At 47.9% G+C, this 1,153,433-nt stretch overlaps 1 protein-coding gene across 3 annotated transcripts; it reads right to left on the reverse strand.

Annotated features, from left to right (window-relative positions):
• Positions 1-68,826: 68,826 nt before the first annotated feature.
• MPHOSPH8 (M-phase phosphoprotein 8) lies at positions 68,827-689,169 on the reverse strand. Of its 3 annotated transcripts, XM_069639103.1 has the most exons (14): positions 688,748-689,169; positions 635,023-635,178; positions 632,042-632,890; positions 579,873-579,972; positions 525,957-526,190; positions 518,922-519,047; positions 518,753-518,841; positions 475,640-475,780; positions 423,378-423,464; positions 323,527-323,681; positions 246,324-246,478; positions 205,587-205,714; positions 125,897-125,980; positions 68,827-69,822 (listed from the first exon to the last, which is right to left on the reverse strand). In XM_069639103.1, exons 1-14 carry the CDS (start codon positions 689,000-689,002, stop codon positions 69,781-69,783), a joined length of 2,601 nt encoding a protein of 866 aa, XP_069495204.1. In that variant the 5' UTR covers positions 689,003-689,169; the 3' UTR covers positions 68,827-69,780. The 3 variants fall into 3 exon arrangements, with proteins under 3 accessions (XP_069495204.1, XP_069495206.1, XP_069495205.1); XM_069639105.1 differs by lacking the exon at positions 423,378-423,464; XM_069639104.1 differs by lacking the exon at positions 68,827-69,822 and having other exon boundaries at positions 125,888-125,980.
• Between the last annotated feature and the right edge of the window lie 464,264 nt (positions 689,170-1,153,433).

The following is a 1,153,433-nucleotide window of genomic DNA, read 5'->3' on the forward strand; positions in this document are numbered from 1 at the left end:
GCTGTTGCAAATGCAGGTATAAAGTAGAGAAGACGGCAGGAATCCTGAGCTCGATCGTAAAAAAGCCTCCCAGGCTTACCTTCGTTTTGGGTACAGTGAAGTGACCTGGCAGTCTCCCGATGGCTGGGGGAGAGGCACAAAGCCACCAGCAGCGTGCTGGTTTGTCAGAACGTTTTTAAATGGTGTAAGCAATAGTAAAGTTGGCATAGGCAGGGTCTAATTTGCCCAGATGGACTTTAGCTGCCACAATCAAGAGCTCTGTCTTTTTACAGTTAAGGGCGAGTGCGTTGTCTGCCATCCAGACCTGGATGGCTGTATAGATGGTATTTATGGCAGCCGAGTCCTGCTCATACTTCCAATAAAGCTGGAAGATGACTTGGGTGTTGTTAGGCAGAAACCTGTGCAGTTCCCTTGGGGACCACTGCAAAAGGCTTAGGACTACAGGTGTTGGCAGTAAACCAAATTGGTAGCAGTCTGTACCACCCAGATGTACCTCTCAGGAAGAGTTAGACAGTATGTAGAGTGCAAAAATACAGTAGCACAAGCAAACACTGACCAGAGCTTTGGTATCAAACTATATAATTATTTATTTAAAGACACACTTTTAAAAATACTTCAGCACTATTATTGTAAGCAAGTTCAAAACACAGTCACTATTAATATATATACATCCCTTATTCCTTATTAGACAAGTCTTAGTTAACACCAATTATTTTCAGACAGAGGTGAGCGCTTAACTAAAGATGGCACTCTAATAAGTTATCAAAAAAGGGAGGGAAAAGGCAGAAATTAGAAAAGCAGACAACACTAATACTTTAGAAGCACCCAGCAAGGCAGGAAAGTCAGTCTACTTGTGAGCAAAACGTTCAGAGGCCAGGCTCCCTCGTAGAGAGAGTAGAACACCAATGCGATCACACAGTTTAAGAGGCTTGAAAAGTCTTGCAGAGAGTTCAGAAAGGAATTAGTTCAGCTCAGAAAAGTTCAGTTAGCCAGCCTAGGGCCAGCCGAAGTGGTAAATTGAGGATTTAAGAGACACCCCACACAGACAGTTGCGAGGGAGGCCAGGCGGACACAGTACCTTCGAAGTGGGGAGGATCCTCCAGCGGGGGCAGTTGTTCCTGGAAGTGGGTGCAAGTTGCGGCATCTTCCAGAGGAAGAGAAGATCTCGACGTGGAGGAAAGCTGAAGGTCGTTGCACTGCCAGGGAAGAAAGCAGCCGCGGAGTTCTCCGGTTAAAAGGTACTACCCTTTTATTCGCGGTAGTGGTAAAACATGGTACCCCGGTTGCCGGGGTGCTTGGCACAGGCAAGGCGGCCACGAGATGATCCGAGAAGGGGAAAAGGCGGGCAAACTGGTTATCCCCACCAGTCAAAGGAAGAAGACTCTTCGGGATGAAGATCTCCTCTCGTTGGAAGAAGTGGTGAGGCGGTTCACCAGGGCTCCACTGGTGGTGTCGTCGTTGCAGGTCGGCTCAGCTTCTCCCTCTTTGGATTCTTTGGTCCTGTGGCGACTTCTGAAGTTCCAGTCCCCAAAGCCCTGCTTTTATGCAGAAAACCCCCATTCATCAGTCCTAACTGTCACTCAAACACACAAGAGTGCAACTTGAGTTGCCGAGGCAACTCAGTCCAGGGTGCCTAAACACCCCCTCCCACACATCCTGTAGACCCAGACAGAGTGGCACCACTTTTGGAGGCTTCTGTGGAGAAGCCTGCCAAAAAGTGGAACAAAGGGCTCGACTTGGGTTGGAGTTACAGAGGCGAACACAAATGCCATTTTAAAACCGAGTTCCGGCAAAAAAAACAACCGGGCAATAAATATTAAATAAATAACCCGGCGGCTGCTTTAACATTGCACCAAAAAGTGGTGCGTTTAAAATGAATGGGAAAATCCCATAGGAAATATTCCGATGGAATATTTCGCGTGGTAACCATTGCCACCAGCCAGAAACTCGACGAGGGGGGACTGCACAGTGCCCCCTCGAAAAGCAGACCCAGGGGCAATCTAATTACTAGTCTTAAATTGGGAACAGAACCAGTACAAACCATCATATTGTGGAAGTACTGGTAGGGGTAAAGTCGATGGTGGCTTTACATGCCCTGGGAGACAGTAGTCAGTCCCAGGGTATGGAGTCTGTTTGGGGGTCACTATGACACCTCTGTGTTACTGCACTGAGGGTGCTGTGTAACACACTTACCAAAAAGCACATGAAACCCTATGGAATAAAAGACTCTATAGCCCATAAAACACATTACAAAGTCAAAGGATATCTCAAATCATGTCTAAGAGTGGGAGAAAAAGAGTCTCACTCTTAGCAGGAGGAAAAAATAAATCCCAAAAATCCATCAAAGCTGCTGGGGGACTCGCTAGGTTTGGGAAATTAGCCTTAACAGAAAATTCTCCCTAACAGGTGTCATCGGCATAGTTTGTATACCGGACCCCCAATACATCCAGCTTGTCAAGGAGTGGTCGAATGTAGATGTTGAACAAAGTCAGAGCAGGCATGAGCCCTGTGGGACACCATATGTTTGGAAAATGGGGTTGGAACTTACCTCACCAACAGACACTCGGACAGTGGGAGGACCAAGGAATGAGGTGAGCCACTGGGAGGCAAGATTGGAACAATGGGCAACCTCCCCCAAGCGTGTCAACAAAAGTGGTCCACCAAATTGAAGGCCGCAGAGAGGTCCAGAAGCATCAGCAGGGCAGGATGACCATTATCCACCATGACAGCCAAGGTGGACTTAAGGTCCAGCATGATGCAGAGGAATGGGGTCTGAGGGAGCTGCAGATTTTTGACCTGCAATGGCCTTACTGACAACATCTGTAGTGAAAACAGGAAAAGATGACCACTCCTGGCGTGACTCATCATTGGTAGGGGTGGGGGCTGGGCACAAAGGAATGGCTGAGCTAATATTGGAGCGGGTGGTCTCAATCTTGGTGACAAAGTGAAGCGAGATGGATTCACACAATTCTGGGGTAGGTATTACCGATGATGTATGCTCAGATGCGGATGACTGTGATCTAAAGAAAAAAGCTCCTTCGATTTATTGGGGACCAGATCATTTTTTTGGATGAAAAACCGCTGTTTGGCTTCTTTAATTAAGGTGTGATAGACTAGCGCAGTGTCTATTGGCTAGTCTCTCAATGGGCCCATAGGAGTGGCGCCACCCGTGTTCAGGCTGACGCGACGGTGGGTGGTACGAAGTTCAGGCAAAAACCAGGGTTCTGATGGCAGATTGCGTTGAGTAGTCTGCTTGGCAGGGGCTACCAGGTCAGCTGCTGTCTCAAAAGATTTAATTAGGAACTCCAGATCAACTTGAGGAGCATGAGCACAATGAGTGTCTTTGGCTATCAGAAAGTCAAGGTCAGCCTGGTGCCAGTTCCGGCGCAAGAATTTAGGGCAGCAGGGACTGGGATGTGGACATGGAAGACTTCTTAGTGTCCTTAACACTCAATCATCTGACCAAAGAGCAGGCTTGACAAAGATCAAGAGGTTAGGGATCTTTGTGACTAAACCCACGCATATTATAGGTAACACGCTTGACCTTGTGCTCACCAATCAGCCAAAAGCCAACATCTGCAAAGCTTTTAAAAAAAAAAATAGACTAGAGGCGGTAACTACATTTAATATTAACCCCAAGAATGATCGAAATGAAATTCTCTCATTTGGCGTGTTGTTTGGAGTAACTTTCCTGTGCTACAGGTGCTGAGTCTGTCTACCTGCTCCATTACCTGCTTCCTCACCTGTTTTCCTACAAAACCACCACTAGGACGCAGAGCTTCCGCTAAGTGTTGGCTGAGTGTTAGCGGAGGGGGCTGAGTCATGGAATTGCCCCCCCCTTGCCAGCGCGAACCCTGCCCGTAGAACTTGCAGCTGCACGAAAACAACTTCAGCAGGATGTGAAGAGAGCCCACGCCCATCCAAGCGTGGCCCTGTGTGCATCGAGCCGAGAAAAAAACTCCAGCGAAAATGACGCTGGCCTCAAGACACGGGTTTGCGTAGAGGGCACCATGGGCGTAGCAACTGCCCAAATCCATTGACATGAGGACATTCAAGGTGAGCCCCTTTTTGCATCCCAAGTGATCTTTGACTCTCCCCTGTCCCGCCCCCCGTGGCTTACCTTGCTTCGTTACCGGTGGTGGTGATCCGCCACGTACATGCATTGCAGATGAGCTAGCGTACGTGCAGGAAGCCTGCGGGACGCCACCCGAGACAGTGTGCGCGGAGGAAAGGGGCGGGTCGTGCAGGGGGGGGGGCTGCTTGTGCTGACATCGGGGCCAACCCGCCTGAGTCCGAACGAAGCGGAATGCCTCCGAATCCTTTGATGGCGCAAGTCCCCTCCACCCACAGAGATACTCACTTACAAAAACAAAACATTGACTTACAATTTGCACTGCAAGAAAGACAACTGCTGACAAAACCTCGGACAGAGGAATCACCTGCATACATGGATGCCCTGGGTTTCTTCTTTGACCCTCTAAGCTGAGAGGCCCCGTTGTTTCCCCCATTAAATTGTGCTACCAAACACAAGACCAGTGCAGTCCTTTCAGGTGCACAAAAAGAACATCAATATGTGCATGAAAAGGAAAAAATGACTACAAATCAGCTAAAAGACCCCAAAAAATGTTCACAAACAGAAAAGTCAGCACAAGAAACTGATAATGTGCTAAAAAAAAAAATCATCTCACCAAAACATTAAAAAAAACATCAATCCCCTCTAAAGGGAAACCACAAACCACCGAATTACGCCGGCCCTTACAACTAGCCAAAAAATGCAAAATGGGCTAAGCCAAAACCCGGACAAAAATCACCCTCTGGCTGAAAAGGGCATCTAATTGATTTTAGCTCAAAGGAGCAACCATCAATAAATAAGGAACTTGTCAATATACCACAAAAAGTAGTCACACTGGTTTAAGCTGACTCGCATACATGGAGAGAAGAAGTAATTTGTTGTCCATTACAAGTATCGGGCGAAACTAACTTGTCCAAAACGACCTAAAAGCAGTAGTCTTGGGAGACCCAGACTCCCCGGTCCCCCTGAGAAATAGCGTGCACAGAGTCCAAAAAAGTTCAAACAACAAGACCACTGGTTGCCCACAGGATGTTGAAGAAGATGGAAGGCTTGTTTTGAGCGTATACAATTCTTCTTTGTCCAAACCTGCTGAACAAGAAAGCCTAACTTCTCTGCCTATAAACCAGCCTGAAACATCCACTCCTTATGGCCGCAGAGAAAAACGACCAATTGTTGAAGTGGAAGTAAACCAATCCATTACCCAAATGGCTCCACAAAAAAAAGCAAAAACAGGCACAACCAATTTTGCACCAAACGACACTTCAGCACAAACTGAAGAAAGCCCCTCGGTGCATACAAAGCAAACTCAACCTACAATTAAGCCAGTGATTCAAAATCACATTGAAATAAGTGAAATTGACACTACCATTTCATCATTTTACAGTGAAGACTCGGAAGAAACGGATCCTACCACAAAACGGACCAAAGAGAATCACAAAGTTAAACGTCAATTCAAAACCACTAAAGCATCAGAGAAACACAAAAGTCATCTGCAAGAAACGACAAAAGACAACATTCAAGCATGGGCAGACCAATGCACCAAGTTACAAATGGCGGTTGGTTCAATGATGACAATAACTGTCTCCTTTCCTCAAATTGTACCAAGGCTTGCATGAGAACTACATGGATCAGACCACCTTAATAGCACTCATGCAATCAAAACTAATATACATAGTCGTACCTCAAAGCCACTAAAGAGAGAAGAGCCAGAGAAAAGGAGTCAGAAAATGTCATTTTTAAAACTCTGTCCTCCCGCGCGTCCTCCATTAGTTCAATCAATGTCATTTTTAAAACTCTGATTGAACTAATGGAAGACGCGCGTGAGGACAAGAGATCCTTTCTAACTGGCTTCAGAGACATAGTCAAGCTATTAACACCAGAGCGAAATGAAGACATGTCGAGACCAAATGAAAGGACGAAAACAAGAAGCGACATCTTACTTCTAGCAAGTCCCTCACATCTGCGAGGCTCAAATATGTACACAATCAATTCAGCAAACATAAAAACTGTGCCACTTGTGAACTGCACGGTCCAAGATCCGACCAATATGAATCAAACACCCCTTCGATCGCAGCTGACAAACGATAAAGCCAATACACAATTGAATCCAGCGAAAAAAGGCACAACCTCAGATGTCTGGCCCATGCGTCAGCGGGGGTGAAGCCATAGGAACAAGTAAAACAGCTAAAGATGTTTTTGCAGTATTTGAATCAATAAAAGCATCTGGTGAAGAAAAAGGAAAGGCCCTTGGAGCCAGAAAAGAAAACAGACCCACAACCAAAAAAAAACAAAGAACCTACCCAATGTAAAATTGTCTTGCAACAGTAGAGCTAGGAACTTCATCAGAAACATAAACTGATGAAAGAACCAGCTCATGAAGTCGAACTAACTCAGAACAAAGACACTGTACAACAGAGGACAAAGAATTACATGGAAAAATATCCAGTCAAATGTGATGGAGACGAAAAGTACAGCGGAAAGAGAGCAAGATGCTCTATTGGACCTCTCAATCTATGAGGAAGAGAGCATCACATAGTTAGAGAGTGGTAACGAATTGGAGGAAACCCAAAGCATGAGCGATGACGGAAACGAACCGAAGACGCCTCTGGGACACTTACCATGATTCCTACTTTCCAGCAAGGTTAACATTTTTTGTATAAGCGCTTTACAAATAACCACTAAATAAATTAAATCTGTTTCAAGGAGCCACAAGACAAAAAGGTGCGTTCGAGGGGTGGGGGGGGACGACGGCAGGGAAGAACACCAATATTGGTCCTACTAGGCCTTGTGTCATTCGGATAATGCAAGAGCAGTAACAAGAAGTGAGGGGGGGTGTGTAGGTCGGTGCAGAAGGGGGAAATGCTAGGGTTGGAGTGAGGTGCAGGGCAAAAGGAGGTATCCAAGTTCAGGGGAAGAAGAGGATCAATGGGGCTAGGCAAGTGCCAAGGTAGCAGAGAGTGAGGACCACATGCAAAGCACGAGGAGGGGGCTGGACCAGGTTAGTAGGGATGCACACCATGCCAGGCTTGTCAGGGGAAAAGGGGTCCGGAAGGGCTAGTGCATGCTTTTGTGGGGTAGCAGGAAGACAGGGTGATGGGGTATACTAGGCGAGTAGGGCCTGATGCCCTGTGGAGCTCAGAAAGGACCAGGTAGCCAGTCGAATCAGCAGAGGGAGGCACTAGCAGGGGGCACGGGGGGGGAAAGAAGAAGAGAAATGTTTGGTCTAGAGAATCTTCCGGAACTTAAGGAGATCAGGCAGCAGCCTGAGAGGGGCAGGGAGGCCATTACAGAGAGATGCTCCTGCCGAGAAAAGCGATCTACCCCACACACCGCTTGGAATAGCGTCTGATCTGCAGAGAATTATTAGTATAATTGTTCTTTTATAGCACGCTTAATACCAATGAGTGGTTTCTAAGCACAGGATCGGGATACAAACCTGTGTTGTGCTGCATTGTCTTGCATCCAAGACAAACGGGTTGCCAATGAGCCATCCTTCCTCCCCTTGCAGCTCCGAAGGTCTCCAAGAGGGAGGTATTTAGGTAAAGAGTTGGATGTAGTAGGGCTCCTGCCCTCAGAAAGCCTTGTGAATGATGCAGAGGGTCTTGAACTTGATCCTCGCAGCCACCGCGAGAAAGTGGAGATCTATTTGGGCTTGGGAGATGGTGTTCCTGGGCTTGAGGACACGGATACGTTTTGCTGTCCGATTGTAGATAATTTGAAGACGGCAAAAGGAGTATTACGGCAGAGGCTGTTGCAGTAGTCCAACCTGGAGAGGACCAGAGCTCTGGAGCCATTGAGTTTCTCTGTCTGCTGCTCCAATTTTCTTCTAAGATTCTTCAACTATTGTGAGATCATTACAAACAGTGCTCGAAAAAAGGATTGGATAAACAGGAATTACAAGCAATGTCTGGGTATGCAGCAGTAACCGGTCACCAGGAGCTACTACTAGGGAACAAGGAGCTAGTTTATAACATTACATTAGTTGGCCTGGGGAGCCAAAAGTAGCTCCTGGTAACTGGTGGTTTTAAGCTCACCAGTCTCTTCTACAATTGAGTCACATACTTGAAAGAATCAGACTGACATTTATTGTTTTAATATAAATACATTATATTGATGGTAATGAATATAAAAATCAAAGAAAAATAGAAATCTTAAGGCCAACCTAGTGACATTACTTCAAACAGTAATTCTTAAAAAAACGAATTATTTAACAATTACATTTCAAGTGACATACTATTGCATTTATTTTACAATGAAAACAATTTCCAAAAACTAACAAAGCCAGTTGCAAGCTATTGCACAAACATTGTGAAGAGAGCCACACATTATTTGAATCTTGACGTCAACCTTTCAACAAATTCAAGTTTGGGAGGGCAAACCACTTTTGCATTGTTCCGTAGCATACATTGGGCCCTGGAAACAAAATCTGCATCAACTCCATGCGTTTGCATGGCAAGCACATTTAAGATCAGATCTTTCACAAAGTCAAAATACATCTGCGGGAAGATTGGCTTTGCCATCCACAGTTTGCTTCTTTTGATAATCTCCTTGTAACAAGGCATCCTGAAAATTCCTGCAGTTTTTGGTTGTTCCCTTCCAACGTTCTTGCTGTGTGCAAGTACAGCCAGTCTTGTTCTGGCCTCCATACCATCTATGCCAAAATGCAAGCTTTTAGGCCTGTACTTTAGGCACATATTATGGAAGACCTGGAAATCTCCAGTGTGGCCAATCGTTCAGAAGTATAGTGGTTTGCGATTCCATGGTGGTGCATAAGTCCTCAACACTAGGAAGAGTGAAGTCCACCTCACAAGCACAATCGTCAATCAGTAGCGAAGATGCATCATTTATTTCTGTGTTTGATTTTTCTGATTTGTCGATATGTATTGGAGAAACAGGGAACATTGTCTGTTTCTTAGATTTTTAGAGAGGGTGGATTGTGCAAGTGGTTCTGCAAGTAATTCTGAAGCAACTTCTGTGTTGTCTGTTTCTTCTGGGTGACAACGTGTGCTGTAACAATGATTCAGGGTTACTTTCCATGGGTCACTGCTGACACTCAATTCAAATTCCAGCCACTGGACATCGGCATCACGACACTGAAGCTTGTCAGGACCATGCTGAGCCTCAAAATGTAGCTGCTGCCAAGTGACTAATGATGTCGCTTGGCAAACCTTTGTTTGTGCGGTTGTCTGTCTTCATGCGCCCCTTCATCCTAGGCCTCTACTCGAAGACAAAATAAAATGCTTCATTTATAGCACACATACAGAATATATAAATTACATGAACCAGTAATATCAATGAAATAACTGATTTTAAAAAAATACCTCTGTAATGGTCCCTTGTTTTCTGTATTTTCCTTAAAACAGTCAAATTGGATTTGCCAACCACCAGACCAAGCTGAAAAACAGAATTTTTAAATTGTATAAACCTTAAAATGTTCTCTTCCACTTAAAGAACCATATTTACATATGTAATGTTTTAATGGTTTCCATAGTGACATTTTGGTATATATTACTTCACAGCTAAAATGGATAACTGATATATTACAATATCTCACGTATACCTCTCGTCCATTTGTCTCTTCAATTTTGACCGCTTCAGTAGTACATTCCTAGTAAATAACAAATTCAAAGAATATTAAATTGAACAATTTAACGTTAAAATCTTTAAATCTCACAAAGTACATCTTGAGAAAGTTGATTTAATGATTGTCGACCTAGCAATATCGGTTAAACTATGTAAAAAGATACGGTTAATGGCCGGATTAAGATTTTTAAATTAGTATTGACATAAAGTCGAACACTGTGTACATTTAACATTTAAAAAAGACATATTTGAAAACCGTACCCGATAACCAGAGTTGCAGGGAGTTGGTGTAGATGTTTCAGGGAGTTGGTGCGAGATCAACCTGCAAAACATATTGATTAAATTGTGGTCCCTTTAATGCGTTGTAATGTTGTTTTGTTTCACCGATTACATTTTTCGCTAAGCAGCTAAAGTTAATTAACGTAGGCCCTTTGACTATGTCACTGAATATGAATGGTGTATGTTTTTGTTAAAGTACACTCTTCTAAAGGTTTACTTTCATTGTTGCATGTGTTTCTGCGATAACTACATCAAGGTTGTTGATCTAATGCTTTGCAATTTGCTGACAGTATTGCAAATGATGAAATGGTCCACCCACATGAGATACAGCCGCCCAAGGCCAGGGATTTCACCCCGGCTATCCTGGCGCTCTCTGGATGGCCTGTGTTACAGCTTCTTCCTCCAGTAAAGGGCAGGGACACTGCCGGGGCTCCCTGGAACTGCTGGTGTGCTTGGGGACAGTACACCCACATGTGCGACGGATGCTCAAGGCCAGGGACATCACCTCCAACCATCCTGCAGTTCTGGCTGGGCTGCATTACAGCCTTTCCCTCCGGGGAGGCATTGGCACACTGCTGGGGGTCCCTAGTGGTGAAAAGCTGTAACACAGGCTAGCCAGAGCTCCAGGATGGTTGGGGGGGAGTCTCCCATGTGGGTTGACCATCCCCAATCCCTGGCAGGATGCCCATCCTTTCCTAGATGGAGAAGCCGTAGCGCAGGCCAGCCAGAGCTCCAGGATGGTCGGGGGGTAATATCCCTGGCCTTGAGCGGCTGTATCACATGTGGGTAGATCATCCGCGAGTGTAGCGGCAGTCCCAGGGAGCCCTAGCAGGGTCCCCATCCCTTCACAGAGGGAAATTCTGTAACGCAACCCAGCCAGAGCTCCAGGATGGTCGGGGGTGGTGTCCCTGACCTTGGGAGGCTGTCTCCCATGTGGGTTGAACGTCACCAAGCCCACCAGAGGTTCCAGGGAGGCCCAGCAAGGTCCCCGTCCTTTCCCGGAGTGGGAAGCTGTAACGCAGGCCAGCCAGTGCTCCAGAATGATCGGGTGTGATATCCCTGGTCTTCTAAGTGGGTCGAACGTCCCCAAGCCCAGCCTGAAGCTCTGGCTGGGCTGTTACAGCTTTTCCCTCCGGGGAAGGATGGGGACCCTGCCGAGGCTCCTTGGGACTGCTGCTGCACTTGGGGATGGTCGATCCACATGGGAGACATCCGCTCCCAGGGAAAAAGCAATGTTCTGCTGACATGCAGGGCAATTTGTGGCCTGACCCTGCAATTGTGTCCCAGCCCAATGAAATACCTCCCCAAAACACAGCAGGAATCCTAACCGTATCTTGAGTGACACCTTCTCTTTACAGGAGGAAAGGTGGTTTGCAGGACAGTGCCTGTAGCTCACAAACACATCTGGCAGATGTGATTGCCACCAAAAAAAAGCTGTTTTTAGCATGAGCAACTTCATCAAGCAGGAGCTCGAATAGAGCCGCCATCCAAAATGTGAGAACCAGGTTAAGGTCCCAGTCAGGAAATACAAAACGAGTAAGTGGCAACCTATTAATAAGGCGCTTCAGGAATTGGCCCACAATCAGGATCGTAAATAAAGACCCTTGATCCAGAGACCTCTTAAAAACAAAGCCGTCAAGTAACCTTTGACTGTTGCAACTTGAAGGCCTGTGAAGGCCAGTGATAAAAGGAACTCTATCACTGAAGTGGTGGGGCAAGAGATAGGATCCATCTTGCATTCTATTCAACCTTGCCTCACATTTTCTCCATCTGCATCCGTGCAGAGATCTTGTAGATGGTTTGCATGCAGCCAGTAACACCTTAAGCACACCCTTCTGAGAGGGCCCAGTCATATCTCATCCTCTCAAGAGCCACGCATGTAGGTTGAGGGACTCTGCCTTGATGGTTGGACGGTTGGACGCTCCACCTGAATCCAAACTGATTGGAGCTCCTAGTTGACCAGCTGCGCACACAAGTACCATGTCCTCCTCTCACAATCTGGGGCGATTAAGATCATGGTTGCTTGAAACCTTCCGAGAACCCACAGGATGACGATAATCAGAGGGAAGGGATCGTGGAAGTCAAGATCCGACTCAACTAGGAATGCATCCCCCAGTGTGCCCTTCACTGGGAATTATTGAGAAAAACTGTCTGGATCCGTTTGCCATCTGCTCATATTTGAAGTGCAATGTCTGGGTACCCCCAATGAGCCACGATCGAGAACTTTCTGGCATACTTCTCACTTGTGTGAGACTGTGCTCTGCCTGCTCAGAGCATTCGCCAGCCCATTCTATGCTCCCGGCAGATGGACCAACAAAACAGATCTGGTTCTCCAGCAACTAGAACCATAGCTGCATCGCCTCCCTGCAAAGTGGCAGAGACTGCACACCTCCCAGTTTGTTCAGGTAGTGCATGGCCACCGTATTGTCTGACATGACCAGGACGTGCTTCCATTTGAGAAAGGGCGCAAAGAACAACAGGGCTAGCCTGATCAGCCAAAACTACAGCGTGTTGATATGCCACCAGCTCTCCATTGAAGACCAAAGGCCGCTCAACTGCAGATCGCAGAAGTGAGTGTCCCCAACCCTAAAGAGACGCATACACAACAACCTGGGCTTGGGGCCACTGAGGCCAGAAGGGTTCCCCCCACCGTTGTGTTGTCTCTGCTGGACCACCAAGTTAGATCGGCCAGCAGCCTCAACCCCCCCTGAGAATGTACCTCATTTATTTTTACATTTTTATTGGCATTTGTATATATACAGTTAATTTTAAAACATGCATTTCAATAACCAACAACAAACAACCGTTAACAACTTCTACATGTTTTAGGCGACGTTTGTGGCCATGGATGGGGCTGGGAGCATCATGTCAGGGGTTTAGCCGGTCACTCCTCATGTCTCCGGCTGGACAGTGTCATTTTGGTGCCTGGAGGTGATTAGGTTAGGCCCACCATGGGCAACCTTTGGTTTGCTGGTGCGCTCATGGTGGTTTGTCGTCATACGGGTGGAACATGTCCCAGAGCAGGGCTTTCCATGCTGCACATTTATCAGTACCATCAGGGTCCGATCTGTTCGCTCCCTCCACCCACACCTTGGTCTCTGCTTCTGCCCAATGTTCGAACTCTGCGCCATTTTACATATTGTGGCCCCGCAGCCGTTTTCCAGGACATGGCGATGGTTCTCTTGGCTGATATGCATGCCAGGTCCATGAACCTGATTACATGTTTGTGCTTGCGGATTCTAGGGTAGGCACCTAGCAAGCACTCTTTCAGTGACCACTCTTACCGTTTTACTCCAGCCTCCCTGCAGGCTCCCTCTATGCGCGCCCAGAAATTTTGCACCCGCACACACCCCCAGAACATGTGTAGAAGATCAGCCCTCTCGCCTTTGCTCCAAGGGCACTGTGAACTTGCTTCTTTGTTGAACGTTGCTATTCTGTGTGCCGTCATGTACATGCGGTACAGCACGTTCAATTGTATTAGTTTGAAGCGCCGGTTCCTTGATACAGCCTTAGGGAAGCGCAGTGTTCTTTCCCACTCTTTCTCTGTTATGTTCACACCTAGGTCTTTCTCCCATTGTTCTTTCAGTATTGTGCTCTTGGGGTTAGGTATATCTATCAGCATGCTATAGAGCCGAAAGGTTTGTCTCCAGCCGTCATTTAAGTTGTACATCAGAGTTAGTGTCATAATGCCTAGCCCCGGGGACCCAGACCAAGTCCAGCAACCCTGGAAGCAGGCATTAAGTTATTCTAAGCAAGCCCATCAACCCCTGCTAGGGGCTATTTGGGTGCAGTCCTGGCGCCTATGGCGCCAGGCTCATATGGAGAGTCAGTCCTGGCGCCACCGGCGGCGCCAGGCTCATAGATTAAAACTTAGCTGATGCAGACCATGCTGCAAACTCACCTGATGCAGACCATGCTGCAAACTCACCTGATGCAGACCATGCTGCAAGAGCTCCCAGGCTTGGAAGGGTCTACTTTACCTAGGGACTATTTTTTACTCCGTTGGGGCTGGGGAGGAATACTTACCTGGGACTACTTTGGAGGCTATTTAAACCACGCCCAAAGAGCAGCACACACTTCGCGTTATTCTGCATCCAGCAGCGTAACGCTCACCGTGCCTGCAAGTCTGCATCCAGTCTTCTGCCACACCCGCCTCGAGTCTGGAGCTCCTAGAAAAAGGGAGAAAGAAGGAGAAAAGGTTAGAACAAGAGCAATACCTTTGATCCTTACCTGAATTCCCGATCCATCGCGCCTTCGAGCTGGAAGAAAGAAGTTATTTCATGCGCCTCGCCTGCTGCAGCGCTGCGCCAAACTCAGCGGCCTTCGCAGCATCTTCACATTCCACCGCATCCTTCGGCATGTTTCCGCCGCACCCCGGCACCTAAGGGGAAGACAAGAACAGCAAGGTGAGCCAAGGGAATACACAGAGGCAATATTAGTTACCCCCCATAGACTTACCTGATTTTACCACCGGGGGTACTATTCTTCTTCATGGGTTGGCGCAGCTGCCACTGCATCCTCACCGAACCCCGGCCCCTAAGGGGAAAACAAAAGGACAGCAAGGTGAAACAAAGGGACAAACAAGGGGAAACCTCCTCACCACAATAGACTTACCTGATTTTACCGCCGGAGGCATTATTTCCCAAGACTTCATACTTTCTCTCAGCGCCTGAATAAGGGAGAAAGCAACAGGTTACATATTGACATTATTTTATCGAACTGTGTTGGATAATAAAAATCCTTACCTGAATATTACTGGTTGCCACGAGGAACTCTTCGCTAGGGTCAAGCTGCAACCTGCAAGGAATCGGACAAGAGTGAAAGTTCTGGAACTCACCAATTCCTTCGAGCCAGTGAAGTAACTGGTTATCTACGCGCCCCTGCGCTCAATGCAGGATGGAGAGCTCATCTTTCCAAACCATCAGGTGAGACTATAAGAGGGGACATCAAAGGTGGTCAGTGGGGAGAACAGCGGGAAGGGGGGGGTTAACGCTCAACTCCACGGGTGGTTAATTCCCTTTCTCCATTTCCAAGCAAACAAAGCTAGGTGGGCCAGTCCAGTCCGTCATCTCGGCACTATGCGTCACATTGGTGGAGACCGCAGCTGTCCAGTTCAGCTAGACGCCCCTGTGGGAGCCAGGTGAGTGTAACAGTCAGCAGTGGGCTCGTCTGTGGTTACTCTGGCCAGCCCTCCCATTTTTCTTTGGCCTTTGCCCGGATTCTGTGGTACCAGAGAAATTGATCGCTCGGCAGCTCCTCTATTTCCTGCATTGAGTCAAATTCCCTGAAGACCCCTTCTTCATATACATCCCCCCATGAGTAAACTCCTTTCCCTTCCCATTTTCTTGCTACTGTGATGTTCGTGCTGTCTCTGCATATGTCTGGAGCTATTGGTACCTCGGGTGAGTAGGGGTTTGTTATCTGCAGTATGGTTTGCACTCTCCTCCATACCTTCCTTCCCAGTGTTACTATCAGTGGGGTGTGCTCCGGGTCCCCCTGGGTTACCCATAGTATTTCTTTTAGTTTGATAAGGGCCATCAGTAGCTGCAGCAGGTGGGTTTCTGAGGTGGCTTCGTCCGCCAGCCACTTCATTGTATGGCTGAGCTGGGGTGCCAGGTAGTACCTCTCTAGCTTTGGCAATTTCACTCCGCCCTTGTCATAGGGTAAGTATAAAAGATTGCCAGTGGAAGTTTGTGCCGGTTGGCACCCCATAAGAACTCTCGGAGCAACACCTCCAAGGAACGGAAAAAGGACGCCCCCACATATTAGTACACATTTTTGAAGTACAAGAACCTCAGGAGAATGATCATTTTGGTGATGGCTACCCTGCCTAACAGTGACAGTGGCAGCTTCGACCAGAACTTCATGGACCTCTTCAATCCCTGCACCACCTTTGCCCTGTTATGCTCATGCATTTGTTCCGGTGTATGTCTAATACTCACTCCCAGGTATTTAAACGAGTCAACCTCCCATTTAAGCCCCACCATTGGTAGTTCATCGACGTCCTTCCCCCCTCAGACCTGCTAGCGGGAATATGCAGGATTTGGTCTTACTAAAGTGGATCCCGGATACTTTAGCGTAGTTATCAAGTATGTCCATGATTACTGGTACATTCAGGTGCAGATCTCTCACATACATCAGTACGTTGTCTGCGTAGAGTGACAGTAGGTGTCCTGTTCCCCCAACCCAGATGCCCGCATCGAGGTATTGTTTCGTAAAATATATTGCTATGGGTTCAGGGCTGTTAGGCAGAATCCTGTGCAATGCCCTTAGGGACCACTACACACAATTAAGATTACAGGTGGCAATACAAGTTTTACCTTTGGTACAAAAGAGTGGTAGCAGTGGCGGAGCAGCCAGGCTTATCTCAAGAGTATATGAGCAGTAGCAGAGATTACACAAAGGGACCACAATTACTGTGACTCAAGCAAACAGATTCAAGGTAAGTACATTTATTTTGAAACCATTCATTATTAACACAACAGTTCTATTAAACTCAAATAAAAACCACACGTTAAACATTTGTACAGTAAGTCTCAAGGTAAGTACCCTGTGTTTGAATGAACTGGTGTTAGGCACAAAACATGTTACCGCGAATATGATTGCGATCACTTTTTGACAGTTCGGTCTACTAAATAAATGTGTATCCGTGACATGAAATGTTACTGGGGCAAAAAAACACTTAGCACCTGAGATACCCAGAGGGAGTTGGAGGCAAAAATCATAGGCAATATTTTGGTTAGACAGGCAGAATCAAGAAACACTCTGACTTTTGAACTCCTGTCTCTAAGGGCTGGAGCCAGGGATGAAAGACACTGGGGCCTGTTGCCGAAGATCACACAGTCAGACAGTTCACGATTCCGAAAGCACTTCGATATTGTCAATGTTTTCGATATTGTCAAAAGTTATAAGAAGGAGGGAAGACAAGGGCAAGCCTTGGAAATGATGAAAAGGGATTCACCCAGTTTCCTCAAGTAGAACACAGTACCTTGTTCCAATGGTGCAGCTGGTGCCTTGGCAGTTTGAAGGGAAGATAGCTCAGGACTGCAGCAGGGCTTCACCGAGATGGGGTAGTTGCAGCAGCCGTCGTTCTTTCCGCTTCTCTTCGGTTCCTTGTAGTTCCAGTGGCGAATCTCTGACTTCTAGCACAAGAGACCTGCCTTTTATGCGAAAAACCCCCATTCACGCAGCCTGGCTGTCATGATTGGCCAGGGTAGTTGTCCGGGCTGGACAACCCCCCTGCTGGGTGATTGACAAAGTGCGACTTGGGTTTCTTAGGATACCCTGTGCAGGAGGTGACTACACCCCTCCCTCACATTCAGCCCACCCAGGCGCCTTGAGGAGGGCTTCTGAGCAGAAGCCCGCCAAAAGACAGTGAACAAAGAAGGCAAACCTAGTTTGCCGCGCAAAGTAAGACACAAGAAGGACTTTAACAAAAAGAAATGGTGAATAAACCCAACCGGAGCCAAAAGAAAGACGATTTGGTCAAGCAGGTTAATGTTCGAGGCTAATATAATAGCCAAGAACAGTACCATGTTTATGTAATTTAATCGCAGTAGAAAAGTTAGGGTAGATACCACTGCCACCAGCCAAGTCTAAATGTTAAAAGAGCGAAACAATGCTGTAGGAGGTACAGATAAAAAGGGATACGAATTAACCCTTGCCAGTACTCCATGGAAGATGGGGTGTACTGGATCTGTGGTAGATTTGACTAAGTAAAGTTAATGGTAACTTTACCCTTTTCTGGAGGATGGTAGTCACCTCAGAAATGGAGTCGAGGGAAGTCTCGAAGACAACCCTGTGCCACGGCACTGAAGGTGCTGTGTGACACACAAAAAGAAGAGGGCTACTGAAGTGGTGTGCTTCAGAGTCCATAATCACAAAAACAGGTCGAAACACATAGCAAAACACAGGTGAGAGTGGGGGAAAAGCTCTCTCTCTTACCAAGTGGAAAAAAAATAAACTCCAGAAGTCCAGCAAAGCTGCTGGGGGACTCACTAGGTGAGGTAAATTAGCCATAGATGAGAATTCTCCATAACAAAGGTCCAGCACATAAAGCATTGGGGACAATGGGCATCCTTGTCTCGTCCCTCTCTTGATATCCCAGATCGCTGAGACTAGTCTCCCTGTTTTGACCCTGGCCTTTGGGTTTGTTTACAGTATTTGTACCCAACGGACGAACCCCTCCCCAGATCCGAATTCCCTCAGCGTTGCAACCAGCCATTCCCAGTATATTGAGTCAAACGCCTTTGTGGCGTCTAGGGAGAAGATGGCGTACTGTTCCTGGGATGTTGCTGTTTGCTCAAGAATATGTTGTAGCCTGCGCAAGTTTAATGCAGTGCTGTGACCCGGTATGAAGCCGTTTTGGTCACTGTGTATTAGATTCCCCATTATCCTGTTCAGGCGCTTGGCCAGTATGGTGGTTAGGATCTTAATGTCATAGTTCAGCATCGCTAGTGGACGGTACGAGTCACATTCATCCATTGATTTCCCTGGTTTGGGTATTGGTATGACTAGGGTTTCTCTCATTGATTCCGGTAGTTCCCCTTTAGTGTGTGCCTCCCTGAAGACCTCGAGCAACATCGGTGTCAGGGTGGTTTTGTATGTTTTATAGAATTCTGGTGGGGGGAGTCCATCGCTTCCCCACGTTTTACTAGAGGCAAGCGATCGTATTGCTTCTGTGATGTCTTCCCCTTCTTGGCCTCTAATGATTCCTGTTGTGATGGGTCAATCTTGGGGAGGCCTATTTCTTCCAATGTGTTTAGTATATCAGTTTGTGGCACCGGATGATCGTGACCGTAGAGGTGGGAGTAGAAATCTCGGAAGGTATTGTTGATTTCTTGTTCTGTTTTGTGTGTTGTATCTGTTGCGTCTTTAATCTCCGTGTTTTGGGGTCATGGGTGCCTTCTCTTGCATAACACCACCAGCAGTCTACCTGGCTTGTCTCCCTCGGCATGTGCCTCTGCAGTTTTCACTGAGTAATCGAACTTGGAGAGCCTCCCCCATGCTTCCTGGCAGTTTCCGCACAGCTCTGCTAGTTCCGCCTCCTCCATTGTTGTCCCGTTTGTGATAGACTCTTTGTTTTATCTTTTCCTCCAGTTCAGCTCTCAGTGCTCTCTTTATGCCCCCGGCCCCCACAATGGCCTCGCCTCTCACCACTACTTTCATTGCCTCCCAGACTGTGCCCCAACTTTCGACGCTGACTAAGTTTGTTTCCACGTATTCCTCTATTTTGTCTCGCAGCTCTTCCGTGAAGGCCGGGTCTGTTAGGGCGTCCGGTGCCATGCGCCACAGCGGTATGGGCGGTCTGGGCCCCCGCGTTTTCCAGCTCATCATTAGCAGTGAGTGGTCTGATATTGACCTGCTTAAGTATTGTGCTGATTCTATTTGTGTTTGGTGGCCCTTGTCCACAAATAGATAGTCGATTCTTGTGTGTAGGGAGTGTGGGGATGAGTCGATTCTTGTGTGTAGGGAGTGTGGGGATGAGTAATAAGAGTAGCCTTTGTCCGTGGGATGTAGCTCCCTCCACACGTCTACTAGGTCCAGGGGTTCTACGAGCAGGTTTAGCGCCCCTTTTGCTGCGTCATTTCTGATTGGGAGCTGGACAGACAGCAGTCTCTAACACAGTTAAGGTCCCCTCCCCATATGAAAAAGCTTCATCGGCATTGGGCTAGTTTGGCCCCCAGTGTGTCTGGGTATTTCGGGATCCCGTGGTTGGGGAAGTATGAGTTTATTATGCAGACCTCTACCAGTTCAATGCATCCTTTTAGAATTAGGCACCAGCCCTCGGGGTCCGCCTCCCAGCTCAGCAGTTTGAATGGAGTTGCCGGGCTTATCCAGATAAGCACCGCCCTAGCATATTTTGAGTAGGGGGGCCCCATAGCATTGCCCGTCCCAGTGTTCCGCTACAGTTGCCATGGACTCCTTAGTCAGGTGGGTTTCTTGCAGCATCGCAATAGCCACATACAGCGAGTGCAAAGTCCTCTCAGCCGGCGAGGGGAAGAAAATAGGCAACAGCAAGGGCTCGTTGAGATGGAAGTCCGGCGGCACCTTGGGCATGAAGGAGGGGTGCGTCCTCAGCACTACCCTTGTCTCGTGCAATGTCAGGTATGGAGATTTACAGGAGAGGGCTTGGATCTCTCACTCGTCGTGCGGAGGTGATGGCCACAAAAAACGCTGTCTTCCATGATAGGAACTTCAACGGTGCCGAATGCAGAGGCTCGAATGGCGGGCCCATGAGCCTAGTCAGCACCACGTTGAGTTCCCACGCCGGGGCCGGAGCCTTCACTGGCGGAAACAAGTGGAACAGTCCTTTCATGAACTCCTTCACCAGATGGTGAGACCACAGCGATGACTGCCCCGGAGTTCTGGTGTAGCGGGAGATAGCCGCCAGATGGATCTTGATGGTGGCATGTGCCAGCCCCGCATTTGCCAGCGGCAGCACTTGAGGAGCCGTAATCCGTAGAAGGTTGATCTTCTGTGCACGGCACCAGACAGAGAACCTCTTCCATTTATGTCCATAGCACTTAAGAGTCGAGGACGCCCTGGCCTTTGCAAGGACCTCCTTGCAGTCCGCCGGGATATCGTAGCCTCCGAATTCTAGTGCTGCAGGAGCCAGGCCTGCAGGTTCAGCGATCCTGGGTCGTGATGTAGGATGGCGCTTCCCTGGCGAGAAGATCTGTGTCCGTCGGCAGTTTGACTGGGGGAGTGGGGCGCTGACAAGTCCGGAAACCCTATCTGCCTCGGCCAAGCCTGTGCACAAGGATCATCCTGCACCAGGACCATCTGAGTTGACTGATGAGTCGCAGAAGCAACGGTGGGAACGCATACAGGAACAGGCTGTCCCAGGGGAAGGAAAATGCATCGCCCATGCTCCCCGGCTGGGGAAACCTGCTGGCGAACCTCCGGCACTTGGTATTTGTCGCCGTCGCGAAGAGAACGATCTGAGGATTGCCCCATCGTCGGAATAGTAATCCACTTGATCCTGCCGGAGTTCCCGCTCGTGGTACGAGCGCAGCTCCCTGCTGAGTGAGTCAGCAACAGTGTTCTTTACTCCTGTCAGGTGGAAGGGTACCAGGGACATCCCATGGGCCACGGCCCAGTGCCACAGATCCTGCGCTTCCTTGGATAGGGCTGGGGATCTGGTGCACCCTTGCTTCCGGATGTAGAACATCGTGGTGGTGTTGTCGGTGAAGACCCTCACCACCTTGCCCTTGAGGAACAGGAGGAACGACCGGAGGGCCCAGAACACAGACGTTGATGTGTAGTGACCTCTCTTCTGGGAGCCAAAGGCCTCTTGCGTGGAGATCTCCGGTGTGCACTCCCCATCCTTCCAGGGAGACGTCCGTCGTCACTGTTTCCCTATGTGTCAGGGTGTGGAAGTCCATAACCGCCGCTAGATGCGTGCGGTTGCCCCACCACCGGATCGCTTGGCGGAATGTCTCGTTGAGGGAGATCTTGTCTTCGAAACGGCCCGCTGCTTGCATCCAACGGGCATCGAGGAACTCCTGCATTGGTCACATCCGCAATCTGCATATGCACACGAGGTAGATGGACAATGACATCATGCCGAGTAGGGACTTGATGGACCCCACCCTGGCCATGTCCATGGTCAACAGCCGTTCTAGTTCTAGTAGATTCAGTCTGATCCTTAGGAGCGCATTTCGGGCCCCCCTGCTGGGACATTTTTGCAGATATTTCATTGGTTCGTTGAGTTTGTTGAACAGTGGAGGGAGGTGAAAAAGGAGTTTGTTTTTGGATGCTGCTTCTTGAGTTTGGATCCAGTCTAGATGTTTCAGTTTCTGGTAGACTCTTGTGGGGTTTGTGGTGAGGTTGAGCTCCGAACACTCCACCGATTCAAGCTGGGCCCTATTGGACTCTCTCCAGGCTGTCAACATCTTCACCTTGCCAGAGTGGACTTCTTTGTTGAGGAGGCTGTAAATATGGTCGCTGTCATCCATTATGCATTTCCTGTAAAGCCTGAGGGCATTGATGTTTACCGTTGCCTTTAATGACAGAAGACTCAGCTCACGACGAATTGCAACAATAGATGTGTATTTAGGAAGGCCAAGGACCAACTTCCAAAACAGGCTTTCTAGGTTCTGCCAGGTTTTTGCTCGAATCGATGGCATGGCTTCCGCCCCATAGGTGATGGACGGCACAACTTTTTTTTTGTAAAATTCAAGCACTGCAATACAGGAGAATTTTCCAAATTTAGTGTCAATAGCTTTTCCTTGTGCGGCCAGCTTCTTAGTTTTTTGTAGGGCGGCCTGCATGGAAATCTCAAGTTTCGAGCTGTCAATCGAGACACCCAGATATTTATATTCGGTGACCCTCTCAATCTCATTTTCCTCAAGGCGCCATGTGAATTTGTCGTTGGTTTTTTTGTGCCTGGCAGCCATTATCAAGATTTTAGTTTTTTCTTTGTTTATTCTTAGGTTGTTTTCCTTCATGTAGGTGAGGAGATTTGAAAGCTGCCTTTGGAGCCCAATCTGTGTCTGATCCAGTAGAATTAGATTGTGGGCGTACAAAAGATGACTTACTTTGACATCTGCGACTTGTGGTGGGAAGGTGCGGGCCAGGACTTCTGATGCCTCAAGGTCGCCGATGTACGCCAAGAACAGCGCTGGGGCCATGGGGCAGCCTTGTTTTACGCCCCATTCTGTCGCAATTTCCCCTGACAGGTTCCCCCTTTGAGACAATCGGATCCTGAAGGTAGTGTTCGAATGTAAGGCTTTAATGGGCTGTAGGATCTCCTGAGGACAGTTCCACGCTTCTTGTTTTTGCCATTGTCGATTCCGATCCACTAGATCGAAAGCCTGGGAGAGGTCGATGAAAGCAACAAAAATTCGAGATTTTCCTTCCCAGACCTTACTTTTTAGGGTGCTGATGGGCACTGCGGCAAAAAATTCTAACCATCTTCTTTTTAAAGCCAGTTTGGAATTTATCGTTGCACGGGGCCAACTCTGCCCAGGCTTGGAATCTTTTCAGGAGCTGGCTCCCATACACTTTACCAATACAATCCAAGAGTGCAATGGGGCGATCATTTTTTGGATCTGTGATGTCGCCTTTCTTGTAAATCGGGACAATGATGGATTTGGTCCACGAAGGCGGCAGGGATTTCTGCGCCGCACATTTTGCAAAAGTCTCTGCGATCATCGCTGCCCATTCTACTGGATTTGCTTTCAAGTCTATGTTGGAGATGCCGTCGGGCCTGCTGCTCTCGAGATCTTCAATTTTTTTATGAGCGCTCCGATTTCAGCTTGATCGTTCAAATTTAGCCAGTCCGAGACCGGCTGATTATTGCCCGATGGGGCATCTGTGGCAGGGACGCTTGTTTCCAGGGCTTGAAAGACTGTGGAAAAGTGGGCGATCCATTTTTGCTCGGCTATGGCATTGATGGTTGAATTGTTTGGTGAAAGAGACAATGATTTTAGCAATAACCAAAAGTCTTTTGCTTTGTTTCCGCAAATGGCCTTTAGCATGCGTTCCGCATCCTGCTGGTAGAGTTGATGGCGGTGTTTTTTGACCCAATTTTTGTAGGTTACTATTGCCAGCCTTAGTTGGTCTTCATTTTGAGTGTCTTGGTTGCGTGAACGAGGAAGGCCGCTGTTTGGATTTTGCCCTGTGTTGTACCAGTAGAGGGACGTAGTCCAAGATTTCTTTTTTCTCTGTGCTCCCCTCAAGAACATATTTGGCACGCAAGGAAGTAACTGCTTGCGCTGTCAAGTTCAGTCTGTTTCCCCTGTGATTTGATTCTACTGCCTGAGTGTACGGCGTAGGCTGTGTAAAATGGTTGACCAAAGACATAGTCAGCTGGTTATGGTCACTGGCTGTTGTTTTGCGTACTTCAAATGAGTTCACCTTTCCCAAGTGTTGTCTTGAAATATAAATGTGGTCAATAGTGGCATTGAGGGTGCCTTGTTCCCAGGTTGGTATACGATGGATGTTTGGGAATACATCGTTCAAGTTTTCCAGGTTTCTTGAGGACATTAAGGCCGACCAGAGGTGCCCTCTTTTCCCCGCTGGCGTCGAGGTTGAATGTTTGTTCGACTTCGCGGGGCCCTCACAGCATTTGATGTTTAGGTCCCTGCAGATTATGATAGCGGGGCCCTGGTACGTTGCTTGAATTTCATCCACCAGGTTTTCCGTCATCTTTATGTAGGACTGAGGGTTTATGGCTGCAGGGTTCCAGTATGTGTTGACAATCGCTATTTGCGAAGGACTGGAGTTGATGTTGTCCACCCAATCAAATACGAGTGCCAGGATCAAAAGGTTTGTTAGAACTGTGGCCTTGTGTTTTAGGCCTATTCCTTGCTGGTATGCCGTAAGAAGACCCGAGGTCGGGCGACCCAAAAGCCCTTTGTTGGCTGGGGCCAGGATGATGTCATACCCGTCCATGGCAGGTGTTTGTACCAACCACATCTCTTGTAGACAGATAATGTCAAAAGATGCTAAGTTCGCATCACTCGTCGTTGTGAGGTGTAGGTGGCCACGGGTATTCCATGAACAGATATGGAGAGGAGTGAGATGTCCTGTTGACCGTTGAACGTTCCAAGAGCCCTTCCAGCCGACACGCGGATTGCTATTTGTTCGATTGGGATAGCACCTTCGGAAGCCAAGCCCACAACCCCGGTAGTTTGTCTCTTGGATTAGAATTTGAGGCTGCAGCTTGTTTGAGACTCTCGGACTTGTCCTGTTTCTCTGTGGTGAATGCTGTGTCATATCCCCTTTAGGCGATTTGGGCTTGCTCCTAGGAGATCTTATTTTTTGGCAATCAAAGGTTTTGGTCAGCTTGAGTGGTGCTGGTTTGTCTCGGGGGGAAGACAGGGGAGGTCCTTGATTCCTTGGGTTCGAGTTAGACCTCAGCCGTCCGTGTCCCAAGCTTCTTTTGCTTTCTTGTCCCTTCTTGTTTCCGTTGGTTTTCTCCCGACAGGCCGAGTTTTTCTCGAGATGGCCCGGGCCCCTTGGATATACAGTTGATCTTTGAGTGTTGATAATGTATCCAAGAGCGACCAGGTCCTCTTTCGCTAGCCCTATTTCCTTTTTCACACAGTGTAAATATTCACTTTAGCTCTGTCGTGCGCATGGTAGGGATCCACTATCTTTAGGTCTGAGGATTTTATTTCACAGAGACTTGGGATCAGGCTGCATAGTGTGAGTATCCCTCTTCTGTTCAGTATGATGTCGTCCTCATTGTCTTTGTGTTGTTCCAACTTAATTGGAGACTCACTCAGAGGTTTGGTTACCTTACGATAGGACTCCGTCCTTGAAGAATAGTGGATCGACGTGCGCGCTCCCCTTTGATCTTTTAGTGTGGGTACTGAGGGGTGATGCCCTCCCTTCTTTATGGAGCGTTCCGACTGCGGCCCCCCAGAAGCATGGTGGCCCGATTTGGCGCTGGAGGCCGGTTTGTTTCGGCCCGACAAATCGCTAGATCTGGAGCGAGCAAACGATACCACTCTGGAGCCTTGAAGTCTATGGGGCGGGCGTGTACTCCGACGAAAAAGATTATTCCTGCGCTCCTCCAAGGTGGTGAATGGTTTATAGTGATAATACCGAATAAAAAAATCTCGAAACCAAAAATATCGAAAACAAAAGGCCGAAAAAAAAAATATCCAATTGTTTTTTATGACGTTTTTTTTCTCGAAATGGGGGGGTTCCCCCCAACCCCCCTTTTTGTCTATTTTTTTTTTATTTTAACCCTTTTTTTTTTACTTACCTGACCCCAAAAACACATAAATAAATAAATAATTCGATATTTTTGTTTTTCGAGATTTTGTATTCGAGATATTTGCAGTTCGAGATTTTATTTTCGGTATTTTGACCGACCACCGCCCCCGATATGGCTGGGTGGGGTGGCTCCTGCGGGGATGTCCCCCCCCTTAACCGGCAATGCGGACTGAGAATCATCAAGGTGTTGAGATTTCCATCAGATCTTTTTCCGCCAGGAAGTCTTCTGTGGAACGTGGCGAGGAAACATTTCCTTTTTGCTTTCCTGTTGGTGACGCCACCATTTGTCTAGGATTTCCTGCTTTCGTCGATCTTTTATCAACACAAAAAACCTGTTACTTTACTGGAATGGTTTTTTGATTTGAAGGTTTTCCTTCCTGGTCCGCTTTTTCTGGTCTTACTGTTGAAAAAAGAGGATAGGTACCTTCCTCTACCCTCACAGGTGGTATTCGAGGCTGATCGGCTTGTCGGGATTCATCCGTTATAACAATGACCTCCTTGTTGGGCAAAAACCGAGGAGTAGAACCCACCTGCTGGTGGGGGGCTGTGCTGGGAGGTAAGAGTCACAGTTGTGATGGCACGTTTATTGTCCCCACTGTAGACTTGTTTGGGCCTGATGTAAAGCAGGGAGCGGCATTTGTATGCCCGCAGTCCATGTTCAGCATGAGGGCTTTTAGTTGGCCATCTAGCGCAGTAATGTAGCCTTCCAGGAAAGTCAATTTGGTCAGCATGGAGGCTTGGATTGAGGTGTGATCCTTTAAGTTTTCGTTAATGCCTTCATACAGATTAGTGAAAGGGTTTAGGGCGATTGTGACTGCTGACATTGTATATAGGAGGTCCCTTTTGTTTTGTCATGAGGAGTCCAATGGAGAGCCCGGTAACTGGGGGCGCTGTTTGGAAGCCGGTGTAGAAGCGAGACTTTCATTTAGGAGACGTCTCACTACAGGCGTAGGGGGTGGATCTACAGGACCACCGCTGATCCGGTCCGGGGGGCATAATTTGAGGAGATGGACAGGTGGCACCCCTTCTTGCCTTGGGCAGGCCAACTGGCCATTGATAGACACTTGGCGTTGTACTTGACTTTGAATGTCTGGTGATTGCTCCGTTTGGCCACCGGCCCCGCTTTGAGCTTGAGGCGCCGTGCATTCAGTTATCTGCGCCCGGCCGTTGCTGGAGGGGCCAGGTCGTCCAAGATTTTCGGCATGTTTGAAGTTGGTGGCCCTTTCTTGTTTGTCCGCAGACTTGACAGTTTTGCGGTTGCAGGGATTCCCAAAGAAGCCGCCTTTCCCAAGACAGGAGACTCTATAGAAGGGGTTGAGAGTTCTAGGCCCTTTTCTGAGGTGGATACTGAGACTAGTCGAGGGCGAAAGACGGGGGGGGCTTCTGGCTCTGGAGGAGGCGCCCGTGAGGGCATGCTCGAGGGCGGAGTGCCATTTTCCTGGTCTTGTAATTGACGTCGTACCACGTGAACCGTGTCAATTTTCCTTTGTTTATCTGGAGGTTGGCAGATTTTAATCGCTTCCAGAATTTCTTCGTCGGTGAGCTCCTTTTTCCTGGATTCAGGATCTGGGGCAAAAGCATGAAAGAAGTCTGTTACAAGGCTTGCCACTGAGGGTTTTATTGATTCCGGGTTCCAAGGTTTCTTTGCTGTTTGACTGCATGTTTTGTTTTTTGCCACTTGGAGATTCATGGACAGTTTTTTGGTTTTTCTTTTTTGAGGCTCTTTTCTGATGCGAAGTCTAGATTTCCTTCCAGTTGGTGACCCCTCCTCCTTCCTAGCGCGTTTTTTGATATTTTGCACTCCCACTTCGGGTGCTGATGATGGATTGAGGTGTTCTGGGATGTTCGTGGGTGGGACCATCACGTCGATCTCTGGGACCCCACTCTCCACCCGGGGCCAGGGGGGAATACAGTCTTGACTTGGAGGAATTATTGCGGGTGGGTTAAGGTGAACTTGGGCCTTGATTTGCCTTCTATGTTTATTGCTAGGAGAGATTTGCTTTTCGACTGCTCCGTTTATTTTTGTTGTATCCTTCTCCCTCCTTGCGAGTCCTTGATCCAGGCACTCCTGGGGGTTTGCAGCCGGTGCAGCCTCCGTGTAAGGGGGCGTGTCTAAACTCGCTGCTTGAGTTTCCACACATGTTGGGGCCGTCACCGGAGGCGGGCGAGCAGGTCTTGGCTCCTCCCCCTGAATGACCAGTGGCTGTTTCACATTGTTCGCCGCCATTACCGCGGCTGCCTCCACCGAGTTCAGAAGGCTCCTGCCGGGCTCCTTTCCCAGAGTAGGGTGCCGCTGCTGGAGCTCCTGCCGCATGTTTGCAGGCGGCCCCCCCCCCCGCTCACGAGACGCGGTCCTCCCTCCGGAGGCCACCGGGTCCCAGAGCTGTTGAGGGGGAGTCTGCGATTGTAGCGACGCCGGCGGGCGCACTGGATGTTCCGTCGTTTGTGTCCTCGACACAGAGACAGGTATGTCCAATGAAGCTCCCTCCATTTCTGTCGATATTTGTTGCCTTAGGCTATTTTCCTTTTTGGCGCCTTCCTCAGTGGGTTGATCAGGTATATCCGCCCGCCTAAAGCGGGAGTGGCAAGTTGGTAAAGATGGCAGTTTATTTTGGTTATGAGGCTGTATTGAACCTGACGGGGGCTGACTTAGCACACTGCGGTTTGAGTTGGTTTTTGAGACATTTCGTGGGAACGCACTTCCAAGCAGACGACCCTCCTCCGTTTCCCTGGAGTCATGCTCAAGGACCTGGTTTTGCACAGAGTCCGGCGTCTGCGCCATTGCAGCCATGCACAGACTGCCAAAGACTGCACACTCGCAGCCACACTCCGCTGCAGTATATTTTGAGAAAAAAGATTAAAGCTAACAATGAGAAAAAACAAAAGCTCAGAGAGGTATATTTTGAGAAAAAACAAAGCTAACAATGAGAAAAAACGAAAGCTCAGAGAGCTTGAGGATTCCCTCTAGTCTGCTAGACTGCGGTGAAAAATCTGAAGATGGCAGCCTGGGGCAGAGCTTAAACCCTGCCACCTCAATGGTTAGGGCCATAAAGGACCAAAGTGAGGTGGAGGGACTACACAAAAGAATGGCCCATAGACCATAATGGGCAAACTACATTCATTTTCTATGGAAATAATGTGTATACATTACATTTTTAAACTAAATAATTATTTAAATCACAGAGGATTCCTGGTCTGACAACAGGGAATATTTAAGCATTTGAATTTATGAAAGATCCAATGCTGGAGGAACAATGTTATTTCACTCCTGTCTCCATTCAGGCAGGTGGGGTGTACCCACAACAGCTGGCCCTAGGAAGGCTCAGACGAGTCTAGCAGGGGCATCCCCAGTTCCATATATGTTCCTTCTACTCAACATTGTTTGGGGAAAAGGGAGGGCAGCCAGAGCCACTCAAGTCAGCATGTAGCTGCCACCAGCCGATATCCTGCTCTGTGGGCAACACACATGGGCCCAAGAACACATACTAAAGGGGGTACAAGGGTGTAAACCCCTAGCCCAGGGTGCCTTAAGGTTAGCAAAGGGGTCTTTGTCCATCAAGAACAAAAATGAAGAGCTGCACTGCCATGGGTACTAACCGGACTCTAGTGCATGCAAAAATTAGCATAGAAAACAGTCTAAGGAAGTAGTGGGACAAGGAGGCCCTGTCCCAGGCATTTCCAGCATCACAGAGCACAACCTTGAATGGGCTAGTGGTGAGGCTGTTGCAGTCTCAAATCCAGCTGAGGGTCTCTGAAGTATTGTACATTGGGTTTTATAGATTTATCTTGTGCATTCAGCGTGTTGGACCGGACCATACTTTGGACAAAGCTGCACAAGTGGGGTATCCCAGGTGGATTATTCCAGTTGTTGATATTACTTCACTAAAAAACTAGTGTACAAATTAGATTATATAATTTAGGGAATCTAATACCCCTAGCAGAAACTAATGTGGGCTTAAAGGAGGTGTGTACTGGTGTCATGCCTTTTTAATTTGTATTTGTCCGACTGCATGGATAAAATGAGAGAAGTTCTTAGCTTCGGCCCAAAAATCAGCAAATTAAGAATTCCATCGGTTTTTGTCAACAACAGTATTATATTGGTTAGAACTCCAATTGGGCTACAAAGATCCCTATTGAAGCTCAGTACCTACCTTTTGGAAAATAAATTAGGATCAAATGCAGATAAATCGGCTATTGTATCTTCGATTGATGTAAGAAAATAACCAAAATGTTCATGGCATATTGATTGCATGAAGATTGACGTTATGAATATTGTGCAATACTTGGCTTCGTATTGCATGACAAACCAAGTGGGGGCACAGCAGCTTTATGTCTGAAAGCCAAATTAGCACATCCGTCGGCACAATCAAGGAAAATCGTTTCAAATATTGCTGGCTTATGATGATCCCGATTTAACTTTTTAATGTTGCCAAGGTGATTCCATTTCTGCTTTATTGTGTTTAATTTCAGGTAATTTACTGTGTTCAGGTCAATAAATAAGAGGGTATGTTTTTGGACGAGACTATTGGACCTTCCTGTATCTCTACCATTTGTGATGCTATGTCATGAGCTTCTCATTACTTCTTGGAAGACATGTTGATATAGCCAAACTTATGATATACTATAAACGGTTAGTTCCACCCACTAATTGCTTGTTCAGGGAGCTTAATGAGGTGTTGACTTCTAATTCTGATCAAACATTGTGTAAGTTTGCACAAGATTGTGAGGACATTATGGCTAATTCAGGTATGGACAAGAACAGTCTAATTTCTAACCCCGTCGAGGCCTATATAAAAGTGAAAATAATAGCAATCTTCGGTAAAAGAAAAAACCAGTTTCACTGTAAAATTGTATTTCTCCTCTAAACCAATCACTGTCCTCTGGGTCATACTGGCCCCATCCAATGACAGTCCTCTCCCTAAGCTTCACCCCTTGTGGTCATCTTCAGATTTGGTAAGCACGTAAAGTGGCAGTATGAACTAAGAAAAGTCACAGAGGGGAAGGAGGGAGGGTTTGTATGTGAATCCATGCCAGAGCCATGCAGGAGAACAATAGTTACAGGTAAGTAACTTAAACCTTCTCCAGCATGGGGTCTGGCATGGATTCACAGGCTCATCATTAACAATTACACAGCAGTACAGATACACAACCATGGGAGGTAGCAAGGCTCAGAAGAAGCAATAACACACTCACCCTGGAACAGACTCATCTCAGTACAGATACACAACCATGGGAGGTAGCAAGGCTCAGAAGAAGCAGTAACACACTCACCCTCTGGAACAGACTCACCTCAAAGAGGTTGCTTAACACCACTTGGCTGACCCAGGACTCCCTGGAATCCCTGTCGACATAGTAGAACCTTGTGAAGGTGTGCATGGACCCACACTTAGCAGCCCTGCAAATGTCGAGCAGGGGCACACCAGAGAGAAACAAAGTCGTTAATGCGATGGCTCTGGTTGAATGGGCTCTCGGTCTGCCTGCCAGCCAGTCAATGACAGTGCATGATGCAGCTGGAGAGCCTCCTGGAAATGGAAGCCTTCAATACGGCTTTCCCGTGATTTACAGGTCCAAAGCTGATGAACAACTGAGAAGTCTTATGAAAATTCTTCGTGCGTGCCACATAGATGTTCAAGGCACAAGCAACGTCCAGCAAATGCAAGGCCCTCTCTGCTGGCGACGACGGATTCGGGAAGAAGACAGGTAACACCAAAGGTGTGATGAGGTGGAATTCTGACTGTACCTTAAGGTTGGGTGTGTACACAGTACCACCCTTGAAGCGTGGAAAGACAAGTAAGGCTGCTTGCAAGACAGGGCCTGGACCTGCCCGAGGTGATAGCCACGAGGAAGACTGTGTTCCACGAGACAAACTTGAGCGGAATTTAAAGCATAGGCTCAAAAGGAGCTCCCATGAACTTAGTCAGTACTACATTGAGTTCCCAAGCCAGGGCAGGAGCCTTCAACAGCGGAAAAGTCCTGAAGATCCCTTTGAGGAACTCCTCGACGAGTCTGTGAGACCACAGCAAAGGTCTACCCGGAGACCTGGTGTACTGGGATATGGTGGTAAAATGCACCTTGATTGAGGCGTGAGAAAATCCTACCTTGGCTAAGGAAAGCAAGTATGGTAGAAGTTGCAGGGCTGTGACATGCAGAGGGGTAATCTTCTGAGCCGGGCACCACAGGGAGAAGCGCTTATTTATGGCTGTAGCACTTCAACTTTGACAAGGCTCTGGGCTTGGCCGGGATGTCCTTACATTCCACAGGCAAAGCATAACCTCCAAAGTCTAGGGCTGCAGGAGCCATGCCCTCAGTTTCAGCGACTCCGGCTTGGGGTGCAGAATCGCCCCTCCTTATCTGGTGAGAAGGTCTGGGAACAGTGGCAGCCTGATGATGGGGCCACTGACAGACACAGCAGGTCCGGGTACCAGATCTGTCGCTGCCACGCAGGGTGACGACTAGAATGATCCTGCACTTGTGCTGTCCTAGTGTGCTGACCACACATAGCAGGAGCAGAAATGGAGGAAAAGCATAAAGGAACCGTCCCTCCCATGGGAATGAGAATGCGTCCCCCAAGCTTCTTGGCTGAGGGAACGTACTGGGGAACTTTTGGCACTGGCATTCGCCGCCGTCACGGTGAGATCGATCTGTGATTGGCCCCATTTGTCAAACAGAAGGTCCACCTGGTACTGGCGAAGTTCCCACTTGTGGCAAGAATGCAGCTCCTTGCTGAGCGAGTCTGCAATCGTGTTCTTGATGACCGCCAGGTGAAAAAGGTACGAGGAACATGTCCCAACAACTGGCTCAGCTCTGCAGATCATGGGTCACCATGGAGTGTGCCAGCAAGCGGATCCCCCCCCCTTGCTTCCAGATTTAGAACATGGTGGTGGTGTTGTCTGAAGATCCTCAATACCTTGGTCTTCAACGATGGCAGGAAAAGCTTCTGGGCCCAGAATAAGGCCTGAAGTTCCCAGACGATGTGAAGGCCCATTTCTTCCGGTTGCAGAGGCCTCTGGCGTCCAACTGTCCGGTGTGGGCTCCCCAGCCTTCTAGAGAGGCATCCATGGTGACTGTCGCTTGGTAAGGCGGAACTTGAAACGGAGTTCCCTGGATGAGACGCGGCTGTATACCCCACCACTTTATCATGCAACGGAACTCCTCATTAAGGGAGATCTTATCTGCAAAGTCCATGTTGCTTGCATTCACCTCGCATCCAGGAACTCCTGGAGCGGTCTCATGTGAAGTCTGCAGAGGCGGACGAGGCTGATGCAGGAGGACATCATGCCCAGCAGCAACTTGATGGCCTGCAACGTTGCCACCTGCGCCGCTAACCCTTCTTTCTGAGTTTCCGCAGGTACTAACTGAAACAGTGCAGAGGCCCTGGACATCATGGAATGAAAGGATCCAACTTTGTCCAGCATGGAGACCCTATGGGGCTCATCCGTGTGTGGCATTTCCCTGTCAACTGGGACAAAGTCGACATTCTCGTCTGTGCCTGTAGGTGTAGTAGCAGTGTCCGTGCATGTGTCTGTGTGCAGAGCCGGGGCTCTGGAGGAGTCAGGTTGCGACGTGGTGGTGGAGGGGTCGGATGATGTTGAGGACCAGCACCTCCTTTAGACTTGCTCTTCCGATGAGGAGGGCTCAACCTCAGAGGTTCCTGAGGATCCTGTGGTGGCGCAGGACACAATGCAGGGGGTATCCTCTGCGAACAGTGTATGTAGAGTCATTAGACTATCCAGTGACACGTCGCTCGGTTGAGGGGGGGGGGGGGGGAAAGGAGCCAGGTGTAGGGTCTCAACTGACGCGCCTTCTTTTGCGCGCAGGCGATGCAGGCTTTCTACCCTCAGAATCTCCTACTTCGTGGTCTGTATAGTAGTCAGGCAAATCATTGTTGCTGTTGTTGGAACTTGAATAAATCTGCTCTGGTTTTCCCTGGGCAGCATGTGGGCACACATCCCGTGGATTGAGTGAGTTTTTCTCTCTTTCTTGGCTTCTGGGTCAATGTGGTCACAGGGTCTTTCCCCTACCCCAAGGAGCCTGCCGCCTTAGTCGCTGCCTCTGCACCTGTCTCCCACCCCTGGGGTAAGGACACCCGTGGGGTGGCCATAGTAGGCACCACATTCACAGACTCGCTCTCCTTTCGATATGGTAGACGTCACCGCCTTCTTCGACGATGCACTCGTCTAGTCCCTCTTCTACAGGGCCGTCATTGAATCAGTTGACTTGGAAGGCTGAGAGGTCTTAGTTTTCACGTGTCCTCCCGGACTTCTCCCTCGTCAGTTTGTCCACTGATAAATGAAGTTTGGATGGGGTGAGGGACTTTCTCTTAGAAGAGGCCCCTTTTGTCGGCAGGCTCACTGTGGAGACTGATGGGGTTGCCGATCGCGCTCTGTCCAACTTGGGACCCGCATTAGCGGCGAACCCAGCGGAACGAGCGTTTCAGAGCTTGTTCTTCTCTTGGAACGCCGCAAACAGGGCATCCTCAAAGGATCTCAACTTCCTCCCGGAGGGAGTAAGCTCCTCGGACCAGCCAGCCCTGGGTGAGGCATGACCCTGTCCGGAGGCAGAGTCAGGCGCCTTGCTCAATTTGAGCCATGCTGCCAGCCTACTGTAGCAGTCCTTCTTGGTTTTCTTTGAGAAACCACGGCCTACCTGGCATCACTCATCATGGTCTGGATGCAAGCAGTAAAAGCATTTCTGATGTCGATCTTCTACGAATACGTTACTTAATCCACACACGCAGAGTTTGAAGAGGCACCTGCCTGCCTTCTTCTCCTCGGACATGGTTGGAGAGGCGTTAGGTACACCCAATGTTGGGCCTTCTCGAAGCTTCGATGGACCATCTGACGGTGGATGAAGACCTTTGCTGGCAGTGGATCCCCACTGTCGGTGGCTGTCCTTCAGTCGAAAAAATTATAATCGAATATCAGTCAAAATAATTCAATTTTCTATGGAAATTTTTGAAATTGCACAAGAATAGCTCAGAGAGCAACGTGAGGACTCTCAACACTGAAGCGTGCATTAAAAATCTGAACAGGGCCACCAGGGGGTGGAGCTTAGGGCGAAGACTGTCATTGGATGGGGCAGTATGACCCAGAGGACAGTGATTGGTTTAGAGGAGAAAAACAGTGTTAAATTAATTTTTTTTTTTTTTACCAAGGATTCCCAGCCTGACAACAGGGAATACTCATGAGCATGTGAATCCATGGCAGACCCCATGCTGGAGAATCTTAATAACGATACACTTAGTTTTAAGAGAAAATATTGATACTAATTTTAAGAGATAGTAGTAAGGGAAACTGTGGTAGAAATGTATACGGTATGTACAGTAACATATTACATTTTCGTTATTTTCCAATGTATGCAAGGCGCTGGTTTAAGAGAATGATTAAGTACTGTAGGTTTTGTATTTTGTGATGTATCTTGGAAGTAATCGTGTCATTTAGATGAAATTTCTCTTTTATAATTTTTTAATGATACCAAATGTGTAAAAGTTTCAATACACTATATGAAACTCCCCCAACCCCAAGTTTTAAGTTATTACCAAACTGGCAAAAAATGTTTATGAACGATATGGGACACTGGGCATTATTTATTACCAAGCACAATATTAGCGGTTACGAAATGCAATTCTTGAATTCCTGCTCTAAATGTATTTTGTTAACATGACTATGAGGACCCTTTTCATTTACAGTACCTGTGGCAAGACTGCTTAATTAAAACATATATTCACAGAAGAAAACTTTTGTCAAGGGACGCTATGGTTACAAGTAAAACTGAAAACCCCCAGAAATTTGCCAGTTATGGTAAGCTAAGCAACCATAACTCACACCACACCCCGTGCACTGCTAAGACTAACACCCGGGACATCAACATCAAAGATGATATCACAAATGTCATTGATGACATCACATATCTAGGCCACTTGTTTTTGTTGGACAGTCAGAATATGAAAATTCAAAAGGTGCTATATATCTAGATGTTAACCTTGTCATATGTTCTAAAGGTACTTTCCTTAGGGTTTGGTCTCAGCTCATGGTGCACATACATGGGTGTAGGGAAAGATTTTGTAGAATCCAACTGGGGTGGGACTTTGACTGATCCGCTTGGTATTAGAGACCCAACTTTTAACATAGGCCTGTACTACATAAGTCGGTAGAGTTGCTGAGCAGCCAGGCTCATCTTAGAAGGGGTACTGTGAGCTGTAGAGCAGAACAATGAAATTGATAGAGACAAGTAAACACTACACACTTTGAAAGCCATTTTAAAATCATTTATTCATATACACAAAGCAAATGAATCATACTATGTTATGAAGCAACAAATGGTAACCTCAAGCAGAATTTCAGAATCTATGTATTCAAGTGATGCAGGTAAATACAAATTTTTTTGTACTAAAACATTTCCAGCAAACAGAGTGACATCAGTTAAGGTCAGTAGTAGCACTTATGGTTTTACCATACAATACTGAGTTTGGAGGGAAAAAGTGTTAGTTCAATTGAACACTGTAGCACTGCAACAATAGTCTTTTATCCCAGCAATAGTAGTGCAAAACAATTAAAACCTGTGCACTCCCCAAGCTAGGAAGCACCAGATTTGGCTAAAGGTGATTAAACCCAAAGCCCCACAGTCCCGTCGAATTGAAGCAGATGTTCCAGCTGGCTTCCTTCTTGATGCAACAATGCAGACCTTTGTTCCTGGACCTTGGTCATGGTGACGAAAGGAAGGACGTCGCAGGCCTTCTGCGGCAGCACTCTCGAAAGGGACTCTGCAGCAATGGATTTCACTCGTTTCAGCGGCTCTTCATGGTTTTGGTGCCTTTTTTCCTCAGATCCAAGAGAAACTAATAGCTCTGGTTGGAGTTTCCTTGGTCCCTCGGTCCTGGACTCTGGACGAAGAAGTCCTGCTTCTGAAGGTGCCTTAAGATGCCCAAAAAGTTTTGGCCAGATTAGTTCTCAGGAAGACGTTGCACTGGTCGGTGGTCCAGGTACCCCGGGTATTGGGAAATTGCAGCTCAGGAAAGTCACAGAGACTCAGTGGTTGCCCCAGGCCAAAGCAGGCCTTGAGGCGAGTTGGTCCCACCAGTTTAATGGAGGAAATCGTCCTTGGCGGAGCTTGACTGTCGATAGGAAAACTGGGACAGCACAGCTGCAAGGCTTCACCTGTGCTTTCGCGGTCCTGGAAGGTTGTGCTGGCGTCACTCTGCATCTTCTTCGGATTTGATGTTCCAGTTAGTGACTGCCTGTAGTTCCAAAAAAAAATCAAAACCCCATTCATTCACAGCACTAAAGTGTCAATCACACAGGGGGTTGGGGGGTGGGGGGGATTGTCCTCTAAGACAGCTATCCACCTAGTTGGAATTGGTGTCGGCCAGGCATGCCTACAAACAAAAGACAGTTAAGTTTCGTTCACGCCCTCACTTCCTGCCTACCCAGATACACTGGAGCCTGGGCGGGCTTCAGGACCGAAGCCCGCAAAAGGCAAAACACGCACAATGGTCTTAAACCTCATCTAAACAGAGTAAAAGCCCAGAAGGAACAAAAACTAGAAATGGCGAAAAAAGAAAACAAGGGTCATCTTGGTAAAATGGTCGGCCATTGTTGCTGTACTGCAGCTGAGAAATCAGCCTGCAGAAACATGGCACAAAGGGAAGTAAAAAGAAACCACTAACACCAGCCATTCAAGTTAGTTAGTGTAACAAAAAGTTACATGAGAAGGAGTTATTACTATGTAACCTCCCCAGCACTCCACATAAGGTGGTCTGTGCTGGACCCACAAAGGAAAAAAGGTAAGACAAAAGTTGTCCTACTTTTCTGGGGAACTGTTGTTCACACAAGAAAATGTATTTAAACATTTAGGAGGATTCCAGGGGACTCCTCAATGGCACTGCACAAAGGGTGCTGTGTGTCACTATATAAAAAGCAGATGCCTATAGAGTTTACCAGACTCCATTAAAACATGAGGAACACAAAATCTTTGTCAGAGGGGAAAAGGCATGAGTGACTGACAAAAGGTGGTTAAAAATCAAAAAGTGGAAACCACCAAGGCGCACAGACCATATGGCCGCCTGAGCATACGTCTTCCCTGAAGCCCACGCGGGAATGGTGGCGCATTTCAGCGAACTCAGCCCGTTTTGAAAAGTAAGCAGACAGGTGAAAAGTGGAAGCTGCTGGCACCTGCCATTCTCCCGCTCCACATCAATCAACTCGGGCACTCGGATAATTTATCACCCCAGATGTAAGGGCCCACCTTAACTGTTTCTGCAATTGCGGTGCTCTTGCCTTCCATAACAAGCTGCAGAAACGGCAAACTCTGAATAGTGCATGGGTGTGCGTGCTGCAGTACAATCGTGGTAGTGCAACCCACCATCACCGCAGGCACCCGGATCTGGGGACCCAAGTGAAGCGCCGGCTCAAGCATGAAGTTGAAAAAACCACCCACAATCACCACTGGTTGCCATAAGGTGTATATGCCTGGAGAGCTGGACCCTGCAACTGCACATAAGTTACAGATGTTTCGTCGCATGTCCAAACATGGCGACTCAACCTCCAACAGATCGGCCAATCATACCGGGAGCAGATCATGATGCTTCCACAAAAGTAGATGTCCGTCTACTCCTGGATGAAATCAGGTCGTTGAAGAGCAGCATGGCAACCACAGTGAATGCCTTGCAAGGCAGAGTCAACAAAATCAAGGACACGGTAGAGGCTCTGGAAAACTACCAACTGTCGACCGACCAGGTGGAAATGAAAATGGAAGGTCGCTTCCAGGACCTGGAGCAAAGAAATGTAGATCTGGCAGCCAAGGTTGATGACCTTGAGAACTGGGACAGGAGATCCAACATACATATACATACATATACAAGGCCTCAAGGAGACGCCAAACGAAACCCCATTGAGCCTGGAAAGGCAAGTGAAAGTCTTAGTCAATTCTCTCTTCACCTTCCCCCTAACGCAACACCTGGCGTTTGAAAGAGTGCATTGGGCAGGAGGCCCCCACAAATAGACCGAGATAGGTCCTAGCAAAATGCCATAATTACAGGCACAAGGTCGAAATTGTGCAGCGGGCAAGAGAGCAGGATAACATCCACTTTGAGGGCATGCGTGTTGGAATCTTCCAAGACCTGTCTCTCACCAAAACGAGAGATTGTCACCTGCCAACTACATGGCTTCGTGAACAGAATATCCGCTATAGGTGGGGCTTCCCCTTTGCACTTTGCTTTGAACACGGCAATGAGGAATATAGGGTGGTCTCTGTGGAAGAAGCAAACAGTGCGCTACAAGGTCTAAAAGAGGGAGCAGGTGGAGTCGAGATGGAAGAACTCCCGTCATCCTCTGAACCATCCAGGAAACCAATGGGCCGCTGGCCCTGGAGGGGACATGGTAAGGGCACCAAGAAATTCAAAAGATTCAACACCCCATGACTTGTTGGGGGCGAATAACTGGACATGAATAGACAATCCAACTACCGAAGGATGCTGTGGGGTGCGCCTTGGCACGGAAATGAGAATTTTCTGACAAGACTGGTGCACCGGCCGTGGATAGAGGATGAAGGCCTGTCTTTTCTCTCTTCTTTTTTCTCTGGGCTGAGTGTTTAAGTGTTGGTTGCAGAATGAAAGCGCGGACTAAAAGCAAGCATGTATTTATTTATAGCACACATAACCCAAAGGTATCTAAGCACTAGTTTCATTGTGGAAGGGTAGGTTATTTATGACGCTCTTTTTTTTCTCCAACCGCATGTCTGGGATCCGAACCTGTGTTTGCTCAGCATGGTCTTGCTTCCAAGACCCGTGCGTTGCCACAGAGCGCACCTGGGCCAAGGTCATCTGGGCACATTTCTTGAGGTTATACAGGTTACTGATAACAAAAGCAATGCATGGTAGAATATGTATAGTACATGACAGAGTACCATGAGGCATACAGTGCAGCTCAATCGCTAGTTAAGAGGTAACATAGAAAACAATGCAAAACATTGCAGATAATTATGCAGAATATTCACAGGATTTACACAAGAATAAAAAAAATGTTATAGTTAACAAAGTTGTGGGTTTCGGGGAGTCCCGCTAAGTTTGGCCCCATGTTTTTTTCTAGGGCATCTCCAGTTATAAGTGGTATCACACGACCACAGCATTGAGAGAGCAGCCATTGAACTAATGGGTTGGTCAGACCACGCACGATATGTGCACCATAAACTTTGATTTAGACGACAGATACAGTGACAGACAAAAGATGGATCTGTAACACTTTTTAAAGATCAGGTCTTTAGGAAATCACTATGCCGAAATTAGGGATTTTTTTTAGCAAAAAGACAGAGGCGATATCTCACGACCCACAGTATGGGACGCAGCAAAAGCAACGATAAGGGGGCTTCTGATCGTGCAGGGGACATTTATGAAGAGAACTAGACTGCTGCGGGAGACATTCCTGCAGAGTGAAATAAGCAAATAGGCGCTCCTGTCAGGCGGGGCGGGGAATGCAATAAAAACACTGGCAGAAATAAAGGGGCTTAAACAAGAGTTTAAAGAATTGTGGAGTGGGAAAGCACAGACACACCTTTGGTATGTCTGTTAGGGAGAATTCTCAGAAATGGCTGATTCCCTTACCTAAAGAGTCCCCCAGCAGCTTTGCTGGATTTCTAGGATTTATTTTCTTCACCTGGTAAGAGTGTGAGCCTTTTTTTTACCACTCTTACGTGTGTTTTGCTATGTTTTTCTACTTTCTGTCTCATCTTGGGCACTGGAGCCTCACCTACTCCATGTGCACCACTTTTTGTGTGCGTTACACAGCACCTTCAGTGCAGTGACACAGGGTTGTCTTTGAGACTTCCCCTGACTCAATTTTTCTGGGGCTTACTACTGTCGCCCAGAATCAGGTAAAGTTGCCATGAACTTTATATAGTCACTTTAAACAACAGACCCAGTACACCGCATCTTCCATGGAGCATTGGAAAGGGTTATCTCCTATCCCTTTTTGTCTGTGCGTCTTGGAGCCTCGACTTGCTTCCTTAACATTAAGACTTGGCTGGTGGCAGTGGCATCTACCCTAACTTTCCTACTGCGATTATATTATATAAACGTGGTATAATTCCAGGCTATTATATTAGCTTTGAACATAAACCTGCTTGATCAAATACATTTTATTTTGGTTCTGGCTGGGTTTATTCGCCATTTCTTTTTGTGAAAGTCTTTCTCGTGTTTCTCTCTGCATGCCAAACCAGGGATGACTCCTTTGTTCGCTGTCTTTCGCAGGCTTCTGCACAGAAGCCCTCCTTAAGGCACCTGATAGTCTAGGGGGGCAGGATGTGAGGGAGGGAATCTTCGGACTCCTTCCATGAGTTCCCTTGGTAGCCTAAGTCGCACTCTTGTCTGATTGGCTAAGGGGATTGGCCTTGCCAGGCCAGCCACCCTGCTGTGTGATTGACAGCCAGGCTGTATGAATGGGGGAAAACTGCATAAAAAGCAGGTCTCTGGGACTGGAAAGGCAGAGTTGCCACTGGAATGAAAGAACCAACAAGGAACTGGAAGAGGACCCCTACTACGACTGAACCGCCCAGTGAAGCCCTGCTGCAGGTCTGAATCTTCAAATCCGACGACAGAGAAGATCCTCCAGGAAACTTCTTCCCTTGAGCTGGTGGGACCAACCAGTTTGCCCAAACTACAAGCCAGGACCCCTCCTCTTGTTGAATTTGCTGTACAGAGCTACAGTGGGCTGGATAGCCAGGCAGGTCGGACCCTGCTTGGGTATCAAGGAGCACACCTTTTATTCGGCGCTACTGCTGGTTTCTTCCCTGGGTAGTGCAGGACCCTCCAGTCTTCCTACTTCTGACCAGTCCGACAGTCGCTTCAGGAACCGTGAGCCTGCAGGAACTACCAGGAACGTCTGCCTCAGCTACAGCCCCCTCTCCGTTTTAAGGTACTGTGCAAATCCGGTTATGCGTTTCGCTCAGCCGCGGTTAAAGTGTTTGAAATCTTTCTCCAATCCGAGGGCTTGTCCTTCTCTTCGAACTAACTTTTCTACCAACCAACCTCATCCGGAATCTGTGCCACGAACCTTACCGCGAACTACCCTGAACAGTGTGATCTTGAGCAAAAGACTTTTGACCCATTCACTTTGGCCTTAAGCCTTTTCTAGCTGATCCGCTCACTGTAGTCTCTCTTGTTCAATTGCCCTGAGTACTTACCTGTTGGTGTTGCCTAATTTCTAATAACTTTGTCTTTCTCTCCCTTTTAAATTGCTGGAGTGCCATTTTGCTCCCACTTCATTTTGTGAGCTTAACTTGTCTGAAATTTAAGGGAAGTGGTGTGGTGTATTTATGATTGTGATTTTTTTTTTTATTTATTTGAACTTTACTCAGTAACAACTAAGTTTTGTCAAAGACCTTCCCTATCTACAGAAGCTGTTCAGAAAGGGACGTTCGAACGCCTCCTCTACTTTCTGGCCAGAACTTCTAGCTCGCTGGGGGGCTAGTTCCTTGAAGGATCACAGTGTGATTTTTATTTAAGCTGCTTCTTGATCTAGTACAGATCGACCATCGGGCCGTAGCTGGTTGATCTGGTCAAACGCTAGTTCTATCAGTTTGGCCAAGGCTCGAGTCCATCTGATGTTCTCACCAGGAATTAATCTATTCCATAACTCATCTGTTTGGAATATCCACAGGTTTTCGGCCAGCGAAGGGAGGTATGTGTTTCTGTTTTCATTCGTGTTCGGACATTCTATCACAAGGTGCTTCAAAGTCTCCATGGATAATTCCTTTTTAAATAATCAACATCGCTTCTCGGCACTAGCTCCTCCGATTGTTATGATTTCTCTGGTTGGCAACAGGTTTAACCTTGCTCTCATGATCGAATTTCTCAGCTTATCTGGAAACTTGGCACAGTATTTCAGTGGTTTTTTTCACCTTATTGAATGTTGGAGGTAGGTGTTTAAGAAGTTTGTTCCCTACTGCTTTCTCTATTGTCAGAATCCAGTCTAGGTCTTCAGTTTTTCTTTGAATTCGATCAGGATTTTCTTTCAGGTCTTTTTCGCTGCATTCGATTTTTGCCAGGTCATCCTTTCTGGCTTTGACCCAGTTTTTAAGGGCCTCGCATTTGCTTGTTTCAGTTTCCTCACGTATGATGTTGAAGATGAGGAGGTGTCTGACATGATAATTCTTCTGTACAGGCGCATGGCACTTTGATCTACCATTGACGCTAAGGGCACCAACCCCAACTCTCTCCTGATGGCCGGCATGGCAGTAGATTTCGGTAGGCCTAGTACCGTTTTCCAAACGTGGCCTTCAAGTTTGGTCCAGATGTTACGCGGGAAGTATAAAGAGGCCTCCACGCCATAGGTCAATGCCGGGACAACTTGGCTTTATAGAATGTTATTGCCGGTACCAGAGAGAATTTTTTTCCGAACTTCCGATCGACTGCTCTTATTTGGGCAGTAAGGTGTTTCGCTTTATCCCATAGTTGATTTTGGAGACTCTTTTCTGATCTGGAGCTATCCATTTGCAGTATTTGAAGCTGTTAACTATTTCAATTTTGGTGTTTTCGAGGAACAGTTCTATTTTGTTCGTTGTTTTACTGGGGACTTTTTCAAAGATCATGATTTTTGTCTTCGAATTATTCAGTTCGAGATGGTTTTCAACAATATAGAACTCCAGATTGTGTAGTTTTCTTTGAAGGCCCACTTTCGTTTGGTCGATCAAGATGACATCGTCTGCAAACAGTAGGCGTGGAACCTCCATTTTCCCTATTTTTGGCGGAAAAGAGCGATTTTTGGATTCTGAGAGTTGGTAGTTACCAAGAAATGTTGTAAACGGAGCCGGCGCTAGGGGGCAGACCTGCTTAACTCCTCGGTTCACACTTATCTCCTCTGACAAGGCACCCTGATAATTAAGCTTGACTCTGATTTTTCTATGCGTGTGGAGAGCTATTATGGGGTCCAGTATTTCCGATGGACACTTCCACCCTTGTAGCTTTGACCATAGACTGGGTCGGTCTATCTTATCAAACGCCTTTGAGAGGTCCACAAAGGCCAAATACACCTTTGGCGCGCCCTCTTTGACTTTTGCTTTCAAGATGTTTAATACCATTAGATTGATGGAGGTGGATACGTTTTTTTAAAAGCCCGTTTGGAGATGGTCTTTGGACTGACTGTCTTTTGCCCATACACGAAAATGCTCCAGCAGGCGAGTTGCGTATAATTTGCCCAATATGTCTAACAGAGCAATCGGTCTGTAGCTCGCTGGTTCGTGTCTCGGGCCCTTTTTATAAATAGGGACTATCACCGCTTGCAGCCAGGTTTCAGGCACCATATTCGTTCTGCCGCATTGGGAGAATATCTTACTGCTCAATTCCGCCCATTTACCTGGGCACATTTTTAAGTCCACGTTTGTTAGTCTGTCAGGACCAGGGACTCTAGATGTTTTCAATTTCCATATGGATGCTTCGATGTCTTCAGCATTAGAGAGATCAACCCATGGTGTGACCAACATCTGCTTTGTCCATTGGGTGTCCATAGTAGTACCCTCAAATTCTGTGGTGAAGTATTGAATCCACCATTCTTCGGCCACTGCATTAGACAACGGACCGGTCTGAGTGGAGTTGGACTTATCAAGTTCCAGAATTCACTCGATTTTTTAGTTTGTAATTTCTGCATCATGACTACAGCGTCATTTTGATATTGTATGGCTCTGTGCTGTTTACGCCAGTTTTTGTAGCTTTTTAATTCTAGGTGCCAGTTTGTCCAGTCCTCTACGGCGTTAGATTTCTTTGCTATTCTGAGCAGTCTGCGGCCCACTTTTCTTTTTACCACCAAATCCTTGTCATAAGTATGGTTCGTGTAGACAGGTTTCCTCGGTTTCTTTGAGCCCTTTACGTGGAAGGATAATAATAAGGGCAGGTAGTTTGGTCTTTCTTTCATGTCCTTCCGGGCATGCTCGGTGGCTCTCTTTTCCCAGGTTCATTAGATTTTCACAATGTCTTGTTCGGTTAGCCGTAGACGAGTCTGTGGAGCATTTGTCTCGATCGCCCAATCATACGTTCTTAATTTCAGGCTTGTGGTATGCCACGTACAGTGGAGTAGGTTGTGGTCCCTGTGAATGGTTTTTTGGACCTTGAAACCCGTCAAACCTTTAGTGAGACCATTTGAAACAAAGATGTAGTCCAGCGTGGCTTTAGACCCGTTGCGTTCCCACGTTGGAATATTCGTTTGATTGGGGAACAAAGAGGCCACATTCTGGATGCTTCTTGAGCTGATTGTTACGTTCCAGGCCTTTCCTCACTATGGTGGAGTCAACACTTCCCTGTTGAGCGCTGGAGCATTGGTGTGCTGCATGGGCCTCTGTACACTTTGCATTCAAGTTGCCACATATGATGAGCTCAATATCGTCGAATTCCGCATATAGCTGGTCAATTGTTTGACATGTTGTCGTAAAACATGTTTATTGACATTCGCTGAGGATTCCAGTAGCAATACAGAATGGCCACCTGCCTCTGCCAGCCGTTTTCCATCTTTGCCTTGCCCTGGATTTGCGAGTTCAGCATGACCAGCATTTCATATGACTGTTTCCACCTTCGTGGTTCGCTCAGACCCGTTCCTGTTTTTATGGCAGTCAACAGACCCGATGACGGTCTCCCAAGCAAGCCTTTGACTGCCGGAGAGTTCACCATTGAGAAAACGTCCAGTGATGGTTGGTTGACAAGCCAGGTTTCTTGTAGGCATAAGATGTCGTATAGACCAAGATCGACATCTCCCGTTATCGTCGGGTGCGAATGGCCTCTTGTGTTCCATGAGCCCAGAATGCACGTTTCCTTTATGGGTCGGTCGCTACTTTTTTCGCAGGTGTTGTCGTCGCAGCAATCCGACCCTGGTCGCTGCTATTTACCATTATTTTGATTCCAGCTCGACATTAGCCACTTCCATGGCCCTTTAGGTTGTCTTTCATCTTCCATTTTTGCCTGATGGGTTGCATGGTTCTTTTTCCTGTCATCAGGCTGTTTTCGCTCTGGATTGCTGCAAGCGACGGCTTGAATCTGTTCTTCTCGGTTTCTCGTTTGGTTCCGAGCCCAGACCCCCCTGCTCCTTTGCGCCTCGCTGTGGCATTGAGATTGAGTCACCTCTCTCCATCATTTCAGTCGTCCCTTTGCCGCCCCTACGTTGATATTGTGCTCTTCTATACGTTTCATGCCCCTCCCGGGGCTTGTACCCTCGGCCTTGGCGGTATAGGTCCTCTGTTTCGGATATGTAGTGATAATGGGTTTTTGGGTTATCCAGCTTTTCTTCACCCAGCTCTTGCCAGCTCATCTTCCTTTTTTGCTCCGTCAAACGAAAGCCCATTTGGTCAGATTCTTCATAGGCTGACAAATCCATATGTCGGATGGTGACTGATTTTAAATGGAGAAATGCTTTCGCCTTCTTTTCCCTATGATAGGGTTCCACCAGCACCAGGTCATCCGTTCTGATCTTTTTCAAAGATTTCATTCTATTCGTTATTTGGAGTATTGTCGGTCGGTTTAAAATTAGGACATTTTTGTCTACTTCCCTTTGTTCAAGCTTGAATACTCTTATCTCTTCATTTGTTTTTTTTTTTGTTTTCCAATTTACTTTTTCCTGCCCAATACTTTCGCGGACTTCTTCGGTTGGTGTCTTTTTGTTGAGCGTCTCGGAGTTTGGATGGGCTTCTTCTTTGTCTGGGTGCGTGGCTGTAGATCTTCTCATTATCCTCAGTCGCATGAACCGAAACTCTCTGTACGGCCCTCAGATTAGTTTCGTTACTAGCCATCTGGATTGGACCCTCCTTGTCCATCTTGGCCTTTGCTGTTTGATTCACAACCTGTTCAGGACCGCGCTTTTTTGCCTCACCTTCTTATACCAGGGAGGCTTGACTCCTTCGAGCCCTTTTCCGAGTATGTAGAGATGTCCATTAGGTCTGTACATCCTAAGAATTCATCTACTGTTCTCAGCGATCTCTGGGTGGCAGTTTCCTCTGATCGGGAGTTTGGCTTTTGTCGATTATTATTGGCTTGTGGTTCGCCCAGGCCGAGACCCCTCACGTTAGATTTAGCCGGTACTGAGGTAACCTTCATGAGGTTGGACTTCCTTTCCGTCAGGTCAATTGTGGGTGGCTGCGCCTTTTGTCCTCTAGACGATTTCAGCTCTTCCGTTTTTTCTTCTGGCAATAACAACAGGGTTTTCTTTTTTCCATTTGTCCGTTCTCATCCCTTGGTTCTTCGCAGACTGATATCTTTGTAAGAGCCTTTCTGTTCAGAGTTTCCAAGGTTTCAATCTTTTTTTCCAACGCTTCTATTTTTCTTTCCCAGTCGGTTTTCTGAATAGCATTGGTCTGGGGTCCTTCCAGCTCAATTGATCTTACTAGTAGGGTCCTGGTCATGGTTTCCATATTCGTGATCTTTTTCTCTACAGCTTCGATTTTCTTTTCCCACTGTGTTTTCCGTACAGGCGCGTTTTCAGTATTTGCTGGTGAGAGGCTCTCCATCTGGGCCAATTTCTCCATCATATTTGATAGAATTGAGTTACCTTGTACGTTTTGATTGATTCGTACAGTTTACAGAATGGTGCTAACACAATGGTCATCTTTGGTTTTTCGGTATTCTTATGTGGATCATTTATAAGTATTGCAGCTTTTTCCTCTGGTGAGACGTCGCACAGTCCCTTTTTCTCATTAACTGATGACGGTGGGTCAGTTCTCCTTTGTTTTTGAGCGGGCTGTGTTTCAATTGCTATTTCTAGCATCTCAGCATCTGAAATTTCAGTCTCGATGCTCTGTTTTCTTTTATGTTGCTGCGTGAAGGACGCCTTTAGTGAGCATGATAGCAAGGGGTTGGGCAGCCCTTTAGCCATTTGGCCGCCTCTTTTGATGCCTTTTCGTGCTTTTTGTTCCCCCAGTATGGGATTCTTTAGCGATCTCATATTCGCCGTCTTTTTTAAACCTTGGCTCCTTGCTTTTGCCGGGGTATTGGTTTTGTTTCTCTTTTTCCTTTTGGCCCCAGCTCCAGTTTTCAATTCCTCACCGTCCGTTTCCTTGTTCGAGTCCTCGAGCTCTTCTTCCGTTTGATTGTCACTCTCTAGCCCCTCTTCGTCTTATTCAGCGTCTTCATCGGGGTCGGTTACTATCACTCTTTCATTGGGAACTTTCAAAGACTTAAGGTCCCTAGCCGAAGATTTTCTCATATCTTGCGTGGGTTTCCTGCTATCGCGATCTGACTCATGGAACATAGCTTGAATGCGGATCACCTTCAGGAACCATCGCCCTTTTCTATCAGGAGTCGCGGGTTTGTCGGCACCTCTTTCTGCGCCAGTGGTTTTCTTCTCCCCCTCAGTTGGTATTTGGTGAGGGGATATTTCGATTGTTTCGGCAGGTTCCCTTGAAATAACTCCCTCTTCAATCACCTGTACCCCCCGTACATCCCTGTTGGTATGCGTGGGGTTTCTGGAGCCGCTCTGCCCAACTTCAGTATCTGTTTCTGGTTTATGCGGGGAGAGACGTTCAGGTCGGTCCGTTTTTCGTGCCGGGTCCGGGTTTTCATCGTTCCCTCTGGCCAACTGCCGGTCAGAACCAGGTGGACTCTGCTCGTCAGCCGCACCCAGCCGCGTTCCGAATTGAGGTCCCGGACTTGTTCGGAGCCCCTCGGTCCTCTGCGGGGGCGTGCTCGGCTCTACCAGCCCTCGGTCTTTCCGAACCGTCAACTGCCGCTGCTCATCTGATCGGTCCTCTCTCAAAGACCCGCTTCTAAGGATTGGCTGGAACGGCGTCAGCGGGCGGAAAACTTTCTCTCGTGGTTCAGGTAAGTCAATACTGCCTGCTCCGTTCTTACTCGAAGGTCCGTGTGCTTGGACTTGTACATGTGTTGGCTCTGAGGTTTTGGGGGTTGATGATAACAGTTCAAGGATAGAGGGGGTCGCAATCGGCCTTTGTGCCGAGTCAGACTTACTCCTCCCCCTTTGACCCGGGCTCATTTACCCCCCCCCCCGACTTTAGTGTTTTGGTTGACTGTAAATCCTTCGGGAGGGTTTTTACACTTTTCTGGGTTTTCGGAGGACGTACCTCAGGCTCCATTCTGCTACGGCTTCGCGTCTGCAGCGGACTGCTGCAGACTGGCTCATACCACAGGCTTGCAGCTCCGCTCACCGCTCTGCGGTGTCGCAGGGTAGAAATAGGTACTTCCTGCACCTTCCACACAACGATGTGGACTGCTGCAGACTGGCTCGTACCTCAGGCTCGCAGCTCCGCTTGCGATTTTGAACTTGCTTAGAATAGTGAAATGTTATACAACTGTTGAGTAAATAAATATATATTCTTTTACTTAGAAACCTTGAGTCAGTGTTTGCCTGAATCATAGTAATTGCTGTCCTTTGTGTAACTATTTGTACTGCTCATTTAATCTTGAGATAAGTCTGGCTGCTCCGCTACTGCTACCACTATAACTGTGTAGTACAGGCTTGTACCAAAGGTGAAATTGTACTGTCACTTGTAGTCTTAATTGTGTGTAGTATTCCCAAAGGGTACTGCATATAATTCTGCCTAACAATGTCAAACAAATGTTTTATGAAAAAGGGGATAAAGCTCACACACTATTGGCAGCCAGCCTAATAGTGCTGAGAGATGAAAGAGCGGTATGGAAAAAGTTACTTACCTGCAACTGTTCTCCAGCAAGGGTCTGTCATGGATTGACATGCTCATGAATATTCCCTGTCAGGCTGGGAATCCTCGGTAAAGAAAAAATCAGTTTCAGTTTTGTTTCTGAACTGTCTTTCTCCTAGTAATCAATCACTGTTCTCTGGGTCATACTGCCCCCAGCCAATGACTGCCCTCTACCTCAGCCCCTCCTCAGGCAGCCATCTTCAGATTTGGTAGCACCTAAAGGGGCAGTATGACCAAGAGAAGAGCCTCAGAGGGGTAGGCGGGAGGGTTCGCATGTGAATCCATGCCAGATAACAGTTACAGGTAAGCAACTTGTTCCTTCTCCAGCATGGGGTCTGGCATGGATCCAGATGCTCATGAATAAAAGAATACATAGCAGTATACACATGCACAACCACGGGAGGTTGCAAGGCTCAACATGAAGCATTTCAACAACTCAACATTAAGTATCTCTTACTTCCCCACCACGCTCACCTTCAGGTGAACAGGTTGCACAGCACTGCTTGGCCGACTCTGGACTCCTCCCTGGAATCCCGGTCGACGTAGTAGAATTTTGTGAAGGTGTGCGTCGACCTCCACGTAGGAACCCTGCAGATGTCCAGCAGGGGCACACCAGACAGGAACGCCGTAGTTGCAGCGATCCCACTGGTCGAATGGGCTCTTGGACAGCCAGGCAACGGTCGGTTTGCCAACCAATGACAGTGTGTGATGCAGCCAGAGAGCCACCTGGAGACGGAAGCCTTAGAGAGGGCCTTGCCTTGGTTCACAGGTCCAAAATTCACAAACAGCTGTGATGTCTTCCAAAAAATCTTTGTGCGGTCCACTTAGAACTTCAGCACTCAAGCTACATCCAGCAAGTGCAAAGTCCTCTCAGCCAGCGACACAGGCGTCTGGAAGAAAACAGGTAACACCAAGGGCTCATTGAGATGGAAGTCCGACGGCACCTTGGGCATGAAGGAGGGATGCGTCCTCAGCACGACCCTCGTTGCGTGGAATGTCAAGTACGGGGGCTTACAGGAGAGTGCCTGGATCTCTCCCACTCTTCGTGCAGAGGTGATGGCCACCAGAAACGCTGTCTTCCACGATAGGAATTTCAGGGGTGCTGAATGCAGAGGCTCGAACGGAGGACCCATGAGCCTAGTCAGCACCACATTGAGCTTGCATGCCAGGGCGGGAGCCTTCACTGGCAGGAACAAGCGGTAAAGTCCTTTCATGAACGCCTTCAACAGGTGATGAAACCACAGCAACGATCGCCCCAGAGTTCTGGTGTAGGGGGCGATAGCCACCAAGTGGATCTTGATAGAAGCGTGTGCCAGCCCCACTTTGGCCAGCAGCAGCACTTGAGGGGCTGTAATCCGTAGAGGGTTTATCTTCTGTGCATGGCACCAGACGGTGAACCTCTTCCATTTATGTCCATAGCACTTCAGAGTCGAAGAAGCCCTGGCCTTGGCAAGTACCTCCTTGCAGTCCGCCGGGATCTCGAATCCTCCAAACTCTAGCGCTGCGAGATCCAGGCCTGCAGGTTCAGCGACTTCGGGTTGTGGTGCAGAATCGCGCCTCCTTCCCTGGTGAGAAGCTCTGCGTCCGCCGGAAGCTTGACTGGAGGGGACGCTGACATGTCCAGAAGGTCCGGGTACCATATCTGCCTCGGCCATGCCAGTGAGACGAGGTTCATCCTGCACCGGGACCGTCTGAGTTGACTGATGAGTCGCAGGAGCAACGGTAAACGGTGGTAACGCATAGAGAAACAGGTTGTCCCAGGGGAATGATAACGCATCCCCCATGCTCCCCAGCTAGGGAATCCTGCTGGCGAACCTCCGGCACTTGGTGTTTGTTGCCATCACAAACAGATCGATCTGGGGGTTGCCCCCATCGTCACAACAGCAGATGCACCTGAAGAAGTTCCCACTCGTGGCAAGAGCGCATCTCCTTGCTGAGCAAGTCGGCAATGGTGTTCTTCACTCCTGCCAGATGGAAGGGTACCAGAAACATCCTCGGGGCGACGGCCCAGTGCCACAGATTCTGCGCTTCCTTGAAGAGAACTAGGGATCTGGTGCCCCCTGCTTCCGAATATAGAACATTGTGGTGGTGTGGTCAGTGAAGACCCGCACCACCTTGCCCTTGAGAGACGGGAGGAATGACTTGAGGGCCCAAAACACGGCTTGGAGCTCCAGGACGTTGATGTGCAACGACTTCTCCTCTGGGAGCCACAGGCCTCTTGTGTGGGAATTTCCTGTATGTGCGCCCCATCCCTCCAGGGAGGCGTAGGTCACTGTCTCCTGATGCGCAGGGGTTTGGAAGTCTGGGCCCGTTGCAAGATACGCACGGACACCCCACCACCGGATCCCTCAATGGAATGTCTCATTGAGGGTGATCTTGTCCTCGAAGCTTCCCGCCACTTGCATCCAACAGGCGTCGAGGAACTCCTGCAGCGGCCGCATCCGTAGCCTGCACAGCTAAACAAGGTAGATGCATGATGACATCATGCTGAGCAGGGACTTGATGGACCTCACCCTGGTGACTTCCATGGTGAACAGCCGTTGTACCTTGCCATGGATGGCTTTTATCCTTTCCTCCAACGCTGAAGCTAGGCAGGCCACTGTGTTGAGGCTGGGTCCTAGGAACGGAGCGTCCTGCGATGGCTCCAAGCAGGACTTTGCATAGTTTATCGAGAACCCCAGTTCTGTGAGCAGGCGGACGGTCCTTGCTGTGTGCTCAACGGCGAGTTCCCTTGACTTTGCTCGGATGAGCCAATCGTCCAGTTAGGGGTAGACGTGGATCCCCTGCAGGCGCAGCCGCACCGCCACCGGTGCCAGGCATTTGCTGAAGACCTGTGGGGCCGACTTCAGCCCGAAGGGGGGGCCTTGAATTGGTAGTGCCGCCCTTGGACCACGAAGCGCAGGAACATCCGATGCACCTTGTGTATGGGGATGTGGAAGTAGGCATCCTCCAAGTCCAATGACGACAGGACGTCTCCCTCCTCCAGCTGTCCCAGTACGTGCTGAAGGGTGACCATCCGGAACTTCTGGGATTTTATGTATTTGTTGAGGCAGCGGCAATCTAAAATGGGCCGCCAACCGCCAGTCTTCTTTCGGACGAGGAAATACCACGAGTATACTCCGGAGCCCAAGAGCCTCTTGGGGACGAGCTCTATCATGCCCTTTCTCAGCATTGCTCGTACCTCTAGAAGTAGTTGTGGAATGGGATTTTCTTTCCTGGCCACAGCTGGAAAACAGGGACACTTCCTTTGGAACTCCAGGATGTGTCCGTGGGCCAGGGCATCCACCACCCAACGGTCGGTGGAGATGGACTTCCACACGCTAAGTTCGCCAGCGGGTCTCCCACTGGGCTGCTCGGGTGGGGGCCCGACATCATGGCCGGTTCAGTCCTGCTTTGTTGAGGCCTTACCACATTGGGCCCATTGGCGGCAACGATGACCTCCGGCCTTGCTGCAGACTCTGTAGGTCTCCTGGGACGAAGAACGGGCGGCTTGGCAGTAGGAAGAGGAGCTGCCACCGAATCCTTTGGAGGCACCCTGGGACTTGCCTTCGGAGGACCGAAAGGACGGCCGTCATTGTTGCAGAGTGCATAAGGCAAGGGCCGTCTCGGTGTCTGCCTTGATGGCCTGCAGTGACTCGTCCACTGCCTTGCCGAACAAGTTGTCCCCGTCGAAGGGCATGTCCAGTACCCCCACCTGTACGTCCTGATGGAAGTCGGTGGCCTTGAACCAACCACGCTGGCAAAGGCAAACGCTGTTGCCCATCTGATGGAAGCCGTTGTCGGCGATGTCCGTGGCCACCGTGACGGCATGGTCCGACGCCACATCACCTTCTTGCAAGATTTCAAGGGCTTCCGCCCCCTTGTTTGAGAGGAAGCCCAGGAGGGGGGCGATTTTAAAACACAGCTTTCTATCGTAGCGGTCCACGATAGCGAGATCGTTGGCCGCCTGAATGGTAGTCGCTGCTGACGAGATGACCCGACGTCCCATGACGTCTAGCTACTTCCCCTCGCCATCCGGTGGGGAACTAGAAGTCGATGCCGTCAAACCTGCTGATTTCTTCCTGGCCGCCGCGGAGACCACCGAGTCCGGGGACGGCTGTGCTCTGAGGCACATCAGTGCAGAGTTTGGAACCGGGTACTTCTTCTCGTACCAGTCTCTCATCGCCGGGGATGGGGGTTGGTACTTCAGAAGGCACAGTCCTTCGTCCCAGATGTTGTCCAACAGCGGGACCAAGAGCATGTTCTTCCTCTTGGCCTCTCGTCGCTGATAAAGGAATCCCTACTTCTGCTCCGCGGGGCGCCGCTGAAAAAGCTCTGAGGCCCTAGCGATCATAGCTTGAAAAGAGCCAATTTCGTCGGGTGGGGAAGCCCGGGTGGGGGCGACGGGAGATCCGTTCCGTCGTCGTCGCTGCCCATCCCCGCCGTCTCGTCCCTCGGCGGCGGTGAAGGATGGCAGGGTGGGGACGGATGGACTCGCCTCCGCTTGTGTGGAGGGCTGCCTGACGGTCCAGGCGCCACTGGATCGTCCGCCGGCGGTAGGGGCATCCTGGTCCTTATTTCTGAGCACAGGGTGTGCAGGGCTAGTAAGATGTCCTCTGACCTGTCTGTCAGTGGTGGCAACGGTTGCGAAGGGAGCGTCGGCAGCAGAATGGTGTCCTCCGGATCCTCGCTGTCCTGCAGCTCCTCGTTGGTTCCCTCATCGCTTTCCAAGTCAGCGTCATCAGGGTCCTTCCCGTAGGACCTGACTTCGACGAACTTCTTCTCAAGAACTGCCCTAAGGCCCGACAGCTCGTCCTCGGAGGAGATCTAAGTCCGGTATGACTACCGTGTCTCCCCCCCCCTTCTTCTCAGCCAGGAGCTTCACAGGGGTCTTTTCGATGGGCAGGAAAGACGATTCCCTCCAGGCGGGCAGGGAAACTCTTGGCTTGGAGGTCATGTCCACTGGGGCCGCATCCGCGGTCTTTGCCAGGGATGCTGCCAATCCCTCAATCGAAGCCTTAGCCTGGTGAGTTGGGCCTTCATGACCTTAGGCGCGTCTGAGGCCTTCACCGTGGGGGCAGGGTCAACACCTCGCTCCCCCTTGGCTTTCTCCGTTGGATTCGACTGGGCCTTCTCCCAAAGCTTATCCAGGTTGTCCGATTTCCTTTTCGTCAATCCAGAGCGTTGGCTTGTGGTTCATGGCGTTGGCGATGCTGCGCCTGGCCTTGCAGCGTGGAGCCCGTCCCAGCGGCGCTCCCGGTGCCCATGGACTCGCGGTGCTTTGCCTTTTGTTGGGCCCCCTTAGCCATAACGCCCTCAAAGGTCTTAGAAGACCGCTCAGGTTTTCTCTTGGGAGAAGTAAGTTGCCCGGGCTCACCTGCCGCCGTGCTCCTTGTTTGCAGCCAGTTAGCGAGCCGCTGGTGATGGTCCTTCGTGGTGCGGGATGACATGTCCTTGCAGAATGCACAGGCCTCCTCCACGTGCGATTTGTCGGAGTGTAGGCAGTAAAGGCACCAGGAGTGCCCATCCTCCTTGAAAATGTTCTGTAGTCCGCATCCTGGGCAGACCCTGAACAGAGGCATCGAGTCTCCTTTGTCTTCGGCTTTGTCCACACGGGGTAGGCCTCAAAGATCTCCCGGAATGCTCCAAGAAGTGAAATTCGATGAAAAATCACCCCTGAGGGGTGCAGAAGTTTCCAAAAACGGGTCCCTGTTAATTGGAAGATGAATCGGTGGAGCTTGAGGCTCAATTGACCGAAAAAAATAAGAGTAAACTCTTTGAAAAGGGGGGGCGTGGCTTGATGGCCGCGTAGTAGGGCGGGCTCAGGAGGAGCTCCCATGATCCTACATCGATCCGTGAAGAAAAAGGAGGTTAGCAGTAACACTAGCCTGGAAGCAGCACACCCACAGGCTGCTGAATAGACGGAGCGCATTTTGGGCTGGAAGAAAACATAAAAAGTGGCGAGTCCAGCGAGATTCGGCATTTCGTGAAAGGCCCGGGGTCTGCGCTGCGGATGCGGACAAAATGGCCGACAATGAACAAAGGGTAATGGACTGACCAGAGTGCAGTGAGCAGGGAGCTATGGCAGCGGCCAGCCCAAGTGTACAGCGGCGTCGCATTGCAACGAAGCACACAGAAAGAGGACAGGATGAGGCTGACTGGAGAGGTGCCCAGGAGCATGAACGGTGGCCTCGGGCGCGGGCACTGGGGTGCTGAAGAGCGCCGGGGTAGCGGAAAGGCTGGGAGGACCAGCTGACTGCGCCGGGGCCAGGGGGGGCCTCGAAGAGACGGCGGCTCCGCACCACGAGAGCCCAGGAGCGGGCGTGACACTGCACGCCGACCCCTGCAGTGGCCTGAAACACCAGCAGTGTACGGCCGGCCTCAGCAGCATATGCGCGGTCCGAGAGGCGGGGAGGCAAAGTAGGTGCAGGAGGTCCGAGGTAACAGTGGGGACACGAACGGAGGCATCTTACTGAAGTAGCTGAAGAGGACGTTCAGAACACTGCATCTAGCGTGAGGGAGGAGATACAGTACCAAGTACTGGAAACAAAGAACAGGCCTTTCGATACTGTGAAACTGACATATGTCAGAAGGGGTTCGCATATACAACTGACACTGGAAAAAGGCACAACACAGGCAGGATTGACATGCAAATGAAACACTACACCTGTGAGTACACTGAACGCTTGCTTTGGGGCACAGTCACTGGAGTGCCACTAACAGTGTGGGGGAGCGGAAGACGAGAGCTGAACTTGGGTGTGTGGCAGATTAAGTAATATGGAGGCTCGGCCCATGGACAGGAAGGGCCGTTTAGACAATTAAAGACCTGGAGTGCAGAATAAGGTTGCTGTGTATGGCTTGAAATAGACAATAAAAAGTGAGCGAAAAGCCAGGTCCGTGAAGAGTGGGAAGAGTGGGTAGGATACCAGAGTCTAAGACATTCAAGAGACTGCAGCTGGTCGCGGTAGAACCACAACTGCCACAAGACAGGCGCGGAGGGCCTCGGTCTGTAAGTATGAGGTAGTACCGACCATATCAATACCCATAAGGCCCCCAGCGGCTTCAGAGACTTGCAGCAGCCAGCCACATCAGCAAGTAAACGGAAGTACTGAAGGCTGACAACTTGTCGGGGTGCTGGAGGATATTGAGGCTCCAGGGATGCGGAGCAGGCCTACGAAGCAGGACGGGTGAACCCGTGGCTGATGGCTAACCACTGTCTCACGCCAGAGCAGTCCAGAAGTGCACTATGGGCAGGGCCAATCATTAGGTACAGTCTGAATGCAGAAGAGGAGTACCTGACTGGGAAAGGTGGCACGCACAGAAGTTGCAGGGCAGACTGGAGAAGCGCGAGTGCGCCGGGAAGGTGGTTGTGCGGGCTATTGCCCACTGGAAGTAACACAGCAGGGGCCGGGAGAGCGATACTGTGAGAGCACAAATACGTGGGAGGACACGGCCCACTCCAGGTGTCGGGAGAGCACTAAGGACACACCTAAACGCCGCCGGTGAAACGGCCCCTGATACACAGAGTGGCCTGGCAACGTGCAGATCTTCGCACAAGGGGAGGTGCCGCTCGCACACACCCAGATTGCACATCAGGATGTCTAACAGAATTGTCAGACCCAAGAACAAACAGCCCACGTTGGAGGCCTATGCCAAATCGCCCCAGAGTGCAGAAGGGGGCAAGAGCAAAGACACTACCGCTGCAGCAGTGGATACACCGGGCACGATCCAGGAGGTGCTGGCAGCGATTGCAGACTTGAAAGTCGCGTGGGAGACTAAACTGGGCTTGGCAATGGATGAACTGAAAGTGGGTCTGACCCCAAGATTGGGGCGGTCCAGGAGGAGGTCAATTTGCTGAGACAAGATGTGCAGTCGCTGGCGGAGCGCACTGGAAACCTGGAAAAGGAGACGGCCCCGAATACAGCGGCATGTGCCGCCCATGAATCGGAGCTCCATGCCCTCGTGCAGCGTGTGGGTAATCTGGAGAACAGGGCAGAGGAGGAGGAAGGATGCGCTAGGTGCAATAACATTCGCATTGTTGGACTGCCAGAAGGAATGGAAGGGCCTAATCCAACAGAATACGTGGAATCCATGCTCTTGCAAGAAATAACTGGCGGAGCTCTGACCCAGGGGTTTGCGGTTGAGAGGGCACATAGGGCCTTGACAAGAAGGCCTCCGCCTGGTGCCCCCCCGCGGCCGATGATCGCAAAGATCCTGAATTATCGGGACCGGGAGAAGATACTCGAATTCTTCCAGAAGGGTGGAACGATAGAAAGGGGGCCGGCGAAAATCACGGCGTACCCGGACTATACTTTGCACGTGCAGCGCAGCAGGATGAACTTCGGGGCGGTGAAAAGGAGGTTGAGAGAAGCCAGCCACCGATACATGTTGCTTTACCCGGCCAAACTGAAAGTGTTCTATAAGAATAAAACTCTGTTCTTCGAGATGCCGGGGGACGCCATGGACTGGCTGGACATGCAGGGTCGCCCTCAGGAGCCGGATATCCAGTCGGAAGCAGCAGAAGATAGGTAGCATGTAGCTAGGACACCCCTGGCGACATAACATAAGACAATGGGACTAGAATTCGGCATTATATAATATTTATGGGGAATGTGTTGCAGCAACATAAGCTGGCAAGATCCGTTATAAATTACGATCCTAAATCGGATGAAGACATTGGGACTTGAATATAGTGTTAAAGTGCATTGGGAATGGGTTGCAGCAAACTATGTGCTTGCAAGATTCGTAGGATGCAACCATCCTTTCAATTGCATGGGAGCTCCGGGAGACATTCCTTAAACCCCTTAGTAGTATATTTAGTTAGGTCACTGTTAGATCGGTGATGCCCCGCGGGGTCCTAGTCGTAGGTTGCAAGACAGGATCGGACGCGGGTGGGCCTGAGATCCAGGGATGGAGCTGGGCACTTGTTGGGGTTGGGTAGGGTGGGGGGAGGGAATGGGTTGTTTGTGGTGGGGAGGAGTTTGGGAAAGGGTAGAGAGGGAGGTTTTGGGTAAGGGGAAAAGGGGGGGGACTGTTGAGGGAGGGAGGGCCATGAGTCGGACAACGGGGCATCAAGGAAGATGCTGGAGTGTAGGGGAGGATGGAAGGGGAGTATGCCGAGCAGATGGCGTCGGGTAATCTCAGAGTGGTGACCTGGAATGTGCGGGGCCTCAATAACTATCTGAAACGTAACAAAGTGATGATGTATTTAAGGAGGATGTGCATTGACATAGCCATGCTGCAGGAGACCCACCTCACCAAGGAGAAGCTGGAGGTGGTTAGGAGGAAATGGAAAGGGAATGTCATATGCGCCACATATTCGACATTTGCGAGGGGGGGGTGATCACCTGTGTGGCACCGCATGTGCCGTTTCGGTTGCTCAGCTCGAAAATAGATCCAGAAGGTAGGATGGTGGTGGTGACAGGGATTCTGGAAAATAGGGAGGTGAACATTGTAAATTTGTATGCCCCTAACCACGATACTGCTGCATATTTTAGGTCCCTATATAGGGAAATTAGCCCCCTGGTGGGTGGTGCGATGATCTGGGGAGGGGATTTCAATTGCACTCTGAATCCCAGGATTGATAGGTCAGATGACAAATCAGGGAAGCCAGCGGCTAAAGCACTGAGGACCTTATTGATAGACCTGGGTCTGGAGGACGTGTGGAGAAGGTTACATCCGATGGATAGACAATATTCACACTACGCAGCGCCGCACGGCCTGCACACAAGGTTGGATTATGTGTTTGCCGCAGCGGAGATAGTAGGAGAAATGGTGGGGGCCGAATACAAGGCCAGGGTACTATCCGACCACTCGCCTTTAGTTGTAGAGTGGCAGCATCAACCCCCCCCCAGAGCACGTATCCCAACATGGAGGCTCAGAACTGAGGCTCTACAGGATGCAGAATTTCGAGAGGACCTGAGGGAGGCTGTAGAGGAATACTTTGAAATTAATATGGGCAGTGTAAGTTCTGTGGGTACAGTGTGAGAGGCATTTAAGGTGGTGGTGCGTGGGGTAGCCATATCAAAATCTAAAGGGCTCCAAGGGGGTATTGAGCGGGAATTGCTGGAAACGGAAAGAGAGCTGGAGGGCCTTACTCGCAGTATGCGGACCACCCGTGAGGACAGCGCTAAGATAAAAGACTTGCAATTAGCGTGTATGGAACTCTGGGATAGATTATGTAAGTTAAATTATAGGAAATATACAGAGAGATTACATGCTGGGGGGATAAGCCGGGTAGATTGCTGGCCTGGCTATACAAAAATGAGACCCCCCGTTCGGTGATTAGAGACGCGGAAGGTCGAATTTATAACACCCAAGAAGGGGTTAATGGGGAGTTCCTCAAGTACTACAGACGTTTATATGAGGACACGGGAGAGGACATGAGCCAGGAAATACTGGAAACAATAGAGGAGGTGGGGTTACCCACCTTGGATGACCTAAACGCGCAGATCTGGACGCACCCATTACTGCGGACGAGCTAGAGGCGGTGATCCAACATACAAGCAGGAGCTACTCCGGCCGCTGCTGGCTATGTTTAACGAAGCCTATGAGCGGGGCGAATTGCCGGCGTCCCTCCGCGAGGCGGTGATCATCCCGCTCCTGAAACCAGGTAAGCCGGACACGGAATGTGGGTCATATAGGCCCTTGTCCATGCTTAATCAGGATAGCAAAATACTCACGGCAGTGCCAGCTAACAGACTAAAGAGGGTTATCGGCAAGCTGATACTCAGACCAAACGGGTTATATCCCAGGTAGAAATATCACAGATAACCACAGGAGGCTGCACCACATTATTGACCAAACTAGGGAAGACTCGGGAGAGATGGCCATCGTGTCGCTGGACGCGGTGAAAGCCTTTGATTCAGTGAGGTGGCCGTGGTTAAAGGCGATCCTGAAAGGATACGGAATGGGACCTGTATATACTAGATGGGTCCAGCTGCTATACAGCTCCCCGATGGCGAGAGTCAAAACTGGTCCCACAATTTCGGACAAATGGCAACTCAGCAGGGGGACCAGACAGGGTTGCCTCTGGTCACCTATGTTATACATTTTGGCATTAGAACCGCTAGCAATATGCCTGCGGCAACAATACGGGGAGATTGGGATTCGTACGATGGGGGGCACACACCTGATATCATTGTATGCAGACGATATGCTTCTCTACCTGCGCTACCCGGAGGAAAACTTACAATATGTGCTGGAGGTGATGGACCGCTATGCCACCCTCTCGGGCATATCAGTGAACCCTGGGAAGTCCAGGATGTTCCCCTTGGGAAGGTACAGGGGCACCCCATCGGCGGAGCTGCCTATCCTACGGATACCCTGGCAGACCATGACATTCAAGTATCTGGGTGTGAATATTTACCATGAGATAGAGATGGCACACAGACATAACACAGTGAAAGCGATTGAGGGGATTAAGAATAGCATGGTGTTCTGGTGTAGGTTGCCCCTGGCCATGATGGGGAGGGCAGCCCTGCTCAAAATGGTTGTTTTGCCCAGACTCTTGCATTTTTTTTGTGAATGTCCCATATCTGATCCCCAGATGCTTCTTTGTGATACTCCATGGCATGTGCAGTAGCTTCATATGGGGCAGCTCCAGGAATAGGGTGGCCATGTGGAAGCTGCAGACCACTTGCGATAAGGGGGGCATAAACCTCCCAAACTTTGAACTGTATTATCTGGCGGGACAGTTGATGTATGTGGCTAGGTGGCTGTCCGCGGAGGACTCGGCGGAAGCTAGGCTTTTGCGGGGCGATTCAGTCCCATATTTCCTGAGAGAAACAGTGTGGATGCATAAAACTAAGATGGTGAAGAGGGGGAGACTATTGGAGTTGGGCTGGGAAGTTTGGCGTAGAGCATGGAAAACGGTGGGCAACCGGGACCCTCTCTCTTTGCAGGTCCCGTTGGTGGCTCTATGTGGGGATGATCCCCAATTGTTCGAAGTAGTCCGCAGATACTGGGAACCGGTGGGTCTAGCCACCCTAGGAGACATATTGCAGGGGGGGTGGGAGGTATTGGAATTTCAGAGGTTGCATGAGGAGACAGGGGTGCACAGCGGCCAATATATTACATACATCAGGCTCTTGAAACGGGTAAGGGGGAGGTGGTCTGAGATGGCGCTGGCGGAAGAACCTGATGCCACTCTGGAAATGATGTATGATGTCTCCGAGGGAGGACATGAAATATCTATGGTATATGAGCTCCTAAGGGCAAAGGTAGAGAAGGAGCTATTCCGGCTGAGGCAGGATTGGGAGGAGGATATTGGAGAACCCATGACCGATGGACAATGGGATAGAGTGCAGAGGTACCATAAAAAGGTGTCTCGGAACGCAAGACTCCAGCAGATCCAGCTGTACGTCACCCATAGGGCCTGTCTGACCCCTGGAAGAATAGCCAGGTTTGGAGGATCAACTACACAGAAATGCCCCAGGTGTGGAGAGGTGGAAGCAGGGTTGCTGCACATGTTCTGGGCCTGCTCTGAGGTGCATAGATTCTGGGAAGAAATAAAGACGAAAATGGCCAGTGGGGGTGTGGGGCTGGACGTGGGTTTTGCTGGGGCATGCATGCTTGGGAATTTCCCCAGGCCACGTAACTCGAAGCATATTAATAAAATGAAGGACCTAGCATATGTCTTGGCCAAGCGCAGGATTGCGATGAGTTGGAAGGCAGCCCATAGGTCTAGAGTGGAGATATGGTGGGGGACCTTTTGAGATGGGCAGAAGCTGAAACTGTGGTTTGGTTTGAAGCTGTCACCAGAGGGAGAGAAGAGGAAGTGGGCCCCCTGATGGCCTGGAGGCAATTGGTGACCTCGTTGGCTACACCACACCAGGTCAGTCACGAAACTGAAGACTCGATTGAGTCAATAAGCGTTGAGATTCCCGAAAATGCTCATGAAGATGACTCTGATGTTACGGCTCTAGTTTGGGGGGAGGACGGGAAATGTATAATGTGTTGGTTTGTTATTGATCACGAGCGTCCTCAAAGTTGTAATGTTTGATATGTTATTATAAATAAGAAAAACAAATTTAAAAAAAAAAAAAAAAAAAAAAAAACGCAATACGCACTAAAAACTAGAGAGCTAAACACGAGGATTCCCAACACTTGAACGTGCAGTAAAAATCTGCAGATGGCTGCAAGAGGAGGGGCTTAGGTAGAGGGCAGTTATTGGCTGGGGGCAGTATGATCCAGAGGCCAGTGATTGGTTACTAGGAGAAAGACAGTTCAGAAACGAAACTGAAACTGATTTCTTTACAAAGGATTCCCAGCCTGACGACAGGGGAATATTCATGAGCATGTGAATCCATGCCAGAACCCATGCTGGAGAAACAAAATTAAGGATCTGGAGGGGCCAACACTGAATAAACCCACTGGAATCATAGCTCGATTCACCCAGTTCTATGAACAATTGTAAACCTCTGATAGCGCATCCACCCAAGAAAACAGAGAAATTCTTCGATAAATGTACATTCGAATCACTGCAAAGCCCCGATAAAGACTAATTGAGCACCCTAATAAAAGAAGAGGAAGTAAGTGCCACTATCTCAAAACTAAAAGGCAGGATTGGCGCCAGGGCAAGACGGCTTCACGCAAGCATTTTATAAGAGCTTTCGCTGGGCTATGGCTCCCTTCTTGACCGGTCTATTCAATAAATCATGGACACAGGCCAGGCCCCAGTATCCTTCATGGAGGCCTGCATCATTGTTCGCCTCAAAGAAGGGAGAAACAAGCTCGAGTGTGGTTGCTACAGGCCAATCGCCCTGTTAAACATTGATGCCAAAATCTATGCCAGCATCCTCGCAAACAGGGGTTCTGCCGAGGCTTATACACAATGACCAGGTCGGCTACGTGAAAGGGCGACATGGTTCAGACAACATCCGCAAAACACTGGACCTAATGGCGTCAATTGACCTTCAAGACTCAGACCCCACCCAAGTCTCAGTGGATGCTGAAAAAGCATTGGACATGGTATAGAGACAGTTATGTTAAAAGTCCTGCGAAAAGCTAACCTGGGGGTACACTGGATTATGGGGGCACAAGCTCTATACTGCAACACGCAAGCAAAGGTGGTGGTCAATTGTGTGGCATCCCCCTTTTTGCCTTGAGTCGGGGGACCAGGCAAGGCCGTCCCTTATCGCCTTTGATTTTTGCATTGGTGATGGAACCTCTGGCCCAAAACATCTGGGAAAATGCCACAATCCTTGGGATTATTAAATGTGTCAAAAAAAGGTAGCAGGCGCTCCTCTCCAGAAAGAACATGGCATGATATCCTGTTCTGAGATGAGAGTTTGCAGCACAAGGTTTTTGCTCACTGTACCTTTCACAGATGGTAAATATCCATTTGCATATCAGCCTTTGTCCTGCCCACATGGGCAGTCCAGCACCGAAATGTGGTAAGGAATACAAATTGGGGCCCGTTATCTGACAATGTCTTCGTATATCCGACGCACCCATCCCAGTCCATACCAGCATTTTTAGCCACAATGGAGGAATATGGGACCCACGCGGGTTTTCATGTCAATCTAAGCAAAACAGTTATCTTACCGCTGAAGAACGTCGGATTCCTCTCAGATAATCTATTGAAAGCTGGGGCCTGAAGCAGAATCATGATTGCATCCGATACTTAGGGGTAACCATCAAGAAACAGGAGACCTGTACCAGGCCAATTTCGCCCCACTCTGGACGGTGATTAAAACGGACATCCACAAATGGTCAAAACTAAAACTCTCCTGGAAGGTAGGTTCAAAACAATTAAAATGAACGTGCCGCCGCGACTTCTCTTCCTTTTCCAGTCTCTCCAGGTGGTGCTCCCAGATTCCTTCCATGCAGATGTCAAGCACTCTCCATTGACCTTTCTGTTGAAAGGGAAGAGGCTTTGCATTGCTTACAAAACAATGACAAAAAACAAGGGGGATAAGGGGGGCATGGCGTACCCAGATAGTTTTGAGTACTATGGAGCAGCACAATTCCGTGTTACTAGACCATCTGAGCGAATCAGTGGACAAGCAATGGGTACACCTAGAGAATGGATATTTTGCACCAGTCCCGCTGGGATGATGGCTATGGGTCCCCCAGAAATCACTGCTGAGAAGAGTGTGCAAACACCCGATCCTGGTAGTGTCATGGGCCCTTTGGAAAAATAAACCAGACATGAGCAGCGTCTCCATATGGCCCTCTCCCATAAGCTGCATCTGGGCACCTCCAGTTGGAGATCTTATAACAGACCCAATTCGCTTTCAACCGCAACACAAGCAGGGTTTGGTCAGGATGGGGGAACTGTGGAAGGAAGGGACCTTTCTGAACAAGGAAGAGCTAGAGAGCGCTCAACAAGGCCAACAGATCCAACCATTGTTATACCTGCAACTAAAGAGTGCATTTACAGACGCACGGTGGAACAAACATCCCCAGAGACAACGTATTCCATTTGAGAGTGTGCTTAACATGGGCTCCTAGGGGTTGATTGCAAAACTTAACAGTGCCTTGCTGGAAAGGGGGCATCTACCAACAACACACATACACGCTCGGTGGGAGAGAGACCTGCGATGGGACGGTAACCTAGAGGGATGGGCTGCAGTCTACAGAGCTGTCTGGAACTCCACCATTTCGGTCCAATACAAAATGCACAACAGCAGGCTGCACACGCAATGGCACTTCAACCCCCAGAGACTGGCAAAAATGTATCCGGGGATAAGCCCATAGTATTGGCGGGGCTGCCCACTAGTTAGCAACTATTGGCACCAATGGTGGTATTGTCCTAAAGTTCAAACCTATTGGAAGGAAATCCTGGGCTGGATTCATGACAGAGGGCTGCCACCCCAATCCTGGTTTTGTTTGGTGTTGAGCTCAGAGAAGACCAATATTTAGTGTTGCCACATATGCCCAGGAAGTTACTTCTAGCAGCTCGGGTGTGTTTAACATTACGGTGGAAGAGTAGCATTCTTCTGACAAAAAAGGAATGGCTGTGCAAAGAAAAGCAGATATACGACATGGAAAGCCTTACAGCAACACTAATGGAATCGCACACGCACAATGTGGCTCCCATAGAGTATTGGCAACAGAAAAAACTAGCGCCCTAAATCCCAGACTTTGGAGGTTTTCTCTCCCACAAAAGATTCTCAAGCAGCAGCTCATGTCGCTACAATCCCGAACAAAGCTGTAAGCCAATTGCCAACGTGTATTTACTAAGTGCTGAATACTTGCTGTTCTCACGAAGCTTGTTATGTGTCGGGGAGGGAAGATGTGGGAGGCAGAGGGGGGGGCGAGAAAACGAGATGGATCCACTTGCACTGATTGGCAACTACGATGCAATGTATTTGTTGATCTTCAATGAAATTCTATTTTCAACAAAAAAGAAAAAGTTCCCAGATTCCAGCAAAGGGCTGGGGGGTCTCTAAGGCTAAAGGGAATTAGCACAGAAACTGAACTTTTTCCATCACATGGGGCAATAAGCAGGCCTCAAACACAATTTATTTGTATACATGAAGATGAACTTTAATGTTATTGACATTTTCTGGTGAGGTTTCTTTCTTCCTTACTTTAGTTTCCCTCTATGTGCATCTGATTTGTATGCATTGTGGGTCTTCTTGTGTATTGTTTGTACTAACACTACAATGTAGTAAGTCTTGAATAGTTAGCCGTTTATTGCATGTTTAACATTACTCAAAACTCTGAGAAGGTAGCATTAATTATTTTACTATCCGAAATTACCAGGTTAAAAATATTGTACTTCTATGGAGCATGCTGCAGCCATTGCCCATTTGTATGTATGATAAGGTTCCTGTATTAATAGTAACACACCAATATAAAGCTTGGTTTAGAGGAGTGCATTCTTTAATACATTAAGTAGTTCATGATAGGTCTCCTGATCACCCGACATCTTGTTACCAAGATTATAAAAACAATCCCATGTAGGAACTTTTAATAAAAATTAAGTTAATATGCAATATCATCAATGACATTTGTGATGTCATCTTGGATGTCCTAGGTGTTAGTCTTAGCAGTGCACGGTGGTGGCGCGAGTTATGGTTGCTTAGCTTACAATAACTGGCACATTTCTGGGGGCTTTGGTTTTACTTGTAAACATAACATCCCTTAAGCACATTTTTTCACTGAATTTCATAGGTTATTAGTGCAACTTAACCATAACGTCCTTTAAGAATTTTTCTGTGAATTTCATTGGTTTTTATGAGTGAAAATGTTTCGATGTTACATTACTGTATACAAGTTATTAATAATTCCTCTTAACATATCAAAGAACTATAAACCTCCTTTAACAAACATTTTTTGCAACACATACTGATGTGTGTCGTTATCAGCAGTGCATGCAAGTCATGGTTGTATTGCCTCGGGCACGAGGCTCGACCATGACCCCAGCCCCACCAAACCACCGCCATTATCCACTGCACCTACCCTGCATCCTAGTTCAGTGTCCACTATATCCTCAATGTGACCAATGGCCAGTGCTCATGGCTTGCAGCCATGGCCAGTCTCCACAATACATGGGGCATGGGCTTCAGCCATGTCACATTCCACAATAGGCAAATCAGAGTAGACTGCCCAGGCAGCAAAGTCATGTCATTATTTTTTGTACTTACTTTTTGACAATTTATAAAAAATTAAACACAGGACAGATTTGCAAAAGCATGCTTTCAGGTCCTTGCTGATGCTCCTCGCGCAAGTTTGCTGCAGTCCCATACAGCACTTCGGGCTGCAAGCAGAATTTTTTTTCTCCCATTTAAACCTAGGGCTTCGGCCATGCCGCATGCCCCAATAAGTAAATCAAAGTAGGCATTCGTCCTTGCCGAGGGCCAGGCCCACTGTCCATGCACCAAAGTTGTATTACAATTTTTTGTACTTACATTTTGACACTTTAGAAAAAATTAAACAGGACAAATTTGGAAAACCATGCTTTGAGATCCTTGCTGATGCTCCTCGCAAATGTTTGCTGCAATCCTGTCCAGCACTTTGGGCTGTAGCCACGAGCAGATTTTTTTTCCCCCCATTCAAACCTATCCCGATTTCAAAAACATTTACTACATAGCCGGTCACTGGTGGCCCTGCCCACTTTAACCCCATTGCCGGTCTCATGGTCATGGCCAGTAGCCAGATTGTCCCATGGCCACAGGCTATGCCTCAGCCACCAAAGGTATATAACAAATTGTTTTACCAACATTTTGACACTTTTCAAAAATAAAACTGACTCATTTGCAAAACCATGCTTTCGGGTCTTTGCCAATGCTCCTTGCACGCGTTTGCTGCAAATCCGTCCATGTTTGTTTGAAATGTGTCAAAATCCATTCAGACTTTGCACAAACATTCAAGGTTGGGTCTATAATCTTTCTGAAAACATTTGTGCAGATTCATCAAACAGCAACAAAGTTATAGGCCATCTAAAATTGTCGCGACCCCCTTCAAATTTTGCTCCCTCTTCACAAAATCCCACCAAACTTAGCAGAAAAAGTTAAAATCTGGGTCTAAAATCTTTTTGAAATCATTTGTGCAGATTCGTCAAATGGCACCAAATTTATAAGCCTTTCAAATATTTTGGGACAGCCGCTCTAACTTTGCCCCCTCTTGGCGAAACAGCACCAAACATGGCAGATTCATTCAGGGTCAGGCCTGAAATGATATTGCAGCATTTCATGCAATATATAAGCCATCCACAAACTGCTTTTCATTGACCCTGTAATGCAGAAATAGGCATGGATGCCCCTGAACATCTGAGAAGTTTGCAGACTTCGGAGATGAAAAACACACAATTCGTTTTACTTTTAATGGTCATATCCCATCCCGTCCCAGCCCATCCTCATCACCCCCTCACCTCCCCATGGATTGTTTCATTAGTTTGACAAGTACAGTGTTGTGTTTTTTAAATATGTTTTTACTAATATGTGCTCAACCTATGGACGCAGTTCGCAAATCCAACGTTGTGTCCATTTCAAAAGTGCTGACGTACCTTATGTTTTTAATGGACCCATCAGTGGGGGTGTAGGACGTCTGCGAATGTCCCGCTGCTGTCCGATTGGTCCAGAGGCGTCCACGGACTCAGAATCAGGAAATGAGTCTGCGGACCAGACCCAGATATCACTTTTTTGTATCTACTCTTTGGCCATTAAAAAGAAGAAAACAAAAACCTACTGGACGGATTTACACCAAATTTACAAAAGCACGCTTTTGAGACCAAGCCACCGCTCCTTGCTCAAGTCTGGTGCAAATCCGTCCAGCAGTTTGGGCTGAAGGTGCAAGCAAATTTTTTGTTCAATTGCATCCATCTGTGAGGATTCCAAAAATGTTGGGACCCCCAACTCCTCCCCACCACCAGCCCGGGACGAAACAGAAAACAAACTTCGCAAAAATCATTGCGAGGTGGCCATATACTTCCTTTGCAAAGTTTGGTGATAAGTCGTCGAAAGTTTATAAGCCGCCAAAAAGTGCTCTTTCTAGGAGCATGAGCGACTTAACCATAACTACAGGGCGGCTACCACAGGCCCTGTAATTTCACTTGCGCTTGCTTGGGAATAAAATACAGTAAACAGTAACACTGTCTAAAAACTTGATTTTTCAATGTTTTTCCTTACACAGGTTGTATAAAGGTCATACTTTGAAAGTACTATTTTAACAGCAGACATTCTATACAAAATTCACCAAGTTTTAAAGTATAGGCACATATGGCATTTACATTAATAACCAGCACAGTGAAGTGCATTGTAGATTTGTTTAAGTCTCACATATCATGGTCTCATACATAAGGAAAACATTTATGATCCATGCATCAATTTACAATAGCATGTTGGTGTAGCACATAACCACAGTCAACTGATATATACAACGTCTGACGAAATTCAAGAGAGGAATCTCAGGATTTGAAACCTCATACACTTCGGATTTCACTCTAATGCTAGCACGCTACACTATAGTTTTTTAATTTCAACTTGTCGAGCCAAAGTTAAAGCGTAACCATTAAGAGCTTGGATTTTAAAAGCATTTAAGATACAAAGTATTTCAATATTGAAAATCCTAAAGTGGAATCTATTCTGTCAAAATCGTTTTAGTTGTGTCCATTCAATTAGCGACTATTGTAAGCCAAGTACGGTCGGTATAAGCAAAATGTATTAGGAGTAGTAAGTTATAAAGCAGCAACTAAGAAAGAATGTCCCAAGGCTTGTACAAATGGCATTTGTGTATTATACCATCCATGTGCCAGAAAGTATTTGAGGTCTGTGCATAGGTTTACAGAAATTCATCAAGCGCTAGAGAGAAAGTTACTTAATAAACTGTACAGCTTAGCAATTCATTCTCCTTTTTTCTGTTAATTTCCAAATTAATTTAGTATTCCACATTTTACTTGGCATATAAAAGAGCACACAAAGATAATCTCAAAAATGAAATCAAAGGCAAAATGTGCTACACTGCTCTACTAGAAATAAAATGAATGCATATTATGGCCATCCTTGGTGTCCGGTGTTAGCCAATCGCAATTGTCTGTAGGGTGATCACTGCAACTGGACTCTGTATGCACAAATTAACAGCTTCACCTATTTAATAAAAGAAAATGAAGTTTTGTTAAAAAAAATATATATATTAGTTCTTCACCTTCTTGTTCTTAATGAAGCAGTTTACTTTAACATCTAATATGAAAAACATTGTTGCACTTTTGATTATGTAATACTCTGATCCACAATAAACATATTAGCAGAAAGTTACTTAAGATTTTTAAGTGTTTTTATTGGCATTTACAGCCATGCATTTATCCAGTATCGTGGATCAAGTAAGGACCTGTATACTTACAGCGGCATATTGATAACAAAAACAACTTCTTCACACGTCGGCCCTTATAACATTTCAAGTTTCTCAATGTGCATGTATCGTGATCAGGGACCAATCGTGTGCTTACACTTTTACAATCCAGTAGCGGCAGCGGCTTGGCCAGACTGATCTTCAACTCAGGGTCAATTATTACACAGAAGAGTTACCAGCCCTTACGGGGGTTTGTCGTCTGATGGTTGGAACATGTCTCATGTCCTATGTGAAGGGCTAACGAAGAAAAGGGCAATTCCTGGCCACAAGGACCCAGGGCTCGACCCCCTGCTCAGACAGCAGGTAAGCATGCACCAACATGTGTTACTCCCTCTGTCGCCACAGGCCATCCCCACCTCCTCTGGCCCCCCCTGTTATGTTCCCTTGTGCCCCCTCCCTTCTCACACACAGGTGTTGCCCGTTTTGCTTGATTCTTCTACACTGCTCCACCTCCCTCATCCCCCGCCCTCCAGCCTACTTCTGCAGGAGTCTGTCCTGATACATTCTGGTTTCACCATCATCGTCTTGTGGCCAATGCTGGATTTGACTTTTATGGACTTCATTCATTCACGATGCGTCACCCTTTGTCAACTCTCATGCTGGACTTCCTTTGCATCTTGTACTCACTAGTGACCCTGAATCCTGCTGTTCCCATCTTCACCTTGTATCCTGGCTTCCAACATTTTGTGTTACTACTGACTTCTGCAATTGTATTCACTCTCCCCTCTTGCTTCCCCACTCTTTTGACTGGTTGTTCTCTATTCTTTTCCCTTTTCCTATCTCCCCCACCCCCTTACTTTCTTCTATGCACTTACTCTATCAGAATGTTCTCTGGACCTAGTTTGATAGCAACCTCATCTGTCTCCTCCCCCCTCCCCTTACTGTTTTTACTCTCCACTCCCCCTCCAGCACTAACTGAAATGTCGTCAGGCCGAGTACGATAGTTAATTTCACATCCTTACTTTTCAGGGCCTGTAAGAATGTAATTGTATTTTCCCTTGTTCCCTCCTTGCTTTGAAGTTCTTTGAAACACAATGTGTATAGGCGTTATATAAATAAACTATCATATCAGACCAGTGCCTTCCAGGCCACACATTTATCACTCCCATCAGACCCCGATCTGCATACCCCGTCCGTCCACACATTACTTTCTGCTTCTGCCCAGCGCTCAAATTCCATGGGCCATCTTGTGTACTGTGGGCCCCCAGCAGATTCCCAGGCCATAGCCATAGCAATAGCCCTTTTGGCCAGTATGCAGGCCATGTTCATAAACCTGGTCACATGTTTGTATTTACTGATTCTGGGGAATGCCCCTAGCAAGCATTCTTTCAGCGACCACTCATATCTCACTATCCCAGCCTCCTACAGGCCTGTTCAATTTGTACCCAAAACCGTTTCACACAATCACATGTCCAAAACATGTGTATTAGGTCCGCAACCCCCATCCCACACCAGGGGTATAGTGGCTGTACATTTTTATTAAACAAGGCTATCATGTGTGGTGTCATGTATGTGCGGTGCAGTACTTTTAGTTGCATCAGTCTAAAAGTATAGTTTCTCAATAATGCTTTGCGGTTCGCCAGTATCCGTTCCCATTCTTTTTCGGTTATATCTGTGCCCAAGTCTTTTTCCCATAGTTCTTTCAGTGCTGCACCTTTGGGGTTGGGTTTGTCTATCAACAGCCTATATAATCTGGACACCGGCCTCCAGCCATAGCTCAGGTTGTACGTTAGGGTCAGCAGGGGGTTAGACAGCGGCTCCTCATCCTTCCCATTTGTCTTAAGCCACCTTTCAAACCCTTTAATACCAGAGGAACTGTCTTCCAGGCACCGCTTACTTCTGTTGTAGCGATACAAATTCCCTAAAGACTCGCTCTTCGTACAGGTCACCCCAAGTGTATATGCCCCATCTTTCCCACCATCTCACTGTTACCAGATCTACGGTGGCACTGCAGATGTCGGCCACAATCGGCACCTCAGGTGAGTAGGGGTGTCCAAGTTTCAGTAGGGCTGATGCTCTTCCCCATACCTTCCTCCCCAGCGTTACCACCACGGGGGTGTTACCCCTGCAACCACAGTGGAACCCATAGTATTTCTAGAGTTTGGCCGGGGCCACCAGCCGTTGTATTTGACTATATGGCTAAGTTGGGCTGTCAGATAATGCTTTTCTAGGTTTGTTAGTTGCATCCCTCCCTCACTATAGGGCAAAAAAATGTGGCGAGTGATATTCTGTGGCGGGCCACCCCCCACAGGAAGTCGCGTAGCAGCACCTCCAGGAAGCGGAAAAAGGATGCTTTAACGTAGCAATGTATGTTGTTGAAGTGATACAGAAACCTTGGTAGGATGATCATTTTGGCGATGGCCACCCTACCCATTAGGGACAGCAGCAGCCTCAACCAGAACCTCATGGATTTCCTCAAGCCCTTCACCACTGCAACTGTGTTATTCTCATGCATCTGTTCCGGTGTGTGCCTCAAGTTTACCCCAAGTACTTGAATGGTTCCAACTCCCACCGCAGTCCGAGTGCTGGCAGTGCCTCCACACTCTTCCCCCTCAACTCTGCTATCGGAATATATAGGATTTTGTTTTACTGAAGCTGATCCCCGGACACCCTAGCGTAGTTGTCCAGAATGTCAAGGATCACTGGGACGTTTAGATGTGGGTCTCTAAGATGCAGTAACACATAGTTGGCGTAGAGCGAGATCACGTGCCCCATTCTCCCCACCCAGATCCCTGCGTCCAGACACCGTTTTCGAAGACAGATTGCCATCGGTTCCAGTCCCAGCACATACAACATCGGAGACAGTGGGCAGCCCTGTCTGGTACCCCTCTGTATGTCCCAGACTGGAGAGGCCAGTCGGCCAGTTTTAACTCTTGCTACAGGGGTCGTGTACAGTATCTGCACCCATTTAATGAATTGTTCCCCAAACCCAAATTCATTCCCTCAATGTTGCCACTAGCCATTGCCAATATATTGAGTCAAACGCTTTTATGGCGTCTAGGGAGAGTATGGCATATTGTGCCTGGGAGTCAGCCGTCTGTGCTAAAACATGCTGCAATCTGCGTAAGTTTAATGTGGTGCTGCGTCCTGGGATGAAGCCGTTCTGGTCACTGTGGACCAAGCCCCCTATGATCCTGTTCAGGCGCTTGGCTAGTATCCTGGTCAGAATCTTGACATCACAGTTTAACATGGCCAGTGGGTGGTACAAGTCGCACTATGCCTCCCTGAACACTTCGAGCAACATCAGGGACAGGTCAGATTCATATGTTTTATAAAACTCTGTGGGGGTGGGGATGTTGGGGGTGGCGCGAGTCCATCGCTCCCAGGTCTTTTGCTCGGGGTAAATGATTTTATTGCTTCAGTTATGTCTTCTAGCGTTATTTCAAGCTCTAGCGCTTCCCTTTGCGCTGACCCCAGCTTGGACAGACCAATTTCTTCCAGCGTGCCCAGTATGTCTTCCTGGGGTACCTGATGCTTGTGGCTGTACAGGCGGGAATAAAAACCCCCAAAAAGGTGTAATTAATCCCTAGTTGCAATTTGTGTACGGTGCCCGTCTCATCTTTGAGTTTGGTGGTCAGATGTTTTGGGTGTTCCCTCCTGCACAGCCACGCCAACAGCCTTCCCGGCCTAACCCCTTCCGTGTGCGCCCTGGTGGTTTTAATCGAATAGTCGAATTTTGACAGCCTCCTCCATGCCTCCTGGCAGTAACCTCTCACTTTGGCTAACTGGACCTCTTCCTCACGGGTCCCCTTTAAGCCTGACTCCTTCCGTTTAATTTCCACCTCCATCCGTTCCAGCTCTATTCTCAGAGTTTTCCGGATGTCTCCCACGCTAGCTATAACCTCCCCCCGCACCACGACCTTCATTGCTTCCCAGACCGTGCCCCACTGCTCCACGCTGCCCACGATCCTGTCGATGTATTCCTTTAGCCGGCTCCGTAGTTCTTCTTTAAAGGCCTGATCCGTTAACGCATCTATGGGCATGTGCCATAGTGGTATAGGGGGCAGAGGGCCCCGAATCCTCCATGTCATTATTAGTGGGGAGTGGTCCGAGATCGACCTACCTAGATATTGTGCCGATTCCATCTGCGTCAGGTGGGCTCTGGCAACAAACAGCTAGTCAATTCTGGTGTGCAGATGGTGTGGCGAAGAGAAGAGTAACCCCTATCCGTCGGGTGCAGTTCCCTCCACACGTCTACCAAGTCCAGGGCCCCAAGCAATGTGTTCAGTGCCCCTGTGGCTCCCTCGGCCCCCACGTTCCGGGTTGCCGGAGAGCTGGATCTATCCAACTCCCAGCCCGCACACAATTAAAATCACTGCCCCAGATAAAGAGACTTTCCCTATATGGGGCTATCTTAGCACACAGTGTATTGAGGTGTGTGGGGATACCGTAGTTGGGGAAAGTAAGAGTTAACTATACATATTTCAACTTGTTCTATGCATCCCTTTAATATCAGATACCGTCCCTCCGGGTCAGTTTCCTTCCCGAGCAGCTTGAAGGGGACCACTCAGCTAATCCAGGCGAGAACCCTGCGGCATATTTGGAGAAGGGAGCTCTGTGGCACTGTCCCCCCCCAGTGTTCCTCAAACATGGACATAGTGTTATGCGTCAGGTGGGTCTCTTGCAATAAGGCGATAGACACTCATTTCCTGCTGAGGAAGGACTTCACTCGGTTCCTGCGCTGATACGTGCCCAATCCCCGAACAACCCACGTCAGCACCTTAATGTCAGCAGCCATGGCCATGCTGTCCCTCCCCTCCCCCCCCCCATAGTGCCACCCAGCCCCCATGGCCCCTGCTTCTCAGCACACACTCCCAGCTTTTCATTTCCTCGGCCTGTCCCTACCGCCACCTGTCTCCCCAACATCCCACATGCACGTCCCATGTTCCATGCCCAGCACTGTGAAGAATTCAAAACGTTAAAAACAACAAGCCATGCATAAACTAAATAACTGCGCTCAGCAGCCGCATACAAACTGCAGCGCTCGAGCGCCCCCACAATTTGACCCACCCGGGCCGTCATGCGCAAGCTGTGTGGTGTCAGCAAATGGCCGACACCAAACGATTCATGGGGAGGGTCCTTAGACCTGGGACGGGGGACCCGGTCTTGCTCCCGCAAATCATGGAAAAACATGGTTGCGGTAACAGTGAATATAGATTGTTCAGTCGCAGAGCCCCTGCTGGCCCCTCAGTCGCCTTGCTTACCCCTCTCCCTCCCAAGGCCAGGCGAGACTCAGGTGACCGACTCTTCGCCCCGGTCTAGGTTGTTGTGCTCCAACCACATCATGGCCGCCGCAGGCGTTTCATTGAAAGACAGGACGGCCCTTGTAGATCACTTTGAGCCTGGATGGGTACATCAACATATATTTAAGGATTAATTGTCTGAGCCTTGCCTTGACCGGCATGAAGGAGTTTCTTAATCTTTGCACTGCCAGTGTGTAGTCTGGGTATATAGCAATGTTGGAGTTATCGCATCAAATCTCCCCACCCTCTCTCGAGTATTTCAGGATGGTCTCCCTGTCACAGAAGTTCAGAATCTTTGCTATCATGGGGTTGGGGTGAGAGCCTGGTGGCAGTCTTTTTTCCAAGGACCTGTGGGCCCTTTCTACCACAAAGCCCTGTGAGAGGTTGCCCGCCCCAACTTCCTGCAGTATTAGGTTATCCACGAAGTCTGTGGGGTTCAAGCCTTCCATCCCCTCCGGGAATGCTAGGAGGCACACGTTATTTCATCGGGCCCGCCCCTCAGCGTCCTCTGCCTGGGCCTCTAGTGCTGCATTTTTCCTCTCCAGTTCCGACAACCTCTTCTCAAGGTCCTGGTGGTGACCATCATTTCCATCAGCTCAGTTTCCGTGGTCGTGACCCTTTCCATGAGGTTGCGAAAGTCTTGGCGCATCAATTGCATTTCAGTTTTAACCTCCTCAATTTTAGTGTCTATAAATGATTTCAGGGCTGCGATCGCATCTAGGACCTCGTTCTCGTTCATCCCAGCCTTGGAGGGAGATTGACCCTTTTGTGGCTCTATGTCACTCTGTGGCTGCCCCTTCGGTTTGGCCGCGTTGAAGGATTCCATAATGGTGGGGTCCTTTTAGCCTTTAGTTGAGGGCATTGCTGCGTTATTGGCACTGGGGCGGTTCAGTGGTTGTCGACAGCTTGGCCGCCGTTCCGCAGCGCTGGTGGTCGTTGACCTGTGTGTATACCAGGTGCCGCAAAAGAGATCAGTGGCCGACCAGCAATGTTCTCAGGCTATGCGCTCGTGGATCACGCCGCTCTGTAGGGCCCAGAGGGGTCCCCGAATGTGGGTTGATTGCTGCACACTGTAGCAGTGATGGGGCTGTGCAGTGGATGCCTTATTATGTAGCACGTAAGTACTTGTAGCACAGGACCATGACGCAATGTTGTGTGTCCTGGTGCAGCTAGACTCCTTCCTGTGCGTGTCCCAGTTTGCCGCTTGATCAATCAGTTCACTCAGGACAGTGGGCACAATGCAGTCCTCATTTTGGTTTGATGTTTGGTGTTCCTTTCCACTACTTGACCATGGAAACCTCACCAGCCAATTCACTCCAGTGCATGAGTCCCAGCTGTCCCCATATGGGCCTCAGAGTTGTCAACCTGCTTTGCTTCCGGTCGCTTTCACTGCGGCCGGCTAGCTTGCAGCATTTGCTTGTTCCACGCTCACCGGGTTTGTTTGGGGTGCAATTCCATGGGCGTTGCTGGTTTGTGGGGTCCACTGTGCAGTTGCCAGGCGGTCCGTGGGTAGGGTGCTTATCGCGTGTTGCTCCTTCACAGTTTCCACATCCCGCTAAACAATGGCCAGCGCTGCTCAAAAGAGAAGGTCCTGCAGGGTGATCAGGGTTCTCGGGAAGTCTGGCAGCGTTGGTAGTTGCAGGTTGCCGCAGTTCATATAGCGGGATGTAGCGGGTATTTCCGCCTGCAGCTCCAGTGCCCGCACGGGTCGGTTACGGAATCAGTAAGGCATTTGGGTCCCCCTCGGTTCCGGGACTTTTGGGGTTTCACATAAGCCTATAGCAGAACCCCCGATTGTGGCCAGTAGTACATGTGCCCAACCCCCCAGCAAGTGCTCGACCCTCTTGCTCCCGCGGTGACTCACCTGAATAGACCTCAGACTGTGACAGCCCCTGCAGCCCATCCGGTGTCCACTCCATCGGTTGGGGCCTGTGTTAGCGCCCCGGTCAGGGCCCAAGCGTTCCTCTCAGGGCGCTGGGGTGGCACCACTGCAATCGGCCGCTCCAATCATTTATTTATTTATTTATTCACATTTGTATAGTGCACTAGCAGCCCATGGACATCGAGGCGCTGTTACAAGTAAGTGTTGGATTCTTAATTCAGCAGATATGCATGAGACCAGAGGTCTTATGGATACACAATTACAGGCATAGTTGCAGGTGAGGCATGATATTCGTAATACAGTAACAGAATGCAGTCAGGTACATTTCATACAAAGAGCTTGGTTTTAACAGCTTTGCGGAAGGCTTGGTGGGATTCAATCATTCTGATGTGAGGTGGCAGTGCGTTCCAGTGGGTGGCGGCCCGAGTGGGGAAGCTGGCACCACCGGCGCGCACCTTGCGTTATTTGGGCGTGACAATCGTGTTGGAATAGCACATTCTTAATGGTCTGGTGGCAGAGTGCTTGGTGATTCTTTGGGTCAAGTAGGGTGGAGCAAGTTCATGGAGGCATTTGTGGGTGAGGGCGAGTGTTTTAAAAACAATCCTCTCTTTCACCGGAAGCCAGTGTGCCTGTCTTCTGACTTCGGAGATGTGGTCTTTTCTCGCAGTGCCGCCCTAAGTGCATTATTTTGAACTCGCTGAAGTTTGGCCAGGTTCTTATTGGAGGTCCCAGCGAGTAGTGCATTACAGTAGTCCAGCCTAGATCCAATTATTGCCCTAGCAATGGTGAGGCAATTCTGGCGTGACAGGAACGGTCTGGCCGCGTTGAGGACTTTCGAGTAATAGGTTGAGGAGGAGTCAATGGCATTGACCTGTCTATCCATTGACAGGTCGGAGTCTAGGTAGACTCCGAGTGTCTTCACGTGATTGGAGACCTTGATGGGAATGTTGTCAATTGTGAAGGAAGTGTACTGTTCACCAAGGTTCCCCAGCGTGGAGGGTGCTCCTATGAGGAGGAGTTTGGTTTTTTCACTATTGAGGCATAGCCAGTTATCTGGCATCCATGATTGGATAGTGGAGTAGATGGTGGTAAGAGTTTTAGTATCCGCAAGGTAATCGCCTGTGAGTGGGATGAGGACCTGGGTGTCATCCGCATAGTTTGTATACGAGATGCCCAGCGAGTCAAGGATGCTGAACAGTGGCCTCGTGAAGAGGTTGTAAAGCGTGGGCGCGATACATGAGCCCTGAGGAACACCGCAGGTGATGTGGCTAGGGGTGGCACAGGCTGAGTCAGAGAAGACTTTCATGGCCCTTTCTTGGAGGAAGGAGGTAATCCATTCGCAAGCTTTGGGGGAAAAGCTAGCTTGGGTAGCTAGATGGTGGCACAAGGTGTTGTGGTCCACCAGGTCAAAGGCGGCGGATAGATCAAGGAGCAGAAGTAGAGCAGGTTTCCCTGCGTCTCTTAGATCGTCCATTTGGTTCTTTAGGTCCAGGAGAGCAGTTTCGGTACCGTGTCGTGGGCGGAAGCCAGATTGCCGCAGGCCGAGGAGACGGTTTTCTTCAAGGAACTTTTGGACTTGCAGGTAAGCTGCTTTGTCCAGAATTTTCAGCAGGAACGGTACAGTGGTGATAGGTCGATAGTTCCCCGGGCTCGTTGGGTCCAGCGAGGGTTTTTTTTGAGGAGTGGGCGTACCCAGGCCTCCTTAAGACCAGTTGGAACATGGCCAGACCGGAAGGATGAATTAATGAATGCTGTGAGGAATGGAGCTAGGATCTGTGCTGAGTCTTTAATGAGACTAGCTGGACAGGCATCTCCCTTACAGTTGGACGGTTTGATGGACTTGAGCAGGGCGATGACCTCGTGCTCAGTAATATCTTTGAAGTCAAAAGATGGGGAAGGATTAGTGATGGGGGGGTATGGTGGGTTGACTATGCAGGTTAGCTATGAGGCGGGAAAGGGCTTTTTGGTGGCCATGGATTTTAGTTTGTAGAGTGTTAAGCTTGTCTAGCATTGCGGATTGAATGCTATTGCACCAGTTGTCATCTTTGATGAGAGCGGGAGGAGGAGAGGATGGTTTTTCCAGTTCCCTGAATATGGTGAAGATTTCCTTTGACCCCGATTTGGCGTCATAGATCCTCGCGTTGAAGGAGGCAGCTTTAGCTAGGGTGATGTTGGTTTTGTAGGATTTAGAGATGGCTTTGAACGCATTTTTTGGTGGTTTCTGATGGGTTAGCTTTCCAGGTGGAGAGGGCAGTCCTCTTCTGCGCACGTTGTACAAGGAGTTCTTTGGAGAACCATGAATTAGCGTGTATGGTTTTCTTGGCTTTTTTGAGGGACAGTGGCGCAACGGCGTCAACTGCTTGGGTGATGACTTCTTTGAATGTGTTGGCTAGGGTTTCTGGGTTGTTGGAGAATGGGGCCTGTAAGGCCGGGTTGCGGAGGTAGGGTGCTAAATTCTCGACTGTGAGCTGGCGGGAGCTCCTGGCGAGAGTAGCAGGGCAAGGGGCGGGAGGCGAGTTGGTCTCTTTTTTGGTGCGAAGGTTGAATTGGATGTAATGGTGGTCAGACCATGGGATGGGCGTGTTTTCCGTGACAAGTAGTGAGCAGCTATGTTGACTGATCCAGTCGAGGGAGCGCCCTTTGATGTGGGTGGAGTCAGAGGTAGATTGCGCAAAGCCCAAGGTGGATAGGGCGTCCTTGAGGGTTTTGGCATGGGGGTCCTTAGGGTCATTGAGCCCCAGGTTGAGGTCGCCCAAGAGTATGACTTGGGAGGTCTTTTTGATGTTGTTGGACAGTGCGAAAATGAGGGTGTCATGGAAGTCAGTGCAAGGACCCGGAGGTCTGTAGACAATGTGCACAGTTATGGTGCAGTTAGGAGAAACATTAATTTTGAGTGGGAGGTAGTCACTATTGTGGTCGAGTTGCCCTGCTACTTCCCTAATAGCAAAGGTTTCCCTGGCGATGAGGGCCACGCCACCACCTGAGAGGTGCGGTCCTTCCTGAATATGGAGTACCCAGACGGAATAGCCAGAGATAGTGCCGGGCCTGAACTTTCATTAAGCCAGGTTTCTGTAAGGAATAGGAGGTCAAGATTGTCCTTGATGATCAGGTCGTTGATGTCGAGGGAGTGGGCAGGTACGGAGCGAGCGTTGAGCAGGGCGCAACTAAGGGTGTGGACCATTGGAGATTTGATGGAAGTGGGTGGTCTGGGGGGGGTAGTGTGTGGGTCAGGGTTAGGGGGTAGTATGTTTTTGGACTTGGTCGTGGTGTCAACACTAGGCAAAACAGGCAATGCAGCAACAACATTGGGCATAAGGGCAGCAGTATCGACAGTGTCAACAATATCAGCATTAGGCATGGGGGCATCACTCGGCATAACAGGCGGTGCATAATCCACATGAGGTATAAGTGCAGCAAAGACAGTAGTAGCAACAATGGGCTTGTAAGCATCACTTGGCCTGGGCGAGGATGGTAGTTCCGCGACAGTGTTAGTAATAGGCATTTTGATTTGGGCGTCTGATGAGTTTGGGTGGAGATGAGGTGCAACGGCTTCAGTGTACAATGGTGCCATGGCGCAGGCAGGCCTGTGGGGCACAAGAGTGTCATCCGGGTAAGTCGGGATGGAATTGTGCCTGCGTGACGGCGGCATACATCTGAGACCTACCTTTAGGTTACGGTGTAGTATATTCGGGGTGTAGGTGATAGCGGGGCGGGTGCACGACCGGAGTCGTGCGTTCAAGAAGCTGCATGGCACTGTGCGCAAAGTAGTAGGGAGGGCCTTCCCCCCTGATGGGTGGGACATGCAGATATTAAGGTAAGTGGCCTTAACTTGAGTAGGACAGCATAGTTGCGCCTTGCGCGCCGTCGAGCAGCGGAGAGCTGCAGAGAGCGCCGTTGGCCTTGCCCTCTGGCCTTCGCCTCGATACGGCTTCGCCTGCCGGTCTGCCTCCTCTCCCTTTAAAGCGGGAGAGGAGAGGCTGGCAGGCTGAACAGCTGATTCAGATTCAGCTGGAATTCGGCGGCGCTGTGAGTGGGCGGGGCGCTGCTCCTTCGGTGTGCAGCTGAGTGCGGGCATTGGGGCCGCGTGTGCCTTAATGGCGGCAGCAGGGGGGGGGGCGAGCTCCCAGGTGGACAAGTGGGGACTGTGGGATCCTGAAGTTGGCTCTCGCAGCGGAGCTGCAGAGAGCGCCGTTGGCCTTGTCCTCTGGCCTTCGCCTCGATGCGGCTTCATGGGCCATGGGCCAGGGAACGCTCAGGGCCCTGTTTGTGAGACTCCTGGTTTCGTGCAGTGTGACCCTCAGCTGGACCTCCAATCCCCGGGCACGCTGCACGCTGCACCGTTGGCAGGCCCCTCTGCTCCGCAGGTCTGTGTTGTCCCGTTTTCTTCCCGGATCCGCAGTGAGTAGATAGTGTCTTTGGTGAGACGGTGCGGCGCACGCCAATGCCTGGGGGCAGCCCCGCAAGAAACTCTGCTTGTTCTTCTCGACTCGCACTGCGGGTCCTGTCAGGGCAGAACTGCGTCTTTCCACTTCAGTTGGACCAGCTACGAACAGTACGCTGCTGCTCCTCCACTTCATGGTGCGATTAATCAAGCACCCGCCATCTTGCCCCCCCAGGGGGGCGCCTTCTTCGATCTCGTTTGTGGGTTGTAAAACTCTGATTTTTGCCGGATTTGCGCTGTGAGGCAGGAGAATCTGTTCTTGTAGCCAGCAGTGTTTCAAGTATAGCACAGTCACTGCAACAATTAGTTATAGGATCAAGAAGAGGATCTCGACAGCAGCTCTCACCAGAGACTTCCTCTCTCCATGGGCTCAAGCCACGCCCCCGCAGAAAGTTACTTAAACACATTACAAGTCAGAGGCAATGTGGGCAGCAGGTGAGAATGCTTGCACATCAAGAGGAACAACTATATGTTCCATCCTCTATAGGGACTTCGTCAGGTTGTTTACATAAACTAGACCAAGAAAAGGCACTTCTAGATGCACCAGCCATTCAACCGTTTTGCTAAGTTCCGGGTAGCTTAAGGGGGACAGAAGGCATTTCATATAGCACCTTTTCTGCTTATTTTGTGAACAAACATCATTCTCAAATGATACATTGAAATGGGAAGTCAATAACAAATATCCCAAAACAAGTATAAAAACCAGGGACAAATACAAAATATGAAAAAAATAAAAAAGTAATTGATTGCAATTCTAAAAAACAAAAATATGAAGTAATGATCATGTTGGTTAAATTACATCCTATTATTAGTGTTTGCCAAGGTGATGGTTGGAGATAAAAATACTACATAAAGTTTTTATCATCAATTGGCCTAAAAACAACAACAGCAGAATAAAGAAACTGAGGGAGGAGGTACATAAAATTTGCATATAGAAACATCCTCATGTAATTTCAATTTTTAAATATTGAATGTCAGCTTCTGTTGAGTTATCTTAAATAATTGCCAATGTAAATTGAGATTAATAAGCTACAGTGACTTTGAAATATTCAATAACAATGTCCCTAAGAGTGACGGATCAATCGCTTGGGAGTGTACGTCCAGCTACCCTTACACTGATGCCAATGGACCACAATCATCAGGATTCAACATACATGATCCATTACTCACCGTAATCTTATTTCTGATGCTTGTATCTGCTTAGATTCACATGCTATGCACAGGCATCTAGTGGTAGCCGCGGTGTACGAAACTCAAAAAGGGACGTCGACAGGGCGTGCCAATAATACTATCCCTAGTGTGAAGCCCACTGTACCAATCGGTCCTTCACGCGTTTAGGTCCCTCAGATTGTTTTGTTTGTGACATGAGGTAGCATGACATGTAGCGCAAGTACAGATGTAATAAAGCAGATAAAACCCGAAAACATCTATGCACCTTCTACTCCACAGGGGAGGAAGGGTTTGGCGCATGCCAATCTAAGCAAATACAAGCATCAGAAATACAATTATGGTGAGTAATGTATTCCTTCAGCCAAGAGTCTCTAAGAAGGTATTATTTAGACCACAAGCGTTAGGGGGGCTGGGGGTCTGAGAACTGTGAAGATATTTAGAGGCTGCACAGATAGCACCCATGCTACAATGGCCACTTAGGGAAGGCCAAACCCGATGGGCAATCCTCGAGAGTGCAGCTACTAAGACTAAGAGGCAAAGGGGGTACATTGCTGGAATCAACCAAAGCCACCCTATGGTATTGGGATAAAGCGTTAAGGGGTAGGGGAATAAAGGTGGGGTAGGACCGCTGGCTCCAGTTGCCCATAATCCGGACTTCACCCCCGGGATGAAGGTCGACTTCTGGGCACACTGGGGGCGATGGGGGGGTGGGGTTAGGGGGTCATGGGGGAACAAACCCTGCTACTGAGGGACCTATACGCAGAGGGGGTACCCTTCACATTTGAAGACTGAAAGGCTAAGTTTGATATACCAGAGGGAGAACGGTTCCATTATATCCAACTCATCAATGGATCTCCAATTCGAGGGTCCAGGAAGGAGCAGCTCAGGACCCGGTAGGACTGGGGCCAACGATACAAGCAGGTCAGCCTGAGAAAGGGGCGTCAATACTGTACCGGCTGATGGGGGCGGTGTACCCAGAAGAAACTCTTATGTACATGCAGAAATGGGAGGCAGATGTGGGGAGACCAATCTCGGGAGAGACCTGGGGTCGTATATGGCACAGAGCCACTAAAAGCTCCAAATGTACCTCAATCAAAGAGGCGGCATACAAACTGTTTACGGTGGTACATGACACCATCACGTATGCACTCCATTAATCCAGGGTATCCCAGTACTTGCTGGAGGGAATGTGGGCAACCTACGTACCTGATTGACATGTGGTGGTCCTGCCCGGTGGCAGAGACCTACTGGAAAGAGATTCTGAGACATGTCAAGGAAATAACGTGGGTGCAATTGCCTCACGACCCAGTGGTGGTGTTATTGGGGGAAGTAGTTGAAGGGTGTTATGCGAACTCTGGGGCCAGAGCTAACCTTATCACCCACATGCTGAGTGTGGCTAGAATCACCTTGGCGCAAGCATGGAAGAATAAACAAGGGCCGGTAGTAGCCATGTGGTGGGTGAGACTATGGGGTGTGATGGCCATGGAAAAAGTAATGGCAATAGCTCATGGCTCCTACTCGAAATATCTGAACACTTGGATGCCGTTGCACGAGTTCACAGACGATAGAGGAGAGATGTATTTTAAACCTAAACTGCTTCGCAAGGTGTCCGTCATTTAACAGTCAACATGAACCTTGAGCGGGGGGGAAAAAAAAAAAAAAAAAAAAAAAGGAGACCTGACCCATGGAACATTCAAGAAAGCCCGAACAGATGTAGTACTCCACCAAATTAAGTTGGGAGGGTTTGTTAGGAGGGAGGTTCTAACAGTCAAAACTCATGAGCAAATGGACTCTGGGAAAAAGGGGAAGACATGGGCTATGCTACTGTTTGCTATTCTTTATTGTATGCATGTCTATGATTATGCCCTTGAAAACCAAATAAAGGTGGTAAAAAAAAGAAAAATTGCCTTTTTCCTCGCAGCTGACGATCTACTCCCATCAATTGCCTTCAAGTATGTGTCAAATTCGGCTTTCCACATCCTCCATGGCATGGGAGGGTGACCAGGATTGGAACAAGTTACTTACCTGTAACTGTTGTTCTCCAGCATGGGTCTGGCATGGATTCACATGCTCATGAATATTCCCCGTCGTCAGGCTGGGAATCCTCAGTAAAGAAAAATCAGTATCAGTTTCATTTCTGATCTGTCTTTCGTAGTAGTAACCAATCACTGATCTCTGCGTCATACTGGCCACAGCCAATGACTGCCCTCTACCTAAGCCACGCCTCTGGCAGCCATCTTCAGATTTGGTAGCACGTGAAGTGGCAGTATGACCAAGTGAAGAGCCGCAGAGGGGTAGGCGGGAGGGTTCGCATGTGAATCCATGCCAGACCCATGCTGGAGAACAACAGTTACAGGTAAGTAACTTGTTCCTTCTCCAGCATGGGGTCTGGCATGGATTCACATGCTCATGAATATAAGAATAAATAGCAGTACACACATGCACAACCACGGGGGGGGTGGCAAAAGGCTCAACATTAAGCAATACAAAAAAACTCAACATTAAGCATCTCTTACTTCCTCACCAGGCTCACCTTAAGCGAACAGGTTGCGGAGCACTGCTTGGCCGACCCTGGACTCCTCCCTGGAATCCCGATCGACGCAGTAGAATCTCGTGAAGGTGTGCGTCGACCTCCACGTAGCAGCCCTGCAGATGTCCAGCAGGGGCACACCAGATAAGAACGCCCTAGTAGCAGCGATCGCTCTGGTCGAATGGGCTCGCGGATGGCCTGGCAGCGGTCAATTAGCCAACCGGTGGCAGTGCATGATGCAGACGGAGAGCCATCTGGAAATAGAAGACTTCGAGAGAGCCTTCCCTTGATTCACAGGTCCAAATTTCACGAATAGCTGTGATGTCCTCCGAAAACTATTTGTGCGGTCCACGTAGAACTTCAGCGCTCTAGCCACATCCAGCGAGTGCAAAGTCCTCTCGGCCGGCGACGAAGGAGACGGGAAGAAAACAGGTAACACCAGGGGCTCGTTAAGATGGAAGTCCGACGGCACCTTGGGCATAAAGGAGGGGTGCGTCTTAAGCACCACCCTCGAGGCATGGAAAGTCAAGTACGGTGCTTTGCAGGATAGGGCCTGGATCTCTCCCACTCGTCGTGCGGAGGTAATGGCCACCAGGAATGCAGTCTTCCACCACAAACTTAATCGGTGCAGAGTGCATTGGCTCGAATGGGGGCCCCATGAGCCTGGTCAGCACCACGTTAAGTTCCCACGCCGGGGCCAGGGCCTTCACCGGCGGGAACGACCGGAACAGTCCTTTCATAAACTCTTTTCAGTCGATGGGACCACAGGGACGTCCGTCCTGTGGTTCTGGTATATCTGGAGATCGCCGCCAGATGAATCCTAATGGAGGCATGGGCTAGCCCAGCCTTTACCAGCGATAGCAGGTACGGCAGTACTTGAGGGGCCATAATCCGTAGGGGGTTGATCTTCTGTGCTCGGCACCAGATAGAGAACCTCTTCCACTTATGACCGTAGCATTTGAGAGTCGAGGACGCCCTGGCCTTTGCAAGAACCTCTCTGCAATCGGCCGCTATATCGTAGCCTCCAAACTCTAGCGCTGCAGGAGCCAAGCCTGCAGGTTCAGCGACGCCGGGTCGTGGTGGAAGATGGTGCCTCCTTCTCTGGAGAGAAGGTCCGCGTCCGCCGACAGCTTGATGGGAGGGGACGTTGACAAGTCCAGAAGGTCCGGGAACGAGATCTGCCTCGGCCACGCTGGTGCGACGCGGATCATCCTGCACCGGGACCTCTTGAGCTGGTTGAGGAGTCGAAGCAGCAACAGCAACGGAGGGAACGCATACAGGTATAGGCCGTCCCAGGGGAACGAGAACACATCGCCCATGCTTCTCGGCTGGGGAAACCTGCTGGCGAACCTCTTGCACTTCGAGTTCGTCGCTGTTGCGAACAGGTCGATTTGGGGTTTGCCCCATCGTCGGAAGAGTTGATCCACCTGATCCTGGCGCAGTTCCCACTCGTGACACGCGCGCAGCTCCCTGCTGAGCGAGTCGGCGATGGTGTTTCTTTCTCCTGCCAAGTGGAAGGGAACCAGGAACATCCCCTGGGCGACCGCCTAGTGCCACAGATCCTGTGCCTCATTGGATAGGGCTGGGGATCTGGTGCCTCCCTGCTTCTGTATGTAAGACATTGTCGTGGTGTTGTCCGTGAAGATCCGCACCACCTTGCCCTCGTGCAACGGGAGGAACGATTTGAGAGCCCAGAACACAGCTCGGAGTTCCAGGACGTTGATGTGCAGGAGCCTCTCCTCCGGGAGCCAGAGGCCTCTTGCGTGGAGATCTCCGGTGTGGGCGCCCCAACCTTCCAGGGAGGCGTCCGTCGTCACTGTCTCCTTGTACGCCGGCATCTGAAAGTTCTTGCCCGCCGTGAGGTGCGCTCGAACGCCCCACCACTGAATCGCCCGCCGGAACACCTCGTTGAGGGGGACCCTGTGTTCGAAGGGGCCCGTCGCCTGCATCCAACGGGCATCGAGAAATTCTTGAAGAGGGCACATCCGTAGTCTGCAGAGGCGCACCAGGTAGATGCAAGAGGACATCATCCCCAGGAGGGACTGGATTGACCTCACCCTGGCCACGTCCGTGGCTAGCAGGTGCTGCACCTTGCCTAGAATGGTCTTCATCCGTTCTTCCGACGGTGCCGCCAGGCGCCTCACTGTATCAAGCTTCGCTCCCAGAAACAGGGCCACCTGCGACGGCACCAGGTGGGACTTTGGGTAATTTATGGCGAATCCCAGGTCTGTGAGTAGCTGGACGGTCCTCGCAGTGTGTTCGACGGCGAGTTCCCTCGTCCTTGAGCGGATGAGCCAGTCGTCCAGGTAGGGGTAGACGTGAATCCCCTGCAGGCGCAGCCGCGCCGCCACAGGTGCTAGGCACTTGAGACCCTGGGGGCCGACTTCAATCCGAACGGCAGTGCTCTGAATTGGTAGTGGCGTCCCTGGACGACAAACCTGAGGAACTTTCGGTGACTTTTGAGGATGGGAACGTGGAAGTATGCCTCCTCCAGGTCCAACGACGATAGAAAGTCGCCTTCCTCCAGCTGTCCCAGTACGTGCTGGAGGGTGACCATCCTGAACTTTTGTGACCTGATGTATTTGTTCAAATGACGAAGGACCAGGATGGGGCGCCAGCCGCCCGTCTTCTTCCTGACGAGGAAGTACCTTGAGTACACCCCAGAGCCCCGGAGCCTCTTCGGGACAAGCTCGATGGCGCCTTTCCTGAGCATCGGCCGTACTTTCAACAGCAGTTGCGGGACATGACTTTCCTTCCTGGCCACAGGTGGAACGTGAGGGCAGTTATTCAGGAATTCGATAGAGTGTCCTCTTGCCAGGGTATCCAGCACCCAATGGTCGGTGGAGATGGACTTCCAATGCCGACAAACTTCGTCAGCCGGCCTCCCACCGGGGTGCTTCGGTGGGGGCCAGAGACCACGGCCGGTTCAGTCCTGCTTGGAGGTGGTGGCCTTGCCGCCCTGGCCACCTTGCCGACGGCAGCGAGGCGCTCCCTGCTTGCTGCAACCCCTGTGGGCCTCCTGAGACGAGGAGCGTGCCGCCTGGCGGTAGGACGATGAGCCACCGCTGGATCCCTTGGTGGCACCCCGTCTGCCTCCAGAGCTCCGAAAGGGCCGTCGTTGCTGAAGGGCTCCTAGGGCGCGGGCCGTCTCCGTCTTTATGGCTTGGAGGGATTTGTCCACCGCCTTCCTGAACAAGTTGCTGCCGTCGAACGGCATGTCCAACACCCTGGTCTGGACTTCCTGATGGAAGTCGGTCGCCCGGAGCCAACCCCGTCGTCGTAGGCAAACACTGTTGCCCAGCTGGTGGAACCCGGTATCGGCAATATCGGTTGCCACCGTTATGGCGTGGTCCGACGCCACCTCGCCTTCTTGAAGTATTCCCAGGGCCTCGGACCTCTTGTCGTCCGGTAGGAAGTCCAATATGGGGGCCAGCTTAAACCAGAGCTCCCCGTCGTAACGGGCCACGATCGCCAGGGCGTTGGCCGCTTTGATCGTCGTCGCCGCCGACGAAATGACTCGCCGCCCCATGGCGTCCAACTACTTTCCCCTCGCCGTCCGGCGGGGAATTCGACGTCGAGGCTCCTGACCCCGCCGCTTTCCTCTTTGCCGCCGCCGAGACGGCCGAGTCTGGTGTTGGCTGGGCCCTGAGGCACAGGGGAGCGGTTTCGGGTACTTCTTCTCGTACCGGTCCCGTTTGGCTGGTGCAGTGGAGGGGTTCTTGAGAACCGACAGGCCCTCCTCCCAGATGTCATCGATTAGAGGCACCGCAATGACAGTCTTCCTCTTGGCCTCCCGGCGCTGATAGAGGAAACCTTCCTTTTTCTGCCCCTCCGGGCAGAGCAGGAACAATTCGGACGCCCTGGCGATCATGGCGTGGAATGAGCCAATCTCGTCGGGCCGCGAGGCCCGTGCGACGGGACCCGTTCCGTCGTCGTCGCCCTCAGAACCCATCGTCGAGCCCATCGCACCGTAATCTCCCAACTCGTGGGAGGATGAGGAGGGAACTGTAGGCCTTACGGGGGCGAGTGGAGGAGAGGGTTGGGTCCTCTGTCGTTTGTTCTGAGGACTTCCCGACGGGCCAGCTTGCGGGTCCTCCAGCCTGGGCCGTGGTAATCTCGTCCTTATCTTAGAGCATAAGGACTGGATCGCAGACAAAATGGTCGCCGAGCTATCCTGAGGCCTAGGTTCCGGCTGCGCCGGAAGGGAAGGCTGCTCTTCCTCGCCATCGTCGTCTTCCTCGGTTATCTCCCGAGGATCTTCCTTACGGGATCGAACCTTCTGGAATTGGACTTCGAGATTCCTCACGGCCTCGGTCAGTTCCTCCTCCGAGGCTGACTCCGAGCTCGAGGTGGCTACCGTACCCCCTCGCTTCTTCCATCATGGTGGCCATGACGATGGGCTGAAAAGAGGATTCCCTCCTTGGCGGCAGGGAAACTCTAGTCCCGGAGGCAGTCTCCGCTGGCGGGGTCTCTGCCGGCTTGGCCAGAGTCACCCCGATCGCCTCGATAGCGGCCTTTGCCTGCTGGGTAGGGGCCTTCACCACCTTAGGTGTGTCCCGGGCCTTCTCCTTAGGGGGAGGGGCGACGCCTCGCTCCCCCTCTTCCGAGATCGGACGGGGCTTCTCCCGAAGCTTACCCGGGGTCTCGGACTTCCTCTTCCCCGAACCGGAGCGCTGGCTCGTGGTTGACGGTGCCGGGGAAGGCGCGCCCTGCCTGGCGACCAAAAAGCCCGACCTTTCGGCGCTCCCGGAGCCAGCGGACTCGCAGCGCTTGGCCTGGTGTTGGGCCCCCGTCGCCGGGGCGCCCGCACAGGACTTAGAAGCCCACTCGGACCCTTTCTTCTTCTCATCCGTTGAGCCCTTCTCCAACCAGCTGGCTCCGCTCCGACAAGTTCTTGCAGAACTGGCAGTCCTTCTCTACATGAGTCTTGTCCCCATGAAGACAGTAGAGGCATCGCGAATGTTCGTCTTCCTTAAACGCATTCTGCAGCCCGCATCCAGGGCAGCTGCGAAACAGCTTGGGTCCGGGTGACAAACTCGCGTCCTGGGCCATCTCGAAGTAGGTCGCAAATCTTCTGGAATCCTCCAAGAAGTTGATTTGACGAAATCTTCACCCTTGAGGGGTGTAAGAAAATCCCGTAACGGGTAGCCGTTAAGGGGAGTAGAAACGGTGGAGCTTGAGGCTCGATTAACCGAAAAAATTTGAAAATTCACCTGAAAAAGCGCAAAAACGCAGTAAAAGCTCGAGAGCTAAGCACGAGGACTCCCAACACTTGAACGTGCGGTAAAAATCTGAAGATGGCTGCCAGAGGCGGGGCTTAGGGAGAGGGCAGTCATTGGCTGTGGTCAGTATGACGCAGAGCTCATCGATTGGTTACTACTACGAAAGACAGATCAGAAACAAAACTGATACTGATTTTTCTTTACCGAGGATTCCCAGCCTGACGACGGGGAATATTCATGAGCATGTGAATCCATGCCAAACCCCATGCTGGAGAACTGCATGAACTTAAGTGGCGGGTCATTGTGCTGCATTTGATCTTTTTATGTGCCAGGATGATTTCCTTTTTCTTTTGTTTAACTTCAACTAGAATGTGTGAATTCCTGAGAACATGTGGACTATTTCCATGTATTTTCTTGAACTCCGACTGGCATTTACTGGTACCCTTCTTTTGACTGTAATTAAGTATCAATCCCTCTTCGGACAGGCTTTAAGATTCCTTTTAATGCACTTTATTCAGAGAATCGTGTTTAGTTGCTTCCCCTCTTTTATTGTCCACCGCTAACAACAAACAGATCGGAAGAGTTCCTGTTGTGCGCAGCGTTGCCTGGTTACAGCAGGATGTGCAGAGGACATTTATTTATTAGCATTTGTAGAGCGTGCAGCAGCCCTTGGGCATCATGGCACTTGTTACAGAGGTGAAAACATGCTGGTTACAAGATACAAGACAGTGTATTTATAGTTTAACAGATTGTAAGTGAAAGACAGGACTTGGTTACATGTTCCTTGTGCGATTCACAGCGTGATCAAACATGGCTTAGTTACAGTGCAGGACGTAGAAGGGAAATGATGTGAAGGCTAATTGAACAGGGTGGTTTTAAGTGTTCTTCCGGAAGGCAGAGAGAGGGTTCAGCTCTGAGGGTATTGGGTAGTGCATTCGATAGTTTGGGGGCAATGTGTGAGAAGCTAATGCCTCCCGCTTTCATTCTTTTGATGGGCGGGACGCAGAGTTGATTAGCGTGGTGACTTCTTTTTGGGCACGTGGCAAAGTCTCTTGTAATGGTGTCTGCCAGGTAAGATGGAGCAGAGAGATTAATGCATTTGTGCGTCAGGGTGAGTATTAAAGTTGATCCTGTCTTTGACAGGGAGCCAGTGGGCTGCGCGTCTAGCCTGGGTGATGTGGTCCCTTTTAGGGATGCGGAGGGCGGCTTGGAGTGTGTTATTTTGTACTGTTTGTAGAGTTTGAGATTTGAGGTGCCTGCAAGGAGGGCGTTGCAATAGTCTAGTTTCGCTCCTATTGTGGCTCGGGCTATGGAAAGGCAGTTTTGAGTGGTAACGGCTTGATGGCATTTAGTCGTTTGGTGGCATGGGCGGATGCTGATGCAATGGTGTTGACCTGTCTGGTCATTGACAGTGTCGAGTCAAAGTAGACTCCTAAAGTTTTAACAGTGTTGGAGACAGGTATGATTGAGTGGTCAATGGTGACATTTTCACATTTTGGGTCCACTTTGGGTAAAATTTCCCTGGGGCATAGGAGGATGATCTTGGTTTTATCCCCATTTAAACAGAGTCCATTGGTTGCCATCCATGTTTGAATGCTAGTGTAAATTTGAAGGAGGGCTGTAGCATCCTGATCGTAGGAGCCAGTGAGGGGAAGAAGTACTTGCGTGTCGTCGGCATAGTTCGTATAGGATATGCCGGGCGAATCAAGTTTGTCTAAGAGAGGTTTCGTGAAGAGATTGTAGAGAATAGGTGCGGTGCATGAGCGCTGTGGCAATCCGCAAAGGATGATGGTGGGGGTGGGGGATGCATTTGCCTGATCAGGGTACACTTTCATGGCTCTGCCTTCTAGAAATGAGGTTATCCAAGATGTGGCTGTATTAGAGAATTGGACTGTGTTAGAGCGATGGGAGGTCAGGACGTTATGGTCAACCAGATTAAACGCAGCAGAGATCTAGGAGTAACAGCAATGCAGGTTTGCCTTTGTCCATTATTTTGGTGATTTGGTTTTTCAAATCCAGAAGGGCAGTTTCCGTGCTGTGGCCTTTGCGGAAGCCCGATTGTCTTTTGCGTAATATAGTGTTGGTTTCAAGGAAATGTTGGATTTGGGAATGGGTGGCTTTATACAGGATTTTAAGGAGGCAGGGAACTGCGGAGTAGTTGTTAGGGCAGGTGGGGGTCTAATGAAGGCCTCTTTAGGAGGGGGCGAATCCAAGCCTCTTTTAGGCTTTGTGGGACTGTGCCTGTGGAGAAGGAAGCATTGATGAATGCTGTGATGGTAGGAGTCAGTGTGTCATAGCATTGCTTGATAATGGCTGTAGGGCAGATGTCTCCTTTGCAGGTGGAGGGTTTGATATGGAGGAGCAGGTCTGCTACTTCTGCATCTGTGACTTTTTTAAATGAGAAGAGAGGGGTGTTAGGGTGAGAGGTGGAGGGTGCAGCGGATGGTGAATTGTCTTGCTTGGGTAGAGCTTTGTGCTGTGACAGAATCTTTTCTTGGAGTAGATTGATTTTGTTCAGGAGAGCTGACAATGTTAGAACACCAGGCCTCATCTTTGACAATTTCATCAGGGTTGGAGGGACAAGAGATGAGATCTTTAAAGATTGTGAACATTTCTTTGGATTTAGAGCTGGCTGAGGTGATTCTGTGGTTAAGGGATTCAGACTTGGATGTGAATATAGCTTTCTTGTAGGTCACAGCAATGTTTTTGAATTCATTTAGAGTGGTGGGGTTGGGTGATTGCCATTTAGCTAAGGCTAGACGTTTGTTGGCACGTACAGTAGATCGATAATCCGTGTACCACGGGTTAGTATGTATAGATTTCTTTTCCTTTTGTTCTCGAGAGGCGCTATGGACTCAATGGCTTTGGTAAGGATGTTCGAATAGATGTTTGTGAGAATGTCAGGGTTGTTGGTAAACAGGGGGTTTAAGTTCTGGGATGTCTAGAAGAGGGAGGAGGTTGGCTTTGGTAAGTTTTTTAGAGCTTCTGACTTTGGCTGCAGGGGCATAAGAGAGCACTTTGGTGGGAGGCCTGGACGGAATAGTGAATTGAATGCAATGGTAATCTGTCCAAGGGTGTGGTGCTATGTTGGTGATAGTGGACGAGCAATTGTGGTCTGCGATCCAGTCAATGGTGCGGCCTTTGGAGCGAGTTGGTTCCAGGATTTTATGGGAGAATCCTAGATCAGAGAGCTCATTGGCGAATGCCGAGGAAGCTTTGCCTTTTGGGTCAAGTAGGCCTTAGTTGAGGTCTGAGTAGGATGGTTCTAGTGGTATTTTTTAGGTTGTTTCCTAAAATGTGGAGAAATTGTTTTTGGTAGTCTGGGGCAGTGCCAGGTGGTCTGTATGTGATCACAATATTTATGGTGTAGGAGGGAGATGGTGTTAGCTTGGCGGTGAGGAGGTCAGCGTTGTTATCCCACGGTTGGTTGCAGAGTCTGATGGTAAGTGTCTCTTTGGAGATAAGTGCCACACCTCCACCTTTAGATGTCTTGCGATCTTGTTTTAGGATTCTGTAACCTAAGGGGAGGGCAAGTGAAATGGCTGGGCCTGAAGGCTTCATGGAGCCATGTTTCTGTGATTGCTAGTATGTCAAGGCCGTGGGGAGTGATGAGGTTGTTGATCTCAAGAGCGCTGGCAGGGAGCAAGCGAGCGTTGATGAGGGCGCATTTGATGATTTTATTGGTAGGAGTCATTTTATGGGTACAAGGTGGAGGTGGGTTAGTGGTAGGGTATGTGAGATGAGCTGAGGTGAATCTCAGAGGGTGGTGGGGTGTCTTTGGTGCTAGGGGAAATGAGTGGGAGCGGTGGTGCCTGATCATCATGGGTGCGGGAGCTAAGGCGAAGGTTCCGAAGGTGTGTGGTGATGGGAGTGCATGGGTGTGGATTGGGTTTCGTGCGGGACCTGAGCCTGATGCATCTAGAATGTAGCACGGTTTGAGCTTCTAGTTTGGTCCTGTGAAGGCATGGTGTGATGATTGTGGAGGTGGATGAGGAAGTTATGTGCAGTTGTGGTGAAGAGTGTGTGTCTAAGAGTGGGAGCATGGTGGCGAAGAGCCAGTAGGCGAGTAGAGTGAGAGATATGGTCAGTGTGGGTAGTTGAGACGTGAGTGAGCAGAGAGCGAGTTGGCGTGATTGTGGGTGGGCTGGTCTGTGGGTGGTGAGGAGATATATTTGAGCAGATGACTGTTCGGTAGTCTATGCAGGAGTTAGGCAGGTCTGTTACGGCACCTGGGGCAGATAGTGCATACAATACAAGAGCTATGCAACAGAATAACTATGCATCAAAAATAGGCAGATTTGACATACCACTATGGGCAAATAAAGCAAGGGCTACACAGGGCTAAGCACAGAGCTATGCAACAGAGTAACAATCCGCCAAATTAGGCAGATTCGACCAGGCACCTAGTGCAGATGGCGAATGGCGAATAATCACGGTAACAGAGATCAGAGAGATTAGTGATCAGGTCTGGCAACAGCCACGGGGTGAGTCAAAGGCGAAATAAATCGTGTGGATGGCGAATATTGTGTCCGTGTTCAATGTTTAGGGAGGCAGAAATGCTTAGACTCAGCAATAGCGGGTTAGAGTGGGGAGAGGGTGGGTATCTCGTCGATGGGGTTAGAGCAGTAGTGATGGAGCACAGTGCACGATGCGTAGTTGCTCTTCTCCAATGTGCCTACAAGCCGTACCATATGTAGAGTAGATTGATGCCGTCATGTATGGGACACCGATAATCTGTCACTTAAATACCAATATTGAGGTAGTCAGGCAGCAAGGCCAGCAGCAAATAAAGAACATACCAAAAAAATACATGGTCTGAATTGCAGGGCTCACATGGAGCTTAACATCTTCACCAGGGCAGGCGTAGCCAAGGGCTGGTTAACTCGTCGACAATTATTATACCGAGGTTACAGTATAGATTAGAATCATGATCACCACAACATGTACGTTTTGAAGTATTTATTAATTATACTGCAAACAGCCACCACCTTCCTCCTTCAACCAGCTCTCCTGTCCCATCTACAAAAGATTCCACATATAAAATGATGCAGTACTGAAGTACTAAATTCTGAATTCCAGTACTAGTATCCAAAACAACACTTTAATTCTCTGCCACCCGAGAGCGGGAGGAAGAGACTGGACACCTGGGAAAGGTGGTGTTTGCCTAGGGCAATCTTGCGCTCTGAGCTGTGAAATGCCACCTGCACCCCAGCAAAGTTCTTTTTCGGTCTTTGGTCCACAGTGCCCAACCCGGCAGAGTACACCCCTGAAGGGGATATGAGAGAAGGGTTTCTGGTAATGGTACAGGATGGTATGGAGACTTCCCAGCAGGCTGTTGGACGCTCCATAGCCATGAGTACATTATTTGCAATGTCACTCATGGATGAGGTAATCCTGCTTTGCGCAGGATGAAAGAATCTGTTTGGGTCCAAAGCAGACACCGCCTTGACGGTTCCAATCCTCCAAGGTGACGGCAAAGTCTTTGGGATCGGCATTACATCAACTCTGCGCCATTCGCAAGGGGCTGGGGCTTTTGCCCCTCTACCTCCTACCCCCCCCCCATGGAAGAAACCAGGCAGCCCTTGGGAGACTGCAGGGCAGATTCTTTCCAAGAGGAAGAGGCAGAGCAGCAGTGGCAACTGTCCCCCAAGGCTCGGAGGGTGGAAATCTTCTTAGTCTCCCTGTGGGAGGGAGAATTTCTGAGCAATTCCCTGTTCTGAATGGAGTGGTCTTGCACCATGTCCGATACTTGGTCCTTACAGGTTGTTCAAGCAGCATTACGCTCTTTTCATTCAGTGTCCTCCAGACCATTGTCCTCACATCACCACCTAGCCTCCAGGCCACTACCTATTAGTTTAGTTTAGTTTATTTATTTGTACCGCGCACCGAACCCTGGGGTAGCTGGGCGCCGGAGACTTAGAAACAGTTACAGCATGGCAAAAATATACAATACAGACTGTGATAAAACAACAACGGTGTAGCAGACCGGGTTACAGGTGGTCAACAGAGGCATGCAGAGAGGAAGTGCATTAAGCAGCGTTTTTGTTGGAAAGCCATGTTTTTGTTTTGGCTCTAAAAGTCCAAAATGAGGGTTCTGCTCTAAGGTATGGTGGCATAGCGTTCCATAGTTTGGCAGCTAGGACCGGGAAGCTGGCGCCACCTGCTTTTTTTAGGGAGAATTTGGATAACGGAAAGGCAATGTGCGTATGGTGTTCTAGTTGGTCCATCAGCTTCTCTCAAAGAATAGTGGAAGTAAAAATATTCTCTGGTCCCAAAGACTTAGGTTTGCGTCCAGTTCTGGATCGGGGGTTTCTGAACTTGTACATGTGGAAGGACACATTCAAGACAGTAACTCTAGCCTAGATCCTCCAGGCCCATGATCTGCAGAACGGGTTGGTGCCACTGGAACTTCAAGATGCCTTCTTCCATGTGGCCATTCATGCGAAGCACAGGAAGAATCTGGAGGTTTGCTGTGGGCCATCATCACTACCAGTTCAGAGTTCTGCCACTCTGTTGTCTTCGCCAGCCAGGGTTTTCACAAAGCTGCTGGCAGTAGTAGCAGCTAGCCTCAAGAAGGGGTTATTCATTTCTTTCTCTATCTGGACTGGTTCGTCTGAACTCACTCAGGAGAGCAGACGTTGGAACAACTGTTTAACATGGGCAGCCTGTTGCACAGCTTGGGCTTTTCCCTGAATTTCAAAAAGTCCCATGTTTTGCCATCTCCATCCCTCAGATTCATCAAGGTACTTGCCTGGGAAGGGAATTCCTACAAGAACTGAGTAGCAAATATCTCTAAAATGGTCCATGTCCTCCAATCACAGGATCAAGTTCTTGCCTCAGCCCTTTTGCCCTTGCTGAGCATCACTGCTTTCTGCATTCTGGTGGTTACAGAAGCCCGGCTGCTCATGCCGTCACTTCAGTGGCTCCTCTGTTGCCAGTGGTCTCAATTTCAGGGTTGCATGTTAGATCCCCTAAAAGGGTATCAAGCCAAGCTGCTCAAGACTTTATGTGGTGGTCCCTGAGAGACAACCTACTGAAAGGTGCCGTTTCTTCAACCCTGGTTTGCAAGTGATGCTGGTCACTGATGCATCCCTGACCAGCTGGGGCGCTCACCTGTCAGATCTGGAGGCAAGCAGAGTGTGGTCCCTCTCAGAGTCTCGGGAGCACACCCACTTGATGGAGCTGAGGGCTGTCAGGCCAGCCGTGGTTGCCTTCCTCCCTTATGATGGGAACGACTGTACCGATTCTAATGGAATCTATGCACTACCTCAACAAGCAAGATGATGTGGGGGTCTTTCCCGCTTTGCAGAGAAGCAATTAAACTCTAGCTCTGGGTTCTTGAGAACAGCATTTCTTTGAGGGTCTCATCTTGCAGGAAGTTAGAATATCACAGCTGATGCCTTGAGCAGACAGATTTCCCCCTCCCACGAGTGGGATCTCCATCAGGAAATTCTAGAGGAAGTTTTCTGCCACTGGAGAACTCAAGGGATCTCTTCGCTTCCAATGTTCTCTGGGGAATTTACTCGACCGTAACCTCTGGAAGACGCACTGACGTGTGGCGTGGACATTCAACCTCCTTGATGAGTTCCTGCAGATCCTGGTCATTCCGCTAGTTCTCAGGAGGCCACTTGGATTCGGTATGCTGTAGAATGGACCCAGGAGAATGTGGCACCTGGCGTTGCTCAACATGTCCATCTGCCCTCCATGGTGTCTCACGCAGGGAGTGCATCTCCTTTCCCATTCGGAGGGGCGGGTCCTCCATCCGAACCTCCGCAGCCTGAATCTTCATTTGTGGCTAATGTGAAGCTGAGATATAAGAATAATGATTTGTCAGACAACCGCTTGGATGTACTACAGCTCAGCGACCCTCAACAAGGTCCATTTATACCTACAGATGGCATCTATTTTAAGCTTGGTGCTGGGAGAGTTATATGGACACTTTAGCCTTTCCTTTATCCCCAGTTTGATTTTTTGCTGTCTTTGGCGCAGTCTGGCCTGTAGAACAGCACTGTAATGGGGTACCTCACAGCTATTTTGGTTTTTAAAAAGGTCCCCCTCTTAAAAACCCAGCCCAGAACAGCACTTGTTCTTCACAATCCCCAGAGTTTTGCAGTTCTTGCAGGGTTAATGGAATCTGTTTCCTCCACACCAGTTTGTGGTTCTGGCATGGGATTTGAATTTGGTTTTGACAGTCCTTATGGGAGCTCAGTTTGTGCCCCTCAATGATTGTTCTATTTGGTTGCTCACCCTTAAGGTGATTTGCCTGGAAGCCATCAATTGCGCTAGATGGTGAGCTCTGTAAGGAAGGCAAGGTATCAAAGCAAGACAAACAAGTGATCACAGTTCAAAGGTGTTTATTAAACTGTAAAATTGGGTGAGAAACACTGAATCTATATCTAAGATGGGAGCAAGCTATGACCATCAAATAATAATAATACAGTTTTAGTGGAGTCTTGTCAAATAAAAAAGGGCCTATACTAAAAAACCTATTGCCAGTCCCTACATCTGAATACAAAATAGTGTGGCATAACGTTCACAAAGAAAGAAGTGTTCTCAAAGGGGTAAGTCCAGATGTTATAGCCAGGGTCTCCCTTCCCCCACGTTTGAAGCACAGGACAAGGCGGGACTCTCGAGCACAGCACACTTCTGGAGCTTCTGCGGCCCGAGTTTACAGTTCCATTTTCCTCCTATCGGGGACTTCTGTGTCCAAGTCTCTTTATGCAAAGTCTCTTGCTTCAGAGGGCCTGTTGCATCACAAACAAAAGTTCCTTCTATTTATTTTCACGTTGGGCGATTACTCTTCAGAGGATCCCTCCTCAGCCGGGCTCCGATCCCTTTCACAATGTTAGCCTCCCTCAATCGGGCTCAGACCAACAACTCACTGTGGACATCCCTCAACCAGGTCCACGTTTGTCACCACAATGCAGTTCTTAGTTTTTCAATTCATCATTGTGTTGCAATCTTCAGGAATCTCAATGCCTTTTTAAACAATTCACCGGGTTACTGGTGTCCTCTTTCCTTAGGCCCCCCTCGTCCAGGCTCAGCCCTTCATCCGCTTTCCAAAACACTTGTCACTTTACACAAAGACTTCCAAAGGGCGAGCAAGTCTTTCTGGGTCACTCTGTTTCTATAGTAACTGTAGGTTTCACTTTATCATAATCTATGCGGAGCTCCCCTCAGTAACATTTCACTTCACAATGTGTCAAAGATCTTCGACTGTACAAGGGGTTTTGGCTTGACCCTTGTATGACCACTTTGACATTTCACACCAGCCTCCATAGGGCCTCTTGGTTCTTATAGTTCTCCCAATTCACCATATTCTCCTTGTTCAGGACCGGGCTTTGAATGAGCGCCCACATGACGCTGGACCACTAACGTTGATACCTTGTTAGTTCACAAAAGACCTTTGTCTATAATCTTTTCTTTACGCAAAATGTTGCCACTGCTACCTTGAGTTTTAAAACAGTCAGGTTCCCTATCTGTTTCTTCCGACTCACTGGCTGTGCTAAACTCGTTGGCTTTTCTTCCACTGGAGTCAAGGACGGTAACAGCAGCAAGCTCTCTTCCCCGCCCTGGCTATCAGTGCGGGAGGGCCTAGTGTACCCATGGCCATAGGGCATGGGGAGTCAGGGGGGACAAATCCCTCCCCACGCACAATTTTAAGCGGGAGGGGGTATAATGGCATTTATCCCCCCCAGAATTGTGACGTCTGCAGCAGTCATGTCAGCGTGCAAAAGTACAAGCTAACTTCTGCAGACTGTCTACAGCAGACTAAAAGTACTTCTGCTCGCTCATGCGTTCCCTGTGCCTGCGCATTTGGAACATACCCAGGCCGGGGAAAAAACCGCCCCTGCGCAGTGCACTGCTGCGCAGCCTCAGCCTTAATTCTTCCAGAATGAAGGAGAAGCCAGGCAGCGACGCGTGCTCGTGCTGAGTGACTGACAGCGTTTGATTATCGAGGGAGAGAGACAGAGTGAGACTCCGACTCGACCTCAGCTAACGTACCCAAGGTAAGTGAAGTGTCATGTGTGTGAATGTCTGTCGGGCCAGTCGTTTCCTATTCTAACCTTCCTGTTTGAGAAGGAGATACGGGGGTCAGGGGGACACTGACAGTCTAGAGACAGTATTTGAGGATGTGGTCCCTGGAGCACGTGAACATCTGTTGCATGTGTTTACAAAATTCAACTACATGTCAGATGTAATATGAAACTTGCTTTCTTTGCTGCACAAGTCAAGGAAACAATTATTTGTTTGCATAAGAAGCTTTGTTTGAATGATGATGGTTGGTGCTGTGAATTAGGGAGGGGCTTTGCTGCGTACCATGGAAATGTGTAGTGCACTACTTGCAATTACGGACATACTGGGCACAGGAAAGATGAGCCTGTTTCTATGACGGCATTGCCTGCAAACGTTGGGCACAGCCAGCATGAAAATATGTTGCAGTGGCTAACGTGCAAGTTGAAGGACTAATGTGCTTTTTCACGGAAGAAAAAATGGCAAGATGGCATACACAAGGCCATGGGCGTAGGAAATGGAGGAATATGGGGGACAAATCCCCCCCACCCCCAAAAAGGGCAACGTTAAGTAAAATCAGGGCTGGGCTGTATGTGCTGCCTGGCTTGCACATTTGAGGGATGATGCACACATGTCTAAAGTGGCATCTATGATCAACACAAGGGGGTGTACAAAGGGGTAGGGAGGGTGCACACATGGTGTGTGTGGTCCTGGTTTTGTTTATGGTGGGGAATGATGCACACAATGTGAGCAGCAGGGTGGCATGGGTGGTGCCCATAAGGCATTTTCATAGCTAGAGAGGTAGGTCTGCGGCATAATGTTTGTATAGAATGGTAGGTAAGGTGCAAGTACAGTGTGGCAGGTGTTGTATATATTTGGTGTCTGCATAAATGTAGGTATGTGGCTGGTATGATAGCTTAGAGGGTTGCGCACTCGCTGCTGAAATCTGTGTGGGATCTTTAGGTCGCAGGCTGGAATCCCTGCAAGGCCAACTCAGTCTGTCATCCTTCCAAGATGGATCAATGAGTACCAACTTCGGTTAGGTGATACTTATTGCATGTAAATGATCTATTTGCAGCACTTTGGCAAAGGCGCTACGTAAATAAAAAAATATTTTTGTATTGTGAGCCGAGTAGGGATGGGGCATGTGATTTTTGCATTGTGGTAGGTATGATGCACACATGGCAAGTGTACAAATATCAATATGGTGCAACTTGTGTGCGCAGAGTGGTAGTTATTAGGCACATATGGTATACACAAAGGGATAGACATGGTTCACACTTTGTAGAGCAGCTGATGTGCTGCACAGAATGTGTGCAGAGAGCTGAGTGTATTGCATGCACGCTGCTTGCAGAGCAGTTGGTGTGCTGCCCACATAGCGTATGTACACACTGGTGGGTGTGGTATACACTAAATGTGGGTAATCATAGCCATGGTGCACATGATGATTGTTCAGAGAGCTCCATGTAACAATCACATAGGATCGGGCAGAGGTGAGCACTGTTCGCTATAAGGAGTAGGAATCGTGCACAAGGTGTTTGTAGAGCAGTAGGTATGATGCATGGATGGTTTGTGCTGTGAAATAGATATGTGCACCCGATGTAGATAGCGCAGATGATACAGCGTGTCTAGAACTGTAGTTGTGGTGCATGAAGGGGGGGTGTAAATCAGTTGATATGTTGTACCAGTGTGTGTAGAGCGATAAGCTTTATGAACATGTGTGTGAAAAGCAGGTGGTATGGTGCACACATTGTATTTCGGAAAAAAGACGCACGCACAATGGTTGTGTAGCGCCCACATGATGTGTGTACATAGTAATAATGAACAAGTGACAGAACTAAGTACCAGTGAATTGGGCAACAGTAGCGCCTTTTTTTGTAGATCTACGAAAGCTTCGGCACTCAGCTGGCCTTGCCTTATGTTGGTTTGCATATGGGTTGATTTGCGTCAGTAGCAAAGTCCCCAAGGTGTCCCCTGTGCCCCCCCAGATTTCATGTGTCTCCTACGCCCCTGAGTGTACCGTTGACATATGTCACACCAATCACCAGCTGCAATTCCCGGTATTACTGTTCCTTTATCGAAGGCTTTGCAGGTCTGGGTTGAAAATGGCAAGGGTAATTCCCTCCTCGTCATCCTTTCGGTTTCCACTGCCTTTCTACTCCATTTGAACTGCTGTCCCGGAATCGCTGCTTCCTCGTGCGTTCGGACTTGCTCAAAAGTGTGCTCTCGTGTTCCACCTTTTATCCCTGTGAGGAAAGGGCCGTCCGGTGTGCATAGTTATCAGCAATTGCCCAACTCTGCCTGACCCTTGTATTGGGACATGTCAGGTAAACTTCTCTGGTGTTCGTCTGTGGTGTTTCGCGGTGTGAAAAAATGTTCGTGTATGAAGGGGGGAGGAGAGTTTTTAAATATCCAATGGTGTAGGATGGGGAAAAAGGGGTCATAAGGAAGGTGGTACCGCCTCTCACTCGTCAGCGTTCCATTCCACGAAGACCTCCCCCCCCACCCCCCCCCTCAACCAGGCTATCCTCCCACATTGGCCCACCCGCACCCCCACCAGGAACTGGATCCAATAGCGATGGCCATGTCATGGCCATCTGGATGACAGATCCCCAGGGACTAGTAAGTGAGACACCTTCAGGTTTCTCACAGCTCCAGGTGTTTTCTGTTAAACCTCCCCAATTGTTTTTTCCAAAAGAGGTGACGCTGAGTGATGCCATCCTTTCTTCTGATAGTAGACTAGGATTTCAATCTCTCAAACGATTGATCTTGTTTGTTTATATAGCACTCCAAACCAGGGGGTATCTAGGCACGTTGCAAGATACATAAAGGTACTTTTTACATTACACTGTTGCTTACAAGAGTCCGCAAGTTATACAGTTGCATAATGAATTAACATAGTTATAAGACAACATCTACATAATATTTACATGGCTTTTTACATCTTACTGTGTTTTTTCCTCCACCCACGCCTTCCAAAGCAGAGGAACGGTTCCATCAGCTGGTCCAGGTGCAGGCACTCCACTACTACGTCAAGAACGCAGGACATCAGATAAAATGGCCAGCTTTTTGTTGGTTATGCTGGTGCATGTACTGGTTGAGCTGTAACTAAATAGACCCAGTCAAGGTGGATCATTCCCTACATCTCAAAATGCTATGGTAAGGATGTGCATAAGGGTCACAGACCTAATTTTACCAGAGGGATGGTTACCACCTCTGCCCTGCAGAGGAGAATCCCTGTTCTTGACATCTGCTAGGCAGCAACGTGGGCTTCTCTGCACAAGTTTGCTAAGCATTATTGCTTGGATTCCATTTCAGGACGCAACGTCCGTTCCAGCAGTATGGTCCTCCAGAGTTTTCTGGTCTATGTGGTGTTCTTGCCTTCCTCCCTCAGTGAGATCCATGTACTGCTATGGGAGTCTATCATGGATGAGGAATCCATGGGAAGAACACATCCATTAGAACAACACATTGCCTCCGAGTAATGTTCTTTCGGATGTATGTTCCCTCTCATGGATTCCTCATCGTCCTCCCTACCTGCCCCACTTTGAAAAAGGGTGGGAGTGAGGTCCTCATGACGGTGGGGGGGGGGGTGTAAAGGCATCTGGCGGAGCCACACTGTGCCCCCCTGGTAGTGCAAACGTTTCAGAAGATTAGCTGTGGTGCGGATGAATAGCAGATTAAGAATTTGTAGGAGGAACATACCTCCGAAAGAACATTACAGAGAGGCAAGTCATTTGTTCTGTTCTGATTCGGGAGGTAGTTAATCTCCACAATGTTCATACATCCATCCGGGTCTAAGCCATTGGTGGGAAGGTGTTGGGAGGCCTCCAGATTTATGGTAAACAGGGAAGGCAATGAGAGGCGAGACAAAAATCAAGGTAAGGTGGCTGAGCAGTCAAAGTTAGAAGAGAAGATCGAGATCAGGGGGGCTAAAGTGGCCAAGTAGACATTGAAGAGCCAGGGTGAGAGGATAGAGCCCTGGGGAACACCACATGTGGAGAGAGGAGGTGGAGAGAAAAGGCCCAAGTTGGACCTGGGAGGGTCTGTCCAGAAGGAAGGCGGCCAACCACTCCAGGGCATGATCCGTGATGCCCATGTTCCCACAGAGTTCATTGATCAGGATGACGTGATTGACCATGTCAAAAGCAGAGGAAAGGTCGAGGATGAGGACTGAAGGAAGGCTGGAGTCAAAGATTAGAGGGCAGATCATCACGGGTGTTCAGAAGGGCAGTTTCCGTGTGTCTGGCTGCTTTGTAGCCAGACTGATGGTCATGGAGACAACCAACAGATTCAGTTTGGAGAGTATGCTGAGAGATGGCCAACTTTCGAGGAGTTTGCGAGGGAAAGGAGTGATAGAGATCAGGTGATAGTTCGCCTGAAAGGTAGGATCAGCAGAAAGCTTTTTAACGAGGCAGCACACAACATAGTGCTTGGGGAGAGAGGGGAAAGGTCAGATGGTGAAAGAGTGGTTGCAGAAATCGGCCAAGGCTGGAGCAAGGGTGTCAATGTGGTCCTTGATGGTTCTGGAGGAGCAGGGGAGCACATATCATATATATCGGACTGGTCTAGAAACTTATCCAGGTGTTGTTGGAGAGAAAGGAGACAAAGAGGAGAAAGGAAGAAGAGAGGGAGAGGCAGCCAGAGGGGGGGTCACGGGCAGTAGAGGAAGAGGAAAGCAAGTACAGGAAGTCCTGAGTTTTTGTGATTAGGTCGGAGGCCAGAGCCATACAGAGGGCCTAAGAGGGAACAGGAGACTTGGAGAATGAAGGATTGGCCAGCTCCTTGCAGATTTTAAAGAATTGTGGGCGTGTTGTTAGAGGCTGCAGGGACGCTGGCTTGGGTATGGACTCTTCCTGGACAGGACAGAGTCTGTATTGCTTTGGAGCAGGGTGCAGGACAGTTTGTCAGAGGAGGCACCCGAAGCCCTCCACTTCCTCTCAGCCACCCGCATTTGCGTTTTAGGGTGGCAAGGTCGGAGTCAAACCAAGAGTTGCACTTGGAGGTAGGATTCAGACGGATTCTCACGACAGGGGCAAGGGTGTCCAGATGTTGGAGAACAATGCAGGTTAGAGAGGGTTCTGTCCGAGTGCGAGTCACCCTGCAGGGGTAGGAGGAGTAGAGGCAAAGGCATCCACTGACACATGCTTCATGGGCCGAATGACCAAGAAAGTAGGTCACAGTGCTGTGGTTGGCTCTGCCTGAGGGATAGAGAGTTTCAGGCAAGAGGAAAGCAGAAAGTGGTCAGTCCAAGAGAGAGGAGTGGTGAGAGGGTTAGAGAGGGAGATGTCTGAGGTGTGTCCGGCAGAGTGCTGGACCAGAGGGTAGAATGGAGAGGGGGAGAGAGGGAGAGCCCAGAGGAGGTATTAGAAGCATCTAGGTGGATGCAGAGGTCTCCAAGGAGGAGACGTTTAGAGGCAAGGAGAGAGGAGGAGAGGTCAGCCCACTCAGACGAAGAGGACAACTTGGTCAGGTGGCCTGCAGATGGCGGCCACAGTCAGAGAGGTCAGGAGAGAAGAAGCCTGCAGATCAGGTATTCAAACGTGGAGTAGGCCTGCGTAGGAATGACAGAGGCCAGGACCCATTCCGGAAAGATCAGGGCTACTCCACACCTCCGGGTCGGTCAATTCTAGGCTCAGAGGTTCTTGTAGCCATCAGGGAGGAGAGCGTCAAAACTCTTGGGAGCTGGCCCTTGAACCATGTTTCAGTAAGAGCGAGAACATCCAGGTCAAGCTCTCCCAGGAGGTGGCAGATGTTAGGAGTGTTTGACAGCAGAGTGAGGGCTGAAAGTAGTGACGTGGAGTAGGTTGCCACATTTGAAAGACTTCCGGGGTGGGGTACAGGCTCGAGGTACACCCAGCGGAAGTGGTAGAGGTGCCCGAGAGTGGGTAGATGTGGTAGCAGGAGGTGGCATAGTAGCCAAAGAGGAGGCGGAGAAGGAGGTGGCAGAGGAGCCAGAGGTGCTTATAGGAATAGCGGGAGAAGGAAGGAAGTTCATAAGACGCCTATCAAAAAGGAGGAGGTTGGGCTCTGGACCAGGATGGTGCCATTCAGATAGACATTAATCTTGGAGGAATGGAAGGAAGCCAAGAGTGCCACCATTAATAGGAGAGGAAGAGATAGGAGAGCTGAGACCATATGAGGGGTCCATAGGTCTGGAGACGGAACGTTAAAGAGGATGTCCGTTAGGGTCGGTCTGGAGGAAGCGCTGATGTAGGTATCCGCGATAGGGAGTCCAGGTTTGGAGATCAGGATATCCCTCTTGAACTTTTTCCTACTAGACTTGGTGAGAGGGATAGGATAGGAGATAGAGTACCAGTTAGAGAAGAAGGAAGCGAGAGGGCACCAAAGAGGGTGCAAGGAAGCAAGAAGGTAGAGTGACGGAGGAGAGAAACACAGCCTAGAGCCGATCACTGCAGGGAGGGTTTGCACACAGAAGGCAACAAGCAGCCAACCACAGGGGAACGCAGGAGCAGTATGGATGGAAGAGAGGGTGGTGGGGGAGAGGGAGAGCGCACTATAAAAACACCCAGATTCAACTGTCTTAAGAGAGGGAAAAAAAGGCCTAGATTTTAGGCAGCAGCAATGCAAAATGCGACTTTCATAGGGAGATCTGAGGGATGGCTAAACAGTACAATAACTGGGCCTTTCCACCTTGATTAGCTTATTTTTTTGCCGCCCAAAGCCCCATTGCTAGCCCTCTCCCAAACCCGCACCCACTTCCTGTTTTCCGCCCCCCCCGCCTGCCCTCCGTCCCCGATAGGCATTTGTGCACCACGAGGGTGAGCCAATCGGCCCGCATAACGTTCCGCTTGCTTACTAAATCCAAGCAGAGCAGGTGAGTGCCTACATTGAAAGAACCATCCTGGGCCGTTTCTCCTTGAATTTGCTTATTTTTTGCCACCCAAAGCCATGCTGCAAGCCCTCTCCTCAAACCGCTCCCACTTCCTGGCTCCTTGCCTGCCCTCCGTCCCCGACTGGCTCACTCTTGTGGTGCACAAAGGCCTATCAGCCCGCACAACGTCCCGCTTGCTTACTAAATCCAAGCAGAGCAGGTGAGTGCCTACATTGAAAGAACCCTCCTGGGCCTTTCCTCGTCGAATTTGCTTATTTTTTGATGTCAAAAGCCCCATTGCGAGCCCTCTTCCCAACCCGCTCCCACTTCCTGCCTCCCTGCTCATCCTCCGTCCCCCGATTGGCTCACCCTTGTGGACATAACTGACCCTCCCAGGGCAGCCCCCTGCCCATGCAGCCTCTGTGGCTAAGGGCCCCAAGGCAAATGGTGGCTCCTCCATTGGCGGCTCCAGAAAGTGTCAGCAAGGGAAGCCAGTGAAGCCAGTGGCCAGCCGACACCAATTAATAAAGTGTGGCATGGGTGGGGAGTACAGAATTGCTACTCCAGAAAGCCCGGAGAGAGCATTAGCCATTGCTCATGCATATAGGTCATTAGGGTCGTTGTAACCCAAGTTGAAATCCCCTAACATTAAAATTTGCGAAGTAAGTTTAGTGTTGGTAGATAGTATAGTTGTGATGTCTTCCTCAAAAGCACTGATGGGCCCGGGGGGTCTATAAATTGTATGAACACAGAGTGCTAGTATTGGATGTGGTTAATAGCTCGCACGACTTCACTGAAGGGAGTACTCTAAACCCCAAACTTGGCCTCGCAATGATGGTGATGCCCCCTCCTCTGGAAGTTTCTCCATCCGCTCTTACTATTGTGCAGTTGTTGGGTATGGCCAGTAACAGAAGGTCCTGCCGCATCGTGAAGCCACACCTCAGTAATTACTAGGAAGTCTATTTCACCAATAATGATTATGTCGGCTAGGTCTGTAGCATGTCCTACCATAGATCTGACATTTATTAAGGCTCCTTCTGTATGGGTGTTGGTGATATTGGGAGGGTTGGGTCCACCCGTTCTTAGGTTTCCACTAGTTTTATTGGTAGATTTAGTGTTGGCCTTTCGGTTATTGGGAACCTTATCTGCAGGTTTGGTTTGTGGAGAACAGTAACTAGCGAGTCTAGCCTGTTATTTCTAGGAGGCTGGGGTAATGAAACCTGTTGATCCAATTGGTGTGAGGGAATCTGTGTTAAGGTGCTTGGTACCTAGATTAACTTCTGGTAGGAAGTTGGTAGGTCTGATCGTTTTGTAAAGTAAACTAAACTTAAGGGATGGCAAGAATTTTGGAGGTTTGATACATAGTGGTAGAGGGGGAGTAGACCGTTGTAGACTTGGTCTCTGAGCCAAAAGGTACTGTTCTGACTTGGGGTACTTACCTCAGTGTCTGTAGCTTGCTTTTCTCAGTTGAGACTTGCAGTACTTGCTTTGTTAGAGTTGATTTCAGCTCGAACCTTCACAAGTGTAACAGTTTGCGACCCTACAGTGATTTTTCTTCAACAAACTCTCTAACTTTGTGCAAGACCTTTACCATCTAAGAAGTGCCTAGCTCCATAGACTTTGCTCCAATTGACTTGGCATCCTGGCTCCCTGCAGACTATTTTGTTCCATTTGACTTTGGAACTTACTGTCCCTCATAGGTGTCACATTGGTTTTAAACTAATATTGCTGGGTAAGTTTTTTATCTAGACTTCACTGGAAGATGTAAAGTGCTCACGTGCTCAGAGAACCTGTTTAACCTTTTTCCTTCCCTTAACCTTTCCTTTCTGCCAACCTCAGAATCTACATGTGTACTAGTGATATAAAAATGCAATTAATCTCCTAGTTAGTGAAGTCACCTCAGTGTGTAGGAAGTGTGCAAAATACTTTTTAGAGATGCTTCTACTAGCTTTGTGTTGATTCCGGAAAAGTATTTTAAAGTGTGTTTGATTGCTACATATATTGCCCTTTTTAAAGAATGCTTATAAAAAACGATTGTTAAATAAAAAATTATTTATAACAAAAACCTTGAGTATAAGTGTTACTTGGCTACTTGCATTTGTGGATTTCATCGCTACACCCCACATTTACCCCTCTTGAGATAAGCCTGGCTGCTCAGTCACACTACCAACTTGTATAATACAGGCCTATACCAAAAGGTGGGTTACCCAACACCAAGAGGACACAGGTTGTGCAGTCTCGCCCAGGGTTACTACATCAATTCTTGCCTAACAGCCATTTTTTAACACTCCCTGTGAACATAAAAGATGGCACGCACAGGCACACTCTGATCGAGGCTGGAAGCAAGAAGGAACAGCTCTTTTCGAGGCTGATGCAAACCTGGCTATAGAAGTTGGAAGGCCAAGGGGCTGATCGGCTGCTGCGGAGAAAGCGGGTCAGGCGAGAATTCCATCCTTTCGGGAAGCTGTAAGCGTTCCACAGCCGAAAATGAGTTAGCGGAGAAGAGAAACCTTCAAAGAGCTTCCAGGCAGCCTGCTACCTTCCCGGGTGAGTGATGGAGTTAGGGAGGAGCAGAGGAGATGTTGGTAACGGCCTTGACTTTTACAGTAAAAGCATTGAAGACAGAAGCCTAATTGACACAACCAGTGAGTTATCAAAAGGCAAACAAAAGCCTGGTTTGAGTTAAGAGCAAAAGAGGCATGTAACAAGTTGATGGTTGCGCGTATGCCGATAAAATGCGTAATGAAGAGAACAATGATTGAATGCTGAGAAAAAATATACAAAGTAACAGAGTGGCCCTGCAAAGCAGAATCGCACATTCGAAAGTCTCTGAAATGTTCTGAGTAATGGAAACCAAGGGAAGAAAGTAACCACGATCCCGAAGGAGAAGTGATTGAGTGAAAAGCAATATATATGAACTTTCAATATCGCCAAGAGGGCAAAAGTAAAACTACAAGTAACAAGGAGTATTGGTGTTGTGAAGATTGTTGATTTTCAAATTGTTTAAAAGGAGGTTGAAGTGTAAAATCCTTGCAGTTTTGAAAGAGTATAAGAAAAAGACAGGCTCAAACCCGGCGGAGGGAAGCCTGCACTGAACTATGATGAAGTGAAGAGTTGAACGTGAAAGAGAAAGACAGGCCCGAGCCCCGCATAGGGAAGCCTGTGATGAAAGTGGCAAAGTGAAAGCCAAGAGAAGAACTATGTTTGTGGTAAGATGGAGGACGCCTAAATAATTGGACTGTTAAAAGCTTGAAGGCCAAGCCTGAACTGTTGAATTGTACCAGCAAGCCAGTGTGCAAGACGGATAGAACTGTGCCATCCACATATACCTTTTTAAGAAACTCTCGAGACCCTGTGCTTCTGAACGTGGGGAAGGGAGTTGTTACCCAAGCCATTCTGACATTTCTTTTGAGACACTATTTTTTTCCTTTTTGTATTCCATTTACACATTTGTTATTTGAGAAGGAGGGCAAGGTTAGATTTACTTAGTATAGGCCTTTATGTTGACTAGACTGACTTGGACTTGTTTGTGGTTTTATATTATGGTCGAGATTACTCCCATTGTAGAGTTAGGGCCAGTTAGGAATTTCACAAATCCCAGAAAACTGCAAAATAAAGGTTTTTGAAACTTGCATCTATTGTGTCTGCGTCTACTGTTGATACCATGTCTTCCTCACAATGTCCACCAATAACATGTTATGAATAGCCTGCCTGAGTGTTTCAGACCTAGCAGCAACTGACCCCCGAGCCAGCCCAGACCTATCTAACCCACCATCAAGTACTACATTAAAATTCTATGTCAAGACCAGAGGCTCAAATTCTGCTTCTATTTCTTTAATTTAACATTATCAGAAGCCCAGCAGCAAGATTTTAGCATGACAAAAGTTCACAGATAACACCAAACTTGCATAGGTGCTGAAATCCTAGAGAAGAAATGTCCAAAATAGTCCAGAGTAGGTTGGAGCTGCTAAGAAAAACTCAATTTCCCAGAGGTCCTTGAAACAATGAACTATGGCCACCCGACATGTGACCTATAACCAGCCAATCCAGCATACACCTGGCCCCTCAAATAATTGCAGCTCTTCCTCCACTTCCACTTTCGACGCTGCAAACTCAGAATAAATCGGTAGCCCATGCTGTGAAAACCACTTGCTAGCTTTCGCCACTGCGGCAAACTCTTGCTCACTTCAAGTGGGCTAATCCGACTTTCCTGCCGGAAAAGAAACGCATGGGTCACCGAGTGAGAAAACTACCGTTGTATTAGAGCTGAGGAAGGGGAAAAAAATTCATACAAGAGTGAAACAGCAATTTTAATGCTTTACAGAGAAACACATTAAGCAATAACAGGCTAAATACCCATATGCCCTCCCGCCAATGCAACAGGTATCCAACTGAATTGTTAGCAAGGGTGGGATAATGCCCGCCTCCGTGTCTTTAATAAAATCAAGACTTTAAGTTTATTCTGGAAAATCTTCATTCTATATCAAGACCGGATGCTCGCATTATGCTGGTTTAAAGCTTACTTACCACTACGGTTGCTGGTTGCTCTCGAGTGACATTTAGTCCTTCTGGACATGTGAACGACCACTCTATCTGAGGGAAAAACATCCTGCCTGCTAAATCCAAGGCTCTGATGTCAGAGACTCTCCTGCAAGACACTAGGCACAGCAGAGTGGTGAGCTTGCCGTAGAGAGCTGTGTGGGATAATTCCTTGTTGGGCAGCCAGGAGAGGAAAAGGTTGAGAACGCCATTCACGTCCCAGAGCATGTTGTAACAGGCCAGCGGTGGCTGAAACTGGATGAAGCCCTCTTACCAAGCACCAGCGCACCCATGCATCGCAAGGGTTTGCGTATCTCTTGGATGTTGCGGGAGCCCAGCTCTCAATGAGGTTGACAGCCTTGCATGAAATACAAGGCTCGCCATCTCGCCCTGAAGTCCTCCATGCTGCTAGGGTCACGGTCCCGCATAGGAGGAGGGGATGCTGTTTCCCGCTCTGACCCGATAGCAGATCCCGAGGTTGGGGTAGTAAGATTGGAAAATGCGAAGAAAGTTCCAGAAGTAATGGGAGGTTTAAACTGGGGCTATGAGGACTGGCTCTGCCTGCTCCTAACGGGCCTTCACAAGGGTCCTCTATGGCGAAGGGGGGGGGGGGAAGCGTAAGTGATCCCTTCGTTCCACTTCTCGAGGAAGGTGTGCGCAGCAGATGCTGCTGGGTCTGGTCTCCAGCTGAAGAACATTGGCATTGAGGCAAGAGGCGAAGAGGTCCTTGGATATAGTCCCCATATTCGCTGTATGCAAAGGAAACCTGTCTGCAGAGTTTCCAGTCGCTGTTATCTGACAGTGGCGGGAATGTCAATCCGCCACTAACTGCAAAGGAAACCGCAAGGAGCTACAGGCAGTTGATATGCATCTCCAGTTCCTGTGCAGCTTGCGTCCGATTCTATAACTAGGTCGGGTGCTGATCCGAAGATCATCCTGCCGTTCCAGGCTTCCATGTGTCGGCCACCAGTGCAGTTCTGTTCTTGCCTTAGGTGACGGGGCTAGACGCTGCAAGTAAGAAAGACTGTCAAGTCAAGATGTCCTGAATTGAAGAAGACAACAGGCCGATCACTTTGCCAATTCCCTTAAAGCGATAGTTTCCTTCTGTAGAAGCCTGTGTATTTTGCGGCGAGTAGTGTGCACTTTGGAGGACGGGAGTCCGAGCTGGCGGTCATGGGTGCCCACTACAAAGCCCAAGAAATTTATTTAGTCGCCTTGAGGTGGACTAGGTCCGATTTCTCAGTTGATGAGAAATCCTAGGCCGTGAAACAGAGCTATGCCTACCTGGGTCTGCTCTCTTGCTAGGGCTTCGCTCTGGGACATGATGATAATGTCGTCCAGGTATATGATGAGCCTTATGCCTTTCTCCCTGAGGTAGGCGATCACCGGTCGCATGAGCTTGGTGAAGACCCAGGGTGCCGATTAGAGCCCGAAGGGCAGGCTCGTGCTGTCCCAGTCCTGACCCTTTCAGGCAAACAAAGTATTTCACGTGTTGGTTACAAATTGGCACTGCTAGATGGGTGCCCTTTAGGTCTAAGCAGACCAGCCAGTTGGCGGGCCTGAGGATGTCCCAGAGCATGTGAATTCCCTCGATCTTGAAGTGATGGTAGAGAACAAAGTCGTTTAGGGCTCGGAGATTAATTACAGGGCAGACATTCTCTTTATTGCGTGTGAGGAAAATGGGGCTGAAGAATCCGCCTTGGTCTCTACATGGGCGGATTGCGCCCTTGCTCTGCAGGCTGGGCACTTCGTCGTCTAGCGCTGCGCTGTCCACCCTCGACATTGCTATAGGAATGGGGCGGCAATGATTGGACCGGTTGGGAGAAGTAGATGTGGAAACTCTTTGCAGTGTCCCTGACCCAGGCATCTGCTGATGAGTCCCATGCTTGCGTGAATCGCACTATCCTATAAACACATGCGGTGCTGGAGCCACACAGCTGAGACCCACCACTATTTGGCTCTGCTGGCTGTCCCGCTCCTCTCCTCCAGCCACAGCCTCTTCCTCTGGAGGGGAAGAAGGTATCCGAACTGTTTTACCAGTAGGAATGGTGCTCTCATGTTGATGGGACCGTGTGTCCAAGGAATAACGGCCGGAGGAGTGGCCCCTGCCTCATCAGGCCCGAGAAAAAATCTTTGTCGAGAAAACCCTCTTTATTGAGGCTTGTGCCTTGTCTAGAGCAGTGAATGTTCCCACAAATGTAGCCATTTCCTTGACTAAAGGGTCGCCAAATCGGAATCCCTGAGCAGTAGCACCCGATTTGGTAGTGGCAAGCTCCCCCAGCTTAGGGTCTATTTTCAGGAGTATGCCCTTTCTACACTCTTCTGAGGTGGCACAGTTCGCATTTCCAAGAAGGCCAAGGGTTTGTTGGGTCCAGCCTGACAGGGTGACTGGGTTAATAGCCTTTACCGTGTCCAAGGCTTCTTCAGATAGGTCCAGAATTTTGGCAAGCTGACCTGTATTATTTAAGACCATGTCCAGGTAGGACTTCCAGGCTCTATCGATACGTTTTTTAGGGCCCTTGGCGTTCTTTCCCAAGAAGTTAATCATTTTGGCATCAAGCTCTGGGGTGAATGCTACCTTTCTCTGAATGTCTGGGCGGGGGCATTCTGCCCTTAGTTTAGCTCAGACTTCTTTATCTAAACGCAGCCTGTCTTTGATGTAGTCTGTCGCCCTGGATGCCGGAGCCCAGTCCGAGGATCTGCTGTGAACCAAGTCCTCTGGGACAAACCTATGTTCTGAAGCGGACTGCTCTTTCGTTAGCTGCTTGAGAATGGAGCCTGCCACATTCCCAGATGTGCTGGGCCGCTTCCTATCCCCATGGACATCTTCATCCTCAGTTGTCTGAGGGGTATAGTCTTCATCCGTGCCCTGTTGATAGTCCTGCGGGCTTGAGGATCCATCACCGGTTTTGTCTTCCTCTGGGTCAGAGGGACTTAAGGCCGGAAGGGGTCTCCTTCCTTTTGAGAAGGGCTTTCTTAAGCCTTGAGAAGGCAGCAGAAATGGCTCCTGTGGCAGGCCCTGCTAGGCTCAAGAGGGGAGGGAGGCGGTTACAGCGGGGAGGGGATCAGAGAGGCATGCGTCCTCTTTCGAGCTGGTGTACTTCACCGTGTCAGAGCGCTCTTCCTCTTCTGAGCGGCCTCCTTAGAATTGCCAGGGGACACCATGTCATTGAGGCATAGTTGTATTGGGACAAGCATGTTCCCTACAGCTCCTTTGATGGTGTCCAGGGAGGATAGCTCAGTGGCAACGTGCTCGCCTTGGAAACAAGACGACACGAAGCAACACAGGCTCGATTCTTGGGTCCGTGCTTAGAAACCTCTGGGTATTAAGTGTGTTATAAATACGCAACTAAGACATATTCCTGTAACAGCGCCTCGTTGTCCCCGGGCTGTGTGAGCGCTTTAAAAATTCAAATAGATAAATGGTGGTCTCAACTGATGACTCTAGGACTCATTTAAAACTGTCCGCCAGGGCCAACTCCTGCTCTGGGCAGTCCACTTCGCCCTCCGGCCATTCCTGTTCAGCCTGAGGGGTGTACTTCTCTGCCATAGTATATCGTTCATGGTTTCAAGGACCTCTGGGAAATTGGGTTTTTCTTAGCAGCGCTAACCTACTTTTGACTATTTTGGAAATATTTTCCTTGAGGATTTCAGCAAATATGCAAGTTTTATCTGTGAACGTTTGTCTTTCTAAAATCTTGCTGCTGAGCTTCTGACGTTACTGTTACATTAAAGAAAGAATCATAATGCTCGCTTCTGTATCTTTAATAGAATCAAGACTTTTCTAAAGGTTATTCTGGGAAATCTTCAGTACCACCCATAATAAGCTCCCCTACCTGGAATTGAGCCATGTGTGGGAGCAAAAACGCATCTTGCGACTGAGTAGCACCATAAACTGAAAAGAAAGTAAGGTCCCCAATCCCGATATGTAAACCCGAATATCGCCCCTGCAGAGCTCCAAGTGACCTCACCACTGTGAAATTCAAAGCATGAGGGAACAGAATGGCAACACCTGCTCGATTAGTCGGAGATGATGCAAAATATTGGCAAGGGAACCATTTAGAGCAAAGCCGAGCCCAATACGCCTTTCATAAATGCGTCTCTTCTGACAGGATGACATCGGCTTTCAGTCCCACCAGTTTGGCTAAAACGCTCTCTTTCTGGGGGACTTGAGCCCAGGCACATTTAGTGAGATCACTTTAAGGTCCCCCATATATCAGGTAATCCTGCAGTGCATTAGTCCTAAATGCATCCCAAACAAATCCCAGAACAAGAGCCAACCCACTCCATCAGTCACCGCAGCGAAAGAAGACCAACCTGATCAAAAATAGGCACAAAATCAAGTTGGGTCTTCCGAGCCTCTCCTTTCTCGTCTATCCATAGAGAGCCTCCTGCGGTCTCTTAGTCTACGCTTTCTGAACCATTGCTTGAATCACTCAGCACGAGGGATAGTGTGATCAGTATCTTCTGGGAGTTGCAGTTTTGTCTGGGGGATCTTTAATGTCTCCACCGCTGCAGCCAGTGAAGTAAATTTGTGCTGGATTCCCTCAAAATTAAACAAAATACAGAAAGGGTACCCCCATCTGTATTGAATGCCCTTCTGTCAGTGCCTCTGGGTTATTCCCTGTGCCAGATCCTGAAATATTTGCAGTTCAACTCCTCTTTTTTTTTTTAAAAAACTTTATTTGTGAGATTTTCTAATTACAGGTGTGCCATTCAGCCGCATCTACATAACATCAAGTCAAGGTGGGAAAGGGATTAAGTCAGCTGAAGAGGGGGTGGGGAGAGGAGGAAGAAAGAACATAAAGGAACTCAACATTACCCCTAAACAGGTTCGACCACAATTCCCCTCCCCCCACCCCATTGTCCACATCTCCAGGCCTCAAAATGTTCCTTGTTCGATGTCGAATGGCACAGAGTACCGAAAAAAGTGCATAGTGGCTCTATTCCCGCCCCAGTAGCCCGCACCGGGTTTAGGTTTCTTCCGGGTCAGACGGGACTGTACAGTTCAGCAGATATGTGATGTAAGGCCCCCAGATGTCAGGAGGGCGCGTGTGTAGCGGGAGGGTTCTGATGAAGTCACTCTCTATGTCTTGACAGAACGTTACGTCCCTTTTCCACTCTTCGAACCTGGGTAGGGGCCCCCTGCTCCAGGCCATGGCGACTCGCCTCCGGCCAGTGTCAACAGGAGAGCTGCCAACTTGCGTGACGCCGTTTGCAAGTATTTGGTGAGGCCGAGCAGAGGTGCTAATGGTTGCGGGGCTATCTGTACGCCAATTATGTCAGCAATCATTTGTAACGTCGGAACCCAGAAGCGCCGAACACCCGGGCAATCCCAGGCTAGGTGAAAGAAATCGGCTCGTCTTGCTGAACAGCGTTCGCACTGAGCTGGGGCCTCCGGGTGATGTCGGTTCTTTTTAACAGGGGTGTAATATGTTTGGTGGACAAAGTTAAAATGTTTGAAGCGTGTGTTCACTGCGACCTTCTGAGTCTGACGCAGTATGTATGCCCAGTCCTCATCGCTTATCGATTCCTGGAGGGCGGATTCCCATTTTTGTCTTGTTTTAACGTTGGGTGACAAGGTGTCCACTACTAGGGATTTATATAGCAGTGAGATCAACTTCCCCTCTCCCTCCGCCCGAATAGTGTTATGTAACAGATCCCATGTGGGTGGTTGCTGGGGGAACGAGGGAAACAATTTTTGTAGTGTGTGGCGTAATCTAAAATATATGAAGGTGTCTAGTGAAGTATTGCCCCTTCTATCTTTGGCCATTTGTGGGGTAAGAAAGGTACCGTCTGGAAAAATATCGCCAAAGGAGTGGACGTTGATTTTGTCGGCCCACGTTAAAAATTCTTTTTCATTCGTGAGTGGGATGCCCGGGATGAACCTGACTGGCAGCAGGGGAGAATATCTAATACTCACACCGTACCTGGCGGCCATCTTTTTCCAAATCGTGTATGTTGCCAGGACCGTGTTCAATGTGTTATACGGGACCGGGATTTGGCTAATCACTACGGCGCTGAGCAGGTCAGGTGACGCCAGTGCGCGTTCCACCTGTACGTGTGGACGGATGAAGTGGGTCATATACCAATAGCTCAGAAAGTGTGCCTGTGCCGCCCAGTAGTACTTTTCAATGTCCGGGAGCGCTAGGCCGCCCTGCGACGTTGGTAGTACCAGGGTATTGTACGCTACTCGTGCGGGTTTCCCTGCCCATAGAAGGTCTAGCACCGTGGATTTCACTTTCACTAGCAAGGATTTGGGGAGCAGCAATGGGATATTCGCGAACAGATATAATAGCTTGGGCAGGATAACCATTTTAGTTAACGAGACCCTGCCCCAGAGCGTCAACGGCAGAGTCTTCCACCTCTGTACCCTGTCCTGGACGGAGCCGAGCGTGGATAAGTAGTTATCTTTGTAAATCTCGTGGTGATTTCGCGACATGTATATACCCAAGTAGCGTACCCCCCTATTTTCCCATTTGAAGCCATAGTCAATGAATTCCACTGTGTTGGGGGTCAGCGGGAGTATCACTGACTTGGAGTGGTTAATTTTCAGCCCGGATATATGTCCAAATCGTATGACTTCCCTCATTATCGGATTCAAGTTCTCCCTGGGGTCCCTAATGAATAATGCAACGTCGTCGGCGTAAAGGGAGACGATTAGTTTATGGGGGCCCAGTTTAAGGCCTCTATGTATTTGGAATTCCCGCAGTCTCGATGCCAGGGGTTCCATAATTAGTGCGAAAATCAAGGCGGAGAGTGGACAACCCTGTCTCGTACCATGCTCCAGCGTTAGGCTGGGGGACCTAGAGTTACCCATCATGACATATGACCGGGGGTCGTTGTACAGTAGGGATACCAGCCTGATGAAAAACTTGCCGAAGCCCATCTGTCTCAGTGTCGCTAGCATATATGGCCATTCCACCGAGTCAAACGCTTTCTCGGCGTCCAAGAATACTGCTATCGCCTGCTGGGTCGGATCTAAGGCCTCAATGACACCGAACAGGCGTCTGATTCCGTATGTGGTGCTGCGGCCCGGGAAGAATCCGGCCTGGTCTCCTAATACTAGGGCTGGCATGAGGGGTAGGAGTCTAGAGGCTAATATTTTTGCAAGGATCTTATTGTCGAGATTAATTAGTGAAATTGGCCTGTATGATGCACACTCATCGATTGGTTTGCCGTTTTTATGTAGCACTATTATGTTAGCCTCGCGGAGTGTGGGGGGGAGGTAGCCTCTCTCGATCGATTCCTCATAAACACTTAACAGAATGGGGGCGAGGGTGACTGCATGTGCCTTGTAAAACTCCCCCGTAAGACCGTCGGGACCTGGTGCTTTAGAATTCGGGAGAGATTTTATCGCCTCTACAATTTCCTCTGCGGTTATCGGGGCATTCAAAGGTTCCCGCAGGGCTGGGTCCACCCAGTACAGTTCAGTATCGTCCAGGTACTCCTGCGTGGAGAAGGGGTCTGATCCGCCCCTGGAACTGTACAGATCTTGATAAAAGTCACGGAAAGTCGTGGCGATGTCCTTTTCAGAGTAAACCCTCTGACCGTGTGTGTTTTTGATGCATTCTACACGGGTTGGGATTCTGTCTATCGATGAGAGGCGAGCAAGCAGTGCTCCCGGTTTCTGGCCCTCTCCGTATTGTCGGGTTTGGTGTTTGCGACTCAGGAATTTCAGTTCTCTTTCGGCTGTCTCTCTGAATTTTTGAAGTTCCTTCTTCAGCTCCGCTTGAACCCGGGGGTTCTGAATAGGGTTGGCACTGAGTTCCAGCTCCTTGAGTCGACGCTCACTGTCCGACAGCTCTCTACGGATCGACTTCAGCAAACCGTTCTCTTTGGCGAGACAGATTCCTCGTACAAAGCATTTCGGCGTCTCCCAGAAGGTGCCGGCCGAGTTCACTGTGCCCTGGTTTATCTCTATAAACGGCGCAATTTCTTGTCTGAGTTCTTCCGCAAAAATAGTGTCGGACAACGACCCAGGCTTGAACCTCCAGTGTAGGCCCGGGACTGTTGCCCCTGTAAACGAGACATCCAGTGTTACCATCGAGTGATCCGAGTATGTACGCGGCCAGATTTGGCTCGTTCCCCACGAAAATGGGCAGTGAGAGGACGCCATGATGTAATCAATTCGGGAGCTGGTGTTATGAACTGATGAGTGGAATGTGTAGTCTCTTGCATCTTGATTATGGAGTCGCCATGTGTCGATCAAGCCAAATGATCGGCATATCTCGCGGACTTGGGCGCTTGCCTTGGACGGGTTTCTGGTTGTGTTATGGTTTTTGTCCAGCGCTGGGTCCATAGGTGTGTTGAGATCCGCCCCCCAGATGATGGTTTCAGCGTTAATCTTCCCAAGTTGGGACATCACCCAGTTGAAGTTGTCGTGGCTGTCCGTATTTGGGCCGTATGAATTTACCAGCACAATTTCTCTCCCGGCAACTATTCCCCTTACTAACAGGGCTCTACCCTCGGAATCTTTCTGGGTCTCAATGAAACTGAAGTTTGATCTCTATCAATTAAGATGGCGACCCCTCTAGCAAAGGACGAATACGATGAGAAGTATCTATGGCAGCCCCAGGCTCTGGCCCATTGAGATTCTGCTGCGGGTAGGAGATGTGTTTCCTGGAGCATAACGATATTGACGTTATGTCTGCGTGAATATTGGAAGATTCTTCTGTTCTTCGCCGGTTGGTTGCCACCTCGTATGTTCCAGGTGGCTATTCTAAGCATTGGTGTTGTCATCTGGGGGGCCAGGCAAGTTTTTTTCTCGATGGGATGTGGCGGTGCGGCGGGCGGCAAGGGCCACTGGAGCTGGACAGGAGTTCGAGATTCCGGCCCTCGGGGCCATGCTTCGCTGGCGATGTGAGGTTAGAGCGGGGCGAGCAGGGTGCTCGCGTCGAACCAAAGATCCTCCCTTGCATGGGCAACCCCCAACTGGCCCACATAGTTCCCTCCCTTGAAAACTTAACTGTAAACATTGCTGTGCTAGGGGCGTTAGTAGCCCTCCAAGAAGATGCCGGGCTTCCTTTGGCGACATGAGATCGTTCCCGCGGTCACCATCTTGCCCGGAGGGTGAGACACGTTGGTTCCGGCCTCCCTTGTTCGAGGTGTTTTATGGCGGGAGGTTACGTCTCGCACGGTCCTCGCGTCTGGGCCTCGGGTTGTTTCCGCTGGGTCTGCATCCGGCCCGGTCGAGAAAGTCACTGGCCTCCTCTGGGGAATTAAAGAATTGTGTTTTCCCGGCGTGCTGAATGCGAAGTTTCGCTGGGTATAGCATGGAGTATACAATTCGATTGTCCTGCAGGTGGCGCTTGACAGACGTATAGGATCTTCTCTGTAGCTGTACTGCTTGGGAAAAGTCGGGGAAGAATTGGATCAGGTCTCCGTCATACTGTAGTTCCCCCCCTTAGTTCTGGCTGCATGTAGTATCGCATTGCGATCCTTATAATTTAGCAGTCTGGCAATTATTGGTCTTGGGTGTGCGCCCGGTATTGGTCTAGCATTCGGGATTCTGTGTGCTCTTTCTACAATGAACAGCTGGGACAGTGACTCTTTGCCCACGAGCGTGACGCACATTTGTTCCACAAAGTCTTCCATTTTGCCCGGGAGTTGTCGTTCTCTCACTCCTATAATTCTGATGTTATTTCTACGAGAACGACCCTCCAAGTCTTCGTTTTTGGCGATCACGGTCTTCATCTGTGTTTCAAGTAGTGAGACTTGGGAGGTCAATGCCGCCGACCCATCGTCCAGGTCGGACACCCGCTGCTCTACACTGTCGAGCCTGTCCGCATGTTTGTCGAGTCTGTGTTGTAACTGGTCCACTTTGGTCGACAAGGTGTCTAGCTTGCACCCCAGGCTGTTGATACCTGCCTTCAGATCCATCAGGATCTCTCTGATGTCCTGATGAGGTGTCTGTACCTCCGGTAATGCTGCCTCTCGTACAGGGGATTCGGGTCCGCTGCTGGTCGTGGGTCTATGCTGCGATTTAGGTTCGAAGTGCAGCTTCTTTTGGGTTTTGTCCATTTTCCCCATGATGGCTTGTGTGGATGTTTGTGATGGGCGTTTTGCTCGGGTAGGGCAAGGATGGGCGCCTCGGGGTCAAGGAGACTGAACGCCGCCGGGTGGATGGAGTGTGGCCGTAGACTCAGAGGATTTGGAACTGGCAATCGTGAGGAAAGCTGTGTCCGCGATCAGGTCTCCCTTCTTCGCTTCCGCCGTTCCAGTGGGCCGCGTCCCCGGGATCGGCCGCCCGAGCGCTGTGGCTGCCGGTTTCTTGAGCTGATGGTAGTTGGAGATCTGCGAGGCAGAGGGTTCGTACCCACGTCGCGGTGTCTCGGCTTCTGGGTCGTGCTCGGGAGGGGGCTCAATCGGGGGCGGGGGAGGTGGTGCCGCTCTGTCTTGCAGCCCAGCAGTTCCGTGCGCTCCTACCTGGGCCCGTGCGGGCTGTCGGCGTTGCCGGCCCTCTCGTCGTAGGACTTCCACCGGGCCGCTGCGGGGACGGAGACCGCTCGGTCTCTATGGCGCCGTCTCGCCTACGTCTACCCGCGTTGTTGAGCGGCTCAGTGTTCGCTCCTGTCGAACGTCGCCTCGTTGCGCAGCGCGGGCGCCTGCTGGTAGGCCTCAGGCTCAAAGAGGCGCAGCCGGTGATCAGGTTGCTTGCCAGACGAGAGTTAGTTCAAAATAATCTGCGGGGTTTTGCCAATGCACCCAGCGGCAAACTGGACTGGTTCGGTAATCGCGGGAGCAGCGATGGAACAGGATTCATTAGAGCCCTACGGAGCTCTCTTAGGAAGCGGCCATCTTGGATGGCTCTCTAGCGCCCTCTTTTGCAGTTCAACTCCTCTGAATGTAATGTGCTGAGCTCTGGCTTTTTTGAAAAATGAGCTTCTTGGCGCAAAAAAAAATGAATGAGAAGACATCCGGGGGGAGATTCCGGCGCTGCTGGAAGTTCAAGTAAACTGTGTGTGCAATCCTATATCAGGTTAACTTGTTGTTCTCCCAGGATCTGGCAAAAACGGTCTTTCACATACGACTCGAGATCTCGGTCCAGGATTTCCTGTGGGACTGCCCTCATGCAGAAATTATTCCTTAGGGAGCGATTCTCTGAGTCCTCCAGCCGTCACTGCTCTGTGCCTTTCAAGCACACCAAGCTGCTGTTCTGGCTGGTCCTAGGAATTAGCCTGATCACAGAATGCAGTCTCATAATCATTCAGGCGATGCTCTGCAGGCAGGACATTATGGGACAGCTCCTGGAATTAACCTTTGAAAGCTGTGCAATGTTGCCCTTGGTAACTGGCTGAAAATCAAGGTCCAACTCAGAAGGTGGTGCCATACTTCCCCGCTCCAGATGTGGCTGGTCTGGTTGACTGCAGTAAGTCCTTAATCGAGGCGGTCGATTTTTCTTTGGATTTGTTGGACTTGATTTTCAGATGGGTGCTGGAAGCAACCACTCCTGCTTCAAGAAGAGCCACTCAGTCCACCCAGGGTATAAGCAAAAAGCTGATGAAAGGAAGGCATTAGGGTAATTATCAACTGGGGAGGGCTCCGTACTCTGCAATCAAAAGTTAAATGCAGCCATAGAAGCACCGAAAAAAACAATCGTTAGAGTACAATTATGCACTTGTATCCAGTAGGAATAAGGGGGGGCTGGATCCAGCCCAAAGCACAGTTAGTCTCGGAGCTGAGGCAGGTGACACTGCATCCAGCAGCAGGATATAAATTAAAAAGCTGGAAAGTGGCAATTGCAAGGGTGCATCCTCTCAGGCAAATTGCAGGGGACCTGCTGACAGGAATCACACACCGATTATAACAAGTTCTGTTGCAGCTGCCAGCAAGGAAACAATACTAAGCGCAGTTACCGGGCAGGCAAAGGCTCACTGCTCCGCAAACCTCAGCAAGTCCTAGGCGGATGGTGGGGGGTGAGAGGGGGTGCTGGAGGTCTATCGCGGGCTGCGCTACACCACCAGGAGCGCAAGGAGAGGTCCTCCGCCCGTTACAACGGAAGCCCACCACACTACGACTCCCCAACCCACCTGATACGACCGCAGCATCTGCCGCCGTCTCAGCAATGGGGCCGCCTTGCCTGCACCCCACCCGATTAGCGGGTAAGGGCCAGCCAAGCCCGGCGACTCCTGTCTCACAGCTCAGCTCCTCCTCCACTACCAGTGCGAGTTGCCCAGGGCCACTGCACTACTTTCCTGCAGTTAGCGGGACAGAGCCATCTTTCCCGGAGCCGATGCGCTCAAACAAGGAACCCCAACAACTGCAGTCTCTTGCGCTCTGGCACTGCCGAAATCATACCACGCCTGCACAAGGGTCCAACAACATGGGACCTGTTAGTTTTAGGGGGCAGATTAATGTTGGGACATCATGAAGCTGCTCATGCCACAACAAGGCTCAGCAGTGCACAGGGTCTAGGACTCCATCAGGCACCCGCCAGGCCATGCCCTGCGGTTGTAGAACTTTTAAACTATCAACACCACAATCCCATTGAAACCGACCTACAGAGACTTCAGTCCGCTGAGAAACATTGTGGCTCCTGTGACTTTTGGGCACAAGGCCTCATTCATCCTTAGGGTTTGTACTTCTTTAAGTTAAGTTATTGTCTTCTTATCTGGTTCCATCATTTAGTGCATATAAAATACTTACATGCTTTTGCAAACTACTTGATGTATATTTCAACCAATTGTGACTATATATTTGTATCTGAGTGTTGTGCAATAAAACTGCATGTTAGATTCAGTTTCCAGTGTGTTGAGAAGGCCTATAATAACTATTTTTGTACATGACTGTCTAAATTTAATTACTGTGTGCTGTACTGTATAAACCCCTTGAGGGCGCCTGAACCCACTCACACTCTCCTGCGAATAAGCCTGGACTTCTCTCCACAGTACCTGAATTGGGTTTTGGCAAACCTCTCAGAGCAACCCCTTCACCCGAACTAGGGTGGCCTCCTAAAATCTGTCCATCAGACCACATTCTAGAAATCCATCGTAACACTAGTTCCTATGGATTTGTCCTTGGCAAGCTGTGAGCGGAGACTCAACACCCAGCCTATTGCACCCGAGCAGCTCCAACTAGGACTAATGAACGAGTAGTGTGAACATGCCTTTTCTGCTCATCTTTACTTTTAAGAGAATGCTTTCATGTACAAATTGCCCATAATATAATTATGTGCGTCAGTGTAAGAAAAAATAAATGTGTGGCACAAAATACATCACTTGAACTCGAACCTTCATAAGATGTGTTACATTGAAAATGTGCGGACAGCAATCTGAATTAGGCGAAGCTCTAGATTTATGGGAAGGTGAGCACATGCAAAGACATTTCCTGTTTTCACTGAATCCCAAAAAAGGAAACGCACCTATTCCACACCTTGGAAAGAGACGAGCTAGCAGGTTTAACTGTTTTTGTAGTATATTGCTCCAAAAGGTGCACTTCTTCCTGGGATGCCTGCAAACAGCATAGGTAGGTAGCCTATCTCAGTTTCACACAAATTTCTGCAATGTGGTTGCCAATAATGAATGAGGTAACCATTCTGAGCAAAAACGGTATACACGCATTTTGCTGACCTATTTTTGGTCGTGGTACTTTTCATCGCTGGATTTTACATCGCCAGAAATCCCATTTTTTTTATTTTGGGGGGTGTTTTATTGGGGCATTATTATAATAGTAAGGGAGGGGGTTCTTGGGGGTGGAACTCCCCCCCCCCCCCCCATTATTAAAAAAAAAAAAAAAAAAAAGGGGTTTTGGAGATGTAAAATCCAGCGATGAAAAGTACCACAACCAAAAATAGGTCGGCGAAATCACGTAGAACCGCGAAAACCACCTTCTTGCACGAGAAGGCAAGATGAAGGGGTAGATAAACATTTTAAACATTAAATATAAACTGTAGAAAATGAAATCAACTTTCCTTATAAACATGTATTCATCTCACCTTGGCAGTTGGAGAGTCAATTAATCGGATGAAAAGTTTATTCATGCCGCTTACAGGATTAAAGGAATAAATAAAGTGGCTATCCTGAAAGACAAAAGTTGATGTTTAACTTCACTAAACTAACATTTCTAACGTTAAAACTTAGCTGGCATGGAGTAGTACAACTGTTCAAATGCAGCGCAGTGACTTACAATGTATTTCAATGGTGGCAGAAAGAGTCCCTTCATTGTATTTAGCTTTTACTATATTCACTTGCAAGACAAAATAAAATCAAGCCTTCTGTGATATAACCATGTTCAGCACCGTTGCCCCTCCAAAGCCTCCTTTCATTTTTTGATAATGTAATGTTATTAACAAAACATGGTAATTAATTGGCATCCATCGCAGTATAACTGGATACAAAGCAAATCCGTAATTAACCACCTCCAAAAAATTATTCTCATTCCCCCAACCCCATCCTGTACCCCTTTCCTACCTTGATACTGATCCCAAAACATCTGGCACAGGTAACTTCACATCCTTCAGCCATCACCCTCACCCAGCTGCACTCTTTCTGGGTGCCAAGGATCTCCATTAATGCAATCCATTTCCCCCATATGTTCCTTTTTTTTGCCCCCCCCCCTACTCTTGTATACCCGGTTTTCCAAGCCCATACATCTACAAATCTATACATCCATTCTTCCCAAATATACATACAGTGAGGGAATGTCACCACCCAAACAACCGTGCTTGATTTGATAATGACTTTCTGCGCCATGAGGGACGAGTCAACCCATACACAAAACACGCACACCAAGGGGTCCAATTCTAGTTTATCATGTACTATGGTATTCAAAACTTCCAGCACTCCCTCCCAGTAGGCATGTAGTCTGGGGAAAGACCAGACCATGTGATAATGCGTCCCCACCTTGGTCTTGCACTTACGTAAGCGTCATTCTTCCCATTCTATAAAGTACCTGTGGGGTGTAGTACACCCTGGGAAATCTCATGTATTGAACTGCCCCAAGTCTCAAGTCATTGGTTATCTTGTTTGCTGACCCCACCTCCCCCCCAGTCTATGTTGTCCAAAGGGCCTAGACCCCTCTCCCACCTTTCACTTAGTTTAAGCAGTGGTTTTGTTGTGGCACTGGCTAGCCATTTATAGGATCATTTGCGGTTTGTCTTGGCAATGGAGATTCTTGGGGACGATCGGTGCTTCCCTCAAACATCGTTTTGTTCACCCCAAAGGTGTTTATAAGGTCCTAAAAAGGCATCTCTACCACTATCTGTACTCTTTTCCATCCAACCCGGGCGCCCCTGGACCATTTTGAGTTTAGGGGCTCAACCTTTTACTCCATAGGGGTTGATCTATTGCCACCCTCTTGCTATCTTATGTCCATCAGGGTATACATGAAATCCAGTAACAACCACCCACCATGTACGCAGGAATTCGTTCAGAGACATCTTTCTATACAGGATCCCATCTTCCATTTCTTGAGACTAATAGCTGGATCACCGTCCGCTAAAAAGAACTAGTTGTTAGCTGCCACCAGCTGGCTGGCACAGAAATATTTCCACAAATTTAGGAGGTTCAATCCTCCTTCCCAGATGGAGCTCAGTGTTTCAAGGCTATTCCTAGGTGTAGCGTAGCCCCAGAGCATTCTTCTCAGCCCTCTGTCTGGTGCAAACCAACTAGGATTCCATAAGGTGTGGGCAGTGTGACACTTAGAAATTTAGGAAACGCCATCATTTTAAAAAGCACACCTTTGCCTAATAGCGATAGCAGGAGGTCAGTCCATCTTTTGACATCCCTGAAAAAAACAGAAACTGCAGGGTCACAGTTCAAAACGTTATTTTTATTTTTTGCTTGACCTGGTGATCATAATACCCAGTTACTTAAAAAGCTCCCTTGTGAGTTCTAGCCATCACCATGGCTCCTGTCTTTCCTGTCCCCCACCACCCCTCCCCCCCCCCCCCCCCCCGAGAGCTCAAAACGGATCTACCCCGACTGACTTTTAAGCCGCTATAAGCACTAAACTTGTGGCATAATTCTCCATCCCTCAATGTCTCCAGATTGGTCATGGGGGAGAGTATGTGCTAACAGGGAAATCATATCCAAGTGGCCACCTGGCCATTCATGGAATCTGAATAAGCTATCGCTTCTCTGTCAATGGCTCATTCAGAAGTGTAAATAAAAATGGGGATAGGGGGCATCCCAGCCTTGTTCCCGCTGCAGCAAAAAAGGATTTGAAAGACACCTGCTCACCTTTAATCACCCTGTTGGAGACTGAGCAGCTTCACCCATCTGATGAGACAAGGCCAAAACCCAGCCTAGCGGGAACTGCCAATAGGTATCTCCAGTCAATTGAGTCAAAGGCTTTCTAGGAGTCTAGTGATAGAATTGCATGGTTTTGACAGGGCAACCATTCCACTGAGGTAACCACACCAAAATGCTGATGCAGATTCAGAAGAGGCGACCTTCCTGGCATAAAACAATTTTTATCCCGATGGATCAAGTGGGGTAGTGGGAGAGAGGGACTGTAAATAACCTGCTGGCCAAGGTCTTCGACAAAAATGTTATGCGCGTCCACTGGCTGATCTCATCTCCAAGTTTGGGGTACACATTTATACCTATGCAGACACAACTGGTGTTTCGCCTCGATTCACCTTCAACTGAACCTTCCAGTAAGCTGAGAGGTTGCTTGTCGGCTATAGGAAACTGGATGGCATCCAAATGGTTGAAGCTTAATGTAGAACAAATCGAAGTCCTTGTGTTTGCTCCCCAGACAGCTAAATCCAGTCAGAGGTTGTTGTCCAACTCGCTGGGCCCTTGCCACCACCCCACCTAGCACCTCTGAAAAAACTCTTGGTGTCAAGCTCCTTTCGACAGGCTCCCGTGAAGCCCAGATATCGCCAATCTAACTCTTGGTTGATAGAACTTAAGGTGCTGCAAGAGATCCTTCAATGTTTTGATTATGAGCTCTGTGAGCAGAACGCAAGCACATCCAGAGGGGTGTGGCTTACGTTCTTTGCTGCTTCCCAGCTCACGCTCACTCCGTTTGCAAAGTAGTGAGGAGCATAGTGCAGGAACGTGCACAGCAGTGTGCAGCAATCAGCCTCCAGTTAGCAGTAAGCAGTTAGTCTGTGAGCCTGGAACAGGCACCTGGAGAGGACAGAACACAGTAGCATGCAAGGTAACACTCACTTATGGCTCTCCTGATCGCTTTCTTAGGGCGCTCCCGACAGCTCTGCTCACGTCACTGGGTGTTCTGCTTGGCCTGTGCAACTCTGCAAAACCTAGTGAGTGAGGCTGTAAGGGGGAAGCAGGAGTGTAGGGCGGGAGTGGTAGGTTAGCTGTGTGGGGAGTGCTCAGTCAGCGGGAAAGGTGGCGAGGGCAATCAGCACCCCACAGGATACTGCTGGTATTAGTATAAATCAGAAGCACAGCTGCTAGTACAGTCGCACTACAGTCCTGTGCAAGTTCAGCGGCAGCTCGGAGAGAAGCTTTGGGGGTATTTTATTTTTATATTAATTGTGGTGAAATCTATGAGCTGAGCTGGTGAGCAGTGTGCAGCATAAAGAGCAAAGATCCAGCAAAGTGAAAAACCTCCCTAGATGTAGGTAAGCGTCGTCAGTGGTGTTGGTGGAGGACTCTACTTGAAGCAGTATGCATTTACTTGTTAAAATGCCAGAAGATTGCTGGAGAATCGATACTGGAGTGCTTACTGTGAAAATTACCTCTGCACCTTTAAGGCAGGCTCCGTCCGGCACCTAGCTGCATCACCTGTTGCAGTACAAAGGTGTCGCCACAGCTCGCGAAATGGTGGCAAGTGGCAAGCCAGGAGCAGCAAGTAGCAAGGTGCATCAACTGATGAGCCGAGTCAGTGAGTGTTCGGACTGATTTTATATAATCTGGCCTGGTGGACTGATGTATAGAAGGCCAACAACTCTGGTGAGCTGCAGCCAAACCAGTTCAGGCAGCAGTGACAGGTGGTCTGGGCTAAGTTCTTCAGAGGTGGTGAGCTTGTAAAGCGTCCACAGAGAGTTCACACAATCATAGATAACACTTAGACAGGATGTATAAAAATACAATCATCATTTATTGGCCAAACACACTATATACAACAGTAGCAACATAGATTACATTTAAACATTCACTTATCAGAGGGCATAATATACATCACAAACTCCTGCAAAGGAAAGGTAAGATTATTTTATGCACTTTAGGTCCACAGAGAATGATCCCCAACTAACAAAAGTCCAGCACCAAGTTGTCTGGGGCCTTTTGCCCAATAGTTCAGGTAAAGTTCCACAGATTCTGTAAGGCCGGAAAAAATGCAGGTAGGGTCTCTGGGTTCCAGTGAAGGTTTCCAGTTGTCAGAACAAGTTAAACTAGCTAATAGAAGTAGCCCCAACTTTCATAAGTCTTGCGCAAGCAAGCAATGGCAGAGACAATATTGTTAGAAGGTTATTGGAAGCCCATAGACTTGGGAGTTTACCCCTGTAACTTACCCCATTACTCTGATTGTTCCCAAGACTTGGCAGGTCGTTAGCTAGCTTTTCCCGCCGTCAGCCGCAGTCCTCGATTCGCAGGGGTTGTGGGTTGTAGCTGATCTCCGGTTGGTGTCTTTCGCTGGTGCAAGGACTCTTGAATTAAAAATGCAGCAAAACTCGATGCAGGACCCCTCTCAGGACTGAACTCTTGACTGGTACGCGATTTCGGACGTTGGTCAGCGGTGCATAGCGACGCAAAGAGACTCAACTGCCGCAGTCAGAATTTCCCTATCTCGGGTTTCCTTGATGCTAGGACGCAGACATTTCGCAGAGGTGAGTATTGTAGGCCAGCTGAGGATCCCCAAAGTTCCAGGTCAAAACTCAGAACAGTGACGTTGGCAGCACGGTAGCCCAAACTCAGAGCTGGTCAGCAACAAGACTGTCCCCCAGGGCACTCCTTAAGGCTCTACTTTGCAAGGTCCCGAGCAGATGTCAGGAATCTATGTTCCCTCCACTCCCAGGGTTGCAGCTCCTTCGCAGGACTGCTAAAGATCTTCAGCAAGACAGGGCTCCTCCAGGACAGCAGCAGAAGTTGGTAGCCATGCCTCCTTGCGACAGGTCTCACAGCTGGATAGAGGTCTTGGCTCCTTCAGGTTTCTCTGGGATCTTTGAAGGATCTTCTGCTTTCCCGGGCACTAGAAGGATTTTCCTGGCTTCACAGGCCTGGAAGACGGCTAAAGAACAAGATGGCCAAAGCACAAGTGAAAAATCATGTGGCAGGTTCATGTTTGGACACTAGCCACAGTTAGTAGCCAAATGCAAGCTAAAAAGTCAGTGCTGCCACCAGCTTATCCTTTTAGCACACCTAGAGTAACTAGAAGTCCTCCAAGTGTTAGTAACCAAAAGTAGTAACACGACTAAGGGAAACAATGTCTCCCAGTACTTACAGCCTGATGGACATGTCAGTTTCCCCAAAACATATGAGCAAAAGCCAGTGTAGTGAAGTTTAAGGCTTCACTGCAAAAAGAGCAGGTCAGTATCAAAAATAAAAGCCAAAGGTTTGGGGGGTCACATAAAGATGGGAGAAAAGATGCAGTAAAGAGAAATCATTCCTAACAGCAAGTAACTGAATAGTCCTCTTTGCTCCCTCATTGTTTTTGCTCCTTTTTGACTTTGTCTGGTACCCCTCATGCGCTTGAGGAGCGATTACCAGGGAAGCTGATTGAAGGTGGGGACATGGATATACATTCATCCAAAACCACAGTTAATGCAGGAAGAAATGACAAAGCCCCCGTTTCGGGAATTACTAGAAATGAAAACCTGAATTGTACCAACGTCGCTCAGGGTATGCATACAAGTCACTTGCCCACTTTAAATGAACCGCATGGTAATGACCGCAAGTACCGTGGAAAATATTGTGGCAAAAACCTCAGGCACAGGCAAGGGAAAAAAGGTGCATTGTTTCACCATGTTCAACAACAAGGTCTTTGAGAGAGGGTGGATTGAGAGTATCGGGATGAACTGGCTAATTAAGCTGCATTGGCCCCACAAACACCAGTACAGTGATTGCATCCTCTGCATGCTAAAATAACAGAAGTTTTATTAGCAGGTGTACACAGTGCGTTATGTGGTTCTTTGGTGAGCTCAAGCACGCCCTGTTGCACTAAAGGTTTTTTTTTCCAGGCTGTTAATGGATGAGGCTATTGCCAGGCCCGGGTGCGGGGTTGAACGTGGGACCGTGCCTGCATCGAGTTGGAGGGCCTGATTGAGGGAGCAGAAAGCTAGTTCATTGGCATTAGGACATTAGAATGACATAATTCATTCAACACTGCACAACTATCATGCCCCGACGACGACCCCAGTGGGTTGAAACACGTGTTGGCAGTTGATATCTGAAATCTACCTTTGTATCCCAAACTGTTGTGAAATGCCTTGGTTTGTGAAAGCAACTGGTATTTGTAATCTACTCATGTATCACCAACTGTCATGAAACGCTACTGTCTTTGGTAACCCCATAGTTTTGCAAGGCCCAAAATCTTCAAGTCTTTCGTTTTGAAATACAAGCTGCTATGTTAAGTCTCCTTTAAAATATAAGCTGCTATGTTAAGTTTCCTTTGATATCGAAGTTTGCGAAGACAACAATCACACTATATTGTCTTGTTTCTGTACTCTATTATTTTTGATTTTCTTTTAACATTAAACCGAGCCGCCAGGCATTACCTATACTCATGCAAAAATTGTTCTTACTTATAAATGGATAGTGAGCGCAGCATGTGAGGAAAAACTGTGTTTTACTTTTCACAAGGTGCCAGTGAGAAGCCACCCGACCCCTCGCCACTGCAGCACACCTTTACTCACTAAAAGTATATCATAATACACCTTTAGTGTGTTTGCACACGTCCAAATATAGGTTCTCTCACACACCCATTTCAGTCCCTTGCAAAAGACCTCGCATTTTATGCAAGTCTCTCCCATTCATTTGCAGCCTAGCTGTCACTCACACAGCAGGGTGGGCTGTCCTCAAAGGACAGCCAGCCGGCCAATCACCTTTGGGTGCATTCCTGTAACCAAGGAGACTAAGCACAGGGAGTTTCAGGAACCTCCCTCGCTTCCTGCCCTGCCAAACACGCTGGAGCCCAAGGTGGGCTTCACCAGTGAATCCCGCCAAAGTCAAAATGAACAAAGGGACCAAACCTGGTGGTTTGGCACGCAGAGTAAATCTCAAGAAGCACCTTTACAACAAGAAATGGTGAAAAAAGTAGACCAGGCCATTTTGACAAAATTGGCACCCATGGGCGCTTTACTGCAGCTACAATTGCAGCCCACTGTAAAAACACACAATGGTAGGAAAAAGTAAACCACTGCCAGCAGCCATTAATTGTAGAAAGGGCAACAAAAATGTTACATGAGAAACTAGACAAAGGGGATACTAAGAAATCTCTCCAGCACTATGTAAGATGGTGTGTGCTGGGTCTACAGAGTTACAAAAAGGTAAGTAAAGTCAATTTCACTTTATTGCTCATGTAAACAGTTTAACCAAAAGAAGGTTTTTAAACCTTTGGGAAATGTTGTGTGTCACAATGTAAAAAGATGATGCCTATGGAGTTTGTCAGACTCCAAAACTAAAGGAAACAATGTTCAAATTAAAGAAAGATACATGAGAGTGGGCAAAAGGTCTCACTCTCCCCAGGATAAAAATGTAAAGTCCTAAATTCCAGCAAAAGAGCTGGGGGTCTCTAAGGTAGAAGGGAATTAGCACATTTCTTTTTCATAACATTTTATTAGGATGTACAAATCAGCAAGACATCTACAGCATTTTGTTCAATAATCGCAATATTCAGAAGAACAAGTTACTTTCTTACCTGGTAACGTTCTTTCGATGGGATGGTCCGACGACGTATTCCATACCTATGACAGGTAATGTCCACAGCTATGCTGCTTCGGAAAATCTTTGGCGTCTGCGTCCTGCGTCGATGACATCGATGCGCCGTCCCCGAGGACCTCCTCCGATGTCACCCGATGTGATAAGTAGGACGCACGACGCCCATAGCCTCAGTTATAGTTTTTTCCCAGAACGTGTGCCACCAGTCAGACATACAAGGCCTTGCGGAACGCAAGCTGCAATCGCAAAATAAATTCTGCAGCGGGGAAGGCAGGGAGGGAGCGATATGGAATACGTCGTCAGACCATCCCATCGAAAGAACGTTACCAGGTAAGAAAGTAACTTGTTCTTCGAGGGGATTGGGTCCTCCGATGTATTCCACATCTATGGCAAACTCCCAAAGCAGTACAAGCAAGGAGGTGGGAAAGAATTTAGAATACAAATTTAGCATGCCCAATCAAATTGCGGAATAGAGAACTGCTTTGCCAAAGGCCAGATCTTGCCCTCTGATGGAATCGAGGGAGTAGTGACGTACAAAAGTATGTACTGAAGCCCAGGGGGCTGCATCACAGATGTGACGAATAGAAACTCCCCTCTGCAGGGCAGTAGACGCAGCCACTCCTCTGGTAGAATGGGCCCGCAAGCCAGCCGCAGGGTCCTTACCCGCCAAGCGGCAACACCCGGAGATAGCTAAATAATCCAACGAGACAGTCTGTTTCGTCACAGCTTATCCTAAACGCTTCCCAGCGTAACCAATGAAAAGTTGATCGTCCACTCTGCCCGGGACATGCGCGAAATATGAAAGCTCAACGCTCTCCGAGGATTAAGCCTATGGAGCCTCTCCTCTTCCTTACCAGGATGTGGAGGAGGATAGAACGCCGGAAGAACAACCTTCTGGCTCAAATGAAAATTCGAAACCACCTTCGGAAGAAAAGGAGGACGAACTCTAAGGACAACCTTGTCCTTGTGAAACACAGTGAAGAGTGGCTTAACTGAAAGTGCCTGTAACTCACTCACTCTGCGAGCGGAAGTAACCGCAACCAAAAACAGTTTTCGGAGTCAACAGCCTCAAAGGGCAAGAATGTAAAGACTCAAACGGAGCACCCATAAGAAACTTAAGAACAAGGTTCAAATCCCAACCTGGCACCAAAAAAGGTGACGGAGGGAACACATTAGTGAGCCCTTTCAAAAACTGTGAAATTAAAGGAATCTTAAAATAGGAACACTCTTCAGACGAGCACTTAAATATGGACAGCGCCACCAGGTAACCTTTAATGGTCCCCACTTGCAAGCCCCTGTGGGCCAAAGAAAGCAAAAAAGACAAAACCATAGGAATGTCGCATTCAAAAGGATCCACATTCTGAACTCTGCACCAGTCGCAGAACTTTCTCCAACGGCAACGGTACAGAGACTTAGTTGCCGGCCACCTGGCCGAGAGCAACACCTCCATCATGTCTTCAGGGAGGTCCCAATCCTTATACCTCAACCTTTCAGAAGTCAAGCGTGAAGATTGAGGGATCTGACCTCTGGATGGAGAACCTGACCCCCCCCCCTCCCGTGAGAGCAGATCGTCTCGGTAGGGAAGACGACGTGGAGGGCAGATGGACAAGTCTAGAAGGTCCGGGTACCACGTCCTCCGGGCCCACGCCGGACCAATCAGGATCATCCGGGAACTGAACCTCCGTAACCTCCGCAACACTTGCGGGATGACGGGGACTGGAGGAAACGCGTACAGCAGTGGGAATGACCACTCCACCACGAACGCGTCTCCTAAGGCTCCTTTTGGAGGAAATTCCTGCGAGCAAAACCTTTCGCACTTCTGGTTGACACTGGAGGCGAAGAGATCCACTTGAGGGGTCCCCCAAAGGGCGAAGCTCTCCAGGAGAATCTCCTGAGCCAGCTCCCACTCGTGAGAGATAGTGCTCTGCCTGCTCAGAGCGTCCGCCGTCTCGTTGTCGTCTACGGCCAGATGAACTGCCGAGATCGAAACTTCCTGCTGGATGGCCCAGAACTCGAGCTGCATCGCCTCCCTGCACAGCGGAAGTGACCCTGCCCCCCCCCTTTTGTTGAGGTAGTGCATGGCCACTGTGTTGTCCGTCACAATCAGGATACTCTTCCCGCGCACAGTCGGCAGAAAAGCCTTCAGGGCTAGCCTGACGGCCCTCAGCTCCAACAGATTGATATGGAGTCTGGACTCCGACGGAGACCAACGACCGCTGACTATCAACTCCTTGGCATGAGCTCCCCATCCCTTGAGGGATGCGTCCGTCACGATTGTCACCTCCGGCCAGGGCAGCCAAAATGGGGCACCCTTCATCAGATTGCCCTCGACGGCCCACCACAGAAGGACCCGGGCTACCGAGGGAGGCACCTGAACAGGGTCCGACAGCCTGCCAGAGGACTGAGACCACTGGAGCTTGAGTGTCCACTGCAAATATCTCATCCGCAGACGAGCCTCTGGCACCAGAAGAATGCAGGATGCCATGAGGCCGAGCAGTCTCAAGAACTCGGACGCTGGGGGAGTCTGGGCAAACTGAAACTTGTGCACCATCTGCTGAATGTGAAGAGCCCTCACCTGAGGAAGAAAACACTGCCCCAGGGACGTGTCGAGCACTGCTCCGATGTACTGGAGCCGCAGCGTTGGTGTCAAATGGGACTTCTTTAAATTGAGGGAGAAGCCCAGCCTGTGAAGGGAGTGGCAGGTGACGGACAGATGATCCAGGACTTGCTCGGGAGAGCTCCCCCTGATCAACCAATCGTCCAGGTAGGGGTAGACGCAAATCCCCCCTTTCCTGAGATGTGCTGCCACCACCACCATGAGCTTGGTGAAAACCCTTGGGCGGAAGTCAATCCGACCCGAAACTGAAAGTGCGAGTCGCCAACCGCGAACCTCAGGTACTTCTTGTGCTTGGGATGGATCGGTACATGGAAGTAAGCATCCTTGAGGTAGAGAGACACCAGCCAGTCCTGAAGTTGAAGGCCCTGGAGGACTTGAGAAAGAGTCACCATCTTGAACTTGTCCTTCCTGAGGAGTTTGTTCAACCGTCCAAGTCCATGATGGGTCTCAATCCCCCGTCTTTCTTCGAAATCAAAAAATAAGGGGAATACCATCCCTTGTTCCTCTCCGCTACAGGCACCAGTTCTATGGCGCCTTTCTCCAGCAGGGCTTGAATTTCCTGCGCAAGGAGCGGATCCGGACTCTTCAAAGAGAGGTTCCCTGGTGGATTGTCGTGAGGCCTCTGCCGAAAAGGAAGACAGTAGCCGTGGGTTATGATCTCCAGAACCCACACATCCGAAGTAATGGCTTGCCACTCTACAAGATGCTGCGCCAGCCTGCCCCCAACCGGCAAACCATGGGACCTGGCCTCATGACCGAGTGGTAGCGGCTGCGGCGTTGCCTGAGGGCAAAGAGGAAACTGCCTGAGCTGCCTTGACTCCTCGAGTACCTTTGTTTCCACCTCTGGCACTCTTACAATGGCCTCTTTGACTGCTAGCGCCTCTCGCTTTACTGAAGGACGAGTAATAGCGAAAAGAACCTCCCCTCCATTGCTGTCCCCTAGGACGAAAAGGCAGAGGTTGGCGAACTGCAGCGCCCAACGATTTCCCTGCAGCTTTGGAGGTCTGCAACCTCTCAAGGCTCTCGTCAGCCTTGCTGCCAAAAAGGTGTTCACCGTCAAAGGGCATGTTGAGGAGCAGGGACTGCACATCAGGAGTGAACCCAGACTTCCTCAACCACACAAACCTGCGCATTACGGTGCTTGCCGCCATGGACCGGCTGACACAATCCGCCAAGTCCAAACCCGACTGAACGGCCTCACACATGGCATCCTTGCCATCCTGAACCATGGCAAGGAAACCATCCCGTTCGTCCCCTTCGGGACTATGATCAGCCGCTAATGCAACACAGTTCCACAGAGTGTGTGTGAAACGAGACAAGGCACATATGGAGTTGGCCGCCTGAAGCCCCATACCCCCAGAAGAAAACACTTTCTTCGCCCAGTCGTCAAAACGTTTGTCGTCCCTATCCGGAGGGATGGTAGGATACGACGCCTGCTTTGCCGGGCCGTAGCAGCCTGCACCACCAAACTCTCTGGGGTGGGATGCCTAAACAAGTAGCAGGGGTCGCTACTGGATGGACGGTATTTTCACGACAAAGACTTGCTCATTGTCGGGAGACTCTCTGGAGCAGTCCAAGCTGCCGCCACCTTTCTCTGCAAAGCCATATGAAAAGGCAAAACCGGGTCAGTGGGTGGACCGAGATCAAGGATGTCAGTGAGATCATCCTGAACGAACTCCCCTGGGGGAGCTGACCAACCCAAGTACTCGGTAACCGAGACATAAGGCGCCGATATGACGAATCGGCATGAGTGCCAGGCTCCGGCCGACAAAACTCCACCTCCGGAGAGGAGTCCAGTCCACTGGCATCATGCAGTGACTGCCTCAGGTCATCAAACTGACTATGGCCCGAGATAAGGTCATCTGGAACCATAACCGGAACCAGGCCGCCATCAGAGCCTTCATCACCCTCTGAAATGTACTCCAGGCGGGGAGAGGAAGACCTCTGCGGACCAAAACAGTGCCGGACCTTAGCCATAGCCTTTTTAGGGGCAAACCATGTGCCACGGGGCCCCTCCGACACCATTGCCTCGAAAGGCGTCGAGGGCGCCAAGCGAGTCGGCGTCGACAGAAAAGGAGTTGACGTCCAGTGAATCGGCGTTGACGTCGGCTGCAACGCCTCCAGCATCTGCAGCGTCGACACAGTCCTCGAAGCCGGAGCTCCGAGCATGTCTCTCGACAACCTGGGTGCCGATGGCATCGACAACCCCCTCGAAGACGGAACCTCGAGAGAAATCGTCGACGACCTCGGCGCCACAGGCGTCAACGTCTCCTTCGAAGACGGCACAGGATCACGCAGTCTCGAGCTCGTCGAGGACCGGGACCTGGAACGGGCATGGCGAGAACGGCTACCCTTGTCCGAGCAGGACCTCTCCCGCGAGCCGTGCTGACCACCCGAGCCCGAAGGCGTACGGGCAGTGTCTCGACCGGTGCCGACCGACCCCACTTGGAGGCATAGACGGACCGGTGCCCTGCGATTCCAGAATCGCTAGCATCTGCTTCCCGAAGGAAGCCCATTCCTCCGGTGTCGCTTGCATGGAGGGATAAGCGACCTGCCGACAGGCGGAGTCCTCGGAAGAGGACAGGAAAGGCGACCTATGCCGGCGCTTCCTGGAATGCCTAGAAGAGGCAGAGGAGTGGCGAGACGGACTCCTGGAAAGAGACCCACCGGACTTCCGACGACGACGAGGAGAGTCACCCCTCGAGTCATCAGTTGAAAACCCTGCAGACCTCGACTTTCAGGGCTTAGACACCCGACCTACCGACAGTTTCTTCTTGCGGTCCCGCAAGGCCTTCGCAGTGAGCGACTGGCAGTCGACACAGTCGTCCATATCGTGGGCCTCCCCGAGGCACCAGAGGCAGGTGTCGTGCAAGTCCGTAACCGACATCTTGGACCCACAGTCCCCGCAGTTCTTGAAGCCCGGACGCGGGGTCGTAGATGAGAAAGACATTGCACCAACCGAACACGTTCAACGAACCGAGAAAGAAAACGGCAACTCCAACGAGTCGCGGCGTACCGAGATTCACGAAGCGAACACGTTCGCGGAAAAAACAGAACTGAGGCTATGGGCGTCGTGCGTCCTACTTATCACATCGGGTGACGGCCGTCGGAGGAGGTCCTCGGGGACGGCGCATCGATGTAGGAGCCAAAGATTTTCCGAAGCAGCACAACTGTGGACATTACCTGTCATAGATATGGAATACGTCGGAGGACCCAATCGCCTCGAAATACAAGTTCATAGGGAGGATTAGAAACTAGTTGGTGATGAGCAGAGCTCTAATGTCCGATATTTTATTTGAGCTTAGTGGAGTTGTCAGCAGTTATAGGCAGGGTGACTGTGATTGAAGATTATGGGTTGGTCAGTAGAGGGGGCTGCTTTGTAGCCATCTGGTGAGTGGTGGCTTTCTGGACAAGGCCGGGAATCTCGTTGCATAGTCCATGAAAGGATCCCAGATGTTCATGGTTTTGGTGAGTGAATTGTTTCGGATCGCGGTCACCCTTTCTGCTACTGCAATGTCCCAACATTTGGACCACCATAATGCTATGGAGGGTCCTTCCTCAAGTTTCCACAGCCGGGGCATGGCAATTTTCGCTGCAAGGAGTAAGTGCGTACACAAATGAGGTATGTGACCTGAAATTGGTAATGCCCCGCCCCCTGTTTCCCCTAGGAGAACGATCCCTGGATCCCAAGGAATAGTGAGTCCAGTAATGTCCTTGATGTGTTTAATCACCTCCCTCCAGTATGCCTCCGCCTTTGGGCAGGTCCATGCCATGTGAAATAATGAACCGGGGGTGGCGCAGCCCCGCCAGTAGTGGTCAGAGAGATTTGGGTTAGCTCTGTTGATTTGGACCAGGGTCACATAATATCTATAGCAAAATGTATAGCCACCCTCCCTGTTAGTAATGCATTGTGAGCTCTTATGCAGCCTGGCCCAGATTTTTGGCCATTCCTCAACCTCCATTTCCTGTCCCAGGTCCCTCTCCCACTCGATCATGTAGCTTTCTTTTTTCGTGGGGTCAACCCTGTCCAGGAGACGGTACAGTGTAGAGATTGTGCTTCTTTTTGTAGGGGTTGTAAGGGTGCTCTCTAGAGCGCTCGCTCTCTTGCGCACTTCTCGCGAACCGCCCTGTGATATAACCAGTATCTTATTTGGGTATAATGAAATCTTCCTCTCTCCTCCACCCCAAATTTCTCTTTGCATCTTTCAAATGAGATGGGCAAGCCCTCCTCCAGAAAGTCACCCGTTTTAAGCAGTCCGCCCTCCCTCCAAGATTGAAAACTATTGGGGCTACAACCTGGCGAAAACTCTGTTTCAGATGGGGGATAGAGGGCCCATAGTGCCCCTACTGCCCCATTTCCGAGCCGCTGCTTTCCAACATCGGCTGTTGTGATTGTAGCAGCCAGGGGGCCCGAGTTAGCTTGCCCTTTCCTTTCTGGCAGGTGCTGCGGGGGGAGTCCACGGGGCTGCCCGGGCACCAGGTCTCTATCGGTTTCCATTTCGGGGCATCCTCCTCTTGCATCCATGAATAAGGCATGTGATAGCTGAGCTGCTAGAGTGTATCTGGCTATATCTGGGACCCCCAGCCACCTGGGTTTTTGTCCCGCATCATTATTCGTTTACTAATGTGTGGCTTTTTCCCTCCCCAGACAAATCCCTGCAGTTTCTTTTGCATGTCCACAAGTACCGGGCCCGGAATGCGGGTCGGTATTGCTGTGCAGGAGTATAGCCACCTGGGGATAATATTAATTTTTATGGCCGCAATTCGGCCGAACCAGGAAATTAGGTCATTCTTAAGATTTGTAATAAGTTGCAGAACATTTGCAGCGTATAGCTGGGCCGGGTCCTTAGTAATTCTCACCCCTAGATAATCTATCGCATCTCTTGCCCACGGAATAGGCATTAACGGGCGAAGGGCTGCTCTTTCCAATTTAGGGACGTTGATCCTGATAATGCTCCAAATTCGTCAATTTCTTTCCATAGGGAATCGAGGGATGCTGCCAAGCTCGATGCTGTTATTAAAACATCATCCGCATATAGTGCAATTTTATATTCCCGGCCCCCTATTTGGACCCCCCTCATCCTGGGATTCTGCCTAATCTTGGCGGCAAAGGGCTCCATAAATAGAGCAAAAATCAGTGGGGATAGTGGGCACCTGTGTCTGGTGCCTCTTGATATCTGTATTGTTTCGGATCTCCTGCTGTTAACCTGTAATTGTGTTGAGGGAATTCGGTAATTGGCCATGACCCATTTGGTAAAGTTTTGGCCGAATCCGAAATGTTCCAGGGTCACTCGCATGTACCCCCAATCCATGTCAAATGCTTTGTGAGCATCTAATGATATCACTGCCATTCCGTCCCCAGACCTGTGGGCATGTTCAATAATGTCTATTGTTCTTCAAATATTGTCGCGAGTCCCTCTCCCAGGTATAAATCCTGTCTGATCACTGTCAATTAGACCCGGCAGACCCGTACCCAACCTGCCCGCCAGCACTTTAGCAAAAATCTTACAGTCATTGTTCATAAGCGTGATCGGGCGCTAAGTGGCAGCTAGATCGGGAGCCTTCCCAGGTTTGTGCAACAGGACTGTTAATGACTTCGCCATAGATCTGGAGACGGAGCCAGATGTTCGGAAAGAGTTGAATAGTTCCACCAGCTGAGGGAGCAAGAGCCTAGAGTACTTATTGTAAAAGGATGCAGATAAGCCATCGGGTCCGGGAGCCGTGGGTTTCAATGATTTGATGGCATTGATTATTTCCTCTGCCGAAATAGGCACCTCGAGGTGCTCCAGCTGATTCGCGTTCTGCTTGGGTATTGACTGTAAATACTTTGGTAAGTTATCTAGCACTGTCGGTGACCCTCATGATTTCTGAGTGATATCTTGATAACTCTGCGATTTTATCCGCATCAGTGTAGAGGGTTTTGCCGTCCGTTCCAGTTATTGTGAGGATGTTGTTTCTGCTTCAAGTCTTTTTCAATTTTTGCACTAGTACTCTATTCGCTTTGTTCCCCTTCATGTAATAAAACGGTTTTGTGAAGGCTAAGGATTTAGCAGTGCGGTCGGCGCAGTGCATTTCTAAGGCTGTTTTGGCCTTTCTTAGCCCTCTCTCAGCCTTTCTGGAGTATCGTCTTTTCAGGTCAGTCTCCAGGTGGTTCACCCTCTCCTCCAGTCAGGCTGCGGCTATGTTAGAGACCCTTCTTCGTTCGGCTCCTGCACTGATTAAAGAGCCTCTGACAACTGCCTTCATTGCGTCCCAGATGATGTTGATGGGAGAGGTCTCTGTGGTGTTTTCTCTGAAGTAGTTGACTATTGTGTTCTCCATTTCCATCTTGATGCATTCATCCAGTAGCAAAGCATCATTCAGTTTCCAGTGTCTTTGTCCTGGGAGCTTTTGCCCCGATATAGCTAGTTTCGCTGACACTGGGGCGTGATCCGAGATCATACAGGTGTGTATTGCCGTTGCTTCCAAACATGGGTAAATGACTCCCGAGATCAGAATGAGGTTGATTCTCGAGAAGCCTTTATGCACCTGGGGATAGTCTTTTGAGGTCCCGTTAAAGAGCCTCCAGGCATCCACTGTTTCCGTTTCCCTTAACAGCTTGGCTAGTGAGTGCTTGTGCATAGTCAGATTTGGTGGGAAGGGTCTTGTCCATCTGGGGATTTGGCATTGAGTTAAAGTCCCCGTCCATGATTAGATGCCCTTCTTGGAATGCTAAAATTGTTGGGATTAGATTTGTGAGGAAGTTAGCTTGAGCAGAGTTGGGACCATAAATTGACGCTATGGTGATCGGGAGCTCCTCAAACATCCCCTTGAGTAGGAGGAATTGCCCATTTGGATCTCTTTTTATAGTGATTTTTGTTAGGGGGATCCTGTCGCTTAAGAGTATTGCCACTCCCCTTTTCTTCTGGCCCGAGGTGGCAAAGTATGCCTTTTGGTACCTGTTAAATCTTACTCTGTGTTCGTCTTCCTGTAGTAAATGAGTTTCTTGAAGCAACACAATGTCCCCCGCTAATTGTCCCAGCCTGTGTTCTAAAGAATTAGCACATTTCTAAGAATTCTCCCTAACAAGCCCCAACAAGGCTGAAACACGTGAATGGGGTTGCGGTTGGTACTCTTGTTCAAAGGAGGTTTGCCTGGCATTTCGGTGCTGGACTGCCCTTGTGGGCGGGACAAATGGATATTCCTCCTTTGAGAATCTGCATCCATCTCTTAACTCGCTTTACTTTTCACAAAGTGGGGAAAAAACCACAGAACAGGTTTATCATGCCATGTTCTTTCTAGAGAGGGGCACCAGCTACCTTTTTTGTAGAACATTAGTTTGGAGATGAAAACCCACACCTTGCAATTAAGCGACCCAAAAGTAAATTTGGAATTGGTTCAATGATTAGTTAACAGAGGGCCCAGTGGAAAAGGAACTCCTGCAAGTAGTCACCAATTGAGGATCTGCTGGAGCCGGGAGGTCCCCAATCTGTCGTTGTTGTGAATGACTCCAACAAGACCTCTGGGAAAAAGAGTATAAAAAAGGTGGAAAAGAATTGTGCGCGAGAACGTTTTTGAGTAACCTACATTTAACTGAGAAGGGCAAAGCGACATAAAAAGGCAAATGTATGAAGGATTCAATGCCTAATGCCATGATGGCGAAGGAAACCACATAACCAAACATTTGACATTGCCATAAAGCCGGGAGAGGTTGCTTTGGGGGAGGACTTTGCGCTGGATCGTGCAAAGAATTTTCCAATTTTTAAAGCATGCAAGTACCCTAAGAAACATCCTCGCCTGAGAAATGCATCTCCAGTTACGACCTCAGCGGTAGACAACCAACAGGAACTTAATGTCACAATTTCTGAGCTAAACAAAACTATGGATAGTTCGGAGTTGGAATTCATTGTTGTTGAGAGGGACGGTCACAAATGTGAGGCTGTTAGGGAGCATTCTCATTTCTATGCCAATTCCCTTCAACCTTAGAGACCCCCCCCCCATCTCTTAAGATGGACTTTTTTCTCACTCTCTCATGTGTTTTGATCTGATTTTGATTATGCGTTTCCTTTGTTTTTGGAGTCTGACAAACTCCATAGGAATCTACTTTTTGTATGGTGACACAGCACCTACAGTGCAGTGTCACAGAGAAGTCCTTTAGATTTCTCATAAGGTTTAAATAACTTCTTGTGTGAACTACTGTTTCCAAGGATAGTAAAGTGAAATTGACTTCTCTTTGTAGGTCCAGCACACACCATATTATGTGAAGTGCTGGGGGGTTACTGAGTAGCCCCTTTTCCTACTTACTCGTTTAACATTTTTTATCTTACCCTCATGACTTTAAATGGCTCGTGGCAGTGGTTTAATTTTCCTAACATTGTGCTTTTCTACCGCAGGCTCAATCCTCAGCTGCAGTATAGCACCCATGGCTGAACATTGTCAAAAGGGCCCTGGTCATCTTTTTTCGCCATTTTCTGTTTGTGAGGCGTTTCTTGGGTTTTACTCTGTGCGCCAAACCAGGTTTGAGCCCTATACTGAAACCTGCCTCTGGCTCCAGTGTGTCTGGAAGGGCAGGAAGTGAGGGAGGTTCCTGAAACCCCCATCCTGTGTCTTTAGGAATGCCTGAATGCACCCAGTCCTGATTGGCTGGCTGTCCTTTCAGGAAAGCCATCCTGCTGTTTGGGTGACAGCTAGGCTGTGCATGAATGGGAGAAGCCAGCTTAAAAGGCAAGGCTTCTTTGACTGAAGACAAACGACCACTGGGAAGAACAAATCGACGATGAAACCGTGAACGAAGCTTGCTGCATCCTCCTGGACCGCTGAACTGCCCGGTAAAGCCCTGCTGCTGTGCTGAAACTCCCTTTTCTGATTGACAAGAGAAGCTCCAGAAGGGACTTCTCCCCTTGGGTTAGTGGAACCAACTAACCCAGAGACCAACTCTGCTGGATCACCTTGCCCAACTGGCTGTACTTCTTTGCTGCTGCAGGAGCCGGATGCCAGGGGCCGAGAAATCCATAGTCGAGTGCAACGTCTGTGATCCGGCAAGAAGCTCCAGGAGTCTCCCCAGCACCCTCTAGAAGCAAGACGACCAGGGCTCGAGTCCCCTCAGCAGAGTGCAGGACTGAAGGAGTGAAGGAAGCCCAACCGGTATCCAAGATCCGCGGTGGTGCATTTACAGAGCGCTGAAACTGCAAAATGCTGCTGATCCGAAAAGAGCCTGTAGCTGCTGCTGACCATCGAATTCCTGCCGCAGGAGTCCCCAGACGTCCACCATCTTGACCCCACGACTGAGGCCCACGAACCCAGGATCTGCATTGCTGCAACCAGACAGTAGCCAGCTGGACCACTCTTCTAACCAAAGGTACTGTTCTGAATTGGGATAATTACCTCAGTGTCTGTAGCTTGCCCTTCTCAGTTGAGACTTGCAGTAGCTGCTTTTCTAGAGTTGATATCAGCTCTAACTTTCACAAGTGTAACAGCTTGTGACCCTACAGTGATTTTTCGTCAAAAATTCTAGCTTTGTGCAAGATCTTTGCTATCTAAGAAGTGCCTCAGCTCCATAGACTTTGCTCCAATTCACTTTGGCTGGCCTGGCTCCCTGCAGACTCTTATTCCATTTGATTTTGATTCTTACGGTCCCTCATAGGTGATGCATTAGTTTTAAACATATTGCTAGGAAATGTTTTTATCTAGACTTCATTGGAAGATTTAAAGTGCTCACATGCTCCGAGAACCGTTTTATAACCTTTTTCCTTCCTTTAACCTTTCCTTTCTGCCAACCTCAGAATCTACAAAGTGTACTAGTGATATATAAAGGCCATTACTATCCTAGTTAGTGAAGTCACCTGAGGGTGTAGAAATGTGTATGAAGCATCTCCAACGAGTATCTACTAGCTTTGTGTTGATTCTGAACAAAGATTTTGAAGTGTATTTGATTGCTACATATATTACCCTTTTGAGAGAAGGAACAAGTTACTTACCTGTAACTGTTGTTCTCCAGCATGGGTCTGGCATGGATTCACATGCTCATGAATATTCCCCGTCGTCAGGCTGGGAATCCTCGGTAAAGAAAAAACCAGTATCAGTTTCGTTTCTGATCGGTCTTTCGTAGTAATAACCAATCACTGGTCTCTGCGTCATACTGACCACAGCCAATGACTGCCCTCTACCTAAGCACCGCCTCTGGCAGCCATCTTCAGATTTGGAAGCACGTGAAGTGGCAGTATGACCAAGTGAAGAGCCGCAGAGGGGTAGGCGGGAGGGTTCGCATGTGAATCCATGCCATACCCATGCTGGAGAACAACAGTTACAGGTAAGTAACTTGTTCCTTCTCCAGCATGGGGTCTGGCATGGATTCACATGCTCATGAATAAAGAATACATAGCAGTACACACATGCACAACCACGGGAGGTGGCAAAGGCTCAACATTAAGCATCACATCAACTCAACATTAAGCATCTTACCTCCTCACCAGGCTCACCTCAGGCGAACAGGTTGCGCAGCACTGCTTGGCCGACCCTGGACTCCTCCCTGGAATCCCGGTCGACGCAGTAGAATTTCGTGAAGGTGTGCGTCGACCTCCACGTAGCAGCCCTGCATATGTCCAGCAGGGGCACACCAGATAGGAACGCCGTGGTAGCTGCGATCGCTCTGGTGGAATGGGCTCTCGGACGGCCAGGCAGCGGTCGGTTTGCCAACCGGTGACAGCACATGATACAGCCGGAGAGCCATCTGGAGATGGAAGCCTTCGAGAGAGCCTTCCCCTGATTGACAGGTCCAAAGTTCACAAAGAGTTGTGACGTCTTCCGAAAACCCTTTGTGCGGTCCACGTAGAACTTCAGCGCTCTAGCTACATCCAGCGAGTGCAAAGTCCTCTCAGCCGGCGACGAAGGCGACGGGAAGAACACAGGTAACACCAAGGGTTCGTTGAGATGGAAGTCCGACGGTACCTTGGGCATGAAGGAGGGGTGCGTCCTGAGCACTACCCTCGTGTCGTGGAAAGTCAAGTACGGGGCCTTGCAGGAAAGGGCCTGGATCTCTCCCACTCGTCGTGCGGAGGTGATGGCCACAAGAAAAGCTGTTTTCCACGATAGAAACTTCAACGGGGCCGAGTGCAGAGGCTCGAACGGAGGTCCCATGAGCTTGGTCAGCACCACGTTGAGCTCCCACGCCGGGGCCGGAGCCTTCACCGGCGGGAACGATCTGAACAGTCCCTTCATGAACTCTTTCACCAGACGATGAGACCACAAGGACGTCCGCCCCGTGGTTCTGGTGTATCGGGAGATCGCAGCAAGATGAATCTTGATGGACGCGTGTGCCAGACCAGCTTTGGCCAGCGTCAGCAGGTACGGCAGTACTTGGGGAGCCGTAATCCGTAGAGGGTTAATCTTCTGTGCGCGGCACCAGACAGAGAACCTCTTCCATTTGTGTCCGTAGCATTTAAGAGTCGAGGACGCCCTGGCCTTTGCAAGAACCTCTCTGCAATCGGCCGGTATGTCGTATCCTCCAAACTCTAGCGCTGCAGGAGCCAGGCCTGCAAGTTCAGCGACTTCGGGTCGTGGTGGAGGATGGCGCCTCCTTCCCTGGAGAGTAGATCCGCGTCCGCCGGCAGCTTGATCGGCGGGGACGCTGACAAGTCCAGCAAGTCCGGGAACCATATCTGCCTCGGCCACGCAGGTGCGACGAGGATCATCCTGCACCGTGACCTCTTGAGCTGGTTGATGAGCCGGATTAGCAGAGGCAAAGGAGGGAACGCGTAGAGGAACAGGCCCTCCCAGGGGAACGAGAAAGCATCGCCCATGCTCCTCGTCTGGGGAAACCTGCTGGCGAACCTCCGGCACTTGGTGTTCGTCGCCGTCGCGAACAGGTCGATCTGGGGTGTGCCCCACCGTCGGAAGAGGCGATCCACCAGATCCTGCCGTAGTTCCCACTCGTGGCACGAGCGCAGCTCCCTGCTGAGTGAGTCGGCGATGGTGTTTTTTATCCCTGCCAGATGAAACGGCACCAGAAAAATCCCTTGGGCGACGGCCCAATGCCACAGGTCCTGCGCCTCCTTGGACAGCGCTGGGGACCTGGTTCCGCCCTGTTTCCTGATGTAAAACATGGTGGTGGTGTTGTCGGTGAAGATCCTCACCACCTTGCCCTTGAGGGACGGAAGGAAGGACCTGAGGGCCCAAAACACTGCACGGAGCTCCAGGACGTTGATATGCAGGGACTTCTCCGTCGGGAGCCAGAGTCCCCTTGCGTGCAGATTTTCGGTGTGCGCTCCCCACCCTTCCAGGGAGGCATCCGTGGTCACAGTCTCCTGGTGGGCTGGGGCCTGGAAGTCCATGCCCGCCGTCAGATGCGCGCGGGTGCCCCACCACCGTATCGCTCGTCGGAAGCTCTCGTCGAGCTTGATCCTTTCCTCGAAGCTGCCCGTCGTCTGGATCCAGCGCGCATCCAGGAATTCTTGCAACGGGCGCATCCGGAGCCTGCACATGGGAATGAGGTAGGTGCAGGAAGACATCATCCCGAGGAGGGACTTGATGGACCTCACTTTGGCCGCGTCGGCCACCAACATCCGTTGCACCTTGCCCAAGATGGTCCTGGTCCTCTCCTCCGACGGGGAGGCCAGAAGGGACACTGTCGAGCCTCGCTCCCAGAAACAGTGCGACTTGCGCGGGCACCAGGTGGGATTTGGCGTAGTTCACGGAGAATCCCAGGTCCGTGAGGAGTTGGACGGTCCTTGCCGTGTGGACCACGGCGAGCTCCCTCGTCTTGGCGCGGATGAGCCAGTCGTCCAGGTAGGGGTAGACGTGAATCCCCTCGCGGCGCAGCTGCGCCGCCACCGGTGCGAGGCACTTGGTGAATACCCTGGGTGCCGACCGTAGTCCGAAGGGAAGGGCTTTGAACTGGTAATGACGCCCTTGGACCACGAACCTGAGGAATTTCCGGTGCCCCTTTAGGATGGGAATGTGGAAGTAGGCATCCTCCAAATCCAACGACGATAGGAAGTCTCCTTCCTCCAGCTGACCCAGGACGTGCTGGAGGGTGACCATCCGGAACCTCTGCACCTTGATGAACTTGTTCAGATGTCGCAGGTCTAGGATGGGGCGCCATCCTCCCTTCTTCTTCTTCACGAGGAAGTATATCGAGTAGACTCCGGAGCCCCGAAGCCTCTTTGGGACGAGTTCGATGGCGCCCTTCCTGAGCATCGCCTTTACCTCCAGGAGAAGTTGAGGGGCGTGAAGTTCTTTCCTGGCCACGGGGGGGACGCGCGGGCACCTTCTTTGAAACTCGAGCGCGTGGCCCCGGGCCAGGGCGTCCAGCACCCAACGGTCGGTGGAGATGGACTCCCACACGCTGACGAAGCCCGCCAGCCGGCCTCCCACCGGGGTGCTTCGGTGGGGGCCCGACCCCACGGCCGGTTCAATCCTGCTTGGACGCGGCCTTGCCGCCTTGACCTCCTTGGCAACGACGGCGGGGTCCGCTAGACTTGCCTCGTCCTCTGTAGGCCTCTTGCGACGACGAGCGGGCCGCTTGACGGTAGGAAGCGAAACCGCCGCCGGAACCTTTGGAGGCGCCCTTGCCTCCGCTGCTCCGAAAGGGCGTCCGTCGTTGCTGCAGAACTCCAAGGGCCCGGGCCGTCTCAGTATCCGCCTCGATGGCCTGAAGGGAATCGTCCACTGTCTTCCCAAACAGATTGTTCCCGTCGAAGGGCATGTCCAGGACTCTGGTCTGGACGTCCTGCCGGAAGTCCGTAGCTTTGAGCCATCCACGACGTCAAAGGCAAACGCCGTTGCCCAGCTGGCGGAACCCAGTGTCGGCGATGTCCGTCGCCACGGTGATGGCGTGGTCCGAGGCCACCTCACCTTCCTGCAGGATCTCCAGGGCCTCTGCCCTCTTGTCGTCCAGCAGAAAATCCAGCAGGGGAGCTATCTTGTACCAGAGCTCCCTGTCGTAGCGAGCCACGATAGCCAAGGCGTTGGCCGCTTTAATCGTCGTCGCTGCCGACGAGATGACTCTACGTCCCATAGCATCCAATTTCCTTCCCTCGCCGTCCGGCGGGGAAGTCGATGTGGAGGCCGCACCCCCCCCGCTTTCTTCCTGGCTGCCGCGGAGACGACGGAATCCGGGGTAGGCTGCGCCCGGAGGCACAGGGGGGCCGTGTCCGGGACCCGGTACTTTTTCTCGTACCGGTCTCTTCTAGCTGGCGTCGTGGAAGGGTTCTTGAGGAGGGAAAGGCCCTCATCCCAAATGTCGTCCAACAGAGGCACTGCGAGGACCGTCTTCCTCTTGGCCTCGCGCCGCTGATAAAGGAAGCCTTCCTTTTTCTTCTCCTCAGGGCAGAGTTGGAAAAGCTCGGAAGCCCTGGAGATCATGGAGTGGAAAGATCCGATCTCGTCGGGCGGAGAAGCCCTGGCGGGAGGCGACGACGGAAAATCCTCGTCGTATGCCTCGTCGTCCGTACCCGTCGCTGCCGTGTCAGTCCCCGTATCATCCCCTCGGGTGGACGGGGAGGAGGGCTGGACGGGGCGCGACGGTTGAAAAGGAGGTGGTGGATGGATCCTTCTTTTCTTGGTAGGGGGAACACCAGAAGGTCCCGGTTCTGGATCCCCCGACGGGAGAGGTTCCTCCGTCGGTAACGGTAGCCTCGTCCTTATCTCGGAGCATAAGGACTGTATGGCCAACAAAATGGCCGCCGAGTTGTCTTGCGGCGCTGGCAGAGGGGAATCCGACGGGCGAGCAGGGGCCCCGTCGGTATCCTCGACGATGTCGTCGTCGTCACCTGCGTCGGGGTCCATTCCGACGGGCTGGCCTTCTTCCACGCCTAGGCCGTGGCTTAAGACCTCGATCAGCTCCTCTTCTGAGGTTGAGGCCGAATCTACGACGACGCCCTGCCCCCCCTTCTTCCCCACGGAGGGTTTCACGGGGGTCCTATCGATGGGCACAAAAGAAGACTCCCTCCGAGGAGGCAGGGAGATTCTGGGCCCCGAGGTCGCCACCACTGGTGCAGCCTCCACAGGCTGAGCCAGGGCCGCCGCGACCGTTTCGATAGAGGGCTTGGTCGGATGGATCAAGGCCTTCACCACCTTAGGTGCGCTCACCGCCTTATCCTTGAGGGAGGGGGCACTGCCACGCTCCTCCTCTGCCTTAGAGCTCGACCGGGGCCTCTCCAGGAGCTTCGCCGGGTGCTCGGCCTTCCTCTTACCCGACCCAGAGCGTTGGCTCGTGGTTGATGGTGCCGGGGAGGGTGCGCCCTGCCTGGCGCCCGTAGAGCCCGACCGTTCGGCGCTCCCGGTGCCAGCGGACTCGCGGTGCTTAGCCTTATGTTGGGCCCCCGTCGCCGGGGCGCCCTCAAAGGTCTTAGAAGACCGCTCGGATTTCTTCTTCTTCTCGCCAGACGGGCTCTTACCCTCCAGCCAGTTGGCGAGACGTTGATGGCGGTCCTTCATGGTCCGTTCCGACATGTTGCCGCAAAACGCACAGTCCTTCTCCACGTGCGTCTTGTCCTCATGAAGGCAGTAAAGGCAGAAAGAGTGTTCGTCCTCCTTAAAGACGTTCTGCAGCTGGCATCCAGGGCAGACCCTGAACAGCTTTCCGGGCGTCGAGCTTCCCTTCTCCTGGGCCATCTCCGAGACCGGGCCTGAGAAGCTTCTGGAGTCCTCCGAAGTGTAGCTCGACGAAATCTTCACCCTTGAGGGGCACAGACGAATCCGACACGGGTCCCCGTTGATCGGATGTAGGATCGGTGGAGCTTGAGGCTCTTTTGACCTAAAGAATCGAAGTTTTTTGTGAAAAAGCGCGAAAAATAGCACTAACGCTCGAGAGCAATAGCACGAGGATCCCAACACATGAACGTGCGGTAAAAATCTGAAGATGGCTGCCAGAGGCGGTGCTTAGGTAGAGGGCAGTCATTGGCTGTGGTCAGTATGACGCAGAGACCAGTGATTGGTTATTACTACGAAAGACAGATCAGAAACGAAACTGATACTGGTTTTTTCTTTACGGAGGATTCCCAGCCTGACGACGGGGAATATTCATGAGCATGTGAATCCATGCCAGACCCCATGCTGGAGAATGCTCATTTAAAAATGACCGTTAATTATTGTAACTAAAAATCTTGAGTGCAATTGTCACTTGGCTACTTGTATTAGTGGATTTCATTGCTACAGCTCACATGTACCCCTCTTGAGATACATCTAGCTGCTCAGTCACACTACCAACTTGTGTAGTACAGATGGGTTACCTAATACCAAGAGGACAAGGGTTGTGTAGTCTCCCCCAGGGTTACTACAGTCTCCCCCAGGGTTACTACAGTCTCCCCCAGGGTTACGACAAATTCTTGCATAACAGCGGCCACAGGTGGAAGAGTCCACTGTGGCTGACATAAGGGTCACAAATTTGAGACAGCAGGTGGAACAGTCCACTGTGGTTAATAAAGTTGCCCTAACAGGTTCAAAGGTTGTTGTAGTGGGAAGGTCCTTACGAACATCAAGCACAGGGCTTTTACCATGTAAGCCCTTGAACAAGGGCTTGTTCCGGGGCCTTAGATGTTACGGTCCACATTCAAGATCTGGAAGAGATAGGCCAGTGAGGTTAGCGGGTGGAGAAAAGTGCTCTCCCACTAATTTAAAGTTGACCAACATAGAAAAGGGTACTTCCCAAGGGGTATGAAAAATGGCCATAATGGGGAAAAGCCACAAATAACTGTGCAAGACAAGTCATTGCCAAAAAGTAACTCAATGCATAAACACAAGGAAATTCCAATAAGATCCCAGGCATCAGTAACAGGGGGAAAAGAAGTAAAGAGTACTAAAAAAAACAAACAAATTTAAACAAATTTGAACAAATACGATGGTTGCAAGACTGGTGGGAATGTGGATAAGGGTCTGAGTAAACCCGAATTATTGATGCAAATTAGCAAAAATGGTAGTCCTGAATCTCGAGGTGTACATTTTGAATATGATTCGTTTACTGCAACTGAAAATGGTGGTGGTATTCCGGTACAAGCCATGGTATGGCTAGTAGGGTTGTGAAAAGTGGGATGGAGTGTGAAGAGGAGAGGACGTTGAATGGTAAGACCCAGGTTGAGGAATAGTTGTCAAGTGCGACTGAAGACAGTGCGTTTGCTCTTTCTACTAGATTCTTTTTAGAAAGGTTGTAAATTAGCAACTTTAATCTAGAGTTAAATTGTTCAAAAATAATTAAACCGTTGCATGAAGTTTCCCAGCTTAGACTTTTGGATACAGGGAATATATAGAGAGCATTTCCCAGTGAAGAATTGTACAGATCTGGTACAGCTGGACTTTAAGACGCAACTGTTTGCGCAAATGATACTTAATGAGATTGACTCAATTAGAGTCATGGGTTACGATATCAGGTGTGAGGAAAGTGAAAAACCGCAGCCATTGAGTAAAGAGAAGCATTCTTGTAATCGTCCATTCAATTTGGGAACTCGTCAGGTTTGTTTTTATTATTTGTAAAGCGCGCCTAACCCGTGGGTAGCAGGGCGCAAAGCACCAAGAGGAGTGTACAACAAATATCAGAGCACGCAGTAAATGAATCCAACTAGGTTACAGTGTTGGAAGAATCAAACATTTGGACCAATACATCAAGTATACATTATGGGTGAATATACATAATTTACAAGTTGTAGATATATCTAGGCATAGAGGTGAGGGGATATACAATTTATACACAATTTACAGTAGGCGCAGCAGTGGAAGAGATTAGATGTCATAGCATTAGATGTCATGCTCCTTGATCCAGCGGATGGTATTCGATCTGAATTGTGGGTAGGGAAGGTCTTCCCTAAGAGATGGTGGTAAGGAATTCCAAAATTGTGCTGCTTTGACAGGAAAGCTCTTCCCTCCAGACATAGTACGTTTGAATCTTGGGACAAGGAGGAGGTTTGAGTGGGCCTTTCTAGAGGGACGGCAGGAAGTCGGTTTGGTGAGTCTCATTATCAAATATTGAGGGGCCGCTTGGTGTAGGCATTTATGGGTCAGAGAGACCGATTTAAGGAAAATGTTATCTTTTGTAGAAAGCCAACTGTGCAATCTTCTAGTCTCCGAGATATGCGCTTACCTCGGGAGGCTTAGGGCTGCTCTTAAGGCATTGTTTGTAGGGTTTGAATTTTATTTGTAATGTATTTGTTGCTGCCTATGTAGAGTGTGTTGCAATAATCCAACTTAGATAAAATCAATGCTCTGGCTAGAGTGATGCAGTTTGGTGAGAGGAACGGTTTGGATACCCTAATAAGTTTACATGTATAAGATGTAGTGGAAGCCATGGCATTGACTTTTTTTTTTTTAAGGCGAGCGTCGAGTCTAAATAGAATCCTAAGGTTTTAACCTCCTTAGCTACGGTGATATTATTGTCAATGACAAAAGGAGGAGTAGTTTTGGCCTAATTTATTGAGGTTGGGTGCGGTGCCTAGGATGAGGAGTTCAGTCTTATCATTCAGGTATAGACCATAAGAGGCCATCCAAGCCTGGATGATGAGGTACACTCGATTTACAAAGGCCAAATCCTTGTCATAATCCCCCGTCAGCGGGATGAGGATCTGGGTATCATCAGCGTAGTTCGTGTAGGTGATACCCAGGCCATCTAGATCATTGAAAAGGGGCTTTGTAAAAATGTTGTACAGGGTGGGGGAGACGCAAGAACCCTGTGGCACACCACAGGTAATGGGCATAGGGTCAGCGGCCGCTGAAGGGGAGAAAACTCACATAGTGCGGTTGTTGAGGAAGGACTGGATCCATCCAGTTGCCTCCTGGGAGAAATGAGCTGCCGACTAAGTGTGTGCAGAGGATCTCGTGGTTGACCAGATCAAATGCAGTTTAGAGATCGAGAAGTAACAGAAGTGCGGTCTTGCCCTCATCTCAGCTCAGCTCATCTATCTGTGCCTTAAGATCGATAAGCGCAGTCTCTGTCCCGTGATGCAGTCTAAAGCCTGACTGTCGGGTTCCTAGGAGGTGGTTGAGTTCGAGGTATTGTTGAATTTGTTGGTATGCTATTTTATCAAGGATTTTGAGGAGAAACGGCACTGTAGTGATGGGACGGTAGTTGGTAGGGATGGCAGGATCTAGATTTGGTTTTTTAAGGAGTGGGAGGACCCAGGATCGTTTCAGATTGTTAGGTATGCTACCGGCTGTAAAGGATGCATTTATTAGTTTAGTAATAAATGGTGACAGTTCTCGAGCTGCATCTTTTTATCAGTTGTGCAGGGCATAGGTCCCCATGGCAGTTCGTAGGTTTAAGTGCAAGAATAACTTTTTCAACCTCTTTGGTAGACTTTGCTGAAGTTGAAGAGGGGGGAGGGCACAGGAGGCGACGTCCGGGTGGGATGAGGTAGGGTAGAACTGGTGTTACTCAATTTGGAGATGGAGAGACGGGAATCTTTTTTGTTACTGAAGAACATTTTGAATATCTGTACACCAGTTTTTGTCCTTGATGCACGAGTCAGGTAGCTGGACGGGAGTTTCTATTTCTTTCAAAATTGAGAAGAGCTCTTTAGTATTAGATTTCACTTGAGCGATTCTAAGTTGTAAGAAGTTTGTTTTGCAAGGATGATTTCTTTTTTGTACTGGGAAGCTAAGTTACTTAGGTGTATCTTATTAATTTCAGAAGGATCTGATCTCCAGATTTTTCCATAGCGTCGTTTCTCCTGTCTGATAGCCTTAAGGTGAGGAGAGAACCAATTGTTCACATGTTGGCGAGGTTTGCTCTTTCTCACTTTGAGAGGTGCTATGGCATCAAGGGAAGATAGCATTACTTTATTGTACAGATCTACCATGGTTGAGGGATCTGTATGGTCGGGAATAGCGTTAAGAGTAGGTAGGATCAGAGGAATAAGGTTTTCAGGAGTGATGTTTCTCTTATTTCTAGTTGGGACAGCTGGAGCTATGCTGTTAGATTGTAGCGGTGGTGTGGGCTCTAGTGAGAATGTGAACAAGTGATGATCAGACCACAGCTGTGGAATTATAGATGAGACTAAGTGGGCAGTTATGCACAGCTAGCCAGTCCAAAGTTCTACCTTTGGTATGGGTAGGAGCTGGGATTTTCTGAGTGAAACCTAGTTCCTCTAGGGTGTCGATTATAGTAGCATTAGTGTCTAACGGGTCGCTAAGACCAAGGTTAAAATCTCCTAATATAATGCTTTGGGAGGAGTTCTTGAGATTATGCGATATAGTATTTGTTAGGTCATCTTCAAAGGATCCTAGTGGACAAGGAGGTCTGTATATTAGGTGAATGGATACAGTCTGCGTATTAGATAGAATTAACTTAGCCGTTAGGGATTCACAAGAACATATGTTGTGTGGTGGTGAGAGATTCAAGGATAGGTTGGTTTTAGCTATGATAGCAAGGCCACCACCTCGAGAGGTGGTACGGTCGAGTCTTAGGAGGGTGTAGTCGTCTGGCACGGCTAGCATAATTGCTGCTGGGTGGAGCCAAGATTCGGTAACAGTTAAGAAGTCTAAGTTTTCATTGTGTAGTATGTCACAATGAGCTACCATAGAGCGTGCATTTATAAGAGCAGCTCTCATCCCAGACTGAACTGGTTTGTGTTTTAGGTTTGCATTTTGGGAGAAGGATAGGTTCTCGGAAGAGTCTGCTGTTAAGTTGGAGGGTGCCGGTGATGGCTTGAATTACGCAGGCTGCGAGTGGCATTACTGTGCGCTAGTTTGGTTGGAGGGTCATAGAGCCTAGGTAGTCTAGCACGTAATTTAAGGTTCCTCTGTGAAACAGTGCAGGGTATGGTAATCATGGCAACTTGTTTGAGGGCATTCTGCGCTGGCGCGGGTAGGGCTCGATTAAGGGACATGGTGTGGTCATGTAGGCTAGTAATGTATAGGAGAGTTCTTAGGACAGTGTAAAGCATTGGGAAATACATTGTATGTAATCAGGTGATCAAAATTACCTCTCAGTCATCCAATAAGAGTGAGATGAGGGTGGAACCTCAACATTTGGATTTCGGTAATATGAAAAGTGACAAGCAAGACTGGTGCTGGGTGAAATTGGGACGGGGCTTTAGTGGAAAGAAGAGAGCCAGGATTATTAAACTGGAACTCTCGCAGGTTTAAACCGCTTCCTGGGAATGAGAAAAGGAAAAAGAATCTTTGAAAATTATAGTATTCTTCTCCAGGAAGTCTGGTTATGTGCGCCCTCGATAGCGGATGGGTTCACCGTCTTTCAAGAATTAACTAGAAAGTTCATTCTTCCCCTCTGGGGGTCTGATTATCTTGATCCAGAATTCTATGTTGTTGGACTCAGGAGGTAATTTCGGATGATGTCTACGGGCTATTCAACATCAAAGTATGCTTAAAGGCATGGTCTAGTATTGTCCCTACGGGTCGGCCATGTTTTTTTAGGCCTAAGTGGCTCGATTTTAGAAAACTTTCCTATGGACCTTACCCGAGTTTTTGTCCATTAAACGCACGCGAAAACAGGCACCAGGGAGCTGCCATTTTGTGATAATCCTATCACTTGCCGCATCGCCCTGGCTGACCTGCTTCTGCGGCACTAAATCAAATCCCCCGCCCCCGAGTCTGACATCAGCAGACTCGTACTGCCCATTTCCCAACGCCAAAGCACGCCTCGTGTCAACAATCGCTGCGCCTCAGCTAATGACGTGTCGCCATGGAAATGGCAGGACGCCTCTTTCCTCAATAAGTGTAAACAGACCGTTTCCCAACACACAGCAGCAGATTTTCGATTCCATTCCTCTCTGTGTTACTTTCAGTATTCTGTGACTCGTTTCTGTGCTCTGGTCAGCTACCTTCGCCGCTTGTAGCCCGTGTGAACACCTGTACCATCTCTGTAAATTATTTTACTTTGTTTACCACACAATGGCTACAATAATGCCCTACATGTACGAGCCCGAATATACCGAGGAGGAACTACTGGAAACGGAAGCACACGAAAACGATGGGGATTCGGATGGCAGTTGGGAGGACGATTCAACAGATGAAGAGCCTGGGCCTAGTCGCATCGACGGCGTCTCCACCTGGTGCACATGCACTCGGTGCAAGCTAATTCCAACCGAGGACGAGAACTGCTGCTGCCGAGAAAACTCTGGATGCCCGGCCTACATTTCGGAAGGCGAGCCACGACCGCAATGCATCACCGAGTTGCCAGACTTCAGGGCAGCCTGCCTCACACGGGCCGTGTTGAGAATGATGGTGCTTATGCACGAACTTCACGCAACTGTTCGTCCTCGTAATCCAAGTAACGAGCAAGTATACTCTGCTTGTCATGCCACTCCCATTTCATGTTCTTATACCAAAATTATATATTCATATCATAGTAACGCATGAAAGTTGTTCATTAGTGTGCATTGTCTAGATAGCATTTGTCCGTGCAGAATGCCATTAGTTACAAGAATTGTCATTGACAACAAACGTTTAATAAACTTATCTTGGTCTTTTAAAAACAGTTTGTTTCATTCCTTTTCACAGGTGGTACAGGCTGGTGGCCTATCGTTCCTTTACATGGTGGCTCCACGGGAGGCTTGGATACCGCGTTCGAAGAGCGATACCCGCCTGTGCCGTTCGTGCTATAAGAGAAACGTTCCCGAGTGACAGCGGTCAGTACAGGGGATTTTCTCTCGCTGTGCTGCAACCTGACCTGTATAATCTTTAAAGTCTTGTATTTTTGTGTCATGAAAATAAGATCCAAAATAAAACACCACATACATTTTAACAACGGTTGTTTCGATTTTTTAAATGAATCAAGTGTGTCTCCATTCAAGGATGGACGTCAGACATCTGTGCTCCGAATGGGTGAAGGTCTGGTCGCTGTGAAGCAGGGTGGTCACTATCTATCTAAGCTAACATAACATATTCTCGATAATGCATGCACTAAATAACACTTGTTCAAAGTCTGTTAGTAGGTTATGTCTCTATAAAAGTCACACATATCTATACTAACAATTACCATTGGATTATACAGGCCTTAGGTTAAGGGTCTTGACCACTATAATACACCGGTTGAAGTGTGGGTCTGTGCTCACAAGAATCTCCGGTATGTGGCATTTGTTATTGATAAGCAACGATATACTATCAAAGGCAGTTCGCACCGTGGATGAGCGCTGGCATGTGGGGTTGTCTGGGGCGCGAACCGCCAAGGTGCCAAACTACATGTACACTTCAAAAGGTATCCCACGCCAAGGGGCCATCGGTCAGATGGCCTCCTCAGACCCCGTGTCTCCAGCCAGGCCTCCCCTTCAAGCAGGCCGCCCCCCTAGTACCACGACATACATACGTCATTCATTCACAAACACATCCCTGTTTCTAATACTTTATAAACCACTTGATATGTCTCATGAGAACATCTTTGTGCTTTGCAAGTCAACTCCTGAACGTGCTACCTGGCAACCACTGAGATCTATGCTAATCTGCTCGTCGTGCTATCCGTGAACTTCTGAGACCGCTTAGAGCAAACCCATCAGTGTGCTACCTGTGGCCACCCACCTATTCTCCTGCAACATACTGCTCTGCTTGCTGAATCCAACTGTTTGTTGGTCAAGGTAAGGCCATGTATCCTAGTTATTTCGCAGATTTTTAAATTTCTATCTATTTGCGAGTAGAGTACACAATAGTGCTATGTTCATTGGTCTCATTGCTATTGACTTGAGTTTCCATTGTTATGCTATCAATAGATCCATTTATTTTCATCTGTGTCTATTGTCATCGAATTGCATACTTCGGGGGTCCAGTCTATAATGTAAGCATGTTTCCTTCTCGTGCAAGACAGAACATCCAAGGGACGAGTCACATGTTCAGATTTTAGTAACATCATTTATACATTTCTGCAACTTATGCAAATACTAAGCCGCACATAATGAACTGGTATAGTTCCTGCGACCAAAACAAACCTTGCATTGATCAATGTATGATTCATTTACTTTTGTATCAAATCTTTATTCTTGAAGATTGTATAATAATGTCGATATTTACTTTTCAGATTTATCAACAATGCCTGCCTGTTCGATTAGCGGTTGCCCTTCGAAGACCCATGCGAAATCTGAAGGCACTACAATGCATGTATTCCCGAAAACTGTTGATCCAATAAGAGAATGGGTCAGACATTGCAGATATCCACTGGATGAGCTGGAAAGTAGAGTCCAACAATTCTTAGAGGACAAGAGGGGTGATCGATTCCACATTTGCAGCCGGCACTTTTCCTTGGACATGTACACAACATCTTGGGTAACAAAGAAGAATAAACGGCGAACGACACGGAAATTGCTCGAAAACGCTATTCCCACTCCATTCGTCCACATTCCGCCACCGATGAGTCAAGTGTCTGGATTTAGCTTTAGGCCTTGCGGTAGTGTGTAGGTGCCGAATGGATTAATTGATATTGTAGGTGTTCTATCCCTTGTAATAATTTCGATATTGATATGAGTGTATAGCTTTTTGAAGAATGACATTTATCAATATATTCTTTTTCGATTTCATAACCCACAAACGAAATGTATATATATGGGAACAGGGAACTGTGCTGTATTGAGCATTTTTCAAGTATTCTGTTGCCTTACATGGCTATTTTTAATATTGGCATTTCATTATCAATCATTAATTTACCTTTACAACTTCTTGACTATCCCTTGAATCTGAAGCAAGAACATTCTACATCCTTGACGTGGTCGCAGTTATCAACCACTTCTAGCGCGTGTCAGGTAATCTTACTAGGCTAATCCGCTACAGACTTGTTTTATGCATGTCAAGTAATAGTTTTATTCCATCGTGTAATTATTTTACCGAATGTTTGGTTAGTGCTTTCCAATTGCTATACACCTTAGTTATCGTCCACTGGTGTTTGTTTTCAGTTATAATTAGTGTTATCCATACTAATGCAAGTACTGTCTTTCAGGGAGATGCTGAAGCGTCCGCCACATCTACAGCATTTCTAGATGTTCTTCACCAGCAGGAGGTATAGATACTGACAGCTCCATTGAGCGTCATCATCAGAGCTGGAATTCTTGTCGATTGATTGTTCTACACAATGTTTCATTCGTGGTTAGCCGTTGATATGTACCTGTGCTGTCGACCCCAGGTGTGTGTTATGTTTTCACTATTGTAATCCTCACTAATGCAAGTACTATGTTTCAGGCAGTTGCAGCGTCAACCCCTGCACTTGATGCGGAGCCTGACATTCAAGTAATTCCAGGGGAAGTGGAAGCGGGACCATGCGTATACGAATCGGCGCAACAGTTTTCGGAAGTGCGCACTACATTTGCAACATCCATAGATATTCTTCAGCAGCACGAGGTATGGATACTGACAGCTCCATCATGCGTGATCATATAACATGATTCCATTTGCTATACTTTCTTCCCTATTAACGCAAGTGCTGTGTTTCAGGGAGACGACGGAGCTTCTACTACAATCACAACATCTCACTTAGATGATGCAGATGTAAATAAATCGGAGAAATAAGTCGATGAAATGTGATCATATTTAGATTTTCCTTGATTCTTTTAGACAATGCATCATTTGTGGTTATCTCTTTATATGTACCTCTGCGTTCGACCCCAAGTGTGTGTTAGGTTTCCAATATTGAAAACCATACTAATGCAAGTACTGTGTTTCAGGGAGATGCGGATGCCTCCTCTCCAATACAACCATTCATGGCAGTCCATGCAGAGCCAGAGGTATGGATACTGACAGTTCCATCGAAATAGATCATCACAGGTCGAATACTTGTCGTTTGATTGTGGCACACAATGTTTAAATCATGTTTGGCTATTGAGATGTACCTGTGTGTTCGTCCTCACGTGTGATTTATGCTAACAATATTTTGATACATAGTAATGAAAGTACTATGTTTCAGGGAGACGATGGAGCCTCATTCCGTGCTGTCTATGCGGATACAGAAAATATAGTCGTTGCAACGCAAGAGGAAGGGAGGACATGCGGAAACGAATCGGAGCTACAGCGTGCAGATGTTGAAGTTTGAGTCAAAAAAGTTGCAAAGAAAAAAAAAACAAAAAAGGTTAGTTACAAACAGCTCATAACTTTAAAAAAATGTTTGTGCTGGGGACTATTTTATGTTTTTTTCCAGTCAATTGGACTACACTTTATCTTGTGTTTAAACTGAACATCCCTTTTCCAATCTCTCCTCTAGTTACCCGTGGGTGTCAGAACTATACATACACAGACAGTGAAGCGAATGAGAGATGTTGCTTGCCAGACCATGTACACTATGGAGGAACTATTAATTGAGGCGAGGCGTGTTCAGGCTCGAGATGCTCATGTCCAATGGCCAGAACATGAATTAACTGTGTTTGGAGAATACAGCAAAGTTGCATTGGACCATTGCTACAGTGCGACCGCACCACCACAAGAAGATATTGAATGTATTGAAGATAGTTCTGAAGTAGTTGCAGATCAATTCACACAATCTACACCCGCCAAAAAATTGCCACCCAAAAACTTGTCGACATTGTTGTGTTCGCCCATCAATGTTGAAGTAACAGATGTCGAAATGACAGAATGAACCGCCGCAGCATCCATAGACGCATCAGAACTTGATATCAGCGATATTACTTTCCAATGTGTTTAAATCTCCGCAACGTAACAGGCCGAAACAACGTTGACGCAGGATGACAGCCTAATGAAAGAGAGCAAATACATTGTATTCGACAGTTGTTTGATGGATATTATAATGGATATATACATATCCATTATACATAATGGATATATATAATGTGAGTAAATCTTTAGACTTTTTATACAGGAATGAAGAATTAATGAATGGATGCATGAATAAATGAAGAGCTAGGAAAAACAAGGAAAACGTGTTCGTAGTGGGCACATGGGCATGCAGGTCCACAGGTCTCACTGATCTCGGTCCTTGGCCCAGCCACTTTTCCCTGCACTGCCTACCTGCACTACGGGACTGTCTCTGTATCCTTCAGCCCCTTCTCCCGGCATTTACCTTGCACTTGCCACCAGCTGGCCCTATTATTTATCTTGTATTCTACTAACCATGTACAGCACTTTTACCCCCCTCTCCCCTTCCCCTTGCGCAATCTGAAAGACACCTGGCCTAGTAGGATCATTGTCTGTCTGCCCTTGTTCCCCTCCCTGCCTCGTCGCGCCTTGAAACACTTGTGTATAGGCGCGTTACAAATGCCACATCATATCATTCCACACGCATGTAGACAAACTGTCTTTTCTCATTGTGTGTTGGCCTCGATTTATTTCGTTACTTTTTGCATTGATTTTAGAGCCGAACATACTCCATTGAACTACCCTTGCAAGCAAATAGTTTCTGATCGGCTGTAATAAATAAAATAATTTTTTTGTTTTCATAACAGGAATTTGATCCCGTTCTGCTACTGTCATCGGTTTGAGACACCTGCAGCTTCGTGTGAACTGGAGCACACTGACAATTTTATGGGACGATCACCAAGGGCCCACATACCTTTACGCTGTACTAGTGGCTAGAAGCAACATATCAACCTTTACGATGGACTAGTGCCTAGTTGATGGAACAGCCTTGCGGTTCACCGTGCTGCCAAAGTGCTTCTTTTACCGAAAACCAACATCCTGTGTACCATAAAGGAACAGCGCGTGACTCAATATGAACTTTTACAGATAAAAGAAAATAAATGGCTTTCGGAGTTCATATGGCAATTGCTGAATATTCTCTAAACATTTCATGTCAAATAAATGTACTTTACCAAATGTACCGTGTTTGTTTGATTTTAAATTAGTGTTTCATATTCCGAATTGTGGCGCGCTGTGTTGTGAGATGGTCTGTTGGTTTCCGGGTTCTGTGTGGAGTCGCGTAGAAGACGACTGGGCGCGTTTGCCTACGCAGCACAGAAACGTCACGGAGAGAGGCGGGGAAAATGAATGTTTTGATAATGTCAGGCTCAGGGGCGGGGGATTTGATTTAGTGCCGCAGAAGCAGGTAAGCCAGGGCGATGCGGCAAGTGATAGAATTATCACAAAATGGCAGCTCCCTGGTGCCTGTTTTCGCGTGCGTTTAATGGACGAAAACTCGGGTAAGGTCCATAGGAAAGTTTTCTAAAATCGAGCCACTTAGGCTTAAAAAAACATGGCCGACCATAGGGACAATAACATTTTTTACTAGACCATGCCTTTAAGGGTGTTTTGGTTCAAAAGCCAATTCTGGTGAGAAATACCTATAACCCCCCCATGTAGATCTGAACTTCATGAACTACTGATGGGATTGAGTGATGCATGCAATACTTTCATGTGCGATGAAAACGGGGTTCACATTTTAGTGCAAGGAGATCTGAATGCTGATTGTGTTCAGAGTGAAAGAAGGGTAAGAAAACAGGACAAGGTAGTAACAGGGGGGAGCATGTGGCGAGGGATGGTAAATTGGAGAGATTTCTTCTTGAATTGGGATTTAAGGGTTGTAAATGGGGCCATAAAAGGGATGTTCCCCCTAGGGATAACTGGAAATCTGAGGAGAAATCAGCATTACTTGATTATGTTGCAGTGCCCCCAACCGTGTTTGATGTGTGCATGGATTTCAGGGTGAAAGTGATTTGAGCGACCACTCATCTGTCAATCTAACCAAGCCCCGTGGACAAGAAACTTGAGGGTGACTCAGGCTGGAAATAGGCTCTCACGATATATAGATAATGCAGCTAGATATGACAAATCTTTGGTGAAGTTTGTACGAGGGTTATCACTAGGGGAGACATTTTCCATTATTAACCCCGCCTTTGTTTCAAGCCTTCCTGGATAGGTTTAATAAGAAGACTTCTGGTACTAGTAAGGGCAATTGTCAGTTAAAGCACCCCTTTGATGTGGTGGTACAAAATAAGAGAATATTAAGGGGAGAGAATGGGGTACTGGGGAAATTGGGAATGGTTGATGAGTTATATCTTTGTGAAAAGAAGTACCTAAAACAAAAAATCAAGAATTGGCCCAAAGGTTATACATTTGAACAGAAGTGTGAAGAGGGGGAAAGGAAGTCGTAAATCCTTACTAGGAAAGATACAAGGAATTTCAGGGTTCCGAATGATAATGGAGGACTATCAAAGTTACCAACAGAGTAACCCCATCTCGGAGGGTGACTGGGTAAAACACGGTGTATATCGGAAAGAGAGATTGCCTTTACCATGAAGTGTGATAATGTGATTTGTCAAGATCTGTGAAAGATGGAGCGTCTGATTAAAAGATCTATGAATTCAAGAGCAGCAGGTCCAAATAGCCTCTCTAATGTGGTCATGAAAGAATTCCGAATTGTGGTCCCCGTCTCATGGAAAAATTCAGTTCTTGTGCCAATCTACAAGAAAAAGCATAGGGCAAAACCAAGGAATTATCGCCCCATCTCCCTTCTGGATTGTGACAGCAAGATTTTCATAGGGCTGATTATCCGGGACCTTACGGATTGGGCAGTAAAAGCTGGTCGTATTCAGAAATAACCTATTTTCAGAATGGATTGGGAGCCAATTTGAACAGTCTGGTTGTGCATTGGCTCAGCAAGGAGGCGTTGAGGCTGGGTAATTTGCCACATTACCTGGCAACAATATACTACAGTCAAGCTCTCGACTGCGTTAACTGCAATTTGCTGTGGAGCCCGTTGAAAGAATGGGGAATACCATACACGCCATTAGTACTCTTAGTTGAGTTACATAAAAAGACCACTCTGCAGGTGAGGGTTGACGTGAGGGGGTCCCTGACTGAGTGCATCCCAGCTATGAGGGGACTGCCCAAGAAGTGTTTTACTACCGCGTTTGTTTAATCTCCATCTATCCAACCTGGGTGAATTTCTAGGGAAGATATCATTTGCTTCTCTGAGACAGTCAACGATAATTATTCTTAACCTATGCAGATGACACAATCCTATTAGATAGAACTCTGGTCGGTTTGCAGGGACAAGTGAATGCAATCAGGGAGTATTCTGCTATGTAAGAGCGAAGCATTCATGTGAAAAAAAAACGATCATAAGGTTCGCAAGTAAGATAAGATCGAAAATGATAGAGGGCGCTAGAGGGCAAACCAAAATGGCGGCTCCTCCGTGAGCTCCAGCAGGGCTCCCGATTAATCCTGAAATTAAACAGCCTCCCGGTGTGAACTACTCCCACATGCAGTGGGAATAAAGTGCCCAGTGTATCCTCGCGTCGGATGAACCAGCAGCTGAACCATGAGGCACAATTTTTTGGCCAAATCAACCACAGTGGCTCCCGACTAGCGCGTGGCCTGGCTGCCAGGGCAGCCCACCGCCACCACGGCCAACGGCAAGCTCACGGCAGAAAACGACAGGGAAAACACGGCCCAAGACCCCGACTAGGTTGCGGGGACCACATCCTGCAAGCGACAACCTGGCAGCTCCGGCTGCAAGCTCAGTGGCCAGACAGGGCTGGCCACCAGCAGACGATGGTGCTGCACACGTGGCCGTGCAACAACCTGCCCAGACTCCCGGCTGAAGGCGAGCCCCCGCCCATGCGGCGCTCGCCTCATCCCAGAGCTCCGAGGGACTTCAGCGAGCCGGGCTCCACCAGTCCCCAAAAGAGCGCCAAGCATTGCCAGGGGGGCACCGGACAGGAACGCGGAGCTGGCCTGCCCGGCTCTGCAGCCTTGCGCACCAAGAAGCCACCAGCAGGCAACGAGTGAGTGGCTCACGAATGGGCCCCGACACGATCTATTAAGGCACGCCGCCAGAGTCAGGCCCCCACAATGCTGCAGACAACTGCTCCAGCGCACCAAGAGGTCCCTGAGGACTGGGCCCCATCAAGTGCTACCTGCCTTGGATACTGGGGTGCTGCAAGGGCGTCAAGGCCCGGATTCTGGATCGGCAGCACGAGAGTGCACCCTGACAAGAACACCAAGCCGAAATGGGGCATCCGGATCGCTGATACGGACAAATCACCTACACTAACAGGTGAGCAAACTGACAGCTCCCGGCCTCCCCCCCACCCACAGGAGGCGCGGTGAGATGGCCCCACCACAGGTGTGAATCGCCCATGCCCCAACACTGAAGCCAGGATTCCGCAACCGCTTCTTATCCAAGACACCTCCCCCAGTGTCCACGCCACACGGATCATCAGTCATCATGCTGGTCAACCAGTGCACGGACGAGAGGCAGGCCTGCACCCAGAATCCCACATTTTTGCTTAATCGAATAATTATTGAGAGCGGACTCACACCTGCCTACCACAGCTAGAGAGTAACGGATCCAAATCCCCATGAGCCTGGGCACTCATCATGGCCCGCACCCTGTCAGGCACTGATCACCCAGCAAAGACTAACTCCCCCAATCCTCATCAGAACCTGAGTCGTCTGCGGCCCCAAGACACCTGGCCCTGCCCGAGCTCCGTACTAGAACAGTGAGCTCACGTCACCCACTGAGCCTGGGGTGGAGCACCCAAGGAGTGCTTGCGCTCCCACTGCGCTCCTCAGTCAGGCCACATCGCCCAGCCACTGATCACCCAGCAAAGACTAACTCCCCCAATCCTCATCAGAGCCTGAGGAGTCTGCGGCCCCCAAGACAAGACGCCTGGCCCCGCCTGTTAGGGAGAATTCTCATTTATGGCTAATTTCCCTTACCTAGTGAGTCCCTCAGCAGCTTTGCTGGATTTCTGGGGATTATTTATTCCACCTGGTAAGAGTGTGTACCTTTTTCCCACTCTTAACTGTGTTTTGCCATGTGTATTTCTACTGTTTGTGTGATCTTGGGCTCTGGAGCCACACCACTCCCTGAGCCCAACTTTTTGTTTGTGTTACACAGCACTTCAGTGCAGTGATACAGGGTTGTCTCTAAGACTTCCCACAGAGAACAGAGTGTTACAGAAGGGGCTTAAGTTTGTACCAACTTATGGAACCAGTTTATTCAACACCAAGATTGAACTACATAAGCTCACACGCAAACTCAAATTGAAGGTATTTTTTGCAGAAATGGAAAATGAACAGCAATCTGACCGAGACACACCACATTAAGTGGAATTTAGACCTAAAAGTACTTTTGTAGCTCCTATCACAGTTCCTGCAGTTGACATTTTTGAAAAATTGGTTCTTGCAGATCTGAAAAAAATAAATTTTGGTACACCCCAATATAAGAATCTAAGTAGAGGTGAAATGGCCATCATCAAAGGCTTGTACATGGATGAAAAAAATCACTATCAGGCCGGCTGATAAAGGAGGGGCGTTAGTCATTCAAAACACAGTTGACTATAAAAGAGAATGTTTACGCCAATTAAGTGATCACAACGCCTATGCTAAAATAGATCATGATCCGGCAAACAAAATTAAAATGGACCTCGAAGCAATGCTCACAAGAGCGGAAGAGTTGGGCATGATTACGCACAAAACCAAACAATTCCTGCAGAATTCAAGACCTAAAACCCCACATTTCTACTCACTTCCTAAGATACATAGAAATCTTAACAACCCGCCCGGAAGACCAATTGTCGCAGCAACAGGAGGGATTTTACAACCTTTGGGAACTTACATCGATTACTTCCTGCAACCAATTATACAAAAAACCTCCACATATGTCAAAGACAGTAATCATTTTTTGAACATTTTGGAACAGATTCACCTGGAAGAACAAGATATTTTGTTCACCATTGACGTGAACAGCCTTTACACGAGCATACCCCACGATTTAGGACAGGCAGCAGTGGAATAGCTTTTGCTAAAGGAGGATAACATAGGAGCTCACAAAGAATTCATTTTGACATTACTGACCTTTATTTCCATGAATTCTTACTTCACTTATGAGAAAGAATACGATCTACAGACCTCAGGAACGGCCATGGGAGCCACAATGGCACCAGCGTATGCCAACGCATTCATGCACCAATTTGAAACCGAACACATTTTGGACATACGCAAATGGAATGATCAACTAAAAGTGTGGGTGAGGTACATTCAACTACAGATCACAACTTTGCTGTACACTAAACCCACTGATAGGAACAACTTGCTACATCACATGAGCTTTCATCCCCAGAACACGTTACGGAACTTACCCTATGGGCAGATGCTACAGCTGAAAAGGATCATCCAGAAGAACTTCACCAAGAATTACAAAAATTAGAAAATAAGTTATCCAGTCGAGGATACCATCAAGTGGAGTTGGATGAAGCCTCCTCTAAAGTGGCAGCCAGAACCAGAGCTAGTACATTGGAAGAGAAACCCAACAATAGTATATGTCTAAATTTTCGACTCAGAGTGCACGTATAAAGAAATGCATCACTAAAAACTGGGCAATACTTACCAGCGATGAACGCACAAAGTATTTATTCCAAACCAAACCAGTACTTGCATATCAACGCTCAAACAATTTACGAGATGTACTGGTCAACACAAGAAAAAACAAACAGAAAAAACAAGGTACCTACCCATGTCTGAACTGCAATAATTGCAACAGTATTATTAAAGGGAACAAAGTATCACCTCTCACACAGGACAAAAAATCCCTCAGAGATTTTGGGACATGTGACTCTGAGAACTGCATATACTGTATATGTTGTCTGTGTGGACTATGTTACGTGGGAGAAACAGGACGGAAGCTTAAAACTAGGATGAGTGCACACAAGTCATGCATATGTAACAAAAATCCAAATTCAGCTGTGGCAAGACACTTCAATCAAAAACAGCATACAGCAGCTCAGTTGAGGTTCCAAGTATTAGAAGTCCTAAGTAACCAACAACCAGGTATAGATCCACGAAAGAGACGCCAACAAAGAGGCGTACTGGATAGATCGGCTGGACAGCTTATCACCCAGGGAATGAACAAAGTTCGATTTAAACTGTTTTCTATGAACTATTTCCTATGAGTTGGTCGTTTTGAACTGTTTTCTATGTACTGTTTTCTATGAGGTTATTGGTTCGATATAAAAATCAGAGCACAAGAGACTTACCTAACCTGACAAGCGCATGCTGCGCATTATAACTGTGTTGAAAATATATCCCATGGACGGAATTCCATTTTTGATCATTATAACCAACATTCTTCTTATTCCAACCTCACATTGTTTATGCATGTTTAGCCACATAACAATGCTATGCTAAGTGTTTACATAACCAAGTTATTGTTGTAAAGCATTTTTCTTTACTTTAGATGTTTTCTGTTTTTAATTTTTAAATTGTTTATTGTCAAGGTGATATCCCCGTTTTATTTTATTTTAATTTATTTTATTTTATTTGTGGTTTTATTTGTGGTTACATTTTCGGGTAAGGCCGTTACTTGAACTATACAAGGTAAGATAAGGGTATTATTAGAGTATGAATCATACATGTTTGCCTTTCATTTAGTCTATGTTATGTCATACAAAGCTACATGAGTTTGCGAGCAATCAGCCTCGATCTATATGTTCACATTTCAAATCAGCCCCAAGCAAGATGGCGGCATACACATGGACAAGCCACCATCTTGTAGGAGGCATTGCCGTGGTAACTGCAGCCTCACTCTGATCAGAACCGATAGTTTACTTAGCAAAGCGGTCTGACACAGAATCGTGACTCAGCGAGACACGTATCCTTTGCTGAAACATTCCACACATGGTAGGGGTTTGATGACAGATTATCGTGCAGACAGTCTCATAGATGTTAAGTGTACGGCGGTAAAGCGGGCTAGCCGCACATTGAAAGACAAACTTAAGTTTGAACACGCCAGCCATTTACTGGCTAAGGTCAGCCATTTTTTACATTGACACAACAGCATTCTGCGTGCATGTTTAACGTGGTCACCGTGGGATAAAGCACAGGGTTTGAGCGAGTTATTAGCAATTGATTTGTAAACTCACACCCTACCCGCTCGATTGGAATACTATTAACATCAGGCACCACAGCAATGATATCACTGGCCAGTATGACTGCATACACATAAGGTGCAGTAAAACATTAACAGAACAGGAAGCTGGGTACAGAGAAAGTATATTAATAAGAGGCTGAAAAATGTGATGTTAAATTGTAATATTGTTATCTATTAACTTGTTGACTCTTTTCCTTTTATTATTTTTTGTCGTGTTTATGTTTCTGTGTATGTGGGACCCTGTTGATTTTCCATTTTATGTGATGTAATATGGTAAGATTTTTTGGTTTTTGCTTTTGATTATGCTGTCTTTTACATAACTGTTTTAATTGTTACCGATATCTAATGTTTGGCCACAATTTGTTTGATTAGATAGGCCCCGATGAAGGACTGTTGCGTCCGAAATGCATTGGCCATTTTGGGTTATGTTGCCCATCAATTACTTTAAATAAACCACCAAGTTCAAAGAATTAATGAGTCGTTAATGTGAACCAACAAAATATTAAACTTTTTTTGAAATCCAATTGGGATCTAAGGGTGTGCGGCCCACACCGCAGGTAAGTTAGCCTAGGTCTTCCTTCACATAGTTCGCTCGTATCGTGCTGACGCATGGTAGCATGATTTAGTGGGCTGCACCCCAAAATACAGCAGTATTCACATAACTGTGCTTAAAACAAGCAGAAACAAAGCGGTGCCCGCTCCAGTTCCTTGTGTCTCTCTTCTTGTCTCTAAGACTTCCCACTGACTCAATTTTTTTGGGGCCGACTACCATTCCCCAGAAACAGGTAAAGTTGCCATTTACCTTATGTAGTGATTTAAAACTGCAGACCCAATACACCCCAGCTTACATGGAGTATTGGAAAGGGTTAATTCCTACTCCTTTTTGTCTGCGTCTCTTGGAGCTTTGTTTCGCTCCCTTAACACCAAGACTTGGCTGGCGGCAGTGGTACCTACCCTATCTTTTCTACCGCGATTATAGTATATAAACGTGGTACTGTTTTAGGCTATTGTATTAGCCTCCAAATTAAACCCGCTTGACCAAATACTTTTTATTTTGGCTCCGGTCGGGTTTTTATCACCATTTCTTTTTGTTAAAGTCCTTCTTGTGTTTTACTTTTCGCACCAAACCAGGTTTGCCTTTTTTGTTCGCCAACCTTTAGCGGGTTTCTGTCCAGAAGCCCTACTTTGGCGTCTGGGTGTCTAGGTGGGCTGAATGTGAGGGAGGGGTTTAGTAACCCCCTGCACAGGGTCTCCTTGGAGACCCAAGTCACACTTTGTGTCGATTGGCTGAGGGAGTTGTCCGGGCCGGCCCTGCCGAGTGATTGACAGCCAGGCTGTGTGAATGGGGGATTTTGTCATAAAAGGCAGGACTCTTGGGCTGGAAGTCGGAGTCGCCACTGGAACTGCAAGAACCAAAAGAGAAGCAGAGAAGACGGCTGCTGCAACTGAGTCCTGGTGAAGCCCTGCTGCAGTCCTGAGCTATCTACCCTTCAACGACAGAAGATCCAGTCCGGAGTCTTCTTCCCTTGAGCCTGGTGAGATCAACCAGCTCACCTTCCACAGTCAGAGGATCCTCTTCTTCGTCGAAATCGCTGCACACAGCTGTAGTGGTCTAGATAGCCAGATGGTTTAAAAATAAATGTACTTATACTTTTTAACCAGAAATCTTGAGCCAGTGTTTGCTTGAGTCACAGTAATTGTAGTCCTTTGTGTAATCTCTACTACTGCTCATTTGCTCTTGAGATAAGTCCGGCTGCTCAGCCATTGCTACCACTTTTTCTGTGTAGTACGGGCTTGTACCAAAGGTGAAATTGTACTACCACTTGTAGTCCTTAATTGTGTGTAGTGGTCCCTAAGGGCACTGCACAGGATTCTGCCCAACACCGCCCGAGCTCCGTACTAGAACAGTGAGCTCACGTCACCCACTGAGCCTGGGTGTAGCACCCAAGAAGCGCTCGCAGTCCCCCGAGGATCCCCCCCTGCGCTCTTCAGTCAGGTCAGATCGCCCAGCACTCAGAAGGTGTAGACATTGAAGTTCAACCCGCAGCTTTAACCCAGGATTCCTGCAGTCAAATATCTGCCCACAACGGATGACTCCACAAGATACGCAACTGTCCGTGACACTACCTGTTAAACCCAGAACATCGGAGAAGCTACATCGTAGAACCTACTCCAAGCTACCAAAGTGGCAACCCGCAAAGTTAGCCTTCAACGGACGTAAGCTTTAGAGGCAATATAGCGCTCACATAAACCTAGCTTAACCTACCTACAACTAATAAGATTGGACAGCCAAACTTATCACGGGCAAATGGACGTCTCTGGCTGACCGGGAACATTACCCAACATCATAAACTCAATGGATATACACCAAATCGCTGAGATCCCCACTCTACCAGCCCACAAATCCTAATTACTGATGGCTAAGTCATAACTGCGCCTCTCCCCAACCCTAAAACGCTAGCTCAGTGCTGGCAAAGAAATCATAATAAAGAAGACATATCCAAAATACCAACTGACAACAGACCCCACCGCAAATACGCCGCTCAGGCCGGCCCAACGACAGCCATTTTCCTGGTCTGGATCTGCAAAGCCACTCTCACCCTCTCTAACCTCACCCAACCACATTCCTGGCTCACGCACAGATAACACAGAAGGGGTAAAACTGATAAATCCCAAAGGAAATTGAATTTCGAACCTGGCGCGGTGAGTAAAATCCCTAAGCCAAGTGACCAAGCAGAGTCCCCGACAGCGGAAATGGAACACAATGACGAACCATCCCAAACGGTAGATATACGGGAGATCTTGCTCGAACTGAAGGCCAGAATAATGCAACTTGGACAGCAAGATCGATGCTTTATCATCAAAGGTGGACCTGCTGCAACACCACCTCGACAAACATGGAGACAGGCTGGCCACCGTGGAACAGAGGGTCTCCGACCTAGACGACAACTCAGTGTCAACGCTAGAAAACCAAATGAAGGCCGTCACTGCGAAAAACGAAGATCTCGAAGGTCACTCACGCCGCAACATCATCAGGCTGGTCGGGGTGAGGGAGGCGCAGATCAAGGGGAAAATGGAAGAATTAGTTGAGAAAGTATGCAAGGACCTCTTCGGAAACCCTGCTTTATCACAGCTGTTCGTGGTTGAAAGAGCCCAAAGAGTACCATCCAGCCGGTGCATCCCAGGAGCTACCCCACGCCAGATCATCGCCCGACTCCTTAACTTTAAAGATCAGGACACAATCTTGCAGCTGGCTAGTGAAAAAGGGGAACTCCAATTTGACGGTGACAATATCCAACTTTAACCCACCTTCTCCCCAGAAGTCCAAGCCTTACGGAGATCCTTCTTGGGAGTTAAATGCCGTCTGCTAGATAACCAAATGTCATACTCTATGTTATTCCCAGCAAAAATGCGGATCCAGCACGACGGGAAAACCCAATTTTTTAATTCACCAGAAGAGGCAAACTCCTTGTTATGCAGAAACCTGTGCAGTTCCCTTAGAGACCACTGCAAAATATTTAGGACTACAGGTGGTTGGCAGTAAACCCAATTGGTAGCAGTCTGCACCACCCAGATTTACCTGGTAGCTGTGGCTGAGCAGTCAGACTTCTGTCAAAATGAGTTTGGCAGTATAAAGAGTATACACAATAGGTACAGAGCTACAGTAGCACAAGCAAACACTGACCAGAGCTTTGGTGTAAAAGTATATAATTATTTAAAGACACACTTGTAAATTACACTAGCACACAAAGAGGTAAGTAAATTCAACACACAGTTACTATTATACACAACCCTAATTACTTATTAGACAAGTCTTAGTGAGAAACAACACTTATTTTAAGACAGGTGAGCGCTTAACATAAGATGGCACTCTAATAGGTTATTTAAAAAGGGAGTGAAAAAGGCAGAGTTATGAAAGCACACAAATCTCAATACTTTTCAAAGAACCACAGTGAGGCAGGTTAGGCAAAGTCTACTGGAGAGCAAGGAAGTTCAAATGCCAGGCCCACTCTTAGAGAGAGCAAGCAAAATGTGTCCAGGACCACACAGTGGGGTTATGCCCAAAGAGTCTTTGTAGATAGTTCACAAAAGATTGAGATCAAGTCAGGAAAAGTTAGTTAACAGGCCCCAGGCTAACCCAGGTTACAAAGTCGAGGATTTACTGTCACCCGGAACGATCTGTCGCAAGGGAAGCCAGACGGGACACAGTACCTGAAAATGGGAAGAACGCTCCAGCAGGGGCAGTTGTTCCTGGTAGCCGGTGCAAGTCGGTGTTTCGTCCAGAGGAAGAGGAGGTCTCGACGTGGAGGAAAGCTGAAGGTCGTTGCACTGCCAGGGAAGAAACCAGCTGCGGAGTTTCCCGGTTACAAGGTACCACCCTTTTCTTCGCGGTAGTGGTATTCCGGTTGCTGGGGTGCTTGGCACGGGCAAGGCGGCCACAAGATGGTCCAGTAAGGCGAAAAGACAGGCAAACTGGTTATCCCCACCAGTCAAAGGAAGAAGACTCTCCAGGCTGGAGATCTCCTCTGTCGTCGCGAAAAGTGGTGAGACGGTTCAGCAGGGCTCCACCGGTGGTGTCGTCGTTGCAGGTCGGCTTCTCCCTCCTCGGATTCTTTAGGTCCTTTGGCGACTTCTGAAGTTCCAGTCCCCAAAGCCCTGCTTTTATGCAGAAAACCACCATTCATTCAGCCTAGCTGTCACTCAAACATGCTAAGTGGTGAGCCGGGCGGCTCACCACTTGGGCCAATCACACAAGAGTGCGACTTGAGTTGCCGAGGCAACTCAGTCCAGGGTGCCTAAACGCCCCTCCCACACATCCTGTAGACCCAGAGTGGCACCACTTTTGGAGGCTTCTGTGGAGAAGCCCGCCAAAAAGTGGAACAAAGGGCTCAACTTGGGTTGGAGTCACAGAAGCAGACACAAACGCCATTTTGGAACGAAGTTTCGGCAAAAAATACCAACCAGTGAATTTATATCAATTTAATAAACCGGCGGTATGTTCGAGGCTATATTAAAAAGTGGTAGCCTCGAACCATGGGAAAATCCCATAGGAATATATTTGCGGTCGAATACAAAAAGTATCCACTGCCACCAGCCAAAACTCGGTCGGGGGGACTGGACAGTGCCCCCTCGAACAACAGACCGCGGGGCAATCGAATTGCCCCGACCAGTACGTCCACAATATGATGGTTTGTACGGGTTCTGTTCACAATTTAAGACTAGTAAAGCCAATGGTGACTTTACATGCCCTGGGAGACAGTAGTCAGTCCCAGGGTATGGAGTCTATGTTTGGGGGTTGCTACGACACCCCTGGGTTACAGCACGGAGGGTGCTGTGTAACCCACATACCAAAAACACATGAAGCCCTATGGGGTAAAGGACCCCATAGCCCATAAAACACATACAAAGTCAAAGGAACACCTCAAATCATGTCTAAGAGTGGGAGGAAAAAAAAGAGTCCCACTCTTAGCAGGAGAAAAAATAAACCCCAAAAATCCAGCAAAGCTGCCGGGGGACTCACTAGGTTTGGGAAATTAGCCTTTACAGAGAATTCTCCCTAACACTCCTTTCTAAACGGGATCGGCTGCAGACCCCTCAAAAATAATCCAAGACCACCAAGAAGAGATCGTGCCAGAAGAAACCCGCCATATCAGAACATGCACACCCACCACGAACCTCATGCAGTTAATATTTCACACCAGAACTTTACAACACTGAATATGACGGGAGCTACTGTCCTTGGGTGGCACTAGCGCCCCAAGCGCAGCACCATTCATTACATTGTTTAAAGGGGAGGGAACGATTTCGGGCAAGTTGGGGTTTGCCCGTGTAAGGGAGGGAAGAGGTTTACTGTTTAGGAAATGCACCGGTTGTAAATCCGCCATCCGACTCCGCAATCACCCAGCAATTTCAACTCGCAGCCGCCTAGCTATCCGTTATTAGCCTGCAGACAACAGAGTGATCTAACAACACCGGCCACAATCGCTGAAAATGCTGAACAAAGCCGACAGATAATCACTGAACGACATTTTCAAACTAGCTACCTGGAATATCAGGGGAGGCAACCAGCGCACTTAAACTTGGAAAATGTCCCAACATCTCCAGAGGCACAAGATCGACATAGCCCTAATCCAGGAGACACATCCTCCCCAGCTCTGAAAACTTTTGGGCCGGAGACTGGGGCGGTCAGATATTTCTCCTCATATGCCAGTGGGATGGCCATCCTGATAGACAAGAGGACAAAGTTCAGACTGATATCGACCGAGAGACACAGAAGGCAGAGCACTCCTGGTACAAGGGATCCTAGAAGCGAATGGAATTATCCTTGGAAACTCCTATGGTCCGAACACTGATGGAGAAAATTTCGACTGGGTGATGACTCACCTGGAGACTGCGGGATCAGCCACGATCATCTGGGGGGAGAGGTGGGGTAGGGAGACCTAAATACACTGCTTGATCCCCAAAAGGACAAATCCCACGCCCCAACGGCTCTTCCCACCAAAGAGTCTCTCCAGATCCTCGAAATTTGCAATGCCTATAACCTCAAACATTTGGAGGCACAGCCACTGGGCTCCCGGGAGTATTGGGAGTCCTGGGGGTATTCCTTCCATTCTTGGGTCCACAACACGAGTTTGCGCCTTGATTACCTGCTAGTATCCTCCCAAAGCCATCTACAGTTGGGTCACAGCCAAATCCTGCCAAGGACTCTTTCTAACCACTCCACAGTCACTCTCGAATGCACCACTCTGAACAATAAGGGCAGGCCACATTGGAGACTCAAAGCTGGATACCTACAAGATCAAGTCTTCGCAGACGAACGTCAAGCTGAGATCACCTCCTTTCTTGAACTAAACCAGGGCTCGGTCTCGTCGGCTGGAACCCTTTGAGAGACACTGAAATGCTACGTTAGGGGAGTGTGTAGCAAAAGAAAATGGCATATTGAAACTAATCACGAAAGAGCCAGCGGCCAGCGAGACCTGCCAGAAAGAACTTGAGCACGAGTGTAGTATATTGGACAACCATCATTACATCACAGCCCTCAAAGAAGAGCTCAATAAATTCAGGTCCACGCCCGAAAGAGAAATAAAATTCCTAACCCGTGACTACAAAGTTAGTCAATATGGCGAAGGTCAGAGACCTGGAGCCCTCCTCGCGCAACTAATAGCGGCAGAGAAGAAATCAACCCTAGTGGAAAGGATCAGAGACCAGCGAGGCACCCGGGTACACACTGAAGAAATCGCTGAAGCCATTCGCACATTCTATCAAGAGCTCTATAGCACCAAATACACCGCCGACCCAGCGGCCCTGCCCCAATATCTCGACAACATTAAGCTATACTGGGTGAATGACGAGCTGAGACAACCGCTGAACAATCCCATCACCCTGGAGGAAATCCTTCAAACAATTAAAGAGCTTCCTAACACAAAAGCCCCAGGCCCCGACGGCCTGATAGGCGAATTCTACAAAACATTTGCCCATCTGCTGGCCCGCTCCCGCTACAGGTCTATGAGGAAGCGCTGGAAACTGGCATGCTGCCATCAAGCCTTCGCGCAGCAAATGTAATCCTTCTACACAAACCGGGTAAACCCTCGGAAGATTGTGCCTCATACAGACCAATCTCACTAATAAACCTTGACAACAAGATGCTGGCAAATGTTCTCACTTCAAGACTACTCCCCCTGATGCCCGGACTGGTGCTTGCCGACCAGGCTGGTTTCGTAGCCAGCCGCAATACAACATTCGGCAAAAGGCAGATGTTTGGAGTTATGGAGGCACTCAATCCTGCACACCGAGCTGCGGCAGTCCTACCCGACTCCAAAAAGGCCTTCGACTCCATCAAATGGCCCTTTCTCTTTGCCGTCCTGAGACGCATGGGCCTAGGTAATCACTTTCTCAAATTGATCGCCCTCCTATACAACCATCCCCTATCCAACATCACGTTGGGGAAAACCAAGTCGTCAGATATAGAGCTTCAGGGACCAGACAAGGATGCCCTCTGTCAGCCATGCTGTTTGCACTAGTAATGGAACCCCTAGCCTCTGGCCTGTGATCTCACCATTTTGACAGAGGCCTCTCTTGGACCCCACCAACTGATAATCTCATTGTATGCAGATGACGTCGCCCTCTTCATCCACAACCCAATGGAGAATCTGAACCCAATTATGCGAGAGGTGACCAAATTTGGCAACTTCTCAGGCTTGAAAATCAACCACTCGAAATCTGTCATATTTCCCCTGACCGCAAACACAAAGCAATTAATCTACGACTACGGGCTCAACTGGCAACTCTCAAAGGTCAAATATCCTGCTGTCTAGAGCCCACCAAGACATCTTGCAGGACAATTACGAAAAAGCGGTAGTGATGCTACAGGGAAAGGTAAATAGATGGAAATTCCTCCCGCTCACACTTTGGGGACGAGTCTCCCTGGTCAAAATGGTAATCCTGCCAAAATTCCTTTATTTTTTCTCAAACATCCCTCTGCTGTTAACACAACAGTTCCTCCACTGCATCCGGAGCCTGATACTCGACGTGCTGGGGGCCCGTAAGGTAGCGAGAGTGGCATACTCCATGCTTGATCAACCAGTGGCGAATAGTGGCCTTGCACTCACGGACCTGGAACGCTACTATTGGGCCGCACAAGCCAAATTCCTTGGCCACTGGTATTCTACACAGTTTATCATGCCCCACATTCAAATTGAGCGAGCACTCACAACTCCATACCTGCTTAGAGCAACCATCCTAGGCCAGCTACAAGTACCCCACACAACACTAAACATAGTTCTCTCCACGTATGCCATCTGCAAGAAAATTGCACAAAAAAGTGACGTTCAGACTAGATTCTCCCATCTACTCCCAGCAAAGTTCATACCTGGCATTCCCCTAACCACTGAAAAAGTGTATCTACAATGGCCAGACAAGTTACAAATTAAATCACTAAGTGACCTCTTAATGAAAACACATTTGTAACACCACAGCAAGCCCAAGACAAGGGAAGCATCACCGCCCTCGACACGTACATCTACTTTCGGCTTCGCCATGCACTTAAAGCTAGCCTCGTCACATTCCCGCAACAACCACCTATACGGCAAATTCTCCACGGCGTGATACAATCACAAGGCGAAGGCAGACTGGTTTCCGCGATCTACACGTCACTCCTGACGGACATGGTACCCTTACCCACGACCCCCAGGAAGAGATAGGAGAAAGCCTTGAAGATCACGATATTGGACGAGGACTGGTCTTATATTCTGCAACAAACCCAGAAAGTATCACTTAACACACGTTATAAGCAAATACACTTCAACTACCTACACCAGGTATAATCACACACACCGGCAAAACTCCACTCACAACGCCCGTCTATCTCAGCAGCATGTGACCGTTGCAGCGTCCCAGATGCAGATTTCATTCACTTGGCCTGGGCATGGCCACACATTTCTCAATTCTGGAGCCTAGTACTCGAAAAAACATTGGCAATTATCGGAGTGCCATTGGAACCTAGCCCCACACTGACACTCCTAGGCTTAACCAGATACTTACCGCCCTCTGGACATAAACTAGCAGGTCTGCTGATGGTCTTGGCACGAAGAAGGCTTGCAATCACATGGGGACGCGGGCCCCCTCCCACTGTGCAAAGATGGCTCAACGATGCGATGCGACTGTCAAGACGTGGAAACAGACTTCATAAAAACCCTGCATCTCCATGCCCGACCCCCAGACATCTGGAGTCCCTACATCTCGTATCTAATTTCCACTGCGAACACAGATAAAACCTTTTGTTTAAAATGTCCCTTGGGCTTACACTGGATAGGTTAACGTTTGGTTAGGTACTAGAGGGCACCGCGTGGCTCCAGGCCAACTTCAACACTGTCCTGGCACCATCAATGCCGGGAAGGCACATCCTTGGTAAAGGAACAGATGTACAAGCATGTGACATTAGTTCCACCCAATTTACTCCAGCAAGATACTAAAAACTGTACAATTGTCATGTTAGAAGCAGTGTGTTTGGTGGGGAGGGGGCGGCCCATGAGGACACTGTGGGAGGAATACCAGATCCATCAGAAAGACGATTACCGAAGTTAAGAACCCGATACCTTTGTCAGATTCTTCATCTTTGTCAAGACTCTCACAGCAGTAAAGATATGGCTGGAGGGAAGGAAGTGACAATTAGAACCTACACCTGGGGATTATGTACAACAGAGTGCCAAAAGTGGACATCCTCTTCTGCTAAAGAATCGAGGCAGCAATTATTGATGAAAATATACCAGGAGGCTAAAATTGCCACCCGACAGATGTCTTACAAGGGAACCCCTCTTGCAGTGCTGAGGTCACTTGCTTCAAGAGTTCAGAGTGCAAGTTCCAGAATATAATGTACTCAATGAACCTTACTTTCTCAAGGTGAATGAGGGTGTTCCGTTTATTAAGGGATCTGAGAGAAATCCAGCAATATTTTCTTTTAGTATTCATTTGCCACCATGTTTTAACCAATGGGACGCCAACATTCCAACATAAGGCTCTCCTTTAACCGCTTATTTTATTGATCTATTATGTGTTTTTCCTCAATGTTCCAACTTGCAAAATGCCAAATTATTAATGCTCTCTAAGCCAGCATTTCTATTGCCACTTTCTCAGTGTGTTCTTCAACTGGGGTCGGTCGCTGTCCATTACGTTGCGTTCTCGTAAGTCTCCCCTCAAGCAGAGGGGGAGACCAAGTCTGCACATTGGGAATCAGAATCCAGAATCATACCCAGCAGCTGCAATCTCTTGTATTTCATGCTCTGTCTGGTAGATGTTCTCATCCCGTCTCCGTGCTAGGGAGGTTGTCCTCTCTCCTTGGATTCTTTAGTCCTATAGCTCATGACGCTTGACCACCTTTTCCTTGCTTTACTCCAACAATTTCCATCATTACCGGCAAAGACGGGAATAGTTCCTTACCTGTAACTCCATTTCTCCAGCATTGGTATCTTTCATGGATTCACATGCTTAGAATATTCCCCGTCGTCAGGCTGGGAATCCCCGGTACATTATATAGACCCTTTCCCGTAGGAAAACTTTTGACGCTTATGCGTCCTATCCACCTCGTTTTGTATCATGCGTGCCCGCGCCGTCAGGACGCCATGATATAAATACAGCACCCGCCCCTGCGCTCCCTCAGATTTCGGCCCCCAAAGTAGTGGGGGAACCAGTTTGCATGCCCAGGGGAGGCAGGCGGGCGCATGTGAATCCATGAAAGATACCAATGCTGGAGAAATGGAGTTCCAGGTAAGAAACTATTCCCTTCTCCAGCATTGGATCTTTCATGGATTCACATGCTTAGAATAGATTACATAGCAGTACCATCCCGAAAAGAGGAGGCGTGCATGCAAACTCACATACTTTCCTCACAATGCCCGTTCCCTATGGTCGTGTACCCATCAGCAATTGTTAACATAGAAAACGAACAATATTCAATCATAATTGCAACAAGATCTAACCCCTCAACCGGGGCTTACCTTATTGGAATAGGTGTCGAAGCACCACCTGTCCCATCCGAGTATCTTCGGCATGTTGTTGTGACAGGCAGTATTGGCGGGTAAAAGTGTGTGTAGCCGCCCAGGTAGCCGCCATGCAGATGTCCCCCAGAGGGACTCCAGACCACAGCGCCGTCGACGATGCCGCCGCTCTAGTTGAATGAGCTCTTGGGCGTCGCAGAAGAGGCTTCCCAGCCTTGGAATGGCAGTACGAAATGGTAGACGATACCCATCTTGACAGTCCTTGCTTTGAAATGGCTTTGCCTTTAGCACCCAAACCATAGGCCACGAACAATTGCCTCGTTTTCCTGAAAGGTTGCGTGCGATGAAGATAAAACTTGAGAGCCCTTTTCACGTCTAATGTGTGTAACGTGCGCTCCGCTCCCGAGCATGGCTCTGGAAAAAACGTAGGTAAGACAATAGAGGAATGTTTATGGAACACTGAAGGAGCTTTCGGTATGAACTGTGGGTTAGTGGCAAGGACCACCTTGTTCTTAAAAAATCTTAAGTATGGTGGGTCTACCATTAGAGCTTGGATTTCCGAAATACGTCGGGCTGAAGTGATGGCCACCAGGAAGGCCAATTTCCACGACAAAAACTTTAGAGACGATGATGACATTGGTTCAAAAGGAGGTTTCATAAGAGACGCTAACACCAGATTGAGGCTCCACACCGGAGGAAATCTCTTCTCGGGAGGGAAACTCCTAAACAAACCTTTAAGTGCTTAATCAGGCGGTCGCTGAATAATGGTGCGGAATGTCATTGACGTGTAAACCTGGAGATGGCGGCCAGGTGTACTTTTATCGACGACACTGATAAGCCCTTTTGAGCTAAGAACAGCAAGTATGGAAGGAGCTGTTCCGGCGTAATCGACTGCGGAACCAAACCTGGTTGATCCACACACCACTGACAGAAACTCCTCCATTTGTACGAGTATGAAGTGTTTGTGGAAGGTGCTCTTGCCGCTTGCAGAATACGACACTCCTCCGGAATCGTAAGCTGACCAAATTCGGCGAAGTCAGGAGCCAGGCCGTCAACTTGAGGCTGTCCGGGTCGTGATGCCAAACGATACCCTCCTGTCGCGACATAAGGTTGGGGATCTTCCTGAACCTCATTGGCTCCGCCGCTGCTATGTGCAGCAGGTCTGAAAACCACACCTGTCTAGCCCAATACGGGGCCACCAGAATCACCCGACATGGGTACTTGAGGATCCATTGCAACGTCCTCCGGATAAGAGGAAATGGAGGGAATGCGTACAGGAATTTGTTCGTCCATGGGAAGGAGAACGCATCCCCCAGTGAGCCCTGCTGAGGCCATCTGCTTGCATACTGCGGGCATTTCCTGTTGTCCTTCGTCGCGAACAGATCGATGGAAGGATGTCCCCACTTCTTGAATACGTGTTGTAGTTGCTGGTCGTTCAGCACCCATTCGTGAACTTCGTTCATTTCCCTGCTGAGGGCATCGGCCTCCACATTTCTCACACCTGGCAGGTGGAACGCCAAGATTATCATGTTGTGTTGCAGGGCCCAATGACAGATTTTCTGTGACTCCATCGACAGGGACCTGGAACGTGTTCCTCCTTGTTTCCTTAGGTAAAACATTGTAGTCGTGTTGTCCGTCATGACACGCACCACAGAGTCTCTCAATTGAGGAAGAAAAGATTTTAGAGCCCACCGCGCTGCTCTCAGTTCTAGCAGGTTGATATGCAGGGAGGACTCTTGTAACAACCACCGGCCTTGTACCTGTAGCGTATCCAGATGAGCTCCCCATCCGCTCAGCGATGCATCCGTCACCACCGTCTTCTGGAACTCCGGTTCCACCAGAGGCATTCCTTTCGTTAGATGAGTAGAAACTCTCCACCAACAGAGTGCTTGTACCAGTTGTTCGTCGATGACCAGTCTGTCGGACCAGCGACCTTGGCTCTGCGCCCAACGGTCCGCTAGAAATTCCTGGCAAGGCCTCATAAACGGACGGCAGTTGTTTATCAACGGAATGCAGGATGACATGGTCCCTAGCAGGGACATGTATTTGCGCACCGACACCCTGGTACCGCATCTCCATTCCGACGCCTTGCTTTGTAGCTTCTGTATTCTTTCGCTGGATGGTCTTACAAGGCTTGTGTGCGTATGAAATTCCGCTCCTAGAAAGACCAAGGTCCTCGAAGGCTCTACGGAGGACTTGCTGAAGTTTATCGCGAAGCCCAGTTCCTGTAAGAGGGACATCATGGCCCCCAGACTGTTTCGTGTTTGTTCCATGGACGAACCTCTGACCAGCCAGTCGTCTAGATAGGGATAGACATGGTGACCGTCCTTCCTTAAATGGGCCGCTATAGGGGCCAAACACTTGGTGAACGTCCTGGGGGAGGACTTGAGACCGAACGGGAGGACCTTGAACTGAAAATGCTTTCGCCCGACGACGAACCTTAAATATCTCCTGTGTCGTGGACGTATTGGGTTATGAAAATATGCGTCTTAAAGGTCTAGCGACGACAGATAATCCATGGGTTGCACTGACCTGATAACCTCCTGGAGCGTTAGCATTTTGAATTTTGAGCTCTTTAGCCATTTGTGGAGTACCCTCAGGTCGAGAATGGGCCTCCATTTTCCATTTGGCTTCTTGACAATGAAGAACCGGGAATAAACCCCTTGTCCTTCCTGTGCCACAGGAACCCGTTCTACCGCTCCTTTTTGCAGCATAAGCGCCACCTCTTGTCTTAGAACTCGAAGGTGGGGCTGGGCCGAAAACACTGGCGGAAGACTTGGAGGCTTGTTTTTGAATTGCAGCGCATGACCCATGCGAATCGTGTCCAGAACCCATCGATCTGTGGTGATGCATTTCCATTGGTCGATATGATGAGACTCGACCCCCCCAGAACGTTCCGAAGGCCGTCATTGGTTGCTGGTTTGCTTGTCCTTCGTCGACGAGGGACCCGAGCCGCGTCGTCTGGAGGCTTGATAATCTCTGCCTCTACGTGCCGACTGGGATGCACGTCTGTAACCTTGTGAGGAGTATCAGGGCCTGTTAAATCCACAGTCCCTAGAGGCTCCAAAGCGGGAGTTTCCGGAAGCACCCCTGAAGGGGCGAAAAGAGCGAAAACTTCTACCTGTCTGGAGGGCGCCGAGAGACCTAGCAGTATCCGTGTCTTCTTTCATCCCCTTCAAGGCTTCATCTACCTTGTCTCCAAACAGATGTTCTCCTTCACATGGCATGTCTAGGACTTTGTATTGGACTTCAGGTCTGAAAGTAGTACATTTGAGCCACGCTTGTCGACGTAGTACTACGCCATGATTGATTTGTTTGAAACCAGACTCTGCTAGGTCCACCGCAATATTAATTGCGTGGTTCGAGACCTCCTCACCATCTCGTACTAGCAACATGGCTGCTTTTCGATGTTCTTCCGGCAGATGTTCTAGGATAGGGGCTAGTTTATGCCACATCTCCCTATCGTATCGTGATACAATCGCCAAGGAGTTAGCTGCTCTTACCGTCGTGGCGCCGATTGAGAGCACCTTTTTTCCAAAGGCGTCCTGCCTCCTGGCCTCGCTTTCTGGTGGGGTTGAACATTTTTGCTGTACTCTGGCCTTCCTAGCCGCTGCCGCCGATAGCACAGAGTCTGACAGAGGCTGTGATGTTAGACATTTTGGAGTGGACTCCGGAGCTTTAAACTTTCTCAATACGCCCCTTAATAGCCGGTTCCGAGAACGGATGACGCATCGTCTTGAGGCCTTCTTGCCACACATGGTCCAGGATTGGGATGGCAAATACCGATTTCCTCCTTTGACCCATGTGATCAAAAAGAAAACAGTCTTTCTTTTGCTCCTCAGGAATTAAGCCGAACTCGGAACACGCTTTTCCCATCATTGCATGGAAGGCTCCCACATCATCCGGAGGAGATGGTTGTGCCTGGCTCCTCGTAGACTCTACCTCTACATCCGAATTCCATGTTGGGTCTCTCGACGGTGACAGGGAAATGTCCGACCCTGAGTCACCTCGTATAGAAGCGGACTCCGATAGCTCACCCTCCTCCTGCGCTCGAGGACGATCCTTCACCACCTGGGAGGCCGACGGGCTTTTGGTCGTCGAGCGAGCTGCTTGAGCTTGTTCGTCGACGGAAGGTGCAGAAAATAGCAACGATGAAGTGCCAGGCTGAGGGATCTGCGTATCCAGACGCTGTAGGAGCTTCTGAAGTGTATTAAGCACATCCAAAGACAAAACCGTCTGGGGGGTCAGCAATGTCGAGGATAGAGGGACCACACCCCCACTCGCACTCGTCGTCGACGTATTGGAAGGCCGTAAGCCCAAGTCCGACGGCTGCCTAACCATGCCACATTCTCCTTCCACCGACGACACCGACAAGGCCGTGTCTGGCTGCAGTAGGACCTCAGGGGGGACCGGGTCACAAACCTCTGGCTGCCAGGCCATAGATTGAGTCACCGTCGACGAAGGAATCCCCACCGCTGCTGCCTGAATAGTAATAGGCATCGTCAGCGACACCGGGGTCGACGAGCAAGTAGCCGGCACCGAGCCTTTAGACTTCGTAGCTGATTTCGTTGCCGACTTCCCTGCTGAAGAGTCTCGACTCACGGAAGACCTAGGACGGTCCCCTGAGGAGGATTTTGATGCCGCTTGCCTCTCCGTCTTAGAGGATGAGGAGGAGGAGGAGGAGGACTTTTTGTGTGATGAGGAAGACCCAGCATGCTTCCCCGTATGCTTGTCCGCAGGGCGTTTTTCGACAGGCCGCACCTTCTTCGAGGGAGGTTCAGACTTGCTCCTGGAGGCCGTGGAGCCAACTTCTGATGCTGGATAGGCACCCGCTCCGTCGTTAAGCCAGTCGACCAACCTTCTTTTCCGGTCTTTAAGGGTTTTTTGGGAGAAACCCTGGCATATCTCGCATGTATCCGCCGTGTGGTGCGGGTGGAGACAGTAGATACAATCCATGTGGGCATCACCTTCATAGACTTTTTTGAGTCCACATGTCGGACAAGGGCGAAATAAAGCTTTTCCGGACATATTTTTTCCAGAATGTAACGTCGCCGAAGCGAAAATACAACCTAATTTCGACTAGCAGTAACCACGAGGATCCCACTACTTTGAAAGACGGTTGAAATCTGAGGGAGCGCGGGGGCGGGTCCTGTATTTATATCATGGCGTCCTGACGGCGCGGGCACGCATGATACAAAACGAGGTGGATAGGACGCATAAGCGTCGAAAAAGTTTTTCTACGGAAAAGGGTCTATATAATGTACCGGGGATTCCCAGCCTGACGACGGGGAATATTCTAAGCATGTGAATCCATGAAAGATCCAATGCTGGAGAAACTTTAGTTCCAGGAGATTCTTCTTCTGGTGCACTGGGCTGTGTCATTTAACGGCAGACAAAGACTCCCGATTTGGCATTTGGACACACCTTATTGATGGTACTTCATTACACAGCTGAATGCCCAGTCTGAATTCTTTGGTTCTTAAAATGGTTGGCCCCAAAAATTATTGGCCAAAAAGATGGGCAATAATAAAAAAAAAAAATATACTGGCACTTTTTTTTTTTAAGACCCTATGTAAAATTTTGAGCAATTGAAGCTCAAAATTTACAAAAGCAAGCACATGAGGGCATCCATTTTGTGAAATGGATGCCCGCCTGTGCTCGCTTTTGCGGCACTAATGAAGAAAAAGCCAGCCAGCTGTAGTAAACAAAAGCTACCACTGGGTGGCTTTTCCTTCATTGGTGCCGGGACTCGCACTGCAGCTGCATCTCGGTAAGTGCTATTTTTTAAATTAAAAAAAAGCACTAGCTGCGTTTTTTTTCCTATGTTTTCCGGGCTGGAGGAGCCCGGAAAACTTAGAAATAAAACTGCAGCTTTAAAAACGTATTTATGTTTGCGGTAGCTTTTGAAGCTACCGCAAACATAAATACAACGTGATTGTGTTTGAAAACGCTGCAGTTTTTCTTTCCAAGTTTCTCAGGCTCCTCTGAGCCGGAGGAGCCTGAGAAACTTAGAAAGAAAAACAGCACCGGAGACCCAAAGTGAAAGCCAAGGCAGGCAGATACGCAACGCGGTCGTGTTTCCATGCCGGAGTGTTTCTGCTTACAGCAGCTTTCCCATTTGGGGATCTCGGGCTCCACGTGGGAAAGCAGCTGCAGGCAGAAACAACGCGGTTGTGTTTCGAAAACGCTGCAGTTTTTCTTTATAAGTTTCTGAGGCTCCTCCGGCTCGGAGGAGCCTCAGAAACTTAGAAAGAAAAACCAATGAAGGAAAAGCCATCCAGTGGTAGCTTTTGTTTACTACAGCTGGCTGGCTTTTCCTTCATTAGTGCCGCAATCGCGAGCACAGGCGGGCATCCATTTCACAAAATGGATGCCCCTGTGTGCTTGCTTTTGTAAATCTTGAGCTTCAATTGCTCAAAATTTTACATGGGGACTTAAAAAAGTGCCAGTATTATTTTTTTATTATTGCCCATCCTTTTGGCCAATAACAATCTTTGGTCGAACCATTCCTTTAAAACAAAACCAAGCTCTTGTATAGTCCATTCTTTGATGGATTCCTCTGCTGTAGACGGATTAACATAAGCAAAGAAACTGATAAGCCAATTATCTGCGTTCAGTGAAAATCACAGACCCCGCCATAAACAAAAGCTCTGCATGTCAAACTTTCTCCTTAAAAACTAGATGAGGAGAAAGAATGCACCCCCCCCCCACCTGAGGTGAGCCGCTACTACTGCCAACAGTAATTAAAACTCAGGGTGTCAAAGAAAGACTGAGCTGCAGGACTCGGAACTGGTAGGGATGTTGGCCCAAAACGAATCTCAGATGCCTCCTGTATTTGAGATGAATGGGCAGGTGGAGGTAGGCATCCTTAAGGTGAAGTGAAACCAACCAATCCTGCAGATTGAGGGTGTGGGGCCTCTGAGATAATAATAATAATAATTTAGCATTTATATAGCGCTACGAACCCTCAGGTATCTGAGCGCTGCTTATTATTACCCACGGTGTGTGGTGCTCATTTATCGACCTCGGAAGGATGAAAGGCTGAGTTTGGCCCCGCCGGGATTCGAACCTGCGTTAGCAGACTCTGCACCGATGTCAAAGCGAGCGCTCTACTCGCTGTGCCACTTGACCGGCTTGAGAGCTAGCATCTTAAATTTGTTCAGAGGACGCTGAATAAAAGGTAAGCAGTAACCCTGCTGACTGACCTGTAGGACCCAAGCATCATACATGGTGCGAGACCATTCTGTGCCAAACAAGGAGATTCTCCCTCCCACAAGGGGCTTATGGTAGAATTCCTCACAGAAGTTGTGCACCCATGGTGGCTGAGGGGACAGTGACCGCTGCTGCTCCACCTATAAGGGCATCTCTGCTTTGTCCTCTTAGGAAGGGTCCATCCTGCAGTCTCCCAGGGGCACTGTGGCTTCTTCCACAGGTGGTATAGGAGGTGGAGGGTTACTGTACCGCCAACCCAAAGACTGGGCTGTTAGGAGGATTGAAACCATTGCAGGATGTTGTCAGTCGTGGCCCCAAACATGTTCTGCCCATCAAAGGGCATATCTAGTAGCTTTGACTGTACATCCAGGGTTTATGCAGATGTCCTCATCCATGAGTAACATCACAACACTGCACTTGTGGCCATGGAGCGTCTGACACAGCCAGCTGTGTGGAGACCGGACTGCAGGATTTGGTGGGCAGCCTCCCTGCCACCCTGTACCATTGACCGAAGTCCTACTCATATATCGGCCGCAACGGCGGACCAAAGGCCAAAATCACTTTCAGGGAGCATTCGCAGCTTGGAGAGCAAGGCTGTCCAAGGTGAACACCTTCTTTCCCCAGGCTTCAAGTATCCTACTCTCTCGGTCAGGTGGGAGAGAAGGAAGGTTGCTGGTCTGGAAACAATGGTCACAGAAGGCATGGGTGGACAAAAAGGCTGAATCAGATGGAGCAGGACAATATTTTCTTGACAGGTCTGTCGACAGCAGGAGTAGAGGTTTGCCTTTTCAATACTGAACACAAGAGCCTCTACAGATTCACTGTAATTACTGTGATTAATAAACCCTTCCAAGCCCTGTGTGTTTCACTATGCCTCAGCAAAACCAGGCATGATTCTGAATTGACAAGCCCAGTCAAACCAACTCTAAAAAAAAAATCAACCATGAACTTTACTTTTACTTACACGGGAAACGCGTTCATTTTCTTTGCAAAAGTATCCAAAACTCAGCTGTTCAGATAGAGACTCTGTGCTGCAGACCAACTCCAGCATGCAAGAGAATAACTATAGCTGCAAGACAGTGTGTGAATCTGCTGGAGATGAAAAGTTGAATTTAAGAAGGAAAGGCCAGCTGCACCACGTGTAAGAAAAACCGGCTTTTGCAAATTAAAGAAAAACAAATGCCTGTGTGTTGCAACAGTACACTGGTGAATGAAAGCCTGCCAGTCTTTAGCAATATTAAGGGGTTTGTTGCTGGTGAGACTATATAACGTGGGTTATTTTATGCAACCGGCTTGCTTTAATTCTGGATTTAAGATCAGAAATTAAAGATTAAAACTATGGTAGCTGGAGCTGCAAGTTGATAAACATGTTTTCTGCTTGGATGGGTGGCACCAAAAGGAGGGCTCTCTCTCAGCAGATACTAACAGCCCCCTGATAATTACGGGGTTGAACAGACTTTCGTCTCTGCTGGGACCCGGACAATGAAGCTCCCAGGGAAGGAAGTCTGAGGTGTGAAGGGGCAATACAAACTTCAATTAAACTGAGAAACCCCCACCATGTTCTAAATGAAATGACAGTTGGCAGCAGTGAAGGACAGAAAAAAAATTGACCCAGGAACAAAGACTGCCATTTGGTCCCAAAGACTATTTCAAGAATAAACTTTAAAGACTTCTATCTTTGCAGCAAGTCTTTGAAAAATGGTAAAAATGTCACAGTTTAAAAGTGATTTGTTGTGCTTTCTTTAGAGACATGGTAGAACTCACTGACGCATTGGGGACAGAAAGGGCAAAGTATTGAGGATACATCGAAAAGTATCAATGTTGCAAAAATAACATTTTGTACATACATCCCATGAGATAATTCGCATCTGTGTATAAATTTATGGAATTTTAGGACAAATCTTTCAGGTTTAAAATTACCAAAATGTCTCAGAAGGGCGAAACAAGGTCCCACAGACTTGAGGACTGGACTGATATGTGCTGCACATATGTAACCTGTTTGTATAATTTGGCAAGAGATTGCAAGGGCAAAATGTATGTTTTTGGCAAAATCAGATTTTCAGTAAAGTAAATGCAGGAGTTTTTGGACATTCTAAAACTCACCTCATAAATCTGACTTAATTCCCTTAGAAATCCAACCAGTTGAGCAAGGTGGACAATAGCACCCCTGCCTAATCCAAGTAGTGTAGGGTCGTGCTTAGTTAACCCTGCCCAGCCTATACTTTGATGATGTCATTATGCACTATAAATAAGGGTCCCTGACAAGACTTTACACACTTCCTGATTTACTGCACTGCGTTCTTGTACCCGTCATCTTCCAGATCCAGACCCCAACAACAAGGCCAAGCATTGCTGATCCTACTCCAGGGCCCACTGCAAAACCCAGGCAGTGCTGATCCCATTCCCAGCAAGGCCTCCAATATAAAAAACCCCACTAAATTTCCCATTAACAAGGGGAAACCGGTGGTACCTTTGGCATCCTGATCCAGCCTGGCTTGCTGCTACTAACTGCAGGCTGCTGCCATCCTATCATCCTGAGGACCTATGGTATCCAGTGACCAGAATTGCCAGTCCAGAAGTGCTACCCGGTAACCAGAACTACCCAGCTGTCTGCCAGGCGCCCTGCCGTGTAGTGACCAGAACCGTTGACTATCCAAAATCCAAAAACAAAAAAATTGACTGAGTATCAATTGCCAACCCACCTAAACCCATAGCCTATCTGGTCTTTGTCCTCATCCCACTCTCTAAGTCACCCTATCCTTATCCTAATACCTTGTTCAAAGTGTCACAATAATTCTTGCAACCCTGCCCATGATTTCTAGTGCTAGGGCAATCTCTAATAATTTTGTCTTGTGAAATCCTAAACTACTAATCCTATTTCGAGTGATCGGACTGGTTCCGCTAGGGCGGGCACTGGGGCGAGAGGGTTGAACTCGCGAATCAACCCTAGAGCTTACTGTGTCCCTCCTTGGTGGTCTAGCCTGAATACTCTAGTGTAGAGTAAAACTATTCTTCTCAACATGATTTCCTTTCCTTATTCGCGCCTTCATTTACTTAAAGTGCACCTTCTTAGATCTTGCATAACTTATTCAATTTACCAGCTAGAGACTTACTTTCACTTCCATAGTGTACCTGTGATCCATAGCTATCCCCAACCAAATAAACGCATTGGGATTTACAATATTTCACCAGTTTTTCAAAGAAACCATTTTAGTAAATTTACACGGAAAACAGAAATATTTGCAACGTTTCCAATGTGTCATTTGGATTGTAAACTGTTTTAAATCTTCCATTCATTTTTCAAACTGTATGCTCTCACCAATTCATTGCTTGCGATTGTTAGTACCTTTACATTGTTGCTTTAGTGAAGAATTTGTTTCACGGTTTTTGCACACATTCCTTATTTTATCCACCCATTTCCGAGTGTCCTTTTTAACATTTCAAGGGTTTCAAATCCGTTTTTCACCCTTATTTGGGGAGGGAAGGTCGGATTTGCTGTTTTCAGCTCCTTATTCCTGATCACCTGCTGCTTCCTTATATCCATTCAGAATTGATTTGTGGGTCGGAGGAACTTTGCAGGGGGAAATCCTAACTTGGGTGCTATCGGTCATAAATCAAAAGTGCTCCTATCCTGTTGTGCGGTGTATGTACTCCACTAAAGTCAAACCCAATTCATTGCTCACATTCTAATTTGTAACCATCACTCCATTGGTGATTGCTGCCATATAGTAAAAAGTGTGTGAATTCTTTTGAATTTTAATGAATAAATAAATATTGCATTTGATCAACCAGCCTGGTTCATGGTCCATTGTGACCCGGGGTATTTGAAAAGGGGGTGTAATGAGTGGTGTATCATCCCAAAATTGAATCCACATAAATAAGGAGGAAAGCACCTCAGTTAGGCGCTACATACTAGGCCGAGACCATGGTGTGCGCGTCGCCTGATTGAAATCCTTAACAAGCAGCCGCCACCCTTTTCTGTAAGGTAAGATGAAAAGGTAACACCGGGTCAGAGGACGGACCTTAATCTAAAATGTCTGAGATCATCCTGCACAAAATCTTCAGGAGGGCTGGACCAGCCAAGATACGAGACCCTAGCCATGAGCCTCCTGTAGGACGACTCAGCATGTGCCCCAGGCTCAGGCCTGCCAAATTCCACTTCCGGAGAAGTGTCCAGGCCACTAGCGTCATGAAGAGTTTGTCTCAACTCTTCCAGTTGGCTATCCCCTGAAAAGACAGGAGCTCCATCAGGCTCAACAGGGTCAAGATCAGAATCTGACCCCTCCTCCTCAGATGTCATCCAGAGGAAGGAAAAAGTCCTGTCTCGGAAAAGCCGAGGGTCTGGAGTCCATAACAGGCCGCACCAACTTGGAAGAAGGCTTCCTAGGAGGATCCTTAGCAGTAGGGATTTCCAACGGTACATTTCGGGCAAAAAGCCTCAAAGTCGCCGCTGTGGGCGGATACGAAGGCAAAGCTTTGACGCCGGTATCCAACAGCCACGGCGCTGATGGAGTCGACGCCAACCATGAGCCCTTAGCAGGTTTCTGTGGTCTCGCCGGGGACGAGGACCGAGACATGGAAGCAAGTCTCTTGCGACCATCCAGAGCCTTGTCCGGACGGGACCGCAAAGGTTCCCGATGATGATCGCGCCGAGGACCCAAGCCCAAAGGCGTGCGAGCCACGGATCGAGACCGTTCCTTGCCGACTTCGTCAGAAGGCGTGGACAGAACTGTGCACTGCAATTGGAAAATCGCCAACATCTGCTCCCAAAAAGCAGCCCATTCCTCCGGGGTCGAGGACTTAGTCGGGCAAGCCACTTTGCTTGCAGCGGCATCTTCAAAGGAGGACGGGGAAGGCGACCGGTGACGGCGCTTCCTAGAAAGCGGGGACGAGGAGGACGAATGGCGGGAACCACTTCTTCCAACGCGGAGAGACACCCCTCGAATCGGCGGTGGATATACCCTTGGACTTGGATTTACTTTTAGATTTACTTGGTTTGGTACTCCTACCTACCTGAAGCTTTCGCTCCCGCAAGGCCTTAGCAGTCAGCGACTGGCATTTAGAACAGTCGGTGTCATGACTTTCGCATAAGCACCACAAACAAATGCGATGCGGGTCGGTGATCGACATTTTAGACTTGCAGTCCCAGCATGTCTTGAAGCCAGACCGCAGAGTCGGAGGGGTCGAAGAGGAAGACATTCTCCACGAAGAATACACAAGGCGCGCCGAGTTATCAAAGCAAACACGTTTGCAGAAAGAACAGAACTGAGGTTACGGGCACCATGCATCCTATTTATAACATCCAGTGATGTCGCCCTCGACGGAGGCCTTCCAGGGAAATCGACCCAACGCCATTGACGCAGGACGCCCTCTGCCGAAAAAGTTTCTGAAGTGCACAGCTGTGGACATTACATGTCAAAGATGTGGAATACGTTGGAGGACACAATCCAGTCGAAGTGGAAGATTCCATTCCACCACAAATACATCCCCTGGTGCTCCGCTCAGGGGGTAAATTCCCCAAAGCAGAACATCTCACACTTCCTATTGTAACTGGATGTGAACAGATCCAATTAAAGCTCCCAGAGGATGAATATCTCCAAAAAACATCCCAGCACCACTCCCACTTGTGGGAGGCCAAGATATGCCTACTCAGGGCATCTACTGTCGTGTTATCTGTCCCAGCTAGGTAGACTGCCAACAAGGAGATCCTGTTCTGTAGCGCACAGAACCAGAGATGCATTGCCTCCCTGCACATGGAGGGTGAAACCACTCCTCTTTTGAGAAAGTGCATGGCAATCATGTTGTCAGTAATGATCGGGACAGTCTTCCCCGTATCGAAGGCAAAAATACCATCAGCACCAGTCTGATGGCCCACGGCTCCAACAGAACAGGTGTATGAGTTGCGTCTCTGCCAGAGACAACCCGCTCAATACCCACTCATTCAGGTGCGAGCCCCAGCCCTTCAAGGAGGCATCCGTGTAAAGACTGCCAGGGGTTGTCTGTGATAGTACACACTATATGATTGGGTACAGAGGTACAGAGGCACCCTAGCCAAGGCTCTCTAATGATAACAATGGATGAGCAACCAGGCTGACACTCAAGGGAGGTAATGCAGACTGGTTTTTGGGTACAGTGAATCCCCAATCCCCCACAAAGGATTGTCTACCCACTATGTTACATGCTAACAAAGTTTTTATTAAGGGATAAAAGTTAAGTGGATATATACAAACAAAGACGACTCACTTGGTACTACGAAATTTTACTCGCATATATACAGTACCATGTGGTACTACAATTATTCTTAGTTCAGCAATAATGCACAACTGGTAACAGTTATTAAAAACCATTAAAATTACTAAACGCTGTTTAACCCCACATATATAAATGTAGAAATGCAGGTAATACTTTAAAACACTGGCAGAATACTTTTCAGAGTAAAAAGGCCAGCCTGTGTGGAGATAACCCCCACCCACCCCCCCCCTCACCCAGGCACCAGTAAGAAAAGGTAAGTTATACTTTGCATTTGTGTAAATGCCCAGTCCTTAAGTGTTCATTAACAGTCTGTTTTTGTTTCTACATATCCCACCACCCCCAAAGTACCTGGGAAACAACTGGAGAGCCGGGTCCAAGATTAGTCTAGGGCCCTTGAATGGACCCTAGGGGAGCAATCCCCTCTTCCTCGTCACAGTACTGTGGGTGCCTTGGAAAGCAAAGTGGTGGAGTTTCTCAGCTTTACTCGACGATGGACCTCATCTGGAAGAAGTAACTGGGTTGTGGCTGTCGAGCAGGAGAGCAGTGTCGGAAAGGCAGCAGCGGAGGTCTGTCATGGTGGTCTACTTGGTCTGGTTGCTACACCAGCTGTCCTACAAAGAAGCTGAAACTGGCTGTGGACATCGACAAGACTTGGGCGAGGAGGATGAGTCCTTTGGTTTTTGTCTATGACCTTAGGTGGTGATGGGTGCAGTGAACAGGAGTAGGCGTCAGGTTTTGGTAATTCGCAGGTTGGCCACCCTTCGGTTCTTCAGTGCTGTAGCTGCAGCACAGACGACCGGATGGCTTCTGGCGACTAGGACTCGAGCCCTGGACTTCTCTGCAAGCCACCACCAAGTTTGGACCATCTGGACTCGTTCTTCAGTTCCGAATGGCGGGAGACCCACTGCCGGGCACTTCTCTGCAGGCATCAACACGACTTCCTCAGACAGATGTGGCAGCAGTGCCATTGTCGGTTGAAACTTGGCAAGCTCTGGGTGTCGAGTGGCACTATGCCAGGGTAACCCCTCTTCTGGGTGATACACAGCAGTCAGGCTTTCTGCTGGTTAGTGACAGCCCCCCCGACACAGGACGATGCTGGTGGACTTCTTGGGCACAAGATGTCCGGTCACTTCTTCTGGACCCACCAAGATACCTGTGCAAAACAGCAGGCACGTGGGACTGGTTTCCACACTTCGGGTGAAGAACAGTAGTTGCATGATGTCCCCTCGCAGCTACGGGAAGAGGTTGCCTGTCCAGGCCCTCTCTTAATCAGTCCTTGAATCAGCATAGGAGCCTTTGGATGTCTTTAAGATTTGCACCCACAGACTTACTCCTCCAGCTGGATTCAGGATACAGGATACAGGCTACAGGCTTCTGACTTCTGGTTTTGACTTGCAGCTTCCGACAGAGATAAGTGAGGGGTCTTATGTTGCATACAAATCCCCCTATTCACTTAGGCTGAGATAGACACTAGGGTATTCATCATCCAACCAGGCTCACAGGCATTCAGGTAATTCATCCAAACCTAGACACTTCATTTACTCCGGTTTTCCGACAGGGCAGGCTCAGGCAGACCACAGGCATTGTGTCACACAACCAAAACTAGACACCCACAACACAGAATGTGAACTGACTCTTCTCTATTCATTCAGGTGCCACCCGTAGGGTGTAGCCAAAACAAGCAGTCCCTGGGAAGGCTCCTACTAGTGTAGTAGGACTATTAGAGCCAAATATGGTCCTTCCCCCTGATTGAATGTTGGGCGGAAGGGGGAAAGAGCGCCAGCGTTTCTCAGGGCTTTGAGAAACGAGAGGGAAAGGCAGAAAGCCATGTGGCTTACAGTGGACATCTTGCCTTTGTTCAGGAATACATTGAATCCTATAGCAGGGCCTGGGTATCCAAAAATGGAGTAGCCCCAGGGCCACTGCAACACATAGGTGTCCAAAAAATCACTAGGGGGCACCCTTATCCATTGGCGTCATGGAGGTATCCCCATGTGTCTTGCTCACCAATAATAGAAATGAAGAGCTGCACTGCCAGAGGTCCAGTCTGGACTCTTGTGACAGAAACATGCAGAAAAACACATTCAGGGAAGGAGTGGGACAGGGATGAGGAGGGCCTGTTCCTCCCAATGCATTTCCAGCATCACAGTCTGTAACCACAGTCACCCCTGGCCACAGTTGCCAAAATGGTTCTCCTGCAATACAGTTTTCTCTGTGGGCCCACAACAGGATGTCCTGTGCAACACCGTTCCCGACATTAAGTTGGCCTGTCATGCTGCCTGAGAACTGACCACAGATCTGAGGGCCCACTGAAGTGTCCTCATTCCAAGTCAGGCCTCTGGCACCAGATATATACACAGGATGCCATGAGACCCAGCAAACGTAGGAAGTCCAGGGCCCGCAATATGGGGCCTTCTGGAATTTCATGTCCATCTGGTGAATGTGCAAAGCCCTGATCCCGAGAGAAACCTTGGGAGGGCCAGGTAAGGGGAGACACAAATCCCCCTCTACTTATACTGGGTGACCCCATCACCAGCAACTTGGTGAAGATCTGAGCGGAGGCGAGCCCGAAAGGGCTGGACCTAAAACATAGTGGGACCTCCCAATCATAAACCTCTGATACTCTGCAATTGGGAAGTATAGGCACATAGAAATAATCCTGCTGGAGGTCGAATGACAGGTCATGGAGATACAGGTGCCAGGAGGATTTGCGGGTGTTAATATCTTGAATTTGACCTTCATGAGGAGCTTGATCAAGGGCCTCAGATCCAAGATGGGACGCAGTCCCCCAACCTTTTCCGGTACCAGGAAGAAAAGGGAATACTATACCAAAATCCTATCCACTTGAAGCACCATTTCTATGGCACCTTACTTGAGCATGGAAACAATCGCCTGCTGGTGTAGCGGAATTGGAATCTGAAAAGGGGTGTGGAGGTGTGTGTGTGTGAAGAAATGGGAGGCAGTACCTTGGGTCACGCTAGGCATCAGAAGTAATGCCCCACCATTCTTTGGAATATTGGTCCAAACTCCCTCTACTGGAAGAGATTGGGAGAATCGGTCAAAGTGGTTTTGGTGGCGTTGTAGATCCCGATGGAACAGTGGCTGGTTGATAGGATTTTCCACCTCTTCCTCTGGTTGGCCTGGCAGACATTTTCTGCCCCTTCCGATGAGGAGTTTGAGCTTGTTCTCTGAGTAAACGAGCTGAGGTAGCAATAGGGCTTGACTCTCCACGCCCTGCATCGTGGATTACGTTGGCTGTTAGTGCACTGCTGCCTTGAAATTTTCAAGGTTATGGTCCACCTTTGGACGAAAAGATGCATTCCAACAAGGGTATGTCAAGTAATCCTGCATGGACAGCTGGTGCCATACAAGGCTTTAACCACGAAAATCTTTGTTGTATCGAATTCGTGCCCATGGCTCTACCCAATAGTCTGCGGTCTAGAACCTTGATAGCAGTGCCTGGCACACTGCCTCTTTTCCATCTGACACAAGCTCTTTAAAATCATCTAATGTCCCCCTCAGGAATAGGATCTACTGCCCAAAAGGTGCAAGTATATTTGGCACAGGAGACATTTATAGCCTTTAAGGCCATACTTCCCAAGGCGAAAATCTTTTTAAGAGAGCAATTTATCTTTTGTCATCCCAGTCTGGGGAAAAAGAGGAGTAGCACTTGTTACTGCACCCGAAGAAGCAGCCTGCATGCCTCACAAAGACAGGGGTGCTTTGATAAAACGTCAGTAAGAAAATATAAATCTCGCTCCACAGATCCTAAGTCTTAAGGTACTAATGGTGCTAAGTAGGGTTTCTTCCAATGCTCTAAAAGTGGATCCCTATGGGCTGCATGAAATGGAAGGACTGGACCCTTTAGATAGGGCCCTTGCACAGGCTGTCCGTAAAATTATATTAAGAAACACATTTCACTGGAGGACATCCCCGTAAGACCTCCGATGGCCTAGCCATGACTTTTCCATAAGAAACATTTTGGCATGCATAAGGGTCTGGTTGAGCGAATTCAACCTCCTAGGAGATTTCAAGTCCACTGGGGTCTTTAGGTCAGAGTCAAGCTCTGCCATCCATGTTTCCGCCAAGATACATTTCTCAGTAGTGCTTGAGGTGCTAAACAGTTTGAAACAAAGTATATTTTGCCTCAGTTCTAAAACAAAATGTTTGGAAATGACAGAATGAAATAAGATCTTCGACTGGGGCATATTGCGACGGCTAGGTCGGCAGGACTCTCGAAGAGGGCGCTGCCATGACATGGCGCGGTGCCCAAGGAGTTGCAGTGATCGGTGATGTTAATGCTGCTAGAAAAATCTTTAAGGTCAACTTTGGATGAGTGTGTTTGTGGGAGTCCCTGAAGTCTTTATCAGGCCTCCATATTTCTTTTTAAGATCCAAAGTGGCCGCTTTCTCAAACACTATAATTTTCATACTGAATTCTTCAAGTTCTTCTGACGAGTAAGATTTTGATGGGAAACGTACTAGTCTGTCAGGCGAAGAGTCAGTACAGATCGAGTGCCTATGTCTTCTCTTTCTTTTTCAAAGAAGACAAAGACGCTGTTCTGTACTCCCGACCGACCTACGTTCAATCTTATTTAAAACACAACACAAGGATGCATGTAAATTTGACCCTGTTAGTACGACAGTCCATGCCTGGTCTATGATCTGCAGAAGGTTGCGAATAGAGACACCCTATGATTCAGACACTCCTTTGTGGAATTTTCCCGGTATTTTGCCATCATTGGACAGACATGCAGAGGATGTGGTATCAATAGGGAAATAAAAATGCGGGATATGTTTCCTAATGGGAAATTTGTCACTCAGGAAGATTTTATAGCTACTGTGGGAGGAGGGCAGCTCAAAATGCTCCAATACCACTGCATGAAGATGGCATTAAGAGCGAAATGGCCTCTGTTCCCAGATGAACCAACATCACATGAATGCCTCTGATCCCTGTCCTCACAGACTGGAGCAAGTGTTTCTAAATTATACGCTTTAATACAAAAACATACACCTTCACTTAACACGGTTTCTCCTGGGAGGCAGACATGGGGGCTACAATCGAAGATGAGAAATGGTTGAAATATTGTGCATTGTCCAAGTCAGTATCAATTAACGCTGTACTTTGCTTAATATAGTTCAAAGTATTGAATAAACTACATTATACGCCGGCCAAAAAGACAATTTAATGTGACCTGTGCAGTGGCCAAAAAATGTATACTTCAGAATTGGAAAGTCCACATGCGCCTCGCATTGACCACTTTCTTAAAGAACTTGCCTGTGTGAACGAGTGTGAGGAACAATATGTATTGACATTACCTAGAACCAGTCGACCAAAAGACATTTGGACTCTGTTCAGAATATACCCCTGTGAAATGATCTCAAATGAGGAAGGCTCTCCACGGCCCTAATTATTATTTTGAATTTGTAAAGTGCATGGTATGCTGCGTTAGGCAAGTACTCATTTTTGTTTTATAGGTTTGTTTTCATCGTGCTGCTGCAGTGTCGTGACCTACAATCAATAAATAAAGTTAAAAAAAAAGAAGAAGACAAAGAAGAATGGTGGGATTCGCTTTGTGAATGTGACCTCTTCTGGTGTTTTTTTTTAGCCCTTTTCTTGGGTCTCTCCAGGGACTTGCCAGTCACCTTGGAGATCCTACCTTGGGTTAATTTTCATTTCGACAGGGTAGTGGTGGGCAATTTGGACGTTGAATGCTCAAAAGCAAGGTCTTATAATCTCCCTTTTGACGGCTTTGGAGTTGTTTTGACACGAGCCACAGTCGGCTATTTGGTGTGCGGTACTGACACCAAAGGCATATCCTCCGAGTATCCGTCAGCAACATCTTAGCGTGACAATTCACATCTTTCAAAACCAGACAGTTTTGGGGTCAAGATTCAAGACAAAGTCTAGGTTTAAAAAGCATGTCAAAAATAAATTCTAAGGTGCGATGTGAATGTTGCGAAAAGTGTGCTCAGAATGCGGAAAAAAAAGAACCAAGGTCATGGGTTCAGTGTAAGCTATTTATGCCAAAGTAACGTCCCACCTCGAGGGTGAACCGTACATGCCAATGCTGCACAGCACCCCCTGCTGTCAAAATAGTTGCAGAGATCTGAAGGACAACCTATCAATGCTATTAAAGCTATTTATTGGTCCGATAACTTGCACAGGTCTATTAGAATGCTAAAGATGTACTTTTGTTTAAAAAAATGTTTTTTGTTTTGAGGAGATCAAAAAGAAATTCTAATTTTATAAGAAATTCTAAAGTGCTACCAACACCACAAGTCCAATCAATCCTTGTAGAAACACTGGTCCCCACCATACCCACCACTGTATTCAGATCTTCGGCCAATGCCTAGCAATTCACGCTGAGAACCCCTTAGCTCAAGAACACCAGTTCCCGTACCTTCCACCACCCGCCCTATTCTAGGGATCACCAGGCTAATGAGATTATCTGCACACACCTACCTGCATCACCCCCGCCAGCTTGCAAAGGGTGGGTTAACCCCTCTCCTACCCACCCACACACCACCCAGCCCAAGGAGCAGATCTATGCTGCTCCCACACCACAGCACGACCAAGACCCCATTCAACTGAAGGCACAGCCCCTCCGCAGCTCCCACACCACCACCTATCCAGATCTCATAAGGCCCCACCCCAGAACCCAACACCAACCTCAAAGGCGCCCTATTAAATGTGCGATCTCTAGGAGTGCATGCTATTGAAATACATGACCTACTCCTAGACCGACATCTAGACTTCCTAGTAGTCAGAGAAACTTGGTTACATCAAGCTTGTGGCCCCCCCCTACTGGCTCTGGAGAGCCATCCCGACTGTCATCCGTAGGGCTGACCGCCTAGATACTACAGAAGGAGAAGTAGCTATTGTTGCAAAAATATCAATGCAGTTCAGATCCTGCACAATAGCCGGTTACAAACTTCTCTTACTCAAACTTACCACCGACCCCGAAACTACCTTCAACTTCCTTATTTTCAGAGCACCGAATAACACCAACCACCACGAATCAGACATTCTCTTACTCATCAACCCCCTCCTTAAACCCAATACCAAATGTATTATCCTAGGTGACATCAACCTTGGTTTCAATGACCCTCTGGACCATAAAGCCACTGCCTTCCACACGGCCCTACAAAAAATGCAGTTTACACAAATTGTTAATACCCCTATCCATTCTAAAGGCAGAATCTTGGACTGGATCATAACATTAAACATTAATCTATCAATAGAATGCATCTCCGAAATGACATGGGCAGATCACTACTCGATTTGCTTCAACATATTGACACCGAATATTTAGGGTGCACCCCATCCCTCACCCAGCCCCATTATGGTGAGAAACACCCACAAACTTACAGTAGAAAATCTTTTCCGTGTTTTGTCCAATGCACGAGAGACGTACAATATCAAACATCAACCCAGATAGCATCTCCCTGATCTACCATACCTGTATGAAATCCCCCATTGATGAAGTAGCCTCACACAAATCTAAAATCCTGTGCAGCACCAAACAAAGTAATTTTTGGTTCAATGAAGAGCTCATTGTCCTTAGACGAAATAAAAGCCTTAGAACATCTATCTAAAAAGAACCTGACCGCAGATTCCATTAATGATCTCCAGCCGGCAAATAGAAACTGTAAATCAGCAGTTAAAACCCACAAAGCAAATTCCTTGAACATACACATAAACAATGCTGCTTCTAACAGTTAAGAGTTATTTACTATTCTAAGAGAGCTGGAAGCACCCATCCCCTCCTACACCCCATTAACTCTAGCAAAGCCTGGTGCACCACCATCCAGAATGCACTAAACGCCAAAATCGGCACATTACAAGAGAAAATACTAGCAAAAAGAAAACTAGTGGCCAGTAAAAGCATGCATTCCCTCGCTACCATCGCCGGTAAGGACACAACAGCCACCAACTTTACCACCGTCTCCCAAGACCAGGTCCCGAACACCATTTCCAAGCTGAGACCCTCCAACTGCAAAGGAGACAGCTTCACTGCTCGCCTAGTCAAACTCTGTGCCCCCCACTCTAGCCCCATCATTACCAAATTCATAAATGCATCCTTCACTTCCAACTCGGTCCCCGCCATTATCAAAGAAGCCTGGGTTACTCCACTCCTGAAAAAACCATCTCTGGACCCCACTATACCCACTAAAATTCAATTAGACCATCTAGATCAGGCACTAGCACACACCCCTTCATCCCCACATTCAAGAAATCAATGGCGGAGAGGGGGGTAAAAGGGGAAGCTTCCCCATAGCGACTCTGAAAATCTGGAACTCCCTCCCCTGAACATCAGAAATGAGCTCTCCCACCCCTGCGTCAAGAGGCTGATCAAAACGTGGCTATTCCACAAATTCTAACCAGTAGGATCGCATTTAGAAATGCCTAGGCCGGTACTGTAACCATTATCTCTCCTGAACTATGTTGATTGTATGATAACAAATGCTGTAACCAAACTGTATTTAACCTCCTCTGTAACCAGATAAGTATGCCTATGTAACCAATGCTGTGATACCTCCGGGTTTGGGTGTGTAACATAGGCTATAAATAAAATCTTAAACACTCCGTGTCTGGCAATATTAGGTTTTTCATAGAAATTGTGGTTTGCACAAGCACCAACATTTGGTTCCTACCAATGAAATATGGCAAAATCACTTTAATGTGCACTTTTCTTTTGAGGATTCATCAACCACATGGCCATAAGGAACAAAAACAAAGTACATCTTCTCTAATTTTGCTCGCTGGCTGCATATTTTCTGAACACATTTTATTTGTATTTAATTTTTATTTGTTAAAGGTGAAAGTTTGACTCAATTTTTCAGCTGGGTTTTCAAATTCTGAGTTTGAATCAGAGGCAGGCTAACGGGTCAGTTTGTAGACTTCTTGGTATAGATGCTTTGTGGACGTTTGAGCCAGTGTGTAGGCATTGCCCTGAAAAGGGCATTGCACATAGACGTAAGTAAACTTACTGTTGTGTTAAACAATATGGATTTTCAGGTATTGGCCATAGGTGTATTTGTTGGTTAGTGTGTACTCTGCCTTTAGGTGAGCGGCATCTGAATGTAAAACTGACAAACACTTATTGCTTTTCCTCTACTTTAGAATGGGTGGCTGTAGTTAAAATTGGGAAGAGCGGGGAGGCAGGCCATCCGTACACCAAGTAGGTCCTGCCTTACTCTCCTAGCTCCTCCCTTTATTTCAGATCCATTTCTTGCTGTCCAGTGTGCTCCTGATCTATTCTGGACCCCTTCCCAAGTCCATCTTTGCTCCCCACTCCAGAACCTTTCCTTGCTACACATCCAAACCCTTTTCCCAGCTGTGTCCTTTCACTCTTCTCAATCGTCTCTCATCGAGGATTTGGGAGGTGCACCTCTTCCTCAGATCTCCATGACTCGGTGGCCTGTCACTCAGATCTGTAAGTTTTTGATCCCTCTTTTATTTTCCTTTAACACCTAATAATTATCATTTTCAAATGAACAAAGATGGAGAAACTAGATGAATACATAAAATAAGAAAATTACCAAAAAGACAGGAAGCTGGAACTTATCATTTAAAACGACAGCTTGCACACTGCAGGGTCCACAGAGTCGCGCAACTACATCTTTGCCAAAAAAGTTTGCATGAAATACAAACAGAAGAATTCCAGATCCTGTAATAAAACAATTTGAAACATCACTAAAAATATTTCAGGAACCAAAGAACTTAATAGATGGCTGCAAATTGAACATTTTGGCTACATTCAGCATACGTCTGAAGCTGTAACAAATTAGATTAAACGTTTATTACATGCAACTTCATTTTCGCAGTATACGTTGATAGTAATTTGAAAAATCAAATCAAGAAAATGTTCTTACCTGTAACAGTTCTGCGGTGGATAGTGAGAAAAGGAAGAGCAACCTTGCATTTGTAATCAAGACTAGGAGCATGACAAAAATAATGCTGCACTTCAGAGCAAAGATGGCACTTTGGTTCAGGGTATGAAAATTATTATTTGTTTTATTGAATTTGTTTCACTTTTCTTCCCCCAATGTGTATAAACAAAAAGGTCCAAAATCAGAACAAACGCATGCCCAATATTACATTACAAAACACTTTCCTCCCCCCCACTACCCTAGATGCAGATAAACTCAATAATTATACTTATTACTATGAGCTGTTATTAGACCACTACCATAATTCCCTAATACGAAGAACGTGTAACTTAACACACTGAGCATATTATAGCATCCACTTCTAAACACAAGGGAGGGGATTGTTCGACCCCTCCCGCACGTTTCCCATCATCACTCCCCACTTCAATCCCCAGGAACTGACCGAGTCTCGTTGGTATGCAAAAATGGTGGACCATTCCTCCCTCAATGCGGACTTCTTGCCATGCAATTGTGATGTAACGATCTCCACTAAATATATATCTCTTTAGCTTTCAAAACCCCTTCCCTTTCCGGGGGGAGGTACTCTCTCTCCCAACATATTACCAGACATGCCCGTGCCGCCAGCAACATACAATGAGCCATAGGCGGCAATGTCCTCCAACCCTCCTCAAACTCTTCTAAAGCAAAAAGGACCATCACAAGGATCAATACTTCTATGTCTTCCGACCCTCTCGATTCACCCCAGTACTTCAGTCCAATACACCTTTGCCCTTTCAAAGGCCACCACATGTGCCAGTATGTTACATGCTCCGCACATCCTTGCCAGCAATTTGGACTCACAGAGGGAAACCTCTTGGACAGCCAAACCAGATAATACCGTCATCTATGCAATAATTTCACCCCATGCTGCTTATACTGACAGGAGATTGATGTTTTATAGACCCTTCTACACATCATTCCCATAGTGGATTGTCTACTTCCCTTCCCAGGTCTTTTACCCATTTGGCTCTTAGGCTGTCAATCTCATGCCCCCTGGCCTCAACCATCCCTGCATTAAGTCTTGCTATTAGTCCCTTCGATCCCATCTGTGTGTCGAGTGTTTTCTCCGTCGACGTAGGCTCTCTAAATCTCCAGTTTCCATTTTTCTGCAGTCACCACACTCTAACTGCAAATAGGAAATCCCGTACAACCTCGCAATATGCAGTGCAGTGGTCTAGTTCCTGGATGGTTATGAACCTCCCCTCTGTTAGGGAGATTTATCAGTTTTATGCTTAATCCGCTCTTCTAGTGAGACCCCCCAGCACTTTCAGCAGAACAAGAAACAAGTCCAGCAGAATGTCGGAACCACCCTCTGTCCCCCCATTCATTATTTCTTGCTCTGATAGTGGGACCCATAATCTTTGCGTTTTACTTTATTTTATGGAGTCCTGCTTTCCTCCATTCCTTTTTAGAGTCATCTGTGTTTCACTTTTTCAGCACACATCTGGCATTTAGGCAGACTGTTAGCCATATTTGGGCTTTTCTCTGACTGGCCACGTGCCCCACCTGCCAGGTATCCCAAATCTAGATCGAGGTGTTACCGTTTTCACTGTTGTGTTCTTAATTCACCCAGTTGCCAGGTATCCCAAATCTAGGCGTTACTGCTGTGTCCTCAATCTGGGTCTTTGTTCCACTGGCCCATATTTGAAAATGCATTTTCCCCCCTAGCCAGGAATCGCAAATCTGGGTGCTTTGCATTTGCTGAGGTGTTTGAAATGTAAGTGCTCCCCCCCCCTCTATCCAGGAATCTAGACATCCTCCACTCCATCCAGCACTGTGTTCCCAGCTCTGGGTGCTCCACTGCGCCTCTGCGGGATCCCACATGAGCCTCTCTCCAGCATTACAGCTGTGCCCCGAGTGGAACACCTGTGGGACTAAGTCTCTGCATAGTAAGCGACTGCAACCTTAAGTGCTCCATCACCCTCACAATACTAAGAATGTAAGGGTTGCTAGGGATAGCTAGGAGGAATGAGAAAGTCCACACAGTAAGACACCCCCTACCCCCTCAACATTGCCCCCACCTCCACAACCATAGCCTGCTAAAAACCACACAGAAGCTGAAGGACAACTACAACCCAACAAAACTCGGGGAAACTGCTGCGGATGGGCAAGAGTCCCTGCAACCCAAACACAACAACTCAAACTCATTAAACTAGAAGATTTCAAAGGACCACAATATGCCACGTCACAGAACGGGACGATGCAAGAGACAACTAGGAGAAAGAATATATCAAATAGCACCACGCCAACAGACACAGTAATGGAACACAAGCATGACAGAAAATCGGACAAACTGTAAAAGAAGGCAAACATCTTTATACCCAACACCATACCTCGCGACGGATCACTCAACAGAACAATTTACGACCACCAATAATAAACTATCAAAAGAAAATCTGAGCATACAAAAAGGAAACTCAAAGCCAAAAAGAAATACTATGACAAAAGAATCACAAAAGCCACCAACACCCAAAAAGAACTATTCCACATCGTAAATGATATGACAAATCCACCTGGATATAACACTGGTACCTTCACAAAAAACTATGCAATGATCTCTCAGACCACTTTAAAAATAAAATCACTGGCATACATCAGATCATACAAAGCAGACCGATCAATGAGACCATGCCCCACCTACCATAGAACCACAGAACACCAAAAATCAGGGAGAGAAATTCCTCAAGCTGGTGAAACAAAGCAACAAGGCAGGCTCCCCAATGGACCCGCGCCCACCAGACAACTATAAATCAATCCTTTACACAGGGCACACCATTCGAATGCCACAGAAACCTCTTGAACCAATTGCTCTCAATGGGGAAGAGTGCCACAGGCTTTCAAATCTGTGTACATCAAACCACTCAAGGATAAAACGGGCGATGTGGAAGACCTCTCTAACTACAGACCGATTAAAACATTCCCTATCCGGCAACAATACTAGAGACCTATGCCTAAGAACAAACAATGGAACACACAGAAAACCACCAACTATTGGAACAGGCACAAGTCAGGTTCAGACCCATGAGAGTGACAGAGACAGCACTTCTCTGTATCTGGGATGACCTAAAGACCAACACAGATTCCAACACAAACTTGGCACTGATACTACTCTACCTCTCTGCAGCGACATGGCGCTGCTCTGAATTAAGTCTTTCCCATCTGAAAGAACGATATGGATAAAACCATTCAAATCTGCGCCACGGGACACCACGTGTGGGAGTACCACAAGGATCCTCCCTATCCCCATTCTTTAGCATTTACATTACCCCAACTAATCAACCTCATTAAAAGACACGGCTTCACCTGCTACAACTATGCAGATGACACTCAAATCCTCTACAAGATCAAAGATGTACAAGATAGACTATCTCAAAGAACTCTACGAATGGATGAACACAAACAGCCCCTCAGTCAACCCACGCAAGAAAGAAATCATGGTCTCATGCAAAAACAAAGGAACCAACCAGTACATCCCAAGGCCCACAGAACTAGGAACGGCGCCCACACCACCCACAATTGTCCATTCGGATTCTCAGGTTTTTGACAATGAGCTAACCCTTGAACTACAAGTAAATGCGATATTCAAAAATTGCTACTTCCACCTGCACACAACCAAAAAGATGCTACCATTCCTCTCCTTCACGCACAAAAACACTGGCCATCATCTCCCTCATCATGTCCAGGATAGACTACGCCAGCAGCCGATACCTCAGAATGGTCGATCATCTACTGAAGAAACTGCAATGTACAGAGAATGCAGCGGCCATACTTCTCCTCAAACTCTCACGAAGGGACCACATCACTCCTGCGCTAAAGATGCTACATTGGCTGCCAGTCAATAAAACAAATTAAGTTTTAATTACTGGAGTAGATCTGACTGGCAGCGCGCTTCACGTTCTAATTTATAATCCGTCTTGCTGCACATCCAGAACGCTGAGGGTCTACTCCCCACCCCAACGATAAGCATTGAGAGTGAGATGGTGGGTCTGGATTGTTGCGCTAGCCTGAGTAATCGTCAGATAAGTGAACATAGGTGATTTAGAGGATTATAGAAATGTAATAATTATTTGTTGTCAATTGGTCTCGACAGTCAAACATTACAATATTTCAGCCAACATGTGTTTCGACAAAATGTCTTTGTCAAGGCTGATTAGGCATGGAGCATATATACACTTACATTGTATTCACATGGGTAACAAAGAAACACAAACATTCAATAAATACCAATTTCGGGGTTTGGGGACGGCGGGGACAGAGATGGGGCCTTTTTGGTTGATTCTTCCTCCACATCCTTGAAATATACACCCAGCACATTCTATGACCCCTTTCGGCACTAGACCATAATAAATATTGTAAAGTACTGAAATGTACATGTCTTGCATGAAGCATGTCTATAGTTGTAAGGCAACTGACCATGTAATTGCGTTCTACTCCCCTACTCCTCTTTAAGTTGGACTACTGTAACAGCATCTTTCTAAATCTACCTGCCTCTACTCTCCGACCTCTGCAAGTTATCCAGAACAGTACTGCGAGACTTGTCCTTGGCCTCAAGCCCTGGGATCGTATCTCTCCAGCTCCAAAATATCTCCAGTGGCTCCCAGTGGCTGCAAGGATTACATTCAAAACCCTCTACATTGTCCACAAGGCTTTCTGGGGCCTGGGTCCAAAATACCTTCAGCTATCCCTCCGCAAATACCTCCCCTCTCGAGCTCTTCGCTCCTCTACCTCCAACTCCCTCCGGGTCAATCGTTTTTCAAAGAAACGAGCTGGGGGTAGATCTCTATCTTCGGCGGGGGCCTCCCTCTGGAACAGCCTCCTTGCCACTCTAAAACTTGAGGAGAACCATCTCTGGTTCCAGAAGCACCTCAAGACCTTCCTCTTGGCTTCTGCCTTCGCTCCCCCTCTCCCCTGCTGACCTGCTCTCTTGGCACTGTGCACCTGGCCACCCTCTGTCCCCTGGGCCCAGGTACCTGCTCACCCTGCCACCCTCCTGGCGCCCCCTTGCGCTGGGGACTGTATCTGTACCCATACAGCCCCACCACCATGTTCTCCTTTTCTTTTTCTGCACTTATCAGACTTACTCAGTCTGCTGCCTTAAACACAGCACTTGCCTGGCTGCACTACCATTGTTTATTGCCTCCATTTTCTTTTTATTTTATATTATTTATCTGCTCTCCTCTGCTCTGCTCTGCACTTTCCACTCTCCCCCTTCCATTCACTTTTCCCTTTCCCATGCACTTGCGCGTTCTCAATGTCACTGGGCCTAGTAAGATCGTTTTTGTTGTTCTCCCATGCCTAGTCACGCTCTGAAACACCCGTGTACGAGCGTGATACAAATAAAATGTATCATATGTCCATTTGTCGCCATCTCTGTCCCCGCCCTCCGCAAACACCGAAATTACGTCGTCCGGGAGGTCCCAGTCCTTGTATCTCAACCTTTCAGAAACCATGCGCGATGGATGGAGAACCTGACCATCCTCTTGAAAGAAGATCCTCTCTTTAGGGTAGACGTATCAGAGGACAGATGGACATGTCGAGAAGGTCCGGGTACCACAAACTCCCGGCCCAATCCGGAGCCACCATGATCATGCGAGTCCCGAACAGTCTTAACCTCCTGAGAACTTGCGGAATGAGGGGGACTGGAGGAAACGCATACAGTAGCAGAAAATCCCAATCCACCACAAACGGGTCTCCTAGAGCTCCTCTCAGAGAAAATTCCCTTGAGCAGTACTGTTCGCACTTCCGGTTGGCACCAGTCGCGAACAGATCCACCTGCGGGATTCCCCAAAGGGCGAAGACCTCTTGAAGGGCTTCCTGAGCGATTTCCTACTCATGGGAGACTGCGCTGTGCCTGCTCACAGCGTCCACTGCCGTGTTCGCCTCAGGCCAGAGGAACCGCCACTAGGGAGATTTCTTCTTGAATTGCCCAGAACCAGAGCTGCATTGCCTCCCTGCACAGTAGCAGTGACCCTACACCACCTCTCTTGTTGAGGTAATGCATGGCCACCGTGTTGTCCGTCATTATCAGGACATTCTTCCCTGTACAGATGGCAGGAAAGCCTTCAGTGCTAGCCTGATTGCTCTCAGCTCCAAAAGATTGATGTGTAGTTTGGACTCCGATGGAGACCAACAACCGCTGATGGTCATATCGTTGGCATGAGCACCCCACCCTGTGAGGGAAGCATCCGTCAATATGGACACCTTCGGCCATGGTTGCCAAAAAGGTTCTCCCTTCATTAGGTTTTCCTTGCAGGCCCACCAGAGAAGATCCTGTGACACCCCGACAGGAACCTGACGGTGATCCGATATCCTGCCTGAGAATTGGGACCATTGAGTCCCGAGTGCCTATTGAAGGGACGTCATTCTCAGACGGGCCACTGGCACCAGAAAAATGCAGGATGCCATGAGGCCGAGCAACCTCAAGAATTCGAAGGCAGGAAGACTCTGGGCAGTCTGAAATTTGGTTACCATCTGGAAAATGTTTTAAGCCCTCACCTTGGGTGGCGAGCACTTCCCCAAGGACGTGTCCAAGACAGCCCTGATGCACTGGAGCTGTTGGGAAGGTGTCATAGGACTTCTTGAAATTGAGTAAGAAGCCCAGTCTGAAGGGAGCGACAGTTAACGTTGAGATGATGTAAGGCTTGTTCGGGAGAACGTGCCCTGATCAGCCAATCGTCCAGGTAGGGGTAGACTGGAATCCCCCCCTCTCCTGAGACGTACTGCCACTACCACCACCAGTTTGGTGAAGACCCTCGGGGCAGAGGTCACCCCGAATGGCAGGACTCAAAACTGATAGTGCGAGCCATCAACGGCTAACCTCAGGTATTTTCTGTGCTTGAGATGGATCGGCACATAAAAATAAGCATCCTGAAGGCCCAATGACACCAACCAATCCTGAAGTTGGAGGGCCTGAAGGATCGCAGAAAGAGTAACCATCTGGAATGTGTCCTTCCTGAGGAACTTGTTCAAGCATCTCAAGTCCAAGATGGGTCTCAGTCCCCCGTCCTTCTTGGGAATAAAAAAAATAAGGGGAGTGCCAGCCCTTGTTACTCTCCGCTACAGGCACTTATTCTATAGCGCCTTTCTCTAGCAGGGTTAATATCTCCTGCACAAGGAGCGGATCTGGATCCCTCAGAGTGTACTCCCTCCGTCGTGAGGCCTCCGTAGAAAAACAAGGCAGTACCCGTGGGCTATTGTTTCCAGAGCCTAAGCATCCGAAGTAATTGCTCGACATTCTTCTAATTCTTCTAAGTGCTGAAACAGCTTGCCCCTCCCCCCCCCAAACCTGGTGAGCTGTGACTGAAGGACTCAGAGCGGTTTTGAAGCAGCAGTAGCAGAGCCTGATGGCAAAGAGGATGCTGCTCGAGCAGCTTTGGCACCCCTACCTTGTCCACCACAAGGAAACTTACGTTAGCCTCTTTCCTCTCGCCCTTCCAAATGAGTAGTAGCGAAAAGATCTACCCCTCCATTGATGTCCGCTAAGACGAAAAGGCTGAGGCTTCCGGACAGCAGCACCCAAAGACTTGGCGGCTGCCTTAGAGGTCTGCAGCTTCTCAAGGCCCTTGTCAGCCTTGCTGCCAAAAAGGTGAGACCCCGTCAAATGGCATGTTCATAAGCCTAGTCTGCACATATGGTGCAAAACCAGACTTCCGTAACCGCACAAATCGGTGCTCGTAGCCATGGACCTGGTGACACTGTCTGCAACGTCCAACCCGGAGTGAAGGGATTCACACATGGCTTCCTTGCCTTTCTTACCCCTTTTGGAATACGCTCTGCCGCCATAGATGTGCAATCCCACACAGTGTACGAGAATCTTGCCAAGGTACAAGAGGAGTTAGCCAAGGCACAAGAGGAGTTAGCAGCTTTAACACCATACTTCCAGCTGAAAATACCTTGCGTGACCCATTCATCCACGCGCTTGTCATCCCAATCTGGAGGGATGGTAAGGTACGCAGCCTGCTTCGAGGTAGCCGTGGCTGCCTGGCCCACCAGACTCAGGAGTGGGGTGAGATGACAGGCGTGGTCGCTAGTGGAGGGGCGGTATTTTCTTGTCAGAGACTTGTTCACCGCTGGATTAGTCTCTGGGGGTTCCCAATTCTTTGCCACCCTGTTCTGCAGAGCCACATAAAATGGCAATATGGGGTCTGTAGGAGGACCCTGATCCAAAATGTCAATAAGATCATCCTGATCATAGTGTGTAGTAGGCCTGACCAGCCCAAATACTCCACAGCTCTTAACATAAGGCATCAGTAAGATGAGTCGGCATGCTCACCAGGGTCTGGTCTGCCGAACTCCAGCTCAGGAGAAGTGTGAATACCACTTGGCATTATGCAAGGTATCGCAAATATCCTGTATCCTACTCTCCTCCGAGATGAGGCATTCTGGCACATTAGGGGTCCCAAACTGGAGACCAAAAGAAGCCTCACCGTCAAAATGTTCCTCCTCCTCAAAAATGGAGGCGAGGGTCTTAAAAAAGTTTCTCTTTGGCATTGAGGGTCTGATCTGGATGGAGGACCCGACAGGCACTATCGACTGGCAGGGCGCAGACGGCTTTCGATGGCATAAAGGGTTTGGACGGTTTCGATGGAGACGAAGACCATGACCTTGCTTCACGTCTCGAGCGATCCTTAGCAACCTTGTCAGAACAATGCCTCGAAGGTTCCCGATGAGGATTGTGCGGTTTACCCGGGCTCGAGGGTGCATGAATATTCGTGCAAGACTGTTCCCAGCCGGCTTCAACAAAAGGCACGGACGGGGCACTGCCCTGCTTTTCAAAAATTCTATGCATTTCCACGCAGAAAGCTTCCCACTCAGCAGGCGACAAATGTTTGGATGGGCAACTCATCCTCTAGGGGGAGCCACCTGAGGACAACAAGGAAGGCAAACAGTGGTGCCTTCTCCTCGAGTGCCTTGACGAGGACGAGTGGCGCGAACCACTCCTGGAGCTTGAAAGCTTCGCCTTCTTCCTCTGAAGAGAATCACCTCTCGACTCATTGGTCGAAGGTCCAGCAGGGGCTTATGGGGCTCGGACACCTTGCTTACCTTGATGTTCCGCTTCCGTTCCCGGAAGGCCTTTCCAGTCATCGACTGGCACTTGGAGCACGTATCCGTGTCATGGCCCCCACCGAGGCACGATAGGCAGACACGATGCGGATCAGTGATGGACATCTTGTATGCGCAGTCCCAGCATTTCTTGAACCCAGACCGAGGGGTTGGAGTGAAGACGAAGACAAATCGAAAAAACTTCAAAGCAAATAATAGACAGTACAATGCGCGCCGAGTTTCACGAAGCAAACACGTTAGCGGAAAAAAACGGAACTGAGTCAACGGGCGCTGTGCGTGCTACTTATAACATCCAATGACGTCACCCTCGACGGAGGCCTTCGAGGGACATTGACCCGACTCCAACTACGCAGGGCGACCTATGCCGAAAAATTTCCAAACCATCTGAGCTGTGGACACTGCATATCAAAGATTAGGAATACGTTAGAGGACAATCTGTTCAAGGATAGAGGGATACTTTTTATCCTTCTTAGCTTTTCCTTTTGAGAGATCCGCACACACCACCCAATGTGAAGTGCGGAGGGGTCACCTTGCACACCCTTTCTCTCAGTTCCTGTAACATTATCTGCTACAGTAACAACCCTGTAGCTATGGGTAGTGGCAGTGGACCTGTTCTACCGCCTTGTGCTATTTTTGCCCACAGGCTGTATTCACAGCAGAGGCTATGCACAGAAGGGTCATCTTTGTTCCAACCTGGTGTCTTTCTTTTTAGCTCCTTTCTTTTTTCGCCATTTCTTGTGTGGTTGTTCTTTCTTAGTCGTTCTGAGTTTTTTCTTTGGCGGGAACCCTTTCTGTAGCCCAGTGAGGCACCAGTGTGTCTGAAGATAGGAAGCAAGGGAGAATCCCGAAACTGCACTATTTATTCAAATGTATTTATACATATAGGCTTTATATAAAAACAATTACATCACATTATTATCAATAAACTTAAAAATTAGCACAAATACGTCAACTAGACATCCATTAAAGTTTCGATCTACACTGGACACAATCATTCAGTTAATGCTTTTAGAATCTTCATAATTTCTACATAGGATTTCATCATGTGATATATTAGGTTATTAATGTTACCTTCCATCACATTAGATCACAGTGTTATCTGAAACTTTACTATATTAGAATATGCCCTCATAGTACGTCTTCTTAGAGTTGTGGGACACAGGATATGCACAGATGATTTCATTGTATTCGCCACATAAGCGACAATTCCGGTCACTGCCTGGTATACGCATTTGTGCTCCCACTATTTCCAGGACTTCTGAGCGGTTAAACTTGCATAGCAAATAATTGTGTATGCTATCATTGTTAATGTAAGCATCAATTTAATTGCACCTAGTGATGAGATTTAACCAATATTCTATAAAAGTAACGCTATCCTTTCTTCTGGTGTGCCTAAAAGGAACCAGTACCCACTGGGTGGCTGGCCGTCCTGACTGGACAGCCACCCGCCCCCTTTCTTTAAACTGCAGGGAGAGTTTGCAGAGGACGAGTGTGAAATCCTGATAAATGGTGAGGTGCCTGAGGCAGAAGGCAAGTCGACCACTGGAACAGAAGATCCGAAGAGGACGACCAGAGACTCCTGCAGCCCCTTCCAATAACTGAAGAGACCAGTTATATCCTGACCCTGTTTTTAAATTGACAGAAGAGATCCGAAGAGGACGACTACTTCACTTTGGCTGGTGAGACCAACTAGCCAATAGACTATATGCAAAACGAATCATCCCCCGAAGTGCTGTGACCTTCCTGGGCTGAAAACCATCCATACCAGGGGACCTCCAACCCAATTGCAGTGCATCGTCTTCACTTGAATGAATTGTCCCAGAACTTTAGTGAGCTCCAGTTGGACCTCCAGATACAAGAGGCTCCCTCCTCAGAGTGCAAGATCGAAGAATCGAGGTGAATTGCCTGGGTGGTAAACATTCATCCTTGGAGCTTGTAAAAAGGCACCAAAACTGCAGACCAATGTGGGAGAACAAAGAATTCCTTGCTGAGAGTCCTTTCTCAGGACTGCTGCTGCGACTTCCCTTCCAGGGTCCTGCCCATCCTTTTGTCATCACTACCAAGGAACATGAGACCAGGTCCACCACTGTTGAACCGTGAATTAATCCAGCTGCATCATCTTCATCACTTCTCAGGTATTGTGGGACTCTGGGTAGTACTTGCCTCTAGTCATTTTGCCGCTCATGTATTACTGGAGTGCTAATTCCAGTGTTTGGATGTTCACCCATACCGTTCGGTCAGTCCTAATGCTTGTGCGCCTATAGGGAACCCTTTCAAAGTTCCCCAATAACTTTTTGGCCAACAAAAGCATTCTTCTGACTTTGAAACTTTATCTCGTCTGCTGCTGTGTCTTAACTGTATACCATCCAAACTGACTTTGAACACAACTAGTCAGGCATGGACTGCTCAAAGCCTTGTAGCCCTTGTAAAGTATTATACGCCGCTGAAAGTATTGAACTGCTGTTGCTGGTGCTGAATAACCCTTTTTATTCTTACAACAGAAATCTGAGTGACTATAAGTTACTCACCTTAGTGACTAACGTACTCTTAGTCCACAGTCCCCTTTCCTCCATAATGCGTCCTAGGGATGGGAGACAATCTTTTTCACCAGAAAAAACCTTCTTGCCTTTAAATTTAGATGTGCGCACGGCCCTGGGAGCATGCTCCCCTGACCCTGCCCACCGGCGCCACTCCTCAGTCCCCCATTGAGGCGTCGACAATATTACAATTGCCTAAGTGACTGACACCAGTTTTATTGGGGAGGCAGTGGGGGCGAGGCTGGACGTATGGAGGAAAGGGGACTATGGACTTAGTCACTACGGTGAGTAACTTGCAATTACTCTTACGTCCCATCCCCTTGCCTCCATACTGCATGGGCAATTACAACTGAATGTAGCCCCAGGATGGACCGGTGACCCTCCTTAAGAAAACCAGTCCCTTAACACTGCCTGCCTGAATGCGGTGTCTGACCTGGAGTCAGCTTCCCAACAGTAGTGCCTGGCAAAAACTAAGGGAGTGGCACAAGTGGCCACCCTGCTGATGACCTTCCACGGTACGCGTCTCTGGAAAGCGACCACTATGGCCATGGCTCAACTGTGTGGGCATTCATGCTTGTCGGAAGCAGTTTGTGTTGCCCCTCCTAAGCCTCCTTAATGGGGGCCACCATACACCTTGCTATGGAAGCCTTGGGAGCCTGACATTCTGGCCTTGCCCTGGTGATGGTGATAGAGCCTCAGACTTGAGGAAGGTCTTACTCCTGTCCAGATAGGACTTTGGTGCCTCTGAGCATGGTCCCTAGGGTCTGCGAAGAAAGTAGGGAGTACTATCTCCTCATTTAGATGGAACGCCAAGACTACCTCAGGTAAATACGCGGGATGTGTTCTGAGGACCACCCTGTCCCTGTGAAAGGTATTGTATGGCTAGGATGCCACCAGAGCTTGGATTTTGCTGAGACAGCGTGCAGACGTAAGACCCACCCAGAGGGCTATCTTAATGGTTACTCACCTGATGTCCGCAGACGCCAATGTCCCAAAGGGTTTTATGCGCCAAGGCGCCCAACACTATGTTGAGTTCCCACACCAGGTGTGGCTGCTTGATGGGCCGGTACAGCCTGGTGAGGCCTGTCAAATGTCTCAACTACCGGGTTGACGGATGAGAAAAAACGTCCTCGAGTTCCGGTAAGCTCCAATGACCCCCAGATCAGTGCGGCATGTGTCTATTTGCAGCCCAGTGTGTGAGGAGCACCTCGAAGGATAGCCCATCGTCCAATGTCCATGTCAGAGGATCGACCTCCTTAGACTCAGCCAGGTGGCAGAACCAAGTACCCTTGCTTTTGTACTGGCTCCTGGTAGCACCACTCCTAGCCTCCTGAATGATGTCAAGGATAGCCTGCGGGAGGCGCCGATGCTTCAATGTGACCTGTTCAGGAACCATGCTGCGAGGGCTAGCTTTTGTGGGATCATCTTAGGATGACCCCACCTGTCGAAGATGCCCTGAAGGACCTGGTGGCCCAACTGCCATTTGTAGTTGTCTGCGCCCAACCTGCTGAGCCTGTCCTCCTCCAGGTTGGAGCCCCCCCGGGAGGTGAACTGCTGCCAAGTGCTTGTTGGCATTTTTACCAGTGGCCACTGCACCAATGTTGACTGCTAGAGTGCAGAGGGAGGAGACTGGTGCCACCATGCCTGTTGATGTAATACATGCTGGTGGAGCTGTCAGTTTGAATGAGGATCGACTTGCCCCCGACCACTGAGGGCGAGCCAAATGGCCATCAACTCCAGTTGATGTGGGGCACCTTCCCATCCTGCTAGGGATGAGTCTGTGGTGCTGGTGACCTGGCGAAAGGGCCTGCCTATCTGTAAGTTGTTGTCCGTGCTCCACCAGACTAGATGCAGGGGAATGCTGACCAGTTCTGCCTGGGAACCCCTCCCCTAACTCCAGGAGGCTGTGCAGTATAACTGCAATTTAGGCGTCGGTACCACCATGCCAAGGTCACTATCTGCTGAGAAAATGCCCCATGGGCCTTTGATGGCTGTGATTTTGTCCTCTGAGGGGAACATTTTCTCAGAGCTCGTATCCCAGATGAGGCCAAGGAACATTAGAGTCTGCCTGGGGTCCAGCTGTGACTTCTTGAGATTGATGGGGTTAGGCAGAATCATGTGCAGTGCCCTTAGGGACCACTACACACAATTAAGACTACAGGTGGCAATACAAGTTTTACCTTTGGTACAAGCCTGTACTACTATGTCAGAGTGGTAGCAGTGGCGGAGTAGCCAGGCTTATCTCAAGAGTATATGAGCAGTAGCAGAGATTACAGAAAGGGACCACAATTACTGTGACTCAAGCAAACACGGGCTCAAGGTTTCAGGTAGAAAAATATAAGTACGTTTATTTTTAAACCATTCGTTATAAACACAACACTTCTATGAAACTTAAACACAAACCACACGTCAAATATACTACAACTAACCAATTCACTTTGTACAGTACGTTTCAAGGTAAGTACCCTGTGTTTGAATGAACCGGTGTTATGAAAAAAACAAGTTACCGTGAATACGATTGCGATCACGTTTTGACAGTTCGGTCTACTAAATAAACGCGTATCCGTGACATTAAATGCTACCGGGGCAAAAACACACTTAGCACCTGAGATACCCAGAGGGAGTTGGAGGCAAAAATCACAGGCAATATTTTGGTTAGGCAGACAGAATCGAGAAACACTCGGAAACAGGAGTTCAAAAGTCAAAGGGCTTGAGCCAGGGTCAAGCGACACCGGGGGCCTGTTGCAGAAGATCACACATTGAACGTAGCCAAGAGTACTTCGATATTGTCAATGTTCGGAAGCAAAAGTTATAAGAAGGAGGGAAGACAAGGGCAAGCCTTGGAAATGAAGAAAAGGGTTTCACTCAGTTTCCTCAAGCAGAAAACAGTACCTTATTCCAATGGTGCAGCTGGTGCCCTGGCAGTTGTTCCTGTTGGTTTCCCGCAGACCCACGATTCCTGGAGCTTCGTTGTGAAGGATGACGTCTGAAGGGGGTCTGCACCACACAGGGTTGAAGCCGGCAGCAGCGACAAAGAATAAAAGGTGCGCTCCTTAAAAACAAGAGAGGCTCTTCAAATGGCTATCTGGACCACTACAGCTGTGTGCAGCAATTTAGACCAAGGAAGAGGATCCTCTGGCTGTGGAAGATGAGCAGGTTATCCCCACCAGGCTCAAGGGAAGAAGACTACGGACTGGATCTCCTCTTAGTCGTAGGAGGGTAAATAGCACAGGACTGCAGCAGGGCTTCACCGGGACGGGATAGTTGCAGCAGCCGTCGTTCTCCCCGCTTCTCTTCGGTTCCTTGTAGTTCCAGTGGCGACTGACTTCTAGCCCAAGAGACCTGCCTTTTATGCGCAAAACCCCCATTCACACAGCCTGGCTGTCAATCACCCAGCAGGGGGATTGTCCAGCCCAGACAACCACCTCAGCCAATCATGGCAAAGTGCGACTTGGGTTTCCTAGGATACCCTGTGCAGGGGGTGACTACACTCCTCCCTCACATTCAGCCCATCTAGACACCCAGGCGCCTGGTGGAGGGTTTCTGAGCAGAAGCCCGCCAAAAGACGGTGAACAAAGAAGGCGAACCTAGTTTGCCGCGCAAAGTAAAACACAAGAAGGACTTTAACAAAAAGAAATGGCAAATAAACCCAACTGGAGCTAAAAGAAAGATGATTTGGTCCAGCAGGTTTATGTTCGAGGCGAATAGAATAGCCAAGAACAATACCACATTTATCTAATATAATCGCGGTAGGAAAGTTAGGGTAGATACCACTTCCACCAGCCAAGTCTAAATGTTAAATGAGCGAAACAATGCTCTAGGAGGTACAGATAAAAAGGGATCTTCAGAGTCCACAATCATAAAAACAGAGAAATACACATGGCAAAACACAGGTAAGAGTGGGGGAAAAGCTCACACTCTTACCAAGTGGAAAAAAAATAAACTCCAGAAGTCCAGCAAAGCTGCTCGGGGACTCACTAGGTGAGGGAAATTAGCCATAAATGAGAATTCTCCGTAACAGATGGAAAATCCCAACTTGTGTAGTGGAAGCATAAGGGCGGAGGCAGTGTGGAGGACTGCCTCCGGAGACCTTGCCCTGACGAGCCAGTCTAGGTATGGAGAGGTGTGGAGACCCTGGGCCCAAAGTAGGGCTTCCACACGTTCATCCGTCCTTTACAGACCCTGGGGGCCAAATTGAGGCCAAAGGGTAGAAACTTGCATTGGAAATGGAAGCTCAGGATCCTGACCTTACGAAAGGACCGCTGGGGCTGCAGATCGGTAAGTCAAGGTAAGCATCCTTCGGATCCAGGGAGCACATCAGTCTGCTGTGCACCATTTCGCTGCAATACGTACTGGGGTAACCATTGTATGGCGCAGACCAGACCCTGCTGGGAGGCTGGGACTTCTTCCACTGCCTGCCTCTCTACATGCAAGAAAATTTACGCCCACAGAGTGACTGTCCCAATCTGTGGGAGTTGAGGAGAGAGGCGAAGGAGGGATCGGTAGGCGGTAGCCAGAGGACACAGCGCAGAGGATCCAAGGGTCTGCGAACATCGTGCACCAGCATGGGCGATCATCTGGCTATAGGCCTATAGGGTGGCCTTAGTGAGGACGGATAAGGATTCAGCAGTCTGGGGACTGTTCCTCCTCATCAAGTTCCTAATCCGTAGTGGAATGAAACAGGTCGCCCCCCTTCCCCCAAAGGGAAGGTCCAGTAAGCATTCCTGGACATCCGGGTTAAATTTTGTCACCCATAGCCAGGCAGTGCTTCTCCTGCCCATAGCAGTGCAAATGGAAGCGCCTGAGGCGTCGATGTGCGCCACGGTGGACTCCATTAGGCCCTGCGCAACTATTTTTGGCCTCCGCCAGCCCTACTCTTAATCGTGCCTGCCACTGCACCGGAAGTGGCAGAGGAGTGGGGCTGTGAGTGCCAACAGCAAGAGGGGGTCCCCTCCATCTGCCTAAACCTGGCCTTGAGGGGCCTGTTGGCAGGCTGTGCCAAACAGGGTTTAAGCTGTGACGTGCTGACCTGAACCGGCTGCTGAGAAGGAGGCTGTGGGGCTGCCAAGACCGTTGGAGGCATGGGAGCCGGTGTTTTGGGTACCAGCATGGGCAGTTGGGGCTGCACAGGAGTCAGAGGCGCAGGAACTAAGGGCAGAGTGGCCGTGGGTGCTAGCGACAGAACCAGAGGGATTATGTCCCTGATCACCTCCTTGAGGATGATGCCCATCTGCAGAGACCTCATGAGGGTCATGGCTTTTCAAGAACAACCCCCCTTCACAGGCCTGTGGAGTCCTTGGAGGCGCGGGCATGGGTGCAGTCATGAGTGCTGCGGCCTGAACCCACTCTGCCTTACTGTCTGCGGGGTGTATCTGCCCGGTGACGATGAAGGGTATGCCGTGGGCCACGTACTTAGGGGAAAAGGTTTCCAGGTGGGACTGGTCTTCACTACCTGTTCCGTAAAGGGAGATGTTGGACAAGCCACCATTTTATCTGGCCCGGCAGCCATTTTGTCGGGCTGCATGCCGCATGCCTGTGTTGTGCTCGCTGCGTTGGGCCCAGCCTCTTCCAAGACTCCTGGCAGTGGAGGTTGAGGCCTACTCTGCACCTCAGGACGGGGCCTGGTAGGCGGATTGCCCTCACCGATGTCGCCAGTAGTGCTGCGTACAGGCACCCCCTCAGACATCTGTCTGGTACTAGGACATAACCCTGGTAAAAAAAAAACCTTGCGGCCATTCCGCTCAGTCACCGGTAGGATCTCGCGGCAGGTAGCTGTAGTAGCAACCACAATGCCTGCACTGGTACAAGATCTAGGAAGGTCCTTCCTGTGCTTGTGCCTCCTGGACAGAGAAAACTTTGCGGGGTGTGTGGTGCGTACAGGCTCCCCCCTCGGACCTCTGTCCGTTACTAGGACGTAGACCCGGTAATTGAACCTTGCGGATCCTCCGCGCAGTACCCGTAGGAGCTCCCGACCCCTCGGGCCTGATGGCTGGTAGCTGTAGCAGCCTCAGTACCTGCCCTGGTACCAGGACCTGAAAGGTCCCTCCCACTCGTACGCTTCCTGGGGAAGGAGTCGCTTTTGCAGGGTACTTGGTGCGTACAGGTGCCCCCTCGGACATCTGTTCGGTACTAGGGCGTAGCCCCTCAGGCTTAGACCTGGTAATAAAACCTTACGGCCCCTCAGTGCAGTCTCGGGTAGGATCTAGTGACCCCTTTGCCCGGCGGGTGGTAGCTGTAGTAGCCTTGGTACCTGCACTAGTACAAGAACCTGAAAGGTCCTTCCCGCTCTAGGTGCGGATGAAAACAGTGCCCCTACCTTGGGCCTGGACTTGTCCTGACAAATTCCTTTGAGTCCTCTGGAGGCAAACTTCCGAAGAGCTCCCTCCACTGGGCTAACATTGCGGTACTGTACTCCTAGCCGTGGGTGGGGCCAAAGCAGCGGAGGCACAGAGCGTGGGGGTCAGACGTAGGGGGGAGCCCTTCGCAGGCTGAGCACCCGCTGGAGCCCGCGGACATCGACCTGTGCTGGGGCGGAGCGTGGTGCCAGAAGTCAGAGGTATCCGATTAAAGACAAAAAGAAAACACTTCTCCGTGGAAGAGCGCATGGAATTACAAGGCCGGAGTCTGTTCCAGTCGATGCGGAAAAGAAAACTGAGGAGTGGCGCCGGTGGCCAGAGTCAGGGGAGCGCATGCTCCCAGGGCCGCGTCCCTGTGTGCCTCTAAATTTAAAGGGGGTTTGATGGATTGGTTCACATGGAAGAAATTAAGGCGCAAAACGTGGATGCGTGGCAGCACCACTTTGTCCTTCTGAATGGTGATGAATGGGTCTTGAACTGAGAGGGCCTGCAGTTCACTAACTCTCCTAATAGAGGTAATAGACACCAGAAAAGCAGTCCTATAGGTGAGAGCCTTAAGAATAGCTTGTGCATTGGCTCAAAAGGACAGTCCATAAGTTTAGTAAGGACGACATTCAAGTCCCATCCGGGAGTTGGATTAAAGATAGGAAGGTGAAGTCTTTCTACCCCCTTGCATGAAAGCCTTAATTACAGGGACGTTCCACCAGGAAACCTTGCTTTGAGATGTGGTGTAGGCAGAAAGGGCAGCCAGGTGGGCCTTTAGAGAATTAAAAACTAGTCCTGAGTCTAAGAGGTGAGTTAGATAAAGGTCTGTGTGTGGGTGACCAGTTAATTGGGTTGATGTTATGAGTGCTGCACCAAATGACAAAGCGTTTCCATTTACTGGAATAACAGTGCCTGGTATTTGGTTTCCGTGCCTCCTTAAAAATGTCCATAAACCTTTGAGGGCGCTGAATTCTAGGACCTCAGGAGCCATGCTGCTAAGTTGAGCTTTTGAAGGCATTGGTGCAGTGTGTTCTCCGGTCTTGGGACATGCATATTGAATGGGTAAGGCAGCTTCACCGGAGGATAATGAGATGCGAGAACCACAGCGGACTTGCCCATATTGGTGCCAACAGGATTAGTGCAACTTATTCCTGGTGCATCTTGTGAACTATACTGTTGAGAGGAACTGGGGGAAAGTGTAGGGAAATTTCCCTGATCATATTATCCAGAGACCGTTCCCCCTTGGACTGGCAGGCATTTTGCGTTCTCCAATGTTGCAAAAAGGTTGATATCTGAATGTCCCCATTCTGCAAAGACATTGGGTAAATGCGTTTGTGCAAGTGCCACTCGTGTTCTATGGGTAGCTGCACGCCTCTGCGGAGCACGTCCGTCAGAAGATTGTGTTCACCTGGAGCAAGTTGTGACAGGAGAAAAATTGTGTTTGAGTGCCCATTTCCAAATGCTGTTTCACAGTTTGGAAAGCCCTGGAGAGTGTGTGCCCCCATTTGTTCACATGGCTGTGGTGCTGTCTGCAAGGACCAGAATGGTCTTCCCTTGAAGTTGTACCTGAGAAGCTTTCATGGCCTTGAATACAGCAAGTAGCTCCAACAGGTTGATATGTTTGCTACTGATTGTGACCACACAGTAAGCTCTGTCTGGTGTAGAAGGTGTGCTCCCCATCCCAAAACACTGTGGATATTCATTATTTAACAGAATAATTATTTTACAATGAATGTGTGACCTTTTGGTCCCTAGACAGAAGGACACTGTTTCCTTGTGTGGGGTGCCAGTCCCTAGGTGGAGAGTGGTGGAGCACCTATCTAATAGAGAAAGGAGGAGAGAGGCTATCCCTAGGTCTACAATGTTTAATCACTTATGTTTCTTAAATAAAAAGCAGAACGGTATCTTACTATAGTAATGTCAACATTTCAAGGAGGAACTGTTTCAAAAAAGGTACCGAAGTCCTATATTGCTTTATTGACCTTCCAGGAAGTGTGGCAACAGTATATTGTAGATCCAGTACTGGGTGTGGGGAGGCCCCAAACTATCTAAAATCTAATGGTGAAAAATATAAAAACTAGGTCTGTTAGGATTGCTAGAGATACCACTACGGGATGGGAAGGAGTAGGAGTAGGAAAAAACGAAGGTCAATTTCCTTTTTCCTATTTGTATATAAGGGGCCCAACGTGCTTCTTATTCCAAAGAGTTATTCTAGCTTAGCTTGTAAGTACTCATCATCTTCCAGGTATTTTGGAGAATTAAGTTATTAAACTGGCGGCGGAGAATAGCTGTTCTCCATTGCAGTAATATCAGTTGTATCACGTAGCCCTTATTGCTTCAGGGGTATCGTCCCATCCAGTTGGTCGACAGGTTTCAATGATGTTCCATAGTGCGTCATCTTCGTCAGGACCAGTACTTTACTTCGTCTGAATGGATCGTCTGCAACGAGTGCAGAATCTGGAGTGCACAGCGGGAAGGCAAGGAGGGCGCGAACCCCACCAATTTTAGAGAGAATATTCTGTTATAGGAAATCGGCTCAGGCACTCTCGCCCAGGGTTTCACCGTGGAAAGGGCACATAGGCCCCTGATGAGGAAACTACCACCAGGAGCCCTGCCATGGCCCATCATATCCCGAATTCTAAACTACAAAGATAGAGACAGCATCCTAGAACAATTCTGTAAAGACGACACACTACAGCGTGCCTCTGCCATTATTACTGCATACCTGGACTACACCCTGCAGGTGCAAAAACAGAGGATGCATTTTACATCGGTGAAGAGACCGATGCGGGAGGAGAGCGTCAAATACATGCTTCTGTACCCGGCATGGCCAAAAGTGATAAACGGAGGAAGGACCATCTTCTTTGATACTCTGGATGAAGCCCACAAATGGACATGCAAAATATGCCAATGGCAGGGGTGAGCAAATGGCAGACAAAGGAGACACACGCTGGAAACCCATGAAGAATCATCAAGGATGATGCTGAACTTAGACCGTCTATGGTCGGAAGCAACTTTTTTCTTTTAATCTCAGGCACTAATCATTTTGTGAATAGCAGGAGCTGGCACACTGCAGGGAAGTGTTCTTTACCGACGATTGGATTTGTTTATGGACACTAGCGGTTAAGTATCTTTCTGCTGCACCCCAACACCAGTAAAAACTGCTTGGGGGAGGGTGAGAAGCAATGATGCCAGAGCACAAGGTATTGAGCTGGTCAATTGTTGGGAGAGGGGAGGGTCGGGAGTTGGGGTTTAGCCTATGGTTCCACACACAAAATGTATATTACGTAGAACAGACTACCAAAACATGCAGGAACAATTGTTTATGATGGGGGAACTTAGAATTGCCACATGGAATGTTAGAGGGCTGAAGAGTTACATTAAAGGAAATAGGATAATGACTTATCTGCGGCACCAGAAGATCGACATAGCACTCCTTCAGGAGACGCACCTCACAAAGGAAAAACTAACAGTACCGGCTCGGAAATGGGGTGGCATGACAGTGGGCGCATCATACTCTTCATACGCATCGGGGTCCTAATATGGGTAGCTGCTGTTGTGCCATTCAAAGTCCTTAAGATCTTTAAAGACTATGGGGGAAGGATGATCATAGAACAGAGACTACTCTGCATTATCAATACCTACGCACCAAATCATGACACCGCAGCCTAGTTCCGTTTACTGTATCTGCATATAAAGATGGCACATTAGTTGGGAGCTGGGGGGTGGATTTTAATTGCCCGTTGAATCCGGCATCAGAAAGATCAGACGTCAAGTCGATGAATCCGGGTCCTGCAGCCAAAGCCTTCAGCACACTGCTGCAGGCATTTGAGTGGTCAGATGTATGGAGGGGTCTGTATACGCAAGCTCTGGGTTATTCCCATTACACGGCGCACAATGATTTATACTCTAGACTATGCCTTTAATGGAGACGGGACGCTAAGCAAATTCAAAATGGCTAAGTATAAAGCACGGGTGCCATCAGATCATGCTCCCTTGGTGGTGACGTGGCAGAACTACCCCCTAGAGCAAATATCCCGACCTGGAAGCTTAGGAGCGAATCCCTAAAAGATCCAATGTTCCGGGAACACATGAGAGAGGGGTTGAAGGATTACTTCAAAAACACGAAGCGTGGAATCGGCTGGCACGTTATGGGAAGCCTTTAAAGTTGTGATCAGGGGGACAATAGCCAAAGCAAGCCAGTATAGAAAGGGATTTACTTAAGGCAGAACTCAAATTAGCCAGCATGGACCAAGAAAGCGACATGCTTAAGGACAGGGCCCAATAAGTCACTTGTCTACAAAAGGAATGTTTAGAACACTGGGATACATTGGGTAATCTGAGCTACAAGAAATGCGTAGAAAGGCAACACGCCGAAGGGGATAAGCCGGGACGCCTGCAGGCATGGCTGTACATAAGTGTGGTTAAAAGTGATATGGTACGAGAGATTGCAGGCGGAAACTGGGAGATAATTAGGACACAAGCCGGTATAAAAAAGCGCTTCCAAGAGTATCACATGGAGCTATATGCAGAGACAAAAGACACGCAGTTGGCAGATATAGAAGAAGCCCTAGCGCAAATTGAGCTTCACAAGCTGGATGCAGAAGCCGCAAGTAAGCTGGAGGCCCCCATAACCATAGAGGAGCTCGAGGTTACCATTAGAGGGTTACCGACTGGTAAGTCCCTGGGGGCTGATGGGTTACCTAGTGAATTTTATAATGAGTTCATGGCAGAGGTGCTCCCCCGCTGCTAGAGATTCTAAATGAGGCACTGAAGACAGGTATGCTACCCAAGTCATTACGCAAGTCCATTATTTACCGCTATTGAAGCCAAACAAGCCATAGACTGACTGGGGATTGTACAGACCCCTGTCACTACTTAATCAAGATGGCAAAATATGGACAGTGGTGCTAGCAAATAGGCTCAAGTCAACAATATCCAAGCTTATACACAGATCAATCGGAGTACGTCCCGGACCAAAATATCACATGCAACTTAAGGAGACTACACCATACCATTGATCAAACCACCCAAAATAGTTAGCACCTGTATGCTGTGGCCTCGCTGGACGTGGTCAAAGCATTTGATTCGGCAAGATGGCCGTGGCTTCTGGCAGTCATGAGAAGCTTTGGTATGGGGCTCACATACATAAAGTGGGTATAGCTACTATACAGCAGCCTGATGGCAAGGGTCAAGACAGGCAGGGTTGCCCATGGTCCCCAATGTTATTTATATTGGCAGTGGAGCCATTAGCGGTATATCCTAGGCAGGAATACCACGAGGCTGGCATAATGGTGCAGGGTGTGAATACGTTTATTTCCTTATATGCCAACAACATTCTATTTTATTTAGAGCACTCAGAAACCAACCAACAATATATCCTAGACGTGCTTGATCTGTATGCAGATTTTTCGGGCATTACGATTAATGCACAGAAATCGTGCGTGTTCCCCCTGGTGGGGTACACAGGGAAAGACCCAGACACATTGCCAGTGCTACCTATCAAGTGGGAGGCGCAGGTCTTTAGGTACCTGGGTGTGGACACCCACCATGACCCCAAGATAGAACATTCACAGAACACTGAAAGCGGTGGATAAAATAGAGAAGTCTATGACTTTCTGGACTAGATTGCCGCTATCTGGGATGGGGAGGACAGCGTTGTTGAAAATGGAGGTTCTTCCGAGGCTTGTACACTACTTTACTAATGTTCCATAAAACATACCCAAACGTTTTCTCAAAAGTCTCGACACGATAGGCCGCAGCTTCCTATGACACAATAAAAGATCCCGGATGGCACTGGCGAAATTACAAAGGCCATACGATCAAGGAGGTATAAAAGTGGCCCACTTTGGGGCATACTTTGTGGCATGCCAGCTGCAGTTTGTTACAAGTTGGCTGTCTAACGAGCAGACCCAGGACACTCTAACATTACAATCAGTACGTACCCAGTTCTACTTGATGGAGGAGATATGGAGGGATATCTCACAGGTCCTGAAACCCCAGTTGCTGTGAAGGCTGGGTAGGACGACGTGGCAAAGGGCTTGCCGCTTCCTGGAGATGCAATAGCCTTATTCCCCCCCCCCCCAGATACCATTGGTAACATTAAAAGATGGACGATAAGCAATTTAGACTAAACATCAGGAAGTATTGGGAGCCTATGGGGGTAACAACAGTGAGAAACGTACTGAAGGAAGGTAGGCTGATGGATTTTGACGTACTCGCAGTATAACCGGATATACACAGGGGACACAATGGGGGTCGTCTATGTGACTAAAAGTCACAGGAGCAGAGAGAAGGGGCTACACTAGGTATCCCCTTGGCACAAGGAGTGTGCCAATCGCTCAGAATACAAAGTTTTGAGAGATACAAAGTTATCCTTAAGAACTGTAACTCTAGTATAACGAAAGAATCTCAAAGGAGAACCCAAAGTGTTCCCAGCAATACAGCCCATAGGGAGCGGTGTGCTCAAATAGTAAAATACAGATTCCGTAAAAGAGATATGGAGGCAAGTAGACTGTGGGCTGTTGAGAAAACCACTAGATCGTTCCACTGACCGCTTCCATGACACCACTGGCTCGAGATCCACTCCTGCAGAGGATGCATGCGCAGACGGCATGTGGAACCAGAAAGACACAGGATGCCATCATCCCAAACAGCCGCATGGCTTTCCGTATGGTTATGACTGGCTACATACTAAGGGATCTGAAACATGTTTTGAACCTTCTCGTTGGAGGGGGAAGACAAGCCAGTCTTCTGTCCAAATTAGGGCCCCAGAAATTGTTGGATTTGGCTGGGGACAAGACTTGACTTTTTATCGTTGACTGAGAACCTCCAGGCTGAAAAAAAAACAGTCTATAGTCTTTTGGGTTTTCTCCAGACACGCCTGGTGCGAGTCTCCATTTATGAGCAGAAGAAGCAACAGAAAGTTTGTCCTCCATCCAGCCCAACTTCTGCCCCTGTATTAGAGCTGCATTCCCGGCAGCTAAGCCCTCTTGGGCTCTGAAAAATCGCTGGCCACTTCCCCCCCCACATTTTAATGAAACAAATCTGCATTTTTCTGCAATTTTGACGCTGTGCATGCGACACGCATTGAAATTGAGCGAGATTTGACAATTTTAAAAGTCAAATCGTTTCTTTCTTTGTTGCATCTATGCGGTTTGGATGGCAAGAATCCATCGCTTCTGTGTTGGACCCAGATGTTGGTGGGCACTAAGATGGTCGCCCCTGTGTATGGCAGTGGAGCCATCCTTTGTGTAAAGCCTGGTCCCCTCCAATTGGCTGCCTCCATTCTATTTTACCCTATCAGGGGAGGCGGGAGCCAGTACCACACCAAAGGCCCGGTCTGTGTCCGTCTGGGCTTGCCTTGCCCCCCACTTTTACAGACAAACAATGTGCCATGCTGCTTGGCACTTCAAACACTCCCCCTTGCACTATGGCCTGCTTCCTTCTGCTATAATGTGAGTGCTGCCGATTGCTCCGTTTGCCTGCCTTATCTATTCTGGACTCTGTACCTGTGCCACTACTGACTTTCTCATTGATCTATCTCAGTTGGCACTTCTCACCACTGGACTTCATGGTCAAAAGTTTATGGATGGTCTTCGCATCCTTTGCTCTCACATCCTTTTTCCATCCACTCTGTACTGCAAGTGCTGAAATACCTGTGTCTTAAAATAATCGCACCTAGCTGTGCTCACATACTGCATTGCTTTGTCACTTGCTTCAAAATCGAATTTAGGTGTGCTCACATCCTGCATTGCTTTGGGACTGTTACTCTTAACATCCACTTGGCTGCCTGTGAGTTAAGGTCAGAACTGTGCACTGCAGAAGCCCCCTTCTGCTCCATCTCTCTGCCTCTTGCATCTTTCCTCTTGCTCGGAGATGGCACTCTCCATCTCTCCAATCTACTCCAACTGCTACACCATCACCTATCCACCCTCTCTAACAAAATCTGGACGGAAAAACCATTAAAAAAAATCCTTGCTGCAAAGCCTGGCCTCCCAATTACAGACACCGGTCAGTGCATACTACAGCGAAATCTTCACCGACATCCTTTTCTCCATCCCATCTCCAGACCTATGGACTTCTCATCTCTACTCTCCCCTTAATGGCGGCACCAAGTGTGAAGTCCTCTTGGCGGGCATCTTCTCATCTCTCTGCTGCATTAATGTCTACTTCACGGGCACCATCCTGGTTAAAGGCCCTCAGGCCAACCTTCTTTTTGAATGGATCCTGCCGTCTCTAAACAACTTCCTGCCTGCCTACCTTCCTTTCTTCCTTCCTTCCTTCTCCTGCCTCTCCCCCTACTCCGCCACCTATGACTGAAGTACCACGCCCCTGTACTCCACCTCAAAAAACTTTCAAAGGTAGCGATTGTCTCCACCTGGCGACCCTCAACGCATGCTCAGCCAACAAACACTGCTGACATCTGCCTTCTTCTCGAAGACACTGACCTTGACATACTCGCTCTCACTGAGACTTGGTTCAATGCCAGCTCAGTTACTTCCTTTGACTCTTTCACTCGACGGCTTTAAGATCACCTCCAAGACTCGACCTCACCGGCTGGCGTTGGGGTTCCCTTCTGTGGATTCCTTCTTCCATCCTACCCACTCGGCTCGATTTGGTTATCTTTCCCTCTTCCACCCTGACCATTGCTACCATTTATGGGCCTCCAGGCGCTTCCTCGCTGAGTGGGACGATTTCTATTCCTCCTCTCAACCACTTCCAAATCATCTACAAAATCAAAGATACCCAAGCCAATAATTCAAACTTAACCGACTGTCTAAAAGAAGTCTTGAACTGGATGAATGCCAACAACCTGAAAATCAACCCAGGAAAAACAGAAATCATGATCGTATCCAAAAACCAAGAGAAGGAAACCGCCATACCGTGGCTAACAGAAATGGGAACCGCACCATCACCATCTAAGGTAGTAAAAAATCTGGGCGTCCTGACGGACAACACCCTAACCTTAGAACCACAAATAAATGCAACAGTCAAGAAAAGTTTCTTCCTCCTCCACAAAGCAAGAAGAATTCTACCTTTCCTCTCCTTCACGCACAAAACACTCCCTATCGTCACCCTCATCATGTCAAGCATCGACTATGCAAACAGCCTCTACCTCGGAATACCAGAATACCTCCTGAAGAAACTACAACAGATCCAAAATACAGCAGCCAGACTACGCCTCAAACTATACAGAAGAGACCACATCACCCATGCCCCAAAAACACTACAATGGCTCCCGTAAAACACTGCATCACCTTCAAAACAATGTGCATAACGCACGGGGCAATCTGTGGACAAGGAGCAGAATTCCTACTAAAGAAAATAAGCCAACGGGACCCCTCAGGTCAAGTAACGAAATCCACCTGGAACTAAAACCATACATTAAGAAAAAACTGGGAGGCACCGCCTTCTACCACTTAACCGCAAAAACCTGGAACAGCATCCCAAAAGAAATAAGAAACACCGAAGATCACCTAAAATTCAGAAAATAACTAAAAACCTGGCTCTTCACCACCACCGACTCAAACTGAAAATCCAAACGGAAAGGAAAAAGAATCGACTAAACCGGAAAGGAGACTGACAAGCTCCCAGAACCGACTGAGAAGCACCCACAGCACCTGGATGGGTGACCGTCGAGCAGAGTGGAACACAGGCGATACCCAAGGAGGCTGAGTAAACAATCCCAGCCAATCCCATCCAACATCCTCACCCGCCCCTTAGCTGCTACTAGGTACCACCTTGTTGTGGAATTGTCGAGATACTTCCAATCACCACACTGAGTTGTGGACACTGGTAGGTGCACTGGCCATGTAGGTGGGGGGGGGGGGACATGTGGGGTTGTTAGGGACCCAACCAGAGGCACAGGGTGCCTTGCACCCCCATCTGGAGAGATTACGCAAGCCCAAAACGTCAATTCAGGATAGAGATGCCAACTAACCAATTCCAGTAACAATTTCCTCCTCGGCTTACACCTCTCAAACTCCAAACCAAACAACTGCAAATCTACAGCACAACAAACCGCACAAACGTCACTACACCGCTACAACAAAACACAGACTGGCACAACAGTACACAACGACTATCGGCTGCAAACACCCCAGGCCCAGCCAACTGACCCACCGGGCTGAGGCTGCCAACAGCACATCACTGCACTCTTGCATTTATCCAACCAACTCCCACTAACTTACCCTCCCTCTTTCAGAGCCACCAGAGTGCCAGGGACCACTCCGGTGGTGATAGTGCGCGGTACACATGTCCTTTAACATTAACATAACATGATAGGTGACTAGGATCCAATTAGACTCCCTGTGCACAGCTTCAACCCTCTTCATAGACCTCTGTACCACTCTAGCCCTCTCCATTCTTCCTTCAGGTCCAACCCACTCTGCAGGACACATGCTGGACACCATCATCCACTCGGACCACCCTCTCTCATCTCCTCTGGTAACCCATCTCTCTTGGTCACACTACTCTGCTCTCCTCCCACCTGGGTTTCTATGGCCTTGTGACAACTCTTGCAAATTACCTGCCAACCTCGCTCACAAACATCGTCCAATGAAACGAGTGTCAGCTGCTGCCTTCATTTCCACCTTCATTCCCCCCTTGCCCATCCAACTCAGACTCCACCTCTGCTCTCAGCAACCTCCATCTTTCCATTACCAACAGCCTTGACTTCCTTGCCCCAGTCACGAGGATCCACATGAAACTTGCCTCCAAGCGTAACACCTGGTATGACTCTGAACTTGCAGACCTGAAACTTAAGTGCAGGGCTGCAGAACGGAAGTGGAAAACCTCTGGTTCGCCACAAACTGGCCTGTTGCCTGCTCCAAAGGAATTACAGACTCTATCCGTGCCAAGAAAAGGGCCCACATTCAGGCACTAGTATCAGGTGTATCCAACAACATGGCATCTCCATCACCATCACCATTTTCCTGGGGAAACTGCTTGAGAAGTTGCCCCTGCCCCAACTTAACTTTCACACTGAACTTGTTGACAGACTCCATGACCATCAATATGGATTCTGAGCATCCAGAGGCACAGAAACCGCTCTTCTGAACACCCGTGAAGCACTGCTTGCGTCCCTTGATTCCAATTTCCCTGCGGTCCTCATCCTCCTTGATCTCTCTTCTGCATTTGACACAGTGAACCACTCCATCCTCATAAAAAGGATCCCTGACACCCTTGGCATCACGGAGCGGGCACTAGACTGGCTGACCTCCTTCCTAACTGACCGCTCTTCTAAAGTCGTACTGAGCACCTTGTCCTCCCCTACTTCCATTTCCACCTTTGGCATCCCCAAGGGCGCCATTCTTTTGTCTTGGCTCTTTAACTACCTTACTCGGCTAGAATGCCTCATTTCCTCCTTCTCCGCCAACTTCCAGTGCTATGCCGACGACACACAACTCTTCAAACTTACTGCAGATGTCCTTGCACCCTCCATCATCCCGACTGCCTCTCAGCCATCCAGGAATGGTGTACTTCTAATGATCGCTGCCTCAATGCCAGCCAAACAGATCCTTCCTATTGGAACCCCGCCACCCAACTTCTTCCCTTCACTCTGGCCTTCATCTGTGGGCTCTCCCCCTCAGAAGCCAGAAACCCTGGAGTCATCTTCGACTCCTCTCTCCTTCCTCCCTCATACTCAGGGCATTGCCAAGAAGTCCCACTTTCAGCTTTTCCTTCTGAAAGGAATTCTACCTTTCTTCACCTTCCCCCAGAGACTCAAAGTTACCCGGGCTCAGGTTCTCTCTAGGCTTGACTATTGCAATAGCCTTCTCCTTATTCTACCTTCGTCCACTCTGCAACCCCTCCAGCTAATCCAGAATAGAGCACTTATCCTTGGCCTCAAGCCCAGGGACCACATCTCTCATGCCCTACAAAGTCTTCACTGTCTCCCGGTCGCAGCACAGATTAAATTCAAATCCCTCTGCATCATCCACAAGGCTGTCTGGGGCCAGGGACTACTATCTGCAACTCTTTCCGACTAGATATTCCCCCTCTAGATACCTGCGTACCTCTGGCACCAACTCCTTGTGTGTAAAGTGGTTTGCTAAGCAGAGGGCAGGTGGTTGATCGCTTTCCTCTGCAGGCTCCCTCCTTTGGAACAGCCTCCTCCTCTCTCCTCAGCAGGACCTCCTTAAGTTCCAGAAAAGCCTCAAGACATTCATCTTTACCTCTTCCTTCCCTTTCTCCCGTTAATCGCACAGTAGCTGGATTGGTGTGCAGGGCCCTTGTGCATCCCCGGGGCCCTGACCTCCAACATCTTATCCCAGTTGATGTCGATCCTCTGCACTTGCCTCGGCTCACCCTCCACCACTGGAGGTTGTACTTAACATTCTTCATAGCACTTCACCTGCTGCTCTCCATGAGCACCACAGCACCTATCCCATTCCCTCTCCCCTCTTCACTTGCGCGTTCCAAACACTCAGAAGGCATAGTAGGTTAGTATTCCACTCCCCATTGTCTCTTATATTGTTGTATATAATTATTTAACTTTGTTGTAATTACATTGTCCATCATCCCCTGTCCGCTCCCTGTGGGCGCTTTGAAACAGTATTTGGTTCCCGTATAAGCGCTTAACAAGTGACCAATAAGCAAATCAATAAAATGAGCCAGTCGTCGAGATAAGGGTACACCTGAATGGACTGTCTGCGCAGGCGAGCTGCCGCCACTATCAGTACCTTGGTAAACACTCTTGGGGCTGAGGCAATGCCGAAGGGTAATACCTTGATAGGGCGTGTCCCATCTTGAACCGTAGGTACTTTCTGTGCACTGGTAACATTGAAATATGAAAGTATGCATCTTTCATATGGCCATGTAATACCCTTGCTTTAGCCAGGGATTACCTCCTGCAGTGTCAGCAACCTGAGGCTTGACATACTTGTTCGCAGGTCTAATACAGTGTACATGGTTACATCCTTTTTGGGTACAAGGAAGTATATTGAATAAATACCATCGATTACCAGAAGATCTGGAACAAGCTCAATTACTTCCTTTTGCAGCAGGGTCTGTACTTCTTCCAGGAGAATGTGAAGATTTTTTGTAGTTGGTCTTCTGCTCTTTGGCAGATGGTATCAGGGTGGATGAAGAAATTTGATACAATAGCGTCCGCTCACAGTCTTGAGCATCCACTGGTCTGAGGGTATGCCCTCCCATTCCAGGGTGAAGCATGTTAATTGTCTTACTGGGGAAGCATGGAAGGGGACTCCGAATCAACCAGTCATTTGCTGGCAGGAGAGCCGCTGGCTACTGCATTTCTTGCCCTACATTTGCCACGCCAAAATCCCCTTTGAGGAGGGGTCTGAAAGGTGCCGGATGTTCCCTGGCCGGAATACCAGGAAGACCCGGAATTCTTAAGCCATGCAAGTGCAACAGCTGGTATGATTCCGACTTAGCCTTAATGAAACAAAAGTGCAGAGCTGGTGAAAGGAAGTGGCAGACTGAGCACATCCACGGACAAACTGGCCTGTCACCTTCTCCAAAGGCAATACTGTTTACCCATCCGCTCCAAGCAGAGGGCACCCATCCAAGCCTGCATCTCTGGAGCCACCAACACGGCTGAATGTTTTAAAATCTGTAAGGAACTTGCCAATCCAACTGCAGTCTCCACCTCCCCTCTTCCATCCCAGGGCCTCTGTACTTCACTGGCCTCCCATTTCACAACTAAACCACAGGACATGTCCTCACTCTCCTCTACCACCTCCCAGGCCTCCCTTGCCACCCCACCCCTCAATCCCCCACACTCTCCTCTTTGCCCATAGCAACGGATGAGGCCTCCAAGGTTGTCTGCTTTACGAAAGTCTCCTCCAAACAGAAGCTTCCCCTGCTCCTCTAGAGCCATCAAGGACAGCATCTCCTCTCTCGCTCCTACCTTAGCTTATTTTCTGTAACCACTCCTTTGCCACTGGCTCCTTTCCTCTACCCCCTCAAGCACTCCCTTGTGCACCCTCTACTAAAAAAGCTGCCCGCTGACTCTTCTTGCCTGGCTAACTATCGTCCTAGCACCACTATCCCCTTCCTGGGCAAACTCTTGGAGAAGTTGGTCATCCCCCAACTGATCCACCACACTGAACTTGTTGGTTGTCTCCACAACCACCAGTCCGGCTTCAGAGCATCCAGAGGCACGGAAACTGCCCCCCCCACTCTCGGGCCGCCCTCCTCGAGTTCTCTCCCCTCTCCATCTCGTGAGGCCGAAAACCTTGGAATCATCTTCGACTCCTCACTCTCCTAGTCCCTCCCACATCATGGACCTTGCCAAGAAGGCCCACTTTCAGCACCACCTCCTTGGGGGCATTCTCCCCCTTCCTCGCCTTCCCCCAGAAAGTCAATGGGCCTCATTACGGGTCAGGTGGTAACTGTGCCGGTGATAATGTCAGATTGCCGCCAGACCTGTAACTATTTTCTGGCGCAAGTTATTTATGAAGATCCTACTAGAGGAGGTACAGAGGTAGGAAAAAGAAAAAAAAATCCTCTCAAAATACTAAACAGGCTTCCGAAGTGGACACTCAACAGCAGTAAATGGCCTAACATTAAATATCCTAAGCGAAAAAACATTAGTCAAAGGAGAATAACAGCTATATGGAGCCTGGGTAGATTTCTCGAAGGCATTTGACCATGTCAATAGAACACGCCTATGGATTAAACTGAAGAAATGGAGTATCCCGGAAGGACTTCTATCTAGGCTGGCAGAACTGCACAAGGATACGACTATCAGAGTGCAGCTAGATGATGGACACCTGTCAGACTCAAAGGTTGAGAGAGGAGTATGTCAGGGTTGTTTGGGAGCCCCTTATTTTTTTAACTTCTATTTGGCTGACATGGGAGAGGAACTGGAATCATCAGCACTTGCCAGTCCCATAATTAATGGATGTAAGATTCACTGGCTTGCATACGCCGATGACGTGGTTCTTCTAGATAAAACTCTGATTGGGCTGCAACGACTTCTAGACAGACTGGATGTTTATGCAAAACAAAATGACCCAACTATAAACCCAAAGAAATCAAGGATTTTAGCCTTCAAACATCCCCTTAAGAAAATAAACTACCTAGATTGTCCCCCGAGCTTCCAGAGTATCCCAAGAGTAGGGGATCTAATCTACTTGGCTTAGAAGGTCTACGCAGCTCCAACACAGGGTAAGGTAGAACTGGATGTGCAATTGAAAATCGCCCATCTTGTTCCCCAGATGAAAAAGATTATTAAAATTCTGCAAATTTTCAGTCATGCCACTAGTCAAATTCTACATGGCCAAAGTGGTTCCAGTGATATTGTATGGGCTGGAAAACAAAAACATGTCTCTGGAATACAGACTGGCAAAGACTAGAAGGGCTGGTCTGGAAGAGAGTATTATGCCTACCATCTAGCCTCTCAATGTCTGCCCTTAGATTCAAACTGGGCTTATGGTCACTTAAAGTGCAAGCTGAATGGAAATTTATCTCCTTTTCAGACTTATAATCACAACCCAGAAGGATACCCTGTTTTTCGATCTTAAAGCCCATTTGGAAGCAAAAAAAATCTAAAATACTCTCAAATCTGGAAGAAAGATCTATGGAAAATCTGCAAAAAGCAGGTACCAATCTAGAGACACTCATATCCAACCCTGTAAAAGCAAAAAAACATCTGGAAGAAACAGACTGGATAAAGAATTGATAAGATGCGATCTCAGATCCCAGAAAACTGCTTCCTAAAAACAGAAAAAACGGAATCCTGGCTCAATACCTTCTGAAATTTCCAGACTGGAGGATCAGAATGAACTTCCTCAGAATAAGGCTAAATACAGCTTATGCAGGAGAGATTCTTTCAGTCAGAGGAAAAGGAGAAGAGGCAACTGCCTTGTGTGACATCTGTAAAACACCTAATCAGTCGCTGAAACATCTGTTGATGGTATGTGAGGGGACATGGCCGGTGAGACTCGTATTTTTCTCAAGATTTGGAGTCGGCGGGGAGTCCTATATCCTGGACATGTTCTGGGACAGACTAATTTCTGGTCACTCGAGATCCCCCAACAATAGCAGTGGTGAAAGTGACATTGTGATGACCAAGAAGGCGCTTAATGATCGTTTAAGAAAATCAGCACGTTAAGACAAACTATGAACAGTCGAATAGTAGTCAGAGGGACTATTATATTGTATTGGTTTTGTTAATAGATCTCATAATCTTGCTCCTTTTTAGAAAATTATTTTAAGTGTTTTTTGTACAAAACATAAGCCATAAAGTGCTTATTATTTTATTTAGGTTCCTAGTCATAGCACTGGAGAGCTTTGCCTGGTGAAGAGAGAAGGAAGTTAGGAAGTCGAAATAGTTAATTTTCATTTTTCTTCTTCTCTTTTAAAGTTTTAGTATTCGATGGCAAACTGTAATGGAAGTTTTTTTTTTGTAAAAGGTTCTTAGTAACCAAATACATAAATAAATAAATAAAGTAAGTAAGTAAGTAAGTAAGTAAGTAAGTAAGTAAGTAAGTAAGTACTGGCGCCTGACTTGCCGGTAACTCCGGGGGATTCCAACCCCGGTGGCTGGGAAGTCCGGCACCGGTAAAATGTTGTTTCCCATAGAGTCCAACAGGACTATGGGAGCGGGGATGATTGAAGCACTGACGCTGTTAATAACTGCCGGTGCTTCCGTGAAACTCTGCAGCCAGGTGCCCTGCCGCCCGGCAAGTCAGATCTGCTGGGCGGGAGGGCACCCAACCGGTAGACTTGTACTTTGCCAGTCTGGAAACAACAGTGCCGGTAAACTTACTGGCACTGTTTCTGGACAGGCAAGGTTATAATGAGGTCCAAGGTCTCTAGAGCTCTGGTCCTCTCCAGGCTGGACTACTGTAACAGCCTCTTCCTCCTCAATCTGCCTCTTTCCTCCCTTGGCCCATTCAACTAATTCAGGATAGGACTGCAATACTTATCCTTGGCCTCAAGCCCAGGGACCATTTCGCTCCAACTCTAAAATCTCTCCACTGGCTCCCGGTGGCTGCAAGGATCAAATTCAAGACCCTCTGCATCATCCACAGGGCTTTCAGGCACCCCGCTCCAACTCTCTCTTTAAATACCTCCCTGCTAGTCCTCTAGCTCCAACTCTGTTGATCAGACGTTTCTCCAAGCAGACAGTGTGGGCTACATCTCTCTTCGGCAGGTGCCTCCCTCTGGAATAGCCTCCCTGACGCTCTCAGACCTGAGCCGACCTCCTTACATTCTGGAACTTCTCAAGACCCTGCTTTTCTCTACCTCTTTCCCTCTCTCCCTCCCTGTCCATTTCCACCTCTGCGACTGGTGGCCTGGTTCCCTATGAGTCTTACGGGTTAACAGGCCCTTCCAGGTCCCCTTCCCCGACTAGCATACCACCCAAGTTTGGTCCTTCCACTTAGTCAGTGGTGCCCCCGGCACCGCTTTGCACTTATCCCCCAGTCGCCCCTCCACCCCCCCCCAGGCTACCCCTCAACACTTGCCTAGCCCCTGGGTCCCCCTACTCCCCCTCTGCATTCTATGCAGCTACAACCCACCCCCTCGTTTTTGCACTTCTCGTTACTGCACTTGCACAATCTGAATATCACAAGGCCTCGTAGGACAGTTACGGTTTACGTCGCCTGCTTCCTTTTTTTTGCATTGTGGTGCCTGGAAACACCATTTGCTGTATATGCACTATGTAAACCTTCAATAAATAAAATACATAAAATAAATGCATGGCATTTAAAGAGTGCCTTCAGCCAACACCAAGTCAAGCGTGCTCTTCAATATATTTTGTGTAACTTGAAGTCGCTCGTGCTCCACTGCAAGTAGTTGTGACCTTATAGAGAAGCCTTGTGAAGGGAACGAACGAGAGACACTTGCACTCCTTTTATAAGAGGCTTGCTGAGGTGAAGCTTTGAAGATTACGAGCAGATAGCCCTACGGGATATAGTTTTGAAATAACGAGGAAGTCGCTTTGGTTTTTTCCAATTGGTGGCAGACCGTGGCAAGTCAGCGACATGTGGTCGTGCAGTACAAGTGTTTGAAGGAGGTCACTAAGAAAACAAAGTGAAGAACTTGTACATAATATCCAAGCACATTTATAAATCTAAATTTGGGAGCGCAAGGGTGCCCATGGTATGCAACAAATTTCAAACATGACTATGTGAGATAGAAACAGTGTCCTGAAGACAGAATCTATGAAGAAACACAAAGAAAATTAATTTGATTGTTTTCTTTTGAAGAAAGTATAGATTCTAGAAACACATGTGTAGTGCTGGCACATTTTGTTTTTCCCAAAGAAGAGGAGAACTTTGTAATAAGAACGCACAACTAAGGTGTGTCCACATATTATGCCCCATTGTAGAAACTTTATGGGTGTTTAGATGCATACTCAATGAAATAGTGAAAAAGATGCATTTTTCTGTGTGAACCATTAGCGTGTTTTTCTTTTTTTATATGTACTATGTGAGCTGTATATCTTTTTATGACTGTGATAGACATTAAAATGTGTTATTTTTTGAAAGGCCTTGTGTGTCTACTTACATATTGAATGGGTAGCATGCATGTGTAGTGGGCAGATGCTATAGACAAACTCATTGTCTGAAAGGGAGCAAGCAGTTTTTCGTGGGATTGTGTTTGTTGTGTCAGAGTTTAGTCCTCACCCACATGGCCCCTAAAAAGAGGACCACATAGCTCGGTTTAAGCTAATCTTATAGGCTCGGGTACATTCTGCAGACTCTTTTGCACCAGTCCCCATTGGACATCGCTAAAGCTAGCAAGGAGACTGATATGGTTAGCAATGCGGGTGCTGTAGGCAGCAGAAGTGATGCTTTTACCCAGGGTGTAAAGTTTCTTGCAGTCTTTATATGGGGGCAATTTGGACAAAGACGGGGGAACCCTTGCACGTTTTCTAGTGATGGTAACAACTAGCGAATCCGGGACGGAATGTCCCTCGATATAGAGTGGATCAGAAGGTGTGGGGCGATACATCTGCTCCACCTGTGGATTCATGGCCCGAGTAAGGGAGGGTATAAGCAAGGACGCAGCAATGCGCTTTATAATAGCATTACGAAGCAGTATAGCTTGGCTGACAGGAACCTTTTCCTTAAGGATATCCTCAACAAAGTCCGAATCAGGCACCACCTCCTGGGTGACAATCTTAAAATGGTCTGCTGCTTTCCTAAGGCAAGTGTTAAACAGCAACCGATCATTTAAATTAAATATGACCAATTAGATATGATCAGGCTCAGCTTTGTGAGCAGGAGTAGGGGGCCAATTTCCCTGGTCATCTGCAGGAATCCAAGCAGCTGTGTTGTGAGAAACTGGGTCTTGGCAGCCATCACCCTGATCTGGGACGTAGTAGACGTCATCTTCCTAATCCTACTGATCATCGTGGAAAATGTTTCCATAAGGATCAGGTAATCTTTGCCTGGGAGTAGAGCGCGCTTCAGGAGAGTGAATGCTAGAAGACTGACAGTCTAGGGCCTTCATCAAGGCAACAAGATTTCTTAAGGACATCATCAAGCTCATCTGAAAAGTCAATAAATTCAGACACTTTATTCATAGTGTTCAAATCTTTATCTAATCCAGGGAGAGGATGAGGAAGCTTCTGCAAAAGGGAAAGCGGAGTCAGAAGGAGCAAGGTCTGCAGGCTGTTGAAGAGCCTGGGACAATGGAGAAGAGGCCTAGGAATACCCTGAAGGCAAACCAGGGACTTTTTGGGGCCCAGAACCATGAGGGGGACTTTAGAATGCTTTCCCCAGAGTCTGAGGTGAGGTTTCACACATCGGAAACATGCGTCGAGATTTTAGGGCCAGAACCCAAAGAAACAAACGTCTTGGTACTATGTGCCGGCGGTGGGGTAGGCACAGTGGGCCCTGAACCCTCAGGTTCAGTAGGCCCGACAAAACATGACAGGCCTACGAGTGCCAAAGGCTTTTTCGATGAATCTGAAGGAGGCAAAGGGGTTGTGTGCTTGGCCTTTGAAAGAATGTGTTCCCTTGTCGCCAGGGTGTGATTTCCCTATTGTACTGCCAACGGCACGCTTAGCGGGGCATGTGACGGGCACGTGGGAGTAGGCCGACTCCAAAAGAACGTCTTCGACTCCCAAAACTGAGCCGTAGCCGCTTGAGAAATCCTCGCCTGAGGTGCCGGCAGGAGAGGGACACTCAGCCTACATAGCGTAGGCCGCCTACCGCTTCGTGCTCCTTTCTAGGAGTGTTTCATGCTTAGAGTTTACAGGCTTTGCAGCGCTGCTAGTCGTCACGAGGTGGACAACCGTTACACTCTCTGTGAATGTCCTTCCACGGAAATCTCCTGTTATATGAAGGCCAAAATGTAAAAGCCAGACAAGAAAAGCAAGAGGAGGGAAAGAAAAGAAAAGGCATTCTCCTAAGAGAAGTGTTTAGGGAACACTGGTACCCACTATCCCTACTTTAAAGCTGAGACCTGAAGGACAAGGCTGACAACAGCTGTCGAGTCGTTGGAGGCAGCCAATGCTTACAAAACAGTCGCCAGAGGATCGAACAGTAGAAGTAAACAGTTGATGTATGTGTCAAAGACGCATGAACAAAAATAATTCTCTTAACACAAGCTCCACATAAAGCAACTGACCAGAAAGAGTCTAGCTGGACCTCGACGCGTGAAGGATCTTTGGTACAAATACACGTCACGTTAGGGATAGTGTTGCAGTCACACCCTTGTCAACATTAGGGATGTAACAGTATTACGGTATACCGTTAAAGATACCGTGAACCACTTAATTGAATAATAACCGTCACATTGTTTATACCAGTATACCGTTCATACCGTTAAGTGTGCTTTTCAATCTAGTTTGGAAAGCCTGCAGTAAGCAAGTGCTGCACAGTCTTGGTCTTGCACTGTTGGATGTGCCGTCTGCCAAGTAGTTTCAGTTTGAGCAGTTTTTAATGCCATTCCATAAACCACACGTGCCTGACACAAAATCAATATGTTAGCAATAGGAAGAATAAATACAGTACCAAGAAGGAAAAGGGTTTACTTTTTTTTTTAAAGTGCTCGCACAGCCTGCGGGCATCAAGGCAGTGTTAAAGAAATTGTTTATTTAGTTGTGTAATTTGCGTAATTATAACACGCTTAAACACCCAGAGGTTTCTAAGCGCTGACCCAGGGAAATCGAACCTGTGTTGCTTCGTGTCGTCTTGCTTCCAAGGCACGCACGTTGCCGCTGAGCTATCCTCCCGGGACTTTGGGTTGGCGCTTTGGGGTTTATATATTTATAATGGATAATGTTTTCTAAACATATGACGATGGAGGATGTCCCTGGTTCCATCATTGAATTTACATATAATAAGTCACACTGCGAAATGTACTCATCTTTGTGGGTATTCCCTGCTGCCATACCAAAGGGTAACATGTCTGTGATTACTGAACACCTTTTGGCCCGGAAGTAAACTAAAGGCTGAGAGAGAGAGAGAGACAGAGAAAGCGAGAGAAAGCGAGAAAGAGAGAGAAAGAACAAACATATACTACCATCAAACTCCATTGATCTGTGGCATGTAGGTTATCAAGATGGCAACATGTTCATCTTCACCAGTAGCCAGTGGGTGAGCTAAAAGCCTTAATAACCACTTAAGAAAAGCTATTCAGTTTGCTTTGCCTGTTGCAGCAGGGCTGCCCCCCCCTCCTCCACTCCACACGTGTGTTTGGTGGAAGCAAGGGGTGGCATTTCAGTGGAAAGTATGTTGAAAAGCCCAATTCTGGCCCTTGGTGCCTGGTTTTGTTTGTGTTGATAAATCTGACAATTTATGACTTTTTAGAAAATTTGTTAAAATTAGTTAACTCCACCTACTATACCGTGATAACCATGATATACCGTCATTTGGCAAGAAGGTTATTGTACCGTCAAAAAACTAATACCGTGACACCCCTATTCAACATCCCTTTTCGATCTTCAAAAAAAAGATGCAATACTCCGCAATTACCACTAGATGTGGGACTATATGCACAGCATGCGATTCCAAGCAGATACACAAGAATCAGCAATGTATTTTATTTGACCAAACTCTAGGCTTGTGCTTACGTGTAAACATTCTCTGCACGTTTTAAGGCCTTGCCCTAGGAATTCATAGGAAACAATGTATGATGCTATTAAATTTGCTTCATTCAGTACACCTCAATCTGTGGCTGCTATCAGAGACATTATCGCCGGGCGATTTCAGGTGGCAATCTTCTTGCAAATGACAAGAACTAAGCCCCAATAACCACACTCCGGCCCATCGCCACATCTTAGGCAGGCACCTGCCATTTTTGTTAAACCACTTGATGTCCCCAGGGTCAGATTATGGTCTTTGCTGCAGCATAAATGCAATCACTTTCTTCATTAATATAATTATTAATTATCTTTAAAAAAAATAGGTCAGCATAAAAGCCATTGAACATTTTACAGATAATTTAGGAAATGTCCATGTGCAAATAAATCTTACCTTCAGGTATCACATGTGGTGGCCTGTAATTGAAATCCAGAGCAAAATCGGGCCCCTCACAAAGCCTATAACATGATATTGGAAAAACAGTGTCAAGAAGTACAAGACGTGATTCAAAGTAGTCTCTGATGGTATCTTCTGCCACTCTGGAAACGCTAAAAGAAATGGAAGTATAGTTTTACCTAAATGTCTTTTTACAAAAATGTGAATATATAGAAAGACGCTGGAGATGAGTATAGATCTAAAGTAACGAGTCTCCAGATGTGCACATTGCTGCCAAATATGGTTTAAGATCAGAACTTGCATCTTGGTTTTAATTAAATATGGCCAATGGCATGAAATTAGTATGCTGCAACAATAAAACTTCTCTTAACTACACATTCCACTGCTTGGAGCCCATAAGGGGTTTTAGTGTTAGCTATATGAGGAAAACGTTACTTACCTTTAACGTTATTTTTGCAGCTTTGATCTTTTTTTAGAGAGTCACATGCTTTGCACGATCCACCATCTGTTGATAGTGAAGAACTGCACTTTGTTTACAGAGCTTTTTATTATGTTAAAGGCATTTATATAGCGCACCGTCACCAACGGAGTTGGTCTCCAGGCGCTCAGGCGGTTCTGTAAACAAAAAGGTGGTGGGTTAGTGGGTGAAGAGTACATAGGAAATTGAGCGGAGGTGTACTGTTGGCAGCTTCAGTTCGGTTTTCACCGCGCGCTGAGCTTGGGTGTGCATATAGGATCGAAGCGGGTCCTCGTGTACTGTTGATATGTGTTGGTTGTTCGTTGTTGTAGTATGGTGAAGTCTGTGCGGTTTGCTGTGAGAGAGGCGGTTGGGTGGGCTTGTGCGAATTAAGTATGCAGAAATTTGAGGTATTGGTTAGTGGGTTGTATGTCTCAATCCCTGTAGTTTAGTTTATGTATCAGGTTGTCATACTGGGTCGGTATATTCTTCTCTTGGCTTACTGATTGTCTATTTCCTGTGGTGATAGTGTGGCTGGTTCCAGCATATTGAGTTGGCCAAGTACCCCAGATTTGGTGAGCATTATCCTGTAGTTTGATAGTGGTGTTCCATTATCCTTAACCAGCTCCTTGCTATCCATTTGCTGTTGGTGGTCCATTGGGTGGTATAATCTACTCTTCCCTTTCGTGACCGTCTAGTTTCAGGGCCTGGGGTCGAGGCTGGCCTCCATCCAAGTTTGACTTTAGTACACCCGACGGGAGAGCATAATCCCTGCTTAGGTGGGGTTACATTATCATTCCCGCTCCTTCCTATCTATTACTGTCGGTGGTCCATTGCTGCCTGTGCCTTCGAGGATGCCAGGTGACACTGCTGGGTCATACCTTGCTCTCCCTTCCGATTGATCTGGGGTGTTCCTTGGTATGATTGATGTGGTTTGTTACCTTATTATGGGTGGAAAGGAACCATTCAGTGACAGGATCCAGGTTGGCCTTGCATGTACTACCCCCAACACTCCAGTTAAGCAACACCATCCTTAGGTGTTTCATCACCTTTATATTAATAAAACCTATACGAGAAGAAACCTGAAAAATTACTTTTATGGTGGTTCAGGTTCTCCCGGTCCTTGCATCCTTTCTTCACTAGTTGGGAGAACATGCATTCACAGACGGGCCATTAACAGCGGACCCAAAAATGTAAAATGAAATACTGCCTCCACTTTTAGCTTTTGATAGACGGCAATGAGTGTGTGTCAATACAAATCTCAGCCCTGCTCCTCTAAGTGTGCATCACACATGCCCACATTTTCCCGAAATCTGAAGTTGGAATGGGAGAAAACTGTTGATTGTTGCATGCACAGTACATGATCTTTGGGCTTGGCACTTCGTGGCTGAAAGATGAATCCTTTCTAAAAGATGCATCCAAGGCATAAAGCTTAATGGTGTAGCCAGGTTGCAGCCCTGCAGACTTCCGAAACTGGGACATGCTTACAAAGGAATAAGTTAATTACCTGTAACTACTATTCTTCAGCATTGTTACCTTGCGGTTTGAATATTTCCAGTCTGCTGGGAATCCTCAGTAATAAAGAAGTTTACATTTACAGTTTTTAGAAATGCAGCCACTTTAGTGCTCTATTTGAGTAATTTTGGGTTATATTGCCCCACAGCCAAATGACAGGTCTCCCTTAGCTCCGACCTCGGAGGGCATCTTCAAATGCTCACAAGCGCACGGGATCATGGCAATATGAGCCAAGAGTAGCCATAAGCATGTTCATCTATGAAAGGAACCAATGCTGGAGAACTGGGTGTGAAGAATCGAAAGAAATCATCCCTTCTCCCCAAGCGGGACCACATTTGGAGAGACTCCCCCCACCCCGCCCACCCCCCACTTGGGGGATAATGGACTAAGTCTACCTGTAACGAGAGATGGGAGAGACGGAACGAGTTACTTACCTGTAACTGTTTCTCCTGCATGGGTCTGGCGTGGATTCACATGCTCATGAATATTCCCCGTCGTCAGGCTGGGAATCCTCGGTAAAGAAAATAAATCAGTATCAGTTTTGTTTCTGATCCGTCTTTCCTAGTAGTAACCAATCACTGGTCTCTGGGTCATACTGCCCCCAGCCAATGACTTCCCTCTCCCTAAGCCCCGCCCCAGGCAGCCTTGCTCAGATTTGGTAGCACGTAAAGTGGCAGTATGACCAAGTGAAGAGCCGCAGAGGGGAAGGAGGGAGGCTTCGCATGTGAATCCATGCCAGACCCATGCTGGAGAAGAACAAGTTACTTACCAACTGTAACATTCTTTCGACTGGATGTTCCTCCCACATATTCCTCATCTTATGATAACTCGTCGTCCCAGCTTTGCTGTTGAGAAAAAAAATAATAATTCTCTCGGCAGAGGGCGCTGTGCTCAAGGTCGTGGCGTCGATTGTCCCTCGACGGACTCCATACTCTGTCGACGTCACTGATGGTATAAATAGCTTGAGCCGCGCCCGTTGCTTCAGTTCTGTTTTTTCGATGAAACATATGAGGACCACCCAGGCGTGCCCCATGACAGATACATTCTTCGTGAGAGGAAAGTGTAAGAAAACGTAAACTGTACTGTGGGGTAGGATGGGAGGGTCGATGAATACGTGGGAGGAACATCCAGTCGAAAGAACGTTACAGTTGGTAAGTAACTTGTTCTTCGAATGGATTGTGTCCTCCCACGTATTCCTCATCTTATGATAGACTCCCATAGCAGTGGCAATTTTGGAGGCGGGAGTACTAGTTTCAGTTTTCGTGGACAGAATGCAGAACTGCCTTCGCAAATAATCCCTCATTGGAGGAGGCAGTATCCAAGCAGTAATGCTTGACAAAAGTATGCATTGTTTTCCAAGTTGCAGCTGCACAAATATCTGCTGCCAGGACTCCCCTCTTTAGAGCCGCAGAAGTAGCCACTCAGCTTGTAAAATGGGCACGAAGCCCATCTGGTGGGTCTTTTCCCGCTAATCTGTAGCATTCATGGCTAAGATGATCCAGCGGGATATGGTTTGTTTTGTTACAGATAAGTCTAGTTTATAACCAGTATAACCCACGAATAGTTGGTCATCTTGTCTCAATTTAGACATCTTTGAGATGTAAAAACTAAGAGCCCTCTTGGGATCTAGTCTGTGCAGTCTCTCCTCTTCCTTGCCCAAATGAGGAGGATAAAAAGTTGGTAGTACTATTTTTGTGACAAATGGAAGTCTGAAACTACCTTTGGTAAGAATGAAGGTTTAACTTTGAGGACTAACTTATCCTTATAAAAAAATAGTATATAGTGATTTGCATGAGAGAGCCTGAAGTTCACTAACCCTGCAGGCTGATGATAGGGCCACAAGGAGGACAGTTTTTAGTGTTAAAAGCCTCAATGGACATGAGTGCAGAGGCTTAAAAGGTATGCAAGTCAAGAATTTTAATACTAAAATTAAGTCCCAAGTTGGGACATGAAAAGGTATTGGAGGGTATACGTTAGTAAGTCCTTTTAAGAATTGAATTAGTGGTATTTTGAAATATGAAAACCCTTCCGAGGTACGCTTGAAAATGGACAGCGCAGTAAGGTATCCTTTGATTGTTCCTATCTGGAGCCCCAGATCGGCTAGATGTAATAGTAAAGAGAGCACTACTGGAGTGCCACATTGAAAAGGGTCCACTTCCTTATCTTTGCACCAGTTACTAAACCTGTTCCAGCGGCATCGACAAAGATTTTGTTGCTGGCCTTCTGGCCGAAAGCAACATTTCCATTAGGTCATCCGGAAGATCCCAATCCTTGTATCCCAACCTCTCAGAAACCATGCGTGAAGGTGGAGTGTCTTGACCTCTGGATGGAGAACCCGACCTTCCTCTTGCGAGAGAACATCCTCTTTGCGGAAGACGTATTGGGGGGCAGATAGACATGTCTAGAAGGTCCGGGTACCACATTCTCCTGGCCCAACCCGGGGCAATTAGGATCATGGTTTTCCTGAACTTTCTCAACCTCCTGGTTACTTGAGGAATCACAGGGACTGGGGGAAACGCGTACAGCAGTGGAAACTTCCACTCCACTACGAATGCGTCTCCCAGAGCTCCTCTTTGAGGAAATTCCCTTGAGCAGTACTGATCGCACTTCCGGTTGATCGCGGTGGCGAACAGATCCACTTGAGGGGTTCCCCAAAGGGCGAAGATCTCCAGAAGGACTTCCTGAGCCAGCTCCCACTCGTGAGAGACTGCTCTGCCTGCTCAGAGCGTCTGCTGCCGTGTTCTTCTCTCCGGCTAGGTGAATTACCGAAAGAGATTCCTTCTCGTATTGCCCAGAACCATAGCTGCATCGCCTCTCTGCACAGTGGTAGTGACCCTACTCCGCCTCTCTTGTTGAGGTAGTACATGGCCACCGTGTTGTCCGTCATTATCAGGACATTATTTACCTGTACAAAGGGCAGAAAGGCCTTCAGCGCTAGTCTGATTGCCCTCAACTCCAAAAGGTTGATGTGTAGTTTGGACTCTGATGGAGACCAACGACCGCTGATAGTCAGATCTTTGGTGTGTGCTCCCCACCCTGTGTGTGAGGCATCCGTCACTACTGTTATCTCCGGCCATGGTTGCTAAAAAGACTCTCCCTTGAGAATAATGTTGTTGCAAGCCCACCATAGAAGATCCTGAGCAACTGCACTCAGGACTTGCAGAAGATCTGACATATTCCCTGAGAACTGGGACCACTGAGTTCTGAGCGCCCATTGAAGGGATCTCATTCTCAACGTAGCCTCTGGTACTAGGAAAATGCAGGATGCCATGAGGCCGAGCAACCTGAGAAAATCGAAGGCCGGTAGACGTTGGGCATTCTGGAATTTTGTTACCAACTACTGGATGTGGAGAGCTCTCACTTCGGGAGGCGAGGCTTTTCCCGAGGAAGTGTCCAAGACTGCTCCGATAATCTGGAGCTTCTGGGATGGTATCATGTGGGACTTCTTGAAATTGAGGGAGAAGCCCAATTTGTGGAGGAAATGGCAGGTGATCGAAAGATGTTCCTGAGCTTGTTCTGGAGAACTTGCTCTGATCAACCAGTCGTCCAGGTAGGGATATTTGTGAATACCTCCTCTCCTGAGACTCGCTGCCACAACCGCCAACAGTTTGGTGAAAACCCCCGGGGCAGAGGTCAACCCGAATGGCAGAACTCGAAACTGATAATGTGAATTGCCAATCCCGAACCTCAGGTACTTTCTGTCCTTTGGATGGATTGGTACATGAAAGTAAGCATCCTGAAGGTCCAATGATCCCAACCAATCTTGGAGTTGGAGAGCCTGAAGGATCTGAGAAAGTCACCATCTTGAACTTGTCCTTCCTGAGGAACTTGTTCAAGTTTCTCAAGCCAAGATGGGTCTCAGTCCTCCGTCCTTTTTTGGAATGAGAAAATATGGGGAGTAGCAACCCCTGTTCCTCTCCGTTACCAGTTCTATGGCACCTTTCTCTAGCAGGGTTAAAATTTCCTGCAACAAGAGCGGATCTGGAATTTTGACGGAGTTGGCTCCTGGTGGATGATTGAGGCCTTTTTAGAAAGGGGAGACAGTAACCTTGGGCTACTGTTTCCAGTGCCCAAGCATCTGATGTAATGCCCCGCCATTCTTTCAGATGCTGAGAGATCCTGCCTCCCACTGGTGTTTTGTGCAACAAGGTCTCAGAGGGATTTGGAGGCGGCTGCAGGAGTGGCTGAGGGTACAGATGCCGCTCAAGGGGCTGATTTTGCACCTCTTCCTCGTGCTCCACGAGGGAAGTTTCTTTTGCGTCTTTGAGAAGCCCATCCTCTTACTCTACCAAAAGAGGAGTAGTATCGAAAAGAACGACCCCTCCAGGAAGATGAGCCGGAATAGGGTTTTAGAGGCTGACACAGAGGCGCTAAGCGATTTAGCTGCCGCTTTCGAGGTCTGAAGTTTTTCTAGGCTTTATCAGCCTTGCTGCCAAACAGCCTCGAGCCATCAAAGGTCATGTTAATGAGTCTGGCTTGCACATCTGGTGCAAACCCCGACTTCAACCATGCAAATCTGCGTAGCACAACGCTTGCAGCCATGGATCTGTTGATACTATCAGCAGTATCCAGTCTAGACTGGAGACATTCCCCCATTGCCTCCTTCCAGTCTTGGACTATATTCAACAAGCCTTCCCTTTCCTCGACTTCCGGAATATGATCAGCCGCCGCCGAAATACAGTCACACAGGGTATGGGTAAACCTGGCCAGGGTACAGATGACATTTGTCGATTTAAGGGCCATACTGCCTGACGTGAAAACTTTACGTGCCCATGCGTCAACTTTTTTATCCTCTCTATCTGGAGGAATAGTGGGATATGCAGTTTGTTTTGATGTAGATGCTGCCTGAATGACTAGACTTTCTGGAGTCTGATGCTTATTTAAGTATTCAGGATCCGTTCCAGCTGGTCTATATTTCTTTGGAAATGTGCTACCTGCAGCAGCAATACTCTCTGGTTTATCCCAGTTTTTCTCCACCGTCCTTTGAAGGGCCCTGTGAAAGGGGAGAACTGGATCTTTTTGAGGCCCTCTGACAATTATATCCGTCATGGCATCCTGTTGAAAAACGGGTGAAGTGTTACCCCAACCCATATATTCTATTACTCTGGTCATAAGAACCCTGTACCCAGCATCTGCATGCTCTGCAGGATCAGGTCTGGATAACTAATTCTGGGGAGGTGTCAATTCCACTGGCAGAATGTAGAGTATCACTCAGGTCTCTTATTCTAGATTCCTGTCAATAAGTTCCTCAGGAACTTGCTTTGTGCCATAAGAAACTCCAAAATGAGTAACTTAGTCTTCTTCTAAGCCAGATTCCTCATAAAGTGAGGACATGGACTTAAAAAATTCTGACCTGGGCAAAGGAGTGAATCTCCTTTCTTCTTCTACCATACGCGTTGAAGGGATTGATAAATCCTTCGAAGTTGTCAAAGGAGTTTGATGACTTCGAAGATGACTTCGACATGGGCGTCGAGGATGTTTTTGGTTTTGGTGCCGAAATGGTTGACGCTGCCTGCGTCAATGAAGTCGAAGCCTTCAACGACTTATGTTTTTTGTATTGCACCGGAGAAGTGCTCGACTCTCGAAGAGTCTTCGACGGCTTGGTGTCGACTCGAATTTTTTTAGTCTCCTCGACACTACTGGTCTTTACCATGGTAGTCTTGGACTTCCCTTTGTCGTCCAATGGAGCGACCTTAGGGTATGGCTTTTTCGAGGTCCTTTCGAGGGGGTCGGGACCGCGTTCTCGAAAACCTCCATCTTTTTACGGAATTCTTCCCATTTACTGGGAGAATCCGATTTTGTTGGACATCGAATTTCTTTGGTCGACTCTGAAGAAGATGAGGGAGATCTATGTCTCCTCCTCATTTTTTTAGAGGATGACGAAGAGCGTCTCAATCCACTCTAAGATCGAGATCTCTTGGAATGCCTATGGCGATCAGATTTCTTCGAATCAGCCGCTTTATGTTTTTTAGATGTAGCCTTCTTAGAGGCTTCCCTCCCCACCGACAGTTTACCTCTCCCCTCACAAAGAGCTTTCTCAGTCATGGATTGGCAGGAACCGCAGTCGTCGGTTCGGTGACTGGAACCGAGACACCAGAGACAAACCCGGTGGGGATCCGTGATCGACATTTTTGATTCACACTCTACACACTTCTTGAACCCAGTCTTGGATGTTGAAGGAGTTGAAGATGATGACATTCTTCACAGAAAATCTGAAGCGCGCCGTTCGAAAGAGAAGCGATCGGAAAATCGGAACTGAAGCAACGGGCGCTGCCCGAGTTATTTATACCCTCGGTGACGTCGACAGAGTACGGAGTCCGTCGAGGGACAATAGACGCCACAACCTCGAGCACAGCGCCTTCTGCCGAGAGAAAATAATTTTTTTTCCCCCCCCGAAACAGCGAAGCTGGGACAACGAGTTATCATAAGATGAGGAATACGTGGGAGGACACAATCCATTCGAACAACAGTTACAGGTAATGGATTCACATGCTCATGAATATAAAACTACATAGCAGTACACACATGCACAACCACGGGGAGGTGGCAAGGCTCAACATTAAGCATTACATAAAACTCAACATTAAGCATCTCTTACCTCCTCACCAGGCTCATCTTAAGCGAACAGGTTGCGCAGCACTGCCTGGCCGACTCTGGACTCCTCCCTGGAATCCCAGTCAACGCAGTAAAATCTCGTGAAGGTGTGCGTCGACCTCCACGTAGCAGCCCTGCAGATGTCCAGCAGGGGCACACCAGACAAGAACGCTGTGGTAGCAGCGATCGCTCTGGCCGAATGGGCTCTCGGACGGCCGGGCAACAGTCAGTTTGCCAACCGATGACAGTGCATGATGCAGCCGGAGAGCCATCTGGAAACGGAAGCCTTCGAGAGAGCCTTCCCTTGGTTCACAGGTCCAAAGTTCACAAACAGCTGTGATGTCTTCCAAAAACTCTTCGTTCGGTCCACGTAGAACTTCAGCGCTCTAGTTACATGCAGCGAGTGCAAAGTCTTCTCGGCCTCGACGAAGGCGACGGGGAAAAAGACTGCCAACACCAAGGGCTCGTTGAGATGGAAGTCCGACGGCACCTTGGGCATGAAGGAGGGGTGTGTCCTCAGCACCACCCTCGTCTCGTGGAAAGTCAAGTATGGAGGCTTGCAGGAAAGGGCCTGAATCTCTCCCACGCGTCGTGCAGAGGTGATGGCCACATTGTACGCTGTCTTCCATGACAGGAACTTCAACGGAGCCGAATGCAAGGGCTCGAATGGCAGCCCCATGAGCCTGGTCAGCACCACGTTGAGCTCCCACGCCAGGGCTGGAACCTTCACCGGCGGGAACGATCGAAACAGTCCTTTCATAAACTACTTCACCAGGCGATGACACCACAGGGATGACCGTCCTGCAGTTCTGGTGTATCGGGAAATCGCTGCCAGATGTATCTTGATGGAAGCATGAGCTAGTCCAGGTTTGGCCAGCGACAGCAAGTACGGTAGCACTTGAGGGGCAGTAATCCGTAAAGGGTTAATCTTCTATGCACGGCACCCGACAGAACCTCTTCCACTTGTGTCCGTAGCACTTGAGAGTTGAGGACGCCCTGGCCTTTGCAAGAACCTATGCATTCGGCCGGGATATGGTACCCTCCAAACTCCTTCTCTGGAGAGAAGATCTGCGTCCGTCGACAGTTTGACTGGTGGGGACGCTGACAAGTCCAGAAGGTCGGGGAACCAGATCTGTCTCGGCCACCTCGGTGCGACGAGGATCATCCTGCACCGGGACCACTTGAGTTGATTGGTGAGCCTGAGCAGCAATGGCGGGAACGCATACAGGAACAGGCCGTACCAGGGGAACGAGAAAGCATCGCCCATGCTCCTCGGCTGGGGGAGCCTGCTGGCGAACCCATGGCACTTGGAGTTCGTCGCCGAACATGTCGATTTGGGGTTTACCCCATCGCCGGAAGAGTTGATCCACTTGATCCTGGCGTAGTTTCCACTCGTGGCACGAGCACAGCTCCCTGCTGAGTGAGCTGGCGATGGTGTTTTTTTATCCCTGCTAGATGAAGGCACCAGAAACATCCCCTAGGCAACGGCCCAGTGCCACAGATCTTGGGCTTTCTTGAACAGGGCTGGGGATCTGGTTCCTCCCTGTTTCTGGATGTAGAACATTGTGGTGGTGTTGTCGGTGAAGATCCTCACCACCTTGCCCTTGAGGGACGGGAGGAATGACTTGAGGGCCCAGAACATCGCTCGGAGCTCCAGTATGTTGATATGGAGCGGCCTCTCCTCCGGGAGCAACAGGCCTCTCGCGTGAAGAACTCTGGTGTGCGCTCCCCACCCCTCCAGGGAGGCATCCGTTGTCACCGTCGCCTGGTATGCTGCGGTCTGAAAGTCTGTGCCCGCCGTGAGATGCGCGCGGGTGCCCCACCATCGGATTGCCTGGCGGAATACTTTGTTGAGCGGGATCTTGTCCTCGAAGCTGCCCGTCGCTTGCATCCAATGGGCGCTGAGGAACTCCTGCAGAGGGTGCATCCGAAGCATGCACAGGCGCACCAGATAGATGCAAGAGGACATCATCCCGAGCAGGGACTTGATGGACCTCACTCTGGCTACGTCCGTGGCCAGCAGACGCTGTACCTTGCCCAGGATGGCCTGCGTTCTTTCCTCCGACGGCAAGGCCAACCGCGCCACTGTATCGACCTTGGCTCCCAGAAACACCGTGACCTGCGACGGAACCAGGTGGGATTTGGGGAAGTTGATGGAGAATCCCAGGTCCGTGAGCAGCTGGACGGTCTTCGTTGTGTGTTCGACGGCGAGTTCCCTTGTCCCTGCTCGGATGAGCCAGTCGTCCAGGTAGGGGTAGACGTGGATCCCCTGCAGGCGCAGCCGCGCCGCTACTGGTGCTAGGCACTTGGTGAACACCCTGGGCGCAGACTTCAATCCAAACGGGAGGGCCTTGAACTGGTAGTGCCGTCCCTGGACTACGAACCTGAGAAACTTTCGGTGACCTTTTAGGATGGGGATGAAAGAGTATGCATCCTCCAAATCCAACGACGATAGGAAGTCGCATTCGTCCAACTGGCCCAGCACGTGCAAGAGAGTGACCATCCGGAACTTCTGTGCTTTGATGCATTTGTTTAGCCGACACAGGTCCAGGATGGGAAGCCAACCTCCTGTCTTCTTCCTGACGAGGCAGTATCTTGAGCATACTCCGGAGCCCCGGAGCCTCTTTGGGACGAGCTCGATGGCTTCTTCCTTGAGCATTGGCCTCACCTCTGACAGCAGTTGAGGGACGTGGTTTTCCTTCCTGGCCACTGGAGGAATTCGGGGGCACTTTAGGAATTCCAGAGTGTGCCCGTGGGCTAGGGCATCCAGCACCCAATGGTCGGTGGAGATGGACTCCCACACGCTGACGAACTTCGCCAGCCGGCCTCCCACTGGAGTGCTTCGGTGGGGGCCCGACGCAACGCCCGGTTCAGTCTTGTTTGGAAGCAGCCTTGCCTCCTTGGACTCCCTGGCGACGACGGCGAGATCCACCTGACTTGCCTCGTCCCCTGTAGGATTCTTGCGACGAGGAACGGGCCACTTGACGGTAGGTCGAGGAGCCGCCGCCGAATCCTTTGGAGGCACCTTGCTTGCCTCCAGATTCCGAAAGGGTGGCCGCTGTTTCTGCAGAACTTCCAAGGCCAGAGCCGTCCCCGTGTCGGTCTTGATGGCCTGCAGTGGCTCATCCACTGTCTTTCCAAACCGATTGTTCCCGTCGAAGGGCATGCACAAAACCTTGGCTTGCACGTCCTGGAGGAAATCTGTTGCCTTGAGCCACCCCCGCCGAAGGCAAACGCCGTTGCCCAACTGGCGGAAACCGGTGTCGGCAATGTCCGTGGCCACAGTTATGGCATGGTCCGACGCCACCTCACCCTCCTGTAGGATCGCCAGGGCCTCTGCCCTCTTGTCGTCCGGGAGGAAGTCCACAGGGGGGCGATCTTGTACCACAATTCCCTGTTGTAGCGTGCTACAATCGCTAAGGCATTGGCCACCTTAATCGTCGCCGCCGTCGAGATGACTCGTCCCATGGCGTCCAGCTTCTTTCCCTCGCCGTACGGTGGGGAAGTTGAAGATGAAGCCGATGGGGCCCCCCCGCTTTCTTCTTGGCCGCTGCAGAGAAGACCGAATCCGGGGGTCGGCTGTGCCCTAAGGCACAACGGGCGGCGTCAGGGACCCGGTACATCTTCTCGTACCGGTCCCTCTTGGCAGGTGTAGTGGACGGATTCTTGAGGAGGGCAAGTCCCTCGTCCCAGATGTCATCCAGCAACGGCAACGCAAGGACCGTCTTCCTCTTGGCCTTGCGCCGTTGGTAGAGGAAGCCTTCCTTCTCTTCGGGGCAGAGCTGAAAAAGCTCAGGTGCCCTGGCAATCATGGGGTGGAAGGCCAATCTCGTCAGGTGGGGACGCCTGAGGGAATCGGAAGGTCAGTCCCTGTCGTCACCGCCATCGTTGTCGTCGTCATCCGTCCCCGTCATGGCCGTGTCTGTTCCCCGATCCCGAGGGACGACACGGGAAGGCGACAAAGGCTGAGAAGGCTGTGAGGGCTGAAGGGGCACTGGATGAATCCTCTTCCTCTTGTTTGGAGGGCTTCTCGACGGACCCGTTGGGGGTAGGGGCAGTCTCGTCCTTATCTCTGTGCATAAGGCTTGGATTGCTGTCAAAATGGCCGCTGAGTTGTCCTGCGGCTCGGGCTGCGACGGGCATGACAGGCACGACGGTTGCTCCTCAACCACGGGAACCTCATCGTCGTTGCCACCCTTGCTCTTGTCGTCCCCTCGTCTGGATCCCTGGCTGGCAGCCGTGGAGCCCGACCGTTCGGTGCTACCGGTGCCCGCGGACATGCAGTGCTTTGCCTTCTGTTGGGACCCAGTCGCTGGGGCGCCCTCAAAGGACTTGGAAGACCGCTGGGACTACTACTACTTCTCACCTGCTGGGCTCTTGCCTTCCAGCCAGTTGGAGAGACGGGTCCGACGATCCCTCATAGTCCGATCCGACATGTTCATGCAAAACGCACAGTCCTTCACGTGCGTTTTTGTCCTCGTGGAGGCAGTAAAGGCATTTCAAATGCTCGTCCTCGAACACATTTTGTAGGTTGCATCCCGGGCAGATCTTGAACAGTTTGCCGGGAGTCGAGCTTCCCTTCTCCCGGGCCATGGTCTTCTCATACGTGAGGTAGGCCTCAAACTTCTGGAATCTTCCAAGAAGAGTAACTCGACGAAAACTTCACCCTTGAGGTGCGTAGATCAATCCGAAATGGGTCCCCGCTGATCGGAAGTAGAAACGGTGGAGCTTGAGGCTCGATTAAACCGAAAAATGAGAAATCTCTTTGAAAAAGCGCAAAATGCAGTAAAAGCTCAAGAGCTATAGCACGAGGGCTCCCAAAACTTGAACGTGTGGTAAAAATCTGAGGATGGCTGCTGGGGGCGGGACTTAGGGAGAGGGCAGTCATTGGCTGGGGGCAGTATGACCCAGAGACCAGTGATTGGTTACTACTAAGGAAGACAGATCAGAAACAAAACTGATACTGATTTTTTCTTTACCAAGGCTTCCCAGCCTGTCGGGGAATATTCATGAGCATGTGAATCCATGCCAAACCCCATGCTGGAGAAGAGGATATACATCCTAGTAGCGGCGTGACCATGACTGGTGGGCAGCGTGCCCGTCTAACGGCGCTGAAAGCCATAAGGCTGACAATTCAGCAAACAAGTAGCTTGCCCGCGATGATAAAGGGACGCTGCGCGAGAGCGGACCGATAGTGGCGACCCAGTCAAAGCGAACAGACAGCAGTAGAACGAACAAGAAGAACCCGAGCGAGTGCAGGACCTGGATAAATTCCCCTGTAAGACCAGAGATAACAGAACAGGAGGCCACCAGGGAATCGTTATTCAACAGGAGAGACTCGTCCCCTTAAAATGTGTTAGGAAGTTTTACTAAAGTTAACCTGTGGTAAGACTATAGAAGACCCAATATAGGAGTACAGGGCTCCAATTAAGTTTGGCATGAACTACTGTTAGGACAGTTTTTCTGAAGTCCAACTAAGGGCTTAGTAAAACCATTCAACTGAGACTGTACAAGACTCCAATCTTAGTATAAGGCTTTACCAGCTGAGTATATGGTAGCGTAGACAGAGCCGTCAGGGTTATTTTAGAAGTGGAAGAGGGCTGTAGAATCAGTACAAAGAAATGGTAGCACACGTATGGTCCAAAGAAACGCTGAAACACTACGTATTGTAAAAATGAAGGATTTATTTCAACACAAGTAGACCAAGGTAAATAAGTACCATCACAGATCATGTAAACACACTATAAAAAAACAACACTGCTTTGGAAAAGCAATGCTTGTCACAGACTTTCTTCCTTCTCGATCCTCAACTCTTCTGGGGACTTCTATGGTTCGAAATGGAGTCATTGTGGAACCGCGCTCGACGAGACGATGCACCGCAGCAGTTCCAGGAAATTTAGGTTTTGCAGGCCTGCAAGGTTGTAGCACTTGGTGAGATTGCTCAAACTATAGCTGGTCTCCAGACTGGTTAGGCCCACCAGTCGTAGGGAAGAAGTCGTCCTATCTGGATCTTCCCCGTCACACATTCTTCGAATGGATCTTCCAGCGGTTGACTGGCTTCAGCATCAAAACCCTCGCCTTTTATGCAGGAATCCAGCCAATCAGCATGCATGCAACCTTCAAAATTCTGGATGGGCTTCCCAATAGGAGTCCGTCGAAGACAAAGGAGTGAACAGGAATTTTCCCCGCACCCGGGTTAGCAGAGGAAGGCTCAAGAAAGAGAAACACATCGTGAGTTGTCGAAAAAAGAAGACCTGCATCATTTTAGGTCAATTTATTCTAAACTCCTACCCAAACTTCATAAAAACCATATCTGAGGCAGTACATAAGCTCCACACTTAGTATAAGGCTATACCACCTGAGAAGGCTCATCCTAAGAGGGAGAGAGGGATGTTGCTTGTTACAAAGTAATTGTAGCATACATATGGTCCAAAGAAACACTGAAACTTTATGTACTGTAAAAATAAAGGGTTTATTTAAATAAATACAAATAGTCCCAGATACATCTTGGGAGAATAAGTATTATAACATATCACATTATCACAATTGTAAAAACCAACTGCATATTTATGACATACCACCCAAAGTATAACCCTATTGAGAATACATTCAATAATCCAGGTGAGTCAAACCCACAAAACATTCACAATTGCAGTCAGCCATTCTTGAGGAGTAAAATCTGGTTGGATCTACTTTCAGAATACCATCAGTAATTCATGTGTAGTAGATCCTGTCAGTCATGCAATGACACCAGCTAAAGAAATCACTTAATAAGCCAACCCAGTTACACTTGTAACAGATATTACTTTGTAGAACAAAGTTCAAGGCAGGGCTAGTAATGTAACTAATATGGAGGGCCTAGATAAGTATGAACACTCAACCTTTCTGGAATACACTAAGCAATCCAGGGAAAGCAAAACCCAGCATACAAGAGTTTAAGGGAGACCATCATTGGGCCTCCTTACCTTGGTTAAAAATAGTGTAGGATACAAAGTTGTCTCGACCTGGAACCCAAATTCCTTTATTTAAAGAACCGTACTAAATAAAAACTGACCTGGATCTAGAATCACAGGGGATTTGAATTCTTAATTTATACTGGAAGCCAGAGTCAATAGAATCCAGCCTCTTCATAGATTCAGTCACAGATATACTTGATTATCACACCAGAAAACTGACTTCTCCATTAATAATCATTTGTGGCGACTTAAATATCTCATGCCTGGATGAATGGGGTAAAACTATTACAGACTTCGAAGCCACCTTAATAACTCCCAATCAAGAGCGGCTAGCTGGGTGACCGGCCAAAACAGGTGGAGCCTCAATGTTGGTACGGACTCATCAGGTGTGAGGTATTCGATATTGTATTTGGCTCCCACCTTCGCCACCCAATTACTTTTGGCTGGCATCCTTGGACCTTTCCACATCTGGGCAAAGCAGCATCTGGCTGCCACCAACATTACCCTTATGTGCCCATCCTCACCCTCGTCTGCCTCCACAGTTACCCCAAAGAGAAGCTGCCACAGGGAAAGTTCCCTATTGATCCCATCTATCCCTTTAATCCAGGACAGTAATTCCCCCTCCAGTATGTTTGCACCCTTCCACAGCCCCACCACATGACGATAGTCCCCTTTGGTCCCCCCCACATATCCAACTGCATTGGGGTATCCCCTACACATCTTTGCTAGCACAGCCAGCTGGAAGAGCCACCTGTGTAGGACCTTTATGCCCTTGTTGCTATACTGCGAGGACGCTGTCAACTTTGCTACTTTTCTGCACAACAGTGTCCATAGAGCGTTGTCCATTTCCCTCCCTAAGTCGCGTCCCCATCTTTTTCTGGCCGGGAGCGGGTCCCAGCGTTCCGCTAGCAGTATCCCTTTATATAACCAGGCTAGTTAACATGGTTATAACCGGAAGTGGGACTGCACACAGATTCTTTGAAAGTTGTTTTTTTTGCTTCTCTTGTCTGGACTCAGCCCCCACCCCCCCACCTCCAAGCCCGTGCTCACTCACGTACTTACTTCCATGTGTACGCGCACCCGGAAGTGGCCTGCAAGTGGGCTGTTTGGCTGTGGGAGACTGCTCGGACTGGGTTCCTGAACCCTTTGACCTGCTTGCTTGTGTGCCGATCAATGTGGGACTGCACACAGATTCTTTGAAGTGAGTAGGCAAGAGGAAGCCTTGTGTTCCTCTCGCTGCGTAACACGCAGCCACTCTAGTAACTTTTAGTAGTACCCAGCCTCTGTGCTGGAACCTGGAATTTGTATTTAGACCCATTTCTGGGACTTGTGGGGGTTTCTGGTGTGTCTCCTGAACAAGGGCCATTATTCAATTACCTCATTTCGGTTCCTTTGCAGAGTTGTCCCTGGTCTGCTTCTCTCGCCTGGACTCCACCATCCCAGCCCCGTGCTCACGCTCACGTACTTACTTCAACGTAAACGCGCACCCCTGGAAGTGGCCCGCAAGTGGGCGGTTTGGCTGTTCGAGTGGCAGAGAGGTATAGTGTTTATATTGTCCTGTGTGCTTGTATTTGGTTACTCCGGACAGGTATTTGAGAACTAGTGGTGGCGGAGCATCAACCCCAATGGAATAGAGTTTAAGGAGTGTTAACTGATATTTTGCATAGGCATGTGAATGCCTATACAGGAGGATCTATCTGCAGCAGTACAGATCTATGCAGTCCATGCTTGTGTTTTCTTTCTGCTGTGCGAAAGCTTGTGTATGTTCTGAAGCATCCTAGATATACTTATAAGAGGACAGTACCACTAAATAGAAGGGAGACAATGTCTGGGGTTCATGCATATGATAGCATCCTACCCACCCCTTTGGTCTTCACTCCAGTGAAGGGCACTATGAAAATGGCTCTGGAAATGCCTCTACCTCCTTCACCACTAAGGGAAACTGATTTAGGAGTGCTTCAAATGAATGTGGGTGACAGATCCATCCTCCTGATCGAATCTGGTCAGAATAAGGAGGATGAGATAAATAACGAAAGTTCAATAGAGCCCCTAAAATTAACTGTGGAAGATGCCTCTCTACTTTTGATTGATTCAGGTGTAGGGTACAGGGGTGTAAATAATAAATCACCTATTGATAATTCACTACTTGCTCTATCCCAATACCCACTGAATCAGGAGGCGGAGTGGGAAGTTATGCCTGCGCAAAAAGAAAAAAGACCTGAGGGGGGGGTAACTGGGAGGAGAGGAATGAAGGGCGGTATAACGCGCAAATCTTAGAAGAATTACAACTTCACACTACGCTAATTGGCAGTCTAATTAAGGCTGTAGAAATGAATAAATGCTGCCATAAAATGCCAGAGGATAAAGGGGTGGTCAATCAAGGGACAAATACTGTTCCACTACAGGAAATTCGGGAAGCCTGGCCTCATGGGGAAAGATTTAAGGTCTGTACCACACGAGCAAACGGTAAGGGCTGCTTGTGCAGCCGAAGTGGCGATCGTGGGAAGTGCCGCTGAAGCAAAATTGATACATGCCTCTTCACCAAAAAAATCAGGAGGGTTCGCTGAAAAGAACAAACAATACAACTAAGCGAAAGCCGGGGAAAGGCCAGAACAGAGCGCCAAAAGAAAATTGGCGAAATATGATCAGAGAAGAGATAAATGATACGGCAAACAATCTGGATGCGTCAGGGAGGGAGGTACTGTGGCGACTGGTACACTTAACGAAATTATGAAGGAAACAAAAAGGAAAAATCAAACTCAAGTAGATCTACCCAACATGAGCAATGGTCAACCAAATGATAACAGGAGTAGGACCAATATCCTGAATTTCTTTCCCCAAAAAAAAAATTGCTAAGGGAATAGGAGAAAGAGACGGAACCATTGCCACTATTGACCCCATTAGCTCCCACTCAGAACCTAGTGAATCTGCTGAATTTAGACACATTGGTAAACATGTAGTTGAACGAGGGAGCATGAAAGAGGGGACACTAATAAATCTAGATATACCAATGTTTAAATCAGCAGCTGACTCCAGACTACAGGAAGTTGTTGCCCCTATCCTATTCTAAGATATTTGGAGCCAAATCTAGTTTCCAATCCAATAGCCCAGGAAAAGGGAAACATATTGTAGAACATCCTGAGATGCGGCGGGAGGGTCCTAGACCTGAGGTATGTAGAAATGCAATGGAGATGAAAGCTAATCGACAGTCCGATTCAAGGATGGAGATCTATCTGCGAATGAAAGAATGGTATGGAGAGTGATGAAACAAATGATTGAAGGGGGGATGAAGTTAACAATACAAACAAGGGAGTGGGCTCTGATGTTGAGGGAGTGCAATCGCTGAATGGACTACACAGAAAGTGATTAAGTTAATGATGGTGGAGCAGCCGAAGGCATCCACAATAAATGAGACTCTGGAGCAAGCTCCCAACATAGAAGTGGCGGAAACATATGTTGAGAGGAGGGATGGAAAGATTGAGACAGGAAGATCAGTAGCAGAAAGTGGAGGGCGTAATGAATCTGTACCCCAGTATGCAAATAAAGAATTCAATGCAAATCCTCAGGCATGTGATGAAATGCAACTGAGGCAGCCCCCCTTTCCGGAACTTCCAAGCATCTTAATGTTCTATTTGTTTCCCCAGAGTGGGCCTGTCTCGTTGAATAGAAGGCGAATTCTGGCACTATTCAATGAGACATCAAGTCTCAGCCTCATCTCTTCTGGGGATATTAAACTTATTGACTATGTTCACCCAGAAAGGTATGACTAGGTTCGAATTGTCTTCCACTGAAGAGGAATCTACGAAGCAGTATTACAGGAGGCAGAAACATTTTATAGGTATGGCTATGAAATCTGCAGTTATAGCAGAGGGCTGCTAAATGGTAATGAAGGCTCTGACATACCAACGCTAAAGACTACGGGTGTGGAACAACCGGTTAGTTTAAATATTGTGGCAAAGAACTGTATTGACGAGGGTTCAAAGGATCCTAGTTTGAGGTGGTTAGCACTAACCCTGCGTGACTTCATCATGCAGCTACAGGGTTTAAAAACAAATATTTAATCACTTAGATACCCTTACCCTATTGTCTTGGAACACGAGGGGTAATTGGTTTTTAAAAAACTCTCCAGAAATCGGTCACCTGTTATCGAATTGTACTTTTTTCTGTTTCCAGGAGACCTGGTTCACAACTTATTTGTTAGATGGTTTTGTAGTGTATTCAGAATTAGCCACACAAGGAAAAATGGGTATGCCCTCTGGGGGTCTGATCACTGCTATACATGTGGATTGGAGCCCTATGATTATGAAAATCTTTTGCTTACCAAAATGGTGCTTATCTGTACTATATAGACTATCGAATTGTGTTGGCCCCAGCCATTTTTTGATCGTTAACATCTATTGGAATGTAAAAAATAACATAATGGAGTCTTTAGAATCACTTTGGGCAATTATGGAAGAAGCTTCTGTACTCCATCCAGATGTGATAATGGTTGTGGGTGACTTAAATGTTGAAATTCCACCAGATAACGGGGGGAAACGCACCCTCGGAACAGAATATTGCTCTATAAGAGGCGGCGAAATTAACAAGACTGCTCAGGGTCAACTATGGTGCAATTTCTTTGAAGAATGGGGATTAATTAATACAGCAGAGTTACTGGGTAATTTGGCAGATATAGCCACATGGTTCAATGGTAAATATTCTACTAAAATTGATTACATCTCTCAACTCCATTATATGCTTTGGCAAGCTCACAGAGTATGAAGAAAACTGCCTGTAGTGATCACAAGATACTGGAGGTACAGTTTGAGGGGATGGAGGGTGATGCGAAATACGGCGCATGTAAAAATAGATACTTTGTCAATGCATCAGGGAACCGCATAAGCTGGCATAATGACAATGTGGCTAGAATTAATACAATGTGTCAAACAGATTTTGATAATACGAGCCTTGGGAAAAAAGTAATGCTGTACACGGTTGACACCTTTGATCATTATGTGTTATCAACCATTAATAAGACAGTCCCTGTATCTAGTGCTAACCAAAGGAAGATAAAGCACCTGCACACTTTTGATATGGAAGTCAGAACCGTAAAAATTAACTGATTTAGGGAGCTGAGACATCTACGCAAACGAGATCTCTCCCCGACTGAGAAGGAGGTCCAGAAGAAAAAAATAAAAAATAAATGGAACATTAAGGCCCATAGAGCAAATTTATATCAGGTGGACGGGGAAGCTATGTTGGCTGCATTAAGGGATTCCTGTACTAGATCCTTTTGGGATCTAATTAGCAATCGAAATGTACAACAGGCTCAAATACAAACCTGCGCTATATCTGAACGGCAGTGGATGGGACATTTTGATACGGTTTATGCCCATTCAAAGCTAAAAAACATCTTTTGACGAATTTAGTAATTCAACATGCATGGGATTTGAAATATTGACAAAGGATTTTAAATTGTTAATATGCAAGGCATCGTCTTCTAGGGCGGCTGGGCCCATTGGTTTAACAAACATTTTCAAAAGGTAATGTAAATGTTTGGGCAAAACTCTTATTCATGCTCTTTTCAGACATAGTTAAGGTGCGAGAAATACCGAATACATGGAGCATAGCTTACATAGTGTCAGTATATAAAAAAGGTGATAGACTGTGCCCTGCAAATTATAGACCAATTGCACTCTTGGATGCAGACTCTAAAATCTTTTCAGGTCTGGTACTGAAACACATCCAAGAGTGGGCAGTGGTAAATAAGATCCTATCACAGTTCCAGTTTGGCTTTCGTAAAAATGTTGGTACTTTTGCAGGGGGCGGGGGGGTTCTTAATGAATATCTTGCAATGGAAAGCATGGAAACAGTGGAGTCCACCAATCTATGTAGGACCTATAGATTTGACTATGGCTTTTGATATGGTGGAGAGGAGTATCCTTTGGGGGAAGCTATGTCGAATGGGCCTGCCATCTTCCCTACTCTCAATGTTGTACCATCTGCATGAAAGCTCTAAATTACAGGTGCGCCTAAGTAACCTGGGAACATTGTCGGAGGTAATAAATGCTACCAACGGCCTGCGACAGGGCTGCGTTTTCGCTCTGACAATATTCAATCTATATGTATCGGACGCAGGGGCTGTGCTAGAGACAGCTGCCTTTGTACCACCGACAATTGAGGGAGTAAAGTTATCTTGGACTGCTTATGCAGATGACTATGTTATTTGACCACACGCCATTAGGATTGCAACGTTTACTAACAGCATTTAGAAATTACACATTGGCAAACTTGCTTATGATCAATGCAAAAAAAACGTATTCTACGGCTGCAATGCAGCGCCACTAGGGGAAACCCAGTATGATTTCTGAATCAGGAGTGCGAGATCTCACCTGCGTTATCTGGGATATGCAATCTTTGGAAATAAAAGGAAAATGAAATACAGGTTATTTTTGGATGGAAAGGTAAATTCTCAAATAATCCATCTAAAAAAAAAAATGCATGTTAAATATTGGAAATTCTCATTTGTGCTGACTCTGCGATACTATAAGTGCAAACTGATTCCACAACTGTGTTATGGCCTTGAACTCTTTCCAAGATGGGCCATTGAGGAACTAGACAAATACGAGGCAAGGATACCAAGATCTGGGTTTAGACATCTACTCAAGTGCGTTCCACTAGACGCACTGCGATAGGAGTTGGGTCTGTGTTCCATCAGAAGCATTGTTATGTGGCGCAGAGTGTGCTTATTTAGAAAACTGATCGTTAGTTCCAAATATACCATATACGATCTGCTAGGGAATGGGATACGAAATGGTACATATGTCTCTGTATTCCTAAAGCAGCTAGCAATGGAGTCTTTAGCGTACTTAGCTACCTATGGGCAACATGTGAGATGCTTATATTTAACCCAAATAAGGCAAAAAAATACTCTGAGTTATTTGATTGGAATACTACCTGTGCAAGTGTTATCAAAACCAAACTGTATAAACACCTGGTATCTGGATACAAAAGAGTGGGTATCATGGAGGCATATTTAATTACATTTCCAGACAGAAGATGGCATAACTACTTCATGCGTTTCAAATGCAATGTGTTGCTGACTAGGGAAATTATAGATTCACAAGCGAGAGGGGACAAAGTTCCATCATTGTGCCGGTTTTGTGGTACATTTGGGTTAACAGAGACACTGCTGCATCTATTGATTTATTGTAATCTATTGAGAAATTAACGTATAAACCACTTTCTGAAATTTGTAAACCGTGATAATGTGGATTTTGAAAGGTTATGGCTTGAAATGCTGTATGGGGAAGATACTTCACTGCAGCTTGCTGTAGTTAGATTTCTAAGAAATATCTGCCAGTTAATACCATCCACCCAATTGAGCAAATGCAATGAATCATAGATGTACTCCAGTGAATGTTTGTGCTTGGTTCGACATAATGTTTGTTTTATTATTTATAATACGCAACATACCCTCGGGTAACAGGGCGCAAAAGTTACAGGTATATGCGAAAGCTTAGTTACAACAGAATAAGTATTTACATGCAGGAAGTGCATACAAATTTACATATAGGAACTAAATACAGAATATATACAGACAGGACCTAATTGCAGGTGATTGGTGAATAGGCAGGGTTTGGTTGATGCATGCAACATGCTTACAAGGGAAGTAAGATCAGGTATATGTGATAGTAAGGTGAAATGAGCAGATAAGCGGCAAGGTGCCGGGTAGTAGTGGCTTCAGGCAGTGGGTCCTGTCTAATTACTGTGTTGCTGACCAATCGCTTTCAGCCACAGGATGAAATTGGTCCTGAAATTTTGGTAGGGTAGGTCAGATCTCAGTGTCGGTGGCAAGGAGTTCCACAGTTTAGCTGCCTTCACCGGGAAGCTATTGCCACCGATTGTAGAGCGGCTAAACTTGGGAATGGAGAGGCAATCTTTATAGGCCGTTCTAGAGGGTCTAGCAGAGATCTGTCTGTGGAATCTCTCGACCAGGTAGGCAGGTGCAGCGTTATTGAGGGATTTGTGGGTCAGCAACAGTTTTGAGGAGGATTTTATCATTGGTTGGAAGCCAGTTGTTCTGTCGGCTAATCTCGGAGATGTGGTCTCTTCTGGACATGCCCAATGCCGCTCTAAGCGCATTATTTTGCAGAGTTTGGATTTTTTTAGTAATGGCTTTAGTTGACCCCAGATGAAGCGCATTGCAATAATCCAGGCGAGACAGGATAAGGGCTCTGGCTAAGGTGATACGTGTGTCAGAGAGGAAAGGCTTTGCTGTACGGATAAGTTTACACGTGTAGGTTGTGGAGGATGCCAACAAGTTAACTTGTTTGGCAAATGTGAGGTTTGAATCGAGATAGAAGCCTAGAGTTTTTACCTCATGTCCAACTCTGATAGTATTGATAATGATGCAGGTCCACCATATGCATTTCTTAGGTTTCTTAGGCTGAAATTTGTAAACGGTAATAATGTGGATCTTGAAAGGTTATGGCTTGAAATGTTGTAGGGGAAGATAGTTCGCTGCAGCTTGCTGTAGTTAAATTTATAAGAAATATCTGCCAGTTAATACCGTTCACCTAATTGAGCAAATGCAAGGAATTATAGATGCACTCTAGTGAATGTTTGTGCTTGGTTTGATATAACGATTCAGGTGGTTTTGGTCATAAGGAGACCATGTGAATCAATAATAAGTGGAGAAACAAAGTTTTAGTATGGATATTGAATGTATCTGTATATCAATTTCTAGAAACATTCGATCCAATTTATAATTTTTTTACTTTGTATTAACTGTTATTTATATTGTTTTTAGTATACTATGATGAATTCTTTCCTCTTTATATAGAGTTGTTTTCTTTTGTGTATAACCTCGGTAAAGAAAAAAAAACAGTTTCAGTTTCTGAACTGTCTTTCTCCTAACAACCAATCACTGAGCTCTGGGTCATACTGCCCCCAGCCAATGACTGCCCTCTACCTAAGCCCCTCCTCTGGCAGCCATCTTCAGATTTGGTAGCACGTAAAGTTGCATTAGGACCAAAAGAAGAGCCGCAGAGGTGCAGGCGGGAGGGTTCGCTTATGAATTCATGCCAGACCCATGCTGGAGGACAAAGTTACAGGTAAGTAACTTGTTCCTTCTCCAGCATGGGGTCTGGCATGAATTCACATGCTCATGAATGAACAATACATAGTACATAATACAATACCAACATCGGTAATCTAAACAAGCTTCAAATAACCCAAAAAAATGCTATTAAAGCTGCACTCAACATCCCTAGAAACCAACATATTTCTGACACCAGACGCACCATACGTTGGCTTTCAGTTTCACAACGTAGATCTCTGAAAACACTTGCCATCACCCACAAATGCCTATCCCACCAAGCACCCAATTACCTGGCCAATAGATTCTCCCTCATCAATTGCAACAGACCCCGGAGGAATGCTCAGACCAACTACCTCTCCATACCTCGCTTTAACCTCCAGAGATCTGGCGGGACTGGCTTCCCAGTTATGGCATCCAAATTATGGAACTCGCTACCTAACTCGTTAAGAGCTGAATCCTACTTCCAAAGATTCAAAAACTTGGCTAGAAGCTGGCTTTCTCCAAGAGGTGCCCCTGTCCTCGCATCGTCAACCTCTGTCCTTGTAATAGCTGTCTATTCCACTATTTGTAAATAAGTATGCTATCATTGCGTACCCGCTCTGATGTATATTTCTGCAACTGGTAATGTATATTTTGTAAGTAATGTATAATGTTTATCACTAACTATTGTAATGCTCTGCGCGATTTTCATCATCATGTAACTAAGTTATGCCCTCAGGCCTGGTTGCGCTTTATAAATAAAATGAATACAAAAATACAAAATACAAATAGCAGTACATACATGCAAAACCACGGGAGGTGGCAAGGCTCAACATAAGCATCTGTTACATCCTCACCAGGCTCACCTTCAAGCAAACAGATTGCGCAACACTGCATGGCCGACTCTGGACTCCTCCCTGGAATCCCTGTCGACGCAGTAGAATCTCACGAAGGTGTGTGTGTCGACCGCCACGTAGCAGCCCTGCAGATGTCCAGCAGGAGCACACCAGACAGGAACGCCGTAGTTGCAGCGATCGCTCTGACCAATGGGCTCTCGGACGGCCAGGCAACGGTCGGTTTGCCAACCGGTGACAATGGGTGATGCAGCCAAAGAGCCACCTGGAAATGGAAGCCTTGGAGAGGGCCTTCCCATGGTTCACAGGGCCAAAGTTCGCAAAATGTTGCAATGTCTTCCGGAAACTCTTTGTGCGGGCCACGTAGAAATCAAGCGCTCTAGCTACATCCAGCGAGTGCAAAGTCCTCTCAGCTGGCGACGAAAAATACAGGCAACACCAAGGGCTCGTTTAGATGAAAGTCCGACGGCACGTTGGGCATGAAGGAGGGGTGCGTCCGCAGCACCACCCTTGAGTCGTGAAAAGTCAAATAGGGTGGCTTACTGGACAGGGCCTGAATCTCACCACTTGTGCAGAGGTGATGGCTACGTGGAACACGGTCTTCCACAGCAAGAACTTCAGTGGAACTGTCTGCATAGGTTCGAATGGAGGCCCCATGAGCCTAGTCAGTACCATATGGAGTTCCCACGCTGGGGCTGGAGCCTTCACCAGCGGGAACAAACAGAACTGTCCCTTGAAAGCCACACAGTTTATAATGTATTTTGTGGTATAAAACAAAAAAAAATCCATTAGGTGCCAAGTCGAAAGCACAGGGGCTATCACCAAAGCATCATGATGTCTTTTTCCCACTATACACCAGAATTCTGCGAGTGTAAAAGCATTTTTCATGCAGATTATGCCCATAACATGTGCAGGCTGGTGCACCAATTTATGCCAGTATTCCTACATAATAAACTCATTGCTTTGCCCATAAAAGAAAAAGCCATGCCACAGTAAGAACCAAGAACTTAACGTCCATGCAAATGCCATCCCCATATAAGAGCAATCACCATGTTGGCTTTGCCCTTAAATCCAGTAGAAAATGGCATTAGACATTAAGAAAACATGTCCTTGCTGGCTTTACAGGTGCCCTCCCCAATGTAAAATTACTCATGTTGATTTTGCCCTTTAATTACAGTAAAATTAAAGCCATGCCAAAAAACATCCTTGCTGGCGTTAGGAAAGATGTTCTTTTGCAACATTGTCTCCATAGAACCCAGTTCTTGTGGAACCCCATTCTTTTTGCTCTGTTATCCTGTCATGACTTTTCTGAAGGTTAGTAGAGCATTCAAGCTTCACTTCGATTGCCCTTTGCACATTGTTATGGGAAACTGATAAATCCTTCAGGCTATCAGTACTGGGAAACTATGTTTGGTATGGTATTGTTTATTTGTAAAGTGCCTATGCACAAAGCAGGTGTTTCAAAGCGCTCAAGGAGGGAGGGAACAAGGGGAGAAAAAAACAGTAATTCAGAGCCATTGAATTTCTCAACGATGCAAGTCTGCACGGGCAGAGTGGGTGCATGGAACAAGTGCATATAATATAATGAATGGTGTAGATAACAGCAAATAGGTTGGACAACGATTCTGCAGTTTTTCCAAGTGCATTGAGGCGCCACCATGCAAGGAGGGGGACAAGGGAAAAACAGATAGACAATCTTCAAGGATTGGTGCATTCAGATTCTGCAAGTGCGCAGACAGGTGCAGGGGGAGGGACAAGTGCAGGGGGTGGGATTGGGGATGCGACCAAGTGGCCTAGTCAGTCAGAAGCTGGGTTAAGTGGTGAGAGATGCCACTCTTATGGGTTGTTCACCAAGTGCAGTAACGATGAGGCAAGTGCAAGGCCCAGAGGCAAGTGCGAGTGGACTGGCGAGGGTGCCAGGGACATGCAAGACTGAGGTACACCAGGCGGCCAGTAGGCAGGCTATGTGGAAAAGGAGAGCGAGTGGGATAGAGCGGGGAGAAAGGTTAGCGGGATATAGGGAGAGAGAAGTAAGAGGAGAAGAAAAATGTCTTGAGGAGTTTCTGGAACTTAGGAGATCAGGTTCAAGACGGAGTGCGGCAGGGAGGCTATTCCAGAGGGAGGTCCCAGCAGGGGATAAAGATTTCCCTCCAAATATCTGCTTGGAAAACTGGCTCACTCACAGAAGGTTGGAGGTAGATGAGCAGAGGGCTCGGGAGGGACAGTATTTAGGCAGGCAACGTTGCAGATAGGTAGGTCCTAGGCCCCAGAAAGCCTTCAGCCACGGGGAGCCAGAGGAGGGTTTCAGCACCAGAGAAATGTAGTCCCTTGGCTTGAGGTCAAGGATAAGTCTTGCGGTTCTGTTCTGGATGAGTTGCAGAGGCATGGAGATTGAGAAAGAGGCTGTTGCAGTCGTCCAGCCTTGAGAGAACCAGGGCTCTGAAGACGGGGAGCTGCTGGGGGGAGGTGGGAAAAGGAAGAGTACCTCTGAGGAGGTGTAGCTGGTAGTTGGACTTTTTAGAGATGTCTGAGTGGAGAAGGAGAGAGTGGAGTCAAAGATGACCGCAAGGTCTTTTGCCTCACAGGTGGGTGCGGGAACAAGGCCAAAGGAGGCTGGCCAGAGTGACAGCAGGATCATGAGTCCCAATGCAAACGATCTCAGTCTTACGGGCGTTGAGGCAGAGGTCATTTGCAGCACACCATGACTGAATTGTGGACAGACACTCAGATATGAGCCAGGTAGAGGAGGTGGCTGTGGATAGCCTGCAGGAGAGTTGCGGGTCATCCGCATAACACTGGAAGTTAGAGATAAAGTGGCAATCGCACATGCAAGGGCAGCCATGTAGACATTGAAGAACCAGGGGGGTAAGTTAGAACCCTGGGGAACGCCACAGATTGAAAGAGTGATAGTAGAGAGAAAGGACCCAAGTTCCACCTAGAATGGGCGGTTGGAAAGGAAGGAGGTTAACCACGCCAGAGCCTGACCTGTGATTCCCAGGGTGTCATGCAGACATGTGATCAGGATGTTGTGGTTAAGGCAGAGGAGAAGACAAGAACAAGTTACTTACCAACTGGGAACGTTCTTTCGACTGGATGTTCCTCCAACGCATTCCACATCTTTGACATGTAATGTCCACAGCTGTGCACTTCGGAAACTTTTTCGGCAGAGGGCGTCCTGTGTCGATGGCGTTGGGTCCATGTCCCTCGAGGGCCTCCGTCGAGAACAACGTCACAGGATGTTATAAATAGGAAGCATGGCGCCTGTAGCCTCAGTTTAAGTTTTTTCCCTCAGAACGTGTGACACCATTCAGATGCCTGCTGGACTGCATTTAGCCTTGCGGAAACGGAAGCTGCAATCGAATAGGAAATTCTCCTGAGGGGCAGGTTGGGGGGGCGATGTGGAATGCGTTGGAGGAACATCCAGTCAAAAGAATGTTACCAGTTGGTAAGTAACTTGTTCTTCGAATGGATTGTGTCCTCCAACGCATTCCACATCTTTGACAGACTCCCAAAGCAGTACCAGTAAATGGAGGAGGGAAAAGAATTTAGAATACCCAATTAGATTGCGGAAAAAAGAACCGCCTTCCGAAAGGCCCTATCCTGATCATGGATTGTATCCAGGGAAGAATAATGTTTTACAAATGTATGGATTGAAGCCCAAGTAGCTGCATCACAAATATTCCTAATAGGAACACCCCGCTGGAGGGCGGTGTAAGTAGCCAGGGCCATAGTGGAATGAGCGCTCAACCCTACAGGAGGGTCTTTACACACCAACCGGTAACACTCTGTAATGGTAAGTATAATCCACCTGGACAAGGACTGTTTGGTAACATCCTGGCCCAATCGGTGTCCAGCATATCCTACAAAGAGTTGATCGTCCACTCTGACCCTGGACATCCTGGAAATGTAAAAGCTAAGAGCTCTCCTAGGATTTAACAAATGGAGACGCTCCTCTTCCTTAACAGGATGAGGAGGAGGGTAGAAGGATGGAAGAACCACTTTTTGACTCAAATGATATTCAGAGACTACCTTAGGTAGAAAAGAAGGACGTACTTGCAGTACAACCCTGTCCTTGTGAAACACAGTAAAGGGTGGCTTAGCTGAAAGTGCCTGCAATTCACTCACTCTGCGAGCGGAGGTAACCGCAGCCAAGAACACAGTCTTGAAGGACAGTAATCTCAAAGGACAAGAGTGCCAAGGTTCAAACAGAGCACTCATGAGAAATCTCAAAACCAAATTCCAATCCCAAACCGGCACCTGGAAAGGAGACGGCGGGCATACATTAGTCAGTCCTTTAAGAAACTGAGAAATCAAAGGAATCTTAAAGTAAGAAGTTTCTACAGACGAGCGCTTAAAGATAGACAGCACCGCCAGGTAACCTTTAATGGTACCCACTTGAAGGCCCCTGTGGGCCAAAGAAAGCAACAAAGACAAAACCATAGAAATGGAGCACTGAAAAGGATCAACATTGGGATCCCTGCACCAGTCGCAGAACTTATGCCAACGATACAGGTATTTTGTTGCAGGCCGCCTGGCCGAAAGCAACACCTCCATCATGTCATCTGGGAGGTCCCAAAAGGGCGAATATTTCCTAAAGGACTTCCTGAGCCAACTCCCACTCGTGAGAGACTGCTCTGCCTGCTCATAGCATCCGTCGCTGCAGTTTTTCATCGCCGGTCAGATGTACTGCCGAGATCGAAATTTCCTGCTGGATGGCCCAGAACCAGAGCTGCATTGCCTCTCTGCATAACGGGAATGACCCTGCACCCCTGCCCTGCACCTTTTCTTGTTGAGGTAATGCATGGCTACTGTGTTGTCCGTCCTGACCAAGACACTCTTCCCCCGTACCGAGGGCAGGAAAGCCTTCAGTGCCAGCCTGATGGCTCGCAGCTCTAACTGATTGATGTGGAGTCTGGACTCCGACGGAGACCAACGACCGCTGGCGGTCAAGTTGTTGGCATGAGCGCCCCATCCTGTGAGGGAAGCGTCCGTCACTACAGTCACCTCCGGACACGGTTGCCAAAACAGCTCCCTCTTCATCAAGTTCCCTTCGTTCACCAACCACAGAAGGTCCTGGGAGACAGAGCGTGGGATCTGAACAGGGTCCCTCATCCTGCCGGAGAACTGACCACTGCATCTTGAGGACCCATTGCAGGGATCTCATCCACAGCCTGGCCTCTGGCACCAGAAGAATGCAGGAAGCCATGAGGCCGAGCAACCTTAAAAACTCGAAAGCCGGGAGACTCTGGGCATGTTGAAACTTGTCCACCATCTGCACAATGCGATGAGCCCTTACCTTGGGAGGCGAACACTTCCCCAAGGACGTGTCCAACACAGCCCCGATTTACTGGAGCTGTTGGGAAGGTGTCAGGTGCGACTTCTTGAAATTGCAGGGAGAAGCCCAGCCTGTGGAGGGGCGGCGGCAGGTGAGACCGAGATGATCCAAAGCTAGCTCAGGAGAGCACGCCCGGATCAGCCAGTCTTCCAGGTAGGGGTAGATGTGAACCCCCCCCCCTCTTGCCCGAGGTACGCTGCCACCACCACCATGAGCTTGGTGGAGACCCTTGGGGCGGAGGTCAATCCGAACAGCAGGACCCGAAACTGGAAGTGCGAGTCGCCAGCCACAAACCTCAGGTACTTTCGGTGCGTGGGATGAATTGGCACATGAAAGTAAGCATCCTTGAGGTACAGAGACACCAACCAATCCTGAAGTTGAAGGACCTGGAGTACTTGAGAAAGAGTGATCATCTTGAACTTGTCCTTCCTGAGAAGTTTGTTCAACCAACGCAAGTCCATGATGGGTCTCAATCCCCAGTCTTTCTTTGGGATAAAAAATAAGGGTAATACCAACCCTTGTTCCTCTCTGCTACAGGCAACAGTTCTATGGCACCTTTCCCCAGCAGGGAAAAGATTTCCTGCGCAAGGAGCGGATCCGGACTCTTCAAAGTGTGTTTCCTCAGTGGATTCGTGAGGCGCTGAAGGAAGGGAAGGCAGTAGCCGTGGGCTATGGTATATAGAACCCACGCATCTGAAGTAATGCCCGCCATTCTTCATGATGCTGAGACAGTCTGCCCCCAACCGGCGCATGGGAAATCGCCTCACAATTGGATGCGGCTGCGGCAGTGCCTGAAGGCAAAGAGGCAGCTGCCTGAGCGGCTTTGGCACCACGATTTCCCCGACCACCACGGGTACTTTTTTTCATTGGCCCCTTTGACTGACAGCCACTCTCGTTCTACCAAAGGAGTAGAAGAAACGAAAAGAACCTCCCCTCCACTGCTCTCCCCTAGGACGAAAAGGCAGAGGTTGACGCACCGCAGTTCTTAAACTTTGCCACAGCGTTTGAGGTCAGCAACCTCTCAAGGCTCTCCTCAGCCTTGCTGCCAAATAAATGTGCGCCATCAAGGGCATGTTCAGAAGACGGGCTTGCACATCCGGAGCAAACCCAGACTCCCAACCATGCAAATCTGCGTATAACAGGGCTTGCAGCCATGGACCGGCTCACACCGTCAGCCGTATTCAAACCCGACTGAAGGGCCTCACACATGGCATCCTTGCCATCCTTCATGATAGCAGGGAAACCATCCCTTTCTTCCCCCTCTGGGTAGACGCTCAGCCGCAAAAGCAACACAAGACCACAGAGTGTGTGTGTGAAAACCTGGCAAAGGCAGAGGTGGAGTTGGCCAATTTCAAGGCCATGCTCCCAGCAGAAAACACCTTCTGTGCCCAACCATCAAAGCGCTTGTCGTCCCTATCCGGAGGGATGGTAGGGTACGCCGCCTGCCTTCGAAGTGGCCGTAGCCGTCTGAAGCACCAAACTTTCAGGAGTGGGGTGAGTAGACAAATAGCTGGGGTCGCTAACGGAAGGGTGGTATTTCTTAGTAAGATTTTTATTCACCGCCGGAAGAGATTCCGGGGACTGCCAAGCAGCTGCCATCATTTTCTGCAAGGTAGAATGAAATGGCAAAAGGGTCAGAGGACGGACCTTGATCCAAGTTGTCCTTCGGATCATCTTGCACAAAGTCTTCTGGAGGACTAGACCAGCCCAGATATTGTGAGACACGTGCCACGAGTCCCCTATGAGAAGACACTGCATGAGCCCCAGGCTCAGGTCTACCAAAATCCACTTCCGGGGAAGTGTCCAGTCCACTTGCATCATGGAGGGTCCGTCTCAACTCCTCCAACTGACTGTCCCCAGCAAACATCAGAGCATCACCCAGGTCACCAGGTTCCTCAACCTCAGACCTTTCTTCCTCTTCAAAAATATCATCCAGAGGGGGTTGAAACCCGGCTTCGAAGTAGCCTTTCTAGGAGGATCCACAATGTCTGGGTACTCCATCGGCAAATACCGAGAAAAAATTCCGGAAGGCGCCGATAGCGCAAAGGCTGCGACGTCGAGAGCGTCGACAACCTAGACGTCAAGATCGCCGAAGGTTTCGCTGTCGACATCAACACAGGTGCCGACGGCAAGGCGTCGATGTCCGAATCAGACGGAGCGCCGAACAAGTCAACGCCGGCCCCTAGCCCTCAATAGGTTGCTGCGATCTCGCTGGGGATGAGGACCGAGACCTAGAGACACGTCTCTTGCGACCTTTCGAAACCTCGTCTGTACGGGACCTCGACGGCTCCCGATGAGTGTTGCGTCGTGAACCCGAGCCCAAAGGCGCACAAGCCACAGACCGAGACCAATCCAGGTTGGCTTTGTTGAAAAATTGCCCTCATAGTTGTCTTGAACGCAGCCCATTTCTCCCTAGTTGAGGACTTCGTAGGGCCCGTAACCTTCCTCAAGACACCATCCTCCGAAAAGGACGGGAAGGCGACGGCACTTCTGCGAGTACCGGGACGAAGAAGACGAGTGGCGGATTCCTTCCGACGTGGAGAGTCGCCCTCAAGTCATTGGTAGAAAACCTCTTGGACTTGGAAGTCCGGGACTTAACAGGCTTCGAGCCCCTACCCACCTGTAGCTTCCCCTTCGGCTCGCGCAAGGCCTTTGCAGTCAGCGACTGGCACTTCGAGCAGTCGTCGGTGTCATGCGACTCTGAGGCACCACAAACAAATGCGGTGGGGGTCGGTGAGTGACATATTGGACTTGCAGTCCCGGCAGGTCTTGAAACCAGACCGCGCAGTCGGAGGGGTCGAAGAGAAAGACATCTTCAAAGAAGAAAACACAAGGCGCGCCGAGACTCACGAAGTTAACACGTTCGCAGAAAAAATGGAACCGAGGCTACGGGCGCCGAGCGTCCTATTTAGAACATCCTGTGACATTGTCCTCGACAGAGGCCCTCGAGCGACATGGATCCGACGCCATCGACACAGGACGTCCTCTGCAGAAAGATTCCATAGTACACAGCTGTGAACATTACATGTTAAATATGTGGAATGCGTTAGGGGGCGTGGCTAAATAGCCATGGAATAGGACGTGTCTCCTTGCGCTGCTCCTGCCGATCCGACAATGATTCTTGAAACTTTGCTTCAAATTAACCCATGTGTTTCAGAAATGAAGGATTGAGCAACGGAACTAACGCAATGCAATAACCTTTACAGGCCAGTGCATTAAGACCGGCATCCAGGAGAAAACAGAAAGTAAAGCGGCCTGCCGCGTGGAAACATCGTCGCCAAGATGGCGGACAACGAAAGGATTGAGCCCGCAGCTTCGGAGGAGACCGAGGGAAGCTGAGCTGCAGGGCAGAGCAAGAGCAGTGAGCCGCTGCAGAATGTGCAAAGCTTTGCCTTTGCAGCTTGCTCCTGCTGCTTCCTTATGGCAACAATGTGGCTGCGCTCCGGAGCCTGAGCGTGTGAGCTGATTGGCATAGAGGCAACAGTTGCCATGTCACGAAGACGGGCAGCTGGTGCCTATGCGGCTCCCTGCCGCTCGCGAAGGATACTGCGACCGACACAGACTGCATGTGGCAGCAAGGTCTGTGTGTGAAATCCTAGCCGCGACCGGCTTATGGATAATTGCAGTGGAGCCCTCGCTGACTACAGAACGTAGTTAAAGATAGTGATGCACCCGTGAGCGTAAAGCGAATAGGTGCTGGAAGTGAGCTGGGCACAAACAAAGGATGGTGGTGAACCGCATGGGATAAATAATAAACATCATGGATGTGTAGTGAAGCACAAAACTCTGACTTATATGCATCCCTATTGCAATGGTAGTTGGGAGCTGTGTCCCTATGGACAGTTGTGACACTTTAGAACCTGGAGGGTGCCGGAAGCCGCTATTCGTTGTGAGGGGGCCTAGGAACCATATCACCACAGTGGGCAGTGAGAGCACCCAGAACTTGCACGAGGAGACTGGTAGTGCACCCAAGCACTGCCAGGTAAAATGGATATTCGTGTGCACTGCTATTTCGTTAGCAAGAGCAGCCCATGTGCTGGCTCCTCCTGGACATTGGCCGGATGCTGTGATAGTTATGAGACAGGTGGCAGGTATTGAAGCGCACAGGTAGCATTGGACATATTTACTGGTAGCGCAGGAGGAGCACCCAGCGACCTAAGGAAATATGCAAAAGGAGGGCCGGCTACAGCAGCAGAGAAGATACGTGGGAGGACACAGCCCACTCTAGGTTGGGAGACGTAGCCAAGCCTGTATGACACAGGAAGGACCACAGCGGAAATAAGCAGTGGCGTGAAGAGCACAAGGAACCCAAGAGATGGGTGGTCATGCTGGTAGTAGAAAGTCTCCAGGAAGCAGTAAGATCATTGGAAACGTGGGAGGACACAACCCACTCTAAGACACAACTTAACAAACACAAACTTAAACAGGGGCTCCTCAAGGACAACTGCCCTGGGCCTGGAGTGACACACTGGTGTTACATCACGACAGATAAGCAGGATTGATACGCCGTAGACCAAGTAACCTCAGACACATAACAGATTGCAAGATGGCGGCGCGAGGAACAGTGAGCAAGAGCAAAAACAATCCACAATGGAAGCATTTGCCAAGACGCAGCAGTCTCCTGCGGCGACAACGCACAGTGGCGCGACAGCACCTGCGGAGAGCACCTTAGCTGCTGAAAAGCACCAGATACTAGCAGCTATAACAGAGCTGAGAGACTCGTGGGGGATAGTGATGGCGGACACTGGCAGAGAGAACGAGTAGCCTGGAGAGTGCGGTGAAAACCAACACAGACACTAGCACCAGCAATACAAAGGAGGTTCACATACTGAAGCAACAGGTGGCTAACCTGGAGAACCGTGCGGAGGAAGCTGAAGGGAGGGCAAGAAGGAACAATATCCGCGTGGTCGGACTACCAGAGGGGGAGGAAGGCCAAGACCCTACAGACTATGTGGAGAACTTTTTCTGCAAGAAATTGGGGCCGACAAACTCTTGCAAGGATTCATGGTGGAGCGAGCACATAGAGCCCTCATGAGGAAACCGAAGCCTGGGGCCCCACCTCGTGCGATAATTGCAAAGAGACTGAACTATAAAGATCACAAGAAGATTTTGGAGTTCTTTCGTAAAGGGGGAACAATCGAAAGGGCCTCGAACACCATCACAGCATATCCTGACTACACAATGTTGGTCCAGAGGCAACAGTACAGCTATGTGGCAATCAAGAGGAGGTTACGCATGGCTGGAATCAAATGCATGCTCCTGTACCCCGCAAAACTGAAAGTGTTTGTTGCACAAAAGCAGAATGTTCTTTTTTGACACCCCAGAGGAAGCAGCTGCATGGCTGGTTCTACAGGATTGCATGGAACGAGACGCGGAGAAGGCCCAGGAGGAGCACGATAAGTGATTGGGATATTATATGCATATTGAAATGACGCAGAGCGGGTACCCCAGTAGAGACTATGATAGTAATAAGATAAAGGGGTGCGAACGAGTAATGCTGACATTTGGCAGGGATATCTGTGACTTTGTTGAACTTAAAGGACTGGAATATAGAAGATTGAGTGCATAAGTAAATTGAGTAGCAATGTGTGGTTGAATTAAAGCGAACAGGAGTGGCAGGACGAAGGCACCCTACCCCCAGAGGAGGAGTAGTAGTCGTCGTAGGATAGCTATTAGGGCGACCTCACCCTGCTCAGCTGCGAGTACAGGCTATTGCCAGAAAGAGCTAGATGCTGGGGTGCCTGAGATCCAGGGATGGAGATGGGCAACAGTTGGGGTCGGGGTGATGTTGGGGATGGGAAGATGGGAAGGGAGGTGGGGAGTTTGGTGTGTTTTTGGTTAAGGGGAGTTTAAACTGGGGAGCCTATATAGAATGAGATGGAACTTAGATTTGGACTGCATCAGTGGGGGGCGGAGAGGAACTCCAATAGGCCATGGGGGACCTTAAAATAATTACCTGGAATGTTAGGGGGCTCAATAGTTATTTAAAGAGGAACAAAGTAATGCTGTACCATGCGTAGGCAAAAGATAGACATTGCACTGCTGCAGGAGACTCGCCTGACACGGGAGATGATGGATATGATTGCTAAAAAATGGAAGGGTTGTGGTGGGCTCATCATATTCTGCTTACACTAGGGGAGTGCTCATCTGGGTGGTGCCGCATGTGCCACTTCTGCGGCTGCAGGAGATAGCTGAGGCGGATGGTTATACTGAGGGGATTGGTGGAAAATAGGGAGATAAGCATTGTAAAGACGTACGCCCCGAACCAGAACACAGCGGCGTACATCAGAACATTGTGTACTAATCTTAGCATGTGTATGGGGAGCGTGGTGATTTGGGGAGGGGACTTTAACTGTATTTGTATTTACATTTTTAGAGTGTTCACACAGCCCACAGGCATCGAGGCGCTGTTACAGGAATTGTTTGTTTTGTATTTTGGTAATTTTTTTTTCTCTTAGTTGCGTATTAATAATGCGCTTAAACACCCAGAGGTTTCTAAGCGCGGACCCGGGGATCGAACCTGTGTTGCTTCGTGTCATCTTGTTTCCAAGGCGCGCACGTTGCCGCTGAGCTAGCCTCCTGTGTACTTAACCCAAGGGTTGATAGATCGGATGGGAAGATGGATAGACCCGCCCCAGCTGCTAAAAAGCGCTGCAGACTTTGCTGGGTGATTTTGGTTTAGAAGATGCATGGAGGATGAGACACCCCCAGGAAAGCCAATATTCACATTATTCTGCCCCGCAGCAGTTACACACAAGGCTGGACTATGGCTTTACTACACCTGAGGTAATAACAGAGATTACACAAAGAGTATAAAGCAAGGGTCCTTTCGGACCACTCGCCACTGATCCTCGGATGGCAATACTGAGCCCCGAGAGCAATGATTCCGACATGGCGCCTACGAGCAGAGGCACTGAGACCCCTTTTTTAGGGAAGATATGAGGGAGGAGATTATAAACTATTTTGAGACGAATACTGGTAGTGTGGACTCGGCAGGAACACTGTGGGAAGCCTTTAAGGTGGTGATGAGGGGTAGCCATTGCAAAATCCAAGGGTCTGCAAGGTGGGATTCTGGCTGACCTACGGGAGACGGAAGAGAAACTAGAAAAGGCATTGAGAGGTGGAAGTGGCACTAAAGGAGGAAATGGAATTGATACTCGGGCTGCAACAGAAATGTGCGGAGTACTGGGATAGATTGTGTAACCTCAACTATAAAAAATATGCAGAGAGACAGCATGCGGGAGGAGATAAACCAGGAAGGCTCTTGGTGTGGCTATATAAGAGCGAAACCCCTAGATCCACGATTAGAACAATAACGAGGGAAGATGGCAGTGTAGTGGACACTCAAGAGGGAGTCAGTTCGCAAACTATTATAGGTTATTATATGGAGACGATGGTAAGAGTAGTCGCGCGGCGATAATTGAAACATTGGAGGATATAGGATTGCCAAAGATAAATGCGGAGGAGAGAGAGGAGCTAGATGCACCGATTACCTTGGAGGAGCTAGGGGAGGTGGTGAGACTGCCCACTAGTAAGACCCCTGCGGCGAATGGATTCCCAAGAGAATTTTATAAAGTATATAAAGAAGAGGTGCTTCCCCCTCTGTTAGAAATGCTAAATGAAGCGTTTGAGCTGGGAAGTTTGCCAGAGTCACTTAGAGAAGCGATTAGAATACCGCTTCCCAAACCTAACAAGCCTGGGAATAGCTGCGGCTCCTATAGACCCTTGTCGATGTTGAATCAAGACAGCAAGATACTGACGGCTGTTTTGGCAAACAGACTGAAGAGGGTTATTAGTAAACTAATACACCCCGATCAGACGGGTTATGTCCCAAACAGGAATATATCTAACAATCATAGACGACTCCAATGAGTTATTGAGTTTGGGAACGAAAAAAAAGGTGAAATGGCAATTGTGTCCTTGGACGCAATAAAGGCCTTTGATTCGGTGAAGTGGACATGGTTGCTGGTGGCCCTGGAGTGCGATGGGTTGGGGCCTGGATATATACGGTGGGTGAAAATACTATATAGTGAACCGCTGGCTAGAGTCAAAACAGGACCAGTGATATCAGAAAGATGGCAGCTTTGCAGGGGTACCAGACAAGGATGTCTGTGGTCTCCATTGCTCTATATATTGGCCCTGGAACCCCTAGCAATATACCGGAGACAACAATATGATATTATAGACATTGAGGTGAGAGGGGAACGACATCTGATCTCCCTATCCGCAGATGATATGCTTCTGTACTTGCGGCACCCGGAAGAAAATCGAAAATATATTTTAGAAGTGATGGAGATATATGTGGGGTTTTACAAAGGTAGCGGGCGCCCCTCTCTCGCAAGCACAGACATGATAACCTGTTCAGTGGTTATTAACCACTTGAGAGTTCGCAGCCACTGCTTTTACTCACTGTGCCTTTCACAGATGGGTAATATCCATTTGCATATCAGTCTTTGTCCTGCCCAGGGGCAGTCCAGCACCGAAATACAATGGCAATTCCAATCTGAACGAGAGTACCACCAGCAACCCCATACACGCGTTTCACCCTTGTTGGGGATCATCAGTGAGGTGAAGCTGATGCCTCTCTAAGCACAGTGAGAGGGAGACCACGTCTGGTTGCCCCCAGAGACCTAGGGTTACCAATCCCAGGTTCCTTAAAAAATAGTTTTACAAAGGTAGCGGGCGCCCCTCTCTCGCAAGAACAGACATGATAACCTGTTCAGTGGTTATTAACCACTTGAGAGTTCGCAGCCACTGCTTTTACTCACTGTGCCTTTCACAGATGGGTAATATCCATTTGCATATCAGTCTTTGTCCTGCCCAGGGGCAGCCAGCACCGAAATCCCCAACAAGGGTGAAACATGTGTATGTGGTTGCTGGTGGTACTCTCGTTCAGATTGGAATTGCCATTGTATTTCGGTGCTGGACTGCCCCTGGGCAGGACAAAGACTGATATGCAAATGGATATTTCCCATCTGTGAAAGGCACAGTGAGTAAAAGCAGTGGCTGTGAACTCTCAAGTGGTTAATAACCACTGAACAGGTTATCATGTCTGTTCTTGCGAGAGAGGGGCGCCCGCTACCTTTGTAAAACTATATATGTGGGGTTGTCTGGTATAGCGGTGAACCCTCAGAAGTCCAGCATGTTCCCATTGGGTGGATACAAAGGGATTCTATTGGAGCAGTTACCGGTGTTACAGATACCATGGGCGTTTAGTACATTTCGGTATTTAGGGATAGATATATACCATACAGTGGAAGAGGAGCATAGGCGCAACACAGAGGTGGCCATTACAAAAATTGAAAACAGCATGCGATTCTGGGTGAAGTTGCCCTTAGCAATGATGGGACGTGGGGCAATGCTGAAGATGGTGGTCCTACCTAGGCTCCTGCATTACATGCCATACCTAATAATGGAGGACGGTTGTGGGAACGGGTTGAGGGGTACCATAAGAAGGTATCGAGAAATGCGAGATTAAAACAGATACAACTGTATATTACGCATAGGGCATATGACACCCCAGAGGATATCGAGGTTTGAAAATGCAGGACGGCAAGCATGCCCTAAATGTGATGGAGAAAGCAGGTATGGTGCATATGTTTTGGTCATGCCCGTCATTGAACGCTTCTGGAGCGAAGTGGCGCAGAAACTAGCAGAGAAGGGGGTCAAGATTGTAGTGGATACAGTGTGGGCCTGTTTGTTGGGGGGGGTTCCCCAAGATCGCAGAAACTGAAGCATGTGAATAAACTGGAGGTATCTGGCATATGTGCTTGCAAAGAGAAGAATTGCTATGGGTTGGAAGACATGCCACAGACCACGATTGGAGGTGTGCTGGAAAGATTTGCAGAAATGGGCGGATGCAGAAACCACGGTATGGCAAGAGGCGAGAAGCGCCGGGGGGGGGGGGGGGGGGTGGGGGGGGTGTTTGGGATTGGCAGAGACCCTGATGGCCTGGAAATCATTGATAGCGTAGTTGTTTGGGTCCATACGAGACCCAGCAGAACCCATGGAAGGGGAGACCCTACCACAAGATGCAGGAATGGGATGTGAAAAGTAATAGGCTCAGAATGGGGGGTGGGATAGGGGAAACAGTGTTTAGAAGTAAGTAATGCACAATGGAGCTGTTGATGTATGCACTGCCTGTTTGGTTTTTATTGGTGGTTTGAAATTAATAAAATTGTTTTAAAAAAAAAAAAAGATGTGGAATGTGTTGGAGGACAAAATCCATTTGAAGAATGAGGACAGAGAGAGAGGGTTAGTGTCGAGATTTGAGAGCAGGTCTTCATGGGTGTTCAGAAGAGCAGTTTCCGTGCCTCTGGATGCTCTAAAGCCAGACTGGTGGTCGTGGAAGCAACCAGCAGTTTCCATGAGGAGGATGAGCTGAGAGCTAGCCAGCTTCTCCAGGGGTTTGCCCAGGAAAGGATAGGCCAGTAGTTTGCTGGAACAGAGGTTTCGGCAGAGGGTTTAAGTAGAGGGTGTACAAGGGAGTGCTTAAGAGAAGTTAGGAAAACTCCAGTGGCAAAAGAGAGATTGCAGAGATCAGCCAAGGCTGGAGTGAGAGTCAATGTTGTCCTTAATGGTTTTGGAGGGGCGGAGGACCACCTGTTTGGATGAAGCCTTCATAGACCGGACTTGTCTGGCAACCTCATCAGGTGTGACAGGAGTGAGACAGGAGTGAGAAGAGAGGAGGCGTGGTGGAGGGGCTATGGGAGGCTCCAGAGGTGTTCGTGAATGAGGTGGTGTGGAGGAGAGAGAGGAAAGGATGTCTTGGGTTTTTGGAGTAAAGTGTGCAGCCAGGACCGAGCAAAGGTCCTGGGTGGGTGTGACAGAAGAGGAGGCTACTGCAGGATTGGCCAGTTCCTTACAGACTTTGAAAAGTTTGGCCATGTTTGATGCCACAGAGATGCAGGCTTGAACAAAGACTCTTTTCTGGGTGTGGATGCAGAGTCGATATTGCCTTTGAAGAAGGCGGCAAGCCAGGTTGTCAGAGGGTCCGCCCAACAAATTCCATTTCCGCTCAGCTGCCCTACACTTGCGTTTAAGGGCAGCCAGATCAGAGTCGTACCAAGAGTTGCACTTTTTGAAAGGCTTCAGTCATGACAGGGGCAAGAGTATCAAGGGTGTTAGAGAGAGATTGAAGTTAGCGAGGGCTCTGTCAGGGCGGGAGTCAGCTGCAGGAGTAGAAGGCAGAGAGTAGGTGGAGGGAAAGGCAGCCGCAGTCACTCTTTTCATTGGTCTGGTGACAGAGTCCGAGTGGCTGCGCCGGGTGTACCGATGCGAGAGGAGCGCTTCAAGTGTGATGAGAGAAGAGAGGGGTCTGTCCAAGAGAGAGGTAGTGAGCAGGATAGAGAGGGATGTCGGTAGAGATGAAAGCATCCAAAGTGTGGCCTGCTGAGTGCGTGGAGCAAGAGGGTGCGATGGAGAGGGAGAGAGAATCGCATAGGTTGCGGAAGGGTCCCGAGGAGTCAGGAGAGTCCAGATGGATGTTGAGATCACCTAGCAGGAGTTGAGAGGAAGAAAGTAGGGAGGAGGCCAGGTCAGCCCATTCCGATAGGAAGAGGGTGGACTGTCCTGGTGGCCGATAGGTGGCCATAAGGAGAGAAGATTTAAGAGTGAGAAAGCCTGCAGATCAGGCACTCTGAGGAATAGACCAGAGTAGGGATGATGGACACAGGTATCCATTCTGGGAAGATCAGGGCCACTACCCCTTCTGTCCCCTTGGGCCTGAGCACAGAGAGGATCTTGTATCCTTCAGGGAGGAGTGTGTCAAAGCACGCAACAGAGCTGTCCTTGAACCATGCCTCTGTGATGGCAAGCACATCCAGATCCATAAATTCAAGGAGGTTGCAGATGTCAGACGAGTGTTTGACAGCAAAGCGAGAGTTAAGCATTGCAATATGGAGCAGCTTGCCATCTTTGAAGGTCTTCTGCGGGTGGTGGCAGGGAACGACGGTCCCCCACCCACCCCCACTCTCCCCAGGATGGCAGAAGAACCAGAGGGATAGTGGAGTGTGGCGGAGGAGCCAAGGCCGACAAGTGAGCCTGGACAGTGAGGAAAGGTGAGGGAGACTGTGCAGAGGAGGAGGAAGACACAGCAAGCAAGGGAGTCTGTGCGGAGGAGGAGGAAGACCCAGTAGGCAAGGGATCCTGTGATGAGGAGGAAGGCCCAGTAGGCAAGGGAGCCTGTCCAGGGGGAGAGGTAAGGTTTGAGAGGCGAGGTAGGAGCCTGTCAAAGAGGAGAAGGTTGGGGTGAGGACCCTCAACCATGATGGTTCCATTCAGATAGACATTAATGAGGACCCTTGAAATGGCGAAGAGGTAAAGGAGGACCTCCCAGCGAGTGCCACCTTTAATGGGAGAAAAGGCGATAGAGAGAAAGGCAACCATGTGGAGAGTCCACAAGTCCGGTGAGGGAACGACAAAGAGGATGTCTATAAGAGTCTCTCTGCCGGAAGCCGTGACATAGGTGACTGCAATAAGAAGGCCTGCGTTGGAGCCCAGTATATCATTTTTTTGTACATGTTTATTTTAAACCTGATGCAAAAGCAAAACAGTAAAAGCATATATAAGACACAGAATGATCTTACAGTCCCATCCAGCATAATTAAGTGGGCGCAGGCCGAGCCCTCAAAACGCAATCTATCCCCTGACATCCACCCCCACCCCCGCCATCCACCCCTTGGCTCCCATTCGAGTTCTCTCCAGGCCCAGTTGGGCGGGTTAGTCTGCTATTAGCGCTGTGTTTGCTCCTAGGGCCTGTTGCACCGACCAGGGCTTATGGGTCACTGCCGGGAAGTCCCGATCATAGTCTAGAAGTGGGGCCCAAATGTACACAAAGTGGTGTAGGAAGCCTGCTTTGGCCGCCATGACTTTCTCGGCGGCCAGAATATCTGAGTTTGATCCACCAAAGGGTTAATGATGGGCCCTCTGACGTCTTCCAAGTGCGCGCAATTGTGATTTTCCCGGCTAGTAACAGCTGCGTGAGTAGATTAGCTGTTTTCCCTGATCTTGGGTAGGCCCCCGATGTTGGGGCCCCAAGCAGAATAGTCTCTGGGACCCTCAGGAGCACCACGTGGGTAATGGCCTCGATAACAGATGCATTGGGTCCAGAAGGATTGCACGGTAGGGCATGACCACCACATATGAAAGTATGAGCCTCGCTGGCCACAATTACGCCAACACTGGGGTTCCAGGGCTCGATTAAAGCGATGGAGGCGGGCAGGAGGGTAGTACCATCGCAGAAGCAGTTTGTGAGCACATTCCCGATTAGTGAAAAGGAGGAGGACCGATTCTTAGACCATATGTCCACCCCCTCTTTGTCCTCCATGGGGTGACCCAGATCTACCTCCCATTGTGCCATATAGGGGGCTCTTGTGGTAAGTTTATCCTCCTGCAACAGGGTGTAGAGTGTGGAGATTTTCCCCCGCTGCGGCAGGTCCAGTAGGGTGAGTTCAAGAGGGGCAGAGGCCCATGTGGCTGCCTGTCGAGTCTGGGAATAGGAGCACCAGTGTCGGAGCTGCACGTAGGAAAACTTGTCTGTCTCAGACAATTGAAAGGCCGCTTTACATGGTTCAAAGGTACGAGGCTGGCCATCCTCGAACAGCCGTCTCAGGGATTCCAGCCCCCCAATAGTCCAATTTTTGAAGTTTAATGAATTTTGAAGCACTTATAAACACAATGAACCAAATTGTATCCTGGTGCAGATGGAACAAAACAATAGAGCACAGAAGGCCAGGAGGACCAACTGGGTAAAACAATACCATACAGACAAAAAGTAATCCAAAAATTGCAAGTTTATTTAAAGAGATACGTTTTGAGACCTGCTCCGAAAGTCATCAAGGAGTTAGCTTGTCTCAGATAAAATGGGAGACTATTCCACAATCTGGGTCCAGTCACTGAAAAAACACCGATCTCCTCTAGACCTGTACTTCATCCTAGGAATTACAAGGAGGAATTGGTCCTCCGACCTAAAAGTACGAGTGGGTTGGTAGTTTGGTCAAGTTTAGTGGGCGAAAGCCCAGAGAAAAGGCTGGGTTGTGAATGATTGGAGAGGAGGGACTCAAGCCGCAGGGAATTCCTTTGTATTTTAGCACCCAATCCCATGTTTTAAGCATGTGTTTAGTGGAAGATAGAATCCCACCCCCTGGTCCACCGCAGAAGAGGCAGGATATGTGGAAAGAATCGAAGGGGGAGTGTGAGGCAGGACTGCTCCAATTCTACCCATCTTGGACGTCCAGAGATTATAGCCCACACCCGAACATGTGACAGTTGTGCCGCACTTGGTATTTGCATAGGTCGGGAACCCCCAAGCCTCCCAGTCTAGAGTTGCCAGTCATGGACTTCTGAGATATCCTTGCTTTCCTGCCCTTCCAAATGAAGGCAAGCATTTTCCTCTGCATACGCAGGAGAGGGGGTAATGGGATCGAAGTGGGTTAGGGAGGAGCAGGCATACAGAAACCGTGGAGGAGGTTCATCTTGCAGGCGGTGATCCACCCAATAAGGGAGATCTCCTGTGATGTCCAGCGTGCCAGATTGTCTCCAATTCCTTAAAAAGCAGGGGAAAATTTGATAGATACAGGTCTCTGGGCCGGGATGGGATTTGGACCGCGAGGTAGGGAATACATTTCTCACTCTATTGTACCGGGCGTAAAGGTTCTAGGGTCACTTGCTGCCCTGGGTCCAGGCCCATCCCCAAAGCCACTGATTTCCCAAAGTTAACATCAAAGCCCACCACCCTCCCTAATTAGGGAGGGTCAAATGTGTGTTAGAGAGCAGCACGTCGTCCGCATAAAGGGAAATCTTGTGCTGGGAGGCGCACACGGGAAGGCCCCTGATGCTTGGATCCATCCGAACCCTCTGAGCCAGGGGCTCCATCACCAGAGCAAAGAGAAGGGGTACAGGGGGCATGCCTGCCTGGTTCCACAAGTTAAGGAAATTGGATCCTATAAGTTTTGGTTGACCCGGTGGAGGGTTTTAGGGGACTGGTAATTTGCTAGGACCAGTTTGTGAAAACCTGGGCCAAAGCGGAAGGCCTCCAAGAAGGACCAGTCTACCTTAGCAAAAGCTTTAGTAGCATCCAAGGCCAGCAATGCCAATTTATGAGTCTTGGGAGGCTATATCTACGAGATCTAGAGCCCTCTGGATATTGACCCAAGTAGACCTATGCGTTATGAAGCCTGTTTGATATGGATCTATTAAGTTGGGCAAGACGCTCGCCAGGATTTTCGAATAAATGTTCGCATCAATGTTCAATAGAAAAATGGGCCTATATGAGTTTTCTTTAGGGTCTTTACCGGGTTTTAGCAAGAGCACAGTTATGGATTCTTGCATAGTTGGGGTGATGGATCCCGAGACTCCAAATGAATTAAAGAGGGCTGTTAGCATGGCCACCAGTTGGGGGCTGAAAACTGTATAAAATGTTGTGGTGAAACCATCTGGGCCTGGTGCTCTCGGTTTCAGGGACCTCATGGCTGCCTCCACCCCCCCTCACCTGTGATCAGAGCGTCCAGTTCCTCCCTGTCTGACTCTTCGAGGTGCGGGAGGGCGGCTCCTGCAGATGTCGCTGTTCTGCTGTGTCCCGGGGCGTAGCCAACATAGTGTCCAAGAGATGGGTCGCTGCTATTCGTTGCTTGACTTGATCCGCGTATTGGGTCTTGCCCTGCGGGTCACGGAGGCACACGATCGTGGCTGTTCTCCACCAGGAGTTTGTTCACTTTATTGTTCCTGGCAGACTAACCTTGCTTAGATTTAGCCTGTAAATGTGCTGTCTCCTCAGCATGATTCTCTAGCTTCCTCCTGCCCAGTTGCAGGGCGCGTTGGGTTTTCGGGGACCAGCCCTTTTGTTTGTGGCGTGCTCCTTTCTCAAGCGTTCTGTCTGTTTACGTTTATGGAACGCCACCCCGTGTGCAATTAGTTCTCCCCACACCAACGCTTTCATGGCATCCCATGTATTAGCCGGGGAAGTATCTTTGGTTGGATTTTCCCGGAAGATGTTTTTGATCACCGAAGCTATGGAGTCTCTCAGCGGTATGTCGCTCAAGACAGGGTCGCATAGGTTCCAACTGCGTCATGGAGGCGGTTCAGGATCGTGACCTCAGAGGGTCAACGTGATCGGGGCATGGTCAGAAAGCACCCTTGTTCCTAGGCTCACTTTGTCGATGAAGGCAAGGATTTGAGGGGAGGTTAATAGAAGAACAATGCGGGAGAAAGTTCGATGTGCGTGCGTGGTTTGCCCGGTGAAGCCCTGCTGCTGCTCTGATTGACTAGAGAAGCCCTGCAAGGACGACTTCTCCCCTTGAGTTGGTGGGACCAATCAAATCCAAAGTAAGCCACCTGGACATCCTCTCAAAGCTGGTTGAATTTCCACAGCCGTTGCTGCTGGAAACCGTAGAGCCAGGGAGAGGAACACCAGTTTGGGTGCGTTGCTTTTAAGTTGGCCAAGAGCTCCAAGAAGATCCTCCGGACTCCCAAGAAGCAGGACTGACGAGCCCGAGCCACAACAGTGCGCTGGACCCCAGATACAAGGAAAGCCCATCTCGACAGCCAAGAGTCTGCAGTAGTGCTATTTGCCGAGGCGCGAGGAGCTGAAACTCGCAAAGTGCCACTGAATAGAAGTTGGTTGTTTGCTGTCGCTGACCGTCCCGTTGCAGTGCAGGAGTCCTGAAGACATCCTCCCTCTTGTCCCCACGACAGAGGCCCAGGAACACAGAATTTGCAGTGCTGCACAGGAACAAAAGACAGCTGTAACCGTTCTTCTAACCAAAGGTACTGTAAAGTCTAAGAGAATTTACCTCTTGTTGCGTAACCTCACTTGTCCTCATTGGAGACTGTCTTGGTTGCTTCTCTAGAGTTGCTAACAGCTTCTTTATTAATCAGCTTGAGGCCCTACTTTGATTTCTTCTTTTCTGCAAAGACTTCTAAAACATTGTGCAAGACATTTACCTAACTGCAAGAATTGCTTCAGCTCACCTTTACTTTTGTCCAATTGACTTTGAACTGGCCTGGCTCCCTGAATAACTCTTCTTACCTCGGACTCTGTTTAGCCCTCCTTCCAGTAAGGGGTTAACTTACTTTGCATTGGGGGTTACCAAAAGTACTTACCGGCTTCAGAATATTTGCGAGATCTCTTTGTTTTATTGTAATAATCTTTTTCTTTGACATAAGTATTGCCCTAAATGCAAAAGTCATTAATGTCCACAGTGTCCAAGCTATTGAAGTCACCAGAGGGTGTAGGAAGAATCTGTGTGCCATCCCAAATGGGCATTTGCTGATTTAGGGAAACTCGGTGTGCATTTTGGAGTGTATTTGTGTGTTACTATTATATTGCCCCTTCTGAAGAAGGCTTACTCAAACTGACTGTTAAACTAATAATTGTTTAATCAAGAAATCAAGAAATCTTGTGTGTAAGAGTTTATTTGAATACCTGTCACTGTGAATCTCTGTGTAACTCCCCTACAGCTCACATTGACCTCTCTTGAGATAAGCCTGGCTTCTCAACACACTACCAATCTGTGCAGTACAGACTTATACCAACGGTTGGTTTCCAATTGCCAGGAGGTCCGGGTTGTTGTGGTGAACCAAAGGGTACTGCATACAATCTTTCCTAATAGCATTTCGGGATCGAAATGAAGATGCTCGTGAGAAGAAACACTGAAGAAAATGCAAAGTCATTTTACAACTGTACAGATGCTGTAATGCAAGTAAACGAAGTAATCCTGAGGCTGGCTACGCAGTCAATAGATTGCGGCGATGCGGCAATTATATACATAGGAATGTATAGAATCTGCATGTTCCACAATGCACTTTAACAAACTTAAACCCTGTAAATGGACAGGGCTTGAGTGTGGCGCAGTTGGAAAATAACTGATGGCGAATGAGAATTCAAGAAAGGCTGGCTGGCTGGCCCAGCACCAAGAGTCAGGGCCACTGTGAGCCTGGTTGGCTGTCAAGAAGTGATATGAACATGAGAAAGAAACAAACTTCTTTTTGAGGTCAAATGGAAAAACACTGGAGGTGCCAAGAGTTCATCATTTAATAGTATTGTATACAATGAAAAGCTTGAAAACGTGGTCTCCAATCACATGGCCAGATAGACAGACTGTGTCGAGCTACACCGAAACAAGATAAGACCATGCCACACTCCCTTTAATTCTCAGGCACAGTGAGCCTCTACAAGGCCAAGTTAAAAGCCTAAATGAATGGCAGACCGCAGGAGTGATGATAGATTTTTGGCTGGGTGGGGAGGCATGATCAGGCCAACCCTCCTAGCACCTGGGTAACCAGCTTGCGTGCTGCTAGCAAGTGTAATACTCCATCAGGGTACAAGCGTGCCAACCAATTATAGAGGGCCACGTATCATACAGCCCTATAGTTTGTGTAACCAATAAAGTGGCTAGTATTAGTATGACACGGATGACGACTTGCACCTAGGATGGGCTTAGTTGTCCACCTGATCTTAGAGACCCAATCACAACTCCTGCCAGTATGAACGTATACCTAGATGTTCCCTGTAAGCCCATCACATCTCCAGTAGGTTTTCTTAGTTTGCCAAGTAGTAGGACGTCAATGACACAATTTTGCTATACATGTGTGTTTTTTCATGCAACTGTTAAAGGAGCCCGGAGCCCTCCCTGGACTTGGCTCCTGTGAATCAGCTCTCTCCCCCAGCCACTGCGTTACCGAGGACCCAGGATACGGGTTCTGCTCCTGACGGACGATGAGACAGTGAAAATGGCATGGTGACGTCGGGATTTCCCTCAACACTTTTGTGCCAAATGTTTGTGAGCAATAGTTTGCCAATGCAGGCTCACCTGTTTTGATTGAAAGATGAGCTCTCCGTCCTGCTTTCTTCCAGCACGGGCGCTGTAAATGGACCTAGTTGCGTCACTGGTCCTTGGCGTGAAGGTCCACACCGGCTGCGACCATTCCGTCTTGAAGATAAGTTTTGTAACTATGATTATTGTTCTATTGATTGTGTAAATCTTCCTCCATGATTATTGTCCGTAACCCTATATTGTCCTTTCTCTCTCCCTTAGGTATGAAGATGACCCAGGAACGTGTGATGACAAAGTCTACTACGGAGGAGCTACCAGAGGTAAGTGAACTCTACCTGAAGCTTGCTGCTTAGAGTATGAAAGTCAATGCAAGTGCTAACTTTGTGTTCCCTTTCCCTTTGCAGATGCAGCCGATTGGTGCTTGATGGGCGGTTTCCCAGCTACAGGCGGCCAGAGATGAAGATCCTCGAGGATGGTGCGTCGGAATAAGATTGTGTTGATGGAAGTTCGGGACTGGTAAGGATGCCAGGCGGCACCCGCGAGGGGCTGCAGATCTAGGTAAGATATGCACGTGGCTGCAGAAGGGGAAGTGATAGCAGTGCTTCCAGCGATGGTGTGGCTGACTCAGGTAAGATGCGCTCGTAGCTGCAGAAGTGAAGCAATGGTGTGACTGACCTCAAGTTAAGATGCTGGAGGGTTCCGGAGGCTGAGGATACACATGCTCAAACAGGTAAGGTCTACTGAACGGCGGTAAGCGTTAAGCTGCTCTAGCAGACAAACGTGAAGCCCAGCATGCGGGTGGGGCCGGCTTATACAGCCTGGCCCCAGCCACTCCTTTAGGCCCCACCCTGAGGCCCCACCTTGCCACTCCTGCCTTCTGCACATGCCTTACATGTATTGCTAGGGACCCGCCCTGCCCAGATGCACGTGCCTTCAACAGTCTGCGTGCAAAGCACACTTTATAATGAGCTTGGTGCTAAAGGCGCCAAGACTGGGTCCATTGGGATCCCTGCAGTATGTGAAGTGACTGGCCAATGACCAGTGGCCATGACGGTAACACGCTGAGAGAGATAGAGCGAATGTCCGTTGAAACGTCCCGTTTTAGATAATTGAGAATATAACAGTACTAAGTTTTGTCAACTTGCTGGGGTGGGTGGGGGGCTATGGCTATAGACCATGTAAGGAGGACGTGTTCGTCAGGAGCTCCTGAAGATCCGCGCATTGAACTGACACATACAGCTGACTGGAACGTTACAAAGTAACTGGAAGCGGCGTGTAGCAGGGGGAAGATACTGTGCAGTGCTATATCCAACAAAAGTGTCCCGGGGCGACCAATCTCTGTGCGAGAGCCTAAGGACAGCTGGAGCCACAGATCAAAATGGCAACCGTAGCTATGAGGGCAGAGCTACATTGAAAGGACAAACTGTGTGCCCGTGTAAGGGAGTAATCACTGCCAAGTGTGTGGCAGATAGTGACATCCGGCACTGGAAGACCATTTATAACGGAATAGAGGCTGGGGAGCAGAGGACAGATTAGCCTGCAAATTGCCAGAAACTGGGTCGGCTTGCACGAACAAAGGCACGCCTGGTGGCCTTGGCTGTAGCGGAGGACCGCTAGGCTCATTGCGCAACACCTCTAGGGGACATAGATCCCGGTCCACGGCAAGCAGGAGCACAGACCTGTAGGGACTAAGCACCGACAGGAGATAGACGGTCCAGAGCAACAGCAGCGGAGTTAAGGACAGTTGGTGCGGCGACAAAACGTGTCCGGTGCTAGCGGTAAGGAGCTGAGGGGGCTCGGTAAGAAACATCACTAAATATAACAGTGCCCCCCGCCCCTCTGATCGCAGTGGCCCGCTGAGCGACTGTGAAGACCATTGCACATGGAGCGCCAGGGTGCCCGCAAAGGAGACACCAGCGCGGGCTGGGCTGTGGGTAAGAGGGTGCAGGCTGAGCCTGCAAACTGCAGTAAGGAGCCGAAGGGGGGGGGGGGGGGGAGAAGGGGAATCCCAAAAGACTGAAATCACCCAGTGTATAGTAGCAGGCCCCCGCTCATAGCATCCTGCCGGAAGGTCACGGTAGTCATCGGACTACGAGGAGCCACAGTGCTCATAATTACAGCCACTCCCCCAGAATGGGAGCAAGGTGGCTAGAGCTCACCCGCCCCCATGTGATGACACCAGATTAACAGCCACCAGACCACCATAGCCAATAGGAGTGCAAACTGGGACACACTGCAGCAGCACGCCAGCAACATCCAGGTGCCCCCTGTGCTGGGAGACCCACCCTCGGGCACTGGGGTGGCCTGCCCAGGCAATAGATGAAGAGACCGCCGACAGGCAGAGAACATCACCGGTGATGCTTGAACTGTAGGGTGCAGGCCCTGGAGAGGAGGCATTCATTGGGAGACGCACGTGCCCTGCAGACACTCTGGGAGACCAAAAGGTGACGGTTACTGGCAAAAGAACACGCCCAATTGAACCCCAGCAACTAGGAAATAGCGGCGAAGAGAGGCATCGGGCTATTGGCCCCAGGCAGTCAAAGCAGCCTGAGGAAGCGTACCCACTCGCTCAATAAGAAGAATCACACTCTGGAATATTTGCATAAATAACATACAAATTGTGGCCCTGCTGGAGGGAATTGAAGTAGTGGATCCCACCAATTATGTGGAGAATCTACTGATTCAGGAAGTTTGAGCACAGGGCCTTACACAAGGGTTTACTATTTACAGAGCTCATCAATCCCTGGTCAGGCGGCCCCTGCCTGGGGCTTCGCCCAGACCAGCGATAGCAAAAGGTGTTAAATTATAAAGACTGGGGAAAAAATCCTGGCCTTTTCCAGAGCAGGAGGAATGATTCAAAGAGACTCAGTGAAGATCGCCATTTATACGGATTACACCTTTGAAGTACAAAAGAGGCAGGCACAATACATCGCGACAAAGGCTAGATTAAAGAAAGCAGGATTGAAGTACATGCTGATATACCCGGCAGAACTGAAAGTGGATTATAATAACAAAACCCTCTTCTTCGAGACGGCAGCGGAGGCCCAAGAATGGATGGACACTGCACAGATATTGGACTCAGAGGAGCAGAGCTAGAAGGCCTGAGTAACCACGAGACCCCCGCTGAGTCTACTACAAAACACTTGATGCTGGGACAAGGGTATTGCGGGGCAGAATCATGCTAGCGCTGCTTATAGTGAAAGGCTGTATTAATAACAGTGGCTGCAGGATCCGGAAAGGAATACAGGAGCTATACAGGGAGGACACGATTCCTAGTAGTGGGGCGCTGTCGGGGCATACTACCCCCTGGAAAATAGTTTCAGGCACTATATTTAGCCCGCCCGTAGGGCACTAGGAGACTAGTCAAGGGACAGGGTCAAATGGAGCGGAAACGGGGAAGTCCTAGTAGGGGTTGCTGTTAGGGAGAATTCTCTTATAAGGCTTATTTCCCAAACTTGGGGTTTGTTTTTTTTCCTGCTAAGAGTGAGACTCTTTTCCGCCCACTCTTAGGCATGATTTGAGGTATGTCTTTGACTCTTTGAGTGCGCTTATGGGCTATGGGGTCTTTTACTCCATAGGGTATCTATTTTTTATGTGTTACAAAGCACCCGCAGTGCAGTAACACAGGGGCGTCATAGTGACCCCCAAGCAGACTCCATACCCTGGCACTGACTACTGTCTCCCAGGGCATGTAAAGTCACCATTGACTTTACTAGTCCAAAATTGTGAACAGAACCAGTACAAACCATCATAGTGTGGAAGTACTGGAAGGGGAGTAATTCGATTGACCCATGGTCTGTTTTCAAGGGGGCACTGTCCAGTCCCCCCTTGTCGAGTTTCTGGCTGGTGGCAGTGGTTACCACGCAAAATATTCCACCAGAATATTTCCTATGAGATTTTCCCCATTGATTTTAAACGCACCACTTTTTGGTGCAATGGTAAAGATACCGCTGGTTTATTTATTTAATATTAAATCCACGGTTGGGTCTTTTTGCCAGAACTCTTTTCTGAAATGGCGTTCGTGTCAGTCTCTGTAACTCTAACCAAGGTCAGGCCCTTTGTTCCACTATTTTGGCGGGCTTCTCCACAGAAGCCCTCCAAATGGTGCCACTCTGGGTTCCACAGGATGTGTGGGGAGAGGGGAATTGGCCCCCTGGACTGCGTTGCCTTAGCAACCCAAGTCACTCTATTCGGATTGGCCCAGTGGTGAGCCGCCCGGCTCACCACTAAGCATGTTTGAGTGACAGCTAGGCTGTTGAATAGGGGTTTTTCTGCATAAAAGCAGGGCTTTTGGGACTGGAGCTTCAGAAGATGCCACAGGACCCAGGAATCCGAAGAGGGAAGAAGCTGAGCCATCTGCAACGACGACACTACCGGTGGAGCCCTGCTGCAACGAACTCACCACTTTCCCAACGACAAGAGAAGATCTTCTGCTGGACGAGTCTTCTTCCTTTGAGCTGGTGGGATTAACCAGTTCACCCCTTTCGCCTTCCAAAGAAGTCTCTTGGTCGAATCGCCAGTGCCAAGCTCCCCGGCAGCCGGATAGCCAAGCTTCACCACTTTGACCGCGAATAACAGGAAAGCACCTTTCACCCGACTAACTCCGCAGCTGGTTTCATCCCTGTGCAGTGCACCCACTCCAAGTTTCCTCCTCAGCGAGATCCTCTCTTCCCCTGGTCGAAACAATGAACTGCAACCACTGCCAGGAATCACTGCCACCGCTGGAGCTTCCTCTCTTTAAGGTACTGTGTTCTGCCTGGCCTCCCTTTCGACGGATTGCTAAAGGTGACCCTTAAATCCTTGGCTTTCCAACTGGGTTGGCCCCAGACCTAACTTTACTTCTTGAATCACCCCAACCTCTTTCTGCAAAGACTTTTAGTGCATTTTAAACTGTGTGATCTTGGGCACATTTCGCTTTGCTCCATTTAAAGTGGGCCTGGCCTATGAACTTTGGCTCTACAGTGTATACTGCCTTTATTCCCTTGCATTGAACTTCTGAAAGTGTTGGGACCCGTTTTATTTCTATGCTCTGCCTTTTTCTCTCCCTTCAACTTAACTATTGTAGTGCCATCTAGGATACGCGCTCACATCAGTTTTAAAACTGACTTGTCTAATAGTTATCAAGGGAGGTGTGTATACTTTACCTGACTCTTTTTTAACTTGCTTTTTAATTATATACTTTTGATACAAAGCTTTGGTCAGTGTTTGTTTGCTCTACTGTGTTTTTAGCCCTATTGCGTATACTCTATATACTGCCCTACTCTTCTTGAGAGAGGTCTGACTGCTCAGCCACAGCTACCAGGTAAATCTGGGTGGTGCAGGCTGCTACCAATTGGGTTTACTGCTTACTCCTGTAGTCCTAATCTTTTTGCAGTGTTCCCTAAGGCAACTGCACAGGATTCTGCCTAACAGTTGCCCTGCTGTACAAGTTATGTGAGTGGTTGGTTTGCAGTTGGGGACGGAAAAGGGATGTGGGTTTATTGGCGACAGATGGGGGAGTGAGCTATGATATACCCTGGAATACGTTAGATGCAGCGTCGTACGGGGACAATGCCAGTTTTGCTGCCCACATGATACATTGGGGTTTCAGGTGCGATGGCGGGTACGGTTAAGATTATAACATGGAATGTCAGGGGGCTAAACAGTTATGTTACACACTGCAGGATAAGCTTGTATATTAAAAAGGAATAAAGTGGGAATAGCCCTACTGCAAGAAACCCACTTGGACGCACAAAAACAACAGAACCTGGCAAAAGCATGGGGAGGGATACTTATAGGCTCCACTTACTCCACCTATGCTAGAAGAGTTCTAATTTCAATAAGTCTGACTATCCCCTTTAGAGTCCTAACAACTAAAACTGATGAGGGTAGGATGGTGCTGATACACGGTATGCTAGAACATCACAAGGTTTGCATAGTAAATACTTATGTGCCAAATCATGATGCCACAATATTTTTCCGATCACTGTACACTAGATTGAGCCCTTATAGAGTTGGCCCAATGCTGTGGGGGGAAGGGGATTTCAACTGCACTATTGACCCCACCAAGGACCGGTCGGATGACAAACACAAAAGGCTGTCCCCACCTGCCAAGGATTTCTCCTCATTGGTGCAGCACTTCCAGCTAAAAGATTTGTGGAGGGAGCAACACGCAGATAGCAGGGAATATTCTTATTACTCAGCCCCGCACACAGTTCACACTAGAATGGACTATGTTTGTGGGGTTGGAGCATGAGTCGATGTTTTCAGACGTGTCATACTTACCAAGGGTCCTGTCCGACCAGGCCCCACTCATTGTTAACTGGGCGGTGTCCGCCATCAGACCGCCCATACCCACACGGAGACTGAGAAGCGAGGCGCTACTAGACTTAGCATTTCACAAACAAATAATGAAAGGTACATTGGGTTTTATTGAGACCAATGAGGGGAGTGTGAAGAAAACTGGCACAGTGTGGGAGGCGTACAAAGTATTCATTCCGGCGGAAATGGTGGCGGCTTCGGGAGGGGCCCAGAAGTCTATTGTGAACACCCTTAAAGGCATAGAGGAGGAACTGCGTGTCCTGGAAACGGAAGCAGAGACTGACCCGGAACACTTAGAGATCGAACTAAGACAGGCATGTTTAGTACAGTGTGATAGGCTGGGGAAGCTCAACTATGCATGGGACTTAAAGAGGAGCCATGCACAAGGGGATAACCCCGGTAGGGTGCTTGCATGGCTGTATAAACGGGAAGTTCCCAGGACCCGCATATGTTCTATCCTCGCTGAGGACCACCCTGTGGTAAATACGCAAGTGGGCATAAATGCAGTCTGCTCCAGAGCCTATAAAAAACTCTGCACTGACTTCTTGTTAGTGGAAGAAAGTGATAGAGGATGTTCTAGATACGATAAAACTACCCAGACTAGAAGCACAACTGTTGGAACTACTTGAGGGGGCAGTGACCCCAGAAGAGGTCCTGGCTACCATCAGAACACTCCCTTCCAGGAAGGCCTGTGGTCCGATGGGTTGACAGGGGCGTTTTTATAAAACATGAGGATGCACTGGTGCCACTCCTTGCAAAGGTGTTTAACGCGGCTTATGAAGATGGGATACTCGCGGACACTATGAGGGAGATCGTGATAATCCCACTCTTGAAACCAGATACAGATGCCACGGACTGTGGATCATATAGACCACTGTCCATGCTAAATCAAGACAGTAAAAACATCACAGGGTTATTGGCGAACAGACTTAGGAGGGTGATCCCCTAGTTGATACATCAGGATCAGAGGGGATATGTGCTGGGTAGAAACAGCACTGAAAACCTGCGTAGATTGCACCAGGTTATCCACAGCACCAGGGAAGAAGAAGCTCAATGCACGGTGGCGTTGTTAGTCGCCACCAAGGCTTTGACTCTGTACATTGGAACTGGCTGTATGCCACCATGGAAAGGATGGGGATTGGACCAGCCTACATGAGGTGGGTTAAATTGATATATACCGCTCCAGTGGCTAGGGTCCGAAGTGGGGAAATGTACTCAGACAAGTGGTAGCTATACAGGTGGGAAAGGCAGGGTTGTCCCCCGTCTCCAATGCTGTAAATCATCGCTGCTGAACCACTGGCCGCTTACTTGAGACAGGAATATGGGGACTTGGGCATTGAAATAGCAGAGTGCCACACATTGTGTCGATGTATGCAGACGATATGCTGTTATTTCGGAAGGAGCCAGAGACAATCCTGCCATATTTGCTGGAGGTACTTGACGGGTTTAGTGTGTACAGAGGGATCCAAATCAACAAAAGCAAGTCAAGCCTCTTCCCTTTGGCAGCGACGGCGTATTCATTGTGACACCAAGACAGAACATGCACTAAACAGTGCAAGGAAGAGAGGGGTTGGAACAGTAGATGGATTTTTGGGGAAAGCGGTCGTCGTCTGGTAGCACTACCTAGGCTTTTGCATAGCTTCAGCAACGTCCCGTACAATATCCAGAGGCATTCCTTTCGAGAACTCAAACTGCAGGCAGTTCGTGTGGCAGGGAGGGTGACAGGTTTGGGCAGGATGTGCTACAGAGGCCCTATGAAAACAGGGGATTGAAAATACCGAACTTTGAATTGTATTTCCTGGCATGCCAATTGCGGCATGTAGTACAATGGATGGAGGATGAGATCACGACAGAAACACTCCTTCAGCCGGCTGTCAAACATATGTACCTCTGAGATCTGCTCTTGTTTCCTGGTAAGGAAATTAAGGATCACCCATATTTGGTGAGGTTGGGGGTTCACATCTGGAAGGGGACTTGTAGGATCATAGGATTGGAGGACCCGGTTTCTCCACAGATCCCCATTGCGGCTACTATGGTGGGCAAAAGGTGGGGCAGCACGATGGTGAGGAACCAAGTGGGGTGGCCACACTGGGGGACCTATGGAGTGAAAAAGGATCACTGACGTTTGCTGAACTACAGGAGGTTTCTGGGATACCCGTGGGGCAATTTCTACTGCATTGGGCGGTGTTGGGAGCGATTACGAAGATGGGGCCTGTGTCACTGGTGAGGAAATGAGGTGTGAAGATGTAGAGAATCTACATAGCGTCACGGAAGGCAGACATGAAATCTCCATAATTTACAAAGTATTAATTGGAAACACCTTGAGGGATGAGCTAAAATGCAGGGCAAGGTGGGAGGCTGAGCTGGGTAAGGTGTTTGAAGATAAAGAATGGAGGGGCCATATATCCATCACAAGAAGGTAATCAGGAATGCACGATTACAATTGATAAAATTTTATGTCACCAACAGAGCATACCTTAGACCACAGGTAATTTCTGAATTCGAAAGGTGCAAGCATACAAGAATGCCCCAAATGTAGGGAAGCGTGGGCTGGGATAACTAGCATGTTTTGGGGATGCCGAGTCATACAGGGGTTCTGGGAGCAGCTAGCCCGCAATGCCACCCTGGGCAGAGTGAATTTGGAAGTGTAAACACTGGATGCATGCATACTAAGCAAGTATAAGAGGAGTTCGAAAAACAAACCACTAAATAAACTCAAAGATCTAATGTATATACTGGCTAAGCAATGAATAGCCATGAAGTGGAAAGATACTAAGGAACCGAGTGTTATCAGATGGTGGGAGGATGTGACGAAATGGGTGGCAGCTGAAACGGGAGTGTGGGAAAATGCTGGACGTACACAAAAATTGGACATGAGCACAAACATTCAGCAGTGGATAGCCCTGACCATGTCATTGTTGCGCCCGGAAACGGAGAATGCAACCACATAAGCGGGCAAGAGATGCTGTTAGATGTTGGTACAATAGACAGTACAATATAGGATGAGTATACCGGGTATAGGGGTAGTTGGGAAATTGGGGGTTGGGAGGGAGAGTTTAAATGCAAATGTTAAATTGATGTATGTGTGACATTGATGTGTTGTGTTGGTTACGAAAAACAATCTTTTTTTTTTTTTTTAAAAGGTTTTGCCAACTTCCCGAGTCGGTTTGATTGATATTGGAGTAGGTTCTGCATCCCCAACCATCTCCAGATATTGCTACCTCGTCTTAAAGGAGCCTAGGTCTTAGGGTTTCAGCGGGCTTCAGGGCTCAGGCCCGCCAAAGGAAAGACAAACAAAGAGCTCAAATCTGCTGACGCACAGAGTAAAACCCAAGAAAGACCTCACAAACAGAAAATTGCGGAAAAATAAGACGGGGGCCATTTTGACTAACTGGTCACCCATGGGTGCTGTACTGCAGCTGAGGGTTCAGCATGCGGTAGAAAAGCACACAATGGTAGGCAAAAATAAACCACTGCCACCAGCCATTTAAAGTAGTGAGGGTAAGAAAAGTTTTACACGAGAATGTAGGAAAATGGGCTATTAAGTAACCCCCCCAGCACTCCACATAAGATGGGGGTGTGCTGGACCTACAAAGAGAAAATTTAAGTAAAGCCAATTTCACTTTACTATTCTTGGGAACTTTAGGTCACCCAAGAAAAGGTATTTAAACCTTATGAGCAATCCAAAGGATTTCACAGTGACACTGCACTGAAGAAGCTGTTTGTCACCATACAAAAAGTAGATGCCTATGGAGTTTGTCAGACTCCAAAAACAGTTGAGACAAAATCCAAGGTCAAAACACGGGTGAAAAAAAGTCTCTCCAGGGACTCCAGTCCAGGGTTAAAATTGAAAAAATACTGAAGTCCAACAAAAGAGCTGGGGGTCTCTAAGGTTGAAGGGAATAAGCACAGAAATGACATTTCTCCCCAACAGCCTCGGCAAGATAATGCACTACAATTGGGTTGGAGGTCTCCTGGTATTCACAGTTTGCAGCTCTGGAATGTCATAGCACCTCGGGAGATGGCTCTGATTGTAGTTCGTCTCATAAATGCCATATCCTAGCATATCAGCCCTAATACACCTGTACACAAGTGTCTCTAGGCGTGACAAGACAAGGAGGGGGAAACAGAGGTAGGACAAAACCACAATCTTATTAGGCCTTGTGCCAATCAGACCGTGGAAGGGGAGAAGTGCCAAGGGAGTGGGGGTGGAATGGAGCAGTGCAGATAACCCAAAAGGTGCAGTGTAAGGAACTCATGGTGACAACAGTAAAGAGACAAGCCATCACACACAGTTCAAGGGTGTTTATTAAACTGCAATGGTAGGTTGGAAAAACACCCAATCTAAACCTAAATCTAAGATGTGAGCAAGCTTCAACCATCAAATAATAAGGCAGTCCTAGTGGTTTTGCGTCCAATAAAAGGGCCTATACTAAGAAAAACCTATTGCCAATCTTTACGCTAAATACAAAAAGTAGTATGGGATAATGTTCTCAAGAAAGAAGGAAGCGTTTACAAATAATACGTCGGGATGCAGTACTTGAGGTCTCCTTTGCCCACGTTTTCAGCATGGGACAAGGTGCGACTGGAGCACAGCACATGCTCGAGCCTTCCCAGCACAAGCTAACGGTTCTGCTTTCAGCAATCAGGGCCTTCAGTGGCTAGGTCTATTTTCTACCAAAAAGTCTCTGGCCTCCGTAGACCGGATGTATCAAAATAACAGACAGTTTCTTTTTCACATATACCTTGGGTTATGCCTTTTCCACCCCTGGGTCGCCCTCTTCGGGGCTCGGACCCTTCTCAGTTGTTAGCCGCCCTCTGCCGGGTTCATTATGGCTTTCAACACCACTTACTTGTGGTTCTCCATGAACCTTAATGTCTCTTTAAACGGTTTACTGGGAACATCCCTCAGCCGGGTTTTCACTCTTGTCACACTATTTCGGGACTTTAGACTTTGCCCCTTTTATCAGCATCCCTCTTTCGGGTTCACTCTTGCCAATCTTGTCAATCGTGCCAATCGTGCCTTTCTCATTCCATTTTTACAGTACATGATTCACTTCCCTTAACTTCACAATCATCTGTCGGTCAACGACTTTCGACTGTAAAGAGGATTTTACAAGACCACTTTGACCCCCTTCTCACCTTTCACGAGGCCTTCTGATTATCGCAGTTTCAACAATCGGGTAATCGTCCAGACTTTACCGAATGAGCACCCACGTGGTGCCGGACTACTCTGTTGCTGGTTTTACCCCCCCCTTCTCTCATCAATAGTTCTTTTAAGTTTTCACAGTTCAATTAGCCGTTTGCTACTTTTCGTTCAACACAGTTCAGTTTCTTATCAACTCTCCCCTCAACTCACCGGCTGTGATGAACCGCTTGGCTTTCTCTCTCTTTGGAGAGAAGGTTGGTACCACATAGACATGTGTCTCTCCCTGGCTTGGTTATCAGCGGAGGAGGGTCTCGAGTACCGTTGACATCTGCGGCAACACACGCTGGCTATTGTTCACGGTTTTACGATTCCTTCTGCAGAGGTTTCACTGGCCTTTGTCAAAAGCGACAAGGACGCTTCCCTCCTTGTCACCATGTCGGTATGCACAGTCTCTCTCCTCCTTTTATACTGCCGTGCTGAATAAACTTCCTGAATGTGCATTCTGCCTTGCTCATAATGTGCTGTCGTTCTCCACCTTTTATCCCTGTGGGGAAAGGGCCCTCAGGTGTGTGCGGTTCTGGTCAATTAACGGACTTTGCCTGACCCTGGTGTTGGGACATTTCAGGTAAATGGCTCAGGTTTTAGTCCGTTATCCTTTGCAATATGCGAAAGTGTTCGCATTGGAAAAGGGGGGGTGGGGTGGGTTAAGTGCTTGTGTATCTTACGGGCAAGGTTGGGGAAAAGTTGTCATAGGATGGGGGGACACCACGTCTCACCCGTCTGTGTCCCACCTCCAGGAACTGTATCCAATAGCGATGGCAGTGTCCTGGCCACCTGGATGACAGACCCCCGGGCACTAGACAAGGAGACACCTTCAGTGCAGAGAGAAGGGACTGTAGATTTACAGATACAGACCACAAGTGCTGGGGGAGCCAAGAGGCAGTGCAAGGTGCAACTGGACATGGGCCAAACTTCAAGCGTGGCCAGGTGTGAAGCAGATGGGTCATCAGCAGGGGAGAGGAAGAGAGAAAGCGGAAGTGAAGAGGAAGGTCTTGAGTTGATTCCCAGAACCGGAGGTGGTTCTGCTCAAGTTTGAGAGAGGCAGGGAGACTGTTCTAGAGAGATGCTCCAGTCGAAGAAAGCTCTGCCCCAAACTCTCTGCTTGGAAAAGCGACTGATCCTGAGAGTTGGAGGTGGATGAGCGGACAGCTCGAGAAGGGAGATTTTTAGGAAAGAGTTGGAGGTAGTGCAGTCCCAGGCCCCAGAAAGCCTTGCAGACAATGCAGAGGATCTTGAACTTCATCCTTGACGCCACTGGGAGCCAATGAAGAGATTTCAGGTCAGGGATGAGCGATGATCCCTGGGCTTGAGGCCAAGGACAAGTCTTGCAGTCCTGTTCTGGATAAGTTGTAGAGAACGGAGTAGAGCCAGGCGGATTTAGAAAGCGGTTGTTGCAGTAGTCCAGCCTATAGATGACCAGAGCTCTGGAGACAGTGAGCTTCTGGGGCGGGAAGTGAGGAAAGGAAAAATACCTCTGAGGGTGTGCACCCGATAGTTTGACTTCTTAGAGACGTCAGAGATATCAGGAGAGAAGGAGAGGGTGGAGACGAACGAGGAAAGGAGGGAGCTGGTGTTCCGATGAAGAGGCTCTCCGTCTTACTGCAATTAAGGCAGAGATCATTGGCAGCACACAACTCCTGAATTGCGGATAGGCAATATGGAATGAGAGAAGGAGTAGAGGCGGCCGATGGGAGCCTGAAAAAGAGCTGGGTGCCATCCGCATAACACTGAAAGTTGGAACAGAGATGCGGTTGGCAAGAGGTTCCATGTATTGGTTGAACAGCCAGGTAGAAAGGTTAGACCCTTGGGGAACACAGGCTTTCCCTTTGGCTGGTTGGTCACACCAGCCAAAGGGAAGGAGTTGTCCTCTTCAAATTCCAGTCGCATATATAAACATGGTCAGGACAACAGGGGCCGCTTCATGGTGTTGCAAAGGGTCGCCAGGCATCTCGGTTCATCATCTTTTTCGGTTACTTCAGTTTCCAGTGGTCGACTTGTCTTTCACCTCAGGAACCTCACCTTTTAATCCGTTTCAGGACACAATCTTCTGCAATCTCTCTCAGCAGTTTACAGAAAGGGGCGGGCTGGTTCAACTCAGGCAGAGAGCAGGGGAGTGATAAACTCCACTTCCTGCCTGCCCAGATACACACTAGAACCTAGGCGAGGACACCAAAGGGTTTCCACCAAAAGCAAAACCCACACAGACGTCCCCCTCCCAGAATGGTAGAAGAAGGGCTAACAACCCTATTGTGCACAACCGTGACTGTGAATACAGTCTGCGGTAAAGAAAATAGCACAACAGTTGGTAGAGCACATCCAGTTGGTAGAGCCATAACTAGAAGGTAGTCAATGTGACCAAAAAAAAAAAAAAAGTCACATGTGCAGAGAGGGGGATACTAGAAATGCCCTTGGCACTCCAGATAAGGTGGTGTGTGCCAATCTCTCAGAATATAAAGTTTTAGGAGAGATACAAAGTATTACTCTATCCTTAATAACAGTAGAAATTAAAGATAAAGAAAGAATCCCAAAGGAGAATCCAAAGGGTTCCCAGCAACACTGCCCAGAAGGAGCTGGTTAAGGCTCAAGTAAAATCAGATGCCTTAAAAGAGATATGGAGGAAAGTAGACTTCATGGTAAAGGTAAAACACAGAACAGAGTTCCAAAAGACAGAGCACATAAGAATGTACGAGTGAGTAGAAAGTCTACTCATTCAGGATTAAAAGAAAAAGGTCCAGAAGTCCAGCAAAAAGGGCTTGGGGTCTCAGTAAGAGAGGGGATGAAGCATAGAAATGATACATCTCCCCGACAGGCAGACCACTTCAGGATACTTGCCGGGGTCGAAGGAGTGTTTCAACAGGAGTCAAAGTCAGGCGGCAACAGGCGATCTTCTATGGACAAAAAAAGGAGCAGGCCCAGCACTGCTAACTTTGATGCATAAAGGTTGGAAATGCAGGAGAAGGTCTTCTTACACAAGTTGAAGATCCTCAAAGTTCCAAACAAGGATGTGGAACAGCGATGGCTGGAGTGAGGTAGCTCAGGATGGAGTTGGTCAGTCCTACGGCTGGTCCAGGGACACTTCCGAAGGCACAGATCCCGAGGTATCAAGACTAGTTGTTGCCACTGATCCAGGTCCGGGGGGGGGGGGTTAAAGCAATAACTAGGGTGTCCTTGACATGACAGAGGTTCAGGGCTTCACCAGGACAGTACTGAAGTAGATGCTTGTCAGCTTCAAAGGTTGTCCCTGGGTCCTCAGTGGGTCACAGCTCTTCATAGAGGTCTTAGCTCCAACAATCAATCACCTGTCGAATAGCTGCAGGAGCCCTCCTTTTATGCAAAACTTGGGCTGAAGCATGTTAAAGCCCACCAATGGTAAGTACTTGCAACACTCAACATCTGGCCTGCAACAAACATTCAGGCACCATGGATTGGGACTAGATACTCTCAGCCCCCTCTCCTCTTGCCAGACACAGCCCCTTAGCATGCAAAATACAAAGCTTTTGCTGGGAAAGGGCATTTCATAGAAGGCATTTCCAGACCTGACAAGGCAGGAAGGCAGCTAAAGAACAAGTGAGAAACCTTGTGGTACAGCCATTTTAGGGTGCTAGCCACTTTTAGTAGCCATGTGTGGTAATGACAACTGTTCACGAGTAAAATGTTCAAAGAAGGGTACAAATATCACTGCTTAAAAGTATGAGTCTGGTGCGTCAACACCGAATCTGGAGACACTTGTGTAGTCAAAACTACTGCATGAGTAATGTCACTAGGTACATTGTAAACAAAAATGACAACCAATGATCTATTTGTTGCATCCTTTAATGGAGCTCTTCTTTAAATCTTCATGTCGTAGGAGAGGGAACTGCTGCGAAAGCATTTCAGACTCAGTCCATCAGGGCCAAATCTACAAGAATCCATATTGTATATGTCATTAATTTCATTTCAAGTACGCACTGAAAATGACAGTTTTATAACTTTATAAAATCAGCCTACCTTCCATTTCTCCATGACTAGGAAGGGAACAAAGCAATCTGTTGATGTACAAGCGTCAAAGGTAAAACAGCCTTGTGCACACTATTCACCCCATATTATCAGAAAAGCCATTTTATTCAAATTGTTTATATGTGTCGAGTACTGCACACTGTTTGTACCTGAACTCCAATGGGATTTCTCCCTCTTAAATAAAACACTCTTCCACAATGACCCTTGGAATAATTAAGGGGATTTCTTTTTTAAATTGAACAAATTGGACACTTGTGCAACCATTACATACAAAAGTGCACCTACCTGATACCGTGTGGTGTCAGACATTGTGTATCCAGGGCAACTTGGCTAGGAGCTTTCTTCTAAAGATATGTGACCACATAAGTGACCGTTGTACAAAATAAAAATGTTTGCTTTCTTTTAAAGTTACATGTCGTCACATACGACCCTTGGAGTCAATTTAGACAGATAAAGAAGATTAACCTATTTTGCCATCGGAACATTTATCTTCAGTCACGTCAATATTATCTCTGTACATTTGTCTGCTCATTACTGATCTGGCAAACCAATGCAACTTCATATCTACTGCTAAATAAAGGATACGGAACATTGCCAAAATGGCATCCAGGGCATGCAGCATGACATACTAGCAGTCACTTCACAGATAATATCGTGCTTTGCTCTAAGGCATTTCCCTTTTTTATTGAAATCTGAAAATCAAGTAGCATTTTAGAAAAGTAACTATAGCAATACCAGGATGGTAATAGAGTTGTTGCAGACTCCTGGAAATTGAGAACCAAATGGTGCGTTATCAAAATGAATTGTTAGGTCTACTTGCGAACATGTAGGTAAAATATAATTGATTCATATTGTGCTAGGTACAGAAATCACGCTTAAATTAAGATGCATTAGTTCAGCTCGTGTTTTATATGAATATGACATGTCACCTTTACCTGCCGTTGCACATGTTCATTGGTATTATACGTAATGCATTTCATAGTTATATTCTGTATAAAGAACAGTGAGGGAAATAGGATGTCATTGTGATGCCTGAAATGTGTGCAAAACTGAAAAACTAAACTGTGCGTTAAATTCATATACTCATCTGTATGTTAGAAAAACTAACATTCCTACCCACTTTGAGACACACAGAGGAGAGCGTTAATTTGTAATAACGACATCTGTATGTTCAAGTAATCAGCACCTGCAAACTTAACCTATGTCCTGTTCACATGTAACTATATAAAAACTGAATGTGGTCGTTGAGAATATCCATGTATGAAAATGACTGTTCCTCTCCGAGAGGGAAAAACACCGAGGTGTGTGTCATCTAGCCTTCACCTGTGGTATGCTTGTTACTTGATCAAATGCATGACGGTATGATGCAAACATGCCCATATTTTCAGAAATAGTATCTGTATATGTGTACGTATTAAATATGCTAAATGTGTTCTTGGTGCTTAAATCCAAATTAAGTAGGCCACTTTTAAAATTGCTTTTCAAAAACACATGGGGGAAGCTTGTTCTCGATTTCAACAAGTTGACATGTATATATGCCAGCGTTGATGTACATTGAGGAAATACCTAGCAAGAAACCATCCACTCAGCACATGTTGTCTTTGTGCAGCATCAATTATATTATTTGACTAATATGCAGGAACACTTTCCTTTCACTCTGAGAAACAAAATATTATAAGCCAGTGTTTTCTCTCAATCTTACATATGTGGATGCAGCCATTTCTACAAATTTATTTATATAAATTCCTGTACATCCTGGCTCTTGTCTGGCAATAATAACGTGTTATTGAGGTTATTCGTTGTAAGAGCATACTCTTAAATACACTTTTCCAGAAACTGGTAAATATTCAAAGCCTTGGATTTAGTGAACTTCCTGTTGAATTATTTTTAATTCTTTACAGCCTCCTGCAATTAGCAACATCAGCAAATTATTTGATACATGTGAGAAACATTTGCTTTACACACAGAATTGTGGTAAATAAAGCAAATGCGTTATTAACATGCACACTCTTAAAACTACAAGTGTGATAACAGAAACATCGACAGTTTACGACTACCATTAAAATATTGTTCTCATAGACTAATACTGAACAATAATTACAAGACATCATTGATATTGTATATACTTGTACCACTGTTTACAAATAGTCGTATCCCTTGGTTAGTTTGCTTCCTAATTGGTCTAGAGAGAAATGCCCACAATTGGTGGTTATGCTACATATAAGGAATTGTTAACGAATCCCAATTCTGAATGTTGTAGATACCTGTACACAAACACGTGTTTCACAATAACAAATTATTGATATTGCATGTACTTGTGCCAAAGTTTACAAATAGTCATATCCCTTGGTAAGCTAGCTTCCTAATGTATATGTAGAGGAATGCCCGCCATAGTTGGTTATGCTACATACAAGGAATTATTACCAAATCCCAATTCTGAATGCTATAGACAGACTTGTGTTTTGCCTAAAGTTCAATTCAAGTCAATCATAGAAAGCGCACCTCATTTAAACCACATGGAATGACAGTATCCAGCCTGTCAATCCATTAGGTTTCTCTTTGCTCCAGGTTTTTATTTATGCTCATCGTCAAATCTTTGTCATTTACTACTTCCAGAATCTGAAACCTTATTTGTGCAACGGATGTCTATGCTGTGTGAAATGTCAGGCAACTGACTAGTTTTGATTTTATAGGCAAATGTTCAATTTGTGTTCCTTCCACCTTATGCATGCCTTCCGATATGTTTGGCCTGTGTATAGGAGACCACAGGGGCACTTAATGGAATATACAATTTTTTTGTAATTGCATGTGGCAATGTGTTTTAATTGAATTCTTTTGCCAGTTCTGGGGTGCATGATACATTCTCCTTTAATTATGTTATTACAGCTGTTGCATCCCAAGCATGGAAATGTCCCTTTCTGTTTTGGTTGAGGTCTGCATTGTGTTGGTGGTTTAGTTCTTACAAGGAGGTTTTTTAAATTACTACTCCTTTCGTGAGCAAACATATTTTTCTCTCTGAACAATTATGGCAACCTTGAATCGCATTTGAGTATTGCCCAATGTTACATAACCACCTTTTTGATGCAGTGCGATTGTTGGTCTTTATCAAGAAGTAAAGTACACAGAGTACTGTCCCTATCTTTGAGTGCTCTTCAGCTCCAATAAAGAGGCCGGTCTCAAGTTCTACATTGATTCTAGCTTTTCTCAGTTCTTCATGGTAGCCACGTTTGTGGAAGTTCATAATATGGTGGAGTTCTTCCCTACACTTTGTCATTGTTATGATCCTCTTGACTCTTCTGAGCTGACTGAAAGATAATCCGCATAAAGTGGACCGCGGGTGAAAGCTCATCCTATGCAGCAAAGTGTTGCGATCCGTTGGTTTACGATAGTGTAGTGGAAAGACCCCAGTGCTAGTGGCGATACCTGTACATCTAGAAAGAGTAAACCTGGGTTGCCAATCTTGTGGGTGAACAAGAATTCTATTACCAATCATGTTAAGATATTGAAGAAAGTTGAGATTCTCCATACTTTCTTTCCTTATCAGGAAAGTGTCTATAGCTACCCAAGAACTTTATATAGTTATGACAAATCGGATGTTATGTGGCATGGTGATATTCAAATTTGCTCATGAGCATGTTTGCATGTGTGTGTGCGCCATTGTAGCAAACATGGCAACACCACTAATTTGCAAGAAGAAATCTGGTTTGTGTCTAAAGTACGAGTTGTGCGATATGAAATCAAGTAAACCCATAATTCCTTTGACTCACCTGCCCCGCCCTCTCAATAGAATCCACTCAACCGCAGTTGGTCCCAAATCGTGCGGGATCGACACAGAGACATTTGACATCTATTGTTACAAATATTGTTACAAGACTGTCATCTACATCTATGAACAACCCATTCAGGATATTAAGAAAGTGTGTTGTATCCTTGATAAGCGTGTCCTACTTGTGAATCAACGGCTGCAAAATAGTGTCTTTGCATGTGCGCAAGAGCTGCAGGATGCCACTAGTAGCCAAAACCATGGAACTGCCTGGCAGCTTGTCAAGTCTTATGCACGTTCGGTAAAGTAAAAATGAGGTACCTTTGGGTGTGTGAAATAGTTTTTTTCATTTATCCAATCAAAACTCAGATTGATTAAGGAGTACTTTAAGATTCTCCATTATAGCAGAGTTGAGGGATCTGGGTCGAGAGTAGCATATGTGTTATAGTCATTGTTAGGCAAGAATTGATGTAGTTACCATGTGGGAGATTAAACAACCCTTGTCCTCTTGGTATTCGGGAACCCACCTATTGGTATAGGTCTGTACTACACAAGTTGTTAGTGTGACTGAGCAAACAGACTTGGGTAAATGTGAGCTGTTGCAATGAAATCCACCAATACAAATATCCAAATAACACTTAAATAATTATTTTAACTAAAAATCTTGCATGTAACGGTTATTTTTAAATAACCAGTCTTTAAAAAGGGCAATGTGCAACAATAAAAATACACTTCAACATCCTTTCTCCAGAATCAACCCAAAGCAAGTAGATACTCTCTAGAGATGCTTCATACACACTTCCTACACCCTGAGGTGACTTCACTAACTAGGACAGTGATGGCATTTATATATCACTTGTACACGTTCTGAGGTTGGCGGAAAGTTAGAGGAAAGAAAAAGGTTAAACAGGTTCTCAGAGCATGTGAGCACTTTATATCTTCCAATGAAGTTTAGAGACAAACCTTCCCCAGCAATATTAGTGTAAAACCAATGCATCACCTATGAAGGACAGTAACAATCAAGGTCAATGGAATAGAAGAGTGTGCAGGGAGCCAGGACAGCCAAAGTGATTTGGAGAAAAGTCTATGGAGCCGAGGCAATCCTTAGATAACAAAAAGTCTTGCACAAAGTTAAAGAGTATGTTAAAGAAAAATCACTGTAGGGTCATAAGGTGTTATACTTGTTAAAGTTAGAGCTGAGATCAACTCTAGAAAACGTAGCTACTGCAGGTCTTAACTGAGAAGAGCAAGCTACAGACAATGAGGTAAGTACCCCAAAGTCAGAACAGTACCTTTGGTTACAAGAGGGTCCAGCTGGCTTCTGTCTGGTTGCAGCGATGCAAATCCTCTGTTCCTGGGCCTCAGTCACGGGGACAAGAGGGAGGATGTCTCGGGGCTCCATGTGGCAGAAATTTGATGGTCGTCGGCAACTACAGGCTCTTTTCGGACCAGTGACACTTCGTGGTTCAGCGCTTAGTAAATAGCACCACCGCAGATCTTGGACACTGGTTGGGCTTCCTTCACTCCTCAAATCCAGCACTCTGGTGAGGTGACTCGAGCTTGGGTCGTCCTGCTCCGTGAGGGTCCACAGGAGACTCCTGGAGCTCTTGGCCGGCTTTCAGACGTTGCACTCTACTACAGATTGCTCAACCTCTGGCATTTGGTTCCTGCAGCAGCAAAGAAGTACAGCCAGTCGGGGAAGGTCTTCCAGCAAAGTTCATCTCGGGGTTAGTTGGTCCTACCAACCCAAGGGAAGAGGTTGTCTTTCCGGAGCAATGAGAAAAAGGAGTTTCAGCACAGCAGCAGGGCTTCACCGGGCAATTCAACAGTCCAGGAGGATGCAGAAGGCTTCGCTCACAGTTTCTTTGTTGGGATGTCCTTCCAAGTGGTGGACTGTCTTCAGTCCAACAAGCCTCACCTTTTAAGGAGGTTTCTCCCATTCATGCACATGCTAGCTGCCACTCGGAGCAGGGTGGCTGGCCTGCAAGGACAGCCAGCCAGACAATAAAGACTGGGTGTCTTCAGGTTACCATGGAGACAAAGGACAAGGGAGTTTCGGGCACCTGCCGCACTTCCTGCCCTTGCATACACACAAAAGCCTCAAACCTGGTTTGGTGCCAAGAGTAAAACCCAAGAAAGACCACAAACAGAAAATGGCGAAAAAAGAAGACCGGGGCCATTTTGACAAATTGGTCAACCAGGGGTGCTATACTACAGCTGAGGATTCAACCTGTGGTAGAAAAGCACAATGGTAGAAAAATTAAACCACTGTCACCAGCAATTTAAAGTAGTGAGGGTAACATAAAAAATGTTACACGAGTAAGTAGGAAAAGGGGCTACTAAGTAACCCCCCCAACCCCCAGCACTTCACATAAGATGGGGTGTGCTGGATCGACAAAGAGAAAATGTAAGTAAAGTCAATTTCACTTTACTATTCTTGGGAACTGCAGTTCACCCAAGAAAAAGGTATTTTAACCTTATGAGAAATCTAAAGGATTTCTCTCCAACGCTGCACTGAAGGTGCTGTGCGTCACCACACAAAAAGTAGATGCCTATGGAGTTTGTCAGACTCCAAAAACCAAGGAAATAATCCAAATCGGGTAAAAACACGAGAGGGTAGAAAAAAAAAAGGACTTGCTCACTCCAGGGTTAAAATTAAAAAGTCCTAAAGTCCAGCAAAAGAGATGGGGGTCTCGAATGTTGAAGGGAATTAGCACAGAAATGAGAATTCTCCCCTAAGAGTCATTTAACCGGTTTCTGCGCTCTTGCTCGTACTCATCTGTGTCTAAAATGACTAGGGCACCTCCCTTGTCTTCTGGACGTATGGTTATAGAATCATCTTCATATCATTTTGAATTCCTTTACTGAGGTTCCCAAATTTCTGTGTTTTTAGATCTCTCAAGATCGCTTCATGGTATACATCTATTGTACCGGGTGGAAATCTGAGGCATGAAATCACTCTTGGTGTCTCAGCTCACGGCGATCAATTTCGTTGATGTCCTGGGGTTTTGGGGGGTGGTGGAGAAGATCGTGCACGCGCATCAAGATCTGAAAAAAATGCCTTTAGTTTGAGTATGAACCGAAATACCTCCACTTTCATGTCAAACAAATTAGAGCTATATGAAGGGACAACATTGAGTCCGTTTTACAATATGGAATTTTCTCCCTCACTGAGAATTCTTCTTGACAAATTGAGAACTAGGTTTCCTTTATAGGCATCTCTGTTGTGGTCGGGTTTGTCTTCCTCTTCCTCTTCCTCTCCTGGTTGTTTGTCTCATGTCCAGACCTAAAAAAGTGGTACTTCTTGATGGCGCAGTTAAGTTCCTATCTTCGGATGTACTTGCTGTGTTCATCTCTTGTGCCCTTACTTCCTCACTATGATTGTGTTGTGTACCAAGGATGCTGGAAATTTAACGTATGGAGGTTTCAGAATCAAGCTGGATGGCTGGAAGGAAATAATCTTATTGTATGTATCCTTCTGTTTATAGCGAGTCATCCAAGTGTACACCTAGTCGTTATGGTAGTCCTACGTGTCTAGTTTACATTTTCTGATTTGGTTATGTTTTAACTTTGATCTGTAACTATCTATTTTGGTGGTAATGTAATTTAATAGAAGTGTAGGGTGTAGTGGGAAACTTGGTATGCACTGAATATGATAATATTTGGCAAGGGTCGCTGCGCGTGGCTTTCTGTTCTTTCATCTAATCAAATACTCAAGTTGCTTGATCTGTCCAGAAGGATCTATACTTGCATTGCTAGGTCCTAAGTCTTTTTAATGAGGCTGAATATGGCTTCTGCCTCCTGCGTTGATATCGCCATATGACAATTGTGTGCCTCCACCATCTAGTGAGTGTTAAAGAAACCAATCAAAACTGAGGAAGGGGGTGGGCACCACCCGTTTCAATATCGGTTACGTCTATGAATCAAATTTTTGGCGTCCTCGGTCACTGCTGCCACCAGCTTGTCTTAGGCACATTGTAAGAGTAACCAAAACATTATAAGAGATAAAAAAGAAAAAAGTATTGAGAAACCTGAAGGTACTCAAATCTACCCCAAGGATCTTCTGTTCAGGTGGCCAGGGAAGAGCCATCAATTTTGGATCCAGACCCTGTGGGTGTGAGTGAGGATCACCTGAGTGGAGGGTCCTTGGGGATTGGAGAGAGGGTACCCAAAGTACCCTCCCCTCCCTTAGCCTTCATGGGCTATTGCCAATCTTATCCCATCCTCCCCTATAGTTTTCCCTTAAGCACTGAGAACAGGCGGCAACTAGGAGTAGTGGGCATTTCCTATTATAAACACCACTCTGGTACTGGGACGAAGAGTGGTCTGGAGCAGGGCCGGCCTTTGGGGTCCCAGCGCCCTGGGCGAATTGGCGCCCCCCCTTCCCCTGCGCGCCCCTGGTCAAAAGGGGGCGGGGACAGGGACATGCCACTTTAACATTGCTCCGGCGAGGAGGTAATTATTTGAATAGGGCGCATCAGCACCCTGTTAGATGAGCTCTGCTGCTGCAGGCTCATTTGATAATGAGGCGCCTGACACACCTTCTGACACTATGCGAGCTCGGGGGAGCCCTTGAAGGACTGCCCCGAGCTGGCGTGGTGGAGGGACTAATGGCGCATTTTTTTGTTGAAGGTGCCGCGGCGGAGGGGCGCATTTGGTGACAATGGGGTGCTGAGCAGCCGATTGTCATTGAATACACCCGCCTGCCACACCTTCTCCCTCTACGCCAGCTCGGGGGAGCCCTTAAAGACTTCCCCGAGCTGGCGTGGCAGGGGCTAATGGCGCCCTGGGGGGCGTGGCGCCTCGGGCGGTCGCCCTGCCCCCCCCCCCCCCCCCAAGGCCGGGCCTGGTCTGGAGGCATGTAGCAATGAAGATCAGGCATGTCACACTTCTAGGTATAAGCAGGGTCAGGCAATTGAGTATTCCTTGTTTCACCTGCAGCCTGTTGGTGGTAGAGGAGAGTATAAAGGTCCAGATGCACGTGAGAGGTGCATCAGAAGGAAAAAAGGAGAGGAAATGCCATGCTGAGGAGCAAAAAGTTGAGATGCCAACGAAGATCCAGAGAGTCTTGCCGAGGTGACTGCAGACTGGGCACCTTTGTGAGGGAAGGCGTACAGCAGGCGCTTCCAGGAAGCAGAGGCGGAGCCATGCACGAAGGTCGGCGTGTGCAGGTCTCCACTAATCAAAGAAGATTGACCGGGCGAAGACAGTCCTTGTTGGTGCTGCAGAAAAGGTGACAAAACTGCACACTGACCAAATAAGCTGAAGAAATCCATACCAAAGGTCTCCTCTCGAGACTGCTGCCGAGAAATCCCATTCAGAGTCCCTCCTTTCGTCACCAGACCAAGGAATTCAGAGACCAGGTCAGGCGCTGCTGCACATAGGAGAATCCAGACAAATATTTCTTCTAACCTAAGGTAATGTGTCCCGTATGTCCACTCTTACCTCTGACCGTAGCCGTCGGCTTGTGAGTCCTTTGACAGGGTCTCCATGGTTGTGTTAACTCTTCTAGCATCTTGTCTGTAAGTATCCACAGGAACTTTGCTGTTCTGCTGCTTTGTAAGACTTTCAGCCCTCGCCAAACTTACAAATAGTTAGCGATCAGACTTTAAAAGATTTAGTTTGCTAAGAAAACTCCTTTAGAACCTCAAGCTCTGCTACTGTATGACTAACCAACGATTTTCCTTCCTAGAAGACTATCTTGTGGTTTTCCTAACTAAATACAATTACTGTATATCTTGGTCTGTGCGCGAGTGTGTGGTCGTATGGATAATACGGTAGAACTGTCAGTGTCAAACTAACAATTGTGCCACAAGCAACTACCAACTAAGCAGTAGCCTTTAAAAAGGATTTATAAATATTCATGTGCGTGTTGGTTAAGTGATAAAAGTATTTTAAGACATTCCTTGTTTAAAAATATAAAAACAAATATTTAATATATCTTTATTGGTGAGAGTTTCTTTGGACTATTGTACTAACTGGGTTCAGTGTACTTAGCTACAGCTCAAATCTTCTGCCTATGATGAGCCGGACTGCTCTGCCACTACCAAGGTCCCTTGAGTAGTACAAGCTTACACTAAGTTGGGGACCTGTATGCCATTGGGAGAGTTTCATGAAGTCTTTCCTCAAATCAAGTGGCCTTTTGGAAAAATCCCCTAACAATGGCACATCTACATCCATTCACAAAAATGAAAGCAAGATTTTAGCTGTGCAATTCCTACAACATGATTTCCTACAAAAGAGTACCATCTAGCTTATCTTCCACGTAAGAGGTCTCTGTTGCGAAACTAAATAACCATAATAAGACTTCCACCAACCCATGGAGTATACATGGTTTACGGTTACTTGCCGTAAGGAATGCATGGTATCAAACATTAAGACAGACAAGTGATCACAGTTCAAGGGTGTTTATCGGGTTTGAAAAACACCCATCTAATCCTAAATCTAAAGATGGGAGCAATCTACGACCATCAAATAATAACAGTCCTAGCGGTGTCCTGTCAAAATAAAAGGGCATATACTAATAAACCTTTGCCAATCCTTACTTCTGAATACAAATAGTGTGGTAAACAATGTTATGCAAAAGAAAAAAGTGTCAAGAAAAAGTGTCAAGAAATGATATGTCAGGATATTCAAGCCGTTGGCTTCCCTTCACCACGTTTTCAGCACAGGACAAGGCGGCACACTCAAGCTTAGCAGTGTCTCTGGCTTCTCTAGCACGAGGATGCAGTTCAAATATCAGTATCAGGGCCTTCTATACTAAAGTCTTTGCCATTCAAAGTCTCTTACTTCACAAGGCCCGACATGACAAACAAACATAAGTTCCTTTCTCCTCAGGATTCTCATGTACAACTTCTTGGGTGATTTTCGATTCACCCCGGGTCCCCCTCACGCTCCGACACTAACAAAATCTTAAATTGGTCTCCATCTGCCAGGCTCGGACCAGATTTGTGTATTTTTCCAAACTTTCTCTAGTTCATCAAAATTGAAAGCATTTCGATTGTGCGTGGGATTTTGGTTGACCCGTCGCATGACCACTTCCATTCAAATATATTTGCTCACTTTCAAATGATCTCCCTCCACCGGGCACGCATCAAATTGATCTACTTTCATTACTCCTCAGCTTGATACCTTACAGAGACCTTCAATTGAGCACCCATGCAGTGCCAGACCACTCTGTCAAAGGTATTGTAGCTTGCTTTAAAGTTCAATCCCTCATCAGCATTTTAACTTCACTTGCGTCTCTTATCACACACATTTTAACAATGTTCATTCCAGCACTCGCCATACAATGTTGCTGCTTGCAACCTTGGCTTCAACACAGACCGGTCTTGTATCGGTCTCCCCAACTCACCGGCTGTGTTTTCACTGAAGCGGCTTTGATCTTGGAGCCAAGGACAGTACCATGGTGGCTGGTGATTCTCCCCGCCTCGATTATTGAAGCGGTAGGAGCCCGGGTATCTGGCACACAATGCAGGATTCTTCAGCCTCTTTTCCTGATCTTCTGCTTTCTAATCTGAAGGACTCATGAAAGCAACGGTTCCTTGTGGAAAAGGTTAAGGGCACTTCCCTCCTCGTGATCCCTTACTGTGTCGCCGTCTTTTTTCACTCGTTAAACTGCCACCTTAGTACTGCTCTTTCTTCGTGTGTTTTGCCTCGCTCAGAGTGTGGGGAAGTGTAATGGAAGTCAGGTGTGAGTTATTGTCGATAATTGCCGGACTATAGTATTGGGACATGTCCAGTACAAGGCTCAGGTTTGAAGAGAGTAGAGTATCTAAATATCCTACTCGGTAGGATGGGGTAAATGGGTTATAGAGAAGGGGATACAGCGTCTCACCATCCGGTGTCCCACTCCCACAAGACCCCTCATGCAAAGCGATGACCGTGTCCTGGCCACCTGGATGACAGATACCTCCCTCCGCCGCCCAGGGGTCTAGTGGGTGAGACACCTTCTGGTTTCTCACATTACCCAGGGAAATAAGTGGTTGTCTTTGTGGTACTAAGAGCCACATAAGGAGGAAGCCTTAAATCAGGACACTCGGAAAAAAGGAAAAACAATCAGTGAAACAGTTGGAAAGCAAAAGGGTCAAGGTGCTGACACTAGAGCTATAGTTTAGGACTTTCCACTTAACAGATAGTGAAATTGTGGTAAGTGTAGTTTGTTAGGAAAAATAGAAAAATACCAAAGTCTCGCAAATGGAAAATAAAGTCCATATTGATCGTAAATGTATGCGCCCATGTCGCCCATGTCCTTCTAAAACAGATGTAATAGCCTGCAAATGAACTTAAATATTAAAACTATGCTCGAATAGTGGAGTTCTTAAAAATGGTTAACTGTAAAGAGCACATGCACAAGTAACAGATCCTAACCTTAGTAAGCCACTTACGTTTCCAAGTGGGACTTCAGCAGTTCATACACCAGTACATTATTACTCTGCTTGGCGAAGTGTAGTGCACTATTCTGATGTTTTGACAATGTATTGCAATCTGCTCCAGCTTCTATCATCAATCGTACAACATCAGAGTTGCCCCTTTTACAAGCCTAAGGAAATAAAAAGAATTAGAGCAGTTGAAAGGTGTAAAAGGTGTTTAATATATGGTTTAGAGTTAGCAAACAAAGAAAATGTCTTTACATATGCGTCAAAGTTAATCTCCCTAATTCCTGCAGTCCCTTTTCCTGCACAATTTTGAGAACATCCTCAGGGGAGAGGTGTGACAGGAGGACACAATGTATAGCTGAAAAAAGGAACAGTGTGGTCATTGGACACACAAGGCCACATGCATTCTTCATGCCGCCCCAAGAACCAACCAAAACGTCCTTTTTTGAAGAGCTCAGAAATTTGTAGTCTAATAAGTGTGGATTTTTTGGGTCAGGGGTTGATGTTTTGACGAAAGCAGACAATCTGTTAGGACAGTATGCATTATGGCTAGTAGTTGTACCAATCTACCATTTCACTTTTCTCAAGACATTGGAGTGACTAGAAATCATGAGGAAAAAATAGTGAGTGAACAACTAAGAAGTCAAGTAATTCAGCAAAGCAGTGTCTTTAGAATGGACAAGAAACTCACTGCCACCCAGTCTTAGAAAAGAAGAATCCCTACTCACATTCAGAAAAGCGCTAAAAACAAAACTGTTCAACTAAACTGTACTCCATCCACTACTGCCTCCCACACTATTCCACTGTAACCACGAGCACCATTTCTGTCTTATTGTAATAAAGATTGCTCCCACACTGTTCCACTGTAACCATGTAACTCCCTGCACTTTTTATTGCAAAATAGACATGATCTCTGCCTGTAACCACTGTTATTATCTTGGATCAAGTCAAATATTCTGCAACAGCGCCACGATGCCCCCGGGCCGCTGGACGCTTAACAAATCCAAATAAATAATGTTTACAAAAGGCCCGAGTCTTCGCCCATGTCACCACCATGCACATATCTTCCAAAGGAACATGCATTTGAAAGGCAAATTAAGCTACTTTTGTCCTTACTGAATAGGCATGACTTTCCTTACAGAGGGAGGTGGGCAGGGGACTCCGGAGAGTTTGAAATTAGCAAAAGCATGAAATTATAAAGCAGGGAAAATAAAAACCAGGTCTTTACAGTTTGTTCACCAGGACTCAGTCTTCTGCAGGTTAGGGGCATTGAGTCACAATGGTCGAAAATTGTAGCAATTAACCTATTTTGGAGCTCAACAGAACTATCATTTTCCCAATGCAGTAGATCTATTGATATGTAAAAAGTTACTTACCTGTTACCTATGGCTCTCGAGCATTGGTATATTTGAAAGATTCACATGCTGTTGAATATTGCCAGTCGACAGCCTGTGAACCCTCTGTAAATTGATAAAGCAGTTTCAATGAAAAGACAAGAGAAAGTACTACATTTAGTGTTCCATCAAACTCATTGTGGGCCATTTGCCCTCTAGCCAAAGCCACTGTCCCATTTAGCTCCACCCCTGGAGGCTGTTGAGGTGGATTTCTAGAATCTGCCTGGTGGACAGATGTTAGGAGGTTGCCCTAGTTAAAGTGAAGTGGGGAATTCTGAGAGTTTAGCCGACACCCAATAAAGGGAATTGTGCAGAGCAGTCAAGGCCATTTTCAGGAGAGTGAGTGGGATCAGGGGTCGACACAGTGAAGCACACAATAATTCAATTTAGACAGGAAGTACAAAAATATATATTTATTCTAGGCTCCTCAAAACACACACTAGGAAATGAAACAGGCAGGTGGTAATATCAAATGATAAAAATCTATACAGCAAACTTTAGGTTCTTAGGAATGCATTCAATAACAGTCAAAAAGAAGGTACGTAGTGATGCAGTAGAATGGACCCAAATCACAAGACATATACACTAACTTTAGAAGTCCAATCCCTATGATGAATGGGGTCTTGTACACCAAAGTCACAAAGCTTCTTAGGAAAAGGGTCTGATGTAGGAAGAGTTGTGTTGATGCAATGATCCAGACGATATTCAACAAAGTTACAAGTAGGTAAAATTATATTCCTATCCTTCAGATACAGTGGCTTTTAGATGAGACGATCAAAAAGCGATGGAATGGAATATACAAAGTCTATTCTAAGGAGAACAGGGGGAGGCAAATGTATTGCATTACTTACCCCGCCCAACTCTGATTTTGCCAGATGACTAAGTGGGTCAACTGGAGGGGGATGTCTTTGGTGCTGGAGTTGTTTTCCGGCTGTTGTTCCAGTTAGAGGTTCCCTGGAGCTGTGGGTGCTATGATGTCATATGGCATTTATAACGCGCCTATACACAAGTGTTTCAAGGCGCGATGAAGCAAGGGAGGGGAACAGAGGGAAGACCAAGACAACGATCTTACTAGGCCAGGTGACATTGAGATCGAGCAAGAGCAGGGGATATGGGGAAGTGCGAGGGGGAGGGGAAGTGCAGTACACAGGATAACAGCAAATAACTAGAAACAGTAAATAGGGACAATTAATAAGAAGTGCGGCCAGATGGTGGCAGGTGCAAGGGTAAGTGCAGACCTCAGGTGTCAAGTGCTGGTAGGGGGCTGTAGGGATACATAAACAGCCACAGACTGCAAGGGTTGCCAGGGGGGGGCAGTGCCAGTGTGCAACTGGCGGGGAGGTGGGCCTGGCCCTGAGAACAGAGGGTAGCCAGGTGACTAGTGCAGTTTGTCAGCCAGGAGTTCAGCAGGGTAGAGGAGGAGAGAAAGCAGAAGCAAGGGGGAAGGTCTTGAGGTGCTTCCGGAACTGGAGATGGTTCTCCTCAATTTTCTGAGAGGTAGGGAGCCTGTTCCATAGGGAGGCCCCAGCCGAAGAAAGATCTACCACCAACTCGTTGCTTGGAGAAGCGACTGACCCTGAGGGAGTTGGAGGCGGATGAGCAAAGAGCTCGAGAAAGAAGATATTTAGGAAAAGAGAGTTGAAGTTATTGAGGCCCCAGGCACCAAAAGGCCTTGTGGACAATGCAGAGGGTTTTGAACTTAATCCTCGCAGCAACTGGGAGCCAATGCAGATATTTCAGTCCTGGAGAGATACAATCCCTGGGCTTGAGGCCAAAGACAAGTCTCGCAGTCCTGTTCTGGATGAGTTGCAGAGGGCAGAGAGTAGAGGCAGGCAGATTTAGAAAGAATTCTTCCGAATAGATTCCAGGAGCAGAGCGACACCCTTGGCGAGCAGGAAATGCAAGAGACACTGATGCAGCCCTCTTCAGGAAACTTCATGAGAGAGGAAGGCGAGTTTCAGCGATGGCCACCGTGCACAGGCGTCCTTCCAGTCGCAGTTGAAGACAACCTTCCAGAGCAGGATCCATTGAAGTTGGGAGGTGACTTCTACCAGAAGCTGGCGAGCACTGAAGTAGCCCACTGGAGAGCTGATCACTCCACCGGGTGGTCCAAGGACACTCCCAAAGGCTCAGGACAGCTGGATCCTCAGGAATACGTCTAGACTGGTTGGTCCCACCAGTCCAAGGGTTAAAGCACCGCACAGGGCCTTCTCAGATCAGGTAATCCAACAGGGCTTCACCGGGCCAAACGCAGGAAGGGATGCTGGGCCTCGTAGGAGTCCATTAATCTTCAGTTGGATGATCTACAGGGGATACGTGGCTCCAACACCGATCTGAAGAAATGGCTGCCGTCCTTTTACACCAAATCTAGCCTGGAAGCATGTTCAAGGCCACCACTGGAAATGATCAGCACCATTCAAACAGCCAGCAGTGGTCCAATCAAGGACCAGTGTAGTGTGTGTTTCACTCATGCCACACAACTAGACTTCCAGGCACCATGGATGTGGAATCTGACAGACGGTCTCACCCCCTTCCTGGGCCAATCGCACAAAGGCATGACCTTCTATGGGCTTTCCTGATCTGAGAAGCCAGGAAGAAGGCCCAACAGTAATATGGCCAAAGAACACGCAAAATTCATGGTGTGGCCATTTTAGGGTACTGTCCACATATAGTAGCCTGACGCGGTATAAGCAAATGTGCACACTAAACATAACATAGCAATGTTCAAAATATACATGCTGCCACCAGCTTCTCTTTAGGCAATATACCCCTCGATAATCGGACTAGCTGCACACACAACCCATTCAGAAATTTGCCACCAGAACGCAGCCTCCCAAGTCCAACTGGCCTGCTGCACACATACTTCTATCACACAACCACTGTACCTCACCTAATACTAGAATGCTGCTATGCATCACCTAATCCTCTCTGGCTGCACACATACAGAGTGCACCGAAGCACTTTACTGCTCTACTCTCTCCACTGACATGGACTACAGTCCCAATGGGTGTTCAACCGATACAGCGCTTTGGAATCAAACCAATGGTGAAAGGCGCTATACAAATGCCCAATAACATAACATATAAAAGTAACCAAAAATCCCAAGTGTAAAAGACTAGGGTGATACAAAATAATCCCCATTGTACTGCACTGTAAGATGCTGTGTGCACTGTTAAAAGTTTACCAAAATGGTAAAAAGACAAAAAGGCGCACCCCGGAAGTGCTTTTAAGTGCCGTTTGCTGCAAGCGTCTTCCGTCTATTGCTAAATTGTCCAGTGCCATTACGTGTGGACTTCATCCAACATTGAGTCAGTAAGAGGAAGGCCAACATTCTCTCTGTGCGGCAACTCGCCTGGACTAATTGTCAGCATTGAAACGTCATCTGCCTGACGCCTCCTCCGGCCCGCCCCCTAACCCAGACTGCACTGCATTTAATGGCACTGGTACGCGCAACCCAGAAGTGCCTGAAAGTGCTGTTTGCCGCAAGCGTCTGTCTATTGCTAAATTGTCCAGTGCAATATTACGTGTGGACTTCATCCAACGTTGAGTCGGCAAGAGGAAGGGCAACTTTTTCTCTGTGCCGCAACTCGCCTGGACTATCCCTGGACTCATTGCCAGCATTGTAGGTTGATTTAACCCGTTATACCGCTATATTGGGTTCTTATCCCTATTGTTGATTTGTGCCTGTGCCTTGTGGCCAGCTGGACTTGGGGAAGTTCCTGCGCTACGGCGCTTTCTTTTCCTGCCTCTAAGTGAATTTTTTTTTGCAGGAAACTTCATCTGCCTGACGCCTCCTTCGCCCCGCCACCTAACCCAGACAGCACTGCATTTACCAGCACGGATACGCGCACCCGGAAGTGCCTGCAAGTGCCATTTGGGTGTGGCGTGTGGCGGTAAAAATAAAAAAATTCGGTACTATCTGGTAAGATTGCAATCTCCCTACTATCGTAATTTTTGATTGCTCTACTTACGCCCTCATCTGCTAAATACCTGTATTGTTTGACTAGATACTTTTTGTTTAGTGTGTGGACAGATCACAGTCCTTTACAAGATGTCTGCAGGTCTACGTAGCGGCAATCTTTCCCATAATATGTTATCAGGGTGCAATCTTAGGCAGAAACCTGTGCAGTTCCCTTAGGGACCACTGCAAAAGATTTAAGACTACAGGTGGTTGGCAGTAAACCCAATTGGTAGCAGTCTGTACCACCCAGATTTACCTGGTAGCTGTGGCTGAGCAGTCGGACTTCTCTCAAGATGAGTTAGGCAGTATGTAGAGTATACAAAATAGGTACAGAGATACAGTAGCACAAGCAAACACTGGCCAGAGCTTTGGTGTAAAAGTATATCATTATTTATTTAAAGACACACTTGTAAATTACTTATTAGACAAGTCTTAATGAGAAACACCACTTATTTTCAGACAGAGGTGAGCGCTTAACATAAGATGGCACTCTAATAAGTTATTTAAAAAGGGAGAGAAAAAGGCAGAGTTATAAAAGCACACAAATCCCAATACTTTTCAAAGAACCACAGTGAGGCAGGTTAGGCTAAGTCTACTGGAGAGCAAGGAAGTTCAAATGCCAGGCCCACTCTTAGAGAGCAAGCGAAATGTGTCCAGGATCAGACAGTGGGGTTATGCCCAAAGAGTCTTTGTAAATAGTTTACAAAAGATTGAGATCAAGTCAGGAAAAGTTAGTTAACAGGCCCCAGGCTAACCCAGGTTAGAAAGTCAAGGATTTACTGTCACCCTGAACGATCTGTCGCAAGGGAAGCCAGGTGGGACAGTACCTGAAAATGGGGAGAACGCTCCAGCGGGGGCAGTTGTTCCTGCCAGCGGGAGCAAGTCGGTGTTTCGTCCAGAGGAAGAGGAGGTCTCGACGTGGAGGAAAGCTGAAGGTCGTTGCACTGCCAGGGAAGAAACCAGCCACGGAGTTTCCCGGTTACAAGGTACCACCCTTTTCTTCGCGGTAGTAGTAAACCATGTTATTCCGGTTGCCGGGGTGCTTGGCACGGGCAAGGCGGCCACGAGATGGTCCAGGAAGGCGAAAAGACGGGCAAACTGGTTATCCCCACCAGTCAAAGGAAGAAGACTCTCTGGGCTGGAGATCTCCTCCGTCGTCGGGAAAAGTGGTGAGACGGTTCAGCAGGGCTCCACCGGTGGTGTCGTCGTTGCAGGTCGGCTCGGCTTCTCCCTCCCCGGATTCTTTAGGTCCTGTGGCGACTTCTGAAGTTCCAGCCCCCAAAGCCCTGCTTTTATGCAGAAAACCCCCATTCATTTAGCCTAGCTGTCACTCAAACATGCTAAGTGGCGAGCTGGGCGGCTCACCACTTGGGCCAATCACACAAGAGTGCGACTTGAGTTGCCGAGGCAACTCAGTCCAGGGTGCCTAAACCCCCCTCCTAGACCCCCTGTGGTACCCAGACAGAGTGGCACCACTTTTGGAGGCTTCTGTGGAGAAGCCCGCCAAAAAGTGGCCCAAAGGGCTCGACTTGGGTTGGAGTCACAGAAGCGAACACAAACGCCATTTTGGAACCAAGTTTCGGCAAAAATACCAACCAGTGAATTTATATTAATTTAATAAACCGGCGGTATGTTCGAGGCTATATTAAAAAGTGGTAGCCTCGAACAGTAGGAAAATCCCATAGGAATATATTCGCGTTCGAATATAAAAAGTAGTATCCACTGCCACCAGGCAAAACTCGGTCGGGGGGGACTGGACAGTGCCCTCTCGAACAACAGACCCCGGGGCAATCAAATTGCCCCGACCAGTACGTCCACAATATGATGGTTTGTACTGGTTCTGTTCACAATTTGAGACTAGTAAAGCCAATGGTGCTTTACATGCCCTGGGAGACAGTAGTCAGACCCAGGGTATGGAGTCTATGTTTGGGGGTCGCTACGACACCCCTGGGTTACTGCACGGAGGGTGCTGTGTAACCCTCATACCAAAAACACATGAAGCCCTATGGGGTAAAGGACCCCATAGTCCATAAAACACATACAAAGTCAAAGGAACACCTCAAATCATGTCTGAGAGTGGGAGAAAAAGAGTCTCACTCTTAGCAGGAGAAAAAAATAAACCCCAAAAATCCAGCAAAGCTGCTGGGGGACTCACTAGGTTTGGGAAATTAGCCTTAACAGAGAATTCTCCTTAACAAAGCCTGATCCTGTTTCTTTTACCAAGGTCTGATTCCCTGGAAACTCTACGCTTGATGCCCCCACTAAGGCTGATGTTCAATCTCAGGACCCTCTATTGTCTGGTACTTCCGATACAGGGACTGTGAATCAGTGTGATGTGAGTTTGCCCGCTTTGGGGGTGACCGTCTGCCTCTGTATCCACCTTGGTGCCAACTGCTACTGGCTCCATTCCTTTAAAGGATATGCTGGACGATAATTGCTCTGTTCAGCATAGCTTCTTGAGCATGCATGAACCAGACAAAGATGTTAAAGTACCTCCTGGCAATGCAGTGTCGTAGTGGATGCATTAGATTTCACAATGATGGCGCCGGTTGTGTTGGATGAGCTTGGTAAACGTACCAGGCTCTCTTGGTCCTTCACTTCCGGCTTCTGGAAAAGCTGGAGCATCGATAATGTACATCTGCATCATAGAAAGAGTATTTTAAAAAAAGGCCTATAGCGGAGGATGTCCTGGTCATTGCCCAGTATTCTGGGGTTATGGCCCCTCGCCAGCCAGCTGATGTCATGTCTGCCACTTATAATGATGAACCTCTCCACATGCCTAATATCTGCTCTAGCCCTACGGACCAAGGTGTGTTATTGCCTGGTTGTCAAGAGACCTCTCACATTAACTCTATGGGTGCTTCTTTTGTCGCCCAAGAGTTTGAATACAATAATCAGCAATTCCTGGTAATGACTAGAATATTTAATCTTCTGGACAAAGGCCATGATTTGACACATGCTGAACTAAGCTCAGCAAAATATAAACACTGAAATACTTTCTATGCTCAATAAAATGGAGGGTCTACTTCTGGGGTCTCTAATGAACACAAACATCGCAGACAAATGTGTTGGGGAGGTTGAAACTGCACCAAACACCTCAAATGTTTATGTACAAACAGTTGAGCCAATGTGTGCAGCAAAAACTGCTCAAACACTTATCAGGTAATATATCTATAATAGGACGGCGTTCCTATGCCCATTCACTTCTCCGTCCAGGATCATCTGAGTTAGTGATCCACGAGGAGGCTGCATTGGCGTCCCATGAAGTCTCTTGTGGGACAGGTATTGGCTTGGGGAAATTTGAGGCTATGCTGGCTCATCTTTCCTCTGTAGTTGGCCGATTAGCCAGTCATATTGGTTTAAAATCTGAAGGTGCCGAGTAGGTCTCCTTCACTGAAATGCCACTCACTCCAACTGTTCTTACCATTATTATTGAGGAACAGGCTGTAATGAAGGTTGACCCGGAGCCTTCTTCCCATAATTCTAGCTTGAATTTAGAAACCTGTCCAGAAGGGTCTACAGCTGGGATTTTTTTTCACGTAAGCAACGGCGCTTGCATAATAGAGCAATGAACAAATTGGCTAAAAAGAAAGCTTCTGTCAAACGCACTGAACAAAAAAATAAAAACATACCGGACTCGGTGATTGATATCTCACCTCCTGTAGATATTATTGAACACTCAAGTAATACACCGCTAGAGGACCCTAGTCTTGACTTAGCTGAATTAAATTCTGAACGTAAACATGCACTTCAAGTTTCAGACACATATACTGAAGACTCGATTGAGCACCTGTCTAGGGGGACTTTGTAGAAAACCCAACTTAAATTACTGGCATCTAAAAAAGTTGTATTACACAGGGGAAAAGGTCCTAGCCCCACTTGTAAACTCTAACCTTATTCAGGACTCTCCTATGGGTTCAATGAAATTGGTGGGTGGTTCTGAAGAAGCCAGGATCTGTAAGCAGTCCCAGTTATCCTTGTTCGATCCATTAACTCATGGTAAAACAGGATCTGTTAAGACTGCCTCCAAACCTGACGAGTCGGCGAACAAACCTTTTCCTACGAAAGTATGTCTCCAAAACCCGCAACAGTCAATCTTGCCCAGTGAAGGGGTCATAGTGGAAGATGTTAAAAAGCAGTCTGGGCCTGCATGTCCTGAGTTGTCACCAGGGGATCTTTCCAAGGCTGTACTAGATACACAGGCAGGCCAGATCCATGAAACAATGATGCTGGGAGAACACACCCTACCCATTGTTGGCTGGATTAGTAACCCTGAGCAAAATGGAAAGGGACGTCTTAATCGTTCCTTTCTATTTAAAACCTTTAATCAGATTCCGATGTTGTGAAGTTTGCACACTGATGACATTGAGTGGGTGAAACCTTTTACTGAAAACAATCTAAGGATGATTGCCCAATCTAACTCTTTAATTACTTTGAGACAAATTTGGGATTTTAGAGCAGAACTTGAGACTTTGGGCATTCAGATGATCTTAATCATAAACATAGACCAAGCTTATGCATTTCTAGAGTATTATGTCCCTTTACCACCAAGCAACCCATCAAAGGCACCTGGCAATATATCTGGGGACTCAAGTCCCCCTGAGATGATCGCACAGTTGTCTTCCATTGCTGCTAACATCAAAGATTGGTCTTGGATTGGTACTCTATTGAAATCCATACTGGAAGTGCAATATCCAAAATCAGAATCGTAGCTTAAACGATCTGACCATTCATAGTTGGAATGTATGTGGTTACAAGAATTTTGAGGCAGCATTATCATCACTAACAGTTTTTGAAGCTCCATCGATTATCCTACTGCAACAAACTATGCTGACTAGGATATTATCTGTGGATGGATATACGGTGTACTGTGCCCTGGTCACTTCGGGCGCAGGTCGGTCCAGTGGGGGCTTGGCTATTTTGGTAAATAACACCTTGAATTTCTCTGCCACTCTGATGCATCGTTCTTCCTCTGCGTTGGAAAGTTTTGTCCAAATCCTCCAACGATACTCTGTTGGTGGTCTGTATTTATGCTAGTTATCAATCCAACAACTTGGATGCAATTATGGATATCCTTGATGACATTTTTGAAACTACTTGTATATCTAACCCTAATTGCACTTTGAAAGTAGGAGGTGATTTTAATATGTGTTGTCTGAATGACTACCAACTTCGTAACACTCAACGCCATGATCCGAGAGCTCAGAGATGGGTTAAATACTTTGCCTCTTGGGTCCTGGGGTTGGTGCAATACAAAATGGGTGCCTTTGAGTATACATGGCACAGGATGAACGCCTTTTCGACAATTGATTTCTTTGTCACCTCTAATACTCTGAACTCTAGCTTAACTTGTGAAATCATTGATGTGGGGCTCAGTGATCATTGTGTTATTTCTATTGCCCCCCCCTTTCTAACTGAGGTTATTTTGGAACTTCCCCTGTTGAAATACGGCGCCCGGTTCATTCTATCAGTTGGAATAGAAGTTTGTGTGTTTGAATAATGCCCTACGTACTTCTGTATGCTACAAATCAAACAAAAGTTGTTCTAAAGCAAACATCATTTGGATTGAAGCTTACAATAACTATGTATTTTCTCTTTCAGGTTGTATCCCTAGATCTTGGCTAACCTCACTGATTATTCCCATTTTCAAAAAAGGTAATCCTGTAGAGCCGAACAATATCGCCTTATTGCGCTTATGGACTCCGCTCATAAAGTTTTCACTATTCTCATACTTAACATGGTTGAACAATTTATATGGGAACATAATGTTCTATTCATTTCCCAAACTGGTTTTAGAAAATATATGGGCACTGCCCTGAATGCCACTGTTTTGTCACATGTGTTGGCAAAGAAAAACTCTGATGGCCCAATCTATAGAACAAGTTACTCTTACCTGGTAACGTTCTTTCGATGGGATGGTCCGACGACGTATTCAATATCAATGACAGTAATCACCACAGCTGTGCTGCTTCGGAAAATCTTTAGGCGCCTGCGTCAATGACGTCGATACGCTGTCCTCGAGGGCCTCCGTCGAGCCGACGTCACCGGATGTTATAAGTAGGACGCACGATGCCCGTAGCCTCAGTTGTAGTTTTTTTTCCCCAGAACGTGTGGCACCAATCTTCTGCCAGTATGACCACAGAAAGCCTTGCGGAAACGTAAGCTGCAATCGCATAAGACATTCTGTAGCGGGGTAGGCAGGAAGGTAGCGATATGGAATAAGTTGTCGGACCATCCCATTGAAAGAATGTTACCAGGTTAAAGAGTAACTTGTTCTTCGAGGGGATTGGATCCTCCGACGTATTCCATATCAATGACAGACTCCCAAAGCAGTACCAACATAAGGAGGTGGGAAAAGAATTTAGAATATACAAATTTAGAATGCCCAATCAAATTGCAGAGTAAAGGACCGCCTTGCCAAAGGCCAGATCCTGCCCACGGATAGAATCGAGGGAGTAGTGACGTACAAAAGTATGGACCGAAGCCCAGGTGGCTGCATCACAGATGTTACGAATAGGAACACCCCTCTGCAGGGCAGTAGAGGCAGCCATACCCCTAGTAGAATGGGCCGTATGCCTACCGGATGGTCCTTACCCGCAAATCGGTAACATTCAGAAATTGCCAAGATAATCCATCGAGACAATGTCTGCTTAGTAACAGCTTGTCCCAAACACCTTCCAGTCTAACCAATAAAGAGCTGATCGTCCACTCTGACCCGGGACATGCGTGAAATGTAGAAGCTTAAAGCTCTCCTAGGATCCAGCCTATGTAGCCTCTCCTCTTCCTTACCAGGATGTGGAGGAGGATAAAATGCCGGAAGAATAACCTTCTGGCTTAAATGAAATTCTGACACCACCTTCGGAAGAAAGGAAGGACGGGCTTAACTGAAAATGCCTGTAACTCACTCTGCAAGCGGAAGTGACCGCAACTAAAAATACAGTTTTAAGGGTTAACAGTCCCAAAGGACAAGAAAGTAAAGGCTCAAATGGAGCACCCATTAGAAACTTGAGAACAAGGTTCAGATCCCAGCCGGGCACCTGGAAAGGTGACTGAGGAAACACATTAGTGAGCCCTTTCAGAAACTGAGAAATTAAAGGGATTTTAAAATAAGAACACCCCTCAGAGGAACGCTTAAATATAGACAGCACAGCCAGGTAACCTTTAATGGTACCCACTTGCAGGCCCCTGTGGGCCAAAGAAAGCGAAAAAGAGAACTACAGGAATGTCACATGAAAAAGGATCCACATTCTTAACCCTGCACCAGTCGCAGAACTTTCTCCAACGGCAACGGTACAGGGACTTTGTTGCCAGCCGTCTGGCCGAAAGCAACACCTCCATCAAGTCTTCAGGGAGATCCCAATTCTTATACCTCAACCTTTCAGAAGCTAAGCGTGAAGGTTGAGGGGTCTGACCTCTGGATGGAGAACCTGAACCCCCTCCCATAAGAGCAGATCGTCTCGGTAGAGAAGACGACGTGGAGGGCAGATGGACAAGGTCCGGGTACTACGTCCTCCGGGCCCATGCTGGAGCAATGAGGATCATCCTGGAACCGAACCTCTAACCTCCGCAGCACTTGCGGGAGGATGGGGACTGGAGGAAACGCGTACATCAGTGGGAAGGACCACTCCACCACGAGCGCGTCCCCCAAGGCTCCTCTTGGAGGAAATTCCCGCGAGCAGAACCTCTCGCACTTCCGGTTGACACTGGAGGCAAAGAGATCCACTTGGGGGGGTCCCCCAAAGGGCGAAGATCTCCAGGAGAATCTCCTGAGCCAGCTCCCACTCGTGAGAGATCGCGCTCTGCCTGCTCAGAGCGTCCGCCGTCTCGTTTTCATCTCCAGCCAGATGAACTGCCGAGATCGAAATTTCCTGCTGGATGACCCAGAACCAGAGCTGCATCACCTCCCTGCACGGAGGAAGTGACCATACCCCTTAACCCCCCTTTTTGTTGAAGTAGTGGATGGCCACTGTGTTCTCCGTCAGAATCAGTACATTCTTTCCTCGCACAGTCAGCAGAAAAGCCTTCAGAGCAAGCCTGATGGCCCTCAGCTCCAACAGATTGATGGCGAGTCTGGACTCCGACAGAGACCAACAACCGCTGACTGTCAACTCATTGGCATGAGCTCCCCATCCCGTGAGTGATGCGTCCGTCACGATCGTCACCTCCGGCCAGGGCACCTGAACGGGGTCCGACATCCTGCCGGAGGACTGTGACCACTGGAGCTTGAAAGAACATTGCAAAGATCTCATTCGCAACCTGGCCTCTGGCACCAGAAGAATGCAGGATGCCATGAGGCCGAGCAGCCTCAAGAACTCGAACGCCGGGAGACTCTGGGCATGTCGAACCTTGTGTACCATCTGCTGAATGTGAAGAGCCCTCACCTGGGGAGGAAAACACTGCCCCAGGGAAGTGTCGAGCACTGCTCCGATGTACTGGAGTTGGTGTCAAGTGGGACTTCTTTAAGTTGAGGGAGAAGCCCAGCTTGTGGAGGGAGTGGCAGGTGACGGACAGATGATCCAGGACTTGCTCGGGAGAGCTCGCCCTGATCAACCAATCGTCCAGGTAGGGGTAGACGTGAATTCCCCTTTTCCTGAGATGCGCTGCTCAAAATAAAAAAATAAGGGGAAATACCATCCCTTGTTCCTCTCTGCTACAGGCACCAGTTCTATGGCGATAACAAGGGGGGTCCTGGGAGACTCTCTGCCAGACTTGAGTCCTGGTTACAAGAGCCTTACCCAGAGTCTTTAGCTCACTATCTTTCACAGAGAAGAAATATCCCAAACATATCAGTCTTTGTCCTGCCCTGGGGCAGTCCAGCACCGAAATGCTAGGCAATGCTCCTCTGAACAAGAGTACCAACAGCAACCAGTTCTATGGCACCTTTCTCCAGCAGGGCTTGTACTTCCTGTGAAAGGAGCGGATCCGGACTCTTCAAAAGAGAGATTCCCTGGTTGATTGTCATGAGGCCTCTGCCGAAAAGGAAGACATTAGCCGTGGGCTATGATCTCCAGAGCGCACACATCTGAAGTAATGGCACGCCATTCTACAGGATGCTGCGCCAGCCTTCCCCCAACCGGCGAACCATGGGGCCTGGCCTCATGACTGAGCTGAAGCGGATGCGGCATTGCCTGAGGGCAAAGAGGCAACTGCCCTAGCGGCCTTGGCACCTCGAGTACCCTGTTTTCCACCTCTGGCACTCCTACCGTGGCCCCTTTGACTTGCAGCTCCTCTCGATTTACTAAAGCATGAGTAATAATGAAAGGAACCTGCCCTCCATTGCTGTCCCCTAGGACGAAAAGGCGGAGGTTGGTGAACTGCAGCGCTCAACGACTTTGCTGCAGCTTTTGAGGTCTACAACCTCTCAAGGCTCTCGTCAGCCTTGCTGCCAAAAAGATGTTCACCATCACAGGGCATGTTGAGGAGCAAACCCTGACTTCCGCAACCACACAAACCTGCGTATTACAGTGCTCGCCGCCATGGACCGGCTGACACAGTTTGCCATGTCCAGACCCGACTGAAAAGACTCACACATGGCATCCTTGCCATCCTGTATAATAGCAAGAAAAACCATCCCGTTCGTCCCCTTCGGGAATATGTTCAGCCGCTAAGGAAATACAGCTCCACAGAGTGTGCGTGAAACATGACAAGGCACATCCGGAGTTGGCTGCCTGAAGAGCCATACCCCCTGAAGAAAACACTTTCTTCGCCCAACCATCAAAACGCTTGTATCCTACCATCCCTCCTGATAGGGACGACAACGCCTGCTTTGCTGGGGCTGTAGCCGCCTGCACCACCAAACTCTCCGGAGTGGGGTGCGTGGTCAAGTAACAGGGTTCACTACTGGCTGGACGATATTTTCACGGCAAAGACTTGCTCACTGCCGGGAGACTCTCCGGGGCAGTCCAAGCCGCTGCCACCCTTCTATGCAAGGCCATATGGAATGGCAGTACCGGGTCAGTCGGTGACCTTGGTCAAGGATATCTGTCAGGTCATCCTGCACAAAATCCACAGGTGGCGCAGACCACCCCAAGTAATCCGTGACCCTCAACATAAGGCGCCGGTACGAGGACTCGGCATGGGTGCCAGGCTCAGGCCTACAGAACTCCACCTCCGGAGAGGTGTCCAGACCGCTGGTGTCGTGCAGCGACTGACGCAGGTCCTCAATCTGGCTATGACCAGATAAAATCTCATCTGGTACCGTGTCAGGAACCAACCCATCTTCAGAACCCTCATCCACCTCAGAAATATAATCCAGAGGCTGGAATGTGGGCACAGAATAAGGAATAAAGACATTTTTTGCCTTGGCCAGAGCATTTATAGGGGGTTCCACCGTGCCACGGGGTACCTCTGACAAATCAGCCTCGAAAGTGCGCCGCCGACAGCATCGATGGCTTCGACACAGGCCTCGAGGGACAAAGCCTGAGGGTGTCTCTCGACAGCCCAGGCGCGGATGACGTCTATGATTTCCTCGGAGGCGGAGCACGGGTCGATGTCTTCTTCGAAGACTTCACAGGTTCACGCGGTCTTAAGGGCGTGGAGGATCGGGACCTGGAACGGGCATGACTAGAACAATTCCCCTTGTCCGAGCGGGACCTTTCCCGCGAATCTTGCCAACCATCCGAGCCCGAAGGCGTACGAGCGGTGTCTCTAGTACGGTCACGGCCGACCCCTCGGAGGCACGGACGGACCGGAGCCCTGCGATTCAAAAATCGGCAACATCTCCTTATGGAAGAAAGCCCATTCCTCAGGAGTCGAATGCTTGGTGGGACAAGCAACCCACCGACGGGCGGCGTCCTCAGAAGAGGACCAGGAGGGCGACCGATGAGTGCCTCAAAGAGGCAGAAGAATGGCGGACCGACGACGATGCGGAGAGTCGCCCCTCTAATTGTCCGTTGAAAGCCCAGAGGACCTCGGCTTACGAGCCTTGGCCACCTTACCTACAAAAAGCTTCTTCTACGCTCCCGCAAGGCCTTCGAAGGAAGCGGCTGGCAGTCCACACAGTCATCCGTGTCGTGGTCCTCCCGAGGCAAGCGACGTGCAAATCCGTCAATGACATCTTGGACCCGCAGTCCCGACACTTCTTAAAACCCGGCCGCGGGGGTCGAAGAAGACATCATACGATAACTTCACAAACTAACAGGTTCGAGGAAGCGAAAGAACAGAACTCAGAAGAGTCGAGGCGCGCCGAGATCTCCGAAGCGAACACGTTCGCCGAAAAAACGGAACTGAGGATACGGGCGTCGTGCGTCCTACTTGTAACATCCGGTGATGTCGGCTCGATGGAGGCCGTCAAGGACAGCGTATCGACGTTGACGCAGGAGCCGAAAGATTTTCCGAAGCAGCACAGCTGTGGTGATTACTGTCATTTATATGGAATATGTCGGAGGACCCAAACCCCCTCGAATGCCTTTTTGGATCTTAGTTCTGCCTTTGACCGTATCATCGTAACATTCTATGGCCTAAAATGGCTGATTTAGGGCTTCCTGAATTTATTGTTCAAACTATTGCTCTTTTACACTCCGATACCTGTTATCGTGTGACAATAAATCGGCATGGTGCGCTTACTCCTGAAATTTCCACCCATACAGGAGTAAAACAGGGCTGTAACCTTGCCTCTACCCTTTGTAATTTGTATCTTAATGACATACAAAACATCTCGTCACTCTGTTACTTCTCCTATAAAAATTGGTCACTTGAAGGTTAATTGGCTTGCTTATGCAGACGATATTCTGATTTTTGACAAAACGCCATTTGGCCTTCAAAACAAGCTTCAAGCGTTTGCTTCTTATGCTGACACAAGTAATCTTTGTCCAATTGCTACAAAGTCCAAGATCCTGGTCTTTACTGGGAAAGGGAAAACCTGACCATTATAAATGGAACTTAAATGGAGCAACAATTGAACATTCTTTGAAATACTTGGGCTATGACGTTTCTAATCGTCTGTGTATTGTTAACTGGCAAAATTCCATTCCAGCTAATGCTCAGCCTTTAATTTCTCAATTGAAGATTGTTCGTAGTACATTTTTTACGTTTTCTCTTGCTCCATTGCTGCTGTTTTAGTTGTATAAGGTCGTAGCAGTTTTATTGTATGGCCTAGATCTATGTCTCTGTGATATAACATCGTATTTGAACTCTCTACAAGGTATCATGTGGAAACAGGTATTGGGGCTTGCTAATTCCATTCCTAATTCCTGTATTAGGATTTAATTGGGTTTATCCAGTTTAGCTGCCCGTTTTCAATGGAGACAACTTAATTCTTACTCGAAAATGCTAAATCCTTCATTGAATTCCTTATATCCGGAACTTGCCCAAATGATTAACAAATCCAATCCTGGCTCGCTGATTAAGTTTCAAGAAAGAATGGAAGCGATTTTGCTAAATGTTGGCATAACTAGGGAAGATCTTTGGCAACGTCCAGCTTATTCTAAAAAGAAACCGTATGAATATCACTGGTGCATAACCATGGATGATATTGGTACTCATCGACTTTATATAGAATTTGCCGGACATGCCCATAAATGTATGCCTAGACTAAGATGCATCCTTTGTTTTCCTTGTGATAAGATCCGAGACCTGTATATGATGTTTAGAATGAACCAGTTCTATACTCTTGAACGTACTCCTCATTGGGCTAAACATCTGTCTCCTGTAGATTTTGTTTAAGTGTGCAACAGCCTGAAACTTTAAAGCATCTCGTAATATATTGTTCCTTTTTTGAAGATTAGAGGATTGCTCATTTGGGTGCCATTAATGTCGGGCTTACCTCCACGGCTAGGGAATCCTTATGGCAAAAAGTGTATGGTCAACCCTAATCATTTTTTCACGATTAAACTTTGCGTATTTATCTTGTTAATTCAATGCCAGCTATGGTGCTTATTGGACTCAGATTCTAATGACGACTTTTGTGTTGAGTAGCTTTACTTGTAATGGAAAACTTTTTTTTTTTTTTAGGTAATGATTATATGACCTGTTGTAAATTGTATGATTGTTTGCTTTGTAATATGACTGAAAATTGTTTAGTAATTCGCCTGAAACTGAACTGTAATGTAACATGTAAAAATATTTTTTGTGAACTAAAATGCACAGGTTTTAATAAAAAATGTTTTTAAAAGGGTAAACTGTTTCTCTGTACTCCCCCCCCCTGCCCCCCCCCCCGTGTTTTCCAATTTACAAGAAACTCTTATACATACAAGGTCCAGACAATACACAACAGTACAGACAACACTTCAGCAGCAACTTACCCATTAATAGTCCCAACAGGGTCAGATAACACTCTACAGATACTCCTCTTTTGTAATCATCTCAAATTTTCTGCCAATCTTCCTCAACTTGCTGCAATCAGTTTCAATTTTACAAAATGTAATTCCAATAATTTACACAATGCTATAATCAGGGATTGATTATTCGTCGTCATTAGTCTGTCCCATAGCAGGTCTGTAACGACCGATTCCGTGGAATGCTCAAAAGAGCCTAGTAATCTAGTCCTATCCACCAGAAATGGCAGACATTTTAGCACCAAGTGAAATACAGATTCCATTACAGTGTTGCCACAGGCTCTACAGTCACAGATATCTTGATGTTCCAATTTAGGTCCAATAACATCTAAAGAGGGCAGTGCATTTAATCCAAGTTTCAAATACCATGTCCTATATTTCTGTGAAAGGAATTCAAGTATGTATAATCATAGGGTAGCTTTCGGTAGATAGTATGTTTGCCTCTGAACAGCTTTAGTCTTTCCAAATCCAGGACATCATTACTCTTGTCCCATTGCCTCATCTTGTTCTTATGGACATATTCAGAGTCTATTAGCGTTAGGTCTTGAAAAAGAGTGCACAGTTTCTGGAATATTTCAAATATGGGCATTCCTTCCAACTGTTTGTAAATTCCTCTCAGGTAAAACCCCAAATTAGGCTCTTCCACCCTTAATAGCTTGTAGAACAACAGACTATGTTTCATGTATTGTGCCCACAACGTTGTAAGGCCCATCTCTAACCCTATTGCACTAATCGGTGCAAACTTTGGCAGTCCCAAAACTGCCTTCCAAATTTGCCTTCTATGGAGTCCAAAAAACTCGATTTTTAAAGATGGTTAGTTCACATCCATATAGCAACATTGCTGTTATTTTGAGTTTGAGCTTGTAGAGTTCTATCAGTGGTACAAGAGAGAACATACAGTTTCCTCTTTGCTACTTTCATCTGAGGAATACAGGACAGAATGTTCTCCTTCATGTTGCCCTTTTGCTGTTTAACTAAGTCCTTGGAGGAGATTAGTAGACCTAGGCAACTTCTAGTAGTTACTCTGGTGACAGGTTGATTGTTTAATCTCCAAGTAAAAGGTCTAGTCTTCTGCTTTTTAGTAAAGGACAAAATGAATGATTTTGTAGGATTTATCTTTAGTTGATATTCGTGCAGAAAGCTTTCCACACCCTCTAGGGTATGTTGTAACCGTGCAGGAGTGCAGTCTCAGCACCAAATAGTTAACATAAGCCAAAATGTTAACCTTAAGATCTTTCCATTTGGGTGCTAGGCTCTTCCACCCTTAACTTTTCTCCCAGAGATGCACCATATAGAGATTAAACAATGTAGGCGTCAAAGTACAGCCCCGTCTCATTCCCTTTCTTACATTATCACACTGGATAATTCAAAAGATTGTTCAATCTTACTTTAACTGTCATACCTATATACAATAATCATTTCAAGAAGGCCACTATCTAGATACCACTTTTAGTTTTTGCCAGAGTTTATTTAAGTGATATCAAAGGCTGCCTCTAAGTCAATAACAGTGTTATATATTGATTTACAGAATAGTCCCCTATAGCTGAACTACATGCACGTAAGGTCAATGCACACATGATCATCCCAAACCCCTTTCTAATGCCCGTTTGCAAAGACTCTGCCCAAACAGTCAACTCTCTCAAGATTAACTTGACAAACATTTTAGCAGACAAATCTCAGGGCAATTGGCCGATAGTTGGCAGGTGAGGCTCTATCACCGCTCTTAAAAATCAGTACAAATCACTGCACACTGCCAATATTTGGGCATTCAGTAATCTTTGCAATGTATGTGAAAAGCCTAAATAGAATGTCAGACCACAACCCCGGATTGTTTTTGTACACAGCTAGAGACGCCATCTGGGCCACACGCTCATGACAACTTTAGTTCCATCGCCATTTCTATGTCTAGTTTATCAAAATGGGGTTCCCACCCAGACCTCCTTTCCTGGCCTTCTTCCAGAGAGCTGAAGTTTCCAGATTTTGTATTAAAATGTCTTGGTCATGTACTCCACCCAGGCTCCTTCAGACACACATCAACTTTGTAGACTGGTCTGAGGATCATCGATCACATTCAGAGTTCTCCAAATAGCACAGGTATCTTTCTTAATTTTTTTAAAAACAGTACCTGATTTTTCTTGATGTGCTTGTCAAGTGTGGAATTTTAACCATCTACAGTAGGACTGTCGTACTAGCTTTATTTCACTTTTTAGGTCTGTCCTGCTCAGGTTTGGATGACACCCCGTTAAGGCATTGATTTTTTATTTTGCACAGTTTTTTTTTTCTCATGTATCTGGTTGTCAAACAATTGTGTGTATGCTTACCCGGGATAAGTCTACCCACCAATAGGTCTTGGCCGGTCTCAGTTGGCCCCAGTTTACGCAATACCTCATGGAAGACATTGGGGACAGTACGTCTTAGTTACTGACCTGTAACTGTATTTCTCCAGCATTGGTATCTTTCAGATTCAGATGCTTGAATATTCCTTGTCAGACTGGGAATCCTCGGTGATAAAAATTAATTATAATATATATGTTTTTTTAATATTCATTCCTCCTAGATAATGCATGTAAATAATCCATTGTGGCGTATGAGCCACTCCATTGTTTAGTCTCTCCACCTCACTATGGTCCTTTATGGCCCCAACCAATGAGGTGACAGGGCTTAAGCTCCACCCCAGGCAGCCATCTTCAGATTTTGAAACGTAGGAACTACAGTATGATGGGTTCTGAGCAAGGAGCAGCCTCTCAGGGGAGGCGTGTGGGCGCATGTGAATCTATGAAAGATACCAATGCTGGAGAAATAGTTATCTTCTGCTAGGCAGTAGTGTTTAGCGAACGTGTGCAGAGTGCTCCAGGTAGCGGCTCTGTAGATGTCCTTCAAGGGAATCCCTGTGTGAAACGCTACTGATGCCGCTCTTCCTCTGGTGGAGTGTGCTGAAGGCAGTTTGGAGAGGGAGTCGCCCTTCAATGGATGACAATGGGTAATGCATAACGAGACCCATCTTGCCAGACTTTGTTTGGAGATATGTTGTCCTTTTGTGCGGCCTGCAAAGGCAATGAACAGTTTCGATTATCTAACAAACTCTTTGGTTCTCTGCAAGTAAAATTTCAACTCTCTAGTCACATCTAGGGAATGTAAAGCTCTTTCTGCCTCTGAGGTAGGGTTCAGGAAGAAAGATGGTAGAACAATGCGCTCTGTGAGTGTCATTTCTGATAAGACGATGGGCAGAAATGTTGGGTCGGTCCTCAAAATGACGCGGTCTTGCTGAAACAAAGTAAAAGGAGGTTCTGAAGACAAGGCTTGTAATTCACTGATCCGCCTGGCCGAAGTCACGGCTATCAGAAAGGCTGTTTCCGAGATAAGAATTTTATTTCACATCTGTGAATGAGTTCGGAAAGGGGGGTTCCATGAGAGCCATTTGCACAGTATTCAGGCTCCAGGAAGGTAATGATGAGGGCGTAGGAGGATAAGTACGCATCAACCCTTTCAGGAAGATCTTGATGGCCGGAAGAGAGTAATGACTGCGCTTCTGGAGTCGTCGTGTATGCTGATTTGGCAGACAGGTGAACTTTGATGGAGGATAGGGAGAGACCTGCCTTAGCCAAATGAAATAAGTAAGGTAGTATCTGTTCTACTGAAGCTGTAATTAGGTTAATTGCCGATGATTCAGACCACTTCGAAAGCGGGTCAATTTCGCCTTGTTGAGGGGGCTCTAGAGGCCCCGATTATGTCCCAGCAGTCCGCCGGAAGGTTCAAGATCATGAGTTTGCGCTGCTCAGGAACCAGGCTTTGAGGGAGCGGCTCGCTGGGTCGTGGTGGAGGACTTTGTGGTTCTGCTGAGTCAAGTGGTATTGATGAGCCTGGAGGCGAATTGGAGGCCACAGGGATAGATGTTGCGGAGTTGGGTACCAGATCTGCCCTGCCCAGTCCAGTGCTATTAGGATCATGGAGCAATCCTGCTCCTTCATTCTGCACAGAACTCTGGCTATGAGTGCAATGGGGGAAGGCATAAAGGAACTTCCCTGTCCAGTCCACAGAGAATGCATCTCCTGCCGATTGGTACCTTGAGGCGAATGCTTGACATTTCCCGTTGATCCTGGTGGCAAAAAGGTCGATCTGTGGCTAGCCCCATACAGAGAAAATCCGTTGAACTTCCTTTTTGTCTAGCTCCCATTCGTAGGATGACGCGTCCTCCCTGCTCAGTTTGTCCACTAATACATTGTCCACTCCCGGAAGATGTTCCGCCCTGATCTGGACTTTGTGGTGCAAGGCCCATGACCATAGTAGTTGAGCTTCTTGAGATGAGATCTGACGTTGTGCCTCCTTGCTTGTTTGTGTAGTGCATGGAGGTTGTATTGTCTGTCTGGATGGTTAAGACTTGACCCGCCACTACTGGAAGGAAAGCTTTTAGAGCCCATCATATCTCCTTGAGCTCTAGGATATTGATGTGGAGCAGTGATTCTTGTTCTGACCAAGCCCCTTTTGTCTGCAGGTCCGCCAAGTGTGCCCCCCACCCCGAAAGGGACGAGTCTGTCCTTAAGAGAAGAGTGGATGTTGGTGCCTGGAATGGCATCCCTTGAAGCAGGTTCTGTGGAGTGTTCCACCATCGAAGTGCCTTGTGCACCGCCGTCTGTATCTGTACTACATCTTCCCATGAACCCCTGGCTTGTTTCCATTGGTGGTCCAGGGCCTCCAGGATCGGTCTCATGCGAAGTCTGCAGTTTGGTATGAGAAATATACATGAGGACATCACGCCCAGGAGGGATTTGAAAGAGCGCATCGTGGTCGTCTCTTTCTAGGAACAATGATCTCGAGCAGAGGATGGCTGTTACTCTGTCCGCCGACGGCCTTACCCTGGGAATGGTGGTGTCAAACTCGGCTCCCAGAAACAGAACCTTCTTGCTGGATACTGGGCAGGATTTTACGTTGTTTATCGAAAAACCTAACTCTTTTAGGAGTTTTATCGTTTGACACTGCCAATTGAGCTTGACTGAGGGAGCTTGCCCTTATGAACCAGTCGTCCAAATATGGAAAGACCTCCGTTCCCAACCTTCTGAGGTTTGCTGCTACGGGCACCAGGCACTTGGTGAATACCCTTGGTGCTGATTTTAGCCCGAATGGGAGTACCCGAAATTGGAAATGTCGGTCTCCTATAGCGAACCTGAGGAACTGTCTGTGGGCAGGATGAATTGGAATGTGGAAGTATGCTTCTTCTAAGTCCAGAGTGGCTAGGAAGTCGTTTCTGTTCAGCCACGGGAAGACGCCTTGCAGAGATATCATTTTGAATTTGATTACTTTGATGTATTTGTTGAGTGCCCTTAAGTCCAATATGGTCCTCCACTGACGGTTTTTCTTTTTGATTAGAAAGAAGCGGGACTAGAAACCTTTTCCTTTCTGGGAATATGAGACTGGCTCTTTGTGCAGTAACTTTTGAACTTCTGCCATGACGCTCTGCAGCATGTGAACTTTGCGAGGGGCAAGGGATGGAGGATGGTCTAGGAATTCCATTGTGTGTCCCCTGCGAACCACCTGTAATACCCACTTGTCTGATGTTATCGAATTCCAGCGTTGAAATAATTGGCTTACCCTTCCCCCCCACAAGTGTTTGGCATAGAGGGGGGGGGGAAGAATCGAATGGTCAGTTCTGTTTCTTCTGGGACTTTCCTTGGGAAGAGCCGCACCTTCCTCTCTGGGAATACCGGTTGGCGGATTGATATCTGTTGCCTTGAAATGTGTTACCTTGCGGCTTTTGACCATAGGAGGAACACGTGTATCCTCTGTCTTTTGAAGCTGCACCTCGAAAGGGCCAAAAGGACCTGCAGTCTTTATATTTATCCTTCAAGGAACTGATGGCTCGAGCTGTATCTGTGTCCGTTTTAATTCCTTTAAGGTGGTCTTATCTTCTTGCCAAATAAGTCTTGCCCATCGAAGGGCATGTCCATAATTTGTGCCTGCAACTCAGGCTTGAAATTTGTGGATTTCATCCATGCCCGTCTCCTTAACACCGTGCCATGGGCCATTTGTCTGAAACCTGATTCAGACACATTGACAACTGCGATATTCATGTGGTCTGAAGTGGCTCCTCCGTCTGCAATGATGGACCTGGCTTCCTCCTGTAAATCTGCTGATAGGTGTTTGGTCAGCTTGGACATGCGAAGCCAAAGCTTGCAGTCAAACTTGGCTTTCATGGCTAATGCGTTGCCCGATCTGATAGTGAGAGATGCTGTGGAAGACACCTTTCTACCCATGGCTTCCAGCTTACGACCTTCCTTGTCTGGTGGTGCTAACAGTGGTGATGGGTTGGCTAATTTCTTTGTAGCCGCTACTGTGATGAGTCTGGTTTCATATGACCCCTTAAACAAAGCGGAGCCGAATCAGGTGTCTTGTACTTCTTTTCATGCCTTGAGACTAACGCAGGTGTGGATAAGGGTGTGGCCAGTATCTTTGAGCCAGACTCCCATATGGTGTCGAGAAGCAGAATGATGGTAACTGTTCTTCTGGGTTTGCCCATGTGCTCGTAGAGCACCGACTTCTTTTCTTCCGAAGGGACTTGTATTTTGAACAAGTCCGCAGCTTTACCAATTATAGTATGAAACGATACCAAATCGTCTGGAGGTGACGCATCACCTGGTGAGTCCTTCCTGGGTTTCTCAATGATGTAATCATCCTGTTCACTGGGAGCAACCGGTTCCTGCGTAATCTCTCCTTCCTCCGGATCCGAAAAAAATCCCTGAACAGGTCCTCTTGCCAATTAGATACTGACACAGATGAAGGTACCGTAGTCTGGTCTCGAACTGGTGATCGAGATCTATGAGGAGATGCTGGAGAGGGGACTCTTGTTGGTGAAGCACTGAGTGTTCTGCTCCTGGATCTATGTGGAGGCTCAGGTGATCGTGCTCTTTTCTGCAGTCTACTCCTGGAAGGAGAGTGCCTGGGTGTGCTATGCCGAGGTGACAGATCCCTCAGGGGGGTACAGAAGATCTATTCGGCCGCTCTTGGCACCTGTTAACATCCTCTATGATTATTTGCATCGATGCCATGAACACCGGGTCATAAGGATCAGCCATGTCCTCTTAATCCGGTTGCCAAGGAGGGTTGTTTTCCTTAGGAATGAGGAAAGGTTGCTCACCAGGCATTTCCGTGTCCGAGAACTCCTCCCGAAAAATGACGTCAGGAAGTTCTGCCATCTCTTTTAAAGGGGACAGTTGTGCTCCAACTGGCTCAGGTGTAACTGGAATTGGAGACGCTGGTCCCAAAGACTTGTGAAGACTGCTCACATTGGATGATTTATCCACAATGTCCGCAAATGATGTTGTGGGTTCCATTTCTTCAGAAGACACATTTTTTTGGAATCATCGACGGTGGGTTAGCTGACGATGGCTTTGTCGACGACGGTTTCGTCGACGGTGGTTCCGTGGACGAAGATTTTGAAGACGGTTGACCTGTCAACAAGAGCTTTGTGGACGAGAGCTTCGACGAGTGATGCGCTTCCTTCGATGACGACTTCTTCGTGGGGTCTAGGAGGTTGTTGGCTTCTGAGCTTCTGAACGAATTATAGCAGTGAGAGCCCCCAGATATAGTGTTGATCACCCATTCATTCTGCTGGGTCACACTCGGGCAACACTCGGGCAACCAATCACTCAGAAGGGCATTCAGCAGTCAGTCAGCCAATCGGGCATACAGTGCATTCAGGCCATTCTCCTCCCTCTCAGACACTCACAAGAAGGAATGTGTATTGGTACAAGTACCTAGCCATTCAACACTACACACTGCATGTATACTAGTTTTGGGCAGGGCTGTCCCAGTCATTGCGTTGCCTACCCCCGGGCTTCCAGACCAAGTCCAGCAACCCCGGAAGCAGGCATCATGTTACCCAGAGAGGGCCCAGCAACCCTTTCTAGGGGCTATATGGGTACAGTCCTGGCGTTTATGGCGCCAGGCTCATATGGAGGAACAGTCCTGGCACCATAGACGCCAGGCACATATGTTAAAACTTACCTGATGTAGACCATGCTGCAAGAGATCCAAGCCCATTTGAGGCTTGGAAGGAACTACTTTAACTAGGGACTATTTTGTTACTAGGGTGTGGTTGTGAAGGAATACTTACCTGAGACTACTTTGGTGGCTATTTAAACCACGCCCAAAGGGGCGCACACGCTTCGCGTTATTATGCATCCTGCAGCGTAACGCTCACCATGCCTGCAGTCAGCATCCAGCCTCGTGCCACGCCCGCCTCAAGTCCAGAGCGCCTAGAAAGAAGGGGAAAGAAGAAGAAAGGTTAGAACAAGAACATTGGGTTTCTTACCTGATTCCGGATTCATTTGGATGACCCCAAAGCCACCTCCTGTTAAACCCCTCCAAAACAGAAATCATGGTTTGCGGCAACTCCGATCTTCTTCCGCACCCACTACCCTGGCCACCCGCCATGGGCAACTCACAGACACCCTCCAACTCAGTGAAAAACCTTGGATGCACCCTGGACTCTGACCTTACACTCTCGCGCCAAGTCAACAATGTCTCAAAGTCCTGCCACTACCACCTTAGGCGCATCTTTCCATATCTCATTTCCCAACAGACTCTCCGCGGTCCAATCAATCGTTATATCAAGACTGGACTATGCAAACCCCCCTATACCTTGGAATCCATGCCTACCAACTGAATAAACTCCAAAGGGCACAAAACGCGGCCGTCAAAATGCTACTTGCGATCGGTCCAAGAGACCACGTCTCCCCAGACCTTAAGACACTGCACTGGCTTCCTGTAGCCTGTAGGGTGGCTTTCAAAACCTTATGCATCTCCCATCGAGCACTGCATAAAACCGGACCTCAATATCTTCAAGACAAGCTAATACCTTATCATCCCACTCGCACCCTAAGATCAAGCTCAGCCGGCCCCCTAGTAATTCCTAAGACAAACTCAGTCAGATTAGGCAGATCATCATTCTCAGCTCTAGCCCCAACCCTGTGGAACTCGCTCCCACCCCACATCCGCTAAACTGAAGATTTAGCGTCCTTCCGCAAACTACTGAAAACCTGGCTCTTCACCTAAAATCAACCGGTTTCCAAACAAATAGCATCAGAATGACCCCGACCCAACAAACTACCTGATGCAAGAGACTGACAACTAATATACTTGAATGTAAACTAGAAAGACAAACAGAACTAAACGAGTAATGTAGATCAAAACAGTGAAATGGATAATATGAATAAATCATTGGGAAAGTAAGGAGATCTAAACTGATGAAAAGGACATAACGAATGAGGAGGGAACGTAGTGAATGACATGGATGAAATAGTTAGAATGGATGAAGCATATAGAACAGATGGATGCACTAAGTAGAAGAGTGCATGAGTGGAAGAACAGATGACTAGAAAGATCAAATGAGTATGGAGATCGGATGAGTGTATAGAATAGTTGAACATACTAAAGCCAATGAGTGTAGAGGAGAGCGGATGAATGTGCGGAGAGCGGATGAATGTGCGGAGAGCGGATGAATGTGCGGAGAGCGGAAGAGAGGAGGAGAACGGAAGAGGAGGAGAACTAAAGAGAGGAGGAGAACGAAAGAGGAGGAGAACGAAAGAGGAGGAGAACGAAAGAGAGGAGGAGAACGAAAGAGGTGGGGAGCGGATAAGTGTAGAGAGCGGACGAGTAGGTGGGGAGCGGACGAGTAGGTGGGGAGCGGACGAGTAGGTGGGGAGCGGACGAGTAGGTGGGGAGCAGACTGAGTGTGTGGAGCAGACTGAGTGTGTGGAGCAGACTGAGTGTGTGGAGCAGACTGAGTGTGAGGAGCGGATAAATACGTAGAGCGGTTGAGTGTGTGGAGCGGACGAGTACGTGGAGCGGATGAATGTATGGAAAGGATGCGTCTGTGGAGCGGATGAGTGTGTGGTGCCAATGAGTGTGGAGCGGTTGGGTATGTGGAGCGGATACATTCATAGAACGGATGAGTGTGTGGAACGGATGAGTTTGCCGAGCGGATGAGTGTGTTGTGTGGATGAGTGTGTGGAGTAGATGAGTATGTGGAGCGGATAATGAGTGCGAGCACATGCGTATGGAATATATGAATGCATGCGTGGGGCACACTGGAGATTGAGGGTAGACTAGAGCACGCAAGGTCGGCTAGAGTGCATGAGTGTGTTGAGCAGACAGGAGTGTGTAGGGCAATCTTGACCACCTATAATGAAGAAAAAAAATGCATTGAACGGACCTGATCGCATAGAATTGCGTGACGTACATAATGCGCTTTGGAATGCAGTGACATTTGAAAGAACATATATCATACCACACCCCACGCTTACTCTTCTTTACACCACCACTCAACTAGAACACAGAGATACTATGACACCATTCGGTATAACTGTTCTCGCTCACTCCCCATCACTCCAAGTACACACTGCTGGTTTTACTCCCCCCCCACCCCCCCAGCCAGGCGTTCTCCTCAGGCTTAACGCAGCCACACTCGACATGGATAAATCCTGACAGTGCGAACACATACTCCTGATCTCTCAACCACCACACCTACCGCTAAGAAGCATCTACCACACAAATTCTGCACCAGCTGCACACATACCTGGTGCGCACACCTACTGACCCGAACTTCGGTTCCCAAGGGCGTTCAACCTTCCAGCGCCTTCAGACCATACCAATGGTATATAAGGCGCTATATAAATGCAAAATAACAAATAAATAACAGAAGCTGAAGTCGAAACTGTTGCTTGATCTCAAAGCCGAGCCCGAAGAAGGTTGACTTGTTAACGAGCTGTGGCAATTGCTTCCTCACTAAGAATGTATTAGTGATAGCGTAATTCTGAGTTTTTTCTGATCCATCATTTTTGATAAACAATGGATTCCTTTATTAGAATAAGCACATTACTTTGGATACATTACTGAATTTCCTTCAACTCACAGGAACTTCTTACCCAGGTTGGGTCTAATGGAGAGCGGCTGTGTGACCCAGTATTTTTACTAGGTCTCCTGCTTCTTGTGTATTTTAAGTCAGGGAGTCTCCAGACTCGTCACAGCCAGCTCCCTTTGAACGATTTTTTGAACAACACGTACTGTTATCATTGAAGCATCTTTTTAAATTTTAAAAAAAAAATGTATTCAGTGGTGCCCACTCATTTTTTCCTGAATGCACTGTATGCCTGATTGGCTGACTGCTGAATGCCCTTCTGAGTGATTGGTTGCCCGAGTGTGACCCAGCAGAATGGATGGGAGATGAACAGTATATCTGGGGGCTCTCACTGCTATAATTCGTTCAGAAGCTGAAGTCGAAACTGATGCTTGATCTCGAAGTCGAGCCCGAAGAAGAAGGTTGACTGCTGTTCCCTTCACCGCAACCTGAAAGCTGCCGTGACGTCGAGACTTATCCAAGAGGACCTGGTTAGGCGCCCTCTTCCCGAGCTCCGAGGGACCATCGAGCACCGCTAACCTTCGCCAAAGCTCCCTGGAAGTCAGATCCTTGACAGGCTGCCGACCGGAGACGGGGACCGCCGAGGAGAACGAAGATAAGCACCGGACATTCCGTCCACCGTCGTCGAGGGTTTGCTATAACCGCTGGAGGCCCGTCGAAGACGTGTTGCCCAGAAGCGGGGAATCGCTTGATGCCGTGCCATCGACGACCGGAGCTGCACGCTCCATTGATTAAGATATTTGATTCCCGGACCTGCTCGTCTGCTCCGCCGACCGCCTCATCCCTCCGGAGAAGGGCAGGTCGCTGGCGCGCCGAGGAGCATCGGCCGGTGGCTTTCCCGCCACCCAAAGATCGTAGACACGCCGGACTCCTCGACGCCCTTGCCGGGCCAAAGTTCATCACAAACTCTTTGCGGTCCTGAACTATCGACATCAAGGTGCCCTGCACGCCTCTTCCTTGTAGGACGTCTTAGACTAGTCGTCGACGAGCACCACCAGGACCGAAGCTGCTGCCTCAACGCTGCCAAACTTCCATCAAGGATTCTCGACGCTGCGTTGACTCTCGAGGGATCTCGACGATCCGTGGCTCCTGCTTTTAATGGGAGCCGCTCAAGAAGGATCCGTTGACGACTCATCGTCGAATTCTGCTATTCCAGGTACATTGGGGTGGTAGAAACATTGTAGAAGGAAAGACTCCTCCTTGAACAATACATGGACTTGTAGTATATCTTTATTTTACAGGTTGCCCAAGTTGGGGGGGGGGGATCTCCACACAGAACTGTGTCTAGTGGTAGGGGCCAGTATTCTGCCAATTATTCTAACCAACTGCTTTCCTCCTCTGTCTATTGTTGGTTACCGTTGTTAAAGTGATTTGTGTGACATTTAACAAGAGTACAGTTGATGTACTTTAATGAAATCTGCTAATAATTGTGGTACCACTTTGAACAGTATATATTTGGCATTGTAGATTAACTGAGCACAAAGTGAGTTATTGTGATAGTGTATATAACCTTGAACCTTGATTATATATAAAGACTTAACTAATGCAGTGTGTGGACATTCCTTTGTGGGTGCTTGGGGACTATAGTGTACTTAAGAACCAGCCTGCATCACCTCCTGAGAAGCTAGGCCTGGATTGCTCGACCATTGCTACCGAATAGAGAATCTTGGCTGGGGTCCTTTGTGCCTCTCCTCTGCCATATAGAGAGCAGGAGTACAGATACCCCCCCCCCTCCAGTCTTTACAGTTACCACTTGAGCTGGACACTGCCACTATTCGTAGTGTCTTTAGTTCTGCTAAAATCGCCGAGTTCGCTCTCACCTCAGGCCAGCCACAGTGTCGTATACGCGTATAAACGACTGACTAAATTCCGAGCTGCCAATGAACTCGGTCTGGCATCCGTACTTCCACTGCCTGCCACATTAACACCCTCAAACGGGAGCGAGAAGTGCTCAGCTTGTAGAGACGAGTCCAGTCCAGTTTCCATGACATTTCCTGAAGTATTGTGTGAGATGGAGGTGGTCACGGTATTGAACAATCCAGGTGACATGCTTAGTCTTTCCCTCTGGCTCTGCATATTTTATACTCTTGCTCCAAGTGAATACCAGGCTCTGGCAGCAGATTGCTTAGTCTCTGTTCGATGTTCCTTAGCACAGGGCCAGAGATTTCGAACATATTGTCCTCAGATACTAGTTTTCCCACTGACACCAGATCGATGACAGAAGACACCAGTGTGACAGCTTCACTGTATGTTTCCGGTGGTGCCTGCGGGAAAAACCGCATAATTAGACTATGTTCAGTTGATGCCCCCGCCGTTTCAGGCATGAGGTTACTAGGTTTTACCCCCTCACTTCTTGAGTGTATCTCTCGTTTTCCCCCACATTTTGAGCAATGACCTTCTCCACAGATTTCCGTAGAAAATAACGTACACATGTGATTGGGGTAGCAGGGCAGCACAAGTACTTTTTAAGTGTCTCCTTTGCTGTATAAGTAACGTGGGTCTAAGCAGGGATTCTTTGCCAGATCTTTGCCAAGACTTACCCACGATACACTCGGTCCTCTGTACCCCCTGCTGCTGGTTTACCAATCGCACCCCACAGTGGGCAGCGTGCAAGATTGACAAAGAGACGGCAAAGTGTTTGCGGAAGTGTTCTACCATGTCTGCTTCAGTTACCAGTCTCAGACAATTTCTACTGTGTGCGCCTTACTGCTGTCTCCTGCTTGGGACTTGGTGTGTGCCCCTTTAAGTGGCTGGACATAAAACCCTTTCCATTCGCGAAAGTGTTCCACTGTGTTCAGCAGTGTGAAGCAAGTTGTAGCACACCACCATGTATGGGAAAAACCCTATCATAGAATAAGCTAAAACAACAATTCCGCTACCAGCTCCATCGAGGTGAGCCGTTTGAGCTTTCTACACAATTGACTTTTGCAGAGACAGTGGGGAGGACTCCACCTTTGTGATTTCTCCCTCAGTCCCACGCCATATTGCTGGGGACGACTGCTGGCAGATTCAGCTTTGAGCCCACATGCGCCGCTGATTTTAACAGCTTGGAAATATCCGAGTCACTGAGTTGGGAGAGTTTGTTTGGGGTGACTGTCGGCAAATTCCACCTTTGAGCCCTAGCACACAACTGTTCATTCCAGCGTTGACTCTTGCTTTGTGCCATCGTATTGTTTGATGCCAGAATTTGCTTCAAGCTTTATGTTTCAACACACAGTCGCCCATCTCTATTCTACTATTTTGCTTTCATGAATTGTGCGCACAATAGTCTACCTTGACTCAGAGTGACTTTGTGGAGGCCTATTTGCCATTTGTGTACTGCTTAACGAAATACACCGGTTAAAAGAACGGTGCACTGATCAATTGTCAAACATAATGTATAATTTACGCAGCTCGACATTTAAAGATGACCTGAAAGCTCCTAAAATTAACCACTATTCTTCCATCATATCTAGTTGTGACATAACACCACCCAATCCCTTCGGTCCACAAAGTTCTGGGTCCAATCCTCATAACACACGCCTTTTAAATAATCAAGCACCATATTTACCATTCCCTTTTTCATTGCTCCCAATCGAAGATCAATCAAGTGTGCTGGCGATTCCTTCCCATTTGGTAAAAAAATACACTAAAGTCAAACCTAGAATATACTGATGCAACATCAACCATGAAACGTCACAGATAACTTGGCTCAAAGAATACCAAGATCCCGGAGTTTGAATGTCCTACAGAACTTTGCATGGGCTGCCAGTCCTATTCAATTGAATCAAAAGAGCAATTTGGAAATAAACAAGACCAAATCATGTGACAAAATGTCGAATGACACACAGTACAACTCACTCCAATTACTCAGACTTCATACCCATGAAAACGATGCAGTTACCTCCTGTGTGTTACATCCACCAACCACCTCTCAATTCACCAAAGCTTCTAGATCTCATAAGAAAAGTGGGTGTGATAATATTCACATCCTTGACAAATTCAATGAGAAAACTATCAACAGAGACAGCGAAAAAGGACAAGATGCCCACTCTTTCAGCCTTAAGGTTTGTGCTCAAGCCACTGGTAAACGTTTTTGAATCTTTGATGGATGAGGTTGACACTTATTCTGGCATCATCATGGAATTGACCAAGGAGGTCAGCAGCTGCGAGTCCACTCTAGCCGGGCTGAATAGTGCCATACACACCCAACTTAAAGAAATCGCGAGGCACATGTCCCAGAATGACAAGACTCAGATGGACACTCACAAGTCTGGCAAATGACTTCACTCAGTTTAAAAATCTAAATGAGACTGTGTTGTCTGAAATCAAAACAAAGATGTCAGCCCTGAATATAAATGTTGCACAAGAAAGTGATCAGTCACCAGCCCAAAGCCCTGTGACAAATCAAGAGGATGATACTCCATTATCAACATCGACTTTGGAAGAATATTTGAAGCTTGCTCAGATTGGTGACAACCAAGATCCAAATTGCCGATCTTCGCATGGTAGTCCACACCAGAGCAGTTCCAACACACAACCAAATAAATTACCCAGATCAAATTGTCGGGACACTTCATTTTAAAATCATTACAAATGAAGGTGTGGAAAATCCTGATACCCAAAGTATTATCATGAAGATGAGGTTGCTCATAATTCCCAAAACAAATTCTCACAAAGAGGAAAAAAGTAAAAGAACATTGAAAAAAAATGTCGCATATAGTTCATTGAGCGGGAGGAATCAGTTAAACCAACAAGTAGTTCGCAAAGTAGAAAACAAAAAAAAGCTGGCAAAAAGGAACTTTTTTACGGCATTAGATAATGTTGCAAAACTTAATAAAAAAATGACAGCCTGTGAATGATCCAAGGACAGAGATCACTGGTTGTTAGGGAGAATTTTCAATTTAGTGCTAAATTCCGCCCACCTTAGAGACCGCCAGCTCTTTTGCTGAATTTTTGAGACTTAGTACTTTTAATTGTATGTTTTTTCTGTGTTTCTTTTGGTTTTGGAGTCTGACAAACTCCATAGGCCTCATCGTTGTATTGTGAGACACAGCACCTACAGTGCAGTGGCACAGAGAAGTCTTAGATTTCCCAAAGGTTTAAATACCTTCTCTTGGATAAACTACTGTTTCCAAGGGCAGTAAAGTAAAATTGATAAGTAACTGGAGGGGCAGAAAGTGAGGGAGGTGCCTTGAAACTCCCTGTGCTTAATCCCCTGGGTTACAGGAATGCACCCAAAAGGTGATTGGCCAGCTGGCTGTCCAGCAAGGACAGCCACCCTGATGTGTGATTGACAGCTACGCTGGAATGAATGGGAGAAACTTGCATAAAAGGCAAGGCTTTTTGGCTTGGAAAGCAGAGTCAGCCACTGGCCGGAGGAATCCGAAGAACTTGGAAGAGACGCCTTCTGCAACTCCTGGACCGTTGGTTTGCCTGGAGAAGCCCTGCTGCTGTGCTGAAGCTCCGAATTCGCCTCGACTAGAGAAGCCCTGCAAGGACAACTTCTACCCTTGAGTTGGTCGGACCAATCAACTCCAACGTGAAGTCGTTTGGATATCCTCTCAGAGCTGACTGTAATTCCGCTGCTGCTGGAACCGAAGTGCAAGGGAAAGGAACACCAAACGGAGAGCATCACTTTTAAGACAGACCGAAGCTGCTGGAAGATCCCCCTGACTCTCAGGAAGCAGGACTGGTGAAGGCAAGCGTCCCCAGCCAGCACGATCCTCCCCGCAATGAGAGACAATGACGGACTCTCCCAAGTCGGGAATAAAGCCAAGACAGAGTGCGGGTGAGCTTAAATGAGAGTTTATCAATCAGAATAGGGCATGCAAAGAACTCTGCAAACTCCTAGAGCGCTCTGTCTGACAATAGCAAAGACAGGCGTATTTATTTACAAAAAACGTCATCAGTACCTACATACTATAAGGGGCACAAGTTCAATGGGATTGGGTGGCGATGACTAGCTATAGGTGCTGCTGCGATGTGGTTGGCCTTGGCTGGAGGACGTCACTTGTCTGCCTCGTGGGTTGGGCTGGGCCTGGCAGGTCAGCTGAGTTCACCCAGGCGGTGTTGTTATGCCATTGTGGCCAGTGTCAGAGATGAATGTCTTTTCCTGACTTATTTGCCCTATGCCATGCACACCGCAGTCATTCAGTCATTGCAATGTTATCTCCTTTAGTAAATCTATCAATAGGTTATCCTACAGGTTAATGCAACACAGGAGGAATGCACCTTGTGAGGGATTTGATGGTGATTTATCCGTGCATGGTTACCAGTGTCCTGTTTGACCGGTACCATAGGTCGTGGGGCTAAATCTCCGGGCATGGGACGGGCGGTACATATCTCTGTCTCGTTAGAAGCTATTATGAATGGGCTGTTGTGTGTTACCACAGTATTGGGTGTCTTCATTGCACCGGGTTATAAGTCTGAGGTGTTCCGGGGGGTTGTGGGGTTTACGAGGGGGCGCCTTGGATTTGTGTATTCAAGCGGAGGTTTACTGCTGGGCTGTAAATAATGCAGGTGGCAGGCCGTGGCCTTGGGTGCTGTAGCGGGGACTACAAATCTTTGAAGCGGCTCCAGCCTAGTTGGGGGAGGTGGAGCAGCGTGGCGCAGGCCTTAGCTCTCTTATTTGGCAGACTTTGCAGGGGAGGGGGATGGCCTTGCACATATTCACAAAGGTATTTTTCTCGTGTGTTGCCGACATTTAATGAGAACATCATAAACATCTGAACATTCTTATAATACTCATTTGGATCACTTGAAAACATACATTTCAACTCACTACATGTCTCTCGAATATAGTCAGTTTAAGCACCTTACTAGTACATTATATTTTAACAACTACAGCATTTAGTAATATGCATATATATTTGCATTACGTGAGGTAGTAGTGTGGTTGGTGGAGCATAGAGAACGAGACCCGCCATTGTACGCGGCGGAAATGGCATATAAGGGCTGTAGATATGTATACACATGACTGGCACATTTGCCCGCGTCTCTTCACCCGAGCCTTATGTACAGTTGCATTCGTCCTCCCCTGCACTCTAGCAGCATTAGTTCAGTTATGGCGCTGGACCGCGGGGTGTACGGTTTTCAATGATACATATAGAGAACACTTCCCCGGAAATGCTTTTTATCATTTGCACACCCCTGCAGGGGTGTGGGTCCTCCATTGCTGGTGTCATGTAAACATGCGTTTCATACAATAATTACACAATTTTACAGGTTTCTTTAGTAGAAGTAGTTTTATGGAAAGGATACACGTATTACAGGTAGTTTTTGACATTCGTATTTGGGTATTTTTCTGCTTTCATCGGATGACCATTCTACAGTTCTCCCCACCACCCAGGCCTCGCTGAGCGGGTCATGCTGGGAGCAGTGATACACTGTGGACGGTGAAATGTTACAGTGTTAGTATCTTATGCTAGCTCATGTCCGTTTTGTTCGTGGGAACGGGCTCACAGCGGATCTGCCAGGGTGCTGCGGCGACAGGGATAATTGAAACTCTCCGAGGGTGGGGGCCGCGCTACAGTGCGCTGAGCTCACACCATCTCTGATAGACAAAATGGTTTCTGGGCCTAGCTAAATTCAATACGTGTGGGCAATGTCTTCAGCAGGTGAACCCTCCACCACCTGGGCCCGGGTGGTCTGAGGGGACGCCCAATGAGCCATGGCCCTCACCTGGGGAGGGGATGTAGGCAAGGAGGGTTTTTTGGACCACTCCTCCCCTACATTTCCCCCCTTTCGTTACTTAAGTAACGAATTCTTTAACTCATTCAATCTCCTACACTCTTCTTCGTCCATAACTGCCTCATCCCATGCTGGTGTGCCTTTTATCGGCATCCAGGCTCTGCACACCCCCCTTAAGCTCTCACCCCTCCTAGCATATTCATCTGGGGTACAGGTTAGGTATATACATCCGCTCTCTCCTTCCAAGTCTACCCACACCTCCTGATACCATTCTAGTATGCGGGGCTCTCTGATGGTGGTGTGCCATAATTTGTCTACGATATCCTTGTCATGATACCTGGGCACTAGCTGATAAATGGGTGTATCATCAGTTCCGGTTTGTACCTGCACTTCCTGCATAGTTTGCATTGTCCCACTGGTGTTGCCCATTGTCACCATCATCATTGCACCATTAGGTACTGCGTTAGCACAACATCGAAGACCCACCTGGCACATACAAAAAATTAAAAGGAGGAACACCACAGCTGGCATCAAAATGTTCACAGTCGTTCCAAGCCATGAGGGGACCCAGGAGAAGATGTTGTCGAACCACGTACTGTCTTCTGCTCCACCTTCCATTTTCATTTTTTCTCCTAGGTTGTGTACTGCTTCGATCACATGGGACAGGGAGCCGTTTTCTGGGTCTTCGGAAGGTACGAAAGTGCAGCAGGCACATCCAATTTTTCAGCAAACACCGCCATCCATCGCCGTCAACAGGTCCAAGACATACCTGTTTTGCATTGTCATCAGCCGTAAAGCCCTTAGTTCCACTTTTATTACGTTGAACCCTTCTTCAGTGTCATTTGCCAGCTGAATCAATTCCCAGCGTGTTATCTGGAGCCATTTTGCGTTTGCCCTTGCTTGGACACTTGAGATGAGTGAGGCAAAGAATGTTTCTGCTGAGCTGAATAATCGGTATCTGTCTGGGATCTGAGCCAACAGTTCTGATGATGCCTTTGATATGTAGTTTGATGCTCGTTTGTTACGGGTCAGCACCTCTTCCTTGCTCCCGGAAGACAGGACATACATTTGTGACTCCGCAGTCGGCTGGGCTGCACTCTGTTGTATGCGTTCCTGTGCCCTTTTGCTCCCATCGATGTGGCTTTCTGGAATTACCATTAGGGCTGAGTGCAGAGTGGCCATTGAGCAGCTGCCACTCCATGACGGGGCAAGGTGCAGGTATGCCTGGTTGCCGCATACTCAGTACGTGTCCATCAGGGCCGCTGTCCCTTTTCTCAGATCTGGGATGGTGAGGGTCTTGTTACAGTTCTTGTTTGTCCCCATGGAGGTTTTCCCCTCTCCTTTAAAACATAGTTCATAGTCTATTTTGTTTTGCAGTTTGAAGGGTTTTTCAATGGCGGTTACACAAGTTAGTTTTGAGATGTGTTCCTTCCATACTGGTGTGCATGTTTCTTCTATCCATTGCAATTTCTCTGGTGCCACACCTCTCAGTGCTTCAGCTTTACACATTACTTCTTCATCCTTCCACTTGTTGTCCGAAAAAAGTGTCCCTTGTATTACAAAAAATGGTTCCTCCAGACATACCACCCCTGCCGTCTTCGGGTAGCAAGTTTTCTCGTTCTGCAGCATTCTAAAAGTAACTTCATGTGCCTGGAAGGTGTTCTTAATCCTGCATAACGTAAGATGAAGGAGACACTGGGCATCTATAATTGGCAACTCTTTGGGTAGCAATACTTTTGGTGTACCTGAAGCATGGGGAATGAGGGAGCAGCAGACATAGCAGCTCTCGTTTGTTGTTTGTTTAGCTGTTGCACTCATATCCGCATACCATTTATTCGTCTGGTGGGGGTGTCGTGGGTCTTCCATTCTATCTAATCCTAACCCATAGTACTCATCATACTTCCTCCTTTCAGCTCCCCTTTTTCTTCTGTTATTTCTTTTCCTAATGTACTTCCCGGCTTCAAGGGTGACAGACACAGTAGACCCCCCCTTTCTCCTTCCCGCCCCCCTTCACCCAATCATCATATAATATTTCATGTGTTGCTTTCATTCTTCCATTTTCTTCCATTCTATTATTTGACAATGTGTCTGTAGCTATGGGGGCAGGTTGGCTGGTAGGGGTGTTATACAACCAGGATATGGCGGAGGGGTTTCGGTCTTTCAGACTGTGAGCATTGTAATTAGATATCTTTGGCGGGGACACTGTTATTTTGCATTTCACCCTGTAGCTCTTCGTTTTTTATCATGACAGCATTGGATGGTGTTGTATAATAACCCCATACAAGTTTTGTCCCGTCCCATACCAAGAAGTCACCTTCCTTATTATTTACACTTGTGGTTGCATTACTTACAGTAGTGCTGTTAGTCCCTCCCCCCTCGTTTATCTCGATAGATAAACGCTATTAACCAGTATGTAAACAGGCCAAACATTAGTGTAAAAAACAATGTAATACACACTGATAGTCCACATTCATACGAATATCTGCATTTCTCAGTTAACCACTCTCTAACTCTAGTAAATGTATCCGTTGCAGACTGCCCGTTAGATGCCATGGTAGTTCCTTTTCGAGATATAAAAGTGCATTAAGTGCATGAATGTAAACATTTTGTGGGCACTACCAGTGCCAGTTATATATTGACGAGGAATGGAAGCGGGTAGGGTTGCGGGGAAGGGTATTCACAGACAAGGGTGTAAACATGTCATAATTTGATCACTTCATTAATTACATATAAGTCCACCAGATAAAGAAAAAAAAACATTTTTTTTTCCAGTAACATCTTAAAAAGAATGCAAGTATACTCATCAGTCATTTTCCCAGTCAGGTCCGTTACTGTCACACATATACAAGTTCATATTCAGACATTCTGCTCAGCTGCACCGTTTGCTGTTGTCTGTGCCTCCTCATCTACCTCCTCTTGCACATTACTGTATGCTTTTCGTACATCTGTCAAGTGTACCCAGTATTTTAGGCCCTTTACTTTTACTGCCGTGGGCGTGCAGAACACTACCTCGTATGGGCCATGGAACTGTGGTGCATTCCATCGACGCACAAAACTCCTGACATAAATGAATTCGCCCGGCATCAGCTGTAGCTGTTGCTCAGGCTCCGTGACAGACCCTGTTATGTTTCCCTCCTCTCTCGTGAAGGGTGGCGATAGCTGCTTTGATATTGCGCGCGCTGCCTTTGTCAATTTCTTCAAATAGTCTGTGAACTCTTCTCCCAATATCGCGGCGCTTCTGTGTGCGTCTGAGTGTTCGCGCAGTGGACAGTGTGCTGTGCACATTCGTCTCCCAGTCACGATCTCGTGCGGGGACAAATGGTGGTCTTTGCTTGGCTGATTTCTCAGCTCAAATAGCGCAAGGGGCAGACAGTAAATCCAATTCTTTTTCAATGAAATGCATAGTTTTGATAACCTGCCTTTTAACAGTCCGTTCATCTTTTCCACTACGCCATTACTTTGAGGATGATAAATCGAACACAATTTATGTTTTATTCCCAATAATGTAGTAACTTCCTTCCAAAGTGAGTGCCATTATCTGAGCGAATAACGTCACAGATTCCCCAGCGCGGGAACACTTCCCTCACTAGGAACTTTGCAGCGCCTTTGGCATCAGGTCGTGCACATGGCCCTGCTTCTACCCACCTTGAGAATGGGCATACAACCACGATCATGTACCGTGCTCCGTTACACCTTTCCCCCATGTCCGCGTAATCAATATGTAGCTCTCTGAATGGGCCAATGGGTTTTGGAATTGTTCCCCGGAGCGTGCGTAATGTCATTCCTGAATTGTATATCTGACATGTTGTGCATTCCATCGCTAATCGAGATATGTGCTCCTGGAGACAGGGCACGAACCATTCTTCCTGTATTTCTGCTGCGATATGCTGTTTGGTATTGTGTGAAGGGAAGTGTAGTTGTTGAAACGCAATTTCCAATAACTTGATTGGCATTACCACTTTCCTCGAGTTGTTTTGCCGCCACAGTAAGTGTCGCCGACTTGCTGCACCCTCGTTTTGTCCACATCAATTTTTCGTCTGCACTAGCTCCTTCCTGTAATTCTAATATTTGTGATATAGGCATCATGTTGTACCCTTCTGGGAGCTCTTCGTTTGTCTTGTGCTGCAGCATATACTCACCTGCTTCATATTTCTGAAAATAGGAAGCCTCCTTGGCGGCAGCATCCGCGGCCGCGTTTCCCAAAGACACAACGTCTGTGTTGGATGTATGTGCTTGGCACTTCACTATTGCTACCGCAGTTGGGTTTTGTAGGGCCTCAATTAACTCTTTCAACAATTCTGCATGCTGTACTGGTGTTCCGTCTGCCCGTCGAAATCCCCTCCGCCCCCATCTCGCTAGACCTCCATGTACTGTCGTCGTCATGTAAGCTGAGTCTGTATATATTGTCACTGCGCAACCCTTTGCTGCATGTAGTGCTTCTATGAGCGCAATCAGTTCTGCTGCTTGTGCGGAGTAATGTGATGGGAGGCGGTACTGTACTAGTGTTTCATATTCACCGTCTTCTAACCTCACCATTGCCATACCAACATGTTTTTCTCCCGTGTCCACATCAATCGATGCAGACCCATCCACAAAGTACACTTCCCCCTCGCTCAGGGCGTTCTCACACACCACTGTGTCCTCCCCTCGTTCTCCTGTGTAAGTTGCACAATCGTGGTCCTGCATGTCCTCTAGTGTGCATGCTTCTGTAATGAATGTTGCGGGGTTCACTGTCTTGCATCTTACCACATGGATATTGGCGCTAGACAATATGATCTCATAGGCTGTTGCCCGCTGTGTCGTCAGTGTGCTTTTTGACCTCTCAAGTATTGCAAATAGTGAATGTTCCACAAACAATGTCACAGGGCATCCCATTACTATTGTGGCACTTTTCTCAATCGCGAACGCGGCTGCAGCGAGTGATTGCTCGCACGCGAAATGGCCTTGCATCACGGCATCTAAAGTACCACTATAGTAAGCCAAAGGCTTGTGTCCTAGGGACGTCTTTTGTGTCAGAACAGCTGTCATGAGTGTTCCCTTGCAGTGCGAGAATAGGTAAAATTTGCGTCCATAATCAGGATTTGCTAGTACTGGAGCGCTTGAAATTAACTCTTAATGATTTGAATGACGCGCTCATTTCTTCTGACCATTCTATTTTTTTATTTTCCTGTTGTGCTTCTTTGAGTGCTTGTAGTAGGGGTCTCGTGTATGCTGCATAGTCTAATATCCATGCTCGGCAATAGTTGCACATTCCCAGGAACTTCTGCATGTCTTTCACTGTTGTGGGTTCTCTTACTGATTTTATCGCTTCTACCCTGTTGGGGATTATTCTTTTTCCATCTTTTGATATCAGCTGTCCCAAGTATAAGACCTCTGTCAGACAGTATTGTAGCTTTTCCTTGTCTACCTTGTACCCCTTATTGGCCAATAGAGTCAGGAGCGTTGTTGAATCCTTTCTACATGTTTCTTCGTCTTGTGCACACACTAGTAAATTGTCTACGTACTGAATGATCGTACTCTCAACTGATAGGTTTCCCAAGTCTTCATGCAATATGCGGTTGAATATGCTTGGGCTCTCACAGTATCCCTGCGGTAATCTGCAGTGTTCATATCTCTTTCCCCCCCAGTGTGAATGCTGTCAGGTATCTACTCTCTTCAGCCAGGGGGATTGAGAAAAATGCGTTTTTCAAGTCAACTACTGTGAAGTGTGATGCCGTTTTTGGGATGCTGCATAATATTGATGCAGGGTTCGGGACCAAAGGGAACTCTTTCTGAATTACATCATTTAGGGGGCGTAAATCCTGTATCATTCTCCATGACCCTCCTTTTGCTTTTTTGATTGGATAAATACATGTGTTACATGGGGAGTTTGAAGGCACTATTATCCCTTGTGCTAGTAGTGCATCTATTGTCTCTTTTATCCCTTGCTCAGCTTCACGGGACAATGGATACTGTTTCACTCGGGGTAGAATTGCTCCTTGCTTTAGTCTTATTATTATAGGTTGTACTCCATGCAACAGGCCTACATCATGGGGGCCTGTTGTCCACAAATTATTTGGTACGAGTCTCATGTCATCATCAAAGAATGACGGCGGTGCTCCTACCACTGCCATCAGTTGAGCGGGGATTTCCCTAGCTTGAATCAAAATGTCACAGGGCATCGCTATTTCCATTACAATTTCACCATCCCCCTCTGTATCTGAAAAGAGATCCTCATCTGTTAAGTCTCTTAGGGCGATGTTGGCATTCGTGCACAGTACTGTACGCCACTCGCATCCTTCCATATCTACTCCAATCACCGCAATCCTTTTCGCTGATACCTGTACAGCGTGCAAGTCTAATGATACCACTGACCCTGGTGCTGTGTCGGGGCACACTATGGGGCGGAAGAGGAATTCTGCTGGAATCCTTCAATCCATCTTCCTCGGCTCTGGAACTATGAGGGCCAATGTCTTTAGCCCTTCAATAAACATTTCCTCGTTCTTCGGCAAACCTCGTACTTCTTGTGTGTCGTGTGGGCATGTACTACCAACATTGCACGCAATGGGCATATTCCAGGTGTTGAACACACTATACCTCTCTCAGTGAATGATATAGTCATGTTGAGTTTACTCAGGAGATCCCATCCTAGTAAATTTATTGGTGAGTGTTCATAATACAGTAAGGGTGTCTTTACAGTCTTCCCCCCCACTGTTCCGTCCAATGCTTCTGTGTAAGGAACTTCAATTACAGCCCCAGAGAAGCCCTGTGTCTCTAACTTCCGGTTAGATAATGGGAACCGGCCCTCCCCGATACACGATTTCTCCGCTCCCGAATCCACCATGAATATGAACTGCTTGTCTCCTATCTGCGCCCCTACCAATGGTTCCTCTGCTGCATCGTAGGTGGTAGATAGAACTGGACACGCAAGTGTTCTCTGTGGGCTGTCCTATGCAGGGTGTCTCATCGCCCCCCCTTCATTAAAGACACTTCCTGAAACTACTGACACGCCGTTGTAAGGTGCTGGTGCGGGGGCCCCGTTTGCTGCTGTCGCAAAAGGGTTGCCTGGCGTGTACTGCAAGTTGTCATTGTTTTGTGGGTGGTTCTGTGTTCTATACTGGTGCCCCTGTTGTTGCTCATTATTACCTTGGCCTGGGTTTCTCGGGTGTTGTTGTCCCATTGGAAGACCATATGGGCTCCCCAGGTGGGGATGGCCATACTGTTCTACCTCTTGGAACCCGTTGTTGGGCCTGGCTCTGCACTCCCTAGAGTAATGCCCCCATCTTCCACAGTTCCAGCAACTCCCTTGTGCACCTCTAGGGCCCTGCCATCCATTTCCTCCCATTCCCCCGTACCCCGGTCCACCTCCTCGTCCCCCTCGAGGGGTCCACTCTTGCCACTGCGGACCTCCGCCTTGCTCCTGCTCGTTCCACTGCCGCTGTCCTGCTCCAGCCCAATTAGTTGCCATCCTTCCTTGTATTGCTACCAGCCCCTCCTTCTCCTCATCTCCCTCCCTGCTGTGGGGGAGTGCGGCTAAAGCCACTGCGACCTTCACCAACTTTGTCTGCACTAGTTTTGCTTCGTCTGACAATCTCTTCTGCGCCACCACCTTCTCCCTTTCCTTTATTCTCTTACAATGGTGTACTATTATGCTCTGGATCTCAGGCCACTCCTTTGCTTCAATACCTGCTATCTTGTCGAGCGCCTTTTGCACTTCCTTTGGGAGCCCTCTTTTTATAATGAAGTAAAATAAAGATGTCGATTGATACCAGGGCGTGCCCGTTTCTGTTCTCCACATCTCTTGGACCCGAAAAATGTAATCCATAGCCTCCTCCCCATCATTCATTGTACACTGCATTACTGACTGTAAGTCTGGCGTATCTGGAAACGTTTCTCGCAAGGCATCCCACACCCGTGCACGCACTGTGTTAAAGGAGGCCCCGTCATGGTGGTCGCAGTCTAATGTTACTCCCGGGAAACCGGCCTTGACCCATACTCTATCAGCCTGATCCCCCACTGCTGATACAAGCAAGCTCTTCACATCCCCTATCGCTAGGGGTACCCCAGCAGTGTGTTTCTCAAAGGCTGTTAGGCAGAAACCTGTGCAGTTCCCTTGGGGAACACTGCAAAAGATTTAAGACTACAGGTAGAGCAGTAAACCCCTTTGGTAGCAGTCTGTACCACCCAGATTTACCTGGTAGCTGTGGCTGAGCAGTCAGACTTCTCTCAAGAAGAGTTAGGCAGTATGCAAAGTATACACAATATGTACTCAGACAGAATAGCACAAGCAAACACTGACCAGAGCTTGGTTTCAAAAGTATATAGTTATTTATTTAAAATACACATAAGTTAAAAACACTCTAGCAACATATAGTAAAAACACTTCAAACACAGTTATAATGAAAGCAGTTTCAACCCTTACTCCTATCTAGACAACTCTAAGTTAACACCACATAATTAAAACAGAGGTGAGCGCTTAACGTTAGATGACACTCTATTAGGTTAAGGAAAGGGGTAAAAAGAAACAGAAATGGGTTAAACACACCACTCTAAGATCCAGAACACTTGCAATAGGCTCAAAGAAGCACAAAGTCACAGGTGAGCAAAAGTCACTAGGCAGGGCCCACTCTTAGAGTAGCCGGAGCGAAAATGTGCCCAAGATCACACTGTTATTAGGGATTCAAAGTCTTGCAAAGAGTTAGAAAGTGGGTAGAGTGGCTTAGAAAGTTTAGCCAGGGTGTCCCAGGCACTCCCAGGTTCGAAAGCCGGGGGCTAAATCTACCCCGTACAGTCGGTGGCAAGGGAAGCCAGGCGGAACACGGTACCTTAAGTGGAAAGGATCCTCCAGCGGTGGCAGTTGTTCCAGGCAGTGGCAGCAAGGCTCGACGTCGGTCAGGGGAGAAGAAGTTCTCGCTGAAGAGCAGAAGAAGAAGGTCGTTGCACTGCCCGGGAAGAAACCAGCCGCGGAGTCCTCCGGTTAAAGGGTTGTACCGACTTTCGTGGTTTGAGGTAAAAGTGGTGGGGTTCCGGTTGCCGGGGTGCTTGGCACTGGCAAGGCGGCCACGAGATACCTCGAGAAGCGAAAAGAAGGCGAAAACTGGTTGTCCCCACCAGTCAAGGGAAGGAGCCACTCCGTTAAGAGTTCTCCTCGGTCGTCGGGAAAAGTGGTGAGACGGTTCAGCAGGGCTCCACCGGGTGGTGTCGTCGAAGCAGGTCGGCTCAGCTCTTCCCTCGTCGGATTCTTGGTCCTGTGGCGACTTCTGAAGTCCCAGTCCCCAAAGCCCTGCTTTTATGCAGCAAACCCCCATTCACCCAGCCTAGCTGTCACTCAAACATGCTAAGTGGTGAGCCGGGCGGCTCACCACTTGGGCCAATCAGGACGGAGTGCGACTTGAGTTACCAAGGTAACTCAGTCCAGGGTGCCTAAATCCCCCTCCACCCCTCCTAAGTACCCCAGACAGAGTGGCACCACTTTGGAGGGCTTCTGTGGAGAAGCCCGCCAAAAGTTGAACAAAGGGCTCCACTTTGGGTCAGAGTTACAGAGGCGAACACCAACGCCATTTTAGAATCAAGTTTTGGCAAAAAGTCCCAACCGGAGTTATAAAAATAAATATATAAACCGGCGGTATGTTTAAGGCTACCGTAAATAAATAATTAAATGTGTTAGCCTAAAACAATGGGAAATCCCATAGGAAAATATTCGCGGTCGAATATAAAACGTAGTTTCCACTGCCACCAGCCAAAACTCGATCAGGGGGGACGGAGACGTGCCCCCTCGACTAACAGACCCTGGGGCAATCGAATTGCCCCAGCCAGTACGTCCACAATATGATGGTTTGTACTGGTTCTGTTCAGGATTCAAGACTAGCAAAGTCTTTTGTGACTTTACATGCCCTGGGAGACAGTAGTCAGTCCCAGGGTATGGAGTCTATGTTGGGGAGTCCCTAGGACACCCCTGGGTCACGGCACAGAGGGTGCTGTGTAACCCACATCACAAAAATACATGAGGCCCTATGGAGTAAAAGACCCCATAGCCCATTCAACACAAGGGTTGTCCAAGATAACACAGTTCAACATGTCCAAGAGTGAGGGTAAAAGAGTCTCACTCTTGGCAGGAGAAAAAATTAACCCCAGAAATCCAGCAAAGCTGCTGGGGGACTCACTAGGGAGGGAAATTCAGCCTAAACAGAGAATTCTCCCTAACAAAGGCGTATATCCACTTACTTGCCCCTAGCTTTAATAAATTGGCTTTATCCATCTGAGCCCATGGGATATAATTCGGCCTCCCTCCTCCCCTACGTATCAATGGGAGCTGTAGCCTTCCTTTTGTCGTTGCATCTACACCCGTTTTGGCTGCTGATGTTCCCAGTGATGCCATTTTCCCCACCCTATTCCTTAATCGCCCTGTCCACTCATAATCCAGTGTTCTCATTGAACATGTACCATCCACTCCTTCACTTCCCCCACCCATTGCCATGCTCAACCTGTCGCTTTCTTCTAAATCGTCCCTTATATCGCATAGTAGTTCCTCTCTGTCCCCTATAGGCCTTTCTTCATTATCAATACCTCCCTCTCGTGTCCCTACTTCGATTATTCGTGTCGGTTCTTCCTCAATTCTGAACAGTATCTCACCTTTTTTCCACCCATCTTCAAGTGTTCTATTCTCACTCGGCGCTCTAGACGTGCGCCCTGATCTTGCTGCATTAAGTGCTGTTTGTTCACATATGTCTTTTATCCTTGCAAGCTCATCTTTCGCTATTGAGAGTCTTGATTGTAAATCATCTGTTAGCTTTTCTATGTCCACCCTTTGTGTACATGCCTGGGCTCGCTCCCTTGTACTTTCATATGGCGGGGGTGCCGTTGGCCGGTGGGGTGTAGTAGTTGCCAGGGGAGGAGGGACATAAGTGGGGTCACTGTACCCTTCTGCGGGCACAGGCTTGTTTAATATCGGGTACAAGCTTATTACCTCTACTTGTGGCTCTACATTTGACGATTCTTTACCATCTTTCTGTATCATCAGTGGATTGTCAGTGGTGGAGGGTAGGTCAGGATTTAATGCTGGTGCTTTAGGCGGTGGTATCTCTTCAAATAACCTCCAGAGATCTAATATTTCCCTCCTATTGTGCAACTGCTTCCCCTTGTATTTCAAACAAATGCATGTGGCCACCATATCCAGAACACTTTTATCAAATGACCCTCCCTCGGGCCATATCTGGGGTAACCCCCTCTCCCTTCAGCTCCGTTATCCACTGGTCATGATATTTCTTAATTCGCTCCGCGTACCCTGGTAGGTTCTCACAGATATGTGATAAGGGTGTTTCGGCCCCCATCTTTGTGTTTTCCTAGTACTTCTCTGTCTCTGTGTGTCCACAATTACAATGTAAACCTATTACCAATGTGGGTTTCGTCTTCTACTTCACATTCAATAATGGGCTCCTTTGTACTCTTCCCCCTGCCTGCGCAATGCAAAACTGGCTGTACACAGTCTCTATGTTATTCTCTTGGGGGGGGGGGGGCACATACAAGAGCAAACCATCAGTGATTTTGACAATATTAACCCGGAGATCAAAAAGGTACACTCACTTCACCTTGTCATTTTTGTCTTCAAGAAGCTTTATCCGGCCACACTTACCATGACCATTCAATTACCATACATTTATAACCATTTTACACACCCACAGCACCAAATTGTCTTCCGACGCATACGAGGTGCACACACCTCTCTGTAACACTCTATTCACAATTCAAGCTGCCCTCCCTTTCCTCCCTAGCCGGCTGTCCCTGTCAGTCTTATTCAGATATATGGATGCGCATATATATATATATATATATATATATATATTGGTCTGCTCTTCCCTCTTCTAGTAGGACTCTCTCTCTCTTACTTCCTCCCTAACGTTTTGTACTGATCTCACTTTTAATTTCCCCCCCAACCCTAAAGAAAAGAAAGAAGAAATAGCAGTCGCTAATATATTCTCCGTCTCCCCCTTTGCCAGACACTTTTATCTTATTATCCTCTTCTTCATATATTCCCAGTACTAGTCAGGATAGCACTATGCGGCGCCGCCTTCCAACCCCTTTCGGAGCTAGGTTCCCATCACTTTTATCTCTTATTCACCTCTTAATCCTAATGGCCATATGCAAAGAAAAAGCAAAGAAAGTTTAGGATGATCCTTAGTAGATCTGCGTACCCCCCTTTTCTACCCCTCTTCGTTCTCTGTCCGAAATTTCTTCCTCCACTCCCTTTACGATCGCTCGCACTCAATACTCACGTGCCCGTCTTGAACCGATAGTCTCCGAAACTGGGTCCGTCCAGGCAGTGTTGCCGTCCGCTCAACAGTCAGCCCCGGCTCCGGCGAGCGGTACTCAAAGGGGATTTTTCAACCGGGATCCCGTACCCTCTCTCTATTGAGTGCGCACTTCTTAGTGTACCGGTCGCCGTTGCCGGGCAGCCTCCCGGAGCCGGCGCACCGTGCGTATCCCTTTTCGACCAGAGATTCTTGTGCCAAAAGGGGACGGTAATGTTAGGTCGGGAAATAATAATGATCACGCTTTCGGGGTCACCACTGAAGGCAAGCGTCCCCAGCCAGCACGATCCTCCCCGCATTGAGAGACAATGACAGACTCTCCCAAGTCGGGAATAAAGCCAAGACAGAGTGCGGGTGAGCTTAAATGAGAGTTTATCAATCAGAATAGGGCATGCAAAGAACTCTGCAAACTCTGAGAGCGCTCTGTCTGACAATAGCAAAGACAGGCGTATTTATTTACAAAAAACGTCATCAGTACCTACATACTATAAGGGGCACAAGTTCAATGGGATTGGGTGGCGATGACTAGCTATAGGTGCTGCTGCGATGTGGTTGGCCTTGGCTGGAGGACGTCACTTGTCAGCCTCGTGGGTTGGGCTGGGCCTGGCAGGTCAGCTGAGTTCATCCGGGCGGTGTTGTTGTGCCATTGTGGCCAGTGTCAGAGATGAATGTCTTTTCCTGACTTATTTGCCCTATGCCATGCACACCGCAGTCAGTCATTGCAATGTTATCTCCTTTAGTAAATCTATCAATAGGTTATCCTACAGGTTAATGCAACACAGGAGGAATGCACCTTGTGAGGGGTTTGATGTTGATTTATCCGTGCATGGTTACCAGTGTCCTGTTTGACCGGTACCATAGGTCGTGGGGCTAAATCTCCGGGCATGGGACGGGCGGTACATATCTGTCTGTCTCGTTAGAAGTTATTATGAATGGGCTGTTGTGTGTTACCACAGTATTGGGTGTCTTCGTTGCACCGGGTCATAAGTCTGAGGTGTTCCGGGGGGTTGTGGGGTTTACGAGGGGGCGCCTTGGATTTGTGTATTCAAGCAGAGGTTTACTGCTGGGCTGTAAATAATGCAGGTGGCAGGGCGTGGCCTTGGGTGCAGTAGCGGGGACTACAAATCTTTGAAGCGGCTCCAGCCTAGTTGGGGGAGGTGGAGCAGCGTGGCGCAGGCCTTAGCTCTCTTATTTGGCAGACTTTGCAGGGGGAGGGGGGAGAATGGCCTTGCACATATTCACAAAGGTATTTTTCTCGTGTGTTGCCGACTTTTAATGAGAACATCTGAACATTCTTATAATACTCATTTGGATCACTTGAAAACATACATTTCAACTCACTACATGTCTCTCGAATATAGTCAGTTTAAGCACCTTACTAGTACATTATATTTTAACAACTACAGCATTTAGTAATATGCATATATATTTGCATTACGTGAGGTAGTAGTGTGGTTGATGGAGCATAGGGAACGAGACCCGCCATTGTACGCGGCGGAAATGGCATATAAGGGCTGTAGATATGTATACACATGACTGGCACATTTGCCCGCGTCTCTTCACCCGAGCCTTATGTACAGTTGCATTCGTCCTCCCCTGCACTCTAGCAGCATTAGTTCAGTTATGGCGCGGGACCGCGGGGTGTACGGTTTTCAATGATACATATAGAGAACACTTCGCCGGAAATGCTTTTTATCATTTGCACACCCCTGCAGGGGTGTGGGTCCTCCATTGCTGGTGTCATGTAAACATGCGTTTCATGCAATAATTACATAATTTTACAGGTTTCTTTAGTAGAAGTAGTTTTATGGAAAAGATACACGTATTACAGGTAGTTTTTGACATTCGTATTTGGGTATTTTTCTGCTTTCATCGGATGACCATTCTACAGTTCTCCCCACCACCCAGGCCTCGCTGATCGGGTCATGCTGGGAGCAGTGATACACTGTGGACGGTGAAATGTTACAGTGTTAGTATCTTATGCTAGCTCATGTCCGTTTTGTTCGTGGGAACGGGCTCACAGCGGATCTGCCAGGGTGCTGCGGCGACAGGGATAATTGAAACTCTCCGAGGGTGGGGGCCGCGCTACAGTGCGCTGAGCTCACACCATCTCTGATAGACAAAATGGTTTCTGGGCCTAGCCAAATTCAATACGTGTGGGCAATGTCTTCAGCAGGTGAACCCTCCACCACCTGGGCCCGGGTGGTCTGAGGGGACGCCCAATGAGCCCTGGCCCTCACCTGGGGAGGGGATGTAGGCAAGGAGGGTTTTTTGGACCACTCCTCCCCTACACTGGCAAAGCCTGAGCCACCTCAACAGAGTGCTGGACCCCAGATGCGAGGAAAGTCCAGAGTGGTATCCGTGAGACCGCAGTGGTGCTATTTGCTGAGATGCAAGGGGATGAAACCGCAAAGTACTGCTGAATAGAAGTTGGTCCTTTTTTGCCACTGACCGTTGCGTTGTAGTCCTCCCTCTTGTTCCCACGACTGAGGCCCAGGATCAACAGGATCTACAGAGCCACAAACGAACAGAAGCCAGCTGGAACCATTTCTTCTAACCAAAGGTACTGTACAGTCTAAGAGAACTTACCTCTTGTCTTGTAGCCTCATTTGATCTCATTTGAGACTTGTCTTAGTTGCGTCTGTAGAGTTGTTTGCATCTTCTACCTCTCACAAGCCTCCCCTACATTGATTCTACTTTTTCTACAAAGACTTGTAAAACATTTTGGAAGACTTTTACTTACCTGCAAGAAGTGCTTCACCTCAACTAGACGTTTGCCCAATTGACATTGGCTGGCCTGGCTCGCTGAATGACTCCACTCCTCTGCTTGTGTTTTGCCTTCCCTCCAAGAAAGGGTTAATTTACTTTGCAATGGGTGGTTCAAAAGTACTTACATCATAATGTTTGTGTGATCTCTTGTTTTAGTCTGAAATCTCTTTACTTTGACACTCATCTCAGTATTGCTCCAAATGTACCGGTGATATATTAATGTCCACAGTGTCCTAGTTATTGAAGACACCTCAGGGTATAGGAAGTGTGTGTGCCATCCCAAATGGGTACTTGCCGATTTAGAGAAACTACAAGTGTGTATTTTGGAGTGTATTTGTGTGCTACTATTATATTGCCCCTTCTGAAGAAGGCTTATTAAAACTGACTTAAAATAATAATTGTTTATTCAATAAACCTTGGGTGTGTTTATTTGGATACTTGTCACTGTGAATCTCTGTGCAACTCCCCTACTGCTCACATTGAAACCTCGAGATAAGCCTGGCTGCTCAGCCACACTACCAACCTGTGTAGTTCAGACTTAAACCAAAGGTTGGGTCCCTATTGCCAGGAGGTCAAGTTTGTTCTAGTGCACTCAAGGGGTACTGCTCCACTTCTTGCTTAACACTGGTGCTCACACAAAAGCCAATGATCCACCTTCAAGAGTTGAGACAATCAATTTCTGTGATCGTACCAACAAAAACACAAACGGGGTCAAGTTTTACTTAGGGTAAGAAGAGATTCCAGTTAAAGTTTGGAAATTAGCTCCCATATTCTGCAAGAAGATCAAACCAAAGCCATTAGTAACAAATGAGAAGTCGGACACAAGTAATGACCCAATTCGTCAATCCGTTAAGTCAACAGTCATACCTGAGAACTAATCTATGGTCTCTCCACCTACAATCGCTGTAGAGACTGTTTCTAATTCAAGGCCGGTCAATAAATTACTCGCTGCTCCTAAAATGTGGTTACAACAAATTACTCAAGGAAAATAGACTGTTGAACAGAAGTAACATTCTGTGTTACACAAAGAATTCTTTTTCATCGAACGATATATAGATCGGCTTTCTTTTACATACGAGAAAACTACACACATTGTCAAACGATTGTGCGCAAGCTTTACTGTCATGGGCAATGGATTTTAAGAAAATAAGAGTGGAGATTTTTTTACCACCATCCCACTGTTGACTCATTACTTACATATGGCGTGCTTCCAGCCCAAACATCTTTTATAACAGAGGCAACAACTTGTCAACAGCGTGCAGAAATGGAAGCAATACGCTCCCAAGGAATAAGCACAGTTCATGCCATGTTAGGGGGAATTCTCAGAAATGTGCCAATTTCCTTCCACCTTAGAGACCACCAGTTCTTTTGCTGGACATTAGAACTTTTAATTTTCATCCTGAAGAGCGTGAGACCTCGTTCCCACTCTCATGCATTTTTACTTGATTTGAACTCTGTTTCTTTTGGAGTCTGTCAAACTCCATAGGCATCATCTTTTTACATTGTGACACACAGCACCTTCAGTGCAGTGTTGCAGAGAAATCCATTGGATTTCTGCTAACGTTTAAATACCTTCTTTTGGATAAATACTGTTTCCAAGAATAGTGAAGTGAAATTGACTACTTACATTTTACTCTTTGTAGACCCAAAACACACTATCTTGCAATAGGGTGCCGGAGGGGTTACTTAGTATCCCCTTTGTCTAACTTCTCATGTAACATTTTTATGTTATCCTTTCTACAATTAATGGCTGGTGGCAGTGATTTACTTTTTCCTACCATTGTGTGTTTTTACCGCGGGCTGCGTTCGCAGCTGCAGTATAGCACCCATGGATGCCCATTTTGTCGAAATGGCCCAGTCTTTTTTCACCATTTTTTGTTTGAAAGGTCCTTCTTGAGATTTACTCGGCGCCCCAAACCAGGTTTGGTCCCTTTGTTCGTTCTGTCTTTGGCAGGGTTTGCCGGTGAAGCCCACCTCTTGCTCCAGCGCGATTTGCAGGGCAGGTAGCAAGGGAGGTTTCCAAAACTGCCTGTGCTTAGTCTTCTTGGTTACAGTAATGCACCCAAAGTTGATTGGCCGGCTGGCTGGCATCGGAGGACAGCCGCCATGCTGTGTGAGTGGCAGCTAGGCTGCAAATGGGAGAAACTTGCATAAAAGGCGAGGTAATTTGCAAAGAAGGCTGATTCGACCACTGTACGAAGGAACCGAAGAAAGAAACTGTAGGAGAAGCTTCCTGAACCTCCTGGACCGTTGGTTTGCCCGGTGAAGCCCTACTGCAGTGCTGAAGCTCCTATTTTAACACAGACTAGAGAAGCCTGGAAAGGATGACTTCTCCCCTTGGGTTGGTGGGACCAATCGATCCCAAGACCAACTCAACTGAAAACCCTCTCTCTGATGGTTGTACTTCCATTGCTGCTGCAGGAACAGAGCGCCAGGGGACAGTAACACCAGAATCGAGTGCATCATTTTTAAACCAGACCAGAGCTCCAGGAAGATCTTCGGTACTCCCTCGAACCACGGCTGACCAGGTCTGAGCCACCTCAGAGTGCTGGACCCCAGAAGCAAGGAAAGTCCACAAGGTGTCCAAGAAACGCGGTGGTGCTATTTCGCAAAGTGCTGCTGATCTGAACTGTGCCCATTGCTGCCACCTACCTTTGAATCGTAGTGGAGGAGTCACCAGATGTCCTCGCTCTTGTCCCCACGACTGAGGCCCAGGAAAAACAGGATCTGCAGGAACTACAACAGGAACAGAAGCCAGCTGGAACCATTTCTTCAGACCTAGGTCACTGTGAACTAAGGGGTACTTAACGCTTGTTTGTGTAGCTTGCTTGCTCTAAGTCGAGACACGCATTTGCTATCTTTTGCAGAGTTGCTTACAGCTTTGCCCTTCACAAGCCTCCCAGCTTGTGGCCCAACAGCGATTTCTTTTCATACAAACTCCCTATAACATAGTGCAAGACTGTTTACCTACCTTCAGGAAGTGACTCAGCTCCCCTAGACTTTGCTCAATTGGCATTGGCTGTCAAGGCTCCCCGAAGGCACTTCTAACCCCTGACTGTGTTTAACTGTAGCTCCAAAAGGTCATACATACTCTGTTTCCTTCCCTAACCTTTTCCTTTTTGCCACAACTTCAGTATTACCAATTAGGTGTGAAAAGTGATATTAATGTCCACAGTGTCCTAGCTATTGAAGTCACCTCAAGGTCTAGGAAATCTGTGTGCCATCCCAAAAGTGTATTTACTTACTTTATTGAACTGAAGGAGTGTATTTGGAAGTGCACTTTTATTGTTGCCAATTACTCCCTTCTAAAGAAGGCTTGTTTTAAAACGGACTTAGATTAATAAATTATTTAATCAAGAAACCTTGAGAACAAGTGTTATTTGAATACTTGTCACTGTGAAACTATGTTACAACCCTACAGCTCACATTGACCCCTCTTGAGATGAGCCTGGCTGCTCAGTCACACTACCAACTTGTGTTGTATAGGCCTATACCAAAGGTTGGGCACCTATTGCCAAGAGGACAAGGCTGGTGTAGCCTCCCACAGGGTTACTACATACAATCTTGCCTAACATGCAAATAAGGCCAACTCCAAATTATTGCCATTGTTGCCAGATATTATAACTCAGGTGCTACATCGTTTGAATGGTACAGATTTAAATCTCTAGACTAGAGATACTATTAAATTAGAACACACAGGGTCCATTATTTCAACACAAAGTCAACAGCGAAATTATTTTCAAAGAGTTTGATGTTTTCTTTCAAGAAACTTGGCTCATGTCCATTATATTTAGATGACTTCACTGTAGTTTCGCAAAATGCTATCTGTCAAAGTCAGGGGCGACCGTCTGGTGGTTTGTTGATTGCAGTTCGCAACACAGTATTTCACAATGCAGAGTGTATAAGTAATGACATCAAGGGAATTCTAGCAATAAGGTGTAACATTAGATGGGGTGAAACGACAAAAGGCTTACCCCTGGTAATGTTCTTTCGACTGGATGTTCCTCCAACCTATTCCTCATCTTTTACATGTAATGTCCACCTTCGGCTGCGTCGGAAATTTTTTCGGCAGAGGGCGCCCTGCATCGAGTCGATGTCTCTTGAAGGACTCCATCGAGGGTAAAGTCATCTGAAGTTATAAGTAGCACGCACAGCGCCCATTGGCCTCATTTCTGTTTTTCCCTCCTCGTGTACCAGAAGCACACAGAAATATGGGCAGGACACTACTCAGCCTTGTGGGAACGACAGCTGCAATAGCATGGGAAATTCTAGAGGGGTAGATTGGGAGGGCGATGAGGAATACATTGGAGAACATCCCGCCGAAAGAATGTTACCACGGGTAAGTAACTTGTTCTTCAAATGGATGGTTTCCTCCAACGTATTCCTCATCTTTGACAGACTCCCAAAGCAGTATCCATGAAACGAGGCGGGGGATGAATTTAGACATTCAGAATTCTCATAGGGCAGAATGAAGGACTGCTTTACCAAATGCAACATCCTGAGCATGGGAAGTAGCCAGAGAGTAATGCTTAGTAAACATTTATAGATGATCACGTTGCTGCATCACAGAAGTTCGTAATAGGGACCCCCCTCTGCAGGGCAGGCGAGGGAGCCATGCCCGTGGTGGAATGGAGGGTCCTTGCCTGCCAGCATGTAGCATTCAGAAATAGTGAGGATGTTCCACCTAGACAAGGTTTGCTTGAAAACAGCCTGGCCCAGTCTGTGTTGGGTATACCCTACAAGGAGCTGGCCGTCCACTTTCAATTTGGACATCCTGGAAATATAAAAGCTCAGCACTCTCCTAGGGTCCAACCAATGTAGCCTTTCCTCCTCCTTACTAGGATGCAGAGGGGGGTAGAATGCTGGCAGCACAATTTTCTGATGTAGGTAAAAGTCCGAAACCACCTTAGGCAAGGAGAGTTTTACCCTCAAAACAACCCTGTCCTTGTGGAATATAGTAAGTGGTGGCTTGGAAGATAGCGCAACTTGCTCATTCTTCCTGCAGATATAAGAGTAACTAACAATATAGTCTTAAAGGTCAAAAACCTCAATGAGTTGGACATGAGTTTAAGGGTTCAAAAGGAGCACTCATCAGAAATTTTAAAACCAGGTTGAGGTCCGACACTGGAACCTGAAGGTGGGAACACATTTGTGAGCCCTTTTAGAAACCGAGTGATCAGAGGGATCTTAAAATAGGAGCATTCCTCTGAATAGTGCTTAAAAATTGTAAAGCGCTGCCAGGAACCCTTAATGGTACCAACCTCAAGACCTTTATGTGCCAATGACAGCAGACAGAGTAGAACATCCGGTGACGTACACTGAAAAGAATCAACATTCTTGACTCTGCACCTCCCACAAAACAGATTCCAATGGCACAGAGACTTCGTTGCTGGCTGCCTTGCCGAAAGCAACACGTCCATCACGTCATCCAGGAGGTCCCAATCCTTGTATCTCAACCTTTTAGAAACCAAGTGTGAAGGTTGAGTGTGTGGACCTCTGGATGGAGAATATGACGCTCCTCTAGCGAGAGAAGATTCTCCCTTTGTGGAAGACGTATCTGAGGACAGAAGGACATGTCTAGAAGGTCTGGGGCACCATGTTCTCGTGGCCCAATCCGGGGCAATGAGGATCACGCGGTTTCCAAACCTCCGGATTACTTGAGGAATGACAGGCACTGGAGGAAACGTATACAGCAGTGGGAGTTCCAAATCCACCACAAACTCATCTCCTAGAGCTCCTCTCGGAGGAAATTCCCTTGAGCAATACAGTTCGCATTTCTGTTCGCAACAAGTGTCAACCGGATCCACTTGAGGGGTTCCCCAATGGGCGAAGATCTTTTGAAGGACTTCCTGAGCTAGTTCCCACTCATGGGAGACTGCTCTGCCTGCTCAGAGCATCCACTGCTGTGTTCTCCTCCCCGGCCAGGTGTACCGCCGAGAGGGAGATTCCTTATTGAATAGCCCAATACCAGAGCTTCCTTGCCTCTCTGCAAAGTGGTAGTGACCCTACGCCTCCTCTCTTGTTGATGTAGTGCATGGCCACTGTATTGTCCGTCATTATCAAAACATTAATTCCCCGTACAGATGGCAGAAAAGCCTTCAGCGCTAGTCTGATCGCTCTCATCTCAAAAAGATTGATGTGTAGTTTGGACTCTGACAGAGACCAACGACCACTGACAGTCAACTCGTTGGCGTGAGCTCCTCACCCTGTGAGTGAGGCTTCCGTCACAACAGTGATCTCTGCCCATGGTTTCCAAAAGTGTTCCCCTTTCAGAACATTTTCCTCGCAGGCCCACTACAGAAGATCCTATGAGACTCTGGGTGGAATCTGAAGGCAGTCCGACATTTGTCGTGAGAACTGGGACCAATGCGATTGGAGAGCCCATTGAAGGGATTGCAGTCGGACCTCTGGCACCAAGAAAATACAGCATGCAATGAGGCAGAGCAACCTCAAACTCGAACAGAGGATTCTGGGCATTCTGGAATTTCATTACCATCTGGAGAATGTATTGAGCCCTCACCTTGGGGGGCGAGCACTTTCCCAAGGAAGTATCTAAAGCAGCCTGATGTACAGGAGCAGTTGGGAAGGTGTCATTTGGGGCTACTTGAAATTGAGGGAGAAGCTCAGTCTGAAGGGAGTGGCAGGTAACGTTGAGATGATCCAAGGCTTGTTCGGGAGAACGCGCCCTGATCAGCCAATCGTCCAGTGAATCCCCCCTGCCCCCTCTCTCGAGATGCGCCGCCACCACCCCCATCACCACTTTGGTGAATACCCTCGGGCGGAAGTCAACCCGAAAGGCAGGACTCGAAACTGATAGTGCAAGCCGCCAACAGCGAACCTTCGGTATTTCCTGTGCTTGAGATGGATCGGCACATGAAAATAAGCATCCTGAAGGTCCAATGACACCAACCAATTCTGAAGTTGGAGTACCTGAAGGATCTGAGAATGAGTGGTCATCTTGAATTTGTCTTTCTGGGGAACTTGATCAAGTATCTCAAGTCCATGATGGGTCAGAGTCCATCATCCTTTTTGGGAATCAAAATATACGGGGAATACCAACATTTGTTCCTCTCCGCCACAGGCACTGGTTCTATAGTGCCTTTCTCTAGCAGGGTTACAATATCCTGCACAAGGAGCGGATCCGAAATTCTCAAAGAATGTTTCCCCGGTGGATTGGTCTGAGGCTTCCTTTGAAAGGGAAGGCAGTAGCCGTGGGCTATTGTTTCCAGAGCCCACGCATCGGAAGTAATGGCTTGCAATTCTTCGAGATGCTAAGACAGTCTGCCCTGCACTGGAGAACTGGGACTGAAGGCTTCAGAGCAGTTTTGAACAGGCTGGTGCAGCGGCCAATGGTAAAGAGGCTGCAGCTGCGGACTTGGCACTTCTACTGCATCCACCACGAGGGAACTTGAACTGGCCTCTTGGACTGGCCATTCCTCTCGCCCTTCCAAATGAGAAGTAGTAGCAAAAAGATCTACCCCTCCACGGTTGTCTGCTGGAACGAAAAGGCTGAGGTTGCCGAACAGCGGCGCCAAAAGATTTGGCAGCCGCCTTGGAGGTCTGCAGCTTCTCAAGGCTCTTGTCAGCCTTGCTGCTAAAAAGAGGAGACCCGTCAAATGGCATGCTGAGAAGACGAGCCTGCACATCTGGTGCAAAACCGGACTTCTGCAAACCAGCATATTACGGAGCTCATAGACATGGAACTGCTGATACTATCCGTAGAATCCAATCCAGACTGGAGGGACTCACATGGATTCCTTGCCATCCTTAATAGCCAGAAAGCTGTCCCTCATCCCCTTATGGAATGAGCTCCGCGGCCATGGAGATAAACTCCCACAGAGTGTAAGAAACTTTTGCAAGCGCACAGGTGGAGTTGGCTGATTTCAACGCCATACTGCTGTCCGAATAATATCTTCCGCGCTCATCCAGCTACATGCTTATCGCCCTTATCAGGAGGGATGGTAGGGTACGCGGCCTGCTTCGAGGTAGCCGGAGCTGCCTGGACCACCCGACTCTCGGGAGTGGGATGTTGGGACAGATAGCCGGGTCGCTACATTATAAGTTACTCAATGTAGTGACTAACGTACTCTTAGTCTCCTTTCCTCCATACTGCATGGGCGTCCCTTCCAAGGGACGGGAGATGGAACCTTTTTCACCAGAAAAAACCTTCCCCCCCCCCTTTAAATTTAGAGGCATGTGGGGGTGCGGCCCAGGGAGCATGCGCTGCCCTGACACCACCTTCCAACACCACACCTCAGTCGCCATTCATGTGTTGACAATAGATTTAACATTGCCTAATGACACCAGTATTATTAGGGGGGGAGGTTGGTGGGATGTATGGAGGAAAGGGGACTAAGTACGTTAGTCACTACAGTGAGTAACCTATAATTATTCTTACGTCCCGTCCCCTTTCCTCCATACTGCATGGGCGATTACAACTGAATGCAGCCCCAGGGTTGAGAGGAGACACTCTTTAAGCAATTTTCTTTTTATTGTATACGATTAACATTAACCTTTTACAACGATTTCATCCAAATCTTTCACAATATCATACTAAAAACCGATTTTTTTTTTAAACAAGATAAAATATTCATACACTCCAGGTTCAAAAGTACAAAGAAGGAAAAAAGAAAAATATACTTTTCCACCAAAAACAGGAGAAGACACTACCCTGATGACATGTGAATTAATTTTACTATTGGTCATGTAAGCAGTAGCAGTGAATTAGAGCGTAGTTCTGAGTCGTTTCCTGAAACAAATTCAGCTGTCCAGTATAGTGATGGTTAATTTCAACTTAGTCCTGATTTTCAGGCTAGGACTCATTTTTACAGCTCTCCAGCATCTGTATCACTGCGATTGTAATTTCCTGTGAATTACCACCAATAAGTCTTTCCCACCAGGAATCTTGTGTAGAATAAAGAGCCAAATTAGCGAATTTACTAAAGAGGTGTTGTCCAGCTTCTGCTGTACCTTCACAGAATAGCAGTAGATGTTTGATGGACTGCTGTTCCTGATTTTCACAGATCTTGCAGAGCTTTATTGCCTCAGCGCCCATTCCTCTTTTTGCAAAAATTTCTCCTGTTTTAGTAACGTTCAACCTCAACCTTAAGAACTTACTTCTAATTCTCCAGTCCGGGAATTTTACAAGATATTTATTCAGAAACCCAATTCCTCATCTGTCATCTGGAGGGGGTTCGGGCGTATGCATGTTCTTATTTTCTCAATAGCGTGGACCCAGTCCATTTAATCCCATTTCTTTTTTGCTTTCATCGGATCTTCAAGTAAAATCTTAATCTCAATGTCAGTATTTCGCAATGAGTTTTCCACCAGCTGCTTTAGATTGTCCAAGATGGGGGGGATTTCCCCGATTTTGCATGGGCGTCTATAACCGCATATAGTGAGTCTTCTTGAGCGGTGATTATCTTTTGCCAGAGAGATCAGTTTCCAACCTGCTTGTGATGCAAGATACCTGAGGCGTAATTCAAAACGGAGATTGTCTATTGATCGACTCATTGGCAGCCCTAATGCATGCTTCCAAACGAGGCCTTCCCATCTTTGCCACCGAGTGTCCCATAAGTGAGGTTTTGCCTCCAGTCCATACAGTAAGATCGGGACGATTTTTGCTTGATAGAATTTCAATACTGGGATAATGGAGAATCTTCCATATTTCCCCAAGTATCTTTTTCATCTGGGCCGTCAGAGGTTTCAGCTTCAGGGAAATTTCATGTTCCATCTTATACACTGCTGGGCTAGCAAACATTTTGTAGCCAAGATAGACCAACTCTTCTACTCTCATTCTCTCTCCCCCAATGACCAACGATGCGAGGTGACATGTTTGTTTTTCTGTCTATACACCAAGATTTTATAGGGTTGAGAGCCCATTTATATTTGCATAACTGAAGAGTCCATCCAACAATAGTCCTATCGCAGTTCTGTCTAGGAGAACATCTGCATAGGCGAGCCAGTGGAGTTGGACCCCATTAGTACTGGACTCGCCAATGTGAAGGGAGATAAAAAGTCCCCCATATCAGATGTATAGAGATTGAAAAACAGTTTACCCTCACCGGTTCTGATAAATGGCTTTCTTCATCCAAACGTACTCTGATGTTATTCTCCCTATGGAATTCAATCCACATACCCAACAACCCTTCTAGAATTCCCTTTAATCTTAATTTCAGCCAGAGCCTTCCTCTATCCACCTGGTCAAAGGCTTTGGAGAAGTCCACCCATGCCTCATATATAGCTGTTTTTCCCCTTTCTTCCGTGTCTTCTCGCTTAGTAGATTTAACACAATGCCATTGACTGCGGTGGACAACCCCTTCCTGAAACCTGTCTGGCATCTTGATATAATCTTTGCCTTTCTTTCCCAAGCCTCCAATTCACCTAACAATAGTTTCATAAAAATGTTACTATCAATGTCCAGGAGGGCGATAGGACGATAGTTTGCTGCCACCGTCCTATCTCATCCCTTGAACAGAGGAATAATAATTGCAGAACCCCCATGATAAAGGAAACTGCTTTCTGGCTATGATCTCCAAAAAAAGCCAGTTAAGCAATTTTGACCACCAGTCCGGCCTATTCCTCATTACTTGATAGGTGTGACCATGCAGACCTGCCGCCTTTGAGGAAGATCCTTTCATACTCAAATCTTTGATGAGGGTTTCATCAAATGACAATTTCCAGTTTGTCTGCAAATAATGTTCAAATATAGTTTTGATCAGTTTCCCAAAAACAGATTTTAGGTGGCTAATCAAATTTCTTCTTTAACCAAATTACAGAGCTGGGTTGCCAAGTTTCCCTCAAGTTTATGAATGATAGACCAGAAATCCTTTGAATTCTTTTTGGTAAGTACCTCCAGCATATATTCTCTATCTTGATGATGTCTGATTATTTTCCTTGATATAAATCAGTCTTTGTAATTTTTGTTCAGTAATCTCATCTCATCTTTGATTGCCTCCATATTCCCTTTGTGAGTAATCAACTGTAGATTCCTGTTATGTTCTTTTTTCTTCAGCATGGTCTCTTCAAATATGTTTGTGTATATATTTAGGACCGTCCGCACTTGTTCTTGGCGGACAAATTGACCAGATGAATTTAGAGAAACTTGAGGGTGACCAGTTTTCATATTGGAGCGATTCTGGCTGGGCTATGAGTTTCTCATTTAATTTCAGCCCCCCGGCTTTATATTTATGGATCTGGATTTTTCCCTTCCTACATTCCAATTTTGGTTGTCTCTCAACTTTATTTCTGATAATACTTCTGTGAATGAAAGTTCTAACCTCAAGTGGTCACTGCCGCCCCTCACGAATATCTAGCATTACCTTTTGTTCAAATAACGAGTTTGAGATTAAAAAGGTAGTCTAGTGTTGAAACCACTGCACCTTGGATTCTCGTTGGTTTTGCAGGTATGTTTCCATTTGCCATTTTTAAATCCCACAAACTGAAGAAATCTATCCATAAGTGACCATTCTCTGTCACCCTCCGTTCTCCTTGGTTTGTTCTTTTGATAAATTTAAACATTGGGAGTTCAGATCCCCTCCTAGTATTATTTTAGCTTCTGGGAACAATGTTAGCGCATTTTCTAGGGCCTGTGCTAGTTTTTCCAAAAATGCGTCGCTTTACAAAATTAAGCCCTTGTGTCTTACACTCAATGGTATGTATATCCCTGAATTTAGAGTTCTTAAAGGCCATCATCATCATCATCCCCCCACTCGGCCTCCATCTAGCTTTTTGAGATGCGGCTTGTGTCTCTACAAAGAAACCCTCTATGCTATATGGTTTACCATATAAGTTTCCTATAGCATAATAGCATCTCCCTCCCCAAAAGGGTATTTTTTCATGAGCTTGGAGAGACTTATTTGGACCCCACGTGTTCCAACAAAGAATTTTTAAACCATCATTTTCAAAGAGGTTTTTGTTTCCGGACAAGTTTCTGCAGAACCTCTGAGGATATCTGGCAACAAAGATAGCGCATTTCCATTTAAGGTTGCCCCTGAAACCACTGATGCATTCATCGCCAATTCAGAATTTGACTTGGCTGTATTTTTAGGCACTTGAGGCGATTTACTTTTCTGACCCCCTTCCTCTTGCTGTATTACCATTTCTGACCTTCCATTTGTGACTAGTACATTTAGGTTCTTCAGCTCCTCCTTTGCCTCATTGATGGCGATATACACTTCCCTTGATGCACATCCAATCTCTGCCACCCGAGGTTGTTTTATGTCTGGGAATTTTACGAATTCAATGTCATTGCCGTTTATCAGGTATAGGCTTGGCACTTTTTTTTTAGGATTGTCAAAATCGCCCCTCTATTTAGAGACTTCAGCTGATTTTTATTTGCCATTGACTGCATCCAGATGATTGGCATAGCAAATGGTGAGGATTTTTCTTGGCCTTCCATTTGTTTTTTTGGTGCCTCTGCCAAGTTCCTTGAAATTGGGTTTGGACTTGTGATTTCCTTCACTTCTTTTTCTCCATTCCCAATCTCCACGATTCTCTGGTGCTTTCCCTCCCCCGTCCTTATATTATCGCTGACAACCAGGTTCTTTTGTTCTACTACTGTCTTTTTCAGGAATATCGGGGCGATCTTTAGAGCAGTCTTGACGTCTCCAATAATCTCTGCATTTTGTCTTTTTTTACTAATCCTACTTTTTACCTTCATTTTCAAAAATATTGGTGCAATTGGTAGATTCTTTTTCAACTTTGTTGGTTCTGCAGATACTATAGGACCATCCTTTTCAAGGTCTGTTTGACAGCCTGTTGATGTCCTTGATTGTTTTTCGTCTCTTTCCTGGCTGCCCCTCCGGTTTTTACAATTGTTCTGTTTCCCATTGAGATTTTTTTGTTTCTTGGGTGGGTCTGTTTCCCCACAGGGCCCTTCCTCAGGATCTACTTCAATTATATCCTGGTCAACTCCTGTTGGTGATAATGGGATATTCGTAATTTATTTCAGAAAATTTATTTCTGCATTATTGTATTTTTTCTTCCTTTGTTTTTTTGACTTTTCCCCCCCTTTTTTTGTAATTAGTTCTTTCAATCTTCTTTGTCTCCTTAATTCTCTTTTCCCTTCTTTTTTCCTTCCCAGTTGTATGGGGTTGTCCTCATCTTCAGCCGCTACTATTAGAGGAATCTCACTCTGATTTACTGTCTTTGCCATTGGATCCGGAGTCCCAGTTTCTTCCTCTAAGAGACCATCTCCAAGTTTCGCCAATCTTCTAAACTCTTCGAGTGTAGACTCGAACAAAGGAGTATCATCCATCTGTGAATTATGATCCTTCAACTCTGTTATTTGCTCTGTATCTACCATTCTTTGGTTCAAGGTTTGGAGTTGCAACGCAATGTCCTGTTTTACCTCAAGATCTGCCTCCTCGTACTTTTCCCATGCTGCAAGACATCGTTGAACCACTGATAGTCCATACCTTGTTTAGCCCTGGAGAACATTTGTGTTTAGTATATTATTGCAACCCACTATTGCCCCATCCAAGTTTGCCATCTCCTTTGTCATTTCTAGGAGGGTGCCTGTTTGTGACTGCACCGCTCCTTTTAACAGTTCGAAGACTGAGACCAAGGAGCTCAGAACATAGTTTAATGCAGAGAGTGTGTTTTCGCTTACCTGATTGATTCGAGCCCGAGTTTCCTCCGGATAGAAATTATTTATATATGCTAGCCTTCCAAACATTCTTCATTATCAGATAGGATCAGGTCTTGGGTCTTATCGGAACTACAAACTATGTTCTTCCATCATCAGTTCACTTATATTTAATGCTGACATTGCGGGTGGTATAATGTCTATTTCACCCCTTTCTTCTCTCAATATTGAGCTGGAGTGTAGTGTGTTGTCTTTCAACCATATCATTTCCTCATCACTTGCACTGTTCGTTTTCTTTTTACCAAAGTGTTCTTCTATTTTCTTCTGTATTTTCTTTGTTGCTACCGTATAGTCTAAACTTCTTTTCCAACATTCCCTTCCATTATGTTCTTCTCATCTCTATTTTTTGTAGGTATAAGGGTTGCCGCTTCTCTGTGAACTTGTGCTTGATGTTTAGGCCGACTCCTTGTGTGTAGTGGTCTCATCTACTTTCCTTACTGGTCGGCTCAGCAGTGCTAGATAACACCACCTCCTCAGATGTCATGCTCTCCCCTTCTATTGTGCTCCCACCGTCGTGGTTGCTCCTTAGTTTCATGTTCAATTGTATATAAATATATCTCACTCAATATATTGCCCCTCCAATAAGAGGACAAAGGCCTCTTTTCCGCTTTATTGGCTGCGTTTCCAAACTTTTCAGACTTTCAAAAGTTTGGCGTGCCCAGTAATAATCAGCGCAGCACTAGGCACTCACTATGTTAGGACCCAACGGGATCCGAACAATAGCTAAGAGCGAGGACAACTACACGTTTTCCGGTGATACCAGTTACGCAGAAGGGCTCTGCTCCCACCAGGAGCTCCCTTCTTGTTTACCCATACCGGGGTCAGAGAACCTCCTCCCCCCACAATCCTGTGGGCTGTCTAGTGGCTTCAGGGGAGCAGAGATCAAACCTCGAACCTCTCCAGCTGGCTGTGATCAAAGGATCCAAGTCCCGCAGTCTCCCAACCAGCCGTGGGTGAGGAATGCGGGAGAATAATACAATTTATTGTCTATATTACGGTCTATATTTAATGGACAGTCAGGCCACGTGTTCCAGGCTACCACTGGTACTTTTCCAAAACTCAAAGTCAGTATTTACAATAGGCAGCAGCCACATTAGTAGCGAGGCGTATGTTTAGAGGTGCAAAACGGGGTGGAGCTTTAGAAGTATACTTTATAAATATACTATGAATGTGGGTGGTGGGTGAGACATAAGCTAAGAAATATGAGGGGGTAGGGAGGAGTGGGTATAAACGTGCAGATCTTACCCCCATGCAGGGTTATAATCTGCCTCTGCCGTGCCTCTGCTGTGGACCGCTCAGCCACTCAGGTGATCCCGCGTTTCACAAGCCACTCACAAGCCGTTCCAGAGTCGCTCGCAGCTTGTTGCAGGCAGGCTTAGGTTTTTTTCTCCACAACGCCTCGACGGCAGCTCGTCACCCTCCTTCAACACAAATACTAGCACCAACATGCCAATGCCGGAACCGCGGACTCGCGTCTCCTTGTCTCTCGTCCCGTCAGATTGGGTTAGAGTAACAGACCTTTGCCAACCCAGGTTAGCACGTTCTCCATCAAGCCGCACTGACGTATTGCAAATAGACCAGCCGCTTCCGACGGTGAGCAAATAGGTTCCTGAGAACCACCTGTCCGAAAGCCGCATCAGATCTAGAGCCGGCATTTAACAGTAATGCTTGCAGAAAGCTGAGGGAGTGGCCCAAGTGACCGCCCTGCTTATGACTTGCCAGGGGACATGGCGCTGGAATGTGATGGCTCTTGCCTTGGCCCCGATTGTGTGGGCATGCATGTTGGCCGGAAGTGGCTTGTGCTGGCCCTCGTACGCTTCCTTAATGGCCGAGACATCCAGCAGGACATGGAGGCCTTGGAGGCCTGATCTTAAGCCTCCGAAAGTGACAAACAGGGCGTCCGATTTGCAGAAGCCCTTGGTCCGGTCCAAGTAAAATTTCAGGGCACGCCTGACATCCAGGCAGTGCAGCACTTTCTGTGCTTCGTCCTTGGTATTGGCAAAGAACGTCGGAAGGACCATTTCCTCATTCAAGTGGAAAGCAGACGGCACCTTGGGCAGAAATGCCGGGTGTGTCCGTTGGACTACTTTGTCCCTGTGAAAGGTAGTATATGGTAGTATATGGTTCAGAGGAGACCAGCGCCTGTATTTCGCTGACTACGAGCCGAGGGGAGGCCGACTAGCAAGGCCATCTTAACGGTGACCAGCCTAATGTCCGTGGACGCCATTTGCTTAAACAGTTTGTGCGTCAGAGCGCCCAAGACTATGTTGAGGTCCCACACTGGGTGCAGCCTCTTGACGGGGGTGGGGGGGTGGAGCCTTGCAAGCCCAGTCAAATGTTTCTTGACAATAGGGTTGGAGGAAAACATTCCCCTCCTACGAGTTCCTGAAAGCCACGATGGCTGCGAGGTATGTACGGCAGGTGTCCACCTGCACACCAGAGTGTGTGAGGTGCGCCGAGAAGGAGAGCACGTCATCCAAAGTACATGCCAGGGGGTCGATTCCCTTGGAGTCTGCCCAGTGGCAGAATCTGATCCATTTACTTTTATACTGGGTCCTGGTAGCCTTGCTCCTTGCACCCTGTATGATTTCCAGATTAGCCTTTGAGAGGCTGCGGTGCCGCAGAGTTACCTGCTCAGGTTTCTGTGGCGCAGGGTGGATGACCCTGCCCCCCTGCTGCGCCAGAAGAGGTGCCGGGCCCGTTGGGAGGTGAATCGGAGGCATCTCCGAGAGGCTGAGCAGCTCCAAAAACCATGGCCTGGCCGGCCACCATGGAGCTATTAGAATGATGTTGAGTTGGCGAGACGCCTTGATCTTGCAAATCACTCTGTGAATCAGCGGAGTGGACAGGAAGGCGTAAGCCCTCATGCCATTCCACTGAACCCAAAACGCGTCGCCCAGGGAGCCGGGGCCCTGTTCCTGCCAGGAGGCAAACTGAGGGCACTTCTTGTTCTGCCAGGTGGCAAAGAGATCCACCTGTGGATGACCCCCCCCCCTCCATTTGTTGAAGACATGAATGACGAGGTTGTTTAGCTGCCACTCATTCTCTGCTCCCAACCTGCTGAGTCTGTCCGCCTCCAGGTTGGCATCCCTGGGAGGTGGACTGCCGGAAAGTAGATGTTTTTCCAGGGCCCACTCCCACATGCAGATTGCCAGTCTGGACAGAGGGGATTTGGTGCCTCCCTGCTTGTTGACGTAGTACATGCCGGTCGAGTTGTCCGTCTGGATGAGTACAACCTTGCCCCTGAGAAGTGGTAGGAATGCACTGGCATTCAGCTCTAACAAATTGATGTGGTATTCCTGCTCCTGTCGAGTCCAGGTGCTGAGGACCAAGAGATCGTCCAGGGTGGCTCCCCAGCCCTTGAGCGAGGAGTTGGGTGATGGTGGCCTGCTGGGTGGGCGGCCGAAAGGGCTTGCCCGTCAGTCGGTTGCAGTCCCTGGACCACCATGTTCGGTCCGGGTGGAGAGATGGAGGAACTTTGATCCTCTCCGTTCGAGAGCCCCGCTCCTGCTTCCATGAGGCCGCGAAATACAGCTGAATCCTCATCCTCGTGTGTGGGCCGGCTAATAGGACTGCTGCCAAGAGACCCAGGACATGCTGGTACCACCAAGCCGAGGTCACCTCTCTGCTGAGGAAGTGGGCGGTGGCCCTCTTGATGGGCGAGATCTTGTCCTACGATGGAAATACCTTCTCGGATTACGTGTCCCAGATGAGGCCCAAGAATATCAGTCTGCGTGGGCTGCAGCTGGACTTCTTGAGATTGAGCGAGAAGCCCAGATTGTGCAGCGTGTTCACAAGGGCATGGGAAGAGTGGTGAACTGCTCCCAGAGATGTAGCCCCGACGAGCCAGTCGTCGAGGTATGGGTAGATGTGGAGGCCCTGCACTCTGTGGAGGGCAGCCACTGTATTCATGAGCCTGGTAAAGACCCTGGGGGCCGAGTTGAGGCCAAAAGCAAGGACCTTGTATTGAAAAAGGTAGCCCATAATCCTGAACCGAAGGAAAGAACGATGGGGCTGCCAAATCGGGACGTGTAGGTACAAGACCTTCAGATCCCTGGAGCACATCCAGTCTCCCTTGCACAATGTCTCCACTATAAAAGCTGGTGTAACCATCTTGAATTTTTGCAGGGGTAAGGAGAGGTTGAGGGTGGAAAGGTCCAGCACAACTCAGGCCCGCCTGGTTCATCTGAATGGCGAAAATCCTGGAGTAAAAGCCCAAGCCTCGCTGGGAGGCTGGGTCTTCCTCCACTGCCGAGCACTCTACAAACAACCAGATCTCTGCCAGAAGAGTTGCTGTCCCAACTTGAGGGAGAGGAGCAGGGAGGAGAGGCTGGGATGGGTAGGCGGTACCCTGTGGATCCTACGGAGAGGATCCAGGGGTCCACGAAATTCTGGCGCCAAAAATGTGCATGGAGAGCAAGCCTGCCCCCCATCGGAGACCTGTGGACCCGGAGGGGTGTGACATGCCTTCTTTCCCTCGAAGGCTGTCGCGGAAGAGGGGGACTGGAAAAAGCCCTTACTCTTCCCCCCCCCACCCCCCCCAAGCCCCTTTTTGTTGCTTGCACCGGTTCTGAGATGTCGAGCGGTCCGGATGCCTGGATCTCCGTTCCTGAAAGCCGATGAACCCTCTGTACATACACCCACTGTCGGAGCGCTGCTGTGACTGGGTGTATGACCTGGGCATGGTCTTTGTCAAGATGGATAAAGACTTGGCCGTTTGTGAGCTGTTTTTCTTTCTGTCCAGCTCTTCATCCGTGGTGGAGTGGAAGAGGTCTCCTGTCCCCACCCCCACCCCCCCTCGAACGGTAGATTAATATGCGTTCCTGGACGTCCGGGTTGAATTTCGTTGCCCGGAGCCAGGCTGTCCTCATGTCTGTGGCGATACAAATGGCACGGCTAGGTGTGTCAATATGGGCCAAGGAGGATTCCATGAGGTCCTGCGTCACCAGCATATAGAGTATACAAGGTAGGTACCAATATACAGTAGCACATACAAACACTGACCAGAGCTTTGGTCTCAAGTATATAATTATTTAAAGACACTTAGAAACACTCTAGCACTATTATTGTAAGCAAGTTCAAAAATTCAGTCACTATTAATATATATAAATCCCTTATTCGACAAGTCTTATTTAACACCACTTATTTCCAGACAGAGGTGAGGTGAGTGCTTGACTAAAGATGGCACTCTAATAAGTTAAGAAAAAGGGAGGGAAAAGGCAGAAATTAGGAACAGCACATAACACAATACTTTAGAAGCACTCAACAAGGCAGGAAAGTCAAAGTCTACTTGTGAGCAAAAAGTTCAGAGGCCAGGCTCCCTCTTAGAGAGAGTAGAACACCAATGCGCCCAAGATCACACAGTTTAAAAGGCTTGGAAAGTCTTGAAGGGAGTTTAAAAAGGAATCAGTTCAGCTCAGAAAAGTTCAGCTAGCCAGCCTAGGGCCAACCCAAGTGGTAAGATGAGGATTTACGAGACACACCACACAGACCGTTGCGCGGGAGGCCAGGCGGACACAGTACCTTGAAAGTGGAGAGAATCCTCCAGCGGGGGCAGTTGTTCCTGGCAGTGGATGCAAGTTGCGTCATCGTCCAGAGGAAGAGAAGATCTCGACGTGGAGGAAAGCTGAAGGTCGTTGCACTGCCAGGACAGAAACCAGCCGCAGAGTTCTCCGGTTAAAAGGTACTACCCTTTTATTTGCGGTAGTGGAAAAACGTGGTATCCCGGTTGCCGGGGTGCTTGGCACAGGCAAGGCGGCCCCGAGATGATCCGGAAAGGCGAAAAGGCAGGCAAACTGGTTATCCCCACCAGTCAAAGGAAGAAGACTCTTCGGAATGAAGATCTCCTCTGTCGTTGGAAGAAGTGGTGAGTCGGTTCAGCAGGGCTCCACCGGGAGTGGTATTGTCGTTGCAGGTCGGCTCAGCTTCTCCCTCTTTGGATTCTTTGGTCCTGTGGCGACATCTGAAGTCCCAGTCCCCAAAGCCCTGCTTTTATCCAGAAGACCCCCATTCAACAGTCCTAGCTGTCACTCACACTCAAACATGCTAAGTGGTGAGCCGGGCGGCTCACCACTGGGCCAATCACACAAGAGTACGACTTGAGTTGCCGAGGAAACTCAGTCCAGGGTGCCTAAACCCCCCCTCACACACATCCTGTAGACCCAGAGAGTGGCACCACTTTTGGAGGCTTCTGTGGGGAAGCCTGCCAAAAAGTGGAACAAAGGGCTCGACTTGGGTTGGAGTCACAAAGGCGAACACAAACGCCGATTTAAAACAGAGTCCTGCCGAAAAGACCCAACTGCGGAATAAATATTAAATAAATAACCCGGCGGTATCTTTAACATTGCACCAAAAAGTGGTGCGTTTAAAATGAATGGGAAAATCCCATAGTAAATATTCTTAAGGAATATTTCGCGTGGTAACCACTGCCACCAGCCAGAAACTCGACAAGGGGGTCGGGGGGGGAGGGGGGGGGGAGACTGCACAGTGCCCCCTCGTAAAACAGACCCAGGGGCAATCTAATTAGAAAAACAGACCCAGGGGCAATCTAATTACCCCTACCGTACTTCCACAATATGATGTTTTGTACTGGTTCTGTTCCGTCTCCCGTCACCACCGGATTGGTCTCTGTTCCCAATTTAAGACCAGTAAAGTCAGTAGTCAGTCCCAGGGTATGGAGTCACTATGACACCCCTGTGTTAATGCACTGAGGGTGCTGTTTAACACTTACCAAAAACCACATGAAACCCTATGGCGTAAAAGATCACATAGCCCATAAAACACATCACAAAGTCAAAGGATATCTCAAATCATGTCTAAGAGTGGGAGAAAAAGAGTCTCACTCTTAGCAGGAGAAAAAAATAAACCCCAAAAATCCAGCAAAGCTGCTAGGGGACTCACTAGGTTTAACAGCGAATTCTCCCTGACAGGCTGAGAATGGGCAGATAGCAAGAGTGTATCCCCCTCCATCTGCCTGTACTTGGCGTCCAGGCGTCGATTGACCGGTTGGACCAGATTGGGGCCTGAGCCAACCCTTCTTGGCCAGGGAGACTACATCGGTTTGCAGTGGAATCCCCATTTTGGCAGAGGGGCGTCATGTGAAGACTTCAGCCAGAACCCCGGCTGCCAGCTGTTCAGCCCCGGGTTGGGGTACACGCAGGTACTCCGCCAGCCCTGCAAGATGTTTGTGGCAGTCCCTGGCTGAGGATGGCGTGTCCAGATCCTCCTCCTCATCCGTATCCTGTGGATCAGGAGGATTCTGTGGAGGTGGAGGAGTAGCTGGAGCCGGAGGCTGGGGTACAGGGACCGCGGCCGGAGGCTGAGGCAGCGGCTGGTACGGAACTGCCCAATCAGCTGGGAAGCCAGAAGCAGCGGCTGCGCTGGGACCGGGGGTGCCGGTGGAGGAGCTTGTGGTGCCATTAGCATCGTAGGGAGGACCTCCCTGATGGCATCCTTGAGGATAACCCCCCCATCCGGGGTGACTTCATGAGTCCGAGGAACCTCTCGAAGAACCCCTGTTCACTGGCCAGAGAGGTGGTAGCGGGTACGGACGGGGTAGCCAGTTGCTGCTGGAGCCGCTGCATACCCTGCCCGTATTGACGCAGTGGGAAACTGCCCTGTGAATAAGAAGGATAGGTTGTAGGCCACATACCTGGTTTAGGCCAGTCCCACCTTGACACTCTGCCGAACTCCTGGAATGGCGTCCGACGTGTGCCTCTGTGTGGCGCGGCAAGCCATCTCGTCGAGTTGCCTGCCATGTGCCTGCAACGTGTTGCTCGGCTCGCGGGGCCCAGCCTCTTCCAAGACTCTTGCATGTGGATCACGAGGCCTACCCTGCTCCTCAGGTTTGTACTCGGTAGGTGCAACACCCTCGACCCGGGGAGGGTGGGGGTAATGTGGTTGGTTTAGAGATGCATTTAGGCGCCCCCTCGGACGTATTGCCAGTACTAGGGCGTAGCCCCTCAGCCTTATTGCCAGTACAAGGGCAGAGCCATGACGATCCGGTAGAAGAAACTTCCGGTCCCTTAGCACTGCCACCGGGAGGATCCAAGGATCCCAAGGCCCCAAGGCTGGTAGCTGCAGCAGCATCGGTGCACGTGTTGGTACAAGGACCTGAACTGTCCCTCCTGTTCCGGAGAGTTCTTGGGAAGTAGTCTCCTTTGCGGGGTGCGATGGAGAATAGCTGTCCTACCTTGGGCCTGGGTCGGTGTTTTACGAAGTTCTTGAGGTCCTCTGGAGGAGACTGCTGGAAGAGCTCCCTCCACCTGGCTAGTCTGTTCTTCAGCGATTTCGATGGCAGCAAGCTCACGCTGTACAAGCTTGCCAACTGTGGTCTGGGCCAAGGCAACGTAGGCATAGGGTGTGGGGGTCTGAAGTTGGGAAGAGCCAGTTGCAGGATGGACACCTGCTGAACCCTGTGGAAGTCGACATGCGCCCGGGAGGAGCGAGACGCCTGAGGACAGAGTACCTGAATGATAAAAGGACAAAAAGAAAAAAGACAAAGAAGTATCCATGCATGGATTTACATGGACGAAGCCAAACCCAGGAGCGCTGGGGAATTCGGCCCGTTCACATCGATGCGCAAAAGGGGACTAGGGTTTGGCACTGCAGGGCAGAGTGAGGGCAGCGCATGCTCCCTGGACCGCACCCCTGCGCGCCTCTAAATTTAAAGGGGAAGAAGGTTTTTTCTGGTGAAAAAGGTTCTGTCTCCCGTCACCACCGGATTGGTCTCCAGGATCTACCAATTCCTGGCCACCCGCTTTTGAAGAGCCACATGGAACGTTAACACCAGGAACCGTAGGCGGACCCTTGTCCAAAATATCCATAAGATCATCCTGATAATGTGCTGGAGGCCTTGACCAGCCAAAGTACTCCACCACCTTAGACATAAGGGGCATGCTCCCCAGGTTCCGGCTTGCCAAGCTCCAACTCCGGAGAGGTATCAATACCACTTGCACTATGCAAAGTGTCACACAGATCCTGCATCCTGCTTGCCTCTGAAATGAGGCACTCTGGTACATTTGGAGTCCTATACTGGAGCCCAAAAGGGGGCATCCTCCTCCTCCGAAAGTTCCTCTTTAAAATTGAAGTGAGGATCCCAAAAAAAATAATTCTTTGGAAGTCAGGACAAAAGACTTTTCTAGCATAGAGCCCAGAGGCTTAGAAGGCGTCGAAGATGTTGACTTGGACTTAGCCAGAACCTTTCTTAGCGGGTCAACTGCACCAGTGGGCTGAGCCGGTAAATTAGGCTCCACAGGAGTCGACGGCTTCTGCATCAAAAACGGCACTGAAGGTACCAATGACTTGACTGGCGAAGACCCAATGGGCAACAATGACTGCGCCGATGACTTCGAAGACCTCGATGACAACGGAGATCTTGATCTCTCCCTGCGTCTCGAGTGATCCTTCGACACTCTCTCTCTCGAGGGCTCTCAGTGTGGATCACGCCTTGCACCAGGGCTCTAGGTCGGAGGGGTATCGGGCCGAGACCACTCCTTGCCGGCTTCCTCAGAAGGCGCGGACAGAGCCTTGCCCTGCTTTTCAAAAAGCTTAAGCATCTCCAACCAGAAAGCTTCCCACTCTGCCAGTGTTGATGTTTTGGATGGGCATGTCACCCACTCAGGGGTACTTCTTGACGAAAATGACGAAGAAGGCGACTGGCAGTTCCTTCGCTTTGAACGCCTCAACGAGGAAGAAGAGTGGCAGGAACCATTACGTGACCGTGAGCGCTTGGCTTTCTTGCGACTAGGAGAGTCGCCCCTCGAGTCGTCAGTTGAAAGCCCAGCCGGTCGGGATTTTCGGGGCTTGGACACCTTGCTTACCTTGAACTTCCCCTGTCATTCTCGCAAGGCCTTCCACGTCAGACTGACATTCTGAGCAGGTATCCGTCTCGTGGCTCTTGCCCAGGCACCATAGACGGACCCGATGCAGATCCGTTATCAACACAGTTAGGGAAAATTCTCAGATATGTGCCAATTCCCTCTACCTTAGAGACCCCCCCAGCAACTTTGATGGATTTTTGAGGACTTTATTTTTAACCTGGAGAGAGCGAGACCTTTTTTCCCCCACTCCTGTGTTTCAATGTGATTTTTGTACTCTATAGTTCTTTTGGTTGTGGAGTCTGACAAACTCCATAGGCATTATCTTTTACATTGTGGCACACAGCAACTTTAGTGCAGTAACACAAGGAAGTCTTAGACTTCCAAGGTTTAAATACCTGCTCTGGGATAAACTACTGTTTCCCAGAGCAGCAAAGTGAAATTGACTTTACTTACATTTGTAACTTTCTAGACCCAGCACACACAATAGGGTGCTGGAGGGGTTACCTAGTAACCCCTTTGTCTAGCTCCTCATGTAACATTTTTATGTTACCCTTTCCTCACTGAATGGCTGGTGGCAGTGGTTTCGTTTTTACTACCGTGGTGTGCGTTTGCAGCGGCAGTAAAGCACCCATGGGTGCAATTTTTGTCAAAATGGTCCCGGTCTTTTTTTGCCATTTCTTTGTGGAAAGGCCCTTCTTGAGATTTACTCAATGCGCCAAACCAGGTTTGGTCCCATTGTCCGCTTTGCCTTTGGCAGGCTTCATGAGTGAAGCCCGCCTCTGGCTCCAGGGTGTCTGGGGTAGGAAGGAATTGAAGTAGGTGCCCGAAACTCCCTGTGCTTAGTCTTCTAGGAGACCCAAATGCACTCTGTGATGATTGGCTGGCTGTCTGTCTGGCAAGGACAGCCACCTTGCTGGGTGATTGACAGCTTGGCTGGAATGTAAGGGAGAGAACCGTATAAAAGGCGAGTCTTTTGGCTTGGAAGGCAGAGTCGACCACTGGACGAAGGAACTGAAGAAGAACTTGGAGGACTCTGCTACAACTCCTGGACCGTTGGTTTGCTTGGTGAAGCCCTGCTGCAGTGCCAAAATGCCAAGTTCGCATTGACAGAGAAACCCCTGCAAGGACGACTTCTCGCCTTGAGTTGGTGGGACCAATCAACCCCAAAGTAAGCTACCTGGACATCCATCTCGGAGCTGGATGAATTTCCACAGAGTTGCTGCTGGAAACCGTAGAGCCAGGGAGAGGAACACCAGTTTGTGTGTGTTGCTTTTAAGTTGGCCAAGAGCTCCAGGAAGATCCTCCGGACTCCAAGGAAGCAGGACTGACCGAACTTGAGCCCCAACAGAGTGCAGGATCCCAGAAGCAAGGAAAGTCCATCGACAGCCAGGAACCGCAGTGTTGCTATTTGCGGTAGACGTGAGGCGCTGAAACACTGAACAGCCACTGAAAGTGAACTTTGCCGGTTGCAAGTTTTGCCCGTCCCAGTGCAAGAGTCTGATGTCCTCCCTTTATCCCCACAACCGAAGCCCAGGAACAGTGAGATCTGCAGAACTCCACAGCAACAGGAGTCATCTGCTGCATCCTTTCGTCATTTTAAAGGTACTGTACAAAGTCAGAGAACATACCTCTTGCTGTAGAGTTGCTTGCATCTTCTACTACTCACAAGTCTGACAGCTTGTGGCCCTACATTGATTCATCTTTTTCTTCAAAGACTTCTGAAACATTGTGCAAAACTTTTCTACTTACCTTCAAAGAAGTGCTTTAGCCCATATAGACTCTTGCCTATTGACTTTGGCTTAGCCGGTTTTGACTGACTGGCTCTTATTGGGGAATCAAAGTATTTGCCTGCTTAAGAAATATTTGTGGCATCTTTTTTGCTCTAATAATCTTTTCCCTTTTTGCTTGCTCTTAACTAAATCTGAATGCCAACAGTAATACATTAATGTCAACAGCACCCTAGCAATTGAAGTCATCTGTGGGTGTAGGTCTCTGCTGTATGCCATCCCAAATGGGTATTTATTGATTCTGAACTTAAGCGAGTATCATTTTGAAGTATATTTGTGTGGTGTTTTACAGTGCTCCCTTCTGAAGAAGGCTTAGATTAACTGACTGGTAAATTAATAAATTGTTTTAATGTGCGTGTCTGCTTGAATACTTGTCACTGTGAACCTCTGTGCAACTCCCCTACAGCTCACTTTGACCCCACTTGAGATGAGCCTGGCTACTCATCCAAACTACCAACCTGTGTAGTTTAGACTTATACCAAAGGTTGGGTTACTACTACCAGGTCAGGGTTGTTGTAGTGCACCCCAAGGCTACTGCATACAATCTTGCCTGACAGACATCTTGGAGCCGCACTCCTTACATTTCTTAAATGCGGAACGAGAAGTCTGGGTAGAAGGCGAAGACATTGTCAAAAAGAGAAAACAGCAGTACTTCAGAGGTATGAGGTGTGCCGATTTTCACGAAGCAAACACGTTTGCAGAGAAATGGAACTGAGAACAACGGGAGATGTGCGTGCTCCTTCTAACATCGGATGACGTGACCCTCTAAGGAGGCCTTTGGGGGACATAGACTCGACGCAGGGCGCCCTATGCTAAAAAGAAATTCTGAAGAAGCCCAAGCTGGACATGACATGTCAAAGATGAGGAAAACGTTGAAGGACACAATCCATTCGAAAAATGTTTACTGGAATCCAGCAAGTCGAGATCTACCCGTGTTTACAGAAGAGCTCTCCCTTATTCTCACAGACCTCAATGCACGATTTTCAGGTGATATATTAATTGGTGGAGACTTCAGCGCCACATGTTCATCTGTAGCTAGGCTTTCTTCGAAATCATTGTCTAGCAACACCAATGGTGAATTGTGGGAACAGTGGTTTACAACTTGGAACTTAAATATGCTGAATGGTAATGTTTATACTGATTACCCGCCTGCCACGACCTGGTCTAATGGTAAAAGTTCTTCGGTAATAGATTTTTTTAAAGTATCGTCTGACTTATTTCATCATTGTATGTGGTTTAAAGTTGCACCATTACATCAGAGCAAACTCACTTCAGGTGGCTTTTTCCTTAGAGGAGTATGAAATAAAAGATGCATACATTACGAGATTACAGATTAATTTGAAAGGAAATCGAACAATGTGTTTCCCGAATAGGGGTAGTTTGTTGAAAAAAACTTCTTTAATTATGGTTCCAATGATGAATTTGAAAGGCCAAGTAGTTCTGGCACCTTTGCAGAAAGTATATGGGATCTTAATCTACCTCAATTTAAAAAAGCTGTGCCAAAAAAAGGTTCATATTCACAGTTTTGATCAAACGACTCGTATTCCAAAACAAAAACATCTAAATAAAAATCTTAGAGAATTAAAAGCTAAGCTATTAGAGCCACCCATTTATATTATTGAAAAATATAAATTGCAAAGCTCATAAACATTGGTCGCATGGGCATCATCACTATGTCACATTAAAGAAGAGCAAAATATGTTAACTAAACTTTTACCCACACAAACTAAACATTTCCGGGCCATGATAAATAATCAACATGTCGCTCAAACTGCTCGTCAAACATGCGTTCTACCTTCAAATGTATGGCAAACCCATTTCAGAGAACAACTGATTACATCTTTGCATGTAGAGGAAGTTGAGGTATTGAGACTGATCGTATCCTCTTCCAAATCACAAACTGCAGGTCCTAATGGTCTAACAAATGAGATTATCATATCTGACCGTCATACCCGAGCCACGATTCTTACTAACTTTAAGAAGATCACACGAACCAAAGAAATAGAAATGATTATGGCCTTTTTCCACAGAATTGCTATCTATAAAAAAGGCGATTAGATCCAGCAAATTATCGGCCGATCGCCTTGATGGACTGTGATGGTAAGATCTTCAAACGTTTGGTCCTCCGAAGATTTCGAAAAATGGGCCGCTAGTCAACAAATATTGTCTAAATCTCAGGTGAGATTTCGAAAAGGTTTGTTGACTATCTTGAATGGGTTGACTCAATACTTTGCAGGCTCAAAGTCTAAAAAAGCATTCCCTGCCAACCCATATTGCTTTGGTATACCCATCTAAAGATTTTGACTTAGTTAACAGATCAAAGCTATGGAATAAATAGAAATCATGGAACATTCCATCCGGAGGCCTGTAGATACTTATTGTACTTCATGATCAAGCATCTATACAAGCAATATTGAACTTATTGGGAGACTTATTTCCAACTATACCCACGGACAATGGTGTGCGCAAAGGATGTTTACTTGCAGGCCTTCTTTTAAACTTGTATCTTGCCGACTTGGCTCCTTTTAGTATTAAGCACAAACAATGGGGGGTCCTGGGAGTGTCTTTACCGGCCTATATCCTGGGTTAGAATCTCAACCAGTCTTTAGCTCACCATCCTTTCACAGAAGACAGATATCCACAACAAATCAGTTTTTGTCCTGCCCAAGGGCAGACCAGCACTGAAATGCCAGGCAACCCTGTGAGAGAGGGTATGCCCAGAAGTGGGTCCCTTGCTAGCTGCACCATAGGGAACCAACAGGGCCGAAACATGTCTGGGGTTGCTTGTGTTTCTGTGCAGAAGGCACCTGGCCTAGCAGTTTGGGCTGGGCTGCTACCATTGGTGGCAGTACCCAACTGATTGCATATGGCTGGACCCCTTTTGCAATGGTGCTGAGGGGCTAAAAAAAAAAAAAAAAAAAAAAAAAGAAAAAACAAAAAAAAATAATGGTGATGTGGAATGTTGCCTAGAGCAATGCCAGTGGTTCAGATTAATTCAAAACCTTCCACCCATCACTTTTGTGGTTATAATCCTTTTTAATAAATCATACCTAGTCTTCACCCGGATTGGAAAATTTAAAATTCACATCCTAACCTATGCCGATGATATAGCCCTCATCGTTAACACCCCTTTAGGGCTTAATCATGTAATCCCAGCATTGGAGGTTTTTATATGATAGGTTATTTAGAACGTGTTTAATAGCCAGAGGTTTTGAAGCGTAGACCCAGGGATCGAACCTATGATGCTCCGTGCCATCTTGCTTCCAAGGCGAGCACGTTGCCCCAGAGCTATCCTCCCATGATTTAATTCAAAGATTAATGATTTAGTAATCAACCCCACAAAGTCAAACATCATTGTTCGTGGGAAACAATCAAACGGAAACCCAAAACCGCACTGGAGAATAGCCAACTATGAAATTACGACAGTGAACAAGATAAAATACTTGGGTTTTACTCTCAGATCCAATCCTTCATTGAAGGCTTGAAGATCTGAATTGGAGTGCAAAACGCATCAATATTTGTGTCAATTCAAAAAACTCCTTGGCTCATACTGTCTATTTTCTCTGATGCCTTTAATAAAGCTATACAAAAGGCAAAATCATCCCCGAACGCTTACATGGGATGGAATGTACGCCATGCGCCGGAAATGTCAATTGGGTGTCGACTATGGAAAGAAACATTAACCCTACCGCAGTCGCTTCCCATTTCAAGGCTAAGATATGAATTAGGCCTACACTCTCTTTACTCCCATTTCTGTTGTAAAGTTCTGACACTTTATAGACCGATTCCAATGCCTCTCGATCATTCTCTGTATACCGATCTGCGCGACCTCATTAATTCATGCCAAATTCTTATCTATTCAACCTACAAGTTGACACAAAGATGATACTGGAATAATGTGATTGCATGAGTCAGCTTCTTATAGACAACCCTGACAAGGTCAACTGTGCACTATTCCGCTCTGATTGGATAAAAAACGAGCTACGCTCACTAGTTTGAAAAATGCTCAAACCTTTATTTTGTGTGAAAAACCCTGCTCGTATGTCCTTCCATAACTCAGAAGATTCCCTAATCCCACATGGCACTAAGAGTTATCACGCTTCTGTTTTTATCAGGTTTAGACGGAAGAGAGAAATCGTATCTGGCACAAACTAAATTACACAGATCTCAACTTTTGGCACAGGTTAGCTGCTAGAAAGGAAACTGCGTTGTCAATTGCACTACTAAAACTTTTAAATGAACTACATTTTATCAACATTTCTTTGTAAATGAATTTTTAACATTAGTGTTCACTTTTTAGGTTTTTCGATTTTGTTCTGAATAGGTAGGTTCTTTATATTTTAAATTGGGTCTTTATATTTTGTTTCATTGATTCGTATAGCTTAGGCTTTTTTATATTTGTACTCGGAGATCAGATGATTGCTGTTTTATTTGTTATTTATATTCATTTGCGTGCATTAACAATGAGTTGCTAATTTTGTTAATTCTTAATGATGTAATGTGTAAAAAGTAATTTCTTTCTCTGTGACTAAATGCACAAAAAAAAAAGGGGGGGGGGAAGACACGGCCTACCGCCTCCTGCCCCCAGAAAGCACTGAAACACTTCAGCAGACCTCGGCTGTCGCTCCGCTGGGTCTTTCAGGGCTTCTTTCCTCCTCCTCACAATGGAGACCGTAAACAGTCTTCCGATTAGCGAACCATACCGAAACACTACAACTGCACTTTCTCAGTACTGATATGCTGAAGGACTGATCAGTTTCCCCATAATAAAATGAGCAAAAGGCCAGGGGAGTGAAGCTGAAGGCTTTTCTTCCCTGTACCAATAAAGTCATGGCAGCTTCAAAATCAAAAAGTTTGGAGGTCCATAGATTATGGAGGGAAGGTTACTAAAAAAAAGAAATCTTTCCCAACAGAGGCCTCCTTTAGGCACTTCGATCGTACTCCTTTTATTAGTCATGCTGCCTGTTAGGTAGTGGTAAATCTTCCTGACCTGGATCAACCCCAGAACTTTAATTATTAGTGGGATATTTTTCCTTAATACCTCAGTGAGTGAGAACCTTTTTCCAAACTCACAATCTTTAACTCTTTTTATGGATGTCATAGTGTCTTTTTAAATTATCCTCTTTAACAACTTATTGGCAATAAGTGTGTTGTTGCTGGGTTACCCTAGGGGCTACCCTTTTAAACTTTATTTTGCTAACCTTGAGTTAACTACAGTTCCCAAGGGTAGAAAGGGTCTTTGGATCCCTTTTACATTTTGTGAAGTGAAACCAGCACACCCCACCGTATGTGGAGTGCTGGGGAGATACAATGTATCCCCTTTCACACTAAAACTAACAATTCTGTTAGTGACGAGCTTACCTTCAATGGCTGGTGGCAGTGATAACTTGTACCGGGCGGGCTGTGTTCACAGCTGCAGTAAAGGGACCCCAAGGGTGTCCATTTTTACCAAAATGGCCCCGTCTTCTTTTTTGCCATTTTAGTTTTTGTCGTTTCTTGTTCCTTCCCCTGACATCCAGGGCGGGCAATTCCTTTGTGTGATTTTTGTCTTCAGCGAGAGTCGCCTGAACTCCCTGCCCATGCACCAGTCTGTCTGAGAGCAGGAAGAAAGGGAGGAGTCCAAAACTCCCCAGCCCTTTGTCTTGCGCCTTGTTTGAATGGGGACAAATCCCAGTGGGGGGCTGGCTGTCCCGATTGGACAACCAGACTGCATTCTCTCCCTGCATTTTACAAGAATGGGCCGAGGTTGTGCTGTAGTTCCTGATAAATACTGCGAACCTGGAAGCTGAAGAAAAGTCTGGAATCGAAACCGGAGAGTGAGATTAAGGAAATGCGGTTGAAACAATTCCCAGGGGCCGGAGAGCCTGCTGTGTAACCGGAGCCTGCTGTAGCCCTTCCTTCCAATCGACGTAGGGACTCCGAAAACAACGACACCGACCCAGAGCCTGGTGAGACCCACTAGACTCAAGAAGACCTGCATTTTGAGCCATCCCACGCGTTGCTGCGACCATGCGTTGTTGCAAAACCCCAATACCCTGGGACCTCAAGCCATCGTGCGATGCACGGTCTTCCGAATTCCGAATCTCAGTGAAACTTCGTGGGCATCCTGGTGGATCTCTAGAGACACTAAGAGTACAAAAAGTCTCCTCAGAGTTTTGGACCTTTGTAACGATGAGAATTCAACTGCGATTTTCCCGTCTTTCTGTGCTCCTTGAAAAGGCGCCAAATCTGCACAACCGCATTCAGCCGCGAGGGAAACCTTGCCTAGAGCCTTCATCGATCCCTGCGGCAAAGTTCCTTCTGAGGTCTTATTTTCAGTCACCACGACAAGGAATCCACTGACCGGTTATTTGTCTGCAGACCCTGAAGTTCACCTGCTGCAAAATCTTCAATACTGAGGTACTGTGTTGGCTTGGGTATGTACTTACCTTAAGCCAGTTAGAATTTCTGTGTAGCTGTGGGTTGTTTTCTGTGATGGGGAGGCCTCTCATCCAGCGCACCCAGTCCCACTGCTAGAATCCTGCTAGGGTATCTTCTGCAAAGCCCCTCGACCCTCTTCTTACTCTAAAGAGAAGTGCTCACATGTTTGCCCAGTTTTCCTAAGGAACTCCGACTTTTGCTACTAAAAAACTTATTCCGACACTGGCCGTTTGTCACTAGTTCTAGTGACCCGCCTTCTGCCACCGAGAGCGCTCATGCTCCAAGAATAAGGGGAAAGACTTTCAAGGGATTGGGACTTCTGCCTAGAAAAGAAAATAAGTGTTTAAAAGTTACTTACTTGTAAAGAGTTGGTAACTGTAATTCTAAGAGTGAACAGTTACAAAAGTTCTTACTGATCTTGAATGTGTGATGCACTATTCTTAAAAAGTATGGTTAACATCTTTTCTTCCTTGGCAACTGTTTTGCCAGTCTAATAGAAAGTAGATGTGAAGGTATTTTACTCTGTAGGTTGTGCCTCTTCCCAAAAGTAAAGTGTTGGTATCACCAGATTAGTCCTTTGAGGAGAATTGTATGAGTGTCCCCCAACTGGGTCTTGCTGCCCCTGACTTGCCGCTAGCCTGTCCAGAATAATTCTACATTGGGTTGTTGCCTACCTAGAATAACGGAGTCATTCAGTAAAGTGTGACATTGGGTTTTACTTTCCCCTTCATTGTGAGGTTAAACAAAGTATGTGGGTTTTACTTACCTTGTGTTAGCTGTGTGCCATCCAAAGTAAGTTACAAGAGTTACTGCTTACCTCAATCTGGAGTTTCCCCGATTTCAAAAGCACCTGTAATTGTATATTACATCCTTAGGTTTTACTCACCTAGTATAACTATTACCACAAAAGTAGTTCTAGGTTTTTACTGCACCTAGAATAAGTGTTTTATTATTCACCAAAAGTATGTTGCCCAGTTGACTGATTATGTGATTTGAACTGAGATTCACTGAACTGCCCTTGCATTACTGAATGTAATTGTAAAAAGTAACCATTGTTTTTTACTCCCCAAGAATAGGCTTGACCTATACTGAATGTGTATGAAAAGGTTTTGACTTCCCTAGAACTACTGTTAGGTATTTCAAATAAGGTCTATACTTGGGTCTGTGTACTTTCAAGTATAGTGTTGTGTTTTTATACTGTGATTTCATATAATCTTTTAGTGCTTACTTACCCCTAGATTTATCTGGGCCTACCTCTATTTAAATAAATCCTTTATTGTTACAATACCAAGTGTTTCAGTGCTTCTTTGGATCATTTGTATTACAATTTCATTTGTACTGATTCTACAGCCCTCTCTCCCCCCTAAAATAAGCTTGGCTGCTCTGTCTATGCTACCATGAACTCAGGTGGTACAGCCTTATACTAAAAATTGAGTCTTGTACTGCCTTAGTTGAATGGTTTTACTACGCCCTTAGTTGGTCTTCAGAAAAACTGTCCCAACACCGCCATAAAGGTTTACACCAATACAATTACAAACATGCATAAAAAATCAAAATATCACGTTCCATCACTAGAACAGAAATAGTAAAAAGCTGAACCTAAAACAAAGGCAGATGCAATCATTTTTAAAAATATGTTTGAGTGCGACAAGGCAAGGGAGGGGAACAAAACAACAATCTTACAAGGCCCAGTGACATTGAGAACGTGCAGGTGCATGGGATGCATGAGCATATCTGCACACATGCCGGATGAGCCACGACACATTTATAACGGCACACTAGGTCCCTATATCCGATCTACTAACACACGGGTGGCCAAACTATGGGCTACGCAGTACACATCAGTGGTTATGCATGGTCTATCCTGGGGATCTGGAATATGACCTGTTAAGAGAATTCTCATTTCTGTCCCAATTCCCTTCAATCTTAGAGATCCCCCAGCTCTTTTGCTTGACTTTAGGACTTTTTAATTTTAACCCTGGAGCGAGTGAGCCCTTTTTCTCACGCATGTGTTTTGACCTGATTTGGATTATGTTTTTCCTTTGTTTTTGGAGTCTCACAAACTCCATAGGCATCTACTTTTTGTATGGTGACACACAGCACCTTCAGTGCAGTGTCAGAAATCTTTTAGATTTCTCATAAAGTTTAAATATCTTTTCTTGTGTGAACTACTGTTCCCAAGAATAGTAACGTGAAATTGACTTTACTTACCTTCTCTTTGTAGGACCAGCACACACCATCTTATGTGGAGTGCTGGGGGTTACTTGGTAGCCCCTTTTCCTGCCTACTCATGTAACAATTTTCATGTTGCCCTCACTACTTTAAATGGCTGGTGGCAGTGGTTTAATTTTCCTACCATTGTGCTTTTCTACCGCAGGCTGAACCCTGAGCTGCAGTATAGCACCCATGGGTGACAATTTCGTCACAATGGCCCCAGTCTTCTTTTTTCACCATTTTCTGTTTGTGAGGGTTTTTCTTGGCTTTTACTCTGCGCGCCAAGACCTGTTTGAGCCCTTTGTTCGTTTTGCCTCTGGCGGGCTTCAGTGCTGAAACCCGCCTCTGGCTCCAGTGTGTCTGGAAGGGCAGCAAGTGAGGGAGGTTCCTGAAGGACAGCCACCCTGCTGCTGTTTGAGTGACAGCTAGGCTGTGCATGAACTGAAGAAACCTGCTTAATAGGCGGGGGTTTTGGGACTGAAAACTGTCAACCACTGGGAAGAACAATATGACTAAATTAAACGTGAACAAAGCTTGCTGCATCCTCCTGGACCTTTGAATTGCCCAGTGAAGCCCTGCTGCTGTGCTGAAACTTTTCTAATCGACAAGAGAAGCTCTGGAAGGGACGACTTCTTCCCTTGGATTAGTGGGACCAGCTAACCCAGAGACAACTCCACTGGACCATCTTCCCCGACTGGCTGTACTTCGCTGCTGCAGGAACAGAGTGCCAGGGGGTTGAGAAATCCGTAGTCCAGTGCAACGTCTGATCCGGCCAAAAGCTCCAGGAGTCTGCCCAGGAACCTCCAAAAGCAGGACGACCACAGCTTGAGTCCCCTCAAAAGAGTGCAGGACTCAAGGCGTGAAGGAAGCCCAACCGGTATCCAAGATCCACAGTGGTGCCATTTACCTAGCTGCTGAAACCACGAAACGCTGCTGATCTGAAAAGAGCCCGTAGCTGCCTTCAACCTACGAATTGCTGCCACAGGAGTCGCCAGATGTCCCCATTCTTGTCCCCACAACTGAGGCCCAGGAACCCCAGATTTTAATCCCTGCAACCTGACAGAAGCCAGCTGGACCACTCTTCTTTTAACCAAAGGTACTGTTCCGAATTGGGGTACTTACACCTCAGTGTCTTTAGCTTTGTTATTCTCAGTTGAGACTTGCAGTAGCTACCTTGCTAGAGTTAATCTCAGCTCTACCCTACATAAGTGCAACAGCGTGTGACCCTACAGTGACTTTTCTTCAACAAACTCTCTAACTTTGTGCAAGACTTTACTAAGAAGTGCCTCAGCTCCATAGATTGTGCTCCAATTGACTTTGGCTATCCTGGCTCCCTGCAAACTCTTCTAGTCCATTTGACTTTTATACTTACTGTCCCTCATAGGTGACGATTTGGTTTTTAACTAGTATTGCTGGGAAAGGTTTTTATCTAAACTTCATTGGAAGATTAAAGTGCTCACATGCTCTGAGAACCTGTTCAATCTTGTTCCTTCCCTTAACGTTCCCTTTCTACAAACCTCAGAATCTACAAAGTGTACTAGTGATATATAAATGCCATTAATGTCCTAATTAGTGAAGTCACCTCCGGGTGTAGGAAGTGTGTAAGTAGCATCTCTGAAGAGTATCTACTAGGTTTGTGTGGATTATGGAAAAGTATATTTGATTGTTACACAAGTGTTATTTGGCTACTTGTATTGGTGGATTTCATTGCTACAGCTCTACAGCTCACATTCAACCCTTTTGAGATAAGCCTGGCTGCTCGGTCACACTACCAACTTGTGTAGTAGGTGGGTTACCTAATACCAAGAGGACAAGGGTTGTGTAGTTTCCCACAGGGTTACTACATCAATTCTTGCCCAACATGAACTTGGTGAATGCAATGCAGCCGCAGTGCTCACAGACTCGCATGAACCACTGATCTGTCCTCATTCTTGTGTCTCGCCTCTGGAGGAAGTGGATATGCACCAGTGCACGAGATCACAGCACCAGTATGAAGGTTGGTTTCGACCTTTGAATATCGCAGCCCGAGATACGGCAACCATCGAGGGTGTAGCAAATGAGCCTAAGAGGGTTCTGGGGCACATGCTACTATGGATGGGCAAGCTGAGAAACAGTGCCCCGGGAGCAGACTAACCTATGTATAGCCCATAATACAGAGATGCTATCGCTCCCAACTACTACCTGCAGGATCAAGTTTGACCACATTGGACATGCATAGATCTTCAGATACGGACGCTGACCAGACTGAGGGGACCAATACTAAGGCTACACGCCACACCTGCAGACGCCACGGCATGATGGATGTCCAGATGCAGTTACAGGCTATACTAGCAGAAATTAAAGCCATCATCTAGCATACTCAGGACACAAACAATACGGTTAAGGACAGAAAGAGAGATGAAAGATGTAAATGCCTGCATTAATGTTCAGGTGGAAAGTACCACTGAGAATGAACGCCAGATCAGTGCACTGGAGGATCACCACAAGACCCTCTGTACGAATTTTGAAAGATAGAAGACCAAGAAAATAGGTCTCATCAGAATAATCTGCGGCTGGTGGGTGTTTTCCGGAGAACATGGAAGGTTCGGGTATGGAGGGATTTTTTTACTTGCTGTTCCAGGAGACTGAAGATAAACAACCAGCGAGAAGAGATCATTGTGAGGGCACACGGAGCTCCAATTCGGACGTCCGATAAGGGTGAGCGCCCGTGGAATATCGCACTCTGGATGTTGAACTTTACTCACAAAATTGCCCATCTTTAAGGCATATCGAGCTGCTGGCATCATCCAACTTGAGGGCGCAACATTATGTCTGTTCAATGATTTCTCCACAGAGGTCTCCAGGCAGCAGAAATAATCCAACCCTCTGTTCGAGGCTCTGAAGGGAACTGACCAATGTTATCTTAAATTCCCTGCAAGATGGTGCTTTCAACACAACCAACAATGGCACACAATTGAGGCCCCAGAGGATGCTTGGCTCTTCCTGAGACAACACAAAATAGTGGAAGGAGATCAACTGCCAGATACACTGGACGATCAGAGATGCTGGACGATCACAACTTAAACCCAGCAGATCCTCAGAACCGCTGGAAGAAAGTCGGTCAGGCAGCCCAGAGGCCCGTAATGGAAGACCAATAATAAACCCAAACGTGGACTATGAACGTTACGAAGGCCACCTACGTTGTCAGGGTCAGAAATGACTAGGTTGAATGAGCACATACACATACATTAGCAAAGTGCCTGACGGGCTGACAGTTGGATTTTTCGACTGTCCAAGGTTCTCTCAGGTGGTTAGAAACTATGGTCCCTCTTGACCCAATATAAATGATCTCATGATGTATGGTATCTGGGGAGCACAACGCATGTTATGATAATATAGCCAATAATCTTTATCTGCTATAGGCTGCACTTCTCTTCCTGTGACATGTCAGCAGAGGGCCAACCGATAGAGGCAGCGCTTCTGTGACCCCTCTGCAAAACATGACCGCTTGCTTGGTTTCGTTTTCAGTCCCCCCCCTGTTGTGGGGTCCTTGTTATGTGGGGAACTAGTAATGAAGTCAGTCTGGCCTCTCTTATGATGCCTACATTGGCTGCATGGATTCCTTATTGGGGCCCGACTATTAGACCTCAATGTTTCTTAAGTTGTGTGTGTGGGGGGTGGTGGGGAGATGATAATGAACACATACAATCGGGAGGCTTTTGGACGATGTTCCATAATTGTGTTGGACAAGTGGTTTCTCCCACTACTCCATGGCTGTTTGTCTGACCTGAGTGTACGTTATTGGGGTGAATATAAACCAGCATTGAAAATGTCACTGTTACTGCACATTTGTCGCATTGTAAAAGTATAAACATTGAAAAGTAGGAATGCATATGACAGGGCCAATTTCATCTAAGACGCATAGGGTATCTCTACCTATTTTCTAATTACCATTCTCACATGCATTACACTTACTATACAAGGACTAGGAAACCCAATCAAGAGACGCCTATTGAAGTATGAGGCACATGCAGGGAGATGTGATTTTTCTACAGGAAACTCATCTAGATGCAAAAGAATCTGCAAAACTCCAACAGGCCTTGGTGGGACATGCTGTTCATTCACTGTACCACAAAACGGGCATCTCCATTCTGGTCCATAAAAACCCACCCCCCCCCCCCAAATTTCTCAATACTATGGCAAACAGGGAGGGACGCTTCATGCTGTTACGTGGGATGCTTTTTCAGCAGTGTAATTGAAATTGAGTTTCTCAATATCTATGGCCCTACAGATTTTCGACCCGGATTCTTCACACACACCTTCGCATCTTGCGCTTCGTTTATGGGCCAATTGACATCAATAGGTGGAGACCTCAAAGTTACCATTTGATGGGAGATGGACAAAAATCGGCATCTACTCCACCCACCCCGCCACGCTCCTCGTAAGAACAAGACACTCCTTGCCCTAATGAATGAATTAAATATTGTAGATGCATGTAGATCAGAAATATTACACATTCTATTCGAACCATCATCAGAGTTATGTTAGACTAGCTTATTGGCTAATTCTGTCCAATACTATACATAGAGTTGAACAATGCGACATACTTCCTATGACATTGGGCCTCATTACGAGTCTGGCGGTAGCTGTGCTGGAAAAACCGGCAGGCTGCCGCCGGACCCGTATACCATTCCACCGGAATCACCGGGGCATTACAACCCCGGTGACATGATAATTCCGGAGGATGAATTTGGTTAATTCCCATTCCCATGGCGTCCCATAGGACTCCATGGGGATGGGGACCTTGGAAACACTGGTTCCCTCTATGACAGAGCCGGTGTTTCCATGTCCACCTGCAAGCGGGTGGTGTTACTCCCGCCAGGTCAGACCTGGCGGGAATGCCACCTCCCACCTGCAGGACTCGGAATCAGCCGGTCCGGAAACAACAGTGCCGGCGGATTTTCCGACCACCGTTGTTTCCGGACTGGCTGACTCTTAATGAGGCCAATGGTCTGATCATGCTTCTGTATTGCTGAAGATCACTTTTCCGGATGACCCCAAACAGGCTCCGTCCGAGAGGATGAACTTGGCGACACTACGATAACCAGACTTCATGGAATACTTGGTAGAGGCCACGGAATACTTTTGGCGGTTACATTTAAAGGAGTAGAATTCCATTAGATGCTGCAACGCGTATAAATGCTCTTTGAGGTGACATTGCATCTCACGTTGGGCATAAAAAATGGCACGCCCAAGAGACTCACCTGACCACCAAGCTACATGAAGCAGAACTCACACAAAAAGAACAGAGGTCCAGCTGTTCAGGTACAAAGGGCTAAACTTGAATCAGAATAAAACATCGACAATAATGGCACAGACATTTTGCTCAAAGTGGACTTTCTTCGCGGAAGGGGACAGGCCATTGCGTACGATGGCATTAGTGCTTAAAGGAAGGAAACGGGCTCAAATAATAGAGAACATTCGTAATGCGCAAGGTGACACACTGACAGGGTATAAGAATACTAACCAACGCTTTGCTAAATGCTATAGGGAATGATATACTACTCTGGAATACAGGGACATGTCTCGCGTTAATTCCTTCCAGCAGATCATAGGGCTTCCTACGGTGCCCCGATGGACCGGAACAGGATCACATGCCCCCTTCAATGAGGTGGTAGTGGCCAAAGCCATCTCAATGCGGACCTCGGGAAGGATAGTCGGACCAGACGGTCTGCCCATTGACGTATACAAATCAATGCGCAAGTGTCTGGCACCTAAACTGATCATGGTCTATGCAGAAGCAGGTGAGGAGGGATATCTCCCGAGGTCTATGTTATTGGCAAACATAGGGGTCTTCCAAAAGCCAGAGCGATATCGAGAAGAGTGTAGCTCGTACAGGCAAATTTCACTCATTAATTCAGATGCCAAAATGCTTGGCTGGATGACTTGAGTCTACTGCTTACACTTTACATCAGGACCAAGCGGGTTTCATCCTGTACCAGCACTCTACCGATCATATCAGAAGCCTGCTACACGTCGTTTCCAGCATGCAAAGAGGGAGGATGCAATTCGCTCCCTTGACGCCAAAAAGGTATTCGACAAGGTGAAATGGGACTATATGTTTGCTGTTCTCAATACATTCAATACCAGGGGACACTTTATTAAACTGATTGAGCTACTTTATACTAACCCGAGGTCGACAGTAGTCACAAACAGTCTTACCTCTGAGCCGTTCCCATTATATAGTGGGATGTGTCAAGGATGCCCGCTGTCAAACTTTTTACATGCACTGGTGATAGCACCTCTTGCCTCTAAACTGTCTACTGATAGAATGCAAAACATCTGGTTTCTCTGTATGCCGATTATCTCATATGTTGGCGGATGCTCTATATACCTGCCAAATATAAGCATGACACTACAAGAATATGGCCCGATTGCGGGGTACAGTGTCAACAGGGACAAATTGGAGGCAATGCCACTTCGACCTGATCTATCATGGAATCTGGGAGGAGTGGCTCTATTCAGGTTTACACTTAAGATCCATTGAATATCTAAGGATATCGATCAGCGCCGACCTTACATAATTGGTGGAATTAAATTACACCCCCCACCCCTTCTTGGCTAAGATTGAACAAGATATGTTCAGGTGGAGTGCTCTGCCACTTTCACTCACTGGCAGGATCAACCCAGTGAAAATGAACTTCATGCCCAAACTAATCATCTTGCTTCCATGATTCCCTCATCCCCAGACGATGAATATGTCCAAAGGGCTGGATAGGCAAATTGGGAAGTCCATCTGGCGCGATAAAAAAGCATGACAATATTAAAGCTCTACAGGCCACTAAACCAGATTTTGGACTGGCGTTGCCATCTTGGAGGATGTACTATCTAGAGGCACAGATATGCAGGGCTAACAGATGGCTTAATGGGGAGGACAGAACGAGCTGCTGGGGGAGGATACTACCCACACCGCACCCCTTTACTCCACACGCGATACTCGCTATTCCATCAACTAAGCTCTCCAGGTGTATTAAGAAACACCCCATGATTGGCCCTACGCTGAAACAATGGCACAGAATGCACCAAATAGCGGGAACCGATACTGGATAAGCTCCTCCATGGATCACTATTAGAGATCTTCTCTCATATAGAGCTAAAGACCTCCCCCATATCACTCAGGAATTACAGTGGCAGAATGTGCCGATTATGGACCTTTACAATTCCATGAGGCTTGGGGAATTCTTGGTCTCTCAGACAATGAATTGCTTCACTGCAACGATCATAGCATTAGTGCATAAAAACACTACCCACGAGACACGCATTAGGAATCCCTCAGCATGTGAATCACAATTTATCAGGGATACTAATGATTTCCCAAAAATCAATACCTTTTATAGGCTAAGCATACCTAATAACCTGGGGAGAAATGCGACACTAGCAGATAAATGGGCAGAGGATCTAGGGTTAATTATTGATGTAGGGATATATACGACTTTCTTGCGATTATTAAAGTCTCATGTACTCGGAAACATAGGGAAATAAAAATCATACAACACGCTTGCTACACCCAAACCAAGTTACACATTATGAAATTACTTTACTCACCAGCACGCTGGTGACAATGAGGGCGGATCGGTACTATGGGGCATATATTTTGGACTTGCCCTTCGGTTATACAATTTTTTAAGACTATTCTAGCAAATATATCCCACAATCGAGGCTCTAATGCCGTGAATTCGCCCACACAGATGCGGTTTGGTATGAATTTAGATGAATGGCATGATGATGGTATAGTGCAAAGACTGATTCAGGTTATGCGGTTTGTGGCCTACAAGACTATACTGGTCAACTGGAAGGCAACATCCCCTCAGAACAAAAAATGTGGGCAACATTACAGTCTAAAGAATGCGCTCTAGAAAGGAGTGTGTACAGACAAGGACTGAGACTCTTGCAATCAGATAAGATGTGGGACTTATTTGGCTCCTATATTGGATACCGTAGATGCAGCGCATATGCTAGATTATGCAGGCTTCCTATCTGCCACACTAGAAAGCAATTAATCCCCCTGATACCTAGAGATTTGGCGAGAATGGTATGCTTTCCCGCTATGTCCATATAGACTGATTTTGTTGCATAGGCTGTAATAACAATGCATCTACTTGCATAGGGTAGTAAGAGCCTTGTCCACTGTGGTATTCTAGATATCATTAGGCATTTATGTGTTTGCGTAACAGTGACTAGGTGTACACCTGCTCTTTCCTGATGATCCATGCCCGGTCCAATACATGTTACCGTTTACTCACTATGAACCATGCTGTGTGTATGGGTTAGGGAGTTTTACAAAAGTCCACCTTAGGTAGGACTTTAGAAGACACACTTGGGACACAGGGCTCCAACTCTTAGTACAAGCCTGAACCACACAGGTTTTGTTTGTAGCAATGGCAAAGCAACCAAGCTTACCTTAGAAGGATGGGCTGTTTGAGTGTGACTAATCTAGCAACATCGTCACAGATTGTCTGGAGGGAAGCTTCTCTTGCGTGGCCAGGGAAAGGCAAAAGCTACCCGACTCCGACCCTGGGGAGGGCTATCTGCAGCAGGACACGTTGGGGAGGACAAACACCAGAGAGAGGAAAACACTGAATCAAAATAAACCATCAGATGTAATTGTTAATGGCACCCATGTACTTTGTAACATGTCTGTACGTCTTATTGTGACGGAGAAAGAATTCACAAGCCTTTGACCAACAACCTTATTTACTCCCCCTCCCCCTTCTCTCACCCCTCTCCCCCGGTCCTCCTTTTTTAGTACTGAGACGAGGAAGAGGGATGTAATAATGAAGAAGACCACAAGCAGTAAGCAAACGCTGTGTTTTAGTCTTGGAGAGTGTGTACTAATGCTAGGAAGTTTAAAATGCACACAGCTGAACAGAATACAAGTGAGATGCAGAGACTGCAGTGGAATGCAGCTTGTGTGGATGCTGGTTGGAACGCCGGAGGTGAGCACATTGGAAGGCAGCACGCAGGCCGATGAGAACGGCATGCAGAGAGGCCAGGCCAAGAAAAGCTCAATGCTTTATTGCAACAGGTAGGCGGAGCCACCAGAAGCAAAGGAATATAAAGCAGGAGCCAAATGGCGAACGGGACACTCGCCCAGTGTTGCGAAGTGACTCAGGAGATCAGGTAAGTCTTCAAGCATATATATTTATTGAGTATTAAGATACAAGAAGACCCCCAGCAACAGCAGAGGCCCCTCACTGAACCAAGGCAGTTTCAAATGACAAACTTAGAACACAAGAAGTAAACAAGTCCAACATGGAATCTATGGAGTCTATGACCTCACTAGAACTGGAAGTGATACAGATTCCATGCTATCTAGCTTTTCCACTACAAAGGAAGAATTCCATATACTCGACATCATAACACAGCTCCTTTTTTTTTTAAAGTCTCCTTCACAATAAAACCTGCTCTTCACACCCGACATCTCTTCACCGTGGCAACTCTATCTTTATTCCAACCCTGACCACTAGCTACACGCACCGCACCTTTCATAACAGCAACCACACTGACCGGATCTGAATATAACAAGTCTCCCTTCTACACTACACCTTTCTTTATCCTCACCCAATCTCCCCACTCCACACGCAATTCCTTTCTCCCTCTTCTCTTATTCTCACGCATGACCCATTCACTCTTCTCCTTGAGAACATTTCTCACCTCATCAATAACATCCGTCTCACGGCTCCTCCCCAACCATGGAGGACAGGCCAAAGAAAAGGGCTTACGGCCCCTCATGAGTTCAAACGGACACAGACCAGTGGTTGCATGAGGTGCCATGCGCAATGCCCACATCCTGTTCTGAATGCACACCAACTTATCAAAACCACACTCCTCCCCCATGCAAATGCTTTCCATCACGCATCTGTTTGATCTTTTGACTACCCCATTAGTTTTGGGATGATAAAGAGGTGCCCTTTTGTGACTCACTCCACACTTTCTCAAATATGAAGGGAAACATCCTCCAGTGAATTGAGTACCATTGTCAGTGAGAACACTTTCTGGAAGTCCCTCACTTGCTAAAATCTCTTGCAATACCTTGACCATACTTTCTCACGAAACATCTCACAAATTCTAAAATCTGCCCACCTGGAGAACAACCAGAACAAACCTTCCCCGACCATATCCTAGGTCGACTGGTCCCAAAATGTCCATAGCTATGTCACTCCAGATTTTAAATGGAACACCAACATCAACCAGTGGCTGTTTCCTAGCCACAATCCCCTTTCCACTCTTGATACACAAATGGCATTGACTTAAACGGTTCTCGACTTCCTTATCAAAACCTGGCCACCAATAGTCTGACCTCAATACACCTTTGGTTTTGGTAACGCTAATGTGGCCACTATGCGCCAAATCAATCCTGTTACGAATGCCCACTGGAGCCACCGCTCTTTCCCCATTTTAATAATATGTCATCCACAACAGATAATTCATCTCTCACCTCCCAATAAGGATTTACACCCTCTGCCAACTCTGATTTATCCGGCCAAACTGTACTCACCACATAGGAGATCACCTTATTAACTACCGCATCTTTTCTCATTTCATTCAGCCACTCTTCCCTGGATACTTTTCCATCTGAATTCACAAACACCATCTCCATATTTTCATCCTCCAACACATCCTGAGACGCAACTCTTACCCTCGATAAACTGTTAGCAAGTGAGTTATCTTTTCCGGGTATAACTTCCATCCTAAATTTATGAGCTTGCATCTTAGTGACCCAACCTGCAACTCTGCATGAGACCTTATCTAAACCCTTACTTTCAAATATCACCTACAAAGGTTTGTGATCCGTGCGAATTACAAACTCCACACCCCAAACAAAATTTCTAAATCGCTCAACAGCCCAATAACACGCCAGAGCTTCTTTTTCAATAACCGAATATCTTAATTTTGCACCTTTCAGACCCCGTGACGCATACGCTATCACCTCTTCCGATCCATCTTCTTGTTTCTGTGAAAGAACGGCACCCATACCACCCTCACTAGCGTCAACGGTAATGGACAATTTTCCTGTATCAAAACACCCTAATGGTTGGGCCATGTTTATCTCTTCCTTAATTCTAGTAAACAATAAATCACACTATTCCAAATGAAGTCTGCACCTTTTCTCAAAATGTTCCTAATTTCCTGCACTTTGGAAGCATAGCTTAACACGAATTTCTGATAAAATTCGGTCATGCCTAAAAATGAACGTAGCTCACTCTTGGTAGTTGGCCTCTCAATCTCCTTTATTGAATTCACTATACTCTCTTTGGGTCTTACACCCTCATATGACACCTCATGACCTAGATAGTCTACTTTCGATACGCCAAATTTACACTTCTCCTCCCTTAAAGTTATACCCCTCTCCTCAAAAATCTTTAACACTCTACCCAATTTCCTGTCATGCTCCTCTAGCGTTTCACCACATATTAACACATCGTCTTTGAAGCAAAATACTCCCCTCACGCCTCCGAGCAAACGATGCATGATCTTCTGAAATACTGATGAGGCCGATGCCAAACCAAAAGGCATCCTTCTGAATTGAAATACTCCATCATGAGTGATAAAAGCCGTAACTATTCTACACCCTTCCTCCAATTCAACTTGGTGATATGCAGATGCCATATCAAGTTTTGAAAATACTCTGCCTCTAACCACCATGGTTAACATCTCACCCATATTTGGTAGAGGATGCCTATCGACCACACATTTGTTGAGCTCATGCATGTCTATGCATAATCTCAGATCACCTGAGCTCTTTTTAACGACCACAACAGGGGACACCCATTCAACTCCTCCTGCTCTCTCAATGACACCCATCTACAACAGTTTCTCCAGCGCATTCTTAACACCATCTCGCAACGATAAAGGCAGAGGTCTGGGTTTCACTACAACCGGCATACTCCCCTTCCTCAAGAATATCTGGTGTTGAAAACCCTTCACTCTGCCCAATGTCTTAACAAAAACTCTACCATACTGTGTCACATACTTGCTAGAAACTGAGCATGCCGACGACACCTGCAGGACTTGTTCTGCTGGATTGGGATCCAGTCTGATGGCTAGATTCTTCTGTTCCCTCCATCCCAATAAGGATTGCCCCTTTTTATTAATGTACTTTTTGCCATCGCACTTCCGCCCTTTAAAATCAAACTTACTCCACATATAGCCCAACAACTCAATCTTATCCAGATTATACCCTCCAAGGTTTATGTCGGGTTTTATCAAATTGGACACCACACCATCCATTTCCCTCTCACACACACTTTTGGAAACTAAAGTAACCTTTGAACCGGAGTTGGCCATCATGGAAACCTTATGACCGTTTACACTCAGCTCTTCCCTTCTGCCCCATTCAATCGTCTCTGCGCAAATAGCTTACTTCATGTGGTATGCAGACTTCTCTACGCATTGGAAGCGTTTAATTTAGGTATGCATTTCTTCACCTACTCCTTGTACTACGTTCTTATGAACCCTACAGTGCTCAATTGAATGCAATGACAAATAGTCATATTGAATGGGATCTATTTACCTATCTCCAACAGTCAAGCCCACTTTAATTATTGATCTGGATTACCAATCATTTATTGGTAAGCACTTTTATTCTCAGTAATTTCTTTTCAGATAGCAGTATTTTATGAGCGTTTTGCCTTACATGGACTATTCCTAACAAAATGCTATATTTTCCAAAAAATTCCTCAGTCTACAAGGAAGATAAAGTAACCCATTATTCAGTTAATTATTTTTGGTATGCCCATTGAGTGCGAGAAACATTACCTCTCATGCTATTGTTAAATATTCCTTTGGACTACTAATTGATGTCAATTAGTTTTATCTTTGTTTCTCTTCCAAACCTATTTATCCTACAACGACTCTGGCAATTATGGATGCACTTACTATATCCTTTATTTTAAAAAAAATATGCAACCTGATTAATTGTTTGTTTATAACTTTATCTATGCTCTCAAATGTTGGTATATTATGTTTATCCGCTATCTTTGTTGATTTTTGTGATTTAACATTTTGCGGGTGCTGCCACACATGTACCCTTTGCTTGGAACTGTGGCTGTTGGTATAACAATGCCAACCCTCTGTTTTATTTTTGTTGATGCTTGTTTTGATTTGATGATTTGGATCCTTGTATAATCATGTATAGAATCACCAGCCTCTGATGACAAGCACCTTAGCTCGAAACACGTGTCAGGCTGTTTAAGAATTCCCCAAAGGCTGTTCAAGAACTCTCCAATTAAACTTTATGCTAATTGTAGTTGAATTGTGTCTTTGTGCGGCGATCTCAGGCAAACAACCTTCTGTTTCACTCACATACCGTTGGCAAGTTGCCCTCAACCTTTGCCTCAATCTGCAGCCTTTGCTCAACATATTTAACTGTCAGGTCGCCTGTATCGCACAACAATCCTTCTCTGCCAAATAAAAGGTTGTCAACATTAAAAGAGCATGCATTCATCCTGGCAATGACTAAAGGCTGTGGGACTGGTTTAAATAAACCCTAAACAGAGTCAAGAGCAATCCTGTCAACCTGGTTGCTCTTGAAACATGTCAACTGTTTATGTTTATCATTCATCAGTAACAAAAACAAGTCTTGAAAATGAATAAAAGCAAACAAAAAATATGAAATGAAGCTAGAGCATGAGATCAGGAAATGGCTAGTAGGACAATATACCTTCATTAAAGCAGTTTCTCCATTATTCTGTTGGATATTCACATATGCACCAGCATCCAAAAGAATTGCTGCCGAAGTCAGGAAATTCTATGGGGAATAAAATGTAACGAAAATCGGATTGTACTCGAAGCATTAATAGCAAAGACTTTGACAAATGCAATGGCAAACATTATCTATGCTATCAAACTAGAATCAACCGAATATGGGATAGTGAGCCATCTCAGCTAGCTAAAGCAAATACATCAAAATGACATATTTACTTGCAAACATGATCAGCAACCCAGTACAATGGCACAGTAAATTGAGAGCACACCAGTGATATGTGCGTCCAACCTACAGGTCACAGGTTCAGATCTCAGCAGGCCTGACATTCACCCAGCTGATGAGTTGATAAAAGGATTGATTTAGACAATATGCAGATTACTTACCAGTATGCTTAAAAACATAATAGTCCAGATTTTCTGGACCAAAATCCTTATACCGAGGTGTGTGTGATATATATATTTTTATTTTTTTTATTTTATAATTTCATAGTTTATACAAACTTTTTGAAATGTAAAAAACTCGTCACAGTTAAACACTAAACTTACATTTTTGTCTATAATTAAACATCAGAAAACAATTTAGCCGGTGTAGACGCAGGTGTACCACGTAAGTCCAGTGCTCTACTCATCAAGTCTCCTTCCCTGCTTGCTGAATATCCTTTCAAGTAGTATTTGCTGAGACCGACTCCAGCAAAGTTTGCAATTGATCTAGAAATCTCATCATTGTGATCAGCAATGGTTTACTCTCGGCGATGTGCAATTTCCTCCACCATTCTTCTGAGTTATAAGTCTGGTATCGGTCCATCTCCCTCCTTAGACAATTCTCACGTTGATCTTTCAATCCGGTACAAGAAAGAAAAAGATGTATTAAATGTTCTTCTCCGGTTGAACAGAAATCTGCAAGTTATGTTTCTTGGTGGAATCAGCCGTCGATTTCTAAAAATTTCTTTAGTTTCAAAACTGTTTAGGTGGAATTTTAAGTAGAGTTTTCTTAAGCGTTTATAAGGTGCAATGCTCAAATATTTCAGAAGGATATTACGTTTTTTTGCTTCCGAGGGTGAATTTTGCATGGATTTTTGAGTTCTTCTCTCGCCAATTTCAATCCAGTCAAGAACTAGCGACTTTCTTTTCACTGCCTCCGGGTTGTACCATAGTGTTACTTCGTCTGTCCCCAGGTGGTTCAAAATATCTTTTCATTGTTGTTTCCATTCGATTAGAGCTGATTTCCTTTGCAGACTCTTCTCCATCAGAATTTTGAAAGGTGGTAAGTTTGCTTCTTCATAGGTCTTTCTAAATAACGCGAATTTGTTCCATATTATTCTCACGTTTAGTAGAGGCTGTGTAGTTCTGGTTAAATTGCTAAACTCATGGGAAGAACACTTTTTCGTCAGCTTATAACTTCGGTCCCCCGGACGAATCCTCACCAAACTTTGCAAATAAAGTATATGGCCGGCTCTGAATTTTTCGCCAAGTTGGGTGAGGTTTCATGCAGGGGGGGGGCACAATTATAGGGGGGGTCCCAAAACATTTTTTTCTCCATAGACTGAAGGGGGAAAAACTTTGCGCACAGCTACAGCCCAAACGGCTGGACGGATTTTCACCAAATTTGCGGCAGGAGCGGGGGCTTGGGTCAGAAAGTGTGTTTGTGTATTTGGTGGAAATCCGACTAGTACTTTTGTTGCAAATTACTGAAATGCACTTCCCAAAAAATGCGATATCTAGGTCCGCTCCGCTGACCCATTTCCCTGTTCGCTCCGTGGACCGAAGTGTCATTCGCCCCCCGTGGTACGCTGTGATGTCGGCGAACGTTTGACGCGGTTGGTGGTTGGCTGGAGGGAAGCGTGCTGTGCGTCAAAGTTTCTGGGAAACGCTGCCATGGTGTGTCGGAGGACAGTGCGCCACCGAAAGGGACAAATGTACGGCATGTGGTGGTGGGAAGAGGGGATGGAAAGGGTGGGGGAGAGAGAAGTTGTTCAGAGATATGTGATTAGATAGACGGAAAAGTGGCTGCAGTATTAGTGCGTATTGCATCAGTTCGCGGGTACGTAGACAGCCGACTACTTGGTGTGGTGATTGTAGACAGCTGTCGTAACTGCCCGATAGCTTGAGCCGCGACCTGTTTGAGGTGACCACTTTCCGTGGTGAGGGGTGGCAGGTGAATTCTAGAAGGGGAATGAATTGCACATGGCATAGGTTGAGTGGGAGTGCAGATGCCTGTGCTATGTGGATGGATAGCGATAGTTGGCCACATGATGGCATGCATGGGTGCATGATATATCGGTGGGTCTGTTGAAGGATTAGACTATTGGGTGCATGGACAAAAGCCGTAGGCCGGCATCCATGCACTGAAGAGCCTAGGGCTCGAGTGCACCCATCGTAGCAATGCATGTCAGACTGTATGTGTTAGAGGGGGGTGCGTGCATAGTGTGGTGTGTGCAGATTGTTTGGAGTAGGGTTACTGTTGCAAACAGTATGTGGGTAGGTTGGCAGTGAGAATACTTAGTGAATCGAAGTCGGTACGTCCGTAGTATGTGAATGACAGTACGCAGGGGTGCAGGAGACAGTTTTATTTTTACAATATGGTAAATGTTGCAAGTTTGTACTGGATAGCTGAATGGCGGTGCAGAGGTTGGGTAGGGGTGCTGGTGGGAGTGTTGTGTATGTGGATTGCGTTAGTTGGTGACATGGCGACATGTATGCTGGCATTACGTTGCGGTGGGCAAGGCCTAGACTATTGGGTGCATGGCCGGAGGCCTTGCACTCGAGAGCCTATGCGTTGAGCAGAACGTTGGCACTAATGTATTCTTGAGTCTGCATCCTGTTAGTCTGGTAGAGGGTATGGTTGAAGGGCATCTTATATGTAGTTGGATAGTGTGCTATGTGAAGATTGCTTGTAGTATGGGCACTGTTGCGAGTAGTTTGTGGTTAGGCTGGCAGTGACAAAACTTTCTGAGTGGAAGTGGGTAAGACAATAGTATGTGAATGAAAGGGCGTAGGGGTGCAAGAGACAGTGTAATGTCAGTACATTATGGTGACTGTTGCATTTAACGCTGTGCATATGCATTGCGATGTGGAGGTTGGGTAGTAGTGCTGGTGCCAGTAGTGCGTATGTGCATGGTGGTATGTGGTGAAATGCTGACATGAATGGTAGTGTTACGGCACGGGGAATGTGTGCAAGGAGCACAGCCACTGCAGCCTTGCAGGTTCGACAGTGCATTAGGCACAGGGTGGTGATGTTTGGAGAATGGGTGTGGAGCACATTGTACACGTACTACAGCAGCACAAGTGAGTTCCAAAGGGTGTATTGTGCGTTCCATGGTTGTGGTGAAAGTTGCAACATGGTACAGTATTTGGTGTACGGCAGGAGATGGTGCAGTGAGAAGTTGGGTAGTGCGGCGACAGGATGCAGTGTTTATGTAAAGAGTATAAAAGAGGGTATGGTTGAAGTGCCACTTACGTGTGCTTGGTTACTGTGGTGTGTGTGTACATTTCTTTGCAGTGGGTGTGTTGAAGGATTAGAATATTGGGTGTATGTACGGTAGGAGATGGTGCAGTGTGAAGTTGTGTACTGTGGCCACAGGGTGCAGTGTTTATGTAACTGAAGTATATGAGGTATGGGTGAAGTGTAGCTTACATGTGCTTGGTGACTGATGTATGCACATTTATTGAAGTAGGCCCAATGTTGTGCAGCTATTGTGAATAGGTTTGTGAATGGCAGTGGGTAGGGATGGTGCGGGCTTTGGTATGTTTGTGGATTATGCTAATTGGGACATTTCCGTGAATGGGTGTTATTTGGTGTGGGGGAGTTGGGTAGAAGTGGCGCTACGTATGTGTTACGTTTGTGCATATGTTAGGTGGCAAAATGGCGGTCTGCATGGCCCCAGAGGGTTGTCATGGGTGTGGAACGGGCTGCACTCTTGTGTGCATGTCCAAAGGTGTGGCGGGTGCACCTCTGGATAATTGTGGATGCTGCAATCGTGCATTCTTTAGCAGAGGTTTCTGGTGGAGGGGCTTTGGAATGAACCGGGATGTGTACTGAGAGTGTGCAACAGTAAATAAGCAGTGGTGTGCAGAAATGATTGTGTGCTATGCAGAGGTTTTGTATGTGAATGCTGCATGCATGTTTGACAATTTGCCAGCACCTAATGGGGGAGTGAAGCTAAAATGCTTGTTGAAAGGGAAGAAGTATTTTGTGTGCGTTACTGGGCCGTGGCCCCAAGTGTAGATGGGAAAGCGCACGTGCCACATTATGCCATTATGAGCATGGTGGAAATGGAATTGTGGGAAATAGGCAATTAGGTTTTTAGGGTGTGGTTGCCAAGAAGGGGTGGTACCAAATCATCCCAATACTGTCTCGTGAGGTTCATATTACTTACACTACCACCCCCCTCACCATCACAAAAAGTTCACAGATTGCGCAGTACTTTTAGTATAACACGTGCCACATCCTGGGTGGCCCTGTGGATATATGCGGATGAAGAACGCGTACATAGTTTTACAGAACTTTGTACTGGACGTGCTTTGGAATGGCACGCCACTAGTACTGTAAATGTGTGACAGTACATTTGAAGTGTTGTACAGGGGTGACAGTGTTGGATGATGGCAGCTTTGATGCGATTGGTGGATGCGTGTGTGCGTATTAACGCATAAGCCAATGAGGTAGTGCCGCAGAGAAGATGGTGCCAAGGGAAGAAGGACGATTCCTGCTTTAGTGGGGCATGGCCTTGGCGCTACTTTGGGAAAGGCATGTGCCACATTCTGCCCTTCTCACCATGCTGGCCAATGTAAATGGGACTATGACATTTGGCCAATCAGGTGTTCAGGGTGTACATGACAGGAAAGGAGAAGGACTCCTGCTTGACTGGGGCGCGGCCCTAGCGCTAGTTTGGAAAGCGCACATGCCACATTGTGCCCTTGTAAGGATGCTGGGCAATGGGAATGTACCTGTCGCAATTATCCAATTAGCTTCTTAGGTTCCGCCTCACAGGAAGGGGCGGTAACAAATTGTTACTGCACTTCATGCACTCAGACTGGTAGAAATGGAGTTACTGGGTGATGGCCTTGTGGTAGATTTGCACAGGTATGTCCAGAAAAAAGACTTGGATGGCAATTTCGGGTTGGAAGAGTGGACACATTGTGGTGCGCTGTCGATATCTGCAATTTCGGCATGGTCATTGACCTTTGCAAAGAAGATGTCACTTTTGGGCCTTTTGACATTGTCTTGCTACATTACGGAGCTCAGCATGTGGGGCGCGCCTCTTCTTCATATGTGGTGCATCAACTGAAGAGATTGTTGACAGCAGTGAGGCGTTTTTTTCCCACTGCGAAAATTCTATTCTCATCTATGCCGCTAAGAAGAATGTGGGCCTGTTGGAATGGGGTTTCTTCCAATCCAGGGGACAAAAGATGTACCATCAATGGAAAAATTGGTACTTTTTTAGCAAAATTGGAATGTTGTTCTGCAACAATCAGATAATTGGGTGTAGAAATGCGGTTTTCTTCCATGACAATGTTATGTCTTTGTCCAACATTGGCAATGGTATTTTGTTGCAGCATTTACAAGATGCATTGAAACCCTTATTTTAAGAATGTGCGGAGTACAGGAAAAGAAAAATCTGTATAAAAAGCAAACATCCTTTGTATTATCCATACCACTAACAAGACTATGCGCACTTGTTCTAGTGCAGTTTGTTCCCTACAAGAGGGCGGAAGATGTGTCAGCAATGGAAGCAGGTCTACATTTTTTTTATGATGCTGCACTGTTTTTCTGCAAGACTGACATTCTGTTGGGATCTCGCGCGATGCCAAAGTCTCGCCACACCTTGGGCGACCCCGATGAGCCAGGAAGAAAGAACGCAAAGTCGTCACTGACACAGAATAAGCCAGCAGAGGACACCGAGCAGGTCGAACTTCCGGCCCTACTCACAAATGAACTGTAAAACGACTCCAGGGTTTGCATTTCATTGCATCACCCTGCACTGTTGAAGGCTAGCTACTTTTGGCCTAAATGCTGCACTTGTCTGTTTTCCACTGCTGATTTTGCTGCAGTAATAAAGAGTTAAGCTTTCAACACAAGAGCTTCTGATACATCATTTCACAACACATTGCTGTTTTGCAGGAAATTTTAAGAATGGGCAAAGTGCACAAATATAAAAATCTATACAAACCACAGAAAGTGTTCCCTTAAAAGCATCTACACAAACAAAACCGCAACCGCCTCTTTAAAACCATTGCTACATATAAAATCTGCTGTCCTTAAAATGTATTCTGCCACGTCTGCACACAGCACGAAAAGTATGCGTAAACCCGGTTACTTTCGGGGTTCCACGTGCACATCCGGACCATTTGCAGAAAGGCGCGCATGGAACTGGGTCTGTGGAAGCTACGACATTGTGCAATAAGGCTTCTTGGTGTAGTGTGAGCAAGAATGTGTTGGAAGTGGAACTTTTGTAAATTAATTAGTCACCAACGGAATATTACAGTACTGTATATGATGTTGTTAGCAGGTAATTGGAATAGCTACTGCAAAGGGTGGGCAGGGACTTGCACATGCATTGTGATTGAAAGCCATCAACTAACTAGGTTCCAATACGTACTGTGTTCCTTTCTTCTTGCCTGTGTGTTAGGAGAATTCTCAGAAATGTGCTAATTCCCTCCACCTTACAGACCCCCAGCAACTTTGCTGGATTTTGAGTACTTGATTTTTTTTAACTGGAGAGAGCAAGACCCTTTTTCCCCTACTCTCTCATGTATTGTAATGTGATTTGAACACTGTTTCTTTTGGTTATGGAGTCTGACAAACTCCATAGGCATCATCTTTTACATTGTGTCACACAGCACCTTCAGTGCAGTGACACAGGGAAGTCTCTCAGATTTCCCAAAGGTTTGCATACCTTCTCTGGGATAAACTACTGTTTCCCAGAGCAGTAAAATGAAATGTACTTAGATTTGCAACTTTCTAGACCCAGCACACACTACCTTACAATAGGGTGCTGGAGGGGTTACCTAGTATCCCCTTTGCCTAGCTTCTCATGTAACATTTTTATGTTACCCTTTCCTCACTGAATGGCTGGTGGCAGTGGTTTCGTTTTAACTACTGTGGTGTGCATTTACCGCTGGCTGCATTCACATCTGCAGTAAGGAACCCAAGGGTGCCATTTCTGTCAAAATGGCCTGGTCTTTTTTCGCCATTTCTTTGTGGAAAGGTCCTTCTTGAGATTTACTCTGCGCGCCAAACCAGGTTTGGTCCCATTGTTCGCTTTGCCTTTGGCGGGATTCATGAGTGAAGCCCGCATCTGGCTCCAGGGTGTCTGGGGTAGGCACGTGCCCGAAACTCCCTGTGCTTAGTCTCCTGGACCATTTGTTTGTCCAGTGAAGCCCTGCTGGTGTGCTGAAACTCCAAATTTGTATCGACAGAAGCCCCTGTAAGGACAACTTCTCCCCTTGAGTTGGTGGGACCAATCATCTCCAAAGTAAGCCACCTGGACATCCATCTCGTAGCTGGTTGAATTTCCAAAGAGTTGCTGCTGGAAACCGCATAGCCAGGGTTTTAAGGTGGCCTGGAGCTCCAGGAAGATCATCCAGACTCCCAGGAAGCAGGACTGACCGAGCCTGAGCCCCCCTCAATAGAGTGAGGACCCCAGGAGCAAGGAAAGTCCACCTCGACAGCCAGGACCCACAGTGCTGCTATTTACGGTAGACGAGAGGAGCTGAAACACTTAACCACTGAAAGTGAAGTTTGCCGTTAGCGAGTTTTGACCAGCCCAGTGCAGTCCAAGAGTCCCCCAACGTCCTCCCTCTTGTCACCACGGCTGAGGCCCAGGAACAGTGAGATCTGCAGAGCTGCACAGAGTCATCTGCTGCATCTTTTCTTCATTTTTGAAGTTACTGTACAAAGTCTAAGAACTTACCTCTTGCGGTAGAGTTGCTTGCATCTTCTACACAAGTCTAATCAGCTTGTGGCCCTACATTTGATTCTTCTTTTCTCAAAAAACGTCTACAACATTGTGCAAATACCCATCAGAAGTGCTTCATCCTATATAAAACTTTTGCCCCTTGACTTTGGCCTAGCCTATTGTACCGAATGACTCTTGGGGGTCCAAAAGTATTTGCCTGCTTAAGAATATTTGTGGTCTCTTGTATGTTCTAAATAACCTTGTCCTTTGACTTATTACTATGTGATCCTAAATGCAACAGTGATATACTATGTCCTCAGCACCCTAGCAATTGAAGACACCTGAGGGTGTAGATAGTGTCTGTGGGCCATCCCAAAAGTGTATCTACTGAATTAGAGATATTAAGAGTATTTCTAGAAGTGTATTTGAGTGTTACTATTATAATGCTCCCTTCTGAACAAGGCTTATTCTGACTGATAAATTAATAACGATTATTCAAGAAACCTTGAGTCTTAGAATTTATTTGAATACTTGTAACTGTAAATCTCTAACTACAGCTCACATTGACCTTTCTTGAGATAAGCCTGGCTGCTCAACACGCTACCAAAACCATGTAGAACAAGCCACGGGCCAAAGGTTGGGTTTCCTATACCTGTAGTCAGTTGTGTGTAGTGTTCCCAGAGGGTACTGCATACAAATTTTGCCTAACACTGAACAAAGGGCCACTGTACAGGTTGCGATCAACAGTACAATAGAACAGCGAATGTACATATCCAAAGTCTCATGCACTGATCATACACAGCTTGCGCAGCCGAGCTGCCATATGTGTGAATGTCTCGCCACAGGTAATTTGTTCTCATACTTCTTGATGTGCACCATATTCTATGCCATATATTACGCCACAACACTGCCATTTGTACGTCTTCTAATATAGCAATCTGTGCATCCAGGCAAAAGTTCCCGCACTTGATGGTACGATAGTAGTGGCATCTGTAGCATTTATGCAGAGGAGTACATTTTGCCACATAGGAATGCTTTTCAACAGGAGACACGCCGTTTCATTAGGAAGCGCAATAAGACAGTTCAGGCAGCGCCACGCAGCAACAAAACATTTGTAACCTCCACGGTTAATGTTTGAGAATGCAAGATTGTGGTTTACTTAGCTGTGCTCAACTGTCTGGGATTTCGCAAGCAGCAACAGTGTTCATATTTTCCAGAGTCACTACTAATTGTCATATGTGCAGTGCAATATTTTATGTACTTGTGCAAACGGTAGTGAGGAAGTTGCTACGTACCCTCATGTTGCTAAGTGCAGAGACGGTGTGCGAGTTTCACACATAATGGAACGACAAGCAGCTCATCAATCAAGGCAATGGGCCATTTAACGCACCCACTGTACACTGGAGCATCCTGTTCCTTGCTACCAATGGGCACCAGGCAGCCAGCCGTGACGCAGTCATAAACTGGTAGCTTTTCAACACAAAATCCGTAGGTGGCAGCACAGTTTGAAATGAGGTAGTGTGTGGCATGATTCGATAGGCGTGGCGACAGGGGAGTTATTACCAGGAGACAGAGGATGACGTACGCATAGCTGTGCAACTGACAGACGTCCGGTGCCACGACTAATTAAAAAGGGAATGAGAAGATGCAGACACGAGGCCAGTTCTGAAGTCGAATGGACACTTCCATTGCGATTGAACATACGCCGGGGACATGCACTCTCAGTAGGAAACCTCAATTTTGCTTACCTGCAGGCATCTGGGGCAGCACTGCGCGCTACAGAGCCACAATGCATTGACAGCACCAAAGCAACAAATACGCACACAGTCACAAACAGTTTACATGTACACGTTTAGTTTGTAAGAAACATCGGCCGTATTGGAACAGGGTAGGGGGTACTAGTAATTGTTTAGCAATTGTTCAATTTTTACCTGCTGGCTGTGTACATTACTTTTTACAGTGTCTCAGATTTTGTGTGGCTACATGCTGTTGTGGAAGAGGTGCCGCTATTGATGCGTTCCTTCAATGTAAAGTATGTCCTCTTACACACAAACATATGTGTGAAGTGTACATAAAGCAATACATATTACCTACATTTCTTTTAAACACTGTGCTGCTTGCCCATGCATTGTGAAAAAAAAACAAATATGGTTTGCTATTGTGGTACACTGCAGAAATTAGGCTTTAAAGGCATGGTCTAGTAAAAAATGCTATTTAAAAAATAGATAGGCAACATAAAAAAAAATACTAGCATTCTCTTTTTTAAAACTTCCTATGTAAAATTTTGAGCTATTCAAGGTCAAAATTCACAAAAGCAAGCACATGGGCGCATCCATTTTGTGAAATGGATGCCCTCCTGTGCTGGCTTTTGCGGCACTAATGAAGGAAAAGCCAGCCAGCTGTAGTAAACAAAAGCTACCGCTGGGTGGCTTTCCCTTCATTAGTGCTGTACGCGGAGGACGGGGACCGGAGACCAGAGCATGAAAGCTGCAGCTGAATCTCGGTAAGTGCTATTTATTTTTTTTAAAAAAAGTTTTCCGAGCTGGTTATTGTGTTGGAAAACGCTGCGGTTTTTCTTTCCAAGTTTCTCAAGCTCCTCCGGCTCGGAGGAGCCTCGGAGGAGCCAAATGGGAAAGCAGATTCAGGCAGAAACAACGCGGTTGTGTTGGAAAACGCTGCGGTTTTTCTTTCCGAGTTTCTCAGGCTTTTCCGTGCCGGAGGAGCCTGAGAAACTTGGAAAGAAAAACCGCAGCGTTTTCCAACACAATAACGTTGTATTTATGTTTGCGGTCGCTTCAAAAGCGACCGCAAACATAAATACAACTTTTTTAAAGCTGCGGTTTTATTTCTAAGTTTTCCGGGCTCCTCCAGCCCGGAAAACTTAGGAAAAAAAACGCAGCTAGTGCTTATTTTTTTTTTAAAATAAATAGCACTTACCGAGATTCAGCTGCAGCTTTCCTGCTCTGGTCTCCGGTCCCCGTCCTCCGCGTACAGCACGAATGAAGGGAAAGCCACCCAGCTGTAGCTTTTGTTTACTACAGCTGGCTGGCTTTTCCTTCATTAGTGCCGCAAAAGCCAGCACAGGAGGGCATCCATTTCACAAAATGGATGCGCCCATGTGCTTGCTTTTGCGAATTTTGAGCTTGAATAGCTCAAAATTTTACATAGGAAGTTTTAAAAAAGAGAATGCTAGTATTTTTTTTATGTTGCCTATCTATTTTTTAAATAACATTTTTTACTAGACCATGCCTTTAAAAGGAGACACTTCAGCGTAGTTACCACACTGGAGTTACGTGTTGCTGTCAATACTTTGCATTCCTTAATCTGCTATTTGTTTCTTCGTTTTCATGTGCAGTGGCAGTGTGGTAATATTGCATGACGCACACGTGACTGTGTACTGGTTTTTTCCATTATGGTGCATACTGTATGCCCTTGGTCTGTGTGTTTCACAAGTACAGAGTTTGCACACTTACCTTAATTCATTCTCCTTGCGATCTACATACATGGTCCCATTTATACATGTTTATTTACTTTAATGAATGGTAGCAGTATGTAAGACAACGAATGCTGTTCCCAGCAGTTGGAATGCTAGCCACTATATGCGCTCAGATGTACATTTTGTGGTTATTGTGCTCCTTGGTTTGGATACATCAATTTCCTATGCTGTATGGTACATCTATGCAACACAATGGCTTTGGGGTCAAAATCTATTAAATTCAGTGAAAAAACCTACGTTGCACTAATAAAGACCTATGAAATTCAATGGAAAAACATTGTTACAGGAACGTTATGGTTACAGGTAAAACCGAAAACCCCCAGAAATGTGCCAGTTATGGTAAGCAACCATAAATTGTGCCACCAGTGTGCACTGCAAGGACTAACACCCATGACATGAAAGATGCCATCACAAATCTCATTGATGACATCAATGATGACATCACATGTGCATTTAGGTTTCATGGAAAGCCGCCCCATTGCATCGTTATTGTAATGGTGGCAGAAAACTGAAAGATCATTGGAAGAACGGTCATGAGATAAGTAGTTAATTGAGCAATACCTTGGTGTACCCACCATTATAGTACAGACTTCTTTGCAAAACCTTCCCATGTTACATAGTGAAATCATGAATGCTTTTGTTTTGGGTTCTGTGCAACAAGTAGCTAGCATTGCCTTAAGTACATAATTGCACTACTGCACAAATAACAAAGATACCACAATGCGTACAAATATCAGCATATATAGGGAAACAAAAAAGGAACAGTATTACCATAAACTGTTCATAACATAACTGATTATCTTGGTGCACAGAAATGATTGCTGTGTTGTACGCTTTCTTCTTCCCCTATATATCTATGTATCATACGATGTGAGTGACCCTTTATGAAAGTAGTGCAAGAACATACGAGAAGGGTGCCGTACACCAAGACAGAAACTTTTGAAATTGTTAGTTCCTGACTGTAAGTGAAGAAAAGCACCTGGCCTACTTATGTCTGACCAAAGAAAGAGGGAGCCACACGTGATGTGAGATTTGTGATGGCAATTGGTGTTAGTCCTTGCAGTGCATACTGGTGGCACAAGTTATAGTTAGAGAGTATATATATATATATACATATACATACACACACACACACACACACACTACTCACCGTAATCTTATTTCTGATGCTTGTATCTGCTTAGATTCACATGCCACCCACCCTCATCCCCTCCCTCGGAGAGAAGGCGCATGGGTGCTTATGAGCTTGTCTGATACATATCTGCTTGGATACAACTGAACTCACGCTTCACCTCATGCTGCCTCATGTCAGAAAAATAAAATCTGAAGGACCTCGACGCGTGAGGGTCATGGGTACAGTGGACGTCACACTAGGGATCGTATTACTGGCACGCCCTGTCGATGTCCCGTTTCGAAAACTGTCATACTCTGCAGCTTCCACTAGATGTTGGCCTATGCACAGCATGTGTATCTAAGCAGATCCAAGCATCAGAAATAAGATTACGGTGAGTAATGTATCCCTTCTGAGGCTTGTGGAATCTGCTTAGATCACATGCTGTGCATAGATTAGCGAGCAGTGGAAGAAGGAGGTGGGATGTGAGAAGGTGCATGAGCGAATAAATGTCTTAGAACCGCTTGTCCCACTTGTGTATCTGTCTTGGAACGAGTGTCAATGCAGTAGTGCTGAGTGAAAGTAGGTATTGAGCTCCATGTAGCTGCTTTGCAAATACTGTCTAAGGGGACATTTGCAATGAAAGCCAGAGTGGCTCCAGTACCTCTTCTGGAGTGGGCCCTCGGCGTGAAAGGCAGTGTTTTATCTGGTAGGGAATAGCACAGTTGGATACATCCAACTATCCACCTAGAGATAGCATTCTTAGAGATGCCTTCACCTTCTCAGCGGTCTGGTCTTGTCTACATAGTAGAGGACCGCTCTCCTCACATCTAGTGTGTGGAGTTTTACCTCAGCAGATTTCTTGGGTTCCTGGAAGAAAGCCGGTAGCTCAATGGACTGGTTTACATGAAATTGAGATGAATTTAGGTGAGAACCTAGGGTGAGTGTGTAAAACCAGTTTGTCCTTATTTATAGTAAAGAAAGGATCCTGCACGGATGAAGCTTGGATTTCACTAACCCTTCTTATGGAAGTGATTGCTACTAATAAGGCAGTTTTAGAAGTCAGGTGTTTGAGACTAGACTTGTGCATAGGCTCGAATGGTGGTCCCATGAGCTTAGAGAGTACCACATTAAGGTCCCAACCTGGCGGTGGGTTAGAGATTGGAGGGTGGCGTCTCTTTACCCCTTCCATAAATGCTTTGATGACCGGTACCTTCCACCATGAGGCCTTATTATGGGAAGTAGTGTAGGCGGACAAGGCCACCAGGTGGATTAGGGAGTTGAACATGAACCCTGCATCTAGCAAGTGGAACATATAGGTTAGGATCTATGGGGTTGATTTGCTTAGCCTGGCACCAGATTACGAATCGTCGCCATTTATCATAGTAACAGTGCCTAGTATTTGGTTTTCTCTCTTTCAAGATATCCATGCATCTCTTTGGTAGACTGAGATGTCCGAACTTCAGGAGCCATGGTGGCAGGTTCATTGAGTGGTTGTGGGTGCACGGTTAGCCCCTCGGGTTGGGTGAGTAGGATGTACTGGCACAGGAGCTTGGTGGGATCGCACATTGCCAGTTTGCGCAGATGTGGATACCACGGTCAATTTTCCCTCCAATTATTTTTCTCTATGTGCTGAACTGTTGTGCAGTTGTGCGCACATTATTTTCTTTGTGCACAACTGACTAATGAGGTAAGCCACTTAGTGAGCATGCGTATTTAGTGAACTTCCATAGCAGAAGAGAGTGAAAAGGAATTTCCTCTTCCCAGCCACTGCAATTCTTGACAAATCTTACATTTTTCCAAACACATAGGCTAAAATAGAATGTCATGTGTGATTAAACTGAAAACTCAAACAGTCCAAGACTTCAACATCTGCCACAGTACCTTGCAAACGTTTTATGCCACTGGAAAATCACTCGTGTACTACAAAACACAAATCTCTTGTCGTAAACGGATGTGGCTGTCAAGAAATTAAGACAGAATACAAGATTTCCTGATTAATTAATGGCAATTAAAAGCAATGTGTCAAACATGCTGAAAGGAGTTCAAGTGCCACTTTAATGAAGTAATTCAAGAGCCAGCAGAACAAGCTTCTAATAATTTGTGTAAGGATGATAATTGAATTGCATCAGAATAACTGCACCTCAGAATATGATGAGTAAATATTCCTCTGCCTCTGCTTACTATCCACATTACGTTGTCCTTTGGTTAGTGATAATACCAGCATTACAGCTAAGAGACATATACAATATCCATTTCTACTCCCTAAAAATGAGAATGTGCCCAACAAAAACGAGAAACAATGAACATATTGTTGTTTAAACCCAGAAAGCTCCACTGGTATTTTTTCGTATTGGTGACCAGCAGAGCAGTGGCATAGGAAGGAAGGAACTCTAATAATATTAATGCCCGATATCAAAAGGAAATTTAAGGGGAAGAACATCTTAATAAGCAGAAAGTATCCCCAGTGACCGCTAATTACTTTTTTACTCCAAGTCGGGAGCAAAATCTGATTAGAGCCTTGCTTGTAACCCTGACATAGAAAGTGAAATGATAGGGAACATAATGTAGTCTATAGATTTGCCCACCCTTCTGCACCAGAGCCTAGACAAATTAAACAAGAGCTTTGAGGTTTATTATGGATCCATGTGTAAGAAAAATCACATATACTTGCCTTTTACGTTCATGGCATCAAATCTCAAGAGATACAACAGATTGAGTCTGTTCTTCTGTAACTATGGATCCCTCTTCTGTAATTCTTTGTTATGAATTAAATAAGATGCAGGGAGGTGCTAGAGACGATACAGATCACATGGTTATATGGAAAAGCCCTCAGCATCTGAGCATAGAAAGAAAAAGAAGGTGCTGTTGTCTACACGGGTACTAGAATTTCCTATACTTCCTTCAGTATACTGCCGAAACGTCTGACTAAGTTTTGAAATTTGCTGCTTTGTTCATAACCCTACTCCGGCCCCTGTGCTAGCCTCCAATACCAGTTGATACAGCACTGTAAAAAGTGAGAGATTGAAGCAGTAATACTCACTGTGATATTTGCAGACCCACAATACTTTGCAAGCAAGGCATATTTAATGCTCAACATATGTGGATTATGAGAATGTCATGAATTTGCATGGACGCAATTCTTTTGCAGTGCATACAAGATTGTTTGCAACATACCCCACCCGTATATCATTGTGTAGAATTACACTTTGCGCATAGCAGCGAGTTACCATATAATGTCTGACGGTCTATGCCCAAAGGAACTCTGAACATTTGTAAACAAAGCATATTGTGTGAAAAGCATTCTCAAGTCTGAATATCCAGTGCCCTGATGCTATGGACGAGTAATCCCAGGCATAGTCCACATCCATAATCCCTTGTAGACAAAGTAAATGATATTGCAATGTTGCTCTGCACTTACAGGGTAATGTTAGTAATGCTAAGGTGGGAGATACGGAGCATCACGTTTCTTTTCTCAAAATCCTTACAAGGCAAATTCATATTTGAGTTTTATAATGCTTTAACTTGCAAGGGGGCTGCTTCAAAGGACTTGTGTGACGTATGTGCTAAGAAGAGGAAGTATGGGATAAGGTTACACATCCAGGTAGCCTGCTTACTTAGTCAGTATCTGATATTTTAGCTGGTAGTTCGATTGTATTGTGTGGGTGACTTTTGGCAAGGCACAATTAGTAACAGAAATTCAGGCATGTGAACATTATTCATATTACAACAAACATAAAACAAGTGGATGTAGGTACACGTCTGCTAACCTTTCGCAGAGTCAAGAGAGGAGGAGTCAAGGTTGTCAGGTACTATCTTAATGTGTTCTGGGGCAGAAGTCAGAGTCATAAGGTCAAAGTGTGGGAGAATCAAGCTTAAGAGACATGGGTGGGGAGGGAACACTATTTGGTTAATGTGTGCAGATTCTTCTGTTCATGGAGCCAGTTTTTCATATTATTTTTATAACTCTTAAGTGTGTATTTTGCTGTTAGGGATATTAGGGGTTTACGGTCACCCTTGCATAGTAGTGTAATGAAAATTAGCAGAATATCAAGACTAGTTGCTTATTTTAAGACAAAGCAAATTTCAATTAATTGCTGTGGCTTGTGCCTTACTAAATATTTTTGAATAGGTGAGAATTTTTCTGTGTGCGCTGCTAAAAATCTTCTGAGCGGCACCTAGAAAGAAGCTGGGCAAGCGTACATGCGCACAGCTTAAAGGGAAAATTGACCACGGTTGTCTTGCCCACATAGGAGCAACTAGGATAAGCATCGTCGGTTACTTGTGTAACTTGTTCACCACCTTCCTCATGAGAGGAGTTTGGGGGGGGGGGGGCGTAGGCAAATTTCCCTGACCAGTTCATCCATAGGGCGTTCCCCTTGGAGCCTGGCTGGGGGAACCTGGACGCAAAGTCTGAGCATTGACTATTTTCGCTTGTGGCGAATAAGTCTATAGTTTAGAAACCCCATTGAGAGAAGAGGTGTTCTACGACTTCTTCGTGTAGACGCCACTCGTGTTCCTCTGGTAGGGGATCTCTGCTCAGTGAGTCTGCTAGAGCGTGGAGTTCCCCTGGAACATATTGCGACGACAGGAACATTTTCCGCCCTGAGTGACCATTTTCAGATTTTCTGTGCAAGTCTGGATAGATTTGGAGAATGTGTACCCCCCTGTTTGTTGATATAAAACATTGTTGTGGTGCTGTCTGTTGGGATCTGCACAGACAGGTTTGTTAAATGGGCTTCGAAAGCCTGAAGGGCTTTGAATACTGCCAGAAGTTCCAGCACACTGATGTGGTTCTGGGTTGCAGTGTGAGACCACAGACCCTGAGCTGTGTGGTGAAGGTAGTGACCCCCCCCCCCCACCCCGCCAGTGGGGCTTCCGTTGTGACCACTGCCTGTATCTGTGGGTCGTAGAAGGGATTCCCTCTCGGTAGGTTTTCTCTCATCCACCAACGAAGATTTTGAACAAGTGCTGGCGAAACGACAACTAGATTGTCTCACTGACCGCTTGCCTGAGACCATTGTTTCGCCAACTACTCCTGTATGGGACGCAGGCACGCGTGAGGAACCAGGTATATGCAAGATGCCATCATGCCTATTAAATGCATTGCTTTGCGCACCCTTATCTGGCGGCCGGCCTGATAATGTGGTATTTGCAGTAACAAATTCTTTACTCTTTCCTCTGAAGGAAAGACCAATCCTTCCTCTGTGTTTAGGATAGCTCCTAGGAACAGTTTAGAAGTGCTTGGCACTAGGCTTGATTTTTTCTCATTGATTGAGAAGCCCAATTGAAAGAGGAGGTTGATTGGATGTTTTGTCTGCAAATCAGAGGCGATTCCCCTGTTATGAGCCAGTCGTCCAGGTAAGAGTACACTGGGATTGCTCCCCTGCGCAGATGCCCTGCCACTACCGCCAGTACCTTTGTGAATACCCTTGGAGCCGAGGCTATTCCAAAGGGCAGCACTTTGAATTGGTAGTGCTTGTTCGCTATCTTGAAAACGCAAGAATTTTCTGTGCGCTGGGAACATTGAAATTTGAAAATAGGCATCTTTCATATCCAGTGTTGCCATGTAATCCCCCTTTTTTAGTAGCAGGATTACCTCTTGTAGCGTAGTCATGCAGAACTTTTGTGGCTTGACAAACATGTTTGCAGGGCGCAAATCGAATACAGGGCGCACTGTTAGATCTTTTTTTGGCACGAGGAAATAAGTTGAATAAATACCCCTGTTTACCTGGTTGGTTTGGACCACTTCTATGGCGTCCTTTAATAGAAGCGCTGTTATTTCTTCTAGAAGGATCCGCTGATGTTCCTCCGAGTGGACTTTGTCGTGGGGGTGGTGGTGAGGACGTTGGAGTAGTTCTATGCAGTAGCTCCCTGCTACCGTGGACAGCACCCATCTGTCCAAGGTGATACCCTCCCATTCGTGGGTCAAGTTGGAAATGCGTCATCCTACTGGAGATGCATGGGAGGGTACCTGGAGCGGAATGTCACTTGCTCTGAGGTGGGGTGCCACCTACAGCTGGGCCTCTGCCCAGACCACCACGACCTCTGCGTTGTCCTCGTGAATAGCCTTGGAAGGCTTGTCCTCGATTGTTGCCATAGGAACCTTGGCCTTGATTGTAGCCGGATCCTCTGAATTTTGGCTCTGAAAACGGCAAAAATTACAGTTACCGCTTTGACCAGTAGGCTTGTTTGTGAGCTGACCTAAAGATTTTAGAGTGTCATACTCATCCTTTGCTGTCTTGAGTGCGTCTTCTACAGCCTTGCCGAAGAGCACATTAGGTTCCACTGGCATATTTATTAGAGTGGCTTGTGTTTCTGGCCTAAAGCCCGACTGTCGAAGCCATGCATGCCTCTTTATAAAAGTCCCCTCTGCAATGACTCTCCCGGCATTGTCAGCTGCATCCAAATTTGACTTGAGAAGACAAGTAGATACGGCCCTTCCGTCTGCTGCCACCTGAGCTAGTTGCGATTTAAGTGGCTCCGGGGAGGACGAAAGTAATGCAGAAACCTCCTCCCACTTATGGCAGTTATAACTTGCCAAAAGTGTAGCGTTGTTGGCTATTCTCGTCCGGTAGGCCGCAGAAGAGACGACCTTTCTGCCCATTGCATATATCTTCTTGCTTTCCTTATCCGGTGGTGCCTCGGAGGAAGCAAGGGGTGTGCCTGCCATTTTTTCCTTGTCGTGGTGACAACCAATGAGTCTGGTTTCAATTGGCCGCTTATGTTTAAGGGGTCTGATGGTGCATGCCTGAATAGTTTTACCACACGCGGGTTAACGGCCCGTGTGAGATTGGGAGCTTCTAAGGAAGGTTGTATTCTGCGCTGTACCGATTTTAGCAGTGGGATAAACTGACCTACTGTCTTTTTGTCCCCCAATATTTGTTCAGCAAAGTCTCTATCCTCCTGTACCTCCTGTGTGTCAATTCGGAAGTGGTCCGCCGCTTTGGCCAAGACGTCATTGAGATGGGGTTGATTGTCTACAGGGGAATCTACCACAGGGGGGTCCTGATTAATAGGCAGATCTACGGAGTACATGTTCGCCTCCTGGTCAGCGCCTGGGTCTTCAACATCCCCATAATAAAGTTCTTATGTATCCTCCTCATTAAGTTCAGGGTCAGATGTTTCCAACAAATGAGAGATCCTCATGGCCTTTTGGATTTATCTCAGGGTCATCTAGATCTAACTTTGCTTTGTACGGGGACATTAGAGCGAGACCTCTTAGAAGGGGGTTGAGAGGGAAAGGCAGAGGCTTGAGAGCCGGAAGGGGCTGAGGTGGTAGTAGTGGAGTGAAAACTTTGAAAGTAATCTGGGTTCTTTTCATAAAAATTTGCCATAAAGGTCATTCTTCGCATAACCCTATCGATATCTTGCAAAGACCATTCCTTCGAACTTGGGATTACAATAAATTGAGTGGAAATACCCATATCCTCATCAGTGGGAGGTATAATCTTTGGCCTAGAGTCTTTGGGTTTCTCTATGGGCTTGGACAATATTCCTTTTGTAATGACTTGTCCCTAGTAGAACTCTTGTCCCTATGAGGGGTCTTAAGGACTTTTTATTTTTTTCTCCCCCACCCTGGGGCCCAGGAGTGTTTAACAGACTTCTTGGGGCCTGCCGTTTTATCAGACGATAAAACGTCAAACTTCGGGTGTGGGAGCGAGGCTTCGCCCGTGGACGATCGGCCTTCGGAAGGAGTTTTTCGTGCGACCCCCTTGCCGTCTTTCGACGGTTGTACCCTGTCTTGTGGCGATCTTGAACGAGATTGCCCAGAGGACCGTGACTCGGTGGACCTTTCACGGGGTGTCGAACGTTGTAGAGTATTCAACTCATCTGCCGAATGTCGACTGGGGCTTATGTGCTTGGTGTGTGCTTTTGTAGCGCTGCCGCCGCTGGGTGTAATCCCCACAACAGGGCCACTGGCTTGTCCTACGGGGTCAGGGGTCTGCACTTGAGTAGCCGAAACTGCTCCAATGTCCTCACCATCCAAAAGTGTGGCGTCGCTGCCATCGCTAAAGGCTCCCTCTACCTCCATGGCCTCGAGTTGCCTGGCGTAGTGGGTCCAGCGTTTTGTGGAGCAGTCCTTTAACGTCTTAGGCTTGAAGAGCCTGCATGCTGGACAAGACATTTCAACATGGTCTCTCAGGAGACACAAATTGCAAACTAAGTGTTTGTCGACCCAGGGGAATTTACTATTACACTTAGGGCAACATTTAAATGGTTCATTTTCCATAATTATGGGTTATGGAAATGGCAGCTGGGCAAACAAGTGTAGGAAGTCTGGGCCCGGGTCGGCCTTCCAAGGCCGTGGGGTACGTCACGATGGTCTCCGACGGGCAGTTTTCTTTTTCTTTCACTGGCGTGGGTTTCGGCAGTCGATGAAAGGAGGATAGAAAGAAACTATCTTAATTGTACAAAAGTCAATGGCTTATCGCCGAAAGGAACTCAGCTATACGCGTCCGTCTGTCATGTAGCTGCTTTGCAAATGCGCTCTAGAGGGACATTTGCAATGAAGGCCAGAGTGGCTCCAGTGCTCCTTGTGGAGTGAGCTCTAGGCGTGAAAGGAGGTGTCTTCTTCGATAATGAATAGCACAATTGTATTAATCGGACTATCCATCTGGAGATAGCATTTTTGGAAATGCCTGCTGCAATGGAGACAAACAGTTGGTCTGTTTTCCTTAGCGGGTTGGTCTTGTTTACATAGTAAATGACCGCTTTCGTCACATCTAGTGTGTGGAGTTTTACCTCAGATGTGAGGGTTCTGAAAGAAAGCTGGTAGCTCAACAGACTAGTTTATGCGAAATTGAGAGATGAACTTAGGGGAGAACCTAGGATGAGTACGTAAAACCAGCTTGTCCTTGTGTATAACAAAGAAAAGATCCTGCACGGACAATGCTTGTATTTCACTAACTCTTCTTATGGAAGTATTAGCCACTAAGAAGGCAGTCGTGCAAGTTAAGTATTTAAGACTAGACTTATGCATCAGTCCGAAAGGAAGTCCCATGAGCTTAGGGAGTACAACATTGAGATCCCATCCTGGCGGCGGATGAGAAATTGGAGGGTGGAGTCTCTTTACTCCCTCCATGAATGCTTTGATGACAGGCACCTTCCACCAGGACACTTTATTGTGGGAGGTTGTGTAGGCTGACAAGGCCGCCAGGTGGACCTTTAAAGAGTTTAATACTAAGCCCGAATCTAGCAAGTGGGGCATATAAGTTAGAATGTGGGATGGAGTACATTCTATGGTGTTAATTTGTTTATACTGGCACTAAATTACAAATCTCCTGCACTTGTCGAAATAAGAGTGTCTAGTGTTACGTTTTCTTGCTTCCTTCAAGATATCCATATACCTTTGTGGTAAGTTAACATGTCCAAACTCTAACTTCAGGAACCATGCTGCCAAGTTCATTGAGTGAAGTTGAGGGTGCACTGTTAGCCCCCACCCCCCCCGTGCTGAGTGAGTAGATTGGTCAGGCACGGGAGCTTGATCGCCAGCTTGCGCAGATGTGGATACCAAGGTTGTCTTGCCCACATAGGAGCAACCAGGATGAGCGTCATCTGTTCCTTGTGGATCCTGTCCACCACCTTCTTCATGAGGCGGGAGGGGGGGATCGAGGGCGGAAAGTAGGGTGGGGTGAGGGGTTAAGCATAAGCACATTTCCCTGACCAGTTCATCCATAGGGCATTCCCCTTGGAGCCTGGCTGGGGGAATCTGGACACGAAGTCTGGGCATTGACTGTTTGCTTGTTGCAAACAAGTCTATTGTGAGGTAACCCCATTGAGAGACAAGGTGCTCTATGACCCCTGCGTTTAGTCGTCATTCTTGTTCCTCTGGTAGGGGCTCTCTGCTCAGTGAGTCTGCCAGAGAGTTTGAGTTCCCCTGGAACGTGTTGGGACGATAGGAATATCTTCAGTTTGAGTGCCCATCTCCACATTTGTTGTGCAAGCCTGGACAGATTTGGAGAACGTGTGGCCCCTTGTTTATGTAGAACATCGCTGTAGTGCTGTCAGGACTTGCACAGCTTGGTTGGCTAGGTGAAACTCGAAATGCCTGAAGGGCTTTGAATACTGCGAGTAGTTCCAGCAGATTGATATGGTGCCGAGCTACCGCCCGAGACCACAGACCCTGAGCTGTGTGGTGAAGGTAATGAGCCCCCCACCCAGCGAGTGAGGAGTCTGTCGTGACAATCGCTTGTACTTCCGGATTGTGGAAGGGTTTCCCCTTCAGCAGATTTTCCCTTGCCCTCCAGTGAAGATTTTGCACTAGTACGTCCCACTGACAACTTGCCTGAGACCACTGCTTCGCCAACCACTCCTGCATGGGTCGCAGGAGCTTGTGTGGTACCAGGTAAATGTACAATGCCATCATGCCTAACAAACGCAAAGCTTTGCGCACCCTTAGCTGGTGGCCGGCCTGATAATGTGGTATTTGCAGTAACATGTTTTGGACGCTTTCCTCTGATGGAAAGACCAACCCCTCTTCTGTGTTTAAGACGGTTCCTAGGAACGGTTTGGTTGTGCTTGGCACTAGGCTTGATTTTTTCTCTATGGAGAAGCCCAATTGAAAGAGAAGGTTGATGGGTCTTTGAATGTTTTGCCTGCAAATCACGGGAGAGTCCCCTGTAATCAGCCAGTCTAGTCAAGGGTACATTGCCACCACCACCAGTACCTTCGTGATTACCCTTGGAGCAGATGCTATTCCGAAGGGCAGCACTTTGAATTGGTAGTGCTGGTTCGTAATTTTGAAACCCAAGAATCTGTGTGCTGGGAACATTGAAATATGAAAATAGCCATCTTTCATATCCAGTGTTGCCATGTAATCCCCTTTAGTAGAGGCATTACCTCTTGTAGCGTAGTTATGCAGAACTTTTGTGGCTTGACATATTTGTTTGCAGGGCGCAAATCTAATACTGGGTGCATTGTTACATCTTTCTTTGGCACAAGGAAATAAGTTGAATAAATACCCTTGTTTACCTGGTAGGCCATGACGATTTATATGGCGTCCTTTTGGAGCAGCATAACGATTTCCTAGAGGAGGATGCGTTGGTCTTCTTTGGAGTGGGTTTTCTGCCATGGGGGCGAGTCCAGGGTTGCCATATCCACCCGCTACGGTGGACAGCACCCATCTGTCTGAGGCGATTCCCTCCCATGCTTGAGTGAAGTTGGAAATGCGCCCTCCTACTGGAGAGGCATGGCAGGGCACCTGAAGCAGCATGTCGCTGCTTCCGACGTGGGGTACCACCTCTGGAGGAAGGACCCCTTCCCTGACCGCGAGATCTGCGTGGTCCTCTCTGGTAATTTTGAGAGGCTTGATGATTTTGATTGTTCCACCAGGCCATACCTTGATTTTGATTATAAGAAACCCCTCTGGGACAATTGTCTTTGTGAGCAACGCAAATTGCCGTTTCCCCTTTGGTCAGGAGGTTTATTGGTCAATTGGTCCAACGATTTCAATGCATCATATTCTTCCTTGGCTGTCTTCAAGGTGTCCTCGACTGCCTTGCCAAAGAGTACATCGGGCTCGACGGGCATGTTAATGAGGTTAGCCTGCGTCTCTGGTTTAAACCCAGATTGGCGTAACCAAGCGTCACGCTTAAGGATTCCCTCAGCTATGATTCTGCCGGCATTGTCCGCAGCGTCAAGACCGCTTTTTTAGCAGGTAGCTCGACACTGCCCATCCTTCTGCAGCTACCAATGCAAATTGAGTTTTGAGGGGTTCTGGGGCTGACGAGAGCAAGGCTGAGACTTCGTCCCATTTATGGCAGTTCTAACTAGATAATAAGGTAGCGTTATTAGCAATTCTGGTCTGGTATGCAGCAGAAGAGGCCACCTTCCTGCCCATTGTCTACAGCCTCTTTCTTTGTCTGGGGGTGCTTCAGAGGTGGCTAAGGGAGTACCTGCTCTTTTTCATGTTGTAGTAACTAGCGAGTCAGGCTTTAGCTGCCCCCTCACTTTATAGCGGGTCTGATGGTGCAGGTCTGAAAAGCTTTTATATGCGTGTGTTCACTGCCCTTGTCTGATTGGGTGTCTCCAGCGAGGGTTGTACCTTTCGCTGGACAGACTTTAGTAGTGTAATAAACTGAGTAAAAGCCTTTTTATCTCCCAAGATTACGTCCACGAAATCCTTGTCCTGTGGATCCTCTTGGGTAGTTATTTGAAAATGCTCAGCCGCTTTGATAAGTACCTCATTCATAAAAGGTTGATTATCTATGGGTGAATCTAAAACAGGGGGCCTTGATCAACTGGTGAGTCTATGATGTACATGTTTGTATCAGGGTCACCCTCATTCTCCTCATTATCCCTATAAGAAGGGTCTGCGGCTTCTTGGTCATAGAGGTCTTCATGATCAATGTCTGGGTCATATAGGTCAATTCTAGTTGAATCTTGCGCTGGTTCACCACCTTTTAGCAGGGGATTCAACAGGGTTCTGCGACCCAGAGGCAGCTGTTGTGGAAGGGGTGGAGTGAAAACATGTGAAGTAGTTAGGGTCTTTTTCATGAAAATTTGCCATGAAAGACATTCTTATGACCCCATCTATATCTTCAGCTGAACATTGGACAGAACTAGGGATGACCTTAGGTTGAGGTTTGTTTTATTCACTTATAATGCGCACCAGACTCGAGGGTAAGAGGGCGCAGCAGTAAAGGATATGCAAAGCTTAGGTTACAAAGTTACAAATTACATAGTGTTAATATTTTATATTATATATCGACATCCTCTTCATCACAGAAACTTGGCTGGACGACAACTACAAAATCACACTCCAAAGCTGCCTCCCAGCAAACTTTAAATGCCTTCAAATAAACAGGAAAAACAGAAAATGAGGAGGCATCGCAATAGCATTTAAAGAGCAGCTAACAATAAGAACAGACGAACCACTCAACATCCCCAACTGCGAGTCCATGGTCATACACCTAACAACTAGCCCAAAAACCAACATAACATTCATCCTGGTGTACAGACCCCCAACTTATGATGCATCCTTCGTCGACAACTTCATAGAAGCCATAACCAACATAGCCATCAACCACGAACACCTAATCATACTGGGGGATTTCAACATCTGGTTCGAAGACAGTCATGCCAACTCCCAAAACTCACTGATTGAACAACTCGCCACCATGAAACTACGACAACTAGTAAAAGGGGCAACTCACTCGGCAGGACACACCTTGGACGCAATATTCGCAGAGGAAAAACTCATCACCATGGCACCGCCGATACAAATACTGTGGAGTGACCATCTCATCATCCCATTCGTAATCACTCTGCCTACTCAAGTCTACATCCAACCTCCCAAACTCACAGCCACCACAAAAAGAAACTGGAAAGACGTCAAAAAAGGCAACCTATTCGAACAACTGGAGTTAACCAAGCCCTCAACAACAGAACTAGACCTAGCTGACCTAGACGGGAAAGCGGAGATACTACGCAAATGGATTGCAGATACAATCGACAAGATGGCCCCAGAAAAACCATTCACACCATCAAAAAAAAGAGCAATGGCAAAATGGTTTACCCCACTACTAAGCACCATGAAAAAGGAAAACAAAAAGATGGAAACTGAATGGAGGAAAGATTACAATCCAGACAAAAAAACAATGTTCCAGAAGCACATTCGCGCATACAAGAAGGAAATTCAAAAGGCAAAGAGAAAGCATTATGATGACAGAATCACAAATGCCACCAACACACAAAAAGAAATGTTCCGTATCATTAAAGAAATGAGAAACCCACCAGGCTGTGACAACACCCCAACCCCCTCGGAGAAACTATGCAACAACCTTGCAGACCACTTCAAAAAGAAGATCAATGACATCCGACAAACCATCCAACAGAGACCAACCAGCAGCGACTTACAACCAAACGAACCCAAATCAGAACCGCAGCACAAACTCAACAACTACCCTCAAATATCAGCAGAGGCATTCGCAATGCTAATAAAACACAGCAAGAAAGCGGGCTCACCGATGGATCCCTGCCCCCCCCCGGACATCTACAAATCACTCCTCGGACAAGAAACACCAGCAGAATACTTCAGAAACCTAAATCTATCACTGGCAAAAGGGACAGTACCAAGGATCTTCAAATCGGCTTACATCAAACCACTTCTGAAAAAAACAAGCGGGGACGTAGATGACCTCTCCAACTACAGACCAATCTCCAACATCCCCTACCCAGCCAAACTCCTCGAAACCTACGTATACAAACTAACCCAAGAATACGTTGAAGAACACCACCTGCTAGACCAAGCTCAAGTCGGCTTCAGACCCACAAGAGGTACAGAAACAGCACTACTATCCATCTGGGATGACCTAAAAACAAACGCAGACTCCAACACAACATCTGCCCTTATCCTGCTCGACCTCTCAGCAGCCTTCGACACAGTTAGCCATGACACCCTAACCAAAAGACTAGAAGACATAGGCATAACAGACACAGCGCTACGCTGGACTAAATCATTCCTAGCAGACAGAACTGAAACCGTCTGGATCAAACCCTTCAAATCCACCCCACGAGTCAACGACTGTGGAGTACCACAAGGATCCTCACTATCTCCATTGTACTTCAACATCTACCAAACCCCTGTAATCAGAATCTTCAAGAAACGCAACATCAAATGCTACAACTATGCAGACGACACTCAAATCATCTACAAGATCGAAGACACCCAAGCCGATCATTCAAACCTAACCGACTGTCTAAAAGAAGTCTTCAACTGGATGAATGCCAACAACCTGAAAATCAACCCAGGAAAAACAGAAATCATGGTCATATCCAAAGACCAAGAGAAGGAAACCGCCATCCCGTGGCCAACAGAAATGGGATCTATACCATCACCATCTAAGGTAGTAAAAAATCTGGGAGTCCTGATGGACAACACCCTAACCTTAGAACCGCAAATAAACGCAACAGTCAAGAAATGCTTCTTCCTCAGCCACACGGCAAGAAAAATACTACCTTTCCTCTCCTTCACACACAAAACACTCACCATCGTCGGCCTCATCATGTCAAGTATCGACTATGCAAACAGCCTCTACCTCGGTATACCGGAACACCTACTGAAGAAGCTACAACGGATCCAAAACACTGCAGCCAGACTACTCCTCAAACTATCCAGAAGAGACCACATCACCCCGGCCCTAAAAACACTACACTGGCTCCCAGTAAAACAGCGTATCATCTTCAAAACAATGTGCATAACGCACAGGGCAATCAGCGGACAAGGAGCCGAATTCCTACAAAAAAAAATAACAATCTACAAGCCAACGAGACCACTCAGGTCAACCAACGAAATCAGACTGGAACAAAAACCTTACATCAAGAAGAAACTCGGAGGCACCGCTTTCTACCACTTAGCCGCGAAAACCTGGAACAACATCCCAAAATTGATAAGGAACACCAAAGACCACCTTAAATTCAGAAAATTACTAAAAACCTACCTCTTCAACACCGGAGACTAAAACCGAAACAATAAGACAAACGAATCATCAAAAAAGGACAGTGACAAACCGCTAGAACCGACAGAAGTACCCTGGGCACCAGCAGGGCTGACGCTGGACACAGGGGTCCACCCGCGAGACCCAGAGAAACGGATACAACTACTCCAGCCAACCCTTACCATCCCCCACCGCCCTCACAGCCACAACTAGGTCCCACGAGGCTGTGGAACAGACAAGATACCACCAATCACCACACAACCGGGTGTATGGACAATAGCAGCGGCGCTAGTCATGTGGAGGGGGGGAGGAGCATGCAAGGTTATTAAGGGAGCGGGCGGAGGGGACAGCTAGATCCTCAAACGGCCTCGAATGGAAAATCGGGCACATACCTCCTGAGGCTCAGGGTGTACAAGCATCCCGTCGGGTAAGATTACACGAGCCCAACCGGTTTCAGTCCAGGATAGAGATGACTAACAAATACCATTAACAATTTCCTTCTCTGCATACACCTCTCAAACTCCAAACCAAACACAACCACAAACCTCTAGCGCAGCAAACCGCACGAACTTCACTACACTGCAACAACAAAACAAAAAAACACAGACTCGCACATCAGCACACGATGACTACCGGCCGCATACACCCCAGGCCCAGCCGACGGAACCACCGGGCTGAGGCTGCCAACAGCACATCACTGCAATCTGGCACTTTTCCAGCCTCCACCCACTAACCCACCACCCCCCCCCCCTCTTTCAGAGCCGCCAGAGCGCCAGGGGACCACTCCGGTGCTGATAGTGCGCGGTACAAATGACCTTTAACATTAAAATTAACATTAATTACAGGTAGTAAGACATTGGAGTCGTAGTATAGGCAATAAGAAACATAACAGTCTGCAGTATAAAGGCTGTATCTGTAGTAAAGGCGGGTGGGTGGCAATGTAGCAGCACTGGCTAGCTGATCGATTGCTTCAAATGGTTGATGTAATTAGATCTGAATTTAAGGTAGGATTTCTCGGCACGTATAGTGTGGGGCAGCGAGTTCCATACTTGGGCCGCTCGGACGGGGAACCGGGCGCCTCCGGACTTGGTCAATTCGAATCTTGGAATGATAAGTGTATTGGCATTGGAGATTCTTGAGGGTCTGGAGGATCTTCTTTCTACCAATCTATCAGAGAGAGAAGGAGGAGCTGCATTATTCAGGGCTTTGAGTGTGAAGGAAGCAACTTTCAGTAAGATTTTGTCTTGGGTCGAAAGCCAGTTGTTATTCCGCCTTATCTTAGAGATATGTGATCGTTTAGAGAAACCAAGCGCTGCTCTCAGGGAATTTTTTGTAGAATTTGTATTCTATGTGGGATGTATTTGTTATCACCAATATATAAGGAATTGCAGTAATCAAGTCTAGATATAATGAGAGCTCTGGCTAGAATCATACAATTGTCGTCAGAGATAAAGTGTTTACCTGCTCTGATGAGCTTACATGTGTAAGTTGTGGCTGAGGCCAGAGAGTTCACCTGTTTGTTGAAGGAGAGGGTGGCATCTAGATAGAAGCCTATAGTCTTCACTTCCTTGGCTACCTTAATAGTATTCCCGTCAATCTCAAAGGCAAGGTATTCCTGGCCTCGTTTTTTGAGATTAGAATGTGTGCCCAGAATGATAACTCCGTTTTGTCATCATTCAGGCATAGACTGAGTTGCCATCCATGCCTGGATGATGAGATACACCCCTATCTACCAAGGCCAAATCCTCGTAATCCCCAGAAAGTGGGAGGAGGATCTGGGTATCATCTGCATAGTTAGTGTAGGGGATACCAAGAAGGTCCAGATCATCAAAAAGGGGCTTAGTAAATATGTTGTATAGTGTCGGAGACACAAAGGAGCCTTGGGGAACACCTCACAGGATGGGGATTGGGTCTGCAGCATCTGAAGGGGAGAACACACTCATGGTCCGTTCGCGGAGGAAAGATTTGACCCATATTATAGCTTCTTTGGAGAAGTGTGCAGCGGAATTTAGGCGGTTACAGAGGACTGATCTACCAGGTCGAATGCGGCCGAGAGATCCAAGAGTAGGAAGAGTGAGGTTTGACCTTGGTCTCTTAGCTCATTAATTTGAGCCTTCAAATCGATGAGAGCGGACTCGGTCCCATGTTGTGGACGGAAGCCAGATTGCATTGTTCCTAGGAGCTTGTGGTGTTGTAGGAATTTTTGGATTTGGGTGTATGCTATCTTGTCCAAGATTTTTAACAGGAAGGGGACTGTCATAATGGGGCGTTAGTAGGGATGAGGGGGTCTAGGGATTATTTATTTAGTAGCGGCAGTACCCATGATTGTTTCAGGTTGGATGGCACAATGCCTGAGGTGAATGAGGCATTTACAAGCTTAGATATAAAGGGGGACGTTCTCTAGCAGCATCTTTTATAAGTTGTGCAGGGCACAAGTCACCTTGACAATTGGAGGGCTTAAGAGAGACGATGACTTTCTCCACTTCCAGGATAGATATTTTGGCGAATCTGAATTGGATAGTTGTGTTTTGTTCCAGAGAAGGTGGGTTGGTGTTAGGTATTGGCGGTTGATTAAGTATTGCTTTCTTAGCTGCTATTTTCTTTTGGAGCAAGGTAACTTTGTTGGCCAGTGCTTGCATCTTCCTGCACCAGGCTTTGTCTTTTAAGCATATATCTGGGATGGGAGTAGGCAACTCTAGTTCCTTTAAGATGGAAAACAGCTCCATCATACTTGAGTTGGCCGTACGTTTGGCCAGGATAATTTCCTTCTTGTATTGTGAGGACATTTTTATGAGTTTGTTTTTATGGTCTTCTGAAGGGGTAATTCTCCAAGAGGATTCACAACTTCTTTTAAAAATTGAAGGAGATCTTCCAGTTCAGGGATAAACCATTCATTAAGGTGGGCTTTAGGTTTGCTTGGTCTAAGTTTTAGAGGGGCTATGCTGTCAAGTGTCATTCGTATGATTTTGTTGTACTCTTCAACGAGTATCTCTCGGTCTAGATTTTCATCTAGTTGGTTTAGGGTGGGTAGAATAGCAGGAATCACTGTCTTTGGTGATACTTTTTTTACTTTTTTATTTCTGGTGGGGCATGAGGGGGCCATATTGCTGCAGGAGGGTGTGGCCTAGCGGTGGATAATGGTCTGTCCATAATGGTGGAGAGATGGCAGTAATGGAGGCGGAATAGTTGGTCTGCTAGCCAGTCGAGTAACAGAGGGAGCTCTGTTATGGGTGATTTCCACAATCTTTTGGGTTAGTCCCAGTTCAGTGAGGGTATTAGCCACATTGGAGGCATGTTTGTCTAATGGGTCATTATAGCCTAGGTTAAAGTCTCCCAGAATGAGTAGTTGAGTGGACGTTTTGAGATTAGTAGATAGACAGTTAATATCTTCTTCAAATGTACCCACCGGTCTGGGGGGGCCTATAAATGCGGTAGATGGTCAAGGTCTGTGAGTTGTGAAGTGGGAGTTTGATAGCACAAATTTCACGGGAGTTAGAGTCTGGAATGACACTAGTTCTCATGTTTAGGCTGATTGCCATTGTTGCCAGAATGCCACCACCTCGCATGTTATTTCTATCTTGTCTCGGAATAGTGTAGCCATCTGGGATTACTAGAGATAGTGGGGTCCTGCCGCCTCATGCAGCCAGGTCTCTGTGATGGCAAGGAAGTCCAACTTAATAGACAATATAATTTCGCAGATGTCGGTGGCATGTACTGTTGGGGATCTGTCATTTATTAATCCACCTTTGAGCGGAAGGGCTGCAGTGGTGATTTTGGATTGTTTGGTTTTGATATGGGAGGTTACAGATGTATTGGTTTTGCTATTAGCAATGCTAGCTTATGGAGTAATGGTACTTGTGTTGGTGACAGGTCGGGATTTAGTCAAAGGCTCATGTAGTCTCGTGAGTCTTGCTCTAAATCTGGAGTTTCTGGTGGGTGGGCTGCAAGGTCTGTTTGGGCAACTAATAGATCCAGTCCTAGGTCCACTGGTGTGGTTAGCTTGCTCCATGGTGGTGCAGGAGGAGGTGGCTATACAGGATAGGTTAAGTTGGAGATTCCTAGGTGGTTAATCTGGATACAGCAGACTGGGTCACTTTAGGTTGGGCGAGACATAGCAAGTCACATAAGCGTGGGTGGTTGAGCATGTAGGCACGCAACTCATCTGCACATGTGGGTTGAATGCAGCTATCAAGTAGCAGGGCACATATGGGCTAAATGCGACAATCAGTGGCAGGCACATACGGGCTAGATGCGACAAACAATGGTAAGGCACATATGGGCTAAAGGCGACAATCAGTGGCAATGCACACGTGGCTAGGTAAATGATAGCAGAATGTCAGGATAGTTGCAGTTGGCTATGGTTCATATGGAGCATAAACTTGAGTACTGGGGTTTTAATGATTTGTATATAGACTGTGGCTAGGCAGAGTATAACATGCCAATGGGTTAGTCCAGGATGTCAGTAGGTATAGTAGGCAGAGATACACATATAGCTTAAATCGTCATAAGTATCATTGCATGTATGAGTGAGTTAAGAAAGGCATAGGTGCGTCAGTACACAGAGCTCATATTATAACAAGTGCGCATATGGCTTGGGTCAGGTAAGCAATGGTGCTGGAGAACTCTGGCATTAGGTAAAGGGGTCGATATCTAGGCAAAACTGCTGTTGGTGGCAGAGGCTAGGGCATAAACATGGGAGCTAATATGCAGGTCTGAATAGTAACATTATAATACCATTCTATCATAGCAGTAGACAGCTGAGTTGAATGTCCCAAGGATAGACTTAAACTAGCATTAATATGCCGGCGGCAGCAAACATTTCAATACAATGCAGTGGCGAAATGCAAAGCAGTTTGTAGCGACAATAGCGAGTTAGTTACCAGAAGTAATGGATGGTGAGCAGACCCCAAGCGTGTTGACAGCTGACCCGCTCCTTAGATCAGTCAAATGCTAGAGCAGTCAATCGTCGCAGAGGCAACAGAGGACACTATTTGATAATAGTGTAATAGAGCAAGTTACAGATTGTGGTAATAACAATGCCAATGATAAAAGGTGCCTCTGGCTAGGCAGGTTGGCGGGGGTGTGGGATGGAAGCTGGGCGCTTCTGATAGCCGTTGATGTCTGGGGGCATAGCAGAGACCATTTAATGCAGGGGAGCGATTTCTCACAGTGCAAAACAGCATGTTGGCGGTTCAGGGTAGGCAGTAGTAGTAGAAGCAGTGTTGCGGTGCTCCATGGGGGGTTGGTGATAGGCCCCACGGCCCCTCCCGGCTTGGGACAGGAGCCTTTTTTCGTGTGCCTTTGAGTGGGCCGGTGCTCGCCTGCCAGCGAGCGGTGATTGGTTGCTTTGGTCAGGGGCAACCAATCCGGGCAATTCAGAGTCCAGCAGCTCCCAAGGCAGAAGAGGCAGCTAAACTCATGGCAGCCATGATGGAAGTGGCGAGCCTCGTGGCCATCAATGGAGGATGCAGATAGATGGGCTGCGCAGATCAAAATCTGAGGTGGGAGCCCTAAATCTTCTTGAGTGGGTGGGATTACATTAGAAGGTGTAGCGTTTTTCTTCAAGGCTGAAGACAAGGAATCCTGTGACTGAGGTTCTTTACTCTTCTGAGGGGACCTATCCATCTGTGTTTTATCCCCAAGAGGGGTCTTAGAGGAGCTCTTCTTAGACTCCCTTGACTTTACAAGGTCTTCCGGTACATGCTTTAATTAATTGGGCACGTCCGGCCTGTATGGGCTTTACCGCTATCGATGCAGAACGTCGAATCTCGGCTACGGTCAGCTCCAAAGTCTCGTCAGCCGACTCATGATCTTCAGGAATATTTGTATCCGCGACATCTGTTCAGTCTTTCGACAGTCGGGCCCGTCATGTGGCGATGTCGACCTGGAGTGCCCAGAGGACAGCGATTCAACAGACCCCTCCCTAGACGTCGCGTGTTGCAGTTTGCTCGACCCATGTGTCGAGACTCAGCGGTGGGTTGTGTTTTGGGGGGGGTGGGGGTAGTGAGAACACTTTCGCCGCCGGGTGTTGCCCCATAACATGGTTGCTGGCCTGTCTGTTGGTGTCGGGGGCCTGCGCCTGGGAAACCGGAGTAAATCTGTCACCTTCGGATACTGCGGTGGCGTTACTGCCATCGTTGAATGCACCCTTCACTTCCATGGCCTCGAGTTGCCTGGCGTGATGGGCCCAGGGTTTAGTTAAGCGGTCCTTCAATGTCTTGGGTTTGAAGAGTCTACACGCTCAACAGGAACCCTCAACGTGGTCCTGAGGGAGACACGGGTTACACACAAGGTGTTTGTCGACCCACAGGAACTTTTTGTTGCACTTGGGGCATAATTTAAAGAGGGTCCTTTCCATAACGAAAGGCCACAGCAGTTAGGTGAATGTAGTGTACGAAAAGGGGTTTATACATTCTAATATGACATCCCCCTAACTCCCTACTGTGTGGGCCGAAGCCCAGCACAGCCTTCCAAGGCTAGAACGGATCAGTCAACGGTGGTTTTCAACTGTCGTTTCTTTTCCCCACCGCTGTCGGGTAGTCTCGATAGCCAGTGGATATAAAGGATTATAAAGGATAGTAAGAAAAAGTATTGTTAATTGTATAATAAATGGCGATAAGCCGAAAGGGAACTCTGCGAAACAGTGCCCGTCTATGATGGTGAAAAAAACAATCTGAGGGACCTCGACGCGTGAAGAACCATGGGTACAATGGACGTCACACTAGGGATAGGATTACTGGCATGCCCTGTCGACGTCCCTTTTCGAGTTTTGAAAACAACTGTAATCCTCCAGCTTCCAATAGATATCGGCCTACGCACAGCATTTGATCTAAGCAGATAGAGAGATATACTTATTCTCATTCAGGCGAAAGAAACTGTTAACATGACGTTACGGTTACAAGTTATTAGGGAGAATTCTCATTTCTGTGCCAATTCCCTTCAACCTTGGAGACACCCAGCTCTTTTGCTGGACTTTTTAATTTTAACCCTGGAGTGAGTGAAACTTTTTTTTCACTCTCTCAAGTGTTTTGACCCGATTTGGATTCTGCGTTTCCCCCGTTTGTGGAGTCTGACAAACTCCATAGGCATCTACCTTTTGTATCGTGACAGCACATTTAGTGCAGTGTAAGAAATCCTTGAGATTTCTCATAAGGTTTAAATACCTTTTCTTGTTTGAACTACTGTTCCCAAGAATAGTAAAGTGAAATTGACTTTACTTAACTTTCCTCTTTGTGGGTCCAGCACACCCCATCTTATAAGGAGTGCTGGGGGGATTACCTAGTAGCCCCCTTATCCTACCTACTCGTGTAGTATTTTTTATACCCTCACTACTTCATATGGCTGGTGGCAGTGGTTTAATGTTCCTACCATTGTGCTTTTCTATCACAGGCTGAATCAGCTGCAGTACAGAACTCATGGCTAACCATCTTGGCAAAATGGCCCCGGTCTTCTTTGTTTGCCTTTTTTTGTTCGTGAGGTTTTTCTTGGGTTTTACTCTGCACGCCAAGCCAGGTTTGAGCCCTTTGTTCGTTTTGACTTTGGCGGGCTTCTGTCCTGAAACCCGGCTCTGGCCCCAGTGTGTCTGCTGAAAGGGCAGGGAGTGAGGGAATTCCCGAAACTCCCCGGTCCTTTTTCTCTAGGAGTGCCTGAATGCAACCAGTCCCGATTGGCTGGCTGTCCTTCCAGGACAACAACCCTGCTTTGTGATTGACAGCTTAGGCTGTGCAAGAATAGTAGCAACCTGCTTAAAAGGCAAGGGTTTTGGGACTAGAGTCGACCACTCGGAAGAACACCCGACGAAGAAACCGTGAACGAAGCTTGCTGCATCCTCCTGGACCTTTGATTTGCCCAGTGAAGCCCTGCTGCTGTGCTGAAACTCCTTTTTCTGATCGACAAGAGAAGCTATGGAAGTGACGACTTCTTCCCTTAGGTTAGTGGAACCGACTAACCCAGAGACAAACTCCACTGGACCATCTTCCCCAGACTGGCTGTACTACTTGCTGCTGCACGAACTGAGTGCCAGGGGTCGAGAAATCCATAGTCTAATGCAACGTCTACAATCCGGCCAGAAGCTCCAGGAGTCTCCTAAGGACCCTCCAGAAGCAGGAAGACCAGAGCTCTAGTCCCCTCGCCAGAGTGCAGGACTCAAGGAGTGAAGGAAGCCCAAGGTATCCAAGATCCGCAGTGGTGCTGTTTAGCACGGGCTGAAACTGCAAAGCCCTGCTGATCCTAAAAGAGCCCGAAGCTGCCGACTACCTCGAAATTGCTGCTGCACCAGTCCTCCAGACATCCTCCCTCTTGTCCCAACAACTGAGGATCAGGAACCCAGGATCTGCATCACTGCAACAGGACAGAATCCAGCTGGACCACTCTTCTTCAAATCAGAGGTACTGTTCAGACTTGGGGTACTTACCTCAGTGTCTTTATCTTTGCTCTTCTCAGTTGAGACTTGCAGTGGCTACTTTTGTTATACTTGTGGAAAGCAGAGTTGAAATCTACTGTAACAGCTTGTGACCCTACAAGTGATTTCTACAAAATATTCTAACTTTGTGCAAGACTTTGATTAACTACGATGTGCCTCAACTCCATAGACTGTGCTCCAATTGACTTTGGCTGTCCTGGCTCCTTACAGACTCTTCTAGTCCATTGACTGATATTTTCTGTCCCTCAGAGGTGATAACCTGTTTTTAGACTGTTATTGCTGGGAAAGGTTTTGTCTAGACTTCATTGGAAGACTGCAGTATATTTGCATGCCCGGAGAACCTGTTTAACGTTTTTCCTTCCTTTAAACTTTCGTTTCTGCAAACTCAGAATCTGCAAAGTGTACTGGTGATATATAAATGCCATTACTGTCCTTGTGAATGAAGTCACCGCCACGTGTAGGAAGTGTGTAAAAAGCATCTCTAAAGAGTATCCACTAAATTTATGCTGATTCTGGAAATTTTAAAGTATATTTGACTGTTACAGATCTTGCCCTGCTCATTTAAAAACAGATGTTAAATAAAGAAATAAATATTTATAACTGATACCATAAGTATAAGTGTTACTTGGCTACTTGTATTTGCGAATTTCATTGCTACAGCTCGACAGCTCACATTTACCCCTATTGAGATGGGCCTGGCTGCTCCGTCACACTACCAACTTGTGTAGTACAGCCCAATAACAAAAGGCGGGTTACCTAATAGCAAGTAGACAAGTGGTGTGTAGTGTAACAGTGTTACTACATCAATTCTTGCCAAACACAAGTAAAACCGAAACCCCCCCCACAGAAATCCACCTGTTATGGTAAGCTAGGCAACCATAACTCACGCCACCACCGTTTACTGCTAAAACCAACACCCAGGACATCAAAGATGACATCACAAATGTCATTGAAGACATCACATATCTAGGCCACTTGTTTTTGTTCACCGACAGAATATAAAAATTCAAAAGGTGCTATATATCCAGAAATTAACCTTGTATGTTCTTAAAGTACTTTCCTTCGGGTTTGATCTCAGCTCATCATACACATAGACAGGGCAATAAGCAGGCCTCAAACACACAATTCATTTGTATACATGAATTTTCTAGTGATGTTGTTCCTTTCTTCCTTACTTCAGTTTCCCTGTATGTGCCTCTGATGTGTATGCATTTTGGGTCTTCATAAGTATTGTTTGTACTAACAAGTGTGTAGAAAGTCTTGAATTGTTAGCTATTTATTCCACGTTTAACATTACTGAAAACTCTGATAAGGTAGCATTCATTATTTTAGTATCGAAAAATTACCAGATTAAAAATATTGTACTTCTACTGTGCATGCTGTAACCATTGCCTAGGTGTATCTACGATTAGGTTCCTGTATTAACAACACTCAATATGTTTTGTTTAGACGAGTACATTCTTTAATACATTAAGTAGTTCATGATGGGTCTGCCGATCACCCATGGCATTTTTGTTACCAACATTATAAATACAACCCTTTGTTTGTGACTTGTACACCAAAATTACTTTCATATGTGATGTCATCAATGACATTTGTGTTGAAATCTTGATGTCCTTGGTGTTAGTCTTAGCACTGCACAGTGGTGGCGCAAGTTATGGTTCTTAGCTTACCATAACTGGCTAATTTCAGGCGTTTTCGGTTTTACTTGTAACCATAACTTCCCATTCAAGGTTTTTCACTGAATTTCATAATTTATTAGTGTAACTTAACCATAACGTCCCTTTTTTTAAAAAGTGTATTCTGTGAATTGCATTGGTTTTTACGAATGAAAATGTTTCATGATGTTACTGTATACAAGTCATTAATAATTTCTCTTAACATATGAACAAAACTGCAAAACTCCTTTAGCAAAAATTGTTTGCAACACATACTGATTTGTCGTTATCAGCAGCACATGCTGGGGGTGCAAGTCATGGTATAACTGTCTAGGGCATGAGGCTCATCCATAACCCCAACCCCACCAAACCACCCCCGTGATTCACTGCACTTTCCCTGCATCCTAGTTCATTGTCCACTATACCCTCAATGTGACCAATGGCCAGGGTTTATGGCTTGCAGCCATGACCAGTCTCCACAATCCATGAAGCATGGGCTTTGGCCATGCTGCATTACCAAATAGGCAAATCAAGAGTAGACATTTATCCTTGCAGAGGGAGAGGCCCACTGCCCAGGCAGCAACGTTATATCACTATTTTTTGGACTTACTTGACACTTTGAAAAAAGTAAAACAAGGGACAGATTTGCAAAAGCGTGCTTTCAGGTTCTTGCAGATGCTCCTTGCAAATGGTTGCTGCAATCCTGTTCAGCACTTCGAGCTGTAGCCACCAGCAGAATTTCTTTCCCATTCAAACCTAGCTAGATTGCAAAAAAATTACCACATAACCGTTCTTGGTAGCCCTGCCCACTTTAACCCCATTGCCGGTCCCTCGTGGTCATGGCCAGTAGCCAAATTGTCCAGGCGGATAATCTGGCCACTGTCCACGGTCACCGGCTATACCTCAGTCACCAAAGGTATATCACTATTCTTTTGTACCTACATCATGACACTTATGCCAACTGATCCTTGCCAATACTCCTTGCACGAGTTTGCTGCAAATCCATCCATGGTTTATTTTTTGAAAAGTGTTAAAATGTACATACAAGAAATAGTCCTATAAATTAACCCCACTTGACAAGATCCATTCAGACTTAGCACAAACATTCAAGGTTGGGTCTAAAATCTTTGTGCATACTTTTGTGCAGATTCATCAAACGGTACCAAATGTATAAGCCTTTCAAATATTGGTCCCCCAACTTTCTGCTCTACACCCTCCTCCCCCATTCTACTCCCTCAATATCCCAAACCCTCCCTCTCCCCCACCCTCCACACATACAGCCCAAACATCTGGCCTTGGTTATGCTCCCCGCCATGAGGGTAGCATTCCTCTATTAAAACCGTCTTGGGCCCCCTGGCCGATTGCATCATCCTCCCACTGTCCAGGTACGCTTCACTCCGAATTTCCCCATTTGAGGCTCTCTCGGAAGTCATGCCGCCCAGACCTCCCCAATCACATGCCGCAAATCCCTGTGGCCCCTCTCATCGCACCCCCATATTTGCCCTCCCCTCAGCATATTTCTGGAAAAGGGATACCCATAGACCCTCGGTACTCGTCTAGCAAATGTGTAAGGAACTCCATGTCATATAGCCACAAACATTTGCCACCCACTCCCCTTCAGCTGGAATCTTCGGACTCTTCCACAATTGGGTGAGCGAAATCTAGTTGCCAACATTACTCTTACCATGTGCCCATCCCCCCATCCTCCGCCTCACCCTAAAGAGAAGCAACCAAGTGGAGAGTTCCCCATTGATTCCATCGACCCTTTTGATCCACGACAAAACCTCTGGTCAGTACGTTTGCACCCTCTCGCAGCTCCACCACATGTGGCCATAGTCCCCCTTCGTGCCCCCACAGTTCCAACAGCCCAGGTCGTATCCCTTGCACATCTTTACCAACTCCACCTGCAGGGAATGCCACTTATGCAGAACTTTTAAGGCCTGGTGCCGATATTGCAGGGAGGCTGACGAACTGGCAACCTTTCTGCACATATATGCCCATACGGCATAGTCGATCTCTTCCCATAGGTCGCGTCGCCATCTAATCCTAGCTGATGGCGCATCCCTGGGTTCCGCCATTAATTTCCCTTTGATGAGTCGGGCTATAAGGTTCCTTGAGCCTTTCCTCATGAGCATCAGTCTCTTGAAATCTGTCAGACCCCCTCTGCAATTTCGCCACCCAACGACCCTCCAGTAGGACTCACTTAAACTGCCAATAGCAGAATATGGATTGCGCATCTATCTGCAGGCATTCTGCTGACCACTATCGAAATGAAGGTCCCCTCTCCCACATCTTGCCCGCCCTACACAGCTCTGCCTTGTACCACAATTGTAATGCCATTGGTTCTTCAATACCATCTCGCAGTGGGGGAGCCCAGAATCAACTCAGGGGAGATGGCTATGTGGACAGCCACCTGTTCTCCCCACCCTCCTGCTAGAGAATCCACAGGACTTCCAGCACCAAATGATGCAACACCCTCCTCGGGATACATGAGCGGGGAGCACATAGCCACTCCGAGGGGGACAGCGAAAGAACCTAATTGTCCAATGGCACCCAATTCTCCTCTGTCGCCGGGTCTAAGTGATCCTCCAACACCCTTAGCTGGGCTGCTTTGTAATAAGTCTGGAGATCTGGAAACTCCACCCTCCTCCCTCGGCAAGACCTCTTGTATGCAATTCTATGTTTGGCCCCTCGCCCATAGGCATTTCAGCAAAACCCCCTTTAACTCCTCAAAAAGGGACTTCGGGACAATCTGAAATAGGAATAGGAATTTGGGTAATATCACCCTTTTTATGCAATTTGGCTGAGCCATTCAAGTAAGCCCCACCCTCCCCCACATCCTTGCACACTGCAGTCCACAGCGGCAGATAATTCCCTGCATAGAGCTCCCCCGCTTGCTTGTACACCCGTACTCCAAGTACCGAAAGTGCTCTTCCTTCACCTGGAACGGAAGTCCCTTCACATACTCTCTATTTACAACAATCCCCCAACCAAAAGGGCCACAGACTTAAAACCAAATAGCTTCCTGTTTTGCTCCAAGCCACCCAAAAGGCGGGGCACTGATTGCACCGGTTCCGTAATGTATAACAGGGTGTCGTCCGCAAACAGGCTAATCCTATAAACTCACCCCCTCACCGTTACCACCTTAATCCGCTCCGTTTGACACACCCATGGCCCACAGTTCCATAACCAACGCATAGAACAGCGGAGAGTGGGCATCTCTGCCTGGTGCACTGTTGAAGTTGGAACGGCTGTGACAGATTCCCATTCAACAATACTCTGGCTGTCGAATTAAGAGTACATGGCCACGATCCACTGCCTCCATCTCCTCCCCAAGCCTATTACTGAAAAGAAGTCTCACCCCCCCCCCATCCCCAAGAAGGCCCAGTTTACCATGTCAAACACATTCGGCCTCTAAAGCCAGTAGTAGGGTGCCCTCTCGCCCCACCTGAGAATTGGGATTGTGGAGCATTTTCCGCATATTGTCAGCTCCCTGTCTGTGCAGTATAAACCCTGCCTGATCTGCGTGTACTAGACCAGGGAGATGACAGGACGCTAACACCATGGAGAAGATCTTTGCGTCTACATTTAGTAATGAGATGGGCCTATAAAAGGTGCAGCTGGCTGGATCCTTACCCGGATTCGGCATTACCGTGAACAATGCTCAGAGGAATATTGGTGGGAATCGACCCCTCCCGGGTTATGAAATTGAACAATTTGGCAAGGGGCGCTGCTAGGCAATCTTGATACCGCTTATAAAAATCTGTGGTTAACCCATCCTCCCCCAGAGTCTTTCTGGCCTTTAGCTTGCGGATTGCCACCAATCCCGCCACCCTCGTCACATCCCTATCTAATGCTACTCTTTCTTCCGTTGCGAGGCTGGATAGATGCACACCCTCTAGGTAGCCACGGGTTTCCTCTTGTCCTACTGCAGCGGGAGCACAGTAAAGCCCCTGATACTACTCTGCAAATTGGGTTGTAACCTCACTCACTCTTCTCCATTATGCCCCCCCCCTCGCTCCTTGAACCCGGTCAACGCTTCTTGCCACCCTGCCACCTCTCACCCCTTTGCCAAGAAGGCCCCCTGCCCACTGCATCCCCCTGCTCGTAATATTTCTGCCGTGTGTACCTAATCTCCTTAAGCACCTCCTCAATGGAGATTGAATGCAGTTCCTGCTGCTAATCTCATTTCCCAGAAGTTCTCGCCTGTCTGCATCCTTCTGTGCCCTTAGCGCTTTCAATTCCCCCCTGAGCCTGGCTTCAAATAGCCCATCTCCCTTTTCTTCTGCGCCCCTTCTGCAATAAACAGCGCCCTAGATGTCGCCTTTTTGGCCTCCCACACCATGGCCATGTCCACCTCCCCATTATCGTTGGTTGTGAAGTATGCCCCCATCTCCTTCCCAAAAAAGTCACAAAACTCACAATCCCTTACCAACGTATTGGTTGCACCTCCAGCATGCCTGTTGCCTTGGCACACTACCTTCCATTCCCCACCAACAATTCATGGTCAGACCACGTTATTCCTCTACTCTAGGTCCTCGTACTACCTCCCGCTGCTCCCACTGCACCAAGAGCTCAACTTTCCTGGTATAGGATTAATGTGGGGGAAAAGAATGTATCCTCCCGGCATGTGTGGGGTTCCCACCACACATCTACTCACTGGTAATCCTGCAGCAGATTCCTAAAGTTGACATTTTCTTTGGTCTCCACCCTCTGCCCATCCCCCTTCATTGACCAACAGTCCACCACTGGGTCGCCCACTATGTTAAAGATACCCCCCAAAATGGTGACCCCCCTTCCGCCCAGCTCTCCACCACCCAAATATATGCAGGAACTTGACCTGTCCTGTGTTGGGTACACACTACGGCTAGTGTGAACTGCACACCCTCTCAGAGACCATCCTCAGAGACCCTTTACCCCCAGAAACCTGCCCCCAAGCCTCTTCTTGATCTCTGTCACCGCCAGCCAGAATGCTTTTGCCAATATAATACTTACCCCCTCCTTCATGCAGTCCTTATGGGAAGCCAGTATGTCTTGCTACTATCCCTACCCTTAATTGGGGATTCCACACCCAGTTTGTAACGGGTCACCTCCAGGAAGCAAACCGCCAAACGCTGTTTACAAAACATACTGCCCGTCAGCAACCTTTTGTTTTGGGAGTTTAGCCCCTTAACATTTAACGTAGCTATCCATAGCTCAGCCATGCCCCATTTTCACCTTGTTCGCTTTGTCTCCAACATGTGTCGCGATAGCCATCCCTCTCCTGCATGTTTCCCCATTCTCCCAACCCCTCCTCCCCCTTTCTCTCTGCCTTCCCCTGCTTCCTTTTCCTCACCCCCCCTTGCCCCCCCCACCGAGGCATACGGTCCCACATTACCCGTATTGTGGCATCACAGACCTAACCACCAGGGCCGAGACCGCTGCTCCGGTCCTTCTGGCTCCTCTGATCCTCTCTCCTAGGCCTTATTGCCTCTACTTCCATGACATTCTGCACCCCACATAGCTTCCTCCAATCTGGTCCCCATCGTGTCCTCCCTGTGATACACATTAAACCCATCAAACAACTCATGTGAAATGGTCCCCTCCGGAAGCCCCCCTCCTTACTCCTCCCCCCAGTCCTCCCAAAAGATGTGTCCAACAGCTACCAAACTTTAAGGCCCCCACCATCCCCATCTACTGTGAAGGAACCCTCTGGCTAGGCCAATAACCCCATTAAACCCACCCGCCCCCTCAAGATTCGGAAACTTCCTGGCACCTTGAATCCTTCACCTCCCACAAAGCGCCCCTGCCCTCCCGCTGCACCGGCCTGACTGGGGTCCTTCACGGCTTCGGCCCCCTCACCATCCGGTCCACACCCCAAAAGTTTTTCTGTGGTTCGTTTAATGTCTGTGTCCGTTACCACCTGCGCCTCTGCCCTTCCCATTCCATTCCATTCGAAGATCAGCGCAAAGGGGAACCTGTACCTTACCCCTTTCTCGTGGAACCAATGGTTAGAGGACCACATTTCTTGCACTGCAGCAGTGTCTGGGCTGAGCGGTCTTGGAAAATGGCCACTGGAGCCCTCGTAATCAATGACCCCCATATGTTTGGCCTCCTCCAAAACCTTCACCTGGTCTCTAATAGTGCATCCTAGCAAGGCACCCTCCCTCCTCCGCCCCCACGATGCACTCGGTCTAGGGGCACTGTCTCCTCTTCCTTGGTGCCCAGGACCATCCCCATAACCTCCTGTATCTTGTGTTCCAGCAGAGCCAGGGATTCCCCCCTCCCCCCTCCTGTCTTCTCACACAGGCTAAAAAGCAGAGGTCGTTGCGCCGCGCCCAATTCTCAATGTCGTCCACCTTAAGCGGAAGTTCCTCCTCTAGTCTTTCCACTTCTTGATGTGGAACGCAGACCTGTGTCTCCAAGACCACGGACAAGGTGTGGTTTGCCTACAGGCCCTCCATCCTATCCCCCAGGGTAACCATCTTGCCGATAGGTCTGCCAATAGTTTTGGCACCAATTTCAGTTCTCATACCCCCTCATCTCCTCCAAGATCACTTGGATATCAGTATTGATGGTACCAATCTCTGCTGTGCCCTCCGTCCCCCTTCACTTTCACCATTTCCCCTCTTTCAGAGTACTGGTATTGTGGGAGTGCCTCTTTGCAGCTCATCCAGGTGGAATCTCGTGCGCCAGCCAGCCCCTGTCCGCCGTATCTCAGACCACCCTGCCTTTGTTTGCTCACACTGAACCCCTGGGCTCTTCAAGCAGAAGGGCCACCGCTGTATTCCACGCCCGACTGCAAGCCTGATCTCTGGGTCCCAGTCTGAGTTTCCCCCAACTCACCTCGCAGACTGGCAGTCTGCAGCCACTTGTTAGGGAGAATTCTCATAAATGTGCCAATTCCCTTCACCTTAGGGACCCCCAGCAACTTTGCTGGATTTTGAGGACTTGTTTTTTTTCTAACCTGGAAAGAGAGCGCCTTTTTTCCCCCAGACACTTGTGTATTTTTGATGTGTGTTTTACTCTTGTGTTCTTTGATTATGGTCTTTTAAGACAACTCCATAGGCATCTTTTCATGTGTGCTACACAGCACCCTCAGTGCAGTGACACAGGGATGTCCTTGAGCGTTCCAAAAGGTGTAAATACCTTCTCTGGGATGAACTCATGTTTCCCAGAGACTGTAAGGTTATACTGACTTTACTAGTCTTTTTAAATTCCTAGACCCAGCACACACTAAGTGCTGGAGGGGTTACCTAGTATTCCCCTGTGTCTAGAAACGCATGTTAATGTTAAACATTTGTACCGCACACTATCACCACCGGAGTGCTCCCCTGGCACTCTGGCGGTTCTGAAAAAGGAGAGGAGGATGAGTTAGTGGGATGAAGCAGGAAAAGTGCAAGAGAGCAGTGATGTGCTGTTGGCGGCCTCAGCCCAGTGGGTCCGTTGGCTGGGCCTGGGGCGTTTGCGGCCGGTAGACGTTGTGTACTGTTGTGCAAGGCTATGAGTGTTTTTGTTTTGTTGTTGCAGTGTAGTGAAGTTTGTGCGGTTTGTTGTGCTGTAGGTTTGGTTGCGTTTGGTTTGAAGTTTGAGATGTGTATGCAGAAAGGGAAATTGTTAGTAGGGTTGGTTAGTTTGCATCTCTATCCAGTCAAATGCTACCCTTTCCTATCGAAATGGCTGCTGGCAGTGGTTTTACAATGATCTACCATGATTTTTCCTGACCGTGAACACCGGTAGCTAAAAATCGCATGTTTTTCAAGATGGCTCCTTAAGCCCCTTTGTTTAAAACAGGTCCCAGTCTGAGTTTGGCTCTGCGCACCAATCCAGATTTGGTCCCTTTGTTCATACGCCTTTGGCAGGCTTCAGGACTGAGGGACGTCTCTGGCGCCCAAATGTCTGGGGTGGGAAGGAGGTGAGGGAGGTGCCCGAAACTCCCTTTGCTTAGTCTCCTAGGAGACCCAAATGCACTCTGGCATGATTGGCTGGCTGACTGTCCGGCAAGGACAGCCACCCTGCTGGGTGAGTGACAGCTAGGCTGGAATGAAAGGGAGACAACTGTTTAAAAAGGTGAGTCTCTTGGACTGGACTAACAAATACCAGTGATTTTTGGACCTACCTGAATAACATCTCAACTCCTCAAGGCGTCATGGCAGAGTGCCCCTCTTGAGATAAGCCTGGCTGCTCAGCCACAATACCAACCTGTGTAGTTCAGACTTATACCAAAGGCTGGGTCCCTATTGCCAGGACGACAAGGTTATTGTAGTGCACCCAAAGGGTACTGCATACAACCTTGCCTAACAGTGAGATAACCCAAAGCCATGTTGGTGGAGAGGCTGTCAACCCACACGCAGTTTGGGCGAATTCTTCTCAAAAGTCACTTTTAAATTGCATATTCCAACAAGATCTACATGAAGGGCCTTCCCAGCTTTCATGAGGCTAGTGATGGTGCAGAACTCCCCTGATGGCCAACAGGTGTCTGCTCCTGGGTCTTGCTGAACTTCTCTGCTAGGAATACCATCAAGCAGCGCTGCCGCGGGCTGGCTCCCTTTGTTCTGCAGGGGACCAGGCCGGGTGGTGGTGGGTCAGCCCTGTCTCCTCGTCCACAACTCACTAAGCATTACCAGGGGATCCGAACCCCCTCCCACCGACCCTCCAGCCTCGTTCCTCGCCGGCAGGTCCCCGCTCCTCCCGGTCTTCGCCAGCAGCTGCATCCCAGCTGGCCTCACGCTGGGCCCACTCTCCTCAGGCCAAATTGGCACGCTGTCGCTTTCCGCTCCACAGTGGGGGTTCATCTCCCAGGCCTCAATGATCGCAAAGGGGGTGGGGGGCAATCCCTACCCCAAGACTCTTTCACCACCTCTCCTCTGAGGGGGCACTACCAAGGTTGTGGGAGGTGGAGCTGTCTCGGACCGCAATTCTCTTTCGGGTCTTTTGCTGGACTTAGGGCTTTTTAATTTTAACCGTGGAGTGAGTGAGCCCTTCTTCTCACCCCCTCATGTGTTTTGACTTGATTTGGATTACGCATTTCCTTTATTTTTGGAGTCAGACAAACTCCATAGGCATCTGCTTTTTGTATGGTGACACAGCACCTTCAATGCAGTGTCAGAGAAATCCTTTAGATTTCTCTTACGGTTTAAATACCTTTTCCTGTGAGAACTACTGTTCCCAAGAATAGTAAATTGAAATAGACTTTACTCAACTTTGCTCTCTGTAGATCCAGCACACATTTTATGTGGAGTGCTGGGGGGGGGGGTTACTTAGTAGCCCCACTTTCTACTTACTCGTGTAAAATTGTTTATGTTACCCTCACTACTTTAAATGGCTGGTGGCAGTGGTTTAATTTTCCTACCGTTGTGCTTTTCTACCGCAGGCTGAATCCTCTGCTGCAATGTAGCACCCGTGGGTGACCGTTTTGTCAAAAAAGGCGCCGGTCATCTTTTTTCACCATTTCTTGCTTGCAAGGTTTTTCTTGGGTTTTACTCTACGCACCAAACTAGGTTTGACCCTTTTGTTCATTTTACCTTTGGGGGGCGGGGAGGGGCGCTTCAGTGCTGAAACCCGCCTCTGGCTCCAGTGTGTCTGGCAGGGCAGGAAGCGAGGGAGGTGCCCGAAACTCCCTGTCCTTAGTCTCCTTGCTAACCTGAATGCACCCAGTCATGATTGGCTGGCTGGCTGCTCTTGCAGGACAGCCACCCTGCTGTGGGAGTGACAGCTAGGCTGTGCATGAATGGAAGAAACCTGCATAAAAGGCGAGGCTTCTTGAGCTGAAGACAGTCGACCACTGGACGAAACATCCGACAAATGACTCATGAAGAGAAGCTTGCTGCATCCTCCTGGACCATTGAACTGCCCGATGAAGCCCTGCTGTTGTGATGAAACTCCTTTTCCTAATGGACTAGAGAAGCTCCAGAAAGGACGACTTCTTCCCACGGGTTAGTGGGACCAACTAACCCCAAGACCAACTCTGCTGGAAGACTTTTCTCAACTGAAACTGAGTGCCAGTGGTCGAGAAACACCTAGTCAAGTGCATCGTCTTTAAGCCGGACCAGAGCTCCAGGAAGATCCGGAGGACCCTCTCGAAGCAGGACAACCCAAGCTCGAGTCACCTCACCAGACTACTGGACTGAAGGAGTGAAGAAAGTCCATCAAGTGTCCAAGATCCGCGGTGGTGCTATTTGCCGGTAGCTGAAACCGGGTCCTCCAGATGTCCTCCCTCTTGTCCCCACGACTGAGGCCCAAGAACACAGGCTCTGCAAGTATGCAACCAGGAAAGTAGCCAGCTGGATCCTCTTCTTCTAACCTAAGGTACTTCGACTTTGATTCCAACTGTCCACCATAGGTTTCATTGGGGGATTTTAAAAGTGCTCACATGCTCTGAGAACCTGTTAACTTTGTTCCTTCCGTTAACCCTACCTTTTTCACAACCTCAGAATTTTACCAAGTACAAGTGATTATATAAATGCCAAAACTGTCCTAGTTAATGCAGTCACCTCAGGTTGTAGTGTTAGGCAGAAACCTGTGCAGTTCCCTTTGGGAACACTGCAAAAGATTTAGGACTACAGGTGTTAGCAGTAAACCCACTTGGTAGCAGTCTGTACCACCCAGATTTACCTGGTAGCTGTGGCTGAGCAGTCAGACTTCCCTCAAGAAGAGTTAGACAGTATGCAATGTATACACAATAGGCACCCAGATACAATAGCACAAGCCAACACTGACCAGAGCTTTAGTATCAAAGTATATAATTATTTACTTAAAAACACACTATTTGAAACACTCCAGCACTCTTATTTGTAAAACACTCTAAACACAGTTACTATTATGATATATACAACCCTTATTCCTTATCAGACAAGTCTTAGTTAACACCACTTATTTCCAGACAGAGGTGAGCGCAACTATAGATGGCACTCCAATAAGTTCATGAAAAAGGGAGGGAAAAAAGGAAGAATATGGGAAGATACACCACTCTAAGATTTAGGAACACTTTTAGCAAGACAGAAGAGCAAAAAGTCACTGGTGAGCCAAAGTCCATAGGCTGGGCCCACTCTTAGAGAGAGCAGAGTACAAATGTGCCCAAGATCACAGTTACACTAGGCTTTGAAAGTCTTGCAGAGAGTTCGAAAAGAGTTTAGAGAGGCTCAGAAATGTTTAGCCAGGGTGTCCCAGGCTAACCCAAGTTCGAAAACCAGGGCTAAATCTACCCCGTACAGTCGGTGGCAAGGGAAGCCAGGCGGAACACAGTACCTTAAGTGGGAAGGATCCTCCAGCAGTGGCAGTTGTTCCTGGCAGCGGGTGCAAGTCTCTGCGTCATCCAGGGGAAGAGAAGATCTCGACTTGTAGCAAAGATGAAGGTCGTTGCACTGCCAGGGAAGAAACCAGCCGCAGAGTTTTCCGGTTAAAGGTATTACCCTTTATTTCGCGGTAAAACGTGATATTCCGGTTGCCGGGGTGCTTGGCACAGGCAAGGCGGCCACGAGATGCGTCGGGAAAGCGAAAAGACGGTGAAACTGGTTATCCCCACCAGTCAAAGGAAGAAGACTCTCCGGCGGGAGATCTCCTCTGTCGTTGGGAAAAGTGGTGAGGCGGTCCCGCGGGGCTCCACCGGTGGTGTCGTCGTAGCAGGTCGGCTCAGCTTTTCCCTCGTCGGATTCTTAGGTCCTATGGCGACTTCTGAAGTTCCAGTCCCTAAAGCCCTGCTTTTATGCAGAAAACCCCCATTCACTCAGCCTAGCTGTCACTCAAGTATGCTGGGTCGTGAGCCGGCCGGCTCACCACTTGGGTCAATCACACAAGAGTGCGACTTGAGTTACCAAGGTAACTCAGTCCAGGGTGCCTAAATCCCCCTCCACCCCTCCTAAGTACCCCAGATACAGTGGCACCACTTTGGAGGGCTTCTGTGGAGAAGCCCGCCAAAAAGTGGAACAAAGGGCTCGACTTGGGTTGGAGTCACAGAAGAGAACACAAACGCCATTTTAGAACAGAGTTTTGGCAAAATACCAACCAGAGAATTAATAATAAATAAACCGGCGGTATGTTCGAGGCTATCGTAATTAAATAAAAGATAGTAGCCTGGAACAATGGGAAAATCCCAGAGAAATATTTGCGGTTGAATATAAAAAGTAGTATCCACTGCCACCAGCCAAAACTCGATCAGGGGGGACGGAGACGTGCCCCCTCGACTAACAGACCCCGGGGCAATCGAATTGCCCCGGCCAGTAGGTCCACAATATGATGGTTTGTACTGGTTCTGTTCAGAATTCAAGACTAGTAAAGTCAATGGTGACTTTACATGCCCTGGGAGACAGTAGTCAGTGCCAGGGTATGGAGTCTATACTGGGGGGTCACTATGACACCCCTGTGTTACTGCAATGAGGGTGCTGTGTAACACATCACAAAAACACATGAAGTCCTATGGAGTAAAAGACCCCATAGCCCATTAAACACATCTAGAGTCAAAGGAACACACTCAAATCATGTCCAAGTGTGAGGGTAAAGAGTCTCTCTCTTGGCAGGAGACGAATATAAACCCCAAAAATCCAGCAAAGCTGCTGGGGGACTCACTAGGTTAGGGAATTCAGCCTAAACAGAGAATTCTCCCCAACATGTATGAAGTGTGTATGAAGCATCTCTAAAGAGTATCTACTTGCTTTGACTGGATTCTGAGAGCGTATTTTTAAATGTATTTTTATTGTTGCACATTGCCCTTTTTAAAGAATGCTCACTTAAAATGGACCATTAAATAATTATTTTACTAGAAAACCTTGAGTGCAAGTGTTATATGAATACTTGCATTTGTGGATTTCGATGCTACAGCTCTAAAGCTTACATTTACCCCTCTTGAGTAGTCTGGCTTCTGAGTCACATTACCAACTTGTGTAGTACAGACCTATACCAATAGGTGGGTTACCTAATACCAAGAGGACAAGACTGGTGTCTCCCACAGGGCTACTGCATACAATCTTGCCTAGCAGTCTCTACAGAGTGACTCTCAGGAAACCCCCCCAACCCCCTTTAGACACGCCCCGTGTAGCAAGGAGCAGACATTCCAATAATTGTTTGTTGATGTTAGCTAGGTGTTCACTTACACCTCAAGTGCATTTATATCATACAATCTAATAAAGGCCTGTAGAACAATGTTCAGTGCTGCAATTGAACTTGCACCCTCTTCTGGTGGAGCATGACTGCAGGTATCGTCACCCTTGAATGACAACTGTGCTAGATCATGGTCTGCAAAGGAGGTATCTTCCAGCGAGTTCCGGGGCAAAGAGTATCTAATATTACGCTCACCTCAGGATTCTGCATATTGGAGTGCCGGAGAGATGCTAAAACGCTCATAGGAACTCTGCTGCTCTTATTTCATTTTCCAGACTGATGCATTCTTCGGTCAAATGCATGCTTCCGCTTCCATTTGTAACAAAACAATCCCAGAGATTTCTAGATCCTGGTTCGTACCTTCCAATGGATCCATCATAGAATTATTTTGAACAGAATCTTCGGAGGCGAGAATTTGGCTATACAGTCGTTTCCCTTTCTGGAGAAGAACTACATTTTGCCTGGAGCAGTGCCCCCACCCCCAGGGCCTCAATCCCAATGGACACTCCACTGAATTTTTAGGCACTGGTAGTTGGACCAAGCTCCTTTAGTAGCACCTGGCATTGTTTTTATTCTTGCCTTTCCTGCCTTAGTGAGATGGTAGGAATGTAACCACGCATTGTGCGGGTCAAAAGGGAAAACTAACCTGCAGTTCCCGCTTTCTGGGCCTTACAATACAAGCCTAGCAGGGAGATGAGATGTTACAGGTAGTGCGCCTCGCTGCACATTCGGTATTTAGTTTGTCACTCTACCACACTCACTCACCACAATCCAAAAAGATCCTGACAGTGAAGTAAGACTGAACTTGGCTCGCTGCCCCTCGGTCCCACAGAAACACAAAACACTCAACTTCACTCCGCTTCGCTCGGATCTGAGGTTTTAGTAGAAGCCACTCCTCTTTCCAACAGTGAACAATGAGGACAGACTCCTGAAGAGAGAAAGGAGAAAAGACTGCCACCACGCTGCTCCCACGAAATGAGATGTAGTTCTGAATTACAGAACTTTATGTCACCGATCATAATATTGTGCACTAATGTCAAACTGCTCTACTGTGCAATTACAAATTAAATTGTGCTGCATATCAACTTGTGATCATAAATACAATAAAATTAGCAACAGTACCTTCTCAGCTGCATGTATTAAAGCAGTGGTTCCATTCTTCTGTCTACTGTTAATTTTTGACCCTTTTTTAACAAGGAGTCTGAGAATGTCGTCATGGCCTCCAGCTGCAGCGAACATCACTAGAGTCATTCCGCTGGAGTCCTTAAGCAGACAAAACAGTATTAAAACATGATGTTTCATCACAGGCAGCCGAAGTATAAACAAAAAAAACATCCATCAATATTTTTGTACTTTAAAGTTGTTTTTAAAAGCCACAATAGCGAGAGTGTTATACAAATATGGAGGTGACAAAAATGTACAGAAGGCTCAACCAACCAACATGGGAACACTAACATTTCAGTAAGACAAAATTATGTAACATAGTAAAGGGGCATTTAATAAGTACCATATTCTGAAATACATTTCAACATGTGCATGTTACATGTTTTACACTAGACTACACAATTTAGTTTGTTAATGAATGGGTTCAGGGATTTACAACACCTTTTTAAACGGCAGGCATGGTCCAGCTATAGAGGTGGGAGTCGTGGATATCACAGAATCAAAAATAGAAGCCCAGGAAACATTGTCTCAGACCATGTATTTTATCTTCGAGACGATAAATCCATACCTAGTTACATAACTTTTCTGTGTGCGCTCAACTCTCAGGTGTAGCCATAGCAAGGTTATACTCTCAAGAAAGGAGGGGCAAACGGTACCCTAACATGGCAGAACAGTCCATGTCAAAATATACTCTATATATAGAGTAACAAAGGAAAGTGCAATTCGTTAATTCTGCAAAGTCAATAAATGTTCAGGAAAGTAGTTTCCAAAAAACTCCATTCTGAACTAGATGCCACAGATGGCATCAATACACCAACACGCACACACAACTCAAAGGGTTTTATTTGTTCAGCACTGGGCATAATGGTTGGCAGGTCTCTATGGGTTCATTACCAATGAGTTTTCCCACAGGAATAATTGCTGCTTTCAGACACCTTTGGATTCACCCGGACGCCCTTTCACGTCCTCGCCCTGATTCCATCTACTGCTCACTCCTACACCTGCTGCCATCTCCCCTCACACATTCTCTACAATCTTTCCAATGGCCCCCTCTCTCAACTACCTTGGACGCTCCTCTCCCCTAGTCACACCACTAACCACCTCCATACTCTCCCCACCAATACCCTCTTTACCTTACTCTCAAAAACCAAAACCCACCCAGCTCAACTCTCATTACCCTCTCCATCCCAGGGAATCACACTGGTGCTCCTTCACTTGACTCACTGGGGTTAGCTTGGTTACCAACATGGAACGGAATTCGGATTGGATAAGCTGGAGCTAAAAGCAGCTGCTGGGTATCAAGCATTAACCAGTGACCAGGAGCAACAACTGGGGCATAAGGAGCTAGCACATAGCGTTACACAAATGTAACTTCACATAAGATGCAAACATAATTCTGTCCATCACTTACGACTCCCTTGTGCTTTAAATGACATGGATGTGTCCCAAGGTTCATTTCTAGAGGGCCCCAAAAGCACAGAGATAAATTCACATGTGTATTTGTTTGACATCAGTTGACCTGTGGAGTCAAAAGTAGCACCTGGTAGCTATTGTCAAGCTAACCAGGCTCTTTCAGGCCACAAGGAGGAGCTAAATGGCTCTCAGCTCTCCTCAATTTCGAACCCTGTACTTACCTCCAGGCTCCATTAAATAGAACTTATCCGACCCTACACATCTCACCTCATTTCTAGAACCCAATAATCTTTTGCAAAGTATGAGGGGGTAGATGTATCTGTGACCTATGATTGCCCAAGACAACAACGTACCTTTGAACCGATGGTCCATCTGAAGCACTTTAGCTACCAAAACAGATGCACTGTACATTGGCATCTGGATCGCCTCTCTAGACTCGTGATTTTGTCTTGAGACCTTGTTGTGTAGTCCTTGTTAGGCTTTTCATTTCTATGCTAAATCTTCCTCACCTGTGAGATACCCAGAACTTTTTGCTGGACATGTGAATTCTTTTTCTATGTTCCTAAGTGAGTAGGAATCTTTCACCACTCACCCTTTCTTTTACTCTTTATGGGAGTCATTTTGCTGACCCTCCATAGTGTATTTTTTATTATATCCTTTCCTATCATTTATTTGGACATCTACATTTATTCATTGCAGCACACAGCACTTGTGCAGTGTTGCTGGGTTGCCCTTGGGGCTTCCCTTTTTATTTTCTCTTGATTTACCTTGTGTGAACTACTGTTCCCAGGGGTAGAGAGAATTCCACCCCCTTTACATTTTATATAGTGAGACCAGCACAACCCACCTTATGTGGAGTGCTGGGGAGATGCATAGCATCCCCTTTCTCACTGCTCCAGTAACATTTATGTTACTGTGACAAGCTAACTCTTATGGCTGGTGGCAGTGTACATACTTTACCGACACTTGTGTTATTACATGCAGGCCATCAAACCAGATGCAGTAATGCACCAAAGGGTCACCATTCTCCTAAAATGGCTTCTTATTTTTCCCATCATTTTGAGTGTGCTGGTCTCTCGATTCTTCTGCCGTCACAGGTGGGGGAGGTCATGGTTGAAGGTTGGTCTTTGGTGGGAAACCTTTGTGTTTCCCCGCCGAGGCTCCAGAGCGTCTGTGACGGCAGGAAGTGAGGGAGGAGTCCGAAACTCTGCAGCTCTTTGTCTTCTGGTGTGCCTGAGTGAAACCAGTTCTGACTGGGGGCTGGCTGTCCTGATTGGACAGCCACCTTCCCCTTTCTATAAACTGCAGGGACAGTGGTGTTCGGGCTCCTGTATAAAAGTCTGATTCTGGAAGCTGAAGACAAGTCGACAACTGGAACAGAATCTGAAGAAGAGTAAGAAAGACGGCTGTAACGGATTCCAGCGACCGTGATGCCTGGTGTGGAACCATAGCCTGTTTGGACCCTTTCTTTCATGTGACCTAGGAGTCCAGAAGACGACGACTCCGACCCAGAGACTTGCAAGACTAACCATCCCACAACATGCTGTGACCTTCCTGGGCTGCAAAACACCAATACCATGGGACCTCGAGTCAGAGTGCGGTGCAACATCTTCCAAACTCCAACCCTCTGAAAGTTTGGTGGACTGCTGCTGAACCTCCATAGACATGATTTGAATCCTCAAAGTCCCCTCACTAGATTGCAGGACCAGCTTAGTGAAGAGAATACGACCAGCGGCAACCATCCTTCTGCTACCTGTAAAAGGGCACCACATCCACAGAGCTGCTAGAAGCACCGAAGATTCCTTTGTTGGGAGCCGTTTCTGTTCACTGCTACAGCAAGTTCCCATCTAGTGCCCGTTCTTTTGTCATCATGACCAGGAATCCAGGCACTGAGTTTTAGGTAAGATTTGAACTTTAGTGCTAAATCTCCCTCACTTGTGAGACCCCCAGAACTTTTAGCTGGACTGGTGAATTATTTTTCCCTATAATTCAGTGAGTGGGAGCCTTTTTCCACAATCACAGATTCTTTTACTCAAGTGTCATTTTTAAAGACTCTACATAGTGTCCTTTTAATTTTATCCTCCGACAACTTTTTGCATATGCAGCCTATTGTTGCTGGGTTGAGCTCGGTGTTGGGGAGAATTCTCATCAATGTGCTAATTCCTTTCACCTTAGAGACCCCCAGCAACTTTGCTGGATTTTGAGGACTTGATTTTTTTTTACCTGGAGAGAGTGTGAGCCTTTCCCCCCCCCCACTCTCTCATGTATTTTGATGTGCGTTTTACTCTTGTGTTCTTTGATTATGGTGTTTTAAGACAACTCCATAGGCATCATCTTTTCATGTGTTACAAAGCACCCTCAGTGCAGGGACACAGAGAAGCCTTTTAGGCTGCCTCGAGGTTTAAATACCTTCTCAGGGATAAACTACTGTTTCCCAGGGAATGTAAAGTTAAATTGCCTTTACTAGTCTTAAAATTCCTAGACCCAGCACACACTATCTTACAATAGAGTGCTGGAGGGGTTACCTAGTATCCCCTATGTCAGAAACTCATGTAGCAGCCAACTGCTAACCTTTCCTATCAAAATGGCTGGTGGCAGTGGTTTTACAACAAACTAACATTATTTTTCCCCGACTGCGAACACTGGTAGCTAAAAATCGCGCGAGCCATGTTTTTCAGGATGGCGCCTGAGCCCCCTTTGTTTAAACAGGCCCTGGTCTTTTCTCGCCATTTCTGTTTGGAAAGGTCCTTCTAGAGTTTGTCTCTGGGCGCCAAACCAGGTTTGGTGCCTTTGGCAGGCTTCAGGACTGAAGACCGCATCTGGCGCCCGAGTGTCTGGGGTGGGCAGGAAGTGAGAGGTGCCCGAAACTCCCTGTGCTTAGTCTCCTAGGAGACCAAAATGCACTCTGGCGTGATTGGCTGGCCGACTGTCTGGCAAGGACAGCCACCCTGATGGGTGAGTGGCAGCTAGGCTGATCTAAATGGGAGAAAACTGTTTAAAAGGCAAAGTTACGCTCACCTGCTCTCTGCGGGGACAGTGGGGCATGGTTGCAGCCCTCCCTGGAACTGGCTCCCCTGGGTCAGGCTTCTTACCCAGCTCTTTTGTTGTGGACTGCACTGGTTGTTGGCAATGGTCCTGCAACAATATGAGAGGGCGTGACAATGCTGTGATATGAATGTGGTCCCCCTCGAACCCTTCTTCCTAGAATATGGTGAGCCTGCACCGACCCATATAGTCTCACCTGTTTAATTATGATGGCAAGCTCTCCGTTCTGCTTCTCACTGCAGGGACGCTTTAGATAGACCGAGTTTCTTCACTGGTCCATGTGCATGGCAGCCCAGACCGGGTGTGGCTGAACCACTCCAAAGGTAAGTATCCTTTCAATAATGATTATTGTCTGTATCTTTTGTAATGTCTTTCCTCCCCCCGCCACCCCAATAGGTGATATGAGGCCCTGCAGTAGTTGCGGTGCAAGAAACAAGCCCCAATGGAAGAAAAGGGAGTTCACAATGTCCCAATAGGTGGTAAATTAGGTTTTAAGGTCAAGCGCGAGGATTGGTCTAAGCGCGACCTTAGCGTAATGTCTATCGCTTTTCTAACCTTGTTTGGTCTTTTTCTCTCGCAGGGATTGTCTGGCGATGTCGGACTGGAATGCTGTTATCAGAAGATCTGCCGGTGGGTGAAGGATGCCTGGATCTGCGATGATGCTGGCCGAAAGTGGCCTGCCGACTAAGTGTTGTGGCTAGGAGGCGGAATCAAGTAAGGATGCGCTCCGACTGCGGTTACCGCTGGAATCAGGTAAGGATGCGCTTCAGGTGGCTGTGAGCGTTACGCTGCTATAAGCAGACTAACGCAAAGCGATTGCATGCAGGCGGGGCAGGCTTAAACAGCCTGGTCCCGGCCAGGCCCATTTGTTCTGACTCGTGGCCCCACCCTGCCATTCCTAGAGGATGCTGCGCGTGCAGCCCAATTCACTATGGCCAAGCCTGACCTGGAGGCATGTGGAGGCCCTGCAGGGGAAAAAACAGCACGTGCACCAGAATAAAAGTGTGCAGAGCACACTTACTCATGGGCCTGGAAGCAAAGGCGCCAGGGCTGGGTCCAACTGGACCTTTTATGTAGTGGAGCTTGTGGTTCTTGCCAAGTGGCCATGACAGGAGAGTCTCTTGGACCGAAAGGCAGAGTCAACCACTGGAACCAAAGAACTGAAGACGAGCTGTAAGAGGACGGCTGCTCCAACTACTGGACCGTTGGTTTGCCCGGTGGAGCCCTGCTGCAGGTCCAAATCGCCAAGTTCACCTCGACAGAGAAGCCCCTTCAAGGACGACTTCTTCCTTTGAGTTGGTGGGACCAATCAACGCGTAAGCCATCTGGATACCATTCTCGGAGCTGGTTAGGATTAACCAGGGAGAAGGACACCAGCTTGTGTGCTTGAAGAACAACAACCGGAATCGAAGATTTGTCAGCTTTGCGATCCGTCCCTGAGCAGTGCAGGAGTCCCCCGACGTCCTCCCTCTTGTCCCCATAACTGAGGCTCAGGAACAGCGAGATCTGCAGGAACCGCCCCAAACAGAGTTTTCAGCTGCATCTTTTTCTTCTATAGAAGGTACTGTGAAAACCCGCCCGAGAGAACTTTCCACTCACCACGAAAGTTTGTGGAACTTTGGTAACTTGCAGGCCTAGTCAGCTTGTGACCCGACAAACAAACCTTTCTTCTGTGAACTACTTCTAAGAACCGTGGCAAAGACTTTTCCGTTTTAAATGCCAGAACTGTTTTTACTTCTACAAGACACTAGCCCATTGACTTTGGCCTACCGATTTCATTGAATCAACTCCTCTAGTGAACTGAAACTATTTGCACTGTAACTAGTATTTGTTTTATCAACTTATTCCTTTTTCAATACTATTTTGCTCTGGGAGCTCAACTGCTTAGTAATCAGTATTGTAGTATCATTTGTGTGCGATATTGGTTGCCTCAAATAGTGAATGCTTGATAAATGATTGTGTAATAAATTAAGAAGTGTTTTACCAAGAAACCTGGAGTACAAGTGTCTACCTGAATACTTGTTATTGTAGACCTTTGTGTAACACCCTTACAAGCTCACATTCCCCTCTTGAGATAAGCATAAGCCTGGCTGCTCAGCTCGCTACCAGAAACTGTGTGGTACAGACTTCTACCAAAGGTTCGTTTTGCATGCACCTGTAGTCCTAGTTGTTCCTAGTGGTCCCAGAGGGTACTGCATACAAACTTTGCCTAACACTCGGTTAATGGCCTCGAACAATTGGGAAAATCCCATAGGGAAATATTTGCGGTTGAATATTTTTGGTAGTAACCACTGCCACCAGCCAGAAACTTTTGAGAGAGGGACTGTATGGTATCCTATCGAAAATGAACATAAGGGCAAAACTATTAACCCTTGCCAGTACCTCAATAGTAAAATGGGTTGTACTGGTTTTGTTCATAAAGAGTGACGAGTATAGTCAATGGTGACTTTACATGCCCTGGGAGACAGTAGTCATTGCCAGGGTATGGAGTCTGTTTGGGGGTCGCTACAACACCCCTGTGTCACTGCACGGAGGGTGCAGTGTAACACATGTGGATAAAGATGTTTCCGAGGAGGGTGAGATAACCCCATAGGCATTAAACACAAAATTAGCCTAGAACACACATTGCAAAGATGCCCAAGAGTGGGGAAAAAGGGTCTCACTCTTAGAAGGAGAAAATAAAAAACTTCAAATCCAGCAAAGCTGCTGGGGGACTCTATAGGTAAGGGAAATTAGCCATAGAATGAGAATCCTCCCTAACAGCGGGCTTTGATGGTTAGCCAGTGTGCCTCCCTTCTGATGTGAGATGTGGTTGGACCGCTTCAAGCCCCATACTGCTCCGAGGACGTTGTTTTGGAGCAGTTGGGAGTTTGTTAAGGAACAAGTTACTTACCTGTAACTGTTCTCCAGCATGGGTCTGGCATGGATTCACATGCTCATGAATATTCCCAGTCAGGCTGGGAATCCTCGGAAAAGAAAAAAAATCAGTTTCGTTTCTGAACTGTCTTTCTCCTAATAACCAATCACTGGTCTCTGGGTCATACTGCCCCCAGCCAATGACTGCCCTCTACCTAAGCCCCTCTGGCAGCCATCTTCAGATTTGGTAGCACGTAATGTGGCAGTAGGACCAGGAGAAGAGCCGCAGAGGGGTAGGGGGGAGGGTTCACATGTGAATCCATGCCAGACCCATGCTGGAGAACAACAGTTACAGGTAAGTAACTTGTTCCCTCTCCAGCATGGGGTCTGGCATGGATTCACATGCTCATGAATACAAGAATACATAGCAGTACACACATGCAGAACCACGGGAGGTGGCAAGGCTCAACATTAAGCATCTCTTACCCCCTCACCAGGCCCACCTTCAGACGAACAAGTTGCGCAGCACTGCCTGGCCGACTCTGGACTCCTCCCTGGGATCCCGGTAGACGCAGTAGAATCTCGTTAAGGTGTGCGTCGACCTCCACGTAGCAGCCCTGCAGATGTCCAGCAGGGGCACACCAGACAAGAACGCTGTGGTAGCAGCGATCGCTCTGGTCGAATGGGCTCTCGGACGGCCGGGCAACAGTCGGTTTGCCAACCGATGACAGTGCATGATGCAGCCGGAAAGACATCTGGAAACGGAAGCCTTGGAGAGAGCCTTCCCTTGGTTCACAGGTCCAAAGTTCACAAACAGCTGTGATGTCTTCTGATAACTTTGTGCGGTCCACGTAGAACTTCAGCGCTCTAGCCACATCCAGCGAGTGCAAAGTCCTCTCGGCCGCGACGAAGGCGATGCGAAGTAAACAGGTAACACCAAAGGCTCGTTGAGATGGAAGTCTGACAGCACCTTGGGCATGAAGGAGGGGTGCGTCCTCAGCACCACCCTCGTCTCGTGGAATGTCAGGTAGGGTGGTTTCCAGGAGAGGGCCTGGATCTCTCCCACTCGTTGTGCTGAGGTGATGGCCACAAGAAACGCCATCTTCCACGATAGGAACTTCAAGGGTGCCGAATGCAGAGGCTTGAATGGCGGCCCCATGAGCCTGCTCAGCACCACGTTGAACTCCCACGCCAGGGCTGGAGCCTTCACCGGCGGTAATGATCGGAACAGTCCCTTCATAAACTCCTTCACCAGGCGATGAGACCACAGAGGTGATCGCCCCGGAGATCTGGTGTAGCGGGAAATGGCTGCTAGATATATCTTGTTTGAGGCATGAGCTAGCCCTGCCTTGGCCAACGACAGTAGGTACGGCAGCACTTGAGGGGCCGTAATCTGCAGAGGGTTAATCTGTGCACGGCACCAGACAGAGAACCTCTTCCATTTGTGTCAATAGCACTTGAGAGTTGAGGACGCCCTGGCCTTTGCAAGCACCTCCTTGCAGTCCGCCGGGTTATCGTACCCTCCAAACTCTAGTGCTGCAGGAGCCAGGCCTGCATCTTCAGCGACCCCGGGTCGTGGTGGAGGATGGAGTCTCCTTCTCTGGCAAGGAGATCCGCGTCCATCGGCAGTTTGGCTGGAGGGGACGCTGACATGTCCATAAGGTCCGGCAACCAGATCTGCCTTGGCCACGCCGGTGCGACGAGGATCATCCTGCACCGGACCAGATCTGCCTCGGCCACGCCGGTGCGGCGAAGATCATCCTGCACCGGGACCGTCCGAGTTGGTTGATGAGTCGCAACGGCAACGGTGGGAACGCATACAGGAACCAGCCGTCTCAGGGGAATGGGAAGGCATCGCCCATGCTCCCCGGCTGGGGAAACCTGCTGGCGAACCTCCGGCACTTGGTGTTTGTTGCCGTCCCGAATAGGTCGATCTGGGGATTGCCCCATTATTGGAAAAGTAGATCCACTTGATCCTGACGCGGTTCCCACTTGTGGCACGAGCGCAGCTCGCTGCTGAGCGAGTCGGCGATGGTGTTCTTTATTCCTGCCAGATGGAAGGGTACATATCATCAGCACATATCCTGGGCTTCCTTGGATAGGGCTGGGGATCTGGTGCCTCCCTGCTTCCGGATGTAGAACATCATGGTGGTGTTGTCGGTGAAGATCCTTACCACCTTGCCCTTGAGGGATGGAAGGAACGACCTGAGGGCCCAGAACACGGCTCAGAGCTCCAGGACATTGATGTGTAGTGACCTCTCCTCCTGGGAGCCAAAGGCCTCTTGCGTGGAGATCACCGGTGTGCGCTCCCCATCCCTCCAGGGAGGCGTCCGTCGTCACAGTCTCTTGATGTGCCGGGGTCTGGAAGTCCATACCCGCCGCCAGATCCGGTGGTGGGGCACCCGCGCGCATCGCTTGACGGAAGGTCTCGTTGAGCGAGATCCTGTCTTTAAAGCTGCCCGCCGCCTGCATCCAACAGGCGTCGAGGAACTCTACAGTGGACGCATCCGCAGCCTGCACAGGCACACGAGGTAGATGCACGAGGACATCATGCCGAGCAGGGACTTGATGGACCTCACCCTGGCCACATCCATGGTCGACAGCCGTTGCACCTTGCCCAGGATGGCCTTTGTCCTTCCCTCCGACGGAGAAGCCAATCGCGCCACTGTGTTGAGCCTGGCTCCCAGGAACAGGGCCATTTGCGACGGCACCAAGTGGGATTTCACGAAGTTGATCGAGAATCCCAGATCCGTGAGCAGTTGGACGGTCTTCGCTGTGTGCACAACACGGCGAGTTCTCTTGTCTTTACTCGGATGAGCCAATCGTCCAGGTAGGGGTAGACGTGGATCCCCTGCAGGCACAGCCTCGCCGCCACTGGTGCTAGGCACTTGGTGAATACCCTGGCCGCCGGCTTTAATCCGAAGGGAAGGGCCTTGAACTGATAGTGTCGCCCTTGGACTACGAATCGCAGAAACTTTCGATGTCCTTTTAGAATGGGGTTGTGAAAGTAGGCATCCTCTAAGTCCAGCGACGATAGGATGTCCCCTTCCTCCAGCTGTCCCAGCACGTGCTGGAGGGTAACCATCCGGAACTTCTGGGACTTTATGTACTTGTTTAGACGACGAAGGTCCAGGATGGGTCGCCAGCCGTTGGTCTTCTTTCTTACGAGGAAATATCTTGAGTACACTCTGAGCCCCGGAGCCTCTTTGGGAAGAGCTCGATGGCTCCTTTCTTCAGCATCGGCCTCATTTCCAGCAGCAGTTGAGGGACGTGGTTTTCCTTCCTTGCCACGGGTGGAATGCAGGGACACGTCTTTAGAAACTCGAGAGTGTGCCCGCGGGCCAGGGCATCCAGCACCCATTGGTCGGTGGAGATGGACTCCCACACGCTGACGAACTTCGCCAGCCGGCCTCCCACCGGGGTGCTCAGGGCCCCCCCCCCCCCACGCTATGGCCGGTTCAGCCCTGCTTGGCAGCGGCCTTGCCGACGACGAGATCCTCCTGACTTGCCGCGTCCTCTGTAGGCCTCCTGCAATGAGGAGCGGACCGCCTGGCGGTACGTCGAGGAGCCGCCACCGACTCCTTTGGAGGCACCTTGCTTGCCTCCGGAGTGCCGAAACGGTGGTCGTTGTTGCAGAACACCCAACGCCTGAGCCGTCTCCGTGTCGGCTTGATGGCCTGCAGTGACTCGTCCACTGTCTTGCCAAACAGGTTGTTCCTGTCGAAAGGCATGTCCAGAACCCTGGTCTGCACGTCTTGGCGGAAATCGGTTGCCTTGAGCCAACCACGCTGGCGAAGGCAAACGCTGTTGCCCATCTGGCGAAAACCGGTGTCAGCAATGTCTTTGGCCACCGTTATGGCATGGTCCGACACCACCTCGCCTTCCTGTAGGATCTCCAGGGCCTCAGCCCTCTCGTCGTCCGGGAGGAAGTCCAGCAGGGGAGCGATCTTAAACCACAGCTCCCTGTCGTAGCGGGCCACAATCACAAGGGCGTTGGCCACTTTAACCGTAGTCGCTGCCGACAAGATGACCCGCCGTCCCATGGCGTCCAGTTCCTTCCCCTCGCCATCCGGCGGGGAGGTCGAAGTTGAAGCCGTCGCCCCAGCCGCTTTCTTCTTGGCCACCGCAGAGACAACTGAATCCGGCGTCGGCTGCGCCCTAAGGAACATGGTGGCGGAATCCGGGACCCGGTACTTCTCGTACCGGTCTCTCTTGGCAGGAGTCATGGACGGGTTCTTCAGGAGCGACAGCCCTTCGTACCAGATGTCGTCAAGTAACGGAACCGAGAGGACCGTCTTCCTCTTGGCCTCACGCCGTTGATAGAGGAAACCTTCCTAGTGTTCCTCGGGGCAGAACTGGAAGAGCTCGGATGCCCTGGTGATCATGGTGTGGAAGGAGCCAATTTCGTTGGGCGGGATGGCCCGAGGAGGTGGTGATGGAAGGCCCAACCCGTTGTCACCACTGTCGTCATCTGGCCCCATCGTGGCCGTCTCCGTTCCCGTGTCATCCCTCGGATCAGGAGAAGGAGATGAAGGCTGCGAAGGCTGCGAAGGCCGGAAGGGAGGGGGGAATACATTCACCTCCGCTTGCTTGGAGGGCTTCCCGACGGTCCAGACTCCGCTGGATCGTCCATTGGGTGTAAGGGCAGCCTTGTCCTTATCTCTGTACACAAGGCCTGGATCGCCATCAAGATTGCTCCCGAGTTGTCTTGTGGCCCAGGCACCGGCTGGGGAGTGGAATCCTCCGCCTCCAAGGGCTCCTCGTCGGCATCACCGTCGCTTTCTTAGTCTGCCTCGTCGGGATCCCTCCCGTGGGACCGTACCTCCTCGAACTTCTTGTTCAGGATCTTTGCAACTCCAGCCAGCTCCTCTTCAGAGGTATCTGCGTCAGTGATGGCCACCGCCCCCCCTTTTTTCCACCCGGGGTTTCACGGGGGTCTTATCGATGGGCTGAAAAGAGGATTCCCTCCGCAGTGGCAGGGAAACTCTAGGCCCCAAGTTCACCTCCACTAGGGTAGCCTCCACAGGCTTCGCCAGGGCCGCCACGACTCCCTTGATAGAGGCCTTAACCGGGTAATCAGGGCCTTTGCGACTTTGGGCGCGCTTGAGGCTTTCACCTCTCGGCTGTCTCCGTTGGGATCGACCGGGGCTTCTCCCGATTTCCTCTTCTCCGAGCCAGAGCGTTGGCTCGTGGCTGATGGCGTTGGTGAAAGTGTGCCCTGCCTGGTAACCGAGGAGCCCGACTGATCGGCGCTCCTGGTGCCCGCGGACTCGTGGTGCTTTGCCTTTTGTTGGGGCCCCCGTCGCCGGAGCGCCCTCAAAGGTCTTAGAAGACCACTCGGACGACGACTTCTCACCTACTGCTGGGCTCTTCCCTTCCAGCCAGTTGGTGCGGCGGATACGCCGATCCTTCATAGTCCGTTCCGACATGTTCTTGCAAAATGCACAGTCCTTCTCCAAGTGCATTTTGTCTTCGTGAAGGCAGTAGAGACATCTGGAATGCTCATCCTCCTTGAAGACATTATGCAATCCGCAACCAGAGCACCTCCTGAAAAGCTTGGATCCGGGCATCGTGTTTCCTTTGTCCTGGGCCATGTCCACGCAGGGTAGGCCTCAAAGAACTTCCGGAACCCTCCAAGAAGCGAAACTCGACGAGACCTTCGCCCCTGAGGGGCGTAGAAAATTTCCGAAATAGGTCCCCGTTGATCAGAAGTAGAAACTGTGGAGTTTGAGGCTCGATGACTGAAAAAATTAGATTACATTTTTTTTTTCTCAAAAACGCAAAACGCAATAAAAGCTCGAGAGCTATACCACGAGGACTCCCAACACTTGAACGTGCAGTAAAAATCTGCAGATGGCTGCAAGAGGAGGGGCTTAGGTAGAGGGCAGTTATTGGCTGGGGGCAGTATGACCCAGCGACCAGTGATTGGTTATTAGGAGAAAGACAGTTCAGAAACGAAACAAAATTATTTTTGCTTTACCAAGGATTCCCAACCTGACGACTGAGAATATTCATGAGCATGTGAGTCCATGCCAGACCTCATGCTGGAGAATGTTTTTGGTGGCGGTCCCTGCTTAGATGGCATTACAGTACTCTAATTTTCTACCTATGATGGCTCTGGCGAGGGTAAAACAGTTGGTGGAGGTGAGTAATTTCCTAAAAAGGCTTATATATTTGGTCAAGTAGGCTGCAGAGGAAGCAATAGCTTTGGCATGTTTTTGTATATTTAATTCAGCGTCCAAGTAGACGTCAAGTGTTTTTACATGGGCAGAAACAGGGATGGCATCACAATCTATGCAAAAAGACTAGGTGGGGCTGAGGGGTTTTAGGTGACGTGGAGAGCCCACAAGAGGAGTTGTGTTTTTCCATCATTTAGGCAGAGATGATGGGTGGCCATCCAAGCCTGTATAATGCTGAAGACATGATTGATGTTAGTAGAGTCTAGGTCGTGGTCGCCAGTGATTTTGAGGAGGACCTGTGTATTGTCAGCAAAGTTGGTGTATGGGATGTTCAGGCTGTCTAGGTGGTCAAAGAGGGGTTTGGTATACAAGTGGGGGAGAGGCAGGAGCCCTTTGCGACACTGTAGGAGACAGGTACGGGGTCAGCAGATTACAGGCCCGCAAAGACCCTGGTGGATTTGCTGGAAAGAAAGGATTGGATCCATAAGGTGGCTTCAGGTGGAAGGTGGTGGTGAGGTGTGTGCAGAGCTTTTCGTGATCTAGGTCGAAAGCTGCAGAGAGGTCAAGCAGTAGGAGGATGGTGAGCTCGCCAGAATTCCCTAATGTGATCGAGCTGGATCTTGAGGTCAAGGAGAGCAGATTCAGTGCTCTGTCTATATCTAAAACCTGATTGGCTGGTGCCTAGTAGATTGTTGATTTGAAGATGTAGTTGCAATTGTGAATAGGTGGTCCGGTCCAAGACTGAGTAGGTATGGAACAGTGGTGATGGTGGTTCTAGGGTGTTTCTTTAGGAGAGGTGTGACCAGTGCCTCTGATTTCAGTGGGCATGGAATTAGACTTAAAAGATGGGTTGATAAAGCTAGCCAAGATGGGGGCCAGGGATTCTGCACACATTTTGACAATGTGGGCTGGGCAGGTGTCTCCACCACAATTGGAGACTTTCAGATGCTGTATAGTAGTGAGGACTTCAAGGGCGGGGATACAGTGGAGAATTGAAATCGGGAGAAGGTGCTGTAGATGGGGAAGGGATGCAGATGTGGAGGAGCTGGCCAGCGGGTTGGGGGGGGGGGGGGGGGCAGCCAGGGTGTTGCAGGACTGGAAGAAGGGATTTTATTTTAGAATAGCTTTGTCCCTTTATGTTCGTGTTTTGGTGTCCAGGGAGGATTGGATAAAAGTGCACCAAGCTTTATCTTTTGGAAAATTATCAGAAGGGGGTACTGGTGATTCAAGCATGTTAGGCAAGATTGTATGCAGTAACACTCAGGGAGACTACACCAGTCTTGTCCTCTTGGTATTCATTAACGCACCTATTGGTATAAGTCTGTACTACGCAAGTTGGTAGATCGACTGAGCAGCCAGACGTATCTCAAGAGGGGTAAATGTGAGCTGTAGCATCGAAATACACACATACACAAGCATCCAAATAACACTTATACTCAAGGTTCTCCAGTAAAATAACAGTCAGTTTTAAATAAGCTTTCTTTAAAAAGGGGCAATGTGCAACAATAAAAACACACTTCATAACATGCTCTCAGAAGCAAGATAACCAAGTCGATATTCGTTAGAGATGCTTCATACACACTTCCTACACCCTGGGGTGACTTCAATTACTAGGACAGTATTGCCATTTATATATCACTTTAGCACTTTTAAAATACCCAATGAAGTCTTGATAAAAAACTTTGCCCAGCAATATTAGTTGCGCAACCAATAGAATCAAAGTTAATGGGACAGAAGAGTTTGCAGGGAGCCAGGACAGCCAACGTCAATTTGAACAATGTCTATGGAGCTGAGGCATTTCTTAGTGTTAGGGAGAATTCTCTTTAGGCTGAATTTCCTAACCTAGTGAGTCCCCCAGCAGCTTTGCTGGATTTCTGGAGTTTGATTTTTTCCTCCTGCCAAGAGTGAGACTCTTTCTCCCACTCTTGGACATGATTTATGGTATTTTTTTGACTGGTAATGTGTTTTATGGGTTATGGGGTCCTTTACTCCATAGGGTCTCATGTGTTTTTCCTGTGTGTGTTACACAGCACCCTCCGTGCAGTAACACAGGGGTGTCCTAGTGACACCCCACCATAGACTCCATACCCTGGGACTGACCGTCTCCCAGGACATGTAAAGTCACCATTGGCTTTACTAGTCCCAAATTATTAACAGAAACCAGTACAAACCATCATATTGTGGACGCACTGGTCGGGGCAATTCGATTGCCCCGGGGTCTGTTAGTCGAGGGGGCACGTCTCCGTCCCCCCTGATCGAGTTTTGGCTGGTGGCAGTGAAAACTACTTTTTATATTCGACCGCAAATATTTTACTATGGGATTTTCCCATTGTTCGAGGCTACCAACTTTAATTATTTAATTCTCATAGCCTCGAACATGCCGCCGGTTTATTTAATTAATATTAATTCTCCGGTTGGTATTTTTTGCCAAGACTCTATTCTAAAATGGCATTTGTGTTCTCTTCTGTGATTCCAACCCAAGTCGAGCCCTTTGTTCCACTTTTTGGCGGGCTTCTCCACAGAAGCCTCCAAAAGTGGTGCCACTCTGTGTGAGTACCACAGGGGGTGTTGGAGGGGGTTTAGGCACCCTGGACTGAGTTACCCTGGTAACTCAAGTCACACTCTTGTGCGATTGGCCCAAGTGGTGAGCCAGCCGGCTCACCACTTAGCATGTTTGAGTGACAGCTAGGCTGAGTGAATGGGGGTTTTCTGCATAAAAGCAGGGCTTTGGGGACTGGAACTTCAGAAGTCGCCACAGGATCTGAGAATCCGATGAGGGAGAAGCTGAGCCGACCTACCACGACGACACCAGCGGTGGAGCCCTGCAGAACCGACTCACCACTTCCCGACGACAGAGAAGATCTCCGGGCTGGAGATTCTTCTTCCCCTGACTGGTGGGCACAACCAGTTTACCTTTCTTTCTTCGCACTGAAGGCAAGCGTCCCCAGCCAGCACGATCCTCCCCGCAATGAGAGACAATGACGGACTCTCCCAAGTCGGGAATAAAGCCAAGACAGAGTGCGGGTGAGCTTAAATGAGAGTTTATCAATCAGAATAGGGCATGCAAAGAACTCTGCAAACTCCGAGAGCGCTCTGTCCGACAATAGCAAAGACAGGCGTATTTATTTACAAAAAACGTCATCAGTACCTACATACTATAAGGGGCACAAGTTCAATGGGATTGGGTGGCGATGACTAGCTATAGGTGCTGCTGCGATGTGGTTGGCCTTGGCTGGAGGACGTCACTGGTCAGCCTCGTGGGTTGGGCTGGGCCTGGCAGGTCAGCTGAGTTCATCCGGGCGGTGTTGTTGTGCCATTGTGGCCAGTGTCAGAGATGAATGTCTTTTCCTGACTTATTTGCCCTATGCCATGCACACTGCAGTCATTCAGTCATTGCAATGTTATCTTCTTTAGTAAATCTATCAATAGGTTATTCTACAGGTTAATGCAACAAAGGAGGAATGCACCTTGTGAGGGGTTTGATGGTGATTTACCCGTGCATGGTTACCAGTGTCCTGTTTGACCGGTACCATAGGTCGTGGGGCTAAGTCTCCGGGCATGGGACGGGCGATACATATTTGTCTGTCTCGTTAGAAGTTATTATGAATGGGCTGTTGTGTGTTACCAGAGTATTGGGTGTCTTCGTTGCACCGGGTCATAAGTCTGAGGTGTTCCGGGGGGTTGTGGGGTTTACGAGGGGGCGCCTTGGATTTGTGTATTCAAGCGGAGGTTTACTGCTGGGCTGTAAATAATGCAGGTGGCAGGCCGTGGCCTTGGGTGCTGTAGCGGGGACTACAAATCTTTGAAGCGGCTCCAGCCTAGTTGGGGGAGGTGGAGCAGCGTGGCGCAGGCCTTAGCTCTCTTATTTGGCAGACTTTGCAGGGTGGGGGGGGTGGGGGTGGGGACAATGGCCTTGCACATATTCAAAGGTATTTTTCTCATGTGTTGCCGACTTTTGATGAGAACATCATAAACATTTGAACATTCTTATAATACTCATTTGGATCACTTGAAAACATACATTTCAACTCACTACATGTCTCTCGAATATAGCCAGTCTAAGCACCTTACTAGTACATTATGTTTTAACAACTACAGCATTTAGTAATATGCATATATATTTGCATTACGTGAGGTAGTAGTGTGGTTGGTGGAGCATAGAGAACGAGACCCGCCATTGTACGCGGCGGTAATGGCATATAAGGGCTGTAGATATGTACACATGACTGGCGCATTTGCCCGCGTCTTTTCACACGAGTCTTATGTATAGTTGCATTCGTCCTCCCCTGCACTCTAGCAGCATTAGTTCAGTTATGGCGCGGGACCGCGGGGTGTACGGTTTTCAATGATACATGTAGAGAATAATCCCCCGGAATGCTTTTTATCATTTGCACACCCCTGCAGGGGTGTGAGTCCTTCATTGCTGGTGTCATGTAAACATGAGTTTCTTACAATAATTACACAATTTTACAGGTTTCTTTAGTAGAAGTAGTTTTATGGAAAGGATACACGTATTACAAATAGTTTTTGACATTCGTATTTGGGTATTTTTCTGCTTTCATCGGATGACCATTCTACAGTTCTCCCCATCACCCAGGCCTCGCTGACCGGGTTATGCTGGGAGCAGTGATACACTGTGGACGGTGAAATGTTACAGTGTTCGTATCTTATGCTAGCTCATGTCCGTTTTGTTCGTGGGAACGGGCTCACAGCGGATCTGCCAGGGTGCTGCGGCGACAGGGATAATTGAAACTCTCCGAGGGTGGGGGCCGCGCTACAGTGCGCTGAGCTCACACCATCTTTGACAGGCAAAAATGGTTTCTGGGCCTAGCTAAATTCAATACGTGTGGGCAATGTCTTCAGCAGGTGAACCCTCCACCACCTGGGCCTGGTCTGAGGGGACGCCCAATGAGCCATGGCCCTCACCTGGGGAGGGGATGTAGGCAAGGAGGGTTTTTTGGACCACTCCTCCCCTACAGCACCCCAGCCCGGTTTGTGGTCGAACTGCCCGTGCCAAGCACCCCGGCAGCCGGATAGCCACTCACCACTGAACCTCGAATCACCGGACCGCTCCTTGTACCCGAGAAACTCCGCGGCTGCTTTCTTCCCTGGCAGTGCAACGGACTCCTGTCTTCCTCCACGACGAGATCCTCTCTTCCCCCGGACGAAGCACCGACTTGCATCCGCTGCCAGGAACAACTGCCCCCGCTGGAGCATTCTCACCACTTTAAGGTGCCGTGTCCGCAAGGCCTCCCTTTCTAAAGATTGCTACAAGGTAATAATAACCCCTTAACCTCCTGGACTGGGCTGGAAGCCTTGATCCTCTAATTGGTCCCTTTCTTTGGTCCAACTCCTTTTTGAACCTTTACAAGACTTTTGTGCACTGCAACCGCGTGACCTTGGACACATTTCGTTTGGATCCTCTGAAAGTGGATCTGGCCTCTTGAACTCTAACTTCACGGTTTTACTTTGCCTTCCTCTCTTGTTATGTTCTGGTAAAAGTGTTGGGATCTGTTTCAACTTGTTCTCTGCTCTTCTCTCCCTTTTTAAAACGAACTATTAGAGTGCCATCTACGTTAAGCGCTCACCGTTGTCTGAAAATAAATGGGGCTTTACTTAAGACTTGTCTAATATTCTTTTAAGGGAGTGTATATCTTTTAGTGACAGTGTTTTTGAATTGCTTACTATTAGTGCCTGTGTGTTTTTCTAGATGTGGTTTTAAATAAATAATTATCTCTTTTTTACACCAAGCCCTGGTCAGTGTTTACTTGCTCTACTGTGTTCTCTTGACCTATTGTGAATACTCTGTATAAGGCCTAACTCTTCTTGAGGGAAGTCCGACTGCTCAGCCACAGCTACCAAGTGAATCTGTGTGGTTCAGACTGCTACCAAGTGGGTTTACTGCCAAACACCTGTAGTCCTAAATCTTTTGCAGTGGTCCCAGAGGGAACTGCACAGGTTTCTGCCTAACACTTAGATGGCACAAAAGTCTTGCAGAGTTAGAGTTAGTTACAGAAAATCACTGTTGGGCGACAAACCTTTAAACTTGTGAAAAGTTAGAGCTAGAATAACTAGAAGGGCAGCTACTGCAAATCTCAACTGAGACAAGCAAGCTACAGACAGCAAGGTAAGTACCCCTTAGTTAGAACAGTACCTTAGGTTAGAAGAAGAGGACCCAGCTGGCTTCTTTCCTGGTTGCAGACCCTGTGTTCTTGCGCCTCAGTCGTGGGGACAAGAGGGAGGACGTCTGCAAGACTCCTGCACAGCAGCTCGGAGGTTGGTGGCAGCTACAGGCTCTTTTCAGTTCAGCGGCACTTTGCGGTGTATGCTACCGGCAAATAGCACCACCGTGGAGTGGATCTTGGACACTTGATAGACTTTCTTCACTCCTTGAGTCCAGCACTCTGGTGAGGTGACTAGAGCTTGGGACGTCCAGCTTCGGGAGAGTCCGCACTGAACTATAGATTTCTCGACCCATTGGTACGCAGTTCCAGCAGCAGCAAAGAAGTACAGCCAGTTGGGGAAGGTCCTCCAGCAGAGTTCGTCTTGGGGTTAGTTGGTCCCACTAACCAAAGGGAAGAAGTTGTCCTCTCCGGAGCTTCTCTAGTCGATTCAGAAAAGCAGTTTCAGCACAGAATCAGGGCTTCACCGGGCAGTTCAACGCTCCAGGAGGATGCAGCAAGCTTCTCTTCGCGATTCCTTAGTGGGATGTTTCGTCCAGTGGTCGACTCGGTCTTCAGTTCAAGAAGCCTAACATTTCATACAGGTTTCTCCCATTCATGCACAGCCTAGCTGTCACTCACACAGTAGGGTGGCTGTCCAGCAAGGACAGCCATTCAGCCAATCAAGAATGGGTACATTCAGGTTGCCAATGAGACCAAGGAAAGGGAGTTTCGGGCACCTCCCTCGCTTCCTGCCCTGCTAGACACACTGGAGCCAGAGGCGGGTTTCAGCACTGAAGCCGCCCCACAGGCAAAACGAACAAAATGGATAAACCTGGTTTGGCACACAGTAAAACCCAAAAAAGACCTCGCAAGCAAGAAATGGCAAAAAAAGACGACCTGGGCCATTTTGACAAAATTGTCACCCACGAGTGCTATAGTGCAGCTGAGGATTCAGCCTGCTGTAGAAAAGCACAGTGGTAGGAAAAATAAACCACTGCCACCAGACATTTAACGAAGTGAACGTAACATAAAAAATGTTACATGGGTAGGTAGAAAAAGAACCTGCTAAGTAACCCCCAGCACTCCACTTAAGATGGTGTGTGCTGGATCTACAAAGAGAAAAAGGTAAGTAAACTCAATTTCACTTTACTAGTCTTGGGAACAGTAGTTCTCACAAGAAAAGGTATTTAAACCTTAAGAGTAATCTAAAGGATTTCTCCGACACTGAAGGTGCAGTGTGTCACCATGCAAAAAGTACATGCTTATGGAGTTTGTCATACTCCAAAAACAAAGAACACACAGAATCCAAATTAGATCAAAAATACATGAGTGAAAAAAATGGCATCAGTCACTCCAGGATAAAAATGAAAAGTGCTAAAGTCCAGCTAAAGAGCTGTGGGTCTTTAAGGTTGAAGGGAATTAGCACAGTTACTTTAACGTTCTTTCGAATGAATGTTCCTCCAACTTATTCCTCATCTTTGATAATCACGTCCAGCTTTGGCTGCAACGGAAAACATTTCTCGGCAGAGGGCGCTGTGCATCAATGGCATCAAGTCGATGTCCCTCGAAGGCCTCCGGCGAGGATGACGTCATCAGGTGTATAAATAGCATGCGCAGCGCCCGTTTGCCTCAGTTCTGTTTTTCCCTCCCGTTTGTGTAGATTGTCAATGTAGGCAGGCAGTAGACAGCCCTGCGAGAGCTGAAGTTGTAACAGCATAGGAAATTCTAATGGGGATAGGATGGGAGAGCGATGAGGAATATGTTGGAGGAACATCCAATCGAAAGAACATTACCAGTTGGTAAGTAACTTGTTCTTCGAATGGATTGTGTCCTCCAACATATTTCTCATCTTTGATAGCCTCCCAAAGCAGTATGCAGAATTTGGTGGAGGGAGTAGAATTTGAGATTGTCGGAATTTTATAAGGCCGAATACAGTACTGCCTTATCAAAGGCCACATCCTGTGAGTGGGAAGCATCTATTCTAGACAGTAATACTTTGTGAATGTATGCAGTGGAGACCAAGTTGCTGCATCACAGATTCAATAGGAACGCCCCTTTGAAGGGCTGCCGAAGAGGCTATACCTCAGGTGGAATGAGCCCTCAAGCCTTCTGGCTGGTCCTTGCTTGCCAATTTTTAACATTCTGAGATGCCAAGTATAATCCACCTTGATAAGGTCCGTTTTGAAGCAGCTGGACCCAATTTTCTTCCAGTATACCCAATAAAGAGTTGGTCATCCACTCCAAGTTTGTAGAACCTAGAAATATAAAAGCTTAACTTTTAGGGTCCAACCTATGGAGAGCCTTTCCTCCTCTTTATCGGGATGCGGTGGGGGTAGAACGCCAGCAGAATAATCTTCTGATTCAGATGGAAATCAGATACAACTTTAGGTAGGAAGGAGGGTCTTGCACTCAACACAACCTTGTCCTTGTGGAATACAGTCTAGGGTGGCCTGGAAGAAAGTGCCTGCAACTTGCTCACTACGTGCAGACGTCAATGCGACAAAGTATATGGTTTTAAAGGTTAACCTCAATGGGCATGTGTGCAAGGGTTCGAATGGGACACACATTAAAAACTTTAGAACCAGATTAAGGTCCCAAACTGGGACCTGCAAAGAAGAAGGTGGGAAAACATTTGTGAGCCCTTTTAACAATTTAATCAAGAATGGAATTTAAAAATAGGAGATTCCTCCAAAGAGCGCTTGAAGATGGAAAGCGCTGCCAGGTAACCTTTAATGGTCCCAACATTGAGACCTTTATGTGCCAATGATAAGAGGAAAGATAACACCTCTGGAAATGAACATAGAAAAGGATCAACATTCTTTTCCCTGCACCAGTCACAAAACTTGTTCCAACGGCAACGGTACAGAGACTTTTTTGCTGGCCTTCTTGCCGAAAGCAACACCTCCATGACGTTATCCGGGAGGTCCCAATCCTTGCAGCTCAGCCTTTCAGAAACCAAGCATGAAGGCTGAGCGTGTTGACCTCTGGATGGAGAACCTGTCCCTCCCTTTGTGAGAGAAGATTCTCCCTGCGGAAGACGAATCAGAACAGATGGACATGTCTAGAAGGTCTGGGTACCACGTTCTCCTGGCCCAATCCATGGCAATTAGGATCATGCAGCTTTCGAACAGTATCAACCTCCCGATTACTTGAGGAATGACGGGGAATCGGATGGAATGTGTGTAGTAGTGGGAAGTCCCAATCCACCACGAACGCGTCTCCTAGAACTCCTGAGGAAATCCCCTTGAGCAATACCTTTCGCACCTCGGTCGCAAATAGGTCTACTTGAGGGGTTCCCCAAAGAGCAAAGATCTCTGGAAGGACTTCCTGAGCTAGTTCCCACTCGTGGGACAGTGCACCCTGCCTGCTCACAGCGTTTTCGTCCCCGAACAGGTGAACTGCCGATAAGGAGATTCCTCCCTGAATTGTCCATCATTATCAGGACATTCTTTCCCCGTACAGAGGGCAGGAAGGCCTTCAGTGTTAGTCTGATTGCCCTCAGCTCCAAAAGGTTGATGTGTAGTTTGGACTCCGATGGAGGCCAACGACCGCTGTCAGTTTGTTGGCGTGGGCTCCCCGCCCCGTGAGTGAAGCGTCCGTCACTACTGTAATCTCCGGCCATGGTTGCCAAAAATGTTTTCAGAATATTGTTTTCGCAGGCCCACCACAGGAGATCCTGAGCGACCCTGCTTGGAACCTGGAGCAGGTCCGTCATCCTTCATGAGAATTGGGACCATTGAGTTCTCAGAGCCAATTGAAGGGATCCCATTCTCAGGCAGGCTTCTGGCACCAGAAAAATTCTGGATGCCATGAGGCCGAGCAACCTCAAGAAATCGTAGGCCAAGAGATTTTGGGCACTTTGAAATTTGGAAATCTGAAGAATGTCTTGAGCCCTCACCTTGGGTGGCGAGCTCTTTCCCTAGGATGTGTCTAATACAGCCCCGATGTATTGGAGCCGTTGGGAAGGGGTCATGTGTGACATGTTTAAATCGAGAGGGAGAAGCTCAGTCTGTGAAGGGAGTGGCGGGTGACCTTGAGATGATCCAGGGCTTGCTGGGGAGAGTGTGCCCTGATCAGCCAATCGGCCAAGTAGGGGTAGACATTAATCCCTCCTCTCCTGAGATACGCTGCCACCACCAGTTTGGTGAAGACCCTCAGGGCGGAGGTCAACCCGAATGGCAGGACTCAAAACTGATAGTACGAGCCACCAATGGCGAACCTCCGGTATTTTCTGTGCTTGAGATGGATCGGCACATGCAAATAAGCATACTGAAGGTCCAATGACACCAACCAATCCCGAAGTTGGAGGGCCTGAAGTATCTGAGAAAGACTAACCATATTGAACTTGTCCTTCCTGAGGAACTTGCTGAAGTATCTCAAGCCTAAGATGGAACTCAGTCCTCTGTCTTTCTTGGGGGATCAAAAAATATGGGTAATACCAACCCTTGTCCCTCTCCGCTAAAGGTACCGGTTCTATAGCACCTCTCTAGCGGGGTTAATATTTCCTGCACAAGGAGCGGATCTGGAATCCTCAAAGAGTGTTTCCCCGGTGCATTGTTGAGGCTGCGTTAAGAATGGTAGGCAGTAACCTTGGGCTAATCGTCCCCTCCAAGATTGTCCTGATGAACGAGAAGGCTGAGGTCTGCCACCTCTCAAGACTCTCGTCAGCCTTGTTGCCAAAAAGGTGAGACCCGTCAAATGGCATCTTCAGAAGACAGCACTGCACATCTGCTGCGAAACCCGACTTCAGCAACCACGCAAACCTGCACATAACCATGCTAGCAGCCATCAACTGAGCTGACACTACCTGCAATCTGGATTGGACACTGAAGGGATTCCTGCATGGCTTCTTTGCCATCGCTAAAGATAGCTAGGAAACCCTCCCTTTCCTCCCCTTCAAGTATGTGCTCTGCCGCCATGGAAATGCACTCCCACAGAGTGTATGAAAATGTGGCTAAGGCACAAGTCGAGTTCACCCTCTTTAAGGCAATACTGCCTTGCATGCCCATGCATCCACACACTTGTCCCTATGCGGAGGGATGGTAGGGTACGCCGCTTTGTTAGATGTCGCTGTGGCTGCCTGGACCACCAGACTCAGGAGTGGGGTGTTTGGACAAATAGCCAGGATCACTAATGGAAGGGCAGTATTTTCTATTGAGGGATTTATCCACAGCAGGGATAGAATCCGGGGACTCCCAATTCTTGGCCACCCTATTCTGCAAGGCCACATGGAAGGATAAAACTGGGTCTGTAGGTGGACCTTGGTCTAGATTGTCTAAGATGATCCTGAATAAACTGAGCTGGTGGTTTGGACCAATCTAAATACTCTACCACTTTTGACATTTGGTGTCGATGAGCAGAGTCGCCGTGTTCACCTGGCTCTGGTTTGCCAAACTCAGTCTCTGGTGATGTATCCACACCACTGGCATTGTGCAGTGTGTCAATAAGGTCTTTCATTCTACTTTCTTGATAGATTAAACACTCTGGCACATTAGGAGTAAGATACTCCAGACCAAAAGGTACCTCCTTCCTCAGATCTTTCCTCTTCTTCAAATATTTAAGGCAAGGATTTAAAATACTCCTTCCTGGATAAAGGAGTATGTTATTTCAAGAGGTGGAGTCAGTTTTGTGGAAGGTTTTGGCTTAGCAGCTTTTTCTTTTGCTGCAACATTCTCAGAGGGCTTAGCTGAAACCTTCGAAATCTTCAGCGTTGATGGTTTCGGTGTCGACAAGGGTGTCGATATAACTGGCGCTGAGGCCTCGACAACCACCTTCGAAGATTTCACCTTCGAAGTATGTGGAGCCTTGGACGGCGTCGCAGAACTCTAGCGATTGTCACGACTCGATGACTCTTAGATCTTGATAGGTCTTTCTTCGATCACCCGGGCTCGAGGCTGCGCGGGTGTTGGAATGGGAACGCTCTCGGCTGGCTTCCGAAGAAGGTGTGGACAGAGGCTTGGCCTTCACGAACACTGCAAGCATTTTCAAGCGAAATGCCTCCCACTCTGCAGAAGAATGCTTGGTGGGACACCTACATTTTCTGGGGGTTTCAAAACGATTATGGCAGCCAGTGGTGTTGCTTCTTCGATCTCTGAGTGGCGGGGAACAACTTCAGGATCTCTACCTCTTTTGTTCACTCTTGTGCCGAGGAGAATGAACTCCAGACTCGACAATTGAAGATCGGTCAGATTTGGTTTTACGACCCACCTGTAATTTCCCTTTCCTCTCTCACAGGGCTTTACCAGTCATCGCCTGACACTTCGAGAAGGCATCCATCGTAGCCTTCTTCCAAACACCATAGGCACGATCGATGCGGGTCTGTGATCGACATTTTTTTACTGCATTCTTTGCACTTCTTGAAACCCAAGCGAGGGGTAGTCGGGGTTGATGATGAAGACATCAATGATTTTTCTGTGAAAGAACTAACTGCGTAGTAGAAATATATTAACGAGGCACGCTGAGTCTCAGAAGCAACACGTTCGGCGGAAAAACAGAACTGAGGCCAACGGGCCCTACGCCTACTACTTGTACACCCGATGACGTCCCCCTCGAGGGAGGCCTTCGGGGGACATTGACTCGACACCATCGATGCACGGCGCCCTCTGCCGAGAATAAGCTGGATGTGATTATCAAAGATGAGGAATACGTTAGAGGACACAATCCCTTCGAAATGGTAATCCTCCCCACCAGAGCTCCAAGAATATTGTAGAGTTCTTTGATGTCGGAACTTGCATTTGAGATTCTGGTATTAAAGATGTTAGCTTTGGTTGTCAATGATGTTGGTTGAGCACTGGAACGTTGCTTTGTCTGCGGGGGTGGGCTTTTTTTCCTCCAGCAATGTTAAGGGCGCGTTTTATTCCAGAGTAACGCTAGGTCATCGGTGTACCAATTATGGGTTTTAGTTTTTTTTACGGAAGGTAGTTTTGAGGGGTGCGTGTTCGTCCAGTGCAGAGAGCAGTGCAGAATTGTAGGGAGCAAGGATGGCTTCGGGGAGAGAGCTAGTAGGAGTTTTGAGGGATGCTAGAAATGGAGGGGGGCAGCAGCTTGACTGAGCTTGCGGGTGTGTCTGGCGGTGATGTGTCTGGGTTCGCTGGTGGTAGGGGTAATATTAGTGGTGGTAGTGAGGTATCAAGGAGTGATCCGACCATGCGAGGGGGAGATAGTAGGAGGGGTTATTGCATGGTAGAATCCAGTCTAGTAGTATTCTTTTCGTGGGTTGGTGAGCAGATTAGTGGAGTAAAATTCATCTCTTCAAGGGCAGCAGCCTTGTGGTCAGAGGAGTCGTTGTGGCCTAAATTGAAGTCTCCTAGGAGAATAGATTTGGTATTGGGCTTGAGGAGTGGGGAAATGAGGAGGGGGTGTCAGTTTCTGGATTACCAAGGTGGGAAGGTTGGCGATAAAGGAGAAGTAGGAGAATGGTGCTTTTGGGGCATGTTTGAAGTTTAGCCAGGAGTATTTGGTAGCCTGGTAGTTGCTGCCGAGGTGAGGCTCTGATGAAGATGGTGGATTTGTGTATGAGGGCTACACGAGCCATGTAGATGGTCAACTTGTAGGATGGAACATCCAGTGGGTATGGCGAGGGAGAGGAGGGGGGGCTGGCAGCGTCGTGTAGCCAGGTTTCAGATAAAGCCAATAGGTCCAAGTTGGATCCTAATAGGAGGTTGTGAATGTCAGGGGCATGGGCGCAGATGAAGCACGCATTAATCAGAGCTCAGGCGAGAGTATTAGAAGGGGCTCAGGGGAGGGTTAAGAGGAGCGTTCAGGGGTGAAGTGAGACAGTGGCTATTGGGAGTAGGAGGCCGATCGGGTTGGATTTTTTGGGGCAGGGATTGGTAGGTTCTGGAGCGAGTCAGTGTAGGCGGGCAGAGCCTGTACATGAAGGGAGGGGTTCTAGAGGTGTTGTTGGGGGGGGGGGGGTTGGTTGAGCGTATGCACTCCGAATGGGGTAGGTTGGGCTCGTAAGGGGGGAGGGGAGGTGTCTAACTTGGTATTGGAGTTACTGGCAAGTATGCAAGAGCAATTAGCAGGCTGGGTATATAAAGATGGGCTTGTGCGTGGACAAAGTCTGGCATTTCTATCATTGAGACAGGGAGGGTGGGTTTTTGGCAAAGTGTGTTCTCTGTGGATGGGTATTGTTAGGGAGTGCTGATTTGTTGTTTGGGGTGAGTGGGATCTGAAGCGTGTCAAACGAATTGGGCTGGTCTTGTGAGCAAGTTGGTTGTGTGCACTTGTGAATGAAGAGGATTTGAATGTGTGGGATGTTTGTACCTGTGGGCGAGCTGTGTGTGATCCACACAGTGTTTATGTGGCGAGAGGTGGTCTACGGGTGAGTCATAAGAGGGCATGAGTGGCATAGAATGCAGGCGTGCAAGAGCCTTGGCAGTACCAACTGTGTTGGATAGTGAGTTTGATAAGTTTGTGTCTGGCTGTACATGCATAAGTGTGGGAGCTCTTGGGACTTATAGTTTGAGGGCAGGAGTGGCTCTGTTGCAAAGCAGTGGAATGTGTGTAGAAACTGGTTGGGGAGACGTGGTCATGGCTGCTTGTGGGCAAGGGGTGTCTGTGCAGGTGGCTTTGCGGGATGTTGTGCTTACTGAGGTGCGTGGGCTGTAATTGGACTGGCAAGTGAGGGGTAATGGACATCCAACTGAGCTGGGTGGGAGGAGGAGCTTTTTAAGAAGCAAAGGAACGAGTGAGCTTGGGTATGTAGGCTAGCAATTAGGGAGGACTGCTAAAAAGCGTTAGTGATTGTGCAAGGACTTGTGCACAGGTTTGGCGTTATTAGGGGTGGTGCGCTTATGCTCATGGCCAGTGTCTGCAAGGATGCAAGGAGTGTTTCAGCTTCCTTTGTATTTTCGTTGGATTGTGCCTGGATCTTGAGGTGGGGGGAGGGGCATGTTGCAATTGTTGAGAGTGGGCTGAGGGCAGGATAGGATTCTCCACTGGATGTCCATGCATGGGCTGTGCAAGGGGGTGCAGGGGTTTCACAGGTGTCTGGTGGTCGCGGTCAGAGCGGCATCAATCTATTTTAGCGTTCTTGAAACCTCAGATGTTGTGCAACGAGGATTGGAGATTAAAGAACTTTTTTCCAGTCTCGCTGCGCCAATACAGAGTATGAAGACACTGCTTAAGTCGGGCTGGCGGTATAACAAAACCTAACAGCAGATGGCCCTACCATGCCTACAATCTATTTTCTGCCTAAGATGCACAAGGGGTATATTGACATACCTGAAGGCAGACCAATTGTCAGCGGAAGAGGGGGTGTGTTGGAACCTGTCTCCCTATACATCAATGAATGCCTGTTACCTGTAAGGCTTACCACACCGGCATACACAAGAGACATGATGCATGTACTACAAATCTTACATGACCTTACACGGGGCATCCAATTCACCTGCTCCTCCAGCTACAGTATTATCGACTTTTTAGACCTCACCATTTCAAACACGGACTGTGGCTTTACAACCAAAACCTTTAGAAAAAGCACCTCAGTGAATGCAGTTCTGCATGCAGACAGTTGTCACAAGAAACAAGTCATCTCCAACATACCCAAGGGAGAACTAATTAGAGTTGGACAGAACTGCACAGAAAGCAAACCTATTCAGGTCAGATTTACACAAAGAGGTCGCAGCCACAGCTAAAAAGGTCAGCAAATACAAGAGGGATGCTTTACTTCAACCAAAAACTGGAGCTACCAGGCAAGGCCCTCACAAGAGTCGACTCATCACCAGATACAATAAGGATAGCCACTCACTTTACACCATTATGAAAAGACATTGGCACTTATTACATCTGGATGTGGACATTACCAATTGGATAGACCCTTTCCCTAACTTCACCTTCAGCAAAGGAATCACATTCAAGAACATACTTAGCCCGTCCTTCATGCGTAACCAAGAACGCCAATCTACATGGCTAAGTCAAGATCACCTTAAAGGATTTCGCAAATGCAGCAGCTGCTCTATGTGCCCTTATGATCTTGAAACTAAAAATGTCCTGTTCAACCCAGGACAGGTTCACCGGATTGATTTTTATAAATTACAACACTAAATTTACTGTATATTGCATTATCTGTGTGTGCAAAAAGAAGTAAATCGGCAGCACCATTAGACCCCCTTAAGACTCGAATTAGAGGACATCTAAAAACATTAAATTTGTAGCACTTGCTAAAGCAACGCTACCCCCCACGAGGGGGCAACCAACGTTGGTACTCCGTAGGCTCGAAGCAAGAATTATATGCCAATATAGGACTATATACTGTAGCCTTAACTCAGACCATGAATTAGCGGTCTTCCTATAATACTTCAACTTTTGCTTTGAGCATTCATCAATAACAAGCTTTCCACCCATCTCCCTCTACCATCTCAGATTTTATTCACATGCCAGATTGAATCTGTGCCTCTGACCAAATGCGACAATTTGCACATACACACATGCAATTAGTCAATTTGTCTGCTCATACATGGGTACACTTTGAGAAAGCAATAGAAACCCAGCGCCATACAACTTTATTAATGATGACATGCGCAACATTGCTTTTTAATTTTTATGGTCTAGCTTTGTTTTCTACCTCTCCAACCATATTATACTGGCTAATTTGGCGTGCGCATTAGCCCATTTCTTTCTTAATCAATTTCTTTGTATTCTTTAAAGTGTTACTTAGCAAAGCCCAACACATGGCATAATTGTATCAGCATTTCGTTTTTTCTTATCAGATTCATCACGTGCTCTGCTATCTGTCTGAGCACACCCCGCACTAATTTCAGGTTTAGCCCTAACCAAGTACTTGGAATTTTTACCTTTCTATTTCAATTCCAATTATTAAATGTATAATGTTGGACCCACTTTTCTACCTTGAATAACATTTTGCTATGTTGCCCTGTCTGGTGTGCATTCAAATGAAGCACTTCTAAATCCCTTCCAAGATGGCGGCCCCACAAACAAGCCCTTCTGGGCTGCCACTCACACACTAAGAAGCATGCGTTAATATCACAAGCTAGTCAGACCGGTGCCCGTGTGGGGATCAGCCGCATCCAAAGCAGACCACCAGGACTAGACATTTTACACTGTCCCTTAGACCGCTGTCAAACCGCAGTGGTCTTTAAATCTGTCATTCTTAGAGGCAATAACACGGCAGATGTCCGACACGTTTATAATTGGCTGTTTATATTTCTTTTCTCGAACTATCGGGACTCCACTTACTACGAACCCGCCTTGCTGTAATTTTCTGCTAATCTCTGCAACGCGCATAGTCCGGCTTCCAACTAACAAATTGCTGCAACTGCAAGGATTTTGAAAAGGTATGGTTTAATTTTTGGAATACTTTTTTTTATCAATACATCATGAACGCTAAGCCACTGAATTTGACTATTGCCACTATCTGAACATATGTCTGCATTTTAATCAAATATTGCAGCTAAACCATATAAACCTATGATCGACCGCATCAGAATTCCAATCGACACAAGGTAGTAAGTTCAAATACAGTAAATCAAAGCCTATTGCTCTCGCAAGTCCTTATTTAGTAAAGGTTATCACAACTGGTGGATTAATGAAACCGCTGTCGCTCTATTTCTGTCAGGTTTTCACATTTGGTACCTCACATTGATAAGATTCCTAAGAGAATAGGGACTTTCAAATATCTTTCCAGGAAAGTTAGAAAGAGAGTGGTTGAAATACTAAATAAATTCTGTTTAGAAAACAGAATATTTCTTTTTCAAATTATTCTATTGTCCCTTAACTAACTTTCATTTAGAAAGATGAAATGCCCCCAAGCCAAGATGGTGGAACACTTTTGCAGTAGTGATTGGTTTAGCTTACAACATACAGTATTGTGATGTCATTTAGAATGTTCATGGCAATTTTCAACTGCCTTTCATTAAAGTTTGTAGCTGAGTAGGTCATAAATGTATTAGCTCCTGTTTAATTCCAATTAAAGTTTCCATTTTTAAAGGATATTAGTATCCTTTCGTTTAATCCCAAAGATATCTTAGTATTAGTTGTTTAAATAACGGATGGATCGTCTGCAGTTGAAGAAATCCAGTTCCAGTCTGTTGCTGAACTTGTGAAGAGTCAAGTCCTAGAAAAAACTGATAAACTAAGTGGATTTCTGTATTTTAATTGAAGACTCATTATTTTTGAACTGAAGAAGTTGTAGAGAAAGACTTGGGAAAAATATACATTTGTTTATTTTTTCAATGTATATAATTGTTGATAAAAAATTCTATTAAGAATTTTTTTTTTTATTTATGAGTAAATAAACTTTATTACTAATCAGACGCGCGGACGATATTCGCCGCGTTTAACATTCAACATAGTTCAGTTAATTAATTAACCTTATTTTTATTATTCGTTCGGTTGGCGAGAGAGCGTCGCGTATTCCTGAAGATTTCCAAGCGCGGTTTAGAAGAAAGGACCCAGCGACGACACACGCGCGTCGCGGCCATTTTAAATGTCAATTGTTTTCTCTTCATTTCTTCGTTGTCAGCCTAACGGAAGAAAGCAAGAATAGACAGCCTTTGAAGTTCGATTGAGCAGCGATTTTTTCTGAGTGTTTAATTGAAAGAGACATTCTCTAGTAAGAGACAGTTGTAGATGTACGCTGCACAATATTCTGACAGTTTCCATCCCTTATCCCTAATATATATTTTTTCCTCTTTTCTATGATGCAATGCAATGCATCAAATTCACAGTATTTAAAATTCTTCCATATATATTTGCACTGGCTATGAATTCACAATTGTATGTACCCATTTACGTATGCTGCTTGGTTCATTTCAAAATTGAAATTGTGTTTTGAAAAACAATAACTTTTACACATCTGTGCTAATTAACTGGGGAATCACCTCATCATTTGGTTTTGTTATACCGCCCGCCTCGGATAGAATTGTCCATATTATGCCATTTACATTTAATTCTATTGCTACAATGAAATACTATCTTAATTTTTCTTTTGTGCAACATTACTGTTTTTGTGGGACTATACTTTATATTTAATATGCATCAGCCTCAGAGGAAGAGCAAGGACTGCTCGAAACGCGCGTCAGGCTGTACACAGTTTCACTCAATAAATCTGCAATTTAAGCAGTGTCTCCATACTCTGTGTTGGTGCAGCGAGACTGGAAAACGTTCTTTAATCTGCTATTACCGTGGAGTAGTTGGGCAACGTACCCACAACTCCCAGCCACCTGCAGCCTTCCAAGTGTTCATTTCATTTTGCAAACACAGCGTTCCACTATGGCTTTTTTGCCCACTCACCCCCTTTTTTTACAATGAGGATTGTAGATTGGGGATGCATAGGAAGGCAATTAGGCGGCCGAAAAGATGTTTGCTCTAGGCAGAAGGCTGGTGTAAAGAAGGCGCTTGGCAGGGTGGATTAATGTAATCACGGTAATGCACGCCGACATTTTTACAATTCATACTCTAATTACATTGGAGCAGCGTTCACTAAGTGATTGGGCATGCTGCACATGCAAATCCTATGTTAAGCGATGAATGTGCAACGTAGCAAGCTCTGGGGAATACATTGAGAGGGGGAAATTTGATCAGCAGAAAGCAGAATGTATAGTTGCACTTCACTAAATTTCACACGGAAGGAGGAGTAACATCACTAAGATTTGGTTTTTCAGCAGCATAGGTAATGGGCGTTGTGTGGCGCAAATACATTGGTAACATCAATACCGTGCAGTAATTACATTAAGCAAATATTATGGTCAATTTGGGTTTTAACCCGGGGTTCGATTTTAGCTTTGGGCAGTACATGTGAACAGCGTTTACTACTGTGTGTCATGTTGCATGAGATGAACATCTGCTATACCTTGAACGCTACCTGAAGCAAGCTCTGGGGTGTCCAACAAAGTAATGGGGGTTATTTGAGTGAGAGGCGGTAGATAGTTTTGTGAATCACTACTGGTTTCACACGATGGAAGGGGGAGCAGTACCTATGGGAACACCAACATTCTTAACTTTATTGGATACAGGACAAGTAGTGGGTGCAGTTGGATGGTAATATTAGTCAGTAACATCAATACTGTGCAGGGAATACATTTGGAAAATGTTATAGTCAATATGGGTTTTAACCCACGGGTCAATGTTGTATTCCGACAGTGCCTGATGCGAAGCATGGCTATCTTCGTGATCAACGCGGCTGAGACCAGCAGAGACTGACTGCAAAGGCCTTGAGTGTAGGCCTTCAGGCTTTGCCTGCCAGCGCAGGGAGTTGGCTCCTTCAAAATCAGACACCAGCCAATCAGGGTACTGCAGACCCAGGGCATGATTCACTAAAATGGCACGTTTTCTTGTTTCACCATTTGTGTTCCTTGTCCTTTCAGTCCTTACCCTGGCCTCTAGGGCAGGAAAGTCAGTTGTGTTTGTTTTATTTTCGGCGGAAGAGAACTCTGTCAAGCCTGCCCAGGCTCCAATGTGTCTGCAGCCCTTTATCTTCCTGCCTGCGAGAAAGAATCCAGTTCCAACTGGGAGGTTGGCTGTCCCTGAAAGGACAGCAACCACCCCAGGTTTGAATGTTGCACGCCTGTTTCATTGGCTGGGTTCCTACACAAAAGTTTGATCCAGGAAGCTGAAGAGGCAGTTGACCAGTGTACCTGAATCAAAGAGGAAATTCAGGAAATCGTGGCGAGGTGATTTCCAGCGACCGGAGTGCTTGCAGTGTGACCGGAGCCTGCCTTTACCCTTCCTTCCAAGCGACCTGGGGACTCCAAAAACAACGACCCTGACCCAGAACCTGGTGAGATCCACTAGACTGAAGAAGACCTGCAGTTTGAGCCATCACACGACATGCTGCAACATTGCCGGGTTGCAGTACACCAATACCATGGGATCTAGAGCCATTGTGCAGTGCACAGTCTTCCGAAGTCCGAGTCGAGCTGAAATCCTTCTGGAACTCCAGAGACACGAGTCCTTGAAGTCCACTGCTGGACCAGATTGGCGACAAGAATTCAATCTGTGATAGTCTTCTTCTGGATCCTGAAAAGGGTGCCAAAACCACAGAGCCACATCCAGCTGTGAAGAAACTCTTGCCTGGAGCCTTCCATGTTGATCCCTGCTGCGAAAATCGCTTCCAGTGTCCTGTTTTCAGTCTTCATGACAAAGGAATTCATAGACCACTTTTTGGCTGCAGATCCTGAAGTCGTCCTGCTGCAACTCTTCTTCTGTGCCGAGGTACTGTGTTGGCTGGGGTATTTACTTACATTAAGCCTGTGATTTCCGTAAAGCTTTTGGGGTGTTTCCTGTGATTGGGAGTCCTCTAATCCAGTTCACCCAGGCCCACTGCTGGAATGGTAGGGAGAATTCTCATTTCTGTGCTAATTTCCTTCAACCTTAGAGAGTGCCAGCTCTTTAGAACTTTTTAATTTTAACCCTGGGGTGATTGAGCCCTTTTTCTCACTCATGTATTTTTGATTTGATTTGGATTATGTGTTTCCTTTGTTTTTGGAGTCTGACAAACTCCATATACGTATTGTATGGTGACAGCACCTTCAGTGCAGTGTCAGAGAAATCCTTTAGATTTTCATAAGGTTTAAATACCTTTTCTTGTTTGAACTACTGTTCCCAAGAATAGTAAAGTTAAATTGACTTTACTTAACTTTTCTCTTTGTAGGCCCAGCACACACCATCTTATGTGGAGTGCTGGGAGGGGGGGTTACTTAGTAGCCCCTTTTACTGCCTACTCATGTAAAACATGTTGTTGCCCTCACTACTTTAAATGGCTGGTGGCAGTGGTTTAAATTTTCCTACCATTGTGCTTTTCTACCGCAGGCTGAATCCTCAGCTACAGTAGAGCACACATGGGTGACCATTTTGTCAAAATGGCCAGGTCTTCTTTTTCACCATTTTCTGTTTGTGAGGTCTTTCTTGGGTTTTACACTGCGCGCCAAACCTGGTTTGAGCCCTTGACTGGCTTCAGTACTGAAACTCACCTCTGGCTGCAGTGTGTCTGGAAGGGCAGGAAGTGAGGGAAGTTCCCGTAACTCCTGTCCTTTGTCTTTAGGAATGCCTGAATGCATCCAGCCACCCTGCTGTTTGAGCGACAGCTAGCCTGTGCATGAATGGGAGCAATCATCTTAAAAAGGCAAGGGTTTTTCGACTGAAGACAGTCGACCACTGGGAAGAACAACCAGACGAAGAAACCGTGAACAAAGCTTCCTCCTGGACCGCTGAACTGCCCGGTGAAGCCCTGCTGCTGTGCTGAAACTCCTTTTTCCGATGGAGAGAAGCGCCGGAAGGGATGACTTCTTCCCTTGGGTTAGTGGGACCAACTAACCCGGAGACAAACTGCTGGACCATCTTCCCCCATTGTCTGTACACTTCTTTGCTGCTGCAGGAACCGAGCGACAGGGGTCGAGAAATCCGTAGTCGAGTGCAACGTCTGTGATCCGGCCAGAAGCTCCAGGAGTCTCCCCGAGGGCCCTGCAGAAGCAGGACAACCAGAGCGTGAGTCCCCTCACCAGAGTGCAGGACTCAAGGAGTGAAGGAAGCCCAACCGGTATCCAAGATCCGAGGTGCTGCTGTTTACCAAGCGCTGAAACAGTGAAGTGCTGCTGATCTGAAAAGAGCCTGTAGATGCAGACGACCTTCGAATTGCTGCCGGAGGAGTCCCCAGGCGTCCTCCCTCTTGTTCCAACGACTGAGGCCCAGGAACACAGGATCTGCATCGCTGCAACCAGACAGGAGCCAGCTGGACCACTCTTCTTCAAACAAAAGTTACTGTTCTGACTTTGGTATACTTGCCTCAGTGGCTGTAGCTTGCTCTTCTCAGTTCAGACTGGCAGTAGCTGCTTTTCTAGAGTCCATCTCCGCTCTAACTTTCACAAGTGTAACAGCTTGTGACCCTACAGTTATTTTTCTTCAACAAAACTCTCCAACTTTGTGCAAGACTTACTATCTAAAAAGTGCCTCAGCTCCATAGACTTTGCTCCAATTGACTTTGGCTGCCCTGGCTCCCTGCAAACTCCAATTCCATTTGACTTTGATTCTTACTGTCCCTCATAGGTTATTGCATTGGTTTTAAACTAATATTGCTGGGAAAGGTTTTGGTCTAGACTTCACTGGAAGATTTAAAGTGCTCACATGCTCTGAGAACCTGTTGAGCCTTTCCTTACTGCGAATTTCAGAATCTACGAAGTGTACTAGTGATATATAAATGCCATTACTGTCCTAGTTAGTGAAGTCAGCTCAGGGTGTAGGAAGTGTGTATGAAGGATCTCTATAGAGTATCTACTAGCTTTATGTTGATTCTGGAAAGTATTAAGTTTATTTGGTTGCTGCATATATTGCCCTTTTTTAAAGAATGCTTATTTAAAAATGACTTAAATAATTATTTTAACTAAAAACCTTTAGTACAAGTGTTACTTGGCTACTTGTATTTGTGGATTTCACTGCTACAGCTTACATTTATCCCTCTTGAGATAAGCCTGGCTGCTCAGTCACACTACCAACATATGTAGTACGGGCCTATACCAATCGGTGGATTACCTAAAAGCAAGAAGACAAGGGTTGTGTAGTCTCCCACAGGGTTACTACATCAATTCTTGCTTAACAAGCACCTTTTGTGCAGTGCCACTGAGAAGTCCCTTGGACTTCTCTTCATGTCTAAATACATTTTCTTGGGTGAACTACTGTTCCCAAGAATAATAAGCGGACTTGATTTACCTTTTCTTTTGTGGGTCCAGCACACACCATGTGGAGGGCTGTGGGGCTACTGTGACACACCAAAAAGGTATTTCACCCGCTAGTCCTAGCCAGGATCTGAATCCTGTGCTGTATGACCCCAATGCCAGATGGTCTGGGCTTCCCCGGACATGAGCTGCGAGTGCGTCCCTCCCTGCTTGTGCAGATAGAACAGACGTGATGTTGTCCATGAGAATCCTTACCACCAAGCCCTGCATGAGGGGGAAGAAAAAACTGGAGTGCCCAGTGCACCACTCAACTCCAAGACGTTGATATGTAGAGTACCTTCTGTGGGAGACCACAGGCTTTTGACTTTGAACTGGTCCAGGTGAGCCAGCCATCCAGCCTGGGAGGTGTCAGTCACAATAGGGTATCGATAATCCGGTTCCACCAGGGGCATGCACTGCTCGATGTTGACGGGATGAGTCCAACACTGAAGAGCGTCTGTCAGAGTACGGGAAATGAGCACCTTGTCAGACCAGGAACCTTGGATCTGGGACCACCGGGAAGCAAGAAATTCCTGTGCTGGGCGAATAAACAGATGACTACTTGGAATGAGTGGTATGCAGGACGACATGGTGCTGAGGAGAGACATGTACAAGCGGACAATGACCGACTTTCCTGGCACAAACGAGTTCGCCAGGGACAAAAGTCTTTCCACCCTCTCCTTTGATGGCTTGACTTGATTGAGAGCTGTCTGGAAATGAGCCGCCAGAAAGACCAAATCCGTGGAGGGCGTTGGAGAGGATTTGTTGAAGTTGATTGTGAAGCCCAGACGTTGCAAAATGAGCATAGCGGCATTGAGAGACTCCAACGTCCGCTGGCAAGTCCACCTTCTGACTAACCAATTGTCCAGGTACGGACAAACGTGGTGTCTGTTCTTGCTGAGGTAAGCCGCCACCAGAGCTAGGCACTTGGTGAAAGTCCTGGGAGCTGACTTCAGGCCAAAGGGGAGAACCCGAAACTGGTAATGGCTGTTTCCCAACACAAACCTGAGAAATGTTCGATGTCTGGGGTGCAAGGGGATGTCTAAGTAAGCATCCTCAAGATCCAGAGACGCCAAAAACTCCCCTGGTTGAACTGTCCGTATGACATCTTGAAACGTTAGCATCCTGAACTTTTGCTTTTGTATATTTTTGTTGAGCAGCCGCAAGTTCAGAACGGGGCGCCACTTTCCGTTTGGCTTTTTTTAAAATCACAAAAAAACTGTAATAGGTCCCCTGTCCTCTTTCTGATGCAGGGAACCCTCTCCATTGCCCCTTTGTGGAGCATGAGACGAACCTCCCGACGCAAGACCTGCAGGTGAGTCTGAGATGTATTTACCGGAGGAATGGGCATTTGCAGACACCGGCACTCCAACGACTGGCCGTATTGAACTGATTCTAGCACCCATCTGTCTGTCGTGCTAGAATGCCACTCGTCAAGGTGGTGCGCCACCTTCCCCCTAGACAACAGCCCTTGTGGCAGTCATTGCTGAAGCTTGCTTTGCCGGCCTCTTTGTGAAGAGGAGGATCCCCTTTTCCTCTGTAATCCTTGTTCCACGAGTGGCCTGGAAGGAACGCCTGTAGCCCTGGGATTAGACCTACTGTATCCTTTGTCTCGAGACCCCGAAAACCTTGCGTTCCCTGAGACACCACGGAAGGAGCGAAAAGAACTTCTGCCCTGCAGGCCTGTGAGGGACCTCGCCATATCCAAGTCCGCCTTTACGCTCAACGCGTCAATCTTTTCCCCAGAAAGATTTTCCCCATCGCAAGGCATGTCCGCAACCTTATGCTGAACTTCTGGCCGGATGTCAGTTCAGCAAAGCCAGGCTTGACGCCAGATAACCACCCCATTATTAATCTGCTTGAAACCTCTCTGCAAAGTCGACCGCAAAGTTAATACTATGGTTAGACACCTCCTGTCCCTCGCGAACCAAAAGCATTGCTTCCTTCCTCTGCTGCCCGGGCAGGGGGTCCAACAGAGGCGTCAGGCGGTGCCACATCTCGCTGTCATACCTCGCCATGATAGCCAACGAGTTGGCAGCCTTAACCGTAGTAGCTCTGACAGAGAGGACCTTTTCACCAAAAGCATCCATTTTACAGCTCTCATCAGGAGGAGCAGCACATGTGTGCTGGGTTCGAGCTCTTCTACTAGCTGCTGCAGATAACTGACTCAGGGGTAAGCTGCGACGACTGGCACTTCAGGTTTGACTCTGGCGCCTTGAACTTCTCCAAGCGGAACTTGACCGTTGGCTCCATAAACGGATGCCTCATCGTATGGAGACCCTCTTGCCAAACATGATACAATATAGGGATTGAGAACACGGCCTTCCTCCTCTTCCCCATATGGTCGAACAAAGAGCAGTCCTTTTCCTCCTCCGGGACAAGCCCAAATTCTTGGCAGGCCATCATGGCATGGAAAGCTGAAATGTCATCCGGTGGAGATGGTTGTGCCGGACTACTCAGAGCATCAAGATCCAGCTCTGTAGTCCTGGCATATGCCCTTTCTTAGAGAAGACGAGACCGTAGATAATGTGTCCTGCGGAGCCTCTTCCTGCTCCGAATCCTCCAGTTCCCCTTCCTCCTTATCCCTTCGAGGAGGACTGAAAACCCTAGGCGCCGACAGAGTAGGCCTAGCTGGGGAAAGACATCCTGGGACGAGGCTCTCAGCCACAGTGGGCATCTGCGACATCCTTCGGACGAGGCACGCCAGCTGGGCTGTGCAGCAATGGAACCGCTGGAGCCTGTGGCGCCGAAAGTCTGGCATCTAATGGCCCCAAGATAGTTTGCAATGTAGAGAGCACTTGCATCAAGAGCACGGAGTGCGGGTTGACAAGAGGATATTGAGGCTGTTTAGCCCCTAGACCCGCTGACGTGGATGGGAGCACAGGTTGTAGGCCCAAAACAGACGGATCCAGGAACGGTGTCCTGACTCTCCTCCTTCAGGATCTGAATCCAAAATTACATGCTCGTCGTAGGCAGGAGCCTCCTGTTGGAGAACGTCACCTGGGAGCAAGGACGTAAACCTTTCCAGAAGAGACTGCCCTGAAGACTCCCTGGAAAGCGACATTTCCCTGGGAGAATGGACTCCCGTCAACGACTGGAGCTGAACTGGCTGTGCAGCAGGCATCTGCGTCACCTTCTCCATATCTCTTTCCACCGGAGTCGTCGACGGAGCCTTCATCTCAGGAGTAGCCGTCGAAGGAGCCACCGTCAGAATGGTTGCCGATGACAGCCGTCGTCGACGAAGTAGTCGCTATTGGAAGATCGGATGCCGAGGGCCGAGTCGACGTTGTCTTCGACACCGGCACCCCCGCCGGTGGAGACGGAGGCTGCTTGGACGACTTGGACCTGTGCTTTGATGACTCACTGCCAGACGAGGAGTGACACCCCTCCTTGGATGAAGGCCTTTCAGTCGACCAGAAGGAAGTAGGAGACCTTGATTTCTCCTTGTTAGATGACAAAGCCTTGTGAGCCGGGCCTACGGACTTCTGCGGGTGGGAACCCTTCACCTTTGGCTCATCTGAGCCTGTTGCTGGAGACGCGGGAACCCCACTCGACAAAGGCCTTGCAGCGGAAGATTTCTTGCCATTCCCCCATCAGACGAAGTCTTGGGGTCACCAGTCTGCTGTTACTTCGGTAGCGGTTCCTCAGACCGAGCCCTCTGGTGCGATGGCAACCTCTAGGCCAAGGGAGTGGAGGACCAGCCACCGCAGAAAGAGCCGACCGCCAAACCCAGATAGGCCCCTTCGTTCAGCCAGCAAATCGAGCGCCTGTTGCAGTCATTGAGGGTCTTCTGGGAGAACCCCCGACAGATGTAAGAAGTACAGGCAATCCGCATGGCCCTCCCCCTCGTACACATTCTTAGGGGGCGCAGGTCACACAGCAAAAATAAAGATTTTATGCCCCGAAGATGACATAACGGGACCAGGAACCTCACAGCCAAAAAAGACTGGGAACAGCGAAAGCTGTCGGACAGAAAAATGAAGTTTTCACACAAAAACAATGAATTCTCTGGAGAGAACACGAGGTGATCCCTACAGTTTGGAAGACAGTTGAAATCTGAGGTGAAGCCACGGGGGAGGAGCTATATACTGTCCAAAGCACCCATAACAACATTGATAGGACACTCAAGGTGTCGAAGTTTCTTCATAGGAAAACCACTATATTGACTGCCCCTCTGCAAAGTATATTGGGTATTTACTTACCTTTGAACTGGGTTCTAAAAAGTAATCTGGGTGTAATTGTACCAATTTGTGAGAAGAATATGTTACGCATGTTGCAAGGTGTACACTTGTAACAGTGTTGGTAGAACTATTGTATTCCTGAAACAAAATAACACTACCATTCCTGAAACAAAAATATCATTACCATACCATTAGGGTCTGTTCCCTTGTATTACACTGTCATTCTGAAAGCCTAATTAACATGGTTTAACTCCTTGAATAGCATGATGCCATTCTAAATGTGTATCATTAGGTTTTACTCATCTTGAACTGCATACTGCTCTTCTGAATGAGGGTTATACCTTGGTTTGCATAACATAAGTATTTTGTTTTTAAAATTGTGTTTATACATAATAGTACTTGGCTTTCTAAAGAAGTCTCTGCCCGAGTATACATAAAATAAGCATTTATTCTTACAATACATCAGTGTTTCTTTGTACTATATGTATGCTACAATTACTTTGTGCCCATCTACAGACCTCTCTCCCACCTAAGATAAGCCTGGCTGCTCCATCATTGCTACCAAAATCTCAGGTGGTACAGCCTTATACTAAGAGTTGGAGTGTCTGTATTGCCCAAGGTATAGTTTTATAAAGTCAATGGTAAGACTTTAGAAATACTGTCCCAAAACTCATTGGCAGGGGTCACCACCTGCAAAGCCTGAACAACCTCTGCTGAACAGCGACAGACAGCCTATTTTCCCCTCGAACACTGAGGCCGTTTGCTGGTCTGCACCATGAATAACATTGGCACATAGGAACTCATTAGGTGCAAACAGAACTTTTATGGACTCTACCAACCCTTGGCAGCTGCTTTACCTCAATTCTAGAGTTTCCTTCTTGTCTTTATTATGTTAGATACGATGGTATGCCTCAATTTTAAAAACTCCATACAAAAAACTAAGTGCAGAAGTCACTGCCCTAAGAACGTATTAGAAATGTCCACCCTGTAGTACGCTGAATGCATTTTCTTGTTGAAATTTATAGAAAATATATTTTTACTAATACAGTTTATTGAAATATACTGTGGCCAATCCCTTACTGCACACGTTGCAGCATCTTACACCAACTTTTTGCCACCCAGCTCCCATATTCAGGGTATAGCCACTATGGATTTGCTACGCCTAGCCCCCCCCCCCCCAAATAGGTCTGACATATACAACATAGCCTTGCAATCTAGATGTGGCTTTATCACCCTGAAGCCTACAGATCTAGTAAAAAAAAAAAAAGTTAAAATAGACCGTTCCTCAAAGTGCTTTCAGAAAGTCACAGAACAGGGCATTCTAAATAAACATAAAAATGCAGTTCCAATTCCTACATTAAATGTATCCGACCTTCTTAACCAGTTGACTGGAAGTCAGAAAAGCAGTAGTTTGAATTTCATGCACTATAACCAACAATTTTTTTAACATGTCCTTTAAAATACTCATATCTAGTAAGAATTATCTTTCACACTTAAATTAACAGAGTTAAAACATTTAAAAAGGGAGCATAACTTGACAGAAACCAAATCTCCATCTTACCTCTTGTTCCAAATCATATTGCTCCTTTGAGTTAAGTGCAAACTTCACTGTCGTGTAGTCTCCATTTCTAACCGCATCTCTCAGTTGAGCTAAAAGAGAAAAATCATGCCTATTGGAATTTTTTCTGCACATTATCCCTCACCATTTCCACAAAAAAACATGTACTCACTGTTTGATATTGCATCTGCTGTTGAAACAATCTCATCCTCCCCATCGAGATGCTTCTGAAGGTCCTCCAGGGTCATCCATTCTAACTGTAAATCCACACCCAAACTCAAAACTTGCTGTTTAGCATCTAAATTATGGTGCAGAATAGTACAGGTTAGTGCACCACCCAACTTGTCAGAGTAGGCTCGTCAGTTTACTTTACTGTACTGCGGAATGAGATTGTTAAATGACAAAGATTAGTCCCACACTCGCACAGTGATGCAGCACAAGTGTGTGCAGGAGAAGGGTTAACAGCGGTCAGATGGCAGCAGCTGCTACAATGGTCTGGCTGGCAGCCCTACTTCTCATCTCTCGAGTGCCTCCATAGTACCTCATCACCCCCACTTCATGAAGATGCTAAATCACACAGTTTGTTCCTTGTCTGAACCTTATTTCAACTACACACGCACGCACAATCTTGACTGGAGTGAGGTGAATTGGTTTCTATGAATTGGATAACTAGACAGTCCAGATTAGTTGAACCCGGTGGTAAAGGCAAATATGTAGAGTGGGAGGGAGGAAAGACTGCAGATGTACACTAAAAGCTAAAATATTTCAATGTACTCAAACAGCGGAGCAGCTGCCTGGTCCTTTGTATCTGGTTTTGTTTTTCACAAGAGGATAAAAGGGGAACAAGCAAAGAAAAATTACTGGTTATAATAAGTAATTGAAGAGAATCCGAACAAGACCCATATGCTTTTACTTTCCTATACCCAAGCCCCCCCCCCCAAGCAGCATTAGGTATAGTAGAAAGGCTAAAGGTAGGTATAGTAGAAAGGTTAAAGGTCTACATCATGTACCACCGCTATATCTTGTAAAAAAGTTAGGGAAGAGTATAAATGCAGTTATAGGCAGTGTCTGGAGACCCACTTGGGTCAAAAGGACCTCAGTTTACTAGTGAAAATTACAGCCAATGGGCAAAATACCAAAAGTTTGTAGAATTCTCTGCAAGCCTCAACACAACACTAAAACTAGTGCCCAACTCAAAGTACTGGATATTTTCCAACAAAAGGGATCTAGTAGATTGCAGGTTCTTCAAACGCTGAAATATGAATTTCACCTCTACATTTTCCACCGTACAATTCTACCTTTACCTACCCCTCAACTCTCTTCATCTTCCTTCCTCTCTTACTGACTGTCGCTGCTTTTCTTGTGGCCATACCAAACCTCTCCCCTTCATCCTATCGATTCTTCTCAGATTACTTCCACTAACCCTCAACGCATCCCTGCATCTTTAATCTTTCTTTCTTCAAACCAGGAACCTTCCTCTTTCATGCATGCAATAATCATTCATCCCAATACTGAAATCATGTCTTAGGTTCCAAAACTGCCTGGTAACTCGTCCCATTTCTCTGTTACTTGAGCGGGTCGTCGACACTCCAGTCTCTTCCTACTTGAAATCACACTCATTACTTCCGCCTTTTCTGTCTGGCATCCGCCCCTCACACACTATTGAAACAGCTTTTTTTCCTTCATGTCGGTAATTCTATACTCTCCATTTGTCACAATAAATGCTCTTCTGTACTGGTCATCCTTAACTTACTTGCGGCTTTTGCCACTGTGGATCCCCTTACTCTCTTCTCTTGCCTCTCTTGGTCTTTCTGGTTGGGAAGGTTAGGAAATATTTCTCTTTAGGCAACTTTCCCTCCATATACTATGGAACCCCAAACCTTTTGCTTTTGTTTTTAAAACTGTCCTGACTTTTGACAGGGAAGTATAGCCTTCATCTTCACTCCACTGGTATTTTGCTCATTTTGTCATGGGGAAACTCATCAGTCCTTCAGACTATCAGTACTGAGACACAAAGTTTCCCTTTGGTCTTTTTACCTTTTACCTGTTTGGGTAGACTTTTAATCAAAACATTTGAAAGGGAATACAGGGGTGCAAGTAAGTATTGCTGTAACTTACCCCCCATACTCCGATTTCTCCTCAGACTTGGCAGATCATTGTCGCAAGAGGTTTGTTTTCCCCATTGTTGGTTTTGGTCGCCAGTGTCAAGGAGTTGACGGTGCAAGAGATGTCCCAGGTAGATTCAGAGTTGGTGCAGCCCGTTTCCGTTGATGAATGCAACTCACACCGATGCAGGCTACCAGTTTTGACGATTGCCACTGTTGCATGGTGACAGCAGGGCACACAGATGGCGCAGTCAAAAGCAGCCGTCTATCTCGGGCCCCTCAATGCTGGAACACCGACATTTCGAAGAAGGGATTCTTGTAGAACAAGCTAAAGACACCTTGAGTCTGAGACTGAAACTCGGTGCAATGACATGTCCACTGCAGAAGTGCAATTTGGAGCTGGGTAGTACACTAAGGTCAAGGAACAGTTCAGAGGGCTTCAATTTGCTAGGTACAAAGCAGACATCGGGAATGGTTTGTCCCACCACACCAAGGGTCGAAGCTCTACTCACGGACTTCTAAAGATCACTAGCCAGACAGGGCTCCACCCTGGACAGCAGCAAAGGCTGGTCGCCATGCCTTCTTAGGACGGGTCCACGTTTTCTACATTGCCCCTTGCTGGATCTCACCAGAATGGTTGCAGGACTCTTTTCCTAAAATCAGGTGAGCACCAAAACTTGGCCCACCCAATGGAAGATCTACCCCTCACGCACATCCCAGCAGTGGTCCAATCGGGACCACCGATTATGAATCTCATGCATACTAGCTAGACATCCAGAAACCAGTTTGTGGATTGGGACCAGACAGTCCCAACCCACTTCCTGGGAACACACATGGCCCTGAACTACCCTGTGAAAACCAAGCCTTTCCCAGGCACTGCATGACCATAAAAGGAATTTCCTGACCTGGCAAGGCAGGAAGAAGGCCAACAAACAAAATGGCCAAAAGAACAAGCAAAAACCTTACGGCACAGCCATGTTAGGACACTAGCCACAGTTAGTAGCCAAACGCGGCAAGGCTAACAGCGTATTGCTAACATAGTAGCTTGTCTTTTGGCACACCAGAAAAATCCCTTTCAGTGCAAGTCTAAGGTCATACAAAAGAAACCACACTGCAAGATGCATTGTGCGATTATAAAATGTTACCCAAACATGCAACAAAGTCAGAAGACTAAGGGAAAGTTTCCCAGTACTGACATTCTGAAGGATTGGTCAATTTCCCCATAACAATTAGCAAAGTGTAGTGTAGCGTAGCTGAAGGCTTCATTTCACTGGAAAAAGTCGAGAGTACAAAAACAAAATGTTTGAGGGTCCATAGAAATGGAGGGAAAGTTGCTAAAAAGAGAAAATGTTCCCAACGCGATCTTCCTGATTCTGTCTCTTGGGCTGGTCAAACCTCTCCTCATCCCCCTCGCTATGGTGTTCAAGGTTCTGTACTTTGGCACCTTCAGTTTCATCTCTTTCAATCTCGTATTCCACTTCTATATGGACGACTCTTAGATCTTCTTTCCTTTCTCCAATATTCTTCATTATACTGTTTCTACTTGTCTTTCTGCCATCCAAGCATGTATGAACTCCCATTTCCTCCATCATAAACCTACCAAACGGAAGTACTCTTGTTTCCTGCCTCCTCTAATCCCTCCTATGCCGTTTCCATCTTTACACTATTGATCAGCCCTCTTGATCAGTCTCCCTGCTTTACACAGCTTACTCCTCTTCACTCAGTCTATAATTTGGTTATTTGTTACCTTTATTTTCCTTCACGCACCTCTATTAACGCTACTCTTCGTTCCATTTCCTCATCTTTTGACTCAGTCATTTGTTTTAATTTCCCCTCTATGGTCTAGAAGTGTAACCATGGCCTTATCTTTCTTCTCTTATCACTTAATATTCTCCTCCCAGTGCTTTGTCTTGCTTTCACTCATTCTCTTCTAGCTCCCAAACATTGGAATGCTCCGTTATGTTATGATAATGAGCCTAAGGTAAGAGCTTTGTCCACACATCAGGTGGCTTGTAGACTGAAACCATGGCGAATGTTAATTGTTAATTGCTAATTGCTAATGACAGTTGCTAAAAATGTTCACTGAATATAATGGTCGGCTACAGCACATGCTTTAGACAGAGAGCAGGTGCACACACTAGCTTCAAGAGTATATCTTGGCTTAACGAAAGGCCAGGAAGTTGTCTTTTCCTGCTCTAGCAGAGCACAAAACCACAAACTGTAGCTTCCTGAGTCAACTGCACAAAGAGGCAAGGACAGTAAATACGCAGACCGAGATAAACACGTCCGCACTCTGCAAGACTTTAGAAGCAAGTGACATATTGATCCCTTCGCAGAGCTAAAGCCCATTAAATATAATGAAGGCAGTCACTGAACAAATACAAACCCTTCTTTAAGTTTGCACATAGGTTATTTATAACAGAGATAAGGGACTCTGGGTCAAGCCTAACCATAGGCAATTTTGTCTTCTCTTCCCGTCCCCATTTGTTCTTCGCCCTCTTAACATCTTTAGTACCAGTCTGAAAAATTAATGGCTCTGTTTCTTACATGATTTATTGTTCCGAATCTCTGCAGATATATATTATATCCATCCACATTTGCAAATAGTTTTTTGTACTGATTGCTTTAAAATACGTGCAGCACTTGGTTAAAAGTACTGTATGAATATCAATAAATACAAATGCTGCCTCTAAAGCCATTGGACCACTCTCCGTCCTTGGAATACTTGGCCTGGGTGCAGCTTTAGGGAAGGGATTTAGGGAAGTGAGGGCCCCAAATTGGTGCCAGGAGTCCTTCATGGGTTGGATGATCATTGCAGGTGAGGTGGTTTCCTGGGTCACCAGAATGCGGGTGGTGGCTAGCTGCCACAACATAAGATTGCCCTTGCCCACTAGTTGGATCCTTCCTTCCTTGTTCACTGGCTACAAGCTCTCATCTTCGCCCACCATTGGTTCAACTACTTCTGATCAGGGTCTTATACCCAAACAAACCTGGCTTTCAGATCTTTCTACTTTCGCAACACCACTAACTTAACCTTCCTGATACAGATCTTCAAATGCTGCAACACACCACCTCTGCTCTTCACAATTCTTCTGCCACTTTGACAGAACAACATCTATGTCCTCCTCCTCTGAACTCTCCCCAGCCACCTAACAATTTCAGCCTCTCCATAGTACTCATCCCCAGGATCCAGTCCAGACAATCCACAGAACACTTCCTGCTTGACTGACAACACCTTTCACCATCACTTTCCTCTAACTCTTCATACCCAATTTCTAGTCTTGCTTCATCTTTCTCAATAGCACTCCTCCTCTTACTGACATTTAACTACTTCCTAGTCCCCACAGCATCCTTCTTGCTGCTCCTTGAAGATACTCACAGCTTCTCAAATTCTTAGACATCCTCTAGCATCCGCCAAACCTCCTGCTCAACTGTCCCAGATTCCTCCAACAACGCACCAACCTCTTCCTGCAAGTCTACTCCTCTCTTTATCCAACCTCTTCTGGTAATGGTCCAACCTCTTCCTGAAGCTTAGCAACTGCAAACTTTGAAGCCTTTTCCATCAATGCTTCTCGATCCTTTTCCGCCTCCTCCACCACCTATGCTCTAACCATCTTATCTTAAGATTTCAGACTCCTCCGTTTTAACCTCCTTTCTCTCCAATGCCTGCAATCACCTTCATTGCTACCGCTTCCTTTAACTCTATCAAGCACACCTTGTCCACCACAACTCCCGACTCCTTCAACAACCAGTTTACCCTCCCATGACCCCTTCTGGACCCTCTTCCTAGTTTTCTGGGTAATTTGCATTCCTACCAACCCATCACGCTTGGTACAGATGTTTTCCCCATCATTGCTGTCAGGGTAATTTGTCTCTGCTCCACCTTCTCCCCCTTTGTAATGTCTCACCATACGTACACAGCACTATTCTTCTCGCTACACTGCTCCTTTGGTCGCACTCCAGCTCTCTCCAAACTCCATCCACCTTTCTTACCAACAGCCAAATGACTGGTGCTGGATCTGCTTTAAAAGTGCCCTAGCACTGAGAACCATGGCTGGTTCTCAGAATGATGCGTTTAAGCTGTGGCTTGTGGGGATTGCTGTGCTGCAATAGCTTGCAGCAGATTTTGACTTGCAATTCCCCTGGGGTGTGGCAAACCAAAAGACTATAGGAGGTGGGGTGGCCATTTTAGATACTTCAGTCAAGATCTGAAACCCTCCCACTCCCCCACCCTATCCCAGCCTTCTAATGAATAGGTTATCAACCATCACACGTGGAAACAAGTACAGTGTGTTTAGTTCATCACTAATTTGGATGAATTGTTTACTTAATAAAAGATTACAATTTAGATCATTGTTGTTCCAATAATATAACAATTCAGTTAACTCAGTCAGTTGTGACCATGCTGCTGAGATATACTCAAACCGCTCGTCATAGATTCAAGACACTTTGGGCACAAGGCCTTTCATTCTTCCACGGTTGATAAGCGTAGTACCAAATGAACGGGGTAACATTAACAGCCTTTTACTTAACATTTGAAAAGTAAGAGCAGCAAGAGGCACATAAAAACGATAATCAGCCCTACAATCAGTGTACCAGTCACTTTTACTCCCTAAAAACAGGAATACTCAAAAAAAGGAGTACAAACAATCCAAACAAATAGGAAACAGACTCAGTTGACCCTCAGAAAGGAGTTCTAATATTATTGCTGCCTGATATTTTAAATTTGCATGAATTACGAGGTGCAAAGATCTATAGATCACAGGCAGCTATGTTTGAGTTAACATCTTTTTTTCGCCTTTATGATATACAAATGGGAATACTTTTAAAAATCAGTAATAATGCCACTTCAAAATCTTAACTGGATTTTTGCGGGGGATTAAAGCGATACAATGAATACCTTATTTTTAGATTTAAAACAGTTAAAATTAAACTAACATGGGTTACAGTGTTCTACGAGGATACTCAAAAAAAAAAATGAATGTCCAGTACGTAGAAGTCCAACAGAATATAAGAAAAGAGTCGTGCCCAAAACTATCAAACCCATAGAATGCAGAAATGGTACTGCAATAAATGATGCTGTGGTTTCTCCAAATACTCACCAGAATTCTCTTGAATATGACTCACTGAGCCCAATACCTCTTGCTCCCCTTCGGCAGCAATGAACGACCAAGTGTCTGTTTCGTCTCTGGCGTTTCTCCTTTCTTTATATAATTGTTTGTCTGTGGACCTTTCAAACAAGGAGTCATCTTTTTTTCTGTAATTGTCACTACACTCTGTTCGGTCTTCTGGCGTTACTGTAAACATATCAAGAGGGCTTTTCATTTCCTTGAAATCTGAAATGATTTAAAACAGATTTAAAAAGCTGTCCGAAAATAAAAAAGCAATAACGAGCACTAGTAAAGTATTTTGAAGAATTGTAAGGGATTCCTTTTCTAAAGACACCATTCAACATCTATACACAAGGACATAATTTGGATTGACATACCTATAATATTAAACACTAAAGTACTGTTCGAGTACCGATGCTTTTGCTCTACTCCTACCACCAGCATCAGATGGTACAACAAATTCTTGAAATTAATAATGTCACCCAAATTATTCATCCTAAACTTTTCATACCTAACATTAACTGTCGAGGCAGATTCTCTTTTGAACCTGAAGGGCATAGAACATAAAATTATACTTTGAAGTCAAGAAGGGGGCTAGTGGGTGCGTCACATCATAGCTCAAGATACCAAGTTACTGAAGAGGCAACCTTAAGAAATATAGTTTAGTTTGACAGGTATGTACAGGTCTGTGTGGAAAGGGTTGTTGCAGTGGTTGACAATTTCTCCAAAACACCATAACCACACTGAACATTACCAACCAATAATAGAAACAATTCTTATAACAAATATCTGGCAAAGATATACGCGTAGACCATTTTTCTGTTTAGTTGAAAGTGCTTTGCAGGGGCTCTGAACCATAAGAAGTTGGCCCATTGCCCCCTCCCCCTTTCCAGCCACTTTCCATTCAAAACAGAAGCATCATGTAATTACCTATGAAATTAGCCTCACTTAAGTGATCACCCGAGTAAGGGCTCTTTGCCGTTAAGATGGATTTCTAAAATCAACGTGGGAGATTTTAAGAAGCCAACCTAGTTATGGCGAATAGGGAGACAGAGTTTAGCCAAAAACCATTCAAGGTAGTGTAGAGAGCAGACAAGGCTTACTCCCGGTAGAGTACAAGAGTGGCCAAGGCCTCAATGAGTCCACACAGAATAACAATTCAGCTTAGCCAGTCAATGTATAAAAATACTATTTATTATTAGGCATTTATGAACACACTAGGAAATGAAACCAGCAGGTAATATCACTCCAACCCATGTCACAAATATATACATTCACCAGTAGATTGACTTCCAATGCATCAACGGTAATTAACCAGGTTAAGTCAGGTAATTAATCAGATGCAGAAAAATAATACAACCAAAATATTCCCCAATTCCCTTTCACTGAAGTCCAGTCCTAAGTTGTTTTGGTCCTAGTGCCCAAAAGTCACTGGTTCTAGTAGATGTTTCTCCAGGAGAAGTATTCTTTAAGAAGACGCAATGGGCATGTGATGGTGATTTAAAACAGTTCCAAACTATTACTAAGTTAAAGACGTATTAGTACAAGGACGGGCAAGTTTTCTCTATCCTAGTCCCAAGGTTAGCAGAGGGGTAGGGCACTTGACCCAGGTTTGACAACCAAAGGTAAGCACAGAGTCATGGGACAAGGGGCTTTGGGAATCGCTGGAGACACAATCTTCCGACCTTTTTTCAGGCGTGGATTGCTCAGGCATTGCAGGTTCGAATGCTTCTTCTAGTTGTGTCCAACTTCAAGATCTAATCAGAACAATGAAGGAGGACGCTGCTTACCTGGAACTCCTGTTCTCCAGCATTGGTATCTTTCATAGATTCACATTCTGTGAATATTGCCCGGCGTCAGGCTGGGTTACCTTGTGTTTCCCTTGGTTAAAGCAAAGAATCCATCCATTTTGTAGGCTGTCATCCTCTTTATGGGTGCTTTTGGTCCCAACCAATGGGACCTCGAGTAGCTAGCCTACTAGACCCTCTTCCTCCCTTCAGATTCTGACCCGTGATGCTGGATAGATCAGTGAGAATTAAGGGTTTTTACCTTATCGGGGGGGACAGATCGCGCATGTGAATCTATGAAAGATAACAATGCTGGAGTTACAGGTAAGCAACTTCCTCCTTCTCCAGCATTGGATCGTTCAGAGAGTCACATGCTGTGAATAGACTTGGTAGCAGTATGAAGACTGGAGGTTGCGCAAAGGTAAATGGCATACATTTGTACGGATGGGCCTTTAATCACCTCAACCCAAACAGGCGCACCACCTATGAAGTGAGTACACGGTTGTAAATAAAGCAAGTTTATGTACAAACTCATACTGCAGCTTCAATCTCGCCGGGAACAACATAGCATATTGAACATTTCTTTCTCGTAGTAGTTTCTTCACTCCAATGAATTGCCAGCGCTCCAGCTGCACGGGGACACAGAAGTCTGGAAATATGTGGATCGTCTGGGAGTCCAACCTTAGCTCTTTCTTTTCTCTGGCTAATCTCAGAATCGCATCTCTGTCTCAATTTAGGATTTTGGCGATTATGGACCTGGGAAAGTCTCCCAGTTTTGGTTTGGGCGATAGTACCCTCTGAGCCCTTTCAACAGTAAAGAATGGAGACAGATCAAGTTGGCACAGCAGTTCTTTAAGTGGATTTACGATAGCCAGTTCCATCTTGCCTTTCAGTGCATTTTCAGGGACCCCCCACAATACGTATATTGTTCCTGCGGGAGCGCGATTCTAAGTCATCGCATTTGTTCTTTGCTAGTTTCATCTCGTCGGTGAGTGTGGCCACTGTCTTATAGCGCACGGATATTGTCTTCATTGGTACTTATTCTGTTTTCAGCTTCCGTTATGCGGGCGCCTTCGTGTGCAAGTTGGGTTTTTATCGAGGCCACAGTTGCAGTAATGTTGTCCAGCTACTCATTGATCACAGCAGATCCCTTTGCCATAGCCTCCATGATGCCCGACAGGTCCGGCTGTGGGGGGAGAAAGGGGGATTGGCATCCGTGGATCGGCCTTGAAGGGCGTGCTCCTTCTGATTTCTTTCACAGCATGGGGTGGATTTCGCAAAAGTGTCCATTGTTCCCGTTCTCTTTCCGCTCTTTCTCATAGTAGCCCTCAATTAAGTGACCCAGGGTGGTGATACCGCACGTGTCCTGTAAAAGGAGGCGCCCCCAGCACGAGGTTGTACAGTGGGTCTGTAGTCTGTGAAGGCAGAGCCCAGGTTCTGCCCGAGGAGAGTTGGAATATTTAGTTTGTTCAACCTTGCCCTAACCGGATCCCCAGCAGCGGTACCCCAAACAATAGTCCCCTTACCTGGGGAGGCAACAGTCGCTGGTTGTCCCCAGTCTTCGCTCTGAAGGATCCTCTGAGTTTCTCGGCTCAGAATTGTCTGTTGGGTATAGAGCTGTGCTAGTGGCCAGGACCAAGGGCATCACAGATCTTGGGGCAGCCGGCATCTTTTTGCAGCTTCGTGTGCTTCCACCCGCTCGCACGTTAGGAGAGAGAGCATTAGTCTATGTAATCGTGGGGAGAGTGCCTCCAGGCAGGAAGGCCCTAGACGCCAGTCCCTGACAAAGTTTGCAGTTCTGATGCGTTTTCTGCCTCACGGGTTAGCAGCCCCTTGGCAAAGAACAGCCCTGCATAGAGATTCAAGGCTGCAGCGCTGCATCCCCAGGAGAAAACCAGCCGTGCCGGGCACCAACCAGTCTCCTCTCTGGTGGGTACATCACCTCCCGGGTTGACAGTGAGCGATCCATACGGGCTGTCGGGGTGTATCTGCAAGTCCCGGGTCCGGGAGTGCCAATATCATATGCCCAGGTCTACCCTCGCCAGCAGGTGGATGGGGGCCCAGAAAATGAGGCAGGGATCTCGGCTTAACCACAGTTCATGGTCCGTCAGCCCCTCCAGTGGTCACATTAACAAAGCAGCACACGTGCTTTGAAATCAGCGGCGCTCTTTCATATAAGGGAGCGGCCTGCAAGTGGGCCCCGTTCCGGCATGATGGGGGCGCTCGAGGGGCCTGGGGAACTGGGCAGGCTCTGTGTTCCCAGTCTAGTGCTTGCAGGCGTGCGCCAAGTCAGTTATTAATGGGGGGCAAGCAGTAATCAGCGCCAGTTTTCATGCTCCCCTCCCAATCGTCTTGGCTTCTGGCAGGGCAGACTCCACCACAGGCCTATGTCACTCCATCTCAGTCTGCCACTCAGGATCCTACGCACGTTGTCTGAGCAGGCCACACGCCGGGATGGCCAGTCAGTCCCACTGGCTCCGCAGTCCAAGATCGGGGACTTGGTATTATCGCCTTTCATTCGCTCACGCAGCGGTCGGCTCCTCAACCCCACTCCTATTCGCGCAGGATTAGCCTGCGTCTATGCAATCAGCGTTTTGTCTCCCCGCTAGTTTGTTCAGTGGAAGGGATGCACCAATCTCCCCTCGGTGGCCCCTGCGCTCCAGTCAGCTGTCTTCGGATGATTGCTGTGCTTCGGCAGCAGATAGGACCCAGGGCCCCTCCAGCTGTAGTTGGTGGTTGCTGAGGATGCGGGCTTCCCGCTCGGCTTCACTAGCCGGTCCTGCCTACCACGTCTCCTCCACGGCCTCGCCCGCCACCACAGGTCGTAATGCTCGACTCACAGGTCACCTCAGTTCACAGGACGCCGACTGCACCTTGGTTTCCCCTTAATTTCCCAGTAATTACAGCGTGTTTCGATAGATGGTGCTGCCACCAGGTTGCACAATCAGTAGCCGCAGTACGGAGCTCCTAGCTAAGCAGCCATTTTAGCTGGCTGCTCAACAGCGCCCCCAACTTCGCTTAATGTTTAACTACCTTTTCTCGGGTGAACTACTGTTTCCAAGAATAGTAAGACGAGCCCCTGTATTACTTACCTTTACTTTTATGTGTCCAGCACACACCACCCTATGTGGAGTGCTGGGGACCATGGGGAGGTTACATAGTAACTCCTTTAACCAATTCCTCATTTAACATTTTGTTACAGTAACTCACTTGAAGGGTGTGGCAGTGGTTTCTCTTTTACTATCTGCTGACATGTATCTGCAGGCTGACCCCTCAGCAGCAGTGCTGCACCCAAGGGTGACCATTTTTTCAAAACGGCCCCCAGTCTTCTTTTTTCCCCATTTGTCAGTTAGTTCCTTCAGGGCGTTTACTACGTTTGAATCAGGTTGAGTCCTTTGTGGGTTTTGCCTTTGGCGGGCTTCAGCCCTGAAGCCCGCCCAGGCTCCAGTGTGGCGGAAGTAAGGGGGGTCCAGAAACGTCCCTGTCCTTTGTCTCTAGGTGTGCCTGAGTGAAATTTGTTCCAATTGGCCGGCTGGCTGTCCTGGAGGACCACCACCCTGCTGAGTGATTGAGAGCCTACGGTTGTGAATGAATGGGAACTTGCGTAAAAAGCGAGGTTTTTGGGACTAGAAGCAGAGACGACCACTGGAGGACAACATCCGAAGCAGAAAAGACGCTAGCAGCACCCACCTGGACCGCAAAGTGCCTGTTGAAGCCCTGCAGCTGTGCTGACCCGGTTGACAGGGAAGACCCGTACAGGATAACTTCCTCCCTTAGGCTAGTAGGACCAACTAGCCTCAAGACAAACTAATTTGGCTCAACCCCTGACTTGCTGTGATTTTCCAAGGCTGCAGAATCCCAATACCCAGGGTACCTCGACCATCTGTGAGTGCACTGTCTTCTCAAGTGTGAATCCGGCCAAAACTTTGTGGGCATCCAGAGGATCCAACAGAAGCAGGAAATCCACATCCAGAGTCCAGGACTGAGGAATCAAGGAACTTCTAACTGGAGCAGTTTGTTCTTTGGTGCTGAGAAAAAGGCGCCAAAACCACAAAGATACACTGAATCCAGAGGAATCCATTGCTGCAGAGTCCCTCTCTTGAGTGCTGCCGCAGGAGCCCGCCAAACATCCTTCCGTTCGTCACCACGACCAAGAACCAGGAACAAGGGTCTGCTGCACTGCAGCCAGAAGGCATTCAGCTGGAACAACTTCAAGTCAAAGGTACTGTGGGGCTTGGGTGTATTATCCTTTTGCCATTTGAGGTGCTTCCTACCTTTGGGAGTGCTATTTAACCCTACTCAGAGTTGACCTCAACACACTTACACTGGCCTTTCAGCTTGTTCTCTCCCAAGGTGACTCCTCTTGAGTTTCTGCGATTTCTTTTTGAACTACTCACTATTTAAGAAAACTTTTCCAAGAAGAGCATCAGAACTTTGACCATTGGCTGTCCTGGTGCCCTAAAGGCCTCCTTCTGAACCTATTGGATTTGGCAGTGCTAGTTCCCTTACAGGTTTTAATTGTTGAACACTCTTAACGCTGGGATAAAAAAAGACTGTCTGCATCCCTTTGGGAGAATAACTTTTTTTTACAGAATACCAGTCTATTCTGATCTAACCCTAACCTTTCCCACCTTAATAAACTCAATACTGCAAAGGTGATACTGAAATGTGTAACATGAATACATTGCTCACCTGCTTTGTTCACTTTTTGAACTGAATCCTAACTTGGAATTAATGTTACTGCTAATAACTGCTTTTTAAAGCATGATTTAAATATCTGTGTATAAATAAATACATATTACACGGCCACGGCAGTGGCCGTGTAGTTATGGTTAAGTTGCTGTTCCCATAGGAAGAGCACTTTTTGGGCAGCTTATAACTCCGCTCCCCTTGGAGGAATCACCAAACTTGCAAAATAAGTATATGGCCCACTCTGAATTTCTTTGCAAAGTTTGGGGATGTTTGGTCCAGTGGTGGCAAAGTTATAAGGGGGGGGGGGGGGGGCCCAAAACGTCTTTTTTTGCTATAGACTGAATGGGGGAAAAACTTTGCGCACAGCTACAGGCCAAACCGCTGGATGGATTTGCACCAAAGTTGCGGCAGCGGCAGGGGCTTGGTCGGGAAAGCGTGCTTTTGTAAATTTTGTGACAATTCGTCCCGCACTTTCCTTTAAAACGATCAAAAAGTAGGTCTCTAAAAATTAGTGATATCTATGTCCGCTCCGGGGTCACACTTCCCTGTTCACTCCTTGGAGAAGATTTCAATTGGCTATTCCGTGGCGTGCTGCCCGCGACCATGTTGCGCTTTCACCGATTGGTTGTGACACAGCGTGAAGTGTGTCATAATCTTTCGATACGTCCGCCATGTTTACTTTGTTTTCTGTTGTACGCGCACATCGCCGCTAACATACATAAACGAAGAGGACACTAATGCACTTGTTACACTTATGGAACACTTTCGAAAGGTGAGCGTTAATGAGATGTGGCAGTAGAAAGTCAAACATTGGTGTATTCTTGTTACTACTGCCATACGGTACAGTGGGACTTGCTACTTGTACGAAATGAACTTACTGCGTCCATGTCAAAATACATAAACAACATTACTGTGATCAGACTGGCGTCCTACAGTTTAAAATCTAAGCCAGCCACCTGCACTATTTCGTATACACAGCACTTCTGCACGTGAACGGGAGTAGCGGTTCTCATGAATAGCTGCTGATATGTTGTTGCAAAATGAGAAATTATTTGCATTCGCTGTGAAGGTCACTTGATTTTCTCTTTTCAATACGAGCTCAGTACGGCCACATATTTGTCGGTACCCATAAGGGTCACTTGTTTAACCTTGAGCTAAAGGGAAAAAGCAGAAAGAATGCAAGGAGTAACAGTGTGAAAAACATATCGTTTAATAAGGTTATGCTTCAAAAATGATTGTACTGAACATGAAATATCAGTTCCCGAAGAGGCACTCTTCCAAATACACTACTGGCTGACTGTTCTGAATGCAATGGAGGCGGTCCACATCATGCAAGTTTATTTTTGACTCCTATAGATCGAACTGGTATTAACTTTTTACTTTCAAAGAGAAAAAATGTAATTTTCCTAATGCATTACAAGGTTTCTGTGCCATTGACATTTTCTTTTCCCCCCAATATGGACAATTCCGCCGTTTGTAGGGTTCCACTACATTTCCCCAAATTAAATTATTATTTAGTAAAAATGGTATACGTTACAACTTTGTTTTGTGCTGAGGTTGCGTATTGATGCACGTTATTTTCCCCTTTCACCGCTCAGCGACTTCCAAACAAAAATTGTAATATTAATAAAAACGGTCCAGCTGTCTGTGCCATTGAAATTTGTTTTCCCATTATGGAGCTTGCACATTGTCGCCGGCCATAGAGTCCCACTAGATTCCCTCCTATTGAATTTATTTTTACTGAAAATGTTATGTATTACAACTTTGGTTTCTCCAAAGGTTGCGTATTGATACAGGTTTTATTTCCCCTTCCCCCCTCAGCTACTTCCTTCCCTATTGTTATGGACACGGATTGCAGCTGCCAAGTGACGGCTTCTTTAACCGTCAAATGCAACTGTTCATCACCGGTTGTCTGTGCGTAATAATTCAGTGGGATGACCGTGTCGGACCTCTATGCACTTACAGTGCTGTCACCATAAGGAGTAACATTCCATCCTTTCTGGTGGTGTAGATCACAGCGATTGACGTCGTCTTGCAAATCAATGTGCGAGGAAAACGACTACTGAGCCGGCAACACTTACTTTCTGTGTGGGAAAACAACAACGTGGCCATTACCATTAACATTTTCATTGTCGACCAAAGAGCCAAACGTACTACTTTTATGGAAATGTGAAAAGGGCAATCATTTCGCACAGTTTATTTTGAAATAAAACTACTGTACTAATTCCTAAATGTTATTTTTTTTAACAAATTTACTCCATTTCAAAATGTGGCGTGCTACATTGCAGGTCCTAATTTGTTCTTTTGTAGGTGATGCATCACGGCATGTAAATCCTTATGGACATATTTGTTTACGCTGCCAAGGAACGTTATGGAGAAAGATATTGCATACCACTTGCTTTGGCTACAGGAGGGTCAGGCCCATCTCATATGCTTTAGTGTCAGGCCAATTTCTGTCACCGTCAGGCCAATTTCTGTCACCCAGATGCCCCATTAACCAACATTAGTTCAGAATGATTAGTATCTTTCTAAAAGAGGAAAAATGAGGTAAGGTGCAATGAAAGTGTTTGCTGTATAGAAATGTTTGTAAAATAATACATGGTAACACCCTCCCAATACACATCTTCACACCTTTCGACCTGTGCCACGTGATTGCGCTTGCCATCACAGAGTTTCTTGGGCTTTTGTGCAGACGTAAGAAGAGTACTCCTTTCCGTTTTATACGCACATTTTTATTGACAAAAATGACTGCATGTACAACACATGTATGTAAAAGTTATTGACGACCGAAAAGCATCGTGTGTTGCATGTGGTAGTATTTTGATCTTTAACAACTATTGTCATGTACATAACAAATCAACGGTATAGCTTCCGTCTCTGAGGGGTAGGCTCTATGTATGGTTAGTGGCCACAATGTCGGGGATGTGGCTACTGGCCATTACTGGAAGGGACAAAACATTGTTTTGAAGTCGCCATCTCCATCAGGGACTGGCTTTCTGGTAAAGGTCTTGTTCATAACGACAAATTTTTCAAGGAACAAAAATGTGGTGCTGCCATTACAGTCACACGGTTTCATTTTTGGTTTCTGCAGGCTGTAATGGAAAGCGAAGTAGGGTTTCTATCCAACACCCATCTTCCCTTTCTATGGTGGCCATCTTGAAAAAGGATTTGTTTTCTTCAGCTGGGAACCCTAGAGGCATTCCGGTGGGGCAGGAAGGGCGGGTCGCACGTGAATCTAAGCAGATCCAAGCATCAGAAATACGATTACGGTGTGTAATGTATCCCTTCTGAGGCTTGTGGAATCTTCTTAGATCACATGCGGTGCATAGATTAGCGAGCAGTGTTCGAAGAAGGTGGGATGTGAGAAGGGTCATGAGCAAATAAATATCTTAGAACCGCTTTTCTCACTTACGTATCTGTCTTGGAATGGGTGTCAATGCAGTAGTGCTGAGTAAAAGTGTGAATAGAGTGGGCCTTTTTAATTTCTTTATTTCTCCTAGCCCACCCTATGTTCACTGGCCTGCAGATTTCCGGGGACAGGAGACTTTAGTTCCGGTGTGTCCAGGGGCTTTTCACAGGTGAGTAAGGAAGCTTCACGCCCCTTCTTCCCGTGCCGCGCCCTCTGGAAATGGCGATTTGTCTGGGTTCTCTCCCCGTCATTGTTCTGGGGTGCCGGACCGTTTGAGGGGTTCTGAGCCGCCATGTTCGTCTGAGGGTTCTGTGAGCCCTCATGCGACTCAGATCCTGCGTGAGGTTCTGGACCTGGCGCTCCAGTTGGAACACCCGTTCCGGCTGGTACAGGGGTCTTTGTTCATACCCAAGTGGTTAACGGGAAGGGTAACTATCCTTCTCCTGGATCACCCTCGGAATTGGGGATTTTGGTAACCCTCCACCCTTGGCCTCCCTTCTCCTGTATTGGGTGGTCTGGACTCCTGAAAACAGGGAAAGAAAGGAGGGTTGTCCTGCAGGTTGGGGTTTGGTAGAAACGAGGGAAAGAAACTTAATCCAGGATTCAGGGGATTTCTGCCCTCCCGAGGGAAGTTTCCTGGGACAGTACTTACCTGGTTAGATCCCCACCCCGCCCCCCTTGGGCTGGGGGAGTCCATACATACCCCAAGATAGATCGGTGGCCCTTATATCTGGGACTGATCTAATCAGGAGAGTTAGGGGTCCCATTGGTGGGGTTACCTACCTGACTGCCACCTGTTGCCGATTGATCAGAAAGCCTTCTTTGCCTCCGATTTGGCCGATTTTGGCCCCCCATTTCTAGGTCTAAAATGGAGGCAACCTTCACCTCTGCCACCTTAGCAGCAACAGGGGTGGTTGGTTGGTTTGGGGTTTTTTAATCTGGTTTTTATTTTCTGCAGGTTTTTGGACCTCATAGATCCGGGTAGTCTGCTCTATTACCCAGTCCAGGGATCTTTCGTCAACAAAATCCCCCACCAGCTGGGTCATTATGTATTTTGGGAACGCATGAAAATAAGTGGTTATGAATTCCCTGCAATTAGTGCGCATCTGCCTGGTAGTTTGGGCAAAGGCGCGTTTTAGCTCCTGCACAAATTCTCTTGGGGCCTGATCGTCTCCGCATTGCAAATTGTAAGCCGCTTTGCGAGCCTCCTGGGGTTTGCTGTGGCTAGAAAAGTGCTTCAAGATGGCCGCCTTGTAGGTGGACCACCTTGACTGGTTTTGATCTTCCAGTCCAAAGAAGCTGGAGTACTCCGGAGAGAATGTACATTTGGCATAATCTATGCAGTTCTGGCTATCTTGGATGTGAAAAGTGTCCATTTGTTCACAGAGTTCAAGATGCTCCCAGACAGAATATTTTGCATTTTTGTGGTACAGTTCTGAAATTCCTAATAGCCTTGATCTGCCTAATGGGGTCTTTCACCAGAACCCTCCTCTGTTTATTTGCCGCTTCACAGGAGTCCACTCGCCCTCAGACTCGGAGCCGCTACTGTTTGAGGTCCCCTCATGATCTTCTAGGCGCTCCCCGATTGTGTGAATTTGTGAGGGGCTCGCAGAATGGTGGGGCCTAGTTTCTGCTCCCCTGTGTGGCACAGGAGAACTCCTCCCCGCTTCCAGGGTTGGCAGAGGATTTCCCCCACTGCCCTGATAGGTTGGAGGTCTTCGGAATGCTCTTTTGGGGCCTCATTTCATGCCGTTCTGCAAATCGAACCAAATGGTCCCTTTGGAGACAGTGCTTCTGCAGATCCAATTCCCCGACTTTCTCCTCATAGGAGGCTTCCTGGTCAGAGACATCAGCCATAATATTTTTGTATTTATACAGGGACGCCCGTCCATCCATTTCTGAGGGGTGCTGACCTGTCAGTTCCATCATGCTAGGTCTATTTAATTCCGACGGCCTCATGGCTTTCGGCTCATGTGAACCAGTAGACAAAGTCAGCAGTGCACAAAGTATTAAATGGGTTCGAGTCCCTTAGTACAGAGGGCATCACACTGATCAGGGGTAGCCCTGTCCCTCTCTACTTCTTTGGGGTCCCTCAAGTTTGGATTTAGCCTAGCATACTCTCTCTCCAACCTCCCTAGTTTCTCTTTCTCAGCCCCCTACCGCTCGACAGTAGGCAAAGGCCTGAGCTTTTTGCTCCGCTATGAGGGTTTGACTGGCCTCTATGACCCGTTCTTGAGCTGCCACCTGCTTGTGGAGTCCATGGTCCTCCTCACAGAGGGCCTCATTGTCTCTTTGCGCTACCTGTATGGTCTGGGAACAGACAATCTGTTGCAGAAAGCGAACCTCCTTTTTCTGCAAATTCTGTGACGTGCACTAACTCGAGTTCCATTTGTCTCTTATGTCCCATTACATTTTCGCATTCTTCTTTTATGCCAGTCAGTCCCTGAAGGTCTGACTCCCTTCTCTCCAGATTGGTTTTTAAAAATTGCACATTTCCTGGTATAGGGCCCCTTTCTACTGATAGAGCGCCCCTTTGTTCAGCCAGGTCATCCCTTTGGTGCGTTATGGCACCTTATTTCTGGCGCTCCTCATCAAATTCTGATTGAAAGTGGAGTTCTTTCATAAGGAATGTATTACTTACCTCTTCCAATTTTTTTTTTATCTGATTCTGTAAGGTGACTATTTGCTCTGCGCTGACGTTATTGTATCTCACTTGTTTTAATTTCATTTGACTCCCTTCTAAAGAGTCAACCTTTTCTTGACATTACACTTTTAATGCATTTAATCGGGCCTCTTGGTCTGAATTATTTTGCTGTTGTAGAGCCAAGTCCTCTTTTAACCGTTTGATGTAGTTCTCAACTTGGACCTCAGAATATTGGCTCTTTTGCAATTTCTCTTCCACTAATTTTAATTGTCTGGATTTGGTTTAAGAGCCCAAACTGGTTTTGCGCAAGGGTTCTGTTTTCTTCATGTTTTGCCTCCATCACTCCCATATGGAGATCTATGTAGGCTGTGATTCTGACAATTGTAATCTGCCCCTCTTTAATTTTCGGAGTCATGTACAATTCGCTCAAAGCTTGATGTAATAGGCCACCGTCCTGCCACACATCCATGTTCATGGCGGTGACCTGTTGCATCATTTCTTCTAGCCAGACCTCATCTTGTTGTGCCATTCCCCTCTGAGAAATAATGTGTGCAGAAGGTGCTGCCAGCCATGTTTATCTCTACTGTAGTCATTATGGAAAGTGTTCTTTCTTTATTAATTTATTTATATAAGAACCTGTATTCCATTGCCTTTTGTCTAGTTCGGGGTTGATTTTAATTTATTTTTTTTACACACAGGCCTGATACTTCGGGTCTATGTTTTGAGAAGGTGCTTTCAACAGTGTAACAGTTTTCTACCTCACAAAGTATCACTACCTTGAAGGTTAGCCCGCTGTGTTAAGCTGTCACGGGTGGCAACACATTCTTAATCCCTGGCACGAGCCCCCAATCTGTTAAGGATTCTAATCAGGATTCGCACACCAGCCCAGGACTCTTGCCACTGGCCTAGATTGCAACGCGCAATTTAAACACTTTCACTTTATTTTTGTTACGCTCACCTGGCTCCCACAGGGGCGTCGGTCAGACCCGGACTGCTGCGGCCTCCACCCACGTGATGCGTAGTGCACGTCAACTGACTGGATCTGCCCTCCTAATCTTGTCTGCTTGACCCGTAGAAATATTCTCCTACAAGTGGAGAAATGGATTTAGCCACTTGTGGATTCAAGTGATAGCTTCCCCCACTGCCCTCCCCACTAATCACCTCTGTGCCCTCTCAGCAATCTCACCTTATATTCTTGAAGGATGAGCCCTCCATCCTGCGAAACACGCAGGGGCGCGCTGATGACCAGTTACTTCACTGGCCTGAAGATAGAGCCGTAAGTATATAGCTTGTAAGAGTTCAAAATGTCTGGAATTCACTCCTGCCCAATTCCTCTTTTATCTTGCAACTTTGATCCAATAAGAAGATTGACTGCTGAAAGCGCTCTGGTAAAGGTCTGTGTTACCCAACACTGTCCGGTAAATAATGCCAAGGGTTAAACTTGCTGCTTTCTCCTTTTCTTACAGGTGCGGCAGAAGATGTGGCGTGCCGATGAATAATACCTACGGCGGTAAAATCAGGTAAGCATATGGAGGCTAAAGAGATGGTCTGTCTGTTCTCTCTGCTCACCTTGTTGTTTCTTGTCCCCCTTAGGTGCCGGGATTCGGCGATGTAAAGATGGAGACAGCGCCGGATCGAAGAAATGCTGCGTGGAACGGTGAGTATGGCGCGGCGCTGCTGCTGCGATGCGTTTAAAACAAAGTCTTTCCTCTGGTTTGAAGATGAGATGAATCCGGAATCAGGTAAGAAATCAGGTAATACTCTTGTTCTAACCTTTGCTTCTTTTCTTCTTTCTAGGTGCTCCAGGCTTGAGGCGGGCGTGGCAGAAGGCTGGATGCTGCTGCTGGCACGGTGAACGTTACGCTGCTGGATGCAGAATACCGCGAAGCGTGTGCTGCTCTTCGGGCATGGTTTAAATAGCCGCCAAAGTAGTACCAGGTAGGTATTCCTCCCCAACCACACCCAAGTAACAAAATAGTCCCTAAGGTAAAGTAGTCCCTTCTAGGCCTCGCATGGGTTTGGATCTTCTTGCAGCATGGTCTGAATCAGGTAAGTGTGCACCTATGAGCCTGGCACCTATGGCGCCAGGACTATGTCCCATATGAGCCTGGCGCCATAGGCGCCGGGACTGAACCTAGACAGCCCCTAACAGGTGTTGCTGGGTTTTCTCAAGGCAACATGATGCCTGCTCCCGGGGCTGATGGACGTGGTCTGGATGCCCGGGGGTATGCATCATGACAATTTTACTAAGGATTCAGATTGAGATGGCACCCAACCCCCCTTTTACAAATACCCTGGGCCACAATGAACCATGCCGGTGGGTGGTAATACAATATTTATTTTTTCATTTCCATCAAAATCACACAAATTTAATGTTGGGCAGCAATCACCAGTGGGGTGATAATTACACTGTAGATTAATAGAATACACTCGGTTTGACCTTCTAATATAACATACACAAAGCACAAATGAATGGGAGCAATATTACTTTTCAAGTAGATAGCAACCCAGTTAAGATTTCCCCCTGCAATACTCCCTCAAACACCTATTAACTGAATGTTGGGTGGGTAGCAAGGAGCCAGGTATATTAGGCAGCAAACAGAATGAAATCAGACCTTCCCCCACGAAATGGGAGGCAACATTTAAAAACCTTTACAATTGCACAAAATAGCACTCAGAATTAGTAAATATTGGTTTTACATGTGTAGTTGAATAAATGAGGTAAATACGAGTATAGCACTATCACAGATGTAAGAACACTAGCAGACTAAAAGCAATGTCCTAACAGGCATACAATTCAGAAACTCAGCTTGAAAGTGAAAAACACAGTGCAGCCAAATCACACACATAGAAATTGCATGTGCTAATTTACACAGGTTTAAATGTAAAATCGGTTTGAAAAACAGGTCAAATTGACAAAAAAATGGGAATGGGGTTTTTATGCTTAATGACAGATGCACATCACAGGGATAATAGTGAAAAGGGAGCTCTAGATAAATGACTGGATGAGATTCTTAACAGGAAAGGAAATTCGGTTTTAAAAGTGAAAGCAGGGGATTGTCCACCAGGGGCCGCAGAGATTAACATGGTCCCTGTGTGAGCTCCGCCGTCGCGGCCCCAACAAGTGGACTGAGCCCCCACTTGGGCACCCCCCCACGGACAGAAATCAGGTGGCAGATGGGTAAAGGACCCCCCCACCCCACGAGAGAAAACGGATCGGTCAGAAAATACATCACAAAGATACGGCCCAACGGACCACGAAAGTACGTATGAGCCTGCGCACTCAGACCAGCAGGAGAGCCGCCCGGCCCTCCAGACCCGGGGCACTCAAGCAGCCTTGAAACAATAGAAACCTTGAGCACCTCTGTTAAAAGCTGGGCCAAGGAGCGAAGCGTCCCCCCCTTTGCAGGACACCCGACTCGCGGACGCCGGAGATCTGCGCTGGACATCAGAGGTGCTGGCAACGGACCTGGTCTTCCTGAGCGCATGCCTCGCCAGAACCGGAAACCGCTCCACACACCAAAAGATAGGGCGGACAGTAAGAAGTGCCCAAGGACTCCCCGCTCCCACCCACCAGATAAGGACCAGGCCCGACACCCCCGTATGAACAAGCATTGAGCAGAGCACATCTCTGTAACATACGTGGTGCTCCGCTCGACGGAGGACCTCAAGCGGCCACATGTGAATAAAGCCTCCTCCACCCGCATTACTCCAGAGTCCCTTGAAACCCACGGGGCACCCATTTGAGCAACCCTGCACCTACGCAGAAATCAAGGCACGAGTGATGCTTGGTACTCGTAACAATACAAAAGCACTTCACCTGCAAAACACCTCCGGTGTGAGACCAGCAGAAAGACTGACTGTGTGCGCCCACGGGTAGCCCAGGATCCGCAGGAGACGCCCAAGCAAAACACTTCCCTCCCGCCACAGCCCCCCGCCCCACCGCAGAAGAAATCCAGTGCACCCTAGCAGAGCAGCCCAAACACAAGCCTACCCGGGGCAGATACTGCTCTGCAGGCATCCCTCGCTTGGACTAGATCAACAGCAGGTACCAAAACAACAAATCACACTCCCGAGGGCACATAACAGGCCACAGACATTCTCATAAGACCACGGACACAATCAGAGCGGACCCAGAGAAACCCCAATGCTGCACCCCAGATCCGGAAATCATTCTGGAATCATCCTTTCATGAAGCCAAACTCTCTGAGAAACTCACTTTCAAATGCGGACAACACCCCAGTGAGGGACAGGAGTGAGACGTCTAGACCCACAGACAGCGCACCCAGTAAAACTGTGCTATAACACCCTGTACACAGATTACAATTGGGACATTCCTACAGGTCACAAAGCAACAGCTTTGTGCCCGAAACTCCGGGGAGCAAACAACCCCACAAACTCTCACGAGAACCTTAACGCTCTACCAAGACCAGCACACAGAGATTACATGAGTGTGAAACAGAAATTGGCCTCATTTGCGTACGCCACCACACCTATAGGAACAGACAACTCCGACATGGAGACTGGGAACACCACAGGAAATGACCAAGCGGCCACAAAAAGCGACATAGCCACCCTACTAGGAGAAATCAAAAATATTATGGGGGCAAACATAGGAGGCAAGATAGACAAAATCACGCAAAGGCTGGATAATATTGAAGAAAGGCTTGAGGGAGTTGAGAACAATCAATCAAGCATCCATAGACACTCTAGAAGCACAACTCGACCAAAGGATGACTGAACTAGAACGGGAAGACTGCAAGCTGAAGTTGGATGATTTAGAAAACAGAAAGACGGAACATTTGCATCTTCGGAATTCCGGAACGGGAGGGAGAAACCGAAGCGGACCTGAGGAAACACTCCATGACATCAAACTCTTGGTCGCCGACGACATCGATGAGCCCATAACAGAATGAATTCACAGGGCTGGCGAAACCGCCCCCCCGTGCGGCCCGAGATCGGTCCTTGCCCGATTTCATCGCTTCCAAGACAAAGACAGGGTACTCGAGAAAGCAAGGAGTGAGTCCATCCCTTTAGGAGGTGCTCAAATTTCAATATACCAAGATCACTCCTCCCAGACACGGATGTGCGGACCCCTCACAAAAAAGGATTGAAGGAAAACTATATCCGATATAGGTGGGGCTACCCCTTCTTCCTCTCCTTCGAGTACGAAGGGACTAAGATCAGACTAAAACCCGAAAAAGAAATCAAGACCTGCATCAATGAAATAATCGTCCCACGAGAAGAAAACCACCAAGACAAACCAAGACAAACCAAGACAAACCAAGACGGGAAGAACGAGAATGGCGCATTCAAGGCCCAAGAAAAGAAACTTGTGAAAGGCTCAAGGAAGTACCAGAGAGGGAACCTCTCCCCAGAGGGGGACGATTCAACATTCACAAACTGGGTAAGAAAGAACTCGATCCCCTGTTAAAGTGTTTTGAAAAAAGGGGATTCGAAACTGAGACACCACTATGATCCCGACATGATCATTTGAGGGTGGGTGGAGTTGACGCTTAGAGGGCTCAACCTAGACTGAGATGTCACATCAGATCAAGGAGCTGGAAAAAACAGCCCCCAAAAGGTGGTTCAATGCAGACCTGGTGCTTTCAACCAGGCCCAATCTAACGCCATCAGTTGGGAAGGGAGGGGGGGGGGGGGGGGGGAATTGGAGCAGGACAAAAGACGGAGTCAAAGCAGCAATTTTTGCGATCCAAAGCATACAACGCAGTGTGGAACTTAGGGCAAAAATGCAATAGTGGTCATGTCACAAAAGCCATTTCCTCATACAAACAAAAAATGACACCGTCCATTGAAGCAAGAGGGTGGGGACACTTAATGTGAAGGGACTTAGATCACTTGTCGCCAGAGAATTCCATAGATCCGAATTAGACATCCTCTTACTACAAGAAACAAAATATATCAAGGGGGAGGTAAGGCAAATCCTTGGGAAACGCAAGGAGATTGAATTCTGGGGATCAGGGCCACTCAAAAGGGGAGGGGTTGGAATCTTCATCAGGAAGGGTATAGATTTCTTGGAAACCAAAACTTGGTCCGACGTAGACGGACAAGCTCCGTTAGTAACAGGAAACAGGCAAGGTGATCGTAACAATAGCAACCCAAATGATCAGGGCTATACTTTTTCGCCCCTCACAATACATATACCCGAATCGACTACATATACCCATCCAAAGACCTGGCCAACACCACGACACTCGGACATAGCTCTGATCACATGGTCCGATCACGACATGGTGATAACAGATATTCAGTGGGACAACCTACCGATGAGGGGAGAGAAATGGCGATGTAATGAAAACCTTTGGAAAGACGCAGTTTTCAAAACAGATGGAGACTGAAATCAATGAATTCCTCAAAATAAATAAAACTGGTGAAGTACCCAACCCAATAGTCTGGGAGGTGGGGGAAAGCCACATGGAGAGGGATCTTGATAAGGGAGGGATCGACCAAAAAAAGGAAACAAAATCATAGAACATATACTAAGAGCTGAGCTTTGCCAGCTTGAGGAAGACAGCAGGAGGGGTATGGGGTGTGACCAGATTAAGATTGACAAAGTCAAAATGGAAAGGGAGGAACTGAAACTGTTGGAACACGAGCAGGTAGTGCGCAAACTTAGACTCCTGAAGCAGAACATTTACTAAAAGGGAGACAAGGCTGACGCACTATTCACCGCCAGACTCCGAGAACAGAGAGCCGAACGGAAAGTACTAGAAATAGTAGAAGACACCCCTCCCACAACCAACACCCCCCCTATCATCCCAGAAAGCTTCGCAAAATTTTAAATCAGACCCTATACATCTCGGAAACAAACCCTGACCAATCCAAGAGAGACTTACTCGTCCTCGATTAACATGCCCAAGATACCGAACCAGGATCAGACCTCCTCGAATCCCCCATAGCCGAACAAGAGGTCTGGGATGCAATAAAGAGGCTAACAATTGGCAAATCCCCAGGTGCAGACGGCTATACAGCCGGATTCTACAAATCCTTTAGTACACAACTGACACCTTTCATGGCCAAACTTTTTAATGAAATACTAGAGACAGGGAAAGCTCCATCCTCCTTCACTCGTGCGCTGATCACTAATTCCCAAAGAGGGAAGAGACCCTAAAAAGGTGTAGATCATACCGCCCCATCAATCTTGATGCAAAAATCTACACGAGAATCCTGGCTGCCAGACTAGAGACGTACATGCCACAAATTATACACCCCGACCAGGTCGGATTTATACTGGGGAGGCAAGGAGCAGACAATGTGCAAAACACTTCACCTCACATACACATCCCATACCAAACCATGTCCAACAACCCAGCCTTCCTTTCGATAGATGCAGAAAAAGCTTTCGACAGAGTAGAACGGGGATTCCTGATGGCAGTCCCACGCAAGATAGATATAGGCCCCAGGATTAGAAATTGAATACTTGCAGTATATACGACTCCCGAGGCATCCATATTTGTGAACGGTGAATATTCCACATGGTTCACGCTGGAACGCGGCACCCGGCAAGGATGCCCCCTCTCTGCAATCCTCTTCGCGCTCTCCCTCGAACCCCTAGAATTGACATTGAGGGCAGACCCGCCTGGGACCAATGGAATCTAAGGTGGCCCTCCATGCGGATGATGTACTCCTACACATCACCAACCCTATGACATCCATTGCTCGGGCTCTTACCTTACTAGAAAAATATGGTCAATTCTCAGGATTCAAAATAAATAAAACAAAGTCCACACTCTTCCCCCTACAGGGACAGACAGAAGAAAATGAAACCAAGTTTTCCCCACTAGGTTTTAGGATCGAGCACTCCAAATTGAAATACCTTGGCATACAGATTATCAAAGACTTAGTGGACTTGTATGAAGCCAACTTTCCCCTACTCCTTCAACGATTCCGTAATGACCTTGCTAGATGGAATAAATTGATGATATTTTGGCTTGGAAGACAACGCTATAAAAAAGGTCTGCCTCGCCCGATTCTTGTACCCCTTCCACATATTACCCATCAAGATACCGAACAGCTTCTTCTCCGAGACCAAGAACACCATTGTGAAATTCCTCTGGCAGGGGAAGAAGGAAAGAATTTCCTATGACACCCTAACACTCCCCAAAGATAAGGGTGGGGTGGGTCTACATGACCTTAAAAAATATTATGAAGCGGCCCAGCTGCGAGTCCTGACCCCCCCCCCCACCTACGCAATTACTAAGACCCGCAATGGGTCCACACAACCACTAGCTGTCCCCGGCTATTGTCTCGGAGTGGCTCTCGGCCCCTAGAAAAAGACTCTTGAATAAACTCAAAGACCATCCAATATAGAGCACCATATGGGATATCTGGAGGGAGGGCAAAGATATGCACAAAATCACCACATGGCCATCTCCCCTGGCCACCTGTGGTCCCCTAGCATCAGTAATCACATTACCAACGTAGAAAGATACCAAACATGGTATGAAGCTGGACTAGAAAGGGTGGGGCAACTACGGAAAAAAAAAGATTGTATCCCTCTCCCTGAACTCATTGAGGCTCTGGAAATAGGCCCCCTGTCCACCTTCCAATATATACAAATAAAAGGCATCCTATTGTAAACAGTGTGGAAGACTAAGCTGAACAGGGACCTCACCCCCTGTGAAAAGATACTGGGCACTAAGACAGAAACAAAGGGGCTGATATCAATGATGTACAAGGAACTAATTGCGGCAGGGAAGGGGACCACAGAGCACTTGCGAGGTAGATGGGAGAGAGATCTGGGAGCACAGATTAGTCCGGATCTATGGGGAACGATATGCGCACCCGCAACACAAATATCCGTTTCCAACCAGTATAAGCTGCATGCAATCAAAATCTTACACCTGTGGCAATACGACCCCTCCCCCACTCCCCCACAAGGCTCTCCAAAATGTTCCAAAAGGCAAACCCAAAATGTTGGAGGGAATGTGGGAATAATGCCGATTATTGGCATATGTGATGGGACTGCACCCGAGTGAGGATGTTCTGGGACAAAGTCCTAGGTTGGATTAAAGATATAGATGGCATCTCCAGAATGGCAGACCCCTACCTCATATTGTTTGGTCTCGAGAAAGAGGACGATGACTGGAACAGAGTCAGAGGTTTGGTATCTCAACTTTTATTAGCAGCCCGCGTAATACTAATAATCAAATGGAAATCCAAATCACTCCCCAGTAAAAGCAAATGGATCAGCGTTGCCACTAACATGTGTAATGGATCAAATAACAGCAACACTGCGTGGCAGATCAGCACAATGGCAAGCTCTATGGATGGACTTCACAAATAAGCACCTCTCAAGTGAACCACAGTCCCAAACAGACTAGTTGCCCAAGAACGCGTAGTAAACGGATTGTCCCCATGGTCACCATAACAAGATCAAAAAACATTCACCCCCCTTGGAAATCTCTATACCCAATACTACCCGAAAGCAATAACTCCCTATTGACACACGCTGCAAAGACCTAGTAAATGCCTGCTTGACCCATGGAAGGGGGGGGGGGGCTAAGAGGGAGGAGGGAAGAAAGCAAGTCAATGTTGTAATACAGCACGGCGGGGCCAGAAACAAGTGAAAGTGGTACACAAAGGACATTAACTCAATTCCTGCCTTGCTCTGTATTTCAAAGTTCGTAATGTTTCTTATGTAATTTGACTTATAATGAACAAAACTTAAAGTCAAATTTACACACAAAAAAAAAAAAGTGAAAGCAGTGGACAGGAAAAAATAAATATATCGGTTTGGCAAGGAAAGGACAAGTTTCACTTGAACCAGATTTTAGTGGCTAGGAAAGAGAACGCCAACGGTGAATATAAAGGTTAAGCTGCAATTGTAACTCCTTCACGCTGTGTGACTCTTTCAGGGAGAATTAACACTTGGAGATCAAGGACAGGATGCACAGGGGATTCCGACAGTTTTACGGATTTCTGCTAAGGCAGTTATGGGATTGGGCCCAATACAAGGTAACAGAGCAAAGGATGCAGTTTGTGGTTGTTGGGGAAGGGAAATACTCAGCACTTGAATGGGGTAGTTTGGGCAGCGGACCGGGTTTCTGGACAGCGAAGCAATATCTGGTCACTGCTCACAGCGGCGGCCTCTCCTAGTAGAAAACAGCTGGGCAAAGTCTGGTCACAGCACAGCAGCACCTCAGCTGGATAGAGCGGGTAGCAAGGCACGCAGGTAGTACTGGATTTTCCCAATGAGGATTCAGGCACCTCCCCACCTTTGCCCCCCCCTCAAGTAATTGGGATTTTTAGTGGGGTTTTTCTGGATCAATGGTCCTGCCTGGATAGGGTCAGCTATGATCTGGCCTGGCAGTGGAATATGGAATCTTGCAGGATGAATATGGAATATCTGGATACGCAAGAACTGGAAAATTTAGAAGAGAGTGTCCTTTGTCTCTTTGAGCCTCTACCTTTTATAAAGGCGGGCAACATCACAGGATTTACTCTGGGGGCACACCTAAGATAGACCTACCACTAACAATCGGATATGTCAGCCTACGTATGTCGCCTCCTCCCTAGAAGCAGATACAGAGCCATCACACAGTCACTTTTGCCAAAATCAGTTATGACACAAAAATGTGGCATTTTTGAAAATCATAGGCAGATTACTTATTTCACACAGAGCAAAGCATTCCAACTCCCCAGTTTATACAGTATAATTTAGCCCTTCTAATTATCTTTCGCAATTTTTGGTGGGAAATATTTCACTTAAAATTCTAAAATTTTATATATGTGCACCTATTATCACAGAGCAGGTTTGCATTAAATTTCAAAGTTATGCCATGAACACTTTTCCCATGAATTACATTTTTCTGCCATTTGTGTCCCATACATGCTAGGGAAAACCACAATATCTTGTTTTAATGCCACAAAAATTACATTTAAACTGTTAAACTTTTTAATTCCTGCGTTATGCAGTTGCAGAAAAAAAAGTCTTAAAGTTTAATTCAGAACAGTCTTTTGTCCCAAATAAGGGCATTGTTTTTCAACCCACAGCCAACTGTCAGGCACTAGCCCTGTGTTGTCATGGATTTGTCTCTGAATCTCCCGAGTTTGAGTGGAAGGGAGGTGCTGCTAAAGTCACACCAATGTGTCCCAGAAATCCATTGTACCCGGCTGGAGCACTGCCACAGAGTCTGATGAGGGTGTGAGATGCTTCACACTTCCCTATTCATATGCCCCAGGTGCTGGTACACTTGGGGGAGGTAGATCCTGAAGCCAGTCCTTTGAAGCCAGGGCCTAAAAAAACCTGTCCTGCTGGTTTCACAGTAAGGCATGCATTACTTACCGTAAAAGCATTTCTGATGATTGTATCTGCTTAGATTGACATGCTGTGCATAGTCCGACATCCAGTGGTCACTGCGGAGTATTGCATTTTGTTTTTCGTAGTCGAAAAGGGGACGTCAACAAAGGCGTATCTGTAATACTATCCCTATAGTGACGTGCAGTGTAGCCACAATCCATTATGCGTCGAGGTCCCTCTGTATTTTTTCTGCCCTGAGGGATCCTTCTTAGACGTGAGGCAGTACAGAAAAGAGAGAAAGTAATAAGATGTCTATGTTCCTTCCAACCGAGCGGGGAGGAAGGGTGGGCGCATGTGAATCCAAGCAGATACAATCAGAAATGCTTTTACGGTAAGTAATGCATGTCTTCTGATGCTTGTTAATCTGCTTAGAATCACATGCTGTGCATAGACTAGCGAGCAGTACCCAGAGATGGAGGTGGGTTGTGAGAAGGAACAGTAGAGAAAAGATGTCTTAATACTGCTTGTCCCACCTGGGAATCAGATCTAGAATGGGTATCTAGACAGTAGTGTTTTGTAAAGGTGTGTACAGAACTCCAGGTTGCCGCTTTGCAAATAATAATTAGGCATTTATATAGCGCTACGAACCCTCAGGTATCTGAGCGCTGCTTATTATTACCCACGGTGTGTGGTGCTCATTTATCGACCTCGGAAGGATGAAAGGCTGAGATTGGCCCCGCCGGGATTCGAACCTGCGTTAGCAAGCTCTGCACGGATGTCAAAGCGAGCGCTCTACTCGCTGTGCCACTTGACCGGCTTAAAATGGACTCTAGAGGGACATTCGCAATGAATGCCATGGAAGGCCCAGTGCCTCAAGTAGAATGTGCTCTTGGTTTGAAGGGTAGCTCTCTCTTAGAGAGAGAGAAACAGAGTGATGCATTGGACAATCCATCTAGATATAGTGGATTTTGAAACTGCATCTACTTCTCTTCCTGCTGCCACCGAGACAAAGAACTGATTAGTCTTTCTCAGTGGTCTAGTTCTTTCCATATAAAACATGACGGTTCTGCGCACATCAAGTGTATGCAGGCTTTTTTCTCCCAAATTAGATGGGTTTTGAAAGAACGTTGGTAGTTCCATCAACTGGTTGATATGGAATTTAGAAATTAATTTCTGTGCAAACCTAGGATGCGTGCGTAGAACCACCTTATCCTTGTGAACTGTTACAAAGGGGTCTAGTATAGAGAGCGCTTGTAGTTCACTTATTCTCCTAATGGAGGCGATAGCTATTAAGAAAGCAGTTTTAAGAGTGAGGTTCTTAAGTGTTGCCTTGTGCATGGGTTCAAAGATTGAGCCCATAAACCTGGTTAGTACCACATTTAGGTCCCATCCGGGAGCTGGGTTAGATATAGGAGAGTGGATCCTCTTTATTCCCTCCATGAAGGCCTTAATAACAGGGATTTTCCACCATGACACCCTATGTTGAGACATGGTGTATGCAGAAAGTGCAGCTAGATGAACTTTTATAGAATTAAAGACTAATCCTGAGTCTAATAAGTGAGTCAGGTAACGAACAATTTGTGTGGGAGAGTAGTCAACGGGGGGGGGGGGTCGATGCTCTTACCTCTACACCAGATGACTAATCTTTTCCACTTGCTAGAATAGCAGTAAAAGAGTGTTCGGTTTTTCTTGCCTCCCTAAGAACGTCCATGCATCTTTGAGGGAGCTGTAAATGTTGAAATTCTATGACCTCAGGAGCCAGGCTACTAAGTTCAGGGTCTGTGGGCATGGGTGCAGCGTTTTGCTCCTGTCCTGTGACATGTTGTATGGGCAGGGTAGTTTCACCAGTGGAGCCAGAGACATCTCCATCAGGTGAGCGAACCATGGTTGCCGGGCCCACATTGGTGCCACTATTATCATGGTGACTGGTTCTTGGTGCATCTTGTGCACTATCTTGTTGAGAAGGGGAGTCGGGGCGAGGGGGACGGGGGTGGTGTGGGGGGGATAGAGAAAAAAAAAATGTCCCGACCATGTTATCCAGAGACCGGTCCCCTCGGAGCGGTTCTGGGGGTACCTGGAGGCGTAATCTTGGCATTGGTGTTCTCCAGAGTTGCGAACAGATCTATTTCTGGGAAGCCCCATTGTGTGAACACGTCAAAGACAATGTCTTCTTGTAATCGCCATTCGTACTCTGAGGACAGAGGGAGGTCTCTGCTGAGTTTGTCTGCTAGCAGATGGAGTTCCCCCGGTACATGTTGTGACAACAGGAACATGCGTTTGAGAGCCCACTTCCAGATGTTCTGGGACAGCTTGGACAGACGTGGAGAGTGAGTGCCCCCTTGCATGTTCAGGTAGTACAAGGCTGTGGTGCTGTCTGTGAGGACCATTGTTAGGGAGAATTCTCTGTTTAGGCTGAATTTCCTAACCTAGTGAGTCCCCCCAGCAGCTTTGCTGGATTTTTGGGGTTTATTTTTTTCTCCTGCCAAGAGTGAGCCTCTTTTACACTCACTATGTAGATGTGTTTAATGGGCTATGGGGTCTTTTACTCCAGAGGGCTTCATGCGTTTGTGATGTGTGTTACACAGCACCCTCAGTGCAGTGACACAGGGGTGTCATAGTGACCCCCCAGTATAGACTCCATACCCTGGGACTGACTACTGTCTACCAGGGCATGTAAAGTCACCATTGACTTTACTAGTCTTGAATTCTGAACAGAACCAGTACAAACCATCATATTGTGGACGTACTGGCTGGGGCAATTCAATTGCCCCAGGGTCTGTTAGTCGAGGGGGCACGTCTCCGTCCCCCCTGATCGAGTTTTGGCTGGTGGCAGTGGATACTACTTTTTATATTCAACCGCAAATATTTTCCTATGGGATTTCCCATCGTTTTAGGCTATCTTTATTTAATTATTTACGGTAGCCTCGAACATACCGCCGGTTTATTTAATTAATATCAATTCTCCGGTTGGTATTTTTTGCCAAAACTTGATTCTAAAATGGCGTTTGTGTTCTCTTCTGTGACTCCAACCCAAGTCGAGCCCTTTGATCCACTTTTTGGCGGGCTTCTCCATAGAAGCCCTCCAAAGTGGTGCCACTCTGTCTCGGGTACTTAGTCCAGGGTGCCTAAATCCCCCTCCACCCCTCCTGAGTTGCCTAGGCAACTCAAGTCGCACTCCGTCCTGATTGGCCCGCCAGCTCACCGCTTAGCATGTTTGAGTGACAGCTAGGCTGATTGAATGGGGGTTTTCTGCATAAAAGCAGGGCTTTGGGGACTGGAACTTCAGAAGTCGCCACAAGACCTAAGAATCCGACGAGGGAAGAAGCTGAGCCGACCTGCCACAACACCACCGGTGGAGCCCTGCTGGACCGCCTCACCACTTTTCCCAATGGCAGAGGAGATCTCCCGCCGGAGAGTCTTCTTCCTTTGACTGGTGGGGATAACCAGTTTCACTGTCTTTTCGCCTTCCCGACGTACCTCGTGGCCGCCTTGCCTGTGCCAAGCACCCCGGCAACAGGGATACCACGTTTTACCACGACCGCGAAACAAAGGTACCACCTTTAAGCGGAAAACTCCACGGCTGGTTTCTTCCCTGGTAGTGCAACGACCTTCATCTTTCCTCCAAGTCGAGATCTTCTCTTCCCCTGGACGACGACGCAACTTGCACCCACTACCAGGAACAACTGCCACCGCTGGAGGATCCTTCCCACTTAAGGTACCGTGTCCCGCCTGGCTTCCCTTGCTACTGACTGTACGGGGTAGATTTAGCCCCTGGCTTTCGAACCTGGGTTAGCCTGGGACACCCTGGCTAAACTTTCCTAAGCCTCGCTAAACTCTTTTTGAACTATCTGCAAGACTTTCTAAGCCTAGAGTAACTGTGATCTTGGGCGCATTTGTGCTCTGCTCTCTCTAAGAGTGGGCCCAGCCTTTGGACTTTGGTTCACCAGTGACTTTTGCTCTTCTGCCTTGCTAACAGTGTTCCTGAACCTTAGAGTGGTGTACCTTTCCATATTGTCTTTTTCCCTCCCTTTCTCACAAACTTATTGGAGTGCAATCTAGTTAAGCACTCACCTCTGTATGAAAATAAGTGGTGTTTTACTGTGACTTATCTGATAAGGAAAAAGGGGTGTACATATTACAACAGTAACTGTGTTTAGAATATTTTACAACAAGAGTGCTGGAGTGTTTCAAACTGTGTGTTTTTAAATAAATAATTATATACTTTGACACCCAAGCTCTGGTCAGTGTTTGCTTGTATTATTGTATCTGAGTGCCTATTGTGTATACTTTGCATACTGCCTAACTCTCTTGAGGGAAGTCCGACTGCTCAGCCACAGCTATCAGGTAAATCTGGGTGGTACAGACTGCTACCAAGTGGGTTTACTGCCAACACCTGTAGTCTTAAATCTTTTGCAGTGTTCCCTAAGGGAACTGCACAGGTTTCTGCCTAACAACCATCACTGTCTTCCCTTGCAAGTTTGTCTGGAAAGCCTTCAGTGCCTTGAAGACCGCTAGTAGTTCCAGCAGGTTTATGTGTTTGGACGCTACACTCGGGAGTCAAAACTCTGTGTGCAGTCTGATGAGATAGGTGAGCCCCCCATCCTCTGAGGGATGCGTCTGTGGTTAAAGTGGCTTCCACTGCGGGGGTGGCAAAAGGTTTCCCTATTCCGAGGTTTTCCTTCGACCACCACCGCAGCGAGAGAACCAAGGTCTGCGAGACCACCACTAGATCGTCCCATTGTCCACTGGCCTGACACCACTGGCTGTTGAGCCACTCTTGCATTGGGCGCATGCGCAGATGTGCGTGAGATACCAAATATATACATGACGCCATCATTCCTAGCAAACGCATTGCTTTGCGTACTGTCACCTCTCGACCGGCTACATATTGAGGGATCTGAAACAGCATATTTTGGACCCTCTTGTTGGAGGGGAAGACGAGGCCGTCCTTTGTTCGAATTAGAGCCCCTAGGAATTGTTTGATCTGGCTGGGGTCTAGACTGGACTTCTTCTCGTTGATGGAGAAGCCCAGTTGGAACAAAAGGTCTACAGTCTTTTGGGTATTTGAGAAGCATGTCTCGTAGGAATCCCCGTTATGAGCCAATCGTCTAGGTAAGGGTATACTGGGATGGACAACCTGCGCAGGTGGGCCGCTGCCACTGCCACTACTTTTGTGAATACCCTCAGCACTGACGCTATGCCGAAGGGTAGCGCTCTGAACTGGTAGTGTTTGCCCTCTATCATGAACCTGAGGTATTTGCTGTGCGCTGGCAACATTAAAATATGAAAGTATGCATCTTTCATGTCCAGTGTGGTCATGTAATCTCCCTGTGAAAGCAGGGGGATTACTTCCTGTAAGGTCACCATACGAACTTTTTGAGGTTTGACAAATTTGTTTGCTGGGCGCAGATCTAATACAGGGCGCATGGTTAAGTCCTTTTTGGGTACATGGAAGTACACTGAATAAATACCTTCCGTTACCTGTGATAGAGGCACGACCTCTATTGCTCCTTTTTCTAGTAGCAGTTCGACTTCTTGAAGAAGGATGGCGAGGTGCGCCGGTGATAGGCGTTGTCCCCTTGGGGGTCTGTACGTGGGGGACCGACTGAATTCTATGCAGTAACCGCGGGCTATAGTTGACAATACCCAGCGGTCTCTTATTCCCTCCCATGCTGGTAGAAAAGATGTTAACCGGCCCGCGGCCGGCGATGCATGGGAGGGGACCCGAACTTTCAGGTCATTTGGAGTTGGTAGCCGGGGAACCTCTAGGAGTGGGGCCCGACCTCTTCCCTTGCCACAACATTGTCCTCCGAGTGTATTGGCCGCTGGTCCCTTGAGTAGAGGACCAGCTGCCTGCAGAGTACTGCTGTTGTTGCTGTTGACGTTGGCCTCGAAAAAAGCATTTGTTGCCGTATCCTCTCTTATTGGGAGGCCTTGAGATCTGGTCTAGAGTCTTTAGGGCATCGAAATCCTTCTTAGTAGTCTCCAGTGTGTCGTCCACCGCTTTTCCAAAGAGGTTGGAATCCTCGATTGGTTTGTTGATGAGCGACGACCGGGTCTCTGGCTTAAAACCTGAGTTCCGGAGCCAGACATGACGCTTGAGAAGTATCCCCTGGACTAAAGAACGGCCAGCCGTTTCCGCAGCATCTAGTGTGTTTTTGGTGATGCTTTGGTTAACCAGCGTTCCTTCCGTTACAGTGGTTAACAAGCCAGTTTGTAAGGGCTCAGGGACTTCGAGGTCTTGGCGTAACTTTCCCCATTGGGCATCAGCATAACTTGCCAGTAAGGTATTGTTATTGGCAATTCTGGTGGAAAAAGCTGCCGAGGCTGTAATTCTCTTACCCAGGGCGTAGAGCTTCTTTCCTTCCTTCCTTGTCTGGGGGTGCTTTGCAAGTTGATAGCGGAATCCCTGCCCTTTTCCTTGTGGTAGTTACTATTAAGGAATATGGTATGGAGCGACCCTTAATGTATAATGGGTCCGATGGAGAGGGACTAAACAGTTTTTCAATTCTTGGGTTGACCCCTCTAACCAACGCAGGTGTTGATAGTGATGGGATGAGTCGTCTCTTGACTGAGGCGAGGAGGGGAATGGTCTGGCTAGTAGGTGGTTTCTCTTTAATGATTTTTTCTACAAAATCTATTTGAGTAATTTCCCCAGTCTCAATTTCAAAATGCGCTGCTGCTTTCCGTAGTAGCGTGTTGAAAGTGGGTTGGTCATCTATAGATGATGGGTTTCTGACTGGTGTGGTTTGAGGAGAGGACAGGTTCAGGACGTCAGGGTCTGTTGACGCTGCTGGAGACTGCCAAGGCTGTAAGCCACCTTCATATGGGCCTTCTTCGAAGCCCCCTCCACCCATGTCTGGGTTTTCCTCAAAACCTTCTAGGTTTTGTTGGTCTTCACTATTTAGTAACTCCTCATCCTCTTGGAAGTGAGATTCTTCTTCAGCGAGGTCATATGTGTTAACCTCCTCTCTTGAAGTGGGTTAAATAGTCTAGGGTATTTGGCCCTGGGGTCCTCATGAAGTACCTCTCTTGACCTCTTGGGTGTTATATGTTCAGGAGTGGACATATATATATCCAGCTTGCCCATACATGATTGGAATCTTTCAAAAGTCCAATGTGGTAACCCAGAACGGTCTGGAGGCGTAAATGGAAGCTCCTCCGCCTGTAGCCATCTAGATCTGTCCCATAACGTTGAGGAAAAACTCCCTTTGCCTTCTGAGAAGGCTTCTCGAAGGCTAGTTCCTTCTTTCGACAGAGGGGGCGGTCCCTGCCTTCCTTCCGGCATTCTCGGTGTCTCCCTGGCCTTGTGAGCGGGGTTCAGCGTATCCCTCTCCGTCCATCTCCGACCATCAGTGGAAACTATACGAGCCAAGCTCTCGACGATTAATTTCTCCGTCAAGGTTTCGTCTGGCATCGTGTTTGGCATTACCGAGTCCTTCTCGCCGATGGCCGCACTCTTACGAGGCACGTCTGGCGTTTTAGTGGTAGTGCCCTTATCTGAGGGTGGCCCAGTTGCTAGTCGCATCTGCGGTGGCGGGGAGGGCTTGCAACCCTTACGGTCGGCGGAGGTCGCCGGTAGGCCCGGCGTCTCCGTTGGCGCTAGGGCTTTCTTCGTCTTCGAAGTGCCATGAGTTGTGTGTGTTTATGTGTGTGTGCGTCAGTGTCACCGGGGTGTTCATCCCCATAAGTAGGGAGTGAGCCAAACTTGTCGGGGCCGGGGACAGACACTGAAGAGTGGGTACGCTCCCTAGAGAGGTCTACAACCTCCGAAACAGAGGTAAGGTTATCACTGTCCTCGTCACACTCGGCGGTGGCGGGTGAGGAATCAGCTCTAGACATAGCGTAGGCTGCCCACCTCTTGACTCTGCGGTCCTTTAAAGTCTTTGGGCGAAGAATTTTACAGGCCGCAAAGCCGTCCTCGTTGTGGTCGAGGGGTAAGCAACGGTTACACCGCTTGTGCTTATCCTTCCATGTGAATTTGCCCTTGCAGCGCTGGAAAAATCTAAAAGGAGTCCTCTCCATAGCTGAGAATACAGTTAAAAGTGATAACGACCCCAAAGGAAAGGGGGATGAAAGAGATAGGCATTCTTAGAAAGAAACAGAAATGTTCCACAACCCCCACTCTCCCTACTGTTTAGGCCGGCGAGGCCAGGCCACGTGTTCGGCAGCACCAAAGGATCGCCTCCGTCTAAGTCACAGCCGTCGAAGTTCTTAATCGGCGGTGAAAACAGCTTCGCCGTCGGAGGGATCGGATGTATTTTTTTTTTTTAACTTTTCTTTATTGGCAAGTAGTAGCTAGGACATCACAAGTTACAACAAAAACAAACGCACATTTCATATTTAAATCGTGAATGATAAAGCACAAATTCCACAGAGGGTCACATATGATCCAGGAAGAGGTCGAATACAATAGAGGCATTCATCATGCAGTATGATCTGTCCCCTGATCAGGAGAAGGGGGAGATAACAGAAGCTCCATGTCTACTTTGCAGTTCAAGTAGCTACACAACTCTGTCCATATGTTTTTAGGACGAGCATTACTGGGCAACATGTTAATGTAGTCTTCTTCACAAGATTGTGTCCAGGTGAGGGCTTTCAGCCACATTTCTAAGGCAGGGGGAGCGGGGGGGGGGGGGGGAGGGAATCTGCGCTTGCAGCATTGCAGAATGCATTTCTTGGCCACAATCGCTGCCACATTCAGAAATTTCGAGAAGAGACAGGGGGTCAGGGTCAACACAGAACCCCACTATTTCGGAGAGGGTCTCAAGCACTGCACTCCAGAACGGGGCCAGTGCCCCACAAGACCAGAACATGTGAGCATGGTCCGCATCGTTAGATCTGAATCTTTGACAGGGGTGGGATTGATCCCGGGCAAATTTCCCAATCGCGTGGAGTGTAGTACAGGCGATTGAGTAGCTTGTATTGAACACCTCTAACTCTGGAATTAAGAGAAACCTTGCGTGTATGCATGCACATTTTGGTCCACATAACATATGTAATGTCTAATCCCAGATCCCGGCTCCAGGCATCCCGAACCGTGTGTGGGGGGGGGGGGGGGGGGGGGGGGGGGGGGAGGTGGAGTGGGTTCTACAGCTCGCACCATCAACATTTTATAAAGGGAGGATACAATGCCCCTACCACCAGCGGAATTGGAAATGTAGCAGACCTCGGGGGACTCAGGGGGTTCGTCCGGATATGAAGGCCACATGTCTTGGACCGCCGCCCTAAGTCGAAAGTATTGTAGCAACTCCAGTGAGGACTTGAAGTGCCCTGGCTTCCACATATCTGGGGTGATGAATTTCCCGTCAGGGAACAGGTCGGAGAATGATCTGTATCCCAGATCAGACCAGTGACGCATGAGGAGTTTATCTTGTGTGGGGGTGAGGCCCGGGAACGACCAGAGGGGAAGCCATTTGTAATACGGGGGGGAGCCAGAAGGAACAAGTTACTTACCTGTAACTGTTGTTCTCCAGCATGGGTCTGGCATGGATTCACATGCTCATGAATATTCCCCGTCGTCAGGCTGGGAATCCTCGGTAAAGAAAAAACCAGTATCAGTTTCGTTTCTGATCTGTCTTTCGTAGTAATAACCAATCACTGGTCTCTGCGTCATACTGACCACAGCCAATGACTGCCCTCTACCTAAGCACCGCCTCTGGCAGCCATCTTCAGATTTGGAAGCACGTGAAGTGGCAGTATGACCAAGTGAAGAGCCGCAGAGGGGTAGGCGGGAGGGTTCGCATGTGAATCCATGCCAGACCCATGCTGGAGAACAACAGTTACAGGTAAGTAACTTGTTCCTTCTCCAGCATGGGGTCTGGCATGGATTCACATGCTCATGAATAAAGAATACATAGCAGTACACACATGCACAACCACGGGAGGTGGCAAAGGCTCAACATTAAGCATCACATCAACTCAACATTAAGCATCTTACCTCCTCACCAGGCTCACCTCAGGCGAACAGGATGCGCAGCACTGCTTGGCCGACCCTGGACTCCTCCCTGGAATCCCGGTCGACGCAGTAGAATTTCGTGAAGGTGTGCGTCGACCTCCACGTAGCAGCCCTGCATATGTCCAGCAGGGGCACACCAGATAGGAACGCCGTGGTAGCTGCGATCGCTCTGGTGGAATGGGCTCTCGGACGGCCAGGCAGCGGTCGGTTTGCCAACCGGTGACAGTACATGATACAGCCGGAGAGCCATCTGGAGATGGAAGCCTTCGAGAGAGCCTTCCCCTGATTGACAGGTCCAAAGTTCACAAAGAGTTGTGACGTCTTCCGAAACCCCTTCGTGCGGTCCACGTAGAACTTCAGCGCTCTAGCTACATCCAGCGAGTGCAAAGTCCTCTCAGCCGGCGACGAAGGCGACGGGAAGAACACAGGTAACACCAAGGGTTCGTTGAGATGGAAGTCCGACGGTACCTTGGGCATGAAGGAGGGGTGCGTCCTGAGCACTACCCTCGTGTCGTGGAAAGTCAAGTACGGGGCCTTGCAGGAAAGGGCCTGGATCTCTCCCACTCGTCGTGCGGAGGTGATGGCCACAAGAAAAGCTGTTTTCCACGATAGAAACTTCAACGGGGCCGAGTGCAGAGGCTCGAACGGAGGTCCCATGAGCTTGGTCAGCACCACGTTGAGCTCCCACGCCGGGGCCGGAGCCTTCACCGGCGGGAACGATCTGAACAGTCCCTTCATGAACTCTTTCACCAGACGATGAGACCACAAGGACGTCCGCCCCGTGGTTCTGGTGTATCGGGAGATCGCAGCAAGATGAATCTTGATGGACGCGTGTGCCAAACCAGCTTTGGCCAGCGTCAGCAGGTACGGCAGTACTTGGGGAGCCGTAATCCGTAGAGGGTTAATCTTCTGTGCGTGGCACCAGACAGAGAACCTCTTCCATTTGTGTCCGTAGCATTTAAGAGTCGAGGACGCCCTGGCCTTTGCAAGAACCTCTCTGCAATCGGCCGGTATGTCGTATCCTCCAAACTCTAGCGCTGCAGGAGCCAGGCCTGCAAGTTCAGCGACTTCGGGTCGTGGTGGAGGATGGCGCCTCCTTCCCTGGAGAGTAGATCCGCGTCCGCCGGCAGCTTGATCGGCGGGGACGCTGACAAGTCCAGAAGGTCCGGGAACCATATCTGCCTCGGCCACGCAGGTGCGACGAGGATCATCCTGCACCGTGACCTCTTGAGCTGGTTGACGAGCCGGATTAGCAGAGGCAAGGGAGGGAACGCGTAGAGGAACAGGCCCTCCCAGGGGAACGAGAAAGCATCGCCCATGCTCCTCGTCTGGGGAAACCTGCTGGCGAACCTCCGGCACTTGGTGTTCGTCGCCGTCGCGAACAGGTCGATCTGGGGTGTGCCCCACCGTCAGAAGAGGCGATCCACCAGATCCTGCCGTAGTTCCCACTCGTGGCACGAGCGCAGCTCCCTGCTGAGTGAGTCGGCGATGGTGTTTTTTATCCCTGCCAGATGAAACGGCACCAGAAAAATCCCTTGGGCGACGGCCCAATGCCACAGGTCCTGCGCCTCCTTGGACAGCGCCGGGGACCTGGTTCCGCCCTGTTTCCTGATGTAAAACATGGTGGTGGTGTTGTCGGTGAAGATCCTCACCACCTTGCCCTTGAGGGACGGAAGGAAGGACCTGAAGGCCCAAAACACTGCACGGAGCTCCAGGACGTTGATATGCAGGGACTTCTCCGTCGGGAGCCAGAGTCCCCTCGCGTGCAGATTTTCGGTGTGCGCTCCCCACCCTTCCAGGGAGGCATCCGTGGTCACAGTCTCCTGGTGGGCTGGGGTCTGGAAGTCCATGCCCGCCGTCAGATGCGCGCGGGTGCCCCACCACCGTATCGCTCGTCGGAAACTCTCGTCGAGCTTGATCCTTTCCTCGAAGCTGCCCGTCGTCTGGATCCAGCGCGCATCCAGGAATTCTTGCAACGGGCGCATCCGGAGCCTGCACATGGGAATGAGGTAGATGCAGGAAGACATCATCCCGAGGAGGGACTTGATGGATCTCACTTTGGCCGCGTCGGCCACCAACATCCGTTGCACCTTGCCCAAGATGGTCCTGGTCCTCTCCTCCGACGGGGAGGCCATAAGGGACACTGTGTCGAGCCTGGCTCCCAGAAACAGTGCGACTTGCGCGGGCACCAGGTGGGATTTGGCGTAGTTCACGGAGAATCCCAGGTCCGTGAGGAGTTGGACGGTCCTTGCCGTGTGGACCACGGCGAGCTCCTTCGTCTTGGCGCGGATGAGCCAGTCGTCCAGGTAGGGGTAGACGTGAATCCCCTCGCGGCGCAGCTGCGCCGCCACCGGTGCGAGGCACTTGGTGAATACCCTGGGTGCCGACCGTAGTCCGAAGGGAAGGGCTTTGAACTGGTAATGACGCCCTTGGACCACGAACCTGAGGAATTTTCGGTGCCCCTTTAGGATGGGAATGTGGAAGTAGGCATCCTCCAAATCCAACGACGATAGGAAGTCTCCTTCCTCCAGTTGACCCAGGACGTGCTGGAGGGTGACCATCCGGAACTTCTGCGCCTTGATGAACTTGTTCAGCCGTCGCAGGTCCAGGATGGGGCGCCATCCTCCCGTCTTCTTCTTCACGAGGAAGTATCGCGAGTAGACTCCGGAGCCCCGAAGCCTCTTCGGGACGAGTTCGATGGCGCCCTTTCTGAGCATCGCCTTTACCTCCCGGAGAAGTTGAGGGACGTGAAGTTCTTTCCTGGCCACGGGGGGGACGCGCGGGCACCTTCTTTGAAACTCGAGCGCGTGGCCCCGGGCCAGGGCGTCCAGCACCCAACGGTCGGTGGAGATGGACTCCCACACGCTGACGAAGCCCGCCAGCCGGCCTCCCACCGGGGTGCTTCGGTGGGGGCCTGACCCCACGGCCGGTTCAATCCTGCTTGGACGCGGCCTTGCCGCCTTGACCTCCTTGGCGACGACGGCGGGGTCCGCTAGACTTGCCTCGTCCTCTGTAGGCCTCTTGCGACGACGAGCGGGCCGCTTGACGGTAGGAAGCGAAACCGCCGCCGGAACCTTTGGAGGCGCCCTTGCCTCCGCCGCTCCGAAAGGGCGTCCGTCGTTGCTGCAGGACTCCAAGGGCCCGGGCCGTCTCAGTATCCGCCTTGATGGCCTGAAGGGAATCGTCCACTGTCTTCCCAAACAGGTTGTTCCCGTCGAAGGGCATGTCCAGGACTCTGGTCTGGACGTCCTGCCGAAAGTCCGTAGCTTTGAGCCATCCACGACGTCGAAGGCAAACGCCGTTGCCCAGCTGGCGGAACCCAGTGTCGGCGATGTCCGTCGCCACGGTGATGGCGTGGTCCGAAGCCACTTCACCTTCCTGGAGGATCTCAAGGGCCTCCGCCCTCTTGTCGTCCGGCAGAAAATCCAGCAGGGGAGCTATCTTGTACCAGAGCTCCCTGTCGTAGCGGGCCACGATAGCCAAGGCGTTGGCCGCTTTAATCGTCGTCGCTGCCGACGAGATGACTCTACGTCCCATAGCATCCAATTTCTTTCCCTCGCCGTCCGGCGGGGAAGTCGATGTGGAGGCCGCACCCCCCCCCGCTTTCTTCCTGGCTGCCGCGGAGACGACGGACTCCGGGGTAGGCTGCGCCCGGAGGCATAGGGGGGCCGTGTCCGGGACCCGGTACTTTTTCTCGTACCGGTCTCTTCTAGCTGGCGTAGTGGAAGGGTTCTTGAGGAGGGAAAGGCCCTCATCCCAAATGTCGTCCAACAGAGGCACTGCGAGGACCGTCTTCCTCTTGGCCTCGCGCCGCTGATAAAGGAAGCCTTCCTTTTTCTTCTCCTCAGGGCAGAGTTGGAAAAGCTCGGAAGCCCTGGAGATCATGGAGTGGAAAGATCCGATCTCGTCGGGCGGAGAAGCCCTGGTGGGGGGCGACGACGGAAAATCCTCGTCGTATGCCTCGTCGTCCGTACCCGTCGCTGCCGTGTCAGTCCCCGTATCATCCCCTCGGGTGGACGGGGAGGAGGGCTGGACGGGGCGCGACGGTTGAAAAGGAGGTGGAGGATGGATCCTTCTTTTCTTGGTAGGGGGAACACCAGAGGGTCCCGGTTCTGGATCCCCCGACGGGAGAGGTTCCTCCGTCGGTAACGGTAGCCTCGTCCTTATCTCGGTGCATAAGGACTGTATGGCCAACAAAATGGCCGCCGAGTTGTCTCGCGGCGCTGGCAGAGGGGAATCCGACGGGCGAGCAGGGGCCCCGTCGGTATCCTCGACGATGTCGTCGTCGTCACCCGCGTCGGGGTCCATTCCGGCGGGCTGGCCTTGTTCCACGCCTAGGCCGTGGCTTAAGACCTCGATCAGCTCCTCTTCTGAGGTTGAGGCCGAATCTACGACGACGCCCTGCCCCCCCTTCTTCTTCCCCACGGAGGGTTTCACGGGGGTCCTATCGATGGGCACAAAAGAAGACTCCCTCCGAGGAGGCAGGGAGATTCTGGGCCCTGAGGTCGCCACCACTGGCGCAGCCTCCACAGGCTGAGCCAGGGACGCCGCGACCGTTTCGATAGAGGGCTTGGTCGGATGGATCAAGGCCTTCACCACCTTAGGTGCGCTCACCGCCTTATCCTTGAGGGAGGGGGCACTGCCACGCTCCTCCTCTGCCTTAGAGCTCGACCGGGGCCTCTCCAGGAGCTTCGCCGGGTGCTCGGCCTTCCTCTTACCCGACCCAGAGCTTTGGCTCGTGGTTGATGGTGCCGGGGAGGGTGCGCCCTGCCTGGCGCCCGTAGAGCCCGACCGTTCGGCGCTCCCGGTGCCAGCGGACTCGCGGTGCTTGGCCTTATGTTGGGCCCCCGTCGCCGGGGCGCCCTCAAAGGTCTTAGAAGACCGCTCGGATTTCTTCTTCTTCTCGCCAGACGGGCTCTTACCCTCCAGCCAGTTGGCGAGACGTTGATGACGGTCCTTCATGGTCCGTTCCGACATGTTGCCGCAAAACGCACAGTCCTTCTCCACGTGAGTTTTGTCCTCATGAAGGCAGTAAAGGCAGAAAGAGTGTTCGTCTTCCTTAAAGACGTTCTGCAGCTGGCATCCAGGGCAGACCCTGAACAGTTTTCCGGGCGTCGAGCTTCCCTTCTCCCTGGCCATCTCCGAGACCGGGCCTGAGAAGCTTCTGGAGTCCTCCGAAGTGTAGCTCGACGAAATCTTCACCCTTGAGGGGCACAGACGAATCCGACACGGGTCCCCGTTGATCGGATGTAGGATCGGTGGAGCTTGAGGCTCTTTTGACCGAAAGAATTGAAGTTTTTTGTGAAAAAGCGCGAAAAATAGCACTAACGCTCGAGAGCAATAGCACGAGGATCCCAACACATGAACGTGCGGTAAAAATCTGAAGATGGCTGCCAGAGGCGGTGCTTAGGTAGAGGGCAGTCATTGGCTGTGGTCAGTATGACGCAGAGACCAGTGATTGGTTATTACTACGAAAGACAGATCAGAAACGAAACTGATACTGGTTTTTTCTTTACCAAGGATTCCCAGCCTGACGACGGGGAATATTCATGAGCATGTGAATCCATGCCAGACCCCATGCTGGAGAACCAGGCTTCAGAATTTGTCACCACGCCCTTATAGTGGAGGCCACTGGGTCAGCAGCGGCCTCCGAGCGGTACGAGTGAAAAAGTATCAAGGACATGACATTCACCTCCTCGGTCGCCAGCATTTCAAGCTTAACATGCCGGGGGCGGGGCCCTGGTGATGGTACCAGTATGTAGCATGCTGGGCCTGAGCGGCTATCCAGTACTGGGTGAGATCAGGTGCACTGAAGCCACCCCTCTCATAAGGAAGGGTCATATGTTGCCACTTTCTGCGCACGGCACCAGAATGCCATAGAAAACGAATGAACCCAGCGTGCAGGTCTGCAAAGTACTGTTTCCCGGCCCAAAGTGGAACGTTAGCGAATATGTAAAGGAGTTTCAGAACTATGATCATTTTTATTAGGGACAGCCTCCCTGATAGTGAGAAGGGGAGGCTACGCCATCTTTCCATCCTGGCACCGGCATATTGCGCAGCAGCCACCTTGGTTGTCGGACAATAAGGAGGATTTTGAGAGGGATACCTGGACCCCTAGGTATTTGATGCCCCCCGGTGCCCATTTGAGAGGAAATTTCGCATGCAGGTTGAGACGTTGCGGGGGTAAGGAGTAGGATTTCTGATTTGGTGTAATTTATGGTGAAGCCCGAAAATGTGCCAATTTTGATAATTTCACGCATGATCGGGTCGAGGTGGACTGGGGGGTCTCTAATGTATAGAAGCACGTCATCAGCGTACAGTGATATAATTTCGGGGGTATCCCGCAGACGAATCCCTTTGCGCACGTGGTGGTTTCGTACACTATCCACCATGGGCTCAATGGCCATCGCAAATAACAAGGGAGAGAACGGGCACCCCTGTCGTGTCCCCCTGTGGAGGGAGAAGGGAGCCGACAGGTGAGAGTTAACAAAGACCCTGGCCACGGGGCTACTGTATAGCAGTTTGATGCAGGACATCATGTATGGGCCTTTCCCCATCTTCTCAAGCACCGCCCACAGATACTGCCACAAGACCATGTCGAACGCTTTTTGGGCATCCAGCGTCACAGCCACAGCGTTGGCTTGGGGGTCTATTCTAGAGATGACGTTAAATAGTCACCAAATGTTTAAGGCAGTGGAACAGGCAGGGACAAAACCACTTTGGTCTGGGTGGATCAGGTATTTCATGATGGGGAGGAACCGATTTGCGATGATTTTAGCGAAGATTTTGGTATCAGTGTTAATGAGTGACAGGGGTCCATAGGAGCCACATTCATCCAAAGGCTTACCCGGCTTGGGGAGCACAGTGATGACAGCCTCACGCGGGGACCGGGGGAGGGAAGTAAAACGCAGCGACTACTCCCAAACCTCGTGAAGGCGTGGAGCAAGGAGGGCCACATGTTCCTGATAGAACTCGGCAGTCAGGCTGTCTGGACCGGGGGCTTTACCCTTAGGGAGAGCCGAAATAATAGCAGTGATTTCATCAAGGGTGAAGGGAACATCTAATTGTTCTTTGGTGGCTGGAGATATAAGGGACATTGGGATGCGGTCTAGGAGGTCGTCCAGATCCTGCAGGCTGTGCTCTGGTTGCTGGGCATAGAGGGTTGCATAGGAATCTGCAAAGGTCTCGAGAATGGGCCTGTCAGACCAATGTCGTACCCCGTCGTCAATGATACTATCAATTCCAGCTCTACCTCCCTCGGTCCAGGCAAGGCGGGCAAGGGTACAGCCCGGTCCCTCTCCTTCACCATACTTTCGGGCCGCAATGGGCCGGGCAAGGCATCTAATCTCACTGAGGGCAAAGGACTCGAACGCATCTAGTTCGGTTCTTATCTGTGCAAGCTTGGGTGGAGAGGGGTTGGTCGCATAATCACGCTCTAACTCCCCAAGTCTGGACTCAGAGCGGCACAGGGAGTTTCTAATATCTTTCAGGACTCCAGCCTCCCTGGAGATACACATGCCCCTGATGAATACCTTAAAGGCCTCCCATCTCACCCCATCAGTTTTGTCGTGCCGTTTGTTATTATCAAAAAACGAGGTGATATCTGCGAGGATGTCAGCCTTGAAGGCAATATCATGCAGTGCATCTGACTTAAACCGCCAGTTAGAGTGCTGGGGGAGGGCCGGGTGCAAGGCAATGTCCAATGTGATCAGATAGCGTGTGCTGCAGAATCTGTGTGCTAAGTGTTTTGCCCATGAGCCCTGCGGAGAGAAGGAAAAGATCTATCCTGGAGTGGCTGTCGTGGACAGAGGAGTAAAATGTAAAACTTTCGACATTGGGTGGAGTGCTCTCCAGGCGTCTACTAGACCGCCAGTGAGCATATGTGCCTGGAGACGGCTCTTGGTGCAACACCAGAACTGTCCAAGTCGGAGTCCAGGATGAGATTCATGCCCCCCCCCCCAAATAATGGGAACCCCCACATAACCTAGGAGGATGTCAAGGATGTGGTCGAAAAAAATTGGGTGCATCGATGCATGGGGCATATGTATTAACCAGGAGGCATTCTGTGTTAGCAAGGAAACAGTGGAGGATCACATATCTACCCCGGGCATCAATATGGCTGGTGCGAAGGGAGAACTCCAAGGACTTGTGAATCAAGGTGAGGACTCCTCTGGACTGTGAGGAGAACACCGTGTAGTATTTGTTGGGGCCCCATGCCGGGGCAAGAGAGGACGAGAGATGTGCGAGGGCGTGGGTTTCTTGTAAGAGAAGTATTTTGACCCCGTGCCTCTGGACAGAAGTCGTGATCCTGCGCGACTATGTGAAATTGCTGAGCCCTCTGAGATTCCAAGACATTAGCCTAATGGACATTTAGTAGGGCTTTAGGGGACTGGGGGGGGGGGGATCAGAGTAATGTGTGTCATAGTCAGTAGAACAAGTGCCGGCCACTAATACAATGGCCAGATACGTCAAACCAGAAGCTACCACTGTCACCATTTTTGTTAAAACATTCCCTAACTGAACCTCCCCCTCCCTCACTGCCTTCCCCAACACAGCAGTGCCCAAGAACCCACCCAAAGTCTTGTGGTTTCCCTGCCAAGCCCAACGGGGCAGGCCGAGCCCCCACACCCAACAGGGGAGCAACCAGTGAACAAAACAAGCCAAACTCGGCGTTGCAACTGCAGTGGGGTAGCTGCTGCCGTGAGCCAGATTAAGATGTTCGACTGTGGAATACACCAAATAACTTGCAGCGGTAACTAAATAAACTTTGAGGAGACAACATAGTAGAGTACAGCAAGTAGGGGGTATAGGAATAGAGGATCCCAGTTTAAGTGCAATGAATCGTAGACCCTACGACTTTGACTGACATTGCGTTTCATGAATCTTCACAATGAGTTACAACAATGAATGAATACACAAAGGAAAGGATACATGAGCTTACAAGAAAAATGCATATGACGAGCGTGGTACTGATACCACAATGATTCAAGTAATGGGTACATGGCAAGCCGGCTCAACCCTCATCCACAGGGTAACCCTCCGGCCCTGGGACCGGAATATGGGACTCAAATTTCACCGCCTCCTCTGGGACTGTGAAAAAGTACAGTTTATTATGGTGGGTGAGCTTCAGCCTTGCAGGCAACAACATGGCGTATTCCACTTTCCTCTCTTTTCACACCATCGAATTGTCTGCACTCCATTTGAACGTTGACCGAGAAGTCGGGAAAGATACGGATAGTCTGGGACTCAAGTTTCAGTTCCCCTTTTTCGCGGGCCAGACGTAGAATGTGGTCTCTGTCCCTGAAGCTGAGGACCTTGGCAATAATTGGTCTGGGGAAATCACCCGGCTTGGGGCGTGGGGCCAGTGAGCGATGGGCGCGCTCAACAGTGAAAAATGGGGAGAGTTGAGGATCACGACTGCAAGTTCCATTTTGCCTTTGAGGGCTGCCTCAGGAACCCCAACAATGCGGATATTATTCCTGCGGGATCTGGACTCTAAGTCGTCGCACTTCGCCTTGACCTGCTTCATATCTCGCACCAAGTCAGAGACCGTATTCTGGAGCACGTGTACCTCATCTTCAGTGGCCCCAATCCTGGTCTCGGCCTCCACCAGCCTAGTGCCTTGCTGATCCAGTTTGGTGCGTAGTGAGGCTACATTGGTGTTTGTCGTCCAATTTTTCATGAAATGCCGCAAAGTTTTTGGCCATAGATTCCATGAGTGTCGTGAGGTCTGGCTGAGGAGGGCCTGAGGATGCATCTGGGTCGTCCTGAGGGAAGGCAGCCCCACACTGGTCTTGTTTAGCAAGTGATTTGGCAAACTTGTCCATTGCTCCAGCCTTGTTGGCCCACGTGCCTTACCGGACATGTTTGGGTTGTACACCGATATAAGCAGGGTGTGTAGTGCAGAAAGGCAGCAATGGGGCCCCGGGGGTGTATAAAGGGAGTACGGCCCACAATCAGCACAGAGCCGACAGCTGCTCAGGGGGCAGGAGCGAGGCACACCTACAGTAGGTATGTTATAAGGCACTAGGCCCACCCCGAAGGGGAGGCGAGATGTCGAAGTAGCAGTGTGACCTGGAAGGGATAGTGCCCTGCGGCGCCCGCCCCAGAGCCAGAAGGGCTCCAGGCAGAAGGAGCCAGTAATGGAGGGCAGCCCAGTCCAGGGCGCCTGGTGCGCTCAGGGCGTAGCAATTAGACGCACAGTCCGGAGAGAGGAGAATGGTGGAGCGGCCAGAGCCGCACCGGCGTAAAATGAGTGGTCGCATGGGAGCCTGGTATAATTGGAGGCCACTGTCACTCGTGGAATGGGGCAAGCGTAGCCCGAGGATAAGGCAGACAAAAAATGGGCGTAACGTGCGGAGCTCCGCACCCCCAACCCTCTCACCTCAGAGCACTGCAGGCCGGTATGTGGATGGTGGTTCAGGCGGGAGCGGGCCTCCAAGCAGAGTATGGTGATCCGGGCGGGAGTCGAACCGGAAGCAGGTGTCTGAGCCCAGGGTGGCTCCGGCACCGCAGCCCAGCCCGGCCGCACCACGGGATCAGCGATGCCGGCGGTGGACCACCAGGCAGGAATTGCGGGATGTTGTAGTTGCGGGGGGCCGCTCCGGCAGCCCTGTGATATTGCGGAGTGAATTCGCCCGCCGTGGGGCCGGCGCCACCACCGCCGCCCAAGAGCAGGAGTGGGCCGGCGAGGGAAACTACGCCGACAACTGGCGAGCCCAAGCGCACCCCCCCCGGAGAGAGCGGGGGCGCAAAGGGCAGTGCCGCCCAGCCGTGCACAATAGTAAAGTCCAGAGTGGGAGGGTGGAGGAGGGGGGACCGCAGTGCCCCAGGCGGCCGTGCCCCTCACAGGCAGATGAAGGAGCCGGGCAGCAGGCCACTGCCGAAGAGCGTTTCTCCGAGAGTGCAGGGGGGGATGGGCCGCCGAGGGATCACGCTGCCTAGGAGGCCTCAGCTGGCGGCGGAGTGGCCAAAAAGCTCCGGTTTCGCCCCAAAACCGGTCCAGTCTGTAGAGGCGTTGGGGAGCACAATGTTCAGGTTCCCAGCTCCAGAATATTCGTAGAACCGCTGATTCAGGCAGATTTGTTGCAGTCGGGCCACAGAGCGTTAGGACTAGGCAGCCATCTTGCTGGCTGCTCAACAGCGCCCCCTGATGTAATCTTTAAAGAATAACGACCAAGGGTCAAATCAATGTTTTGCAATTTCTATCCAACGAGCTCCGCATTAAGGCGACCAATATCTGGGCGGAAAAAAACAATCTGAAGGACCTTGACGCGTGAGGGATTGTGGTTACACTGCACGTCACTATAGGGATAGTATTACAGACACGCCTATGTCGACGTCCCCTTTTCGACTACGAAAAACAAAATGCAATACTCCGCAGTGACCAATGGATGTCAGACTATGCACAGCATGCGATTCTAAGCAGATTAACAAGCATAAGAAATATATTTATTTTTTCTTTCCTGAACCAGAAAGCAAGACTGTTGGAATTAAACATCCTATATATGTTTTAAAACAAACCCCATCACATTTCTATGTAAGGACACGGCCTTAATTCAACATTTCACTTTTAAACAGATAATTTCTTGTTTGTAAATAAAAACAAGAATTTACACGTGGTTCATTTTCCTTGGCGGTCACCTTACAGTGGCTTTTCCTGGTATCTTTATTCTGAGCATTTCCATGGCCATAGTCAATTTCTACTACACAGGAATCTGTTCAAAGCAAGGGTCCAATGAAACGGACATGAGCAAAGAGAGATAGCTTCTTATGAAGGGTTTATCTGTATCATTTTGTTGCAAAAAGGAAAGCGTTTTGCGTATGGCTTGAAGTGAAGTTCTTTGTTATTTCACAGATCTTGCCTGACACAGCCTGTCATTCAATGAGAAACGCTCCCTTTTTGCTTTCTTTGGTGCAATTGAAGAAAATACTGGCACCAATTCTCAGGGTATTCTGTGTTTCATCTTGATCAATGTGTGACTGGGAAGACAGCGCAACCATAGTTGGAGACTGCAAAGCGCAATTTTAATCCAAGGCGATAGTGCGCAACAGAGCCAGCACAGCTATTCTGCTGGTGACTGCTGAGATGTAGTTTGGTGAGGTTGGGGAGTTCTGCAGGGCTGTTCAATGTACCCCACACTGTCCAGCACCTGCAACGATAAACCCTCCCGCCCCTCGTCATCGTCCCCCACACCCAACTCTCTTGTACACTCATCAAGGCCAGGTCAGTCTCCAAAAACAAATTCCATATCTTTGTGATGAAAAAGATGTCTGGATTTTATTCTGTAACGAGGTCAGAGACCTGGTTTGCTGACGATTATGAGGCCATCGCGCACAAGGTCTTACCACCCGGTTACAACCTTAATGTCCAGAACAGATTGCGAAGGGTGGAGGACTTGTGATCCTACATAAACACTGATTCCCACTAGTAATTAAGGACACCTCAACCGACACCACAGACTACAAATCCCTCATGGTAAAACTGCAACCCTCACCCTCCACCTCGCACAGCTTCAAACTCATCTACAGGCCCCCTGGATACAACAAAAACTTTGCAGACACTCTGCGAAGCTCTGGCCACCAACCTCAACCTCCATCCAACACTTTTCATCCTAGGGGATTTCAACATCTGGTTTGACTCGCCCTCAAACCATAGGACCTCAATCACCAAAACAATCTAGAATCGCTCAACCCGCCAACACATCTCCACACCAACCCACCCGCGAGGTCACACCCTCGATGCAATCTTCAGCACTAAAAACATATCTGCTCTGCCACAACCCCCCCCATCATGGACTGATCACTCAGCAATTTTCTTCTCTGTACCACTGACCACAGCGGCCTGCGCCCAAGCCCATGTATGACCACCACCAACATCCACTCCTCTCACTCAGTTATGGAATACAGTCTTAACACCCCATATCTAGCAAAATCCATCCACACCTCTCTCCCTAAACTTTCCCTCCAGTCCACTACCCATCGAAATCTTCAACCTCTGGCTTTCAAACACCCTTACCCCCCCCCCCCCCCCCTCCTCACCCGAACAAAAAGAGATCAGGACCCAGACCCAGGCGTTTCACCGCCAACCTCACATCACTAAAAACCCTCAAGCACCGTCTGGAACTGACCTGGAGAACCTATGGCCCAGAGCAAAACCGCTCTAGCAAGAATACCCAGAGCATACAAAATGGAAATCAGAAAAACAAAGCATTCTATGGGAACATAATCTTAAACACTTGCAACCCGAGCAAGGAACTGCATAGAATCATCTCCGAATTCAACTGTGGCCTACTCCAGCCCCCTCCACACACCCGTCTCCCAATCCCTATGTGACACCTTATTACACTTCCAAAATGTCCCTATTGACAGATATTACTCCATCATCTTTAAATTTTAACACATGCCCTCACCCACAGGCCGACCCTCATCAAAACGCCCCCTCAATACAAGCCTTCAGCTCTTTTTATCCCATCTCACACCAGGAGTTCCTCTCACTCCTACCACAAAGCCCTGCACACTCAATCCTCAACCACTCGCTTACATCGGGATCCTTCCCAGAAGCCCTAAAAACCTCTTACATCAAACGCCTCCCCTAAAAAACCTACAATCGACCCACTCCTCCCCCAGAACTACCGGACAATCTTCAACACCCTGTTAAATGCCAAACACATGGACTGCACAGCACAGCATACAAACAGCTTGGCCTTTTCACTGAAGCCAGCAACCTACTAGACCCTGGGCAATAGGGGTTCAGACCACTCAGAGAAACAGAATCCTCCCTAGAGAACGACCTAAAAAGAAAAGCTGATGCAGAAGGCTGCGCTGTACTCCTCCTCCTTGACATCTCTGCCGCCTTCAATACCCTTGATCACACTGTCCTACTAGACAGGCTCTCTTGGTTCTCCTCTTTCATCTCTAATCACTCACAAATTATGCTCCTCTACCCGTTCACCTCCACCTCACGACCAGCAACAAAAGGGGTCCCCACAAAAAGCATCCCTATCCCCCCCCATCATTTTCATCAACATCCATCTAAATCCTCTGCTCGCACTCATCCGCTCCCACAATATTACTTGCTACATCTAAGCAGATGACACCCAGATCATCCTTAAAATCCCAAAATCGGCAGTCTCCAACAGTCCAGATCTGTCACCATGCCTCTTGTATATGGACTACTGGATGACGACCAACCACCATATCTTCAATCCTGGGAAAACTGAAATCGTAGTCTGCGGGAAAACAGCACTCCTTCCCCAAACGATTCTGTGGCCGCAATCCCTAGGTCACCCACCGGCAACTTCCAACTTAGTGAAGCACCTCAGATGCCCACTGGACACAGACTTATCCCTCTCCCAACACATCACCTGTGTACCTAAAACCCGTTTCTTCCATCTACGCATTCTCAGGCGTATTTTGCCTTACCTCACCTAGCCTCATCTTTCTCGGCCATCAAGCTCATTCTCCATCCAAGCGCTGATCATCTCGAACTCCCTACACAATTGCAATATTGAAAATCACCTAGCCTTCAGAAAATCCCTTAAAACCTGGCTTTTCCCCTCCCTCTGAAACCCTCCCCCTCTATAAACTAGATCGCTGAACCCAAGCACAACAACATTTCTATCCACCAATACCACATGGATTCCGGCAGCGTTCGCAGCGGCTGACCATGCCATACTATCGTCCTCCCCATACACAACAACATTCCTACCCATCAACACCCCCAAGATGCCGGCAGCATTCGCTGAATAACACAGAAATAAAGGTTGTCTGCCCTGAGAAAGACTACACTCACCCCTCTCTCTCTCACTGCTCAGACTTACGTTCCAGGGGGACCACAAATAGCGAGACCAGCCACCTGTATTGAACAAAGAAAAAGAATACTGCAGTCAAACTCTGCATCCAAGCATACGGTACGTATACCTTATGCCACGTCTGTGGGCACAGCCACCCATCACTCCATGCACCATAGAATGCAGCTATGGCTATGCCATTCAGGTTTAGCAGCACTCCTAGCCGTACACACAAACCCCTGACGTACCTAGACACCTCTGCCACTAATATACAGCGACAACCAACGAAAAAGAAAATTTGGTCGAGCTGGGCACACAGCGAATCTTCAGCATTAGCACTATCCGAAATCAGCAATAGCACTCTATCCTAAATCACCAACAGCGGCCACCCACGTGCCCGAATTCCGGGCTGCTTACTGGTGCCTAGCCAGCCACCTAAGCCCTAACCCGGCAATAAAGCACACAAGCATCTTAATTTAATCTCTCAGAACCTCTTACACATGGACTGAGGTCACTGAGGGTGTTCCAACCAAAATGCTCATTGAGGCCATACAAATGGGGAAAAGAATGCTATATAAATAACAAATACAAGTATATAAATATTGTATTTTTAACCCGTACTCGCCCCCGGCAGATGCCTCATCACAAGCGTTGTGTAATTATTGTACAGTTGAATATATCTGTTTTTCTTGTAGGTCTGTGTACATGCTTCCTAGAAAAGGTTATATGGGTAGGTCGTATAAAGAGGGGGTGTAATATCAAAAAGGTGCAGTATAAGAAATTATGCTTTTGTCTTGAGTTTCCAAGTATAGTACTAGGGTTTTTTTCAAGAAATACATTACATATGCAACAAATGCGGGTAGTGGATACAGCCACATGGCACTGGAGGTCTTGAGTGAAAAGAGGGGTTAAGGAGTAGGACCAGTATAAAAGGGGTTTCACTTGATACAATGGATGATGTGCACTATCCAGAATGTACTGATCTATGGTATAGTCACATGCGCTCAGTGGGGAAGCAGAAGTCAAATTGGAGCTGCTAGGTCTACTCGCTCACCTCACCCAACGCATCAGGGGCACCCAACATGTTAATACCCCAGGAGATGCCACCTTGAGTAGCAGTGTTTGCTTCATTTGGCACTGTCTGTTTCAGAGTAAATTCCAGGGGCATGAAGTACAAGTTGCGCCGATAATGAAGAAGAAAAATGTGCGAAGGACAGAAAAGACCCATGGTGCAAAGTGCGCCCACTGCTAAGAATGAACGGACGGTTGTTCGGGTGGAACAGATAGGAGCAGGCGGTAATGAGCTGCACAGCAGGGGGACGGGGGGGGGGCAATGAAGAAGTGATATGGACCATCATCAAGAACTGTCATCCTATATGGTCCAGGTATTGTCAAAATTATCATTGATAGAAGCTAAAGGCATTCCAGTGAAAGTAAAAGTAGCAGATGAATACAAATTCTGTTTGAGGGCATGGAACTGTTCCAGTGAGAACCAACAGCAAATGCAAAAAGATTGTGTATCCCCGATTGCAGCAAGGGCACAGCAGCCCTTATGGACGTTTTCTGGGTGTGCAGTCAGAGGGTATACATGAATCTTCCACCCCCCCCTCCCCCTTATCATCGAGAGGCACATATTCACTAACTACCTTGGCTTTCAGCCATCCTTATAGTTCTGGAGGTCCACCTGACCATAGAACTCCGGTCTGTCACAGCACAGTTTAAACAGTCCAATACCAACCGCCGTAAATGAGGAGAAAGAAGGGCTCACTGAGAAGACGGCATAAGATCAAATTATTTGTTTGAAGATTCCTCAAAGTTGCAGAAAGAAATCCCAGAGAAGTACCGTTCGTACACCAAGACAGACGTGGTGTTCTCCTTCATGCTACTAGGGGTCCGGGCCACAGCCAACGCCAAGTGGCTCCAGATTGTGAGGTGGGAAATGATACAGTTGGCAAACGATACGGAGCAAGGGCTGAATGCGATCAAGAGCGAGATGCACGCAATCCTGTTGACTCTGCAGAACCAGTATGTCCCAGTATGTCCTCGATGTATTGAAGGCCATGGAAGAGGGTGTGTGCAAAAAAGAAATAACTGGCATGTTGCACATACATTCCCCCAAATGATACAGAAAACTGGTCCCTCCACAACCTAAAGACCGGTATGAAAGCAGGAGTGGAAGCTGAAGATTGGTTCAACACACTGATGTCATGGGCGCCAATATGGCTCGGAACAGTGGTGAAGTTATTGGTCCCCATTGTGGTGCTCTTGCTGGTGATGTTCTGCATGTGCCATATGCTACTCTGGTGCTGCGTAAAGACACTCCCGAACAGTTCCATGGTGATGGTCTCGAATGGGGCAGGTAGTGCTCCTTCTAATGCAAAGCATGGGCATGCTCAAATAGACTATTCACAAAAGCAACACATGGTGAGAGTAGAACAGCCCATAGATGCCCCTCTCGGACCTTAACTTCACCCCCTCTCAATCCAGAAAAACATGTAGAGCCTTGGGTTTATCTAGCTGGTGATGGGAAGAAGGATTGGGGGGGGGGGGGGGGGGGGGGGGGTCTTGCATTCATAACATGGTTATCCCGGAGAAGAATGCTAGGGAAAGGGAGTTCACATCATGTGTGCAGGGTGTGGGTACCCAAGGATGACTATTATAGGAGCATGAGAAGCAGCAGGATCTTTAAAAAGCAACAAGGAACAAGTTACTTACCTGTAACTGTTGTTCTCCAGCATGGGTCTAGCATGGATTCACATGCTCATGAATATTCCCCGTCAGGCCGGGAATCCTCCGTAAAGAAAAAAAAAAAAATCAGTATCAGTTTCGTTTCTGATCTGTCTTTCTTAGTAGTAACCAATCACTGATCTCTGGGTCAGACTGCCGCAGCCAATGACTGCCCTCTCCCTAAGCCCCTTCCATGGCAGCCATCCTCAGATTTGGTAGCACGTACAGTGGCAGTATGGCCTTTTGGGAGCCAGGACAACCAAAGTCAATGGGCTAGTACAAAGTTTTGATGCTCTCTTCTTAGAAACGGTTTTTAAGATAGTCAGTAGTTCAGTAGAAAAATCACAGAAGCTCAAGAGGAGCCACCTTGAAGCAGCACAAGCTGGGAGGCCAGTGCAAGTGAGTTGAGGTCAACTCAAAAGGGTTTAAAAAATGCTCCCCAAATTAGGTAGCACCACAAATGGCAAAAGGTAGATCTACCCCAACCCCCACAGTACCTGAAAACTGAAGAATTGGTTCCAGCTGGCTGCCTTCCTGTTGCGGTGTAGCAGACCCATGATCCTGGTCATGGCGACGAAAGGGAGGACATCTGTCGGGCTTCTGCAGCAGCACTCGAGAGAGGGACTCTGCAGAAATGAATTCTCCAGCCTTTTGTGGTTTTGGCGCCTTTTTCTTAGCGTCAAAGAACGACGAACAGCTACGGTTGGAAGTTACTTGATCCCTCATTCCTGGACTCTGAACGAAGATTTCCTGCTTCTTTAAGGTTTTTTGTATGCCCACAAAGTTTTGTCCGTATTTGCACTTCCGAAGACAATGCACTCCACGATGGTCAGGGGTCCCCAGGCATTGGGATTCTGTGCCCTTGGAAAGTCACAGCAAGTCGGGGTTGCACAAAAATGAAGCTAGTTTCAAGGCTAGTTGGGCCCACCAGCCCAAGGGAGGAAGTCGTCCATTGCGGGTCTGCCCAGTCGAAACAAAAACAGTGTCAGCACAGATGCAGGGCTTCACCTGGCACTTTCTGGTCCAGGAGGGTGCTGCCGGCTCCATCTCCAATCCCAAAAACCTCACCTTTTAAGAAAATTCCCATTAATTCACAGCCCTAGGCTGTCAATCACCCAGCAGGGTGGCTGTCCTCTCGGACAGCCATACGGTCAATTAGAACTGGTTTCAATCAGGCACACCTGGAGACAGAGGACAGGGAAGTTTAAGAACCCTCCCTCACTTCCTGCCTTTCCAAACCCACTGAAGCCTGGGCGGGCTTCAGGGCTCAAGCCCACCAATGGAAAATACACAAAGGACTCAAACCCGATTCAAACAGAGCAAAAGCCCAGAAGGAACTAACTGACACGAAATGGCGAAAAGAAGACAGGAGCCATTTTGAGAAAATGGTCACCCTTGGGTGATGTACTGCAGCTGTGAAATCAGCCTGCATATACATGGCACAAGGTAGTAAAAAAGAAACCACTGCCACCAGTCATTTAAGTTAGTGTAACTGAATGTTACATGAGAAGTGGGATAAAGGAGTTACTTTGTAACCCCCCCAGCACTCCACATAGAGTGGTGTGTGCTGGACCCACAAAAGAAAAGACAAAAAAAGTGGTTTTACCGTTCTTGGGAATAGTAGTACACACAAGAAAATGTAGTTAAACATTCGAGTCCAAGGGACCTCAGTGGCACGGCATAAAATGTGCTGTGTGTCACAATGCAAAAAGCAGATGCCTATGGAGTTTACCAGACTGAAACAGTAGAACACGCAAAAATCCTAGTTAGGAAAGAAAACATGGTAGAGTGAGGAAAATGTCGCACTCACTCAGGTGTAAACACTACAAATCCCAGAGTCCAGCAAAAGAGCTGGGGGTCTAAGGATAAAGGGAACTAGCACAGAAATTAAAATTCTTCCCAACACTTGCCATATTTTGAAATGTATAAGAGCGCTTTCCACTTTCATCTGTTATTGCTGTGTTAAGTAGTGTAGCGGTTTTGGGGTTCAATGTTATGACAGAATTGTTGCTGCTGCTTGATGAAACTTAGGCATTAACAAAAACAATAAAAAAAGGCCTTTGACCTAAAACACGAATAAAATTAAGGCAGGCATGTACAGCTAGGCGTTAAAAATATGAACCTTGAGTGAGGACATGTCAAGGGTTAAGCTAGAAGGTACTTTCAAGAGAACCCGTTCTTCTGAAGGAAAACAAGAAAGACTTCTGTAATCACACACAATTCAAGTTATTCTAGGGAATCCAGCAGCATTCAGATTGAAGCACAACCCTTTCTGTGAAAATTAGGACACTTGGTAAAATGAATATCGAGCAAGATAATGAAATCTAGTATAACAACACTTAACTACCATCCAATGACATTAGTGGGATTGACACCAGCCAGTACAGGTCTTCAAAGACATCAAGAGGAACAAAGGCAAACAAGACTGAGCAGCCGTCTATGTCATAGCTTGGACACTAAAACACTACAACTAGAAACATTCTTTAGCCATTTAAAAAAGGAGTGGGGAGAAAAGGTCAGGGAAGACCGTATATTTGTTGATAGTTTAGCCATACAAATATCTTAAAGAAACAATTTCAGCTTTTGAAATAGTACACAATCTTACTACTTTTCTTGGCTTCGTTTTCAAACTTACTCTTTACTGCTTTATGCTCCTTCTTAACTTCCTTCTCAATATCATGCTTTCTTCTGGGTTTTTCTTTAATTGGTTCATTTTTTTTGGTTTCCTTTTCATGCTATAAAGACAGAATATGAAAGTCACACAAGAAAGAAGATTATCCAAAATGTCAGTAATTCATTACAGAATGACAAATAAGTAAGCAACAAACCCCAATTATCTGCTCCTCTACTTTTGTTATGTGGCATATAGATTGTGAAATCCTGCTATTAAGATCAGCTTTTATTAAACAAGATTGTTATGGCATTCACAATTACTTTCTTTTCACATAGAACCAAAAACTATTTTTTTTTAATCGAATATCCAAGACATTGCTTAGGTCTTCAATCCAACACCATAACCATTCAACATAAGTCTCCCTTTCCCACCCAGCATCCTTTACCCAAACTTAAGAGAATCGCTTGCATAGGTGAACCAGGTAACATTTTCTTTTTGTGGTCTCTAAATCTCTTTAGTAGTGGCTGGGTTGAAGTCCAATGGGCAACTACTTTCGAAGGCATGATGAATCCGACATGCTGGAGTATGGTTTTGCTTCTTGTTCCTTCAAGCTTAAACAGTATTTGGCAAATTTTAAGGAGTTAGGTCCAAAGAAGCTGGACACTGCTCGTTAGAAGAGATTTCACTTTGAACCACTTTTCCTCCATATTCCATGGACGTCCAAACTTTTTGCTTTTTGTTTACCCAGTCCTGACTTTTTACAGGGAAACAAAGTATTCAGCTTCACTCCACTGGCAGTTTGCTAATTTTGTCATGGGGAAACTCATCAGTCCTTCAGACTATCAGTTCTGGGAAACCAAGTTGCCCTTTCGTCTTTTACTTTTTACCTATTTGGGCAACTTTTTAAGATTACACACAGCATTTTACAAAACAGTGGGGATACTTTTGTGGCAGCAGATACATTTTTACAATTTTTGCATTATTTTTGGTGTGCACATTCGCATTTACCGCGTCTGGCTACTAAGCTTAGTTAGTGCCCTAAAATGGCCGTGCCACAGGATTTTTCACTTGTTGTTTGGCCATATTGTTTGGCCTTCTCAGGTCAGAAAAATCCCATATAAAGTCATGCCCCTGCACGGAAGGTCCCACTCCACATCTTTGGTCCCAGAGAGTCTGGGTGTGGGGCATGAGTGAAACCCAGCTTGGACTTGCTTCCAGCCAGGATTTAGGAGAAGGACTCCTGCAGTCATTTCTTCAGATCACCATTCAAGTCAAGTATCCTGTGTAGACGAGCAGCCTCCTTGCTCATCGGACCAGTGCCGCAGCCCCAGGGTTCAGTGCCATCAGAGTAGGGCCATCCACCTTCACTGAGGGGGCGTTCGCCTGTCGGGACACAGGTTGTGGCGGCACCGTCCCTTCCCTGGCTTCCCCCAGGTGACGGGGACGACAATTATGGTGGCCCACACTGCTTGCGCTGGGAACCAAACACCTGAATGAGCTGAGGGCTCCCAACCCCCGCCAGGGCCCGGCTCCTCTATTATGCCCTCAGCCCTGGATCACACTGCCTTCTCTTCAGAGCCCTGATGAGCATTCTGCAGCCGGCCCACGGGAGGCTTAGACTGGACTACATGGGTCGTGGAGGCGGCCAGTGCCCGGCTGGAGCTGCTGGCCGTCACCTGGTGAGTGCGGAGTGGTCTCTCCCTGGGGATACAATCTTGTCCTTCGGGTCACCCCGTTAGTCTGCATTTATTTAGGATTTAGTTAGCATGGGCTAATCCACTCATCCATTAATGCATCCATTTAGCATAAGCCATGTTTAAACATTATAGTTTGTTTTGATTACAGATCGATATTTGCTGAAATCTACGCAGATATATATAGCTTACTATTTTGCATAGCACACATTCTGTGTTTCGAGGCGAATATATATATATATATATATATATATATATATATACACAGTGTTTTTGACCATCATTAATCTTGCTCATGCTGAGCGCGGAGAGAGAATTGTGTTTGCAGACTAACATAGTGGAAGCGAGGTTCTAAAGTGACTCTTGGCAGACTGTTAGAGAAACAACCTTGGCTGGCTGCAGAGAAATGCTGAATGAGACTGGGAAGAGACTTGCAAAGAGACGGGAATGTTCTGTTCTTAGAATGGAATGTAGAAGAACATGTCACTGAACTAGTACAGTACACGATTATGCACACACAGCTATAGAATGCACATAGGTTGACATGGAATGCTTTCTACGCATACAATTGTAAAATTAATGAGTCATTGCTCTGTACAACAGATTATTGTTCTGTTCAGTAGGTTCAGGGGGGAGGCTGGTTGAGAGAGAGGGGAGGCAGTCTCAGTCTTCGGCTGGCTGTGTGGGGGCGGGGGGGGGGGGGTAGAGCCAATGCTGGGAGGGTTGGGATTTGCTAAAAGCACTCATAGCTAGAGAGTGCCGCTTGTTAGGGATTAGTGACATTCTGACATGCATGAATAAAGCATTTTGTTTAGAAATCTCCGATTCCTGTGTCTTTGTGATCTTCTCCGTTTTGTCTACATAGCATTTCTAGTTTCACAACCCACTTTAATTCCAGCCGCCACGGGGAAGCTCTTCCCGCAATGCCTCATAGCAATGCGCCCCCACCCCCTGCCTGCAGGGGACAAATCCTCGGGGCACGCGCTGTTCAGCTGGGGGAGCTACATACAACGATCTGCTGTGGGTTCTTACCTTGGGAAAGCCGAGTGGTCATGCCCTGTGGCCAATTCCTGGTCAGTGTGTGCTGCCTTGCCGGAGGCCCAGCATAATACGCCTCCCCACCACCACCCTGCTCCTACTCTCCTTCATCTACTAAACAGGACTATGGGTGCAGGTGGGGGGGGGGGGGGGGAACTGGCCCCATGAATACGTTTACCAAGGTGGCCCCTCGGGGGGAGCGAGGGGTTGGGGGACACATGATGATCCTCCTACCCCACCCCCGAGAGACCCGATACCCAAGCCATCTGCCCCTTACCTCAAGCAAATGGAGGCCATGACAAGAGGTTTTGCAGCAGTACACGAAAAATGTATGACATAACGGCAAATGTTTGATCAATGTGCACCCAGCTAGCTAAAGAGGCCCTACAGATTAATGAAGCTAAAGAAACAATTGGCGACGACTGAAGAGAACGTACATTCCCTCTAAACTGCTGTGGTCACCCTGACGAAAGACATGAAATTGAAGTCCCGGTCAAGGAGGCACAACATGCGCATAGTGGGGGTCCCAGAGGAAGCACAGTCTGGGGGGCATGGAGCAGGCAGTGGAGCGACTGCTCGAGGAGTTCCTTCATGACACACACCCCTCACCATTCTTTGCTGTGGAGCGTGCGCACCAGGCACTCACCCAGAGGGCCAAACCCAGAGGGCCAAACCCAGAGATTTCCCTCGACCTATCATCGCTAAAATCCTGAGCTACCGAGAGACCATATACTCTGGGCTCACCGGGGACAAGTAAGAACTGCGGCTGGGGTCCCAAACCATTCAAATCTTCCCAGACTTTTCCATTGCAGTCCAACAAGAACATTGTCTTTTCATTGGAATCAAGAAAATGCTGAGACCCCGTAATATTCAATATGCAACACTATTTCCAGCACACTTGCGCTTTCAGTTCCGAGGGAAGTTATATTTTGTTATGGTACCAGAGGAGGCAATGAAATTTATCTAGTCCCGGATTCCGATGGACAATCCTGTGGGTGACCCTCCTGCTGATCATCATCCTGGCTGAAACTTCTGGTTCTGTAAGCTCCTATGAGTAAATCACACATGTTTGTTCCGCCACAGAGATTAATATGTTCAGAGTAACCGGTTTAGCGTGCCGACACAGCAACAGCTTACCCCTTAGCAACTGCTTTGTATTTGTTGACGTGCGGGGGAGGGATGGCGAGGTCCACCGACTAGATGTACGTGGGCCAACGAGGGATGGGGTGGGTGGAAGGTCAATATGCTGCCATTTGGGGGGGGGGGTGGCAGTGAGGGTCTCGTGTGTTTTCGGGACTGTTTACTGAAGAAAGGGTTGTGGTGCATTGACATTGGTGCATAAAACTGATATTTGATGAAAAAAGTCACAAGTTGACCCTGCTGGACGATATGTCCTTACGCATTGTATCCTTGATGGGGTTGAAACACTGCTGGTAAATATATACTGCCCTAATGTTGACTCCCCAGAATACGTTTATGGAGTTGTGGAGATACTATCTGCTTATATCGGGGTCCCCATCCTGTGGTGGGAGATATGAACCTTATTCTGGACCTCGGACTGGATAGGACCGGCGCTGTTCCCAGATCCCTATTCAGGGCAGCCAGCCGCCTGCCAGTACACGTTAACACACCGACAGACATGATATTTTCTATTCCTCAGTACACGATATGGCCTCACGCATTGACATTTTTCTGTTTAGTTCACTCCTGGGTAGGGTTCTCGGAGTCCATATTCAACTTTCTGACCATTCCCCAATCATTTTGAATATGAGGACTGATAGACGACCCGCCCCCATCCGCCGGTTGAACTTGGCGATTCAAGTTGGAGGCTCTGAAGGACATAGTGTTTAAGGCTGGCATTAAATCAGACCTTGAAACTTTCTTTTCTTGTAACACAGCAGGTGATACATCCCTGGGTATTCTGCGGCAAGCCTTTAAAGTCTTCATAAGAGGAATGTCTATATCCAGGGAGGCAGGGGTCCTTCAAGCGATCAGGAATGACCTAGGCCTCAGTGAGGCCCGATTTAAGGCCCTTGAGACCAAACATGCTCGATCTCTAGAACTGAAAACACTAGCACAGATACATACTGAGTTGGAGCAGTTCTGTGAACATGCCTCGAGCAAGGTTCACTTTCTTGCTAGGCCGATAGCCGCCAGAAAATATGGGGAGGGAGAAAGGCCGGATAGGACACTGGCCAGGACAGTAAGGGCGAAAGCTGGAGGACTCATGTCGACAGTATGCACAACGAGCAAGGGGAGATCAAATGGGTGGAACGCGATATTCTAGAAGTGTTCCAGAGCCATTATAGGGCCCTATACGAGGCAGACTCCCAACATGACTCCGTGGCCACAAATGCTGGCTAGAGAGTGCCGCTGTCAAGGTTGAGTCCACAAGCTACAGAAAGCCTCAAAAGCCTACTTACTGCAGACAAACTCTTAGCTGTTATCAGGGACCTCCCTGGAGGAAAAGCAGCTGGCCCAGATGGCCTAACTGCCGAGTTCTTCTGAGAATATGGGGCCCTCTTGTCCCTATATCTCATCGAGGTAAGGGAGGAGTTGCTGGCTGTCAGGATACAGACCTTGGGGTTGTGTGGTAAGGGGCCAGGTAGGGGATATAGATGTGGCCCAAAAACAAACACCAAAACGAAACACACACAAAAACGAATTCAGCCTTATACAAGGCTTTTGTGCCCTCTATGCAGGAAAAAGCCTGCAAAATACATTACCCAGAGGACACCTGGCCAGGAACTACAAAGCCCCACCCATGTTGGGTGGGGGCACGCGCATTTGGGCAAAAGCACAGAGTTTGTGCTGGACCATCCAAATGAAGCGGGCGTGTCTAGTGGAGCTCCGAGCAAGGGGAAGCGCACGAGGGGCCATGTGTAACGCTCACCTGGTTCCCACGGAGGCACGGCGTCGAAGGCGCAGAACTCTGAAGATGGACAGGAAGGGCCCCTCTATTCTGGCTTCCCTGGCTCGTTGGATACCCTCCTTAGGGTTTGGAAAGATGAGCTCTCCATCCTGCTTCTGATGCAGGGGCGCGTTGAAACCCAGTTACTTCACTGGATTGAGGATTGATGGGAGTTCAGGTAAGCTTGACTGTTCAGGTAAGGCGCTGTAAAAGTTCTGTTCAAAAGTTCAAGCTTAATAATAATGTTCGTTGTCTAATTGCAGCAAGCGCTAATGCTTATGTCTTTTTCCCCATAGGGGCCGGGGTCCGGAGATGCCAGGAAGCGGCAGGACCCGAAATGCAGTGGGAATAATCCAACAGGTAAGACTTAAAAGGAAACTGAGCTTTCCTTATTCCTTTTCTCCCTCTCACCTTGTTCTTGTCTTTTTTCCTTTAGGCGCCGGGGCGTAGCTGAATCCGGAAGATCGCTGCTGAAGATGGAAGCGCCTTGCAAAGGTGAGTAAAATGCAGCGCTGCAGCGATCGAAACGAAATGCCTTTAAAATGATGTCTTCCTTTTCAGGGCCGTTGGAGAAATGACTCCGGGATGCAGATTTAGCAGGTAAGGGCTTTTCTTCTCCTATTCTCTTCCTTTCTCCCGTTGCAGGTGTTCCAGGGTGCTGGCAGGCGTGGCTGAAGTCAGGATGCAGGAGCTGACATGGTGAGCGTCCAGCTGCTAGGTGCAGAACAACGCGAAGCATGTGTGGCTGTTCGGGTGGGGTTTAAATAGCCTTGGAAGAAGTTCCTGGTATGTATCCTTCCACCAATCAGGTATGTATCCTTCCCCGACCACACCCGGGTGGTGAAGTAGTCCTACAGGTTAAGTAGTCCCATTCAGGCCTCAAGAGGGCCTGGATGAAGCAGCAAAGTCTGCATCAGGTAAGTGTGCACCCAAGCACTTAAACACATATCCTCTTCTATGAGCCTGGCGCCTCAGGCGCCAGGACTGGGGTCCGCTATGAGCCTGGCGCCTAAGGCGCCAGGACTGAGTCCAAAGGGCCCCGACTTGGGCCCGCTGAGACTTCCCTGGGGAAAATGATGTCTGCCTCTGGGGTTGCTGGGTCCGGCCTGGCTCCTTAGAGGTAGGCATCATGACACCATGCTCCAGACAACCTTCCTCCAGGCCCCTTGCATACCTAAGATAAGTACCGCAAGCACAGGGAGCCTAGACCAGTGTTGGGAACGACGCGCATGCTGCAATGTAGCCGCGTTGAGGAGACAACAAGCAGGGAGCCTACCACACAAACGGGGGCACATGCAGGGGGGCGTCGCCCTTACTCTCGAGTCCCCCCATGCCCACTGCTCTAGAGAAGTGAAGTTCAGCACGCAGTAATGTTCCTAACCTTAATTAAATACCACGCAAGGGGGCATCCAGGAGCGCAGAAACCCCTGCGAACAGTGCATATCATTAGCATGCATAATTAGCCGTGTGCGCTAGTTAAAGAAGCCGCAACCAGCAAAGCGGCGCGACTTGTACTCTAGTCGCACTTCGCCACGTGCCGCTACCAGCACATCACAAACCCATTCTATGTGTGCTTTTTAACACGTGAATCAGTAGTTACTGCAGAGCCACGTGCGGCAATTTGTCCGCATAACAGTACAAACCAAGCCTGAGACGAGTGGGTCTGCATGGGGAGGTGTCACTAATCCATTAAATGTACCGTGTTGGGTGTGTGTGAGGAAACACCCACAAGGTAATAACTCAAACTCTCTTTGCAGCATTGAATTGCTCCGGATACCGGACCCGAGAGTGCGCAGGCAGGAGGCCAGCACTCACCCCAGAGATAAGTCTCTCTTTGACTCACTTTTGAGATGGGCTGTATCATATGCATGTAGTATGTGTATTTTGTAAAGTGAGCGGGTTTACTTGTTAGTATTGTATTTATCCTATGTTCCCCCTGCCTGTCCACCTCCCCTCTCCGGACCCTCTTTCTGGTTACCTGAAAACCAGTACCTGTCCAACCAACGATTCCCTAACCCTCTTTCCCCGCTGGGGTCTCGGCGGTCTGTGTAAGCTGTGACTTGCAGGCACCCAGACCGCAGAGGGGGTGGTCGGCACGTGTCAGTCCTGCGCCTGGAGACCGGAGCCGTGACACTGGCCAACTCCCTACTGCCCGTGTCCAACCATGAGGCCGTCATAACCGTACTGCTCAAGCACAGAAAAGAATGTGGGTACTATGGGCTGGCAAAAGGATTGCTTCCATGAATGCCCCACATTATCCATCTGGACCAAGCAGGGTTCATCCCGGGTCAAACGGCATCTCTCAATCAATTTGAACTGGGAAGAGTTACCCGTCAGGGGTACCCCTTGTCCCCTATCCTGTTCGCACTGGCAATTGAGCCAATGGTGGACTTCATCTACTTTCACCACAGCAGTCGAGGTCTACGTCTCGAGGCCCCCCGGAAATCTCGTTATATGCAGACGTCCTGCTCTATATTCGCGACCCACAAGCTAAATCTCGACCCCATTATCCGGGATATTACATTTTTTTGGCAAGCACTCATGAATTATAGCAAGTCTGAGATCCCCCCCACCCCCAACGTCCTGTACAAAAGAACCTAAGGGGACTAACCCCCCCCCCCTCTATTTTCACAAAAACTCTGGCCAAACACCCATATTATAAGTGGCTTCCACTATGGAAATTCCCCGGGTTGGGCCCTACATGGGACAAGACACTGAGCTCACTCTGAGAAGGCCTGGGTTACCGAGTATTGGCCAACCTGTATCCAAACGGTTCCTTCATCCGCCACAAACCTGGCGGCAGGGCCACGGGGACTCGGCTATAGAGTAGGTGCAGTATTATAGGATCGTGCTGCCGTCACCGCATGGTGACCAGATTACCCCAATTATCCCCCCGAAAATGCTGAATTGACATGCATTACAAACTCCATAAACTGTTGTGGCCGCCTTTCTGCACTATAGAGGATCTTAAATAAAACGCTTGCGAACATACCAGCAATCAGGTTGAAATGGGTGGCGAGTTTGAATGTGGAGTTGTCCGATACCCAATGGAAAAACATGTGCCAACATACACAAACGTATCCCTGAATTCTAGGTTTATGGTCATGCAATTTAAATTGTTAAACTTTACTACACGCCCGGGAAACTGGATAAAATGCTAAATACGGTATCTGAGGTGGCGTGCACGTGGGCCGATCACATTCACATGTTTTGGAGCTGACCTTCCCAAGCTGGATTTTGGGAAACAGTCTTGAAGACATTGCCGGTTATAGTGGGGGTCACACTCCATCAGTCCCCTTTGGGCACATTGCTTGGAGGTTGGTCTACACCTCCGACCAAGCGCCTCAGACCTTTTGTAAGTATGAGGTGCATGATCGTCAAAAGGTGCCTACTGCAAATGGAAAGATAAGAACCCTCCAACAGCCGTCGCTGCAATTCTCCTTCCCCCAGATGGTGAAGTGTCCAGAAGAGGTCTACATCAGTGCCTTCTGCATTTCTTCTTCTCAAAGGGTTGCACACTGCTCCTGGAATCAATTAGAAGAATCCTTACACCCGAAAAGAAATCGGAGACAGGGGGGTAGGTACATTGCAATGCATTCACTTACCCCTGTCCTCCTTAGAATAAACTTTGGTTATTCCATGCCATAGCTTTTTGATAGTCGGATCAAAAAGCTTGAATCTGAAAGATAAGAATATTTTACATAACTGCAACTTGTTGAATATCTTCTGGAAAATGGTCACCATCACAAGAACTCTTCCTACATCTGTCCCCTCTCCCAAGAAGAAGCTTTGTGACTTTTGGGCACAAGGTCCGTTAGGACATTTCTTCTAAAGCCCACACAAGGGAGCTTAATAAAAAAAACTATAACTTTAGGCATTACAGTAAACTCCACCTCTTAATATAGGACTGTACTACCCAATTTGGTAGCGTGGACAGAGCAGTGGTACTTCTCTTAGGAAGGAGAGAGGGCTGTAGGAAGGTACGAAGAACTTGTATAGTATGGTATTGTTTATTTTTAAAGCGCCTATACACAAAGGAGTGTTTCAAAGCACTCAAGAAGGGAGGGAACAAGTGGGGGGGGAGGGGGGGGGGGAGTGACAACATTCAGAGCCCTCGAGTTTTTGAACAATACAAGTCTGCACTAGGCAGAGTAAATGCATGGAACAAGTGCACATAATATAATTAACAGTGTAGATAACAGCAAATAAGCCTGACCACGATTCTGCAGTTTTTCCAAGTGCATTGAGGTGCCACCATGCAAGGAAGGGAAACAATGGATAAACAGATAGACGATCTTCAAGGCATGGTACATTCCGACAATGCAAGTGCGCAGACAGGTGCAGGAGAAGGGAGGACCAAGCGCACCCAGTCAGTCAGAAGCTGGGGTAAGAGCTGAGAGATGCCAATCACATAGGTCATTGGCCAAGTGCAGTAACGATGAGGCAAGTGCGAGTGGACTGGTGTGGGTGCCAGGGACCTATAAATAAAATCTGTACACCAGGCAGCCAGTCAGCAGGCTGTGCGGCAAAGGAGGGACAGAGGGATAGAGCAGAGAAAGGTTAGCAGGGTAGAGAGAGAGAAGGAAGAGGAGAAGAGGAATGTTTTGATGAGTTTCTGGAACTTAAGGAGATCTGGCTCAAGACTTCGGGCAGCAGGGAGGCTTTTCCAGAAGGAGGCTCCTGCAGAGGATAGAGATCTCCCTCCAAATCTCTACTTGGAGAACCGGCTCACTCGCAGAAGGTTGGAGGTAGATGAGCGGAGGGCTCGGGAAGGACAGTATTTAGGTAGGCATCGTTGCAGATAGGTAGGTCCCAGGACCCAGAAAGCCTTGTGGACAATGCAGAGGGTCTTGAGCTTGAACCTTGAAGTCACGGGGAGCCAGTGGGGGGATTTCAGCGCCATAGAGATGCGGTCCCTGGGCTTGACGCCAAGGATAAGTCTTGCGGTTCTGCTCTGGATGAATTGTAGAGGGCACAGAGCAGGGGCAGGGAGGTTGAGAAAGAGGATGCTGCAGAAGTCCAGCCTTGAGAGAACCAAGGCTCTGGAGACTGAGCCGCTGGGGGAAGGTGAGAAAAGGAGGAGTACCTCTGGAGGTGCAGCTGGTAGTTGGACTTTTTGGAAAGGTCTGTAAGATGACCAAGGTTTTTTGCCGCACAGGTGGCTGCGGGTGCAGGTCCTAGGGAGGCAGGCCAGCGTGAATGGGAAAGCAGGAGTCCCAATGCGAACAGTCTCAGTCTTACTGACATGAAGGCAGAGGTTGTATGCAGCACACCATGACTGAATTGCAGACAGTCTGATAAGAGCGAGGTAGAGGAGGTGGCCGAGAGTAGCCTGAAGGAGTTACGTGTCATCCACTTAACACAGGAAGTTAGAGATGAAGGTGGCATCACCCGTGCCAGGGCAGCCACGTAGACCTTGAACAACCAGGGGGATAGGTTGAACCCTGGGGAACGCCACAGGTTGAAAGAGTGATAGAGAGAAAGAATCCAAGTTCCACCTGGGATGGGCGGTCGGAAAGGAAGGAGGTTAACCATGCCAGAGCCGGACCTGTGATTCCCAGGGTGTAAAATACATATGGTCCAAAGAAACACTTATACACTGATGTATTGTAAAAATAGAGGTTTAATACACAGGCAATGAGAATTCCTCAGAAAGATGAGAACAATTAGAAGTCAAACACAAAAACCAATACAATGCTTATGGTAAGTAAACCAGAGCATAAACCACGTTTAGAATAGCAGGATGCTGTTCAAGGCGAGCACAACCTAGTGATACACATTTAGAATGGCTATAAGCTATTCATGGGGAGTAAAACCACTTTAGTAGACTTTTAGAAAGACTCAAGGCAATTCAAGGTTAGCAGACCCTATTGGTAACTATGTTGCTTAGTAAGTTTCAGGAATAATATAGTTATACCAATAATGTTACAAGTAGACGCCTTGCAACATATGTAACTTATTCTTCTAACAGGAATGAATCAGTTACACCCACATTACTTTTTAGAATAGTGGAACACAATTCAAAGGTAAGCAATACCTTAGGAATTACCTTTCAGAGGGTCAGTATGCACTTCATGGATAAATAACTGCAGATACACATTTAGAATGGCCAGAAACTATTTTAGGTGTGTAAAACCATATTGGTCATAAACTCTTACACCATTTCCAGAAGGAGCAGAAACTGCGGCGATCAAGAGGATGTGCACTCACGCAAAGGCAGAGGACAGTGGTCTCACCAAATGGGGGTGCACAACAGTGCAAGTTAATTGGTGTGGACTTTTAGGAGGAGGAGGAAATCGCCCTTACGTTTTTTGGAGCTCCATCAGGCTTGCACAACCCACCATTGGCATAAAGTGACACGGGCACCCTCCAGACGCCCACCAGCAGACCTACGGTGGTTAGCAGGAATGTGAAAGAGCAACAAACGACACTGCCTGTCCCTCTAGGAATTATTTTCCTGAGGATAGTTAAGTGGAATAAGGTAAATGCTCTGCTTGGCGTGCCTGGCACGAAAAGGCCGGTTTGTGCAAGGTGAGAGCAGGGCGTAGAATAGGAGGCCCTAGCTGGAAGAACTTTGGTGACGCACCTCTTAGTTCGCACTAGTCTTTCTGTAATCAAAGGTAACTTAACATTTTGTCTTGTCTGAATGTGTTTTTAGAGTATGGCCGTTAAGCCCAGAACGGGTGTGCAAATGAAGAATATCACCGCACTGGATAACCTTGCTGTGGTATCATCCCAAAAATCTGTTTATGCCTACCAATGCATGCCACATAATAAATTCCATCCCCTCTGCAATCTTAGATACCTGAGCAATTACCAGACACAGACTTAAGGAAAAAGTCAAGAGGCTGCCCCATTTGGACCCTGGTTGTGCTCCACTGTCAACTCCCCCTCCCTCCCCTTACCTTAGAACTGCTGGTAACCACTTGAATGGAACAGAGTTCTAACTAAGATAGTATCACACACTTAACTGGGAATAACTATGCATTTCTTTGCTCAATACCCACTCCTTTGTAAGGCATGCTTGAAGGTCCTCAAGCAGAAGGGCTTAGAAATAGGCTTCCTTAGCCAAGCCTAAGAGCAAACCAAAGCCAAAGGGGAAACCTAAGGCTAAAGGAGAGAAACAGAGCGAAGGGAAGCATTCTCCCCCTGCCATACCTACAACTGAGTTTGAGGTAGTTGGCTAATCTCTGAACCAGACTAGGAAGAGGGATTGTCAGGAACTCTCCATCCCTATGGGTGTCCTGTACTGCCAAGCTTGTTTGCAGAAGAGTGTTAGCCTTAGTATGAAATTATTAAGAGCCAACAGAAAAGACTGTCACTTAAAAGCCCATGGAGAAAGACCTGCTTCAAACTTAAGGCCCATCCGTAGCCCTGGGCAGGTGGAGGGCTGCAGGAATATAGACCCAGCACAGATAAGTTGTGGGGCCGTGGTTACAAGGTGCACCCCTGTAAAGAAGGACAGGAGGTGTATTCTGTGGAGGAAGGCAAGAAAAAGGGCAGAAAAAATGCTGATTAGAATACATGCCTCTGTGCTGGGCATGTGCAGTTATTAGAGTGTACAGGGGATATTGCCAGACTGAGCATTGAGAGCTGAAGCGCTCTCCTGTGAGATGGCTTCTTACCGTCTAATGGTGAAATGAGCTATCCGGGGTCACAGCTGCAGAGTTAGATGTGGGAGAGAAGCTGTGTAAAGAAAGCGCGTACGAGCCGCGAAGCGAGGTACTGCTCGTGAGCGCATGCACAGCCGGGTCGCGCAACGAGACACTGCTCCCCCGCGTATGCGCAAAGGGGCTGCGTACCGAGGCAATGTTCCCGTGCGCAGTGTAGCCGTACAAAAAAAAGCACTGCTCCCGCGCGCATGCGTGGACAGCGCATGTTTGGAATTAACGTGAATCAAGCTGCCCGAGAGAAATGTAGAGTGGCAAGCCGCGGCAGTGGGATATAATGAAACGGCCTATGGGTCCAACTAGAATGGGGCCCATATGAATGCCCGAACAAATAGAGTGCAGCGCCTACTCCCCACCCAGGCCACACCTACCTTGATGGTTGCTGCTGGTTGACGCTGGCTGCTGGCCTCACCTGCAGACACAATCTGGAGCAGCCTCTGGGGGAGCCGCCATTTGCCTTGGGGCCCTTAGCCGCAGGGGATGAACGAGCAGAGGGCTGCCCTGGGAAGGTCAGTTATGACCAGGTGGACGTACCAATCGGGGGAAACGGGCGAGATGGGAGGCGGCAGGGCGGGACTGGGAGAAAGCCAGACACAAACAAAGCGCTACACCGCAGGGACTGCACACTCTAGATGCAGGACAGCACAGAAAAACAGGGTCAGAAGCCACAAAAACATAAGAGAAACCCACCAGAACAGCACAATCTGGTCAAAAACAATTGGGGAAAAAAACTCAAAACCCTCCAATACAGTACATGAAACAGTGAAACAGGCCAAAAACGGATTACAATCAATGTACAACTACTCACTGAGCATCAACCAGCCCCTAAAGTGGCTTCCTAGGTGGTTTCCCTACCAGATCCTTCGAGATTGCAGTGCAGAAGGCAAGTGGCCAGATTGGAAAGGGTTCAGTGACCCAACTTGGCCATGAGGTTGGTTGGGGCAAAACACAGCCTCTTCCAAGCAAAGTACAGGCTGTAAAAGACTGGGCAACCTCCACAACCTAAACCCAGGTAAGCTTGTCTAGGTCTCACTGGGAATTACACAAACGTTATGCCAGACCATTTATTCTCATTTGTAGAGCCCGCAACAGCCCGGAGGCATCGTGGCACTTGTTACAGAGTGAAACTTAGTTGCAGGAGTCATACATTTTTTTTTTACATAGGAAACAATACATACAGTATTCAGCAAGTACATAAAAAACATTAATACCTGAGAAGTACATATAGTACCGTGCATGTACAGAGCAGTTGCAAAAGGAGGGAGGGCGGGACACAAAAGGGGAGGCAAAGCAGGGGTATGTAAGGCAATACCGAGAGCATCAAGCTTGTCGAAGAGGGCCTTTGTGATTAAGTTGTACAATCTAGGGGCAGTGCATGAGCCCTGAGGGACTCCTCAGTGGATGGTGGTGGGGGCTGCACTAGCTATATTAAGAGAATACCTTCATTGCTCTGCCCTCAAGGAAGGCGGTGATCCAAGAAGCTGCTTCTTTAGAGAATTTGGCTGTATGGGGGAGGTGTGTGTCTTGTGATCTACAAGATCAAAGGCAGCCGAGAGGTCTAAGAGTAGAAGTGCTAGCTTGCCTTTGTCCATGATTTGAGTAATTGGGTTTTTAAATCTACCAAGGCACGTTTCAGTGCCCTGCCCTTTGCGGAAGCCAGATTGTCTTTTCCCTAGGATGGAATTCTCTTCGAGAAAGTTTAATCTGGCTATGGGCTGCTTTATCCAGTATTTAGAGGAGGAAAGGGACGGTGGTTATGGGACGGTAGTTATTAGGCTGTGCAGGGTCTGATGTAGGTTTTCTTTTTTGTAGAGGGCGTACAAATGCTTCGAGACTTGCAGGGATGATACTAGTTTTGAAGGAGGCGTTAATGAAGGCCGTCAGTAGGAGGGAGAGGGAAACAGCACAGTCCTTGATGACTTTGGGCAGGCAGATGTCCCCTTTACACAGAGGGTTTAAGGTGCTTGAGGAGATTGATGGCTTCTGGCTCAGTGATATCTCGGAAGGAGAATAGGGGGGTGAGAGGGTTTGTTAGAGAGGGAACTGTTTGAGGAGGCATGTGCTGATGTAGAAGGGCTTTGTAGTGATCCTGATTTTTTTTTGTAGCTCAATTTTGTTCAGCATGGCAGATTGTATACTGGCGAGAGACGAGTTCGATAAAGATGGCAAAGATTACCTTAGATTGAGAATTTGCGTTGGTGATACGAACATTGAAGGAGTTGGATTTGGCAATTGCTTCTTTGTATTTTGTGAAATCTGGTGAAAGCTCTTCTTGGTAAGGTCGCATGGGTTGGCCTGCCAGTTGTTGAGCACCTTCCATTGGCTGGAGCGAAGGGCCTGTAGTGGAGTGCAGTGACTTTTCTTTTTTTACATTCGACTGGGGCCATAAAATTGATAGATGTAGTATAAATATAATTTCTCCAATGACCCCAACATACTAGCATATATATAAGTTACTCACCGCAGTGACTAACGTACTCATAGGCCCCTTTCCTCCATACTGTATGGGCGTCCCTTCCAAGGGACGGGTGACAGAACCTTTTTCACCAAAAAAAAAAAAACAAACTTCTGCCCCTTTAGATTTAGAGGCACGTGGGTGTGCAGCCCAGGGAGCTTGTGCTGCCCAGACTACGCCCTCCGGCGCCACACCTCAGTCCCCATTGACGTGTGGGCAATAGATTTAACATTGCCTAATGACACCAGTATTAGGGGGAGGGTTGGTGGGACGTAGGAGGAAAGGGGACTATGGACTAAGAGTATGTTAGTCACTACGGTGAGTAACTTATAATTACTCTTACGTCCCGTCCCCCCTTTCCTCTATACTGTATGGGCGATTACAGCCGAATGTAGCCCCGGGGTGGAGATGAGACCCTCCTTAAGCAAATAGGTTCATGAGAGCCGCCTGTCCGAAGGCCGCATCAGATCTCGAGCCAGCATCCAAACAGTAATGCTTACAGAAAGCTGATGGAGAGGCTAAGTGGCCGTCCTACTTATGACTTGCCAAGGGACATGGTGCTGGAATGCGGTGGCCGTTGCCTTGGAACCGACTGCGTGGGCATGCATGTTGGCCGGAAGTGGTTTGTGCTGGCCCTCATACGCTTCTTTGATGGCAGAGACCATCTAGCGGGATATGGAAGCCTTAGAGGCCTGATAGCCTGGTCTTGAGCCTCCGAACGTGAAAAACAGGGCGTCCAACTTGCGAAAGCCCTTGGTCCTATCCAAGTAGAATTTTAGGACACGCCCGACACCAAGGCAGTGCAGCACTCTCTGTGCTTCGTCCTTGGGATCGGGAAACAAAGTAGGAAGGACCATTTCCTCGTTCAAGTGCAACGCCGACAGAACCTTGGGCACAAATGCCGGGTGCGTCCGCATAACTACCTTGTCTTTGTGAAAGGTGGTATATGGTTCAGAGGTGACCAGCGCCTGGATCTCGCTGACTATGCGAGCAGAAGTAAGGCCGACAAGTAAGGCCGTCTTGATGGTGACCAGCCCGATGTCCACGGATGCCATTGGCTCGAATGGGTTATGAGCCAGGGCGCCCAAGACTGTGTTAAGGTCCCACACAGGGTGCAGTCTCTGGACGGGCGGGTAGAGCCTAGCGAGACCAGTCAGATGTTTGACTATAGGGTTGGAGGAGAAAATGTCCTCCTCCGAGTTCCTGTAAGCCCAAATGGCTGCAAGGTATGTGCGGCAGGTGTCCACCTGCATGCCTGAATGAGCGAGGTGTGCTGAAAAGGAGAGCACGTCATCCAAAGTGCACGCCAAGGGGTCGATACCCTTGGAGTCTGCCCAGTGGCAGAATCTGGTCCATTTGCTTTTGTACTGGGCCCTGGTGGCTTTGCTCCTGGCGCCCTGTAAAATCTCCAGATTGGCCTGCGAGAGGCTAAGGTGCCGAAGCGTTACCTGATCAGGTACCACGCTGTGAAGACTAGTTTCCCTGGGGGAGGGTAGATAACTGTCCCCTGCTGCACCAGAAGATGTGCTGGTCCCATCGGAAGGTGAAGTGGGGCACCTCTGAGAGGCTGAGAAGCTCCAAAAACCATGGCCTAGTCGGTCACCATGGAGCTATCAGAATAACGAAGAGTCGACGAGACTCCTCGATTTTGCAAATTACCCTGTGGATCAGGGGAGTGGGCGGATAGACGAAGGCTTTCATGCTGGTCCAATGGAGGTGAAATGCGGCGCCCAGAGAGCCGGAGCCCTGACCGTGCCAGGATGCGAACTGGGGACACTTCTTGTTGTGCCAGGTGGCAAAGTGATCCTCGTGGGGGTGACCCCACCTGTTGAAGATCTCCTGAAGAACGTGGTCGTTTAGCTGCCACTTGTAATTGTCCGCTCCCAGCCTGCTGCGCCTGTCTGCTTCCAGATTGGATTCCCCAGGAGGTGGACTGCCGTGAGGTAGATGTAATTTTCTAGGGCCAACTCCCACATGCTGCTCGCCAGTCTGCACAGAGGAGGGTATCTGGTGTCAGAGTATCGAGTTCTCTGGAGGAGGACAACCTTGCCCCGGAGAAGCAGTAGAAATGCTCTGAGCGCTAGCCAGATGGTGTTCAGCTCCAACCAATTGAGGTGGTATACCTGCTCCTGTCGAGTCCAGGTGTCGTGGACTGAGAGGTCGTCCAGGGTGGCTCCCCAGCCCTAGAGTGAGGAGTCTGTGGTGATGGTAGTCTGGGTGAGGGTGCGGCAGCCCTAAGTGCTTGCCCGTCCGTAGGTTGCAGTCCCCTGGACCACCATGTTAGGTCCGGGTGGAGGGATGGAGGGACGTTGATCATCTCGGATTGAGAGCCCCTCTCCTGGTTCCATGAGGCTGCGAAGTGCAGCTGAATCATCCTCATCCTTAGTCCTGTGTGCGGAACTGCTAATAGGACCGCTGCAAGTAGACCCAGGAGATGTTGGTACCACCAAGTGGGCGGTGGCCCTCTTGATGGCTGAGATTTTGTCCTCCGACGGGAAGACCTTCTCGGAGCACGTGTCCCAGATGAGGCCCAGGAAGGTCAGAGTATGCATGGGCTGCAGTTGTGACTTCTTGAGATTGAGCGGGAAGCCCAGAGCGTGCAGGGTGTTCATAAGGAAATGGGAAGAGTGGTGAACTGCTTCCATATACGTAGCCCTGACGAGCCAGTAGTCGAGATATGGGTAGATGTGGAGACCCTGCGCTCTGAGGAGGGCCGCCACAGCATTCATGAGTCTGGTAAAGACCCTGAAAGTCTGATTGGAGGTCGGTATAAGATGTGAAGGTTGATGGTGCTATTGGGGGCAAGGAAAGTTTGGCAGATAGGATATCCGAGTTGCCCTCCCAGGGGCAGTGGTTTAGTCTAAGAGATAGGGCTTCCATAGTCAGAGACAAGAGCTACTCCGCCTCCTAGACGAGATGGTCTATCTTGTCTGAGGATGGTGTAACCTGGTGGAAGAGCTAATGCAACGGCTGGGCCAGATGCTTCGTGTAGCCATGTTTCAGTGATGGCCAGTAGGTCAAGGTCATGGCTGGATAGGAGGTCAATTATTTCCAAGGCATGGGCAGGAAGGGAGCAGACGTTAAGCAGCGCACATTTGAGAAGTGGGGCTTGTAGGTTTTTCTCATCATGACCTGTGGAGTGCGTTGCAGTAGTTGAGTTGGTGAGGTGAGAGGTGGTGGCGCATGTGCGTTTAGATGTAGAAATCATGCAGAATATATGGAACCATAGCTGCCCCTCCGACAACCCGATATATATGATATATGGCATTTGCAACGCGCCTATACACAAGTGTATCAAGGCGCGACGAGGCGGGGGGGTGGCTAAGGGGAGACAGACAGACAAGGATCCTACTAGGCCAGGTGTCATTTAGATCGCGCAAGTGCAAGGGTAGAGGGGAAGGGAAAGTGCAAGGGGGAAGGGAGAGGGGAAAGTGCAGTACAGGGTTAAGAGCATACAGGATAAATATCAAGGGGCAGCTAGTGGCAAGTGCGAGGTAAGTACAGTCAAGTGCTGGGAAGGAAAAGTTACTTTCTTACCTGGTAACGTTCTTTCGATAGGATGGTCCGACGACGTATTCCATATCTATGACAGGTAATGTCCACAGCTGTGCTGCTTCGGAAAATCTTTGGCGTCTGCGTCCTGCGTCGATGACGTCGATGCGCCGCCCCCGAGGACCTCCTCCGACGGCCGACGTCACCCGATGTGATAAGTAGGACGCACGACGCCCATAGCCTCAGTTATAGTTTTTTCCCAAAACGTGTGCCACCAGTTTTCTGCCAGTCAGACACACAAGGCCTTGCGGAACACAAGCTACAATCGCAAAAGAAATTCTGCAGCGGGGAAGGCAGGGAGGGAGCGTGTGGAATATGTCGTCAGACCATCCCATCGAAAGAACGTTACCAGGTCAGAAAGTAACTTGTTCTTCGAGGGGATTGGGTCCTCCGACGTATTCCATATCTATGACAGACTCCCAAAGCAGTACCAAGCAAGGAGGTGGGAAAGAATTTAGAATACAAATTTAGCATGCCCAATCAAATTGCGGAATAGAGAACTGCCTTGCCAAAGGCCAGATCATGCCCTGTGATGGAAGCGAGGGAGTAGTGACGTACAAAAGTATGTACTGAAGCCCAGGTGGCTGCAACACAGATGTGACGAATAGGAACTCCCCTCTGCAGGGCAGTAGACGCAGCCACTCCCCTGGTAGAATGGGCCCGGAAGCCAGCCGGAGGGTCCTTACCCGCCAAGCGGTAACACTGGGAGATAGCTAAAATAATCCAACGAGACAGTCTGTTTCGTCACAGCTTGTCCCAAACGCTTTAGAGCATAACCAATGAAAAGTTGATCGTCCACTCTGACCCGGGACATGCGCGAAATATAAAAGCTCAACGCTCTCCTAGGATCAAGCCTATGGAGCCTCTCCTCTGCCTTACCAGGATGTGGAGGAGGATAGAACGCCGGAAGAACAACCTTCTGGCTCAAATGAAATTCCGAAACCACCTTCGGAAGAAAAGAAGGACGAACTCTAAGAACAACCCTGTCCTTCTGAAACACAGTGAAGGGTGGCTTAACTGAAAGTGCCTGTAACTCACTCACTCTGCGAGCCGAAGTAACCGCAACCAAAAACACAGTTTTCAGAGTCAACAGCCTCAAAGGGCAAGAATGTAAAGGCTCAAACGGAGCACCCATAAGAAACTTAAGGTTCAAATCCCAACCTGGCACCAAAAAAGGTGATGGAGGGAACACATTAGTGAGCCCTTTCAAAAACTGCGAAATTAAAGGAATCTTAAAATAGGAACACTCTTCAGACGAGCGCTTAAATAAGGACAGCGCCGCCAGGTAACCTTTAATGGTCCCCACTTGCAAGCCCCTGTCGGCCAAAGAAAGCAAAAAAGACAAAACCATGGGAATGTCGCATTCAAATGGATCCACATTCTGAACTCTGCACCAGTCGCAGAACTTTCTCCAACGGCAACGGTACAGAGACTTTGTTGCCGGCCGCCTGGCCGAGAGCAACACCTCCATCACGTCTTCAGGGAGTTCCCAATCCTTATATCTCAACCTTTCAGAAGCCAAGCGTGAAGATTGAGGGATCTGACCTCTGGAATGAGAACCTGACCCCCCTACCATGAGAGCAGATCGTCTCGGTAGGGAAGACGACGTGGAGGGCAGATGGACAAGTCTAGAAGGTCTGGGTACCACGTCCTCCGGGCCCACGCCGGAGCAATGAGGATCATCCGGGAACGTAACCTACCCAGCACTTGCGGGATGACGGGGACTGGAAGAAACGCATACAGCAGTGGGAACGACCACTCCACCACAAACGCGTCTCCCAAGGCTCCTTTTGAGGAAATTCCCGCGAGCAAAACCTTTTGCACTTCCGGTTGACACTGGAGGCGAAGAGATCCACTTGAGGGGTCCCCCAAAGGGCGAAAAGCTCCAGGAGAATCTCCTGAGCCAGCTCCCACTCGTGAAAGATCGTGCTCTGCCTGCTCAGAGCGTCCGCCGTCTCGTTGTCGTCTCCGGCCAGATGAACCACCAAGATCGAAACTTCCTGCTGGATGGCCCAGAATTCGAGCTGCATCGCCTCCCTGCACAGCGGAAGTGACTCTGCCCCCCCTTTTTGTTGAGGTAGTGCATGGCCACCGTGTTGTCCGTTAGAATCAGGACACTCTTTCCGCGCACAGTCAGCAGAAAAGCCTTCAGGGCTAGCCTGACGGTCCTCAGCTCCAACAGATTGATATGGAGTCTGGACTCCGACGGAGACCAACGACCGCTGACTGTCAACTCGTTGGCATGAGCTCCCCATCCCGTGAGGGATGCGTCCGTCACGATAGTCACCTCCAGCCAGGGCAGCCAAAATGGGGCCCCCTTCATCAGATTGCCCTCGACGGCCCACCACAGAAGGTCCCGGGCCACCGAGGGCGGCACCTGAACAGGGTCCGACAGCCTGCCGGAGAACTGAGACCACTGGACCTTGAGTGCCCACTGCAAAGATCTCATCCGCAGACGAGCCTCTGGCACCAAAAGAATGCAGGATGCCATGAGGCCGAGCATTCTCAAGAACTCGGACGCTGGGAGATCCTGGGCAAACTGAAACTTGTGCACCATCTGCTGAATGTGAAGAGCCCTCACCTGAGGAGGAAAACACTGCCCCAGGGACGTGTCAAGCACTGCTCCGATGTACTGGAGCCGCTGCGTTGGTGTCAAATGGGACTTCTTTAAATTGAGGGAGAAGCCCAGCCTGTGAAGGAAGTGGCAGGCGACGGCCAGATCCAGGACTTGTTCGGGCGAGCTCCCCCTGATCAACCAATCGTCCAGGTAGGGGTAGACGTGAATCCCCCTTTCCTGAGATGCGCTGGCACCACCACCATGAGCTTGGTGAAAACCCTCGGGGCGGAGGTCAATCCGAATGGCAGGACCCCAACCGGAAAGTGCGAGTCACCAACCACAAACCTCAGGTACTTGTGCTTTGGATGGATCGGCACATGGAAGTAAGCATCCTTGAGGTCGAGAGACACCAACCAGTCCTGAAGTTTAAGGGCCTGGAGGACTTGAGAAAGAGTCACCATCTTGAACTTGCCCTTCCTGAGGAGTTTGTTCAAACCGCGCAAGTCCATGATGGGTCTCAATCCCCCGTCTTTCTTTGAAATCAAAAAATAAGGGGAATACCATCCCTTGTTCCTCTCCGCTACAGGCACCAGTTCTATGGCGCCTTTCTCCAGCTTGAATTTCCTGCGCAAGGAGCGGATCCGGACACTTCAAAGAGAGGTTCCCTGGTGGATTGTCGTGAAGCCTCTGCCGAAAAGGAAGACAGTAGCCGTGGGTTATGATCTCCAGAACCCACACATCCGAAGTAATGGCTTGCCACTCTACAAGATGCTGCGCCAGCCTTCCCCCAACCGGCGAACCATGGGACCTGGCCTCATGACTGAGTGGTAGCAGCTGCGGCGTTGCCTGAGGGCAACGAGGCAACTGCCCGAGCGGCCTTGGCACCTCAAGTACCTTTATTTCCACCTCTGGCACTCTTACGATGGCCTCTTTGACTGCTAGCTACCCTCGCTTTACTGAAGGACGAGTAATCGCGAAAGGAACCTCCCCTCCATTACTGTCCCCTAGGACGAAAGGCAGAGGTTGGCGAACTGCAGTGCCCAACGACTTTGCTGCAGCTTTGGAGGTCTGCAACTTCTCAAGGCTCTCGTCAGCCTTGCTGCCAAAAAGGTGTTCACCGCCAAAGGGCATGTTGAGGAGCCGGGACTGCACATCAGGAGCGAACCCAGACTTCTGCAACCACGCAAACCTGCGCATTACGGTGTTCGCCGCCATGGACCGTCTGACACAATCCGCCAAGTCCAAACCCGACTGAACGGCCTCACACATAGCATCCTTGCCATCCTGAACCATAGCAAGGAAACCATCCAGTTCGTCCCCTTCGGGAATATGTTCAGCCGCTAATGCAACACAGTTCCACAGAGTGTGTGTGAAACGAGACAAGGCACAAATGGAGTTGTTCGCCTGAAGCGCCATACCCCCAGAAGAAAACACTTTCTTCACCCAGCCGTCAAAATGTTTCTCGTCCCTATCCGGAGGGATGCTAGGATACGAAGCCTGCACCACCAAACTCTCCGGAGTGGGGTGCCTAGACAAGTAGCAGGGGTCGCTACTGGCTGGACGGTATTTTCGCGACAAAGACTTGCCCACTGCCGGGAGACTCTCCGGAGGAGTCCAAGCCGCCGCCACCCTTCTGTGCAGAGCCATATGAAAAGGCAAAACCGGGTCAGTGGGGGCACCGAGATCAAGGATGTCCGTGAGATCATCCTGAACAAACTCCCCTGGGGGAGCTGACCAATACAAGTACTCGATATGAAGAATCGGCATGAGTGCCAGGCTCCGGCCTACAGAACTCCACCTCGAGGTTTCCAGTCCACTGGCATCATGCAGCGACTGCCGCAGATCATCAAACTGGCTATGGCCCGAGATAAGGTCACCTGGAACCGTAACCAGAACCAAGCCCCCATCAGAGCCTTCATCACCCTCTGAAATGTACTCCAGGCGGGGAGAGGAAGACCTCTGTGGACCAAAGCAGTGCCTGACTTTAGCCATAGCCTTTCTAGGGGCAAACCCCGTGCCACGGGTCCCCTCCTACACCACCGCCTCGAAAGGCGTCCATGGCACCGAGCGAATCGGTGTCAGCTGCAGCGCCGCCAGCATCAGCGGCGTCGACACAGGCCTCGAAGCCGGAGCTCCGAGCGTATCTCGACAACCTAAGCGGTACGTGGTCTCGAGCGTGTCGAGGACCTGGAACGGGCATGGCGAGACCGGCTACCCTTGTCCGAGCGGGACCTCTCCCGCGAGCCTTGCTGACCACCCGAGCCCGAAGGCATACGGGTGGTGTCTCTCGACCGGTGCCGACCGACCCCACTCGGAATCGCTAGCATCTGCTTCCCGAAGGAAGCCCATTCCTCCGGTGTCGCTTCCATGGAGGGATAAGCGACCCGCCGACGGGCGGAGTCCTCGGAAGAGGACGGGGAAGGCGACCTATGCCGGCGCTTCCGGGAATGCCTCGAAGAGGCGGAGGAGTGGCGAGACCGACTCCTTGAAGGAGACCCACTGGACTTCCGATGATGATGCGGAGAGTCGCCTCTCAAGTCATCCGTCGAAAGCCCCGCAGACCTCAACTTCCGGGGCTTAGACACCCGGCCTACCGACAGCTTCTTCTTGCGTTCCCGCAAGGCCTTTGCCATGAGCGACTGGCAGTCGACACAGTCATCCGTATCGTGGGCCTCCCCAAGGCACCAGAGGCAGGCGTCGTGCGAGTCCGTGACCGACATCTTGGACCCACAGTCCCCGCAGTTCTTGAAGCCCGGACGCGGGGTTGAAGATGAGAAAGACATCGCCACGAACAGGTCTTCACAACAAACCGAACAGGTTCAACGAACCGAGAAAGAAAACAGCAACTCCAACGAGTCGAGGCGTACCGAGATTCACGAAGCGAACACATTCGCGGAAAAAACGGAACTGAGGCTATGGGCGTCGTGCGTCCTACTTATCACATCGGGTGATGTCGGCCGTCGGAGGAGGAGGCCCTCGGGGACGGCGCATCGACGCAGACGCCAAAGATTTTCCGAAGCAGCACAGCTGTGGACATTACCTGTCATAGGTATGGAATACGTCGGAGGACCCAATCCCCTCGAAGGGGGGCTGTAGGGATACAGACAGTCCCGCAGTGCAAGGGAGAGTGGCTGGGCCAAGGACCGAGAACGGTGAGTGGCCCAGTTGCAGAATCAGTGCAGTTTCAGTAACTTTAGCAGGGGAGAGGGGGAGAGAAAGCAGAAGCAAAGAGGAAGGTTTTGAGGTGCTTCCAGAACCGGAGATGGTTCTCCTCAAGTTTCAGGGGGGCAGGAAGGCTGTTCCAGAGGGAGGCCCCTGCAGCGGAGAGATATCTGCCCCCAACTCGTAGTTTGGAGAAGCGGCTGACCCTGAGAGAGTTGGAGGCGGATGAGCGAAGAGCTCAAGAAGGAAGATATTTAGGAAGAGAGAGTTGAAGGTATTATTTTGGCCCACGGCCCCAGAAGGCCTTGTGGACAATGCAGAGGGTTTTGAACTTGATCCTCGCAGTCACTGGGAGCCAGTGTGGCGATATCAGTCCTGGAGAGATACGGTCCCTGGGCTTGAGGTCAAGGACAAGTCTCGCAGTCCTGTTCTGGATGAGTTACAAAGGGCAGAGAGTAGAGGCAGGCAGATTTAGATAGAGGCTGTTACAGTAATCCAGCTTCAAAAGAACCAGGGCTCTAGAGACCGTGCGCTTCTGGGGGAGGGGGGGGGGGGGAGAGGAAAGGAAGGATACCTCTGAGGAGGTTTAGCTAGTAGTGTGACTTCTTAGAGACGTCGGCGATGTGAGGAGAGATGGAGAGTGTGGGGTCGAAGATGACCCCAAGGTGTTTTGCCTTGCAGGTAGGAGCAGGAAGAGGGCCAAGTGAGGCCGGCCAGATAGCTGCAGGGAAGGAGGGAGTGGGTGTGCCGATGAGTAGAATCTCAGTCTTACTGGCATTAAGGCAGAGGTCATTGGCGGCACACCAGTCCTGGATAGCAAAAAGACAGTCAGAGATGAGGTAAGGAGAAGAGGTGGCCGAGGGTAGCCTGAAAATGAGCTGGGTATCATCTGCATAGCACTGCAAGTTGGGGCAGAGAGCGGAGATGCGGTGGGTGAGAAGTGCCAGATACTGGTTGAAAAGCCAGGGAGAGGGGTTAGATCCCTGGGGGACACCACAAGTAGAGAGAAAGATGTCAGAGAGGAAGGACCCCAGTTGGACCTGGGAGGGTCGATTTGAGAGGAAAGAGGTCAGCCACGCTAGAGCCTGACCAGTGATACCCAGGTTATCACAGAGACGGTTGAGCAGGATGGTATGGTTGACAGTATCAAAGGCAGAAGAGAGATCAAGCAAAATGAGAGCACATGGAGTGTTAGAGTCAAGTTTCGAGAGCAGGTCCTCACGGATGTTCAGGAGAGCAGTTTCTGTGCTTCTGGCAGCTCTGAAGCCAGACTGATGGTCATGAAGACTACAAACAGATTCAGCATGGAGATTAAGCTGGGAGATGGCCAGTTTCTCCAGGAGCTTGCCCAGGAAGGGAGTGATAGAGATTGGGCGATAGTTAGCTGGGCAGGTGGGGTCGGAAGAGGGTTTCTTAAGAAGGGGGTGCACAAGGGAGTGCTTGAGAGGGGATGGGAAGACTCCAGAGGCAAAGGAGTGATTGCAGAAGTCAGCAAGGGCAGGAGCCAAGGAGTCGATGTGGTCCTTGATAGTTTGAGGAACAGGGGTGGACCTGTTTTGATGAGACTTTCATATATCGGACTTGTCTCGAAACCTCGTCAGCAGAAGAAAGGGGAAAGACAGAGGGGGGGGGGAGAGGAGGGGTGGCTGCAGAAGGGCCAGAGGAAGAGCAGAGAATAGAGGGAGGGGGGGGGGGGGTGCTAGGAGGAGAGTGAGGACAGGATGTCCTGAGTTTTAGAAATTAAGTGAGGCCAGTGCTGTGCAGAGGGCCTGGGAGGGGACAGGAGAGGTAGAGACTGCAGCAGGGTTGGCGAGCTCCTTGCAGATTTTAAAGAGTTCGGCCGATTTGTTAGATGCCGCAGAGATGCAGGCTTGGATGAGGGCTCTCTTCTTGGAGAGAACGGAGCGCCGGTATTGCCTTTGGAGCAGTGGCAGGCCAGTTTGTCAGAGGATGAACATGAAGCACGCCATTTCCTCTCCGCCACCCTGCACTTGCGTTTAAGGGTGACGAGATCCGAGTCATACCAGGAGTTACATTTGGCTTTGGGCTTCAGGCGGATGCTCATGACAGGGGCAAGGATATCAAGAGTATCAGATATAGCAGAGTGGAGAGGAGAGGGCTGTGTCAGGGTGGGAGTCAGCCGAAGGGGGAGGAGGGGGTGAGAAGGTGGCAGCGAAAGCTTCAACTGACACAATCTTCATGGGTCGGATGACCGAGAAGGAAGGTGGCAGTGCGGAGGGTGGCTTTGCCTGTGGGGTAGGGAAGGTGAAGTGGAAGGATAGAAAGTGATCACTCCAAGAGAGGAGTGGAGAGAGGGGAAGGTCAGAGGAGATCCGAGCATCAAGAGTGTGCCCTGCAGAATGAGTCGGCCCAGACGGGAGAATAGAGTGTGAGAAAGAGTCGCAGAGGTCACGAAAGAGTCCAGAGGGGGGACAGGAGGTATCCAGGTGGATGTTGAAGTCTCCAAGAAGGAGGAGTTGAGTGGTTGAGGACAGGAGTGAGGAGGAGAGGTCCGCCCACTCAGAGAGGAAGGAGGAAATTGGACCAGGTGGCCGATAGATAGTAGCCACGGTAAGGGAATGGCTAAGAGAGAGAGGGAGAGGGAGAGAGACAGCAGACAAGACATTCAAAAGAGGAGTAGATCTGCGTCAGAGTAACAGTGGCAGGAATCCACTCAGGGAAGATAAGGGCCACACCCTTGGTGACAGAGCTGGCTGTGAACCATAGCCCAGTGAGACAGAGTACGTCAAGGTCCAGTTCCTCAAGAAGGCGGCAGATATCAGAATGTTTGACGGCAGAGCATTCCTCCGATATCTCCTGAAGAAACCCAAGAAAGTTTCTTGGTCTGAGGAGTGTGAGGAGGCCTTCCAAGGCCTGAAGGATTCCATTTGTCATGCCCCTGTTCTCAGGGCAACCGATTACCACAGACAGATGCCTCCCGACATGGGGATAGGTGCTGTCCTTTCACAGTTAGATGATAGTCATCCTAAGTTGCTTAGATGGTCCCTAAGCCTTTGACTTCACCAATGATCACAGGCAGGTGCACAGCATAGCAACGCTGATTGACTGCTCTAGCATGCATAACCGACTGTAACAGGAGACCCATGGACAGGTGGATTAGATTTCTTACCCCCTGTCCCTAGTCTGGGGGTGGGGTACAGTGAGAGCAAACAGAAAGATTTCTACTTTCCGTCCATGTGCTATGGACCCCAAACTTGCTGCTTTTGTTTTTGAACCTTTACTGACCTCAGACTCTTTAGGCAACTTTTTAACAGTGCACACATAATCTTACAATGCAGTGCAAGCTTTAGCTTGCTAGTGAGGCCTTTGTGTGTGGCTCAGGATGTTGGTGGGACTGTCTGGTCCCACTCCACATCTGTGGTGCCAGTGAGTCCGGGTGTGGGACCCGAGTTAAACCCACAGTGGTCCCCGATTGGACCACTGCTTTTTGAATGGTGTAGATTCACGATTGGTAGGCTTGGACTTGCTTCCAGTCATGATTTAGGATAAGAAGGTCTCCTGCAGTCATTTCTTCAGATCAGCGTTGGAGCCAAGTATCTTGTGTAGACAAGCAGCCGACTGAAGATCTGTGGACGACTCCTGAAGAGGTCCAGCATCCTTTCCTGTGATTGCAGATCAGTTAGTCCAGCAGGGCTTTATTGGTCCAAAGTCCCCGAGCGATGCTTCAACCATTGGACTGGTGGGACCAACCAGTCTCAACACATTCTCGAGGATCCAGCCTTCCAGAGTCTGCAGAAGTGCCCCCGGACCACCCGGTGGACTGACCAGCTCTCCCAGCTGAATTGTTGCTGTTCTGAGCTAGTCGCCAGCTCGTGCCACAAGTCGCCTTCCTACCAAGTTTGTTTCCCAGCATCAAGGGATCCTGCCCTAGAAGGTCTTCTTCATTCGCGACTGGAAAGACACCTGCTGTGGGACATGTGCGGTAGCAGTTGCTGGAACTCACCTGCCTCCATCTGGTGAAATGTCGGGAATGGGTCTGCATTGGTGCCTTCTGCATTCCTTCTGCGCAACGGATTGCATTCTGCTCCCGGAACAGACCAGAAGAATCCTTGTACCCGCTGCTCCATGGCATCTTCTACTGGATCAAATGGCGGGAAACCTACCTTCAGCTACCCCCAGTCGACATGCCTAGTAACCTGGGAAAATAAGGGTCAGGGGGTAAGTAAATGCAACGCATTCACCGCCCCCTGTCCTCCTTAGAATAAACGTTGGTTATTCCATTCCATCACTTTTAGATAGTCAGATCTAAAAGCTTGGATCTGAAAGATAGGAACAACATTTTACATACATGTAACTTATTGATGCGCCAATGTATAAAATTTAGGAATGTATAGACTCTGGATGTTCAACGATGTACTTTAGCCAATTTGGACTCTGTGAACGAAAGGGTTGGAAGTGTGGCACAGTAGAATAATAGCAGATAGTGAAGGAAGATTTGAGAAAGGCTTGCCTGGCCCAGTGTCAAGAGTTGGGGCCGCCGAGAGCCTTTCCATGTACTTGATAAGATACAATAACATGAGAAGCAAGCAGAGTTTCTGTTCAAGGTAAAACGAAAGTCAGATGATGCCAAGACTTAATTTAATAGTGTTAAATACAAACGAAGAGCTCAAAACCGCGGTCTGCAGTCACATAGTTAGATGGAAATAGACTTTGGGGCGAGCTACACCGAGACCAGAAGATAAGGCCGTGCCATACTCCCTTTTATTCTCAGGCACAGTGAGCCTCTGCAAGGCAGAGTTCAAAGGGGCTAATTGAATGGCAGACCGCAGGAGTGATGATGGATGTTGGGCTAATTGGGTGGGGAGGCATGACCAGGCCAAACGCCCGGCACCTGGGGTACCAGCTAGCTTGCTGCTAGCAAGTGGAATATTCCAGAAAGATACAAGCGTGCCAACCAATTCTAATGGGCAACGTATTAAGGAGCCCTATAGTTTGAGAAGCCAATAGTATGTTGTGTATTAGTCTAACAGGGAAGATGACTTGCACTTGGGATGGGCTTAATTGTCCACCTGATCTTACGGACAATTATCTTACGGATAATTATTGGGATATGGACCCAATCACGTGACTGTATCCCATAGAAAGTATATGTAGATGTTCCCCGTTGACCAACCACAACCCATAGTAGATTCTTATTTTGCCATGTAGTGTGACGTCAATGATGAGTTTTTACTATACAACTGTGTATTTTCATGTAACACGTTGAGATTCTGTGCGGCGTCTGTTGCACTCCCCGTTTTAAAGACTTGTGTGATTACAACAGCTTTGACTTTTGCCAAACTTCCCGAGTCGGTTTGAGATCTTACTCCTACATCTCAGATACTGTTACCTCGTCTTAAAAGACCCGTTCCCCAGGTTCAATTTTCACCATCACAATAACGCTTCCTACATCTATCCCATCTGCTGAGAAGCAGCTTTCCGACTTTTGGGCATAAGGCCCCATACATCATAGGTATTGGACTTCTAAAGTTAAGGTACTTTTTTTGCGAACGGGTTTTGTTCTACTGCATCACTACTTAACTTCTTTCAGTTGTCCAAGTTATTGTATGTATTCCTAAAAACCTAAAGGCGAATATGTAGGTTTGATAATTGAGTAGTGTGAGATATTACTACCTGCTTATTTCTTAGTGTGTTTTTGGGCCTGCAATAAATGTAGTACTTATCCGTCTAAAATTGAATTATTTTGTGCTTCACTGTGTGGACTCATTGTGGACCCCTGACCACATTCACTTTCTCCTGAGACTAAACCTTGACCACTCCACACTTACATTGATTGGCATCAGAGTTCCCCAGTTCACTATAACTAGGGTGGCCTCCAAAAATCTGTCCACCAGGCCAGATTCTAGAAATCCATTTTAACATTGCTGCCGATCTATGGGTGTCCCATAGATTGTCCCATAAGGCCAAGGGTGCATTTAGTAAGCATGTGGGTAAAATGCAGCAAGAGTGGGAGTACTATAAAACATGGTTCCCATAAGGCCTACAAAACATTTATTATGGAGATAATGCAGAGGGGTAGTGGGATTTACCATCCAAGAATGGGGCCACAGCAAGCCTGACAAGCATACAAAGATCCTTAGGATCTTGTGTAATCTGTGTAGCAGGGGACCATGTGAAGGTAGCCCCCAAGATGTAAGGGTAAGACCTTGGGCCCATTCTGTGAATCTGACATTCCCTTATGAGGGAAGAGATATTTGCAGGAGCAGACTTTAGTTCAGATTCCTTGCCCAGAGGAGTTGGAGTAGAAGTTACTCTAGTGCTCCGCTTGTGTCATGGAAGCCACATGTTACTGAAGCATATACATCCATCCCCGACAACACCATGTCATACTTTAAAGGATAGCATACTGGTAGATGGTACCGATAGTACTGTTATCAGGGACAATGAGCCAGTAGAACTGTGGTGAATTCCACTTTGGTAAACTCAGAGCTCCTATGAGGACCACCAAGTTAGCAGGTGGTTCAACCACAAAGATTCCAAGTAATGCCGGTCACTCTAGCAGTCAATGGGGCTAAAGGTGACAGAGCGGGAGGGGGAGCTGCAAGTATTCCTTTAAGTGTTCAAAGGCAAATCCCAGGTAGCGTTCTTTCTGGGGAATCATTTAAATGTTATGGGCGACACAGCATAAAGACCATATACAAGGTCTCAAAAAAAGGGAGGCTACCTTAGCCAAGCCTAAGGGCAAATCCAAGGCTAAGAAGTAAAAGGTTCCCAAGGGGTTAGGGGGAAAAGAAAAATTCCATCCCTAAATTACCTTCAACAGGAGGTGGAGGTTGTGGCCAAAACCCTGGACCGGATGAGGAAGGGTTGCCTGAAGTGTTCAATCCCCATGATCATCCAGACCTGCAGAGTTTACTAGCAGAAGGGAGACCTTCTGTTAGGGAGAATTCTCAAATGGTGGATTTCCCTTACCTACTGAGTCCCTCAGCAGCTTTGCTGGATTTCTAGGATTTATTTTTTCACCCGGTAAGAGTGTGAACCTTTTTTCCCACTTTTACATGTGTTTTGCTATGTGTGTTTCAACTTTGTGTGCGATCTTGGGCACTGGAGCCTCACCTACTCCAGGGCACCATATTTTTCATGTGTGTTATCCAGCACCTTCAGTGCAGTGACACAGGGTTGTCTTTTAGACTTCCCACCGACTCCATTTTCTGGGGATGACTACAGTCCCCCAGAAAAGGGCAAAGTTGCCATTAACTTTACCTTAGTCACTTTAAACCACAGACCCAGTACACCCCATCTTCCATGGAGTATTGACAGGGTTCATTCTTATCCCTTTTTATCTGTGCCTCTTGGGGCATTGTTTCGCTCCCTTTACATTTAGCCTTGGCTGGTGGCAGTGGCATCTACCCTAGTTTTTCTACCGCGATTAGCTTATATAAACGTGCTAATGTTTTAGGCGATTATATTAGCCTCAAACATAAACCCGCTTCACCAAATACATTTTATTTTGGCTCCGGCCGGGTTTATTCGCCATTTCTTTTTGTTAAAGTCTTTCTCATGTTTTACTCTGCGCGCCAAACCAGGTTTGGTCCCTTTGTTCATCGCTAGCGGAGAGGCAAAGAATGCAAACATTTTATAATTCAGCATATTCAATTACAGAGCCGATCTATTGATGGTTTCAGAAAACCCATGGCGGTTTCAAATTGCCCCCGAGAACATCTCTACCTAGGAAGAAGGTCGAAGAGTTCCTAATGTGCAACATTAAACACAGTAACTTGTTCTTGGTTCAAGGCTCCGACAGTGTCATGGTAGAAGGCTTTCTCATGAGAACGGGGATGAGTTGAATCAAGTTATGCTGGTCATCTGAAATGTTTCAATGAATTGGCACTATGATGTGGGAATTGGGGGTTGGATTGTGACGTCACAACGGTACACTAGGGGTGGTATGGTAAGGTCTGCGAGACCCAATCACAGAAGATAATGTATGCCCTTCTATAGGGGTAGGATATAATGTCATCAATCAGCTTACTGTGGGCAGACATTTTAATGTTGCAAAGTGATTGATGCGAATTAGATTTCAATGTTATAAAAGCTTTTGTTTTTGGGACAGATCGTTGAATGTGCATTTCATGCAGTTCTGTTCCGCATTCGGTTTGAATTTCGCTTTCCCAGCTAGGACTTGGCACAGATTAAAGTTGTGTTGCTCCTCGCCTGGTTTAGACTCCTTTTGTAATTTTTTACTGGCGAGTTCCAAGGCATCCCCCTGAACATGACCATAAGTCTATCAAAGGACTAATTGATCAAGGGTCAGTGACCTACCTTGGGCATGAGGTTGGTGGGGGCAAAAGTCATCTATCCAGCACAGTACAGGTTGTATAATCCAGGTTAACAGAGCCCATCCAGAAAAGATTCTACTGCTTCTCATGTCCCATATTCTAAGGTATATTGAGCAGAGTAGAAGACAATTGTTTTTTTGCCTCTTTTGCTGCTGATGTCCACCATTGCCCACCCGCCGTTGATAAAATGTAATTAGCCCTTATTTTACATTTTAACTGGAAAGCTAGTAAACTGTTTGTTCCCAGCTTCATAAATTGTATGTGGCACCCTTCTAATCATATACTCAGCTGTAGCTTATTGCAGCTGTTTCAATAGCTTGAGGTAGCCACTTTCGTCATGCCTCTCCCCCTGTCATGCTTTACCCCTTCCCCCAAGTTGGCTATTGTCTTCTGGAGTTCTTACTATTCCTTGGCCAGTTTGTCAGACTACTCGCATGTTCAATAAAAAAAAAAAAAATGCTCAAATATTTTCTTTTTTTAAAAGCACTCATCTTATCTCCTTTCCCATGCTTTTGGTCACTTGGCAATAAAGAATTCTCCCATCCGCTCCTCAATTTCATTCCATACCATACGATACTAAATTAGACAGCTTAAACTTTTTGGGTCTTTTGTCAACTTCACCTAAATACATTTATCTGACAGTCATTTGTTCGATAGCTGCACCTCCCGACTTAAAACAATCTTTCATTTGCTGCCAACAAAGCAATATGCGCGTAACTATGGTTTATATGTGAATACAAATGTTTAGTCTTGCCCATTTGGATTGTCAACCCCTTAAGCATATTCCAGACCATATATTCCAAAGCATTCCGTACATCCTCCACAACTGACCAGCGTCCTGCCTCCCTCCATCAGACCTATTCTTTCCTCCATCCATACATCACTAAACGGCAGTCCCAGCTAAAATGATTGGTCAAGTGGTTAGGGTAGATGTTACCTTCATATTTATGTATAATCTCCTCCATGTTTTGCTGGACTACTGGATTTTTGGTCGATCAGAAATCCACCCCCCCCCCCCCAAACCCAAATGAGTGGGAACCTTTCCCCCCCCCCCCCATTCACCCATTCTTTAACCCTATCTTTTGGGACACTTTGTATTTTTTATACATTTTTATTGAAATTATAATTTTATGGCATCTGTCTTTTGCACCACAGAGCACTCTGCAGTGGCATGGGAGCCCGTTGGGCTTCTCCTTTTCATTTCTGTTATGGGGGATATTTCTATCCTTCCTATCTTGTTACATTGTGAAATCAGCACACCCCACCGTATCTGGGATGGTGGGGGGGGGGGGGGTTGTTTCCCCTTTCCCACTGCTCCTATAACTTTTTGGTTACAGTGACAAGCTAATCTTAATGGCTGGTGGAAGTGATTTTATCCTACCTACATTTGCACAGTTCTTACTCCCAGGCTGTACTCACAGCCACGGTAGTGCACAGAAGGGTCACCATTGACCCAAAATGGTGACTGCATTCTTTTTTCACTATTTGTTTACTTGTCCCGTTTTGGTCCTCCTTCTGCCCTGCTGGGTGGGTGATGTTCTGGTTTGACTTTGGTCTTTGGCAGGAATCCTTGTGAAGCCTGCCAAGACGCCAGTGTGTCTGAGGACAGGAAAAAAGGGAGGACTCTGAAAACTCTGCTGTTCTTGGTCTTCTGGTGTGCCTGCTTGGAACCAGTTCCAACTGGGGGGCTCGTTGACCAGACAGGACAGCCACCACTCAGAATTTGAATTGTTCATGGGTGCCGATTGGTTGGGTTCCTGCATAAAAAGCATGGATCCTAAGGCTGAAGGCAAGCCGACCCATGGAACAGAAGAATCTACGAGGAAGAGAAGTCTGCAGTCACTTTCAGATGACCGGAGATACCTTCTGTGTAATGTAATCGCTGCTGCCCGACCCCTTCTTCCAAGCGTCAGGAGAACTCAAAGAGGACGACTCCCCCCCCCCCCCCGCCCCCCGCCTTTGGTTTCACCAGTCCAATCAGTCTTAAGACAGCCTTCATTTCGAGCCATCCCACGACGAGATGAAACCTTCATTGGCTGCAAACCGCCAATACTCTGGGACCTGTGGTCACTGTTCAGTGCATCATCTTCCGAAGATGGGCTCCTCCCAAAACTTGGTTGACCTCCAGAGGCAAGATTCCACTCCTTGAAGTCCCCTCCTCAGGGTGCTGCACCAAGATAACGAGACAAATCGACCGGGTGATAGTTATTCAATGGTTCTTCCCAAACGGTGCCAAAATCACAGAACCCTGAATAATCATTTGTTGGAAACCTCTTCACTAGACTGCTGCTGCAAGATCCACTCCAGTGTCCCTTCTTTAGTCTGCATGACCAAGAATCCAGATCCTCAAGCTTAACCAATGGCCAATAGACCGCTTTCTTTCAAATTCCGGTCACATTTTTGGGGCCAGATTTTATATTGCCTTTTCATTTTTGCCAACTCAGGTTTGGATCTCCATTTCTCACATAATTTCTGAAATGGTCGTGTTGATGGTTCCGGTTGCTGCCTTTACTGCTTCAGAAATTTTGTTCCAGACATCTTCCTCGAGCGTTGCCAAACATGCAAGTAGGTCCTGCTCTGTGAGCAGAGATGACTCCAACATTGGAGTAGGGCTTTTGTCCACCCTCTCCTCCTACTCATCCGGACCACCTATAAGTTGTGACTGGAGCAGACTTTGTGCTGCACCACCAAAACAGAGTTGTTACATCAACGTAGCTCAGTTAAGTCCCAGCTTTTTCTTATGGACACTGTGCAAGTTATCCCAAGGGAGTTCACATTAACTCAGCAGAGCCTCAGCACAGTTAAAGATGGCTGTGTTAATGTGGTGGTGGAGGGGTATGACGACTGCAAGCAGTTAAATTATATCATCTGAGAGAAAGGGCGTTAAACTACTACTTAATCTGACCTCCAAGTAGCGATTCCCTGAATCCCTCAGAAGCCATAACACACTTGGGTTATGCAACAGGTCTATAGATAGAAAGCATTGGGCTGTGAATAATATTCACAACCGTTGGTCGTGGTCTGAATGCATTTTGAGCACAGTGCACGCAGTCACTCTTCCCTCGCAGAGAGCACCTACCTTCCCTCGACTCGAGACCACCACAATACTCCTTTAAGTAGACGCACCACTGGGAGGTTTGCCACTAGGGCTCCACGAAAAGCCTTTGGCCCCTGATGGGAGAGCCCAGGTGGATACAAAATGGACAAACCAGTCCATTCTCCACTGCATGCCACTCCAAAATGGCCGACTTCCCCGGTACAGAGCCACTTCTGTTCTCCTGCAGCTTTGCAATGTAGGCCCAGGGTGGACAGAAAGATATCCCCTCACTTCAGATATTCTGAGCATCCGGCTCACCGTAGTGCCCTGAAGAGGTTTAGCATTGGTCAGTGTCGAGGGGCTAAGGGGCTGGGAAGGGAGGTCAACTGAGCAGGGCTCCAAGACCAAGCACCCGTCTTAGCTAGACATGCCCATACTATTCACCTTGACTGGCGCCCTGTACCCTACTGGTATTGGGATAATTAGTGCTACACTATTTATGGAAATTGAGAAAGAATGCAGTTTTGGCACAAAAATGCTTACATTTTTAACACCGATTTACAGAGTGGAAGACCAGTGTCCAGAGCAAGCAACCTTCGGATACCTCCAAGAGGCAAAGACGACGGATTGCAACTGAGTCACCATGGTCAGACGGGGACATGCAATCTTCCAGGAATGAAGAAAGGAGCAGGTCCTGCATCGCTTTTGTTGATGCATTCGGAACGGCAATGGCTGCAGGGAGATAAGCTTGTCAGTCCACCAATTGGTCCAGGCACACTTCATAAAAAGCTCAGAAAGAACAGGTTCTCAAGCAGGCGTTGAGACTGGTTGTTTCCACTGGTCCAGATATCGGAGCACCAAAGAGGGCCTTCTTGAGACCAGGCTGAGGACCAAGGATTAATCAGGAGTTCAAACCACAGGATGTTGGTCAGCTGCAGGAATTGTTCTCGGGTCATCAGCAGACTGCACTTTTTGATGGGGGTCTTGGATCCAACGATGATCTATGTTAGGCAGAATCCTGTGCAGTGCCCTTAGGAACCACTACACAATTAAGACTACAGGTGGCAATACAAGTTTACCTTTGGTACAAGCCTGTACTACTATGTCAGATTGGTAGCAGTAGCGGAGCAGCCAGGCTTATCTCAAGAGTATATGAGCAGTAGCAGAGATTACACAAAGGGAACACAATTACTGTGACTCAAGCAAACACTGAAGGTTTCAGGTAGAAAAATAGAAGTACATTTATTTTTAAACCATCAGTTATAAACACAACACTTCTACTAAAACTTAAACAAAATCACACGTTAAATATACTACAACGAACCAATTCACTTTGTACAGTATGTCTCAAGGTAAGTACCCTGTGTTTGAATGAACCGGTGTTATGAACAAGACACGATACCGCGGATACGGTTGTGATCACTTTTTGACAGTTCGGTCTACTAAATAAACGCGTATCTGTGACATGAAATGCTACAAGGCCAAAAACACACTTAGCACCTGATACCCAGAGGGAGTTGGAGGCAAAAATTACAGGCAATATTTTGGTTAGGCAGACAGAATCGAGCCAGGTTCGAGTGACACCTGAGACATGTTGCCGAAGATCACACCGTTACAGTTCACGATTCAGCGTAGCCAAGAGTACTTTGATATTGTCAATGTTCGGAAGCAAAAGTTATAAGAAAGAGGGAAGACAAGGGCAAGCCTTGAAGATGAAGAAAAGAGATTCACCCAGTTTCCTCAAGCAGAACACAGTACCTTATTCCAATGGTGCAGCTGGTGCCCTGGCATTTGTTCCTGTTGGTTTTCCACAGACCCACGATTCCTGGAGCTTCGTTGTGAAGGAGGACGCGTGAAGGGGGTCTGCACCACATAGGGATGAAGCCGGCAGCAGCGACAACGAATAAAAGGTGTGCTCCATAAAAACAGGAGAGGCTCGTCAGGTGGCTATCCGGCCACTACAGCAGTGTGCAGAGATTTCGACCACGAAGGAGACCTCTGGCTGAAGATGAGCTGGTTATCCCCACCAGGCTCAAGGGAAGAAGACTCCGGACTGGATCTCCTCTTAGTCGTTGAAGGGTAGATGGCTCAGGACTACAGCAGGGCTTCACCGGGGCGGGGTAGTTGCAGCAGCTGTCGTCCTCTCCGCTTCCTTGTAGTTCCAGTGGCGACTGACTTCTAGCCCAAGAGACCTGCTTTTTATGCGCAAACCCCCATTCACACAGCCTGGCTGCAATCACGCAGCAGGGGGGGGGGGGGGGGGGTTGTCCAGCCGGGACAACCACCTCAGCCAATCATGAAAAAGTGCGACTTGGGTTTCCTAGGATACCCTGTGCAGGAGGTGACTACACCCCTTCCCCACATTCAGTCTACCTAGACACCCGGTGCCAAGAGGAGGGCTTCTGCCAAAAGACGGTGAACAAAGAAGGCAAACCTAGTTTGCCGCGCAAAGTAAAACACAAGAAGGACTTTAACAAAAAGAAATGGCGAATAAACCCAACCGGAGCCAAAAGAAAGACGATTTGGTCAAGCGGGTTTATGCTTAAGGCTAAAATAGCCAAAAGCATTACCACGTTTATCTAATATAATCGCGGTAGAAAAGTTAGGGTAGATACCACTGCCACCAGCCAAGTCTAAATGTTAAACGAGCGAAACAATGCTCAGGGAGGTACAGACAGAAAAGGGGTACAGATTAGCCCTTTCCAGTACTCCATGTAAGATGGGGTGTACTGGGTCTGTGGCAAAAGTGACTAGGTAAAGTAAATGGCAACTTTACCTTTCCCTGGGGGACAGTAGTCAGCCCCAGCGAAATGGAGTCAGAGGGTAGTCTTAAAGACAACCCTGGGTTACTACACTGAAGGTGCTGTGTAACCCATACAAGAACAGGGGCACCTGGAGTGGTGTGCTCCAGTGCCCAAGATCACACAATGAGTAAAAACACATAGGCCAAAACACATGTAAGAGTGGAAAAAGGATGTACACTCTTACCAGGTGGAAAGAATAAACTCCAGAAATCCAGCAAAGCCGCTGGGGGACTCACTAGGTGAGGGAAATTAGCCCTAGAAGGAGAATTCTCCCTAACAATCTATCGGATGGAGTCCCCTTTTAGACTGGAAGCTTGCCCAGGTCCACCAATGCTAAGGGACCTGCACCATTCAAACTAGCAGTGGATATCCAATCATGGATAGCCACTGGCCACATGCCCAGCAACAGACATTCAGGTTCCAGGACGTGTACTGGGACCAGACAGTCCCAGTCCCACATCCGGATGCACACTCATGCTGCCTCTACATCTGTGAAAGCAGCAACTTTCCCCGGGAAAGGGCATTCAATATATTGCATTTCATGACCTAAGAAGGCCAAACAACTATATGTTCGAAGGACACGCAAAAAGCGTTTGTCATGGCTCTTAGGGTGGCTAGCCACCTCTGGTAATCCTTTGCAGTAATTGCAAAAGTGCACAAGTAAAACACATAAAACACAATAGAAAAATATCCACTGCCACAACTCATCCTAGACACAATGTAAAATGTAACCAAAAAACCACTACAGAAAAACCACACTTCACTTTAGGGTGATGTGTGGAATTGTAACAATACAGGAAACACACAGACAGTCTCTCAATACTGCTGGTCTTGTGGACTAAGCAGTGCCCCCATAAGAATGATCCAAAAGGACGTGGAAGTAACGCAGAAGGCTTTAATGAGCTCCAGAAAGTCAGTCAGGACAGGAGTCTAAACAAAGGGAAAAAAAATAAACTTTCCCAAAAGCAGCTTATTTTCTAGTTTGAGTTCTGTTAGAGAAGAACCTTTTGCTTTACTGTTGGATTATTTTCCCTTATACCTCTGAGAGGGAACCTTTTTCCACACTCACAGAATCTTTTACTCTTTTCATGGGTGTCATTTTTAGACTCTCCATAGTGTCTTTTAAAAGTTATCCTCTTTGACAACCTTTTGGCAATAGGTGCCTGTTGTTGCTGGGTTGCCCTAGAGGCTCCTCTTTTAACTTTCTCTGGCTAACCTTGAGATAACTACAGTTCCCAAGGGTCGAATGGATCTTTGGATCCCTTTTTCATTTTATATGATGAAACCAGCACACCGCACCTTAACAGCACACTGGAGTGCTGGGGAGATGTAATGTATCAATTTCACACTAAAATTAATTCTGTTACAGGGACAAGCTTACCTTCAATGGCTGGTGGCAGTTATACCTTTTACTAATTCGGTGCACCTTTACCGCGGGCTGTGCTCACAGCTGTAGTAAAGGCACCCAACGGGTGCTCATTTTCCCAAAATGAGCCCCCGTCTCGTTTTGACATTTGTGTGTTTGTCCTTCCTTCCCCCGACATCCAGGGCAGGAAATTCATTTGTGCAAGTTTTATCTTCAACTCCCTGCCCAGGCTCCAGTCTGTCAGAAGGCAGGAAGTGAGGGAGGAGTCCAAAACACCACAGCCCTTTGTCTTCCTCCTTGTCTGAATGGGGACAAATCCCAATGGGGGGCTGGCTGTCCTGATTGGACAGCCAGACCACCCCTTGTTGTAAAATGGAGGGAGAGAATGCAGAAGCTGTGCTGTAATTCCTGTTAAATATTCCCAACCTGGAAGCTGCAGACAAGTTGACCACTGGAACCAAAACCGAAGAGGATGAAGGAAAAGCAACTGAGATGATTTCCAGCGGCCGGAGAGCCTGCTGTGTAACCCAAGCCTGCTATAGACCTTCCTTCCAATCGGCGTGGGTACTACGAAAACGCCGACCCCGAGCCTGGTGAGACCCACTAGACTCAGGACCGGCATTTTGAACCACCCCACGCCGTGCTGCGACCTTGCAGGGCTGCAATACCCCAATACCCTGGAATTCGCGCCATTGTGTTCACGGTCTTCCGAATCTCGCTGAAACTTCGTGGGCATCCTGCTGGATCTCCAGAGGCACGAATCAAGTCCGAAAAGTCTCCTCACCAGAGTGCTGGACGTTTGTAAAGGCGAGAATCCGACCGCCAATATTCTGTCTTCTTCTTTGCTCCTGAAAAAGGCGCCAAATCCACAGAGCTGCATCCAGCCGCAAGGAAAACCTTGCCTACAGCTTTCCCCGTTGATACCTGCTGCAAAGTCCCTGCCAAGGTCCTGTTTTCAGTCACCACAACAAGGACTCCACCGACCGGGTTTTTGGCTGCAGATCCGGACGTTCTCCTGCTGCAAAATAAACTTCTGTGCTGAGGTACTGTGTTGGCTTGGGTATTTACTTACCTTAAGTCTCTTGTGAATCCTGTGTAGTTTTGTGAAGCCTCTAGTCCAGTTCACCCAGTCCCACTGCTGTAAATAACACTTACACTCAAGGTTTTCCAGTAAAATAATTATTTATTAAGCATTCTTTAACACGGGCAATGTGCAACCATAAAAAATACTCTTCGAAATACTTTTTGAAATGTTTGTATTTATTGTGCATCAGACAGTAAAATATGACTTTTCACACAGTTCTTATAAGAGATGAAGGAAAAAGAAAAAAACAGAAAGTAAACCTCAAGACTACGATCATAAAACTATTGGCACACTAATGGGTGCCCCTTTTTTATTTAGAAACAAGATGGAGTTCTTTCAGGACAGAAACCACCTCAGACGTAAGAAAAGCTTCATTCCCTGAAATTAATCTGGTCCAAAACAGAGAAAAACAGGGTCATGGACAAAACGCTGAAATCCAAATTCCAAAACATTCAATCATAAGTCTGTGTTACATTTGAATTGCATTTGTCACAGGTGTCAGTTTGGAAATGGGTACAGTATGGGGACATTTATCAGAGTTGGTAACAGGTTTAGTCTTAACCTTAGGAGGACCATAGGGTTACCGGATCTGTAGATTTCTTTAGATATTGGAGGCACAAAGGATCTGGGTTTATCAATCAACAATGGAGATGATAGTTTAGAATTATTTTTTCAATAGTTCTGATCCAATCCATGCATTGCAGTATTTCCTTAGTTTTCAACGGATTTTGTATAAGGGTGTCAATGTCAACATCTGAGAGAGCCAGTAACTCATCACATATAAATCTCAATTTGTTAAGCAGCAGGTTTGATTTATACATGGAGACTGCAACTTCCTCATAGAGAGTGGACAAATACATTCTCAGAATCAAGTGAAGCAAGTAGATACTCTTTAGAGATGCTTCATACACACTTCCTACACCCTGAGGTGACTTCACTAACTAGGACAGTATTGGCCTTTCACTAACTAATTGGCATTTAGAGATCAATTTTTCACTTGGTAAATTCTGAGGTTGGCAAAAAAGGAAAAAAGGTTACCAGGTTTCTCAGAGAATGTGAGCACTTTCAAATCTTCCAATGAAGTCTAGATAACAAAAAGTCAATTGGAGCAAAGTCTATGGAGCTGAGGCACTTCTTAGATCGCAAAAAAGGTCTTGAACAAAGTTAGAGAGTTTAAAAAAATCACTGTTGGGACACAAGCTGTTACACTTGGGAAAGTTAGAGCTTTAATCAACTCTAGAAAATCAGCTACTGCAAATCGCAACTGAGAAAATCAAGCTACAGGCAAAGAGGCAAGTACCCCAAAGTCAGAACAGTACCTTTGGTTAGAAGAAAAGGATCCAGCTGGCTTCTGTCTGGTTGCAGTGATGCAGATCCTGTGTTCCTGGGCCTCAGTCATGGGGACAAGAGGGTGGACGTCTGGAGGACTCCTGCACAGCAATTCAAAGGTCAGCGGCAGCTACGGGCGTTATTCATGTCAGCGGCACTTTGTGGTTTCAGCCATCGGTCAATAGCACCACCTCAGATCTTTGGCCACCGGTTGGGCTTCTTTTACTTCCCGAGTCCAGCACTGGTGAGGAGGCACGACCTTGGGTCGTTCTGCTTCTGGAGGGGTCTCAGGATCTTCCTGGAGCTTTTGGCTGGCTTACAGATGTTGTACTCGGCTATGGATTTCTCGACCCCTGGCACTCGGTTCCTGTAGCCGAAAAAAGTACAGCCAGTTGGGGAAGGTCTTCCAGCAGAGTTTGTCTCAGGGTTAGTTGGTCCCACTAACCCAAGGGAAGAAGTCGTCCATCCGGAGCTTCTCTTGTTGATTAGGAAAAATGAGTTTCAGCACAGCAACAGGGCTTCACCGGGCAGTTCCACGGTTCATGAGGATGCAGCAAGCTTCTCTTCATGATTCCTTCATCGGATGTTTCTTCCAGTGGTCGACTCAGTCTTCAGTCCAAGAAGCCTCGCCTTTTATGCAGCTTGCTCCCATTCATGCACAGCCTAGATGTCACTCAAACGGAGGGTGGCTGTCCTGCAACAGCCAGCCAATCATGACTGGGTGCATTCAGGGAACCAAGGAGACTAAGGACAGGGGAGTTGCGGGCACCTCCCTCACATCCTGCCGTGTCAGACACACTGGAGCCAGAGGTGGGTTTCAGTACTGAAGCCCACCAAAGGCAAAACTACATCAGGGTTAAAACCTGGTTTGGCGCGCAGAGTAAAACCCAAGAGAGACCTCACAAACAAGAAATGGCGAAAAAAGGCGACCGGGCCATTTTGACACAATGGTCACCCATGGGTACTACATTGCAGCTGAGGATTTAGCCTGTGGTAGAAGAGCACAATGGTAGGAAAATTAAACCACTGCCATCAAGTAGTGAGGGTAGCATAAAAAAATGCTACACGAGTAAGTAGGAAAAGGGGCTACTAAATAACGCCCCCCCAGCACTCCACATAAGATGGGGTGCGCTGATCTACTAAGAGAGAAGCTAAGTAAAGTCAATTTCACTTTACTCTTCTTAGACACAGTAGTTCACCCAAGAAAAGGTATTTAAACCTTAAGAGAAATCCAAAGCATTTCTTTGTGACACTGCACTAAAGGTGCGGTCGATCACCATACAAAAAGTAGATGTCTATGGAGTTTGTTAGACTTCAAAAACCAAGGAAACAGACAATCCAAGTCAGATCAAAATACAGAGAGTGAGAAAAAGGGCTCACTGACTCCAGGGTTAAAATTAAAAAAATCCTGTAGTCCAGCAAAAGAGCTGGGGGTCTAAGGTTGAATTGAATTAGCACAGAAATGAGAATTCTCCCCAGCAGCCAAGAAAAGAGAATAAGTGTTTAAAAGTTACTTACTTGTAAAAGTTGGTTGGCGACAAATTCTTGAGTGTGAAAAGTTACAAAACTTCTTACTTACCTTGAATGTGGATTGCACTATTCTGAAAAGTATATGCAACATCTTTATTTCCTTAGAAACTGTTTCGCCATTCTGTAGATAAAGGATATATTACCTGTGATTTTGTTGTGCCTCTTCCCAAAAGTAATGCTGTTGGTTTTACTTTATTATTCCTGTTAAGATAATTGTATTAGTGTCCCCCAACTGGGTCTTGCTTCCCCTGCCTTGCGGTTAGCAGTCTTCACTGCATTAGGTTTTACCTACCTAGAATAACTGATCATTCATAAAGTGTAACATTGGGTTTTGCTTTCCTGGTCTGTTTTAGACAGACACAAAAAGGAATCTTCGGGTTATACCTGCCCCAAGTTGCCGATAGCTCCTGGAAAAAGTATATGGGTTTTACTTACTTTTTGGGTGGCACACAGCTAACTCAAGGTAAGTCATAAGAGTTACTGCTTATCTCAATCTGTGTTTCACTGATCTCAAAAGCACCTGTAATTGAATATTGCATCCTTAGATTTTGCTCACCTAGTTTAGCTTATCACAAAAGTAGTTCTAGTTTTTTACTCTACCTGGAATAAGTGTTCGACTATCCACAAAACGTATATTGTCCAGTTGACCGATTATGTGATTTGTTGCCCTTGTATTACTGAATGAAATCTGAAAGTAACCATTGGTTTGTACTCCCCAAGAATAGGTGTGACCTACACTGAATGTGCATGAAAAGTTTGACTTCCCTAGAACTACAGGTGTTCCAAATAGGGTTTATGCTTGGTCTGAAGCGTCAAGCATAGTGTTCTGTTTGTATAATTGTGATTCCGTATCAAAAACTGCCCTGCCAAACTGAGACCAAGTAAGCAGAAAACCCACCTGAATAAATGGTTTACACCTCTCTTAAAAAATCTAAGACAACAAAAAAGAAATTGCGAGGCCACATGGAAAAAAAACACCCGTCAGAAGCCAACAAGCTCAAACTCACCAAATTGTCCTCACTATACAAAAAAGAAATATGCTTAGCAAAACGAATATCCTTTCACACACTCATATCCCACGCTAAATCTAACAAAGGAATTTTTCACCATTCTCAAAGAAATAGAGACCCCGTAGCATTGCCTGACACATGCACAAAAGACAAAAAAATGGTGCGAAGATATCCAATATGCCCTAGCTAATAAAATAGCCACTTTACAAAACAAAATCTCCTGCAGAAGAATTGCCCTAAACGACCCTTCGGCATCCAAAATAACTGGTAATCCCAACACTGATGAAATCTACCCGATTCAACTTCAAAGTTTCCATTCGTGAAATGGAAAGAATTATTCTATTCCTTACACCAACTGTCAGGGCGGCCTATGCCTTGCGTAGCTTATCAAGGATGCTGCCCGAGACCCATCGCCTTTCATTACCAAACTCATTAATGCTGCTTTCTCTACCGGTATCATTCCCCACTAACCTAAAACAATCGTGGGAAATCCCACTCTTAAGAAAACATTTTCAAAAACACCCTTGACCCATCCACACCGACCAACTATAGACCTATCACCACTGTGCCTTTACTCTTAAAAATCCTGGATAAGGTAGCGTATACTCAAATACAGAAGCACTTGGAACTACACCACTTGCTAGGAGCCAGACAATCAGGTTTCCGTCCCCAGCACGGTACGGAAACTGCCCTAAAAGACCCAAATTGATGAGCTTAAAGATAGTGGAAAATCAACATTACCCCTCCTAGATCTCTCAGCTGCTTTCGATTTAGTCGACCACACTATTCTCTGCAACCATCTAAACACAGCAGCACACTTCTCGGATGATGCCATTACGTGGATCGGATCCTTCTTAAAAATGGTAGAACAATGAGGGTTTTCTGGCCGCTAGGAGCTGTAGACCCCATACCCATCACCTGTGGTGTGCCCCAGGGATCATGTGTCTCGCCTACACTCTACAATATTTTCACTAAGCCCCTTTTCGATCTGGATCATCTCGGTATCACCCATTTGGCCTTGGTGAACAGAGTGTATATTATCAACCAGGCATGGATGGCCATACATGGTCTATACCGGAATGATAAAACTGAACTCATTATCTTGGGCACCCTGTCCAACCTAAAAAAAAAATTAGGTTCCAATTACGCCTCATTCATAATCGATGGTAACATCATTAAAGTAGAATGCGAGGTAAAAACACTTGGCTTTTACCTTGACTCAAACCTCTCATTCACTAAACAGGTCAACTCCCTAGCATCTTCCACGGCCTACACGTGCAAACTGATACGCACCGGCAAGCCATTCCTCTCCGATAGTAGCTGCATCACTCTGGCCAGAGCCCTCATCCTGTCACGCCTGGACATCTGTCGTGCCCTCTCCCTAGGATCACCCAACGCCACCATAAAAAGAATCTAAATCTTACAAAATAATGCCCTTAGAGCGGCGTTAGGCATCTCCATAAGAGACCTCATCGCAGAGATTTGTCGACAGAACAATTGGCTCCCAACCTAAGACAAAGTCCTCCTAAAAACTGTCGCTTACCCACAAATCTCTCAATAACGCTGCACCCATTTACTTGGCAGAGAGATTCCACAAACAGACCTCTACGCGACCAGCGAGACTAGCCTACAGAGATCAACTCTCCATACCAGTCTTCAAACGAGCCACTATTGGAGGCAATAGCTTCCTGGTGAAAGCGGCCAAACTATGGAATTCTTTGCCTCCCAGTCTGAGAATAGACCAACCTTACCACAAGTTTAGATCAAACATCTTCATATGGCTGAAATCTAATAACCAGCAATAATAACCCCTGCTTAGGATACTGTTAGAATTGACCAGCCACCGCCTTGGTACCTACCATTTAATATGATGATCTCATCTATATGCTAGCTGTAATTGTCTCACCAGACTTCATCCTGTATATAAGGTTCTCCAGAAATTTCATGCATTTTTCCCCTTGCATACCAGGTCTGTAAATATGTACCCCCCTGTATATGTATATTGTAACTAGGACCTGTATGTAACTGTGTACATTGGTGTAACTAAGCTTTGCATATACTTTTAACTGTTGCGCCCTGTTACCCTAGGGTATGATGCGCATTATATATAATAAAAACAAACAAAAAAGGGGAAACCCAAAATAGACCACAAAAAGTGGACGCACTACCTTTCTTTTGGAGGATAAAGCTTTAAATATTACAGAAGGTAGTTAGCAACTCCATCAACAGTTAGACCAAAGAATACAAATTTTTCTGTTTTAGAATTGATTTATAAATAAACCATTTACAATGCATAGTGTTTCAGCATTTCTTTGGACCATTTAGATTACAATTTCATTTGTACCTATTCTACATCCCTCTCCCCCTCCTAAGATAAGCCTGGCTGCTCGGTCTTCGCTACCAACAAACTCAGGTGGTACAGAATTATACTAAGAGTGGAGTCTTATACTGCCTCAGTTGAATGGTTTTACTAAGCCCTTAGTTGTACTTCTGAAAAACTGTCCCAACAAGTTCCATTTCAGTTTCCAGGCAAAACAATGTTCACCAGCAGGATGTCCATTAAAAGGGCGACCTGGATTTAGAAGTCTAGTAAGACTTAACAACAAGGCTAGGTCATGGCAGAAAGGGAGTGCTCCCTAAAAGCACATAGCATTTCTGAGACTCCAGGTTGAGGGCTCAGAGTGGCCATGACCTGATGTAACCAGCTGAATGAAAGGGTGTCTATGGTTCACAGTTGCAACCATATCCTCAATTCTTGCACAGAAAAATAAATTACAGAGGTTAGGTCCAAGAAGGTTTCAATGTGGCAACCAGCCCTGATTTGTTGGCTATCAAAAGCTGTGCATAGGGAAAAAAAAAAAGAAAAAAAAAAAGCATGTCATATGGTAATATGGTACGAGCACACCTTGCATAGGATGGCAGTGCCAAGCATACTGGAAAAAGGTGAGTACATGGCTTTTCGATGACAATACCACTTATATGGTAGTAATAGCCATACGATGATCGTATAGGACCATCATAGCAGTACCTGGGCAACAATCGCCAATGCCTACAGGAACAAAGTTAACCTTATTGAGTTTGTCAAAGCTTTGAGCAGTGTTTATGGAGATTTTCTTTAAGCCCTGTGGGCTTTCTGATTTGGGGGTCCCATCGATTCGTTGAAACGCACCAAGTGGCAGTTTGGCAGAGCAGCCAAGGCCTAACTCTCAGGGGTTGGTGTGGGATGGTTAACTGGTACAGTACACACATACTAAAGGAATGCCGGCACACTATTCTTTTGAAATAAAAAAATAAATCTTTATATATGAAAAGGCATGGGATAAAAACACCACACTACTAGGTAAATAGACTTTGTAAAAATAAAAGCAACATTAGCACAGGTAAGAAAAACTGTTTCAGAAGAGTTCAAAAAGAGGCTTTCCTAGATGGAAAATGCAATCGCGTTCAAGTAAAATACGTTCACCCCCCCCCCCCCCCCATCTAGAGCAGAGAAGGATTTAGAGACCACTGGAAACCAGAGGTTCAAATTTGGGCAACAGTCGCCAAAAAAAAAAGAAAAAAACCCACAGGAGTCGTTTCTGGAGTTCTGGTGGACCATTGAAGGAAGATTCAAGTCAAGAAAAATATTGCGGGCAATGTTGGAGAAAAGGGAGAGTGACAGTCTGAAAAAAGCACTTCTGTGCCAATCAATTTGCAGTGCCATGAGACAGCTATGGTGCACATAGTTAGGCAACCACTGTAGATTCCAGGAACAACACTCGTGCAGAAGGGACCACAAGCCCACCAGGAAGTACAATTATTTGAGATTTAAGTCCTCGGGTGGAGGGACCAAACCATAAGAGCTTAAAAGGCTGAAAGTCAGTGGTAGTCTGCATTGCACGCTTGCCCCCTCCAACCACCCTCTCCCCCTTCATCATCCAGAGGCACAGGATTCTGAGGCTGGGGTAAGCTTAACAAGACTCCAAGACATTCATAGAAGGGCACACCAAAGGGGTGTCAAGTTTGGCAGTGCAGTTGCAAGACACAGGGCAGCACAGGACATTGTAAATTCTCAGATGAGGGCAATGGTACCAGGGTCCTTGCCTGATGTATTCGAATGAAAGAAATCTGGTTGGTTCAGCACAGTCTTTTGGGATCGCAGCAGCGAAGGGTCTCCCACTTCTGGAGTAGGCGCTGCAGACAAAGGGGCTTCAGAGAGATTGGGTCTTTGAGCAGGAGCTTTGATCCAATTGTCTCCATTGAGTCAGAGGGAAAGAGCACATCAGTAGTTTCCATCTTGTCGGCTGGATTCGGTGGAGTGCCATAGGACGCTGGTGTAGAGCTTTGGTCCTTCCACGAGCAGAAGGGAGGTGCAGAATTCAAGCAGTAGAGCGGGGTGGGTAAGGTGATGGTGGGGGGGGGGGGGGTGAAGCGGGGTGGGGGGGGTTCAGCATTATCCCCTGGGAGCCCGTGAGTGAACAGAACCCAATTGCACATCAAACATTATTCCAACAGAGTAGTGGTAAGCCAATGGTTGGTCATCCCTCAGAACACACCCAGGAACTCATGAAGGGGCCTAATAAAGTGCCTAATAAAAAGGAAGTAAATCTGATCTACGTGATCCGACCACGGCTGATTTTGCCGCAGCCAGAACGTTTGCATGAGAAAGGTGCGAACCACCAAAAGTTTGCGGCTTTCTCATGCGAACACACGTACATACCCACAACACACCCATGACTCTCACCCCCACCCTCAACACACCCCCACCCACACCCCCAACATAAACAAACCACACTTACCTTTTTCTTCAAGCCGGGTCCCTGCGGCGCCAGTTCCCCGTCACTTCCGTGATCGGGAACCGGCGCCGCAGGGTCATTTTTCATTTTACAGGGGCTGCAGGGGTTTCCCCCGCAATACCCGCTCACTATACCACACAGTATAGTGAGTGGGGTGCTGTGGGGGATACCCCCGCAGCCCCCCCCCCCGTTAAAAAAAAAAAAAAAAAAAAAAAACACAAAACACTTACCTTTAATGCTACCAACAAAGGTTCGAACTTTTGGTGTTCGAACCTTTGGTGGTAGCATTTTTAGAACTTTTTGTTCATGCAACCGTTCAGACACAGTCTTTGTACAATACCAGTAAATCCACACTATCCCAGACAAGCATCTGCATATGCCAGACAGAACCTGTTTTAGGCCAACTACTGTACCCAGTCCTGCGATACAGGCATCCCATGGCCACCTCCTCTCTAACATACACAGAGGTGCATGGGATGGTCATTTGACCGTGCAAGTCTTCGAGGTAAACAAGGACGACAACCTTTTTTGCAAAATGCACTCCTCTGGTCATTCCTTGTCAATAGGGCAAAAAGGCTGCATTACAGGATACAAGTAGAATTGTATTAATGCCCAGCATAACGAGGTGTATGGTGGCAAACTCTTTGACAGATAAATCACTTTCCAGCTCGCACCGCCTTGTGTTCACAGCCTGTGGGAGGCTTGTCTGGGTGATCCCAGCTCTGTATGTTGTGCCTGGGTGGATAACTAAGTCTGTGTTGTCAGTGCAGTTCTGTGTCTGCTGTGTCACTGCTGCCGAGATCAGGCTGGCCTGTGTGACCACAGGTCAAACCTCAACAGTGCAGCGATCTGTTCAGCCTCCCACAACTGTTCTTTTAGCAAAAGGTCTATGGGACCATGCCCCTTTCTGAAATCATGCATCCCCTGCACAGACATCCTGATAGAGTCCACCAGCTGCCTGGTATATGCAGACCGATCAGCAAGTATACACCGCTTTTTCTGTGACCCAGGTACAAATGAACCTGTTTTTCGGCTGCCATGGGTGATAAAGTCCCCAGCCAGAGAGGACACCCAGGCTCTGCACATCCCAAGACATCCGAGGGCCAGACCATCGCAGGACAGACTGACCCTTGACTCCGCGACCCAGGGCCATGAGCATCCGAAGCCGGCAGAGCATCAGCCAGTCTTAACACAAGGTCACAGCTCTGGCCCTGAGGAGTGCCTTGTGACTGGTGCTTAAGGTTCTTCCTCGTATTCCGGAGAAGGGGTTCATCCCTCGAGTCGCCCTTCTTCCTTCTCTGCTGCTGGACGTGCACCAGATTAGTCCGCGGCAGTCTTGCTGCTAGGCCGCCTGGTGAATTCATCATGCAGTTTTTCTGTCTCTCCCTCTCTCCCTCTCTCCACCTTCCATCTCTCTGCCCTGTCCCTCCATGGTGCTCTCCATCTCCCCCATTTACTCGACCCACCGCGTTTAACCCAAAGAGATATTAAAGCCTCATTCGGTCCGACCAGCTTTACAGACATTTTAAATATTCTCCTGGAAAGTACACACAAATATTTTGGTATGGCATGTTAAGTCGACTTACGAGGGACTAGTTAAACAAACTACATTTCTTCACAGAAAGCAAATATTTTCTTGTTCAGAGCCGCCTTTGCAGAGGGAGGCAAATTTTGCTTCTGCCCATGCAAAAGTAGTTGACACCGTCGAGGGATTCCTGAGATTTGTAGACATCATTGACGCTGGATTAAAAACCATCAGGAAGAGTGGGGGGGGGGGGGGGGGGGGGTGAGGCGAGGCATGCATGCATAATGGAGGCTGGGGGAAAGGGGAAGAGAAATGTGTGTGAACAAGAAAGCCATTTAAGAATTGCTGCTATGATGCAAAGAATAATGTGTTAATAACAAAAGTAACTAACCTCTGCAATGCAGTCTGCAGACTTTAGACTCTTCTCCTCAGGTCCCAGTCTAGAACTCTTTTGCCCAAAAGCAGCAGTCAAAGATTGCCTGTTCATCTCGGTTACAGCTTTGATTTTTTCCAGAATTCGTTGCTTTTTATGTGCACTTTTCTTCTCAACATGCACCTCTTTCACTTCAACAGATTTTACATCTGGTTTTACTTCCTCCTTGTGTCTTTCATGTTTCTTTATTTTTTCCTTTTTTTTCTTTTTCTTTACCTTCACCTGAACTTCATCCTCATCAGTACTTGCCATTCCATCTGCTTGTTCATCTTCGGCAATTACTGAAGTGTTTTTTTGTTCAGCACAATCAGGTTTGGATTTTGGCATTTCTTCTGGTGAAACAGTCTGCATTTCCACGTTTTCTGATTGAGGTTCTTCCAACAGCAAATCTTGTGGACTTTCCTCAGTCTCCATTTGATTCTCCAAATTCTTTTCTTTCTTCTGCTTTTTCTGGTCCTTCGATTCATCTTTTAGTTTTGCCTTCGTGTCCTTTGATTCAATTTTCTTTATTTTCTTATGTTCTTTGGACTCCTCCTTTTTAGTTTTTTTCACTTCACTGTAATCTTCCTTTCCTTCAGATAACCGCTTTTTCGCCTTTAAATCTACCAGCGAGTCATCTGTAGTTTCTGCTTCAGTTTTGTGTTTATCCTTCATCTTTCCAGATTTACTTTTTTTCTTTTTCATCTCTTCGTGGGCATCATCTTTATTTTTTTTATTTTTCTTCTTTTGGGTGGAATCTTCTTTTGAGTCACTTTGCCAATCACTGTCAGAGTCTGCCTCAAAAACATCATCACGCAAAGATAGCTTCTAAAGGGAGAGAAAGTAATGTTACTAATAGGACTTGTATAAATGAAAAGTAGCTGAAACTACCTGCTTCAGCAAACCAGGTTTAGATTAATCAAGGTGTTGCATAAATCACCCATACCTTCCACAAGAGGACAGTTGCTAAGCATCCTGTGCTAATGCTAGAACACATGCACGTTTGTCGTGGACTGCTTATTTTACTCTTGAAATACCACTGGTTAATTATTCCGATTACAGAAAAAAGAAGGTACAGGGACCTGAATTGCCTACACATTCATATTTTGTTCCATGCTGGGGTAGCAGGTCAATTTATGAGGTGTGGCTACCAGAGATTCTGGTTCATGGATCTAGCGGGGTAAGGAAATTTACTTTGGCCTAGGCCTCAAAATCGTTTAATATGGTCCAAACCTGGGATAGCACAAGCCCAACTGTGGCCTCAGCTCCAATAGGAGGGAAGGGAGTCCCTTTACAAATTCACTTCCTTTCATGGCAGGCTCTTATGCCACAATCTTTTTTGTTGTGGTTGCACTGGTTGGCTTCTTTGGTGCTTTAGAGAAATGTACAACTTTATACCTTGATGTCTTTTGTAGGCCCTTCAGGAGGTCTACGTGGTAACTTTGATTACTTTCTAAAGAGATGTCCCAAGCCATGCTCATTCTGTGTGCCTTGCTTTGCCATGACTCTCACAAGCATATTTTAATACCAACTTGCGTGATACAGACTCTAGCTCAACTCCTGGTGGTGGTTTATATGGAGACACTGAAGAGTGATGGATTGAAGATTGTGAATACGTCAGAACAACTGGCAATGCACTAAGCAACCCTCCAAACCACAGTTTCTCACACTTGTGCCATCACAGAAAGGGAAACGCCATATGCATAAACATGCTTGGTCTAACCCCAAAAAAGGCAGGCATGCCCAACTGCTTGGCCATATACTTTCTGCAGGTGAACATAAGCAGCCCTAGGCATATTTTGGCTTCCATGGAGCAAGTGAACAGCAGCGTGGAATTCTAGGGGATGCAAGATGGGACACACATCTGGCCATACCATCCCACATAAGGTGACTTATGAAACACTGAACAGTAAAGATCACTTGTTTTGCTGAAACCATCAGCATTGCTCTGGGCAAGACCCCACATCTTCATTTTTCAGCCTGGTGGGACAGGAGAGAAAAATCAAAAACAAAAAGATGATGGCTGGAAGGTTTGGAATTAATATTAAACCTGGCAATTGCTCTGGGAAACTCTACAGGCCATTGTTCTTCGCCTGCCAAGCCATTACAGAAAGTGGAAAGAGCATATGCAAATCCGGCTTGGTCCCACTCCCAAAGAGGCAGTCCAGCCCGAACTACTATGTCGCATCACCTCTCTGCTTTGTCACCCCCGAGTGAGACGGGTATGCATAGACAAGCTACTCCTCACTGATGACACCCAATGAGTCAAAAACATCTGGGGATGCTTGTGGTCTCGTGCAGAAGGGATGTGGCCTAGCAGTTTGGGCTCGACTGTCCCATTGGGGGTGGGACCAAGCCTGATTTGCATAGGGTCTTTCCACTTTCTGCAATGGATTGGCAGAAGAACAATGGTCTAGAGGGTTGACCAGAGCGATTGCCAGAGGTTTAAGTTTAATTCAAAACAGTCCAGCCAACACCTCTTTGTTTTTACTGGGACATTACAGACCAGACAAAACCATATGCATTAAGACGTATAGAAGTGTCTAGCTGGAAGAACAAGCACAAAGGCTACCAACTCGTGGCAATTTAGACCCCTAAACATGGCACCAGTGCACATAATCTGCTTCAGTGTAAATCGAGCGAAAAATGTTCATGGTTATCAACCCAAACACGGAAACAACTCAAAGCGGCATTTGGAAAAGAGGTATAATCGCACTACCATTTACTAGCACTTCCCTCACATCAGATGTATAATAGAAAATTAGTACCATAACCGCATTTTAGCGAATGCCAACTTTGAATAAACTAGGGAGGGCCTACCCAAAGAGCTAAACAAAAGATTTGAAGACAAGTAAAATATCCAGTTCTGAACAGACATGGAAACGATACAGCAAATGTTAGGAGGAAAATTAAAATAAGACCATTGACAACAGGATAGATCATGGTAGGAAGAAACGCGCCTGTGTTTCTTTTTTGGAAGGCTTAGTTTTGGGTTCAAAATGTTTTTTTCGGAATGCTAGCAGCACTTCTCTACAGTCCTCAAGATGAGATGCCGGCTCCCAAGTATCTTCATCAGCAGTGTAGCCTTTCCACCGAACTCTGTACAACACCTCCCCCTGAAACAAAAAACACAAAGTAAGATCTCTGTGAAAAAGAACATTTCACTCGAACTTCAATGCTTTACTTTAATTTTTCTTCAATGTCATTTCACTAAGCACAGCTATGCTTTTTATCTATGAAGTTTTTCCCAATATCAGATCCGAAACAGTTCTTCTGTGAATTTATAGGTTGACCTTTTGAAGAGTTAAACATTACGATTCAAAATGATGCAACTAAAATGACATGTGCAAAGGGAATAGGTCCAAAAACGTGGGAATTAATGGCGTACTTCACAGGAATTAAACACAATGTAAGCCTGGTGGGGTTATACACACAAAGAAATAACATCAACATAGTTGCTCTAATTTAGTGCCACATGTGTGAGATTTTTGTTTTGAAGACTTCCACCGTATGTGTCCAGGCCTTTAAAGCCCTAGGGTAGTAGGTTTACCTCCTTTGTTAAAGTGAAGTTAACTTTACACAGGGTCCTATGAATGTTCCACAAACGTAAAAAGGTATGTGGTTACAGCATTGGTAAGAGTCAACAATGGGTAGTCATCAACTATATCACAGTTGACAAGAGAAAGTTGAAGAAAAAGGCTTGGTCATTATACAGCACTACGGAGTAGTTATCTGGTTTTTAGAACCAATCAAATGAATTTGGTTGCTTTATATGAAGAATATTTTCCCTTTGCCCCCTACGCGGATTTTCAAAACTTCAATATCTATGGCTAGCCAAGCATAAGATACTAAAACAAGAGCATGGGCTGTCAGGTAAATGCGCGCTCGGGCAAAGCAGCCAATGTTCGAAATTATGAGAGAAACTACTGCCACAATCCAATGGAACCAATTAGGTTACCCCAACCTAGTCTAAGAATGCAAAGCAAACTGTTCCATGGAGATGCGCTGTCACATAGGTTTAGTTGATGACAAAAATGGATTACACAATGCAGTCCTGTGTTTAGTCAAAATGTCTGCTTTGATTTGGTACAATCTTTGCCAACACATGTTTCGACCAATTTTGGTCTTTTTCAAGGCAAGCCTTCTTACAAAAACACTTTCCACGATAGGTACAGTGATTCGTTGGACTGTGAACATGTGGAATGTACCAGTTTGATGGTCAATCCCTCGGATATAATAGGAAGATTCCTAAGTCAGTCTCATGCATTTGTGCGTCTTCTTTAATATTATTTTTCAAATGTGTGTCACAATTAAGTCACGTTGCAGGGTTCAGTCTAGATGTTGAGGTTCCACTTGCGACTAAGCCGCCGCACAGGCGCTCCTTGTGAGCTCGGATATGTGTATCAAATTCTGCGCATCTTCCAAGCGTTCGTATGGCCTTTTGTGCGAGTATTTTCAAATGGGGGATCCCACAGGTTCTTCTGGTTTGCAGAGTACTGTATATGTGCTGGGGTTAACGCTTACGACGATGTCGCCACACCGCCTACTCAATTGTGTGAATATTTGCGCGTTTCTGCTTGCCACAGTGTTTTTTGGCATCAACTAAACAAATGTGACAGCACATCTACATGGAACAACAGCTTGTTTTGCAAGCATAAGATACTGTTAGTTGTTGAAAATAAGAACTTGGGAGCTGCAGAGAAAATGGGTTCTTAAATTACTGCTTCCGACCTACCTCCCAAGAAATTCTACAAGCATCTGTCCCGAGATGACAAAGCAGGGAACAAACCCTCGGTTTCGGAAGCAGAAACGAAGTAGCATCTGGCAGCGATATTCAAGCCTGATCGGTGTGGCGGATCCCGTCTGGATTTCGGGGATTGTGGAGGTGCGGAGCTCTGTTGGCCACGCCTGACAAAATCAAGGAGGTGGCACGATCGCAGCACAGCCAGACCCCCGAACACCAAGTGCTAGTCGCATCTGGCCTCCCTTGTCCACCCATCCCACCCCTGTATCCTGAAAAGTTACAATTGCATGGGGAGGAGGTGCAGTAGCTGGGCCCTTCTCACCACCTCACCACCCCACCATCCTGAATGGCGATCAATGCCAGTGGAGAGCAGTATGCCATTGGAAAGGCCCAGAGGGGTGGCAGTGAGTGGGGACCAAGACAAGACTGGAGGGGGAGCCGCCTGTAGTACCCTGGGAAACGGGGTGCAGAGAATAGTAAAGAGGTCGCGAGATCGAGCGGACACCAAGGAAGAGGGATAAAGTCACAATAACGGAAGGGAGCTCTTCGATGGGAATCAGAGCCCACCTGGAGGAGATGAGCAGCAGGAGCTACAGGGCTCCGGACCAAAGTCCTAGTCAAACAGTGGCCTGAAGGGGGTGAAGTGAGACGGCGGGGAGGTATCACTTGCTGGATGCAGTGGTATTAAGAAAAGACCAAGGATAGCCCTAAATACAATAGAGAGGGTCCAGAGGATGGGCCAGTGCCTAGTAACAGCAGTGGGGTGGCTGTAAGATACCCAAGATAGGGGCAGGCAAGGCAACAACAACCATGGTAAAGGATAAACCGGCAAGAGCTATGGAGAAGTATACTACGGGCAATGCGGACAAACCGCAAGCACACGCCCATGTAGGGAAGTCCAGACAGGTCCCTGATTGCCTAGCTGATGTGGAGTGCGAGGAAACTATGATGGCGCAGGTCTTGAGGGTGGTTAAAGACTCAAAAACTAGGCTAAGTGGGCTATCAAAGAAGAGAACGCTAGGGGCATGTTCTTCCCAGACTATACCGCGCAGGTGTAAAGGGCAATGCGATCCTTTGAAGAGAGACAAGTGCGCAACAATCACTTCAAGTACATGTTGGTGTTCCCAGCGAAACGCAGATGGTGGAAGAGAGAGATCTTGGATGTGCCAGGAGAGGACTTGGACTGGTTGGCGAGCCTGGGAATACAGATCACAGGGGCCACAAGGATGACAAAATAACTATATATCACAGGTACTGACAGAAGTGGGGGAGGGGTGTAGCCACCAGCTGTGAAATAGGCTGCTGGGAGAGCTCCACAAAGACTACAAGATTGAAGTGGGCACGGATGGAACGATCTGTAGAATCGACCCTGGCTCAGCAGTGCAGTAAGGCCTGCCGGAGGGTTGCCAATCAGTGGACACAGGTGGTAGCTTGGGGGACTGAGAATTGTTAAGTAAAGCAATAGTAGATCGGAAAGAAGCGTGCAGGACAGGCGATGGAACTGGTCGACTGGGACAAAGAACAGAGTTGTGGATCCCGGCGGAGGCTGGGAGAGTTGCAGGTGAAGGTGGGGGCAACAGGAATGGGCTGCTCAGAGAGAATCGAGGAGGGTAAGGGGGGGCAAGCAGGATGGAGGCGGGACAGGGGAGGGCTTGGATACAGTTGGGTAATGGGTAGTAGTGTTGGGAGTTGTTTCAGGGCGACAGACACTTCACAGTGGGGGGGCGGGGGGGGGGGGGGGAGTATGGGGAGGGTAAGAAGGGGGAATTTAAGGGAAAGGGTGGGGGCAGAAGTGACCAAAATAGGTTCACAAGCATGATGGGTACAGAGAGACGAGGGAAGCAGATAGAGGAAATGGTATATGAGAAGGGTATGTCAACATGGATAGTACAGGTGTAATAAAATGCATCTCCGGGAAATTAAAACGGTAGTGGTGACACCGAAGGAGGGTAAGCCAAGGGAGTACTGTGGGTCATATAGACCCATCTCCCTGATAAATGTGGAAACCAAAATACTTGTCATAACAGGCCTAAGGTAAAACAGCTTGTTCACACATCAGGTGACTTGGCAAATGTTGATTGTTAATGACAGTTGCTAAACATGGTCATTCAATATAATGGTCTACAGCAGATGCTTTAGACAGCAGGTGCACACACTTGCTTCAAAAATAATATTTTGGCTTAATGAAAGGTCAGGAAGTTCGGTCTTCCTGTGCCAGCAGAGCACGAAACCACGAAGGGTAGCTTCCCGAGTCAACTGCACAAAGAGGCAGGGACAGGAAATGCGCAGACACAGATAACACATCCTCGCTCTGCAAGACTTCGAAGCAAACTTTCAAAAGCAAGTCCCTATCCATTTGCTGAACCAAAGCCCATTAAATATAAGGGAGGCAGTCACAGAACACATACTAGCCCGTCTTTTATAGTTTATTTATTTGAATTTGTGTAGCGCACATCTGCCCATGGGCATCGTGGCACTGTAACAGTATGCTCATTTGGTACAAAGGTACGTTACAGTAGGTAAGTACATTAAATACAATACTTGGTACATGAATACATTACAGCAGTAGGCATTACATACGGTGAGGGTGTACTGAGGGTGAGGAGACAGTATGATCAACAAGCAAAGTGACACTAAGCATTTAGCCTTATGAATAGCGGATAAGACGCGCAACATAGGCAGAAATACCTGGTCCCTTCTTAAATATAAAGCGCAAGCAGAATTAGGAGGGAGGGGGTTCGCCCATTGAGCAGAAGACTCAAGAAAGTGGGGTTGGGGAAGAGTCTGAGGAAGAGTCCAGAGCAGTGGCAGGAAGGAGAATGCCAGGCCCAGCTGAGCAGGATCCGCAACACCTTGGAAGGCGTGGTTTCAGGTGCAGCACATTCTGCTCTAAAAATTAGTTAAAGGTGGGGACTTGCTGGATGCATTTAGACTAAAAGGCGTCTAGCAGATCACAAAATAGCATAGCTCCCAGGTCACTCATGCTGTTAAACTAAAACAACCACTTTTTCCGTTTTTCACTCATGCAAACATGCTCTTTGCTCACATAGCAATCTTATTCATAGGTGTAATGGTATATTGCGTTATATTTGCTACTGCTTTGGCTTGTGTGATGCAAATAAGTGCTTTTAGAAGGTAGAGTGTGATATTAAACATATTAACCTGATAACTAAATGTCAAGTGTATAATTCAGAGTAATGTGTCAAAATGGAGTCTAAGAACTTCAAATTCCTGGCTGCATGTGGTTAATCTTGTCAGTTGAAGCACAAGCCTAGGCTGGCCTGTCTTGTAGTGCTCAAGACAAACCCTTGGGATGAATATTGGCACAAAACTACTTCTCACAGCTTCACACGTGGTGGCGATGTGCGACTCAGGGTCAGGCCTAACCATAGGCAGTCTGGTCATACAGGCCATGGTCCTAGCGAAAAGATTGGAAAACAATGATATCCGATAGGCAGTCTTTCACTATGTGGGTTCATCCCAAACAGATCAACAAGAATGAACATCAGACGTCTGAAACTGGGCCTGGGCATGGCAAAAAGTAAACAACTACCACTGGTCATACTTGCACTTGTTTGTGGTACTGAGGAGAATGGGATGGGGGGGGGGGGGTTCATTGAGAGGGTGAAAATCTGTACAACAAACTGACAGCCCAGGTGAAGGTAATCAGCGTGGTGTTGGGAGCGATTTACTCTAGAGCGAGCAACCAGACACAGATGAGATGGGATTCCTATTGCAGGGGAAAGGAAGAACGAATATCATATGCAAATAATATTGTACTATAGACGAACTGTACAAGCTCAAGAACTATGGCGATACAAAATTTAATAAACTTATTTCAAACAAAGTATACAACATACCAACAGCAATCCACCCCTCTTTCCCCTACCTCCCAGATCATCCCCCTTTCCCTTACCATCCAACTCAGAAAATCCATGATAGTTTACATGCCCTGCCTCTCGTTGGGCTATCCCCATGCCTCTGTTCCATCAAATTTGCAAGTTCTTTACTGATCCATCGTTCGCCACATTTCATTGCGAGGGGTGGGGAAGTCGTCCGGCGATGGCTGTAGGTCATTGAGAAGTGCGCTCCATTGGAGTTCCATAAGAGTCCGCATCTGTGCTCTGCTACTTTACTACATCCCTTTCTGCAGTGGCCTATTTCAGTAGGTCCTGGTGCCTTTTTTTTTTTTTATTTTTTATTTATTTTTTTTTTTTTAACTAGGGCCCTTTAGGGTTCTTCCACGATATTGCCATGCAGCATTTTGCTAAAACAAGTAAGAGGGCTGCTATTTTATTCGAGCACCTCCGCTCCACTGCGCTTACCCCCTCCTATCCCCCGCTCCCCTCCCCCCACCCCCCCAAGAGTAGTCCCAGCAAGCATATCCTGGGTGTACATTCCAGGTCACTCCTCAAAAGGGCGTTGAGCCTGTCAACCACTGCCTGCCAATACCTCATTATCGGCGGACATCCTCAGACCATATGCCAGAAATCTGACTCCCCCTTACATTTCGGGCATGCGTGTGAAATTTCTGCATTCATCATATGCAGTTTCTGCGATGTGAAACTGTGTACCACATTGAATTGCATCAATTTGAGAAGCACGTCGCGCGAGACATTTGGAATAGCCACACACATTTTGGACCAGGTTTTCCCCTACGGTGGTAAACTCAGGTCCTGCTCCCACTTCTCCCGGACCTTTAAGGTGGGGGGGAGGGGGGGCAGAGCTATGGTGATACTAAAGGAATTTGACCTATATTCGGGCCAGAGGATACATCCATCCACTACCCGGAGAGATTCAGGGGCCAAGGCCGAAACCCACCTCTTAACAGATGAAAAAGGGTTCAGTTACTTCGGAGTGTTTATATAAGAGGATGAGAACATCTTTGGCTAACACAACCTTTATCTGGAGATTAAAAGATGTGAACAGGAAACCAAGCAGTGGACGACTGATGGGTACGGCAGCACACTACAAAATGGTGACCCCCTCCCCCCACTATACATAATCCAACACAACCCAAAGATAATGGAGATCAGACAATTTGACAGGATTAAAAAAACAATGAGGGAGTTCCTATGAGAGGGGATGACGCCTAGAGTTGGATTGGAGAAAGGCACATCATGGTGTTCTGACATTCAAGCAGCACTCTTAGGCAAAATAGACACCCTAAACCAAAAAATACTCACAGCAAGCCATATTCAACAATGACCCAGCAGTTTCCAAAATCAACTGGATTCATCCCCACCCAACTCCACAATTCGCCTTCAGAGACCTTGCCGAAAGTGAAGTCTTAAAGCTAATCCAAAGCCTGAAACCGTCAAAATTCAAAAGGTGAGATTTGCTCAGCATCCCTTGTCAAAGACTGCGCTGACGTGCTAGCCCCAGTCATCACTGCCTTCATAAATGCCTCATTCTGTAAACATACCGTACCAGCTAGCCTTAAACTTGGGTCCTCCCCCTCCTGAAAAAAAAACAAAAATAAAATCACTAAACCCATCCATTCCATCCAACTACAGGCCAATTACAACTGTCCCCTTCCTACTAAAAACTTTAGACCGTGCAGCCTACCTGCAGGTTCAGCAATTCCTGGAGGACAACAAAATCCTAGGGATGCGCCAATCCGGCTTCTGCCCAGGACATGGAACGGAATCTGCCCTTCTCAATCTCAAAAATCAGCTTGATGAGGAGATTAGGGATAAAGGAACTGTGCCTTGCTCCTTCCCTTAGATCTATTTGCAGCCTTCGACCTGGTCAACCATCAATCCTCTGCCTACACCTTACCACCCACAGCAACTTTTTCCCACATGCTGTTGCCTGGATTACATAATTCCTGGAAGGCAGAGTCATGAGAGTCTTCTCAGACACGGCTAATGCTTAACGCCCCCCACACCCACACCTGTGGTGTCTCCCAAGGGTCCAGCATCGCCCACACCCTCTACAATATCTTCACCAGACCACTCTAACATCCTAGACTCCCTCGGCATAGCTTACACCAACTATGCCGATAACACGCAGATACCACTCACAGGCAATTACACAGGTCTCCAATACCCTCAACATTTACTCTACAATTCAGGCATGGATGGCAGCCAATCACCTCTGCCCAAACAGCAACAAGACAGAAATCCTAACTGTCAGCACTACCAATAGCTGCAAATCACTGACCACTCAATACACCTTCTTCCAGATTGACCAGTGTGTAATCCCGGTCTCAACGACAGTAAACACACTAGGAGTCTACCCTGATGCCTCACTCACCCTGTCCAGACACATTTGTGCCATTGCCTCCTCGGCAGCGTAAGCAACCAAAGTTCTCAATGCACCCAGACCCCTCCTCTCCTCTCCAAAAACAATTGCCTCACCATTGCCCAGGCCATCATTGGTTTCAAGCTAGACTATTTACAGGCACCTCCTTTGGAAACATTAAAAAGTCAAGTAAATAAAACACCCTGAGAGCAGCCCTAAATATCCCAAAATGAGAACATCTCCAAAGGCAATAGAGAAGCTCACTAGCTGCCCATCCAGAAATTGATCACATTTAAAACATTGTCCATTGCCCAAAAGTGCCTCTCCAGTACAGCGCCCCCTTACCTCACACACAGAATCACCAAAGTCCACTCCTCTAGACCCACCAGGACCCCCTACACGGACAGACTTCTTGTGCCTAAAGTGAGAAGATGCAAAGCTGGAGGCTCCAGATTTCCCTACTGACCTCACGCCCCCTTCCCCCGTCCCCCATCCCAGAGGGCTGAGAAATCCTACTGGATCTTACACAAAGCCCAGCTCTTCTCCTAACCCGCCCAATCTCCCATTACGTCAGCAAATTTTTCCACACTTTACCTATGTATGCACAGTACGCCCAATATGTATGAGAATGCTATGTCTCAAGGCAACTAATGCAATCAACCTTTTACAGGGCATGGCCACTGCACTCCACGATACAGTTGGAGGATCTGCAACTGAGTTGGGAAAGGGACGTTTGGAGGGGGGCGGGGGGGTAGGGTCGGGGGGGTCATGGAGAGGAAATGGAGGTCACCCCAGAGAAGTGGCAATAAAATCCTGGCTGAGACGGATACAATTAACATACCTACATAGGGCCTACTATTCTAGGGATAGTTTGAGAAAGAAGGGTAGAGAGGAAGACAATACGTGCCCAAAATGCAATGAATATAAGAGGTTGTTCATTCACATGGTCTGCGAAGCCTGAATGAAAAATATTTGGGGAAAGTGTAAAGGGGCAGAGGGGGTGGAGCTTTGTAAAGACTGGCCCTGCTGGGGATCTAGGGTGGACATGGAGGCGGACAGATATGCTGGGATCTTCCTTAACACAACATGCATAGTTGCCAAATGGGCCATAGTGGAAAAAGTGATGGGACCCGGATGCCAGACTATAGCAGCGGGCAGTCAGACATGGACGCCACAAAGAGATGGGATGAGCTGGTGTATAGAGAAAAGGGGGGTGCCTGCAGAAACACAAGACGATTTAGGGAAAATGGGGAGAGGGTCAATGTTAGACAAGGCAGGAGGAGTGTATTAGGGGTTAGGAAGGAAGACGAGATGGGAGGAACCTGGAGAGGGGAGAAAGTGGTGGGAGAGGAAAGACAGGGGAAGGGGGCACAAGAGTATGAACCCTCTGAGGTTGGGGATTATCGTCCAGATCTGTACCAAGCTGCATGGACTGTGGTCTTGACTCTGTACAAAACATAACAAAAAGTTTATTTTAAAAAGCGGAGGAAGAAAAGATACTTTTAATTCTGTGAATAAATATTGGTTAGAAGGGTCGATTTAAAAAATAATCAATGGGTGGGGGGCGGGGTGGCGGAGCGCTCGTGAGCCCAAACGAGATGGCTGCAAGCTGACAGACCTCCAGAGACAATGAAGAAGCCAGTATTACGTCCACTTTGTCCAATTGTCAACAGGCATTGAAGGGAACACTGGGGAGCGGAGAGCACCGGAAGCCCAACTTGCACTTTGATCTGTTCGGTGGAAGTAGTTATCTGCGCCATGCGGTGGAGAAGCCTGCAGAGCTGTTGTGGCACCCGTGCAGCAGAGGGGTGGCACTCCACCTTGAGGTCAGAAGATACAGACAGTGCATGTGGAGCCGCTGTTCCCCAGGGGCGGCTTGGAGCGAGCCTGGAGGATCAAATCCAGCTTTATCCATAAGAGCTGTGCATTTATCCATGCAGGAATTTGTCTACTTCACTTGAACAAAGTTTACTGTAATTAGATATCGGCAGCATGTGGTAATGCCAAACCATCACTTGTTACATTGAGCTGTCAGACAGCTCACTTTTATATTAGTGCAACTAGAGTATTTTGTCTACCTCAACACGACTGTGTTAAATGCATCACTGGTCACTAATGTGGGGCGCACTTGCCACTTCTGTCACATTATGTTATAGAGTTTTTCATAACGAAGTACAGCGCAACCAACACTAAAAGGCAACTTGGCGCTATGACTGAAACAAAAACATTACAGACAGGAAGAAACTAAAAAAATACATTTTACAGAGCTTTCCTGAAATGTATACGAATCTGGCAGGCACGCAGGGGAGCCGATAAAGCATTCCATAACATGGCCGCTCTGACCAAAAAAAGCACGGCCACCAATTCTAGCACGTCGGACTCTAGGGTCGGCCAAACGAGAGCGATCCGCAAAGCACAGGGCCCGAACAGACTTTGTTTTTATAATGTTATTTTTATTCAGTCACATAAAGTTTAATGTCCGCACACCCATCTTCAGCTATATCTTTGTTCAGTTGCAACTGTCACTACAGATGAATCACTTAGAGATTCTTTAGGAAGCCAGACTTAGTGAATCTTACCTAGAATTAAAGTGTGCAGTAGGTTGGGTCTTTGATATATTGTATGTGCAGTTTACCAGAGACGACCGACCCTTCCAGCGGTGTCTCTCTTTTGTAGTTTGCGAACGTGGAGCAACACAGGTGGACCGTCGTGCTGTGCCGATGGTGAAGTGGACGCCGGTTCCACGAGGCAGCCCGCAGGTACAGAGTTTGGGAGACGTGGCAGGGTCGTGAGTCACTCATCTCCCATGTGGATAGGGCCTGCAGGCAGCCGTTTAGATGGCCAGTAGGGAAACCAAACCCTTACAAAAGGTGCTCATTAAAAGGATACGTGCGGACATGACATGTTTACCAACCACTACCTTGAAAAAGTGACACGACCCCCAGCAGACTGAAAGATGTGTCCAGCACACAGATCAACAGAGCACTCAGGAGGGGGGGGAGGGGGCGCCGGCATTATACTAAGAGATACGGAGGGCAGCATAGCGTGGGGCAAGTTGTAAAGATCCCCTCCGCGTCAGACTGTAAATATTGCAAGTTTTGCCCATCTCTTCCCTACTGCTTGTGTGCGATAGCTGAAACACAGCTGGCAGTAACTTGTACTAAGAGGTTTGAGGCAGAGTGCGATCCCTACCTGATGGGAGTGGAAGCGGTATAGAGGGACTTCACCAGGAAAGTGCAAACGCAGTGCGAACCTTGCAGAATGCAACGGGTAGAGCTGGGCACGAGGAACAGGCAAAGGACGGCGCTCAGAAATCCAAATAATCAGCATTAACGATGGCCTCGGGGAGAGGCAAAAGAAAAAAAAGGCAGCAAGCTGAAGGAGAGCTCTTTGCGCCGTGAGGGAGACAAACAGACTACCTCAGAGCACGCCTCTGCGCCATCCCAGGACACCCTCATGTCAGTGTTGGGCAACATTGATAAATCTCCCTAACACTGCGAGACCGGTTTATCAGTTTTATGCTTCATCCCCTCTCCTAGTGAGACCCCCCGTACTTTTCATAGACTTCTGGAAAGGTTTGTTCTCTAGAGTGAGGGGAGAAAAAGGCTCCCCTCATTCTTTTGTTCTTGCTCGGATCATGGGGACCCTGTTCTGTTTGTTTTACTTTATGGAGTCCTGCTTTACGCCATACAGTTTTTTTTCTTTTTTTATAAAAAGGCATCTGCGTTTCACTTTGACAGCACCCAGCACTCTATGTGCAGTGCTGGGAATCCTTTGGGCTCTCCTTTTTAAATTCTTTTAGCAGGGGGCTGGGGGAGGGTGGGGGGGCGCTGTTGCACAGTATCCAAGATGGTGCTTCTCTCCTAGACCTCCCGCACCCAGCGGTGTTTGAAGACAGATATATCCTCTTCCAACAGCTGTTGCAACACCAGATGACTACTGGAGCAATCCTGGGCTACTGGAGGATCCCCCCCTGACACTTCGAAGGCACCGGGAGCCTGTGAACAGATCACCATGGTTTTGGCGGCAAGTGAGGGACAGCAAACGCTGAAGAACCTACTCGTCCCAGCTGCCTGGAGCCAGGACATTGGATTGTTGGCGGACCCACCCCGCCCGTGGTGCGGTGCGCCCTGCCGCCTCAGAGGAAGGCGAGGTGCCGCTGCGCGTCCAGTCTACTGAAGCCGGAGCCCTCGCTGCGGGAGGGTGAACTGAAGTTTACATTGGAGGTGAGGCCCTGTGGGGGGGGGGGGGCACCCTTTCCTGCCGCGCAGCTGGAGCGCGATTACTGTGCAACCCACAACACCATAGTCCCTCTCCCAGGGGGAATACGATACGCTGCAACCTACAATTTGCTTTCATAGCTACGGCGCTCCACAGCGCCGGACTGCTAAGAGGCCACATTGACGCTCTGAAAAGAGGAGCCACTTTGTGAACACTCCTTTTTCACTAGATCTGGCCCCTGCTGACACACCAAGCAACATACCATGCAACCACAACATTGGAGCAACCTTGTCCCTCAGACCACCCAACTTTGTCCTAATATTAATTGAAAACGCATCAGCAGCCTAACCCTATCCAGGATTCGAACATCCTAGGTCACTGTCCCTCGCCCCACTGACTGGCACCAACCACAGGAGGCCGGGCTGACCACCCAGTGCTCGCTGCGACCACTGATATAATTGTCTGGTGTCCGCTCCCGGTGGTCCACTGTCCTATTACCCTACATCCTGGCTGGCTCCTGCCTGGCCCTGGCACCACTGCGCTCGATACAAATGTGCACAGTGGAGTCTCACTAACCGCTTGCTACCCTAAGTGCACCACCTCCCTTCTGCACATGACCAAGGGTGGGTACAAAAACCAGCGCTCAATGAGCCACTATACCAAATCGTCTGATGCAGAACCAGAATCTGTTGCGATGGAGCTTACCGTTTTGCTAAGGTACACAGTAAGCTAGACAACATGACCAACACCATTGATTCCATCAAAACACCTATTGACAAAACAGACCTACCCCTGACGGAGGGTGAGACGAGGGTGGACACGGTGGAAGAAGGCATGTCAACCATGAGAGCTGAACTAGCTACACTCTCCAGGCGAGTACTTCAGGTGTAGAAAAAGAAAGACAATTTGGAATCACGTTACCGCTGAAACAACAGTCGCATTATTGGAGTCCTGGAGTGCAATTCTGAATCCTTCCTCGAAGAATGGATAGAATCCACCCTACTACCACTTAGAGGAAACCCTTAATTGTCACCACAATTTGCGGTCGAACAAGCCCACAGATCCCTCGCCCCTAAAGCTAAGCCCAGAGATCCCCCCGCAGCCCTTCATCACCCGTATACTCATTACCGTGACGAGATGCAATTCTCCGGGCGACTAAGGAGCACGGCGACCTTATACTGGGCTTCACAAGGATATATATATCTACCCGGACTTCTTGGTGGCCATCCAGCAGGAGAGGAAGACTTTCCTGGCGGTGAAGTGGCTACGTGAAAACAAGTACGCTATTCTGCACGCCGCCAAGCTGCCGGTCGAATGGAGCAACAAAACCATTCCAGACCAAGCTATGAAGTTTCTGGATGAGTCCTTGCTGACGCCCTAGACCTTGGCGCAACTCAATTATTATACCTGCCCCCGTGATGGTTGTCCACTTTCAACTTTACACTCTCGCAGAGACCCCGCTGGGGATCGGAACCCATCACCTCAAACTCATAATACTCCATCTTTCAAGCCTCTTGAAAGCAACCTCCTTACTTCATTATGACGTGATGGGTGGTGAATATCTTACTTTGAGATGTGCTGTGCGATAGCCTGTTGGTACTTATCCTTATTTCTACCGTACCTAGGTCCGAAGATGGCCTGTGTGGGCCCGTGCATCAGCCTCCCAAAGCAATGTTGCGTTTATAGTTGTGGGTGTTCCTTATGATATTTTATTTATATAGCGCCTATACATAATGTGTTTCTAAGCGCTTCACGACAAGGGAGGGACCAAGGGAATACTAAACATTCTTACAGGCCATGAACAACAAGAATGTGAAATTAACTATCGTACTTGGCCTAGCGACATTTCAGATTGTTTGCATTTCCTTCCTATCTGTGTCTAAGAGGCCGGACGACATTTCTGGTAGAGCAGGAGAATTACACAACGTAAGGGAGAGGGGAGGAGAAAGGAGGGAGAAGAACAAAACAAGTGACTATCGTACTAGGCCCGACAACATTTCAGATATTTGGGGGGGGGGGGTTGGGGCAGGAGAAAGAACATAGAATAACATCAGTGAAAAGTGCAGAGAAGCAAAGGGTTGAGCGAATAAGTTGAAGAGGTCGGTAAAACAGTTATGTCAATGTTGCAAGGGAACAGAACAGTATAAACAAGGGGCATACGGGGCTACATCACCCCATCTCCGGGGGGGGGGGGTGTTTTGGGCTGTTCTTCAAAATGCAAAGCACTTGATACACATCATATATACACAGGAAACCAAGATATGGGCACTGAAACACACACTGAGTTGTAATACAGGTTTGTTCAAAGCATTGTGGGCAAAGCTAATAAAAGGGTCATACCAAGATTGGTGGGGGTGGGGGGCAGAGTTAACCTTCCTTGGAATGTACAAGGCTTGGGCAACCCAATTAAAAACGGCGCAAGATACACCTTTATGTGGACAGGCACAAGGCTAACATCCTGTTCCTGCAGGACACCCATGCCCTTTCTGCAACCTGCGAGGTATTCGCTAAAAACTGATGTAGACATCGCTTTTGGACATCTTACTCCTTGCAATCTAGAGGTGTCATGACCTTGGTGCACAAATCTCCTCAATTCCAGTGTAAATACGGGAAAGTGGACCCTTTGGGCATATACATCCCAGTGTATGTTTCTCTTGCGGGGAGGGAGTTGGTGCTGATGAACATACAAGCCCCCCAATGTAGACGACCCCCAATTCTAAAATTAAGTAACTGGTGAGCTGGACGGCAACCACTGGTCCCTATACTATGGGGTGGAGACTTACACCATCCTTGACCCACGCTTAGATAGGTCCACCCACACTACGCTCAGAGAGTTCATACACATGCAGCTACCACTGTCAAGGAGGGCATGCAGTCACTGAAACTGATAGATGCTTGGAGGACATTACATGCAGAAGAATGATCCTACTCTTTCTATTCATCTGTCCATGGTTCCTCCTCCCGCATCGACTTGTGGCTCATCTCAGAGAAGTTTCTTGGGGGGAGTTATGGAAACTTACCTGCTACCACGCACCTACTCCCCAGTCATCATCTCCCAGACATTACCACCACATTCTAGGCCATACAACACCTGGAGATTTAAATCTCTAGAACTACAGGATACTTTATTTGCATCCAGCATAGATAAAGACGAATGACTGTTCGAGGAGAATGTGGGTTCCCATCGTCTTCACCCGCTACATTGTGGGAAACATTTAAGGTTTAGATTAGAGAAATAGCACTATGAGTTCAGTGTTCTTAAAACATTACAACATAATATACAACATTGTGACGAACTTGGGGAACTGGAGCGAGGCCGGACGGCTGATCCCCCTTCAGCCACGCCAACACAAATCAAAAAAGGCCAGTGACACCTTTAGAGTAAGCGTACAGCGTGAAGTAAAGTTGTTTAACATCGCAATGGCGGTTAGAAGAGAATGGAAATGGCAACAGACCAGGCAAATTACTGGCTCGCGTGGCGCGCCACGAAAACGGCAACTGATGCACATCTACTGCGACCGATGCCACCAGCAGCCTAGCACACACTCCAACTGCCATCAACAAGGTATTCACAAACTAAGTCTCATGCATGATTGAGGAGATAGACTTGTTTCTCAATACTCTCCCGCTTAGCCAACTCTCCCAGGACACTAAAGCTAAGCTAGACCTCCCAGTTTCTCTCTCCGATATTACCCAAGCTATCAAGCAATTACCTTCCTTACCTTCCGGAAAAGCACCCGGATCCAATGGCCTCACGGCCAAACATTATAAACGCTACAAGGTGATCCTTGCCCCCTACCTGGGCAGGAGTCGCTTGAGTCCCAATCACTCCCAGACACCATGCAAGAGGCGGTCATCATGGTCCTGTTAAAGCCGGAGAAACCTGCTGACCAATGCAGATCCTACCGCCTCCCTCTCCCCAATCAATACCGATGTGAAAGTGTTCGCCAAAATACTCGCTACTCGACTGATGCCAGCCATGCCACACATCATTCATCTGGATTTATCCCGGTCAGGTTCATGGCGCTAAATCTGCGATGCCGGTTTAACATCCTGATACAAATAGACCCAGGGTCCAGGCTGCGGCTGCTACCCTAGATATCCATAAGGCATTTGACTGGGTGTCCTGGCAATTCATGCATGCTGGATTATCAGGATACGGCTTCGGCCACAGATTCCTGGATGCCCTCTCCCTCCTTTATGCGTCAGCAGCCAGGGTCTGTACTAATGGCCTTCTCTCTACAGTTCACGAGCGACAGAGGCAATCGCCAGGGGTACCCCTTTTCTCTTCTGATATTTGCCATTGTCATCGAACCTCTGGCAGATATGATTAGATTAATGGTGGGAGACCCACAAATGATGTCGCTTTACGCAGACGATGCCTTACTGTACGTCTGCGACCCACAGAAAACACTTTGCGCCTATTATGCAAGACATCTCGTACTTTGGGGAACTATCGGGCCTCCGAGTAAACTGCACCAAATCAGAGCTCAACCCCTCCTACCCCCCAACTGACGCTACTGACCCTCAAGATCTCCAGGGCTTCTTTAGATGGGCTCCTGAAACCATTCGGTATCTGGAAATGACAGTTGCACGCAACCGTCTCCCGTTATACAACCACAACTACACAGCGTATATGACGTAACTACATACTAAACTTGCACGCTGGACCCACCTACCCATTACACTTGCGGTCAGAATAGCACTCCTGAAAACATCCATACTCCCTAAACTCCTATATTTGTTTTTAAACATCCCACTGTAGCCTGGAATTGAGTTTTCAGGAACTAGATAGCGAAATCTGAAGATTTGTATGGTACTCTGGTGCTGTGCAGTTGAAATGGGAAACACCAACACAAACAACCATTTGACAGAGGGGGTTTCACTGCACCTAATTTCCGATTGCGAACTGTGCCTGTGCAGCCAGCCAGTGCAAACATTTTTTTTAAATACATTATTTCAATTCAGTCAAGGAAGCATTTTTAAAATGTAAGCAGGATAAGATATATGAAAGAACTTGACTTTGAGGGCGGGAAAAAAAAAACAGCATCCAGAGGAAGCCTAGTGTGTTCACAGTGGTGCTGCAAAACGTAAGGTCTTGAAGGGTCCCCGGTGAGGAACAGACCTGCGCCGCCGGGATGGAAAAGAACAACGAGGCGCTGTGACTGGCTGATGCGTGCACCGGAGGAGCCGAGGAAGCTGGGAGAGTGGAACCCTCCGGTGAGGTAGCCAAACAAAGCTGCCAAGCCCCGCGATCATGGCGCAGGGAGGAAGCAGACCTAATATACGACGCAGCGGGGAGTGGGAGAGGAGGACCCCCGCCGAGAAGCTAAGGTGGCGTGGAGGACCCCCGACGGTGAGACGGACTCCCCGGGGGTCAGACATAGGCTGAAGAGTGTGGGCGTCAGGGGCACCGATAAGGCGTCCAGATCAACGCTGAGCCGGGAGATTACATCAAACCGCGTGGCGGTGGAAAGGAGGACTAGGCAAGCTAGGCCGTGTTGGGGCAGGGGATCCTAGTTGGCAGCTCAATATCCTGTGCTTGGTGAACTTTTGAAACAATTTCCAGAAAAACACCAGAGCATCATGCTGGACTAGAAAGAAAAGAGCAAAACCCAACAGCGCCCCAATCTCCTGCAGCCTGAAGGCAGGCTTCACAGCCCCAAGGATAACGGACTACCAAGTCAGGAATTTCAGGTTCAGACTTCACTGGCTTAAAAGGTGTGTCCTGCAAAGCTCTTAGTACCAGGGAAGATCCCAAGGCTGAACTACGGCATATACCAGGTGCCTGGCAAGTGAGAACATTTCAGCAGCTGGGCCATAAACGTTTCAGAATCTGTGCCAAATCCACAGCTCACGAAGGGTCTGAATAGATGTGCCGAATTGAGGGAATTCATCCCTTCTCACAAAGGGGGAGCCCCCACCTGTGAGGCTAGGGACGTGAGCCCGCTTTGCAACACCCTCCCTAGGGGTTGAGGCAAGTGGAACCTCACCGGGAGAGACTCTCCTCCCCCCAGGCCCGCCTTCGGTGACAAGTAAACCTGTTCCTGTGAGGAACTCCCTCATGCCCTCCACATGATGGCATATTTGAGACTATGTAATACACAAAATAATTACAAGCTCATTCCAAGAATCGGATGAATTACCAGCAAGAAAGAGAAATTGTCTCATTAAATCAACTCCCCAATTAACTACGACGAGTGCATTGAAGGAAGAGAGAGAGAGAGAGACAAAGAGAGAGAGAGAGAACAAGGAAGAGCAAAGGAAGACGCAGACGGGGGAAGTGCCCTGTGTGTAGAACACCTGAAAGAGGCAGAGCTGAAGCAGACAGCGAAGTTCAAATCCGCTACAAGCAGGAGAATGAAGCAACGGAAGCCCGGCGTGTATGAGAAGTTTAGATGACTAGAGGGGAAATCTCGGTGGTGGAGTGATCTTGAAGCAGTCGTTGTGGGGAGGTAGCCCGTTAATTGACGCAGACACCACCTCACAAGGGACACAACAAGTGGACAGGTTACCCATAGCGTAGAGGAAATATGAGGTAATACTGTCAAGGCTAGAAGCTATAAGTGAGAACTCATGCAATCCTAGCAAGGTGAAACTGAAGTTGCAACGGTGTGAATGGATTACGAAGAGAAACGTCGGTGAACAATAGATGTTTTAACGACCGTTTTGTATGGAACATTAAACATTTTAATGTTTTAGCTCCATATCTAGAAAAACATCATTCATGGGATTTCCGTGTTGACCCCGGTCTGAGACTGTCGTTACTGTAACAGGGGGGAGCAAAACCTTGAGACATCGTAGTGTGGCCTGTGTAGCACTGGAAGAAATGCAGCTAGGAAAAATTAGCAGACTGTAGATGAATTCGAGGGGGCAGGGGGGGTACTCACCACGCAGACCAGCAATGGTCTAGAATTCTAAATCTAAATGAAAGATCGCTGAAAATAGCCATTTGTTGTTTTTTTTTTTACAAACTATCCTAAAGGATTCTTAATGGGAGGAATTTGAACAAATTGAATTATTTTATTTTTAATATGGCATTAAACATTTTTCATGTCCTGGGTGTTAGTGCATGGTGGTGGCGCGAGTTATGGTTACTTACCTTACCATAACTGGCACATTTCTGGGGGGTTTCGATTTTACTTGTAACCACAACATCCCTTTAAGAAAGTTGTTCCACTGAATTTCATGGGTTTTTACCAGGATACCCTTACTTTTTCTACATGTCCCCGACATTATACCGTCCCCCATCGTAATATCCACAGAGTTCGCGGACTGTGCAACGGTGCGTAAACAGCATTCACACTGCCCAAAAGCACACCTTACATTGTTCTATCCTGCAACAGGCAAAGACATGTACATGAAACAATAACAGATGTATGTACAACATCCAAAAATAAATATATATTACACGGCCGGCGCTAGCGGGCGTGTAGTTAAAAGTTGCTAAACCCATAGGAAGACCACTTTTTCCACGGCTTAGAACTTTGCTCCCGCTGGAGGAATCCTCACCAAACTTTCCAAAAGTATATGGCCCGCTCTGAATTTTTTCGGCAAGTTTGTTGAGGTTTCGTGCAAGGGGGGGGGGGTGGTTTCAGCTTTTTCTTCCATAGACTGAATGGCTCGACCTGAATTTTGGTTGCCAAGAACTGAAGTGTACATCTAAAAAAAATGTGCGATATCTGGCTCTGCGGACCCATTTCCCTGTTCGCTACATGGACAGAAGTCTCATTGGCTTGCAGTACGCTGTGCTGTCGGCGCTTTGGACGCAGCCAGTGGTTGGCTGGAGGAAGGCGTGCTGTGCATCAAAGTTTTTGGGAAACGCCACAATGGTGTATCAGAGGATGGTGTTGCAGTGTGGGTGCCAGGCCCGTAAGGCACTGTGTGCATGGCTGAGGCCCTTGTACTTAACAGTGTGCCCACTAAAATTAGTCATTTCTGGCTCCGCTCCGGCGTCCCATTTCCCTGTTCACTGCACGGTCAAAAGTTTGATTGCACTGCAGTTTGCATCATAATTTTTAGAACATCGATATGTTGTAGCAGAGGACAATGCGGTGGCAAAAGGGTCTGGAAAACATACTTTACAGCATCTGGTGGTGGGAGGAAGGGATGGAAAGGGTGGGGGAGTGAAGTGGTTCATCTGAAATCTCAGAAGATGACGGTGTGCCAGCGGTATCTGTGCCTACTACGCCAATTTGCGGTTACCTCACCAGGCAACAACCTTGTGTGATTGCAGGCAGTCTTCGTTATGGCATGACAGCTGCAGCGGCTATCTTTCTGTGAGGAGTGGTGAAAGTCTGAATTGCAGAAGGGGAGTGCTTTCCACATGACATGAACATGTAAATGTAGCGTGTACTATGGTGTGTTGTGTGTGGTAAGTCTGTTGCCCCTTCAATGCATGACTGGAGCCCTTGCATGGAAAAGTATGTGCACTGGTTGCAAGTAGGTTTCACATTGTTTTTTGTGTGTAGTTTGGCTGCATTGCATACATTATTGGTTGCACGGGTGGGTTGATTGTTAGAACATCCTACAGTAGTCGGTGTATGGGTGAGATGCTGCAGTGAGCAGTCCTGCAGTGTGTCCATTGGGTGCAGTGTTGGAATAGTGTTCATATAGAAGGGGGTATGGGTGAACTGGTTTGGTAGTCTGCCTTGGGCAGATTAGTAAGACCTGTACTGCACTATGCTGTATTGGTTCTATTAACTTACTAGAGTGTTGGGAGCAGGGCCAATGTTGTGCAGATTGTGTGGTTTCAGTTTCCAGTAATACAATGCTTTGTGAATGGAAGTGGGTAGCGGTGCCAAACACGGTGGTGTGTTTGTGGATTATGGTAACTGGAATATGTGTGCATGCATTGCTGTGTTATGGTGCGGCGGTTGGGTTGAAGTGTCAGTCCCCATGTGGCCTTTGTGGATTCTGCTACATAGCAACATGTTTGCCTGCATGGCTCTGTTATGTTGTGCTGGGTGTGGGCAACACCTAGACTGTTGGGTGCATGGCGGAAGGCCGTAGGCCATGCACCCAAGAGCCTAGGCCTTCACCACAACATAATGCAGCCATGCAGTTGTAACTATGTAGGTCTTCTAAGGTGGGGACCTTTACACAATGGATGTGGAGGACATTGTAGACTTGGTAGAACAGCAGAAGTGAGCTGATTATGCGTACATTAGCATATGGTGTAGGTCATCGGACGTGTTGCACATAAGGTAGTCCCATGTGACCATTTCCATTTGCTAGGGTTTGGCCATTATAAAGACACCTCTTATGTTGCATTGGATGAATGGCTGGAGCCCTTGCACCGACAAGTATGTTCACTGGTTGCCATTAGGTTTGACATGGTTGGTTTGTGTGTGGTTTGGATGCATTGCATAAATTGTTGACTCCATGGATGTTGTGATTAACATCTTACAGTTGTCGATGTATGGCTGGAGATGCTGCAGTGAGCTGTCCTGCCACGTGTCCATTGTGTGCAGTGTTGGAATGCTGTCCATATAGAAGAGGGTACAGTTGAAGTGGATTTTATATGTGCTTGGGTAGTCTGCATTGTGCAGATTAGTAAGTGTTGTATGGCACTCTGCAGTACTGCTTGTATGCAGTTACTAGAGTGTTGGGAGCAGGACCAATGGTGTGAACATTGTTGTTTGAGGGGCAGTAATACAATTCTATGTGAATGGCAGTGGGTAGGGGTGACAAACAGTGTGGTATGTTTGAGGATTATGGTAACTGGAACATGTTTGCATGCATCACCGTATTATGGGGCTGTGGTTCAGTAGAGGTGTAGGTGCCCATGTTTCCTTTTTGAATTCTGGCTACATGTTCGCCCTGCATGGCTCTGATGTTGTGGTGGTGTGGGCAAGGCCTAGACAGTTGGATGCATGGCCAAAGGCCGTAGGACTTAGGCCCTGCACCTAAGAGCATAGGCCTTCACCACAGCCACCACAACATAATGCAGGCATGCAGTTTTAACTCTGCATGTATTTGAAGTTGGTAACTTTTACACAGTGGTTGTGGAGGACATTGTAGACTTGGTAGAACAGCAGAAGTGAGCTGGTATGCTTATATTAGCATATGGTGTAGATCATTGCACCGGTTTCACAATAGGGAGCCACATGTGACAATTTGCTATGGCTAGGCCCTTATAAGACCCTTGCTTTAGGAAGTGCATTAAGATATTCCGTCATGAAAGTAAGTGCTCAGCATCACACATGTAAAATATGGACAATGTACACAGCCACCTACATACCGTTCAGCACACCCAACGCAACGTTATGCAGCTATGCATGCAATTATGTGGCCAGGGTGAAAGCTGGCAGGCTCAATTGCAGAAGGGGAGTGCATCACACATGACATGACCATTTAAACATAGGGTGTACTATGGTGTGTTGTGCATGGTGAGGGCCTAGCACCTTGGATGCATGGCTGGAGCGCAAAGGGAAGAAGAACTTTCCCCGTTTTACTGGGGCGCGACCCTCTCTGTAGCTGGGAAAGCACACGTGCCACATCCTGCCCTTTTAAGCATGGTGAGCATGGAAATGGAACTGTGGGATTTAGCCAATCAAGTGTTGAGGGTGTGCCTCACAGAAGGGCAGCTACTACTCCCCCCCCCCCCCCATTAGTCTGTGTAGTGAGGGTGGCAGGCAGAGATGGAGAAACGCAGAGTGCTAATAGTGGGCAATACCTTTGTGCACGATCTGTACAGGTATGCTGCGCAAAGAGGCATGGCTGGTAATTTTGCGTTGTAAGGAGTGGAGGCTTTCTGGGGCACTGTCTATGAGGGCAGTTTCAGCGGTATGGGTGACCTTTGCAGCCGTGTGGGTTCTGTCGGTACTGTTGATGCCGTCGTGCTGCATTATGGGGCTGTACATTTGGGGTACATGTCGTGTGGACGTTTGCTCCGTCGCCTAAAGAAGTTGATGTAAGAAGTGATGCAGATTTCCCCACTGCCAAGGTGGTTTTTTCAAGCATACCACCAAGAGCAGCATGGGACCATGCATGTGTAATTTTCCCCAGCCAGAGGTCGGAAGGTGTTTCATTAACGGAAGGATGTGTCAATTTATGTCCACTACTGGGATGTTCTCCACTGACTAGGACATCATTAAAGAGCAGCATTTGCACTGGGTCCATGCAAATGGCATTTCTTTTTTACCAACATTGGCAATGCTGTTTCGTTGTTGAAGACAATTCTGTAACAATGTAAGGAGGCAAACAAAAACTCAGATAAAGAACAAAAACCGTTCTTTGTAAGCAAATAAATAATACATCTTTTCTGAGGGAGCCCTAAAGACCCGATCCCCTAACCCGTTTCACACTTCTTACCCCCCCCCCCAAATCCCCTCCTTCCTAGCATGACAACTCCGCGGATTTCGCAGTAGTTTCATGATTACACGTGCCAGATCCGGCCCGGTTCTGGATGGCAGGCATGGAAATAGGATTGTGGAGGCTAACGCTTTTTCTCAATAAGGTTTGCGGTTGTGGAGTCTACGCAAAAACAGTGGTAGAAGGTGCATTTATACAGAGACCTGCAGGAGGGTTTGGTTGAAGTGTGCACGGTAAAGGGAAAGCATCCCGTTTGTATGCATGCACTGAATCTACTTGATGTACGTTGCTAAGAAACATTGAACACAGCTTTTTTGCAGTATTTTTACGATTTTTGTAGGAGATGGGTAGGTGCAGAACCAAAATTTGTAGCATTGTCGGAAGGCAATAAGACAGTTCCTGTTTGGATATTAGAATGGCCAATATGGGTAAATGAAAAAGTTGAAAGCATATTACATTGCAGTGGCTGTAGATGGTAGGTGATGGGAGAAGAAAAAATAAATACATTTTAAAAAAACAGTACGTCTTGTAAGTACTTTGTGGACATTCAGTGGCAGACAGCCTGCTCAGAGGCACTTGTAACAGTTGTGAAAACAGTGTACAGAAAATATTTCTACCTGTACTTTGCGGTGATGGGTGGCCATGTGGATGAATGCGATTGCAGAAATCTTGGATAGTTGTACAGAAATGTTTACGGGATGTGCTTTCAAATCACACAGCACTTGCACTCCGATTGTGTAACGGTACATATGAAGTGTTGTACAGAATTGACAGTATTACATGCCGACGTCTTCGATGTGATTGGTGGACGCATGTGTGACTATTTAACAGTACCCAATTCGGTAGTGCTGGACAAAAGATAGGGGAAGGGAAGGACTAGTCCTGGTTTACTGGGGCGCGGCCCTCGCAGTATTTTGGGAAGCGCACGTGCCAGTCTGCTTCTCTCCATGCGGGCCAATGGAAATGGGCTGTGGGGATTATCCAATCAGGTTCTGAGGATGTGGTTCACAGGAAGGGGCGGTAATACTACTTTTCGTTACTGTGCACAGTGATGAGGGCTGACATGGAGAAACGCATTGTATTAATTTTGGGTGATGCCTTTGTGGTAGATCTGCACAAGTATGCCCAGGAAAGGCACGTTGATGGCGATTTCGGTTTGGAAGGAGTGGACGCATTGTGGTGTGCTGTCGATGTCTGCGTCATTCTTGACCTTTGCAGACACGTGGTCAGTTTTGCTACAGTGCACGGTGTCGTCGTACATTATGGAAGCATGCATTTGGGTTACATGACTTGTTCACGTGTGTTCCATCAACTGAAGAGGTTGATGAAGGCAGTGAAGAGGCTCCCCCCCCCCACTTCACAGGTGGTTTTCTCTGCCATAACACCAAGAAGAGTATGGGACTAACATAATGTACGCTGTGCCCAGACAGAGGCTGGAAGGGGTCTCATCAATAGAAGCTTGTGCAATTTTTTGTTCGATCGTGGGATGTTCTTCTGCAACCATGACAGCATTCATTCTCGAAATGTGGTGCATTTCCAGGCAATGGCATTTATTTGTCCAACATTGGTGATGCTCTTTTGTTTGCCCAAATACAGGAGGCGTTGAAATGTTTACTGTAAGAATGTGAGGAGGCAAAGAAAATAGAAAACCACACAAACACCGAAAAAAAAAGAAGAAAAAAAAAAAAAACAAAGGCTCTTTTGAGAGCCGCCACTACAAGCTAAATCCCCTACCCTGGTTGAAATGCATCCCCCCCCCCACTTCTGCACTGATTGGTCCACAGATATTGCGCTAGTTGCAGGGTTGCACACGTCACAACCAGGCCTTCTGCAGATGGCGGCCATAGAAATGGTCATGTGGAGGCTACGGGATTGCTCAATAAGGGTCTGGGCGTGGTTTGTATGCACAGACTGTGGTACACAGTGCATTCGTCGACAAAAATGCAGAAGGTGCGTTTATGGCTGTGTGTTTCATGAGCCATAGCGTACAGTTTTTGCAGGAGTTCTGAATACATTGATTGAAAGTGAATTGCAAACACTGTGCAGTGGCTGCTCATTTTGGATTCTATCATGTGGATTTGTACTGGTATGGAGTACCTGCAATGAAGTGACCGACTTTGGTTTGTCTTTGTGGGACTTGCAACGCGCGATCATGCTGACATTATTGTGCAGAATTGTGGAAGGAAAAGTTCACATGTTACCAGAGTTTCAGTGCCACTTGCGATGAAGGAGGCACTTGCCCAGGTCATGCGCATGTTTCTGATCTCCTGCATAACTTATCGCATAACACAGACACAAATGTGGCTGTGTTATTTTCATTTGGTCTGGAAATTGAGAAAGCGCGGTACATTGTGAAGAAGTCTACTTGTGCCTTTTTACAACATGTGCCAATGTCGTACTTCCGAAATGGGAATATGACGTTCACAGTACGAAGAGTTTTTCCCACAAATAGTGTTCACCTTACTATTCCTTCCATTATGATTTTTGCACAACCTATCCAAAATGCCTTGCTGCCCTTCTTGGTAGTACAGGAAGATTTTTTGTAGTTGTTGCACACTTAAAACGCTTCCAAATATACAGCAACCTGGAAAACAAAAAAAAAAAAACTGTCAGCCTTTTCTACCCGATTCCACTGCACTGTTTTCCACACAGCCACGCCTGCCTTTACTTAGCGCACATTCTGTGGAGCGTATAGGGTGCACAGCGCCCTGCAGCCGTTCATTGGCAATTCCATTTTTCAACTCTGAAAGGAGCTTTTTTTCATTGAAGTTTTTTCCTTTTCCAGTTGGTTTCCATTTATGTTAGTGTTGTACCTAACACACGACACACAAGCAAAGGAAGGCAAAGGCCGGTACGGAAGGGGCACCACCTACAGGGATAACATAGGGCATGTGCAGAGAGAGGGAAATGTTGGGTGGCCCTCCCTTAAATAGGCGCCATTGTCATGCTCCCGGACCAACCCTTTCCAAGTACTTCCAAGTAGCTTCCCTCTGTAGAGTAGCGCGTCACAGTACATGCAGAATACAATACCATTTGCGAGGTAAGGGTCTGCAGCGCAGCATATGGTCTGGAAGGATGTTTTAAGCCTCTGCTGCTATACAGGAGTGGCCCTGTTGTTGGCAGGAGCAGATGTGGAGAATGATGTTCATGAAATTAACCTAATGCATTGTTGCAAGGGCAGTACACTGCCCACTAGTGCCAGTTCTCGTCACATGCATTACGGACACTTCATGGTACAGCATTAGACGTAGGACCAGCATTCACAGAGATGAATCAATTCGGAAATACAAAAATGCTTACAAAAATGGACAAACACAGCTTCATTACGTGGAACAGGAAGATTCAGCGTGCCCCATGTGGCTACCGTACCTTTCAAACTGCACTTGTATGTGAATGACCAAGTCGCACCAGCTTTACCATTTTGCCGTCTCACTACAGACTGTCACACCTACAGTTAACAGTTTTCTCCAAATCTACGACCCGCAGGCGAACACACTTTCCAGCACAGTGTTCACTGCAGAGCCAGTTTGTCCGTTTCATGGGTCATGGAAAGGCAATCAGCACCTCAATCAAATTAAGGCGACATTTAACACGCCCAGCATACACTGGAGGTTCCTGTTCCTTGTTTCCAGTGGGCCTCATACAGCCAGGCGTGCTGCAGCCATAAATTGGTAGGTTTGCACAGCAAACCACGTAGTCGCCAAGACTGCTTGAAATGCGGTAGACTACCGTATTAATTCGCAGGGCTGGCGACAGGGGCAGTGGTCGCAGCACACAGAGGATGCTCTACACATGCGCATAGCTGTGTAACAGACAGACACGAGCTCCCACAACTGATTAAAAGTGCATTACAAGATGCAGTCATGCGGCCAGTCGTACGGATATCTGCATTGTGATAGGACATACGCCGGCCAGGTGCCAGGCCAGGCAGTCTCCCTACGAAACCTCCATACTGCTCATCATCAGCCATCTCAGACAGTTATGTGCACCACAGACTCACCATGCAATGTTCACACAAAAAGAAAAGCCACTCTCACACTCACCAATACTTAACATGTACACCTTTAATTTCTAAGTTATACAGAGACTATTAGGAAAAGGAAGGGGTAGCACAAATGGATACATACACAAGGGATTTTGGGATATCTACAAATTTGTCATGAGGGCAGCCAAGGATTCTGTGCACATTTTTAACGGGACGTTATAGTTCAGTTGCGCTACCAAAAATCCATCAACTTTACACAAAACACTATGCTAAAGAAATGTTCGGTTTACAGTGCCCTAATGAAAACCTATGAAATTCACAGCCCAAACAATGTTACCGGGACCTTATAGTTCAGTGGCCCTAACAAAAATCTATCACTTTCAGTGCAACAAGGACTAATAACATATCCATGTTATGGTTATAAGAAAAACCGAAAAACGCCAGAAATGGCCAGTTATGGTAAGCTAAGCAACCATAACTGGCGCCACCACTGTGCACTGCTAAAACTAACACCCATGCCATCAAAAAAAATGACATCACAAATGTCATTGATGTCATCACTGACGACATCACATGCCTAGCTTCCCAACAGTATCACCTCAGTGTAACTGTCCTTACACACGGAGAAGCAACTGGCAGTTATTCCAGAAGACCCCCTTTGAAAAATAGTAAGTGCATTATATTTCTTTCTGTACCATTACAATTAGTTATGCATACATAACTTGTAAGAAATGGCAGTATGGTTTCCTTTCCACAGAAATGGCAAGCACACTGAGTGGTTGGAGGAACATTTCCGTCATTACGAAATAAGTGAAGGAAACAACTCTAAAATGGTACAAAATACATTTTTAAAGTGGAAAAAATGATATAATTTGTTCAGATGTCACTGAAATGTGGTTTTCTTTTTAACAGTACATAGTGGGAATGAAGAAAGTGGGCCAGAATTACAATTCAATGAACCAGAAGATGACCACAGACAACCCCCCCCCCCCCCAAGTGGAAATGCACAAAATGAACTAAAACTCATAAATGGATGAACTAACTAATGTTAGTCAAAGACAATATCAGATATCACTGCCCAATTTGTACCTCTGCCCATTCACCCTGTCCCAATCATACCCATTGAATTCCCTAAATCAAAAGATGCTATCATAAAACCTCAATCCCTTCCTCCCCTCATGAACAGTGCGTAGAAAACCCCAATTCTCCCCAATTTGTTTCCCAATCTCTTTCCCAATTAATTGTATGTTTTTCTTTTAGTAAATATATGTGTGCATCTACTATTGGTGTGCATGTTTTTTTTAACCCCTTAAGTGCCAAGGACGAGGCAACTCGCCCTGGACATTACCTCCAGGTTGCCAAGGACGAGAGCTCGTCCTGTTTTGGCACTTTGTTTTGTGGGTAAACCCTTGCAAGATCCCTTTTAGAAGCGGGGGGCGGGTGGCGGGCTGCTTAACAGAATTATTTATTTTTTTATGGAAAGGGGTTGTCGTCACCCCCCCCCACCCAAAATGGACTTGGGGTCATGTCAAGCAGCCCTCCCTGGGGGGCAGTTATCTGCTCTTAGGAAGGGGCATGTTAGCCCAGAGAGGGCTGAATGAGATGAGATGCGCCCCCTTGCATTTGATGTGGTGTGGGGGAAGAGGGTCACTCCAATTACATTAGAAAATTACCTGGCGGTTCAGGGTGCCCTTCTGCCCCCCCAAAGTGCAGTGTACTATTTTCATTTTTTTTTCTTTGTGTACCAAACTTGCCTTGCCGCAGATGGGCACATTGGTGTGCCAATCTGCCCTCAGGGGGCCGGAACCTTACTGCCCCACCCTCTGCGGGGCCAGGTCCACATTTTATGGTGGCCTTCTCCCCTCCACCCTAAATGGAGGGGGGTGGATGGGGTGTACCGCACGCAGCCGTTCGTAGGAGGCCCAGGGAGGCCTGCATGAGGTGCCTCTCCCACCCATTTGGGGTGGGAGGGGAGAGGGCCACCACAAAATGTTGGACAGGCCCCCCCAATGGTTGGGGCAGTATGTTTTGGGCACCCTGGGGCAGAATGGCACACTATTGTGGAGTTGGGTAAATAAAGGAAAAAAGTGAAAATGGTAGACAGCATTTTAGGGGGGCACCCCAAACCACCGTGGAATTTTCTAATGGGAAGGGGTGGTGGCCTCCTCCCCCTCTACCCACAATGGAGTGGGGGCCATGTCTGGCGGCCCTCCCTGGGGGGCAGATATCTGCTCCTAGGAAGGGGCATCTGACCCCACGGAGTGCATGACAGCCCCCCCCTCCTTATCTGCCCCCAGGGAGGGCTACATGAGATGCCCCACCCCTCCATGGTGGGGGTGGAGAGGTGCAGCCCCCACCCCCTTTACATTACAAAATTCCCCGGTGGTTTATGGTGCCCCTCAGCCCCCTCAAAGTGCAGTGTACCATTTTCACTTTTTTTCGTTGTGTACCAAACTTGCCTTGGTGCAGATGGGCACATTGGTTTGCCCATCTGCCCCCGGGTTGCCCAAACCCTCCTGCCCCATCCATTGGAGGTCCTGTCCAACGTTTTGGGGGGGGCTTCTCCCCGACCTCAAATGGTGTGGGGGCACCTCATGCAGCCCTCCCTGGGGGCAGATATCTGCCCGTAGGAAGGGGCAAAGGTCTTTTCACTGAGGTTCAGTATATCACCAGGGATGGCTTGCAAGGGGGTGGGGGGGGGGTGGCATGCTTGGAAAGTATGCGTATAGATTGTTTTTTGCTGGGGTGAGTGACCGTAGCCAACATGTTTTTTGTTTTGTTTACAGCTTTTTCTACGCGAGCAGCTGCAACGTTATGCAAGTACTGTTTTTTATTATTTTATGGTTAGGGCTCACTGTCAGTGGGGTGGATGAGACGGGGACTGGATTGTTGGTGGTGTGGGTGGGAACGTGCCGTGTTGGCAGATATTTTGGTGGGCTGGGACACAATTGCAGGGGTAGGCCACAAATTGCCCCCCCATGCCAGCAGAACATTGGTGTTTCCCTGGGAGCGGATGCCTCCCATGTGGGTTGTCCGTCTGCAAGCCCAGGCTGCACCTCTGGCTGTGCTACGTTACAGGTGTCACCTCCGGGAAGGAATGGGGATCCTGCCGGGGCTCCCTGGAGCTGCCGCTGTGCTTAGGGGACTGTACACCCACATGGTACATGGATGTCCAAGGCCGGGGAAATCACCTCCAACCGTCCTGGATTTGCGGCTGGGCTGCATTACAGCTTTTCCCATCGGGGGGGGGGCGGGTATTGGCACACTGCCGGGACTCCCTGGTGGGGAGAAGCTGCAAGGCAGGCCAGCCAGAGCTCCAGCAAAGTCACCGGTAATAACCCTGGCCTTGGGCACCCTTCTCCCATGTGGGTCTTTGGCGGGGCTTGTGGGTAATACATTCTGGGAAGATTTGTGCAAGTCAGACATCTTTGGATTCCCACGGGTGTCTTCTTTTCGGAAATGCATGGAGTTCCCTGTTTTCATTGGTGGCTTCCACACCCTAGGCCCAAATCTGTAGGTTGCCCACATGAACAAAATTTGCTGTGCCGAAATGCTTGGGGTTACCAGTGGGTTAGCCTTTTCCTTTTGGCGCAGGTAGGTGCAACCACACATGTGAGGTACCGTTTTCATCAGGACACGTGTGGGGACGCGGGAAGGTAGGCCATGTATTGTTGGCGGTGTCGGTGGGTGGCCAGAGCAAAGTGTCTGAGAATTGTGTTTATTTCCAGCCAATTTCAGAGATATTTCCCTCTGTCCACTCACTGAAACACGTCGCCAACAACAGATGTCATACCTTCTCGCGTTCCCACAGATGTCCCGACAAAAAAGGTACCTCACATGTGTGGGTGCACCTACCTGGGCCAAAAGGAAAAGGCTAACCCACTGGTAACCCCCAAGCCTTTCGGCACAGCAAATTTTGTTCATGTGGGCAACCTACAGATTTGGGCCTAGGGTGTGGAAGCCACCAATGAAAACAGGGAACCCCATGCATTTCTCTGTCAGTCCTCTGTGCATTCCCACGGGTGTCCTCTTTTCAAAAATGCATGTGGTTCCCAGTTTTCCTTGGTGGCTTCGACACCCTAAGCCCAAATCTGTATATTGTGCACGAGTCAAAACCCTGCAATCCTGCTGTGCGGAAAGAGTTTTGGTTACCCGCTTTTTCAGGTATGTCCCTTTGTGCCCCAATAGGTGCACCCACAAATGTGAGGTACCGTTTTCGTCAGAACACCTGTGGAAACGCGGGAAGGTACGACATCTGTTGTTGGCAACGTGTTTTGGTGAGTGGTCAGAGGGAAATGTCTCTGAAATTGGCTGGAAATAGACAATTCTTAGACATTTCGCTCTGGCCACCCACCGAAACACGCCAACACAACATGGCCTATCTTCCTGCGCTCCCACAGATGTCCCGATGAAAACGGTACCTCACGTGCGGGTGCACCTACCAGGGCACAAAGGGCGAAGCCGAAAACACGGGTAACCCCAACTCTTTTCACACAGCAGGATTGCAGGATTTTGACTCATGTGCACACCACACAGATTTGGGCCTAGGGTGTCCAAGCCGCCAAGGAAAACTGGGAACACCATGCATTTCTGAAAAGAGGACACTCGTGGGAACGCACAGAGGCCTGACTTGCGCGAAGCGGCTCCGAATTTATTACGCACAATCCCTAACAAAGTGAGATATTTGGTGAGTAAAAACACAATGTTCACTTTGTCAGGGGTTCTGGGTAATAAATTCTGGGCCGATTTGCACAAGTCAGACCTCTGCGGATTCCTACGGGTGTCATCTTTTCAGAAATGCATGGGATTCCCCGTTTTCCTTGGTGGCTTTGACACCCTAGGTCCATATCTGTATGGGTTGCCCTTTTGAAAAAAATCCTGAAATTCAGCGGTCGGAAAAGACTTGGGTGTTAGCCGTGTTTTAGTCTTTCCCCTTGGCGCCCAGGTAGGTGCACCCACACATGTGAGGTACTGTTTTCATCGGGACACGTGTGGGAACGCGGGAGGGTATGACATTTGTTGTGTTCGCGTGGTTTCCATAACGTTTTGACCCATTAGCTGGTGCCCTTCCCAAATGTGCCCTACATTTAGTCGCTGCTTTAGACACCATACACTTTTGTAACCTGCACAAGTCACCTACCCTTGAAAAGGTCTGCCTGTGCTCTTTCAAAAAAATGTTATGGTTTTCCTGATTTACACATGCTAAGTACGTCCGTTCAGGCCGCAAGCATAAAACTCTTGTGTACCATGGCTCCGTTTTTGCCTTGTGGTATTGCTCGTTTTGTGAAACACTATAGAAAACGTGTGATTTCCTAACTGCAAGAGACGGGGAATGTAACGGAGCATTGTTTTTCTCAAAATTCATAGAAGCCATTGCCGTATCAAGCCAACCATGTCCACCACATACCTTTTTTTTGTCGGTCATTTTCCCCCAAAACTATGGAATTATCCCCTACCTAGTTGTTGCCTGACCTGCGCAAATCATCCCTTCCTAAACTTGGAATTTTGGATACTTTTCAGAAATGTATGCCTTTCTGTCCTCCAATTCGGCTTTCCTACTCTTTTCTTCCATTCCATCCACGCACGTCCAATTGGCTAAAATCGCCTACCTCTCCCAAAACGGTTGATAACCACATCAAAATGTTTTTTTTTTCCATTTCGACTCAACCGGTTCTTGAAAGACAGGAAATCGGGGAATTCAGCACAGCAAACCATTTGTTCCTAGCTCTTACAAGGAGAAAAAAAAAAAAAAAAAAACACACAACAGGATTCTTTGTACATCATTTCATTGCCATTTTTTGAAAAAACCTGAAATGTTCGCCCTTTTTGGTTATTTTTTCCTCACCCCCCCCCTACATCAACCTAGGATTCCTGGGTGGCGTTACGACCGCCTACATGTGAAAAAAAAAAAGGAGGAGCCATATTTGGCCAAAATATATCATGTAACAAAAAGGTTACAGGGCACTGAATAGCGACATACCGAAATCATCAAAAAAATACCTTGGCACGTGGGGGAGGTGGGGGGGGGGGGTTGGGGGTAACCCATGGCACTTAAAGGGTTAAAAGCCCAATTTAGAGTCAGCGGTCCGCACGACTGTCTGGGCCGTCCAGAACCAAAATGGAGGTGCCCCAGACATCAAGTCTGTCTGCCAGGTTGGTTCACATTTTTTATTAATTTGGTGACCCCACCACTGGGCACCATCTCCCATACAATAGGTGTCCAAGGACAGCCGTCTTGTCCAGGGACGTCATGTGACCGCAACCACACTGCACATAGGAATTATCCTTGAATACTGTCCGTTCCACCGGACAGTTTAATATGTTTGGCCAATCCACAGTGTTTAAAGCTGAAACTTCACCCTTGCAGAGGTCATAGACCAGGTCTTAGTTGATCTAGCGACTTATTGTAACTTTTGGAACCCCTTCTGTGGAAAGACGCGAAGTCCGCGGCCAGCCCGTCCAAAGGGACACACCCACTACAGCTCCACATAGTGTTTCTGGCTGTCCAGGAGAGAACACCTGCTGCTGATTTGGGATATTTGGTAGCTCTACCTTTGGAAGCAATGGCCACGCCTGAGGGTAACAGGCGTGTTGATACAGAGGTGGATCAAGAGAAGGATGAGGTAGTGGAAATCCCCCTCACCGGCTCCCAACGTGAATTTTAGGTGTCAAAGCTTTTTACCACAGTTGGGGGGAGGCGGGGAGGTGGACACCCAAGGCTTGTGCGGACAAGGTTAGATGCACCGAGTGCAAGGTTGTACTCGGCCGTGGAAAACCGGGTCTGTATAGCTACGGAATGACCTCCATGCAGCGCCACCTCAGGTCAAATCACAAGGGAGCAGTGCGAAAGGTCGTACCTTTCGAAGGAGCGATTAGGTTGACATCCACCATCACATCATCCACTCCTGCTACCACAAGAGACACTCCTGTGGGGCAGAGGATCCCTGCAGAAGCCTTGCAGGCCATACATGACACAGTCGACCCTTATCTTTCGAGGCTGACAGTGCTCTATATGTACTGTGACACATCTCTATGTAGGGGGGAAGCAGTTTCGAAGTGCTTTCGAGTCTGCAGTCAGGTAGCATGAGAAACACTATCCCTTACCTAATTAAGGCCCACCCAAAATCTTCCTCTCTCCATCTGGCCCTTCGTCCCTGTGGTTGGTGCCCCTTCCCTCCCTTGCGTCTTCTGTGAAAAGAAGCCAAAAAATATAAAACACAAAAAAAAAGGGTTATTTTCAGAGCCACCTTTCACAGTTCAAAAATAGAAGTACGGAAATCTTTGTGGAAAAATTCATACTGGACAACCTACGACCCCCGTGGCCTATCGAAGTTGTTTATGGTAGAAAGGGCGCATAGAGTACCTGGTCATCCACCACCCCCGGGAGCACCTCCTCGGGCTATAATAGCCAAGCTACTTAACTTCAGAGACCAGGATGCAATCCTACAGGAGGCACAGAAGCTGGGGAGCATACAAATGGAAAATGCCCAAATCCTGATATTCCCGGACTTCACGTAAGAAGTGCAGAGACAAAGGCGATTGTTCGACCCAGTTAAATGAAACTCTGAGAACAGGGCCCCGATATATGAGGTTCTTTCCGGCCAGGCTGAAGGTGCTAGCAGATAATCAGTCGCACTTATTCATTACAGCCAATGAAGCCTGGGCCTGGATAGAATCCAAGTATGGACAGACTGCTAACTCAGGAATTCAGAGTATCAGGGAGAATAAAAAATGACGACACAAGGAGTGAAATATCACGACGGACAAGGGGGAAAAAGAGAGTTATAGAAAAAGGGACAGCAGTGGACACTGAGGAACTTTGAGTATGCGGAACAAGACACAAAACCGATGGAGTGCCAAACTCGAGGCCAAACCCCTGTGTCACAAACGAGACTGAAGGTTCGAAGAGTCCACCCAGTATCCTTTTCAAGAAGTCCAGTGATTGGGACCCATCACAGTAAACAGCAGGAGTAACCTCCTGCGGGAGGAATATGGGTGAATAGCCAGCCAGAATAAAAAGGGGGGGGGTGGTTGGAGAAGAAGACAAAAAAATTTTTTAAAAAAAATAATAATCGAAGAGGGAAGGAGGAATAACAGGAGGAGAAAACAGCACAAGCTTACTTATGGTAACAGCAGTCCAGCAACAGGTTAATCATGAAAAGCTAGTGGCATGACCAAGGCAGGATTAGAGGTTTACACATGAAGGCAACCCAGTCAAATAACAGATGGGAGCAGATAAGCGGTTGGTATGACCAGGGTGTGATCAGTGGTTTGAACATAAGGGAGGCCAGGCCGGATGGTAGGTGGGCACGGGCAAGTCGAAGGCATAAAATAAGCAGTAGCGCATCGCAATTTGTGATATAATAATGATGTTTTGCTGTTTATTTTAGGAATCATGTCGCACCAACTGCAATATGATTTCCACAGCAGAAGAAAAGAAAAAATAAATAAATAAAAAGATTGTGCTTTTAAAAGTTCACAACGTGCACTGCAGGCAAGGCAGAAGCACCCGGGCTGGGCTCAAAACAATGCATCAATGTTTTGTCAGCCCAGCCCGGATGCGGCGTCATCACGTGGTGAGAGGAGGTTCTCAGCACCCCTCTCACACTCTGGCTTAACTTTGAGGTAAGGAGGACGATGGACTTGCTAGGGGAGATTTGGGTGGGAGAGCCGGGCCCTGCTTTTCATGCAAATGTCGTGGGTGCAAGTGTCGGATGATAATATTTCTCCTGCCCGTCCGGGGGGGAGAAATATTATTCTCAGCCACTTGCTCACACCCAGCACCCACCATAATAACGCAGCCTGCTGCTCGTAGAAGAGGCCTCCTATGAGCCACATGCTGCGTTATTACGGCGGATGTTGGAGGTTAGAGAGCAGCTCCAACACCCAGCACCAGGGGAGCCGACTTATGAATTTCCCGGGGGTGGGGGCCCCCAAATACAGTAGTCGCGAAATTGGTGCAACGGTGCTTGGGGGGGCGGGTTGAGGCGCGCGCAGAACAGTGGTAGAAATTGACCAGTATGTACTGCATATACTAAAGTCAAGTAAGAAGGAGATTTAAGCCTTCGAGTTGCATTCCAGTTGGCCATCACTGCCCCTACTCCACCCCTCTATAATCATCCAGGTTGTAGTAGCCCTCAAAAGGCAGATCAACACAACTAGGATGGGAGAACGAAATGCTGTCCCATCCTGCGAGTGTGTGAAACGTCAGAGCAAAGACTGTGTGTGTGCCTCCTACCTTGGAGCACAATCTCACTAATTTGGTGCAAATCTCGCAAGTGGGAGCAAGGGAATCCCCTGCGTGTGTGTGGGCTGCAGACCCCGGATCACATGCTCACTTCTTCAGTGAGCAACTCTGGCGAAGGCTCTTTGGGCAAGCATTCAGGATGGGTCTCACACCTATAAACAGTGTGATATATTGAGTGGGCACCTCACTCCTTGGAGCATAGTATCTGCCGTTGCTAGTAATCTCACAACTGAATGTACAGTTTCACTCTTGGTCATCTCAGTGACCCCATGTATATTAATGGAGTCAGTCTCCCATCTGGGAAGACAATTATATTTCTGTTAAAATACTCTGAATTGTCACTCCAGTTTTCTCGATCTACAGATGCATACCATATTCATTCGGTGCATGCAGGGGTGATAACGTGTGTCAGAGAGCTCATTCTTTCATTCAGGAGAGATAAAGGGGTAGCAACCCTCTGTATGTGGGATCAGGCTCATTTTGCCCCATGGCCCCTCCAGAAGAAGTAAGCAGGTTTTAAGACCCTGCTGATTCTGCTATCCGACAGGCTCGAGCCTTCTATCCCTTGCCCCATCACGGCTCCCAACATCCTGAGCGGCAGTTTATGGACAGCAGGCAGCTCCGGACATGCCTGTTGCCAATTGAATGTAGACAGATCTACTATTTAGACACTGGGAGAGAGCCAGGATTCCACATTGGTGGTGAAGAAGCACTCGACATACAGAACACAATGGTATAGTGTTGCAGTCGTGCTGAGAAATGACAATTCTCACTCTTGCAGCCTAGCTCTCACACCTTAGCCCTCTCAACATGCACACTACTCTCACTTATGTTTTCAAATAATGCTACTTCTTACTCTCTCTAGCTGTCATTTTTACTCAAAACTGGCTTCACGATCAATTACTCAAAGTCAGATATCTTCCCGCTCACGAAATCTACCCAACAACCTACCACTGAGTACCCCCTTCGCTGGTCCCCGGACAGTGTCAGATACCTGGGGGTGCAGATATCCTTGACTAAATCTACTCTGATAGCCGACAATTACTCCACCGCGTCGCAAACTGCCGAGGCCAAGATGTTAAGATGGCGATCGCTCCCACTATCCATGGCTGGTCGTCTCTCCCTAATTAAAATGATCCTGCTCCCCAAGCTTCTTTACACTTTTAGCAACGTTCCCGTGTGGCCTGGGAAGGCCTACTTCACTAAATTGCATACACTATGCGCTCAGTTCCTATGGCACTCCGGTGCAGTGCGTAAGAAGTGGTCTGACATGGCGCTCCCCTATAAACAAGGGGGGTTCACCGCTCCAAATCTGCTACTTTACTGGACTGCGGCCCAGGCTCAACATGCCACCCACTGGTACCCGGGCTCCCCAACGCGTCCACATGTCAAGTTAGAGCGACTAGCAGCCTCCGGCACCAACATGATGTCCCTTATATTACACCGCCATTACACACCTGATTCACCCATTGACCCTGTCGCCACGACCATCCACGCATGGGAACGCTTGCTAAGTCCGACGGACGGGTCCCCCCCCTACTACAGATGGCTCCCGGTGTGGCGCCTGCCTGACCTGGAACCCACACACGATAACGCCTTGGGCCAACACTGGGGAACGCTGGGGTATCAAGCACTGTCCGATTTCTACCCAGAAGGCAAGTTCATTGACCCCCAAACATGGAAGCAGGGCCACACCAGATCCGCCTTGGAGACCCTCCAGTACTATAGGCTACGGGCAGCGTTCCGCACTGCATGGCCCTCATTTCCCGATGAGCCCCCGCATAACCCGGCGATCGCATACATTGCCAACTCAGGCGGCGCCCGCAGTGTCGTCTCTTCACTATATAGGATCCTTCAGGAGTCTATCACAACTCCAGCACTTAGGGCGCGCGACGGCTGGGCGAATGAGCTGGGCCTGGAGTTGTCTGATGGCGACTGGGGCGCAATGTGCTTACACACCAAAAAAGTCTCCTTCAATTTCCGCTACCGAGCCATACAGTACAAACTCCTCAATAGGCTCTACTATACTCCACTCAGGACCTCGGCATTCGCCCGAGCCGCTGCGGCCGGGTGCCCTCGCTGTGGATCTGAGGGGGCTGATCACCTGCACATGTTTCTGTTTTGTAGGGAGCTATCTGGGTTCTGGGAATGCATCTTGAAAACACTCTCTGACATAGCTGAAACTGTGGTTGATCCGGACCCCTTGTCGATTCTGTTCGGGGTCTGGAAAACCGACGGAACCAGACGCCTAGCTAAGTTCCTAAACATAGGCTGTCTGATTGCCAAAAAGTGTATACTCCAGAGCTGGAAAAGCCCCGCTCCCCCGGCCTTTCAGAAATGGCTGCGCTTACTCACCTGGTCACGCAATTGCGAGGAAGAATACTTGTCTATGCTCCCCGCCCAGTCTCGCCCCAGGAACATTTGGGCTGAATTCAACACTTACCTCAGTATCCGGGGCGAGGCCACCCCCGAATCTGGTCTGTCTCCTGCCCCGTCGGGCTCTGATCCCACTGGGTGAGCCCCCACTTTGTTCCTTTGTTTTTGGATTGGTATGCTCCCTCTCAGATACCGCCCGGCTGTCCATGTTGTGATTGCTGTATCCTTTATGATATGCTGCTCCATGATGTAACTGCTATGCACCTATTGCCTTGTGTGTGCCTTGTGTACTTCTGCCGTTCAAAAATAAAAGTTTTTAAAAAAAAAAAAATAGTTTTCATGCGTTCTTGCACGATAGCTCTCAATCGCAGTCACCCACAGTACTTGCATCCGAGTTCTCACTCACAACTGCGCTCTAATCTTGCATATAGCCCCCACTCTCCCTTGCTCCCTGTTCCAGGTTTCTTAGTGTTCATTCTCACTCACCCCACACACCCTTGTTCTCTCACGCACAGCCTGCAATAAAAGTCTTTCAGAGTTTTTAAAATGTTTACCAGAATCCAACTGCACTTATCTTGTCTGCCATCTCGCAGCCTGATGCCTCTGTTCAGAAGCGCATGGCAAAAGGTCCTGATCTCGATGTACCCTCCCCTTTTGCGGCCAAGCCTACATATCTAGTCTTTTGAACCGTTATTTTTTGCGCCCCTAAATCGCCCACCCCAGCCCCAATTACTTTTTGGTAGCTGGCATTAGTGGAAGATGGCATTTTAACATAACAAAAACAAATAAAATTCTGATTCATTACAGATTGAGACAATGATTCTCCATTTTTACGCAGGAAACTTGGAGCTCTGTACAGGCGCTCTGGGGCAAAATACATGCAAATCTAATTTGCATAAAGGTGAAAGGCCCCAACGCTTTCCCAGATTGCTGGGCTGGGTGTTGGCAAGTGGCTGCACTGGCATTTGTTCGGCTATCGATTCTCGAGCCCCCTCAACCCGCAGAGTGAGTGTGCATTGTGGATAGGTAATGAGTTGCTTTTTGCCCATTTTGTAGGAATTGGTCTGCAGTGTAGAGGAAGATTAGGCAGAGGTAAGCAAAGCCTAGCCCAACTTTTTATTCTAAAAATATCTTTTTAATGTAATTCAAAGGCCTTCTGCAAGCAGGATGTGTTATTGGTGCAGGTGGCCGTGCTGGGAATTCATTTTCTCCTGCCCGTTTCGGTGGGAGAAATCAATACCAGCCACTTGCTTGCGCTCAGCCCCACACAAAAACTGTGCTGCAACACTGACTGCATAACCCAGCCACACATCATTGAACTGAAAAACGTTTTTAGAGCTTTGTTTGGCCATGCATGCGGCGAACCTTTACATTTTACAGACATTGCACTGATGTTATTCTTCAGAGGTACATATAAATAATTTCTGCACTTGCTAATTCTATATCTTGGGGGTACAACTAATTCTGGTGGCATTCAATATTAGTACAAAATTGCTAATCAAATTAGTTCATTTGCTAATCAAAAACATTTTTATTAGCAAAATCGGCTAATCAATTTATGCCTTAGTCCACACAAAGGGCAATTGTGGTTTCCCCAACAGGGGGTAGGCCTCAGAGGAATGGTATACTACAGTAGTTTAGTCGATGGAGAGGAACCTGGAACACACGTGGCCTGAGCAAGAGATCCAAGCGTTCCCGGGTCCTGCAGTTCTTACGCAGACACGATTACAGGTGACGCACTTGATCAAAACTGATCATAGATTTGCAAAGGAACTGGGGAGGCATTTTAGTGGGAACGTCATACTCCTCATATTCCAGAGGGGTGTTGATCTGGGTAGATGCTAAGATTCCACTGCAGCAGGAAGCTACCAAGGGGGGCAATGAAGGACGCACATTCATGATACAGGATAACTTAGAAGGACATCGTTTTGCATAGTAAATTCATATGCACCCAATACAGACAGTGAGGACTACTTCCAAAAGGTGGGAGAATTAATGGGCGGTGACAGGGTGGATATTCTCATCTGGCAGGGGGGTTTAACTGTTTTAGTCCAGACATTAACAGGGGCCTACCAACACCCCCGATCAACACGCTCCCTCAATAGAAATTAGACCTGCAGGAATTGTGGAGGGGAAAGCATCAGACGAGATGATCGGGAATATTCATACTACTCACTAGTGCACGGACACGCTCTCGCCTGGATTACTTATTTACGTGCACAGATTTTCCCAGACGGAATATCTAGGGATGGTGCTCTCCGACCATGCCCCCCTCTGGTTACGTCATTACAGTTAGGGCGAATTTGCCCAGTGATACCGACTTGGAAGCTGGGGGTAGAACTGCTAAAGGATAGGGCATTCAACAACTCTGAAGGAAGAGATTGTCTCTTTCCTGGGGAATAATGTGAGCTCAGTAGACAAAGTGAATGTCGTATGGGAAACCCTTAAGGTAACAGTAAGAGGGCCATGCATATCTAAGATGGTGGGAATTAGGAAAACACTATCTCAAAAACTAAAAGATTCAGAGAGAATAATTAGGGCTCTAGAGATCGACTTGGGGATGGGAAAGGAGGTGGGTCATGATCTGGCAAACGCCATTACAACTCAAAACTCACACCAAGAAGCCCCGTCTAAATTCGACAGGAACCGTTACACCAAAAGAATACATGGCGAAGGCGACAAAGTAGGTCGGCTACTACCGTGGCTGATCCGAAAAGAACACCCGAGAGGAGCAATCGCGCAAATGTATGGTAGTAAGGGATCCAGAGTAGCCACACAACAGATCTTACAGGGTTTTCCAAGAATATTATATGTCAGTGTAGTCGAGCGAGGGAACATACTCGAAGAGGAGACCTCAGACCTTTTAGAAATAGCACACATGCCTAGACTGACAGAACCCCAGAGGGAGATGCTAGATATGCCCATAGAGGTTGAGGAAATCGAGTCGGCATTAAAGACAATGCAGAAAGGTACATCTCCGGGTAGAGACGCCCCCCGGTTGAATACTATTTTGGAATTGTGCTGACATATTGCTCCCAGTATTAAAGAAGGTCTACAAGGAGGCCTTCACTCAGGGTATTCTTCCCGAGTTGATGAGAAAGGCACTGATCACAGTTATCCTGAAACCCTGAAAGGACCGTAGCCACTGTGGATCATACAGACCCATATCGCTTCTGAACGTTGATAAGAAAATATTAGGGAAGGTAATAGCACTGAGACTGGAGTGAAGCGTCCTCAATATTGTACACCTGCACCAATGTGGCTTTATAGGGGGCCGGAATATCTCCATGAACATCAGGTGGCTACATTTTATAATGGAACATGTCCGACATTTGGAGGAGGAAACGGCCTTGGTGGCTTTAGACGCCGCGAAGGCCTTTGACTCCGTGGAGTGGAAGTGGCAATTTAAAGTCTTAAGAGGGATAGTGATGGGACCCAAATACTGCAGTGGATTCAGTTACTGTACACATATCCTTAGGCAATGGTTAAAACTGGCGATTGGAGATCTGGGAAATGGACACTAGAAAGGGGCACCCGTCAAGGATGCCTGCCATCACCAATACTGTTTGCACTAGAACCTCTGGCAGGATACTTTAGACACTATATACAGGAGACCGGGATCATAATCGGAGATATAAACACAATATATATCAGTATACGCAGATAATGCTTTAGTATATGTGAGCAATCCCAGGGTGAATGTCCCAGTAATATACTAGCCAACTTTAGGAGGTTATCGGGCTACAGTGTGAATAAGGAAAAATCCCTGGTGTTCCCGCTAGGATCACTGCACACACAGCCTGTAGATTCACTCACGCAATGGGGAAATTCAATGGGAAATGTAGTCCTTCCGCTACTTGGGAATCACAATTTTCCACGAATTGGTGGAGACCTTTGGGTTTTAACACTGGGAGGGCACTGTCCAACATAGGGGACTCCTCTGCCGCTCTCTCCGATGGGGAGGATAGCCCTGCGCAAAATGGTTTTTCTACCCAGGTTGCTTTATTATTTTATTAATATCCCGCATAAGAACAAGAAAATATTCTTTCAAATGCTGGATACCAACATGGGGAACTACTCTGGGGTTTGCACAGAAGAATGTGGCATTAACCACTCTGCGGAGGTCATACATAGAAGGGGGACTTACCTTGCCAGATTTGGAGGTCTATTATGCAGCAGCCTAGCTACAAGCAGTTTCCAACTCGGTAGACGCACCGGACGGGGACTTGAAACGTCTGTTAGGGAATTTCCCACCACATAGGAAAGGGATCCAACTATTGTGGGACACGATCGCAGGTATGGGAAAGAGTGAGATTTACACAGTACCAAGACAAATTTGGAAACATCAGGGAATTACAGAAACCCCACCCGTATAACCCAGACTTACCATTGAGCTTTGACCCTGTACTAAGGGGAATATGGACTAACTTAAATTGGTCCGATTACGGCGTAAAGGGTGCACAAAACTGGGGGGATCTCTATGAAGAAGGGAAACTGCTGCCATTCCAAGAATGGCACCAATGGTAAAATATGCCAAAGGGGCCTTCTTCAGTTACGCCCGAATCGTGAAAAGAATAGCTACCCTGTGGGAGGGGAGACTTCATGAGAGCCAGAACATAGCTCCCTTATGCACCAGATGCTAAATGCTAAACACAGCAGAGGACTAATCTCTCGCCTGTATCTGCAGATGGAGGAACAAAACCCGGAATTAGCCGTTAAGGACAAATGGGAATGTGATGTTGGAAGAGATACCCGAAGGACAGTGGGCAAAGAGATGGGAACAAACTCGCAAGGTGGCTAGAAATGCCAGGTTCAGGCTCATACATTACATTTTCATCCATAGAGTACATATAAATATATAAGACACCATCCAGACTCCACATCATTAACCCACAACACACACATACCTGCCCTAGATGTAAGGAGGCCTCAGCTGGCTTTTGGCATATGATTTGGGATTGCCCTAAAATCAGAATATTTTGGGAGGAAGTAATGAGCAAAACCAACTCCTGGTCCCATAGCGAATACACTTGCACACCTGAAACATGTTTGTGGGGGATACTACCCAGTGGAAAGAGAACTAAGACCAAAAGGAAAATAGTGGCTTTCCTGCTCATATAAGCTAAACGCAGGATTGCGATCTCATGGAAAAACCTGGGCCCCCCCCACCTCCCCAATCGACTCAAGTTATGGTTGAAAGATGCACATCGCTGGGGGATGGCAGAGATGGAGTTACTCACAAATCAGACCGCAACAGATGCGGGGGAATGGATTGGGGACAAATGCTGAATGTACCAAGGAATACTCCTCACTTACGCCCACCATGATGGGATACTTAGGGGAATGGACCTGCCGAGAACCAGATACTAGTCCCCACTAAAAACTGGGCTAGATACAGAGGCATTGATCTGTATTACTGCTATTGATTAAACTGCATGCACCTGTGGAGTAAACAAGCGCAAAGTCTTATAGTCACACACCTTGGATTTGAACATTTAAAGTGCATGTTGAATAATTTAGTACCAAAGTAAAGACGTTGTGATATTGTATGCATTTGCTGGAATTGTAATGGTAATTGATGCCATCACTACTAATTCCCAGCCTAATGGCCAAAAGAAGGGTTGCACACATCTAAAAAGGAGCACCCAATGGTAAAGCTGCACTAGATTTTTAAATAGAAAAGACATTTTTAGTTTTTGAGATATTACAAAGGTAGGGCGGGCCAAGGGACAGCGAACATACTTGCAGTCCAACACAGGATTCGAGCAACAGGAAAAGAGGGCAATGAGCTTTATCCCTCACTCATATTGTGTGTTTGTCCTATTATTAATTCTGTTTCCCCTCTCACTTTCTTTGTTGCCCTATCATGTAGCTCATTGCCCTCTTTTCCTGTTGCTCGAATCCTGTGTTGGACTGCAAGTATGTTCGCTGTCTCTTGGCCCGCCCTACCTTTGTAATATCCCAAAAACTAAAAATGTCTTTTCTATTTAAAAATCTAGTGCAGCTTTACCATTGGGTGCTCCTTTTTAGATGTGTGCAACCCTTCTTTTGGCCATTAGGCTGGGAATTATAGAGTTAGAGGTTTGTCTAACCAGATACAGCACTTGCTTGAATGCAGATTCTTTACCAACACTGTATGCCAATACAAGTATAAGAGCCCATATGAGCTGTGTGTTACGAGCCATTACAAGTATAGCAGCCCAAATGAGATGGGTCTGTTCTGAGCCATCACAGGTATAGCAGCCCTGATGATTTGTGTGCTCTGAGCGATTACATTTATATCGGTCCTGAAGAGTTGTATTCTGAGCAATCACAAATATAGCAGCCCGGAGAAGTTGTGTGTTATGAGCCATTACAAGTAGAGCATCCCGGATGAAATGTGTGTGTTCTGAATCACTGAAGATTTAGTAGTCCTTTTATGGAAAATCGATTTTATCTGCCCATCAGTTCATACAATGTAACCCAAACTATACAATATATAACCTGCCATACCAATGTAACTTGCAACGAAACCTGCTATTATAATGTAAACGACTAGAGGCCATTTATGATAGTTGAATGTTTTAGGCCTCACTGCAAAATACATATTCCGCACACAATGCACAATAGGCTGCTTGCTTTAACTAAACGAGGGACGTTCATGGCTTGACCTTTATACAGAATTCATACGTGTTTAGATAAGTACATTAGATCACCCCAGATGTGGCAAAATTCTTCTGACTTTGACCGAGAATTACAGTAAACTGCAGAAGCTAATGTATTAAAGGGGCTCGCAACCCTTTTGTAAAGAAAAGAAGCTCGTGGTTTCACCGTTGAACTTTATACAGAGAACCACATTTGCACTGTTTTTCTTTTAAATTCTCCGACATGAGCTCATGATGTCTGCTGACGCGAATGCACCATGAAAAATATATATTGCCCTGGCATGTAGGATCATTTTGCAGAGTTGACGGAGAGATGATTAATCAATCACGAGATGCCTAGGGCCACAAGGCACGTAATTTCTGAAGTCTGAGATAATGTCTGATATTTGCCTACATAACCTTGAACATTCTGTATTGAATTTGTCAGTCAGTAGGCTACGATGGCTCTGTCATTGTGGTTTGGCTGTCCCCACTCAAGTGTGAATAAATGTGCCGCAAGGCAAGCTTGTGTGAACCTCTGTGTTGGAGTCTGTAATATCTGATATAACCGTGATTATTATTTCCAGACGGGGCGAATCCAATATTAGAACACCCTAGTGGTGTTTCCAGGAAGCTGATTGGTCAATCTGCGGGCTATTTGCACTGGTATAGCCCGCAGATTGATTACAGCCCGTAAATCAGGTTACATTAATTTACCTGAGTACTCAAGGCTGTCGGCGGGCGGGGAAGCCTGCAGAAGTGGACGCATTGGTAGGCTGTCTCATTTCGGAACGGAAAGAGTTGAACTTTCCATTCCGAAATGCACTTTGCAAAACAAAACGTGTCCGGCAATGGAAAGGGAACAAGAAAACGAAAGCAAAGGCAACGCTTTCGGTTGTAGTTTAGATAGTAAAGCCTTTGGAATAGTGAAAAAGAAGCAGACATGAGCAGCACTGTGTAGCGTTTAACATGTGGAAAGCTTTGTGTTTGACAAGAAAATTAAAAGGAATTTTGTACACACACCTCGGAACGTTTAATGGAGCATGGAAATGACAATATAAAAGAAAGGCACAGAAAGGTAAGTGAATTGCCTGTTTATTGAATGCATAATATAATAATAACGTATGTGCAGAGGCAGCTTACAAATGTATAGTAACTGCATGTTTGTGTAGAGTAATTGGAACCTTACATTTGTGTAGTGGGGTGGAGGGGGAGCACACCTGAATTAAACTTAATTAAAAGAGGGGGCAGGCATACACACACCTGATTTCACTTTAGTTGCATACTCCTCCCACCCTAGCACCTTCCACCACATTATAAAAAAAAAAAATATATGTTTAATTGAGGTAAAAAAAAAAATGTCTGCAACATTTACCATTTTGCAATTTTGTGTACCTCAATTAAACATTTCTAATTTATTCAACTTTAAACAGTGAGGGTGTTCTAATAGCTTTATAGACCTACAGCTCGGGCTGTACCAAACATTATGGTCCCTCATACCTCGTTAAAGGCCCGGTCTTCAGGTTCCCATAACGCCCGGTACGGCTCTCATTTCAGGTCTATAAAGCTATAATAAAGCATTGTAAATGTCTTTGTTTACAACAAGTCGAACTGTGTTGCAATTGAATGTTACCTGTATCTTAAATGCATATCTCGTTTGCAGACTCGACTCATTAAACTCACCTATTAACAGGATTTGAACTAACACGTTACACAATAATCTCTGCAGCAGGGTTATTGACCCACTGAGCTGCCTTTCCCAACAGGCTGTTGACACTGAAAGGCACATAAGGTTAGGGCACTGGCAGTTTCATGTGAGGCTTGCATGACATTAAGGGCTTTGCAAAAGCTCTAAGCCTGTTTGGACTATCCTACATTAGTCAAGAGATTCATAATGAGGCTTTGAAATGTGCTAGATTTTTGGCAGTGGGACTCAGTAATCAGACATGGGAGAAGCAGAAGTTTTGAAAGGCACAAGACTGAGTAGAAGGGATTGAAGTATATGACAGCAGCGCCATCTTCTCACACTGTCGGAGGTTGGTGGGGAGAGCTGAGACACTGCTCTTGCTCTGTACATTAGCACATAGCAGAAACTGCCAACACATGCCAGTGCTTTCTTAACAGTAGCTCTGTTAAGAAATTCAGGTACTCTCCCAAAAAATAGCAGTCCTGCTAAGGAATGTGGGCATGATGCAATCAGCCCTGCTGTGAATATTTGCATTGTGCTATGACATGCATACCGTATAGCAGCTCCGTTGATAAATTAGGCTACTTTGCCTGAATATATATAGCAGTCCTGTTGAGGAGGTACAGGTAAAATCTGTGCCACTGAAAATATATACAGCACAGCACAGCTTCTACCTGTATCCATTATACCCGCTTGCGGTGGGTGGTCAGAAAGGGAGTTAAAGTTCAGACCACATGCCAGTGCAATTGGTGTGCTGTGATGAAGTATGAAATGCCCATGATGCTGCAACTGCGCTGCCTCTATTAAAGCCAATTAAGCAGTAATGCAGCCCTTGTTTAAGACCATTTTCATTTTACACACCACTACCTGTGTCCTAAGTAAAAAAGGATGTTCATGATTCAGGATGCTTTAATAACACTAAACCGGCGTCATCACGTGGTGAGAGGAGGTTCTCAGCCCCCCTCTCACACTGTGGCTTAACTTTGAGGTAAGGAGGACAAAGGACTTGCTAGGGGAGGTTTGTGTGGGGGAGCCGGGCCCTGCTTTTCATGCAAATGTCGTGGGTGCAAGTGTCGGATGATAATATTTCTCCTGCCTGTCCGGGTGGGAGAAATATTATTCTCAGCCACTTGCTCACACCCAGCACCCACCATAATAACGCAGCCTGCTGCTCGTAGAAGAGGCCTCTTCTATGCGCCGCATGCTGCGTTATTACGGCGGGAGCTGGATGTTAGAGAGCAGCTCCAACACCCAGCACCAGGGGAGCAGACTTATGAATTTCCCGGGAGGGCCCCCAAATACAGTAGTCGCCAAATTGGTGCAACGGTGCTTGGGGGGCGTGTGGAGGCGCGCGCAGCGCAGAACAGTGGTAAAAATTGACCAGTATGTACTGCATATACTAAAGTCAAGTAAGAAGGAGATTTAAGCCCAAAATGCAGGCAGTTGAACAAAATCCCTTTTATATTACTCAGAAAGTATTATCTTGATAGAATCATTAACAGAGGAGAGCATTAGAGACCAGGACTCATCCCAGTTGCTTCTTTCAAGGAACTGTGTCGATTACTAAAGTAAATAGTCGATTTACAAGCTGCCGCTAGCCAGGGTGTCACCAGTGAGCTCCATGATTTATTGGGGTGCTGCCATAAGTAGCCTGTGTAAGTGGTACACAAGGAAGACTAGAAAGGGCCACATTGACAAGATTTCTGTGCGTAAAAAGGCCTGACGCACCTTTTTTGGAGGGCTGGGTCCATTACATAATTCAATCGCGATTGTGAAAACACTTATTGTGGAAATAGAGGGCAAGTCAGTTTCATATCTGTAAAACTCGTGGCCAGAGAGGTGGGCCTGTCATCAATTAAATCCTTCCAGACTGCATATGCCAGGAGCAGCCTGTGAGGTAAATCAGACGCGGAGTGGAAGCCCGGTGAAGGTGCAAGTCCCAGGTCACTCAATTTAGTGGCCCGAGTGAAGGAAGCTCCAGGCTGCCCAGCAGAGCAGCCTGGGTGAAGACGCGGCCCAACCCCTGAGTTCTGCAGTGCATTGCTGAGGGGGCAGGCTAGGAGGCAGTGGGCTGCAGCAGGGAGCGTGGTGGCATCCCCAATAGAAATGGGTATGGCACCTTAATCTGAAATGGCGCCAGGCCACAGCAGTGACACCGGGGGCTGGGGGCCCCAGACGAAGAGGTGTTGAAAAGAAAGAATATGAAATATACAGTTGGAGCGAGGTAGTGATGTCGGGCAGAGCCCCATGCGTGCAGGGTGCCAGCCAGGACAATTTATGAGACACAGGCAGAATGTGGCCACACTTGCAGGGTAAATGGCAAGTAGGGGGGAGTTTGGTAATTAGGGGGAATGTTAAGTGGGGTAACTTAAGTAGGACTAGGAAATTATATAGATGTCCATTAGTTTAAAAAGGGGGAAGGGAGGAGGTACCCTGGCGTGAGGCAGTGGAATAGGTTGGTGGCCTGCCCGAGGGTACCGTGCCAATGGGAGCCCCCACCCCCAGAGGCCATGCTCTGACCTCGTACTCCTTGTGGGTGGTTAGTTGCGGCAAGCTCATCATAAGGTTACCCGAGACCCCTCCAAGGAAGGGTGAACGGACATATCTGGTCCCCGCTTAGGTGGAACTCTAGCCAGGGGAATCCTAGGGAAAAGTTTAAGATTTGTAGGTGTTTCATAAAAAGAGGGGTCCCCTTTGGGATCTCTATTAAATAAATGGACTCTGCTGTTTATGTCCATTAGTCATCAAAGAACTCCGGGTGTAACCCATATCCTGTAACAAGTTATTTTATTTAGCAGGTGCAGCGCTACTCCCTACCCAGCGGGCTGAGCAGTGGGGGAGGCGGTATCCAGGTGAACTGTCTCTGCTCCAGGGAACTGAAGAGTAGACCCTTGCACGGATCAGGGCCGGGAAACAGGGGCTTCATTTATTTTTGGTAGAATGTCATTTTCTTCACATCATACATTAAGCTTGCATTTGTCAAACATTGAAATACAAACATGTAACCTTTTCACACATTACCTTTTTCAGGGCTCCAGTTGAGGTTACACGTGGGTGGGCGGCACCCTCTCCCTTTTTTACAGATGGCGGATGCCGCCACCTCAGGGTATTTTAAAGGCTTTGTGTAAGACAAGACACTGTCTTTTTCGAAATTATGAATTTAAGCAGGAACTGAGAATCCATTACTGGCCTGACCTCTTCTGCAAAGACAATATAGACTCTGCATCCGGTCGAAGAAAAGAGTCAATTTTCAAGCCTGCATCTCCGCAGCTCCAAACAACGCAGCCAAACTTTTTTTAAGTCTGTAAGGAACTGGCCAATTCCACTGCAGCCTCTTCCTCTACCGCACCCACCAAGGCCCTTTGCTCGGCTCTGGCTGCACACTTCACTGCCAAAACACAGGACATCCTCTTATCTCTCTCCGACGCACCCACTCATGCACAATCATCTCATGGGCCCTCCTCAGCCAACCCCATCACTCCCCTTCTCTCCTCCCTCTACCTTGTCACACCCGAGGAGGTCTCCAGACAAGTCTGGTCTATGAAAGCTTCTTCCAAACAGGTGGACCCTTGCCCCTCCTAAACCATTAAGGACAACATTGACTCACTAGCTGCAGCCTTGGCAGACCTCTGCAACCTCTCCTTTGCCACTGGAATTTCCCCACTTCTCTCGTGCACTCTTGTGCACCCTCTGCTCAAAAACCCTTTGCCGACCCTACTATTCCAGCTAACTACCGCCCGATCCCAATCACTCCTTTCCTGGGCAAACTCCAGCAGAAGTGGGCCATCTCTCAGCTTACCCTCCACACTGAATCTGTTGGTTGCCTCCATGACCATCGGTCTGGCTTTAGAGCATCCAGAGGCACAGAAACTGCTCTTCTGAACACCTGTTCTCGAACCTTGACTTTAACTCTTGCTCGGTCCTCATTCTTTTTGACCTCTCCTCTGCTTTCGATACAGTGAACAACATTTTGATCTCCCGACGCCATGAGACCCTGGGAATAAATGATCAAGCCCTGGCGTCGCTATCATCCTTTCTTTCTGACCATCCTTCCCAGGTAGAACTCAGTTCTGTTCTCTCCACTATCACTCTCTACTTGTGTTGTCTCCTAGGGATCTAACCTATACCCCTAGTTTTTCCAATGTCTACATGGCTCATTTGGCCCACATTATCTCTGCCTTCACCTCCAACTTTCAGTGTTATGCAGATGACACAGCTCTCTTTCAGGCTACCCTCAGCCTCTTCCTCGCTCATCCCCGACTATGTGCAATTCAGTCCTGGTGTGCAGCTAATGATCTCTGCCTTAATGCCAGTAAGATAGAGCTCGTCCTCAATGGGACCCCTGCTCCCGTTTTTCCCACTTTCACTCCGACGACCACACTCACCCACTAGTGAGGCAAAAAACCTGGAGGTCATCTTCGACTCTACTCTCTCCTTCTCTTCCCACATCTCGACATGTCCAAAAGTCCCACTACCAGCTTCACCTCCTCAGGGGTATTCTACCTTTTCTCACCTCTCCCCCCCGAGGCTCACCATCGCTAGAATCCTGGTTCTCTCCAGACTGCACTACTGCAACAGTCTCTCTCTCAATCTTCCTACCTCCACAACAGAACCGCAAGACCTATCCTGCATCTCTATAGCACTGAAATCCCCTCCACTGGCACTCTGTGGCTGCGAGGATCAAGTTCAAGTCCCTTGGCATAGTCCACAAGGTTTTCTGAGGCCTGGGCCGCTACCATCTACAATGCTCTCTTCCTAAATAACTCTCCTTCCAGGGCGTCCGCTCGGCCTCCTCCAAACCAAGATTTGGGAGTAGACCCTTACCCTCTGCAGGTGCCTCCCCCGGAAAAGCCTAGCTGCCTCTCTGTCTTGAGCCTGACCTCAGGTTCAAGAAAAATCCTCAAGACTCTACTTCTCTTCCTCTCTCCCTATCCCTTGCTAACTTCCTTCCTCCCCTTTAATGCTTCCCTGCTTTGTTCTCATCCCCAACCTGCTCAGTCAGCTGACTGGTCGCCTGGTGCACCTCTAGTGCCTCAGAGTGCCCCCCCATAACCACCGCCAGTCCAGCACTTACCTCCAGGTCTAACTCCTGGCCTTACTCAGCCTTGCAGTACTGCACTTGGAATACGTTCCATGAGAGTGGCAGCCAGCCTTTGTCCCCACCCTCGCACTTATATGAACTTGCTGCACTTGGCTAAGTGTGTTTGTCTGTAATGTACTCCTCTTACCTCCCTGGCTGGCTCCGCTCCCACAGGTCGACCAACCTTTTTGTCTTGTTCCCCCCACCCCCATGCTAGTTATTGCTGTTAGATCTTCAGCACCTTCAAGGCATAAGGATGGCCGATATCCCCTTGTTCCCTTCCTGTCATGAAGCACTAAAAACGTATGTATAAGCGCTTTACAAATAATCAATTACAATTCATACCACGATGGCCAGGTTCACAGGTCAGGCACTACACCATATAACCTGGTGAAAAATAAACAGCTAAAAAGGTGAAATGTCACATTTCGGGTCTGGGACTGCAACCTCCAGGGAGAACATTGGCATTCATTCTTGGGATTTAAAAAGTGCACACACCTATTAGTAAAAAGTATCCTCTGTTGGTTTTTTGTGTTCGTTGATGTTATGAAAGTCAAATGCCCATTTGCCCTGTCCAGTTTTTATGGTTACGGAAAGCCAATTGAATAAAATTAGTAAATTTCTACTTGAGATGCAAGTTTCTGGTGGCGTTATATCCCATCGCTTATGTTACTGAGTCACCAAACAACCCCCACCCAACCCACCCCACATGGGCGTAATTTTATGGGGGTGGGGGACAAGCACCACTCATTTGGCATGGGCCCCTTTGATTTACATATCTTTACCCCCCCCCCCCCCCAACATTTTCAGCAAAGTTACAATACTGTCCCCCACTTTTAAGAGCCTTTAAGTCTTGAGCTTGCAAGTACTAGACGAGCAGGACTAGTAGTAATTAAGATTAGAGATAAGTAACGGGGCAGATCACTGAAACCAAGGCAGGCCATCGCCCTCTTGTACTCGTTGAATCACCCACACACCTTCATCCCACTAAGCTCTGCAACTTTAGTATCCCCCCCAGTAACACTGGCTCCACACGCCCTAGTCTGGCCACTATAACGACCAGGCTGTACATAAATCATCATGGTCTTGTACAAACAACCGTGTCCTCACCCAGCAGACTGTCAATTGGCAAATATAGCGAACTCCAATATAACACTCACATCCTCAGTCTTGTAATCGATGATCTGCTCCACCTCATACACATCCTCCTCTTCATCATCATCATCATCATCGCTGTCACCGTCTTCCTCCCCCTCGGCCTCAATGGACTCGGATTTGGCTGGCGCCTCATTTTCTTTGGGTGCCGGCTCCTTGCCTGCTTTCTCCTCGCCTTCAGGTACAACTAGCACCACAGCTGTTTCTTCCACTGGCTCCACAGTAGCACCTGCCCCATCTCCATCTCGAGCCGCCGCCATCCTTGAACAGTTTGATTACCGATGGAAATCCCTTCAACCAATCACATGGCGGAAGAAAACTAGGCAACGCTACCACGTGAGGAAAGGTTAGTACGTTTTGAGAGAGAAGATTGGCAGATCACACTGTCCAATCGCCTAACAGCGTACAGGGGGTTGGGCACTCACATAATGTGTACACAGGCGCCATCTTTCATGTAATGTTTCCTGTAAGGAATGGGTTGGTGTTAGTGGGCATAGAAAGTGGACTCGTAAAAACCAGGGCACTTTCTTCTATTCCACTAGACTGCTAATGTGTTCTTTTTGTGGTGACAATCATAAGTATCAGAGGGATGGGGGCTAGTCAAACATCTTTTTCAGCCTGCAAACATGTTCTAAACATCTGAACGCATTTCAATTCACTGTGTTTAAAAAATATATATATATATAGTTTTCACCGTGCATTGATAGGTGTTATTCACTACGCAGCATTTCTGCCTAGCCGAGTAGACAGGACTGTGCCACTGCATCATCAGGCTCCCTTATGCATCAGAAATAAAACAAGACACGAAGCCTCTCCAGTCAAAGAGAGTCTCATTAGAAATCGGACGGTAGTATGGTAAAAACATATGGTATTTTAAACACCAGTTGTTGAAGAACCACATGATCATGAGTTTGATTACATGACCCGGTTACTTACCGGTAATCCTCATTACTCATAGTTCTACTCTTCCTCGTTACAGTACGTGTGAGGTTCCCAACCTCAATCTCAGGAATCCATTCCATCTTTTAATTTACATCCATTCAGTAGACTGGAATGGCTATTCTACCTTAAATGAGGGATGATCTTAAGAGCAAGGAGGACAGAGATAAAACAGGTAATGGGAGAAAGAGGAGGGGCTACTAGAGTCCAGGATCAGAAGCCTGGAGAGGAATAATAAAGAAGGTTGCACCTTCATATGGCTGTCTCCTTTGTTGGGTTTTCCAACCGCACGTTTCGCAGAGCGCTGCTCTGCCCATCCCCACACTACGTGGTCCAGCCACCAACCAGTGCTGCCGGCAGGGAGCGGGGTACTGTTGGGCCTGGCATGTAGACCTCTTGGTGCGCAGCACGAAGGTAAGGAACACGCGTCACACCAGTTGGTTACTCACTTCCCGAACTGCCGGCCTCAAGTCACTGCACATGCGGGATGTGAGGCGGATATAACGTTCCTCCTTTATCCCAATTAACAAAACATGAACCAAAACATATGCTGTTCCCTGTGCCATCTAGTCCTGCATACACTCAAACATCGTTTTCACCACTCATAGTCTCTCAACTTCCCTTGGGCCCACAGGGCTGCCCTCAGGTTGTACCCACTGGACCGCTACTGAGACATTGGGCCTCATTACGAGTAGCGCGGTAAAAACGGGGTCATTACCGGCATGGCGGAACGAGCGGGTCCGTGCTCGTATGACGCCGCTAATAGCGGATGATTACGAGTGCGCGAGCACGCGCGAACCCCCATGCCGGTAATGGCCATACCGGCATGCCGCAAAAGGCCCTCCAACCCCCCGATAGCGCCACCACGGAACTCGCTGATACCGCCACCGCCTAGGAGGAACCCCTAAATACCGACCCCGTAATGCCAACATGCTAATACCGGGCTCATAAAACCGGACCCGAAAATAACGTCATCACTACGGAACGGGAAATAGGCCGGCGGCCATCTTTAAAAACACAATCCATTTCAATCCTCCCAAACCACCAGTTGATTCCTGGAGAGCTCGGTGCCAATATTTCCAGAATGTCCAAGGCTACCCGGAAGACCACCCCCCGGCTGCGGAAACAGAGTTTTTCCAACGCTGAATTAAGTATGTTAGCGGACACCCTTGCTGCATATGCAGATCTCATGAAATCCCAGGACATGAAGCGTGAGGTGCAGCAGAAGAAGAAGGACATCTGGCAGGAGGTAGCCCGCAAGGTGTCCGCTGTAGGAACCACCCCACGTTGTGTCAAGGACTGCAGGAAGAGGTGGGATGACCTCCGCTTGAGGGTCCGCAACATCATGGCAAGCAACAGGTGGGAGGCCATGGCCATAGGCGGGGGTTCCCACTCTCCTACCAAAATGCTCCACTGGGAGGAGACCGCAAGCAACTTCATAAATCCAGAGTCCATCGAGGGATTTGGGGAGATGGAGACGGGTGCAGCATCATCACCAGAAGGAGGTGAGTGACCCTGCAGATCCCTATAGGGGAAACCATGACGTAGCACAAGTGATGTGGAAGAGAGTCTAGGCAAGGCAATGCATGTCCCAACACCCACATGAACATATCCAAGTCCAGATGGCGGGTCAAACCCTCCCAGACAGAAATGCATGCTGAGTGCCAATCCCATAACCAACACACAGCCAACACACCTGGACCGTGCCCATGTAATACATCACACAAACCCCAAATCAACGGCAAGCCACCTGCCATGTAGCAAATGCCAAAATGCCCCCTCAGAAGACCCTGTGTGACACACCTGTAAGACATTAATGCATGATTAAATGAATAATTAACAGCACCATTGTATGCTTCTGGCTTGTAACTCCATCACTGATGCCCTGCATCTCTTCTACCCCCCAGGCACCGATGAGGAAGATGCCAGCCAAGACACCACCGCAAGGGCATCCACGTCCCACTCAAAGAAAAGGGCTACCGCCACCACCACCTCCGTGGCAGCCAAGCAGGCCACACCCACAGCCAGTGTGCCTGGCCGAGCCGAGACACAGCCAACAACACCTGCTGCCAGTGTGCCTGACACACATGAGACCCAGCAGATCCCGCACCAGTTGAAGGGGAGTCCCCACAAGCACTGGCCATCACTGAGGATGACTTGGAGGACAATATGGACCAGGAGGGCGTCACGGAAGTGACATGTCCACCCAGCCCAAGCCCTGTGTCCACCCCCTGCCCCATATCCAGCCCTCACCCACCTACAGCAGTGCTGATCCCTGCCTCCATGATTCGGACCTGAGCTCCTTCCAGGAGGACAGCAATGAAAATGCAGGCTCTGTGAGTGCACCACCCACCACTCCAGCTCCCACCAACACCCTCGAGTCACGTGAGTCAAGGGTGGAGGCCTGACAAGAGTCCATGTTGGAGCTCCTGCGGCAGTACATTGCGGATGGAGACGACACCAGGCGGGAAATCGACACTGCATTGCGGGGACCACAGCGGCCATTACAGTAAACACAGCTGCTGTGAATGTGTTGGCTGTGCTGATGAGGGACTGTCTGGGGGCAATAACACAAGTACTTACTTCAATCCTGCTCCACATGCAGCGGCCACGCCTTGCAGCAGGCATGGAACCTGCCACCGACTCCTCATCAGCCACCACACCTGCTTCCTCAGTCCCCGCCAGCCCTGTGCGCCAGACCAGAAGTAGTGCAAGGCACACCGAAATGCTGCCCCCGGACAGCAAAAAGTCCCGCAAGCAGTGTGGGCAGACAATGGGAGTGGGACACTTGTTGCGGGTGAAGGGGATGATTTTGTGGAGTTCATTGGATGGGTTTGGGAGTTCACTGGGGGGTTTTGGAGTTTGTTATGGGAGTTTGTAGTTAACTGGGGGGGTTTGGGAGTTCACTGGGGGTTTAGGGGGGTTGTCACATTTTTGCTGTTTGAACTAATACACCCGTTGTGAGAAAAAACATTCAATGGCTGACATTGTTCATTTCGTAGTGCCCAACTCCCAACATTCCCTGTGTGCATGTCCACATGGACCCAGTGTGTCATTGACACATGTCTATCATAGTCCCTGTCGTTCAGAAGTATTTGTGAATCAGTGATTGGTGTACTGCATGGCCATCCCGTGTATCACATACTTGCAGGGGTGCTACTTCACCTTCGTCTCCATCCTCATCATCCTCACCCGGTGCATGCATGTCAATGTCAGGTGTTAGTGGTACATTTCTCCGGACGCACATGTTGTGCAGCATGACACAGGCCATGGTGATCTTTGCCACCTTCTCAGGCCTATAAAGGAGTGCCCCACCAGACCTGCTTAGGCAGCGGAAACGTGCCTTCAACAGGCCAAAGGTCTGCTCAATCACAACACGGGTACGGGTGGGAATACAATTGTACTCCTCTTCATGGCTGTTCTGCGGGTTCCGCACAGGGGTAAGTAGCCACAGCCTCAAGGGATATCCTCCATCACCTGCAAGCAAATACTAATAGGTGTGTGTCACTCTGAGCTGCCACCTTCAGGAAGCATATTTATGGCCGCAGCTATTTGGTGTGGACATGCACATGTCCCTGTACGTATGCAAGAATGTTACCTAGATGCATACTATACTGCTATGAGGTCTGGTAGTCTGGATGGCGTACAATAGATGTTGCAGGGTGAACTAATGCATGCTGAGGCGGATGTACTGTGGTTGTACGACAACGTTTAGCCTCCCATTTATGCTGTGTATTCTACACTGTGCATGGTCACACTAGCCACATTGGCACAGTTGCAATCCTGTTCAGTCATGCATTGCCTGACATGCCCATGGTGGCCTGGTTGTGCCTCTTACTTGTTGTCATCGATATACATAATTGGTAAAATGTTGCCAGTGATGTGTCATGTTGCGTTTGGGAGGTTCAGGTCCGGAGTGTCTAGCTCTGCATGCATTCTCCAATCACTGTCAATTGCCACACAGATAGAGTATGCATCCACCCCTTTCCCACCCAGGCGGAGTATGCATCCCTACACATCAGTACCCCAAAGTACTGCCATGGGCCAGTTGGGCAACTCACCAAGCAGCCAGGCACGTGGTCCAGCATGTTGCTCCATGTGACAGGGTAGTGGGGAGTTGCGCAGCACCATGGCATCATGTGTTGATCCGGGAAATCTGGCACAGCAATGTGTGATGATCTTGCTGGAGTCACATACCATTTGCACATTGATGGAGTGGTATTGCCTGCGATTGCGGTACACCGACTTTATGGCATGGGGGACTACCAATTCCACATGGGTGCAGTCCAGTGCACCAACACAATTGGGCATGCCTGCCAGTGCATGTAAGCCTACTTTGGTGTCGGCTACCTCCTGGGCAATCCGTGGTAGGCATATGTGGGTGCTTGCGTGCTTCAGGAGGACATCCAGCACTTGGTTCAGCATTCATGAAAATAGTGGTTGTGAAATGCCATGCAGCTGCCCCACTGTGTGTTGATAGGTGCCTGTGGCCAGGAAGTGGAGCACAGACACCACCTTTAGTAGCGGGGGATGGCAGTGCGTATTTCTTTTTTTTGGTCAAAATCTTTTTATTGAAACATCGATAAACATTGAATTCATTAGCAAGCCAAATCCGTGGCAATATTACTTGATTACAGATAGGCGGTCAAACATCGATAAACATTGAATTCATTAACGCACCAAATCAGTGGTAATATTTCTTGATTATAAAATAGGCGGTCAACCGCCCCAATGACACTCATCGCTTGAGTCGGCTACTGAAATTCATAACATTCATAAAATTCAAAATTTCACACTTCGTTTCTACTTTCAATTAATTTTTAACAATGCATCAACATTTCATTTTAAAGTCTTTATAATTCTTCTAGTGAATGTATTTCATACGTAACCCTTGGGGGTGTAGTATTGTAGCTTTGTGTTCTGTAGCGTTCTTGGTTGAAGAAAAAGGAGAGGGGACGGGAAGGGGAAAATGAAAAAAAAAGAAAACCTCTCACCAGAATCACCATTAGGTCCGGGTATTGCCCTCAGCGCCCTGCAGTGTCCCCCCATTCTGATTTCGGGTCGGTGAGTCCTTCCTTCGTTCCCAAGGTAGTCAGGGCTGGAGGAGGTATTTGACCAGTCCGGGTTGGAAGAACATGTGTTCCTTTTCCTCCACATGGTCTAAGAAAGGGCCCCAGTTATTCTGGAATTTGTCTGTCCAGTTTTCTATTGCAGCCGGTAACTTCTCTATTCCCAGAATATCCCAAACCTTAACCCACCAATGTGCAATGTGGGGACCCTCTGGCTCTTTCCAGAATCGAGCGTGCATAAGGCGGGCCGCCATCAGTAGTTGTGTGATTAGACGCACTCTGGGACTAGACTGTGGATAGGATCCATCATCCGGAGTTCACCCTGCACCATCACTAATGGGTCCATGGGAAGGAGGGTTCCACAAATGTCCTTGATTTTGGACCTGATCTCCAACCAAAAGGATTGAATGATTGGACAATGCCACCACAGATGTCCCAAGTCTCCCTTTGCCCCACAACCATGCCAACATACATCAGGGTAATCTACATATATTGCGTGCAGCCTCTGGGGCGTGAAGTACCATCGGTAGCATATCTTAAATGCGCATTCCCTAACTGTTGTGCATCTAGATGATCTATGTGCTCTGTCCCAGATTCTCTGCCATGACTCTGGAGCTATCTCTCTCCCCAGTTCCCTCTCCCAAGCCAGCATGTAGGAAAGTTTTTCCTCCTCTGGGACGTTTTCTAGAAGGCGGTCACACGTTGCCACTTTGTGTGAGCGTTGTCCCTCCGAGACAGTTATCTCTAGCCCTGTGGGAGACCTGTTGGCAGCCTTTTTTATGGTCGGGTTGGTGGCCCAGTGCCTTAGTTGTATATATCTAAATCTCTCTGTCTCTGGGAGGTTGAATTTCTCCTTGCACTGGATGAAGGTCGGGGGGTATTGTCGGCATAGAGCTCCTGCAGTTTCAAGATCCCCGTTCCTGTCCAGGTTGGTATGACCTAGGTTGAAGCCCCGGAGTGAATGCTGGGTTCTGCGTGATTGAGGTTAGCGGTCCCAATCCCGGAGCAATCCCCCTTAGGGTATTCTGCCTGTCCCCGCATCAGAGGGTGGAGCTCGTGGTTGTGAGGAGGGGCCTCCGGGAGGCCCGTGTCGCCCGCGGTAGAAAGGGGAGGTGAGAGAGAGGAGCCCCGGAGAACAGTTGTTCGATGTCCCGCCATTTGGGGGGGTCATCTTGGATAGCCCAACCCAGGATGGGAGCAATATGAGTTGCTCGGTAGTATTTTACGATGGAGGGGAGCCCTAAGCCTCAAAGCTGCCTGTTTCTGATGAGAATCTTGCGCTGAATTCTAGGCGTTTTACGTTGCCAGATGAATCGGCATATCTCCTTCTGCAAATCTTGTAAGTCCTGTTCTGGAATATGTACTGGGAGCGCTTGAAATGAAGTCGGGGTAGTAAAGTCCTTTTAACAGCTGTTATGCGCCCCAGCCATGATATCTCTTGGGGGGCCCATTTTAGTAGAGATTCCTTCGCATCTTTTATCAGCGGGGGAATATTGGCTCTCACCAGTCCTGAGTATGTAGGAGTTAAGTGCACCCCAAGGTATGTTATTTTGGAATTTACCTAGCTAAGGGAGAAGGTGTTCTGTAAGGCATTTAGCACCTCTGGTATTTCAGATTCAGACCCTTTGATTTGGCCATGTTTATTGTGAAGCCCGAGATCTGTGCAAAACTATCCAGCAGGCTCATAAGCGGGGCGACAGAGGTCTGTGCCTCTTTCAGTAAAAAGAGCACATCGTCCACATATAGCGCTACTTTATGGTTCTGGTCTCTTACCTCGAACCCTTGGATTTCAGGGTGGAGGCGGATGTATTGGGCTAATGGTTCCATTGCTAGCGCAAAACCCAAAGGCGATAGGGGACACCCTTGCCTAGACCCCCTGCCGAGGGGTATCTGTGGTGTCCAATGAGCGTTGACCCGTATTTGGGTGGAGGGAATCCGGAAGTTGGCCAAAACCAATTTAGAGAATTGTGGGCTGAAACCAAAGCCTTCCAGGACCGAACGCAGGTAGTCCCATGACATGCTATCGAAGGCCCGGTGAGCATCTAAGGATAACAAAGAAAGGACACCTGGCATGGAGGGGGCTAGAGCTATTAGGTTTATTGCTCTCCGAATGTTGTCATGGGCCGCTCGGCCCTGGATAAAGCCCGTCTGATCCCTGTCTATTAGTGTAGGTAGCACTTCCCCCAGACGCCGCGCTATGATTTTACTAAACAACTTGGCATCGGTATTGAGCAAGGCTATGGGCCGGTAGGAAGCACAATCTGCCAGATCTTTTCCGGGTTTTAGGAGTAAGGTTGTATTTGATTCCGCCATAGATTGTTTAACAGAACCCGTTTCCCATAGGACGTTAAATAGCTTTGTGAGGTGCGGTATGAGTTCTTTTGCAAAAGTTTTGTAAAACTTATTTGTGAAGCCGTCTGGGCTCAGAGCCTTGCCAATAGGGAGGGCTTTGATGGCAAATTCAACTTCTTCCACCATTATTGGGGCTTCTAAGTAATCTAGTGAGGATTGTGCCAGCTGTGGAAAGTCTGCCTTGGCTATATAGGCAGACCTTCCATATAGTGTGCCCAAGTCAACTTATTAAATAGAATTTTCAATGTTCGAAATCGAGCTAAACATGGATTCAAGGGCGGCAATAGAATCGATCCTTAAGGCGCCTGAAAGTCTAGGTAGGCAGGATGTGAGGGAGGGGTCTTCGGACCCCTGCCATGGGTTCCCTTGGTAACCCAAGTCGCACTCTTGTCTGATTGGCTAAGGGGACTGGCCTTGCCAGGCCAGCCACCCTGCTGTGTGATTGACAGCCAGGCTGTATGAATGGGGGAAAACTGCATAAAAAGCAGGTCGCTGGGACTGGAAAGGCAAAGTCACTATTGGAACGAAAGAACGAACGAGGAACTGGAAGAAGAAGACCCCTACCACGACTGAACCGCCCGGTGAAGCCCTGCTGCAGGCCTGAATCTCCGAATCCGACGACAGAGAGAAACTTCTTCCCTTGAGCTGGTGGGGCCAACCAGTTTGCCCAAACTACAAGCCAGGACTCCTCCTCTGGTCGAATTCACTGTACAGAGCTACAGTGGGCCGGATAGCCAGGAAGGTCAGACCCTGCTTGGGTTTTAAGGAGAGCACCTTTTATTCGTTGTTTTGCTCTACTGCTGGTTTCTTCCCTGGGTGGAGCAGGACCCTCCAGTCTTCCTACTTCGTGTCAGTCCGACAGTCGCTTCAGGAGCCGTGAGCCTGCAGGAACCACCAGGAACATCCGCCTCAGCTACAGCTGCCTCTCCATTTTAAGGTTCTGTGCAAATCCGGTTGCTCGTTTCGTTCAACCGTGGTAAAAGTGTTTTAAATCTTTTGCCAATCCGAGGGCTTGTCCTTCTCTTCTCTTTGAACTAACTTTTCTACCAACCAACCTCGTCCGGAATCTGTGCCACGAACTTTACCGCGAACTACCCTGAACTGTGTGATCTTGAGCAAAAGACTTTTGACCCATTAACTTTGGCCCTAAGCTTTTCTAGCTGATCTCCTCACTGTAGTCTCTCTTGTTCAATTGTCCTGAGTACTTACCTGTTGGTTTTGCCTCATTTCTAATAACTTGAGTGCCATTTTGCTCCCACTTCGTTTTGTGAGCTTAACTTGTCTGTAATTTAAGGGAAGTGGTGTGGTGTATTTATGATTGTGATTTTTTAACTTGCTTAGAATAGTGAAATGTTATACAACGGTTGAGTAAATAAATATATATTCTTTTACTTAGAAACCTTGAGTCATTGTTTGCCTGAATCATAGTAATTGCTGTCCTTTGTGTAGCTATTTGTACTGCTCACTTACTCTTGAGATAAGTCTGGCTTGTAGTATTATTTAGCATTTTTAGGAGCGCAGCACCACTGCATGGGATCAATGTATTACTATAATGTGGTACAGCAAGTCATGGGTTGCCAGTGTAGTATATGGACATGTAAATGAAGACAGGTTACACATTGTAAAAACACATCATTTGTTCTCAATAATTAGTTTAAAAGCACACCATTTTTTTCTTTTCTCACCTGAAATGCCTCTATTGCAGGAGACACATTAGATACTTAGGGGGTAATTCATAGAATTCAGCGCACAAGTGGCGCACGCGGCTGGCGCACAGTGTGCGCGTGCGAATCCCTGCGCCAGCCGCGTGCGCTAAAATACATTTCTGCGCACAGCGTATTCATGGATTCCAGCCACCAAAACCAGCCGTGGCACACAGTGGCGCAGCGACCCTGCAGCAGCGCCAGTTACGCCCCCAAGAACGCCCCTTGCGCAGGGAAAAGCCATCAAAATCCCCAATCCAGTGCAAAGGGCTGCGCTAACCCTGTACCAGCACGGCAAGCGGGGTACGTGTATCACTGGGGTGCGCGGGAAGTTTCTCACGTGATTTCAGCTGGGTACGTGTATTACTGGGGTGCGCGGGAAGTTTCACACGCGATTGGCCCTGTGCGAGCGGGGTACGTGTATTACTGGGGTGCGCGGGAAGTTTCACACGCAATTTCAGCTGAGTACGTGTATTACTGGGGTGCGCGGGAAGTTTCACACGCGATTGGCCCTGTGCGAGCGGGGTACGTATATTACTGGGGTGCGCGGGAAGTTCCACACGCGATTGGCCCTGTGCGAGCGGGGTACGTGTATTACTGGGGTGCGCAGGAAGTTTCACACGTGATTTCAGCTGGATACGTGTATTACTGGGGTGCGCTGGAAGTTTCACACGCGATTTCAGCAGGCTACGTGTATTTCAGGGGTGCGCGGGAAGTTCCACACGCGATTCCATCAGGGTGCGTGTATTTCAGGGGTGCGCGGGAAGTTCCACACGCGAATGTCCTGTGTACGTGTATTTCGGGGTGGGCGGGAAGTTTCAGACGCAAATTCAGCAGGGTACGTGTATTTCAGGGGTGCGCGAGAAGTTCCACATGCTAATGTCCTGGGTAGGTGTATTCCTGGGGTGTGCTGGAAGTTTCACAAGCAAATTCAGCAGGGTACGTGTATTTCAGGGGTGCACGGGAAGTTCCACACGCGAATGTCCTGGGTACATGTATTCCTGGGGTGTGCGGGAAGTTTCACAAGCGAATTCAGCAGGGTACATGTATTTCAGGGGTGCGCGGGAAGTTCCACATGCGAATGTCCTGGGTATGTGTATTTCGGGGTGCGCGCGAAGTCTCACACGCGAATGTCCTGGGTACGTGTATTTCGGGGTGCGCAGGAAGTCTCACATGCGATTTCAGCAGGGTACGTGTATTTCAGGGGTTCCGGGGAGTACTACACGTGAATTGGCCGTGTGGGTCCTCCCAGGTGTTCGCTCTACAACCTCCACGGCCCCTGCAGGCAGCCCACACCACGGGGGACTACCCTGCACCCCTGCTCATGTCCCGCAGGCAGCCCATCCACCATGGGCATGCCCCCCAGCCAAGCCACATGTCACCTTGCACTACTGATCAACAACGCATGTCTCCCAGCACCCCCACCCCCCAGCAGTGCAGGGCATCCTCCACCATGCCCGAACACATGTCTCCCAGCACCCCCACCCCCCAGCATCCAGTGGCACCCTCCACCAGGCCCCCACTCATGTCCAACTCATGTCCCCCTGCACCCCCACCCCCAGCACTGTGGGGCACCTGCCAGCAGGCCCCCACTCATGTCCCACTCATGTCCCCCTGCACCCCCACCCCCCAGCAGTCATGGGCACCCTCCACCAGGCCCCCACACATGTCTCCCAGCACCCCCACTCCCCAGCATCCAAGGGCACCCTCCACCAGGCCCACACTCATGTCTCCCAGCACCCCCACCCCCCAGCAGTGCAGGGCACCCTCCACCAGGCCCCCACACATGTCTCCCAGCACCCCCATCCCCCAGCAGTGCAGGGCACCCTCCACCAGGCCCCCACTCCTGTCTCCCTGCACCCCCACCCCCCACCAGTCAGGGGCACCCTCCACCAGGCCCACACTCATGTCTCCCAGCACCCCCACCCCCCAGGATCCAGGGGCACCCTCCACCGGGCCCACACTCGTGTCTCCCAGCACCCCCACCCCCCAGCAGTGCAGGGCACCCTCCACCAGGCCCCCACTCCTGTCTCCCTGCACCCCCTCCCCCCACCAGTCATGGGCACCCTCCACCAGGCCCCCACACATGTCTCCCAGCACCCCCACCCCCCACCAGTCAGGGGCACCCTCCAACAGGCCCCCACACATGTCTCCCAGCACCCCCACCCCCCAGCAGTGCAGGGCACCCTCCACCAGGCCCCCACACATGTCTCCCAGCACCCCCACCACCCAGCAGTGCAGGGCACCCTCCACCAGGCCCCCACTCCTTTCTCCCTGCACCCCCACCAGTCAGGGGCACCCTCCACCAGGCCCACACGCATGTCTCGCAGCACCCCCATCCCCCAGCATCAATGGGCACCCTCCACCAGACCCACACTCATGTCTCCCAGCACCCCCACCCCCCAGCAGTGCAGGGCACCCTCCACCAGGCCCCCACTCCTGTCTCCCTGCACCCCCACCCCCCACCAGTCATGGGCACCCTCCACCAGGCCCCCACACATGTCTCCCAGCACCCCCACCCCCCAGCAGTGCAGGGCACCCTCCACCAGGCCCCCACACATGTCTCCCAGCACCCCCACCCCCCAGCAGTGCAGGGCACCCTCCACCAGGCCCCCAACCATGTCCAATTCATGTCCCCCTGCACCCCCACCCCCCAGCACTGTGGGGCACCTGCCAGCAGGCCCCCCCTCATGTCCCACTGCACCCCCACCCCCCAGCAGTGCAGGGCACCCTCCACCAGGCCCCCACACATGTCTCCCAGCACCCCCACCCCCCAGCACTGTGGGGCACCCTCCACCAGGCCCCCACACATGTCTCCCAGCACCCCCATCCCCCAGCAGTGCAGGGCACCCTCCACCAGGCCCCCACTCCTGTCTCCCTGCACCCCCACCCCCACCAGTCAGGGGCACCCTCCACCAGGCCCACACTCATGTCTCCCAGCACCCCCACACCCCAGCATCCAGGGGCACCCTCCACCGGGCCCACACTCGTGTCTCCCAGCACCCCCACCCCCCAGCAGTGCAGGGCACCCTCCACCAGGCCCCCACTCCTGTCGCAATGCACCCCCTCCCCCCACCAGTCATGGGCACCCTCCACCAGGCCCCCACACATGTCTCCCAGCACCCCCACCCCCCACCAGTCAGGGGCACCCTCCACCAGGCCCCCACACATGTCTCCCAGCACCCCCACCCCCCAGCAGTGCAGGGCACCCTCCACCAGGCCCCCACACATGTCTCCCAGCACCCCCACCACCCAGCAGTGCAGGGCACCCTCCACCAGGCCCCCACTCCTTTCTCCCTGCACCCCCACCAGTCAGGGGCACCCTCCACCAGGCCCACACGCATGTCTCGCAGCACCCCCATCCCCCAGCATCAATGGGCACCCTCCACCAGACCCACACTCATGTCTCCCAGCACCCCCACCCCCCAGCAGTGCAGGGCACCCTCCACCAGGCCCCCACTCCTGTCTCCCTGCACCCCCACCTCCCACCAGTCATGGGCACCCTCCACCAGGCCCCCACACATGTCACCCAGCACCCCCACCCCCCAGCAGTGCAGGGCACCCTCCACCAGGCCCCCACACATGTCTCCCAGCACCCCCACCCCCCAGCAGTGCAGGGCACCCTCCACCAGGCCCCCAACCATGTCCAATTCATGTCCCCCTGCACCCCCACCCCCCAGCACTGTGGGGCACCTGCCAGCAGGCCCCCCCTCATGTCCCACTGCACCCCCACCCCCCAGCAGTGCAGGGCACCCTCCACCAGGCCCCCACACATGTCTCCCAGCACCCCCACCCCCAGAACTGTGGGGCACCTGCCAGCAGGCCCCCACTCATGTCCCACTCATGTCCCCCTGCACCCCCACCCCTCAGCAGTCATGGGCACCCTCCACCAGGCCCCCACACATGTCCCCCAGCACCCCCACCCCCCAGCAGTGCAGGGCACCCTCCACCAGGCCCCCACACATGTCTCCCAGCACCCCCACCCCCCAGCAGTGCAGGGCACCCTCCACCAGACCCCCACACATGTCTCCCAGCACCCCCACCCCCCACCAGTCAGGGGCACCCTCCACCAGGCCCCCACACATGTCTCCCAGCACCCCCACCCCCCAGCAGTGCAGGGCACTCTCCACCAGGCCCCCACACATGTCCAACGCATGTCCCCCTGCACCCCCACCCCCCAGCATTGCGAGACACCTGCGAGCAGGCCCTGACACATGTCCCACTCATGTCCCCCTGCACCCCCACCCCTCAGCAGTCATGGGCACCCTCCACCAGGCCCCCACACATGTCCCCCAGCACCCCCACCCCCCAGCAGTGCAGGACACCCTCCACCAGGCCACACACATGTCTCCCAGCACCCCCACCCCCCACCAGTCAGGGGCACCCTCCACCAGGCCCCCACACATGTCTCCCAGCACCCCCAACCCCCAGCAGTGCAGGGCACTCTCCACCAGGCCCCCACACATGTCCAACGCATGTCCCCCTGCACCCCCACCCCCCAGCATTGCGAGACACCTGCGAGCAGGCCCTGACACATGTCCCACTCATGTCCCCCTGCACCCCCACCCCTCAGCAGTCATGGGCACCCTCCACCAGGCCCCCACACATGTCCCCCAGCACCCCCACCCCCCAGCAGTGCAGGGCACCCTCCACCAGGCCCCCACACATGTCTCCCAGCACCCCCACTCCCCAGCAGTGCAGGGCACCCTCCACCAGGCCCCCACTCTTGTCTCCCTGCACCCCCACCCCCCACCAGTCAGGGGCACCCTCCACCAGGCCCACACTCATGTCTCCCAGCACCCCCACCTCCCAGCAGTGCAGGGCACCCTCCACCAGGCCCCCACTCCTGTCTCTCTGCACCCCCACCCCCCACCAGTCAGGGGAACCCTCCACCAGGCCCACACTCATGTCTCGCAGCACCCCCACCCCCCAGCAGTGCAGGGCACCCTCCACCAGGCCCCCACTCATGTCTCCCAGCACCCCCACCCCCCAGCATTGCGAGGCACCTGCCAGCAGGCCCTGACACTTGTCCCCCAGCCAACACATCATCACAATCTAGATCCCTGGCCCTTATGGGCAGCCTCCACATGCCAAACACCCACCCAAGTATTGCATCCACCCACTCAGAATTGCCAATTACATGATACAACCCCAATGGCAAGTGTATAAATGAACACATGTCCCTCACATACACACAATGGGTGTAAGTGATTGTCAAAACCCATATCATGACATGCATGAAACCAATGATATGATACTACACATTGAAGTTTGATGAAAAAAATGTATTAAAAGCAACATAAATGGGATTAAAAATAAACAAGTGACAATGGGAATTAAAAACAAAAAAGCAGCATGTCCATAAAATAATGAAAAATCACAAATCATAATCCAAAGGAAAGGTGTGCAAAGTCACAGTTCAAAAAAATTACATCCAAGGGAAAAACAAAACCAAAAACCATTGCTCCATGAGTAAATAAAAAAAAAACATAATCCAACAGTCAACTATATACAGATAAGCAATCCAGGGTCCATGATCCCAACTGAAGAAATGAAACCTATCTAAAAATACTACGTAATAAAAAAACTATATACAAAAATGTTGGCCACTGTCCAAAAGGTCCAAAATCAAGAAAAAAGCAAAGGAAACCTAACACTAACTACATAACTATTTACAAGGGCAGCGGGCTAGTCCAACGGCTCACTGGATGTTGTCATGGGCCAGGGCATCATCGAACTCCTGTTCAATGGCTTGGAGGCGGGCATGTTCCCTGGCCCCGAGGTCTCGCAGGGATAAAGCAGTGTCCAGCTCCAACTCCCTGCGAAGACCCTCGAGGCACTCAGCCCGCCTCAGCGCCCTCCGCATGGAGTTCTCCGCCCTGACCATTGTGAGCCGTTCCTCCTCTGCCCGCTGCCGCTCCGCACCTATCTGCTGGCCCAACCGCTCCCACACGGAAGCCACTCCCATTCCAGGGTTCTCCTGCCCTCCGGCCGATGCCTGCACCCCTGATGTTGATGGCCCCAAGCCATGATGCCTCCCACGTCGAGCCTGCCGCTGCCTCCAACGCAACGGCCTGTGCCAGCACAACGGCATCCAGGCTGATGGAATCCACTGACGCCATCGTGCACATGCCCTGCCTGATGATGGCGTCACATCCTCCATCTGCTGGGGTCCAGTTGCTGGTGTGTCCACCCCTGCTGGACCTCCGACTCCCGACTGTGGCAGGGATGGGATCCCCACCGAGTTGGCTGCATTGGTCGGGGCAGGTCCACAGGGGTCCCTGGTGGCTTCTGGGCCGGAAGACGTGTTAGGAGAATTCTTTGTTTAGGCTGAATTTCCTGACCTAGTGAGTCCCCCAGCAGCTTTGCTGGATTTTTGGGGTTTATTTTTTTCTCCTGCCAAGAGTGAGACTCTTTTACCCTCACGCTTGGACATGATATGAGTGTGTTTCTTTGAATCTAGAAGTGTTTAATGGGCTATGGGGTCTTTTACTCCATAGGGCTTCATGTGTTTTTGTGATGTGTGTTACACAGCACCCTCAGTGCAGTGACACAGGGGTGTCATAGTGACCCCCTAGTATAGACTCCATACCCTGGGACTGACTACTGTCTCCTAGGGCATGTAAAGTCACCATTGACTTTACTAGTCTTAAATTCTGAACAGAACCAGTACAAACCATCATATTGTGGACGTACTGGCTGGGACAATTCGATTGCCCCAGGGTCTGTTAGTCGAGGGGGCACGTCTCCGTCCCCCCTGACCGAGTTTTGGCTGGTGGCAGTGGATACTACTTTTTATATTCAACCGCGAATATTTTCCAATGGGATTTCCCATTGTTTTAGGCTACTATCTTTATTTAATTATTTACGGTAGCCTCGAACATACCGCCGGTTTGTTTAATTAATATTAATGCTCCGGTTGGTACTTTTTGCCAAAACTTGATTCTAAAATGGCGTTTGTGTTCTCTTCTGTGACTCCAACCCAAGTCGAGCCCTTTGTTCCACTTTTTGGCGGGCTTCTCCACAGAAGCCCCCCAAAGTGGTGCCACTCTGTCTGGGGTACTTAGGAGGGGTGGAGGGAAATTTAGGCACCCTGGACTGAGTTGCCTAGGCAACTCAAGTCGCACTCCATCCTGATTGGCCCAAGTGGTGAGCCGACCGGCTCACCACTTAGCATGTTTGAGTGACAGTTAGGCTGAGTGAATGGGGGTTTGCTGCATAAAAGCAGGGCTTTGGGGACTGGAACTTCAGAAGTCGCCACAGGACCTAAGAATCCGATGAGGGAGAAGCTGAGCCGCCCTGCCACGACACCACTACCGGTGGAGCCCTGCTGGACTGTCTCACCAATTTTTCCCAACGACAGAGGAGATCTCCCGCCGGAGAGTCTTCTTCCTTTGACTTGTGGGGATAACCAGTTTCACCGTCTTTTTGCCTTCCTGACGTACCTCGTGGCCACCTTGCCTGTGCCAAGCACCCCGGCAACCGGGATACCACGTTTTACCACGACCGCGAATAAAGGTACCACCTTTAACCGGAAAACTCTGCGGCTGGTTTCTGCCCTGGTAGTGCAACGACCTTCATCTTTCCTCCAAGTCGAGATCTTCCCTTCCCCTGGACGACGACGCAACTTGCACCCACTACCAGGAACAACTGCCACCGCTGGAGGATCCATCCCACTTAAGGTACCGTGTCCCGCCTGGCTTCCCTTGCTACCGACTGTACGGGGTAGATTTAGCCTCCGGCTTTCGAACCTGGGTTAGCCAGGGACACCCTGGCTAAACTTTCCTAAGCCTCTCTAAACTCTTTTTGAACCCTCTGCAAGACTTTCTAAACCTAGTGTAACTGTGTGATCTTGGGCGCATTTGTGCTCTGCTCTCTCTAAAAGTGGGCCCAGCCTTTGGACTTTGGCTCACCAGTGACTTTTGCTCTTCTGCCTTGCTAACAGTGTTCCTGAATCTTAGAGTGGTGTACCTTTCCATATTCTGTCTTTTTCCCTCCCTTTCTCACAAACTCATTGGAGTGCCATCTAGTTAAGCGCTCAGCTCTGTATGAAAATAAGTGGCGTTTTACAGTGACTTATCTGATAAGGAAAAAGGGATGTATATATTATAATAGTAACTGTGTTTAGAATATTTTACAATAAGATTGCTGGAGTGTTTTCAACAGTGTGTTTTTAAATAAATAATTATATACTTTGATACCAAAGCTCTGGTCAGTGTTTGCTTGTATTGTTGTATCTGAGTGCCTATTGTGTATACTTTGCATACTGTCTAACTCTTCTTGAGGGAAGTTTGACTGCTCAGCCACAGCTACCAGGTAAATCTGGGTGGTACAGACTGCTACCAAGTGGGTTTACTGCCAACACCTGTAGTCTTAAATCTTTTGCAGTGGTCCCTAAGGGAACTGCACAGGTTTCTGCCTAACACTGGTGTACAGCGGTGGGATTTGTATTGAGTATACACTTTAGAGTGCTTTAGGATACCTTAGTACAACTAACCACAAAGCTTAGCACTGAAAAAGTAATCTTTCTAACATGTCAACTATGGAAACTTCTAGCCAAGAGTCCCTTGCTACAAAAACTGCTGATTGTTTAAGAATATTATGTAGCATAAGAACCTCCTGACTAAAGGCACGAAAATGGAATTCATAGAAAGGTTGTTAGCTAACCAAAATCTGGATAATGGTTCTGAGGAACCTACCATGACAGAAAATGTAGATAACAGTATAGAAATTGATATTGGTCACAATGTTGATAATCTTGAGGAAGAGTCAGAATAGGAGGGTGAGGCTGCTGTGACTGTCCCCCCTAGGCCTCTGTCTGCTCTACCTGCTGTACCTACTGGGCCTTTGCCAAGTCCCACACTTAGTCCTCAATATCTCGAATTAGAGAAAATGAAACTTGAACTAGAGTTCAAGAGACTGAATACTCTGGCTGAACAGAGACATCAGGAAATGAATCATGAACTAAGGCTAAGGGAAATGGAGCTCAAGCATGAGCTAGAAATGAAGAAATTATCTGTCGAAAATGCTTCTCTCTCTGGCTCCTCTAGAAGTTCCAGTCCTAAAAGACCCCGGATGCCTAAAGAATTGGTTGGTATGTATGAGCCTAAGTTGGATGTGTTGGATTGGTTGTCTCTGTTTGAATATAATCATGGGCTCCAGAACATCACAGGAAATGACTTACTCACCTGGTTGTTCTCTAGGCTTCCCCCTGTTGCAACTGATGTGGTAATGGAGTTGGGGGAGGAGGATAGGAAAGAGTATGAATGTGTGAAACTAGCTCTGATAGCTAGATTTGGGAAGACCCCGTCCCAGTATCGTAAGAGGTTTAGAACCCTCAAAAAGCATGATGGTACCCCTTGGGCTACCTGGGTGAGTGAAGGGTTGACAAACTTAGAGGGGTGGATTAAGGGTTACAAGGTGAACACCTATGAAGGTATGAAGAATCTTTTTATGTTGGAGTCAATTTATGATGCCTGCTCTCCTGAGCTCAGACAGCACTTGGCTGATTCAAAGGAATTAGATTCCCGAAAACTAGCTAAGGCTGCTGACTTGTGGGTTGCCAACAGGGCCACTCACAAGGATTCTGGGGTAACTCAGAAAAAGGATGAGGGGAAACAGCCTAAAAAGGACTCCAAAAAGAATTCTAATAATGCAAATTCCAAAGAGGGCCCCAAACAAAACCAGAAGGGTAAGCCACCAGGGAAACCACAGCAGAATAGTGTCTCCTCTGGTGCCAAACCAGAGGGAGGTCAGAACAAGCCTACATTCCAGAAGGCATTTGGTAAATGCTTTGTTTGTGGCTCTACTGACCATGTGAAAGGAGATCCCAGATGCAAGGGTAAACCTTCAGGGATCCAACTTGCCTCCTTAGCCTTCACTCCAGAAGAGGAAGTCCCAATAGCAAGTGGAAACTTTCTACTGCTGGCTGATGAACCCATTGGCGTCTCAGCCAGTGTTTCTTTAGACTCTCTGGGGTTGTGGGAACAACATAATTTAGATGTGTATAATTCTATCCCAGATAATACTAAGGAGTATTATAAAGACAGTGTCCAGGTGAATGGTCAGGAGACTCCTGACATTAGAGACACTGGGGCCAGCATAACTGTGGTGGATGAATCATTTCTAAAGGCAGAGGATGTTGCTAAGGCACCCAAATGCCTCACCAAGTTAGCTGGAGGGCCTGTGCAGATGTGTCCCCAGTTACCAGTTCTCATCCAGTGTAATGACATGGCTGTAAAAATACCTGTCAGTGTACAATGTGAAGTGCCAGGTAGGGTTCTCACAAAACCTGCAAGAGAGAAAACCCTGCGAGGGTTATCTCAGGAGATGATGACAGAGATCACTCCTTTACCACTGGAGCAACTCACTGCAGTAACTACCAGATCAGGAGCAAAGGGGCAACCCAAGACTCCTAGGAAAAAGTCAGCAGCAAGCACTCCAGTGCTTCCAACAGTTACCCCTGTAAATCTACCCCCAGCTGAGGCTGAGAGGGAGGTACAACCCTGTATGGTTGAACTAGACTCTGAAGAAGAGCTAGTGGGAGGCCAAGAACCTATTGGAGATCTAGACCCTGAGGACCATCCTGAGCTGCAGTCTTTACTGGCAGAAGGTGGGCCCAGCAGGGCAGCTTTCCGTAAGGGACAAAGAGAATGTCCAACTCTGGAGGGTCTCCGCCAACAGGCAGCTGCTCAGGCTGATGGGCAAGAGCCTGGCAAGTATAGGTTGCACTGGGAAGATGGCCTCTTCTACAGTGTACCAACTGAGTCTGAACCTGGAGACTACAAACGCCTTGTAGTACCTCAAGAAAACAGACAACAGTTCTTGCACTTAGCCCACAAGATTCCTTTGGCTGGTCACTTGAGCTTCAAGAAGACCAAGGAAAGGCTCTCACCCTACTTCTATTGGCCAAAAATGGGGGCAGAAGTAGATAAGTTTTGCAAGAGCTGCCATACCTGCCAAACTTCTGGTAAGGTTGGCGCCAAGAATGTGGCACCCTTAGTGCCTCTCCCAGTTGTGGGAGTCCCATTTGAGAGGGTAGGGATTGATATTGTTGGTCCCCTTGATCCCCCTACCTCCTCAGGCAACAGGTTTATCCTTGTTGTAGTAGACCATGCTACTAGATACCCTAAAGCAATTCCTATGAGGACTGTTATAGCTCCAGCTGTGGCTAAGGCCCTCCTTGGTATTTTTACCAGGGTTGGGTTTCCTAAGGAAGTAATATCCGACAGGGGGGTCAAACTTTATGTCCCACTACATGAAAGCCATGTGGAAAACCTGTGGAGTTACTTACAAGTTCTCAACCGCCTACCACCCCCAAACCAATGGGTTGGTAGAAAGATTTAACAGAACCATGAAGAGCATGATAGGTGCTTTAGGGGAACCCCTGAAAAGAAAGTGGGACCTTCTACTGCCATGCCTTCTCTTTGCTTATAGAGAAGTCCCTCAGAAGGGAGTAGGTTATTCTCCCTTTGAACTTCTCTATTGCCATCCGGTCAGAGGTCCATTGGCCCTGATTAAGGAGGGGTTGGAAGGCGCTCCTCCCCTCAAGCCGGTCAGAGTGACTGACTATGTGATAGGTCTCCGAAGGAGAATGTCACACATGATGGCAGAAGCTAGTGATAACCTGAAAGCTGGACAAGCTTTGGTCAAGCATTAGCATGATCAAAAGGCTAACATGGTTGAGTTCACTCAAGACCAGCTAGTTCTCGTTATCCTCCCAACAAGGCAGAGGGCCTTGCAAGACAAATGGATGGGACCTTTCAAAGTTGTTGGAAAACTTGGAGAGGTCAACTATCTGGTGGATCTGGGCAGACCCAGGGAAGCTCCTAGAGTCTTCCACACCAACCGACTGAAAGCGTACATCTCCATACCTGAAGTAGGAGCCTTGCTTCTAGCTTCAGCAGCAGAGGAAGAAGAGAGTGAGACTCTCCCTGATCTCCTCAGAGGTGTACCTTTAGATGGAAATATTGAAGGAGTCAATCTCTCTTCAGATCTGACACCTGAGCAACAAGAGTAGTGCAAATCTATGTTAAATCAGTTTGCCTCCCTGTTCTCACTCTCACCAGGCTTGACCCCTTGGGGGCAGCACAAGATACTCACTGGTGACTGTCTGCCAGTCAAAAGCAGAGGATACCGAATGTCAGAAAATGTGAGAACCCATATCAAGGGGGAGGTCAAGAAGATGCTTCATCCCGGGGTAATAGAACCCTCTACTAGTCCATGGTCTAGCCCAGTTGTGTTAGTACCAAAGGCAGGATCCAAAGACTTGAGATTCTGTGTGGACTATAGAGCTCTTAATGCAGTCACCAAGACTGATGCCCACCCTTTACCAAGGACAGATGAGTTGGTGGATAAACTTGGTGCAGCCAAGTACCTCAGCACATTTGACCTTACGTCAGGCTATTGGCAAATAGCCTTGACAGACCATGCCAAGGAGAAAACTGCATTTTCCACCCAGTTGGCTTGTACCAGTTTAAGGTCATGCCTTTTGGATTAAAAAATGCACCTGCTACATTCCAAAGGATGGTAAATCAAGTTCTGGCTGGGATGGAAGGCTTCTGCATGGCATACATGGATGACATTGCAGTCTTCAGCCACTCCTGGGAAGATCATGTGAACCACCTAGGACATGTTTTGCAGGCTCTTGGACAGGCCAATCTGACTATCAAGGCAAGTAAATGCCAGATAGGTCAAAGTAAGGTGGTCTACCTTGGGCATGAGGTAGGAGGTGGAGAAATACGGCCTTTGCTCAGCAAGATTGAACCTGTGCAAAATTGGACAACACCTACTACTCAAACCCAAGTGAGAGCCTTCCTAGGCCTCACTGGGTATTACAGGAATTTCATTGAGAACTATGGGACCATAGCTTCTCCACTGAATGTAATCTCCTCTCCAAAATTCCCTAAAAAGGTCAAATGGAACGAGGAGTGCAATCAGGCCTTTGAAAAACTGAAGAAAGCTCTTTGCCAAGCTCCAGTATTGAGAGCTCCTGACTACCACCAAACTTTCATTGTACAAACTGATGCTTCCAATGTAGGTATAGGTGCAGTTCTAAGCCAACTGGATGAGAAGGGTAGGGAGCACCCCATTTGCTTCATCAGCCGTAAGCTGAAGGATCCTGAGACAAGGTGGGCAACAATAGAAAGAGAATGCTTTGCTATTGTGTGGGCACTGAAGAAGTTTCGGCCATACTTGTATGGTTCTACTTTTGTCATTCAGACTGACCACCAACCCTTGAGATGGTTAATGCAAATGAAGGGGGAAAATCCAAAACTATTGAGATGGTCAATCTGCCTGCAAGGGTTTGATTTCACCATTGAGCGCAGGTCAGGGTGTCACCATCAAAATGCTGATGGACTCTCTAGGATGTATGTCATCGACTAGAGGTATGAGGTTCATCCAGGAGTGGATTAAATCCTCCTGTCCCTTAGTCTGGGGGGGGCGAATGTTAGGGGGAATTCTCTGTTTAGGCTGAATTTCCTAACCTATTGAGTCCCCCAGCAGCTTTGCTGGATTTTTGGGGTTTATTTTTTTCTCCTGCCAAGAGTGAGACTCTTTTACCCTCACTCTTGGACATGATTTGAGTGTGTTTCTTTGAATCTAGAAGTGTTTAATGGGCTATGGGGTCTTTTACTCCATAGGGCTTCATGTGTTTTTGTGATGTGTGTTACACAGCACCCTCAGTGCAGTGACACAGGGGTGTCATAGTGACCCCCCAGTATAGACTCCATACCCTGGGACTGACTACTGTCTCCCAGGACTAGCAAAGTCACCATTGACTTTACTAGTCTTAAATTCTGAACAGAACCAGTACAAACCATCATATTGTGGACGTACTGGCTGGGATAATTCGATTGCCCCAGGGTCTGTTAGTCGAGGGGACACGTCTCCGTCCCCCCGATCGGGTTTTGGCTGGTGGCAGTGGATCCTACTTTTTATATTCAACCGCAAATATTTTCCAATGGGATTTCCCATTGTTTTAGGCTACTATCTTTATTTAATTATTTACGGTAGCCTCCAACATACCGCCGGTTTATTTAATTAATATTAATTCTCCGGTTGGTACTTTTTGCCAAAACTTGATTCTAAAATGGCGTTTGTGTTCTCTTCTGTGACTCCAACCCAAGTCGAGCCCTTTGTTCCACTTTTTGGCGGGCTTCTCCACAGAAGCCCTCCAAAGTGGTGCCACTCTGTCTGGGGTACTTAGGAGGGGTGGAGGGAAATTTAGGCACCCTGGACTGAGTTGCCTAGGTGGTGTAGCTTTCCATATTCTGTCTTTTTCCCTCCCTTTCTCACAAACTTATTGGAGTGCCATCTAGGCAACTCAAGTCGCACTCCATCCTGATTGGCCCAAGTGGTGAGCCGGCCGGCTCACCACTTAGCATGTTTGAGTGACAGCTAGGCTGAGTGAATGGGGGTTTGCTGCATAAAAGCAGGGCTTTGGGGACTGGAACTTCAGAAGTCGCCACAGGACCTAAGAATCCGATGAGGGAGAAGCTGAGCCGACCTGCCACGACACCACTACCGGTGGAGCCCCAAGGTAGTGGTGTCGTGGCAGGTCGTCTCATCACTTTTTCCCAACGACAGAGGAGATCTCCCGCCGGAGAGTCTTCTTCCTTTGACTGGTGGGGATAACCAGTTTCACCATCTTTTCGCCTTCCCGACGTACCTTGTCGCCGCCTTGCCTGTGCCAAGCACCCCGGCAACCGGGATATCAGGTTTTACCACGACCGCGAATAAAGGTACTACCTTTAACCAGAAAACTCTGCGGCTGGTTTCTGCCCTGGTAGTGCAACGACCTTCATCTTTCCTCCAAGTCGAGACCTTCCCCTCCCCTGGACGACGACGCAACTTGCACCCACTACCATGAACAACTACCACCGCTGGAGGATCCTTTCCACTTAAGGTACCGTGTCCCGCCTGGCTTCCCTTGCTACCGACTGTACGGGGTAGATTTAGCCCCCGGCTTTCGAACCTGGGTTAGCCTGGGACACCCTGGCTAAAATTTCCTAAGCCTCTCTAAACTCTTTTTGAACCCTCTGCAAGACTTTCTAAGCCTAGTGTAACTGTGTGATCTTGGGTGCATTTGTGCTCTGCTCTCTCTAAAAGTGGGCCCAGCCTTTGGACTTTGGCTCACCAGTGACCTTTGCTCTTCTGCCTTGCTAACAGTGTTCCTGAATCTTAGAGTGGTGTACCTTTCCATATTCTGTCTTTTTCCCTCCCTTTCTCACAAACTTATTGGAGTGCCATCTAGTTAAGCGCTCACCTATGTATGAAAATAAGTGGTGTTTTACAGTGACTTATCTGATAAGAGTGCTGGAGTGTTTTCAACATTGTGTTTTTAAATAAATAATTATATACTTTGATACCAAAGCTCTGGTCAGTGTTTGCTTGTATTGTTGTATCTGAGTGCCTATTGCGTATACTTTGCATATTGTCTAACTCTTCTTGAGGGAAGTCTGACTGCTCAGCCACAGCTACCAGGTAAATCTGGGTGGTACAGACTGCTACCAAGTGGGTTTACTGCCAACACCTGTAGTCTTAAATCTTTTGCAGTGGTCCCTAAGGGAACTGCACAGGTTTCTGCCTAACAAGACGGCATGGAGAACGACTGGTGCATAGCCTCCACAGAGGACGAGAGGGTTGCCAAAGTGCCCGAAACATGTACGAGACCCCCGACCACGACCGCTCCCAACTGGGCCACGTTGGCATGGTGCTCTTCGTGATGATGTGCGTGCTCCCCCCGGGAAGCACGCACCTCATCACGAATGACACCCGTGCGCAACGCGACACCAATCAGGACCTTCTCCATGCGGCCAGGGGTCCCCTCGTCCGCAGGTGGAGGGGAGTCAGATAACATGGACATCCCCCCTACCTCTGGACGGGCCTGGGATGGGGCATCCCTGCTGGTGCATGGTGGTGCAGTCACAGTGTCAGGGACAGTGACATGCACAGGCACCTCCACGGCGACCTGTGCTGCCTCCTGCCCCTGCCCCTGGACTGCACCACTTGCACCAGCAGGGATGCCCCCACCAGGCCCCATGTGCGGCTCAGTAGCGGCCTCCTCCTCCTCTGTGGAAACCACCAACCTGGATGGCTCCACACCGTCTTCCGCCGTTGCAAGCCCCTGTGGGGGCTCACCCACCCCTTCCGCTGCAGCCGTGGGGGCATCCCCGCCGCTTTGCTCCACAGCGCCGTCTCCGCCCTCTTCTTCACTTTGCGCTGTGTAGAGGGAGACATAGAACACAAGCATCAGGGTACTGTACAATGGTCCCCTAGACAGGAAGCAATAGCAGATGAGTGGCACTGTCAAAGATCACTTCCATCATGTCCCTCCACAATACATGGGTCAGTGCAGGCAAAACACATGCAGTAACAGGCATGGCACATGCTATGGACATAAGCAAACATGTCCAAGGGACTCTTGAAACATACAATGTTGTTTTTGAACTCACATGCATCATGGGTCATGCCTATCACATTCACACATTTCACCGTACTTTCATCCATCTGGACTCGTACACCCCAGACACAGTGGATGCAAGGATAGCTAGGCTGCATCAGTGGATCTGAACATTGACACAGACATGTGTCATGCATCCATGGCATTAACAAGTAACAGACACGCAGGTCAGACACACAGACATGGAAACCATACATGTACATGGCATCATCACCCACCCCTCACCCCCCCCCCATGTCCAGGAACAGAGACTGGCATGCTCTCATGTGTCCATTTCGCATAGGGCTCCCCATGTAGCATTTAAACACATACACCAACCGTGTGCGTCACACATTACTGGTCTCACATGCATGACCATGATGTCCCTGCACACACACGCGTACATGGCCTATGTCAAACATACAGGCAAGTATCAGACAACCAGCACACTGCAACATGCCCTGTCTCACACAGCAATGCCTGGCCACTTACCGCTCGACTCCAGACGGGTCTGCCTCTCAAGGACCTTGACGTGGAGCACTGGGGATATGCGTTCCAGGATCCTCATCTGATCTTCCGACAAGTGGCCCCGGCGCCCCTTAGCATCCGCTGCCTTCAAGAGGCGCCAGGCCTTGTTGAGGGTCCTGGACCTGAAGTCCTCCCAGCGCTTCTTGACATGATGTAATAGTCGGACTGCCACCCCCTCCGCGTTGATGGCAGTCACGATATCCGTCCAGATCCTGTCCCGTCCATCCTTGTCGGCGCGTGATGATCCGAAGAGGGCATCATAATGCCCCAGGACATGCTCCACCAGGACACCAACTTCCTTCTGACTGAAGCTGGTGGCCCTCTGCCCCTCTGGCTGGGGGTCGCCAGTGGTCTCGGATGGTGTTTGCCCTGACATGGCGACCCCCGAGGCAGGCGTGGGTGGGCAACTGGGTCCTGGGGCTGGGCTGTGGAGCGATGGTATCCCAGTCGGGAGTCTTCTGTTCCAGCAGGGGTGGACACAGCAACTGGACTCCTGCAGATGGCTGATGTGCAGGCACCAAATGGCAGGGCACGGTGGCAGCAGGCAGGCAGCAGAAGATGGCTCGTGGGAGGCTGCTCGGGGCTCTGGGGGGCAGTAATTCGGCCTTCTGGGCAGGAGCGTGGTCTTCCGTGTGCTTACGCGTGGCCAGCTTGATACGGAGTGATTTGGCACGTGAAAATTTTGCACGTCAGCGTGTAATTCGAGGAAAGGCCCTTAGCGCGTAAGCGCGTCTGCACGCATACGCAATTTCATTGGACAGAAGGCCCTTCAAGCGCAAGCGCCTCTGTGACGTGACACGCGCAGGCGTGCATGGGCGTTTCAGCACGCGTGAAAAACTGCACGTCCGCATGGGAATGCGTGTAATCCAAGGAAAGGGCCCATGCGCGTAAGTGACGTGACGTGCGCGGGCGTTTCCCTCAGCATGGGTTAAAGGTGAGCGGGGGCAGCAGTTCGATGTACGTGCCTTTCGTGGAGACCGACGTGTGTTGCTGCTTCCTGTTGTTTCGCGCGCCATCACAACTTCACAGCTATCAAGGACGTATCTCTTCTTTTGGCGGGGCTATTGGCTACGCGTGTTTTTCTGCATCGCGCTAGTCAGACGGTGAGTCGCACACGCTATTTTTCCCAATGCGGGTGCCCCTGTGTATCTCACCCATTTTCGAGGTCATAGTAGCCTGCATGTCCAACGCGTATGCGTTATTCGTGTTACTGGGTGCCACCGCGTACTGCGGGAGGTTGATTCCATGCACGTAGGCTGCAAGGTTGCGTGCGCGGTTTAACTGCAGTTTTGGGGTGCCTGAGCGTTGCGTGACCCGTCATTACATCACCGGGGTCACATACAGGTGCAGGGGGGCGGTTAGCATCTTGCTTCCCACCCCCTTCACCCCAATTGCCCAGGTCAGTTGTGGTGTACACCTCCCATTGGCACTACTCCACCTGTGCCGGCACTACTACATCTGTGCCATGGTTGGGAGGACACCAAAGGTGAGGGGCGCATCAGCTGGGCGTACTCCTCGTGGCGGGCGTGGTCGGGGACGTGGCCGTGGTGACCAGGGAGTAGGGGGACTCCAGGGTGTCCAGGGCGACCACAGAGGGGGAAGAGGCAGGGGTTCGCCACTTGAGCACAATGTTGTGCCATGTGTCGGTGCAGTCATGCCACCACCCCCTGTGGTTCCGGGCGATGCAGCTTCTGCATCTGGCACTGGCGCCCGTATGACCCGGCAGTCCGTTCCATCGACTGCCACGGGCCCAAGGGTAGTGGTAGCTGCAGGTGCAGCTGTGGACACCGCCACCCAGGCTCAGGGTCTGCCAGCGCAGGCTGCGTTGGCACTTGAGGAGCCCTTGGTAGATTTCCAACAGGCCAGGAGGGAAACCATAGGGGCAGGCAGGGCTGCTCAGACCAAGACACGTGTCCCTGGGGCAGTTATGTCATCTGCTGCCCCGAACAGCCAGGTGTTGGCAAGTGCAGGGGCAGATGCACCCAACAACACCCCGGTTGTGAGTCTGCCAACCAGGACCGTTGCGGTCAATGACCCTGCCACAGCTGATGTTGCTATGCAGGGTCCATTAGAGGGCACCCAGATGCCACTGACACAAGTCAGGCCTTTGGTCGTCCCTCCACTTGCCACTCCCTTGGCTCAATCCACCGAACCCACTGGCCATACTGGTCAGGGCGGCATTAGCCAGCCAGGGTCTGCGCCACAGTCCAAGAGGAGGAAGGTTGCACCTGCAGCACAGGCTGGGACCCCACACACAGCCACGACCTCCTGCACGTCGAGGAAGAAGCCTTTCTGCAAGCAGGAACTGGACTTCCTCGTGGGCTACGTGCGGGGCCACAGCCGTGACATGCTAGTGGGTGCCAATAGTCAGACTACGGCTGCCCAACGTGACACCCACTGGAAGCATGTTGCGGAACATGTCAGTTCATTCGGCCATGAGGTGCGCACGGCGCAAGAGTGCAAAAAGCGTTGGAATGACATCAAACGCAGCACTAAGGCTAAGCGTGCCTCTAATTACAACTTGACTCTGGTGACTGGCGGTGGGCCTGCACCAGAGGAGGAAGAGCTCACTCCGCATGAGGCACTCGTTGCGGAGTTCATACCACCTGAATTGGTCGAAGGAGTGGGAGAGATGCTGGACTTTGATGCCCAGTCCAGTGGGTGTTGATGCGTTTTTGTTGAGGACGTGTGTGTTTCACTTGTGGGATGTGTTGTGCATGATTGCCACTACATGTGACGTGTACATGGTTCTGATGTGTAAGTAATGCAATGCTTCCGTGATGCATGTCTGCTCTGCTGGATGGTGGACATGTGGAGCAGATGGGGACTGTCCGCATCACCACTATTGCACCCTACTGACATGCTGGTTACAAGTATGCCCCTCCGGTCCATGTTCCAGCTCACTGGCCCTTCTGCATGTGGCATGGGGTGACCTTCCTCTCAGCCCAGGCACAATGTCATTGCCTGACTGACGTGCATGTCTCCTCTGCCTGCATGCAGGGACTCCATGTAGGCATGCTCCCTTGCCCCTCCTCCGCCACTCTGCACCCCAGTTCCACCTTTGCACTGGTCTGCTTCAATCTTGCCAATGTGTACTTTCCTGTTCATGCGTCCTGTGTAGATGCTAACTTCCAGCGTACAATCTGCCAGACATATGCCGTGTGGTACAGCCTTAGTACTTGATGCAGGGTAACTCACTTGTACTGTGCATAGGTCAGATGTCCCGCAGGGACATGAGTGCCCATTCATGCTCCATGTGCATTGCACGCATGCCCCTATGTGTCCTTGACTGGATGATCACTGTAATACAAGTCCTGGGTGCCATACATGCATGGCATCTCATCAGCCTTCCCATGTCAACTGTGGGTCAGTACTGCGTTGCACAGATGTTTAGGGTCTGACAATCTGTGTGGCTCACAGGCCTCAGCCTATTTAATGGCCAATGACTCTGTCCAACTGTTGTAGTGTCTTCTTCACACGTGGGCGGCCTCCAGAGTTTTCATCATGTGTCCTGCTTACTGTCCCATCATTGTTTGCAGTGTTGTCACTTGAATCACATTAAGCTGTTGATGCCAGTCAACACTGCCTGTCAATACACAGGTCTATGGTCAGCCTTTTGATACCATGCTAGGCATCCCTGCTATTGTACTTGGGTGGAGGGGTGCTTGGCTTCTAGATATGGTACACATTGAATGCACAATGCACGTGATGCCTGAATTTGACCTTGCACTGCCTTCACATTTCCTGACACACACCATGGAGTCCTTGTACATGTAGGTAGTGAGTGGCGTACACATTTTCTGCACTGCATAGACCCACTTCCATGAAAACTGCCACCGTTCAACAGGTCTGATGACAGAAGCAATTCAAAGTTGACCCAGCATGCATGCCAGGTTATATGTTGTGTGTCACATGTCTGCCGGATGCGTTTGCTGTCGGTGTGTGTGTGTGTTGTGTGCTTCTGACATGTGTAGTGACCTTTTTTCTCTCTATTTTTCAGGTGATGACGCAATGGAGGTGGAGGATGGTGTTGTCATGCCAGACACAGGGTTGTTACCACTACATCAACCCGGCACAAGTGGGGGTCGTGGAGTGGTAGGCCACGAAAACCCCCAAGTGCTACAGTCCATCTTGTCTCTGGCTGCCTATGAGTCCAGCCTTGATGACGACTCTGACGTCCATGTCGAGTTGGACGAGCATCAAGTCCATGTGTCAGGGGTGAGTGATTCTGATGTGGACACTCCTCTGTCCGCGACACCTGCACTGAGAGTTCAGACAGTCTTGGTTCCTCCGCCCGTATTGGATCGGGACGCAGGGTCACCCTCCACACCAGTCACGGATGTGCCTTTGACATCACGTCGACGGAGGCATGTAGTCGTGCAGCCGCGGGCGGTGCCAACACAGCGAGGACACCCGGTCCTTGGGTCCTGCAGGGGTCAAGCACAGCAACGCGGTTGCTGCACGCAACCGCAGTATACTGAGTGGGAGCAAGACATGACTGCCAATTCAGAACGGCAGGGGGCAGCAATGGAGAACATCGCTGAGAGCATGGAGCGTGTGGCCCGATCTGTGCTTCCCCCTGCTAGGCAGGTGCTTCTCCAGCAGCAGGCGGCACGGTCCACGGCCCGCTCCCTCAGGCTGGGCATGGCGGCCTCAGACAGGGCACGCCAGGCTGAAATGTCGTCTCTGCGTCAAGCAATTGCTGCTCACGCAGAGGCGCACATGGATGCCCTGAGGGAGGAGTATGCTTCCCTCAAATCCACTCTGGGTGTCCTTATGATGTCCCAGAGGCAGCCGGCAGAGGAGAGGTTTGCACAGCTTGAGCCTACCATCTTGGCTGAGCTACAGGCTTGCCAGGAGGTGCAGCGGTTGTCCAGTGAGGCCTTGCAGGAGGAACCCCGTGTTACACGTGCTACCTTGCAAGAGGAAGCACGTGTATCACGTGAGGTTCTGCATGCAGACCTACGTCACATCGCCACACAGAACCAGGCTCACCCATCCGGCAGACTTGCTGCCGACGAGGGGCAAGCTGCGGCTAGGCGTGGTCAGGCTACTGTGCCACGTCTTCCTTTCCAGGATGAGCCAGACTCGGACGACCATCTATCTCCCACATAGGTCGGGCTGTGCAGGCGTTGAGCCCATGGAGGTTTTTTTTTGGCTCAGCATCATCGCATGTGGGTGTTGAGAAGCACCGTGTACCTCCCGCCTCCAGGGTGCCTCCCCTACCCCCGGGTCGTATGTGGCCATTTTTGATTTTTCTTTTAGTTTAGTTAGTTAAGTTTCTGTTTGATAGTTAGTTTAATTAGGTAATGTAGGTTTTTCATAGTTAGTGTAATTAGTTAATATAGTTTAAAATTGGTTGTCTATTGTGCTTTCATGTGACGGTGCAGTGCTTTGTGGCTTTTGAAGGCATCCACTGTCTGTTCCAGCTGGGCCCTTCAGGCTTGTCTTGTGTATGTGTTTGCTGCTTGGGGTCCTTGACTCATATATGCCACTCCTGCCTCCCTTATCCATGGGCTCGCAAGGATGGTTCGGTGTGACAGCCTATTACACAAGGGCTTTGGACTGTCATATCTGTGGCATGTCTGGTGCTGTGTAACTTGTGTTGACACCCCTAGAGGGGATGATTGTGGTGTTATTGTCCACTGTTCAGCTTTTGCTAGATGGGGTGTTAAATGATTAATGTGTACATTCATTGCTATGCAATGTGTAGTATGTTTCTTATCTTTACTGTACACGTGCTTGTTGCAATTCATGCCGTAGATAGTGTTTTCCACACTTTGGATGTGAAAGACGGACTGATGGTGTGATTTCTGATGTAAGTCTCTGACATGGTCCAGTAATGAGATGCCTGAAGAGACACACACAGATGACTTTAAAGCATTAATCATATGCTTCATGCCCTTTCTGCAGGGGGATGAGCCTCCAGACCACCTTTGCCAGCAGACATGGCCCATTGGACGTCTGAATTCTGGACACGTTTGTTGGTGCCCACATGCACATGTGTGCACAAGCAGAGGCACAGGGATTGCAGACCTACATCCTAGAACTGCTGACATGCTCCAAGGAACTCCAGGCAAGGTGAGCAGGACAGGGGGGCCACAACACAGCAAAGCTTGCACCAGGCGAGTTGCACATGCAGGCTTAGTCACAGCACTGAGGGTGAGGTTGGACGAATATTGGTGTTGAAGCACACAATACAGCTCAGATGTGTTGGTGGACTGATGGATGTTGATTGTAAGGTTGTCTGGGGTACCTGCAGGGGCAGTGGCACATACCCTCCGGTACACCAAGGTCCATTGAGGCACTTGTATCAACCATGTAGCCTTCTGAGACATGGAAAGGGGCAGCTCACAGGGACATACAGCAAGGGACATACTCGGGTGCAGTGCATTTAATTTCCATGTACATTTTGAAACATGCACTGCCTACTTTGTTTTGGTCATGGTGGAACACAACTTCTTCTGAAGTCATGCCTTGCTATATGGGTCTGTCTGCTTACCCAGGGAACATTGCATGTTGTGTGAATTGTGACACATTGGTGTTCCATTTGCCACGCACCCACCGGCGGCTGACTTATTTCATTGACTGTGTATGACCCATCACAGGGGTAATGTTACATATGGGTACGAAGCATCTACACCAGATTGTCTGTTTGTAGATTAGTTTGTTGCTATGGGGCATATTTGATGGTGTGTTTTTGTGTTATGGGCACGGACAGATTATTAACTGTGGCTCTCTTTGCAGCATTGAAGTGCTCCTGTAACCGGACCTGAGAGTGCGCAGGCAGGAGGCCAGCACTCAAAACCAGAGCTAAGTGTCTTGTTGTTTTTCTTTCAAACTGCTCTGCATAGGCTTGCTGGGGGGTGCACTAATGCATGGATGAATGTGTAATTCAATTTGGTATGTTTGTTTTCCCCTAATCACCCGGAGTCCTATCCGATTTTAAACCCTGTACCCTCTACCCGGTGTTCCTGCTCCCATACCTATCCAAGCAACGTTCCCTAACCCTCTTTCCCCGCTGGGGTTGCGGATGCCTGTGTAAGCCCCAAACTTGCAGGCGCCAAAACCCTAGAGGGGGTGGTTGGTTCGTGCCACTCCTAAGCCTGGACTACAGAAGGCCATGACAATGATGTCCAAGTTTGTTCGGATTGTGTGTGTGTTCATGCAGGTAGTACATTTTCGTGCATTCCCTACTTTCATGTGTCATTCCTCCTCCCCTCTCCTGCCACTCATTCCAGTTATCCAGTGTGCCAACACCTGTCCCGACTGCATATCCCTGACACTCCTTCCCCACCAGGGTCTCAGAGGCCTGTGTGACTTTGACCTTGCAGGCACCCGGGCCACGGTGGGGGTGGTTGTTTCGTGCCACTCCTGCGCCTGTACACGGGACCTGTGACAGTACACATCTGTTCATGGTGCATCATTCTATGTTATGTACCACACATGGTTCACATCCTGTTGTGACATTGTTTTACTGTGCTACCTTGGTTGTTACATCATTGTGGTAGTACTTGGCCTTTGTGAGGTACTGCTACGTCAAGTCATCTACTGGAGGGTGTTCTGGTTCGTTTTTCTGGCTTGGATTTTGTGATTTTGCAAATGAGGGTAGACTCTGAGGGTGCAGGCACCTTTTTACACACAAGGTGGGAGATGGTGACGAAGGGGAAGGGTGATCCTGTGGCCAGGTGAAATTGAGGGTTGAAGGCTCCATGACCCAGGTGCAGTTGTTCAGTGGGTCATGGTCATTTGTGAGGGAGGGGGGGTGTTTTGTTGTTGATAGTTTCCTTGCCCTGCAGTGTGATGGGAACCCTGACATTGTAATTGTGGCATCCTATGTACATGTTGTGTTCTGCTGATCGATGCCTGTTCATGTGTTGTGTTTACCTTTCAGGTGTGAGGGGATAGTTGTGGTTTGACATGCTGGGGTGTACACATGGTGAATGTTCACATGTGATGTGTAGAGGACACTGATGGTCACTTGATTGCACATGCATATGTTGAGTGCATGTCCTTACTGACCCACACACTTGCACTATGATGCACTACATGTACAACCACCCTTGGATATCCACGTGTACACTCTGTTTGCCTTCTGGTGCCCACTGTGTCCCTGCAGCACATGTTCTGTGACCAATTATGGTTCCTGTACATGCCTAATTTGCTTTTTGATGTGGTTTGTTGCTTAGATGTGATGCTCAGGGTGTGCATCACACACAATAGCTGTTCACTGTGCTGTGCGCTGAGCAGTGTGTTGCAGGACTTGGACACAGCACACAGAAGCTGCAGTGTTGATTTTGCAATGCACAATGTGCATGTAGACAGGCATTCATTGTTATGTTACGTCTACAACTTTTGTAATGCATTTGGGAATGACCTATTTTGGGTGGGAGGTTGTTGGTCAGTCATTTCATCTGATTCCATGTCAGGCATCATTGTCTGATGCCACTGTACATTTTTGACATGGCAATGTGTACCTTATTGGTACTGTGTTGGTGTATGGCTATTGCTTGTCATGTCATGTTGTGGTTTGGGAGGGTTTGAGTGACATAACAGTGATGGTCATGGCCTATTTTGCAGGTGTGTGTGATTCACACCTTGCATGTCAGGGTCATCCGCTTCTCAAAGCAACTAGCTGGGGGTAGATCTCTCTCTGCGGCAGGGGCCTCCCTCTGGAACAGCCTTGCTGCCTCACTAGAGCTTGAGGAGAACCATCTCCGGTTCCGGAAGCACCTCAAGACCTTCCTCTTTGCTTCTGCTTTCTCTCTCCCTTTCCCTTGCTACATTCTTCACTGGAACTGCACTGGTTCCGCAACTGGGCCACTCTCACTGTCCTCGGTCCCTGGCCCAGCCACTCTCCACTTGCACTGCCTCCCTGGCAACCCCTGCACTGCGGGACTGTCTCTCTATCCCTACAGCCCCACCCTCCCAGCACTTGTCTGCACTTACCTTTGCAGTTGCCACCAGCTGGCCTATTTATTTGTTTTTTATTCTACTTACCCTGTACTGCACTCCCCCCTCCCCTTCCCCTTGCACTTTTCCCTTCCCCCTACCCCTGCACTTGCGCAATCTAAATGACACCTGGCCTAGTAGTATCGTTGTCTGTCTTCCCTTGTTCCCCCCTCCCTGCCTCGTCGCACCTTGAAACACTTGTGTATAGGCACGTTACAAATGCCATATCATGTCATGTCATATGTGTGCCTTTTGGTCACACAGGATAGCTTGTGTTTAAGTAGCTAGGGATGCAGACAATGTGGCACTTCCATGGCAACTATCTCAGGGTGGTAGGGTTGTGACAGTTGACTGTCTCTTTGTCATCATCGATTGTCACCTGGTATGTGCCAGGCCTGTGTGCACTCCGCAGAGGTGGGAGTTTAGGTGAAAAATGTGGCCACAAGCTGGGTCCGGGCTTCCTCGCCACTTGCCCTGTCCCCTCCCATGGGCAGCGCCTGTGCCTGTGGTTGGGGATGTGGGGGCACCACCACGTCCACCGGTACGTCCTGCCGTGTTGCAACTTTGTGCAGGACACATGCTGCCACAATGATCCTGCACACTACTGGGGGTGCATAGAGTAGCTGCCCGCCAGAGCGGTCAAGGGAGCGGAAACGACTTGAGCACTCCGAATGTGCGCTCCACTATGGCCCTGGTTGCAATATGGGCGGCGTTGTATCTTACCTGGGGTGGTGTGGTGGGGTTCCGGATTGGCGTCATCATGTGGTTGCTCAGAGGGTAGGCACTGTCCCCTGGGGAGGTGTAAATGGTTGTGATTATTGGGGTTTGTGTATTTTTGTGTGTGTGCGTGACATGCATGCATGTGCAAGGGCATTTGTACTCACCTAGGAGCCAGGTGTCGCCATGCTGCACAGCTTCCAGGGCCCGGCTCAGGGCGGACATTCTGTATATGAAACTGTCATGGGTGGAGCCAGGGTAGTTTGCATAGACAGAGGTGATGATTCCCTTTGCATCGCATACCACCTGTACATTGATGGAATGCCAGTGCTTGCGGTTTCGTTAGATGTGCTCAGTGGCTCTAGGTGGACGTAGGGCCACATGGGTGCAATCTATGGCACTGAGCACTTTGGGGAAGTGTGCCACCCTGAAAATATCCAGGACAACGGCCTGCCTTTCTGCGGGTGTTCTGGGCATGTATATGTGCCTGCGGACTGAGGGGCGCGCTGTCATTATTGCCAGTACCTGGTGTAGGCAGCGTGACCCCCACTATGGCAGTAGTCCGCTGAAATGACCCAGTGGCCAAGAAATGCAGGACATTGAGCACCTTCTCCAAGAGGCTCAATGCCTGGGAGCAAAGGGTGGGGGATGTAAGGTCATCTTTCCACTCCCTGACCAGGTCTAGGATGATATGGGGTGGAAACCTACACCTGCCGTAGACCTGGTCGTCAGGCATCCCAAAAAGGCTTGTCCGTGGTGCGAAAATGCGTGCCCTCTCTCCTCCTCCTGCGGTGTCCCACGATCAGTGCTGTGACAAATGGGGCATTCATCGTAGCTGTATATACGTGTTTGTTGTTTGCGTGCACTTTTATACTGTGCGCGGGGACGCTTCCTCCTGCCTTTGTGTGGCGGACGCGTTGATGCCTGTGTGCGTCTTTTGCCATGCGCGGGTTTCCCGTATAGGAATCCATGAATACGGGTTGTTCGGGTGCGTGTGGGCGTTCCGTGTAGTTCCCTGCAGTACTTCCCCAGTTAAGCCTTCTTTTTCACGCGTTATTCCCCATTCCGCGTGTTACACCCACTGTTCCGCCCACTTTGGTTGTGTGCGCCGCGCTATGTGCACTTTTGCTGTGCACGTAACGCACGCCGTGTGTGCCCGCGTGCGCCATGGCAGGATTTGGCGCACGGACAGCGGGAAACACGCACAGCGTCTTCCTTGAATCGCACGCGTGCGCGTGCGCTGGGTTTCTCACGCTTGCGCCACCTTGCGCCTGCTTGCACTGAGATTTTCGGCGCACGTTTGCTCCATGAATCGACCCCATTATTAATTAATGTAATTAACAAATACTAACACGATTCTAACTTTTTAATATTATAATGTGTTCTCCATGTACAAAATGAGGCAGGCTGAGATTCATTTTAAACAGGTGTGCAGATTTTTTTTCTTCTCTCTTTGTTCTGTCACGGTCTTTGCAGGAAGCAAAAATTCGAATAGCAGGAAATCAGTTGATACAGTTTCTTACTGTAAAAGTGAGCTATTGTTTGAAGAAGGAGGGTATGACATGATGGACTTTGATTGGGTGTACGTCACTTTGGGGGCTGTAACGGAGGTTTCTCGGAGCATCTCGGGGAGGGAGAAAGGCCGTGGACATTTTGCAGAGCTTCAGTGAAGACTTGGCTGGAGTTGCTGTGGGGTCGCCTGGCGGGACTGCTGGAAAGCGTTGTTCCAGCGCACTGATGACCTTCGGAGACTGGAGTGTCCAGTCAATTAGCACCGGCTTGAGAACAAAAGATTGCAGATTGGAACTGTATGTTCTCGCTGGGTGCTTTAAAAAGAAGACCCTGAGCCACTTATCGGAGGTGACCACCCAGGAGATTGCGTGTGGGAGAGCTACAAATAGCTGGTAAATATACGAATGGAGTGAGTTTGCTGTAACGGACAAATTATTTATTATTAGGCAGGCAGTGTAGCGATAGTCACTATTGGGGAGTCAACTAAACGCAAGTCAATTTATGTACTGTTTCTTTTATTGTTACAAAGAATTTAATGAAATGCCTTGTATTTTTGCAATTGTTTCTCTTCTGTTTATTCTAGAAAAGACTGCCTCGCAAAGCTGGTAATGTATGATTTTGAAATGAAACTGGTATAAATCACAACCTGTGTAAAGTTTTTTTTTGCTTCTGTCTTTCTCTGGTGCATTTAGCCCATATCACATAATAAAAGAGGAGGTTATTAGGTAATATATGTGCCAAACTGCCTATGTAGATAAAGTAATGTTATGAGCAATTATAAATAGCTGTGTGCGTGGTTCCACTCAGTGTATATGTATGTGTGTGTCTTCTGAGTGGAACATAACACAATAGTCTGCTAGACGTACATGGGTCAGCAGAGAGAGAGGCCTCTGGAAATATAACCTCACTAATGTAAATAAATTAGTGATAATACCACATGTTATTGTGAATACTCCATGGAAACATAATCTCACTAATGTAAATAAATTAGTGATAATACCACATGTTATTGTGAATACTTTATGGAAGCATAGCTCACTGGTGTAGATAAATCAGTGATAACAGCCATAAGTGGCACTCCATATGAAAATGTGGTGTTATTGAATAATGTAGAAGCCTGAGGCCTCTAGAGATCACAAGAACAGTCTAAAGAAAAGAAAGGGGTTTTGTTTGTTGGGGCCACAATTAAAACAAAGAAATTATGCTCACCACTATACCTCAACGAAATGTATACCAACCAAATGTATCTGTGTACTGAAATAATGCATAGCCACTATACCACTATAATACCAAACCCAATCTAAATACAAGGAGTAGTTATTACTAAACTATTTTTGAAAATACTGCTAGGTCCCAAACCTACACAAAATACCCAACATATTTATGGTGCGTTGCAGGCCGGGAAAGTGATCATAGAGCACCTACTGGGCGTGGCAAGTGTGTCTCACACCGCCATCTGTACATTAAAGGGAACCCATTTCATAATAGCAGTGTGTCACTAAAAACAAATTTCAGAATGTCTCAAAGGGAAGCCACATTCTCAGACCTAGTGCAATATTTAGAGGCAAAATTATTTGCACATGGGACGTGGTCATCGAATAGTACCTCAGAATGGCATGACTGCATTCATGGTGAGATGCAGAAAGAAAAACTAGACAATATTTTTGCAGAAGGCAGTATAATTCAGGTCTGCCTTCTAAGGTTATTAAATGCAGCCGATAAAAATGCAGAGAAAGACTGTTTGATACGGCTATGCGCCAAGATCTGGTTTATTTTGAATAGGTCCCTGCGAATGCAGGAAAATGATACCCAGCTAATTAACAGGTTAAAGACTGACTTAGATGGGGCAAGTAAGAAAGAGCAAATGTTAAGAGCGGAATTGGATGTATGTCAAAAAGATATGCAGTTAAAATGCAGAGATTTTGATATTCAATTGTCCAAAAGCAAGAAACAGTTTGAAGACAGTGAGCAAGAATTGGTACACTTAAAAGCATTGGTGGACCACATTAGACAAGATAACGATGAGATGGTTTCAGAAATGCAAGTTTTACAAAAAGAACATTTTGAAAAAGAAAGTGACCTCCAAAATGCAGAACAAGAAATTATTAAAATGCTTCAAGAAAGAGACAAGAGAAATAAAGAATTTAATGAATGCCAAATGCAAATGTGTGACATGCAGGAGGTAATTAATCAAATGAGTGATGAAAACAACTATTTGCAAAACGAAGCAGACAGACTCCTTAAAAAGTGTAAGGACTTGGAACAGCAAATGTGCATTCCCAGGTCCCAGGAGAGGCGGTAGGGCACCACGTTCAATGGAGTTGAGGTGAATTCTATTTCTACCCAAAGAGCTAGTGCCCCAGTGAATGAGCCGGTGACTGAACTTGGTTGCAGTGCCCTTCGGGGATTTGATACTCCCATTGGGGGCCGCCACCAATCCCATACACGTGGAACCAGGGTTAAGTCACCAAGTAGTGCAATTCCATGCATTGCAACAAGTAGTCCCATAAAGATAATGAAATCTATTACAGTCCTGATCAAACCATTTAAAAAGGGAGGGGAATGCTGCATAGAGGATCACTTAGAAGCGGTTCATGACATTTTTAAAGCCCTCCAGACACCTAAGGAACTGTACAGGCAGTATTTTCATTTAACTTTAGATGCTCCGACGGCCAGTATCATAAGGGGATTGAATGAAAAGCAGAATATGACATGGGCAGAGTTTGAAAAAGAGATTAGGCGTCATTTTCCTCCTTTCCAGTCATTGCAGGAGGCAAAGAAAGTCACTTACACAATCACTGCTGGGCCTAATACATCCCCTCGTCAGTTTTTACAAGACTTAAAAAGAGCATTTTCTTGCTTTGATGTATCTTTTGACCCCAATTCCAATGAGTTTAAAACTGCCTAGTTCTATGGGCTACAGAAAGTCATCATATCCCAATTGGTCCGTGAATCTGACTGTGACAAGTCCCTTAAATGGATTGTACACCAAAGCACAAAACTGTATGAGGTACTCTATTGTCAGGGTAGAGAAAGTGATAAAATGAAAGATACTAGACCTAAATCTAAAGAACCCTCAGCAACAGTGATGGAAATCAGGTCAGCCAAAATGTCCCTTGAGTCTGCTCAAAGTCCAAGTAAAAATAATTTGGTACCTGAACAGAGGGGTAATCAACAAAGGTCATCACACCCTGCACCAAAGTTTCAATCACATGATCCTAGTAATAGGGAGAGCTACATCAGCCCCAGGTACTTAGGAGATAGGTCCCGGGCAGGCTATCGACCTGATATGTCAGGTATGAACAATAAGCAGAGACAAAATCAGGATCAAAGAAATGATTGTCCTTATCAGACATTGGGAACACAAAGCAGATTTGATCCCCATACCATGATATATGGTAATCAGGATAGACCCCGATATGTGGATCGATTTGCTGATATGGGAATCAACATAGGGGCCAGTACCCACAACCTGACAGAGAGGACATGAGGCAGAACATGAACTACACTCCACGTCAGTACAATGATTCCCCACCAGGGGACTACAACCAAAGGATGGGCCCACCACGCTCCCCTACACAAATGAATCAAGAGTTCAGGAACCAGCCCAATAGAAATCACTCACCTGAGAGGTATCAGAATAGATCCAATCAGGGGGAAAACAACCAATATCGACCTAGGCCACAGAGAGAGGATTCTAGAGAGATGGAAAGATTCCAGTGCCTCGATGCCCAAGTGAAAATGTTAGCTGAGCAAATAGGAAAGCTCTGTACAGCACAAAAACAATCATCAAAGGAGGGGGCAGAAGGCCATAGCAATGACCGGGGGGCTTCTGAAAAGTGACTAAGTACTTATGATACCTACAGTGCCAAAAAGACAGTTTGCTCTGATGTAATTTTGCATAATGACTCTGAGATGCTTAATGATTTAAAAGTGAAAATACCAGTAAATGAACATGTAACAGAAAATGCAAATACTTCTAAAAGAGAGGTACGGTTTAACCTAGAACTAAATCAAACATTGGAGATTTGTACAAATGAAATAGGAAAACCTGAGGATCCAAAAGAACAAAGAGACAGATTTAAGAAAAATTACTCATGCATGGGGAATACCAGTAAACCGGGAGTAAGTGGCGATGCTATAACGCCTTCCCTGGGCAATCAAAACAACGACCAAACCCAGGCAGGAAAAAGAAATGCTCAAAAGGAGGGTACAGGTCAATCACCTGAAGAATTCTTTGAACCACATATTTTTGAAGAGGTTAAAAGGGCTGGTACCATACTGAATAATCACAAATGCACAGAATTAGACAATGACAAATTGGCAAGTGATGTTGTTACACATGTTCAGTTGGAGGGTTGTAGTGTGACCTCTGATGATACCTGGATGGATGGGCGAACGGTGGCCACACTCCAAAAAACCTCGGAACATGGGGAAATTAATAAAGTCTCTCACACATGAATGAGCAAAAAGGAGGGGAAAATATCTTTCCATTTACCAATGTGCTTAGCCAAAAGTGAAAAAGGCCTGAGAAAGGTGAGCCCTGAAATCAGTAAGAATTCCCATTTCTTATGTGCGTTAGAGGAAATTGAAGACAGGTATTATGCTCCCATCACTGTAGAAGAAAAATGCCATACATTTGCAATGATTGACACTGGCGCACAGGCCACAATTATGTCTAAAGAATTAGTAAAGAGTATCAATGAAGAGAGATCCCCGCAGAATCAGATCACAGTGAAGGAAAATCAAGGTCCAGTGCATAATTTTAACGAGGAGGAGGTGCCTATTATAGGCGTCACCGAGGTTGACATAAAGATAGGTAAACACAGAATGAAACAGGAGGTATTGGTCACATCCATTTGTGAAATACCATTTCTGATGGGAACAGATTGCCTAAAAAGATTGTCTCCTCTAATAGAAGGGGTGAATGGAGTACTGTGGTCCTTAACTAAAAAAAACATTGAGACCTAAGAAACTAAAATCACAAAACAGCAATATAAATGAATGTCACACCGTTGCAAAAACAAATGATGCAGTGGAGGTGTATCTCCAGAATAGTTGCATTCCTAGCGTCACTGTTATATTAATGTGTCAAGACAAAATGCAGAGTGAAAATGAAAAATTACCTGTACAAATAAACTTACATCCAAGGAAAGAATGGCAAACTGCCATAGATGAGCACACCTACATTTTTATTTAAAAGAGAAGACATGCAAACATAATACTGCTCCTAAAACAGGTTCAGAAAAACACATTACCACTCTTGCTGAAATACACATGGAAGATGAACAACCATGGGTTCACGTTGGGATAAATGACTATTCTAAAACAATAAAAGCCACTTTAGCGCTTGAACAGGAAAGGATCTTCATTAATGAGAAATTGTTGCAAAAAATAATGGAAAGGGAGGAGATCCCGAAATTTAGGATTAAAAACCAGTATGTCTCTGTTTTGGACGGTCCAGACTTTGAAAACTGAATTGCAGGTAGATGCATGCTGAAAATTAGCATTGGACAAAAAACAATTTACCATAATGTTTGGATAGTGAGTGGAACACAAAATGACTTTTGCATGGGCAATGACATCATGCACAGAATGTGTATGGTGTTAGATTTCCTTAATCAAAAGATATGGTCAGGCCTAGGTGGGCCGGCACCTGAATTTGAAGACAAAAGAAGGGCTTATCATTGTGCACAGCTGGTCCCTTATGCAATTGAATTACAAATGAGGAAAGATACTATTATCCCTGCATTCACAAAGCAGTTTGCAATAACACTGAAATGCAAAAATGGACAGCAGATGAAAGATTCTGATGCATTTGTGTGTCTGAATGAATCCATAAAACAGCAAGGCCTGGATTATGAATGCATTCCATTGGTAGATGTGGGTGAAGGGTCTGTAAAAATTATGGTGAATAATAAAGGTTGTCAGGATATTCATTTAGAGGAAAACTCCCCATTAGGAATGGCCATAGAAAAATCACATTACACAGCAGATCTAAATAACATGGTGATTGGAAATATCCCTGAAAAGTATGTTGATGATAAGGGTGAATTGCCAGAATACCTGGACTCTCAGCCCAAAGGGATATTTAAAATTCGTTCTGTGTACCCTTATGATTCAAGCGAGACAGTGTGCTGTCATCAAGAGGATTGCATAAGATTTAACTTAAATGAAAATGAAATAGAAAATCAGCCCATTGAAGTGGAAGCTGCTATGCCAAAACATTTAAAAGTGGCAGCTTTACAAAGAGACACAGCCACACAATTAGAGGAAAGCGCCGAGATTCCCCTGCCAGAACATTTTCCAGAATCCTCCAAAATGGTAGAGGAGCAGATTTTATCAGCGGATGCATGTGACAACGATGAGGATAGAAATTAACTGAGGAAGATATTTATGGAGTTTAAAGATGTATTTGCAAAAGATGCTTATGATTGCGGTCTAACTGATTTACATGTGGCCACGCTACCGGAAGGGTGTAACAGAAGTACAATATTTGTGCGCCAGTATAGACTACCATTGGCGTGTTTAGAGTCACTGGCAGAGATTATAAAAAATTTGGAGTCGCAGGGAATCATCAGGCCCATTCATAGCACATCCAATACACCTGTTTTTGGTGTGTTAAAGCCAAATGGTCAATGGCGACTGTGTGCAGATTTAAGGGAGTTAAATAAAAGAGTGCCAGTATCCAGATGGCCACTGCCATTCATTGATCAGGGATTAGCTCAGATACATGGTTCAAAAGTATTTACCACATTAGATCTCACCTCTGGATATTGGTGCGTGCAATTGGCAGAGGAGATACAGAATTTATTTTCCTTTTCATTTGATAAGACTCAGTACGCATGGGTGAGAACTCCATTCGGGTACGTCAATAGTGGGAGTGAATTTGGCATATTTTTGAGAAAAGCTATGCCTGATGCAGCAGAAAGTGGAACCATAGTTTATGTGGATGATGTGCAGATAAAAAATTAAAGCTTGAAAAGCCATTTTGATGAAATAAGACATGTGCTTGGCCAATTGCAGAAAGCAGGCACCAAAGTGTCTTTACAAAAAGCACAATGGTGCAAGAAAAAGGTGAACTTTCTAGGCCATGAAGTGACTGAACATGGACTAAATCCACAAAAGAAAAAAATAGAGGCTATACAAAAACTAAAAGACCCTAAAAATGTGAAAGGGGTCAAAAGTTTATTAGGAATGACAGGCTATAACAGAAAGTTCATTGAAAATTATGCTGAAATCACTCAACCATTGACTAAACTGCTTAAACTGAAAACACCCTGGAAATGGGAAAAAGAGCAGTCTGAGGCAGTGGCTAAATTTTAAAGGAATGTCTTGTAAAGGCACCATGTTTAGCATATCCTGTAACGCTCACCTAATTCCCACGGAGGCGCTGGTCCCGGCTGAACTGTTATAGTCTCTTCAATTGAGAAGCGTAGAGCTCGGATGACTCTCTGGACTGGGCTTCCTCTTATTGACCGTCTGGATTGCAGGGTAAGGTTTCTGCAGGCGGAAGAAAAAAGGGTTAATGACCGTTTGGCTGGACTTCCTCCTCACTAATCGCCAACTCTCCGAAAGTCCAATGTCCTGGTGAGCTCTCACCTTAGGCGTATAAATGCTGGGCTCTGCATCCTGCGACTTATGCAGGGGTGCGTGGGTTCCAGTTACGTCACTGGAGTTCCTCAAAGTCTTTTGTGGCCTTAGAAGTGGCACAGGTGCTGAGATGCTGCACGAGCGGATGCCAGTAGGTATAAAGAGTTTATAGTCTTGAAGAGATGGGCACCTTTAATGAAGTCTTTGCATTGTCTTTTTCAGGTGCTTGGATACTGAGGGCGTGGTCACTGAGAGCGCGACACGTGAGGTTGTACGTAGGTATGGGAATTTCAATGGCACCTCAATAATGTCCCTTGTTTTCTGTTTTCAGGTCTTGAGATGTTGCGGGCGTTGTTCGTCCGTTACCGTTGCACGTGCGAAGTACGTGAGTATAATGATCTGTGACCTTATTATAGCACCTCTAACAATGTTCTTTTCTTATTTGCAGGTGTCGGGACCTTCGGGCGTTTTCCCAGTAGCGGATGCACGTGGGGAAACACGTAAGTGTTAGGCTTTCTTGCAGTCTTTAATGGCACTTAAATAATGTCTTTTCTTGTTTTCAGGTGCCAGGCTGCTGCGGTTGAAGAGATCGTAATACGCGCACAAAAGCAGGTAAGAAAAGTAAATGCGGCCGTCTTCACCCGATTCCTACTTAACAATGTTCTTTGTCTTTACAGGTGCCGTTAGGCTGCTGAAAAGAAGGCCACGAAGAATCCGTGAAAGCACAGATGGATCAGGTAAGCGAGCGCGGCTGCGAACGTGTTGCAACTTGCTAACCTTATGTTTCTTTTGCTTGCAGGTTCTGCCGGTGTCTGGATTCCTGGATGGTAAGTATAGTTCTCGTGTCTTTCTTCCACAGGTTGCTGAGCTGAAGCTGGAGATATCACTGGAATGCTGGAGCTGACTCGGTGAGCGTCCTGCTGCAGAAGCAGAATAACATGAAGCACGTTTTCCCAATCGGGTGTGGTTTAAATAGTGTTGGAGTGATTGGGTGTCTTCTTCCTCAGCCTCGCCCAGGTAAAAGAGTTCCTGTGTTCCAGAGCTAAGGAGTGGCACCAGCCCCACCCAGGTAAGAAAGTAGTCCCAGTTCAGGGAATAGTTCCTCCCAGCAGAAGGCTGGGGACTTCATCCTGCCAGCATTTGCAAAGGTGAGTATGCAGCATGGTCTGCTACAGGTAGGTCCACCCAAGCACCTTTGCAAGAATTATGAGCCCGGCACCCCTGGCGCCGGGACTGAGGTTCCTTATGAGCCTGGCGCCAGAGGCGCCAGGACATGGTCCAAAGGGCCCCAATAGGGGTTTGCTGGAGCCGGGGACGAGGGTCGTGAGCCTGCTTCCGGGGATGCTGGGCTTGACTTGGCTTCTCGGGAGCAGTGCTCATGACATATCCCATAAATGACAGGGATTTCTTTATAGAAATAGGTTTCTCTGAACATTGTATGTCAGCAGTGTTATCACAAAAACATGATTTGAATCACAAAACCATTGCCTATGCAAGTAAGGCGTTTTTCCAAGTTGAAATGAAATTCAATGAATGTGAAAAGGCCCTATTAACCACTGTGTGGGCGCTACAAAATTTCTGCCCCGTTGTTCAGGGAGAAAAGGTGATTATTGAGACAAATCATCAACCTTTGCAGTGTTTAGAGAGTAAAAGAATTAGGTCAGGTAATCTAGCACAGTCCAGAATCACTTCATGGACGCTGGCATTACAGGGTTTTCCTGTAGAAGTGAGATATGGCCAAAATAAAAAAGCCCAATTGCTGAAGGTTTAGCAGATTTACATGACTGTGCAGCTGAACAAGTATCAAACTAAATGGAAGTGGAACCTAACTTACAGGAATTTGAACAATCACCACACAAAGCTTTTGATGAAGACATGCAAGGACTTGCCAACTGTATATGTTGATGGTTGTGCTTTTCACATTGAAAATGACAGTAATAAACAATTAGTGTCAGGAATAGGAAATGTCTGGTTGAAATGTGAAGGCGTCCCTAGTATAGGGATGAGAATTGGAGCTAGGAGCAAGCAATTGCTACTGCAGTTGATAATAAATTCAGTGAAATTGTCCTGGTGACTGATTCTGACTATGCACGAAATAGCTTTGTGGAATATTTACCTGGCTGGAAAGCAAGAGGCATGATTACATACAACAAAAAGCCATTTAAACATGGAAAAGTGATACAAGCCATAGACAAATTAGTGTCAGAGAATGACGTAACAATATACTGGAGGAAAATTCGTGGGCATCTAAAAACTCCAGGAGAAGATAAGGAGGGGAATGATAAGGCAGATCACCTGGCTAAAATTGGGGCTGTGATGGGAGAATTGCTACCTATTGAACATTTACTTGGTGAAATACAAATTGATGCAGTAACACGTTCTAAAGCACCAAAGGAGGTAGATCAACCAGTAGCACAATGGAGTTATGATACACCAGACCAAGATCTGATTGAGGCACAAAAGGATGATCTAATTTTGGGAATATATTATAATCATTTGATATATCCTGAATGAAACCCTTTTACAGAAAATGATTGTATGGGAAAAGAAGAGTTGAGGGTGCTATTAAAGAATAAAAAACGAATTAGACTATAGGATGGACTCATGGTAAGAGAGTCCATAACAGGACAGATACTGTGGGTGGTACCCCTTTCATTCAGAGGGCTAATGCTACACCATGCACATGATGCAATAACTGCAGGCCACAGAGGTTCACAAAAAACATTGGAAATACTAAAAGATTATGCTTACTGCCACATATGTCCCAAGATGTGGAGTTATATACTAGAGGATGTCTAGTATGCGCCCAATTTAAACCTGCTTCACCAATGCATAGAGCTCCATTAATGAAAAGAGGCCTAACTCTTCCATGGTCAGATTTGCAGGGCCTGTAAAGAGGTCGAGCAGGGGGAACCGTTATATTTTAAGTGCGGTGTGTTTGATGTCGAAATGGATTGAGTGTATTCCTGCACCAGATTGTAGTGCGTAAACAGCAGCCACATTACTGGTGAATCATGTGTTTTCAAGGTTTGGGTTGCCACAAAGAATAGAATCAGACAGAGGAAGTCATTTCACAAGTGCTCTAATGAGTAAGGTATGGCAAATACTGGGTGTGAAAAGAAAATTACATATTGTATATTGGGCGGCTTCTTCGGGTGGAGTTGAACGCAGTAATAGGTCTGTTGTGGACATATTAAAGAAATTTGTGGCAGAAGCAGGTTCCAGCTGGGATTTACGTTTACCTTTGGTTTTAATGGCAATCAGATTAACTCCTGCCAAAGCAACAGGTGTTAGCCCCCATGAGGTTTTGGCAGGTAGGAAAATGGTGTTACCACAACACCTGCTATACAGAACACATGAGCAGACACTTGTGAGCTCGTCCACAGTTCATGAATACATTGATGAACTGAGGAAGCATTTACAACATGCATTTGCTTTTGTACAGAGAAATCTAGAGAGAGCTGCTGACAGTCCAAAGTCATTTTATGATAAAAAGACATCAGTGAAAGAGTATTGTGTGGGCGATCAGGTGCATAAATTTAATTTTGGAAAAAGTAAACAGAAAAATTCCAAATTTCTAGCAGCATGGCAGGGGCCATTCCAAATTGTATATAAGATATCTCCTGTAGTGTACAAAATTTTGAAAACTGAAGGTGAAACAGCAACAGAACAGTTTGTTCATGTAAATCAAATTAAACCATGGCACCCCAGACATGAGGTTAAAAGGCTTGAGCATGTAGAAACAGATAAAGTTACTTGAATACATGAAAGAAAATAAATGAGTCTATTGGACAGGCAGTAGCAGAGAAATAAAATAGGGGTGATTGATTATTGTAATGGAACACAAACACTGTGACATGTGTATATATATATATATATATATATATATATATATATATATATATATATATTAAAAAAAAATAATTAAAAAAAATGGAAGCTGAAATTAACAGAGTTGGTTTGCAAAATGAAAATGTATTAAATGTTGAATGCTGTTTTATGTATGTTTGTTTTCGCTTTAACATGTGTTTAATTTCAGAAAGCGAGAGGAAGAGGGCAAAATGATTTATGAAGTGCATGGATATATATATATAATTTTATTTTTGGAAAAAGGGTGAAGTTAGTATTGTGCTAAGTACTTAATTTGTTTCTTTTCTATTTGATTTAGAATATTAACACATTTTGGCTTGGAGGTTACGGAACCGGAGGACACGGGAGGCGATGGAGTCCTGGAGCCCACGCGGACGGATTCCGGAGAAGCCCCAAAAGGGGGCAAAGACCAAGGCTGCAAAGCAATCAGCATTGATGATGATGCCAACAATATGGATAATTATGATGATATTCGGAGGGAACTTCAAAAATTTAGAAGCACAGGTTGTCATTGAGCCTGGACCAGCATCTGGTATTGCGGTAGAAGGAGCACCAGGATTCATCATGAGTGATAGAAGGATGATTTTCCAGAACATTTACATACCATTGAATCCTGATACTCTGATAGAAAAACATTTTAACAATACTGGAATTAAACCAGAGCAGACTAAAGAGTGGCTGGAACTAAGAAAAGAGGACGCTAAGCAGTCAATAAGAGATATATTGATGCAATTAGAGAAAACATTTGTGAATTCAGCAGACATTAACAAAAGGAGAGGAAAAAGAGGAGCAGTGATGCTTGCGATCTCATTGGTAATGTCTATAGTTGGAGCCATAATAGGTACCACAATATCAACAGCCAATGCCATTTCAGTAGGGACGCTGAGTACTAAAGCACAACAACTGAGTGTTGACCTGGAAACAATACCTGGAAATAATACAAAAAACATTAGATGGGATTAGAGGGGGATTAGATGAACAAGTAAGGTTCATAAATGAAACTGAGGTCATATTGAATGAACAAGTGGATGTAATGCAACAAGTGACTAAATTGATTATTAAGCATGACTGACACTGAGGGCAATCTTGAATATAATGAGTCCTGTTGATAGACTGTTAACAAATTATATGAGAGAAGTTCAAACTGCAATTTCACAATTGATTCAAGGACATATACCATTGTACTTCGTTTCACAGGATATTATTCATCAAATGATAGAAAGGTTGACCAGGAGGGAGATTGATGTGGTACAGGTAAAAATTGCATTTGAAATGGGTGATGCAATGCCATTATATGTGGACTTGGATAGATTGGAAATAGGGTTTTTACTATGCATCCCATACATAGCTCCTGAACTCATTTATCAAACCGAGTGGGTACACAATGTGGGATTTTGGCAAGAGGACAAATTTATTAAGATTAAGACACCAGAAGTGGTGGCATTTCAGTCATGGGAGCCTGAGGTTTACTTGATACCAAATTTGGAAACGTATGTCAAATTTAAAGAACAAAATTATATGTGCCCAGGTAAACCTTTTATTCCTGATGCTACAGACGCTATTTGTGGTTTGAAATCTAACCCAAGTATATCAGAAGGATGTGAAGTAATTATTAGCAATATGGGGAGTGAAAAATTGGCACAAGCTAAGATGGTCAAAGGTAAATGGTTGGTCAGCACCTGTTTAAAAAACTTGACAGTAGTACACTTGAATCATGGAACATTTGTGGTCAAACAGGTGAAATATAATGTATTTTACTTACAGGTTCCAAAGGACACAATTGTGTCGATTGGAGGATTAACATTATTTCATGTTAGGAATGACATTTGGGAAAGCCAAGTAGAAAATATTGAATTTCTTCAAAGGGATGCATTTCCAATAGGTCCGGATCTGGAGTTATTATTGACTCATTAAGAGAAGCATGTAGTGAAAATGAATCTAAGAAAGAACAATATTAGTAACTAAGTAAGTAAGTAAGTAAGTTAGTAACTTGGGTATAATAGAAGTGGAAAAATGTAATTGGGGAACCTGGGGGGAACGCTCTATAGTGGTTTTAGCTGTCCTGGTGCTAATGATGGGCAGATGGTTGATTGTTTTGTCAGTGAAGATGAAGATGTTGATCATGTTAGTAGATACAACGGGGAGAGAAAGATATCCCAATACGCATACATTTTAAAAGAAGAAAGAGAGCAAGTTGGGTTTCTTCCAATTGTGGCTTGGACCATGGCCAAATTCTCAGAAAAAGGATGGGATATGTAGTATTATTTAGCGTGTTTTGGGAGCGCAGCACCACTGCATGGGATCAATGTGTTACTATAATGTGGTACAGCAAGTCATGCCTTGCCAGTGTAACATATGGACATGTAAATGAAGACAGGTTACGCATTGTAAAAACACATCATTTGTTCTCAATAATTAGTTTAAAAGCACACCATTTTTTTTTCTTTTCTTACCTGAAATGCCTCTATTGCAGGAGACAATATATGTGCCAAACTGCCTATGTAGATAAAGTAATGGTATGAGCAATTATAAATAGCTGTGTGCGTGGTTCCACTCAGTGTATATGTATGTGTGTGTCTTCTGAGTGGAACATAACACAATAGTCTGCTGGACGTACATGAGTCAGCAGAGAGAGAGGCCTCTGGCAATATAACCTCACTAATGTAAATAAATTAGTGATAATACCACATGTTATTGTGAATACTCCATGGAAACATAATCTCACTAATGTAAATAAATTAAGGATAATACCACATGTTATTGTGAATAATTAATGGAAGCATAGCTCACTGGTGTAGATAAATCAGTGATAACAGCCATAAGTGGCACTCCATATGAAAATGTGGTGTTATTGAATAATGTAGAAGCCTGAGGCCTCTAGAGATCACAAGAACAGTCTAAACAAAAGAAAGGGGTTTTGTATGTTGGGGCCACAAATAAAACAAAGAAATTATGCTCACTACTATACCACAACGAAATGTATACCAACCAAATGTATCTGTGTACTGAAATAATGCATAGCCACTATACCACTATAATACCAAACCCATTACTAAACTATTTTTGTTTTTGGCGGTAAGAAAATACCTCTAGGTCACAAATCTACACAAAATACCCAACAGGCTGCTCCACTACTGCTACCACTATAACCGTGTAGTACAGGCTTGTACCAAAGGTAAAATTGTACTGTCACTTGTAGTCCTAATTGTGTGTAGTGTTCCCAAAGGGTACTGCATATAATTTGGCCTAACACTGGTGTACAGCAGTGAGGATAAAAGTATAGTAATTACACTTAGAGTGCTGCTATTACCTTGGATCAACTAACCACAAGGCTAAAATCACTAAATAGCAATATCAATCATGTCTGATATGGAAAGCCACAGTCAAGAGACCCTCCTGAGTTACACTGCTGATTATTTAAGAAACATGGGTAAAGAAAGGAAACTCTCTGCCAAAGGCAAAAAGATTGAATTAGTTGAAAAGTTGTTAAAGAACCAAAGTCTAGGGAGTGGGTCTGAAATACCTGACTCTCTAGCAAATGTGGAAAGTATTGAGGATGATACTATGTCTATTAATGATGAGTTGGAAGAGGTAGATGAGTCTCTTAATGTAGGTCTCTCTGCTCCCTTGCCTGCTCAAAAACCTCAACCCTTATCCACTGGGACCCCCACAGGTCCTACACTAAGTCCTGAATTCATTGCTCTAGAGAAAATTAGGCTTGAACTGGAATTCAAACGTTTAAATGCTCAAACTGAACAAAAACACCAAGAACTTAAGCTCAGATAAATGGAGTTGAATCATGAACTTGAAATGAAAAGATTGTCTTTCGAAAATGCTTCTCTCCCATAGTCTTCTAGGTCTTCCAGTCCTAAGAGATCCCGTATGCCTAAAGAAATTGTGGGGGTGTATGAGGTTAAGCTTGATATTTTAGATTGGTTGGCAATGTTTGAATATAACCATGGGAATCAATTGCTTCCCTGGCTCTTCTCTAGGCTACCCACTGTTGCATCTGATGTTGTAATGGAGTTGGGGGAGGTGGATAGGATGGATTATGAGTGTGTGAAGCTAGCATTAATTGCTAAATTTGGGAAGACCCCTTCCCAGTACCCTAAGAGGTTTAGGACCCTCAAAAAGCATGATGGTACCCCTTGGGCTACCTGGGTATGTGAGTGTTTGAAAAACTTAGTTGGATTAAGGGTTACAGAGTAAACACATATGAAGGAATGAGAAATCTTGTTATGTTGGAGTCTATTTTTGATATCTGCTCTCCTGAGCTCAGACAGCACTTGGCTGATTCTAAGGAGATAGATTCAAAGAAGCTAGCTAAGGCTGCTGACTTGTAGGTTGCGGACAGGGCTTCTCACAAGGATTCTGAGGCTACTCAGAAAAAGAATGAGGGGACATAGCCAAAGAAAGACAACAAAGAGAATTCTAATACCTCCAATCCAAAAGAGGGCCACAAACAACAACAGAAGGGTAAACCACAAGGGAAACCAAATCAGGCTAGTGCACCATCTGGACCCAAACCCGATGGAGGTTAGAACAAACCCCCATTCATCAAATAATTTGGGAAATGTTATGTTTGTTGGTCAACTGACCATGTGAAAGGGGATCCCAGATGTAAGGATAAACCTTGAGAGGTCCACACTGTCTCCTTAGCCTTCTCCCCAGAGGAAGAAGTGCCTATGGCAAGTGGAAACATTCACCTACTGGCTGAAGAACCCATGAGAGTCTCAGCTAGTGTTTCTTTAGTGTCCCTGGGCTTGTGGGAACAACAGAATTTTTATGTCTATAATTCCATCCCAGATAATACTAAAGAGTATTATAAAGATGGTGTTCCTGTGAATGGTCATAAAACCCCTGCCATCAGAGACACTGGAGCCAGCATAACTGTGGTGGATGAATCATTTTTCAAGGTGGAGGATGTTGCTAAGGAACCCAAACACCTTACCAAGTTAGCTGGAGGCCCTGTGTAAATGTTTCCCCAGTTACCAGCTCTCATCCAGTGTAATGAAATGACTGTCAGGATACCTATTAGTGTGCAGAGTGAAGTGCCTGGGAGAGTCCTCTTGGGTAATGACCTTAAAACTCTTGGAGTTGTGTCAAGCACCCCCAGGCCTCCCAGTAAAAGGAAACAGGAGCTCACAATGTCTGCAAGGGAGAGAACCTTGAGAGGCTCTCCAGAGGAGATGATAGAGGAAACTATCACTCCCACTCCACATGAGTTGCTCACTGCCATTTCTAGAAAAACAGAGGCAAAGGGGAAACCCAAGGCCTCCAGGAAAAGGTCAGACAGCACCCCTGTGCTACCAACAAGGACATCACAGAGATTGTCCAAGATCACACCTGTGATCCCTCCACCTGCTGAGGCAGAGTGTGAGGTGCAACCTTGTGTGGTTGAACCAGTATCTGAAGAGTCAGATATGGAAGAAGACACTGTTTTAGTTGGAGATCTTGACCCTGTTGAACATCCTGAGCTGCAGCCTTTACTGGCAGAAGGTGGACCCAACAAGGCAGACTTTAGCAAAGGGCAGAGAGAGTGTCCTACTCTTGAAAGTCTTCTACAGCAGGCTGCTAACCAACTTGATGGGCAAGAAGTTTGGAAGCACAGGTTAGGCTGGGAAGATGGCCTCTTCTACAGTGAACCAACTGAGTCTACCCCTGTGGACTGCAAAAGACTTGTAGTGCCCCTTGCCAACAGACTCCAGTTCCTACAGTTAGCCCATGAGGTAGCTTTGGCTGGTCACTTGAGTTTCAAGAAGACCAAGGAAAGGCTCTCTCCCTACTTCTACTGGCCTAACATGGGTTCAGAAGTGGACAAATTCTGTAGGAGCTGTCACACTTGCCAAACCTCTGGCAAGAGTGGAGTCAAGAATGTGGCACCTCTGGTGCCTCTCCCAGTAGTGGGAGTTCCTTTTGAGAGGGTGGGCATTGACATTGTTGGTCCCCTTGACCCTCCCACATCTTTAGGGAACATTTTTATCCTGGTTGTAGTAGCCCATGCTACAAGATACCCAGAAGCAATACCTATGAGAACTGTGTGATGCTGGAAATGCATCGGAAGGACAGGGTCTCCATATCCTTGTCCTTTACTGCTTTTTATCATTTGATCTGTCATGTTTTCTGTGCAGGAGTCCATGTGGGTCTCCTGGCGGTGCAGCTCTCTCTTTTGTTTTGGTGAACAGACCCATGGGATACCCTTATGGCACCCATATGTGGGGGTACAACCCTGTGCCCCTAGTGTATGTTTTTGGGCACCTGTGCGTGGCCACAGAGCAGGGTATGGGCTGGCGGCAGCTCCATGCAGAATTTGACAGGTGCCCTGAGTATCCTCCATTTTGGGATATCCCGGCCCTGACACTGGAATCAGTTGATTCCTGATAGGAAACAAGATGGCCCCCGTGGCCTCTTGCTTTCTATTGCCTGTTACCTTGGGAAGCCCTGACTCTGCGCCTTCCCCCTGACCGGCTGTTGGGTGGAAGTTCCATATATGGTGTTGCTGTGAAGTACTGACAAGACTGCCTGGAGCCTTCCCAATGACTGTATGTTGTGGGCATGCCTGTGGGTGGGACCTGGGTGAATGGAGTGTGTGACGAATACGCATTCTGTGTTGTGGGTGTCTAGTATCTGGTGTTTGACACAATGACTGAGACAGCCCTGCCCGAAACTGGTATGAATGCAGTGTGGAGTGTTGAATGGCTGGGTACTTGTCCCAATACACATAACTTGCTGTGAGTGTCTGGAGAGAAGTGAATGGCTTGAATGCACCATGCACCTGATTGGCTGCATGTCTACATGAATGCCCTTCTGACCGATTGGTTGCCTGAGTGTGACCCAGCAGAATGAATGGGAGATCAACTAGTATATCTGGGGGCCTCTCACTGGTAGAATTCGTGTTCAGAAGCTGAAGTTCACTACGACGAGTAACTGGAGTAACTGAAGCTTGACCTTGAAGCCCTGCTGGAAGAGAAGAATTGCTGTTGCTCTCCTTCACAATCTGAAAGCTGCTGTGCCTCCAAGGACTGACCCAGAAAGGACCTGGTAAGGCGCCCTCTTCCAGAGCTACGAGGAACCATCGTGCACTAGATGATCTTTGCCAAAGCTCCCTGGTAGACAGACCTATAACAGGCAGCTGACCGGAGACGGGGACTGCCGCGGAATCCCAAGGAGAAACGCCCGGACTGTTGTCCACCACTGTCGGCAACCGCCGTTGCCAACTGGAGCCACCGTACTCCCTTTTGCCTAAGAACTTCATTTGATACACGGACGCTCTCGTCTGCATCGCCACCTGCTTTATCCCGCTGGAGAAGGCCTGACCGTCGACGTGCAGAGGAGCATCCGTCGGTGGGTTTCCCGCCACCTAAAGACCACAGGGACGCCGACGACTAGACGCCCTTGCTGGGCCACAGTTCTTCATCATCTCTTTGCTGTCCAGAACTATCATCACCGAGGTACGCCGCACGTCTCTTCCTTGAAGGACGCCAATGCTCCGTCGTCGACAAGCACCGCTAGGAACCAAGCTGCCACTTCACCGCCGTAGTTCACCCTGTTCTCCGTCAGACATTTCGACGACCCGTGACTCCTGCCTTAAAGGGAGGGCACTCAAGAAGGGCCGTTGATTTCCCGTCGACGAACACTACAATTAAAGGTACATTGGGGCTGTAGAACTATTGTAGAAGGAAATAAGGCTCATAGAACAATATATGGACTGGGCTTGTGATACATCTTTGCTTTACAGGTTGCCCAGGTGGGGGGATCTCCACACAGAACTGTGTCTAGGTAGCGGGGCCAGCATTCTGCCAATTGTTCCAACCAACTGCTTTCCTCCTATTTTCTATTGTTGGTTTCCATATTAATTTGATCTGTGTGACTTTTAACCTGAGTACAGTTGATGCACTTTAATGAGATCTGCTAATAATTGTGGTACCACTTAGAACTGTATATATTTACCATTGTTGATTTCTGAGCACAAAGTGAGTTATTGTGATAGTGTACATAACCTTGAATATTAATTATATAAAGACTGCGTTTTAACCAATACAGTGGCCCTCATTACACAGATTGCGGTAAGATACTGCCCTTACCAACATGGCGCTATTAACGTGTCCGCCTTGGCAAGAGGACGCTAATTGCGTGCCATTACGAGTACGCGGACACGAGCATAGCGCCATGCCAGCAATGACCCTACCGCCATGCCGCTAAAGTCCCCGTAAAGTCCCTTAGCGGCACCGATGAAAGCGCTGATAGCACTTCCGACCTCCAGCATCACGCAGATAGCGGTGCCGTAAAATTGCGGAAACGGAAATAGCGTCATCACACAGGAACGGGAAAGAGCACGGCGGCCATCTTTAAAAACACAATCCATTGCCATCCTCTGCCCCCAGGACCTGCATCCAAACCTGTGCCATACCAAACCGTCCAGGATCCCCTGACAATGCCCAAGGCAATTAAAAAAGGAGCGGATTGGCAGCGGAAGGAGAAATTCACTAATGAGGAGCTCATCATGCTCACAGAGACGCTTGCTGCAAACGCAAATGTTGTCTTCGCGAATGACATGCACCGTGAGACCCTGATAAAAAAAAAAGGCCATCTGGGCAGAGGTGGCCCAGAAAGTCAGTGCGGTGGGCACCACCACCCGCACCGTGAAAGACTGCATGAAGCGGTGGGACGATCTCTGCCTCCGTGTCCGCAGCATACTGGGTGCCAATCGTAACCTGGCCATGGCCACAGGAGGTGGTGGAGATTCACCTATCAAACTTAGGGAGTGGGAGGAGACCTGCACAAGCACTATTGGTGTTGAATCCATAGAGGGAGTCAGCGACATGGAGCATGGGGCGCCCACAACATCAGATGGAGTTGAGTGTCCACATAAAACTATGCACTGTGAAAGGTGAGGTACCCCCCAAATCTGAGCCCTGAATCAGCTCATGGATGCGGCCACAAACATACATGCACACAACCCTGCCCATGTGAGTGACACACCCCAACACACACACATGCACGCATCACCACAGACCCATGCATGAATGACTCACCCGACAGTCCCATGCCCTGACCTCCCACTGATGAAGTCACAATGCATAGAACAGCATGATGAACAACATCTGCATGAAGCACGTTGACCCATCACCAATGCTATCCCCCTCTTTGTCCCCCACAGACCGACAGCGATGAGCAGGACACTGCAACTCAGGCTCCCCCTGCCAAGAAACAAGCCAGAACAAAGGAGCCAGGGAACACTGCCAGCACATCAAGGGGCACAGGGAGGAGTGCACTCCTGCAGAGGGGCAAACACAGCAAGCCACCAACGTCACCAAGACGTGAAGCTTCGGCAGCAACAATCGCTGCACCCACTGCAGTGATCCCCCCAACACAGGAACCACCCACAGAGGGCACACTGTCTGCTGCCAACAGTTCAATTGGCGAGGCAGCAGCCACCACACCACTGTCCGATGTGGAGGACACCTGTGACTTGGGCATACAAGAGCACACCGCCAGCTCCCCCCCCAATCCAGAGAAGCAAGCCCACGGCCACCATCACTATCCAGCAGCCATGCCCAGTCTGGCAATGAAATCATGGCAGGGTGCCGAAGCCCACAGGTGCCCTCACCCGATGGCCTACCCATTGATCAAGGTGCGGCACCCACCCCACGAGCAGGACACAGTGGCCATGACCTGGCCACCATCAGATAGCGGCAGGAGGAGATCACAGCACTGGTTGGCCAGCATGTCGATGAGGCAGCCCGTCTGAGGTAGGAGTACAGGGAGAATGCAAGGGAGACGAGACAGGGCATGGAAGCCTGCACCAACAGGCTCTGTGAGGAGATGGCACAACGGAGGCAGGTCCTCACCCGCATAGCGGATGCTATTGACAGACAGTACCCCCCCCCCCACCACAAGAACACCCAGGCACATCCTCCTCTGCCAGCTCAAGGCATACGAGCTCCCTGCGCCGCTTCTTGCGTACCTTGAGGCGCACACCCTCCCAACCCCCTAATGGTGGTGGTGGGGATGGGAAGTAGGGCCAGCCCGATGTAGCTGGCACATGTCCAGCAAGACAGCAACGTTGTACCAGCCACACATGGGGGTGTAGTGGGGAGAGGGGGGAAAGGGTGTTTTGGGAGTGTTGTGGGGGAGGGGGTAAAGGGTGTTTTGGGAGTGTTGTGGGGGTGGGGGGAAAGAGTGTTTTGGGAGAGTTGTGGGGGGAGGGGGTAAAGGGTGTTTTGGGAGTGTTGTGGGGGCGGGGGGAAAGAGTGTTTTGGGAGTGTTGTAGGGGGTGGGGGGAAAGGGTGTTTTGGGAGTGTTGTGGGGGAGGGGGAAAAGGGTGGTTGCATAGTTCGGGCCGTGCACTTCTTCTTCTCAAAACATATTAAACACACTAGTGACAAGTTAAAACACAGGCTTGGACTCCATCATTGTGTATGTGAGCTTTATTGGGGGACAGGGCCCATTGTGCGCTTCACCACAAAACTCAGTGCACAAATACCCACACCTATCCTACAGAGTTGAACCATGTGATTCAGAATATTTGGTTGATCAGATGCTGACGCACATCGCGTCCCTCCTGGGCATCGCCTCTTGCATGACCTGCAGCCCTGTCTCCTCCCTCCTTATCCCCATCATCATCCTCATCAGGTGGTAGCATTTCAACGTCAGGGGGCATTGGCACATTCCGTCTGATACAGATATTGTGCAGCATGACACATGCCATGGTGATCTTGGCCACCTTCTCATGGCCGTACAGGAGAGCTCCACCCGACCTGCTGAGGCACCGGAACCGTGTCTTCAAAAGGCCAATTGTCTGCTCAATTACGATGCGGGTACGGGTATGTGCACGATTGTATTCCTCTTCGTGCCTGTTCTGTGGGTTCCGTACAGGGGTAAGGAGCCACCTCTTCAGGGGATAGCCGGCATCACCTGCATGGGTGGAACAATGGGGCCTTGTTACTGTTCACATCAAGTGCAACCTGTACATATCACACAAATCAACTTTGCATTGTGATTGGCATCCACGGATCCCAGCATGCATGGAGACAATCTGTGTAACTACAATGTGCGAGAGTGAGCTAGTCCCTGCAAGTGGACATGCACCATGCATGCCTTCGGCAGTTATTGCCATGTCCTGGGTGAGGACAGGTCTTAGGTGTTCCTGGGCCCAGGCAAATTTAGTACCACACTGCTATTGTACTGCCATTCTGAAATTGATGTCGCCATGCTGTGAAGCCTCACTTCAGTAGTGGTCTACGGGTGTGGTTCAGTACAATGGCTACAGGTGATCCCTTTGCATGCACTCAAGGGCGCATAGCTGTAGTGATGTTGGTCAGCGCACATTTTCATTTGGCATATTGGCGCCATGTTGCTGATTTGTGTCATATGGGGTATGGTATGATGTGCAATGGGCATGTGGATAGATTGGTCATGTTTGCCATCTCAGATTATTTTCAATGTTGTGCAGCTTCAAAATTGCATATGGTTTTGTTTCCGGTCCATTGTGGCCTGCCTTGGTGGACATTGGCGTACATCTGTATGCCCATTTGTTCTACGGACGACAGTCCACACCCAGTTGGAGTATGCATCTCTCCCCCCCCAATCACACCCCACATCACACTGCCATGTGCTTGCCCTGCTACTCACCAAGTAGCCACGAACGTTGTCCGGTATGTCGCTCCATGTAGCGTGGTATTGTTGAGTTCCACAGGACCATTGAATCATGGGTTGATCCGGGGTATCGGGCACAACAATGTGTGATTATCTTGTTTGAGTCACATACCATTTGGACATTGATGGAGTGGAATTTCTTTCTGTTTCGGTAGACTGCTTCATTGTGATGTGGGACCACCAATTCCACATGGTACAGTCGATGGCCCCGATGCAACTTGGGATGCCTGCCAGTGAATAGAAGCCAACTTTGGTGTTGGAGATCTCCTGGCCAGTCCGTGGCAGGAATATGTGTTCACTTGTGTGCTCCAGGAGGGCATCGAGCACCTGAGTCAGCGTGAGTGACAATACTGGTTGTGAGATCCCATGCATCTGCCCTACTGTATGCTGGTAGGTGCCTGTGGCCAGGAAGTGGAGCACAGTTACCACCTTCAGTAAAGGGGGGATGGCAGTACGGATGTCTATGAGGCTCACAATGTCGTCATGTATCATGTCCATGATGCTGGTGATGAGATCCCAGTCCAGACGGTACAGGGTGTGTATCTGCTCAGGGGTTAGGTTGAATGGAGTGGCTCGAATCCTGGGGATTGGTGGCTGCTGTGCCTGTCTCACCCTCCTCCTCCTCCTGCGTCTCCTCTGTGCTGCCTGTTGTTGTTGATGCTGCAATGCAATCATGTCCTCCAGGCCATGTAATGCTGCTAGTATTGGAACCATCTTGGTGTGGGAAGGGGTGTGGTGTGCTCCTTTTGTGCTGCCCCAGTCTCCATTGCCTCCACCTGTGCTGATTGTGTCCTCCTGTGGCAGGTGGGAACACTGCTCATTTCTCTTAACGGGTGGTTCGCGATGCCGGTATTTGCACCATGCCGGTATGGGCTTTTTGGGGCTATTCCATGCCGCTATTGGCATGTCCGCATGGCTTTTGATGGTGTGCTATTACTGCCATGCCGCTATTTATGGGTTGAAGGGTCGCGCGCCCACAGACTAGCCGCTATTAGTTGCACCATTCTTAGCGGTGCCGCTAATAGCGGTTATCCGGGTCGTAATTTGCATGGGTATTTAACGATACCAGTATTCCCTTACCGGTATTGTTAATCCCTTACCGCAATCCGTGTAATGAGGCCCAGGGTGTGGACATTCCTTTGTGGGGGCTTGGGGACTACAGTGTACTTAAGAACCAGCCTGAATTACCTCCTGAGAAGCTAGGCCTTGATTGCTCGACCACGTACCAATAATCGAGAATCTTGGCTGGGGTCCTCTGTGCCTCTCCTCTACCATATAGAGAGCAGAAGTACAGACCACCCCCTCCAGTCTTTACAAACTGTTATGGCTCAGGCTGTGGCTAAGGCTCTACTTGGTATTTTTTACCAGATAAGGGTTTCCTAAGGAAGTGATATCCGACAGGGGATCCAATTTTATGTCCCACTACATGCAAGCCATGTGGAAACACTGTGGTGTCTCTTACAAGTTCTCCACAGCCTACTATCCACAAACAAATGGTCTGGTAGAGAGGTTTAATTGTACTATGAGGAGCATGATAAGTGCTTTAGAGGAACCCCTTAAGAAAAAGTGGGACCTTCTACTGCCATGCTTTCTCTTTGCTTATAGAGAAGTCCCTCAGGAGGGAGTTGGTTACAGTACCTTTGAACTTCTCTATGGCCATCCAGACAGAGGTCCATTGGCCCTGATCAAGGAGGGGTTGGGGAGTGCTCCTTCCCCCAAGCCAGTCAGAGTGACTTACTATGTGATAGGTCTCCGGAGGAGAATGTCACACATGATGGCAGAAGCAAGTGATAACTTGAAAGCAGGTCAGGCTCTGGTCAAACATTGGCATGACCAGAAGGCCAGCTTGGTTGAGTTTTCTCAAGACCAGCTTGTATTAGCTATGGTGCCAACAAGGCAGAGGGCCTTGCAGGACAAATGAATAGGACCCTTCAAGGTTGTGGGCAAACATGGAGAGGTGAACTATCTAGTGGACTTAGGCAGACCTAAGGAGGCTCCCAGAGTCTTTCACACCAACCGTTTAAAGGCTTATATCTCGAGATAGTAGGAGATTTACTTATATGTCCAGTTAGTAGGAGCTTTACTTCTAGTTTCAGCTCAAGAGGAAGAGGAGAGTGAACCTCTACCTGGCCTCCTCAGAGGCCAACCTTTAGATGTACAGATAGAAGGAGTTAATCTCTCTTCTCAGCTGACTTCTGAACAACAAGAGGAGTGCAAAGTTCTGTTGAATCAGTTTGCCTCCCTGTTTTCACTATCACCAGGCTTGACCCCTTGGGGCCAGCATGATATTCTCACTGGTGACTGTTTACCTGTCAATCGCAGGGGGTACAGAATGTCAGAACATGTGAGATCCCACATCAAAGGAGAGGTCAACAAGATGCTTGTTCTCGGGGTTATAGAGCCCTCTACAAGCCAATGGTCTAGTCCAGTTGTTCTAGTACCAAAGGCAGGATCCAATGAGTTGAGATTCTGTGTGGACTATAGAGCTCTAAATGCAGTCGCTAAGACTGATGCCCATCCTTTGCCAAGGACAGATGTACTGGTGGATAGACTTCGTTCAGCCAAGTACCTCAGTACATTTGATCTAACCTCAGGCTATTGGCAAATAGCACTGACAGACGATGCCAAGGAGAAAACTGCATTTTCTACCCCAGCAGGCCTCTACCAGTTTAAGGTTATGCCTCTTGGACTAAAGAATGCACCTGCTACATTTCAAAGGATGGTTAATCAAGTTCTGAATGGGATGGAGGACTTCTGCATGGCATACTTGGGCGACATTGAAGTGTTCAGCCCTACATGGAAAGAACATATTGACCACCTAGGATATGTTTTGCAGGCTCTTGAGCAGGCCCATCTGACCATAAAGGCAAGCAAATGTCAAATTGGTCAGAGTAAAGTGGTCTACCTTGGTCATGAGGTAGGAGGAGGTGAGAAAAGGCCATTGCCCAGCAAAGCACGAGCTGTGCAAAACTGGGCCACCCCTACTACTCAAACCCAAGTGAGAGCTTTCCTAGGTCTCACTGGGTACTACAGGAATTTCATAGAGAACTATGGGACCATAGCTTCTCTCTTGACTGTAGACTCATCTCCAAAATCCCCTAAAAAGGTTAGATGGAATGAGAGTGCACTCAAGCCTTTGAAAGCCTAAAGAAAGCCCTTTGTCAAGCTCCAGTCCTAAGAGCTCCTGATTATCACCAACCCTTCATTGTGCAGACAGATGCCTCCAATATAGGCATAGGTGCAGTCCTTAGTCAACTGGATGAGAACGGTAGGGAGCACCACATTAGCTTCATCAGTAGGAAACTAAAGGAACCAGAGACAAGGTGGGCAACCAACGACCATAAATGCTTTGCCATTGTGTGGAGTTTAAAGAAGTTTAGACCATCCATCCATATGGATCTACTTTTATGATTCAAACTGACCACCAACCTTTGAGATGGTTAATGCAAATGAAAGGGGAAAACCCAAAGCTTCTAAGATGGTCAATCTGCCTGCAAAGGTTTGATTTTACCATTGAGCACAGAGCAGGATGTCACCACCAAAATGCCGATTGTCTCTCTAAGATGTTTATAACTGACTAGATGTAGAGATTCATCCAGGAGTGGATTAAATCCTCCTGTCCCTTAGTCTGGGGGGGTGTGAGTGTTAGGGACAATTCTCATAAATGGTTGATTTCCCTTACCTAATGAGTCCCTCAGCAGCTTTGCTGGCTTTCTATGATTTATTTTTTCCACCTGGTAAGAGTGTGAGCCTTTTTCTCACTCTTACATGTGTTTTGCTATGTGTATTTCTACTTTCTGTGTGATCTTGGTCACTGGAGCTGCACCTACTCCAAGGCACAATATTTTTCAAGTGTGTTACACAGCACCTTCAGTGCAGTGACACAGGGTTGTCTTTTAGACTTCCCACCAACTCCATTTTCTGGGGCTGACTACAGTCCCCCAGAAAAGAGTAAAGTTGCCATTAACCTTACTATAGTCACTTTAAACCACAGACCCAGTACACCCCATCTTACATGTAGTATTGGAAAGGGTTAACTCTTATCCCTTTTTGTCTGTACCTCTTGGGGCATTGTTTCGCTCCCTTAACATTAAGACTTGGCTGGTGGCAGTGGTATCTGCCATAACTTTTCTACTGCGATTATCTTATATGAACGTGGTAATGTTTTAGGGCGATTATATTAGCCTCAAACATAAACCCGCTTGACCAAATACATTTTATTTTGGTTCTGGCTGGGTTTATTTGCCATTTCATTTAGTTAAAGTCTTATTTCTTTTGGTTAAAGTCTTTCTCGTGTTTCTCTCTGCGCGAAAAACCGTGGATGACTCCTTTGTTTGCTGTCTTTTCGCTGGCTTCTGCACAGAAGCCCTCCTTAAGGCGCCTGATAGTCTAGGTAGGCAGGATGTGAGGGAGGGATCTTTCGATCCCTGCCATGGGTTCCCTTGGTAACCCCAGTCGCACTCTTGTCTGATTGGCTAAGGGGACTGGCCTTGCCAGGAGCGCACCTTTTATTCGTTGTTTTGCTCTGCTGCTGGTTTCTTCCCTAGGTGGCACAGGAACCTCCAGTCTTCCTACTTCGTGTCAGTCTGACAGGTGCTTCTGGAACCTTGCCAGGCCAGCCACCTGCTGTGTGATTGACAGCCAGGCTGTATGAATGGAGGAAAAATGCATAAAAAGCAGGTGTCTGGGACTGGAAGAGCAGAGTTGCCACTGGAATGAAAGAACCAACGAGGAACTGGAAGAAGAGGACCCCTACCACGACTGAACCGCCGGGTGAAGCCCTGCTGCAGGTCCGAATCACCAGAATCCGACGACAGAGAAGATCCTCCAGGAAACTTCTTCCCTTGAGCTGGTGGGACCAACCAGTTCGCCCAAACTACAAGCCAGGAGCCCTTCTCTGGTCGAATTTGCTGTACAGAGCTACAGTGGGCCGGATAGCCAGGAAGGTCAGACCCTGCTTGGGTTTTAAGGAGCGCACCTTTTATTCGTTGTTTTGCTCTGCTGCTGGTTTCTTCCCTGGGTGGCGCAGGACCCTCCAGTCTTACTACTTCGTGTCAGTCCAACAGACGCTTCAGAAATCGTGAGCCTGCAGAAACCACCTGGAACGTCCACCTCAGCTCCAGCTCCCTCTCCGTTTTAAGGTACTGTGCAAACCCGGTTGTCCATTTCGTTCAGCTGCGGGGAAAGTGTTTGAAATCTTTCTCCAATCCGAGGGCTTGTCCTTCTCTTCTCTTTGAACTAACTTTTCTACCAACCAACCTCGTCCGGAATCTGTGGCACGAACTTTACAGCAAACTACCCTGAACTGTGTGATCTTGAGCAAAAGACTTTTGACCCATTGGCTTTGGCCCTAAGCCTTTTCTAGCGGATCTCCTCACTGTAGTCTCTCTTGTTCAATTGCCCTGAGTACTTACCTGTTGGTTTTGCCTAATTTCTAATAACTTTGTCTTTCCTTCCCTTTTAAATTGCTGGAGTGCCATTTTGCTGCCACCTCGTTTTGTGAGCTTAACTTGTCTGGAATTTAAAGGAAGTGGTGTGGTGTATTTATGATTGTGGTTTTTTAACTTGCTTAGAATAGTGAAATGTTATACAACTGTTGAGTAAATAAATATATATTCTTTTACTTAGAAACCTTGAGTCAGTGTTTGCTTGAATCAAAGTAATTGCTGTCCTTTGTGTAACTATTTGTACTGCTCACTTACTCTTGAGATAAGCCTGGCTGCTGCGCTACTGCTACCACTTTAACTGTGTACTACAGGCTTGTACCAAAGGTGAAATTGTACTGTCACTTGTAGTCCTAATTGTGTGTAGTGTTCCCAAAGGGTACTGCATATAATTCAGCCTAACACCCTGGAAGTCAGCCTACGAAAGACTGTCAGCCAGAGACGGGAAACAAAGAGAAGCACCGGACATTCCGTCCACCATCGTCAATCAGGGTTTGCAGGTTTGCTATAACCGCTGGAGGCACGTCGAAGCTAATTGCCCAGAAGCGGGGACTGCTTGACGCCGTGCCATCGATGACAGGAGCTGCAACGCTCCATTGATTAATACATTTGATTACCGGACACGCTCGTCCGCACCGCCGACCGCCTTATCCCGCCGGAGAAGGCCAGGCCACCGACGTGCCGAGGAGCATCCGCTGGTGGGTTTCCCGCCACCCAAAGACCATAGAGACGCCGGACGACTCGAAGCCCTTGCTGGGCCACAGTTCTTCACAAACCCTTTGCGGTCCTGAACTATCGACATCGAGGTGCCCCACATGCCTCATCCTTGCAGGACATCTTCGACTCGTCGTCGACGAACACCGCCAGGACCAGAGCTGCTACCTCACGGCCGTTTTTCACCTATTTCTTCGTAGGATCTAAACGATCCATGGCTCCTGCTTTAAAGGGCGCCGCACAAGAAGGATCCGTCGATGACCCGTCGTCGAACTCTTGTATTCCAGGTACATTGGGGTGGTAGAAACACTTTATAAGGAACTAAGACTCATTGAACAATGTATTGGCTGGGCTTGTAGTATATCTTTATTTTACAGGTTTCCCAGGTAGGGGGATCTCCACACAGAACTGTGTCTAGTGGTAGGGGCCAGTATTCTGCCAATTGTTCTAACCAACTGCTTTCTTCCTATATCTATTGTTGGTTACCTTTATTAATTGATTTGTGTGACATTTGACCAGAGTACATTTGATGCACTTTAATGAAATCTGATGATAATTGTGGTACCACTTAGAACTGTATATATTTGCCATTGTAAGATTAACTGAGTACAACTTGAGTTATTGTGATATTGTATATAACCTTGAACCTTAATTATATAAAGACTGTGTTTTAACTAATACACTGTGCGGACATTGCTTTGTGGGTGCTTGGGGACTACACTGTACTTAAGAACCAGCTTGCATCACCTCCTGAGAAGCTAGGCCTTGATTGCTCGTCCATTGCTACCAACAATAGAGAATCTTGTCTGGGGTCCTCTGTGCCTCCCCTCTGCCATATAGAACAGGAACACAGACACCCCCTTTGGTCCTTTACAGCGAGTGTGACAATCCTGTTTTGTAGACTGACAGGGATTACTATAAGAGCGCCCCTCAGGATCAGTCCCTCGCTGGTGACTGACAGTTCCTGTTGTACCAAGAGCATTCCAGAGAGGAAGTCTTTTGCTGCTGGCATGTGATTGTGCACGTGGTGCAGAAATGACTTCCATTCTTCCGCTATTATTGTGTTCTTCATGATGGGCCAACATGGGTCGACCTGTGTGGCTTCCACGATGTCGGCAATGCTGACCGTCTTGGGCTTCAGGTTGTTGAGGATCTGACAAATGTGTTCTTCCAACTCATCGGATGCCTGGATAGGAAATCCTCTGGATTGTCGGTTCTTGCCTGGTATGCCAGCTCAAACTCGTATTGTTGGAGGTGTAACAGCCATTTCCCAATTCTGGCTGGTGGGTGTGCTGATGACCCAGTGAAAATTGGAATCAGAGGCTTGTAGTCGGAGTAGGCTTTGAATTTCCGCCCATAGAGATAGATGTGAAAATGTCTACAACCCCAATGAAGCGCTATGGCCTCTCTATATGTGAGCTTGGGAAGCGTAGGTGATGGAATTCCTTGGATTACCTCTTGGATGGCTTGTTGGAACACGTCAGACGCCAACTATATTCCAAAACGTAATCTCTTGTACCACCTCAGGCCCAGTTGAGACAAAAATGTTGTTATCTATCTCGAATCACAGTGCAGCTTAAACTAATGGTAGCCAGTGTTGAGGTCTAGCATTGATAAGACTTTTGACCCTGTGAGCTCTGTGATTATTTCATGGGCGGGTGATGTGTCGTTCCCTTTTTATTGCTGTTTTTGGCCGGTGCATGTCTATGCAGATCTGTACTTTCCCTGGTAGTTTGGGTTTCTTTGTGACAACCATCGGGGATACCCATGGCGTTGGGCCGGTCACTTGTTTAGTGATGCCAGCCTTTCCCAGTTCCTGTAGTTCCTTTGCCACTAGGTCCCGCATGTGGAATGGAGTTCTCCTGTGGTGCACTCCTTGGGGCTGAACTGTAGGGTCGAAATGTAGCTTTATCAGCTTTCCTTTCAGGCATCCTATGTCTTGGAGAATGCTTTAGTGTTTTTGCCGAGCAGGTTAGTGATGTCCATAGAGTCAGTGATGTCGCAGATGAATCTTATGAGTCCTAATTCCTCATCTGACTCCCAACTGAGCAGGAATTTGATGCCTGCCTCGACTATGTAGATCTTTGTCCTTTCCCCTCTGCTCAGTACAGTTCTGAAACGCCCCACCACTAGAAGTGGTGTCTTGCTGCCGTAGGCATACAGTAAGGTCTCTGCTTATGTGTCGGAACATATCTGTCAGCACCACGTTGTTTGCATTTGGGCTGGCCTGATGATCTACAGACACGTGTGTAGTGGTCCTTTCTGCCGCGTGCTCCGCACGTGGTCCCTTGTGCTGGGCAATTTCTTTTCCCATGTCATGCTTCTCCACACCATCCTCACTCGGATGGTCCCGGGATCCTTGGTTGCCAATGTGGTGTAGTGTGGGTTTCGCTGCTGTCCCTTGGTGTTTGACAGTTTGTAATTTGTGCTATCGTTGCTGTCACTGGTGCAAGTTGTATTTTTTGCAGGGTGGTACCCATTTGCGCAGCTCTTGCGTGTGACTGCTCCCTCTGGCGGCTGTATTCCAGTATTCTCGCCCGGGTGATTCCTTTTTCACTCAGCACTATTCTTCGCAGGTTTTCTGAGATCATCCCGTTGGCCACCCTCTGTCCCCTGGGCCCAGGTACCTGCTCACCCTGCCACACTCCCGCACTGCCTCTAGGCCACCCCTTGCACTGGGGTCTGTATCTGTACCCATACAGTCCACCCCCTTTTCTTCTAGCATTTATCAGACCTACCCAGTCTGCTGCCGTAAACCCAGCACTTGCCACTTGCTGGCTGCACTACCATTGTATGTTGCCTTTATTATTTACTAATTTATTTTTATTTATCTGTTTCTCCTTGCCCCGCACTCTCCTTTAGTCTCCCCCCTTCCATGCACTCCCCCCCCCCTCTCCAATGCACTTGCGCGTTCTCAATGTCACTGGGCCTAGTAAGAATGTTGTTTTGTTCTCCCATGTTCCCCTTCCCTTGCCTTGTCGCACTCTGAAACACTTGTGTATGAGCGCAATACAAGTAAAATATCAATATCAATACAGTACGTGTGAGGTTCCCAACCTCAATCTCACAAATCCATTCCATCTTTTAACTTACATCCATGCTGTAGAGTTGAAAGGCTTAGTACACTTTAAATGAGGGATGACCTTAAGAGCGAGGAGGACAGAGACAAAACGGGGAATGGGACTAAGGGGAGGGGCTACTAGAGTCCGGGATCAGAAGCCTGTAGAGGAATAATGAAGAAGGTTGTACCTTCATATGGCTCTGTCTCCTTTGTTGGGTTTTTCAACGGTTTCTGAAAAATGTGGTTAATCATCTCAGCTTTAGAAAAGCTTTGAAAACCTTCTTGTTCTAGCATTTCTGCAGGTTAGTCCGCCCTCTCCTCTACGCCAGCGCCAGGATGCCCTTGGGTGAACGAGCACTTAATAAATGCTCTTAACATAACATAACATAAGATAACCACATGGTTCGCAGAGCACTGCTCTGCCCAACCCCACACTACATGGTCCAGCCACCAACCACAACTGATGACAAGGGAAACGTATCCCATTGTTGGGGTGGTCAGGAAAGGTCTCAACGATAAAGAGGGGTTCATGTTGCGTGCGCCATATTTGTGACTGGGGGTGCAGCAAACGGATTACTGTGAAGTAATCAAATCTGAAATGTCTGAAGGAGAAAAAAATGAAAGTTATTTTACTGAATATAACTTTCAGGTTTCTCTCCCCCGAACATTTCGGACAACCTACTTGCCCCCACCCCTTGCGTACCTGTTGGTGGCAAACCTCCTTATGTGCCGCCATCTCCTGCATCTCTTTGCAACGCCGGTTCCCTTCACTTGCGTGGATCGTACCAGCGCTGCAGGGTCCTCTTTTCTTTTTTAAAATTATTTTATTTGCTCTATTCCAACGGGTGCAGGGGACATCCCCGGCTGACATTAAAGTAAACAAGGGTGCGGGAGACATCCCCACTGCCCTTGTTCACTGTAATATGATATAATATGTCATTTATAATGCGCCTGTACATAAGTGTTTCTAGGCGCGACAAGAGAAGGAAGGGGTTTTGCCCTGGACAGGTTGATATCCCGGGCTGCTGAGGTGGCCGCTGCTACTGGCGGGGACCTGGGGAGAGAGTGCGAGAGACCCGCAGCTTGGGGAGGCATTGCAGTATATCGAAGAAATAAGACACCCGCTGGGCAGAGTGGCGTGTAGGGGGGCCAGCCGCAGAGATCCGCGTAGATCAAGCACAGCAGAGTAGACGGGACCCCGAATTCCCCAAGGGGCAATTGGACCTGGGGGCTCACCATGTCCAGGAATAGACTCCGGGACCCCCCCTCAGCCTCGAAGGGCAGTGGTAAGAGTCAAGAGTCCCCCCTGGCTAAGTTTTGGGCCAAAGAACAGGACCATGAGGCGGGGCCTCAGAGGGAACAACCAGCAGACGATGGAGAGAAGGAGCAGGGGGAGGTATCTCCCACAGAGCGCCAAGAGGGGAATGTCACATATTCAGCCCTTCGCCAACTCCTCGGGGAAATGGTGGACAAGATCACGTTGGCGAGCCAAAGACAGATCGACACTCTGCGAGAGGATTTAGCTGAGGGTCTAAAAGATATAAAGCGGGATGTACACAAGGTGGAAGAGCGCGTGGATACCAATGAATGAGCCATTCAAGGCCTGACGGAGGACGCGCGTTAGGCGGATAACTTGCTGGAAACCCTAGCGCAGGCCACTCAGAATCTGGAGATCCAAATGGAAGATTTGGAAAACCGCTCCAGGAGAGGTAATATACGAGTTAAGGCATTTCCAGAGACTGTGCATAGTCAGGACCTGTCGCAGACCCTCATGACTATCTTCAAGGACCTTCTGGAGGGAGATACGGTTATGGATCTTCAGTTTGACAGGATCCACCGGGTGGGCCCCGGTGGGCCCCCCCCGCTCGGAGCCCGGGGCTAGGCCTAGAGACGTTCTAGTGGCCTTCCACAGCTATGTGACAAAAGAAAGAATCCTTGGAAAAGCGAGACAAGCCGGGCGGGTATATTACAACGACAGTGAGATCTTTCTATATCAAGATCTGTCCCAAATAACTCTCAACAAAAGACGGCGGATGCGACCAATCTTGGACTTCCTCCGTAAGAAACAGGTTAGGTACAGATGGCTTCACCCTTTTGCATTGGTATTCATGTGGGAGAATAAGTTGCGCAGGATCACGACCTGTGACCAGGGCCTGGACTTGCTGGGCATTGAGGAACAGTCATTGCCAGATGCAGAGGGCCCCTCTGGTCGAGACGGGTCCAACAAGCCTTGGGAGTGGGCTACGGGCAAGCGGAAAAGTCTAGGAAACGGTCTGCCCGGGCGGCGGGTCATGGCTCATCAGAGGGGAGCTGCTTGCACGCCCAGTCTGTTTCTACAGATACCCCAGTGGGAACTGGGGCTTTGCAGACATAGCCGCTCAGTAGACTAAGTCCAGGGAGGGCGCCTGCTACATATATCGGTTTCGGCTGTCTGATTGCACAGGTGATTATAAAGGTTCAGGACGGGACAGGGAAGGGAAGCACATCTTGAGATGGGATTGGGATATCCTGCGTTGGGTGTTCCTGGGTTGCTGTTGGGGCTCAGCTCTCGCCCATTGGGGTTGAGGGGTGCATGTTGCCTGCTGAGTCTGCCCAGGGAAGGGATGGGGCGTTGGGGACAGCGAGGGGGGAGGGATCTCTCAGGAGCAGAGAGAAAGAGTAAAAAAGCTGGCCCATATACTCTGAGTATAAGGTGGGTACCAGGTAGGAGGAGGAGGACTGCATCGTGGGTCAGTATTAATGGTCAGTCCCTCAATTTAAGATGAACCACTTGAAGATTCTATCGCTGAATGTGAATGAGCCTAATTCTCCAGTTAAAAGGAAAAAGGTAGAACCTTTCATACGCAGGGAGAATCCACACATAGTTGCTTTGCAGGAAACCCACATCCAGACATGAGAGCAATGGAGGGTCAGGATCTGGGGATATGGCAGGCTCCATCAGGCCACACAAACATGTAAGAAGGGAGGGGTAATCCTCACCCTGAGGGATGGGCTTGACCTCTCGATTAACTCCATACAGAAGGATAATCAGGGGAGGTATTTAGCGTTATTGCTGGAAGGCAGAGGAGAGATTTATACAGTAGCCACGGTGTATGCATCCAATACAGGTCAGGACGCTTTCCTCCAGAGATCTCTCATCCGGTTAAGGGATTTCGCCAAGGGGCGTATAGTTTTGACTGGGGATTTTAACCTGGCCTGGGACCCATCCAGAGACAGAAGCAGGGACGTATGGGGCATGGCGGGTGGACCCTCTGGGGATCTTAAAAAGAAAATCCGAGACTTAGCTTTAGTCGATGTGTGGAAGGAAACACAGGGTACAGATAGGGGGTATACCTTTTACTCCTATGTTCATAGAACCCACTCCCATATCGACTACATCTGGGCTTCGGCCCTACTTTTGGGAGCTGTTACTGATATCTCCTGGGGGCCCATAGCGCTCTCGGATCATGTCCCTATGACAATAACCCTCCGTAGATTGTGGGGACTTTCTGGTTTGCGGACGTGGCGGTACCCCTCGTCTCTGTTTAAAGATCCGGTCCTGGTCAGGGAGGTAGATCAGGAGCTGGGGGACTGTGTGGAGAAGAACGTTTAGGAGGATACGTCTCCACAGATATGGTGGGATGCCCTTAAGGCTACGATTAGGGGGAAAATCCTGGCAATAAAAGCCAGGAGAGAGGGAGCTGAGGCTGGAGGAAGAGAGGGTGGGTGTGAAACCTAAGGAGGCAATGGTAAACCTGGCTATGAAGCACACACCAGTCATCGCCAAAGAAGTCCGTATGTTAAGAGGACAATTAAATCTCATCCAAACTAGAGCGGCTGGGCGCAGCTTGTTACGTTTGCGCCAAATGCATTACATTAAAGCGAATAAAGCCGATAAGCTGCTAGCCCGAATGTTGCGTAAGAACGAGCAACGTAGGACGATCCTAGCTATAAAGGGGGATGGGGGCCTGAGACTTACGAACAGCGAGGCAACAGTGAGGGAGTTCCACCAGTTCTATGCCGCCTTATATACATCAAGTAACCCTGATCCCTTATTGCAAACAGCTTACCTAGACAGGATTGATCTCCCAGCAATCTTGAGGGAAGAATGGGAGCGACTAGAGGGGGAGATTACTACGGATGAGGTCAGGAAGGCAATATCTGCACTCTCCCTAAATAAAGCCCCTGGTCCGGATGGTTTCATGGTTGAATTTTTTAAAAACCATAAAGAGGGAGGCCACCAGGGGGCGCACAGGTGATGGCTGCCTGAGCGTCGTGCTCCCACTGAGGCTGGGCCATTGAAGGGGACTGAGCCCCCCCGGAACCCCCCAGGCGGATTCACGCGCTCGACCTGAGCTGGCGAGCCCCCCGTGACGCCCCCGCCAACAACAACGGTACTCGAGCTCCCCCGAGAGCCTGAGAATGGGGCGTGTCGGGGGAGCGACGAAGAGCGCATCGGTGCCGGAGAAGGAGGAGCGGCCCGCGGGAGAGCCTTTTGCCGGTCCCCCAGCATCTGGGGGGTGCCCACAAGATTTTGGGACAGCGGCCCCGGCGGCGGATTCGGGCTTCCGCTGCCCCCCCCCTGGGCCGTTACGAGCCCCCATCTCGGCCACGGCAAACAGGGCCTGATTTGGGAGGTTCCGGGCCACACGGCCCCCCCTCGGAGCGGGAGAGCGGGGTCAGGGCGTGTGGGGGGCCGCACGACACCACGCCCCCACCAATAATCCCAAAAAAAAAATCACAATAACTGCCGGAGCGGAATCGCAACCCCCCCTCTCTCGAGGGGTCCCAGAATCGCTGCAGCCTGCACCAGCTTTGAGGACATGCAGAGGGGCCTAGCTCGCCCGCATCGGACTTCCACAGGTGGAGGCCCCTGGGCCCATTCTCAGGGTGTGTGCCCGCCTGACACCCCCCTGGAAGGGGAACGCAACCTCAGACGGCGACAGTGGGACGGCACGGATGGCCACCCCCCCCGAAGAGGAACGCCAACATCTCGAAGGCACCCAGGTGAGAGGCCCCCATCCGTCACTGGTGGGGCGTGTGCCCGCCTGGAAGCTGCCCCCCCCACGGAAAGACTCCGGCCTCCCGCGGGTTTCCCCGGGACAACACAGCCTGGGGACCTGAAGCCGGGTCCTCGAGGAGACTCCCTAAAGCCACCGGACCGCAGCGGTCCCCGCAGTGGGCATAGTGGAAGGCCACAGGAGCTGGCAAGTGGCACTGCAGGCATATCGCTTTAAGGGAACGGAAAGTACGGTCAGCGGCCCCACTGCTGCTGGGATCATGGCACAGCAAGAGGCCTCAATGCAGTCCACGACAGCGATGGAGAGGGGCTTCGCCTCTATCCTACAGGAAATCAGGGACATGCGGTCGGATATCGCTCAGAAATTCGAAAAGATTGACCAAAGGGTGGACAAGGTCGGGGACAGATGCCTGCAAGTGGAAACCAACCAGTGAGGCTCGCAGCCCTGGAGAAGAGGGACGAGGAAAGGGCTAGACAGATGGAGGACTATGAAAACAGGGAAAGGAGAAATAACCTTAGATTTTTTGGGATCCCTGAAACGGAGGGCAAAACGGAGAGAGACTTGATCCGAGTGGTGAGGGACATTATCACACTCTTGTTTTCAGAGGAGATGACCACAGAGCTCACGTTCGACCGAGTGCATAGGGCACGGGGCAGGGCAGGGGGCCCCTGGTCGGTCCTGGCCAGGTTCCACTACTACGCGGAAAAGACTAAGGTGCTCGAGGAAGCAATGAAGGCAGGGGTGGTGACCTATAACAGCGCTCAGATCACCATTTATCAGGACCTTTCCGCATACACCCTGGCCAAGCGCAGGATGTGCCATCCCCCAACACAGTTACTAAAGGAAAAGGGGGTGCGATACAGGTGGGGGTACCCCTTCTCCCTGGCCTTCGAATACATGGGCCAACGGACAACGCTGATTACAGAAGACGACATAAGGGGAGCCATCCGGGATTATGTGGCAGAATCCACCCCCGGAGGGGCCCGGTGGGTCCTGAGGCTCTTGGAAGGGTTGACCCTAGCCAGCCGGGGGCCAGAAGAAAGAAAACCAGTTTGAGAAAATTCAAAAAATTGAACACCCCGCTGCCCGCATTGGGAAGCGAACACGTCGACTCGGAGGGCTGACGGTGGTGATGCCCCGGCCCGTAGCGGGTCGGGAAAAGGAAGTTCCTGAAGTTTCTCAGAATACAGAGTCCCCTTGAACAGCAAGTATAAAGGGGTCAACTGAAGGGATGAAGCAGTGGGGGGTAGGGGGGTCATAGACACAAGCACTGTACTGATTGCCTAGCCGAGGAGGATAGGCTGGTAGTCCGGCCAAATGCCAGCAATGGCGGAACTAACTGGCTGGACGCCGGGGTGAGGGGAAGGGGAGTACAAACTAGTTGGGGTTTGTTTGTTGGGGGAAGGGTTTGGGGGGCAGTTGGGGGAACGTTCCAAAAGTGTCCAAAAGGGGAAACAAGGAGGGAGTGATGGTGCGATATCATTGGCTAAGAGTGAGGAAAACATAGATCATGGCTGATGTCCGTCCGGCCCTGGGTGTGGGTACCCTTAACGTGCGGGGGCTGAACACCCCCACGAAGAGGTCCCTGGTTCATAGGGAGTTTAGGAGGGCGAAACTGGACCTGCTCTTTCTTTAGGAGACACATTGGGCAAAGGGGAAAGAGCCTAGAATGCGAGGGGGAGGAATTGGGGAGGTCTTTCACGCCTCCCACAAGGCCAAAAAATGAGGGGTGGCCATATTGGTGGCAAGGGACATGAACTTCGAGAAGGAGGCCATCCAGAGGGACCCCGAGGGTCGGTACCTGATGGTGCGGGGTTCCCTGCAGGGCTCACCCCTTGACTCTAGCAGTAGTGTATAGTCCTAACGAAGGTCAGGCCCAATTCTGGGAGGAGGTAGGGGACAAGCTGAGGTTGTTCGTGCAAGGCCAACTGGTGGTGGGGGTGGGATTTTAACATGGTCCTAGATCCAACTATAGACAGAAGACGGGTTGGCCCCCAGAACCTCAGACCCGCGGATGAAGCCATGGCGCAGAACTTTCAGAGGGTTAATGGGGAAATGGGACTGTCGGATACAATCCCAACCCCCAGATCAGGGACCCCCTCCTTTACCTACTATTCAGCTATTCACAACTCGTTTTCGAGAATAGACCACATTTTGGTGGACGAGGTCCTCACCCCATATGTAGTGGACTATAGGATAGACCCAGTCCCCTGGTCGGACCACAACATGGTCCGAGTCACCTTATCGATGGGTTGGTGTGAAGAACGTAGGGGGCGCTGGAAATGCAATGATGCCCTATTGAGAGATGAGGCACTCGCCCAGGAGATCCTGGACTCCATAGCTGAGTTCTTTGAGTTTAATGATAATGGGGAGGTGGCCATGCATACACTTTGGGATGCCTTTAAGGCAACCCTATGAGGAGTCCTCATAAAAATGGGCTCCATGAGAAAGAGGGAGAGGGAGGTCCAGGAGAAAGCCCTGTGGGGTAAAATAGCCTGTCTTCAGCCGGGGGGATCCCCGGACCAGGCTTTAGAGCATGACCGTGTGGCTGCACTGGAGGACTACAGGCTCCAACTGAAAGATCTGCTCCTACATAAAACTGAGAGGAGCCTCCTAATGGTAAAACAAAAATACTATGAGAAGGGGGACAAGGCTGATAAGATCCTAGCCTGGAAGCTAAGGGAGGTCCAGAGAAGCAGAAGGGTGAAGGAGGTGAGGGATACCCAGGGGCATCTCGGCCGCGACTCCTCCCATATTGGAGAGGCCTTTCGCCAATACTATAAAACCCTCTACTCGTCGGAGTATGACGGGGATGCCACCCAGATAGAGGATTTCCTGAACTCCATACAGATCCCATACCTTTCACGTGAGATGGCTGAAGGGTTGGAGGGCCTGGTGACCGAGGATGAGATTGACAAGGTGATAGGCGGTATGAGGGTGGGAACCTCCCCCGGAGATGACGGCTTCTCCGTCTACTTCTATAAAAGATTCCGCTCCGCCCTGGCCCCATTCTTGGTGAGTGTCTTCAACGCTGTGCTGGAGGATGGCATCCTCCCCGAGTCCATGATGGGGGCCATAATAGCCGTTCTGCCCAAGGAGGGGAGGGACCCTGTGGAATGCTCCTCTTATCATCCCATATCTCTGTTGAATATCGACATCAAGGTCCTGGCCAAGGTGGTGGGGAGGCGGATGGAGGGAATCATGCCAAAGCTAATCCATGGCGACCAAGTGGGCTTTATTACGGGAAGGCAAGGGTCGGACAATATACGCAAAACAATAGACCTGCTCCACTTTGCCCAAACATCGGGGTTAAACGCATGTGTCCTCTTCCCTAGACTCGGAGAAGGCCTTTGACAGGGTCGAATGGTGATACATGGGTCTCCTCCTCCAGAGGATGGGCTTCGGGCCTCACATCATGAGCTGGGTGACCGCCCTCTACAGGGACCCCACGTCGAGGGTTCAGGTGAACGGGAGGCTGTCTGAACCATTCCCCCTCTCCCGGGGCACAAGGCAGGGATGCCTTCTCTCCCCCCTGGTATACGTCCTCAGGATGGAGGCATTGGCAATAGCGATTAGAGCTCACCCAGACATCAGGGGGATCAGAAGGGGTGATGTTGAATTCAAACTTTCCTTGTTTGCGGATGGTATCCTGGCCTATCTGGTGGACCCTGTAGCATCACTTCCCCCCTTCCTGGCGCTGGTGGCCTCGTTCGGTCGCTTCTCAGGTCTGAAGATCAACGCAGCAAAATCTGTTTTGCTCCCTATGAGGACATTAGACCCGGGGCTCGACCCCCTGGACTGGTTTCACAGGATGAAAGTGGAGAAGGCCGGTGTACGGTATCTGGGGGACTCCTCACCAGAGACATATCGTAATTGAGCGCCGCTAACTATGACCCCATGATGGCAGAGATCAAATCAGATCTGAGGAGATGGGACAAGATGATCCTGTCATGGTATGGCCGAATGACTGCAGTAAAAATGAATATACTACCACGGCTTCTCTACCTTTTCACGGCACTCCCAACCAACATCACAGCTCAGACTTTTAGAGAGCTACAAAAGGGGGTTCGAGACTTTGTGTGGCAGGGGAAAACCCCGAGGATAGGAAGGACCACCTTGACTCTGCCTAGGGAGGAGGGGGGATTCGGGCTCCCGGACTTTCACCTCTACTTTTGTGCCGCCCAACTCAGCGTCCTACTGGAGCATATGAAAGAGGGAATGGGGACGTATTGGTCATACTTGGAAGATATGGATGCCCATCCCCTGAAGGTCCGAGACCTTTTGTGGGCCCCTCGCGGGTCTATTCCGCAACACTTAAGGTCCCACCCGACCGTGGGAGTCCTCTGGGACATCTGGAGAGAGGGCCCCCGGACTGCTCACCTCACCACTTGGCCGTCCCCGATGACCTTTCTCTGGGGCCATCCCCTTAGATTGGGAGGCAGAGGGTTCCGGCACTCTTAGGAATGGTCGGACAAGGGACTGGAATGGGCGGGGCAGTTGTTCAGAGAAGGGGAATTCCTAACCTATGAGGACCTGAGAGACGCTCTCGGAAGAGATTCGCTATCCATCTTCGAATACCTCTGCCTGAAGGGCATCCTCTGCAACCCGACATGGGGCCCGAACCTCAGGAGACAGCTGAACCCTTCGAGAAACTCCTCAATCTGGCGACCTCAAGGAAGGGGGCGGTGTCCAGCATGTACAAAATCTTAAATACCTACGACCTTCAAGGCAGAAGGAACTTTCTTAAGTTTTGGGACAGCCTAGCTGGGGAAGAGATTTCCGAGGACCCCTGGGCCAGAATCTTCAAGATAGCATTTCACGGAAACTTGTTCACCTCGGACATGGAGCATAACTTTAAGGTGTTACAGGGGTGGCACAGGGATCCCGCGAAGTTGTCGAGGATGTTCACGGGGGTCTCGCCGAGGTGCCTGAGAGGATGCGGACAGACTGGCACCAGTGGCCACATGTGGTGGCTCTGCCCGAAAGTTCAGGACTACTGGGGTTCAGTGCGGGACTGGATGTCGGAAGTGATAGAAGAACGGTTGACACTAAATCCCTTAACAATGTTGTTGGGTCTCCCCCGGAGGAAACAGAGCTGTATCGATACCCTAGGATGTGGGAAACCATGCTGAGGGCGGGCAGAGTGGCCCTTGCTCAGAAGTGGAAAAGCCCCGAGCCCCCCTCCAAAGAGGACTGGCTGCTAAAAGTGAAAAATATGTTCCTGATGAATAAACTGACTGCGATGGTGAACAAAGAAAGTAGCACTTTCCTCACAAACTAGTATGGGGTGCAACAGTCTTGGGGCTGGGACGTTCACTGATTTCGACGCCAGACTTCCGGCCTGCATGAGCCGGGATCGACCCCGAAAGGTGAGATAATACGCCAGGGAACCCACGACCTGGGGTAAAGCGGCATCTAACCAACAGATGAAAGGCCACAAATCGCATCATTACCATGGTACGGACGAAGGACTGAACATTGAAATTCTCCCAAGGTGAATGCAGGTTTCTGGACACAGGGTAGGGGGGTGGTTAGGGGTTGGGGTGGGGAGATTGGGGGGGCAGGGGGCTTTCTTTTTGTTGGTTTCTTGACTGTTTGTTGTATCTAAAAATGGCAATAAAAATGTAAGTTTAAAAAAAAAAACAGAAAGAGGTCCTAATTCCGCACCTAACTCGACTTTTCAATCACGTCGGGGTGAGTGGCGTCCTCCCGGGATCCATGGACGAGGCCAAAGTGACTCTCATATATAAGCAGGGCAAGGATCCAGAAGAGTGTGGATCTTACAGACCAATTGCACTTATGAATGTAGATACAAAGATTTACACGAAGATCTTAGCATCCAGATTGGACTCCCTAATGCCCAAGCTAGTACGTAACGACCAGGTGGGCTTTATAAGAGGGCGCCAGACTGCTGATAATGTGCGGAGAGTGATCCATTTGATTGAGAAATCTCAAATTAAGGGGATCCCAGCTCTTCTCCTAGCGGATGCATCCTTCTCCCATTGTGGCAAATAGGAGTGGAGTTTCCTATTTGCCACAATGGTCAAAATGGGTTTTGGCCCCAACTTTATGGCTCGAGTAAAGGCTGCCTATTGGAATCCATCCCTCCGATTGTTGGTCAATGGCCAGCTATCGGAACCGCTGCAAATCGTGAGGGGTACAAGGCAGGGTTGCCCCCTGTCCCTGTTACTTTATGCTCTCCATCTGGAACCTTTTCTAGAAGCGATAATGGAGGACGGAGGGTTAAAGGACATGGTATTTGGCGGGCGTACCCATAAGGTAGCCGCGTTCGCCGATGATATGTTGCTCTCGCTGACTGACCCGGAGACATCTCTACAGGCTTTGCAAGAGGAAGTAGATTGGTTTGGGTTGTGGCGGGATTCAAGGTGAATACTACTAAGTCTGAGATACTCGGCCTGAATCTGCAATCTGCCACTGAACAGAGTATCAAGGAAAGTTATGCGTTTAGATGGGTGGGCGAGGGGCTTCGATACTTGGGGATCCATCTCACCAGAGGGGTGGAGGAGCTCTATCGGGTGAATTACCTCCCATTGCTGGAGAGAATTAAGTCCAAGCTGATTGACTGGGGTCCATTGCGCATCTCGTGGCTGGGACGCATCAATGTTCTTAAATTGGCAATATTGCCGCGGTTGCTATACTTCTTTGCTGCTCTACCAGAAGCAGTTCCCAACTCCTTTTTCAAAAACCTTAGGTCTCTTACTGGCCCGTTTCTTTGGTCCCACAAAAGACCTAGGGTGGCCCTAGCACTCATGCAGACTCTTACCATTAGGGGGGGCATGGGGGAACCCGATTTTAGGGCCTATTACCTAGCAGCACAGGTGAGAGTGCTCCGAGATTGGCAGAGAGACGACCGGGAGAAGCCATGGAGGCCAATGGACAGGGCGGTGGTAGTGGGGGCTCTTGAGGGAGCGCTTTCGCTCCCGAAAGCAGATAGACCCCCTCAGATTTATAGAAGCCGGGTTACCTCAACGGTGGGGGAGGCCTGGGACACAGCAGTGGTGAGAGCGCATATAACTACCTTCCCCTCCCCTTATACACCTCTGTATGACAATCCTCAGTTCTCACTGAGCTATAAAACCTCAGCATTTGATGACTGGTACTCGGGGGGTTGTCGGATGATTCGGGACATGTTTGAGGGAGATAAGCTAAAAAATTCCGAACAATGTAAGTCCGAATTCGGGCTGTGGGAAATCCACAGATTTGGTTATATGCAGTTGAGGCACTAGCTATCCCATCCTGTCCAAAAACTGGCAGGCATGCGCCCCTTGACTCTGCTTGAGAAATACCTAGATACACATGAGGGGGATAGGGGCCTTATAGCATCCATCTACAAGGTTCTTAAAATGGGAGAGAATATTCCACGCAGAACATGCATGGAGAAATGGGAGGAGGCCACTGGGGCGGTAATAGATGAGGGAGAGTGGCAGGAATTGTGGAAACAAATCCCAAAGCTAACTAAATCCATTCAAACCCAGGAGATATGGGTAAACTTAATCCATCAATGGCACCTAACCCCTGTCAGACTTAGTAGAATGCTTGAGCGGTCATCCCCGCTGTGTTGGAGGGATTGCGGGGGACGGGGCTCGTGGACCCACATATGATGGGAATGCCCGCAGCTGGTCAGTTTCTGGGGTATTATTCACCAGGCTATAGAACGGGTGCTGGGCCTCACGCTAGGTGGTAACTGGGGTCTTTCCATGTTGGGCCTGAATAGGACCCTGCTAGATATTCCCACGAAGTCGGGTCGTATAGTATATGTTACCATGAGGATGATTTCTCTCTTGTCTCTTTTGTTGGTTATTCAGTATTCGGAGTTTACTATTTTCCCTATTGTGTTTGATCTGTTTTACTCAAAATATCAATAAAAATTAATTACAAAAAAAAAAAGACAAGGAAGTAGAGACACAGAGAGGAGAAAACAAACAATATTACTGGGCCTAATGTCATTCATATATTCATATCGTGCAGGGGGGAGGGAGAGAAGAAGTGCCAAAGGGAGTGAGGGGGGGTAAGTGCAGTAAGCAATGCTAAGTAAGTGCCGCCGGGGTGGCTGGGGTGCTAGGAGACAGGGGATTGTAGGGTTGCACATACAGTCCCTAGTGTGCGGTAGGCCCTGAGGCAGTGCATGGGGCCCTGGTCGTAAAGGAGCCTGGTGCCTATTAAGGTTCAGAGGATGGCCAGGTAACCAGTTAGCACAGCAGATAAGTATATCAGCAGGGGAGCGAGAGAGAAAGCAGAAGTGAATAGGAACGTCTTGAGTTGCTTCCGGAACCTTAGGCAGTCCTGCTTAAGTTTGAGAGAGGCATGGAGGCTGTTCCAGAGGGAAGCACCAGCCGAGGAAAGAGATCTACCGCCCACTCTCTGCCTGGTGAAGCGTCGGACCCTCAGAGAGTTGGAGGTGGATGAGTGGAGGGCTCGATAAGGAAAGTGCTTAGGAAGGGGGAGTTGGATGTAGTGTGGTCCCCATCCCCAGAAAGCCTTGTGGACAATGCAGAGGGTCTTGAACTTGATCCTTGCAACCACCGGGAGCCACTGGAGAGATTCCAGGGCTGGAAAGATATGATCCCTGGGCTTGAGGCCAAGGACAAGTCTCGCAGTCCTGTCTGGATTAGTTGCAGAGGGCAAAAAGTAGAGGCAGGCAGATTTAGAAAGAGGCCGTTGCAGTAGTACAGCCTAGAGAGATCCAGGGCTCTAGAGACAGTGAGCTTCTGGAGGAAGTGAGAAAAGGAAGAATACCTCTGAGGAGGTGCAGTTGGTAGTGGGACTTCTTAGAGACGTCCATGATGTGAGAAGAGAAGGAGAGGGTGGAGTCGAAGATGACACCAAGGTTTTTTGCCTCACAGGAAGGTGCAGGTAGAGGGCCCAAGGAGGGCGGCCAGAGGGAAAGCGGGAGCAGGGGTCTCAACGAGAAGGATCTCCGTATTACTGGCATTCAGGCAGAGGTCATTAGAGGCACACCACACCATTCCTGAATCGTAGATAGACAGTCAGGAATAATCAAGAGAGGAGAGTAGGCTGAGGGGAGCCTTAAGGAGAGCTGAGTGTCATCCGCATAACACTGAAAATCAGGAGAGAAGGTAAAAATGAGGTGGGCCAAATGTGCCAAGTAAAGGTTGAAGAGCCAGGGTGAGAGGTTAGAGCCCTCAGGAACACCACATGCGGAGAGAGAGGTAGTGGAGAGAAAGGACCCCAGTTGGACCTGGGAGGGTCAATCGGAGAGGAAGGAGGTCAGCCAGGCTAGGGCCTGATCCATGATGCCCAGGTTGTCACAGGGATGATTGATCAGGATGGCGTGCACGCAGAAGAAAGATCAAGGCGGATGAGGACAGAAGGAAGGCTAGAGTTGAGATTTGAGAGCAGGTCTTCACGAGTGTTCAGGAGAGCAGTTTCCGTGTTTTTGGCTGCTCTAAAGCCAGACTGATGGTCATGGAGACAACAAACTGATTCAGTATGGCGAGTAAGCTGGGAGATGGCAAGCTTTTCCAGGAGTCTGCACAGGAAAGGAGTGATAGAATTCGGGCGGTAGTTGGCTGGTGTTTGGCACCGAATGAGGCACTTGTTTAAAATGTTCAGCCGTACGTAATCTTTTACGTACGGCCGAAATTCGGCCAAAGTCTCCCATTCGTTTTATTTCTTCGGTTTTTTTGTACGGATACGAAAGCGAACTGGGCGCGATGTTCCAATTTCATATGTATCCAGTATAGTTCAATGTGAATGGGATTTGTGTTATTCAGTGTTCAAGATCTGCACATGGGTGGAAGGATAAAATGCTAAAATCACCAAATAAAATATAAACACGATTCAGACATGGTGTTGGGAAGCGGGGGCGATCGTCCCAGGCCACAAAGCAGCAAAGGTTCACGCCTGTGATGTAGATGTCTGGGGAGAGCATAGGGGGAGAGGGTGCCTATAGAAGCTGCATAAGAGGGTAGGGTAGGGTGAAACTGGTTGCAGGGGTTACAAGACATAGAATTCCATCTTGGAAAACAGCAGCCATCTTTAAACTGAGGACTGGCTTTGCACTACAGCCTTGGCGGCAGACCCAAGCATAGGACATAGAAATACTTGTGTGAGTGTGGTCAAGGGCTGTAGCTTGGGCGGTGGTGGGGAAGGTCAAAGTTATAAACCTTTTATTGTCTGATATTGTTAGCACATGTAACCGAGGAAGAATGCGCCCGGCAAGGCCATGAGGGGGCCGAGAACTCCCTGCAAGCAGTTATCCCATAAGAAGAGAGGGCACGAGCCTCCGACCCAGTTTGGCACAAACTCTAAGTAATAGTTACCAGGTGCCCCCATCCCAAGACCCTAACATTCCAGCATACCAGCCAGCCCAAGACCCCAGACCATAAAACTGTTTGAACATCAATTTGTTATAAAGAACACAAATGAACATTGAAGGCCCCTGTGATTTGTGCTGCGAGATGCCAGGGAGGGAAAGTAACAAATGTAATGCTCAGGGTGGGAAAACCCGGAGCGACGCTGACGCATATGGGACCAAGTTGGGGTTTGTAAGATAATGTGACCTCGAATGTAGCCTCTGAGCCCATGCCTACAGTACCATACACATTACACCGCTGATAGGGCATGCTACGAGTTGCACACTTAATTGCTAATTATCGAGCCTGGCACCTGATGATGCAGTGAGAAGAGCCCCTCGTGGAAGAAGATGGACCGGAGAAGCTGGGACCAATGACCTGGCATCCCATATGGAGCAGGCCGCCTATGTATAGTGTTACACCACAGGCTATGTGGATTTGTACCTTATGTGATGTACGTGAGTATGATGCTGTTCGCCCTTATAACTGCCGTCCAAGTTGGTTTTGTGAGAGCGCTCCGTGGCAGCAGAGTTCTTTGCTATTGCGTAACTGTTTTTTATGAGAATAGACATATGTCCTCTTTACTAGCGGTGTGTTGGCCATTTTTCCCTATTGGCTTGTATTTTCTCTGGTGTGAGCGTTGAGGGGCTTCTCTACAATGGTGTGTGTGAGTCCCACTTTAGTTAGAGTCTTTGATAGTCCAAGGTATTATTGGTTCATTCATTGTTTTTTTTTTAATCAAAACATAGTTATTGTTTTTTTAAAGGCATAAATCACATACTCATCTCTCTTCATTACAGGGGGGAAAGTGGGACATTACTAAAGTCAACATATACGGGGGGAAGGGGAGAACGGGGAGAGAGAGAGAGAGAGACAAACAATAACCAAGAACTTTCTAAGAACTCAGCATCAGGGACCCCAGTCCAACGGACCGTCCATCAAAATTCGGGAAAGCATATAATGTAGTCTTACAGATCAGGCTCAATCTGCCCTGTGTTACAGAGCCTCACACTGTCTCCATCTCTGTGGCGAAGCTTCTGGTAGTTAGGCGGCCTCCTCCCACCGATTCCATATCTTGTTCGCCTTTTGCGGGCAGCCTCTCGCCTTGTACACCTGGTGTTCCGTTGCAGCGCAAACGTCCACATCCGTGACCCATTGGTCGTAGCTAGGAGTTCGCTCAGAGCCCCAAAGTTGGGCAATGTTCCGCCTAAGTACCGCTGTTGCGGTCGACCAGAGCAATTTCTCATAGCGGGAGAGGTCAGTTTCACCGGAGATCCCCAGAAGCAGTTGTTTCGGGCACCTTTGTATCGTCTTACCTATAACGCCGGACAGTTTGTCGCAGCATCTCTGCCAAAGCTGCTGAATGTTGCTGCATTCCCATATGATGTGGAAGAAGGTGCCCTCCTCCCGGCTGCAGCGAAGGCAACGCGCGTCCGATGACCTGCCCCAGCGGAAGAGGGTCACTCTCGGATAATAGGTGCGGTGTAGGATTTTCAATTGGACCAGTCTGAGTCTTGAGGAGATGGCTACCTCGCGTGGGTACATCAGGGCATCCACCCAATCTTCTGGTTGAAGCGGTCCAACATCTCGTTCCCACTTGGTTTTCAGGCAGGTTAGTTCTGGTGTCGCAAAGGAAGTTATCACGTTGTACATTGTCGAGGTGACTTTCTGTTCCACTCGGTCAAGCACTACGTTCCGCTCTAGAGGGGAGCTTTCTGACATGTCTGGTATTTCCTGTTGGAGGGCGCCCCAAGCGTGCTTCAGTTGAATGTAGCGGTACCTTTCTGTGGCAGGGAGGAAATCTCTGCCTGTAGTGACGCGAATGGTGCCAGATTGTCCTCCCGTACCACATCTCCGATTCTGGTGATTCCTCGCTGGACTCACTCAGGCCATCTAGGCAGTTTTTATATTTCGGGAAGGTAGCGGTTGTTCCATAGGGGTTGGGCCAATGTCAGTTTCCCTTCCCACCCTAGATATCGATGTGTTTCCTTCCAGATTCTCACAATATGCGTTGCCATGTCTTCTTTTTGTGTACGGCTGAGACCCCCATATAGGTGCTCTATCGGGGTTGTTGTACTGATGGAAGTGGTCCCTTTAATGTGTGGCAGATTTGTGTCCCCATTAAGCATATCGTTCACCACCGCCATCTGACTGGCCCAGTAGTATGATTGCAGTCTGGGCAGCCCGATCCCCCCTCCCAGATGGACCTTTGAAGAGTAGAGAGAGCAATCCGTGGGTGTCCTCCTCCTCATATCAGTTTACGGAGAGTGCAGTCTAGTTTGTGAAATTCTCGATATGGGATATATAATGGAGCATTTTGCAGTATGTACAAAAATTTGGGAAGGGCGATCATCTTGTACAGGGCGGCTCTGCCCAACAGCGTCAGCGGCAAAGAGATCCAGTGACGAGTGTCCTCTGCGAATCTTGTATCCAGGGGGGTAAGATTCAAAGCTGTATAGTCATCGAGCTGTTTCGAGATGTGTATCCCCAGATATTGAAACTGGTCTGTTGCAGTCTGATAGGGGTCGGTCGATAGGTTTGCCACCGAGACACCTTTCATTGGAAATAGGATGGACTTGGCCCAGTTCACACGTAGGCCACTGAATGACCCATATTGTTCCAGCATTTGCATGATTTTGGGGCAGGAATTGTCTGGATCTTTTAGATAAATAAGCAGGTCATCAGCGTAGAGCGATACTCTATCTTCCCATGTATTAGACCAGCGGAAGCCCCCCCGGTCGGAGAATGTCGCAGGAGGATCGCCAGTGGCTCATTTTCGATTGCAAAGATTAAGGCTGATAAAGGGCAGCCTTGCCTTGTACCTCTCCCTAGACTAAAAGGGTCTGATCGCCAACCATTCACTCTGGTCCTGGCCAGTGGGCGTTTGTATAATAGTCGCACCCAGCTCATGAAATTCTCGCCAAAGCCCATGCGGGGCATTATGTCCCAAATAGCCTCCCATCTCACTGAATCGAAGGCCTTTTCGAAATCGATTGCTAGTAGGGCTAGGGGGCCTTGTATGCCGGCGGCTCTTTCCAGGGCTGAGAATAGTCTATGGAGGTTCATGCATGTTGATCTTTGTGGCATGAAGCCGCACTGGTCCGGGTGGATCAGGGAAGGGATAACCTTCTGTAGGCGGACTGCCAGTAGTTTTGCTAGTATTTTGCTTTCGCCGTTGATGAGTGAAATTGGCCTGTATGAGCTGCAGCTTTCAGGGGGTTTCCCAGATTTGGGTATGACTATGATTGTTGCTTCTCGCAGATCTGAATGGAGAGTGCCTTTTTCGCACGCATGTTGATACATCTGTAACAGGTGGGGGGCAACCACGTTAGCCCCCACCTTCTGCCATAGTTCAACCGGGAAGCCATTGGGCCCTGGGGACTTGCCTGCTTGGAGGCCGGAAATGGCACTTAGGACCTCATCTTCTGTGATCTTCCTCTCCAGGAGCTCCCGCTGTGCTTCGTCTAAGGTGGGGATGTCGATTTCCTCCATGACTGTGGTGTCCATTTGCGTCGTGGGTTCCCTATAGAGTTAAGCATAGTATTCCGCAAAGCCCTGTGTTATGTCCTGGTCTGACACGCGTGTGTCTGGCCCTCCTGTTTCTAGTCGTTGGACATGGCTTCGTCCTAGCTCTCTCCGTTCCAGCCATGCCAGCATTTTGCCAGCCTTGTCCCCCGTTTCATAGATTTGTGCACGCATTGCGGTATGCGCTTGTCTAGCATTGTCCATTGCTATATTTTGGAGCCTTTTCTGTGCCAGGAGTAGTATATGATTTGTGTCCGGCGTATCCTCATGAACATGCTTTTCCTCCACCAGTTTCACTGGCTGTTCGGCTTGAAGTGCCTTACTCAGGTGCATTTTCTTTTTTGCCGTTGTCCAAGATATTAGCTCACCTCTTAGTACTGTCTTGTAGGCCTCCCACAGCATCTCTGGGTTCGATGCAGTCTGTGTATTTAGCTCGAAATATCTGCTGGTGGTCTCTTGGAGTCTATCTACTAACTCGGGGTCACCCAGGTATTAAGTACTCAGTCCCCAGCTCAGTGGCGGGAGCGGTCTGGATGTTATGAGTTTTAGCTCCAGCGGGGAGTGGTCAGAGATACCCCTGGGGAGCATGTTTCTTTCTTGTGCCCTGTGTAGATCGGTTGATGGAGTAAAAAAGTAGTCTAGCCTGGAGAGCGAGGTATGGGCCCCCGAGTGGAAGGAGTATTCTCTAGTGTCTGGGTGGAGCTCTCTCCAAACATCACACAGGCCAAGTGCATTAGGTAAAGTAGCAAGCCTAGTAGATATGCTAGGATTTCTATTACGCAAATGTGAGCAGTCCAGGGGGACGTTCATGACTTCATTGAAGTCTCCTCCCAGCACTATGAGGTTAGAAGTGTCATTTGTGATCAGGGGGGCAATATCCGAGAGAAATGGCTCTAGTAAGGTTGGGGGTGCATAGATGGCAATTAATGCTATCGATTGGTCCCATAACGGGATGGATGGGCAGGTTTTTGTGTACCAGTATCATGACTCCACTTGAGCCCATCGTGAAGCCTGAGTGGAGTGCCAGCTTATAATTCGTGCGTTTAAAAAGGGTGCATTCTGTGCCTGCAAGATGGGTCTCAGACAGAAATACTATATCTGACTCCCTTCTCTTTAGGAATTGGCGTACCAGTCGGCGCTTGATCACGTTGCCAAGGCCGTTGACATTCCATGTCATGAGCCTGAGTGTTCTGCAAACGTTTGTGGTGGTGCTATGTGGAGCCATATTTGCATGTGGTGTGAGAGGCGTGTGCTGCTATAGGTGGCAATGTACGCCGGGCGGTCTTGAGCCCCTGGGGTATGGCTATCTTACCTAGCCATGATGTGTAATGTGATTGATTGGTCCCGTCTGCTGCTAAACGTAACAAACCCTTTACCCCCCACACTATACTCCTCCCAACTAGAAGCATCGGTCGCCCGAACATGGGAACCTCAGGTGTCAACTGGACACCTTACATGCACTGAACTTAGTTTAGGTCTAGGTGGTGACCCCTAACGCAGTGCGGCTGGGGGCGGCACAGCTAGTGCTGTCGGCCGCTAACCTCCGCAAACGGCGGCTGCGTTAGGGCAACTGGCACGTAGACTTCTTATGGGTGTTTCCTGATGTGCCGGTTCGTGACGTGTGTCAGTGGGAAACCCCGGGATATCATTCCAGGGGAAGGGGAGGAACTTCCGTCTGGCCTGGCCGCTTAACTATGTGTTACTTCGTGGTTAACAAGGTCATGTGTTCGACAGTGTAGTTACGCACAGTACCTTGGGCCCTGTACTACAGGGTGTCGTGTGTTTCTGCTTAATCATGCCTCTGGTCGCAGTGCACTCATTCCTGAAGTTGTGGTACAATTCCCAGTGCCGGCGGTTGTTGCTCCGGTGGTTGAGGTCTCGGCCGGGCTCTGGGTGTTCTGTTTGTGTTTCTGTTGCCTCTTGCCGCAATCCAGTCCCCCTCTATGTGTTGTTCTGCCCATTTCCATGCTTCTTTGCCATCTGTGAAATGGACCGTTGTGCCTTTATGGTATATTTTGAGCTGGGTGGGGAACATTAGGCCGTATTTCACATTTAGGGATTGCAGTTGCTTTTTGAGATGGTCAAAAGATTGTCTAGCTTTCTGTACTTCCCTGGTGTAGTCCGGAAGAATGCTATTTTGGATCCGTTATAAGTAAGGGTGCCCTTTGCTCTTGTGGACTGGAGCAGTGCGTCGCGATCACGATAGTTCAACACTTTGGTTATCACTGTACGTGGAGGGGCGCCAGGTACTGGGCGGCCCGTCGGTACACGGTGGGCGCGCTCAATTGAGAAGAAGTTAGAGAACGTTTTTTCCTCGAACATGTCTGTGAGCCACTGTTCCAGAAATAGTTCCATGTTCGGGCCCTCTGCTTTTTCCAGAAGCCCCAGGATTCTGACATTATTGTTAGGCAGAATCCTGTGCAGTTCCCTTAGGGAACACTGCAAAAAGATTAAGACCACAGGAGTAAGCTGTAAACCCAATTGGTAGCAGTCTGCACCACCCGGATTTACCTGGTAGCTGTGGCTGAGCAGTCAGACTTCTCTCAAGAAGAGTAAGGCAGTATGTAGAGTATACACAATAGGGCTAAAAACACAGTAGAGCAAACAAACACTGACCAGAGCTTTGTATCAAAAGTATAGAGTTATTTATTTAAAACACACTTTAGGCAATACACTAGCACTCCATATCAAAAGCAAGTTAAAACACAGTCAGATAAAGTAGACATACCTCCCTTAATAACTATTAGACAAGTCAGAGTTTAAACACCACTATTTGTTAAGACAGATGTGAGCGCTTAACTAAGATGGCACTTAGAGAGAGGAAGCTCCAGCGGTGGCAGTTGTTCCTGGCAGTGGTTGCAGTTCATTGTTCCGACCAGGGGAAGAGAGGATCTCGTCGAGGAGGAAACTTGGAGTCGTTGCACGGCCCAGGGATGAAACCAGCCGTGGAGTTCCCGATTAAAAGGTGCGGTCCTTTTATTCACAATCAAAGTGGTGAAGCTTGGCTATCTGGCCGCCGGGGTGCTTGGCACGGGCGATTCGACCAAGAGACGTCTTTGGAAAGCGAAAGAGGCAAACTGGTTGATCCCACCAGCTCAGGGGGAGAAGACTCGTCCGGCAGAAGATCTTCTCTTGTCGTTGGGAAAGTGGTGAGTTTGTTGCAGCAGGGCTTCACCGGTGGTGTCGTCGTTGCAGATGGCTCAGCTTCTTCCCTCTTCGGATTCTTAGGTCCTGTGGCGACTTATGAAGTTCCAGTCCCAAAGGCCCTGCTTTTATGCAGAAAAACCCCCATTCATCATCCTAGCTGTCAATCACACATGCTAAGTGGTGAGCCGGGCGGCTCACCACTGGGCCAATCAGAGAAGAGTGCGACTTGAGTTGGTACGGCAACTCAGTCCAGGGTGACAAATCCTCCCTCCACCCCTCCTATGGAACCCAGACAGAGTGGCACCTTTTGGAGGGATTTTGTGGAGAAGCCCGCCAAAATAGTGGAACAAAGGGCTCGACCTTGGTCAGAGTTACAGAGACGGACACAAACGCCATTTTGAACCGAGTTCCTGCAAAAAGACCCAACCGTGGATTTAATATTAAATAAATGAAGCGGCGGTATCTTTAACATTGCACCAAAAAGTGGTGCATTTAAAATCAATGGGAAAATCCCATAGAGAATATTCCAAAGGAATATTTTGCGTGGTACCCACTGCCACCAGCCAGAAACTCGACAAAGGGGGACTGCACAGTGCCCCCTTGGGAGCAGACCCAGGGGCAATCGAATTACCCCTACCAGTACTTCCACAATATGATGGTGTGTACTGGTTCTGTTCACAATTTAGGACTAGTAAAGTCAATGGTGACTTTACATGCTCTGGGAGACAGTAGTCAGTCCCAGGGTATGGAGTCTATGTTGGGGAGTCACTATGACACCCCTGTGTTACTGCACTGAGGGTGCTGTGTAACATACATACAAAAACAGATGATGCCCTATGGAGTAGAAAGAGGTTACCCCATAGCCGATGAACACATACTCAGTCAAAAAGCACCTCAAATCATGCCTAAGAGTGGGAGGAAAAGAGTCTCACTCTTAGCAGGAGAAAAAAACAAACCCCAAAAATCCAGCAAAGCTGCTGGGGGACTCACTAGGTTTGGGAAATTAGCCCTATAAGAGAATTCTCCCTAGCACTCGCCCTCCCCAGACTAAGGGACAGGAGGATTGAATCCACTCCTGGATGAATCTCATACCTCTAGTCGGTTACAAACACCCTAGAGAGACCATCAGCATTTTGGTGGTGACACCTTGACCTGTGTTCAATGGATAAATCAAAGGTTTTCCTTTGTAAGCTATTTGACCTACAAACCCTTTGAGGAACATCTTCCGTGTTAAATTTATAGGGGATCTGGTTGACCAGTCCCTCAGAAGTTGGTACAACTTCTGAACCTGTGTTAGGCTTTTTCAAGGGGTCCTTATAAAGGATTCCCTTAGATCTAGAGAGGCCTCCAAGGTTCCTCACTGCCTTTCTGTTGGGAGCAGGTTGGATCTCAGGCCTCTTGGTTGGAAGGGTTGGGGTTATGCAATCTACCTGCTTCCCATTCCTCTTAGATCTTACCTCACCTACTTTAGGAGTTTCCCTCCTAATACTAGGATTTGAGTTGGATTCTTCAGTAGAAGATCCAACAGTCTGAAGGTTGTTGGCCGTAGACGTTTCATTTCTTGTTTTCCACCAGCACTGAGAATTACTGATTCTCTTAGGCCTAGAGAGGGGTCCAGTTGGTCTATCCACCTCTTCCTCAGAAGTAGGGGGAGACAGAGACTCTAAAACTGGGGGAACAATGATAGAGCTTGGTTTGGGCTCCCATTTCCCTAACATTTTAGCCTGAAAGGTGCCTGGGTTAGAGGTCAACTTACTAACACCAGGGCCTGTAGTGGGGTTCTCAGTAGGGGTTCCCACAGGTTTAGAGTGGTCCCTTAAGGTGGCCTCTCTAGCCAGTTTGGTTAGGTTCTGCATCTCCATACTGGGAGGCCTGGGGGTACTGTATACTACTCCTAGAGTTTTTAGATCATTCCCCAACAGGACTCACCCAGGCAACTCAGTCTTAACACGGACAGGGATCCTCACTGTCATGTTATTACACTGAATGAGGGCTGGTAGAATAGGAACCATTTGGACAGGGCCTCCAGAATTTCTAGTGGGACCTTTGGGTGCCTTAGCCACATCCTCAGGTTTGAAAAAGCTTTCATCCACTACTGTTCTGCTAGCCCTAGAGTCTCTCCTGGCAGGAGTAGCCTGGCCATTGATGAGAACACTGTCCATGTAATATATTTTAGAGTTTGCTGGTAGGAAGTCATAGATTTCCCTATTCTGGTTGCTAAGCAAACCCGTAGGCTCTAAGGTTGCACTTACTTGAAGACTCAAAGGGTCTTCAGCAAAGACTTCAAAGTGAGCACTAGCCACTTGTACTTCCTCCTCAGGAGTAAAGGCTAAGGAGACTGTGCTGATCCCTGCAGGTTTACCCTTACACCTGGGATCTCCTTTGATGTGGTCAGTAACCCCACAGAGACAGCATGTTCCAAATCATCTCTGGAATGGTGACTTGTTCTGATCTCCTTCTGGTTTGTGACCAGAAGGTACACTAGCCTGATGGGGTCTCCCTGGTGGCTTACCCTGGTTATTTTGTTGTTTGTGGCCCTCTTTGGTATGGGAGGTATTAGAATTCTCTGGATTCACTTTTGGTGGCTGCTTTCCCTCATCCTTTTTCTGAGTGACCCCTGAATCCTTGTGAATAGCCCTGTTGGCAACCCACAAGTCAGCAGCCTTAGCTAACTTCCTAGGATCTATTTCCTTTGAATCAGCTAAGTGCTGTCTGAGCTCAGGAGAGCAGGCATCATAAATTGACTCCAACATAACAAGATTTATCATTCCCTCATAAGTGTTCACTCTGTAACCCTTAATCCATCCCTCTAAATTTTTCAAACTTTCATTCACCCAGGTAGCCCAAGGGGTCCATCGTTCTTTTTTAGGGTCCTAAACCTCGTAAGGTACTGGGAAGGGGTCTTCCCAAATCTAGCTATCAAACCTAGTTTCACACATTCATGGTCCATCCTATCCACCTCCCCCAATTCCATTACCACATCAGATGCAACAGAGGGGAGCCTAGAGAACAACCAAGGAAGCAACTGATTCCCTGTGATGTCCTGGAGCCCATGATTATATTCAAACATAGCCAACCAATCCAGCACATCCAACTTAGGTTCATACATACCCACAATCTCTTTAGGCATCCGGGGTCTTTTGGGACTGGAACTCCTAGAGGATCCGGGGAGAGAAGCAGTTTCAAAAGATAATTTCTTCATCTACAGCTCATGCTTGAGCTCCATTTCTCTGAGCCTTAGTTCTTGGTGCTTTTGTTCAGATTGTGTACTAATTCTCTTGAATTCTAACTCAAGTCTCAATGTTTCCAGTTCAATGAATTCAGGACTTAGTGTGGGACCTAGTAAGGGTCCAGTAGGCAAAGGTTGAGGTGGCAGAGCAGGCAGAGGGCCAGTGGGAGCAGTTATATCAGTCTCACCTTCCTCTTCTGACTCTACAACAATACTGTCATTACTTTGATTCATATTATCCTCAGTCATACTGTCTACATTTGCTGGGGAAATAGGCTCCTCTGAACCACTACCCAGACTTTGGTTTGCTAACAATCTTTCTATTAATTCTTTTTTCATGCCCTTCACAGGAAGATCTTTATGTCTACAAAGAACTCTTAAACAGTCAGCAGTTTTTGCAGAAAGAGACTCCTGGCTGTAACTTTCCATAGTTGACTTTTTAGAAAATAGCTTTTACAGTGCTAAGCTTTGTGGTTAGTTGCACTAAGGTCTTAGAAGCACTCTAAAATGTATACTCAATACAAATTCCACCGCTGTACACCAGTGTTAGGCAGAATCCTGTACAGTTCCCTTAGGGAACACTGCAAAAAGATTAAGACCACAGGAGTAAGCAGTAAATCCAATTGGTAGCAGTCTGCACTACCCAGATTTACCTGGTAGCTGTGGCTGAGCAGTCAGACTTCTCTCAAGAAGAGTAAGGCAGTATGTAGAGTATACACAATAGGGCTAAAAACACAGTAGAGCAAACAAACACTGGCCAGAGCTTTGTATCAAAAGTATAGAGTTATTTATTTAAAACACACTTTAGGCAATACACTAGCACTCCATATCAAAAGCAAGTTAAAACACAGTCAGATAAAGTATACAAACCTCCCTTAATAACTATTAGACAAGTCAGAGTTAAAACACCACTATTTGTTAAGACAGATGTGAGCGCTTAACTAAGATGGCACTCCAATAGTTTGGTTAGAGGGAGAGAAAAAGGCAGAGCATAAGAATAATACAGTCCCAACACGTTTTACGAGTCATAGAAAGGGAATAAAGGCAGAATATAATGTAGAGCCAAAGTTCATAGGCCAGGCCCACTTTAAATGGAGCAAAGCAAAATGTGCTCAGGATCACACAGTTTAAGTTGCACTAAAAGTCTTTGCAGATTGTTCAAAAGAGGTTGGTTTAGTTCAAGAAACAAAGTTAGTAGGTCTGGGGCCAACCCAGTATAGAAAGCCAAGGATTTAAGGGTCACCTCTAGCAATCTGTAGAAAGGGAGGCCAGGTAGGAGACAGTACCTTAAGAGAGAGGAGGCTCCAGCGGTGGCAGTTGTTCCTGGCAGTGGTTGCAGTTCGTTGTTCCGACCAGGAGAGAGGATCTTGTTGAGGAGGAAACTTGGAGTCGTTGCACTGCCCAGGGATGAAACCAGCTGCGGAGTTCCCGATTAAAAGGTGCAGTCCTTTTATTTGCGGTCAAAGTGGTGAAGCTTGGCTATCCGGATGCTGGGGTGCTTGGCACGGGCGATTCAACCAAGGGACGTCTTTGGAAGGTGAAAGAGGTGAACTGGTTGGTCCCACCAGCTCAGGGGGAGAAGACCCGTCCAGCAGAAGATCTTCTCTTGTCGTTGGGAAAGTGGTGAGTTTGTTGCAGCAGGGCTTCACCGGTGGTGTCATCGTTGCAGATGGCTCAGCTTCTTCCCTCTTCGGATTCTTAGGTCCTGTGGCGACTTCTGAAGTTCCAGTCCCAAAGGCCCTGCTTTTATGCAGAAAAACCCCCATTCATCAGCCTTGCTGTCATTCACACATGCTAAGTGGGGAGCCGGGCGGCTCACCACTGGGCCAATCAGAGAAGAGTGCGACTTGAGTTGCTACGGCAACTCAGTCCAGGGTGCCAAATCCCCCCTCCCCCCCTCCTATGGAACCCAGAAAGAGTGGCACCATTTGGAGGGTTTCTGTGGAGAAGCCCGCCAAAATAGTGGAAGAAAGGACTTGACCTTGGTCAGAGTTACAGAGACGGACACAAACCATTTTGGAACCGAGTTCTGGCAAAACGACCCAACCGTGGATTTAATATTAAATAAATAAAGCAGCGGTATCTTTAACATTGCACCAAAAAGTGGTGCGTTTAAAATCAATGGGAAAATCCCACAGAGAATATTCCAAAGGAATATTTTGCATGGTACCCACTGCCACCAGCCAGAAACTCGACAAGGGGGGACTGCACAGTGCCCCCTTGGGAACAGACCCAGGGGCAATCGAATTACCCCTACCAGTACTTCCACAATATGATGGTGTGTATTGGTTCTGTTCACAATTTAGGACTAGTACAGTCAATGGTGACTTTACATGCTCTGGGAGACAGTAGTCAGTCCCAGGGTATGGAGTCTATGTTGGGGAGTCACTATGACACCCCTGTGTTACTGCACTGAGGGTGCTGTGTAACACTCATACAAAAACAGATGATGCCCTATGGAGTAGAAAGAGGTTACCCCATAGCCCATGAACACATACTAAGTCAAAAAGCACCTCAAATCAGGTCTAAGAGTGGGAGGAAAAGAGTCTCACTCTTAGCAGGAGAAAAAAACAAACCCCAAAAATCCAGCAAAGCTGCTGGAGAACTCACTAAGTTTGGGAAATTAGCCTTATAAGAGAATTCTCCCTAACAATTATTGCGCCTGGATCTCCCCTCACTCTCGTCTATTCTCCCCTCCATGGTTTTAAGGCGGGTCATGACATTGGTCAGTTGTTGTTCTACATTCCTTATTCCGTCTTCCGCACCAGATATGCGTTGCTCTGCCTCTCCGGTGCGCAACGGCAGTTTTTGGAGATCGTGTCGAAGGAGGGAGACGTCCATGCTAATGCCGTCAATTTCCTGCTCCATGGAAGCGCGTGAGTCAGCTATGGCCGCTATGATGTCTTTAAGCGATATTGTGCCTTCCGTTCCCGCCATGGTGTCTGGTTGAGCGTTTTCCTGCTGGCTGTTTGCTGTCAGGGAGGTGTATTGGTCAATCCGACTCTGGGAGGTCAGCCTTTTGGTTTTATCCTTACCCATCGTGGGTATCGATAATTAGGTGTCTGTGTCGTTGCTCGCTCCGGTTATGCAACGTTACACGCTGTCTCGCCTCCGTGACACCCCCTCCGCCTGTTGTGATCACCTCTGGTTAGGCCTTGTCGTGCACCCGCTGGGCTGTTTGGGAGCTCTGTTTGCCGCTTCTGGGCCAGCGCTGCGGGCCGGCGTCGTAGCGTGGCTGTCTCCGAGTCGGCTCTTCCACTTAGGAGGATCCTCCTTCGCTGGTACAGGCTGCGTCTATGCTTTGGTGGGTCCCACTCATCCTCCACATCCCTCGCGAGCCGTAGGCATGCGCGGCTCAACGGTCCCGGCGGCTCCTGGGTCTCCACCCGGCGCGGCTCACCCTCCGTCTCTGCTGCATGTGCTAGTAGGGCTCCTATGCTCGTATGCCCACTGCAGTGCCAGGCAGGCTGTCCTCCACCTCTCCCCACCAGTCAGGCAATTCCGGCAGGCTGTGCGTGTGTTTTGTCCTGCTGTCACTTTGCCTCAGCCAGATACAGGTGGGCTTGCGCTCACGCCTCGGCACAGAGCATTTGGGAGTCGGAGGACTTCAGTGCGCCTGGCGCGGCCATTTTGTCTGCGTGGCGCCGCCGCCGAGCCGGCTCCTTTCCGTAAATCCAAACTCGTTCAGGGGAGCGTGTTTTGGGCCCAAGTTTCGTCCGCTGGCACTCGGGATAATTCTCTTCTGAAGGGTATGTGTATCTTTTGCTTTTGCCACTCGAGTCAGGCTCTTTTTGCAGGATTTTTGCTGTGGTTGCAGGAGCTTCCGGGACTCACGTCCTCATCGCTCTTCTGCTGGCCACGCCCCTCATTGGTTCATTAATAAACACGTGATAAACCTGAACAATCCACAACCATATTGGTCCCATAAACACTGCTACTCCGTTGGAACCTCCTCTTTATTTGCTGCTCGGGCAGCGAGTTAAGTACATTATTTCTTTATTCATTATTACTGCTTACATTGTGTGTAATACAATGCGCGTTAGTCACAGCACGAGCACAGCGTTTATTCAGTGAGTGGCAAACCGTATCCCGGTAAGGATCACTATATTCATTGCGTTTGTGGTCGTGATGGGGCAAGCACTCCGGCGACCGCGACAGCTCAGGAAATCAATAGGGGGCATTGCGGTCGTGGAAGAGAGTGAAGTGCGACAGGACCTTGTAGTTCCGTCGCTTAAGATCTTCTTCCGTGAACGTTGGTGAGGCTCGCGAGGAACGGTGGCTCTGACAGGAAAGGCATCAAGCTGTACGGTGATTACTGTGAAAAACCAAGGGTATTTCACTTGCCAGAACCTTAGGGAATGACGAGGAAACATCCAAAGGAAAGACACAGTATTCACCCCTTTATGGTGTACCCCTAACCGACATCCCATCAGTTGCTATAGGATACTGTCAACCAAATTCCCTCATACCCCAGTATATTTCTGTGACAAGAAAGAAAACACATCCTAGGAAATTAAAATCAACCTCATACACTCACCCCCTTTACTGTGAGAAGAGGCCCCAGGCCTTTTCTATAATCCCTCCTGATAACTACAACTCACATAAATTCCCCCCAATACTGTTTCTTAAGAACACTGGGACGAGGAAGATTACCCATAGGGCCCAATGCACCATGAGTTCCTATGGGCGATCTACATCTCGTCCCATTAACAAGGTCAGGCAGAGTCAGGCTGAGCTAGACAACTACTGACACCTGACTCCTATTATACCTCCTAGCCAGTATAAAAGTTGGAGCACTAAAACACACTTGAAGGAAGCTGGGGACGCCGTCCAGAAGGAGAAGCACAAAAAGCAGTGGAGGCAGAAGCTACAAGCTTCAATGCTGCGAGGCGAAGCACTGGTGGTAGCTGCAGGAAGCCGGGCCTTGTCCAGAAGGCACCAAATCATGGAGCGCTGATGTGAGAGGGTCTACTCTAGTGAGGGGCGGTGGAACAGAAGCTCTGTGGTGCAGAGCCGGTACAGCGGAGAGCTAGGCTGGAGAAAACTGCTTCTTTGACATCCCAAGCATGTGTTCACTCTCCTTAGGCATTGCGGTAATGCCGGAATGCAAAAGAGGGCAAACTGACGAACCCCAGAGGAAAAAGAGGAGTGCCGAGAAGTATGCCCTCATTTGAAGCACAAGCTTGAAATGTTTCAGCGAAACCAGAAACACTGGGATGCTTTCAGTGCGAGTATGAACAAAGAAACCCCATTGAAAGTGATTACATAAAAAGTCAAGTGTGAAAAGCTTATGGTGAATGAAATGAAGCATGCTGGGACTTGAAGTGCTGAATGTGAAACCGCTTTAATTCTTGAAAGAAACAAAGAGTGAAATCACAACCACGAAGTATGAACTGGTAAAAGTATTTGGAGAAAAATTATAAATGAAAAGCAAAAGGTGAGGTTGTGAAAAGATCAAAAGTAACAGAGTGGTCGGGCTAAAAGTATAATGCCTTTTCAAAAGACTCTGTTATGTTAGGTTATGAGAATTTATGTGGCACAAACCATCACCAACAAGGGCATCATGGCGCTAAAGCAAAGACCGAGAGAAACAACAATGCGAAGAAATAAAAAAAAATGAGGCAGAACAGAGTTTTAACAGCACACTGGAATGAAAGATGATTACTCCGTGAGTTCTGAACAATGACAATGAAGTATATATCTCGATGAGGGGGAGTTGAGATTGATGTTTGGAAAAGAAGAAATATACAAAAATCAAAACCCCATTGGTGCAAGAGAGACACAGCTGAACTGTGGATGAAAGGCTTGAGCACGGCAGAGGGAAGCCTATATTTAACAGTTATATTAGAGGTGGTCATGCTGAGGTTGAGCTAAAGCCTCGCACATTCAAAAGTCCTCAACGGTGGTTTTGATGTGAAAGCTTGGGGAAGAAGAAGAAACCCGCCCCCCCGTCCCCAGTGAACTGCAAGAAGGGGTCCTAGCCCGACTGAGGGAGACCCATTGTAAACTGGTGTAAAGAGGTGCAAGCCCAACTGAGGGAGATCCTCATGAACTGGTGAAAAGGGGTCTGAACCCGTCTGAGGGAGACCCGGGGTGAGTAAGAAACCCAAAGACTTTGTGAATGTGAAAATCATGACGAGAAAGGACTGGCATTTGTTTGTTACTTCAGGCATTCTGTGAATGAGACTTTTATTGGAAAAGAGATGTTGGCGCAGAAGGGCCAGATATCTGTGTTCTGAACTGTATCCTCGTGCTAGAGAAGCCAGAGTCTGTACAAAGCTCGAGTGTGCCACCTTGTCCCCTGCTGAAAACGTGGGGACGGGAAGCTAACTACTCATTAGCCATATTGTTTCTTGAACACTTTTCTTTTGCATACATTATTTTCTAACACCATTTGTTATTATAGGTAAGGATTGGCAATAGATTTATTTTAGTATAGGCCCTTTTTATTTTGACAGAGACTCTACTAGGACTGCGTTATTATTATTTGATGGTCGTAGCTTGCTCCCATCCTTAGATTGAACTCATTGAAGTTCAATAAACACCCTTGAATTGTGTCTCATTTGTGTCGGTCTTCATTAATGATACCAAGCCTTTCCTTACAATTCGGAACACGCATGGAGAGTGTCAGAAACTCTCCGGTGAATTTATAACATGCTGGGAGCACGGACAGCACCTCTGCAGATCGTCAGAGCCATTGCAGCTCCTTTAAGAGACGAGCACAGTCCCTGGTAAAACTTGGTGCTGAATGATAAGCTTATGGACTCACTAAATATATACAATTTTCTAAATTGACGGGAAACAGGCATAAGACTCCTGTTTTGACCTTACTGTATATTTACAACCTCCCTGTTAATATTAGCCATGAGCTCCTCCAGTGATGAAGGGAAGGCTACCATTAACCAGAAGAGAATTCACCCAAGCATGGGGCAGGTATTACAGAAGGCACATTGCGACATGGTTCCTAACAGTTTACACTGATGGAGGATTGGCTAAAGTTTTCCCAGGGCTTGCAAGAGCTCAAAGGGTTAAAAGAGCACCGGAGAGTAAAAGGGGGAAGAAAAGCAGCCCACAGGGCACAAGAGGCCCATATTCCCCCGGGCACGCCACAAAAGAAGAAGGGTGGCAAGAGAAAGACGGTGAGATCCAGAGTAAGATCTAGTCCAGAGTAAGATCTAGCAGGTGGCGAAACAGGTCCTACAGTAGTTCAGACAAAGGAGATGATGACTGGCAAGATGGGTTCTCTGAGGAGGAGGTGACTTCAATACCATCCTCAGACGAGGAGCATAAGAAAGCTCTAAAGAAAAGGAAGGTCAAGGACGAAGATGATGCAGAGGGTGACGATTTTGATCCAGAGACATTAATCCATCCTCAATCTTCAGAATGGGAGCCGCCTAAGTAAATAACGGCTTATCTCAAGAAGCCCATTAGGGCACCAATTGCGAAGGAGGTCAGAAACAAGTTAAGGGCAGAATCCCCAAAACCGCACCTCCCTGAGGGGATTGCTGACAAGCCATAGATCGACGATAAAATTGTCGCTTTCATGGGGAAGTACATTAAAGATGTCAGGAAAGGCCTGGACAGGTCAAGGCGAGCTTGCCAGGACAAAATGTTGGACAACGTGGGTCCGCTCACGAAAATATTTCAGATGGCTGAGGAGGCCCGCAAAAAAATGAAACAGTAGATCCGGTGGTGTCAACCGGATGGGCACAAAGTGCCATTTACATGTTGGGGAATGCCAACTGCGCAATTACAACCAAAAGGAGGAGGTCACTTGTTAGGCAGAATCCTGTGCAGTGCCCTTAGGGACCACTACACACAATTAAGACTACGGGTGGCAATACAAGTTTTACCTTTGGTACAAGCCTATACTACTATGTTAAAGTGGTAGCAGTAGCGGAGCAGCCAGGCTTATCTCAAAAGTATATGAGCAGTAGCAGAGATTACACAAAGGGACCACAATTAATGTGACTCAAGCAAACACTGACTCAAGGTTGCAGGTAAAAAAATATAAGTACATTTATTTTTAAACCATTTGTTATAAACATGACACTTCTATTAATTCAAAAACCACACGTAAAATACACTAAAACTAACCAATTCACTTTGGACGGTATAACTTCAAGGTAAGTATCCTGTGTTTTAGCGGACCGGTGTTGTGAAACAAAAGACGCTACCGGGAATACACTTGCGATCACTTTTTGACAGTAATGACAGTTCGGTCTTACTAAAGAAACGCGTATCCGCGGCAAGAAATGTTACCGGGGCAAAAACACACTTAGCACCTGAGATACCCAGAGAGAGTTGGGGGCAAAAATCATAGGCAATACTTTTGTCAAGGCAGACAGAACCAGAGAACACTCTTAGACAGAAATTAAAGAGTCAATAGGCCGGATCCAGTGTCAAGTGGTACCAGGTTCCTGTTGTCGAGAATCACACAGTCGGATAGTTCACGATTCAACGTAGCCAGGAGTACTTAGATATTGTCAACAGAGGAAGCAAAAGTTATTATTATTATTTTTTTATTTGTATTTGGTTTATTTACAAAAAAACCTTTACAAAAGTTAAAAAGGACATATAATACACAAAAACTTCAATTGAACAATAATTGAAACAGCAATTAGTAAAGAAAGCAACGTAATTTCCAAATAGTTGAATAATCACAAAGAAAATAAATTCAAACCTGAAACAAACTCTCATTATATGCAAAATTAGAACATCTAAAAATGTAAAGGAAGCAGGTAATATCTTTTTCTAGAAACACACATAGTCCGGGAAAACAGTATACAAGTAATCAAATGCATTACAATTCAGTAGACAAAATAAAAACAATGCAAATACAGAGTTGTTCACCTGGTCTATGTTAACTGTTAGAATTCATATAGTTTCGGTTCAACAATTGCAAGAAGGTCAATCAATTTAAGAGTGAGACGCAAGCTAGCACTTCCCATGCATCGTTTCCAAAGAGATTCCATGGTGATGTATGTCTGACTCTGGGGACTCACTTCAAAGATTAGAGATCGGGATATTGCAAAGTGTGAAAAATAAATTACTAAATGTTTAAGTGTTTCATTTGCCTCAAAAGAGGCACAGAAGCGACAGCAACCAGAAACAATAATTCCCTTCGAGCAATTCCAATGTTTAGTTCTTGAAAGAGTCGGTAGCTGATTTAATCGAAAACGAAGCTATGTTTTTCTTCCCACAGAGGAGGAGAATTGAATTAAGTAGTTTGGGCGATCTCCCCATTTCCTACGGAACACATTATATTCTGAATAGGAATAATAGGTACCTATCGCATCAGACATAATACACCAATGGAATATTTCATATTTTTTCTTCTGTGCAGGAAGGAGCTTGTTATAAAAAGTTATAAGAAGGAGGGAAGAAAAGGGCAAGCCTTGTAGGCGAAGAAAAGGGATTCACCCTAATTCCTCGAGCAGAACACAGTACCGTATTCATTGAAGAGGCTGGTGCCAAGGCAGTTGCTCCTGGTAGTTTCCTGCAGACCCACAGTTCCTGGAGCTTCGATCCAAAGGAGGACGTCTGGAGGGGTCTGCACCACACAGTGCTGAAGCCGGCAGCAGCGACGGTGAATAAAAGGTGCATTCCTTAAAAACAGGAGAGGCTCTTCAGATGGCTATCCGGACCACTACAGCAGTGTGCAGCGATTTCGACCACGAAGAGGATCCTCTGGCTGTAGAAGATGAGCTGGTTATCCCCACCAAGCTCAAGGGAAGAAGACTCCGGACTGGATCTTCTCTGGTCGTCGAAGGGTAGATAGCTCAGGAGTGCAGCAGGGCTTCACCGGGATGGGATAGTTGATAGTTGCAGCAGTTGACTTCTTCTCCGCTTCTCTTCGGTTCCTTGTAGCTCCAGTGGCGACTCTCTGACTTCTAGCCCAAGAGACCTGCCTTTTATGTGGAAATCCCCCATTCACACAGCCTGGCTGTCAATCACGCAGCAGGGGGGTTGTCCGGCCCGGGCAACCACCTCAGCCAATAATGGCAAAGTGCGACTTGGGTTTCCTAGGATATCCTGTGCAGGAGGTGACTACACCCCTCCCTCACATTCAGCCCACCTAGACACCCAGGCGCCTAGAGGAGGGCTTCTTGGCAGAAGCCCACCAAAAGACAGTGAACAAAGAAGGCAAACCTGGTTTGCCGCGCAAAGTAAAACACATGAAGGACTTTAACAAAAAGAAATGGCAAATAAACCCGACCGGAGCCAAAAGAAAAAGTATTTGGTCAAGCAGGTTTAAGTTCGAGGCTAATATAATAGCCTAAAACATGGGTGCACAACATACGGCCAGCGGGCCAGTTGCGGCCCGCCATGCTGTTTTGTCCGGCCCGCGAGGCACAAAGACTTTCCTAATGGAGGGTGGCCCGCAAGCAGCATCGGCCGCCCTCCATTAGGAAAGTCTTTGTTGTCTTCCGGGCCGGACAAAACACTGGCCCTAATTGGCTCAGCACACACGCACCATGTCGCTCCTTCGAGCCACGTAGTGCGTGTGTGCTGCACTAATGGAGTACCAGAACTATGGCTGGCGTGGTCCATAAGGCTTGATGCCGGAAGGCATTTCAGCCTTGGACCACGCCAGCCGTAGTACGATTCCAGTTACCTCGTCAGCGTTCCAGCTTACCTGCCTTCCAGCACGTCTCCGGTAAGTGGTCTGTTTGTGTTTGTGTGTCGGGTCTGTTTTGCTGTATGTTTGTGTTGTGTATGTTGGGGTGGGCGGGGGGGTGTCGGGTGTGTATGAATGTTTGGGTTTTAATTTTTTTTGTGTATGTTGAGATGCGGGGGTGGGGGGTATCGGATGTGTATGAATGTTTGGTTTTGAATGTTTGTTTTGTGTATGTTGAGATGCGGGGGTGCAAGGGGGTGTCGGATGTGTATGAATGTTTGGTTTTGAATGTTTGTTTTGTGTATGTTGAGATGCAGGGGTGGGAGGTGTTGGATGTGTATGAATGTTTGGTTTTGAATGTTTATTTTGTGTATGTTGAGATGTGGGGTGGGGGAATGTCGGATGTGTATGAATGTTTGGTTTTGAATGTTTGTTTTCTGTATGTTGAGATGCGGGGGTGGGGGGTGTCGGATGTGTATGAATATTTGGTTTTGAATGTTTGTTTTGTGTATGTTGAGATGCGGGGGCGGGGGGGTGTCGGATGTGTATGAATGTTTGGTTTTGAATGTTTGTTTTGTGTATGTTGAGTTGCGGGGGTGGGGAGGTCGGATGTGCATGAATGTTTGGTTTTGTATGTTTGTTTTGTGTATGTTGAGATGCGGGGGTGGTGGGGTGTCGGATGTGTATGAATGTTTGGTTTTGAATGTTTGCTTTGTGTATGTTGAGATGCGGGGTGGGGGGTGCCGGATGTGCATGAATGTTTGGTTTTTAATGTTTTTTTGTGTATGTTGAGATGCGGGGGTGGGGGTTTGCCGGTGTGTATGAATGTTTGGTTTTGAATGTTTGCTTTGTGTATGTTGAGATGCGGGGTGGGGGGTGCCGGATGTGCATGAATGTTTGGTTTTTAATGTTTTTTTGTGTATGTTCAGATGCGGGGATGGGGCGTGTCAGATGTGTATGAATGGTTGGTTTTGAATGTTTGTTTTGTGTATGTTGAGATGCAGGGGTGGGGAGGGGTTGGATGTGCATGAATGTTTGTTTTGGAGTGTAAGTGTGGTGTATGTTGAGATGCAGGGTCTGTATGTGTGCATGCTTGCTAGTTTGTATGCTGATTTGGGGGTGGGGGCCTGGTCTGTATGGATGCATGTTTGAGAGTGTGTGCTGAGTTGGGGGTGGGGGGTTTGGGTCTGTATGGGTGCATGCTTGAGAGTTTGTGTGCTGATTTGGGGGGTGGGGTTTCAGGTCTGAATGGGTGCCTGTTTGAGAGTGTGCGGATTTGGGGGTGGGGTTTCGGGTCTGTATGGGTGCATGTTTGAGAGTGTGCTGATTTGGGGGGTGGGAGGTTCTGGTCTGTATGGGTGCATGCTTGAGAATATGTGTGCTGGGTTGGGGATGGGGTGTTTGGGTCTGTATGGGTGCATGCTTGAGAGTTTGTGTGCTGATTTGGGGGTTGGGGGTTCTGGTCTTTATGGGTGCATGTTTCAGAGTGTGCTGATTTGGGGTGTGGTGGTTCGGGTCTGCATGGGTGCATGTTTGAGAGTGTGCTGAGTTGGGGGGTGGGGGTTCAGGTCTGTATGGGTACATGTTTCAGAGTGTGCTGATTTGGGGGTGGGAGTTCGGTTCTGTATGGGTGCTTGTTTGAGAGTGTGCTGATTTGGGGGGTGGGGGTTCGGTTCTGTATGGGTGCATGTTTGAGAGTGTGCTGATTTGGGGGGTGGGGGTTATGGTCTGTATGGGTGCATGGTTGAGAGTGTGTGTGCTGAGTTGGGGGTGGGGGGTTTGGGTCTGTATGGGTGCATGATTGAGAGTTTGTGTGCTGATTTCGGGGGTGGGGGTTCGGGTCTGTATGGGTGCATGTTTGAGAGTGTGCTGATTTGGGGGTGGGGGGTTATGGTCTGTATGGGTGCATGCTTGAGAGTGTGTGTGCTGAGTTGGGGGGTGGGGGTTTGGGTCTGTATGCGTGCATGCTTGAGAGTTTTGTGCTGATTTGGGGGGTTGGGGTTCGGGTGTGTATGGGTGCATGTTTGAGAGTGTGCTGATTTGGGGTCGTGGGGGTTCAGGTCTGTATGGGTGCATGTTTGAGAGTGTGCTGATTTGGGGGGTGGGGGTTCAGGTCTGTATGGGTGCATGCTTGAGAGTGTGTGTGCTGAGTTGGGGGGTGGGGGGTTTGGGTCTGTATGGGAGCATGCTTGAGAGTTTGTGAGTTGAGTTGGGGGGTGGGGGTTCGGGTCTGTATGTGTGCTTTTTTGAGAGTGTGCCGATTTGGGGGGTTGGGGGTTTGGAGTTGGGGGGTGGGGGGTTCGGGGCATAGTGCTTGGTTGGGGGTGAGGTGGGCCATGGGGCATATTGTTTGGTTGGGGGTGAGGGGGCCCATGGAGCATAGTGTTTGGTTGGGGGTGAGGGGGGCCATGAGCATAGTGTTTGGTTGGGGATGAGGGGGGACATGGGGCATAGTGTTTGGTTGTGGGTGAGGGCGGCCGTGGGGCATAGTGTTTGGTTGGGGGTGAGGGGGTCCATGGGGCATAGTGTTTGGTTGGGGGTGAGGGGGCCATGGGGCATAGTGTTTGGTTGGGGGCGAGGGGGCCATGGGGCATAGTGTTTGGTTGGGAGTGAGGGGGCCATGGGGCATAGTGTTTTGTTGGGGGTGGGAGCCATGGGGCATAGTGTTTGGTTGGGGGTGGGAGCCATGGGGCATAGTGTTGCACTCCAAGAGTGAACCCAATAATAAAGCAAAAACAGGCACCATTAGGAGATGTACATCCTTTGCTTTTTGAGGAAACCTGACCCAACGAAGGCCATACTCCTCTTGGGCAACCTAAACAGCAAACTATAGCAGTCCAAAATAACGGAATGTCCAATCAAGGGTCAATAAAATATATATAATATAATTAAACAGATGGTATACAATAACTAATTAGAAATAAATTATAAGAATGGAAAATGTGTAGTACAAAATGTAAGTTTGAAATGCAAATAAATATCGTTACCCCTGAAAAACATATTCTTTTTCCATGTGTTTAATACAAATTGGGTGTTGAAAAAGCCTCCTGCCACGCCCCGCCTACTGCCCCGCCTACCGCCCCGCCCACATTTACTTTTCGGCCCACTATAGCCCTCATGTAAGGTACTTTCGGCCCTCTGTCAAAATCAGTTGTGCACCCCTGGCCTAAAACAATACCACGTTTATATAGTATAATCGCGGTAGAAAAGTTAGGGTAGATACCAATGCCACCAGCCAAGTCTAAATGTTAAACGAGCGAAACAATGCTCTAGGAGGTACAGATAAAAAAGGCTAAGGATTAACCCTTTCCAGTACTCCATGTAGGTTGGGGTGTACTGGATCTGTGGTAAAATGACTAAGTAAAGTTAATGGCAACTTTACCCTTTTCTGGGGGACAGTAGTCAGCCTCAGAAATGGAGTCGATGGGAAGTCTAAAAGACAACCCTGTGTCACTGCACTGAAGGTGCTCTGTAACAAACAAAAGAAGGGGGCTACTGAAGTGGTGTACTCCAGAGTCCACAATCACAAAAACAGATGAAATACACATGGCAAAACAAAAGTAAGAGTGGGAAAAAGCGGTACACTCTTACTAAGTGGAAAAACAAACTCCAGAAATCCAGCAAAGCTGCTCGGGGACTTACTAGGTAAGGGAAGTTAGCCATAGAATGAGAATTCTCCCTAACACAAGTATGGTCTAAACATCTTCAGTGACCACACAATAGCAAAACATTCACGTTCTATTGTTGCCCACCTTGTCTCAGGATCCTTTAACTTCCTGCTGATGAAACAAATGGGATGTTCCCTACCTTTCTCATCCAGTTGACTAAGGACTGCACCTATACCTAAATTAGAAGCATCAGTTTGTACAATGAAGGGTTGGTGATAGTCAGGAGCTCTTAGGACTGGAGCTTGACAAAGAGCTTTCTTTAGATCTTAAAAGGCTTGATTGCACTTCTCATTCCACCTGACCTTTTTAGGGAACTTGGGAGAGGAGATGACATTCAAGGGAGAAGCTATCGTCCCATAGTTCTCTATGAAGTTCCTGTAATTCCCAGTGAGACCTAAGAAGGCTCTCACTTGGGTTTGAGTAGTAGGGGTGGCCCAGTTTTGTATAGCTTGTACTTTGCTAGGCAATGGCTGTCAAGGAGTTCCCCCCTTCTCACCTGAATCCGTTCTTTAGCCATGTCCTTGGATGCTGCCTTCTTTCGGATGGAACGGGTTTTGAAGAAGGCGGCCCATGTCTCTGCCGAATCCTGAATGTGTTCAATATTCCAGGAGGCCGAATCCAGGAATCCAGGAGGCAAGGTAAGTTTGATAGAACTCAAATCCAGGAGGTAAGAAGAAAGGGAGGGTTTCAAGGAAGGGAAAGCGGAGTGGAAAGGAGAAGAACCGCGAACTATGGAGCACACGTTTGGTCGCTACTTCGCATAGCATTGAGATGCGCAGAGCCGCGGAAGGCGTGGTCTAGAAATAGAGAAAGGTTACGTCCAACGCATGGAGCGAGAAGGGAATGCGTTGGACGGCCATGTTGGAAGTATTAATGTGTATAAGCACGTTGTGACAGGGACCATGAGGCCCAAAAGGGGCGCACCCTGCGATTCAAGACAGCATGCCTCCTCCGAAGACCCTTCCCTCCTGGTTTGCCCGGGTGGATGAGGTGGAACCTTCTGAGCAGCCGTGGGGCCTTGATGTTTGAGAGAGGTTCCCAGGTTCTTTCGCTAGGAGGATATCCTTTCCATTCAACCAGGTATTGAAGCTGGCCCCTTCTATACCTGGAATCACAAATCCGAGATACCCCATATTCCAATTGGTCATCGACCAGTATAGGAGGAGGTCTGGAGGATTTTTGGGAGGAAGGATAGTAGGGTTTCAGTAAAGATGTGTGAAAAACTGGGTGTATCTTCTTCCAGGATTCAGGCAATTTGATCCGATAAGAAACAGGATTTATAATTTCTTTAATGGAAAATGGACCATAGTACCGAGGGGCCAGTTTACTAGGCCGTAGATGTCGGGGTAGTAATTTTGAGGACAACCATATCTGATCACCGACTGCATAAGAAAGGCCAGGTCTTCTTCTGGAATCTGCATATTTCTTGGTCTGTTTCCTGGCCTTCTCCAAAAATTCCTTGGCTTCTTTATGTATGTTGACAAGGGTTTCGATCCAGGAGTCAACTGTAGGTACTGGCGTAGACAGAGGAAGAACAGAAGGCAGGACCAAAGGATGAAATCCTTGACTGCAATAAAAGGGGCTGATCATAAGTGCCGAATGGTCAGAATTATTGTAAGCGAATTCAGCTACGGGTATCAGGAGCGACCTGTCATCCTGGACCTTGGTGGCGAAGCATTGAAGATACTGTTCCAGGGTTTGATTGACACGTTCTGTGATTCCGTTGGTTTGAGGGTGGTAACCTGAGGAAAGGGCACGTTGGATCCCTAAACATTGACAGAGAAGTTTCCAGAATTGTGAGATGTATTGAGGTCCGCGATCCGAAATGATCTTGGAAGGGAGTCAATGCAAACGGAATATGTGTTCCAGGAAGATTCCTGCTAGTTCAGAAGAGGATGGTAATTTACGCAGGAGCGTAAAATGAACCATATGAGTGAACAAGTCTATGGTAACCATGATGGTGGTATACCCACGGGAAGGTGGCAGTTCCACAATGAAGTCCGTAGCGATAATCTCCCAAGGCCTAGTTGGCAATGTAGGTTGTAGTAGAAGGCCCGCTGGTTTCTTGTTATTGTGTTTATTTTGGCTGCAGACAACACAGGATTGAATGTACTGCCGTACGTCGGGTCTCATCCTAGGCCACCAGAATTGCCTTTGTATCAGACGGAGGGTATTGGTGACACCACAATGTCCGGAGTGTAGGGTATCGTGACAGAGATTCATTATTCTCTGTTGTAGTCTTTTTGTAGGGATGACCAACACATTGTCTTTGAACAAATAACCTTCCCGGACCTTTACATTCCAAAGATTTCTTTTGGATTTGTCCTTCCACAGATCAGAGGATTGGGTTTGGGGGGCTTGGATTTTTCGAGGAGGTTGACTGCCTGGGCCACAAAGATTGTGGGGGAAAACATCTGAGGATATGCCTTGTCTTCAGTGGGCTCGTAGTCAGGTTGTCGAGATAAGGCGTCGGCGATCAGGTTTTGTGATCCAGGAACATGAGTGAAATGGAACTGGTACTGGGTGAAGAAATATGCCCAACGCGCATGGCGACTGTTCCTAAACTCCAAAGACTGTAGAATCTGGAAGTTCCGGTGGTCCGTACGGACCTGAACTGGATGTTAGCTCCCAGAAGTAGATGTCGCCATTCAGTGAAGACTTGGCGAATGGCTAACAATTCTTTTTCCAGGACTGAATAATGTGTTTCACTAGGAGTCAGGGTTCGTTAGAGGTAAGCAATTGGGTGTTCCAATTTATCTCTTAATTCTTGTTTCAGGACTGCGCCAATGGCATAATTTGAAGCGTCCGTTTCTACCAGGAAAGGACGGCTAGTATCGGGTTGAGCCAAGATAGGAGCTTGCGTAAACTCTGTCTTTAAACGCTGGAACGCCATATCTTGTGGTGTTGACCAGAGGAAAGGAGTGTCTTTCTTCAGGAGAGCACCAATCGGTTGTACTATCTCGGAGAAATTAGATATGAATTTCCGGAAGAAATTGGCAAGTCCCAGGAAAGATTGAATTTGTTTCACGGAAGTAGGAGCAGGCCAGGTCAATATGGCTTTTACCTTTGAAGGGTCCCTACCAATTCCTTCTGGAGTAAGAATAAACTCTAGGTAGTGAACGGAGGTCACATGAAGCAAGCATTTTTCAGGTTTGGCCAGGAGTTTATGATCTCGGAGTCTCTGCAAAACTGCCTTCACGTGCTCTTCATGTTGTATAGGATCCTTGGAGAAGATCAGTATGTCATCCAGATATACAATAACAAAGAGAAACAGCATGTCAGAAAACACCCTATCCATAAAGCGTTGGAAAATTGCCAGGGCGTTAGCCAATCCGAAGGGCATGACTAGGTACTCAAAATGGCCAAAGGGTGTTCTGAAGGCGGTTTTCCATTCGTCCCCTTCCCTGACACGGATCAAATGATAGGCACCCCTGAGATCCAACTTGGTGAATATCACTGCGCCTCTCACGGCTTCCAGGATATCCGAAATCAGGGGTAACGGGTACCGATCCTTTAGGGCACATTGATTTAGCCCGCGATAATCAAGGCAGGGTCTGAGTTCCTTGGTATCCTTCTTGGGAACAAAGAATAGAGAAGCACCAGCCGGAGATTTTGAAGGTCTTATGGTGCCATTTTCAAGGTTGGTATCCAGGTATTCTCTTAGGGCCTTCTTCTCGGGTTCGGAAAGAATGAACATCCTGCCGAAGGGAATCACTGCAGGGGGTTCAGTATCTATTGCGCAGTCTTCAGGTCTGTGTGGGGGTAAGGCCTGGACAATGACAGTCGAAAACACATCAGCATATGCTTGGTAGGCTTCAGGAACGTGCATGACATTGGATAGCATTAGTGGTGTCTGTTGTTCCTTTGTTGGTTCCTTTGGGTGTGTTAATGGAGGTTCTAGGGATAGACAATGAGACATGCAAAACGCAGAGCCTAGGAATAGAGAACCCGCAGACCAGTTGATATATGGGTTGTATTTCTGTAGCCAGGGCATGCCCAATACCAAGGGGTAATGAGCTGACTTAATAATGTCAAACCTGATCAGCTCTTGATGGTGATTTATTGAAAGCTGGATCTCCTTGGTCTGTAGGCTTATAGGCCCTGATGTGAGGGGTCTTCTGTCGATAGCCTCCATAGGCTGCATGGTGCTTCGTGTTTCGTAGGGAATCTGATGTTTAGCAACACACTCATGATCAATGAATATTCCCATAGCTCCGCAGTCTACCAGGGCCAAAATGGAATAGTTTGTATTCTTGGATGGTGATAAAAAGGCCTGTAGTACCACCACATTGTTTTGTCCAGGAGAGTTCAATGATGGAATGGATGTGGAGCAAACATCTCTCTCCGAAGCTCTGCTCCAACTAGGATCGGGAGCTGGCGTTTCCCGAACGCCGAGGGGGTGCTAAAGGACATTCCCTAACCAAATGCTTATCTGAGGCACAGTACATGCACAAGCCCGTATGAATTCTCCTCATTCTCTCTTGTGGAGATATGGGTCCACGAAAGGCCCCAATCTGCATGGGCTCGGATTCTGAGACTGGGCTTGGGTTGATTTCCGGTCTGAGAGTACACTGAAATGATACCTTGGAAGGAGTTCCCCTGGATTTTTTCTTTTCTGACTTCCTTTCCTGGATACGGAAGTCAATCTGCATGGCAAGATCCATTAATGCCTGGAATGAGCTTGGTCGTGCCACTCTGGCCAGCTCATCCTTAATTTCTTCGTTCAATCCTCTCCTGAACAGGGTAAAACTCGCCTCAGTGGACCAGTCAGCTTCCTTTGCCAGTTGTTTAAATCGGGTCACATACGTGAGCACATCCTGGGCCCCTTGCTGAAAGTCTAACAAGCATTCTTGTGCGCTGTAGACCTGCTCAGGGTGGTCAAACATGTCTTTTAGGGCCCGTATAAACCCATCATAATCGTCCAGGAGGGCATCACCAGAGTTAACGAGGGGAGTGACCCAAGTCAAGGCATTCCTGGAAAGGTGAGAGATTATAAAACCCACCTTGGCCCTGGGGGTCGCAAAATAGTAAGGCTTGAAGGTAAAGTGAACCAAGCACGCATCCAGGAATGCACAAAGGGTCTTTGCTGAGCCGTCGTATTTATCCACGACTCCGCCCAGTATAACACTCTCGTTTGTAGCAGAATCCCGGGATAGGACCGATTGTTTGAGAGCGGAGTTCTCCGCTTTCAGATTCTGTAACTCGGTTGATAGTTCCTGCATACGACGCATCAAGTCCTGCACGGCAGCCTCCATGTCGATATCGCTTTCGATTGGGTGGCGTCTCAAACTGTCAAGGAGTTCCCCCTTCTCACCTGAATCCGTTCTTTAGCGGCGTCCTTGGATGCTGCCTTCTTTCGGATGGAACATGTTTTGAAGAAGGCGGCCTGTGTCTCTGCCGAATCCAGAATGCGTTCAGTTTTCCAGGAGGCCGAATCCAGGAATCCATGAGGCAAGGTAAGTTCGCTAGAACTCAAATCCAGGAGGTAAGAAGAAAGGGGGGGTTTCAAGGAAGGGAAAACGGAGTGGAAAGGAGAAGAACCGCGAGCTACGGAGCACACATCTGGTCGCTACTTCGCATAGCATTGGGACGCGCGGAGCCACGGAAGCCGTGGTCTAGAAATAGAGAAAGGTTACGTCCAACGCATGGAGCGAGAAGGGAATGCGTTGGACGGCCATATTGGAAGTATTAATGTGTATAAGCCCGTTGTGTCCGAGGCAATGAGGCCCAAAAGGGACGCACCCTGCGATTCATGACAATGGCCTTATTTCACCTCCTCCTACCTCATGTCCAAGGTAGACCACTGTACTCTGACCAATTTGACATTTGCTTGCCTTTATGGTCAGATGGGCCTTTTCCAGAGCCTGAAATACATAGCCTGGTTGTTCAATATGTTTTTTCCATGTAGGGCTGAACACTGCAATGTCATCCAAGTATGCCATGCAGAAGTCCTCCATCCCATTCAGAACTTGATTGACCATCCTCTGAAATGTAGCAGGTGCATTCTTTAGTCCAAAAGGCATTACCTTAAATTGGTAAAGGCCAGCTGGGGTGGAGGATGCAGTTTTCTCCTTGGCATGGTCTGTCAGGGCTATTTGCCAATAGCCTGACGTTACGTCAAATGTGCTGAGGTACTTGGCTGCACCAAGTTTGTCCACCAGCTCATCTGTCCTAGGTAAAGGATGGGCATCAGTCTTTGTGACTGCGTTTAGAGCTATATAATCCATGCAGAATCTCAACTCTTTGGATCCTGCCTTTGGTACAAGTACAACTGGGCTAGACCATGGGCTAGAAAGGGCTCCATAACCCCGAGATCAAGCATCTTGTTGACCTCATTCCTTATATGGGTTCTTACATTGTCTGACATTCTCTACCCCCTGCTTTTGACAGGCAAACAGTCACCAGTGAATATATCATGTTGGCCCCAAGGGGTCAAGCCTAGTGAAAGTGAGAACAGAGAGGCAAACTGATTTAACAGTAACTTGCACTCATCCTGCTGGTCAGATGTGAGACTGGAAGAGAGATTAACTCCTTCCACTTGCTCATCTAAAGGTAAGCCTCTGAGGAGGTCAAGTAGAGGTTCCCTCTCCTCCTCCTCCTGAGCTGAAGCTAGAAGCAAAGCTCCTATATCAGGTCTGGAGACAAGCCGTTAAACGGTTGGTGTGAAAGACTCTGGGAGCCTCCTTAGGATTGCCTAAGTCCACCAGATAGTTTACCTCTTCAAGTTTACCCACAACTTTGAAGGGTCCTATCCATTTGTCCTGCAAGGCCCTCTGCCTTGTGGGGACCATAACAAGAACAAGCTGGTATTGAGTAAACTCAACCATGTTAGCCTTCTGGTCATGCCAATGTTTGACCAGAGCTTTACCAGCCTTCAAGTTATCACTTGCCTCTGCCATCATGCGTGACATTCTCCTCCGGAGACCTATCACATAGTCAGTAACTCTGTGGGGAAGGAGCACTCTCCAACCCCTCCTTAATCAGGGCCAATGGACCTCTGACTGAATGGCCATAAAGAAGTTCAAAGGGACTGAATCCTACTCCCTCCTGAGGGACTTCTCTATATGCAAAGAGAAGGAATGGCAGTAGAAGGTCCGACATTCTCTTAAGGGGTTCTTCTAAAGCACCTATCATGCTCTTCATAGTTCTGTTAATCCCCTCTACCAACCAATTGGTTTGGGGATGGTAGGCAGTTGAGAACTTGTAGGTGACTCCACAGGTTTTCCACATGGCCTGCATGTAGTGGATTATAAATAAAGGGGTAGACCTGCACTCAAGTCCCTGATCCTTCAGGTATAGTACATGGCAATCAAACAGAAAGTGGACCAGTAGATCGGGATGACACTAACTAAGTTCAATACATATCAAATTTTAATCAATAAACTCATAACAAAAAACACACAATCTTTGCATCATAAAATTCAATAAGAAACAGTCAATTCATTCCTTCAATCATGACCACATACAAAACTCATTCAGACATTCATCTATAAAACACCAAAGTAATTTCTAAACCAGTAAGCATTGATAATATTACTACACCAATTATTTTCAATTGTCACATTAAACAGTGACCCAGTCCATAGTATCAGGTGTCGTTGTATATCCGGTAATTTATTTAACCAGATGATTCACTCAAAAAAAGCTTCGAAACGTGTTTCGGTCAGAGACCTTCTTCAGGACATAGGGCATGGAGAAATCACGCAGCCCTATTCTCAACGTATATGGGCCAGCAGTCAGTCTAAAAAAGATAAAAACCATAGTGTCATCCCTATTTCTTAAAACGGGTGACTAGTAATGTCACAAATGTGCTATCATTCAATAAACACACAAGTCCCTACTCACCCCCAAGTTCCAACTCAAGGGATGGTGAACGGGACAGCGGAAATTAATCCTCCACTGGAATCAATATATATGTTGAACCTGTGGAACCAACAAAAACAACTCTCAGCACTCTGGAAAGACACCGAATACTAAGTGTACATTCCTATGACCAAGATAGATAAAAACAATCAAATCACTTACAAGCACCCATGGTGCAAAGTGGAGATCTTCAGGAGGCTAGGACTGCCAGTTGCCCCCCTAGAGCCACACGTAGTTCTTACAGGAATTGCGTTATCTTCCTAGTATGTATCCATCAGTGATCATACACGAGGCTACAAAGAAAGCACAGGATAGCAACTCCTTAGTGGAGAATATTTCATCTCACGTGCCTTTGCTGAATATTATGGCTAAATGACAAGTAAAAAAGGAGGGATGAGCCACATCCTCTATAAACGCGTATCCCCTAAAACAAGAGTACAGGGATACAAATGGGGCTAGATGCGTAGTACCAAGGTAAGGATCATACGTCACTACTGCCCACTCACTATAAAAAAAACACACATTGTGTGCAACTGCAAAGATGAAAGATGTGTGCACACCAGGTATGGCAATAGTCACGCTATGGACAGCGTCCGCATAATGCCTGTGGCGCCGTCACAACATGCAGCCAGACAACGCCTACCGTCACCATGTAAGTGCTCCTCTTAACACCCGTGGCGCAACGTTCGCTTTGTGTACCATAAGCAGTATAATCCATCTCCTAGCGTGCCTCTAATCACCAGTGGCATGCTCTATCCGTATGTATCGCTTACCGTAAATATAAGTGTGAAACCCCCTTTCGTGGAAAATACAAATGCCGGCACCTCCGTAACTCGTTCGACTCTGATCACACGCACATCAGTAGACTGTGCGAGCTCAACACAATCAAAGGACTATGTTTATATAGCATCCTAAACAACAAAGTAGTAGGACTACCCAGTTTGAACATAGACACAAACAAGGGACACAGTTACCGAGGAACTATCTGTGCATGCTTAATTTGAAGCATGTCGTACATCCAACCGTACGTGACTCATTCTCATCCAGTGCACAATCTGCCAGAGAACTAAACAGATTGTGTGACATAACTGCTCTTACATTCATGTTCCTAATCTCATTATTTATTTTCGTTTGCTTTTGCCTATATAAGCGCGGGTGAATGTGCAAATCCAACAATATTCAATCAGCAGTCAACAATTGGACACTCATGCAACAACTGTCCAATGCTGGTCAAATACACCTAAGGATTGAAAAATACTCGTATTGACTCCCTAATATAGGGAACTCTATCTGAGTCCGACAATGCACTCAACAGGCCCAAAATATTGTGTAAATGGGGGTGGACATGCATACTGAACAAATGTCCAATGCTGGTTACATACATCTTAGGATTGGAAAATACTCATATTGACTCCCTGATATAAGGGACTGGGTCAATGGGCCAATGTCACCGTTCAGAAGAATGTATCAGCCTTTTGTAAACATAATTCTTGTTTTAGGTGCAGAATCATTCCTAACGCATTCCACAAACATAGACTTCACTAGTTGTCATTAGAATAATTACAAACTGGGGAGTTCAAAAACCATCATCATGTGGACCCATTTGTAAAACTAGACTTTCTTGTGAGAGTGGATATAAATGCATAATATTGTGTGCATGATTCAGACCATCATGTCATCACATCTTGACACTCAGATTAACATATATCCAGTACAGACATTTAAATGGAAACATATTTGGATGGAAACAAATTTGTCCAAAAAGATGTTTACAAAATATAGACATTCAATCTCATCACAACAGTAGCTTATAAGTATAGTATAGTTCTTTGGCACAAAACGTACGTCTGTAATGTTGCATTGATCTACGTTCTAGCCAGTCGTCTCATATTAGAGATCAATTTTTTGTGACCAAATTATTCCATTCTACTGAAACATTCAGTCCCTTCCGGACTGTATTTAAAGTATGAATCCACTTTTGCTCAATACGATGTAATGTTGTACCAATATCGCCCCCTCTCATATTGTTCTTAATGTGTTGGAGTACGAACCACCTTAGGTCTGTATCCTTGTGCTGCATTTTAACAAAATGCTCCACGAGTGGTTTATCCGCCACTTTGTTTCTTATATAGCTCCTATGTTCTGATATGCGCTGTCTAACTTCCCGTGTGGTTTTTCTTTGTGGTTTTACCTACATATAGAAGTTGGCAGGGACAGCTGATAATGTAGATAACATTTTTTGTCTAACAGTTTGTATGGCTATTCATTTTCCAAATTCTTTGACCATAATGAAATTCTCGTTTAGTTTCAGTGAGAGGGCACGTGACACATTTGCCGCATTTATAGTGTCCAACAATGGGCAGTAACCCCCATTGATCATTGATCGTTGGCTCTCTTGCTATCTCCCTATAAGTATGGACCAATCTCTGTCTGAGATTTTGATTGCATTTAAACGCAAACATAGGATTCTTCATTAATGATCCTGGTTGTTTAACTAAACCCCAGTGTTTGTTTATGATTCTCTTTACATCCCCACTTATTGGATTAAATGTGGTTACACATACAAGGCATTCGTTCTTGTGTATTTCTCGGGCAGTTAAGCATGTCTCATGATTGGTGTTTTCAGCTCTTTTCATTTGGTCTTTAACCAGCCATTTTGTTAAAATGCAGCACAAGGATACAGACCTAAGGTGGTTCATACTCCAACACATTAAGAACAGTATGAGAGGGGGCGATATTGGTACAACATTACATCGTATTGAGCAAACGTGGATTCATACTTTAAATGCAGTCCGGAATGGACTGAATGTTTCAGTAGAATGGAATAATTTGGTCACAAAAAATTGATCTGTAATATGAGACGACTGGCTAGAACGTAGATCGATGCAACATTATGGATGTACGTTATGTGCCAAAGAACTATACTTTACTTATAAGCTACTGTTGTGATGAGATTGAATGTCTATATTTTGTAAACATCTGTACTTGATATATGTTAATCTGAGTCCCAAGATGTGATGACACGATGGTCTGAATCGTGCACACAATATTATGCATTTTTATCCACTCTCACAAAAAAGTCCAGATTTACAAATGGTTCATATGATGATGGTTTTTGAACTCCCCAGTTTGTAATTATTCTAATGACAACTAGTGGAGACTATGTTTATGGAATACGTTAGGAATGATTCTGTACCTAAAACAAGAATTATGCATACAAAAGGCCGATACATTCTTCTGAACGGTGGCATTGCCCATTGACCCAGTACCTTATATCAGGGAGTCAATATGAGTATTTTCCAATCCTAAGATGTATGTGACCAGCATTAGACATTTGTTCGGTATGCATGTCCACCCCATTTATACAATATTTGGGGCCTGTTGAGTGGATTGTCGGATTCAGATAGAGTTCCCTATATTAGGGAGTCAATACGAGTATTTTTCAATCCTTAGGTGTATTTGACCAGCATTGGACAGTTGTTGCACGAGTGTCCAATTGCTGCCTGCTGATTGAATATTGTTGGATTTGCACATTCACCCGCGCTTATCTAGGCAAAAGCTAACGAAAATAAATAATGAGATTAGGAACATGAATGTAAGAGCAGTTATGTCACACAATCCGTTTAGTTCTCCGCCAGATTGTGCACTGGATGAGAATGAGTCACTTACAGTTGGATCTACGACATGCTTCAAATTAAGCATGCACAGATAGTTCCTCGGTAACTGTGTCCCTTGTTTGTGTCTATGTTCAAACTGGGGAGTCCTACTACTTTGTTGTTTATGATACTATATAAACATAGTCCTTTGTTTGTGTTGAGCTCGCACAGTCTACTGATGTGTGTGTGATTAGAGTCGAAAGAGTTACGGAGGTGCCGGCGTTTGTATTTTCCACGAAAGGGGGTTTCACACTTATATTTACTGTAAGCGATACATACGGATAGAGCATGCCACTGGTGATTAGAGGCACGCTAGGAGATGGATTATACTGCTTATGGTACACGAAGCGAACATTGCGCCACGGGTGTTAAGAGGAGCGCTTACATGGTGACGGTAGGCGTCGTCTGGCTGCATGTTGTGACAACGCCACGGGCATTAAGCGGACGCTGCCCATAGCGTGACTATTGCCATACCTGGTGTGCACACATCTTTCCTCTTTGCAGTTGCACACAATGTGTGTTTTTTTATAGTGAGTGGGAAGTAGTGACGTATGATCCTTACCTTGGTACTACGCATCTAGCCCCATTTGTACACCTGTACTCTTTTTTTAGGGGATACGCGTTTCTAGAGGATGTGGCTCATCCCTCCTTTTTTACTTGTCATTTAGCCATAATATTCAGCAAAGGCACGTGAGATGAAATATTCTCCACCAAGGAGTTGCTATCCTGTGCTTTCTTTGTAGCCTCGTGTATGATCACTGATAAATACATACTAGGAAGATAAGGTAATTTCTGTAAGAACTACGTGTGGCTCTAGGGGGGCAACTGGCAGTCCTAGCCTCCTGAAGATCTCCACTTTGCACCATGGGAGCTTGTAAGTGATTTGATTGTTTTTATCTATCTTAGTCATAGGAATGTACACTTAGTATTCGGTGTCTTTCCAGAGTGCTGAGAGTTGTTTTTGTTGGTTCCACAGGTTCAACATATATATTGATTCCAGTGGAGGATTAATTTCCGCTGTCCTGTTCACCATCCCTTGAGTTGGAACTTGGGGGTGAGTAGGGACTTGTGTGTTTATTGAATGATAGCACATTTGTGACATTACTAATCACCTGTTTTAAGAAATAGGGATGACACTATGGTTTTTATCTTTTTTAGACTGACTAATGGCCCATATACGTTGAGAATAGGGCTGTGTGATTTCTCCATGCCCTACGTCCTGAAGAAGGTCTCTGACCAAAACACGTGTCGACGCTTTTTTTGAGTGAATCATCTGGTTAAATAAGTTACCGGATATACAACAACACCTGATACTATGGACTGTGTCACTGTTTAATGTGACAATTGAAAATAATTGGTATAGTAATATTATCAATGGTTACTGGTTTAGAAATTACTTTGGTGTTTTATAGATGAATGTCTGAATGAGTTTTGTATGTGGTCGTGATTGAAGGAATTAATTGACTGTTTCTTATTGAATTTTATGATGCAAAGATTGTGTTTTTTTTGTTAGGAGTTTATTGATTAAAATTTGATATGTATTGAACTTAGTTAGTGTCATCCCGATCTACTGGTCCACTTTCGGTTTGATTGCATGTAGTGGGACATCGAATTTGATCCCATGTCAGATATCACCTCCTACAATACCTACTCTGGTAAAAATACCAAGTAGGGCCTTAGCCACAGCCGGAGCCGTAACAGTCCTCATAGGTATGGCTTCAGGAAATCTAGTGGCATGATCCACTACAACCAGGATAAACCTGTTGCCCGAAGATCTGGGAGGGTCAAGAGGACCAACAATGTCAATCCCGACCCTCTCAAAAGGCACTCCACCACTGGGAGAGGCACCAAGGGTGCCATATTCTTGGCTCCACTCTTGCCAGAGGTTTGGCAAGTGTGGCAGCTCCTGCAGAATTTGTCTACTTCTGAGCCCATCTTAGGCCAGTAGAAGTAAAGTGAGAGCCTTTCCTTGGTCTTCTTAAAACTTAAGTGACCAGCCAAAGGTATCTTGTGGGCTAACTTCAGAAACTGGAGTTGGTTCACTAGAGGTACTACACTTTTGCAGTTTCCAGGGGTTGACTCAGTCGGTTCACTGTAGAAGAGGCCATCTTCCCAGTGCAACCTATACTTCCCAGTCTCAGTCCCATTGAGCTAAGAAGCTGCCTGTAGGCGAAGACCTTCCAAGGTAGGACTCTCTCTTTGTCCCTTGCTGAAATCTACCCTGTTGGGCCCACCTTCTGCCAGTAAAGACTGCAGCTCAGGTAGGTCAACAGGGTCAAGATCTCCTACCAGAGTAAGATATTCTTCTAGATCTGATTCCTCAGTATCTAGCTGAACCATACAGGGTTGAACCTAACACTCAGCCTCAGCTGGTGGAGGGGTCACAGATGTGACCTTGGACAGTCTTGGAGATGTCCTTCAGGGCACAGGAGTGCTTGCTGGTTTCTTGCTGGCACACTTGGGTTTCCCCTTTGTCTCTTTCTGACCTGTAATAGCAGTAAGTAAGTCCTGTGGACATGGGGTGATAGTTTCCTCTATCATGTCCCCAGGAGAGCCTCTCGAGGTCCTCTCCCTTGTAGACCTTGTGAGCTCCTGCTTCCTTCTGCTGGGGGCCTGGGGGTACTGGACACAACTCCAAGAGTTTTAAGGTCATTTCCCAGCAGGACCCTCCCAGGTACGTTATTCTGCACACTTACAGGTATTCTGACAGTCATGTCATTACACTGGATGAGAGCTGGTAACTGGGGAACCATTTGCACAGGGCCTCCAGCTAACTTGGTTAGGTGTTTGGGTGCCTTAGCAACATCCTCCACCTTGAAAAAACATTCATCAACCACAGTTATGCTGGCTCCAGTGTCTCTGATGGCAGGGGTTTCCTGACCATTCACAAGAACACTATCTTTGTAATACTCTTTAGTATTATCTGGGATTGAGTTATAGACATCTAAATTCTGTTGTTCCCAAAGACCCAAGGACACTAAAGAAACACTAGCTGGGACTCTCATGGGCTCATCAGCTAGTAACTGAATGTTTCCACTGGTCATAGATACTTCATCCACCTGGGAGAAGGCTAAGGAGACAGTGTTGACCCCTGAAGGTTTACCCTTACATCTGGGATCTCCTTTCACATGGTCAGGTAACCCACAAACAAAGCATTTTCCAAATGATCTCTGGAATGGGGGTTTGTTCTGACCTCCATCTGGTTTGGGACCAGATGGTACACTAGCCTGATTTGGCTTCCCTTGTGGTTTACCCTAGTTATGTTTGGGGCACTCTCTTGGATTGGAATTATTGGAATTACCTTTGTTGTCTTTCTTTGGCTGCTTTCCCTCATGCTTTTTCTGAGTTACCCCAGAATCCTTGTGATTAGCCCTGCTGGCAACCCACAAGTCAGCAGCCTTAGCTAGCTTCTTAGGATCTATCTCCTTTGAATCAGCCAAGTGCTGTCTGAGCTCAGGGGAGCAGACATCACAAATAGACTCCAATATTACAATATTCCTCAAACATTCATAAGTGTTCACTTTGTAAACCTTAACCCAACCATCTAAGTTTTTCAAACATTCACACATCCAGGTAGCCCAAGGGGTACCACCATACTTTTTGAGGGTTCTAAACCTCTTAAGATACTGGGAAGGGGTCTTTCCAAATCTAGCTATTAATGCTAGCTTCACACACTCATAATCCTGTTTATCCTCCTCCCCCAACTCCATTACAGCATCACGTGCAACAGGGGGAAGCCTAGAGAAAAGCCAGGGAATCAGCTGATTCCCTGAGATACCTTGAATCCCATGATTGTACTCAAACATTGCTAACCAATCCAAAACATCAAGTTTAGTCATATATATATACCAATCAATTCCTTTGGCATACGGGGTCTCTTAGGGCTGGAAGACCTAGAAGACTCTGGGAGAGAAGCATTTTCAACAGACAATTTCTTCATCTCTAGTTCATGATTCAGGTCCATTTCTCTGAGCCTTAACTCTTGATTTTTCATGGCAGTTTGTGCATCAATACGTTTCACTTCCAATTCAAGTCTCATTTTATCAAGTGCAATAAATTCAGGAGTAAGTGTAGGACCTGTGAGGGTCCCTGTGGACAGAGGTTGTGCTTTCTGAGCAGGCAAAGGAGTTGTAGGGTTTCCTAACAAGGACACATCTAATTCTTCAAAATGAACACTCTCAGAATCAGAAACATCAGTATCCACATTTGCTGGAAGGGTAGGCCCTTCTGACCCACTATCCAGACTTTGTTTTCCCATTAACTTTGCAATCAATTCAGATGTTTCTCCTTTACCAGAGAGACTCCTCTCCCTACACATGGTTCTCAAAACCTCAGCAGTGTAGTTCAAGAGACCCTCTTCAGTGTAGATTTCCATATTTGACATGATTTCTTAGTTAAATAGAATTAGTGGTGTTAGCCTTGTGGTTAGTTGAACCCAAGCAACAGCAGCACTCTAAGTGTAATCACTCTACTTCTAAAACCTCGCCGCTTGACACCAGTGTTAGGCAGAATCCTGTGCAGTGCCCTTAGGGACCACTACACACAATTAAGACTACAGGTGGCAATACAAGTTTTACCTTTGGTACAAGCCTGTACTACTATGTTAATGTGGTAGCAGTAGCGGAGCAGCCAGGCTTATCTCAAGAGTATACACTTGCGATCACTTTTTGACAGTAATGACAGTTCGTTCTTACTAAAGAAACGCCTATCCGCGGCAAGAAATGTTACCAGGGCATAAACACACTTAGCACCTGAGATACCCAGAGAGAGCTGGGGGCAAAATCATAGGCAATACTTTTGTCAAGGCAGACAGAACCAGAGAACACTCTTAGACAGAAATTCAAGAGTCAATAGGCCGGAGCCAGTGTCAAGTGGAACAGGGTTCCTGTTGTCGAGGATCACACAGTCGGATAGTTCACGATTCAACGTAGCTAGGAGTACTTAGATATTATCAACAGAGGAAGCAAAAGTTATAAGAAGGAGGGGAGACAAGGGCAAGCCTTGGAGGCGAAGAAAAGGGATTCACCCTAATTCCTCAAGCAGAACACAGTACCTTATTCAATGAAGAGGCTGGTGCCAAGGCAGTTGTTCCTGGTAGTTTCCTGCAGACCCACAGTTCCTGGAGCTTCGATCCGAAGGAGGACGTCTGGAGGGGTCTGCACCACACAGGGCTGAAGCCGGCAGCAGCGACGGTGTATAAAAGGTGCGCTCCTTAAAAACAGGAGAGGCTCTTCAGATGGCTATCCGGACCACTACAGCAGTGTGCATCGATTTCGACCACGAAGAGGATCCTCTGGCTGTAGAAGATGAGCTGGTTATCCCCACCAAGCTCAAGGGAAGAAGGCTCTGGACTGGATCTTCTCTGGTCGCCGAAGGGTAGATAGCTCAGGACTGCAGCAGGGCTTCACCAGGACGGGATAGCTGCAGTAGTCAATTTCTTCTCTGCTTCTCTTCGGTTCCTTGTAGTTCCAGTAGCGACTCTGACTTCTAGCCCAAGACACCTGCCTTTAATGCGAAAATCCCCCATTCACACAGCCTGGCTGTCAATCACGCAGCAGGGGGGTTGTCCGGCCCGGACAACCACCTCAGCCAATCATGGCAAAGTGCGACTCGGGTTTCATAAAATATCCTGTGCAGGGGGTGACTACACCCCTCCCTCACATTCAGCCCACCTAGACACCCAGGAGCCTAGAGGAGGGCTTCTTGGCAGAAGCCCGCCAAAAGACAGTGAACAAAGAAGGCAAACCTGGTTTGCCGTGCAAAGTAAAACACAAGAAGGACTTTAACAAAAAGAAATGGCGAATAAACCCGACTGGAGCCAAAAGAGAAAGTATTTGGTCAAGCGGGTTTAAGTTCGAGGCTAATCTAATAGCCTAAAGCAATACCACGTTTATATAGTATAATCGCGGTAGAAAAGTTAGGGTAGATACCACTGCCACCAGCCAAGATGTTAAAAGAGTGATACAATGCTCTAGGAGGTACAGATAAAAAAGGCTAACGATTAGCCCTTTCCAGTACTCCATGTAAGATGGGGTGTGCTGGATCTGTGGTTAAATGACTAAGTAAAGTTAATGGCAACTTTACCCTTTTCTGGGGGACAGTAGTCAGCCTCAGAAATGGAGTCGGTGGGAAGTCTAAAAGACAACCCTGTGTCACTGCACTGAAGGTGCTGTGTAACACACAAAAGAAGGGGGCTACTGAAGTGGTGTACTCCAGAGTCCACAATCACAAAAACAGATGAAATACACATGGCAAACACAAGTAAGAGTGGAAAAAAGGGGTACACTCTTACTAAGTAAAAACAAACTCCAGAAATCCAGCAAAGCTGATGGGAGACTCACTAGGTAAGGAAAATTAGCCATAGAATGAGAATTCTCCCTAACATCGCTGTTGGTAAAAATAGATCCCTCGAATTCAGCACCAGCTGTGAAAGGAAAACTGTTCGGGGACTCCTTTGTAAAGGAGCTGACAAAATTTGACAACTCGTATGCGGCCCTTGACAAAGCACAGGACTCCCTGAAGAGGGTTTTCCGCAGGTACATTTTTGGGAGGGCTGGCAGAGGCAGGGGCTGCTCTACCAGCCGGTACCAGAACACCAGGCCCTTCAATGATAGAGCACAATGGAGAGAACAAGAAGACCAGAAACCAAACATGTTCTTTACCTCCCGAAGTAGAGGAAGGGGCAGAGGCTGGCGAAAAGGAGACTGCCAACAAAATAACACAGGTGAGAGTGAGCAAGCTCTAGTGCGCAGTAGGTGCTGATCTCCCCGCAGTAGGCGGGAGATTAGCAAAGAATATAGACTATTGGCATACCATATTCAAAGATGCTTTGGCCTTGAACACAGTACAAGGATTTCACATAGATTTTTACATGACACCAAGGCAGACAACTCTCCCAAATCATATATGCCTAAGTGTAGAAGATCAGCAGTTGCTAGAATCACAGCTGAGAGGCTCAGATAGCAAAGAGGCCATAGTGCGGGTGACAGACTCCTCAATAGGTTTCATAAGCAATGTGTTCCTGGTCAAAGGGAAACGCAAGCTGAGCCCATTTATCAACTTGAGAGACTTACAAACATTTCGAAATGGAGGGGATTCACCTCCTACGGGACATAATATTACAGAGAGATTGGCTGGCCTGAATATACCTCAATGATGCATACCTGACTGTGCTCATTGCGGTAGAACACCAGAGATTTCTGCGATTTTTCTGTGGGGAATCGACGTGGGAATTTTGTTGCCTACCCTTTGGCTTCCTGTTGGCACCATGGTGTTTCACCAAGCTGATGAAACCCATAGTGACACTTCTGAGAGAACAGGGAATCCAATTTATAATATACCTGGACGACATTTGCATAATGTGCCAGGACAAGGACATGCTCAAGGGACAAGTGAATATCACAATAGAATTACTCCAGCGACTGGGTTTCTGATAAACTGGGAGAAATCCAGTGTTTAACCACATCAGTTCATGGAATTCCTGGCGTTCGTGGTAGACACGATTCGAGGATAACTCAGTTTACCAATTGCCAAAGTGAGCGACAACATGAAGCAGATCAGACACACTCTGTTGAAGAGAGAGATTTAATTACGAGAGATTGCCAGGCTGGTCAGATGTTTGGCTTCATCGATTCAAGCCATATTACCGAGGACTCTACACTATAGAGCCCTGCAAAGGCTAAAGATCCAACACCTCAGGAAAGGTGGATCTTACGAGCAAAGCGTCCTGATTTCTCAAGAAGCAATAGATGAGTTAGAATGGTAGCTCCAACACATGGACGCATGGAACGGGAAGCTATATTTGGCTCAAACCCCCGGACCTGATTATAGAATCCGATGCCAGCTGATGGGGCTTGAGAGCCGATGTAGGGACCTACCGACACGGGGAAGGTGGTCAGATCAGGAAACGTCATTACACATCAATTTCCTAGAATTACTGGTAGGGTCCTTTGCTGTGAGATGCTGAACTCAGGAGACGGCACAATGTTTTGTGCTCCTCAAGATGGACAATGTGTCAGCGGTCAGGTATATAAACAGATTGGGTGGCACAAGGTCCAGAATGTTGGCAGAGATGTCAAAGGAGTTCTGGCCCCTTTGTCTACAGAGACGAGTTTCAGTGATGGCGGAATAACTAACGGGCCTGCCAGAACGAGGTAACCGACTGGAACTCCAGATTTCTCAGGGATGCCATTGATTGGAAGCTTGACGAGGAAGTGTTTCAAGACCTGATGGCGCGATGGGGACTGTGTCAGATCAACCTATTTGCATCGAGGTGCAACAACCAACTACCTCGATTCTTCCGTTGGAGACCGGACCCGGAAGCGGAAGCAACGGATGCCTTCCTCCAGTGATGGGGACAAGGCGTGAGTTACGCATTCCCCCCCTTATCGATGATCGCAAGAACCTTAGCACAGGTGAGGAGGCAGAAGGCTGCTCTAATTCTGATCACTCCAGATTGGAAGGTCCAAGCTTGGTTCCCCAACCTCCTGAAGTTAACACACAGTAACCCAGTGGCTCTTCCCAAGCACAAATTCATTGTGCGGGACTCCAGAGGAGGCAGCCACCCTCTGGTGTGGACAGGCAAACTCAACCTGATTGCTTGGGTGATTTCAGGGGATCTTGGGTTAGGCCTGGTCTATCGAGAGAAGCTGAACTCATCATTAATGAACCTTCTGCACCAGGGACCCATACAGCATATAAATCTGCATGGGCTTAATGGTGTAGTTGGTTAATGGAAAGGGACGAACATCCCATTGGAACAGATGGGATTCAAACCGCCAATGTTTTTAGCTCAGATGGCAGCACAAGGGAAAGCCTATAGAACCATTAATACAGCTCACTCTGAGATCTCGCTGGGCTTTCCTAAGATTGAGGGGGGTGTCAATAGGGGAACACCCTCTGATATGCAGACTGTTGAAAGGGGTAAGAATGACAAGACCATCCAAGGAGAAGTACTCACAGTAGTGGGACGTAGATACAGTATTGAAACTGTTTCTAGCGTGTTCGGATAATTCAGAATTATGTAGGAAAGCTTTATCAGCTAAACTTACAATGCTCTTGTGCCTTCTTTCTTGTAAAAGAACTTCAGATGTCAGGGCGTTAGAAGTGAATAAGAAGTCACTATCACTGACTGGAATGACTTTCTTGATCTCAAAAAAGGACTAAACAGGCTTAAAATGTATTTCTTATGACGCATTTCCAACTCAACCCAAACTATGTCCAGTTAGATGCTTAGCAACATACGAGGACATTACGAAGGATGTGAGACCAGTGGGTATATCACAGTTGTTCATAGCCTTATGTAAGCCATATGGATCTGTGTCACCAGCGACTCTAGCCAGATGGTTAAGATAGGTGATGGTTCAGGCAGGTATCAACATACACTGTTATGGTGCACACTCAGTGAGGGGAGCAATGGCTACTTAGGCTTATAATATAGGAGCCAGATTGAAGGACATCACAAGATCAGCAGATTGGTCGAATGAGTCAACATTTAAGACTTGTTATTTCAAACCAATTGAGAAAATGGCAACGTTGGTGGTAAATAAGCTTTGAACAAGCATAATCCGAGCCTCCGGTCTTGACATAGAATTCAGATTTTTAACACATTAGTTCCAGAAAGTCATAATTCTATTAATGTCACAGAGGTGAAAGATTATCCCACCCTTGAAATTGTGTTAGTCAATGAATTTATTTGTATCATGATATATTGTGATATTATCATAAAGATATTAATGTGATGTCATAACACAATTTCCCCCCCCCTCTTTGAATCAGTTCACTGAGATATGTTTTTCGTCTTAGATACCATTGTGGATAACAAACCAGTTGGGAACTGAGAGATAGAGGAATTTCATTGGAGACCATTGGAGATCGCGTTTACCGGTTGGGGCACAAAACTGGACCAGCAAAATGAAGAAGGGGTTCCAAAGGAGTAGCAGTATGCATGGGACTATATGGTTGTGGACTGGTCAGGTTTATCACGTGTTTATTCATGGACCAATAATATTTTGGACTATCAAAGACCAACTAAAGTAGTTTTTTGACTTTGTTACTGTTTGTTATTGGTTTTGTAAAGCTCCTCGATAAGTAAAGTTTAAGAGAAAGCATAATCCTTTGCCTCCATGTCTTTAATAGAATTACAACTTTCTGGAATGTGTGTAAAATCTGAATTGTATTCTCTTGTAATCCACCCCAGAAAAAAGAAAAAGGAAAATAAAGTAAAAGAAGGGCAATCTGCCCAGTTCACCTGCTGCCGATCCTGGCTAAAAAGAAAGGACAGGCAATCCGCCCGGGAAAAGGAAAAGATAAAAAAAAGTGAAAGAATGGCAATCCACCCAGTTCAGCTGCTGCCAACCCTGGCTCAGAAAACAAGATGGGCATTCCATCCTGTTCTGTTGCTGCTACCGATGCCGGTTCAAGAAAAATAATAGAGGGGCAATCCGCCCTGTTAAGCTGCCGATCCCAGCCCCTAAAGGCAGGCGTGTTGCTAGGTCTGGAAAAGATCAGGGGCTACGCTAATGTTCAGACTGTCAGGACTGGGGGCTAGCTAGCCTTTTTGGTTGTAACCCCTGAGCTTCTATCCGGGGCTACAACCAAAAAACCCAGGGTTATAGCCCACTCAACCCCCCCCCCCTAGCAACGCCTCTGCCTAAAGGAAAAGGAGGAAGTGGAATCTGCCCACTCCAGCTGCCGATCCTGGTGTGGTCACAGAAGCCACAGAGAGCACAAGGAGAAGACACTGACACATACATGCACACAAAAATACACCACTGGTGCATGTGCCGTCCAACATGAACAAGATAACAGACGTGAAAGTACAGCCCAGTACGTGAGCATCGACCACACCCACCCCCAAACGCCCTGTTGGGCCCCAAGAAAATGGAAGGGAAGGGCGCATCCGGCGTCCATCAAAGGTGGCAGTCCGCTGTCCTACCAAGAAAAGGATGTCATGCTGCCCGCTTTGATGGTGAAGGAGCATGCAGTGGAAAAGCTGCACAGAAAGTCGACTGCTACGAGGAGGTCCAATCAACACCGAGAGCAGGCAGTGGGGCACTTATAAAAATCGCATAAAAGAAGATACAGTAAAGATAGGAGGGAAGAACAGACTGCTGCCGGAAAAGAAAGAGAGCAAATGCAAACAAGTGTCCATGCCAAAGACAAGGAAACATAAATGCTGCAAGTAATGAGAGAAGGTACTCTCACCGGTCTCGCAAAGAATACAGAGGTAGACAAGAGTAACAAAGAAGTAATGGCACAAATGGCGATGAGGGCACAAGAGGCAAATGGGAAAGTGAAGATGGCAGAAGAGAGGTGTGAACTGAGACTCGCACAAGCAAACAAAAGAAAGAACGTGGTGAAGACTTCAAAGAAATGGTACGGTATGACAGAAATACTGATGCAGACTCAGAGGAGTAAAACAGAAAGGACAGAGGAGATCTGCAACAAGCATAAAAGAAATGAAGAACCACCCAACGAGTCAGCCAGGAACGGGGAAGAGAAATATCAGTTCCAGTGTGAAGTAGAAGGAGTGGAAAATGTGAGGGAACAACATAGTGTGAGAAATTGCACAAAATAATTAAGGGAAAGCCCTCAGAGCAGTAATGTCTATGGGGAAATGGCTGTAAGAGGAAGTGATCAACTCTGCCCAGGTGGAAGAGGAAGAGAGCGAGTGGATAGACCAGCGTGGAAAGCTGACAGAAGAGCCACTGAATGGAGATTTTGTCTCAGACAGTATTCCTGAGTTGTCACACAAACCTCTGGGTGAACTGGAAGACGGAGAACAGTTAATGGAAACAACATTAAAACGTATACCATGACGACCACCAGAAAGCAGCAGAAGAAACACTGACCCCAACAAGGATGATAAGCAGGGGGGATAAGTTATAGGGCCTCATTACACGTTGTGCGCTAAAAACCGTAAATTAGCGGCATGGCGCTATTAACGTGTCCGCCCTCGCAAGAGGGCGCTAATGGCGTACCATTACGAGTACGCGGACACGAGCATAGCGCCATGCCGTTAATGACCCTACGCCATGCCGCTAAAGTCCCCAAAAAGTCATTTACCGCCTTCCGCGAAAGTGCAGATAGCACTTCCGCCCTCGCGCCATTAGCGGTCACCGCTATTAGCGGTGACTGTTAAATTGCGGAACCGGAAATAGCGTCATCGCACAGGAACGGGAAAGAGCATGGCGGCCATCTTTAAAAACACAATCCATTGCCATCCTCTGCACCCTGGACCTGTTTTGAGTTGGGAGCTGTGCAAATTCATCTGGGACACCTGCATCATGCCCAAGGCTTTGAAGAAAACCAGTGACAGGCAGGGCAAGGAAAAATATACCAATGAGGAATTGGTCATGTTAACACAGACCCTTGCAGAGCATGCAGAGGTAGTCTTTGCAAATGACATGCGCCGGCCAAAATTGCTGAAGAAAAAAGCCCTCTGGGAGGAGGTAGCCCTCAAAGTCAGTGCTGTGGGCACCAGCACGCGCACCGTGCGCGAATGCAAGAAGAGGTGGGACGACCTCAGGCTGCGGGTGAGGGGCATCCTGGCTGAGAACCACCACAATGCCAGTGCTGGTGGAGATGGTTTACCAATCCGGATGAAGGAATTGGAGGAGACATGCGCAAACATGATTGCTGTTGAATCCATTGAGGGAGTGGGCAGCATGGAGATCGGCGTGGCTACCACTTCAGATGGAGGTGAGTGTACACATGACAGGATGCGGTGTGAATGTACTTTTACCCCCATATGTGAGCACAGACTCCTCTCATGCATGGAGACACATCCACACATGCATCCATCCCTCACCATGTCAGTGTCAGACCCAAATACACACACATGCACACATCACCAGAGACAAGTCCCAAACACAACCATGCATGGATGAGGCACTGAACTGGCACATCACCTGAATCCACAACCACTGAGTCCCAATGGCCACAACTGCATCATTAATGTAATCTTCATTAAGTAAATTGAATCGCAACCAATGATATCCCCCTTCTCGTCCCTGACAGGCTCACATACAGATGGGGAGGATGCCGCTGATGCATCAAAGGCACCAGCCACATGCAAGAGGCCAAGGGCACAGGAGCCGGAGGATACCCCAACAACATCCAGGGGCAAGGGGGGAAGGGCACACCTGACGAGTAGGAAACATCGTCATAGTGCCACTGCCAGGGCAGTAGTGGCTGCACCACCAACTGCGGCCCCACCACCGGAGGTGAACCCACTGGCACCAATGCCAGCCACCGAGGGCCCACCATCAGCTGCGGCTAGCTCCGCTGGTGAGGCAGCCGCCACTGCCCCCTATCCGATCCGGAGGACACCCTAGGCCAGCACATGGAGATGCACACCCCAAGCCCCCCTGGAACCCCAGCGCCTGTGCCATTCCAGACCCCTGGGTCTGATGGAACTGTTGAGGACACCAACCCTGCAATCATGTCCCCCATGTTACCATCACCTGCTGCAGTGGATGCATCGGAGGGCACAGCATCCAGTGCACGGTCACCCAGCACTGCCCCCCAACTCACCACCATCCTGCAGCGCCAAAACGAGCTGACTGTGCTGGTCGGCCAGCATGTTGAGGAGGCTGCCAATCTCAGAGAGAACATTGTCGAGGCAGCGAGGCACTGCACTGAGTGGATGGACGCCAACACCGACAGGCTATGCAATGAAATAGCGAGGCTCAGGGAGGTCCTTGTCCGCATGGCTGACACCATGGACCGCCACTTTTCCCAACAAGGCCAGTCTGCCCCGTCCTCATCTTCCGGGTCGAGAAAAACAAGCCCCCTCCGGCACTCATCGCGCACCACCAGGCGCACGTCTGGCAACCCTCAAGATCCTTTCAAGGATAATGGAAAATAGGGGGTTGATGGAGATTCCTCTGTATGCAGTGTCCAGGGAATACATGGCAGACACATGAGGGACTGTTGTGGGGGGTGGTGGGAAGGGTGTTATGAGTTTGTTGTGGGGGGTGGTGGGATGGGTGTCATGGGTCTGTTGTGGGGGGTGGTGGGAAGGGTGTTATGGGTCTGTTGTGGGGGGTGGTGGGAAGGGTGTTATGGGTCTGTTGTGGGGGGGTGGGAAGGGTGGTGGGATGTTTTGGGTCTAGCACTTCTACACCTTTATGTCACTCAATACACTGGTTTCTGATCAAAACACAGGCTTGGACATCTTCATTGTGTGTGTGTACATTATTGGCGACAGGGTCCATTGCGTGCTTCAAAACATACACCAGTGCATTACCCCCCATATCCATGTGACAGTACGGAAACATGTCCCTCAGAATATTTGGTTGATCAGATGCTGTCTCACAACACGTCCCTCCTGGCCATCCCCTCTTGCAACACCTGCATCCCCTTCACCTCCGTCCTCATCACCATCCTCATCCTCATCAGGTGCTTCTATTTCGACGTCAGGGGGCAGTGGCACATTCCGTCTGATACACATATTATGCAGCATGACACATGCCATGGTGATCTTGCCGACCTTCTCATGTCCATACAGGAGAGCACCACCAGACCTGCTAATGCACCTAAAACGTGACTTCAGAAGTCCAAAAGTCTGCTCGATCACGATGCGGGTACGGGTATGTGCACGATTGTATTCCTCCTCGTGCCTGTTCTGTGGGTTCCTTACAGGTGTGAGGAGCCAGGTCTTCAGGGGATAGCCCGCATCAACTGTATGGGGGAATGAACGGGGTCCTGTTACTGTTCACCTCAAGATTGGCCTGTTCACATCACACAAATTGACATTGCATTGTGATTCAAGTACTGAATTGACAGCATACATGCAGATGGTCTGTGTGACAGCAACGTGCAAGGGGGAGGTCGACCCTGCAAGTAGAAATGCCACATTAATGCCTCCAACAGTAATTGACATGTCCTGGGTGAGGCCAGGTCTTAGGTGTCCCTGGCCCATCCAAATTTGGTACCACACTGCTAGTGTACTGACATCCTGACACCGATGTCGCCATGCTGTGAAGCATCACTTCAGTGGTGCCATAGGTGTGTGATTCAGTGCTATGTCTAGGGGTGATCCCTTTGCATACATTCAAGGGCGCGTTGCTGGATTGATGTTGTGCTGCACTGATTCTGTATTACTGTCTTGACGACATGTTGCTGATTTGTGTAATATGTGGCGTGGCATGATGTGCAATGTGGATGGATGTGTAATATTTTGCGACCTGCATTGTTCTCAATGTTGTGCACCTTCGATTTGCATGTGGGTTCTTCTCAAGTACATCGTGGCCTTCCCTGAAGGACATTGGCGTACATCTGTATGTCCATTTTCCCTATGGATGCCAGTCAACACCCAGTTGGAGTATGGATCCCCCCCCCTTTCACACCCAGTTGGAGTATGGATCTCTCCCCCCCCCCAATTCACACCCAGTTGGAGTATGTATCTCTCCCCCCCCATTCACACCCAGTTGGAGTATGGATCTCTCCCCCCCCAAAATCACGCGGCCATGTGCTTGCCCTGCTACTCACCAAGTAGCCACGAACGTTGTCCGGTGTGTCGCTCCATGTAGCGTGGGATAGTTGAGTTCCGCAGAACCATGGAATCATGTGTTGATCCTGGGAATCTGGGAATCTGGCACAGCAATGTGTGATTATCTTGTTGGCGTCACATACCATTTGGACATTGATAGAGTGGAATTGCTTCCTGTTTCGGTACACTACTTCATTGTGATGTGGGACCACCAATTCCACATGGGTACAGTCGATGGCCCCGATGCAACTTGGAATGCCTGCCAGTGAATAGAAGCCAACTTTTGTGTTTGCAATCTCCTGGGCAGTCTGTGGCATGGATATGTGTTCAGGTGCATGCTTCAGGAGAGCATCGAGTACCTGGTTCAGCGTGCGTGAGAATACTGGTTGTGAGATGCCATGCATCTGTCCCACTGTATGCTGATAGGTGCCTGTGGCCAGGAAGTGGAGCACACTCACCACCTTCAGTCGCGGGGGGATGGCAGTTCTGATGTCTATGAGGCTCACAATGTCGTCGTGGATCATGTCCACGATGATGGTGATGGTAACCCTGTCCAGACGGTACAGGGTGTGTATCTGCTCAGGGGTCAGGTTGAATGGACTGGCTCTGATCCTGGGCATTGGTGGGTGCCTCTGTGGTATGATTAGGTGCTGTTGTGGTGCTTGCTGTGCCTGTCTTGCCCTCCTCCTCCTCCTCCTCCTGCGTCTCCTTTGTGCTGCCTGTTGTTGTAGCAGCTGCGCTGCAATGAGGTCCTCCAGGCCATGTAATGCTGCCAGTACTGGAACCATCTTGGTGTGGGAAGGGGTGTGGGAGGGGTGTGGTGTGCTCCTTTTGAGCTGCCACAGTCTCCATTGCCTCCACCTGTGCTGATTTGGTCCACCTGTGGCAGGTGGGAACACTGCTCATTTCCCTTAACGGTTGGTCCGCGATGCCGGTATTAGCACCATGGCGGTAAGGGGTTTGGGGGGATTTACCATGCCGCTATTAGCATGTGCACTGGCCTTGTGATGCTGTGCTAATAGCGGCATAGCGTAATTAACGGGATGGAGGGTCGCGCGCACGCGGCCTGCCCGCTATTAGTGGCACCGTAATTAGCGGTGCCGCTAATAGCGGTGTGCCGGGTCGTGATCCACATGGGGATTTAACGTTACCGGTAATACATTACCGGTAACGTTAAATCCCTACCGCCATCCGTGTAATGAGGCCCATAGAGTGGAAAGGCTTAGTCCACCTTAAATGAGGAACGACCTTACGAGCGAGGAGGATGGAGGCAGGAGGCAACATAGGGAACAGAGGAGGAAGAGGAGGGGCTACTATAGCCCGGGATCAAAAGCCTGTAGAGGAATAATAAAGAAGGTTGTACCATCATATGGCTCTGTCTTCGTAGTTGGGTTTTCAACCCACGCGGTTTGCAGAGTGCTGCTCTGCCCATCCCCACACTTCATTGTCCAGCCACCAACCACAACAAACCATAGGTGCCCACCCTTGCAGAGAGTACAATACTCCCTAACTCCCTCACAACATGTTAGTTTCAATACCCTCTAGCACATCATGAACGTTTTTCACGCTGCACCACGTAAGTACTGTGACGAGGAAGAGTAAAATGAGGAGTGATACAGATTACCTCTTCTTAGCAATTTCTTGTGAGACATACCAAAGACAGCAGTGAAAAATTGATCCATGAACACAAAAACATAGACCAACTAGTGTACTGTTGCAACACCCCATCACCAACCTTATTTCAGAACACCACAACAAATCACCTGAATCACAGTCCCAGCACTCAACACTCACTCCCCAAAGGAGGATGACCCTTGTATGTGCAAATTGAGGTGACAGTGTCTGGTAAACGTATTTGGGTCGGACCAGGTAGCCGCTCTGCAGATCTCCTGAATCGGCACTCCCCTCGCCTCCGCACAACATGCCGCCATGTCTCTTGTAGAGTGACCAAGAACAGAAGTCGGCAAATAGACCTGTGCCCCAGAATAGGCTAAGACAATAGCCTGCTATGAGGGTCATCAATGAGATGCAGACACAAAGAGATACTTTTCTCAACATTAGTCATTTTATTAACAGAAAAAGCGGTATGAAGGCCCAACATTGCCTATCCTAAAGTGAATGTCCCTTCCCATGAAATGAAAACTAAAGCAGGATGACCTTGTGTCCAAACTTAGCCTGACCCTCATACTAACATATACACACAAACAGTACAAGGTAAAGGTTTCAAAGTGCAACAACTCAAACATATAACCTCAACAAAAACACTTCTTGTATTCAGGGTTGGCTCCCTTCCCCTGGATTGCACCAGGTAAGCTATTCACAATGTTCTTGTAGCAAGACCAGCTTCTTAAAGTCATCACAAATGTCTATTTCACCTAATACTTTCCTCGGGATGACAAAACAAAGGTTCCTTTCATAACGCTGGTTCGGATAAGCCAAGGAAAAGTCTTTACTACTTTTCAGGATGGCAAAACAAATATCTTTTTCATAACAGTGATTCAAGTATGGCAAAAGACATGTCCTTTTAAAACTCTTGGTTGACAAAATGTTCAATTGAAACAAGAACTTAATATGACCAAGTCTGTTTTTAAAACACCAGTTCAAAGTAAGTCTCCTGTCAGGAAACCTCTCAAATTCAACTGAAAAGAACTCTTGATATCCCAGTTTACTCTCCTGCCAGGAATATCCCATCTTGGTTCACTTAGATCCTCTGGTATACTCCCCTGCCAGGTATCTATTTCCAAAAAGGTTTCACTACCTGATACCCTTATCAGGCTTCTCTGCAACATTCACTCTTTTCTTAAATATTCTGACAGTTGCACCTCTCCAGTGGCATAACTTTTATTGACTACAGTTAGCACTTGCATCAATCTCCCTCAGCTCAGACTGGCATCCGTTATATGAGAGTTTGCTCAAGTTCCTTCTGTCAACCTCTCTTATAATGTCTCTTTGCTGTTGGCAATGCGTGTTCCAGGTTTACCTCAACTGACATCTCATGTCAGAAGAATTGTAAAAATGTTGCCTCTTTATTACTCTTAGAATGTTTTGGCTCTTGGCAATGTTGGTTCCAGGTTTCTCCTAACTGACCTCTTATGTCAGGAGAATTGCACCATATTTGCCCCAGTTGTTCTTTAGGCAATGTCTTTTGGCTAAGACAATGCTGGTTACAGGTTTCCCCCAACTGACATCTCATGTCAGGAGAATTGCACCATATTTGGTCTTTTTTGTTCAATTATGTTTGGTTGTTATTCAAAAGTACTTTCACAATGCTGTTTAGCATGTTCACACATCCCGGGGCCCCATTTGATGTTAGGATGACTCACCAGTTCACTATGCTAACAAGTTGGCAGCTCTTCTGGACAGAGTCTCTCTTCATCTCTGCATCGGCTCTCCTGGCCTTCGCTGCCAAGACCCGGGCAGCGCTGCAGGACCCCGTCTCCACTTCCAGCCCGCTGCGCGCCATCTGCTCTCTCTCTCTCCTGGAGTTCTCCTCCGGTTCTGAGCAACGCCAACCTGCTTCTGCAGGCATCTCTAGTTCTCCCCAGGCCCTTCCGTAGGTCTTCCTCTACCATCGGTTAAGCTTTCCGCTCCACGCACTCTGCAGCCTTCCTTCTCTCTCTTTCTTCCCCCTCCTCGTTCCTGACGTTCTCCTTGTCGTCCCCTTTGCCACAGCTGATCAGAGGATTTAAATGTCTGGCGTAATTGACTGGGTTGACAACAACTAGACTGCACAGTGTTTTCAAAGTCACATTTCCTCCACATTAACTCCTTGTGCCTCCCCCTCGTCACATTACCTAGAGCTTTCTGGGACTTGGAGTTCCAATATGTTTCAAATGATTTTGGATCACGTTGTTGAACAGTTGTGTTTGAAATACAATCATTAAAAACATCAGATGTTTTATAACAATATGCCATCCAAAAATCTAGTATTAGGATTTCCTCCTCACAGAAAGGGGAGAATACTGCGTCTCTCCCATCCGATCCAGCGCTTCCCCCGGTCTTCATCTCCTCCCCATGATCCTCCCTTCTGACACCACCCCAAGTTTTAGGATCAGGTAGCAGCTGTGTTTCTCTGGCCATGCAGGAGGAGACCAACACCAGGGAATCAGTGATGACTCAGCAGGATTCATTACACTGCCTAATCGACCGGCTAATTGTAGGTACCAATGCCTTCAGGCCAGGTTTTGAGCCCCCAAATGTCCCAAACAGACTCTTAGACGGTCAGAAAGACACTGTTCTGTCTAAGTAGGCTACGGCAGACCTTTTCATGTCCAATGTATGCCACCACTCCTTTTCAGGAGAGGTGGGACTGGGAAAGAAGGACGGCAGCATAATATCCTGTGTCTGATGAAACTTCGAAAGGATTTTAGGAAGGAAACTCGGGTCACATCTAAGAACTAGAGAATCCGGGAGACCACAACAACGCTCCCATTTCACACAACCTCCTTGCCGACGTACTGGCTATCAAGAACACTGTTTTCCATGTGAGAAACTTGATATCTATGGCCTCTACTGGTTCAAAGGGTGAGTCCTGCAAAGCTAGCAAAACCAAGGGACAGTCCCAATGAGGAACACGAGCACACACCATGGGTTTAGACAAGAGGAAACTTTTTAACAGCCGGGAAACCAATGGCTCTCACCCGGAACTGAAAACCCAGGGCTCCCTGATAGCCTGGATCGCCACCTACTGTGCCCAAGACAGGACACAACCAGACCCAAGTCAAAACCATCCTGCAGAAACTGCAAAATCAAAAGTTTAGAACAGTCCAGGGCTCTCACCCCCTTTTCTAGCGCGCCACAGTGCAAAGTTCTTCCAATGAGCCTCATACACCTTGAGCATAGTGGGACGCCTGAGCTTCTGAATCCCTATCGCCAATTGTGGAGTTAAAGGAATGGTTTGGGCAGAAAATATTATTGTCCCTATGGTTCGGCCAGGTGCTTTTAATCTTAATTCGATCGATCGTACAAACATTTCCTATGCACCTTGCCTGTGTTTTCGTCTCTTGAACACAAGCAAAATCAGGCAGCAGGGCGCGGCCATCTTGTGATAATTTTATCACTTTCCGCATCGCCCTGGGTGACCTGCGTTCGCGGCACTAAATCATATCCCCCGCCCCTGATATCACTAGAAGCATACCACCCATTTCACAACGCCAAAGCACGTCTCGTGTCAACATTCTCTGCGCCTCAGCTAATGACGTGTCGCCATGGAAACGGCAGGAATGCCCTACCTGTACGAGCCTGAGTATTCCGAGGAGGAATTACTGGAAAGAGCAAGCTCTGTAGACGATGGAGGTGTGGACAACAGTTGGGCAGACGTTTCAACAGATGAAGAGCCTGGGCCTAGTCGCATGGACGGTGTTTCCACCTGGTTTACCTGCAATCGGTGCGCGCTAATGCCAACCGAGGTGGAGAACTGCTGCTGCCGAGAAAACTCTGGATGCTTGTCCTACATATCGCAAGGCGATCCACAGCCGCAATGCTTTACCGAACTGCCAGACTTCACGGCAGTCTGTCTCACACGGTCTGTGTTGAGGATTTTGATGGTGCTTATGCACGAATTTAGCGCAACAGTTTGCCCTCGTAATCCAAGTAACGAGTAAGTATAGACTGGTTGTGATGTCAGTTAGGCCACTACTATTTCACGGTTGTCCCCTATATTCTCGTAACTTCAAGATATCATTGTCATATCTGTTTAGTCTTGCAATTCTCTAGTAATAGTCGCATAAAAGTCGTTCAATATTGTGCAGTGTCTAGTTAGCATTTGTCCTGGCAAAAATGCCATTCCATACAAGAATTGTCATTGACAACTAAGGTTTAATACACTTATCTTGGTCATTTAAAAACAGATTGTATCTTTCTTTTTCATAGGTGGTACTGGCTGGTGGCCTATCGTTCGTACACATGGTGGCTTCATGGGAGGTTTGGACACCGCGTTCGACGAGTAATTCCCGCCTGTGTCTTTGGCGCCATTAGACAAACTTTCCCCAGTGACAGTGGTCAGTACAGGGGATTTTCCCTCGCTGAGCTGCAACCAGACCTTTACAATGTCTAGTATTTTTGTGCCATCAAAATAAGAAACCAAATAAAACACAACATATTTTTTATCAATGGTTGTTTCAGTTTTTAAGTGAATCAAGTGTGTCTCCATTCAGCAGTGTTCCGGTGCCTTGTCTGCACGCCTCCGGGCCCATCCATCCCACCCCCCACTATCAAAGGCAGTTCGCACCAGTGGATGTGCGCTGCCATGGGGTGATGTCAGGGGCGCGAATGGCCAAGGTTCCAAAAAACATGTACACTTCAAAAGGTATCCTACGCCCAGGGGCCATTGTTCACATGGCCTCCCCAGACCCCGTGTCTCCAGGCTGGCCTACCCTGAAGCAGACCGTGCCCCTGCAACCCACATGAGTGTGTCTCCATTCAGCAGTGTTCCGGTGCCTTGTCTGCACGCCTCCCAGCCCATCCATCCCACCCCCCACTATCAAAGGCAGTTCGCACCAGTGGATGTGCGCTGCAACAGGGTGCTGTCAGGGGCGCGAACGGCCAAGGTGCCAAACAACATGTACGCTTCAAAAGGTATCCCACGCCCAGGGGCCATCGCTCACATGGCCTCCTCAGACCCCGTGTCTCCATGCAGGCCTCCCCTGAAGCAGATCGCGCTCCTGCAATCCACATAAGTGTGTCTCCATTCAGCAGTGTTCCGGTGCCTTGTCTGCACGCCTCCTGGCCCATCCATCCCACTGCCCACTATCAAAGGCAGTTCGCACCAGCCTTCGAAGCAGACCGTGCCCCTGCAATGTACATAATGCCACGACATATACATGTCATTCATTCACAAACACACGCCTTTTTGTTATACTTTATAAACCACTGGATATTTACCATGAGAACATCCTTGAGTACTGCAAGTCAACTCGTGAACGTGCTACTCTGTGACCGCTTCGAGTGAACTCGTCAGTATGTTACCGGTGAACAACTCCCTGTTCTCCTGCCACTAATTACTCTGCTTGCTGAATCCAACTGTTTGTTGGTCAAGGTAAGGACATGTATCCTAATCATATCTCCTTTATTTGTAAATGTATATCTATTCCGAAGTATCTAACTCCGTAGTGCTATGTTAATTTGTATCATTGCTATTGACTTGAGTTTCTTTTGTTATGTTATCGGTATATCAATTTTTATCATTGTCAATTGGCATCGCATTGCATCCTTCGCAGACCGTGCTTATAGTATAAGCATGTTTCATTTTCGTGCATGATAGAACATTCAAGGGACGAGTAACATGTTCTGATTTTCAACACATCAATGAATCGTTTGTGAAATTTATCCTATAATACTGCCGCACACACTGCACTGGTTTTGCTGTGGTGCCCAAAAGAAAGCGTGCATCGAACAATGTATGGTCCAATTCATTTTTTCTCACATGCTTATGCAAAATAATTTTCTAATAATGTTGACCTTTATTTTGCAGAATTTACAACAATGCCTGCATGTTCTATTTTCGGTTGCCCTTCGAAGACCCAAGACAAATCCGAAGGCATTACAATGCATGTATTCCCTAAGACTGTTGATCGAATAAGAGAATCGGTCAGACGTTGCGGATTCTGTTACGCTCACCTGGCTCCCACAGAGGCGTCGATCGGAACTGGACAGCTGCGGTCTCCACCATTGTGACACGTAGGGCCGAGATGACGGACTGGACTGGCCCACCTAGCTTCGTTTGCTTGGCCCGTAGGAATATTCTTCTGATGGTTTGAAAAGATGAGCTCTCCATCCTGCTTTGAGCGCAGGGACGCGTTGATAACCAGTTGCTTCACTGGCTCGAAGGAATTGGTGAGTTCCAGAACAATATTGACTCTGAGATTCCCGGCAAGACGCCGTAAGTATAAAGTTCGTAAGAGTTCAAATGCCTGACTTTCACTCTTGTCCGATTCCTTGCAGGTTGCAGCTTGACCCTAATGAAGAGTTCCTCGTGGCAACCGGTAGTATTGTGGTAAGGATTTGTATTTTCCAACACAGTTCGATAAAATAATGTCAATATGTAACCTGTTGCTTTCTCCCTTATTCAGGCACTGAGAGAAAGTATGAAGTCTCGGGGAATAATACCTCCGGCCGTAAAATCAGATAAGTCTATTGTGGTGGGGGGCGTGGCTTGGATGGCCACGTAGGAGGTCGTGTCTTCACGGAGCTCCGCAGATCCTGCATCGATCCTGGGAAGAAGGGGCGCACGCGGTGACCAGCCGGCGCTGCAAACTCACACATCCGTGTATGAATGTTGTGGCGACATTCGCTGAAAGTTTGGTGCGTGGGGAGTGCTCCGGGCTCGAGTTATCCTCGCCGCAGTGCAGCGGGTCCAGGACCGAAGACGTTGACAAAATGGCGGCCAGCACAAAGAAGACGACGCGAGCGGTGGTCTTGGGCCTGAAACTATTGAGATCCCAATAACAAACTTTTCGCTTGTCGCCTGAAGCGTGTTCGAAGAGCGGAGCGGGAGCGAACACTGTGGGGGCTGTGGACAAGACAGACTCCAGTGAGGGACAGCACGGTGTCGCGACAAGATGTCTGCCAAGGCGGTGAGACCCCGGGCCAAGCAGCCCACGATGGAAGCCTACACCAAGTCTCCCCCGAGTGCCCCAGCGGTCGCGGGGGGCCCACCGGGCACAATCCAGGAGGTGCTGGCAGCAATTGCTGATTTGAAGGTGGCCTGGGAAACGAAGCTGGGCCTGGCCATGAAGGAGCTGCAGGTGGGCCTGGACCTCAAGATCGGAGCGGTCCAGGAAGAGGTGAACCTGCTGCGACAAGATGTGCGTACGATCGCAGAGCGCACGGGGGCACTGGAAAAGGAGTTGATCCCGAATGTGGAGGCGTGCGCTTCACATGCTAAGGAGCTGCATGCCCTGGTTCAGCGAGTTGGAGGATAGAGCAGAGCAGGCAGAAGGGCGTGCCAGACGCAGCAACATCCGTATAGTGGGTGTCCCAGAAGGAATTGAGGGCCCGAATCCCACGGAATACGTCGAAACAATGCTCTTGCAGGAGATAACTGGCGGGGTGCTGACCCAGGGGTTTGCGGTAGAAAGGGCGCATAGGGCCCTGACCAGTAGGCCGGCCCCGGGGGCCCCCCCACGGCCGCTGATCGCGAAGATCTTGAATTATCGTGACCGCAAAAGGATTCTTGAATTTTTTCGGAAAGGAGGTACGATTGAAAGGGGGTCGGCGAATATAACGGCGTACCCGGATTATACGCTCCTGGTGCAGCGGAATCGAATGAACTTCGGAGCGGTAAAGAGGAGGCTCAGGGAAGCAGGCCTCCGCTACATGCTGCTTTACCCCGCCAAGCTGAAGGTATTTTACGAGAACAAATCCTTGTTCTTCGAGACTCCTACTGAGGCGATGGACTGGCTGGACTTGCAGGGCCAACCTCAAGAACCGGAGGCCCAGACGGAAGAGGCTGAGGATAAGTAATACGTGACGAGAGCACCCTAAGTGCCATAGTTATGACATTGGGACTGGAATATAGGATGTTGTTGAGCTGGTGGGACGGAAGCCAAGGTATTTGCCGGCGGGTCCCGTCGGGCGCGCCTCTCCTGACACAGATGGTAGAGCTCCTGTGGAGCGCTCTCTGACCCCAATAGTAGTTTGTTTAGTTAGGTCACCGTTAGATCGGTGACGCCCTACAGGGTCCGGGTCCTCAGATACGGGACAGGTCCAGAAGTGGGTAGGCCTGAGATCCAGGGATGGAGCTGGGCAACTGTTGGGGGTTGGTAGGAAGGGGGGAGGGTGGGAGTTGTGTGCTGTGGGGTGGATGGGGAGGATGGGATAAGGGGATTCTGTTTGTAACTTATTGGGAAAGAGCCAGAAAACTAATCAGTAACGGGAGCATCGGGAGTAGGGTTGGGATGGGAACGGCCAGAACGGATGGCGTCGGGTAATCTCAAAGTTGTGACCTGGAACGTATGGGGCCTCAACAGCTACCTGAAATGGAATAAAGTAATGCTGTATTTAAAGAGAATGCGCATAGATATAGCCCTGCTGCAGGAGACACACCTCACTAGCGAGAAGCAGGAGATGGTTAAGAAGAAATGGAGGGGCACGGTGGTGGGGGCTGCGTACTCTGCATATGCTAGAGGGGTCATCACGTGGGTGGCGCCGCACGTGCCGTTCCGAGTGCTTAGCCACACGGCAGACTCTGAGGGCAGGATGGTGGTGGTGACGGGCCTCTTGGAGAACAGGGAAGTGCACATTGTAAACGTGTATGCCCCCAACAACGATACGGCAGCTTACTTTAGGACTCTTTATGGTACACTGGGGTCCCTGGCAGGGAGTACGGTAGTGTGGGGGGGGGACTTCAATTGCACCCTGAATCCTAGGATGGACAGATCAATGGACAGGGCGGGAAAAATGTCGCCGGCGGCCAGAGCGCTAGGAACATTATTGAGGGACCTAAACCTAGTGGATGTATGGAGGAGAATGCACCCGGGGGATAGGCAATACTCACACTACGCAGCACCACATAACTTGCATACCAGGCTTGACTACATATTTGCGACGGCTGAGATATTGGGGGACATAGTGGGGGCGGAATATAGGGCTCGAGTATTATCTGATCACTCGCCCTTGATAGTGGAATGGAAACACCAGTCCCCAAGACCGCAGATTCCGACATGGAGGCTTAGGACCGAGGCGCTACAGGATGAGGGGTTCCGGGAAGGCCTACGGGATTCCATTGAGGAATACTTTGATATAAATACGGGCAGTGTACGCTCAATGGGCACTCTGTGGGAAGCGTTTAAGGTGGTGGTGCGCGGGGTGGCCATTTCTAAGACTAAAGGGCTCCAGGGGGGTGTAGAAAAGGAACTCCAAGCAGCGGAAAGGGAGCTAGAAGACCTTACGCGGTGTGAAAACACCGCTCAGGGCAACAGAACTAGGATAAAAGACTTGCAGACTACCTGCAGTGAACTCTGGGACAGGCTGTGCAGACTTAATCACAGGAGATACACAGAGAGGATACATGCAGGTGGCGACAAGCCAGGCAGACTGCTGGCCTGGCTATATAAGTGTGAGACTCCCCGCTCGGTGATCAGTGAGGTCAAGGGCGATGGAGATTGTATGTGTAACACCCAAGTGGAGGTAAACAGGCGGTTCCATAAGTTCTATAGGCACCTGTACGAGGACACTGGGGAGGACATGGGACAAGTTATACGGGATACATTGGAGGACATAGAGTTGCCCACCCTGGATGACCTAGAGTCTGCAGAGTTAGACGCACCTATCACCTCTGATGAGCTGGAGGTAGTGATCCAGAATCTGCCCACATGTAAGGCGCCTGGCACAGACGGATTGCCTGGCGAGTTCTACAAAACATATAAGCAGGAGCTAATCCAACCACTGCTAGCTACTTTTAATGAGGCCTACGAGCAGGGCGAACTCCCGTCGTCCCTCCGCGAGGCCGTGATCATCCCATTCCTGAAACCAGGGAAGCCAGCCGACGAGTGCGGGTCTTATAGACCACTGTGCATGCTCAACCAGGACAGCAAAATACTCACGGCGGTGCTGGCCAACAGGTTGAAGAGGGTGATTGGGAAGCTGATACACCCAGACCAGACAGGTTACGTCCCGGGTAGAAACATTACAGATAACCACAGAAGGCTACACCATGTTATTGATCAGACTGAAAGGGAATCGGGTGAGCTAACCATAGTGTCACTAGACGCAGTCAAGGCCTTTGACTCGGTGAGATGGCCCTGGCTGAAAGCGGTCTTGAAGGGATTCGGAATGGGATCGGGATACCTCAGGTGGGTTCAGCTGCTCTATAGCGCCCCGCTGGCGAGAGTTAGAACTGGGGCCATAATCTCTGACGCCTGGCAACTTAGTAGAGGGACCAGACAGGGGTGCCCTTGGTCGCCTATGTTATACATACGAGCATTAGAACCGTTGGCGGTGTGTCTGCGTCACCAATACGGGGAGGTGGGCATAGGTACGAATAGCGGCACGCACCTGATATCACTATATGTGGATGACATGTTGCTCTACCTGCGTTATCCAGAGGAAAACCTGCAGTATGTGTTAGAGGTAATGGAGCGATATGCCACCCTCTCTGGCATATCAGTGAATCTCGGAAAGTCCAGCCTCTTTCCTCTGGGCAGATACAGGAACGTCCCGCCGCAGAGGTTGCCAGTCCTACCAATTCCATGGCAGACAGAAACGTTCAGGTACCTGGGATTAAACATCTACCATAAAATAGAGGCAGAACACAAACACAATACGGAAAGAGCGCTGGAAGGGATTAAAAACAGCATGGTTTTTTGGGCCAAATTGCCCCTGACCATGATGGGGAGAGCGGCCTTGCTCAAGATGGTGGTCCTGCCTAGACTTTTGCACTTTTTTGTGAACATCCCGTTTCTGATACCAAGAAGCCTATTTGTTAAACTACATAGCATGTGCAGGGGTTTTCTATGGGGAAGCTCCAGGAATAGGGTGGCCCTGTGGAAGCTCCAGAACCCGTACGACAAAGGTGGCATAGGCCTGCCAAATTTTGAGCTCTACTACCTTGCGGGGCAGCTGTTGTATGTGGCTAGGTGGCTTTCAGTGGAAGACTCGGCAGAGGTGCGACTTCTGCATGGAGATTCGGCCCCGTACTTCCTGCAGGAGGTGGTGTGGTTGCGCAGGGATCAAATGGTGGGCAGGGGACGGCTGTTGAGACTGGGCTGGGAGATCTGGCAAAGGACTTGGAAGACGATGGGTGATCGAGAGCCATACTCCCGGCAGGCCCCGCTGGTGGCCCTGTGCGGGGACGACCCTCAGCTATTCGAATCAATCCGAAGATACTGGGAGCAGGTAGGCCTGGTCACCCTCGGGGATATATGGCAGGGTGATGAGGCGCTGGGCTTCCAGAGATTGCAGGAGGAGGCGGGGGTGCATGAAGGCCAATATATTACTTATGCCAGGCTTATTAATAAGACTAGAGAAAGATGGCCCGAGACAGAGCTTGCGAAGGACCCTGAGACCTCCCTAGAAACCATGTATGATGTGTCAGAGGGCGGGCACGAAATCTCGAGAATATATGAACTCTTAAGAGAGAGGGCGGGGAAGGAGTTGCCCCGACTAAGACAGGAATGGGAGGAGGAGGTGGGAGGACCTATGCTGGATGGGCAATGGGAATGGGCACAGAGATACCATAAAAAGGTGTCACGCAATGCTAGATTTCAACAGCTTCAGCTGTATGTTACCCACAGGGCCTACCTGACCCCGGGGAAGATTGCAAGGTTCGGGGGCCCAGCCACGCAGCAATGCCCTAGGTGTGGGGAGGTGGACGCGGGGTTGCTGCATATGTTCTGGGCCTGCCCGGAAGTGCTCAAGTTCTGGAACGAGGTCAAAACGAGGCTGGCTGGCGGGGGAGTGGCGCTGGATGTAGAATCGGCTTGGTCATGCATGCTAGGGCTCTTTCCCAGACCCAGGCACTCCAAACACATAAGTAAAATGAAGGACTTGGCCTATGTTTTGGCCAAGCGCAGGATCGCAATGGGCTGGAAGGCGGCCCATCGACCCAGGGTGGAACTGTGGTGGGCAGACCTCTTAAAATGGGCGGAAGCCGAATCTGTTGTCTGGTTTGAGGCGGTCACCAGGGGGGGCGAAGAGGAAGTGGGGCCCCTGCTGGCCTGGCGGCAATTGGTTTCCTCCATAGCTAATTCCTGCCGGAGTAACGACGAAACAGAAGATTTGGGCAATGTCCCTTTAGACACTGCTCTGCCCGATAATGCTCCAGCAATTGACATGGAAGATTTGGCTCTAGTTGAAGGGGGGGGGTGCGTTGGGGAGTTCTAATGGACACGAAATGACACATGATGCTTTTTGTATATTGCAACAGTTGAAATGTATGCTTGGTTTTAAAAAAAAAAACTTTGAATAAAAATATTTAAAAAAAAAAAAAGTCTATTGTGGTGAGGAGGGTTCCCCTTGTTAGTCCCTTTGTTTCACCTTGCTGTCCTTTTGTTTCCACTTAGGGGCCGGGGTTCGGCGAAGATGCAGTGGAAGCTGCGCCGACCCGTGAAGAGGAATAGTACCCCCGGTGGTAAAATCAGGTAAGTCTATGAGGGGGTAACTAATATTCCTCTGTGTCTTCCCTTGGCTCACCTTGCTGTTCTTGTCTTCTCCTTAGGTGCCGGAGTGCGGCGGGAACATGCAGGAGGATGCGGTGGAATGTGAAGATGCGGCGAAGGCCGGTGAGTTCAGCGTGGCGCTGCAGCAGGCGAGGCGACGCGCATAAAATAACTTCTTTCTTCAAGCTCGAAGGCGCGATGGATCGGGAATTCAGGTAAGGATCAAAGGTATTGCTCTTGTTCTAACCTTTTCTCCTTCTTTCTCCCTTTTTCTAGGAGCTCCAAACACGAGGCGGGCGTGGCAGAAGGCTGGATGCAGACTTGCAGGCACGGTGAGCGTTACGCTGCTGGATGCAGAATAACGCGAAGCGTGTGCTGCTCTTCGGGCGTGGTTTAAATAGCCTCCAAAGTAGTCCCAGGTAAGTATTCCTCCCCAGCCCCGCCCGAGTAAAAAAATAGTCCCTAAGTAAAGTAGTCCCTTCCAAGCCTCCTTTGGCTTGGAGCTCTTGCAGCATGGTCTGCATCAGGTAAGTTTACAGCATGGTCTGCATCAGGTAAGTTTTAATCTATGAGCCTGGCGCCTATGGCGCCAGGACTGACTCTCCATATGAGCCTGGCGCCATTGGCGCCAGGACTGGACTCAAATAGCCCCTAGCAGGGGTTGTTGGGCTTGCTTAGGATAACTTGATGCCTGCTTCCAGGGTTGCTGGACTTGGTCTGGGTCCCCGGGGGTAGGCATCATGACAGATATCCACTGGAAGACCTTGAAAGTAGAGTCAACCAAGTCTTGGAGGACAAGAGGGGTCATCGATACCGCATCTGCAGCCTGCGCTTCTCACCGGATATGTACGACACATCCTTGTACACAAAGAGGAATCACCCGAGAGCAACTCGGAAATTGCTCCCAAACGCTATTCGACTTTACCCGTGAAAATGCTGCAACAGGTGAGTCACGATTCCGGATTTGGCTTTACGCCTGTGTTTTCGGTGTAAATGCCACTTGTAGTACTTTCCATATTTATGTGATTGAATAGCTGCTGAAATAATGACTTTTTTGCTAAACATCAGTCCTTGTTTTGTAGAACCCACATAGAAAAATGATTTATGGGGACGGATAACTATGCATATTATGCGTTTCAATAAGTGTAATTTTCTCGTATTCAGTCTCCTTAAATGCCATTTTGTAATGTTTGAATTTCTAAATCGAATAATACTTTCCCTTTACCACTCCAAGACTATCCCCCGAATATGAAGGAACAAGATTCAACATCCATGTCTTGCCTGGAGTCATCAACCACTTCGAGCGCGTATCAGGTAATCTTACCCAGCTATTCTGTTCTAGACTGGTTTTATGTACGGAATTCTTGATAATGTGATCATATTTTTGCAACGTATCATTGCATTGCACAATGTTTCTTTACCACTTTACTGTTGATAAGTACCTTTGTCGTCTTTCCAAATTGTGTGTCCCGTTTCCAATCTTTTCGACCTCACTAATGAAAGTATTGTGTTTCAGGGAGATGCTGAAGAGTCCACTACAATCCGAACACTCCTCGTAGTAGATCAGGTGTCAGAGGTATGGGTCTTCATAGCTCAATAGGACGAGATAATCTGATCATATTTTTGCAACGTATCATTGCATTGCACAATGTTTCTTTACCACTTTACTGTTGATAAGTACCTTTGTCGTCTTTCCAAATTGTGTGTCCCGTTTCCAATCTTTTCGACCTCACTAATGAAAGTACTGTGTTTCAGGGAGATGCTGAAGCCTCCAATACAATCCAAACACTCCTCGTAGTAGATCCGGTGTCAGAGGTATGGGTCGTCATAGCTCAATAGGACGAGATAATCTGATCATATTTTCGCAACATATCATTGCATTTCACAATGTTTCTTTACCACTTTACTGTTGATAAGTACCTTTGTCGTCTTTCCAAATTGTGTGTCCCGTTTCCAATCTTTTCGACCTCACTAATGAAAGTACTGTGTTTCAGGGAGATGCTAAAGCGTCCACTACAATCCGAACATCCCTCGTAGTAGATCCGGTGTCAGGGGTAGGGGTCATCATAGCTCAATAGGACGAGATAATCTGATCATATTTTCGCAACGTATCATTGCATTGCACAATGTTTCTTTACCACTTTACTGTTGATATGTACCTTTGTCATCTTTGTCCCGTTTCCAATCTTTCCGACCTTTCTAATGCAAGTACTGTGTCTCAGGGAGATGCTCCAGTGTCCTCTACAATTACATTATCCATTGTGGTTGTTCCGGAACAGACCATACAGTTGCTCCGGAGCCAGAGGTATGCGCACTGACAGTACCATCGAATAAAAGAAAGTCAGTCTAATTAGATGTGTAATGCCAATGACTTATTTTAAATGGATAGTATTTTTTGTAGGGATGCATACAAGATCCGTATATTGAACCGGAGGAACGTGTATCAGAGTCGGTCCGCCAGTTTGCTGATGTTAGAGTAAAGAAGGTTTCAAAGAAAGGAAATAAAAATAAGGTTAGTTATAAACACTTTCTATTGTTGGCAAAAGTTTTGTGCTAAGGCCTTCATTATATGCCTTTTTTTATGTCAATTGTACAACACTGTATGTTGGATTTACACTGAATATCCCTTTTCCTATCTGTCCTGTAGTTGCCCAATCAAGTACGGACTATGCAGACACAGACAGAAATACAAATGACAGATGCTGCTTGCCAAACTGTTTTCACCATGGAGGAACTATTCATTGAGGCGCGTCATCTTCACACTCGAGATGCCTATGTCCAATGGCCAAAAAATTAATTTAATAAGACTGGCGATTCCAACAAAGTGTTCTTGGACCATTGCTACAATGCGCCCGCTCCGCCAGAGGAAGGTGCAATTGAATTTATAGAATATAGTTTTACATTGCTCGATGAGCACTTGACACAATCGACACCCGCCAAAAAAATGCCCCCCAAAAAACAGTCCACATTGATGTTTTCTCCTATCCATGCTCAAGTAACAGATGTTGAAATGACAGAAACTGAAGCTTCAACACTATTGCCCGACGAAACAGACAAAGATATCGACTACAGTATGTCCGGTTTTATTGATATGTCCACCACGGGTCAGTCCGAAACAACAATGTTGCCTGATGACAGTATTATAAAAGAGGCCAAATACATAGTATTCGACAGCAGCTTGATGGAGATTATAAAGATTCTGAAATGTGTGCATTCAGTGGGAGGGGAAGTATGTGGAAAGCCATTGGTGAGCGTGACTCGTCTAACACAAGGCAGTAACCTGAAAATACATGCCATCTGTGAAAAGTCACATAAAGCATTTTCATGGTTCACTCATCCGATGCTGGGGAAACTGCCAGCTGGCAATCTACTGTGTGCAGCAGCTTTACTTTTCAGTGGCTCTAGTTTCACGAAGTTATCCAGTTTCTTTCAGTTTGGGGGACTCCATTTCATTTCCAAAACGCAATACTACAAATACCAACGTGATTATCTACTCCCTGCCATCAGTGATGCTTGGAAAATTGAACAATTGGCTATTGAAAGTACATTCCCCTGCAAAGTACTACACCTACCATCTTCAGGACATGGAAAGTAAGAAAATTGTGAGTTCAGTGGTTGTGCAGGTGTCCCAATGTAAATCCTCGGTGGCCATGGAGAAACTTGGGTTTATAAAATCACTGAAAGATCTACAATCGAGGGGAATGCAAATCAAACTCATAGCCAAACACCAAATTGATGTATGGCATGTTGCCAAATCAATTAATAAAAAAACCTCGGCTGCAGGGAAAAAAAAAGGTTTTGAAAGTATCTCGCAATGGTCCCACTCTTTCAGCAGCCATCTTTGGTGGAGCTCCAAAACATGTGATGGGTCTGTGGAAATTCTACTGGAAAAATGGCGCTCATTGATGCACCACTGTTCCAACGTTCACCACTAGACAGAAAACCAACATTTCCACCAATGTGAACATGGCCCTTTGTCCCCAGAGCAGGCATGGAAGAAGAAGTGGTTGATACCATCTTCACCTCCACACAAAGCCCTTGAGCAGATTGTGTTTGATAAAACTCTATCAAGAGATCTGAAGGGACTCACAGAATTCTGTCACACAGGAGATTTGGAGGTGTTCCACAATATGTGCCTAAAGTACAGGCCAAAGAGATTGCATTTTGGCATCCAGGGGGTGAAATGTAGGACTTTACTAGCAGTATTAGCACATAACGAGAATGTGGGCAGGGAACAATCTAGGACTGCAGGAAACTTAGGGATGCTTCGCTACAATATGGCCTTTACAAAAAGAAGCAAAACATGGGTGGCCAAGCCAGTATATGATAAAATGGAATTCGATTTTGTGAAAGATCTCATTGTTAATGTCGTTGAGATGCATACTCATGGAATCGCGCACAAATCTGTTCAGAGCACATATACATTTCCACAAAACATTGCCAGCGTGCCATGTCCACCCAAAGCAGAGCTTGTTAAATCGTTCAAATCCCGGTTGAAATGATGAACGTCTGTTTTTATTTTTGCAAAAAATGTTTCTATAATCTGTATAAATAAAGTATGCATTTTGTCTTTTGAAATCTATCCTCTCAGTCCTTTTCTTAAAAATATATTACAATTATTACGATTGCTTTCACATTTCACAGTTTAGTTGAGATACTGTGGGACCTACATTTTTCGTGTTAATGAACAATGGGTAACAGTGTGTAAGAATATTTGGGTTTTGAAAGTTGACTTGCAATAAAGTTCCGCAAAAAGCTGAATAACTGCTGGACCTACAAAAGGGATTAGACCTAGGCCACAAAACATTCTAGGCACACAAGAAGTACTGACTGTGAAAACGGTTGTATACGAATTGTTCGTATTACAACTGTTCGAATGACAATTGACCTTTTCACAATTGACCGAATTGTGAAGGTCAATTGTAACATATATGTGGGGGGAAACCCCCCGCAACCCCCCACCCAAACCAAATCCGCCCAAAACCCCTTTTATATATATATATATATAAATCTAAAACCAAAGCGATATATATATATATATATTTATGCGGTCAATTGTGAAAAGGTCAATTGTGACCCTTTAAATTCGGTCAATTGTTCATTCGAACAATTGTAAACAAACAATTTGGGTAATACTGTGAAAACATGCCATGGAGAAGGAGGCCACGAGATAAGCAGAGGTGGCCCTATTGGCAAATTTCACCTACAGCTGAGCAGCGCCACGAACAACGAGCGGCCTCCTATTTCCTGAGCCTGTGTGTCAAAATTCATTTTCTCATGGATGCGTTGACACTGGATGTTGCAAAGTAAGAATGTACATTCATTTTGAGTGAAGGTCACCAGTTTGAATTTTGGCTTGGGAGCTGTGAGGCCCCACGTGTTCCTTGCACAGTATAAGGTTCTATTGTTTTTTGACCTTGAGAGGCAGGGACCATTCTGAAAGGGATTAAATTGAAGGGGGGTGTAATAACGTATGATATGATAAGGTTGCCCATTCTGAAACTGCACCTAGTTACATGTAAGTTCAGTTTATGAGAAAACATTGACACGAACAGAGGATTCTGCATCACGGTCTGCATTACGCCTACAGAATGGAAATTGCGAATATAATGTAAGTTTCTCTTTAGACGATTTCATACCAGAACTATTCGAAATACGAATAGCTGACCGTTACTGATGGGTGACATTGTACTTGTTCGTTCTGTTTGGCATATTGCAATGAAGTGCTAGTACTTCTATCTACCGGGCAACAGGGGCAGGCCAGCATCGAGACGCACGTAGACCACCACTAGTTTCTCCCGTGCTCAAGGCTAATAAATCATTACATTGTTTTTGCAGCTCAAATTCTTGCCCCAGTTTACGCATTACGTTTAGAGCTCAACATTCTCATTCGCACTATCCACAGAAGCAAATAGCAGAGTACTTTGATATTCCATGTTGTATTCTCTCGGTTCACATTGTGTCACCTCTGCGCTAATAAAGGAAATTAATAATTGTAATAAAGATCGGCTACTGAGACACATTTCGATTTTTATCTTTTGCAAACAGGTACATTGTGCCGTTCTGCGATTGTCATCTATTCCAGACCCCGAGTGATGGCTTCTTCAACCGCCAGCTGCAGCTACATGTCAATCGCTGGATCTACTTGACCGTATTTTGGGACAACAGACAAGGTCCAATCTGTCTGTACGCGGTACCGGCGGTTAGGAGCAACATAACAACCTTTACGGTGGTCTAATGCCAAGTTGAAGCAACAGCCTTGCAATTCACAGTGCGACCGAAGTGCTTCGATTACCCAAAACGAAAAACCCTGTGTACCCAAAAGGAACAGCGCGTGACTCACGATAAACATTTGCGGATTTATTAAACGAGAGCAAAGAAAAAAGGTTCTATTTTAATTGATTCGGTCACACGCCGATTGTTATCGAAACATTTAATGTGAAATAAATGTACTTTCGCAATTGTACAGTCGTGTTGTTTCCTCTTAAAGTACAGTTTCATATTCCTAATTGTGATGCACCACGCTGTCAGATGATGTGTGTTGTTTTCCGGGTTCCGCGTCTAGTCGCGTAGGTGATGACTGAGCGCGTTTGGACACGCTGCTCAGCAAAGTCACGGAGAGAGGAAGAGAATATAAATGATTTGGTGATGTCAGGCTCAGGGGCGGGGGATATGATTTAGTGCCACAAACGCAGGTCACCCAGGGCGATGCAGCAAGTGATACGATTATCACAAGATGGCTGCGTCCTGCTGCCTGATTTCGCTTGTGTTCATGAGACAAAAACTCGGGTAAGGTGCATAGGAAATGTTTGTACGATCGATCGAATTAAGATTAAAAGCACATGGCCGAACCATGGGGACAATAATATTTCTGACCAAACCATTCCTTTAAGCCCTGTCTGTGCAATCCCTGCCTCTCAACTTCCAAACCCCCCCAATTTGGAACCTGAGAGGCAGGAGGACCCTGCCCCTTCCAGAGTGGGCATGGGAACAAGGGCAGGAACCACCCGTAGAGCCACAGCCAGGTCGAGAAGAATAGGATACCAAGAGCACATTGGCCACACCAGTGTCACCAGAAGCACCTCTGACCCCAAGTCCCCAATCTTCAGCAGCACCTTGGGAAGCAGCGGGATTGGAGGAAATGCAATAAGAAGCCCCTGCAACCATTCCAGTGTCAAGGCATCCACACCCAAAACTCCTGTAGACGGTAACCTGGAACAAAACCAGGGCAGTTGAGCATCCATCAGGGATGCAAACAGATCCATCACCGGAGACCCAAAACTACAACAGATCATGCAAAACACTGATGTGTGCAAGATCCAATCGTATGATGGGAAAATCCAGCTCAGGCCATTGGCCTGCACATTGTCCATCTGACATGAACTGCACACAAAGACAGCAGGTTTCTTTCTGACCAGCATCGCAACCGGAACGTTAGAGGCTCCAGGTGATGTGGCTTCGAACTACCCTGTCGATTGACATACGCCAATGCCTATGTATTGTCTGTCCGGACCAGAACAGCCAACCAACGGATTGAACAGGAAACATTTTTAGAGCCAGGAAGATGGCGGTCAGCTTCCTCTAATTGGAGGATTGTGAAGCCTGCATCAGTGCCCTGACTCTGGGCTGCAAACACTGCCACCCACCCGGGGCCACTGGCGTCGGTAATAACAATGTTTGATAAGGGGTGATCCAATGGAAAACCTTGTAACAGATTGTCTAAATCTGTCCACCACTGGAGCTGAAACTTCAAGTCCGAGAGAACAGCAATCTGTGACTCGTACATCTGGGAATCCATCCTCCAAGAGCAGTGTGCGTGAGACACCAGCGGTCGCATGTGCAGTTGTGCCCACAGGACCACAAAGAGACACACTGCCATGTGACCCTGTACCCAGAGAACTTCCCTGGCTGTAATCCAGTCCTTGCTCATCCTATGATGGTTACCTGCTCCATCAACAGCTCCCTGGAGGAAGCCTTGATCAAGCAGCCATCCAGGAGTGGAAACACCTGTATCCCCCTGGCATGAAGGAGTGCCACCTCTGGACCCATCATCTTCGTAAATACCATGGGAGCTGTCCTCAGGCTGAAGTGAAGGACCAGAAACTGGAAATGCCTGCTCAGAAAGAGAAATTGCAGATACTTCCAATGCAACCTCTGAATGGGCTTGTGAAAGTATGCATCCTGGAGATCCAAGGACCCCCAGAAATCCAATGTTTCGATCAATAGGATGATCCTCTGCAGGCTCTTCATTTTGAAATGCAGAGTCTGCACAAATTTGTTCAGCCTCTTGAGGTCCATGATCAGACAGAACTTTCCACTGGGTTTGGGCATCACAAATATAACAAAGTACAACCCCCATAGCCCTCTCCTTTCTGGGAACCTCCTTGATTGCCCCCTTCTCCAGTAGTTCCAGGACACTCTGGGTCGTGGCCAAAGCATACTCTGCCCTTCTGGGAAGTGGAGACGCCAAAGCTCTTCAGCACAGAGGAGGTGAGACACATTTGATTCAGTATCCCCATCAAACAATCCAGTTCACCCACAGGTCAGCAGACACAGCAATCTAAGCTATTAAAAAGCATTTACATTCATAGACAAGGGTTAATTCATAAAACATTACTGTAGAAAGGCAGGTAATAATTAGAACATAGGCAGGATGTGTTTCTTTTGGTTAAAAAGGCAATACTGTGTGAGGATCCCCCACCTTGGTAACCTGTAAGGAAATGTTAAGGTGTACTTTATGGTGTATATTACAGTCCAATTAAAATATGTTCATTAATAGTCTGCTTCTCTTTCTACGGATCCTACTACCCCCAAGGTACCTGGGAAACCACAGTAGAAAAGGATCCCAGACAAATCTGGGACCCCTTGATTAATTCCGGGGATGGAAGATGCTTTTCCTCTTCACAGTCCCTTTGGTGCCTTGGCATGAAAAGTGGTGGAGTTTCTTGGCTTTACTCGACAAAACCCATTGAGGATGCCCCCCCCTGGAAGGAGTCGCTGGGATGTCGGTGTCAAGAAGAAGAAAAGAACCAAGCATTATCGGAAAGGCAGCAGTGCAGGTCTTTCGCGTTGGTCTCCGATGTCAGATTGCTACACCAGCTGTGGGTGTGCGACTAAGGAGAAACTTGCTGTGGACCTCAACAATGCCTGGCAGAAGAAGATGAGACCCTTGGTGGCCTTGGATGATATTCGGTGGTGATGGGTGCAGTGGCAGAAGTAGGTGTCAGGTTGCGGGATTTCATGGTTTTCTGCCTTTCGGTTCTTCAGTGCTGCAAGCGCAGCATGTACCTCAGGATGAATTATGGAAACCTGGACACGACCATTAGACTGGACTGTGCACCCTCACCAAGTCTGGACCGTTGGGATGCTGTCTTTGTATTTTGGTGGCGGAAAACCCATCGGGGGACTCGCCTGTGCAGGCAGCGACCCTGGACCTTCTCCGGGCGTGGAAAAGTGGGCAGATGTCATGACAGGGAGGCCTCTTGAAGATTTCTTTGAATGTTTGGAACTTTGACAGCTCTGGGTGTCGGGCAGCACAAAGCCAGTGTACCCCTTTTCCGGGTGATATTCAGCAGCTTAGCTTCCAGCGGTCACAAGCACTCCTCCAGACCCTGGACAACACAGATAAACATCTTGGCTTCAAGATGTTCAGTCATTCCTCTTCTGGACCCACAAAGATACCTTCTCCAAACAGCAGGCACACAAGATTGGTTTCCCGGACACGTCGGGTGAAGAGTAGCAGATGCACAATATTCCCCCGTAGCTAAAGGAAGTGATCACCTATCCAGGTTCTCTCTGGTTCAGTTCTTCAATCAGCACAGCAGCTTCCGGATTGGATGAAGAGATGCAGCCTCAGACTTCCTCCTCCAGCTGGAATCCAGGAGGCAAGCTTAAGATGACTTCAGCTTCTGCTTCTGATTTCTTGTTTCAGCTTCTGACCAGGAGGTGAGTTTGAGGCCCCCTGTTATACAAAACACTACCCATTCACTCAGGCTGAGCCAGGGTCACACACAAGTGTATTCATGCAGGCAGCACCCAATCAGGCTCACAGGCATTCAGGCCATTCACCAGACAGCCACAAAAAAAGGTGTAGATTGGGGGCTACTCCCTAATCTTTCAGTGCACTACACTGCATTCAATCCAGTTTCAGTCAGGGCTGGCCCAGACATTGTGTCACACAACCAAAACCAGACACCCACAACGCAGAATGCATAATGACTACTAACTCCATTGGTGCAGGCTCCACCCCAAGGGTGTACCCACAACAAGCTGTCCCTGGGAAGGCTCAAACCAGTATGGCAGGACGCAGCCTCACAGCCATTTATGGTCCTTCCACCCAACAACCATTTAGGGGAAGGGAACAGAGCCAGGGCTTCTCAAGACATTGAGAAAGAATGGGGTAAGGCAAAGGAAACCAAGAGGTCACCAGTGGCCATTTTGCATTGTGTAGGAATCCATTGATTCCTTTGGCAGGGCCTGGGTATGCCAAAAATGAAGGATACCCAGAGACACTGTCAAGTCAGCATTTATTTATTTTAATTCTTGTATAAGGCACCACAGCCCCAGAAGCCTCTGGGTGACAGGACCAACAGACACATATCAAGAGGGGACAGGAAGAAAGGAAGATCAATCAGCGCTCTTATTAGAAAGAAAGGTTTTCAGGTCCCTTTGGAATTAGTGCAGGAATGATTCCGAAGATCAACTGGAAGACGCTTCCACATTTTTGGGGCCAGATGTCAAAACGGGGTCCTCTGAATTTGACAAGTTTATGTCCTGGTTGACATAACACAATGCTAGAGTTCGAACAAAGGGTTCTGTTGATAGGTTTCACATGCAATCGGGCACTCAGGTAGCGGGGGCGCCACCATGAATACATTTCAATTACATCCCCTTGTATTGGATGTGGTACATCACAGGTAGACAGTGGAGGGCACACCTAAACGGTGTGACATGCTCAGCCTTCCCTAATCCATAAATGGCCCTGAATGCTCAGTTTTGGAGAACTTATTTTGGCTTTTTTAGAAATAACAGAGAACAGGCTGTTGCAATAGACATGCCTGGAATATATAAGAGCTGTGGCCAATAAAGCTCTATTTTCCAAGGAGAGATATGGATGGATTTGGCATAGCACTTTATTAATATAACCACTCTTGGAGCGCAACTGGGCCACATCGTAAGAGAAGGACAATTGAGCGTCCATGTAAACTGTAATTACTCATACCTGGGGTCCAATTTGCTTAAACATGGGACAGAGCCAACAATGAGTAACACTGTTTTGCTGTCATTTAAAGCCAGGGAGTTCATTGCAATCCGTACCTGCATAAGGTTGAAAATCTTGTTGAGAGTCTGCGAGTCTTGTTCATAGTTATTAGAAAGCTCAAGTAAGATCTGGGAGTCATCAGCAAAGTTAGTATACAATATGCTGGCGCTATCCAACAGGTCGAACAGTGGTCTAGTATATGTAAAACGTTTTAAATGTTTGTATCAATCTTTTTTTGGTAAATTATGAATTTCATCTGATTAATTTTGTAAAGGTTCTTAAGTGAATCAAAACAAATAAATAAATAATAATATATTGAATAGTTTTGGCGAGAGACAGGCCCCCTGTGGCCCTCCACACTCAAGACCTAATGGGGTTACATGTGAGTCACCTACGGCTACCCTCACTGTGCGTGGCTCCATAATAGATTGTATCCAAGTGGCTTCACTCCCCGGACAGTTGGTTACTTTCCTTAATCTCTTTGTCAACAGCAAATGATCAACCAGATCAAAGGCGGCCGACAAATCCAGCAGCATAAGAACTGCAGTATGTCTATTATCAATAATCCTATTCATATTAGCTTTAAGATCTATTGCTGACTCTGTGCTACGTCTAGCCCTAAAGCCAGACTGGTGAGCACCTACAATATTATATTCCTCGATGTATTCTTGGAGTTAAAGATAAGCAATTATATCTGCAATCTTCATGAGGAAAGGGGAATTAGTTATTGGTGTGTACATGGCACAGTTGGATCCAGCATTTCATTTTTAAGCAATAGTGTGATCCAAGCTTGTTTCAGGGAGGGGGGAACATTTGAATCAGAAAATGAGAGATTAACAATTTGGGTGATTGCCAGAAGTAAAAAGCTCAGGCAGTACTTTAAGATCTGTGATGGACAACTATCACCAAACAGACAGTGGGTTTGAGCCTTTCAACAATAACTCTAACTTCGTCTTCAGTGACTTGACAAAATGAGAAACAAGTGATGTAGCTGCCACCAGTACATACCCTGCTCCGTGGGCAACACAGGTGCCCAACAACATACACTAGGGGTACAGAGTTGTACCCCTACCGATGGGGGCCCTATGGGTATCCCATGGGTCTTTGTCCACCAAAGAGCAAAATGAAGAGCTGCACTGCCAGGGGTCCAAACTGGACTCCCCTGGGCAGAAAATAAGCAGAACACACAGTTTAAGTAGGTATAGGAAAACAACCAAGAGGTCCTGTCCCTCTAATGCATTTCCAGTATCACAGTGCCCCGCCCCAGACTGAGGTTAGGGTGAACTAAGCTCCCACAAGGTTGTCAACCTCATCCAGATGGTCAACATACCTTAGGGAAAGGCCATCTGCATTATCATAACTCTTCCCTGGTCTATGCTCAATAGTGAAGTCTAGCCCTTGCAGGCTAATGGACCACCTGAGCAGTTTAGGGTTTTCACCCTTCATCTGCATAAGCCACTCTAAAGGCTTATGGTCAGTTTGCATCTTGAAGGTAGACCCAGTAAAGTAAGGTATAAAATGCCTAAGTGCCCAAATTATGCTAAAGCACTCCTTTTCAACAGTTGGCCACCTACGTTCTCTACCCTTGTGTTGCTTACTGATAAAAATGATGGAGTTCTCTCTCTCTTTGTCACCCAACTGGGACAAGACAACTCCAATTCCTGTGTCACTGGCATCCGTTCATACAATAAAGGGTGTGCTGTAGTCCAATGCACCTTCCTAGGTTGCTTGGGTGATTTTGGAGCTGTCAGATGGGCAGCTATGGTATCATAGTCTGCCTTGAAGTTTCTGTAGTACCCAGTGAGGCCCAAAAAAGCTCTACCCTGGGTTTGAGTCGTGGGAGTCTCCAAGGCATGTACATCGTGTAGCTTACTGCAGAGAGGTTGGATTTGACACCCTCCTACCTCATGACCAAGGTAAATGACCTTCCTCTGTGGTGCTATCTGGCCCTTGGTGCCCCTGATAGTGAGGTTGTCTCTTTTCCTGGCCTGCAAACACATTATCCAAATGAGTCAAATCTAATCTTTGGCACCTGCCTGGGAACTGGCCTTAGAAACAAGAACCACAGGGCTGCACCATGGAATGGTTGAGGGTTCAATTACACCCAAATCCAACATCTTGGCACCTCTGCCTGGATGTGGTTCTTTACAGTGGATGGCATCCTGTAGCATCTGTTTTTCACAGGTACACAGTCGGCAGTGTCAATGTCATGCATGTACCATGGGGTGAGGCCTGGTATCAGTGAACACAGAGGGGCATACTGCTGGAGGAAGGCCCTGCAGGCCCTTTGCTGCTCTGATGTCATATCTGGAGAGATATGCACTCCCTCCACTGAGCCATCCAGAGGGTTGCTATGCAGCAAGTCAGGAAGGGGCTCCCTCTCTTCTGCCTCTAGCAAGAAGGCATGATACTTCCTCTCTTCTGTTCTGTGGCTTGAGCCTGTTAACATGGAAGATATGAGGGGCTAACCCAGGGGTATCCATGTCAACCAGATAGTTTTCACCCATCTTGGAGATTATCCTGAAGGGTCCAGTCCACTTGTCTGTCAAAGCCCAAGGCTTGGTGGGCTACATCACAAGGATCTTCTGGCCAGGAGTTCAGTCCTATTGTAAGGCATTAAGGACATGCCAGTACTTGTTCAGTTCTTGGCTGGCCTTGAGATGTGCTGATGCCTGGCCCATCATCTGTGCCATCCTCTTTCTGAGGCCTAACACATAGTCCCTCACTTTTGGTCAGAGTCAGAGGAAGTCGCTACACGTTTGCTCCAGCTTTTGAGAGGCACCTAAGACCTCTTTCATTGTCCTCTTTCTATTGCTATTGTTTTACCAGTCAAAAGACCCAGGAAGCCGCGGAGCGGCCGCAGAGTCTGCTGCAGAGTATTTTGGTCTTTAGGCTCTGCAGGATCTGCAGTACCACTCCGGCCCCAAGGACTGCCATAAGATTGTTGTAAAGAAATACATTTGCCATCTGGACTTGTAAAGCACATTGCCACAACTTCTTTGCTACAACAACATCAAGTCATTGCGGTGAGTGCCCATCTGCGCTGCCCCCTGCCCCCGCAGAAGAACAGCAATTGCACCCCTGTTCCCCCTACCGCCCCCCGCCCCCTTGCCCCTCTAAATACACCAGTCATCATCCGTTCGGAAACCCAAACCTCAAAGTTAATGAGAAAAGCCAACGCACTTCTCAGTACCCGGCACTGATCCCAAGCTGCTCAGTTTACCCGAATCCACGCGCCATTTCCCGGCCAGATGGTAGCAATCGGAGAAGTCGCTCAGGCCCACTGGCATCCCGCGATTCCATCTCCAACAAGCGAGCCTCCCGTTGTGTGACGCCTGCAAATCCACACCGCCTCTCAGTGTCACGCCCCAGTCCCGCCTCGTCCCCACTCCCAGAACTGCACCTCGAACACTGCCCAGCACCCGCCGCCTCAGGCCCATCACGAGTGCGCAAATAACACACCATTGAGAGCAAACCCTGACAACATATCAAGGCGCATGATGAGAAAACAGCAAACCCCTGGATTCCTAAGGGCATGCCACGCCATATCATCATGCCACTCCACACGGCGAGCGCAACAAACGGCCCTTCTGATCTCATCAACAGACAAGGACCGCAAGGGACCCCCCACCCTGATTCTGTCCAGAGTCCCTCGTATATCCCTGAGACACGGGCCCAACACGGAAAGGAACACAACATAAGAATATCCTGCTCCCTTAAACCATAGGAGACTGTAAGTACCATCTCCAGTCTAATTCTCTCCAGCACAACTGCACTAGTGCTGCAACAAGAAATAAACCTCTCCACAAGAACCCTCAAACCTACCGCTGCACAGGAGACTGCAGGGGCCCTCTCCTCTTGAACCAACCAGCGCTGCAAAAAGAGACAAACTTCACCACAACGCACCAACATACCAGTGTCGCAACAAGAGACAAACCCATCTACAAGAACATCAAATCCACCACAGCACAGGAGAATGCAGGGGCTTTCTCCCCTTTGATCCATCCAGCACCAGCACTAAACAACTAGTGCTACAAAAGAGACTGCCCAGCACTATTAAACTAGTGCCGCAAAAAGAGACAAACCTCATCATCCGAACCAATGAGAACACAGGAGACTGCAGGGGCTTTCTCCCCTTTGATCCTGTCCAGCACTAAACCACCAGTGCTGTAACAAGAGAGAAATCTCTCTACAAGAACCTCTCCAGCATCAACCTACTAGTGCGGCAATAAGAGAGAAATCTCCTTACAAGAACACTTGAAGCTACCACAGTACAGGAGACTGCAGGAGACCTCTCCCCCTTGATCCTGCCCAACCAGTGCTGCAAAAAGAGACAAACCTCATCACTCGAACCAATGAGAGCACAGGAGACTGCAGGGGCTTTCTCCCCTTTGAACCTGCCCAGCACTAACCAACTGGTGCTCCAACAACAGACAAACCTCACCACAAGGTCACTCGAACCAATGAGAACACAGGAGACTGCAGGGGCCCTCTCCCCTTTGATCCCACTCATCGACCGGAATGCAAAAAAAAAACAGACGACAGGCCCAAATACAAGACTAATAGGAAAACTCGATACAGACACCTCACAAACAACGATGGAACAAGCATTCCAAAATAAGAAGACTAAAAAACCTCCCTCTGAAAATCGATCTTTTCTAAACAAATCGGAAACACACATATCAAAGCACGAATCAGACAAACAACTCGCAGAGCTGGAAAAGATTACCCCACAAAACGTACACAAAGCTCCCTCCCAACTAGAATGGGATCCAACGAAAAACCCAGATCCCGCAAACCGGAGCGACACAATACCCCCACCAGAAAAGCCAAGCATTCAAGAACTGCCGATCCCAATCAACTGGGACCTTACCGAAAACCCGCAACCACTAAATAAGGGCGAACCAAGTGATGAAATAATCCCTAAAGCTCACATGGACAAAAACCAAAACCAACAGGAGAAAACCCAAATCGAAATCTAATACGAGACATCAAAAACAACTAACCAACAGAGCAAGATACCAACAGAATCCAACTCCATAAAGACTCAGACAAATCCACCACTGTTGCCTACAAAAGAGCCCTGCAACGCACAACGAACCAAACCAAAAACAGACAATATAACGCTAGAACTAACAGCAAAAAACCAGCACCAAAACACGATCCTTACAAGCGAGGAATCACTGAACCAACCAAGCCCAGCCCAGACTCCAAGAGTGTTAACAGCTGGGATGACAAAGAGAGAAAAAGCAAAACAAGCAAAACTACAATGGCTACAAGCCCATACAGTGCAAAAACTACTAAAGGAATCCTCACATCATCAACCGAACGTAGTAACAGGCAAGGCCGCGCGGCTGTCCTTAGACATCACCGAAATAGAATCCATCATGAATAGTGCGGAAAGAAGGAAATACATCTTTGGCGACCCGACACACTCAGCAACATCAAACTGCACTTCCACGCATTTGTTTAAAAACACCAATGCCCAGAATTGCGACAAACAAAGGTCAAGCAGAGACCCACTACATCCAAAAATAAAAAAGGAACAGAAAACGATGCAATTTACGTATGACGCCGAAGAATCCTTCCACACCCCAGCACAGGAAAATGACATCAACCGCCCAACACCCAAAATAGACGACCACAAACAGAACAGTGCCCTGAACGACAACATCTATAATCAGAGACTACCAACAACCATGCTAGAACTCCAAAACATGCTGCTGGCAGTGGTCTCCCAATCCATGATACCTTTCCTCAAACTACATGAAGCAACCAAAGACAATATACGATATGAAGCAACACTACTGGCAATGATACATACTAAACAAGTACACACAGAGGACTTCATAACAACTATAGAAACTATAGAAAAACGCCTAGACACTGAAGCCGAACAGTCTTGCATCTGGCAACAAAGACTATTTGAGATAGCACGAGGAGACAGAGAGGAAAAAACCCAGCTAACCAAAGAACGCATGGCATGGCTCAAAAGCCAACAACAAAAAACACCTATAATACTGAACATGGTAAAAGAACACACAGACAATTCTATACCCATCTGCATGATAACAGAAAAACTGAACCTTGACCAACAAAGACACACTCCGCTCACAGCACCGGCTTCCTCATCGTATCAAATCACAAACCCCTCAAATGACCACAAAGAAAAAGCAAAGGTAATAGATGAGTTGGAAAACGCAACCGTAAATGACATCTTCGAGATTTTTGGCCCAGCAAAGAAAACTCTCAAAGAACCTGCCAAAAAGACAACCAAACAAACGCAAAAACAAACTGGCTCGCGAGCCTTTCTACGAAACCTGACAATACCGAAGACCACTACAGAAAAAACATCAAAAAAACAAGCAAAAGAAGTCCACATCAAACCAACCCACACAATCAGTGCCAGCCACAAAAAATACACACAAAAAACCGACAGCTGCCACTGCAATAATACATAAGGTACCAAGTCTGGAAATAGACGCCTTACTTAACCTAACAACGCACGAGGACCTACCAACATAAGAAACCACGAAAGAGAAAATTCAAATAAACGATTCAAGTCTAATAATAATCAACGAATACCAACCGAGTCATTCCGTCAGCTACACCCTTTTGTGTGAAGAAATTTCAGACAGATCAATGACCGATCCAAGTGACTACACAAACAACCATGCAACATACGATGACATCTCCTCAATTTCACTATCCAATGAAACAAGGAGTAGCACCGAAACCAGATTCTCTATAACCCGATCAGTGCAGGAAAGATCCCGCACGAAAATACCAAAGAGAACCCACAGATCCATCCCAACTAATATTCTTGAACCCATTTCGACAAAAAGAAAACCACAGTGTGCAGATAGAAAACGTCATCTACAGACCAACTCCATTGGTACTGAATAGAGCGAACATTCTAATATTCTTCCAAGCAATTCCGAACCTGAACCAAATACGCTCCAGGGACATCGTGCTGGTCATCTTTGAAGATGAAAAATGCAATGACCGAATATCATTAAAACTATGCGACAAAACAACCATGGTACAGATATTATCAATGAAAGAGACATTATACAAACTTGGCTTCAGATGCAGGCCCAGTACGACATCCAAAAAAGAAGAAACCGACAAAACGGAAAAACAAACGAACACCCCTACACCAACTCAAAGAGAAAAACGCCATATGAAGCAACCAAAGGCGCAAGACATTGACACAAACCATGACCTCTTACCTACGCCTCCTGGACATTCTACGCAGACAATCAAACGAAATCCTGAAACCGGCCACATCAACAACATCCACACCTACAACGATCACCCGATCAGACGACAATCGAATCAGAAGACAGCTTAGACTACTCAACTGAAACAAGCGTGAGCAGCATCTCATAACATCAACCGAATCAAATAACACGTGGACCATGTGCTCATGGAATACAAGGGGAAATTCCCACCTGTTCAACGATCCATCACCTGAATTTGAAACAAACCAGATCATCTGTTTTGAAGAAACCTGGCTGTCTGACACTCCATGCTGTGACGGCTTCTTAGCGCTCCTTAACCCAGTTACAACACGACCCAATCATCAGGCCTACTAACGCTAATCAAGATTGACCCGACATGCTCTATTCTCCAAACTACAAATATCAACCCGTGGATACAAAACACTGTCATAAAAATAAAAGGAAGCCCAAATCCTGACTCTACAAACCACCAACAAGAAAGAATAATTTTGATCATGAATCTCTATTGGAACCCCGCGGCGTCTTCCTAACAATGGACAAACTCATCATTAAGTACACAACAATTGAATTCATACTATGCGGGGATCTAAACCTTCACTTATGGCACACAGACAGACAACCCATTCCAAACAAAGAACTAACAATACACGCTAAAAGATGGGCAAAAGAAATCAGCATTCGTAATCTCTCACTCATCGATTACCCTACGGATGAGACAAACAAGATATTACCAACTTGGTCTCGTGGAAAATCGTCCACTATCATCGACTACATCTACCTTTCAAAAGAACTAAGAGCCACAGTAGAAACACCCAGCGTAGTCAAAACATCAAAGAGCGACCACAACATACATGGACAAAACATGCTGCGACAACCCCAGTCTCATCGAACTATCCCACTAGAAGTCTGCACAGCTGGCAGAAAACTATGCATAACTCAACAAGCAACAACCACACTCACAAACCAATTTCTTCAAACAACTCTGCCTGATGTGCAGAAATTAAACTATCAATGGCTACTCATACCCTACTACAAGCAGACGACGCAACAACCCACAAAGATACACCTACACTCCTATAACAAGAAGCTAACTGAGAGGAAAAGGTCGCTGAGAAACACTGTGCGACAACTAAAGAAAAGGAAAGATAAAGAAACATTCATAAAATCAAAGTGACAAAACAAAACTACAACAACTGGATCAAAACCCATCATATGATTTTACTACAAGCGGACGCAGAGGCCATCCTAGAAACCTATAAAACACACAATCTCAGAGATTTATGGAACTTACTGAACAACAACTCAGCTAACCAACATAAACTCACTGGAAATGTGACAGAACAACGATGGATCCAACACTACACGAACATATACAAAGCTCGGCCTTCAGAAATCAAAAAAGAACCACAGACACAGAAGACTAAGTGGACGGTACTCTGCGACCACCAAGACATACTGGACATGATACAAAAACTCAACATATCCCGTGCCCCAGGCCCCGACGGGACCTCAAATGCAATGATCAAAAAAGACCCCCATTCATGGGCCAATCTCATGAGTAACATCATGACACTCATAAACAACCTCAACCAGATACCCTCATCATGGAAAACCGCAACTATAGTGCCCATCCACAAACAAGGCCCAAGAGACGACCCGACAAACTTCCGTCGAATTGCACTACTAGATCCTCTGGGGAAGCTATTTGCATCCATTCTTCTGAAAAAACTAAATCAATGGGCAACTGCGACACACTGATTTGCAACCAGACAAACTGGCTTTACCCCAAACGTGGGTACAAACATCAACCTACTTCTGCTGAACTTGCTTAAACACAAAGCAATTCACAACAAAACAACAATATACGCGGCCTTTCTAGATCTGCATATGTCCTTCGACGGTATCTCCAGACAAAAACTATGGAACAAACTCGAAACATGGAAATGCTCAAATGACATCCTGGGGCCAATTAAACAACTCTACTCAAACACCTCAATAACAATAAGACTTACAAGGGAAGGCCAAACAACATCGAAAATATCCACCGACAATGGACTAAAACAAGGCTGTCCCCTAGCAGCCACGCTATATAACCTCTTCACAGCAGACATCGAGACTCAACTCCAACCGGACGCCTTAAATCCACCAAAGATCAACTCAATACCAGTAAAAATCATGACGTATGCGGATGACATCATCCTGCTGGATAAGACACCCTCAGGCCTCCAAAATAGCCTCTCACAACTAGACCAATACATGAAGCTCAACGAACTCTCAATCAACAAAAAGAAGACACAAATCATGCAACTGAGCAAAACATCTAACAAAAAAGAAAAACAACAAAAAATCTACCTAAACAGTAATCAGTTAGATGAAGTATCCACATTCAAATATCTGGGGATCTACATAAACCAATCCAAATCTGAAAAAGAATGGACAACGAAATTGGAAGAAAAGATCCAATCACTGGCGAGACAAGGATGTGTGATCCAGCGAAAGTATGGAAAATATTCATTCAAACCGGTAACAACATATTACAAACAAAAAGGGATCCCAACAATAGTGTATGGAACAGAAGCAATGATGAATGCCACCGTTATGCCTGGACAAAACTAGAAGCTTGCTTCTGGCGCAAGATCTTGCAACTGCCGCCCTCCTTTCCTGTGCCCAGAATCAGACACGAAGTAGCAGTGCAATCTATCAGCTCAATCGTCCTGTGGAAACACCTCAACCTATACCGCAAGCTCCTAACTGACAAAACAACACCGGCTATTCAAATTCTAAGATCTCACCCCGGAACAATGAACAACGCAACCCTTGACAAATGGAAAGACAATCTAGAACGACTGATGATAACCGAAGAAATCTCCCACGAAATGCTTACGTTGCGTCCTCAACACGCAAAAGTAAAGCTGATGAGAAATGATTGGATAAAAACTATCAAAGAAAAAACAAAATACAGCTTGAACATACAATGTGAAACAGACATAAGATCAATCAATGAACTTCAAGCCTATTTGGCCATCTTCCCCCACAATAAAATTCGAGCAACATATCTGAAAATTCAGATGAACACCATACCAACCCGATCTTACCTAGCGAGTTTTGTTAAATCTCCCAACCAGACCATCAGTCTGGGGGTGGTAGGATGTAGAAAATGTGTAAATTACACCACACTCCTTGCACATTGCTTGCATGTTACTAGACATTAAGTTGGATCCCCTATCCGAGACTAGCTTTTTAGGGAAACCCACTCTGATAAAAATGCCCAGGAGAGCCCTGGTGATCACCTTGGCAGTTATGGTCCGAAGGGGTATAGTTCAGTTCATAATGCTTTACTCAATAAAAATGTCCTTAGCACACACACATGTTTTACAACACGGTTCAGTACAATTAAAACACGAGCAGTTGGAATCTCACAAATAATTCAATTCATCAGATACTATACAAAAATATGTTAAACAGACAAAAATAAATATACCAAAATATATTAGAGTTAAAAGTGAGATAAAAGAGATGTATACAGTTGTCAATCATTAGTCACTCGCCTAATAAAATGGTTCCTACAAACACATCCTCGGTATATGTACCTTGCCACAAAGTATACATTCTTGGTATTGTCAGTTGTTTGACACAACAGCAGGTTTTCAGCTGTTCAATGTACACAAGCTTTCTTAAATAGTAGTAGCAAATACAATCTCCTCACATCTTTAAATGAGTCACAAAATAGCAAGAAGTGCCAGATCGTTTCCTCTCCAGTGTCATAACGGGCATATTCCGGAGTGGAGATCCTTCCAACCACAGGTAAACCTGACAACCTTAAGAGTACTAATATAAGGATGCCAGGACACAACATGCAGGCTCCAAATGTAGATTCATTAAGTTTCTCTGCAACTATCCCCAGCATGTCCTCCCAACTTAAGCTCCCAATCTCAACTGTTCTTCCCAGAGCACAGTGATCCTCCGTTGCTCCAAAACATTCCACCATGGTACTCCACATTCCTAAGACTACATTACAACATATTGCCTCTTCTTCTTTGAAGACATCCTCGTTATCACCATCACAACCCGATTCATATTCCACACCTGCTCTACTTTTACAGCACCATCCATCACTTTCTTCACCTGCACAGGCTCAGAATACAAAGGCCAGCTTTCTCTCTTACCACTCGTTTCCTGATCCTTACCTAGTCTCCACACCGCACCTCCACGTTCTTTCCTCTCCTCTTCTCATTCTCACTCAAAAGCAATTCATCTTTCTTCTTGTCCAACTTCCCTCTCAAAACCTCTATGAGACAATCTGACTCTCACGCCCTTCCCAACCAGGGAGGAACAACTTTAGTATTGGCCTTCTGTCCTCTCATCATCTCAAATGGGCTAATACCAGTAACTCCATGTGGAGACATACGTAAAGCATACATCCTCCCTTGTACTGCAACCATCTTGTCCTTACCACACACATCAGCCATTCGAACGGCCTCCATAATGCTCCTATTCATCCTTTCCACCATGCCACTGCACTCAGGATGGTATAGCACGGCCATCTTGTGATGTATACTGCACCTCCTCATACACGCTTCAAAATATCCACAAATGAACTGCGTCCCGTTATTTGTCAGAATACTTTTAGGCAAGCCTTCTCTCACAAAAACATACTGCATGTCAAATACAAAGGGATACAGGGGACTCGACCCCCTCTCCCGAACCACAGAAGCCGAATAGATTGACCCTCCCACCGTGGTTGGCACGGGCGCCTGAAGTAATAATACACAGGGAACCACATGGCAGCCAATGGGGGGAAGAAGGAGTTAGGGAAAGGGGGTGGAATGACATAGGAAAAAAGGGGAAGACATAACATGCAAATACACAAGCATAACAACCATTACTCCTGTACCTATGTGACCACCGTAGTTTCCCGGGACTCACAGTATGGGCAGTTTTAAAATACTGCAGATTCTTATGATCAGTGACCACCACCACCTGATATCTGGCCCCCAGCAAATAGTGTCGCCACTCCAGAAAGGCTGCTCGAATTGCCAATAGTTCTTTGTCAGTAATGGAATAGTTTTGTTCACAACTAGTAAGCTTACGAGAGTACAAAGCCACGGGATGTCACACCCCTTCCTCATCCTTTTGAGACAACACTGCCCCAACCACCATATTAGACGCATCTGTTTCTTGGAAAGGTTTCTCCGGATTTGGGTGCCTCTGTACTGGGACTGACGTGAATGCTTAGGTTAACTCTTGAAAAGCTTTTTCTGCCTCAGTATTCCGACAAAATCTAGTGTCTTTCTTTAGTAATTTAGTGATAGGTGTCACAACTTGTGAAAAATTGGAAATAAAGCGCCTATAAAAATTAGCAAAACCCAAAAAAGCTTGAATAGCCTTGATGCATTGAGGTGCTGGTCAGTCGGTCCATCACAATCCCACAGGGGGTCAAAATAAAACCTAGAAATTCCACTTGAGTGGTATGAAAAGCACATTTCTCCAGTTTTACATACAACTGATGTTCCTGCAGTTTTTTCAACACTGCCCTAACATGGCCTATATGTTGCTCTTCCGAGGATGAATAAATCAAAATGGCATCAATATATACTATGACAAACACATCTAGAAACTCACTCAACACTTCCTGCATAAAATATTGAAAAGCGGCAGGAGCATTACACAGTCCAAAAGGCATAACAAGGTATTCAAACAAACCAAACTTTTTCCTAAAGGCCGTTTTCCACTCATCCCCTTTTTTTTACTCGGATTAAATGATAGGCCCCTCTCAAATCCAGCTTGGTGTAAACAACTGCTGATTTAACTTGGTCCAATAAAACTGAAATCAAAGGCAAATGATATCTGTTCTTTATCGTCACTTTATTTTATGCTCTATAATCAATACATGTTCTAAGCATTCCCTGTTTCTTTGGGACAAAAAATAAAGGCGACGAGACTGGAAAGGTTGAATGTCTAATGAACCCCTTACTCAACATGTCATCCAGATATTCCTGTAAATGCTGGTTTTCTGTCTCCGTCAAAGCATAGATTCTGCTACACGGTAACTTTGCCCCAGGTTCCAATACAATCACGCAATTATAAGATCTATAAGGAGGCAACCTGTCCGCCCCCGCCTTTGTCAGAAAACCTGAGACAAATCTTGATACTGAACCGGGATACCCACAGCAACTGCTCCCACCCTTTGGGGTTCCACCATCTGCTCTGCCAGAAATATTGCAGGACTCACTTCCTCCTCCATGTGACCCTCACACTCCAACCCTTCAAACACAACCTCCCGCATGATCCAATCAATCCTGGGGTTATGCAGGATTAACCAAGGCATGCCCAAAATGAGTCCAAACTGGGGTGCCGCAATTAAGTCAAATACAATTTCTGCCACATGTCCAGACCCACACCTCATTTGAATTGGCTGAGTTTGTTGGCAAATGGGCCCAGAAATCAAAGGTGAACCATCTACCGATTGCACCCCCTCCACCTGTTTTTTTTCTCTCAATGGTAAACCTAATCTTTTTGCTAACCCAATATCGATGAAATTACCTGTGGCTCCTGAATCTATCATAGCTGACACTATCTGTTTTGTACAGGCAAAAAGTAAGGTCACCAAAATATACAAATGAGTTTCTTTTTCCTGCTGTATTGGCTATCCCACCGGGGAACCTCGTCTCCACTGGGCCTGACACCTGAGTTCCCCCTAAGGCCGGCCCAATCCTTTTCCCGCTTCTCCCTTGCTTCTGTCTCCTCCTGTTCCTCTCTTCGGAGTATTAGGGCAAGTTCTAATATAATGTCCTGGTTGCCCACAATATAGACACAAATCTTTTCGCCTTGCGTTGCTCCTTTTCTGCTCTAGGCAAGGGTCCTCTCACTCCTCCAATCTGCAGAGGTTCTACTTCACCATTCTTACTTCCCTTACCTCGATCCAGTCTAGCAAATGGTACTGCTTCTGGTCTTTTCTTATCCCCCTTACGCTCATTTATCCGATGATCTAACCTTAACGCTAAATCCATCATGGCTGTACATGTATCAGGTTGAGGTTCTACCTGAGCGATAGCATCCTTTAATTCTTCTTTTAACCCTTGGTAAAATAACACCGTCTGTTTATTCTCGGGCCAGTCTGTTTCAATCACTAATCTATTAAATTGGGTTACATATGAGACTAAGTCACGAGTTCCTTGTCTTAATGCCACTAATTCTTTATCTTGAGCCAGTGAAACTTCCCTACGATCAAACAGCCTTGCAAATTCCCCTAAAGAACCGTCCCAATTATACAACAGGGGGTCATCCTTCTGCACTAGCAGCATTGCCCAAGCGGCCGCATCTCCAGTTTAATATGAAATAACAAAGGCTGTCCTAGCCTGTATGGTCTCAAAGGCTGTTGGCTTGCACAGAAAGTGCAAACGACACTGTGTCAGAAATGTCATTTTTGTGTCAGAAATGTATATTTCTTAGGATCCCCTGTAAACCTTTCGGGTGCCGCCAGAGGCACACTACTAGGGGGTTGTACAATGACCGTAGGTGATGCGCTACCCGTTGGGATCCCTGTAGATGTCTTTGTGCTACCAAACCTTGTACCTGAGCCTTTAAAGTACTGGATTCTTGTCTAGCATTTCTTGTAAAGCCTCTAGCACTTCCGCTAAAGAGGGAGGATTCGCTTCCATTTGGCCTGGGTGGTTCAATTACCCCGAAATCGGGGGCAGATAATTCTGTCAAATACAAAGGGATACAGGGGACTCGACCCACTCTCCCAAACCACAGAAGCCTAATAGATCGACCCTCCCACCATGGTTGGCACGGGCACCTGAAGTAATAATAAACAGGGAACCACGTGGCAGCCAATGGGGGGAAGAAGGAGTTAGGGAAAGGGGGTGGAATGACATAGGAAAAAAGGGGAAGACATAACATGCAAATACATAAGCATAACAACCATTACTCCTGTACCTGTATTCCTAATACTGAAACCTGACCTAGCCTCCTAATACCACAGGAATGTACCTATTGCATACCCATCTTAATGAGAGGACCAACAGTACCCCCAGCATGCTGGGAAGTGTAGTCTATTCCATGTAATCCTTATTTCTTGAACACAGAGCGCCTCCTTTTGCCCCAAATGGTTTTTCTGACACTGCACAAACTCCACCAAAGCTTCACCAGTAGCCTCTCTCACCACGTTATACTCCATCCATCTGGACAGTAAGTTCTCCAAAACAATAATGAACTTTCCTCACCCAGCTCCTATCTGAATCGGATCCAGTACTTCCATGGCCAAGTTTTCTCATATACCATTAGGCTGGGGGTCATTGCAGAGAAACTTTATAAATATACATTTGGAGCCTACCGCTTGTGTCCTGGCATCCTTATATCAATCAGGGGCATCACATTGAGAGAAGAGAAATGTGTGTTTGGGAAAGCGAAGGTGGAGTACTTAGACCATGGGCCTCATTACAGGTCCGGTGGTAACCATGCCGGTGCTACCAGCGGGTTGTTGCCGGACCTGTAAATATTTACCAGCGCCTGACTTCCCGGTGCCACCAGGAGGTTACAGCCCCGGCAGCCCGGAAAGCCAGGCGCCAGTAAAATGTTGTTCCACATTGCCATAGAGTCCAATAGGACTCCATGGGAATGGGGACACAAAAGCACTGACACCGTTGTTAATGGTGGCGGTGCATCCGTGACGGGTCTGCCTACCATGGCTGCTGTGCCCGGCAGGGCCAGACCTGTCGGGTACGGCAGCTCCGGTAGGCAGACCTGTGATATGCCAGTCCGAAAACAACTGTGCCCGTAAGTTTACCAGCACCCTTGTTTCTGGACTGGCAGGGTCAGAATGAGGCCCCATGTCTTGAATATGCATTGTCCTTCGTAACACAAAATGTGCATAAGCAATGACACCTTCCTGTGAGAAAAAGAAGCACCACAGGCAGCCTGAATACAGTGGAGAAAACCCTTCTTCCACTGTCTCCATTTCACCTTCACTGAGCCAGGCAGAGGCTACAAGGATTGCAGAACCAGGCACCCCTGGCATAGCCATGTCGACACGTTGCCCAACAGCCTTTTCTGCTCCTTACAGAAGAAAGCCCCTTGATCCATGTTATATCCGCCCGGCACCCCGCAACGCGGTGATGCAGGACGTCTGAATAAAAGCCCCGTCCCCGCGCAAGGGAGGCAGTTCCGGGCACAGACTCTAACAAACGTGTGGCGTGCTTCATTTCGCTCCGGCCGGAGCTGCGCCACTGCAGCCTACCTCAGAGGCCTTCAACGTTTCAAGAAGTCATCCGGGCCTACCAGGTGTCCTGAATGTGAGTGACAACATCCTGATCCATGCCCAGGACAAAGCTGAACACTCGAGAAGACTACAGATGCTTCTGGGCCGATTAGAAGATGCGGGCCTAAGCATCCATAAGGAAAAATTTGAGTTTTTCAAGACGGAAATATAGTTTTTTGGCTACAAGTTTAGCAGCACTGGCATCTCACCGGACCCCCAGAAGGTTGCTGACATACAAGCCGCGAGTCCGCCCATGACACCCACCGACGTCCGCAGCTTCCTGGGGATGGCCACGTACTGTGGAGATTCATCCGGAACCTAGCCACTCTGTCGGAACCCCTTCGAGAACTTACCAAGCTCAACGCTGGGAATGGGGGAAAGCGTGCCAGGAAGCTTTCGAAAATATCAAAGAGTCGCTTTCCGTGGATACGAAAATGGCGTACTATGACACAGTGCTTCCGACTGAACTTTATGTGGATGCCAGCCCTGTCGGCCTGGGGGCCATCCTCATGCAGGTCACCAAAGAGGGCGAGAAGAGACCCATCACCTATGCATTACGAGCTCTTACGGCGACAGAGCAGCGATACTCTCACATTGAGAAGGAGGCAATCGCCGTACTGTGGGGGTGCTGCCATTTCCACCTGTATCTGTACGGCCGCAGATTCACGGCGATCACAGATCACAAACCCCTCCTACCAATCTTCATCGGCACCTCCTCGCACCCGCCGGCCAGAATAGCCAAATGGCTGCTCCATCTCCAGCAGTATAATTTCGAGTTGACGTATCAGCCGGGAAGAGGCTACCGGCAGACCTCCTCTCAAGGCACCCTCGGGCGGCGACGCCACAGGAGGTTCAGGTGGCCGAAGAGACCGAGGAGCACATCTGCCAGGTGGTGCGGGCCATGAGGCCGAAGACTGTCAGCATTGATGACATTGCAGAAGAAACATGCAATGACCCCTGTTGCGATTTGGCAAAGGTTGCCATCATTTCAGGGGACTGGAGGTCCTTCATGAAAAACATGCACAACAGGACGGAAGAAGCAAAGGCGTTCCTCACAGGGATGTTCACCGTCCGCCAGGATCTGTCGAAAACAGAGCAAGGTCTGCTGCTCCGCGTAAATCGCATCGTCATCCCGCCAGGCCTGCACGACCGAATAGTGGCTCTCGCCCATGAGGGCCACCAAGGGATGGCTCGAATGAAGGCTCGAATTCGACACTGGGTGTGGTTTCCACGGATAGACAAAAAAGTGGAAAAACTAGTCAACACCTGTCTACCATGCCTGATAACCGGAGCCCCACCTGATCCAGAACCTACCCAGTCGGCGGAACGAGGCTTTGGCAGGTGGGACGCAATAAGCATTGACTTCTGCAAACTACGAGTGGGCCTGTACCTCCTGGTGGCCATCGATGATCACTCCCGATACCCCGAAGTCGAGGTGGTCGAATCCACGGCGGCGGAAGTGGTCATCCCGGCCATCGAGAAGATGTTCGCGACACATGACTACCCACCACGATCAAAAGTGACAACGGTGCACCCTTCCAAGGGGAGGAGTTCAAACAGTACCTGCAAGATCTGAACATCCAGTATCACCACATCATGCCAAGGTGGCCCCAGGCGAATGGGGATGTGGAACGGTTCATGAGAACAATCAACAAAGTGTTGAGGGTATCAAAAGCAAATGCCAGTCCGTGGAAAGTCAACCTCTATCGTTTCCTGAGAAACTACAGGATCACCCCGCACTCCACAACGGGTGTCCCCCCAGCTGATCTCATGTTTGGCACCGTCATAAAGTCGCCCATTCCACATCACCCCAGCAGAAGACCGGACAAGCTCGACAATGGGCGCACCGAAAGAAGGAGAACAGATGCCAATGCCCACATGAGTGCCAAGAGGAGGTTGAAACCCTCCAACCACCAGGTGGGCGACCAGGGTGTCATGTTACAGAACCCGACGAAGTCCAAGATGGACTCCCGCTATAACACTCTCCCATGGACCGTCCGCGAGACACAAGGGACCATGATAACCGTGCAAAGAGGGCACCAACAGGTGACGCGCAATGCGTCGTGGTTCAAAGCGGTGCTGTGCAACCTTTGGACTGATGGGGACTGTCCCCAAGAAGACGAGGACCCCCTGCTGATCGAAGACGAACCTGCCAATCTTCAGGGCGAAGACAATACAGGTGACAGAACGTGGGAGCAGTGGAGTGAACCGGACCTGGGTGAGCCGGAGGTGGAAGGTGAGAGATCAGATGAGACGGCGGCGCCCAGCTCCCGGGGTGAGAGATATGGACTAAGAACCGCCACCCAGCCGCCAGCTAGGCTCAAGGACTATGTGTGGTAGTTTGCACCATGAGAACTGTGAAAGTGAAAAGTGCCGGTATTGTTGTGTTCATAAGCATGGGCACATTCGTGTGGGTGTGTTTAGTTGTTAAGTTTATTTATAATAAAGGAGGAATATTATATCCGCCCGGTGCCCCGCAACGCGGTGACGCAGGGCGTCTGAATAAAAGCCCCGCCTCCGTGCAAGGGAGGCAGTTCCGGGCACAGACTCTAACAAACGTGTGGCGTGTTTCATTTCGCTCCGGCCGGAGCTGCACCACTGCGGCCTACCTCAGAGGCCTTCAACGTTCTGCCTCTGCGCGGAGCCAGAACGTAACAATCCACACTTATAAATTCACTAAAACGAGGGAGAGTATAGTGGGAGGTAGAATGTCTTTACTTAAAAGTACTGGGACGAGTGCGCTGTCTGTTGAGCAATGCACACCATCAACAATGGTCCTAAGGAAATATGGCTGCATGCCTTTGGTTCCTTTATTCTTCAGCGTGATGACACACCAGGGCACACAGCCGACCACAAACAATGTGCGTGAGTGTTTCCAAATGAGCATAAGTGCGAGTGGTAACCCACCACCACACGTCGCTCACCATAAGGTGGACAGCACTTACCCCACAGGTTCCTTTGGGCAGTGGCAATGCATGACGCAGGTCACTGCCAGGAACAGGAAAAGCCGACGGCGAGGCGTTTGTATCATCTGATGTACAGCAGTCACCATCCGGCACAGCAAGCCAGCGGCACGCCAACAGATGATCCTTCTCACGGATGTGCACAAGCGAACCAAGAGCGATCCGTACCACAGGGCAGGGCAGCTTCACACACAGCCTCACACACGGCAACAGTAAACGACCATTCACAGGAGATGCCGACCAGCTAGCTAGCGGTCACAGAAGCTTGTCGCCATTGATATAAGGATGACAGGACACAACAGGTAGGCTGTTTCTCTGCAACAACCCCCAGCAAATCCTCCAAACTCAAGCTCCCACTCTCAATTGCTCTTCCCAGAACACTGAGCCTGCTTTAGCCCTAAACTTTCCACCCTGGGGTACCACATTCCTAAACTACATTACAAAAAGTACCAATCCTGAACTCCATGAAAAGTGTTTGTGCATATGACGGGGTTATAAGATCAAGATGTTCCTCAAGTCTTTAGTCACTTTTCAAGGTCAGGTAATTCAACCCTACTTTAAAATGTACTAAGGAGTTTATAAGTTGTTCCCACATAATCCACTGTGCTGCTCATTTCACTTCAGTTTTACTGTTTTGATCAATTTCATCGGGTTCATCCAAAAACAGGTCATGTCCAAAACACTCAACTGCTGTTTGACGTGTTTGACCCACGGGAGGAAACACCCTCTTACAGTGCCAAGTATATACTTAAAAGCCTAAGGATACTTCTCAAGCTCAAGTGTCACCTAAAGCCTAATCCAATAGAACACTGGCTTCATGGCTGTCTGGCCAAGGAGTGGCTCCAATCCCAACTCCATGTGCAGTGCCCTGTTGGGAAACTCCTTGGGAGCCTAAGGAGCAATTTCAAAACTTGTTTTCCATTAATGCCAATTTTTGACAATCGCTATACCCTCATAATTCTGCTTCATAAAGTGCAGCTGAGGCAGTCTGTGCTTTATAAATATTAATGGCAGGAGCTACAGTCCCTTCACCATGGCTCGCAAATAATTTCCTTAGGCCACCTCCTTTATTTCTCCAAGATAAACAATATTTTATCAGATTGAGCAAACCAGGAACTAGTATCAGTAAATCATACTCCAAGATAATCATAAAATGTAACATGTTGAAGTTTGGTACCATTCACCACTAAAAAACAGTCACGTCAGGAATCCTTGATCTCATGGGCCTAAAAAGCAGTGTCTTCATCTTGGTTTTATTTAAAGTCAATCCTAATTGATGGTATTTATTAACAAAGCAATCCAAACATCGCTTATTCCCCATCAGTGATATCGCTAACACCACAGTGTCTTCTGCAAAAAGCAATGCTGTAAATATATCAGCACCTAGCCTCTGGGAATCAAACATCTCCACAGAACATTTTGCAACTATTTCTAGGATGACTTCATTAATATACATACAGAACAGGAGCGGGGCAAGGACACAGCTTTGCTGCACACTCCTGTCAACTGTAAATGGATCAGTAGTTTCTCCTGCAAGTCCCCACCTCACTACAGCAGTATTATCTGTATAAATCTAGTGGATAATGGATAACAGAAACCTCCCTACTCACCAAAGCCCCCACTGCTGGTCTCGTGCGACACAGTCGAACATGGTCTGCAAGTCTACAAAGACCGCGTACACTCATTTAGTTTATTACTGAACATTTTTGTAGAATGAGGGACGAACAAAAACATTGATCTACACTGCTAGTCCCTTACTGGAAACCAGCCTGAAGATGGAAGATTCGTTTTTTTTTAATTACACAGTCCTGTAGTTGTTTGAGGACATCCTTAGCAAAGCTTTTCCTGGAGGCATCAAGTAACAGAATTGGCCTATCATTACCAGGTTTATACCTTCCACCCTTTTTGTAAATTGGCACAATTTCTGTCCTTTGCCAAGAATCAGGAACATTATTAAGCCTAATCACTGTTGTGACTATTCTCCATAAAATTGGTGCCCATATATAGGGCTCATCGTTCAACAAATCTGTGGGTACCCTGTCTCCACCTGGGGCTTTCTGCCCCTTAGAGTTGATGATTTAATTGTTTACCTCTTCTATAGTGGTTATCATCATCGGTCTATTTTAATATAGAACCACTGTGGCCTCAAATTTGGCCCGCTCAGCATTTATTTATTTTATTTATTTACATTGATATACTCAGTGTCCTCTGCTACTTCATATAGGCCACAAAAATGGTTGAGCCAATTTTCTGGAGAAATAGTGCAGTGTAACATATTACCACATACTCCCTTTTTACCTGCCACCAGCGACCAGAATGCCTTTGCATCCTTTCTATTGGCTGTACCCAACTGGTCTTCCCATTTGTTGTTCTTACAATATGCCCCTTTTCTTTCCCTTAACGGACACAGAGGACTCAAAGTGTTTGCCATAAACATTTATTAAATGAAAACGGGGTTGGAAAATGCCTCATCGTCCCTAACCTTGGAGGTATTTCCCTACCTCAACCAAAAACTAAGGGCCTGTCGTGTGTCAAGATGTCCAACGCAAAAATGTCCTTTGCACAAAATCCTATCCTAGCCCTCACACTCTGAAAGTAACTCTAAGGTGCTAAGGGAAATGTCACTGACTTGCAAAAGTTCAACAAAAAGACATAAATCCAACAAAAGTTCCAAATGAATAATGTTCACAGTTCCAGGGAATCATTCCCTTTCCCAGGTTTCTTTTCACCAAAACAAAAAGGTTCAAAAGAATAACCAAGAGGATAACTCCCCTCCTCTTTATGTTGTAACTTATTCCAGGGGAAATGTCACACTTTCCCAAGTCCTTCTCACATTCAACGGAATCCAAACATCCTAAGGGCATGAATCTTCCTTGGTATTCTCTGTCTCACACAACAACACATGGTATACTCCCTTGCCAGGTCTTTCATATAGTTCCTTGATACAATTTGGGTGATGGACTCGCAAAACACCTGTAATACTCTCCTGCCAGGTTCCTTTTCATATTAACTGTAGTTCACTTCACCCACTTGTCTTTACTTTGTATATTCTCCTGCCAGGGCTTTCCTAATGTAGCTCACTTCCCTCAATTGACTTTGCATGGTATACTCTCCTGCCAGTACTTTCTTTCAACATTTATTTAATTTCAGTCTTTTCTGCCACACTGTTTTATTTTATAATGTGGCTACGGGTCCCAGACCCCTTTCCATGGACTTCCGCACTGTTTTCCTGACATGTATTTTATAACGTGGCTATGGGTTCCAAACACTTTTCCATGGTCTTTTTATAGACAAATGTCCCATGGGCCTTGTTAGCTTGCGCAGGCATCCCCCAGCTCTTATACTTTGTTTCTTTCTGTATGCGGTACACCTTCCAATGTGCCCTGGTGACCTGTCCCTCTAAGCGTGCTAATCGGTTCTCAGCAGCAGCTTCGTATTGGTCTCCGGCTTGTTGTCGGGTCTGCGGATCATTTCATTTGCTCGCCGGCTTCCACCATGCCTCCGGCTTCCCTTGGCAGCTTCTCCTCTTCTCTGCATCTCAGTGGCAGTGCTTCGACATGTGAGCCTCTCAATGCGTCATTCTCCGGCCTCCCATGACTTGGCAAGAGCGCCTGCTTCTTCAGGTTGCTCTAATCCAGGTTGGAAGCAGAGAACCTCCTGTGCTGCCAGCCGCCGTACCAGTCTCTCTCCTCGGCTGTTCTTACCATAGCTGGGTAAGAAGACGAACTCCATGCTTCTTTTCCCGGCATGGCTGTAAACCATGTTGGGCCAATCACCTTCTTCCAATTACTAGACTACTGTTGTTGATTCACATTAGGAGTAATCATTATTGTTCCTTGCCTCTTCCTCATTCAAGTTCTTGTTCCTTTATTGATTTTCTGATATTGAGGAATACTGTCAGTAAGATTGTCAAGTTGTTGAAGCATTATGCCATTGGGGCACGAGGGATGGAGGGAGGACGGCTCCACTTTCTCATGTTGGGGTTGTGCATTCCCATTTGCTACAAAAGCCAAGGTATTTTACGTCTGATTGGGCCATTTAGATGGATTAGCGGTCAGGCCAGCTTCCCTGAGGACTTTCATAATAGTATACAAATGGAATTGATGGTCGTCCCAGGTTTTACTATAAATTACGATATCGTCAATACAAGCTCCACATAAATTGGAATAAGGCTGCAAGATTTTATACATGAGGACTTGGAAAGTGGCAGGAACGCCGTGAAAGCTGAAAGGAAGGCTTTTGAATTGAAACAGTCCTAAGGGCGTTATAAACGCTGTCTATTCCTTATCTGGCCCATATACTGGACCTTGCCAGTACCCTTTTGTTAAGTCTATGGTGGATTGAAAGGTGACAGATCAAAGTTTATCAATTAGGTCATCGGTGCGTTGCATGGGATATGCATCGAAGTCAGAGATTGCATTGACTTGACGGAAATCTGTGCAAAACCTCCAGGAGTGGTCAGGTTTATAGACTAATACGATAAGGGAGGACCATGGGCTCGAAGAAGGCTCGATAATATTGGCTTTCAACATTTTATTTACTCCCTATATCACTATCTGTTTACGGGCTTCCGGGAGTCTATACAGCTTCAAATGAACCACTTTTCCCTTTGGCGTTCTAATATAGTGGTAGGTGCCTTTTATTCTTCCTGGTGTTTCTGAAAATACATTGGGAAATTAGTTGACTACATCCTTAAGATCTTCTTGTTGTTGATTGGATAGCTCTGGAGGAATCCATTCAAAGCTGTCTATTTCTTCTGGAACCAAACAGGATAGTACTTTGGCATGGGTTGCTGTTGGGTTCTCTTTGCACTCGTTTAGGAGATTTACGGGATACAAATGGACTTTTTGTTTCCTTTCCAATTGAGCTACTTTGTAAGTACAGGTTCCTGTTCATTCTAATATTTCATAAGGCCCATGCCACTTAGAAACAAGCTTGTGTTCTGAGGTGGGCAAGAGGACCAGTACTTTCTGTCCTATGGAAAACAATCTTAGGCTTACTTTCTTGTCATAAGTGGATTTGGGCCTTTTCCATATGAGTACAGACTAGATCTCGAACACGTCTCATATGCTCCTGCATTTTTGTGCAGTCTGCGAGATGGGAATGGGTGCCTCCTCTCATTCTTCGCAGGTTTCCTGTAGCATGTCTAGGACACCTCTTGGCTCTCTATTATAAAGCAGTTCAAAAGGAGAAAATCCTGTCGAGGCCACAGGGGTTTTCCTTACTGCAAATAGTGCCCAAGGGATCATTCAGTACCAGTCTTTCCAGTCCTTATCTACCAATTTTTGTAGAATTCATTTCAGAGTTTTATTGCATCTTTCTACCAGGCCATCGGTTTGAGGACTTTACACAGAGGTTTGTACGGTGGTAATATGGAGTAGCTCTTTGACTTCTGCATAAGCTTGCTCATAAAATTCAAACATTGATCGGTTAATATTTCCTTGGGGTAGCCGACCCTGGAGAAATACGGTAGAAGGTGTTTAAGGATTTGCTGTGCAGTATTATTTGGCATTGGGAACGCTTCGGGGTATCTGGTTGCATAGTCCACAATCACAAGGACATACTTGTTTCCTAATCTGGATGTTTCTAGAGGGCCAAGGATGTCCATCCCGATTCTTGAAAAGGAGACTTCTATGATTGGTAAAGGATTTAGAGGGGCAGGCAAGGAGATGTGCATGCTGGTTTTCTGGCAGATCTTGCACGTCTGGATAAAGGTCTTTATATTTGTTTGAATACCTGGCAAGTAAAATTTCCTACTGATATATGCCTGGGTTTTGGATTGTCCTAAATGCCCCCCTGGTAAGATGGGAATGTGCAATTTCCAGTACAACCTATCGGTGGGTCTTCTCTCCCCGGCCTCCCCTGGGGCCTCTTGGTTATTGTAGGTTTCTCAGTTCAACATAGCCTCCTTGTTCAGAAGAGGGGTATTCATTAGAGTCTTTCGAATAAGCACCCACGCAGCGCCGGGCCACTCTAACCCTAATACCCCGGTTGTTCACAATAGATCTTAAGAATAATAACATTATTGTTGCCACTGTAACCTTGAGCTTAACACAGTCCGGTCTACTATCAGTGTCTCTCGACTCACCGGCTGTGCTGAACTGGTTGGGGTTTATTCTGCTGGTATCAAGGATGGTACCACGAGGGCAAGCTCTTTTCCCCACCCTAGCTATCAGTGCGGGAGGGCCCTGTGTACCGTTGACATCTGCCACACCAATCGCCAGCTGCAATTGCTGGTCTTACTGTTCATTTATCAAAGGCTTCTCGGTCTTGGTTGAAAAGGGCGAGGGTAATTCCCTCCTTGTCGTCCTTTTGGTTTCCTCCGCCTTTCTCCTTCGTTCGAACTGCCGTCCCGGAATAGCTGCTTCCTTGTGCTTTTGGCCTTGCTCAAAGTGTGCTCTTGTGCCCCACATTATATCCCTGTGGGGAAGGGAAAGGGCCGTCAGCTGTGCGTAGTTATCTGCAATTGCCTGACTCTGCCTGACCCTTGTATTGGACATGTCAGGTAAACAGCTCTGGTGTTAGTCCGTTGTCTTTCAGAGTGTGAGATAGTGCTCGTGTAGGAAAGGGGTAGTAGAGCTTTTGAATATCCTACGGGGTAGGATGGGGAAGAGGTGTTGTAAGAAAGGGGGTACCGTGTCTCACCCGTCGGTGTCCCACTTCTACTCCCCGAAAGACCCCCCATCCAGGTGATCCTCCTGCACTGGTACACCTCCAGGAACTGGATCCAATAGCGATGGCCGTGTCCTGGCCACCTGGATGACAGATCCCCGGGGACTAGCGGGTGAGACACCTTCAGGTTTCTCACAACCGGAATAACTTGATATATACACTCCGTTTGCTCACTCCATGGGTGGTGAAGAGGATTTATGCATTAGAGAAACACACTGCTGGTGTCATGTTTGCTATAGGGGCAAGCAATGTTTATTCACTGCCCTAATGGGGCAGGGGTCAGATGAGCTTTGGAGGAGATCGGGGTATCCGAGAGTTCAGTTGGATACAAATGCCCATGATGGAGCGGCTTTTAATAATTGCATGGCGCAGGTATGGTGGGGCCTTGCGAACTATGTATCCTGATACGCTTGATATAAATTCAATTTGAGCCAAAACAATGAAATTGGATGATGATCCTGCCAAAGACATCCAGTTAATTCAGGATATTTGGAGGGCAGAAACAGGAGAAGCGTGGGACAAGAATGGGGTGATGTATTATCACATGCTTAAGAACGGACTTCCCAAAGAAATCCAGCATGATTTAGATAAAGTGGTAGGAATGGAGGCCAAGAGTTGGTCAGAGATTCAAGCACAAAAGAGAGGGAGAGTGAAGACCAGGCACAAAATGGAGACGCTAAGCTCGTTCAAAAGAAATCAGCGAAGATTTGTCTAGAAGGGGCAGTAATTATGAATTCTATGGAGGGACAGCAGGGGAAATCAGGACAACAGGGACACAGTGAACTGGGTATGACACCGGGGTGAATGGACGGTAAGTCCCCGGTTCAAGGCAGATGAGAGGGTTTCCAAGGGGGGCCAGGGGAGGATTTCCACAGAGAAGTGGGTCATTTGGCGGGTCTGAAGGAATGCGTCTACGGTTTAATGGGCCAATGGGAAATAATTATGGAGGATTTTCTGGGATTCAATGTTTGGCATGTGGAAGGTTGGGACACGTGTCACGAGATTGTTATGGCCGACGACAGTATTTCAACATGGGAGCACAGTAGATGAATTCCCCAACCCTGCCATAGACCCCAGGCTCTGTGCAATCGCAGCAGGCACGGGTGGAACAGAATCCAGCGACTGCAAATGCACAGGCGTATGGGCTCCCACCGACCAAGCCAGTAGACATGGGACAAAAATCCTATTAAACTTAAACAAAAACCACATGTTAAATATACTACAACTAACCAATTCACTTTGTACAGTATGTCTCAAGGTAAGTACCCTGTGTTTGAATGAACCAGTGTTAGGCACAAAACATGTTACTGCGAATACAATTGCGATCACTTTTTGACAGTTCGGTCTACTAACTAAACGCGTATCCGTTACATGAAATGATACCGGGGCAAAAACACACTTAGCACCTGAGATACTAAGAGGGAGTTGGAGGCAAAAATCACAGGCAATATTTTGGTTAGGCAGACAGAATCGAGAAACACTCGTAGACAAGAGTTCAAAAGTCAAAGGGCCGGAGCCAGGGTCAAGTGACGCTGGGGCCTGTTGCCGACGATCACACAGTCAGATAGTTCACGATTCAACATAGCCAAGAGTACTTCGATATTGTCAATATTCGGAAGCAAAAGTTATAAGAAGGAGGGAAGACAAGGGCAAGCCTTGGAAATGAAGAAAAGGGGTTCACCCAGTTTCCTCAAGCAGAACACAGTACCTTATTTCAACGATGCAGCTGGTGCCCTGGCAGTTGTTCCTGTTGGTTTCCCGCAGACCCACGATTCCTGGAGTTTCGCTGTGAAGGAGGTCATCTGAAGGGGGTCTGCACCACACAGGGATGAAGCCAGCAGCCGCGACAACGAATAAAAGGTGCGCTCCTTAAAAACACAGAAGAGGCTCTTCAAATGGCTATCCGGACCACTACAGCTGTGTGCAACGATTTCGACCAAGGAAGAGGATCCTCTGGCTGTGGAAGATGAGCTGGTTATCCCCACCAGGCTCAAGGGAAGAAGACTCCGGACTGGATTTCCTCTTAGTCGTAGAAGGGCAGATAGCTCAGGACTGCAGCAGGGCTTCACCGGGACGGGGTAGTTGCAGCAGCCGTTGTTCTCTCCGCTTTTCTTTGGTTCCTTGTAGCTCCAGTGGCGACTCTCTGACGTCTAGCCCAAGAGACGTGCTTTTTATGCGAAAAACCCCCATTCACACAGCCTGGCTGTCAATCACCCAGAAGGGGGGTTGTCCAGCCCGGACAACTACCCTGGCCAATCATGACAAAGTGTGACTTGGGTTTCCAGGATACCCACACATTCAGCCCACCTATAAACCCAGGCGCCCTGAGGAGGCTTCTAGGTAGAAGCCTGCCAAAAGACAGTGAACAAAGAAGGCAAACCTAGTTTGCCACGCAAAGTAAAACACAAGAAGGAGTTTAACAAAAAGAAATGGTGAATAAACTGCACAGGAGCCAAATGAAAAAGGATTTGGTCAAGCAGGTTTAAGGTTGAGGCTAACACAATAGCCTTCAATGTTACCACGGTTATATAAGATAACCGCGGTAGAAATTTAGGGTAGATACCACTGCCACCAGCCATGTCTAAATGTTAAAAGAGCGAAACAATGCTCTACGAGGTACAGATGAAAAGAGTTAAGAGTTAACCCTTCCAGTACTCCATGTAAGATGGGTGTACTGGATCTGTGGATAGTTTTGACTAAGTAAAGTTAATGGTAACTTTACCCTTTTCTGGGGGACAGTAGTTGCCTCAGAAATTGAGTCGGTGGGAAGTCTAAATGACAACCCTGTGCTACTGCACAGAAGGTGCGGTGTGACACACACAAAGAAGGGGGCTACTGAAGTGGTGTACTCCAGAGCCCACAATCCCAAAAACAGGTAAAAACACATCGCAAAATACAAGTAATAGTAGTGAAAAGCTCAAACTCTTACCAAGTGGAAAAGAAACAACTCCAGGGATCCAGCAAAGCTGCTGAGGGACTCACTAGGTAAGGGAAATTAAGCATGAAATGAGAATTCTCCCTAACACTACCCCCCAGGATAAGGGACAGGAGTATTTAATCCACTCCTGGATGGTTCTCATACCTCTAGTCGGTTACAAACATCCTAGAGAGACCATCAGCTTTTTGGTGGTGACTTCCTGCTCTGTGCTCAATGGAAAAATCAAATCCTTGGAGGCAGATTGACCATCTGAGTAACTTTGGGTTTTCCCTTTTCATTTGCATCAGCCATCTCAAGGGTTGGTGGTCAGTCTGAATGATGAACTTAGATCCATACAAGTATGGTCTAAACCTCTTTAGTGACCACACAATAGCAAAGTATTCTCTTTCTATTGTTGCCCACCTTGTTTCAGTATCCTTTAACTTCCTGCTGATGAAACAAATGGGGTGCTCCCTACCTTTCTCATCCAGTTGACTAAGGACTGCACCTATACCTACATTTGAAGCATCAGTTTGTACACTGAAGGGTTGGTGTTTGTCAGGAGCTCTTAGGATTGGAGCTTGACAAAGGGCTTTCTTGAGACCTTCAAAGGCTTGATTGCATTCCTCATTCCACCTGACCTTTTTAGGAAGTTTGGCAGAGGAGGTGACATTCAAGGGAGAAGCTATGGTCCCATAGTTCTCTATGGTTTTCCAGTAGTACTCAGTGAGACCTAAGAAGGCTCTCACTTGGGTTTGAGTAGTAGGGGTGGCCCAATTTTATACAGCTTGTACTTTGCTAGGCAATGGCCTTATTTCACCTCCTCCTACCTCATGTCCAAGGTAGACCACTAAACTCTGACCATTTTGACATTTGCTTGCCTTTATGGTCAGATGGGCCTGTTCCAGAGCCTGCAATACATAGCCTAGGTGTTCAATATGTTCTTTCCACATAGGGCTGAACACTGCAATGTCATCCAAGTATGTCATGCAGAAGTCCTCCATCCCATTCAGAACTTGAAGGTGCATTCTTTAATCCAAAAGGCATCACCTTGAATTGGTAGAGGCCAGCTGGGGTAGAAAAGGCAGGTTTCTCCTTGGCATGGTCTGTCAGGGCTATTTGCCAATAGCCTGACGTTAGGTCAAATGTGCTGAGGTACTTGGCTGCACCAAGTTAGTCCACCAGCTTATCTGTCTTAGGCAAAGGATGGGCATCAGTCGTGGTGACTGCATTCAGAGCTCTATAGTCCACGCAGAATCTGAACTCCTTGGATCCTGCCTTTGGTACAAGCACAACTGGGCTAGACCATGGGCTAGTAGAGGGCTCTATAACCCCGAGATCAAGCATCTTGTTGACCTCATTCCTTATGTGGGATCTGATATTGTCTGACATTCTGTACCCCCTGCTTTTGACAGGCAAACAGTCACCAGTGTGTATGTCATGCTGGCCCCAAGGGGTCAAGCCTGGTGAAAGTGAGAACAGGGAGGCAAACTGATTTAACAGTAACTTGCACTCATCCTGTTGGTCAGATGTGAGACTGGAAGAGAGATTAACTCCTTCCTCTTGCTCATCTAAAGGTAAGCCTCTGAGGAGGGCAGGCAGAGGATCACTCACCTCCTCCTCCTGAGCTGACGCTAGAAGCAGAGCTCCTATGTCAGGTCTAGAGACATAATCCTTTAAATGATTGGTGTGAAAGACTCTGGGAGCCTCCTTAGGATTGCCTAAGTCCATGAGATAGTTCACCTCTCCAAGTTTACCCACAACTTTGAAGGGTCCTATCCATTTGTCCTGCAATGCCCTCTGCCTTGTGGGGACCATAACAAGAACAAGCTGGTCTTGAGTAAACTCAACCATGTTAGCCTTCTGGTCATGCCAATGGTTGACCAGAGCATGACCAGCCCTCAAGTTATCACTTGCCTCTGCCATCATGTGTGACATTCTCCTCCGGAGACCTATTGCATAGTCAGTCACTGTAACTGGCTTGGGGGAAGGAGCACTCTCCAACTCCTCCTTAATCAGGGCCAATGGACCTCTGACTGGATGGCCATAGAGAGGTTCGAAGGGACTGAATCCTACTCCCTCCTGAGGGACTTCTCTATAAGCAAAGAGAAGGCATGGCAGTTGAAGGTTCCACTTTCTTCTAAGGGGTTCTTCTAAAGCACCCATCATGCTCTTCATAGTTCTGTTAAACGTCTCTACCAGTCCATTGGTTTGGGGGTGGTAGGCAGTTGAGAACTTGTAGGTGACTTCACAGGTTTTCCACATGGTTTGCATGCAGTGGGACGTAAAATGTGATCCCCTGTCAGATATCACCTCCTTAGGAAAACCTACTCTGGTAAATATACCAAATAGGGCCTTAGCCACAGCCGGAGCCATAACAGTCCTCATAGGTATGGCTTCAGGAATTCTAGTGGCATGGTCCACTGCAACCAGGATGAACCTGTTGCCTGAAGATGTGGGAGGGTCAAGAGGACCAACAATGTCAATCCTGACCTTCTCAAAAGGAATTCTTACTACTTGGAGAGGCACTAAAGGTGCCAAATTCTTGCACCCACTCTTGCCAGAGGTTTGGCAAGTGTGACAGCTCCTGCAGAATTTGTCTACTTTGGTGCCTATCTTAGGCCAGTAGAAGTGCAGAGATAACCTCTCTTTGGTCTTCTTAAAACTTAAGTGACCAGCCAGAGGTACCTGATGGGCTAACTGCAGAAACTGGAGTTGGTTCACTATGGGTACTACAAGTCTTTTGTAGTCCCCAGGGGTTGACTCAGTTGGTTCACTGTAGAAGAGGCCATCCTCCCAGTGTAACCTATACTTCCCGGGCTCAGTTCCATGGAGCTGAGAAGTGGCCTGTTGATGAAGACCTTCCAAGGTAGGACACTCTCTTTGTCCCTTACTGAAATCTTCCCTGTTGGGTCCACCTTCTGCCAGTAAAGACTGCAGTTCAGGATGGTCAAGAGGGTCAAGATCTCCTACCAAGGTAAGATCCTCTTCTAGATCTGATTCCTCAGTATCTAGTTTGACCATACAGGGTTGAACCTCACACTCAGCCTCAGCTGGTGTGGGAGTCACAGATGTGACTTTGGACAGTCTCTGAGATGTCCTTCTGGGCACAGGAGTGCTTGCTGGTTTCTTGCTGGCAGACCTAGGTTTTCCCTTTGTCTGGTCTTGTTTTGCAATGGCAGTAAGTAAGTCCTGTGTACTTGGGGTGATAGTTTCCTCTATCATGTCCCCAGGAGAGCCTCTCAAGGTTCTCTCCCTTGCAGACATTGTGAGCTCCTGCTTCCTTCTGCTGCGGGGCCTGGGGGTATTAGACACAACTCCAAGAGTTTTGTGGTCATTACCCAGCAGGACCCTCCCAGGTACGTTATTTTGCACACTTACAGGTATCCAGACAGTCATGCCATTACACTGGATGAGAGCTGGTAACTGGGGAACCATTTGCACAGGGCCTCCAGCTAACTTGGTTAAGTGTTTGGGTGCCTTAGCAACATCCTCCATTTTGAAAAAACATTCATCAACCACAGTTATGCTGGCTCCATTTTCTCTGATGGCAGGGGTCTCCTGACCATTCACAAGAACACTATCTTTGTAATACTCTTTAGTATTATCTGGGATTGAGTTATAGACATCTACGTTCTATTGTTCCCAAAAACCCAAGGACACTAAAGAAACACTAGCTGAGACTCTCATGGGCTCATCAGCTAGTAGCTGAAAGTTTCCACTGGTCATAGGTACTTCATCCACCTGGGAGAAGGCTAAGGAAACAGTGTTGATCCCTGAAGGTTTACCCTTACACTTGGGATCTCCTTTCACATGGCCAGGCAACCCACAAACAAAGCATTTTCCAAATACTCTCTGGAATGGGGGTTTGCTCTGCCCTCCATCTGGTGTGGAACCAGATGGTACACTAGCCTGATTCGGTTTACCTTGTGGTTTACCCTGGTTATGTTTGGGGCCCTCTTTTGGATTGGAGTTATTGGAATTCTCTTTGTTGTCTTTCTTTGGCTGCTTTCCCTCATCCTTTTTCTGAGTTGCCCCAGAATCCTTGTGAGTGTCCCTGTTGGTAATCCACAAGTCAGCAGCTTTAGCAAGTTTCTTAGGATCTATCTCCTTTGAATCAGCCAAGTGCTGTCTAAGCTCGGGGGAACAGACCTCAAAAATAGACTCCAACATTACAAGATTCCTCAAACGTTCATAAGTGTTCACTTTGTAACACTTAACCCAACCATCTAAGTTTTTCAAACATTCACACACCCAGGTAGCCCAAGGGGTACCATCATGCTTTTTGAGGGTTCTAAACCTCTTAAGATACTGGGAAGGGGTCTTCCCAAATCTAACTATTAATGCTAGTTTCATAATCCTGTTTATCCACCTCCCCCAACTCCATTACAGCATCACTTGCAACAGGGGGAAGCCTAGAAAAAAGCCAAGGAATCAACTGATTCCCTGAGATACCTTGAATCCCATGATTGTACTCAAACATTGTTAACCAATCCAAAACATCAAGTTTAGTCTCATACATACCAATCATCTCCTTTGACATACGGGGTCTCTTAGGGCTTGAAGACCTAGAGGACTCTGGGAGAGAAACATTTTCTAGAGACAGTTTCTTCATTTCTAGTGCATGGTTCAGCTCCATTTCTCTGAGCCTTAACTCTTGATGTTTCATGGCAGTTTGTGCATCAATACGTTTCACTTCCAATTCAAGTCTCATTTTTTCAAGCAAAATAAATTCAGGAGTAAGTGTAGGACCTGTGGGGGTCCCAGTGGACAGAGGTTGTGCTTTCTGAGCAGACAAAGGAGTTGTAGGGTTTCCTAGCAAGGACTCATCTACTTCTTCTAAAGTAACACTCTCAGAATCAGAAACATCAAAATCCACATTTGCTGGAGTGGCAGATACTTCTGACCCACTATCCAGACTTTTTCCCATTAACTTTGCAAGCAGTTCAGATTTCTTTCCTTTACCAGAGAGATTCTTATCCCTACACATGGTTCTCAGAACCTCAGCAGTATAGAGTAAAAGACTCTCTTCAGTGTAGCTTTCCATATTTGACATGATTTCTTAGTTAAATGGAATTAGTGGTGTTAGCCTTGTGGTTAGTTGAACCCAAGCAATAGCAGCACTCTAAGTGTAATCACTCTACTTCCAAATCCTCACCGCTGTAGACCAGTGTTAGGCAGAATCCTGTGCAGTGCCCTTAGGGACCACTACACACAATTAAGACTACAGGTGGCAATGTTTTACCTTTGGTACAAGCCTGTACTACTATGTCAGAGTGGTAGCAGTGGCAGAGCAGCCAGGCTTATCTCAAGAGTATATGAGCAGTAGCAGAGATTAAACAAAGGGACCACAATTACTGTGACTCAAGCAAACACTGACTCAAGGTTTCAGGTAGAAAAATATAAGTGCTTTTATTTTTAAACCATTCGTTATAAACACAGCACTTCTATTAAACTTAAACAAAAACCCCATGTTCAATATACTACAACTAACCAATTCACTTTGTACAGTATGTCTCAAGGTAAGTACTCTGTGTTTGAATGAACCGGTGTTAGGCACAAAACATGTTACTGCAAATACGATTGCGATCACTTTTTGACAGTTCGGTCTACTAACTACACGTGTATCCATTACATGAAATGATACCGGGGCAAAAACACACTTAGCACCTGAGATACTCAGAGGGAGTTGGAGGCAAAAATCACAGGCAATATTTTGGTTAGGCAGACAGAATCGAGAAACACTCGTAGACAAGAGTTCAAAAGTCAAAGGGCCGGAGCCAGGGTCAAGTGACGCCGGGGCCTGTTGCCGACGATCACACAGTCAGATAGTTCACGATTCAACATAGCCAAGAGTACTTTGATATTGTCAATGTTCGGAAGCAAAAGTTATAAGAAGGAGGGAAGACAAGGGCAAGCCTTGGAAATGAAGAAAAGGGGTTCACCCAGTTTCCTCAAGCAGAACACAGTACCTTATTCCAACGATGCAGCTGGTGGCCTGGCAGTTGTTCCTGGTGGTTTCCCGCAGACCCACGATTCCTGGAGCTTCGTTGTGAAGGAGGACGTCTGAAGGGGGTCTGCACCACACAGGGATGAAGCCGGCAGCAGCGACAACGAATAAAAGGTGCGCTCCTTAAAAACACAGGAGAGGCTCTTCAAATGGCTATCCGGACCACTACAGCTGTGTGTAGCGATTTCGTCCAAGCAAGAGAATCCTCTGGCTGTGGAAGATGAGCTGGTTATCCCCACCAGGCTCAAGGGAAGAAGACTACGGACTGGATCTCCTCTTAGTTGTTGAAGGGCAGATAGCTCAGGACTGCAGCAGGGCTTCACCGGGACGGGGTAGTTGCAGCAGCCGTTGTTCTCTCCGCTTCGCTTCGGTTTCTTGTAGTTCCAGTGGCGACTCTCTGACGTCTAGCCCAAGAGACCTGCCTTTTATGCAAAAAAACCCCATTTAAACAACCTGGCTGTCAATCACCCAGTAGGGGGGTTGTCCAGCCCGGACAACTACCCTGGCCAATCATGACAAAGTGCGACTTGGGTTTCCTAGGATACCCTGTGCAGGGGGTGACTACATCCCTCTCTCACATTCAGCCCACCTAGACACCTAGGCACCTTGAGGAGGGCTTCTAGGTAGAAGCCCGCCAAAAGACAATGAACAAAGAAGGCAAACCTAGTTTGCCACGCAAAGTAAAACACAAGAAGGAGTTTAACAAAAAGAAATGGCGAATAAACCGCACCGGAGCCAAACGAAAAAGGATTTGGTCAAGTGGGTTTAAGGTTCAGGCTAACACAATAGCCTTCAATGTTACCAGGGTTATATAAAATAACCGCAATAAAAATGTTCTGTAGATACCACTGCCACCAGCCATGTCTAAATGTTAAAAGAGCGAAACAATGCTCTACGAGGTACAGATGAAAAGAGTTAAGAGTTATCCCTTCCAGTACTCCATGTAAGATGGGGTGTACTGGATCTGTGGTTAGTTTTGACTAAGTAAAGTTAATGGTAACTTTACCCTTTTCTGGGGGACAGTAGTCGCATCAGAAATGGAGTCGGTGGGAAGTCTAAATGACAACCCTGTGCCACTGCACAGAAGGTGCGGTCTGACACACACAAAGAAGGGGGCTACTGAAGTGGTGTACTCCAGAGCCCACAATCCCAAAAACAGGTAAAAACACATAGCAAAATACAAGTAATAGTGGTGAAAAGCTCACACTCTTACCAAGTGGAAAAGAAACAACTCCAGAGATCCAGCAAAGCTGCTGAGGGACTCACTAGGTATGGGAAATTAACCATGAAAGAGAATTCTCCCTAACAGGTGATGGTTTTATGGAGTTGGGTTCCAGGGATCAGAAATGAGACTTGGCATGTACCAATTGAGTTTTTATTTCGGCCTTATGTGCCAGAGGAGGTAACACCAGGCACCATTGTTACTATTTTCTTAGAGACTGTAGTGAGCAAGAAGAACAGGGTGGTTCTCTCAGGCACAGATGAGGAAGGCGGAGAGTGGCGCACAGTTCTGTGAATCTATCCAACCGTGTGTCATGACCCTTGCCCCTGGTCCTCACTGGCAAGTCAGCCTTCCAGTTAGGGCCAGGTCAAAGCCTTAAAACCTCACCCAAGTCTCTCTTGGAGTCAGTCCTGGCACCTTTGGCGCCAGGCTCATAACCATCATGAAGACCAACATTAGAATGGGACTATTTACTTTGGACTATTTAACTTGGGGGGGACACACATAGCTCAGTTACAAGGAACTGAGCTATGTGGTCTAGTCTTTTGGGTGTGACAGGCCTGGGACTACTTTACCTGGACTACTTTGGGTGTGGCAGGCCTGGGACTATTTTACCTGGACTACTTTACCTGAGACTATTTAAACCGCACCCAAACAGCAGAACATGCTTTGCGTTATTGTGCTGTGGGCAGCGGAACACTCACCGTGTCCAGTTCTTTGATGCCAGCTTACCTGAAACCAATGACCTGCAGAGAGAGAACGAATACTACGAAACTTACCTGGAACGGTATCCTGTCTTCAATCCATCGCTGACTTCAGTTCCACTCACCTGAAGGTACGAACTCCATCATCTGGCACTGCATGCATCCTGGAATACCATAACCTGAAAAGAGGAGAAAGAAAGACAGCCTTAGTAAGTGTTTACTCACGTTTCCTCCCGAATGAGGAAAGCCACACAATTCTTACCTGGGTAGTCATCTCCTGGTCTGTATCATTGCTGGAGCATTACGGCGCTCGGCGAGGAACATCGCAACCTTCAAGGAGAGAAAAGACACAGTTTAGCAATATAAAAGGTGAAACAGTGCCGCGCATCGCGCATTACTCACCGGACCGCATCGCGCACACCGTGCTTTCGCCTACCGGCCCATGCTCATCTTCAAACTGCATGACAACACCAAAATACCTTTCCATACCTAAAAGGAAAGAAGCAAGACATTATTATTCGAACTAAGGGGAACATAACAACTGCATATAAAGACTGTAAAGCAGCAAACCTACGGAGTCGCAGCAGGCCTGGATTCCCACAGGGGGCTTGCACCAGTGAAGTAACTTGGTCGCTGCTCGCCCCCCACATCTAGGCGCACCTGCCACGAGAAGCAGGATGGACAATCCACCTTTTACAATATTAAGAGCCATCTTTAACCAGAGGCGTTATCAAGGGACCGGGAGAGGGTTCGAGAGTGCACATCATCCAACCAGGGCTGGGTGGCGTCCCCGTGGATACCAGGTGAGTGTAACACTGTGTCGCTGACGGATGTATCCAATCAGCGTTTGTTTGAAGACACTGAAGACACGGGAGAGATGGTCTTTGAAATTGGGGTGCCTTGCCAGATAGTGATAGAGCAAAGGGAAGTACCACAGACCATTCTAATCATTAAAAATACATCCCCATTTTGTAAGGAGGATTTGGGAAAAGTGCCGAACCATTTGTGGACCAGCAATCCCCATGATGTGGGGCTGCTTAAGAGTGTTGAAGCAGTGAGTATAAAATTTAACCCAGTGTGATATTACCACAGGTTAAGTAGTACCCCATGTCTAGGGAGGTGGACAAAGGGATTTACGAGATGATCATGGCGCTGTTGAAGCAGGGTATAATACAGGGTGCCCCATGCAATATGGCTATCTACCCTATGAAGAAAGCAGAGGGGTCCAGTTGGAGAATGGTTCAGGATTTGCGCCCCCTCAATAATATTGTTGAGGCAGAATTTCTAGTGGTATTGAATCCTGCCACCATTCTCTGTAACATGCCTACTGGGTAGATCCACTTCACAGTAATTGATTTAAAAATGCATTTTTGTCTGTTCCCTTACACCCTGATTCTCAGTACCTCACGCCGTTTCTGTATCGTGGTCAGAGATTCAAACACACAAGGTTGCCCCAGGGTTACTGCGAATCTCGGAGTGTTTTTAACATAGTGGTTTAGATGGATTTGGGAAATTTACACTTGTCCAGTACCGTAATTCAGTACTTGGAAGATCTGTTGGTTTGCAACACTTCAGCGGAGCAGTGTCAAGGAAACTCTCCTAACTCTGCTTGCGGATAACGGGTAAAAAGTGGACAAAGAAAAAATTGCAGTACTGCCAGACAGAGATAGTATATCTGGGGCAAGTAATATTGCCTACAGGAAGAAAGGTAATGCTAGAGAGAGCCACTGCATTTCAGAATACACCTCAGCCAGTCACGGTGAAACAGATGCAGCAGTTTTTGGGGCTGTGTGACTATTGTAGATCATGGATCTTAGATTACTCTAGTTATGTGAGGCTCTTACTGCAAGGACTCAAGGAAGCGCAGAAGGTGAAAGGTCCGATAGGGTGGTCTGAGGAAATGGGGACTTGCTTTCGGGAACTCAAGGCTGCGATCAGCAATGCTCCTGTCTTGGCAACCCTGAATTGCAAGAAACCATTCTTTTTGTTTTCCCATTCAAATGGGCAGGTGATGACAGTGGTCCTGACCCAGCAAACATTTCTAGGCCACAAACCTTTAGCGTACTATAGCGGACTCCTAAACCTAGTGATGCAGGGGCAGTTCTCTTGTGAGCAAGCGTTAGCGGCAGCGGCTTTTGCCATTCAAAAGTCTTCAACCATTACTATGGGTTGCCCAGTGACATTGTATGTGGAGCATGCAGGTTTTGCGATTTTAGAAAAGTCTAAGTCCACGTAGAGTTTTAGGATATGAAGTAATTTTGTCAAATGCATCAATCCATCCCATGCAATGTCACCTAGTCAATCCTGTGACATTTGTAGCCGAGCCAGTGCAGCCTGAGGACATTGTTCATGATTGTGCCACGTATGAGGGAAAAGAGGGGGAGAGGGTGAATGTGAATGAGGATTCCCTGGAGGGGGTGAGGTAATTTTGGTTGATGGGTCTTCTTCCATCAACCAGGAGACGGGTGAGGGGCATATGGGTGCAGCCGTAGTGGGTCTTGTGGATGGGTAGTACCAGGTCAGATTGAAGAGACGGTTGCCTTCTCATTAATCTGTGCAAGCAGCTGAACTGGTGGGAAGGGAGCAAACGCCCCCCCCCAAGGTGCTTTAGGGTAAGGCAAGCCCCAATGGAAGAACTGTAATAGACCAGGGAGGAGGGTAGCGTTTTAAAGGTCCCCACACGATCATGATATTTTACACAATTTAGACATTTAGACATAGTGCGCGTACATAATCAGATGCCAATGTGGAGATATTAAGTAGCCATAGTCAAAGCATAGGGCTTGCACAGCCATAGCAGTATTTAGAGTAATAGATACAGGCCACGAGCCTGAAGGAGAAATTCAAATAGGCCCAAGCGTTGATGAGAAAGGCCCACGCTGTTAAATTCCACAGAAACCCTCCTTTGCTCTAAAGTTGTTGCCAGTATGTGTGTTCAAAAAAGAATGTGCCCTGCAAGTCCACGAGACAGCACTGGGCACCTTGGAGTATGTCTTATCACACACAGGCCAACAAAGGCCCCTGACCCCCACCTAGCCAACCACAAGTTATAGTCCCTACAAATGCCCTGATCCCAAGACCCCTGATTTCCGAGATACCAGTTGACCCAGACCACCGACCATAAACCAATTCACCATAAAAGATCTAAGAGCATGGTTGTCCCACCTTTATTTCATAATAACATGATTTGTCATGCGAGGTACAGGGAGGGATACATTATAGTTAAAAAGCGAGGGTAAAAGCCTTGAAAGCCAAGGGATGCGATCAGGATTAGTGAAGGATGTGTTGGTTAGTGTGACCTCGAGACTCCCCTGTCCCAGTCTTTGAGCATGCCAGGTGCACTGTACAATCATAGAGTAGCAATGTTCATAGGATGTAGCTAATTGCTTCTCTGGGTTTGATTCCCTATAGACGATGAGCCCAGCAGATCCCACGTAATGGAAGACGGATGGACTGGGCTGGGACCATTGACCTGGCATCCCCTATCGAGTAGGCCGACCATGTATAGGGTCGCACCTACCAGCCATGTGGGTTTCCACTGTATACAAATGATGTAATCCTTGACATTGTGTCCCCTTTTAAGCTTCTGCATGCACCTTTTTTGGGCACAACATTCCATTGCAGCAGAGTTCTTTGCTGACGTACCTATTTCTGTAGAAATAAACACTTATGCTTGCAAGAGTTTCTTGGGCCTTTTTCCCTAGCGGGTTGTATTTTTCTGGGGTGAGTGTTTAGGGGTGTGCCTTCATTTGGTGACCCGGATGTGATCCCAGCGCACCCCCACTTCTGCGGAGGTATCCAGACTGCTTCTCAGGAGGGGCTGCATCCACCTACAGCGGCCAGTCCCAAAAGAAACGTGTATTCTCGAGTGGTTTTATAGGAGCCGTCTTTGCAGAATTCCTGTCTGCTCTTTGGAGCGGGGCGCGGCTCCGAGGAGAGTGCGGGCTGTTATTATTGGGAACCCCGTGACAGAGGGGTTCGGGTCAAGACACGCATGTGAGCATACCCTGGCAAGTGATAACAACTAGGGGACGGGTATATGGGAAAGTATGAAGGTTCTGAGCACGTGGAAAGTGAGGTTGTTGGTGTGGTGTGGTTGTGGTTTGTGTTGTTTTTATTATTACGTTGTTTAAGGAGAATGTTAAAGAAAGTAAAACGGAATGAAATGGAGCCTTCCCGAGTGAGGGGAGAAAGTGGTAACACGTATATTGTGTAACAGGAAAAAGGAAACAAGTAGGAGTCCGCATAATTAGTGGGCTCGGAAATAGTAGAGGCCTCATCCTGAGTAGTGCGGTATCCCGGCGGTATTACCACTGGCATACTGCCCACGCTAATAGCATTACCGCCACCCGGTCTGGTGCTATTAGCACCGGATCAAGGGTTGGGCGTTAATGGGCATTCCCCATTCCCCATTGGGTCCATTCGACCCAATGAGGCATTTTCAGTGCAAATTAGCACGCGCTAATAGTGCTGTGCTAATTGCGCCCGCAAATTTGATTTTTTCTGGCGCATTTACCCCCAGCTCGAAGCTGGGGGTAAATGCTGCCAGACGCATGTTTGGGAGGACCCTTCAATGCAGCGGTAATAGCCGCATTTAAGGGCTACTGCCCAACTCATGATGAGGCCTTAGGTGTTTTATTTCAGCTTGTTATTTTAGCTTGTTTTGTTTGTGTTTTTATTGGGTAGGGGGTAGGCCCGAGGAGGGGCATTGTGTGAGTAGTAGGGTGTTTTGAGTGTGTGAGTGGGGGTGTGGGGAGAAGGAGGGGTGGGGGAAAGGTATTTTTTATTTTTTGACCGCAGGGAGGGTTTGACAGACTGGCTTTTTAGACGAGCAGTGGCAGAGTGTGCAGCACACTAGCCAAGGCGTAAAGGCAGTGAGGCGCTAGGACCATTACAATGGGAGGAGAAACGCCCATAGAGTATATGTATATGGCCCTGCCACTATATCGTGACAGAATCGAGAAGTACCACAAGCAATAGGTCGTGGAGACAAGAGGAGGGGGGATGCCCCACTCGTGGCCAGAGCAGGGCTCCCATAATAAGGGTATTCTAGAACACATCCCCATATTTTTGACAGCCAAATATAAAGGAAAACAGTTACAAAAGAGAAGAGAAATATTAGAACTCTTGAAAATGTTCAAGGATATGGAATATTCTGAGGGAGGAGTGCAAGCAGATAGCAAGGGTGAGTGTACAGGAAAGGAGGGCGGGGCACCAGCGGAGCACAGGGGAATATACCCATTGGCAGCTCGCCCCACAGTAGGTTACACTAACCGGACCTATCTACCCACCACAGTGAAAGCCCCAGAAACCCCATATGCATCCCCTCCGGATGTCTCAGCACATGCAGATGTTAATAAAAGGGTCATAGAAGTGGCAGTGGCACAAACAGAATTGACTAGATTGCGGACACAGAATGAAGTGAAAACCGATAAACCAGCAGAGCAAGGATCAGATGGGTGGAAAGCAGGGGACTTTCTGTTCAGAACAGATAGCACAACCATACAAAATGTGCATATAGATAAGGAAGGACAAGGGGACGAGTGGGGGGACAGCCTAGGGTACGAGAATGCAGGTACTCGCCGAGGAGAGGAAGATGGGTGGAGTACAATTGATGAGTTCGAGGATGAGGAGGCAGATCAAGCACCTCAACAAACTCCCCGGGTAGAGAGTTTGTGGGAGGGTAGATTAAGGAGCAGGTTTGGCCGGATGGCAGTAACAAGGAAAAAAGGAAGTGGAAAAGGAGCTGATGGGGGTAGGCCAATGATAAAGCTGACCCAAATACATAAGGAGTCCGGTAGGATGCACTATGTGCCATGGGCGCCGATGGATAGAAACTATTTGATAAAAGCGCTCCCGCCCCTCATGGTGGATGCGGGTAAGTGAATTTATGCATTCGAAAAGCAGACAGCCGGGTCAGATAGCTGGGGTACCCCATGCAGTCGGCAACACAGAAAGCTTATTGGTAGCACCTATTGGAGAACAGGCTGGGGACATTTGGGTTAAAGCAGGATACACTGGAGTGAATCTGGGGAACAATACACACGATGGAGCATCGTTTAACAAGATTAAGGCACAGATATGGAACGCGCTACGGCGAGCGTTCCCCGACACACCTGGCCTACAGTCGATAAATCAATCTACTATCAGCGATGACGAAGACCCCTCTCAGTTTATTCCTAAGGTTCAGGAGATGTGGAGAGAGGAGATGGGTGATTTGTGGGATCGATCAATACCCTTTTTCTACTTTTTCATTAAGAAGGGTCTGCCCAAAGAGGTGCAAAAGGCACTAGAGAAGATTGTGGGCATTGAGGCGAAGGTGTGCGCCAAGATACAGAGCATAATAATGCATCATTGTAAGAGGATAAAACAGCGTGACAAGGAAACGGCCCAGAGGTGGCAAGCATAGGAAGCAAAACTAGTACAAAACAAATTATCTAAAATTGCTTTGGAGGCATCAGTGTCCACGCCAGTGCAGACGGAGGTGGCAGGAAACACGCAACAGTTCGCAAACGCTAGAATAGCTACAGTTTGGTCGGAAGGAGGGCAAGGACAGTGGGGTAGGGGTCCATAGTACCCTAGCCCACAGTAGCAATAAGGAGACCAACAACGAGGAAGGGGTGGGTTCCGAAGGAGCAATGGGATGGGTTTTTGGAGGAATGGGGCGCAGAGGGGGAGAAATGGGGCCTTCACAATGTTGGAACTGTGGGAAGTTGGGGAATTTTTCCAAGGAGTGTAGAAACAGGCCCGGGATGGGTTATAACAATGGCCCACCATCCAACAGGCCCCCACAAAGGCAAACGCCCAGATGGACTTCTATACCCTATGAGGTACACCAAGCCTTCACACAGTTAACCCCACAGATACCTGGTCCACCTGTGCACCAGCAGCAGGCAGTACAACAGTATACAAGCCCCATCACACATTCCAACACGGAGGTGGTACAACCTCATTCAATGGAGCACCAAATGGTATGTTTGCTGCCTTTTGAGGCACAGCTGTGGTGGGGGGAACCCCTTTTCGTTTCCCAGAACAAATACATATCCTGACTAGGACAGCCCACAGAGAACTCTTGCATGTCGGGTCCTGCCAATGACCCTCAACCCTGAAGAGGAAACCTTGGTGGGGGAAGAGATAGGAAACAAGCAATTAATTTTTATGGTCGATTCGGGTGCCGTGAAATCGTGCATCAGTGAGAGGGACTTCCCATTATCGGGCAAAACTCTTGACATGCAGGGCTTCTTTGGGGCTATTTCTATGGTTCCATATACCAAAGATCTGGACATGTTATGTTATGTCACTTTGCATTTACATAGCGCCTTATGTACCATTGGTATGATCTCAAGGCGCTGGTAGGTTGAACGTCCTTGGGAACCGTAGTTCACGTCAGAAGAGAGAGAGAGAGTCATAAGGTGCGCATGTGCACCGGATATGTGTGCAGCAGGTGTGGCACTCGTATGATGGCTGCTTCTTAGCGGTAGGTGTGATGGTTGGGAGATCAGGAGTATGTATACGTTCTGGCAGGGTGATACCAGACTGATTCTGGCTGCGTTAGGCATGAGGAGAACGCCTAGGCTGGCGGGTATGCAGCCAGCTGTGTTTAGTTAGGATGATGGGGAGTATGTGGCAGGTGTTGGTATGAGGACAGCTATACCGAATGTGTCATAGTATCGCTGTGTTCTAGTTGAGTGGTGTTGTATAGAAGAGAGTAAGTGTGGTGATGTGATATGGTGGTTTTCAGGAGGTGCTTGAGATCGAGCTCCTTCATGCTCCATGCATTCCATGCATTCAAACCATTCCATGCACTTCAACCGTTCCATGCACTCCAACCGTTCCATGCACTCTAACCGTTCCGTGCACTCCAACTGTTCCGTGCACTCCAACCGTTCCGTGCACTCCAACCGTTCCATGCACTCCAACTGTTCCATGCACTCCAACAGTTCCATGCACTCCAACCATTCCATGTACTCCAACCATTCTTGTACAATGTCCATTTCATGCCCCTTAACTGTGCGAAGCAATCCATCCGTTGCATGTGCTCCCTCAGTTCTATACACTCCATCTGTTCAATCAGTTGCATGCATTCCTTTTGATCCGAGCATTCCATTTGTTGCACCCACATCATCCGCTCCATGTGCTTCATCTTTTCCACGCACTTCATCCTTTCCATGCGCTTCATCCTTTCCATGCACTCTTCATCGGCTCCACACTCTTCATCGGCTCCACACTCTTCATCCGCTCCACACTCTACATCCGTTCTACCCACATCATCCGTCGCACGCACTCCATCCGTCCCATGCACTTCATCCATCTCATGCACTCCATTCGTCCCATGCACTCCATCCGTCCCATGCACCCCATCCGTCCCATGCACCCCATCCGTCCCATGCACCCCATCCGTCCCATGCACTCAATGCGTCCCAAGCACTCCATCCATGGCATGCACTTGATTCATCTATTCCATTTGTTCCGTTCATTCCATGCACTCTGTCATTCCATGCCATCTATCCATTCCATGCACTTTATCTATTCCGTGCACACCACCCGTATCATGTACTCATCCTTTCCATCCTCTCGTCCACTTTATTCCTCTCGTCCACTTCGTTCCTCTCTTCCATTTCATTGATTTCATCCATTTCCTTAATTTCATCCACTTCACTGCTTTCATCCAGTTTATTCCTTTCGTCCACTTTACTAATTTCACCCATTTCACTCGTTCTATTCAGTTTATCCGTTACAATTTACATTGGCGATTATTAGTTTTCGGTTTCTTGCTCGGATCATGATGCTGGATTGTTATTTATGATAAAGCAGCTTTGGGCTAAGGTCACTGATTGCTGTTATCCAGTTTGAGTTAAGAGTCGATTTTAGGGGAAGAGCCATGTTTTCAGTAATTTGCGGAAATACATGAGGTCTCGGTGAGTCGGATGTGGGGTGGAAGTGAATTCCACAGAGTAGGGGCCAGGGCTGAGAATGATGATCCACCTAATCTGACTGAGTTGGTTTTTGGTATGACTAGAAGGCTGGCAGAGCTTGATATTAGAGTGTGTGGAGGATGGTAGGGTTTTAGTTTGTCTTGAAGATATTGAGGTCTGGTTTTATGCATTGCTCAGTGAGAGATGCATAAGGTTTTGAAGGTCACCCTTTGGGCAACTGGAAGCCAGTGCATAGTTTTGAGGGCTGGGCAGATGTGATCTCTTGGGCCAAGTGCTAGTAGCAGTTTGGCTGCAGCGTTTTGTGCTCTTTGTAGTTTAGTCAGTTGGTACGCGTGGACTCCGAGGTAGAGGGGGTTAGCATAGTCCAGTCTTGACATAACAACTGATTGGACCGCAGAGAGTCTGTTGGGAAAGGAGAGGTATGGAAAAATGTGCCTAAGAGTCTTAAGGTGGTAGTGGCAGGACTTGGAGACGTTGTTGACTTTGAGTGAGAGGGTTAGGTCTGAGTCTAGGGTGCATCCAAGGTTTTTTTCTGAATTTAAGGGTGACAGGGAATTGTCCATGGCAGATGGCCAGGGTAGCCGGTGTGGAAGAAGTTTGGTGTTGCCACATACCATAATTTCAGTTTTGGAGGGGTTTAGCAAGAGGTGGTTTGTGGTCATCCAGTGATCTATCTCGAGGAGGCAGGAAGCGAGGTCAGGTTGGCAGTTGGGTTTTGAATTCAGAAGTTTTAGGATTAGTTGTGTGTCTTCGGCATAGTCATAGCACAGGATATTGTGCGAGCGGATTATTCGTGGGAGGGTGGACATATAGAGATTAAACAGGAAGGCTAATAGGCATGCTCCTTGTGGAACTCCAGTGTTGACTGGTCGGGCGTGGGAAGCATAGGTGGAGAGTAGGGTTATTTGGTTCCTATTGTCGAGGAAGGATGCTATCCATTTGAGAGCGTTTCCACAGATTCCCAGAGAGTGGAGGCTGTCAAGGAGGATTGAGTGGTTGATTGTGTCGAAGGCGGTGGATAGGCCAAGAAGGATTAGTGCGGCGCATCCCGCAGAATCAGCCGTGTTTTTAAGGTTATCCCAGATTGAGGTTAGAGTGGTTTCGGTTCCGTATCGGGCTCTGAAACCTGATTGAGCGGGGTCTAGGAGATTGTTGGCTTCAGCAAAGGCATTTAGTTGGGAGTAGACGGTTCGGTCAATGAGTTTGGCAAGGAACCTGGTGTTTGAGATGGGGCAGTAGTTTTTGGGCTTGAGAAGGCCGAGGGAAGTTTTTTTTAGAAGAGGCTTGACATGAGCAGTTTTGAACGCGTCGGGACAAATTCCCGAAGAGAGGGAGTCATTTATGATGGTTCTTGCGTGTTCTCCTGCGCAGGTAGATGTGAACATTTCTTTGAGGGTTGTGGCTGGGCAGGGGTCGAGCGGGGACCTGGATGGTTTGCAGGCAGAGATAAGTTTGACAAATTGGTCAGTTGATATTGGAGTGAAGGAGTCGAAAGTCGGTTGGGTAACGGTAGATGGCAGGTAGGGTGTGTGGATTGCATGGTGGGTGTAAGAGAGCTAGTTTGTTGGTTAGAGAGTTTGTTCTTTTGAGAGCTGTGGTGTAAAAGTGTAGAGTGAGTGAGTCGCACAGTGACTGTGAGGGGGTGGGAAGGGTAGTGGTACATGATGGTTTGGTGAATTTGGCGATGATTTTGTGGAGTTCTTTGCTGGGGCTTTTACAGTTTAGGATTCGGGAGTTGTAATGGGCTTTTTTAGCTTTCCGGATTTCGGCCTTGTAGAGGCGATGGTGCCGTGCCAATGAAGATCTGCTCAGGGCTGTTTTGTCTTTCTGCCATTTGCGTTGTAGTGATTTATATAGCTGTTTAGTGGTCTTCAGTTCTGGTGTGAGCCATCTAGGAAAAAGGCCATGGCGAGCTGATGGTTTGCAAGAGAGGGTGAGCAGGATTAGTGAGGTTTTGAGCCATGAGTCAAAGATGTCGGAGGTTAGGGGTTCGTTGGGTAGGCGGGTAGGGGGAGTAGACTGAAGGAGTGCATCAGCTAGGTCGGGAAGGATTTTTAGTTTCTTCCAGCATTTGCGTAGATTCAGAGGTTCTTGTTCGGTTAATGGGAGCGGGTTGGGTGAGTGAATGGTAAAAGAAACAATGAAGTGATCAGACCAGATGATAGGGGTGGGGGGTTTTAGGTGAATCAGGTTGTGGGAGCTGAAGATGGCATCAAGTGTGTGTCCTTTATAGTGAGTCGGCCCGTTTATGTGGGTACGGAGGTTCATCGCTTCTAGGCCGTCAACCAGAGAGTGCGTCATAGGGTTGGTGGGGATGTCAAGCCATATGTTGAAGTCTCATAGAAGGGCGAGGGTGGGATGGTTTAGTTGGAGGGTGGCAATAGAGTCGCAGAGGTTGTTTGAGAATTGTCTATAGTAGCCAGGGGGTCTGTAGATGATTAGGAAGCTGTGGAAGAACGAAGCGGGGAGGGATAGTTTTACGAGGAGTGATTCGCAGGAAGGAATGGATGGCTGGTTGTCGATGATTGAGGCGTAGAAGTGAGATTTGAAGGCGATTGCTATTCCTCCTCCTCTAGAGGGACAGTTCAGTGGGATGAGAGAGTAGTCAGGGGGGAAGGCTTCATTGGCGATAGGGGCTGAGTCATCAGAGAACCAGGTTTCTGTGATAAAGACCAGGTCCGGTTTGTCAGAAGCGAGGAGGTCAAAGATGCTGTGTCTGTTTTTTGCTACAGACCGGGCATTAAAAAGGATGCAATTTACTTCGGTACAGGAGGGTGATGAGGGAGTTGCGGAGGGAGTTGCAAAGGTGGGAGGAAAGGTGGTGCACGCTCCCTTACTGTATTTTGAAAACTCTCCTGTCAACCTGTTGGGCAGAGACCTGCTCAGCAAGTTGAACATGACGATCTCATTCACAGATCAGGGCATTATTTGTGCCACGTCAGGGATGTGCGCAATAAGAGCAATGGTGGTAGTACATGCAATGGCAGGGGAGGCAGTGGTCCATGGGAAACCCGTGAACTCGGGTATGTTCATCTATGGAATAACTGTACTTGTGGAGGCAGTGCCGCAGATTGCCAAGAGTTGTTGAAGAGTGCCAACCAATTTTATCTTTCACCTTGTTATGTCCCCAGAGTTGGTGGTGGGCACAATATTGTCGCTAGACTTGCAGTAACCCCAGTACACATCACACTAAAGGTAGGGGCAGTGCTACCCCGGGTGAAGCAGTACCCATTGTCTAGAGAAGCAGAGGAAGGACTAGAGACACAATACAGGCCCTGCTCGATCAAGGTATAATAGTGCAGTGGTCGAAGTGTGCGAAAAGAAGTAGGGGAACTATGTTCTCTGCTGGCCTGCACCCACTCCCCACAAACCCCATCATCACGTCCCATCCCACACACAATACACACCACCAAACACTTGCACCTGCTGTTCAGGGGAACGTTCAGTTCAATGCACTGAAGGGCAAGTTTCAACTTCTTCCTACACTTTTATTTTAAAATGAAACCATTCCGGAACGGTTTCTTTTTAAAATGAAAGTATAGGAGCTGTAAAAGGTAATAAAAAAAGTAGAGGAGCACCGCTCCCGACCACTCCGGCTCTCTTCGACCACTTTAATAGTGCTATACACCTCCCTGTGTAACACAGCGATCTACCCTGTGAAAAGGCAGCAGGGGGCAATTGGAGAATGATTCAGGATTTATGCCCCCTAAATGATGTGGTACAGAAAGAATTTTCAGTGATCCCTAAGCCCGCCACCATTCGATGCAGTATCTGCAAAGAGGCGACCCATTTCACAGTGGTGGATTTTAAAAACACCTTCTTCTCAATATCTTTGCACCCCGATTCACAATATTTTACAGCATTTACTCATGGCGGAAAGCTCATTGAAACACACTCCTTTGTCTCAGGGGCACTGCGAGAGCCCAAGCATTTTAAACAGAATATTGCACGCCGATTTAGGAAACATTCAAGTGCCCAGTACGTTCATCCAGTACGTGGACGATTTGCTTGTATGTAGCGACAGTGAACAGCACTGCTGGAGAGACTCTATCACACTCCTACAACCGCTGTCCCAGAAGGGGTACAAGGTTGACAAGGCCAAACTACAGTACTGCCAGCAGGAAGTGCTTTATCTAGGTCAGGTAATATCAGCAAACGCCAAAAGAATCATTCCAGATCGAGCAGCGTCTATGCACACCACCCCCAGTACCCCCACAGTGAAAGCCATGCAGAAATTCTTAGGGCTATGCAACTACTGCAGAGAATATACCGGGCTTCTCCTGCAGGCCCTCAAGGAAGCACAAAAAGGCAATCACAAAGTTGAATGGACAGCAGACATGATAAAAAATGCCAATGATTTAAAGGCAGTGATATCTACAGCCCCAGTGCTCGCCACTCCAGACTTTACACAGGAGTTCTACATATTCACAAATTCTAATGGCCAACCTATGGCTGCAGTATTGACTCAGAAGAGTACAATGTGCCACAGGCCATTGGCCTACTACAGTGGCACACTAGACTCAGTGATGCAGGGGCAGTTCGCCAGCGAGCAAGCACAGTTGCGTTTGCAATTGAGAAAAGTTCCACAATCGTGATGGGGTGTTCTGTCACTTTGTGTGTGGAACACTCAGTGTTCGCCATTTAAGAGCTATCAAAATCTTCCCTGACCGCTCAGCGTATGAAATTATCCTCTCAAGTCCAAACATCCATATTGTGCAATAAAAAACAGTGAACCCTGCAACCATTTTTTTTTGTAAGATCTTTTTTATTCAACAGTTTTATCAACAATCACAACATCACAGTTTACACCATGAAGGGGATACTTTCTGTCATGATCTCTGCTTCCAAAAGGTCAGGGTTTTCCCAACTCCCTTGGAAGCAGATCCATAACCCAGGTTCCGAGTGCCAACCAGTCCCAATTGGGACCTTTTGGACCCAGTCCTGGCGCCAGTGGCACCAGGCTCATAAATATGCCCAGTCCCAGCGCTGGAAGCGCCGGGCTCATAATGCTTGGGTGGACTTACCTGCAGCAGACCATGCTGCTTACTTGCCTGCCAGTTGAGCCTCTGATCCTCTTCTGTTTGGAACTACTTTTCCTGTTGGGTGGGGCAGGAGCCACTCCCTAGATTCAGAACACTGGAACTCTTCTGGAAAGCAGGAACTCTTTTCTTACCTAGGCGTGGCTGTGGAAGGAGACACCTAAGCACTACAGGAGGCTATTTAAACCACACCCGATGGATGAATCTTGCTTTGCGTTATTCTGCATCCTCTGCAGCAGAACGCTCATCATGTCTTCTGCATCTGATCCTGGGCCTAAGGAAAAAGGCTTACCATCCTGAATCCAGTCTTCAGCAACACCTATAAAGACAAGAAAGAACAGGTTAGCATTACGGTCTTCAGTGACAGCTCTTCACTTACCTGGTCCATCGGCTGTCACCAACGCCTCGCGCGCATTCCGGCATCTGAAAGACAAAGGCTTACCTACTCTTCGTGCGCTCCGGAGGTCTTCACACTGCATTCCGGCATCTGAAAGACAAAAGCTTACCAACTCTTCGCACGCTCCGGAGGCCTTCGGCGCTGCATTCCGCATCTGAAAGACAAAACAAGGTGCGTTTAAAGACATTGGGGAACTTTAATACTCACGTGCCATTACTCCTTTCCACATCTAACCCAGTGGGTATTCCGGCACCCTGCAGCCGCTCCGAACTTGTACCTGCAAAATAAAAAGACAGTTAGAGCGCATCGTGAAGCAGGCAACAAGCGCTTACTTACGTGCTTCCAGGCGCTTCTATTCATCACACGGGCTCCATCTTCAACTCACTTCAGCCCGTCATCCGCCATCGCCGGAACCCTGCAAAACAAGAAACATCATTACTAAAGACTTTAAAGACATTAGAATTACTCGAAACTTACTGTTCGTGCAGTAAACGACGGACAGCAGTCCTCTGAAGTCAAGAGGCCTGCTCCCCTTATCCAGTGAAGAAACTGGTTACATCACCCTGCCCCGAGGCAGATGGAGAGCACGGCGTTCACTTACCTAAGGTGAGAGCGTTAACCTTTGGGGTTCTACAGGAGAAGAGAAAGGGAAGAAGAGAGAGACATTCAATAACCCAGTTCCTTAATCCCATATTTTCTATCTGCAGACATCTTACCCTTCGAGTCAGACATACAGTGCACAGAGGTCCAGCCCAAAGAGCCAGCCGTGTGTTACACATCACCTTTGAAGATACGGTATACACCCAGTCAAGACCGGCGCCTCTACGGGAATCAGGTGAGCGTTACAGAACGCAAAGCCTACCACAAAACTCCCGTCCAGGCGCTATGGAAACCTCGGATACCGACCAGCTAGCCCAGTTACTTGGGGAACCAAGGGCAGAAGTGCATGCAGCCCGTCAGGAAACGAACGCTCTAAGAAGGCAACTGATTATTTCCAAGGAGCGAACAGATGATCTCGCTAGACAATTGCTACAGTCACAAGCCGGACAGACCCCGTTACCCGCATCTGGGGGAAATCTTCCTTCTACATCCTCTATGAATCCAGTGCAGATCAACCTACCTGGGAATGTACCTCTGGCTCCGCCCGAACGATTTTCTGGTGACCCAAAGAGGTTTGCAGTATTTATCAATCAGTGCCGGTTGCATTTCTTATGCCGGCCAGCAGCCTTTCCAACTGATCAAGCTAAAGTAGCTTTCGTGCTTTCGTACCTTAGTGGCAATGCGGCAGACTGGTCGATCCCTCTAGTAAATCAAGATGATCCGGTCCTCCATGATTTTCAAGCTTTTCAGCTCAGTATGGAAAAACTGTTCGCAAGACATTCACAGGGGCAGGCCTTGGACAATGAGCTTCTTTCGTTGCGACAAGGTAATCAAGACCTTTTGGCTTATATTGCGTCTTTCAACAGACTGATAGTGGAAACTCAATGGCCTGAGGACAAAAGGATTACGCTGTTTTATAGAGGTCTACGTGGAGAGCTCAAAGATGTGTTAGCCCAAGTAGTGAATCCCCCACAAGATTGTTCGGACTATATAGACTTAGTCGTTCAAATAGATCACAGACTGCAGAACAGGAAGGCCGATCGTTCCAAGTTTGATGCTCGAGTATTTTCCAAACCGCCAACTCCTTCCAAAGGAGTAGACTCCGGGGAACCCATGCAAATAGGGGGTCTGAAAGGTCCTCTAACACAAAAGGAGCGGGAAAGGAGAAAACAGTTGCAATTATGCCTCTATTGCGGAAACTCAGGGGACTTTCTTCGAGACTGTCCGGTGAAACCTGCCAAGAAGGCAGTAGGAGCTGCAGTTACCAAAGTTACAAACTCTGAGCAGGGAAACGACCTCGCCCGACAAGAATAGAGGTCCTCTTGCCGAGCGTGAAAACCAGTTCCGTGACCTCGCATTTCGTGATACCTATGGTCCTCATTAGCCCTGATAATCCGGATCGATTACATGCAATTGAAGCTTACGTCGACAGCGGTGCCATCGGCAATTATGTGGATCATGAAATGGTTTTGAGGATGAATCTAACTCTTTGTCCCAAGGCTGTAAAGGACGTCATTACTACGGTGGATGGTACGGAGATAGCCTCCGGGCCAGTAACGCATACCACTCAAGAGGTGACGCTAGTAAGTCAAGATGGACACCATGAGAAGATCGTGTTCGATGTGATCAAGGCCCCTCAGTTTCAGATTATTCTAGGAATACCTTGGTTAGAGAAACACAATCCTCTGATCGATTGGCGAGCAAGAACGGTCCAGTTTCCAGAATGTGTCTCTACTTGTCACCCTCCACCTGGTGTTGCACTGGCAGCAATTTCTTCAGAGACTCCCCAGTTACCTCCCGAATACCTAGAATACCAAGATGTTTTCCGGAAGGATCAGGCTAACTCTCTACCTCCTCATAGGTCTTATGACTGCCAAATAGACCTGATACCTGGATCTACTCCTCCTTGTAGTAGAATTTATGCCCTCACCGAGCCTGAGAACCTTCACCTTCGACAATACCTGGATCAATACCTGGCAAATGGGTTTATTCGTCCTTCCAAGTCCCCTGCTTCTTCAGCTTTGTTCTTCGTTCCAAAAAAGGAAGGAGACCTTAGAACTTGTATAGATTATCGCTCCCTGAACCAGATCACTGTTAAGAATAGATATCCGTTACCTTTGATCCCTGAACTCCTGGACCAAGTCAGAAAAGCATGCATATATACAAAGCTGGATCTTAGAGGAGCTTACCACTTGGTACGAGTAAAAGAGGGCGATGAATGGAAGACGGCCTTCCGCGCCAAGTATGGGCTATTTGAATATCAGGTCATGCCCTTCGGACTTTGCAATGCCCCGGCCGCCTTTCAATATTTTATGAACGATGTCCTCAGAGAGCTCATAGATGTGTGTGTTGTTGTTTACATTGACGACATCCTCGTTTATTCTTCATCGGAATCTGAACATCGGAAACACGTGAAAATGGTCCTCGAAAGATTGCGTCAACACAAACTTTTCGCTAAGTTGGAAAAATGTGTTTTCAACGTGACTGAAGTTGAATTCTTGGGATTCATATTAATCACCTGGCGGAGTGCGTATGGATTCAAAGAAGGTCGATGCAGTTCTCAAATGGCCATCACCATCCTCCGTAAAAGGTGTGCAAAGCATGTTATGCTTCGCTAACTTTTACCGCAGGTTTATCCCCGAATTCTCTCGAATAGTCCAGCCCATCACTGCCTTGTTAAAGAAAAACAAACGTTTTGAATGGTCTACCGAGGCGGAACAAGCTTTCCAGGATTTGAAGATTAAATTTATCTCTGCACCAATCTTAAAACACCCTCGCCCCGAACTCCCCTACATCGTGGAAACTGATGCTTCAAGCCTTGCCATGGGGGCAGTTCTATCACAAAAGGACCCGGTACCCAATCAGTTGCATCCCGTGGCATTTTGGTCCCGCAAATTCTCGCCTCCTGAAATCAATTACACGATTACTGACAAGGAACTTCTGGCTATCAAGTCTGCCTTTAAGGCTTGGCGGCATTATCTGCTGGGGGGCCGACACACCGTTACTGTGATTACGGATCACCGAAACCTGCAATATTTGAAAACCGCAAAAGCCCAATCCTCTAGACAACTCCGTTGGGCATTATTCTTTGCCGAGTTTGACTTCATAATTACCTATCGACCTGGTACAAAGAACGGTAAAGCTGATGCCCTTTCTCGGATGGGAGTGGAAGAACACTTGATCAACCCTAAACCTGTACCAATCATTCCCGAACAAAGAATTCTGGGTGTAATCGCCACAGAATCCATAGAGGAAGTTAAGGATAAAGCCAGGGAACTTGTAACTCCAGCAGACATACAGAATTGGCATCTGCAGGGAAAGGACTTTGCAGTAAAGGACAACTTATTGTATTTCCAAGAACGATTATACCTACCCAGCACAGATTTACAGAAAAAAGTAATCTCTTGTTATCACGATTCTTTAATGGAAGGACATCCCGGTATGGCCAAGACCTCAGAAAAGATCAAGCGCTACTTCTGGTGGCCGTCTTGGAAAAAAGATATCAGAGACTTTATAATGTCGTGTGGAGTATGCGCCCAAAACAAGAGTCAAAAGGAAAGACCAGCAGGCCTCTTACGCCCTATTGACATCCCACCTCACCCTTGGCATACGCTTTCTATGGACTTCATCACCGATCTACCTACATGCTCCGGATACAATACGATTCTAGTAATCGTGGACTTATTCTCCAAGATGGCGCATTTCATTCCGCTCAAAGGCTTGCCAACAGCAGCAACTCTGGCCCGAGAATTTCTCGAAAACATCGTCCGACTGCACGGTTTTCCTTCGGTTCTAATTTCGGATCGAGGTAGTCAATTTATTTCTCATTTTTGGTGAAGTTGCTGTCGGTCGGCTCAAATTGATGTGAGACTATCGACCAGTCACCACCCTCAGACCGACGGACAAACCGAGAGGACCAATCAAACTCTGGAACAGTATTTACGCTGCATGCTGCAACAAACTGAAAAAACTTGGAAAGACATCCTTTGGATAGCCGAATATGCCTACAATAACTCTGTCCATTTGGGAACTGGGAAAACCCCTTTTTTCTTTTGTACGGCAGTCACCCTCGAACCTCGGAGTTGGATCCCCTCCAAGATCTTGAAACACCAGCAGTAGACTACCTGCATTCTACAATCACCCAAGCCTTTAAGGAAGCTGTTTCTCACCTTCAAAGGGCTAAAGAACAATACAAGAAAGGAGCAGATCAACATCGGAAGGAAGCCCCTCAATATCAAGTAGGGGATCAAGTCTGGTTATCCACCAAATATCTACCTCTAAAAGGGCCACGCACATTCAACCCAAGATACCTTGGTCCCTATTCCATCACTACCATAGTAAACCCAGTAGCGGTCAAGTTGGACTTGCCCCCGCACATGAAGATACATCCGGTCTTCCACGTCTCTCTATTAAAACCTGTGCAACCTCAAACCCGACTAACTAAATCTCCAAAACCTATCCTAGTTGATGGAGAACTCGAGTTTGAAGTCAAAAGCATTCTGGACTCCAAGATCTCCAAATCTAAACTATTTTACCTAATTGACTGGAAAGGCTACGGCCCCCAAGAGGGATCCTGGGAACCTGCTGAATATGTCCACGCTCCTCGTCTAATCAAAAGATTTCACCGAACATTTCCTGACAAGCCAAAACCCCCAGAGAAGCCCGGTTTGGGAGGGGCCTTGAGGGGGGGTACTGTCATGATCTCTGCTTCCAAAAGGTCAGGGTTTTCCCAACTCCCTTGGAAGCAGATCCATAACCCAGGTTCCGAGTGCCAACCAGTCCCAATTGGGACCTTTTGGACCCAGTCCTGGCACCAGTGGCACCAGGCTCATAAATATGCCCAGTCCCAGTGCTGGAAGCGCCGGGCTCATAATGCTTGGGTGGACTTACCTGCAGCAGACCATGCTGCTTACTTGCCTGCCAGTTGAGCCTCTGATCCTCTTCTGTTTGGAACTACTTTTCCTGTTGGGTGGGGCAGGAGCCACTCCCTAGATTCAGAACACTGGAACTCTTCTGGAAAGCAGGAACTCTTTTCTTACCTAGGCGTGGCTGTGGAAGGAGACACCTAAGCACTACAGGAGGCTATTTAAACCACACCCGATGGATGAATCTTGCTTTGCGTTATTCTGCATCCTCTGCAGCAGAACGCTCATCGTGTCTTCTGCATCTGATCCTGGGCCTAAGGAAAAAGGCTTACCATCCTGAATCCAGTCTTCAGCAACACCTATAAAGACAAGAAAGAACAGGTTAGCATTACGGTCTTCAGTGACAGCTCTTCACTTACCTGGTCCATCGGCTGTCACCAACGCCTCGCGCTGCATTCCGGCATCTGAAAGACAAAGGCTTACCTACTCTTCGTGCGCTCCGGAGGTCTTCACACTGCATTCCGGCATCTGAAAGACAAAAGCTTACCAACTCTTCGCACGCTCCGGAGGCCTTCGGCGCTGCATCCCGCATCTGAAAGGCAAAACAAGGTGCGTTTAAAGACATTGGGGAACTTTAATACTCACGTGCCATTACTCCTTTCCACATCTAACCCAGTGGGTATTCCGGCACCCTGCAGCCGCTCCGAACTTGTACCTGCAAAATAAAAAGACAGTTAGAGCGCATCGTGAAGCAGGCAACAAGCGCTTACTTACGTGCTTCCAGGCGCTTCTATTCATCACACGGGCTCCATCTTCAACTCACTTCAGCCCGTCATCCGCCATCGCCGGAACCCTGCAAAACAAGAAACATCATTACTAAAGACTTTAAAGACATTAGAATTACTCGAAACTTACTGTTCGTGCAGTAAACGACGGACAGCAGTCCTCTGAAGTCAAGAGGCCTGCTCCCCTTATCCAGTGAAGAAACTGGTTACAGCACCCTGCCCCGAGGCAGATGGAGAGCACGGCGTTCACTTACCTAAGGTGAGAGCGTTAACCTTTGGGGTTCTACAGGAGAAGAGAAATGGAAGAAGAGAGAGACATTCAATAACCCAGTTCCTTAATCCCATATTTTCTATCTGCAGACATCTTACCCTTCGAGTCAGACATACAGTGCACAGAGGTCCAGCCCAAAGAGCCAGCCGTGTGTTACACATCACCTTTGAAGATACGGTATACGCCCAGTCAAGACCGGCGCCTCTACGGGAATCAGGTGAGCGTTACACTTTCAACCACGTACAAGTTAACCGTCTCTAACATTCTAGTCCCGGTCCCCCTTTGTCCATGGGGGAAGGACTTTACCGTGGGGCTTCTTTAGTTCATGTGTCCAATCGTGCCTTGGCAGGTGTAATATCCTCTTGCCCCTTGCCCTCCCACCGTTACCCCCTCCCTACCAACTAGAACTCAACTTCAACTAAACTAGTGAGAGACGATAACAGCCTCTAGCTGATGCAGTACACTGGTGAGCTTATGTTTGTGTGTGGTCTGGTGAGAGTAGGGTGAAGGCCTTGGTGTGCCTGATGTGTTGCCGTAAGCGGTCTGGTCCAGCTCGGGGTATCTAAACGGGAGCATTGAGAGTATGCGGGTGTGCGTCGTGCTCGGAGATAGAGCGAACACTGGGAACCCTAACATTTCCAGGGGGGTCCGGTTCTTCTGAGGTACAGTCGAATAGGGCCCAGCACCTGACAGCCATGTCGGCTTTGGCTGGATTAGTTCTGCGTTGAGCGGTATATTCCAGGGAGCAGATCCTGCATATAAAGGCGATAAGGTGACTTCTTATGGGTGGGGCTATTGCTTTCCAGGTGACTATCAGTAGCTTGCGCTCTGCAAACGGACCGTGTTTAGGGTTCTGCAAGCGTGGGCGTCTGTGTGCCATTCTCTATAGTTATCCCCAAAGAGTAGGTTGTCGGGGGTTCGCCTTATGGTTGTCTCCGGGATGTGCATATTTCGCCAGGTTAATCACCCTGTCCCAGAAGCAAACTATCTTGGGGCATGACCACAGTAGATGTCCTATGGTGCCCGGCAATGCACATCCTCGTCAGCACTGGGGGGAGGGAACCAGACCCATTTTGTACATTTTAGACGGTGTGTAATATATGTATTATTTGGATTGTATTTCTCTATGCTTGAGGTTTTGGGATATTGCAGGAATGGCTGAGTAAAACTGGTATATGTCCCCAGTCTCTATAGGGGTGTCTAGGTCCTGGGTCCAGGCTGCCGCTAGGGCAGAGTTCCTCCCCACATTGTTCGGAATGGACATGGAGCAAAATACGCAGTCGTTGGTTGGCGCTCAAGCTCTAATTCGCATGGGGCCGGGGGTGCCTGTCTTGATGATGCCGTGGTATGTTGCTTTAGTCCAGCCCGAATCGTACCGAACTGTAGCTATTGGCCTGCATGTAGAGCAAGAGCTCCAGCGGCTTCGCTAAAGGTGTGTTTAATGGGGCCTTCGCATAAGTCTGGGATCCTAACCTATGCCCATAGGGTATCCTGCGCCGTGTGGATTGGGGGTATTTGGTCGAGTGCCAGTAGGCCTTTCACTGACATCCATGTGGGTGCAGCGTTGGTGTCGATGCCTTGCTGGGCTCTGAGTTTATGCCACTGGGCCAGCGTTGGTTCCAGTATGGGATGCAATCTAAGTTTATGCAGCAGTTTAGCCGGGGGTGTAGCCAAGGCGTCTATTGGGGACAGAGGGGCTAGCAGTCCTAGCTCAATTACCCGCCAGCTGGATCCATCTTCTGAATTCAGCCAACGTTTGGCCCAGCATATCTGGGCCGCCATATAGTAGCTCCGCCACAACGGCAGGGCCAGGCCACCATCCTGTTTGGATGCGGTGAGAATGCTTGCGCGGATGCAAGCTTTCTTGCCGATGGAAAGTGGCAAGGTCTCCCATTTGGTGAGGTCTGCCATGATCTGCTCTATCAGTCGTGGGTAGTTTAAGTCTCTGACGTCCCCAATATGAGCACCAACGTTGACGCCTAGGTATTTTATATGACTTGTTTGAAGCCGAAACAGCGCTACTCCCCCCGGTTCCCAGGGAATGTCTGTCCGGAGCGGTAAGATCTCAGACTTGGCCCAGTTCACCCGGTACCCTGTGATAGGCCCATATTGTTGCAACAAGTGTTTCACTCTGGGGGGAGAAGTGTGGGTATTGCCTATGTAAATGAGAAGGTCGTCCGCATTTAGGGAGACCCTATGTTCCGTCTCACCCCTCCACAGTCCACTCCACTGGGGATCAGTCCTCAGGATCTCCGCCACAGGCTCGATGGACAGAGCGTATATGAGGGGCGAAAGGGGACACCCTTGGTGCATGCCGGGCTGAAAAGCAAAGGGGGAAGAGGTGCAGCCATTAGTAGTTACTGTCGCCTCGGGTTCTGTATATAGTAGGCGGATCAGGGCGATCAGAGAGGGAGGAAGGCCATAGTCCTCCAGGGCTAGGAACAAGAAGTCCCATTGGACCTTATCAAAGGCCTTCTCCGCGTCTATTGCCAGGATCAAGTCCCCCTTCCCCCGTTCCTCGGCTATGACGTGTAGAAGGCGACGGACGTTGTCCCCTGAGTGTCATTTTCTTATGAAACCCGTCTGATCCTCCCCAATTAAGTTTGGCAACACTGTCTCTAACTTTTGGGCCAGACATTTTGCGAGGGCCTTGACGTCAGAGTATATTAGGGAGATGGGTCTGTATGACCCACATTCATCATTGGGCTACCCTTTTTTGTGGAATACTACGATATTGGCGGTCATCATTGTCCTCGGTAGGCGAACCCTACAACCTTTTTGATAGAAATGTGTCCGGAGGGGGATTTAGCAATGCATGACTGTGTCACGTACGAAGGGGAGGAAGATAGCCCAGTGGAGGAGGGAGAGGTTCTCTTTGTTGACGGATCAGCAACAATTGACCATGAGACGGGCCAGAGACATATGGGCACCGCAGTGGTACGCCTTTGAGGGAGTGTGAATATGAGACATTGATTATGAAAAGACTGCTGATGCATTACTTGGCCCAAGCAGCGTAGCTCATAGCGCTCATTGAAGCCCTGCGGGCGTCACAAGAGTGCCACGTCACCATTTATTCCAACTCGGCATACGTCCCTACAACAGTGCATGCTGGTCTGTCGTGTGGAAGAGGAGGGGTTTCCGGAGAGTGGATGGTTCCCCAGTACAGCATGCTGCACTGCTAGACATATTGACCTCTGCATAATCCCAACCCTCTGTAGTGGTGGTCGTTAAGTGGTTGTTAAATGCGCCGCCCATGCCAATAACAGAAATGAAATTTCACTAGGAAACACTGCTGCAGACGTGGTGGCCAAAATGTTGGCTTAGCTGCTGGTACCCACACTTGCCGAGTATGTTGTGACCACGCCTTCAACTAATCAACAAAACACCCCATATACAGCAATGCCTATTGCAAAGGTTATTGAACTGCAAGGCAAAGCGCCAAATGAGGAGAAATAACTATGGATGAAGAGAGGGTGCAAACAGTCCCTGACTGATTTGTTGGGGAGACAGGAGAGCACTGGTGAAGCAGTTATGCCCCAGGAACTATTAACAATAGCTTTCGACCAACTTCACCACCCCTCCCACAGCTCAGAGCAACACAGTGCAGCAGACATACAAGAAGATTGGTTTGCCCAGTCTTTAGGAGCACCTCACGAACATGATCATACACTGCACCACGTGTCAAAGTTTCAGCAGAGGCATGACACTCCAAACTTTACGGGGCACTTTGCCCCTCCCTATTGGGCTGTTCCGCAAGCTACACATAGATTACACAGACATTTGGGAAAGGTGCAATGGGTCCCGGTATTTGATTGTTGTGGTCTGCCCTTTTTCATGGTGGGTTGAGGCAGGACCTTGTGCACACCCAGATGCCAAATGTACAGCTAAATGTCTTGTCCATGAGGTCTTCCCCAATGGGGTGTGTGCGTTATGTTAAGGTCTGATCACGGCACACATTTTTTCAATGAGTTCTTTAAAGAGATCACAGCACTACTTGGCATTATGCACCGGATGTGTTCCATTTATCACCCCCAGGCCAACAGCATTGTGGAGAGGATCAACAGCCTTCTCAAGAACAAATTATCTAAGCTTTGCACCATGTTGAAAAAGAACTGGGTGCATTGCTTACCCTTGGCCCTCTTCAGTTTACGCACACAACCCAGCAAGGATCATCATTTATCACCCCATGAGGTGGTTACTGGTCGGCACATGAACACACCCATATGCCTTGTCAGGACAACTTCAGATGCACATAGAGTGGCAGTAGTTTTAGGTGAAGAATTTAAAGAGTATTTGAGAACTCCAACACATGCAATTAAATGTGTCTCCCAACAGAGATTGCACCACCCCGACAAGAGGACAGACCGAACGCTGCAAACACAACAGCGACAGACTCCCCGCTTGCCCAACCGTTGATGCCTGGAGAACTAGGAGTTCTGATAGAAAATTAAACAACACCAGATTTCATGGCCCATAAGAAAGTGGTGTTTTCAACTCCCCTAGCTGTAAAAGTAAAGGGGCTTTGCTATTGGATATACCTCTCTGACATCTGCAGGGCACCCCCAAACATTACGCAACTGCCTTAAAAGGCACCTGACACTACTCATGTATCCGATTACTAACTACACGGCCAGATTACACAATTTCCTTCGAGCTCTGTCCCATTTGTGCACACAAACAACTGCTCAAACATAAAGATTTTATAAAATGTCTCTCTTCTCTCTCTCCCTTTCCACCATCCTATCTTTTGTGTGCATTCTTTTTTCTTTATAGACGAAAACGACAATGGAGCCAGCAGTGTCAGATACATCTGTATATGTTAGAACAAAATGTTAGCTATCACATTGTTCCTAGATGCTCATATTCATATATGTGTGGCATGCATTTTAGTGCAGGATTATTCCCCATTGTAATGTTCATATTTGGGGATTTATTGGGGAGCATCATTTATATTTGGAGATCATATAAAAGAGGAGGATGGGGTTAGTACACACACAAAAAGCACCAACATCACTGTAAACATGTATAACAATAGTAATGAGCGTGATAACAGTTATAGCACACCAGCAAGTACACCTGCATGTATGAGTACAAGTATGAGTATGATATTACAACATTTTACCCCATTCATTTTTAAGAATATTTTTTATAACACAAGCGTTATTGATGATATTAGCAGTAGAAGTGTTGTGAGCAAACCCATGGGGACACATAAGAGAATGAAAAAGCAAGCACGAAGGGCAAAGTATGATGCCTGCCATGGGCTATGACTTCATGCTGTTGAAGACGTGAGACACACCGAAATGACCAACAGTTGGTAGATGGATATGAGTGCGGTAGGGAGAAAACCAACAAATGGGAGTTGCTATGAATGTTCACTAATCCTGCACGCGTCGGGAGCACCCAAGGTATCAGTACCACAAGAAGTACCAATCATAGAGGCACAGTGCCTGGTTCATATTGTGCAATGCAGGATTAAGGGCACCTTACCCAAGAGACATTAAATGCTTGCAACAACCATATCTGGTGATCCAAGGACTTAAATATATAAGCAACAGATGGCAAGAGACAACACTCAGCTGCACGGCGGAAGGCCTCCTAGCATATGAACAGGAGCTCCTGGCTTGATTGGAAGCAACCTGCGCACAAATCTGGACAGATCATATTACAAAGTTGACATGGATTGCAGCAATGGAAAAACCAGTGAAAGTGCACTGAGAAGAAACATATGAACTTTGCTTCCACTGTGAAGAAACTATTTTTATCAGCTCACACGAACGCTGCAATAGTACCCTCCTGATTCCAGATCTGAAGAGAGGTACGGCAACAGTGACGCGTTCCTACTGGGTCTATGGGCAACAAGCGTACTTGCACCTCCGGCCATCATGGAGGTGCTACTGTTCGCTGACCACTCTGCAATCAGCACCATGGGTAATCTCTGAAAAACACTTGCAAGGGGGGCCAATAACCGACACAATCATGACTGTTTCTCCTGCGTTTGGAGAACAGAACCTGTTACCGCCACCAGAGTTTTGCATCATACCCTGAAGAGGGCAATATGAAAAGCTTCAGAGGAAGAAAATATCAAACCACCTATCTAGAGACTCAGCCGCGTTGCTCGCGAAAATCCCTGATGAATACAGACTTTTCAGCTCAGCTGAAACATTTTTCACCTCGCTATTGTTAACCGGCGTGCAGGCAGTAGTGGCTGCAAATTGTATGCTGGGAGCTGGTCCAGTTGACAAATTTCACTGAGCAGGGGTTCAACGTCATAAAGATCCAGCGGCGCGCCCTGAGGCTGATGATGATGCAGAACCGCCATCTCCTTGATATGCTGACAGTAATGGAAGAAGGTGTGTGCCAGAAAATTGCAGATTCCTGTTGCACATTCGCACCTCCAGAAGACACGGAGAACAGGTCATTATCTAACATAATTGCAGCCATACATGGTCTAGGAGTCTGTATGAAGAAAAAAAGACGGAATATAAGGAAATTACTGGTTTGACGTTGCATTCGATTGGACCCGTCCTGGTTAGGTGCCATTGTGAAGATGCTGGTACCTGTTATCGTGTTGGTCTTGGTCATCTTCTGTACATGTCAAATGGTCCTGCGGTGTTGTGCCAAAGCAGTGCCTAGTAGCGTAATGATGATGGTGTCAATTGGGGTTTCAAAGGTGCGTCGCAATACAAAAGATAGTGAAATGCAAACTGACCATGCCATCTCTCACATGGGCCCCATCCCCTATGGAGACGAAGTAGACTGTCTGTATCACATCACCATTGTCCCACCTCCTGATCCTGAGAATTATGAGGAAGTATGGGTGGTTATGGCAGGCAATGGAGGATGTATTTATATGACATCCATGCCTGAGGAACATGCGCGATCAGGGGAAAGCTTGCAGTCCGTGTGTAGGGCCTGGATACCACAAAAGGTAACCCCACTATATGAAGAGGCAGTGAAAAGGGAGAATGAGCGCATGCGTGGGGGGGAGTTTGTTACTGTAGAAGCAACAAAAGGGGAGAATGTTGTGAAGGGAGCAAACCCATCCCACACCCCCTTGGCGCTTTTGGGTGAGATGAGCCCCATTGGAAGAACTATAATAGACCAGGGAGGAGGGGGCGTTTTAAAAGTCCCCACACAATCATAATATTGTATGTAATTTAGATGTTTAGACATAGGGCCTCATTACGAGTATGGAGGTAGCCATGCCCTTAATATGGAATGTCGATATCCGTCTCCGCTTTTCAAAGACCCAATCTTAACAAAGGAATTAGAGCAGTAACTTGAGGACTTCGCAGAGAACAATCCCGAGGGCGATACCTCACCACAAATATGGTGGGACGCCCTAAAAGCCACGATAAGAGGCAAAATTATTGCAATAAAGGATGAGAAGAGAAAGGGAACTAAGGCTAGAGGAAGAACATCTGGGTAAAAGACTCAAAGAGGCGATGGCACAAATGGCCGTGAAAAATACGCCAGCTACAGCAAAGGAGGTCCGAACGGTGAGAGGTCCGCTGACTCTTATACAGACCAGGGCGGCAGAATGAAATCTTCTGCGCCTACGCCAAAAGTACTACGTCAAAGCGAACAAATCTGACCACCTCCTAGCTAGACTACTGAGGAAGGAGGCGAGGGACAAAACTATTTTAAAAATTAAGGAGGAGGGAGGCATGGCACACACTAGCAATTAAGAGATAGAAAGGGAATTTCACTGATACTATACCGCTCTTTATTCTTCAAACAACCCAGACCCTATCGCAGAGAAGGCATACCTAGATGAACTGGTCCTCAAGGCCACATCATAGGGGGAGTGGGAGCAATTAGAAGAGGAAATAACAACGGATGAAGTTAGGAAGGCAATTACTTCCCTCTCTCTGAACAATGCTCCTGGCCCAGATGGCTATACGGCCGAATTTTATGAGCATCATAAAGAACTCCTGATCCCCCATCTTACCAAATTATTTAATCACATTAGCTCCTCCGGAAATCTACCCAGGTCTATGGACAAGGCTAAAGTCATCCTCATACGAAAGAAGGGCAAAGACCCGAAGAAGTGTGGCTCCTACCGTCCAATAGCGCTTATAAATGTAGACGCTAAGATCCATACTAAGATTTTGGTGACTAGAATAGACACAATCATGCCCAAATTAATAGTATCTGATCAGGCGGCTTCATTAAAGGCCGGCAGATGGCGGACAATGTCAGGAGAGTGACCCACCTAATCTAGAAAACACAGTTGAAGGGGATCCCCACCTTCCTCCTAGCAATTGATGCTGAAAAGGCCTTTGATCGAGTGGAGTGGGGATTCCTCTTCGCTGCAATAGCTAAAAATGGGTTTCAGACCCAAATATATCACCCGGGTGGGTGCCAGCTATCAAACCCTGACCCTCTGCCTGGCTACCAATGGTCAAATATCAGCTCCGGTGAGGGTGGAGAGGGGCACAAAACAGGGATGCCCACTATCCCCACTGCTCTATGCACTCGATCTGGAGCCGTTCCTGGAGGTGATAAGAATGTCCGGGAACATAAGAGGTATACCATTTGGGGGACGCATTCACAAAGTGGCCGCCTTTGCAGACAACATGCTTCTTACACTGACCCACCCTGAGGTAGCCTTACCAGCGGCATGCGAGGAACTAGATAGATTTGGACGAGTAGCCGGTCTGAAAGTAAACACTAATAAATCCGAGATCCTTAGCCTTAACCTGCAAATGACCACAGAGCAAAATATCAAAGGGACATATACCTTCGGGTAGGCAAGCAAAAGGATAAAGTACTTGGGGGGGCCTCCTTACCAAAACCATAGGAGAATTATATCAGGCAAACTACCCACCCCTACTCGAGAAGCTTAAATCGAAGCTGATCAACTGGGGACCTCTATATATCTCCTGGGTGTGGCGGATCAATGTTCTAAAGATGGTGGTCCTTCCACAGCTACTGTACCACTTCGCTGCCCTCCCGATAGAGGTCCCTCGCCCCTTCTTCAAAGCTCTACAGAAGGCCACAACCCGCTTCGTCTGGAATTTTAAGCGCCCCAGAATAGCTGCAGTCCTCATGAGAACACCTACCTCCCGAGGCGGCATGGGAGAGCCAGACTTCAGGGCATATTATCTGGCAGCTCAAATACGGGTTCTCAGGGATTGGGAGAGGGATGACCGGGATAAACCATGGAGGCCTATGGACAAGGCGGTTGTAGCCGGGCATTTAGAGGGAGTGTTATGGAAACTGAGGACAGATAGGCCACCCCAAATGTACATCAGTAAAATAACCTCAGCCACCGGGGAAACATGGGACATGGCAGTTTCACAGGCCCATCTCATCTCCTTGCCCTCCCCCTTCACCCCCTTATTTCAAAATCCAGAATTCACCCCAGGCTGCAAAACTGTAGCATTTGACGACTGGTACCAAGGGGGCTGCCGGATAGTACAAGACATGTATGATGGGGGCAAAGTCAAAAACTTTGAACAATGCAAAACAGAATTTGGCCTGGAGGAGGGACACAGACACGGATACATACAGCTGAGGCATTAGCTATCCCACCCAGCAATGAAACAGGCAGGCTCATGCCCCCTAACCCCATTTGAAAAATATCTAGATACGCATGCAGGGGATAAGGGTCTGATGGACGAAAAATATAAATACATCAAGGAGGGGGAAACCCCGCCGAACAGATCATATATACACAGGTACTGCAATTGATGAGCGGGAGTGGCACTATTTATGGGCTCAGATACCGAAGTTAACCAAATCCCTCCAGATCTGAGATACCTGGCTAAAGATGATGTTCCAGTGGCATCTAATCCCGGTCAAGCTGAAAAAGATGTTTCCTCAGACCACCCATTTGTGCTGGAGGGAGTGTGGGGCAACGGGTACATGGGCTCACATATGGTGGGAATGTCCAAAATTGGAAATGTTTTTGGGCTACATGCAACAGGCTATAGAACGAGTCCTCGGATCTAGGGGATGTGGAAACAGGGGGCTCAATATGATAGGTCTGAACTGAACCCTGCTTGACATTCCCTCGAGAGCTGGCCCTAAACTGTATGTCATAATGATGTTGTCCGCAGCAATGGTGCTGGTGCGTAGTTGGAAAATGAAGGACCCCCCCTCAGGAACACAAGTGGGTCACAGAAATATGGTTGATGGTTGCCATGGAATGGCTCACATACTCACTACAAAGTCAACACATGCAATTTGCAACCGATTGGGCTGCCCTTCTAGCATACCTAAAGGAGGTCGTAGCTTGCTCCCATCTGTAGATTTAGGTTTAGATAGGCATTTATCATACCCTTGATAAAGTTCAATAAACACCCTTGAACTGTGGTCACTTGAAATAAATTGGGGAATCCTATGATTCCAGAAGCTTAGCCATCGAGCCTCAAACCCCTCTGTTGCCACGAAAGAATCAATAGGCTTTGATATCTGTAGTAGCAGAGAGGCTACTATCCCTCCTGGGAAAAGAGGAATGATTCTCACAGACTTAGTTTTGATACCCCCTCCTCGGTGTTATATAAGATTAGCCCCAAAATCTGGCCTGCCCTGGAAGTTCAGTATAGACGTTCTAGCAGGCGTCATTGATCCCGACTACCGGGGAGACATATATAAAGGTTCTCTTGCAGAACCATGGTGTAAACCCATTTGAAGTACATCGCAGGACCAAATTGCACAAGGAATTCTTGGAACGGCTCTATTTCCTCATTTTAACGAGTGTAAAACAGACAAAACAGAGAGAGGCACCATAGGCTTTGGGGAAGCTGATAAACCATCTACCACTGAAGATAAAAGGGAAGAATAGCTTACCATCCTTCCCGACCTGGCCTTCGCCCAGCGAAATGACCCACCACTCACTGAGGCTTTCTTACAAGTAAGCCCTGAAGGAGAGTAGAGAAGGCAAGTCCTTTGTTCTTCTTAAAGCAAGGATTGATGTGAAGAAAAGGACCATCCACAGAGGGCCTAAGTAAAACTCAGTTAGTAATACCCAAAACCCACCAGTAGACCATACTAGAGATCGCACTTTCCCATCTGACAGGGGGACACTTAGGACAATCCAAGACCCATGCACACATCAGTGGGAAGTTTTACTGGTGAGGTATCCAGGCTGATATAAAAACCTTTATTCAGACATGTGAAATATGTCAGAAAACCAGTGCTCACATCCCATTGCCTCTCTCCCTCACAATCATTTACAAATAATAGAAGTTCCTTCCTCAAGAATTGGGATGGACATCATTGGACCTTTAGAAACACCTAAGCTAGGTAACAAATATGTCCTTGTGATTGTCGACTACATGGCCAGATTCCCGGAGGCATTCCCTATGTAGAACAACACCACTCAGCAAATTCTAAAATACCTCCTCCTATCATATTTTTCTAGCGTTGGCTTTCCTAAGCAAATCCTAACGAATCAAGGATCCAATTTCATGAGCAAGCTCATGGGTGAACTCAAGGAGCTGCTCCATATGACCACCTTACGAACTTCAGTTTACCATCCCCAAACAGACGGATTGGTAGAAAGATTCAACAACACACTCAAAATGATCCTAAGAAAGCTGGTAGATGGGGGGCGTTGCTTGGACGGCAATGTAAAGGGACATGCTCTCGTGGAGCTCCGCTGATCCTGCAATGATCCTGGAGGGGAAGTGCGTGCACGGGAACCGGCCGGCACCGAAAAATAATGTCCGTGCGTGTGAAGATGACGGCTACACTCGCTGAAACTTTGATGCGTGTGGAGGGTGAGGACACTGAGTTATACTCATCTGCTCGCCGCTGGTACCCGAATCGGCGAGTGGAACAAAATGGCGGCAGAGGCAAAGAGGACAACAGGGGTCATGAGATGTAGGTCTTGTAAAGCCCCTGCATTGAACTCCAAGACCAGCGATTAGAAGCAGACTGCGGCATTTGCCCGGAACGCGCGGTTTCTTCACTGAGGCAGCGCACATCTGAAGGCACACGCACCCGGAGCTGGTACAACCTACGGGCTGTACATTGCCGAGACTCGTTGAGCAAACTGGTAGCCGACGCTGGGCCTGCGGCGTAATCGGATCGAACGCCGGCGGAACCCAGGAAGATTCATTGTGGCAGCGCACCAATAAGGTGGCCGCGGATCCTGGGGCCAACACGAACGAGCGGGCGGTGGTGGCTGCAGTTTTTCACAGCGCAGCAGATTAACTCTGTATACACAGGGAGATAGGAGAAATCCCATAGGGACAGACGAAACATCGGCGCAGGCCAGTTGTGGAGGCCGATGCGAGACAATTGCTGATCCCCTGACACTTAAAGCGGCCCCTCTGGACCTGGGCATTGTGGGCTGGATGGCCTTGTGATCGCAGAAGAGGGGGAACAAAGGGAGTGCGGCGAATAGGTGAGCGCACTCGAGCACTGGCCACGGAAGGAACACGACAGAGACCGGGCCACGACACCGAGAGGGTACGAGCACATGGGAGGACACGGCCCACTCTGGGCGCGAGGGAAGAGACAAGTACATACTTGGCATGCTGAGAGTGGTCCGTGACCACGCGGATCTTTGTGCGGAGGGAGGCACTGCAGGCCCTCGCCCAGTTAACATAGCAGGATGTCCTCTAAAGTGGTCAGACCTAGGATCCGACAGCCCACGATGGAGGCTAATGCCAGGTCGCCTCCAGAAGCAGAGGGGGCAAGAGCAAGGAGACCCCCACGGCAACGGCGGAAACACCGGGCACGATCCAGGAGGTGCTGGCAGCGATCGCAGACTTAAAGGTGGCCTGGGAGACTGGGCCAGGCAATGAAAGAGCTGCAGGAGGGCCTGGACCTCAAGATCGGAGCGGTCCAGGAGGAGGTGAACCTGCTGAGACAGGACGTGCGAACGATTGCGGAGCGCACTGGGGCCTTAGAGAAGGAGATGGCCCCGAACACGGAGGCGTGTGCGCCGCACATGGAAAGGAGCTCCATGCCCTTGTGCAACGGGTGGGCAATCTGGAGGACAGAGCTGAGCAAGCAGAACGGTGCGCCAGACGCAATAACATCCGTATAGTGGGCCTGCCGGAAGGTACGGAAGGGTCAAACGTGCAGTGGATGAGAGTTGGGGAACAGGGAGGGGGGAAACTGTTGAGGGGGAATAGGGGGGGAGTCGGAAAACAAACCATCAAGGGAAGCATTGAAGGGAGAGGTGGGTTGGGAACAAACCGAGTAGATGCCATCGGGTAATCTCAGAATTGTGACCTGGAATGTACGGGGCCTTAATAGCTACCTGAAACGTAATAAAGTGATGCTGTATTTAAAAAGGATGCACATTGATATAGCCCTGCTGCAGGAGACTCATCTCACAAGGGAGAAGTTGGAGGTTGTCAGGCGAAAATGGAGGGGACATGTTGTGGGGGCTATGTATTCTGGGTACGCTAGAGGGGTTATCACTTGGGTGGCGCCGCATGTGCCGCTCCAGGTGCTTAGCTCAACGGTAGACGCAGAGGGCAGAATGGTGGAGGTGACAGGACTCCTGGAGAACAGGGAAGTGCACATTATAAATCTGTACGCCCCTAACCATGATACAGTGGCTTATTTCAGGTCCCTTTGCAGCAAAATTAGCCCGCTGGCTGGGGGTGCGGTGGTGTGGGCAGGGGACTTTAATTGCACCCTGAATCCCAAAATGGATAGGTCAGTCGACAAAGCGGGGAAGCTGGCGCCGGCGGCCAAAGCACTGGGGACATTGTTAAAAGATCTAGGCCTAGAAAATGTGTGGAGAGGGTTGCATCCAATGGATAGGCAATACTCGCACTATGCAGCGCCACATGACCTGCACACGAGGCTAGATTATGTGTTCGTAGCGGCTGAGATAGCGGGAGAAATGGTGGGAGCAGAATACAAGGCCCGGGTACTATCCGACCACTCGCCTTTGGTGGTAGAGTGGCGACACCAACCCCCCAGAGCACGGATCCCGACATGGAGATTTAGGACTGAGGCATTACAAGATGAGGGGTTCCGGGAGGATTTGAGGGAGACCATCGAGGAATATTTTGATATAAACACGGGCAGTGTGCGTTCGGTTGTAACAGTATGGGAGGCGTTCAAGGTGGTGGTGCGTGGAGTAGCCATTTCGAAATCTAAAGGGCACCAGGGGGGCATCGAAAGGGAACTTCAGGAAACGGAAAGGGAGCTGGAGGGTCTCACACGACATGAGGATACCGCCCGGGAGAATAGCGATAAGATAAAAGACCTACAGTTAACCTGCAGTGGACTCTGGGATAGGCTATGTAGACTAAATTGCAAGAAATACACGGCGAGGCTACACGCAGGGGGCGATAAGCCGGGCAGATTGCTGGCCTGGCTGTATAAGAGTGAGACCCCCCGCACAGTGATCAGTGAGATTAGGGATGAGGAAGGTCGCATCTGTAATACCCAGGAGGGGGTGAACGAGGAGTTCCTCAAGTTTTACAGACACTTATATGAGGACGCAGGGGAGGATAGGGGTCAAGACATACTGGGCACGTTAGAGGACATGGAGCTGCCCACCTTGGATGACCTAGAACGTGCGGAATGGGACACCCCTATCACCTCGGAAGAGCTGGAGGTGGTGATCCAACATTTGCCCACGTGTAAGGCACCCGGGACGGATGGGTTGCCTAGTGAGTTTTACAAGACATACAAACAGGAACTGCTTCAGCCACTGCTTGCCATGTTCAACGAGGCCTATGAGCAGGGGGAACTGCCATTGTCCCTTCGCGAGGCGATGATCATCCCACTCCTGAAACCAGGCAAGCCGGCCGTGGAGTGTGGGTCTTACAGACCCTTGTCCATGCTGAATCAGGACAGCAAACTACTTACGGCAGTGCTGGCCAATAGGCTGAAGAGGGTGATCGGTAAGCTGATACACCCAGACCAGACGGGATATGTCCCCGGCAGGAACATTACAGATAACCATAGGAGGCTACACCACATCATTGACCACACTGAGGAAGATACAGGTGAGCTGGCTATCGTGTCGCTAGACGCGGTCAAAGCCTTTGACTCGGTGCGATGGCCTTGGTTGAAAGCGGCCCTGAGGGGATACGGAATGGGACCTGGATATATCAGGTGGGTCCAGTTGTTATACAGCACCCCGGTGGCGAGAGTTAAAACAGGATCCATAATCTCAGATACTTGGCAATTTAGCAGGGCGACCAGACAGGGATGCCCCTGGTCACCCATGCTATACATTCTGGCATTAGAGCCATTGGCAATATGTCTGAGGCAACAATACGGGGAGGTAGGGATTAGTACAGTAAGTGGTAGACACCTGGTATCGCTGTATGCAGATGACATGCTCCTTTATCTGTGCTATCCGGAGGAGAACCTAGGAAGTCTAGTCTGTTCCCCTTGGGTAGATATAAGAATGTCCCATTACAGAGGCTGCCTATCCTGCCGATACCATGGCAGACTGAGACATTTAGGTATTTGGAAGTAAATATTTACCACAAGATCGAGGTGGAGCACGAACACAATACGGAGAAAGCATTAGAGGGAGTTAAGAACAGCATGGTGTTTTGGTCTAGATTGCCCCTGACTATGATGGGGAGAGCGGCCTTGCTTAAGATGGTGGTCCTGCCTAGACTCCTGCATTTCTTTGTGAATGTCCCGTTTTTGATTCCCAGGAGCCTATTTGTGAGACTTCATAGCTTGTGCAGGGGCTTCATATGGGGTAACTCCAGGAACAGAGTGGCCCTGTGGAAACTCCAGAACCCATGTGACAAGGGGGGCATAGGCCTGCCTAATTTTGAGCTTTATTATCTGGCGGGGCAGCTGCTGTACGTGGCCAGGTGGCTGTCGACTGAAGACTCGGTGGAAGCCAGGCTTCTGCGGGAAGACTCGGCCCCATACTTTTTGAATGAAGTGGTGTGGTTACAAAAGAACAAACTGGTGGGAAGAGGGCGGCTATTGAGGCTGGGCTGGGAGGTTTGGCGCAGAACGTGGAGAATGATGGGTGACATAGAGCCGTTCTCTCAGAAGGCCCCGCTGGTGGCACTATGCAGGAACGACTCTCAACTGTTCGAAGCGGTCCGCAGATATTGGGAACCAGTAGGCCTGGCCACCCTTGGGGACATATGGCAGGAAGGGGAGGTATTGGAATTTCAGAGGTTGCAAGAAGAGACAGGGGTGCATAAAGGCCAGTGTACAACCTACGCTAGGCTCACGAAATGGGTTAGGGAGAGATGGCCGGAGACAGTGCTAGCGGATGACCCTGATGCCTCCCTGGAAACGATGTATGATGTTTCGGAGGGCGGGCATGAAATATCTAGAATATACGACCTACTAAGAGCAAAGGCAGGGAAGGAGCTGCTTCAATTGAGGCAGGACTGGGAGGAGGAAGTAGGAGGACCCATGACAGATGGGCAATGGGAGAGAGCCCAAAGGTACCATAAAAGGGTATCACAGAATGCGAGACTCCAACAACTCCAATTGTATGTCACTCACAGGGCTTTTCTGACTCCCGGGAAAATTTCAAGGTTTGGAGGCTCGGCTACGCAGAAATGTCCCAGGTGTGGGGAGGTGGAAGCGGGGTTGCTACACATGTTCTGGGCTTGCCCGGAGGTGCACAGATTTTGGGATGAGATTAAAACTAAACTGGCTGGTGGGGGAGTGGAGCTGGACGTGGGATCAGATTGGCCATGCATGCTTGGGATTTTTCCCAGGCCACGGGATTTAAAGCACATAAGCAAAATGAAGGACTTAGCCTACATCCTGGCCAAGCGCAGGATCGCAATGGGCTGGAAGGTGGCCCACAGACCCAAGGTGGAGCTATGGTGGGCGGACCTCCTCAGATGGGCGGAGGCGGAATCCGTAGTTTGGTTTGAAGCGGTTACTAGGGGGGGAGAGGAGGAAGTAGGGCCCTTGTTGGCCTGGGGGCAATTGGTGACCTCTATGGCAAACCCTCACCAGGACAATAACGAATTAGAGGACTCAGATAAGTGCACAAGCACTGCGATACCTGATAATGCTCCTGTAGATGACATGAGTGTGCCGGCTCTAGTTTGTCGGGTAGGAGGGGAGATGACGGAGAATTACACTGTATAATGTGATGGTTTGATGCTGATTATGTACATCCTAAACAGTTGTAATGTGTGTTATTTTGTTTGGTTTTATTGAAAAATTTTTTTTAAAAAAAAGAAAGCTGGTAGATAAGGATGGGAAGGACTGAGGCCGTATGATACCCTGGGTACTATTTGCAGTAAGGAAGACCCCTCAGGCATCCACTGGATTCTCTCCTTTTGAACTCCTTTATGGTAAAGAGCCTAGAGATGTCCTGGACATGCTGTGGGAAACTTGAGAAGAAAGGGAAGAGGCACACATTTCCCCCTCACAAACTGCTACCAGATTGCGAGAGCAAATGAGACTGGTTCGAGATCTTGTCTATACTCATATGGAAAAGGCCCAAATCCAACAAAAGTCCACCTATAACAAAAAAGTAAACTTACTATCGTTTTTCATAGGACAAAAAGTATTAGTCCTCTTGCCTACCTCAGAAAACAACCTAGTTTCTAAGTGGCATGGGCCATATGAGACACTGAAACAAACGTGAACCTGTACCTGTAAAGTAGCTCACCCTGACAGGAAACAAAAGATCCATCTATATCACGTGAACCTCTTAAAAGAGGGAAGGAAAACCCTTCTGCCACCAATGCCACAATACTATCCTGTTTGGTACCAAAAAAAATACATAACCCTAAATTAATTCCTCAAGAGTTATCTAACCAACAGGAGGATTTAAAGGATTTAGTTGTATCTTTTCTCGATGTTTTTTTGGAGAAACCGAGAAGAGTGAAAGGCACTTATCACTACATTAAAACACCCAAGGGAAAGGTGGTCCATCTGAAACCTTATAGACTCCCGCAGGCCCGCAGACAGATAGTGGTTGAGGAAGTGAAGAAAATGTTGAGAGCGAATATTATCGAACCCTCTTCAAGCCCATGGTCCTCTCCTATCTTATTGTGAAACAAGATGTGTACCTTTACTGTGTTCTAGTAACCACTAGAGATTTGTAGAAAGACAGGCCAATCAAATGGTTGGGCCTGTCTACTTAATTTAAATTATAAAAGCAGAAAGTGTGTTGCCTAATCTTTGGCAATCACAGAATAAATCTGCACGTGGGTATAGATTATTTCAATCTCAAAAACACAAAAATGAAAGTACAAACAATACATAAAAAGAATTTTACTGTTTTGTAAAGAACATATCAAGAGAAGGTAGATGCAGAGAAAGCATAGTAACATGTGATTATTTTGGATAATTATTTGGTCGTTATTCAAAAACAATAAACAAATTTGGGAATACAGTTTTGGAACAATTCCTATGTACAAAACATTAAGACAAATGAAATATATACATTCAAATAAGTATAATTATATACTAAACTTGAAGACAATTGAAATGTGTACATTCAAATAAGTATAGAGTATTTCGAGCCTAGTATTTCTAGGCGAGAGAAATTACAAATTCCAAGGGTCTGTTCATATTAGATATCTGGTCGTTAGCCAACGTGATCCCAAGTTGGTTGGTAACAAAGGTTGGTTTCAACTTGGTTTGGGACAGGTGTGTTGTTAATTCCTGTGTTTGTCACGTTTCGGCGGTAAAGGTTTGGGATTGGATCCGCCTTCATCAGGGCTGAGAATCAGAGACCATGCCGGTACGCCTTGTTCAAGCGTTTGGTGTGATCACGTGTCGTGGATAGGGTAGGACCATCTAGTCCTTGAACCCGAGGTATAGTTGCCTGGCTCAGGTTTGCTGGTATCCCAGTGTATCAAAGTTTACATGGGCGATCTTCAAGGGTCAGAAATGTTCACCGGTGTACACCGCAATATGTGTTTGAGCTGTTGTGACACAGGCACGTGATCAGAAAATGGCACCACCAACAGTTACCTCAGACCTCGGCCTGCAGGCATCAACGATGAACGAGAAGCACAGGGGAGGAGACAATCAGTGTTGCACGAAATCCTCGAAGTACTTTAAAGTACCGTTTGCTGTGGCCACGCTTCGTTAGTCTGAGCTGCTGCTTCAGACCGGTTACAGCCCTTTGGAAACGCTGCCAGTGCCGTTCTTCATCTCCTCTCCTATCTTATTGGTCACCAAACCTGACCATTCCTGTAGGTTTTGTATAGACTTTCGCCAAGTCAATGCCATTTCTGATTTTGATGCCTATACCATGCCACGCATCTATGATCTGACTGATAAACTAAGAAACAACATTTTCTTATCAACCCTAGACATAACAAAAGTGTAGTGGCAGGTCCCAGTGTATGGACCTGATAAGGAGAAGACAGCTTTCTCAACGCCCCTGGGACTGTTCCAGTTCTAAGTCCTCCCTTTTGGCTTACTTGGGGCTCGAGCCACTTTCCAAAGAGTTATGGATGCAATATTATAACCCAACACTGATTTCTGTGGAGCTTATATTGATGATATCGTAATTTATAGTAAAACCTGGGAAGACAATCTTTTCCAACTCTTTACTATTATGAGAGCCCTCAGAGAAGCTGGCCTGACTGCCAATCCATCCAAATGCAAATTGGCCCAATCAACCGCAAAATACCTCCGCTTCTTTGAAGGAAATGGTAATGTCCAACCTCAACGCGAGAAAGTGAAGGCCGTCCTAGATAACCCTTCACCTAAAACTAAAAAAGATCTCAGAGCATTCCTAGGGTTAATCCGTTATTACCGTATGTTTATCCCAAACTTCTCGGGCAAAACTGCTGGGCTAATTAAAGAACGCAGAAGCCCAGAAAATGAATTGGACTGACAAGGATGATATATGTTACAACAACCTAAAACAAACCCTGTGGCAGAAGCCGATCCTAAAGGTGGTAGATTTCTCAAAGGAATTCATATTGTAGACAGACGCCTCCCTTACTGGGCTAGGAGCAGTCTTGTCACAAATTTAAGACGGATTGGAGCCTCCGATCTTATTTACGAGTCGCAAACCTTTCCCATGTGAAAAAAATTACTCTGTGCTGGAATTAGAGGCCCTTGCAATCAAGTGAGCTACTAGCCACCTAAAATACTACTTCCTAGGGAGGAAGTTCAATCTCATCACAGATCCTTCTCCACTAGTTTGGATTAGCCAGCGAAAAAAGACTGTAACCCTCGAGCCATGCGATGGTTCTTAGACCTGCAACCCTACTGTTTCACTGTGGAGCACCAAAAGGGCAAAGACAAAGGAAACATAGATTTCCTCTCTCGGTACCCTTGTGAAACAGATACAGCTACATTGCATAGGTGAAGGGAATGTGAGAAACCAGAAGGTGCCTCACCCATTAGTCCTTGGGGATCTGTCAACCAGGTGGCCAGGACACGGCCATCGCTTTTGGATCCAGTTACTGGGGGTGAACCAGTGCAGGAGGATCACCTGGATGAGGGACTTCGGGGAGTGGGACACCAGAGGGTGAGATGTGGTATCCCCAACCCTATGACACCTTTTCCACATCCTACCAGGTAGGATACTTAGGAACTCAACCCCCCAACCCTTTACCAACACAAACACGTTCTCACAGACAGCTCACTGTGAGAGAAAACAGACTAACACCTGAGTCGTATACCTGACATGTCCCAACACAAGGGTAAGGCAGAGTGAGGCAATTACTGATAATTGCACACACCTGACTTCCATCACACTTCCCCACATGGATAAAAGGCGGAGCACGAAAGCACACTCTGAGCAAGGCAAAACACATGAGGAAGCAGAAGTTCAGAGATGGCAGTTTAATACAAGGAGAAAGACAGCAAGACCAGAAAGGGTTGCAAGGAGGGAATTGCTCTTGGTCTTTTTGGAGGAAAACCGCTACTTTCATGAGCCCTCATGAATAAGAAACATAAGACCAGGAATTAAAGTTCAAGAAAGGTGCATTGTGTGTCAAAGGTACCCAGGGCTCTCCTGCATCGATAGCCGAGGTAGGGAGGAGCGATTGCCAACGTGGTACTGTCAAGTATCGGCAGAAATCATCAGTTTAGGACGCCGTAATTATCCGGCTTCCACGGCTTCCGCGAGACCTAATACTTGTGGTTCTCGTATTTGCCGACGAACGGTGGTTACGGTCCTTTAAGACCTCGTCTGCCGGGAGCTTGGAAGTTGGCATGGAGACGATGGCGTCCTCTCACGTCTTTCACTTTTCCCCGTACACGTTGAAAGACGTATAGTGATCATGTGACTATTATTTAAGCCACGCCTGTGCGTTTTGCCGGCGCTTCTGAATCTTGTATTCTAACGGCTTGCTTTCTCTCGTATCCAGGTTCTTGTCCCTTTTGCCTTGTTTTCCTGTTTCTCGATCTTGGACTGCCTCCGGACCCGACTTGCTTACTCCTTTGTACTTTTGCTGCCAGTCCTGCTCATCGACCTCGGATCGGCCACGGACCTGCATTGCTTACTCCTTTGTACTTTTGCTGCCAGCCCTGCTCATCGACCTCGGATCATCCACGGACCTGCATTGCTTACTCCTTTGTACTTTTGCTGCCAGCCCTGCTCTTCGACCTCGGACCGTCCACGGACCTGCCCTGCTACTCATTTGTACTGTCTCCCGCTTACCGTTTTTTCTCCTGCATTGGGACTCTGCACCATTGGTACACGGACTAGAGACTGCCTTTAATGTACCTTTAGGCGTCCTCGTGCCGTCGGGTTAGATTTTGCTCTTTGGACATTCAGCTTGGATCTTCACCCTGCTTCTTGCTTTGCCTTCATTTCTGGATTGATTTCCTGGTCCTTTCGTTTTGGGTTTGCCACTACCTTACTTCTTATGCCTTCCTGGGGATATTCGGAGATTCGGAGATTCTGAAGAACCGCACAGGTTAGTGGTTGGTTTCTATTTTGATGTCTGCATTTTTGGCATAGAGTCGCATCAGTGTGATTATTGCTCTTATTGCAGCTGTCTGGGGGTCTTGCCTGTACACCTTGAGAAGACATCCCGTTCCAGTATCCTGTTCCATGCGGTTCTGGATTCTTCATTGGCATTCCATCTTTCCGCCAATCAATTGTTCTGGTTGTTCATTGTACTGACTAGTTCGGTAGATTGGCGAGAAGAATTCCTCGGCTACACTACGAGGGCAAGAGCGCTACTGACAGGTACTGTCCTTGGCTCCTACAACAAAGCAGCGCCAGTAAAGTCAGCACAGCCAGTGAGTCGGGGAGACTGATAACAGACCGGTCTGTGCTAGAACCAAGGTTACAAATGGCAACATTGTATGAAGAAATCTGCAAAGAATGAGGCGTCTGTGATGAGCGACGCAAATATAACTGAATATACAAGGAATGATTGAACTTTTGAAACCAAGATAAATAATATATACAGAGTGGTCCGGCACCATGTGGGCGCTCATTCAAAGGTCTCTGTTAGGTATCCAACCGAGAGTGTAAAATTGTGAACTGTAAAATCGAAGTGGTCCTGCAACCGGTCAAGCTAAACCCTGTGCACATTTGAAAGTCTTTGATAGCTAATACAAACTGCAATTGGTCCGAGCCCTTACTTGAGTATTTGCTAAATAACCTTTTGCTTGTTTTGGTACATCAGGCCCTCTGAATCAAGAGACTTTGATAACTTAAGAGACCTGGGCATGGAAGCCCCTGATGTTGATAATGGAATTGTGTCCTCATGCCGAAGAAGCCTGAGAGTCTGCTATGCTCGAGTGAACAGCCTTGTCCCCTGCTGAAAACGTGGGGAAGGGAGGCCAACGGCCTGAACTTCCTGACTTATCATTTTGTGAACACTTCTTTCTTTTTCATGAGCATTACCCCACACTACTTGTATTTAGCGGTAAGGATTTACAATAGTTTTTTTTAGTCTAGGCCTTTTTATTTTGACGAGACTCCACTAGGACTGCGTTATTATTATTTGTTGGTTGTAGCTTGCTCCCATTTGTAGATTTAGGTTTATATAGGAGTTCATCACACCCTTGATAAAGTTCAATAAACACCCTTGAACTGTGGTCACTTGTTTGTATCAGTCTTACTTTGATACCATGCCTTCCTTATACTGGGGACTGGATCAATAGCCACACTTTCGTGCGACTCTGACTGCCATAAAGTTGAAGGGCAAAAAGACTTGGATTCCCCTTAGTGATACTCGAAGGGATACCGGCAGCCATCCACCGGCACAGGTGCAGGCATAAAAGTTAAGTACACCCTAGGTATTCACTCTTCGTTTCAGTGCAAAGGGGGTGCGAATAGATATCTGAAATTTAAATAATTTTGTCTAAGAAATGTCTAGATTTGTCAATTTTGTGAAAATTAATGTTCCTCTGGTTTTCTTGGTCCTTGTGTCATCATATTTGAAGATGACAACTAGTGTAGATACAGAACATGTACAATTCTCTAGTTTTTGGGAATCCGAGGAGAAAATCTTAAGAGGAAAAGGAAATGTTGACAATTATCTTTTTGATAATGGGGAAAATGAACTAGATCGCACAATGAATGCACATGGTTTTGTAGCAGATAACGGTTGGTATAGCTGCATGAGGAATGTGGGGAGAGAGAGATCCGTAGGATATTGTTACATCTGCTCTCTCATCCCCCATGCTTCTGGTGTTCCTAGGGTATTTATCCTGAGTGAGGTAGAGGTAGCAGGTGCATTATGTCTGGTGCACCTGGCCCTGTGCAGTGTTCGAGGGCAGTTTAAAGGGCAGTCAATTACAGCATCGATCCTACCAATCAAGGAAAATTGTTCAGTTGTGGACCAGGCAGAGCAGAAAAACATGAGGTGTGTCCAAAGAACCCAATTTACTTTGGAAGGGGCTACTTTTTCTAAGGATTGATGGGAGCAAGGGGTGGAGAGTTGCAGAGCTGGAGGATGAGGGGATTCTCAGAAGAAGGGGTGGCACAAATAAATCAAGAAAGTGGGACAGTATGGAGAAATCATTAGTGATATTTGACGTGGCTCCAGGAGCCTGAAAAACCTGTTAAGATACAGACACTAATCCATTTTTCTCTGTGTTTTAAGGGCAATGCCACAGTGTCCGTTGGCACGAATGGGAATTGCAGCCACGCACTTCGCATCGCAGACCTGGTTGGAGGTACGGCTGCTCTTCTAGATAATCTTTGGACCTATGACAAGAACGCATATAGGCAGATGGCTCCAGCCTGGCGAGGTGTGTGCCTTTTCTCTACCCTTCATGTGCTCGTCCTTGTAATCGCTGAAGAACACCTCATTTTGGGCAGTCTAAAGCCCAAGTTACATCTGTGCCTCCTTTGTCCCCTGTGCCCCATGGGTCCCTTTCATCACCGTATATGGAAAAACCAAAGACTATGTTTGATGTCAAAAATCAGGAACAATTGCAACGAAGGAGAAGATCTAACTACCTTTCAGCAGCATCATCACAGTCTTTAGCGGACATTCCCTATCAATATCGGCTGTTTAGCAAACTATTGCTGCCTCGCATAAACTGAAAGTGATCATGGACACTGAGGCTGGGATCACCAATGATTCATGGATCAACTCCTTGTTCTCTTAGGGACCTTCTTGGTTGAACCTTGCTGTGAAGATTCTGGTACCTATTTTTGTCTTTTCTCATTCTTTTGTGTGCCTGTCAAATGCTCTTACAATATTGCTCTGTCCAGGTACCAACAGTTGTTGCCATGATGACTGTAACCCTGTCCAAGGCTAGGGTCTCCACCACTTCATCCCATATGGGTACTGTGAGAAACCAGAGGGCGTCCTCACATCTACTTCCCTTGGATCCCCTTCTCAGGTGGCCAGGGAAAGGCTTCACTCTTGGATCCCAAACCTGGGAGTGGAAAAGCAAGGGAGGACCACCTGGGTCGAAGGTTCTTGGGGATTGGGGCGCTCCTAATAGACCAGTAATAAGTATTAGTCTTTGAAACAAGTTTAACAAATGCCTATTGAATATCAAAACGAGCAGGAACTTGACACTACATATATCGAATGCATTATAAATACCAAACCGAGCACAAACATGAAACTACATATAACGCATGCATTATAAACAACAAACTACATGAAGACTTACAGATGAGCATAAAAAATGCATCGTAATTACCGAACTAAGTGACAACTTCAAATTAAGCCTAATTAATGCATATTTTTTTCAAAAAAGTTTTTATTCACAGTTTTCAATGTAACAGGAAGCAATTAATACTAACAGAAACTCCCCTTTGTCCCACGTCCCCTCCTCCCGCCCCATCTTAGCCCCCCCCAGATCCCACAGGTTTGCCAACAGCTCAAATTCAAGAGATGAATTAAATGCATTATTCTCATTAAAACGGTCCAGTAGCCCAGGTAGGGTTTTAAGCCCAAGACACCAAGCGGGGTTCAAGCAACAAGAAAAAACCTAGAAAAGCAACAGTATATAAGACCTCACAGGTCTAATTCGTCCTGAGGGCGAACAATGCCCAATAGTTCCATAGCCTTGGGGCACCAGGCGCAGCGGACTCCCGCCTTTAGAAATGTCAACAGATTGGCGCAGTCCGAGATGAACCTCATGTGTGACCCCTGGATCGAGTAGGTAAGCCATTCCATTGCCACCAGTGCCCACAATATTGCGACCCACTCATGTTCCTGTGGAGGGTCCTTTGACTTCCATTTCCTGGCCAGGACCAATGCAGCCGCCAACATCATTATCATATACAGTTTACGGTCCGCTCTGGTGGGCAAAGTTATCTGCATTGCATTAAGGCCTAGTAAATCCCGCCCCCTACCGCAGCCCTGCTGGATACCCAACACCTGGGCGATCGCCCGCTGAACAAGAGACCAGAAGGGATCGAGTCTTGGGCACTCCCACCAAATGTGAGCCCAGGAGCCCACTGCGCCGCACTCCCTCCAGCAATAAACTGATACTGTGGGATAAATTGTATTTAACCTGAGAGGGGTTAGATGCCACCTCAATAGCAGCTTCAGCCAGATCTTGCAGATTTGAATAGATCTTGCAAGTTTCGGGACTTGGGACCACAGCTTGACCCATTCCTGTTCCTCTATACCCGAGCCTAGAACTTGCGCCCATTTGCTCATATTGGTCTTAGAATATATAGTTTCCTCCCGTTTTTTAAAGTTTATGAATGGACGAGACCACCCCTCTGTCTCCCGTGTCCGTGTCGAGATACCTCTCAAACTGGGTAAGGGAACGAGAACCCGCCTGCCGTACAGACGGATGGGAGGATCCAATGTCTGATCTGGAGATATGAAAACCTCTGGTTCTCTACAACACCGAAATCCTTCTTACACTGCTCAAAGTTTTTCACCTCTCCCCCCAGTAGCATATCCCGTATCATCCTGCAGCCCCCAAGGAACCATGGATCAAAATTTGGTTCGTTTGTGGCTGCTGGGGTGAATTGCGGGTTGCCATGCAGCGGCGAGAACGGAGAGGGGAAGGAAGTGATTTGAGCTCTCTCGATGGCTTGGTCCCAGGCATCCACTGTCATCACTGTTATTGCACTACAATACATTCTGGTTGGCCTATCCTGCTTCGGCATCCACAGTACCCCTTCCAAGTCCATTGGCCTCCACACCTTGCCCCTGTCATTCCTTTGACAGTCCCTAATCACCCTGATCTGTGCTGCTAAGTAATACACTCGAAAGTCCGGCTGTCCCACTCCCCCCTCGATCTGGCATGGCTTTCATAATGGATGCCAACACCCTAGGGCGCTTTCGGTTCCATACGAACCGGGTGATTATTCTTTGCAGGGCCCTGAAAAAAGATGTTGGGACACTGACCGGTAAGACTGTGAAGTGATAAAGGAGCAGAGGGAGAATTGCCATCTTTAAAGTGTTGATCCTACCCAACCACGAGATCTCCAGAGGGCCCCAGTCCACCAGCTTCGATTTGACCTTCTGAAGGAGCGGAGGGTAATTTGCTGCATATAGTTGCTCCACAGACTTGGTCAGATAGATCCCCAGATTCCTCAGCGAGGAGTCAACCTATCTGTAATTGTAAGCCTTCCTGAGGTCCCGGATTGCGCTGGGTGACAGAGTGAGAGGAAGGGCCTCAGATTTATGGGCATTGATCTTTAGGCCCGCAACTTGGCCGAATCTAGTCAGTTCTCTTGCCACTGCCTGCAATGAGGTGATCGGGTGAGTCAATGACAGGATCATATCGTCAGCAAAAGCTGCAATCTTGTGGACCTCGCCCCCAAACGGGATTCCCTTAATATCCTCAGCCGCACGAACCGTCTCCAAGAACGGTTCCAGGTGGAGGGCATAAAGGAGCGGTGACATTGGGAAACCCTGCTTGGTGCCTCTTCCCATCCGTATCGGGGCGGAAACCTGGCCATTTATTGCCAGTCGTGTAACTGGGTTTTGGTAGTATGCCCTTACCCGTGAGATAAAGCCCGGGCCAAATCCCATTCCCCCTAGAACTGCAAACAGGAACCCCCACTCAACCCAATCAAAAGCCTTCTCAGTGTCAATCGCCAGAAGGAGTGCTGGGATATTCTTTTTCTGAACCTTTTCGATCAGGTGAGCCAGTTGTCTGATGTTTGTCGACCTTTTATAAATCCGGATTGATCCCTATGGATAAGTTTAGGGAGGATGGTCTCGAGGCGGTTGGCCAACACTTTAGCATAGATCTTGGTGTCCAAGTTTATTAGTGCGATTGGGCGGTAGGATGCGCAATCAGTCGGATCTTTGCCCTGTTTGTGTATCAAGATGACTTTGGGTTCATTCATGGAGTCAGGGAGGAGTCCCAAGGACCCCATACAGTTAAATAATTTGGTTAGAATGGGAATTAACACTTCTTTGTGGGTTTTATAAAATTCTGAGACAAACCCATCAGGGCCTGAGGCTTTATTAGACGGAAGGTTATTTATAACTCTCCGCACTTCATCCAACGAAATCTCAACTTCCAGTGCATCTCTATCGTCCATCGAAATACGTCGAACGACAATATTTCGTAAATATGCATCCTGGTCCGCGCTTTCGAGGTAACTTGAGCTATAAAGGGCAGGATAGAATTTAATGAATTCACCCTCAATATCTGAGGTCGACGTGAGCAGGACCCCTCCCTCACCCTTTATTTTTAGTATTGTTTTGTCGCCTGCCTCTTTTCGCAACTTTCTGGCCAGCAATCGGTCAGCTTTGTTGCCTTTGATATAGAACCTTTGTCGCAACCTGAGGAGATTGCGCTCGGCCGCTCTTGTTTGTATGAGGTTCAACTGGCCTCTCACTGCCCTGTATTCCTATTTGACGGCTGCCGACATCCTAGACCCCATCCGAGCCATGACCTCCTTAAGTCTAGCCTCCAACTGTTGTTCCTCCAGCCTTAGTTCCTGTTCCCTTCTGGCCTTGACTGCTATGATCCTGCCCCTTATTGTGGTCTTAAGGGCGTCCCACCAAATCTGAGGGGTCGTGTCCTCCCACTTATCATGATCCATATAGTCCAGTATTTCCTGCTCCATTTCCCTGACCAGGACCTGATCCCTGAACAATGAGACTGGGTATCTCCATTTCCAAATAGCGGGTGGCCCCCTGGGTTTAACCAGAAGCAGAGTGAGCGGCGCTTGATCACAAAGGGCAATCGCCCCCACCTCCAATGCTGTCGCCCTTCCCAATAGTGGTTTCGAGATCCAGATATAGTCTATCCGCGAGTGAGACCTATGGGCATGAGAGTAGAAGGTGTAACCGTCAGCCTGCCCATAGAGTTCTCTCCAAGTATCAACCAGGGCCAAATCCTGCATTTTCTGAGTCTCCCATGTTGAGGAACTCCTGTCCATGGAAGGGTCCCAAGCAATGTTCAAGTCCCCCATCAAGAGGATGTTCGCCCGTGCGAATTTCCCTAAACGAGTGAGAGACTTTTGTAGGGGTCTTGCGCATGGTTGAGGGCATAAATGGGTGCTACCGTGAAGAACTCCCCCTTGCCCTCAAGTAACACCGCTAGGACCCTTCCCTGGTTATCCTTCTGCATATCCCTAATGGTCAGCCCCGACCTGTCCCGCAGAGCGATTAAAACACCCCCCTTTTTGCTTGCTTGGGTAGCTTGTACCACACGGGAGAATCCCCAGAATCTAATCCTGTGGACATCCTTAGTGTGTAGATGGGTCTCTTGCATTGCCACTAGCAGGGGCTGTTCTCGTCTAAGAAACCTCTCCACCTTCCTCCTCTTCACCTGGGAATTGAGGCTGTTCACATTTAGAGAAAGAAACTTTAAGGTCTCTTGGCTACCCATACGCCTTTTTCATATGGAGCTTTACCAACCGATTTGGGGCCTCTGATCCCATCCCCATTTATTATCTGCAGTGAGCTGGCTCCCCGTGAGCCGCTGCTTAAGTGGTGTTGGTCTGAACCTTGGATCTAAACCCCACCCTCCCCCCTCCCCCCATCTCCCCAACTCCCCCTTCCAGGCAAGATCTACTGGCACTCAGCCCCCCTCGCAAGTTCTCCATGAGAGCCGATTTCAATATCAAACCCAGAAACTTCCCACGCAGGAACACCCATTCCCATTCCAAGACCCCCACGGTCCCCGCCCCCCGGACCTGGATATCCTTACACCACTAAAGAACTGCCCTTCAACATCAACTGAACAACTTTCATTAGTGCCCTCCCCGGGCTTCAATCTGAGACATCTCCTCGCAATTGAATATCCTATGTGGCAGCCGAAGGACTACCCTGTCCTGACACACATTCCTGAGCTCCAATGTTGGTCGACTTCCTAGGAGCTGCGTCCGTGGGCCTCTTCCTTCCTTTCCTATGCTTGGTAGTGGACCATTCCCATGACTTGCGATGCGCCGACTGCACCTCCGCTGCCACCACTGGGGGCGAGGCCTGTTCCTCCAGGCACAGCAGGACCATCCCCTGATTGCAGGTCGTGATCTTATGGTGGGAACCTTGCCAGGTGAACGACAAGCCGAAGGGATGGGCCCACCTGTAGCGAATTTGTTGAGATCTAAGGAAGGACAGGACCGGACCCATCTGTCTCCTTTTGATTAGTGTAATCCTTGCTAGGTCTTGAAATAGCGAGATCTCCTGACCATTGTAAGTAATGTGAGCAGCCCTTCTCGCCTTCTCCATAATCTTCTCCTTGACCGCATAGTTGTGGAAGGCCACCAGCACATCTCGTGGTCTTGATCCCAGCTCCAGCCTACGTGGACCCACCCTATGGACCCTTCAAACTGCACCTCTGAGAATGTGTCTGAGTTTAGCAGATCCCCAAATATTCCTTTTAACACCAGGGCCAGCTCCTGATCCTGGACATCTTTTGGCAGCGATTTGACTCTAATGTGCGCCCTTCTTGATCTGTTCTCTAGGTCTTCCGCTTGCAGCTCCAGGTTTTGCGTGGCTACCGCCAAGGTCTCCAGCAAGTTGTCCATCTTTCTTGCATCTTCCGTCAGCCCTTGAATGGCCCGCTAGCTAATGTCCACTCACTCCTCGACTTTATTCATATCTCTTTTAATTTCCCTTAGACCTTCAGCCAGCTCTTCTCGCAACTTGTCCATTTGCTGTTGCCCCACAGCTGTGATCTTCTCCACCAGCTCACCCATGAACTGTGTTAACATTGCGTGGGTTATCGGTTTATCTTGGGCCTCTAGGGATGCTGCAGAGGAATTCCCGCCTAGATCTTGGGTCTGGACATCCCTTGACAACGAGGCTACCCCCACTGATCGCCAGGAAACAGGGAGCTGGAATATTGGTGAGAAGGCGCGTCAGAGCAGAGTCAACGAGGGGGGGTGGGCAATTTGCAGAGGAATCATGACATGCTCCGGGCCGTATGAAATATATCACACAATGCCTCGACCAGGCTTCACTCTCTAGCCCGGTCAAGGTCAACCCCTCCTCTGGTGGTCCTAATCAGTAAGGCCAATCCCCGGGCCGCCCAAGACACGGCCAAGTTCCGAGGCTCCAGCTGCTTCAGTGGTCCAAAGTGTGATCCCCTGCTGCTTTGCAGTGTTCAAAATGTCCAGCGGGGGGCCCCTCTCCAGCGTACCTCAAATGGTCCCCCTCGGTTCTGAACCTGGTAGCCTCTGGATAGCAGGACCCGGTCCAGGTGCCACGCCCTCTGCGCATCTCTCCTGAGGCAGTGCCTCTAATTCAAGGTCCCAGGGCCCCCCTCGAGCCCGCTGACCAAGGCGCTCGGGAGGGAGCTCCAGCCGCAAAACCACTTCCTTATCCTCTCTCCTCGGCTCCCACACACCCCTCCGGGCTCTCCTCGTACCTTCTGGCCGGGGGATTCCTTCTCGTCTGCTGTCTCTCGGCCGGCAGAAGCGGCCACGTCTCCCCCGCCCCAGACCTCGGACGGGGCCGCAGCTTCACAGCGCACCCATGGCTGGAGCTCACCCGATCTGCTCCGAGCGCCGCGGGCCGCTCGCCCACTCTTCTGCCATCCAACAGGGGCCAGCGGGGGGGGGGGGGACGCCAGCAACACAATGAGTCCCTGGCCAGAGCTCACCCGGACCGCTGCAGATGCCGCAGACTCTCTCACCACCTCACTCGGCAGACGCAGTGTTGGGCACGTGCCATCCGAGAGCCACTGCTCCAGCGCTGCCGGCCTCTTCTCCCCCAGGGGCCGTCCACCAGACGCGACGTCGTCTCCCGCTCCAAAGACCCCCCACCGCCTAGTCAGGATGCCGGGGAGGGCTGCACTTAAGACAGGCGGGCAGTCAGTTGCAGGCCGGACGGGAGCACGGGGAACAACGACCTCCACTCTACGTGGCCATCTTGGAATGAATTAATGCATATTAAACAACAAACTGAATAAAAAGGTGAAATTAAACATAACTGAAGTATATTGAATACCGAACTGAAGGAAACCTTGAAGTTAGATATATTGAATACTGAATGCACCAAAAACTTTATGGGCAAAACAAATCTTGAAAGGACAACTAAAGTGCCCATTTGAAAATAAGCTATGAAAGGGGCATAAATGTGAAAGAGTACCACAGGAGGTGGGATATGAATAAAACCCCACAAAGATTAACTTTTAGGCGCAAATGCAATGTGTCAAGGCCTAAGACTGGCAAAAGGTGTGTCAGAGTCAAGAGGTTGACAAGGAGAAGCCAAAGAAGTGTATCCTTGCATAAATAGCCAAAAGACCAACAACGTGAAGGTGAATTGGAACACTGGGGCAGGTGCTGAACAACCTTTGTAGCCCAGAACCTATTGATCCTGTTTGTGCAACCTGTAATGGGTGGACCGTGTGGTCTGACAACTAGACCATTGAGCCCTGATTGAGTTGTGAAACAAACCAAGGAGAAACATTGAGAATGAACTGGTGAAGCAAACCAGAAGTTGACCTTGAGTTATGTTGTACTTTTGAAAAGACTGAAATAAACTTGATGGAGATGAAGTCTTGGGGAAGGGCACCCCGAAACCTGAGGAACTGCACATATTGTTTTAAGGGCAAAGCCTCAAGACCCCTTTGTCTTTTGAACTGTGTTGCTTGGAGCTTAGGGAAGGGATCCCCAAGAATTATTTGGAACTGTGTAGTCTTAAACTTAAGAAACGTGATCTTGAGACTTTTTATGGAACTTTCTTGCACTTGATGAAGGAGAGCCGAAAGAAAGCTGGGAGCTGGAATAAGCTCAGACTTTGAGTTACGCACTGTTTATTTTGTTAGTAACATCCCTACCCATTGGTTAGCTTTAGTTGTGAAGGCAAGAATAGGTTTTGGACACAGACAGACATTTAAGTTGAACTCTGTGACTCAGACATTCCTTAGTTTTGTTCAGGTAGGAAAATCCCACATTAGCATAGGGTAAGTTAGGCCTTTTTCCATCCTGACATTTAAGTTAATAAATATAATTTGTTTGAACTTCAAGTCTGTTGTCTCTGTTTTACTTCATGATGCCTTCACAGTACTCAAACTGAAGTTGTTGTGTGTCCTCCACCAAATTGGCATGCTTGTGTGGATGGTGGGAATGGTGGGTGGATGAGTTGGGTTTGTTCAGCGGATGCGTATGGCCATATTGAGAACGGTGTGAGAGATGGTCGTGGGGTTGTTCCCCAAGAAGATGATAATAATTTGTTAGTTAAAGTATTAACTAGAGGGGGAATGTTAGGGTCGTCAGGAAAGGTCCACATGATTACAAGGGGTTCATGTTGTGTGCGCCATATTGATAACTGGGGTGGCAGTGAACTGGGTGCCAAATTGCAGTTTCATATGTAACAAAATATAGTTAATTATGAATGGGATGTCCACTGTTTGTCTAGGGATGTTAACTGTTTGTTTAGAATTGATATATATTAGCTTGCACGCACACAGAAAGATAAAATGTTAAACCCACCAAAATGTAAAAACATACATGCACATTAATACAAATACATGGGGAATTCATGAATATCAATATAGTGAGCTTTTACAAATTAATCAAAACCACTAGCTGCAGAAACTGGCCATGAGTTTTATGGTTTGATCAATATATCACAGATGGATGATGAATGGGAGTGTGACAAAAGGAGTTTCATTATTTGTTTTGGCTAACAGTGAAACACGGGGTGAGTCAATGCCCAAAGCTAACTAATAAAAAAAAAAGGAATTGCAATTGTATTGTCAGGTGTGCTATGTGGGGAAAAAGTGGCAGGGTATTTATATTAGAATTTCCGACTGAAACCAATGACCTGGGGAATGAGATAGTATCACTAACTCAAAGAGAAATTATTTACCCAGCTTTCCTCATATTGCTGGGAATATTCATGCAAACCATATGCAAATCAAGAGTTAAGGCTAATCGGCTTAGGCCAGTTATTGCTAATAATGAATTATGTTTGCATACAAATGTTTTACTAAATAATTACATCATGAACCACCACAACGAATCCTAAGAAGAGGTGTGTTTTACACATGAGCTGAAGATGATAGTTAAGATAAAACTGGCCAATGAAAACATAGGAATTGGAGAAAGATGGGATTTCTTTGAATAGGGTTTTATCCATATACATGTGCGGGGTGGATTGTAATAAAGTATCTGGGAGTGTTTTAACTGTTGCAAACATTTATTAAAGATGTCAACTGATGTGGTTTGTTCAGACTTGGGTTAGTTGGGATTTGCAGCACCATCTAACTGCTCCCTGGATAATTGTACAATAAACTTGCTTTGTGTACAAAGCGTGCACTGATTCTTCAAGTGGTGGGTCCGCTTGGGTTGAGGTGATTAAGTGAGTCGCCACTACAAATTCCCTAACATGCCAAACCCAATGGATGCTCTTGTTGGTCAGCATTTCGTGATTTTCACAGGTCCCTGGGCTCAGTTTGGGAACATTACATATATAGACCAAAGCTCACTTCTTATCCCCTGTCTCTATATCCCTAGGTGGAATAGTTCCTGCTCGCCCTTCATTAGTTGTTAGATCGCATGGACAACCTTTACTGCCCGAACACCTTTGTGGGTGTGTAATCACATGCTTATTAATAGTTTCTGAGATTTCTCTAGCTCACTGAGTATTATTCTGGACCATTTTAACCCTTGGTGGAGCAGACATTACCCCACCATTGACCACATATCTACCGTGCAAGTATGGGCGCCTCTCTGCGGCTACTGTGAGGAGTCAGAAATGAGAGATGGACACGAAGTTGTAATGTTTTTCAACATCAGACATCTTTATTCAAATAAAGGGGTTGGATAAAGGCATTTCTGTCTCTATCCTAAAGAGAGTTTCCCTGCCTAGGAAACTAAAACTAAAGATCAGTCTGTGTCTCATCATAAAAATAATGTAAGCTGTCCTTCTGTCCAAAACGTATCTGACCTTAACACTAAAAATGAACAATCAGGTGAGCAGGTGTTAAGCAATATATCAGCTCTTAGGTAACAGGGAGCTGCCAAGAGATTGAGAACTGAGCCAATGGTTAAATGGCGATACCCCAGGGAGGCCAGCTGGAACGTTGTTGGTGACCTCGTACCAAAGGAACCCCCACAGGGATAAAGGGATACAGCAGACAATGGGAGAAAAGGAATTACAAACAATTAAAATGGCCCTAAATAAAGAAGACCTCCAGGAATGCCTTAAAGGAATGAAAGAAAGGATGGTGAACACCTTTCAGGTTCAACTCAAAAAGATGAAAGAAGACATACAGAGCTCTTTGACAGAAGTGAGGAAGGAGATTAATGAAATTGGAACAGAACGTGGCTTAACTGAGGTAACAGAAGAAGTTAGCCAAGCAGCGAACTCCTGGATCAATTAGCTAGGGCCACGCACAATCTGGAGGTACAGACAGATGATTTGGAAAACCGGTCCAGAGAGCAGACATTCGGGTGAAAGGCCTTACGGGAGACATAAGAGATGCAGATCTGAAGACCACGAGTCAGCAGTGCTTTGGGAGTCTTCTCACAGAAATGGCACACAAAGATGTGAGGTTTGACCGGATACATTGAGTGGGCCGCAGGAGATCGGGCCCAGGTACAAGGTCAAGTGAAGTGCTGGTGGCCCTCTCGTCATATATAATGAAAGAGGACATACTCTGGGTGGCGAGATCACAGCCTAATATAACAATTAATGGGTCTCAAATTCATGAATTTTCAGGCGTGCCCTTGTCTACCTTGCAGAAAAGAAAGGCTATGAGCCCGGCGTAAGGAAGGCAAGGTATCAGCAGTAAGACAGACACAAGTAACCACAGTTCAAGGGTGTTAATTGAACTTCAAAAAGGGTTTGAAAAACGCGTATCTAATCCTAAATCTACAGATGGGAGCAAGCTACGACCATCAAATAATAATAACGCAGTCCTAGTGTTGTCTTCTCAAAATAAAATGGCCTATACTATTAAACCAATTGCCAATCCTTACCTCTAAGTACAAATAGGGTGGGAAACAATGTGTCATACAAAAGAAAGGAGTGTTCAAGAAATAATATGTCAGGGTTTTCTGGCCGTTGGTCTCCCTTCCCCACGTTTTCAGCATAGGATAAGGCGGTACACTCAACCTTAGCACAGTCTCTGGATTCTCTAGCACGAGGGTGTATTCAAACATTAGCATCAGGGCCTCTGTGCCCAAGTCTCTGCGCCTTTAAAAGTCTCTTCTTTCAGAGGGCCTGATGCAACAAACAAACAATAAGGTACTTTCCTCTCGGTACTTGACACATACTAAATTTTCTCAGGTGGTTCACTATTGTTATGTTATGGCATGTTAATACATTTATAACGCGCCAAAGCCCGAAAGCATCCAGGCGGCCAGGATAAAAAGAGGATGGGCGGCAGTACGTTCTTGTTACACGAACAAGAAAGTCTTCAATTGTTTTATGAAGGCCAGATGGTTTTCCTCTTTGCGTAGATGTTCAGGGAGAGCATTCCAGGCCAGTGCTGCATGCACATGAAAAGCACGACCATTTCCGTGGCACCTCGGATCCTCCTCAGCTGGGCTCAGATACCCTTTAATACAAACTTCATAGGATTTTCACGTATTCAATGTCTTGGGTGATTCACTATTCACTGCGGATTGCCCTCAGCCGGGCTTAGATCCTTTTTAACACAATGTTCAATCAGTCTCCCTCCACCAAGCTCCAACCAATTTAATTTACTTCAACACGAACTTGCTTTATCCCAAAAGCTTTCAATTGATCTCCCTTATTCGGGCTCAGATGAACTCTCTCTATCTTGTCATCAATTTATTCAATTGATCTCCCTCATTCAGGCTCAGATCAACTTGCTTGGCAATATCAACACCGAAGACGTTCGATTGTGCACAGGATTTTGCTTGACCCATCACAGGGCCACTTCGATGTACAGTTCTTTGTCACTCTTTCACCTTTCTCAACTCTCAGTTGGATACCTTACAGGGACTTTCGAATGAGCATGCACAGTGCCGGACCACTCTGCCAAGGGTATTGTATCTTGGCTTCAAAGTTCAATCACTCATCTGTTGTTCAGTTTTTACTCGTGTTGGTTATCACAAGAGTTTCATACACTGTTTGCTTCAGTGCTCACCATACAATGTTGCCACTTGCAACCTTGGCTTCAACACAGACTAGTCCGGTATCAGTCTCCCCAACTCACCAGCTGTGTTTCTTTCACTGAGGCTGCTTTGTTGTAGGAGCCAAGGACAGTACCGAAGCGGCAATCGATTCTCCCCACCATGATTATCGACGTAGGGGGGGTGCTCTGGGTACCTCCAACACACAATGCAGGATTCTTCAGCCTGGTTTCCTGGTCTTATGCTTTCTGTTCTTGAGGGTTCATGAAAGTAACAGTTCCTCATCAAAAAGGTCAAGGGAACTTCCCTCCTTGCAATCCCCTTCTGTTTTTCCGTCTTTTTCCTCGTATTAAACTGCCATTTTGGAACTGCTGCTTCCTCGTGTGCTTTACCTTGCTCAGAGTGTGCTCTTGTGTTCCGCCTTTTATCCGTGTGGGGACGTGTAATGGAACTCAGGTGTGTGTGATAGTCAGTAATTGCCTGACCCGGCCTGACCATTGTATTGGGACATGTCAGGTAAATGGCTCGTGTGTTAGTCCGTTTCCTCTCATAGAAAGCTTTCCATGTGAAAGTGTTTGTGTGTGAAAGGGGGGGGGGGGTTGGGTTCCTAAATATCCAACCTGGTAGGATGGGGTAAAGGTGTTACAGGGAAGGGAATACCATGTCTCGCTCTCCGGTGTCCCACTTCCACTCCCCGAAGACCCCTCACCCAGGTTATCCTCCCGCACTGGTCCACCCCCAGGAACTGGATCCAAAAGCGATGGTTGTGTCCTTGTCACCTGAATGACAGATCCCTGGGGACTAGTGGGTGCGATACCTTCTGGTTTATCACACCGGTGACCAGGGAACTAATGGTAAAGCACATCCCCTACAAGTGGATATTTCAGTTTGGATTGCTATTTACTTGGGATGGCAGACAACAGAGGGCCATGATGTGCAAGGAGGCACTTTCTATCATGAACATGACAGAGGAAGGGCGGCGCAAGGGGCAATCACAAGACTCTTTCCCCCCGAACAGTAAATACCAGTGGGACTGGTCAGAGACTAGGAGCAGGCGAAACAGCAAGGCCACCAAGCTAAGAGGTCCCTCAGTCAAACCAGGTGGTGCAAGATTACCAGGGGAGATTTGAGATGTACCAGATTTCTTCCGCACTTGGTCCACCTTGTCATTGGCACTACAGGAAAGCTAGACAAACCAAGGGGGAGGTGAGGCGACATTAACAGAATTTGCGTCAGGAATACAGGCCTACTGGAGGTAGGGTGGAGATGATGGCATTGTGGAATCCATTGGGCGGGGGGTGTAATTCGCCCTCTATCGGGAAATTCCTGGGGTTGTATCAGAGCCTCAGGATGGTATCTGGGGGTTTTCGTAGGACCTCTGGTTCTGACTGGGAGGGGTGGGGTGATGGGTGGGAGGGAGGGGACGGGGGAGAGGGGTTGGGGAAACTAAATAAACAAGGACATGGATAAGGGTGTTGGGAGGGGGAGAGGTATGGGGAGGGGATGAGGGGTAAGTGGGGAGACAGACAGCACTGGCAATTTAGGGATAGGAAGTACTTACCACCTGGGAACGATGATAATTAATTATAACGAACCATAGACAAATGATGTCTTTGATGATTTATTCTCATAACGTTAGAGTAATAAACTCCCCTGTTAAACGCAGAAAGGTGTAGGCACAAATAAGGTGGTTCCAGGTTCATATAATAATGTTGCAAGAGACTCATACTAGGAAGGTAGATAGATCACTTCCCCGCTTCTGCCAATTTACACATCTTCATCAAGCAAATTTACTGGGGAAAACAGCAGGGATGCTGATCGGGTTGAAGGATACACTCCAAGCAAAGATAAAGCAAACATTAGTGGATAAACAGGGTAGATTCCTCTTCCTAGTGATTCTATTGGGACGCACAAAGGTGACTTTGGGAACGATTTACGCACCCAACACTGGAAAAGAGGTGTTTCTGAGGGCGACTCTGTTAAAACTTGAAAAATATGCAGTAGAGGAGATAGTGTTGAGTGGAGATTTTAACTTTGCATGGGACCCCAACTTAGATAGGAGTATGAGCAATCGCCATAGCGGAGGTACTCCCTCTAAGCTTTTGAAGGAGAACTTTGAAAACCTAGGCCTTAGGGGCGTGTGCTATTCTAAGAAGGGAACAGAAGAAGGGTTTACGTGTTTCTCCCATGTTTATCAAACACTGTCAAGGAATGATTATGTATGGATGGTGGCCACATTGTTTGGGGAGGTGGTAAAAGTGAATTTAGGTGTAATATCAACGTCAGATCACGGTCCTTGATGGTGGAATTGAAAGGGTGGGGACCTCGTAGGGGGATTTGGACATGGACATGACCCCAGAAAATATTGCAGAACAGGGGGGCTGCAAAATAGATGATTACTTTGTGAATAATGAAAATGAGGAAATAACACAAGGAGGGCTCTGGGAGGCTTTCAAACAGTTATTAGAGGTGAGATAATAGTGATCCAAGCTCAAAGTAGGAAAGTAAGGGTAGCATTGGAAACAGAACTAGAAACCCAATTGAGGGCAGCTCAGCAGGATTTAGTGGAGGAGAATAAACACAACTCTTATAAAAAAAATAAAAGAGGTTAGAAGCCAATTGGAATTATTGTGTACACTAAACGCAGAGAGGGGACTGCTGAATACAAGGCAGCGATATTATATAAGTGCCAATAAAGTGGATAGTCTCTTGGCTAGCCAGATTAGGGTGACAAATGCGAAAAAACTATCTTGGGCATTAGGCAACAAAATGGTACAATAGCGACAGACTCGAAGTCAATAGTGAATTAGTTTGTAGGATTTTATAGGACTCTATATAAGACTGATGAACCTGAACAACAGGTTATCGAACAATATTTTAGCAGACTCTCGCTCCAGAAAATGACAGACCAGGAGAGGGTTCGCCTAGAGGCAGGCATTACAGAGGAGGAAGTTGTGGCGATAATTAAAAAACTGCCAAAAAATAAAGCACCGGGACCAGATGGTTTTTCAGCTGGCTTTTATCAGAAATACTGCAGACAGTTGAGTCCCAAGCTTACACGCCTCTTTAATTCTATAAGGTAGAATGGGAAAGTGACCCACACAATGCTTGAGGCAAAAGTGTGGTTTTTGGCAAGCCCAATAAAGACCCAACCGTCTGCGGGTCGTACCGGCCTATTGCTCTCCTGAACATGGATGCAAAAATCTATACAGGAATCTTGGCGGCCAGAGTTATCCCCATTCTCCTGGATGTTATAGATACAGAGCACTCTGGTTTTATGAAAGGGAGGAAACCAGGGGGTAATAGGAGCAAGCTCATACACTTAATATAAAAGTCCCCCATTTGGCAGGTCCCAGCGATATTGGTCTCTCTTGACACGGAAAAAGCTTTTGATTATGATTGGTTATTTATTTTTGACTCTGTCGAGTGGCGGTTTTTATTTAGGGCTATGGAACATATAGGATTCGGCCCCAAATGTATCAACATGGTTCAGGCCAATTATACAAACCCCTCGATTCAGCTGCTTATCAATTCACATTTATCAGAAAAAATTCACATTACAAGAGGGATGCGACAGGGATGCCTGCTGTCCCCACTACTTTATGCTATATACTTGGAACCCCTGTTAGCTACAATAAGACAGAATCAGGGCATAAGGGGTATAAGGTTCAGTGCAACAGAGTATGAAATCACAGCATTTGCTGATGACATGATGTTAACTCTGACTGAGCCAGCAACATCTATCCGGGCATTAAGTGAGGAACTATTAAAGATGGAAAAAGTAGCGGCACTAAGCACAGGGCTGACAGAGAATCAGAGGGCGGATTCTTTGTTGGAGTCACCTTTTCAGATGGCCAAGGATGCTATTGGGTATTCTTTAATTTCGAATTTATATGAAGCAAAGTACCCAGTGTAAGGAAGGCATGGTATCAACAGTAAGAGAGACACAAGTGACCACAGTTCAAGGGTGTTTATTGAACTTCAAAAAGGGTTTGAAAAACGCCAATCTAATCCTAAAACTACAGATGGGAGCAAGCTATGACCATAAAATAATAATAACACAGTCCTAGTGGTGTCTAAACAAAATAACAGGGCCTATACTAATAAACCTATTGCCAATCCTTACCTCTAAATACAATGTTACGAAAAAGAAACAAGTGTTCCGAAAATTATATGTCAGGATGTTCAGGCCGTTGGACTCCGTTCCCCACGTTTTCAGCACGGGATAAGGCGGGTACCTCGGGCTTAGCACAATCTCCGGCTTTTCTAGCACGAGGATACAGTTCAATAATTAGCATCAGCGACTTCCGTGCCCAAGTCTCTTTGCCTCTCAAAGTCTCTTGATTCAGAGGGTCTGATGCAACCAACAAACAATAAGTTCCTTTCTTCTTTCAGATTCTCACAAGTACTCAATTTCTCAGGCGACTATTCACCTCGAATCCACCTCAGCCGGGCTCAGATCCTTTTTATACAATGTTCTTCACCTTGAACCCACTCAGATCTGCTTTATACAATGTTTGCAAAATAGGATAATATTTCTCAGGTGACGCATGGTCACCGGATCCCTCTCAGCTGGGCTCAGATCCCTTTTAACACAATTAGTCTTGCTCTGCCAGGTTCAGACCAATTTCAATTTCAATTGTAATTCTTAACACAAACTTGCTTTAACCAAAAGCTTTTAGCTGATCTCCCTCCGTCGGGCTCGTAGCAATTTTCATTCACATACTTTTTCATCAAATATCGAAGAATTTCAAATGGGCAGAGGGTTTCACTTGATCCGTTGCAGGAACACTTCGATTTCATGATTTCTTGATCACTTTCACAATTGCCACCTTTCAGCTGGCTACCTAACAGAAACTTTCGAATGAGTACCCATGTGCTACCGGACCACTCTGTCTACGGTATTGTATCTTGACTTCAAAGTTCAATCACTCCTCTTCTGTTTAATTTGCGTCACTTGCCACTTGCGCTTAATACACTGTTCTCTTCAGTTTTCATTATACAATGATGCAGCTTGCAACCTTGGCTTCAACACAGACCAGTATGGTATCAGTCTCCCCAACTCACTGGCTGTGCTGACTTAACGGGCGCTGCTTTGATGTAGGAGCCAAGGACTGTATCACGGTGGCAAACGATTCTCCCGACCCTGACTATCGACGCGGGAGAGCCCCGGGTATCTCTGACACACAATGCAGGATTCTTCAGCGTTAATTCCTGGTCTTACGTTTCCTATTCTCTAAGGCTCATGAAAGTAAAGGTCTTTTGATGAAAAGGTCAAGGGCACGTTCAATCCTCTTCGGTCTTGCCGTCTTCCGCCTTGTAATAAACTGCCATTTTGGAACTGCTGCTTCCTCGTGTGCTTTGCTCGCTCAGAGTGTACTTCGTGCTCCGCCTTTTATCCGTGTGTGGAAATGTGATGGAAGTCAGGTGTGTGTAATGATCAGTAATAGCCTGACCATTGTATTGAGACATGTCATGTATACGGCTCGGGTGTTAGTCTGTTTTCTCTCATAGTAAGCTGTCCGTGAGAAAGTGTTTGTACTGTTTTTTTTTGTTTTAAAAAAAAACTTTTTATTAATTTTCCAACAAACAAAACTTAACCGTCACACAAAGTGTTTGTGTTGGATAGCCATGTTAAAAATGGTCACGTTGGCCAGGTATTTGTATTATTTTCAGACACTCCTTTGGTTACCAAGGTCGTTCTTTAAGAATATTAACAAGATTATGGGCCTCATTATAAGTGTGCCAGTCTGGAGAAAAAAGCTTACTGGCACCGTTGTTTCCAGACTGGCACACTACAGGTTTGCCTGCCGGAGCCGCTGTGCCCGACAGGTCTGACCCTGCCGGGCACAGCGGTCACGGTAGGCAAAGCCACCACGGAAGCACAGGCACCGTTAACAACGGTGCCGGTGCTACTGTTGTCCCCATTCCCATAGAGTCCTTTAGGACTCTATGGGAATGGGGACTTACAATTTGCCGGCGCCTGACTTCCCAGACTGCCGTGGTTGTAATCCCCCGGTGTTACTGGGAAGTCAGGTGCTGGTAAATAATAAAGGGTTCAGCGGTAACCTGACTGTACCACTGGCACGGTTACCGCCGGACCCGTAATGAGGCCCTATATCTCGCTTTATTTGGCAGAACAAACGTCTGAGGGTAGCCTTAGAAACACTGATAGCTTCTATGCAGAAGGGGGGTTTGGGACTCCCTAATGTATCCAAATATTATGAGGTGACCCATCTACTGGTGATAAGGGAATGGCTGTCTGGCGATCTGACTAAATCGTAGGCCAAGATGAACAGGGCAGTTGCCCCTCTCGAGGGATTACTGTGATTAAATAAACAGGATAGACCTCGGAGTGCTAATATGATTAGGTTATTATCAGTGATGTGTGATATCTGGGATCGTCTTCTGAGGCAAGGACATCTTTCTACACGGCCGTCCCCATTTATCCTGTTATTTAGGAACCCACAGTTCACACCTGGCATAGCAAAGGGCTCCTTCAAGAAATGGAAGGAAGTAGGTTGCAGGAAAGTGGGAGATATGCTAATAGAAGGGGAGGTAAGAACTTTTGAAGACTGCAAAAAGTACATTGGCTTAACAGAAAAAGATAGAATGGAATATTATCAGCTATGTCATTGGCTGAAACAACCAGATATAAAAAAAAGTATCTCAGGGGGCCTTAACACTGTTCAAGCTTTTTATTACAACACAGAGGGGACAAACAATTAGGGCCTGATCACGAGTGGGCCAGTAGCGTTAAATGCCGCAGTAATGATGTTACTGCCTCATTTAAGGGTCCGCCCAATCTCGAGTCTGATGTTTTTACCCCCAGCTCAGAGTTGGGGGTGAACACGCCAAAAAAAATCCTTTTTTTGGCACAATTACCGCCAGCGGTATTACCATGCGGTAATTGTGCCGGAATGGGGACAAACAGCGCCCAACCCGTGATCCGGCTGTAATACCGCCAGATGGGTGGGCGCTAACGCTAATAAAGTTGGGCAGTATCCCAGCTGGGATACTGCCCAACTCGTGATCAGGCCCTTAGTGTCCAAACTTAATACAATTTTAGCATATCTAAATTCAGATTGTAAAAGGTCTTACATACAGAATTGGCAAAGAACCTTGGAGAAAGAAATCCCGGAATCATATTGGGAAAACCTCTGGACAAATATCCCAAAGTTGACGAGATCTATCCAAACCAGGGAATCGTGGTACAAAGTAATGGTGCAATAGCACTACACACCAGAAAGATTAGATAATGTTTCCCACCACTACACAAGAGTGTTGGGGGGGATGCTGGGGAAGGGGAGATTGGAGACATATTTGGTGGGATTGTCCTGTATTGAAGCCTTTCTGGGTAAAAGTAACTAGACAGATACAATTGATTGTGGGTGGTTCAGCAATGTATACACCCCAGGCATGGATGTTTGGCATGCTCGAACCTGAGAAACAGATCCCTTTGAGACCACAACGGAAAACGTTTGTGATATTGTTAGTTTCAGCTTGGTTAGTAATTGCAAAAAAAATGGAAGCAAAAATCTCCACCAACTAACGTAGAATGGATACACAAACTGTGGGGAACACTGGCAATGGAATGGGTTACATTTAGAATAGAAGGAAATGCAAGTACATTTCAGACAGATTGGGGGATTGTAATTGAATACCTTAGAGGTGAATATATGTAAGAATGGTGTCCTCAGAACTTGAGAATTTGAACATAATGTAGAGGACGGGACGTTTCTCAATCAGGTGGGTGATACCTGGAAACATAAGAATGGTACGCCAGCAAGTCGGGTGGGGGAGGTTAGGGTGGGGTTGGGGTAATTGCTGTTTTCTTTTTCTTGTTTTGTGTTGAGTTGTGCCAATAAATAATAAAATTAAAATATAATTAACCAAGGTGTAAGGTAAGTGCCTCTGTTGCTGGTTTAACAAAAAGTGTATATAAGTCAGACATGAAAAATCAACAAACAATCCTTGAATCCAGGAGGTGGTTCCCTTCCCCTTGACTATTTCAGGTAGGATAGCAAGTGTCCTTTTCAAATAATGATTCTAGCAGTAATGTCTCTTCCACATAATACTTTCTTCTTGATGGCAAAAAAGGACCTTTTCAAATAATGATTCCTCAAGAATGGTAGAAATGTCTCTTCCACGTAACACTTTATTTATGATGCAAAAAGGGTCTTGTCTCTTTTACAAAACAACATTTTGAGGATGGCAAAAAGTGTCTTTTTCAAACAATGATTCCTTAAGAGTAGTAGACAAGTAAGATTCTGACGGCAATATTAGCCACGAGGTTGCGCAGAGCCATCCCGATCCTGATCCACCAAGACCAGACAGGGTACGTGCCGGGCAGAACCATCACGGAAAACCTGCGCAAACTACACCATGTCATTTACAGCACCGAGGGTAGACAAGAGAAATGTGCAGTAGCGTCTCTGGACGCCTCAAAAGCGTTCGACTCGGTTCGCTGGAGGTGGCTCCTAGCTGCCTTGTCCAAAATGGGGATAGGGCCTAGCTTTATTAAATGGGTCACACTCATTTACACTAACCCAGAGGCCAGAGTGCGCACCAACAAAACATATTCGGACAAATGGAGGTTATCCCGAGGTACTAGACAAGGTTGCCCCCTGTCCCCCATGCTATACATCCTCGCCATCGAACCCGTAGCAGCATACCTCAGACAGGAATATGGAGACGTAGGCATTGAGATAGACGGTGTATCCCATTTGCTCTCTATGTACGCAGACGATATGCTCCTCTATATGAGGAACCCGGAACACACACTGCCCTACATTCTAGAGACCCTGGAGGGGTTTCACAGAGTCACTGGCATCCGCATCAACCATAGCAAATCCTGCTTGTTCCCCCTGGCGGCCTTGAGCGAGCTTGCAGCCGACAAGCTCCCTACATTAGAATTGAAATGGGAACCCACCTCCTTTAAATACCTGGGCATAGTGATCCACAGAGACCCTAAGACGGAACACATCCTTAACACAGTCAGGGCAAAGGAAGGCCTAGCGAAATCAATGAACTTTTGGGGCAGGCTGCCACTTTCGGTGGCTGGCAGGGTGGGGCTGCTCAAGATGGTAGCATTACCTAGGCTTCTTTACCATTTTACCAACGTGCCATACAACATCCCACACCAATTCTTTAACGACCTACATAAGCTCTGCAGAAAATTCCTGTGGCAAGAAGGAAGGCACAGAGTGGCCCTGGACACGATGCAAAGACCCTATGACAAGGGAGGCCTGAGAGTCCCCAACCTCGAACTTTACTAATTAGCCGGACAGCTAAAACATGTGATCCAGTGGATGGCGGATGACGCTTCTACAGACACCCGCCTGCTGCAGCCAAGCATCGCCCAATCGCTACTGAGAGACCTGCTGTGGGTCGAGCCATGTCAAAAACACCGATACCCATACTTAGTCCAACTGGGAACTCAGATTTGGAAAAGAGCCAGTAAATTCATGAGCCTCAAAGACCCCTACTCCCCACAGATCCCGATAGCCGCACTCATGGTAAACAGGCCGGGGAGTCGGAAAATAATAAGAGACACATGGGAGCAGTGCGGCGTCGCCACCCTGGGGGACCTAGTGGATGACCAGGGCATCCTGACATTTGCTGAACTGCAGGAAATCTCTGGATTACACACGGGCCAATTCCTTCTGCACAATGCTGTAGCGAAGAGGGTGGCTGCCCGCTGGCCATCCGTAGAAAACTTGGACACAGGACATGAAGGGATCGAGAGCCTGCTGGCGGCGGCGGAAGGGGGCCACGAGACCTCCAGGGTTTACGAAACGTTGCTAGACAGCACTACCCGGCACAGCCTCAAGTGCAAGGAAAAGTGGGAAATGGAACTTGGACAGCATTTTGAAGAAGCTGAGTGGGAATCCATTACAAGATACCACAAAAAGGTATCTAGAAACGCTAGATTTCAGCTTATACAGTTTTACATAACAAACAGAGCATACCTCACCCCGGCAATCATTTCCAGATTCAACGATGCCAACAGCAGGGGATGCCCCAAATGTAACGAACCCCACGCAGATATGACCCACATGTTCTGGGGGTGCCCTGCAATACAAACCTTCTGGACACTAATCAAAACCAAAGTGGCTGAAGCGGATGTCACCCTGGAGGTGCATACGCCCACAGCATGCATACTAGGAAGATACCCCAGGAATCGGAAGAACAAGCCACTGAATAAGCTAAAAGACCTAATGTACATTCTTGCAAAGCGACGCATCGCCATGTGTTGGAAACGCCCCCAGGCCCTGTGTTTAGTAACATGGTGGGAAGATCTCCGGAGATGGACACAGGCCGAAACAGGGGCCTGGGAGAACGCCCGAAGCCAGCAACGACTGGACACCTCTGACGACCTACTCCAATGGGTGGAGCTCACGGTGACACTATTCAGCCCCAAGATGGTGGACTCATCGAGTGAAAGTACGATCACTGTAGAATAAAGCAAAATGGACCTTGCGGTGCGGAGCAAAATGGTCTTACAAGTTGGGAGGGAGGGAGGTGCGGGGCGGGGGGGGGAGTTCATAAGGGGTTGTATGCGGCCAATTCAAGGCCCTGCCGTTGGTATGTTTATGTTTAACTTAAATGTAATAAATAAATTTAAAAAAAAAAAAGAGTAGTAGACATTTCTCTTCCACAGAACAACCAATGATTCCTTAAGAATATTAGAAATGTCTCTTTCATACAACACTTTCTTAAGGATGAGTGTCTTTTCAAACAATGACACCTCAAGAGTACTAGAAATGTCTCTTTAACACAACACTTTCATGAGGATGGTCTCCTGGTATACTCCCCTGCCGTGTATCTTTCTCCCAAAATGCCCTTTGCCTGATGTGCTTCTTTTGGCAGGACTTCCCACTATGTTCTCTTCCAGGATAACACAGTTGTACTCCTTCACTGTTTTATACTTCTTTGACTTTAAATACTACTTGTTCCAACTTCCCCTATATCGACATCTCACATTAGGAGCCTTGTTCAAGTTCTGTCTGTCTTTATTGGATCCATGTGATTACTGCAGTGCCGAAAATCTGGAATCGGAAAATTCTGAATTTTGAAAATGCTGACACACAGTAAACACATTGATCTCCCTTGCCTGCATTTCCCCCTATCCGCTACCCCTATGCCCCAAAATACTGCGTGGCACACTTACCTTCTTTTCTTTCCACAGGCGTTTCCCTGCAACATCAGTTCCCAACATCAGTTCCCGCTCCCAATTGTGGAGCAGAACGTCCGCGGCAGGGTCTGTTTTTTTTCTTTTACTTTATCCCCCCATGCCCCACTTTCCTCGTTATGGAAGCGGGGGACACCACTGAACGCCCCAAACCCATAATCCCGAACAAGGGGAGCGGGGGACACTCGCACAACCACCTCTCCACTTGTTCGGCATTATGAGATTCTAATATTTTGTCCTTGCCGAATGCGTTGTAAACAGGTATTCAGATAATTTTCGGGCATTTCCCAATTTCTTCACTGATATTCATTTGCTTGTGGCAATGCTTGCTCCAATTTTCCCTAAATTGACATCTCATATATGGAGACGGGTACACATTTTGCCTTTCAACTTCTTCATTAATGTTCATCTGCTGGTGATAATATTCGCTCCAACATTTCCCATGTTGACTTCTTTTATATGAGGACTTGTGTCAATTCTGTCTTTCTAATTTACTTGTCGGTTTTCAAAGAATTGTTCATATGCCTGTCGGCATGCCCTGAGGTCCCCAACACTGATGACAAGGGCTCACCGGTGTTTGATGGCGTCTCCGAACCATGGCACGTTGCTGTAGCAAGGTTTTAACTCTGGAAAGGCTTCCCCTGCATTGCAGATGCTCATTCAGTTTCCTCCCTGGCTGTGCACTCATCTGCCGGTTGAACCGTGGCTGCTTAACAAGACTGTGTCCCCACAGCCTTGCTGATGCTGCCGGTCTCTCAGCGGTCCTTCCATGGCACCTGCGTACTTCTTCCGGTCTCACACCTCTCTGGTAAAGTATGCGCACAAGCGGTTGCTTGTAAGAATCTGTCTCTCACAGCACAGTTTGTCTCAGTATATCTGCTTCTGCAGTCAGGTTCTGCTTCCTGCTTCGCACGTTCTGCATCTCTCTTCTCCATCCCACCATGGAAGGTGTTCACCAGTTTAAATGTCCCAATGCAGCTGATTTATATTGTGACAACCAGAGGCGTAGACAGGGTAGGGCCTGAGCGGGCAAGGCCCACCTAAAATCTGTAAATGCCCACGCAGCAGCACTGTGTGGGGGGCATTTACAGATGTTAATGTCACTACGCTGGGCCCAACTACATTAGCTTCATGCCCCATTTGTTAGACGATCCTGGCTACGCCTCTGGTGAGAACTAGTCTGCATGTTTAGCTTGCTGTTTCCTTCAATCCACTGTGATGAATCCTGCAGAGTCTTCACAAAAACCCCACCTAAGGTCTCCCAGGTGGCCAGGGGAAGACAGCCGCCACCTGATCCCTACACTGGGGGTGGTGTTAGTCAGGAGGATCACCTGGGAGGAAAAGGCCCCAAAGGAACGGGAGGACTCTGGTGGGAGGGACGCAGTATTTTCCTTCCGCTAAAGAGGAGCAGACAATAATACCAGATTCTATAATAGCCTGTTGCCAGAAGAAGCTTTTCTTCCCTAAAGCAAATTATTCTGATGGTTATAAAAACTGTTCTGATAAGTGCTGTATTGGAAGTGGAAATCCTTTTTCTAATGTTAAGCATAATTGTGAAGGTAAAAGCTCTCATGCTCAACAAGGGAATATGAAAGATGAATCTGTGAATATTAGCATATTAAATTCTGGAAGCCATAAACTCCTCAGCGAGCAAAACCATGCAGTTAAACCTTATTATAATCATTTTAAAAAGGGGTTTAAGGAAAGAAACAACATTCGTAACACTTATTTCTTTAAAAGGAGTCAATTGAACATTGGGGACTTCAAGTCCCACAATGCCAAAAGTACTGAGACGAAGAAGAGGGATGTAGAGGCTTTGAACTGCAGGTTGCAGTCAATTAAGGTTAATGACCCACACCTGAAGGAGCCTGAGAGAGGCATAAAAGGCCCCCTCAGGTACAGGTTATGAGGAGTAGCAACAGTAGTAGAAGGTGGAGTGCTTGTCGTGACTCCATAGCAAGATTGCAGCTGAAGGGAAGCAGAAACGCCGGAACCGCTGTATGGATGCTGGTTCTTTGAGGGTCTCTCCCTGTTTCCAGAGGTTGCACTATGGAAAACGTTTTATGGAACAGCTTTGCACCTGAGGATCATGTTTGCAGAGATCGTGCAGCGGGAGGCGTGAAGTGGGAACACTCTCCGAAAAGCATAACAGAGTGTCAGGTGAGCACCTGACAGCCTGGGGAGTAAGGAACGCTTAAATTTTGAAAGGCGCGACACAAAGAAAACTGACTAAGGCAGTTTGCCAGGTCTCGTTAAGTAGAAAAAGCAGAGAGCCCACCGGCAGCAGAGCGAGCGGATGTGCAAACCAAGCCAAAGGTTCTTTCTAGAATCAATACAAATGAATTAAATAATAACTAAAGGTCAGAACAATTGGCCAGCAGTGGCAAGATCATGGCACCATGACATAGCCAATGTCTGTAATTCATTGGAAGGCAAAAACAGGGTATCATTCCTGAACAGAAACCCTTTCCTTAGATTTAAGGGGTTTTTGGGAGTTGAGAGGTGTTATACCTGATGGTGGCATGTTTGACATCCTGTAGGAATGAATTAACCTCTCCCAGGGATCTTTTCCCTGCTAGAATCTTCTGATGGCCTTGGTTTTGCCCAGAATACTCACCAAGACTACGAGACAGTGCATCCGCTAGGATATTTTCTTGTCCCGGTATGTATGTTATAGTAAAGTCAAATTGGGAGAAGTAATAGGCCCATCGGGCATGTCAGAAATTCCGACACTCCATCTGTTGGAGTATGCAGAGATTGCAGTGATCTATACGGACCAAAAAAGGAAAGGCTGCTCCTTGTAGAAGATGGCGCCATTCTTCGCAGGCTTGTCGTATGAACAGTAACTCTTTTTCAAGTTCGGAATAGTTCCTTTCACTCGGAGTAAGGGTTCTTGAAAAGTATGCTACGGGATACTCCATCCCGTCTCCTCCTTCTTGCAGAAGAACAGCTCCCAAAGAGCGCCCAGAGGCGTCGGTTTCAATAACAAATGGAATCGTCTGGTCTGGTTGATGGAGAATGGGTGCAGGAACAAAGACCCTCTTGAGCTCCTGGATGGTGGCACTAGCCTCGGCACCCCATTCAAACTGAACACCGTTCTTTTGAAGACCTGCTATTGGCAAAACTATCTCAGAGAATTTGGGGATGAATTTTCGGTAGAAGTTCGCTAGCCCTAGGAATCTTTGGATATCCTTAATGGTTCTTCGTTCTGGCCACTGGGGGATGGCCTTGGTCTTGCAGGGATCCATCTGAATTCCTTCCTTAAAAAAGATGAAACAAAGATAGGAGACGGTTGAGGCCTTAAAGATGCATTTTTCCGGTTTGGCTAATAGTTGGTGTTTCCATAGATGATGCAGAACCTCTGTAACATGTCTTCTGTGTTCTGCCAGGTTTGAGAAATAGACCAAAATATCGTCCAGGTAGACCATCACTGAGGAGAACAGGAGATCCAAGAAGATTTTATCCATAAACCTTTGGAATATGGCTTGGGAATTCACTAGACCGAATGGCATGACTTGGTACTCGAAATGACCTAAGGGGGTCCGAAAGGCTGTCTCCCATTCATCCCTGGTTCAGATTCACCAGAGGCGGTAGGCTCACCGAAGGTCTAGTTTAGTGAATATACTAGCTCCTTGTAAAGCTTCAAAGACATCCTTTATAAGAGGCCTGGGATACCTGTCCCGGAGGGTAAGGCTGTTAAGCCTGCGATAGTCTATGCAAGGCCTCAATTCTTTAGAATCTTTCTTGGGAATAAAGAAGAGAGATGCCCCGGCTGCTGACTTAGATTCTCTAATAGGGCTGTTTTGGAGGTTACAATCTAAATATTCCTTCAGTGTTCTTCTTTCAGGTAAAGACAAAGGAAAAATTCTCCCGAAAGGGACCGTAGAGTCCGGTAGCAGGTCAATAGCGCAGTCTTCCTTCTGGTGTGGTGGTAATTCCCTTGGCGTCACGTCTTCAAAGAAATCCTGGAAGTCTTGGTAGTGCAGGGGAATAGAGAGAACTACTGAAAAGGACAAAGGGATCGTTACACCTGCTTGAGGATTCATTGTTTCCTGCTCCAGAAAAAAATGAGTACAGTACCAGGACCGGAACCTGATCGTGTTCAAAGTCCAGTCGATACTGTGGTTATGCCTACGCAACCAGGGTATGCCCAAAATCACTGGAAAGGGGGCTGCGCAAATCAAGTCAAAAGTGATGATGTCCTTGTGGAGGAACATAGAGACGGGAATGGCGCAGGATTTCTGGACAATGGGCCCTGATGTTAATAGCGGAGCCATCAACCCCTTCAACTGGAATGGGATCTGGTTTGTTGTGTCAGGGAATGTTCATCTTTTGGGCCCAAGCTACATCCATAAAATTCCCTGCTGCTCCGTAGTCTAACATGGCGTAGTGTTCAGTGGGTGGACTATCTTCCAAAAATAGCTGTACAGAAAAAAACATTAGTCTGTTGTCACCTGATGTTTCTTGCTTTTGGGTATGATTACATCCCTGATGCCGTGGAGGGACTTCAGGGCAATTCCTTAGAAGATGTTTGTTTGACCCGCAGTGCACACACAACCCTTGATCCTTGAGCTTTTTACATTCCGCAGCAGGCAAAGGTCCTCTGGCGGTTCCGATCTGCTTCAGCTCAGCCACTATTGGCTTCTCTGTCTGAAAGGGAACGGGTAAAGTGCGGGTTGGTACTGCCTGGATTTCTTTTTCTCGAGTGTCCGTTCTGCCAATTGGAACTCTGTCTGGAGGCAGAGGGTTACCAACTCAGGGAAGGTAGCAGGTCTGGCAATCCTGGCCAACTCATCCTTACTCATCCTTAATCTCCTCCTGTAAACCGTGCTGGAATATGGTCTGTTGTGCTGTTTCTGGCCATCCGACCTCAGTAGCCACCCACTGGAACATAGACACATACGACTGCACATCCAAGGTTCCTTGCCGTATATCCAGCAGGCTTTCACAGGAGCAGTACTGGACTTCCGGCCTTTCAAATCGAGCCTTGAACTGTTGGATGAACTGGGTCTAGTCATTCAAAGAGGGATCTGACATGGTAACCAAGGGGGTCGCCCAGGCCAAGGCATCATCCACCAGATTTGAAATAAGAAATCCAACCTTGGCTCTATCTGAATCATAGCCCTAGGGCAAAAGGTGAAGTAAACCAAACACGCATCAAGGAATTCCTTTAGACGTCTAGGGTTGCCATTGTGTTTCACGAAGGGCAGTGCAAAGGGAGGGAGGTCCCCGCTTTGATCGTCACTGAATGCTGCTTGTTGTCGTAACGCCACATTTTCAGCACAAAGGTTTTGTACCTCTACCGTCAGGTCCTGCAGGACAGCCACCAGTTCCTGTTATTGCTCCAGGCTTGCCGTTGTGGGTGTTGCAATCCCTCAGAATCTATGGACACTTCCTCTTCAATCTCCTCACCTGGGTCTTTGGAGGAGTTCTCTGGAGATTCACTCATCTTCTTCTGCTGTCTGGATTCAGCCTTCTTACCTTTCTTTTTGAACAGATAAGGGCGAGCTCCTCCGGAAGCCACTTTGCTTGAAAGAGCAACACGCCAGGTAATTGGGACTCTGAGGAGGCAACTCCTGACCAGGGAAAAAGCCTATTTGTTAGAAAAAACTCTTGAGGTCGTTATCAACTAGAAAGTTCTTGAGAGGCTTTACACTGGGTGATTGGGGCTCCTAGGCACCACGCAAGAAGACCAGGATTGCCGGAGCCAGGAGGAGGGATAAGGTCAAGGAATAAGTAACAGACCGAATCGTGAGAATAACCACGAAGTATGAAATGTAAACACAGTCTCAAGTATAAAAGCTGCTTCAAGTGAGTGGGCACTGAAAGTGAGAGAGAAAACAAGGCAGCTAGCGAGAAGGGAGAAAGCAAGCTGAAACAGGGTGAGATGCCTTCGGTAGAGAGAGAGTGTCAGCTGTGGCGAACCAGCAATGCTCCGTGAGATGCCTGCGAGGGAGACAGGAACTGCAGAGTGCAGAAGGGGAGTGGCAGGAGTGGAGTACCCCACTGCACACTGTGTGATGCCTGAAGGGAGGAAGGAAGCCGCTGCGCACTGCTGAGAGCTAGCGAGAGAGGAGTGCCTGCTGAGCAGAGCGCGGTGAACAATAGGAGGGACGCATGGCAAACAGTGAGGAAAGCAAGCAAGAAAGGAAGCGAGCTATGAGCGTCTTACCCTGGGAAGGAATAAGGGTTGAAAAGCTCCGACCGGTGGATGGGAAGCCAGTATAAGCCTGCGGGTGGCCATCTTGGAAAAGACTAGACCGCTGCAATAGCACAAACGGGAGAAACGTGGTGGAACCTGATGGAGCCACCAAAACTTACATTGTCTGCAGGGCTGGTGCATAACTGCTCTTTTAGCCAGAGATGATACGAATACAATCAGAAAAAACTACGATCACTATGTTGCTATAAGATACCTAACCAGCGATCATTAATACAATTGGTAATACAATATACTGTTTAGAATGTACAAAGTGCAATATATAAAAACAAGCAAGACTGATAAAAAGATCTCACATAAAAAGGGCATTTAAAAATCCTTCATATGCTCGTAAAATATTCTTTAAATAGAATCACTATAAGAGAAAAAGGAAACTCTTATGAGTCATGGAGAGTGGGGTATGCTCAACCGCTTAAGGGGCATCCATAGTCTTACTCTCCCTCCCCGATCCTCCTCGCACCTATATCTAACTACAGGAAACAGGTCTAAACTGGTCATAAACAGTCCAAAAGATTAGAAGACTCACAGTTGGGACTATAGGGGCTCCTTATGAGTTCCGCGGTATCCTACCAGTAATTTCATCGGGATCCTGGGACTACCATACCATCTCTGCCGCCTGATATCCCAGTATTACCAGGATACTATGGGTGGCGGTGACGCTGGTACCTCCTTATTTCATGGAGTCCCATAGGACTCCATGGTATGGGGTTGCCTGAATCACTGGCACTGTTAGTACCGGTGCCAGTGATCTAGGCATTTATCTGCCGGTCGGGGCCTGATCTACCGGCAGGTCAGGCCTGCTGGTAAATCAGATCCTCTCCCGGCAGACTTGGAGTTGGCCGACTGGTAAAGGTGCCAGTATACGTTGTTACCAGCACTTTATTTCCAGACCAGCCAAATCATAATGAGGACATATATCTTGTAGTTGGGAGTCCTTTTAGCTTGGTAACATCAAGCTAAGCAATCTCAAGCTTGACGTGATCATGATCGCCTTCTCCATTGAGAAAATGCTTCCAAACACTGCTGTAGCCAAGAGATTGGATGCTGCTGCATGCAAACACCCTGCGGCACGCAAACACCCATACTCCTGTCCCCCACCGGCTTCACCGCTGCAGGGGATTACTGGTGTTTTTATGCTGCTGGTAGTGGCGCGTGGGCAAAACTAGTGGGTGTGGCCTGAGGGCAACACACTTCCTCTAGTTCCTCTCCTGCGGTGCATAAACACCCACACTCTTGTCCCCTACGAAGGGATATAGCCTCAGGGGGATCTATGTGAAAATACCGAACCCTTTACTGCGAATCCCGAAAATCCTGACTTATATTTGTTTTTTTTGCACTTGTTTGCACAAATAAATGCAGGGTGGAGACCCCCTCATGCCCTCACATCTCCCATTCCCAATTAATACCGGTACCCACTTACCATCTCTATTTGCGCAAAAAAGTGCAAATATTATACAAAAAAACACCTCCATTTGCGGGGTTCGCAGTAAAGGGGTTCGACATTTGCATCCTATCCCGCCTCAGGGTACCGGGTGGCATGATCAACCAGTGCCAAGATGAACCTGTGTCCACCTGATATAGAAGGGTGCAAGGGACCAACAATGTCAATGCATACCCTCTCAAATGGTGTGCCAACCACTGGCAAAGGCTGAGGTGGGGATACGACACTGCCTCCAGTCTAAAACCTGTATATACCATTCTTTACACCACATAAACCTGACATTCTATCTTTTATTTGCTGCTTTCTTCTTCACACCTTCTTATTTTTAAATTCTTTTTTTCTTCCTCTTTTCTCATAACGCAGGGTCCTGCTACCTAATGCCATGATGAAGGCGGAGTATTTTCTTCAGCTGTGAAGAGTATTTTTTATTCATCTCTTAGCGCCGAAACGCATTGCTGTTAAGAGGGGATTGGAGGTCCTCCACAGAGTATCACATCCAGTTTGGACCTCGAGCATTTTACAGTCCACCAGTTGAAAGGAACACTTCTTTCAGAAGCTCCTCCTGGTTTCCCCCTTTTGCGTTGGCAGACCCAATCCCAGTTTATAACAATCTCCACTTTGGGATTTCATTTTAAATCAATATGACCATCCACATAAAACATTTTTTTTTCATGTTTTTGTTTTCTACTTTGTTGTGAGGTAACAATTCAGTCAGAAATATTGATTTGATTTTCAGAGAAGCTTCATTCTTGCCCTAATAGGACCAACTGAGCACTGAAGAGACAAATATTTTCGTTTATGTTCAGTTCTGCTCTGTCTCTCTTATGTTTCTCTTTGTTCCTTTCTATTTGTTTTTGAGGGATTTTATATCCACTTTTAAGAATGTGTAAATTGTTTTGTTGATTGTATATGCCCCCACATGTTGGGATCCACTATATGTAAATTGTTTGTTCTTCTTTATAATATATAAAGTGTTTTTTCAATCTCAACAAGCTTAAATGTTTCCTTTGGTGTATTGTTTTGCTATATACAGCTATATGTAGAAGTTATAACCTATGCGGTTGCACAAGGTTGGACCAGGTAAATTGTTCTAAATTGTTCACACCTTACAAGGGCCAATCCTTGACGCACCAGTACTCTTCTTATTTGTTAACACTACCTCCAGTCTTGCCAGACAACTGACAACTGGGACAGGTCTTGAAGTGGGCTTCCACTTCTCCTCCCATCCTGGGCCAGTAAAAGTGGACTGAGAGCCTTTGCCTGATCTTCTTAGTACCAAGAGGACCAGCCCAGTGCACCTCATGTGCCAACTGCAGAAGGAATGGCCTGTAGACCTGGGGTACAACCAACCTTTTAACTGTACCAGGTACTGGCTCAGTGGGCTCACTAAAAAGGAGCTCAACCTCCCAATAAACCTTAAAAGACCCAGGCACTACACCTTGTGCCTTGGTCTGTCTTCACAGACACTTAAGAGGGTGGCACTCCCTTAGACCTTTACAAAAATGCCCTCTAGCGGGCGCACCTTCACCCAGCAGGCATAGAATGTCAGGGTGATCTCCTGTGGGTTGAATATCTGTCCTCTGCCCGGCAGGAAAGACCTTCCAGGTAGGAGGGCACCCGCTCTGCAGACCTGTAATTTGCCCGTCCGGTGATAATTAAAGCTCCAGTTGGTACAATAATGATACACTGGGCCTCATTAGAGGTTGGATGTAGCCTTGCCGGTTTTACCGGCAGGGCTACCCCCAAACTTGCATCCGGCTCCGGCACCCGTGAAAGGGGTATCACTGGGCCATTCCGACCTCGGCGGACCCGGTAATTCCCCTTGTGCGTGTTACACTTCGGGCTTCCCTGCGGGCTTCCTTGCAGACAAGACTCCTTTACAAGCTCCTCTGTGGAACAGATACAGGTTGCCATGGCGCCTGTACAAACTACGACGGAGTCCATGTCAGCTGACACGTCCTGTATGTGGAAGACGTATGGCAAGACACGCCCCCATACGGCTTTAAAACCACCGTCTTTCAAGGGGCTCGTTGCTGCTAATTAGCGTTACAAGATACAGCAGTTACGTCCGTTTACTCCTTCGTGTTTCCTCTGCACGAATTCCTAATCTGCTTACCTGGTTCTGACCCTTGCCTGGCTTCTGGATTGGCTTGCCTCCTCCTTTATTCCTGTCGTGCTCGCCTAGCTTTTGACCCGGAACGTTATTGGATTATTCCTCCTGCTTCCTGCTCTCTCTTGCGGTACCTCATCCCAGCTAGCTGCTACCAGACACGGTACGACTTTGCCCTCCTCGCAGGTGACTTGCTATCAACCATCCGGAACTCTTCTACACCTTATCTGGATGCGTGTGTGCTCAGGTACATATTTGTAGTTAGCAACTCCATCTCTGCTATTTGTAATCATTTCTCGACGGCCTTGATTGGATTTTGGGACATTGAGTGACTGTCTTGTGAACTTGTCTTCAAGTGCATATAAACGCTTTGCTGATTCGCCACCAACCCGGCACTAGTGCGACCCTCGTGCCGCTCGGGTTTATTTCCCTATACTAACCTTCCTGTTTGTTGTTTTCTCCTATTGCTGTCTTCTGTTTCCTGGACTATTATCCATCCTCAAAATACCCATATTTCAGGTTGGTTGTCATTGGTTCAATACTTTAGGAAGTCTCTTTAGAATTATTTCCACTCACTGTGCTTATTCATATTTTGTAGATTCACCCCAGGGAAGCTCCATTCCAATACTTACCTAGGTATTTTCCTGTACTATACTGCTGTTCTGATGGCTTGGTTTATTCTCAACACTGTATAATATCTTTGTATTCCTTTGCAGCATTGGTATTGGCGGTGTGTGTTCTCCCTGCTCTTTTATTCAATTGACACCTCTGTCTGTCCCAATCTAAACAGCAAAGCGGTACATTGTAGAAAAGAGCCCCTCTTTGAGGAAGCCTGAGTCTTGTACTCAGGGGAGTTAGGATGGAAGGCTGAATATTGGTTCTTGTACAATACAACCATCATCTCCAAGGTCACTCACCCACGTCTTGGGCCTACTTCGGAGTGGTGAGTAACAGAATTAGCAGCCTCGAACAATGTCCACGGAGGCCAGTGATGCTTTGACTCAAATCGGGGTGCGCATGAGCCAGTCCAAAATCAGCGCGATCCTGGAATGGCCTGTGCCCAATTCAGTCAAATCTTTGCAATCATTTATGGGATTCGCAAATTTCTATAGACGCTTCATCAACAGATTTTCTGAAATCTCGCCACCTCTTACCTCCCTGACAAGTGCCAAGGTGCCATTTGTATGGTCTTCTGAAGCTCAGAAGGCTTTTGATCAGTTAAAAGCCACCTTCACTTCCGCCCCTGTCCTCAAACATCCCGATCCCGATCTTCCTTTCTTTGTGGAGGCTGACGCCTCGGGCTATGCTCTTGGTGCAGTGTTGTCACAAACCTGTCCTCACTCGGGCGAGATTCATCCTGTTGCCTACTTCTCTCGTAAATTGACACCTTACGAAAGGAACTACTCCATTACGGAATGCGAACTCTTAGCCATCAGAGACGCATTCTTGGAATGGAGACATCACCTTCTGGGGGCCAAACACCTTGTAACGGTATACTCGGATCACCGTAGTCTGTTAGCCTTCAAATCTATGAAATGTCTTACAGCTAGACAGGCGCGGTGGCATTTATTCTTTTCACAGTACCAGTTTGTTATCACATAACATCCTGCTAAAGCTGAAGTCTCGGCTGACACTCTCTCACGCCTCCATGCGGGTGGCCAGTCCCAACAGGGCAAAGCACTTCCTCTCCTATCGAACAAAGTTGTGTGCGGGTGTTCGGTTCAGCCCTCTTTGCGTTCGATCATCCTTGATTGGGTCTCAACCCATCCAAAAGAAATTGTTGATTTCAAACTAGAAGTAATTCAGGGTATGCCATTTATCCAAGGGAGCATCTATGTACCATCAGGTCAAGCTAGAACCTTAGCTCTCCGGTGGTCCCACGATTCTTTGGTTGCAGCACACCCAGGAAGTCAAAAAACTCTTGAGGTCTTACAGCATTGGGCTTGGTGGCCTTCCATAGCTCGCGATGTAAAGGACTACATTTTGACCTGTTGCATATGCACTCAATGTAAGACCTCTAGAGCCAAATCAGTAGGCTTATTACAACCTCTGCCTGTTCCATACAAACCTTGGCAGATGGTGTCAATGGACTTCATTGTGGAACTCCCCGACGTCCAGGGTCACGACACCATTTGGGTGATTGCGGATTATTTCACAAAATACGCACTGTTCATAACTTGTTCCGGCTTGTCTTCGGCTCCGGAATTGGCGAGACTCTTCATGACGAATGTGTTTCGTTTCTTTGGCTTACCCTCGGTCATTGTTTCCGACCGTGGTACACAATTTACTTCACGGTTTTGGAAGGCTCTTACAGCTTCCCTGGGCATCGAGGACAGATATTCCTCGGCATACCATCCTCAGACGGATGGGCAGACTGAGAGAACCAGCACTACTATCAAACAGTACCTACGCTGTTTATACCTTCAGTTCCAACAGTCCTGGTTTACTTCCTTGCCTTATGCGGAGTTTGCATATGACAACTCTATGCATACGTCAACGGGGGTTTCTCCCTTCTTTGCCCTGTATGGTGGTCATCCTAGGGCACTCCCACTTGATCCGGTACTGCCGGCTGTCAACCCAGCTGCAAGAGACTGCGTGAGAGATCTTGATAAGATTCATCGGGACGTACGCTGTCATTTGCTCCAAGCTCAAGACCGTGCCAAAAAATATGCTGATGTGCATCGATCCCCAGCACCGGTCTATCGGAGCGGCATGAAGGTGTGGTTGTCATCCCCTAAGTTACGGATTGCGGGCAAATGTTCGCTTTTGCCTAAATACGTGGGACCCTATGCCATTACTGATGTTATAAATCCTGTGGCGGTCAAGCTCTCCCTGCCGCGCTCATGGCATATACACCCAGTTTTTCACATCTCCCTGATCAAGCCATTCATCCAGGGGACTCGCCTACCTACACGTCCCTCGCCGATCTTGGTGGATGGAGAGGAGGAGTACAAGGTTTTGCGCATCCTGGACTGCAGGGTGTCTACGGGTACGTTGTCTTACCTAGTGGATTGCAAAGGTTATGGGCCTGAGGACTGTACCTGGGAGCCTTTGTCCAACTTACATTCTCCGGAGCTTCTGAGGAGTTTCCATTCCGCCAGGGGGTTGCCGGTGTCTTTGGGGGAGGATGCTGTTACACTTCGGGCTTCCCGGCGGGCTTCCTTGCAGAATACGACTCCTTTACAAGATCCTCTGTGGAACAGATACAGGTTGCCATGGCGCCTGTACAAACTACGACGGAGTCTGTGTCAGCTGACACGTCCTGTACGTGGAAGACGTACGGCAAGACACGCCCCCATACGACTTTAAAACCACCGTCTTTCAAGGGGCTTGTTGCTGCTAATTAGCATTATAAGCTACAGCGGTTACGTCCGTTTACTCCTTCGTGTTTCCTCCGCACTAATTCCTAATCTGCTTACCTGGTTCTGACCCTTGCCTGGCTTCTGGATTGGCTTGCCTCCTCCTTTATTCCTGTCGTGCTCGCCTGGCTTTTGACCCGGAACGTTATTGGATTATTCCTCCTGCTTCCTGCTGTCTCTTGTGGTACCTCATCCCAGCTAGCTGCTACCAGACACGGTACGACTTTGCCCTCCTAGCAGGTGACTTGCTATCAACCATCCGGAACTCTTCTACGCCTTATCTGGATGCGTGTGTGATCAGGTACATATTTGTAGTTGACAACTCCATCTCTGCTATTTTGTAATCATTTCTCCACGGCCTTGATTGGATTTTTACTTTTGTTGGATTTTGTACAACCATCATCTCCAAGGTCACTCATCCACATCTTGGGCTTACTTCGGAGTGGTGAGTAACAGTGCAGGTGCCGGAGCAGGTACGTCCCCATTCCCATTTGAGCCCACATAGGGCCATTCCCATTGACTGCAAGGGTGGCTGCAAGGGCACCCGCAAGCAGAAGTCCTAGTATGGCGGTACGGTAGCAACGGTGCCGGTAGCGATACTGGTGCTGTTGTTGCCTTACCGCCATACTCCTAATGAGGCCTACTGTGCACGTGACACACAGAAAATCAAGTCTTCATGACCTGATTGTTCATAGTGTTGGTTTCTTTAAGAACTTTAAGGACTTGATTTTCCATGTGTCAATCACGTACACAGTGTATGATTATTGTACAAACTGGAGAATTAATTATCAGACCATCAGATGTTGTATACTGATGAATGTACATGTTTTTAACAAATAATTTCAATGTGAAATAGTAAGTGGGTACACATTTGATTTGATATATTATTAAATAAAATGTACAAATGTTTTTGTATGTAATATCAGTTTGATCCTTTGATATCGATTTATATTTTTTTAAAGTTTGTGTTTCTGAGCGTCATGAGGATTAGATATGGTACATATTTTATTTGTGTTTGAGATCTTAATTTGCTTTATTGTATATATATATATTCCCACTAAGTAGGAAGGTCTTACACCCCACAGTGGGGAATGCCTGTGTGAGAATAGTTACTGACAGTTATTAAAATGCATTTTAATTCTTAGCCAAGGGTTAATTCATAAAGCACTGTAGAAAGGAAAACATAGGCAGGATGCTTTCTTAGCCAAGGGTTAATTCATAAAACATGGTAGAAAGGCAGGTAATAATTTAAACATAGGCAGGATGCTTTCTTTGGGTTAAAAAGGCAATATTGTGAGGATCCACCCCTACCTGGGCCACCTCTAAGGAAAAGTTAAGGTGTACTTTATGTTGTATATTACAGCCCAGTCCAAATATGTTCATGAATAGTCTGCTTCTCTTTCTACAGATCCCACTACCCTGAAGTACCTGGGAAGCCCCAGGAGAACAGGATCCAAGATTAATCTGGGAACCCTGGATGAATCCTGAGGATGGAAGATGCTCTTCCTCGTCACAGTACTGTTGGTGCCTTGGCAGGCAAAATGGTGGAGTTTCTTGGTTTTACTCAACGAGACTGCTCGCGGATGCACCCCCCTCAGAGAAGGAGTCACCTGGTTATCGGTCAAGAAGAAGAAGGTAACCAAGCAGTCTCGGAAAGGCAGCAACGCTGTCCTTTTGAGGTGGTCTCCGATATCGGGTTGCTACGATGGCTGTGGATGTTCCACAAAGGTGAAAATTGCTGTGGACCACGACAAGGCCTAGCTGAAGATGATAAGACCCTTGGTGGACTTGGATGACTTTCGGTAGCAATGGGTACAGTGGTAGAAATAGGTGGCAGGGTTCGGGATTTTGCGGTTTACCGCTTTTTGCTTCTTCGGTGCTGCAGCCACAGCACAGACCTCAGGATGGCTTCTGGTGACTTGGAAATGACCATTGGACTGGACTGTGGACCATCACCATGTCTGGACCCTCAGGATGTCTTCTTCAGATTTTGGTGGCAGGAAATCCACCACTCCTCTGCAGGCAACGACCCTGGAGCTTCTCCGGCATGGAAAAGTGGGTAGATGTCATGGCAGGGATGCCCCTTGAAGATTTCTTTGGATGGTTGGAACTTTGGCAGCTCCGGGTTTCAGGCAGCACTAAGCCAGTATAACCCCTCTTCTGGGCAATACTCAGGAGCTTGGCTTCCAGCAGTCATGAACACTCCTCCACACCCTGGGCGACACAGATGAACTTCTTGGATTCAATATGTTCAGGCATTCTTCTTCTGGACCCATAAACATCCCTTCTCCGGCCGGCAGGCACACAGGACTGGCTTCCAGGACACTTCGGGTAAAGAGCAGAAGATGCACAATGTTCCCTCGTAGCTACGTGAAGAGGTTGGCTACCCAGGTTCTCTCTGGTTCAGTCCATGAATCAGCATGGCTGCTTCCGGATTGGATAACGAGATGCAACTGCAGATTTCTTTCTCCAGCTGGATTCCGGGATGCAATCTTAAGATGATGGATTCCCCATTGCCGGGCGCCAGCTAAAATGACTCCCCATTCCCATTCGAGTCCCATTGGACTCAATGGGAATGGGGAGGACGGATGCACCGGCATTGTGTGCAACAGTACCGGTGCATCCATCAAGGTCTGGGAGCGGGTGCCGTTCCACCGGCCAGATCACACCTGGCGGGCAGAAAGGCACCCGCTCGCAGAACTCTGAGAATGCCGGTCCGGTAACAACGGTGCCGGTAGCTTACCTACACTATTGTTACCGGACCGACATACTCATAATGAGACCCATAGTCATTAATGAATGATTGATCGCCTCAAGACCATGTTACTCGTTCCTGGGATGTCACCTTTGACTTTGCCGTCTCTTGTTTTCATTAGGTCTAACCATTTGAGGCCTCTTCTCTCTGGCAGGGTTAATCCCCGGATGTCCTCACAAATTAATTTCCCGTCTTTCTTCAAACAGGTACTATTTAGATCCCCACATAAAATAAGGCCTAGATCGTCTTCAATGTATGCTGCATCAATATGATCCGCAACTCTTGCCATAAAGTTGTCTGCTTCTGTTACAACTGGATTCCAGTATACGTTGATGATGGTTAATTGTGGTTTACTAGTCAATTTGGTTAAGTGTTCTGGGGGTACCCACCCCACAGCCACATGTTGTACGTATAGGTCAGTGGTCTCAGATTTGATTATGTCCAGGCCAATCCCATTTTTGACCGCTATAAGTAGGCCGGAGACAGGCCTCCCCATTAAGCCTTTTGTGCCTGGTTTAATATCACTGTGTAGCTATCAAGGCTTGGTTTCTCCACTGACCATGTTTCTTGGAAGTATAATATGTCAAAGGTCCCCAGCTTAACGCCGCTCTCAGTGACTAGGTGTTTATGACCCGTAGAGTTCCACGAGGCTATTGATGCACGGCCCAATCTATGCTTCACCAGCTTTTGTTGCTTCATAATTCCTAACGCCCTATGGAGCCAGTCACAAAGGTTACTCTCCAGGGTGTGCATTGGCCTGGCTTCTAGCAGGGAGACTTTTCTTTATATGGTACGCTCTCCTTAGCAAACCATCACCATGGACGGGTTCTTCTTTGTGAAATTGTTCTTCCTCAAATTTATTTTTATTGTTTTATTTAATTTTATTGTTTGCTTGTTAGGCGCAAATATAATTTAAAAAATAGTGTTTTCTTATTACACCTTGGGTAATTTTTGTTAATTACTCAGTTGAGTACCCTGGGGTGATTGACCTGGCACTTTCTCCCCCTAAAGTTTCCACTTGTTTTTTAGTCTCAGATGAGGCGTGCTCGTGTTTTTGTAAGTCCTCATCATTTTTCCTCATGGACGATCTATCGTCTAGGTTGTGTTCCTTGATCGTCAGATGAAAACCTAGCAGTTGAAAGCTACCCTCAGCATACAACAGCATTTGTTTCACAATTGGGGAGAGTTGGTGTGGATATACACCAGATCCATTCTGGCTTCATCCACAAATTCAATCACCTTTAGGTCATTGGAACAGATCTGTCTTAAATTGGGAATACAGTGCAATAACTCCATGATGTTCCTTCTATTCAAGATTAAATTTGCCTCCCTATTTAGGAGCCTCTCCAAGCACACACATCTAGTAGTTTCTATAATCTTTGTCTGATGTGTCTCAGTGCCCGCTCTTTCTATTCTTTGTGGTTGGAGTTTGATCTCTTTCATGATTTTTGTTATAGATCTTCGTGACCATGGTCCAGCTTAATATGCCCTCTCCCAGCATTTCCATTTTGAGCTCCTAATTAGTCCTTGGCAGCGCCTGTCAATTTTGAGCACCAGGACCACAATTTGGCAATTTTCTTTTTTTTCAAAATTATTTTTATTGGTTTTATTGGTTTTCAACATACAAATGCATAACATATAACAATACACAACAATTCATCCTCCTCATTTCATTCCCTGTCCATTTCACAATGACTCATTTAATTTCATAAATTGATCAAATAGTCTTGAAACTCATTGTAATTGACAGAGGGAAAATTAATTCAAAGGCAGGAATGTCGAGGAGAGGAAGTATAACCAGGAGAGAAAGGGGCAAACATAGCACAAGGGAGAAAGAGAGAGAAGAACAGAAAATAAATAAATAAAAAAAAGAATAAAGAAATAAAAGGAATCAAGTCGGCAAGCCATCAATTCATAAAGTCGGCATCAAGTATCAAGGATTCAAAAAGTGTCTCATCAGTTGCAGTTGAAAGTATATATGTTCTCTGTCTGAAACATATTCCAAGAATGGGCTCCAAGTTCTTATACATTTCGGGAGTTTCCCTTCGAGCATGGTTGTACGTTTCTCCAGGCCTAGAAACTCCCACACTTTTACCCACCAATTTGCTATTTGTGGTCCTTCCACAGTTTTCTAAAACCGGGCTCTTGTGATTCGAGCAGCAATACGTAATTGCGAAATCAGAGCAGCCCTATGACCCGTCATTGGAAAGGACCCATCTTCTGAGCATCTCCTAACAGCAGCACTCTTAAATCCATGGGGAGCAAAGAGCCTGTGATGTCTTACATTTTTGACCTCACCTCCTGCCAGAATGTTTGGATAACTGCACAGTGACACCACATGTGAGCTAGATCCTCCCGATCCCCACAGCCATGCCAGCATGTGTCTGGATGTTCTGGATTCATTGCATGAATTCTACTTGGAGGTAAGTACCATCTAAAACAGATTTTAATGGCGTTCTCCTTCACTATGGTACATCGTGAATTCCTTTGGGCCCTATGCCAAATCCGATGCCATGACTCCTCTGAAATTTCCAGGCCTAGTTACCTCTCACAAGCCAACATATAAGGGATTTTCTCCTCCAATGGAGCATTCTCTAAAAGTCTATAACATGCAGCTAGTTTGTGAGATTTTTGTCCCTCTAGGATCTTAAATTCTATACTGACTGGGGTTCTCGAAGCAGCTTGGCAAGGGTCTTTATTAATCAGCCAATGCCGAAGCTGTATGTACCTAAAACATTCCGTTTCTGGGACTCCAAACCTTTCTTTGCACTCTTGAAAAGTCAGGGGTTCCTGACATGTATACAAATCCCTCAGGGGGTTATCTGGGCTCCAGCTTTGGTAAGACTTGGCACACAGGCCTGGGGTGAATGCAGGATTCTGAGAGATGGGGGATAACGGGCCCAACCCTGACACAATACCCCTCTGTGAGCATGCCCTGTCCCAACTTCGAAGTGTGGCTAGGGTAGTGGGTAGCAATTCGCCTCGATATCGCTGCGCCTCTTTGGGGAGAAATGGATAATGAGCGACGGGTAAAGGAGCCATCGCCTGTTCAATCGCTAGCCACTTGGGGGGTTCCAGAGAGTTCCCCCATGATAGCATCACCACTACCTGGGCCGCCCTAGAGTAGCGCGAAACCGAAGGGAGGCCCAGCCCCCCCACCATGTTCCCTCTTGTAAGGACCCTGTAAGGAACCCTTGGTTTTTTGCCCTTCCAAATAAACTGGCCTATCTCCTTTTGCATAGCTATAAATTTGTTCTCGTGGATAAGTACTGGCAGGGAATGAAAAGTATAAAGAAGTTTCAGGACAAGAGACATTTTGACCGTGCTAACCCGGCCCAACCACGAGATCTCCTGAGAGTCCCAGCGATTAAGCCATTCTTTGGCTTCCCTAAATAGAGCAGGGATGTTCGCTTTATAAAGGTCGGCATACGTCGGGGTCAGTTTTATTCCCAGATAAGGGATATCAGTAGGGGACCATGGAATTTGCGATGTTGCCTGAAGGCCACCTAACCTGGAGGGATCTTCAGTTAGGGCCCTTTCTACAGATTTAGTTGGGTTCACCTTAAAGCCAGAGATCGAGGCGAACCGCGCCAGGAGGCCCATAAGAGGTGGGATAGAGTTGGGGGCGTCATTCAAAAAACAGAGCAAATCGTCAGCTATATAAAGCTATTTTATGACACTGCCCTGCTAATTCAAAGCCAAGAATCCCAGGATGAAGTCTGATTTGTTGAGCCAGCGGCTCCATCGCCAAAGCAAAGACTAGGGGCGACAGGGGGCAACCCTGTCTGGTGCCTTTGCCTAAGGCAATCAGTGGAGTCCAATTATTATTCAGTCTGACACTGGTCGAAGGAATTTGGAAATTTGAGAGAATCAATTTTGAAAACCCAGAGCCAAATCCAAACCCCTCTAGTACGGCTTATAGATGCCCCCAGGACATGCTGTCAAATGCCCTATGGGCATCCAAGGATAATAGAGAAAATTTCCCCGGAATTTTCGGGGCCAAGGCGATCAGGTCTATAGCTCGGCGGACGTTATCATATGTTGAACGGTTGCATATGAACCCAGTTTGGTCATTCCCTACCAACGAGAGGAGAATTCCCCCAACCGCTCACTAGCTCCCACTTATGCGACTACTCATTGCCTCACACCTCTGCAAACATGTAACTAACTATCCTGTACTTTATGTGTATGTATATAATAATCTTCTTTGTAACTTTGTAAATCATGTAATGCTCTTGTCTGCTCATTCCCTGTTGTGACCTAAGTGATGCGCCTGGATGCCTTTGGGCCTGGTGTGCTTTATAAATAAATAAAATACAAATACAAATTCCTCCTAACCGTCCCGCAATTATTTTACCCAGCAATTTTACATCTGTATTTAGCAGCGCAATTGACCGGTAAGAGGCGAAATTCCACAGGGTCCTTCCGGGCTTCAACAACAGTGTTGTGGCCGATTCAGCCATTGATTTAGACACTACGCCCGTTTCCCAGACAACATTAAAGAGTTTTATTAAATAAGGGCAAAGCACAGTTCTAAAAGTTTTATAGAATTTGTTTGTGAGGGCATCTGGCCCCGTGACCTTACCCAGGGGGAGGGATCGAATAGCTGCATCTATCTCTTCCGGCGAGATCGGTTCTTCCAAAAGCTCACAAAGCCCCGGGGAAATCTGCGGGAGATGCGCCTCATGTATAAATTTACAGGCTAGCTGTGGGTCTTTAATATGAGGAGCTGAGTGCTCTCTGAAGAACTTTTCAACTACCTGAAGTTTCTCTGTCTTTGAATAGACTTGCTTCCCATCTATATCCTTTAGGGATTCTATATTGTTACGCCTTGCTTGTTTTTTTAGTTTAGCTACCAATAGCCGGTTGGCTTTGTTTCCTTTCGAATAATAATATTGTTTAATACGCATTAAGTTATAGGCTGCCTGACTCATATGATGAGTTTTGAGCGCTTTCTGAGCCACCCGTACATCCCTAAGTGCTCGCCGGGAATCCCTATTTTTATGTGCCGCCTCTTTCTTTTGAAGTTCCAGTTCCAGCTGGGCTTGAATTTGTCTTCTGGTTCTCCCCCTTTCTACTGTCTGTGCTATAATCTGACCTCGGATTACCGCAATGTAGTCCACCCCCTCCCCATCGTTATCAGCAAAATAGCGGGTTATAGTGTCTGAAATATAGGAACAGAACTGGGAATCCCCTAAGAGGAGTTCATTCAAACACCACATGTGTGCGGGCTCCGTGGTGTCATCTAGGGGAGCTATTGTTAATATCACAGGGGCGCGATCCGACAAGGCTTTCGGGAGGATCTCCATATCGATTGTTTGCAGGAATGTTATGGCCAGTGGGAAAGGACCACAAGCTCCACCACATAAAAGTCCTTTGGCGCCAGGCTCATGAGTAAGTGTGCTCTGCACACTTTATTCTGGTGCACGTGCCTTTTTTCCCCCCTGCAGGGCCTCCAGGTCGGGCGTGGCCATAGGAATTAATTGGGCTGCACGTGCAGCATCCTCTCGGAGTGGCAGGATGGGGCCACAAGTCGGAACAAATAGGCGTGGCTGGGACCAGGCTATTTAAACCTGCCCTGCCCGCATGCATGCGCTTCGCGTTACTCTGCTTACAACAGTGTAACGCTCACTGCCGCCTGAAGCGCATCCTTACCTGATTCCAGCAGCTTACCTGATCCCAGCAGCAACCGCAGTAGGAGCGCATCCTTACCTGATTCCAGCAGCAACTTCAGGCAGAGCGCATCCTTACCTGATTCCAGCAGCAACCGCAGTCAGAATGCATCCTTTCCTGATTCCAGCAGCAACTGCATTCGGAGCGTATCCTTAACTTATTCCGGCTCCCAGCCACAACACTACTTGGGAGTCCACTTTCGGCCAGCTTGATCGTGGTTCCAGGCATCCTTCATCTGCCGGCAGATTTCTGGATAACAGCATTCCAGTCTGACTTCGCCACGCCATCCATGCAAGAGAAAAGGACAATACAAGGTTAGAAAAACTATAAAGACATTACGCTACGTTTGCGCTCAAACCAATCCTCGCACTTGACCTAAGAACCAAACTTACCACCTATTGGGACATTATGAACTCCCTTTTTCTCCATTTGGGCTTGCTTCTTGCACCGCAACTACCGCTGGGCCTCATATCACCTATCGGGGAAGAGGAAAGACATTACAAGAGATACAGACAATAATCAAGGAAAAAGACATTACAAAAGTTACGGAAAATAATCATTATCAAAGGATACTTTGAAGTAGTTCAGTCATAGCCGTTCTGGGCTGCCACACACATGGACCAGTGAAGAAACTCGGTCTATCTAAAAGCGCCCTGCAGTGAGATGCAGGACGGAGAGCTTGCCATCATAATTAAACAGGTGAGACTATATGGGTAGGCGCATGCTCACCACATTCTGGGAAGAAGGGTTTGAGGGAGACCACAGTCATATCTCAGCATTCTTATGGCCTCTCGTATGCCCGCAGGGGCAGTACCAACAACCAGCGCAGTCCACCACACTGGATCAGGGGAAGAAGCCTGACCAGGGGGAGCCAGTTCCAGAGAGGGCTGCAACCCTGCCCCAACGTCCCCGCAGAGACCAGGTGAGCGTAACAAGGATAGGTTTATCTGAAAGAAAGAACATATCTAGTCTGGAGAACCCTCTATGTACCGCAGAAAAGAAAGTGTAGTCCTGCTGTCCCTGGTGAAAGAATCGCCAAGCTTCTATAAGTGAGTGTTCTCGGAGGAGTGTTGTGAGTGCTAAGAAAAAAATGTCTGCCGGGGTTGGATGCAGAGACTTATCTTCCAACGGGTTAATCACTGCATTGAAATCCCCTCTCAGTATGATATCCCCTTCAACTTGTTCATACATTATCTTCGACATAGAGGTAAAAAACAAATCTTGGTGGGAATTGGGTGCATACTACGATACCAGGGTCACTTTCCTCCCCTGCAGGTTAGCCACTACTAGAATATATCTCCCCTCTTTGTCTCGCAAGGTCCTATGAACCTTTAATGGGACCCCCTTCCGTACCAGAATGGCTACTGTGCATCTCTTTAGCCCTGAGGAAGCACAAAATGTAACGGGATAGAGCTCATCATTGAGTCGAAACTCGTCGGAGGGTAAGAGATGAGTTTCTTGGAGAAATAATATAGTGGGGTAGAGTGTGGCCAGACGATGAAATAGAGCTTTCCGCTTTACTGGGGAATTTAATCCCTGCACATTCAGGGTGAGACAACTTATATTCGGAACCGTTGCGTTCCCTCTTGAGTCTTCTTCACTGTTTTCCTTGGTGTTGGCTGTTTACCCTTGGGCCCCACTTGCTGGTGTGCCCTGATTTTCAAAGTCTTCCACTGAATATACAGATAGCTCCATCAAGTCGACCTGGATTGAGCCCTCGTTTTTTTCTTCTGTTATCTCTTCTTCGATTACTTGTTCTAGTGCCACAGATGTTTCCTTTTGTCTGTTTCTTGGGATGGTTTTAGGACGAATGTTGGCATAGTAAGATTTCTTAAAAATGTGCATGACACATTTGATTTACCTTTAAGTAAGACTCGTTGAGTTTCCATTATCTGGGACCTTGATATTCTCAAAGTGTTTTTCTTTTGTTCCGTGGTGAATATTGAAAGAAGTATTTGCAGGCACACTCAGGGTCTGATGTGTGACCACACCTTTACTCGACACGCCCTCGCAGATTTGTGCAGTTTCATTCTCTATGCTGATCACGCCTGTTTGTTTCTGATGTTCTCCTGTCTTCTGGCTTTTGAGGATCTTTCTTGATAATGTCGACTCTCTCTGGGCCACACTGGGATCCTTTGTCCTTCCCGGGCTAAATGGCCGCACTTTAAATTATGGGCTGTTTTATCCTGCCCCGGATCTTCACACAATGGAATTTGGGTGTGTTCTTTCACAGACTCTTTATAAGTGTCCTTTATAAACTGAATGTCCAGGGATCTTCTTAAGTTCTTTTCCCCATTCATTTCTTTGTTATTCGCAGTCGCGGCCGTTACATAACCTTTCAGAAATAACAATCTTGAGTGCATCATTGCCGTTAAGGTACATTGGTATTTTAATGTATCGTTTATGATTTCATAGAGTTTTATGAATGGTGCCATGGCTATAGATAACATCGGCATAATAGTTAGTGAATCATTTTTGTTAGGCAGGTCCCTTGTACCTGTTCTATGTTGCTCTACAGTTCTTCTAGCTCTGTAAACCAAGAGACTGAGCTGCCAGTGGACGAAGAATCTAAATGCTCCCGGGCTTCCAGGGCCACTCAGGAACCCAGTTCTCTACCTAGCGACCCTAAAGTTTTCTCAAATAATCTGATGTCTGTGGGCTGTTTCTGTTTGTCCTCATTTGTCAGTGTCGAACAACCTGAGTCAGCTAGTGACATTTCCTTCGTTTTCCAAAGATTTGTGCTGCCTCTGATGTTTTACGGATGGGTCTGGGGTGCTGGTATGGATGTGGATGTTCATCAAGTTATGGGAAATCGTCCATCTGTCCTGTCAGGGCCGTTTTCCCTTGCAGGTCTAATTTTGCATTTAAATTTGGTATAGGACCTTTGCTTACGTCGCCTTCCCCCCTTTTAATACAAGCTTGTTTCATTGCCTGTTCAGTCCTTTTAGAGGTCCTTTTGGGTCTGACAACATATGGACTATCCATGGGCCCGGGTCCAGCTCTGCTGTAATGTTTTCTGGGCAGCCCTTCTTCTACTACTATACCTTCAATCCCTTCCATTATGTCATCATCTGTCATTTCATTTGCATCATGTGTCCAGTCATGGTCCTTTTAATTCAGCTTTTTGAAGAAAGAGGTTATCCTGCACCCCCTTGTTTACTCCCAGCTATACTGGACACTGCATTAACTGGGGTACTCAATTTGCAGGGAAATCGCTCCACCAGGTCCTTTGTGTTTACAGGTTGTATATGAATTTCAGGATGGCGTTGTATGTTAGAGTGTATAAAGATCTCAAGGGCTTCATGGCTCTGGTGAACCTGTACCGTGACTCTTCGCTGGCCCTCTGAAGAATGCTCAGCTGGTAGCTCCAGCATAGGCTCCTGATCCCGCCCTGACAATGAAGTCAGCGCAACTGCTTCCTCCCGGTCTGAGTCCCAATTCGACTCTGGTTCAGGGGACGCTTCCTCCAATTGTTCAATCGCCTTTATAGCAATGTCACTAAGGTGCTCCGCTTTGGGGCACTTATCCTGCTCAAATGGCTCAGAAGGCTCTGAGGGCTCGTTGGCTAGAACTCTTTGTGTGGAGCATGGGCCCTCCCCCTAATCCCCTGGGCCCTCCTTTATAATTTTCGTACGTGCTACCAATGAGGAAGTAGCAATATGTATATCGGCTCCCCCCCCCCCCCCGGGTCCTGGTCTGTATTGCTTTGGGAGCCAACATCTGTACTAGCCTGCAGTGTCACATGGTTTGATAAAGTTGGTAGAGTTAATGACTTCTTAGGTGTTAGTGTGGGATCAAGCCGCTCTCCGAACGTAATGAAAGTTGAGGGCGGGACGGAGGGCTGTGGAAGAGAACTAATTAGGGGTGAATCCTGGGGGTTTACAAGCATTGCGGCGTCCAGGGTGTCACGACCATGGATTTACAAAAGTCTATAGTCAAGGCGGGCATGGCAATCCTAAAGGAATGTTCAAAGTGTTTGAAATGTATCGCTTGCCTCTCAAAGCAGACCTGCTTCCCAGGGCTTTAAGTGGGCCGGGGCCTGCCGGGGCTGGGCCCCGGCAGGCTCCGAAATTTCGTTTTGAGGCGGGGCCCTGCCGGGGCCCAGTAATCTCCCCTGGCAGCCCCGGCCACTACACGAAATGACATTTTTTTCTACAGCCTGAAACGCTCGCTCGTTTGCGAGAGCTTCAGGCTACAGAAAAAAATGCCTTTCAGCCATAATGTTGGCGCCGCACCTGCGAGGCATCCCTTTAATCAAGAGATTCCCGTCGGCCGGCGCCACCATTATGGAAAAAACGTGAGGCCGCTGAAAGCAGAGGCCTTGCTTTCTAAATACTGGAGCTGCCGCACATTCGCGGGAGTTTCAGTATTTAGGAAAAAGGCCTCTGCTTCCACTGGCCTCACCCTTTCAGCCTTAATGGTGGTGCTGCCCCTCCCCAGCTGGCGAGGGGCAGCACCACCATTAAGGCTGAATAGGCAGGCACTGTCCCCTGCCAGGCAAGCCTACACAAAATAAATGCAGAGATGAGCACCCTCTCCCCGGCAGGGGAGAGGGTGCTAATCTCTACGAAAGGCTGCCTGGCAGGGGTGGCAGTAGCCCATTGAGCCCGGGCTCGTCAAGGGGGCGTGGCCTAACGGGCCATCAAGACCCCCGCTGTTAGGCCACGCCCCCTCGATGAGCCCCGGCTCGATTTTTAGTGCCACTTAAGGCACTGCTGCTTCCATCTAAAGTCTTTGGGGCATTGCACTCGGCACCTTGACAAAGTCGAGAGCTCCTCAAGTTCCTGCTCTCATCCATCCTGACAGCCGACTGATGAGCAACTAAACTTGTCTGCCGAACTCCACACCTGGGAGTTTATAAAAAGGCACAGTACAGCACAGCAATCTCAACAAGATTAGCAGAATTAGCAGCCTCTTCCGACCCACGCAGCACCAAGTATCTTTCCTGTTTATTATTTCCTGTGTATTCCCTGTGTGTTATTCCAGGCACCACAGCTGTAGAGGGCAGAGGAAGGTAGGAAAGACTCACTTCTCAGGGTTACAAGCTTTACACCAGGCTTTACACCAGGCTACAACGCGGGGTGCCAAATTCACTAACTGTGCTGGAAAAGTGAGAATTAAATGTAAACATGAGTGTAAACATGAGTGTAAAGGGAGTGGTAAATCAACAACGGGCCGCCCCAGCAGGGGTCAGTGGGGGTCTGTAATTGCTCACGCTGGTTGTACATCTGATTGCACTGCTTAACTGCAAAGATTACTGCTAGGCGCCCTGCTCCAAGATGGCAAATGGGCAACTCAGCAGAGCGCCATCTCCACGGCCAGTAGCAGGCTCCTGTTGCTTGTGGCCCCCCAGTACAGCCCCATGGGAGCAGACACTCAAGCAGGGGCTCCGACCAATGATAAATTAGCTCAAGCAGACCACAAACCGCCGCTGTCTCCTGCTCCTCGAACTCCGACCAACTTTCCTTGGATTGGAGGAAAACACCTAAACCAACGTCAAGCCACACTGTAGCACAACATAACACTAATAGAGCCGCTTCTGACATGGTCTGAAAAAGAGCTCTGTTCCCCAAATTGGAGGAAATCACGGAAGCACAAAAAACAGAGAGAGAGGGGAAAAAGGCTTTGGGGAGGAGGATGAGAATCCCCTGCTAGCATCTGGAGTAAAAAAACCAAAAACTCCTGGTGAAGAAACCAACATTATCCCAGATTTAACCTTTGCTCAAAGGAATGCCTGCTTGGTAGCAGAAGCTTTCCTAGATGTGGTGTCTGAAGACGAGGGAAGCCTAAAAGGAAGTCCTTCCCTCTTTCTAAAGCATGGGTTACTTTACAGAGGTGATCTCAACCCCGATGGCACTTCGAGAACCCAAAGTATGGCACCTAAAAGTCACAAGAGGATGGTACTGGAGATTGCCCACTCCCATTTAACCGGTGGTCATTTAGGAACAGCCAAAACACAAGGACAGATAATAAGTCAGTTCTATTGGCCTGGAATCTATGCTGATGTGAAAAGCTTCATACTTACCTGTGCCCTGTGTCAAAGACTAGCACCTCAGATACCTCCCCAGCTCTGCTACAACCTTTACCAATCATTGATGTGCCTTTTTCCTCACATAAGTATGGACATAGTTGGGCCCCTTGAGCCATCTAAGTTGAGGAATGGGTACATCTTGGTAATTGTAGATTGCACTACCCGCTATTCGGAGGCTTTTCCCTTACACAATAATACATCCCAACAGATCTCGAAACACCTAATCCGGTGGCCACCAGGGGGTGAACGGATGAGTATCCCTCCCTTGTGAGCTCCGCAGGTCCTAAAAGCGGATTGAGCCCCCATCCATGGACCCACTCCCCCACCCCTGAAAACTGGTGATCCTGGGGTATGAAGGGTCCCCCAACTGAGGAGAAAAAAAATCAGAAGAAAATGGAGCTTACTTCACTGAGATATCCACATTCTCTGGTGCAGCGATCACCAACGCCACGTGAGCTGCGTATCCCGGATCCCCGTGGCCCAAGCAGAGCTCGCTGGCGATTCCTGAGCTTTGAACCTTGTGCCAGCGGCGGTGGCGCTTCGGGTGCAGTCGACGCACCGGAGAGTCCTACACGAGCGGCTGAGTCCCCGAAACCTTGAGGGCAGGACGGAGTGACAGTGGAGGCCCCGTTACGCGGACCAGTGTAGTGGGGGCTCAGACCGCTGGGACCGTGTGGTGCGTGTCCTCCCCGGCCCCCCCGAGGCAGATGCGACCCCTGTCTGGCAACCCGCTTGTGTATAATGGCTGGACCCCCAGTCGGGTCCCAGATGAGGAACATACCGGAGCGGGAGCAGTGATACCGATCCGCGGTATTACACATATTAAGTTGGAAACTTGGGGACTCGCCTGCCCCTGACCGCTCACCCTTGTTGCGCCGGAGGAGAACCACTGTTGCAGTTCCTATGCAGTTCCCTTAGGGAGCACTACAGAAGATTAAGACTACAGGTATATGCAATAAATCCCCTTTGGTATCAGTCTGTACCACAAAGATTTAGTTGGTAACTGTGGCTAAGCAGTCAGACTTATCTCAAGAGGGAGATGAGCAGTATTCAGGGTTTACACAATAGGACTACAATACTATGGAACAAGGAAACACTGACCAAAGCTTTGTATCAAAAAGAATGTATATATTTATTTTACACACTCTGATGTTCACACACAAATCACTAGTACTAAAGTAAGTTAAAACAGTCAGGAGAAGTATACCCAACTTCCTATTTAAATTGTAGACAAGTTTGAGCAAGAGTGAAAACTGAGCAAAACGGTAGTGTTAAACTAAGCAAAAATGGCACTCTAACAATTTCTTCTGAGGGAGGGAAAGAACAAGTTATACAGGTTTAGCCTCTTAAACACACCAGCAACACTTCCCAATTGCATTGTGAACAAGTCAAGCAAGGCAGCACTTTAGCATCAACAATACTTTGGTGAAAACCGAGCAAAATGGCACTTCAGCAATATATAATGGGGAAGGAAAGGTGGTTATAAGAGTTTTAGGTACACCAACACATTTCATGATGAGAAACAATCTAGAAAAGGCAGTTGTAACAGATTTAGCCAGTCAAGAGGCTTGTGCCAGAGTCAGTGGTACAAGGCAAAGTGCCTAGGTTCAAAATGTTCTAGTAGCTGCAGTCAAGTCTTTGTTAAACGATTGAAAAGGCGGTTGCACGATGTAGAAAGATAATATTAGACGAAAAGGTGGCCAGCCCAGAAGGTAAGCAAAGGATTTAAAACATCTTTAGCAATACCTATCGAAACGGGAGGCCTGGCGGAACAATGTACCTTGAAAGTGGAAGAGGCTCCTGCGGTGGCGGTAGTTCCTGGCAGTTCCTGCAGTTCGGGAGATCCAGCAGAGGAAGAGAGGCTCTCGTCCTGGAGGAAGGTTCGAGTTACTGCACTGCCCAGGGATGAAACCAGCCACGGAGCTGACAAAATGGAATAAACGGTACACTCCTTTAAATCGCGGCCGTGGTGGACAGGTGCCTGGCTATCCGGTCTCCTAGTGCTTGGCACTGGCAATTCGACCAAGGCAGGTCCTGGAAAGCAATTGGCGAACTGGTTGACCCCATCAGCTCAAGGGAAGAAGACTCTTGCAGGTGAAGATCTTCTCGAGTCGTTGGAGAAAAGTGGTGAGGATCTGCAGCAGGGCTTCACCGTTGGTTCAGTCGTTACAGATGTCTTTGGCCTCTCTCCTCTTCGGCTAATTAGTTCCGGTGGTGACGTCTTGTCCTCCAGTCCTCAGGACCCTGCTTTTATGCAGAAAGACCCCCATTCATACAGCCTAGCTGTCACTCTCACAGTGGGGTGGCTATCCTGGTGGGATAACACCCCAGCCTATCAGGGCAGAGTGCGACTTGGGTTTCCTAGGTAACCCTGTCCAGGGTGCCTATTCCCCCTCCCACACATCCTGTCTACCCCAGAGTCAGTGGCGCCGAAAGGAGAGCTCCTGTGCAAAAGGACGAACAAAGGATCCCGAACCTGCGTTAGGATTTCAGAGAAAGACACAAGAAAGAAATATTATTAAAGTTCTGGCAATAAAAACCTACCAGAGTAAAGTTAATATTAAAATAAACCAGCGGTATGTTAGAGGCTGTCAGTAAAAGTGGTAGCCTCGAACAATGGGAAAATCCCATAGGGAAATATTCACGTTCAAATATTTACGGTAGTAACCACTGCCAACAGCCAGAAACTTTGGAGAGAGGGACTGTACGGTACCCCCTCGAAAATGCAGAGCAAAACAAAACCATACGTCACCGTATAGTAACCCCCGGGATGCCCTCCAAAAGGGTTCCTCCAAACCCAAAGTTGGTATAGCAATGTATTTATTAGGAACTCAGCACCACGTCAAAGTCCCCACTTTACCTACACATGAAAAATATTTTCAAAATTTACAAAATATTTTTTAAAACACAGTTCAACTGAGAATTCCAATTCAAAAACAAATGTAATTTAATAAACATAGGACAATGACATTTTCAATGTAATTCCAGTAAATTCGCAAAAGATAAACACACTTATCACCGAACCCCTATTAACTCATAGGGCTCTTATTTATAGAGAAACAGATAATTTCAAGCAATGCTGTGCTTCACTTGATACATAGTTTAAAAATCCATGTGACGTCTCTCTGGCTTCTTACTTCAATTCCACATGATACAATTAGGTTTTTAGAGCCACATATAAACAACTTTAACATCAAATGACTTCCTTTCGTAGATATATCCAAATAAACTTCACTACATGTTGTTTTACAGCCAACGCGTTTCGGATTGAAGAGCAATCCATCTTCAGGGCACGGGAAGCCTAATCGTTCCGCAGGTTAATTCCAAATGCGGGAGTGCACCTATGAGAGTACATACATTCCCACATCAGGGTACTAATGAAATGTAAGCATTCACAACGCATTAACCCAGCACCACCCGGTACCAACCTTGACACTTGGCACAGGGAACTGACGTCTCAAAATGAAATCCTAATCAAACAAGACAAATAATAATGTATTTACCTAGGGTAGTGCCAACACTACTATATACTTCACCAGAGCATCATGCACAGTATACTATACAAAGTCCATAACACCACACCGTGTAAGTAATAGGGGTACCCCTGAGGGTGAAAGTGACTACACCAAACACAGAGGACCCCAAAGACCATAAGACACCAGTATTAAATTGCACCATGCACTCCCCCCCAAGCAGGGAAATTAAATGACACCAACGTAGATGGTAGCTGGATCAATGAGTTCAGAAGTGTAAAACCTCCACATACCAATAAGAGTGGACCTTCTGCATTAAACCGTACCACGACCGTGGTCATCACTAGCCTGTAACAGGAGAGCATATAGGGGTCTTAAAGTCAAATTCCTACCAACAAGTCGACCACAATGCTAAAGCTAATACATTCCTCCAACAGGAGAACACATACACTTACCAGAGTGATGCGTAACTCCATTCACTCAAGACCAGACTTCCTAGTATCGAGTAGCCGCAAAAATGAACACCAGGGAAAAACTATTAACCCTTCCCAGTACTTCCATAGTAAGATGGGTTGTACTGATTTTGTTCATAACTATTGACTAGTAAAGTCAATGGTAACTTTACATGCCCTAGGAGACAGTAGTCAGTCCCAGGTTATGGCATCTATGTTTGGGGGTCACTACGACACCCCTGGGTTACTGCACTGAGGGTGCTGTGTAACACACATCTAAAAAGATGATACCTATGAGGGTGAGAAAAACCTCATAGCCCATAAGCACAAAAATAGGCTGAAACATACATCAAAATACAGCTAAGAGTGGGAACAAGAGTCTCACTCTCAGTAGGAGTAAAAAAACAAACCCCTGAAATCCAGCAAAGCTGCTGGGGGACTGTATAGGTAAGCGAAATTAGCCTTAGAAGAGGATTCTCCCTAACACTTGCCCCCCCCCCAGACTAAGGGACAGGAGGATCTAATCCACTCCTGGATGAGTCTCTTACCTCTAGTCGGTTAAAAACATCCTAGAGAGACCATCAGCATGTTGGTGGTGACATCCTGACCTGTGCTCAATGGTAAAATTAAACCCTTGGAAGCAGATTGACCATCTTAACAGTTTTGGGTTTTCCCCTTTCATTTGCATCAACCATCTCAAGGGTTGGTGGTCAGTATGAATAACAAAAGTAGAACCATACAAGTATGGTCTAAACCTCTTCAGAGACCACACAATGGCAAAACATTCTCTCCCAATAGTTGCCCACCTTCTCTCAGGTTCCTTCAGTTTCCTACTGATGAAGCAAATGGGGGTGTTCCCTACCTTTCTCATCCAGTTGACTAAGGACTGCACCTAAACCTGTATTGGAAGCATCTGTTTGCACAATGAAGGGTTGGTGGTAGTCAGGAGCTCTTAGAACTGGAGCTTGACAAAGGGCTTTTTTTCTGGCTTTCAAAGGCATGATTGCACTCCTCATTCCATTTGACCTTTTTAGGGAATTATGGAGAGGAGATTACATTCAGTGGAGAAGCTATGGTCCCATAGTTCTCAATGAAATTCCTGTAATACCCAGTGAGACTTAAGAAGGCTCTCACCTGCGTTTGAGTAGTAAGTGTTGTCCAATTTTTCACAGCTTCTATCTTGCTGGGCAATGGCCTTATTTCACCACCTCCTACCTCATGGCCAAGGTAGACCACTTTACTCTGACCAATTTGACATTTGCTTGCCTTTATGGTCAGTTGCGCCTGCTCCAGAGCCTGCAAAACATATCCTAGGTGGTCAACATGTTCTTTCCAAGTAGGGCTGAACACTGCAATGTCATCCAAGTATGCCATGCAGAAGTCCTCCATCCCATTCAGAACCTGGTTAACCATCCTTTGGAATGTAACAGGTGCATTCTTTAAGGGAAAAGGCATAACCTTAAACTGGTATAAGCCCACTGGGGTAGAAAATGCAGTTTTCTCCTTGGCATGGTCTGTCAGGACTATTTGCCAATAGCCTGACGTGAGATCAAATGTGCTGAGGAACTTGGCTGAACCAGCTCACCTGTCCTTGGCAAAGGATGGGCATCAGTCTTAGTGACTGCATTTAGAGCTCTATAGACCACACAGAATCTGAACTCCTTGGATCTTGCCTTTGGTACTAACACAACTGGGCTAGACCATGGACTAGTAGAGGGTTCTATTACCCCGAGATCAAGCATCTTGTTGACCTCTCCTTTGATGTGGGTTCTTATATTTTCTGACATTCTGAAACCCCTGCTTTTGACAGGTAAACAGTCACCAGTGTTGATGTGATGCTGGCCCCAAGGGGTCAAGCCTGGTGAAACTGAAAACAAGGGGGCAAATTGATTCAACAAAACTTTGCACTCCTCCTGTTCTTCAGAAGTCAGATTAGAAGAGAGATTAACTCCTATTTGCTCATCTAAAGGTTTGCCTCTGAGAAGGTCAGGCAGAGGTTCACTCTCCTCCTTCTCTTGAGCTGAAGCTAGAAGCAAAACTGCCAATTCTGGTCTCGAGACATAAGCTTTTCGACGGTTGGTGTGAAAGACTCTGGGAGCCTCGTTAGGATTGCCTAAATCCAAAAGATAGTTCACCTCTACAAGTTTTACAACAATCTTGAAGGCTCCTAACCACTTGTCCTGCAAGGCCCTCTGCCTTTTTGGCACCATAAGAAGAACTAGCTGGTCTTAAGCAAACAACCATGTTGGCCTTCTGGTCATTCCAATGCTTGACCAAAGCCTGACCTGCCTTCAAGTTATCACTTGTCTCAGCCATCATGTGTGAACTTCTCCTCCGGAGTCCTATCACATAGTCAGTCACTCTGACTGGCTTGGGGGAAGGAGCACTCTCCAACCCCTCCTTGATCAGGGCCAATGGACCGCTGACCGGATGGCCAAAGAGAAGTTCAAAGGGACTGTAACCCACTCTCTCCTGAGGGACCTCTCTATATGCAAAGAGAAGGCATGGCAGTAGAAGATCCCACTTTTTCTTAAGGGGGTCTTCTAAAGGTCCTATCATTCTCTTCATGGTTCTGTTGAACCTTTCTACCAACCCATTTGTCTGAGGGTGGTATGCGGTTGAGAACTTGTAGGTAACTCCACAGTTTTTCCACATGGCCTTCATGTAGTGGGACATAAAATTTGACCCCCTGTCGGATATTACCTCCTTAGGAAACCCAACCCTGGTAAAAAAATACCAAGGAGGGCCTTGGCCACAGCCTGAGCTGTAACAGTCCTCATAGGAATTGCTTCAGGGTACCTAGTAGAATGGTCTACTACAACAAGGATAAACCTGTTGCCTGAAGAGGTTGGAGGGTCAAGAGGAGCGACAATGTCGATTCCCGCCCTCTTCTCAAATGGTACTACCACCACAGGGAGAGGCACTAAAGGTGGCACGTTCTTGGAACCACTCTTACCAGAAGTTTGGCAGGTGTGGCAACTCTTGCAATACGTATCTACTTTAGCCCCCATTTTAGGCCAATAAAAGTATAGAGAGAGCCTTTCCTTGGTCTTCTTGAAACTCAAGTGACCAGCCAAAGGTATCTCATGGGCTAGTTGCAAGAATTGGAGTCTGTTCTCGTGGGGCACTACAAGTCTTTTGTAGTATCCAGGGATTGACTCAGTCAGTTCACTATAGAAGAGGCCATTTTCCTAGTGTAACCTATAATTCCCAGGCTCTTGCCCTTCAAGCTGAGAAGCTGCCTCATGGCGAAGACCTTCCAGAGTTGGACATTCTGTTTGCCCCTTACTGAACTCTGCCCTGTTGGGGCCACCTTCTGCCAGTAAAGACTGCAGCTCAGGATGTTCCAAAGGGTCCAGATCTCCAATAAGATCCTGGCCTTCTGGGGGGGGGGGGTGCTAGTGAGCCCGACCAAGATGGCGCGCAGGCCCGTGAGGCTCTCCAGCACACCTTCTATCCGGTATGCTATCCGCCGGTCTCTGAGAAGATCTCCCTGTTTGTGCGGCAGCATCTGCAACTGGAATACATTGGGCTCCATGGTGCTCTTTCCGGGCAGACCTGGTACCGGTGAGGCGGTGCATGGAATCTGTGGAGCCTGGTGAGATCCCGCTCCGGAGAAGTGTGGGGGAGGAGCGGGCCTACAGGAGGCACAGGGCGGCGGTTCTCCCAGGTTGCTGCCCGCGGCGGATTCACTGAGTGCGGCGGGTAGGGGTGAGCTCCCTCTCCCTTATTCAAGTGCCGGCGGCTTGGGAAGCGGAGCCTGCAGGGGCGCCCCTCAGCTTGGAGCGGTGCTGAGGATGCGGGCGGAGGTGGAGCGTGTCGGCCTGGTCTGGGCCGGCCGGACCGCAGCGCTGAGGGATTCGGTGCCTTTGAAGTCAGGTCAGCACGGCGGCCATGCATAGGAGGCGGCTGGAGCGGTGGGCGGCCGTTGCGGCCGTGTAGCGGTGAGTTTGAGGGCTGGCGGCGATCCCCCTCCCTGGTAGCGGGCACCTGGCACTTCAAGAGGAGCCTTGAGGCAGGCGGGGGGCACTCATCGACCGGCCCCATGACGTCCACCCCCTGCTCTGCTGTTGCCTGTCCTGGCATGCCGATGTGGGGACCGACGCGGAAGGAGGTCAGATCTCTCACCAACGGAGGTCCTTAAACATAGCAGGCTATGGGACTGAACTCAGTGGCAGACCTGATGCTGGAGTGCCAGGTATCTGGGCTCACATAGGGTGATATGGACATTGTGTTGAGGTCTGAGGTGAGCAGTTTGGGTCCGCCTGCCATCGGGGGGACGTGAACTGGTGGTTCCCTGCTCCTATCCCCGGAGTAATGCTGTGCATTCACTGAACCAACGGAGGACATTCGCTGTGCGGGCCGGGCCATGAACCAGCTGCACACGTGCTATGCTGACTTTGATGAATTAAGGGACTGGCCACAGTGGCAGGCATGGCGCTGTGCGGACTGGTGGCAGGGTCCATGTAAGGCGGTACGGGCGCTGTGTGAGGTCCTGTGTGCGGTTTGAGGTCGACTGCCCCTGGGAGACGAGCTCTAGGGGTTTCTGGTGGCGGGTTCCCTGGGTGGCACTGGACTTCTGCTGGACTCCTTACGTCCGAAACCTGAGTTGGCGGCAGTGTGTTCTGGCAGCGGATATAGGGCTTGAGCCTGGTTGCTTCTGGTGCGAGGGAGGACACGGGGGGCGGGAGCGCGGCTGGCCCTGATCATTATACCCTGCAAAGTGCCTCGAAGACCTGGCTCCACCACTAACTATGTCTAAGTCAGGAAAGGGGGGTAAGCAGCAGTCCAAATTGAACTTTGAGATGCCAGCGCAGGCCAAGAGTTGCAGCTCGGGGGGAGAGGTGACGCTGCCGCCTGCAGCGGGGCTCGAGCAGGATCCTGTGGCTGCCTTTCAGGACATTAAGACTATGCTCCTACAGCTGCAGTCTGGGATACAATCTTTGGATGGCAAACTAGATACTCTGACCTGTAAGGTGGATCAAATGCAGGTCCGCTTGGATAAACACGGGGAGAGGTTGAACGAGGCGGAGGGGCACCTGACAGGTGTGGAGGGCGTAGCAACGGCGGTCTCCGGGGAAATGTCTGGGGTCAGGAAAGCCCTAAAGGAGCTTCGGGAGAAGCAGGATGACCTTGAATCCTGATCTCGCCAGAATAATATACGAATCGTCGGCTTGTCTGAGTTGGGAGGTCAGAAGGACATGGAGGCACTGGTGGAGGAAATTTTGCGAGAGACCCTGGGGTCTGAGGGCTTCTCCCCGCTCTGCGTCGTAGAGAGGGCGCACAGGAACCCCAGTGGCCGGAGACCGATTCAGGGAGCTCCGCCTCGTCCATTGATTGCCCGATTGCTGAATTATAGGGATAGGGATACGGCACTCAGAAAAGCCAGAGAGAAAGGTACTTAGTCTTACAAAGGGGATGTGATCAAATTCTTCCCGGACTTCTCCGATAGGGTGCAAGCTGCCAGAAAATCTTTCTTGGAAATTAAGAAGAGACTGAGAGACAGGGGTCTGCAATATGCAATGCTATTTCTGGCCAAACTGCGGGTGGTACATGATGGGAAATCATTGTTCTTTCATATTCCGGAAGAAGCCTCTTCTTTTCTTGCTATGTTGCCTTGGCCGCCCAGAGCACGGTTGGATGATGCCTGATTCCGCTTAAATATGGAGGAAATTGGTGGATGCTGCTGTGATTTTGGGTAGTTGGTGACTGATCCCTGTGCAGAGACAATTATCCTGTGGTGGTGTGACGGAGGGTTGGGCTCGTAGTCGCCCCTTGAGCGAAAGCTGTTTGCATTTAAGCTAATGGTGGTTGGGGTGCTGGAATGTTGGGGACTCCAGTATGGGGGGGGCTTTCGCGGAGGGCTGTGGGAGGGAGGTGGGGAGGGGTGTGAGCACTGGCGAGTTGGGGGGTTGTCGGTAGAATGGGGGTGGGAGGGAAGAGGGGGGAACTCAATGGTACGCACTGGGGCTTGGAGGCCTGTGGGGTTCACTAAGGGTAGAGGAGTGTGCAATCAAGCATCTGCAGATGGCGACAGTACACTTTATGACCTGGAATGTCAGGGGCCTTAACAGTTTGCCTAAATGCCGGAAGGTTTTGCAATACTTGGAGCGACACAGGGTGGGGGTGGCCTTCCTTCAGGAGACCCACCTGACAACAGCATCTGAATCTAAGTTTGGTAAGAGTTAGGGGTGTCATAGATATTTTTCTTCTTATTCCTCTTACTCCAGGGGTGTGTGCATCTTGGTACATAGTTCAGTGGGTTTCTGATTGATCAATGTGGTCAAAGATCAGGAGGGTAGGGTTTTGGTGGTACAGGGGGTCATCCAGGGGAGATTGTATACACAAATATGTTACTATGGTCCTAACCAGGATACCACAGAATCCCTTGACTGGGATGAGAGGCAATTGGGGGCGCTTCCTGAAAGGGAAATCATATGGGCCAGAGATTTTAACTCAGTCTTAGCCGCATCCCTGGATAGGGTGGGCAATACGGTGCGATTGGGTAGTAGGACCTCTGATAAAATCCAGGGCATGTTTCCAGTGTGGGGTATTGAAGAGTTTTGGAGGGTGAGACACTCTGGGGTGAGCCAGTTTACACATTATTCTGTACCGCACGGCTCAGCGGCTTGGTTGGACTATTTCCTGGTGTCCCGGACAGCCATGGGTCGGTCCGTGTGGGTAGGTATTTTGGCCCGCACCCTCTCGGACCATGCCCCTGTTTTGCTATCGATCCGCTTGGAAGGTTGTGATGGGGCGAAACCCCCCTGGAGTTTTAAGAGTGAGGTGCTTACGAATGGGGTCTTTCGAGAGGAACTAGCGAAGGCTATTGATGCATACTTTGTGGCCAATGAAGGGTCTGTGTCGTCTGCTGGTATCCTGTGGGAAGGATTTAAGTGCGTGATCAGGGGTGAATGTATAGCCAAAGAGCTGGGGATTTTGAAGAAGCTCCGGGAAGATCTGGCCGATACGGAGAAGGAAATACAGGTGTTACAGGAGGGGGCCCCCGTCCCAACTCAAGTTCAACAGGGTACCATTAAGCGGAAACTGCAGGAGGTTAAGTATATGTGGGACAAGAAGGCTCCTCGTAAATATGGTGAGCGGCAAGCCCCGGGGCGGTCGCTCGCGAGGATTACTCAACTGGGTGGTCGGGATAATAGGGTGACAGTGATTACCGATGGGAAGGGAGTTGATCATTATGAGGATGGGGGCATTGTCCGTGAGTTTGAGCAGTTCTATGGCCACCTATACTCGTCACAGTTGGCGGTGGCACAGGCGGATATAGAAGCTTTTCTCGATGAAGTGGGGTTGTACTGGTGCTCAGAGGAGCAGAGGGAGGGGTTGAATGGGCCAGTGACATTGGAAGAGGTGATGGACGCTATTAAGTCTCTGTCGGGTGGGAAATCTCCGGGCCCGAAAGCTTTACAGCCGAATTTTCTAAGGGCTATGCTGAAAAGTTGGCTCCATACTTACTGTTAATGTATCAGAAGGCGGTGTCCAGGGGGCGTTTACCGGACTCACTGAGGGAGGCTGTGGTGGTTGTATTGTTGAAGCTGGGGAAACCGGAAGGAGATTGCTCATCGTATCGCCCGATTTCGCTCATTAATCTCGATAATAAGATCTTGGCGAAAATCATAGCGAGGCGATTGATGCCGCTGATACCCAGTTTAGTGAGGTCTGATCAGGCGGGATTTATTCCGGTCGATCGACCTCTTTCGGACTGCAGAGGATGTTTGGCCTGATGTAGGCGTTGCCGGCAGAGGATCCGGTAGTGGCGGTCATATTGGATGCCACCAAGGCATTTGATTCTGTTGAATGGCCGTTTTTGTTCGCCGTTCTGCATAGGTTGGGCCTGGGCAGGTCCTTTATCTCCTTGGTGTCACTTCTGTATACCGACCCGGTGGCTCGGGTGAGGGTGAATGGGCGGACCACTGGGGTACTACCGCTTGAGTGGGGGACGCGCCAGGGTGCCCGTTGTCCCCCCTGTTATTTGCCTTGGCGATAGAACCCTAGGCGGAATGGGTTTGAGAGTTTCATTTACATTGAGGGGTCCAGCTGCATACCCATAAGGTGGTAATATCGTTATATGCGGACGATATGGTCCTGTTCATCCGCCATCCCGAAGTTAACCTGGATCTGATTATGTCGGATCTACAACGCTTTGGCGAGCTTTCGGGGCTGCACATAAATGCCAGTAAGTCAGTCATCTTCCCATTGACAAATGAGGTATCCCAGTATCGGGATACATTGGGGATTCCAGTGGGATCTACAGAGCACTCGTTATCTGGGGGTCACCGTGGCGAGGGAAGAGCGGGAGGTATATGCTACAAATTATGTGGAGGTGCTGGACTCGGCTAGACGGGCGATGTTGGGTTGGATGTGGGCTCCCACTTAATCTATACAGCAGGATCTCGGTGGTTAAAATGACTATCCTCCCCAAATTATTGTATGTGTTTTTAAATGTGCCTGTAAGGGTATCTCAAAAATATTTTCGGGACCTCCGTTCATCGATAACACACTTCATATGGGCGGTAAAAAAGCTAGGGTTTCGTAGGGAAAGCTCACGGCGCCGGTTCAGGAGGGTGGTCTGGCACTGCCTGATTTCGAGGTAAACTATAGGGTGGCGCAGGCCAGTTATCTTAGGTACTGGTATGGTATGGCAGCGGAGCATAGACACGTGGAGATAGAAAGGTCAATCGCGTCCCCAGCGCTGCTAAGGTCGGTTATACTGACGGCTCCAAGCAGCTCCCTGGTTCCCCGGGACTTGGTGGGGCTTACGTGCTGGGCCTGGTCTTCTTTGGAGTCGACCCCCAGTGGGGGATTGCCCTATTCACCGAGACTCCCGCCATTGTATATTCCAGGGATTCCCCTGACTAGTAAGGTGCATTATGTAGCTACGATGAAACGGTTGGGTATCACTACCTGGGGGGAGCTGTTCCCTAATGGGAAGTTTGTCTCCGTCGATCAACTGGGGGAAAGGGGAGCCTTGTCGGCATTGGATGTGTTTCTATACTACAGGTTGAGGGTGACGTTGCAGCGGCTGTTCCCTTCCTTTCCTGCACCACCTGCAGTGGCTGGGATGCTCGATAGGGTGGTTGGGGAGGATATAGGGAGGCGGGTACTTTCCGAATTGTACAGATTAGCTCTGAGGGGTAGGCATGGTGCTGGGTTATCCTCAAGGGGGTTGTGGGAAAGGTCCTTAGGGCAGGAAATACCTGCTGATGTTTGGGAGTACTGCTGTGTGATGACCAGGAGGGGGGCGATTAACTCAAATTTTAAGCTGGTCCACTTCAAATTTCTGCATCAATGTTATTACTCCCCGGCTCAGCTAAAGGATTATTTCCCTCAGAGGTCGGGGGCCTGTCTCAGATGCGGCCAGGCGATGGTGGGTTTTCTCCATGTGGCTTGGGAGTGTGTGGAGCTGGTGCAATGTTGGCAGCAGGTGTTTGAGGTAATTTGTGACATCGTGGGGCAGCGGCTCACACCAGATCCTGTATTGGCACTGATGGAATATACGAGGCAGATACCCAAGGGGACTAGGAAATTGATAGGTCTCCTCTTAATTTTGGCAAAGCGCTGTGTGGCCATGGGGTGGGGTAAAAAGCGGAGTCCCACAATTGCACAATGGTCAAGGGACATATTGTATTGCAACGATATGGAGACCCACTGGGATGCGCTGCGAGGGGCCTGTCAGGGTGACAATCAGATGTGGGATGCGTATACATTGTACCTCCTCGGTCGTCCGGGGAGGAAGGACTCAGTGTCCCCTACTACACAGGGATCCCCCACTCAGCCTGGTCCTGTGGCGAGGTCTCTGCATACTCCCTGAAGCCGGATATAAGGGTGGGACAATGTGGACGCTATGATGCCATCGGCTTGGAGACCGGACTGGAGAGGCTATAGGCAGGACATTGGCTTTGAGACTCGGGCTGACCTTGGATTTTCTAATGCTACCTCTATGTGCGGGGGGGTGGGGTTGGTTGGATTGTTTGTGTTGTCATATGAAATGCCAATAAAGAAAGTTATTTAAAAAAAAAGAAAAAAAAAGAGCCTGGCCTTCTACTAGATCTGAATCCTCAGGCTCTAGGTCAACCACACAGGGTTGTACCTCTCTCTCAGCCTCAGCTGGACGAGGAATCACAGGTGCGATTTTGGACAACCTAGGGGATTTCCTGGTTGGAAGCACAGGAGTGCTTTCTGTGGGTTTCTTCTTAAAAGTCTTGGGTTTCCCCTTTGCTTTTGGTTGCATAGAAATTGCAGTCAGTAACTCCAGTGGAGTAGGAATGATTTCTTTTTCTATCATCTCCTCAGGAGAGCCTCTCAGTTCCTCTCCCTTGTAGGTCTGGTGAGCTCCTGTAATCTTTTACTAGGAGGTCTGGGAGTACTTGACAATACTCCAAGACCTTTAAGATCATTGCACAACAACACCCTTCCAGGTACTTCCGATTGCACACTAACAGGTATCCTGACAGTCATTTAATTGCACTGGATGAGAGCTGGTAATTGGGGAAGCATCTGCACAGGCCCTCCAGCTAACCTGGTGAGGTATTTGGGTGCCTTAGCAACATCCTCCACCTTGAAAAAAGATTCATCCACCATAGTTATGCTGGCTCCAATATCTCTAATGGCAGGGGTCTCCTGACCATTCACTAGGACACTGTCTTTATAATACTCTTTAGTATTATTTGGGATAGAATTATACACATCTAAATTCTGTTGTTGCCACAAACCCAAGGATACTAAAGATACACTAGCTTAGACTCGGATGGGGTCTTCAGCTAGTAGTTGACAGTTTCCACTGGCTATTTGTACTTCCTCCTCTGGAGTGAAGGCCAAGGAGACAGTGTGGACCCCTCAAGGTTTACCCTTACATCGGGGATCCCCTTTCACATGGTCAGTTGAACCACAAACATAACATTTTCCAAATGTCTTTATGAATGGTGGTCTGCTCTGACCTCCTTCTGGTCTGGGACCAGAAGACACACTAGCCTGATTCGGTTTCCCTTGTGGCCCTCTTTGGAATTGGAATTATTTGAATTCTCTTTGTTGTGTTTCTTAGGCTTCTTTCCCTCATCCTTTTTCTGAGTGACCCCTGAATCCTTGTGAGTAGCCCTGTTGGCAACCCACAAGTCAGCAGCCTTAGCTAGCTTCTTGGAATCTAGTTCCTTTGAATCAGCCAAGTGTTGTCTGAGCTCAGGAGAGCAGGCATCATAGATAGACTCCAACATGACAACATTTTTAATTCCTTCATAAGTGTTCACTCTGTAACCCTTAATCCACCCCTCTAAGTTTTTCAAACATTCATTCACCCAAGTAGTCCAAGGGGTACTATCATGCCTTTTGAGGGTCCTAAACCTCTTAAGGTACTGGGAAGGGGTCTTCCCAAATATAGCTATCAAAGCTAGTTTCACACATTCGTAATCCATCCTATCCACCTCCCTCAACTCCATTACCACAACAGATGCAACAGGGGGGAGCCTAGAGAATAACCAGGGGATCAACTGATTCCCTGTGATTTGCTGGAGCCCATGATTGTACTCAAACATAGCTAACCAATCTAAACACAGCCAACCTAGGTTCATACATACCCACAATTTCTTTAGGCATCTGGGTTTTTTTGGACTGGAGGATCTAGAGGATTCGGGGAGAGAAGCATTTTCCAAAGACAATTTCTTCATCTCTAGCTCACGATTGAGCTCCATTTCTTTGATCTTTAGATGGTTCTGTTCAGTTTGGGCACTAATTCTTTTGAATTCAAGTTCATGCCTCATTTTGTCTAGTGAGATAAGTTCAGGACTTAATGTGGGACCTGACAATGGTCCAGTAGCCAGAGTTTGAGGCCTTTGAGCAGGCAGAGGGCCAGAGGGGGTTACATTGTCAGCCTCCTCTTCCTCATCTGCTTCAACAATAACATCTTCAACATTATCATCCTCAATGTTTGCTACATTTGCTGGAGGGGTAGGCACTACAGCCCCACTCGCCAGTCTTTGGTGTTCTAACAATCTTTCAATCATTTCTGATTTCTTGCCTTTGACAGGTAGACTTTGCTGTCTGCACAGATCCCTTAAATAATCAGCAGTATTTACAAGGAGGGTCTCCTGGCTATAGCTTTCCATATTTGACTTTTTAAAATTTACTTTTAGTGATTGTTAAGCCTTGTGGTTAATTGAATCAAGCTACTAGCAACACTCTAAAATGTAAATCCAATACTTTTATCCCACCGCTGTACACCAGTGTTAGGCAGAATCCTATGCAGTTCCCTTAGGGAGCACTATAGAAGATTAAGACTACAGGTATATGCAATAAATCCCCTTTGGTATCAGTCTGTACCACAAAGATTTAGTTGGTAGCTGTGGCTAAGCAGTCAGACTTATCTCAAGAGGGAGATGAGTAGTATTCAGGGTTTACACAATAGGACTACAACACTATGGAACAAGGAAACACTGACCAAAGCTTTGTATCAAAAAGAATATACGTATTTATTTTAGACACTCTGATGTTCACATACAAATCACTAGTACTAAAGTAAGTTAAAACCGTCAAGAAAAGTATACACAACTCTCTATTTAAATTTTAAGCAAGTTTGAGCAAGAGTGAAAACTGAGCAAAACGGCACAGTGTTAAACTAAGCAAAAATGGCACTCTAACAATTTCTTCAGAGGGAGGGAAAGAACAAGTTATACAGGTTTAGCCTCTTAAAAACACAAGCAACACTTCCCAATTGCATTGTGAACAAGTTAAGCAAGGCAGCACTTTTGAATCAACAATACTTTGGTGAAAACCGAGCAAAATGGCACTTCAGCAATATATAAAGGGGAAGAAAAGGTGGTTATAAGAGTCTTAGGTGCACCAACACATTTCTTGATGAGAAACAATCTAGAGAAGGCAGTTGTAACAGATTTAGCCAGAGTCAAGAGGCTTGTGCCAGAGTCAGTGGTGCAAGGCAAAGTGCCTAGGTTCAAAATGTTCTAGTAGTTGCAGTCAAGTCTTTGTTAAATGATTGAAAAGGCGGTTGCAGGACGTAGAAAGATAATGTTAGACGAAAAGGCGGCCAGCCCGGAAGGTAAGTAAAGGATTTAAAACACCTTTAGCAATACCCAACGAAACGGGAGGCCTGCCGGAACAATGTACCTTGAAAGTGGAAGAGGCTCCTGCAGTGGCGGTAGTTCCTGGCAGTTCCTGCAGTTCGGGAGATCCAGCAGAGGAAGAGAGGCTCTTGTCGTGGAGGAAGGTTCGAATTACTGCACTGCCCAGGGATGAAACCAGCTGCGGTGCTGCCAAAACGGAATAAAAGGTAAGCTCCTTTAAATCGCGGTCGTGGTGGGCGGGTGCCTGGCTATCCGGTCTCCTAGTGCTTGGCACTGGCGATTCGACCAAGGCAGGTCCTGGAAGGTGATTGGCGAACTGGTTCACCCCATCAGCTCAAGGGAAGAAGACTCTTGCAGGTGAAGATCTTCTCGAGTCGCCGGAGAAAAGTGGTGAGGATCTGCAGCAGGGCTTCACCGGTGGTTCAGTCGTTGCAGATGTCTTTGGCTTCTCTCCTCTTCGGCTTCTTAGTTCCAGTGGCGACGTCTTGTCCTCCAGTCCTCAGGATCCTGCTCTTATGAAGAAAGACCCCCATTCATACAGCCTAGCTGTCACTCACACAGTGGGGTGGCTATCCTGGCGGGATAACCCCCCCAGCCTATCAGGGCAGAGTGCGACTTGGGTTGCCCAGGTAACCCTATCCAGGGTGCCTATTCCCCCTCCCACACATCCTGTCTAGCCCAGACTCAGTGGCGCCAAAAGGAGGGCTTATGTGCAGAAGCCCGCCAAAAGGACGAACAAAGGATCCCCGACCTGGGTTAGGATTCAGAGAAAGACACACAAAAGAAATATTATTAAAGTTCTGGCAATAAAAACCTACCAGAGTAAAGTTAAAATTAAAATAAACCGGCCGTGTGTTAGAGGCTGTCAGTAAAAGTAGTAGCCTCGAACAATGGGAAAATCCCATAGGGAAATATTCACGGTCGAATATTTACGGTAGTAACCACTGCCACCAGCCAGAAACTTTGGAGAGAGGGACTGTACGGTACCCCCTCGAAAAACTATTAACCCTTCCCAGTACTTCCAAAGTAAGATGGGTTGTACTGGTTTTGTTCATAACTATTGACTAGTAAAGTCAATGGTAACTTTACATGCCCTGGGAGACAGTAGTCAGTCCCAGGGTATGGAGTCTATGTTTGGGGGTCGCTACGACACCCCTGGGTTACTGCACTGAGGGTGCTGTGTAACACACATGTAAAAAGATGATACCTATGAGGATGAGAAAAACCTCATAGCCCATAAGCACAAAAATAGGCTGAAACATACATCAAAATACAGTTAAGAGTGGAAAAAAGAGTCTCACTCTTAGTAGGAGTGAAAAAAAACCCTGAAATCCAGCAAAGCTGCTGTGGGACTCTATAGGTAAGGGAAATGATCCCTAGAAGAGAATTCTCCCTAACAACCACCACCGTGCCCCTGCTGGCACTGCAACCGCACAGGCCCCGGAGTGGCTCCAGAGACGCAGGCACCTGTCCACATGGTCTACGGCCATCCTCCCCCACCCAGCACAATACGCTCCTCTGGCGCGCCCGGCAGTAGCAGATAGGAAGGGGGCAGCAAGGTCACTCACAACCGGGGACACGTAGGGCCAACCTGAGAGATGCAGCGGACCTCACAGCCCCAGCAACATCCCCATGTCAATGCACAAATCATAAGCCCTGGTCTCACTGCACAATAATTGGAGGTTGAAGCCATGCAGGTAGGCCTGAGAGGGTTCCATAACCACAACACTGAGTACCTCAAAAGCACTCCCCCTCCATTAATGAGCTCCAGGTGAGACTCTGGACTTCCGAGTAGGGGCTGAACCTGGCATTTGGAGGGGTCTGCAGAATGCTGTCACCTATTTCAATAAGGGAATGGAGGAGGGCCGATTGCTGACCCTAGAAGCTCATATAACTTTGCACAAAGTGTGCAATAAATTTACAGGCTCCCCTTCCTGGAATCACTCTGGGGACATCTGTGCCTAAGACACCTTAAAAGATGTGTGTGTCTGGAAATGGAGAAGCGCAGGTAGCCTGAAGAGATTAAGGAATCCAGTGATCTAAAAGGTGGAACCGCCTAAAAGTGAGCAAATCCTACAGGAGTCCTTTCCCCAAAGCCACCCTATCTCACAAGACAACCCCCTCATCATTCGCATCCCAGATAAAATGCAAAGCCGCTCAAGGGAGCATGCATAACCCCCAACAAACTACTGCCCAGAGGGTGCCACTGACCACTAAGTGACAAATGGACTCACTTCGAAGCCAACAGCGTTAACCATCAAACTGAGGGTTGGGTCCCCGAAATAGGGGCGTGTGCCTCCTGAGTCGGAGCAATCCCACAGAAATGCCAAAGCGTACTGCATTCGATGCACCTACACTTCACGCCCACCAGCCCCAGATACTAAGGGAGGAAAAAATTGAACAAAGGGAGCACTGGAATTAGGTGCGGCGGCCACCGAGGGTCACACTGCAGTCTGGCCAAACGGGCTCAAGTCTCTACACGAAAAGAACGAACAACAGCCATCCAAGAAGTGAGGTACCAACAAAATACTCTCCTCGCCAAATGCACCCCGGACAACGCGAAAATACGCTCAAGGTGACTCACATACTACCTTCTAATTACTCACCCACAAAGTGCCGATAGCCATCAAACTTCATCAAAATCACACTACAGCCGAATGCACAAACTACCGCACTGAGGGTTGGGCCCCTGGAACAGGGGCATGTGCCGCCTCAGCAGTAACTACCCCATATGAACGCTAAAGCGAAACTCACCAGATATGCCTACGCTTCATTCCTACCGACCCTAGGCACAGAGAACAAATTGATAATGGATACGTCTGAAACAGAAGCGGCAGCCACAAAGGGTGATATCGCAGCACTACTGAACGAGATAAAGAACACAGAGTTAACCTGGCCGGCAAAATAGATAAGATAACCCAGAGAATGGACAACATTGAGGAAAGACTCGAAGGAGTCGAGAATAATCAAGCCTCCATAGATACCCTCGAAACTCAAATGGAACTGAGAATAAGAGAAATAGAGAAAAGGGAGGAGGAGTTCCAACTAAAAGTGGACGATTTAGAAATCCGCAAAAGCAGAAACAACTTACGCTTCTTCGGTATCCCGGAACAAGAGGGAGAAACGGAGGGAGACCTCAAGAAAACAATCCACGATATCATCAAAATCCTGACGGCCGATGAAGATATTGACAAACCTAAAACTGAGCGTATACACAGGGCCAGAGTAACGCCCGGTGGACCAAGGTCAGTCCTTGCCAGATTCCACAGGTACCAAGACAGAGCCAGGATCCTAGAGAAAGCCAGGTCCCGAGGTCCACTCACCCTTGGAGGTGCTCAGATTACCATCTTCCAAGACCTAACCTCACGCACTCTAGCCCTGAGACGCTTATGTAGCCCGCTCACGAAATGGCTCAAAGACCAAGGAACCCGATACAGATGGGGATACCCCTTCTCTTTCACATTCGAACATGGAAGTAGGAGAATACACCTGAAAACTGAAGAGGAGATTTGAGACTGCCTCGCTGAACTCCTGGGAACAACCCCAAAGGAAGGGGAACAAGAAGAACCTGAGCAAGGGAGAACGCTATGGGAACTCCAGGGACCAAGGAGAAAAAGAGTGAAGGGATTCAGGAAATACAGAGAGGCAACAACACACCAGATAATGACAAATGAAAATATTGCCTGGATGGTCAGATCCCAACAGAGGAGATACTGAGAGACTCGACCTGACAGGCCAACAACGACGACGCCGCCCAGGGCACCTAAACCCACTGACACGAGACCAGACTCATCCGAAAAGATGCCCTCCTGTAGGTGGGGCAAAACAACAAGCTGAAGTTGGGTCAAGGAAGTGCTCGTGCCAAGTCATATCCTTTAAAAAAAGTTAATGTTGTGTTCTACATAAGGGGGGGGCGGGGCTTACACTGTTAAAGCGATTCTTAGTAAAAACACGGACCGTGCGGTAACGGTTCTCCCCGGTGGTCTGACGTTGGATTGACGGCTTGTATCCAGTACAAACCAGATGCCACCAAACGAGGATGGAAGACAAGGACAAGAGGGGAAAAGGAAGGGAAGGGGGTAAGGTAAGAGGGGATGGGTTCAAAAAGCAGCAAGAAAAGGGAGGAGGGATGGGGGCTAAAAAGTAAAAATTCAAGACAGACAGTCATATTGAGCAACATACCCGCAGATCACTGGCAACTAGAGACAAAAGAAGGGGCTCTGTGAATAGACAAAGGACAAACGCTAATGGCTAACATCATAGATGTCACAACTGACGGCCCGCCTCCATCATAACCGGAACACTGAACGTCAAAGGAATTAAGTCTCCTACTAAGAGATCGTTAATCGCCAGAGAATTCAAGTTGGATGTACTTTTCTTACAAGAAACGAGATATATAAGAGGAGAAGAACGAAAGGTTCTGTACGCCAAATTGGGAACTGAATACTGGGGCTCTGGCCAACTCAGAAAAACTGGTGTTGGCATACTAGTGAGCAAAGGACTCAAATGGAAGTACTAAAAATCTAGGCAGATGTAAGCGGTAGAGCACTCATGATAGTGGGCAGGATATGAGACACCACCATCACACTCGCCTCCATATACGACCCCAATACAGGTCAGTCCAAGTTCCTACAACAAACAATCTCCAAAGTCATGATCGAAGCAAAAGGTGAAGTGATCCTAGGGGGAGACTTCACCATGTGGGCGGATCCAACACTCGATAGACAAACTGGTAACCCACATGCAGGCAACCCACCTACGGCTGGTCGCACAGAAGTGACTGAGATGATGAACGCATACAGGCTCACAGATGCATGGCGCCACATGAACCTCCAGCGACCAGGGTTCACATTCTATTCTGCACCACACGCCACGTACACCAGGATTGATTATATATACCTCACACCGGGCCTCATGGACGCGACTTCTACATCAGAGATAATCCCCGTAACCTGGTCAGACCATGACATGGTCACGGTTCCCCTCACTCAGATTGCGCTACCCCATAGGAGCATGAAATGGCACAGCAATGAAACACTCTGAAAGGATCCGGTGTTCAGTGACCAACTGGCGAAAGACATTAGTGATTACTTCTAATGGAACAACACAGGTGAAGTCTCGAAACACACAGTATGGGAAGCAGGGAAGGCCACATAGAGAGGTATACTAATGAAAGAAGGGGCCGCAAAGAAAAGAGAACAAACCTGATAGAAAACAAGCTCAGGAACGAAATAACACAATTAGGCTGCTGCGCGCAATCGACAGACATCGAGTGAGAAGAAAGAATAGCTGAGGCGAACGAGAAGAGAGAGGAATTGTGCCAGTTAAAGATAGGCCAAGTCGTTCGTAAACTTCAATTTCTTAAACAGAAACATTATGAGAAGGGGGATAAGGCAGAAGCGTTACTGGCAGCCAGACTAAAAGCTCAACGAGCAGAAAGATGAGTATCATCCATAGAAAATGAAACAGACTTACAGGCAAAACTCCCCGGCAACATTCCTGAAGCCTTCACCAACTTCGATGAGAAATTGTATACATCCCAAGCCACACCAGATGAGGAGGTCATCAATGAATATATGAATAAGATAACCATGCTTAGACTCACCCAAGAAATAGCAGAGACCCTCGAATCCCCATCACAGACAAAGAAATAGAAGACGCCATCAAAAGACTCCCATCGGGGAAAGCTCCTGCAAACGATGGCCACACTGGAGGGTTCTACAAAACCTTCCTTGGTTCCCTCCTCCCGCTTATGGTCGAACTCTTCAATCACATTCTCCAAACCGGCACCGCACTCGAATCCTTTTCCGAAGCACTCATTACAGTAATTCCGAAAGAAGGCAAAGACCCCAAGCAGTGCGCCTCTTATCGCCCCATTGATGCCAAAATATACACGCGCATCCTCACAGCAAGACTTGAAACCCATATACCCTCAATAATCCACGCGGATCAGGTTGGGTTGATTCTTGGTAGACAAGGGGCCGACTCCACTCGCAAAACCCTCCACCTGATACACGAGGCCAAGAAAATGCCAAATACACAGGCGCTGCTCTCTATCGATGCCGAAAAAGCATTTGACAGAGTCGAATGGCTCTTCCTGGAAGCAACACTAAATAGGACTTGGCTCGGCACTCCGGAGAGGAATGAGAGCAGTATACACCTCGCCCCGAGCATCTGTAACAGTGAATTCACAGTACTCCCGATGATTCCCACTGACTAGAGGTACAAGGCAAGGATGTCCGCTCTTGGCAATATTATTCACACTGTCCCCGGAGCCCCTAGCACAGACGCTTAGAGCAGACAAAAGAGTGGAAGGTTTACGGGTACAGGGAAGGGAATACAAACTGGCCTTATACGCATATGACATCCTACTCCATGTCCAGAACCCCTTGTTGTCAATACCACGTGTCATACAACTCATCGAAGAATATGGCTCGCTATCAGGCTTCAAAATCAATTGAACCAAGTACATCTTCTTTCCTCCACAAAAGCCCACCTCACACCAGCTAATGGAATTCGTCCAACTAGACCTCCCCATCGGAGGGCTGATGCTCTGCTACTTGGGCATCAACCCGACGAGAAGCATTGCTGATCTATATGAAGCCAACTTTCCACATCACCTCTCTGCACTCCACGCCGACCTAGCGAGATGGCAACCCCTTACGATATCAGGGATGGGCCTCAATGCCATCAATATGGTTGCTCTCCCACGCTTCCTATACCCATTCCAAGTCCTCCCTATAAGGATCCCAGAAGACCTCTTCAAACAAGTGAAAAAGGCAATAACCAGATTCCTGTGGGTGGGGAAAAAGCCTAGAATACCATACAAAACCCTCATACTACCCAAAGAACTAGGTGGAGTCGGCCTCCCAGACATAGAGCGATACTACAAGGTGACCCAGCTATGAGTCCTCGTCCCCCACGTAAGAGACAGAAAAGACTTACTATAGGTCCAACTGGACAATGATAACCTGACCCCGGAAACACTCTCCGAATGGCTGTGGGTCCCAAGACCAAAGCACTCGCGAAAATTGTGCGAACACCCCTTCCTGGGAACAATATGGGACATATGGAAAGAGGGCAAGGCAATGACAGGCATAACAACCTGGCCATCACCCTTGAGCCATCTGTGGGCTCCGGGAATCAGAGAGGAAATCCACGAGCACGCCAGATACCAAACCTGGTTTGATGCAGGACTTGAAAGAGTTGGACAACTATTGAGAGAAGGTAAATTCATAGCAATATCAGAACTGGAGGATGCCCTCCAACTGCACCCAATACCGTTATTCCTCTACCTACGTCTAAAAGGCGTCCTATCGAAACGGGAATGGCATCCCAAAATATGTAGAGAACTCACCGCATTTGAGAAAATCCTCGATACAACCACCAAGAATAAAGGTCTAATATCACGCATGTATAGCGCCCTGATCAACAAAAATCAAGACTCCACCTCAAACCTCAGAGAAAAGTGGGAAAAGGACTTTAAAAGAATATTCGAACAACAAGTCTGGGATACTATATATAAATCACCATCCCAAATATCAATCGCTGCACAATACAAGCTCCATGCAGTAAAACTACTTCATAGATGGCAATATGACCCTCACAGACTTTCCAAAATGTATCCGACCAACAGCCCAAAATGCTGGAGGGGATGCGGAACGAATGTCAACTACTGGCACATGTGGTGGGATTGCCCTAAAGTACGCATATATTGGAACGAGGTGCTGGGTTGGATTAAACAGATAGATGGGGTCGAGAGAACAGCAACACCCCTCCTGACCTTATTTGGCCTAGAAGAAGATGAAGACGAGCTGGTCAGGACAAAGGGACTAGCATCACCGCTATTACTGGCAGCGAGAGCAGGTCTAGTCATCAAATGGAAATCCCCACGCCTCCCAATGAAACAAGAATGGATAAGTATTGCGATAAATATATATACGATGGAGAAAATTACAGCAACGCTCCACGGAAAAGCAGCACGCAATGAAGAAATATGGTGTGACTTTGCCGTTCCAAACCCAAGACGACAGTGAACTAACGATCCCGAGTCTCAACCTATCCACACGATGGAGGAAAGCCTGTACACTGCCGACCCACCGCAGACAAGGGGGCTTGCCGCAAATCACGAAGAAATGCGACCAAAGTAAGACCATTGTCCCGATTCACATGAAGTATGCATCTCAGCCAACGAACTGCGCAGAAATAGTTGACTGTCTAGGGGGTCATGAGGGAGGGAGAGGGACACAGTAACGAAACTTGGGAGGGAAAGGTTAATATTTGATAGTGGTAATGTTTTGTTGAAGTGAGGTAATACCATGATGATAACGAAAGTGTACCTGTTTCTCGTTACTTGTATGCATTAAAACCAATAACTCTTAAATTGAAACACCTAATCCCATTTTATTCACAGGTTGGTTTCTCAAAAGAGATCCTAACCTATCAGGGGTCTACTTTCATGTGTCAGTTAATGGAAGAACTAAAAGAGACCTACACATTAAAACTCATAGAACCTTCATTCACCACACACAAACCAATGGATTAGTGGAACGTTTCAACAAAACCCTTAAAAATGTAGTTAAGAAACTGGTTGAGGCTGACGGCAAAAACTGGGACATTATGATACTCTGGGCCCTTCTGCCGTCTGTAAAACACCACAGTCCTCAACAGGGGTTTCACAAATTGAGTTATTATATGGCAGAGAGCCACGAGATGTCCTTGCCATGTTAAGGGAGATTTGGGAGGAGAGAGAGGAATCCCTTTTACCACTCTCAGAAACTGCTAAAAAGTTAAAAGAACACAGGGCCACGGTAAGAGCAATAGTCCAAGTTCACCTGACTAAAGCCAAAGAAAACCAAAAGATGTCTCGTGATAAAAAGGATCTACTTAGGTCATTCTTGATCAGACAAAAAGTTCTTGTTCTCCTGCCAACATTCAAGAAAAACATGTTGTCTAAATGGCATGGACCCTATGAGGTAATTGAACAAACTGGGCCATACAACTATCGGGTCTCCCAACCAGATAGGCGAAACAAGACCCATATCTATCATATAAATCTCCGTAAAAGAATGGAGAGAAGACCCTGTAGGAAAAACAACTGTGGTACTGACTAGCCTCTTAACAGAGAAGTCGGATAAAAATACTTTGATTCCTTCCCACCTACCACAGACCCAGAAACTAGATCTACAAGACTTATTGGAACAGTTTCCAGATGTCTTTCAAAATGAACCAGGAAGAGTAAAAGTGTTTTTTCACTACATTCGTCCACCCCCAGGGAAGGTTGTCCATTTAAATCTGTATCGGATCCCTGAAGCAAGAATAGGAATAGTCATACAGGAAGTGGAGAAGATGCTGGACTCTGATATTATCAAACCATCTCAGAGTCCTTGGTCCTCTCTGATAGTGCTCGTCGCCAAGCCATATCAATCATGGAGGTTCTGTATTCATTTTAGGAAGGCAAACGCAGTATCCCAATTCAACGGTTATCCTATGTCAAGGATAGACAATCTGATTGATCGGTTTGGAGCCACTGTTTTCCTCTCCATGATTGATCTGACTAAAGGATACTGGCAAGTACCTGTCAATCCGGAAGACAAGGAGAAAACATCCTTCTCCACCCCTATTAGACAATTCCCATTCAAGGTGTTACCCTTTGGACTTCACGGAGCACCTGCCACATTGCAAAGGCTAATGGACCAAGTCCATTTGCAATATTTTTGTGGAGTTTATATCAATGATATAATTATTCATAGCAGGATGTGGAAAGAAAATATGCACCATCTCTATTGAGTCATCAGAGCCTTCAGGGAAAGAAGGCCTCAAGGCAAATAAAATAAGTGTCACTTAGCACAGTCAGCAGCCAAGTGTGGGAAAGGGCCTTGTTCAACCCCAGAGTGAAAAGGTGAAAGCTGTGCAAAGGACCCCAGTACCCAAGACAAAGAAAGATATGAGAGCTTTCCTAGGGTTGGTTGGGTATTATAGAAAGTTAATTCCTGTGTATTCCTCTATTACCTCCTGCCTCATTGATAAGCTTAGAAATGCAGAAATACAAAACTTAAATTGGGGCCTGGAGACCAAAACTGTTTTGATACACTTAAGAAAATCATGTGTAGTGTACCAGTACTAAAGGTGGCTAATTTTAACAAAGAATTCATTTTACAGACCGACGCCTCACATGTTGGGTTAGAGGTTGTTCTTTTCCAAGATCGCGATGGCATTGAGCATCCGATTCTCTACATTTGTCGGAAATTATATCATAGAGAAAAGAATTATGCCACAATTGAGCTTGAAGCCCTAGCCATAAACTGGGCAGTCTCATATTTAAAATACTACTTAATTGTTGGAGCCATAGCGGTCGGAGCGGCTCTGTGAGAGCTCCCGGCTGGTTGTCACGCGCCATTCCATGATGCTCCGGTGAGAGTTCGTGTGAAGCAGGGAACTGCAGCAGATTAAGCAGCTGACAGCATAGGGCTGCCCCCGGTTAACTCTCAGCCCTCTGGGTTGCCGGGTTTGCGCCCTGGAGATCGAGCCGTGTGGCGAGCCGGAGAGGTTGTGATCGGCAAGATGGCGGCCCCCTCCGAGGTCGGGAGCAGGCGCCGCAGCAACGATTGACTGGGGGCGTCCGGTCTCCTTGTGGGGCTGCAACGAACCTCTGCCCCCCTGTAAAGTCATCAGCCCAAACGCGGGCCAGGAAATGGGACACCCCACACCCTGAAAGCAGCGCCTTGGTGAGGCCATGTGATACGCCGTCCGAGTCCCGGAGGGTCCCGAACCGCGGTAGAACGCCAGCACCAGGCCGTGGCACAGCCGAACAGCGCACTGCATTGCAGGACGGCCGGAAAGGGAGGCTGCTGCACTGGGTCTGCCCGGTGGCCTGCAGCCCCTTAGGACGCCTCCAGTCACACGGCGGGGAAGACAGCGGAGGCAAGGAAATCCGGGAACCAAAGCCTCAAATACCCAGGCGACCACTGCGGTCTTCCGGGGCCGCCGGCCGCTGGGGACCCTCATGGCCCATCTGCACTCGGCATCTCCCCACCTCCATCTGGGCCACAGGAAGCAGACGGAGGCAACACCGGGCGCAAGCCGAGCCTCTCCAGGAATCCCCAACCTAGCTGGCGACTGGGGCCTGCGCGGCAGAGGGGCCCGCCATCACTCGTGGCCCGCCCCAATAGACAGCCATAAGAGAACGGAGAGTAGGGTGCCGGTGGGGCCCGGCCCTTGAAGAGACAGCAGCCTCCGGAGCCGAGGCGCACACATCGGGGGAGTTATCTGCCCCCCCCCCCCCTCAACCGGACCAAGGTGGTAAGGAGCACAGCAGAGGGCGGCCTCCAATGGGCCCTTATCGGCAGTGGTCGCCAAACCACGGTCGTACCACAGAACCCAGCACAGAGAGTGGGACCTCCCCAATAGAGGGTCTGGCGCAAAATTCAATCAAGGGAGCAGCCCAAAAACTCAACGGGCGCGGCGATCCCCAGGCGCGGACGGCCGACGGCAAATCCCAGCCCATACTACATTGCTCATTTCAGCCCGGGTAACGGCACAGAGGTGCCCAATAGTCACCCGTGGGGGGCCACCCAAGGCTGAGTGCGGGCACCCCCACCCCTACAGAAATGGCAACGGCCCTCGCAGTGAAGCACCTGTCCAAGGAGTCTGGCCCACAGGCATCCTCCTAGGCGGGCCGCACCTTGCCCCACTATCAGTGCCTAGTTCAGCAGCAGATCTATTTGGTGACCGACCAGAGGCTGGGGTTCCGCAGGCCTTCCTCCCATTCTGGTTTCCCAGCGACCGCAAGTCAGCAGCAAGCCAATCTCCAATTTGAGGTACAGTTGGCCCCCTGGTAACCACAATGGCTAAAAAACCCTCCAAACAAGCGGACATTGCAAAATTACTGTCCACCCCAGTGACAAACAGATCCAGGAGAGGGGACTGCCCTGAACCCACAGAAACAAGCACCGAGAGCACACACATGGAGCAACCTCTCGGGAGCCATTCCCAAGCTGTCACGAAGTCGGACCTCCAGGATCTGCTCTCGGCATTAATCAAAGAGTTCCAAAGAGGTGCGGAGGAGGTTAAAGGCACAATCACTGCGCTGGACACAAGAGTGGGGGAACTGGAAACTAGGACAGCGGAAGCGGAGAACACCCTATGCGAACACAGCTACGAAATCGAAAAGGGGTCAGACAGAGTGGCTGCATTGGAGGCCAGATGCGAGGCCCTCGAGCTGAAGCAAGAGGACGCAGAGAACCGCTCCAGCCGCAATAACATATGCCTGAGGGGCATACCCACATCGGTCCCGGATGCCGAACTGGAGAGCTATGTGCGAGACCTCTTTCATTTCATCCTAACTCTACCGTACGACGACCCCCTGGTGATTGATAGGGTCCACAGAGCTAGAGCCAGACCCAACTCCTCGGTCCCACCTGATGTCCTAGCGAGACTGCACTACTACAAGGTAAAGGAGGAAATCATGCTAGAAGCTAGAAACTCCCCCCGTATCCTGTTCAGAGACGCCTCTATTTCCCTATATCAGGACCTTGCTGCGTTGACGTTGGCAAAGAGGAAGGCGCTGAAGCCAGTCACAGAATGGCTAAGGGAGAAAGAAGTCTCATTCCACTGGGGGTTCCCCACTGCACTAATCTTCGCCTGGAACGGGAGCTGCCGCCACATACGCAACACTCACGAGGCAGAAAAGTTAGTGCTCCCAGATGGGGGGAGGAAAACAACAATGAAGACCCACCCTCCGAACAGGAGGAACGAAAGGACTCCCACCAGGCCTGGTCACGTGTCGAGAGGAGGCACCGCAGGATCAGATGCCCCCCACAAAAAGCAAACGGCTCACAAAGACGGCTAAGGCGCCCCACAGAGTCCCGAGGCCAGAAAGCGTCACCTACTGGCCCGAATGCTACCAGCGGACCCCACCACAGAACGAATCTCAGGTAAGTAAACCTACGAACCTACGAACGTTACACACACTCAGTTCTCACCTGCTAACAGCAAAGGCCAGTTGGCCCACATCTCATAAGGCAGCGTTGGCCCAGCCGTAGCCCCCCCTTTTTGATTGAAGGCTGGTCCAGAGAGCCACATTTTGTTGTTTTTTGAGGGGGGAGAAGGGGGAAGCGGAAGGGGGTCTAACACCAGCAACACGGAGGTCAGTCACAATGATATCTACCCACACGAAGTGACAGAGGAGGGAGGGAGACAGCAACAAGGATCAGCAACCACATCCTCAGAAATGGGGCCACCCACCACTAACCTAACCATGATCACATGGAACATCCAGGGCTTGAACTCCCCTAGGAAAAGGAAGTCCGTGGAACACCGTCTGGCCCAGCTTGAGGCGGACATAGTATGCCTGCAAGAAACTCATCTCCTGGCTGCAGACGAGCAACGATTCAGGCTCCACAGATTCGCCAAGAGATACTTTGCATCCTGCGGCAAGAAAAAGAGAGGGGTTGCAATCCTGCTTAGCCAAGCGGTAGCGCTCTCCAAGGTCACTGTCAAACGTGACCCCAAAGGCAGATTCCTGCTGACTAAAGGAATGGTTCGCCCAAAAAATGTTATTGCCCAAAAAGATGGCCAATAATAAAAGAAAATATACTGCCACTTTTTTTTTTAAGTCCCTATGTAAAATTTCGAGCGTTTAGAAAACGCTGCAGTTTTTCTTTCTAAGTTTAACTTAGTGTCATGATGCCCGCTCCCGGGGAGCCGGTTCAAGCCCTGCATCCCCGAAAGCGGACATCCAGTCCCCAAGGAAGGACCCAGCAACCCCATATAGGGGCCCTTTGGGCCTATGGCGCCAGGCACATAAAAGACATCAGCTCATTATGGGAGTGCTTGGGTGCACTTACCTGATGCAGACCATGCTGCAGGATCCCAGCCTCCTTGAGGCCTGAAAGGAACTACTTTACCTGTGGGACTAATTTACCATCCGGGCGTGGTCGGGGAACGATACATACCTGATTGGAGGAAGGATACATACCTGCAACTTCTTCCAAGGCTATTTAAACCCCACCCGAACAGCCACACGTGCTTCGCATTGTTCTGCATCTAGCAGCTGGACGCTCACCGTGTCTGCTCCTGCATCCTGACTTCTGCCACGCCTGCCAGCATCATGGATCACCTGCAAAGGAAGAGAAGAAGAGAACAGAAGAAGGAAAAGTCCTTACCTGCTAAAACCGCATCCCGGAGACATCTCGCCGACAATCCTGAAAAGGAAAACTTTTATTTAAAAGCTCATCGCGTTGATCGCTGCAGCGCCGCATTCCACTCACCTTTACAGGGCGCCTCCATGTTCAGCAGCGATCATCCGGATTCGCAGTCACGCCCCAGCGCCTAGGGAGAAAAAGACCAGACAAAAGGTGAGAGAGAGAAGGGAATAAGGAAAGCTAAATATCCATGTTAAGACTTACCTGTTGATTCATTCCCTCTTCATTTCGGGTCCGCGCCGCATCCTGGCATTTCCGGACCCCGGCCCCTAAGGGGAAAAAGAGACATCAGCATTAATGAGCGAATGAAAAGACATTACCAAAAAAACGCTCATTAAAGACTTACCTGATTTCTACAAGGATTTCACCTATCATCTCGGGTCGGTGCCTGTTCCCCGGCATTCCGTACCCCGGCCCCTATGGGGAAAAAGACACTAGCATTAGTACATTAATGCATGGACACAAGGGGAACCTCTTATCAAAAAACTTACCTGGAAGCCAAGCAAGTTTGGTTCTCACCAATCCGAAAATCCAGTGAAGTAACTGGATACCAACGCGCCCCTGCATCAGAAGCAGGATGGAGAGCTCGTCCTTCCAGACCCTAAGAAGGATACTTCTGCGAGCCAGACAAGCCAGATTTGGGGGCCCGGTCCAGTCCGTCTTCCGAACCCTGCGCATCACCTTAGAAGAGGTCAGCAGCGCGAACCAGGCCAGCGCCTCCGTGGGAGTCAGGTGAGCGTAACAGAACGCGAAGCCTTCCTACAAATTCCCACCCAGGCGCTATGGAAAGTTCTGAGACTGATCAGTTGGCCCAATTACTGGGGGAATTACGGGCCCAAGTACATGCCGCTCGTCAAGAGACTAATGCCCTCAGGAGGGAATTAATAATATCAAAGGAAAGAACTGATGACCTGGCCAGACAGCTTTTGCAAGGTCAAGCTGGGCAAACTCCTCTACCCGGTTCCGGAGGGAATCCCGCTCCTGTGGTTTCCAGTAACCCCGTGCAGATTAATCTACCTGGAAACATGCCGCTGGCCCCACCCGAACGCTTTGCTGGGGACCCCAAACGATTCACCGTATTCATGAATCAGTGTCGTTTGCACTTCCTATGCAGACCTGGGGCCTTCCCTAATGATCAGACCAAGGTAGCCTTTGTATTGTCATATCTCAGCGGCTGCGCTGCCGATTGGTCAGTTCCACTGGTTACTCAAGATTACCCGATTCTCCGTGATTTTCAAAGGTTTCAGGCAAGCATGGAAATGTTATTTACTCGACACTCTCAGGGGCAGGCTCTGGATGACGAACTTCTATCCCTGCGACAGGGCAATCAGGACCTCCTATCCTATATTGCAACCTTTAATAGACTAATTGTGGAAACGGGATGGCCAGAGGATAAAAGAGTCACGTTGTTTTATTGAGGCCTACGCGGAGAACTTAAAGATGTCTTGGCCCAAGTTGTAAATCCGCCCCAAGAATGCACAGAGTATATAGACTTAGTGGTCCAATTGGATCACAGACTTCAAAACAGAAAAGCAGATTGGTCCAGGTTTGAGACTCGGGTGTTGGTTAAGACCCATGCTAATCCCAAGGGAGTTGATGTCTCTGAGCCTATGCAAATTGGAGGGGTTAAAGGACCCTTAACTCAAAAGGAACGTGAAAGGAGGCGGCAGTTAAAATTATGTCTTTATTGTGGGAATTCTAGACACTTTCTATGAGATTGCCCGGCAAAACCGCCCCGAAAAGCGGTAGGAGCCGCTGATAAAAACCATGAAGACTCTGTTTCGGGAAACGACTCCGCCCGACAAGTGTAGGGGTCCGCTTGCCGAGCTTGAAAACTAACTCTCAGACCTCGCATTTCATTGTGCCAATGGTTCTCGTAGATCCAGAACAGCCTAAGCGGTTGCATGCAATAAAGGCATACATTGATAGTGGGGCTATTGGAAACTATGTGGATCGTGAATTGGTCTCTAGGATTAACCTCCCTCTCCGTCCTAAAACCAGCAAAGATGTCATCACCACAGTCGATGGAACTGAAATTGCCTCTGGACACATTCCACTACTGAGGTGACTCTTATTGGTCCCGAAGGCCATCGGGAGGGTGTTGTGTTTGATGTAATCAAGGCTCCACAGTTTCAGGTTATTCTTGGAATCCCTTGGTTAGAGACACATAATCCTCGAATTGATTGGCGAGCTAAGAGAATAACCTTCCCAGATTGTACACAAACCTGCTAACCAGAAAACCTGAAGATTAATCTAGCATCTGTAACCTCTGCCTCCATGCAACTACCTCCGGAATACCAAGACTTTCAGGATGTCTTCCAAAAGGAACAGGCCAACACGTTACCTCCTCACAGATCGTACGATTGCCAAATCGATCTGGTGCCCGGTGCACAACCCCCTTGTAGCAGGATTTATGCCCTTACCGAACCTGAGAATCTGCATTTGAGACAATATTTGGATCAATACCTAGCTAATGGTTTTATTCGCCCGTCAAAGTCCCCGGCATCCTCGGCTTTGTTCTTCGTGCCCAAAAAAGAAGGCGACCTTAGAACTTGTATCGATTACCGCGCATTGAACCAGATAATGGTTAAAAACCGTTATCCTCTGCCTCTGATCCCTGAACTCCTTGACCAGGTGAAGGACGCTTGCATATACACCAAGTTAGATCTCCGGGGGGCATATCATCTGGTACGAGTTAAAGAAGGCGACGAATGGAAAACTGCCTTCCGTACTAAATACGGATTATTCGAGTACCAGGTGATGCCTTTCGGATTGTGTAACGCGCCGGCTGCCTTCCAATACTTCATGAATGATGTCCTTCGGGAACTCATCGATGTTTGTGTTGTCGTATATATCAATGACATTCTGGTGTACTCCTCTTCGGAATCTGATCACAGAAAACACGTCAGGGCAGTACTTGAAAAACTGCGCCAACACAAACTATCTGCTAAATTGGAGAAATGTGTTTTCCATACCACAGAAGTCGAGTTTCTAGGTTTCATCCTGACACCCAAAGGAGTCGAATGGACTCAAGAAAAGTGGATGCCATCCTCAAATGGCCATCACCTAGCTCTGTAAAAGGGGTTCAAAGCATGCTCGGCTTTGCCAATTTCTATCGCAGGTTTATCCCGGAATTTTCACGCGTGGTACAACCCATTACTGCACTCTTGAGGAAAAATAAACGTTTTGAATGGTCTGAAGAAGCCGAGCAGGCCTTTCAGGATTTAAAAGCTAAGTTTACCTCCGCACCTATATTGAAACACCCACGTCCAGATCTCCCTTATGTCGTCGAGACTGACGCATCAAGCCTAGCCATGGGAGCTGTCCTGTCCCAAAGAGATCCCGAAACCGCTTTTAAAGCCTGGCGGCATTATCTGCTTGGCGCTCGACATACCATCACAGTGATCACTGATCATCGGAATTTACAGTATTTGAAAACCGCCAAGGCTCAGTCATCACGGCAGCTCCGATGGGCTTTGTTTTTCGCTGAATTTGATTTCGTGATTACCTATCGACCTGGCTGCAAGAATGGCAAAGCAGACGCCTTATCCCGAATTGGAATGGGAGAATCTGATACAAACTCAGAACCAGTACCAATAATTCCCGAACAGAGGATTCTAGGCATGACTTTGTTACAGACGCTTGAAGACATTCAAGCCAGAGTGAAACAACTCCTGGACCCTACAACCTTACAGGAATGGATACAAAAGGGATAAGACTTTACCATAGATAATGGTTTACCTTATTTCCAAGGACGCTTATTCCTGCCACATAAGGAATTACACAAACTAGTTATTTCCGGTTATCATGATACATCAATAGAGGGACACCCCGGTATTGCCAAGACAGAGGAAAAGGTGAAACGACAATTTTGGTGGCCCTCTTGGCGAAAAGATGTTAAATCTTTTGTGATGTCCTGTGGTGTTTGCGCCCAAAAAAAAAGTCAAAAGAAAAGACCAGCCGGTCTCCTTCAACCTCTAGACATACCGCCAGCACCCTGGCACACCCTGTCAATGGATTTTTATTACGGACCTGCCTCCTTGTTCGGGGTACAATACTATTCTGGTAATTGTGGATTTGTTTTCCAAAATGGCCCACTTTATTCCTTTGAAAGGTTTACCTTCAGCTTCTGTCCTAGCCAAAGAATTTCTCGAAAATATTGTTCGGCTACATGGATTCCCATCTATACTAATCTCTGACCGGGGAAGCCAATTCATTTCCCACTTCTGGCGCAAATGTTGTCAAATGGCGCGGATCGACGTAAGATTATCAACCAGTCACCACTCTCAGACCGATGGTCAGACCGAGAGGACAAATCAGACCCTTGAGCAGTACTTACGGTGTATGTTACAGCAATCTGAAAGCAACTGGAAAGACATTCTTTGGATAGCCGAATACGCATATAATAATTCGGTACACTCTGGAACTGGCCACAGTCCTTTTTATACTTTGTTTGGGCATCACCCTCGAACCTCAAACCTTGACTCACCTCAGAACCTCGGAATGCCTGCAGTAGAACAGCTGCATTCTACAATTACCCAAGCCTTCAAAGAGGCAACTACGCATTTACGACAAGCCAAGAGAAAATACAAGGAGAATGCTGATCTACATCAGAGTGAAGCACCTCCGTATCAGATTGGGGATCAAGTGTGGTTAGCTACCAGACATTTACCACTCAAAGGGCCTCAAACTTTTAACCCAAAATATCTGGGACCTTATTCTATTACGGCAATAATTAACCCAGTGGCTGTTAAACTTGATTTACCAGCTAGTATGCGAATTCACCCTGTTTTTCATGTTTCACTTCTGAAACCAGTGGTACCCGGAACCCGACTACTCAAACCTCCAGAACCTATTCTAATAGATGGGGAGCCCAAATTTGAAGTGAAGAACATTTTAGACTCAAAAATGTTTAGGTCAAAACTGTTCTACCTAATTGACTGGAAGGGGTACGGACCTCAGGAGAGGTCGTGGAAACCCAGCGACCATGTGCATGCACCTCGATTAGTCAGGAAATTCCACCGACTCTTCCCAGACAAACCAAAACCCCCGGAGGGAACAACCTTGGGAGGGGCCTTCGGGGGGAGTGCTGTCATGATGCCCGCTCCCGGGGAGCCGGTTTAAGCCCTGCGTCCCCGTAAGCGGACATCCAGTCCCCAAGGAAGGACTCAGCAACCCCATATAGGGGCCCTTTGGACAGTGTCCTGGCGCCTATGGCGCCAGGCTCATAAAAGACATCAGTCCTGGCGCCATAGGCGCCAGGCTCATTATGGGAGTGCTTGGTTGCACTTACCTGATCCAGACCATGCTGCAGGATCCCGGCCTCCTTGAGGCCTGAAAGGAACTACTTTACCTGTGGGACTAATTTACCATCCGGGCGTGGTCTGGGAAGGATACATACCTGATTGGAGGAAGGATACATACCTGGAACTTCTTCCAAGGCTATTTAAACCCCACCCGAACAGCCACATGTGCTTCGCGTTGTTCTGCATCTAGCAGCTGGACGCTCACCGTGTCTGCTCCTGCATCCTGACTGCTGCCACGCCTGCCAGCATCCTGGATCACCTGCAAAGGAAGAGAAGAAGAGAATAGAAGAAGGAAAAGTCCTTACCTGCTAAAACCGCATCCCGGAGACATCTCGCCGACAATCCTGAAAAGGAAAACTTTTATTTAAAAGCTCATCGCGTCGATCGCTGCAGCGCCGCATTCCACTCACCTTTACAGGACGCCTCCATGTTCAGCAGCGATCATCCGGATTCGCAGTCACGCCCCAGCGCCTAGGGAGAAAAAGACCAGACAAAAGGTGAGAGAGAGAAGGGAATAAGGAAAGCTAAATTTCCATGTTAAGACTTACCTGTTGATTCATTCCCTCTTCATTTCAGGTCCGCGCCGCATCCTGGCATTTCCGGACCCCGGCCCCTAAGGGGAAAAAGAGACATCAGCGTTAATGAGCGAATGAAAAGACATTACCAAAAAACGCTCATTAAAGACTTACCTGATTTCTACAAGGATTTCACCTCTCATCTCGGGTCGGTGCCTGTTCCCCGGCATTCCGTACCCCGGTCCCTATGGGGAAAAAGACACTAGCATTAGTACATTAATGCATGGACACAAGGGGAACCTCTTATCAAAAAACTTACCTGGAAGCCAAGCAAGTTTGGTTCTCACCAATCCGAAAATCCATTGAAGTAACTGGATACCAACGCGCCCCTGCATCAGAAGCAGGATGGAGAGCTCGTCCTTCCAGACCCTAAGAAGGATACTTCTGCGAGCCAGACAATCCAGATTTGGGGGCCCGGTCCAGTCCTCTTCTGAACCCTGCGCATCACCTTAGAAGAGGTCAGCAGCGCGAACCAGGCCAGCGCCTCCGTGGGAGTCAGGTGAGCGTAACACTTAGAAAGAAAAACCAATGAAGGAAAAGCCACCCAGTGGTAGCTTTTGTTTACTACAGCTGGCTGGCTTTTCCTTCATTAGTGCCGCAAAAGCAAAAGCAAGCACAGGCCGGCAACCATTTCACAAAATGGATGCCCGCATGTGCTTGCTTTTGTAAATTTTGAGCTTCAATTGGTCAAAATTTTACATAGGGACTTAAAAAAAAAGTGCCAGTATATTTTTTTTATTATTGCCCATCTTTTTGGCCAATACATTTTTTTTGGCGAACCATTCCTTTAAGGGACTCTTGGTCGAACTTCCCATCACCATCGCAGCCATCTATGCCCGAACGAAGCCCAGGAGTGCTTCTTACACAAGGTGCTCCCAGTGATAACCACCTTTGCCGAAGGGAAATTATTAATTGGGGGGGACTTTAACTTTACCCCGAACCTCACTATCGATAAGTCCGTGCCGCCCAACAGATCAGACTTTTCAAAAGCACTGGGACTGGCAGAATTCCTGAGGGAAACAGGGACGGTCGACACATGGAGATTGGCAAACGACAAAGCAAGGGATTACACTTTTTTCTCACACGTCCACAGAGGTCTTTCGAAGATAGACCTCCTCCTGTTCTCGAGCGTCCTGTTCCCCTGCATCACAGACATCTATATAGGACTGAATATCATCTTGGATCATGCCCCAGTGGTGGCACAACTACAAACAGAGGGTTTACCGGATCCCCCACAAAGGGCCTGGAAGCTGCAAGACTACCTCCTGACGGACATAGCAGACAGTCAGGAGCTCTCGGAGGCCCTGTCAAACTATTTCACAGAAAACGCGGGCAAAGGTTCCAAAGAAGCAATTGTATGGGACGCCATGAAGTCGGTCATCAGGGGGGTGGCCATGAACTGCGCTGCAGCACACAAATGCAGACACCAGCAGAGACTAGAGGAACTAGAAAGGACAGTGGCAAAGAAAGAAGCAACTCATAAGAAGAGACAGTCGACCAAATCATGGAGTGAGCTCCGCAAAGCAAAAGTAGTCCTCGAAATGCACCTGGCGGACCGGACGGCCCGAGCCTTAACATTCACGAAGCAATATTACTACCTGAATAGCAATAAGGCCAACCGTCTGCTGGTGCATAAGCTGAAGAAACTGCACACCAGGAATACCATCACAGTCCTTCGGGACCGAGAGGGGATACCCCGCTGTCTGGACTCCGAAAAGCTAGCCATTATGACCGAACACCATAGGGAGGTGATGTCTGGGAATCCCACGCAGGCGGATCTAATCACGGGGTTCTTGCAATCAGTCCTGAAGTCGCCCCGCCACCCACAGATGGACGCCCTGGAGGATCCCATCTCCTCGGAGGAGGTGGCTGAGGTGATGAAATCTATGAAAAACACAGCTCCAGGCCCAGATGGTTTCCCCGCACCATTCTATAAGAAATACAGCCACATCTTGGCCCCGCAACTGGCCTCTCTGTTTAACACCTTCTTGGAAACGGGCTCGGTCACCCCCTCCATGGAGGAATCTGTCACTGTCCTAATCCCAAAACCCGGGACAAACCTGGAACTCTGCTCATCGTACCGCCCCATTGCCCTACTAAATGTAGACGCTAAGATTTTCTCAAAGCTCTTGGCACGTAGACTCGCTGCTCTCCTCCCTGACCTCATACACCCGGACCAGAAAGGCTTCATTCCGGGTCGTAACACCCAGGACAACATTAGACGGACCATTAACATCATCGAAACAGCCAAAAGAACGAGAGAGGAACTGGCGGTGGTGTCGCTTGACGCACATAAGGCCTTTGACAGGCTGGACTGGGGCTTTATGAGAGCAACTCTCCAACACTATGGGGTGGGACCAAAGTTCCGGAAATGGATATTGGCAAATTATCAACAGCCCACCACAACCCTCAGAATCAATGGGGCACGGTCCCCCAAAATAGCGATCACCAGAGGAAACCGTCAAGGATGTCCCTTGTCGCCCCTCATATTCGCATTATCAATGGAGCCTTTGCTGCCAGGATCCGCCAAAGCCCCACCATCCAAGGCCTAAAACACAAGCAGGAGACGTATAAAGTTGCCCTGTACGCGGACGATGTCTGATTGATGCTGACCCACCCAAGCTCATTGCTCGCGGCTCTAGAGGAGGAGTTGGAGGGCTTCAAAGCTGCCTCCGGGTTCACAATTAACCCCAAGAAGTCGGTGGCCTTGGGCATCAATTTGCCCAAAACAAAGCCAGACCCGTTACCAGCCGGCCTCCCAATTCCGTGGGCCAAAGAACATCTGAGCTACCTGGGCGTTCAACTTCCCAAGCTGGCTGAACACACATACAAGCTGAACTTCCCGTCCCTACTCAAGGACCTGCAAGCAGACATGTCCCACTGGCAAAAACAAGAGATATCATGGATGGGAAGGATCACAGCACTAAAAATGAACTTGATCCCCAGACTGCTCTATCACTGTCAAGCTCTCCCAGTAGCGATCCCCAAAAAGGCTAAGCAGAAACTCCAAGCCAGCATGATGAAATTCATTTGGGCGGGCAAGAAGCCGCGAGTAGCGAGGAAAATCATGCTAAGGAGCCCCGGCTGAGGTGGCTTGGGGACACCGGAGGTTGAGAGATACTGCCTGGCCGCCCAGCTCTCTGCAGCATTCACGTGGCAAGCGACAACTAACAAACCCCGCTGGCTCAAGTTGGAGGAGGACTGGAGCTGCCGTCCACTGGACTCCCTGCCACACATCACAAGGCCTAGGAACCCGCCGAACACCGGCCCGCTCACATCAACCTGGAACACAGTTAACAGCTGGAGGCAGGCGGCCAGGAGGTGGAAATGCAGGGGCTCAGCGGGCCCTCTCTCCCCGATCTGGGACAACCCGGACTTCACCCCTGGGGTGGGGCAGGGTGCCTTCGCCAGATGGAAAGCAGGAGGTTTGATGTGGGTCGCAGACTTTTTCGACGGGAGCGTCCTGCTCACTTTTGATGACTGCAAAAGGAAATTCCAGGTCACGGAAGTCGAGAGATTCCGATACACCCAAATGCGTCACTGGCTCTCGCAAGACCCAATTAGAACACGGGGATACAGAGAACTCACGGCACTGGAACAAACGCTAACAACCAACCCGCCCAAAGGAAAGATCTCATACCTATACAAGCTACTAGACAGGGTAAACCCGGGCTCGAAGGAGCCCTACATGGAAAGGTGGGAGAGAGACATTGGCAAGAAACTAGACATGGCTAGTTGGATCCGCAACTGGACGAGAACCCATAAATCCTCGAAATGCGTCACGAATAAAGAGGGGGCCATCAAGGTCTGCTACATGTGGTACATCACACCAGAAACCCTGCACAAGTGTGACCCCACCATCCTGCCACAATGCTGGAGAGGCTGCAGAGACACCGGCACGCTATTCCATCTGATCTGGACCTGCCCGAAGGCCGAGAGATTCTGGAGGGAAGTCCTGGAACAGATCCGGCTCATCACAGGACTGACGATACTGTGGGATCGTAGGAATCGTCCTATTAGGCGACACAGGGGAGTGCCAACTTCCGATGTCAGGGAACCTGGCAGGCCTCTGCACGCACTTACTCACTGTAGCCAAAATCTCCATTGCCAGGCTGTGGAAACTCCCGGAGGATCCGGCAATCCCTGTGTGGTGGGTGAAATGTTGGGACATTGCAGCCGCGGAGAAAATCACGGCCCTCCGCTTTGGAAACAGAAATAAGTTCTACAACATCTGGTCCCCATTCGTAGATTACGTGGAGAAATTCCCCGGAGTGGCAAGACAACCACCGGCCCTCCGTTGGTTGCTGAAGACGGACTAACCACCCCTCAACTGATATCATTTGCACCCCAACCCTCCGTCTCCCTTGTACACAGCCCCTGTAATAACAATCTAAGACTGCAGAACCCCCCCTCCTGATTCCCCCCCGCCCTTGTTCGCCTCGGAGGAGGCTAGGTTATTTTGTTTGATTAATGAGATAATATGGTAATATGACATTGAGAATACTGAAGTCTCTGTTTTCTATAAATGCCAATAAAAAGAGTTTTGGAAAAAAATATATACTTAATTGGCAGAAAGTTTAGGCTGTCAATGATCCTTCTCCATTAACACGGATGAGCCTACGTAAATTGAAAAAGCACCCAATCAGGGTTCTACTTATTATCCTGAAAGTGTCGCCCCACCGGACCACCTGGGACAGGAAAAAACAAAGCTTACTATCACCTTCCAGGCTGAAAACCCTTCTGAGCCAAGAAGACAAATCCTGGCCCCTGGACCTAACAGAAGAAATGATCTTGGTAAATACTCATAGTCATGGTTATCAGGGGCCTTGGATCGCTAGCAGTCCTCATAGCCGTTAGAAGAAACGACCCTCAGGCGATTGAAGATGGCTTCATGGAATACAAGAGGCTTTAAACACCTAACTACTAAAACCAACGTGAATCTAGGAGAATATGATTTAGTGTGTCTCCAAGAGAACTGGCTTTGTGAGAAACCATCCTTGGATGGATGTGAATACTTCCTGAGCCCTGCATCCAAGGGACCCATGGGCAGACCTTCATGTGGACTTTTGACTGCAATTAAATCAGGCAGTGGCCTCAAGATGGCTAGAATCGTGTTTTGTGACCTTTTCACCCAAGACATTGTTGTAGAATGGTCTCCTGTGGTGGGGGATGCCTGTCAGCCAAAGCCAACACAGCTGGCTATTATACATCTTTTTTGGAACCCTATGGCCATCACAAATAAAATCTTTCTGAATCTTGTGGAATCTTTAATTGACGTTGCTTACAACAACCAAGAAGCCACTTGCCTCATTTTGTGTGGAGACCGAAACGCAACCTGTAAACTAGGACTAGGCACCTTGAAGGATGAATTGAATTTAACCTCTTCAGACATAAGAGGCATAATGTTGAAATCTCTAATGGCAGATAGAGATTTGCACTTCCCGAATGGCAACAAGACACAGGACACTCCCCCTCGCACGACTTGGAAATGCAAATTGAAAAAGGCTGTGCTCGACTATATTCTTGTCTCAGGTACTTTTCTGTCAGTTGCCCAATCGTTTACAGTGATCGAGACAAACCACAGTGACCACGAACTGTTAAAAATGTCATGGGAGGCAGCATCCCAGCGGCCTGTCCATCTATGGGAGCAACCTGTAGAGACCTGTAATGAAGGTACAAGATTGAGGATGTCTAAAACGTCAATAGTAAAGCTCTCAAAGAACTTCTCTGAACTATAAATGGAAACGGAGACGCCTGAGAGGATCCCTACAGTCGACTACACGCCTCTATTGGCAAGCTTCACCATTAATAAGTACAAGGGAAGCAAAAGAAAACCAACTACATTGCATGAATTTGACGTAAGGATAGTGGAACAAAGGAAGGCACTGAGGTGGATAAAACAACAAGCAAGGTGAACGAAGAAGCAAGAGGACACGCTTGAAGCCAAAATAGCATCAAGGAACCATAAAACACAGCTTTTTGCCTATAGACACAACCTCTACCAACACAACGCTGATTCGATGTTGAGAATAGTAAGTGGAAAACGAGTTACAGACTTTTGGTCTCTCATAAACTCCCCCTTGGGAACATTAGTATCTCTCAAACAAACAAAGTCTCGGAAGATGTCTGGATTACTCATTTTAGTTCCTTATATAAAGAAGTCAAAAAACCAACTATAGACTTGACTGTGAAGAATGCAACTTATTTAGATATCCCTTTTGACATGGACACTATTTTTTTTTAAAAACATATTTTATTGGTTTTTAGTGTTAAAGACATACCAATACAAACATAATAACTGAAACAGATAAACATAAACAACTACAGTCTTCATAGTACGTGTCGCACTCATAGCCAAAGACTCGATCACCATCAGAAAGGCTGACAAAACTATCAACAATAACAGTGACTACCTTCAATTGAAACTCACCATCTCGCACCAATGCACCATCACCCTACACCTCATCTATCGACCACCAGGCCCCCTAGGAGACTTCCAGGCCTCCATTACCCACCTCCTGGCGGACAACCTCAAAAAGTCATCCAAAGCCATTCTCCTTGGAGACATCAACCTTGGCCTGAATGACACCAAAGACCCTACGGCCAAAGCCCTTGACACAGCTCTAGCCACCCTAGGATTCGTCAACACCATCACTAACCCCACACACGCCCTAGGCAGATCACTAGACTGGATCGCCCACCACAATTGCCCCATCACAGTCACGGGCAACACCCCCACCCCATGGTCCGACCACCACACCATCACCTTTAACATCCCCACCACTACAACCACATCCCACCCCCCTCTACCCTTGCCTCCTGCCCTTACAAGGAGTGCCCGTCAACTGACCAAAGAAAGACTCCTACCCTTCTTACAGGGACCTGCCTTCATAGCCCCATTCTCCAACGACCCAGAAACGCTGGCAAAAAATTATGATACTGCCATCACAGCAGCAATCAATACCATCGCCCCACTTAAACCTCGGAAAACCAAACCCACTAGACACGCTAATGCGTGGTTCACCCAAGACCTTCTAAAACTACGCACCGACAAATGGGCAGCATTAGCTCTTTGGCAAACATCCCGGGATGAGAAAGACAAACTCAACTTCAAATCCCTTGCAAATAATTACAAGAAAGCCATCATTAAAGCCAAAGCTAAATCCTTTGAAGAGAGAATTACTGAGGCCAAGTCGAACACCAAGGAAATGTTCGCCATATTCAGGGAACTTGAGACCCCCACACCCACCCCCCAAAACTTCACTAAGGACAAATAATGGTGTGACAACATCCAAACAGCCATGCGCAATAAGATCAGCTCCCTCCAAGCCAAAATCTTGAACACCAAACTAACACTCTCCACCCACACTACACCCTCCCCACCACCACTGCCCCCATCACCCACTGAGGCCCCACCCACCTTCTCGTTTAAAACCATCCAAGAAAACGACATGAACAACATTATGAAAAACATAAAACCCTCCAATTGCAAAGGCGACCCCTGTCCTGCCTCCATCATCAAAGACTGCGCAGACACCCTAGCGCCTTTCCTAACAGCCTTCGTCAATGCCTCTTTCACCACAGGGGGAGTCCCCGCCTGCCTCAAGGAAGCATGGGTCCGACCCCTCATAAAGAAACCCACACTTGACCCCACCTCCCCTAATAACTACCGCCCCATCACCACTGTCCCTTTCCTCCTCAAGATTCTAGACAAAGCAGCCTACCTGCAGGTCCAGCACTTCCTTGAAGCACAGAACCTCCTTGGACTGAGACAATCTGGCTTTCGCCCTAGGCATGGGACAGAGACCGCCCTACTCGACCTCAAAAACCAAATGGACGACGCAAGGGGCCAAGGCAAACCTGTCCTGCTCCTTCTCCTGGATCTGTCGGCAGCTTTTGATCTTGTAGACCACGACATCCTCTGCCACCATCTCTCCTCCACAGCCAACTTCTCCCAAGAAGCCACTACATGGATCACCTCCTTCCTCTAAGGCAGGACCATGCAGGTCTTGTCTGACCTAGCCACTGCATCACCCTCTATCATGCTATGTGGGGTGCCCCAAGGCTCCTGCCTCTCCCCCACCCTCTACAAAATCTTCACCCGCCCCCTCTTCCTCATCCTTGACGCCATGGGCATCTCTTACACCAACTACGCCGACGACACACAGATCCTTCTCACTCTGACAGGCGACTATGACACAGACTCTGCTACCCTCAACAACATTTACAACACAATTCAAATGTGGATGGCTATCAACGGCCTCTGCCTTAACTCTGACAAAACTGAGCTCCTACTCGTAGGCTCCCCTGACACCATCAAGAAACTTGACGCACAGTTCAGTGATTTCACCATTGACTCAATCACGATCCCAGTACTTGACACGGTAAAAACACTACGCGTCTACTTAGACTCCAACCTATCCATGACCAGACAAGTAAATGCCATTGCCTCCTCGGCCGCTTACCATGCAAAATTCCTTAACGCAATCAGACCTTATCTGTCAAAAGACACTTGCACTAACATAGCCAGGGCCATAACCGGCTCACGACTTGATTACTGCAATATTCTCTTCCTTGGGACCTCCAACAAAAATCTTGAGAAGCTCCAAGTAATACAGAACAGTGCCCTATGCGCTGCACAAGGCATTGCCAAGAGAGAGCACATCACCGCTGCCAGAAAAGCGTCCCACTGGCTCCCCATAAAGGAAAGGATCTTATTGAAGGCTCTAAGCATCACCCACAAATGTGTCCATCTTGCCGCCCCAATGTACCTTTCCCAGAGGATCCACCCGGTCTCCTCCACAAGACCCACTAGGTCACCCTATGCCAACATGCTCTCAGTACCCAGGGTAAAAAGGACCAGAGCAGGGGGCTCCAGCTTCCTGTACCTCGCTGCCGTACACTGGAACACCCTCCCTAGCTCCCTGCGCTCTGAACTCTCACTGACCGCCTTTCGGAAAGCCCTGAAAACGACCCTGTTCATCTAACAAACACATGGCCTAGCCCACATGATTATATTGTATGATGTATTATGTGGTATATCTGATCACAGGTCACTGCCTCACTGTAACCCAAGGCACAACCTGCACACATTGTAACTAAGTCTTCCTTGCAAGTAACAGTGCCACAATGTCACTGGGCTGTCTGCGCGCTATATAAATGTAATAAATAAATAAATATGATACAGTGCATAATACTTGAATGGATGGGGTGGAGCAAAGTTCAGGTGTCTCGGGAAGCAAGGGGGGTCACATGCAGGGATCGCCGTCCCTACAGTGGTGTAGCGGACCCGTTACGGCAAAATGCTGCGGGTCATCAAGGGGGTTTGTGGTCTGCACTGAAGCGCATGTCGCTCAGGAGGGCCTTACAGGAGTCCAAAGTGCCACTCGCCACATCTCCACCAGAGTTGGCTCCTTCCTGCCAGGCCCTGGTTTCGGCCGCTGTCCATCTCTCCATTTCCCTCAGCCAGCGTTCATGTCTGGGGCCTGCTGGCGTCTTCCAAGCCATTGCTATGGTTCTTTTTACTAGAATACATGAAATGTCCATCAGCTTTACAACATGTTTGAGTTTGCTTGGTCTGGGGTATGTCCCTAATAAGCATTCCCCGGGTGTCCATTCATATCTTCCCATTCCGGCATCTGTGCAGGTCTGTTTGGCTTTGGACCACAGTGCCATCACTTTAGTGCAGGTCCAGAACATATGGATCAAATCGGCTTTGTCGTTCCCACACCATGGGCATGCTGGAGAGGCCTTTTTATTAAAAGAAGCCACTCTATGGGGGCGTCATATATGTCCGATAAAGGACGTTTAGCTGAATCTGTCCGATTCTGGAGTTTCTCGACACTTTCTTGGGGAATATTAATACTCTTTCCCATTCCTTGTCTGTGAGCGTGATTTCAAGATCTGCTTCCCATCTCGCCATCAGCGCCGCTCCTTTGGGGTTAGGTTTGTCATTAAGCCTGTTGTAGAGCCTGGAGATTGGTCTCCAGCCGTCCGCAAGGTCGTACATTTCATGTTGCAGTGGGTCTGGGGTGGGTTCCTCTGGCCAACTGCTCCACTGCTTCTTGGCTTGAGCCGGTGATACCAGAGAAACTGAGCACTTGATAGCCCTTCGTTGGCCTGTAGTGACTCAAAGTCTCTGAATTCCCCTTCTTCGAACACGTCTCCCCATGAGTATATGCCAGCTTCTTCCCATCTCCTTGCTGTGGGTAGGTCTGCCTCTGTTTTGCACACATCAACCAGAATGGGATTGTCTGGAAAGTACGGATATTTCACTTGCCTGATGTAGCAGGTCCTGGCCCATATCTGCCGGCCAAGTCCAACGATCTGGGGGACTTCCTGGGATTGTCGGAAAGGGTTCCATAGAGTTTCCTTGGGGGTTATCTTGGTAGAAGATTGTAGCAGGAGCCCCAGTTCAGCCGAAGGTTCATCTGAGAGCCACTTCGTCGTGTGGCTGAGTTGGGACGCTAGATAATATAACTGAAGATCCAGATGTTTTATTCCTCCCTCTTTATGTGGCAGGGACAGAGTAGCCAATGTTAGTTTGTGCCTATTAGGTCCCCACAAAAAGTCCTTGATGATTGCCTCAAGCTTCCTGAAAAAGGGCGGTCTAACGTAGTGGCTAATGTTCACAAACAAATACAGAAATCGGGGAAGAACTATCATCTTGACAATCGCTGCTCTTCCTACCATTGCCAGTGGGAGTTTGGACCAGAATTTTATTGATCGGCGAAGGGCGGTTATTGCTACTTCCGTGTTGTGCTCATGTGTGAGCATCGGAGTGTGGCTCACGTTAATACCTAGGTACCGGAACTTGTCATGTTGCCACTTTATCCCTATAGCTGGGAGAACAGTCGCTGCTATGCCTCTCAGACCGGCTAAGGGGAATGCGGAGGATTTATGTCTGCTGAATTGTATCCCAGAGTATTTTGCATAATTATCAAGTACCTCTAGTGCGATCGGTGCATTGGCCTTGGGATCTTTCAAGTATAAAAGGACATCATCAGCGTATAGTGATATTATGTTATAGACATTGCCCACCTTGATGCCAGCATCGAAGAATTGTTGCCTAAAGTATATGGCGAGTGGTTCCAGGCCCAGTATATACAACATGGGCGAGAGAGGGCACCCTTGTCTTGTGCCCCTCTGTATTTCCCAGGATCTCGATATTATTTTGCCTGTCTTTACTCAAGCCATTGGAGAGTTGTAGAGTACCGTGATCCATCTGATGAAGCCCTCGCCAAAACCAAATCCCCTCAGAACCTCTACAAGCCACTCCCAGTAGATGGAGTCGAAGGCCTTGATGGCGTCGAGTGACAATACCACCAGGTCTTCTTCGCTCTCGTGAGTTCCGGCCATAATGTGTTGAAGCCTTCTCAGGTTGGCTGTGGTATTGCGTCCTGGAAGAAACCCATTCTGGTCTTCGTGGATTATGGATCCTACCACTCTAGCAAGTCTGCTGGCCAGTATAGAAGTGAGAATCTTGCTGTCGTAATTCAGCATGGCCAGAGGGCGATAGGAGTCGCAATCAGTAGGTCGTTTGTGTGGCTTGAGAATGGGTATGATTATTCTCTTTCATGGTGTTGGGCAAGACCCCGTTTGTGTAGGCCTCCTGGTAGACTTCATGCAGGATTGGGGTGAGTATAGATTCATATGTTTTATAGAACTCAGGCGGAAGGCCGTCGCTTCCGGGGGCTTTGCTGGTGGAAAGCGTCCTGATTGCCCCCTTCACATCTTCGGCAGTGATCTCCCTCTCCAGTTCGTCTCTCTGTTCGGTGGTTATTTTGGGGAAGCCTATCTCTTCCAGTGTTTCTATTATTTCATCCTTGGGTATTTGGGCATCATGGGCATACAATTCGGAGTAGAATTTGGCGAATGTCTCGTTGATCCCTAATTGTGTCTTGTGTGATATCCCTTCTTCGTCCAGTATCTCCGTTGGGAGGTGCTTGGGGTGTTCTCGCTTGCACAGCCAGGCCAGCAATCTGCCTGGTTTGTCGGACTCTTTGTGGGATCTGGCAGTGTATGTTGCAAAGTCGAATTTCTCCAATCTGTCCCAAGATGATTGACATTTCTCTCGAGCTTCTTTCAGCTTCCGTTCGACCTCTGTAGTGATGTTGGGGGTGGACTCTAGGAGGGAGATCTCTAATTCTTGTGCCTCGAGTGTTGTCCTTAATTTCCTGCGAGTGCCGCCAGCTTTCGATATTATTTCTCCCATAGCCACCACCTTCATGGCTTCCCACAATGTGCTCCAGGTAGATACTGTGCCCTTGTTGATTTCAATGTATTCCTCTAATTTCTCGGCGAGGTCCTCTCTGAACTCTGGGTCATCGAGTGCCGCAGTAGGTATCCTCCACGTGGGGATTGGGGGTCTGGGCCCCTTTAGTTGCCATTGCATGATCAGGGGTGAATGGTCAGAGACAGATCTCCCCAAGTACTGTGTGGCTGCTGCCAATGGAACTTGTTCCTTGTCAATAAACAAATAATCGATTCTTGTGTGGACTTTGTGTGGGGCTGAGTAATGGGAATAGATCCTTTCAGCTGGGTGTTGTTCCCTCCAGATGTCCACCAAGTTGAGTTGCTCAAGTGTTTCCATCAGGGCGCATGTTGCGGGGTTACTTGGTTGGGGAGGTGGAATTGATCTATCCATAGTTACATCCGTGACACAATTGAAGTCCCCACCCCATATAAAGGTGCTGCTACGGTGGTGTGCTAGCTTTGCGCTTATTGCTCTGAGGTGTGACGGTATTCCATGTTGTGGAAAGTATGAGTTAACTAAGCAGATCAGAGTTTGCTCAATGGAGCCCCATATTATTACGTATCTTCCTTCCTTGTCAGGCTCGCACCCCTGTAGCTGGAAGGGCACATTTGGGTTTACCCATATGAGCACTCCCCTCGCATATTTGGAGTAAGGGGAACCTCTCACGGAACGAGGGCCATTTCGTAATAGCATACTGTAGGTTGGATTACCTTCTGGGATCCGGCTTCTTGCATTTTCTGTGTTCCTTCGTGGCTGCATGTGGCTTGCTTGCAAGTTCTGATGGGTTTAGTCCTCCGTACGTGGAGCGCCCCTGCCGTCAGCAAGATTATTATCTTCTGGCCACATGTTGGCGGCCTCTGGATTGTCCAGGAATATCGCACGCCCATTATGAATGACTTTCAGGCGTGAGGGGTAGAGCAACCTGTATTTCAGATTCAATTGACAAAGCCTTGCTTTTATCGGTACAAAAGAATTCCTCTCTTTCTGCACTTTCTGAGTACAGTCTGGGTAGATGGTTATCTTAGAGTCCCCCGTTCGATAGGGCCTTCTTCCCTGGAGTGTCTCAAAATAGTTTCCCTATCCTGGAAGTTTAGTATCTTAGCTATTATTGGCCGTGGATGCGAGCCAGGAGGGGGGCGCTTTTGGAGGGACCTATGGGCCCTTTCGACCGCGAAGCCCTGTGTCATCTTCCCGGCCCCAATCTCTTGTAGCAGCAAGGTTTCTACGTAGGTTGTGGTGTTCGAACCTTCACTTCCCTCGGGGACTCCCAGGATCCTAATGTTGCCCCGTCTAGCCCGGCCTTCGGCCTCCTCAGCCCTCTCTTCTAGGGCAGCTACTTTCCTCTTCAAGTCAGAAACCTCAGACTGTAGGGCTGTGGTAGCCCCAGCCGTTTCCTCTGTTGAGTTCTCAATGTTCGACACCCTCTCCGTTAAGTTACGTGCGTCTTGGCGAATAAGTTGGATGTCTATTTTAAACTTGTCGATTTTGGAGTCTATGTGCGTCCTTAGTGAAGCAATAGCGTCCAATATTTGGGAGTGGTTATCTGTAACTTCCCCCTCACTCGTCCGAGTGCTTTCGGAGGGGCTAGGTCTGGCTTGAGTGGGGGTCTTCGTCTTGGCAGAGACAAAGGAGTCCATAGTGACTGCTTTAGCTTTATTCCTGGTGGCCATATTGGGGTAGCAGTAGTGTTGTCCCTGGGGCTCAGGAGCTGGGTTGCTGATGGGGGTAGAAGTTGGGACCCCCTTCTTTATCAGGGCTTTAATTAGGGTTCCCAAGGTAACCATGCCCGATGAGTTCAGTGCGGGTATTTGGGAATGATTGGGGTGCTCAGCGCTGGTGCTGTGTGCTCACCTGCTCCCAATCGTGCAGCCTTGTGGAGCCGCTGCTACTGTGGCACCGTTGTCCTCGCTCCCTGGTTTAGGGCTTGCTGGTAATGGCGCCCCTGGGCCTCTACAGTTGGGCTGCTGTCAGGGGGTAGGAATCGTCACCCCTTGGTACAGGGCTCCGATTAGGGTGCCAAGGATATTCATGCTCAGTCAAATGCAGGAGGTTGGGTGAGAGCAGGGGTTTCGCTCGCGTGTGCTGTATGGTCGCACACACCTTAACATGTAGACTTATGCAGGTATTGCTGCCGTGGCGACGCTGCACTCACCTCTTAGCCTCCGGCTTATTGGGGGGGTCCAAAGGCTAGAAGTGTCACTGTGACCGCCCTCCCGTTCTCCCTGCTTCGGGAGGGTTGCTGCTCAGCAGACTGGTGTGGCTTCGGGTAACCAGGGGCTGAGAATGACACTGTGGCTGCTCTCCCGCACTCCCAGCTTCGCGAGGGTTGCCGCTCTGCAGTCGGGTGTAGCTCCAGGGATCCGGATGCTAGAATGTCACTGTGACCGCTCTCCTGCACTCCCGTCCTCTGGATGATCACTGTGCAGCGGTCGGGTGTAGCTCCGGTGCCCGCGTCCTCCCTCGGCGGGCTGCTCGCGACTGCAGCGGTGTCCGCGTATCGTGGTCCTGTGCCGGTGCGCGGGTCCCACTGTTCTGGTCCTCGCACAGTGAAGGGGGAGCAGGGCGAGGGCACGCAAGTCCAGTGTTGGCTCCAGTCGGGTGCCGCTCAGGAGTCAGCACCCCGATGCAAAGTCTCCTCTCCCCCCCGCGCTGCTGTATGATCCCCAAGTGTCAGCTGGTGGAGGATCTCTTCACGGGGGCTCCGCTAAGTGGCACGCGGCGCCATCTTGGATTCACACGGAGCGGGGGAGGGAGTGCTGTCTGGGACCGTTGTCGCTGTCCAGAGAGTCCGATTACCTGGACCTACAGGCGGATCGTGACAGGATCCTCTTCCCCCACCGCTACGTTCTTTTTTGTGGGTTAATGCTTCTCTTACGCCGACAGAAAAAAGGATCAAGAAACGGCATCTCGGCTGGAGCTCGGCGGATCAGCCTCTGCACGCCATCAGCTCCAGGCCACTCCCCCCTTGACATGGACACTATAAGGACAAAAATACAGAAGCTGTCTGGCTCTCAAGCCCCAGGGCGAGATGGTCTCAGTAACGCGACACTAAAAGAATATCCGGAGGAATGGGCAGGTTTCATCCAACTCCTCCTGGAACGTATCTGGAAACTCGAACAATACCAGATTAATGGAGGAGGGCTATCGTGATCCCGATATTCAAGAGGGGCAACAGGGAAGATCCCAAGAACTATCGCCCAATCGCCCTTCTTGGTGTTATCGGTAAGATATTTGGTTCTTTCCTTCTGTCCCGACTTGCTAACTGGTTGAAGACCCACGGTTGCAACAACCCCTTTCAAACGGGGTTCGCAGCCTGAAAGCAAAGTTCTGGGAGGGCAAGACTAAGATATGCCTGGCTTTTATCGATCTATTCCAGACATTCGACCAGGTGGGCTGTACTCGATTGTGGGTCAAATTGACAAAAACAAACTGCCCAGAATCTATTCTCGCCCCACTGAGAGCACTACATTCGAACACATCGACGAGAATTATATTGAACCAATCCGGCCTTTTATAAAAACTTTAAGAGGGTTAAAACAGGGCTGCCCTCTAGCACCAGAGCTCTTTCATTTCTTTTTGGCAAATGTTGGGGGTGCACTGGACATGGCAAGATGTTATCCTCCACGTATTGGTGGGACTCAACTGGGGAGATTATTATAACGCTGATGACCTAGTTTTGCTGGATCAAACTCTGGTGGGTCTCCAGCATCAGCTTGACAAATTGAGTAAATATGTGGAGGAAAACGAGCTCCAGATTAACACATAGAAAACGAAAATAAATGAAAATTCTTGTCCTTGAGAAAACCAAAAAAAGGAAGCAAAAAACCCACACTTTCACATGGTATCACACAAAGATTCAAACAAGTGTCAACCTTCAAATATTTAGGAACATGGATCAAAAACAGCGACTCCCAAGGCCCGATGGTAGACTTTCTGAATAATAAAGCAAAAGCCTTGGCGAGTCAGGCCTGTAGATTAAACCAGCGAATAATGGGCGCTTCACACTAACCCCAGTACTGGACTTTTACAAAATGAAAGTAGTGCCAACCCTTACTTACGGCTCGGAGACAATATTGAAATTGCCCCCTAAATTATGGTTACAGTTAGAGGGGCTCTTTTGGAAGAAGGTTGTGAGAGTTCCTGGATCCTTACCCATGTCCATTGTGAGAAGAGAAATGGGTTTAGCCTCCCTACAAGTAGCAGTGGAGTGAAAAAGACTAACTATATGGGAAATGTGTAGCAGTTGAAAGACCACAAATCTTTAAAACTATTAATAAGTAGATGGGTCAATGTCCAAATGGACATCCAAACAGTTGGGTGAGCGCAAACGGCCTAAAATTAAATCAGAAAGGCTGTACGGTGGAATAGCTCCTAACAAACCCATGTAGAGTAAAAAAGAAACTATAAGACCTGGACTGGATAACAACCTTGGACCAAGCCTTTACTTAAGTTATAAATTACACCATCAGTTGGACCGGACCACGAGGTAAGAAATGTGGGCATTCTTCCTAAATACCTCAGACAGTTTCCAAACATACACTTCAGAAACCAGTTTATGCAGATAAGACTAAACCTGCTCCCAACAATGAAGTATCAGCTGCAAGATCTCGATGAGACGGAAAAACTACAAGCTAATGTCGGTTCTACGAAGAAACTGACAAACTAGAGTCTCTAAAATAATCTTCTGCTCTTTTTTCCTGGACTTACTAGGTTGAGAGCATTACACTTCGGAGCCTTGATTATGCTTGTTCCCTTGAGTTCTCTCTGTTGTGAACTTTATGAAGTTTATGAATAAAGTTATAGGAATGGCCCACATGCAAGCAACCTCCCTGAGTTGAAAGGGGTCGCAGATGACAGATATTCTCACTGGACTGAATCTAAAGTCAAGCAAAACCTAGTTTTCTTGTTTTTGATCCTGGCAGAAGGAAACGTAGACATTAATGATTGGAAGGGAAACGTGGAAGAATTTATTTGTAGAAAATTTTAGATTAAACTAATGCAATAATTTAAAAAATAATAATAATTATCCCAGTGAAATCATTTTACTCTAAGAAACCACAAACAGAACTCAAAGATATGTTGCATGAGAAGGAAAGTAATGTTAAAAATATCTACCTTTTTCATTCAGGATTGTGGGAGGAATTGTGGTGGATTATCCGGAGCGACTACAAGCTGTAGAGAGCCCTTTGAACCGCTTGATTGCTCACTCCCCTGCGTCGAATTTGTGTTGAAGTGGTATAAACCTTTTTCATTCAGGGTTGTGAGAAGCATTGAGGTGGATTATCAGCGGTTACTGGGGGGGTGGATGGAGAGCCCACTGAACTGCTTGATTGCTCTATCCCCCCAGTGCACATAAAAACACTAATTTGCGCTTAAGCAGCGTGTTCCTCTATCATTCAGGATTATGAGAGGCATTGTGCTGGATTAACAGCGACAACTGCAGGGTGTGGAGAGCCCTTTGAACCGCTTGATTGCTTATTGCCTCTTGTGAATATAAAAACACAAATTCGTAGGGACTAACATACTCTTAATCCATAGTCCCCTTTCCTCCATACTGCATGGGCATCCCTTCCAAGGGACGGGAGATGGAACCTTTTTCACCAGAAAAATCTTCTTCCTCTTTAAATTTAGAGCCGTGCGGGACACGGCACAGGAAGCATGCGCTGCCCTGACTTCGCCCTCCGGGCGCCACACCTCAGTCCCCATTGACGCAGCGACAATAGATTTAACATTCCCTAATGACACCAGTATTATTAGGGGGGAGGTTGGTGGGACGTATGGAGGAAAGGGGACTATGGACTAAGAGTACGTTAGTCACTACGGTGAATAACTTATAATTACTCTTACGTCCCGTCCCCTTTCCTCCATTCTGCATGGGTGATTACAACTGAATGTAGCCCCAGGGTGGAGAGGAGACCCTCCTTAAGCAAATAGGTTCCTGAGAACCGCCTTTCCAAAAGCTGCATCAGACCTGGAGCCGGCATCCAAACAGTAATGCCTGCAGAAAGCCGAGGGGAAGGCCCAAGTGGCCGCCCTGCTTATGACTTGCCAAGGGACATGACGCTGAATGCGATGGCCGTTGACTTGGCCCTGACTGCATGGGCATGCATGTTGGCCGGGAGCGGCTTGTGCTGGCCCTCATACGCTTATTTGATGGCAGAGACCATCCATCGGGATATGGAAGCCTTAGAGGCCTTATAGCCTGGCCTCGAGCCACCAAAAGTGACGAACAGAGTGTCCGAACTGCGGAAGCCCTGGGCCCTGTCCAAGTAGAATTTTAGGGCATGCCTGACATCCAGGCAGTGCAGCACTCTCTGTGCTTCGTCCTTGGGATCGGGAAAGAACTTTGGAAGGACTATTCCTTCAAGTAAAATGCAGATGGAACCTTGGGCAGAAATGCCGAGCGCACCCGCATGACTACCTTGTCCCTGTGAAAGGTGGTATATGGTTCAGAGGCTAACCAGCACCTGAATCTCTCTGACTCTGCGAGACGTGGTAAGACCGACTAGTAAGGCCGTCTTGATGGTGACCAGCCTAATGTCCACGGACGCCATTGGCTCAAATGGCTTGTGCGTCAGGGTGCGGTCTCTAAACGGGCCGGTAGAGCCTAGCGAAAACAGTCAGGTGCTTCTTGACGATAGGGTTGGAGGCGGAAAAGATGCCCTCCTCCGAGTTCCTGTAAGGCCCAATGGCTGCGAGTTAAGTACGGCAGGTGTCGACCTGTACTGTATGCCCGAATGAGCGAGGTGCATCGAAAAGGAGAGCACGTCATCCAAATTGCAGGCTAAGGGGTCAATTCTTTTGGCATCTGCCCAGTGGCAGAACCTGGTCCATTTGCTCTTGTACTGGGCCCTGGTGGCCCTGGTGGCTTTGCTCCTTGCACCCTTTATGATTTCCAGATTGGCCTGCGAGAGGCTAAGGTGCCGAAGCGTTACCTGCTCAGGTACCACCCTGTGAGGGCTAGTTTCCCTGGCGCGGGGTGGATGATCTGGCCCCCTGCTGTGCCAGAAGATGTGCTGGGCCTGTCGGGAGGTGTATCGGAGGCACCTCCGAGACGCTGAGGAGCTCCGAAAACCATGGACTGGCCAGCCACCATTGAGCAATCAGAATGATGCAGGGTCAGTGCGAGTCCTTGATCTTGCAAATTACCCTGTGGATCAGGGTGAAAGGCGTAGGCCTTAATGCCCGTCCACTGGAGGTGAAATGCGTCACCCAGAGATCCAGGGCCCTGACCCTGCCAGGATGTGAACTGGGGGCACTTCTTGTTGTGCCAGGTGGCAAAGAGATCCACTTGGGCGGACCCCACTTGTCGAAAACTCCTGAATAACAAGGTTATTTAGCTGCCACTCGTATTTGTCCACTCCCAACCTGCTAAGCCTGTCCACCTCCAGGATGGATTCCCCCGGGAGGTGGACTGCCGAGAGGAAAAATCAGTTTTCCAAGGCCCATTCCCACATGCTGATCGCCAGTCTGCACAGTGGAGGGAATCTGGTGCCTCCCTGCTTGTTGACGTAGTACATGCTTTCTGTCTGGATGAGGACCACCTTGCCCTTGAGAAGTGGTAGGAACGCTCTGAGTGCTAGCGTCCCAGCTCCAGCCAGTTGATGTGGTATTCTTGCTCCTGTCGAGTCCAGGTGCCGTGGACTGAGATATTGTCCAGGGTGGCTCCCCAGCCATTGAGCGAGGAGTCTGTGGTGATGGTGGCCTGCAGAGAAGGTGGCTGGAACGGCTTGCCCATCCGTAGGTTGCAGTCCCTGGACCACCAAGCTAGGTCCGGGTGGAGAGATGGAGGAACGTGGATCCTTTCGGTTTGATAGCCCCGCTCCTGACTCCATGAGGCCGCGAAGTGCAGCTGAATCCTTATCATCCTTAGTCTCATGTGCAGGTCGGCTAGCAGAACCGCCACTAATAGTCCCAGCAAATGTTGATACCACCAAGCCGAGGTCACGTCTCTGCTGAGGAAGTGGACGGTGGCCCTCTTGATGGCCGAGATCTTGTCTTCCAACAGGAAGACCTTCTCGGAGCACATGTCCCAAATGAGTCCCAGGAATGTCAGAGTTTGCGTAGGGAGCAGCTGTGACTTCTTGAGGTTGAGCGAGAAGCCCAGGTCATGCAGTGGGTTCATAAGGGTCTGGGAGGAGTGGTGAACCGCCTACAGAGATGTAGCCCTGACGAGCCAGCTGTCGAGGTATGGGTAGATGTGGAGACCCTGCTCTCTGAGGAGGCCTGCTACAGCGTTCATGAGTCTGGTAAAGACCCTGTGGGCCTTGTATTGGAAATGGTAGCCCATGATCCTGAACCGTAGGAAAGAACGATGGGGCTGCCAAATCGGGACGTGTAGGTACGCGTCCTTCAGGTCTAGGGAGCACATCCAATCTCCCTTGTCCAATGTCTCTGCTATATAAGCTAGCGTAACCATCTTGAATTTTTGCAGGGATAAGGAGAGGTTGAGGGCGGAAAGGTCCAGCACAACTCTCAGGCCTGCCTGGTTCTTCTTCTGAATGGCGAAAATCCTGGAGTAGAAGCCAAAGCCCCGCTGGGAGGACGGGACTTCCTCCAGTGCCTGGCTCTCTACGAGCGACCGGATCTCCGCCAAAAGAGTTGTTGTCCCAACCTGTGGGAGTGGAGGGGAGGAGGGAGGAGAGGCTGGGATGGGTAGGCGGTAGAGGAGAGGATCCAGTAGTCCGTGAAATTCTGGCACCAGAAATGTGCATGGAGGGCAAGCCTGCCCCCCACCGGAGACACGTGGACCCGAAGGAGCATGTCATGCCTCGGAAGCTGAGGAAGGGGAGTGTAAAAAGCCCTTACCCCTCCCCCTTTTTGTTGTTTGCACCGGTTCTGAGATGCCGAGCGGTCCGGCTGCCTAGATCTGCGTTCCTGGAAGCCACGGAACCCTCCATATGTACAACCATTCTCCGAGCGCTGCTGAGATTGGGTGTAAGATTTGACTGTGGTCTTTGGATGGATAAAGACTTTTGTGAGCTGTTCTTTTTTTTGTCCAGTTCTTCATCCGTTGAGGAGTGGAAGAAGTCCCCCCCTCGATCGGTAGATCTAGAATGCGCTCCTGGACGTCCGGATTGAATTTCGTCATCGGGAGCCAGGCTGTGCGCCTCATGTCCGTGGTAATGCAGATGGCACGGCCCGAGGTATTGATATGCGCCACTGTGGATTCCATGAGGTCACGCGCAACGAGCTTGGCCTCCGCTAGCCCCGCCCTAGAGCGTGATTGGCATTGGGAGGGGAGTTCCAGGAGGAAGTCCGCAATTTCCCGCCATAACCGTTGGTTGGTGGCAGCCAGCATGGCATTTGCGTTGGCCTGACGCAAATGCAAGGTGGCATTGGAGTAGATCTTCTTGCCGTAAGCCTCCAAAATCTTCTCCTCCTTGCCTAACAGCCCTGCGGAGGAGGAGGCTGAGTATGACTGAGGCTTGGAGTAAAGTGATGCTGCAACGATCACCGAGGAGTGTGGCTGAGGATGGGTCGAGAGCAAGAGTGTGTCCCCCTCCATCTGCCTGTACTTGGAGTCCAGGTGTCGGTTGACCGGCTGGACTGAGTGGGGCTTGAGCCAACCCTTCTTGGCCAGGGAGACTACATCGGTTTGCAGTGGAATCCCTGTGTTGGCAGAGGGGTGTCTTGTGAGGACTTCAGCCAGAACTCCCTCTGCTGGCTGTTCAACCTCGGGCTGAAGGAGGCCCAGGTACTCCGCCAGACCAGCAAGACGTTCATGGAAGGCCCTGGCTGAGGATGGCGTGTCCGGATCCTCCTCCTCGTCCATGTCCTGCATGTCTGGAGGATCTTGTGGAGGAGGAGGGGTAGATGGCGACAGAGGCTGGGGTACAGGGACCGCAGCTGGAGGCTGAGGAGGAGGCGCAGGTTGCAGAGTTGGCTGTGGAGCCGGAGGAGGCGGCTGCACCGGGGCCAGCGAGCATGATGGAGGCGTCTGTGGTGCCGTTAGCATGGCGGGGAGGACTTCCATGACTGCGTCCTTGATGATAGCCCCCATCTGCGGAGACCTCATGAGGCCGATGAATTTGTCAAAGAGCACCTTCTCACTGGCCGAAGAGGTGGTAGGGGGTACCAACAGGGTAGCGGGGGACTGCTGGAGTCACTGTGTACCCAGTCCATATGGACGCATGGGAAAAGTGCCCTGCGCATATGAAGGTTAGACTGTAGGCCACGTACCTGGTTGCGATCAGTCCCACCTTGACACTCGTTCTTTGCTGAATTCGTGGAATGGTGTCGGACGGGTGTTCCTGTCTGGTGCGGCGGCCATTTTGTCAAGCTGCCTGCCACGTGCCTGCGACGTGCTGCCCAGGCTGCTGGGTCCAGCTTCGTCCAAGATTCTCGCATGTGGATCACTGGGCCTACCCTGCTCCTCGGGTCTCGGCCCGGTAGGTGTGACAACCTCGACCCGGGGGTCGGTAGAGCTACATTTAGGAGCCTCCTCGGACGTATTGCCGGTATTACGGCGAAGCCCCTCGGTCGTATTGCCGGTGTTGGGGCATAGCCCTTCAGCCATTGCGCTGGTAAAAGGGCAGAGCCCCTCGGGTGTAGGCCCGGTGCAAGAACCTTCCGGTCCATTGACACTGCATCCGGGAGGATCCGAGGACCCCTCGACCTGAGGGCCAGTAGCTGTAGCAGCCTTGGTGCACATGACGGTGGAAGGACATGGCTGGTCCCTCCAGTGCATGAGAGTCCCTGGGAAGGAGTCTCCCTTGCAGGGTGCGCTGGAAACTATTGGCCCTACCTTGGACCTGGGACGATGCTTCACGAAGTTCTTGAGATCTTCTGGAGACGACTTCTGGAAGAGCTCCCTCCACGTGGCTAGTCTGTTCTTCAGCGCCTTCGAGGACAGTGAGTCACACGCCGAACATGATTACCAACCGTGGTCTGGGCCAAGGCAACGTAGGCAGAGGGCATGGGGGTCTGAACTTGGGAAGAGCCCGTTGCAGGATGGACACCTGCTGAACCCTGTAGAAGTCGACATGCGCCGGGGAGGAGCGTAACGCCTGAGGACCAAATACCTGAATGATAGAAAAAACAAAAAAGACAAAGAGAAGAAGTATCCGTGCGTGGAATTACATGGCCGAAGCCAAACCCAGGAGCGCTGATGAATTCGGCCTGTTCCCGTCGACGCGGAAAAGGGGACTGGAGTGTGATGCCAGAGGTCGGAGTCAGGGCGCGCCTCTAAATTTAAAGGGGAAGAATATTTTTCTGGTGAAAAAGTTTCCGTCTCCCGTCCCTTGGAAGGGACGCCCAAGCAGTATGGAGGAAAGGGGACGGGACGTAAGAGTAAGTGGTGTGTAAGCAGAACAACAGCGATGTGTACGTTGTGTGCAAAGCACATCACTGTCACACCGTCAACTGCACAGGTGATTTGGCAGTGAGGTCAGGGCATACATTTGCCTTTGGTGGGACAGCCTGTTTCAAATGAGGGTGTTGGGGGAAACCCAGCTTCTGGCATTGGATTATTTACTCACCTTGCTGGAGAAACTGTGAATTAATCCATGGGGAAGCCATTCAGCACATAAGCCTCCTGAAATGAACAGATAATAACACCAAATTGGCTGTACAATGTGGCAGGGGGGAGAACTGTTAGCTCAGAAGAAAATATTTTGACCTACTGAGGTGACCTTAGGGGTCGCGTGGGTATATTGGATGTGGACCTCTCTCTTCTCTTGAGGTTGATTAACAAGAAAGGGTTTAATAACCTAGTAACACGAAAAGGCAATAAGCCCCCATTGTATTAAGGTGACAATAGGCACAAAGCCTTTGGATACTACGCTTCCTGACTTGAAAATCATTAGACAGAGGTGCACTGGGAACAACGCTGACATAAGTAAGATCATAAGCACTAACAGTCATTCTAGAGTTCCGGGCCCAGGTGGAGTGTGCAATAAAATGTTGAAGGATAACATTGAAATATGGGGCAGCATCATTACATATTATTCAAGAATATAAGTACTACGGGCCAAATTTCTAATAGCTGGAAGAGTAGCATGATTATTCCGGTTTATAAGTGTGGACTTTGTATTGAACCCAAGGGTTACTGGTTGTTAGCAATGCTTGATGCTCCTGCACAATATTTGGAAGGATCCTTCGAGAGGAACAAAACATTGTCCCTTTTAATCAAACCGGTTTCAGAAAGGGACATTCTATGCTTATAAACATCATGGCATTGGTTACAGTAGTTGAACAGGTGAGAATGAATTACAAACAGGTAGTTCACGTGGCTTTTGTGGACTTTAGTGCTGCATTTGACACTGTGAATCAAAACACGGTGTGGCACAAATTGCATAGCTGGGGAATTCCACCTGGTTTGTTGAAGATGATCATTGCTTTGCACAGCCATACTAAAGTGAGGGTTAAAGACTCCCTGGATGGAAAATGTAGCAATTATATTTATACTTACTGGGGGTGCAGAAGTACGAGTCTGACACAGTGATGGTATGTTTGTTTGCAAAGACTTCTATTTATACATATCAATAAAGAAAAGGAAAAAACCTATATTGCCCTATTTCTAGGAGGAGCTTCCCTACCTCGACAAAATTACTAAGGACTCTTTTAGGATGTGCAGTAAAATAAATGTCCACTGTCCTGTGTCCAAACCTATTTCCATCCCTTACACTCTAGACTAACTCATAAAAAACTGTGTGTCTTCTTGATCCGGGAGGAGGCTACATTCGTTCTGGATATAGATTCAAATTTTCCGTTTTTGATGAACAAACACACTGAGTGGCTCTTTAAGTTAAACATTCTTGGATGCTCTTCCACATGTATTAAAAAATACAGTTCCCAAGTATAGGGGCTGGGGGTCTCTTCCCCTGTTCTTTCTCTAGCTCATAAATGTAGCACCAAGAGGTTCACTATGCTGTCAGACTTGATTGTAGACTTCCTTAGATCTTCTTATCGCAAAACACAGGTCACAAGTATCAGGGGTTGGGTGAGTCTCCTCCCCTGTTCTTTTCTTTAGCTCACAAATGGGATACCAAGTCTGTTTCAATATCCTGCCAGACTTGACTGTAGACTTTCTCATCTCAAGACAAAGTTCCCAAGTATCAGGGGCAGTCTCTTCACATGTTCTTTCTCCAGCTCTCTGACAGAGTGCCAAATCTTGTTCACTATCTTGTCAGACTTGACTGTAGACTGCCTGATCACAAAACAGAGTTTCGAAATATCAGGTTTGGCCAAATGGACTGTACAAAAAATCATGTATGGTAAATATGTTCGAATTTTGGCTTACGAAAATCACATACAGCTGAAAAATCTGAACATATTTACCATACAGTGGCACTGTAACGAATAACGGCAGCAGGGATTGTGGGTTTGGCCCCCGCACCCTTATTCGCTACAATGGCATCAGGGTTTGCAGGAGTGTCCCCCACGTACACATGAATAAAGCAACAAAACAAAGTACCCTGCGTCACTGGTTCACGTTGGAGAACCGGCTCGGGGCGGCTTGCACGAATGTTGTGCATTAAACAATGTAAGTGGGGGGAGGGATAGACGGGGGATGGTGGTTGGTGGGTGTCGTGACGGATATATTTGTGGCAGAAATGACTGTAAAAAATGTGTATTTTTGGTCAGAACGCGTATGGTAATTTCGGTCGCAAACATATCCATCACAGTTAAACCACCCAAATTCCAAATATCAGGGGGGGGTCTCTTCACCTGTTCCAGCTCACAGATGTAGCACCAAGTCTGGTACACTATCCTGCCAGACTTGGTTGTAGATCTTAGAGAATTCCAGAACATTTCTCTTCTTTTGGCAATGGGTCCTTATCCCCTTGTTTTAGCTTCTTACGCCTCTTTTTCTCATTTGTCTCAGGATCTCCCTGACTTGTTCTGTAACTTGTTTGTCTTCTGCGTGGGCTCCAGACCCCTTTATATCATCTTGGGATCTCCCCGACTTGCTCCGGGCCCCAGCCCCTTGACGCTGTACTTATTTGGACTTGTGTGGGTCCTTTTTTTAAAAAATATTTTCATTCGGGTTATGCATACATATGGAAATACAGTATTGAACACAGGAATATATCATAACAGTGTAAGTAAGACAGAGGGATACAAGACACATCGGGATATGCCCCAACCCCTTTCCCCAGATCTATTCCCCCTACCCCATCTTTCAACACTGCTCAATCACACCTCCTTCTCATGGAGGTTTTTGATCCGCTGGAAATCTCAGTTCACCCAACAGATGACCCCATTCCACCATTATCTCATCGTCCCCCTCAGGATCTCACTTTTCTTTTTAAATGTCCAGCTCAGCCATGCCCCACCTGCTCACATCCTCCTTCCAATACTACACTGATGGACCCTGGGGTCCTTTCAAAGCTATAGCCACCCATCTTTCTGCTAGTATCAACAAAAATTGAGCTTGGCAGTTTTGTAGTTTGACCCCCCCCCGGTGAAAGCCCCAGAAACACTCCGTCGGGCAACAGGTCAGACTGGAACCGCGTAATTGGTTAATCTTTGCGATAACCTCTTGCCAGTAACATGTTACTACTGGGCATTCCCAGAGCATGTGTCACATTCCCGTTGGCCCCCTCCCACATCAGGGACAGTCCAAGCTTAATGCATTATTCATGGTCTGTAACTTGGTGGGGGTCACATACACTATGCAGAATATTAAATTGCATGAGCTGGAACTTTGCACTCCGCCAAACTTTCTGAATCTGTCCCCAGATTTTCATCCATTCCTGCTCCGATATTGGATTCCACACGTCCCCATTCCATTTACTCTGTACCTTTAACTCTTTAGTGGGGAACTCACTGCATAGTGCTTGGTATATACAAGAAACCCTGCCCCCCCATGCAAGGAGCACCTGCATTAGGGGACTTTGCTGTGGTTCTCCGTGAATCTCCTGCCATAGGGCCACCAGTCGTTTAGTCACCATACCACATGTCAGGAAGTGCCCACTCGGTACTCCATAGCAAATTCTTCATTCCTTGAATGATAACAACTTTTCATCTTCAAACAAGTCCCTCATTGTCTCACATCCCTTGTTCTCAATATTCGAGATCCCCACCACCCTCAGCACCTACCCAAGCACAGCGTCCACTCCCCATGGAAGGTCTGCCCTGTATAAGGCGGATACTTGCAGCCTTCTTAAAAGCTTCCACCATACTATCCTCTCACCTGAAATATATTGGTAGCTGCTCCCCCCCATACCCCACAACAACTCTATACCCTGTCGACATGTGGGGAGAGCCGCCAACAACCCCCTCAGCAGTTACCCCCTCGGGGCTGTCCACATCAGCACTGCCTGCATTTATGCTAACCTGTAGTAAAGCTCGTAGTCTGGCAGATTGAGGCCTCCCTCTGCCCGTGGTCGCTCCAGGGTTGCCAGAGACACCCTTCGCCATCCCCTGCCCCATAATAGTTCCCCAACCTTTTCATCCAACATTTTAAAGAAAATCTTCTTGATGACATACAGGATATTAGTAAAGTAGTAGAGCAGCCTCGGGAGAACAACCATTTTGCATAGCGGCAACCGTCCCATTAAAGATATTGGCAATTTTTTCCAAATTTGGATCAAGACCCCAATCCCTGACAGCGCCATGCCAGTATTGTGCACAAATGTCTCCTTGATATCATGAAAGATAGTATTTAAATGATTCCCTCTCCCATCGTATACCACAGTGTGGCAGGGCAACTTCGGGTGCACACAGTACGCCAATGCCGCTTCCACCCCTAACCTGGTCCGTAACTTGGTGCAAACGGCCAAGATTCATTGAGGTACTATGCCCCCCCCACAAATTGACATTGTTCCGAATGCACCAAAACTAAAGCCACCATGGACAGTCTCATGGCCAACACCTTCCCCAGGATCTTGGCGTTGACATTTAACAATGGGATTGGGTGGTAAGGCACACACTCTAAGGGATCCTTACCCCCTTTCAGCAGCACTGTTATTATTGATTGCCTCCCTCATTGAGCCTGGGAGAATCCCGGTTGGAAGGCTTCCTCATACACTCTCTTAAGCTGTGGAATCAGGAGGTCATACTTGAAATAGAACTCCACCAGGAAGCCATCGCTCCCAGGGGCTCTACCTTTCTGCATCACCCGCAGCGCCCTGGCAATTTCCTCTTCCTCCACAGGTCCCTCCAATTCTTCCCTCATGTCCCCCTAAAGGGCCGGCAGCCGTACCAAGTCTAATAGTTTGTCCACCTCTTTCTCAGAATAAGTGCCATCGCTAGTGTACAGGGATTAGTAGAAGAGCCGGAACATCTTATTGATCCCTTCCTGAGTGCTTATCACCTCACCCGACCCCTGTCTAACCTGGGTAATGATGGTATGGGTTGCTTTCGACTATTGAACCAGGCCAGTAGTCACCTAGATTTATCTCCCTCCCCATGGATCCCATAAACCGCCTATTTATGTCAAACAGTGAGAGCGAAGGTTGCCATTCACGGTGCATCACCAACTCGTTTGCCAACTCTTTCTCCACCTGTTTGCCACCCGCCCAATCTTTCTCAAACACTGACACCCTTCCCTCCGTCTCCCGCAACCTTTCCTGGAACATCCACCTCACCCCCATTACCTTTGATATACAGACCCCTCTGATTGCTGCCTTAAAGGCCTCCCATAGGGGTGCCATACAATTCTCGGATCCTTCATTACACTCAAAGTACCACACTATCTCCTCGTGCAGCGTTCCCGAAAACCCCACATCTTCCAGGGATTCAGCGGATAGCCACCACAATCTCTCCGGCGATTGCCGCAGCACCCCCTGCAGCTGCGCCACTAAGGGGTGAGTGATCCGAGACCAACCTCCCCAAATAAGTTAACTCAAGGAAGGAATGGAAATCCTCCACTCCCATAAGTAGATGGTCCAATCGGGAATGAGTTCCATGAACCCGTGAGAAGCAAGAGTAACTTCTCTCCATCCCATGCGTTACCCGCCAAAATTCCACCAAATCAAAATTCTGTGCTACCTCCTTCAAGGATACCGTCGCCTGTTGTTTAGGGTGCGTAGATGTCCCTGTGCTGTCTAAATACGGATCCAAGAGACAGTTGAAACCCCCCCCAGATAAACTGACTGTCTCTGTACCCCTCTGCCAGATCCATCACGGAAAGGAAGTATTCCTTCTCATCCTCATTAGGTATGTAAGAATTAATCACACACAGGTCTCTCCCTTCAATCACACCCACCAACACCACTGTCCCACCCACCGCGTCTGATAATAGCTTATCCACCTGCACTGGGACCTCTGGCACTACCCAAATCAGGATCCCTCCAGCATAGGACGAGTACGATGTCCCCACTACTATCCCCTCCACCATTTCCTGAGCGACTCTAGTTCCTTCCAAACCATATGTGTCTCCTGGAGCATAGCTATTTGAATTCCCTGCCTACCCAAAAAAAGCTGTTTAACTAAGCGCCTGAAGTTCCAGGTACCAATCTTCAAACCTCCCCTTCCCATCGTATAATTTCGCTATAATTTCGTTACGGTGTCCCCTTCGAATCCCTGCCCCCATCACTCCATTATGTATGCCTTGATTCCAACTAGTACATACAAACTAACGATGTACTTGCAAAGTACTGTTGGCTGCAGGCTGCGTCGTCGCTTTGCCCTGCAGTGTGGACCTTGCCTGGATTTTGGACTTTGCCTGGACTCACCACTTGGAGCACGGCCGTTTTGATAAACTACGCGCCCTTGATCGGAGGACGTCTTTTCTGGCTGCACCAGAGTGCCTGACCTAAGGTGACTGTTTTGCCCACAAACTTGAACCGTCAACCTTGTGTATTTACCATGTTGTGTGCCTAACGGGCTGTGTGCCCTCTTACACTTCCTGGGTTGGGTGGCCTAACGGGTGGTGTGTCGCTATTGGAAGTCGTGTTCTCGTGGGCGGTCCCACGGTAACTGTGAGCGTCTTGCCACAGGTCCCTAATCAGCCTTTTTTTCTTTTCTTGAAGGAGTTCCTGTTGGAGGCGGCCCCGCCCCCGGTGAAGTGCCCCTCCCCTTCGAGCCTCTTTATAATTCAGCCTCTGGCGCACCCGCGCCGCGCACCGCAAAGTACTTGCAAAGTACTGTTGGCTGTTCGCGGGTCGCGGGGCGCTTTGAGGCGGAGGTGCTGTGCTTGTCGCACCTTATGTATGGCTGAGGGCGAACCTCTCTAATGGGCTTCTCGAGGTACGCCAGGAAATCGTGTTAGTAGTCCTGAATTGTTCACCCGTGTGTCACCAGGGAAGGTGTTTGCCTAGAGTGGAAGCACTGAGGGGTTACTTTATACTTCCCCTATGCTCCTTGGTTCCACCCTGCCTACAGGAGACTGTGGGCTTTAAGCCTTTGATCCTGTGGGTTAGGGGTGGCCGCATTGTCATTTTGAAGTATAGTGTGCTTACAAGTGTACTGTAATGTGCATCCTGTACACGCATGGTTGCCGCTTGGTGTCACATGTGATTTTGTTGTCCTAACAGCACCCATTAGGGACTATTCCTCCTGATATATGGTGCATAGAAAAGTCTGACACTCTGTCTAGTGTTGTATGCCACTTCTTCTGCTCGTATTTGTTGTATTGGCTAGTGGTGTTAACTTAATTATCTTCTGTTACTACTGAGGAAGGTGTTGTTTTATTGACCCCTCAGTTTATACCGCGTTTAAACAAAGGGGTGGGGTGCTACTATTTGTACCTGGGGTGCGACTAGCTATCTAGTATGAGCCCAATTCTTAGAAGTGGTTGCAAAATAGGTTCCACTGCGAAGACCAACAAGAAACACGCGGGGAATAAAACCCTTAGTAACTCCCTCCCTTCGCCAACTAGTACTAAAAAATCCCCCGCAAAAATGTCTAACTCTCAAGTGGAGAGTACTGCCAGGGTGGTTCTGGATGAAGTTTCTGTTTGAAATGTTGTAGTCCCTCCATTAGATAATTCTCTTCCTTCCCCCGGGCTTCCCAATCCCCTGGCTCAGCCAACATTCACTGTTCAGGATGCTAATGACATGGATCGGGTGGTGGGTGAGGTAGATGTGTTTCCACAGGATCCAAACTGCTCCCCGACCCATGCCCAAGGAGGTTTCCCCCACAATTTAGACACCTCAATGTTGGCATCTACAGTCATCAGTGAATTAGCAAAAAGAGTGCGCCTCTCTCTTGGCCCCTCTTCTCCAGCCTTGAGCTCGTTCCCTTTTCGGGAACAAGTCCATTTCCATCTTCCAACAGAAAGAAGCATAAAAAATGTGTCGAGCACTGATACGAGTCAGCAATGACGACGGCAAAAGGTTTGCAAGGGATCCCTGTTCCTCACTACGACAACTTTCAGGTTGAAGAGGGTTTGCCAACAGGGATGTTTCTTCCAACTAGAATCGACTCTTTTTCCCTAGGGAATGAGGATGCTGACTTGTCTGCTCCAAAAGTGGAAGCTAGATCGGCTTCTACTCCGGAACATTCTTCTTCCATTACCCATCAAGTTTAGTTTAGTTTAGTTTATTATTTATAATGCGCAGTTATACCCAGGAGTATCAGGGCGCAGCATGTACAAGAATATGCGAAACTTGGTTACAAGGTGTAAAAGTACGAGTTGGCGTAGGGCGAATGTACAGAATAGCAGAGAAAGCAAGCAATATATACAATATATACACAATAGAGGTGGCATGCATACTAGTACGGATCACATGAGGAATAACCTTGGCATTTAAATGTCTGGGAGGTCCTTCAGTTTCAGCCAAGAGATGACCTTAGAGCGGAAATTCAGGTAGGGCATGTCTGCTCTAAGGTTAGGGGGCAAAGAGTTCCAGAGTTTGGCTGCTTTTACCGGGAAGCTGTTACCTCCTATGGTGGCGAGTTTGTAATTTGGGACAGAGAGGCAGTCTTTGTAAGCCGTTCTGAGGGGTCTCGCGGAAACTTGTCTATGGAACCTGTTAATCAGGTAGATCGGGGCGGCATTGTTAAGGGATTTGTAGGTGAGTGAAGCCGTTTTTAGGAGAATTTTATCTCTGGTGGAGAGCCAATTGTTCTGTTGACTGAGTCCTGATATATGCTCTCTTCTGGGGATCCCTAGGGCTGCTCTCAGGGCGTTATTCTGGAGAGTTTGTATGTTGCTAGTGGTAGCCTTGGAGGATCCTAGGTAAAGGGCATTACAGTAGTCATGGCGGGATAGTATAAGGGCTCTGGCGATTGTAAGACAGCTGGTATCTGACAGAAATGGTTTAGCTGAGCGGATAAGTTTGCACGTGTATGCAGATGAGGATGCCAGTGAACTCAGTTGTCTTTTGAAGGAGAGGTTAAGTAGAAGCCCAAAGTTTTAACCTCCTGTCCAACTTTAATGTTGTTCCCATCTATCTTGAAAGAGTTGTAGGCCGGGCTAAGTTTCCTTAGACTGTGTGTTGCGCCCATGATTATAAGCTCTGTTTTCTCATCATTCAGGCATAGTCCGTGAGTGGCCATCCATGCCTGGATGATGATGTACACCCTATTTAGCAAGGCCAAATCCTTTCCATAATCTCCAGAAAGCGGAAGGAGGATCTGAGTATCATCTGCATAATTAGTGTAGGTGATACCAAGATGATCCAGATCATCGAAAAGGGGCTTGGTAAATATGTTGTACAGTGTAGGGGAGACGCAGGAGCCCTGTGGTACACCACAAGTGATGGGTATGGGATCTGCTGCAGCTGTGGGCGAGAAGACCCTCATAGTTCTACCGTTAAGGAATGAGGTGATCCAAGAGATGGCCTCAGGCGAGAAGTGTGCTGCTGTGTGGAGATGTGAGCATAGGACAGAGTGGTCGACCAGATCGAAAGCAGCAGAAAGGTCAAGGAGGAGGAGCAAGGCAACTTGTCCTTTGTCCCTAAGTGTGTCAATCTGAGCTTTCAGGTCGATGAGTGCAGTCTCAGTCCCATGTTGAGGGCGGAATCCTGATTGTCTGGATCCTAGGAGGTGGTGTTCTTCCAGGTGCCTCTGTATTTGAACGTAGGCGACCTCGTCTAGGATTTTTAGTAAAAAGGGAACAGTTGTTATAGGTCAGTAATTGGTAGGTATGGCTGGGTCAAGAGTAGGTTTTTTTAGTAATGGAAGTGCCCAGGATTGTTTTAGATTCGTGGGGATGGAGCCAGTGGTGAAAGAGGCGTTGATCAGTTTCGTAATGAAGGGTGAAAGATCGCGAGCAGCGTCTTTGATAAGCTGTGCTGGGCAGAGGTCTCCCTGGCAGTTAGAGGGTTTCAAGGACAAGATAATTTTTTCTACGTCGAGAGTATTGACTTTTGAAAATTTGAAACGGGTGGGGTCTGTGGTTACGCACTTGTCTGGTCTTCTGGAGGGGGGCAAGTCTTTTAAGGTCGCTTTTTTGCTAGAGATTTTAGTTTGGAGGGTCTTGATCTTATTGGCCAGGGCATTCTGAATTTCTGAGCACCAGTTTTTGTCTTTGGTGCAGGTGTCAAGGGGTAGTATGGGGGTTTCAACTTCTTTGAGAATGGAAAAGAGTTCTTTCATATTGGACTTGGCAGATGATATGCGAGAGTCAAAGGAAGTTCGTTTGGCCATGTATATTTCTTTTTTGTAGAGTGCAGTTATTTTAGATAGATTGAGTTTGTTAGCAGCTGAGGGACATTTTTTCCATGTAGTCTCGCAATTTCTCTTTTGTTGCCTCAAATTTTTGAGGAATGGTGTATACCATTTGTTGAGGTGTGATTTCTGTTTGCTGGGTCTGAGTTTGAGAGGGGCGATGAGGTCCAGTGCTGTGGCCATGGCTTTATTATATTCCTCAACTAGAATCTCTGGGTCTATGTTGTCCGGAAGTGAATCAAGAATGGGGAGAAGGTTCGGGATGAGTCTTTCTGCCGTAATGTTTTTCTTGTTTCTGGTGAGAATAGGTGGGGCTGTTGTGATAGGCGTGGGTGTCGGTCTATCGGTAGTTAGCCAGAACGAGACTAGGTGATGGTCGGACCAGATTAACGGTGAGATATTGGTGATGTTTGCTACACAGTTGTAATCGGCCACCCAATCAAGTATTCTACCTTTTGAGTGAGTGGGGGCCATGCTTCTTTGCGCGAAGCCTAGTTCAGCAAGGGTGGTGGCAATAGAATTAGATATAGGGTCTGCTGGGTCGTTGTAGCCAAGGTTGAAGTCCCCCAAGGTGAGGACTTGAGATGAGGTTTTAAGATTACTAGTTAGGATGGCGTTAAGGTCTTCATCGAAGGTACTGATGGGTCCTGGCGGACGGTAGATTAGGTGTATGGTAAGTGTTTGGGTGTTGTTGAGTGGGACTTTGACTGACAGGTTTTCGCAGGATTGGACAGTGTTGGGTGTAGCAAGTCTCATGGGTAGGCTGAGTTCATGTATAATAGCGACACCCCCTCCTCTGGAATTAGGGCGATCTTGCCTCAGGATGGTGTACTTATCTGGGACTGCTAGCATGATCATGGGGCCTGCTGCAGGGTGTAACCAGGTCTCGGTGATAGCCAGGAAGTCTAGGTCGTCTTTGAGGATCAAGTCTACTATTTCTATAGCATGTGCTACTAAGGATCTAGCATTGATCAAGGCTCCTTTGATTTTAGGGCTGACTGTATTTGTAATGGTAGTTGTGTTCTCAATAGTACTTGTGTGTCGTTTATCTTGAGTTGGTCCAGGTGTACTCTGGCAGGGGTGTATGAGTATGGGGCTGGAGGTGAGGTTGTGATGTAAGTTAGCAGTTTTAATATTGGGGCTGAGTTGGGGCGACTGCTTTGAGGATTTATGTAAGGTAGGCAGCGATCGGGCCAGTGGCTCGTAAATTTTGGCTAGTCTAGCTCTAAGTGTTAGGTTTCTGTCTACGATAGTACGGGGAGACTAGGTAGTAGCTGAAAGTTGGCTGGCTCTGTAAGGGGTGGAGTCTGGTTGGTGAGGCTAGAAGGAGGGGGCAACGTGGACGATTGTGGTGCCATCTTACAATAAGTAGCGAGGTTCAGGAGGATGAGGACGGAGGCGTGTAAACTTATGGTAGGTAGACGCATTCTAAATAGAGTTGGAGGTGAGGTCTTAACTGAATAGGTGCTAGTAACATGAGTCTTTCAATTTTCCTGTCATCTCCCGCATACTTAACTTGTTGGACAAGGGGCATGAGCTAACCCACTGTTCGATAAGGGAGATGCAGGGTTCGCTAGGATCCATGAAAGACAAGATGTCAAAATTGGAAGGCTACATCTTAGCAGACAACCAATCCAAAGCCTTCTATATGGCCCAATTCGAAAAGATGCTGGCAAATGCTAGTTCCACCTTGCGACCCTCCCCAAGCCCACATTTCGACTTGCTCGCAAGGTTCCCAAACTGATTCTGGAATTCATCTTGCCTTCATGCCTCAAAGATCTTATTCACAAGTAGTGCAGGGCGACAAGAGAGTCACATTGGACTATGGGGACTCTGAGGCCATTGACCTTTTTGAACTAGCCAAATTACAGCATGATCGGCTACTGCAGGTGAAACTCCTGTACAAGATGGCTGGGACCCCGCCTCTCCAGGACTGTCTCGCCTTTCCAAGCGAGAGTCCCGAAGTTGTGGAGGAGAGTGTTGTTCCTCCGGATAGTCCTTCGGTGTTGACGGCGCTCATTGATGCCCAGGTCACGATCCCCATTGCGGTACCTGTTGTGACGCTGGAAGTTGAAGAGGGGCCTGTGGCACACGAGGGAAGGCATTTCATCTCTCGCAAAGCAAGGAAGCCTTTTCTACTAGCCCAAAAACGCCTAAATCAGACAAAGGCCATGCAGAGAAAAGTAGCCCCCAATGCACCCTCAGGTAGGAAGGTGCAGGTGCCCCATGAGCCCAGCTTACCTACCATTGCTAACAATCTGAGCAATCACGACGATTTGGGTTTAGACCTGGGCGATGAGGAAAGCAGGAAACACCTGCAGATTGCAGCCCTAAAAAGCGGAAATGTGCAGATCGCCTCTGGTGCTGCTCCTAAGACACCAACGGCAAAAACGCAACCGCTGCTGCACTGTTTTTTTCCAAATATCGAATCGAGAAAAGTCCTTATTCGACAGCCAGCTGGCACCATGGTGCCTCCGGTTGCAAGCCCCGTAAATGCCCTAGGGCCCACAGAACCTCCACCTGGTGCTCAGGTGAGTGATTCTGTTGTCTTGCCAGCATCTGCTGCTGCAAGCCCAGCATGTACCTACTTGCCCCCGAAACTGTCAGCCGGAGGTCAGGAGGTTGACGTTGCAATTTCGGCAGGGGTTGCTACTGATAGTGAAGCGCAAGAAGACTCGGCCCAACATCCCAAGTCTGCCCAGTTGCCGTCGGATTCGATCCGGCCTGGCGTAGTTGGGAATCTGCAGCAGTGCCCAGCCCCTGCAGCAGAGACCGTTAACGAGGCTTTGTCCTTTGTACAAACGCCCAAGGACATGAAATTAATCATTGGGTGGTCTAGTAACCCTGAGATTAATGGCCCTGCTCGGATTAATAGGTCCTTCCTGATGAATTCTTTCTTTCAGATTCCAGCTTTAAGAAATGTATCATCCAAGGACCTGGATTGGGTTAAGCTGGCGACCCATAACAACCACAGAGTGCAATCCCAGATCATATCCAAAATGCTCTTGGAGTTCTCAGATGACTTTCATTCAATTGGGCTTGTGCCGCGTCTGTTTTTGGATATGGAGAGTGCCTGGGACTGTCTTGATTGGGTACCTGCGCCGCCAAAAGAATGCCCTGCAGAACCCGCCGTGGTCCCTTTTGAAGCTCACGCTAACCAACTAGCTGTCCAACTGGCCTCGCTCACCCAAGCACTTAGTGGTCTAGCGTGGTTGGAGCCCTTGTTAAAAGTGGCGGCAGCCATAAAAGGTCCTACTTCTGAATCATAACTGACCAGTCTTTCTGTCGCCTCGTGGAATTGCTGTGGTTTAAGCAATCTGGGGGCATGGCATAGACGGGTTGGTTGGGCCCGACCAAAAACCTGACATTTTATTTCTGCAGGAAACAATGGCCATGTGCGAACTTTGCCTGGATGGCTATACTTGCTTTTCGGTCCCTGCCTGTCGACAACAATTAGGCCGCCCAGCAGGGGGAATTGCTGTTTTAATCAATAATGGCTTGACGGCAGTGTTAGCCCTTATGGATACTTCTGACTCATGTCTATTGGTTAAGGCCTTGTTTGAGCACTGTTCTGTTTCAACTCTTCTTCTCCTGTCAATCTATTGGAATCCAAAGGTGGTGGCGTTGAATTTGCTTCTAGAAGACTTGGATCGTATGTTGGGTCATGCTGCTGTCACGTGTCCCAACCACGAAATTGTCATTGGCGGTGACTTGAACTCTTACCTGCCCGTTGACAATCTTGCATGGCCCACTTCCACCTCTTCCGCTTATGCCCAACAAGCCTGCTGTAGAGGAGACCACTTGGCACTTTTTTTTTAAGGAAAGGGGGATCTATCCTATTCAACTTGCGAATCATTCAAGTAGATCTTCTTGGAGGCGTTGCCAAGCTGCATCTTTCATTGACTATTTGTTGGCCTCAAGTGTGTGTACTGGGCTGCTCGACCCTATCCTTATTCGGGATGTGGGTTTGAGCAATCACCACATGTTGACTTCGCGCCTACATATTGAGAGTATGGCCTATGAAGTTTCGGCCCCAGTTTGTATGGTCAAAGGCGATAGGCACACTATCTCTGTAAACTGGCACCCGTCGATGTGCAGGAGACTGGTGTTCCTGGTAAATAGGGACCTGTTGGTGTCCCATGATGATTTTCTCTCTGTTGGTAACATGGAAAAAATCAATGAGATAAATCTCTCTATGATTCATGGGCAACTAGCCAATCTTGTGAAAGACTCGCGAGAAAAAGGCAACTTGCGGGATTTCCACGTTAATGTGGACGCAGTTGCACTACTAAAAAAGCAAAAAAACAGCGAGCTGCACAAGTTAAAACGGATGCCGTTCCACTTCTCCATCTACAACAGAGAAAAGAACTTCATTGTTGCCCGATTTAAAACGCAATTAAAATCTCTTCAGCAGGCTGCTTTCACCCTAGCCAACCAAAACATGATTGAGATGCTATGCAAAAAAAAAACTTGCGATGTATGGGCTATCTTAAGAAATCCAGCGGGAAAAGTGGACACGCGAATGGATGCTTCCATCACAGGTATTGAATGGGAGCAATTCTTTCGCCAAAAATATGCAGTGCCCGAAATACACCTATTCTCGGAATCTCTGACAATGCAGCTGCCGTTCCCACGTGTCTGCCTGTGGGATCTCAAAGATATCATATGGGCAATTGCCCAATTGAAATTTTCGAAAGCGGCTGGGCCTCACGGGCTACCCCCTTGCATGTTCAAGGACAATCCGAACTTTTGGGCCAGGTATTTGCTGCCACGCTTCCAGCTGGTTTATGAATCCGGCAGAATTCCCAAATCATGGTTAATGGCTACAGTGATACCTAGTCACAAAAAGGGTGTCTTAAGCAACCTGACAAATTTTAGACCTATCGCCTTAATCAATGCATCAGCAAAAAAATTTGCAAAGCTGGTTCTGTGCGAGTTGGAAGCCTGTTTACGTGCCTCTCCCATTCTTGCAAAAGCTCAAGTCGGCTTTCGGAGAGAAATGGGCACCCAGTTAAATGCCTTGACTCTTGCCCATCTTCTCCACGCTGCTCACTCCAAGACTAATGCTACCATCTATATGGCAGCATTAGACCTCTCAGCTCCTTTCGACAACGTTTTCCAAAATCGTCTCTGGCAGAAGATGCTATCATATGGCATTCCTGCTGCATTGGTAGCAATAATTGCAGCATTACATCAAAACACGTCTTACAGGGTGTGCATTAACTCTGAGGGGCTTCTGTCAGATATCATTCCCACGCGTATAGGTGTGAAACAAGGGTGTAACTTGGCCGCGGTTTTATTTAATCTCTATCTTGCTGACATCGAGCAGATATGGCTAGGCACCAATTCCTTTTCGGTAGTTTTGGGCAAACTTCGGCTACACTGGTTGGCATTTGCTGACGATGTAATCCTATTCGACAGGGTCCCATTTGGTCTCCAAAATAAATGAAACATCTTCTATGAGTGTTGCACATTAAACAATATGACCATCAACTCAGCAAAATCTCATATAATGGTTTTTACAGCCCAAAAAAAAATACCTAAGTCTAACTTTGTGATCAATGATCTTCCTATTACGAAAAAAGAAGAAATAACTTACTTGGGTTATCACCTGTCGAATGGAATGTCTGTCGGTGCATGGCGAACAGTGTTGTATTCTAAGCTGGCTCCCTTGTTGGCCCAAATGAGAATTATTTTCAGAAGATACTGTAGGTTTTCGCTTATCCCCTTGTTACAATACTATACCCTGAAGGTGGAACCTATTCTGCTCTATGCAATTGATGTCTGTCTTTTGAACTTGGGGCCTTTACTAAATTTGCTCCAAGGTAAATTGTGGAAAACTATCCTGGGTTTGCCAGGTTATCTTCCCAATCCTATCATTCTACATGAATTGGGCCTTTACCCTTTAGCAGACAAACATCAGTGGCGTATGGTAAATACCTTTTGTAAAATGCTCGTACCGCCTCCAAATTCCCTTTATGAGGATTTTCAGGCAATGTTAGCTCAGAAATATCCAATTTCGATGTGTGAGATTAACGATCGAATACAGGCCACTTTAATCTCATTGAACATGTCGCAGCAAGATCTAATAGATTCTCCGCCTAAGGCCAAAAAGCGTTTTTTTTAAAATTCATGGGCCCACAATTCTGACTTGATTGGGGGATATTCCTCTTTTTCTACCTATGCCACATTTAGGCAGGCTGTTTCCCCTAGGCTATCATATTTATTATGCTGCCCTGACAAAGCGGTAAGAAGAACCTACATGCGTTTCCGCTTAGACCTAATCCATACGGGCTATCGGATCAGGAATTGGTCCATTTATAAGGCCCAGGTACAGTGGGAAGTGTGTAGATTCTGTCTTAAGCATGCTGAGAGCGAAACCCTGGAACATCTTTTTATGTATTGTAACTTCTTTGACAATCACAGGCGTTGTTGTTTGGGTGCTTTTTTGAATTCGCACTCCACCTTTGAATGTCATTTAGTTTGGCTTAGTTGCATGCAGGGTAATACCACCTCAATTATTCTAGCAACAGTTAGACTTGTTCTGCTCATTGAAGAACAGCTGCTACAACGCAACCTTGCCTTACGGAGTGGGTAGGTTTCTGAGGCGTCGCCTGGATTCTGTCTAAGTATTTATGTAGCATCTATGAATCATCCAATTGTTTCTTTAGCATTAGGTGCTGGTGTTATTCTCAATATTTTTGTCCTTTTAGAAGTGGTGTCCTTTTAAGAAGTTTTCTTATAAAGTTTTAAGTGTAAAATGCTCTCTCATGTCATGTAGGAACAAAGAAAGCTGTGAGATGCTTGGTGTCTGTTTTCCTTTTGGTTAAAGGGACCCTACATGGTTCTCATGGGTCCGAGCATGTGACTGTCTAAATTTTAAATTTAGTATTTTCTGTTACCCCCTATAGTTGGAGATGATTTTTACTTTCTCCTTCAGACTCTCATGTGTTTTGTTTGTGTCAATATTGTTGTTTTGTTATAATCTAGATAGCATCGATTTCTTTTTAACATCTGTACATTTGAACTTACGATGTAAACATTTGTAAAGGTGTAAATTAATTTTTGCTACCAAAACAAATCAAATAAAAAAAAAAATACAAACTAACAAGTTGAACTGCAAAATATCCCATTTGTTTACCCCAACTACCCCCCAACTGCAGGCCCCGACCTTATGTGATCTACAGACTATGACCAACAGAACACACATGTCCAAACTGTCTGCACAACCAACTCCCCCAAAGAGAAATTACTCACCGTAACAGCCAGTAAAAAACTTAACAAGGATACATCACAACAGGGTGCTCCCACACAACAATTATTGCATTTTTCTTTTTTAAATGATTGAGACAGAAGCGGACATCTAAGAAGCAACAAGCCACAGAACTTTCTGAGCAGGGATAGATGGGAGGGTCAATGAGGAATCTGTGGGAGAAGAATCCATGAAAAGATCATTATGGTGAGTAATTTCTCCTTCAATGGATTGCTATTCTCCCGCAGATCTTGATAGACTCTGCAAGCAGTTAGAATGACGGAGGAGGGCAGAAATATTTAAAACAGTAGATTCTGTAGAACCGCCCTATCAAACCGTGCATCAGCTCCCCGTGCAACATCCAAGGCGTAGTGCTTGGTGAATGGATGTAAGGATGACCATGTGGCTGCCTGACATATGTCCCTAACAGGAACCCTTCTTTAGAGGGCATTAGAGGCCAAAGTCCTTCTGGTGGAAGGAGCCCTGATGCCCGCTGGAAGCTCCCTGTCTGCCGATTAACACTTAGATATGCATAAAACAATCCAACGTGACAGTTTTTTTTTTTAAATGGCAAGACCTTTTTGAGACAAATAATGGGCTGCAAACAACTGATCTGGCCTCCGAAACGCGAATGTGCGAGCAACATAGAAGCTTAACGCTCTCTTCGGATCAAGGTGGTGGAACCGCTCTTCCTCTTTTGAGGGATGTGGAGGAGGGTAAAAGACAGGCAAATCAATAGACAGAGAGGTGAAACTCAGAAACCACTTTAGGGAGGAACGCAGGCTCGACTTTGAGAGAGACTTTCACACGAAAGGAGGTTTGCAGCACAAAGCTTGCAGCTTGCTAACTCTCCTGGCAGACGTGATTGCCACAAAAAACGTTCTCTTAAGGGACAATAGCCGTAAAGAACATGAGTGCATAGGCTCAAATAGAGCCGCTATCAAGCAGGTCAAAACCAGATTAAGATCCCAATCTGGGACAACAAAGGGGGGTGGCGGAAACTTATTGAGAAGACCCTTCAGGAATTGGGCCATGACCAGAACAGTAAAGAAGGAACCTTGGTCTGGGGACCTCTTGAACAGACAGGGCTGCCAAATACCATTTGACTGTGTTAACCTGAAGGCGTGGTGAGGCCAGTGACAGAAGGTTCTCCATCACTGTGGTGGTGGGGCAAGAGATAGGGTCAATTCCGCGTTCCCTGCACTGCGCCTCAAATCTTCTCCACCTGCACATGTACAGAGATCCTGTAGGAGGTCTGTGTGCAGCCAGCAACACCTCAACTACCTACTCTGAGAGGTCCCCGTCATACCACATCCTCTCAAGAGCCACACATGTCGGTTGTGGGAATCTGGCATCGGGTGCAGCACTCAACACTCCGACTGGGTCAGGAAATCTGGACGCCAAGGCAACCAGTGAGGCGGACAGATGGTGAGATCCAAGAGATCGGAGTACCATGTCCTCCTCACCCAATCTGGGGCAGTCAAAATCAAGGTCGCTCAAAATCTCTTCAACCTCCTGTGAGAAACCTCAAGGTGTCTCACCCACTAGTCCCTGGTGTATGTCACCCATGTGGCCAGGACACGGCCATCGCTTTTTGATCCAGTTTCTGGGGTCGACCAGAGCGGGAGGATCACATTGGTGAGGGGTTCTTGTGGAGTAGAAGTGGGACACTGGATGGCGAGACCAGGTATCCCCTTCCCTGTAACACCTTTACCCCATTCTACTAGGTAGGATACTTAGGAACTCAACCCCCCCCTCCTTTCCCAACACAAACACGTTCTCACAGAGAGGCTCACTGTGAGAGAAAATGGACTAACACCCGAGCCGTATATCTGACATGTCCCAATACAATGGTCAGGCAGGGTCAGGCAATCCCTAACCATTACACACATTTGAGTTCCATCACACTTGCCCACACGGGTAAAAGGCAGAGCATGAAAGCACACTCTGAGCAAGGCAAAGCACACTGGGAAGCAGCAGTTCCAAGATGGAAGTTTAATACAAGGCAAAAGAGGGCAAAACCGAAGAGGATTGCAAGGAGCGAAGTGCCCTTGACCTTTTCAACGAAAGACTGTTACTTTCAGGAACATTCAAGAATAGGAAACGTAAGACCAGGAATCGAGGCTGAAGAATGCTGCACTGTGTGTCGGGGGTAACCGGGGCTCTCCCGTGTCAACAGTCAAGGCGGGAGAATTGTGTACCGCTGTGGTACTGTCCTTGGCTCCTACAACAAAGCAGCGACAGTGAAGTCAGCACAGCCGGTGAGTTGTGGTGACTGATACCAGACCGGTCTGTGTTGAAGCCAAGGTTGCAAGCGGCAAAATTGTATAATGAAAACGGAAGAGAACAGTGTATGAAGCGTATGTGGCAAGCGACGCAAACACAATTAATCAGCGGATGAGTGATTTAACTTTGAAGCCAAGATACAATACCGTAAACAGAGTGGTCTGGCACCACGTGGGTGCTTATTCAAAAGCCTCTGTTAGTGTCATGATTCCTGCCCCTCATGTCCCCAGCCCTCCAAGATGTCAGGCTGAAGCCAGGCAACAATCACCTACATGGCCCTCAAGGGCCTCTCCATCCCTCCAAAGACCCACTTGGAGTCAGACTTGGCGCTTGTGGCACCAGACTCACTCCCATAGGATAACATTGGGGATTGGACTTGTAGTGCATTGATGGGGACAAGATGGATGTCCTCACATATTTCGGTTCCCAGAACTGCATGTGCGGTCTAGTCTTTTGGGTGTGGTTCAGCCCAGAGACACCTGGGATACCCAGAGACTATTTAAGCCACACCCAGGCTGAGAAAAATGCTTTGCGTTTTCTGCACCTGAAGCGTGACACTCACCGTGTTCGGATCGTTCTCCAGTAGGCCTGCATCTTTCTTCTGCGCTCAGCTCCTGCAAGAACAAGAACACTGTTAGGAACAGCCTCACCTTGCGGCGCTTCTGCCCATCATTCATCGCTCCTTCTGTTCTGCGGGCATCTTCGGCGGTGTCATTCCTATCCCGGCACGCCGCTTCCTAAGGAAAAGGGAAAAGAACAGAAAAAAGGCATTAGTAAGCATTCTGCAAATCTTCGCTTATTTTTAAATACTGTACGAGCTTCAAACGCTTACCTGAATCCAAGCCGCTCTGGGGGAACTCTGTCTCCAGAACTTCTCATCTATCTGCAAGAGAGAAAAGACACTCCAGGTTAGTGTGGGAACATCTAGAGGCGTAGCATACCGTGCTTACCCACGGCATTTGTTCTTCATAACCGGCATCCACGCTGAAAACATTGTGGCACCTAAAGGCACAGAAAAAGAACTCAGTTCAATGCAAATACGAAAGGGGGGCATTGCGCATCGCGCCTTCACTCACCTTCAGCACTACTCATCTCAGCAGCACGGCACCATCCCCGGACGCCGGCCATCATCTAAGGAAGGAAAGGAACGAAGTTAGAGAACTGTTCAAAAGACTCATAATTACCTGTCGGACTCTTGCCAGTGAAGTAACTAGGCAGCAACGAGCCTGCTTTGTTTGTTTGTTTGTTTTTATTATTTATAATGCGCACATAACCACAAGGATAACAAGGCGCGAACATATTAAGAGGGTTGTATAGCTTAGTTACATACAGCAAATTAAATAACGTCCCGTGGAGTTACAATAGGGATACAGTGGTAACATGGGTAAACAGATATCAAAGACATTTTATCTAGTGCAGTTTATATAGTAGCAGGAGGTAGCGGGGGTACACTGAACAATAATACAATTGGTGATGGCACTGATAATGGCATGAGGAGCCACCAGGGAGTATTATTTGTCATGGTCCTTCATCCATTGTATAATGTATGTCCTGAACTGAAAGTAAGGGATGTCTTTCCTTAGAGGTGGCGGTAGTGAGTTCCAGTGAGTAGCAGCTTTAACAGGGAAGCTGTTCCCTCCAGTCAGGGACCGTTCGAATCTTGGGACTAGAAGTAGATTGGCGTTGGCACTTCTGGAGGGGCGGTATGAAACCTGTCTAGAGAATCTTGTTATCAGATATTTCGGGGCCATGTCATGAAGGCATTTGTGTGTCAGTGAGACAGACTTAAGGAAAATTTTGTCTTTTGTGGAAAGCCAATTAACAGATCTTCTGGTATCTGAGATGTGGGCTTTCTTGGGGATACTTAGAGCTGCTCTTAGAGCATTATTTTGAAGGATTTGGATCTTGTTTATGATATGTTTGTTACTGCCTACGTAAAGGGCATTACAGTAATCCAGCTTAGATAGGATCAATGCTCTGGCCAAGGTAGTGCAGTTATTAGGTGTTAGGAGTGGTTTGGCAGCTCGGATGAGTTTACAAGTATAAGCAGTGGCGGAGGCCATTGCGTTTACCTGTTTGTTAAATGATAGTGAGGAGTCTAGGTAAAAACCCAAAGTTTTTACCTCCTTGGCCACAGTGATGATGTTGTTATCAATTACGAATGATGAATACATTTGGCCGAGTTTGTTGATATTGGCTGAGGTACCAAGAATGAGGAGTTCTGTTTTGTCATCATTCAGGCATAGTCCGTGTGAGGCCATCCATGCCTGAATGATGAGGTACACTCTGTTTACAAAGGCCAAATCCTTGTCATAATCCCCCGACAACGGGATGAGGATCTGAGTATCATCTGCATAGTTTGTGTAGGTGATACCCAGACCGTCGAGATCATCGAAAAGGGGCTTTGTAAAGATGTTGTACAATGTAGGTGAGATGCAGAAACCCTGAGGCACGCCACAGGCGATGGACGTGGGGTCAGCAGCCGCTAATGGTGAGAAGACGCGCATTGTTCTATCACTGAGGAAGGAGTGAATCCAGCCTATAGCCTCATGGGAGAAGTGTGCGGCCGACTCGAGATGTTTGCACAGTCTCGTGGTCGACTAAATCGAAAGCTGCTGAGAGGTCAAGGAGCAGCAGCAGTGTGGTTTTGCCCTGGTCTCTCAACTCGTCAATTTGTATCTTAAGGTCAACCAAAGCGGTTTCGGTTCCGTGTTGGGGTCTGAAACCAGATTGTCGGATTCCTAGAAGGTGGTTATATTCTAGGTATTGTTGGATTTGTAAATATGCCAATTTGTCGATGATTTTAAGCAAGAATGGTACTGTGGTGATAGGACGATAGTTCGTGGGTATGGCGGGGTCTAAGTTTTGTTTTTTGAGGAGTGGGAGGACCCATGATTGTTTCAGGTTATTGGGAATTATGCCTGAGTTGAAGGATGCATTTATTAGTTTAGTGTTGAAAGGTGATAATTCACGAGCTGCATCTTTTATAAGTTGTGCTGGGCATAAGTCCCCGTGGCAGTTCGATGGTTTAAGAGTGAGGATGACATTCTCAACCTCTTTGATGGATACTTTGCGGAAGTTGAAGTGGGGGGTGGTATCAAGTGAGGGGGTCAGGATGGAAGGTGTCACTGTCACATCGTTAATATTGGATTTCGTAATGGCGAGAAGGGTAGCCTTTTTATGGTGGATCTTCGTTTGCAAGGTGGTGATTTTATTAGACAGGGCATTTTGAATGTTTGTACACCAGTTTTTATCCTTGGTGCAGGAGTCTGGGGTTTGGATAGGAGATTCTAACTCCTTCAGAATTGTAAAGAGCTCTTTAGTATTGGACTTAGCTTGGGTGATTCGGAGGTTGTAGGAAGTTTGTTTGGCGGAAATTATTTCTTTTTTGTAGAGGGCTGATTGCTTACTTAGGTTGCGCTTATTGGTCTCTGAAGGATCAAGTCTCCATATTTTCTCATAACGACATTTCTCACGTCTGAGTTTTTTTAGTTGTGGGGAGAACCAGGAGTTCACATGTTTACGTTGTTTGCTTTTTCTAATCTTTAAGGGAGCTATGGCATCAAGGGATGATAGCATCACTTTATTGTACACGTCTACCATGGTAAATGGGTCAGTGTTGTCTGGTATAGAATTGAGGGTGGGTATGATCAGCGGGATGAGGTTTTCTGGCGTGATGTTTCTTTTATTTCTAGTGGGGACTGCTGGGGCTACATTATCAATGAGTAGCGCAGGTGGGGCCTCTAAGGCGAATGTGATCAGATAGTGGTCTGACCAAAGCTGAGGTAGTGTGGATAGTACCGAGATGGGGCAATTGTGCACAGCAATCCAATCAAGGGTTCTGCCTTTAGTATGAGTAGGGCATGTAATCTTTTGGGTGAAACCTAGTTCCTCTAGGGAGTTATTGATTAGTGTGGCATTCGAGTCTCGGGGGTCATGGAGTCCTAGGTTGAAATCTCCTAGTACGAGTTTCTGGGAGGTACTTTTCAGATTATTAGATAGGATATTATTGAGATCTTCTTCGAACAGTCCTATAGGGCCTGGTGGGCGGTAGATAAGGTGGATAGTTACAAAATGTGAGTTAGTTATGGATAGCTTGGCTGTGAGGACTTCACAAGAGTTTGTACTAAGAGCTGGATCGAGTTTCAGTGTGAGATTCGTTTTATGTATGATGGCAAGACCTCCACCTTGCGATGTGGTACGGTCTAGTCTGAGGAGGGTGTAGTCATCTGGGATGGCTAACATAATTGCTGGGCCGGCTGCGGGGTGGAGCCAGGATTCTGTGATGGCTAAAAAATCCAAGTTTCCATTATGTAGTATGTCTGCAATCTCTGTTGCGTGGGCAATCAACGCGCCCCTGCACTGAATGCAGGACGGAGAGCACACTATCCAAGAAAACAAGGTGAGCTGTGGTTCAAAGGGAAGGGTTGGACCCCGGGGAAGAAGGGGTTCAAGCACACAGAGACAATAGGGAGTTAAACTCTACCAATCCTGTGTTTCAGGCCCAGTCTCCAGTCGAATGGCCTCCAGCGAAGGGTTCGAGGTCAGAACAGGCTGAGTGACGTCCCAGTGGATACCAGGTGAGCGTTACAGTTAGGTATCCAGCTGAAAGGTGGCAAATGTGAAGAGTGAAAGAATTGTGAAATCGAAGTGGTCCTGCAATGGGTCAAGCAAAACCCTTTGCACATTCGAAAGTCTTTGATAGTTGATGAAATCGTATAGAAAGTTGGTCCGAGCCCAGCAGAAGGAGATCAGCTAAAAATGTTTGGTCAAAGCAAGTTTGTGTAAAGGGGATGAACATTGTGTTAAAAGGAATCTGAGCCAGAGCAATGGGGATCTGAGATCTGAGCCCGACGAGGGGGATCCGAGATCTGAAGCCGACTGAGGGGCATCCGGGGTGAACCGGGAGTCACCCCAGAAAGAATACTCCATGAGGAATTAGATGCATAAATAATGAACGAACATTGCTGTGAAAGGATCTGAGCCTGGCTGAGGGATATCTGAGGTGAATAGCGAATTGCCGAAGAATTTCAGTATTTGTGATAATCTGAAAAAGGAAAATAACGTATTGCTTGTTTCTCGCATGAGATCCTCTGAACGAAGAGACTTTGAAAGGAAAAGAGACTTCGGCACGGAAGGCCCTGATGCTAGTGATTGAACTGTATCCTCTTGTTAGAGAAGCAGGAGACTATGCTAAGCTCGAGTTTACCGCCTTGTCCCGTGCTGAAATGTGGGGAAGGCAAATGGCCTGAACATCCTGACATATCATTTTGTGAACAATTCTTTTCTTTTTGTAAAATTATTTCCCACACTATTTGTATTTAGAGCTAGGGATTGGCAATAGGTTTATTAGTACAGGCCCTTTTATTTAAACAAGACACTACAAGGACTGCGTTATTATTATTTGATGTCCTAGTTTGCTTCCATCTGTAGATTTATGATTAGAAAGGTGTTTTCCAATCCCTTTTTGAAGTTCAATAAACACCCTTGAACTGTGGCCACTTGTGTCTGTCTTACTGCTGTTACCATGCCTTCCTTACATGTGGTGTCAGCAGTGGGAAATGATTCAATTAATAAAAATTGAGAATCCATGCTGATAATCGTTGTACGATAAGACTGGGAAAATAGAATTGTTCAACTCCTTGACTCTGACCGTGTATCCACCCTTAAAGAGATTATGCTCTCTCAGTTAGACATCTCAACTGGTCAACAGTTGTTATTAGATACACTCCCACGCTCCCATTATAACATCCAACAGTGAGATTGAATAATATTAAAAACACGACCAGCCCATACCTTCATTAGACCTAGTGCCCTAAATCCCCCGCTGTCATGATGCCCGCTCCCGGGGAGCCGGTTCAAGCCCTGCGTCCGCGAAAGCGGACATCCAGTCCCCAAGGAAGGACCCAGCAACCCCATATAGGGGCCCTTTGGACAGTGTCCTGGCGCCTATGGTGCCAGGCTCATAAAAGACATCAGTCCTGGCACCATAGGCGCCAGGCTCATTATGGGAGTGCTTGTTTGCACTTACCTGATGCAGACCATGCTGCAGGATCCCGGCCTCCTTGAGGCCTGAAAGGAACTACTTTACCTGTGGGACTAATTTACCATCCGGGCGTGGTCGGGGAAGGATACATACCTGATTGGAGGAAGGATACATACCCGGAACTTCTTCCAAGACTATTTAAACCCCACCCGAACAGCCACACGTGCTTCGCGTTGTTCTGCATCTAGCAGCTGGACGCTCACTGTGTCTGCTCCTGCATCCTGACTTCTGCCACGCCTGCCAGCATCCTGGATCACCTGCAAAGGAAGAGAAGAAGAGAACAGAAGAAGGAAAACTCCTTACCTGCTAAATCTACATCCCGGAGACATCTCGCCGACAATCCTGAAAAGGAAAACTTTTATTTAAAAGCTCATTGCGTCGATCGCTCCAGCGCCGCATTCCACTCACCTTTACAGGGCGCCTCCATGTTCAGCAGCGATCATCCGGATTCGCAGTCACGCCCCAGCGCCTAGGGAGAAAAAGATCAGAAGAAAAGGTGAGAGAGAGAAGGGAATAAGGAAAGCTACATCTCCATGTTAAGACTTATCTGTTGATTCATTCCCTTTTCATTTCGGGTCCGCGCGGCATCCTGGCATTTCCGGACCCCAGCCCCTAAGGGGAAAAAGAGACATCAGCGTTAATGAGCGAATGAAAAGACATTACCAAAAAAACACTCATTAAAGACTTACCTGATTTCTACAAGGATTTCACCTCTCATCTCGGGTCGGTGCCTGTTCCCCGGCATTCCGTACCCCGGCCCCTATGGGGAAAAAGACACTAGCATTAGTACATTAATGCATGGACACAAGGGGAACCTCTTATCAAAAAACGTACATGGAAGCCAAGCAAGTTTGGTTCTCACCAATCCGAAAATCCAGTGAAGTAACTGGATACCAACGCGCCCCTGCATCAGAAGCAGGATGGAGAGCTCGTCCTTCCAGACCCTAAGGTGAGACACTACGAGGAATCACAAAAGGGTTTCGAGGAGGGTGAGAGGGGAAAGTGGGAGGCCGATTGCATTACCCCGCAGACAGTTAATCCCCTATTTTCACCTACAGAAGGATACTTCTGCGAGCCAAACAAGCCAGATTTGGGGGCCCGGTCCAGTCCGTCTTCCGAACCCTGCGCATCACCTTAGAAGAGGTCAGCAGCGCGAACCAGGTCAGCGCCTCCGTGGGAGTCAGGTGAGCGTAACACCCGTGTCCTGAAACCTTTTTGTGGGTATTTATTGCATATGTTACACACCCAAACCCAAGGGTATAACGGCGTTGGTTACTTAAGAACTTCACTTGTTGCAGACTTTGGATTCTGGTTACATACATACTTTTATTACAACATATTGAAATCATTGACAGAGTTACACAGGCCTTAGTTGAATTTGTCAAAGAGCCAGGTTTTGATCATTGGGCCTCATTATAAGTTTGCCAGTCCAGTAACAACGGTACTGGTAAGCTTGCCGGTACCGTTGATACCGGACCGGCAAACTACGAGTTCTGCTTGCGAGTGCCTTCCCTCCCACCAGGTCTGACCTGGCGGGCGTACCGGCACCCGCGAGCAGAGCATGTCGGATGCACCAGCACCATTCCGAATGGTGCCGGTGCATCCAACCTCCCCATTCCCCTATGGGGCTCAAATGGGAATGGGGAGCATTCTTTTCCGGCGCCCCCGAATGGGCAATTACCGGGTCTGGCAGGCCCGTAATGACCCGGTAATTGCCCATTCGCGGGTACCAGGAAAATCACAAGTTTGGCGGCAGCCTGCCGGTTTTACCAGCAAGACTACCGCCAAACTTGTAATGAGGCCCATTGTCTTGAATCGCTGGTGCGATTGCTAATTTCTAATGTGTGCCATAGAGTGTTCCAGAGCGTTGGTGCAGCAACTGGGAAACTAGAGCTTCCCGCCCTTCTGCTCTTGTAACGAGGAACATTCAGGTATGTGCTGGTACATGATCTTAGGGACTATGTGGAAATCTTTTGGTTTACGCTGTTGTTCAAATAGGAGGGGGCATCATTATGTATACATTTGTGAGCAGTGTTCAGAGTCTTAAAAAGGATTCTCACTTTGTCAGGGAGCCAATGAACTTCTCTTCTAATATGTTTGATGTGATCATTCTGTTTAAGCCAAAGGCAGCACATAAGGCTGTATTCTGGAGTAGTTGCAATAATCTAGTTTTGAGAGGATGAGGGCTCGTGCTAGTTGTGATGCTGGAAATGCATTGGAGGGAAAGGGCCTCTATGTTCATGTCCTGTACTCCTTTTATAATGTGTGTTCTGTGTTATTTTCTGCACAGGAGTCCATGTGGGACTCCTGGCAGTACAGCTCTTCCTCTTTTTGGTTTGAACAGACCCTTGGGATACCCTTATGGCACCCATTGGTGGGGGTACAACCCTGTACCCCTAATGTATGTTTTTGGGCACCTGTGTGTGGCCCACAGAACAGGGTATGGGCTGGTGGCAGCTCCATGCTGAATTTGACAGGTGTTCTGAGTATCCTCCATTTTGGGATACCCAGGCCCTGCCATTGGAATCAGTTGATTCCTAATAGGAGACAAGATGGCCCTCGTGACCTCTTACTTTCTGTTGCCTGTTACCTTGTTTTCCCAAAGTCCTGGGAAGCCCTAACTCTGTCCCTTCCTCCTGACTGGCTGTTGGGTGGAAGTTCCATATATGGTATTGTGGGGATGTCCAGGCCAGACTGGCTTGAGCCTTCCCTGAGACTGTATGTTGTGGGTACGCCCTTGGGGTGGGACCTGGGTGAATGGAGTGTGTGGCCAATATACATTCCATGTGTTGGTTGTCTGCTGACTGGCTGGGTGCTTGTCCCAATCCACATTCCTTGTTGTGAGTGTCTGGATGGAGAATAATGGCCTGAATGCACTGTGAGCCTGATTGGCTGCCTGCCTCCTGAATGCCCTTCTGAATGATTGGCTGCCTGAGCCTGGCTCAGCAGTGTGAATGAGAGACATAACAGTATATCAGGGGACCTCTCACTGACTAGAATCATTCAGAAACTGAAGTTGAAACTTGATGCTTACCTTGAAGCCCAGCTGGAAGAAGAAGGCTTTCCTGCTGCTTTCCTTTGACGCAATCCGAAAGCTGCCGTGTTTCCAAGAACTGATCCAAGAGAGGACCTGGCCCGGAGACCTCTTCCCGAGCTACGAGGGAACATTGTGCACCAGCTAACCTTCATCAAGGCTTCCTGGAAGTCAGTCATCAAAAGGCTGCAGACCGGAGACGGAGACTGCCAAGGAATCTAAAGCGTAGCACCCGGACATTAAGTCCATACCCTTCGACGACCATCATCATCGACCGGAGCTGCAATGCTCCATTGCCTAAAACACTTGAATCAAGGACTCCCTTGCTCATCACCGTAGAACGATTTGTCCCACCGGAGAAAGTCTAGGTCGCCAACGAACCGAGGAGAATCCGCCAGTGGGTTTCCCACCACCCGAAGTCCTCATAGATGCCGACGAAGATCCAAAAGCCGACGACCTGACGCCCTTGCTGGGCCAATGTTCTTCATTGACTCTGTGCGGAACAAACTATCGTCGTTGAAGAACTGCACACCTCACCTTCGCATGACGTCCACGACCGATCTTCGACAAGCACCGTAAGGACCGAAGATGCTGCCTCAACAACATTGTTCACCCTTTTCTGCGAGGGATATCAACGATCCGTGGCTCCTGCCTTAAAGGAAGTTCACTCAAAAAGGATACGTCGACGACCAGGTACATTGGGGTAGTAGAACCTTTTTAGAAGGAACCAAGACTGCTAAACAATATATGTACTGGGTTTATCAATGTATCTTATTTACAGGTTGTCCAGGTGTGGGGGATCCTCACACAGAACTGTGCCTAGTGGTAGGGGCCCAGTATTGTGCCAATTGTTTAACCAACTTGTTTTCCTCCCAAGTTTATTGTTGAAAATTTTTGCTATCGATTTGTATGCCATTTGAAACTGTCAGCAGTTGGTGCATTTAATGGAATCAAAGAGTAATTGTGGTACCACATAGAAACTGTACATTTATCATTATAGTATTGCCTGAGCACAAAGTGTGTTATTGTATGTGTATATCACTTGAACCTTATTTATATAAAGAACTGTGTTATCACTAACATAGTGTGTGGACATTCCTTTGTGAGGGCTTGGGGACTACAGTGTACTTAAGAACCAGCCTGCATCACCTCCTGAGAGCTAAGCCTTGATTGCTCGTCCATTGCTACTGAATAGAGAATCTTGGCTGGGGTGCTCTGTGCTTCTACTCTGCCATATAGCGGGCAGGAGTAAAGAAACCCCCCTCCAGGTAAGGTAGTTCTTGGGTGTGAGGAATTGTCGGCTGAGTGTGATATGTTTTGTGGTATAGGCAGTGGAGGATGACAGGGCATTGATGTGCTTCGTCATGGAGAGATTAGCATCTAGGTAGACGCCTAATGTTTTTACATGTTTCAAGACTGGGATGGAAGTACCGTCAATATTTATAGCAGAGTAGCTAACATCTAGGGATTTTAGGCGGGCGGGAGAGCCTACAATGAGTATCTCTGTTTTCCCATTGTTCAGGCATATGCTATTGGTGGCCATCCAGATTTGGATGATTGCGTGAATCTTATTGATAGTGGCAGTGTTTTGTTTGTGGTCCTCAGTGATAGGAATCAATATCTGGGTGTCATCTATGAAATTAGTGTAGATGACGCCCATGACCTCAAGTGCAGCAAATAGTAGTTTAGTGTATGCATTTTAAAGTGTAGGTGAGAGGCAAGAGCCTTGAGGGACACCTAAAGGTACTGTGATGCGGTCAGCAGCCTCATTGCCGATAAAGACTCTGAGTTCCGACAGGAATTATTTCATCCATAGGGTGGCTTCTGGGGGGAAAATTGAAGTTTTCGGCCAGTGTACGGCACAGCTTGTCATGATCTACCAGGTCGAACGCAGCTGAAAGGTCGAGTAGGAGTAAAATGCCTATGTTGCCAGAATCTTGGATGCTGTCCATCTGGATTTTTAAATCTAGTAGTGCTGTTTCGGTACTATGTTTGACATGGAAACCTCATTGTCTGGCTCCTAGCAGGTGGTTGCTTTCCAAGTAGTCTTGGATTTGAGTGTAGGCTACTCGGTTAAATTATCTTCAGTAGGAATGGAACGGTAGGGTTGGGGCGATAGTTGGTAGGGGTGGTGGGATCAAGGGAGGGTTTCTTGAGTAGTGGGGCTACCAAGGCCGAATTGATGCTAGATGGGACTGAGTTGGAGGTATAATAAGCATTGATAAAGTCGGTGATAATGGGCACTATGGCTGGTGCACAGAGTTTGACCAAACCGGGCGGGGCAGCTGTCACCTTTGCACTTGGAGGGTTCAGGTGTAGTGATGGTGGCCAAGATCTGATCTTGGGAAACTTTACTGAATTTGAATTGGGATGCAGTGGTATTGGCGTTAGCGCTAGGTAAGAGTGAGGGCATACTTTTGCTAGCTAGTACATTTCTCTTGTTCTTTATTTTCTCTTGTAGGCTGAAGATTTTGTGTATCAGTGCATTTTGGGTGCTAGTACAACAAGCTTTGTCTGTGTGGGCAAGTGTTACTGTGGGGATGGGTGATTCTAATTTCCTAAGTATGGATAATAGTTCTTTAGTACTTGAAGGCGCATTAGTAATGCAGGTGTTGAGGGAGTATGTTTTGTGAGCTATCACTATTGATTTGTAGGTTTTATTAGCTGCGACAAGCGCATTTGTTGTATTGGTGGACGGGTTCTTTTTTGAAGGTGCTCCAAGGCTCTTTTGTTGTGGCATAAGAGTATGAGTTCTTCCTCAAACCAGAAGTTCACTCACTTCGGTTTGTGTGGTGTTTTGGAGGTGAGTGAGGCTACTATGTCCATAGTGGATTTCAGACATGTGTGATAAAGAGTGGAGATACTGTTAGAGTTAATATCTGTGGGGGAGTGAGTCTTCAGCGCATCTGCAAGAATGGGGATGAGGTTTTCTGCAGTGAGTTTTCGGGTGTTTCTGATGGAAATAGGGCTACGACTGGCGGTTGGTCGAGCTTGTGCCTTAGTGGTGAGGAGGTCACAACGTATTAGGAAGTGGTCAGACCAAGTAACTTCAGAGATTGATTCTAAATGTATAGTTACATTAGACGTCAGAATCCAGTCAAGTATTCTACCCTTAGAGTGTGTAGGAGAGTTGACAATTTGTGTATAGTGCATGTTATGGAGAGCAGAGGTGAGGGCAATGGCTTTGCGGTCTAATTTATCGTCAAATTCAAGGTTGATATCTCCTAGGATAATGGATTTGGTGGGTGGTTTCAAGGGAGGAGTGATGAGCAAAGGGATGTTGAGCTCGGGATTGTTTGTATTATTCGGTTGTCTGTAGATAAGGAGGAAGTTGAATGTGGTTTTACGGTCAGTAATGAGCTTCAAGAGAGTTCATATCCTGGAATAGGGTCTATGCGGCATGGTGGAAATTGCATAGTGGTTTTGGAGATTACTGCTACTCTACCCCTATGGTATCCTAGCGGTATGTCCTGAAGACTGGTTAATCAGGAGGGATGGCTAGTGCAAGAGACGGACCTGATGCTGGGTGTGGCCATGATTCTGTGATAGCTAGGAAGTCTAGTTGTTGATCAAGTAGTAGATAGTGGATGTCAATGGCATGAGCTCCTATAGAACGAGCATTAATCAGGGCACCTTTGAGACTAATGTTAGTGGCTTCTATGTGGGGCAGGGTGTCCGTGTGATAGGTGGTGGGAACGGCAGGGATAGGAACCTTATGCGTTGTCCCAGCTCCTGCTGTGGAATGGGGGGGTTCACAGTGTGCTATAACAGCGGATGTACGTACCAGTGTGGTGTTAGTGGGTGGTAGGGGGGCAGTTAAGTATGTGTGGTCGTAGTTCTGGTATGTGCGTGATGAGAGTCCAGCTTGTCTGGCTGGCTCTAGTACAGGTAAGGTAAAATGCTGTGGGGCTGGTAGTGTCCTGGAGCTGAGGCGCACAAAACGGGTTATGCCTATGCACAGACCAGTGGGCCCTATCTGTACTGTTGTAAGGGGTGTTGTGTGTGAGCAATGGGGGCGTTTTAGTGGATTGAGTATCTATTTAGGAGATGGGGTGTTTTATGGGTGGACTTCGGATTGCGCTCGCTGGGCATTTTGGGAGGCTTAGATGAGGGTTGCTGGAGCTGTGCAAAAGAAGGTGGCTGTTTAATTTGGGTACACGAGGGGGCTGATGTGAATTTGGGATTAATAACTGTTATATGAACATCAGATAGCAGTGTATAGGGCAGCATGAATGGGGATACTTTTGGGAGGAAGGGTGTTGGGCATGGACTAAGAAGGACTAAGGAGGTGGCGTGGGCAGTACAGGCGAGCAAGGCTGTTTACGACCTGCACATAGGCACCAGCAGTACAGTGCAGTGCAGATGGAAATGCTAAACCCCGCCAGCCTATCCTATGAACTTAACACAGTTAACACATTTCTAGGAGTCAAAGAACCAGGGTGGGGGGGTGTTTCCCGAGAAGGTGGCTATGCCTACAACAAGTACCTCATCTAACCACAATCTGCATCCAATGAATTCATCCCAGGACCTTGTGCCGCCAACAATAACAGCCTTAAACTTTGCATTACGTTCACTAGTTAAAGTCTTTGAAAGCATGAAACTAGAGGTTCAACAATTACAGGTATATTGTTCGAAATCACAAAGGAATTTGAGATGAATGAGATTTCCATCACTGCTATTAAATCAGCAGTAAAGGAAGCAGTGAGAAAGATCTTGGAAGAATCTCGTAAAGCCACAAAAGATCAGTCAGTAAAAACCGACTTGCTGACTGAGCAGCTCGGGAATTACATTTCGAGCTAAGGTCTTTGGTGGAGTCTATAGATCTCACAGCTAAAAATAAAGAGGGAACAGATGATATGGGCCCCTGAAGCCCCGTATTAGAACAAGCATTAAATGGTACTCCTCTCTCAATTTCGGGGATGGAGGAGTTTCTTCGGACGGCACAGGTTGCTGAATTAGAGACTCCCCACAAAGAACCTGATCCGGAGCCAGGAATACATGTTTCCTCAGAAAGTGAGATACTGGAAGTCCCCAAGAAAAAGAAATCCAATGGCAAGTCGAAAAAGGAGGAAAATAAAGTCAATGGAATCTAGTGAAGTCCCAAACCCTGTTGCCAACAATCTACGTAAACGTAAGAGGAAACATCAGACGGCAGATGCTAACCGGTTCCTGAGAAACTTAAAGGAAACCCAGGGCCCAGAGGAAAGAGTGGCGAAAGATGCCTCATTACACGGATGGTGGTGGACCAAGGTGCTATTAGCACCTTGGTCCATGCCGGTAAAATACCGGCACCGCCTTGGTGGAAAGGGGAATTACCGCCCTATTCCAAGGTTGGTGGGGCAGTAATTCCCCCTTCCCCCATTGCCCTTCCCCATTCCCATTTTTGCCCCATAGGGCATAATGGGAATGGGGAAGGTGCTAATTACGGCACCGCAAATTGCGGTGCCGTAATTAGCTCCCTGGTCCCTTTGCGGGTTGGTTTTCAACACCTGCAAAAAGCAGGCGTTAAATTCTCCAACCCGCAAAGGGACCTCGTAGTAAGGTGGTAAGGGTTTACTGGTACCGGTAAAATACCAGTACCGGTAAACCCTTACCACCGTCCGTGTAATGAGGCCCAATGTGTGTACAGGCAGAAAAGGGAAGAAAGGGAAGAAGAGCCCCAAAACAAAGGTTGTCAAAGAAGGCATTCCTGCTGAAATCGCTAAGTCCACAGTTGGAAGTCAAACAGATTCAACTGAGCCACCAAGAAAAATTGCCCCAATCTTCCTATTTGCTAAGCAAAAAGTCAAGCCTATGATCCCTGGGTTAAAAATAGCTCCTATTTTCTTAAAAGCCACCAAACGGCCAGACCTCAAGGTTCAGGGCAAAAAAACCATCCATGGTTGGAATTGAAGAGGGTGAACGCAGCAAAGGTGAATATACTCAGGCAGGTGGCCAAGGCTTAGTTAGCCCAAAGAGTGATGGAAACCAGCCACTACAGCAGGCCGCTATCGCAGCAGCAAAGAGGACCTGTGCAAATGACTTGTTGGCGCTCCCTCAACCACTAAGTATATCTGCAGAGGAACCCTTAAGAAAATCTAATATCCCAAACAATCATCAGACATGAAAGTTTTCATATCAAGAAAATCTCCCTCTAGACAAGATGGGACACCTCTTAATCGCTCAACAATATTGTCAGAAATTAAATCAATTCCGGCTCTGAAGTACTTTTCCACCACTGATACTGAAAGTTTCCCCTACAGCACAAATACCAATATAGCTGAAGTGGTGTTAAGATCTAGACTGGGACTGGAATCAATCATGGGGGAGGCAGATGCCTGGGATCAAAGGGGGCTGAGGATATCCAGATCTTGTCCGGTTCCAGCATATTCAAATTCATCAAATGGTCAGAGCCAGGATTGTAAGCAGGTATTGTGCAATAAAGTTGGGGACACTTTGCCCACACTGAATGTGTGGGAAATGGTTCTTGAGATAATTTCACAAGTTTTTCTTAAAATGGGTATCCACTAGCAGAATCTCTAGTAAACAATCAGATAGGAGTACTCTTGTGGAATACCAAAGGCTATGCCTCTTTCTCTCAGGAGCTGAGAAAAAAAGTCAAATTTCAGACTTTCGATTTCATTTTGTTTCAGGAGACATGGCTTACCTGTATATTGGGAGTTGATGGGTTTTCTACATATCATCAATTGGCATTGGGGTCGGAAGGTGGTAGACCAATGGGGGGTTTGTTTATTGCCTATAATAATGAACATATAAACAAATGAATGTACCCTTACTAATAATATTTCTAACCAAAAAAGGTATTTAGGTGGACAGATTACAGAGTTTTAAGTCTGTCCGCAAAGTTTAGAGTGTGGTCTCACAGATTAGAGATCCAAAGAGTAAATCTGAAGGTAATAACTACTCACCATATCTATGTACTGAATGCTGGAAAACATGTGTTTATTCTCTTCAGCAAGTGATCATATAAAATATCTGGGTATATAATTGTGACATGAGTAATATCTAAACAAACAATAATGGCAAATTACAATAACATTGTAAAACAATACGGTAACACAACATTACATGGTGTACATAGTTATGCGCAGGTATCAATTATTACTTCATTGACACAAATGGTGTACATAGTTATGTGCAGGTATCAATTATTGCTTCATTGACACGAATAATGAAAACAGTTTTTTTGAGAAAAGAAAAGAAACGTGGCTGTTAATTCACACTGTATTTTAACAATTTTGGCTCAGGTGCAGACTGATAGTTCAATGGATCCACTGCACTGTTTTGCCGAGGGGATTTTTAAGTCTCCCTTGAAGCGCGGCTTGATCTGTTGTTTATAATGGGTTGTCACGGAAACCGAATGTGCAGGGTGCCGCTATCTGCGAAATGCCCAATCATACGCTGCTGGGCGGAGCGACTGGCCATGGTTTGTAAGTGCGCGCGCGGCCTCCTCTACTGTTGCCACTTCGTTGTCATGGAGACCGCTGCAATTGCTCATGAGTGGAACGGACGGCCATACTGCAATTGTCGGTCAATCACGACCCGTGTTGTTCCAGACTCTTGATTGATGTGAGGGCTACAGGTAGTGTGAATAGAAAAGTCCTGCCTATGTGGGAATGGCCCTATCTTAATGGTTCTAAAATGTAACATGACATACACAGTCGATAATAATGAAGCCTTTCATATCTCAAATATACTGTCTAATGAAAAACAAGGCATCTTGATAGTAAGAGCAGAGAGAAGAGGACTCAAATCTGGCCAGAGCTAGATTGTTGTCACTCTGTACTGGAACCCCTGGGCCTTCCCCATGAATGAGTTTTTATGAAATCTATCTGATTGTCTGGTTCAGTGATATTCCCAATATCCGTTAGATGAAATAATACTAGCGGGAGACTTGAACTCGCAATGTATTGCCACAAAAAAAAGTGGGTTTGGAAATACCCGACCTAAAACCAGTAACGCATCAGTGTGGACTAATTTCATGAGGGACTGGGATTTATGGATGTTTAATGGAAATGTATGGGCAGACATCCCGAGTGCCCCGACATGGCAAAGGGCTGCCTCCTCTTCAACCATTGATCATGTCTTTGCTTCAAGAAAAATCTTTGAGAGCTGTATAAAATTCCAGATCGGCGGTGGTAACATTGATGATCATCCCATGCTAGAAGTAACTTTGGCCACTGAATGTGATTATACTGTCTCTCTTTATACACACAAACTCTTCGTTAATCAGGCTTGTAATTAAATTAGGAAGTTTGAAAAAGGGGGGAGAACATTGACTAAAGAAATTTGTGATATGGTTGAGCAATCATCCGAGTTACAACTGCTGGGTTATTGTGACCCATTGAGCTTTCCCTCTCTTTTGTTAAGCTTAAATCCTCCCATTTCTCAGGTTCAGAAGCCCCATATCATACATAAACATACCTTTAATGTTCAAATTTTAGAGAAAAAGAAAGGTATAAGGCAACAAAGGGCCTCCTTAAGAAAATTAAATCTTGATGAAAAGATCTATAAGGATGCATTGAAAGTTGTCAATAATAAGTACAGAAACTGGATTCGGTCTAATAGGCATATTATATTACAACAAGATGGGGGAAAAAATGCTCCGCAAACTAAGCCTGAGGAACTCCAGAAATTTCTGGACTATTGTTGAATCTAATCATGACACCGCCACAATCACTCCCAGAAATAGAAGTGATTGACAAATGGTCTCTAGCATTTACCTATACCGATATTGAAATTATAATAAAGAAATCATCCTCCTCTAGGGCGGTGGGGCCAAATGGCCTTAGTAATACGATTCTAAAAATGAACCCACCAATGTGGTCGAGGGTTCTAAAATAGTTATTCGACAATATAATCTTGTCTAAGAATCTACCGGAGTCATGGAAACAGTCCGTGGTCATTCCAATTTATAAAAAGGGGGACTATTGGCATCAAACTATCGTCCAATCTCACTCCTGGATGCTGACAGTAAAATCTTTGTCAGCTTAATACTGGGGAGATGGAGACCTGGGCTAAATCTAAAGGAATAATCCCTAAGCAACAAACAGGCTTTAGGAAGGGCTTATCTATATCATTGAATGGCTTAGTCCTGAGCTGTTTGAGTGTGGACTCCTTTCAGAAGGGTGGCGCTCCTCTTTTTGGGGCTTGGATCGACCTGTCCCAGGCGTTCGACACTATTAACAGGAATCTTCTGTGGAAGAAATTGGACGCCTGGGGGGTCCCACCTAACCTACTTTCCATCCTAATGGAACTTCACCTGAATAAAACGATGTGTGTTAGATTAACTAGATCAGGGTTATTGTCGGGTCCCATTAAGATCAATAGAGGAGTGCGTCAGGGCTGCTTGATAGCGCCTTTTCTTTTAATTCTTTTTATGGCAGACTTGTACCGACGGCTGTACGAAATAGGTTTAATAACACCACAAATTGGAAAAACCAAAATTAATTGGATGGCATATGCTGATGACGTTGTGATCCTAGATCATTCCGAGGTTGGGCTGCAATGGTTACTGTCCGCATTAGAAGATTATGCTCATAACAACAATCTAACTATTAACCCAAAAAAGTCCAAGGTACTGATATTTAAACATCCAAAGAAGGGAGTCAAGACCTACAATTGGGTATTAGACCAACTCCCAGTAGAAATTGTATCTGAGTTGTCTGAGTTGACATACCTGAGGGCCACAATTACATTTTTTTACAAAGAAAAGCCATTTTCTCTCAGCCATCGATCTAAAAGCCATGAAGTTGGGGTCTCAAATGAAGAGAATTAGTTCTAGGGCCTCATTACGAGTCGGGCGGTAACCGAGCCGGAAAAACCGGCAGGTTACCGCCGGACTTGTATTACCATTCCGCCTCCGTGATTCCCAGAATTAGAGGGGCATTACGACCACGGTAACCCGGGAATTCCGGAGGCGGAATTGTGTAAGTCCCCATTCCTGGTGATGGGGACAATGGAAACACTGTTTCCGTCTATGACGGAGCCGGTGTTTCCATTTCCGCCTACAGGCGGGTGTGGTTAAACTCGTCAGGTCAGACCTGCGGGAGTGACACCTACCGCCTGCAGGACTCTGAATCAGCCGGTCCGGAAAGAACGGTGGTGGCAGTTTTACCACCACCGTTCTTTCCAGACCAGCAGGGTCGTAATGAGGCCCCTAGATTTTGCAAATGTTCCATGCTTCCGCTGGTTAAGGGACAAAGAGTGGGGTACCGATGACATATGTGACAAATGTGATGAGAAAGAATGTCAGTCGATTAAGCACCTGTTATCTAATTGTCCTGGTACCTGGGATCTGAGAATGGTTAGACTTGGTGCGTGTTTTACCTGCGGGCATTGGTTTCCACCGGTACACACGGCAAGCAGCAGGGAGCTGGGGAGAGGGGTATCAGCCTTTCTGTCCTGCCTTTGCTTCCCGTCTTCGCCATTTGGTGTGAGGCAAGCCTATTTATTGGTCCGGACAAGGGCCAATCATGGTCCTGGAGTCTGGATGCTCTGGTCCCAGGTTTTGATGTAGCAAAGGCGGTGGCCATCTTTAGTGAGGAGGTCGGCATAAAGTTACCAAAAGGGGAGGCACACTACTCTAGTTGGCTCAGATACATTAAGACTTGCAGCTCATAAGGTGCAGATTGCTAGCATAAAACATACAATGGGGGCATTGATTTTGTGAGCATTTGACACCATATAGGCACATTGGAGAGCAGCTTGCTAACACATCAAGAGTTAAGGCTCAGAGAAATGGAGCTGAACCATGAACTAGAAATGAAGAAACTGTCTCTAGAAAATGCTTCTCTCCCAGAGTCTTCTAGGTCTTCCAGCCGTAAGAGACCCCGTATGCCAAATGAAATGATTGGCATGTATGAGACTAAACTTGATATTTTGGATTGGTTAGCAATGTTTGAGTACAATCATGTGATTTAAGGTATCTCAGGGAATCAGTTGATTCCTTGGCTTTTCTCTAGGCTCCCCCCTGTTGCAAGTGATGCTGTAATGGAGTTGGGGGAGGAGGATAAACAGGATTATGAGTGTGTGAAACTAGCATTAATAGCTAGATTTGAGAAGACCCCTTCCCAGTATCTTAAGAGGTTTAGAACCCTCAAAAAACATGATGGTGCCCTTTGGGCTACCTGGGTGTGTGAATGTTTGAAAAACCTAGATGGTTGGGTTAAGGGTTACAAAGTGAACACTTATGAAGGTTTGAGGAATCTTGTAATGTTGGAGTCTATTTTTGATGTCTGCTCTCCTGAGCTTAGACAGCACTTGGCTGATTCAAAGGAGATAGATCCTAAGAAACTAGCTAAGGCTGCTGATTTATGGGTTGCCAACAGGGCTACTCACAAGGATTCTGGGGCTACTCAGAAGAAGGATGAGGGGAAGCAGCCAAAGAAAGACAACAAAGAGAATTCCAATAATTCCAATCCAAAAGAGGGCCCCAAACATAACCAGGGTAAGCCACAAGATAAACCGTATCAGGCTAGTGTACCATCTGGTTCCACACCAGATGGAGGTCAGAGCAAACCCCCATTCCAGAGAGCATTTGGGAAGTGCTTTGTTTGTGGGTTACCTGGCCATGTGAAAGGAGATCCCAAGTGTAAGGGTAAACCTTCAGGGATCAACACTGCCTCCTTAGCTTTCTCCCAGGTGGAGAAAGTACCTATAGCCAGTGGAAACTTTCAGCTACTAGCTGATGAGCCCATGAGCGTCTCAGCTAGTGTTTCTTTAGTGTCCTTGGGTCTTTGGGAACAACAGCACTTAGATGTATATAACTCAATCCCAGATAATACTAAAGAGTATTACAAAGATAGTGTTTTTGTGAATGGTCAGGAAACCCCTGCCATCAGAGACACTGGAGCCAGCATAACTGTGGTTGATGAATGTTTTTTCAAGGTGGAGGATGTTGCTAAGGCACCCAAACACCTAACCAAGTTAGCTGGAGGGCCTGTGCAAATGGTTTCCCATTTACCAGCTCTCATCCAGTGTAATGACATGACTGTCAGGATACCTGTAAGTGTGCAAACTAACGTACCTGGGAGGGTCCTGCTGGGTAATGACCTTAAAGCTCTTGGAGTTGTGTCTAGTACCCCCAGGCCCCCCAGCAGAAGGAAGCAGGAGCTCACAAGGTCTGCAAGGGAGAGAACCTCGAGAGGCTCTCCTGGGGACATGATAGAGGAAGCTATCACCCCAAGTCCACAGGACTTACTTACTGCCATTGCAGGACAAGAAAAGACAAAGGGGAGACCTAGGTCTGCCAGCAAGAAACCAGCAAGCACTCCTGTGCCCAGAAGGACATCTCCGAGACTGTCCAAAGTCACACCTGTGACTCCCACACCAGCTGAGGCTGAGTGTGAGGTTCAACCCTGTATGGTCAAACCAGATACTGAGGAATCAGATCTAGAAGAGGATCTTACCTTTGTAGGAGATCTTGACCCTGTTGACCATCCTGAGCTGCAGTCTTTACTGGCAGAAGGTGGACCCAACAGGGAAGATTTTAGTAAGGGACAAAGAGAGTGTCCTACCTTGGAAGGTCTTCGCCAACAAGCCACTTCTCAGCTCAATGGGACTGAACCTGGGAAGTACAGGTTACACTGGGAGGATGGCCTCTTCTTCAGTGAACCAACTGAGTCAACTCCTGGAGACTACAAAAGTCTTGCAGTACCTCTAGTGAACCGACTCCAGTTTCTGCAGTTAGCCCATGAGGTACCTTTGGGAGGTCACTTACCTTTTAAGAAGACCAAAGAAAGGCTATCTCTGCACTTCTACTGGCCTAAGATGGGTACAGAAGTAGACAAATTCTGCAGAAGCTGCCACACTTGCCAAACCTCTGGCAAGAGTGGATCCAAGAATGTGTCACCCTTAGTGCCTCTCCCAGTGGTGGGAGTTCCTTTTGAGAGGGTGAGGATTGACATCGTTGGTCCTCTTGACCCTCCCACATCTTCAGGCCACAGGTTAATCCTGGTTGTAGTGGACCATGCTGTAACGCTCACCTGATTCCCGCAGAGGCGCCGGTCTTGACTGGGTGAATGCCGTATCTTCAAAGGTGATGTGTAACACACGGTTGGCTCTTTGGGCTGGACCTCTGTGCACTGTATGTCTGACTAGAAGAGTAAGATGTCTGCAGATAAAAAATATGGGATTAATGAACTGGGGTTATTGGGTGCCTCTCTCCTCTTCCCTTTCTCTTCTCCTGTAGAACCCCAAAGGTTAACGCCCTCACCTTAGGTAAGTGAACGCCGAGCTCTCCATCTGCCTCGGGGCAGGGTGCCGTAACCAGTTTCTTCACTGGATAAGGGTGCAGGCCTCTTGACCTCAGAGGACTGCTGTCCGTCGTTAACTGCACGAACGGTAAGTTCTGGGCACTTCAAATGTCTTAAAAGTCTTTTGTAATGATATCTCTTGTTTTGCAGGGTTCCGGCGATGGCGGATGGCGGGCTGATGAGAGTTGAGGATCGAACCCGCGTGAGAAATAGAAGCGCCTGGAAGCACGTAAGTAAGCGCTTGTAGCCTGCTTCACGATGCGCACTAACTGTCCCTTTTATCTTGCAGGTACAAGTTCGGAGCTTTAGAGAAGCTGAAGGGTGCTGGAATACCCACTGGATTCGGCGTGGGAAGGAGTAATGGCACGTGAGTAATAAAGTTGCCCAATGTCTTTAAACGCACCTTCTTTTGTCTTTCAGATGTGGGATGCAGCACCGAAGGCCTCCGGAGCGTGCGAAGAGCTGGTAAGCTTTTGTCTTTCAGATGCCGGAATGCAGTGCGAAGACCTCCGGAGCATGCGAAGAGTAGGTAAGCCTTTGTCTTTCAGATGCCGGAATGCAGCGCGAGGCGTTGGTGACAGCCGATGGACCAGGTAAGAGATGCGCTGGCACTGAAGACCGTAGTGCTAACCTGTTCTTTCTTTGTCCTTACGGGTGCTGCTGAAGACTGGATTCCAGGATGGTAAGCCTTTGTTCCCTTAGGCCCAGGATCAGAAGCAGAAGACACGATGAGCGTTCTGCTGCAGAGAATGCAGAATAATGCAAAGCAAGATTCATCCATCGGGTGTGGTTTAAATAGCCTCCTGTAGTGCTTAGGTGTCTCCTTCCACAGCCTCGCCTAGGTAAGAAAAGAGTTCCTGCTTTCCAGAAGAGTTCCAGTGTTCTGAACCTAGGGAGTGGCTCCTGCCCCACCCAACAGGAAAAGTAGTCCCAAACAGAAGAGGATCAGGGGCTCAACTGGCAGGTAAGTAAGCAGCATGGTCTGCTGCAGGTAAGTCCACCCAAGCATTATGAGCCCGGCGCTTCCAGCGCTGGGACTGGGCATCTTTATGAGCCTGGTGCCACTGGCGCCAGGACAGGGTCCAAAAGGTCCCAATTGGGACTGGCTGGCACTCGGAACCGGGGTTATGGGTCTGCTTCCAAGGGAGTCGGGCAAGTCCTGATCTTTTGGAAGCAGAGATCATGACACATGCCACTAGATTTCTTGAAGCCATACCTATGAGGACTGTTACGGCTTCAGCTGTGGCCAAGGCCCTACCTGGTATTTTTACCAGGGTAGGTTTTCCTAAGGAGGTGATATCTGACAGGGGATCAAATGTTATGTCCCACTACATGCAAACCATGTGGAAAACCTGTGGAGTCACCTACAAGTTCTCAACTGCCTACCACCCTCAAACCATTGGGTTGGTAGAGAGGTTTAACAGAACAATGACGAGCATGATAGGTGCTTTAGAAGAACCCCTTAGAAGAAAGTGGGAACTTCTACTGCCATGCCTTCTCTTTGCATATAGAGAGGTCCCTCAGGAGGGAGTAGGATTCAGTCCCTTCGAACTTCTCTATGGCCATCCAGTCAGAGGTCTATTGGTCCTGATTAAGGAGGGGTTGGAGAGGTATCCTTCCCCCAAGCCAGTCAGAGTGACTGACTATGTGATAGGTCTCTGGAGGAGAATGTCACACATGATGGCAGAGGCAAGTAATAACTTGAGGGCTGGTCAAGCTCTGGTAAAACATTGGCATGACCAGGAGGCTAACATGGTTGAGTTTACTCAAGACCAGCTTTTTCTTGTTATAGTCCCAACAAGGCAGAGGGCCTTGCAGGACAAATGGATAGGACCCTTCAAGGTTGTGGGTAAACTTGGAGAGGGGAACTATCTGGTGGATTTAGGCAATCCTAAGGAGGCTCCCAGAGTCTTTCACACCAACCATTTAAAGGTTTATGTCTCTAGACCTGACATAGGAGCTCTGCTTCTGGCTTCAGCTCAGGAGGAGGAGGAGAGTGAACCTCTGCCTGACCTCCTCAGAGGCTTACCTTTAGATGAGCAAGTGGAAGGAGTCAATCTCTCTTCCAGTCTCACATCTGACCAGCAGGATGAGTGCAAGTTGCTGTTAAATCAGTTTGCCTCCCTGTTCTCACTTTCACCAGGCTTGACCCCTTGGGGCCAGCATGACATAAACACTGGTGACTGTTTGCCTGTCAAAAGCAGGGGGTACAGAATGTCATACAATGTCAGATCCCACATAAGGAATGAGGTCAACAAGATACTTGAACTCTGAGTTATAGAGCCCTTTACTAGCCCATGGTCTAGCCCAGTTGTGCTTGTACCAAAGGCAGGATCCAAAGAGTTGAGATTCTGTGTGGACTATAGAGCTCTAAATGCAGTCACAACGACTGAGGCCCATCCTTTGCCTAGGACAGATGAGCTGGTGGACAAACTTGGCGCAGCCAAGTACCTCAGCACATTTGACCTAACGTCAGGCTATTGGCAAATAGCCCTGACAGACCATGCCAAGGAGAAAACTGCATTCGCCACCCCAGCTGGCCTCTACAAATTCAAGGTAATGCCTTTTGGACTAAAGAATGCACCTGCTATATTTCAGAGGATTGTCAATCAAGTTCTGAATGGAATGGAGGACCTCTGCAGGGTATACTTGGATGACATTGCAGTGTTCAGCTCTACATGGAAAGAACATGTTGAACACCTAGGTTATGTATTGCAGGCTCTTGAACAGGCCCATCTGACCATAAATGCAAGCAAATGTCATATTGGTCAGAGTTCAGTGGTCTACCTTGGACACGAGGTAGGAGGAGGTGAAATAAGGCCATTGCGTAGCAAAGTACAGGCTGTTCAAAACTGGGCCACCCCCCTACTACTCAAACCCAAGTGAGAGCCTTCCTAGGTCTCACTGGGTACTATAGGAACTTCATAGAGAACTATGGGACCATAGCTTCTCCCTTGAATGTCATCTCCTCTCCTAAATTTCCTAAAAAGGTGTTAGGGAGAATTCTCTCTTTAGGCTGAATTTCCTAACCTAGTGAGTCCCCAAGCAGCTTTGCTGGATTTCTGGAGTTTGTTTTTTTCTCCTGCCAAGAGTGAGACTCTTTTTCTCCCACTCTTGGACATGATTTATGGTGTTCCTTTGACTGTTAATGTGTTTTATGGGCTATGGGGTCCTTTACTCCATAGGGTCCCATGTGTTTTTACTATGTGTGTTACACAGCACCCTCCGTGCCGTAACACAGGGATGTCATAGTGACACCCCACCATAGACTCCATACCCTGGGACTGACTACTGTCTCCCAGGGCATGTAAAGTCACCATTGACTTTACTAGTCCCAAATTATTAACAGAAACCAGTACAAACCATCATATTGTGGACGTACTGGTCGGGGCAATTCGATTGCCCCGGGGTCTGTTAGTCGAGGGGGCATGTCTCCGTGCCACCTGATTGAGTTTTGGCTGGTGGCAGTCGATACTACTTTTTATATTCGACCGCGAATATTTCCCTATGGGATTTTCCCATTGTTCGAGGCTACCAACTTTAATTATTTAATTCTCATAGCCTCGAACATAGCGCCGGTTTATTTAATTAATATTAATTCTCCGGTTGGTATTTTTTGCCAAGACTCGATTCTAAAATGGCGTTTGTGTTCTCTTCTGTGGCTCCAACCCAAGTCGAGCCCTTTGTTCCACATTTTGGCAGGCTTCTCCACAGAAGCCTCCAAAAGTGGTGCCACTCTGTCTGGGTACCACAGGGGATGTGGGAGGGGGTTTAGGCACCCTGGACTGAGTTACCTTGGTAACTCAAGTCGCACTCTTGTGTGATTGGCCCAAGAGGTGAGCCGGTCGGCTCACCACTTAGCATGTTTGAGTGACAGCTAGGCTGAGTGAATGGGGGTTTTCTGCATAAAAGCCGGGCTTTGGGGTCTGGAACTTGAGAAGTCGCCACAGGACCTGAGAATCCGATGAGGGAGAAGCTGATCCGACCTACCACGACGACACCGCCGGTGAAGCCCTGCAGAACCGACTCACCACTTCCCGACGACAGAGAAGATCTCCCCGCTGGAGAGGCTTCTTACCCTGACTGGTGGGCACAACCAGTTTACCTTTCTTTCTTCGCACCCCAGCCCGGTTGGTGGTCGAACTGCCCGTGCTAAGCACCCCGGCGGCCAGATAGCCACTCCCCACTGAACCGCAAATCAACGGACCGCTCCTTGTACCTGAGAAACTCTGCGGCTGGTTTCTTCTCTGGCAGTGCAACAGGCTCCTGTCTTCCTCCACGACAAGATCCTCTCTTCCCCCGGACGAAGCACCGACTTGCACCCGCTGCCAGGAACAACTGCCCCCGCTGGAGCATTCTCTACACTTTAAGGTACTGTGTCTGCCAGGCCTCCCTTTCTAAAGATTGCAACAAGGTAATAATAACTCCTTAACCTTCTGGACTGGGCTGGCCGCCTTGACCCTCTAACTGGTCCCTTTCTGTGGTCCAACTCCTTTTTGAACCATTACAAGACTTTTTGTGCACTGCAACCGTGTGACCTTGGACACATTTCGTTTCGATCCTCTTAAAGCGGATCCAGCCTACTGACTCTGAATTCACGGTTTTACTTTGCCTTCCTCTCTTGTTATGTTCTGGTAAAAGTGTTGGGATCTCTTCAATTTGTTCTCTGCTTTTCTCTCCCTTTTAAAAACGAACTATTAGAGTGCCATCTACGTTAAGCGCTCACCGCTGTCTGAAAATAAGTTTGGCTTTACTTAAGACTTGTCTAATATTCTTTTAAGGGAGTGTATATCTTTTAGTGACCGTGTTTTTGAATTGATTACTATTAGTGCCTGTGTTTTTTCTAGATGTGGTTTTAAATAAATAATTATATCTCTTTTACACCAAGCCCTAGTCAGCGTTTACTTGTTCTATTGTGTGCTCTTGACCTATTGGGAATACTCTGTATACTGCCTAACTCTTCTTGAGGGAAGTCTGACTGCTCAGCCACAGATACCAAGTGAATCTGTGTGGTACAGACTGCTACCAAGTGGGTTTACTGCCAAATACCTGTAGTCCTAAATCTTTTGCAGTGGTCCCAGAGGGAACTGCACAGGTTTCTGCCTAACAAAAGGTCAGGTGGAATGAGGAGTGCAATCAAGCCTTTGAAGGTCTAAAGAAAGCCCTTTGTCAAGCTCCAGTCCTAAGAGCTCCTGACTATCACCAACCCTTCATTGTACAGATTGATGTGTCTAATGTAGGTATAGGTGCAGGCCTTAGTCAACTGGATGAGAAAGGTAGGGAACACCCCATTTGTTCCATCAGCAGGAAGTTAAAGGATCCTGAGACAAGGTGGGCAACAACAGATAGAGAATGCTTTGCTATTGTGTGGTCACTGAAGAGGTTTAGACCATACTTGTATGGATCTACCTTCATTATTCAGACTGATCACCAACCCTTGAGATGGCTGATGCAAATGAAAGGGGAAAACCCAAAGTTACTCAGATGGTCAATCTGCCTGCAAGGATTTGATTTTTCCATTGAGCACACAGCAGGAAGTCACCACCAAAATGCTGATGGTCTCTCTAGGATGTTTGTAATAGAGGTATGAGGTCCATCCAGGAGTGGATTAAATCCTCCTGTCCCTTAGTCTGGGGGGTCGAGTGTTAGGGAGAATTCTCATTTATGGCTAATTTCCCTCAACTAGTGAGTCCCCCAGCAGCTTTGCTGGACTTCTGGAGTTTATTTCTTTTCACTTGGTAAGAGTGTGAGCTTTTCCCCACTCTTACCTGTGTTTTGGCAAGTATATTTCTCTGTTTTTGTGATTGTGGACTCTGCAGTACACCACTTCAGTAGCCCCCATCTTTTGTGTGTCACACAGCACCTTCAGTGCAGTGACACAGGGTTGTCTATGAGACTTCCCTCAACTCCATTTCTGAGGCTGACTACAGTCCCCCAAAAAAGGGTAAAGTTACCATTAACTTAACCTAGTCAATCTACCACAAATCCAGTACACCCCATCTTCCAGGGAGTACTGTAAAGGGTTAATTCGTATCCCTTTTTATCTGTACCTCCTAGAGCATTGTTTTTCTCTTTTAAAATTTAGACTTGGCTGGTGGAAGTGGTATCTACCCTAACTTTTCTACCGCGATTATATTAGATAAACGTGGTATTGTTCTTGGCTATTATATTAGCCTCGAACATAAACCTGCTTGACCAAATTGTCTTTCTCTTGGCTCCGGTTGGGTTTATTCGCCATTTCTTTTTGTTAAAGTCCTTCTTGTGTTTTACTTTGCGTGGCAAACTAGGTTCGCCTTCTTTGTTCATCGTCTTTTGGCGGGCTTCTGCTCAGAAGCCCTCCACCAGGCGCCTTGGTGTCTAGGTGGGCTGAATGTGGGGGAGGGGTGTAGTCACCCCCTGCACAGGGTATCCTAGGAAAACCAAGTCGCACTTTGCCATGATTGGCTGAGGTGGTTGTCCAGGCTGGACAACCCCCCTGCTGGGTGATTGACAGCCAGGCTGTGTGAATGGGGGTTTTGCGCATAAAAGGCAGGTCTCTTGGGCTAGAAGTCAGAGTCGCCATTGGAACTACAAGGAACTGAAGAGAAGCGGAGAGAACGACGACTGCTGCAACTATCCCGTCCCGGTGAAGCCCTGCTGCAGTCCTGAGCTATCTATCCTTCAACGACTAAGAGAAGATCCAGTCCGGAGTCTTATTCCCTTGAGCCTGGTGGGGATAACCAGCTCATCTGCTACAGCCAGAGGATCCTCTTCCTTGGTCGAAATCGCTGCGCACTGCTGTAGTGGTCCGATAGCCATCTGAAGAGCCGCTCCTGTTTTTAAGGGGCGCACCTTTTATTCCTTGTCACTGCTTCCGGCCACATCCCTGTATGGTGCAGACCCCCTTCAGACGTCCTCCTTCACAACGAAGCTCCAGGAACCGTGGGTCTGTGGGAAACCAACAGGAACAACTGCCAGGGCATTAGCTGCACCATTGGAATAAGGTACTGTGTTCTGCTTGAGGAAACTGGGTGAACCCCTTTTCTTCATCTTTAAGGCTTGCCCTTGTCTTCCCTCCTTCTTATAACTTTTGCTTCCGAACATTGACAATATCGAAGTACTCTTGGCTACGTTGAATCGTGAACTGTCTGACTGTGTGATCTTCGGCAACAGGTCTCCGGTGTCACTTAACCCTGGCTCCGGCCCTTTGCCTTTTGAACTCCTGTCTCTGAGTGTTCTCGATTCTGTCTGCCTAACCAAAATATTGCCTGTGATTTTTGCCTCCAACTCCCTCTGGGTATCTCAGGTGCTAAGTGTGTTTGTGCCCCGGTAGCATTTCATGTCACGGATACGCGTTTATTTAGTAGACCCAACTTGTCAAAAAGTGATCGCAATCATATTCGCGGTAACATGTTTTGTTCTTAACACCGGTTCATTCAAACACAGGGTACTTACCTTGAGACATACTGTACAAAGTGAATTGGTTAGTTGTAGTATATTTGACGTGTGGTTTGCGTTTAAGTTTAATAGAAGTGTTGTGTTTATAACAAATGGTTTAAAAATAAATGTACTTATATTTTTCTACCTGAAACCTTGAGTCAGTGTTTGCTTGAGTCACAGTAATTGTGGTCCCTTTGTGTAATCTCTGCTACTGCTCATATACTCTTGAGATAAGCCTGGCTGCTCCGCCACTGCTACCACTCTGACATAGTAGTACAGGCGTGTACCAAAGGTAAAACTTGTATTGCCACCTGTAGTCTTAATTGTGTGTAGTGGTCCCTAAGGGCACTGTACAGGATTCTGCCTAACAGGTAGAAATATTTTTAGAACAATTCACCAATTCTTTACCCCTTTTTTGCAAAAAGCAGTGCTACAACTAAATTGACCTACCCTAGCCATGGCCATTGAGACCTCCCAAAACCACTCTGATGCAGCCAAACACTTCCACTCGGTACACCGAGGTGAAGTACGGAAAGATCACAAACCTACTCACCGACCCCAACCCCAACCCCAACCAATTAATGAGGGAGGAGGATCATATGAGATTAAGGAATGTGTACCGAAGGAAAGAATGGAAGCTTAAAGACCTGACCCTAGAAATAGAGAGGAAAGTAAAAAGGAAGAACCTAAAGGAAGCAGACCACCCCCTCCTATCTGCTTTTCATGTAGATAAACTGGTCATTTGGCCAGACACTATCCGAAAAATGTAAAAGAAGAATCTATGGAAATAGCTTGTCTAAAAAGGGAAGAATGGAAGAACCCAAAGAAGATCTGGAAACATTCAGCATATGTTTGTGCCAGTCCTCTGCTGAATTCACACATGAAAAGGTCGGTGTACATAGGAAACAAGTTAAAGCGTCAATTAACTAAGGTAGCAAGCAAATTGACATAAGGGCCGATTTAGTCACAGCAATGGACCTCGAGAACGCTAGCTTAGTTAGAGTTCCCTGTGTATACAGGGATAACGAAATATCCCCCAATATACTCATGTACATTACCATCAGGGACGAGTCATGTCTAATATCATCAGCCATCATTCCTGGGCTCCCCAAAGAGGTCATTTTGGGACGAGACTTCCCTACATTCTCCGCTCTTTTGCAGGAATCCCCAATGTCCCATAGGGGATTTTCACCCCAAACTTACCGGCACTCTTACTACTATGCCCAAAACTCTCCAATATGGGACTGGAAAGTGACAGGACACCATGAATCCCCCACGAGACATAAGGAACCCATAAATCCAGGGTCAACCCCTCGAGATCAGTTTGTTGAATACTTTTAAGAGACAAATAAAAACACCCCACCTCTGCGGGCACAGATGAAAAGAAACCTGTGAAATATGCGAGAGTTCTTGGATATATTGCGTTCTTGTTCTTTCCCATGTCTTAAAATTGAAGAGCCTGGACCAAGACCAATTATATCCACCTAGCATAGGGGAAGGGTATGTGAGAAACCTGAAGGTGTCTCACCCGCTAGTCCCCGGGGATCTGTTATCCAGGTGGGCAGGACACAGCCATTGCTTTTGGATCCAGCTCCTGGGGGTGGACCAGGGTGGGAGGATTACCTTGGCCAGACGTCCTCAGGGAGTGGAAGTGGGACACCGGATGGCAGGCGAGACGCTGTATCCCTTTACCTGTAACACATTTATCCCATACTACCATGTAGGATACTTAGGTCCTCAACACCCCCACCCCCTTTACCAACACAAACACTTTCTCACAGACAGCTCACTGTAAGAGAAAATAGACTAACACCTGAGCCGTATACCTGACATGTCACAAAACAATGGTCAGGCAGGGTCAGGCAATCCCTAACCATTAATCACACTTGACTTCCATCATATTTCCCCACACAGATAAAAGGCGGAGCACGAAAGCACACTCTGAGCAAGGCAAAGCATAGAAGGAAGCAGCAGTTCCAAGATGGCAGTTTAATACCAGGCGAAAGACGGCAAAACTGAAGAGGATTGCAAGGAGGGAAGTGAACTTGACCTTTTCAACGAAAGACCATTACTTTCAGGAACCTTCGAGAATAGGAAACATAAAACCAGGAATCGAGGCTGAAGAATGCTGCACTGTGTGTCGTAGGTACCCGGGGCTCTCCTGCGTCGATAGTGAAGGCGGAGAGAATCGTGTGCCACCGTGGTACTGTCCTTGGCTCCTACAACAAAGCAGCGCCAGTGAAGTCAGCACAGCCAGTAAGTTGGGGAGACTGATATCAGACCGGTCTGTGTTGAAGCCAAGGTTGTAAGTGGCAACATTGTATAATGAAAATTGAAGAGAACTGTGTATGAAGCTGTTAGGGGGAATCCTGTGCAGTTCCCTTAGGGAGCACAACAGAAGATTAAGACTACAGGTATATTCAAGAAAATCCCCTTTGGTATCAGACTGTACCACAAAGATTTAGTTGGTAGCTGTGGCTAAGCAGTCAGACTTATCTCAAGAGGGAGATGAGCAGTATTCAGGGTTTACACAATATGGCCACAGTACTATGGGACAAGGAAACACTGACCAAGCTTTGCATCAAAAACAATATATATATTTATTTTACACACTCTGATGTTCACACACAAATCACTATTATTAAAGCAAGTTAAAACAGTCAAGATAAGTATACACAACTCCCTATTTAAATTGTAGACAAGTTTGAGCAAGAGTGTAAACTGAGCAAAACGGCACACTGTAAACAAAGCAGAAATGGCACTCTAACAATTTCTCAGAAGGGAGGGAAAGGACAAGTTATACAGGTTTAGACTGTTTAACACACCTGCAACACTTCCCAAGTAGATTGTGAACGAGTTAGGCAAGGCAGTACTTTAGCATATGCAATACTGAGGTGAAAATCGAACAAAATGGCACTTCACAATATTAAAAAGGGGAAGGAAAAAAGGTGGTTATAAGAGTTAGGTGCACCACCACATTTCTAGGTGAGAAGCAATCTAGAGAAGGCAGTTGTAACAGCTTTAGCAAGAGTCAATAGGCCTGTGCCAGAGTCAATGTACAAGGTAACGTGCCCAGGATCAAACTGTTCTAGTAGCTGCAGTCAAGTCTTTGGGGGCGGCCAACCCCGTAGGTAAGTAAAGGATTTAAAACACCTTTAGCGATACCCAATGAAACGGGAGACCTGGCGGAACAATGTACCTTAAAAGTGGAAGAGGCTCCAGTGGTGGCAGTAGTTCCTGGCAGTTCCTGCAGTTCGGGAGATCCAGCAGAGGAAGAGAGGCTCTCGTTGTGGATGAAGGTTTGAGTTACTGCACTGCCCAGGGATGAAGCCAGCCGTGGTGCTGCCAAAACGAATAAAAGGTACGTTCCTTTAAATCGCGGTCGTGGTGGACGGGTGCCTGGATATCCGGTCTACGAGTGCAGGGCACTGGTGATTCCACCAAGGCAGATCCTGGAAGGCGATTGTTGAACTGGTTGGCTCCACCAGCTCAAGAGAAGAAGACTCTTGCAGAGGAGGATCTTCTCAAGTCGTTGGAGAAATGTGGTGAGGATCTGCAGCAGGGCTTCACCGGTGGTTCAGTCATTGCAGATGTCTTCAGCTTCTCTCCTCTTCTGTTTCTTAGTTCCAGTGGCGATGTCTTGTCCTCCAGACCTCAGGACCCTGATTTTATGCAGCAAGACCCCCATCATACAGCCTAGCTGTCACTCACACAGTGGGGTGGCTCCCCTGGCGGGAGAACCCCCGAGCCTATCAGGGCAGAGTGTGACTTGGGTTGCGTAGGCAACCCTGTCCAGGGTGCCTATTCCCCCTCCCACACATCCTGTCTACCCCAGACTCAGTGGCGCCAAGAGGAGGGCTTCTGTGCAGAAGCCCGCCAAAAGGACGAACAAAGGATCCCCGACATGGGTTAGGATTTCAGAGAAAGACACGAGAAAGACATATTATTAAAGTTCTGGCAATAAAAACCCACCGGAGTAAACTTAATATTAAAATAAACTGGTGGTTTATTAGAGGCTGTCAGTAAAAGTGGTAGCCTCGAACAATGGGAAAATCTCATAGGAAAAATATTTGCAGTCGAATATTTACGGTAGTAACCACTGCCACCAGCCAGAAACTTTTGAGATAGGGACTTTGCCGTACCTCCTCAAAAATGAACACTAGGGAAAAACTATTAAACCTTCCTATTACTTCAATATTAAGATGGGTTGTACTGGTTTAGGCTCAATTATTGACTAGTAAAGTCAATGGGGATGGTAGTCAGTCCCAGGGTATGGAGTCTATGTTTGGGGGTCGCTACGACACCCCTGTGGCACGGCACGGAGGGTGCTGTCTATCACACATGTTAAAAAGATGATTCTTATGAGGGTGAGAAAAAAAACATAGACCATAAGCACACAAGATAGCCTAAAACATACACTAGCAATCTGTCTAAGAGTGGGAAAAAAGGGTCTCACTCTTAGCAGGAGAAATAAATAAACCCTTCAAATCCAGCAAAGCTGCTGGGGGACTCTATGGGTAAGGGAAATTAGCCTTAGAAGAGCATTCTCCCTAACAGAAGCATATGTGGCAAGCGACGCAAACACAATTAATCAGCGGATGAGTGATTGAACTTTGAAACCAAGATACAATACCGTAAACAGAGTGGTCCAGCACCACGTGGGTGCTCATTCGAAAGCCTGTTAGGTATCCAGCTGAAAGGTGGCAAATGTGAAGAGTGATAAAGGGTTGTGAAATTGAAGTGGTCCTGCAATGGGTCAAGCAAAACCTGTGCACATTCGAAAGTCTTCGATAGTTGATGAAATTGTATAGAAAGTTAGTCCGAGCCCTGCGGAGAGAGTACAACTAAAAACCTTTGGCCAAAGCAAGTTTGTGTAAAGTTATGAACATTGTGTTAAAAGGAATCTGAGCCCAACCGAGGTGGATCTGAGATCTGAGCAAAACCAAAGAGGAGCCAAGATCTGAGCCCGACTGAGGGGGATCCGGGGTGAACCGTGAGTCAACTGAGAAAGAATACCCTACGAAAAATTATATGCATAAATAATGTACGAACATTGTGGTGAAAGGATCTGAGCCCGGCTGAGAGGATCCAAGGTGAATAGTGAATCGCCTAAGAACTTGAGTACTTGTGATAATCTAAAAAAGGAAAAGAACTTATCATTTGTTTTCCGCATCAGGCCCTCTGAAGGAAGAGACTTTGAAAGTAAACGAGACTTTGGCACAGAAGGCCCTGATGTTAATGATTGAACTGTATCCTTGTGCTAGATAAGCCAGAGACTGTGCTAAGCTCGAGTGTACCATCTTGTCCCGTGTTGAGAACGTGGGGAAGGGGGAAGGGAGGCCAATGGCCTGAACATCCTGACATATCATTTTGTGAACACTTCTGTCCTTTTCGTAACATTATTTCCCACACTATTTGCATTTAGAGGTAGGGATTGGCAATAGGTTTATTAGTATAGGCCCTTTTATTTTGAAAAGTTACTACAAAGACTGTGTTATTATTATTATATCATGGTCCTACCTTGCTCCCAGCTGTAGATTTAGGATTAGATAGGCAAAGGCCCTCAGGGCTAACCTCATGGCCCACAACTTCAGCCTGTTGATGTGCCGCCTGGCTTCTGGTGGGGACAAGAGACCGCTCGCCTGCAAATCCTCACAGTGGGTGCCCCCAGAGAAGCATCCGTGATGACTCAGGCCTGAGGCCAAGGAGGCCAGAAGGGTTCCCCTGCCATGAGATTGCTGCGCGTGTTGCACCAGCTGAGTTTGCGGACTACCTGGCTGGACACTGAGGTGATCCGTGCATGCTCCCAGATACTGAGACCACTGGTCCCTCAGTAGCCACTGAAGGGATATCTTGTGCAGCCTGGCCTCTGGCACTAGAAAAATAGAGGAGCCCATGACACCCAAAAGGCGGAGGAAAGAATCGGCTGGTAGGGTGGCGTGGTTCTGAAACAAATGCACCATCTGGGCTATATTACTGACTCTCTTGGGGAGGAAAAGCCTTCCCTACCTGAGTATCTGGGACTGCTCCGATGAACTGGAGCTGCTGAACTGGTGTCAAATGGTTCTTCTTCAAGTTGAGGGAGAAGCCCAGCCTATGCAGTAGTAGATAGGTGTCTTCCAGATGAGACATAACTTGCTCTGCTGACTTTCCCCAGATGAGCCTATTGTCCAGGTATGGGAATACGTGGACCACGGATCTCATGAGGTGAGCCGCGACTACCCCTATGAGCTTGGTGAAGACCTTGGAGCGGCTTTCAATGCTGATGGCTCCTTCGGCACGCTCAGATGACCGATGGACGCTGTGGGCCTCGGCCTTGCAGCCTTCCGGCGATTTATGCCTACTAGGCATAATGCCCAAAGGTGTTTTTGACATAGACAATGTTGACGGCACGGCCGGATTGGGGTCGGGAGCACCGCTTTTGCCACCAAAGCTTGCTGGTCAGGGGATGGAGCCGCACCTACAGTAGCTTGCCATTTAAACATTTCAAGCATAGAAGTTTGAAAACGTTCCCATTCTTCCCGAGTGGTCGGGCCCGCCGAGGGCTTGCCTCGTTTCGATGACAAGCTGGACTTGTATCGATGGCGGTGGTGCCGCTATTTCTTCCGTGAGGAAGACAAGGAAGAATGGCTCCTGGAATGGGACAGTTTCTTGGTCTTCATGCAATGTTGTTCCTTCCCCTTGTCGGGGTGAGCTCCTCAGTCTCGGCCTCTGAAGACCGGACGAGAGACTGCGCGGGAGATTTGGCAGACGGTCAGCCCAAAGCCAGTTTCCCAGCCCTGTCATGTAGGGACATTGGCTGCATCTTTACACACGAGGTGCATGCCTCCGTGTCGTAACTAACACCCAGACACTGTGGGGTTCGGTCACAAAAATGTTGGTCTTGCAATCGCGTTATTGCTTGAAGCCCGAAATCCTGTGAGACATAGTGTTAAGGTTTTCTAGGGAAAACGTACAATTTGGTACACAGAAACATCAAGTAAACTCGAGTCATGTTCCCGATGCAGCGTGCAAGCACGCAAAAAAAGGAACTGAGTCATGGGGGTAGTGACATGCTATATATATGATGCATGACGTCACTTCCGGAGCCGGCGATCGACAGCCGGACAAGATGGATTGACGGCCGAGTCGAGGCCCACTACACCACCCTGATGAAAAAGTTTCCGAGCAGCAGCGCTGGATGATGGATTTCTATCAAGATGAGGAATCTGCGGGAGAATAGCAATACATTGAAGTTAACTTTCCCAACTGTCTCCCGAACTCCCCCCCAACTCCCTCCTCCCTCCCCATCTCTTCTCCCAACTATTTCCAATCCACTCCTACGTCCCATCTCTCTGCCGCCACTCCTCCACTCGACTCCCCAATTCCCCCAACTTGAACCCCCTACCCTCTGCCCTCAGATCCTCCCCAATCCAGATCCTGTTTTCCCCTACCCACAACTCTTGACCCCCTAGCCATTCCTTCCACACTTTTCCTCCCTCCCGTGGATGAACAACGGTTGGTCCAGGGGTTTCCCCCTATCTGCCCCCGCCCCACCCATCATTGTCATCATCTCTCACTTCCCCATTTCAGGAACTCGAATTAGCGCCTTACGTGCAACGCTAGCCACCACCCATCAACCACACCTTTAGTGCTCCCCCAGCCAAACCTCAGTCCCCCGACTGCATTGCCCTGTCCTTCCTCCCTTCCCGTCTGTCCAAACCCTGTGGCACAGAATCCAACCAGGTCCACACCTCCTGCAAAAAATCATGACTTCCCGTTCGCTATGACCTTCAAGCCGGAAAGAACATTGTGCATTTAATTTAATGTACAGTTCTTGCAGGCACAGTCTCACTGCTTCATAGGTACTCCGCAGTCATTGCACCTCCAATGTGAAGTCCGGGAAGATGCGCAGCTTCCCGTTACCCACCTCGTAGTAGCTAATCCTGCGGGCCTCCTGTAGGATAGCATCTCTGTCTCTGAAGTTCAGAATCTTGTCCACTATTACTCTTTATTTTAATGTTTGTCCCGCACACACCCCATAGGCCTCTTGACAGCCCCCTCAGGAGGTGGGGCCCTACCCGCCACCCTGAGTGCCCGTTCAACCGTGAAGAATTTAGATAATCCCTTCACACCTAGAGTCTCCACAATGAGATGTTCCACAAAGAGCTCCACACTAGGCCTTTCTTCTCTCTCCGGGACCCCCAACAGGCAGATGTTGCACTGTCTAGATCGGCCTTCTGTGTCCTCCGCTCTAGACTCCAATGTCCTGGTCATCCCCACCATGCCAGCCAATTGGTTCTTAAGATGTTGTAGGTCATCCTCCACATTACTCACTCTCTGCTCTACTTCTGTTACTCTCTAGCACACCTTCCCTAGATCCTCTCTCACCAGGGACACATCCATCCCACCTCTTTGATATTACCCTCAAGGGAAGTCTTGGGGGCTTGAAGGGCATCAACCAAGGCGTCCAGGGTCTCTCCCCCGGGTCCGCAGACATCAGCGACTTCCGCCACTCGGCCTGCCTCTTCATGCTTCTGTTGTTAACTTCTTAGGTCTGTATATTTATCAATTTGTTGCTAACCCTTCACCATTGCTGCTGTCGGAATGCGGCATGGGCCCCAGGACTGCGTCCCTGCGCGCTCAAAGTTCCCCTCCTCCTTCTGCAGTACCAGGTCAAAGGGCCCCTCCACTCCCATTGAAGCCCCCACTGCCGCAGGGGTGCTGCGTTGCGCTGCCTTTCCTTCCAGCACTTCCCCAGATTTCCAGCTGGATGTGCCCCCAAAGTCCCCCCTGAAGGAACCTTGCACTGCTGTATCGAGGCACGCCCCTAGGGACAGGGCCTCCGGGGTAAATGCTTCGGTGTGGTCTCCCAAGTCCCCCTAAGGGGACACAACCCGTAAGAACCCCTAGTGTCTTATTTGGGGCCCTCGGCACAAGATGTTCAGGGTTGCAAAGTCATCAACTGACACTTCCAACCAGAATTAATAACTTCACCCCAGGGGACCCTGCACTGCCCGTTACTGCCGCTCCTCCTCCGCTGCTCCAGCAAACTTCCTCAGCCTGTGGGGTATGAGGGCTCAGCTCTCCTGCTGGAGCTCTGGGCGCAGGGGTATTCTACTGCTTCATGCCCCCTCTTGCTTCCACCTGCCCCCTGCAATGGGGCCTAGAAAGGACAACTGTAGCTCCGTTGTGCCTCACCCCAGAGCCAGGATCAAAGCTGCCAGACAAAAAAAAGAAAGGAATTTACACTCAAGGCCCCCGACCCACAGATAGGAGCCACCACTGCTGCGTTGCTCAGCGTCCAGCTGTATATTTATGCAGTCCTTGGGCCAGGCCTGCCCGTGGGGGCTGTTACTCCCTGATCACCAGTACTCCCCGTTGTGCAGAGGGGGGCCCATTACAGGACCCATTCTCTGATGTCAATCTGGGAACACCGGAATGAATGTTGCGGCCACCCCTGCTTTCCTTTTCCATGCCTCCTCCTTACGTCTCAACGCTGCCCCGATGCAGCTTCTCCTGCTGCTCCGCACACAGTCCAAAGGGTGAGGGTGCACGCCAAACCCCCCACCCCTCTGTATATGAGGCCCTCCGGAGCACTGTGCCTCTGTGTCTCGCCGGCTGGTGTCCCCCGGTCTCTGCATCCTGGCCGGTAGCTGCCGCTGTATTCCAGTATTCATCGCTGCCCCCCTCTGTTTTTCTGGCTTCCGCTCTGCTTGATCCCCAGCAGGTGCTCGCTTCGCTACGACTGCGTTCCTGATCCGGGAGCCCTTGTCACCTCATATGTCGTGGTCGCAGTCCGGATAGTGAGCCGGTTCCTTCTTCCAACGACTCGGGCTCCCTGTTTCAGCCTCGGGCGCCCCGGTATCTCCAGTGGCCATTTTAAGGCATACAAACATTCACCATCTTCAAGCCTTGGCACCCTCCGTCGGGGCTCTGAACCTGCACGGCTCACACCGCAAACACAAACTATTCCCCCACGGTTCCCTTAGCTGGGAAGCTGGGGCTTCAATTCTGTCACAAGAAAGTAGGATTTAGGCAGGATATTTGACGGGCGGCCCCGGGAACTCCTAGTCTGGATGCTGGCCACCCCCCGACTTGTGTGGTTCCTTGACCCCTGTGTGTTACTTTTGCGGAGTTTGCCCAACTTCATATGGGTCCCGGACCCTGGTGTACTGCTCTGGTGGGGCTTTCCTGACTGCATATGGGCACCAGACCCTGGTGTGCTTCTTTTGCAGGTCCTCTGCCCCTGCGTCACTCAATGTTCAATTGAACAGACCTAGTGTACTCTCCTGCCAGGTACTGCTGCACATAGGATTTTTCCTAAAGTTTGTTTTCAATGTTCACTTGTTTTGCTATCCCTTTTTGCCTCTCAGGAAATTGGTATGTGTCTATTTAATCTGTTTGGACCCCACTGTGTCCCGCCAGCCGGACCAACCCTTTTCCTACAAGAAATGTTGTGATCTCTGGTCTGTCCTGGGAGTAGTGCAGGGCTTCTGTGCTGCTTCTGCATTCAGAGTCCTGTCCACAGGAGATCTGCAGTGGCAGGCTCTCTCTCTGCGTGCCTCCTCCTTGCTTTGGCTTCGACAGTCGTGTACCCTGCTCCATGGACCTACTGGAGACACTCGACCCTCCTCAACAGCGTCTCATTCCCTTCTCTTCGGGTCTCTCGACACGGAACCAGTGTCTGGTTCTTCGCTCCTCTAGGGCTGGCTTGATAAGGCACACAGTCTGTTCTTGCTGTTTATCGCTGGGGCTGCCTCCAATAAACTGTACCGCTTATGTTGGTTCTGCTGTGGGTTTTTGCTTCCTTGCCTGATCTTCCTCATGTCAGTGACTGTATACACTCCACCTGGGTAAGTCTCACTCTTCCTCGTCCCAGTATGATTTGTATGACTTCAGTCCTCTACAGAGATACAAAGTGGTGTGGGGAACTACAGGGGACTGAGTGGGGTGAGAGGAAAGAGGGGACAGGGATGGAGGGGGTGAATACTGCGTTCTTCCAAGGGGATCGTCACTGGTTCCATGGAGGGCTTCCCTCCCCATGAGATTCACCCGCTGAGTACCACCCCCAGGGGCACTATCGGGTAGCAGCCTCACCTCCCTGGCCTCATGGGAATGGGCTTACCCCATGGGAGCAGTGACAATACAATGGGATCCATCACAGGACTTAAGAAGGGTTGTGTCTTTGGAGCTACCCCCTTTAATCTTTACTGAGCATCTGACTACTGCTCTTGACAGCTATACTGCTTATCCTCCCAGATTAGGAACTGGGAGGCTAAATGGCTTGGCTATGTGGATGATCTAAATCTCTAATACACTACCCACAGAGGACTACAGTCTCAGCTGGACACTTGCATATATGCTCATGAAAATCAGCTCATAATGAATGTTGCTAAACTGAGATTGTATGCTTTATGGGAAAGAGCAAGTAGGGTTTATGGTGTAATTGGACATTAAATGGCAGTACTGTTGAGATTGTTGATCAGTATAAGTACTTGGGGGTATTGATGGACCATAATTTGACATGGCTACCTCAGATTCAGAACATGTGGAAAGTCCTCAAACAAATTACTGTAGCCATATTATCTTTTTACCTTTTACGTGCAATCTTTGTGGAACCTTTTACCCCCCCGGCAGAGGGTGGGGTCTTATGGAATAGACCTCCGCAAATAGAAATACCATCAGGGGAGGTCCCTACTGACCCTCACCCTCAGCTGCATAGCTTTTCCATCTTTGCAAAGGACTTGCAGAAGCCCCAGAAAGTGCTCCAAAAATCGAAGAATCAAGTTCAGCAGTAAAGAAAAACAATAAATATGATATCAACAAAAGAGTTTAGAGGTGGGGGTTCTAGAACCTTTATTAGAAATTTAAGAACAATTACTGTAGCACCCCTTGTTCAAAACTCAGAGGGGCCACCAAAGAAGATTTTGGAAAAGAGTATCCTTTCCTCCCCTCTAAAAATACAAATCAGATGGATAACGACCCAGATACAACGAGGGATGGTGAGGTCCCGGATTCCTCTTGTGAAGAAGATGATTTGATTTTACTTTCAACCTATGAAGATTCGGCTGACGAGGATGAGATTCAAAACAGTGAGCCCCTGATGCCTCAACGGAGAGCTGTCAAGTTCCAAACTCCAGTGGACGTTGTTCATAATCAAGAACAGTTTGAAACTTTTGCAGATAGGAGGGCCAAAATATTAGAGAGATGTCTTCCGAACGTCCAACCTATCTAACGAACAGAACAACGGTCTACAAATGGCAAAAGTAAAGATCAAAATCTGCCTTTGGGAAGACGGCCTCCTGCCTGGAACCAAAACTTTAAACCATCTGCTAGGCTTGAGAGCTCGGGACTCCCCTCGCAATTGCAAACTAAGATTCTTCATAAACTTACTCTAGAAAGGGTGCTGAAGTCCAACAACAGCTTTATATAGAATTGAGCCAACGTCATTAATCTTTTCCACATTATCCCTCAGCTGAGTCTCATATCGCCCGATGATATCAAGATTGTGGCTTTTCTGAGAGAGAGAGGAAGGGACAGGGTTGTGTTGCATATGACATCTCCAGCACTAATACCCCTTACCCCTTGTCCTTAATGCATTGGACTCCTTGAGGGCTTTGGGCTTTGACGCTAAGGAGACAGATAAATGGGACAATGATAGGGCATCTGATTCTTTGAATTTCCCTAACCTGCTTGCCCAAAAGGCAAAGAAAATTCTAAAGATTTTGTTGGAAGAAATCAGTCCAAAATAACTGATCCTCAAAAATCCAACTGATTAAATGAGAATTTATCTAGAGAACCTACCTAATTCGAGGAAGATAGGGAATCAAAACCTACTAGAGATGTCCCTTTTGACCTTCAAGGGCCTAACACTCTGAAGATCACCATTAGAGGCCTAAATAGTGGTAGCAACCAGGATTCTAGGGAAAACAAGGCCTCTAATCATGCTTGGACCACTAGGCCTTCGAAGGATAAATCTTGGAGCTGGGTGGTGAGAGCTCTAACAGCCCCTAATGAATACTAGAACGAGAGCAACCTCAAAGGCGGAACATTCAGAATGTGCTAATGGAATACTAGGGGGTCGGCTTGTTAGGGAGAATTATCATTCAATGGCTAATTTCCCTTACCTAGTGAGTCCCTCAGCAGCTTTGCTGGATTTCTGGAGTTTATTTTTTCCACCTGGTAAGAGTGTGAGCTTTTCCCCCACTCTTACCTGTGTTTTTGCCATGTGTACTTTGACTGTTTTTGTGATTGTGGGCTCTGGAGTACACCACTTCAGTAGCCCCACTCCTTTTGTGTGTTACACAGCACCTTCAGTGCAGTGACACAGGGTTGTCTCTTAGGCTTCCCACCGACTCCATTTTCTGGGGCTGACTACTGTCCCGTCCCCCAGAAAAGGGTAAAGTTGCCATTAACTTTACATAGTTACTTTTAATCACGGATCCAGTACACCCCATTTTATATGGAGTATTGGAAAGGGTTAATTCTTAGCCCTTTTTATCTGTGCTTCTTGGAGCATTGTTTCGCTCCCTTAACATTAAGACTTGCCTGGTGGCAGTGGTACCTACCCTAATTTTCCTACCGCGGTTATATTATATAACATGATAACGTTTTAGGTTATTTTAGTAGCCTCGAACTTTAAACCTGCTTGCCCAAATACTTTTTATTTCAGCTGCGCTTGGGTTTAATCGCCATTTCATTTTGTTAACATCCTTCTTGGGTCTTTCCTTGTGCGGCAAACCAGTTTTGCCTTCTTTGTTCACCGTCTTTTGGCGGGCTTCTGCAAAAGAAGCACTCCTTTGGCATCTGGGTGTCTAGGTGGGCTGAATGTGAGGGAGGGGTGTAGTCACCCCCTGCACAGGGTCTCCTTGGACACCCCCCTGCTGAGTGATTGACAGCCAGGCTGTGTGAATGGGGGATTTTGGCATAAAAGGCAGGACTCTTGGGCTAGAAGTCAGAATCGCCACTGGAACTGCAAGGAACCGAAGAGAAGCAGAGAAGAAGACGGCTGCTGCAACCCCGGATCCCGGTGAAGCCCAGCTGCAGTCCTGAGCTATCTACCCTTCAACGACAAGAGAAGATCCTGTCCGCAGTCTTCTTCCCTTGAGCCTGGTGGGATCAACCAGCTCACCCTTTCTTCAGTCAGAGCATCCTCTCCTGGGTCGAAATCACTGCTGTGCTGTAGTGGTCCGGATAGCCATCAGAAGAGCCCTACCCTGATTTAAGGAGCGCACCTTTTATTCATCGTTGTCTTTTTCGCTGCTGCTGGCCTCATTCTTGGGTAGTGCAGATCGCTACAGACGTCCTCCTTCTTGTCCCCACGACTGAAGCCAAAGGAACCATGACTCTGCAGGAACTACCAGAAACAACTGCCGTGGCACCAGCCTTTCTCCAACGGAATAAGGTAATGCACATTTGGTCATTCTCTCCGACTGACCATCCGGAATCAGGGTGAACCCTTTTCCTCCACGAAGATTTATACTTTCTTCCCTCCCTCTTATAACTTTTCCTTCCATCTGACAATATCTAATTCCTCTTGGCATCTCGGATCTCAAACTGTTCAACGTGTGATCCTCGGCAACTGAGCATCTGCTCTATAGACAATGGCGCTGGCCTATTGACTTTAACCTGTATCTTTGAACAAGTCCTTTGATTACCTTGTGTTAGGGAGAATTCTCTGTAAGGCTAATTTCCCAAACCTAGTGAGTCCCCCAGCAGCTTTGCTGGATTTTTGGGGTTTATTTGTTTCTCTCCTGCTAAGAGTGAGATTCTTTTACTCACACTCTTAGACATGATTTGAGGTGTTCCTTTAACTTTCCATGCGTTTTATGGGCTATGGGGTCTTTTGCTCCATAGGGTCTCATGTGTTTTTGATGTGGGTTACACAGCATCCTCTGTGCCGTAACCCAGGGGTGTTGTAGCGACCCCCCGACATAGACTCCATACCCTGGGACTGACTACTGTCTCCCAGGGCATGTAAAGTCACCATTGGCTTTACTAGTCCCAAATTATGAACAGAAACCAGTACAAACCATCATATTGTGGACGAACTGGTCAGGGCAATTCGATTGCCCTGGGGTCTGTTGTTCGAGGGGGCACGTCTCCGTCCCCCCTGATCGAGTTTTGGCTGCTGGCAGTGGATACTTCTTTTTATATTCGACCGCGAATATATCTCTATGGGATTTTCCCATTGTTCGAGGCTACCAACTTTAATTATTTAATTCTTGTAGCCCCGAACATACCGCCGGTTTATTTATTTAATATTAATTCACCGGTTGGTATTTTTTGCCAGAACTCGATTCTAAAATGGCGTTTGTGTTCGCTTCTGTGCTCCAACCCAAGTCGAGCCCTTTGTTCCACTTTTTGGCAGGCTTCTCCACAGAAGCCTCCAAAAGTGGTGCCACTCTGTCTGGTACCACAGGAGGTGTGGGAGGGGGGTTTAGGCACCCTGGACTGAGTTACCTTAGTAACTCAAGTCGCACTCTTGTGTGATTGGCCCAAGTGGTGAGCCGGCCGGCTCACCACTTAGCATGTTTGATTGACAGCTGGGCTGAGCGAATGGGGGTGTGCTGCATAAAAGCAGGGCTTTGGGGATTGGAACTTCAGAAGTCGCCACAGGACCTAAGAAACCGAGGAGGGAGAAGCTGAGCTGACCTGCAACGACGACACCACCGGTGGAGCCCTGCTGAACCGTCTCACCACTTTTCCCGACAGAGAAGATCTCCAGTCTGGAGAGTCTTCTTCCTTTGACTGGTGGGGATAACCAGTTTCGCTTTCTTTACACCTTCCTGGAGCATCTCGTGGCTGCCTTGCCAGTGCCAAGCACCCCGGCAACCGGAATACCACGGTTTACCACCACAGCGAAGAGAAGGGCAGTACCTTTTAACCGGAGAACTCTGCGGCTGGTTTCTTCCCTGGCAGTGCAACGACATTCATCTTTCCTCTCCGGCGAGACCTCTTCTTCCTCTGGACGAAACACAGACTTGCACCTGCTGCCAGGAACAACTGCCCCCGCTGGAGCTTCCTTCACACTTAATGTACTGTGTCCCGCCTGGCTTCCCTTGCGACAGATCATTCCGGGTGACAGTAAAGCCTCGACTTTCTAACCTGGGCTAGCCTCGGACAACCTAGCTAACGTTTCCTGACTTTAATTTCATCCTTTTTGTGCAAACTATCTACAAAGACTCTTTGGGCATAACCCCACTGTGTGAACCTGGACCGCTTCTGCTTGCTCTCTCCAAGAGTGGGCCTTGCAATTGACTTCCATGCTCTCCAGTAAAACTCTTCCTATCCTGCCTTGCTGTGGTTCTTTGTAAAAGTATTGAAACTTGCGTGCTTCCAAAACCGCGCCCCCCCCTTTCTTTACAACTTATTAGAGTGCCATCTTATGTTAAGCGCTCACCTCTGTCTGAAAATAAGCAGTATTTCTCACTAAGACTTGTCTAATAAGTGAATAGGGTTGTATATATATGATAGTGACTGTGTGCTGAAATTACTTACCTCGTTTTTGCTAGTGTAAATCACAAGTGTGTTTTTAAATAAATAATTACATACTTTTACACCAAAGCTCTGGTCAGTGTTTGCTTGTGCTACTGTGTCTCTGTACCTATTGTGTATACTCTGCATACTGCCTAACTCTTCTTGAGGGAAGTCTGACTGCTCAGCCATAGCTACCAAGTGATTCTGTGTGGTACAGACTGCTACCAAGTGGGTTTACTGCCAAACACCTGTAGTCTTAAATCTTTTGCAGTGGTCCCTAAGGGAACTGCACAGGTTTCTGCCTAACACTGGTGTACAGCGGTGGGATTTGTATTGAGTATACATTTTAGTGTGCTTAAAGATACCTTAGTGCAACTAACCACAAAGCTTAGCACTAATAGAAGTATTTTCTAAAAACATGTCAACTATGGAAATTTATAGTCAAGAGTCCCTTGCTACAAAAACTGCTGATTCTTTAAGAGTTCTCTGTAAGCATAAGAATCTCCTGAGTAAAGGCAAGAAAATGGAGCTAATAGAAAGGTTGTTAGCAAACCAAAGTCTGGATGGTGGTTCAGAGGAACCTACCACTCCAGCAACTGTAGAGAACAGCAAAGATATTGATATGAATGTTAGTATTGATAACTTTGAGTCAGAAGCAGAAGAGGAGGTGGAAGATGTTAGAGTTGTCTCCCCTGGGCCTCTACCTGCCCTGCCAGCTGTACCTACTGGACCCTTACCAGGTCCCACACTTAATCCTCAATATATGGAACTAGAAAAAATGAAGCTTGAATTAGAATTCAAAAGAATTAATGCTCAAACAGAACAACGGCACCAAGAACTAAGGCTCAGAGAAATGGAGCTCAACCATGAGCTAGAAATGAAAAAATTGTCTGTGGAATGTGCTTCTCTCTCCGAATCCTCTAGGAGTTACAGTCCCAAAGGTCCCCGGATGCCTAAGGAGTTGGTGGGTATGTATGAACCTAAGTTGGATGTGTTGGACTGGTTGAGTTTGTTCGAATATAATCATGGGCTCCAGAACATTACAGGAAATGAGTTACTTTCCTGGTTGTTCTCTAGGCTCCCCCCTGTTGCAACTGATGTGGTAATGGAGTTGGGGGAGGAGGATAAGAAGGATTATGAATGTGTGAAACTAGCTTTAATAGCTAGATTTTGGAAGACCCCTTCCCAGTACCTTAAGAGGTTTAGGACCCTCAAAAAACATGATGGTACCCCTTGGGCTACCTGGGTGAGTGAACGTTTGAAGAACTTAGAGGGATAGATTAAGGGTTACAAGGTGAACACTTATGAGGGAATGAAGAATCTTGTAATGTTGGAGTCAATTTATGATGCCTGCTCTCCTGAGCTCAGACAGCACTTGGCGATTCAAAGGAATTACATTCCAGGAAACTAGCTAAGGCTGCTGACTTGTGGGTTGCCAACAGGGCTACTCACAAGGACTCTGGGGTAACTCAGAAAAAGGATGAGGGGAAGCAGCCAAAAAAGGACTCCAAAGAGAATTCTAATAATTCCAATCCCAAAGAGGGCCCCAAACAGAACAATAAGGGTAAACCACAAGGGAAACCAAATCAGAGTAGTGTACCCTCTGGTGGTAAATCAGAAGGAGGTCAGAGCAAGCCACCATTCCAGAAAGCATTTGGTAAATGCTTTGTTTGTGGCTCGCCTGACCATGTGAAAGGAGATCCCAGATGCAAGGGTAAACCTTCAGGGGTCCAGCTTGTCTCCTTAGCCTTCGCTCCAGAGGAGGAAGTACAAATGGCAAGTGCAAACTTTCTACTGCTGGCTGATGAACCCATTGGAGTCTCAGCCAGTGTTTCTTTAGTGTTTCTGGGTCTGTGGGAACAACAGAATTTAGATGTCTATAACTCTATCCCAGATAATACTGAAGAGTATTATAAGGACAGTGTCCAGGTGAATGGCCAGGAGACCCCTGCCATTAGGGACACTGGGGCTAGCATAACTGTGGTGGATAAATCGTTTTTTTCAGGCTGAGGATGTTGCTAAGGCACCCAAACGCCTCACCAAGTTAGCTGGAGGGCATGTGCAGATGCTTCCCCAATTACCAGTTCTCATCCAGTGTAATGACATGACTGTGAAGATACCTGTCAGCATACAAAGTGAGGTGCCACGAAGGGTTCTGTTGGGTAATGACCTGAAAACTCTTGGATTAGTGTCACATACCCCCAGACCTCTTAGTAAAATGTTACAGGAGCTCACCAGACCTGGAAGGGAGAGAACCATGAGAGGTACTCCCCAGGAGATGATGAAGAAAGATATCACTCCTACCCCACTGGAGTTACAACTTGCTATCACTGAAAAAAAGAAGCAAAGGGGAAACCAAAGACTTCCAAGAAACAGCCAACAGCAAGCACTCCAGTGCTTCCAACAAGGACTTCCCCTAGGTTGTCCAAAGTTACACCTGTAAGTCCACCTCAAGCTGAGGCTGAGAGGGAGGTACAACCTTGTATGGTAGAACTAGACTCTGAAGAAGAGCTAGTGGAAGACCAGGAACTCATTGGAGATCTGGTTCCTGTTGACCATCCTGAGCTGCAGTCTTTACTGGCAGAAGGTGGACCCAACAGGGCAGACTTCAGTAAGGGACAGAGAGAATGTCCAACTCTGGAAGGTCTTCGCCAACAGGCAGCTTCTCAGGCTGATGGGCAAGAGCCTGGGAAGTATAGGTTGCACTGGGAAGATGGCCTCTTCTACAGTGAACCAACTGAGTCTGCACCTGGAGACTACAAGCGGCTTGTAGTACCTCAAGAAAACAGACAACAGTTCTTGCAATTAGCCCACGAGATTCCTTTGGCTGGTCACTTGAGTTTCAAGAAGACCAAGAAAAGGCTCTCGCTCTACTTTTATTGGCCAAAAATGGGGGCTGAGGTAGATAAGTTTTGCAAGAGCTGCCTGTTAGGCAGAAACCTGTGCAGTTCCCTTAGGGACCACTGCAAAAGATTTAAGACTACAGGTGTTGGCAGTAAACCCACTTGGTAGCAGTCTGTACCACTCAGATTTACCTGGTAGCTGTGGCTGAGCAGTCAGACTTCCCTCAAGAAGAGTTAGGCAATATGCAAAGTATACACAATAGGCACTCAGATACAACAATACAAGCAAACACTGACTAGAGCTTTGGTATCAAAGTATATAATTATTTATTTAAAAACACACAGTTTGAAACACTCCAGCACTCTTATTGTAAAATATTCTAAACACATTTACTATTGTAATATATACACCCCTTTTCCCTTATCGGATAAATCACAGTAAAACACCACTTATTTTCATACAGAGGTGAGCGCTTAACTAGATTGCACTCTGATAAGTTTGTGAGAAAGGGAGGGAAAAAGACAGAATATGGAAAGGTACACAACTCTAAGATTCAGGAACACTGTTAGCAAGGCAGAAGAGCAACAGTCACTGGTGAGCCAAAGTCCAAAGGCTGGGCCCACTCTTAGAGAGAGCAGAGCACAAATGCGCCCAAGATCACACAGTTACACTATGCTTAGAAAGTCTTGCAGAGGGTTCAAAACAGGGTTTAGATAGGCTTTAAGAAAGTTTAGCCAGGGTATCCCAGACTAACCCAGGTTCGAAAGCCAGGGGCTAAATCTACCCCGTACAGTCGGTAGCAAGGGAAGCCAGGAGGGACACGGTACCTTAAGTGGGAAGGATCCTCCAGCGGTGGCAGTTGTTCCTGGTAGTGGGTGCAAGTTGCGTCGTCGTCCAGGGGAAGAGAAGATCTCGACTTGAAGGAAAGATGAAGGTCGTTGCACTACCAGGGAAGAAACCAGCCGTGGAGATTTCCGGTTAAAGGTGGTACCTTTGTTTCGCAGTCGTGGTAAAACGTGGTATCCCGGTTGCCGGGGTGCTTGGCACAGGCAAGGCGGCCACGAGGTACGTCAGGAAGGTGAAAAGACGGTGAAACTGGTTATCCCCACCAGTCAAAGGAAGAAGACTCTCCGGCGGGAGATCTCCTCTGTCGTTGGGAAAAGTGGTGAGGCAGTCCAGCAGGGCTCCACCGGTGGTGGTGTCGTGGCAGGTCGGCTCAGCTTCTCCCGCGTCAGATTCTTAGGTCCTGTGGCGACTTCTGAAGTTCCAGTCCCCAAAGCCCTGCTTTTATGCAGCAAACCCCCATTCACTCAGCCTAGCTGTCACTCAAACATGCTAAGTTGTGAGCCGGTCGGCTCACCACTTGGGCCAATCAGGATGGAGTGCGACTTGAGCTGCCTAGGCAACTCAGTCCAGGGTGCCTAAATTTCCCTCCACCCCTCCTAAGTACCCCAGACAGAGTGGCACCACTTTGGAGGGCTTCTGTGGAGAAGCCCGCCAAAAAGTGGTACAAAGGGCTCGACTTGGGTTGGAGTCACAGAAGAGAACACAAACACCATTTTAGAACCAGGTTTTGGCAAAAAATACCAACCGGAGAATTAATATTAATTAAATAAACCGGCGGTATGTTCGAGGCTACCGTAAATAATTAAATAAAGATAGTAGCCTAAAACAATGGGAAATCCCATAGGAAAATATTTGCGGTTGAATATAAAAAGTAGTATCCACTGCCACCAGCCAAAACTCGATCAGGGGGGACGGAGATGTGCCCCCTCGACTAACAGACCCCGGGGCAACTGAATTGCCCCAGCTAGTACGTCCACAATATGATGGTTTGTACTGGTTCTGTTCAGAATTTAAGACTAGTAAAGTCAATGGTGACTTTACATGCCCTGGGAGACAGTAGTCAGTCCCAGGGTATGGAGTCTATACTGGGGGGTCACTATGACACCCCTGTGTCACTGCACTGAGGGTGCTGTGTAACACACATCACAAAAACACATGAAGCCCTATGGGGTAAAAGACCCCATAGCCCATTAAACACATCTAGATTCAAAGAAACACACTCAATTCATGCCCAAGAGTGAGGGTAAAAGAGTCTCACTCTTGGCAGGAGAAAAAAATAAACCCCAAAAATCCAGCAAAGCTGCTGGGGGACTCACTAGGATAGGAAATTCAGGCTAAACAGAGAATTCTCCCTAACACTGCCATACCTGCCAGACATCTGGTAAGGTTGGGTCCAAGAATGTGGCACCTTTAGTGCCTCTCCCAGTAGTGGGAGTCCCATTTGAGAGGGTAGGGATTGACATTGTTGGTCCCCTTGATCCCCCAACCTCTCAGGCAACAGGTTTATCCTTGTTGTAGTAGACCATGCTACTAGGTACCCTGAGGCAATTCCTATGAGGACTGTTACAGCTCAGGCTGTGGCTAAGGCCCTCCTTGGTATTTTCACCAGGGTTGGGTTTCCTAAGGAAGTAATCTCTGACCGTGGGTCAAATTTTATGTCCCACTACATGAAAGCCATGTGGAAAACCTGTGGAGTTACTTACAAGTTCTCTACCGCCTACCACCCTCAGACAAATGGATTGGTAGAAAGGTTCAACAGAACCATGAAGAACATGATAGATGCTTTAGAGGATCCCCTTAAAAGAAAGTGGGACCTTATATTGCCATGTCTTCTCTTTGCTTATAGAGAAGTCCCTCAGGAGGGAGTAGGTTATTCTCCCTTTGAACTTCTCTATGGCTATCCGGTCAGAGGTCCATTGGCCCTGATCAAGGAGGGGTTGGAGAGTGCTCCTTCCCCCAATCCAGTCAGAGTAACTGACTATGTGATAGGTCTTCGCAGGAGAATGTCACAAATGATGGCAGAAGCTAGTGATAACCTGAAAGCTGGACAAGCCCTGGTCAAGCATTGGCATGACCAGAAGGCTAACATGGTTGAGTTCACTCAAGACCAGCTAGTTTTAGTTATGATCCCCACAAGGCAGAGGGCCTTGCAAGATAAATGGATGGGACCCTTCAAGGTTGTGGGTAAACTTGGAGAGGTGAACTATCTGGTGGACTTGGGCAATCCCAAGGAGGCTCCTAGAGTCTTCCACACCAACCGACTAAAGGCGTATGTCTCCAGACCTGAAGTCGGAGCCTTGCTCCTAGCTTCAACAGAAGAGGAAGAAGAGAGCGAAACTCTACCTGATCTCCTCAGAGGCCTACCCTTGGACGAAAAGATTGAAGGAGTAAATCTCTCTTCAAATCTGACACCTGAGCAACAAGAATAGTGCAAAGCCATGTTAAATCAGTTTGCCTCTCTGTTCTCACTCTCACCAGGCTTGACCCCTTGGGGACAGCATGATATACTCACTGGAGACTGTCTGCCAGTCAAAAGCAGAGGATATAGAATGTCAGAAAATGTAAGGACCCACATCAAAGGGGTGGTCAAGAAGATGTTTGATCTCGGGGTAATAGAGCCCTCTACTAGCCCATGGTCTAGCCCAGTTATGTTAGTACCAAAGGTAGGATCCAAAGAATTGAGATTCTGTGTGGAATATAGAGCTCTTAATGCAGTCACTAAGACTGATGCCCACCCTTTGCCAAGGAAAGATGAGTTGGTGGATAGACTTGGTTCAGCTAAGTTCCTCAGCACATTTGACCTTACGTCAGGCTATTGGCAAATAGCCCTGACAGACCATGCCAAGGAGAAGACTGCATTTTCTACCCCAGTTGGCTTATACCAATTTAAGGTTATGACGTTTGGATTGAAGAATGCACCTGCCACATTCCAAAGAATGGTGAATCAGGTTCTGAATGGGATGGAGGACTTCTGCATGGCATACTGTCAAGATGTGCGTCCCTAGGGCGCTGCGTACCTGTGTTTCCTGTAGGCTTGCGTGCCGGGGTCGCCAGGACGTTGCTTGTAGAACGAAAGATGAGAGGGTAACGCCAGGAACCGGCCCAGGTCCCGTCCTGATTGCAGGATTGAAAATGGGTCCGATTCCTGACGCCACGGATGAACACTTCCCTGGATTTACGTGGCGCCAGAACAGTGCAAGCACTGAACAGGGAAGGCCGGTAGATGTAGACTGCGAGCTTGAGTCCGTTGCTGTGATTCTGCAGAATCCTTCTTGAAGATGTTGAGAGAAGCCAGCCGGGACTGTAGTATGGCAGAAAAGGCAGACGGCAGTGGGACCGACCAAAGGCACCGAAGGCACTGGTACCCAGCACAAGGCAGAGGAGTATTCAGGTAAGGAAGGTGGTCAGGCAGGAGAGGGATAGGTGGTAAAGAGGAATAATGAAGGGACCGGAGGGACCAGGCCAGGACTGGACAATACCCAACCCAAGAGAGCAGACCCCCAACCAAGGAACCTAACCCCCAGGGTAAGGGAAGGCTGGGCAAACTGGAAGGAAACAAGGGAGGCAAGCGAGGAGACCAAGGAAGAATAAGGAATTCCAGAAGCGAGCGGGAGGTCAGGACCAAACCGCGTTGAGACGCGGCGAGTACAGATCCGGAAGCCCCTTTATAGTGATTCGGCACGGAAGCGAGGCTTGACCCGCAATCCGAGTCGGCGCATGCGCGGAATCACGGTATTCGTGGGAACGAGGCTTGGACCACAAGCCCGTTCCCTGCCGCTTCCGCGTATGCACGCATGCACCCCAAATGAGCGATGAGCTCGGAGAATGCGCCCACGACCAAGGCGAAACCGCGGGTACAGCCGCCAGGCATCACCCCGCCCACGAGGACACGGCCGATCCCGATCCTGGGTGAGTGTCCTAACACCATGCCCCCTCCCAGAAAGACCCGGGGCCCCCGGTCTACAAGGATGGCGTAAATAGAACTCACGCACCAAACGGGGAGCATGGACATTCCCAACAGGTTCCCAAGTGCGGTCACAAGCCGAATACCCCTCCCAATCCACCAGGAACTGCAATTGACCCCGATGGAAACGAGAATCACAGATTTCTCGGACCTCATATTCAGGAACACCCTGCACCTCAATGGCCTTAGGACGAGAGCCCAAGCGCCCATAGGGGTCCTCCAGGTGAGGCTTAAACAAGGAGACATGAAACACAGGATGCACCCGCCAGGATGGGGGTAAATCCAGTTTGAATGCCACCGGGGAAATCCGTCTAGTAATCCGGAAGGGTCCTAGGAAACGGGGAGCAAATTTCGTAGGTAAGTTGCGAACAGGTAAGTTCTTGGAAGAAAGCCACACCTTCCCACCAACCTTGAATATAGGTTCCGGGGTACGCCTCCTATCTGCCTGGACCTTCATGTCCTCACGTGCCTTAACCAGGGTACCAGTCGCCTGGGCATGCAGTCTTCGGATCTCTTGAATCAGCTGATTAGCAGAGGGAACCGTGCTTGGTCGTACAGGAACAAACGGAAAAAGTCTAGGACTGAGTCCATAGGTACAAAGAAAGGGGCTTACTCCTGTTGCAGAATGAATCGAGTTGTTACAAGCTACCTAAGCAAAGTCCAGTTGCAATGCCCAGTTGGTCTGAGAGGCGTTGGAGAAACAGCGCAGATATTGTTCCAACGTCTGATTGGTCCTCTCCGTCTGTCCGTTGGACTGTGGATGATAGCTGGAACTAAGTGCTCGATGTATGCCCAGGTGATGACACAGTTGTTTCCAAAAGGATGATATGAACTGAGAACCGCGGTCCGAGATGATCTTATCAGGTAGTCCATGCAACCAGTAAATGTTGTGCAGAAATGCTCGGGCCATGGAACTCGCAGAGGGAACTTTAACAAAGGGGATAAAATGAGCCATCTTGGAAAAACAGTCAACTACTACCATAATGCATGTGAAGCCCTTAGAAGGTGGTAGTTCCACTATGAAATCAGTAGCTATGGTGTGCCAAGGATAGGGCGGTGTCTCGATGGGTTGGAGTAGACCGAGTGGTTTCCTTCTGGGTATCTTTACTTGTGCACATACTGGACAGCATTCCACGTATTGTTTAACTTGTTTGGCCAATCCTGGCCACCAAAACTGTCGGGCGACAAGTTCTTGTGTAGCGCGTATGCCCCGATGACCCCCGATCTTCGAATCGTGAAAAGCATGCAAAATGGCATTCCGAAGAGAGTCGGTGGGTGCATACAATCTCCCACTGAAGTAGAGCAATCCCTCGTTCTCACTAACTTGGGGCAATTTCAATAGTTCCGTTCTGTAAGGGTCTGCCAATGTTTCCTGTAAGAACGTATCCAGGCAATGAGACACTGAAAACAAGAAATGTTCTGGGGCTAGCAATAACTGGTTCTGGCTGTCTTGCTTGATGTCTTCCAAGGAGCGAGACAACGCGTCTGCTTTCAGATTCTGAGCATTTGGTATGTAAGTGATCGTGAAATCATAATGAGAAAAGAAAAATGCCCAACGGGCCTGGCGGGAAGTGCGACATTGAAGAGATCGTAGATACTGTAGATTTCTATGGTCGGTACGGACCTCAACAGGAAATTGGCCTCCCAAAAGATGTTGGCGCCATTCTTCAAAAGCCAATTTGATGGCTAAAAGTTCCTTCTCGATCACGGCATAATTCAGTTCGCTCGACGTTAGTTTTCGGGAAAAATAAGCCACTGGGAATTCAACATCCGACTGCGGGTCCTTCTGTAGCAGAACTGATCCAACGGCGAAATTCGACGCATCTGCTTCCACAATGAATGGTCTACTTTGGTCGGGATGGTGTAGGATGGGAGAGGTGCTGAAGGCGTCTTTGAGACGTTCGAACGCATTGGTGGCTTCCTCATTCCACACAAACAACGTCTTACTGCTGGTTAAACTGGTTAAAGGTGCTGTGAAGTTGGAAAAACCTGGTATAAAGCGCCTATAGAAATTGGCGAATCCAAGGAATCGCTGAAGGGCCTTCACATCGTTAGGTCGTTTCCATTCTTGAATAGCCCGTGACTTAGTTGGGTCCATCTGTATGCCAGAACGGCAAATCACGTACCCAAGGAACTCAATCTTGTCTTGATTGAAGAGACATTTCTCAATCTTGGCGTACAAGTGGTTCTGACGTAAACGGTTGAGAACTTCTTTGACATGTATGATGTGTTCCTTCTCATTCTTTGAGAAAATCAGTATATCATCTAGGTATACCCACACTGATATTCCGAATAAATCCGAAATTATGTCATCCATTAAACGCTGAAAAACGGCTGGGGCATTGCATAGTCCGAAAGGCATTACACGATATTCATAGTGCCCTAAGGGTGTCTTAAAAGCCGTCTTCCACTCGTCACCAGTCTTGATTCGTACCAGATGATATGCCCCTCTTAAGTCCAACTTAGTAAATATACAGGCAGAGTGCAAGGATTCCAGGATATCACGTATTAGGGGCAATGGATATCTATCCTTCCGAGTAAGTTCGTTTAACTGCCGATAGTCCACACAGGGACATAACGTACCCTCCTTTTTCTTGATGAAAAACAGCGGAAATCCCGCAGGAGACTTGGAAGGGGTGATATACTGTTTCTGAAGGCAGTCGTTGAGATATTCTTGTAAGGCTGTTCTTTCTCGTGGGGATAAGGAATACACTCGTCCATGTGGAATCACAGATTCTGGCAACAGATCTATGGCACAATCAAAACTTCTATGAGGAGGCAGGGGTATGTCCCTAGGTTCTGAAAACACAGAGGAATAATCCGCATATTCAGAAGGTAAGGTAGACAACAGGCATACACTAGATGTTCCATTCACCTCTGTCTGCGTGGCAATTGTAGATATCCCAACTGATAACCTTGCGGAGATACAATCCAGCAAACAACGATCCGAATTAAAGGTCAATGTACGGGTTACCCAATTAACCTTAGGGTTGTGGTACAACAACCAGGGTAAACCCAACACGATGGGATAAGATGGTGACTTAATCACATCCAAAGATATGTTTTCCAGATGTTCATTGATCCGCAACTGCGGAACTCCGGTGTGATGTTGAATGGGACCAAAAGACAAAGGTGTACCATCAATGACCTCAATCGGTGTAGCTTGCCTTTTCTTAAGTAAAGGGATCTGGTTCTTCTTGACGAACTCAACATCGATATAGTTGCCAGATGCACCACAATCTAGAAGACCCATGATTTCAGTTGACTTATCCTGCCACAGTACTTTAATTCGGAGTACCAAAAGGGCTGCGGGAGACATGGGCAGTAAGATCCCATCGGTATCCGGAAGGGCTGGTGTGAACGGTAGGCCTGTCATTGCCTTCCTTATACCTGACAGGCCTACTAGTTTTCCGACTTCCTGAGTGGTCGTAACTGACAAGTACCCAAATAGTGCCCAGAGGCACCGCAATATAGGCACAAATTCAAGTCCCTTCGACGTTTCCTCTCTTTCGCGGACAAAGGTCCTCTGAGTGCCCCCAATTGCATGGGTTCCGGACCCGTTTCTGCTGTACTTGAAGCGCCAGCAGGTGATGGAAAAGACCTGGGGTACGGCTTCTCCAACCGACGTCTTTCCCCCTTCCGTTCAGCCAAACGGTGATCGATTCGTAGGACCTGTTCCTGAAGTACCTGTAAAGTATCCGGTTCTGGTATATGAAGAAGTTCGTCCTTGTACTCCTCTCTCAGACCTCGCCGAAAAAGCGTCTTCTGTGTTACTTCTGGCCATTGAGAATCCGCCGCCAATTGACGGAACCGACCAATGTATTAGATCAGATCACTTGAACCCTGCTTTAAATCCATCAATTGGTTTTGTGCTGTGGCGGCCAAGTTAGGTGACTGGAATACTTCCAGAAACGCTTTCTCGAAGGCGGCAAAATCACCCAGTATTGGACTGTTTGCTGACACCAAAGGAGCTGCCCATGCAAGCGCATTTCCAGTTAGATTCCCTAGAATATACCCAATCTTCGCCTTCTCGTCGGTGAAATGGGAAGCCCGGAACAAAAAATGGATCCTGCAGTGGTTACAAAATTCGGCCACTCTTCTAGAATCCCCGTCGAACTTCATGGGTGTCGTCTGTGCCATGGCAGAATCAGCCTGGGTTGTGGTGCTAGTCCTATGCACCACCATCTGACGTAGAGTCTCGTTTTCTAGACGAAGTGCTGTCATTTCAGCCCGTAAAGACCTGATTTCGTCCCTCAGATCAGAGGTTTCCTCCATCTCTGGGTCTGAATCGGAGGTTAGGCGTCTCAATCTGTCAAGATGTGCGTCCCTAGGGCGCTGCGTACCTGTGTTTCCTGTAGGCTTGCGTGCCGGGGTTGCCAGGACGTTGCTTGTAGAACGAAAGATGAGAGGGTAATGCCAGGAACCGGCCCAGGTCCCGTCCTGATTGCAGGATTGAAAATGGGTCCGATTCCTGACGCCACGGATGAACACTTCCCTGGATTTACGTGGCGCCAGAACAGTGCAAGCACTGAACAGGGAAGGCCGGTAGATGTAGACTGCGAGCTTGAGTGCGTTGCTGTGATTCTGCAGAATCCTTCTTGAAGATGTTGAGAGAAGCCAGCCGGGACTGTAGTATGGCAGAAAAAGCAGACGGCAGTGGGACCGACCAAAGGCACCGAAGGCACTGGTACCCAGCACAAGGCAGAGGAGTATTCAGGTAAGGAAGGTGGTCAGGCAGGAGAGGGATAGGTGGTAAGGAGGAATAATGAAGGGACCGGAGGGACCAGGCCAGGACTGGACAATACCCAACCCAAGAGAGCAGACCCCCAACCAAGGAACCTAACCCCCAGGGTAAGGGAAGGCCGGGCAAACTGGAAGGAAACAAGGGAGGCAAGCGAGGAGACCAAGGAAGAACAAGGAATTCCAGAAGCGAGCGGGAGGTCAGGACCAAACCGCGTTGAGACGCGGCGAGTACAGATCCGGAAGCCCCTTTATAGTGATTCGGCACGGAAGCGAGGCTTGACCCACAATCCGAGTCGGCGCATGCGCGGAATCACGGTATTCATGGGAACGAGGCTTGGACCACAAGCCCGTTCCCTGCCGCTTCCGCGTATGCACGCATGCACCCCAAATGAGCGATGAGCTCGGAGAATGCGCCCACGACCAAGGCGAAACCGCGGGTACAGCCGCCAGGCATCACCCCGCCCACGAGGACACGGCCGATCCCGATCCCGGGTGAGTGTCCTAACACATACTTGGATGACATTGCAGTATCCAGCCAAACCTGGGAAGAACATGTGAACCACTTAGGATATGTTTTGCAGGCTCTTGGACAGGCCAATCTGACCATAAAGGCAAGTAAATGCCAGATTGGTCAGAGTAAGGTGGTCTACCTTGGGCATGAGGTAGGAGGTGGAGAAATAAGGCCTTTGCTCAGTAAGATTGAAGCTGTGCAAAATTGGACAACACCTACTACTCAAACCCAGGTGAGGGCCTTCCTAGGCCTCACTGGGTATTACAGGAATTTCATTGAGAACTATGGGACCATAGCTTCTCCACTGAATGTGATCTCCTCTCCAAAATTCCCTAAGAAGGTCAAATGGAGTGAGGAATGTAATCAGGCATTTGAAAACCTCAAGAAAGCTATTTGCCAAGCACCAGTACGAAGAGCTCCTGACTATCACCAAACTTTCATTGTGCAGACAGATGCTTCTAATATAGGTATAGGTGCAGGCCTTAGCCAACTGGATGAGAAGGGTAGGGAGCACCCCATTTGATTCATCAGTAGAAAACTGAAGGATCCTGAGACAAGGGGGGCAACAATCGAAAGAGAATGCTTTGCTATTGTGTGGGCACTGAAGAAGTTTAGGCCATACTTGTATGGTTCTACTTTTGTCATTCAGATTGACCACCAACCCTTGAGATGGTTAATGCAAATGAAGGGAGGAAATCCAAAACTTTTGAGATGGTCTATCTGCCTGCAAGGGTTTGATTTTACCATTGAGCACAGGTCAGGGTGACACCATCAAAATGCTGATGGACTCTCTAGGCTGTATGTCATCGACTAGAGGTATGAGGTTCATCCAGGAGTGGATTAAATCCTCCTGTCCCTTAGTCTGGGGGGGGGGGGGCGAGTGTTAGGGAGAATTCTCTGTAAGGCTAATTTCCCAAACCTAGTGAGTTCCCCAGCAGCTTTGCTGGATTTTTGGGGTTTATTTTTTTCTCTCCTGTTAAGAGTGAGATTCTTTTACTCCCATTCTTAGACATGATTTGAGGTGTTCCTTTAACTTTCATTGTGTTTTATGGGCTATGGGGTCTTTTGCTCCATAGGGTCTCATGTGTTTTTGATGTGGGTTACACAGCACCCTCCGTGCAGTAACCCAGGGGTGTCGTAGCGACCCCCCAACATAGACTCCATACCCTGGGACTGACTACTGTCTCCCAGGGCATGTAAAGTCATCATTGGCTTTACTAGTCCCAAATTATGAACAGAAACCAGTACAAACCATCATATTGTGGACGTACTGGTCGGGGCAATTCGATTGCCCCGGGGTCTGTTGTTCGAGGGGGCACGTCTCCGTCCCCCCTGATCGAGTTTTGGCTGGTGGCAGTGGATACTACTTTTTATATTCGACTGCGAATATATCTCTATTGGATTTTCCTATTGTTCGAGGCTACCAACTTTAATTATTTAATTCTTATAGCCTCGAACATACCGCCGGTTTATTTATTTAATATTAATTCACCGGTTGGTATTTTTTGCCAGAACTCGATTCTAAAATGGCATTTGTGTTCTCGTCTTTGACTCCAACCCAAGTCGAGCCCTTTGTTCCACTTTTTGGCGGGCTTCTCCACAGAAGCCTCCAAAAGTGGTGCCACTCTCTCTGGGTACCAAAGTGGTGTGGGAGGGGGTCTAGGCACCCTGGACTGAGTTACCTTGGTAACTAAAGTTGCATTCTTGTGTAATTGGCCCAAGTGGTGAGCCGGCCGGCTCACCACTTAGCATGATTGATTGACAGCTAGGCTGAGTGAATGGGGGTGTGCTGCATAAAAGCAGGGCTTTGGGGACTAGAACTTCAGAAGTCGCCACAGGACCTAAGAATCCAAAGAGGGAGAAGCTGAGCCGACCTGCAACGACGACACCACTGGTGGAGCCCTGCTGAATCGTCTCACCACTTTTCCCGACGACAGAGGAGATCTCCAGTCCGGAGAGTCTTCTTCCTTTGACTGGTGGGGATAACCAGTTTTGCCTTCTTTTCACCTTCCTGGAGCATCTCGTGGCCGCCTTGCCTGTGCCAAGCACCCTGGCAACCGGAATACCACGGTTTACCACTACCGCGAAGAGAGGGGCAGTGCCTTTTAACCGGAGAACTCCGCAGCTGGTTTCTTCCCTGGCAGTGCAACGACATTCATCTTTCCTCCCCGGTGAGACCTCTTCTTCCTTTGGACGAAACACCGACTTGCACCTGCTGCCAGGAACAACTGCCCCCGCTGGAGCTTCCTTCACACTTAAGGTACTGTGTCCCGCCTGGCTTCCCTTGCGACAGATCGTTCGGGGTGACAGTAAAGCCTCGACTTTCTAACCTGGGCTAGCCTGGGACAACCTACTTAACGTTTCCTGACTTTAATTTCATCCTTTTTGTGCAAACTATCTACAAAGACTCTTTGGGCATAACCCCACTGTGTGAATCTGGACCCCTTCTGCTTGCTCTCTCCAAGAGTGGGCCTTGCAATTGACTTCCTTGCTCTCCAGTAGAACTCTGCCTATCCTGCCTTGCTGTGGTTCTTTGTAAAAGTATTGAAACTTGTGTGCTTCCTTAACTCTGCCTTGTTCCCTCCCTTTCTTTACAACTTATTAGAGTGTCATCTTATGTTAAGCGCTCACCTCTGTCTGAAAATAAGTGGTGTTTCTCACTAAGACTTGTCTAATAAGTGAATAGGGTTGTATATATATGATAGTGACTGTGTGCTGAAATTACTTACCTCGTTTTTGCTAGTGTAAATCACAAGTGTGTTTTTAAATAAATAATTATAGTGTGTTTTTAAATAAATAATTATATACTTTTACACCAAAGCTCTGGTCAGTGTTTGCTTGTGCCACTGTGTCTCTGTACCTATTGTGTATACTCTGCATACTGCCTAACTCTTCTTGAGGGAAGTCTGACTGCTCAGCCACAGCTACCAAGTGAATCTGTGTGGTACAGACTGCTACCAAGTGGGTTTACTGCCAAACACCTGTAGTCTTAAATCTTTTGCAGTGGTCCCTAAGGGAACTGCACAGGTTTCTGCCTAACACCTTGCCTAGACAAAAGAATTGCTTATGATTTTTCCCCTTTTCCCTTGTTTGAAAATCTAAAGTACAAAGTGTGTTTTAACTTCGTGAGCATTTCTATCCGCGGGTACGCGTTAGTATCGCAACACCGGTCTGTCAAATCCTACTGTACTTACCTTGAACAAATGGAAGTGGTTGTGTGTGGTGTATTTTACGTGTGGTTTTGAATTTATAGAAGTGAAGTGTTTTATGAACAGAGGGTCTTAAATAAATGTACTTATATTTTTTACCTGAACCCTTGAGTGAGTGTTTGCTTGAGCCACAGTACTACTGCTCATTTACTCTTGAGATAAGTCTGGCTGCTTCGCTACTGCTACCACTTTAACAGTTTAGTACAGGCTTGTACCAAAGGTGAACTTGTATTACCACTTGTAGTGTTAATTGTGTGTAGTGGTCCCCAAGGGCACTGCACAGGATTCTGCCTAACACGGCTCATTTGCTGAGAGCTCTTGATCACAGACTGGAAAACATGGATATTATATGTTTCCAGTAAACGTTGTTGCGCGAACCTCCTTTGTTAGACGGCTATTCCAGCTACTTGAATAAGGCTACAAAAGGAAAAAGGGGAAAACAGAGCTCGGGACTATTAATTATGGTCAACAATAACACCATTGGTCCTGTTATCAAATGTATCCACCCCAGCTCGCTTATGCAAATTCTTTTCATAAAAAGGGAGGACCTATGCCTGCAAATGAGGGCGTACTAGCCCTTTTTAACTTGTATTGGAACCCTTTGGCTAAAGACGCTGACTCATTTGTTCAAGAAATATCTAACTGGATTGCCAAGCTCAGAATAGACCTCATTGTCCCCTGGATCATTTTATGCAGAGACTTAAACATCAATTGCCTCTCAGTAGCACTGAAAAAAAAAATAGAACATGGGAGACACTTAAACAAGGAATAAATCTCGCGAGCGAAACAATGGTGTAATGAAATGGAAATAAGAGATCTCCACATCATAAATAGGAATGTGAAAGGGGATCGCGAGGGTGCAATTACTTGGCACTCTCCTCTTGCCAGTGATACACTGGACTATTTTTTTGTGGACAATTACATACTCCAGCGTCTCCTGCCTAAGTATTTTAAATTCGGATAAGAGCGACCACAGCCTGCTGATTCTAATTTGTCTAAGATCTAAAATGACTACAGGCACATAACAAAAATCATCTATTTGGCCCTATGAGGTATCCCTAGACGCTAACAGAGGAAGATTAGGAATTAATCAAAAATCAATTCCTATGTTGAACAGCCGCCTGACGGAATGGGAACCTGAGCAGAGAGAAAGTTTGAACTACAAATCTTGCTTTAAAATATTTAGAGAAAATCAGCACCCGAATACAAATCCATTTTCCAAGCAAAAACATGTTTCTGATAGTACAATGGCATCGAAAAAGGCTCAACTACATCGAGATCTAAAAATGCTAAATCCCCTTCCAATACTTACCAGATGCCAAGAAAGGAAAAAAGTAAAACAGTGGGCCTCATTACACGGACGGCGGTAAGGGTTAACGGTCACCGTTAATGGCAACGGTGACCGTTAACCCTTACCGCCGTACTACGAGGTCCCTTTGCGGGTTGGAGGAATCAACGCCTGCTTCTTGCAGGCGTTAAGTACCAACCCGCTAAGGGACCTCGGAGCTAATTACGGCACCGCAAAATTGCGGTGCCGTAATTAGCGCCTTCCCCATTCCCATAGAGCCCTATGGGGCAGAAATGGGAATGGGGAAGGGCAATGGCGGAAGGGGGATTTACCGCCCCTCCAACCTTGGAATGGAGCGGTAAATCCCCTTTCCGCCAAGGCGGTGCCGGTAATTTACCGGCATGGTCCAGGGTGCTAATAGCACCCTGGATTACCGCCTTCCGTGTAATGAGGCCCAGTGATTTCGTAATTGGGTTGTAAACCATAGAGCAATACTTTATCAGCAAGACTCTGAACGCATGTTACATTCTGTATGGTCTAATAATAGCAGATATGGGCCCTGCTTAACGATAGGGAAGAAGTTGATGATTCTCTGCAATTCAACCCCATACGCGAAGTAACATGGGTGACTCACTTTGAGGCCTTATTTACACAAAAGGCTTAAAGAGTCCATCACGTCCAGCTAAAGCCCTTAGGTCCTTGGAAATAAAGATTGACAAAGACGAAGTCAGAAACATCATTACTCACGGCAGTACATCTAGGCCCTCTGGCCCGGATGGAATGACAAATGCAATCTTGAAAATGGCCCCAGACCTCTGGACGGACCTTGTATGGTCCTATTTGGGGAAATTCTTCAACAAGGAAGAGTTCCCCCAACTTGGAAAAAGGCCATAATAGTCCCTATTTTTAAGAAGGGCGATAGGTCGAACCCAAGGAACTATAGACCTATCTCCCTTCTCAACGTTCATGAGAAAGTCTTTGCGGGAATTCTTCTGAAGCGTTTGAAAGAGTGGATCGTAGACTTAAAATCGTATGACCCCAGACAAATGGGTTTCGTGGCTGGTACAGATTGTGGTCTAAACTTGCTGATCCTGAGCCTCTTGAAGACAAGAACAATTGAAGGCAAAGGAGTGCCTATATATAGCCTCCATAGATATGGAGGCAGCCTTTGATTCCATAGACAGAGAGTGACTATGGCAAAAGTTGATGGAAAGAGGCTGCCCGAAAGATCTTGTGGCAGCTATAAAAGATCTATATTTCGAAACAACCTTACAAATCAGGCTGAATAAAGATGGACGGCTTTTGAAAGAAATCACCACTACAAAAGGCCTAAAACAGGGGTGCCCTTTGGCACCCATACTGTATAACATTTTCATCAGTCATCAGTGATGCAGCATATATACTGGTGTTACGCTCAACTGGTCTCTGCGGAGGCATTGGGGCACGGTTGCAGCCCGTTTGGGAATTAGGCTTCCCCTCGTTTGGTTTCTCCCTCTGCACTTATCCCGTGAACTGCAGCAATAGGCAGCGCTGCTCGGGACTGCTCCTATGAGGATATAAAGGGACGTCATTATCCCAGTTTGTGATCCGGATCCCTTCTAGACCCTTCCTCCCAGGACGTAATTCCTGCAGGTTGCGCTGCCTCAAGAAGGCTCACCTGATTATTATTATTGATGAGCTCTCCGTCCTGCTACTTTTGGCAGGGGCGCTTGTCTGGCTGCTACTGAGTTCCTTCATTGGTCCCTGCACGTGGTAGTCCACTCAAGCTGGGACCAATCCACTTCTCTTCAGGTGAGTGCTTCTGCCTGTCTTTGTCTTTCCCCACCTGTTGCTTTCTGTCTGCTTTCAGCCTGCTTTCGCTGTATTTGTATAGTTCATTGCTTTCAGCCTGCTTTCGCTGTATTTGTATAGTCTGTTTGCTTTCAGACTGCTTTCGCTGTATTTGTATAGACCTTTTCCTGTTTTGCCCTTCGCTCCGTCTTTAATGTTGTTCTTTTGCTCTCTCTCTCCGTGTAGATGGTGTTGCGGACCCTGCTGCAGTTGCGGAGCTTGAGATGCAGTCGGCGTGAACGAGGATTGGACCCGTGGTGGTCCGGTAACAGGTAAGTGGTCTTTAGCACTGCACACGTGGTTCTAATGTGACGCGACTTTAGACTGATGGATGATGACTTGCCTAACCTTGTCTTTCATCTTCTTTCACAGGAATCAACTTCGTGGATGAGGAGCGCGGCGTCGGGATCAAGATCGATGGGTTCCAGAGGGTGAATCAAGATCAATGGGTTCCAGAGGGTGAGTATGCAGATACGATGATGAATGCCAGATTCCGAAAGGTGAGTATGCTGGATAACGCTGGAAGGTAAGTAAGCTGGTCCAAGCGGCGGTGAGCGTCACATTGCATGTGAATGCAAAGTAACGCAAAGCGCTGGCATTGGGGCTAGAGCAGCTTATATAGCTGAGCTCCTAAGGCCACGCCCACCAGCCCAGGCCTGCTTGCCACACCCTGCCACTCCTTGCACGTGCAGCCTGGACCTGGAGAGCCACACCCAACAGTGTGCTCGTGGAAATGTTCCTGAAATAAAAGCATGTGGAAAAGTTCTTGTGAATAAAGCATTCTTGCACCATAATAAAGCGTTCCTGTTTATATTTGCACAGGACTTAGTCCAGCCGGGCCCCCTGTGTACATGCGTCCTGTGACCCATTACCCCATCACTTGATGGTGTGGTGTCTGTGTTCTTGGGCCAGTGATCATGACAACTGGACCACCAAGATCCTGTCCACAGAAGATCAACGCAAATTCGGCAGGATATCTTCTCTATGTGGATCATCTGGTCCTGCTGGACAGGACCCCCCTGGGCCTCCAAAAAAAGCTGTATGCCCTGCAAGCATATGTGGCCTCGAACAAACTAAAAATAAATGCAGCAAAAAACGAGATTCTAGTAATAGAAAATCCAGGAAGAAGATAGCGATAAGAGTACTGAATGACACCTGGCCTAGTAAGATCGTTGTCTGTCTTCCCTCTATTCCCCCTCCCTTGCCTCGTCGCGCCTCGAAACACTTGTGTATAGGCGTGTTATAAATGCCATATCATATCATATCATACCGTTGGCACCTAGACAACAGCGTATTGACACCAACTTCCTCTACTAAATATCTTGGAATATTGATAAGTGCCAGCAGAACGGAGACTGAATGGCACTCTAACCTTGTTCAAGAAATTGACCAGTTGAGATCGCAGGCCCTTGTGATCAACAGAACATATGGCAAATTTTCCCTCCAGCCATTAATCCACTTCTACAATCAGAAAGTGGTGCCAACTTTTACTTGTGGCGGTGAAGTGGGTCTCTGCTAGCATGGGAAGTCTGGGAAAAACTTGAGAGCAGGTTTTTGAAAAGTGTCTTGGGCCTTCCCCAATCGATCCCAATGGGGATTATAAGACACAAACTTGGCCTTCTCTCAATGTACATAAGAATAGTCTGGAAATCGCGATCTTTTTTTGGGAAACTGAATTCATGGAACTGTCCGCCACAGTATAATATCATTAAGAACAGTCAAGACAGCTCTTTTGACAAGACATTGAATGAATGGAACTCTAGATGCCTCGAGATCTTGACTCAATTGGGACTCTCAATCAAAACTATGTATGAAAATCCCCTACTGGTTAAAAAAACATTGTGGGCGATAGATTGGTCAGAGACAGAAGCAAAAAGGTTGGCTTCTCCTCACCATACCCTATCGAAAAACGTTGACTAATAACTGGAAAACCTTGCCTGCCTACCTAAAAAGATTTCCAAATCTCACCTTGGGAAATTTGCTCTTGAAATTTTGCCTCAATGTCCTTCATACAAAATCAGTGCTCTACCGCTATGGAGGAAGAGCTACGGAAAAGACTTGCAGTCTTTGTAACAAATGCGATGAAACATTGCAACACTTGATCTCCTACTGCCCGGAACTAAGACAAGTGAGAACGTGCCTACTGTATGAAAGAATGAAGAACTTGGCCGGTACTGATGTGATCAATAGTGGGAGCTCCTGTATGGGGGAAATAGTCCCTCCATGAATAGATGTCTGGCAGTCTTCCTATAAGAGATCTTTGAAAAAAGATTTAAAGACAGTTTACTAGGATAAAGCACCCTGCCAACGGATCCCGTATAGAGCCAATAGATTAATAAAGCTTTTGACAAAAAAAAGACACTCTGGCCCTAGAAGAAACCAAAAGGAAAGGAAGATTAGCATAGGTGATTGGAGTCCTCCTTGTTTTTTTTTAAAAAAGGGAGTACTTATCACTCGCAAGGTATCAAAATTGCTGGGAAACTGAACAAGTATGAAATATGGAGGTTTTTAATTTGAAGATTTGATGCTAGATGTTGTAACAAAAGTTTTTGAAATAAAATTGTATGTTTAAATAGTAAGAGATATATATTATCTTTTGCTAACTGCAAGTCAGGGTACTCTGTGAAAGCATCAAGAAAGATCTACCTGATTAAAAACGTACCTACCATATTATATGGTTCTGAAATATGATCACCTGGTAAACTGAAAGTTCTCACTAAAATGGAAAGTTATTGCTTTAGAAATGTTACGGGCCTTGCAAAGCGCTTACCTGTGGAATATTTATGAGACACATTAACTCTACCCCCTGTGACCTCTTTGGTCACGCAATGCCGATTTATGCCGACCAGAAAGTACCAAATGGCAGAAACAAATACTCTGGCACAGCTTAATTATCTTGTGGGTCCCACTCAGCACAATGGAGTAAGCACACTACCATGAGTCACATGATAATTGAAGCAAGCTTCTGAAAGCAATGTATTGACCCACAAGATACTGCTGCTCGTCTGATATGATGGGATATGCCATTTATTACACTCCTGTACACAAGTGTTTCAAGGTCCGACAAGACACGGGAGGGAAGACAGAGGGAGGACAAGAAACAATCTTACTATGCCTTGTGTCATTTAGATCGTGCAAGTGCGACAGTGCCAAGGGCAGGGGGGAAGGGAGGAGGGGAAGTGTCAGTGAGATGGAAGGGGGAAGTGCAATCAGGGCAGCAATGCTCTGAGTAAATGCAGCCAGGGTAGCGTGACTCTGGCTGAGTGCAAGGAGGAAGGGGACTGTAGAGGTTACTATTAGAGCCCCTAATTGCGCGGTAGGTCCAGAGGCAACTGATCATGGAGGAGCCTGGTACCAAGTTAGACTCTGAGGGTAGCCAAGCAACCAGTCGGATCCACGGACAGTTGGTTCAGCAGGGGAGGGAAGGAGAGAAAGCAGAGGAGAAAAGTGAAGTCTACAGCTGCTTCCAGAACTTCAGGTGGTCCGGCTCAAGTTTTAGAGGGACAGGGAGGCCCTTCCAGCGGAAGGCACATGCAGAGGAGAGTGATCTACCCTCCACCCTCTGCCTGGAGCACCTGCTGACCCTCAGAGAGTTGGAGGTAGCTGAGCAAAGGGCTCAAGAAGGAAGGTATTTTGGAAGAGAGAATTGGATGTAGTGTGGACCCCGGCCCCAGAAAGCCTTTTGGACGATGCAGAGGGTCTTGAACTTGATCCTTGCAGCCAATGGGAGCCAGTGAAGAGATTTCACAGCTGGAGAGATACAGTCCCTGGGCTTGAGGCCAAGGATATATTTTGCAGTCCTTTTCTGTATTTGTTTCTGAGGGTGCAGAGAGTAGAGGAAGGAAGATTGAGAAAGAGGCTGCTGCAGTAGTCCAGGCTAGAGAGAACCAGGGCTCGAGAGACAGTGAGCTTCTGGGAGAAAGTGAGAAAAGGAAGAATACATCTGAGGGGGTGTAGCTGGTAGTGGGTCTTCGTAGCAACGTTTGTGATGTGCGGAGAGAAGGAGAGGGTGGAGTCGAAGATGACACCAAAGAGTTTTGCCTCATAGGAAGGTGAAGGAAGAAGGCCCAAGGAGGGCAGCCAGAGTGAAAGAGGGTGGCCACTTTGAAAGAGGGAAAGTGGGAGCAGGGGTCTCAATGAGGGCGGCCAGAGTGAACGAGAGAAAGCAGAAGCAGGAGTCCCAGTGAGAAGGATCTCTGTCTTAATTGCATTAAGGCAGAGGTCGTTGGAGGAACACCAATGCTGGATTGCGGATAGACAGTCTGGAATGAGCGAGAGAGGAGAGGAGGCTGAGGGGTGCCTGAAGGAGAGATGAGTGTCATCCGCATTACACTGAAAGTTAGAGGGGAAGGTAGAGATCAGGTGGGCCAAGGGGGCCAAGTAGACATTGAAGATCCAGGGTGAGAGGTTAGAGCCCTAGGGAACACCACAAATGGAGAAAGAGGTGGCAAAGAGAAAGGCCCCAAGTTGGACCTGGGAGGGTCGGTCTAGGAGGAAGGAGGTCTGCCACTCCAGGGCCTGATCCATGATGCCCAGGTTCTCACAGAGTTACTTGATCAGGATGGAATGTTTTTTTTTTTTTTAAATATATTTTTATTTTTATATATAAACCAAACAACAATACAACAGAACATAAATAAACACATTTAACAACAAAAGCACTGCAATCCCCATCCCTCCCCCCTATGAGCCTGTATGGTGTCCACCATCGGTATCCGCTGTGAACGGAGGGGCGTCATCGCTCTCAGATTCAATTGGAGCCGACCCCGTTCCAAACAGTTCGGCTATCATCAATTTCCATGCCGCGAGGGAGCACATTTCCTCCTCCTCCCCTGCAATACTGGTATCCCGCCACACTGCCGTCTCGGCCTCCGCCCATTTTTGGAGATCCCTCCACCAGACCTCCACTCGTGGCTTATGACACTCCTTCCATCCCATTGCAATCCTACGTTTAGCAAGCACATAAGCCAAATCTTTCAATTTCTCAACATGTCTGAGTTTACGCGCTCTGGGATATCCCCCCAGTAAACAGGCCCAGGCTGAATCCACTTTGAGCGTGATACCCTTCCCTGCCAGTTTCTGCGCCACTTCACCCCAGTAGCCTGCAATTACTGGGCACGCCCAGAACATGTGTATCATGTCTGCATTCTCCTCGTCACACTTGGGGCACGCCTGGCGTCCAACGTCCCGAAATTTGGATATTCTCAAGGGGGTCATGTATGCCCTGTGCGTTACATAAAGCTGTATTTGCTTAAACCTGGCATTCCTCGATACTTTTTTATGATACCCCAAGGCACGCTCCCACAACCCATCTGCCATCGGGGCCCCCATCTCCGTTTCCCATTCCAGTCTCAAGTGCACTAAATCACTCCCAACCTTTGTCATCAACATCTCATACAACCTAGAGACCTCATGCCCGCCCTCCGATGTGTCGTATAGTATCTCCACCGTGGCGTCCGGTTCATCGGCCAAGGTAGTTTCAGGCCACCTACTCCGGATCTCCTGCACTATCCTGTGATATGTCACACATTGACCCCAGTGCAATCCCGACCCTGCCTCTAGTTCCTCGAACTCCATGATGGTCCCATCCTGCCAAATATCTCCCATGGTGACCAACCCCACTGACTCCCAGTATGTCCGGATGATTGCTCTGAGCTGCCCGTCTCCCTTCGCCAGTGCGACCAATGGTAACTGCGGCACACACGGCAAAGGGTTACCCATCATCCGGCAGGCCCGTCTCCACATGTTCCGTCCCAAAACTAGCATTCTAGGCCGTTCTCTCATGCATGCATTAGTCACCCAAATCACCTCTCGCAGATAAAAAGGGGAACAATCCCTCCCAAACAGCCTGTGTTCAGGGGTCTCGTCGTCAGAGAGCCACCTGGACACATATTGCAGCTGCGCTGCCACATAATAGGCCTCAAAGTTCGGCAGTTTAACTCCGCCCTTCTCGTAGAAGTTCTGCAGCTTCCACAGTGCGACTCTGTTACGCGTGCCGTGCCACAGGAATTCCCTGCAAACACTATGTAGCCTCACAAAAAACTTCTTAGGAATCATGTAAGGGATGTTGTTAAAATAATGCAAAAGCCTGGGTAGCACCACCATTTTAAGCATAGCTCCCCGGCCCATCATCGCTAATGGCAATCTTTCCCAGAACCTCATGCATTTCTCGATCTTCCCCACAGCAAGTTCAGTGTTGTGCTTGTGTTCTTCCTCAGTCGTGTGATACACGTCAATTCCCAAGTATCGGAAGGAGCTCGTCGCCCACGGGATCTGCAACACTGGCAACCTCTCCACCGGAGTCCCCACATAGCCACCCAGCGGAAATAGAGTGGATTTCTGGGGGTTTACTGCTATACCGGACAACCAGGCATACCTCCCCATCACCTTTAAGACATACTGCAAATTTTCTTCTGGATATCTTAGGTATAGCAGCATATCATCTGCATACAGGGATATAAGGTGACACTCTCCTCCTACATCGATGCCGACCGGGTCATATTGCTGCCGGAGGTAAATTCAGGATGGAATGGTTGACCATGTCAAATGCAGAGGAAAGGTCAAGGAGGATGAGGACAGAAGGAAGGCTGGAGTCAAGGTTAGCGAGCAGTTCATCACAGGTTTTCAGGGGAGCAGTTTCCATGCATCTAGCTGCTCTGAAGCTCTCAGTGTGGAGAGTGAGCTGGCAGATGGGCAACTTTTCCAGGATTTTGCCCAGGAAAGGAGTGAAAGAGATCGGGTGGTAGTTTGCCAGACAGATAGGATCAGCAGGGTTTTTGAGGAGGGGGTGCACAAGGGAGTGCTTGAGGAGAGAGGGGAAAGATCCAGTGGCAAAAGAGTGATTGCAGAAATCAGCCAAGGCTGGAGCGAGGGTGTCGATGTGGTCCTTGAGGGCCCTGGAGGAGCAGGGGAGCACCTGCTTGGACGACACTTCATAGATAAGACTTGTCTAAAAACCTTGTCAGGTGTTATCAGAGAGAAAGAGGAGAAAGGAGGATGAGAGGGAGAGGTGGCCGCGAGATGTAGAGGGAGAGGAAGAGGAGAGCAAGGACATGATGTCCTGTGTTTTAGTGGTGAAATAAGAAGCCAGAGCTGTACAAATGGCCTGGGAGGGAACAGGAGAGCTGGAGACTGCAGAAGGATTGGCCAGCTCCTTGCCGATTTTAAAGAGTACGGCTGTGTTGCTAGATGCCGCAGAGACGCAGGCTTGGATGTGGGCTCTCTTCTTGGACAGGACTGAGAGTCTGTATTGCCTTTGGCGTAGGCGGTAGGCCAGTTTGTCAGAGGATGCGCCTGAGGCCCTCCACTTCCTCTCAGCCACAATGCACTTGCGTTTCAGGGCGGAGAGGTCGGAATCATACCAAGAGTTGCACTTGGAGGTAGGATTCTCATGACAGGGGCAAGGATGTCTAGAGTGTTGGAGATAGTAAGATGCAGGTTAGAACGGGCTATGTCAGGGTGTGAGTCAGCCGCCGGAGTAGGAGAAGCAGAGAAGGTAGAGTCAAAGGCATCCACTGACACACACTTCATTGGCCGAACGACCGAGAAGGTAGGTGGCAGTGCTGGGGTGGGGGTTTGCCTGGGGGACAGAGAGTTTCAGGTGAGGGGAAAGCAGAAAGTGCTCAGTCCAGGAGAGAGGAGTGTGAGAGGGGGATGTCTGAGGAGCTGAGAACATCCAAAGGTGTGACCGGCAGAGTGTGTCGGACCAGAAGGTAGAATGGAGAGAGAGTGTCGCAGAGGTTGCAGAAGAGCCCAGAGGAGGGATTAGAAGCATCCCAGTGGATGTTGACGTCTGAAAGGAGGAGAAGTTGAGAGCTAGAGGCAAGGAGAGAAGAGGAGAGGTCGGCACACTCAGGGCAATAGAACAACCTGCCCCGGTGGCCTGTAGATGGTGGCCACAGTCAGAGAGAGGCCAGAAGAGATAGAGGGGCTGCAGACTAGGCATTTAAAGGAGGTGTAGGCCTGCATAGGAATGACAGAAGCAGGCACTCACTCTGGAAAGATCAGAGCTACTCTACCTGAGGATCGGTTGGCTCTTGGCTCAGAGAGGATCTTGTAGCCATTGTTAGGCAGAAACCTGTGCATTTTCCCTTGGGGACCACTGCAAAAGATTTAAGACTACAGGTGTTTGGCAGTAAACCCACTTGGTAGCAGTCTGTACCACACAGATTCACCTGGTAGCTGTGGCTGAGCAGTCGGACTTCCCTCAAGAAGAGTTAGGCAGTATATAGAGTATACACAATAGGTACAGGGACACAGTAGCACAAGCAAACACTGACCAGAGCTTTGGTGTAAAAGTATATAATTATTTATTTAAAGACACACTTGTAATTTACACTAGCAAAAAAGAGGTGAGTAAATTCAGCACACAGTCACTATCATATATATACAACCCTAGTTACTTATTAGACAAGTCTTAGTGAGAAACACCACTTATTTTCAGAAAGAGGTGAGCGCTTAACATAAGATGGGACTCTAATAAGTTATAAAAAAGGGAGGGAAAAAGGCAGAGTTGTGGAAGCACACAAGCTTCAATACTTTCACAAGAACCACAGTAAGGCAGGATAGGCAGAGTTCTACTGGAGAGCAAGGAAGTCAATTGCAAGGCCCACTCTTGGAGAGAGCAAGCAGAAGGGGTCCAGGTTCACACAGTGGGGTTATGCCCAAAGAGTCTTGTAGATAGTTCGCACAAAAAGGATGAAATTAAAGTCAGGAAAAGTTAGCTAGGTTGTCCTAGGCTAGCCCAGGTTAGAAAGTCGAGGCTTTACTGTCACCCCAAACGATCTGTCGCAAGGGAAGCCAGGCGGGACACAGTACCTTAAGTGTGAAGGAAGCTCCAGTGGGGGCAGTTGTTCCTGGCAGAGGGTGCAAGTCCGTGTTTCGTCCAGAGGAAGAGGAGGTCTCGCCGTGGAGGAAAGATGAAGGTCGTTGCACTGCCAGGGAAGAAACCAGCCGCAGAGTTCTTCGGTTAAAAGGTACTACCCTTCTCTTCGCGGTAGTGGTAAACCGTGGTATTCCGGTTGCCGGGGTGCTTGACACGGGCAAGGCGGCCACGAGATGCTCCAGGAAGGTGAAAAGAAGGCAAAACTGGTTATCCCCACCAGTCAAAGGAAGAAGACTCTCCGGACTGGAGATCTCCTCTGTCGTCGGGAAAAGTGGTGAGACGATTCAGCAGGGCTCCACCGGTGGTGTCGTCATTGCAGGTCAGCTCAGCTTCTCCCTCCTCGGATTCTTAGGTCCTGTGGCGACTTCTGAAGTTCCAGTCCCCAAAGCCCTGCTTTTATGCAGCACACCCCCATTCACTCAGCCTAGCTGTCAATCAAACATGCTAAGTGGTGAGCCGGCCGCCTCACCACTTGGGCCAATCACACAAGAGTGCGACTTGAGTTACCAAGGTAACTCAGTCCAGGGTGCCTAAACCCCCTCCCACAGCCCCTGTGGTACCCAGACAGAGTGGCACCACTTTTGGAGGCTTCTGTGGAGAAGCCCACCAAAAAGTGGAACAAAGGGCTCGACTTGGGTTGGAGTCACAGAAGAGAACACGAACGCCATTTTAGAATCGAGTTCTGGCAAAAAATACCAACCGGTGAATTAATATTAAATAAATAAACCGGCGTTATGTTCGAGGCTATAAGAATTAAATAATTAAAGTTGGTAGCCTCGAACAATGGGAAAATCCCATAGAGATATATTTGCGGTCGAATATAAAAAGTAGTATCCACTGCCACCAGCCAAAACTCGATCAGGGGGGACGGAGACGTGCCCCCTCGAACAACGGACCCCGGGGCAATCGAATTGCCCCGACCAGTACGTCCAAAATATGATGGTTTGTACTGGTTCTGTTCACAATTTGAGACTAGTAAAGCCAATGGTGACTTTACATGCCCTGGGAGACAGTAGTCAGTCCCAGGTTATGGAGTCTATATTTGGGGGTCGCTACGACACCCCTGGGTTACGGCACAGAGGGTGCTGTGTAACCCATATACCAAAAACACATGAAGCCCTATGGGGTAAAGGACCCCATAGCCCATAAAACACATACAAAGTCAAAGGAACACCTCAAATCATGTCTAAGAGTGGGAGGAAAAGAGTCTCACTCTTAGCAGGAGAAAAAAATAAACCCCAAAAATCCAGCAAAGCTGCTGGGGGACTCACTAGGTTTGGGAAATTAGCCTTTACAGAGAAGTCTCCCTAACAGCCATCAGGGAGGAGAGTGTCAAAACTCATGACAGAGCTGGCCATGAACAACTTCTCGGTGAGAGCGAGGACATCAAAGTCAAGTTCTTCCAGGAGGTGGCAGATGTTAAGAGGATTGTTTGACGGCAGAGCAAGAGTTGAGAGTAGCGATGTGGAGCAGGTTGCCACATTTGAAAGACTTCTGGGGTGGGGTACAGGCTTGATGTACACTCAGCGGAAGTAGTAGAGGGGCCCTAGAGTGGGCAGAGGTGGTAGCAGGAGGTGGTACAGTAGCCCATGAGGAGGCAGAATGTGCCAGAGAGGTGGCGGAAGAAGGACGTGGTGAAGGAGCCAGAGAGGTGGTATAGGAGTAGAGGGAGCAGGAAGGATAAGGCACGGGAGACGCCTATCGAAAAGGAGTAGATTGGGCTGAGGGCCCTGGACGAAGACGGTGCCATTCAGATAGACTAGTGGAAGGAGGCCAAGAGGACCTCCCACCGAGTGCCACCATTAATGGGAGAGGAAGAGATGGGAGAGAGAGCCGAGACCATATGAGGAGTCCATAGGTCTGGTGAGGGAACAACAAAGAGGATTTTGGTGAGAGTCTGCCTGGAGGAAGCACTGATGTAGATATCAGCAATAGGGAAGCCTGAGTTTGAGACCAGGACGTCTCGCATGAACATCTTCCATCCAGATTTATTGAGAGGGATAGGATAGGAGATAGAGTAGGAGGTAGAGAAGAGGGGAGAAATGAAAAGCACCATATAGGGTGCAAGGACGAAAGTAGGAGGAGGAGGAAGCGAAAGAGAGAAGGAGAGATGCACAGCTCTGCGCTGCACAACACAGGATGAGCAGAGGGGGGTCAAACAGGCGGGGGGTCAAACAAAGGTACAATGATCCCCAACTGGGGTTTACACCTAGAGGGTGGCAGGGAGCCCAACCGTCACAGTTCACAGTACAACAGTAGACCCAGATTCGACTTTCGTAAAAGGAGGGAAAAAGACCTAGTTATAAACACAGCATAATGCAAAAAAACACCCAGATTCGACTTTCCTAAAAGGATGGAAAAATGCCTGGTTATAAACACAGGACAATGCAAATGCGACTTTCCCAGGAAAAGTGATGGGTGGCTAAACCAATACAAAGCCATGCAAGCCATTAAAAAAAATACCTTTAGAATTCGCCAAGGTGCTAAAGGATGGAGTGGTAAGTGAAAAAGGGAGAATTTGAGGAGTGGCTAGAGAAAATTAGTGGGGTGCAGTGATTGATGGCACCCTGACCCACCACACCTACCTGGTTGGTAGCAGCAGGTTGACGGCTGCAGGCTTTTTGCTTCCCCGACTGACACCGGCAGATACCACTGGGGCTGTCACAGTGGGAGCTGTGCTTTACCTTGGGTCCTTCACCACAGGGGCTGCCACGGGCAAAGGGGCTGCCCTTGATGCTGGGAATAAATAGGGCTAAGTAGCCAATGAGGAAGTGGTTTGGGCGAGGTGAAAGGAATGCAAGACAAGGTATTTGTTTGCACACTAGATCCAGAAAACCAATGCGGGATGGGCTGGGACAAAGGGAGGGTGAAAGCAAGGGAATAAACACTCAAGTAGGGCGACGTGCGCACAGGGCTGATAAGAGGGAGTTCACAGGCACAACTACATTTTAAACACACACAAGAAAAAACTATTGACAATTAACAAGCACTAGCTGCTTGCAGGCCTTAACATTGATGGAAGTAGCTTGGGCAAAGATTACAGACAGCAAAATAAAAGCTTTTGTCAAAAGGAATTTTAAACTTACTGAGTACCAAAGCACTTTCTGTAGGATATTTGCAGTTTATTCCTAAACTGTGGGAACAGCCTCGATACATCCAGGAATTTCCTAACCCAGGCTTTAGAAGAAATTATCAGAGGATTAAGTTTAATATGGTGGAAGTCAATTGGGCTAGATTGAACATTTTCAGTTCTATGAAAACCTGTCACTTTTGTAGATTAGACTATGTGGAGAGCACAAGAACTCCGATGACAGAATGTAGTTACCTGAGTGTACTTCGAAGGACACATCTGTTGGCTTATGGGATAGGGCGGTCACAATTTTAGATCACATGCTCCGTTTGGCTAGGCACAAGAAAGGAAATGATATTTCTATTGTATACCACTTGACCCAACTTTGGCGGGATATAGATAAACATCTAAACCACATGAGCCAGACAGCACAATGAGATAAGAGGGTGCTTGATTGGCTAATGCCAATATACTCCTAAATCAATGACTTAAAAGTAGGGTGTGACTAATTGTTATTCAACGGTTGTAACATTGGGTTCAGGAGTCATTATATATGGGATAACATGTAGTTGTGTTCTGTGTATAACCACTGCGACATATGGATTTAGTATTATATAGTATATAGTATTAAGTACTGATATTGTTGGATTGTATTGTTTATATTAAGTATTATTGTATATTTATAAAAAGGACATAATGTTATGCCCATTATACTGAATACAACAAAATATGTACTATATATGCTTGAGAATGTACGAGCGGGTAAGAAGTTGGAATTGAGTTTAATTATTTTGGAAGTTGGGGGTTCTGCATTATGGGCTTGGCCCACTGCACCATTGGACAGAACATTATACTTGGCCCCCAGGCCAAATATTGTCAGTCCTCTCCTGAGTGTGACACAGCTGCAAGGCTGAATTTTCATAGACCCCCGCACTTCCCAGAATGTCAAGACGTCTATTCTCTTTTTCTGGACGGTCTATTCTCTTTTCCTGGACGGTTGGAGAAGGATGCAACACCATTATGGAAGAGAGGAAGAGAGACAGCTGCCACCAGCGATAGCAAAGGTATAGGTTGTGAAGCCAGACAAATTATCAGAAGGCAATTGCCTACAGCGCTTCTTGAAAGTTTTGTTTGTAGGAGCAGAGGAGTGCAGTTTGCTACAGATTTTGCAGACTTCTACTAGAATATTATTTTGCTGCAGGATTCCTGACTTGTCCTGGCCTCTAAGCCCCATTATGGCCAGAGGTTGACTTGGAACCAAATGGGCCCTGTAAATATTGGAGTTGCATTCTTTGCAGCGCTTGAAACCAGACGGTTTAGGCCCAGACATTCAGGTGTATGATAGAATTTGAAAATGAATCAAAGAATTGAGCTGTATCCTGAATAGCGTGCCAAGCCGAAGTAGGGGGGGCATAGTGCATCCCTGCAGTACCGTGATCAACGTCACGTCCAGAGTTGAGGAGTAGCCTGGGAGAACACAAGTGAGTCGAGAGACAACGTTGAGCTGCACTACGACCCCAGTTGAAAAGATGTCCGAGCAGTTGATGCTGATGGATATGTATCAAAATGAGGAATCGGTGGGAGAATGCAATCCATTGAAAATATTTTACATAGTAGCCCTGTATTACACCTTGCAAGTCAAACCCCTTTTTAGGCAAAAATCTGTGCAGTTCCCTCTGGGACCACTGCAAAAGATTTAGGACTACAGGTGTTTGGCAGTAAACCCACTTGGTAGCAGTCTGTATCACACAGATTCACTTGGTAGCTGTGGCTGAGCAGTCAGAGTTCCCTCAAGAAGAGTTAGGCAGTATACAGAGTATTCAGAATAGGTGAAGAGCACACAATAGAACATGTAAACACTGACCAGGGATTCGTGTAAAAGAGATATAATTATTTATTTAAAACCACATCTAAAAAAACACACAGGAACTAATAGTAAGCAATTCAAAAACACGGTCACTAAAAGATATACACTCCCTTAAAAGAATATTAGACAAGTCTTAAGTAAAGCCCCACTTATTTTCAGACAGCGGTGAGCGCTTAACGTAGATGGCACTCTAATAGTTCGTTTTAAAAATGGAGAGAAAAGCAGAGAACAAGTTGAAACAGATCCCAACACTTTTACCAGAACATAACAAGAGAGGAAGGCAAAGTAAAACCGTGAAGTTAGAGTTCAAGAGGCCGGATCCACTTTCAGGGGATCCCAATGAAATGTGTCCAAGGTCACACGGTTGCAGTGCACAAAAGTCTTGTAAAGGTTCAAAAAGGAGTTGGACCAAAGAAAGGGACCAGTTAGAGGGTCAAGGCGGCCAGCCCAGACCAGAAGGTTAAGGAGTTATTATTACCTTGTTGCAATCTTTAGAAAGGGAGGCCTGGCGGACACGGTCCCTTAAAGTGGTGAGAATGCTCCAGCGGGGGCAGTGGTTCCTGGCAGTGGGTGCAAGTCAGTGCTTCGTCTGGGGGAAGAGAGGATCTCGTCGTGGAGGAAGACAGGGGCCCGTTGCACTGCAAGGGAAGAAACCAGCCGCGGAGTGTCTCAGGTACAAGGAGCGGTCCGTGGGTTCGCAGTTCAGTGGTGAGTGGTTATCCTGCCGCCCGGATGCTTGGCACAGGCAGTTCGACCACAAACCGGTCTGAGGTGACAAGAAAGTAGGTAAAAACTGGTTGTGCCCACCAGTCAGGGGAAGAAGACTCTCCATCCGGGAGATCTTCTCTGTCGTCAGGAAGTGGCGAGTCGGTTTCGCAGGGCTCCACCGGTGGTGTCGTCGTGGTAGGTCGGCTCAGCTTCTCCCTCGTCGGATTCTCAGGTCCTGTGGCGACTTCTGAAGTTCCAGTCCCCAAAGCCCTGCTTTTATGCAGAAAAAACCCCATTCACTCAGCCTAGCTGTCACTCAAACATGCTAGGCTGGCCGGCTCACCACTTGGGCCAATCACACAAGAGTGCGACTTGAGTTACCAAGGTAACTCAGTCCAGGGTGCCTAAACCCCTCCAACACACCCTCTGGTACCCAGACAGAGTGGCACCACTTTTGGAGGCTTCTGTGGAGAAGCCCGCCAAAAAGTGGAACAAAGGGCTCGACTTGGGTTGGAGTCACAGAAGAGAACACAAACGCCATTTTAGAATAGAGTCTTGGCAAAAAATACCAACCAGAGAATTAATATTAATTAAATAAACTGGCGGTATGTTCGAGGCTATGAGAATTAAATAATTAAAGTTGGTAGCCTCGAACAATGGGAAAATCCCATAGGAAAATATTCGCGGTCGAATATAAAAAGTAGTTTCCACTGCCACCAGCCAAAACTCGATCAGGGGGGACGGAGACGTGCCCCCTCGACTAACAGACCCCGGGGAAATCGAATTGCCCCGACCAGTGTGTCCACAATATGATGGTTTGTACTGGTTTCTGTTAATAATTTGGGACTAGCAAAGCCAATGGTGACTTTACATGCCCTGGGAGACAGTAGTCAGTTCCAGGGTATGGAGTCTATGGTGGGGTGTCACTATGACACCCCTGTGTTACTGCACGGAGGGTGCTGTGTAACACACATAGTAAAAACACATGAGACCCTATGGAGTAAAGGACCCCATAGCCCATAAAACACATTCACAGTCAAATGAATACCATAAATCATGTCCAAGAGTGGGAGGAAAAGAGTCTCACTCTTGGCAGGAGAAAAAAAACAAACTCCAGAAATCCAGCAAAGCTGCTGGGGGACTTACTAGGTTAGGAAATTCAGCTTAAAGAGAGAATTCTCCCCAACACTCGCCCCCCCAGACTAAGGGACAGGAGGATTTAATCCACTCCTGGATGAACCTCATACCTCTAGTCGATGACATACATCCTAGAGAGTCCATCAGCATTTTGATGGTGACACCCATACCTGTGCTCAATGGTGAAATCAAATCCTTGAAGGCAGATTGACCATCTCAATAGTTTTGGATTTTCCCCTTTCATTTGCATTAACCATCTCAAGGGTTGGTGGTCAGTCTGAATGACAAAAGTAGAACCATACAAGTATGGCCTAAACTTCTTCAGTGCCCACACAATAGCAAAGCATTCTCTTTCGATTGTTGCCCACCTTGTCTCAGGATCCTTCAGCTTTCGGCTGATGAAGCAAATGGGGTGCTCCCTTCCTTTCCCATCCAGTTGACTGAGGACTGCACCTATTCCTACATTTGAAGCATCTGTTTGCACAATGAAAGTTTGGTGATAGTCAGGATCTCTAAGTACTGGGGCTTGGCAAAGAGCCTTCTTCAGGGTTTCAAAGGCCTGATTGCATTCCTCATTCCATCTAACCTTTTTAGGGACTTTAGGAGAGGAGATGACTCAGAAGCTATGGACCCATAGTTCTTAATGAAATTCCTGTAATACCCAGTTAGACCTAAGAAGGCTCTCACCTGGGTCTGAGTAGTAGGTGTTGTCCAATTTTGCACAGCTTCAGTCTTACTGGGCAAAGGCCTTATTTCTTCACCTCCTACCTCATGTCCAAGGTAGACCACTTTACTCTGTCCAATCTGGCATTTACTTGCCTTTATGGTCAGATTGGCCTTTCCAAGAGCCTGCAAAACATATCTCAGGTGGTCCATGTGTTCCTCCCAGGATTTGCTGAACACTGCTATGTCATCCAAGTATGCCATGCAGAAGTCCTCCATCCCATTCAGAACCTGGTTTACCATCCTTTGAAACGTAGCAGGTGCATTTTTCAATCCAAAAGGCATAACCTTAAACTGGTATAAGCCAACCGGGGTAGAAAATGCAGTTTTCTCCTTGGCATGGTCTGTCAGGGCTATTTGCCAATAGCCTGACGTCAAGTCAAATGTGCTGAGGAACTTGGCTGCACCAAGTCTATCCACCAACTCATCTGTCCTTGGCAAAGGGTGGGCATCAGTCTTAGTGACTGCATTAAGAGCTCTGTAATCCACACAGAATCTAAGTTCTTTTGATCCTGCCTTTGGTACTAACACAACTGGGCTAGACCATGGACTAGTAGAGGGCTCTATTACCCCGAGATCAAGCATCTTGTTGACCTCACCTTTGATGTGGGTTCTTACATTTTCTGACATTCGATATCCTCTGCTTTTGACTGGCAGACAGTCACCAGTGAGTATGTCATGCTGTCCCCAAGGGGTCAAGCCTGGTGAAAGTGAGAACAGAGAGGCAAACTGATTCAACATAGATTTGCACTCTTCCTGTTGCTCAGGTGTCGGATTTGAAGAGAGATTTACTCCTTCAATTTTTTCGTCTAAAGGTAAGCCTCTGAGGAGATCAGGAAGAGCTTCACTCTCTTCTTCTTCCTTTGATGATGCTAGAAGCAAAGCTCCTACATCAGGTCTGGAGACATAAGCTTTTAGTCTGTTGGTGTGGAAGACTGTTGGAGCCTCCTTGGGGTTACCCAAGTCCACCAGATAGTTGACCTCTCCAAGTTTACCCACAACTTTGAAGGGTCCCATCCATTTGTCTTGCAAGGCCCTCTGCCTTGTTGGAATCATAACGAGAACTAGCTGGTCTTGAGTAAACTCACCCATGTTAGCCTTTTGGTCATGCCAGTGCTTGACCAATGCTTGTCCAGCTTTCAAGTTATCACTTGCTTCTGCCATCATTTGTGACATTCTCCTTCGGAGACCTATCATATAGTCAGTCACTCTGACTGGCTTGGAGGAAGGAGCACTCTCCAGCCCCTCCTTGATCAGGGCCAATGGACCTCTGACCGGATGACCATAAAGAAGTTCAAAGGGAGAATAACCTACTCCCTCCTGAGGGACTTCTCTATAAGCAAAGAGAAGGCAGGGCAGTAGAAGGTCCCATTTTCTTTTAAGGGGGTCCTCCAAAGCACCTATCATGCTCTTCATGGTTCTGTTTAACCTTTCAACCACCCCATTTGTCTGAGGGTGGTATGCGGTTGAGAACTTGTAAGTAACTCCGCAGGTTTTCCACATGGCTTTCATGTAGTGGGACATACAATTTGACCCCCTGTCAGAGATTACTTCCTTAGGAAACCCAACCCTGGTAAAAATACCAAGGAGGGCCTTAGCCACAGCCGGAGCTGTAACAGTCCTCATAGGAATTGCCTCAGGGTATCTAGTAGCATGGTCTACTACAACAAGTATAAACCTGTTGCCTGAGGAAGTTGGAGGATCAAGGGGACCAACACTGTCAATCCCTACTCTCTCAAATGGGACTCCCACAACTGGGAGAGGCACTAAAGGTGCCACATTCTTGGAGCCAACCTTACCAGAAGTCTGGCAGGTGTGGCAGCTCCTGCAGTATTTATCTACTTCGGCCCCCATCTTTGGCCAATAAAAGTAGAGTGAGAGTCTTTCCTTAGTCTTCTTGAAACTCAAATGACTAGCCAAAGGAATCTCATGGGCTAACCGCAAGAACTGTAGTCTGTTCTCTTGGGGTACTACAAGTCGTTTGTTGTCCCCAGGTGCAGACTCGGTTGGTTCACTGTAGAAGAGGCCATCTTTCCAGTGTAACCTATATTTCCCTGGCTCTTGTCCTTCAGCTTGAGCATCTGCCTGGTGGCGAAGAGCTTCCAGAGTTGGACATTCTCTCTGTCCCTTACTGAAGTCTGCCCTGTTGGGTCCACCTTCTGCCAGTAAAGAGTGCAGCTCAGGATGGTTAACAGGATCCAGATCTCCAATGAGTTCCTGGCCTTCTACTAGCTCTTCTTCAGAGTCTAGTTCAACCACGCAGGGTTGTACCTCCCTCTCAGCCTCAGCTGGAGGGGGAGTTACTGGTGTAACTTTGGACAACCTAGGGGAAGTCCTTGTTGGCTGCACTGGAGTGCTGGCTGTGAGGTTCTTTTGAGAAGTTTTAGGTTTCCCTTTTCCTTCTATTTTCTTAGAGACAGCAGCTGACTTCTCCAGTGGAGCAGGAGTAATCTCTTTCTTCATCATCTCCTTGGGAGTACCTCTCATGGTTCTCTCCCTTGCAGGTCTGGTGAGCTCCTGTAACCTTTTACTAGGAGGTCTGGGGGTGAGTGACACTACTCCAAGAGTTTTCAAGTCATTGCCCAGCAGAACTCTTCCTGGCACCTCACTTTGTATGCTGACAGGTATCTTCACAGTCATGTCATTACACTGGATGAGAACTGGTAATTGGGGAAGCATCTGCACAGGCCCTCCAGCTAACTTGGTGAGGCGTTTGGGTGCCTTAGCAACATCCTCAGCCTGAAAAAACAATTTGTCCACCACAGTTATGCTGGCCCCAGTGTCCCTAATGGCAGGAGTCTCCTGACCATTCACCTGGACACTGTCCTTATAATACTCTTTAGTATTATCTGGGATAGAATTATAGACATCTAAGTTCTGTTGTTCCCACAGACCCAGAGACACTAAAGAAACACTAGCTGAGACTCCAATGGGTTCATCAGCCAGTAATAGAAAGTTTCCACTTGCCATTTGGACTTCCTCCTCTGGAGTGAAGGCTAAGGGGACAAGCTGGACTCCTGAAGGTTTACCCTTACACCTGGGATCTCCTTTCACATGGTCAGTAGAGCCACAAACAAAGCATTTACCGAATGCTTTCTGGAATGGTGGCTTGTTCTGACCTCCTTCTGGTTTGGCACCAGGAGGTACACTAGCCTGTTTTGGTTTCCCTGGTGGCTTACCCTTTTGGTTCTGTTTGGGGCCCTCTTTGGAATTGGAATTATTAGAATTCTCTTTGGAGTCCTTCTTTGGCTGTTTTCCCTCATCCTTTTTCTGAGTAGACCCAGAATCCTTGTGAGTGGCCCTGTTGGCAACCCACAAGTCAGCCGCCTTAGCTAACTTCCTGGAATCTAATTCCTTTGAATCAGCCAAGTGCTGTCTGAGCTCAGGAGAGCAGGCATCATAAATTGACTCCAACATTACAAGATTCTTCATTCCTTCATAAGTGTTAACTCTGTAACCCTTAATCCATCCCTCTAAGTTTTTCAAACTTTCACTCACCCAGGTAGCCCCAGGGGTACCATCATGCTTTTTGAGGGTCCTAAACCTCTTAAGGTACTGGGAAGGGGTCTTCCCAAATCTAGCTATCAAAGCTAGCTTCACACATTCATAATACTTCTTATCCACCTCCCCCCAACTCCATTACCGCATCAGTTGCAACAGGGGGAAGCCTAGAGAACAACCAGGGAAGTAACTCATTCCCTGTGATGTCCTGGAGCCCATGATTATACTCAAACATTTTCAACCAATCCAGCACATCCAATCTAGGTTCATACATACCCACTAATTCCTTAGGCATCCGGGGTCTTTTGGGACTGGAACTCCTAGAAGAACCAGAGGAGAGAGAAGCATTTTCCACAGACAACTTTTTCATTTCTAGTTCATGATTAAGCTCTATTTCTCTGAGTCTTAGCTCAGCTTGCTTCTGCTCAGCCTGGGCACTCATCCTTCTGAACTCTAGCTCTTGGTTTCTTTCAGATTGAGCTAAAAAACGTTTGTACTCTAATTCAAGCTTCATTTTTCCAAGTTCAAGATAAGCAGGGTTACATGTGGGACCTGGTATAGGCCCAGTAGGTACAGTAGGTAAAGCTGACAGAGGCACAGAGTGGATAACTTCTTTAGGTGCACTTTCCTCTTCTGACTCATTCTCAAGACTTTGATTCAGATCAATACCATCACTGTTTTCTACATTTGCTGGGGTGGGGGGGAGTAGATTCCTCTGTACCACCCAGACTTTGGTTTTCTAACAATCTTTCTATAAGTTCCATTTTCTTGCCCTTCTCAGAGAGATTCTTATGTCTACACAATACTTTTAAGCAATCAGCAGTTTTGGCAGACAATGACTCTAGGGTAACTCTCCATAGTAGACAAAGTTAGAAAATCAACTTTTTAGTGCTAAGCTCTGTGGTTAGTGGTCCTAAAGTGTTCAACAAGCACTCTAAAGTGTATACTCAATACAAATCCCACCGCTGTACACCAGTGTTAGGCAGAAATCTGTGCAGTTCCCTCTGGGACCACTGCAAAAGATTTAGGACTACAGGTGTTTGGCAGTAAACCCACTTGGTAGCAGTCTGTACCACACAGATTCACTTGGTAGCGTGGCTGAGCAGTCAGACTTCCCTCAAGAAGAGTTAGGCAGTATACAGAGTATTCACAATAGGTCAAGAGCACACAATAGAACAAGTAAACACTGACAAGGGCATGGTGTAAAAAAGATATCATTATTTATTTAAAACCACATCTAAAAAAACACACAGGCACGAATAGTAAGCAATTAAAAAACAGGGTCACTAAAAGGTATACACTCCCTTAAAAGAATATTAGACAAGTCTTAAGTAAAGCCCCACTTATTTTCAGACAGCGGCGAGCGCTTAACGTAGATGGCACTCTAATAGTTCTTTTTAAAAAGGGAGAGAAAATCAGAGAACAAGTTGAAACAGATCCCAACACTTTTACCAGAACATAACAAGAGAGGAAGGCAAAGTAAAACCGTGAAGTTAGAGTTCAAGAGGCCGGATCCACTTTCAGGGGATCCCAATGAAATGTGTCCAAGGTCACACGGTTGCAGTGCACAAAAGTCTTGTAAAGGTTCAAAAAGGAGTTGGACCAAAGAAAGGGACCAGTTAGAGGGTCAAGGCGGCCAGCCCAGACCAGAAGGTTAAGGAGTTATTATTACCTTGTTGCAATCTTTAGAAAGGGAGGCCTGGCGGACACGGTCCCTTAAAGTGGTGAGAATGCTCCAGCGGGGGCAGTGGTTCCTGGCAGTGGGTGCAAGTCAGTGCTTCGTCTGGGGGAAGAGAGGATCTCGTCGTGGAGGAAGACAGGGGCCCGTTGCACTGCAAGGGAAGAAACCAGCCGCGGAGTGTCTCAGGTACAAGGAGCGGTCCGTGGGTTCGCAGTTCAGTGGTGAGTGGTTATCCTGCCGCCCGGATGCTTGGCACAGGCAGTTCGACCACAAACCGGTCTGAGGTGACAAGAAAGTAGGTAAAAACTGGTTGTGCCCACCAGTCAGGGGAAGAAGACTCTCCATCCGGGAGATCTTCTCTGTCGTCAGGAAGTGGCGAGTCGGTTTCGCAGGGCTCCACCGGTGGTGTCGTCGTGGTAGGTCGGCTCAGCTTCTCCCTCGTCGGATTCTCAGGTCCTGTGGCGACTTCTGAAGTTCCAGTCCCCAAAGCCCTGCTTTTATGCAGAAAAAACCCCATTCACTCAGCCTAGCTGTCACTCAAACATGCTAGGCTGGCCGGCTCACCACTTGGGCCAATCACACAAGAGTGCGACTTGAGTTACCAAGGTAACTCAGTCCAGGGTGCCTAAACCCCTCCAACACACCCTCTGGTACCCAGACAGAGTGGCACCACTTTTGGAGGCTTCTGTGGAGAAGCCCGCCAAAAAGTGGAACAAAGGGCTCGACTTGGGTTGGAGTCACAGAAGAGAACACAAACGCCATTTTAGAATAGAGTCTTGGCAAAAAATACCAACCAGAGAATTAATATTAATTAAATAAACTGGCGGTATGTTCGAGGCTATGAGAATTAAATAATTAAAGTTGGTAGCCTCGAACAATGGGAAAATCCCATAGGAAAATATTCGCGGTCGAATATAAAAAGTAGTTTCCACTGCCACCAGCCAAAACTCGATCAGGGGGGACGGAGACGTGCCCCCTCGACTAACAGACCCCGGGGAAATCGAATTGCCCCGACCAGTGTGTCCACAATATGATGGTTTGTACTGGTTTCTGTTAATAATTTGGGACTAGCAAAGCCAATGGTGACTTTACATGCCCTGGGAGACAGTAGTCAGTTCCAGGGTATGGAGTCTATGGTGGGGTGTCACTATGACACCCCTGTGTTACTGTACGGAGGGTGCTGTGTAACACACATAGTAAAAACACATGAGACCCTATGGAGTAAAGGACCCCATAGCCCATAAAACACATTCACAGTCAAATGAATACCATAAATCATGTCCAAGAGTGGGAGGAAAAGAGTCTCACTCTTGGCAGGAGAAAAAAAACAAACTCCAGAAATCCAGCAAAGCTGCTGGGGGACTTACTAGGTTAGGAAATTCAGCTTAA

This window comes from Ambystoma mexicanum, chromosome 7q, assembly GCF_040938575.1.
Source record: "Ambystoma mexicanum isolate Mex_15411 chromosome 7q, UKY_AmexF1_1, whole genome shotgun sequence".
Lineage (NCBI taxonomy): Eukaryota > Metazoa > Chordata > Amphibia > Caudata > Ambystomatidae > Ambystoma > Ambystoma mexicanum.

Bases quoted from the DNA above. Each gene is read 5' to 3' on its own strand.
- MPHOSPH8 (XM_069639103.1), bottom strand. From the start codon at position 689,002: ATGGCGGCGGCTCGAGATGGAGATGGGGCAGGTGCTACTGTGGAGCCA. The intron at 632,891-635,022 runs GCGCGTTTCTTC...CTCTCCCTTTAG, and splicing joins CTTCCAAAAAAGAAACACAG to AAGCTATCTTTGCGTGATGA. The intron at 518,842-518,921 runs GTGAGTACATGT...TTTCTCTTTTAG, and splicing joins AGCAGATGCAATATCAAACA to CTCAACTGAGAGATGCGGTT.